Raw genomic sequence first — 1,032,281 nt, forward strand, 5'->3', positions numbered from 1 at the left:
CCTACCCCCATTATATTTCAGAATTAAAAAGAAGCCAAACTTGAGATAGGAGTCGCTTTGGTCCTTAGGTAAAACAGGTTCTTGGTTCTGCCCTTCTATGATGAAGATTTCACCTTAGGAGTCACGCCAGAGTGGCTAATATGCAAGATTAAAACATTTGTATTTGACTTTCTAGGAAGACTTCCTAGAAACCCAAAGGCTTTCAGGATCTCTGTCAATGAGCTCATTTGTTGGGTCGTAGTTATAGCTTCAATATTTCGAGTTTTTCAGGGCAAGGAATTTCTGTGTTACTTAGTATGAAACAAGAGGCTAACATGAATATAGAATCACCAGGTTGGAAATTGAATTCCCTCCAATAGTTTATGTTTTCTACATGTCTAATGTGGTTCTAAAGAAGAAAATGACCACGGAAGTGTCTGGGTTAGCGAGTGTTTGGGATTTATTATGGGTAGAGATTTTTAAAAACACAGCTTTATTGAGATATAATTTATACACCATACAATTCACCTGTTTAAAGTGTATGATTGCATGGGTTTTAGGATACTTACAGCTATGTACAGCTATTGCCACAGTTGGTTTTGGAATATTTTCATCACCTGCAGAAGAAATCCTGTATCCTTTAGCTGGCACACTCCTTTCCCCTATACCTACCCCCACGTCCAGCCCTAAGTAACCACTAATCTACTTTCTGTCTCTGTGGATTTCCCTACTCTGGACTTTCACAGGCGCAGAATCATATAGTATGTAGGCTTTCGTATCTGGCTTCTTTCACTTAGCATAGTGTTTTCAAGGTTCATCCACGTTGTGGCACGGATCAGTGCTTCATTCCTTTTTTTATGGCTGGCTAATATTCTATTGGATGATGCACCACCTTTCATTTATCCATTTATCTGTTGAAAGGCATTGAGGCGTTTCCATCTTTTGGCGGTTAGGAACATTCGTGTATGCATTTCTGTGTAGACATGTTTTCCCTTCTCTTGGATATACACCTGGGAGTGGAATCGCTGGATCGTAGGGTAACTTATGCTTCATTGTTTGCAGACCTGCCGGATTATTTTCCAAAGCAGCTGGACGATTTTACAATCCCACCAGCGTTGGGTGAGGGTTCTGACTTCTCTCCATCCTTGTCAACACTTGCTGTCATTTGACTTTTTGATTCTAGCCATCCTGGTGGGTGTGAAGTAGAGTTTTTTTTTTTTTTTTTTTAACAGGATGGGATTTATATCCCTTTGTAGTTATTTATGTTTTTATTTATTCTTTCCACTACCAATTATTAACCATCTGCCAGGCCTTGGGCCAGGCTCAGGAGATTTAAAGGTGCCACACCTGCCCTCCACATCTCGTGGGACAGGGAGACAGCAAGTGGGACACACGAAAATATAAGCATTCCTCCCCCTTTTATTTGTTTTACTCATCTCCCCAGCCCCCTCCCCTCTGGCAACCACCAGTGTGTTCTCTGGAGTTATTAGTCTGTTTCTGATTGTTCATTTGTTTTGTTTTTTAGGTTCCACATATGAATGAAATCATATGGTATTTGTCTTTCTCTGTCTGACTTATTTCACTTAGAATAATACCCTCCAGGTCCATCCATGTGTCACAAATAGCAAGAGCTCATTCTTTTTTAATGGCTCAGTAATATTCCATTGTGTGTGTGTGTGTGTGTGTGTGTGTGTGTGTGTGTGTACGCCACATCGTCCTTATCTGTTCATCTCTTGACGGACACTTGGGTTACTTCCATGTCTTGGCTATTGTAAATGATGCTGCAATAAACAGGGGTGCACATATCTTTTCAAATTAGTGTTTTCATTTTCTTTGGGTAAATATCCAGTAATGGAATTACTAGATCATATGGCATTACTATTTTTATTTTTTTGAGGAACCAAGTATTTTAATATAGCTATGGATAAAACTCTGTGAACGCCAACAGTAGCAAGTGACTAATTTGAGATCCATTTAATCTGCATAGGTTTACATTCAAGCTATGAAATAGATAAAAGTATTTAATATCAGCTTTATGAAAAGCCATTCTACAAACATGATGGCTTTCAGAGTCATCGTCATTGAACCCACTCATGTCTAGAAAATAGCCCTGGTTTTCAGAACCGTCACTGAGTTCCAACTATTACAATATGGCAACAATACAAGTTTTTGCCTGTTGAATGGGAATAAAATAAGTTGATTGGTGAGAACAGAGGACAAGAACATATGGTGACTTTGGGAATCCAGGTACCAAAATAAATTTCATTTCTTGCTTAGACCTCAATAATCCCATTTCATTGGATTTGTGCTTTTCTCCTTCACCAGAACCGGTTGCTTCCATTCTGTCTCCTCTCCCAGAAGTACCCCTTACTCATTTCCATGCCCGGTTCCTTTGCCATTAGTTTCTGGGGGTTTTAGACCGCCAAACCTCTGACCTGGAATCCAAAGCTGCATCGCAGAAGTGGTCATCAGGGTGTCTGCCCCTGTTGGCTTAGATGCATTGAAAACGCACTGGGCCCTCTGTGGGCTTCTGGAGCATTTTCTTACCACCTCCCTCTGCCCTCTTGAGTAGAATAAACATGGAGTTGTCCTTTTGCAGCTCTGCAGACCAGAGTTCACTGCCTAGAGCTGTCAGAGAACAGAAAGCACCTGCTGCAATTCGGCAGGGCTGGGTCCCACTCTTTGCCAGAATGTGGGACATTTTAGGTCCTGTGGCTTCCGTCCATCTCTCCTGCTTGTGGACACCTATTTTTATAGGGTGGCATAAATATCTGCAGAACAACCAGACTTAATGTGTTCTCCTGTGCTTGGCTTTCCGACTTCTCCGGGATGAGCTTCTCATGGCAGAGGAGAAGCCTGAGGTCAGAGAAATGGTGTGAGTGAGAGAAACAGGTGCCTTGGAAGTGTCACCATACTTAAAGCAATATCCCACAGAAAGGCCTCTCTGGGGGCCCTTGGGGCAGCCACTTTTGCAGATGAAAAGACATTTCTTTCCCCAGGAAATGGCTAAGGGAATACATTTATTTCTTTATACGTGGACTCAGTCTTAAGAGAAATTGGTTCATGCGTGTCTTGGTCCAAACATGGTTCTAGTCCCTCCCCATGGTGATAATGGTGGAGTTCTTTTTTCTTTTTTTTCCTTTGTTCCATCCTGTCCTTCTCTGCAGGAGGACCTTGCCAGTTGCTTTGATTTAGGATGCAGGGGCTGCCAGGCAACGAGGCAGCCACGAAGGCAGCCCTGACCTTCCCGTCTGGTTAGTGCCTGTATTTCAGATCTGGTGTCCATGTAGACGGGCCAAGGCGGGCCTCGGAAAACATGGATTGGCAGGTAAAGGGGGGGATAAGAGAGAGGAATCAGTTCTCTTAGACAAATAGACACAGCAGAAGCTCTATAACCAGTGGCTTACCAGGAAGAAGAACCAAGGCCCACTGGTGGTGGTCTAGCATTAGTGAGGGAGAAGAGGGACCTGGGCCAGTCCTCAGAGTAGGCTGTGATCACTCTGTGTGATGTGAGAGTTTGCTGTCTTTCCTGGTGCCTGAGATTCTAATGAAGCCATTGTTTCTGCATGCCTGCGTGTGTGTGTGCGTGTGTGTGTGTGTGTGTGTGTGTGTGTAGACCGTGTCTCATGAAGTCTTGATTCCCCTCCTTGTGAAGGTTTTGGGGTGTCCTAGAATCCCCTATTAAGATGCAACTACCCAGGAGGGAGAGTCCTTTAAGCCGATTCAGAGCATGCCCTGAAAGAAAGGGTGGGGATTAGCAGCAAAGGATTTGGAAGAGGCCCTTGACACAAGGTGGAATCCATACAGGAAGAGCCAGAGGATGCAGGCTTGAGAGAATCCCAGCCTAGGTCACTGTCCTGCCAGGAGAAGAGACTTATACCAATTTCAGGGGGGTGATAAAGGGATGGGGGCTAAGGTATTCTAGTGAGGCAAGCCCATCTCCCACAACTGAAGGTCTCGGTACTTCATTGGCTTCCAGCCTTCAGGCCTTGGCTTTGACTTCATATTTCTCCAGGCAAGTGGAGCTGCCTGATGTCCGTTCCCAGAAGCTCAAAACCTGGCAGCATCCTGGGCCTTCCCATCTGCTGTAGGCCCATGGCCTGCCTGCCACCATGGCCTGCAGGTTCTACTTCCTTAGAAATCCCCGATTCTGCCCCTCGTCTTCTCCCTGATGCCCCAGACCTTCAGCTTGCCCTCCCTCCAATTCATGGTCATACTGCTGATGGAAAGGGCTTTCTAAAAAGGCAACCTCTTCATTTTCACCCACAGCTTAAAAATCTTTCAGTGTTGCCCAGTTGCCTTCCAGATAAAACTCTTCCTGTCATAGTGTCGGCGCCCACTCCTCGTCTCTCCAGCTTCTTCGGGCTCTCTCAGACCTCTGCCACTCCCTTCCTACCAGAGGGATCCCCGAAATCACGGTGCTCTCTCTCACTTCCCTGGGGGCTTTTCTACGTGCTGCCACTTCCGTGGGGACATCTTTCCTCCTACAGGGTATTCGGGATTCAGCTCAGGAGTCACTTCTAGGAGGGCAACCCTGACCTTCTTGTCTGGTTGTTGTGCCTCATCCAACCCCACAGTGTGCCCTGTTCCACTGCTTCATGGGTCTGTGTTGTCACTGCCTGCTTCTCCCTCCCTCCCCTTTAAAGGTGGGAACTGTCTTAGGTCTCTCTGGATCCCAAGGCCCAGCATAAAGGAGACATGGTGGCACAGAGTAGGGAATCTACAAATATTTGCTGGATGAATGAACTGTTCTTGGGTTATGGTTTGGGTCTGGAAGTCCTGTCATTCCTTGGCTCATTTCTGATGTCTACCCAACCAAGGCCTGAATTGAATGGGACTGGCTCTATGAAGCTTTCCCTCCCCCAGTGTTGGAGGTCCTTGCTCCCTCCACGAAGGTTCCTTGACATATATCTCTTCTCCCCTGTTTTAGACCAATTTGTGAAAATCTCAATACCATGAAACCTTGAAAACCCAAAGGAGTGAATGCATTCCGTAAACACCCAAGGATGCTTCCATTGGGATTATGGGCATCATTCCAGGAAAAGGAGAGCCTGGCTGGGTAGGCTGCTTTTCCCTTTTAAGTCGCATCAGGTAATTACTCTTCTTGCTTGTAGGGTTGGGCCTACTATCTTTATTCTCTCTCCAGATGGATGGGAATTGCTTTTTGGTTTTTTTTTCCCTGTCTGGTTTATTTTTATTTCACCACCTGTGCCTAGCACAATGCCTCCCTCAAAGAGAGCCTCCAGTGGATGAGTGGATGGATGGACTGAGTTAGTGGGAAGCAGGCAGCATTGGTTTCTGTTTGGCTTTACCTTGAAATAAGGTAAAGGTTTCAGAGGTCTGGCCCTGGGAGCATCTCAGATACCCAGAACTTGACTTTTTTTTTTTTTTTCTTCTGTGCTTTGAGATATTGTGAGGGGAGTAAGACCCTCTCCACCCATATCCCCAAGAGAAGAGAAAACCAGATTATAGTTTTGATGCCCCCTTTTCGGCTTAGTGTCTAGAACATACCAGAGCTGATTCTGGATCTCAGGGAACCAGTGTGGCCAATCATGGCCAATCAGCTGCCAAGGCCATGACTGATTGTTCTGTGGATGAATAGAGGGATTGAGGGTGGGAGCTTGTTCTTATTTTTTAAATGCCCATAGGACTTAAAACTCCTTCAGCTCCCCGAGACTGCTAGGTAGTGCATTTATTTTGGATGGCTTTTGTGGCACACTTCCTCTTTCAAGTGAACTCTTTGGCTGTTGGTGATTTCTGCATCTCCTTCCGCCCTCTCTCTTATTTTGATGTGCCTCAAAAAAAGTCAGCCACAGGGGCGCCTGGGTGGCTCAGTCGTTAAGCGTCTGCCTTCGGCTCAGGTCATGATCCCAGGGTCCTGGGATCGAGCCCCACATCGGGCTCCCTGCTCTGCGGGAAGCCTGCTTCGCTTCTCCCTCTCCCACTCCTCCTGCTTGTGTTCCCTCTCTCACTGTGTCTCTCTCTGTCAAATAAATAAATAAAAAAATCTTAAAAAAAAAAAAGTCAGCCACAAAGGCCAACACTTGCTACAGAAATGCCATTCTTCCCTGCTTCTGCACGGGCATCTCCTCACAGCTTTGACTCATGGTCTGCTGAAACAGCCCTCAAACTTTTTTTTTAAGATTTTTAAAATTTATTTATTTGAGACACAGATAGAGAGAGCATGAACAGGGGGAGAAGTAGAGGGAGAGGGAGAAGCAGGCTCCCCACCGAGCCAGGAGCCGGATGTGGGGCTCGATCCCAGGACCCTGGGATCACGACCTGATCCGAAGGCAGACACTTAACCATCTGAGCCACCCAGGTGCCCCAGCCCTCAAACTTTTTAAAAGAAAACAGATTTGGGTGCCCCTAGTGGTTTGGGTCCTTGGGTCTGTGGTCACACCCCCAGTGATCCTTTGGATGGTGGTGTTGGACACATACCTGAACTGGGCCAGGGAGTTTTGCTAACTGATATTAAGGCTGAATTTCAGCCTTTCATGGATTAACATGATGGAGAAAGTCCTCATCCTCCCTCTCCTGGTCACACACACTATCTGGAGCAATCCTGTATAATACAAATACAACACCTGCCACATGAATAATTTAAAATTTCCTAGTAGCCACATTTCAAAAGAAACAGATGAGATGAGCTTTAATAACATTTTTTTACTTAATTTAGTAAGTCCAAAATATTGTCATTTTAATGTGAAATCAATATGAAAATCATTAATGAGCTATTTTACATTCTTTTTTTGGTACTAAGTCTATGAAATCTGGTGTGTACTTAACAGTTACAGCCCACCTCCATTTGAACTAGCCACATTTTCAAATGCTCAGTAGCTACATGTGACTCCCGGCTCCCACGTTGGATAGCACAGCTCTAGACTTTCCAGGTGAGATGGAGAGTGGTTATTCTGGGCCCACTCTAACCTCCAGATTAAGCTACCCAACCGCTGAATCAAGATGAAAGAGATGGGCAACTATACCCCCCCGCAAAAAAGAAGGAAAGAGTTGGGGAGGGATGGAGTGTATTTAAATCTATATCTATCTATAGCTATAGAATATCTATAGAGCTTTAGAGATGGGATTTTAAAAACGTCTTGATGTCACAATCAGCAAGAAGACATTTTTTGGGTTTAAGTAGTTATATGGCTCCTAACTGAAGTAGTCTGATTTATTATTTTGTTCTCATGAAAGTTGTTCTTTGTTCATTCTTCTTGAATTTATGAGTTTAAAAAACTAAACTTGATAAACAGTTTTACTTTTTGTTGTGTCTTTTTGTTCAGATCCCCTACATTCCTTATGCAATCAGGAAGGAATTAAATATCTCAATAAAAAATGATAATCAACATGTATTGAGAGCTTTCTATGTGCCAGACACTTGATATGTGTCTCAAAAAAGAACCATATGAAGTAGGTTCCATCATTATTGCCATTTTTCAGATGAAGAAACCAAAACATTCAAGTTGCTAAGTAAACTTGACCAAGATAACCCAGCTGGTAAGTGGTGAACTCAGGCAAGTGGATTTCAAGGCCCACACCTCTAACCATATATACTACTTCTTTGCAAAATTAATGTAAAACTTAACATTCTCCAGAACTGTTCAAGATTCCAGTCTCCTTTAAACATGTCCACTCTAAACACCCTTGCTTTTGAGTGTTCTGGCAAAAAATATATGCCTTTTCGTGGGGTGGGATCAGTACATTTTAAGCCCTATTTGGAAAATCTGGCCTCACTGTAGAGGGATCAGGCCATTTGCAAACTGACAGAATCTGCCTTACCATTGGCAAAAAAATAATGTGATCTGTTATATAAAAACCAAAGTTAAGATAATAACTCTTACATGTCTTAGAATTATAAAAGGTAGATTCACAACAATTCTGTTTACTCAAAAGTCATACCACTGGTAGACTTAAAATGACATTCCATTAGATTATAAAAAGCATGCATATCCTACTTAAAAAATTCTGTCTTTAATTCATTATTTTTTTCAGTTCAATCATTATAAAATGCAACTTAAGTGTTTAAGTTCTAGATTAAAATTTCTCAAAGTGAAGACAGATCTGATCTGCCATTTTCAAGTATGCCAGGTAGTTAGGAATTATGCTGGTTTCTGCATCTGGGCCTTAACACATTTTAAATAATTATACATGCTGAGAGTCTATATATTTTTTAAATTTGTAATATGAATTTGTCTTCCCTCTCCTATTAAACTGTAAGCCTCATTCAGGGTAGGCTCCACATTTCCTGCTTCCTTTATCAAGCTGTGTATATTAAAATATGCTGTTGTCTTCCAGTCTGAATTGCTGTGGTTTTGATATCTCAAAGAGGTTGGTGGGAGTTCTGGCTGATACTTCAAACTCATCGTAGTTCTTGGGTCTGAATACAGTGCTTGCTTTTTGATGTTCTCAAATCCCATCTCAGGCCAAGAACTAGCTTCTGAACCATTCCCTTGACAAATTAGTAAGAAAGGGATTTTTTTAAACTTTAATTTTAGAAAAATGGATAACTTATTTTCAAATGGCAAGATGCTGCGCAAAGGAGTTACAAAGCAATCTATAGGACTCGCCTATGCTATTAACTAGGAGAAAGGAGTTAAAAATTTCAAGTCTTACACACATACCCATTCAGCCTTGTTCTGTTTTTCTGTAACTTGAATAGTGTATAGAATTGAACTCTGAAAGTCCTGGAGCTTTATTTTATTTTTATTATTATTATTTTTTAATTCATTGCCTTGAGGAGCCCTGAGAAAGGAAGTGAGAGGGCACAGCTCTGAAGAACTGGCAATTTGGCATCTCCTCTCCCCCTTTCACCCCTCCTCCGCTATTTTAGCTATTTGACCTGATTAAACAACTTTGGGATGTTAGCCAGATTTCTGTATGCTAACGAGGCCCCTATTCATGATGTAGTGAGATTTCATCCACCGGGAGCTTCCCGGCTGTTCAGTGGAAGCCTGGCTTCACAGAAGTCTCCCAATTTTGTCAGGGGTTCGCCAGTGAGGAGTTCACGCTGACTTGGAGCAGACACAGACTCCAAAAGCCTCGGGTTATACCGGATTATTCAGTAGCAGATTTTTCCACCTTGTATCTAAGTAGTGAAAAGTGACGCCAGAATCGCGTGTGCTACTCCCCGAAAGAGACTCTGGCAACACCTTCTGTCAAGTTACTCTTTCCTAGTAGCAGAAAGCGTTTCCAAAAGTTTCCTTAAACCTCGTCTGTTCCTAAGCCTAAAGGTCAGAGCGCCAGGTCCCACTTGGCTCCCCAGCCGGCCGGAATCTGATCGTTTCAGAAGTTTCCGCGGTGTGTGTAGATGAGAAGAGGTGGTGGTGGGGAATCGCGCAGAGTGACCACCGCGCATTACGTAACGAAAGCCCTGGCTGCAGGAGGGAGCGAGCCTGACATTGAGACATTCCAGGGGGAGGGGAGTTGCTGTCCTGGAGTCGCCAGGAACGGCGGTAGCAGTTCCAAGAAAGAGAGAGAGAGAGAGAGAAAGAGAGAGAGGGAGGGAGGGAAGGTGGCTGAGATAAAGAAAACACTACGGGAATGAGAATGTTAAAAAGCCTTAGGACCCAGAGCATTAGCAAACGGCTGGGCACGTGTAGTAATTTGTTAGACGAAACGGCAGCCTTCCAACTTTTGCACGGGAACAAGGGGATTTGCCCTTTGGGGGATTAAAAACGTAACAGCAAAGCCAAAAGCTAATGAATGGGGTTCAGTGGTTTGTTGGCAATACTTAAATATTTCTGTCCAGGAGCGCAAACTCTCTGCAGTTATTCAGAAAGTAGGGGCTCAAGCCAAATTAGAATACTCTCCCGTGCGTCTCCACTTTCCCAAATCGGAAAAGGAGCTGCTCGCGCGGTACTGCCCCTTTAAGACCTGCTTGCTCTCGGGCTCTACAAAAGGGAGTGACCTCTGGGCTTTGACAGCTCCCCTAATAACTACCACCGTGCAGGCCCCGCCCATCTGGCGACCAGCAGCGCCAATTGGCCAGCGGGCCGGTATCCCGTGCTCTGATTGGTTCTCCGCTTCCCCTGAGCGAACCTTTAGAACTCTGAGACAGACAATATTCTGTTACATTGTAGCAAAATGGCGACTGTCATTCACAACCCCCTGAAAGCGTAAGTAAGACTAAAAAATGTACATATTCCGCCTGGTTTCAATATGAAAAAAAAGGCGCCTTCCGCGTGCCGAGCGCTGCCAATGCACTGCGCTTGCAGGCGCCTGCAGCCGCGGCGGGGCTTCTCTTTTCTTTCAGCTCTTACTTCTTCATCTTCTTTTTTTCCCCCCAACGCGCAGAAATGTCAAGAGATGCAATTAACAAGAAGAAAATTGTTACATTTGTGTTCTGCTTAATTGGAGGACGCACCGAGAGGGGTTTTCGGCAGGGGAACCAGGCGCTCGAGCGCTCTCCAGGGCGGTCGTGGGCAGCTCGGGGACAGCACGGTCCCCCGAGTGCCCGGCCTCGCGGGGCGGCGAGCGCGGCGCGGGGGGCGGCGGAGCTGGGGGCGAGCGCCGGGCAGGGGCCGCCTGGGTGCACTTGGCTGAGCCCCGCGCCTCCTGAGTCCGCAGCCCCTGCCCGACTGCTGGGTCCGCCGGGGCGAGCGGACCGTGGCAGCTCCGGAGTTTGCAGGGCGCTTTACGCCTTCCGATCGCTTGCGGGGAGTTTGTGCAAACCTTCCGGAGTTGGGAGGACCGCAGGGGGAGCAGTGGGTCCCGGGAGCCCTGCGGCCCAGGTGGTTGCCCGGGGCTTTCCTGCCGGGGCAGCCCCCCCGAGCATGACTGCGCTCCGGGCGGTCACCGGTGTGTGTGTGTGTGTGTGTTTGTGGGCGAACTGGCTGTAGTATATTAACGACTCGGGTTAACTTGGGGTTGATTTGGACGCAGGGAAGCTGCAGGTCTTATGAATGGTGTTCTCGCCTCCTCTGGGTGAAAAGCCGAGGCGGGCGAAGAGGCAGCTTGGGGCTCCCCGTCTGAGCGGGCAGCTTCTGCTCCCGGCCAGAGCGAGGGGCAGGTGCCTCTGGCCGCCGCCGGGAGACTTTGAGCGGACGCCCAGATCCCGGACGCAGGGGGGCGGGCTGGGTGAGGACATGCGGGGACCAGTCCCCGGGTCCGACAGCCAATTCCTGCCTGCCTTCCTTCCTCCTCCTTTTCATCCTGCCTGCCTTCCTTCCTTCCTTCCTTCCTTCCTTCCTTCCTTCCTTCCTTCCTTCCTTCCTTCCTTCCTTCCTTCCTTCCTTCCTTCTTCCATCCTTCCAGTCGGTGGAACTGTTAAGTCGCCAAGTCCAATCGTGATCGCGGAGCTTCTGAAAACTAGCGTCGCTCTACAAGGGGTGCTATTGGCAATGATGTTGGCAGAGGAGAGCTCCCCTCCCGATCGCCGCGCGACGTGGGTCGCGGTCCGCGCCTCTGGGACCAGGACTTTCCAGCTGGGCTGGAAGCCGAGGGCGAAGGGAGGGGGAGGTGCGGGTGGGGGGCGTTTCATGCAGAATTCTGCCGGGTGTGTGGCCGATGCCGTGCAGGTTCTTTCAACTCAGCACACCGCGTTGGCACCCCGGGGTCCTCCTGGAGTTGAAAACCAGGTTCGCACCGGGGGCAGGGGAGGGGGGGCGGCAGGGGGGTTCCTAGCGCGAAGGAACGCGCGAGGGTAATCGGACGTGTTTGCACCAGCTTATCTCCCATCAGTAATAGGGAAAAAGGTAGTAATATCCCCGGTATCGGAGTTTTACATATACATATATATTAAAGCTGCCGTTAAGAGGATCCTGGAAGCTGATGTTCATCACAGAGAACCTCCCGGCTTTAGTTCTCGCTCGCAAGCTCGGGTACACTGCTCTTGAACGCCACAGCGTTCACCCAAGAAAGAAAATGTTTTATGGCAGAATAAATGGGCGTAACTTCGCCGCATCCTCGCTCCCGGTCGCTCGCGCAGCCACACCGCTGATGCTGAGTTTCTACCGAACCTACAGCTGATTTGCAGTTTCCCCATTTCCAGCCGAAATCACATAGGCGGGCCGCTGCCACCTGGTAAACTCAAGTTAGAGAAATCTATTTCATATGTGCGCCAGGTTTGTTTCCTACTGGGAAAGCGGTACCATCGTTACCCTGGAGCCCGCTCACGCGCGGGCAGGCGCAGTATCTCTACGCTCCAGGGTTTCCCAGCTCGCTCCAGTTTTTTGTTTGTTTGTTTTTTGAACTGCAGAAGGGTGCGTGTTTGGCGAGGGTGTCTGAGTGGGGTGGGGTTAGAGGTGGAGGAAGGGACAGAGCAGCGGGCTGGTTTAGTGGAATTAGTTTTGAATTATTATACTTGTACTTTGTGTAGAGACAGTTGCAATGAGGTGTTTTGTAATTCTGTGTCACCACACACACGCACACGCACGCACGCACACGCACGCGCTAGCATATACACAACACCCCTGCCTGGTTTTTCTAGATGGGAGTTGAGTGGTCATTTTTAATTAGCCCCTCCTTTTTGCATCCCAAACCCTTTCCCTGGAGGTAAGGGGGTGTAAACAGTACCCACCCCCTCTCCCCAACTAGCCGAGCCTCCGGCGCTCCGGACGGGTTTTAAACTCCTAATGCAGGAGCACACGCGTTGTTATTGGGAGACCTACACCATCTGCCTTTATTTTTGGAAACAACTTGTTTAATGAAACATCTTATACATTTCATTTGTTTTTTAAAAGTTGCTGGTCGGAAACAATACACACGTAAATAAATTATGCATGGGATAAATTAGAACAAAGCGCAGAGACACATCCCGCTAAAGGGATGGATGGTGGTGTTGGGAGGAGGGGAGCAGGGAGAATGGTTTGGAGAGCTAGGTTTTTATCCTCTTGTGTCCCTCCTGACAATGAAACAGAGCTGAACGACATTAGCATTTTCTCTGTGTGCGGCCGAGTCAGTCTCTCCCTTTCCTAAAAAAAAAAAAAAAAAAAAAAAAAAAAAGCCAACAACACGGACGCCCCCTACAGAAACCAGTCACACAAAGGTTTCCTCTAGGATTGGGGAATAAAGTGGTGGTAGGTTAATATGCTGGGGAGAAACAAGCTCAGGTTTCATGCAACACCTCCGTGGGGCTCTGCCTACCCTGAGTGTGGACTATTTTTCATTATACTGGCTTTTCCATGTGGGACATTTAATAATTCAATAGCTCGGGTGACTGGATGGTACAATTTGAATCTCATTGCTTTGGGGTCTTCCTTAGGGTCCCAAGCTCCTGGAACCACATCTCCTCTCTTAGCAGTTTGGCTTTCTTCCTGCCTGTCTTTGATCTCCCCTCAACTCCCTTTCTTATTCCTCCTCCTTGGACCCTTCAGCCCCTTCCTCTCTGAAGCTGACAGCCTGGCTTCTCTCTGTTGGCGCCTTTAACATCTTATTACTGCCCAACAGGGTGTTAGAGGCAGAAACAGGAGCCGCCTGGACTGATCAGATCACAAAGAGGACACGGCGGGTGGCCCCACAACCAAGCAGTCACATCTGGACAAATAGAATTTAAAAGCATTGATAGACTTGTATGATGTGTAAATGGGTATTACACATTATTTAATTTAGCAGCTACATTGTCTGAGCTTAGATGTGTGAGTAACCCTCATTTCTTACATGGACAAGCAAGAGAAGGGCCATGTAGTGAGGTAAAACCCATGCAGGTAACATAGATATGGGTTTGGTAAAGGTCTATGTAGAAGTCACATAACATATTCTGGTTGATTTCTGCATACCTAGGAAACATGATGCTTTTAATATAAATTCTAATCTTACTCAATATTCTAGTTCAAGTAAACCACCTTCCCCCAAATTTGCTATCAACGCTTTAGACAACTTCCTCTTTTATTAAGTTATCAAAACCCTGGTTTGTATGCACTTAACTGGGAATGTCTGCCACCTTCTGCCAGACTTGATTATGCACATATGTATCTATTATTATAACTGCCAGCTTAGAAAAGAATAACTGTTATTATTATTTAATTATTCTATATAAACCAACAGGGCTTTTCCTCAAGTAACTGTTTAAAAAGAATGAGACCAGCAAACTATTTTGTCATGCTTCTAACTGTGAACATACAAATACATTATCGTTTTGAAACTTTCTTTGGTAAGGAGTTTCCCTTGCTTGGAGGTATGTGTCTATATCTGTTTTGTTATTAAGGAACAATTCTGGGAGAAGTAAATACACACTTACTTAGCCAAGGTTAAACAGCAGGTCATGTGTGTAGATGGACTTCAAATCTTCATCTCTTTATACATCCATCTTCAAATCTTCATCTCTTTATACATCCTATGATCTGGATACACTGTATTATAATCTAAAGTGGTTTCGGTGCCTGTGAAAGTTGTGCAATTGTGGCCACTTACAAGCCAGACCTCACTCTTGCTGTGGCACTCAGTTTAGATATCAGAGAAGAAGGGGTGTGTGTGTGTGGGGGGGCACATTCCTGGTTCTAATCTCCTCTTAGCTCTTTCGGTCGGAGTGGGGGAACGTGGGTAGGTACTAAGTGGGAGATATGGAGGTTGGGACTTTGTGAACTTGTAGCCTTTTATGGACATTATTTTAGCCCCTTATGAAAAAGGACCCTCAGATATTTTAAGCCAACAGATGCCTAAGAGCCACCTTCTCCATCTGCTTCTGGTTGCTACTCAAAAAAACCCAAAAAAACAAAAAAACAAAAAAACCCTGAATTCCCCAAACTTCATTAGCACACATTATTTTTCAGCAGGAAGAATGTCTGGTTTTGACGATACACCCATGAAGGATGTTAATTTCTGCCCGAACCCAAGTAGAGGCATTGTCACAGGATAAACCTCTGAAAATAGCCTGCCTTGCAGACCACCTGGGAGACATCCAGAGACGGCCAGGAGAATGGGAGTTGCTGAGATCCCTAAGGTGGGCTGGCATTCAGAGGCCACTTAATTGGAGACCTCTCATATTCCTCTGTGTTTATGCAGTCATGCAGGTAGCTGGAATTTGGATACATCTGAGAAAGGCCATAATGTCTAAAGCGGTTTCAGAGCCATCTGCTCAGATCAATGCAAAAAATAAAATGCTATGGTCAGCAGGCTTTGTTTTGCACCAGAAACAGAAAGGAAACTGAGGCTGACTTCTCTGTTTTCAAAGTGCAGCCTCCGCTGATTTGTAGTGGCGGTGGGGGCTGGGTCATAAAAAGGCACAGAATCCAGGTCTGTTTATTATCCCAACCTCTGCAAAGTAACTTTTGTGGTTTTTGAGTGTTCTGAAAGTCAGTGGAAGACAGAAATGTAGCCAAATGTGGCAAGCCCCTGGCCAAAGAAATGCCCTAACCACTGAAATAGTTTTTGCCTCTACTTGGGTTCTGGCACCGTTTTTCCAGCAGGGGCCTATGTAAGCATGATCCTAGCTCGAAATAGTCTTTAAATAGGTAGCTATTTAACAAAGAAAGATAAAGCGTGGTCTGGGGGTGGGGTGGGGTGAGGTGGGGTGGTGGGAAGGCAGTAGGTGAGCGGATAAAACCTCTGTGTGGTCCGGAACTTTGAAAAGATTATCGTTTAACAGGGAGAGAGCCTGATATTATGATCTATTGCAAGTTCCAAAGTTTTCTTTAGTTGTGTGAGTGACTAGGACGAGATGAGGTGTTGTGGTGTTTTTCTAATTTGTTTTTCTTATTGGTCCGGTTACTAGTGTTTCACAGTCTGTCAGACCATATGGATGAATGGAGCTTAGCATCGTAAAACTGTCACCCAAGGAAGGTTTTTGAAGCCTGTGATTTGCATCAGTTTTAAAAGCAGTGGTTAGAGGTGTTGGGTGGGGGGTGGGTGGGTGGGAAAAGAGGAGCTGGCGTGTTGGGAATTTCTAGGTTGTGTTTGTGAATAGTAGGGGTGTGGGGGATGGGAAGGGAAGAGAGAAGCCTTGAGAAGGCTAAGAGTTAGGGCCTACGTTTGGAAGCAGGGAGGGGCGGGGGGGATTAGACTCAGAGTGCCTAATAATGGGGTTCAAATAGCCCACAGTGAGTCCTCTGCCACCCTGGTCTTGGATAGGAGTCTGGGAAACAATGATGGCACATGTCTAATCCCCCTTTTGCCCCTTCTCCTCCCCCGCTGAATCCAGAGACTGTGGTCATCTCAGGTTGCTGTGAAATGAGCATGTTTTTGTCGTTATTCACTTTGAAAACCTGCTGTGTGTATGGATTGCCACTGGAAGCTCCACCAGAAGAGGTTTCGCATCTCCAACCTTCCACCTGCCATCATTGTGGCCCTATCGCGAACTGTGTCCCTCTTCCACGTTCGTGTCTCACCACTTGCTAGTCTTGGTAGCTGGGATGACTTCAGCGTTGTAGAGGAGAAAAAGCTCTGAGAGAGAAATCTGGAGACTTGAGGACCTGCTCCGAGTTGTGCCACCAAACTGCTACTGAATCTTGGACACAGAGCTTCTCTGAGCTGCATATCCCTTGTCTTTAAGATGAGGGTGATGCACCTTGATTGCCCAAATTCCTTTCTGGTCAAAAGCTTGGTGGCTCTTACTATGGTCGATTAGGATGGGGCGGGGGGAGCAGTTAGGGCCCAAAGTTCAAATTCTTTCTTATTTTTAAAGTGTTTCTAAAGGGGATTTGTTAAGACTGGGGGAGTCTTCGTTAGTTTCATCTGCTCGGGTTCAGTCCTGCCCCATCATGCTACCAGTTGGGGTTCTAACCGGGATGGCACTCCTTTCCCTTCTCAGGGCCTAAGGCTGAGGACCAGGTGGTGGGCCATTTAGAACATGGGCTTTCCTTCTGATTCTCCTTTGTGAACACTTTTCTTCTCATTAGCACCCCAACCAGAGGATGGAGAGAAGAGAGAGAAGTGGGAAGACTATCTGGCCTATTTTGCTGTTTATTAGCACTCAGATAAAGTTTTGGGTTGTGGAAAAGACTGGAATTATTGAGAACACCTGTCTCCCTCTCCCCCCCCCCCCCCCGCTTCTTTTCTTTAAATGTGTGGAGGGAGGAGGGGAAGCAAGCAAAAGATTGTTCTCCTTTGGATTTCATTTATCCACAATCTCCCTGGACCTACCCCCCTCCTTCCCTATTGCACCCGTCCCATTAACATGGAAATAAAAGTGCTTACTTCACTTCCATTTGGGCAGCTGCAGATACCTGTCTGTTTAGTGACCTGAAGCAGGTGGACCTGTACTGATGTCTCACTGTGCTTCCTCTAGTGGACCCTGTGTAACACTGCTGAGGGAATAGAGGTGACTAGCAACCATACAGAGGCAGGCTGTATCCTGGTAGGTATTAGCAGTTATCTAAACTAGAATTCACTGCCTCTCCTCCTTCTCCTCTAGTGACATGCCTCCAGAATATCCCAGATTCCTCTGGGGGTGTTATTATCAGGCTTTCCTTTGATTGAAAACTCCCTTGGTAATTTTCTACAAGCCTAAAGGAGGAAGAAGGGGTTGCAGAATCCATCAGAGAATTCATAGAAGCCCAAACTGTGATTCTCAGGCAAAATAAAAGAGAAACCAAAATGGTTACCCTGACCTCCAGCAGACAGAGGCAACCCCTTAATTTTTTTCTCATTGTGGTAAAATATACATAACATGTATATTTAACATTTGTAACATGTAAATGGGCCATTGTAGTCATTCTAAAGTATACAATTCAGTGGCATTAAGTACATTCATAATGTGGTGCAACCACTGATAGAGTCCCTCTCCAGAATTTTTCTCTCAGCCCAAGCAGAAACTCTGTACCTATTAAACAATAACTCCCCACCTCCCCCACTCCCCCATCCCTGGTAACAGCCATTCTGCTTTCTGTCTTTTTGAATCGCCTCTTCTAAGCACCTCGTGTAAGTGGAATCACACAATATTTGTCCTTCTGTGATGGTTTATTTCACTTAGCATCATGTCCTCAAGGTTCATCTATGTTGTAGCATGTGCCACAATTGCCTTCCTTTTTTAAAAGATTTATTTATTTTAGAGAGAGTGATAGAGAGCACATGTGCATGTGAAAGGGGGGAGGGGCAGAGGGAGAGGGAGAGAGAAACTTAAGCAGACTCTGCACTTAGCAGGGAGCCTGAAGTGGGGCTCCATCTCACAACCCTGAGATCAGGACCTGAGCTGAAACTGAGATGCTTAACCAACTGTGCCATCCAGGCGCCCCAAGAATTTCCTTCCTTTTAACGGCTGAATAATGTTCCACTGTATGTACATACCACATTTTGTTTATCTACTCACCTGATGAGGGACACTTGGCTTACTTCCATCTCTTACTTATTGTGAGTAATGCTGTTATGAAGATGGGTGTATAGGTAGCTGAGGGCCTGCTTTCAATTCTCTGGGGTATATGCCTAGAGCCCTTCATTTTTAGACTCTTTAAAATTCAGGGACTACATTTCTAAATAGTACAGGCAACCCCCACCTTAAAAACTTAGGGGAAAATACTAATAGTATCGTAAAATGCAAACTCCTTCTCCCCTCTCCCCTATAGGAATACTATTATTTGTTGAAGGGTAAATCCTTTGAGAACCCAAAGACTCTCTTTTTTAATCCCCAGCCAGGCGGATTGCCTTCCCCTCGGCTCCACCTCCTCTGGAGGGCACGTGGGGTGTCAGGGTTTGGGTTTGGGGAGGCTCCAGGAGCTGTAGCAGTAGTTACCTGGTGAATCTTGGAGTGAAGGTTTTGTTTGTTTCCTGGGCAGGGTGGAAGTTTCATTTGGCAACAGGGGGCGAGGGAGCACGGGGAGGATGGGGCAGCTTTAAAAAGGCAAGAGTAAATCAGACCGATCGTCTTCCTCAGCGAGAAGAGCTTGGGAGGTCTCCTTTCTCCTCCCTTCCTCCTACACCCAGCCCTCCTCGGCCCCCAAGGTGTCTGAATGAAATAATGGATGTGAAAACATTTCCAAAGGTGTAAAGTGTACATGGGAGGTGTTACTAGGAGAACGGCACAGTTTCAGGTAGCTGACTGAGGCCTTCTCAGAGTCAACCATACCTCATATGTTAAACATTGTTTTAATATATTAAAACTCAAATAAATGAAATGAGTATGGCCTTACACATCAAGCCTAATCATTGTTTCTCAGGAAATGCAAAGCCTCACTCATCCAGCTGTGTGTAAATAGTCTTAAGATCTCATTGGGATTTTCCCCATTGTCTGGATTTGAAATAGGTGAGAATATGAGCTCAGGGGAAGCCCTCATTTCATTTCCCATTGTCAGCTCTGAACGGAGTCAGCCGCAAAATCAGAGGAAACAGAAGCTTGGAGGGCAGAGGGGAGAGCTTTCCCGGAACTTGGGCTTCAGTCATCTGGCAGTCTCTGACTCCTATCAAGGGGACTTTAAGGAAGAGAGGAAGAGAGAAGCGGTGGAGGTGGGGCTGGAGCTTCAGTCGGCTGGTCAACGAGGAGGGTGTGCTATTGACACAGGAGATCAGCTGCCTGAATTGATTCTTTATATAAAAGTAGCCTATGGAGCGCATTGTGGCGGGGGTCAAAATTCTAGAGGGTTCCATCTTGATCGCCAGCCTTCACATTCAAGCTTGCTACAACACCACAACATTCTTTTACTTTGTAAAAGCAAATTGAGTAAAAAATGTCATCTGGGCCCCCGTTATCCTCAACTAACAACTCTTTACATGTCTTTGTTTGCTGCCAGTTGGTCTCAGGGAGAACTGTCTCATCCTCTTTGGGGCTTTCTTCATCCTGTCCTGGCCAACACCGATGGCCGGCCTGCCCCCCAGAACTCAGAACTCAGACCTCAGCAGCAGAGTAGCCTCCCTCCCTGCATCTAGGACCTTCACCTCCAAGGAAGGCCTCCAGGCTATCTGTTTCTCCTTCCAGACCCTGGTTCTCTGGCAGGGCAAAGTAAGTGCTTGTAAGCCAGGAGGTTAACTGCTCCGCTAGGCTTCTCCTAGGGAAACCACTGTGGGTTGGGGGGTGGGGAGGGGAAATGAAATGTGGTGCTGGGGATGGGGGAGGGCAGGGTGGATGGGGTAGTGGGAGTGGAGAGAATATATTCTCTCCTGCTAATTATTTTCCCTGAGGACTTAGCCAATGCAGAACCATCTATTATCGTGGGAGCGCTCTATGGTGGTTCTGCCTGTGATGAATGCTAAGTGGAAACAAGCAAGAAAAATTAACAGGCGGCTGCTTCTGTCCACCTAATTAAAATGCATATCCAAATGCATAATTCCTTATGTTTCCCCATGCACACACTCCCCTTCCAATCCCAATTCTATGGAGGAGAAAAAACACTTTCCCCCAATCATTTCTCTTGATTATATTTCCATCAAGGAAGAGCCGGAGGGTTCCCCTAGAATAGAGAAGGGCTGTTCTTGTAACACTTTGAAAATCGCTGGTTTTTTACTTAGATTGAGCCTGAAAATTCTGAGCTGTTTTTTTGTTTAAAATGAAAAACAAAAACTTTATCGGACTGCAGAAAAAAAGGGGGAAGGGAGGATGTAGAGAAAGAAAGAGGGGGGGAGAGAGAAAGCAAGCAAGAAAAAAAAGTTCCCTCCATTTTTGCTGACGTTTTTGTTTTGTGCTAAAAGTCTGTTTTGTCTGTTTTTGTTTGTTTGTTTTTTGGTGCTAAAAGTCAGCGATGAGCATTTTTAAGGTCTTTCCTAACTGCCCTCTCTCTGTTCCTTTCCCTGACTTCGCACTACCTCCCTCAGCCGCCCTAGACAAACGTGTCACCCAGGGTTTTGTAGAGGGACCGGAGAAGATGCAGCTATCTGTGCAGATCAGGTAGAGAGAGAGAAAAAAAAGCGAAAGCCTCTGCATTTGGGGCAAGATCAGAGATGCTTGGCATCGCAGTTCTGAGTATGTTTTGAATCAAACAAACAGTACCTCTTCATCTATTATCTTCTTCCCTCTTTGTTCGCTGATCGTTTTCTCCCCATCGGAGCACAACTTTATTCAGTGGCCATAAAATATTTAGTAGACACGAAACTTGTAAGTCGCTGGGTTCAATTTGACGTCACTGCTGTTTCTGCAGCAGCCCCCCTCCCCGGCCGGTAACGCGCCCGCCCAGCCCCTTGACTGCCCTCCACAGCAGCCCCAGCTGTTGATTTATCAGGGCCGGCTGGCTCAGCAGTGCTGGAGATTGCTTTTAATTAACTCTCTTCATTTTTCCCAATCTTCAGGGAGCAGCAGCCCTTTAATGATTTTAATATTTTATCGGGATTTATACCCGCCTTATTTGTTGTTGTCTGACTTCCGCATTTGTTCTTCCTGAACCGCTTCTAGACCTATGTAATTTCTTTGCCCCTTCCCACAGCCCCCAAGACCTTTCTGGAGAAGAGGTGGACGGGTTCTAAGAAGGCCCCGTCTACCCAAGTTTTCTTGGCCTCTGTGATGGTTTGGGTGAGAGCCTTTGTCTCCGGAATCCCAGGCTCATCTGACTCAGTTGCAGGAATTTCTGAGCTTTCCATTAAAAAAAAAAAAAAAGGAATTTTAGAAAGTAAGATCTCTTAGCCTCTTTCAGGCTTGCTGCCTCTGGAAGGGAGGAAGCTGCCCCCCCCCCCCCCGTCCCCAGTTAGCTGCAGGTGGAGGTCTGGTGATGCCTTTAAGGGGAGTGCTGAATGTAGGGGCAAGTCAGATCTTTGCCACTTAATGTGGCTTTAGATACAGCTGGGAAGAGTATGTGTGGTCTGGTCTGGAAGAGCACGTGCAGAGGCTCCAGTTGCCTTCTCTACTCAGGCTGCCTTCTCCCTCAACCCTCAGTTCCGTGTTCCTGTGCCTGTTTCCCAATTTGCGGGCAGGTGGATTGGGGGGAACACACCATCACTCGCACACCTTCCCAGCTCTGCCCTCCAGCTTCCTTTTGGCTGCAAAGTCAACACCTTCCCCTAGCATCCCAGAGAGACCTGGCAGACAGACTTGCGTGGGGGCTCTTTTCAGCACCAGCTTATCCACAAAATGCCTTTTTGGTATCTCGGTTTGGTGTTGTGTCTTCGGGGTTACCTGTTGCTAGGCAACTGCCAACTAAAGTTTGAGCCTGATCTGGGGATTGCAGTGAATTGCCCTGGGTGACTCGTATTCACATTTAGGGACCTGGCTTTGCAATCCTAGCTCTGGGAGTAGGAGGCCAGGAAGACGGATTTCCACGTGTCTTTACGGAAAGACGTATTGGTTTTTAAAATCTAGCCCAGTGCCTGGCACACAGTCAGTACACACAGATGTTTGTGTTGGTGACGAGAATGGTGATTTCTTCCCGTCTCCTTGCCCCTCATCCTTTTAGGTCTGCTCCTTCTGAAAACCTAGGACATGTCAGAGACCAAACTCTATGTGGGATGCAGAGACAGAAAACCGTGGCTTCCTCTCCACACTGTGGTGTTCAGGCTACTCGATGTCCTGTGGAATATTTCTTCCTCACCTTTCCTTGGCAACCGTAGACCCTTTTGAGAATCCTGTGGAAGTGGTGGATTGTCTTCCCAGAAAAAATGCATATAGATGTGAGCATCTGCATATGGGGTTCATGGACCTTGAAGAGCCCATCCGTGCATGCCCTAGAGGTCCACAGGCTCCAGGTTAAGGACCTCAGAATGTGGGGTGTGGGTGAACTTTTGATCCTAAAATGATGCTCCTGTATCCCTGCTCAGAGGGACCACGTCCCCCATCCTCCGCTATACTCTTACCAAACCTCTGTGGCTCCTCCAGCCCCACCCTGCCCCAGGCACCCTCGATGAGCACCTACCTGCTTAACTTCCAGGCACTTTGGAGGCCCCCCTTTCTCCAGTGAAGTCCTTGTGGACCCTCAGGTAGAATTGGCCACACCTGCCTCAGCCCTATTGTCCCAAGCATACTCTTCATTCTTGGTCACTGAACTACTTCACTCTGGTTAGTTGGAATAAGGCCCTGGAAGGCTGGGATGGTTGTTACCTGGGCCTGTCTATTCCCAGGATCTAGCATAGCAGGCATTGCATAACTACATATGGACTATCTGAGCAAATGAAGTCTGCAAGCAGACATACTGCTCTTTCTACCTAATTTGCCTCCAGCCCTTTAGGGTTGACATGTTTCCCATTCTCTTTCTTGACTGCAGGAGTTTGGAAAAGGCAGCAGAATTCCTTTCTCCAAATTCTTCAATTTCAGGAGTTGAGAAACAGGCACCAGCTTGACCTTGCTTGCATGTGGCATGTTTGGCTGTGATGAATGTTGGAGTCATTGATTCTAGCCCTTTGTTTCTTCACCACTTCATTTTTGTGGAGCTAAGACTCGCTTTGGTCTTGGGAAGCCAAGACAAGTCTTCTCACTTTGCTCTCCTTCGGGGATGAAGTAAGTAACCAAACTCTGTGAACAGCCACTGATAAATCAGCCACATTTTTCTTGAGCATCTACAATGTGCTCAGCTATATATGTTATGGGATTTCCTGTAGCCTTATTTATACCTGAGGACTTTTATGAGTTTTTAAGATGGAGGAGCCCAGAAGATGAGAATACGATAATGGTTTACCCCAATGCTGGGACCTGTCCTACTGAGTTTTGGAGATAATGATGGCCCCGGTAGCTATTTTCAGATATATATTCCTCGAAACGATGCCTTTTGTGTACTTTCATAGTACCAATGCCTACATGCATATAACCTTCCCTACGACTCATTGTCCCAACTACGTTCAATGCAGATAAATTCGCTTGACAGTGAAACAAAATATGATGACCTGGAGATCATGTGGGGGCCTTCATTTTTCATATCAAGAGAGAGAAAAATATCAGTGTAACTTTTGTATGTCCTCTTACTGCTTTTCCGTGCTCCAAATCATTCTGCGGTGGGGCTGTTTGGGAGAAGGTACCACCCAGGAAAGGCCTGGTTCTGGGTCAGGAGTAAGGTGAAAGACCAGGGGTGGTGATGGGCTACTGGAGTCAAGTTTTGAATCAGATTCTGGTCCACTAGACATCCTTCAGTGCAGAAAGCCAGAGAAAATGCTGATGGTGCACCAAAACACAGGTTGGAGGAGCATAACTGTACAGAAGTGTTTGTCAACTCAGAAAGGTCATACTGCACTAGCACTTTCTCTCAAAGTGACTGTGCCTGAGTCCCAGTGTGTAGCTCTTCAGTGCAGAGGGCTCACACAGGGCCGTCCGGTTCCTGGTGTTCATTTCCTTTCTGGGCAGCCATCCCAGTATAACAGATACTTATACATATTCTGTCCTCATTTTATCTAATTACACACATCTCTGGGGGATGGGAAACAGGTTTGGATCATTCAATTTTAGGTCAGTTATGCACCGGGTGGCTGAGATGAACGCTAATCTATAGAGTTCTGTGAAATTCGGGAAAGTTCCCATAGTTCCCTGGTCCAGAGCACACCAGGGGGCATTGTTTGCCATCACAGGGGCTGGAGATCTCAGTTAGCGTTAGCGGAGGGATGGAGCCTGACTGGTTCATGAGGCTGAACCTTCTGAGACCAAGCTTGCCCTGGCTATCCTTTGAGCAGGAGGATTCTTGTTTTATTATTTGATAACCTGCCAAACTGAGAGGACCCCATAGTATAGGTCCCTCTTCTGGCCATCATTTGTTCTCACCCATTACCTGCCTGGAATGGGATCAGTTTCCTGAGAAATACAGAACAAAAGATGCTCTGGTTGATGGCAACAGTCTTTATTATTGCCCCGTGTTGCCTGGAGTTCCTGTCTCCTTTTCGGCCCAGATGAACTACTCTGGACAATATGAAAGTTCTGAAATATTCCCACCTTTCTCCAAGACCCACATCAGGCAGCCTTGGGCCACTTCCTGGCATCTCTCCTTCAGGCTGTATTGTGGCTTTTGAAATTTCCAGGAAAGAAAAGCCCACTCTTTTTCTTTTTCTTTTTGTTTCTGCTGCTTATTTCACTTCTTGACTCAGACCTAAGCCTCCCCAGCGTTCTCTGAGCCCTAGATAGAGGAATACTCCGCTTAATGCCTAATGTCAAGGTTTGTATCTCCAGCTTCGGTTTCCTTCTGACCCCTTTGTCCCTGCCCTGTTGACACCTGTCTCCTTTTCCTTGGGCACTGCACCTTGATCAAAAAGCACTGAAGGGGCACAAAAAGAAGGAAAGAGTATTTGCTTTGTCCCCAGGAGGGCATACTCAATCTCGTGCATGTGGGAGTGGGGAGAGGGAAGGAGGAAAAGGTCAAAGCTTGCACACAGCAAACCAGGTGAGAAGGAATGCGGTGTGTGAGGTTACACTGCAGTAAATGAGCGGGCCAGCCCCTCAGGGGTCTGTGAAATCGGAGAAGAGAAAGCGTGTCCTGTGGTTGGGGTGTCAGAGAAGGTTTCAGGGAGGTGGTGGCTTTGAGCTGAGTTTGGGAAAAGGACAATGGGATCTGGTCAGGCTCAGAGGACCAGCGGAGGGTGAGGATGGGGAAAGGCAGAAAGGGAAGTGAACAGAGATTTGGGAAGCATTTGAGTGATTCCTTCGAGAATCCCCTTCCTTTCTGGGGGAGGAAAGGCCAGGTGGGAAGGAGTGGGGAGGGGAGCAAATGGACCTGTTTGTCTGGATGGGAGTGGAAAGGTGGTTCATGAACAGAAGGTAAAAATGGGAAAGAGCCTGGCACCAGGTTGTTCTGGGGGGAGTCCCAGTTGGGCAGCCAATTCCTGGGACGTACTTGAACACCTCGGAGGCCAAGAGAGGCTTCAGGGGGAGGCTGGGCTGTCCTCGGGTGTCCCCCAACAGGGAGGATTGCCTACCTCCACAGGCTCCCTCACTAAGGCTGAATGGAATCCTCATTCTTGGTTTCCTTGGTAATACATTCTGGGTCCTTTTCAAGGCTCCTCCCAGAGGGGTGGGGGCTAAGGGACACACTGGGGGGCCTGCACTGGTGTGAGCCCCCCATCCCGGCAGGTATAGGACAGCCCTGGCCCATGCATGGGCAGATTTGTCTAGTAGGGCAGGACTGAAGGGTGAAGCCTGTCCAAGCAGTAGATCTAAAAGTCTTTCCCCTTTTCTCTCCTTCAGTCACCATGCCTTTTCTTTCAAAACAACAGCGATAACCCATAAATGGTATAAATAAAATACACAAATCTGGTCAAGGGAGGAAAGCATAAATGCTGACCCTCAGAGCTCAATCAAAGCCTGGTGCCCCGAGGATTAGTTCCGTGGTTCAAATCGGGGGGGAGGGGGACTGCCCATCTCTAGGATGGTATTTCCTTCTGGGAGGACTGAGCTGGTTTATCCTGCAGGTAGGGCTTCCTCACAGCCACCCAGGCACATGGGCACCCCCGTGACCCATTCAGGTGGTCCACCTATGTGTTGCCCACTCCCTCCTGCAGGAAGGCCCGGGGCCCAGGGAGCTGGCTTTCAGGGGGAGGCTGGGCATCACGCCAGTCCTCAGTGTTCCTTAGAGTCTTGGGCTCTGGAAGCTCCAACACTCTGTCCCAGGGGTAGCAGCGTGGCAGGCAGGGGATATGTGGCCTGGAGCTCGGATGCAGCCTTTGGAGCTCTAAGAGTCTGGGTTCAAATCCAAGGCCCCTGATGGTGGGTAGGATTCTTAATCTCTCTGTGCCTCAGTTGCCTCATGTGTAAAGTAGTAATGATAGTGTCTGCCTTCCAAGGTTTGTTGGAAGAATTGAAGAAGTTAATAATGTTAAAGTGCTTAGAAGAGTTGGCCCATATTACCCTCTTACTCGATGTTCACGGGGACCCTGTTTTTCTATCCATTAGATGGAAAGATGGACTGGCTGATTTTCCCCCACATTGTCGTCTTAAGGAAAATGAGATCATAACTAAGAGAGCCTCTGATTTCCTTAGAAGAAAGAAGTTCTAGAACTCTATGGCATTATTATTATTAATGTATTTTTTTACTCTTTGAAGAAATGTGCGAGGAGACTTTGGGAAAGATTTATCTGTGGGATGTTTTGTCCAGGTTTCGATTATTGCCTGCCACTTAATTGGTGCCGATAGTGGGCCCTTCTGAGAAAGAACGCGAATGTCACAGATGCAGAAGCACAACACGCGGAGGTGAACGGACTCGGACGTGATTGAACTCCTGGCTCGGGCTTCCACCCACTGCTGCCTCCTCCGAGGGGGAGGAAAGCGCTTCCTTCCCGGATAAGTCTGCCCTTTCCACAGCTAGAAGAGGGCTTGAACGTCCTTTGGACCGGAGTGGGCGGCGTTGAGAGTCGGTCTGCGCTCTGGTGCGGGGGTGGGAACCCTGCTCGTCCGTGGCCCTCCTGTCCCTGCGGGCGTGTGTAAACGTGTTCCTAGCACACGCTTTTGTTGGCGGCGCTCTGTACTTGACAAGCTGGCATTCCACACTCCCCAGATCTTCCAAACACCAGACCCCTATGTTATTTTTAACTGTCCAAAGTTTTTTCCACGTGGTGTAATTGATGGGATTCAGTAGCCTAGTCAGAGAACCTAAACTTCAGTACGTTTTGCCTCCCTTGAATGGGCATGTGTCTGATGACCCAGAAGAAAAACCAGCCTGTTTTCTGAATTGACTGTTCTAGATCTTCCCGCCCGCCCTACCCCCCACTCCTCTCTGGGGAAAAGAAGGGTGCACGAAGATAACTTGAGCTCGCCTGTTTCGGTGGCTCCAGATAGGAGGGAGGAAGATTGGTTCAGTCTGTGACCTTCTCCTCCCTGCTTTCTCTGAGGCCCGCTACCGAGGGACAAAATTACGTGTCCAGAGAGACGACAGGAAGGGCACTGAGGAGGTTGGTCCTCAGTCTTTTCTGGCCTCTTTTCCAGCTCCCATATTCCCTGAGGGATAAGTTACATTCTCATTGCCCTCTGGACAGATGCTTTTTTTTTTTTTTTTTAAAGCCTGAGATCTTGTGGTGTCCGGTGACCACTGTTCTTGTGATAATAGAGAAGATTCTCAGTTGCCCACGTCCAGGAGAAAGTGCACCATCTCACTCTGGCCTGTCATGTACATCATGAATTTCTCCAGCTTGTGTCTTGTTTCTCTTTTTCATTCACAAGTCTCTCCAGACCATAGTGCACTTGGCATTTATCTTATAGTAGTAGAACAAATATAATGTACCCGTTATTATGGCCCTGGGTATACAATGGCAAGCAAAACCGATTTGGGCCCTATCTTTACAGAGCTTATAGTCCAGCTGGGGAGACAGACACTAATCATATAGGTATATAAATAAAAGTTGGATCTGTGTTATGTTGGAAAGGCCTGGAAAGTGAAAGAGTAGAGCAGGGAATACCAGTCTGGTCTAGTGTGTTGAGGGAAAGTTTCCTTGAAGAGGTGACATTTTATCCCAGGCAGAGGAATGGCACATGCAAAGGTCCTGTGGCATATTGGAGGAATCAGCAAAGGCTGTTGGGGCTGGAGCACCAGAGAACGGGGGAAAATGATATGGTAAGAGAGGTCAGAGGGACCAGAACACACAGGCCTTGATGGGAATTTTAGAGATGTGTACTTTTCCCTAAGAACAGTGAGCAGTTGTAGAGGTTTCAAGTTAGGAAGTGGCTTGATCCAATCCACATTCTAAAAATTTCCCCCTGGCAATATAGGGAGATTTAGCTATAGGCCCTGGGAAGGGCAGGACATGTGAGTTCTGAGGAGACTTTTCTGGGTAAAATGTTGAAAATAGAAATACGATATGAGCATGTACATGAAGGACAGGGTATTGGCTTGGAAAAGGCTGTAAGAGTAGAGTTTTCCTTGTACATGCTCCTCTCCTTCCCATATTCCCAGTCCCATCTGGCAGTGGAAAGAAACTGACACCCCATCCCCAACCTTGGAAGTTTTTGAATCTGTGGCTAGATGGATTTTCTTCCCAAGTAGAGTCTAGAGTGGTTTGCCCCCCTCTGCTGTCCCTGCGGCTTGTTCCAAACCCTTCCTTTGGGCTTCTCAAGGTGTGGACCACCTACACAAGGAGCACCTGAGTGACTGATGGAAAGGTAGGCCGCTGGGCCTTCCTTGAGACCCACTGAACCAGAATCTTGGGGGCGAGGCTGTGCAGTCTGATTCTCCTGCCTTCTAAAGCTTCTCTCTAGCCCTGCACCTGCAACAACAAATGTAAGGATGCTTTAACTGTTACATGGGGACCAAGTGCTTTGGAGGCCTAGATGGCCTTCTTTGGGCCTGGCAACAGTACACCGGAGCAGGCAAGGATCTGGGGATGGTAGTATCCTAGCTGACACCATTACAAAGTGATGGAGCCCGTGGGAGGAGGGGGCTCAAAGCTTCATGGCTGCCCCCGAAGACCCCACTGTGCCTTTCTTCACACCTCTGTTCTCTAGTGTGCAAGGTGAAAAAGTAGTGCATCCTTACAATTTCCAGATTTTTTTTTTTTTAAAGATTCAATAACTTTTTTGTGTGTGTTGGGGGGGGGGGGTTCATGAGATCCATCTAGAAAGTGAGTATCTAGCACATGAAAGGGTGGAATGAGGTGGGTTTATCATTATTTTAACTTTTTTTTTAGTATGGAAGATGCAAACCTGTATGAAAGTAGACAGAATAGCATAAAGAACCTCCATAAATCCATCACCCAGGTTCAACAGTGATAATGGGGCTGGGGGGTGGGCATTTCAATGGTTCAGACTTTGCCCTGGGGTACCCTCATTTTTATGTCCATTGAATGAAATGCCTGATAGGAGAATGGGCAGAAGGATCAGACAAGCTTTTAAAGTACCCCTGCCAGGTAATGACCAGAGAGGGAGAAAGCTCTTTTGACTCAATTTGTCCCTTAACATACAGCTCAGAGGCATAGCTAGTGCCTGCAACTGCAGATCGAGGGAATCCCTTTGAGAGCACTGGTGGGGTCCCTTAGTGTCTGGACATGGCAGCAGAGGCCGGGCAAGGTCTGGGCTGGTGCTCAGGCCCCACACAGCTCGTCAAAGCTCAGAACTGGGCTTGGGCCCCACGTCCTCCTGCCCTGCCTCCCTTACTCGCTGCGGAGGGTCTCGGCATTTTTTTTCTCATTTACTTTTTTACTTTTTTTTTATTATTATGTTATGTTAATCACCATACATTACATCATTAGTTTTGGATGCAGTGTTCCATGATTCATTATTTGCGTATAACACCCAGTGCTCCACGCAGAAGGTGCCCTCTTAATACCCATCACCAGGCTAACCCATCCCCCCACCCCCCTTCCCCTCTAGAACCCTCAGTTTGGTTTTCAGAGTCCATCGTCTCTCGTGGTTCATCTCCCCCTCCGATTCCCCCCCTTAATTCTTCCCCTCCCGCTGTCTTCTTCTTCTTCTTCTTTTTTTTAACATATATTGTATTATTTGTTTCAGAGGTACAGATCTGTGATTCAACAGTCTTGCACACTTTTTAAAATTTAGATTTATTTAGCATCAAACATTATATAAATTTCAGGGGTACAACATAATTATATATAATATAATATAATATAATATATTATATTATATATAGCAAAGTAATCACCAAAATAAGTCTAATTAACATCACCACACATACTTACAATTTTTTTCTTGTGATGAGGACTTTTTAAATTTTTTAGTTTTTAAAAAACTTTTTAAAGAGATTATTTATTTGAGAGAGAGTGAGTGAGAAAGAGAGAGAGAAGGAACTAGGGGAAAGAGAAGGAAAAACAGACTCCCCGCTGAGCAGGAAGCTGGATGCTGGCTTCAATCCCAGGACCCCAGGATCATGACCTGAGCCAAAGATGGATGCCTAACCTACTGAGCCACCCAGGTGCCCCGAGAGCTTTTTTAAAATATATTTTTAGAAGTTTATTATTTATGTAAGTAATCTTTATGCCCTATGTGGGCCTCGAGCTCACAACCCTAAGATCAATAGTTGCATGCTCTTCCGACTGAGCCAGCCAGATGCCCCTAAAATCTACCCTCTTAGTAATTTCCAAATGTACCATTATTAACTATAGTCACTATGCTATCCATTATATCCCCAGGACTTATTTATTTTATAACTGGAAGTTTGTACCTTTTAAACACCTTCACCCATTTCACCCTTCCCCTACCCCGCCTCTGTTCTCTCATTCCTCATGTAAGTGAGATCATATAGTATTTGTCTTTCTCTGTCTGACTTCACTTGGCATAATGCCTTTGAGGTCCATCCATGTTGCAAATGGCAGGATTTCCTTCTTTTTTTATGGACGAATAATACTCCATTGTGTGTATATATATTATATATATATACCACATTTTTGTTATCCATTCATCCATTGATAAACACTTAGGTTGTTCCCATGTCTTGGCTATTGTAAATAACGCTGCAATGAACATGGGGGTGCAGATATCTTTTTGAGTTAGTGTTTTCATTTGCTTTGGATAAATACCCAGAAGTGGGATTGCTGGATCATAGGGTAGTTCTATTTTTAATTTTCTGAGGAACCTCCATGCTGTTTTCCATAGTGGCTACACCAATTTACATTCCCACCAACAGTGCACAGGGGTTCCCTTTTCTCCACGCCCTGGCCAACACTTGTTCACTCTTGTCTTTTTGATAATAGCCATTCTAACAGGCATGAGGTGGTAGCTCATTGTGCTGTAGTGTTTGTTTTTGTTTTTGGCTCTGATGTTTTCCAGCACAAAGCCACTGGAGACAGAACCCCTATGAAAAGCTGTCCAGAGTCCCAGTGGTTGAAATACCAGTATTTGGCCACCTCAACCTTTGCTTCCTCTTTGTGATAAAGACCTTTGGTATAGCCCAGCAGTCCCCCAGTCTGGTTAGAAAAGCTATAAAATGAGTACTGATGAAAGCGAGGTGGACTGCATGTGTATTCTCCCTTAGCTCTGCCTGTCCTAATAGTCTAGAAGCTCTAAGACAAAATATGACAGGATAGTGGGAGCCATAGACCTTCAGGGAAAGAAGAAATCAATTTCACCGGCCAGCTTCATGGAGGAGGCAGGGCTGAAGGGGGCCTTGATGGATGGGCAGAAGTTAGGGAGCCAAGGAGAGAGAAGCCTTCCCTTTAAGAGGGGAATCAACCAGGAATGATTTAGTACCTCCTGAAGTGGAAGGCTATGTGCTTCACCCTGAGTGGGGTACTAAGAAGCAGAGGATACGATTTCTGTTCTCCAGGAACTTTCTGTCTAGCTGAGGGACAAGATGCATGTTGAATGTTAACGTAAGTTGAAGACTCTAAGACTCTAAGATACAAGTTGACTTTTAAGGTAAGCCCAAAGAAGAGTGCACTGGAAACCAAGAGATGCGTCCCAAAGCAGAACATAGTAGCAATGTTAATGGCCGTGGGCCCAGTGTCTTCTGTGTGTGAGGCCCGTGTGCTGGTCACTACAATAACTGCATCATCACACAGCAGGCTTTTTTTTTTTTTTTTTAAAGTAATGCGTATACTAGTTCCAGTGACCATCTCTTAAACACCTGTACTCTGCTCAGCAGTCCTATACCGTGTGCTTTACACACAGTAACCCATTCAATCCTCCCGGGAAGCAGATAATGTTAACTATTTTATAGAAGAGAAAACTCTAAAGAGTTTAAGCAACTTGCCTAAGACGCTGAGGCATGGACCTGGGTCTGTTCATGCAAACAAGGTTGGGTTCAAAAAAAGAACTGCAGCCAGACTGGGTAGTTGGGAGAGAGAAGGCCGGAGCGGTAGTGAAGCCCCTGGTTATAAGCGTCAGCATGAAAACTTTGGCGCTGAGCCTGTAGGGGCTGGGGAGATATTTAAGATATGGTGGGATGGACGTTGAGGGCGATTAATTTGCAGGATGGCTTGAGAGGGGAGGCTGTGGCAGGGACCCAGACAGAAGTGACTGGAGTCTATGGTGGGGGGGCGGGTGGCGGCGGCAGTCAAAGCAAGTAATGAAAACCCTCACAGCCCATCAAACTTAATTAAAATCAAATAAACACTCCAGCAAACCCAGCTCACACAAAGTAGGGGGAGAGATTCCAGATCACTCCTAGGGCATTAATGCTGGTTTCAATATAGCTGCAGGGACATAAAGCTTCATCAATATATAATATTTGTAAAATATGTGTATGCTCCTCATCGATAGGCTCCTTTACACATTTACAGTTTCGGCCCTCAGCTAGGTCCTCAGTGCCCGATCATAACCTCTTTCCTGAACCTTTTTCTTTTCTCGCCTACAGCACTTGTTCCAGGATTTTCCATTGACCTGAAAACCCTCTCCATCCTCTCACTCTGAGCAGATGATTTTACCATAGACTCGTGTAAGAAAGTTGAAGGCACAAAGTGAGGAACTTCCTTGTCACTCCACCTCTTTGTGGCAAAAGCCACTTCTTCAGAGGGGCCTCCCCTGACCACCACACTTAAGGCAACACTTGCCCCTGGTGTATTACCCTGTATTTTTCTCATAGTGCAGACAACCATTAGAAATGATGTATCTGTTTACCTGTTTTTAGTCTGCCTTTCCCCTTGGGATGTAAGTTCTGCGAGAGCGCAGGCCTTGCCTATCTTGGGCACTGCAATATCCGTAGCTCCTAGTACATAGTAAGTGCTCCGGACATGGAAGGGGCTTAAGATAGAAATGAATGAGTAAATTCCCATGGGTTCAGCCAGTGCTCACAGTTCAATCTTCTCTCCTCCTGATTGTCCTGTTGCCTACTCCATTTCTCCTGGGCATTCCCCTTCAAACTTATATCCTAAATGAATTCTTCTTCTTTCCCTAAAGCTGCTAATTCCCCTCGGGGTTCACTACTATTTAAGCAAAAATCTCAAGGCATCTTTGACTTCTTTCTCTTTTCACCCCTACCTACTCCTAGTCCCCGAGTTCTGTTGACTTAACCTTGGCAATGTCCCTGGACTCTGTCTCCTCCTCCATTTATATAGGCAACATTAGTGCTCCTAGGGACACTGGCAGGAGCCTCCGAATTGGCTTCTCAGCTTCAGTCTCTCCCCATGTCAGGCAATCTCTACTCACAGGGAGAGATTTGCACAGTTCAGTCCTTTATACTGTCAGTGGCTCCTAATGATTATAGAATCCATCCATCCACCCATCCACCCACCCATCCACCCATCCATCCACCCATCCACCCACCCATCCACCCATCCATCCACCCATCCATCCACCCACCCACCTAGCCACCCCCATCCATCCATCCATCCAACCATCCACCCCCATTCATCCACCCACCCATCCACCCATCCATCCATCCATCCATCCATCCATCCACCCACCCTCCTAGCCACCCCCATCCATACATCCATCCATCCACCCCCATTCATCCACCCACCCATCCACCCATCCATCCATCCATCCACCCATCCATCCACCCATCCACCCATCCACCCATCCATCCACCCATCCACCCACCCATCCACCCATCCATCCACCCATCCACCCATCCATCCATCCATCCACCCATCCATCCATCCATCCACCCATCCATCCATCCATCCATCCACCCACCCTCCTAGCCACCCCCATCCATACATCCATCCATCCACCCCCATTCATCCACCCACCCATCCACCCATCCATCCATCCACCCACCCATCCACCCACCCATCCACCCATCCACCCATCCATCCATCCATCCACCCCATCCATACATCCATCCACCCACCCATCCACCCATCCACCCATCCATCCATCCATCCATCCATCCATCCATCCATCCACCCCATCCATCCATCCATCCATCCATCCATCATCCATCCACCTATCCATCCACCCATCCACCCCCCATCCATCCATCCATCCACCCCCATCCGTCCATCCATCCATCCATCCATCCATCCATCCACCCCATCCATACATCCATCCACCCACCCATCCACCCATCCACCCATCCACCCATCCATCCATCCACCCCCATCCATCCATCCATCCATCCACCTATCCATCCACCCATCCACCCCCCATCCATCCATCCACCCATCTACCCCCCATCCATCAACCCATCCAACCATCCATCCATCCACCCACCACCCATCCAACCATCCATCCACCCACCCATCCATCCACCCACCCATCCATCCATCCACGCATCCATCCACCCACCCACCTAGCCACCTCCATCCATCTATCCAACCATCTGCTATTTACTAAGTGCCAACCTGTGCAGCTCTGTGTGAGCTGCTGGGATAGAGAACTGAGGGCACAATCTTTGCTTTCGTATCAATTTTCAATCTTGTAGGTGGGGATAGATATAAATAGCCAAAAAAATCATTTAAGTGTTACAGGTGCTTTTGATTTATTCATCAAATATTTATTGAGCTCCCACTACAGCCCATTCCACCATGGGTCCGTGGACTCAGCCCATTTCACCATGGGTCCGTGGACTCAGCTCAAATCGCGCCAGACTATGGACTTCCCACCTCTAGGCCTTTGCTTCTCTGACATTCTCTGCCAGGACTTCCCCTCTGACCCCCACGCCTCTGCCTGACGACCCTCTCCAGTTTCCACTCACCCTTCAAGGTTTGAGCCTCCTCCAGGCAGAGCCATTGCACTTTGTTCCTGCTAGCAGAGCACCGTGTAGCATGGTGCCTTCTGGTGAGCTTATCTGTGCCAGTCCCCTCCACCTGCCAGAGCTCCTCACGGGAAGGAACTGTCTCCAGCACAGTGCACTGTGTGAGACACACAGTAGGTGGTTTAATGTACATCCAAAGCAAATTTCATTAGAAAACAACCCATTTTATTACCAGATTACTCTACAGAGACATGTAGGCAGACATACATGCCCTTTTTGTACATTGATAAGTTGCCTTTTTTTTTTTTTTTTTTAAGAGTCCTGCAGTGCCTAATGAAAGCAACAGGGTCATGAAATTAATTTGTCACTCTGGTGCCAGCTTCACTCAGCTGACTCATGGCCTGGGTTGGGAATTTTAAACTTGTGTTTCTCATCTATGTGCTAATTTCTCTTTTCCTTCTTGGTCATTTCTGTTCCCCTCAGATTTGTGGGTGGGAACTGCCTTTGGATCTGGTGGCACCTGAACCTCCTCCTGCATCTTCCAAGCAGATGGTTTCCAGCTTTGGGCTGAGAAGGGGGAAGGTGGGCTCTGACTTGAGAAGGGTGGGAGGGAGTAAAAATGAAATGAGAGTTCCTTCCTTCTCGAAATGCATTAGATCATATTTGTTTGAAAAAGGCCTGAAATATATATATATATATATATATATATATATTGCTATGAACTGAATCATATGTCTTTCCGAGGATTCTGTGATCTTCCCTCCATTATGGAGAAATAAGAATATTTCCAGGTGCCCTGAGATTGATTTGTTAATTCAAGTATTTATGGAGCACCCACTGCTATTCTGAAGGACATAAAGCAGTGAATAAAATGGGTGAAATCCTTGCCTTCCTGGAGCTTATATTCTAGTGGGGCAGCCAGATGATGGCCTAAGTAAATATAAATGAGATGGTAATAACGTATGAAGGCAATGAAAGCAGGGAGTTGAGACAGGGCGTACTGGGGGAGGACAGTTTAAAATAAGGTGGTTATAGATTACCTCCCTGAAAAGTGTCATTTAAGGGTCATCTGGGAGAAGCAGATTCAAGACAGAGGGAACAGTAAGTGCCAAGGTCCTGAGTAGGAGCATGGCTGATCTTTTGAAGAACAGCAAGAAGGCCCATGTGGCTGGAGCAGGATGAGAGAGAGGGAGAGTAGTAGGAGAACTTGGGGTTATCTTTGGCATTGGGAACCCACTGGAAGATTTTTACAGGGTCACTCTGGCTGCTGAGTTGAGAGTATATGGAGGAAAGCAGGGGCCAAATAGGGAGACCAGTAAGGAGGCAGTGGGTGGGAGCAGGGTGGAAATTGTAAAGGTTGTGAGAAGTGGCTGGATTTTGAATACATTTCATACATAGGGACAACAGCATTTGCAAAGGAATTGGAAGTGAGGTCTGACAACAAGAGAGGCGTCATGGGTGACTCCAAGGTTTTTGGCTCAGGCAAGTAGGAGAATTGGATTGTTAAGATGGTGAGGACCATAGGGGCAGTGGTTGTGTGTGGACTCAGCTTCGCCCTTGGTAGGCTTGAGATGGTGATTTGACATCTAGCTGGAGATGTCCAGTAGGCCGGGACCTTACTGGGCCTGCCCCTGTTGGACCTCCACCCAGGGAGGATATTAGGAAACATTCCAGTGGGTCTTGTTGGGACATGGTTGGCAAGCTGGTTGATCCAAAGGCACAGGGAACTATCTCTGGGCATGTGCCATTGAACTTAAAAATAACAATAAAAAAAAAACCATTTAAAAAAGCATAGGGGGATTCAATTCAAGAAATATTTACTAGAATCAACTATATGCCAGGCATTGTGGTAGGTGCTGAGGATATAACACAGGAGTATATAACACAAGGACTGAAATGGGTTTTGCCTCTTGGAGCTTATAGGCAATGGAGAAAAGTGTGCAAAGCATGCATTTTTATTAGAACAATGGTAAATCCACAACTAATATGAGAATAGACCCTATATCTTGATGAATAAATTAAAATCTTTACTCATGACACTCTATTTCCATTATTGTGATAAAGCAAGAAAATTTGAAAATGTTTTTTTCCAAATGGAACTTTTTTTGCTGAGAAATTTGATTTGGAAGTCCTTGTGACCATGTGCAGGTAGAAGTGAGCGCTGAACAGTGCTGAACGCTTTCACATGACCTAGCATTTACAGAGGAGGCCCGTGCTTATAGAGATTATATAAGTTATCCCCAGCAGGGAAGTTTTGTTTTGAAAAACTGCTATAATCATGCCAGCCATTAAAATTTTAGTTTAATTTAGTTTAACCTTAAAAACGGGTGAGAAGCTTTTGTCGAAGTGGCAGCAAAGGTGACAAAAATGCTGATATGAATATGACACCTGTGTGCCTGGGCCCTATTGTCTGCCACCATTTACTTACCTGGTGGTCTTCATCATTTCAGTCTTTGTGTTGCATGAACTGGGGATTGGATTAGGGTAGGGAGTTGGGTGGTATTCTCTCTCTTGGCATCAGATCATGTCTTTCCTTATTTTGGACAAGATCCCAGGTGACTCAGGGATGTCTTGGGCAATATAGCCTTGACCCTACATCTTAGAGGGTTGGGGAGATGACATCTAGAGTAGCTCCTTGTCTAGCATGAAAACTGTGAAGGTGACAATTTTGTCTTGTTCACCAGTGATCCCCAGCATGCGACTCAGTGCCTGGCACAAAGTAAGTGGTTGACAAATATTTGTTGAATGAATAAATGAAAACTGCCGCCCACCCCTCTACTGGTCAAGCTGTTCTGTCTGTAGAGCAAACAGAGTCTGAGAGTAGCTGACTTTGAACAGAGGGGTGTGGGAGTATAGCTCAGGCCCATACCCTCTGTCCCCTGGGCAAGGGTAAGGTCAGATAGAGTGGCCTGGGCACCAGAATATACCAACAGACTTGATGGATGATTCCAGAAGGTTTGGGGGAATGGTGTCGGGGTGGAATGAAGCCACAGAGGACAAATGAAGTTAAACTCTCATAGTCAAAGGAAGAGTTAGCCAAAGATGGTGAAATGCTCAGGCAAAAGAGGTTGCCAGCTGGGGGCTTAGTTTATCTTTTGGGAAATACCCTTACCCTACCACACCAGGGGTTATTTTGAAATAAATCCAAGACATCATTTATTTTATCTGTAAAAACTTTAGTATGTATTTGTAAAAATCAGGATTCTTTTAACAAACATAGTCATTCAAGTTAATAATTTCTTAATATTATAAAATATCCAGTTAGTGATGAAATACTTGTCTGTATACACACACACACACACACACACACACACACACACACGTATATATACACAAACATACATATATATTGTTCTAGCAGTATTTGAAAAATGACTTCATTGGTTTTATGGAAATGTGTATTTGTTACTAAAAATTCAAGTAACACAAAAAAGTAAAAAAGTGAGAGCAAAAATGGAGCAAACCCATTAGATGGACTCCATTTCAGATATCTCTCCATGCATATGTTTCACATAGGAGAACAAATAGAAGATGGGTATAAATACAGTCAGAAGTATCTTAATATTTATATTAAAAATGCTAAGTATTATTTTAAAGATTTTATTTATTTGAGAGAGAGAGAGAGAGAGAACACGTGAGCGGGGGGGAGGAACGGAGGGGGAGGGAGAAGAGGGGGGAAAGAATCTCAAGCAGACTCTGCACTGAGCGCAGAGCCCAATGTGGGGTTGATCTCAGGACCCTGTGATCACTACTTGAGCCGAAATGAAGAGCCGGTCGCTCAACCCACTGAGCCAGTCAGGCGCCCTGCTAAGTATTATTTTAGAGCTGAAAGGGCTCCTAAGGCTTTTGCATAAGGCAGGGCTGGACTGCAGAGCCCTGGAGGGCCGGGCTGTGCCTCAGTTGTGTTTAGACACCCGCCTCCCCCATCATCGAGCCAGGCACCCAGGTGGCCCATTACTGTGGTCTGAATGGAAGGGGTGCTTAAGAAATCCCTCGGCTGTCTTGTGGAACTGGATGGCCCACAAGGTGAAATCACTTGCTAGGATCCGACCGACAGCTAGCGAGGGCACAGGTGGGGCGGGGAGCCCTGGTTCCTGGCTCTTCCTCCAGCCTGAGATGGAGCTGTGTGGCAGTGTGGTGCAGGGCACCAGCGTGGAGTCAGACACCCCTGGGCTGGATTCTGCTCTGAATCTTTTCCCATGACTTAGCAGCTGTGTGACGTCTCTCACTCGCACCGCGTACCTACGTCAGAGGGCTGGTGTGAAGAGTCAATGAGGTAATGCTTGAAAAGCTTCGGGCACAGTTCCTAGCCTGTAGCAGGTGCCACATCAGTGTTGACTGTGATTGTTACCGTTCGGTGTAGTCACAGCTGCGGCGGTAGTAACAGTATTATTCTTACTCCGCTGGAAATGTCAACTGGAACTCAAAGAAAGTGCAGCCCTCCCCCTCTTCCCTTCCGCCACCACTCAGGTTCGGGGGAACCCAGTTCATAACTTTGACTTTTGCTTTATTCCTGCCATTGGGAAGAAAAGATTACTGCATGTGGGAATCCTTTTCCTGGATTACGTCAGCTTCTGGCTGGCCATTTACGTTTAGGGGTCAGGGTTCATGTGTCTTCTGTCTATACGTAGTTCAGGGGTGCTGCCTTAAGGAGAGCTTTGCAAAGAAGTATTTTAAGCTCTTCAGATAGAAATCCCGGGCAAAGGGCTGGGTGCAAGACGTCTGGCCTTCGGTCTGCTGAGTTAGCAGCTCTTCCAGGGCCCTCCTCCAGGCCCTGGGTCTGTTGGGTCACTAATGGAATCTGCTGGAAGCAAATTCACTCATGGGAAAAAAAAAGGGCTAACAAATCACTCCGACTGTTGGTGTCTGCCCCAGGATGGCTGGCACTTCCCCGCCCGCTCCCAAGTCTTCACCCCGCATTTCATACCTCTCTTGGGGAGCCTCCCACTTTCTCTTGCATGTCTCCTGAGAGGCATAGAGGCTGCTCTGGACTCTCAGCCCCTGACAGCAGAGCTGTGGCCTACGCGCGGTTGAGGGCCGTCTGTGCGGCCCAGCATGCCCTCCTGTGTGGGAGGCCTGAGAGCTGGCTCCATGCATTAGTCGCACTTCTGGGCTTGGGTTGGCTTAACCGTTTGCTCCAAGTCGAGGCTGGGGAAAGGGGAGGGGGGCAGGTAGGGGAGAAAACAGCTATGCTCTTAAGCCTGGGCCTGGTCTCTACTTCCCTGGCCAAATGTGTGCTCTTTTAAAAATCTGATCCCCCGTGGTGTGGGATCCAGGCTCCACATGGGTCTGCCCCGTCCCCCTGCATTTCTCAAATGCAGCTTCCCTCCCTAGCCACCTGCAGAGTTTGGGGTCTTCACAAAGCAGGCTGCAAATGCCAGGCCACCACTGTGACCTTCTTCTTCCTCTTTCCTCGGCCCTCTTGGCTCTCCCGAAGTTGTCTCATGGATTCCCGAGTAAATTGAGTGTGTTCTGGGATGTGTGTGTGTGTGAGTGTGTGTCCTGCTGGCGGTAAGAAGAGTGATAACAGAAGAGGGAAAGAAAGATGCCCTCCTTCTGCCTCAGAGCGGGGGAGTCCGGGGGTGGGGGGGTTTCGTGGGCCTGGAGAACCACCAGCAGCATCCTCTGGGGCCCGCACAAGAGAATCCATGTAATGGAGTGGGGGTGCGGTGGTAGCTGACGATGTGTCTGGGACGGGAGGAGCATAGACAGCCTCTCCCCATGCCACAGGCAGAGAACGTTGAGGGGGTCATGCCATGCCTGAAGCCGTCGCGTCGAGATGAGCCATGTGAAGACCCAAAGACTAGGCCAGGCCCTAGAAGGCACTCATGACCCACTTGTTTCTGTCTTCCTTTCAATTCACCCAGCTCTCCGCTAGCAGCGGGTGATCTAGATTCTAGAGCATAATTTGCCTGACATTCCCTGCCTAAGAATAGAAATTACACCCGAGTACAGGTATCATGATTTGGGGCTCCTGCTGATCACTCAGGTCTTAAACCATTAAAACCCCCTGGGGTATGATGTCCCTGCAAACAGCACCCAGGGGCTCAGTCCTAGCTGCTGTCTTCTCTCTTTGCCCAGGGACCTAGGGTGACACGTGTGTGCTCTGGACCACATTTACACCTGGGTTAGATAGAGTCCTGTGCCTTCCCTACCCATGCCTTGGCCAGCGGGACTCTGAGAGTGTCTTAGTTAAAAGGCTCCCTGTGAACTAAGCTGTGTAGAAGCAGGGTGAGCCCAAGGAGAAGGTTCCGGGCTGATCTCCCAGGTGGCCAAATCTTGAAGGCACCACCCAGAGAGATCTTCACAGACCAGTGTCACTGGAATGCATTTCAACGTGTTGAACTGGACCGTGCTTCTTCTACAAACCACGCTGCCCTGGTCAGCTCACCAGTCTGTGCCTCAGTTGCTTCTTCTGTAAAATGGGGCTAATAATAATGATGTGTTATCTCTCACCAGGGGCGATGAGGAGTTGGCATGTGTGAAATCTCTTTAGAAAGAAGGCAAAGGGTGGGCTCAGTTCTTGCTTCTGGCATTTGTATTATTACTATTATTATTATTATTATTATTATTTTTAGTCATGGCAGATAAATCACTTGAAGTTCATTTCATTCATCTCACAGATAAAAAGGTAGGGAGGTAAGTCTACATCTTCTTTGCTTCGTAAGTCAGAGCGACCGTCCCTGGCGAGTCAGGACTGGAGATGGCAGGAGCTGGGCCCTGGGTCTCCTAGTTTGGTCTCCCCGCCCCTCCTGCCTGTTACTTTTTCATATTCCATATCAAAGTCTCAGTCGTTCTTTCAAGTCCTATGTAGCCTGGGCTCTGATCATCCGGGGACTGCATAATTCTTATTAATATGGAAGGGGTGGGTTTTCTTAGCCTGCTTCCCTTCTTTCCTAAGCGAGTCTCGGAAAGGAGAGGGAAAAGTGGAATTGGAAGGACTTCTACGCCCCAGAAGGAACGCATCCTGGTTTGTTGCAAATCTGGGTTGCCTCTGGTGACTTTAAGGATTGTGAGGAGTGAAGTGTGAATGGTAACTGATTAGCTGCAGAACTTCTGTGACTATTAGCGAACTTTGATTTCAGGGTCAGGCTGGAATTGACAATTTGATCTTGCTGCCTAGCTCTGCCAAAAACCGGGAGTCAGAGAGACCCAGAACATGCGTTTTCCTTCATTTCGGATCCCCAGTCACCGATTGGCTGATAACAACTGTATCTAGCTCTATTCAGGCAAAAAGCAGCTCTAAGTGAAAATCCTGTAAATGAATTGGATTTTCCTACTGGCCTCATCACTCCAACACTTTTTTTTTGACTTCTTTTCTAATTACTTTGCAACTGGTAAAGGCCCTTTGAGGTTAGATCCCCATTTCTCAAGCTTCCGCAAGCTTCCAACAGAAATATTCTCTATATAAACATTTAAATGATGGAAGAGTTTGGTGTCACTGGAAAAGTCCATTCTTCAAGAAGATGATCTTAAGATTTGGAGGGATTCCAGCCTATTGGCTGATTTTGTGAGTTTGTGTGTTCTGGCCATTGATAGGGATGGGGGAGCAGGAGGTGTGTCCCACTAATGCAGAATGACAGCTTTTCAGCCGTGTTTCTCAGGTTATTCTTAAGCCAGTCAAGTCAAGAAGCCTGAGCCATTCCCCTGGTCTTGGAACTATGTTTCTGACTTAGTGTCTGCCTGATGCACCTTCAAACTCCTCTGTGAAGTGGGTTTCAAGGTATTGTCCTTTCTTAGCTTGCTGCATTCTGGAGGAAAGTATTGACAATATCATGACGAAAGTTTGTAACTTTTTTTTTTTTTGTAAAAGACGGCAAGATATTTCCAAAACCTACTGACTTATTTTGTATAGGCATCAGGACAAAAATGCCACACGTGGGGAAAACTAAAGGATCTTAGAGTAACTTTTTCATTTTATAATTTTACACACTGAAAAAGTTGACGTGCTGACTGTAAAAAATGCATAGAAGATAAGGGCATAAAACAAGACGAAAAAGAACAGAAAAAAGAAAGACTTCTTCCCTCATTGCCCATTTTGCTCCCCACTGTTAAGGACAGGTTTTTGGTGTGTCCTTCCAGATATTTTCCAATGGCTCTGAAAGCATACATATGTATATGCAAGGCTATGTTAGAATAGCTGTTGGGTATTTGGATTAAAAAAAGAAAAAGTCAGTTTTAGGGTAATTTCCTTTATTTCTTTGGCTATGGTAAATTGAGAGAAAACTCATTCAGACCTTTTAGGAAAATCCTTTTGACAAACACTTAAATATCTCTAATCAGCCTATAATTTGCACATGGCCTGGGCTCTCTTTTGGCAAACAGTGTATGTCATGACCATAGAAATCAATGACTGACCATATGTCTGACCATAGAAATCAATGTATAAGGTAGTAACACTGCCTGTGTGTGAAGAAGGGATCTTGGGGTGTTTTTACAACATTTGATCAGTGGCATACAACTTCTCCAGGTATTTCAGAGTGAGATATTGAAGGTTGAATAAATGCGTGATGTAAACTGTGTGACGCTTATTGCCAACCACAGTGACATGGGTGATCCTTCGAGTGTGAGGTGTAGGAAGCTGTGGATGGGTTCTCTTAAGATGGAAAGACGTGCCAGGAAACCAGGGCATCCCCTTGGTTTACACACACAAGCTCCCTCTCCCCCTTTCAAGAAGTGGGGGTGGGGTTACCAAAACAGGCTCCCTATGGCAAATTGGATCCAGATTTCATTTTTTCCTCCTCCCACAGACTTAACGGTCATCAGGCTGGAAAAGGTCCCGTCATTTGAACTCTTGTCTCATTTGAACTCTTGTCTGGTTCCTGGTCAGGTGCACACATAGGTCTCCGGCTGTGTTTTTACCTGCAGCCTGCTCCAGGATGGAGCAGGGGGATCCTTGAGGAGCACCCTCCAAAGCAGCAGCATCTCCGTGGCCTCCTTTGCCCCACTTCTGTGGGTCCATCCTTCTGCAACTTGACTCTCTCCGGAGAACCGGATCTGGGGCTCGGAGCCCAGCACTGTTTTCTCTCCCCTGCCCTCCCTTCAACTACCTGCCGCACCTCTTAGCTTCCCCATGCTCAAAAGGGATAATGTTCTCCTTGAAAGCGTCTTTTGAGGATTAATTGATGTTTGCTCTATGCTTTGAAGAGAGAATCCTATCAAGTCTCTCTGCTGTCCTCAAAGCTGGCCCCGGTTCCAGCTGGTGCCAGGCCTGGCCAATCCGGCCGCAGCGCGAGCCGGCCTCTCATTGGCCGCCTTTCTGGGGCATGTCCGTCGCCTGCTCGTGGCCCACGGTAGAAAGGCGACTGCCCAAATAGGAGGCACAGACCCTCCCACGGACGTTTGTACATTGCATGTTTTTTACTTGGAGAAAGGAGCATTTGCCTCAAAATGATCATCCCTTGGGAAGTTAGTTTGTGGCTGTCTGTGACATTTTCTCATTTGGAAATTGTTCTTCTCTCTGTCTCTTTTTAATTTTTATTTACTTATTATTTTTTTAAAGATTTTATTTATTTATTTGACAGAGACACAACGAGAGAGAACACAAGCAGGGGGAGTGGGAGAGGGAGAAGCCCGCTTCCCGCAGAGCAGGGAGCCTGTTGTGGGGCTCGATCCCAGGACCCTGGGACCATGACCTGAGCTGAAGGCAGATACCCAAAGACTGAGCCACCCAGGCGCCCTTCTCTGTCTCTTTTTTAAAGCTTTGGAAGTGTAAGAGTAGTTTGACTCTGCCACCTCTCAAAGAAGTCCCTTCCCGGGGCCATTTATATGGTAATTTCGTGTGGGTTGGGGAGGAAAAGGTTGTTACCTGTTTCATGATAAGCACTTTCATATCAGTGGATTCTTTGTTAGAGTTGTTTAATCAAAGAAATGGAAGCTGCAACCTACTTATTGGAAAGATCTAGATAATGCGGTCTGAGTTAAGGACCTGAGGGTCCTAGGAGAAGATAGTTGAGAAAAAGAAAAAAAGGTTTGTTTTAAGGACAGACTGAACAGGGGATTAAAACAACGTAAGTGAAAGACAGCTTTGTTGTCTTGTCATCAAAGAGGACAAGGCTGGAGGGCAAAGCCAGCCATGCACACTAGGGTCCTCTTCTGTGTCCTCAGATGGGCGTCAGGACATGGCAGGGGATCGATGATTTGCTGCTGACCGTTCCAGTGGGGCATTTCAAGGGGAGCCTTCAAATCCTGTCGTTCCTATCAGACCTCCAGCATCTGATCCTCATAAAGTGTCTCAAGGGCTTGGGGGCTTGTTTTCAGCACTGGGCTTATGGATAAAAATCACTGTTTCACTTTTCTAAATGATATTCCTAGCTTCTTGCAAAATCCAGGATCTGTAACCCTGAGTCATCCCATCAAGGCGAGCATCAGCAGCTGCAGCCCCTTTTGATGGGGCAGTGAGACAGACACTGTCTGGTTCACTGCCCAGGGCACATGCTGACTTCTCACCTGTCTGGGAAGTTAGTGAGGGCATAGAGTGTTAGTCCGAAAGCATACCCATGAGCACAGGCATGTACACACATATGCACGTACCCATCACCAGGATTCAGGCCCAGAGGGGGTTGCCTTATAGAAAGGTCACCTCTTCGCAGGTTCAAGGTGTGTAATCTGGACGACAGATTTGAGAAAAATGAGTCTTAGGGTGAGATGAGAAGAATCAGATGATCAAGGCACACAGTAAAAAAGATGCTTGTGTCCCTTACACCACACACAAAAATAGACTCCAAATGGTTGAAAGACCTAAACGTGAGACAGGAGTCCATCAAAATCCTAAAGAAGAACACAGGCAGCAACCTCTTCCACCTCAGCCACAGCAACTTCTTCCTAGAAACATCGCCAAAGGCAAGGGAAGCCAGGGCAAAAATGAACTATTGGGATTTCATCAAGATAAAAAGCTTTTTGCACAGCAAAAGAAACAGTCCACAAAACCAAAAGACAACCGACAGAATGGGAGAAAATATTTGCAAATGACATATCAGATAAAGGGCTAGTATCCAAAATCTATAAAGAACTTATCAAACTCAACACCCAAAGAACAAATAATCCAATCAAGAAATGGGCAGAAGACATGAACAGACATTTTTCCAAAGAAGACATCCAAATGGCCAACAGACACACGAAAAAGTGCTCAACATCGCTCGGCATCAGGGAAATCCAAATCAAAACCTCAATGAGATACCACCTCACACCCGTCAGAATGGCTAAAATTAACAAGTCAGGAAACGACAGATGTTGGCGGGGATGCGGAGAAAGGGGAACCCTCCTACACTGTTTGTGGGAATGCAAGCTGGTGCAGCCACTCTGGAAAACAGTATGGAGGTTCCTCAAACAGTTGAAAATAGAGCTACCATATGATCCGGCAATTGCACTACTGGGTATTTACCCCAAAGATACAAATGTAGGGATCCGAAGGGGTACGTGCACCCCAATGTTTATAGCAGCATGTCCACAATAGCCAAACTGTGGAAAGAGCCAAGATGTTCATCGACAGATGAATGGATAAAGAAGCAGTGGTATATATACACAATGGAATATTATGCAGCCATGAAAAGGAATGAGATCTTGCCATTTGCAACAACGTGGATGGAACTGGAGGGTGTTATGCTGAGTGAAATAAGTCAATCAGAGAAAGACGGGTATCATATGACCTCACTGATGTGAGGAATTCTTAATCTCAGGAAACAAATTGAGGGTTGCTGGAGTGGTGGGGGGTGAGAGGGATGCGGTGGCTGGGTGATAGACATTGGGGAGGGTATGTGCTATGGTGAGCGCTGTGAATTGTACAAGACTGATGAATCACGGATCTGTACTTCTGAAACAAATAATGCAATATATGTTAAGAAAAAAAAAGAAGAAGATAGCAGGAGGGGAAGAATGAAGGGGGTTATGTCAGAGGGGGAGACGAACCATGAGAGACGATGGACTCTGAAAACCAAACTGAGGGTTCTAGAGGGGAGGGGGGTGGGGGGATGGGTTAGCCTGGTGATGGGTATTAAGGAGGGCACATTCTGCATGGAGCACTGGGTGTTATACGCAAACAATGAATCATGGAACACTACATCAAGAACTAATGATGTAATGTATGGTGATTAACATAACAATAAAAATTATTAAAAAAGAGATGCTTGTGTCATGTGCTTTGCAAAAAGCAAGTGCCTTTCTCTGGCACACCCATGTGTTTGGAGCAGCAGTGTGGAAGAATATAGGGACTAGGCAGAAGCAGGGGCAGTGGCCTGTATTTGAACCTCTGTGATGTTCTGGGCAGGGCCCGGGCACCCAGGGGCTTGATCAGTATTGGCTAATGAGAGCCAGCCATGGGTTTGTGGATGAATGCAACTTTGAGACCTGGAAGACTAATTTCTCTTCTCCCGTTCTCAGTGTGCTCGTCACTGCAGCAGGCACTGCAAACTCCGGTGCCTATGGGGGCCAGGCTGGGCGCGTGAGGGAGGGAAGGGATATCTGGACGGGAAAAGTAGAATAAGTCGTGGAGGAGATGGTGGTAAGCTGGAAGTTCACGCCCATCCAGTGGGATGTCCAAATTCAACTCCAGCCATTTGTCACATGGGAAGGTGAGCCCGGTGTTGCCAAGACTCTTCAAGAGAGGCTTGAAACCTGAATTTGTATGTGAACTCTAACAACCTTTGATGTGATGAATTCACTTTTCAAAAAGCATAGTGCAGCCAAACAAAACTTACTTGGGGGCCATGTTTGGCCTGTAAGTCCTAGGTTTGCAACCTCGGGGATAAAGTTTGCTTGGTGTCTCCCTACCAACTCTACTTTGCTGCGCCTATGGCTTGAGGAGGAAGGAACTGTTGTAGACGGAGAATGGCTGTGAGGACAAAGTTGGGGTGGAGGTGAGAAGTGAAACTTGGACCATACCATTACCAGGCTAGACAGATAGATCTGGATGTGTTGGCTTCAGTGAGCACAGTTGCAAGGCCAGGCAAGAATTGTGCGTGGAGGCAGGCGGGAGGGCAAATCCAAGGGAGGTGGCTGAGGGAAAGGGCAGAGGCCTTGGGTGGCAGTGGTATGGGCAGCGAGGGCAGCCCAGGAGAGAGTAAGAAGGAGCTAGGTGGACTGTGGGGCTGAGGTAGTTTGCCCTCTCCCCTGCTCTAGCCTGGTGGGTGTGTGCAGCCCCTCACCAACCATGCCCAGCAGAAAAGTGTCACGGCCACATGGGAAGTTCGTTGTGCATCTACTCAGAAAAGCATAAAACTTGGTTCAGCCTCCCAAACTTGTAATCATAGTTGGGAATATAAGTCTGTCACACATAAAGAGGCAGCATAGCATGCTGGGTGAGCAGAGAGTAAGTTTAGGGCTCATACAACTTGAGTTTGAATCTGACCTTTGTCATTTAGTAGCCCTGTGGCCGGGGCAAGTTAACTTCTTTTTGAGCCTGGTTTGTTCATGTGGGAATTAACAGCAGTTCCTACCTTGTAGTGTTGTCATGAGAACTGAATGAAAACAAATGCCTTAATGTGTGTGAAGTGCTTAGTACAGAACCTGGCACAAAGTAAGTGCTCAAACTGCGCTCATTATTATTGTGAGACAAGTAATAACCTCAGCAACCTTGTGGTTAAGCACAAAATCCTTCGTCTCAGCAGAGAGTCAACAACAGATGCAGTAGCAGTTGACTCCTCCCCTACTGCAAATACTTCCCTAGACATAGACCCTTTGGCCTGAGCTCCTGTTTGCCAGAAAAGCAGGAGACATTGTACTCATCTGGATAAGGGTCAACTACAGAGCTTAGGTGAGCCTGTTTGACCCCAGTACCACCTGGTTTATATAATGGTGTTTTCATTCATCTAACAAATATTTGCTGAGTAATAACTATGTTCCAAGCCCTAAGAAAAGGTTTGGGGGATGCTGACTAGAAGAGGAGAAGGGCTGGGCCTTAAGGTACTGAATCCAACATGTAGGGTAACCTGCTATAACACAGATCTCCAAATAGAATGGCTAAATAAGACAAAAGTTTATTTTTGTCTTATGTAAGCCCTAGGGTAAGCACACCAAGCTGGTAAAGCAGGTCCATGAACTCATTCATGGACCCAGGTTTCTTACTATTTTGCATCTCTAAGTCTGTGTTTCAGGATGTGGGAAGTAGGAGGTGATGAAATCCAAGGCAAGCAGCTAATAATTAAGGAGCTTCCACTCACATCCCAATGGTTGGAGCTTGGTCATATGGCCACAGCTAGCTGCAAGGGATGCTGGGAAATGTAGTCTGCAGCAGATGGCCAGGTACTTTTGCAAAACTTGGGAGTGGAGGTTATTATAAGAAGGAAGAAGGGAGAATGAATCCTGGAAGGAAGTTAGCAGTTTATGATTCAGGGAGATAGGGAAGTAAATGAACGCTGTCACAGGCAAATGCTCAATAGCACCAGCTGTAATCCTTGAGTCCAGGAATATGTTGTGGCCCTCATGGGAGTTTGGGATTTGGAATCAGACTTCTGGGTTCAAATCCCAGTTCTATCACTTACCACAGGGTTGGTGTAAGAATTAAATAAGTCAACCCATATGATGCTTTTAGGATATGTATGGTCTGATCCAGAGTCAATGCTCAGCAAGTGTAAGCTATTACTGCTGGAGGGTGGGCTATGTCAAGAAAGACAATGACTCAGGATCTGGGGAATTCCTCATGGATTGGCCACCTTCCTTGGTTTTATAGCTTCCCATAGGCCTTGTCTCTCTGGATGCAAACTTTGGGCCTTGAACCCTTGGCCCATCTCATCATGGAGAAATGTTAATGAAGACAAACAAGGCCATCTGAAGGGGCCAGTGTTTTGAAAAAATAGAATCAATTTGTGTTTGCCTGGACTGGATCTAGAGGATGAATTTAGAGAGGATATTTCAAGGTTAGCTTTCTATCTTGAATAGGAGCCAGTGAATTTAGTACATGGTCTGTAGGCCTCTGTGGGAAGAGTAAGAGCCCTTCTTTTTGGGTGTGTCTCCAGGTAAAGAGCTTGAGAAATTATTTAAAAACTCTGCTACTTAGGTAAATAAAAGGGATAGTGAACAATGAGGCTTCCCTCACAGGAGCTGGGGAAATCCTTGTCCTTGGGGAAGCCTCTGGTAGCCTGTCTAGGGCCTCTCTAGCAAGAGGAGAAAAGTGGAAAAGCTGCCCCCACTGGTGCTGCACTGGCAGGAGTTGGGGTGTCTTCTTACTGGGAGCTGATGTTCTATGATATGCAGAGGGTGTCATGTTTTCCATCTTCTGCAGGTATCATGTGGAAAGAGAACCTTCCTAGCTTCAGAACAAGAGACTTAGCTTTCCTTGGCAACTCACACAGTGGGTAGATTTTAGCAGAAAAATAGGCATTGGAAAATGATTTTCTACCAGTTTTCTGCCCTGTCTCATTTTCAGAGGTTTGAGGAGCTTTCATACCCTTCTTATCCCCAGATTTTGGAATCAGACCACACACTACTCTGGAAAAAAGTAGCATTGGAGGTTGTCTCACAATGGGTACCATTTTTGACACCCTAAAAATGTCCAGTTGACTCCCAGGAAAGGGGGTGGACATACAGGAGGGAGCAGACATACAGGAGGAAGCACATGTTGCAAGACTCATATGTGTTTAGGACCCCACCTGTGCCTGTAGGGAGGCCAGCAGAGGTGGACCAGGGCTGAGAGTGGAGCATCTGAAGGCTTGGGTAGGAGCTAGCTTGTGGGCGAGTAGGCAGGTGGTTGTAGTCCTGCCTGCCTCTCGTAACCTTGGCTGACCTCCTGGTCTTGACCTCTCGGTGTCATGAAGATCTTAGACTTGGCTAGCCTGGGTCCGTAGGTGGCCATGGCCTGGGGTTTTCACCCACATTTTCTCCAGCTCTGTGAACCTCATGTCTTCTCTTGCACTGGTTCCCAGCTGGGCCTTCACTCTTCCTTACCACTGGGATTAATCTTTTATTCTTTTTCCCTTAAGGAAAACTTACCAAGGGGGTGGGGACAATAGTAAAAGCTGATTAAACCAGGGTCTCCAATCCTGGGGCCTCAGATGAAACTGGGATGTTATCCCTGTGTGAGATTATATTCTTAGTCTCCAGGATGTGCCTCACAAAGCATCAAATGTATAGTCTGTGCCTAGACCACATCATCCATAGGCACTATGAATTAATATTAAGAAGAGTAAATCCTGTAATTCTCCTGAGATCAAAATAATTTTTTTAAAAGATTTATTTATTTTAGAGAGAGAAAAAGTGTGCACACATGCGTGCGCATGGGGGTGGGTGAGGGGCAGAGGGAGAGAGAGAATCTCAAGCAGACTCCCCGCTGAGTATGGAGCCCCAAGTGGGGCTCGACCTCACGATCCTGAGATCATGACCTGAGCCGAAACCAAGAGTTGCAGGCTTAACCGAATGAGCCACCCAGGCGCCCCTTGAGAGCGTAAGAATTTTACATTGTATTTGAGTTTGTGTGTGTGTGGAAAGTGTGAATTTATTAAGTGTGAGTATTTCAAATGTGCTATACATGTTATAATTCTGCTGTGAATTTCTTCATTTTTTAATCACCTGGGCACCTGGGGGGTCTCTCCCCCTCTAAGGAACGCTGTATGCAAGCCTGCTCGATCAGGGATGAACAACTCTTTTTACACAAGAAAAAAATCAACAAACGTATTTACGGGTCATCTTTGCCTCTTAATCAACCTGAAGAGAGCTTTATGGAGTCTCACGACCCAGGGGCGGGTGGGGAGTCAAGGAATATTTATTCTTACAACTTACTCTACTGGGTAGAATAGTATCAGTGAGAAAAGGGGCACGGCTTTTTTAGTCATTGAAAACTTAATATCCGAGTGTTTGGAGACAGTTTTCCAGCTTTTCATTCTGAAATTAGACATGGGGATGCCCGTGTGATCCTTGTTGCTGCAAGGACTCACCCCAGAACCCTTGGATTTGTGCTTTCTGTAGCTCAGTGCGTCTCTCGCCCAGCATAGAGCCCAGTGCAGAGTAGGTGCTTAATAAAGGCCTATTCAGAAACAATATGGTAGAATGGTTAAGAACAGACTTTACCAGACTGCCTCCTTCTGTCACTTAACTAGCTGTGTGTCTTTGGCAAGTTTCTTAACCTCTCTGGCCCTCAGTGGTAGTCTGTAAAGTGGGGATGATATCAATCCCTACTTCATCGGTGGGGACTGAAGGAGCAAATACATGTGAGCACTTACAGCCATGCCTAGCATATAGAAACCTGCATAAGTGTTAGCTGTTTTATACATATTGCTATTGAGCTGAGTAGAAACCCATCCACTATAAGGTGCTAGAGCCTTATAGAGAATCTCTTTCCATACCTGGCTTCTGCTTCGTTACCATTGATCAGATTTTCTCTCTAGTCGCTTGTCTGTGAAAATACATTTGATTTCCACATGAAATAACTATGACTTTTCCCTCATTCCAAACTTTAAAAAAAATTGTATTAATTTATTTGACAGAGAGAGAGCGAGCACAAGCAGGGGGAGCAAGAGAGGGAGAAGCAGACTCCCTGCTGAGCAGGGAGCCCGATGCGGGACTCGATCCCAGCACCCTGGGATCATGACCTGAGCCAAAGGCGGTTGCTCAACCGACTGAGCCACCCAGGCATCCCTTTAATGATTTTTTTAAAAAAGATTTTATTTATTTGACAGAGAGAGATACAACGAGAGAAGGAACACAAGCAGGGGGAGTGGGAGATGGAGAAGCAGGCTTCCTGCCAAACAAGGAGCCCGATGCGGGACTCGATCCCGGGACCCTGGGATCATGAGCTGAAAGCAGACGCTTAACTGACTGAGCCACCCAGGCGCCCCTCCAAACCTTTTTTTTTTTTAAGGCAAGAAAAGCAAAAAACAGAAACCCCAAATGTGTTTGAAGCAAAGGTGGGTCCATCTGTAATAGTCCATTGGATTAATAACCTGGGTGGAGGCTGCACAACCAGATTTGGGGAAACTGCTCTTTTCCAAAGACAGTGCCAGGCTCTCCGTTCCCCTTCCATCTCTTCTCACAGAATGCCCTTCCTGTTTGCTCAGCCACTTGGTCTGCTCTTTGCACCAACAGAAGAGCTCCTGGGAATGACACACTCCAGATACAGTCTAGCTCCAGGAGCCTTGTCTACCTGATTTTATTCGTAATCACCTTTATTTTCGTTCATTGGCTTTTTCTTTAAAGTTTTAAATATTGAAATATAGCATACACACAGAAAGGAGCTCATGCGTTCAGTTCAATACATTTTGACAAGCTGAACTTATTGGTGTCTTCAACACCCACATTAAGAAACAAAGGACAGAAGCCTAGCTGTGCCCCTTCCAGTTACTACCTCACCCCCTCCCCAACCCCGCCAATGGAGATTATCCTGGCTCTAACCCCATCCAATGGAATCTTCTAGTATTTGCACTTCCGTGTTTGGATTTCCCCCTTCAACACTGTGAGATTCATTCATAGTGTCGACTGTAGTTGTAGGCTCTTCATACTTAGTGCTGTATAGTATTCCATCGTGTGAGTATACCGTGATTTCTTTGCCATTCTACTCTTGATGGGCTTGTGGCAGTTTCTGGTTGGAAACTTCTATGAATCTCACTACTGGGAACAGGGTGGCATGTCTTTTGGGGATGACATGCACAGACCTGCCAGTGGGATGTCTAGGTCACAGGAAAGGCATCTATTCAGTAAGTGCTTGCCAAACACTCTTCTGGAGTAGGGGTGTCAATCATCTGCCTGATTTTGATGAAGAAAATGATTCCATATTCAGATTTGGTTTGAGTTTTAAAGCAGAATAACACTGCACTGATTCTATTGATTTCGCCATTCCTATTTCTCCCCTTTCATGTGGGTGAACCATATGGTAACTGGGCAAATCCACTCAAGTGGCTGTAACTGCTTCTTTTTGCGAGGCTCTTGACTGTTAGAACTGCTACCTGAAATGGAAGGTTTAGGATTCGTTTTTTCCCCCTAAAGTGTCTGTTTTATTTTCAAGAACAGAAAATACTAATCACCACATCCCCTGAAAAAACAAACAAACAAGCAAACCTCTCCCACCCTCCCAACACTCCTTATACTTTTTATTGGATGAAATTTAGGGCTTAGGGAAGTTTTGAGTGAAAATCAAACATCAGTGAGATTATGGATTTTCCAAAATTTGCTTGCCGGATCAGTTCACTCATAACTCGAGTTATAGGTGCCCTTCTTTGGAATTTGACAAAGCTGGGCAAATGGAAAGTCAAAAGTCACCTGGTCTAGTCCTGACTTTTGGTTGTAAACAATCATGGTGCAAGGTGCTTCAGCGGTGCAGAGACAGGAGGCCTTCCCATCCAGCCCCAGACACCTTATAAATAGGGACCTCTGAGTCCTAGAGGGACTTTAATCGAATCTGTTCATTTTGGCCTGCCCTCCCTTCCCTGACCCCAAAACAACAAGCTAGAAACAACATTCCAGAGAGTATGTCACACACTGCTTCCTCATAAAAATCACAAAAGCACTCTCAAATCCTGCAGCACCAAAAAGTTATTCTTTTATTTCACAGATGGGAAAATTAAGGCCTGTGGAGTTGACTTGACACTCTAGGATCCTGGAAGAACGGGTGGTTGGAAGCCAGGCACATGCCTGGGCTTTGCCCTTCTAGGAACAGGGCGGGTCTTTTCTAAGAGGAGTTTTAAGGATGGGAGGCTATATTGGGAGCTCATCATGAGGTCCTTTTGATGGGTGACTTTCACATCCCAGAGCTTGGCATTTTATCTGGTTAGAAAGTGGTCTTCGGTAAGGACATATACAAGGAATTGATTGCAGGTTTGTTTGTAGTGGCCAAGAGTGAAAACTCAGTGAGTATCTATGTCAGTAGGGAAATGGTCCAGTAGCTAAGCTTCCTTCATACCTTGGATCGTTACAGAGCTATTGAAAGGATTTTGGCAAAGTATGGCAGAATAAATAAGAGGGAGAAGAGTGTGTTTATGATTCTATATTTTATTTATTTTTTATTTTTTATTTTTTTTTATGATTCTATATTTTAAACAAACAATAACCATCCTCCCCCAAACCACGATTTATGTGTGTGTGTTAAATTACATGAGTATGGGGAAAAATGTGGATGGACACAAACTAAAATGTTAACATGGGCTACCTGGGGAAAGCCGGGCTGAGGATGTGGGAGAACAAGGTATAGCAAAATAGCATGTGATAAAAGGCCATCTGAATAAATTTATATATACACGCATATATATGTACACATATGCATAAGGAAATGCATAACAAGTACATGCATACATTTGAATGGCAAACGAGTTGTTCCAGTAAGAATAGGGCTGTGAACCCTATATGGGCCAGTTAGCTTTGCAGGGGTGAGAGCTCAGTTCTGTGGCTGAAGGCTTTACCCCCAGGTCAGTTATGTTGTAAGTGAAGGACATTGGTCAGAAGTGGAATGGGAAAAATGTGTGGGTGTCTGAGCATAGGAACGCGGCTGCATTTGGCAAACCAGTAATCGTAACTACCATCCTGATGTGCCTACCACGTGCTGGCATTTTCATACTTTCTAGAAGTTAGATATTTTTATCTCCATTTCACGATGAGGAAAGCTGAGGAGCAAGCAACTCAAGGCCACGGAGTGAGTGAGTGGTGTTGAGGTTTAAGCCCAGATCCGTCTGATTCCAGAACTTCTGCATTTTAGATCTCCTCATAGCTTGGGGCTTAGTGGGGGTGGTTGGGGCTGGCCTGCTTTGATCCACACTGAGATTTCTGCGAGGTCCTCTCTCACAGGGTCCTAACGTGTAGGTTTTGCTGTTAAAAGCAACCATGCCACCATCTAGGGAATGTTTCCTCTGTGTTCTTTTTGGCCTGGTTTTGGATGGCAGAGCTTCTTACCTGGGTGAGGGAGAGCAGCCTGTTCTGGCCTCTGTTCCCGAGGGAGCAGGGCTTCGTGGAAAAGTGGGGCATGTGGGCACTTACCTCAGGACAGGTGAGAGACAGACTGGCTGGTTAAAAAGGAGGACAGTTTGACCACATCTAACATCTGGCCCCTGCACGGTCTCAGCAGCCACTTTGGGAGTAAATGTTTGGGTTTCATGGGGATCTCTCTCCCACCTCTCCTTGCCATCCACTAAACACAAAAGAACGAACAGTCGTGGCTTGTTTGGTGGCCTGGGGGTGTGACTTCCACCCAAAGTGCCAAGTGAGTGCTTGTGCTGTCGCCAAGGGTGCCCCAAAGTGAGTATTTAAGATAAAAATCTCAGATCTGCAAGTCCATGGTCACCTGTGACTCCCTTCTCTTTTCTTGGCCTTGCTTTCCTCATTCACCAAACGGGGATTGGATTTTTCTCTTATGATGAAAAGAATAGGTGATCTAGAATATATTTTGTTAAACGATAAGTAGCATGCTGTCTGTTTAGAAAGACAAGGCTGGTTTTGCGTGTTAGGTTTTGGCTACAGACAACAGCGCTGCCGACACCAATGGTCAGCGCCATTTTTATGGAACAAGTCTGGATGTTTCCAGTGCGGCAGGGCCACTGTTTTTTTACAAGGAGCCGTGTCTGATCCACAGTGGCATTGGCGACTTCCAGGAGCAGGGCCATTATCTAAAGGTGAATGTGGCCGCAGAAGGTGAGCTGGCCACGGGGTGGCCTTCCCTGCACCCTCCGGCCTTCCATCTGAGGCAGATGGCTGCCCTTCCTCTGGTGCTGTTGCTGGAGCCAGCCTGCTGCCTTCCTTCACTGCCCGAGGAAGCACTGCAAGGCCCGGGAGGGCAAGACAGAATGAGGAGAGAGCATGTGGCAGGCTGTTGCCCACACTTTCCCTCCTGCCCACAGGTTAATAGACTGAGCCTCATGGCTGAGGACAAATTGGTCTTTCAGAGCCTCTGTTTCTCTTTTTAGTGGAGCAAAATCCTTTGAATGAGCCTGTGTAGAAGTTGTGAGGGTGAACAGTGATCTTGTTACTAGTTCCTTAAAGATGGGGACAAGGACTCCAGTACATGACATAGTACCTGGTGCACAGGAGGAAGCCCGAGAAATGCTTTTCATTGACATGGAACCTCTAGACATGTATGGCTGGATGGTGTGAGAAGTAACCATACAGGAAATATTCTTCTTTCTTCCTTTGCATTCCTCTATGCATGATAAAGTGTGGGATTTGGACACCTTTTCCTCTATTCTTATTCTTCTTTGCATTTATTTTACTTCAAAAGTGATTTCCGGGTTGCTGGTGGCTCAGTGGGTTAAGTGTCCAACTCTTGATTTTGGCTCAGGTCATGATCTCAGGGTCATGGGGTCACGTGTTGGGCTCTGTGGTGGGGAGTCTGTTTGGAATTGGGATTCTTTCTCTCCCTCTGCCTCTTCCCTACTCGCACTCGCTTGCTCTCTCTCTCTCAAATAAATAAATAAATCTTAAAAAAAAAGTGATTTCTTTCTGACCAATTAAATAAAATGGATAGGACCTAATTATACATCCCTCTTCTGTTTGCAGTTTTGAATGGAGAAGGTAAAATCTGTGCTCTGCTTGATTCTGCTTAAATATAGGGATAGATTGAGCAGTTTGGGAAGAGAGCTTTCCTGCATCCTGGAAGCTGCTCCTAAATTTTCCCTTTTCCCATTGGGACTATAGAGTCTCCTGAGGTCCCCAGACAGAGTGGTTTGCCTGGGTCTAGATAGGATGAGGGCTGGAGTTCCCAGTGGGCTCCCAGGCACTGGATAGTAGGGTATCCTTTAGAGAAAAGAGGGGAAAGAACTCCACCCAAATGGAATGATAAAGGAATGACATCACAGTAGGCGTAGCAATGGCAGGGTAATCATAGTCTCTGCACGAGGTGGTCAGAACCCCAAGGGAAGGCCTAGTTTCATTGTGTTCCTTTTCCCATCGGAGCAGGCAGGAGCAGAGAGGCACGGAGGAGGGGTTGCTTATCCAATGACTAGACTAGGCCAGAGGTTTGCTTCTCTCTTTAGACCTGCCTCCCCGCTCTGACAGTCTCTCTGGGGGTGGTGGTGTGCCATCTTGAAGTGTTTGATTTTGTTACTTTATTATTTAGGGTTGCCCTCAGAATTTGGCTAGAGAGGGGGAACAAAAACAGAAGGAAACATGTCAACGGAGAGGAAAGTAGAGGGGTGAAATTGTCATCAGGAAGTTTCATGGAACACTGGAGCTCAGTCCTCAGGTTCTCCTGCCCCGGGATATGGAGCTCCTCCAACACGTGCACACACGGTCCATCTCCTGTCCCTTATTTGCTTCTTTGGGCCTCGCTTCTGCAGTAGACAGTGTCGAGCCGGGTGCAAACCATTTAAGTTGTGCTAATTTCAAAGTTACTTGCGCCTAAAGCCCAGAGTGATTCCGAGCAACTTCCTGAGGCACCTTGTGGATAAAGCAGCTATATATATATATGGTCAGTGCTGACACTCTGGGACAGCTTGGAATGTTGTCTCAGGAGGTCATCTTGAACACAGTGCAAGGGTTATAGGTGTCGAAGGGTTGATTAAAGGGCATGAACTGGGAGACTGCTATTCTGGGGCTTTTGGGTATTCTTTGTCCGGACATCATTTTTCCTTTCCTGTCATTGTGGGATGACTCTAACAGGTCATGCCCAATTGCTGTTTCTTATAGATCAAATCATGGTTGCCTTTTTGTCTCCCTGTCACCCTGGCATTTTGAAATCTTAAAAATGGGTGCAGCAGCCTGACCAATGCATGAGTAGCTATCATGAGGCTGAACGCACCATCTCTACTCTTCAGCAGAGCTGCTCACCCCCAATCTATGGATAGGTATTTAAGAGTCTTTTGGGAAGCATGCTCTTGGGTTTTGGTTAGAGTATCTGGAATTTTGTCTTCTTTACGCAGAATATCTGGACAAGCTGGAGAAATTACTTACCCAGCTGCTCTCAGCTATGAGTAACTTTGTAAAGTGAGCTTATTATTTGAATTTTTTTATTGAGATAAGATTTGTATAACATAAAGTTCACCATTTTAACTGTGCATGATTCATTGGTTTTTAGGTTAAAAGTGTACAATTCAATGGTTTTAGTAAATCTAAATATTGAGCAACCATCACTACTACCTAATTCCAGAACATTTTCATCACCCCAAAAAGAAATCTTGCACCCATTAAATAGTCATTCCGAATTCCTCCCCCTCCCCAGCCCCTGGCACCCATCAGTCTGCTTTCAGTCTCTATGGACTTCCCTACTTTGAATATGTCATATGAATGGAATCACACAATATATGTGGCCTTTTGTGTCTGAATTCTTCAACTTAGCATGTTTTCAGTGTCGAACAATATTGTAGCATATATTGATACTGCCTTTTTTAAAAAAATGGCAGAATAATATTCCATTGTGTGGTATACCACATTTTATTTATCCATTCATCATTTGATGGACATTTGGGTTCTTTCCACTTTTTGGCTATTATGAGTAAGGCTAACATGACCATTCAAATACAAGTCTTTGGGTGGACATACGTTTTTAGTTTTTTTGACTCTATACCTAGGATTGAAACTGCTGGGTCATATGATAACTGTATATTTAATTTTTTGAGGAACTATGCACTGTTTTCCACTGCACTATTTTACACTCTTACCAGCAATGTGTGAGGGTCCAGTTTCCCCACTTCCTTGCTGACACTTGTGATTATCTGCCTTTCTGATTCTAGCCACCCTAGTGGGTGTGGAGTGGTGTCTCATTGTGGTTTTGATTTGCATTTCTCTAATGGTTAATGATGCTGAGCATCTTTTTCATGTGCTTTTTGACCATTTGCATATTTTCTTTGGAGAAATGTCTGTTCAAATCCTTTGCCCGTGTTTCAAATGAGTCATTTGTCTTTTTGATGTTAAATTTGTTTTAATACCTCATTGTTCCTTCCTCTACTCTAACATGGTCTGACCAGCCCATGGAGATGGAGGGCTTTAATGGGTCACTTAAAAGCATCTTGAGGTCTCTGCCTCTTAGGCCACTCCTTGGTGTTCTTGGGGGATCTCCTCTTCGTTGCCTACCCTTAACAGTTTTCTCCCCCACAGCTTCTGTTCTTCAACCAATTCTTATTTTGCTCTCAGTTCTTTCCCATTTGACCGCCTCTACACCCATGGCGTCCACCACCATATATATGCTGATTACTCCCAAATGTGTACATCCAGCTAGGACTTCTCTCTGGAGCTCCATATTTATGTATCCATGTGGAACGTCAACATGTTCAAAACCTACTACATTCCTCTGCCAAACCTTCTCCTGGGTTCCCCATCTGGATGACTGGCAGCATCATCTACCAGGTCAAAAAAGCTGGAAGTCATCTTGGACTCCCTTCTCTCTCTCTAGGGCACATCTGCCCTCTTCCTGTCAAGTACAGTACATTGGCTTTCTTTAGTAGCTCTCTCTAACTCGTCTTCGGTTCTTTACTCCATGCTGACTACCTTAGTTCAGGTCTTTGTCATTCCAACTAGATTCCCTAGTTTTGAGTTACTTCCATCTATCCATCCTCTGCCAGAATGATCCAGTTATACTCCTCCCATCTTAAAGTGGTGCCTTGTTACCTGAAGGATAAACTTCTTACTCCTTTGTTGCGTGTACAGGCCCTCTTGGATCTGACCTCTACCTATCTTTCCAACTTCATATTCCCCTGCTCATTCTCTCCTCAGCCCTTATTTTAGCCATAAGGAGTTCTTTCAGGTTTCTTGGGTGGCTTGTGTTCCCTCAAATCTCCAATGAATTTCATCTCTGTGGTCAAGGATAGATTTTCAGGGCTGGATTATGGATCCAATATGGCCCCAATTAAATACTACTGTGGAGAGAGAGCATGGTGACTGTGGCTTGGATGTGGATTTTGATTTAATAATTTATTTATGTGAAAGGATTTAGAAAGTAAACTTCATTTTATTGTATTTATGAGCCACCTGTATTGCAAAGGTGATGGACTTTTTGGGAAAAATTCTGACATCTGCCCCATCTATCGCTTGTTGTTACTTTAGTTACTTTCTGAATCAAGAACACCAGGATACATGGGGTGACAAGTATATGTGTATTTTGGGAGCTAATGGGACAAAATATTTGAAATCAGATTTGGATTCCAAGGTTGCCATAGCTACTGACTACTCTGAACACCAGCATCACATATTTGTTTGGAGAGCTATACCTCTAAACTCTGTGGTGTCTTCTTGTTCTGAAGACATTAGTCCTTAGATAAAGAAACTCGGTGAAACTGAAGGAATGGTTCCTGGCCCTTTCCAAATATTTTTATTTTCAAAAATTATTTATTTATTAGATTTATTATTTTTTTTTAGAGAGAGAGTGTGAGCAGGGGGAGAGGCAGAGGGAGAGGGAGAGAGAAAATCTCAAGCAGGCTCCCTGCTGAGCACAGAGCCCAACTCAGGGCTCGATCCCAGGACCCTGAGATCATGACCTGAGCTGAAACAAAGAGTCAGATGCGCAACCGACCGAGCTTTTTACCCTGGTGCCCCTTTCTAAATATATATATATTTTTAAAGATTTTATTTGTTTATTTGACAGAGAGATAGAAAGAGAGCACAAGTAGGCAGAGCGGCGGGTAGAGGGGAGAGGGAGAAGCTGGTTCCCCGCTGAACAGGGAGCCTGACATGGCGCTTGATCCCAGGACCCTGGGATCATGACCTGAGCCGAAGGCAGATGCTTAACCGACCAAGCCACCCAGGCGTCCCTTCAAATATTTTTAAAAACAACTTAATTTAGTTTAGATATTTATTTACTTATTTTTTAAGATTTTATTTATTTATTTGCCAGAGAGAGAGCACGGGAGAGACAGAGTGAGAGTACAGGCAGGGGGAGCAGCCGGCAGAGGGAGAAGCAGGCTTTCTTACTCTCCCTCAAATTTTTTTACTTACAAAAATTTCAAGTCTTCTGAAAAGTTGCAAGAAGGATACAATGAGCATCCCTGTGCTCTTTGCTCAGATTCGCCATTTACTAGTATTTTTCCGCCTTACTGTCCCCCTTTCCCTCCCCTTTAGTGTGCACCTCCCACCGCACACTTCCCCTAAATGGCCTTACTGTCCTCTTTGTATTTTGGTTATAGTATCAAATAGTCTGAAGAAGATGGAGGATGCTTGATGGGGCAGAGAAATTAGTTGCTGGATCCTCCTGTGGAAGGTACTTTATTCTCTCACAGTTTCCAAACGATTGGAGCAGCCATGGGACTAGATCAGTGGCCCCTTCTGAGAATTTGTTAATCCTCTCCTCATCTGAAGTTGCAAATGTGATCATCTATTTTTTCAGGAAGACTGAGATTTAGTTCGCAATAAAACCTCTTCTGGGGATGTTTCTGAGCTCCCGGCAAAGCTGAGCGCCAGAACTGAAGCCCTGAGCTCTTGGCTCAGCACTGCCACTGACCGGAACATCCTCGAACGGTCCTGAGCAAGTTCCTTTCTCGTGGTGAGCCTAGTTTCCCCATCTATAGAATGAGAGCTTGGATTCCCCACTCTTTAAGTCCCCTCCCCGTGCTCACACCCTATGACCCTGTGATGGCCAGAAAAATTCAGCCCTTCGGGAAATTGCCACAGACACTCATTGTGCTTGTGAGGCAGACTCCAGAATTGATCACTGGCTGGGCTTTGGCCAGGAGCGTATCTGCTTTATGACGAGTGTCTCTCCCCTTGTAAGAGCCACCAGTGAGCTCTCTGCCTGCTGAGGGGGGAGGTGGACTTGGCAGGGACGGAGGAAGCAGCGGGAACTCTGACCCCGTCATTGGAGCCTCCCCACCTCCTTTCCTTTGAGGTTGTCTGCTTGTTTAATTTGTCATTTGCCTTGCTTCCCATGCCCTTTTATAGCTACTTTTGTTCAAGGATATCACCATCTCCTTTTCCTGTCCCTGGCCTAACTCCAGGTTAAATATCTAGGGAGGACAGCAGCCTCCTGAAGATGTGGAGAAGCGGGTGATGGTGGTGGTGGGTGGTGGTGCACGCTCATTGGTGGGGTCAGCGTTGTTCAAAGTCCAGGGAGTGGGTGGCAGACTGATACGGTGCGCTAGATGGGTCCACAAGGTTCCCACCCACAGGGCCGCAGCCAGAGGTCCTGGACTGGCCAGGCTTCTTTTATCACTTAATCCCCGTGGGTAGGATATAAGAAAGTTCTTGTAAAAGAGAAAAGGACTTAGATGTGGCAGGGTTGAAGAAAGGAGCTGGTGGGAGCCGGGTGGTTTAGGGTTCGTGTATTCATTCAATAAATGTTTACTGAAGACCTACTATGTTACGTGCAAGGCCCCTTTACTCAGAAAGTCTTAAATCTGGGTAGCCGTTGTTAATGTGCAATGGGTTTAGAAGTGTTAGAAATAATATTTATAATGGTCATACTTCCTCTCCCGACAATCATGTGCCAGGCCTGTGGCTAAGTGGGTTACATCTACTCCATTCAATCCTGTCACCCACTTGGACAAGATAGATGCTGTCCTCCTTCTGCAGGGGAGGAGAGGGAGGTTGAGAGCAGTCACTTGCTCAAGGTCAGGCAGCGGGAAGGAGGAAGAAGTGGGGTTTGAGTTCAAGTCTGATTTTAAATCCCACCCTCTTAGCCTCTGTGCCTTTGGTTTATGGACTGATGCCTGTCTGCACTAAACTTTTCACTGGTCTAAGAGATAAGGACGATAGAGCTAGATTTTTAATAAGGCTTTATGTAATTCAGTGGTCCTCAACTGAGATGATTTTGCCCCCAGGGGATGTTTGGCAAGGCCTGGAGACATTTTTTTGGTGGTCACAACTTGGGAGGCCCTACTGGTATGTAATGAGTAGTGGCCAGGGCTGCAGTGGGGTCCCCCACGGTGCACAGGACAGCTCCCCATTGTCCCCCTTCATCCCCAGAGCAGAGACTTATTGGCCTCAAGTGTCAATAGTGCTAAGGTTGAGGAACTCTGATTTAATTTGAAGGATTATCCTTAATCTTATATTATTCTGACTTTGGGATATGGATTAAATTTTTTTTTTTTCTTTTAAGAAACAAAGTAGTGGATGGCAGTTAGTAGATGGTGGCTGGGTTTTAGATTGTCCTTATTTGGCAAAATAAAAAAATTGGCAAGACTCTGTTGATCCCTCTAATTTTTTACAAATGTCCTGGACTATGAAATCCAAACCTCTAGGATTTATTTGATCTAGGAATTATGTTTTACAAATACTGTGTGTTAAGGATTGACAAAAGAAAGTGGCTTGTATTGCACGTAAGGACAACGCCTAGGGTGCCCTTGGGATCCTGGGTTTGATTTAATAACAAACATTCATTGACCACTCAGCGCCTGGTACGTCCAGGCCCTATGAGAGGTCAAAAGAAATTTTGCCTTGATGGGTTCATAGTCTTCCTAGGACAAAAAGCATATATGCATGAAACAAGTAGGGAACGAGGAAAGAGCCTGGCAATCGAGGGCTCAATTTAGTCACAGACTGATGCTAACATGGCAAACCAAGGGGTTTCTACTGGAAAGAAATTTAGGTTCCTGGCTTCTGTCTGCCATCTAGTAATTTATGGGACCTTAGACAAGGCACTTAATTTCTCCACCTCTTGCTTTCTTATTGGTTTCCTGTCTTGGATGAGGGCCCCTCAAGCCTTAGGGCTGAACCTCCTTTCCTTCCTATCTCCAATGGGGCACCCAGTCCTGTGGATTCTGTTTTGGAAATGTCCCTTTGAGTCTGCCCAGTCTCTTCCTATTTCAGTGCATTCTCCACCCAGCAGCCGGAATAATCTTGCTAAAACATAAATCTGATCATGTCACTTGCCTCTGCTTAAAACCCTCAGTGGTTTCCTCATTGCCCATGGGATAAAGTCCAAACTCTTTGGCAAGGCTTTCTTGGCTCTGTGGTCTGGGCCCAGCCAACCTCTTCAGTCTCCTTTCTCATCCTCTGCCCTTCACCGCCACTCACCCCACGGTCTGGATGCGCCAGACGGCTCATTCTTCTCTGAGCACAAATTGCTGACCCATCATTTCCTGGAATCTCTTTTCCCTCTTTTCTACCTGGCAAAATCACTGTAGCCTTTTAAGGTTTGTCTCCATCATTTCCTCTGGAAGCTGCTCCAGGTCCTGGAGGCAGAGTGCATTTCCTGGTCTCTCTCCCATGCCGGACTGTGACCCCATTGAAGGCAGGGCTTGCCTTTGTCTGGTTCTGTCTAGAATACTTCATGCCCAGCATGGTCATGGCACAGGGTTGCTGTTTAACCATTCTTGAGTAGAAAATAAATGGATAAAGGAGGAAAATTTAAAGCTGAGATGATAATGTTTTTCGTTTGTTTACCACCCAAGGTTGCTAGTGGCATGAAAAAGTAGTATTTATCGAGGAACTGAAAAATGAGAGGCTACACGCATGCAGCACGTGTATATGTCATTGTTTTTAAAGGGAGAGGATGTTAACTTTTGAACCACAGATGAAAAAAAACCTTCAAATTTCCTCCATTATATCACCGTTAGCATGCGTATGTGTGCTTATGAACATGTACACGGTATTGCTAAGAGTAAAGGGCACACGGTTGTCAGGTACTGGGAATTGGTATATCAAATAGAAAACTCCAGATGGTCAGAATTTTGTGCAATTCAGCAAAAATGTGCCTTGTTGGTACAGGAGCATATGTGCCTCGAATCGTGACTCGGTGGCCTGGACCTGCCTGAAGACCTCTAGTGACAACTGGTCCTTTGCTCTTCTGGAACTAGGGCTGAGCTTAGAGCAGGGGCAGGAAGGAGGAGCTTGGTTTCTTTTTTCTTTTCTGTCCCATTTTTCTTTCTCCTCTTTCCAATTTCCCTGTTTGTTTGTTTTTTTTCAATAATTTCTGCCCCAATCACCCAGATTGACTATGGTACATCAAAGAAAGTAGATGCAAAGAAATGAAAAGAAAGGTCTAGACTTGTGTAGCTCTTTGCAAATACTATTGTACTAACTTTTATTATCCATACCTGTGGATATGCCTTCTTGGCAGCACCACTTCCCAGACTGTAATTCCATTGAGGGGAGGTATTTTCCTTGTATACTTTTACACCCTGTGCAGGTGTCTTGCCCTATGGTTGGCGTATATGAATGTTTGCTGAATGAATGAGGGAATGAGCTCACGAAGTAGGAACAAAGTTTACCTCTTGTGCCACTTCCTTAGTGCAGCATGTCTCTCGTTTTTCCCTATTTTTTGAAAGGAGTCTTTTTCCTTTCACCCAGATCAGGTTAGAGGGAGTTTCCTTTGACACTCCTTCTGGGAGCCGTCCCTGTCTCCCACAGGTTTGATTCTCCTCCACAAACCCCCTGAGCTCTCAGAGGCTTTGAGTCTTGGGGTTGGATCCCTCTACTCCTGGACCCCTGAAGGTCGCCCAGTCTCAGAGCGGGGAAGCGGGGAGTAGGCAGGCTGCGGGGAGGAAGCCGAAAGGATTAACTGGTTCAACTTTATTACAAAGGCTGGTCCTATTGTTTACAGGCCATTAAAAACCACGATCATCTTCCCAGGCTAGGCAGACAGCAGCTAGCTGCTTTGATGCATGTCTTAGAGAGATAAGGAAAATTTATCCCTTGTTTTGACTTCAGGATTTCTTTTTGGTTTATTATTTGACTCACTATTCCACTTTCTTTCCAAATGTCCCTGGTCTCAGACAACTTTTTCAAGTTGTTGGCAGGGGAGGTTCAGATTAGAATCCTGTAAGTTTGGAGTTGAAAGAAACCTGGGATAAGTGACTGTCCCTAACCTACCCCTTGTCTCTTCCCACACTCCTAGTCTCCCCCAATAGCAGAGCAGTTCCTGGACACACCAGCTTCTCGAGTAATTTGCACTTATTGATCCCTGAGCAGGGCAGACTTTTCTCATGACCTTCAGCAGATCCTCCCCCATCCAGGACCACATCTGCTCTGCTGAGATGACTTTCTAGAGCTCTCCCCCCACCCCAGATTCCCAGCTCCTCCCCTGAGTATCCCCAGGATACTGTGTACATAGACAAATGGGCTATCTTGGCTCCGCCATCTTCTGTGATAGGCACATCCAGGCTTCTCCTGGATGGGCTGGGCAAAGTCCTCGAGGGTCCTCACCCACGTCCCAGACCATCTGTCTCCCCCTGGGCCTTCTTGGGGGCGTGACTTTCCATCTGGACAGATACAGGCATTGGGTTGTAGGCTGCAGCCACCTGTCGTGGTCAGGTTTTTATTCAGGGATCCTGTGGAATTTTCCAAGTCCCGGATAAACCTCAAACTAAAGCCTGGATACTGAAACTTACTTTTTGGCTGCTTGATTAAAGAGTTCCAGGGTGCTCTGCAAGAGTGTTAACCAGCTTGGCAGATATTGGGCACTCACACGTTTGCTGAACAAATGAATGAATGGATGTAGGGACGAGACATGTTCAGTCACTCCTTAGGGCTCTGTGTATCCAATCAGTAAGCGTTTACTGAGTGGGCTGCTCTAGAGAAGAGGGTGCTAGGGATCAAAAAGACATGTAAAACCCAGTTCTTGGCATTTGAGAGCGTATACCTAGAGGGCTGTGAGACTAATTATAAGACAAGGCAGGTAAGCATACCTGGAAATCGAGATACAAGCTCTTGTTGAAGGAGCGTACAGGACAAGTGACTTAATTTTGAATGAGGGGCTCAGGGGAGCTTCAGGCAGGGAGATGGTTTTTAAGGATTTCAATGAACAGGGAAAAGAGAGGAAGGAAGGAAGGCAGATTCAGATTGATCAATAGCTAGGGCAAAAGCTCGGAGACCTGGAATTGTCCTCAGCTTGCCGCAGACCAGTCCTGGCAGCCCCAGTCCAAAGCCACATCTCTCCTCAGCCAGGGTGGCTCCAAATCCATCTTAGACAACACGGAATAATCCCAGGAATTTTTTCCCCAGCGTCTGACCCTGGGGCAAGGCTCGGAACAGACATTCCTTTCCTCCAGACTTTTCGAGAGCCCTGTGTTGCTGGATTTTGCTCTTTGGAGGGTGCATAGGACACACTCAGAGATGGCCTGTTGTTGGTGAGGGTGGATAAGCTCCTAGCGCCAGATCTCTCAGTTTCCGTGAGACTTTTCTTTGCTCCTCCCCCAGCTGTCCTCACTGCCGGGACAAAAGCCACCCCTCTGGGAGGCTTTGCTCATGCTCTTCCCTCTCCTCAGAGGCCTTCCTCCCATATCTGTTGTCCAAGTGTGTCCACCCTTCCCCAGAGGTCCAGCCTCCTCCTGGAAGGAAGCACAACTTTTCTGGGCTCCCAGAACTTACCCCCTACCCCTGGCTGAGGGTAGGTTGGAGATCGGCCCCTCCCAGAGAAGAGAAAGGAGCTTCCTCCTCACCTCGTTTTATTGTAAATCAGTATCCAGGGTCAATGTGATTTTAACACATTAAAAATCTCATAGCCAAACCCCCAATTTTTCATGTTCTCAGGCTGCTTAGTTACGTTCCAGGGAGAGGGAGGCAGCCAAGAAGGAGAATTCTTAATCTTGGGGAGAGGACTGAGTGCAGAAATGTCTTGGAAATGGAAGAGTCCCTTGGCTCCTTGCTACGGCAGCACTACAGCCCATATATAACCGTGGGTGAGCTCCCCCTCTCCGTGTCGCTTATCTCTGCCTCACATTCACAGACTCACCAGCCTGGAGTCTCTCTGGATGTTGGCCAAGCCAGTTGGGAATGCATAATAGCTGAGATATGGGATGGGGCGAGCCCACCATGTCCTTGCATGCTGCTGTGAAGGTCTTCCTTCCCCCCTTTCCCCCCCCTCTAGCCTCTTCTCTGGCAATGGGAGCTAATCTTTGTGGTCCCACTTCCCCAGTATTTGAAAGAAGGGAGAGCCAGATTCCATGCCCGCAGGGGGCTGTGCTAGGAATTATGGACACCCCTTGGGGAACGGGGTGAGGGAGGTTTGGGCGAGCAGATTTAGACCAAATGGAGCTTAGCTAGCTGCCATTTTGAAACCTCAGCTAAAGGGTCTTAGGAGCTTAAAACCTTCCCTATAACCCCTCCCTCCACCTCCACCCTCTGAGCTCACTTGGTTATTATGACCAAGATTTTGTCCTTCCGTTTTGCTTTCTGGCAGAAATAGGGATGGGTGGGACAAGAAAGGCCTCTGGAAAGGATTCTAGCCTGATGGGAGCGAGGACTGCCGGGAGCTTTGGTGAGGTCTTGGTGGGAATCTGGAGCCTACCCTGGAGGGACAGTGCCCGGCGCCCAGGTGGTTCAGAGTCCTGCTGTAAGTGCTCCTGTTCTGGGAGAGCCTCTATTTTGGGTGCACAGCTGGGTGCCCCTTGAATCCCTGAGTGCCGACAGAACTACGGTGCAGTTGTGAAAGTTATAGCTTCCTCTTTGGAGATGTCTTGGGCACTGACAGAATGGATGGTTTCTATTCCACAGACAAACCAGAGTTACCAGGGGGTTTTCTGGTATATTCTTTTCTTCCAGTGTCTTTAATTCAACACTATTCTGGGCAATGGTCTGTTTCCCCTAGGTGGGTGGTGCAGTATTGATGCATGGGATTGTAATAAAGTCAGGTGCCTCTGTTGTTTTATATTTTTAAATTAAATGTGTGTGTGTGTGTGTGTGTGTGTGTGTGTGTGTGAGAGAGAGAGAGAGAGAGAGAGAGAGAGAGAGAGAGAGCAAGAGAGAGCACAAGAGAGCGAGAGAAGCATTTACTCCAGAGCTACGGGGGTGGGAGTGGGGTGATGTGATGGATTGGTTATGGGAGAAGATGCTGGTGATGTTTGTTTCTAGGATGGTTGGTTTGATCTTTGTGAACCTTATCATTTTTTGGTTTGATTTCATGTTAATATTCATCCCTGGATTAGTCTGCTCGGGTTGCTGTGGTACAGTACGACAAACTGAGCGTCTTAAGCAACAAAAATTTATTGCCTCCCAGTTCTGAAGGCCAGAAGTCCAAGATCAAGGTGTTGGCAGAGTTGGTTCCTTCTGAGGGCCGTGAGGGAGAGCTCTCTTAGCTTCTGGTGGTTTGCTGGCAGCCTTTGGTATCCCTGGGCTTTTAGAAGCATCACCTCAATCTCTACCTTCATCTTCACATGGTGTTCTCTCTGTGTTCATGCCTCTGTGTCCAAATTTCCTCTTTTTATAAGAACACCAGACATATTGGATTAGAGCCCATCCTAATTGCCTCATCTTAACTAATTACATCTGCAGTGACCCTATTTCCAACTAAGATCACATTGTGGGACTTGAGATACTGAGGGTTGGGAATTCAGCGTATGCATTTTGGGGGAAACAATTCAACCCATTACACTCCTCTTCCTTCTTTTACATAAAGTGTGTGTGTGTGTTTTCTCTGTTTTGAAAAAGACCTCTATATAATAAAAAATTCCAAAATTACAGCAGAGTAAACCAGAAGAGAAAAATAAATCCAAGCCTCCCTCCCAACCCTCCTCCCCATCCTTAGACCCTAGATCTCCAATTCAGAGCCAACCATTGTTATCGTTTCGTTTTTTCCCCCTCTATCTTTCTGGAGATGTCTATGAGCATAAATTTATATCTATCCTTCTTCCCCCGCCTTCAAATAGTTGTATTCCAAATGCCCTATTCTGCAACTTGCTTTTTAAATTTCATGATACATCTTGAGATTATTCCATATCAATAGCTCTATGTCTGTCTTATTTTTAACAGATGCATAGTATTTTATTGTATGGATTTACTATGATTTATTTTATTTTATATTAAGATTTATTTATTCATTTGGGAGAGAGAGAGAGCAAGCATATACAAACGGGGGAAGGGGCAGAGGGAAGGAATATTAGAGCAGACTCCCCACCGAATGCGGAACCCTACTGGGGGGCTCCATGTGGGGCTCGGTCCCACAAGCCATGAGATCATGACCTGAGCTGAAACCAAGAGTGGGGCGCTCAACTTGACTGAGCCACCCAGGGGCCCCACCATGATTTATTTAACTTCACCTCTTTTGCTGGACATTAGGTGATTTCCAATCTTTGCCGAATGAGAAAATTTTTATGTATGTTTCTCTACCCATCTGTGTAGGTCATCTATACATCTCACTCCTTAAAGTTCTTATATAGTATTTAATTGAGTACATTTAAGAAATATTTGTTAAGTTCCTATCATCAACAAATATTTGGTACTTCATTTTATTGATGTATCCATATTTACTCAGCCCAATGGCTTGTTCTAAGACAGTAATGAAAATTTTCACATGTAGATCTCTAATTTTGATTACTCACCTTTGATTATTCTTTAACATAGGTTTCTAAAAGTGGGTCAAATAATCTGGAAATTGTTAAGACTCTGAATCCTTATTGCCCAATTATGTTCCAGAAATGTATCAATTTATATTTTTGCCAGCAGAATGCCCATATTGCCCTACTAGCCTTATTACTAAAACAAACAAAAAAACTTTGCTAATTTGGTATGTGGAATGTGGCGTTTCATTGATTTAATTTTTTATTTGCTTATAAGCTTTTCTTATTTCCTCTTTTGTGGCTTATTTGTGTCCTTTGGCCTTTAATCTGTTGACGTCTTAATGCTTTTTATATTTGTTTGTGTGTGCACTTTATATATTAAGGATATTGCTTTGTCATATCTGTTATGTTTGGCAAATGTTTTCACCAGTTTGTTGTTTGACTTTTAAAAAGTTCTTTTTAAACCAACTTTATTTTGGTATAATTTACATACAATCAAGTGCACTCATTTTTAAGTATATAGTTCAATGAGTTTTTTTTTTTAAGATTTTATTTATTTATTTGAGAGAGAGAATGAGAGAGAGAGAGAGAGCATGAGATGGGGGAGGGTCAGAGGGAGAAGCAGATTCCCCGCCGAGCAGGGAGCCCGATGCGGGACTCGATCCTGGGATTCCAGGATCATGACCTGAGCTGGAGGCAGTCACTTAACCAACTGAGCCACCCAGGCACCAAGTTCAATGAGTTTTGACAGATGTATATGCCCATGTAACCACAACCACAGTAGAATATTTCTGTTATCCCCTAAAATTTCCTTATGTCTCTCTGCAGCTCATTGCATTTCTGGTTGCAGGCAACCATTGATCTGCCTTTTGTCACTATAGATTACTTTTGCTGGTTCTAAAATTTCATATAAATAGAATAATATGGTATGTATTTTTTAAAAAACATTTATCCATGTTATTATATATAGTAGTAGTTTGTTCCTTTTTATTGCTGAGAATATGCCATTATATAAATATATCACAATTTTTATCCATTCACCAGTTGATGGACATTTGGGTTGCTTCCAGTTTTTGGCTATTATGAATGAAGCTGCTATGAGCATTTGTACATGTCTTTTTTTTTTTTTAAAGATTTTATTTATTTATTTGAGAGAGAGGATGAGAGATAGAGAGCACGAGAGGGAAGAGGGTCAGAGAGAGAAGCAGACTCCCTGCTGAGCAAGGAGCCCGACATGGGACTCGATCCCGGGACTCCAGGATCATGACCTGAGCCGAAGGCAGTCGCTTAAGCAACTGAGGCACCCAGGCGCCCTGTACATGTCTTTTTGTGGACGTATTTTCCCCCTCACTTCTCTTGGGTAGATGCTTAGAAATGAAACTGCTCTATCATATGGCAAGCACATTTTGTTTTGTTTTGTTTTTTACAAGCAACTGCCATACTTCTTCCCAAAGTGGTTGTATCACTTTACATTTCCATTGGCAATGTATGAACATTTTGGTTGCTACATGTCTTTACCAGCATTTGATACTATTAATCTTTTCAATTTTAGCCATTTTGGTGGGTGTGAGTGGCATCTCATTGTAGTTTTAATGTGCATTTTCCTGATGACTAAGATATTGAGCATATTTTCATGTGCTTCTTGACTTCTGGGTTTGTGAAAAGTCTGTTCAAATCTTTGCCCAATTGAAAAAAGGATTGTCTTCTTATTACTGAGTTGGTAGTGTTCTTTATATATTCTGGATATAGGTCCTTTGTCATATATATGTACTATGAACACTTTCAGTTGTGACTTGCCTATTCGTGTTCTTAACAGTGTTTTGTTTTGTTTAAAAATTTTTTTTAAAAAATATTTTATTTATTTATTTGACAGAGAGAGACACAGCGAGAGAGGGAACACAAGCAGGGGGAGCGGGAGAGGGAGAAGCAGGCTCCCTGCTGAGCAGGGAGCCCAATGCAGGGCTCTATCCCAGGACCCTGGGATCATGACCTGAGCTGAAGGCAGACACTTAACGACTGAGCCACCCAGGCCTCCCTTGTTTTGTTTTTGAATTGGGATAAAATAGGGATGCCTGGGTGGCTTAGTCAGTTGAGCATCTGCCTTAGGCTCAGGTCATGATCTCAGGGACCTAGGATTGAGCCCCACATCGGGCTCCTTGCTCCGCGGGGAGCCTGCTTCTCCCTCTCCCACTCCCCCTGCTTGTGTTCCCTCTCTCTGTCAAATAAATAAAAAAAAATAAATTGTGATAAAATGTATATAAAAGTTGTCATTTTAATCATGTCAAGCGTACAGTTCAGTGGCATTAATTACATTCATATTGTTGCACAACCATTAATCCTGTCTTTAGCAGTGTCTTTTGAAGAGCAGAAATTTTTAATTTTGATAAAGTCTAAATTATTTTTTTTCCTTTGGTGGTTCTTGTGTTTTGTATCCTCAGAGTCTTTGCCTACACCAAGGTCATGAAGATTTTTCCTTATGTTTTCTTTTGGAAGTTTTATAATTTTAGCTTTTGCTTTAATTCTGTGATCCATTTGGAGTTTTTGCGCACGTGTGTGTGTATTATATGAGGTCAAGTTTGAGGTTTATTTATTTATTTCTAATACTGCTACCAGTTAAAATAAGTACAAGTAAAAATAAGTAGATATTAACTATTACAGTTGACCTTTGAACAACATTGGGTTTGAACTGTGCGGGTCCACTTATGTGCGGATTTTTTTCAATAAATATATGTATAGTATTATACATGTATTTTGTCTTCTTTGTGGTTTTCTTAATAACATTTTCCTTTCTCTAGCTTACTTTTTGTAAGAATATAGTATGTAATACATATAACATACAAAATATGTGTTAATTGACTTTTTATGTTATTAGTAAGTCTTCTCTCAGGTCCACAGCAGGCTAATAGGTACCAACTGCTGCATTGTTCAAGGGTCAACTGTATTGCTTTTTGTTACCCTCTGATTTATCCCATTGTTATTTAGCTTAGAAATTTCATCCCCCTGGGGCGCCTGGGTGGCTCAGTCGTTAAGCGTCTGCCTTCGGCTCAGGTCATGATCCCAGGGTCCTGGGATCGAGGCCCGCATCAGGCTCCCTGCTCAGCGGGAAGCCTGCTTCTCCCTCTCCCACTCCCCCTGCTTGTGTTCCCTCTCTCGCTGTGTCTCTCTGTCAAATAAATGAATAAAATCTTAAAAAAAAAAAAGAAATTTCATCCCCCTAATTCAGCTACCATGTGGACATTCACGTATATAGTCTGCTGGATTCTTCTTCTCCTTTTTTTTCCTTTATTTTTCCTCTCAGTTCTTTGATTCACTTAGAATATGTTGGGTTTAAGAGTTGAGGGACTAATTTGATTTTTTTTCTCCCCCCCCCCCCCCCCAGCTAAGTGAATAGTGGGAAAGGGAGTTCTTAGTGGGGACATAAGGGGGAAAGAGGGTAGAACTTTTGGGAAATGGGGGCCACTTGAACTTGGGGGAGCCTGGGGAGGAGCATTTGTGAGAGACAAGCCAGAGAGGCTGGCTGGGCCACCCCATGGAGGACCCCTGGACTCTGAACTCGGGGGTCCGGAGCCACATTAGCATTGTATAGGTTGGTTCTGATTGGGGAGAACCAAAGGCATGAGGACTGAAAGCGGGTGCTGGCAATTTCTAGCTTTAAGGAGGGACTAATTGTGCCAGAGAGGATGGGGTGGGGTGGGGGGTGGGGAATGGCCAGTTCTTGATTTCAGAAAGAGTGAAGCTGGAAGGAGGAATTCAAGACTGAGCTTGAGGTTGATGTTGAGGGACTGGCTAGAACTTCTGTACTTTACCAGGACGTAAAGAAAGCAGGAGGAGAACCTGGCTTTCTGAGGGATTAAAAGAAACTTTTAGAGAAAAATTGTGACTTTCCTTGAGAGTGTAATTAGAATAGTTCCTTATATTTTGTACATGTTAAAGTTCCCAAAGTGCTTTTACATACTATTTCTTCCTTTTGTGCCTGGTGTGATAGGCAGGGCAGATATTACCCCGTTTTCCATCCTATAGATGAGGAAGGTGAGGCTCAGCTTACTTAGGAGACTTGTCTCAGTTCTATTCTCTGAATTAATAGGCACTTGTGGTGTGAGGAGGGGAAGCCTGGAGAGGATTTTGATCTTGGCTTTGCCTCACTTGCTATCTGAATGTGGCCAGCCTGCACCCACCTTCAGTACCTCAGCTTTCTTATCTGCTAAATGGGCTTGGTAATATCTGTACCCTTAGCCTCACACAATGGGGAAGGCCAAGTAAAATAACCTAAGTAAAAGAGCGTTGACAAATATACAGCAGGATGCAAATATCTTCTTCTTCTTCTTAAGGTCACAATTTCATCAAACTGGGGGTGGGAATTGGCTGGTTGCAGGGCGGGGAGATGGGGAGACCCAGGGTCATGCACCTCCACAGGTTGAGCTGCTGAAGAAGGGTACAGAGGCAGGAACTGTCTCTGGTGGAGTGAGGAGGGAGTGCAGGGCCACTGAGACATGGGAAAGATGCCCATCCAACCTCCAAGGCTGGAGGTCTTTAAGGTCAAGGTGGGAAAGTCTGAGGGCTCACATGTACTGGGAAAAAAAGTCTGGTTTAGATTTAGAATGTGACTTTTACCATGTCCAAAATCTGGGGTAAGACACTTAATCTCTTTGAATCTCAGTTTCCTTATCTTCGAAATGTCACATTATACACCCTGGAAATATGGAACTGCTTAGAAGTTCAAACTTGCTATGCCTCTGTGCCTTTGGTCAAACAACTCCTTCAAGCAGAGTTGGCTTTGAGGAAGGGACAAGAGCCAAGGAATGCAGGTGGTCTCTAGAAACTGAAAAAGATATGGAAACAGGGTTTCTCTTCAAAGCCTCCAGAAGGAACCAGTCCCGCTGACACCTTGACATTAGCCTAGTGAAACTGATTTTGGACTTCTGATCTCCAGAACAATAAGATAAATTTGTGGTGTCTTAAGCCACTAAGTTTATGGTAATTCGTTATAGCAGCAATAGGACACAAATGCAATGCAGTTAAGATTCGCTCATATTATTGCCTGTATGGGTGCATTCCACTGTATGGATATATCTCAACTTGCTTATTCATTTACCAATTGATGGACACTTGGATTGTTTCCAAGTTTTGGCCATTATGAATAACACTGCTCTGAACATTCATGTATACAGGTCTTTGTGTGGACATATGTTTTCATTTCTCTTGGGCAAATGTCTAGGAGGGGGATTGCTAGGTCATAAGTGTATATTTAACTTTGTAAGAAACTGCCAAACTGCTTTCCAAAGTGGGCGTACCATTTAGCGTTTCCACCAGCAGTGCGTGAGAGTTCCAGTTATTCTATATCCTTGCCAGTGCTTGGCATTGTCAGTCTTTTTAGTTTTAGCCATCACAATAGATATTTAGTGGTATCTCATTGTGATTTTAATTGCATTTTCCTGATGACTAATGATGTTGAACCTTTTTTCACAGGTGTTTTGGCCCATCTGTATTACTTCTTTTGTGAAATATCTGTTCAGTGCTTTTAACCATTAAAAAAAATTGGGTCATTTGTCTTCTTATTATTGAGTTTTAAGAGTTCTTTATATATTCTGACTACATGTCCTTTATCAGATATATGTTTTGCAGATGTTTTCTTCCAGTCTGTGGCTTGTGTTTTTTATTTTCATATTAGTGCCTTTCCAAGAGCAGACATTTTAAATTTTGATCACACCCAATATATTTGAGCTCTCTGTGTCCCATCTAAGAAAACTTTGCCTAACCTAAGTTCACAACAATTTTCTTCCAGTTGTTCATATAGAAGTTTTATAGTTTTAGCTCTTACATTTAGCTATATGATCCATTTGGAGTTAACTTTTTTATAGGGTGTGAGGTAAGGGTTAAAGTTTTAAAATTAAAAAAAAATTTTTTTTGGATGTCTTTGACTGGTTTTGGTATCACGGTAATGCTAGCCTCACTGAATGCGCTAGCATTGTGCTAGGTGCTGTGGGAATATAGAGGGTAAGATCCAACCTCTGCTGGAATCACACACATGCCCCCCTCCGCCGCCCCCGCCGGGGTTTGAGTTTGATGAGCTCCAGAGAGAAGTACAGATAAACTGCTGTTGGCATTCAAAGAAAGAAGAGGCAAGGGAAGCCTTAGAAAAGGTTTCCTGAAGGTGAGGACACAGAGGAAGGGCTTTAGTAGGGCTGCAACATTGCCCAACTCTGGGGCCACCATTCCAATGCTGGTCTATTGAGTGGGGCTCCCTTCAGGGCACAGGGCATAGATACAGATGGCGCTCACCTGGAGTTGTCTGACACAGAGACGCTGTTAAAAGGAAGTCTAGCAGCTGGTGGAGCTGGTGGGGGAAGGTGGCAGCGGGGGTGGGGGCAGACCCGTGTTCTGGGGTGGATGGGGTTCTATTAAACTCATGACTTGTTTTGTATAAGCATGCCTTTGTCTCCCCATCTTTTAACTTAAGCTCCCGCTGATCTGCATCCTCCTCCCATCGATTGTGGGGCTGGAGGGCCCAGAGAGGAAGGTGAGAAGGAAGGGGGCCAGCCCTCAGGGAGCTCCCCTCCCCGGCTCCCTGGGCTTGGCACCCTGAATACATGGTCTCATTAATCCTCCCCGCAACTCTCCACCCGCAGCTTCCTTCTTGTCACTTCTGCAGATGAAAAAAATGAGACTCATAAAGGTCAAATGCCTTGCCTAGGGTTAGCCGTGGGTGAGCAGTGGACCTGAGGTTGCTGGCTGGCCTGCTGGGGCCCCGGCAGCGTTCTCCCCTCTGCTCTGGCAAAATCGTATTTCTGAGGAAAGCAGCACCTAGAAAGGAATGGGAGCCAGGGGGAGGTCAGGACTAGATATTTGTGAGGGGGTTAGTTCTGATTTAGCAAAAACACTCTCAGCGCTGTGGGCTGGGCTATGGCTGACTGGCTGCGTGGTCAGAGTTTGCAAAGCTTCCAAAGATCCTTTTGCTAGAAGGGCTTTAAAAGCTGCATGCTCTCAGCAGTTTCTATCAGCTGGGATTTTTCCCCCTCCAGATTGAATCCTGTCAGGGTTTTACTGGCTTATATGTTCCCAGAACGACCCCACCTCTCCCTCACCTGAGCAGCACCTGCTTTGTCATGCACACCATTTCCTATCACCAAATGGCTCTGGAAAGGATTCTTCCCCTGTGCTAAGTTTTGGCTCCTAACCTCCCCTCTTCACTCTCTCAAGCCCCGATGGTTTCTCCAGGAAGTGTAGAGTGGAGTACATCAGGGATGAAGGAACACCAGGACCTCATTTTGATCCCAGATTTGGGGGTTTGTTCCCCTTCTTGGTCTCCTATTTTGACACCACTCCAAAGAGCTCCTGCAAAACAAGGATACCGTGGAGAAGCTCATGGTGCGAGTGTATCCGGAAAATCAGGGGCACCCTATAGGAAAGTTCCCGTGGTCCCCCCCAGCCCCCGCCCCAGCCTATTGATTCCAGTCCCCCTGAACACTCCGAATGCCCTTGTCCTCAGACCCCTCTCAGGCAGTCTTGCCTGCTTGCCTCTAGGGATTTGGCATCATGTCCTTTGTTTGGTCACCATGGGCCCTGCCCCTGCCAACTCAGAGGCAAACAGAGATAGGGCCAGACCCTGGCTGCCCAGCCTCGTGGACAGCATTATACACTGCTCTGTGTCAGCAGAAAATTATCCACCATAACTTGCATTCTAGAGGGCCGTCTCCCCCCACCGCCCGGGACTTCCCTTCCCCAGCCTGCAAGGCCTCTGGGCCTGGCCAGCCCTGCCCACCCAGCCAGCAGCGCTCCAGGAATCCCGAAGTGCAGCTCGGGTGGCTCTGGGTGACTTCGTGGGAAGGGTTCTGGGTTGATTCTCCTTGCCTCCACCTCCTTCGGACACTTACTTGCCCATGAGGATGACGCCCGCAAGCCCCTCCCAGTTACCACACCACCAGCCCTGCCTCCTGGCCCTGCCAGAAAATGCTTAGCACATTAGCAGGTTTAGCTGCCACAGTTGTATCATTTAGAAGGCTGCAGAGGCACAGAGATTTCATTCTGGAACCCTTTCCAGCTGCTCGCTATTTTGACAACACTGGATGGCACCGTTACCAGGAACCTGGCCTGCCTGTGAGCCCGCAGTGGTGGGGGGCCTGGGGTGGAGGGTAGCAGGAGGCCAGGAGGGTGGGGGGGACAGTAGCAGCCGCGAGAAAGGAGGGTGGAGGGCGCCGGTCTCTGTTCTCCCTGGCCGGCCTCCCTTCTTGCCTTCCAGAGCTTTCTTGGAACGGATCTTGGATCCTCGCAACTTTTTTCCAATTGCCTCAGTGCAGGGGCTTCTGCTTGCAAGAGAGGCAAGAGGCTCCAAGACGGCCGGAGAGGCAGCAAGACAGAGAAAAGGAAGCAAGCCCACCAAACATCTTCCCAGACTCGGAAGACCTCGCTGCACGCCCTTCCCTGCCGCTCAGTGGCGGAGCGCTCTGAGGCAGCTAGCCACCCCTCTAGAACTCACCATCCCCATCCATCATCCCAAGACCCACCTCCCACCTCAAGGCGAGGTTAGGGGATGGACAAGAGACGATGCACGTGGAAGTGTTTTGTATACTGTAAAGTGACAAACATCTGTGTACCTGTGCGCTGGAGGACTGTGTTTAGTGGATCTTTGAGTTCCTCCTGTGAGGTCTGGTTTGTTGGGTAGAAAAGTAAATATTGGTGACTTTCTGGAAATTTCTGGTTTTCCTCACTGGTGATCTGTGTGGTGAAGACAAGTAAGGCTGTGAGCGGATTGGGTTGTTAGGGTTGCTGTAACGAAGTACAGACTGGGTGGTGTAAAGAACAGAAATGTATTGTCTCCGTTCCTTCCGGAGGCTGGAGGTCAGGGTCAAGGTGTCTGCAGGGTTGCTTCTTTTTGAGGGCTGGGAGGGGGACTCTGTGCTGGGCCTCTTCTTAGCTTCTGGTGGTTTGCTGGCAGTTTTCGGTGTTCCTTGCCTTTTAGAAGTATCTCCCCAAGTTCTATCTTCATCTCCCCGTGGTATTCCCCCTGTGTGCCTGCCTCTGTGGCCAAATTTCCCCGTTTCATAAGGACACCAGTCACGTTCAATTAGGGCCCACCCTAACTACCTGACTACAACTAATCACATAGGCAGCGACCCTATTTTCAAATACGGTGGGCGGGGGTCTTCTGAGCCCCAGGGGGCCAGCTCCAGGATAGGGAAGGCTAAGGCTTGGCTGGGAAAAGAGAGTTCTTCTGATACAGATGTGGCTGGTGGCTGGGTGAGGCACCCCATTTTCTACTACTGTTCCTGGATTTGGGGGGAGTTGGATCTTTGTTCCTAGAGTTAATTTTGTTTTTTTCCCTTCTGAGTAGCTCCTGTTAAGCGGAGTCGCTCTATGTGTGTTTTAGACCCCAGTGCAGTACCCATTCTTACTCTTCATACTCCCTTGCTTTTTCATGGCCCTATCTCCCTTCAAGCCACTAATCTATACACGCATGACCCCCCTCCTTTATAACTCTGAAGCCTGGGGACACAGTTGCCGATACAGGACACCCCTGGGGTGAATATGGCTCACCTTCTCTTCTTCTTCCCTCCTCCTTTGCCATCCTTTCGGTCCTGTACCATAGTCTCCTTCCAGAGCATATCCCTGATGGGCGGACCCTCCCATGCCACAGGCCCCCCTCTTCGCCCTGGGTGCTCGCACATCAGCAAGCGTGTTCTGAGTTGGTGGGATCCACACTGAGTGTGTTCTTGGACCACAGCGTTGGCGCTGGTCATGCGTGGCGCAAGGGGATCTTGGTGGCCCTGCCTTCTATATTGGCTTCATTTCCATCCTCCCCAGGACACACCCGCAATTTAGGAAGGGGCTGATGTGGAAGAAGGCATTTAGAAAAGCCACTCCCTGAATAACAAGAAGGAGTCTACTGAATTCTTACTGCACAGCAGGCTCAATGATAGGTGCTTTCCACTTCTCTTGTTCCTCCCACTAATCTGAAGAAGCAGGTACTCATTGGCATTATCCTCCTTTTCTAGATGGACAGGTGAGGTTTTGAAAGGAAATAAAGGAAATGTAAATGCTTGAAGTCGCTCAGCTAGTGAAGGACTTTACACCCCTCTCTGGAACCTCAAATTCTTTTCTCTCCTCACAGCGCGCCTCTGAGGGTGGGTGGGAGCCTGGTTGCATCGGCATCCCTGACCCTGGCGTGCGAAGTCGGGCTCCTGCTCTCCACCCTGATCTGCTGAACCAGAAGAGGGTGGGGTGGGGCTGGGAATCTACTCTCCAAAGGAGCCCTCCCCTTCTGTGACTCTTGCACACTCCCTACCTCCCCAGTGCCTTCTCCCCTGATTCCCAGCAGGCTGAGAACCTGCCATTCCCCCGACATGGGGTTTGGAAATGTGGGGCAGCCCACCTTTATACAGCTTCCCCACGCCCCCCTTTTCCCCCTGGTGTAGAGTGGCTCCCAAAGCTCTGGGGGAGGTAATGCAACTGGGTTGCACATGGGTTGGGAGAGGGCTTGTGTGGACCGCGTTGACCCGTGGCTTCTTACCCTTTCTGTGGTTCCCGTGTCCTTTCCCTGCTGTGCTCTGCCCAAGGTCCCTGCCGGAGAAACCAGCCCTGGTGTCATCAGGCAGCAGCCAGGGCAATGCTGGCCGGGACCAAGCCCCGTTTGATGATGATGTTCAGTTTCCCTGTGACTGAAAGGGAGTCAGTATTTCCGAGTGAAATCTTAGCGTGAAGCCGGTGGAATATGGGGTCTCCGTTGAGAACCACACTTCCTTTCCTTGCTTTGTCTTCCTCTGCTCTCATTCTGCCTACCTCATGTTCTTCACTTTTCCTGTACATTCTAGCAACTTAAAAAGTCTGAAGAAAGAAGTTCTATTGTCCTATTTACTGAGGGGTGCAATGACTTGCTCACCTATAAGCTTTAAGATTTTTTTTTTAAATTTATTTGACAGAGAGAGCCACAGTGAGAGAGGGAACACAAGCAGGGGGAGTGGGAGAGGGAGAAGCAGGCTTCCCGCTGAGCAGGGAGACCGATGCGGGGCTCGATCCCAGGACTCTGGGATCATGACCTGAGCCGAAGGCAGACGTTTAACGTCTGAGCCACCCAGGCGCCCCATCACCCATAAGCTTTAAGTCAGATCTTATGGAGCCCCTGCCGCGTCTCTTTTCCTGAGATATGCAAGCACATCATGCGGGGTGTGGTCTTCACAGCCTCTTAGCAGTCATAGGATATTGGGGCTAGAATGTCAGCCCCACGAAGGCAGGAACCTGTCCTATGCCCACTGTCTAGAAGGGTGTCTGACATGTAGTAGGTGCTCAGTGAATATTTCTTGACTGAATTAATATTAAAGCTGAAAGGCAATGCTAAGTTAAGCTTGTCCAGAAGGACCAGGGGAGCGAACAGAGGCTCAGAGAGGAGAAATCTCTCACCCGAGTTTGCACAGCAAGTAGGTGGTGTGGCTGGGGCTAGAACCTGAATCAACAGGGTTATTCCTGAGCTCCCAAGGATATTAAAATCGAAGTCATGGCTTTTGAAATGTATGTCCTGTAAGCCCAGAGAACTCTGGCTGGTTTTTTGGTGGGAGAAGCTGTTCAGACTCTGCCCTCTTTCTGGGTCCAAGATCTCAGGGATCTGGACAGAATCAACAAGCTGTTTTTTTCCTCCTCAGAATAGACAGCAACCCTGAAAATGCTAGCTTAGATTTTCAGGCTGACATCCTAAACACTACCTCATCCTAAAAGTAAATGGTGAACTATTTTCATACACTCTTAAAATTTTAATTTAGAAAACTCCTGTCCTTGGAATGCAAAATTCACCAAGCATTTTATATCCTGCAGGCTGAGCCAGTTACTAGAACCTTCTTGCCAGTCCCGCTTGTGAGCCCCACTTGTGGTAAAGGACCAGGGGAATTTGATCAGCATAGTGACTTACTCTTTGAGTCAAAATGTCTTGTTGGCTTAAAAATGTTCACTCAGTTCAGATTTCTTCTTTCTTTCTCTCCTTCCCTCCCCCTACCCCCTTCACAGAGTGGGGCATTTTGATGCTGTGGTGGGAGTGAAAAATTAAAATGATTAATGTGAGCATCAATCAGACAGTCCTAAATTTCGCCCTACTTGTGCCCCCTCCAACGTTGACCTTTACTCCATTTCTGACCTCCCCACTTTAAGACCCTTCATCCAACTTCGGTCCTCCCCCTTCCCCGACTTCACCCCAGGCCTAACTCCCACCGTATCCCTACCCCCCATCTCTGAGCTTATCTTTTCCCATCCTGTCCCAGGTTAGGGTGGGGTGATCTCAGGGAGGGAGGGAGAAGGAGCTGTTTCTCACATTATCTTGTTATTTTTTAAAAGCGGAGAGTTTAGGTTTGTTTTTGAGGCATTGTCAAAAGGCCATCTGTCCAAACTAGCCAATTCAAAAGGGCAGCATCCAAGTTATGTGGGAGTCAATGTCATGCGCCCTTTCTAACCTGTCGATAACAATAATAATGATAATGATAATGACGTGTTTATCGACACTCTGCTACATAGTGAGCACAGCCTAGGCACTTCCCCTAGTGTGTGCTTGTCAAATCCTCATAATAATCCTAGGAGACCCGTACTCTAATCTTTATTTTATTGCTGAGAAAGCAGGGACAAATATCTGAAGGAGCTTGCCCTAGGGCATGCAGTAAGTAGGAAGGCAATTACAGAATTACTAAGTGACACAAACTCATTAAGTTTGCTCCCTGAATAGGTGAAGTGTCGGCTTCAGGGTCCTGCTCTCGGATGTTTTAGTGTGGTGGGATGGTGGCCCCCGGAATGCCCACGGTCAGAGAAAACTCACCCTCATGACCCTGTGGGTAGGCAAGCCCTCCCCCAGGCCGTGCCAGAAATAAACCCCGGGGATAGCTTCCCAAAGGTGCAGAGCATCCTGAGGAATGGTGTAGAGATGAGATTTGATGCTGAATTTCTCCCTGCTCTTGCTGCATCTCAACAAATATTTAAGCATTGGGCAGTTACGGGGATGAAAAAGAGACCAGTCTATTCCATGCCCTCCCGGCGCTCACAGCTTGGAGATGGACACGTGGTTACCTCTGTGATAAGGGACACACAGCAAAGCACTCAGGGAGAGGGGGCAGTGAGCAGAGCACTTGGGGAAGGACTGACACACAAAATCATGTCACATTTCAGGAGTCATTTGGTGGTACTTCCATCACAGGTTTTCCCACACTTCCAGAATAGCATCGGTTGCAGGAATAGGCTCGCTTCTTTTCCAGGTGAAAAATTATTACCGTGTAAAATGTTCTCCCAAAGTTTGCAGGACTGGACTTTGTTATCACAAGAGGTAATGAGTGTGGACGCACTCTGAGTCCTTTAAAGCCCTTTGGCTGATGTCAGTAGTAGATGTGGAGAGATGAGCAGAAGGCGAGAACTGGCTCTGGTCATCGCCCTATCCCACCACCCAGCATAGAATGGAGGTACTGTTCACTGAGGGAACTAAACGAGTGAGTAGAATCAAGGTTATGAGAGTTCCAAAGGATACATGGCTACTACCATCAATGTTGGTCAAGCAGCATGATGACTCAGAAGTGGCCTTTGGGTTTGACAAGAAAAGGAGGGAATTAGCATGAAATAGTGGCTTCTGAGGAAGGATGGTTAATGGGTTCTTTTTTTGTTTTTTAAAAGATTTATTTATTTTAGAGAGCGAGCGAGTGAGCGAGAGAGAGCCCATGAGTGGGAGAAGGGGCAGAGGGAGAGGGAGAGGCAGAGAAAGAATCCTAAGTAGCCTCCATGCTCGGCATGGAGCCCAACGCAGCCCGATGAGGGGCTCAATCTCATAACCCAGAGATCATGACCTGAGTCGGATGCTTAGCCAGCGGAGCGACCCAGGTGCCCCTGGTTAATGGCTTCTAAAGGGAATGGACAGATGCGAATACTATATATCTGAGGAGCTTTTCAGTCAATGTAAGGAATGAGGTGGGATCCTTGCTAGGGGGGCCCTTTGACAACGAATGCCATTCTCCAGTGCAGTCCCTAGTTAGTGCGTGAAGGTGGAAGAAAGGGAGGCCTTTGAGGGAAGGAGCGCTGACTGGGTCCAGAAGAGGCAGCGCGCATGGGGCTGTGGTTCAGGAGGACGGCTCCTCCTGAAAGAGAAGAAAGACCTTTGCTTAGAAACTAGGGATGGGTTTGAAAAATGAGCCATCGATTTTCCACACCCTTGCTTTTTACCAGGACACACAAAGATGACCCTGTGTGCCCCTGGCGGGCGGCTTCTGCTCCTCGGCTCCGAGAGTTCGGGCTTCATCTCTGTTTTAGCAGCGGCAGGCTCTCTCCTTCCTCAGTGACGGCCGGTGGAGATGGCCTCGCTCAGTGCGGCCCCACGCCAGGCGGCCCGGGGCTGCACCTTGAGTCCAGAAGTGTGCGTGCGTGAGGGCCGTGCGTGTGTGAGTGAGCGGGAGCATGTGCACGAGTGTGCATGCGTGCGTGCGTCTCCAGGGCTGGTAAGGACTCTCAGGTTGCATCTGAGGAAACTGAGGCTCGGTGGGGAAAGGGACTGTCATTTTCCTCAGTGGCTGACTCCATGCCTCGCCTGTGCAGAGATGGAACACAGAGTTACTGAATAAGCCACGGAAGCGGCTAGTTATGGCAGGGAGACGGGAACTCAGAGATTCAGATTACTTTTTGGTCACTGTCTTGCCTGTGTGTTTTACACCACCGTCCCTGGACCCTGGTTACGTTGGCGAGGCGGGAAGGAGTCTCTGTGAATGGAAGGGACTCACTGAGTGGACTCAGACCCCGCTCCCTTTGAGGGCGGCCTGTGTGGGTCACAGCCTGGCCTCCGCACTGTCTCATGCCCTCCACTTCCTTTACTCTCTGCCTCCTTATTGGGGGAAAAAAAAGTACAACTTCCCAACCCCTGCCCCCAATACTCTCCCAATTCTAGTGAAAGAAGGCCTTGTGCTTAAATAATCATGTGAAAAGGAAAAAAAATCCCACCCTCACAGAAATGTGAAAGGGTACCGGCTCTGGGCAGCTCTCAGTCTTTATTTAAATTAGGGATTTTGTGGATTGTTGTTGTTTTGTTGTTGTTGTTGTGGGATGGTGTCCAGTATCCCGACGTTCATGTAATGCCTTGACTTCACTATCGCTTCTCCTAGGATAATTATAGGTTGGCATAATGTACCTATTGTTCTCTTCCACAAAGAAGCACTGTTACGGAACGATGGGATGGGGTGGGAGGGGGGTGCCTTGTGGATCTGGAAGGAGGATCTTTGTGTTTGTGTGAGTGTGTGTGTCCTGGATGGCCATGCTGCATCTTAAATTATTTCTGTTTTTCCTTCTTTGGGTCCCTACCCACCTAGGCGCCATTCCCCTAGGCGTTTGTCCCTCGTGTTCCTCCCCACGTTCCTGGTTTTGGCTTCTCTGCACACTTGCCTCCTGGGGCGTCACCCCGGGCTGGGCACAGTCTGAGGACTTCAACGATGGCTGCTGAGCTGAGGTGTTGAAGAAAGTGTTTAACATTCTTTCAGTGAAGTGACTTGCCCGAAGAGGACAGGCTCAAGGGCTCATGGTATTGCAGATGACCTCGGAGGTCATTCAGGCCGGACTTATCGACTGGACATGTTTGTGTTTCTCATTTGAGTTGTTCAGAGCCCTTTGCACTACAAAGCTCATGATACTTTCTGGGACATGGTGGATAATGTAGACATTCATTCACGCGTTCAACAGACGCTCACGGAGTGCTCGCTGTGAGGCTAGGTCCCAGACCAAGATGGTGGGTATCCGGTGATGAGAGGAGGAAGGCAGAAGCTCTGGCCTCATGGAGCTACCACTCCAGCTGCCCAGCTCTGCAGCTGTTGTTTGACCCGCTTGACCGTTATGGAATCCAGACCTGGGGGACATGCTGGGCTTATCTCTTATAGCCAGAAACTAGAACTAGAAGTTCATGGCCCATGTCACCAGCCATTGCCAGGTGACACTTTTTTTTTTTTAAAGATTTTATTTATTTATTTGAGAGAGCACGTGAGCGCACGAGCAGGGGGAGGGGCAGAGGCAGAGGCAGAGGGAGAAGCAGGCTCCCCGCTGAGCAGGGAGCCCGATGCGGGGCTCCATCCCAGGACCCCAGGATCATGGCCTGAACCGCAGGCAGATGCTCAACTGACTGAGCCACCCAGGCGCCCCATTTTTTTTAAAGTGAGATCTCTCATACTGAGATCTCCCCTAGAGACTTTTATGGCAATACCCATCTCACATTTCCTTCCTTCCTCGCTCCCCCTCTCACCGGCCCCTTCTGCACTGGGGCTGGTAGCTCTGGGTAGAAATGTTTTTGACTCCAGCCATAAGCAGATTTTTGGCCAAGCACCATTGGCATCCAAATGGGAACTACCCGTGTTACCATGAGCCTTGGAAGCAATGGCCTTCATAGCTCACCCTGAAAGAGGCAAAGGCAGACTTCAGTGAAGCCAGGGGACACAAGGGCCCCTGGGCTGAGGTTCTGTGACCACAGGCTTAGAGGGAGAGAATTTTTCTCTCCTTGGAAGGAACCTGCCTCAGTTTTGCTGCCTGGAAAGGCAAATGTTATACTAAAAATGTATGTCCTTAATCTAACACTCAGATTTAACTGGGATTCCTTATTTTACCTGGCTATCTTACCGTGTGCGGCGGATGGAAAGGTGGGCAGTGGGCAGGGACCCTGCACCTCCATGGGGGTGATGATGGCAGGATGTGGTCATTGGAGCACCGAGGACCTGAAGGATAATGTGACAGTTGCTTCTGACTAGGGTATCAAACTGAGACAGGTCAGGAGATGAGAGATCGAAGATCCTGGCCATTGGTGGTCTTTGGAGAAATCACCGTGGAGGTATAGCACTCACACGAGCCAAGAGAAGACGATGGTCTGTAGTCTTGCTTCTCACCAGTTGTATCCGAAAATACATTCTGCAAAATAAACAGATGCATTCCCTTTGTATATATTTTACAAGAATCCAAATTCTTTCTTCCTGGTAAGTTAAAACAAACACCCAGGGCTGAAAATACACGTATTCAGGGACAATGGAAAGGGTGTCTCAGTCTTGGGCTGCTTGGGGCCATGTACCTTGAGGTGTGTGCTGCCCAAGAGGCTGAGGGCGCAGCATCTTTGCTCTCACTCCCAGGAGCGAATTCTGAACGTTTCGATGTGTGTGACTCTCCCAAGGCATCGCCTCTGAACCCTGGGCGGCCCCTTGAAAATCAGCTAATCTGACAACCAAAAACTCACCCAACTTTTGAGCGGTGAGGGATCTCACTTTACAGATGAGGAAACTGAAGCCCAGAAAACTCTATGGTGGGCTTCAAGCCCAACGCCTCGGAGCAGGATGACTTGACTCCAGGTCGTATACAGTTTACCTCGGCTATACGCTCATGGGTCTTGTTGCCTCTCTCAAACAGAAGCATGTTGAGGGTGGAGACAACATGTCAGTCTTTTGTAGTGTTCAGGGGACTGCTGACCGTCCTGCACACCCAGCTGTTCCTGTTAGCAACGGGCGAGGGAGTATTTGCTTGCTCGTGGTGCTCACATTTGTTGGTGCCTCCTTTGCTCCTCAGTGGGAGTCTACTTCCCATGACTCATCCCACACTTGTGTTTCCTCAGCTCTGGGACTGGGTCACCTGGAAAGTGGATGCCTGGCAGGGATGCTATCCGCCACGAAGGCTGATTCCCGAGGAAGCTGGTACTTCTTACCCCTCAGCAGCTACCCTTCTTCTATGCCCTTGCAAGTCTTTAGGTGTGCAGCTCTGTTTTCTCCCACTGTTATGTGCATTCGTTTCCTGGCTGTAAGGACCAATGAGGTGCAGGGCCCTCACATTTTGTGTTTTGTTCCTCATGTTTGGGGTGACATCGGCAGCACGAATAGGCCTTGTCCAGGTGCCACTGAGCATGAGTGCTGCTTTCCTGGTCTGTCCTAGGAAAAGAGGGATTCGTTCACGCCAAACTTTGTGATGGCTTCACAAAGACAATGAAGGGGGAATACGCTTCACAGTGGAGGGAACGCTATGTAGTTTCTGAGGCAAGCAGCGGCCTAACTGTGAGCATACACAACTACAATGAAGAGCTCACAGTGTGGCTCTTTGGGAATCGCCAGCTACCTCCCTGACGTCGTGCTGATGTCTCCAGCCAGGTGTCCGAGGGATAGGCCTTATCTTGGCTCTGAGCTCCATTGTCACTGTCTTTGTTTCTTTTTTCTCAGTTCTTTGAGGCACCTGGTGCCCCTTGTTGGTCACCCTAGACCCCTCAGATCCTTGTTTCAAGGCAAGAGCCTCACGGATCCATTTGGAGACACTGCTAATGATTACCCCAAGTCCAGGCACCGAAACAGTGCCTGCATTCTCTGTGGTTCTTTCTGTGTCTGTGGCTGGTGTCTGGATCCAAGTAGATGCTGGGGACTGAGGGGAGGCTACCTCCACAGGCCAGGGTGTCTGCTGAGGCAGCTGCCTGTGAATGCAGGAGTGGTTTCTGCTCGTGCTGCACAGTTGGTGGCATCGTGTTAACCACCTGGGCTCAGGAGGGAGGAGAACACCTGTGGGAGGTGTGCTGCTGGAGAGGCCTCCCCCATTATTCCAGAGACCAGAGCCGCATGGACGTAAGTCCGTGGCTATTTTTTTCCCCATGTTATCAAATGGCCCCTTGATGGCAGCAGCTCGAGGTTTAATTGTTTGTATTGTGCCTGTTTGTAGGCAGGATCATTGTGCAAATCCATAACCAGACAGGGGTTCAACAGACAGGCCTGCTTCCTGGGTGTCTCCCAGCAGCACCTCTTTCCCACAGAAACTCTAGGCTTGATCTGAGTTTGCCTGCCTTCTACCATGTGTTCACCCTTGAACCAATCACTCAGGCCAGGGGAGATGCGAGGGTCATAAGCCTGTCTCTAAAGTTGCGGGTTGGAGTGGGACTGGTTTTACTCAACTGGTGGTGGGGGAGAGGTGGTTCGCTGGAGGAAAATGGAGGTATTGTGATGGCAGCTCAGCAGGCAGACACACCTGTGACGCCCACAGTGGGGTGGGTTGGTGGAAGGACTGGACTCTTGCATTCGCACCGTAAAGCAAGACCCAGGATGCTGAGCATGACTGGGGCCGCGCCCCCCCCCCCCCACTTTCTGTCCTGTATCCCAGCTTGATGTCTGTCCAGCTCCCATGGGGCACAGGATGAGGAAAGCACGGTGCTAGGTGGGCCAAGGGTGGGCCTTGCACCGCCTCTTTCACGCTCCCGAGATGCTCGCATCTGTGGAAACCAATGCTTACTCCAGAACTGAGACTTTCAAAGTTTCTGTTGTTTGGGGAAAGGACAGTAACCCAAGAGGGTCCCGAAGGGCTCAGAATCCTCCTTGAACTCCCACCCAGTTTCTGCCATTGCAGGAGGAGTTGCCAGGATGAAGGGCTCCGTTTTAGCAGGGCTGACTCAGGTGCATGGATCCCAGGACTTGGCCCAAGGCAGGAACTGAGGCCGTGGAAAAGCCATATTTGCAGTTTGGAGCCTCTGACTTCCCACCCTGGGCCGAAGCCGCCGAAGGAGAGAGGGCCCAGGCCTCATTCTCTGCAGCTGGTAGCCCCTGGTGTGGCCCGAGTGGGGACCCAGAGTCGTCCACTGGAACTTTGTTCCCAGAGAGTAAATCAGGCAGATCAGGTCTGACCTCAGTCACGTGTAATCCTTAGTGCCAGAAATACCAGCTCTCTTAGGGTTGAGCAACAGTTTTCTCCTCACCGTCAAGGATGATTTTAACTGTTTCCTACCTTGGATTTTTGTTACCGTTGAAAATAGCTACCAGAGAGCAGAATGTTAGAATGTTCAAATGAAGATGGAAAAAGGGTAGATGGAGCTCATAAAAGGATGTGTTTGTAAAAACACTAGAAGCTATCAGTACATAAAACTCTGCTTCTAGGGGAAGTAGAATCACTCACTGGTGGAAAGCATCCAAGAACCTTCACACCCTATCTCACTTGCTACAAGAGCCCAGGGAGTTGGTAAGGAAGGGCCATTTTCTTTTCATATGTATCTCACAGATGTAGACATGATAATTAAGAGCACTTTTAAAACTTTTTTGAAAAAGATTTTATTTCCTTGAGAGAGAGCAGAGCGAAAGAGATCATGAGGAGGGGGAGGCAGAGGGAGAGGGAGAAGCAGACACCCCACAGAGCAGGGAGCCCAATGCGGGGCTTCATCCCAGGCCCCCGGGATTATGACCTGAGCTGAAGGCAGATGCTCAACTGACTGAGCCACCCAGGCATCCCCATTAAGGGTGTTTTTAAGGGGATTAAGTTTTGCTGTCTCCTATCCATGCACCATGTGTTGTCCTATCTCCTACATGCCTTACTTCTCTTGTCACTTTAATACCTCACCTTACCCTGGTGGGAAGATCTGGTCTCTCTCTGTCCTTCTCTTCTCTAATTCTACCTACCTTCCAGATTCCACCTTTATAAAACCTTCCAGAATGATTCCAGACTCAACTGATCTCTCCATTTTTTTAATCAGCAACGGTGCTTGTAGATTGCATTTATTACTCACAGTGTATTTGAGTTAGAGGCTGAAGATGCAAAAAATATCCCTGCCCTCCAGAGGCCTACGTTCTAGGAAAATGGCAATAATAAGACCTATTTCATGGAGTTGTTGTAATGAGCAAGTGAATTAATGTACATACGGTGCTTAGCACAGTGCCTGAGACATAGTAAGTGTCCCCTAAATCCAACATGCCAAGGGTTTTATGTGATGTTTAATTCATGGAACAGTTGAGAGAGGCCGATTTTCCTGTGTCCTTTTACAGATAAAGAAAGGGATTGCTCAGATAAGTTATGCAATTTTCCCACAGTCACACAACTAATTAGCAGGAGATCTGAGCTTCAAATTCTAAAACTCTCTTTTTTTCAACCTCATCCGAGATGCTTCAGTGATGAAAGCAAATGACGCACAATGTTGTTGTAAGATAAAATCCTTGTTTCTTTGGTGCCTGCCTCAGTTTGCCCATCTATGAAATGGGAGGGTGGAAAGATTCCTGTTGGTAATTGTTGACTGCAGCACGTAGCCCAAAGTGATCACAGTACAATTTTAAAATAGCACCGTTGTTTGCAGGAGAAAGGCACGTAGGGGAATGGAGCGTGGATTTGTGGAAGATTGCTGGGGTCTCACACTTGTCTTCTTTCTGCAGAAAGTAAACTCAGATCCAGACCATGTCTGATCTAGGAAATTCTGATCATAAATCCAGATCTTTGGGTGCCTCTGGTGGGGGGCAGGGGGGCTCTGCATTGGGCTGAATGGCCCCTCTGATTCCTGGGACCTGACAGGGCTTTGCTGGTATTTGCTGACTGACAAGTAGCTCATGTCAAGCTGGTTTATTTAGTCACTGGGCCTGGTAGAACCAAAACGACGGGCTAACAGAACTAGTGGGCAGCTTGTTAGTTGCTGTTTACTGAGCACTAACTGTGTGTTTGGCATGGAATGAGGGCTTCCGGGTGCATTTTTTCCCTTTGTTCCTCATGATACGAGGACCCTTCAAAGTTAGTGCTTCAGATGGGGAAATAGAAGCTCACACAGACATGTCTCTTAGGCACCATACACTTTATACTTTAGATTTTTGCTGCAGTGTGGGATATTTTCAGTATTCTTGAGCTAAGGGCACAACTTTATTTCCTACAATCCCTCACTGTGGCTGTAACAGTGCTCAGGTGTATTTTGCCGCAGAACATACCTTTCTAGACAGAATAGGGGCCCCTCAAAGAGGTCTGTGTCCTAATCCCTGAAATCTGTAAAAAGGTTACCTTATAAGGTAAAAGGGACTTGCAGATGTGATTACATTAAGGGTTTTGAGATGGGGAGATTCTCCTGGATTATGTGGGTGGCCCCAATGTCATCACAGGGGTCCCTATAAGAGGAAGGCAGGAGGGTCAGAGCCAGCGATATGACAGCGGAGGTAACGAGCCACAAAGCACCTCATGAGTTAACCCCCAGACAGTATCATCTGTTTCACGGGCAGGCAGCCTCTAGAAGCTGGAAAAGGCAAGGAGACACACTCTCCTCGAGAGCTTCCCAAAGCAAAGCAGCCCTGCCAGAACTTTGATTTCAGCCCTATGCAACTCATTTTGGACTATTTCTTTCTTTCTTTCTTTTTTTTAAAGATTTTATTTGTTTATTTGACAGAGACACAGTGAGAGAGGGAACACAAGCAGGGGGAGTGGGAGAGGGAGAAGCAATCTTCCCACTGAGCAGGGCGCCCGATGCGGGACTCGATCCCAGGACCCTGGGATCATGACCTGAGCCGAAGGCAGACGCTTAACGACTGAGCCACCCGGGCGCCCCTCATTTCGGACTTCTGACCTCCAGAACTGTACGATAATAAATTTGGGTTGTTTGAAGCCATTATGTTTGTGGTAATTTGTTGCAGCAGCAATAGGAGACCAACATAACGCCTTTCCACATGTCCTGTTGGATATTCTGAAGTTCCAGCCAGCTAGGACTCCTCTTCCTTTGGGTCAAAGGGGATAGGTGTCCTCCACCCACTGCTAGGAGGGTCTGTACTAGAGTTGGGTTTTTGCGGGTGGGGGTGTTTTTGTACTGAATCATCTGCACACTCATCGTTGTGCTTCTGACCACTGACCCTCCTGGCTAGACAGCTGACTGGTGTTTGTGTGTGGGGGGGCAATCTGAGCCAATGGCATGGAGCTATTTTATTTTTTAATACATTCTGCTACCGCTCATCTGTGTGGACAGAGAAGCCCGTGAAACAGATGATACTGTCAGGGGGTTAACTCATGAGCTTTTTCTACCACTGAGGATGGCAGCGAGTAGCAGGTGGGACCCCCGTGTCAGAGTAACAACAGCTAATATTTACTGATCACTCATGGTGAAGTTATATCACTGGTTCTTAGTTATCTGAGGAGGAGGGTGCTATAGTCATCCCCTCTTTACAGATGAGGCAAAGGAAGCTCAGGAGTTTGGTGGGTCAGACAGCAAGTAAACAAGGAGCCAGGACTCGAACACAGCACCCTTGCTGCTCACTTACGTGGTGTGCTACCTCTCACACGTGTGCTATAGCAGGGACTAGGTGCTCCTTAAGCACTTACTGGCTAAATGAATGAATGATGACCACTCAGGCCAGGAGCACCTTTATGAACCCCATCCAGAGGCAGTAGGGGAGACGGAGTGGCTGCCAGAAAACCCAGCTGGACAGCAAGGAATTTACTCCTGCAGGTGCAAAGATAGCACGGACCTGGCTATCTTACTTAGCATCTCCCATCTGGACTCATGGGGAGGCCAGCTAAATTCTTGTTGAATTTGTCGGCGTCTTCTATCCAGTGGAGCCCCAGGCGCCGAGCAGGAGGTGGGGATGGTGATCTCTGGAGATCTCCCTTTCCCCTGGAGCTTCCCACACCCCATCTTTGGATGCTCCAAATGGCCCAGCTGGTGATCCAGGGTGGATGTTATGTGTAGGCTTGTTAATTTCCTTTCTTCCTCGCCGAATATGGATGAGAGAGATGGGGAGGGGGTGGTGATGATGGACATAAACTTGGTATGAAGCTGCAGGGGGCCCTTTGCCTATCTAGAAATGACCAATGTCCCTAACATATGACAGCCTATGAGGATGCTTTTTCCCTTTTGCTTTCTTTTATGTTTTGCTTTTGTGAGCGAGATGAGAATTCACCACTGATGAGCCTCGTGCTATGTAATGAATAGAAAGCAATAGAAAACCAGCTCTCGCCCCCTCCCGTCATCCCCAGGAGTGTCTTGTCAGCCTTACTGGTCTCTGCCCGGCCAGTTCAGACGGGCTGCTGCCGCTTTGTTAAATGGCCTCGTGGCTGCCGTCGGACGCTTTTGGTTTCCTTCTTCACATCTCTCTCAAGTTATTAGTTCATTTGTGGCAGTGGTCAGAGCGAGGAAATTCTATTGATTTTCCTTCCTTCATTCTCAGTTTCTCCATATAGTAATTGGGTCTAATCATGTTCGCTATCCTCCTGTCTTTAGGGGAGATTCAGTTTTTGGTGTCTAATGGGAGGGACGGAGAGTGTTTTTGACCAGACGGAGGCTACTCCAAGTTCACTAGCACACAGATTTTAAGATGGAACTCAGTTTTGTATTTTAGCAGTGTTTTGTTTTTGTCTTTGTTTTATCTCGAAGAACACTCTGTTCTGGATGTTTTCCAGTCTCTCCAATGCTGTAGGAACCATCCGTCTAGAGAAGTCACATCAGTGATTGAAGATTTGGAGGGGCTCGGGGAGAGGAGGTTCAGGACAGCTCTGGAGATTTGGGTCCCATCTCATGCTGGGTCACTGGAAATGGCCTCGGCTAATTGGACCTTGTCCTGTCAGGACACATCAGACAGGGCCACGGCTTGGTGGGGGTGGGACGGTCTGCAGAAGCAGGTGTCACTGCTGCCAGGTCCTGGAGGCTTTGTTCCCCTGGGGTGCGAAAGCCAGCCAGCAGTCCTGTGGCCCGAGGTCGGGAGGCTGTGGAGAGCCGGCTTCTCCACTGGGAGAGCCAGTGCTGAAGTCAGGGCTGTGTGGGGCCCTGTGGGGCCAGAGCTGAGGTGTGTGTGCGTGTGTGTCCTCATGAGTGAGGATGTTTGCCTTCAAGAACACTCCTAACACTAGAAATGTGGGCTTTTTTTTTTTTTTTTTTTTTTGCCATTGCCTTCCAAAAAAGACCAAACAAAACCCTTTAGTCCTTGAATTGTGTTAAGGGGGACATAAATTTAGGCTGCAGGGAGGACGGGAGGAAGCCCAGTTGGGCTCCAGGTCCCGGAGCAGGAAGCCTTCCTCCCTTTCTGTTGCCGCCTGGTCCCCCCGCCCTGCCCTTCAGAGTTTCCTTGTGACTGTCCAGGGCGAGGGCGGGAGGGCCCATGCCTGCGGGCATGTTTTGTTGACATGCTGGTGTGTGCCCAAGGACAAGCACAGGGCTCCCTGCTGGCTCTGCAGGAAGGAGCAGCGGGGGCATGTTCCAGTGTCCCCAGGCTGGGCCGTGCCTGCCGTGGCCGGGCGGTGCCCCGGCCTTTGGGCAGAGTGGCTCCAGGCGGCAGGGATCACGCCACACTCTTCTCCCCAACCCATACCCCCGGCTGCCCGCCCCTCTTGCTGTCATGGGTGGCCGGTGTCTCTGAGCTGCCTGCCTCGGTGTGAGTGTGTGGTCCTCCTGCAGGAGGACGGGGTTGGCTGTTAGGCAGCGTGGCCTGGGGGGAAAATACGTCTGCGGATTGGGGCTGAGTTGTACTCTAATCGCAGCTGCTCTGTGGCTTTGGTTGAATTCTGCGTCCCCTTTGAGCTTCAGTTTCCTTATCTATTACTATAATGATGAAGGAACGCCAATGGTGGTTGAGTACAGGACCTGCCACCCAGCCGTAGCTCAGCAGATTGTGCTAAGATGGTCGAAGCTGTGATGTTGGCTTCGCTTGAGCTAACAGTACATCACTTATAAAATCCTCCAATGCCCTGCACAGGATGAGCCTGATCCGAGCAAAGGGGACCCCACATTGAGCTCTGTGTTCATAATAGTCACAGGCAGACAGCTCGCTGGGTACTTGCGGGGCTGCCTGGCGCACCCCTCTCTCCCCGGTGTTGTTTCAGTGGTTAGCAAAGGGGCTGGTGGGGCCCGGGCAGAGAGTGGAGGCTGCCAGGGCAAAGCTTCAAGCCAGCAAGTCAACATTTATTTATAGGTCTTGGAGGGATTCAACACCCCAGGCAGTGGAGGAGGGCCTGGCAGAGGGCAGGGGGGGGGGTGGAGCTGGGGGCCTTGACAGTGGGGGCGCCGCTGGAGGAGACAGAGAGGCCAGGTGGCATTCGGAGAGCCAGGGTTCCAGCAGAGAGCAGCAAATTCCAACAGAGTAAACGGAGGTGTGTTTAATAAGATGGCTATTTATAAAAGTGTGGACAGGGAAATGTCCGAGGTAAGACAGCACGCAGTGCCCTGGGCTCTAGGTCAAGGGGAGAGGGCTGCCTGACAGGAGCCGTGACCTTCAGTAGACCCAGCAAGGAGGCGGCTGGGGGAGTAAATGCCCCATCTTGTCCTCTGACCTGCTGCTGGCATTTGCCCTTGGCCAGGCTGCCAGAGGCTGCGGGAAGATGGCAGGTGGCTGACCATGTAGGACATACTCCTGGAGGCACGGAGCAGGGAGAAGAACAGTGGAGAGAGAACCTGGAAGGGCGAGTGGAAGAGAGTTGGCACAGAGAAGCAAGGGCTCGGGGAAGAGGAAGGCAGGGGACATTTAGGGATACATGGGTGAAGAAAGTTGAGTTACCCAGGGGACCCAGCCAGAGGCTCTGTGGCAGGATGATTAATATCACGGACTCAGGGAGGCGGACAGAATGGGGACTGATTTTACCTTCCTTCTGTGTGGTCTTGGGCCAGCCGTGGAACCTCTCGAAGCCCGTTTCCTCATCAGTAAAGTGGGTATTTTCTATCTCATAGTGGGTACAATGAAAGGCTAAAGTACTCTGCAGGATGCCTGGGACACTGGAACCAGGTAAGTGAAGATAGGACAGAGAGCGGGCTTTCCACGAAACAAAGTGTCCCACTGAGCAGGCTGCGAGGATTGTGTAAGGCCCAGTGGGGATATTATTTATCCAACTGCTGTAGGCCAGGTACCTGGTTTGAGTCACTGGGAATGCAGTGAACAAACTAGGCCAGTCTTTCTCCCGGGGAGCTTATGTATCTAGAGTGGAAAGACAGGTAGTAAGTAAATAGGAATACAATAATTTTTGATAGTTGGCAAAGTGCTAAAAAGACCAGAAACCAGGAGGGTGGGTGAAGAAAGAGTGAGTGCTCTAGAGAAGGAGTTTGGGGAAGGAGGCGGGAGTGAGCGGGGCGCAAGGAGCCACAGGAGCCGCCCTGTAAAGATGAGGGGAGTGAGTGTGCCTGCAGTGGGCCCAGCAGGTGCCAAGGCCCGGAGCGGGGGGAGGCTGGTGTTTCTGGGGCAGAGAGGTGGCTTGGGGAGTGCAGCCTCCAGCTGGTAATGGCAGTGGCTCGTCGGGCGGCCATGTGGACTAAGTGGAGAGCACCCATACGTGCTCAAGGACCCGAAGTTGTCAGCTGGTATTAGGATTACTTTCACGAAAATTATTCTTTTAGAACAGGAGGGCATAAAGAAGTGTGGAGACATGGTGTAAACTGTTCCGGTGGGTTGGCAGACATTTACTGCCAGGCAGGGCAGAGTGTTGAAGAGTCCAGACTCTGGTTCAAATCCTGACTTGGCTGCTCCCCGGATGGCCCTGGGCCCATGACCGTAGCTGTCAGAGTGTCCTCACCTGTGTCACGGAGGGAGAGGGATAGCGGCTCTCTCATGGGGTTGCTGCAAAGATGAAATGCATTATTCTTTCTAATGCACTTAGAACGTTCTGGAACCTGGCCCATGGCAAGGGTTACCTGGTGTATTGTCACTGCTGAGGCTCAGGAGGGACTCAGTGCCAGAGTGCCAAGGGCTCCGTTGGCAAGGAGCTTGCAGTTGGGTCTGAGACAGGTGTTCGAGGAGATCCCAGCCACACAAGGCAGTGAATGCTGATCAGTGAATAAGAGGCCCCACCGTTATTGGCGGGGGCACCCTCAAAGGGCTGGAGGAGGGAAGGGAAGGCTCTCAGGGGGGTTGTGGAGACAAGAAAATAAAAATACTGACCAGACCTGATGGCATCAGGCAAAGACGAATATGGTCAAATCAGTGCTTCTGCCCTTCACACACAGCCTTTTGTAGCCGTGTGCCCATCCCCAGGCTGGGCCTCAACTTACCTCTCATACCTGTCCGTAAGGGAGATTCCCCCACCCCCTGCGTCGGCTCCTAGGGGCCCTTAAATCTGATGGAAGTTGTTGAGACTCTCCTACCCTCAACTTCCCCCAGGCCAGAGAGAGAGGGAGAGGTTAGAGGTCAGGGGATGGGAGCTGGGGAGCTGGGGACCTGGGCAGGACGAGGTGGAGGTGGAAGGCAGTGTGGATGGAATTAACCAGAACCCCGTGTGTCTGGCAACCAGCAGATTCTTGTGGTAAGATAAGTGGAACCCTCTGCAAGGTAATTATTAGAGAGCATAAATTCCCCAGATAAGCTGTCCTCAGAAGAGATATTGATGGCTGTGGGGCATGTGCCGGGGGCCGCCCTCCCTCCACAAATATTGACTCCTGTGCCCCACCTCCTCCGTCCCCTCCTCTGCCTTCTTTGTTGCCTTTCCTCTAATCGGCTGCCCGCCCGGCCCTCCTCCCCTACAGACCTCAGCCTACAGCTCAGGTAGGCTCTTCTGGGCCCTTCTTTTTGCTCGCCTCTTGGCTCTCTTCATGATGGAGGTCCCAGAACACAGCACGCCCACCCGCACCCCTGTAGTTCGGCAGGGTTGGTGGAAGAGGGGCAGCCCCTGTGGGGAAGAGTTTCAAAGAACAGGAGGAAGTCCTGAGCCTCGCCTGGGTCCGGGTCCCCAGACATGCACTTCCCGAGGGCAGTTGGGTTGGGTTGGGTCGGCGTCAGGCTCTGTGAAAGGCCAGGACCCTACCTGGTCCCAGGGATGAAGAGAAGGTCGGGCAGGTGCTTAGCACAGCAGGCAGGGAGTAGGCACCTGTCGGTACATCTCCTGCTTCTAGCACTTTCCGAAGCCCCCTCTTCTCTCCAAGCCTGGGGGCCTCCTAGGGAGTTCACCCTTTGGCTCACGTTCTCTAAGGATTTGTTTAACAACTGTAAAAAGAGGCAGAAGGCCTGATGAGGGGCAGCTGGAGAAGCAGGACTGTCTTTCCTGTCTTGTCCCGAGCTGTTCAGTTCTGGCCCCAGACCTGTACCCCAAGTCTTCACCAAACCGGATGTGACCACCTTAGAAGCCCATTTACTGCCATCACCGACCATGTTCAGGGCAGAGGGGCCCTTACCTCTCTCTGACCCCAGACAGCTTATCAATAGAATGACCTTATCGTTTATCAGCCAAGCAAGGGCACTTGTGAGAGGGAAAGCAGAGTTACTAGCAATGATTGCTTGTACCTCCATGTGAACTGGGACCGCTCCGTGCAAGATGAGTCCTATCTAGCAAAGCTCTCTGCCTGAGATAATGCTATTACATATAAGCCTTTCCAACTTCCATGGTTCTCTGATGTTCTAATCCCGGTGAGATTGGACCTTGGCTGCCGCCTGGCTGGCTTGCCTCACCCCTGCGTTCTGACTTTGTGCGCGTTCCAGTGTTTGGAATATGTAAAGATGGTTCTCTCCCCTTCACCGATGGGAGCCTGGGGCTCAGTGGGGTTGGGAGACCTGCCGAAGATCCACAGTGATCAAATTCCAACTTCGGCCTGGACCCGAGGTCCAGCCTCGATTCCCACATGGGCCTCTCAGGGGCCAGGCCCCATTCCTCCGCTCCAGGGCATGACAGAATATCCTTACCCTAACTGCCAAGGGCTGGGATGCTTCTGGGAGCCGAATGCTGCCTCTGATCACATTCTGGAGAGCAGAGAGGGGATGAGGGAGGCAGGGAGGCACTGCCGGCAGGAGAAGCCTGAACAAGAGCCTCTCCTGGGCCTGGTGGTTCCTAATAATGTTATTGGGAAAGAGGGGCCAAGGAGGGTTTTGGCACCATCCTGTTTGACAGGGAGCACCCAGGGAGGGGACAGTGATCTCAGTGCCCCCATTCTCACTCCACAGGAGGAGGTGAGGCCTCTGCAAACTGTAGGAAGCGTGCTTCACCCATTGGCCAACAGCGTTTTCTAATGCAAAAGGGCTTTCGAGAGAGGCTAGGAAAAAAGTAATTTCCAGCAATGAGTTTTGCATGCTGTAGTTAACAATAATTATTAAATAGGTAGGGTGAGCTAGTGCTTGTTTTCCTTATTATTAACTGTATTTATGGGTTTTTATTAAGTTGTACCAAGCTGGGATAATTGTAAAATGCTCTGCTTGAGCTGTGTGACTCTCGGCCTCCCATGCTGGTTTCTTTCATTCCAAGGGCGGAGTCTTTTCATCATTTGAGACTTAGGTTATAAACCAGGAGTTGGCAGACTTTTTCTGTAAAGGTCCAGAAGGCCTTGCAGGCCACGCAGTCACTGTTGGAACTCCCCTCAATGCTACTGTTGTCTGTGGTGTGACAGCGCCCGGACTGTACGTAAATGAATGTGCATGGCTGTCTTCCAATAAAACTCTATTTATAGGAATTTGTGGGGGCTACATTTGGCCCGGGGGTGGTCATTCGCAGACCCCTGCTGTAAACAGTGGAGAAATCCTGAGACGAGGAACCTGGACACTGAGGATCCGATCTCAGCCCTGGCCCGGTGTGACTGGAGGAAATGACTTCCCCTCTCTAGTTATTGGTTTTCCTTACAGTACAACAAGCGCTGGGCATTAGACAATCTCTAACACCTGGGATTCTTATGGTAATCTGGCATTTTCCTTTTGGTCCCCTCAGCCAACGTTCAGAGAGCCACAGGGCCTCTCAAAGCCCATTACCCCTTGTTCACCGTCGGGTTGGATTTGGTTTCTAAACCACATAATAATGTTTTGTATCTCTCTGATGGTATCTTTTCAGGCGGCTCCATAACCAACCTACTTCTTGAGTTACTAAGAGGTGGCCCTGTGACAGGCTCTGTGACTAGCAGTACCTCTGGAACTGTTTGGCAGTTTGGGAAACTGAGGCACAAAAAAGGGAAAGGGCTAAGATTGCCCAGCAAATTGGTGATGCCCTTAGAGAAATCTGGTGCCTCCATACTCGCAAAAAAGAAGTGCTGTTCAAGTTATGCCAGTTCCAGAGGCTCAGTTCTCAGTGAGGGGGCAGCGGTGCCCCTGTGAGAGGCTGGGAGTGTCGTGGCCAAGAACAAGGTTCTGGACTGAAACTGCCTGAGCTTATCGCTTCGCAGCACCACTTGACACTCAAGGCAAATCCCTGAAAACTCTGTGTGCCTCAGTTTCCTCATCTGTGGAATTGGGGGAAATAATGAGATGTATGAGGATGAAATGAGACAATCTGGTTGAGTGCTTAGAACAGTGCCTGGCACACATAGTAAGTGCTCAGTAAATGGCGGCCAGGCCACAGTTTTTGTTACCACCATCTTGTCGCCTTTCTGTAAGTATGTTGAGGATGTCTCTTCCTCATTTTTATACCTGACTCATCTTCAACTTTTGGATTGGAGATCTGGGCTGACCTGTATGTCAAGTGATTCTAGATGAGGTGGAGAGACTGGAGGAAGGGAGGGAGGAAACGGGGGAGGGAGGGAACTTGGTCCACGAGGAAAGGAGGGTCAGATTTTAAATGCAGTCAAATCCCCTTATGTTATTGGGCTGGCAAGAAAAATAGATCTCCCTTCAGTGGTTTGGAGGTTCTGGTATCTTTTGTTCTCATGCCAGGATATAGAGGTTATGAGGGCAGATTTAGGTATTTCTAGGGTGCACTTACCTTTTGGTTTTCGTCTTCTTAGTTTCCCAGAATATTTCTATATTTTCTACCGGAGAACTTAAGTTTGGCGACATGACCAGCCTCTTGGTCAACCTGGCTTTGTTCTGTCCTTATTAAAAGGTTTACAAGCATGTGCCTCAAAAAAAAAAAAAAAAAAAACAAAAAAAACAGCAGGCCCGAGGTAGTTTTCTCAGAGGAGTGCCAAGAGAAATTGGGGTGACTCTCAACCTTGTGGCAGGTTAAATGAGACTCAATGCTTCTTTGTTTGGCTCGATGTCCCTTAGAAGGGCAGCCTGGAGGTCATTTGGTCTGCAGGGCGTTTGCTTCTACCAGCTGATTTTAACCAAGTCTGACAGGAGGGCAGAGGCCCTCAAGCGAGGTCAGGACCACAAATCCCATCCCAGCAGGTGCATGATGGGGAGACAGCGCCCTCCGGATGACCTTCAAGTTCCCATTGATTTCCCGTCAAGCAGTGCTTCCCCACCCCCATCCTGCTCCTGCCCCTGCCACTACCCATAGGCTCGGGGCTCCGAAAGAGGACATGGATCAAGTCTCTGGGAAAGAACATGCAGGGGAGGTTAATTTAGAGACCGGTCCTTTCAGGAGACTGGAATAGGTACATTGGGGACCATCTTTTGGCACTGTTAGTTTACAGTGCCAGTATCAGGCCTGGAATGTTCTTTTTGGGCATAGAAAAGAAGAGCTGATGTCATGAAGGGCATCATTTATCCTCTTGCCTCCACTTCTCTGCAGGTTTTGCAGTGTGCGGGTGGCACTGTTGGGTCATCAGCAAGATTCAAGGATGGACAGAGGAATGGGCTCCTAACCCCCTGATGAGTGTGTTGGGCAGGGAGGATCAGAAGTGAGAAGGTGGTGGTGTCATTCTCTTTCCCTGTGCTGGGGGCTTCCCCCTAGCGATGGCTTTCTTGCCCTCTGGAAAGCCAGGCTCCCATACCTTTCAAGCTGTCCCTTGCAGGTAGCCTGGGTCTTTTACTTCTTTGTTCAGTGTTATCTGTCAAGCAATTTCTTTTTTTTTTTAAAGATTTTATTTATTTATTTGAGAGAATGAGAGATAGAGAGCACGAGAGGGAAGAGAGTCAGAGGGAGAAGCAGACTCCCTGCTGAGCAGGGAGCCCGATGTGGGACTCGATCCCGGGACTCCAGGATCATGACCTGAGCCGAAGGCAGTCGCTTAACCGACTGAGCCACCCAGGCGCCCAAGCAATTTCTTTTGTGCCAAATCCTGTGTTGGGTTCAGAGAGTGGTAGACAAGAGAAATAAAGACCTGGCTCTCATGGAGTTCGTAATTTTATTATGTAGAGACAATCAGCAGGCAAAGAAAAAACAGAAAAAGTTTGGTAGTAGTAAATATAATGAAAAAAATAAAGTAGAATGGGTCATAGCATAGGACTAGGGCAGGAGTGGAGAAGGGTGGGCTGCCTTAGGGTGGGTCAAAGAAGACTCTTCTGAGAAGAGCCCAGCCATGAGAAGACCTGGGGGAACTGTATACCAAGAAGAGGGAATGGCACGTGCAAGAGTCCTGAGGTGGGATGATTTTTGGTATATTCGAAAGGCAGAGAGAAGTGCAGTGAGGATGGAGTTGAGCGGGCAAGAGGGGGCGGAGATAAGGGAAAATAGGAAAGGTGGGCATAGCCAGACAATCTGAGGGCCCATAGCGATGGGATGGAGTTTGGATTTTATTTTGAGTGCAGTGAAAAACCGTTGGAGGGATTTAAGGAGGAGAATGTCATGATCTGATTTCCATTTTAAAAAGATCACTTGGACTGCTGCATTGAGAATTGACTACAGAGGATGTGTTCTTTGTGGCTGTGTTTTAAATGCCAGGCCAATATTCTCTTTATCAGGAAGGGCAGCCTTGAGGCTCTTGTATTCCAGCAGCGAAGACGGGGTCTGAGGATATGTTTGTCCAAGAATTGTCTCTAATCAGTGGTCCACTTCTCCTGGCAAAGCACATCCAGGGGACAGCATACTGGTGCCTAGCTCATCGCTGGGGTTTCAGAGAGGACTCAGTCTATGAACCAGGGAAAGTAAAAATACATCCTCAGTCAATGAAGTTTCTGTGATGGGTGTGTATTTTCTTTCTAGGTATGCTTCACCCTAAGATAAAGCAGCCTTTTTTTTTTTTTTTTCCACTTTTGAAAGTTGGTTGCATTCTACACATTCTTCAGCCTCCAGAGGAGAGATTTATTTTGTCATGTCTGGATGCCATTTGAAAGGCAAACCTTGGATACCAGAAAAACTACAGTCTTCTTCCTCCCCGGAGCATCCCCCTTTCCTGCCCCCCCCCCATTATTTACTGGAAGGAATCATCCTTTTTCCCTCCTGCCTCCAGTCTCTTGTCCTTGGCAGCCCCTTGACTTCAACCCTGAGTTGCGTATGTCATCAGAACACCCAGTGGCAGCTCAGAAATCATGGCCAGGTTCAACATAAATTCCGTCTTGCTTAGGCAGCTTTGCATAATAAGTCCCTGAAAAGTCTTCACCAGAGTAGATGCTGGAAAAAGGATTTATCGGGTCTAGCAGGCCTGAACATCAGACTGCGTGGCATTTAAGTCATCATAGGAGTTTTAGGGTTCAAATTCTTCATCGGACTTGGCTTTTGCGAGGCAATACCCTCGTCCCCAAGGTGCCTTTCCTGAGATGTTATGAAGGTCAGAGTTACTGCCAGAGTGACTCAAAGAATGTCACGATCTTCTCCATAAATTTGCCTTCACCAGGTCTCTTGGATGTTTTGTGAGGGATGAGGCTTTCTGTGGGTGGGACTAGTCTACTATAGATTAGTGTTGCTTAGTCCATGCCTGCTGCCAGAAAAAAAAAGAAAAAATTCAGGAACAAACCCAGCCGAGTTAAAGTCAGTTAACTGGGCTTTCCTGCTCTGCCATTAGAATGTGGCCGAAAGGAGCATCACAAGGCCCTCTTGTTCTTCCCCTTGCTTTGGAGGCTGGGGAGCCATCCCTAGGTCAATGAGTCTCGTATGTCTCAGAATCACTGGGGGATCTATCAAAAATACAGATGTCTGGATTACATGCCAGACCACCGGAATCAGAATGTCACAGCCTCCCTGGCCCCCACCGATTCTGACGCAAACCAAAGTTGGAGAGCCACTCCCTAGACCATTCTCCTGGAGAGTCGGGTGTTGGGATTCTTGATAAGCACCGAAGCCTTATTTCCTGCATCAGCAGAGGAAGAGCTAGTCGTCCCGAGGTGGTCTGATGACAGCACAGTATTCAGTGAGCTTTTTGTAAAGTTCAGAGAAGGGGAATATTAGTTCTGTGTCTTGCAGAGTGGCGTGAATTTTGTAGATGGAGAAACGAAAATCTTGAGAGCTGAAGGGATTTTTTTAAGATGATAGGGAAAATTCAGTGAGATTTGAGCTTACAGGATATCCGTTTTCAGTTGGCCAAGCTTGTGCTCTGGAGAAGCCAGGTAACTTCAGGCTCACCTCATCTGCATGTGGAGAGTGTCCCAAGCATCTCTCAGCTGGAAGCTTCCATTAGGATGGCCTGACATCAGTATTTATCACGTGCTTCTATAGTCCCAGCGCTGGGCTTTGTTGGGTAACGTGGAAATATAGAACTCTTAGTTCCTGTCTTCAAGATTCCTATATTTTAGTTGGGTGGGGAGAGATAAGGAAGATGGTAGAGAATGGCCAAATACAACTGAGACAATCAGGCAGCTCCGAGAGGGCAGAGAGCAAACACTATTGGCAGGGATAACTGGTGTCCCGGAAGAGGCAGGCCTTCAGCCAGCCCTTGAACAGATTAAGATTAGCCAGGTCGGGGGCAAGAGGCAAGAATTTCAGGTGGGAGAAAGAACCTGACTAAGTATATTGTTGGGGTCCAGGGGTAGGTCTGTCTGATTCATATACACAAGAAGGTCAGACGAAGATTCATTCATTCATTCATTCATTCATTCATCATTCAACCCAACATGGCAAGCTCTGTGCTGGGCTTGGGGATAGAGCAGCAAACAAGCCAGGTGCTGTTTCTGTGTTTGGGCAGGCTTTGGACCTTTGGGATCATCATGCAACAGCTCTTCAGCTTACCTTGTTGCCTGAGGTTTGGCCTCAGCCACCCTCCTGCCTAAGGTTTTGGGACAGAGGTTTGGTTGTCGTCCACCAGCCTCAAAGACACTGCACCAGTGAGTGTGGTGTGTGTGTGTGTGTGTGTGTGTGTGTGTGTGTGTGTGTGTGTCTTGTGGGGGCCATCGACCAGCTGAAGCAGATGGTGTGCCACAAAGTGGCAGAAAATGCTCTTCTTTGGGGGAAGGAGAAAGGAACCACCGTTGATGAAAGGCATTTTCCTCTGGGTGCCAGAGGTTCCTTCTCATTTAATTCTCTCACAGACCTGAAGTAGGGGTTGTAGGAAGTAGAGCTGAGGCTTGGGGAGGGTAAGTAACCGGCCCCGGGGTTGTGTAGCCAGTCAGCCTTGGAGCTGGACTCAGATCTGCCTGATTCCAAGTCTCTGTTCTTTCTGTTCCACCCCAATCCCTCAGCTCTCCAAGGGCCCCGTCAGCCTCCAGAGGAAATTGGGCACCAGTGGGAGTCATCTTGCCTTCCATCCTGAGGAGTGAAAGACTAAAAACTGGGCTCCGGGGAGATTTCTTTTTGTCAGGATGGGGAGAAGAGCTGTAGTAATTATAGTCAGGGGACTGCTGCAGTAACCCAGGAGCTGGGTGTTGAGAACAGAATGGGAGTGGTTGCAGGCATTCTCTTGATTTTTTTTTTTTTTTTTTTTTTTGCAAATTGTGACTAGACATCCACGCAGTCTAAATCATCAACCTATAAGTGCAACAAATTGAAGACTGTCCAAATGGAAACACCTATCATAGGTATATGAGTTGTTGTTGAACGCAATTCATCTGTGTGCTGGGCTCCGTACTGGAGGCTGGGGATAAGTCAGGAAAAAGGCCAGGCTCACAGGGTTACTGGTACCCCTGGGCAGTTTAGCGCAAAGCCCGGTGGCTGTGTGCAGTGGCCCTGCAAATGTGGTCTCTACCCTCGTAGAGTTTAAAGTCTTGTAAAGAAGATAAACATTAAGCATGGCATGGAATTGAAATTGACCTTATGAATAGTGTTACTATTGCCATCTTTGTTAGAAGAGGACAGAGTGAGGGACGAAGGGGACTGGAGTCTTGCGCCACCATCCTCTACAGGCCTTTCTTCTTTTACATATCAGAAACACTGCCTTAGCTCAGGCTGCTATGACAGAATACCAGGGATTGAGTGGCTTAAACAACAGATATTTATTTACTTCTCCAGATATTTATGTCTGGAGGCTGTGAAGTCTAAGATTAGGGAGTCAGCGTGGTCTTGTTCTGGTGAGAAACTTCTTGGGTGTAGATGGCTGCCTTCTTGCTGTGTGCTCACCTGGCAGAGGGAGAGAGAGAGTGAAAGAGAGAGAGAGAGAGAGAGGTCGGTCCTTCTCCTATCTCTTCTTATAGGGGCACCAATCCCATTACCAGAGCTCCATCCTCATGAACTAATTACCTCCCAAAGGCCCCATCTCCAAATACTAGAACATTAGGGTGTTAGGGCTTCAGCACATGAATTTCAGGCGAAACAATTCAGTCCACAGCAAATACTCAACCTGGCTTTCTTTGAAGGGCAGCTTTAGGAACAGTGTCACCGCGAGGAAAACGAAGAGGTTCTTCCACCTTGCCAAATATTGCCCCCTGCTTGCTAGTTATTATAAAATGCTTTCCACAGCACAGTTAGAGTTAAATACATTTAAATGCAAACAGGAGGAAGTTAGCATATTGGTGTCAATGAGTCTTAATATGTGTTTGTGGGCCGTGGTGCAAGTGTGGGCAGTTGGGTGAGACAGCAGGAAATCCAGGTGCCCACAGAGAGGAGGAGGGGCCCATGGTGGGGAAGGAGGGGCCAGAGATCCTGCCACAGGCTAGGGCTTCTTGTTATCTCTGCTTATCTCTGTTTATGTGCACAAATAGCAATGATGGGCCAAGGTCCTGTTTTTACAGTCAAAGGGGACTGGTGGCCATGCAGCAGGAATGGACAGAAGAGGCGACTTCCTGAGAAATGAAAGAATCCAATGCCAGAAGGGATGAAGGAAAGGGAAGGGTCAAGGACATCTTGCTGGGGAAATATGGGGTTCTCTTAGGCGCCCCCCCTCCCCAACTTCAGGAGAATGGAGACTCTGGGGAGGGAGCAGGCTTCTGGCAGGAGATGAGGAATTTGCTTTTGGACACGTGTTTGGGGTATGGCAGGACACCTGTTCTTGGGTCAGAACACAGGACCAGAGGGACAGTGAAGAGGGAGGGGCCCCAGGTGTCTGGGTTGGGGGTTTGGATCTGAGAGTCAGCTCAGGCCAGTGGATATGGAATCGAAGAGAACAGGCAAGGTGTTGAGAGAGAGAGGTGGAAGCATGAAGAAGAAAGGGGGCAGAGGGTCTTGGAGGGGCTGTGATGGGCTCTGAAAAGCACATCTGGAGCCTAGTTGGAATCATTTCAGAGAAGTCTTACTTGTACCCCAACGCATCCTCTTTGGTTCCCTGGAATCCATTTTTTCCACAGATATGCTCAAGGAGGGTCACTGGAAAGCTCTGAGAACTATGGCTCCCTTACTCCAGATTTGCTCGCTGAGGGATCTCACCCCTCATGGCACCCCCAGAACGGGGCAGCCAACGCTGCTCCAAGCTGCAGGCCGTGGGGGACAGAGCCCAGCAATGTGTCCCGCTGTGCTGCTCCTGCTTTTGATTGCAGCCTCAGGTAGCCTGAATGAGGATGTTGATGAGAACATCATTCTACTCTGCCTCGTGTGAGCTTCTTCCAGCCCAAGACATCTATCAGCCCGCGGTAACCCAGCCCCCTTGGTTTGATGCAGACAGGTGACGGCCCAGGCTGGGTGACCCAGCCTGGGACATGCTGGTCACCGCCCACTGCCAGCCTTGCCCACCCCCCCAACAACTTGAATGCAAATGTCACCCCCCCGGGATCCTATCATTGTGGGAGTTTTTTTTTTTTTTTTTTTTTTAAGAAATCCCATATTGAAAAGGACATTTGTCCTCTCTCCTGTTTAAATTGCTTTCCACGGGTTAGGGAGAACTGGCCATCGATTTTCTTCTCGAGAGCAGTACAAGCCCCGTGAAGATTTTGGCTAATTAACTTTCAGAGACGTTCTGCTTGAATTTATCAAAAAGGCTGAAGTCTCTTTTCTCCTCCCGTATCTTGAAAAAGGCTTTAAACTTTTGTTTCCAAGTCGCTGCCAACGCCTGGTCTGTTTAAAAGTGACTTCCCTGGAGACAGGGGCAGGGAGGGTGTTGGATGTCACATTTTTGCAGGTTCAATCTTTAATACAGTTGTTCCAGTCTGGAGAAGGGTTTCTCTGTTTACGTAAGAGAGGTATTGTTCACACAAAGATTACATTTAAAAATACACGTCCCCCTGCCCCACCCCCCCTAGCATGCCTGTTACTAATAACATCGCATGTTACGGAAAGTGGAAAGTTTTTAAGATGAAATTAATTTTCACCCAGCACACCACTTTGTTTGACTTTCTCGTTCCATTCGATGTGGGGCATGGACTTGGCCAAACTCACTTTTCATTTTCAGCAACTTCCCTTTCTTGTCCTTCTCTTTGGGATGTTGGAAGCAAGTTAGGAGCGTATCAGGTAAAGTCTAATTTGAGATCCTGCTGTCGTTTTCTTTTATCCCGGCTTCCAGAATTTGTTTTGAAGATGGAGACCTTCTCTCCAGTCTAGAGTTCTAGTGTGCCATTTGCTTGGCTTATGGATTCTCTTTCAGCAGAATTTCTGGGGTTGGAAGAGTTAACATATATTTTGGCCATCTGCCAAAAGATCCTGGGAAACCAGATGACTGTTTTTCACATCGGACACCTCTCTGTTGCGTGTTCTTGTCACTTCTCATCAATGTGGTGCAGCTGGTCGCTGTTTCATGAAGGAGCTGGAGCATCCAGGATGCCCCGGATGGGGCTGTGTGTCATCTTGGCTGCGCTGAGCTGTCTGGGAAAGTTCTGTCGCCCTGGGCTTTAGCAGTGGAGGCATTGAAGCCGGTGGGACACAAATGTGAACGCTTTGTAGGAAATGGTTCTTTATTTTTGGTCAATCTCATGATCCTTGTTACCATCTTTGATTACATCAGCTCATGTTCCGTTTTATAGCATTTTAATAGGCTTCCATCCCCCCAATTCATTTCCAGCTGTGTGGCTATTATAATTTGATTACAGTTTGGTTTTGCACCTGCTAGGACACTTTCTGAGCACGTTATGCCTTCCTTGTGAGGCTGAAGACGTTTAGAGCGGGAAAAGGAGCAAAGGGGCTTTTTTTTTGTTTTGTTTTTTTTAAGAGGTATGTCAATAAGTAATTTCCAAAAGATGCCTCAGAAGCTTCAATGGTTGTATCCTCCCAGAATAAGAAATTTGCTTTAAATTCTTTGGTAGACTCTAACCTGCTGATTTTTTTTTTAAGAGTATAGAAAAATCCCTCTAAAATTTTGCTTTCTTTAGTTCTCTAAATATTTTGGTTAAGGAATATATTATTTTTAACTTTGGGACTTTGTCACTCTGATTTTGGCTTCTTCTAATCTACATAGAACCAAAACAAAGGGACATTCATAATGTCGCTTCAGAATGAGCTACTTGATTCTCCCTTCTGGCCCAACAATCCCTGTGGCTCCTCCCATTTCTGCCTTTCCCCACGGCTCCCCACAAAGAAGTGCAAGTCTACCTGGCAGAGGTTAGGTTATGACATTTGTATTTCCTTGAGACAATTATTAACCTCCAACATGTGCCTGTCTTTTATTTGTTAGGTATTTGATCTCACTGATTTTTTTTTCTTTACATTTGATCAGTTTTACCAATGTTATATTTTTGGTCTTTGAAAAGGACACTATCTTAAAATTAGTAGCATGACCACATGTCCAAGGATACCAAAGATTCAGGAACATAAAATTTACTGTGCTTAATCAGATCACCCCTCCAACAAATCAGAAAGGTCTTTCTATTTGTGTTTTAGATCCCAGGGATTAAATTATCTTGAATTCAAAATTCAGCTCTTATTACAAATGCTTCCTTTGTTTTCGGTTAGAACGTTATTTTTCTTTAAGTGTGTGGTTTTAAAAGATTGGTGCATTGTATTGAATGGAGCACTGGGTGTTATACGCAAACAATGAATCATGGAACACTACATCAAAAACTAAATATGTACTATATGGTGATTAACATAACATAATAAAATAAAAAGAAATAAAAGATTGGTGCATGCCTCTCTTCACCTCCTTTCACCACAATAGCTCTATTTTTAGGGGATATTTCCTCTGTCCTTCTAGTCTGTGTTTATATTGGTGTTTCTCTTCTGTTGTACTGGAAAGCCATGCTTTCCATGCTGGTGTTTTGGGTTCATTCTAGAGTGCTTTTGCTGGCAATTATTGAGAACAAAGTGTGGCTAATGGAGGATGTTAATGAAGGGACTCTAGAAGCCTGAGCTCCTGGTAGAACCCAGGTAGAAGACTGTTCCAGAGCCACCTCTATCCTGGAACAGGACCTCATGCTTCCTGGAACAGGGACTTGTCACTTTTACTGGTGGTTTATCTAGGGGCCCTAGGCTCTTTGTTAAAGGGGATTCTAAATTCCCTGGTGGATTTGGTATGGGAAATAGAACCTGATTGAGACCTGACTCCAAGTTGGATTTTGCCCCTTGGCAAGGCTCTTGGACCTCATCGCCTGGGTCTTCATAACTCCATCATTTCCCCAGGGAGGGAGGTGGGTAACATGAGTTTCCCTCTGTGCGCACTTCCATTTTTCCCTGGCCTCACTCCTCTTCTCTTCCTCTCCCGGGCAGGCTTGGGGACCAGTTCTACAAGGAAGCCATTGAGCACTGCCGCAGCTATAATTCGCGGCTCTGCGCAGAGCGCAGTGTGCGCCTCCCCTTTCTGGACTCGCAGACCGGGGTGGCCCAGAACAACTGCTACATCTGGATGGAGAAGAGGCACCGCGGCCCAGGTGAGCCACGCCCCCCGGCACGTGCGCACGTTGCGCACGTTCTGGCTGTTAGTCTGGATGCAGGAGGACCAGACAGCCCTCGGGAATCTCTGCAGGGTGGCCGGGGAAGGGCAGGCTGTTCCGCAGGCCTGGGAGACTCTCAAGAACCTCAACCAACCATTTTCCTAGCTCTTGGCGCATGTTCCAAGGGTGGTGTGGGGCAGAGAAGCCACATTGGGGGGAAGGCAGCGGCCGAGTGGAAGAACTCAGGCTTTAGCCCCCAAAAAGGGAAGACTGAGGACGTGACAGCCATCTTCATCTTTTGCCCTTTTGTAGCTTAGTGGTTATAAGCTGGCAATCCGCAGTCAGATCTGGGTTTGAGGCTTGGCTCCATCATCACACCTCTCTCCCTCGGGTTCCTCACCTGTAAAATGGGAATAATAATAGTATTTACTTTAGGATTTTGTCAGGATTAAATGGAAATATTCATAAAAGGTTTGAATTCATAATGAGTTAGCACATAGTAAGTATGTGCTCCAAAGATGCTGGCTATTAATGTTGATATTACTATTATTATTACTATGACACTAATCTTCTAGACACCAGAGAACAGAATAAAAACCAATGGGCAGAGATTAGAGAGGCAACCAAAGTAATGCCAGTTTTCTGGCTCTATATGGGTATATTTAAAAACTTTTTATTATGAAAAATTTCAAACCCATACAAAAGTGGAGAGAATAGTAAAATGAGTGTGCATGTATTAATTACCCAGTGTCAACAATGATCAACTCATGGCCAATCTTGTTTCATTTATACTCATCGCCCACTTCCCTCCTTGACCCTTGGTTATTTTGAGGTAAATCCAAGGCAACATATTATTTTGTCTGTAAATTTTTCAGGATGTATCTGTAAATGGCAATGACATAAACAAATCCACAATAGCTATCAAAGCTCCAACTTAACAATAAGACATTAATAGAATAAAATATTTGTTCAACATTTATTTCCCCCTGTAGTTGAAATCAGAACCCAAAGAGGATCCCTACATTGTAATTGGCTGATGTGTTTCTTCAATCATTTAAATCTGTAGGTCTTGGGGTGTGTGTGTGTGTGTGTGTGTGTGTGTGTGTGTGTGTGTGTATCTGTCTCTCTCCCCCTTGCATGTTATTTGTGGAAGAAACTGGGTTGTTTGCGCTGTAGGGTTTCCCAGAGTCTGGATTTTCTGATTGCATCCCCATGGTGTTATTCCTGTGAATTGGTAGTTAGGACTAGAGACTTGAGCAGATTCAAGTTCAGCTTTTTTGGGCAAGAACAACTCCGAAGTGGTGGTGTGTACTTCCATCACGAGGCTCATGTTGCCTGGTTATCTCTCTTTTACTGATGTTAGCAGCCTTCCATGATAGTTGACTAGATTCTTTATTCAGTTAAGGGCTGCAAAAAGGTAACATTCAATTCGAGGGCTGTCACTATTTTTTCATTTATGAGCTCTATAACTTCTATAAAGAGAAACATCTCCTCATTAAAATTTTGGTTGTTGTGAGGTATAGTTCACCTATGAAAGGTGGGATAAATAATTTTGCCTTTATTTACCAGTTTATTTTATTTTATTTTTCATCGTAAGTGTACTCTTTAATCCCCATCCCCTATTTCACCCCCCTCACCTCCTTTCTGCTAACCAACAGTTTGTTCTCTGAGGTTAAGAGTCTGTTTCTTGGTTTGTCTCTCTTTCTTTCTCTTTTTTTTCTTTGCTTGTGTGTTTTGTTTCTTAAATTGCACATATGAGTAAGATCATCATTTGTCTTTCTCTGACGGACTTATTTTAATTTAGCATTGTACTCTCTAGCTCCATCCATGTTGTTACAAATGGCAAGATTTCATTCTTTTTATAAGTGAATAATATTCCGTTGTGTATATATACCACTTCTTCTGTACCCATTCATCTGTCGATGGACATTTGGGCTGCTTCTATAATTTGGCTATTGTAAATAATGTATTTACCAGTTTTCAAAATAATGAGTTGGTTCCCTAGTATTTACCAAAGGTGATCAATAAAGTTATTATTTTGTTGAGTACCATCATGGATTCACAGATTTAAATGCACTGGGTACATTTTAATCCGTTGTAGCTATTATTCTTTTTTGTTGCTTCTATTGTCCCATCTTTGGCCAGTAGGGGTTTGGGCCAATGTTGGTGTTTTGAAAGAATCCCAGTAGTTTCAGATAACTACCTTGCTATCCTGGTATTAAGACAGATGTTTTAGGCTCATCTTCCTGCCCAGACCTGGGATCAGATATTTCTCTAAGAAATCCTGTTGCCTTTTTGTAGGAAATGTTATTTAAAGACCATAATCTGGTGGTGCTCATTGTTCCTGGGTCGGTTGCTGTTTCTAGGACTTTTTAGTGAGTGGATCTAAGAAATATGATTTCTTCTCTGAAAGGAGAAAATACACCTGTATTTCCTATTCAATTCAGTTTTATACAGTTTTTACTTAACTATCCTAACTGTGTGTCTCCTTTCTCCCACACCAAAAAAAATCCTGGCTCTTAATGATGCTGACATAATGACTTATTTGCTTTATCCCAAAACATACACAACCAGAGTATCAGAATAAAATGAGACTTCCAACAATGAAATTACTGAAAATGGTTTCTTCTTCTACTCCTCCTCCTTCTTTTTGTAATTCTTTTTGTCCTTAAGGTATTGCCCACTAAGGACGTAGAGTCCAATGACTGTGTTTTAAGGTCACTTGAAAGAGTTCCTCTGAGTGGTTGTGCCACGAACTGAATACACAGTTGGATTTGTTTCATTTTGCTTTCACTTATTAGGTATTCCTTTATTTTTTTTGAATTTCGTACAATTTCTTTGTCTTTTTAAAATTGGTTTTTATTTTGAAATAATTGTAGATACACAGGAAGCTGAAAACATAGTACAGAGAGATCCCCCATATCCCCCACCCAATTTCCCCCAATGGGTACTTCTTATATAGTCATAGCACAATCTGGAAACCAGAAAATTTGATATTGGCAAAATGTGTGTGCAGAGTTCAATGCCATTTTATCACACATATAGATTTGTGGAACCACTCTATAATCAAGATATAAAACTGTTCCATCACCACAAAGATCTCCCTCATCTCTACCCCTTTATAATCATACTCACCTGCCCCCTCATCATTTTAATACGTTTACAGTGTCTTAAACATTTCCTCTACACACACTGAAAACCACAGCAGAACTGTTAACTTAGAAAACTTAAGAAAGTGTCTATTGTATTTACTCATATTTTTATTCTTTCATTGTTCTTTCTTCCTTCCTGATGTTCCAAGAGACCTTCTTTCATAATTCCTTTCTAATTAAGTACTTTCTTTAGCCATTCTTTTAAAGTCGATCTACTGGTAACAACTTATCTTAAGTTTTCTTTCTTCTGAGAATGTCCTGATTTTTTTTCCCTTCATTCCTGAAGGATATTTTTGTTGGATATAAAATTCTGGGTTGCTAGTCCTTTTATTTTAGCATTTGAAAAATGTTTTGCATTTCCTTTGGGATGTGATGAGGTTTGTGATGAGACATTTGCTGTTATTCAAATTCTTGTCCTTTATAAGTGAGGTGTTGGGGCGCCTGGGTGTCTGAGTCGTTAAGCATCTGCTTTCGGCTCAGGTCCTGAGTCCTGGGATTGAGCCCCACATCGGGCTCCCTGATCAGTGGGAGGCCTGCTTCTCCCTCTCCCACTCCCCCTGCTTGTGTTCCCTCTCTCGCTGTGTCTCTCTCTGTCCAATAAATAAATGAAATCTTTAAAAAAAAATAAGTGAGGTGTCATTTCTCTGTCACGCTTTCAAGACTTTGTCTTTAGTTCTCAAAAATTTGATTTTGATATGTTTTGGTGTGGATTTGTTTGAGTTTACCCTTTTTGGAATTCACTCAGCCTCTGGAATCTGTAGATTTGTATCTTTTGCCAAATTTAGGAAAATTTCAGGGTGCCTGGGTGGCTCAGTTGTTAAGTGTCTGCCTTTGGCTCAGGTCATGATCCCAGGGTCCTGGGATCAAGCCCCACATCGGGCTCCCTGCTTGGCGGGAAGCCTGCTTCTCCCTCTCCCACTCCCCCTGCTTGGTTCCTGCTCTTGCTATCTTTCTGTCAAATAAATAAATAAAATCTTAAAAAAAATTTAGGAAAATTTCAGCTATTATTTTTTTGAATATATGTTTAGCCCCACTCTCTTTCCCTTATCCTTCTGGAACTCTACTAACACAGTTTTTAGATTTTTTGTTATACCCCACAAACCCCCCAGGCTCTGTTTTTTGTTTTTGTTGTTGTTGTTGCTGTTTTTGTTGTTTGTTTTGTTTTTAGTCTGTTTTCTCTCTGTTGCTCAGGGTTATTTTTATTTTTCTCTCTTCAATTTCACTGCTTCTTCTATTCTCTACATTTGTTATTGTTGTTTTATTTTGTTTTTCAGTTTTATAATTTCCACTTGGTTCTTCTTTATATCTTCCATTTCTTTGTGGAGACTTTAAATGTTTTCATTTGTTTCAAGTGTTCACGATTATTTGTTGAAACGTGTTTATGATGCCTCCTTTGAAATCTTAATTCAGATAATTAGGATTCAGGATTGATATTTCTAATAATTCTATCAGAATATTGTCAGGTTAGAATTATCTGGCAATTCTAATATTGGTGTTGATATGTTATCTTTTATCTCATTCAAGTTGAGAGTTTCCTGGTTCTTCACATGAGTGATTTTGATTGAATCTTGGACATTTTGGCCATGATGTTATAAGACTCTATATGTTATTTGGTAAAGTGTGCACATCTTTTAGCCATTTAAAAATTGCAGTTTAAAAAAAATTGAAATTTATTTGACATACAACGTTGTGTCTATTTAAGGTGTACAACATGTTAAATTTATACACTTATAAATTATAATATGATCACCATTGTAATGATAATTATCAGCTCTATCACATTACATAATAATCCTTTTTTTAGTGGTTGGAATAATTGAGTTCTAATATCTTAGCAAGTTTGGTGATTATAATATAATATTGTTATCTATATTCTCTATACTCTGTATTAGATCTCTAGGGGGATTTGTTTGTTTTCTTATTATTAAATTTTCATAGATTCAAGACCTTTATCTGATATATGCTTTGCAAATATTTTTTCCCAGTCTATGGCTTATATTTTCATTATCTTAACAGTATCTTTCAAAGAGCAGATATTTTAAATTTTGATTAAGTACAAATTTATCAATTTGTTATTTTATGAATTGAGATTTTGTTGTTGTATGTAAGAAATTATTGCTCAATCCAAGGTCAAGCAATATTTGTTTTTTTTTTTCCTAGAAGTTTTATGATTGTGGGTTTTATACTTAGGTCTATGGTCCATTTTGAATTAATTTTAAAATATAATTTGAGATACAGATTCAAGTTTGTCTTTTTTCAGATAGATATCTAATTGTTCCATCATAATTTGTTGAAAAGACTAGACTTTCTCAACTGAATTGCCTTTGTACCTTTGTCAAAAATTAAATGTTCATATGTATGTGGGTCTATTTCTGGACATTCAGTTTTGTTTCATTGGTCTGTTTGTCTTTCCTCACACTAATATCATACTGTCTTGATTACTGTATTTTTGTAATGCTTTTTGAAATCAGGTAGTGTTAGCCCTCTAAATTTGTTTTTCTTTTTCTAAGTTATTTTGGCTATTCTAATGTCCTTTGCATTGCTACATGAATTTTACAGTCAGTTTGTCCATTTTTACAAAAACTCTGCTGGGATTTTGATTGGGATTATGTGGAATCTGTAGATCAGTTTTGGGTAAAATGAACAATTCTCAGTGCTGAGTCTTACAGTCCCTGAATATAACATCTCTCTCCATTTGTTGTCTTCTTTAATTTAATTTTTCCCATTGATGATTTTTAGTTTTTCGTCTATAGATATTTCCCATTTTTGTCAGCTTTATCTCTAAGTATTTAATATTTTTGATACTATTGTAATTGGTTTTAAAAAATTTCAATTTCTGATTATTCTTTGTTATTTTACAGAAATACAGTGGATTTTGTATATTCATTGTGTATCCTGCAACCTTGCTATGTTAATTTATTCTAACATCTTTCTGTAGATTCCACAGCATTTTCTACATAGTTGATTGTTGTTAGTGAAAGAGAAAACTTTTCTTTTCGATATGGATGACTTTTATTTATCTTACCTGTCAGTTGCACTGGCTAGAATGTCTAGTATAATATTAAGAAAAAGTGTTTAGAGTGGACATCCTTATGTTGTTCCTGATCTTAAGGGAAAAACATTCATTTTTTTTTCATTATTAAATATGATGCTAGCTGTGGGCATTTTGTAGTTGCTTTTTATTAGACTGAGGATGTGCTTATTGCTAGTTTGAGAGTTTTAAATCAGGAATTGATGTTGGATTTTATTAACTGATTTTTCTGAGTCTGTTGAGATGATCATGTGATTTTTCTTTTGTAGTTTGTTAACATGTTGAGTGACATTGATTGATATTTGAATTTTAAACTAACATCGCCTTCCTAGATAAACCCCACTTTGTCATGATGTATTATCTGTTTTATATATCATCAGATTCACTTTGCTAAAGTTTTATTAGAGGTTTTGCATCTATGTTTATGAGAGGCATTTATCTATAGTTTTCTTTACTTGTTGTGTCTGTATCTGGTTTGGGTATCGGGATGATGTTAGCCTCATTTAATGAGTTGGGAAATATTTCTTCCTTTTCAGGTTTCTGGAAGAGTTTATGTAGAATTTGTATTTTTTTCCTTAAAATGTTTTACAGCATTTACCAGTGAATTCATCTGGGCCTGGCAATTTCTTTGTAGGAATATTTTTAAAACTACAAATTTAATGTCTTTAATAGATATTTAGGTTATTCGTTTTATATTGAGTGAGTTTTGGCAGTTTGTGACTTCATGGAATTTGTCCATTTCATCTAAGTTGTCAAAATTAGTTGTACAACGCTGTTCATACCATTAGTATATTATTCTTTTAATAACTGTAAAACCTTGTGATATATTCTCTCTTATTCCTTATGTTGGTAATTTGAATTTTCTTTTTCATCTAATCAGTCTAGCTGGAGGTTTATCAATTTTATTAATCTTCTCAAAGAAATAGCTTTTGATGTAATAGATTTTTTCCATTTTTTTCTGTTTTCTATTTTATGTTTTCTGTTCTGATATTTGTTTTTTTTTCTTTCTTTTACTTACTTTGGATTTAATTTACTCTTCTATTTCTTCTATTATTTCTTCAGGTAGAAACTGAGGTCATTGGTTTGAGACTGTTCTTCTTTTCTACTATAGGTGGTTTCTAACATAAGTTTACCCCAAATATAAATACCACGTTAGCCTCATTTTACAAATGTCGATACTGTATTTTCATTGTCATTCAATTAAAAATGTTTTCTAATTTGTCTTTCGAGTTCTTATTTTACCTATGGATTATTTAGAAGTGTGTTATTTAGTTTCTAAACATTTGGGGGATTTTCCAACTATATGCCTGTTACTTATTCCTAATTTAATTCCATATGGTCAGAGAATACTTTGTATGACTTGACTCCTTTAAAATTTACTGAGACTTCTTTTATGGTTCAGAATATGGCCTATCTTGGATAAATTTTCTCTTTGGTCTGGAAAAAGAATGTGTATTTTCTTGTTGGTGGTTGGAATGTTCTATAAATATCAATTAAATCAAGTTGGTTGATATTATTGTTCTGCTCTACATCCTTACTGATTTTTCTGTTGATTTGTTCTATGAATTATCAAGAGAGAGTACTGAAATTTCTGACTATAGTTGTGAGTTTGTCTATTTATCCTTACAATTTTGTCAGTTTTTGCTTCATGTGTTTTGAAGCTCTGTTATTAAAGGAATACACATTTAGGGTTATTATTTCCTCTTGATAAATTGGTCCATTATCATTATGTAAGGACCTTCTTTATGTCTACTAATATTCTTTACTGTGAAATCTGCTTCCTGTGCTAGTAATATAGCCACTCCAGCTTTCTTTTGGTTAATGTTACCATGGTGTATATTTTTTCATTCCTGTACTTTTAATATATTTAGATCTTTATATTAAACATAGATTTTTTTTTTGTAGGCACATATAGTTGTATCTTGCTTTTTTTTATTATTAACATATAATGTATTATTTGTTTCAGGGGTACAGGTCTGTGATTCATCAGTCTTACATAATTCACAGCATTCACCATAGCACATGCCCTCCCCAGTGTCCATCACCCAGCCACCCCATCCCTCCCACCCCCCTCCACTCCAGCAACCTTCAGTTTGTTTCCTGAGATTAAGAGTCTCTTATGGTTTATCTCCCTCTCTGGTTTTGTCTTGTTTCATTTTTTCCTCTCTTCCCCTATGATCCTCTGCCTTGTTTCTCAAATTCCACATATCAGTGAGATCATATGACAGTTGTCTTTCTCTGATTCACTTATTTCGCTTAACATAACACCTTCTAGTTCGATCCATGTTGTTGCAAATGGCAAGATTTCATTTTTTGATGGCTGCATAATATTCCATTTTATATATCTTGCTTTTTACTTTTTTTTTTAAGATTTGATTTATTTATTTGACAGAGAGAGACACAGTGAGAGAGGGAACACAAGCAGGGGGAGTGGGAGAGGGAGAAGCAGGCTTCCCGCTGAGCAGGGAGCCCGATGCGGGGCTCAATCCCAGGACCCTGGGATCATGACCTGAGCCGGAGGCAGACGCTTAACGACTGAGCCACCCAGGCGCCCCTATGTCTTGCTTTTTATTTATTTATTTATTTATTTATTTATTATTATTTTTAAAGATTTTATTTATTTATTTGACAGAGAGAGACACAGTGAGAGAGGGAACACAAGCAGGGGGAGTAGGAGAGGGAGAAGCAGGCTTCCCGCCGAGCAGGGAGCCTGATGTGGGGCTCGATCCCAGGACCTTGGGATCATGACCCGAGCTGAAGGCAGACGCTTAATGACTGAGCCACCCAGGCGCCCCTACGTCTTGCTTTTTAAATGCAATCTGACAGGGGGCACCTTAAATGTCTGACTCTTGATTTTGGCTCAGGTCATGATCTCAGGGTTGTGGGGTTGAGCCCCTCTTTGGGCCCCATGCTGGGCATGGAGCCTGCTGAAGATTCTCTCTCTCCCTCTCCCTCTCGCCCTCATCCCTCACTCATGTACGCACACATGGAGCCTGCAGAAGATTCTCTCTCTCCCTCTCCCTCTCGCCCTCATCCCTCACTCATGTATGCACACGCATGCACTCTCTCTCTCTCTCGGAAAAAAATAAATAAATGCAAGCTGACAATCTGTGTTTTTAAAATTGGGATATTTAGACTATTTACATCTAATGTGATTATTGCTATAGTTTGGTTTAAAGCCATCAGTTTGCTATTTGTTTCCTATTTATCCATCTGTTTGTTCCCTTTTCCCTCACTTTCTTCCTTTTTGGGGATTAATTGTTTTTTATGATTCCATTTTATTTCCTTTGTTGGCTTGATAACTTTTTTTGTTATTTTAATGATTACTTAATGTTTGTAGTCTCGATCTTTAATTACAGTTTGACTTCAGGTGATACTTTGCTACTTCATGAATAGTATAAAAACTCTACAATAGTATTCCAGTAAACAGAATAATACTATCCACAGAGACGTCCACATCTGGAACTCATGGAAATGCTGCCTGACATGGCAAAAGAAACTTTGCTCTTGTGATTAAGTTAAGGACCTTAGATGGGGAGATTGTTATTATTACCCAGATGGCCTCAATGTAATCATAAGGGTCTTTATAAGGGGGAGGCAGCGGGTCAGAGTCAGAGCAGGAGATGTGACAACAGATGCAGAGGCTGAAGTGAGGCCATTGAGGAAGAGGCCATAAGCCAAAGGATGTGGGTGGCCTCTAGAAGCCAGAGAAAGCAAGGAAGTAGATTCTGATCCACAATTTCCAAAAAGAATGAAACCCTGCTGAAACCTTGGTTTTAGCTCATTGAGACTGATTTTAGACTTCTGACTGCCAGAATTGTGAGACAACAAATTCATGTGTTAAGCCTCTGAGTCTGTGGCACTTCATTATGGTGGTAGCAGGAAACTAATACAAGTGTACTTTTATCTTTTCCCTAGTGACCTTTGTGCAATTATTGCCATATATTTTAGTTTCACATATGGTATAAACCTATTTACTACACTGTCATTATCTTTGTTTAATCATCTTTAAAAGAATTTTTTTAAAAATAGGAAGAAAACACCTTACATAATTATTCATGTACTAAACCATTCCTGATGCTTTTCATTTCATTGTGTACATCCATATTTAGATCTGGTATCACCGTCCTTTTGCTTAAATGACTTCCTTTAATATTTCTTGTAGTGTGGGTCTGCTGATGATTAATTTTTTCAACTTCTGTATGTCTTGAAATATCTTTAGTTTGCTTTAGTTTTTTGAGAGATATTTTTATGGAGTATAGAATTTAGATTGACAAGTTTTTTTTTCCCCCTTTCAATACTGTGATGATGTTGAACCGCTGTTTTCTTGCTTGCATCACTTCTAATGAGAAATCACCCTTATCTTTGAGCCTCTCTGTATAATATGGCTCCTTTCTCTGGCTGCTTTTAATATTTTAGCCTTATCACTTTTTTGGGTTGTTTGTTGTTTGTTGTTTTTTTTTTGGCTGAGTGGCTGCAAAGACTTTATCAAATTATTTAAAATGTTGGCATTTAAGTATTCACATGTGTACATTAAATAGATATATAGACTATCACTATTTTTGAGCAATTTTGATTATGATGTGCCTTGTTAGTGTTTTCTTCATGTTTCTTGTGCTTAGTTTTATTGAGCTTCTTGGATCTGCATGCTTCCCTTCCAAAGTTCTATCTCTGTTCAGCTCTCTTCTGTTTCCTATTCTGTTTCTTGAATTCTAGTCACCTTGGTCTCCCCAGACTCTCAGCTCTTTCTTTTCACTCAGACTCAGAGAGTCTGTTGGTTTCCACCTGTGTTCCTCTTCCCTGTGCTGCAGTCTGGAAGCTCTCTTGAGGTAGTAAACTAGGGCAATCATAGGGCTTATCTTGTTCATTTTCAGTGTTTCAGGCATCACTGTCCTTCATTTCCTGATGTCCAGGGTCTTGAGAACTTTCGTTTCGTATTTTCTCTCTCTTTTGGTTTCATGTAGGAGAGTAAATATCCTTGATACTCCCATCTAGCCAGAAGCAGATGTTTGCCTTTTTAATTTAACTGTATAAAATATTCACATGGGTCTAAAGTCATATCAATAAAGCATGGTGGAGTCAGAGAAAGTCTTGTTCTGTCTCTGTCGTTTTACTCTGTCCCTTTCCTGTTTCTATAGGCAACTTTCTCTTCTTGTTACTATGATTTTGTTTTTGTTCTTTCTCTAAGTAAATTTTTTCCTAAACTTTTGGTTTTAAAAAAACTATGTGAACATATGACATACGTATTTATAGACGTATATATGTGTGTGTATCCCCATTTGTTAGATAAATGATAGTATGTTATACACGCTATTCTCCACCTTCCTTTTTTCACTCCATTGCAGGGTATGGTTCCCTCCCTCTGTGTCTCAATAGCTTCATAGTAGTCCATTGTGTATGTATCCTATTGTTTATTCAGCCAGTTCCCTATAGATGGACATTGGATTATTTTCAGTCTTTTTCTAGAATTAAAAATCATACAATGAATACATATTTTTGTATTTTTGCATATGAATCTGTGATATAGATTCCTGGAAGTGGAAATGCAGGGTCAAAGGGCAAATACATGTGCAGTTTTGCTAGATATGCTAAATTTCCCTTCATAGGGTTTTGCCACTTTGCATTCTTACCAGTGGTGGATCAGATTGGTACGCATATTTCTAACACAGTATTTCAGTAGCACAGTAGACTGCCCCATGAAAGGGTGAGGACTAGAATTATTGAAATGAAGGCCAGGGTGGAGGCTCTTGTCAGGGATGTTGGAGAGGTGATTCTTGTATCATGTAAGAGTCAGACCCAATAATGTTTAAGCTCCCTCCTCACATTATAATGCTATTATTCTTAAAATTTCTTTATCTGATGAATTTAGAAGGTATGTAGTGGTTATTTTTCTGATTCCCCACACATTTTATGTGCCTCTCAACAATGCTTTTATATTATCAGGATGCTTTTCTCCATGAGCAATTTTAGTTGGTGATGTGGAAGGAAAGGAAAAATAAATTCCACAAGAAATGGCTTGATGGGGGTGGGTGGGAGGGCTGGGGGATATTTTCCTGATAGTTTTGGTGTAAGGAGCTGCTTTCCCAAGGGAAGGACTCAGGGGTTCAAGCATGCTGTGTGTGGACCAGTAATGGGATGGCTTGGTGGGGAGTTAGGTTAGTGGAGTGGTTTTGAGTGTGGGCTATGGACTAGATTACCCTTTGAGTTGTATGACCCTGTGCCAGTTACTTAATCATTGTTAGTCTCACTGTCCTTGTCCTTTAAATATCTCATAGTGTTGTTGTCGTGGTGAGATAACAGTGAGTGTGAGGTACTAGCCTAGGACAGAGTAAGAGCTCAGTAAATGTTAGCTATTGTTACTGTGTCAGTTTTTGAGCATGGTGGGACCAGTGAGGGGCTTGGGAAGCTCTGGGCCAGAAGGGGCAGGAAGCATACTGGATTTGAGGCCTACCTTACCAGGATCGTCTTGGTACATGGGACATTAGAATTGAATGTTAGAGAGGGAAGCTAGCTTATGGAGAAGAGTGGGAAGGGTGGTTGGAGGGGATGGTTGGTGAGCCAGATAGAGAGCTGTGCTGAGGTCTGGGGTGTGGTGCCTAGTGCCCAGGACTTCAGGCTTTCAGGGAAAAGAAAAGGTACTGAGGCCTGGGATGGTTGAGGGGGGCTTCACTGAATAGGTGGTCCATAAAGTCAGGACAACTTTTAAATAAGCCAAGAGAAGAGGGGAGGGCCGAGAACCAGGAAATATCATGGGTGTAAGTGCTTCTGAAATACATCTTGCCCACTCCTCAAGCCCTGCCTCTGGACTTATCGCTCATCCCTCCAGCTCTGTAGAGTTGGTCCAAATTGGTGTTTTCAACCGCAAACATTAATGGAGCACCTGTTATGTCCTGGGCCCTGGGAATATAAATATGAGTAAGAGTTGATCTAGTAGCATCCTTATGTAGGTGTTTTCCAAACAACAATCGCCTTGGTTATCTCTGATGTTCTGGTTTAGTAGGATTGGGCTGGAGTCCAGGCATCTGCCCTTTTCAATAACTACTTATGCAGTTCTGATGCCTAGTCTTGGGGAAGAACCCCTGGCTTGTATCATTATCTGTTTATAAATATGGGGGCTATTGGTGACCCATTGTGGAGGCACGTGGTTGGAACAACATGCAGAGGAGCTCTTTAATGGCAGTGATGGTCTGAAGAGCAGCCCGCTGTTCCATCCCTTTCCTGTCCAGTAAGGGGTGGGCAAGGGGGAGATGATGAAAGGGAAGCAGTGTTTGGATTCTTAATTTGGAAACTTGAATCCTGTTACCCCTATTCTGAGCAGGTGTGGTCACTGCCTCTTTCCTGTAACTCCCATCTCCTCCAGTTCCTCGGCCTCTTGTTGGCTGTCCTTCAAAACCAAGTGGGTGGATGGGACAGATGGTTGGGATACAGGTGACACCTGTCCACCCTGGGGACAGAGAGTGGACAAATTGGCATAAGTTACAGGAAGGTAGATTTTGATTCAAAATAGGGGTGCAGCAAAACTGTTTATCACAATAAGAGTTGACAAACCACAGGCAGTCTGTCCTGTGAAATAGTGAGGTTTCCATTGCAGGGCATGTTCAGTGGCAGCTGCTGGCCCACCTCTGAGATGCAGCAGGGTGGGCTTGAGCTGCCACCGCTCAACTCTGGCTGGGGGAAGAGGAAGTTACTTCAGTTCTTTTCTTCTTTTTAAACCCTGTTCCTATCCCCTATCATCCTTCCTTCTCTTTTCTATCCCACTTCTTCTGAATTCTTAATAGCGTATGCTGTGTCTGTCAGAAGTAATGCTGACACTTAGGATCCACCTGGTGATTTGGTCAATGCTGGTAACGAGCGACTTGTCTGGAGTCTGTTGACCATCCAGGCATCAAAGCCCATCCTGCTGTTTTTTTCCTGTGGAGACAGCTGTCCCTCCAGCCAGTGTGTGAGTTCCTGTGTGTGTGTGTGTGTGTGTGTGTGTGTGTGTGTGTGTGTGTGTGTGTGTGTGTGAGATGCCTGTGTTGGCGCCTGAGTACGAGTGGTATAGCTGGAGTTGCAGCTCAAAGTGACAGAAAAGCAGTTTGCTTAGGGAGCTATGTGCATGGACGGGTAGCTGTGGCCTTGGTTACCAGGGAAGACTAGTCCCCCCCACCCCACTTGTCCTGCCTCCTTCCCCCCCCACCAGTCCCCCTAGCCCCAGGCTCACTCCTTCAGGTTAATTTCCCTGTCTGCAGCTGTGGGTCCCGCCCCGCCCTGCTTCCCTCCCTCCTCCATCTACCGCACACACAGGCTTTGAGTTATGTGCCTCCTGTTCTAATGAGATAAACAACATAACTCTCTCGGGGCTCTGCTCGTCCCTCTATAAGTGGAACTCTGGGGCTGAATGTGTTGGCCCTATAAAGGCACCCTAGTGCTTGTCAGCCTAGGGAGGAGGGTAAGGAAGGGGGGCTGGAGCCCCGAGAGAGTTCTTGGGCCATTTGCTTGTTGAGATGAGGTGGAGTCAAGGCAGACATCAAAGAGAGGCCTGTGTCTACCCTCATGGCTAAAGGAGCAAAGAGCAACATGGGCATGCAGGGTGGCGGCCTTGTCATGCCACATGGCTGTCGAGTCCAGACTCATCTAAGTTAGCCAACTCATGATAATTAATAACTGACATTTGCACAAGGCTTCATGGTTATAAAGAGCTTCTTCTTGAATATAAGCTAATCCCCGCAACGGCCCCTGTAAGGTAGGTAATGTTAACATTCTTATCTTCTGGGTAAGGAGACAGGCTCAGAAATGTGTGGTGATATTTCCAAGATTATAGGAGTGGTGGTATGAGGACTCATGTGCTCTTCCTTTGCACCGGGGGCCTTCTGTAATCCATCAGAGAAAGTTAAAGAATGATATAAAAACAGTCCCTTCTTCTGGCCATTCAAACTACCTACTACCAAGTGGGTGGGTGAGTGGGTCTGCAGCTATAAACTGAACAGCCCAAGGCTGCACTGATGCTGCTGACCAACAAGTGCAGTGACCAGGTCTCAGGGAGGGCAGAGGCCCTGGGCAAGTGTTGACAGTTTTGACCTCTTGTCATTTAGATCTTTTGAGTACTGTCTGGACCAGTCCTTTCTTACTCACCTGCTCTTGGTCAGGTTGGAAATACTATGAAGCAGTCTGTGGGGCCAGAAGGAGCCTAAGGCACAGAGACTGCCATCTTGGGGTGGATTCTGTACTCACTCTCGGCCCCACCTCTGGGGTCCCTCTTGGCTGGTTTGGATGTGGGTGGATGAGCCTCCTGGAACCAGGTATAGCAGGTCATTCGCTTCCTGCATTTCTGAATCTGATTCAGTTCTGTTGAATTCATTTGGTAACTATTTCTTGATATGCCTACCAGGCACTGTGCCAAGTTTTAGGGATACTAGAGATGGACATAGTTCCCTGTCATCCTGGGTCTTATAATGAGCAGGAAATTAATGACAACATTTTGGAGGAAACACTGGAACCTTGAGATGCCTTTGGGGAAGGCCATGAAACCAATCTTGATACATTAGAGAGAATATCCAGGCAGTAACTAGATGACGCTTAGACATCCAGGGTTCTTGGCCAGACATTGCAACAATCTATAAGGTTCTTTAAAAAATAGTTGGCCTAATTCCTCCACCCATTACATTCAGATTGGGTAGTTTGGGCATGAATTTTTGGCCTTGATGTTATTAAGAAGTTCTCCATGTTCAGTCTGGATTTTTGGGTTCAGTCTGGAATAAGAACCACAAACCCAAGATGAGTGGGGATTTGTGGGGCTGGTTCTGGGTTGTAGAGTACTGGGTCAGCCCTTGTACTTGGCCTCTGTTGGGATCCTGGGGCATACCAGCCTCAGAGGTGTTTCAAGGAACCAGAATCAATGCAGCCATTCAGGAATTCTAGGGTCAGAGATGACATGGTCCTGGAGTGAATCACACCAGAAACATCAAACTATTCCCAGTGATGCCTTCCCTCAAAGAGAGATCAAAACTGGGACCTTCCATGGAAGGGAGAGCAATATTACTTTGATTCATTTGGTCTTCTCCAAATCAACCACAAGGCTGGTCCTTAGAGCACAGGGAGCTCAGAGCTTTGGGATCCTCCTACTGTGCAGAAGCTATGGAGCTATCAACAAAATTAAGTATTAGGATGACTCTTGGACATGAAAAGCCCTTAGCTCATGACATCAGAGATTTTTCTGGAGCCTCTAGGCTCCATGATCCTTAATGGTTTCTGAGAACCCAAATAGGGGAGGGGTAGGGACCTCCAACTTCTTCATAGCCTTGCAACCTGTGGGAGCAGCTATGTGGTTAAAAATGAAACTTAGCACTTAAAGAGAATTTGACAATTTTGCTTCCTTTAGTACTGGAATAGTTGCCTCTGCTTTGGACCCAAACCAATAAATGGGTAGATAACTAGTAAAAATGAAAAATGGAGAAATGGATATATAACAGTGAAACTTTGGTAGATTGTCTCTGCAAAAGGTCCCCAAATGACAGCTGATGGAAATAGGGTCCTCATATTTTCTATCCCTGTGGTCCTAGGTCTAGGAAGTGACCTTCCCACATGGGTCTCATGGTTGTCACATGCCCCATTTATCTATCTGTGGTTGTTATGACAGACGATGCTCATGTAGAACTTTGGTGCCAAAGGCCAAATCTAAATGGAGACTCTTGAGAGACAGTGTGGTTGGTATACAAGCCCAGCCACTGGACTCTTGCCCATTTCTTTCTGTAAGGCCCAGGCAAGTGGGCAGGGATGTAGAAGTATGCTGGCTCTGCTGGCCGAGGAGCCTGGTCACCAGAGTAGGTTTATATTCTGTTGGAGGCTCTTGGGGCTTGCATTGGCTTCAGCGAGATGCCAGTAGCTAACAGTGGGTGGAGAAAGTTAGCGGGTAGGAGATCTGGATCCTTGATCCTGTTTCCTTGAAAGGCTTCCCAGTCCAGACCATCTATAGGTAGGCAGACTGACTTCTGCTGCTTTGCCTGGTGGAGAACCTGCTTCACCTGGACCTGTATAGAGGGGCAATTGATGGGTAGTAGCTGGAGGTCCACTGCCTTGGAAACACTGTAGTGAGGTTGAATCTGAAAAGGTCCCTCTGATCTCCCCAGACCAGGAGAGCAGAACTGTCTTGGTCATGGTCATGATGGTCGTGGGCTTATGGAGACAACATGGTGGAGCAGACAGGGCAAGGGTCCTGGGGTCAGATGACCTAGATACTGCCTCTGCTCTACCGTCAACCAGCTGTGTGACCTTGACAAGTCACGCTACCTTTCTGGTCTTCAGTTTCCTCTCACTGTGAGTGAGAAGCTTGGACAGGGAGGTTTCTAAGGCCCCTTCTAGCCTGGAGCCTTTAACCTTTATGCTGTCTCTGTCCACAGGCCTTGCCCCGGGCCAGCTATACACATACCCTGCCCGCTGCTGGCGTAAGAAGAGACGATTGCACCCGCCTGAGGATCCTAAACTTCGGCTGCTGGAAATAAAACCTGGTCAGTGCCCTCTGGAGCTGGTGGGAGTGGTGGGGAGGGCTGGGCTGGCCCAGGACAAGGTTGCTTTGCTCCTTTGTCTATAGAGCTGAGTTTTGTGGGAGAGTGAACCTGGCCCATGGTGCCCAAAGGTGTGCCTCTGTGCCTGTTCTCCTATGTAAACATGCCCATGTATTCACCTGAGCATCTCTTCCCTCTGGTGTTTTGTGCCTTCCCTTTCCTCTCGTCTCCCTCTTGCCACCCTGTGGAGTAAAGCAAGCAGGCAAGAGTGGGAGCAGGCCCAGGAGGAATGCCTTTTCCAACAGGGCCCCAGGAGGTGTAAAAAATAGAACCCATCTTGGGCATGGAAATGGGAGAGTCTGTGTTCAAAATTTGCCTCCAGGTGATGCTGAGTGCTTTGTGGCCATGCAGAAGGAACTGGTTAGTTTTCTAGACTACTGACCTGTTAGAACACTTCTGACTCGATGGCTCCCTTCAGACCTGTGTCTGGGTTGCAGTAAGGCCAAGTGATTGTCCTGGGTCTTCAGCTTTCAGAGAGTCTCTGGTTTTAGGGGTGCTACTAGGGCTGGGAGGTGACTCAGGATGGTGGGGACAGTGCTGACAAGTGGAACAAAGGCAGGGCTGACATGTCCGCTCCCACTGTCACCAAACAACGCAGACCTGACTAAGGGAGGCTGCCTGGCAAGGTTACCTCATGCCTTTCCATGTTGACTTCTTAGGCTGCATTTTCTCTGTAAAATCTCTGTTCACAATTGTTTGGGATGCTTTCACTCATGGTTCTATGGTTAAGCCTGTTTCGATTGTTTATTTTAACCTAGATTTCACTTATTGGAGAAGTTTTATTTGTTAGAGATGGGTGGAGGCTAGATTTTTTCAATGAGCTGCATCCACGTTCTTGATGGCCCTGCAGAATTTACAGACCCTTGCGAACACTTCTGGGTGGTGACTGAGATTGTTCCAAACTTCCCAAGATGGAGGTTGTAGGAGAACCAAGCCTCCCTGAGCAGTATAATCCAGTAGAAATATAATGCCCTCCACATGTGTCATTTTATACTTCTGGTAGCCACATTAAACAAAGGAAAAAAAAAAACAGGCGAAATTAATTTTAATTATAGATTCTATTAAACCTAACACAGCAGTAATATTATCATCTTAGCATGTAACCAATATAGAAATGATGAGTGAAATATTGTACATTCTTTTTTTGTATTGTTTTTTAATTCCAGTGTATATTTTACACTTTTAACATATCTCATTGCAGACTGGCCACATTGCAGGTGCACACATGGCTAGGGGTGCCCATATTGGTTGGAGTTGTTCTAGAACTACACTCAAAGTGTGGTCTTGACTGGCAGCATAGGCAGCCCCAGGGAGCTTGGTAGAGATGCAGAATCTTGGGCCTCACCCCAGACCTGCTAAGTCAGAGTCTGCATTTTACCATATCCCGAGGACTGCATTCCCCACGATGCACACTAAAGTTTGGAAACACTGGTTTTAAAGACTTACAGGTGGCCAGATCAGAAGTCTGCATGGCGTGACTCCACATCACCTCTGTTTCTTTATTAAACATGAGCAATTACCGATATGAACAGTTTATTTTGGAGGTGGGGACTTCCTCCTTCTTTGTTCTGGAATCATTGATCCTGTTCTTTTGAAAGTGCCATGGATGAGTGAGGAGGTAACCCTTGGCTCGATCTTTACCTGGACCAGTTTCATTCTACCCCATCCAGGGCTTTGCAGGAGGGGCTGTAGCGGGAGGCTGACCACATGCTGTGTCGTCTGTGTGGACTTTGAAGGGAGGGTATTAGTGAAGTGTCTGCCACTAGCTGGATGTGTCTCCATGGTGGAGTATGTGAACCCTCTGGGTATATTTCCCCATCTATACATAGGCACAGTGGTACTTGGGGATTCCTAGTTGGGGTTCAGTTTAACCATGAGGATCACCTAAGTCATATGTAATAATATTTGCCCTTTTTTACCCCCTTCCCCCTCTTTCTTACTCTTTTAATTAAAATTAAAAAAATATTTGAGTAAGCAACACAGTCACGTGTTTTGACATTCCAAGGATAAAAAGCATATATAGTATGCACAGTGAAAAATAAGACCTAGTCTCCAAAGAGGCCATCAGGTCATCAGTGGCACCAGTTTCTTGAGATTCTTCAAGAGATTGTCTATGCACACACCAAGAATTACATCCATATGACCTTTTCCTCGTCTTTTGACATAGCACGGCCACCGTGTGTTTTGCCCGTTCCATTGAAAAATGTGCCTCAGGCATCGGCCCTATCAATATATAAAGAATTTCCTCATTCCTTTTTTACAGTTACACAATATTCCATTGTATGAATGTACTGCAACTATTTTAACCAGGTTGTTCCCATTTTTTGTCTCTAATCTTTCCAATTTAACTGGAGATGCAACGAGTATTTTCACATGCATGTATGAATTCATATTAAATTTCAAATGGGAAGACATCTCATATGCAACTTATCAGTTTAAAAGATTTTTTTTTGGTAAGTGCTTGACGCTAATTTTAAATTGTTAGTCTTTATTCTTAACGTTTATATAGAAAGTCTTTTTTTAAAGATTTATTTATTTATTTGAGAGAGAGAGAGCAGGAACAGGAGGGGCAGAGGGAGAGGAGAGAGACTCTCAAGCAGACCCCATGCTGAGCTCAGAGTCTGACATGGGGCTTGCTCGCATGATCCCATGACCCTGAGATCATGAGCCAAGCCGAAAGCAAGAGTCAGATGCTTAACCGACTGTGCCATCCAGGTGCCCCGAGAAAGTCTTTTTTTCTTTTTTTAAGATTTATTTATTTATTTTTTAACAGAGGGAGAGACAGCGAGAGAGGGAACACAAGCAGGGAGCGTGGGAGAGGGAGAAGCAGGCTTCCCGCTGAGCAGGGAGCCCGATGCGGGACTTGATCCCAGGACCCTGGGATCATGACCTGAGCTGAAGGCAGACGCTTAACGACGGAGCCACCCAGGTGCCCTACAAAGTCTTTCTTAAGAACACTTTGTATTAGACTAATTGGATTGTCTTTTATGGAACTGAAGACATTTCGTGCTGTAAAATACCTTAGACATCATTAGCTCCAATTCCTTATTGTATGAGGTTCAGGCAGGTTAGGAGACTTACTCAAAGTCACACAGCAATTCCTGTGGGAACAAGCAGAGAATCCACGTTGCTTGATTTCTCTGTTCAGTGCTTTTTCTGCTTCTTCGTGCTGCTCATAGGTACACTAACTTAAAAAAAAAAAACTTTAGCGAAGTGTTTCCCTTAAAAACTTTATTTTATGATTAAAAAACTAATACATAAATGATTAATATGCACCCAAGAGATAGTTGGAATTCCTTTAGTTATAAATGTCAGACATACACTCCAACTAGCCTAAGGAAAAAAGAAGGGAAGTTGGTTCATGTAATGTTAGATCTCAGCATTGCCCTGGTTTCAGGCATAGCTGCATCCAGGGGTTCAAACATTGTAGTGAGGGCTCTGAGGCTCTTTCCACCTCTCTCTTCTCCTTGTGGGGCAGGCAAGGTGGCCATCTGCAGTCCCAGACTCTGCACTCCTTAGACTCAGCAGAAAGCAGCAGTCCCCTTCGATAGCTGTGGCAGAGAAGTCCTGGGAAGGACTGATTAGCTGGCTTGAGTTTATGTCTGCCCTACCAATCACTGCCACCCAGGGGATGGGGAGATCTGATTGAATCATCATTGTCATCATCATAACCAGTGTCTGAACAGCACACTGTCATTTACAAAGCCCTTTACAAAGCATTTTCATTTATAGCATTTCCTTTGGTCCTTACCATAGCCCTGGGAGGTAGAGCAGGAAGGAGGGCATCAAAGTGGAATAAGCCCCCACTTTATATATTAGGGAAATCTGGCTGCGGACAGCTCCAAGCCACGCAAGGTTTACTGTGCTGCTCACATATCTGGAAACTGACAGTCTCGTTGTTGGTGAGACTGAGGAAGAAGTTGTTTTATGAGTGTCTGGCCCTTTTGTCTACAGACATGTCATGACCTGTGGGCGGTGGGAAAGGGAAGAGCCCCGGGGCTGGGGGTTCGCTGGAGCCAAGTGCCCACCAGCACATCATGTCTCTTTGTGCTTGGGTCAGAGGCTGAGATGGTCTTGGCCCAGCCCCCCGAGATGTGAGGATCCTGTGGGAGGATGCTCTCTGGGAAAAGTGAGTGCCAGCTTGTTAAGAATGGGCTCTCAGAGGCGTAGCCATGTCCCAACGTGGCAAAAGATCCCAAGTTTGTTGGGCTCACCCCTCCATGTCAGCATCCACTGAGAAACAATAAACAGCCAGGCCTGGAATAAATAACTGAGCTCTGTCTCAGGCGAACTTCTTCCCCCAAATTGGGGGATCAGATCTACAGCTATGCCTGCTAAAAACAAAACCCCCCAAGCTGTGGGCCAAATGCTTGTCATTTCCATATACCGTTCTGAGTCTGCCCTACGGGGGCCACGCGCTCAGGCTGCCCCTTGCACCAGTGGGCCACCGCAGGCTGTGAATGAAGTGGCTGGGGGAGTGCCTGAGAGTCGGTGATAAGGAACCTCAGCCTTGGACCTCGGAGCATCAGAGCCCATCTAGAGAACACGAAGCTGCACGGATCACTGTCTTCCTAGAGGCGCCGCACGGTTGAAGTTGAATTTTTCACATAAGCCAAAATGTCGAAAAGGGCCTTCATCCAGGGCCTCAGCTAGCCTGAATGGCACCTTTGTGCAAGAGTAGAAGGCGCCCCCTCTGGCTGCACGTTTGCAAAATGATGTCCCATCTGCTGGTGAGTAGAGCCCAAGCTGGCTCTCAGCCCTCTTCTGTCCCCTTGGCAGGTCCCCACCTTCCAGTGGCTCTGCCCACTTCTGAGTGTGACTCAGGCTAGAGTCATGGCGAGAGTCCTTGGAGCATTTGCTATAAATTCCTAGGAGGTGGGGACAGTCAGTTGGGTGAACGAAGGCCCACCTTCCCAGGGATAGAGGAGCAGCGGAAGGAAACAGGGACGGGGGAGAGGCAAGGGATCTCCTCTCTCTTTAACACATTGCCGTGGAATTGGGTATACCTATCAGTATTTAAAAGGCATATCCCCTTTGACCTAGAAATTCTGCTGCTAGGAATTTATCCTACAGATAAATACATACTCCCAATGTGTAAGGTCATCCATTGTGACAGTGTTCCTAACAACAACAATAATAACAAAGAATGGGAACAACCAGGAGGTCCATTGATAGGGGACTAGTTAAATATATAGTACATTCATAAAATAGAATACTATTTTGTCTTTTAAAGAAATGAGTGGGAAAAAAATGGAAAGCTGTCTAAGATATATTGTTAAGTGGAAAAAGAAAAGCAAATTGCACAACATTGTGTATAATCCTTTTTGGGCAAAACTTGCTGAAAATCGATAATCAATTTGTCTAACCTGAGCTGAATCTCTTTAAATTTATGGAAACTAGAAGACTAAGTTTATGTTGAAAGAAAACCAATGAATGAACCAGTCAATCCTTGGCACCCCTCCACCACCCAGCGCCTAGGATACCATCCTGTCTTCTCTCTTCCCTCCCAGCCTCCCGCTGCGAGTCTCCTGAGGTCCCCTTGACAAGCTCCAGGAATGTAGTTATGTCTGTGACGCTCAGAGCCTCCCGTGGGCTCCACCGTCAGCACCCTCATTTCCTCTGGGGAGAGGGAGAAGAGTTCCCCCGATTTGTGAGAGACAGGGGCACTGGCCTGGAGCAGAATTGTCTCAGGCATGAGTTTCCTTCCATGTCAGGCCCCTCTGTGGACAATGAGGAGATGCCACAAGCAATTTATCATGCCAACACCCAGTTTGTACCTCTTGTCTTCCTTTGTGTCCCTGCCTGAAGCCTGCCTGTGGTGGGCAGCTTTCAGCAACAGAGGCCGTCAGGTAAGAGTTGTCCTTGACCTCAGGTCTGCAGAGCTCTGTCAGGAAACCAGGTCAAGGCGGGAGAGGGGAGGCGGGTCATGGCTGCCATTCAGTCGTCGTTCAGAGCTGGATCACACACCGGTGGGTTACCCCCCGTCTTGCTGTCGTCATCCCATCTTCCTCACTGCGACTATGACATCCTGCCTGTGTTTCTTTACTACTCGCTAAAAATAAAAATGTGTCTGTGTGCGGGTGGGATGGGGCTGAGAGCTGGGGAGAGCTCTTTGGGACCTGAAAACATTCTGTGTCCCTGGACCTATGTGTTTCTCACGCCTAACATCACCCCTCCAATCTGTCTTGAATAAATATCTTGCAACCTCCTACTTGCCTGGGCGTCTGAAGGACAACACATACAACATTATTTCTCTCCGCTGACTGACAATGGAGTTCAGTGTTCTCTGCTGTTTGCACTTGGCTGCGCAGGCAAACGCAAGGTGTTTCAAGGCGCAGCCATCACAATTCGTGCAACATGAAGACTGGGGCAGAGGCCTGCTGCCAGAGAGGGGCCTCCCATGGACCATTTCCCCAAGAATGGAGCTCTGTCCTTGCGAAGGGGGAGCTGAGCTGGCAGGAGAGAAAGGTGGATAGTAAATATCCACCAGAAGGCCCTGAAGCAGGGCAGATGTTGGGCAAAAACCAGCTGATTAAAAAAGAGGCCTTTAACTTCACTTTGTGTGTGCGTGTGCGTGTGTGTGTGCGTGTGCGCGCGCATGCGTTTGGATGAAGAGAAGAAAAAGGCTGGGAACAAACTTTTACTTGTGTCTCTTTGGATTAAATGCTTGGATGGTCTGCTTAGATCAATTTAGCAGCTTCCAAACCCAGACCCTTTGGTACCCCTTGTCTAAGGTAGATTTTATCTTCGTTTTAAGAGGTTGGGGAAATGTGGCACTGAATTAGGAAGTTAATTTCCCAGGGGAGATCAGCGGTGAGGCCAAGGAGGGAACCCTCAGGGAGAGCCTGTTGGAACTGGCGCCATGTTGCTCCAGGACCCAACACACACATTCACGGTGGTGTTCTCAGACCAATGGGGCCTTTATAACAGATGTTCTTTCTGCTCCTGGAATGTACCTGAGGCCTTGTAAATCCCTTCTGCTTCAGGATACTTGGGGAGCAACATAGCTCTTTGCCACCCTTGCCAAATTCCAAGGGTGATGGGAGGGAAGGCAGCCAGGAATAATAGGGTTCTGGTTCTTTCTCTAGGGTTTTTTTTTTTTTTTTCCTTTGGCAGCCACTCAGTGACTGGGGATGAATGATCAGAATGGTCACCACCCACCACACGTCATTGGGGGAACAGGAGCCGAAGGGCAGGACCCCTGAGGTGATGGTAGCCTAGGGTGCCTCAAAGCAGAGGGTGTCCCAGCAGACCAACAAGCAAGTCACGGGGACCCTCCGAAGGGTGCCCCCCCCCAAGGGGGCGGTCCAGGCAGAGAAGCTTGAGTCCTGCCTGCTTGGGCAGGGGTGGAGAGGCCTGTTTCGCCGGCCTAGGGTGCTGTCCCCGCCGCACTGCACCGGCAGAACCCCACAGATGGGAGCAGGCTGCGGCCAACTTCCCCAGCTTTTGCAAATCCTGCATCTTAATTAGTTCCCTACTGCTTTTGTACATGGCCCACATTTTAATAGTCTCCAGGCTTCTTCCACCATTTGCTCTCTGATGTTCGGCGTGATTTCTCTTCTCCTCCAGACAGTCCCCCTGACTCCTCCAGCACCCTCCCAGTCCGGGAACAACTTAAGGAACGCCGATGTGCCAAGCATGTAGCCCGAGATTGATGAGCCTGTCAGCTGGCTCCCTCTGCCCCTGGCCCTCCTCCTCTCCCGGGTGCTCCTTGCAGGGATGAGCCTGGCGGGGGGGTGGGGGGAGCGGTGGGTGAGGTGGGAGGCGAAGGAAGGGACCCGTGGAGCCCCCAGCCAGGTGTGAGTCAGTGGACACCGTGACCTTCTCCCGGCCTGCAGAGGAGTCTGGCTGTGTCCTTCTGAAGGGGAAGGACACTCCGGCTCCCACCCGCATCTGTCAGTGCTTATCTGGCTCTGTGCGGGGGGCTGCCTGAGCTTGGTACAGCTGGAAGAATGGATGCCTTCAAGTGCATCAGGGGGAAATGACCAGTCATTTATCTCCTTCCTGCAGTGTCAGAGCCCGCAGCCATCCATCCTGGAGGCTTGCAACAGCAGCTTCTTCGGCTCTTGTTGGCCTCCGGAGCAGGAGAGCCGGAGAGAGGTGGGCAGGCCCCTCCAGCCCCCCTGCTTCACGCTGTGACTCTTCATGCTCTCTCTGCCTTCCTGGCAGGCTGGGGGACCGAGGCGGGGCTATCTCAGCCCTGCTTGCAGCCCACGGGGCTCCGGGAGCTGGGGCCGGCAGAGGACACGGGTGGCAGCTGGGAGTGGGCAGGGCAGCGTGCCCAGTGGGGGCCGAGTGTCCATGGTCACGTGTGCCTTCCCACCCGGTGGCACCACAGTTAGAGCATGGGTCATCCGCCGCGCTGCCTGTTCACTCCTGTCTCTCCCACTGGGAGGTAGAGTACACACTTTGAGGGCAGGGACCCACCGGTTTCTTCATCTGGCTCCCCAGCGCCCAGCAACAGGCCTGGCACATTGCAGGTAGACAGTAAAGATTTATGAAAGGGATGGAGGAGAGAAAGGTGCCCAGTGTTTGGTCTCAGCCTCGGAAAACATGGGGTATCTCTCAGCATGCCCATTTCACAGATGAGGGAGACTGAGCTGACCGTGGCAGCTGACCTGGGCTTCCTGTCCGGTGCCCAGCCTGGCCTGTGGGGCCTGTTCCAGGTTTGCCACCTTGCCCCTCTTCGATTTTAGGTCATAGGGGCCTTCGCTGTGCCCTACAGCTGTACTCTGCAGGAGAAAAGCCATCAAAGGATCCCAAGGCCTGGGTTCAAGTCCAGACCCTTCCACCCACTGACTGTGTGATTTGGGGCAGCTTTGTAACAACTCTGGCCTTGGTTCTTCGTCTGTGAAGGGCGGACCCTGGCAGTTGCTTTGCTCACATCATAGGGCTGTTCTGAGAGTCCCGAGGGAGGGTGGATCTGGAGGGCTTCCACGGTGACGCCGTGTCTGCACTGTGCTGCTAGGTGGGCTGCGGAGGTCTCGGCTAACGCCATGTCTGTCCTCTGCCCAGTGACGTGCCCTTTGCTTGAGGAGTGCGTGCTGTCTGGCCTGGAATGGCACCACGTTCTGCCTTTGAGTCTTTTAAAAGCCCCAAGTCTGGAACCTTCTATACCGAGGAGAGAAGACCTGGCACCTGGCTGTGGGATCCACCTCTACCAGACCCACAGTTTGCAAAAGTCACCCCTTGTGTCCCAGAACTCTAGCATCCGTTGCCCAGGGCACAGAGGTCAACTTGGAAGGGTTCCTCCCCACTTTTACTGACACCTATCATCCCATGGTGGGCTAGGCCAGGCCTGTCTGACTGGCTCTTTTCTCCTGCCCATGGCCTAGGCTGCTCCACCTTCTTCTGGAAAGCCCTTCCTCTGTGGACTTGCTCTGGTGTCCATACCTCTGCCCCTCAGTGCCGGGCACCCGCCCTCCGTACCCGCCCTCTCTCCTGGTTCACTGTGTACAGATGCCCCCTGCTCAGGGGCCAGGGGGCTGCTCCCTGGATGTATCTGGAAACCAGAGTGCAAGTGCCATGAAGACAGGGCTCATGTGGGTCATGCACAGCCCTGTCCTAAGCCCCGGGCTCATTGGTGGGGCCCCACACATATTCCAGGAACTCCCGACTGCTCTGCGCACTCTGCCTTTCCTCCTTCAGTTATTTTCAGAGTGATCCTCTTAAAATACAGGCAGCGTCATGTCACTCTTTGCTTGAAACTTCCAGTGGCTTCTGATCACACTCACAGTGGCAGCCGACCTCCTCTCAGTGGCCTGCATGGCCCTTCAAGGCCCCTGTAACTCTGGATTCATCTCCGGCTCTCCCCCCAGGCTCACTGTGCTCTAGGCAGAGGGGCCCCCGGCTTTGGGCCATTGTACTGATGGCTCCTTGGCCTGGAGTGTCCTTTCTTAGATATCAGCGTGCCCTCTTCCCCCTCCTCAGGTTTGTGTTTTCCTGGCCACATTTCAAAGTGTAACCACCCTCCCACTTTCCCCCCGATACCCCAGCGTCCCCTCCTCTGCTCTGCTTCCCCGCCAAAGCATTGATTATCATCTGTTGTGCTCTATGTCTCACTCATTTGTTTTAGGTATTGTCGTCCCCCAGCCCCCGACTAGAATCCAGTTTCTATGAGGGCAGAACTTTTCTTCTCTTGTTCACAACTGTGTCCTCAGCACCTAGAATAGAACCTGGTACATAGTACGTGCTCAGTAATGATTTGTCCAATGAATGAATAGGGCAAGGAAGGCATTTTCCATGTGGTTCTGCCGTGACTTCCAAATCTGCAGGACGGTGCCTACCCTGGACCTGAAGCAGGGCTGGCCTCTGGCCTTCAAGCTGGGTCTCACCCTTGGTCCCCTCTGTCCTCAGCACAGCTCTGAACTTGGCCTCTTCGCTGCTGCACTCCCTGGGCCCGTGTCCCGGTTGGGGGAAGCCGGGCCACACTCGTTCCGCTGGTTGAGAGGATCCGAGGGTGAGGAGCTTGCTGGGAAGTGCCACCGCTTTGGAGGAGGAAGGGAGGGCGCTCACAACTGAGCATCACGCCTCTTGTGCAGACACTCTGTGTCCCTTGTCTCGGCCCCACAGCAACCCTGGGAAGTGGGCTTTGATCCCTTAGTTTTATAGTTTGGGAGATCAAGGCCCAGTGTGTGGTGTCGGGAACTAGAGCGGAGCTTCCACTCCAGAGCAGCTCCTGCACTTTCTGGTTTTCTGTATTCCCTTGAACACAAGGGAGATATCACCCCTCCGTGTGCCGCCATCCTTCCCTTCCCGCACCATCCTGCTAAGCTGCATCCACCTGGTCTGCCAGCCAGCCCAGTGGTGAGCTTCCTTTGGCCGTGTAGGTGTTTTTCTGGGTCTCAGGGGTGGGGAGATGCTTATCTGAGGGGCTCACCCCTGGGTGCTGTGCACGAGGGCCAATCCTTGCATGCTGGCTTGGATGTGAGAGGATAGGCACACCAGGGAGTGGGGGGCAGGGGCCATACGGGGAAACAATCAGCCGTCCCGTTGTGTGGATATCATGGGATTCTAAAACAGGTGGTAACAAGGGCCTGCAGGGTGCAGCCTGGGTGATGGGTCCTCAACGTGAACCTCATCTATTTTGAGCTTTATGAATCACAAAACAGGGAGTCAAATGCAGCCAAGAAAATGGCACCCCTGAGGAATGAGCAGATGGATTTCTGGGCCTGCCACCATCTCAGGAAATCAGGGCTTTGGTCTGTCCCCGACCCCAATCTCTTCCCCCGTGGGGTGAGAGATAACAATATCCATTCCCCATTCTTTCTCCCCATGAGTCTGAGAGTCCGATGGGGATAAATGAATTAATGATTCTTAAGCCCCTTGCTTCTTGGTGTAAGTTGATGTATAAATCCAAGGAAAGAGGATGAGCTTAACTCCTTACAATAATAAGCACTCAGAAGCAAAAACTGCACATTTGTATTTTTACAGAAAAACTAGAGGCAGGTAAAAAAAAAAAAATCTGAACACTCCCGATGTAGCAGGAGGATTGTCTGCCATTGTCTGTGGGGTCTCTCCCTCCCTTTTGCACCGTTACTCTGTCTCCAGACCCCTGCGTCACGGAGAGCCCGTGATGGATGGATGGATGGATGTGCCTTGTCGGGGTGTTTCACCACTATTTCCCTTGGGGCAGACTGTCTGTTCGCAGAGCACAGCCTCCCGAAAGATGGTATCTCTTGCAAACTCGACAGCTAACAGACAGCTCCTCTCTTTGTATATTTCCCCAAAGAAGAACTGTCTTAATCTGTTTTCTATATGGCATATTTTATTATAATCCATACATGACTTGCAGGTTCCCAATCCTCCACCCTGAGCCAAAAAATGCATGAGGAGTCAGAGGCTCCGTGAGCCTGTGACATCCAGGCGTTTGCATTTTTAAATGGCCTGGGATTTAATTACTCACTGTGCTCCCACGTTGCACTTTCGGGCTCAGCTCGCCTGCATCCTGTTAATGAGCTCAGTGGCTTCAACAACCCAGTGGAAGCTTTGCTTTCAGTGTGTTGGGTGGCAGGCTTGGGGCACCTGTGTCAAAAGCCTGTGGCTTTGATTTCCATCCGGGAGGATGCTGCCCTGTCCACAGCCCTAGATAGAAGCGACTGGTCTTCTCTGGCAATTTTTTTTTTTTTTTTGCTTTAATTCATGCATTTCTTTCTTTCCTTCTTCTTCTTCTTCTTTTAGAAGACTTTCTATGCTTCAATCCTTTTTTGTCTAAGAGGTTTTTTCTTATTTGGAAACCGATTTTCTTCGGTTTGCACAGAAGCTGTCTCTAGTGTGATGGATCGTGCTGGAAGTCACCCAAGGAGTATCTCTGTTCCCAATTAGAAGTGGAGGTAGAGCTGCTTACGGGGGCCCAGGGAGGTGGCTGGCTTGGGTGATGGCTGCTGCCACTCTGGAGAGAGTAACGATCCGTGGGTTTATATCCTTGTGTATAAAATCAGGCTAATTTAAAGATGAATTATGTGTGGGTTTTGGACCATTTTCTTTTAATGTTAAATGTCTGATGGCTCTTGTCAGATGATGTGGTCCCCAAATTTGTGCAAGGGTCAGAATGAGAACACTTATAAAGAATGACTAAATCCTATGTCTAGATGGAATGTATTAGAATAAAACAATCAATGAAATCCCTGAGGGCTCAATAGGGAGCATGCCTAGGACGTATGTTGTGCAAGAGCTTGGACCCGTTACCTTGTTTTTCCCTTCACTCTGGGACCTCCTGTGGTCAGGGGCTGGGGAATGTACCCTCTGCTGGTTTGTTGGGAGGGCACTGGTTAGCCTGTCATTCTGACCTTGCAAGCCTTCCCCAGAGGGCTTTGAAACCAGGGTTTGTCAGTGGTCAGCTAGAACGCTGTCCTGGAAAGGTGCTCAGCCGGGTATGCGGAAGGCAACATGAAGAACTATATCCTTCCGTTTTTGGGGAAACAAAATCATAGTACATGTTACTTTTAAGGGTAGAAACCTGCACTAATATGGTAGCCACTAGCCACATGGGGCTATGGAACACTTGAAATATGGCTAATCTGAACGGAGATGTGCTGTAAGTATAAAAATAAACACCAGATTTTGAAGACTCAATGCAAATCAAAGAATGCAAAATATCAAATTAATTTTTTTTATATTCGTTACATGTTGAAATGATAATGTTTTGGACAGAGTGGGTTAGAAAAAAATATATTAAAATTAATTGCACCTGTTGCTCTTTTTAAAATGTGGCTGCTGGAAAGCTTAAAATTTTGTAAGCGGCTTGCATGATATTTCTATTGGACAGTACTGCTGTACCATTAAAATTAGGACTATTCTAACTTCGACACTAATAAATTGTAGCATTTATAGGGCACTTGGACCATCCCAGGCTCTTTTCATATATGATCTAATTTTGAATTATAAGTTTTGAAGAGAAAAACCAAAACCCAAACAAAAATTGGTACGCTTCATTTTCCATTCCATTTCCATGCTTCTGTGCTGTTTTTTTGTGGATCTTTCAGAGTATCTTTATGCAACGTATCACCTTGTTTCATTTTCGCATCAACACTGTGAAATATTCTGATCATCCTCACTTAACATGTAAGGAAATAGAGACTCAAAGGTCTAAGGAACTAGCCCATAGTCCTTTAACTAATACATGGCCGGGCTAGAGCTTGACTCCAGGGCCATCTGGAAGCAGCACTTCTACGAGCCCATCAGATATTTTGGTCATTAGACAAGGATAATGCCACGGAGTTTCTCCGTGACCCTGGGAAAGGCTCCATATCGTGCTGTGCTACACTTTCCTCCCTGAGGGATTGTACTCTAGATGCTACTGGAAGTCCCTTCTGGCTCTTTGCATGTAGAGAGACCATCTCACTGTTCCCAATTTGGTTCTTTTGTCTCTCTTGGGGCTTCTACTGTGCCCATCTGGTAAATGACCAGAGGACCAAAGAGAGTAGACTGAATTATGGGAAAACAGGATGGTGGAATATTTAGCAGGGGAGGAAGAAAGAGGAGGAGGAGGAAGTTCACAGTGGTTTCAAAGTTCCGTGTGGGGTCATTGACCTGTTGCCGAAGGGGTGAACACCACATGGGGATGTTCATATACAGCAGAGCCCAGAACCACGACACAGACCTGCCCTCAGCCTCAGCAGAGAGCTGTCTTTTATCTTGCAATATGAAAATTGTGAAGAGAGTTTAGGGATGCAACGGAAATGCACAAAGGTTTGGAAAAGGACTTTTTAAGGAAGAACCAAAGAGAGAGAGACAAAGCGATGTCTGTACAAGCTAGAGAGTATGTGAATGGGTTGTGGGGGCAGATTGGGGTCAAGGCTGGGCTTTGCCCCCAAACAGCTGTGTGATATTAAACAAGTTCTACACCTCCCTAAGCTGCAGCGTCCTCAACTGTGAAATGGGACAATAACTGTGCTTGCCTCTTGGGTGGTAGTGGGGATTAAGCAACACACAGCAATAACAGCCACTGCATTTTGAACGTTGCGTGTGTGCTGAGCACTCTGCATGTACACAAACGTATCAGTGCCCACTGGGGCTGAGCCTGGGCCTGCAAACTGCTAATAAGGATGCATCGGGTGGGGCCTCATCCTGATCTTAATGGCATCTAAGAAAGATCACCGGGCTCCGTTCTTGTTCTGCTGTGTGGCTTTCTGTGAAGTTACTGAACTTCTCTGAGCCTCAGGTCCCTCATTTATAAAATGACATGATTAAAGCAGATGATCTGTAAGGCTATTTTCAGCTCTAAAATGCTGTGCGATTCTGGAAATAGGATTTATTTAGTGTTGGGAGGCTTAACGGGAATACTAAGATATGAACTTCAAATATATGTATATATATGTATATATATAATTATTGTAAGTTTAAAGGATGGTGACCAGCCTCTTTTGACTGAGGACAGGACATGAGGCAACATACTTTAATTGTTTTATATTAGATGTTTGCAAGCCTTTTTTTGACTTGGGAGAAAGAGTAATACGCCATCAGAGCAGGCTCTGGAGTTGCACGCTCTGAACTCATTAAAGCAGACAGTGGACTATTTTCCTGACACTCAACTTCAATGTAACTTCATCGCCTAGGCCTTCCCTGACCACCTGATCTAAAGCAAACCCCCCACTGTATTCTCCTTTCACATTGCACTCTGTGTTTTCCTCCGTCGCCCTTATGACAGTTTGTCATTACGTATTAATTTTTTATGCAGTGTTTAATGTCTGTCTCTTTAGATTGTAAACCACCTTAAGGCCAGGACTGTCTTTATCTGGTACACCTCCAGGGTGCCTGGTTGCAGCACAGTGGTTCATTGTAAACATTTGTTGAATGAATAGGAGTGTGGATGAGTTTCAGGGGTGGTTGATTTGGTGGTAGTGTTTCTTAATGGAGGTGGATCCTCTGCTTGCCAAAGACCTTGTCTCTCAAGGGACTTCAGATACAGTTTCTCCTTCCCACCATCTTCTTCTGGGGGCTGGTCACTTGTAGGTGTGGATTTCTTCAGTTTTAATGAGATAGCCTAGTGCCCCTTTCTTGTGGACTGGCCAGCCTGCATCTGGTTCTGAGGAGACGGAGGGGTTGGTAGAGTTCCATTTGAGTTGGAATGAGCAAGGCTTGATTGTGCTGGTTATTTCCATTTCTGCCCCTGCCCCATCCACTCTTTACCCTGGGGCCCTAATTTGGGCCCCAGGAAGCTGGTTTTGGTGTGCTCTGTCAGTAAGGCCCCCTTGCCCTTCTCATTGAGGTTGGCCAATGGGAGAGCAGAGCAGGAAGACAAGGATGGAACGAGAGGTTAGGCCATGCGTCTCTTTACCTTGGTTCTCTTTTTCATGAGCTCACTGAGGCTGCAAGCCACAGATCTCTCCAGGCTCTGGCGAATGCTCTCCCTCTGTACCTCTAGGAACAGCCGTGGTAATGGCTCCCCACTGTTAACTCCCCAGGGGTGCTTCACCTTTCCATGTAGTTCCCTTATTCCTGCTCACATCGCTGTAAATAGTCCCTACACTCAACTCTCAATTCCCTCATACACATGGGCCATTCCCTTCCCCCTGGCTGTTTTCTAGGGTACCAATCCCTCATACTCTTGTATTCATCTTACCTGGTAACAGGATAGGGGCCATGTATCTGATTGCCGGAGGGTATGAGGTACAGGATCAGAGGAGAGATCGGAGGAATGTTTCATAGCAAATCAAAATAGGATCACCTGTACCTGAGGTTTCTGCTTTTAATTTAACAAAAACAAAAACAATCTTCCTTTGGGTTGAGAGTTTGGGGGGGGTATCTTGAGAAAGGAGTTTGGCTTCTTTCTCTGGTCTCTTTCAGATGGGGCTGACTCTGGCTGCCGCTACTCAGCTGGCCCCATGACCTCAAGCCCCAGGTAGCCGAGCAAACTCTGACATTTCCAGAAAAAGTGCCCTGCTGTGCAGGCGCTGCAGCTCCCAGCCACTGAGCTGGGGTCAGGCATCTGTGCTCCCTCTTCTCTTCCCTTGGCTTTAGTGGTCTTTGTATCCCTTGATGAGAACAGCCTCTCTGGGGTCGAAATAGCTTCCCATGGAGCAACCCGGAGCTGGGCAGCCAGCATGGCGGAGGGCAGGTCATGGAGTTGCCAGATGAAACTTGGGGTAGAGGGAGAGAATACTAAGATTTGAGGTGAACATTGGTGTATTGCTGTAGAGTTTTCAAAGTACTTTCATGTAAAGGGACATGTTTATACCCCACAAAATGGCCCTATGGGGTACTGAGTATTGTTATCCTCGCTCTGTAGATGCACAAGAGGGCTCTGGGATCGCTGAGTGCCTTGCTCACAGTCACTGTCTGGTGCCCTCCTGCTCTGCCTCTGCTGTCTATGAGGCTTTGGGCAGGGTTGGGATCTGTCTCCGGGGCTGGGAACAGGAGACGGAAAAGCTGGACCCAGCTCCGGGGTTCCTGTTCCACCCAGAGGAGAGAGCGCAGGCCACCTCTAGCCCTACCCAGAGCTCCAGCTCCTGAGTGTCTCTCCTGGTCCTCCTGTTCCCCCTGCTTCTAATGGCCTGACCCTGCTTCTCTGTCCTTACTTTGCAGAAGTGGAGCTGCCCCTGAAGAAGGATGGCTTCACCTCAGAAAGCACCACCCTGGAAGCCTTGCTCCGGGGTGAGGGTGTGGAGAAGAAGGTGGATGCCAGAGAGGAGGAAAGCATGCAGGAGATACAGGTATTTCCGCACCCGCCATGGGGGATGTGTCCCGAGCGTCGTTGCTGTGCTTCCGGGAGTCGGTGCTGTGCTTCCGGGAGGCCTGCACCGGCTCTTCCTCCCAGGCCGTCGCGTGCAAGGCTGCTGGGGGAGTAGCGCTTACCTTCCTACTGTGACCTGTCCTCCAGAACAAGCCCTCACTGCTCTCTTGGTGTCCCCATGTAGCCATTCAAAAAATATTTTTTCCAGCCTGCTGTGTGCCAGGGGCCGGGCTAGGGCCTGGGGACTCGATGGTGAGCAAAACGGAGTCCTTACCCCCGCGGAACGGGCAGGCCGTAGTTCAGGCTTGAAACCTCGGGGTCGTCTACACCGGCTTGACCCCAGTGAGCCCCTGCCTTTCTCACACCCCATCCTCACACCCCGTCCTCAGCTCTAGTTCACAGCACCGCCCTCTCCTCCTTCAAGGCCCCGTCGAGGAGTCACCCTCCAGGCGGGGCTGGTGGCTCCTGTCCCTGCTGGTTTCCTGCCCTCTGTTCCCAGCACTACGGAGGCTCCTCGCTACTCAAGATCATAATGGTGCGCTCTGACTGTTCTGATATATTCATCTTGAATCGCTGAGGTCGAATACAATGGTTGGCATGGAGTATTGTAGTAATAGTAATATAAATATTAAACAATAGTATTAAAAATTAAATACAATTCAATTATTAAAATCAAATTACATTGATATTAAATGTATATTTTATTATACTTTATATTTTATGTGATACCTATCATGTATTATATATTTATTAATTGCATATCTAACGTAATGTTTAGTATTTGCATATTCATTTATTGACATGATAATTAAAGTAATAACAGTTACATTTCTGGTTTGCTTCATGAGTGCCACCGGTCAGTGCATTCCATCGAGTCAGGGACCATGCGGTCATGCTCACTGTTGTCCCCTTGGGGCCTTGCACGTGCCCGGTAGAGCTGAGTCTCAATAAAGATGTAGGATGAAGCCCTGGGTTGGCTGCCTCCTCTGCCATCCCTGTGTGCAGATGAGTGCTCAGGTCTCTCCATATGACAGCATGGCTTATATGGTTGCCTCCGCTCCTCAGAGCTACGGCCCTCGTGAAGGTGCTTAATCGCTGTAACCTCCATGTGTCTAATGCACTTTGGAGTCGTCGGCCACTCCTGCCTTAATGTGGCACCCAGCATCTGGTTCATCAGGAATCCCGTCAGCTGTGCCTGCAACCCAGATCCAGAGCTCAGGCTCCTCTTACCATGTCCTCTTGCCACTGCCCCGGTCCTGGCCGCTGTCATCTGAACGGATGCACTGCAACTGCTTTCTAAATGATGCCCTTGCTGATGGCTGAGAGGGAGCCCTTTAAACCTAAGTTGGATCCTGTGCCCCAAACCTGGCACAGGCCCCTGTTCCCCCAGAATAAAAGTCAAGGCCCTCTTACCTCTCTGACTCGGTTGCTGGGCCTTTCCCTTGCTCATTCTGCTGCCGGCACACTGACCTCATTTTGCTCCTTCTAGAATACACTCTGTTGCCTCAGGGTTTTGCTCGGCCTGTTTCCTCTGCCTGCAGGGTCCTCACCCCAGACATCAGCTGGGCCCTCACCCTCACCTTCTTCAATTTGTGTCTCTTCCTCTCTATGAAGCTGACCCTGACCCTGTGTGTACTACCGCATCCTGTGCCCTCCCCATCTCCTGATTCCCTTACTCTGCTTTCCTTTGCTTTTTCTTTTTTCCCATAGCTTTGATCACTATCTACCATACTTTGTAATTTGCTGGTTATGTTATTGGGTATTTTCTGTTTTCTTCCAGTGGAATGTAAACTCAAGGGTGGGATGCTTTGTTTTGTTCACTAATATATCTGAAGCATGCAAACAGTACCTAGCACATAGTAGGTGCACAGTAAGCATCTGTTGAAGGGATGTATGAGTGAAGATTCCTGGGGGTCGGCCCGTAGGGCAGTCTGTCCCTTCTCTGACATGTCCCACTTTGCTAGCTGATCTTTCATCCTGAAAGAAAGCTCTGCTTGTGCCAATCCCTTCTTTAAAAAACTTAGCTGAAACGCTTGTATCCTACCAGGTAAATCCAAAATGATGAATGTGATCTTCTTGGGCCTCCTCACTCTTCTCCTAACCTAGTTTTCGGACTTATTTTCTCCCACTTTTGTGCCCCTCCCTCCCCCGCCGTTCTTCAGTCTTCTCTCCTATGTGCCTGTGATCATGCTGTGTCCTTTACCTGGGGAATCTTTTCTTCTACTCTATGTGCACAAATTCCACCCATCAGTCAGGCTCAGCCCCAGTGCCACCTTCCCCAGGAAGCCTTTCTTGATGGTCCCACAGCCAGAGGGATTCTTCTTGTCACTGGCATTTAGGGTGCCTCGTCCTTTCTTCTTTGTTTTTTTCCTTATTCATGTTCCCTCCCACCTTTCCGCCAGTTTTTGGACTTTGCAGGTCTTTGAAGTTAAGGTGTGTCCCATCTGTATTGTGTAGTTAGTGTAATTTCACTGAATCAGTGGGTGGGACAGAACCATTGCCCCGAAGCTCTGACACTCTAGTGACAGCTTACTCTTTCAAGCTGGTGGTGGGTTCAAGTTCCTCTCAGGCAGTGTTGGGCCAATACATAAGCCATCACTATGAAATCATCACCATCACCATCGTCCCCGACATAAACAGAACGTCTACTACGTTCAGAGCATGGGTCTACCATCTTCCGTGCTAGAAGCTGAAACCAGGACCATAAGCCAAATGAGTTTACGTGTCCTTATTGGCTTTGGTTATTAAAATAAAGTATACATGTAGTAAATGGATTATATTTGTTCATTTTATCGTTCATTCATTCAACCAAGGTTTACTGAGTGTCTCCTCTGAGCAGGCACTGTGCTAGGTTCTGGGGAGACAGAGAAACCGAGAGAGAGCAGTCCCATCTGTTCATATTTATATTCTAGTATGACATACAGACAGAAAACAAGTACACAAAGGAAATAATTGCATTTCAGGATAAATGACCATGAAAAGAACAGAGTATGAAGATTAAGGAAAGAGGAGGGACAGATTCTAGGTAGTGTCCTAAGGGAAATAAAGGGATTTAACCTCAGTCCTAAGAGATGAGAAAAAGCAAGTGAAGTGAGGATGTGGGGAGGAGCTTTCTGAGCGGAGGAACAGTGTGCTTGAAGGCCTTGAGATAGGTCTGAGCTTGTAGTTTTGAAAGAACAGACAGAAGGTGCAGAACTCATACAACTCAAAAACAAAAAAACAAACAAGTCAATTACAAAATGGGCAGAGGACCTGAACAGACATTTTTCCAAAGAAGACACACAGATGGCCAACAGGCACATGAAAAGATGCTCAACATCACTCATCATCAAGGAGATGCAAATCAAACCACAGTGAGATCACCCCACACCTGTCGGGATGGCTATTATCAAAAGGCAAAAAAAAAAAAAAAAAAAAAATAACAAGTGTTGGTGAGCATGTGGAGGAAAGGAAACCCTCGTGCACTGGTGGTGGGAATGTAAATTGGTGCAGCAACTATGGAAAATGTATGGAGGTTCCTCAAAAAATTAAAAATAAAACCATCCTATGACCTACAAATCCACTTCCAGGTATCTATCTGAAGAAAATGAAAACACTAGTTCAAAAAGATATATGCACCCTTATGTTCACTGCAGCATTATTTATAATACCTAGGACATGGAAACAATCTAAGTGTCCATTGATGGATGGATGGATAAAGAAAATGTGGTACATATATGCAATGGAATACTACTTAGCCATTAAGGAGAATGAAGTCTTCCCGTTTGCAACAGCATGGATGGCCCTTGAGGACATTATGTTAAGTGAGATAAATCAAAGAAAGACAGAAACCGTATGATTTCACTTATATACAGAATCTAAAAAACAAAACCAAACCCAGAATTATAGATATAGAGAACAGATTGGTGGTTGCCAAAGAGGCGGGGGGTTGGGAGGGTATGAAGTGGGTGAAGGCGATTAAGAAGTACAAACTTCCGGTTATAAAATAAGTCATGGGGATGTAATGCACGGCCTGTGGAATGTAGTCAATAACATTATATTAATTTTGTAGGGTGACAGATGGTACTCAGACTCACTGGTGACCATTTTGCGGTGCCTACAAATGTCAAATCACTGTGTTCTTCACCTGGAACTCATGTAATAGTGCATGTCAATTATACCTCAATAAACAAAAAGAAAAAGAAAAAAAGGGAAAAAAGAAAGACAGAAGGCCGGTGTGGCTAGAGCAGAGTGCTAGGGAGAGATGGGCCTAGGGTGGAGCGGGAGGGTTGGGCCACATCCGACCACTCCGGCCTCTCAGCACATGGAAGAGGCACTTGATTTCATGGAAATGAAGAAGGAAGCCATTTTAACGAGGGCAGTGAATTCATGTTTCCTCAAGATCCCTCTGTCTGCTGCCTGCAAAAGAGACTGGACGCAGGGCCGACGGAAGAAGGAGGGAAATCAGTTAGGAGGTTTTTGCAGCGTTCCAGGCTAGAGATAATGGAGTCTTTTAAAGGCATTCCTTCTTCTTTTTTAAACACAACCACAAACAATTGTTATCGTCACTGTAAAGACTGTTTAGAGTAACAGGGAGAAAAGTTATTTTAAAATGTGTTTGTTTTCCAGATAATGTCCTTGGACAGGGAATGCAAGTATGTTAGTGGGGGATCAGCTGCATCTTAGTTGGACCCCCCCCTTGACTCCTCTACACAGGGCGCCCCGTCTGCTTCCTGAGCCCTGAAGGAGCGCTTTGTTTGTTAGGGACTCCTGGCTCCTCCCTGGTTATGTAGAGAGGCTTCTGGGTATCAGGGCCACGTTGTCGCAGGAAACGCAAACACACTGGGGTGGGTGCTGTCACATCGGAGGCCAAGGGGCACAGACTAGGGGTTCCCAAGACGCAGGGAGACCAATGGGAAACGGAGGGAGAAGGCCCTTTACTTCCGAACCTTGAGGCCATGCGGTGGGCACTGCTGGAGACTAGCTCAGTCACCTTCACCAGGTTTTCCCTTCCCACCCAGGGTCCGTATTGCAGGTCACAAATACCTACATGATAAAAAATGAAAGTGGAGTCAGGTTGTATGACAGGCCAGAGGCCATGACCTTTAAATTCGAGGCCCTTGGAACTCACCATGATTAAATGACTTCAAGACCCAGAAGTGGGCGAGACAGCTGTTTGAACGGCAACAACAGTCCTAACAACAACACCTCATATTTATACAGCATCTTTTCACTGAAGTCCGCAGAGTGTTCGACTTGTCATCATCTTGCCTGACTTTCACTTGTGTTCCCACCTATGGTTCAGGAAGCCAAGGTGCAGAGAGCCTAGGAGGCTTGATGGGGAGCTGGGCCAACGTTTCCTGGCTATGGGCCAGAGGGCGTGTCTAGCAGACAGCACTACTTCTCTGTTAGATGGCTGTGGTCAGCCCAGAACCCCCCGTGTGCTGTCAGCTGATGGCTTCCCAAGTAAGCCGAGTAGAGAGGAGCCGGAGGAGAATTTGTGAGACTTGTTTTGAGTTCCGTGTGAGGATTTGTAATCCGCAGTGTCCTGACTCCCGTGATTGGGAGAGAACTCTGACAAGAAGGCAGTGGGAGAAGGTCCCTGGAAACTCACTCTTGGGCTTCCTGCTTGGAGGACAGGCCAGAGGCATTGTCTGGGAGGCCATTTGAACAGTGATGATGATACCACATGTTGGTACAGCGTGTGCTGCTTCTAAGCCTTTTCATAGCTTGTGTCATTGTCACACCATCACAAGCATGGGTGGATGCTAATGCGGGCTGTTATCCAGTATAATATGGTGCCTGCCCTCCTTTCTAGCCTCTTCTTATGCCAATCTCTCCCTGAGTCACTGAACTCTAGTCACCCTGGCCTCTTTCTGCAATGTGGACAAGCCATGTTCCTTTCCCTGCCTGAGGGAGCTTGCTCATGCTGTTCCCTCTGCCTAGAACACTTTTCCTCCCTCCCTGCCCTTGGTCTCCACTCCCAAGGCTAGTCTTCGCTCATCCTTTACATGTCAACTCACTTGGGTTATTTCGTCAGGTAAGCCTTTCCTGACCCTCAGATTAGGTAAAATTCCCTCTAATTGCCTCTCGTAGCAGCTTGCACTTGCCTGTCACTGTGTTTATGGCCATTGTAACTATATGGTTGTGGATGTTATTTGAATCTGTCCTCCCTTCATTATACTGTAGTGTCCTTTTAGGGCAAGGACTGTAGTCATTCTGGGGCTTGTCTAGCACGGTGCCTGCCATATAGTCAGCACTAAACAAATGTTTGTTGATTGAATGAATAAATGAATTCCTATTTCATAATTGGGGAAACTGAGGCATGAAGAGATGATGACTCACCCAGGGTTGCACAGTGAGTCCATAAAGGGCTCCTGACGTGGAGTCTGGTGAATTCCATGCCCCTTCTCCTTATCCCACTTTCAGTCTGGGGAGCTGGGTCCTCTGCCACAGTCTTTCATTTTGCCCTTAAACCTAGAGGTACGCACCTTACCTGCCCTCCCCTCCCTGCAAAGGGAGCAAAGTGTTCAGGTCTCTACAGGAAGGGTCTACTATCTTCTTCTACTTCTATCTTCAGACACACAGCTGAGAAACGACCGGGAAACTCTGAGCTGATGAACCTGACTTGGCTTTGGCCATGGATTCACTGTATGACCGTGGGCAATTACAACTGTTTTTAGCCTCAGTTTATTCACCTATAAAATGGAAACTGGATTCTCTGCTGCTGTGTGAATCACAGATCTGTTGGAAAGAGATAATTAAATTCTTGATCTTTAAGCTTCATTACAAGTAATGTGCTGTAATGAAAATCCATTTTTCTTAAAAAAAAAACAACAATGGATGATTAAGAACCAACGCATTAATGTCAAATTCTGGTCAGATGAACAGGAAGTTACTTGTTTTCATTAAACAGGGCAGGGTTCCAGAATGGCAGAGAAAGGAAGAACGTATTTTCATATTTAGGAACAAAAGGAAAATTACATTAAAAATGTGGGTTTTGAAAAACATCTTGGGTCCACATAGAAAAGCGCCCCTACCAGAGTATTCTCTTATTAGGAAATGTTTTTTTGGGTAAAAAGAGTTGAAAAAAGCCAGTGTTCTGGGAGGATCAGGCTGGACGGGCCCCAGGGGTTTGAGAGGCTTGTTACCGCCAAGAGCTTGGACTCTGGGCAGCCTTTCGGAGGCTCTGCTTCCCCAGCAATGGTCTTCACTTTGTTAGAACACAACAACAAAACAGACCTCCCGCCCCTCCCTCAAATTGCCCTCTGACGGTTTCCTCCTTTGCATTTTATTTCTCAACCCCTCTGTTTATTTTCTTGTCATTTCAGAGGGTTTTGGAAAATGATGAAAATGTAGAAGAAGGAAACGAAGAAGAAGATTTAGAAGAAGATATCCCCAAGCGCAAGAACAGGACCCGAGGACGGGTAAGCCGGGGATGCCATGAGGGGGCGCAGGGTAAAAGGGGGCTGAGGCTGCGAGAACAGTTGGGCCCCAGACCCCAAGTCCCACCGCATACCCTCTCATACCCATGGTCTCTCTTGAAGAGTTCTCAGAGGGGAAGAGCCCCAGAAGAGCTCTGGTCCCAGGTGATAGCCTCTAAGAGTTTAGAGCTGGCCGGAGGGAGAAGAAGAGGGGACAATGAGGGTCCTGGGAGGGTTGGGGTGGGGGTCCGGAGAGGGTGGGGGAGGAGGAGAATGTGAGACTGTTGTACCCATTACTTGGTCCCGAAAGAAGGCTGCATTTTCCTGTCCCCGGGGCTGCCCCAGAAAGACCTGCTTTAGGGTGTGCTTCACTAGGCAGAGAGTAGGATCACTCTGGGAGAGTGCAGGGGCCACAGCTAATGGTTTCCAAGTGGGTAGGGCATGGGCTTTGGTGTGGGCCCCGGATGTGGCAAGAGGAGGCCAGAAGCCTGGGGTGTGGCCAAGGGGAAATCCATGGTGGAAGTTATACAACTTATGGGAGCGGTACTTGAGGGGAGGGCCCCAAGCCTGAGCAGTGCTCTGAGGCATGCGGGTCGCTCCTCCAGAGTCCTCATATCCAAGCCCAAGGGGCTTTTGGGGGTCACCCTCAGGGGTCTGCAAGGGCGTCTGACAATAATAATGAGGTGGAGAGGGACCTCCAGGGGTAGGTTCGTGTGGCGTCTAGAGAATTAGGATTGGGCCTTCTGGCTCCTTCAGGCTCTAGGCAGGACCTTTACCCCTCTTCTCCACGGCTGCCTTGCAGGTTTGGGTCCAGGGCTAATTGTGGCCCGCCTCTCTATTCCTGTGCTGCTTGTACTTAAGTATCCATCAGAAGCACCAGGAGAGCTTGTCGAAATGCAGATTCTCAGGACCCACTCCCAGAAGTTTTGATTTAGGAGGTCTAGGGTAGGGTCCAGAAAGCTGTATCATAAGCAAATAACCAGGTGACTGGTGTGAGTGGTCCAGTGCTGCCCGCACTGAGCTCGGATGCTCTGACTTGTTGGCAGGGGCTGGCATTTCTCAGGCTGGGCAGGGCAGCCCTCTGACACTGCATGCCTCTTGTAGTGGCCAGCCAGCTTCAGCGATGAGCTGGTGGTATTTGTTCTTTACTCCCACTTTTTGTTGGTTTGTATATTCAGTTCTTGGGAGAATATCTGAAAGGAAGTCCTAGACATTATATCATTTAACCTGCACATACCTCAATGTATCTCTAACAAGTAACATTATTATACCCAATAAAAACAACAGCTCTTCTAATATCTACACTCCAGTCCCTGATGATTTCCCTGGATTTTCTCAAAAATGCCTTTTTACAGGGCTTGTTTGAAACTTTAGCCTCATTTATTCTAGGACATACCGCTTCTCTGCTCTGCCCCACCATGCACACACATATTTTTTTCTCCATGCTATTTATTTGTTGAAGAACTTGGGTGGTTTGTCTTGCAGAATTCCCCACATTCTAAATTTGGTGGATGGGTGGTATTTAATGTATTCTCTTTATCTTCTGGAAACTCGTGGTTTGACTAGAGACTTGATTAGACTCAGGCTATTTGTTCATGTGCGTAAATAATTTTGGGGGGAGGCAAGGACCTTTCCTGTGCCTCTTACTGCATCACATCAAGAGGTACATGTTGTCCAGCTGTTCTGGTCTCGGGGTGGGGTGGGGGGAATGGATCAGTGGATTCAGGTGTTGTCAGCCTGATCTCTCCTTAAAAGGTTCCCCATCAAGTTTTCACCTAGCTGTTTCAGCAGCCGTCGATAATGCCTAGACTCATGACTTCACTGGGGGCCACAAAATAACGAACATCTAATTCCATCATTGGAGGAGGTTTTAGAACTTCTGGGCCTTTTGTGAACTCAAGAGCAGTGTGCCTCCAGGCCTGCTTCCATCCCGTCCCTCAGCCCAAACCTAAGTCACCCAGCTAGATTTTGGAGAATGGTCCTCTTTACATCCACTCCACTCCCAACCTAAATCTAGATGATTGAACTCGGCAATGCCTGGATGTGAGCTAGGTGTCTCCTCTGTAAGAACACAGCAGTGGGTCTCACTGTGTACTTACTGGATACCAGGCCACGTGCTGGGGCTCTTTACAACAAGAGCTACACGTCGAGGGTGACAACTACGTACTTTGTCCTGCACTCTTGATTTCTGCCCTGTTCCTTTGGCAGCCACTAGCCACATGCGGTGACCAAACACTTAAAATTTTGCCAGGTCAAATTACAATGTGCTGTAGGGCTCAGATGGTTAAGCGTCTGCCTTCGGCTCAGGTCGTGATCCCGGGGTCCTGGGATCGAGTCCCGCATTGGGCTCCCTGCTCCTTGGGAGCCTGCTTCTCCCTCTGCTTCTCTCTCTCTCTCTCTCACTCTCTCTGTCTCTCATGAATAAATAAATAAAAAATCTTTAAAAAAAAATTACAGTGTGCTGTAAAGGTAAAATACACACCAGATTTCAAAGACTTAGTATGAAAAGAATGCAAAGCATCTCATTAATATTTTTATATTGATTATGTACTGAAATGATAATAGTTTGAATACATTGGGTTGAATAAACTATATTATTAACATTCATTGTACCTGTTTCTCTTTTTACTCTTTTTGAAAAATGTGGTTACTAGAAAATTTAAAATGATGTGTGTGGCTCGCGTTATGTTTCTGTTGGCCAGCACTTCTTGTTTCATTCCCGTACACTGGTATTATTACTCCCAGAGAGATTATGTAACTTGCTCAAGGTCATCTAACCTAGTAAAGAAGTCAGGATTCGAACGCAGGTCTGTGCTTTTGTCACGGAGTCGTGCCTGGCCCAGTGCCTATCATGGGCTAAAGACCAGCTTGTTGAATGATTGACTGAGTGTTGGGAAAGAAAGAAAAGCTATATTTCAACTTTGCGGGAGTTGAAAGAAGGCCTGAACACAGTGAGGGAGCTGGATGGAGCTTAGACTAGCTCAGGGCCTACCTGATGCTGGCCAAGGGCCAGCTGAATGGCTCTATGTTGGGTAGTGACACTGTGGACATGTCACCCATGGTAGGAGCCATGGGATGATCTAGAAGGGCGTGCGTGGGCCTGCCTGTGCTGGAATACAAGCATGAAGCTGCTTTACCCACAGCCTCAATTAAGCTACCCTTTTAAGTGGTATGTTCAGGCTGCTTCTGGTTCCTGGAGAGCATTTCTTTTGTCAGGACTGACAGGCAGCACCTCAATGTGTGGTCCCTGGACCTCAGCCTCGCGATCACCTGGGAGCTTGTCAGACACGCAGGGCCCTGGACTCTACCCTAGACGGACCAAATTAGAGTCCGCACTTTGACAAGACCCCCAGGTGCTTTGTGCACTCATTGAGGAAGCCAGGGGTAAAGTAGTGATTCCAAGAACAGCCTCTGCCCTGTTTGAACCATGAATTCAAATCCCAGCTCCACTATTTACTAGACTTTGTGGGAATTATGTAACTGCATCATCTTGATCAAATTACAGCAATATTCTGGGCCTCAGTTTTTCATCATGAAAATGGGAGGAATAGTACCCAGACAATTCTGAGTGTTTAGTAAAGGCTAGACATTGTTCAGAGGTTGCAAAGGGAACAGCTCTTGGAGTTTTGACAATGGCCATACCCTGAGGGGTGAGGGCAATTCAGACCCAACAATTAATAATTGTGTCTATGCTAGCTTTAGCCCAAGGAATCCAAGCTCTTTAGAATTTATGAAATTCCTGGAAGTCATCCATGTGAGCATTATCAATCAGTCAATCAATCAATCAGGAACTATTTATTGATGCACTGTGGTGCAGCCCAGTGCTTCTCAAAGTGTACTGTGCATGTGAAGCACATGGTGATCTTGTTAAAGTGCAAATTCTAATGCAGTGGGTCTGGGGGTTAGGGGGAGGACTGAGAGTTTGTCTGGTTAACAAGCTCCCAGGTGATTCCAGCACTGCTGGTCTGAGGGCCACATTCTAAATAGCAAGGATGGGGAGCTATGGCTCTCAGGGGGTTTCTTTACTTAAAAATTACTGAGAGAGCCCCCCCCCCGCAAAAGCTATTGTTCTGGTGGATTATAACTAGTGACACGTACCATATTAGAAATTAAAGCAGAAAAAAATGTTAATCTTCAGAATACACCAGCACACAGAGTGATGACATCATCATGTCAGGTAGCCTCTGGAAAACTCCACCGTGCACTTGTGAGAGAATGAAAGTGTAAAGTTTCGAGTAACATTCTAGTACTATTTAGTACTGTGATGCAGACCCCCTGAAAGGGTCTCAAGGATCCCTGGGGATCCCTGGGCCATTACTTGAGTGTTCTCAAGTATAACTTGTATATATCTATATCTATATCTATATCTATATCTATATCTATATATATATGTATGTATGTATATAACTTGTATAACTCTGTATAACTCTTATACAGGAACTAGCTCTCTGAGCCTGTTCGAGTCAAGGGTCTTTTAATTGCAAGAAACTCAACACTTAAGCAAAAATGGGGAGTATTTGAAAAGCTGCTGGGTCAGTGCCCCAAATCGGTACAATCTTTGAAGTTTCAACCCTCAGGAAGGGCAAGAAAACGGCAGGCAGGGACTTAGGACTGGGATAGAATAAGGAACCTCGGCGGCTCGTGGCCTCTACTTCTTCCTTCTTTATTTTTCTATCAGAAGACTGTTTTGCCTGCTTCTCTGTGCCCCTGGCTCCATAGTTCCTGTATTGATGGGTTCCCAGCTTAAGTGCCGATACGCACTGGAGTCATTGCCCCAAGTCCAAGTGCTTTGGAGGTAGAATCTGATTGGCCCAGCCTAGGTCATGTGACCACTTTTGAGCCAGCCAATCAACTGTGGCCAGTGGGGCCAGGCTACGGGGTATAATCAAGGCTGTCTTGGCTTACCAGTGTCTGAATAGGAGGTGGGGTGGGGTGGGGTGAGGTGGCGAGGAGTGGAGTGGGGTGGACAATTCTCAGAGAGGGAGGACTGGTTTCTTTTGGACAGTCAGCTTCAAAGTTTTACAGAATAGAGTCTGGAAACCTAGGTCCTGCTTCTTCTACTGACTCTGTGACTGTGGGTAAGTCAGAAACCTCCTTAGAGCCCGTCTCATCAAGGGCCAAATGGGAATACTATTACTTTCTGTAACTCACGGTGTATGGTAGGAATGAGCTGAACGAATACATGTGAGAGAGCTTGGGACGCTATGTGCCCAACATAGATCTAAGTGTTGGGCGTTCATAATAAAGTATGAAATGCCATCTTTGCTCTTAAGAACCTTGGGGATTAAATTGAGGAGAAAATGCGAATGGCCATGATACAATTAGAAAACAGCAGGCTTCTGCCTGTGCACTAACCGAATGCAATAAAAGTTCAGAGGAGAGAAAAGAGATCAGCTTGGGCAAGAAGGGGAAGTAATTTATCGAGCACTTCCTGTGGATGTGGCGATGTCCCCTGTGGTTTCACACACTGCGAACGCTCTCAGCAACTCTGCACTAAAGGTGTTGCTGTGCCCATTTTACAGTTGAGAAAATGAAAACTTAGAGAAGTAACTTGTCTACAGACACGTGGCTGGTGTTCAAACCCATGCCTGTCTGAATTTAAAGCTGTGCTCTTTTTACTCCTCAATATGGCAAGAGGAAAGCTCTTGGAGGAGTGGGATTTTGGTGGGGGGTTAAAGCATGCACCAGTGTGGGTGGCAGAGGAGAGGCTGGTCCCTGACAGGGATCATAGCATGAGCATGAGGGGAACCTGATGGTACTGGCACTAGGTTGCTGTTGGATGTGTCAGTGGGTTTTAGATGGCAATAAATGAATGAGTGAACGACCATGGGCTCTGTCCTTCACTCCCTTGGTCTAATTGATCTGGGAGTCATGCAGAGTGGATTGGGAAGGGCAGTGCAGAGGTAGAACCCCAGCTGGTGGGTTCTTCGAGCAGCTCAGGGTCAATGGATTAAAATGTGGAACAGAAGGAAAATGCAAAGCCTCAGATGGGCTTTGAAGGAAGAAACAACAGCGCTTGGCTGTAAGGAATGAAGGAGAAGAACCAAAGATGACGGACTCGCTGACCGATGGACCAATTATTTCAGCCAAGGTTTACTAAGTGTGTCTTAAGTGGCAGGCCCCGTACCAGGTTCTGAATATAGTGTGGCTCAAGTAGACGTTTTCCACTCCTTGTTGGGGAGATTCAAGATCAACAAGTACACCAACCACATGTATAATGTAATGTCAGACCATGCTAAGTGCTGGGACCAAACACAAAGCCGGGCAGGGGAACGAGAACGATGGAGAGGGTATGAGTGGATCTAGGTTGGTCAGGGAGGGCTTCTCTGAGGAGGTGACGTCTGAGCAAACTAGCGGGATTCTGAGTTTCCAAGTTTGAGCGATTCCGGGAGACTAGAGGAGTGTCACTGCCGCAGGAAGAGTCCCTTGCCCGTGCCCATTTTGCAATTGAGGAAACCAAGGTGCAGGGAGAGTGTGGAAGTGACGGGGCTGGTCAGCCCTGCAGAGTGCAATCCAACCCCGGCTCTCAGCAGGGCCCTCCCCCTCCCGCTGGCGGCTCCCCCAGGAGTGTGTGCTTCCAGGGCTTCTCCTCTTATCCCAGGCGGTATTTTTAGTCTCTCAGAGCCCCTTCCCCGCGTCTGCTGTTGGCTCGTCATTCTGCTTGACTCGCTTTCACCTGCTGCAGGCGGCTCTGACACGGCTGCGGGCTGCACACATCAAGCTGTCCCTGGCTTCACCACGGGGGCGTGAGGAGGGGGGAGGGCAGCTGAGGGTGACCACCCTCCCCGTCCGTCGTCGTCGTCGTCTTCGTGGGCAGGCGGGGAGGCCTGTCAGTGCCCGCGGGGGGACCGCAGCGTCTCACGGCTCCCCCTTCGGGTCAACTCGGAGTAACGAGGCCGGGGGCGGGGCCGGGGGCGGGGCTGCTGGCTGTGGCGGGCTCGGCTGGGGGTGGGGAGGCAGAGAGGCGAAGCGGTGGGAGGGAGGGAGGGAGGTGGAATTTTGTAAATTGTTTTGGAGAGAGACAAGCTGAGGAGGTGGTGTAGGTGGTAGCTTGGCAGGTGGTGTTGATTGTGAAGAGTGCGTGTTTGGTGAGAGCGTGTGAACATCGCGGGCCTGGGGTACAGGCCTTTCCGCTGTGAAATCCCGAGTGAGTGTGTGTGCGTGCCTGTGCGTGCGTGTGTGTGAGCATCACAGGTCTTTTGGCGCTGAAGTCCCCAGGGCCACTTGTCCAGGCCCAGCCCCTGGGACTGCCCCATTCCCCCTGCACCCGAGGCGGCCGCCATGTTTTAGTTCTCACCTCTGTGACTCCTTCTCTGTCCCCAAAGACCTCAGCAGGCCCTTTCCCTGGTTGGGAGTTTACTGCTACTCATTACCAGAGAATGACCTGGAGGAGGCCAGGGTGCTACACACGTGACCACGTGGGACTTAACAAAGGTTTAAAAATAAACCTTGCCACGTTCTTGTAGCCACTGTCCCAGGCCTGCAGAGCTGCCAGCACCTTCTCTGGCTGTTCTCCTCTATCCTCAGACGTGGAACTGCTCCCACCCCCACCCCAGGTTATGCTGGCTCTTTCTGGAGATGCACGCAGGGTGGTGGGATCAGGAGTCAGGCCCCCGGAGACTGTGAGGTGTCAAGGCCTTTGTCACTGGCGGGAGGCCTCAGCTGAAGCTCACCCCCAGGAGGAGCAGGGGAGAGGGGTGGGGGTGCTCCCTGCTGTGCCTGGGCTCATGCCCTAGACCGGATGCCAGGCCTGGCTGGCCCTTGAGAGACTTGAAGGGGACAGTGTGAGCCTGGGGCGAGAGCTCGGGGTGACGGTTGCTGTCACACTCCCTGCTGCAATCTGCCATCATGTGGTCAGCTGAGGGGAGCAGGGTGAGCTTCTCCATGTGGGGTCAGTGAAGCTAGGTGGCTAAGCAGCTGGAGGAGGAGGTCCCTGTGATAACCACAGAGTACAGGGATTGGGTAGATGTAGGCTTTGCAGTCAGACTGTTGTGAGTTCACGTCCTGGCTCCGCACTTAGCGGAGTGACCCTGGGCAAGACTGCTGTTGCCTCAGTCTCCTGATCTGTAAAATGGAAATAAAAGTAATACCTCTCTTGGAGTTGTGAACATTTAATGAGATGATGTGGGTGAGTAGCTGAGTGTTCTGGAGCACGTTACCTGACCTCCCTGGGCCTCAGTTTCCCGGCCTGTAAAATGGGGTCGGTCATTGGTTCAAAGGCTGTGAGGAAGGCCGGATGAAGAGATGTGGGTGAGGTGCTCGGGGCTGCGCAGAGTACGTGCTCAGGAGCCGCAGTGGCCCTCACCATAACAAGCATCCTGCTTCCTTGTCTCCCCAGGCCCGTGGCTCGGCAGGTGGCAGGAGGAGGCACGACGCTGCCTCCCAGGAAGACCACGACAAACCTTACGTCTGTGACAGTAAGTACGGCAGGTGCCGCCTTCCTGCCCCTGCCTCTGCCCCCAGGACCCCCTTCCCTGTGCTTCCCCGGCTGTCATGCCCCCAGCCTCAGGCTCACTGGCTCCTCCTCTGGGGCCTGCGCCCCAGCTTGCATGCCTGCCGCCTCAGCGAAAGCACCACCTCCTGTTGCCGCGCCACCACCACTCGCCCACCCCGGTGTTTGTGCATGAGGGGGGGCCAGCCAGGGAGGCCCCTTGCCTTTGGTGCCAGCCTCCTGTCTCCGGCAGCGCCTCCTCGGTGGCTTTCTCCTGGCGTGCTCTCTCTCTCTCTCTCTCTGTCTCCTGAAGATTCATCCTCTATTTCTTTCTCTGTTTCAGAGAGTTACAAACAAAAGCATAACTCAAAATCCTCCGACAAAGGTCCTTGGCTCCTTTGGCTCTTCGTGTTTCCCTTTCATTTCCCTCTGTCTCTCCTGTCCTAGGTAGGGCAAGGTAGGAACCTTTCTCTGACTTAGCTTAATAAATGGCCCTTGATCCATCTCCAGCCTTTCTTGCTTGCTTCAGAGGCATCTCTTGGACAAGGACTGCCTGGCTCCTGGGTCTAGGCGGTGCAGGCAGAGCTGGGGAGGGAGGAGCTGGAGAGTGGGGCGGGGAGCAGGGGCAGTGGGTGTAGCTCCAGAAACCTTCAACTTTCGGAGGGATTGCTATCAGCTCAGACGCTGTTGTCTTTCTCACCTACCAGAGCGTTGGGTGGTGGGTTGAAAATCCTTGCCCTAGTTACCTCTCACTGTACGGGGCGCCATCTGCTCGTTCCACAGCAGGGACCGCCCTAGAAACCACACTCCCTGACCATCTTCCCCTCATGTCTTCTCCCCTCCGAGGACGCAGAGCTGGGCCACGGGAGAAGGGCAGCGAGGTGGCTCAGGCAGGGCCCTGGCACCGTGTTTCCTTCTGCCGGCATCTGGCAATGTGTGCGGTCTCTGTGGAAGCAGAGGGCGAGTGGGGGAGATGGGGCTCAGGGAGCACATCGGGGGTGGTGCCCTTTTCCTCCCTCTTCACTGGCCTCTTTTGATTTCAAAAAGTTGTTCTGTGCCCGGTGGGGTGACAGCTGGTTGGAGAACATTTTGCTAGAAGAACTCAAACTCCATGACCCCCATTTGGCTGCTTAATACACCGTGCAGATGGCATTCCTGAGACAACTCTTGCAGGTAACATCTCCATCCCACGGTGGTTCTGTTCCAGGATGAGGAGGGAGCAGGGCATGGGGTCTGGTGTCTCTTGGTGATGTCAGGAGGTGCCTGCTTTGGCCTGGGTTTTGCCCTCCTGGAAGGGCCTCTGTTTTGTTCGGATGCACAGAAGCCCTAGCTGTGTGAGCCCTCTGGGGACTGGTTCTGGGCTGGGAGGGTCCTTCTGACCCCCTCGGAGCAGGCTTTCCAGCTGTGTATGGCTGGAGCAGCCCAGCCCTCAAGAAAGCCAACAGCTGCTTTGGGACCGGGGCATTGCCATTCGATTCCTCTTTTAAAAAGCTTTATTTTTGTGATGTGATTTTCTGCTTCCATAGCTAGTGGGATTACTTTTTGCTCCATCTCTTCAATTTTCATGGGATTTGCAGCCAATAGTCCCATATATTCCCAGACATAACCCCGCATGCCCTTCTTCACCCACCTCTCAGTTCCTCTCCTCACTCCTTTGTCTGCTGTCTGCCTCCTCACCTGTTACCTCCATGGAGCACCCTCTGTGGGTGTCCCTCTCTTGCCTGGCGCCCCTCTTGCTGCACCAAGTGCTTGCATCGCACCCTCTACCCCAGTTCCTGTGGCTGTGATTAGGGGCTCTCAGGACCATTGGCTCTTTTCCGTTCCCTGTCCCCACGGTCTCTTCCTCCTTCTGTTTACCCTGTGATGCTCGGGAGGCCTACACGAAGGCCTGATGTTGGCTTTCTGGAAGTCTCAGCGGCTGATTCCTTGGCTCTGCCCACACAGCCGCTGCCTCTGTTCTCCCTCAGGGGACCAGGGTCCACCGTAGATTGCCCTTGTCTCTTCTGGCTCTTGTAGGAAATTGTGTGGCAGCTTGGTGATTAATAGACTTTATTTTTATCTGGTGCCCTTCAGACATGTGATCCTTTGGGATAGGGGTGACCTTTGGAGAGGTCCTGAGGCCCACCCTCCACCCCCGAACTGAGCAAGGAATGCTTTTAATAATCTCTAATGCATCCTAAGTAGAGAGGTGTCTGGTCACCTCCTTGAGTGTCCCCAGGGATGGTGTTACCATAAGCTACCCTTTCTTCCATGATTCCAACTGTGCTCTGAAGGATTGTTTTTCCTTGATAGGAGATACATTTTTTTTTCTCCTACAGGCCTCCTTATCTTTTGCACATCTTTTCCCAACAAATGGGCACACTGAGCATTTTGTCTATTTTGGAGACGCTTTTCACATCCCCTTGTATTCTTGGTTTATCTAGGGCCACATCCCATAACCTCTGTGATGGCCTGGCTCTAAATTCCCTTCCAGGTTTACATTTAAGCTCAGCACTCCCACTGGAAGTAATACCAAGGCCAAGTAACTCCAAGAGTAACCGACACATTTTCTTGTTTATTTTACACATCGGCTCTTAATAACAGCCCGTATCTGTAGAGAACAGAAGTACTTGGCCCGCCCATTGCCCTGTGCACCATGTCCACGACTTCCCATGCAGGGCCTGTCCTGACCCCATGCCTCGCCAGGTGCGTGCTCCTTTCTACTTAATGCATTTGATTATTCCTTCTTCCATAAATCACTCCACATTTAGCCCTACTGAGTCTCAATAAAGAGATACAATAATATGTGACTTCCATATACAAGATTCAATAAAGGCAAATTTAAAGGCATTGCCCCGTAGTTGAATTTCATCCTCTGCAGATTTGCAATCCCTGCCATTGTTGTGTTTTCTCTGGTTTGATTTGCATAATCCCCACTCCATCTTTCAAGTTATTTATGAAAATATTAGGCCACCTTGTGCCCCACCACCTCTTCCTGGGTTTATATGTGGAGTAGTAATAGTTATCTTTCAGATGTGATTATGTTTAACCCTTCCTGGTTTATATTCCTAAATGTAGTTGTCCTATTATGTTCTTGGTCCAAGTATCCCTTTCAAGATGGGTGGTTGAAATATTATCTTAGCTGCTAACTTCAGGTGATAGATAGTTTGCCTGTTGCCTTTCACGCAGCCATCGAATTTATTCCATCTCAGAGAACTACTAAATCATCTGAACATAATTTATTTTTTTACCCAATCTGTGGTGTGTGTGTACATGAATACTTCATTTTCCAGCACGTAACCAATCCCTATTAATTATCCTGAACATTTACCAAGCTTAAGGATAAAAGTTCTGTTTCTTCCGTTTCAATCTCTTGCCGAAGAAAAGTGTTCGTTATCCACAGAGCAACTGAATCTGACTTTGTGGGGATGGCCGTCAGTTTTTGTCAAAGTGTGGACCTGCACCATTTGCACAGAGAGAACCGAGATACTTATTAAAATGTGATTCCCAGGCCTCATACCAGACCTCCTGCATCAGAACCACAGGGAGCAGACCCAGGAACCTGCAATTTTTTTTGAGAGCTCCTCAGGGGAGTTACTTCTGAATACTGACTTTTGAGAGTGACTGGTCTACTTCATTCAAATTTGAAGGCTTCTGGCCTCTAACTGTTCAGCCTTTTTATTATTCCCTGCTTTTGGCATCTGGAAGTTCTAGGGTCTTCAGAAATTCTCCACGCCAACTGCCATAGGCTTGCTTCACTGTTTTAGTTGGTCTCTTTAGAATCTTTCCTTTCTCATTTTTGTCCCCCCAGCCTTGATCTCAAACTCAGCAGTCCCATATAAAACTCAGCAATCCAGCACTTGGCCTTAATTTACTTAATAGCTTTAAATCCTAACAGTATCATTAGCCCCTTTTAGAGGTGGGATGATAACTGGAGACAGACATATGAAAGCAGTCCTTGGGTCGGGCTACTGGGATGTTTTAAAAATCATTCTAAATGTTTATCTCTTCTCTCTCCAACTGCTCCCAACCCTGAATTTTCTATTAGCATCACTGGGACTGCCTCTGGATGAGACCCACTTTGCCATTGCCTTTGTGCAGGAAGCATCACAGGGGAGAAGATGGGGGTGGTAGGGTGATATTCAAGGGGGGAGAGAGGGAGAACATGGTGTCTCTAAGCAGCAGCCATTTAGGGGGGAGCCAAGCCCCCCTTTACCCCTTTGCTGGGCACAATGGAAGTGAAGTGTTTTTTTTTCCTCCTTCCCATTTTTCTTCCTTCTTCTTCTTTTTTTTTTTTAAAGATTTTTAAAATTTAATTGAGAGAGCGAGAGAGCACACAAGCGGGGGGGGGGGCGGGGCAGAGGGAGAGGGAGAGGGAGAAGCAGGCTCCCTGCTGAGCGGGGCTCCATCCAGGCACCTGGGGATCACGACCTGAGCCAAAGGCAGACACTTAACTGACTGAGCCACCCAGGCGCCCATTCCCAGTTTTTCCTTTAAAAAATTTTTTTTAAAAATTAAGTTTATCTTACTGTTTATTTATATTACTGTTTATTTTACTTACCATCTACCTTCTTAATACATTTTTTTAGTGTACAATATCTATTGCTGAACATAGGCACAATGCCGTGCAGCCGATCTGTAGGGTTTATTCATCCTGCTCCACTGAAACCTTATGCCCATTGGTTAGTGATTTCGTAACTCCCTTTCTCTGCCAGCCTCCAGCAACCACCATTCCCCTCTCTGATGCCCCAAGGCTGACTATTGGGATACCTCACGTAAGTGGAATCAGGCAGCATTTGTTTGGCTGGGACTGGCTTATTTCACTCAGCATAACGTCCTCGAGATTCATTCCTGTTGTTGCGTATTGAAGTATTCCTTCTTTTTAAAAGCTGAAGGATCTTCCATTGTATGTTTCTACCAAATTTTCGTTATCAATTCATCTGTTAACAGACAGTTAGGTTGTTTGCACATCTTGGCTATTGCGAACAGTGCTGCAATGAACATGGGAGTGCTAATATTTCTTTGAGATCCCGATTTCAATTCTTCTGGACAAATACCCAGAAGTGGGATTGCTGGATCCTATGGCAATTCTATTTTTAGTTTTTTGAGGAAGCTTCATACTCTTTTCCAGAGCAGCCGCACCATTTTGCAGTCCCACCAGCAGTGTACAAGTGTTCTAGTTTCTCCACAGCCTTGCCAACGCTTGTCTTTTGTTCCCAGCTTTTTCTGATCACGGCGATCACGCCTGCTCACGGTGCTTATGGTGTGCAGAGCATGGTGCCGAGCACGTTACGTACACTGTCTCTGTAAATCCTCACAATAACCTTAAGAGGCGGGGACAATTGACCTCACTTTAGTATGAAGAAACCGAGGCACAGAGAGGTGAGGGGACTTGTCCACACATCCTGCGGGTGAAATATGCCCTCCTACCCTGGAGTGTGGCTGTCCTGAGAGTTGAGGAAAAAACATGTTTTAAAAGTGAATTAGGGGCACCTGGGTGGCACAGTCAGTTAAGCGTCTGACTCTTGGTTTTGGCTCACGTCATGATCTCAGGATTGTGAGATGGAGCCCCGCGTTGGGCTCTGCACTTAGCATGGAGTCTGCTTAAGAGTCTCTCTCTCTCTCTCTCTCTCTCTCTCTCTCTCTCTCTCTCCCCCTCTGCCCCTCCCCCACCTCAAATAAATAAATAAATCTTTGAAGGTGAATTAATGGGGTGCCTGAGTGGCTCAGTTGGTTGAGTGTCCAACTCTTGATTTTGGCTCAGGTCATGATTTCAGGATTGTGAGCTCGAGCCCCGAGTTGGCTCCTCATAGGGCATGGAGCCTGCTTAGGATTCTCTCCCTCCTCTCCCTCCACCCACCCTGTCTCCCCATCTCTAAAAAAAAAAAAAATGAGAAGTGAATTAATGATCACATACATCTCATTTATGAGGTGAAGCCGTGTCCATTGTTAACAGATGGCTTCTAGGCGTCAGGCTGGCAAGCTGGAGTCAGTGGAATGGAATAGATTATATACTTTTAAACCTTTTACATTTAAATCTATTAAAATCACCCCCCCCCAAACTGGGGCATTAGGGTGGATTAGTGACAAAAGGCAAATAGACATGATCAAAGTCCTCCCAGGAGCATGACTCACCTCTGAGTCATGTGGGGTATTCACACATCAGGAGTGGGTGCTCTCAACTCAGCCTCCATATCAGTAAAAACTTTGTTCTCCACCACCCTCACCCCACAGGCATGTATTTTTGGTTGTGTGGCCCATGACTGAAAACATGGCCACTTCACAGTATTGCCTCCCTTCTAGAAATTCAGTGGGGGTGTAACTATGTCCAAATGGGACAGTGTCAGAATAGGGTTTGGGGTTCCTTCCTGCTCCTCTTGATGGTGGAATCCTGGAGGGAGAAGGGTATGGGATGAAAAGCCAAGAGTCTGGGGGTCTGGTCCTGCTTCTACCCTTCAGGGGCTATGATGTCACTTTCCTGGTTTGTCAATGAGGGGGCTCCTTTTTTGAGTGTCTAGACCTCCCCCATCAGCACCCCTTCCCCACACCATGGGCTCCTTTCTTCTCAGGCAGTGGCTTAACATTGAGGCTCTTCTCCCTGGAGACAAGATGTCGGGCCGCCATGTTACAGGCTGAGAGGGGCTGTGGGCTAGATGGACTGGCGTATGGGGCAGACGCAGCTTGCACCCAAGGTAGTCTCACAAAATCTGCTTGACCTCAACTTCCTAAAATTACTCTGGATTCCCCCATACCTGAGTGTACAGGAGAATCAGATGACTATTGCAGTCTTATTAAAAAAAAAATTTTTTTTTTTTGAGGGCATTAAGGCCCCACATTCTCTAAGACTCATGTGCTTTTAGCTTCGAGCTGCAGTGGAAAAGCCAATAACGCGGCCTTCAGGCTGGCTGCCCCTGTCACTGAAGGGAAGCCGGGCTCATCACTCAGTTGTCCGTGCTATTATCTTGCAGGTCCTTGCATGGGGTGCAACGGGGGAGGGTGGGAATGGCTCTGTGCCCCAGAAACTTGATTTGTGGAACAGGGCCTGTGGCATGGGATTGATCCCTGGAGATGGAGTGCATTTGTGACAGCGAAGCTGGGTCTGTTTAAATATTTAAATGCCATCCTGTTGTGGACACCGGTAGCACCCAGCAGGGCTGGCCGCAGGCAGGGCTGAAGAGAAGCTGCAGTCTGTCCCTGCTCCCCGCACACCTGCATCTCTCCCCTTCCTATGCTCCTGCTGCCTGCTCTGCCCTCCCTGGCCTACACCTCTGGCTCTCAAGGACTTGGTTTGCCTTTTCTGAGCTGTAACCCACGGCCTCTTGAATTATTTTGTCCTCCAGTCAGAGCTGGTTCTCAGCTAGCTGTTCCTGAATGCAAACTTTGTGGCAAATAATTCCTACCAAGATGTAGATGACCGATGACAGGGTAGATATGAACATGTGTAGCAGTTTGCTTTTTTAAATAATTTTTTTCTATGGAAATGGTATATATTCATTGCAAAAAAATCAGAAATTACAGATATGCATAAAGGAAAAATAAAAATCACCCATAATCTTACTCCTGACAGATAGCTTCCATTTTGGTTTTGTATACCATTGGAGGATTCTGTCTGTCTCTGTCTCTTTCTACACACACACACACACACACACACATACACATGCACGTATGCACACCATGGTACAGACCATTTTAACCCATGCCCTCACTCAACAGTACATGGGAAGCATCATTCCAGGTCAGTGAAGACATGTTTATGACATTTGAGAGCTATACGGTATTCCATCACGTGGGCACGCCCCAGTTTTGCTCAAGCTGTGTTCCACTTGTTGGACATTTAGACGGTTTAAAGTTTGTTCACTATTGCAAACAATATTGTGGCTGTATCTTTGCATAATGCTTTCATGATTTCCTAGGAGTGGAATTGTGAGGTCAAAGGGCCTGGTACACAGCCTTTGATGTCTTTTACTTCAAGTCTTGGGGGTGGGTAAGGGAAGTAGGAAGCAAGGTCCCTGCTGCCCAGGTGAGAGAGAAAGCTCGGTGAAGAGGGATGTGCACTGACTTTGGAGTGAGAAAAAGCTGAGGTCAAATTGTGGCTCTGCCGCTTGTTAGCTTTTTATCTGGGGCATTTTTGAAAAAAATCATTTTGCTACTAGGAGGCTCCATGTCCTCAGGTGTGGAGAGGGGATGGTGCATGGTTGGGAAAGGCACGTGTGATAATGTATATAAAAATGTTTGCACCTGGGTCGTGCTTAATGAATGTTTCTTCCTCCTTCACCTGTTCCTTATTTCCTCTATCTCCAACAGAGTTGGAAAGATAAGGCCGATATCACAGAGATAACACCCCGCCAAGCGTATTTCATTGAGTAGATAGAGAGCGCTGTCAGGATTCAGGGGAGGGAGTGGTCGGGGGGCAGGAGCCAGTGTGTCGGAGCTGCTTCCCGAGGAGGCCAAGCATATCTCCAGTGAATGAGTACTGGATTGACTTTATTCTCCAGGGATGGAGGCGTATGTGTGGGAGTTGGTGGTGGTGGGCCAGTGGGGTAGTGATAGCAATAGCATAAGTTCGTTGACTTATATTATGGGCCTGGAATGTTCTATGGGTTTTATCTGTATTAATTCTTTAACCCTCACAGAAGTGCCATGAGACAGATGGTATGATCCTCTCCAACCTACAGATAAGGAAACTGGGGAGGAGAGGGGTTAATTAACTTTCTTGAGGTCACACAGCAAAAAATGGCAGAGACAGGATTTGATCCCAGTCAGCAATGCCTCCCTCCCTCCCCTGCAGTGTCTCCCACCTCTCCTGGCACTCACCTTTTCCTGGAATCTGCCTTACCTTGTACATACCTTTGTGTAGGCCACCCCCTGTCACATTGGATGATAGCAGTCTGTCTGTTCTTCAGGCTGGACTGTCAGCCTTTGGAAGGCAGGACGTACACTACATTCATCCTGCATCCCAGCCCCAGCACTGTGGTTGCTCCCAAAATGTGGAGGAGTGTGGGATGCACATAGCAGGACAGGAGGGAGACCAGCTTGGTCAGAGCAGAGCTTTGGGGTAGGAAGATTGGGGGGTACAGAGTTGGACAAGGGAACTGGGAAGGCGCGGCTGATTTTCTTAGATGTTGGCCCGAATCGTCAGTGGTGAACATGATGATCCCAGACACATCTCTGGAAAGGTGTGTTCAGGGCAGAGAGCCTTGAGCCCAGTGGCTGAGAAGGAGATAGGAGAAGACATGAAGTCTGGATGGTGATGACAGCAGGTACAAAGTAGACCGGGACAACAGGAGAGACTTTATGAGTGAAAACCCTGCAGAACAGGATGTGGGGTCCAAGCGAGAGGGCGGAGCAACAATGACTCTTGAAGTCTTGGGTTGTGGAGACACGAGGGAGGCTTAACTAGAATATTCTAGAGGAGGAGGTAATTTTGGAGAATGATGAAATTTTCACATAGGAGTGTGTGGAACTAGCAGGACATCCAGGCAGGAATATTTACCACATGCTACTAGACATTTGGTTCCCCAAAGGAAGTGAGGCACTTACAGGGATGCTGCAGGTGGATGGGGGTCTACCTCAGGGAAAGGCCAATGAGACATACTGGATAGGTCGGGACTCACAAATAAAGCCCCATCTGCATCTGAGGCAGCGTTTATGGCAGATATTCACCCTGAGATCCTGAGGGAGAGCACACTAGCCACATTTCCAGATCTGGGGGCTGCCATACTTATGGTCATCGGTCTAATTTTTTTTTAACCTTTCTTTGTTTATTTTCTCCAGAAATGTTGACATTTATATTTATTATTTAAGTAATTTTAAATGTATGATTAAAAAAAGGATTATATTTTGCCCTTTTAAGTAGATTAAGGACATGCTAGTGTAGGACACACCAGAATAAGAAATGAAGATACCGTCTCTGCAAAGGGGACGCCAGAAGATGGTTCTCGAGTCAGAAGTCCAGGATTTGCATCTTTGCTGCATCACTTCCTGGTTGTGACCTTGGACAAAATCCCCAAGGATTTGTCTCTGAGCTTTGCTTTCTTTCTGTGTCAAGTGAGGACAATAAGATTAACCTTAGAGGGTTTCCAAGAGGGTTAAATGAGACCACGTGCAAAAACAATTAGCTCCCTGTCTGGTTCATAGTTGCGCTCAATAAATATTTATTTTTTTTATGCCAAGTCAGGAAAGTACATATTTTGCACCTACCTTGGGTCCCCAGTTCTGTTCTGTGCACTGGCTGCTGGAGGTGTCAGGAACCAGAGAAGCTAGCGAGCCCAGCTAATGTTGAGTGTTTGCTGTGTGCCGGCCACTGTGCTGAGCACTTTATAAGGATGAACTCATTCAGTTCTCGTAACACCCATGTGAGATGGGAACTATTATCAGCTCCATTCTCCAGACCAGGAAACCCAGGTTTGGAGAGATTAAGTAACTTGCCCAAGGTCACACAGCCAATTAGCGGACACAAGAAGGCAGATCCCAGAGTTTAACAGAGTTCTGCTACCCTGCTTCTCAGCAGGGCAGGAAAGAGTCCCACTAACACATTTAATGCTTTGGTTTTGGGAGTTTCTGCATTCTCTGCTGGGGATCCGAAATCAGGTTATATAGTATTTAGAAATGAAAAGCTTGTTGCTTATCTCCATTCTTCCTGTTTTTTAAAAACTGGAGTCACATTCATATACAACAAATTCCTAAAATAAGCAGAAGCTCTCCCTCAATGAAGATACAGAATTTGCGGATCCCTGGCATTTGATAGATCCTGTCTCTGGACTCATTCCTCATACATGGGTCAGTGCCAGGCCCCAAGGAATGTGGCTTTGAAAAATCAGGATGTTACATCCCACCCTTATTCCCAGCCCCCTGTGCTTCTATCCAGAAGAATTCAGTTTAAAATAAGCACCAAGTGTGTCCTGGAAGAAGAAATGAAGCCACAGGAAGGCAGCTGCAGACCTGGCTTGGTGAGGGGGAGGGGAGAGGGATGTAGGCAGCCCTGGGTGGATCCCAAGGCTGGGAGCTTACATTGGTTTTCTATCAGAGTCCAGGGACTAATTCCTTCAGGAGGCATACAGGCCTCCGAGCGCCCAGAGAAAACAGAGAATGACAAAGTGCTAGAATCAAAGGACTTCAAGATTATTTGATTAAATTGTCCTATTTTACAGATGAGAAAACCAAGGCCCAAAGAAGTATGGGGTTTGTCCAAGGGTGCATAGCTGGTTAGTAGGAGAGCCAGGGCCAGACCCCAGGTCTCCCGAAGGCCACCCACGCGTCTGGCCTCTGGACTTCGAGGCTGGGAAGAGAAGCCCACAGGGACTTGCCCAAGAGGAGCCTCTTGGTGCCTAGACACTGCAGGACCTGGGCTACTCTCATCATTTGAGCTCAGTGGAGCCATGGTTGGCTCTTTGGGTAAGGCCTAACCATTTAAAATAGTCATAGGGATTAATACTCCACCATGAGTATGCAAGTCTGACCTGGCGGCTTTTTGAAGGATCTCCTGAGTTTTATCCCAAACTGAGTCATGCAGGGCTTTTCTCACTTGGGGCTTCTCTGGGGGACTGGTTGTAGACATTCCTCCAACCCCCACATGGTTCTGCAGAGAGAAGTCAGGAAGGTGTGAGGAGCCCCAAACATCTATGACCCAGTCTGGTAGGGTAGGATCCCCTTGTCAAAATGGCCTCCTTTTGTATCTGTCCTGGGCCCACTGGGACATAGGATTCTACTCAGAAGGGCTGAAAGCAAGAGAATTGGATGACAAAACGATTAAGGAGGTGTGGGCAGGATAGAAGTGCCGAAAGGGAGATGGGGAGCCAAGGGGCAGGGGGAGGACGCAAGGTGCCCCGGATGGGGGGGTGGGGTAGTACCTGCACCAAGCAGGGAGGGCAGGGCACAAATCCCCATCTTCCCCTTCCCACCCCCCATTCTCCTGTCCCTGCCTCCCACTGGCCAGACGTCACAAGAGGCGGAGAGCAAGAGGCCAGAGACCTCAGCCCCAGGCACTGGGAGGGGTGTCCGCATGGAGGATAACGCATCTTTCAGTCACATGCTTCAAAGTCAGGCAGACCTGAGTTCAAATCCTGACCCTGCCACTGAGGGAGTTGCTTCAATGCCCTCAGACTCAGTTTCCTCATCTGTACAGTGGGGATGAACATCCTTATCTTGTGAGCTACTGTGAAATTCAGCGTAGGACTGTGTGCCTGCCTCACAGCCCGTAAGTGTGGGTTGGGTTGGGTTGATTTTACAGATGAGGTTGTGGAGCTGCAGAGAGAGGGAAGTAGCCTCCTCGGGTTGGATGCAAGTGCCACGGGGCACAACTGGGAATGAGATGCGGCCTGGTGACTCCCGAGGCCCAGGCTTTGTCGTTGGGCGCTCATCCCGTAATTGCTTTCAGTCTCTCGGAAACCACTGGCTCAGATACCCACTGCGTGCTCCAAGTTGGACTGATGAAAATGTGCCAGAGTCATTAAGTTATCAGTGGGGAAGGCGGCTGTCTCTCCCCTGCAGGAAGGATGCTGCTGTCTGCGGCAGCCGGCTTTGTTCACGCAAACTGCCCCTGATTCTCCGCCCGCCGCCCCCGCCGCCTCCCCCCACCCTGCTCCCCCAGACAAGGAGTGAGTGGGGGTAGGGTTGAAGCCGGGAGGGGGCTGCTGTAAATATTCTGGGGCAACACTGAAGGTATTCATAACTCCAGACGGGAGGTGCTACCTGGAGAATCCAGCTCTGGATGGGGAAGTGGGCAAGCACGATTTCTGCACCTTGACAGATGGATCCGCCCCAGGGGAAGGAGAGAGAGGAAGGCAAGCTGGACCTTCCTTACTGTCACAGCCGCTCCCCTCTGAGCACCGTGCCAGGAACACAAATCCAGGTGCATACTTGCCAAGGGGAAAACAAGGGCCAAGGGCTGTGCCCAGGCCAGGCTGACCGGTCCCTGGGGTGATGGCTTCAGAGGGCCAGGACACAAAGGAGCAGGCCCCGGGGATGGAGACCAGGGTGGGAGGATGGGGCGCAGCCCTCTCTGAATGCTTCAGCAGTCTTGGGGCTCGGTCTGATTCCGCACGACAGATCATTCCAGAGTGAGGTTGCTGACGTGATAAAGGGATAACAGAAGGTTCTAAGACTTTATTTTCAGAGTGTACTTTCCCCACCCTCTTTTTCTTGCGACTCCATCACCCCCGACTGACCGCAGAGAAGAAATGCCTACTACCCCCCTCCCCTTTTGGGTTTATTCCTGTTGCTTTGATGGCCATGGTGCTGATAAGAGCCGACAATGGCTGTCCCTCAGGACGAGCCAGGCACTGTTTTAAATGTGTTTCTTTCACAGACTCTCACGACTATGTGAGGCAGATGTGCTGTTGTGATCATTCCCCATTTGCCACAGAGGATGCGGAGGCACAGAGAGGTTTGGCAGTTCAGCCCAGATCACACAGGCACAGAGAGGTTTGGCAATTCAGCCCAGATCACACAGGCAGTCAGTAGCAGACTAGGCAGGGCTTTGAGTCCAGGCGGTTCCGGTCCAGCCTAGCCTACCCACTTACTCACCACCGAGAAACTGCCTCTCTGAAGGGTGGCACTGAAATGCCCTGGCCAGACTTCCAAGGTTACCGCAGACGGGCATTTACTCCCAGCTCAGGGCTGCTTGGGTCCTGTGTTCCACGTGGCAGCTCCCGTATATCGAGGCTGTCAGGTTGTTTATTTCGAGTAACTTAGTTCCTGATCTCTGACCCCAGCCCTAACAGGTTTCCAGGACCAGATACACATTGTACAGGGCCCGGTGCAAAATGAAAACAAGGGGCCCTTCGTTCAATATGTATTGAGAATTTCAAGATGGTGATAGCAAAGTGTTAAGCCAAGTGTGGGGCCCTTTTGAGCACAGACGCTGTCTGAATGCACGGGTCCCACGCCCATGAAGCTGGTCCGTCCGTGTTTGGTGTGGCAGGGAGATATTATTAAATAGTGCTGGGTTTTCCTTTTCTTGCAATCCAATCAAAGTAGGATTTCCAAGGCATTTCTTTCCATCAAAATGTAGCAGTCTGATCCAGATACAGTTCCACCAAGATAAATCTTAGAAATCTTTTGTCCCTAGGATGAAGTCATTCAAAGGCCCGATACTTGGCTTAGAAGCTTCATTTTGGGGTCAGGCATCATGCTGTATTATCTCCAATTCCTCCTAACCCTGCCTTTTAAACTCCCCTCCCTCTCACCTCCTTCCCTTTGCCTGTGAGCCTGCTCCGGGATGTGCCCTGTTAAAGAACGAGCCCCACTCAGCCTCCCTGACCCCTGCTCCCCCCCGCCCCCCCCCAAGCCTCACTGGTGGAAGGAGTGGTCTCTTAGCCCCGTCACCACTTCCTCATTTCCTGGGCCTCTCAAGTCTTGTCTCGTGCTCCATGAGGTCGTGGATTCCCTTCTTACGAAGGTGGCCTCCTGGTTGTCAAATCCAGTGCTCTCTTCCTAGTCCCCATCTTTCTCAACCCTTCTTGGGCATCTGACATTCTCCTGGCTCTGCCGGCTTCTCATCTGTGAAATGGGGACTTGGGTTGCAGTGAGCAAACTGACCTGGATCATGAGAACAGGCCTGGCACTCAGTACACACTCAGTAGCTGTTCTCAGTGGCCGTGACTGGTGGAATCCTTGGTCCTGTCATCTGGAAACCCTACCTCTTTTAAAAAAAAATTTTTAAAAATGCCAGTATGATTTACATCCCAGTATAATTTACATACCTTTAATATTAGTTTCAGGTGTACAATGCAGTGATTCAACAGTTCCATATATTATGCGGTGCTCATCATGTTAAGTGTGCTCTTGAACTCCATTCCCCCCCCACTTCCCTCTGGTAACCATCAGTTTGTTCTCTATATTTGAGTTGGGTTTTTTTTTTTTTTTGGTCTCTTTTTAAATTTGTTCTTTCTGTTTTGTTTCTTAAATTCCACATATGAGTGAAATCGTATGGTATTTGTCTTTCTCTGACTGGCTTATTTAATTTATTATACCCTCTAAATCCATCCATGTTGTTGCAAATGATAAGATTTCATTCTTTTTTTATGGCAGAGTAATATTCTGTGGCTTATATATGCCACATCTTCTTTATCCATTCATCTAGTGGTGGACATTTAGAAACCCTACCTCTTTGGCTGATGTTGCTCATTCCTGGATGAGTCTTTCTTGATAAACTTAAAACAAACAAACAAACCAGTTTCTCTTTTTTCACCAGATTCTTGAGATACTGGTGTTTTCTGAGTTCTATCCACTGTCCACCTTTTTTTCTCTGTCTCCATAATCTCTCCTCCTGTCCATATCCCTAACTCCTGCCGCCCTGCCAACCTCCACATCCACATCTTTTTCCTAAGCTCAGGGTGTGCAGGGCAACCCCAGACTGAACATTCTCTTCTTTCTTTAAATCTGGTTTTCCTCCTCATCCTTCGACCTATTGCCCCATAGGAACCTGGGTGTTTTTGTTGCTTCCCTTAACTGACATCGAGTGCCGGTCATGATCTGCCCTGTGCTGGTAACTGGGGATACAGCAGTGTGCAAACACACAGGGCCTGCCATGCTTGCTGCCGGTGGGGGGCACACATAGTGAGCCATGATTTGTCCTAGGAAGGTAACAAACTGGGGTCCTAATTTTGACTGGAAAGACTTCCCTGGGGAAGGACATTTGAACTGACATCTGAGGAATGATGAAGCATTCATTAGGCAAACTGTTGCTGGGGACCATTGTAGGCCAAGGGAAGAGCTTGTGTAAAGGCTTTGTGGTAGAAATAAAGATGTTTATGGAGTGGAAAGGCAATGGGCAGAAGGGCAGAGAAGGTGGTGGAATGTGGTGTTGGGTGAGGCTAGGGAGCTAGACAGGGCCTGGATGGCGCATGGCCAGGAAGGCCAAGTTGCTGTCATTCTAGGCTTCTCCTTGCTGCTTATACCCACCCTTTTCCACCAGATTCCTTCTCTTTAACCCCTCTCCCATCCTGAAATCCTCATTGTTCACACACGGAAAATTAAAATAGCCTCTTGCCACCTTCAAATCCCATCCTCTGTGCTGTAGGCTTAAATGGGATTTCTAAAATGTAAATCTGAGTAAGTCGGTCCTCAGGCTACAATCCTCCCCTGGCTTCCCGTTTCCGGGACAAAGTCCTGCCTGGCTTCCTTGCTTGTTAGCTCCATCACGCCCCACCCCCGCCCACAGGTCCCCATAGTTGGGCGGAATGTGCTTTGCTGCCTGAAAGCCTTTGCCTCCTTTGTCTGTCTGGTAATGATCTGCTACCTTGCAAGCCACAGCTCACCCACCTCCTCCAGGAAGCCCTCCCTCCACACTCAAGCAGGTGTGCTGGCCCCTCCTCTTCCCTGCGTGCATGTGCACACTGGTGCGTTTGTCTCATCTCCCTTTTTGCTTGGTGACTTCTACGTCTTCTCCGCCAGAAGGGGAGCTCCTGGAGGGAGGGCACTGGGGCTCTCCTTTATGTTTGTCCTTCTGATGCCACAGGGCTGGGCACATATGAGGTGCTTATTATGAAGACCTGGTGATGCGGAATAACATGGCATAAACAGGTGGTGAAAAGGGCAGCTCCATCAGGAAAGCTCTGTGGGTCTGTGTATAGGGATGATGCATAAGAGGTCTGGTTTCCATGACCTCAATGTACTGTCTGGTTCTGGTTCCTTTAATGACAGAGCACAAGTCTCACTGCCCCTACTTGCCACTTCCATCCATCTCAAAGGGCAGGTGCACTAGGGTGGACAGAGTCAAGCCTAAATCTATTCATTCTTCTAGTAGAGTGGTTCTTAGACTGTAGTGTGCAGCAGAATCACTTGGAGGGCTTGTTAAAAGAGAGATTTCTGACCCCACCCCCAGAGTTTCCGATTCAGTAGATCAGAGGAGAACCCAAGAATATGCATCTCTAACAACTTCCCAGGTGATGCTGATGGTGCTGGTCTGGGGACTACTCTTCCAGAATCTCTTTTCTAGCAAAAGGATTTACTCTAAAAATCATTACTCTCTATGGTGTTGGGGAAGGAGATATGGGAAGCTCTTTGCTTGGGTTTGGTTTTGTAGGTTTAAAGACCTATTAGTATGAGATTAATGTGGATAGATGGATCAGATTCTACACGCTTTCCTCCTCCCCTATCTCCTGGCTTTCCCACAAAGTGTTTCCATATTCGTTCATCAGCTATTCAATGAATATATTTTGAAGGTGTGGTATGTGCATGGCAACAGAAGGGGTGGAGTTGTTGTTATGAAGATGAAATTGGTATGAAACTGTCCTTGAGAGAAGTCCTCCAGTGCAGATGTAACTATGATTCAAGGAGATCAAAGAAGAAATGCTTGCTTGGATGGGTCGTGATTCCCCGATCCGTGGAATTGTCCCAGGCATCTAGCATTAGCGAGAATAAAACAATTTGATAAGTGAGACCCCATGATTATTAAGATCCTGAAATTCTGTATTAAGGAAGACAGTGGTAATTGACACAACAAAATGGCACCAATGGAATGCTGTGGAGTTTGTAGTAGGGAGGTCTCCAGAGTCAGCTGAGGCATCCTCATGGAAATACTATTATTGTCCTGATTCTTAATAAACATTTATTCCTCAACAACAGTACGCTTGGTTACTAAGTGGATTTATAGCCAGTGACCCCACAATTTGCTGTTTATTGACCTCAGATCATTGCAAAGGTTAAATAGAAGAAGCCACAAGCAGGCCCAGAGCGTGCCTCAGGGGCCTCTTACGTCTCATTTCCCGAGTCAAATGGAATTGAGATGTCTAGTGCCGTTTTATTTTTTTGAAATATTTACAACAGAGAGAGAGAGAGTGTAAATAGCCAATTGTAGGACTTGAATTTATAGTCATTAGGTCACCAACTTGAATTTCAGACTCTCACCTTATTAAGAAAGTCTAACCATTGCTAAATTCCATTGTTTGAGGCCAGGTTCAAAGTCCTTCTTTCAGGAGGGCCCAGCACTTAAGATGTGGCAGGCTAAGCTGAAGCCCCTTGCCACCATTTACTGAGCATCTGTTATGTGCTGGGTACAGAGTGAGATACTTTACAAATATTATCTAGAACCCTTCAAGGCAAGTAGTACTATCATCATTTCTAGATACGAAAAAAGGCACGGAGAGGCTATGTATCTTGTCCAGTTTCACACAGCAAATCACCTCAATTCATTTTTGGAAGTCAGCATAACCATAAAATTGAAATGCGGTAAAAGATAGGTCAAAAATTCTAGATCTATCTCAAGTCTGAGTATAGATCCAAAATACAAGATTAGAAAATAGAAAGCAGCAGTTTATCAAGTGGATAATGCACTCTTTGCCAAATGGCGAGCGTTCTAGGAATATAAGAATGGCTCAATAAGAAGAAACATTAGGAAATCAACATAATTCACCATATCAACAAACTGCTGGAGAGTCATATACCAGTAGATGCTGAAAGGCTGATCAGATTTTCCTGTAATAAAACTCTAAGGATAAGAGGAAATACTTAACTTTGATAAGGACTAAAAATTAGCCACATGTATCATTCTAAACAGTGAACCACTAAATCCAACTTCATTGAAAGTGGGGGTGGTCTAGTCTTAAGCCATTTAGCTAGGCTTCTGCTTCTGAGGTACTGGGCAGCCAACCAATGGAACTGCCCCTTTCTTCTTCTGTGCCCAATGAAGCCGTATTTATGTTGCTGGGTGTCCTTGTCTCACACTGTCCACGTGAGAGGTCGAGCTTGTGAGGACACGTTCCTAGATTTTGGGTATCAGAGGCTTCCTGGGGCATCAAGGGCACAAGCTCTTGTGCCCACATCTACCAACAGTGGCTTGGCTTCGTGGTTTCCATGGCAGAATTGGGATATGTTTTTCTGGCACAAAATCACCGTGTGATACATCAAAATATTATCCGTATCAAGCTTGTGTACTTTATACAGAGTTAACCACCGTGTGGTGGGAGGAGCACTGCATGGGAATCCAGGAGACCTGGGTGCTAGTGGCTCTGCCTCAACTAGCTGCGTGTTCCCAGGCAGATCACTTGGGCTTGCTGGGCCTCACTTGCCTCATCTGTGCCATGGCATGTTGGACTGGATGGACCACCAGTGCTCTTTGGCCTCAAAGTTATAATAATCATCACCCTTCCGACGTGCCCAGCACTGTGATAAGTGTTTTGCATAGAGATCATCTTATCCCAACAACTCTATGAGTTAAGTCCTATCATTATTCCCGTTTTCCCTCTGAGGAAACTGAGAGGGTTTCCCAAAGAGGGTAAGTGACTTGCCCAGGGTCTCACAGATAGGAAATGATGGAGCTCTTTCACAGTTCAACTTCCATCCTTTACTTTTCTGGTTTTTCTTTACCTGGGCCCATGTTGTTACAGTGGTGTCCGTTCTGTCCAGCGGGGCAAAGGTTGCTGAGGGTGGGAGACACTTCTTAAGGGACACCCAGCTCTGGGGTAAACAGATGGGAGGCACTGCCTGGGAGAATGATGGCAGTGACTGCAGAGTTTGCTAATCTTTGCCTTTTCCCCTCTTCTCTTCCCGTCTAGTCTGCGGCAAGCGCTACAAGAACCGGCCAGGACTTAGCTACCACTACGCTCACACTCACCTGGCCAGTGAGGAGGGAGATGAGGCTCAAGACCAGGAGACCCGGTCCCCGCCCAACCACAGAAATGAGAACCACAGACGTGAGTTCCCAGTTGTTGGGTTGGGGCAGTGATGAAGTGGGTGGGCAGGGTGATAGAGTGTTCTTTTCACCTCTGGCATCTTTGGTGGCACCCATTGATTGGTTTCAACGTCCTGTGGTGACTTGGCTCTTTTAACGCAGCCCCAGCTGCCCTGTGGGTCATCTGAGCCCCAGGCTTAGAGTGAGTGGGCCAGGTGGCATCCCCAGTTCTGTTCCCAGAGGAAGGGATGTGAGCGTTAAGGCAGAAGGGAAACATCCTTACCTGGCTGTTGTCAAATGCCAGACCTGTTCCTCTTCTCCCTCAGCTCTAGAACTTCCATTCACGGGTACTAACCTAATGTGGGCATAGCCCTTGGGCATGTCAATTCAGATGGACATTTCAAATGTTGCCTTGGCCACCAAGAGATGTAGAATATTCTTGATCTATTGCCTTGGCTCTTATAGGGGTCACAATTTTGGTTCAGGGCTCTCCTGCCTTAGAAATACTGCCCTTGAGCCTCCATGCATTTCACTTGAGCACTCCATCAGCAAGCATGATCTGCGTGCACTTGTCAAAAACTCAAAATGGGGTGGCAAGATGGAGTTTTTAGAGCCTGTTTCAAGATGTGGGTCATTCTAAGATCATTAGGTGAAGAAAAACTGTGGACAGGCCATGTATTTTTTTATTTTGTTCACGAGATTTTGTGGTAGATGTTCTTAAGGTGAGCAATGCAATGTAACTAAAGGGGTCAGACCTTTAAAAATATCCAGACTCTAGGATCTGAGGGTGACTCCTGTGCATTTTAGTCCATCAACTTAGTCAACAGCTGTCCATCGGCTACTCATCAAATATTTGAAATGATTAACATACTTTGGCCAAGACCTTTCTTGGGATTAGTGTCAGGGTTGCCTAACCCCACCCTCCTTTCTCCTTGTAACATTGTCTTCTGTATTCGTGTGCTCAGGCCGCCATAACAAAATACCACAGACTGGGTGGCTTAAAGAACAGAAATTACTTTTCTTGCTCTTCTGGAGGCTGCAAGTCCCAGACCAGTGTGTCATCGGGGTCGGTTCCCTCAGAGGCCTCTGTCATTGACCTGCAGGTATCTGCCCTCTCACTGCCTCTTTGCATGGTGTTCCCTCTGTGATCACATAGCCCCACTGTCTCTCTGTGTGTCTAAGTTTCCTCTTAGAAGGATACCAGTCAGATTGAATTAGGGCCCACTGTAACTTAATCACCTCTTTGAAGGCTCTATCCCAGAAGAGTCACGTTCTGAGGCCCGGGGTTGGGGCTTCAACATACACATTTTTGGGGGGACCCAGCTCAGCCCATATACCTTCTTTAATTCCTACTCGCTTGCAGGGTTCAAGTCTTTCATGTGACAGACCCTTATTTCCTTACCTGCTCTTGTCATCGAGACAGAACCTGGGAAGCAGGGCAGGAGGGTCTGACAGAACTAGCCCACCTCCCTTGCCAGCTTCTGAGGCACGCCGAGCTCTCTCTCTCCCTCCTCCCTGGGGAGAGGTTCCCTTGGTCCAGTCTTTCAGAAAGGAAAATGTATGGGGCAGCCGGCATTTGCGTCTCTCTGTTTCTCCTCTTATCCTTTCTCTGATCTCAGTGGCCTAGACGTACCTATTGTCTCTTCCGGCAAAGGAGGCCAAGAATGATCTCTTTTGATTTGGATTGCTATCTGGAAAGTATTTATTAGTCACAGTTGCTCTCTCTGAAGTATTTGTTAACTTTGTATTATTTCCCACTCCACCCAGTGCTGGCTTATCTTCTTTACATCTCTTCTCAAATGTCAAGCCACTTGGTCCCCGTGTTGTGGTGCTTTACTCATGCAATAGGGTTTGGAATGCTTCTCTTTTGTCTGTGTCTCTTTTGTGTGTGTGCACAGTGATGGCCACAGCAGAGGAAGGTTCCTCGTGGTCCCCAAGGTATGCTGCAGGCCCGAAGCAGATCAAGGAAGTCTCTTCCTTAGGCATCCCCCCCACCCCCCGCGGCTGCCCCATGCCTGCACCTGCTGGCTGTTGACTTCCGGGGTGCACGCTGGCCTATTTCCCTCTGTCTACCAGGATCTCCTCACGTATTCTCGTGACTCAGCGTCTTCTGTCTCCTCATGTCTTCACCATGAGGCCAGATGGCCTTGCTTAGTCAGGAAGCGATGTCTCTCCTCCTCCTGGATGGAAGTGTGTCCCCAGTGTGGCTGCGAGTCCTCTCCCCTCCCCCCTCCCCTGCTGATGACAAACTGAGTTCTTCAAAAACCCAAGGGTTTTAAGCTGCATAGAAAAGAATAGCTGTCCCTGGGTTCATCAGGGGCCTCCTTACACGGGGAAAGTTCCAGAACCTTCGCAAACACCTTTTTTTTTTTTTAAGATTTTATTTATTTATTTGAGAGAGAGAGAATGAGAGACAGAGAGCACAAGAGGGAAGAGGGTCAGAGGGAGCAGCAGACTCCCCGCCGAGCAGGGAGCCCGATGTGGGACTCGATCCCGGGACTCCAGGATCATGACCTGAGCCGAAGGCAGTCGCTTAACCAACTGAGCCACCCAGGCGCCCCTCGCAAACACCTTTTTTAAACAACGTCTGCTCACGATGCCTCTGAGAACTCTGTGGTTAACTCCAATTTTGCTAGCAAGGAGGGTGTGGCAGGAAGGCCGCCGAGGCCACAGAAGCCATTCCTTCCCTCTTCCCCAATTTCTCGGAACAGATCTAAGAGACAGCAGCTCTTCCTAGGTTCTCTGCGTCACGCATGCCACCAATCTGTCTGCTGCTCTGAATGTCTGCTCTGTTCCCTCCCACATTCCCCTGGTGAGCAGTCCCCCAACCATTTTCTCGCGAGCACTAATTGCCGGCATCATTAATACCCAGTCATTAGCTGCTCCCACTGCTTGGGGTGGGGGTGGGCTCCCATCCATCCTGCCCCTAAATGCAACTGGGGCTGTGTGGTGAATTGAATGCGACAGCTCTGCGGCATCGAAGGTCCCAGCTTTGTGATCCTTCCTTGGCAAGGCTTTTGGACTGGGGGAAGGGAGCAGGAGAGCTTCATCCAAGAGGCTAATCTGCAGATCCCACAGGAAAAGTTCTGGACGCCAGCAAAGTGGGAACGCTGACTTTTCCCTCTTTAGCCGAGCTGCAGGGTGGCCCAGCTGCTTGTGAGCACACGCAGGCCTAGGAGAAAAACAGCCCTACAGACTCCGGAGTTTTCCATGGCATGGGCATCTGCGCTCACACCACCGGCAACAGTAGAGACCTTTTGACTTTGGTGCACCTGCTGTCCCTCGCCGCACCCCCCGACTGTGTCTCCCGCCAAGCCGATGCTCACGCCTGCTTTCAGGCAGAGCGGAGTGCCGGAGCCAGCACTGACCTCCCCTTGCCCCCCAGTCCCAGGCTGCCCCGGGCCGCCAGCTCAGCAATCCACCCTGTTCTCTCGCCTTTGTTCCTCTCCTCGCTGCGTGTTTTCTCCTGAGTATACACTTCTTGTCTCTTCTGTAGCCTCGTCCCCTTTCCTTCATGCCCTTGCCTCTCCGCCTCAGCTATAGGCAGTGCTGGGATGCTTGGAGCTCCGACATTCACCTTGGGGGGATAGGACTTTTCTGATGGGGTCTTCCCTACCTAAGCTGTCACCCTCCCCTGCCCTCCCTGCGTGAGGCTGGATTCTTCTTCCTTCTTGCATTTCTCTGATGACCTCTGTTTGCTTTCTACAAATGAAATCACCGTGCGTATGTATGTGTGTGCGCGCAGGTGTGTGCGTGTACATACAGGTACACACACACATAGACTACATGTATACGAATAAAAGGAGGGAGGATGGGGGGCAGGTTAGGGCTCTGTGTGGTGCCACTCAGAAGCATTCTCTCTCTCTCTTTTGATAAAGATTTATTTATTTATTTTTAAAAGATTTTATTTATCTGAGACAGAGAGCAAGCAAGCATGAGTGGGGGGAGGGGCAGAGGGAGAGGGAGAAGCAGACTCCCCGCAGAGCAGGGAGCCCTTGGGACTTGATCCCAGGACCCTGGGATCATGACCTGAGCCTAAGGCAGACGCTTAACCGACTGAGCCATGCAGGTGCCCCTATTTGTTTATTTTAGAAAGAGAGTGCCAGTGAGCAGGGGGAGGGGCGGAGGGTGAGGGAGAGAGTCTCAAGCAAACTGCCCACTGAGCGCGGAGCCCGATGTGGGGCTCAATCGCATGACCCTGAGATCATGACTTGAGCTGAAATTGGGAGTCAGACGCTCAACCGACTGAACCACCCAGGCACCCCACTCAGAAGCATTCTCTTGTGACTTCTGAAATGCCACCTTGGCAAACAGTCCCAGTGGGGCCAGGGTAGCAGAGAGAACTGGATTAGAATTCAGAACTCTTTGACCCATGCTCACCATGCCAAAACTCTTCTTGACTTTGCTTTTATCTTCTATGCACAGTGGGAATCTACTAAAGATGTTGTTTTCAAAGTACTTTTCTGGGAGGTGGAGTGGGTGTGGGCATTGCTGAGGTCCTGGACCTGAATGGAAAAGCTGTGTAAATAAATTCAGTCTACTACATTCATCTGTCCACCCAACCTTCTATCCATCCATCCATTGGTTTAGTACCCGTGTGCTAGATACTGTCTTACTCCCTGTCCTGAGAAGGAGTGTGTAATGGAGGATGTATAAACTAGTGAAGGGCTCAAGGGCACAGTACACTTTCTACCACTTAGGGCAGCCATGCTCCCCGTGTGACATCAGAATTGCCTGGGAACTTGTTGGAAATTCAGATTCTTGACTCCACCAGTCTCTGAAACAGAGACTCTGGGGGTGGGGGTGGCAATCTGTATTTTACAGGGCATTCTGGGACATGCAAAAGCTTGAGAACCACTGCACCATTGCAAAGACTTCGCTGAGGACATTCAAGTTAGCTCTGGAAGAATGAAGAGGAATTTCCCAGGTAGAGGCAAAGGCAGGGAGGTATGAAATAGCACAATGCCCCAGACAAGGGATTGTGGTTGGGTCCGACGGTAGCCCTGGAAGAATGGTGGGAGAGTGAGCGGGAGCCGCCGCTGGAAGCATTTTCTGTGCTAGGCTGTGTAGCTGGCATCCTGTAATGAAAGGGAGAGCCACAGTAGCAATTACTAGAAGGCAAGGACGTATGATTTATAAAGAAAGTTGTTTGACATATTATTAATTGTCACATGGTGTGTCTCTTTTACCTGAGAGCATAAATGAGTATAAAATGTTATAACACACTTGCAGTTCCTAAGAGGGAAGTGCTTTTTAAAAACGTGGAGCTATAAAATTTATTTCAAGCCTGTTTCTCAGGCCCGTGGAATAGAAGTTGGGTTGTTCTGGGTCCTGGGAGGTCTCCGTCTTCTGCATAATGACAGGGTGCCTGGCACATAGCTAGGCTTTCAGTATCTGCCGAGAGAAGAGAAGGCCCCACCCTAGTGCGCTTTTGGAGGGCACGTTGTACTCTGCAGGACTGGAAGAGGAGAGCTGAGTTGATTAAGGGTAATGTCGGCTGATTAGATAATCTGAAAATTAGTCTGATAATGTGCAAATTACCTAAAAGAAGCATATGATGTCATTGCTACACTGATGGGAAAGATCTAACAGACATTAGTCTCCTGACATCCCTGTCCTCTAGCATATGGCCCGGGGGCAACGAGTAGAGCTTTAGGAGAGAGAGTGAAAATTGCCTTTGACACAAGCTTAAGGATTTTGGATCACTCTGAAGGTGCCTAAAAAACCATAAAGTGCACACAATCCACCACTTACCAATCTTGACGCAGGAAATTCAGGCTTTGTTCCAGGGGAGAGAGAGGAAAATTCAGATACAGGGCTCTGTCTGGAAAAGTGAGCTGCTTCTCTCTTCCTCAAGAGCAAATTTGGGAACTAACAACAGGTGTTCTTCAGGTGAATTATTATTTAACTAAACAGTTTACAGATTATAAAGCAAACGAAGAGAAACCTGAGGGGTCCCTCTGGGCTTGAGGACAGATTTGGAGTTAATTTTTCAGACCTTTTGGCTGGGAGAATGGCAGTGGAATTGGCCAGGCCAGAGTGTGAGTCATGACGTTGTCACTCTGCCATCTTGTGCCTGTGTGAACGTGGGTCAGTCACTGACACTTCCTTGCTCCTTTGTTGCCTCATCTGTAAGATGGAGAGAGTAACCGTACTGACCTCGTGGGGTTGCTTCCAGGCTTCAGTGAGATAGTGTGGGTGTTTGGCACCATGCCTGCCCACTGCAAATGCTGATAGCCCATCTCTGTGCCCTTCGGACCAGCAGAGCATGTCTATGACCACAGATCGCTAATCTGAGTCAGGGCCTGTCTGTGGCTGTGTGATCCCGGGAAACTAACTGCCTGTGGGGGTCTCACTGGCATCAGGCGAAGCTATCAGAGCCTGGCCTGGCCCTGGCGCATCCTTTGCTAAACCTTAGATGCAGGACAGCAATCGTTCTGTACGGGTTTAATTGGGGAAATATGATGGATGCAGGAAACCCAGCAGGAGGAAGCTGTGGAGTAGAGTCCCACCCGTGTAGCATCCCTGTATTACCGTCCCATTTCCCCAGGATGGGGCATCCACCCAGACTTGCCTTTCTGTGAGCCTCTTTCATTTCTCTTTCTCTCATGTTTTGGGCCTAATGACCTAGGAGATTCTGGATTGAAGAGTTCCACATCCTGAGTAATGACAATGAGAGTAATACTTGCTGACGTTCCTTGAATGTGTCAGACAGACACTGCGCTAGGCAGGCCACATTTCTCTCATTCACTCCTCGCAGCAAACCCGTAAGTAAGGTAGATGCTGTGTCTCCTAGAGGACACCAAGGCACACAGACCCTGACCGATGTACTCATGGACATGGAGCGTGAATGTGAATTCTCCCATCATGTGTCACTTCTTGGGAAGCTTATTTAGGCCTTTGATCCCCCCCAACCCCCACCTTTATCAGAAATAAATTTTTTTTAAAGATTTTTATTTTTTATTTATTTGAGAGAGAGAGAGAGAGAGAGCACAAGACGGGGTAGGGTCAGAGGAAGAAGCAGCCTCCCTGCCAAGCAAGAAGCCCGATGCGGGACTCGATCCCGGGACTCCGGGATCATGACCTGAGCTGAAGGCAGTCGTTTAACCCACTGAGCCACCCAGGCGCCCAGAAATAAAATTATTTTACATAGGAGAAGAAAGAGGGGGAGAAATGACAGAAGGCCTACCAGGTGCCAGGCACTTGGCACACATAGGTACACGCTGGAACTCTTCATTTTGTAGAGGAGGAGACGGAGTCTCAGAAAGGTTGTGTCACTTGCCCCAAGTCACATGGTTATCAACATTGGGAAGCTGAGACGTGAATGTCCTTGAGTTGGACACCATTCGGTTAAGTCAGGACATTGGAACCCCAAGTGATGGATCCTAATCTCAAAGATGGGCTCTTTGTCCTAGTGGTGTCTCTTAATTTTTACCTGTAGGCCAGTTGTGAAGTGCATCATGGTGCACAGTGGCTTTTCAAAAGAAACGAATGTATCAGCAGGCACTTATCTTGGACTGCCTAACAAAATACCACAGACTAGTGGCTTAAACAATAGCGATTTATTTCTCACAGTCTTGGAGACTGGAAGTCCAATATAAAAGTGCGGCTGTGTCCGTGTTTGGTGAGGACTGTCCTCTTGGGTTGGAGACGGCCATCTTCTTGCTGTGTCCTCGCATGGCTTTTCCTTGGTACATGATGGTAGAGAGAAGCAAGCTCTCTGGCGTCTTTTCATATGAGGGCACTATTCCTGCCATCCTCATGACCTCATCTAAACCTAATCACCTCCCAGAGACCCCCCCAGTCCAAACACCATCACATTGAGGGGTAGGGTTTCAACATATAACATTTTGCGGGAGATGCAATCTAGTCCATAGTAGACACATTTAATCTTCAAAACTAACTTTAGCTGTTTGTGGTGTTATGTGATCCCCCGCATTACAAATTCTGCCTGAGATTTTAATTTGTAAATGAGTCTTACTTTAGAAAAAAAATTACACATCTCTTAGTTCAATAATTTCCCTGCATCTTTCTCTCATTTGTGTCTTGCTGTCTTTCCTATTCTAGTTCTTATATATATCTCTTTCTGACCTTGTTCTTTAAAAACAATAATGCTGTGCCAAAAGTGAAAATCCTAGGATTCATCCTTGGCTTTGTTTTCCTTCATCACCTGTACCAGCTTCCTCTCCAAAATATACTCCAAATCTGTCTTCCTTTCTTCATCTGGCCTCCACCAGCTCCTGCCTGGAATCACTGCAACTTCTTTATTGGTCTGTCAGCCTGTTTTTGCTCCATGGAGTAGCCAAAGTGGTCTTTTTATTTATTTTTATTTAAACATACATTTTTTTTAATTTTAGTTTTTTTAAAAGATTTTATTTATTTATTTGACAGGGAGAGAGACACAGTGAGAGCAGGAAACACAAGCAGCGGGAGTGGGAGAGGGAGAACAGGCTTCCCTCCGAGGAGGGAGCCCGATGTGGGGCTCCATCCCAGGACCCTGGGATCATGACCTGAGCCGAAGGCAGACACTTAACGACTGAGCCACCCAGGCGCCCTTAAACATACATTTTTTTAAAGTAGGCTCCACACCCAGTGCAGAACCCAGTGCAGGGCTTGAACTCACAACCGTGAGATTGAGACCTAAGCCGAGATCAAGAGTCGGACATTCAACCAACTGAGCCACCCAGGTGCCCCAGTTCTTTTTAAAATATAAAATAGATTATGCCATATTCCACTCTCAGAACTTACATCACACTTGAATACGATCCACACTTCTCACCTTGAGGGTCTGCATTTTTTCTTCTCAAAGTGTGATCAGTGGCATCAACGTCAGCTGGGACCCAGGTGACCAACTCATCCAGGTTTGCCCAGGACATTCCTGTTGTAGACTGAAAGTCCTGTGCCCTGGGAACCCCTCAGCGCCAGGCAAACCTAGACGGTTGGCTACCCAGTGGGGGAGCTTGTAAGAAATGTGGACTCTTAGGCTCTAAGCCAGACATATGAATCCTAATCTGAATTTTAGTGAGAGGCCTCCATGGTTTGTTTGCACAGTACTCACATTTGAGAAGCCCTGGGGCCTGCTATCCACTCTGACTTGACTTCCCTCCAGTGTGTGGCCTCTGTGCCCAGGGTAGGGTAGTAGCTGGTGGGCCTGAGCCACTGTAGCTGCTTGCTGACATATGACCCGAGACAGCTACCTAGCCTCCTTGTGCTGCGAGTATCATCTATATAAAATCAGAACATTAATGCATCTATCTCTTAGGGTTATGTGAAGATTCCATAAGTCAATTCATGTAAAGCGCAGCATTAACGGAAAATGTGTGTGACACATGTGTGGCTATAGAGCAGTGATTCTCAAGCTTGAGCACATCAGAATCACCCGTTCCTTAAGACAGAACCTGCTGGATCCTCCCTCAGAAGTTTGGACCTACCAAATTCTAGGGGCCTAGAATTTGCATTTTTAACAAGTTCCCAGGTGAACCGCTACCTTAGAGACATCCACTTTTTGGAAACAGATGTTCAGTTTGTTTTCTTTTTTCTTTTGGATTTACCGAATTAAGATGACTGGCCAGGAACCAGATTGCACTGTTAAATCCAGGGGATAGACTTGGTTTTCACTCTTTTCCTAAGGCTCTGTCCTACTATGGCAGACGTGTCTGTGGCTCTCAGCGCCTGCTTCCTGGCTTGCTTTCTGGGTGTGTCCCCCATCTGGGCCCACACCCCCGGGCCGGGCTGCCCTTCTGCTCTGTGGTCTCTTGACTCTGCCCTAATCCTCAGGTCTGACGCTAGAGGCACATCCTTTTCCTTTTCTTGAGTACTGCTTTCCAGTCTGAAGGACCTGGAAGATGCTGGTCCATTGTGGGCTGCTGGGGTTGACAGAGCCGAGTTCCTTGGAGGTGCTGGTGAGGAGGAGTGGAGAGAGGCAAGGCTGAATAAGAGACGAAGGGAGCTTGATGAATTCTAATATCACAATAATAATATCCTGACAGCTTAAACGGAAGAGGCTTATCCTGCTCTAACGCGCAGAGATGTCCTGCAATTCTCTAAGGGGAATGACACCACTTCATTCAGAGCCCTGTTGACATAGTTACTCTCAGATTAACCGTTTCCCCCTTCCACCGACTCATTTGGTGGCAATAACAAGTTGCTACGCCAGGGCATGAACTGACCCACATGACCTTCCACAGGAAAATTGAAATACCTTCTTGTGCTTTCCCTAATCAGCACTGTGAAAAGTCCTCAGCTTCGCTTGGTCTTTTCCTTGCTTTTCTGAAGCATCAGTGACAGACCCGAAGTTGCCAGCCTGAGGCTGGAACATAAAGGACATTGCCGACGGGTCACGTGACCACCGAGCCCCAGAATTGGGGATGTGCTATCCAAAATCCTGGCAAATCGCACCTCTAACCAAATACGTCCATCAGGACGGAGACATCGATGTGAGCAGACATGTCTTCTGTTTTCACGGCACAGTGTTTAGGAGTAAATATTCTCAAGCTGTGTGTCTAACGGTGTGGGTTTTGTACTCCCCAATGGTGAGGGAAAGAAAGTAGAAGCAAGGATGGGTGGGGTGACTGACACCACATTTAAAATTTTTATAAAGATTCTGCAGCCACTCAAATAGTAAGACAGACTGTTTTCTCTCCAGCAGCTGCAGGGGCCCTGGCAAGAGGCCCTCGAACATGGGGTTCAACGGGCTTTGGAGCCAACTGAGTCTGGGAGTTCTTAACCCCTTCCTTCCTGGTTTTCCAAGAAATGCCTCAGGGAGAGGGTTCCTGAGGGAGGGAAGGCCCATTGGCTTCCTCCACCACAGCTTTATTCTCTCTGCTGGGTCCCCAGTTACTTCTGCTGCTCCCTCTGTCTGTCCCCGCTATGAACAGGACTGATGCTCAATGCCTTAGAATGGTCACTCGGTACTCGGGTGACACTTGACAGCCACTCAACTCCAATCTTTGACTTCCCTTTGCCTGAGTTTTTTCTTTGTCCAAAAAGCCTCTGTGAAGATTGTTCCTCCTTTCGTGAAGTATTTATGGCCAGCACTGAGTCAGCCACAGTGCCAGATGCTGGGGATTCCACCATTAAAGACAGTGCTCCTGCCCTCAGGGAGCTCGCGGCCGACGGGGAGAGAGACACAACTCAGTGATGAGAGGCTGAGCTCCTCTGGGTTTGGGAGTCCTCCCTTTTCTGATTCTACCTTCACCCTATTATAATCATCAAATCATAGGCCGGAAAGAGACCTTCAGACTTATGGGCCCTAGCATATATTCTCTTGCCACTAACTAGGCATGCACTCCACCCCAGGGCCCGAGGCCTCTTCAGAGAAGCCCACTCCTCCTACTGTGCCTTTGTTTGACCGGCTCTGCTCCCTGCTTTCCTGCAAGCACGCTCTGCCATTTCAGCTCGTTCTTTCTCACGTTGTCCTGAACACCACGGACCATGGCGAATTTAGGCCCATCCATAAACTTGAAGACTTACTGAATCAGCCCTTGGCCTTCGTCTCTGCCGCTGGACTAATCTCAGGGCCTGGAATCACTCTGCATTAGCAGCCCCGCCTCCTTCATCCTCACCTACATTCACGTTGTCCCTGGTGCTAGGTGGCATGATGGCCGGTGAGGGAGAGCGAGGTCTCTGCCCATGAGCACTCGGGCGGCCCAACGGGTGGGTGGGAAGTGGCCCCTGGTGTCCGTTTCCCTGCTGGGCTCTGCAGTCCCCTTGCTTTTTCACAGGCGGGGAGGTAGGCCTCCCTGGTCTTCCTTCTGGAGCGCTGGGGTGGGGCCTAAGCTGCTGTTAGTGACCAAGAAGAACGGGTCTGAATGGAATCCCAACGTTTTTATTCCTTGGATCTGTAGGATTTATTTTTTCATCAGTTATAAGGAAACAGTGAAAAAAGGTGTCAGGCCTTGGGGATAATTTATATGAGTAAACACGTAAGGAGTAGGGTGAGCAAGAGCATGAGAATTAAGGCCATTTATCCAGGCTTTGAGGCTCTGTTTGCCCTCTGGTCCAGCCTTCTCCACAGTCTTTATTTTGCTCCTTTAACCCTCTCCTTGCCCCGCTCCGTGTGGGCCCACGCAGAGCTCTGTGTTGCTGCCCCCGTGCCCTCCCGCTCCTTGCGCCTCCCACGGCCCTCATTAAAGGCTGGGTACAAGGGAGCGGGCTGTGGTGGTGGCCTCCAGCTGAGGCCTGCTTGCTGATTCTGAAGGGAAGGCACGTTGGCTTCCACCCTCCCTCCTTGCCTTCCCTTCCTTCTCTCGTCCTGGCCCGTGTGTGTGTGTGTGTGTGTGTGTGTGTGTGTGTGTGTGTGTGTGTGTGTGTGTGTGTGTGTGTGTGTGTGTGTGTGTGTGTGTGTGTGTGTGTGTGTGTGTGTGTCCTGTGTGGCCAGCCTGGGGCTGCCTTTCTGTGTTCCCTCTTTCCTCTCCCCTTTTCTTTCCTCCATCCTCTGAAGATGCGCTCTGCACAGCCAAGTGGCACCGGCTAGGATGCTTTACACTTGAGAGATGAAGTAATAACAGGTGGCAAGACCAGAGGCTGCCGGAGCCCAGGATTCCGGTTGCCATGGAAACAGGTCAGCCCTGTGGAGGGATGGGAACTGTCAGCCGTGGAGGGTGGTGGGGGAGCCAGTGAGAGGGGGCGAGGAGAGGCAAGGCTCCTCCTGGAGGGCTCTTCTCACTGCCCCTCCTGCTCCCCAAGGGCCACACACCCCAACTCGCAGGCCCTGGAAGAAAGAGCTGCTGGGCGGCACGGCTGGGTGGTGGGCACGGAGCATGGTCGTGTGCTTGTGCACACCAGGCCCTGGCAGGCGGTCTGAGCGTCTGCTCAGGATGTGAAGTCATGCTTTTGTGGATGTGCCATTGGGGTGGGGGGGCGGCTAAACTTCTGGCTTGCTTCCGATTTCCCTAGGACACTTGGGACGCAGCTTCGGTCTTGGCAGAACCAGATGAGGGGCTGTTGCTTGGTGGCCAGACTGTCCTTGCCACTCCTTCTTTTCTTGAGTGGCAGGCGTATCGCCGCAGAGATCAGACTGAAAGGGAAAGACAGTCCTGTCTAGGTGGTAGTTTTGTGGAAGATTTGGGGCCTTGTTTGCCAGAAACACATGGCCTGATTAAAGTGTACACTAATACCTTTACTGAGTGTGATGGTGGGGCTGTTTGGGGCCTGGCTTTTCCTTTCTCTTGGTTTGATTTGAATGCTCCCTCCTATCTTCTGTTTATTTATTCGTGTGTGTGTGTGTGTGTGTGTGTGTTTCTTCATGAACTTTGTTCTTGATTTCCATTTTTCCCCGCTTTGAACTTTGTCGAGTTATCTCCCCCAGGTCAATTCCTAAACGCTTAAGGCTCACTTTATTTTCTCAGCAGCTTCCTTGTATCTCTTATATGATCTCAGCCCATGGACATTAATCAACAGAAAACCAGATCCATCATTATGGACGCTGCCATCGAGATACCACTCAGGTCTTTGCCCTCCTGTTGTCTTATTCTATAAAGTGGGACTCCATTTCCCTCTCTATTTAAATCCCTCTCGCAAGGTCTGTGTGAGCTTCCTATTTATAGTAAAACCCTTTTTATAATGATCTCATACATGGTATCAGGAAATCACTCATGGCTGGGTCAGGCCATAGGCCAGTATAGTTGTGGTGTAAGCTTTACTTAAAAGAAAAAAATTCCTTCCAGAGCCTCTGGAATTCTCTGGAGAAGTCTTTTCACAGAGTATGTGACAATAAACAGGATCACCCAGGATGGATTACTGTGGGAGGGACATGAAATTTAAGTTCAAAGGGAATTTCTGTTTTTATCAGGCCAGTCTCAATCATTTTTATCCCTTTGGGCTTCCTAAATGACGTGTTGGGTGAATCAAGTTGACTCTAAAGAGATTTATGAAATATTTTATATGCGAGGTATGGCCAGGAAGTGTTTGCCTCTGGGCTTTCCAGGAGGCAGACAGTCTCTGGGGACATAGAAAACCCAAAGGTGAAGCCAGCCCCATAATCCCTTTGGGTTTCAGTTATGTCATCTTCAAACAATCCCCACTTCACAACGTTTTTGTGAGAATCAGTGAAACAACATATGTAAAGCATCCAGTGGAAGGTCTGTCACAGTTTTGTAGTGTAAGAAATGTCTGCTTCTTTTTCTTTTCAAGAAACCGTTGAATAAGAGGGAGGCTGTATGGGTAGGAGCAACCTGGACAATGAATTGTAGTCTTATCCTTTCATATATATTTGTGTACACCACCCGCTCTTGTTTACTCTGGGAGCTAGACATGACACCAGGCCGGATGACTGACCAATCCATCTGGACATGGACCAGCACTTCTCTCTGAGGACTTGGGAAATAAACCATGTAGTGAATGATAGTCAGAGTGACTCTACCACAGGAAAAGCAAACACAGTGCTCTGTCCCCACCAGGAGGGATGTCCCAGGGGTGTCACTGGGCTGTCTACTCACATCTGCCATCCTTTCTAAGCCATTCATCCTCTGCATCGTGGTTAACCATTTCCTGTGTGCAGGGCATTCAGGTATTCCAGTGATGAGTTAGACATGGTGCCCAACCTGAAGGAGGAGATCATTTAGTACAGGGAGTTGAGGCAGGTACACACGGGTATGAACAAGAGAAGGGTCATAAAAGTGATGTCAGCAGAGTGCCCTCCCCAAGGCCTGACTGATCTTTCTGGCTGGGGAATTGGGAGAACTCTATGGGAAAACTCTCACCCTGAAACCAATCCTAAATACCAAAACGTATAAGAGAACCAGATGCAGAAGCTTCTGATTAGTCTATCCCACACCTTTGACCAAGATGAAAGGAAGCTCTGAGTTCACTATTATGAGAAGAGTGTAGGATTTTGCCAAAAATGAAGCGTAACTCTTCACTGTCACTTTCTCTACTGGGTCATTGCTAGACTAAAATCGTACCCCCCCCCCCTCCCCAGCAATGACATGTCACATCTCCACACAGCGGGGCCTACAACTGGGGTCTTAGCACCTTCTTCACCCCCTTGGCCAGGCCCTTTGTATGGCCAGCAACCAATACAAATATATGTGGGGATTCTGCTCTGATTCCGTCTTCTCAGAAATTTCTCTTCATTAGATGAATTAAATTCTGTTCCTTTGGTCTTTTTACACAGGACCAATTTCTCTATCACTACCTGCTTTGCCCTACTAGATCATTTCTGAATTTTTAACTTCTTGTAGTATTGGAGTCCCTGATTCAATGAAGGCATTCTACTGATGATCTCTTGGTGGGAAAGACTGTGAAGAATTACCCGGGAGTTCTTATACTCTATTCTACTTCATCCTCATAAATCACAAGGCATACACTGTGTTGGAGAAAACCAGATTCTTTGGTTGCTTAAAGATTTTGTGAAAGGAGAGAAAATCTGACATAATAGGAAGTCCCTAAAAGAACAGGAGAGACAGATGGTGAGGCTGGGGCTCCTGAGACTTTTAGTGGTATGATACACGGGGACGTCTTTGATCGCTTTTCATGTGGGAAGCTATCTGAGTTGTGATTGGCATCTCCATATTTTCTTTCTAGTTCCTATCACTTTGGTTTACACTCAGCCCCGAAATTTCATATACCCTACTTCTTCCTGTTCACCTTTTGATTGCGTTCTAGGATAGTCTCTTAATGAGAAAACCCTGAGTTTATTTGCTTCATAGACATGCTTTGATTTTTCTTAAGAGAGTTCTAGAAATGTTGGAAGATGGCAAGTGAGAGAGAAGGATGAAAGGAGCTTTCCTCTGGATTTGGGCAACGAAAATTTTAGAGTACAATTTTTGTAGGTGTACTGATTTTGGAGATTATTTGCAAAACCGTTCTTTATGACCTGTGATGTCTTTGAGATGCAGTGAGTGATGAAGAAAAAACCCACACTCAAGAGGCCACAGGGTGCGGTCAGCTCCTCCGTCTGACCCCAACAGCCAACACCTTTTTTTGCGGGGAGTTGTCTGCCTCCCTGAAGATGAAAATCAATGACTTAGAAACTGATTAAACAATCCAAATAGCAACTGATAAATGGATTAACTCTCTATAATGTAATTCTGCGAGCTTTTGTCTTCTGCCTTCCCCAGGTAAGTTTTTCTATTCCTGGAGGCAAAGCAGAGGCATGGAGGAAGTGAAGGCCAGAGGGAATCATATTAAAGTGGGTGAATCCGTTTATCACTTACTGTCTGGATGGTATTTCTGCTCACATATCTGCTTCCTTTTACAGATTTGTACCCTACGGGACCCTGATTAATGTTAGCCAGTAAATAATGAAAGATAGCAGCAGACATTGGGTATAGTGAGGAGGAAGATACCCCTGTGGTTTAGGCTGATCCCATAAACAGACAGACTTTTCTTCTTAGTTGCAAACAGGGAGTATTCATGTGACAAAGAAATCTCCACAATAGGGATCGAAAAGCAAGAGAATGGAGGCATTTCTCCCCATGCAAAGAAACCTGTCCAAGCTTTTTCAGCCAGCCCCTAGGAACTGAGAATGATTTCAGTGCTTGAGAATATGTGCTGTTCGCACAAGCTTTGTTTTTAAGATCATGTCCCAAGATTTTTCTTTGCCTTTGGATAAGGACCTTTGGCAGGGGTGGCTTACAAAGATCTTAAGCCTTAAGGCACACTCACAAACTCACCATTCAACTTGTCTTTGGCATGAGGCTGAGCTGAGTGCTCAGCTCTGATTCTAGGCCCTTGAGGTCTGCTGATTAACTAGTCCTGGGTTCTCTCCATACATGCGAGTCTGACTTTAGGGAGATGAGGCTGAACAAGAGTGGACACTTGTGTACCTGCCAAGATGTTCATCAGAGTCCCCAGAAGCATCTTCAGTGTCCTTTCTGGAAATGACTATTATCAGTGCTTCTTTGTTTTCATTTTCAGGGACAGAAGGAGTATCTCCCAAACAAGAGCATCTTTCCCAGGGGAAAGGCCTAGGCTTTGCCCATTCTCTCTCCCTCTCATCCCACCGCTGGTTATGGTTACTACCTGCTATTTGAAGCCTAAGCCCCAAGAGCTGGTTGTTCAGGGATGAGAGAAGTTTACTTGACTAGTAGGCCTTCTGGATGCTTTGCTCATCCAGGGAATGCAATCTGAGGAGCAAGGTAGTTTCTGTAAAAACACCGAGATGGGTTTTGCAAAAATTGCCGAAATTAAACTAAATTCTGGATGGCTTGCAAGAGATTAGAACTTTTGAGCTGAAGAGGATCAAAAAGAAAACTTAGCCCAATTTAACAACTTGGTTGTAACGAAACCTCGCGTTCTAGACTTGATATTCTTTCTAGAACAGATTCTGCCACTCCGTGGGAGTTAAAGGGCCAGTAGAAACTCATGTCAGCCTAAAATCAGATTTCTTTTTATTTTTAATGTTTCTATAGCCCAGAAAGGACCGGATGGGACAGTCATTCCCAACAACTACTGTGACTTCTGCTTGGGGGGCTCTAATATGAACAAGAAGAGTGGGCGGCCTGAAGAGCTGGTATCCTGTGCAGACTGTGGACGATCTGGTGAGTGTGGCCCCTTCTTGCATCTGTGCCCATAGACCAGGAGCTGTTCCACTTGCATGCCTCCGCCATCTTGTGTGGGGGCTGAAGGGTGGAGTGGAGAAGACACGGTGGTGATTTTGGGTGGAGAGGAGTTTTCAGGTCATTTTGATATTTTTCTTCTTTGAGTCTTAAGAACCAAAAGTTGTGCCCTGGGCTGTAGGAAGAGGGGAAAGGAGCTTTTGGCTTATGTCTGGCCTCTCCACGAGGTGGTTATTTCTTTGTGTGTATTGTGGCACACAACAGTGAGGTAGTATCTAAGAAACACCTGGAGACACAAGCAACATGCTTCCTCGTATCAGATGGTGTGCACCTAGCAAAGAGATGTGTGTGTTCTATGGAAGTGCCTAGGGCATCCTGGAAGAGTATGGAAACATGAATGTAGGGAGAACAGCCACATCTTGAACTGTGGGAGTCTGAGGCCCCAGGGCTCATGGGCACCTGCATAAAGACCACCTCCATTGGCCACTCATCCCATTTTCCCATATAAAACCGACAAAAGAGACCCTGATAGATCAACGGGGCCAAAAGGCAGGTGTTCTCAGGGCTGATCTGGAGTTGACTTGGCATGTTTTGTAATTTTCATCTTTGACCTCTCCAAAGACTAAAATGACAAAAACAGATTTGGGTCTTGTTCTCTCATTCTTAAACTGAGTTCAGGCCTTCAAAGTTTTGTTCAAGATGTTTCATTTTGCAATTCTAACCAAACCATTATCTTTGGCTAGTCGTGGTTGGTTGGTGAGACCTATTTTTCATGTTGTTTGATATGTCAGTGAAGTCAAAGCACGAGGCAGGAAGGAGAAATGATCTCAGCTTCATCTTTAGTCTGGCCCAGTGCTGACTAGTGGGTGAGATGCTGTTCAGCTGGGTGGTTGGTGTAGCAGTGAGAAGCCATTGCTCCTTCCCATATTTCTCCCACGGTCTTTTCTGCTCTGAGGCCCAGGAGACAGACTGAGGTGACCGCACCTGAGTTTACTGTAACAACTCAGTTCTTCCCTTGCTTTGCTTGCAAACCTGAACTTCAGTCTTTTTATATTTGTTTTTGGGGTTGTTTAGGGTTCCAGACTGACTTGAGTAGCAAATCAGTAATTGGAAAAGGACTGTGGTCTCTAGTGCACATACCCTCAGCAGTGAGCTCTTAAGGACCTGACTGGGTTGGCCCATCCATGTTCATTTGTTTTCCAAACATGATACCTAACGTTGAACTCTTTACTCTGCCGGTGCTAGCTGAGAGGAGAGGGCTCATGTGACAGTGCACTCTGGGTTTTAAATACTTTAAAGAAAATGAATAGTTTTAGACATAATTAAAGAAAATGAAACAAGTGAAATTCAATTCAGTGTTTTTTAAAAGCAAATGATCGGACAAAATCTCTATCGCCAGAAGCAAAGTCACCTGGTGGAGTGATATTCTAGGCAGAACGTGATGGACTGTTATGGGTTTGGGGTGCATTAGAGAGGGCAGCTTCAGAATGCTCACTGCAAGCTGCTTGGCTCTTCTCCTTTTCTTCCCTACAAACGACAGGGTACTTGGATCTGATCCACGGGGGACCAGACGTGGGCAGTTCGTATTGTCTATCCAAAGCCTCTCTCCTCCCAGCCTTTATTCAGCATTCCTACCACCGCCTCCCCCCCCCCCCCCCCCCCCCCGCCCAAGATCTGTCTGCTATGTGACTCAGGGGCTATTTGATACCAGCCTAGGTGTTCTCATTGCATTTGCCAATTTTGGTGGATGATTTAGTCAAGGTCTGACTCCGATGCTCCTGAAATAGTCACTACCTTGGGAATAAACAGGCGGCATTAGCCCACGAGACATGCTCGTGAAGGCAGGTGGGCGAATATTTCTCTAGGGTCTCCTTGGAATCCTTCCAAGGAAGAGTGTGAAGCTCAGAAAAACTGTCTTTCCCTTCCCATCTTCCCCGCTACCTCTGTTTCTTGGGGAGAAAATGAGATTCCTGAAATTGACACCATAAGTGAAACATTGTGACCTCATTCGGGGGTGGTCCTGGGGCCCATTTACAGTGTGAATAAGTTTAAACCGGAGTTTTTTGGATTTCAGGATACTGTATTTTATTAGGCTTCGAAACCCCTATTTCCTGCTTTTTTAGTGCTCTGAGTTAGATTTGACAACTCTGGACCTTCTGGAGTAATTAAGACCGGGGCGTGTTTCGTGGCTGTAGTGTGTGTGTGTGCGTGTGCATGCACGCGCGCGCGCGTGTGTGTGTGCGTGTACGTGTGTGCACACACAGGTGTGTATGTGCACGCACATGTATGCGGATGCAGATCATCGAAATTTCCTCTAGTCGTTAAAGAAAACAAAAGACTCTTTTGTTGCCTACCGCTTATCAGACTTTCTAACTTCTCGCTTTCAGTGCAAATGAACTATGTGGTGTAAGGGCAGAATTGAAAGGGTGCCATAAGAATGGGATTAGAAATGGGTAAAAATAAAAATAAAATGGATGGAGGCTTAACCACCTTGAATGGGTTATCTGACAGTAATACCTTTGTAAAGCTGACTGTCAAAGTGAAGGACAAACAGTGTTCAAAGAAACACCAACCGAAAACACCAAAGAAATACCAACCAGGCTTAAAAACCACCAAGGCAACTCATTGTCTGGGGCAGGGTTGAGCAGGCGTGCATGCGTATGTGTGCAGACGGAAGCGGAGAAAGAAAGACCACGGTTGAATCTGTCGCTGTCAGAGCTGTGGACATATGCATTATGGTAGAGATGATGTCTTTCTGGGGAGGGAGGAATCCTTTTCCCTGGAAATGTTGGCTTTGTCCCGTTACCCTGAATCCCTGTCACCAGGTGATGCACCCAGCTAATCCCTTTTGGTGTGAAATGGTTTTTGGTCTTGCTATTAAGAGTAACATTGTAAGAATGTAATAAGAATATTAATAATGCTGTCTGTTGCTTAACCCATGTGCTGATATATTCATCATACATGTCAGCTCATTTGGGAGGAGAAGGCAGGAAGGAGGAGGCAGCGGCCGCAGCACGCACCACGGAGGACTTATTCGGTTCCACGTCAGAAAGTGACACGTCAACTTTCCACGGCTTTGATGAGGACGATTTGGAAGAGCCTCGCTCCTGCCGAGGACGCCGCAGTGGCCGGGGTTCGCCCACAGCAGATAAAAAGGGCAGTTGCTAAACCCACGGAACAGACTCTCTGGGCGACTAGCCGTCACCCTCTGACTTTGGTCATTATTCTGGGTCTGATATATATTTTTTTTAAATGAAAGTCAACTTTAGGTTTTCCCTTCATCTTTGCTTTTTCCTCTCTCCTTCCACACGCATCCTCTCCCCCGCCCCCCGTTTTGGGTATGTACAACAGAAGCACAAACTCCTGAAACAAAGCAGAACAAAAGAGCAGAATGACAGTCCTTCAGAGAGATGGCATTGGGACGCACTGTTAATTTTCCGTAGAAATGGGAAGTTAGGTGGATTGTCTCTCTTTGGGGATGGGTGGTGGGGATCTTTTTGACTTGAGCAGAGTCGATTTCCTCAGTTTTCCTATTTATTGGCAAAATGAAGAGAGGAGGAACATTGGGTTTGAAAACAACAAATAACATTAAAAATGATTATTTATGTATTCTAGCTATTATTAGAAATGGACCTTTTTTTTTGAGAGAGAGAGAGAGAGAGAGAGAGAGAGAAAGCAAATCAAAGCAATTGAAGTGATATCCTGCTTGGGAGAGAGCCGCTGGGGGAGGGATTGATTCAAGGACACCTAGTCGGGAGGATTTCCTCGCTGGGAGATGATGGTGCTTTCTGTACCCCACGGAGTGTGTGGCTCCCTACGGCAGACCCCTTCCCCATTTCTGCTCCCTAACCTTTCCATCTTCCTCCCTGCTTGTGAGAAAATGTCAGCAGCTCCTGGGAAGTCTGGGCCTCCGCGTGTGGCCTCCCTCCAGTGCCTGGGCCCTGACTCCAGCACCTCCCGGGCTCCTCCCCTCCACCAGCATAGCTGGCTGTGGTGTAGTCGCTGGGCTTCTCCTCACTTTCCTCCTGGCGAAGAGCAATTTCCAAATGCAGGAATGGAATATAAACAGAAAGTCATGGACTCAGCAGTGACAAAGCAAGCCGAGGCCGTGCTCATGGAAGGAAGAATGATACCTCACAGTATATGTCCCTCTCCCCTGGCCCCTGTTGACAAACATAAATTCCCGTTGGATGATCAAGTCTCCCGTGTTTCTTCCTCTATTTTTTTTTATAGTGCCCTCCAGGCACCTTGTTTTATGTTTCCAATAGCACCTCCTGAAATAAACCAAAGCAACACTTGCTCAAGGTCCCTGGGCGATGGAGAAGACCATCCACCTTGTTGGCAGTCCCAAGAATGAACAGCTGTGCAGTCCTAGTCAAAAGGTATGTGTTGGCTGGCCTGGCTTACAGGGAGGGCAAAACCATCGTAGTTGGTTTTTTTTTTGGTGGTTGTTTTTGTTCTTTCTTTCTTTCTTTCTTTCTTTCTTTCTTTCTTTTTCTTTCTTTTCTTTTCTTTTTTCTTTTGTCTTCTTTCTTTCCTTTTCCACCCCTGGCTTGTCTTTTGTTTTCCTGGGTTCACACCACCTTATTAGTGTGGGCCTGGCTACCGGCGTGGAGTGTCTTCCCTCAGCTTTCTGTGTGTGCATGCTTACCCACGTGGGCCTGGACCTAGTGTGGCAACCGAGGCTTGCTTGGACTATGGGAGGGACCCTGTGTGGAGAATGGTGGGCTTCTGGCTTCTGGCTTCAACCATAAGAAAAAATGGCTGGGGCAGTGCTTGGCTCACGCTACCTCCCTTGGCTGTACCTGGTGGGTGGAGTCCAGGGATCTGAGGTCGGAGCTGGCTACTGTACTTGGGTGGAAGGAGAGAGTTTGGCTACATGGGGTCTGCATGTCTAGGGTGGTATTCCTTGCTCCACGGACCAACTTAATAGCCAAGGGGATGTGTCCAAATTAAAGAGGATCTCTGATTAGGAAAACACTCAACTGCGCAGATCTGAAGATTCTAAACTTCCTCTAAGTGTGGTCAGGGTCTCTGGCCTCCATGAGAGCACAGGTCCAGAGACATGGGCGCTGCTATTTGGCTTGGGTTGGGAGAGCCAAGTAGCCACCCAGGCAACAGGCTGCTTGTAAGTGTCTGGGAAGATCTACTTTGACAATCCGGGCTTTGCAAATCTCCATGAATGAGACCTCTCATTAAAATAACAAACCCACTGAACAAAAGCAAAGACTAAGCAAAGAAACCCACAAATGGACTCTTTGTGCTTCCCTGGTAGCCTGAGACAGAAAGAACTTCTACTTTTCTCCTGCTTGAAATGTGTAAGTGCTGGCCTGGGCATTTGCTCTCAGTTGTGAGATAATGAAAGGAACAACCTCACCCACTTTGGGGATGTTCTGCCTAATCTGTATGTGGCCCTGCTCCTAGCAAATATGGCATAAACCTCCCATGTTGTAATATTCCTGCATGCTCACCTGTGTGAAAAAGCCCATATGGTCGGCTCCAGTTGATTTCTGCTAAGGGGATACAACCTGCTCTTGCTGTCATTTTCCTTATCATCTGTTCTGTTGCTTTGACTTAGATGTTGGATTCACAGCATTGCGACTTGCTCTCATTGATGAAGTGTGAGCTTCTCTGTTAATAAAAATATGTCCAGCCAATCTATATGATCTTTCAAAATCTGTGTAGTTGTTTGTAGTCCTAACATTTTCAATGACAGCTTGCCTTTGAACTTGAAATTAAAAAAAAAAAAATCTACTTAATTTGAATTATAAAAAGCCACCTAATTTCAGAGTCTAGCTTGGGATTCTGAAGAACCAAAATGAAGACCTGTCTAAACAAGGCAGTCTCCCATGGAAAGATTTATCCGAGGATGGCTAAATGCTTCTCTATTTTAATTTTATGAGCAGAGCTTGATCTTCAGTTTCTCCTTTTGGGGGTAGTAGATGTCCTCATCTTTCTCAGTTGGTGTAGCCAACCGAGCATAATAATGTATCCTAGCATGGCCTGAGCACCTTGTCGCACCTTGCTTATAGCATCTGTCAGATTTTAAATCCTTTAAAAAAACAAAAAGGAACTGGAGGAGACTTCGAAGATGATCAAGTTCAAATTTTCCACTTTTCTGTTGAGAAAGATCAATCCAGAGAGGTTGAGTGAGGTTTGAGGGAGTAGAATGAACGTGGCTTTGAAGACAAATGTCTTAAGGTGAAGGAAGGAAACTCAGAGGAAGCACAGGAGAGGAAGCTGGCTGTCTTGGGTTTCCAGATGCCTGCATGGTTGATGTTCTACCTCTATCCCCCTTTCTCCATATAACAACTGCCAACATTTATGTACCAGGCATTGTTCTGAGTGCTTTCCCTAGGACAGTTCATTTAATGTACCTAAGGCCTCACAGTTAATAAGGAGCCAGCTTTTGATCCCTGGCAACCTGACTCCAGGACCTGTATTCCTTTATTATTGTTCTGTGCTGCCACTTGCATGGTCCTGTATATGGAATATAGGAATATATTAAATACATATATATTAAAAAAATTTTATTTATAATTTTTAAAAGTTTGGGTATCATTAGTTTATTATAAAAGAGAAACATGGAAATTCTTTACATGATGTAAGCTTTCAGAACTTCAGTGGAATGGGCAGCTTCCTGTGATGCCATTTCAATAGTGATTTTTTTCAATCTACGTACTTCCCGACAATGTCACCCATCGTCTCTAAATAAAAAGTAATTCTTGTCATCTAGAACTACTTTGGCGCCTCTGTATTCTGGGAGAAGAACTTTATTTCACACTTTCATGCTAACTGGTTGAATCTCTCCACCCTTTCCTTTAGAGCCCAATCCCACAAGCTACTACAGTTGCTTGCAATACATTTCCTTGAGATTTTTCTGCAATCATAATGCTTCTTTTGGTTATGGTTTCGGCTGCACTTCTTTCAACTAATACTCCTTTTCCAACTAATACTTGGTCAAAGAGGGGAAGATATAGATAGGTAGGTAGGTAGATTGGTATCCCTCGCTTTTTCTCAGGTCCAATCAAAGAAAGGGGTATTGTAATGAATATAACTTTAAAAGATAACCTTATTAAAAGCAATTTTAAAACTGAAGAGTAAACAACTAGGTCCCAAAAAGACAATTCCGATTAAATTTCTATGCTGAATATTGCCGAGAGCTCATCTTCTAAATCATCATTTCTAGACATTCCCTACTGACTGACACCTATTAGGAATGAAGACTTTTTTTGTGTGTGTGTGTGTGCGTGACCTCAGGAGTTGCAAGAGCTGTGCCTGCAGTCAACACACCTATCGTTTTGTTGCTGCTCTTGTTAAATAAGTATCACTACTCAAATTCAATATAAAAGAAATTAGAGTCATCAAGATGATAATCAAAGATCTGACTAGTATCCTTTGTCCTCAGCTCAGGAAAGCACCACCCAAAATGCTTTAGACATGTCACCAAATTTTCTGAGTCTTAGCCCAAAGATAGGAGAACCGAAGATACAGAACTTTCTAAATTTGTTACAAACTTCCAATCCCCTGGGGAGAACTGTTGATGTAAAAGTGATGACTGTTGTTGTCTATCTGATTTTTTTTTTTCCCACCTAGAACAATCTAATCCTTTATTCCTGTTATTGAGACTGTGTAGAGATCAGGTCCCGTAATCTGTAACACTGGGAGTGAGAAATATGCATTTAATTTTTTAAAGGTACTTTAAAGTCAGTAATGCAATTTGCTACTGGTATTTTAGAGAGAAGGATTTAATAAAAATATGATGTTCACATCAATTGTACCCCTTTAAACCTTCCTGCTCACTTGGTATCTCTCTATGCACCTAATGGGCTGCAGCCTGATATTGCCTTTAGATAGCACTTGAGGGAACACAAGATCATTACTCGGGGAGAGAACTAAAAGCTGTTTGGAGGTACTCACTCCATGGTGGAATAAAATTAATTAATATTATCCCAATATGCCTCCTGTTACATCTGATGAATATGATCTTAAACTTGTACTTACAGTTTGAGCAGCCTCACCAGGCTCAGTAAGTGGTTATTTGGGTCTTCTAATAATCTTTGCCCAGTCTATACTGACTTCTCCATAGATCGTATTTTGAGATTTATTGAGTAAAATGAGTAAAGCTTTTGAGGTCTTTCATTCAAGACCTCATTGGATTGAGAGGAGGTATTTGATGCTATAAAAACAAAATAAAACAAAACAAATTCACATTAGATTCCTGCTGAGAAATAGCAATGTTGAAGTCCTTGTGAACTTTCCCAAGGAACTAAGGCTGAGCTTCTTACATGGGCAATGTTTTGGTGGTGATATTGGGGTGGGGGTGAGGGTGGGAGGGGTGAGGTGACAGGGAGTGAACACTTCACATGCCCAGTGCTTCTAACACTGAAGAATTGAATTATATGATACTGTTTTGCTCAATAAAAGTGATTTCTGACCATTTTCTCAAAATAACAGTACAGGAGAAACCATTCTGCTTGATTGATTTACAAAATAGCTGAGAATGATGGAAGAACACTGTCAGAACTGAATTATTAGCTAAAAAGCATTGGCAGTTAGGTTCTCAAAGTATCTCCATACTGGCCCTCAACCAATGACTAAGGCTTAAAAATTGTTAATTTTGAAATAATTTCAGATTTACAAGAAACTCACACAAATAATACAAAGAGTTCCTATGTACGCTTTACTTAGATTCTTCAAATAATCTCAATAAAATGATCACGATCAGGAAATTAATATTGATGCAATACTTCCCAGTCTATAGACCTTATTCATATTGTGCCAGGGGTCTCACTAGTTATGCCCTTTTTCTGGTCCAGGATTCATCTAGGATCACATGTCGTATTTAGTTGTCATGTCCTCTTAAAGCCCTTTAATCTGGAGTAGTTAGTTCCATAGTCTGTCTTTATCTTTCATACCTTGATGCTAGTCAATTCCTAGGAAGCCCTTCTCTTTGGGTTTGTGTACTGTTTCCTAAGGGCTACAGTCAGGTTATGAATTTGGGTAAGAGTACTATAGAAATGATGTTGCATCCTTCTCAGGGCCTCATATCTGGGGGCACATGATTGATTTATCCCATGATTGGTGACTCAGACATTTGTCCTTTCAGCTCAGGTTCAGGCTAGTATGTTTATACACATTTTCATTCATATATGCCTTTATTTATTTGGTGACTAGAGCCTGAATAACAGTGGCATGCATTTGACTGCTCAGCCCTGTGAAGAATAGGCTGAAGTTAAAGATGGGACCAGTGGATTTGGTGTCCACTGGATTTTTGGCAATCTAGTTGGGCAGACCAGATATTCACAAGTAGTTAAAAATGTGTGAGAGCATCATGGGGTAGTATGTGATTATTTTTGCTGGGCATCACAGTAGTGAGGGAGATTTGCTTGGAGGAAGCCATCCAGATCAACTAAGGGCTCTATTTAATCCGTAGGCAAGAATGTCTGTTGTCAGAGAGGATGGAGATGGAGCTAACAAAAGGCAGAGCTGGAGATCACAACCTGAACCATGTAAAATGGCAAAATCACAAGTGAAAAACATGCTGAAGTATTGTGCTGTCGTGTTTTGTTCATGCCACTAGTTTGGTGCTTAACATAACATGACTGTAGTCTTTCTCATTCAACAGATGGTGTGTTCCTTGAGGGCAAAGATGATGTCATTCATGTCCCTTGGACAGTGCCTGACACCATTGTGCCATAATTATTTGTTGAAATAAACTGAGAACTGAGCAATATTTCTGAGCTAATTAGTGGAAGGATTTAGTGTCTCATTCCATACATGGTTGGATGCTCAATAAATAATGTGGACAGAGAGGTTGGAGAGGACATATCTGGACACAGCATCCATTGGTCAAATCAGAAGGGGGCTGGTTCTCCAGGAGCCAGTGAAATAGTGATGGGGGGTCAGGAGGGAGAATGAGGGTGTGAGGAGAGGGGTAAGGGGAAAGTTGAAGATGTGTGGAGGGATGGAAAGGTAGCTTCCTTGAAGGGGACTGAAAGCAGAAGACTGAGAGGCAGTGGGACATTTTCAATAGCCTGCATTTGGCCCACCCAGAGGAAATGAAGGAGGAAATGGATGTTAGGAGCACAAGTTTGGGAACTATTTTCTAGGTGGCTTAAGTGGGGCAAAAGAAGAGTGTGTGTGTGTGTGTGTGTGTGTGTGTGTGTGTGTGTGTGTGTGTGTGTGTGTGTTGGGGGGTCAAGGAGGGAAATTTGAGGAGATTGAAAGGGCATCGGGGTATGGTTATGAGAGACTCACTAAAAGAGTAGTAGCTGATATCTGACTGGAGGGGTCGGGAGCACTGGGAGAGGCACAGAAAGACTTCCGGAGGGAGTGAAAATTTGGGTGCCCAATAAGGGAACACTCGGCAGGCACCTGTGGGAAGTCTGAATGCCAACTAGTTTTATCAGTAGAGTGAAGGGGCTGGAAGCAGGAGGCACAGTGAAGAGATGAGCGCTAGGGAAGAGGACCAGAGTCTGGGAAAGGGCGCCAGGAAAGCAGATCTGAGAGGGGAGACTGGGAGGGTACAGGATGGGAGGGAGGGGAAGGAAATAGGAGCAGATGGAGGGGGAGGGCTTGGTGGTGGGTAGAGGTGAGGCTCTTCTCAGCCTCCCTTTGAAAACATTAAGTAGACGGATAGAGTCTTAGTTTTGGAAGTATCTATACCAGTCTTGTACCCCTGAACAGTGAGTAATGCCTTGGGTATTAGAAAGAAAGATGGAGGAAGGGGGGTTCAAACGAGCCACTCATTTGGTTTTGAACTTTGGTTCAAAGTTCAAAGCCTTGGCCATTTTCAAGTTGGGCCCCTCCTTCCTTTCCTCCCTCCCTCACCACCCAGCCCGACGTGACCTGGGCACTGTTTAGGGGTGCCCAGCTATGTCCTCTGCTTCTGGGGTGAAATGTGATAGTACTTGGTTGTAGTGCTTTCTCCTTTGTGCGGAATACTCCATTCCGAAGACTGAAATAACTTGGCAGATTTCATTTTGGCTAGAAGTAAAATCCACTCCTGGTTGGTACTTATCCTGGCTAAAAGACCCGTCAGGATTGAACTGCCACCAGGTTCCAAGGCTGGCAGTTGGGATCACTGGGCTAGTTCGGGACTCGAATGGATCTTTGGGCTTGGTTCCCTCCCTCAGTAATTCTGACAGCCTGAAATCACTTGGGGTTGGGGGGTGAGGGTGTGTGCATGAAGCCTCAGGCCCCAGTGGGGCATCCGTTGGGGTTTTTGTAACTGCCACTGGTCCTACACCCTGGAACTACACATTTCCACTTAGGTGACAGGCAGACAGATTGCATCGTAATGGTCCTTCTGCGGTATTTTAACAGCGGAAAGATGCAGCTTCCAAGTAGAGGAGAAAGAACAATAGATTTTGCCAGCCCCCAGTTTTGCTTACTCCACCACCTAGGGACTGAAACTGCAGCCGCATCCTCGCTGTTTCTTGTGTCACCTGGTTGTCCAGGCGCAGCTGACCTGCCCGATTGCTGGCTGATCTCGTGCTGCTGGTGCTCACGGCACAGGAGACACCGGCCTGGCTCTCCTTGCACATGGCCGTGGTCTCATTAGCATGGCCATAGGTAGTACGTTCTCTTCCCTCCTTTCTTTGTTTTCCTTTTCAATTCATTTCATTTCCACCACCCCCTTAATTTTAATCTTTCCTTTCTTTAGGTAGTTGTCCTGTACTGTTGTTTTTGTTTTATCTTTTGTTGCCTTTCCCTCTGCAGTCAACTCTATGACCTGGGGACTCCGGCATCCTCCAAGCAAGCCATTTCCGAAGAGAGTGACAAGAAGCCACGTTGATTTGTGCCTCCTTCTTCTCCTCCTTCCTCTTCCCTTGCCTGGCCCCCTCCTGTGCGTGTGTTTCAGCCAACACAGGAGCCTGGATTGTGGAAACGCCTCCAGCGCGACTCAGCTCAGCTCAGAGAAGTCTCGGGAATGGCCTAAGTTTGTGCAATAAGAAGATTTTTTTTTTTCCTTTTTAAAAATTCTTCATTACATTTTCTTTAAGTGTCTGTGAGAAAGTACCCAGGTCAGACTGGAATTGCTCTACAATAGAAATAACTAAACACGAACAAACTGACGGAAAAAAAAGAGTTAACTATTTTATTTATTTCAATATTTAAAAGAAAAAAGTGCTGACGTGGCACAGTATTTTTGTTTAAAGTACCTTCTACTTCGAAAGTTAAAAGCAATTTTGTGAAGACACGAAATCAAAAGAGTACTTAATGTAAAATAAAGACTGCATATTAACTCTAAGGAAAAATACCCCACATTTTTAATAAGAAAATAAAGATCAACTCTGCTCTCTCAGGCTTTTAAAAAAGCCATTCATGTATGTGCTTTAGATATTTTTATTTCTGCGAGTTGGATGTGGTAAGTGAGGAGTGATTGGTTTTTTTTTTCCTTCTTCAAAATTCTATTGAAAGTGTTGGTGATGTTATGTGGTTATGTGTTAAGACGTGACCGAAATAAATTAGCCACAAAGGCTATCAGCAGTCTCTCCGCCCCTGCCCCCTGCCAAAAAAACTCCTTTCCCCACCCCCCTCCCCATAGGCAATCCCCATTTATCTGGATGTCAATAAGCAGCTCGCCTTCTGGTCGTCATGTCTGATGAGGCCTAGTTCAGAAAGGAATTCCATCTAGTGATTAACCATATCTCTGCGAGGGCAACATTTTCAAATACAGACAGCTTTGTTTAAAATAATGCAGTGAAGAAAGAGAAAAAAAAAAGATGACAAAATATGCATCAGCTGAGATGATGTTCATTTGGTCACCTAACAACTTCCAGAGGAGACTTGCAGAGGGAGCCTTCTGCTGAGCTGGCTTTAGGGGCCCTAAAGTTCTAGAGGGTCTCCAAGGACGAGGAAGGCCAACCTGAGTGACAGAAGCCTCAAATTCAGTTGCTCGTGAGGGTAAAGGAGAAAGGCTCATTTTCTAACATGTTCCCTTGTGGCCATGTGGGTGGCAGTGAACGTGATGGCCTAAGAAATGTTAATTCAGCTCTGTGTCTGTGGCCTAGGGACGGAGCTGGGCTGCCTGGCCAGGCTACTCCGTTCTATTCCACATCTTCTGCATGTCCATGCTCTTGACCTTCCCTCACTTGCAAGCAGAATCATCATCATGAACATACAGCCTAACGCCGGATATTCCCGTCAGTGAGTCCTTGAGTGTCCGTGTTACTGAAATGGGTCTGAGCTTGAGAATCTCTCTTGCCTTTGAAAGGGGAGATTGGATGGCACAGACTTCCTGCTAGCCCCTTCAGCTTTCTCATTCAAGGCCAGTCCCGGGAGGAGCTCACCAAGGGTGTCTTTGTATCCTGTAGCCCTTTTCGGTGACATTTTCTGATAGAAAAGGTCCCTTTTCAAAATGCTAATAATTATAATAATAACCCACTCTCCAACCAACTCCCGCAAGTTATAATGTGTAGAATTGTGATAAAGCTTTGCATAATGTAGGGTTTGTATCAAATTTGTGTAAGTTTCTGTTAAATAAAAGCCTGTTTCCAATGCTCCTATAGCATCTCTGTAAATTTTGCTTTACCGACCTCATCCTACTTGAGTTTGACTTTCATACCATCTTGAAAGGATTCTGCCCACTTGCATGCCCAAGCTGTGTCGAACCTTATTGTTTTATTGAGAAGCACGGTGCAGAACAGCAGTTGCCGCTGGCTCGGCTGACGGGTGGTCGGCTTGGGAAGTGAATGGTGCCCAGAGTTGGTGCCAGTACCTGCTCTCTGAGTCCAGAGTTGCTGCCATCCACCCATCATCACCACAGCCATTGTCCCCCTCTCCATGGAGAGCCTCTTTATGTGTCCAGACTTGATACACCTGTCGAATGTTGCCGTTATATCTGTGCCAAGAACGGTTTGGCATAAGAGCGCAAGATTTAGTGTGTGCTTGGAAAAATCTGGGAGGTTAATGTTTCCATTGCCTGAGAGGTGTTCTTGGTGTAGTGTCCCCAAGCTGCCAGTTGGTAAGGCTGTCAACCCTATGATAGGTTTCTGCTTGTGCGTGGAAGTGAATACTCTTCTAGGATGGGCGCTCTAGGTCAGGTGGAACCAGACCAGCCTTTCAGGCCGCGTCTTGCCCTCTGAGCATTGTCACATTGTGACATTTTTTATGGGCTTATAAGTTCACCTAGCAGTAGAAAGCTCCCCCCACCCATAAACCCTCCTTAGGCTTTTGTTTTCTTTTTATTATCATAAAATACGCATTACATAAAATTTACCATATTAATGTTCAGTGGCATTAAGTACATTCACACTGTTGTACAACTATCACCTCCATCCACCTCCAGAACTTTTTCTTCTTCTCCAGTTGAAACTCTGTGCCTATTAAACAGAACCCCTCATTCTCTCCTCTCCTTAGCCCTTGGCTACCACTATTCCACTTTCTGTCTCCGTGAATTAGGCTACTCTAGGTATCTCATGTAAGTGGAATCCTACAGTATTTGTCCTTTTGTGACTGCCTTATTTCTCTTAGCATGATGTCTTCAAGATTTGCCTCTCTTGTAGCAGGTGTCAGAATTTCCTTCCTTAAGGCTGAGTGATAGTCCATTCTATGCATATACCACATTTTATTTATCCATTCGTCTGTTGATAGATCCTTGGTGTAAATAGAAGGTTTTGCACATTTATTACATATCACCCACTTCCTATAGTGACTTAAATTTGAGACACTAGACCCCATTCAGAGGTCACCAACAGGATTAAATATCTTCTTAGGAAGGAAGTGATTGCACCTGAAGTCTTCCTTCTAATTTACGCCCTAGAAAAGGGTACCTTGATTCTAATGGGCAAACATTCTGTATGTAAAGTGTATCTTACCTCATGACTAAGGCTTTCTTTGTAGGTATTGTCTTTGGGCTGCTTTTAGGGATAAGATGTCTAGCATGCAGCTGTAGTGTCAGTATAAATAACTAAGGATTAGAGGGGACCCAGCAGAATCAGTGGTCTTTAATGATGGCCCATGAGGGTAGGGAGGGCCTTTTTCAAATGGTAGTAAGTTGCTGGCAAAGCATACATGTGCTCTATGTCTGTAGATGGTCACTAATCAAGAGGGAGGGGAAAAGTATACACGTGAACCAAAGAATGACAAAGAAAAAAATCACTCCAAATATATTTGGAAATATATTAGCTCATGTCAAATGTTAGTTCTGGGGTAAAATTCAGATGCCTACAGAGCAGGTATCTTCAGTGAGTGAAGCAGGACAGGCATGAGAAAATTAACAGTGCCAAGGAGAGGGGGCAGCCCTTGATACTCAGCCTTAGGACATAGGTAGACCCTAGGCAGTGGTAGGGAGTGTATGGAGCCAGACAGCACCCACGCTTTGAATGGGATAGCTGCTACCAGCTCAAGGGATCCTACCTGCAGGCATGGGGACTAGGGTTCTCAGGTCCCAGGTTTCTCAAGAGGGACCAAAAATTCAGAAATTTTGGTGAGATCTCCCCAAAATGTTGGTAGTAAATTGAAAACACTGAAAATCAGTTTTGTGTGGACTAAACTAAATGGGAGTGTGTACCAGACGCCCTTTGATGACTTTGAGACAGCCTTCCCCAAGGGCTCCAGTCTAGGTAAGGTTGAAGTTGAGCATGGAAGGCCTTGACCAAACTCCTTCACTTTACCTATGGATGTGTCTAATGGTAACCTGACTTAGAATTGTTACGTGCTGGGAATGGGCCCCTGGGTCGGTCTCTGGGTGGAGCTAGGTCATTATTAAGCACATTAGGGATTCCGAATGAAATTCTAGGAGAAGATATTACCCTATCCACGCCCTCTCTCTCTGCATATGAATGAAAGAGTTTCTCTTTGAAACCCTGGGTGTGGCTATACATTGAAAGATATATATATATATATTATATATATAATATATTTTACATATATATTTTTGTTTATTTATTTCAGAGAGAGAGAGCTTGTACCTGAGAGAGCATGCAAGCATGGGGGCGCAGAGGGAGAAGTAGAACCCCACTGAGCAGGGAGCCCAATGCAGGGCTTGATCCCAGGGCCCTGGGATCATGACATGAGCTGAAGGCAGATGCTTAACTGACTGAGCCACCCAGGTGCCCCAAAGATATGCTTTTTATTCTTTATCTTTACTTCACTTTATTCTCATTGCTGACCAGTCATCTGTTATATCACATTCCTTTTACCCTTCTTTTCTAAGATTTGCAAATTACTCCATGTGACCAAAACTCAATGCAAGTTTTATTGTATCCCCAAAAGAGCAAATTTAGAACTTGCTTTGATTAAAAGAAATATATATATATTTTAAGGTACATTAAAAAAGGATATATATAAAATATATATACTTTTACATATATATTAAAAAAGTATATATGTGTGTATATATATATATATATATATATTTTTTTTTTTTTTTTTTTTGGAGAGAGAGAGAGAGTGGGGAGGGACAGAGAGAAAATCTTAAGCAGGCTCCATGCCCAGGGCATAGCTTGACATGGGACTTGATCTTATGACCCTGAGATCATGACCTTGAGGCAAAATCAAGAGTCGGACACTTAATTGAGCCACTCAGGCGCCCCTAAATAAATATATATTTTACAAAGTGTTCTCTGAAATGAGATGCATAGAAGATATAAAATACTGAAAAGAAATTTAAATAAAAATTCGGGAGGAATATACATATTTTTATTATATATTTTTACATAAATATATATGTATTTTAAAGATTTTATTTATTTGAGAGAGAGAGAGAGAGCATGGGGAGGGGCAGAGGGGGAGGAAGAGGGACAAGCAGACTCCGCACAGAATGCAGAGCCCAATGCGGGGCTTGACCCCAGGACCCTGAGATCATGAGCTGAGCCGAAACCAAGAGTTGGATGCCCAACCAACTGAGCCACCCAGGTGCCCCTATGTAAATTTATATTTTATATAAAAATATATATGTCATTCCAGAATTTTTGTTATTTAAATTTTTCTTAGGTATTTCACATCTTATATGCATCTTATTTCAGAAGACACTACAACGGAGAACAGGTTTCATGCCAAGTAATATATGCAAGAACTAGTCACTTGGGTCAGGGTTGTTTTCTTGCTTTATTTTCTTTGGTCCAGAAGAGAAGGAGAAGGCTATTCTGAATAAGCAGTTTGTTTTCCTCATGCTTTATAACAGGGGCTTTGTAAACTTTTCCTGTAAAGGTCCAGATAGGAAATATTTCAGGCTTTGCAGGCCAGATGTCTGTTGCTACTCCTCAGCTCTGGGGCTGTAGCATGAAAGCCACCACAGACAATATATAAATGAATGGGCACAGCCATGTTCCTATAAAACTTGATCTACAGAAATAGGCAGCTAGCTGGTCAGATTTGGCCCATGGGCCAGAGTTTGCTGATCCTGACTCAGAAATAGAGAGTATTACACTGTTAAATTGGGAGGTGGTGGTGGTATTTAAGGCCTTTTTGAAGCATCAGGACTAAGAGAAGAATTTCACATCACCAGGTGAAGGGCAAGAGGTGCATTGCATGATCAGTAATGTAAGCTGTGTTGAGGCCTATACCCAAAAATGTTTTTGAGCCAAAAATTCCATCGCAAGATGTTAGAAAGCCATTATTAGATTTTCTAGTTTTGGTGCTGAGTCCAAACTACAATAGTACAGGGCTTACCAAAAGTACCTATAAATAATCCAGCCAGTCGACATGCTAGCCATACGCAATGGTGACTCTTGGAGGCATAATGACTAACATCATTCATCCCTACCAACTTAAGCATGAAAAAAGGCCAAATGTAAAAGAGCTGAATTCAGGCAAATGGCTCCTAGAAGCTAAGTGAACATAGACCGTGGTTTGTATATGAGGTAAATGATAAAGGACATTTAGTAGAGCCCAGCTTGGGAGGTGTGGGGTTGTTGCAGTTAAAGAAATGGCCTCTTTCTGGTTCTCCAATGGCTGTGGCTTCCTGAAATTGTTAGTGATGAGGTGTTGAGGATGTTGCCGAGGTGCATTTCTTCCTGAGCGCTCCAATGCTTGTGGTCATATTCAGAGACAGAACACTTCTCCCACTCAGTACCTCACATCCCCAAAGAACCGACGAGTAATTGTCTTCCCTAGATGGTAATGAAGATTCCTGATACCAGATCTACTACAGAATTCAAACCTTCTTCCAAGTTAGTGTGGGATGAGCCTGACGGGTGGCCTATGAGCTAGTCATGCCAGGTGGCAGCTGCCTTGCCAAATGGATCAAAGAGATGCTCTTTAGACATCGTGAGAGGATACTTCATTGTTTGGAGAGAATGAGCAACTTTTCAGATTTCAGGGTGTGTGTTAGGGGTGCTTATTGCTAAGTCCCCTGAGTTACTTCCAAGTTTTCTTAATAGGGTTCAGGTTTGGGATCAGTATGTTGTATGTCTGCTCCATTTGCGCCAAGCTCCACCCCGTGATCATACCTGGGGTCATCCAGATGTTCGCATTTAGGCACTGACTAGAAGGAGGAAGATTCTAGCTAGAAAACAGTATGTCTTGTATTTTACATAAATATGGTGTCAGTAGCACAATCCCGTGGTTACCTGATCTTTCCTTCCACCAGAATAGGAACTACTTCGGTGTGAGCTGATCACAGTGGGTATCAGTGGTTTAGTACCCACTTGACTGATGTGATTATGGGGACTGTGCTGTTAGGGATCACCTGGCAGGACACCATCATCACTGAGATGGACCTGGAAGTTCTAGCGGAACTAGCTGAAGGAGCAGCGTGCTGTTTATTTTTGAGTTAGCCTGATGCCAGGCTGTGTTATGTTGGGCATAATGTGCAAGGGCTGGCAAGTATTTCTCCACTTCTACTCAATATTTGACACCACTGTGTTTGAATTAGCTGAAAATAACTGGGAGAACGAAAAAGTACAGAAAAGAATATTAGCAATAATTAAAGGGATGAACAATAAAGCCCTTTAAGAAAAGGGGAAAGGATTTGGGGTTAACTTGGGGGAGAGGATTGTGGTCACTTAATTACTATTCTTATGTGCATCATTGAGAAAAAAGACGCTGATCTTTTTGGTCTCTAGAGAGGACAAGAGAAGTAGGGGCTTAGAACACACTGACAAACAGTTCCTCAAGAATTTTTGACTATTGAGGCTGATATGACCTCACTGATAGCCAAACACTTTTGCGTAGGAGTGAGGGGTGTGGGCTAGATGACCTCTCAGGGTCTCGTCAAGTTTGGCAATGCTTTGAATTGTAGCTGGGGAACCTGCAAGAGTTAGTGTCTGACTCACCACCCAGGAGTGGGGAGGCACGGGGAGAATTGGTCTTATGAATGTGTATTGTGATCATTAACCAAAATTACATTTCTGGGCTGGTTCCTATTCATACCGAAGCAATGTCCCAAGGCTGTATGGGGACTTCCATTGTTTGGGTAATGTGAGACACCAGCTGGAAAGTGAATGCAGTGGCAAGAGACATTTTCCTCCAGAGAAATGTTAAATATGTAAAAAATGAACAGCGAGAAGCAATTGGAAAGGACAGTAAGGCTAAAAGGCCACAAGGGAAAATAATTCTTCTGACAACTCCTTCTGAGTTCTGAGTTCCAAACCGGTTCTCATCTCATTGGGCTCCACCGTGTCCAGTATCATCCTCGGGCCATGGAGTTTGTCCTTGCTCATAGGACCCGGATATGATTCTCAGCTTGATTTTGGTTGAACAACTTCACTAATATTCATGGTTGTCTACTCCCCTCTCCCCAACTTAGTAGGTAGGGGAAGAAAGATCTTATTAAAAGATAAAGTTAATTTTATATTTATACGTATAAAACAAAAATTCTGCTTGGGAAAGTCTGTGGTCAGGGTTCTTTCTACATTAACATAGAAAAGAACTCCTATCGTTTTGCTCTGTGTTTGATTTGAAGAAGTAGGAGGGATTGTACAGTATTTTTTGGTGTGTGAAGTCAACTTTCTGAGGACCCGAAATATAAAAGAGGTTGGGATCGGGGAGAGCTTGTATAAGAAGGGGTGAAGGAGGGGTGTGAGGAGTAGCTGGCATGAGCACTTAGGCTGAAATTTCTCCCTGGCTGAGTTATGGGTTCAAAGAGACCGGCAGTTTCTAATCCTGAAAAGTTCTTTAGTTAAAATAGATTGTTTTCCCTCTGTAGACATCAACCTTTTGTCCGTAATTGAAAAATAGATCAATACGTTTTGACCGCATACTGTTACTTTGTCTAACGACCCTCCAGTTATTGGTTTGCTTTATGCTCCTGATCAATTAATCAAACATTTATTGAATGTCTTCTATGTTGCAATACTGTGCTCAGTTTTACAGGGCATAAAAGAGTCGAAACAAATTTCCGGGGGTACTTTCTATGTGCTAGTCACCAATAGGCTTCTTATAGATGTTAGCTTGTTAAAGCTGTCTATCAGTCTTTTCAGGTTCAGATTACTATTCCTATTTCACAGATATGGAAGTTGAGACTCAGGGAGATTGAGTTGACAATGGTAGTAGTCACGGCTGTAAATGTCTGATTTTCTGGCTCTGACTCTCTCCACTGTGTAAGTCGTCTTTTCTGTTCACAAAGAGAGGAGACAGGTGGTTAGCATATTATTCAAGACAAGACCATTTATAATTAAGTGCCAAGTTGGTACAAAATGTGAGTGCCACCCGGGCTGAGCAAAGGGAGTTTCCAGCACAGGCGGCAGTGGCAGGGGAGGTCTTCGTGGGACGATGAGTACAGTTGGGGTGAGCAAAGAGAAGACAGGCCACTGAAAGTGGGAAGTACCTGAGCCAAAGCGCAGCGGTGTGAGCAGCACGGTGGGGTTGCAGCCAGCGTGAGATGAGCCTGAATGGAGTGGGGGAAGGTCCTGGGCTGTGGAGAGAAGTCAGAGGAATGTACATAGCATCCTGGCATGGTGAGGCCTGATCCACAATGCGGGAAACAGGAATGGGAGGAAGTCAGTGTGTCCTGGGTTCTTGAGCGGGATGAATGTGATGTTTGGGATGGCTGAATGAGGACAGCCAAACTACACGTCAAGAAGTTTGGGTTCATATACTCTTCCCTACCAGACTGTCTCTGACCCTGTTGTGACTGTAGGATCCTAGCCCTTGCGGGGGGAAAGAAGTGGTTAGGACTCCTTCTAAATGACCTGTGACAGAACCCCAGTGTATCCTGTCTTGGCCAAGCATCAAGTGATGCTTGGCCAACTGATGAAACGTTCATCTTGCTGGGTATCAAATAATTCTGTGGGCTTTTTCTACCAAGTATTATTCTGAAACCATCTTCTAGTATCTCCTGGTTTGTAACACATTTGAAGAGGAGTATGGGATATCCTGGGAGGCTGGTTGGCCCCAGAGAGCTTTGTATCTAAGAGATTGAAATTTGGGATCAAATCAATTTTGTCCTTTTCGTCAAGGTGGAGACTTTATTTGAAAAAGTGCCCTTTAGACCTACTGGTCACTGAATGTAGTTGAGGAAAATCAAGGAAAGGAGGCTCAGATTCTGGCCATTGCCTTGGTTTGGGTGTGCAAGCTCCTGGTAACCATTGCCTGTTTGCACTTTGCTGCTTTTCATGTGGAGGAATCAAGAAGACCCGAGATTACAGTTCCTGAGTCCTCACCTCCATTTCTACCTCCCGTGCTCATGTCTCCCCATTTCATCTCATCGGTGGGTTCTTCGCTGGCCCCCAGGGCTGAAAGAGGTGTAGCCGTGTGGGGGGAACATGCATCATGAGTCCAAAGAGTAGGGCCATCTTCTCTACTTGGCCAAGAATGGTTGGCACTTCCACCATGCTCTCAAGGTTAGTTCCCTGGCAGCCTAGTCGGGTTACTGTCCCACTTAGCAGATGCATGGGCCAAAACTCAGCAGGGTTAGGTGACATGGTCAGAGCCAGGGGGAAGGGCGGGGCCCGGGCTAGACTCTAGATCTCTAGTGCATTTGCTTTTGCTTATTATTTGCCTGTAACGTTCAGTGGCACTTATGTTGGTGGGGGCATGCCCTGAAGTGGCAGAGACCTGGACTGAAAATGTCACCTCCCAGCACAGAATTGAAACCCGCGATAGAGGAATATCCATCTTCCCTCTGAGAAAAGCAAAAACAATTGGATGCCAGCTTCTGGATCCACTTCACTTCCCCCTGCCATCTCCACAGTCCGCCCCCGCTGACGTTTATGCAGCACCTGGGCCTCCTATGGCCCCGTCTCACCAAACCCTGTCAAATTCTCTCTTCCCTTCATCTGCCTTTGACTGCATCGATGCTGCAGATTGGGTAGGGCCAGTGCGCTGGGGCCAAATGTTAACTGCATCCAGTGCAGTGTTCTGTGTCTGTTTCATGCCTCCACCTACATCACCTACATATTGACTTGAAATTTCACTGTGTGCCCTGCAGAAAACACCCCAGGCCTGCCTCTAATGGCACATTAGATCTATCACAGGCAGCTCTCAGAGTTGATTTTGCCCTACAGAGGTTGAGAAGGTTGGCTTTAAAAAAGAAGTCCCTGCCTGGTGATTGGCGCAGAGAGAGATCTTCCGAGACAGCAACTTGCCCTTCCTGCTCCCTCTCCATTAATTCCAGGAAACTCTGCACCTCGCCCTCCCCTGCCCCCATCTTCTGGTCTCTGCTGTGCTAATCACAGCTCATTTCTGCTGCATGCCTCATTTGGGGGAAGAGCACTCCAGGGCTCCCAAAATGTGAAGAGGGAAATTAAGGATGGTTGGCCAAATGAGTCAGCCCACCACCACTGGGACAGCCCTCCTCCCTGGGAAGGCCCCTGTGCCTTGTTTCAGGGTTTACTGGGAGAGGGTTTCCCCTGGGGCTTTCCCTCTGGACTAGATGGGGTTTTGTATTGTAAGGGAGAGAAGGGGCACCAGGTTCCCTGAGCAGCCATATGCCATCACACGTTCTCTAGTCTCGTCATCTCCTCTAACAACCCTGGGTTGTTGGGCCTATTTTACAGCTGAGGGAAAGAGGAGGAGAAATGGCAAGTACTGATCTGCTTTGACTTCAAAAGCCGGTGCTCTTTCCTTCCTTTCTAACCATCGGCCAGGGAGGGGGACCCTTCTGCATTCTCCTCCCTCATTTCTTAAACCGAGAGCTCTGGGCTTCTGTTCATTCTGGTTTCCTCTCCCCCAACCTCCTCTGTGAAACTTTACTTTTTTTTTTTTTTTAGTAACAAGAGTCCTGCTGGTTCCTGGGAGAATCCATCCTGGCCGGGAGTCCTGTTACCCACTGGCCGGTCAGCATTGTGGGTTTTGCCAGTATGCTAATGAATCTACGTTTCCCAGCAAGGGCTGACTGGGTCATTGCAAAGAGCCAGCTGCCCTGGCCAGGCTCCCCAGTGCCAGGCAGTTCTGTGGGACCACTTTAGGTGTCTATGCATCTGTCGGGAGGGGAGCGAAGAGCTTCCTCTCAATCCCAGATGCGGTACTTTTCCTCTCCTGGGACTTCTTTGCTTCTCATTACCTCATTTTAAGGCTCCAGGCATCATTTGGTTGATCTGCTTCAAAAGAAATCCATTCTCCATCTTTGTAAATAAGGAATCCAACCTGGTATATTAGTCAGATGAACTCCAAAGTTCCATGATACCATTTTGGTGAGAAGGTGACATTAACCAAACAACCAAACCTATCTTTTTCTTCTGTCCCCCTCTTTGCTTGCCTTATTCCCATTGTCCAGAGGAATGTTTCTGAGAAGGGTCTTTTTTCTGTGAAAGCCTTTAGAGTTATCCCCTTCTGGACACTTCTCTTACCCAGGAGGCCGTGGAAAAGGGAGCTGGGTGCAGAATGGACAGTACCCAGGAATAGTTTGGCCCCAGGGTTTTGATGTGCACTCATCCTTCCGGAAGGCAGGGTCAGGGAGGAGTCAGCTGGTGAGGCCCCAGGGGCTCTCTTTTGCTGTGGTGGCTGAACTGAAGCAGAGGCGGCCCCAGGAACAGGATGCCATGATTCCAGACCACCTGAGTTACACTCCCAGGAGCGAGTCCACACTGTAGAAAGACCTAGGAGATGCGGGTTAACCTTCCAGCCTCGCTGCTACCTTGTCCCGTGGCTCTGGGCTGGTCACTTCACCTTGTGGGGGTTCAGTGTCCTCAGGTGTTGAGAGAAGGGGTTGGACCGGGTGGTCCTAGGCTCACCGGGGTGCCGACGGTCAGAGGCTCTGAGGAGACTGAGTGAGGAACCCATGAGGGAGTGAGCTGGTCTGACAAACTGCTTTGCATTTTAACTGCGGTTTTTTGGAAGTCAAGTTTTTAAGCCACGGGGGTCAGTTCACTGGTGGAAGTTCCAGGCACCGTTCCAGGGGTTTGGGAAAGAGAGATGGCAGTTTGTATCTTACCCTGCCCCCCGTTCCCGGTTACGCTGCGGGAGCCGAGGCCTCCTCTGTCCTCTCTGCCCCCCCCCCCACCCCTGTGAATCCCTGCCCGCCCACATCCATCCATCTCTTCCCCTGGAGAGGGAGACGGAGAACTGACTGGGTTGGGTTAGACCGGGCATCTCCCATGTGGCTCCCCGGGCCCCTGTGGGGTGCACACCTGCGGAGAAGCATTGATGCTGTCCAGCTCTGGCCTTCCGGAGGTCAGGCTCCATTGTCCCGCAGACTGGGCCCATTTCACATGAGGCTGCATTGGCCCCGACTGCCACTCTGTCCGAGGCTGTTGGGAGCAGAGAGGAGGCCTCAGAGCAGATCCAACAGAGGAGGAAACAGAGTCACCGCCAAGATTTCAGAGCTCCCTCGGGGCCATGTAGGCCTGAGGCTCTGGACTCCCCCTTGAATGCTCTCTTCCTTGGGCCTCCTCCTCCAGCTACCTCCTCTATCCAGTCTCTGTTCCTCCCCTTTTGGTTTTAGGGAACTAATTAGCTTCTTTGCCTCAAAGCTCTTCCAATTCCTCACCTTTAACTCTGCGAGGGTCAGGTTTGGAGGTGGCCTTGACCTGATTTTGCCCTTGGGTAATTCAGGAGCACCTTTAATCCAGGATCCTGGATTAGCTGTGGGGGCTGGGATGACAAGTTCCCCCAAATCCTTACACCACCCTGCAGACTCCTCAGACTCCCTTCATACTCCCCAGCCTGGAGGGGGAACAGGGGATAGGGGTGGGGGAGAGGAAAGCAGGACCTTAGCGCAGGAGGGCAGCCCTCTGACTGGGGAAGCCACCGGATGCTCAGAAGGCCCAGTGCTCCCTGGAGGGTGGCCCATTGGCACCTCAGCCTTCTTGTGTCAGGAGAAGGGTCCCTCCATGGTCTGTCTCCTGTGGCTCAGTGGTATGGTAGTTGCCTGCATGGATGTTGGGATAAGATGTGGCTGTGCATTGTGCAACCCTTTGCCAGGATGTCTTGAGTAGATTCTTCCCTACTCTGAGCTTCAGCTTCTATAAAATGGGGACAGTGACACCTGGGTCACAGGTTGTTTCAAGCGTTAAATGAGGACGTGTGTTCAAAGTGTCTAGCACTCAGGAAGCACCTTGATAAATGGGAACTATAACCGTAGTTATAGTGCTGAATACTCTTCTAGGGAAGACTCAGAGAATTGAGTTTCTACATCTTTTTAAGAATTCAGCCAGAATTCTGGTTGTGTCTCCTGAATACGTAAGAACCCAAATCTCTTTTCTGGGTTCTTACTTCCATTCTGTTACCCATTCCTTCCAGCTTCCTTCCTTGTCTCCCGTCCCCCCCCCCCCACCCCATGTCCTTCCCCCAGATTTACTAATTCTTCCTCTTCTCACTTCATCTCTCCTCTCTGTTCTCATGATTTCTGGAACCTGTGATCACCTCTTTACTTATTCATGATCCCAAATGCATCCTGGGAGTTCTGAAAGCCGGTGCTATCGGCTTTTCTGCTTGCTATGAGTTCTACCTCCCAGCTCCATGAAGATAAGATAGCCCCCAGCTGCAGGCTCCCCTCCTGCCTTCAGGGTCCCCTGAGATGGGGATTTTCCCACAGTGATCCTTTGCCATCTTGGATCTTTCTTACTTTTAGTCGTTGGGTTTCCAACCACCATGGCAAGCGGTTCTATGAGTCTGGAGCTCTGGGCCCAGGTCCGTGCTGGAGAGATCAATTTGGGAGTTAGAAGTGTGTGGATGATATCTGGGGGAAGTGAGTTTAACTAGATAAAAAGAAGGGTCTAGAGTTAGAGAGAAGACGGGATTCCAGCAAAGGAGATGGATAGGGGGCAGCTGGGGAGGTGGAAGGAAGACAAGAGAGTGCAGACAAGAGAGTGCTGAAAGGGGATGGCCCTTTGGAGGAGTCGGGCTGAAAAGAGGAGCAGAAATTGGGTCCTTGATGGAAGGGATGCTCAGTCAGGGAGGTGTCTTTGAAAGATGGGAGCTCTTACAACGTGTTTGTATGCCAGCAGAGAGAAATTGATGCCAGAGGAAAGAACAGCAGGAACAGAATTCTCAGGGAGGTGTGAGAGGTTGGGATCCAGGCACAATTGGGGGATTAGCCTTGGGTTGGAGCTGGGAGAGTTTGTTTCTAGTAATAGGAGGAGCACAGGTGCAGGGGGCTGGGGGGATGTGCATGGAGAAGAAGAGATCGTTTTATTCTGATCACGAATATATGTTTTTCAATGAAATAAGGAGAGTGTGAGGAAGTGATGCAAGCTATGGGAGACTGGAGAAAATGGAGAGGTGTGGGAGAGTGGTTTGCCCAGGGAGAAACGGGAGTTACTGCCAAGATTTGTGGTTGCCATTTCAATGGAGGCTGGTCAGCACCGTGGCTGGGGTACAGGCACAGAGCAGGCAAGGGTTGAGCTGAACTGGGGTTGGGGGGAGTAGGAAAGAGAGAGGGGGTCCGTAGATATATGCAGAGGTGTGACTTCGAGGATGGGCGTGGAGTCTCTGGATACAGGCGTGCGAGAAGCAGTGCAGGGAGGGTGGTGCGTGGTAAGGAGTAGTGGTCGGAGCTTCCAATGAGGGGAAGGAGTACCGGCTCACTCAGTGAGTAAGGGCCAACCCGGCTCTGACGAGCTGTCCCCTTCTGATGTGGGCTCCTGTGTTCTCCTCTTAAGATGGTTAAATCGACACTAAAATAGAAAATGGTAGAAAGCAATGCTTGTTCTGGGGCTAATTCATTCATCGTTCGTTGCAAGAGTGCAATTTAATTAGGCTGCAAAGATATTCAATGGTTTGTAACAACACAATGGAAATGCCGCCTTAACTCTTTCCTAACACTGGGGTGGGCACTTGGGTCTGTTCTTATTGACACAAAGGAAATATTCTGAGTGCTTTGTTGTCTAAAAGGCTTTATCTTGGGGAGAGAGTGTACGTTGGCCTGAGGCCCCTGAGAGGAAGCAAGGGCCTCCTGTTTATGCACGGGACCCATGGGTCTCTGGCACACAGAACTGCTATCAGGAAGATGTAGCTTATGTCTGGACACTGGCCAGTACGAATTGATGTCTTTTGCATCCAACAATCACAGGACTGTCTGAAACACTTAAGAGTATGTCGACAGTAGGCTATGAGGTTGAGAGAAATACAGAATTTCTGGGAATGAGAATAGAGGCTGCTGGTTGGTGCCAAAACAAAGCAGAAGAGTGGTAAAACCTTGCTTTTTTTTAAAAGTGTGTTCCAGTTTAACAAAGCAGTAGCACACACTGTATTGCTGTGATCCTCACATTTGAAGGATGAGGTGGGCAGGAAAGATTCTGGAGCCTCATTTGACCAAGGCAGACTCAGGATCAGAGTAGTTGGTGGACTTGCCTGTGGTCCCATATACCAGCATCGTGGCACAGTTTGCTGATAGGAGGAGAGTCTAGGAGGCGGGGGGGGGGGGAGGGGGGCGGTCCCCTGAGTGTGGCCCCAGGACTCCCACCCCTGTCAGGATCTGCATCTCCCCTGGTGTTTCTTATGGGCTCTAAGGTGGGAAAGCTACAGGATCACCACAATGGCATTGCTTTGGCGTGGGGAAATGGGGAGACCAGTGACTGATATTTCCTCTGAGGGCCTTGTGCTCCAAAGGAAAAGGAGAACTTCCCCCTCGAGGCAAGGAAGTGGGGCTGCTTGGGAAGGAGTTGGGGGATTGGGTAGCGTATGCGGCAGTAGATAGGAACCGAACAAGGGAAGCTGATTTGCTCGGCCCACCTGGGGCCTTGGCCACAAAGCAACGTTAGACTTGCCGTGCCTGCTCTGGCCTTGGAGCTCGGCCTCTGACCATGGCTGCAAGGGCCTTCTGCAGGAGATCATGGGCCTCTTTCCTGATGTCACTCAAAGGTGGCACAGTGTGGGTGCCGAGAGTATGTACTGGCTGTGTTCCGGCAGTGCCCCCAGCCTCTTGGCACTTGGGTTTCCTCGTCTGCATTGGTCTTTACAGAAGTGGGGCTGGCCTTGAAGGATGAATAGAAGGTCCAAGGATAGGCAAAAGGAGGGAGTGGTTATTTCATTGATTCTTTTATTCGTGTATGAATTGACAGTTTCCCTCATTCGATGAAAGTTGTTTTGGTGGAGAGCTGGGGAGGGAAGTCAGATTAGAGAGAATGAAGACTGAGTGGGGATCCCAGAAAGAGAAGGAATGGATTTAGGGCAGTGCATCTCAAAATTCACTGTACACACAAGTCACCTGGGGATCTTGTTAAAATGCAGATTTAGGTTCAGAGGTCAGGAGTGGGTGTTTCTAACAAGCTCCCCGGTGATGCTCAGGCTGCTAGTTCATGGACCCCATTTTATGTAGCTGGAGTGTAGACCATCAGCTTGACAGGTTTGGCTGAGGGATAGGACAGAGAGACCTTTGTGTCCAAAAGTGTGAAGTGCAAAAAGAGCGGGTTTTGGGGGGGCTGGGGTGGGAAGAGGGAGGAATCGGCAAGTGCTTTTCTGTGTGGCGGTTGCATGGGGTGTAGTGGTAGTTGGGTCAGGGTCATGAAAGAAGATGAATCTAAAAAAGGCAGTTGTGACCGGACAGCAAAGAGGCTTGTAATGCTAAGAGCTTACTTCTCGCCCCAGGCAATGAGAGACAGAGGAATTACTTAAGGAGGGGTGAGTTGATACCTCATAACTGCTGGAGTAGTTTTAAAAACTGTTAACCACTATTTAAAAAAAAAAAAATCTCTTTAGAAAGGGTCTTTCAGATCATTTTCTGTGAAAACAGGAGTATGTGACTGTGGGAATACCGCCTGTTCATCCAACCACAAAACAAGGCCACCGTTGGGTTAGTGGTCCTAGTTGTTTAGATAGGGTCTCTGACTCACAGAAAGGGAAATAGGAGTTAAATATTTGACTGGTGAACTTCTTAAGGCTTGAATCCTTAATTCTCACAGGAGCCTTTTAACCTATTAAGCTTACTTCCAGCTCAGAGGTAGCAGCTCTTTTCTTTTTATATGAAAACTCAGACTGGTCATGGTTGCTTGGAGTGCTGGGCTAAGAAGGATCCGAAGGTCTCAGCCATGAGGACAGGAAGAGAATGTTGAATTGATTAGTGATGTCTGCCATGAGTATGGGATGGAAAAGTGGTATATGTGCCACATATTTAGCTATCTCTGAAGGGAGGTTAGGTTTCTGGTGATGTATTCCTCATTCTCTCATTATCCTCTCATATCCTTCAGGTGAACCAGGGCCATTTCAGAGATACTCATTTCATTTCCCTGGTTGTGTAATGGAGTTGACCATCACTTACCCAGAAGGGCTTTGTGAGTCTTCCAACAGTTGTGAGGCTCTGGTCCACATTTACAAACTACCAGGAAAAGCTCTCCTTCTGCGGTACTCTGACATCGATGGGTATTATTGTACTGAATAAACTACTTGTCTTAGAGCATCATTTCTATTAAATCTGAAGACAGATGCTGGTAACTGGAAATAGCCATTGATTTGCTTTCTCTTGTACTATCTCAACTCCTTAATTTATCTGGAGGAAAAAATAAAGCCCATGTAAAATCAACTCTCCAGCTTTCTAAGTAAACAGCAAGATCAATCTTATTCATGAATTTGTTGGATAAATGTTTGTTTGATTATAAAGAAAGGCAGATTAATCTTGAATGAGAATTTGGCTGGTGGAAAATGATCTATGAGCTGGACCGAGTGACCAAAGATGCAGGAAGAGTGCAGAGCTGGTGGTGCCTTTGTGCTGGAGGTTGGAAGCAAATGCAGAGTTAATACAAGGCCAGACTGTGCTGGGTTTTGATGTAATCCCATGGAGCCCAAGGATATTTTTCTTTTGAGCAGCATTGGTTCAGTGTGATTTTTGTCTCCTTCTTGCCTAGAGTGTTGAAGGACATCAGGGAACTTGGGTGTTTAAGGGTCTTGGGTAGGAGGCTTCAGGGGAGGCTGGCTGTCACCATCACCATATTCACTTTCCATTCTCCTGCCATCTCAGTTTGGAAAGTGAACTAGTGACTCGGGGAAATTGGGGGATGAAGAGGGAGGAGGATTGGGAGGAGTCGGCGAGTCTCTTTTGGGGTTTCCGGGTGGAGGATAAGGGTTATAGGCGTCGTGACTGCAATACAGTCTGGCGAATGCAAGAAGCAGGGCCCTTTTTGTCTGCTCTTTTGTTCCTCTCCTAAATAAAGTGAAAAAGGAACACTCCTGTCCTTTCTTGACTTGACAGTGTAATGGAGGTGTCTGGGCCTGTTGTGAAATTGGCTCTGGTTGCCAGATGTCTTTTTGTGCTTCTCTCAGAGGCTCCACCTGGAGAGCTGATGATGGGCAGTCCACTCAGGGTAGCTCTAGGGAGGACTTGGACAACCGGCTCCAAACGGCCAGCAGGACTGAGAGGGATGGTGAGGAGGGAAGAGGGGAATGATTCCTTCCTTCTCTAACCTCTGGCAGAGGAGCTGTAGCTAGTGAGGTCAGGGACCTCTGTCGAGATTCTTAGGAGCCAAAGCCCAGTAATGCCACCAGAGGCTGCTGGCCTACTTCTGGCGGCCTCCAGGGCCCCTTTATATGGGCCAGACTGGCTTACTCCTGGGCCATTCTTCCCCAGGGATTTCCAGGATTTGTCACTGCGAGACGGTAAGGACTTGACGCCTTGCCCCATGTGAGGAAGCCTGGCTTTCTGAGAGATTTTGCTCGAGGTATGGAACACTGAGGCCCAAAAAGGCCTTAGGGGAGAGCTAGTCCACCTTTGGGTGGTACAAGCTGAGGAAACCGAGGTACAGAGAAATTCAGTGACCGACATTACTGTGCCTTAGCAAACTTCTTGGGAATAAAAGGGGAAAATGCTGTTATGTTTAACAGCTCAAAGTAAGAAGCTGAAATGAAGTTGGGCAGCTGCATTCGGGTCAGCCATCTTGGAACGCCATGTAGTGAGAAACCGCAGGGTGAAGTAAAGTGTCCAGAGGACTAGCGTGTGAAGACATGGATGCTAGACTAGCCCTGTGTCCACTGGTTGCTGCCTGCCTGAGCCATTCTGAGCTGCGGTTTCCTCACCTATAAATCAGAAACATTTATATCTGTCTTGTCTACCTCACAGGATTGCTGTCCCCACAACAATGAAATCAATTTCATCAAATGAAACCATGACTTGAAAACATTAGGAGTAATGTTAATGATCATTTAGCTATGCAAACACTGCTTTCTTTAGGCCAAAGTACTGGCTGTAGGTTGTTGCTCTGCTCATATCAGTTTGTTGAACTCCCAGGAAGTCCCTGACTTTCTAAAATGGAGGACTTGTTCCAGGGAATCTGAACAGAAAGGTTGTGGGAGGTGAGAGGTAGACTCCGGCAAGTGGAAGGAGGGTGGAGCAGGGTGATGCTGAGACAAGGGTGTGGAGAACAAGATGAGAGGCCAAAGGCAGCAGCTTGTGCGGTGGAGAAGGGCTCTCTGGCCCACACCGGGCCAACAGGTTGGGCCCAGGAAGCTGTGGATGTGCTCCCATTGCGTTCTGAGTCTTCACATCTATCCACTTCTTTTTTATTCTCTTTTGTTCTTCACATCTATTCACTACATCATCCTTTAAATTATCTTCATTCCCACTCTTAGCTCTTTTAAAGAAGATTTATTTAAAAAATAACAGCCCTCCATGCAAGAGAGGAAATGAGATAAAATCCCAAACCCCACTTGGGCCTTCATTATTCAGTGCTGGGCCTCACTGTGGCTGGGATCCTGCCTAGGCAGTAGTCCTGTCAAATGTCTGGCTTTTCTAGAGCCTTCCCATCCGACCCGTTACTGTTCCTCATTTGCTGGTATATTAGTTATCTCTTGCAAATTACTCCCAAACTCAGCAGCTTAGAGCAATAAACATTAGCTCATAGTTTCTGAGGGTCAGGAATCCGGGAATGGCTTCGCTAGGTGGTTTTGGCACATGTTCTTTCATGATGTGGTAGTCAAGATGTTGGATGGGGCTGCAGTCATTTTGAGGCTTGACCGGGGCTGAAGGAGTCACTTCTAGGCTTGCTCACATGTTGTTGATGGGCCTCCATTCACCTCCATTCATCTCAGGCTGTTAGATTGAGGGCCTCAGTTCTCTGCTGGTTGTTGGCCAGAGGCCAATCTCACTTCCTCGCCATATGGACCTTCCCATTGGGCACCTTGTCATTCAGCCGCTGACTTTATCTAGAGTGAGATGGGGGGGGAGGGAGGCAGGGAGGGTTGGGGAGATGGGAGGGAGAGACCAGAATGGAAACCTGGGTTGTCTTTTTATAACTCCGAATTTGCATAGTGTTACTTCCTCTTTTACTGTTATTTGTTAAAACAAGTCAAGTCCAGCCCACATTCAATGGTTGGGGGAACCTCTTGAAAAGAGGAGGATCAAAGAATTTGTGGGCATTTTAGAAAAGCACCACAGTCACCAACATTGCTGCCTGGTGATTGTTTCCATTCTCCCCTGTCCTCACCATTCAGTTTGACCCGGTGCTGCTCTCCTGCCTGTGCCACCAACCTCCCTCCTGGATCTGGGCATTTCTAGAGAATACAAAGGTGCCCTTGACCAGACTCAGGGCTGTGAGAGAACCTGGACCTGCCCCAGCCTTGCAGGCAGGGCTCTGAAACCAGGGACTGAAGAGCTTCAATCCAAGGTCAGAGAGAAAGAACTGGCTTCCAGAGACTTGATGCATCTCCTGGCACAAAGATGGAAACTGATCCTGGCAGGGCCTAGCTTTGACCATGGAGCCTCCATCAAAAAATGACCCCTGCTGTCAGTGAATGGAATCAGATATTCCTGAAATGATTTCATATGGCGTTTCCAAACTTCACAGTGAAGGACAAAGCCTGTGGAAGGGGAAGCATGTTGTGAGAGAAGCTTCTTGTGAATTCTTCCCTCTATAATGCTGAAACCATCCAGTCATCCAGAGAGGCGCCAGGGCGCACTACTCCCAGAGACCACTTTATCCAGTTTCAATGACCAATGGCTTGCTTGGTGTAACATGTTCTCTTCGGTTCTTATATTACTTCATCTCTCACTCGATGCTGTGATCCTCCCTTCCCTTTTCTTGGATGCCATGCAGGGCTCCCTCCAGGCTCTCCTGGCCCTTTTGTGACCACATTGTCTCTGTCTTTCTCACCGAGTTCTCTTCTTGATGCCCTGGGATGCCTTCAGTTCCGATGGTTACCCTCCTGCCTCCTCCCAAGGCGATCCTTTTTACTTTTCCTCTGTGGTCTCTCCCCAAGTATCTCATCAAGTACCAAGGTTCCATTTACCACCCACACCTGATGATTTCTAAATTGACATCTCCAATCTGTCTTCTCTCCTGAACATTGACCCACATTTTCTCACTGACACCTGGACATCTTCACCAAACAACAGATGCCATGTGTTGAAACTGACTCTATGTTACCCTCTGCAAGCCCACCATCCCCATCTCAGCTAATGGTGTGGCCCACCCACTCTGTGGCCCAATCTGGGAATCTTGGTGTCATCTTTGACTCCTTCCTCTTGCTCATGCCTGTGTCTAGCCGGCATTGTGTCCTGTTGACCAATTCTACGTCTCAAATGTTTCCCACATTTATCCCCACAGTTACAGGACTGGTTCTGGACTAGTGTCCCCACTCTGGAAGCTAAGCTCCACGTTAATAGGAGCTTTTGTCTGTTTAACTCTTTGCTTAGCACTTCCCACAGTGCCTGGTACATCGTAAGTGCTCAATAAAAGTTTGTAGAATAAATGGATACTGTAACTGGTCATCCCACCCTAGCCATCTCTACTACATCTGTCCTCCACCCTACCACCATTTTTCCAAAGCATGTGTACAAGCAAATCGGGTCCTTGTTTAAAAATCTCTGAGGATTCGGGGCGCCTGGGTGGCTGAGTTGTTAAGTGTCTGCCTTCGGCTCCGGTCATGATCCTAGGATCCTGGGACCGAGCCCCACATCAGGCTCCCTGCTCGGCGGGAAGCCTGCTTCTCCCTCTCCCACGCCCCCTGCTCGTGTTCCCTCTCTTGCTGTCTCTCTGTGTCAAATAAATAAATAAATAAAATCTTTAAAAAAGAATCTCTGAGGATTCCTCAGTGCCTGTAGAAGCAAATTCAGATCTTCATGCCTGCATAAGGGACCTTTGACAGTCTTTCTCCTTATCTTTTTAGCATCATGTTTTGCCACTTGCCTTTTCTCCTGCTCTCCTTGAGCCACTCTGTTTTGCTTAAGTGGACCATGCACCTTAAATTTCCTGATACTTCTTCTCCCTATAATGCTCTTTTCTCTCTTTTTTTCCACTTAGAAAATTCCTCTTCATCCTCCAAGGCCCAGATCAAATGTTACCTCCTCTCCCTGGCTTTCCCCAAGTCCCCCATTATTTATTCCTTCTCCATCTGTAAGCACTTTATTTGTTCCCCTATTATAGCACTTAGTATATTATATTACAGTCATTTTTTAAAAAAATATGACCTATAATAGTTATTTGTTGCTGTATAACAAATTACCCCCAAACCTAACAGCTTAAAACAATAAACATTTATTATCTCATAGTTTCTGTGGACAGGAATCTATGTGGTTTAGCTGAGTGCCTCTGGATCAAGGTCTCCCATGAAGTGGCAGTCAGCTTGTCATTTAGGGCCATGGTCTCATTTAAAGGCTCGATGGGAGAGGATCCAATTCCAAGCTCACTCACATGGTTGTGGCAGGATTCATATCCTCCCAGGCTATTGGACTGAGGCCTCCGTTTATTTGTCGCCCTACGGACCTCTCCAGAGAGCATCTCACAACACAGCAGCTGGCTTCCCTTAGACCACTTTGTGAGAAAACATAAGAGAGGGTGCCAATGATGCAAGTCACGGTCTTTTTATTACTCAGTGTTAGGAGGGAATACCATCACTTCTCATATTCTACTTGATACAGGTGAGTCAGTAAGTCCAGCCCACACTCAAGGGGAGAGAATTATACAAGCTTATAAATACCAGGAGGGGGGGAGTTTTGGTGGCCATCTTATAGGCTGCCTATCATACCTCCTAAACTTGAGCTCCTCAAGGCAGGATCCATGTCTCATCTGTCTTTGAAACTTCATCATTTATACAGTTCCTAGCACTTAGTAGGTGCTCAGTGAATTCGGTCAAGTTAAATAGAATCATTTTTCTGTAAGAACCTGATCACAGTCAAGCAAACTGCAGCCAGAAGAACCCACTAAAAAATAGACTAAAAATGATTTAAAAAAATGTAAAACAAAGTGTCTAAGGGTCACAGGCATACTGTCAGTCCTCTGCTTCTAGGCACTTCTATGATTGCTTCCCAGTTTCGCATAGAGAAAGACAAAAAAGCAAGAAAGTATCTTTTTCCTTTTGGCTTGGTACAACTCTGAAATATTTTTGAAAGAAATAAATTAATACCATCTCAAAGGTCCTCAGAGAACTCAAGAACTTAGACTACTCATGAATCCATCTTCCAGTTCATGGAAGATCGGCAGCTGGAGGATATAGGTAATCACGTGTTGATGAAGCACTACTCTTTTCCACCAGCTATCCATCACTTACACTACAAAACCCTCAAGAAGGAAGCACAGGGATTACAGGGTCTCCAATCTGAGCAACAGTTTCTTCTTCAGGCTCACTTTTCCAAGGTAAACCCAGAGCCTTTAGTGAAGGCCCGTGGCTGGATGCTCCTGATGTCCAAAGAGGCCTGAAATGCACAGCCTATGTCAGAGACTCATACCTGATGCTGATGTTGGGGTCTGGACAGTGATTCAGTCTGGCCTCCACACACGTGTGGAGCAAGCATCACCAGCAGATGGTTGCCTATAATCTATAATTCCAGCTAAAGATTTGAAAGGCGGGTCAACCTGAGTTGCTTCATTCCAATGGTTATACTTCCCCCTCCTCCCAACGAGGTCCTTTTTATTTTTTACTCTGGGTCTTTCCCTGAGTATCTCACCAAGTGCCAAGGCTTCATCTACTACCTGTACCTGATGACTTCTGAATCTACATCTCTAACCTCTCCTGTCTCCTGAATATATGTTGGTGACTCTCTTCTTCCACTGGCTGCCAGGCAATACCGGCCCCCTGTCCCATGACCAGCTCAACCCAGATCTAATATTCTTCACATATGAAAACTTTCCCAAGGCCTCTGCCTGCAAATTCATTGACAACACATCTGAATAGCCCCACCTTATTGCATGGGTGTAGGTGGTGAGGTTGATGAGAAGTGCTTTAGGTTTCTAGATTTCTTTTGCCTTCTTTCATGGTATTGGACTAGTATACTGGGCTAGCCCAGTGGAAAAGTTGACACGAATTCTAGCAGTACTAACTGCTTATTTTAATTTCCTTCTTAGTTTTTTTTTTTCACTTTGAATTTTAGCTGGCAAACTTTAGAAGACTTGTTTATCCCACCAACCAGATGGGCAATTTGGGATTAATCGTATCTCTAAAAATACTGTTTATGAATGCATAGGCAAGGCCACAGCTTTGTGGATAGCAGATTTTTATCCTTTCATTTAATATATTGAAAAACTAATGTTCAGAGAGGCAAAATGACTTGTCCAAGGGACTCAGATGCTGCAGTAGATCTCAAATTGTGGTACTTACCCCATGTGGATAGGGTTTGGTTTTTCTCACTTATTGGATCCCCAGTGCCCAGAAAAGTGCCTACCACATTTATCTATTCAACAAATACTATTAGGGAATGAGTAAATGGATAAATTATCATTGGTCCTCAGCTGTGGTGATGAATTAGGGATGCTGGTATCATTACTGTGGTTCTTGACATCTTTATAGTGCTGTGCCTTGGCCCTAACCTGGGCCAGTCAGGTAAGTTATAGAAATCCAGGTCAAGTCTGCCTCATTCCATTATTTCACTTTAAGAGGATCAACCACATGCCTTCAGGTTTATAGATGAGACTCTATTTTGGACCATTCTTGACCGTGAAAACTTTGGGGGATGGGGGAGGAATTTCTAGGGCCCTTTGAGAATGGTTCCATGAGCTCTTAGCTATTTGGCCCATTAAATGTGTCCCTAATGCTTTTGCACAAATGTGCTTTCTGTAGTTATTGATAATAATGACCAGTGCAACAGTCCCTGTGGTTTGCCTCCCACATAGTGCTTGGGTGCCCTAGAGTTTGGCAGCTTTGAGGGAGGATAAGCAGACCTCTAAGACTAGTTGAATTTGCTGCACAGTGAAGGGTTTGCTCAAGCAAAAGGCAGCGAGGGCTCACACCATCATTTATTTTTAATGCATTTTTGTTTGTTTGGTCTTTACCCTTTCTACTCTCTTTCTCTTCTTCGTCCTCTTTGAAGTACATTAAAAATGATAAGAAAAAAAAGGAGCTATGCAGGTGCCTCTGGAATGCTATTGTGATAATCGATTTGCGGCTGTCTTAGCGTTAGAAGTAACGCTGAGGCAGATGAGAGTTGAATCTGCAGACCATGGCAGAAGGTTTACAAAGCAGGGCTTGGGAAAGAATCTATGTGAAGAAGCAGTGCCTGGTTAACATATGTCATAATATATGTGTGCAGAGGTTGAATTCTTGATTGCTCAGAATTGGTTCACCCCTTTACAGATGATGTATAATGACTGAGAGCCTCATTCCCTCCACCTGACAACCTGGGTCTCAAAGTGGAGGTTGATAGAAAGAAGGAGTGAGGGAGAGAAGTAGACGGAGGGAGAGACAGAGACAGAGAGAGACAGAGAGGAGTGAGGGAGAGAGAGAATAAATGAGAATGAATGGATCTGATTGAATGAGAGGCTTCCCAAAGTGAGCTACTAATATTTTTTTTCTCCTCAAATTACTCTTTAGCATGGATGATTCCAATTTGACTGCACTTTGCATAATTCTTCAGCTAAAGCGTCTTATATAGTTTTGCAATATGTAAATATTAGAAGTTTTATGTGTGTATGAATATAGAGAACTGTTAGAAATTTGAACCAAATTATTTTTTAATGAATGCCCACAGAGACTTGTTTTTGGTGCTATTTCAGACTGGAATTGATCCTACGTATTTTATATAATGTAATTTCTTTTTTTTTTTAAAGATTGTTTATTTATTTACTTGACAGAGAGAGAGATCCAGCGAGAGATGGAACACAAGCAGGGGGAGTGGGAGAGGGAGAAGCAGGCTTCCCGCTGAGCGGGGAGCCCGATGCGGGGCTCGATCCCAGGACCCTGGGATCATGACCTGAGCTGAAGGCAGATGCTTAACGACTGAGCCACCCAGGTGCCCCTTGTATAATGTAATTTCTATAAACTAAGCATCATAAGAAGCACAATTTGAGGTTTGCACTTATTTGCCTGGGAATCATGGGTATTTAGGCTTTTCTTTCCTGAGAAATTAGTTTTTTTAAGAGATCAACATTGATAAATAAGGTAATAAAACATAATTAGGTGTTTATAATTTCACAATGAATAAATAATAGACTATGCTAGTCCACAGTTATTTGTATCTGTTTTATTTATATTTTCAGCACATACCTAGCGAGATAATGTTGTGTCTGTGTGTTTTTTTTTTTTTTCCCCTGGAGCTGTAATTTAATCAGCAATGTGGCTTAGCCTAGTCCAAATTAAATATTGGTGATGATGAAATAAAAAACTCTTTTAATAAGGACCATAATATAAGAGACACATGTCACAGCCCCGTGTCCAGTTTTGCCCAGGGTTTGTTGACAATGAACTGCGTTTTTCTCAGTGTGCTGAATATCTATAGAGTGACATTGACTGGTTAATGACTTCTGTTAGCTTCTAAGTCACAATTGTAATGTGAGCTTAATCAACAAGGCCAGTTTAGATATTTTTGTCCCTGAAAGGTTGGAAATATCCATGTGTGTGGGCAGTTGTACATGAGCATGTGTAGGAATAGGCAGCTCTGAGTGTGAAACTGGTTTTTGCCTGGATATTTATCCACGTGCCTTCTAAGTCAAATACCACGAAATCCCATTTGCTGTCCCTGGCACTTCTCCATCTCTGGTCCAGGGATTCTGAAAAGACATGAGTTGTGTTCTTTGGGTGGTGAGGGAGCAGTTGCTGTTTTCAGATGCTGGCCTTCTCTCTTTCACTGAGCTCAGCAGACTCTAGTGTCAGTCACTCCAGCCTCCTGGATGGGCTTCTTTCTCAGAAGCTTCTTACACCCTGCTGGTTTCCTCTTTCTTCCCATCTTCTGAAATAGCACCCTGAAGCCAAATTCCTATTGTCTGTGAAAGCCTTGTTGAGAAGTTACATTTCCTGCACATGGTGGCCATGTGTTAAATTTTTTCCCAATGTTTACGGAGGATTGAGGTCAATTTTGCAAGAGGTTAGCGTTGGATTAGGAATGCGTCTTCACACCAAGTCACTATAGGACCAACTAAACAAGCAGGCAGAAGATTTACTGAACCCTCCTGATAGAACGAATTTGGCGGAACACTCAGGAAGGACGTGGTTTCTGATGATCTGGCTGGGATGAATCATGCACCGTGCACCGCTTTCTAAATTCATTTTGGTAATTGGAATTTTATAAATGTCCTGTTGAATCATTTCGCCCCAGGGGACCTGGGAAGGGTTGTTTCCCCTTCACTCCACCGGGCTAGTTGAATAGCAATACAGGTATTCCTTGCTTTAAGAAAACTGGAGATAAGAAAAAAAATCTACATTTCCAAGCAAATGCCTCAGAGACTGATAGTTAACTTTACAAAAGAGTTAAGCTAGGAATCTTTAAGTAGTGAGTGACTCTAAGTCACAATTGTTCTACAGCAGTCTGTCTCTTTTTTTCTACCCTTGAATTGGGAAGACTGTATCTACTGTCTTACTTCCAAGGATTTTAGGAAGTAGTTCTGGGCAAAAATAAGGAGTTCTAGCAGTCAAACTTAGAAATGGGCTACCAGCACTTTCCTTAGAAACTTTTCCCTTTGTCCTTTGTCCCAGTGTGCATTGTTTCAGTCATTTCCACGGCAGATAAGAGTATTCTTACAGTTTTATTTGGCAAATGACTTTTCCAGTTATTGGAGATGGGCAGTAGGCAGCCGACCTGTTACGGTAACACAGAGGATTTAGTTCTGGACATAATTTTTGCACCTGCTAATGGCTGCTTGGGTGACTTAACGTCTTGTGCCTCATCCTCCCCAGCTAAGAAGTTGCATCCCCAACTTTCCTCTCGAACTTCAGTGATGCCTGAGTTCTGAGCTGGTCTGAGCTGAGCTCTACAGCCAGCACTGAGGCTGGTCTTATTTCTACATTTTACTGGAAGTGTTGGGAGTTGGGAGGAGGCTGTGTGAATTTTTGTTCCCTTCCTTTGGGTTGGAAGGTCTTTCCCGGAGACTGATGACTTTCTCAAGACAGGAACACAGAAAAAGCCCATGGGATTTTTTTTCAGAGACTTCCAACAGGGGTTTCCAAAACCCATTTGCTACTGTTCACTGATCCAAAGCTATCCCAGAAAATGTCTCCAGAGCTTGGCCCAGTGGTCTAAGAGAACTTGAACATGGAATTAGCTCTTAATAAATATTTGTGGAATGTTGTTGGCACAAAACACACATACCACCCTCCATCCCTACCCACAGAGGCAGCTCCACATGCACATTCGACTACTGAATTCCATGCCATGTTCTGGAATGTGCTGGCCTTCCTTCCAGGGAAGATGACACTACTGGAGTGTTATTATTAGTAGGGCAGCTTTTGCTCTGATCTGTCAACACCCCCTCACTCCGGGTCTTTATTAAGCAATGACAAACTCAAGAACCTGTGGCAGTCAACACAACTGACCACCCTCTCCTTGCAATCTCTTCTTTTGGTTGCTCTCACCCCATGTTTTCAGTTTGTGTCTACCTCTTTGGCCATCCTTCCCAGTTTCCTCTCTTTGTCCTTTCTTTTCATTGTTAAATAGTTGAGTCTAGGACTCCTCTACATGCAGTCCTACACCTTTTTCTCTCTCTTCTCATCCTTTCTCGTCTCTTTTCCCTTTTCTTAGATAACTTCATTGGTTCTCACGGTTTTGATGACCACCTATTTCGCAATGGCTCCTAAATTTTTACGTCCAACCCACATTTCTCTTTTGTGTTAGAAATCCATATGTTTGACTCTCCACTTGACATTTCCACCAGTAGTCTCCCAAACTTGGCAGGTAATCAATATGCCCCAAACGGAGTGACCCCCTCCCCGACCACATGTGCTTTCTCTACGCTTTCTATACTCTTTCTCATCTGAGGACGTTTCTCTCTAACCCACCCAGTTTCTTAGGTCAGAAACTTGAGACTAGACTATGTCTCATTATCCCCACACTCTCAACCTTATAACAGTGGTCGAATCCTATCAATTATTTCTTTACCATTCTGAAATTTCCACCTTGGCTTAAGGATCCTTGTCTCTCCCCCGGTAGACGCATCGGCCTTCTAACTGGCTTCCTGGCAGCAATTCCTGCATCTCTTCTTTCCCCTGCCCCCTACAATTTCTTTTCTTAGACAGAAGCTTCTTCCTTCCTTCCTACCTTCCTTTTTGATGATTTAAATCTTCATTTGTGCTTTCCTTATTTAAAAATATCTTTTCAACTTTCTATTTTGAAATGATGATAGCTTCATAGAAAGTTACAAAAATATATTATAGAGAGGTCCCATGTACCCTTCACTCAGTTTCCCCCAATGGTAACAGCTTACGTAACTACAGTACACTCTCAAAACCAGGCAATTGACATCTATGCAATTATTCATATTTTACCAGTTTTACATATAACACGCGTGCATGGTGCTTATGTGTGTATGCGTATGGCTCTGTGCAATCTTACCACATATATAACCACCACCACCACCACCAAGGTACAGACTACTTCATCACCCCAAAGATCTCTCGTGCTAAAGAATGCTCCTTTAAGGCACAATGTGATCCAGTCACTGCCTTGCTTAAAACCCTTTAATGAGGAGCGCCTGGGTGGCTCAGTCAGTTAAGCATCTGCCTTCCACTTAGGTCATGATCCCAGAGTCCCGGGATGGAGCCCTGCATGGGGCTTCCTGCTCAGTGGGGAGCCTGCTTCTCCCTCTCCCTCTGCTCTTCCTCCTGCTTGTGCTCTCTCAAATAAATAAATAAAATCTTTTTTTTTAAAAACTCTTAATGATTTTAAAGCCCTAAATCCTTAAAAAAGTGCTATAGGTGCTTGTGTAATCTGGCTCCAGCTACTTCTCCAGCTGCCTCTCACCGACCCCCACCCACCCCCACCCGCCAGCCCAGCTAAGTCCTCTTCATCTGTCAGGTATCAGCTTTAAACATCTTTCTCAGAAGTTTTCCTTGACATCTCTGACTAGGTGAGGTTCTCCTGTGGTTTGTTTTCATTATGATTTTCCTTCATGGAACCTATCACATGTTTGTAAGTAATAGATATGCATGTGGCTTATTAATTTGAGCTCTCTCTGGCTGGACTGGAAGGGTTTGGGTGCCTTGCTCTCCACTGTGTCTTTTCTGTCTACTGCAAATGGCTGGGCTAGCAGGTGCTCAGTGAATGCCTGTTAAGTTCATGAACAATTATCGCAAGTCAGCTGGCTGTGGCTGAGATGTGGCCTGAGGCCATAGAACTGGATAAAGTCAACTTGCATATATGGGTATCAGTTCTGTGGACTCATCTTCAACCTTCCCAAGGGTGCTGTGTCTGAAACCTGGGCGTCATGGCCCACAACACTCAGAACCTCAAGCTGGTGTTTTCTCTATTACTCCTACCCCAGTATTGTCTCTGAGAGATTGGAATAGAGAACAACTCTGGCCAGTGTTCTTCTTAGACAGATCTTTGAGATGATTTCAAGAATATAAGCTGGATAGTCATCTAGCCTTGTTTCCCTTTGGGATCATTGCCGTGGTGTCACTTTGAGAGGGTTATTGGTTCAGAGCTGTGGGAGCTCCTAAGTTGGATGGCACCTGGTGAGTACTTGAAAGGCTTTTAGATCTGCTTTCTCCTGATGCTTCCCTGTGTTCCTTGCTAAGTGTCCCCCATGCTCCCCACTGATGAGTCATGTCCATCCCACTCTTACTCTCTCAGAGACAAGTCAGTGGGGTTTGCATTTGTGGAGCCTCATAGTTGAAGGATCCTTACTTTGACTGAATAGACAGTATGTTCCCAAATGACCACAATGTAACCAGCTGTCTGAATATTTGGAAGGGAGGAAATGGGGGCCTCTTGCTAGGATGTGGCTTTGCCAAGCGGTGGTTGTACCATATGGGGTCCTGAACATCTGTGGAGGGTACTAGGTGGGTGGGACTCACTCTAACTGATGTCCCCTCTCTGTAGTATCCTGCTTTAGAAGCACGTTTCCTTACGTGCAAGGAGCAATGCAATGCACTACGTGGTTGGTTTGGCAGAGTTGGGAGCTCTGGAGATGGGTGGCCCACAGCAGTAGGCAAAGCTTTCAGTTCTCTTGTGACAGACTCAGTTATGGGCTTTGTCCTGGGCGCTCTGGGCAGATTCCTGCAAAACCTGGGAACATCATCCAAGTTTCTCTTCCCTGCCAAATAGAAGGTCAAGGGTCTTCACATTCTGTACCTCATAGCTGTCCTCTCAGTGCTGGCATCTCTCTTTTGGGTGGGCTGTGGCTGTGAACAGAGTCCAGTGATGGGCCACCGGGGTTTTGTGCTCTAAGGTCACAGCTTAATGTCCTTCCCCGATTTGCTGTTGGTTCGGCTACCATGATACTTGGGATGGAGAAGAGTAAGGACCGGTGGGTAGACCTGGTCCTTGCCATGCTCTGGTGCTGCACTTCTTTGCTGTGCCTGCCAGGCCACTCTCCCTGTGGTTTCTGTTGCCAGGCAAGGCGTGGACTTCTGCTGGTCTCCTGGGCATTGGCAAGGATTCTTTAGATAACAGCGCAGTGCCTCCCAGTGCCCTTGAGCTCTGCCCTGGGAAACCTCACATGCTCCCTCTGACCTCCTCCCCTGTGCCCAGAGGCAGTGTGAACACCTGTGCAGGTGGGAAGGCCCAGCTCTAAACAGCTCTGAAGGGTTGCTCCTGCCACGGTTGATGCTGGGGCTTGGGGAGAAGTTTTGGTGTCATTCACAGTGCTCCCTTGTGCAGAGCACGCTGCAGTTTCCTTCACCACTCTCTGTCCTCATCAACTGACTGCACCTGCAGGGGGACACATCTCTAAGTGTTAATGCCATTTCTCTCTTGGGCCTCGATCTGATGTAACTGCAGGTGGTTGGGGCGTGTGGGTAGGGCCCCCGTTTTTTCCCAGCTTGTGCTAACCCGCCCTCCCTCCAAGGGGGGCATCAGTGTGTTTTTGGTTAAAGCGATGTCAAGGGGTGACAGGTCAGATCCTCTGACCCTAATGCTGCCATTTCTGCTTCTTGCAGGTCACCCAACCTGCCTGCAGTTCACCCTGAACATGACCGAGGCCGTCAAGACCTACAAGTGGCAGTGCATAGAGTGCAAATCCTGCATCCTCTGTGGAACCTCGGAGAATGACGTGAGTTTGGGACTTCCCTTGCAGGATCTGGGAGTCCTTAGAGGGCTAGAGAAGAGGGTGGGACTCTTGTCACTGGGCTCCTGGAGAAATGTTAGCCCCCTGCCCCTTGCCTCCAGGACCTTGGGATCCTTGCCTCCAGGACCTTGGGATCCTTGCACAACAGGGACCCTCGGTACTCTGTGCCTGTGAGGAGAGGTGCAGGAGATGATGGCCAGAGGCTGCCTCACTGGCCATTTGCCCTCGAGGGTTCGGTGATAGACAGTGGTGCCTGCTGCTCCTGGTTGGGATGTGCTCGACCGTTTACACCACATTCCAGAGTACGTGATCTCATTGGGTCTAAATGTTAACTATAATCAATGCAGAATTAAAAAAAAAAACACTTTCTGTTATAGACAATTTCAAACTTATGCAAAGTTGCAGAAATAATGAAACTGATGTAGCCTATCACCAGCTTCAGCTCTGATCAATACATGTCCAATTTTGTTTTATAAATACTCCTATCTCCTCCCACATAGTTCCAGTCACAATATCACTTTACCTGCCAATATTTCATAGGTTTATCAAAAAGAAAAGGACTTACTTTTTAACAAAAATAATGATAAAAATGTTAACGCAGCTAAAAAAATCGATAATTTTTTAATATAATCAAACAGCCAGTTAACATCCTAATTGCTGCAATTGTTTTAAATGTTGCCTTGTCTTAAATATTTTTTATTATAGCTTATTTATTTGAATCAGGATCCACGTGAGGCCCGTACATTGTGACTAGTTGATATTTCTTTTTGGTGGGGGAGGGAGGGGCACAGAGACAATCTTAAGCTGGCTCCACACCCAGCATGGAGTCTGAAGTAGGACTCCATCTCACAACCCTGAGGTCATGACCTGAGCCAAAATCAAGAGTCAGATGCTTAACCGACTGAGCCACCCAGGCGCCTCTATTTTTATTTATTTTTTTTTTAGATTTTATTTATTTATTTGAGAGAGAGTGAGAGAGAGAGTACGAGGTGGGGGGAGGGTCAGAGGGAGAAGCAGACTCCTGGCTGAGCAGGGAACGTGATGTGGGGCTCAATCCCAGGACTCCAGGATCATGACCTGAGCAGAAGGCAGATGCTTAACTGACTGAGCCATGCAGGTACCCCTGGGCACCCCTATTTTTAAAGTTTCTTTTAATATGTAGTTTTCCCCTCCATTTTGCTCTCTTTTTTCCCTTTGATGTTGAATAAATCAGTTAGGGGCGCCTGCCTGGGTGGCTCAGTTGTTAAGCGTCTGCCTTTGGCTCAGGTCATGATCCCAGGGTCCTGAGATCAAGCCCTGCATCTGGCTCCCTGCTCAAGTGGGGAGCCTGCTTCTCCCTCTCCCTCTGCTGCTCTCTCTCTCTCTCAAATAAAAAATAAAATCTTAAAAAAAATCAGTTAATTTGTTCAATAGAGTTTTCAGGACTGTGTTTTTACAGACTGCATTCCTGTAGTGGTGTTTGACATTTCCCTCTGTCTCTTATGTTTTTTGTACATTGATGTTTATAACTAGAATCCTGATCAAATTCGGGCTCTTTCTCTCTATCTATAATATAAAAAATATATTATATTATATGTAGGCCTTGATTTGATTTTATATATGTATATATAAAATTATATATACTTATATATCTCAAGACTACTTCATAAATAGTGGTGTATTTTTCTTTATCAGAAAGTATGTAATGCCTGGTACATCTCTTTTTTGTGAAGGTAGCAGCTATTGATGACCTTCAGTGAGATTGACTATTTCATTAGAGGTTGCAAAATAGTGATATTCTTACTTTATAAAATCTTCTTTGTTTACTAGCTGGAGTAATTCTGCAAAGAGAAACTTTTCTAACCTCATATTTGGTTACTCTCAGGTTTAGATTATATAGAAAAGATAGGATAAATGCTTGCTTTTTTCCCTTTATCAGTTTTCAAAATCACAAGGTAGTTTCAACACCTACTCATGAAAAAAAAAAACACTCAAGAAAATTGGAATTGTGGGATACTTTCTTTGTTTTTTTTTTTAAATATGAGTGTGTTATTTATTTCTAGAGCTTACTGATGGTTATTTTTTTTAAATTTTTTATTGTTATGTTAATCACCATACATTACATCATTAGTTCTTGATGTAGTGCTCCATGATTCATTGTTTGTGCATAACACCCAGTGCTCCACGCAGACTGTGCCCTCTTTAATACCCATCACCAGGCTAGCCCATCCCCCCACCCCCTCCCCTCTAGAACCCTCAGTTTGTTTTTCAGAGTCCATCGTCTCTCATGGTTCGTCTCCCCCTCTGACTTACTCCCCTTCATTCTTCCCCTCCTGCTATCTTCTTCTTTTTCTTTTTTCTTAACATAGGTTGCATTATTTGTTTCAGAAGTACAGATCTGTGATTCAACAGTCTTGCACAATTCACAGCGCTCACCATAGCACATACCCTCCCCAATGTCTATCACCCAGCCACCCCATCCCTCCCACCCCCCACCACTCCAGAAACACTCAGTTTGTTTCCTGAGATTAAGAATTCCTTATATCAGTGAGGTCATATGATACATGTCTTTCTCTGATTGACTTATTTCACTCAGCATAACACCCTCCAGTTCCATTGTGGGATACTTTCTTAATATGATAAACTTTTTATACCTTAGAACTAAAGCCATTATTTTATTTAATGAGGAAACACTAGAGGCATTTCTACTAAGATCAGGAACGAAGTAAGGATGCCCACTATTTTCATTATTATTTATCATTATTACAGAGATATTAGCTACTGTGATTAGAAAAGAGAAATCAACTAGAGGTGTAAGAATAGTAACAAAGTAGCAAAACTCTATTTCACAAACTATAACAGTATATCTGGGAAACCCTAGAGAATCAATGATAAAGCTAACTCAAACATTAAAGGTAGCAGGATATAAAATTATCATACAAAAATTAATAGCCTTCATATGCACAAATAACAACCAGTGAGAGGATATAATAGTAGAGAAATCCTACTCATAATAGCAACAAAAAGGAAATACTTAGAAATAAGATTAACAATAATGTGTAAAACCTATATGAAGAAACAAAATTTTGAAGAAAATTTTAAAGCGCTTGAAAAAAAACACAGAGGTAGACCTGAGCAAATGGAAGGACATTGTGTGATCTTGGATAGAATGATTCAACACTATAAAGATGTCAGTTATTCCTGAGTTAATTTACAAATTTAATTCAAACCCCATTAAAACACCAAATAGACAAATTGATAGTAAAGTTCATATGGAAAAATAAACATGAAAGAACAGTCAAGAAAACACTGAAAACAACAAATTATGAGGGGAGACTAGCTCTACCAGACATTAAAACATGCTATAAAGCCTCTAATTAAAACAGTATAGACAAATAGACCAATGGAATAGAAAAGAAACCCATAAATGGACCCGGCTACGTATGGATCCTAGTGTTAGGATAAAGGTTACCTCTAAAATCACATTTTCGTGAATGGTGCTGAGATAATAGGGTAACCATTTGGGAAAAGATAAAATTAGGTCCATATCTCACATAATGCATAAGAATAGTCTCCAAATGAACTGGGGATCTAGATATAAAAAATAAAACCATATTAGTGTTAGAAGAAAACATGGGTGAATTCTTCTTTAAATATAAGGAAAGACTGGGGCGCCTGGGTGATGCAGTTAGTTAAGTGTCTGACTCTTGGTTTCAGCTCAGGTCGTGATCTCAGGGTCATGGGATGGAGCCCTGCATCAGGCTCTGTGCTCAGCGTGGAGTCTGCTTGAGATTCTCTCTCCCTCTCTCTCTGCCCCTCCTGTTCATGTGCGTGCTCTCTCTCTCTCAAAAGAAATAAATAAATCTTTAAAAAATATATATAAGGAAAGATTTTCTATGACTCAGAATTCAGAAGCAATAAAAATACTGACAAATTTGGCCACAAAAAATTTGCATAGTAAAAAACAGATAAAGTAAAAAGACAACTAACAAACTGGGAGAAAATGTTTACAGCATATACCACAGATAAAGAGCTAATATCCCTAATATGTAAAGAACTCTTAAAATTTGAGGGACAAGGGACCAGAAACCTGATAGAAGATGGGAAAAAGACGTGAAAGACAATTCACAAAAGATATAAAAATGACTATTTTTATACATTTGAAAAATGTATAAACATTTGAAAAAAAATAGTTTGAACACACTCATTATTAAAGATTTCAGATTGAAACAAAACTGGGATACTATTTTCTTACCCATGAAACTGGGGAAAAAAGTATGATAATACATTCTGTTGATGAAGCTGTGGGAGAAATTGGCATCCTCATACATTGTCAGTGGGAATACAAAGTGGTACCACTCTTCTGTAGGGACATTTAGCGATACCCAACACAACTACTATGCATTTACCTCTTGACTTAGTCATCTCATCTATAGGAATCTACCATAAAGATATAACACTATGAAAATATATGTGCATGAGGCTATTCATGGATGCAACTATTTATAATTATAAAGTATTGGAAATGACCTAAATGTTATGCAGAGGAATGGTTGGCACAGCCACACAGTGGAATACTTGCTGCTATAAAAAAAATGAAGCAAATTCCATACATTGATATGGAATAATTTCCAGTGTATTTCTAAATTTAATATCGGTGAATGAAGAAAGCTTAGTAAAGGCAATATCTGTATAATATGCTGCCATTCTTGTAAGCAAAGTGTAAGAAAATATACATGATGAACAGGAAACTAAAGAGACTGATTACCTAACGCAGTGGGTGGGAATGGCGTAGAAACAATGGGGAAGCAGGTGTGGGATAGTAGAGTGAGGGAAGGTGGCACTTCTCTGAGAATACATTTTTGTATAGCTCTGACGCTTAGGACCAAGGTACTGTTGCACATATCCTATTACAGGTAACTACCCAAATCAACCATGATGTAGGTGGCAGGGACTGAAACTGGAATATGAACAGTAGCAAATGAACCTGACTGTAATGCAAATAGATAGAGCAACTGTACTGAGGGGCAGGGAAGGAAAGAGCCCACTTTTGCAACCTTAGAAAGAAGTATATGACTGTGTATTTTAAGGCTAAAGGCAGAAATGACTACATAATTATTATACTTTAGTTAGTAAATGCGTTTCTTACAGGCATGTAGTAAGTTAGTCATTCTGCAACTAGTTTATGTGTGTCCAGGTCTGAACTAATAACTATACATTGTGGTAATGAGAGCCAGGTTTCTCAATGTCAGAGAAAGAATAATCAAATAGAGGGAAGGCTAGACTGAATCCTATGGTGTTGGGTGGAATGGGGGTATTGGGATTTTTTGATATAACATATTGTGTATATATATGCTTATATATATCTACAACTATATACATACATGCACACATATGGATAGACACAGAAATAAATATAGGTGTATGCATGGGTACTACACATGCATTTACTTCCTAATTCTGTTGGCTGGGAGGGCCTAGAAACAATGACAACCCAGAGGCAATGAGGATCCATGGTACCCAGACATTGGTTTCTAAATACCGTTCTCCAGTAAAGGGAACTAGGAACCCTTGGATAAATGGCTGATGCTAGGGCTGGAAAATACAAGAGGAACCTGGAGCATCCTGTGGTACTAGAAAGTGAGGAAATGCTCAAAAATTGATAAGGCATGTCTAAAGGACACAGGAACCAACTTGAAGGAACTCCTAATGGCAAGTCTGGGACAAGTTGAACAACAAAGTAAATAATGATAGTATTGAATTATAACTCAAAGAACAAAATCCATACTGATATTTTAAAAATTTGAATAAATAAATAGGGAAGAGTTAAACTCTTCCTCAGAGCAGAATTACAGTTAATAAATGTAGAGGGAAGAAGGAAATCACCAATAGGCAAGCATCACCATTCTGGTTGTTGTAAATAAGAACAATCAATTGATGCCCAAATTAGTGGGCAAAAAGTATGGTCAGAAACAATATTTGCATAATCTCAAAGTATCTCCCTCACCAGATTACTTATTAATACATTACAAAGGGAAAAATGATAACATTACAGTGGAAAGACTGACAGACACTACCTTAACTATATGATCAGAGTAACATTACTAGTAACGAGACATATTGGTATTAATATGCCCCCATATCATGCACTGAGAAGGGCACATCTCTTTTGTAGTATTCTTGCCCAAAGTACATAGCCTCAATCTTCTCATGATAAAAGATCAGACAAACTCAAATTGAGTGACATTCTACAAAATCACTGGCCTAGTTTCTTCAAAAGCATCAAAGTCGTGAAAGATACAGAAACTGAGAAACTGTCATAGATTCAAGGACACTAAGACAACATGATGACTAAATGCAATGTGAGATCCTGGATTGGATGCTGGGAAAAGAGACAGAAGTGGGAAAATTAGTGAATTTCAAATGAGGTCTGCAGATTAGTCAATAGTATAATGTTAATATAATATCCTGCTTTTCATGACTGTACTATTGTAATGTAAGATGGTAACATTAAGGAAAGCTGAGTAAAGTGTGTACAGAAACTCTCTGTATCATTTTGCAACTTTCTCTGAGATGAAAATTCTATCAAGATAATAAATCAAAATATAATGGGATGTTTCTCTAGCATCTTCCAAAGGTGACAACTTTTTTTAAATAGTATTTTTATGAACTCAAGGATTTAAACATATTTGATTTGTTTCAATCCATTACAGTTAAAATTGTCCTATATTTGCCCAGTAAGAATGTAATCAGGTTGGATCTTGAGTCCTTTTGACATGACCCCAATAGTATTTGATGGTTTCCTTGTTTTCCAATATATGAAAATATTTATACATTTCATGCCCTGGACCTGGAACCAGCCATTTCTTCAAGGACTCCTGGTTCCTTTTAGTGGGCAATGATCTTTAGAGAACAGAATAGGAGTGCTAGGGGTGCTAATTTTTACTGCATTAGTCATTATTTTGGGGCATTTTAAATGGACAGAACTAGAAAATATGTTTTGTTTGTTTCAAAGAAAAAATTCTGAATTTGTATGGATACTTGAATTTATACTGATACTTCTAATTCATACCCAGGACTAACTGTAGGGTTTTTACTTAAACTTCATCAATCTTACATCTCTATTTTCTTTCAAGTATGTCAAAATTCTTTTCAGTAACAACATAATTACTCATTTGATACATAAAGTTCTCAGAATATTAATTCCACTATTACCACCAACAATATAGTTGCTGGAAAGACACACACACACACACTTATTTTTGTTCTTAAGGTATATTTGACTCAGGATGTATAGTCAAATACTTGTTTTAAAGTCACTTGGAATAGTTACTTTCTGTGTGGTTATGCCATCAACTAATACATAATTAGATTCACTTGTTTCATTTTTTTAAGGACAATAACAGTGTGAATTTTGTTTTAGGACTATGCAAAATATTACTGGTTCCGGAATCAAGTCTATTAAAATAAACAGGAAATTCAAAGAAATCTAGTTTCTATCTCTACTCCTCCCTCACTCTGCTCATAGGTGACCATTTAAAAAAATTATGGCTTATTTTGTCGTTCTATTTAAATATAACATATTACATGTATATGTGTATGAATCCAAAAGAATTTGTGTGTATGAATCCAAAAAGAAAGAATGTGTTTTCGGGTGCCTGGGTGGCTCAGTTGGTTAAGCGACTGCCTTCGGCTCAGGTCATGATCCTGGAGTCCCGGGATCGAGCCCCGCATCGGGCTCCCTGCTCAGCAGGGAGTCTGCTTCTCCCTCTGACCCTCTTCCCTCTCGTGCTCTCTATCTCTCATTCTCTCTCTCTCAAATAAATAAATAAAATCTTTAAAAAAAAAAAAGAAAGAATGTGTTTTCTTATATAATAGTAACAGACACACCTGTTTTCCTCACCTTGCTTTGAATTCACTGGATATCCTTGAGATTACTCACTCCACCACAATATATAGACATAATCTTAATTTCTTCCTACAGCTGCATAGTTCTTCATTAGTTTATTTAACTAGTCTCTTATTGATAGACATTTGGGTTGGTTCTGGTCTTTGGCTTTACAAATAGTGTTAATACAGAGGCTTCTCACTGAGTTGGCAGAGCTGTAGGGGAGGAATCAAGGAGCGAGGCTGCTTGGGCAGTAGGGTTCCTCTCACATAGTCAGAGATTTACCCTGTGCATCCCATAATGGGGTTCCCATTCTATTGGAACTTGTTCTTGGGTACTTGGGAGTAAGAGGTACTTAAATTATATTTTTCATTGGGGTTAACATGAGCTGGCTGATCTGGGTGGTTTTGACAGGCAGCTATCCTGAAAAGCACACGAGAAAGAAGAGAATGTAGTGCTAGACAACAATCAGCCCATGAAAAATGTATTTAAATCCACAGACGCCTGGTTTCCCTTTGGGAAAGTCTAATCCAGGGTATTCTACCTTCTTGTATTTCTTGTGTCAGCATTATAGCAGGAGTTATGTGTCTTTAAGACTTTAGTAATACACTTTCTGAAAAGTCTCTCCCTATTTTCTGTTCCCATCCTAACTTGTTCCTCCTTGTATTATTCCTAAATCATATTGTAATTAGCTTACTTCAGCTCCAAGACAATGGTGTAGCTTTTTTTGGAGTTAACTACACTGTCCGGGTTTTCATCCTACCTCTCTGACTGTATGTCTTAGTCCCTTTTATCTCTGCCTGTACCTTAAATTTGGTGTTCCCAAGGGTCTGTTTTTGGTCTTTATCTCAGTAATGTTTTTTAAGTCCTTGATTTTTCAGAAAATTCAATGAAAACTATGGACTTACTCTTTTCTCCGAAAAATGTACATTTGTACCTATACACAAAGTTGTGCATATATTTTCAAGAAGTTCATGGACATCCCTCTATGAGCTCAAGTTCAAGGACATCTGTGACATACTCTGGGCTTCCTCTCTCAGGCCCTCCATTATCATCTAAGCACCAATGACTCCTAAATCCATAATTCATGATCAGGCATCTCTCCTGATGTCCAGCTGCCTTCAGGGCATCTCCATTGCCTGATCTGTAGATGTGTAGAACATGTCTTTAGCTGAGGCTGCCTTCTGGCTCCCATGGATCTACTCTTCTGCCCATGTCTCAATGGGTAGCTATATCATCTGGCTTGCTGACTAAGCCACAATCCAGGAGACATTCTTGATTTCTTCGCTGTCATTTTCCACATCTAATCATTAACTTTTAAATGGAAACAAGACCATTGTCTTTCCCCCATGCCACAACCCTAGTTCAGTCCACTATCACCTCTCACCTGGATGGTGGCAGTAACATCCTAAGTGGTCTTCCAGCCTCTAGGACCAACCTTCCTCCACCCAGCTATCTATTCTTACACAGCAGCTAGGGAGCTCTTTCTAAATTCCATGTGTGACTAGTCACTCCTCTGTTGCTAACTCTTCAAAGGCTTCCCATTGCCCTGTTGAAAGGTGTTTGTGTGATAAAAAAGGTCTTTCATGGTATCTCCTGCCTTATTGCTTGCTTGCTGGGTTTTCCAACTTCAATATCTACTTTTTTCCAGGATCTCTGTGCTGAGGGGAGCCAGGGTGAGATTTGATGCAAAACTTAGTTTTGCAAACGTCTTACAAGCCATCCAAGCAGGTCCAAAGAATAGAGCAGAGCTGAACCTGAATAATGGGGAGCAGATCACAAATGTATAGCTCCTGTGTGCAAGTTCTGAAGGAGATGTGGAGATAAAGAGTTAAGACAAGGTTCTGCCCCAAGGGCCTTACAATCTGTAAAGGAGTGGACAAAGGAGGCATAGTCCAAAGGAACTATTCAAGAAAACAATTGTGTGTAGATGTCTACCACATGCCAGACTTTGCGGCGTGAAGGAAAATGCAATTAACTGTCATAAGAAAGAGAGAGGACTGTGGGGGATGCAAGAGGTGAGAGAACTTCCATTTGAGCTACATCAGTGACATCTCCGTAGGATGGAAGAGCTGGAAGACTTGAAGGGTGGGGAGGGAATGGTCTAGAAGAGCAGGGGTCAGGGACTGGGAGAGCATCTGACCAGAGGCTGCTGCAGGGAGCAAGGGTGCAGACTGCGTTCTTTGAAGTTTAATGCCATGCCAGAGGATTCTGTTCTCACCTGGGCTCCAGCCCCCACCCCTGAGGAGGCTCTGGAGATCTGAAAAGTGACATCGCATCGCATGCATTTCTCTATAGTCGCGTAAGGAAACCCTGAAAAGGTTCTGAGGCATCATAGATGTTACCATCAGATATGGCCGTTGCCCTTTTCACAGATGGAAAGGGTGAGGTTAAGAGGAATTCAGTTAACATTTGCAAACATTTAAAGTACTTTCTATGCACTAGGGAACACAGACATGCATAAAAGTGGTTCTCCTCCCTTATGGAAACAAGAGTTATTGGCTACAAGAGTTTAGAAGAATAAGGAGTCCCTTTAAACTTGAATGTGAGGTGGTAGTCAAGGAAGGCTTCTTGGAGGAGGTACGATTTAAGCAGAACCCTGAAGGGGGGGTAGGGCTGGCATAGTTGGGGAGGCAGAGGGGGCATTTCCAGGTATGGGCAAAGCACCAAGCATATTCAGGGGATAGTTGAAGACTTCAAATGGGGGCCTGGAAAGGGGCATTCAGGGAGGTGGGTCTGTACAGAATAGGCTGGAGGAGTAGGTGGGGCTGGACACTGGCCCTAAACAATTCACTCTCTCTCTCCTCCTCTCTACCTACTCTGTCTTCCACCAGGACCAGCTACTCTTCTGTGATGACTGTGACCGTGGCTATCACATGTACTGTTTAAATCCCCCAGTGGCTGAGCCCCCTGAAGGTAATGACGATGAGGTCGACAGTAGCAACAACAGCTACCCCCACCACTTAGGGAGCCCTCACTATGGTGCAGGCCTTGTGCTAAGTCCTTTCCATGTCTTGTCTCATTCAATCGTCACAATCCTATGAGGTAGGTATGACCGCTACCATTTTACAGATGAGGAAACAGAGGCACGGTTCCACCCCCTGAAACTGCAGCTTGGGCGCCGAGGAGATGTCTCCTGGACGTGTGGCTGAGGTGGTGGGGAGGTGTGAGCTTCCAAGGGAACGGGCGCAGGCCTGGTGCAGCTGCTGGTGGTGCCCCGTCCAGGGACGAGGGGCTTTACAACAGTTCAGCTGATCACCTCGGAGCACTTAACTGTTTCCTGAACAGCACTTACCCTCTGCCGAGTTACAGACTCCAGCCGTGTTCAGCACCGGGCCTCAGTCTCTGAACCGGGAAAGTCAAAAAGAGCAACAGGCTTGTGGAGTTAGGGCCAAGGGGCGGGGCCTGAGGGTGGGAGAGGGGCAGCTGGTCAGCAGGGCATCTTGTTTCTTGTAGGAAGCTGGAGCTGCCACCTGTGCTGGGAACTGCTCAAAGAAAAAGCCTCCGCCTTTGGCTGCCAAGCCTAGGGCCCCGGGTCACAGAACGTGACCTGCTTCTGGAGAGGCTGAGGCGGAGCCCACTTCAAACCAGATCATGCCCCCACTCCCAAATATCCAGACAGACCCACTGTAAGGAAAACCCGTGGTCACAGAGGGCTTGGACACGTGGAACCGAGAGGGTGAGGTGTCTGCTCAACCTCCTACACACAGGTTCCAGTATTTCAGCCAGCCCCTCCTCGTTTCCACCAGAAGGATCTTGCACTTTTGAAGAACACCCCGAGCCCCGGCCCTGTGGAACCCCCTCACATTTACCCCGGCCCTGCAGCCCTCTCACTGGTTCCCATTTTAAGGGATGCTCTTTTGTGACCACCGATCAGTCACTCACATTGTAGTTTGGTGTTTTCTATCTATTGTGTTCCAAGAAATCTTCACACAGCCTCTCGCCTCCTGCTTTGGCTCTTTATCCTGAACTCAGCAGAGGAACAAAAGGCTGTGGAGAAGTTGTTATTTATTACAAGCCTCCCTGGAAACTTCTAGACTCAGAGTCGGGAGGCCATCTTGATGATGAAAATCCCTTTGATCCTTGGTCTCTGTGAAGAAGAAAAGCAGTTTTCGCCCCCCCCCCACCCCCCCATATCTAGTGCTGTCTGCAGCCAGGGTGGTCTTTTGATGGGGCTGGAGAAGTAGAAGTGCTGAGGGGCGGGCAGAAATGTTGGGAAGAAAATTCGGAGGCCACAGCCAATCAGTATTTGTTATCCATCTGGAGTGGCTTTGCGAGGGATCAGGCGTTGCGGTTCCTCGTTGACCTTCAGAGCTGGGGCGTCCTTGAGGTGAGACGAGCCACGGCCTATGGCCGGGGAACGATCCTAAGGCTCTGCCTTCCCACCAGCTTGGGCCTGGAGCTTTCCCTGGTGGGACTCAAGAATCAGGAAAGCGGGTGAAGGCTGCCCAGTCCAGAATACAAGTATGAAGGACTGCAGCTTTGCGAAGCCCATGAGGATTGATGTGGCACCACAGGTTCCTTTCCCCAAGTAATTTCTTCCTTCTACACGCTGTATGTTTGCCACTGTCTGCCGACACCCGACTCTGCAGCTTTTAGGATGGGGAAGAGATGCCTGTCACCTAAACAAATAACCAGGGTGAGCAGATTATTTATGATCATGGTGGCAACGATGCAGAATCCTCAGCTTGAGGGCTTCCCTTGCCCCCTAAGCTCCCCAATATGTGCTGGACTCTTGTTTTTTTTTGTTTTTTTTGTTTTTTTAAATGTTTTGAGAAGAAAAGGTGGGAGGCTGAGCTTCCGAGAAGTCTGTGTTGGAAGTCAGCCCCAGGGGCCGAAGCGGCTTGGGCTGTCTTTGAGTCTCAGTGGCCACAGCAGCAGCACACAATAACTGACACATTTCTGGAAAAATCACTTGCCCAAAGGGCAGATCTCCGTGAGCGGGACCCCTGCGCATGCTCGGCTTCCCTGAAATCAGCTCCATCTCTGTGGTCCGGCTGCTCACAACAAAGGCCTAGGTTATTTTTAGTCCTTCAGCTCCTGAAGAAGCCCCTGGAGACTTGGGCTAGTTGGGCCACTTCTGCCGGGCTGCAGTGTTCCACGATTTGGCAAGAGCCTCCCTCCCGGGCTCACTGCTCTTGGCCAGGGGACCCAGGGCAGCCTGGCGTGGAGCCGAGCGGTGCTGGTCTCCCCCTGGGCCTCGCAGAGTGACCTGTGGCAAGAGACGGGGGTCACTCTCCTGTAGGGGCCCGTGGCCTCCCAGTGAACTTCGTGCATACATAATAATCTGGTTTAAAGGGTCCTGTCCAGATGGGATTTTCATCTTCCTCATACAGTATGTCTTTCCCCCTGCTGGTTGGGGAACCTGTTTTGGATTCTGGAGGTCCAGGGAGGGTTTGGGGAGCTGCTGTGCCGTCTTGTCATCTGTTCCCCAGAAGTGTCACATCAGACAAGCAGACTTCCTCTCCCGACTGCTCTGGTTCTCTGTCCTCCCACAAACCCAAAGTGGGGTGTCCTCAAAGGCTGATTGTTGGTTTTGAAAATCACTTTGACTTAATTTTATAGAAAAAGTTACCAAAATGTTCCCACATGCCACAATGGCTTAAAGGTTAAAAAACGAAGTCTGAAACCCCAAACCGTGGCCCTCCTACAAATCCTTTTTGGAGTGTGTGCAAATTCATTCCCCACCTCAGCGCAGATGATGGGGTGGCCCTGTTCTGCCTCCATCACACCTGCTGCCTGTGGAAGCTGTGGGGAGGGATTGAGTCTTGCAAGGGAGGGTGCTGTAGCCCTGCAGTGGAAGTGGGGAGGGGTGGTCAGGGCCCTAGAATGGTTGTTAAGAGGGTCCAGAGTTCCCTTCCCAGTTTCATTTCCTGTAGGATGGGTCCAACCTCTTCCTCTTCGGAGATCTCAGTTTCCCTATCGGGAAAGTGGGGATAGCAAAGCCAGCTTATGGGATGGCACTTTCGGGGTACTGCAAGCAGACAAAATCTCTAGAGTCACATTTATCACTTTCTGTATTGAAACAAAGAAAGTGATGGTAAACTTCAAATTGGTCTTTCTTTGAGCCCCAGAGAACGAGCTAGATTCATGGGGTGCATATGGATGATCCGGGTTTTGATTTTGCCTTTGCTATTCAGTAGCTGTGTGACCTTGGGCAAGTCACTTAACGTCTCTGAACCTCAGTTTGCCCACCTATGAAACAGAGATAATAATACTTGCCCTGCCTGTTCCACAGTGACATTGGGAGGCCGAAAAAAACATAATGTTATATAGATAACCACTGGAAAGCAGGGCTTTCCAGGGAGGGATCCCCAATGCTTTCTATGCCCCCTTCTTGTGTGAATTAGCCAAGGTCAGATGGCCTTCTCAGAATCTCCCTTTTGATCAAAATGGGTTTATGTTTTAGGGGCTGGGCTGCCTGTGATCAGAGCCAGTAGGCCAAAGCTGTGACAAGGACCCATGCATGGGTCTCCTGTTGGTGGGAGGTGAGGGATTTTCCCTGGGGTTGGGGATTTCAGAATGAAGATACTTGGGATACTCCCTTCTACAAGATCATAGACTGGGGAGCCAACTTCTGGGGAGGGTTATAATTCAGTTCAGTGTAACATTCACTTAGAAACTTTGGTGTAAAGCCCAGCTCTGCTACTTTCTAGCTGGTTGACCTTGGGCAAATGACTTAACCCCTCTGGGGCTCATTTTCCACATCTGTGAGGCAGGGAGATGTGGCCTCTCCAGCAGGGTTGGTGCAGGGCTGAGCACGAGTGCTGGTGAAGGTCCTGGCATGGGGCCCGGCCTCACAGAGGCCCCCACACTGGGGTGTCTCTTGTCACTGGGTATAGAGGCCACCAAGTGGAGATAATGATGCCCTCGCCTGCCAGCTCGAATCCCTAGAATAGCCAGAGTGACTTTGTTCCACTGCACCCCGATATTGTGGCTCCAACCTGGCCAGAGAGGGGGCGAGGCCGTGGGTGGGATCCACGCCGGGAGTGGAAACCCTCTGTTTTCGAAACGCGGCTTTTGGCGCCTGCAGCAAATCCAGTGCAGGCAACGTTGTGAGGCGATCCAGACAAGGCCTCTGCTTGGAGATTGGCATTCTGATTTCCTTCTCAACCCCCCACTGACGCATAACACCTAGAGCAGGACCCGTGGGTTCCACGGCGTCCCCGCTCCTGTCATGGCCCCAGGGCCGGGTGTGAAGTCCAGGCAGGCTGCGAGGAGTGGCTGCTTCCCAGGACTCCGCTCAGACGTGAGACTGGAACTAAGATGGTGAGCCATGGGTGGGTGGGAGGGAGGCCAGATTCTTCCAGAGCTGGAGAAGATAATAGGTTTTAAGGTTGGGGGAGGGTTTGGATTTCACAGTGATGGTGTCATGACACCCTAGAGAGTTCCGTTCATGGAGCATTTTAGGCTTTGTGCTTTGAACACAGCACGATGATTCCTTTGGGCCTTCCCCTTGAAGAGTTCAGATAGTTTAAGGAAGGAAAATGAGATGATTATTATTACTTTTCCCATTGGGGCAAGTTTAGGAGACAGACCTGTGCTCCTGAAGAAGGGGATTACTGGCAACTTCAGGCTTTAGAGTTAGAGAAGAGGGGTCCCTGCTCTGTTGAGGCTCATTGAGTCTGTGGTTGGCGGGGAGGGCCGGGAGCCCCACGGACCACCTTCCCTGTCCCGAGGCTGGTTCTCAGCCTGCTACAAGTGGGGGGACAGCAGCCTCCCTTCCTCTCTCACTCCCTGACCCCCCTCCCCAGTGCAGGCCCGTCCTCAGGATGTGCCTCCGTCACACCCCAAGGAAATGCCGGCTCCCTGGGCCCGAGCCATGCTCTCGCTCCCAGCAAAGATGCCCAGCATGCCACAGCTGGTTCCTTTTCGGAGATGTGCATGGTGTCACCTGTAGTGGGCTCATTATTTTGCAGGAGGGAGAGAAGAAGGGGGGCCCAGAGGAAGGAGATGGGGAGGGTCAAAGGTCTTTCAAGTCAGGCAAAGCAAGATGAAGAGAAGGGAGGGGAGGGCACTTGAGGAGGGCCCAGAATCCTGATTTGCACTTGGAAGTCCTAGAGCTGAATAACTAGAGGGTGTGGGGTGGGGAGGTAGAGCGCGGCCAACTGCTCGGGTGCCTTGAATGTGGGAGGACGAACAGAGCCTCCAGACAGAAGGACTGGGGGCTTCCTTTGAGCATCTCAGCAGCTGCTCCTTGGAAGGCCTGGCTGTGTGGCCCCCTCTGCATGCTTCCAGCCCAGGCTGCTGGGAAGAGAGGCCCAAAGGAAGCACCTCCAGGAAATGGGGGTGGGGAGGGGTCTGGGCCTTGCCCGGTCCTCCTCCAGTTGGTTTCCTAGAATGAACAGGGGGCTCCCTGTGCAAGGGGAAAGATCTGGAAGTGGGTGGATTCCCAGGGAAGCCTGTGTCTGGGCTCTGAGTGAGGCTTGGCTGTGTCCCCGCAGATGGCTGAGACCTGAGGTGACTCCCGGGGATCCTATGTGGCTCTGGGGAGGGGGTGTGGATAACAGGGGTCAGAGGGCACAGGAATGTCCCTTGGTCAGTCTCTTTGTTCCCAACTCCCTTCCTTTCTTTGCTCCAGTGCCTTGAAAGAGGGTCACTCCAGGGTTTCCCCCTTTTTGGCCCCACCAAGAGAAGGAAGCATTTGTGCTGATGGTGACATTCCCCAGGGCAGGCCAGAGGAAGGCAGGAACCGGGACTGGAGGGCAGCCAGAACCCTCTTTGACAGAGATATAAATACTAATCATGACCTCTAGCCCGGGCAGTGAGCAAAGTGGCCATTCAGGACGGCATCGACCCAGTCTGGCACATACATGTGCCGTGGTGGAAAAGGCAGGGAGGGGAAGTGGTCCCTGCAGGACTTAGGCAGGCCCCTGAGCCCCTGTATTTCCCCTCAGCAACCTCTCCAGGTTATATTTACACCCAGTGCATCCTCTTTGCCTGCCTCCTTGCCTCTCTATTATTTCTATCAATGTTATCAATATTGATGATGAAAACAGGGACATTCACACACACACCCCTCGCTTAACAAACTAAAGTGAACCTTCGGTGTTGCTCCAGGACGAGAGGGAGAACCTGCTTGTCACAGGGGGTCTTTCCCTGAGGTCCAGCCGGGCCCACCCCGGGTTCCAGCCCCTGCATACCTCGGGGACTTGTACGGGGAGCCTTATGCTTGGAGGATTCCTGGCACACCGACTCCTTCCCCTCTTCCCTCACTTCTGCTTCTTTGGGGGAACATGTTTGGCAATCGTTGTGGACTGGGAAGCAAAAGTCTCAATCCTGCTGTCAAAGGGATGTGCAGATTTTATGGCTGGAACTGGGAAAGTTCTTATTGACTTTGCCCTTTTGTGTTTACTCCCCACCCAAGGCCTTGGTTCTCCTCTTGCTTGGTCCACCTCCTTTCTTGCACCCGCCCCTCCCTTCCCTCCTGCCACGCTAGATGCCGAAGGGGGGGGGGTGCTGGCGGGAACATGCAGTGGCACAAAAGGAAGAGAAAATATACCCCCTGCACATTTTCAACATGTAGTTGAAGAGGTCTAAATTAGGTACTAGAAAAAAAGGAAGGAAGCATTGCTAGATAATATGTGAGCGAGAGAACGAAACTATAGAATGGTTAGCTCAGAGCAGAGGAGGTGGGAGCAGGTGGCTGGGAGGGGGCTAGGGAGGCAGAGAGCCCTAGCTTCCAGATGCATCTGGTCTCTGTGGCATTTGGGAAAGCAGAGGAGTCACGCTGTGGCAGGAAATGGTCAGATGCTGAGGGAGCATTTGTGCCTTTGGCTGGGAAAACGAGAGACGTCCATCCGAGTTGCTCACCGTTTATCTGCCATGTTTGCCACGGGGCATTTTTGCTCTGAAGGAAAATGAGCACATTTCTTGCCCACCAGGAGGGGTTGCTGGGCAGGCTGGTACTGGCTAAAACACTTGGCAGGGCAACACACTAGGTCCTCTGGGGGCTGGAAAAAGAAACCACATCCTGGCCCAGCCTTCAACCTGCTTTTCAGTTCCAAGATCACACTCTCCCGTGGCATTCTGACCACATGTCTGGTAACATACCATCAGGGAAGGTGTATGTGTATCTAGGTCTCTCCTTTTGTGTTCATGCATGTTCATGGATAGAAGAGGAGCAGGCTCAAGTATCTGGTTGTTTCCACCCTCTGGAGAGGCTGGGGGGAAGAACACAGTTGACCTCAGCCTAGTTGCTTGCATCCATCTGCCCAAGCACCGGCTGCCCTTAGAAGGTGACCGTCTTTACCATGAATTTCAGCGATGATGAAGGCACCTGGGTTGGGGTACGCCGAGCGGCCGAAGGGAGCTGGGACCGTGCCTCCAAATGCTGGCTTGGACTCCTGGGATGGTGGGCGGGGAGGGGCAATTGGCAGGGCCTGACCAGAGCTGGAAAGTGACTCATCGGACAGTCTTGTCCCGTCCCCACTCAAAAGAGCAGAGGGGAATGGTGGGTCGGGGACCTCATGCTCAGCCTGGGGGGTGGACTCCCTTGGAGACCCCCAGCAGCCTGTCTCGGCCTCTTGTGCGGTTCTGGCAATGGCAGCAGGAGGAGGGCATGGGGGGGAGCCCTAACGTTGGAGGCATTTCCAGTAACCCTCCTATGCCCACCTCTGGCCAGGAGTTCATCGGATCCTGACTTCATGCTTCAGTAGACTCCCTGTTGTCTGAGTTGACAGCATCAGGAATAAGCCATTTGTTCTCTCTTGTCTCTGCACATGTGACACCCAGATTTCAGCTTCTCGTTGCTCCCTGAGACAGCCACACTGAGCTTGCTTTCAAGGTGGATGCCGGGGCTCGGGGGAGGGCGAGTACCTGCTCGGGTATGGGTGTTAGTGCCGAGCTGGCCGAAAGCCACCTTGGTGACTCTGCTGGGGAGGCCCCGGGAAGGCTTTGGGGTCCCTGGACAGCACGTGGCTCTGAGCGAGGCAGGATTTTGGTGATCTCGGTGAGAGACTCAGGGACATAGGGCTATCGTAATGCGTGGCTGCCAGACTGGTTTTCAAGTGATTGAGAACCTGAAATGCATTCTGGGCTTTGACCCACTGCCCATACGAAAGCCTTCAGTTCTTTTGAACTGAGCCTCCTTTGAATGACCCTGATTCACCTGGTCTGTTGTGCTGGTGGCAGGGCAGAGGGGAGAGTCATCTGACTTGGACCCCGTCCAGGCCAGACTGGCAGCTCCACTCCCAGGCAGCCGGCCGGCCCCCTCAGCTCCATGAGGGATGGACCTGGGAGCGGGACGGCTCGGAGCCCTGAGACGGTCTCCCCTCCTGCCTCCACCTGAGTAGACTCTCAGGCTGAGAACACAGCTGCTCAGACCCCCTCCCAGCCTGATGCTGACCCCCTGGACCAATTAGGAAATCGGCACCGGAAGGAGAGGCTGGCCTGTTCATGTGACACAGTGGACTGGGGCAAAAGCCAGTCCTCAGGTAGGTCTGCTCCCCAGCCCCCCTGCGTTTAGGCTGAGGGCGATTTTAAAGCCCGGTTTTGAGAACATTCCCTTTTGAGAGCCAAGAAATGGAGCATCTCTGCCCAGAAGCCAAAAGAAATTGCTTTTCCTCTTCTAGTTGCCTGATGCCCCACTGTGTTTCTCCTCAGGAGAAAGGAGGCTGGTTCTGGGGGCTTTGGTGAGGGCTGCTACCACATGTGAAGCCTGGAGTTGCGGGTGGGCTAGGGTAGGAAGGGTGAAGAGGTCCTTTAGAAGGAGCTTCCTACCCAGGTACCGCATGAGGAAGCCCATGCCTGTGTAGGTTCTGGGAAGGGCACGGAAGCCCTTGAATTGGGCTCAGAGCTGGAGAAGTCTGGGAAGGGCTTGGTCTTCACTGCTCTGTCTCAACTGGTGAATAGACCCTGGGTGCCTTGCAGCCTCAGGAATTTACTGCCCCCACATGGCTTTGACCATATTTGGAAAGGGTAGCCCTGGAAATGTCCCAGTGATCTCCTATTGCTAGGTCCCCATTATATCTCTAGACCTGCAGACGTGATGCAAACTCGGGGTCGCTTTCTTCCGGGTGTGGGCACAAGAGAGGGAAGCCCTTTCAACAGGTACACCCCCATCTTTCCAAAGTGCTTTCTTGTCTCTTGTACTCGCTGGCCCCACCCCCACCCTGCCCCAGCTCTTTCTGAAACTCTTAGTCATAAAAGAGTGGCTGAGAGAGCTGGCCTTGGCGATAGACATGCCTGCGACTGAGGGTCTTCCTTTTTATGCTCCCTTGGACTCCCCCCCCCATTGGACCTTGGGTTCCAACACCACAGTAGCTCCTGCTGACTGGACAACTTAGGGTTTTTGCCTTGAGCTGCTCGGGGACATTGGGAGGCTGGCACAGCTTTCAGGAGACTAGAGAGAAGGGCTCCAGGCTTAGGAAGTTGTATGTAATGGTCTGAAGAAGAGATCCCCATTGGCTCCTCTAAAAAGCAACCACCACAACAGGCAAACAGGGCCCCCCCAGCCCCGCCCCCTGACTCTTTCAGGTGTGATGTGATGTAGTCTCAGTGTGTAGGTGTGTGCACCGCTCTGCTCCCGTCTTCTGGGGTGCTCCTTTCTCTTGCGTCAAGTCTCCTCTCTCTTGTGGCTCCCAAAGTGGGCAGCACTGTGCTGTTTCTGCCCTCTCGAAGGGATGTACCACGAGCTCTCGTGTTTCAGTATTGGAGGTGAGGCCGCGCCACATTTCCCACTGTCCAAAGGGGCCACGTGGGTTCTGTGACTTCCCAGAGAGCTGGTATGCTCTGAAAGTCTCCAGGAGGATCTCCGGGTTGGAAACAGCTCACATCCTGATTTTTAGGCTCACCCAGAGGCCGAGGTAACTGCTTTGTTTGGGAAGGCTGCCTGGAGGGGCTGCCCAGGACCCAGGACCCCTCCCTCTCTCCCTGCCTCTGTCCTGTCCTGACCAGGTTCCGGGAGGAGGGCCTTGGAGAGGTCAAGACCTGGAGCCAACATGACGTGGGCGTCAAGCAGTCTTTATCTTGGGGACCCCTGGAAATCCCAGCCCCTCTGCAGAGCCCTTGCACGCTCACAAAGACTGAGTCACAGGCCCCGTCCCTTCTTTGCTGTGGTTAGTATCTTGTTCTGTGGTTGGTTAGCAGTGTTGATGACCTATGTAGCAAATCTTTTTTGTCTGCAATTTAGAGAATGTGTAAACAAATAAAAGGCTTTAAAACACCTGGAGACTTTTGGTTATTTCCCCCGCCTTGCGCCCCTCTCCCCGGACCGCAGTCTTCAAAAAACCAACTGGAAACATACAGATCCTGTGAGAGTAGGGCCCTTTCACGTTGGGGTATACAGTGGGACTCCATGTGTGCATGTAGTGTGCGTGTGCTTGTGTGCACAGCATGCGTGATGTGTGTCAGGCTCCAGAGAAACCTGGTGCTTCCATGTTTGCAAGGAGACTCCTGGTGCGGGTCTCAGTTGTTGCTGGTGATGGACTTCCGACCCCCACAAGCTCCGGGGAAGCCCCAGTCCCTACAGCTTTTGTGGGCATAGCAGGTAGCACCACCTAGAGCTTCACTCACCGAGGAGGAGACCCCCCGTGAGAGGCCAGAGCGTTCGAAAGAGAGCCCCCTGGAACTTCTGGGGGAGGGGAGGTGGATGGTTCAGAGATGGCTCAGGGCTGAGGTGGGGGAGAGAGAGACCTCAGGCTCAGGACCCATCTAGAAGCCAGCTGAGTCATTGCTTCTCCCCTCTCAGGTCAGAAACCGCCTTCCATAAAAGGCAGTGAGATGGCTGCCCCAAGCAAGGAGCAGGAGGCTTTGCAGAAGACACATGTGCCCTGAGAGTCTCCCGAGCCTGCTTAGCAACCGCCTTAAAGGAACAGTGGGGACTCCGGGACCACGGAGCCAGGGGGGGGGATCCTGAGGCCTCGAGCTAGGAGTCAGTCTTCCAAAAACACATTTAAGATAAATCAGCAAAAAAAAAAAAAAAAAAAAAAAAGATAAATCAGCAAATAGAGCCTCTCCCATGTCCCCCAGGCCCTGGGGGTCCAGCAGGGAAGACAAGGCCCTAGTCCTCACAGGGCTTACAAGCCAGGCAGGTAATAACACAACAGACGATGACCGGGGTCCAGTGGGAAATGGGGGAGCCAGAAGCCAGGCAGGGTCTCCTGTCTCAGTCCATCAGTGGGCTTTTAGTTGGAGTCGGCTTGGGCTGTCCAGGAAGACACGGGTGGACATGGCATCGGGGCATAGCAGGTCTCTCTTAGTCCCTCTGCTGGGGTAGGGCTCTCCTGCTCTTCAAGACTGTGTGCCTTCAGCCTTTCCTTTCCAGGCTGAATCTGGGCTGGTTCTTTCTAGCCCAGGAGCCACTGCTCTTGCTGCAGACGTGTGCTATCCAGCAGGTTGCCGAGCCATCTCTACAGAGGGAGTGATGGCCCCACGCAGGGGACGGAGCAGAAAGGCAGGGTCTCCACCCAGAGATCTCGGGAGCCACGGAGGCTGGCCGTGGGGGCCAATGCGCTCAGGACAAAGTCCGGGCCGGCAAGAGATGGCCCAGACACCCAGGCACAGGCCTTCCATCTGCACGAACGGTGGTGAGGTTTCCACCTGGACCCCAGGGAACCCAGCTTCGCATCCCAGGCTCATTCCACCTGTTGCTGAGAGATGCACGTGGTCAGCTGGGCTTGGGAAAGTTCTCTAGCACAGCCCAGACACCGATGTTGCTCTCGGGAGTCGCAGGGATGGTGGAGGGAGGGGGGAATGTGGAGGGACCTGCATTATTGTTCGAGCAAAGTCAGAGCAGAATGGATCTCCTTCGTTCTTTCTTTGGAGAGGGGGAAAAGCACGGGGCAGGGGTGGGGCGGGGCAGGGGACTAAGAAGAAGGGGCCAAGGGGATGGCACCCCCTATTAGAGAGAGCCCAAGGCTGTGGACTTGTGACAGAGATACAGTGGGGTTTCCCTGTCGTGGAGCAGGGGGGGCGCTGGGAGAGGAGTCAGAAGCTCTAGGTCCTGTGTTATTTAGCTGGGTGATGTTTGACTTTTGTAGACATGGGCACGAACTTCTATCAACTCAGCAGGTTTGGAGAAGGAGCTAGCAGACCAGGGGAATATGCACACAGGCACCCATATCCACCCTGTAGCCCTGAAGCCAAGGCTCCCCAACCTGTGTCACAGGCTCCCTGGGGTGGCTGACACGGCCTGTCCCCCACGCAGCCCCACAGAAGGGCAGGGTGAAGGCCAGACGCAATGAAGCCAGAGCCTCAGCTGGTTCTATAACACTGGTCTTCCAAGTGAATTCTGCAGAGGCCTGGGCTTCTGGAAGGGACCTTGGGGGTGCCCAGGGCCCTCGGAGAGCACAGGTGGGAAAAATGTTCCTGAGCCCCAACCTTCCACTCAAGCCACTGACCAGCACCACTTGGATGTCATCTAGTTCCTATGTTCCTGGTTCTGCTGCTTAAAAAATCCCACAACTTGAAAGCATCTTTGGGACTACACGGTAGGGACCCAAGGGGGTGTCCCCTGAGGTTGCAGAAGGCAATGTGATGACGGAAGGCCATCGTGGGCCCATGGCCCTTTGCCAAGTACAAATAGATGCGGTCTCTCCTCCCTGCTTTCTCCAATGGGGGCCTGACTTCCACCGGGGGCTTCTCCCTTGGGTTCCTCTTAAGCAGAGCAGAGGAACGTGGATGTCATGACTCAGAGGCTTCACTTCCTCCTCTCTCGGGGGTCCCTGCAGCCCGCAGCACTCACTACCCTCCCTCCCCCACTGCACTTCCCACCCTGCTCTGGCCTCCCTGGTGCTCTGCAGTCTGCTGTCACCTCCTCATCCTGAGCCCCAGCCCACCAGTGCTCTCGAAGGGCCAGAACAACAGTGTGCTCCCAAGGCGGGTGGGTTGAGAATGTTCGGGCTAAACTTGAGGTAATTAGCATTGTTCATGCTCGTTCTGTGATATCACAGCTGTGAGCCTCATTAAAGTGCTCTCCAGGGGGAGGCAAGCCAAGATTCAGGTGTCAGCTCTGCTCTTTGCGCAGCGCCCGCCTGCCATCTCCAAGCTCTGTTCAGAGGCCCGCTTCATTCCTGGCCCTCCTGGGCCCCCGCTCCCTGTCTGCTGGCATCTGGGCCCCCGCCTCTCTCAGCTGGGCCTGGCTCCTCCTGGCCCTCTCCGGCAGGAAGCTGTCTCCCTTCCACCAGAGGAGAAACGCGAGGGAGCGGCAGGGCGCTGCTGACCTCGCAGCCCCGACTCCGGCTTTGAGAGAAAGGGTTCTTGCCCAGGATGGGAACCCAGCCTGTCCTCTGAGCCCTGGGGCTTTTTATCCAGGGCTGTTCCCTCCTTCTCTTCCCTCCCCCTCCGCAGAGAGAACCCAGGGCCTGGTCTCCCACCCCACCTCCTGGCTGGATCTCCCCACTCAACTCGCATCTGCTGCCGAGGCCCCTCCTCATAAAGAAACCAGAGTCCCTATGGTTTTAATTTCTGGGATTCCTGATGTCTGGGAAGGGAGTGAGGGGACAGATTATTTGCCAAACAGAGAAATATGAAACGCTCTTCAACCCCCTTGAAACCTTGAGGAAAATAATGCCGGCCCCACCAGGGACTACACACAGGCTCAACCCCAAACAGAGGCAAACCACAATTCCAGAGAGCCTCCCTGGGGTCTGGGGTGCTGAGGAGGGCCCCGTGGTCTCCCCTTTCTGCTCCCCTTACAGCTCTGGGTCCTCCGTGTCCACAGAGATGCTCAGAGGGGTCATCTAAGACATTTGTCATGAGCGTAACTTGACCATCTTCTATGAGCTACAGACTTGGAGGACACAGAGCTCAGTATCAACATGAGAAACTCTCCGAACAAAGGGTCAACCCGAGGGGACTAACAAGTACACAAGTGACTTCAATTCAGGATGAGATGACAGAGGTATGGTCCTGGATGCACACAGCAGGGGAGAACATACTCAGAAGGGCTAGGCAACTTGGAGCCAAATGATGAGGGATAGTGTGGGACTTTCATAGCAGTGATTTAGAATTTGGGAGTGGGCTTTCCAAGTGAAGATGGAAATGAGAGCAAAGGCCTCCTTTTACCTATGGACAATGGGCTAGTCTTAGGCCCTGGGCCCAAGGCTGCTTCCCAGATCTGGGGGAAACTCTTCCATGGAACCCTAGTTGCCAAGAGGACTGCACAGAGGGCCTCTTCTGAAGCTGAGAGCTGGTTCTGGAGGCTCTCAGAGCCCTTAACCTGTGGGAGATGAGCAAGTCTCCTGCCATTTTGTTTGATGTGTGGGCTTGGATCCTGGCAACCCTTACTCCCTCTCCCTGCCCTCTGCACATCCTCCCCAAGGATAGCTCCTTAAGCTATTCTCAGTTCTTGAACCTTCATCTGGATCCTTTTTAGGTGGGTTTTCACAATCCTCATTTCCCACAACTACTGAGAACTTCTCCAACCTTCCATTCTGCCTTTCGTCAATGTGTCTGAGTTGTGTTCTGTCTAGAGGGCCACCATCCATGCTCCAGGCTCCCACCATCTTGTACTTCTACTCTTCTCCACCTACAAATACCTTTAAGGCTCAACTCAGCCCTCTCTCCTCATGGAGCCTTTTCTGACTTGCTCAGGGAGGAGCAGCTCCTTCTATGGAGCTCCCATTATGTTGGGTACATACCTCTTTTATAGCACCTAGCACTCCCTGATCCATTTGTCAGCTTTCTTGCTGGTGGTCCTCCAGCAGACTGAGCTTTCTGGGGGCACAGACTATGTCTTGTTCACTGTTGAATCCCAGCTTCTCTGGTACATGTTCAACAAATGGAGGGATGGTTGGATGGATGGATAGATGGCTGGCTGGCTGGATTCATGAGTGAGTGAGTAAATGAGTGAGCAAATCAGAGGAAATGGGGTGGGGCCTGGAGCACAGTCTGCCTTACAGACACAGGTCTTTTCCCCTCTGAGGCAAGGCCCTGGCAAAGCCAGCAGCATGTCCTGCACCATGGGCCCCGGCCCCTGTGAGGGAGATGGCTCTGTTAGGTGGGAAAGACTGGGTGGCCAGGCCTTTGCTCAACAGTCTCTGCTGGGTTACTATGGCCCACTTAAAATCTGAATCCTTCAAGTCCCACTGCATTATTAACAGGATCTATATTAAGTGGGCTACCCTGTGTTCTTCTTAAAGGAAATCCACTCGGCACTTAAAGAAATAATAAATTATGAAAGTGATTTCTATGCCTCTCTGGGGGCAAAAAAGATCAGCATTCTCCTTAAAGAGCTCAGAAAGGACCCTGAAAAAACACATTATTAGGTTAGTCCCTAAACTGACAACCAGAGGCTAAAGCCATTTGTAAAGAGCATCTGAAAGTACAGGGTTTAAATAAAAGTGGTGGTTTATAACTATCTTTTGATTTTAAAGGACTAGGTAAGAATCATGGCCCATCTTCCTCCAACCAGGATCTAACTATGGAGGGGGTGAAATGCAGCCTCTGGGGCCATCTCTTAGTGGTGCTTTTGTTGTGCCATAAAATCATTAGCTTTCCTCTAGCTGCACCATTTACAGAATATACACTGTACTCCTGTATGCTTTTAATTATGTCTTGAGGCCAAAATAATTGCCCCTGGGAATACAGTTCCAATCATGGAAGGCAGCAAAAAGGTACATTTCAATTACAAAAGTCAGTGGACTTTTACACTTGGGGACCTATTTGTTGACCGGAAGGAGGCGCCAGGAAAGCTCATCCCTGCCTCAATGCACACCGAGAAGCAGCCGGCTTGCAGGGGCTTGGGGGCCCGAGAAGGCTCAGAGGGAAGGTCAGGGCTGCTCCTCGTGGTGACTGCTGGTAAGCATTGCCACCTGCCCCCCAGGAGCCTCAGCTGCTTCATCTGTAACACGGGATAAGGACACCTATTTTGTAGAGGAACCATAAAGATTAAAGACGTCACATGTGCATAGTGCCTGGTGCATATTGTCCTCCCTCGCTCTTCTCCTTCCACCCTCTCTCCCACCATTTAATGACAGATACGGCAACAGCTTCGATCTAGAAGAAAAAGTGAATAAGATCCTGCCCTCAAGACGGGAGGAGTTCCCTCAAGAAATTTAGGCACAAAAGGGCCAAGGAAAGTACATGAGTTGGGAATCAGAGAGAAGTGGCTTTGCCTCTTTGTCTCTTAATAGAGATAGTTGCATCTACCTTATATCTTGCATTTGTAGGAAGAGGAAATGGGCCAACTCAGGTAAAGCTCTTGGCCCTGTACCTGGCACACGAGAGGTGCCCACTAAATAGTTGTATGGTCTTAGATTGTGGAGTTTATCCTCAGAAATGAGGGGAACATGGCAAAGGTCATAACAGCTGTCGGATAATTAGAGTTCAGCCGGGAGAGGACTTCCAACTAGAGAGAAAGCTAGGAAGGCTTCAGAGAGGAGGTGGCATTTTAGGTAATTTGGACATTAGGTGATGGAAGGAGCAGAGAGAGCGAGCGAGTACTCCAGGCATGTGTGTGGAGGCAAGAAAATGTGGCTAGTAGTTCAGGCTGGTCAGTGTGGACAGAGTTTCAGGAGCCAGGGCAGGAATGCCTGAGGCTGGGGTCTGACCTGGAAAGTCTTCAGCAAGGGAATGGAGTTAGGAGCTTCCAATGGAGAGCTGCTAAATGTTCCTGAGTAGGGGAGGTGTGGTGAGCTGTGCGGAGCAGGCTGGATTTGAGGACCAGGGCCCTGTCATGCAGAGCCTGCTGATGATTGCAGGTGGACAGACTGGCTGGGTCAAGGCCAAGTGCCAAGTGGGGGCAGGTGCGCTGCAGACTATAATTCCCAGGCCAGGGTTTTGGAGGCTGAGAAGAAGGGACCAGAGGCTGCAGCCCCTTTGCTCTCTGCCCTCTCCACTGAGGGGGCCCACTCCTCTCTCCACCTCTTTCCCAGTGGTGTGCTAAAGATGGGAAGGGGCCCCACCCTCCTGTGAGTCCTCTGGCACTTCCAGTCCAGCTAGCACGGTGTGGAGGAGCTGGGCCCAGGGTCCCAGACTCAGAACTCGAGCGCAGACAAGACCTCTGGATAGCCTTTCTCTAGTTCAGGGATGGGCTTCCAACTCATCTGTAAAATTTTATGTGGGGTGTGAGTGTGAGTGTGTGTGTGTGTGTGTGTGCCTGGTTTTCCTCAGATTCTCAGAGGGATCTGTGACATCCTGAAAGTTGAAACGCCCGTTGTCAATGTAATCCCTTCTTTTTCCAAATGAAGAGACTGAGGCCCAGAGAGGAAGAGTGACTCCCTGAGTCTCACAACTAGTTAACCGCCATCAAGGGCAAACTACCTTTTCTTCTGAAAAGGATGTCTGTCAGGAGAGCAGGGGTGCTGGGAGCTGGACCCAGAGTGGAAACAGAAAGGAGAGAGGGACCGGGGGAGGAGGAGAGAGGAACGCCCAGCATTGCCCAGGGATTAACCATCTGTGTGTTTTGTAGGGGCCGGTCCCCCCAGGATACCTGATCTCCTTCTCCAGGTATCGTTCAACTACTTTCCCAGGGATAGACTGGGCTGGGCTGGCAAGTGGGGGTGGGGCAGAAGGGGGAGGGGAGAGGGAGAGATTGAAGGTGGTAACAAGCTGCTGGGGGGCGGAGAGAGTGAGAGAGAGAGAGAGGAAGTGAGCGCATGCTTGAGGACTTAGAAGGTCGGCAAGCCCTCCTCAGCTGCCCTCAGAGGGGAGTTCACTGGACTCAGGCCGTCCTCCCCAAGGCCTTGGGGCCAGGATGGTTGTGGAGGGAGGCTGAGAGCCTCCACCAGGATTTTCCAGAGGGCAGTTCCACAAATACGAACTTAAGGGCTGAGTGTGTATCAACCCACAGGTTTGCTGGCTGCGCTTGAGTCTTGCCATTAGTTTAAAATCCTTTTTCATTCCCCCTCAGCCCCATCTTATGCACTTCTCAGGCCGCCATTACTGGCTTTGAAATCACAGACTCCGGCAGCAGGAAGCGACCTTAGGGACCAGGTGAGCCCGGTGCGTTTCACAATATTCTCTGATGGGCCTCAGGGGCTCCATGAACTGAAAAGGTGGGGGAGAGGCTGACTGACCTCCTTTTCCTCCCAGAGCTGTGGCAACCAGGCAGCACGGTTCTATTGACTGGCGGCCCCTCTAAGATTTTGTTGGGGGAAGGAGTTCCTTGGCTAAAAACATGATTCTAAGCTTCCTGCCCCACCCTCAAATTTATAGAAGGGGAAACTGAGGCTAAGACTTGCTGGGGGCGATAGGGAATCTGGTGGCTGAGCTGGGTTTCAAGTCAAGTCTCCCCACCCTCAGGCCAATTGCCTGGTCTCTTCTTTCTCCCTGGGCTCAGCAAGGGAAGGGAAGGTCTTGCAGAGAAGGATGGGGCTGGGTGGGGTTGAGGCCAGGGAAAGGGGATGCGCCAACCCCAGAAAGGTGCCGCTCTCCTGCCGCTGAGGCGTGGGGAAGTCCTCCCCACAGCGCCCTGGCTAGAATCCTGGATCTTGGGCCTGGCCTTCTGTTCCTGCCCAGCAGGGAAGCAGCTGCAGGGTGGGGGTGAGGGGTGAGTCGTGGGAGGGGGAGGGAGACCCCAATTTCATATTCCAGAGGTTTAAGCTCTTTGCACCTCCAGTGCAGGGGTGTTGGGATGACTCTGTCTCTGTGAGCTTGATGGAAAGCTCTGGCAAGCCCGTCTCTCTCTTTCTTCTAAGGCTGAGCAGACAGATGAAAGCAGGCCCCAGCCGCTGAGCGGGGGGTAGGGGGGGGTGGGGGGGTGTGTGTGTGCTCCAAGCAGAGGTGGCTTCTGGACAGCTGTGGAATGCCTCGTTTGCATATATGCAAATGAGTGCCTGGCTCCTTTCTTTCCCAGCCTCTTCCAGGCCGACCCAGGTGCTGTTGGAAGAGTCCCAGATCCTGCATCAAAATTAGCCTCTTGAATGGGTTTTTGGTCTCCCAATGTGAAATTTCCTTTGAACTCCTTCCCAAACTCTGGGAACCTTCCCAGTCCCCAACTCTGCCTCCCTTCCAGTCATGTTAGCTCCTCAAGCCCTGGGAATTAGAGCTGAAGAAAAATATTTGGAGACAGCCAGGGGCAGAGGGCAGAGCAGTCAGGAGGTTCTAGGTGCTGGTCCTGGCTCTGCCACTTTTCAGTGTCACCTGGGGCGAACCACCTAACCTCTCTGTACCGCAATGTCCCCGATGGGTAAACAAAGAGAGGGGCTGAAGGTCCCTTCCAGCTCCACCAGTCTGCAAATGTTTGCGAACACCTGTGCATTAAAGCTCTGTGGTGGGAAATAACAGATACCAATTCAAGGCTACTAAACTGAAACAGAGGGAGGAGGACACAGGGTGTCTCAAGAGGGACAATGGGGTGGGTTCAGAAGGGGAGGGTGGAAAGCCGTCTGGCCCCTCCATCTCTTCTCTCAGCTCTTTTCTTGGCAACTACTTTAATCCCCCCTTCCTTTCTAGAGGGAGAAAGAGAGAGAGAGAATGAGCAGGGGAGGAGCAGAGGGAGAGAGAGAGAGAGAATCCTAAAGCAGGCTCCACGCCAGCACGGAGCCCCACGCAGGGCTCAATCTCACAACCCTGCGATCACCACCTGAGCCGAAATCAAGAGTCCAAACCAATTCAACCGAGCCACCCAAGTGCCCCTAATCCCCTTCCTCTCTTCAGACTGACATTTCTCTGTTTTTCAGTGCACATGGTGAAAAATGAATGTCCTCCAAAACCAGGTCCAGGGAAAGTGACCCCCAGAGCCTGGGTCAAATGTCTGGCGGGGGTCTGATTTCAGATCCCCCGTAGAGAACGCCTATTGGCTTGGCTTGAGTCAGGTGATCATCTGGACCAATCAGCCGTAGCTGGAAGGTCAGGGACACAGAGGAGGAACAGGACCGCCTGAGGCCCACAGCCAGATGCTGGGAGAAGGTTTCTAGGTGCTGGGCAGAGGACACCCAAGGAGTGTCTACTACGTCTTAAGTAGTATAAGGTGCTGAATTACAGTGTGAGGTACTGAGCCTTTACAATGAGACAGACACTGGGCTAACCATATTTCATACCAGATTCAACAAACCAATGAATGAGATGCTACTATTATCACATTTCATCCTTATCACTGTCTCTTGAGGTGGCTTACTCTACCCACTTTATAGATGGAGAACCTGAGCATTGATGAGGTGAAGTTACTTGCTTAAGGTCAAGCATCTTATACCAGGCAGAGCTGGGATCCTTATCTGAGTCTCTCTGAGCATCAGATTTATCTTCTCTAAAATAGTAACTTCTATTTAGTAGGACTTTTGTAAGGAATAAGTGATGTAAAGTATGACAGGGTTTAGCAGAGTGCTTGGCATGTAGGAAGCACTTATTTAGGATGAAGTGGCCCTTTGGCCCATACTTCAAGCCCTGTAGGAACTGGGAATTCAGTGGAAAGCAGTTCTACTTCTAGGCACTTCTGACTGTTGGAAAGGTCTTTGTTTCCTGAACTTTTCGACTGGACCGAAATTGGACTCTCAGTAACTTCTATCTACTGATCCTAACCCTACCAGTTAGGGGCTGCAATAGGCAGAACCATGGCACCTCAAAGATGTCCAGGTCCTTGTCCTCAGAATATGTTACATTGCACAACAAGGGGGCATTAAGGTTCTAGACGGAATCAGGGTTGCTCATCAGCTAACCTTAAAATAGGGAGATTCATCTGGATTACACAGATGGATCCAACATAAAAGGATCTTTTAAAGATAAAGGAAGGAGACCGAAGAGTCATCTTTGGAGTCAGGCGATGTGAGAAGGACTAGACCCACCATTGCTGGCTTTCAGGATGGAGGAAGGGGCCTTGAGTCAAGGCATGTGGGTGGCCTCTAGAAACTGGAAAAGGTGAGACAGCGGATACTCCCCTAGAGCTTCCAGAAAGAGTCCAGCCTTGCTGACACCTTGATTTTAGGACCTCTGAGCCTCAGAACCAAAAGATAATAAATTTGTGTTATTTTAAGGCACTATGTTTCTGATAGCAATGATAAAACAAAAACAAAAATGAAAACAAAAACAGAAAACAAAACTAATACAGGGGTATTCCAAGCAAACCAGAGCCTTCAAACCAGTATCCTCTTCATTTGAGTGTCTTCTCCTCCAGACTGTAAACCCTGGTCCTTCGACTGTTCCTCACATGCATGTTTCAAAGAGGGCAAACCATATCAGAACCAAGAAGAGCGCCTTACGTTCAGCAGTTATTGGCTCACTGGTGACTTTGCATAGAGGCGAGCCACCCAGGTGGCACAGAATGGGTGGAGTGTAGGCCGTCAGGGTTTGCGGTGATGGCTGTGGTGATGGAGAAGAGTAAATGCAGGCATAATTGATCACGTCTCGGCACCTCTCAACACCCTGCTAAATATCAGAGTAACCTTTAAAGAAGGCAGAAACCATCAATTAAATAAACAGATGCCTTGATGGAGAATAGAAGTGTAAACACAGTCACCATTTCATAATTTGCTGATGGTAAATCAGCCTTGTTCTCTCGGTGGGCTGTTCCTCACTCCCATGAAAGAAAAAGGAGGAAATCCATCAGAACAGGGCAAGGACCTTCAGAAGACCCTCTAACCAACAAAACGGATTACAGAGAAAGCTTTGACATCTTCTTCCTGGGCTTAAGATTTTTTTAAACAAGGGGTTGCATATGAGTCTTTCTGGAACGAGTCAGGCGATGCCTTTGGAGATGCAGGAGGGTGGTTGAGATGACTTTTGGACGGTTCATAGTGCCTTTTAATTCCAGTATCCAAAGGTTATGATTTGTATCCGCACATTCACACTCATGATTAAACCATATACACAGGTTACTTAATATAGCTAGAAAAACACGCTGAACCATAGTTCCGGTGATCTGAGGATGCGTATGACATATTCAGCAAAATTGGGCCAGGAATTAATATTGCTAAGGTCAGTGTGGTCATTTTGGGCACACAGCGGGTAATCTTTCATGAGGGTTCATCACTCTTCGGTATCTTAGTTCATTTGTAATGGACTGGCAGAGAGAGATGGTTATTAGAAAATAAAATGCACTTAGAGTTCCCCCATGAATCATTTATGGAAGATACCATGCTTCCATAGACCATGAAAATATGGCTGTTAAGGGCAACTCAGTCACTATTTCTGGATGGCTTTCAAGTGTGACTACGGACCAGAGAAATGGGCCTGGATACACTGGAAAGATCTAAGCCTTCAGGTGGAAAGGAAGATGTGTAGACAGAGGTGAGCTCAAGGGGGCGGCCTTCACAAGCCACCACATGGTGATACCCATCCTGTGAGGTGTCCCTCGCAGGAGAAAGTGCCCCTGGCCTTACTCTCCTTCCCGTTCCCACTATAGGCTGGAGGAGGAGAGGTCAGCTGAAGAGGCAATTAATTCAACAGGACTGAGGTTTGGGCAATTAACTTTTAAATATGCAAGCAGTTCAGGAGAGGGAGGAAGTGGTTTCCTCCTAGCACTGCTGGTGAAAGATGGTGCAATGTTATCAAGGCTTTTGGGTAACCAGCAGAAGTGTTTTAATCCCCACTCTGCCCACACTCAGAATGTCAGAGCCCTGATAGCCTAATGATGCGGGCCTCAGGAGCCGAAGAAGGAAAGAATCAGCGTTCTGTGGGTCAACTATAAATAGAACTTAAGATCTTTCTAGAAGGCTGGGGGAAGCAATCAGCTAACTAAAGAACTGTGCAGGAGTTTGCCCAAGGGTGCAGTTTGACCTAGGCTTTTTGTTTCCTTTACAGTCGATAAGTGAGGGGAAATGCTTTGCTTCTTGCAGGTGTGTCTGAATCACAGCAGACCTCCTGCTGGAAAGGAAGTGGAGGCCGCATGTGGGGGCAGGAGGACCTTGCTTTGAATCGGCTCCACCGTGTTTGAATTGTTGGATCCTCAATAAGTCACTGTACCTGCTCTGGGCTCCTCTGTAAAGCAAGGGTCAAAATACTCACCTTACAAAATCCTACCCTGTTATGGGGATGAATAGATGGTTAATAAGCATGCACTGCTTTCTAGAGCTGCAGGGAGACAAACTACTGGCCCAGGCGGTTAGATTTTGATTCTTCTAACCTCCACCACCAGCCCATTCCCTTATCAGAGAATAAGAGGTCACACCAGGTGCCTCTGTACTCTCTGGGTGACTCAGCTTCCCTGGCCCCTCTCCTGGAAGTTCTGGTTCAGAAGGGGTAGGTTGGGCCTAGGAATTTGTTTCTTAGCACCAGAGATGTTTGAGAAACCTGGATTGGATTATTTTCTTCTGTGAACATCTCAGATTATAAGGGTTATAGGGTAGAGGTAAAAATGCCGACTTCCAGCACCTCTAGCAAGGAGGGCTAGAAAGTTGCATTTTTATTTTTTAAAATATTTTATTTATTTATTTATTTGAGAGAGAGAGAGAGAGAGAGAGCGCAAGAGCAAGCATGAGGAGGAGAGGAGGAGCGGGGTTGGGGGGGAAAGAATCCCTTGTAGACTCCCCACTGAGCATGGAGCCAGATGCGGGGCTCGATCTCATGACCCCGAGATCATGACCAGAGCCAAAACCGAGTTGGACAGCCCACTGACTGAGCTACCCAGGCACCCTTGGAAAGTTGCATTTTTTAAAAAGATTTATGTATTTATTTTGGAGAGAGAGAGCACAGTGAGCTGGGGGAGGGGCAGAAGGAGAGAGAGACAATCCTGAAGCAGACTTTGTGCTAAGCATGGAGCCCAAGCAGGGCTTGATCCCAGGACCCTGAGATCATGACCTGAGCAGAAACCAAGAGCCGGCCACTTAACTGACTGCACCACCAATGTGCCCCAGAAAGTTGCCATTTTTAACTAGCGTGACTCATATGAACAGGAATATTTGGCAAAGCTAATCGAAATGATCTTTAGGGTCGAAGTCTATGACTGTTCGCTCTGAGCTGATGGTCCGCTAAGGTACATAGGTCTGGCCATATTGTGAGTCAAAACAGGCAGCTCTTCCCTCCGGTTGGTAAATGGCTGCTGCCCCCACCTTTCCCTAGTGTCCTGACCTGGGACCCTCTTCTCTGAGGACCCTCTCCCACCTCTGCACAACCCAGTCACTAAAGGGTAAACACCCGACAAAGCGTGGGTCTCATTGCTGTGGGCCAGCATCTCTTCTGACTGATGGGTACCTGGGCTACTACAGCTGTAAAATATCTCAGTGTTACTCCTGCTTACCCTCCTTAAAGCCGTCATCAATCCCAGGCTGCCAAACGTTGTGGGAGGAGGCAGAACCAAGAGCAACTCATGGGTTTCCTAACTTTTCCCAGCTTTGATTTGGCTTTCATAGCTAGCTCTTTTTTCTTTGATGGTGGTGCATCTTCTCCCTCCCGGGAATGTCTGTGTTAGACTCTTGATTGCAAGGATGAGCCCTCCTCAGCTCATCTCAATATGGCAGAAGATCATTTATTGGCAGTGAGATTCCTACCAGTGATCACAGCCTCTGAGAAGGTCCCCGGGACTACCGACTGCCCTCGGTTCAGCTCTGCCCACATCTTGGGGACTGGAGGGTCAGCAAGTCACCCACTGCAGTCACGGCCTTGGAGATCCAGCACATCAAGTGCACGCCACCCCACCACAAACGCTTCTTGGATGTTACTCTGGGTAAAAATGTTAACACAAATCCTTTTAGAAATATCTTAAAAAAAAAAAGTCTCAGGCATAAAAATGCTTGTATTGTAACCGGGTGTTGATTGTGAAGGTACACGGAGTACATGGTGGCAGGATGGCCCCAGAGCTTTGGAAGTTAAAGAACAGACTCCAAAGTTAGATTGCTGGGTTTGGAATTCTCCTTTAGCACTTATGACCTGGAGCAAATTGTCCCTTAGCCTTTCTACGTGTCTGTTCCTCATCTGAAAAATTTGAGTAATGAGAGGACTGGATTAATCTCACAGGGGCTTTGTGAGAGCTAAGTGAATTTTGCAAGCAAAGCATTGAGAGCAGTGTCCGGCATATAGAGAGAGCTCAATAATAAACGTTATCTGAAGGCAATCTTGTCCTATAAAGAGCCAGACAATAAATATTCCAGGCTTTATGGGTTATGTGGTCTCTGTCACAACTACTCAACGTTGTCTCTGTGATGTGAAAGCAGCCCTAGATAATATTGTAAGGAATGGGCGTGGCTGTGTTGCAATAAAACTTTATTTACAATAACAAATGGCAGGCTAGATGGGCCCACGGGCCATACTTTGTTGATGTTTGTGTTAAAGGAAAATAGGTATCTTGTGGGAAGGCAAGAACAGCTAAATCACCAGGCCTCCTGGACATTAGAATAGAGTTCAGGAACGGGGAGTCTCTCCAGTTCCTGTCCCTTCATAATTGTGCGAGCCAATTTCTTAAATCTCTCTCTCTCTCTCTCTCCATACATATATATAATCTCCTATTGGTTCTGTCTCTCTGGGGGAACTCTGACTGATACAAGATTCTGAGTCTGTGGCCATATACAGGCTGGAGACCTTGGATCAGTCAGCACAGTGGTTGAGGATGAGGCGCTGGGTGTCTAAGATCTGCTTCTCTTAGCAAAGGGCTATGGGAGGGAGTCCCTTGGAAGGGCCTGAATTCTGGGGCGTGGCCCACCTAGCACACTGTCTTCCTGTACTGGTTTTTTGTCATCACTCATAGAGCTATCAGCCAAGCTTCCCAAAGCTCTTGGCATTACATTGGCCTGTGGAGTCCCAAACTAAATATGTACAATATAGAGAGGCAGCCTGGTACGGTGGAAAGTGGATGGGCTCTACAGACAATGACCAAGAGCAATTTACCTAACTTCTATAAGTCCTAGTGTCTCCTCTGCAAAATGGGGATAATGCTGTTTCCTTGCATGACAGTGGCAAAAATTAAATGAGATGACATGTGTAAAAGTTACTGGCACATGTGAAGTGCTCACCAAGACATTAATTTCCTTCTTTCCTTCTCCTCCCCGACTCCTGCCCTGAATCATAATTCTATCCATGGTATTTCCTTCTGGTGCTGCTGGTAGAGCTGGTAGAACTTTCTGGACCTCCTGTTTTGGTACTGCAGAATATCCAGGTTCCGAGAACAGTAATAGTGGATTGAGCAGCTTTACCCCTTCCTTTGTAGGGTTTCCTGCATTCATGATGCTCCTCGCTTTCCTTAGGATCGCCTCTTCCATCCTTTTGAATATTTTCATTAGCCAACCTATAGCTTTATCTAAAGGACTGGAACTGAGTTCAGCTGTGGGGAGAGAGTGCTCTTTGGTTTTGGAGAGAAGTGGATTCCATGGCAGGGGGAACGATGTGGACTTTGAGCAATCAGAACCCTTGAGAGGTAAGTATAAAGCAATGCTATTTTCTTTTCTTTCTTTCTTTTTTTTTAAGATTTATTTATTTTAGAGACAGAGAGAGAAAGAGAACGTGCATATGGACGCGCGCGCGTGCGCGTGCGCACACACACGCACGTGAGTGGGGGGAGGGGCAGAGGGAGAGAATCTTTAAGCAGACTCCCTGCTCAGCCGGGAGCCCACTGTGGGGCTCGTTTCACCACCCAGGAGACATGACCTGAGCCAAAACCAAGAGTTGGATGCTCAACTGACTGAGCCACCTAGGTGCCCCAGCAACGCTATTTTCATTTCCATGGTCTTTTTCAAATATATTCAAGGAGGAAAGTTCTTCCTTCTCATTGGATGGAAACTCATGCCATTTCATGCCTTTTCAGCTCCCTCTTAGATAATAAAAGTCCTGCAGTCATGCTAATTCTCAGACACTGTCTCAACCCAGAAATCAGAGTGCCCAGGCGCATGCAATACCAGATCTACAACTCATCAGTATGGCTACTTGCAGGCAGGAAGCCTGTGGTTGGTGAAGGGGTGGGGACAGTAGGTTTCTTTTTTCCCTCTCAGTTCCTCCTCCTGGGCAGTCATTCTCCTCTAGTTCATTACAACCCTTCCCACACCCATAGGAACTGGAGATCATTTCAGCTTCTCCTTACAGGATTGTCAACCCCTCCTGGAGGCCCTTCTTGGACAGTGCCCAACCTGACCACAACTGCTCTCTCGTATCATTGGCTCAAATCCCATTCAGGGGAAACACCCAGGTGTCCCTGTCCAGGCATACACTGGGATTTATAGGTCAGTCTCCAGGCTGCAGAAATAGCTCCTCCCATTCATGATGGGAGAAGCCAGCCAGCCCATCTCTTCCTGCCTTTTAGATTTCCAGCCTGGAATCCATCATGGGTCCACTGTGTCCCTCCAGTTCCAGGGTACATGTACCAAGCTTTCTGAAGTCCCTTTCATGAGATTTGAGAAGAGAAATAGGCACCTCCCCATCCTCCCTCTTGGAAGGGTTGAGGCTTACAGCACATCAGTATGTTTTTTCCAAATAAATCTTCTCTACAGATCCTCTCCCTCAATCTCTAAAAGCCAGATCATTTCATGCCCTCAGTGTGAGTGTCAGTGAGAAGTTCGAGTTTGGTAACAAATTTTTGGATCTTACCTTGAAAATTTGCATCTTCTTCTGGCACCACATTAGAATGTTATGTTTATCATGATGCCTTGGGCAAAACTTTCAATTTAACATCTTGTTACATACACTTTGGCCTTGATGCAATTGCAGGTGAAGATGGGGCAACCAAGGAAATTCTGATGCTTGAAATAGAGATCACTGTGCACCCATGCCCATGTCATGCATTTCTTGTTGTCTTGTTGACAGTCTCTTGGGAACCAGCAAATTTGGCTGGGATCACCAGAGAGTCTTGTGGATGCACTTGGCCAGAGAACACACTGGGTACTTCACAGCCTTCCTTTGGAGAGCATTTTCAGAGAGAGCTCAGTGTACTCTTCATTATTTTTTTCTTCTTATTGGCTTTTTCGCTTCTCCATAGGAAGACTGATTAAGCCTAGCTCCCCTGGAGTCAAGTGTGGTTGGGTGGTAAAGAATCCCAGGTGTTTGTTGCTTTCCATTCTTGTCTCAGACATTTAGAGGCCTCTTACCTCCTGGGGCTGGGGAGGAGGAGGGGAACTGGCTTCCCAGGGCCTCTGTTGGTTTTAGGTGGTAGAAGGGAAAGCAGGCATTGGCAAGAGAAGCAGGAGAGGAGAGGAGAGGCTGCCATTGAGGATTCCACCACCGAGGATCTCCAAGGTGGGGGAGCTGGCCTAGGAAAATACCCACCCCTTCAGCCTAGATGTACCCATTCACTGTAGCTATGGGCAAATTTTCCATCTGTTTTCCATGTGGGTGTTTCTTCTCTTCTGCAGACTGGTCTGCCACATGTCAAGATCAGAGTCAGCCAGTGCCCTCCATGTCCTGAACCCACACAGCCTCTCCCGCAGGTCACCGGACACAGTAGGCACCAGGTAAATGTTGAGTTGCTGAGGCCTGCTGGCTTAGTTTGAACCAGAAACCAGAGAACTCATTTACATTTAGTTCCGTTAATGCCACAAGTGCTCATCCAAGGCCTTCTAGGTGTCAGCACCACACAGAGGCATTACATAATTATTTTGGTCTGAAGCCGATGGAAAGATGAAATTTAGTTCTCCAGCCAAACCTGGTTTAATATGCTTATTACAAAAAACATATTGGGGGGAAAAAAGGAAAGATAAGATGAGAAAAATCACCCCTAATGCTACCACCAAGATCATTACTGTCAATATTTTCTTAAGTCTCTCTACTTTCATGCATATTGTTTTAAATAATTGAATTCATTTTTATATTTAATTTTGTTTCCTTCACTTCATTTCCAGTATCATGTAAAACTGGTTCCTAAACACTGTTTTGATTTTTATATAATATTCTTTCCTGTTTCTAAAAATAATGGATACTCATTACAGGAAATTTGGGAAAATGGAAGAGTAGAAAGAAGTTAAATAGCATAACACAACTTCCACTCAGACACAGCTACTATATTTCTTTCAAGTCTTTTTTCTATGATTTTATTTGTGCATGTTTTAGAATATTGGCAACTGCATGCTGCTTACAGTTCTTTTAAGTGTTTTTTTTTTTAATTAGGGAAGTAATATGTACACATGATTAAATAAAAATGGCAAGTATAGGAGAATTTAGGATGAAGAGCAGTCCCGATGTTGACCTCCTCCTATCCCTAGTCCTGATCCTCAGAGACAGCTGCTTTGAGCCCTTCTGGTACTTTCTTCTGGTGATTTTGTCAGCCTGTGTCTCCAGTTGACGTGGGTCTACCACTATTTCCTGCTTATCAGTGTTAGACATTATCCCCTAGACTTCCTGCTCTCATGATGTGGCTTCTCTGTCCCTGTCTCGTCCCCGTCTCCTCCACAGTGATAATTCCCCTACTGGTTACTTTTCACTACAAGCAACAGACCCAAATCTTTTTAATCTTGTTCCATCAACTCTACAGTTATTTTGACCCTTCATGTTCTACAGGGAAGAGAGTAACACTCCCCAGCAGCCTGCCCTTTCTCAGATCCCCTTCCCAGATTCCATGGATCAACTGCCTGGTCTGCAGTACTTTAGCTTCTTCATAATGTTCCACATGCAGCCACTAAGTTTTCCATCTTTCCTAGAGGTTGTTCTGGAAAGCTAAGAATCAGTAAACAGTGTCTATGTCATTGTGGCTGTGTCACTATGGCTCCTGCAGAGCCAAGCGGTAGCCCAATGGCGCATTTGCTGTTTGAAGGGCTCTGTTTTTGCCTAGATTTTCCTTGTCCCTTTGCTTTATCTTTATTACATTCTCTATTTTACCCCAACTTTTTCATCCAACCAGGTAAGTCAGTATGTATGTTGCTTTCCAGAGGCTCGGCTCCCGGATTCTCTGGCTTGCTCTGATCTACACTGCCTATAGATCAATATCTTCTAGGTTTCTGTTTGGTTGCAGTCCATGAAGTAACTTCCAGAAACTTGGTGTGAAGGAGGTAAATTTTTTAAGCCCTTGAATATATTCCACTGTAACATCTGATTGGTGCTTTTGTCAGGTCTGGGATTCTAGATTCAGGGCAATTCACTCTCAGAACATTGAAATCATCACCCTCATTGCTTATGAGAAACCTAAGGCCAGCCTGATTCTGATTCCCTTGCAGATGACTTCTTTCTTATACCCTGAACTTTCAGGATTTTATCTTCATCCCCAGGATTCTGAAATTTTCAGTCATGTACCAAGTACAGGTGGTTTTCCAGTCATTGTATTAGGCATTTGACGGTGCTTTTATTCTGGAGGCTCATGTCCTTCAGCTCTGGAAAGTTTTGTTGTATTATTTCTTTGATGATTTCTTCTCTGTTCTCCCTTGGAGCCCTACTATTTGCATATGGAGTTTCTGGATTGAGTCTTGATTTCCTTATCTTTTCTGTCCTCTATAATTTTGATTTACTTTCTTGGAGGGTTCCTATAATCTGGGTCTCCTATATCGATACATCTGTGTGTGTGTGTGTGTGTGTGTGTGTGTGTGTGTGTGTGTACGTGTGTAAGAGTGGAACACACTGGTGTCTTATCACAGGTGGTGTAGGGGGCACTTGACTGCTTTCTGTGCCACAGCACATCATGGTATGGGAACAGACTATCTCATCTACAGCTATTCAATGAATCCTTCTGCAGTCACTCCCTGGTCTCACTCCTGCCCTGATTCACACTGACATTCTGAGTGCCCAGGCTTCTTCCTTTGGCCGAATCACCCAGCGAATGTGCTCTAGGCTGAGGGACTCATCACCCCACTGGGTCACTTACCACCTGTCCATCCAATTTCCAACCTGGCCATGTCTTTTGAAGTTGAGATCCCTACTTATCCTTTTTTTCCTTTACTATCATTTAGTGGGGTCTCAAAGAGAGATGCATGTAGTTAATGTGCTATTTTTTACTGAAAGTCTCTATAACATATTCTTAAAGAAAAAGAACTTTATTGAGATAAAATAAAGTGTACCCTTTTAGGTGTATAGTTCACAGAGTTTGAACAAACACATCACAGTCAAGATGTAGTACATTTCTATCTTCAAAATGTTCCTTTGTTCCCCTCCTGTCAATCCTTACATCCTCTTCTTCACCCAGGCCCAAGGAACTACTAGTTTTGCCTGTTCTAGGATTTTATATACATGGAACACACAGTATATATACTTTGTGTCTGGCTTCTTTTTCCTGGAATAATGTTTTTTGAGATTCTTCCAGATTGTTGTAGAAATCACCAGTTTGTTCTTTTTATTGCTGAGTAATATTCTGTTATTTATAGGAGCCACGGTTTGCTTATTCATTCATCTGTTGGTGAGCATTTGGGTTGTTGCCCATTTTGATGAAGTAATGGTGAGTGTTCATATTCAAGTATTTTTTGTGGACATATACTTTTATTTTTCTTGGTTAAATACCTAGGATTGGGGTTGCTAGTTTATGTGGTAAGAGTATGTTTAACTTTATGAGAAACTGCCAAACCATTCTCTAAAGTTGTTGAACTATTTTCAGCTCTCACCAGCAGTAAACAAGAGTTCCATTTGCTTCAAGTCTTTGCAATACTTAGTATTTATTTTCCCTTTTGATTGTAGACATTCTGGTGAGTGTGTAGTGCTAGCTCATTGGTTTCCTTCGGATTTCTCTGATGACTACTGATGTGGATCATCTTTTCATGTGCTTTGTTCATTTGTATGCTTTTTTTTTTTTTTTTTTTTTTTTTGGTGAAGTGTCCTTAAGTCTTCAGCTCACTCTTTAACCGGGTTATCATCTTATTTTGTTGGAAAGTTGTTTTATATTTTGAAGTCAGGTCTTTGGTCAGGTAGTCCCTATGTGTCTTTAAACCCTGTGCTTCCCCCACTTATTATTGTATTATAAGAAGTTCTTCATGTAATTACTTTGTTTGAAAATATGATATTTAACATTTCTTAATATTCTGCCATGCACACGTACCATTATTTATTTAATAGTTTTTGCCGTTGAACATTTTTGTTTCCACTTTTGTTTTGTGATTGCTCCAATAACAGTACAGTGCATGTCCTCTTGCAGGAATCTGGTTTGTTCCTTAAGATAGATTCCTAAAAGCAGAGTAACAAGGTTAAAGGGTCGAACATATTAAGGGCTTTTGATATGTACTGCCAGATGGCTTCCCAAAGAGTGTGTACCAATTTAAAGTGTCACCAGTAGAAGATAAAACCCCCACTTCACACCACTGTTGCCAGCTCTGGGTATCCTTATTTGAAAAAAAAAAATCTGCTAATTTAATGGGTGGAAATGGGAGCTGGTTTTAAGTAGAATTTCTTCAATTATTAGTGTGGTTGGACACCTTTCCAAGCGTTCAGTAGTCATTTGTTTTTCCCCTTCTGTGAACTGTTTATTAATATCTTTTATTCTCAGATGAGTTTCTGAGGCACGTTTCCCAACTCTGCAAAGAAGTTGCAGTGGGCAGAAGTGTTCAGCGTTGGAGGTAGGGGAGGAGAGAATCGGCTGGCAGCTGACTAGGAAGCAGGGTGCTGGCTCGGTGGGGCACCCTCTGATGCCCGGGGACCCTGCACCCTCCTTTCTTCACACAGGCCAACTGGTTCCTGAAAGCTCCCGTTCCCCTTTCTGTGACTAGCAAGAGGGCAACACTGAGGGGGTCCCACAGAAGAAGGGACAAAAGCTTGCCTTCTGGGAGTTAAATTGCAACTTTGTTGCCTAATGGAGCACAGCAGTGATATGCAAGGTCACCAGACAGGGTCAAAATGGCTCCCAGGCCCACAAGTTTTGATAGTGACCTCAACAAAAGAATTGCCAGACCTAAATAATAAGTTTGTCTCTCAGAAGGGGGGATGGGGTGTAATGCTCAGTAACCAAAATGAATGTGAAAATGCCCCCAGGCCTGTGGGGAAAAAGAACATCATATGAGTTGTAATCCTTAAATTTCACTGGATTTTGCCTCAATCTGGTCACGCAGAATGCCCCCCCCAGAATATTTTGAGCCTAGGAGTGCCTCATTCACTCTCCCAATAAGTACTCCAGTATAAAGGTGAGTGTCCTCTGAGGTGTCTCTCATGTGTTCATCAACCATAGTCTTTGCCTTGTCCTTCTGGGAGTCTAAGGACATGTCCCCCACGTGTTCTTGATGACATTTATGGGGGTCTCTGAGAAGCCCCATACATAAGCCCAGGAACAAGTCTTCCCCACATATCTCTGGGAACTCCCAGGGGCTCACAGATGAGAGTTCCCCCAGTATTGCCGGGGTCCCCAAATAGTGTCTCATACCTGCCCCTCAACATGTTCCTCTGCCCAGGTATTCTGGGAGAACTCAGGGAGAGTTGCACCAGAGTTCACAAATAAGGCCTCCCCTTTCTAGCATGACCATTGCTCCAGCTGGGGGCTCCCCTGGTTCTAGTGCCTCCTACTGGTCATCCAACCAGGCACTGCTAGCTCTTGGTGGTGATGATGTCCCCATCTCATTGAAGCCTTTGGGATGTGATAGCTGCAGAATAATTTGAAGCCAAGTGGGGCAGAATCCATCTACTTGCTCTGTTAGAGAGGGAGTGGCTAAGCAGGGCTGACTGTGACTCAGTGTTGTACATAGTGTTAGTCGACAGTTCTTTCTATTTTCACTGACAGTTCTCCTGTTCTTAATGGGATTCCAATAGGAGTCTTTGTGGGCTGGGCCAGGAGATGCATGTGAATGACAGAATTATCCTTCTGACGACAGAGGCTCTGCTGCTGGGTTAAGTTCATCACATCTGGCTGCTTCTCCCCCCCAGAAAGAACACTTTCCAATCCACAGGCCTCCTTGTAAATGGGTGTACTATTCATATCCTAGTTTAAGGATAAATGGACTTATTATAAGGTATGGGGATGATGTTACCAAAGGTCAGGAGACCAGCCAGGAGAAACGCCTGACTGTTGGAGCAGAAGCCCACTGCTGGGCCCACCTGCATACATTTCATTATTTCTGAGGCAGGGCCCCAGCAGTAGAATTGCTACCACAGCTTCTACCAAGAACCAAACAGCTCTCTTCTGATCTCATGGCACATGACTGCCACCTCATGTTACTCATTTCCACTTTCTGACTATCTGATGGGTGCGTCTGCTTGGTAGAAAGTAGGTCACATGAGGTCTGGAAATGGATGTGGTTTTCTGTTCTCAGTCTCTATAGTGCAGGAAGGCATGTGAGAAGGGGTTTGGCATGAGTATTTAGGTGAGTCATGGTGGGCTTCTTATGGGCACGTCCACCAGCTTACCAGAAATACATAGACATGGCTGACCCCCAGCTTATGTTAGAACCATGCTCAGGGATAAAGGGCTGTCATGGCTGCACACAGTCCTTACACTCTGTGGAGGCTGTTGCCTTGGTATGAGGATTCACTCTCTCCATTCCTTGTGGCTATTACATCCCTGTTGGGTAGATGAACTCCTTAGAGTACCTCATTTTGGTATTAAATAGTTAGACAGGGGCGCCTGAGTGGCTCAGTCGGTTAAGCATCTGCCTTTGGCTCAGGTCATGATCCCAGGGTCCTGTGATCGAGCCCCGTGTTGGGCTCCCTGCTCAGTGGGGAGCCTGCTTCTCCTTCTCTTCCCTCCTCATGCTCTCTCTCGCTATCTGTTTCTCTTGCTCTCAAATAAATAAAATCTTAAAAAAAAAACCCAGACAACATTACTAACTTCTCTTATTCTCATGGGTTGACTATTGATTCATTCATCAAATATTTACTGAGTGCCTATTATGTGTCATGCACTGTGATAGTATTTGGGATATTATAAAGAATATGATATAATCTCTTTTCTTAGGGATCTTGCTGAATCACAGGGAAGGGGGACAAGGTATCAGGTCCTTAGGAGAGAACTGTGAATTTTGGGATAGAGACAAGGCCAAGACGACCTAGTGGGATTGGGGTAGTGGGCTGGATGTTTATATTGTTTCAAGACTGAGCACTGCAATGAGTCCCAAAAGCCAGAGAGGATGGAGATCGGAAAGGCTTTCCTGGCCAAAGAGCCACATGTGCAAAGGAAAACTGAGGCAACACAGGACTCATGCCGAAAGGCCAAAGCATAGAGTCTGGGGTGGGGATGGGGAGAGATAAGGACAGAGGCATTGGCAGGGTCAGGTCGTGAAGGATCTGAAATTCTGTGATCTGAAATCTAGATTTATCCTGAAGAGAATTAAGATTTTATTCTGAAGATAGCTTCTGAAGAGTTTTAAACAGCAGAGTAGTGGGCTTAGATTTATGTCTTAGAAAAAGAAGACAGCCACGTGGCAACCATGTGGAGTATAGACTGGAGGGGGCCAGGGAGACCTGGCTGAAGAGCTAGTCCAGATGAGAAATTTTGAGACTTGAGCTCGTGCAAGATGGAAGGGGAGAACAGGATAGGTGGGAGAGATGTAAAAAAGTCAGACTCCCCCCACCCAACACCCAGGACAGGTCTCATCTCTATCGGATGGTGGGAATGAAACAAAGGGGGAAGTAGATGTTTTGAGGTGTTACCCTGATTCCCTCAGGACTGAAGGGCTTACACCCCCAACCCCTGGGAGAATTGCCCTCGGCTGAAGACAGTTATCTTGTCCAAGGCCACACCACCTTCATGGACAGCCTACATTCAGTGTTGGATTGACATCAGGGTACAAAATCCACAGCCCAGGCCCCTTGTCCTGCCTTGACCCAACTCTGAGGGCCATCACAGATTCAGAGCCCCCTTGGAGTTGGCTGAAGCCTTAGCTGACACTTCCCTGCAGCTCAACATCTTCTTTTTCCAATCCTGCTTTCCTCCCTTCCTGTCCACAGGTGGACATCCCAAGAACACTTTCTAGCACACCTCCTTATGCTAATCTTCATCTAAGAGGCTGCTTCACGGGAAACCCAAACCTGCAGCGAATGATGTCCAGCCCCTTGGTTTGTGAGCAGTGTGGATAGTGACATCATTCACTGATATGTAGAATACAGAAAGAGGAGGTGGTTTGGGAGGGAGACCGTGAGTTCACATTTGGAAAAGTTGAGCTGGAACTTCCTGAGACTTCAGGGAGTGAGACTAAATTTCAAAATCAATGTGTAGGCTGCAAGTGTAAATTTGGGAGTCATTAGTGTTCTGGGGTTAGCTGAGCATCAATCTGTCTCACCTTGGGCTTTAGCTTTTGTTATTCCCTTGATGCCTGTGTGGTTAGCTGGTTCCTCCTTGTCATTCAGCCTGTAGCTTCAAATGTCAGCTTTTCCAAAAGGACCTCTTAGTCACCCAATCTAAAGTACCACCCACTTCTTTGTTATCACATCACTCTATTTTACCTTCCTGTGTAGCACTTAGTGCTATCTGACATATTCTTATTTGTATCTCTGTGCTCCCCCAACTGGAATGTAAGTCTCTAAAATGGAGGGTCCTTATGGAAATTGCTCACCTTTCTGTCCCTAGCGTCCAGAACAGCGTCTGGCACATGGTAGGTGTTCAATAAACATTGAACAATTGGCTGAATGAATCTGTTCTTTGTCTGCTGTGGACACTCATTAGATGGAATTTGTTAGACTGAGCACCCCCAGATATTGTATCAACTGGAATTAAATCTGAAGTCCTCAAACCCTTTGTCTCCAAGTTTCTGGCATTCTCTCAAGCAAAGTCTGCCTGAAATATGGCCATTTATGCTATGTGAATCCAAACCATCCCTTCCTTGGCCACCAGTCATTTCACCTTTTGGATGATGATTCTTTCTCATTTTGTTTTCCCCTGCACCACTGGCTTGATCGGTGGTGATTAGCAGAGGGTAGTCCATTTATGTGAAACACCTGCTTCCCACCTGTGTCCCCATGAGCAGTCAGCTTTGGACCTAGTGCAGGAAGTTGGTGGGTGTCCTTCATAGCTCAGTGGGCTTCCAGAATTTTCTCCAGGAGTCAGATCCAAACTGGCACCATATGGGTAACCATCTGTATGTCATTTTGCCAGCATTGCATCAAACACATCTGCCAGCTTGTGAAAGAGACCAGGGGAGGGCTGAGGCACCAAGGAGGATTGACAGAAAAACTGGCCCAAGAAGAAGGCTGAGCCAGACAGAGCAGTTTTCCACTTTGTGAATCGGGTTGTAATTCAATTGGTCTCCCTTCACTTTTTCATGAAACCAGCAAATGTCAGCCCAGAAGACCGGGTTCTTTCATTGCTCCCATCAACCTACTCTGAAGAGAGTAGGTAAGTGCGTCAAAAGTTATTTTATCTAATCTGGGGTGAAAAAGCACATCCCGGTGCATCAAAGTTCCCATGGTAGGTGAACCAGATGATGGAGGCTGTGCTTATGCTCCTAGTCCTTGCAGTATGGCCAAGTCATTCATCCAACGCCTAGTCAGGCTACGCTAGGGGCCAATTACAAATGTTGTTCCTTGGGTCAGTGATAAGACTCACAGAACCACGAGTCAGCACATTTGATTGGATGGGACTAGGGGGATTACACCTGTCGGAACTGCAAGGAAGTCTCGGCGGTGAAGCTGAAGGTACTCTGTTTGAAAACATTCCCTAGTTCTGCATGCATGATTTGCACACAGGGTTCTGCTATCTCAACCCCCAGTTATTCAACAAGCTATTGTCCCATTGGGTCACTGGGGGCTTATGTTATTTGTTCTTTCATGAATTCAGCCATTTGATCCTTTTGAAATGCTTTTTAACTGTTATGTGCTGTAATAGGCCTAGGGGATCCAGAGTTGACTACAACAGCATCCTTGCCTGGGAGGAGCCCAGACGGGCAGGGGAGACAGAGGTACAGGTAATATACTGCATTAAGCCCATAAAAAGGGGGCCCTTATCCCAAATGTGGGGGAAAGAGGGATCAGAGGAGGCTTCTGGAGAGCAGTGGAACCTGAGCTAAGCTCCGAAGGAGGAATGGGATTTAGTGAGGAGGGAGGAGAAGGGAAAGCATCCCAGGAAGAGGCAGCAGCCTGTGTGAAGCCTGCTGGTGAGAGAAAGCCGAGCTCCCAGCATGCCGCGAGCGGGTTCCATCTGGCCGCCGCGCAGGCGCCAGACGCCGCGGGGCAGACGAGGTGTTGGGAGCCCGCCCGGAAGCACAACGAGAGCTCTGAAAGGCTGGATCGGAGGCGACCGAGGGTCAGACCTGAAATGTGTGGCACGTGATTCCCGCTGAATTGCGCACAGACGGCCTGGTTAGGCTGTGGCGGTGGGAAACAACTGGAATGGAGTGGGAAGGAGGAGGGTGGCGGAAGAGATCCAAGGACAGAACTTGTCACTGATTGGTTGTGGAGGGGCTGAAGGAAAGAACGAGTCTCCTGCTTTCGGCTCGAGGGAATGGATGGCTGGGGGCGCCATGAACAATGGCGTGGCACCTCAAGGAGGAGCAAGTGGGAACACCCTTTCCTCTTCTTCAGCCTCGGAAGGAGGCCTGGGTCTGCTCAGTGGCTAAGAAGGAGCTGGGCAAGAGGCTTCGTCCACAGGGACTCTGAGGACCCTTCTCTCATCAAGAAGCTGCTCTTAGAAATGAGCCTGCGGTTGAATGCCCTTGGGAAGCCGGAAGGGGATGGGATGGCCACACCGGGCGCGGCCACTAGACACTGCCTGCACTGGGGTGCAGAATGAGGCCGCTGCCCGTGAACTAAAAGGAGGTATTTATGCTCCAGACGTGGACTGGGAGTGTGAGACGGGGACTCGATGGCTTGCACTCGCTCACACAGGGCAGGTGGCACAGGTAGAGGGCAGGGCTTTGGCTGGCACGCCCTGGCACACCCTGACCCCTTTCAAGGGCCAGGGAGGTGGCTAGTTCTGACTGTGGTTAGCTGGAGACCCAAGTCCTAGCCCCTTGGTCATGTAGGCAGCAGAAGAGCTACTTGAAAGAGATCACATGCATAGATTATACCAACACAGACCCTGCTTTCTCTGGAAAGCAATTTCAAAACCACTTCATTCTCCACCTGCATTTGGCTAATGGCCTGATTATAGCCACACTAATAACCTTCAAACACTCTCAGGAGCGGCCTTGGCTCTGCAAGTTACCACCTCCCTTCCTCCTTGCCCTATTTCATGCTTCTCTGGGACTGCAGTGACAACAGCTGTTTATTTCTCCCAGGGCCCGAGTTACTTGGAGGAGAGGCAGATGGCTGTGGGCTAATTCCTGAAGTGCACTTCTGGGGACCATCAGCCCTGGCTCCCAGGCTGACATCCCACACAGGGCTACAGGTCAGAACACGAACGATTGCCATGAATATGGATGCTGAGAATGGAGACTGATTGCTTCTGTCCTGCAGGGCAAAACTGCTGCCCTTGGTGGGGATGACATTTTTGCTGAGATATAGGGTCGGGGGAAGGGTCGTCCCCTGAGTCCCAAGGCAAAATGTTTTAAGATTTAGGATATTGGTCTCTCAGAAAGGTGTTACTGTTAGGAGAGGCAGCTCGGAGAGGGATTTGTGTCTGCCGGACAGTCTTTCCATTCAGTTCCTTTCTCCTGCCCTGACAGCAGCCAGCTAGTGACGAGCCTGGATGGTTGGGGTTGCAGGAGGGTTTTTGTGATGGCTAAGAATCTGGACAGGTGAGCAGCAAGTTGTTGTTTTCCAGTTCTAAGGACCCAGGTGTCCAGGTTTGGGAGTCGCCTGACAGTGCTCCTGCAGCTTGTTCTTTGTCCCCTCTCTTAGAGTCCAGATCCCAAGCTCCATGGGTCAGCTCATGCCCCACCCACCTGCTCCTTGCACCCATCTCTGATGAGCTCAGTCCACACGGAGCTGACTTTTACTTTCTGAGGGGCTGCATCACTGCTACCAGCTACAGTTGGGCATGTCATTGCAGGGGGCTTGCTGGCTCCTTGCTCTGCATGGGTCTCATCTGGGCCCCGAGACTGTGAGCACTCTGTGGTCAGAGACAGCGCCCCTGACTGTACATTGTTGGTCTCTGGTGGCCCTCGGTTAGTGCTGAGCAACCAGCACTCTAAGGGATGAGTCTCTGGGACATCGGTGGGGCTGGTCATTGTCACTGGATATCATTATCCTGGGGCCATAGGAAAGCCTACCCAAGAGAGATGCCTGTGAAGGTCCATATGCTTCCCCATAGTGTCTCTGGGCATCGGGGCAGGACATTTCTTCCACCTCCTGCCCTTCCGTAATCTCTTAGTAGGTCTGTAGGAATGCTTTCTGAATTGGGTTTGTTACTTGGACGACAGGCTTCCCACCTCGTGTAGCAACCAGCCAGCCAGAGGGCTTCTCTCTGGCCTAATTTTGATGGTGTGCTAGAGATAGACGGTATATGTGGCACATGACAGTGATGACCAGGGGCAGTGATTACCTGTTCAGAAGTAATACCCTGTCCACTCAGGGGCTTCTATAATCCTGTGCTTTTGCCCACATCATTTCCTTTCCTGAAAGATCCTCAGCATCCCTTTCATTAGTGTCCCCCTTGACAGATGCCAACTTACCCCTTAGCCTCAGTCCAAATATCACCAATCTTCTGTAGTTTCTCCCAATCTGTCTCCCAGAATTCCAAAATACTTTATAATTCCTTTCACTTTAGTGTTTTTCACATGAAGCCATATTCATTTATGCGCCTGTGCCCTGGGCAGACTCCTGGGAACTATTCAAGGGCACAGACTTGGCCTCGGACACCTTTCCAGATTTGTCCCTAACCTGTCTGCTGCTTTAATGGTTCACTAAAGGAATGACCTTAATGTGTTGGAGACCTGGGTCCTTCTGCTATAAATCATCATCCTTTATTTTATTTCTGTTACAGATTCCAGGATGATGCCATTCAGTGAAGACGCTGTATGCACTTTTTGGGGAAGAGAACAACAGGATCTCACTTTGTTCTTGGGAACTCCATACATGGCAGGCCTGCGTGTGTGGGTGCCCACCTTTATGTGGCCAAACAGAGACATATCTAAACTGGTTTTATAGGATTTGGAGGAAATGCCCTAAATAGAAAAGTTGGAAGAATAAAATCAGTGAAAAGGAAAGCAAAAAGGTGACAGGAGAGCCACAAACAAAGGAGAATCTTGCCTTGGCCGTGTTCAGTGGAGACTGGAATTTGGTGAGAACCAGTTCACCTCGAGCCCCACAGAAGGGTCTGATGACTAAAAAATTAAAGGAATACTGTCGTCAGACTGCTTTCCAGAGAGGCGGTCCCACCAGATGGCCCTTGAAGACCAGGAAGGGGAGCTTCCAGCCATCCTAGACCTCTTCCCACAGAGGAACAGGGCCGATGAAAATGAGGTGTGGGAGAAGAAGTCATCCGGCCTGGGCTTCAGCTCTGTGTAGAGCACCACATGCAGCATCGGCTTCCAAATGGGACTGGCTTTTATTTCTAGAAGTGATGGAGGTGGTGAAAGAAGTTTCATCCCAGCTGTACTTCTGAGGGCAATCTGGATGAAGCTGGAGGCACACATGCCCATCCCCTTCACTCCTGTCCTTAGGCCACTGACCAGTGAACTCTGCCCAGGAGCCCTTCTGCGTCAGGAGGAACGTCGGCGGGTGGTCCACCCTATCCTTACCCTCCGTCCTCTCTCTATGGGCCTCCAGGTCCCCTCTCCATAGTCCGCTAGGATAAGGACTCTTGTCCCCACCTCCTATGCTCTTCCTCCATTCTGCCTCCTGCTGTCATCCCAATGGCCTCCACATCCACTGGGATGACCCTCACCTCCTCCACTTTGGCCTGCCTCCTCCTCTCCAGTTCCACTACCCCCATGGCCACAACCCACACGGCTCTACCTCTGTCTGAAATGCCCTTTCAAACACCACCTCCTATCTTTTCCCCTCCCTCACTGCCTTTATTCTCAGGAAGTCTGCTCCCAGCCTGCCAGCTCTGTCCTCATGCCCCTTGGGCCAGGTCTTAGGTCTACTGACCCCACAGCCTTCTTCCATCCTGATTTGAGTCTTCTGAAACCTCCTTCATTCATCTCTCCCTGTCCAGCCCCATATTCATCGAGTTACCATGGAGCTGTATATTCTCCCCCAGCATCTCGTGAGTCTGTCCCCTCTTTCCCCCTCTTCACTGCCAGACCCTGCCCTGGTTTGAGCCATCGTGACGCCTCCCTGTGGTCTGCAGCTCTGACCTTTCTTCTTCCTTCACCCTCATTGCAGGTCTCCATGTGCTGGCATGCTCCACTTATGGGGTCCACTCACTGCTCCTAAACAGGTCAGAAATTTTCATGCCGCCCTTTCCCTGTCTTCCTCCTACGTAGAATTAGTTGCATTTTGTGTGTAGCTGTGCCCCTCTGCCCTGTGTCCCAGGTGGTTGGTTACGTGTCTGTACCTTCTACTAGAAGGTGTGGTCTTTGAGGACAAGGACCACTTTTACTCAACTGTATAAGCTTAGCAGCTAGCACAACACCTGTCATATGGCCAATGTCAATAAATATTTATAGACTTAAATGTCCCAGGATGTGCCTTCCATTAGAACTGGCCCCTGGGTTATTTGTCAGCTCAGTTACCAAATCCTGCCTCATTCCCATCTATCTTCTTTGGAGGGATGCACTCCTGCCTTCTGCCAGTTCCTCCTTCCTCTGTGAGGCCAACCGCTCCGTGGTCTTTCCTGTTCTGCCATAACATGAGGCTGGGTTGTGGAGGGGGTGGGAGGGGCAGTAGGGAACTGGGGAACGGCCCAGAACACTGTGTGAGTGAACTGGCATAAGTTCTGTGGGCTTGCCAGCTGGCACCATGTGAGAAAGCCAAAGGGAAAGTTGGTTTTCTCCAGCCCAAAGCTCCGACTCCTGAGTGCAGTCACGAGCCTTGGTGCTAAAGGCTTAGGAGTGAGAAGTGTCAAGGTCACCTCTGCTTTATGCCTGACCAGGGAGGAACCTCGTGGATGTCATGTGTGTGGATGTTGCCAGCCACTGAGCATGTCCAGAGAGCTAATAACGTGCTTCCACAGTGGAACTAGAGGAAGAGCCACTGATCCAATTTGTAATTTATTGTTTGGTTTGATCCCAAAGCTTTCCCTTTGTTTCTGACCTGATAGATTCATCTGCAGGCTTAGTGGGTTCATGTTGGCAGAGTCTTGCATGCATAGAAGCATTTAACAATAGATTGGCTCATAGTCATGTGCGTGTGCATGACTGTGTGTGCATGTGTGTGTGCATGCAGACATGAAGCATCCTTAAGCCCTGGGTGAGGGAACTTTCTTCCAGAAGGAGAACCCAGGACTGGTTGCTTTGTGAGGGTGACAAGCAGAGAACCAGTGGAGGGGGTTGGAATTGGTTTAAAGAAATTCTAGGTATAGCCAGACTGCAACACATAGGCCTTTACCCTCCATCTTTGGTTGGAGAAGCAGATAGGGGTTACATGTCTTTTCTTAACTTCAATCAAACCCTCTTTCCCATACAGTTCTCAGGCTGAAAGACCCATAGGAAACATCTAGTCCAGTGGATCACATCTGACTGTGTTATCAGAATCACCTAAGATTACATTTTCTCCAGTTTTATTGAGATTTAATTAACATATCACATTGTATTAGCTTTAGGTGTACAACATAATGATTTGATACATGTATATATTGTGAAATGATCACCACAATAAATTTAGTTACTGTCCTAGCAAATTTCAAATATACAGTACAGTATTATTAACTATAGTCTCCGTGCTATACAGTAGATTCCCCAGAATTTATTTTTCCTATAACTGGAAGTTTGTACTTTTTGACCACCTTCATCCATTTCCCCCATCTCGCATCCCTGCCTCTGGCAATCACCAGTCTGTTCTCTGTTTCTGTGAGTTTTTTTTTTTTTTTTTTTTTTTAGACTCTACATATAAGTGAGATCATACAGTATTTGTCCTTTCTGTCGACTTATTCCACTTAGCATACAGTCCTCAAGGTCCATCCATGTTGTCTCAAATGGCAAGATTTTCTTCCTTTTTATGGCTGAATAATGTTTTATATATATTTTCTTTATTATATTATTATTTATTTTACATATTCCCTTTCTTTCCACATTTTCTTCATCTGTTCATCCATTAACGGACACATAGGTTGTTTCCATGTCTTGCCTGTTGTGAATAATGCTGCAGTGAACATGGAGGTGCAGATGTCTCTTCAAGACAATGATTTCATTTCCTTTAGATCTATACCCTGAAGTGGAATTGCTGGATCATATAGGAGTTCTATTTTCAGTTTCCTGAGGTAGACCTATACTGTTTTTTGTGGTGGTTGCACCAATTTACATTCCCACAAACAGTGCACAAATGTTCCTTTTTCTCCACCTCCTCACCAACATATGTTATCTCTTATCTTTTTGATAATAGCCATTCTAACAGGTGTGAGCTGATATCTTATTGTGGGTTTGATTTGCATTTTCCTATGATTAGTGATGTTGAGCACCTTTTCATGTACTTCCTGGCCATTTGTATATCTTCTTTGGAAAAATGTGTGTTCAGTTCCTCTGTCCATTTTTAAATTGGATTTTTTTGTTGTTGTTGAGCTGTATGAGTTCTTTGTATATTTTGGATACTAACCTCTTATGGTTTGCAAATATCTTCTCCCATTCAGTAGGTTGCCTTTTCATCTTGTTGATGGTTTCCTTTGCTGTGCAGATGGGATTACTTACTAAAAGTGGGGATTCCTGGGGTCCTGCTCAAACCTCCTGATTTGGAACCTCTGGAGATGGGGCTTGGCATTCTTTATTTTCAACATTTGCCTCAGGTGGCCTGAGGTACCATGAGCTGCCTAAAGCCACACAGCTAATGGTGTCAGATCCAAGACTAGAACCAGAGTCTTGTGACTCCATCCAGGGCATTTTCTCTTACAGCTTGAATGTCCCTAGGGCTTAAAGCTTTGGGAAACAAGGCTTGTATTGGATGCAGGAGAGTGGGTTGAGTGGATCTCTTAACCAACAGACCACTAACCCACCTAATTAGTTCCTTATAAGGCGGGGCTCAGGGGCTTGATTTCCTAGAGCAGGCAGAGACCGTTGAAACAGACCACTGGCTCTGGGATGACCTGGTACCTGTTGACCCGGTCTTTGCAACAGGGTAGGATTTCAAAGTCCTCTGTGTCTCCCTCCACCCGCTGTCTGGGGACCAGCTCTGCTCTCTTGGTGACTTAGAAAAACAGGCTTGGCTTTCTTTCTGGTCTCTAGCTGTCTCATCTCCCTCCCCTTCCCCCTCCCTCCTTCCTTTCCTCCTCCTCTTTGTCCTCCTTCCATCCCTCCTCTCCTCCCCCCTCCTGCTCTCCCATTCTCTCTCTCTCTCTCCTTTACTGGAATGTGATTCAGGTACCATACAATTTACTCATTTAAAGTGTACAAGTCAGTGTTTTTTAGTATATTCATAGAGTAGTGCCACATCACCACAATCCATTTTAGAACATTTTCATCACCCCTGAAAGAAATCCCATAGCCATTAGCAATGACTTTTCTGCCCCCTCTACCAGCCCACCCTACCTAGCCGTAGGCAATCACTAATCCACTTCCTGTATCTATAGATTGGCCTTTTTTGCACATTGCAAATAAATGGAATCATACAATATATGGTCCTTTGTGACTAGCTTCTTTCACTTAGTATGTTTTCAAGGCTCATCTATGTTGTACTATGTATCAGTACTTCATTCCTCTTTGTGGCCAAATAATATTCCATTATATGGATATATCATATTTTGCGTACTCATTTATCAGTTGACAGACATTTGGATTATATCCATTTTTGGTTATTATGAATAATGCTATAAATAATAGTGTCCACTTTTGGTATGGTCATATGTTTTCATTTTTTCTGGGTGTATACTTAGGAGTGGGATAGCTGGGTCATATGGCAGTTCCATGTTTAACCTTTTGAAGAAATGCCAAAATGTTTTCCAAAGTGGCTGCACCATTTTACATCCCCACCAGCAGTGTATGAGAACTCCAGTTTCTCCACATCCTCACCAACACTTGTTATTATCTGTCTCTTTGGTTATAGCCTACCCAGTGGATGTGACGTGGTATCTCATTGTGTTTTTGGTTTGCATTTCCCTGGTGATTTATGGTGTTGAGCATCTTTTCATGTGTTTTTTTGAGCATATTTTCTTTGAAGAAATGTCTATATAAATCTTTGCCCATCTTTTATTTGTGTTGTCGTTTTATTGTTGAGTTTTAAGAGATATAGACTATAGATATAATTACCTGTCAGTTGTATAATTCTCAAATATTTTCTGCCAATCTAGGGATTGTCTTTTCACTTACTTGATGGTATCCTTTGAAGCACAGAAGTTTTTAATTTTGATGAAGCCCAATTTCCTAGTTGTTGTTGTTGTTTGTATTTTTGGTGTTATATATTAGAAACTATTGCCTATCCCAAGGTTACGAAGATTTGTCTCTATATTTTCTTCTAGGAATTTTACAGTATTAATATCTTTGATTCATTTTGAATTCATTTTTATATGGTGTGATGCAGGGGCCCAACTTCATTCTTCAACCTTATTTAGTTGTTCCAGCACCATTTGTTGAAAAGACAATTCTTTCTCCCACTGAAATTGTTTTGATAATCTTGTTAAAAAGCAATTGACCATAATGTATGGATCTATTTTTAGACTCTCAATTCTATTCCATTGACCTGTATGCCTATCCTTATACCAGTACCACACTGTATTGGTTATTGTAACTTTATAGTAAGTTTTGAAATTGGATACATTCACTTTCTACGTCGACTTTCCAGCACACGCAGCTAAGGCTGAGATGGGGCCTGAGGGAAGGGCCTGAGTGGATGGATTGAGGGCATGTAGGTAGAGATAAGTCTATGGGAAGCACAAGGGATCAAGATTCTGGAGGCCTAGTTTTTAAATCCATAGCCCTGTGTAACCTTATGTAAGTCACTTCATGTTTCTGGGCCTCTGTTTCCTTTTCTGTAGAATGAGGACCCTGGGCTAGTTGATTGTTAAGGGAATTTTTAATTCTAATAGTCTGCAGGCATGCGAGACTCCACTCTCATAGGCATAGTCTATCACAGGACCCCCTGGCATTATGGCCAAGCATTCATTAGACATTCATTCACATAGAACTTAGGTATGAGACAGGAAATGTACAAGATGATTCTGGATTATTTGACCATATCATATGTAACAAAGCTATCAAAGACCTCTAAGGTCATATCTACAGGACTCAGGAGCCAACTTGAAGAGGCTCTTACTCACCCCAAATGGGACACTTTGGATGTCAGTAAAGATAATAAATGTGATAGATTGAAATATATCAAATATATTTAAATTCATGAATTCATAATGATGCTTATAAACCTTCAGTTATTTGGAACTTTTGGATTTTGAGGTCTCTAACCAAGAGAACCCCAGGTCATCTCTTCCTCATGGCCTGGGTTTCATGGCTGTACCACTCTACCCTAGATCCCTATGTCCCTGGGGTCTGTTCCCACACTTTGCTTCCAGGTATAGCTTATCACTTCACTATTCTGTGTTGATCTATTTGGAAAAAGACTGGGAAAGTCCCAGAGTTATTGGTAGTGGTCTACAAAGCCCTACTTGCTAACTGAATAAATAAAGATTCACTCTGATATGCACCATTGCTTCCCTTTGCTTCCAAGGGAGTAGCTTCTGGTAGACGAATAATCATGCATTCTCTTCAGTGTGCAGGTTTTGTCCTCATGTGCCCTCTCAGACAGGAGCTCATGGATTTGGGGGGCTTAAGAAGGACTGTTTCCTGAAGAAGTTGTGGCCAGTGAGGCTGTGGGGTGACTGGGAGTGGGGGCACCTGGACTCCAGGCCCTGCTCCTCTAACTCCTCTCTGCCTTGCCCCTCTGGGCCTGTTTCTTTATGCTTAAAAACAAAACATCAAGGAATGTTCCACTGATATATGCAACAATGGGCATTGTGCTAAGTGAGAGGAGCTAGACTCAAAAGGCCACATACTGTATGATTCCCATTATGTGGCTTTCTGAAAAAGGCAGAACTATGGGGTCAGAAAACAGATCCATGGTTGCCAGGAGCAGGTGAGTGAGGAGAGGGGATTAACTATAAAGCTCTCTATCCTGACTTTTGATGGTGGTTAGTTACATCATTGTGTAAGTTGGTCAAAATTTATAATGCTGTATCTAAAAAGAGTGAATTTTACTGTAGGTAAATTATACTTCAATAAACACAAAAATGCAGGCCCCTGGGTGGCTCAGTGGGTTAAGCATCTGCCTTCGGCTCAGGTGACCCTGGGGTCAAGCCCCGCGTGGGGCTTCGGGGCTTGGGGGAGAGTCTGCTCCTTCTCCCTCTGCTCCTTCCCCACTCCCCCCTTGCACTCTCTCCTGTGCTGTCTCTCTCTCAAATAAATAAAATCTTAAAAACAACCCCACAAAAATATGAACCACACGCACACACACACACACACACACACACACACACACTCACTATGTAACTTGAAATTCTCTAAGGTCCCTCTCTGCCAGGTCTCACAGGTTCTCCACCGAAGGTACACTCACGGGCAGGGCAGTCCGGGACAGGGCAGCAGGAAGAGATGCCCTGGGCCTCATCTCATTTTAAAACTTCCTTTCCCTGATTCTTCCTATTCTTCAACAACTCAAAACAGTCTTTCTGTGATGTAATGGGCAAAGGAAGAAAAACAGGCTTCATTTGTTTGGCCATTTTCAGAACAAGGCCAGTCCCTCCACGGACATACATGTGTCCGTGTGCATGCTGAACATTCTCAGAGGACAGGCCTTGCCCAGCCGCGTGTCCTAGGTCTGAGGTCTGAATCATTGGCCTGAAATGGAATATTTCTGAACAGGAGCTCAGAATCTAAATCCCAAAGAAACAGCCATGGAGGCCTGTCAGGCGGGTGGGAATCTAGACAGAGAAGGTGGGCTTCTGCTTCCATTTTCCATCCAGGGTCTGAGGGAGGAGTCCCCCAGCCCTCTGCTCTGCTACTTACTGAGGCCTAACGTGGGATCGCTGAGACCATCCAAGTGACACACAGCGAGAGAAGCAGGTCCCAGCTAGGAAGCAGAGAGCAAGAGGCTTGACACAGGCAGGGCTGCACTGCTACCTGCACAGGCCAATAAGCGACAGCTTCCCTGATGGCAGGAAGAGCCAACCATCCGTCTGTCCATCTGTCTGGGTCCAGGATGTGGGGAAAGCAAACATGCTCCACCTTCACCACCTCTCAGCGCCTCTCTCAGATTCAGCAATAAATAGCTAATACCAGCTCCCATTTCATGGGCATGTACTATGTGCCAGGCACATCTCATTCACGACAGCCATTAAATTGTAAACTTATTTTTTTTAAAAAGATTTTATTTGTCAGAGAAAGAGAGAGAGAGCACACACAGAGGGAGAGGGAGAAGCAGGCTCCCTGTTGCACAAGGAGCCTGACGCAGGACTCGACCTCAGGATCCTAGGACCATGACCTGAGCTGAAGGAAGACACTCAACCGACTGAGCCACTGAGCCATCCAGGTACCCCAAGATTTTAAAATTCTTATCCCTGTTTTACAAAAAGGGAACTAACACTAAAAGCGAGGATGTGTGGCTCAGCCTCTGCAATCAGGGGCTGTTTCTCTCTTTTGTCCGCTGAAAGAAGCCAGACCTGACCAGGTTAACTCCAGGGTCCTGGGGTGATACAGCCCACAGTTTAAGGGAGAAGGAGCATAACAGAGAACTCTGTTCCTGATGGAGCTCGTGCCGAGCTACATGCCCCACCCTGAGCCCCTTTAGAACAAGCCACCCCCTGTAGCTTCTCCTTGGCCAGGGAGCCCTGCCCCTTGGTGTACGGGGTCAGGCACAGACCCTGTGACCCCACAGTGGGTGCTGAGGGGCTGGGTACAGGGAAAGGGGTCCAGCTGCATGCACTGGAAGTCCCAGTAAGGGAAGCCAGGAGATCAGATCATGTGGGTGCTTCTGCTCAGGAAGGCAGACTGAGGGAAAGCATGCCATCAGAACTCTGTGGCCCAGTGGGGGACATGCCCCTCAGAGGGCCTCCTGGATACTTCTCCAAGCCACAGAGTTTGGAGGCTGCCACATCCCAGAAAAGGTCCTAGGAGATGGCTTGTTGATCCCCTGGAAGCTGGGACTAATGAGCAATTGGAAGCTGGCACCAAGGGAAGGGATAACCTCAATGCCCTTTGCATCAGAAGTCCCCAAAAGGGGGTGGGGAAGAGAGGATTGCAGGGTGGATCACAGACATTCCTAGGTGGGCACAGCTCTTCATGTTATAACTGGCAGCCCCAATTCCCTCCTCCACCCTGGACCCGAGCAGATCAGGATACCTAGACAGTGATGGCTTGTTAAGGGAAGATTCTGGAAATAAGCCAGGTGGCTCTGCTGGGTTCTGGGAGGAGTTCTGGGTTCCCTGGAGGTGGTGGCCTTGATCCGGGAGGACAGGGAAGCCAGGCTTTCTCGTGGTGGGCCAAGACCCGACAGCGGGATATACTACAGACTTGACAATTCAGGTGCTGGGGCTGATGTGGATTTGGTCTTGACTGTATGGGGCAGGAAGTCCCGCTCTGGGAGGTGGCCCAGGGGTTGGGAGACAAGTTGGTTCCCATGCAGGTGTGACTGAGGACCCATTCCCATGGCTCTAAGATCACTCCTGTTTTCAGAAGCAAATTTTCTGCCACCGAAGCGAGCTGCTAGGTACCAGCCTTGTTGCTAATGGGGAGATTGCAGCAGTGTGTGGCTCCTTTTTCTCTCATTCTTGTCCTCCTCTTGTCAACCTGACTTCCAGGCTCTCAGAACCCTGCTGCTTCAGTATTAGTGGGAGATGGGATTGACGCTTAGGAAACCGAGGCTCCCTATAAGGAGCATCATCTGTATGCAGCAGACTTCAATCTTGGGACTTTATTTAAGGGCATCAGAGTGGTGTCTGGCCACTGCTGATGTTCATCAGGCCACTGGGTTTTGTGGCTGAGCACAAACAAGGGAGCATAGGGGCCATGCAGCCAAGGAGAACTTGGCAGAGTCTGGGGCTCTAGCCTTCCGGTGACATCATTGTCCCAACCTGCCAGGATGAGTCCCATACCCCAGAGATCTGGCTTTCCTGAGCTTTCTGCTAGGGAGAGAAATGGAAACAGAGTGTGTGTGTGTGTGTGTGTGTGTGTGTGTGTGTGTGTGTGTGTGTGTGTGTGTGTGAGTGATTAATGGGGCTGGTGGGGAGTGGGGAAGGAAGAGAGGTGGTACTTTTTTTTTTCTAACAGTAAATCCTGCCCAATAAACCCGCAAACCAAGGAGCCACACAGACTTAGGTGGATTAAGTGGGTTCAAGTCATTTATTTTTAGACTGTACCAGCATGTTTGGTTCTGGGGTCCCAAACCCCAAATTCCAGAAAAATAAACTAATGAGAACCACATGCACTATGAGAAGGCCATTCCGACGTGTCTGTGTTCATGCTGTGAGTGAGCATAGTATATAGACCAGGAGCCCTCCCTGGGCAGGTGACAGCAGCTGGCTCTGAGCCCTCCTTGGGACTGGGGAGAGGGCCAAGACCAGATCATTTGGACCCCGTCCCTTTAAGGCCCCAAGCCCCTTATTGCTACATTTGCTACTTTGCTACTTGATGGCCCCTGGGTCGTGCCCAGGGGAGGCCTTATCACTGGGTGGTACTAATGAGGAGGCTGCTGGCATTTGTCCTTGCCATCGTGACCATAGCACAGAACTCTTTTCAGAGGGTCTCAGGGTGAGTTATGGGGGATTCATTTGACCACTACTCAACTATGCCACATACTCAGCTTGACCAGCCCTGCTGGAAGCCGGTGGCCCATTATCTCCCCCCAACCCCAGGGCTTTCCAGCTCCTGGACCTTGCTGGAACATCTCCTTCCGACATATTCTGCAAGGTCCAAAGACCAAGAGCCTGCTATCTTTTCCAGCGTGGAGCAAGGCTTCTTAGTGGTGGCTTTTGAAGCCCATGCATTTGGAGCACAATGGGAAGGGTGCATTTTAGGAGGAACATCAATTTCCACCAATAGCCAAAAGGCCGGCTGGGTGGCAGCCTCCTGGTTCAGTGTCCTGTTGGTGAGGTAGTTTGAACACACCAGCAATCCTGCCAGGAGAAGCACGCCTGGAGCACATCCCCACACGTCCACTGGTCTCAGCAACAACTCGGAGTGGTGAGCAGGGCCCTGGGGGTTTGGCCTGGACCTGACCCCTCAGCCTCGGTGGGCCAAGGGGCACCACTCACCTGACTGCCCTGGGGGACAGCCACACCTGACAGTAGAACAAAGCATCACTTTCTGGAAGGGAAGGAGCCCTCTCCCCAGCGAAAGTGTTCTGCTGCTTGGGCTGAGCCCTCCGGCTGTTGCCGAGCACCTGCACTTGCCAGCCTCCAAGTTTTCTTCTTCCCATGAGGCAAAGGTGATCTCAGTCCGATGTCCAGTGCCTGGCGCCCGTGCGTCTGACTTGCTGGCTGGGTGGTTGCTTCTGTGTCTTCCCTGAAGCTTTGGTTGTGGGGCTGCCAGCATGATCTGTGTCCTGGGAGCTCTCAACGGGAAGAGTCCCAGGTCCAGAGACTGTGCCCAGTCAGGGGAGCTAAAGAAGCTTCCGGAAGCAGGGGGACCTGCTTTGCTATGGAACGGCCTTCAAAAGTCTAATCCGGTTTGAAGTTTTGGCTGTGTAGACCAGGCCAATGGGGAACTAGCCAAGATCATATTTTCCAAGTGTGCTTGCATTCTAAGGTCTGCACAGTAGACTGGCCTTGGACTAGCCAACTGGGCAGAGCAACCGCACCCTCCACCCCCCGCGTTGCTTGGCTTGATCTACGGGGGAGCATGTGGTGGTCACAAGACTGAGCATGCCTGCTTGGGAGATGGGGTGATGGGGTTTATTGCTCTGGGTCTGAATGCATCCGGAACACCCTTACCTCTATTGAGCCTGCTGGCCCGCCCTTCCCTCCGGATGTCCCCAGGGGTGTTTGGAAACCTTCAGCCTGCACCATCTCAGGGGTACAGTCCACCTGGCTCTGGGTGGGCCTTCTGAGGACCCCCAGGGCTGGCCACGTGTCGGCCAGTATCGCTCGGAAGCAGAGGCCAGGAGGACTGGGGAAGCCAACCCTGCCCTGTCCGCAGCCCATGGGGAAGGGCAAGAGGCAGCCGGGCCTTTTCTAGAACATCCTCTGTCCACATACCCTGTGCCTCAATGTCAACACAGCTTGTGGACCCTTGACAGAGAGGAGCTTCTTTGGGGCGATGTTGGTTGCAGAAAAGCTTGGGCTGCATTTTGGTTCTGAGAAAGGAGCCCTGTGTGAAAAGCAAGGAGATAAAAATGGGTGGGACAAGGAGAGGAGTCCAAAGACCCCATAACGTGGAATAGGGCTTCCTCTCATTCACTTACTCATCAAGTAGTTACCGAGTATCTACAAGGGCCAGGACCCATGCTGAGGTTATGTGGAACCAGGGTGCGGGAGTGCCTGATGGGAATCCGGGTCTATATTGCCACTGCTGGAGACAACCTGAGGACCCAACACATGTCATCTACTAGCTACTGTACCTGGCAGAGAGAGCAACTACCACCAGTGGGGGAAACTGAGGCATAGTGGTCAAAACCCACAAGGGTGCCACCCTAGCCAAGTCTCCTAATGCCCACAGTGGCCCTGCTGTGAAGAATGGAAGGCTGGTGCCATGGGGATAGGGCCCGTGGAATCAGACATACAATGGCACAGACATGGGGCTGTAAAGATGGTCATGGAAGCACCCAGGAGGCAGGGTCTGCAAACAAGCTTATGAGCCTTTGGTCACCAGCTGGTGAATTTGCCTACATGAGTAAAGAAATACCAGTGATCACTTTTTTTTTTTTTTTTTTTTTGCTTCTATGTTTGCTGTTTATACACTCCCCAGAGAAAATTTTCACCTATGGCCAAAAATAGATCGAAGGAGGCTAGTTCTAGCAGGTGAAGTGAGTGTCCGAGTTCAAAAACATGTTGCTTAATACCGCTCCGCCTGAGGGCTCACGGGCGTCACAATGGTGACAGTGACAATGAGGAGAGTAATAGCTACCATTTGCTGAGCACCTACTACGCGCCAGGCACCTGATTCAGTGTGTTACATATATTACCTCACGGCCAATTGGCAGATAGTCATTTTGACATACACATGAAGGGAGCACAAGTGGTTTTTTTTTGCAGGTTTTGCTTTGTGTCTGCTTTTTTCCCTTGAGGACCGACTCTGTTTCGCCTTGCCTTTGCTGGGCTGTCCGAGAAGCATCTGGCTCTGGCCTAGGCCCTCTGTCGCAGGTTCAGCCCCAACTCCAGACACAACTGAGACCTGGCCCAGCCAGGGGCCCATCAGGATGCCACAGGGTGGGCCCCAGCTGCCAGCGGGACGACTCAGCCACCTCCCCCCAACCCCGGGGCCGGGAACTCTCCCAGCTTCCACCGGGGCTGCCGGAGGGGAGGATCCCAGGGGCCCCTGCGTTCATGGCCATGTTTATTTTGAGTAAAACACGAGGGAACAAGCCAAGGAGAAGGGGGCAAAAACAGAATGAGTTAGGAAGTAATAAATGTTTTAAAAGATGGTCAGAACCTCCACCGCTGTCAAGCTACAAGCTCTTTCAGGGACGCCGGTGCTTCCTCTGGTGTGGGACCCTTGAGGCATGTGACAGGACCAGAGGGCAGCCCTGCGCCCGTGGGGACCTCTTGGAAAGCCGGCCTCCAGGGCGCTGGCAGAACTGAGGCAATCCGCGAGGTTGCTCAGCACGGTCGCCACGACGGGGACGTGTGGCGCGGGGGGGCCTTACATAGACTCGGGGCGAGGCAGGGGGCCGTCGGGACACGGTGGCCATCACTACGGGGGTGTGGTGGGTGCCCCAGAGCCAGACGGGGGGGGAGGGGGAGGCGGGGCGTAACACTGGATGTGCTCGGGGCCAGCCGGTCCCTCTCGCGTGTGCCGGAAGGCGTGATCCCCCAGACAGAGGGAAGAGTGGCGGGAACAAGATTAGAATCTCAAGTGGTAGTCACGACAGGAGCCCCACGAGGTGGTGTGCTCCGAACGAGTTAGGGCCCGGGACCTCCTCGGGAACGGGGTGTCGGCGCACAACTGTACAAGGAAGAGAGGGTTGTAAACAGGGCCGACCCCGGGCTCTGTGGGCCTGTTCTCTCTGGTGTCCCCGGTCACCCACCGGGGCCCCCCTCTGCCGCCCGTCCTCGCCCTCACTCCTTCTCTTTCACAGTGACCAGGTCTCCCCGTAGGGAGACTCTGTCCGCGGAGGTGGAGCGCCGCCGCCTGCCCGTGGGGTCGTCGGGCCCGGGCCCTGCGGCGGGAACCGTCAGGAGGACTGCATCAGGCCGGTGAGGCGCTTGCCCGCCAGCGACTTTCCCTGCAGAGACAGGCGACAGAGTTGGCACGCACAGGCGCGCACGCTCATGCACACCGCGCGCACGCACGCACACGCACCACACGCACACGCACGCGCGCGCGCGCGCGCGCACACACACACACACACACACACACACACACACACACACACACACACACACGGACAGAGACCGAGACAGAGAGCCAGACAGGTGAAGTAATTGCTGCACGAGCCCCGAAGGCCAAACGACTTAGCTAACGGACCCTGCTGATCTCTGGGTTCGGGGCCTTGACCGCAGACAGTTGGAACAACTAGGGCTCTGGGGCACGGGGTGGGGAGTGAAGGTGTGTTGCTGGTCCTCTTTTTGGGGTGTGGGAATTTTACTTACCCCAAACGAGGCATTTTCACTCTTTAGGTAGAGTGTCTCTTAATGCTTGTGGGCTGCCCCTGAACTTGATTTCATTCAAGCGAGGAAGGAAAAGGTGGACTGAGGAGTAGTAGGATCAGGGAGGGTGGGTTGACCCACACAGGTGATGGTGAAGGATTTGGGTAACTAGAAGCTAATGAATGAACTCGTCTTAAGAATGCAGGAGACGTAGGATCCTGTCTGAAAGGCAGGATTGAGCCCTCCCCGGGAGAGACACACAGGTGTGGTGACCTCTTGATGACAGGTTCTAGGACTGTGGAAATATAGGGGCCTGCGCCAAGGCTGGGAGCCTGGGCTGGCGAACGGGTGCCACCACAGGCCCCAGGGCAGCACGCTCCTGCCATGTCCTGTGTTCCTGGCTCTCTGTGTGTGGTACCCAGGGGCTGAGTTTGATGACTCCACATCGGGACATCTATAAGCCCTTCACTTGCCATGTAGCAGTTCTTGAAAATGAAAAAACTGAACTGGACCATGAGGCCTGGTGCATGAGGCACTGAGATCTTGAGAGAGGCCAGTGACTCCTGTGCCTGGGAGGAGGTGGCCGAGGAGCCTCTGATGTGGGATCGGGCACCACGAGGATGGATGAGGAGGATGAGTGAGTCTCGTTTTGCTTATTTCCCTTGACGCAGCCTGTGCCCATTCCCTGCTCACCCTCTAAAGAAATCCAGAACATTGGACAGGGCTCTAGAGGAGAGTGTGGCTGGACCCGAGCAGACTGATCACTGTGTCTGAGAAAATACTCAAAACCCATGCTATTGTTGACAGCCAGTCAGCTAAACCATCGCCATCTGCAAAGGGGAGCACATGGTCCTCATCAGCATGGGCTGTGGTGTTTGGTAGTGAGGGACTGCAAGGCCAGCGGCCCCTCATGTTCATTTCCAAGAGGGGTGTGAGGGCTCATCTTGTTTACTGGGCTTGGCTGAGTGCAAGCTGGATGTAATTAAAAAAATTGATCAGGTTTGTGAAGCCTGGTAGAGTACTCAATAAACCGGCTGATTGATGAATTGATGGATAATGGGTGTATCTAGTAAATGAACAAGGGCTGTGAGTTTGCTGGATGCAAGACAATGTGTCATCTGGCTTAGCTCTCCATAGAGGGACGTGCCAGCCTGACTTTGAGAATTCCAGTGGCATGCACGGGACCTTGTCCAGAAATGGAACTGCCCTCGGGAGCTGTTGGAAAGTCTGCATAGACATCCCCTAGCTCTTCTTCCCCTTTTATTTCACCCTGCATTTTCACTAGTGAGACAAAACTTCATTTTTTTCTCCCCAATTTTAAACACATGTGCGCGCGCGCGCGCGCACACACACACACACACACACACACACACACACACAAAATCTCCCCCCTTATCTGAATCTTCAAATACACTAAACTTAGCCTGCAGCAGGCTACATTTATACCAGGGTAAGGATTTTTTAATCAGATTTTTTTAATCCTAGAAGGTTCCAGTGCCAGTCTTTGCAAATCACTAAAAGCAGGGTGGCTATTTCCCTGTGTAGAGTGGGTTAGGTGGGACAAGAGCTCACAGCTGGCAGAGGCTGCCCTTCAAGGACTTGCTCCAGCCCCTGGATTCTAAGGCGCACACATGGCTGGTGCTCTCCTTGACTGCCCTTTCTTAGATGGAGCTCGAGGCATTTGTCATCCTCTTGGTTCACCTGGGACTGTGCCTTCTTGATGCAGGCCTGAAGGCAGCAAGTGTGGGGACGTGTGTGAGGTCCTCGGGGGAAATGTGGAGCTGATGAGTCTAGGGGCCTCCTGGTCCGAGAGTTGTAACAAACCTCCCCCAGCCCCTTCACCCATGTCCATCCCTGCTCATGTGAAAGGCACTGCAGGATTTTGCTTGCCTCTCGGTGCCCCTTATTGCTGCAGTAACCACACCCCAAATATTGGCTCCTCCCCTTCTCCTTCTGTCCCTTTTCCACCAGGGCAACAAATCACATCTTGTGTCACCAAATATATATGTTTTGGCTTTGCCATACATGGTATTCGGGCTCGGATTGAGCTGGCGTATGTGGAAAAAAAAAATCACTAAAGCTCCTGAATAACGGTCTATTGCTAGCGTGTATGTTAAGAGCCCAGAAACAAAGAAGGTGAGGTTTACCAGACATCCAAACCCTCATTATGGCTTCTTCCTCATTAGTGAGGTCATTTTGGCTGGAGAGGGGGCTGTGGGTTGAAGATTCTATATCTGGATTATTATGGAACTGTCCATCTGTTTGAGGTGCCTTTGGGCCCGAGGTCCTCCACCCTCCACCCCTCCCTGTTCTGTAGAAGGGGCTGGGGTGGGCTTGGAGGCGCTAATTAATCTCTTCCTGCTTGAGTCCTGGAGCTCAGCCTCATAGCTCTGACTCCAGGGCCCTGTGGCCGGCTGTCAAAGCCTGCCCCTCCCCTTGCCCCCAGTTTGCTTCCATTTCTCAAGACTTCAGAGGCCAGCCTAGAGAACTTGCCCTGAGATTGTTCCCAGCCTCTCAGCAATCCAGGTGGTGTTCCTTGGCATTTTTGTCTCCCTCCCCCCATCCCTGCACACACACATTTTTCAAATGCCAGTTCTGTTGCTAAAGGAGGTCGTGAGGTTTCAGGTCCCCTCAGGGGGCAGCTCAGTCCAACTGCAATCTGTCCGCTACTCAGTGACCTCCCGGGTGGGGCTGGAAGGTGGTTATTCATGCAGGACGCAGGCATGGCTAGATGCCTGGCCTTGGGTTTTGGGAAGGAAAGCCTGCAATCACACTGGCTCAGCAGCTGCCTCTCTTCTGAAGAGCTGAGGCTCCTGTAATTTTCAGGGATCAAAGTGAAATCTGACAGCAGAGGCTACCTGTGTTCAGAGATGAGCTGCCCCCAGGTCTATGCTGCTAGGGGCTTGCTGGGAGCCCCTGAGCTACCTGCTCTGTCCAGAGAGAAGAGAGCTCCTGCCCTGCATGCTCTCGGGCTCTTTTCCTCCCTCTTCTTCGCCCCCTTCCCTGCCTTAATCGGATGATGCTGTAGGAAGCTCTTAGGAAGGGGAGTGTGGTAATTCTATTTCCGCCCGGCATCTTGCATAGTTACGGGGGAAGCCATTTTTTCAGGGTGTGAATGTGTGATGTTCCCCAGCGCTGGTCGGTTGGGAATGGATCATGGTGCCAGGAAGGGCAGCCAGCTCAGCCCGAGGCCTTGTCGTAGCTGAGCAAAGCAGCTGAAGGTGGTTGAAAATGCTATTAGCAGGCAGCCTTTGTCCAAGTGAAAAAATACACAGTGATTAAGAACTGAACTGCAGAAGGTGCATTCCAGAGACACCAAAGCTTTGCATACAGACAGAGTGCTTTTCACCTTTGAGACATTTGGCAAAGTTAACCCAAGAGGATCAGGAACCTTCAATTTCATGGACTGGGTTCACAAAAGTCCACCCTCCACCCTGACTAATCATTTCAGCTCTGTGGCCATCTTGATGGCTAGAAGCCTGGAAGAAGGTGGTCATGGAATCCTTCATTTCTAAAAGGAAATGCACAAAAGGAATGTCTCCCTTTTGTGCCATGCTTTAAGAAAAATCAACATGCTGCTTGACATGCTGTGGCTCTGTGCATTGCACTTCCAGATATTAATCAACAAAGCATGCACGATCCGGGTTACCAAGAGCTTTCGCCACTTACCTGGGACACTGATGCTACACTCTTTGGCTGGGAGGAGGGCTGTGGCTCAGAGAGTAACCCTGGGGGTTACTGGGGTTAGGTGGCATATTGGGGACAGCAGAGCCAAGCACTAGGGACTCAGGCAGGACCCTTCTCAATGCTAAGGGAGTAAAGACATCTCAGCTGCTGATGAGACTCTCAAGCTGACTTGCCTAGATGACCAAAGACCAAAGTTACAGATCTCAGGTCCACCCAGTCTAAATCCATGTTACTATGGGGATAGAAATCAACTGTGGTTGTCTCTGGAGGAGAAGGATGGAATTGATTGGAAAGCGGCATAAGGGAACTTTCCAGGACCATGGGGCGTCAGTGACACTGGTGCATAGATTTGTTAAATTCATTGAACCACACACTTCAGATCTGTTCATTTTGCTCTCTGTAATTACCCTCAAAAAAAAAAAAATATTGGGAAACAATCCAGCTATCGCATCTCTGCTTTGAAATTTCCCACTCCTTATTCTTTTTCAGTTGCGGGTCCCGTGACTTTGCCTTTTGGCTCAATCCGGGGGTTCCTACTCCAGTGTAGGAGAAACCCAGTTCCTCTGCGAGAAGAACTGGAACTGGACTAATCGGGAACACTGTGTCTAGTGCCTTGATCCAAACTGATCACCTTGTTGTGGTATAGGCATTTTTCATCCCTGCTAATGAAAATAGGGTTTTGCTGAATGGGCCTCACCAAATGACCTCAGTAGGCAAGAAGTGGGAGGCTCCAGAGATGAGCTGTTCTCTCAAGGAGACTGAAGGTTACCCAGGAGGAGATATGATGCTCGGGTTCATAAATGATGAGTGAGCATGTGATCGCAGGCCTGGGGAGGCCCTGCTGAGGGAAGCAGTCAGGAGCCTAAGAGCCAGGTAGGGAGGTAAGGGTCCTGGCTTGGGTTTGGCAGGAGGGGAGAAGTCAAGAACTTGCCTGAGTTCATCGGGTGACTTCCCTGGAGGTTGGTGCCCCCTGGCGCCCCTTCTCCACTGAACAAAACAAAAGGAATGATTTCAAAAGGGTGTATAAGGAATTCTGTGACATATCCTTTCTCGATGGTGTTTCAAGCTGGGGAGAAAGAGCCACTTGCTAGGGGTAGTGTAGGGCTTTTTGAAGTTGGCAGAGGACTGGGAGGAAAATCCATACTTAATACAGAAGAGTTTCAAAAAACTTCTCAACTCTCCATCTCTCATCAACTCTCCCTCTTTTGAACTTCATGGCAAGGTGGGGCAGATGAAAGGGGGAAACCTGGTCTTGGGACTAGCCAAAGATCACACACTGCTAATCCACAGCAGGGCTAGGCCAGTGCCACACGGGGGGACGGGGGTGCTTCTGCCTTCCTCAGTCCTCAGTAGTGGGGGGCTGGAGCCTGTGACAAGATCCATTCCTGGGGTCTGTATTACTCCTGGGTCCTTGCAAAGCTTTCTGATCTCTCTCAGGAGCTGAAGGGCATTTTGTTTGGCTTTAAAATATTTTATTTTACTTTTAAAAATAAGATACCACAAACATAAAACAATGCTCAAATAAAAAAATTCAAGAAATAGGTGAAACTTGAATTAATAAAAAAAGTTCACTGGCTGAAGAATTAATATTCATTCTTGTATATTTAAACCTGTTAAAAAGTAAGGAATATGATCATAATAAAAATAACGGATTCTTTTGAAACAGGTCACTATCTTAGGTACAGCGGTATAAACAACCGGATTTTGCCATGCAAATTGTGGGTCTATGGAATCTACCTGTAGTCATATCTTCTGAAAGCAATTCCCATAAATGGTTACTGGGACCGTTAGGAGTTTCAGAAACCTTACTCTAGCCTATATTGGCAGCTACCAGTGCTTTTTTTTTTTCCTTAAAAAAAATTTTTTTTTTTAATTTAGATAAGGTAAGTCGCCAGCACTCCTAACTGTCCTAAATGTGAAAAGAACCAACCTATCCCATGATCTATCTCCTAGGGACTTTCTCTTTGAATTTCTCATCCCTGCTCAATGGGCTGGCATCAATATCCCAGGTACACTCCCTTCTCAAGTGCCTTCCTCTTCAATCAGCACAGACCTTGATGGTGAGTGGGTGGGGATGGGCCCGTTACCAGGGGTACAGGTTAGCTACCCAGGACTGTAACTAACAGCCACCTGTCGACTGAACATCGAACCACTCTTGTGTGTCAAACACACCAGGCATTGTACAGACACTCGTGTTAATGTCCACACCCTCCTTGCCAGTTTAAAGTCTTAGGACATCTTAGGTTAAAGTCTTAGGATATATTATGTCAGGATCGATGAAGAAACAGGCTCATATAGAGCTCAAGCCCCTTGCCTGAGACCATACAGCTAGTCAGTGGCAGAGTGCAGTGGGTCAGCCTTCATGAGCCGCACACTTTCTACTTTGTATGTGGCCATCCGTCTCAAGGAAGGAGGTAGATGGAAACCCTCAGAGACTAATGACTCCTCCCTGCCCATCTCCACTAGGCAATCTCTTTGGGCAGCCCAGGGAGATTTTCTCAACCTCACTGAGAAAGAAGCTTCCACCCCTGGACATGCCTGAGACCATCTCAAGCATTTCTGCTCTGCTTGAGGTTCTTCCCCTCCTCACATTCGGTTCTCTTGAGAGAGAAGGCGCCACTTTCTGGCTGGCAAGCCTGGCCAAGTGAGACTGGCTATTGCACTGAGCCGGGGCACCCGTCCCCGCTGCTTGGGGCACGTGGCTTTAAGGTGTACCTGCTGGACAGGCCAGGTGAAGCTACCACTTCTGTTTGTGCCCTCATGTTATTGGTGCTGCTGCCCCTGGGGTCGCCATAGCAACTGTCCCAGGGAGGAGAGGCAGGCAGAGCTGCCTTACTCTAATTAGAAACCAATTCCAATTAGAACCAAGTGCCTAAATCAGGGTGTCCCAGCCAGGCTGGGCGGGGGGGGGAGAAGCCCTCTGTGGGTGTGTTCCTGGCCCTCAGACTCCTGCCCTCCATCGGGCTCATCACTTTTGGGGCTCTTTGCAACGGCCAGCCTCTGCCAGCTAATTTCAGTGGGAGAGCTTCCTCCACGGTCCCCCAGCTAGACAGGGACAAATCTGGAACCAGGCAGGCATGCAGGAGTGACAAGGGGGAGAGCAGCTGTGCCCTCTGCTGGGGGCACAATGCCCAGACACAGATTCCCCAGCTTCCTTCCCAAGCTGTGCATTTCCACCTGTGTTCTTCCTGTGCAGGGGCCATGCCCCCCCCCCCCCACCTTTCATATCAGATCTCCATCTCTCCTTCCTCTGGTTCTGACTGCACAACCCTGGTGCTCTCTGTGTACTCAGCTTGCAGGGAAGCTCTTGGTGGATTCAGGAGTGGAGTGGAGAGGGGAGCATTTCGCCTGTGAGGCCCCTCAGAGGTGTGCCTTCCTTTAGCCCATGCAATGCCTTCCTCTGCCCCTGTTCCTCCATCTCTTCCCCAGAAGTACTCTAGGATCTTAGCTCTGGTTCACTCCAAATTAGGCAAAGGTCAAAAGACTTGAGGAAACGGGGACATGGCTGTGTTGCTACTAGCAACATCGTGATGCTTTTTTCCAAGTAGGACGTTCAAGTGACCCTTGTCCATGGCTCCAGGGGAGAGTGTCACTGAAGTTTAGTGGAAGAGACAGCAGGAGGAATCATTTGCTTGGCAGTGTGTGACTCTCCTGCAGAACCACGGGGACTCTACCTCCGCCTCCCAAGAGCACCTCTCATCTCCTACACACGTGTTCACCCAAAACTCATCCATAGGTTGGGGTCCGTGGTTAAGCCAGCTGCCAAAGCAGAGCCTAGAAGGCACAGGCAGTCAACATGAAGACTGTCCCCCACCGCCCCAAAGCATAATCTTTCCATGAATGTCCATGTCCGTTTGGACACAAATGCAAAGGAGGCCGGCTTATTTCTCTTTCTTCCCTACCACCAGGAATGCCCTGCAGCAGGCATTTATCACACATGTATTTCTAACCTGAAAAAGTGCGTCGGGGGATGGGTCAAGCAGCATTTTCAGAGATCTCTCGATAGAAACTTGGGTCAAGGGGTCTTCCCTACAGACCCTTTTTACATATTGCTGCAATGCTTTTGGTGCCCGTGGGACAGAGGATAGGCCCTCACCCAGCCTTCTTCTCCCCTGATGGTTTAGGACGTAGAAATATAAGATTTCCAAGTTTCCTGCAGGACTTGGCTCTGGGTCACAGGGGAAGGGTTATGGAAGCTGTAAGCCTAAGGATGCTGCTGTTGGATTTAAAAGCATCGTCAAAGGTAGTGAGCATTTCTGTCCTGTTCTGCTAGGGGCCCGGGAGAAGCGATCTGTACCTAAAGACCTTATTTGCACATTGCCTCTGGGACAAGAGACTTACATCTTAGCATTATTTTTGGATCCCTGGCTCCTTGCCTCTTGGGAAGAAAAAACATGGGTGCAAAAAAAATGGTCAGAAAAATGGGGACACCAACAACTAGATGCTGCTGACTGTTCCTGGAACGAGGGTGCGGGAACGAGAGTGATAGGCAGAGACAAGGCCACGGACAAACAGATCATCTCTTCCGGATTTTGGAGCACCTTCTGTGCAGAAGGATCCCAAAAAAAGGTTAGAGAGTGCGGACGCCGGGATCACTCACCCACTGCTGGAAGGAAGCCACCTCGGGGGTGAAAGGCAGCGGCCATTCTGACTCTGCGCCAGCAGCACTAGGCAATTGTGTTTTTAGGAAGGGAAGTGAAGAATAACTTATCCAGCTGAAACCAAGAATACCTGCGGCTTTCGGGGGGGGGGGGGCCCTGCCCAGACATGCCATGCGCACAGCGGCAGCGGGCATGCAAAGCGTGCGCAGAAGCCCATGCAAGCCCGCAGCGTATGGGACTCACGTCCCATACCCTGAACACAGAGGCCCAGGCCGGGCAGGCGGCGCATGCGCCCATGCGGACCTCCGTGCGCACGTTCGTGTGCGTGTTTCCAGCACAGGCAGCTGCAGAAGCATCTCATGCAAGCCGGAGAGGCATCTCATGCAAGCCGCAGAAGCAGCCATGTGATTGGCTGCAGAGCTTTATATCAGGCTCCTAAAATGCCAATCTTTGACAAGCACTGCAAACTTAACGCATTTACTTTAAGATACATCTATAAAACCTGAATTCTCCCCACCAGAAGAAGCCATTCGTGTCAGTGGAAATGGCCTCCCCGCTTCGGTTTCTGTCAATACCACAAGCAGGAGAAGCATGTATCCCAGGGATCTGGTTTAGGAGGATTTCAAAGCATCCCCGGCCACTTGCTTCTGACTCCTCCAACAACCCCACTTTGTAGTGTATGGCTAAAAAAATACAAGCCTTTGTTGATCTGGCAGTTGGAGAACCAGACTCAGCAAGACTGTATTGCTCAGGGTGGCCACAGGCAGGCAGACAGCTGAGAGGTGAGGGTTTCTGGGAATGAGGCATCTGTTGAGCAGAGCGCTACATCTGGAGGACTGCATTTCACACGCTTGTCATGGGAAGAACCACTCCTGATCTGTGTCTGGAAGCAGGAGGTGTCTTAGGGTTGTGCACCTCGGTGGGGGTGAGGGGGAGGCGGCAAATGCCAGATTCTGACAATGTATGCAACATTTTCTAGGTGGCTCTCCCCACTCCCAGCACCACACAGCTCTCACAGCCTCCTGGGAAGTGCTTAGGGGCCCGCAAGAAACTGACCACAGGGCAGAAGCTGGCCTGCCAGTCACCTGGGGCCCTCCACTCCCAGGGAAAGCAGAGAAACTGGCTCTGGACTTTAAAAATAAGCCAATAATAACAGCTACCATCTATCAAGTCGTTCTACGAGCTGGTCACTGTGATAATTGGATGCGCCTTGTACACATTGTCATATATGAGATACGCATGTAGCCATCCTTGACTGCAAAATAAATATAACAATACCTATCTCAGAGAATATTCTTGGAAATTAAGGTAATATGAGCTAAGCACGGGGGGCAAACAACAACGTAATAATGCAAATAGTAATACAAAGAGTTCCACTTGAGCACATATACTACAAACCCTCTGCTAAGCATTTTTTCCCCTACTTAATCATCTACTCTTATCTCCCCTTTACAGATGAGGAAACTGAGGCTTAGAGAAGCTGTTAAGTGGTAGAGCTGAAGTTGAACCGAAGTCCCTTGCTGTCCAAGCTTAGCAGGTGCAGACAGCCACAGTATAACACTGCGAGCCCCCAAGAAATGGCAGTAACTACTATTATGCCCTCATTCAGTGCCAGCATCCACCCTGTGCAGAAGGCTGGGGCTGTGTTATACCCGTCAGCCAAGTGAGCGGCTCCCCTGGGGTCTTATGCCAATCTCAGGTGGACAGACAGGAGTTAGCCAGGGCTGTCCATCTCTAACCCAGTCGGCTTCTGCACATTCTGGGGGTGGGGCACCAAAGGGACATTGTTCTCAGGGCAAAGTGAGCAGGTGGTCTTTAGTAGGGGGTGAAAATGCAGTTGGAAATGTCACTGCCAAGTTTCAGCATTTGGCCCTGGGTGGCTGGTGCTGCTTAGGCACAGCCCAGATGTGACTACCTGCTACGGCCGGGGTAAGGAGTGGTCTGGACAGCTCCGGGCAGTCAGCCACGAGGAGCTGCTCAGAGCAGGTGGGGGCAAGGTGCACCTCACTGTGGTTATTCATGCAGTCTGGGGGAGGGTAGAGAGGAAGAGGTCCCTGACACGAAACCTGAGCAAAGCTGCCAAAGGGCAGGTTGGGGGTTCCGGTGACCACCACCCCACCTGCACTCCTTCCTGGTGATCCTTCACATAACATCCTACAGATCTAGAAACAATTTAGGAAAAGCTATCATTGAGAGCTAGCAAATGACGGGCTCTGGAGCTGTGTCATTACCAAGGAGACCGCCATCAAGTATAGGATCGCAGCATTGCGATCACTCACAAATGCTAATGCTTGACTCCTTTACATATTTAGAAAAATGGATGCCCTAGAACCTTCCAGTATCATCCAGGACAGAAAATCCATCAGAATTTCCTCTCTACTTTTGCTGCAGATTACAAGGTTGGATTGAGTTTTGTATTGGCTGTTCTATCTCTGTGTTCCAACTTAATCTGTTACGATGTGAAGTCCAGGCCCTCTATCCTTGCTTGATGGCCTGTCTTTTCCCATTCGGCATGGGGGTTCAGATGCACCCTGCTCTTGGGGCAAATGAGAAAGGCCAGCGGTGTGGCATGGGATGGTTCTCCAACCCTGTGAAAAAGTGTGGGTGCCTTCCAGATCCCCATACCTTTCCCTCCCCACCTCTTATATCCAGGCCCCAATGGCCTGACAGAGTTTTAAAGGACTGTCTGAGGGAACATAGTACCAATCAACTCTAACTGGGTTTTCTTTAGCTTTAAAAAATGTCTTATTAAAACTTTGCTGACTTTACGGGGATCGCCATGTTTAATGAGAGGCCTCAAAGAATCTGAAAGCAAGAGATGAGGAAAGGAAAAAAGCCATAAGCTGTAATCACCATAATTATACAATCCCATGATGAGTTGAAAGCAGCCCTGGTAAAGCCTGAGAGAAGAGGGAGTGTCATTTGCAATCGTGCTGGTCTTCAGGACAGCTGGAAAGAATGTGACACGAGAGCCCTTCCTTCCCCTGAGTTGGGCTGAAGATAAGTCCTCAAGGCAGAGCCCAGGAGGAGGGGGCACCAGAAGGGCAGTTTCTCCCCGGTCTAAGGCCTCTGGAGCGCGTTCTGCTCCCGGCCACTTGGAGACGGTGCTGGAGCAGCCTGCGCCCCTGAAATCGGCAACTGGCATTGGGCGAAAGGCAACTGGCTTTCTCATCTTTGCTGCTTTCAAAAAAACGTCCTTTCTGGATGGGAAGGAGGACAGGCCAAGCTTTCTCCAACTCAGAGCCAGGGTCCCCCACGCACAAGCCCACCCCAGCTGTGCTCAGCCCGACTGCATGACCGCCGCTCAGCTGCCCTGTGCCAGCAGGCATCTGTGTCCTCTGCTCGCTGACCTCCTTTCAGGCCTTCAGGGGAGAGAGCCCTCTTGCCAGAGCTCAGCTGCAGCAGCAGCGATTGGCTTAAAACAAAACCAACACACACAAAAAAACACCCAACAAAACAAAAGGCAAGGATGACATGTGAAGGGCAGTAATTCCGCTCCTTGACAGTTTCCCTTGCTTGGCTTGTGTCATCATCTGGCTTTTTCTCCCTCAAGGCAGAGGCTGATCTGACTCTTGGATCCCTCTCCTCCAATCTCAGCAAACTCCCTCCATATGATCTATTCTCCTTTTCTAAGACTTATTTATAAACCATAGACTAAAATGCAGTAGGATCCATTTAACAAATATTTAATGCATCAGAGGATTCCAGCTAAAAGAGAGGATAGAGGGGTGCCTGCGTGGCTCAGGTGGTTGAGCAGCCGACTCTTCATTTCGGCTCAGGTCATGATCTCAGGTTCGTGAGATCGAGCCCCGCATTGGGCTCCATGCTGGGCACGGAGGCTGCTTAAGAGTCTCTCTCTCCAGGGGCGCCTGGGTGGCTCAGTCAGTTAAGCGGCTGCCTTCGGCTCAGGTCATGATCCCAGGGTCCTGGGATCAAGCCCCGCATCAGGCTCCCTGCTCAGCGGGAAGCCTGCTTCTCCCTCTCCCTCTGTCTGCCGCTCTGCCTACTTGTGCTCTCTCTCTATCTCTGTTAAATAAATAAATAAAAATCTTTAAAAAAAAAAAGAAAGATTCTCTCTCTTCCTCTCTTTCTTCTCCTCCCCCATTTCTCCCTCTCTCTCTAAAAGAAAAGAAAAAAAAAAAAGAGAGAGAATCCAATGCAGAAGGCTGCTCTATGATACCCTTGGCCATTCAGCTTCTGCACGTTTCCAGGGAGCTTGGTGATCCTCAAGGTGACATACCCCACTGTTGGAAAATTGCTACTGTTATTCTCCAGCAGGGTGGCCTTCCCTCTATCTTCTACCTAGTTCTTCTAGCTTTGTCTGAAACCACCCAGAAAGGTCCACTTACTGTGGAAGACAAGCACAAATTTATCTCATGATGGTTATCTGGTCTCCTGAGGGGCTAGACATCTCTACCCCACCCGACATGGCTTCCTCAGTTACTTTCTTCGAATTTTCCCTAGATGGTTCAAGTTCCTGACCAATTGTGGGGGCTTAGAAGCAAGACTCAACACAGTCTAGAGCAACACGAAAGCAGTGAGACATTTTTCTCTTTTGGCCGTTCCACTTTGGGTATTATAGCCTAAAGTAGCTTTTCTCTTTTTTAAGGCAATTGCATCTTGCTTTTGCTTATATGAAGCTTGTAGCCAACTACAACCCCAGAATTTTTTTTTTTTACTTGAATTACAGCAAAGGCTATGAATGCCATCCTATAGTTATGAGGCTGAATTTTTTTTAACATAAAACTTATCTTGTTAAATTTTATGTAGTCGTTTCTGACCCACCATCCCCACCTGAAGGAGATACTCTTCAAATAGAATTCCACTGTCTACCAAATGAACACCTTGCAGGTGCTGATCTGTGAATATGACTGACGTGTTCTCTCTTCATCTGAGTCCTCAAAAAGGATGTCGATAGGACCAGGCCACGTGGCCTACCACCAGAAACTGCCTTTCCGGTTGACACAGATCTATAAATTCACCCTCTTACCAGTCACTAAGGTGCCATGAATACACCGGCTTTACCCACTTCTGGGAAGTGGGGGGGGGACGGGCAGGAATTGCTATTGGTTTCAACCTTACTGCACTAACAGCAGCTCATGAATAAATATTCTCTGGAGCAGGGGGATGTAGTGACGATAGTCATCCTTCTACCATCAGCCAGGCTGACAAGGGGGCTATGGGAAGTTCCTGCCAAATACTATGCCAATAAGAACCATTCCTGCTGGGGCCATGGTGCTCAGGTCAAAAGGATTCGGCCGTGACTGGGGACAGTGGAACCGCCAGGAGGGCCGTTGCTGGGGACGGTCCACGCTCCCAACCCTGTCTTGCCTTCCTATCTGTTGGGGAGCCACCGAAGGGTCCTTCTCCCGTGGGCCTTCAGGTCACGTCGTCAAGCTGACAGCCCCCCTTCCCCCCGCCCCTGCTCTGAGCCTTCCTCAGCGCCCCCGGCAGTGTTTCAGTTAACCTTCTGCTACATGGCAACATTTCACAGATTGTGCCTATGTAAGATTTTACATCCTGCCCTCCTTGCAGAATGCTGAGATTCCCAAACTTGACTCAAATCAAAGATACTCACTTGCTGCTGGACAACAGGGGAGACCCCCGAGTCATTTTCCCCGGGAGCTCATTTGGGGGGAACTCCATGGTGGTTTTACTTCTTAGCCTTCAAGGTCCTTAGACCTTGAGCTCTCTGACTTCTAACTTTTCAGTCTGGACACAGGCCGACTTGGATCTCTTCTTCTTGACCTTGACATTGGCAGCTTTGTCCCCTTCCTAGGTTCCTGCTATTCCAAAGCCTGGCTAACACCTGGGGGTTTCTCTCTCCGGCCCCTCTGTCCCCCTGGCAGGACAGAGGTGGATTCCATCCTTTGCAGAAGTGGGTGTTCTGTCCTGCTGAGTGGTCTGCACTTCCCACTATGCATCCCACTGAGGGCCCTGCGGTCACCTTCACCCTCTGCCTTCTCACTGGACAGATGTCCCCCCCACGGCTGTTCCCATGTGGCTGCCTGGGGACAGGTGCCAAAAGTCTGACCAAATAAGTGACAAGGAACAGGCTGAAATCCCACAACCCCATCAGCCGCTGTTAAAATGAGAGCTCCTTCTAGAAGGACATCTTTCCTGAGTGGGGGGTGAGAGGAAGCCTCTGTTATGGCAAAGGGCTGCAGGTCACTTCCCGAAATAGATTCCCGCCTGGCACATACAGACACAGTTTGCCCCCAGCCTGCCTTGCGGGAGACTGGCAGGGTATGCAATGTGGATCTGAATCAGTGGCTGTAAACACACAGCTGTGCCTTTCTGCCTCAGAGGAGTTAGATTTTCACTTGACTGCTCGTCACACTGGGGTCTGGGGAAGGCGAGAGAGGGCCTGGGTAGTGGGGAGGGAGGCTGGCGAGAGGAAGCAGGAGCGGCTTTGCAGAGCCTGGCTCCGTGTGCCCCACGTGCTCCTGTGTGGGGAGGCTGAGTCACTGCTGGGTTTTCTCCCCGGGGGGGGGCACTCCGTGGGGAGGGGATTTTGGCTGCTTTGGGTTGACAGGTTGAATCATCAGCTGCAACAGCTGGGGGTTCCTCCTTCTGAAAGGAGTGGTAGGATGTAGGGATGAGTTTCTCCAAACTGACAATGTCTGACCCTTTTTGGTACACAAAAATCTCACTCCTCCCCAGAGTTTCGGAAGACCCAAGCCCATCCCCTGCCATTGGGAATCCCTTGATCACTTTTCCTTTTCTGCATCCTGGCAGCCAAGCTGATTTGGTTGTCTTACATGCTGTGTGTGTATAAAAAATAGACTTTTACATTTGCATTTTCCAGCTATGACTCTACTATTAAATATGCTTTGTGAAGCTTTACTTGTAGCCAAGATGGAGAGAGAGGGACAGAGGAGGCTTCGCTGACCACTACCTATAACCAGGATAGCACAGACTTTGGTAACCTCCTTTTGCCCACCTCTAAGAGAGGACAGTGGCAATCTGGCCCAAAGTTCTCCAGGGAACCAGAAAGTGTGGTTCAGGTGAGCAGCAGAGTGATGCTGAGGTCCCCAGATGCTCATCTTGCATTCTTTTCCAAGCCCCACGAGGCACGGGTGATGCCATGGCACCCACCCTGGACACCACCCTTCTGCCCAGCAGACCTCATCCTTACCTCCCACCATACACCCAGCTGGGCATCCATCCGGAAGGGCAAGGACTGCAGAACTGGCAGGAGTGACCAGCGTGTGTTGCTTACCCCGTTTCTGGTGACACCCCCCGCCCCCGCCCAGCGGTCACAGTGTGTGAGTGAGCCCTGGGGATCTGAGCGGGCCTATGGCTTAGGGAGCCTGTGGTACTCTTAGTTCTGCTAGGGCTTTATCCTCACAGCCTTGCCCAGGGCTTTTAAATACAGATCCAACTCAATGTTAGCCATGGTTTCTGTCCCCGTCTGCAAGGCTGGCAGCCACTTTCCAATCAGGAAGGCAGCTCTTCGCTCAGTCTGAGGGATGATTAGCACAATTCAGGAATCTTAGCCTAGAAAGCAGCACAGACCTATGGACACTCCCAGCTGGAAAAGTCTGTAGAGATTATTTAGTCCATGCCATTGTATTTAGGAGGAAACCAGGGCTCAGAGAAGGCTAACGATTTGCCTGAGGTTGCACAGCTAGCAAACTGTGTCTAGAAGCAGGGGCCACTCCGCCTGCTGACAAGTTCCACAGGGTCCCAGAAGTCCTCACTGCTCAAGAGAGGCAGGATTCTATGCTTTCCTTCCCAAAATCTACCATGGAAGTCCATCTCCATCTCTGGGCAGGCCACGGTTTCACTATTGCTGGGCCTCAGGGCTCTGAAGTAGGAGAGCCTAGAACGACAGTCCGACTCAGCGGTTCCAGAGGGGCTCCAGGTTTTGCAATCAAAACCAACCCTATGTAAAGATTTGTAGCCAAGAGTCCTCTGCTGGAAGCCCAAAAGGATTTTTTTTTTTTTTTTGACTGAGGTCAAAGCCCTTTGGGGGCTCTGCTGAGTCTAGGTATTTGAGAACACATTCCCTGGGGGTGGGTGGCTGTCTTCCATGACACGCTGAGGGGGAGGGGGACCAGCCTCCTGGGGGAAGGAGCCGCTCCTGCTGAGCCGCCCGATACCCCCTCTGCCCGGAGCCTCAGCCTTCTGCTTCCTGTGCAGCATCTGGGTCTGGAGCTGGGGTTTCTTCCTGCAGCACTGCCTGGAAAGGCGGCAAGGTGAGCTGCTGACTTTTCCTCCCTCAGCTTTCCTTATGGCCAGGGAGGGAGGAGAGGGAGAGGTCGGGAAGAGAGGGAAAGGGAGGGAGGGGCGAAGGCGGGTGGGCGACAGCTGGCTCCCAGAACTTCCTGGTCCCTGCCTGACTTTCCTGTCGCATTCCTTGCCGCCTGTTGTGGAGATGCCACTGGGAACAGGCCAGGCACCCTGAGCTTCCGGCCCTGTGGTTTCAGTTCCAAGGAGAACCTTGACGAAGCTCCACTGCCGAGTTCTCTTAGGTGGGTGAATACCTGGTCCTCATCTCTGCTCCCCTCTGGGGCTTCCGGTGCCTGCTCAGGCACCAGCAAGCCCATTTCCCATCTTTGGAGCCTGAGGCCCCGGCTGATGAAGCTCTCAAGGGGGCAGCTGGGGCTTCAGCCGAACCCCCAGGCCCAGGTGGAAGCCTCCAGGGAGGCTGCTGCCTGTTGCTGACCCCCTTCGAGTGCATCACTCCCTGGGGCTGCTTCCACAGAACTGTACATGAGAAGCAGACCTTCTCTGGCTTCTCCTCCCCAGGTAGCTTTGGCCAGCACCCAGAAAGCGACAACCAAATGGCCACTGCTGAGCCTTGGCGGAAGGAGCTTTGCTTCCTCTCGCCCTCCTCCTAGGCATCCTGGGGCCTCTGTGTCAGAGTCAGCCCGCGGCAGGGCCCTCCCCACTCTCGGGAGGCCCCGAGGGAATGAGCATGCCTAAGAGAGAGCAAGGAGGCAGCAAGCCTTTCTGCTCTGGCCACCCTCACATCCGCCTTGTCATCTGTCCGCAGCAGAACCAGGAGGATGGCAGAGAACGGGCAGGCTGCTGGGCGCTGAGCGGTAGGGAGTGGTCTTGAGTTGGAGAAGTCCCCTGCTCCACCAGGCGGTCACACCGGGACCCCGCAGAAGGAATCAGAGGAGGAGGGGGACGGAGATGCAAACGTGAGCCACAGTGATGCACCTCATGTTTTCCCCTGGGGCTTTCGTGTTTTACAGCCGTAGTGAAAGGAAGCCTCCCAGCGCACAGGACTCAGGGGAGATAGGCTGGGTTCATATAACCTGAAACCATGTGTAGGCCCCCCTGCCCTTGTGAGGCTGCTGTAGGTTAGAGTTCTTGGACTGGGCCTCCTCGGACCAGGCCCCCACCATGTGCAGTGGTGTGGGTCATTCACTGCCCAAGGGCAGCTGAAGGTCAAGTAGGGGCTGAAATCTAGCCCGCACCGTGCTGGCCATCTGTGGGGCTTGGGGCCCATCGGAGGAGTCCTGTCTTCTGTTTTGAATGAAGGTACAACATGGACTAGTTGCACTATGCCATAGACTTTCAGTCTTAGACCTGAGCCTTCCTGTCATATCAGCAGGACTTTGTGCGGGCCCTGTGGCTCCAGCGGCCCCAACTACATGATGTTCAGCACAGCATATCCCCTGATAATTGCACTGTATATACTCAAGTTCTGGGTGACTCAGAATCAAGTTTCCATTGGAAGGAGAAGCTCACGCAGCATTGCCTCTACTGGGGATTGCAAGGTTCCTTCTGCACCCAAACTAGCATGGCCCCAGCAGCTTCTATGAACCACATGAAACTACTCCTTAGCATCTCCTGTAGAAGGGGCCACCTCTGGCCTTTAACAAATAATCCCTCCATGTCATAATACGTCTTAAGACTTGGAAAGAACAATTTGCTTTCTCCAAAGGTTTCTCTTTTACCAAGAAAAGAAAGGACATTGGCATGGGAGAACAGCCGACTGAGCTATCCAACCACCTGGATCCAGGCCTCTTGCCACCAATTAGTCCTAAATGGCAGCTGGTCCACATCCTTGGTCCATGAACTGTGTAGCTTTACTCCTTAGTTTTTCCATTATTAGTCCCATGACATGGATGGTCTTTTTACACATCTTTCCCAGCAACATGGGAAAGTGACTATTCAACTAGTCTTTCATTGAGTTTTATAGTTTGCAGGAGGTAAGAGATGACATATTCATATAGATTCCCTTTAGAGAGATCTAGCACTTTGATAGAAAATGGCTACCAGATTGAAAAGCATCTTGGTTGGTTGGTTAATTCCATTTGATTAGAACACTGGGATGTTTTAGACCAAGTTCTTGGGTTCCAGCCTCAAGTACTCTGAGAGTTGCCACTACTCTACAGTCATAGACCATTTCCTCAGACACAGCCACATCTTGTAGGTAGGTGGTGTTGCCCCAGAGCACATGTAACATGGCTGCATCAGTGCAAATCCATTTCCACCACTGGAACCCAAAAGATCGGAATGCACAGCCCATTAGTCTTCACAAAAGAACAGCAGGGAATTTATAAACTTTTTTTGAAGTTTGGACCTTTTATCATATAGATGCTAAAAATCTCAGGAGCTTGGAAGATTTTTCTCCTTCAGCTAGCCCTGAAAACATCTCTGTAATTTGTCCCACATGCACACTTGAGACACTTGGAAGGTGTCTGGTATTTTCTTGTTCTAAATTCTTTGTTAACAGACTTTGCAGAACCACTGACCCAACACTACTTCTGGGATGAAAAGACATCATTAAAAGCTCTTCACAGAGCTTCACTGAGATCATTCTTGCCTTTCCCAATACCCACTTCTTGTGAAAAGCAGCCTGGAGATGTTTGAACATCTTGTCCGGGTACCAGCCTTCCTCTCTCACACCCTCAGCCTACAAGGTCTACCTGAAGGGCCTCCACAGGGCTATGGGAGTTCTCCTCTCCTGCAGTTTGCACCCAGTGGTCCACCTGGCCTCCCAGTACACTCTGGGTTTGTCAACAAAGTCCTTAAACATCCTCTACCCACAGTGTGCACCTCAAAAGCAATAGGGAAGGGTGGGTTCCCACCATTCTCCATAGGGCCTCAGGGGTGGAGAAACTCCTGTAGGCCTTGCCTGAGAGCCTATGGCACCTTCTTGGTGTGTGAAGCCACATAGCCATGGCAAACCAGCCACAAAGACACACCAGGGACCGGCAGGTCTTCCATTCAGCAAGTTCTGATTTCTCATGAGGAAAGGCCAGAGAGAGAGAGAGAGGACCAAAGAAGAGAAGGCACGAGCACTCATATTTTAATCGTCCCCTACCACAGCTATTGTAATGTTTACATCTAGCAGATTCAAAATCATGTTTAAATTCCGTTAAAATGCATCTAGCTATGACAGGTTGCTTTCAACCCAGAATTCTTAGAATTTATGTGAAAAAGATGAAGTAAAGATATAGATCACCCGAGGGTAGTCAGGTTTACAAGGACCTTCAACAGAGGGGGAAGAAAAGGGCAAGTCAGCATCAGCGGATTTCTGTCTTTTGGCAAGAGGAGTGGGGCCAGTTCCATGCATGGGAGTCCTGTTCCCTGGCTGCCATTTTGCTACTCACTGGTTTGATGTTAACAGTGCAGGCTGGGCCCCATGAACTCAGCAGCTTGTTTTTGATGAGCGAGTGAATGAACGAGACCAAGGCCTTCCTGTACACTAAGCCCTGTGCTCGGATCTTGGGGAGAATGGTGGGAAGAGGAGAGGTGGGTCTGCGCTGTTCTCCAGACCACAGGACAGAACCTCCACCAGGCACCACGGGGAAGGCCCTACTCATTCAGTGCTCTTACCACGGGGTCTCCTATCTGCCACTGTGTTGCTCTCTACCCCCCTCGAAGCTGGATGTGCATGAGAAACAGGCCACTCCCATACAAGAAGAGTGAACCCGTAGCCCACCTTTACGCCAGCCGTCACAGTCAAGGCCCCGGGAGCTTGATAAGGCCTTGCCCTGGGGAGCACAGGAACAGTGCTGGGACTTGCTTCCTCCTCCACCCTACGGCTACTGCCTTTCTCTCCCTGTCCCGCTATGCGGATGAGGCTGACGGGGACTGTAAGGGATGTCGGATCTCATGCAGAGGACACCAACACACACGCCAGCTAGACGGCATCGCCAGGACCCATGCAGCACGGCCACCTTCTGCACCCGCAAAAGCCACTACAGAGAAGCATCAGCTCCCGACCTGCACCTGCGTGATTGCTAGAGCTCACAGAGGGAAATTTGGAATTTTCTCTCTCTCTCTCTCTCTCTCTCTTTTTTTTTTTTTTTTAGATGAGCTATGGTTCTGAGCCAATTTATTTCATGGTACAGTTCGATGGCCTTCTCCCTGGGCTGCCGCGGAAGATGCACACGCTGTGCAGCCCCAAGGGCAGCAGGGTCCTTCCTCCTCAAAGCCCCAAGCAGAAGATCAAATGCGAGGCCCGAGGCTGGGCAGCTGTGTGTGCACCTTCTGCAGAGGGAGCTGCTTGGGGTTTGCAAACCCATCCCTAGAAGAGAAGCCGCAGACGCTCGCAAAAGAAAAAGGGTGTATTGAGTGGGGAAAGCACTGGACTCCCTCCCACCCCGAAGGAAACGACAACCAACAACAAAAAAATTGAAGAAACAAAGAAAAACCAGAAGAAACGTTGAGGGAAGAAAACCAGCTGAACTTACCACACTGCGAGTGAACTTTTCTAAGGAAGTTCTACGACCTTGCTCACTTTCTGGCTTTAGGGGGGGAAAAAAAAGTAGGGAGAAAAATACAGAAAAAAAAAACTCTTCAGCTTACATGTGGTTTCCAAACAGCAGCAGCGGCAGCTAACGAACAAAAACAACAGCAAAACAGGGCGAAAAAACGGGAAAAGAGAAGCAGCCAGCGCTGTAGGTGAGAGTCAGCGGGAGAGACAGCGAACGGAAGCCCGCCAGAGATGGTGCTGCCTCTGTGGCGCAGTTAGGAGAGAGGCGTGTTTGCTTCTAAGGGGCCATCGGTGGTGCTGTAGGGCTCGGAGTCGGAGCCTCTGTGCCTTTGCTTGAGCCACCGTCCGCCCTTGGGAGCTGTCTGCTCCCTGCTTCCCACTGGCTGTGCTCGTGGGCTGGAGCCCCTGGTTTGTGTTCCCGAGGCTGCAGGCAGACACCTGGGGGCCCCAAGTGGGGACCCAGAACAGACTCCTGAAGGCTGGGTGTAGGCAGGGGATCCTGAGGGGACATCAGCAAGTGGCCGTGGGCAAGGTGAGGTCATCAACGCCTCCGGGAGTCGGGCTTAGGACTCTGAGATTTTTCCCCACCCAGACGCAGCCAGAAAGTTTGCTCACTGCAGTGACTTCCTACTGGGCCCCTGTTGACTTTCATTCTGTGTCCTTAGAGCAAGGAGGGTCTACCCACGTCCTCTCTGTTGACATAGGGTCTTGGGCCTCAGAAGGAGTGTTTCGGACAGAAAGCGCTCTCTCGGTATGTAGGCAGGTGACCCCTTCTGAGGTTTACGCAGGGCCGGCTACAGGAGGCTCAGGGACCCCCGTGGAGAACTCTTAGTTAAGGAGCTCCTGCCAGGGGCAAGAGGCAAAGCCCTTGAATCCTCTCTCCAGGCCTAGTCACTCACTACCACACACTACCATAGGAGGAGAGGAGGGTGTGGTGTGCACCTGACGCTTTCCCTAAGTTTCCTGCTTTGCGAAGAGGTTTGGTAGAGAATTACAACCCAAATACTGGCTAGTTGATCCTAGAGCCCTGTTCCAGGGTCCTGAGTCTGAGACTGGGAAATTTGGAGAGTAGAGTCACTCACATGGAAACACACACACACACACACACACACACACACACACACACCCAGCAAAAATGGAAACCAGAGAGCTGAAGAAGCAGCCAGGTGCCTGTGGGTCTGCAGGGTGCCAAAAGCAGAGGGGTGGGCAAAGGGCAGCCATCTGTCTGTGCGGTCAAGGTCAGAGGGCTTCTTTGTTGGTGGTCACACCCCTATCCCTTCCCCTGGCTGCGGGGAGACAGGACATCGCAGAAGGAAAACACAACACACACACACACACACACACACACACACACACACACACACACACACGACACTCCACGGCAGAGCCAGGCTGGTCTTTCCCCTCACACAAGGAGCCGAAGGTTACCGTACCAAGTCTCGGCTCTGGGGACGGCGGGACTCAGCTTCCATCCTGTGCGCGGCCCAGGCGGCACACACTCGGCTGGGGTCAGGCTGGTCCTGGGCCCTGCAGCTAGCACGGTGTGCCTGTCATTCTTGTCCTCTGGCTACTGGGTTGCTGCTCACAGAGGGTTGCCATCGGCCTGACTCATTCGGGTTCCTGCCTTGCATGTCCTGGAGGAGCCCTAGAAACCCAGCTCACCAGCCCCTTGAGAACCTGGTCTGCCACAGCAGCTAACCTTATCTTTGACAATGTTAGGACAGAGGATGAACTAGGGATGAAGGTTCAGGAGGCTGTGGTTCCAGACTCCATCATGAGATGGAAAAGCAGAAAAGTGGGGTGGGATCTAGGTCCCCTCTCGTAGCTAGAGCGTGGGACCCTCACATACCTTTATGACCTGGACATTGATATCACACAGCAAGCCAATCTCTGACATCAGGGTACTTCTAGGCCTACCTGAAAAATACCGAGTTACAACTCCAATCCACACCTGGAGACTCTCAGGGAGAAATGGAAGAAAAAGTAGGTATTGTCACTGTTTTTTGGAAACAATTAACCCCTGGATATTGCAAGGGTGTTGGCATGTGCAAGAGCTTTTCTGCCAAAGAACATCCCTTCATCTGGGGGCTGGGAGGCTGATTCTAATCAGTTTCACATGTAACATTTCACAGGCAAGCCATGGGTCCCTTCCTCACATGAGGGATCTCCTTTGAGAAGTTCTCCCCTTATGGGAGGACCTGTGGGCGCAGGTGTATCAGTTCCACTCCCTGAGCTGGAGGGTGTTTCCCCTTTGTGTTCAGACCCATAAGAGGACTGAATGGCCTCCGGACTCTTCTGTGTATGTAGATGGCTCCAGATGAGCCAGACTGCTAGAACTTTAGAATTTTTCCAAACTGTGATCAGTTCAGGGTCTTGAGCCACGAGAAATAGGAACATTCATTTTGACCTTCTCCCATGAGATCTGGGTTGGAGATACCAGAAGTGTCCATAGCTTTTCTTGAAAAAATGGGCATCTGATGCTCCCCTCCATCAGAGCCCCAATACCTACACCCTCCTGCAAGGGAGCTGGCAAGAGGCCAGGCTTCACATTTTCCATCAAGTAGTGACACTTGATGGAAGGAGTGCAGGCAACCAATAAAGCTGGGTTTCTGACAGTCTGGGCGTTCCAGAAGTCCCTTTTCCTTCCTCAGACTCTCGGGGATATTCTCAGGGCTACCTAAGGGCAGGAGAACAGGATATAAATGCTTTTCTAGACTCTGGAGTTAAGAGGGTACCAACTGGATGCGCAGACAGGGTCCTGGCACACGAGGGAGACAGACAGACAGTACACAAAGAGGGCTGTGTGGCCGGGAGAGGCAGCCGACAGAGGGCGTGTGGGTGGACAACCGCAAGCTTCGGGACTGGGCTCGGCAGGCTGCGAGGGGGGCCGAAGGGATGCCCGTAGTCCTAAGCGGCGTGGCATGGACGTTGTGGATTTGGGTGCAAGGAGAGCCACACTTAACCACACGGGGGCCTTGGAGCCGAGCTGCAGAGCGCAGAAGGTTTGCAGGCATACAGGAATCCCGGACCATCTCTCCTGCCTCCCCTTTCCCAGACCCCAGGCCCCTCCTGGCTCTTCCTTCCCTCCTCCCAGAAATCCAGCTGAGTTCTTCCTGCTTCAGCTGCCCCTCGTCACCTACATGCCGAGGGTCCCTGGGGCCCCCCAATCCAGAGGCCAAGGGCTGCAGGGAATCATGGCTTGACTCTGAGGGGAAGAGGCATACGAAGCTAGAGTGCAGTTATTTCATGGCCGAAAGATAAGGCAAACACTGTGGGGCATCAAGGAGGGGACGATTCCACCAGTGACTTCTGGGGCTGGATTGGGGATGGGGGGAGGGCTTGAAACCTGTAAGGTTTTCTACCCAGTGAGGGGGTTGCCCTGATCCTTGCCTCATTCTCATCGCTGAGCTGGTGAGACTTTATCTAAAGTCTGTGGTGAAGGGGGCAGGACTTTGCAGTGAGGGGCTCTTTCTGGTTTCCTAAGGGATTCGAGGGCGTCACCGCCAGTCCTGAACTCTTGGGCTGAGCCACTGTGGCCTTAGTATTTGGTCACACTCCCTGCTGTGGGCAGAATGCGCAGGCCAAGGTAATGGGACTTGGAGACAGGATGCCACACCCTGGACCTTGGGGGTGCACTGGGATGGTGACGATTCTACTTGTGTGTCTTCCCTTGGAGGGGGAGCAGATAGAAAAGGGAAAGAAGAAAAGAGAAAATAAATAAAACCCAAGGGATGATACTGTCATCTGACGCCAGCAGCAAGCAGCAGGTAAGGGTCAACAGTGCTAAGAAAGGCAGGCCTGCCCTTCCCAAAGATCTACCTTCTTCTTGGCCAGCAGGAGGTCCTGGTAAGCGTTTGACCGGAGGAAGCGGGCATAGCTGTCACTCTTCATCAACTTGTAGATGTGTTCCTGGGAAGGACGGAGGCGGGAAGACACAAGAGAGAACAGTCAGCCACTGCTAAGGACGAGGAGTCACAACCCAACTGGCCACTGTTTTAGGAAAGAGACAAACTGGGGTATGCTTGCATGGATCTAGAAACACTTGTGATATGTTTGCTTTGTTTTCTTTTCCCACCCAGAAACACCAAACAAAATATATTTTCTCCCTTAGAATAAAATCTCCTCGAGGATCATGTCCCAAAGGCTTTGTAATTGGGCCTTGGCGCCATGTCGAGATGCAATATTGTTTAATGATTAAAACCACAGGCACAGCAGTGAGAAGAAACAAAGTACTGGTACACCCAACCACTTGGGTGGATCTCGAGGGAATTATGATGAGTGAAAGAGCCAATCCCCAGAAGGTTACATAGTGGATGATTCCATTGGTATAACATTCTTAAAATGACAAAGTATAGAACTAGACAACAGATGAGTGGTTGCCAGGGGCTAAGGATGGGAGGGGGTAGGGAAGGGTGTGGTTATCAAAGACAATATGAAGGATGCTTGGGGTGATGGTGCTGTACAGAATTAAACACATACACACAAACACACGCAGCAGTACAAGTAAAACTGAGAAATCTGATACACTTGGTGGTTGTAGCAATGTCAACATCAGGGTTGTGATATCATACTATGGTTCTGCAGATGTTACCATTATGGGAAACTGGGTAACTGGTACATTTCTGTATGTCTTACAGCTGCATGTGAATTAAAAAGCTTAATTAGAAAAAAAAAAAAAAAGAACTCCACAGGCCACGGTGCAATTAGGTCAGTTGTGCATGTTAGAGCCACCCTCCTATCCTGGGAGGGTGCCGTTGGCAACCATTTACAGGGCATGTGAGCAAATACGCCTGCCCTAAGGCTTACATCCAGGAGGGGCAGATGCTGTGGCGTGCTGCCCTCTCTTCTTCGCCCGGGCTTCTAGGGGCATTTGCATTCTGGCCTTGGTGATGGATTTCACCCTTGACTTCCAGCTGATTCCTATAGTCTGTGGGCCCTTCCTCACAGATCTGTCCTCACCAAGGGCAGGGTAAGTCTGGTACCTTAAAAGAGGGCGTTTGTTGAAAAACATTATTTATCAGTCGTGAGGGGATAAATGTGGCTCCGTGGTCCCGAAGAGCCTGGCTGTCCCAAGAGAGGACCTGTTAAGAGGAATGGTGGGCTTCCACTAGGGAGGATGGGATTGCTGGCAGAGGCTGGCCTGGTAGAGGAAGCATCTTCTCTTATACACAAGCATTGTTCATTCCATGAAGCTGGACAAGGGCCTCAGGGCTCGGGGGAATTAAGAGCTGGTCAGTGAGGAGAGAGTGCTCAGTTGAGAGGTGAGACTGGTCATTAAGGACCTCCTCCTTGGGTACTTGCCTCCCAGGGGAGGATGGAGGAAGGGCAGCCTCCCCTCAGCTGGGGGGCACATTTTATAGATGCCTGGCCAGGATGCTGTTGCAACCCAGAGGAACCTGGGGCAATGGAGAGGGCTTGCTGGGAGCCTCTCCCTTCCCACCTCAAAAGAAAGTGAGAGCAGAAAGCAAGCAAGTCCTTGGTCATGAGTGGATCCTTCTCCAACTCATCTTCAGCTTGGGCACCAGCATGATTCTTCCTGTGATGCCCCCATATTTACAAAAGCAGGGTGCAAGCTGGCTAACGGGATGGCCCACTGCAAGGAGCCAAGCAAAATTCAACAGTGGCTTGGATCTGAACCGACTTTGATAATCCAGATGTGGTGCATTTTATAAACTTAGTGAGAACATGCTTCACCTAGTGTTTTCCTGCAAATTTCAGACAAAAATCCAGCCCACTTTAGGGTAAGTTCCTTGAGGGTAGGAACAATATGTCTTTATCTCTTGTATGGGTACAGTGTCCAGCACAGGGTTCAATGTTAGTGACACTGTTTCCAGGTTCACTGACGTGCTTGTGTGAGTAACATCTGGCGAGTTTGCAGGTGCCATACTTGTGCTTTCTGCTCACGTCAGTTCCTGCCCTCTGCGTGGAAGGGCAGTGGGGCTGGCACTCAGCTCGAAGGAATCCCACATGGGAGCATCTCGGGTCATCTCTAATGGTCTCAGAGCCTAGGCTGAGGCGCTGCATTGGTCTTTGTTTTCATGTGTGGTCTCTTTCAATTGTTCTACCATTTAAATCATAGGTACAAATGTTAATGACTCACTGTCTCTTTCTTCTTGTCTCAGGCATCGCTTGTGTCTGGCTGACAGAGGCAGGTGGCTCCTGAGTCATAGGGAGAGACCTATCACCCATGCCTGGATCCTCTCCAAACCCCTCTCCAAGGTAACTGGTCCCTGCTTCTTATCCTGGCTTCTCAGATGAATCTAGATCCCAGGTCTATCTCACAAAATACCCCTCTACTGCCTCAAGAGAAGTAAGGAGATCTCTCCTGGTCCAGCACTTCTGGCCATGGCAACAAATTCCACCCCTGATCTAGCTAATTCCTCCACCCTCACTGTGGGATGGAAAAGGCTGGTCCATTAAAAGAAAGAATTTGTTAATTAAAAAAGAGCAGGATAAAGCAGATGTCTGAACATTTAGTCACAGAGTCAGCAAATGTTTAATGAGCATCTACTAGGTACGAACACTCTGTCAGGCATTGAGGTGACAGCCTGAACAAGACAGACTAAGTCCCTGCCGTCATAAAGCTTAGATGTACGAGGCAAGATGGATGCACAAAAGTGATAGACTACAACTCCCAAAGCAGTCTCAGGTCCCAGCCACTCGTGAATTTTGTGTGGCTCCTTGCAGTGGGCTTACTCCCATCAGCAACTTTTGTAGACCTGGGGGTGTATTTGAGCTAAGGACTCCAAAGACGAAGTGTGAGCACAGGGTGCTGGGAATGGGTGTATATGGGATGACCCACTCTGCCAGAGTAGGGTATGTCCCCCCACCCCCTCTGGGCCTCTCTTTCCCACAGTCTAGAGATCCATGACTCTCCCCTACCCTCCTCTGCTCCACCAAGCCAAGAAATGGGGCCTTTAATAGACCCAGTTATGGAACTCTGTTCCTTCCTCCTTGCCAGCTTTGTCTAAGAAGCACAAAGACAGTAAACAGGGGGTGGGTGAACGGAGTGCTGAGGTTTTTCTGGGAATGAGAATTAAGATGGGACTCAGGGTCTTTGGCCAGTTCCCAAATGCAATGAGTTTATCACTGCCAGGGACAGCAAGTGTACAAAGCTCTTGGCAGTGACCTCTACTGATTTATGGGAGGTTCCGGTTTGTTTCCCCTGCTCTGAAGACAACCAGTCTTAAGGGAAATGTATATCCAGAATCTGCAAAGAGCCACTGGCAAAACCAGGAAGCCCTCACTGACAAAATTCCTCAGGGGCTAGAGAAAAAGAAGTTTTGTCTTCTCTTTTCTTCTTTGCCTTTTCTTGTCTTATCTTCTCTTCCCATCCTTTGCTCCTTCCCTTCCTCTTTCTCCTTTTTCATTCCTTTCCTCCTTCCCTCCCTCCTCCTTATGCCTTCTCCCCCTCAAAAAAAGATAGCTGAGTTAACTATGAACAAGCAGAACTAGCAGGTCCACATCTGCCTTCCTGACACATGGGAGGGTGAGGACGGTTCTCCATAGGCTGAGCAACTGACGCTCCAGGGCCCTAAATCCTACTGGACATCTTAGCCACAGTTCTCAGCATGGGGAGGGAATCACGCCCCTGTAGCGGCTGACTGTTATAGCACAGTGTTGTCGCCCTGATGAGACATTCCACCCGCGTCTCCCTTTTTGGGCCCAGGGTTGGGATGGGGAGCTCCACTTGCCTGGGATATTAAGGCGGAAGCAACAACAACTGGAACCAGGAGGGTGTGAGACACATGTGGGCACTGGAAGGAACAAGAAGTGCAAGCTGTCTCAAAACCACACCTGCTTCAAATCAATGTTTTGCTGTGATAGTCCTCATTTGGAAATCTCCTTTATTTTTAGGCAAAACACAGTGACCCTCACAAGCACTGGGGAAGGTAATCAGACAAATGCCTGGGGCCTTGGGCCCCAAACATGCTGGAGCAGCTGACTTACTTAAGAGCACCCTCATGTCCTCCTCTCTGCTGTGGGTCCCTAAAACTGCTACGATCTCATTTCCCAGCTTTCGAACATCCTCCTGGAGTGGGAAACCACTCAACTGGAGCATTGCACAGCTGCCAAGAGCCCTTCTTGTGATTTTTAAGTGTCCTATTTTTCTTTTTGCAGAGATATGGGCCTCATCTCTGCCCTCCACACCCAGACTTCCTGGAACAACATCCAGACTTTGGGGACTGCTGGGTCCATCACAATCCCTTGGAGGAAGATGAGGCTGTGGTGTAGAACGGGATGTTGCCGGGCAGATAGGTGGAAGCAAGACGGGCCTGGGAGCCAAAGGTCCCAGCCACTCGTGAATGTCCAGCAGGACTTAGGGCTTACTTGCGTGGCTCCTTGCAGTGGGCCTACTCCCATCAGCAACTTCCGAAGACCTGGGGGTGTACAGGACCCGGCCCTGCCTATCACACAATTAAATGAGGAAATAGAAGTGAAAGCACCGTAAAAACTCTATACATGTAAAGTAATAATAATAATTGGCCCTCATGTTGTGACTGTCCTTGCTAGGGATGACATGGGCGTGAGCCCAACGACTGCAGGATCCCTGGGGTGGGAGGAAAGGTGAAGCAGAGCCATTATTTGGTTGCTGTTGTTTGCTCTAAAACATTATTTTTGTTGCTGTTGTTTGCTCTGAATCAGTGCTTAGATTTAAACAACCCCAATTTATAGATGTGGATTCTGAAACTCTAAATAGTTAAGTGACTGGTCCAAGTACAGAGCTAGGATTTGAACCCAGAACTATGTGACTCCAAAGCTCACACTTTTCCCAGGCAACATGTTGCTTTTCATTGTCTTTGAGTTGGAGTGTTGAGGGGAGCCAGTGTTGCGTGACTGGGACAAAAGAGGTCCTCAATGTGTCGTTGGCAGAAACATTAGGGGTCTCCTCTCGTGTCCTGATCTGAATCATCCTGGTAGTAGATGAGCTGCCCTTTGAGAGCCATTTACTACCTCTGCCATCAGTGATGGTGATGGCTGGGTCACTCAGGGCAACGGGCTCAGGTTTCTTACCTCACAGACTGTGTACCACTTGCCTCCCATACCAGAAGGAAGGTCCTGACCTGGCAGAGCTCTGGGGCCTGACTGGGCTCTTGGGAAGCCATAAGCAGCAGGTCTGTATCAAAGCAAGTCACCCAGGAGATCCCTTTCAAGAGACTCTTGAATATTGTAAACCAGAGGTCTTTAGACCCTAGGCATGGTTAGCTGAGGCCTAGGGGAAATTAGCACTTGTTTCAACATGAATCCTGCAGGAGGACACAAGATGGGACTGCACAGTGGTAAGGACCTGAGGTGAGTCCTAAATCAGTATCTGAGGAGTAGATGTAGGCGAGGGAACAGAAATCATGCCATGCAGTACGGACACCCACTTGCAGGAAAGGTGATAGCTTGTTGTCCTCATGGAGAAGCTTTGGATGACCCACCCAGGATCATGTGGATCTTAAATGAGAAGCCCCCGTTTGTACTTCTTTGTCCTTCTAAGCAGAACACGGGGATGCTTGTTTCCATGTAATGCAGCATTCAAATCATAAGAGAGTATAAGAACAAGTTCTCATTTGTCTTTACCCTGTGAAGCATCTGTATCAACATGTTCAATTTAACTGACCAAAGGGTGCAGTCATTTGATGCTGTTCAATCCCTATTCTGTAGATAAAGGTAGCTCTGAAGACAGCTTTGTGTATTGCCTTTGCCTACCCAAATACCATGGGCATTAACTCAGACTAGTGTTTTCCTTTTCCTCTTCAAGGTCATGGGGTTTGGTGCAGGCAAGCTCTGCTCTGAAGCATCAACAAAGAAATTTTGGAATTTAGCTCTCTGGCGCCTTCTCTCTAGGAGCTACTAGTCTGTGTGGTAATAAACGGAACCAGATCACAAACAACGGATCTGTTCTTTTAGAGAATGCAGCCCTCCCTCTGCTGTTCATCTCACTAAAATAAAACCACCCACAGAATAAAGTGAGTAATTCCCGGAGCAAGCGATGCTATGGCATTCTTTATTAAACTATGTCTGGCATGGAAAATCTACCAGGAAATGCCCTCCAATTGAGGATTAATATCAGGAAACTTGGTGCAGTCTTGTGATACAGGCACACGATACCACCAGCTCCACCACCAGAGCAAAGGTGACCAGCCTTCAGCAGGCTGCAAAGACTTCTACTTGTGAGTAATCTGGGACAAACACAGATGTGTACTCCACATCAAAGCTTTTGCCTTTTAAACAAAGCACATGTCAGAAATCTCGAGTTCCTTAATCAAGTTGCTTTTAAACACCTTAGATGAGATAATAATAGAGACTTTTGACTAGAGGCTTCCTGTCTGTTTAAAGGAGGTGTAGACTTGGTGTATTTCTCGTCTCTTTCATCACCCATCCTCATCTTGGTCTTGAGGTTGCCCTTTGATCATGCCATGCGTGGATGATGGCCGAGTAGAGTTTCAGGAACTTAGACTGAAGTCTACTTAAAGGAAGCATCCCTCCTATGTATCTATATATTCCCATTTAACTGGTATTTATTGATCACGTACTATATGTGTTCCCCAAGGTTGTTTGGCAAGATTTTTCAAAGCGGAAAGCCAAGGGACAGATTGTCCTTCTTTCTTCTATGACAGGTGCAGCTGAGAGTATTGGGATTCTGGACTGAGTTGTCAAGGAAATTTTTTAAAAATTTGAGCTGTGGGCAGAGCATTACTTTAGCGCTGTGGGGACTTATGAGAGGTAAAGAAGACCAAATTCTCATCAAAGGACTTTGAAGTCCTGAGGTGCTGGAAGGCCCAGAGGGGCCTCAGTGGAGTGTTTCAGCAGCTCCTGCAGGGCAGGAAAGCAGTGGGGCTTGGACACCTAGGAAGCCAACACAGGGTTCTGCAGGAAACAGAGCCAAAGGCTGAGTTGGTCTGCCCAGTTCAACTGTCAGTCCATTTGATGGACGGATTTCCAATCCAATCCAATCTCAATGAAGTATTTTCTCAGGCCTGTTTTGTTTTGTTTGTAAAGAATGGTGTGCTCTTAGACAAGCTCTGCCTGATGGCCAAGAGTCATCCAGGCCTCCTACTTCCTTTGCAATTTCCCTCACTATAGAACTTCACAGCTCACAGGTAAAGGTCTCCCAACTGGAATGGGAGAATGACTGTTCATGAAATAGATGGGTGGGGAGATAGACGAATGATTAAATGGGCCCAGTGACACATTCCTGGGAACATCCAAGACTTTTTAAATTGAAGCCAGGCAGCCACTGTGCCAGCCAGCTGACTTTCATCTCCCTCCTGCAGCTTGCAGAGGCTCTGGAAAGAGGTGAACGCCCTAAGAGGAAGCCTTAGGTTCTCAATAATTCCTGTGGTTTCATTCTCTCCTCCAAAAACCACCAGCAAAGCTTTAGATTACATGCTCCAAGATTCAGACCTCTCTTGCTCCAGCTCACCCTGCCCACCACCCTCTGATACCCTCTCTTAGCTCAAAGCCTTCCACACTTTCCTACTATCTTCAGGGTGAGAAAGTTTGAATTCCTCAGGATGACGCGTGAGGCCCCCAGCATTTGGCTCCTACGTGCTTTTTCTGCATTTTTCTCCTAAGACCTCCTTAGATGAGCAGACATCTTAGGAGAATTCTTTCTTGGTCTAGCTTGGAATTAGAAGACCTTAGGAATACTAGAGCCATTCATTTTTGTGAATTCACACACATAAATATGTAGCACTTTTTACTTATTCAAAAATTTTTTCAGGGCCATTAGCTCATCTGGTTTCTCAAAAATTCTTAGAGGGCTATACGGAAGACATCGTCCCCAATTTCTAGATAAGAAATCTAAGGCATGAAAGGTCAAGATTCTTGCCTGGGACCACATAGCAAGTGAGTGGCAATGTAGGTCCTCTGATGCTCCATGGTTGAGAACAGAGATTTCAATCCCTAGCGTAACGAACGGAGTCCTTTAAAAACAAACAAACAAACAAACATGGCCCATTTTCTTTTTTTCTCCCCTTACAAAGCTAAATCTGTGAAATTGGAACAACACAGCAAACAGCTGAGGGCTATGGTCACAGCCCACAGACCTTTATGGAAGATTTGGTCTTGGCCCAAATCTTCAAAAAAGCCAAATGCCAAATGGATCAGTAAAACACAAGTTGCAAATGCAGGGCCCATGCTGATGGGGTGTCTTGTGAAATATTTCCACAGGAAGCAAACACAGGCAATTGACTTTGCTATAACAATGCATGCGGTCAGATAAAAAAAAAAAAATCCTCGGAGAGAGCTGGCATCCCACCCCCAGTCCCCATTTCAAAGGAACCCATAAATCTGGCTGACCCATTTTGGCTACTCACCCTAATAGTAGGGTACACACTCACAGCTCTATGGCATTCTGACCCCAGTTGGGGGCTTCTGAGAACCCTTGGGACCAGCTGAAGAAGCCACTCACAGCTCCTGATCCCATAGGGGAGGATTTCAAAGGGCTTGGGTATCCTTATTCCCACTTTGCAGATAGGCAAAACGAGGAAAGCAAACTTAAGACTTAAATGTGCAATCCTAGACAAAGCAGGTGGCAGAAGCAGTATCAGCTCTCAGGTCTGCTTCCTGGCTGGACCCTTCTGTAGAGACAGGAGTTTCCCCAGCTCTCAACATGACAACCGAGCCCTCAACAACTAACAATCCGGGGACAGTGTGATCTGAGCAGCAGATGCTCGGCCCACAGGTCAGGAGATCTGAGAGCAAGTCTAGGCTGGTCATGGGCTGCTAAGGATTTTAAGCTCTTTTCCTCACCTGGAAGCTTCTGAACCACACTTGTGTAGCTGGTGCAGGCAGCAGTGCTGACCAGGTCTGAGCATCATGGGGCTTGCTGACTTCTCCTCAGTCTGATCGGTGACATCCAACCCCCACTCGGACGCATTTGCAGATGGGGTTTGTCATGCTACCGCACCAAAACAGAGCCCCTCTGACCTCCTCTCCCAAAGAAATAGAAGATTAACCACTCTCAACCTGCTATCTTCTACCTTTTTCTGGGTTTCTTGAAGTGTTTCAGTGATTTTTATGATACACTGTTTAGCACAGGGGTCTCAAGTGACAGGCCTCCAACTCATGTCTGGCCCTGAGCTAAGAATGGCTGGAAAAAATAAAAAGAGTATTTCATGAAAAATTATAGGAAATTGAGCCTTCAGTATCCATAAATAGAGATTTTTTGGAACATAGCCATATCTACTCCTTTATGCTGTTTACATTGTAATGTTGTTACACTGTAGCTGTTTTCATATCACAGAACTGAGTAGTGGTGACACAGACCGTATGACCCACAAAGCCTAAAATTTATACCGTTTGGCCCTTTACAGAAAAAGTTTTTTTTTAAATTTTATTTTATTATTATTTTTTTAAATTAAACCCTGGTTTAGTGTAAAAGGCAGGCTATAGAATCAACTCTATTTGCATAATCCCCTTGTACACATAAATTGAGGGGAAAAATACACTAAAATGGGGATTATCTCTGGATGCTAAAATTACATGCAATTATTTGAATTTTTTCACCAAACGTGTTAAACATAAAGGTATAAAAAATATTAATCACATTAGGAAAATAAAATAGTAAGTGTTTATTCTATCTTACTGTGGGCCAGACCATTTTAGTTGTTGATGTGCTTCATTTCACCTGGTCCCCTTTCTGCCCCCATGCGTAGGGACCCCTGTATCTCTGTCATACAGATGAGGAAAGGAAGACTCAGGGAAGTTAAGTAACTTGCCCAAGGTCACACTGCTAGTTAGAAGTATATTGTGTGTTCACGGTGGAAACACACTTAAGAAACAAAAGGGAACAGGTTGAAACAAGTTTGTTTAGAAAGAGTGTTTTATTTGAATTCATAGGAGACCAATCCTAACAGACAATGAGGAACTTAGAGAGGCTTTGAGTATCCTCTCTAAGAGTCCACTCTGCTTCAACAATGAGGTATCCTGTTTGTGGAAGTACCTGAAAAATGGCAGAGCACTGTACTAATGAAGGCTGTGTATTTAGAAACTTGTCAAGGCACAACCTGTTGACTTCCTAAGATTTCCTGTCCAATCTTTCTCAAATTAGAAACAACATAAAAGTCAAGAAGAGAGGACTGGTTGGCTAAACTATGGTGCTTCCATACGATGGAATACTATGCAACAATTAAAGAACCAGGCAATAATCATCTTGTTGCTGCTAGCGTGGGCACTGGAGTTCTGAGGCTGCTCTGTGGTAAGGCAGGAGAAAGTGCATGAGTAATGATGTGAAGTACTAGGACATCACCTCTGGCATCCTTGAGAACCAAGATTCTCAGCATAAACAAAGGAGGCACAAATATAAAAAGAAGAGGTAAAATAAAATCCCCAGTTCTTTTCAATTTGAATAGAAAGTATCAGTTTGAACTTATGATGTATTTTTAATCACCACCAACAACCACTAATTTCCTAGCTCTGTCCACTGAAAAGGTCTAGAAAGGATGACCAGCCCAGGAACAATGAGCACCTCCAAGTGCCTAGATTATGGTCTCTAAGAACCATGTCCCACTAAGAGAAACCAGTGGTCCTTGCAGAAATGGCTGATTCCAGGTCTGCGGCAAGACCTGGAACATCTTAGCTTCCTTGCTATTTGGATGACATCAAAGACTACCAGGATCATGTAAAAAGGAGCCATTGACAGAGATGGCACAATCCAAGTCTTAACAAAATAATAAACAAATGGACTAAAACACATCAAATATGTTTAGAACTATGAGTTTACAAAGATACTAAAAGCAAAACAGAAAACCCTAATCGGTCACCATTAGAAGATGATAGTAAACCACTCATTATTTTGAAAACTAAGAAATAAAGGGAAAGAAACAAACACTTATCCTATCTTTCCTATATAAATTGTATTATTGGACGATCTAATAGGAGATATATTTGATTATTTGTATTTCAGCTAGTAAATGAAGTAATTAACAATGGATCTAAGCAATAAACATCGATAATTGCTAAAAATCACAAAAAGAGAGAAAACTAGACCTTATGTGCCTTCTGACAAGAGAGCACAACATGACTTATGAAGCATTTTTGCCCACAGACATCAAATGTAAATCCAATTAAATATCTAAATCAAACTACTAATTTGTAGGAAATACAGAGGGTAGAAGAACATGTTAAACAGCACCACAGGGTTGCAATAAAAAAAAAAAAATCCAGGCTGTGGGAATCTCTACAGGACAAAGAATACAATTTCTTCATGAAATAAATTACAAGGGGGCAGGGAGGGCAGTAGAGGGATATAAAAAAACCTATAGATTAAAAGGCATGTGAAAGACATGTCAATATGCAGCAATGTGTGGGCCTGATTTGGATTCTGATTTTATTTTATTTTATTTATTTTTTTAAGATTTTATTTATTTGTCAGAGAGAGAGAGAGAGAGAGAGAGAGAGCAAGAGCACAAGCAGGGGGAGCAGCAGGCTTCCCGCTGAGCAGGGAGCCCGATTTGTGACTTGATCCCAGAACCTTGGAATCATGACCTGAGCCAAAGGCAGACGCTTAACTGACTGAGCCACACAGGTGCCCCTGGATTCTGATTTTAAATTAAAGATTAAAAAATGGCATTTATACCACCGCCATAAATTTGAACTTGTGTGACATTTGGTGATCTAAAGAGAATGTTGCAAATTTTTAAGGTGTGATAGTGGTGTTAGTAAAGCTACATACTAGATATTCAGATGAAATGATGTAATGTCTCAGATTTGCTTTAAAATAACCCAGTGGTAGCTGAAAAAGAAGGGGGGACACAGACGAAATGAGATCAGTCCTGTATTGATGATTGCTCAGGCTGGATGAGGGCCTGTAAAGGTTTGTTGTTCTGCTTTTTCCACTTTGCCACATGTTTACATGTTTCCATAATAAAAGATTAAAATAAATCCTTCCTAACATCAGGCTCAGAGTGATAATAGTAGATGGAGTGCATCATGGTTCTGACCAGTATCCCTGGTCTTGTATTTTATGAATAATGGAGAGTTGACCTGTGTGTTTCAGATCATTCATCTGAGGGGCCTCTATCACCCAAGGAGATTCTCTATCACCCAAGGAGCTCCTCCATCACCCAAGGAGTTTCTCCATCACCCAAGGAGCTTCTCCATCACCCAAGGAGCTTCTCCATCACCCAAGGAGCTTCTCCATCACCCATGGAACTTCTCCATCACTTTCCTCACCAGGATACATCAATATGTACTTGGGAGCATATACATAGACACATACAAAAAAAGATTTCTCATGACTTAAATATTTTGCTTTGAAGCTGCAAAGGGTGTGAGGATGTTGAGCTTTCATAAAGCAATAAAACTGAACTCTATAGAACCAAATCTGCCTGACACTGGCATTCAGTGGTGCTCATGGCCAGAGGAAGGGAAAAACAGTTATCGTGTTGAGCTTGGGAGGTGTTTCCATTCTGAAGTTCTGAGCAAATAACCAGGCAAATCTGGATGACAAGGGACACTGGTTCTGTTCCCACGCTATTATTCGCATCAGTGCCACTGAGTTTCCTAAATTGGATAATAATGTCTGTAGGGAAGCAATATATGCAAATTCTCTATTTGGGGACCCCACAGGTGAGAGACAGGAAGAGGGTTGAGAAGACAAGAGCAAACCCTTAAGCCCCATCACTAGGCGTAGGATAGGTGAGAGGGAATCACGGTTGGGGCCAGGAAGTGGACAGCTGACTGGATGCTTATCTTTAGAAATGGTACCTCCCAGCCTTCAAGGTAAAGCTTGCTGTTTAGAGTGGCTTTCGTGGCTTCTGTTTCTGTTGCCAACCTCCCCAGGATCTGCGCCCAATTGTGCCATCCAGGCTTAGGAGTCCCTAAGTCCCCCTTAAACCTTGAACCTCCCATTTTCTTGTCTTTCTCCCCAGCTAGCCCGTAACCTCCCTGAGGGCAGGGGCTCTGTCTTTCTTGGTGGTATCTCATCACATAGCACAGGGCCTGGGATATAGAGGTGCTCCCTAAATAGTAACTGCAGAGTTGGAGATCACTATGGAAGCAGTGTAGGGTGGTGGTTACGAGCGTGGGCTTCATGGTGAGACGTGACTCACAGCCCTGCCTGCTCACTATACCCACTTTGCCGATGTGGTGTTATGGTTTCCGGACCCTACTACTGACTTATTACGGGACCTCAGGTTTTGTAAAAACACTTTGAGATTCTCCTGGAAAAGATAACACATATAACTAAATGTCTATCTCTCTATAACAATGTAACTGATCTAGGAAGCCGGGCCTAGGAAGAATTTCACTATGCACCTACCTGGAATGGTTTCCCCTGATGGACTTACAAATAATAAAACCTGAAATTCTAGCTACACACAATGCCTTGGACCTATGTGAAAGGGTGGAGTGGTGGAGTGGACAAACGAACACCTTTTGAGTAGATAAGAACCACTCGAGTAGATAAGCAAACCTGGGCATCTTCGAATGTGTATCTCCCTCCATCTTTGACGTTTTGACTGGTTATCTCATAGCTGTGAGAGTCCAGGTTGATTGCACTTGGGGCCCCTGGAGCCAGAAACTCTTGCCAGATTTCTTCTACCCTCTTGGCCACATCCTGGAGGGGTTGTTTCTTGAGATCTTGGACAGCCAACCAGAACCTGACGTGGAAGCATAAAGAAAGTCAGTTCCAGGGGGCTCGGGCTCTGGACTCTGCTGGATGTGGTCCCAGAACTGAAATCCCATGAAACTCATTCTGCTGCATCCCGCAGCCTTCCCTGCTGCCCCTACCTAGGTAACAAAGACGGTAGGGACTGCTGGAAATCCATAGGGTGCTCCATCATTGTGGCGAACTGAAAGGAAGTGCCCATTAGAAAAATCATTGTGCTTCTGGTTACCAACCAGAGATTTCTTTCCCTTTACATCAAGGTTTTGCAACCTCAGCACTATTTCCATTTTGGGCTCAATAATTCTCTGTTTTGAGGGTTGCCCTGTGCATTGTAGGATGTTGAGCAGCAACCTTGGCCTCTACCCACCAGGTGCCAGTGGCGACCCCTCCCCAAGTTGTGACAACCAAAAATGTTTCCAGATATTACCAAATGTCCCCTAGGAGGTGAAATCCCCCCTACCCCCCAGTTGAGAGCTAGTTCTCGCCACAGGTGCCCTGATGTGGACAATGTGAATTCCTTTGTCCTAACCGGTTGGGATCAGTTTGCAGCATCAAAATTAAGGAAATCACAGAGGCAGAGAGAATCTTGGGATCATAGAGAATATCTGAGCTGGGAGGACCCAGCTATTCATGTTGCAGATGGAAAGGCAGCCAATTTGCAAGGTCGGTGTCCAGCATGATGCTTAGCATATAGTAGGGGCTCAATAAATGGCTGTTGGCTTGAAGATGGGCTCATGAGGAACCAAAGCTGAAGAGGCATACATGGGGAACATCTATGCCAAAAGATTCTCCAGGGAGCACTGGAGAGAAAAACCTCTTGCTCACTTCCATATGTGCCTTTCATGAATTCCTCAGCATCAGCATGGCAGCGGCTGTTGGAAGAGCTGGGTGTGAGCTCTTTTCTGCTGAGAACTGAAACAAATAGGGCTAAGCTTGGACAACAGCTCCCTGGTCGTGAGGATGGTTTCCGAGGCCACCCCAGGGAGGGCTTGCAGCAGGGCCCAGATCTGAGTAGCACACTTTGTGCCTTGTGAACAAGACAGGCCCGTGTCCCCATCAGTGAGACATGAGGACAGACCCCAGGCTATGTGGTTCCCATAGCCATAGTAGTCACACATACTCAAGTCAATGAAAGGGCATAAGAGAAGCTGGACCACGACGCGGTGGAAAGTGCATTCAATCTGTCATCGAATTGCACCCAAAGTAAGATGTACTTGTCCCCCCCCACTTTTTTAAAGGTTAAGCATGTTTTTCTGTTGCTCTTCTTAGAATTGTCTTTGGAGCCAAGTGCATGGCCCAAAGGCGCCACTCAGTGGCCAATTGCGGTAATACAGCTCCATTTCTCCAAGGAGAGATGTTTGTGTACAGGGGCTTCTGGACTCATTCTTCCCCTGCTTTGGCATTTGGGATTCTAATACTCTCTTTAAAGAAAATCCTCATGGTTCCCTTGTTGGTCCGGAAGAGCAAGAGGCCAGGAAGGAGATTTCACGACCTCACTTGACCAGAAGACCAGGAAACACAGTTCTGTCCTCATCTTGCCTATGCCACTGTTTTGGAATTATGCCTTTCTGGGCATCTCTTTCCTCATCTGTAAAATGGGTACAAAGTGGGTGGCAGGATATGTGACATGGGTCTGAAGAAGTTCCCATCCAGGTGTAACGGAAATGCTTTCAGGTCCCGTGGGTGGGAGTGGTGGAGGGGTCACGGGGGCAGCCACAGGTTCAGTACCGGGCTTTCTCCTAGGGGGTCTGGGCAGAAGCTGCCAGGGGCTCTTGCTCCTGCCATCTGTCATCACCTGCCCCTCAATACCAGCCTGCATTCTTGCTCCCGCAGGTCTGGTGTTCACGTCCTCTGGCTACTGGGGAGAGAACAGCAAGGGTTCTCTGAGCAAAGTGCAAAGGCGGGGGAAACTCTGAGCCTCAGCTGGGGAGTGGGGCTCTTCCACCTCCCAACCCCATGCCTCCAGGTCCTTAGGTCTCTCCATCCCGCCCTCGAGGTCTGCCATGGAATGAAGGAGGTGGCCGGGACACAAAGATGAAAATGGTCACCTGGCGATGACAGCGCCTATAGGCTTTCTTTGTCAGGACAGCAGGGTTTGATGGGCAGGTGGGATTTAGGAAACCCAGTTCTAAAGAAGGAAGCTGGTGTGGGTTTTTCAAAGGACCAGAAAGACTGCTAGTGGGCAACTCACCAAAGACTGAGTTGGTGAGTCTTTGGCAGCCACGTGCTGGGGCTGACGGGAGAAGGGCCCTCCCTCAGGGAGTTGCCTCTGGGCCGATTCCCCCGGCTGGAAGCAGCTTCTCTGGGCCAGCATCCTTCCCAAGCCTACCAGACCCTGCAGTTTCTCACACACATGGATGGTTCCTGGGCAATTTCCTGCTCCCTCAATCAATGTCATGTGGGGGGTCACCTTCTGTCACTTTCTGTCCCGTGTTCCAGGCTGCTCTGAGGAGGAGCTCTCAAGCTCCGGGAGGGCCCTGGAAGCTCCCAGCAGCTTCGGAGCTCTGTAGGCTCCTAGGGTTCCCGAGGCCTCAGAGTCCCTTTGGCAGAATGATTTGGGAGCCACAGTCATGCACATCACTCAGCTGGGTATAGAGAAGGTCTAAAGTGGATGTAAAGGGAGATTTCAGAATCAAATGTAACAAACTTTTACATAAAAATTAAAAAGGCTCCCTTTGTCACAAATCAAGACTTTTTAAAAATAAAAGTACAAGAAGAAACCACAGGCCTGTTAGAAGCCGAGGAGATGACATTCCTTAGACAGCCGTCTTTCTTCCCTGCCCTCGCAGGGACCCTCTCAGCCTTCTGTCTGCCTGGGAGGTGACCTGCCTTATCCTTCTCAGGTGACAGCAAAAATGCTGTCACAACAGCATCCTGACATCCCATATGTGTTTACCATCACCGGCTTCGAAGAACCTTTGTGTCAATTTGAAATTCAGAACAGGCTCTGGTTGGCGTTTGCCATCTGTGAGCCCACAGGCCTGAGGCGGGAGCGCCGAGCTCCGAGGCCCCCCCAACCCCCTCCCCCCAGCCCTGGTGGCCCGGCCACACTCCCCTTGCCGGGGGCCGCGCACCTCCCTGCCACATACCCAGGGTGGGGGCTGGCCCAGGGAGGCTGGGGCAGCTTCTGCCTTATGGAAAGCCCTGCAGGTACGGGCTCCTCCTGGAGGACGCCAGCGGGGAGGGGGACGGGCGGGGGGGGGGGGGCGGAGATGTCTGCTGCAAATCCGCCCATCCTGCACTAAGCCTCCATGGCTTGCAGCAGAAGGGCTGTCGTGACTGGCAGGCCACAAGGACTTGCCGGTATCAGGGAGACCATCTGTGCTGCTTCGCTGGAGTCCTCAGAGCGTGGGGAGGCAGCCCGTGCGCCGGCATGTGATGCGTGGGGATGGCTCAGGAACGCAAGCTGGCACTGGCCTGGGCGGGGAGGCCGCGGGGGGCCTCTGATGCCCCAGGGCCCAGCAGCAGCCGTGTTGGGGGGGCTCCGGGGGGAGAGGAGGTAGTCCCGGTGGCCTCCTCTGTCCCCAGGACGGCGGTGCGGACGGGGAGTGGGATTTTCTCCTCGAGGCAGGCTGGATGCAGGAACACGGCGCAGCCGTGGTCCCTCTCCCCCTTGCCAGGGGTTCTGGGCAGCCCCGCAGTTCTTAGGTTCCCTACTTTTTTCATAAACTAGGATTTTCATGGCTGAGAAAAATCTAGCTTTTAGTTCATTCCCAGAGAAAAAGCAAACTTGATGCTGAAGGAAGGCTTTCTGTGCCCTCTGCTGGTCAGCAGAGACTCAGGAAGGACAGAGGCAACTTGACCGGGTCCCCAGTGGGGCAGAAATCGTCCGGGGCCGACGGTGGCCACGAGCACCAGCCCCGCGGCGGCCGCCGAGGTACGCTCCTTCCCGGGGCAGTGGCTGAAGTGCCATAGATTGTCACGGTGACACGCCAGCCACCTCTGTTCCGATTAATCATGTGTTTGGTTAGTGGGGAGTCCCGCCGGGCCTTGTGAACCTTCCCAGGTCCTCCCAGGACCAGGGGCAATTCTCGGAGCCGGGAGCTCTCCAGGCAAACCTGGCAACTCCCCCGTGTTCTCTTTAATTGCTTCTCCCTTCAGCTGACACTGTGTGGAACTGGGATAATCAATCTGCAGGTTAGAAGAACAACCACGTTCTCTCAGGAGACGTTACAGCTCATAAAAAATGTACGGGCAACGCTCTTTGCTGTGGGTTTTGAGTTTTAACTCGTGCCCTGCCAGGCAGCAGAGACCATCGTGCGGGGAGGGACCAAGATGGGCATAGGGGCGATGGGGAGGGGACAAATGTGGATGAGGGACTCCTGTCACCATTCTGGGAAAACGCACAGGACGAAGTCAGATAATGCACTTGACGCCCCTGCTTCTTGCCTTACGGATGACAGCCCGCGTGCCTTGTGCAGGCCCCCAGCAAACAGCTGTCTCAAGGGCCCTGTGCGTCTGAACAGGGTGCCACAGCTCGGAGTGCCACAGAGAGCACACGTTCTCACGCTGTGCCGGCTGCAGCAACATGCACTGGCCATGCCCGCTCTGGGCCCTGAAGTTGACGCCCCTCCCTCCATGACCTCACCATGAAAGAGGACTTGAACTTAGGTCGTATTATCATAGACATCTTTCCTTAAAGGACCCAGGGTGACTCTTTGCTGTTGTGAGAGTGATTTCTGTGTCTCTTGGGGGCTCCTCTGGGCTGCTTCTCTGAAGCTCTGGTACAGGTTCAACCACTTGGCTACTTAAACGGGGCTGTGCAAAAAGGTTCCGATCTAAGTACCCCTTTTGCTAGAGAGATGCGAGGGAGTATGGGAAGATGAAATGGAGATGCCCTTTGCAATGGATCCAGTTGAGTTCTGGTTGGTCTCTTTTTTCTCCCATCCCCTGAAGCCAGTTGCCTGGGCTGTTGATCGGTCCTGGGGAGAAGAGATGATCCCTAGCGTGGCCAAGGCAACAGATGGGCAGGATCCCTGGGTTATGCCGCTTTTACAGCTCCAGGGGGCGCCATTCACGGGACGTGGTGGAGGCGCACCGGCAGGGCACCCATGGCTGCCCTGCTCAGCTGAGTCCTTGGGCCCTGGGTCATGGGGGCTGCTAAGCCACTCTCTGTGGCTGGAGGAGTGAATGCAAAGGGGAGGAGAGGAACCACCTGGGTATGGATGACTGAAGAGTCCTAAGTAGTTGTGTGATTTCAAACCGAACTTTCCCCCCACATGTCCAATTATGCTGAGTATCATAAAAGTGGAACTTGGGCCTCCAGAGAGGATTTTATAAGCTCCTGGGCTGTACTTTTTATCTCCGGCTGTTCTATTTTCTTTATCCTCTCTCCTGTCATGGATCAGAGGCGGGTCCCTCTTTAAGTGTGGATTTATGCATTCCTGCTGGGGGTGTAGATGAGTCACTGGCACACTCACAGGTGCTCCCCCCACCCTTTCACCCAAGTGTAGCCCCCCCTGCCACAGGACCAAGGAGCTGGCCGAGGCACAGGAGGTAATGGCAGGATGAGGTGCTGAACCCCTGCCAGGGACATACTGCTCCCTGCCCTCTTGGCCTTAAAGGTAATGCGTTTTCGTTACACTAGTCTGAACCTATGTGTGGCTCTGGCTGCACTCAGACTGGGCACGGAGGTGCTGAGCCAGCAATGCTCCCGCTCAAAATGACCCTCAAAATGACCGGGGCCCAGTGGTGGTTTTTCAAAGTCACCGTAATGGTGCAGGTGGCAGAGCGTCATAAGGCCACGCATGGGCTGAGAAATAGTCAGGTAAAGGAGGCCTCTATATCACTTTATTTTGGGGGGGGCCCGGAGGGGACAGAGATGAGAAGGAGAAATGGGAAAGACTCCCAGGGGTGGCTCACGAGGACCAAGCTCCGTGTGGGTCCTGGGGGCTGAGCCTGCGCACAGAGGGGCTGCTTGAGTGCACCCTGCCGGCCACAGAGGGCGTGGCTTCCTGGTCAGGATCCGCCTCGTCCACGCACAGCCCCGGAGGCTGGTCTGAACCGCAAGCCTTCTGTTACAGATGCTTAACTAGGAATAGAAGCAAAGCTGGGAGGTGTGTTCAGGACAATGGCTCCGCCTCAGGAAAGAACTCTTGTGTCCTGACCTGGCATCAGATATGCAGCCTTATCTGTTGTACAGTAAGCTCCTGGTTGCCTGGAAAGGCATCGATACATATTGTTTACTGGCATCTACACGTCGCCCTTGGGCTGTGTGATGTGGGAGAGCCCCACTGCCGTACCTTCGCTCATAGGGTCTTCTCGCTTAGAATACGCTCCCTCCTTCTCATTTGTCTATCGGTATCCTGTGTATTTTTCAAAGACCGGCTTGTGATTTGCCTGCTCTGGCTTACATTCATCCCTCCCTTTTAAAAACATTTCCAAAACAGTTCTTAGAGTTTATACTCATTTATATTCATGGGACGATTTAATAGTTTCTTGTGTTTTTTTTCCTCCAGGGCCTACAAGATCATGGTAGGCAAAGATCATGCATCTTGACTTGTTTGCCTCCCTCAGCAGACTCTTGCGGGGCTTGATACAGCATAGGTGTGTGATAAATAGTGCTTGATTGATGTACGGGACTAAGATGGTCTCTACTGTCAAATAAATTACATGGTCTTTGCACATTAACACCGGAGTGGACAGTCCTTTGCCCACAGTCTATGCTCTGACTTTTTAAAGTTAAAAAACATTTAGAAAATGAATAAAACCACCCTTTCTGAAAAAAATACCACTGGAAGATGGAAATTAACCCAGCATGCAAAAAAAGAACCGTGTGTCAAAAAAAAAAAAAAAAATCCCGAGCTTTCCATCTGAGAAGTCACCGGTTTGCTCAGATCATGCAGGGGGCTCAGAACCATTAGGTCTCTGTGTCCATTCTAATACAACGGAACCCTGAATAAACCACAGGTTTCCCAACTTTTCATGACAATGGACCCTCTCCCACTGAATGCTCTCCCTTTCCTCCCTCTCTCAATGGACCTCATGTTTTGAAAATTTTGCTTTTTCCTCCTACTGAACAGTAATTATTAATACATCACTACATTTCCCCTCATCTTGATTAGCTGGAGACCAACAGCGACGGCCATGTGTTCTCATTGGCAGCAGGTGACCAGAGCAACACAGGGTTGACAGAATCCCCCCAAAAGGAAAAGCATGTTTTAATTAGTTTTTACAGATATGTCTCCACGTATTGAAATATATACCTTTGGCTTTTTGAAATTCTAAAATGAGCTCAGGGATCCCTCTTTTTCTCTGGTTAGCTTGTCAAGTATTCGGGACCCCTGACTGAGAAGTTTTGAAGGAGACAGTCTCTGAGCTGCCTTTCCACTCTGCAGCTCCATGGTTCTCTGGTTTCAGTTAATGCACGGTGTCATCAGACCCATTTGATCATTTACTTATCATGGGAGACATGTTTCCAACAACTTGAACAAATGTCATCTGGACTTACTGAACAGAAAATGCTGGTCTGGGGAAGTGCCCACATGGGGATGCCTGAGCTGCGCATCAAGTTTGTCCTTCTCCACTTCTGCCTTAGCCAGATTAGTGGGGATGTGAGTCTGCACCCTCGTGTTTTTATTGAGAGAGGGGTGGCGGAATGGGAGGCTGAATATGCACATCTCCCCATACAGCCTCTGCACATGGCTGCAACCTTTGAGAGAGTTACCTGAGGTTTTCTGAGCTGAACTCGGACTCCAGGAATCTCCGGAACTGGTCCCGCCCCACCTGGTCCTTCAATACCTCGTCGAAAGAGAAGCCCCATCTCTTGACTCGCTGCTGGCTGGGTTCTTTGCTTTTGAGGGAGAACAAAGGTTTAAGAAAATGATCAATGCTAGGCAAAAACTGGTGTCCTATTGCCTCCACCAACTCAAATCTATTTTGCTGCCACACGCCGAAGGGCAATGTCTCAAATTTAAGTGATAGATTTGGTAAAACCTACACAAACTCCAGATGCAGACTCGGCACAACCTCAGCCAACAGTAAAATGTCTCTTTAGAGAAGGCATTTCAAAGGGGCAACGTTTAGGTGAAGGTCACCAGGAGACCCGCCAAATGGCTGCCGTCTACAGGAAATGCAACAACCCCATTTATTTGGCTTCCCTGGACCCTGCCTGTCCGTTAATAGCCCAACTCTCGACTCTACCACTTCTCGTCTTATTTAGATCCAAGTGACATACGAGCGGTCAGAAATACATCAGCTCATCCAGGATGAACCCTATCACTTGCTTAGAGGCAGAATGTTGTGTCCGTTGAACAACCACCTGGTCAGCGTTTCTGATGCTCTGGGCATTGTTCCGAGCATCTTAACTCTGCTGACTCACTGGGTCTTCACAACTGTTCTGTAAAAAATGTACTAGTATTGGCCCCATTTTACAGATAGGGGAACTGAGGCCTAGTGATCGTTTGCCCAGAGACACACTAGGAAGTGATGGAGTCAAGACGCATCCAGACAAATGTGGCTCCAGAGTGCAGTCCTTAGCCCGGCTGTGCTGTCCCACACCCATGTGACCCTCCTCAGACCAAAGCAGGGGTTGGTCTTATTCTTCTACTGTGGGAAGATGAGACTAGTTCCTTCAGCTCTGTCTTTCCAATTGCAGTTCACTTGTGTATTTATTTGCCTGACCCTTCAAGTAGCAACAGTGTCCTAGGTCACAAGCCACATGCCATAACCACCATATGCAAGGAGTGGTCTGGGGACCAGCGGTGGACTCTTAGGCTCCATGTCAGACATGGGGAATCAGAATCCACAGCACAACGAGATCCCTGGGTGAGCTAAGTGCTCCTTAAACTTTGAGGAGCATGGGTCTGGCAATACTTACTTCCCCTCTTTTTAAAAAACTGACACATATTTCTTATTATCTCTAATGGCATTAAGTGAATAAAATCATGGAGTTGATATATTCTCAATATTTATCTTAGAAAATTACACTCAGTGAGAAGGGGGAAGAGCGCGCATGTGTTCAAAGGTTTGGAACAACAAAGAGCTCCAGCTGAGTGTTGCCCAATAGAACTTTCTGCTATGATAGGAGTATTCTGTATCTGTTCCCTCTATATGGAAGCCTCTAGACCCGTGTAGCTCTTGAGCACTTGAAATATGGTCAGTGTGACTGAGGAACTGATTTTTAAATTTTATTTCATTTTAAATCATGAAAGTTGGGGCGCCTGGGTGGCTCAGTCGTTAAGCGTCTGCCTTTGGCTCAGGTCATGATCCCAGGGTCCTGGGATCGAGCCCAGCACTGGGCTCCCTGCTCGGCGGGAAGCCTGCTTCTCCCTCTCCCTCTCCCACTCCCCCTGCTTGTGTTCCCTCTCTTGCTGTGTCTCTCTCTGTCAAAAAATAAATTAAAAAAATCTTAAAAAATAAATCAATCATGAAAGTTGATGCTGAGGTGGCCCCATGTAGCTCTAGCTACTGTATTGGAAGGCGCAGCTCTGGATTTAAGCGATTCAAACCCAGCCCTTCTATTTCTGCACTGCAAGCCATAACCAGCAGCAGCAGCAGCAGCAGCAGCAGCAGGATCTTCTAATTCTGAGATTGTGTGCTTGGGGCTTGGGAGGATCTTGTGCATAACTAGGCACCTCTTAGCCCAGCAGGGTCACCATGGAAGACCAAGCTCATCAGGTCAAACCTGGGGACTTCCATGAAAGATCTCTCCCAAAGTTCCAGGCTGGGCCTTTTACAACAAGACAGAAAGACAGATCCTGGATTCTCTCAAACGCAAGCCACAGCACCCATCACATTTGATAGCTTTCCAGGGGATGGAAAGTGTTGTGTATGGAGAAGTCCTCCTGGGGTTGAGGATAGCAGCAAATGTAAGTCCCAGAGAATGGCAGGATCTTTCTGCCAGGGTCATGCTGTGGCCTGGAATGGGCTCGATGGTTTGCTCTTTGCCAACCAAGCAGGGAGGGCTCTGCATGGATGGTGCTGGCAGCAGGTGCACTCCGCTCGAAAGCTGTGTTCCTCGAGCCAGGTGTGGGAAGTCGCTTTACTTTTGCAGGAACTGCCTCATGGATGCACACCCACCACTAGCACCACCACTTTCTGCTACTCAGCGGTGGGTCCACATTCATCCTACCCGCTTACCTAGTGATGTCATGGTGGGGAGGGGGGAAGAAAGGTCATTTTGGGGGCAGGCCAGAAAGCTTGGGTATCATGTAAGCTGCAGAATCAGAGGCATAGGACAGAGATCAGGACATGCAGAAAGCTGCAAGGTCAGCCTTCAGCAGAAATAAGGTGGTTCTGAACAGACAGGACACCCAGATGTAGTGGTTCTTAGGGTGGCCATAATAAAGTACCAACTAACTGGGTGGCTTAAAATAGCAGAAATCTATCTCATAATTCTGGAGGCTAGAAGTTTACAATCAAGGTGTTGGCAGGGCCATGCTCTCTCTGAAAGCTCTAGAAGAGAATTTGTTCCATGCCTTTCTCTTAGTTTCTGATGTTGCCCGCAATCCTTGGTGACTGTTGGCCTGCAATGCATCACTCCAATTACCTGCCTCCGTCTTCACATGGTGTTCCCCCTGTGTGTCTATCTTCACGTGGTATGCACTCTGCATGTGCCTGCGCCTGTTGTCTCTATAAAGATACCAGTCGTACCGGGTTAGGAGCCCGCCTACTCCGGTTTGACCTCATTTTAACTGACTGCATCTGAAACAGCCTTATTTCCAAAGAAAACCATATTCGGAGGTTCTGGGAAGGGTGTGAATTTTTGGGTGACACTATTCAACCTGGTACATCTGGGTCCCCTCAACTATCCATTAGTCACAGTCCTATTTCTACACGTGGATGCTCCATATCTGTTCCTTTTTTCCTAGTACATTTGGCCATTGGGATCTATTCTATTAAGGGCTCCTTGGACACAACTTCTCTAGACGTGTGTTTCCTGCATCACTTGGGTATTTCAAGCATCATTCTCTTTAAGGTTCAAGATCAGATTTGAACATGTTGTTACCATTGAATGGTCTGTGTGGTTATAAAATAATTCTGAAAATTAAAACATCTCTGAAATTCATCACCAGGTGACTGGTACAATAACTTCACTGTGGCCTAACTGAAACAAATAACTCATGGAACTCATAGCCCCTTTGTTTTCAACCATTGCAGATAAATGCTTCCATATGACTGTTTGCTTACAGTTTGCACTCTTGGTTAGCCTTTCAAGGGTTATGTCACCGTCTCTCCAGCTATCTTGTCAGCTCTCTGAGGGCAGAGACCATGTCTCATGCATCTTTGTATTCACCTTAGCGTTTTCACACAGCAAGTATTCAACACTAAGAGGAAATCAATAAGAAAATGTGTATAGTGATGGGGTGATATGTCCTTACCCTGACAGGACTTTCTAATTGCTGGCTGGATGCCTTTCCTTTACTCTAATTTGTCTTCTGTGTCCACTGATTCTTACCAAATGCCTACACCCCACTGGGCAGCCCAAACCAACAGGAGCATAGATAGGTGGCTCTCCAAGGGAGTCCATCTTTCATTCCAGCTGATCTCCCAACCTAAGAGCATGGAAGAAATCTCCCAGATTGAGAATAAGAAAGACAGATTCAGAGGAAGCAGCCATCTATAAAACATTCATTTCTGCAGGGCCAGTATAGTGGTAGGCATGGTGCAAGGGGCTTTCCTTACAGTGGTCCCTTTGAATCTCAATATAAGTCAGCAAGGTGGAGATTTATATTCAGACATCCAGAGCTCAAGACAGGTCAGATTGCCCAAAGCCACACAATTGGTAAAAGGCAGACTGGAATTGGTACCTGGGTGTGTCTGTCTCTAAAGCCTTTTCTTTTTTCCCCCATGACCTTGTCTTCCACTACATTTCCCACATTTGATGCCCAAACTAAGATTTGGAGAAAGACATAATTCATCTTGAAAAGACTTTTGAGGGGCGCCTGGGTGGCTCAGTCGGTTAAGTGGCTGCCTTCGGCTCAGGTCATGATCCCGGGGTCCTGGGATCGAGCCCCGCATCGGGCTCCCTGCTCAGCAGAGAGTCTGCTTCTCCCTCCCCCTCTGCCTGCTGTTCTGCCTACTTGTGTGCTCTCTCTATCTCTCTGTCAAATAAATAAATAAAATCTTAAAAAAAAAGAAAAGAAAAGACTTTTGAGTCTTTAGAAAAATTATGAGACAAGAGACAATTCCTTAAACAGGAAATATCCAATGATGCCATTTTAGGGTCAAGGCTATTAAAGGAACAATGGCAATTTTATTTGAAGCTCCAAGAACAGCCTGAGGGTCCTGCCTACTCCGATGGGGAGTGGTCCGGGTATGTATTGCTGTGTAACAAATCATCCCCAAACTTTGGCTTAAGATGGTGATTTAGTATTCTTTGTCACTGTCCCCTGGGTTGACTGGACTCAGCTGGGTGGCTCTCATGTGGGGTCTCAAGTAGTTGTAGCCAGAAGCTGGGGGTGGGATCACCGGAAAGCTCAACTGGGCTGCACACCCAAGATGGCTCATCACATGGCAGTTGATCCTGGTTGTTTGCCAGGAGCTCAGCTCGGGCTGTTGATGACATGGCCTCATCAATGGCCTGGGATTCTCCGAGCATGGTCAGTGGGTTCCAAGATGGAATATTTCAGGAGCAAATGTTTTTAAATGACTGAGGTAGAAGACACAGAGCTGCTTTATCACCTGTTCTCAGAATGTTAGTTCTGCCGCACTCTATCGGTCAAATTAGGTACCACAGCCAGCCCAGGTGAAAAGGTAGGGAGGTGTCCCCTCCTGATGTAAGAAGTAGCCCATGAGAACAAAGAGGGAAGGCGCACAGATGGGGCCGTATTTGGAGACTGACCACCACAAGGAAGGAGCTTGACTAATATGCTGGACTAATAGTTCTATCAGACTTGCTGGGCACAGGCAGTCTGGGGATAGTCGCTGCCTCTCAGCAGGTCAGGCTGGCTGGTAGTGGATACCTATAGCCAAAGAGGATAAACCAGGTCCCTTGTGGCTCTTGGCTCATGCACCTGATGTCCAGCGGAGAAAGAAAGCTAAACCCAAATCAGAGCAAATTATGGAGGGAGCAATTTATGAACCACAATTCTGGCAGTGCCACGTTTTGTTTTTGTTTTTATCTGGTTAATGGCACGGCCAGGAATACTTCCCAGAGACCTCCCCGAGACACTCTCCTGGTGGTATTCAGACTACAGAGTTCTCTCCACCTGCAACCTGGCAACTTTTGGCTGATTTTTCCTCCACGGTGAGCCCTGGCTATCGCTCTTTTCTTTAAGCTTTATTTCTCAGAATTTTCATCGGATAGACTTGAGATGTGGTTTGCCCATCCTTAAAAGGGTAGCCTTATATTGCCCTCTGAACAGATGCTTTCTCATCCTTGGATTTCTAGATCTAATAGTTTATCTGAGAAGGAGAAAGGATGAAAGCACAATTTTCTATTATTATTTATGCTATATCCCATATCATCTTGCCAGTTATCCTGTTAAGTCCTGCTGCTGTCTTCCACTGGGCCCTCTGTAACCTCCACATGGCAGAGACAGTATGATGAACTCTGTAGAATTCAGACATTGTGCGTGAGGCCCCTGCTCTGGACATCGTCATGAGTCTGCCTGGAGCCATAGAAATCAAAGCCCATCTCAGACTAACATGAGTTCCCAAGGGGAGTCCTGCTTTCTTACCTGCTGCGTCTAGTCTGCCACAAGCCTCCCACAAACCACCATTTCACCCCAATCCTTCTTCCTATGAGGTGTTTGAGGGGTGGAAGCCTTTACTGAGATTCAAAGGTTTTGAGAAGGGGGTACATATTGCACCACGCAGCAGCAAACATTTAAAAAATCACATATTTGACCTTCCTGTTTTTGCAAAGTCCTTCGACTCTGCAGTACTAGGGCTCTTCCTGGTCTCTCCTGTGACTCTGCTCTCCCTTGCCTCTCACTGCACTTAGGTCTCCCTTCTCGGAAACAAAAAATACGTTCTTCTCATTTTCTTATGTCACAAGTCCCTCCCCTTGTTTGAGTCTCTGCCAGCACCCCTGCCCTCTGAGCCTGATTTTTGTGCCTAAGTGATTTATCCATGTTCTTTGCCAAATGAGAAGGAGTCCTGGGGCTGGGAGAAAGGATAGCATGTTTAATGCACCTTGCTACATTTGCATCTTGAGAGACCTTTTTTGTTTGGAATGCAGCACATAGTAAGTTCTCCATACATATTTGAAATAGCCACTCCTTCATCCAGCCTCCATCCAAACTATACTTTTTGAATGCCTACTATGTGTCAGGCATAGTCCTGTTTAAGTCCTAACTAGAAAGAGAACCAGGGGGAGGATGTGATGAAGAATAGCTGGATAGATGGGGTGACCACTAGAGAGTGAGTGATCAAGCAGACCTTTCTGAGGAAAGGTCACCAATGCTGAGTGAGACTTGAAGGAGAAGGGAAACCAGCCAGGAGAGGTTCTGAGGAAGCAGGCCAGGAAGAGGCAACAGGCAAGAGTCTGGAGTTCATTAAAATAAAGTTAGAAAGAAAACAAACAAATAGGTAGTATGTAGAGGCAAAGAAATTTGTTATCAGCAGATGATAAACTCTGAGGAATTTGGGGAAGGTATAAAGCAGATGGACTGAAGTGGTATCAACTGATTGAAAACCACCTGTGTCTCTGTGGCCATCTGAAAAGAAATTAGCTGGGTCCCCAACAGAAGCCTGGGAAAACCCCAAGCTCTGAGCAGCAGGACTGGAAGTAGAGGCAATTGGTGGGCATTGGATGGGGACATGTGGAAGAAACGCAGAGATATGGACCAGATTAAAAAAATAAACAAAACAAATATGGACCAGAGGCTCCCTATGGCAGAGAGGGTCTCCTCAGCAAATGGGGGGTGTTTTCTGGCTAATATGGGTAATAAAACCAGAGAGTAGTGCCTCTGTAATCTCAGGGTGAACAGCAAATATAGAGGGAAAATCATCTCAGCAAAGCAGAGAAACTTCTAAAGACATTCCAGGCTTTTCCCTACCTTTCACTGACTTCTGCAATCTAATCAGTCTCCCTAAGACCCCCCAACAGAAGGGAGAAGAGTGGACTTATTGGGAGCACCATGGAGAGGAAACTGAAGAGCTTCAGAAACCCCATCAGGATCTGAGACAGAGCAGAGCACCCGGCTTAAGGGACCGTGGAGCTCTACCACCTGTCCTGCTCTGAGAGGGGACCCAGTCTTTCAGTCTGCTCTTGACTCACATGGCCAGGACCCAGAGGGACCCTGCTGACTGACCTATGGCCCCCCAAAACACTCTCAGGTGAAACCCTACAGCTATGTGGATGGCTCAGAGGAGAGCCTGCGTTGGGGTGGACGGTGGGGACTCTGTGAACCACACAAGGACCTCTCAAACTGCTGTGCCGCAGAATCACCTAGAACACTTGCCAGAAATACAGACACCCCGAACCACCCTGGGGCATCTGTCTTCTTAATGAGCATCCCAGGTAATTCTGATGTACCCTGTGCTTTGAAAACCACAGACCGCCCCCCACCCCCGCCCCACCCAGTTATTGCGGGAATCCTCATCAGCTACAATCCAGTCCGTCTGGATCAGGGCTGCCCTCTAGAATCACTTGGACAGATGAAAAACAAACAAACAGACAAACCAATGCCCCACTGCCAAAAATTCTGATTGAATTGTCCTAGGGAGGGGACTGGGCGTTGTTTTTGTTGTTGTTGTTTGTTTTTTAATAAACTCTCCAGGTGGTTCTAATGTATGGCAGGAGTTGACAGCCAAGAGCTTCACTTATGAAAACCAACAGTCCCTCAAGTTGCTGGGTGTATGAAAAGACGGACGGATCTGCTCTGAACGGTGATTAGTCACAGTGATTGATTCTGTGATAAATGACCCCCAACGAAACAGACTATGTCAGAAATAGAGGGGAAGTATGAAAGCAAAACAAAACAAAACCTGTATCACACCCTCAGGGGGATTTAAGAGGATAAATATAAAAAAGACGGAGCAGGCTACTAAGAAAAAGGAGTCCAAGTAATAGTAAGAATTCTTGGAAATGAAAAGCATGATTGTCAACGGGCCCTCCCAAAACTCAGTAGGAAAAGAAAACTCATAAAGTATAAAATCACAGAACAGACATTAATGAACACCAAGCCGGAAGCTCTGAAGAGTAATTCAAGGAATTCTATCCTTGAATATAACACAAAAAGACTAAGAGATGGGAATTATAAAAGAGAAAAAGATAAAGAGATACGGCTGCTCCATCCCAGAGGCTCAGAGTTTCTACAACAGGATTTCCTGAGAAGAGAGGATAAAACAGAAAAAAGAGTATTAGTGATTAAAGAGAGAGAGAGAGAGAGAGAGAGAGAGAGAGAGAAACCCCTTGAGTTAAGGAAAGATTTACATTCTTGGATCAGATTAGAAGGGATGATGTAGGGCACGTCAGAACTATTAGAAAGAAGATACTCATCTACAAACTATTTTTCTTTTAATGTTGATGGAGAAATATTAAGTCCCAGTATGTTGGTCTAAAATATATCAGGTTAATAGATCTATCAAGAAGAATGGGATTTGAAGGAGGCAAAGGGAAATTTCTATTTTTTATTTTACATAATTTATTGTTATTTGCATGAATTGATGCCATTGATTAAAAATTAAAACATTTAATAGTAAATATGATTAGAATAGAAACTAGAGTAAGGAAAGCTAATACAAAACTTGATTCATAAAGCAAAAATCAGGGAAGAGGAAAAGAAACAAGAAGAACGAGATCGGGAAAACATGAAATATCAGGAAAAGATAAAATATATAATCCAAGTAAAATGTAACTGTTTTCTATCCCAATGTCCAAAGCAAAATACACCATTAGAAAAGTGGGTGAAGAACACAAAACAGTCAAGTCACAAGAGAAAAATGAATATCAACCATGAGAAAAGATTCTCAAGTCTTTCAACAAAGAAATGGAAAAAAAATGAGATTTTTACTTTAACTTATCACACATGCAAAGATGACAAAGATCGATAATCCTTGAGAATAATGCTTGAGTTGGTGAGGAATGTGGGAAATGGACACTTTTAAGCTGTGGGTATGAAAAAATGATACTATTTTGCTTAAGAGGAATCTGGCCATATGAACTAAAATCAAAATTAACATGCCAGGCCTAGCAATTCCACTCCTGGAAGTTTATCCTAAAATAATAATTGGACTTGTGTATAAGGATGTTCTTTGCATCATTGTTTATACTAGCAAAACAAAACAAAAGGATATATCCTTAATATTTATGACCTGGGGACTGGTTAAATACATTATACTACACTCATACAAGGGGACACTATGTAGTTACTGAAAAAGATAAGGTGGATTTATATGTGTTCCCATGATATATTAATTAAAAAATTATGGGACAATGTATATATAATGAATCCATTTATGCAAAAGAATATGATACTGTATATACATAAGAATCTAAACTCCCTGAGTTCATGGCACCCTTAGTGTCTCAGTAAATTTTTCATGGTGTCCCTGGGCCAAAAAAACCATGTAACAGCTTTGTTTTAAATAGTCAGGTCCAAAGGACTTAATAAATATCTATGTCCTAAAACTTACTAGCTACAAAGTACGTATAAATTGAAAGAAAAAACAATGTTTACTTCATTCTTAAATAACTACAATGTGGGCCTGTTGAGCACTGTACATCTTCTCAAACTTTGGAATCAAACTGGACCCCAACATGCTCATTTTCTGTTCCATTTTGATTTTTGCACAGTACTTGCCTTTTATCATAGCAACTGCCCTGAAAACCCAGATTTGCAAAGAAAAGAATGTAATATGAAATGCTGAAAACGGTGAAGTATGTTAAGCTAGTACTTTATGCAGTATCGGAAACATGTCAGACGCCACGGTGTTTCCCTCAAGGATGCAGAATATCCTGGGGTAACCCTGTGAATTCCCTGCAGTGGTCCAGGGTGCCCTGGCTCAGTTTGGGAACCATGGCATTAGACTATAAACAAAGATTCTTTCTGGAAAGTGAGATTGGATAGGCGGGGAGAGAGACTTTTCTTTGCTATGTACATCTGACTAGTTTGAACTTTTTATAATAAGCAAAATATAAAAGTCACAAAAGACTTTCATTACTTTTTTTAAAAGATTTTTTATTTTTTTTTTTTTAAGATTCAATTTACTTATTTGAGAGAGAGAGCATGCAGGGGAACGAGTGGGGGAGAGGGGAGAGGGAGAATCAGGCTCCCCGCAGAGCAGGGAGCCGGATGCGGGGCTCCATCCCAGGACCCTGGGATCATGACCTGAGCCGAAGGCAGACGCTTAACTGACTGAGCCACCCAGGCGCCCCAGATTTTTATTACTTTTTATAAGATTTTTTCATTTCCACATAAGAAACCAGAAAAGGAGCAAGAGTGAAAGCGAATGAGGGAGATATAAAGAAATGAAAAATGAAATAAAAAGTCTTCTAGCCGAGGGGCAGTGGGTGCAAAGGCACACCACACCAGATGTGTCTGTGCACTTCCCTCGGTGACTGTGACTCTGGTCCAAGTCCCTCTGGGCTTTGGCTCCTGGGCTAGTCAAAGAACGCACTACCTTCCCTCACAGGCAAAGAGCTACTTGCAGTCACTCCCCGAGAGCAGAGTTATGAAAACCACAGCTCTGGAGCCTGCTGTCTGTGTTCTGACCCTAATTCTGACCCACTCGCTGCGTGACCTCGAGCAAGTTCATTAACTCCTCTGTGCCTCAGTTTACTCATCTGTTCAATGATGAGACTACTGTTTACCTGTTGTGGGGACTCCAGGCAAGACACCATGTGGCTGGTGCTGAGTCCATGCTCGCTCTTACTATTGTTCCTGCTGCTGTTATATACAAACAAATTGGCCGACAGATTTTTTTTCCCCTTCAGCAATCAGAACTAGGAAAATGGGGGGCACCTGGGTGGCTGTTGGTTGAGTGCTCAACTCTTGGTTTCGGCTGGGGTCCTGATCTCAGGGTCGTGGGATCGAGCCCCGCATTTGTCAGGCTCTGCGCTCAGCAGGAAGTCTGATTCTCTCCCTCTGCCTCTGTGCCCCCATACTCTCTCTCTCAAAATAAATAAATAAAATCTTAAAAAGAACTGGGAAATGTGAAGGACTGTCCCCGTTATCATGCTATCCAAGGGTCAGAGAGAGGTCAGAGAAAGCCACTGAGTATCCATGTACAAAGCGAAGCTATAGGGAGGGAGAACCACGTGTGGGCAGGACTTAGGAGGTAACTTGAGGGGTTTCTGTTCTAGTGATAAAAATCGTCAAATTAAAATAGGAAATAATGTAATCTCACTATCTCATGATTTTTTTCTCACATCTCTTTCCTTCTCAAACACTAAAACTTTTTTTTTGTTGTTTTTACCTCATCTCTATGTCCCATAAAGTGATATCGTCGCTGATCCAGGGATTGGAGGGCTCAGCCGGCGTGACCAAAGGATCATATTCCACATACTGTTCCGTGTAAGCAATTAAGCTGCAGGAGGGAAGCAAAGAACATCACTGATTTCCTGTAAAAACTTGTATTCTCTTTTACACAAACATTCTGTCTTTATATAATTCTAAGTTAAAGGGAAAACACCTTTACTCCCAATTCTGGGACAAATCCAACTGTTTCCTTCTCATGACGAATGCATCATTTTTGCATCATGCAGTCATAGTTATGTAGGCATTTTATATCTTCTCCCCACTTTACTCTTTACCTGAACCCTGGTGCATCCGTTCCTGGCTGCACTAGCCTGACTGATACACAAGTCCAAACCTGCTTGTGTATCACCCTCTCACAGAGACTACGGATCTCAGGGCATCCGGGTCACACCAAGGACACTGGAAGCCCTCCAGGCTGCCAGCCAAGTGTTCCTACCTGGGAGACTTCCTTATTACAAAGACTAAAATCCTGATAGACCAAAAGGAGGTAATGCATTATAAGCATTATTCCACAGAGCGACTTAGTTTTATCAGTTATAATTTAAACGGCCACATAATTTTTTTAAAACAATAACATAGTACTAAATGATTTCACACACACAAAAACAACAATTTTAGCAAAAAAAAAAATAGAGATTTTTTTTCTCCTATCCCTTCTCACAGAGACTTATTATATTTTCTACCCTTCTGTTTCCTTTAGCACTTACCTGTATATTTCTAAATTTGGTTTTTATAGTTGTTCTTGATTATCAATTTTAGATGAGGATTTAACTTTCCCTTCACCAGTCCCCAAATCTCCCACCCCCCCATCTCCTCCCATGATCCTCCTAAGAGACATATAATAATTTCTGTTAAATCAGTATTTATTATTGTCCACATTATTAAACTAGATACAAATTGTCTTCTGCGGCACTAAGTAGCACACTACCCTCTTCAAGCCTTCTAACAAATCTGTAAAATGCCTAGCAATAATTTTTCCACATCTTAAAGACATTACATAATCGTTGTTCAGTTCTGTCTCCCCGTCTCCCAGAGGTGCTCTCTTCAAAGTCTTGAGTCCTCTCGCTCCAGTCTGGACGGTTGGCTCTACACGCCTGATGTAAAATCACCCTCCTGGGACGTCATTCACTTCCGTGTGGAGCCCTTGCTTTTCTGGACTTCACTCTGTTTACTGGTTTTACTCCCTGATTGTGTTGAAATACTCCTTGAGTCGTTTCCTAAGAAAGGATGCGTAAAGGCTAACTATTTCAAGTCCTTGCAGGGCTAAACATATTTTTATTTTATCTTTATACTTGGCTGACAGTGCTGGACACAGAACCCCAGGGAAAAAATTATCTTCCTTCAGGGTTCTGAGGGTGATGCTCTACTGTGCTTTTTGGCATCCAGTGTTACTGCTGATCCAGTTTTATTCTGGATCCAGTTTGAGTCTTGTTCTTTTGCTTAGTGTCTTTCCTCTCTAGAGACACAGCCTTCTCTTCATCGTTGCAGTGCTCTGAGATTTCACCCTGGCCCTTGATGGTTGTTTTTATTTACTGTGCTGGGTGTAAGGTGCAAGAGATTAAAAAAAATTTCCCAGAAGTATTACTTCTTGGCTAATTTCATACCCGTCATTTCCTTGGTTTTCTCTTGCTATAATTCTTTCTAGTTGAACATTGGACATTCTGGATTGGTAATCTAATTTTCTTAAATTTGCCCTGCCATTTTTCATCTTTTTGTCTTTTTGCTTGACAGTCCTTTCCATCTCGTTATTTATTTATGTTTTTAATTTGGGCTATCACTTTCTTAAGTTTCCAGAGTTCACGCTTGTTTATCATAGGATCTAGTTCTTGATGTATGGATGAAATATCTTCTGATATCTGATATTAATATTTCTTCTTTTTTAAAAAGATTTATTTATTTTAGAGACAGAGAGAGAGTGCGAGTGGAGGGGGAGGAGCAGAGGGAGAGGGAGAGAGAGAATCTCAAGCAGACTCCTTGTTGAACACGAAGCCCGAGGCGGGGTTCAATCCCATGACTCTGAGATCATGACCTGAGTTGAAATCAAGGGTCGGACACTGAACTGACTGAGCCGCCCAGGTGATGCTGATATTAATATTTCTGAGGATATTAATTCCATATTTTTATTTTCTGTTTTTTTTTTTTAAATAGTTTTTGGTTCCTCCAAGTCCCTTTTGCTCTTTGTTTGCATCATACTGCATCACACTGGGGTTTCCCTTGAATGTCTGGAAAACCTCCGGACATCCACTTGTGCGTAAGAGTAAAATACTAAAACCTGCTTGGAGAACTCAGTGTGTATGTGGACAGGGCTTCACCAGACTTTTCACTAGAGCTCCAAATGAGGGATTTGGGGGCTCTCCTTGGGGGACATTGATTTTTCTCTAGAGCAAGGGTAAGTAAACGTTTTCTGCAAGACACAGTAAATATTTCAGGTTTTACAGGCCAGATGGTGTCTGTTGCAACTACTCAGCTCTTCTGTTGCAGCAAAAAGCAGTCATAAATAATTCATGAATGAATGTGCGTGACTGGGTTCCAATAAAACTTTATCTGCAAGAACAGTAGAGTGGAGTAGACTTGGCCCACAGGTTGTAGTTTCCTAGGCTCTTGCCTGTGGGCATATACATCTAGCTCCTGGAGGGCTGAGAGCCAGGCAGAGACGGGATGGAAGATCCCACTGTTCAGGATGTTGATCTTCAATTAATTTGCTGTTTTCACCTGGCCGTTTATGATGAGAGGTGCCTGAATTTGGAACTGATGTGACTCAATTTCTCTGGAGAATAAACTGCTCATCTTCTATGGTGGTAGAAACTGGGGAGAGATAGTTTTCTAGTGGGGCAGGTATCTAGGGATCCAAAGATCCAGAGACAGACTTTACCCATTCCTCTTGGTTAGCCCATGCTTTATTCTTGCTCTCCATGGTCTCTGGTACCTTCAAGAGCCAAGACCAAATTTTTTGGGGGGCAATCTGGCTCACTTTATTATAATACTGACACTCTTAACATGTAGGTTATAATGTTCTTCATTCTGTCCCCAACATCTTGGTTTTTTTTTTTAAATTAAATTTTGAAATATTTCAGGAATACAGAAAGGCATAAGAATTGTAAGGACATCACCCTTGTCTTCACTACCCAATTTTAAAAAATACAATAGAGATAGGGGCCCATGGTTATACTTTAATTCCATAGATTCTCAATCTGGGAAAAATCTGTTGAAATGGTTAATCCATTAATTTGTTGCCCGTGTCATTCATATAATTTTTATTCCTTTACTTACATGTTGCTTTTGTCTTGAGTGAATTTATTATAATTAATGTAATAATTTCCTTTATAATAGACACAGATTTTATATATTTTTTTAGTATACATAATGCTGTAGTAGAACACTGTTGTTCACATAGGTTTTTCCATCTTTTGGGGTTATTTATTTAGAATTAACACCCATAAGTGGAATTACTAGACCAAAAGGTATGAATATTTTTATGGTTATCGATCCACAATAAAACTTTTCTCTAAGCACTGCGAACTTGAGTGTCATCAATCTCTCCTGAAATGATAAATTCAGAGCCACAGTTCTTACTACTGAATTAGAGGGCAAGCATGGTTAATTACTGCTGTAAGTGTGAAGAAATTAGCCAGCAGCTACATCTCATTGCCACTCAAAAAGTGTGGTCCACAAACAGGCAGCTCAGTTATTACCTGAGAGCTTGTAAGAAATGCAGAATCTCAAGTCCCACCCCAGACCTAAAGAATCAGAAACTGCATTTTAACCAGATTCCCCAGGTGATTCATATGCACAGCGAAGTTTGAGAAGCACCACATCTAATTCTTTAATTTTCTGAGGAGCTCAGGACACACACTTTATTCATCCAATTAAAATGAAGGAGCCTAGGATACTTTCGGGCTTTAAACATGACTGCAGACTTCCCATCACCTCACAGCCTCCTCGCTGTCCCAGGTGTGCACTGTTGCCCAGCAGGGGTGTAGAAAGAGCATTGGTCCAAGTTGGAAAACCTTGGTTCTCATTCTTGGGTGAACCATTTAAGTGATCTTTGTCAAGTTCCCCATGTTACATAACGGCCTCGTTGAGCACCCAGGACCATTTGAGAAAAAATGGAAAAGCATTTCAAAAGAATCTTCCAAATCTTCTATACACGTAGATATGTGATTGCAATCACCATGTGCAGTGGAGGCATGTTGTCCCTGTTGGAGCACAAGGCAGGCAGTGTGCCCAGACAAGCCTTCATCCCTAAGAGCTTTGTGGCATCTTAAGGCTCTGGGGGCAGCACTGTGGCAGGAAGGGTGCTGTGACAGCTTCACAGGGAGCCCTCCCTTTGCCACTTGGGATAATTCTATTCTTTTTGAGAGAAATTGGTTGCACATTAAGGCACGTAATAGTTTCCTAGGGCTGCTGTAACAAATGACCGCTAATTGGTGGCTTAAAATGATAGAAGTCTACTCTCTCTTACTTCTGGAAACTAGAATTCTGAAATCAAGCTATCAGCAGGCCCATGCTCCCTCTGGGGACTTGAGGGGAAGAATCCTTCCTTGCCTCCTCCAGCTTCGGGTGGCTCCAGGCAGTCCTTGGCTTGTGGATGTGTAACTCCAATCTCTGCCTCTGTCCTCACATGACTTCTCCTCTGGATCTGGGCTTCCTTCCCTTCTCTCTCTTGTCACTGGATTTAGGGTTCGCCAGAATAATCCAGGGTGATTTCATCTCAAGATCCTTAATTTACATTTGCAAAGACTCTTTTCCCAGATAAGGTCACATTCACAGTTCCCTTGGATTAGGACTTGCACATACCCTTTTGAGGGCCACTATTCAACCCACTGCAGGTAACAGGAAAGAATCCAGGCATGAGGCTGGAGAGGGCACCCTTGCCTACCTGACTCCTTTATTCAGATCAGCACGAAAACTAACCAGCAGCTGGTAACCTCAATTCTCTTTCAGGGACAATGAGCCAGGTGAGATGTGTCTGAGTCATGATGAGGTGTTGGGGCTTTCCTGATTATGACGTACTTGGGCATCCACAGAATTCTCAGAATTTAAGATGGTGGATGTAGTCCATGGAGCTCTCCTTAGCGGTGACACCTTTGTCTCCCAGAACGTCTGCCCCTGGCCATTCCAATGATCTCAGCCTCCGGTGGCCCCAGTCTCCAATCAAAGACTTCTACCCGAGGAGCCCAAGGTAAAGGGTGTGTGTGTGTGTGTGGCAGGGGGGAGTCTTCTAACTAGTTAACTTCAAGTTATGGGGGATTTTTTCCAACCAAAAATGGATTTCCCACAAGTGATACATAGGGATGGAAAAACAAAACTTCCTCCCCTGCCTTCCTTACCCCTCCTCAGATTTCTGTAAAGACAGGCTGGAGGTTGTACCAGCTGTCTCTCCAGGTTGTTTTATGAGATATTCCACATGGCCACACCTCATCTGGCGAAGGCAGGTCTGACCAACCACGCTACCCCTAGGTCCCTGGATGGAGCCCAGCAGGAGGGCCTGGGATGAGAGGAGGCAGGGGAGGTGCATGAGAGGCTGGGTGAGAATTCTGAGTAGTTGAGCACTTGGGGGAGCCTGCCTGTTGGTGGCCCGTTATTCATTGCCAGGGAAGACAGCTGTCGTGCTGACCAGCCCAAGGCAGCAGCCTCACAGGGCCAGGGAGCAGCTAGGAGGATGTACGCTGTAGTGAAACAAGGGCTCACAGCCAGGTTTCTTTTAGAGAAATTTGGGGATACCTTCAGAGGGTGGAGAGGGGTGGTAAGATTAATGGGTGATGTTGGTTCAAGAGAAGTAGTTGAGAGCCCAAGGAGTGATTTTTGTAACCACTGAAGTTAAGAGCGCAAGATAGGACTATGTAACCTGCATTCATTGTGACTGAAGTTGTTCCCGTGGCCTCACCCCACGTCGTGCCTTCTCAGAACAGGGTTCAGACGGGACCCTAGATATGCGTGGAAGAACATGTGAAGAGAGGGGTAAGAACTTCCTACAGAAATGCCTGACAGTCTGTACCGAAGCAACAGAGCTCAGATCAGGATGATCACTAATCAGTCACCCAGCACCAGTGATGGGCAACCTTGGTCAGCAGGGAAATTTGTTGTATTGGAAGAGGTACAGCTATTTTGTTACAGTATAGCTACATGAATAAAGTTGGTAAGGGGCTTTGTAAAGAAAACAGTAAAAATTGTATGGGCATGTGCATTTTACATGAAATATTTTATTGGTAGAAGTGGAATGTACTGACTGAATCATCAGAATTAGACGGGGCTATTCCAGGATGTTCTGATCAAGCAAGAGACTTGGAATTTTTTTTTTTTTTTTTTAAGACAGGGAGGGAAGGGGGATGGGCAGAGGGAAAGGGAGAGAGAGAATCTCAAGCAGACTCCCCACTGAGCCAAGAGCCCAAAGTAGGGCTCGATCTCATGACACTGAGATCATGAGATCACCATCATCAGGTCATGAGATCATGACCTGAGCCGAAATCAAGAGTTGGATACTTAGCCAACTGAGCCACCCAGGTGCCCTGAGACTTGGAAAGTTTTAGAGGTATTTTAGAAAGGAAGATCTTGAGATTCTCAGAGGAAGAGAGAGATTGGATGGTATATTAGTTTCTTACGGCTGCTATGTAACAAATTGCTACCTACTTGGTGGCTTAAAAAAGGACAAATGTATTATCTTATCGTTCTAAGTGTCAGAAGTCTGAAATGGACATTGTGGGGCTAAAATCAAAGTGTCAGCAGGATTGAGTTCCTTCTGGAGGCTCAAGGGGAGAATCCATTTCCTTGCCTTTTCCCCCTGGTAGAGATGTCCCATGTTCCTTGTCTCCTGGCCCCCTTCTCTCTTCAAACCCAGCAGTGCCTGGCCAAGGCTGGTTCACATTGTGTCGGTCTGACACGGACCCTTCTGCCTCCCTTGTCTACAACAAGGACTCTCCTGGTTACACTGGGCCTACTTGGATAATCCAGGGTAATCCCCCTGTGTTAGGTTAACTGATTAGTAACCTTAATTCCATCTGCAGATGTAATCCCCCTTTGTCATGTAACCTGACACTTTTACAGAGTCTGGGGGTTAGGACCTGGGCATCTTTGAGGGACTATTATTCTGTCTTCCACGGGTGTAATTTGAGAGGCATTTGTGCAGAAGGTGGAAAATGAAGTCACTTAACGGAGGGTGTGGTGGTAGGTAAAAGGTTTGTACATGGCCTGCGTGGACTTTTTGAGAATGGCAGCAACATGTTTTATTGCATTGTCATTGTCACAACCTGTGCAAATAAACTCAGTTTTCATGAATCTATGCTCACCCGTGTCCTGTTTGCCATCACTTCATGGAAAAGACAGGAGATAGCCAAGTGCCTTCTCTTGGAGGTTCCTGTGAGTGGCTTTGGCTGTTAGTAGTCTGTTGCCTTAACTCCTCTCCTAGCTTTTGTGGGGCTGATCCTTCTCAGAGAGAGGGGCAGAGAAGGTTAACTCCATAATCAGGGTGGCAGAGGACTGAGGGAAGGTGAAAGAATACCCCACCCTAGGAAGAGATGGAAGAGGATCGCCTCTCCCCTAATCTCAACACCACGAGACTGGCCAGAAACAGCACAAGGGGTGGCGTGAAAGCAAGCACTGCTCACCTTGCCCTTGCTCATCTGGGCTGGAGGTGTCTTACTTAGGAGCTAACCCTTCCAAAGTGGGATACGGAGGAAAGGAACAATGGGCTGGTTGCCTAGGATAAGACCTAAGCTTCACGCAGAGAGAGTACAAGGCATCTTGTACGAGGGTCTGCATCTAGGCTGCGCAATGCCATTTCTCAGGTGTGAAAAGAGGTACAAATGGAGACAGAAATGTTATCTAGGAATATAGTGAGTGTACTTGGTTGGGTTGACCCTTGTGCTGTGTCTCTTGGGGTCTGAGTGAAGCAGCTAGGGATCCTGGGTGGTGAGAAGCCCTCCAGAATGGGTGAACTAGCCCAGAAGATGTCTCTGCGTTCTTGCTCAGTCTCACCCATCTCCTGGGAGTTTCACCCCAACATGTACCCAGGGCTTCTTTAGGGGCTGCCAAGTGCTTATAAGCCCTGCTTCCGGCCACAGTTGATCCGTCCAGGAATGGATACCTTACTGACCCAGGCTGGGTTGCTACCCTCTTTCTCTAGCTTCAAGTGTAGAAACTGCAGTTACAAAGTTCAGGGGCTGGAGGCAGTCCTGTTTCCTAACACCTGTCTGTGATGAAAGAGGATGAGGTCAACATGGAAAGTGGAACAGGACAAGAGATGAAGAAGAAGCCTTGGGAATGTTTGGGGCCCTGGCGCCAGCATTTTTTTTTTTTTTAAGTAGGCTCCACGCCCAGCGTGGAGCCCAACATGGGGCTCGAACTCGCGACTCTGAGATCAAGACCCGAACCGAGATCAAGAGTCATTCACTCAACTGACTGAGCCACCCAGGTGCGCCCCAGCTCCAGCTGTTCTTGAGCCTAGGGGTATTGCCGGCCTTCCCTGAGCTCAACTCTGCAGCTCTTCCTTGTAGCCTGTGGGTGAGCACATGGTCCTTCAGTGGAACTGAGTTCAAGCTGGGGTTCTATTGCCTGGCAACAAAGCAGTAGAATTGAAAGAAGGATGAACATGATTGGAATGTGAAGGGGAGTTCATGGAGGCAGCCCTTTGTAGCATTACCCAGAGAGGCTTCCTCTCCCCCAGAACATGTACTTCCTTGCAGGGCACAGACAAGATATCAGAGTCTCCTGGAGACACACACAGACAATGAAATGGGCCAGTAGGCAATGTGGGAGGTAGCAGTCCTGTTTGAGTGCAAAGTCAACATCAATGACTACAGGAAGACTTGAGAGAGGACAGGGAGAGCACAGAGAGAGAACAGAGAGGCATGGAAAGAGCTTGGCAGACAGTTGCCGCATAACAGCACACATGTAACAATGTCCACAGATCGTTGGGGGTGGGTGGCACCCAAGCAGAATTGCGAGGTGTTACAGACTGAATTGTGTCCCACCCCCCCACCCCCGCCAAAATTTCATATGTTGAAGCTCTAACCCTGCAGTGTGACTGTTTTGAAGATAGGGCCTTTAAGGAGGTCATTAAGGTTAAGTGAGATCATGGGGTGGAGACCAGATTTGATAGGACTTTGGTCATAAAGACAGGAAGAGACACCAGAGCACTCTCTCCTGTGTGTGTGCACAGAGGAAAGGCCACGTGAGGACACAACAAGCAGGAGGCCATCCGCTAGCCAGGAGGAGAGGCCCCACCAGAAACCAGCCCTGCTGGCACCTCGATCATAGACTTCCAACCTCCGGGATTGTGAGAAAATAAATGTCTGTTGTTTATGTCACCCAGTCTGTGGTATTTTGTTATGGCCACCTGAGCTGACTAATACAGGAGGAAATGGAAAAGATAAAATAAATACAGGAAATCCGGAGGAAGTCCATTAGGAGCATGATTTCTCGTTGACCAGTTTTAACATCCTTGTCTCCTTATCTCTGCCTCCTTCTGATTAGTAGATGGTGTCATTATCAAAGGCCAAAATCTCACATTAGTAGAAGATCCTGACACACCAACCATTAGCAAATGTGCTACCCATCAACATCAGGCGCTGTGAACTGGTTCTCGGGCGAGGATGGAGCTGGCCAATTTATCCCCATAGTCCTTTCCATTTCCTTGTAGAAGGGGGCAGGAATTCACCACCTGGCTGCCAAGGGTGGAGCCCACGGTCAGTCATTCAGTTAACATTATTTAGTACCTACTAGTGCCATGAAATGGTGAAGAGCTCTCTGGCTCACAGGATGATGCTCACACCGAGCTAATAGCAAAGTCATGGCTTCTAACAACTGTGACCAGTAGTCATGGGTTATTTTATATATTTATACACAAACACACACACACACACACACACATATTTTATATATGGGGGCTCATATATATGACATATATATGTTATAGATCTTATAGTTGACCCTTGAACAACATGAACAACAGGAACAACATGGGGGTTGGGGCACTGAGCCCCCGTGCAGTTAAAAATCCATGCAAATTTTGACTCCCCCAAAACTTAACTGCAAATAGCCAATGTTGACCAAAACCTTACTGATAATATAAACAATGCATATTTTGTATGTTATATGTATGATGTGTTGTAAGCAGAGCAAAGAAAATGTTATTAAGAAAATCATAAGAGAAGATGCATTTATAGTACTGTACTGTATTTATTGAAAACAATCCCTGTATAAGTGGAGTTCAAACTCATGTTGTTCAAGGGTCAACTAACTGTATATATATAAAGGAGGTTATTAATATAGATTGTTAATTAGGTTCTACCTTTGATAAACCTAGAGAGGAGAGAAATAACAAAAGTGAATTTAGAAAACTTCTAGTCCAACCACTTAAAAAAATCTGAGAGAAAAGTTTTAGAATTCATCCTCTCTCCCTTAACAAAAAATACACAGTTTTGCTATAAATTGTATAGAATATGGCAAAAAAAGTAAGACAGGCGAGTTGGAAGAAGAAGTGATGGGTTGAGGGGTGCCTGGAAGGGACCCTTGGAGTGACGCACACATATGGAGTGTGGTCCACAGAGCAGGTGTGGGAGAAGATGGAGACACAAAGTCTGCGGAGACGGACAGTGAGGGATGGCTTGCAGCTGTGGGACAACAAGGCATGGAGTGTAAAGCATTGTGGGACAATGACCATCATTCCTCCTTTAGAAATATAATACAAATGCGCTACAACACTTATTAGAAAATCGGGGCCTCTAAATGGGGAGGAAACCTGGAAACTGAATGTGGAAAAGGTGACTAGGAGAGTGTGTTTGCAGCCCCTTGCACTGCATGTGTGGTTTGCTAGACTCGATTCACTAAAGGGAACCAGGACAGAAAGAGGCTCTGGCTAGAGAGGGAAAGGAGAGCAAGCAATACTGCAGAGAAGGAAGAGGAACCTTTGGCTCCCATCCATTCATTCGTTCATCCAGTTTTTTTTCATGTTGGAGGTGAGGAAAAGAGAGACTATAGAGAACTCCTAAATTGTGGGTCACCAAGAGAAGATACATTCCACGGAGAGAAGTGGGACGGGTGAAGGGACGTGAGGGTGAATTTAGCCCCTCAGCAAGAAGAGCATATGCCAGGCCAGGGATCTCAGCCCTTCTAGGTTTTGGTCTGGATACAATCACCCTGGCTATCACGTTGCCTCTGATCTTTCCTTCTCTGTCCCCTAAGGTGGGCTGGGAGAAAGAAGAAGCAAGGAGCCCACAGTGTCTGGAATCACATAAAAGCAAAGTTGTAATGACTTCTTCGGCCCCTTTCTTCCTTCCCCGAAACTATCATTAAATATTAAGTTCATGGACTTCCATCACCCTAGCAGGTTTTTAATAACCCTTAGGGGATCCAGCCCCTTGCTGTCTTATCTCATTTTGTTAATTACATTTCATGATCAGGGAGGGTTGGGAGGCAGAGAAGGAACCAGCATCCAATTTCAGAGAGCAGCCGCGATCCCGAGATGGGCAAGCAAGATGATGTAAAAAATCAATTCAGCAGTCAGCTGTGATGCACAATGGCTCCCAGGGATAGGATAAGGACAGCCCAAGTACACGGGCAGATAGGGAATGAGACAACTGAGTGGGGCAGTGTGGTGTGACTCTTGCAGTGACTGTGCATACCTCATTTTGCATTCCCAAATTGATTTGTCAAGTGCTGTAAAGCTTGGGTGAATAAACAAGGGACTCCATTGAGGACCCTGGCAAAGGACAGTAAGACCTCAATTATTTGGCAATCTCAACTATTGAGGGAACACAGGTGAGACAGATGACCAAAAGGGCCTCTGAGCAGTCTACAATGACATAAAACCTATGCCTCGAGGCTCATAATCTGAATTCAGAAGAGCACACCCCTCGGAAAACACTCTTTACTCTTGCTTTAGGACCAAGGCTAAGGGACTTGGTCATCTGATTTCCTGGTATGGTAGATCAATTTAAAAATGAGTCGCTTTCTCCAACTCATGAATCTGGTCTGGGCTTGTGACGTGTTAGCCAAAAAAATATAGCAGAAATGACAGAGTGTCAGTTCCAAGCCTCAGGAGGCTTTGCCTGCTTCTACTCTCTCTCCTGGAATTCTGCTATTCCCACGTGAGCAAGGTCAAACTGGCCGGAGGATGAGAGACTATGTGAGGAAGAGCCCAGTATTCCAGCTGAGGTCATGCTAAACCAGCTGGAGCCAAGCGTGGGAGAGAGCCCATCCAAGTTCACGGAGCTGCCTCCCCGGTCCATGGCTGCACACAGACACAAGCCCAAGCCCAGTGGAGCCGGCTGGTTGGCACGTAATCATATGGGCAGTAGCAAATGCCCGCTGTTTGAAGCCACTAGGTTTTGAGGTCAGTTGTTACTCATCGGTATCTAACTGAAGCACCTGGTCTGCTGCAGATTGTTGACCAGGAACAAGAAAAAAACCCAACAACCAAACAACTAAAAAGCAGAAACATAGACTCAAAGGTTGTAATGGTCTGGGCTGTTTAGGGAAAGGGAAGCAGTTTGTGGGACTTCCTAAGACCCTGATCACTGGTGGTTTTAAAGCACAGTATAAAAGTCATCCGGGAAAATTAACTGAAATATAGTGTCCTTTCTTTAAGAAGGCAAGTGCATGAACCATACTTAAGAAAGATTCTCATATGGGGGCACCTGGGTGGCGCAGTCAGTTGGGCATGCGACTCTTGGTTTTGGCTCAGGTCGTGATCTCAGGGTTGTGAGATTGAGCCCCGTGTCGGGCTCCGTGCTCAGCGCAGAGTCGGCTTGGTGTTTCTCTCTCCCTCTCTCTCTGCCCCTCCTCCCTTCTCTCTCTCTACTAAATAAATCAATCTTTAAAAAAAAAAGAATAAAAAGAAAGATTCTCATTTAAAATAGTTAAGATAAAAGGCTTAAGGTGTTAAATGTTATTTATCTGAGAGAGTTATTTGTGTGTGCGGGGACCATACTATCTGAAGCAAAAATCGGGTAACATCTTAGACAGGACTTTGTATTGCTTCCAGGTGCAAAAGGCAGCGAATGCTGGGAAATGGACTTTGGTTGCCATGATGTTGGCCTTTAGCCACTCATGGTGACAATGGGACAGCGCAGTCGAAACCAGGATGACCCAAGAAGATCTGGGCAGAAGAACCAAACTCTTCCCATATGGCCCTTCCTTCCTCAAAGATGCCAGATTAGTGGTGCTGACACAGAGACATGGACTGCAGAGGCAGCCTTCATGGGCAGCCTGCAGGGCTCTCTGTGCAGCAGACTGAAAAGAGACAGGGTGGAAGAATTGCATTCACTCAAAGCTGCCATCTGCAGGACCAGCTTCACTCCTTGGCTTACCCTTTGTTGGTTCCTCTGAACACCATACACCCAGTTCATTCCGTTCCATGTACCTGAAGTCTGCTCCTTTCCAAGACACCATTAAGCACCACAGGGGGAAATGAAAAAAATAATGGCTCATATTCATTGCATGTGTAGTAAGTGCCAAGGACTGGATGAAGCTCATGTCATGGACGAACTCATTAACCCTGTAAGTTAAGTGCTACTGCTCTCTCTCCTTTAAAGAAGTAGAACAGAGGCACAGAGAGATAAAGCAACCTGCCCAAGGTCACACAGTTAGAAAATGGCAGACGCAGGATCCCAGCCCTGATGGCTGGCTCTACACCCATCCCCTAAATCGTTCGGCTCTGCTCCTTCAGTAGACAAGTGTCCTTATTCCCTTCCTGGCTGGGTGTTGGCCAGAACCTTTGACCACAACCCTGAGCCAACCCATCACCCATCACCAGCCCTCACGCCTCTCCCCAACATCAGCTGTCAGGGAACTGCGTGACATGCACCTGTTCTCAGGGGGATGAGGTCCTTTGCCTGATGGCTAATTACCACCCATCACCTGCCACAGGCCCAGGGAGAGCAGCCCCGCCACGGGGCTGCGTGCGCCCACCTGAGGCAGCTCAGCTTTCAGCTTTGGGGAGCGGAGCGGTGGCACCCAAGGCTAGCTGCCAACACCCCCTCCCTGTCCCTGCCCCATGCGGAGCCACTAAAGGCCAAGGCTCCAGGCTGCTTTATCTCCTGCTTACACCTGTCTCCTCTCCCTCCTCCTCTCTATCCGGGAGTTTCCTTGTGGTTCTAACGAAAAACCCTTGTGTCACGTTGAAAAGTTGCCAGTTATTGCTGCCAGGAATAAAATCCAGTCTCTGCTGGGCGGAGACTCCCGAAGCTTCGAGCCGGGAGTGAGGAGCGGCTGGTTGGAATCATCTTTCTGGCGTCAGCCGAGCAGTCTCTCAAGTATAAAGAGATGCCCCCAGGTGGGGCTCTCCCTGACAGCAGTAAGCAAACACACACCAGGCCTGGCCAGGCTCCCCGCCCCACCTGGACTGTCTCCTGGGCCAGCCTCAGGCCCCAGCACACCTGCCAGTTAGTCAGTGGGCTTCCCTCAGGCTGACTGGTTCAGGCTCTTTCCCCATCTCCCCAGAGAGCGGACAAAGCTCAGTGCCCCTTCTCCTGTGAGCTCTCACATTGGTGAGGGCTAGGCAGTGGCTTCCCCAAATCCTTGGAGACCTGCTCAGTCCACCTGCAGATTATTCAAAATGTGGGCTCCTCTGGATCTACCTGGAGTCCCTGAATCCAAATCCCCAGAGCTAGGGTTTGGGAAACCCTATTCTGAACCCCTCCCTGCCTGGACTGTCCTTCTCAAAACCATGGGACCTAAGCCACTTGACCCAAGGAGAGATGCTCCCTGTACCACGCTCCCCTCCACCCCAAACACACATGCTCTCCTAGGACTGCAAAGTCTCACGTGCCCTGCAAAGGCCAGGTGTGACTGGCACATGAGGACAGCCATCCCTGTCCCTCTCTGACAGAGACAGAAGCTCAGAGGCCCTTACAGGCTTGGCACCAATGCAAGCAAGGTCACCCTGCCACCTCACACACGGGCACTCTCTGGGACAAAGGCAACTGCAGTGAGATCAGAAAAGCAATTTTAGAGCCTGGTACTTGGGAAGCCCCATGTCATGACAGTTGGGGGGAGGCGGCTCCAGGGCTCGAAGAGTCAGCTGCAGCCCCGACTCCACAGCAATCCCTGTGGAAGGGTGAGCTGAGCGCCAGCCTCCGGCCACCTTCCAGAGTGCTTGCATTGGAGAAAATGGGAATCTCGGTGATTCTTACAAGGGGCGATTTTGCCTCCTGCCTGGTCCTGCCCTGGGAATGTTTGGTGATGTCTGAAGACATTTTTGGTTGTCATGACTGTGAGGTGGGTTTTGGCATCTAGTAGGCAGAAGTCGGGGATGCTGCTATCCTAAAATGCACAGGACTGTCCAGGATGTCAATAGCGACATTACCAATGAGTCTTGGACTAGAGATGCCAGCCCAAATCCATAGATGTCCTTGGCCCCCTGAACACAGGGTGCTCATTCAGGGTTTTGAGTTTGGGAGTGGGATTTTTCTTAACCTTGATTTGTTGTTATTTATCTAGAAAGAATATGCAGATCAACCTGGGGGCCAGCAGGGAAAGGCTCACAGGTTGAACACACAGCCAGCCCTCTGTGTGAGCGGGGCTTAAATAACCCACTTTACGCCGATATCCAGTGAATGCTAAGACCCAGCTTAAGCCCTTGATCCCTCAGATACTGGTCATCTCTTAAACAGTAGCATATGGACGAACAAATGTTCAGTGTGGGACTGTCCGATCATATTTATTCCATCACGGATTCCCCAGGTGGTCTCTCCTCTTCACTGAGGATTGGAAAACAGACCATTTAGTTGACAAAATGGAGTTTCCCCCGAATTAATGGAGTGGGAGTGGAACCAGCTACAGGTGCAGACTGTGGCACAAATGCTCCTGAGGAAGCCAGGCTGGAGGGGCCAAATATTTTCTTTACAGTTGATTTGATGCGGTTCTGTGCACACACATGGTGTGTGCAGGTGGAACACCTCCTGATGGCCCGGCCCCCTCCTATTTGCGTGGCCAGCACCTCAAAGGGCACACAACATTTTTTTCCCCCTATAAAGTGAATCTGGGCATTTCATAGCTGAAAAGGGAGCAATTCCATTTGAATGAATCAAGAGGCTGAGGGCAAAAGTGCATTAGGTAGCTTTTACAGACATTCCTCCTGGATTGACAAGGATTGACAAGGTCCTGTGGCCACCCCCTGGAAAGCTTCAGCCACAAAACATTTCTTGACATCATTCAAGGGAGGTCTGCTGTCTTGGCTGTACTTGCACAGGGCCTGTGGTGTTTTTTCACTTATCAGTTTAAGAAATGACTATGGTCTGCCTCTTGGTGTGGTGCATCCTTGTTAGCCATGACCCTGTAACATTTCTCCTTTGTTAAATTAGAAGAAAACAGTAATATTATGGAGGGGAAACATACCTTTCAGCCACTTTGGACATTTTTAAACAATGTCTGTCAATCTGTGCATTCAAAAATGTTATCTGGGGAAAGATAGAACAGAGGTGTTAAGACCAAACTTGATTTTTTTCCCCCTTCACCCCATGAACCCAAACCTTGTTTTTCCATCAATAGCCAAACAGCTCCTCTGGCCAGCCTTTGCCAACCCTCCAGCTTTGCATTCCAACAATCATTTGCCCTTCTGGAAATTCCCACCACACTCAGGAATCACACTCTACAATTTAGCCTATGCTAATATTCTGTACTGTGTTGTAGCCTAGGTCTCGACTCCAAAAAGTGATTGCAAACTTAAAGGCAGTGGTATACATCCTACAAAGCTTAGCAACACTTTATAGGCCACTGTAAATATCTGTTTGGACTAATTTCCAGTGATTGCCCTCTGCACTCCCTTCACACCTACATCACACCCACCATATGCTTGGTGTACTCGACTAGATCATGAAATAGCTACTTCACATACATCTGTTTCCTCTTCCCCACCACAAATAAACTTGTCAAGGGCAGGCACTTTTGGGTTTCCCCCAAGAAGCCAAGAAAACATAATGTAAAGATCCTAAAGTTACTTCATTGCCCGTGAATCCTACAAAGGAGTGATGTAATTAGCCATTATAGGCTGACCTGGGTTGACCAGTTAGCTTCTCATCATGAAGGAAGAAAACATTGAACCAAATAATGCTGAATTGGCACTGAGAGTGGGGCTTTCTTTATTTGTAAACTTGCCTTTTGAATCACAGCAATAAAGTCGGTGGTTCTGAGCTGGCTTACTCTGTAAGTGCATTACAATTTTAAGGACTCCATGACATCCATCCCTCCCCCCCTTCAGCCCCCACAGCATTCTGTGGGAACCCCACCTACAGCAGTCACCCCGAAGCATTGGGATAACTCCTCTACGTCCTTCTCTAATAACTGCTGGGGGAACTTGGTGCAGACTTTTTCCTCTCAAGCTTCCATGGGTTGTTCGCACACAGCACTCAGAGGTTCAAGTCATCCACAGCTGGGTTCCACTGTGGTTTCCAGGAACTCAAAGCTCACTCAGCCTTCAGAGGTGAACATTCAAAGGGTTTTCAAACTGGCCACGTCTCCTCCTGGGAGTGCAGTAGTCAATTCATTCACCTGTTTCCGGATGTCCTCTTTTGTAGTTTTCCTGATTGGCTGACTGGGTATGTGCACGGGGCTTTGCGACTGGGACTCTTCAGTCACGCCATACACTGACTAGAGAAGAAGCAACAAGATAGAATCATGCACCCTCAGAGTTGCAGGGCGCTTTAGGGGCAGGCACTGCAAGAGCTCTTTTGATGCTTCCAGTCCCCTTGGTGACATCCTGACAATAAGTGATCAGCCTCTGTGCAAATTTCTACAGTGAGGGGACCTCTTCCTCTTGAGGCAGCTTGTCCCATCTTTGGGCTACCACTGTTAGAAGATCTTTCCTCTCACTAAACTGCAACAGTCTCTTGAATATCAGCGTGTCTCCAAATATGGTCCTAGACCATCCACAAAGAATCATCTGGGGGTACTTGGTAAAGATGCACATTGCTGAGCCCCACCCCCGACCTACTGAATCAGAGTCTTTGTGGGTGGGGTTTGGGAACCTGCACTTTTATCAAATGGCCCAGGTGATTCTGAGGCACAAGAAAGTTCAAGAACAACTGTTGAAAGTTAGGCACGAAAGATCCTCTCTAGATTTTCTCTTCCCCAGCAGATGACAATGCCCATCTGGTACAAATTTGCGATGGCAGGGTTTCAGATTCTTTCTTTTTCAGCCAGCTTTCTGGCCTCAGTTTCTCCTCATGCTATGGCTTCTTATTAAGCAGTTTCCTTGTGCTGGAGACAGATGAAAGACAATCTTTGCTTTGAGAATGAAATGAAACCCCAAAGGCTATATAATGTATAGCTGAAATCTATAAAATCAAGAGGGGCTCAGATAGAGAGGATGTGAGCCCCATGAAATTCTGGAATATTAGAATTAGGGGGCCCTTAAAGATTAATTGAGGATGTCTTAAGACTAACGTCATAAAGTCTAATACCTACAAGGGCATAACTATTTCAGTAAAGAATAAAATATGTAAGTAGATTCAAGAAGTTGATATATATATATATCATGTCGTGTGTATGTGTGTTTGAAAAAATGAGAGCATTGGTCATTACAAGAAATAGGAATGTCTGAGGGCTCATCTCTAACCTCCTGAAATTAATAGTATGGGGGACAGACACGTTCTCCCACAATATGGTCCTTGGTGTCATGGTGAGGTTGGGATATACCAGTTGTGGGGCAGGCTGAGTGTGGCACCCTTGAGTATGTCATGCCATTGCCCCTTCCAGGAGAGTGAAACACAAATAAATGACGGTTGGCACATTCACAGTTGGGTATGATGGTGATGTGAATTTGGCTGATCTAGATACATAAAAGACTTTCAAAGTATTAAGCTCACCTTCACCCATGGCACTTGGATACTTTTTGTTCCTTTAGTTTCTTTTCCTCCAATTGCTATTTACCCTGCACACCTCAGCACACTTGAGCCTGCTTTGGAAGCCCTCAGGAAGCTCCCGGTCTGGTGTCCCCTCCTGGCCCCCTGGTGCCATCCAGCGCTTCCCTCACACAGCCCTCCTAACTGCCTGGGGGTTCGCCTCCCCCCACCCCAGTTGTGGGCTTTGTGACGACTCATCACTGTATTTCAGCAGCAAGAACGGTGCCAAGTACACATCGGCCACTCCACAAATATTTGTAGAATGAATGAATGAAATTGTTTCAAAGGACAAAACGGGGTAGAATTAACAAATAGCAAACAACTGTTTGAACAGTACCAGAAACAGAAAGGCTATTTGCGTCAAGAATTTTTAATTCAGCTAAACTAGCGAACCTTTTTAACCTTTTGTGGGTTCTTCAGACGCCGGCATTTTCTGATATCCATTTCTGTTGTGTTCACACACCCTGGCTGAGAAAAAAAAAATCATTATATAAACTGCTAAGTGAAAATCACACCTTCCAGTGTGACCCAAGCGACACCACCAGACCCAGTCTTTGTCTTTCCGATTACAGATATTACATGATTATCTCCACTTGGCCACTTACAATTCCTTTTACAAAGATTTTTTTGGGGGGGGGTATTATCTTTTTTTTAAATTTTTTTATTGTTATGTTAATCACCATACATTACATCATTAGTTTTTGATACAAAGATGTTTTTTCTTCAGTATGTGTTCCTGCACGGAGTCCCCATATGAAATATCAAAGCCTACCTCCCACTATCTAGGGGTGACATGTAGAGGGTAGAGTGTATAGTTTATAAGAGTGAACTTTTTTTTTTTTAAGATTTTTATTTATTTGACAGAGAGAGACACAGTGAGAGAGTGAGCACAAGTGGGAGGAGGAACCGAGGGAGAAGCAGGCTCCCCACTGAGCAAAGAGCCAGATGCGGGACTTGATCCCAGGATCCTGGGATCATGACCTGAGCCAAAGGCAGACGCTTCACCGACTGAGCCCCCCAGGCACCCCAAGAGTAAACTTCTTATTCGGAGTGGCCAGATAGTTTCAGCCACAGCCTTTGTTCCTACATGTTACTCGACCATCTACCAACAATCCAATATCACGCTGGGGAATTACTTTTTGGGTTTTGCTTTTAACCAGCTTTTAGGAAGGGCTGACATAGGTTCCCCATTCTAGTTCCATTTCATGAGGAAAATGCAAGATTTGTTTTAATCATAGGAAATTAGAAATACTCATTACTTCTAACCTCATTATGCATGGATTTTGTATTTGTGAATTCACCTATGAGCTAAACTTTATTCATAACCTCCAAGTCCCTATTTGTGGTGCATTTGTGATCATTTGTGGACACGGGCAAAGCAGCAAAAATCATGAGCGGCCCGATGTGGTGTTCCCAAGGAGGTTGACTAAGCTGAGGCTCTGCCTTCTTGTTTCATCTCTTACTGTAAACGAATGTCCTTTTGACAGTCTATTTAGGCCCACCTTTTCCACAGTTCTGTGCTTTTTGTTGGTTTTGCTGTTTAACATGGCCCCCGAGCACAGTGTGATGTGCTGTCTGGTGTTCCTATGTGCAAGAGGGCTGTGGGGTGCGTGACAGAGAACACAGGTGTGTCAGGCAGAGAACACTGGTGGCCCTGAATTAAGTATTCATAAATCAAGAACATACTTTAAATAAGATGTCTTTAAACAGAAACAGGCTTTAGACATGGTTACCTATTGATTAGTTGAAAAGACTGTGACCAGAGGCTCACGGAAACCTAACCCTGTAGGTCTCCCTGGATAATGGCTCAGCATTGGCTAATTCAGTGTGCATGGCTACTTTGCAGAACATAGCTACCGTGAATACTGACAATGGGCCGCATTTGAGGAAGATCATTCTACAATTTAGAGTCGAGTGACAGTAGAAATGGAAACTGCTTATTGAAAGTGAGGGGATGGAGAAACATCTATCATGCAAATGGATAGCAAAAGAAAGCCAGATTTAGCTCTACTGATATCAGACAACTAGACTTAAAACCAAAGACAAACGAGAGGTGAAGAAGGGCACTGTATCATAATAGAGGGGACAATCCAACAAGAAGTTCTAACAACTGTAAATATTTACGCACCCAATTTGGGAACACCCAAATATATTTTAAAAAAACCCCAGAAACTGCTTATTTTGGGGCTGCAAACTTCTGGGGCCCAGAGGTCCCAGGGGGAATTCTCACGGTTCTCCCTTCCCAAGTCCATATTTTCATGGATGAATAAGTCTTAAAAGCTGGAACTGACATACATTCCAGACAATCTACCGAGATTATATCGACTGAATGTCAAAACCAATTTCACAAAGTTTAGCAATGCTCTTTAATTTTAAAGAATGAGACACCTGGTGGCTAAAGACAGTCTTTTCTTTCAAGTGAAGGAAGAGGGCAACAAAACAAAACAAAACAAAACAAAAACATAAAGAAACAAGCACAGCTTTCTCACCACTGGCCTGTGCACATCCCAAAAGGCCCGTTCTTGACTATCCAAAATTTTCCTTTCCGTCTTGTCCTTTTTCCGATCTATCCTGAAAGAATGAAGAAAGGAAATCAGAGGCTCCTGTTTCTAGGAGCTTAGTGCACACAGGGCTACTGGCATCTGTGTGGTCCCTGCTCTTTGCAGAGCTGTAACATAGGGGTGGACCATTCCCTCAAGAGAACCTTAAGAAGTCCACACGTGGGAAGAGTACTTGTTTTAGGCTGGACTGCAAATCATCATAGATGTGGACTGAACATTGTGGGCCTAAGGAGAGAACCAGAATCCAACTGTTTATGTGAATGATTAAGATTGATATTATTCAGAACTGAATTATCCATGGACATGCCCCCATCAAAGTGGACCCTGTGTATTCAAATTATAGGAAAGAATATAACCATGGGCTTGCAGTGTTTCATCCTCAAATTCGAGAGTTTGCTTTAGATTCAGTTAATAGAAATGTCTTCAAAATACTGCAATTGCATGTTTTAAAAGTCACTTAAAGCATCTAGCTTTCTAAAAGCAGAGGAATAGCCCTAACATGTGACAAGATCCAGAAGACAAATATCACCGGCCTCAGCTGGGGGAGGTACAAACTGCAGGAGGTAAATGACAGGTGACAAAGACAGATTCTTTATGGTCTGATCAGTAAATAGATAAGAGGTTTTTTTTTTTTAAGGCCTATATTACTTCATATCACCTTTCTAAGTAAAAAGTAACAGATTAATTGTTGTGTAACTTCTGGTTCTTGGCTCTCTTGGGAGCACTTCAGTTTACTAGCCTGAAATAAACCATAATCACCCTCTGATTTTTGTGATAATTACTGTGTACTTCAACGGCCCACAATTATAATGTAATCACGAACTTAATCAAAAAAGTTAATCGAGAAATACCGTATATGTAGAAAGTGACAATTTCCCCTCCTTTTTCAACATGCGATGCTGGGTGATCCTCAAAGTGCAAATTAACTCTCCTCTTTGCTTCGCAGTGGCTTCTGAGTACACAGGCTCGTTTCTGCCGTCTCCTCCCCCCCTCAACCCCCCCCCCCCACTTTCTCTTTCCTCAGGGGCCACAGCTCCTCCAGCTCAGCACAGCATCCCGTGCCCAGTGCCCACCTCCCTCCTGGCTGCTGGCAGCATGAGGCATGGTCTGCAGGCGTGTGGAATCGTGGCAGAGGGGCAAGGCAGAGACTGCAGAGGGAGGGGGAGAGCCATGGCACCATGTTGGCCACCAGACCCAAAGTCCTTGGGTCATTTCGAACTATGACCACACCTGTGACCCAGCCCAGGGTGATGGGCTGCAATGCTGCCCCCAGAGTGCGGAGGGGTGCTGCTCAGGGACAAAGCAGCGTTCAGAGAAAAGGTGCTCGCCTTTGCCTAGCTCAGTGTCCCTTTCTCATCTCCTCCTCTGTCCCATTTCTTCTGTTAACACTCCCGGCTAAATCAGAGATCATTGTTGGAGAGGGCAAGAGAGAACCCAACCTGAGCAAGTTCATTTCCTAGAATTGAAAGGATGTGGTTGACAACTATGTTTATGGGTGGGGGCCAGGTATTGGCCACTTATTATGTTTCCTTAGAGAGGTAGGAATTTCCACTGTAGTCCCTGGGAGGGAAAAGTATGGGGAAACACTTCAGCTAGTCTTTCATCTCCTGTACTCCGGGGGAGAAAGAGGGCCTTCACTTTGTTGGTGGATCTGAAAGAAGAAATTGAGAAAGCTCAGGTCGGTCCTTTCTGGGCCCTGTGTGGGTCAGCCTGTTCTCAGGATGCCTGTCCTCTGCATGCAGTGACCTTACAAGGGGTCAACTCTGCCCTGTAAGGTGTGGGGTTCTGCAGATATTTTGCTCTGTTCAGCATGGACGAGTTGAATTCCAGGGTAAAGATCTGTCGTCACAGATCCAAAGTCACGCCCTAGAACCTGGCTTTTATCAGTAATAATCTTAACACACTGGACTCCAACATCTGACTTTTGTGCCTTATTTTTGATGTGCTTAACCCCTCCCCTCAGGGGGGAAGGAAGAGGAGCTGGCCTCCCTAAACTCCAACATGTTTTCCTATGAAGAGAGAATCTCCAGAAAAGTGGGTCTGATGTTTTTCAGCCCCTGAGCACAGAAGACTACTTGGAAATCTCTTTAGGAAATAGGAACATCTTCTAACCAGATTTCTACATTGGAAAGCAAGCCCACTGCCTGCTAGAACACATGCTTTTGAAGTTATTTCAGAGTGCCATTGATTTCAAAGAAATCAAAGAAACTTATCCATCTTGACTTTGATTTCTACTCTGCTGCTCTCATGCAAGACGACAGCATTTGACCGGCCGTAGCTGGCCGGCCGTGGAAGGAAACCACTCTCAAACCACCTCCACATTCCAGAGAGTCTTTCTCTCTTTTCCAGGGTCGCTGTCAAGTTCACCTACTTCACTTGTGCTTCTGCTTGCATAAAGATGAATTCCCACTTCCTTGCAAAGGCCCTCTGGAGTCTTGCTAAGTTTTCCTAATGAGAAATGAAAATCAACGAGAAGGCATTAATCTTTGTAAGTTTGCACACTGACACCTATGCTTATTAGAAGGCAGTCATCTATTTTGGTTACTCTCCACAGAATAGCAGCGCCCCACTTTAAATCCACTGGATGCGAACCCAATGTGATATTGCACCAGACCCTGCTGTACAGAGTAGAACTATTAATATTCATTTACACACCCATTAAATCTGAAATCTCCGTGGTTCACCTGATTCCTCTTCTCTTGTGTGTTTTATATGAACTTGTCGTCACCGTCACTGAAGATAAGGAGAAGGGTTTGTGGCTATTCATGCAGGATTTGGGGAAGGGATGAGGGGGCTCTTTGTAGCCTATTGGACATCTCCAAGAGCAAAGGCAAGAAGGGATTTCTCAAGACTCATTTTCCAGCAAGCAGGGGCCCGGGAAGGCAGCAGGAAAGGAAAACGTTGATGACCTGGCATTCATGCCTTTGAAAGTTCAGATTCAAAAGAGGGAGAAAAGGGAATGTCTATATTTGTGATGTTCATGAAAGGAAAACCCAAAAACAGAAAGAAAGAAAAGGCATCCAGGATTGCCTTTAGAGGAAGAGGGGAGAAGCCTTTTCTCTAAGCCTGTGGTCTCTCCTGAAGGCACAATGGGACAGTGGTTGGTGGGGGGGTGTTTGACGGGTCTCCTAATGATCCACCTAATTCTGATGGAATGCAAGGACAGAGCCCACATTATGCTATGTATTTTCATAGAGCTCATGCCAACACTAATTGATTACTCTCATTAGTAGGTTATTAATATAAAAGGAGCTTCAGTTGAAGATCAACACACATAAACTAAACTCAGTTATTACCAAGGCTCAGTGTACGAATATCTCAAAAAAACCTGTTCCTTTGATTCTTCCACTGTTAATAGGAAGCAAAGCTGGTGATACCTACCCATCAGTCAATTCAGGAGCAGTTATTTAAATTATGAACAGTCACACCATGGAATACGAGGCAACAATCAAAATCAATAATGTAGATTATTGTTACTGACATGGAAAGATTCTCAATATACTTACAGCATATGATTGGGGAAAGAAGCAGCTTACAGAATAATGCTCAGGGTATGATTCAAGTTTTTGTTTTTGTTTTTGTTTTTTTAAGGAAAAAATGTATGTACAGAAGAAAGATTAGGGGGGAAGGATTACAGGTTCTTTCCCCTCCTTTCTTTGCTGTTGAATTTTTGGCTTTACAAAGAGAATATGTCATCAGAAAAAAATGAATAACATTACTGAATTTTGAAAACAAAATACTTTTTAAATTTTCTAACCCACTTTTAGGCAGAACTGCAACCTGAAAGAACATCTTAATGCCATATTCTTTACAAATACCAAAACAGAATATTATACAGCAAAAGAGGAGAAAACTGAATAAAATATATCGGGAGTTGATGCTATCTTGTTTCTGTGTAGGACCTTTTTTATGACATGGAAAATCTGGGGAAGAGAGACACAGGGAGGCCAGGCCACACGCTTCTGCAGGCTACGTCTTTTGGACAGGTCATGTTAGGGAAGGGATGTAGCACCTTGTACTGGGTGCACAGAAGTGGGAGAGCAGATTCTGAATGAGGGGTGATGGCTGGCACAAGAGGCCTGATGGGGACAGGAACTGGGTGCCCAGGATGCTCAGATCCACAGAATAGCCATGCTAGGGTTTGCTTGGGAAGATCATAATGTTCCAACATATTTACGTGTAATGGCTCCCATTGATAAGCACACTTTGGCCAGGTCCTGAGGCCCTGGGTCAACTGAACCATGTCCTCCAGAACTGTTTCCCCACTGGCTTATGCACAAATCCCCAAGAGTGACAAAGCCTGGTGCAGTGGGCCTCACACTTATTGTGGGAAACTGAGACAGCGTGCAAGGGATGTTTGGAAGGAAGGAGCTGGAAGTCCTGTTAGTGCTGGATTACCGGGGAAGGATTCCTCACTGCCCCCCAGGGCTGCCCCTCCCCCTCGCCGCCAGCCTGTCAGTCATTTCACAGCTCCGCAGCTGCCGTACCTTCTGGAGGGTATGTGAAAATCTGGCCCATTTCCTAGATTTTCTGTGACCCATATAAAGGTTGGTTTGGGGGAAAGGTGGTGCAGGGGGAGAACTGGGAAGGTCTGTACTTCATCTGACATGTATCTTATCTTCTGGATTAGATCTGGTCCTTAGATTCTACTGCCAAGAAAGGCAGAGCTGGGTTTAAAGATGCAATTAAAAATTGCATCTTTTTAAAGTAAGTTTTAAAAATTCTCGTATTACCCCCCTTTTCTTTTCTTTTGGTGTACAGCTGTATGCATTTTAACACACGTATAGATTAGATCCCTGGAACGACCACCACAATCAGGATACAGAATAGTTCCATCATCCCCAAAAAACTCCCTGTGCTGTCTCTGTATAGCCACATCATACCCCCACCTGTAACTCCCAGCAACCAGCGGTCTGTTCTCTCTCATGATAGTTTTGTATTTACGAGAATGTCAAATAAATGGAGTCACACAGTTTGAAATCTTTTGAGACTGGCTTCTTTCATTCCACGTAATGTCTGGAATACTCATCCAAGTGGTCGTGTGGATCAACAGTTTACTCCTTTTCACCACAGAGGAATATTCCCCTGAATGGACATACCAATGTTTATTTATTTATTTTTTTAAAGATTTTATTTATTTATTTGAGAGAGAGAGAGAGAATGAGAGATAGAGAGCACAAGAGGGAAGAGGGTCAGAGGGAGAAGCAGACTCCCCGCCGAGCGGGGAGCCTGATGTGGGACTCGATCCCGGGACTCCAGGATCAAGACCTGACCCGAAGGCAGTTGCTTAACCAACTGAGCCACCCAGGCGCCCGGACACACCAATGTTTATTTCACCATTTACCTCCTAAAAGCACCTTTGGGTTGTTTCCAGCTTTTGCTTACCACAAGCAGAGCTGCTATACCCAGGTTTGTGTGTGAACAGAAGTTCTGATTTCTCTGGGTATGTATGTAGGAGTGGGACTGCTTGGTTATATGGGAAGTGTATGCTTTACTTCGTAAGAAACTGCCAAACCATTTTCCAGAGTGGCTGTGCCATTCTGCATTCCCACTTGGCATTCCCAGGACTTTTTATTTTGGTTAATCTAACAGATCTGTAGGGGCATCTCACCCTGGATTTAATCTTTATTTCCCTAATGGCTGCTGATGGGGAACATCTCTTAATGTGTTTATTTGTCCTCCCTAATGTTCTCTTTGGTGAAGTATCTGTTCAAGTCCTTTGCCCATTTTTGAGCTGTTTGTTTTCTTATTGCTGAGTTTTAAGAGCTCCTTATACAAAGATGCAATTTTATTGGATGGTAAGAAGAGGTGAGAATCAAGGAGGGGAGATAAAAGGGACTTCCTTTCCACTGTCTGAAAGGGACTAGGGAGAGAAAAGAGGCAACAGAAGCGGAAACAGAGCTGCAGATACGGTTTTACTCTCCTCCCACACCTAAACTGAAAAATAACCATACTTACTGCTTCATAATCTGCCAATTCCAGCCTTGCTTTATTCTGCATTGTCCTCTTACAGAGATAGATGGCTGAGGGAAGAAGAGAAATTACATGTGCAAAACCTGCAGTGCGGTAGCGTTAAAAATCCATCCATCCATCTGTCCGTCTGCTCATCCAGCCAGCCATCCAGCCAGCCCTCCCTGTGTGCCCGGTGCTGTGCTGTGCAGAATTTGCTTCTGTGTGGAAGCCATGGCACCTAACCTCCAGGAATCTTCCTGCAGCTCAGGATTGGATGAGGAGTCCATCTTCCAAGTCTTGACCGTTCCCTTTCATCCTCCTTATACTCTGTTTCACCCCAGGCATCCCTCACCAGGGTCATCTTTTACAAATATGATCATGTTACCTCCTCCACTCCCTGCACTGCTTCCTCAGTGACCTCAGAAGAACCGTCAGGCTCCTTAGGGTGGCAGGCTTGGTTCTTTAAGATCCAGTCTGCTTACTTTGTCAACCTCTTCCTTCCCTGCCTCACTTTCAGTTCCACTCTTCTGCCCATGTGTTCTCTGCTAGGAAAGGCCTTTCCACTTCCCTCTTTTTTTCCTCTCTCTGGCAACCTCCTACTAATCTTGGAAGACTCAGCTCTGTGTTCTGGATAGCATCTACCTACCCTCACCCATGAAACTTAATTCCAGTGCACGGTAATCATGGGTTTACTAGACTGTCCCCGGCTCTAGGCTGAGGGCTCTTCAAGGGCAGAGGGTGTGTCCTACTCAGCTTGAATCCCTACACTTAGCACCAGTGTGGCCCACCAGGTGGAGTGCATGAACAGTGCAAAAGGAGGACAATTTGGGTCTCTCTTTCCAAGCTAAGGAAGGGTTCTTGGCCCTCAGTTGCCAGAGGATTCTTTCTGAAACCTGCTTTCATCACTTCCTCTCCCTACTTCTGCTTCTTCAGTATCTCCCTCCTTCTCCAGTGCCAAGTAGAATGACCCAGGGAAGACAATAGATGAGTGGTATGAATGAGATTTAGGATGACCAGAAGAGAGGGTCAGAGAGGACCTGTGGTTGACCCGTGGTTCGACAACTTAGTTATACTAGGAGATCTAGTCAACTAACTCCTTGCTGGATCAACCAATCTCCTCCATGCAGTTTGAAAAATGTGCTCATGGCAGCTTACAATATGCTGGAACCCTGTGGCTGGCAGCCTGCTCTGGTATGTTCATGCTTCTGCTCACTCCAGTGGAGTTGTATGTAAGATTCAGTCAGTTGTGTTTGTTCTCAAATCTGTTTATGTCAAGCATACCTGTTATTTTAATAATGTAAGTTCCCTAAATATTACATTTCACTGATGAAATTAATGTGAAAAGAGAGAGTTGTTGTTTTTGTGAAGACCCAGGTGAATGGTTCAGAACAACCTGATAAAGAAGAGTTGGCTAAGACAATTGCTCATGAGTTTGGTAGAGGTGAAATAACTGAAAAAATGGGGAAAAATAAAAATAATCTGAAAGGGGTCAACATATAGATTCTTTCAAAAATGTTTTTAAATTCTTGATGCACTTTAAAGATGCCCAAACTGGACGGTTTATCTTGAGTGTGTAGCTAAGAAAGAAACTTATATCATTGGGGTCCGTAATCGAAGAGAGTCTTTGGTCCTATCTCAAGAAGCTGTCAAATGATTGTTCCTTTGTATGGCTTATGTTGATATGAAGTGATTCGGTATGAATGTATCTCCTCTTCATAATCCTCCACTTACCAGCTTTTCCAGAGAACCAGGCACCCATAGCTCTCCATAACGTCTGAAAGCAGCATCTGCTCTATTACAAGGTACCTCCTTCATTCTCTTGGACCACCGTTAAGGCAGCCTGTGGAATTGGGGGCTACTAGAGAGGAAGCCTGTTCACCAGCCCCACCACGCTGGTCTCGTTGACCCAGGCGCAGAGCTGCTCAGTGGAGGTGAAAGCTGCTTTGACAATGCTATCCCAAGCAGTGTTTTGTACTGGATAAACGTAAGACGTAGGGAAGTCCAGCCCAGGTTGGGCTATGAGCTTTATTTAAGCAGAATCATCCTGAGAAATTTCTAACCCGTCTGGGTCAGAATGGGCCAGCTGGGTTATAAAGTAAAATACCCTGCAAGGAAGGCAAAGCTGGCACCATTCCTGATGACCATGAGCTACTTGGTCACATGCTTTCTGCTTGCTTTCCCTGTGCCCAATGTCACATGTTAGGGAGTCTGTTCACCACAACTAGGAATGTAGGATGGAGCTGTTGAGTCTAACTTTTCTTTTTTTTTTTTTTAAAGATTTTTATTTATTTATTGAGAGAGAGAGAGAATGGTAGAGAGAGAGCACGAGAGGGAGGAAGGTCAGAGGGAGAAGCAGACGCCCCGCCGAGCAGGGAGCCTGATGCGGGACTCGATCCAGGGACTCCAGGATCATGACCTGAGCCGAGGGCAGTCGCTTAACCAACTGAGCCACCCAGGCGCCCCAAGTCGAACTTTTCTCGGTATAGAACTCGGGGCTTGCCTGTGCTACCATAGTGCCCTTCCACAGTGCTCTTGCTCTAACGCCTAACCCATCAGATGACCGTTGGCAATGACAGCCAGTCCCAACACAGGACATCTGGGGGACTTGCTGTAAGCTCAGATGTGGGTTTTTCTTGGATAGTTAATCTCTCATTGTTAAATCTTTGTCTCCGCACCCTCACACCTGGCAATCCGACCTCCTGGCATCTCACTTGGATGACCCACTGCTGTCAAGGTCACTACATCTCACCTTGATACAAATTGAAACCATTCAAAGTTTCATGAAGTGAATAGCTTCATATAATACACATGTAATTAAACAATAAGAAAATATTGACCTCATCCTACTTCAATGTACTTAAGGGACTGACTCCCTTCTCAAACTTTGTCTTCATGAGTGACATCATTTACCTCAATCTCTTAAACCAGGGAATCCGTATAACATGTATTTCTCTGTGTTCCTCATACCTTCAAATTACTTTTTGGTACAATGGATTTTAGCATCGGAAGTAACCTTGGTGACCAGCAAGCCCAGGCCCCTCATTGTCAGATGGGAAAACCAAAGGCCCAGAGAGGTGAAGTGATTTACCCATAGGCCAGTTAGTGGCAGAGGTGGAATTAACTTTTCCCATAATGACATTCACTGGTCATTCATTCGTTCATTCATTCACCCACTTAAACATTTACTGAGTGCCTTTTATGTGCGTGTTGAGACATCACCATAACAGCAGCTACACCTGTATGAAGCTCACTGAATGTCAGGTGCCATTCTAGAGACTTCCCAAATGTTCACTTACTCAATCCCCATAATGACCCTATGAGGTGGGTTCTGTGATTATCCTCATTTTACAGATGAGGGAAACTTTTCAGGTCATTCCCCATTGTTGAGATTCCCTAAAGCTGCTGCATCCATTCTAAATGCCTCTCCTTGACTCCAATGGCTTTTGGACAAACCTGCCCCTCCCAAACGAGCCAGCCTTCTCAGCCATTCTTCATCAACATGAAACCTCTGAATATGCAGATCAGACTCCTCACCACCCTCTTCCTCCCATCATGCCGCCTCCCCTGGCCTGGAACGCTTAGACGGTAAGACGGAGATTTATTCAAGTCTGTGCCCTAGCAACTGACACAGAGTAGGTGATCAGTAGAGGTTTGTTGGATGAAAGTGTTTGGTTCTTCATCAATCCAAATCACACCTATTCTGAGTTCTTAGCTTTGCTTTCACATCCTCTCTGCAAGAGGGCCACCACAGAACTAATACTGTCAAACTTAATAGTAATAACACTAACCACCATGGTTTCTACTGAGTCCTTACTATGGATCACACACCAAATCGTACAGACATTGCATTTCATTGTAACAAAACAACACTAGGAAACACGTACTATTATTATTATTCTAATTTGCACGTGAAGGTTTTGAGGCACAGAGAGGTTAAATAACTTGCCAAGATCCACACAGCTAGTGGAGCCAGTTGATCGTGAGCCACTGTGGTAAATTCTCTCTTGGTAAATACTTTGATTTTTCTGACCGAACTGCTTTGGAAATGCTGGTGAGTACTTTTGCATCCCGTACCTTGACTTTGGAGAAGTCGAACCAAAGTCGAGGCACAGGAATTCGAAATAATTTTGTTTTAATGAGAACCTGATATAAATTGTTATTTCTATCCTTGTTCATGTGCACATAAAATCATGATGCGGAGAAGCTCCGTAGAGAAAGGGAACCTAATGCCCTGGTGTATGCAGTGCCTGAGAGCCGAAGCTTTATAGGTTCATATTCAAGTAGGTATTTTCATCTTACTAGGGTCTAGTTATCTGGTCCTGCCATCCTCCCCCCGCCCCCCGCCCCTTCACTGCCTATAAGAATATTGGTTTTTACATTCACAAGGGCACATGGCTGCTACATGGATCTGAGCTACAATTACTCAAATTTCCAGTTGGGCTTTCGTGAGCAGTGTTTCAGCCCCAGAAGAATTTGTTTTGTGAATAGCCAAATGCAGCTCTGATTTTGAGTTGGAAGCCTTGCTTATCCACTTATCAGATCCTTAAAGCACAGCCCAGTTCCAGAGGGACCCACCAGGGTGCCTGCAGACAGCCACAGAGACTGTCAGAAGGCCCTTCCCCCTGCGTAAGGATTGTCCTTCAGACCTGAAAACAGAACAACTGTAGCCTTAGTAGGCAATGACTTGTCTGCACCCCACCCTCGGCATTGCTCTCACCTGCTGGCGTTGGGAGTGAGCCAGTCTAGTTCATCGCCAGGTCTCCTGGACAGGCTTCCCTGAACACTACCCAGCTGCACATCTCCCTCCATTCTCTGTAGCAGCCTCTGCCTTCCTGAGCAAGCAATCCTGCAAAGAACCTAGGGAGAAGCTGTGGGTCTCACCAAGTGCCCCAGTCCCAAGGACAGCCACTGTGGACTTAGCAGCCAAGTCAGTGACAAGAACGCTGTGCAAAGGGACAGACCATGAAGGAAGCATGGGCCTGGAAGGCACTCAGATCCGAGTTCCAATTCTGATGCTTCTACTGAGAGTTTGTTAATCACATTTAATGAAGAACCAGAACTGTCAGCCACTATTTACTAATGCCTCAGCTGTGCACGGTGCACCGGGGAATATGAGAGTGAACAGTCCCTGCCTTCCTGGAGCTTACGATTGACTGGGCATCTAGATAAATAGAATGCAAGGGGGATAAGTGTGAGGATGTGGCCTCTCTGAGCCTCAGGTTCTTTATCTAGAGTAGGGGGACAATATAACTTCTTTAGAGGATTGGCATGTGGAAATATTAACCAGTCTCATGGAGAGTATATGGCCAGAATCTAACAGACCCCTGCCTGGACAAAGCTAACTCCCTTCTTGCCATCTCCCAACTTCACCCACTTATTTTCCTTGTCCAGGGTACCTTCTGTACATCCCTCCCTGGTCTGTCTCCCTTCCCCCCTAACTTCTAACTATCAAAAACATCCATGAATTATTAATAAGTCTTAACAAGGATGTGAAAATAGAAAGAACCAGGGGGAGGTGGCCCCTAGATCCAGCCCTCCCTGAAACCCTGTCCCAGAAAGGACTGGTCAGCAGCCACTGTCTTGGCTCTTGGCTCCATAGAATGAGCACATTGGCCAGATTGATAGAATTTTTCTTCCCTTCCACCATTCCCTTCCAAAGGCTGCATCTTTCAGTGTGCTCTGCCTTTCTTCATTATGTGGAACAGGGAGCTTATTACATGTCAATGGTATGAAAAAGATTAAGCAGGACAATGACCCCTCCTCCCTGCGTGACCATCACCCAGACACCAGGCATTTGTCTTCCACTCTCGCAGGAGTGACACTTCTTCACTGCTCACCATAGTCGGTGTTTTCAGGCTCCCAGCAGTTCGAAGGCCAAAAGTACGGGGCCTGCAAAAGAGCACAGGTGTCAGGACTCAGAGGAAGGCGGGCACTTGCCCTCCTCGGCCCGGAGCGAGTGTCCACCCTCTCCAGCACCCAGTGAGGACCCCTCTCGGTGACAGGCTCTGCCCCGTCTCTTTCATGCCGACATCACATCCCCAACTTTCTCCTGTTCTTAATGCAGCTGAGGCTGTCAACATTTTAACCTAGGTATTGAGAAATGAAATCCAAGGTGAGCAAAATAAATGCAAAAATGAGAAACTTAGTTTACAGGGCAAACATTTCTTATCCCAAGACCGGCACAGCTTACTGGGCACACAAGCTCCAAGTTCCTTTTATCCCTTTGAATTGTGTGCCCCTAAAACTGACATGCGGAAGCCTAGCCTGAAGTGTGGCTGTATTTGGAGTAAGGAAGTAATTAAGGTTAAAAGAGGTCACAAGGGTGGGGTCCTGATCCCATAGGATTAGTGTCCTTATAAGAGGAGCCGCCAGAGAGCTTGCTTTCTCTTTGTCTCTGCCATGTGAGGAGGATATAGTGAGAAGGGGCTGTCGGAAAGCCCAGATGAGAGCCCTCATCACAAATCTAACTTGCTAGAACCTTGATCCTGGACTTCCAGCCTGTGGAACAGTGAGAAATAAATTCCTGTTGTTTAAGCCACCCAGTCTGTGGTATTTTGCTATATAGTAGCCAGAGCGGACTGAGATACCCTTTGATGCTGTCTGAAAAACTCCACTCCAAACACCTTGGTGTTGACCCTGACACGGACTCTTATCCTCTGCCCCATTTCCCTATATGACAGGATCTGTGAAAAGGAGAGGAAAATGGTGGGAGGGCTTAGGCAGAGGATAGAAACTTCACACCAGGAAGGCAGCATGACAGAGTAGAAAGATCAAGGACTTTGCCATCGGGCTGACGCACACTCAAATCAAGGCCACCTCCCAGATTTATTAATCCTCAGACACCTCAATGTTCTCATCTGTCAAATGGTTGATATTTACCTCCCAAAAGTTTGTTCTTCAGAATGAATGAGGAAATATGTGGAAACCCCCCACCCCAACAACAAATGGCCCAAATAAAATCTTGTTTGGCCTTCCCAGTGCTGGGGGTAGGTAAGGGTTGCTCCCTTAAATACCCTCAGTTTTGTAGGTAGTTCTAATCTGAGATCAGATGATAAGAGAAGGTTCTTCAGGGAGAGATGCTGGCAGGCCTACCTGGAAACGGTAAAAGGTGCCATCATCCTTCATGGTGAGAACGTGGTCTGAGATCGGAAAGATGTAGCCCTGGGCGGCTATAAGGCTTCCCAAGTGTATTGCTTCAACTGCATGGACAGGGCAGAAGAGAGGAGTATTTAGCAAGCTGTCAGAGTGCAGGTTTCCTTAGCTGGAATGTAAGTCAGGAGGGCAGAAAGGCAACCAGAAATCAACTGTTGTCACCCTCAGGTAACTGCATGATCGATTGACTGATTGACTGATAACCTTTGATATCAATGCACTGGGCTGGATGGGGTGGGTGTCAGTGGTTGGGAAGGGCCAGCATGTGTCTGGGACTCATCTGGATCCCAGCTCTGAGAGTCTGGCTTTGGTTAACTTCCCCCGCAAGACTTCCAGAAGAAAGTAGCTTCACAGTTAAGAGCAGGGCCTCTGGCACATATAGACCTGTACTGAATCAAGTGGGATGTTTCACGTAAGTGCTTAGCAGTGCCTGGTGTTCAGTAGGGGCGGGCAGCCCAGGTTCATGTTGCTAGTTTCACCATTTTTATTCCCCAGCAATGAGCATGTAGCCTCACTGCCCAGAGAGACTCTCGACTCCCATGGCATTCCCCGATATGACAGTCCCACTGGAGAAGAGGAGAGCATTTCCCTTCTCTTATGGACACAGAGTAAAACCTCACTTTCTTAGAAAATTGGAGGAAGGACACTGCAGTGGGGAGTGGCAAAGGGAAGCCGACCTGATAGAAATATGTACATCTTTGCCACAATCAACCCATTGTTTTGTGACTTAGTATCAGCCATAAATAGATTCACGTAATCAATAATTTATATTTATTCTGAGCAGGGCTAAGAAAAAAAATAACAAATCTATATGGTTCTGCCATGCATGATAATCTTTCACAAATATAAAAGTACCCTTCTTGGTAAAAACTAACTTTTGGATATGGAAATTATTGATATGCTTAAGGAATCTCCAGGAATTATTAATTTCATAAGCTCTGAATTTTTTAAAGCAACTTGTTTTGTCTTTACTTGCAGACTTCTCAAGAGGTTATATATAATCCAAGTGTTTTGCTTATTTAGAATCGCCTACCCTTCGGAAATAACTGGAGGAATCAGAATGAAGTTGTATCTTATTTGCTTAGGGATGACCAGTGTGTGTTTTAAAGTCTACCTGCTTCAAGAATCATGGGTCCAGCAAAAAAAAAAAAAAAAAAAAAAAAGAGTTTCATCACTAGCAGCTGCTCCTTCCCCAGGGAAGAGAGCACAACTTCCAGTAAGAAGTTGACTTTCACATCACCAATGTAGGAGCTAGAACTCTCACTTCATCTTCTGTGGTTTTGCTTAGATATATGGCAGACAGGGAGGGAGGGACAGACGTTGGATGAGCCTGACTTCTGGGACTTTGATTTGCCTCTTTTCCACCCTTCTATTCCCAGCTGGTGAACTGTTCTTAACTCCTCCTCATCCATTTCTCAGAAGCCCAAACAGTTCCCAGTAACATGATGTCCTCCCAAGGCCATCTGTGTATAAGAGAGCTTCATAGATATGATCTTTATTAGGTATTATTCACGACTTTTCAGGGAAGCCTCTCATATGAGGGCCAGAGGCCTCCTGAAGCCTATTCCCCTACCACCAGCTGGCTCAGGGCTTTCACAGTACTGCTACCAGTACTAACAATCATAATAAAGCATGTGTCAGAAATACAAGAATTATTGTAGAAGGGCAAAGGACAGAGTGCTACTGGAAGAGAAAAGACCACCATGGAGAAATTACTCCCTAGGCTAAGCATTATAACCAAAGAAACATTGATTTTAAATACATGGGACTAAGCTGGTGGAAATGTATTCGGTCCAGGCTTTACAAGTGGACAATGGCAAGTCCAGGCTGCATGAGGGAAACACATGCTGTAGTTAATTTGGGTTCTTTCCTTAAGAGGATCTGAATTCACAGTTTCCCCCTGTGGATTAAGAGCTTAACTAGATTTAAGAATTTTCACTAGTCATGGAAGTGGCCATTAATCATGATGGTGAACAAGGCTAGTGTCACTTCCATCAGTGACCTGCTTTTGTGGCACTCAGATTTCTGGCAGCTATATTTCCTTGAACGCCATGTAAATTATATTGGTTCTTAGTCAATAGTATATTAGGAGCATCAGATTAAAATAGAGGAAGTCCTGAGCTGACATAGTGACCCCTAGCAAGGAATCACAGACACTTAGAAAGGGCATTAAAAAAAAAAAAAATCTTTAGAAAGCATAGCCATTGGAAGCCATTTAATTTGGGTCAGATAGATCTAATCCCCAAGAACATAAGAATATATTAATGGGTATTTATAAATATGACCTTCAGGCATTGAGGATACTCAGTTAAAACAGGAAGTATATAATAAACTCCAAAAAGTATTAACTAACACAGGGATAGTAAGCTTTACTTATCTGCAATTTTTATTTTTCTGAAACTCCTCATTTTCTAATTATGCTGTGAAAATAAATTTTACTACTTATTTTCTGGTGGGAGGACAGATTTGGAAACTGTTTTATTGGCCAGAGTTTTGTTGTTGTTTTTCTGGTAAGGTTTTCCTAATTGAAATGCACAATTAAGGTTGGAAAAAAAAAATCATTCTTTCACTTCTTGCAGAAGCGGAAAACAGAAGGAGTCTTAGCAAATAATTAGACATCTTAATTGTGGATCAGGCAATCTAATTTTAAGAGCTGGCTCTAGAAGGCTGTTCCATGATAGTTCTACAACTTATCTTTAATTGCTGTGGCTAACGAGAATCCATCTCATTTCACACGTTATTGTACTGGGGTCTTTGGCACTCTAAATAATTGCTCATTTCCTCAAAGGGTGATTTAGATTTAAAGATAGATATTCAGTCAAGAAAATAAATTAATTTTATTTGCAAATAGAGTGATTCCACATCTTGGGATTCATATTTATAAGTCCAGTTCACAGGAGAATAGGAGAATCTGGTCTGGAACTTGTTTATGGGATGTTTCTCAGTACCATGGAGGATAAAGTCAGGGTCAAGTACCTGGGTCCTCGATGCAAAGGTTCTTCATAAGCCACTGCACGATGTCAGTACCTGAAATGATAAAGCAAATTGAACTGAAGACGTCATGGATGTGTACCCTGTGGCAGAAGAAACATGTTTATCTAAGAAAGTCCTAATTCCAACTAGCACACGCCCAGAGAGCTGGGTAATACTGACAATTTTCCATCCTAACTAACCACATCTATCCACTGGGACACTTCCATAGTCACAGTCCTATTTGTTTCCCAAAAAATCCACTTCCGATGACTCAGGACGATCTTGTGTCCACACTTCTAGGGACTATCTACAGGAGACTTCTTGCAAATACAGATTTTGATGACTTCCCAGAGAAAGGCTAGGTGAAGTTTTACCACACCTGGCCCCCAGGATATTTCCTGAGGGAGGAGGCCTCTTCAGCTCCCTACCCTAACTGACAAGGCCTGACCAACACAGGTGACCTTACAGGTCCCTAAAAAAACAAAACAAAACAAAACCCAACAAAAAACAAAACAAAACAAAAAACCTTTAATTTTTCCTGGCATGGGCATATTTTAAATGAAAATGCCCCTGTTTCTGGGGAGAAACTTCTTTGCGTTCACCAAAACGTCTTTCCTCTATTCCTTGGGTCACTAGATAACATTTCTAGACTCTTCTGCAATTGGGTATAGATTGAGTTCTTACAATGGAATATGGCTAGAAATGATGTATCCTGCTTCTAGGCCTGGACCATAAAACTCCCATGTGACTCTGCAAACCCTTCATTCCTTATCTGCTGACTAAACGGAGAGGACCCCCAAGAACCCAGGGGAGGACAGAGCCACAATGTGGAAGGAGCGTGGGCTCCCGAACAACCATAAAAATTGATGCCCGTTTTGGGCTCTGACTTGATTAAAAGATAAACTTTGTTGTGTTAAGCCCCAGAAGTTGGGATTTATCTGTTTTGATATCAAGTACTACCTTAATTAATATAAAATTGTAAGAGTCGGAAGGGACTTTTAAGTCTTATCTACTCCAACCCTAGCCAATACCGGAACTGCATCTATAATACCTCGGACGGGAGGTGCCATGATCTCCACTGGGAAAAACCCTAGTACCTGGGAATCACAGATTCCCCCCTAGACAGGCTGTCCTAGTCAGATCATCTTTGATTTCTCTGAACAGAAATTTGACCCTTTCTAAATTCTTCTCTTTGGACTTAATTTTGCCCTCTGATGATAGAGAAACAAATCCAGACCTCTTGCTCTGGATAGAGTCCATCCGATATACTATCAACATGCTTCTTGAGTTTTCTCCCCTCGAGGTGAAACATACCTGGGTCCCTCAGCTATTTCCTGCCATGACATGGCCTAGAGCCCTTTCCCATTTTGGTCAAAATTCTCTGAATATGTTTCCTTTTGTTTGCCTCCCTTTGAAGATGTTGCACCTAGAGCCAATGTGGGAGTAGAAGAGTCCAAATTTCTGGAAGGTTCTGAACTTCCGGTCTTCTCAGCCATCTCATTTGAAACCAGTGCAGATCTTCAAAGGTGGCTTTGTCACCTCGGGATGGAATGTTTGATGGAAAGCAGCCTGAAAAGGGCAACATTTCTAGATGTCTGAATCCTGTCATGCGTGGGTCTGAGGCTTGGTGTGAGAGAGAGGGTCTGCCCATAGCTCTTCCGGAACAGATTCCCAGCTGAAAACCTGAGAAGCTAGCAGAAGTCTTTAGCGAGCATTGCCCTTTCCCCAGAAATAAAGTTTCCCAGACATGTTCCAGAGGTGAGAGCAGCTCAGGCCTGTTTCTCTCTGGCTCCCTGGAGGGGGAATGAACCTTGCACAGTAGACAACCAAGGCCCCATCCCACTATTTCTGTGCTTCCCCCAGGACTAGCCTCCACTGACACAGCCCAGCAAGTTCCCCCCATGTCAACCTCCAAAGCAGAACTTCTAAGCTTTTCCCCACTCTCGCTCCCGGATGGCATCTATGAGCTAAACTTTGGATCAAAAACCTTCCTATTCATTCACATTCTTTGAGCAAAAGGAGAGAATGTCTGTGTGTGGTTGTGTGTGTGTGTCCATATCCTCCAAATTATACAAGTTCAACATTTGTCCTAGGAAATGAAGAACAAAGCAGAAATCAAATAAGAACTGTAATCCCAAGTTGGGGGTGGGGGAGAGACTGTAACCTGTTTTTTCCTCAAAAGAAAAATAGTTCTTTTCTGTGGGTTGCCTGGAAACAGATAGGTTTCCAGCATCAGCAACAGCTCTCCCCCGGGCAGGCGGATTATCTTTCTGCTGAGCTTGCTGAACCATTATTTATCACCTGCCAAGATTGATTACTCACCCTGGGACAATGACAGCCCTTCCTTTCCCCTGTTAATTACTGTCATCATTAATATCCATGTCACTAATTAGTATTCATTCACATTGAAACTCCTTCCTTGCTATCATATCTGTTCCCCCCATCACCCCACCCGAGACTTTAGCACCATTGTCTAGATTTCTACCCCCTTTTGGTTTTCTGCACTCCGTGTCTGGCCTAATTGCTCTCCCCAGTCCACCAGGCCCTGGTTTGCATTCACAGAGCTGAAGGATCACATTTAAACATTTAAGCCCCCTCCCCCCCCCCCCTTTTTTTTGGTCAAGAAGGGAAAGTCACAAAACCCTCTTTCCTTTTTACCTAGCAATGTGGGGACCACAGATTTGGATTTCTTGTCCCTGGGGCAGCCACGGTAACAGTCAGGGTCTTTCTCTGGGGACCGGTGTGAGTGTCCTTGAGCCCCAGTGAGGGCCGAGCTGGACCCCCTGGCTGTCCTGGGTCCCTGCCCCCAGTCTGCAGCAGTAGCCACCTCGCCACTGTCCCTCACCCACTGCGGGCCTGCAGGGTGGACTTCGGCGAGCACAGCAATGCCTTGTGTGGTGAACCTTCTCGTTCTCTTGGGTGTGGGGTGTTTTAGCTTCCTCGGACTAACCCAGGAGGGGCCAGCCTCCAGCCTCGTGGCAGGACATAAATGTTGCATGTTCAGCCCCGGGAGAAAGTAAGGGAGGGAAATCTGTCATAATATTATGTCCTTTAAAAGACCTACAATTATTCCACAGCAGAATCAGGCGAACATAGTGCAAACAACCGTCAGGAGAAAGCATTTTTCTTCTTTTTTCTCTTTCCTTTCTTCCTTTTTTCCCTCCAGCCCCCAATCAATTTTTTCCCTCCTATTCGAAAAAGAATTTGAAGCAGATTATTTTTCTATTCTCTCTCAAATGAATTGTTGCCCTTTGTTACCACTGTTGGATGCGGTTCTTATCTTAGTCAAGCTGCCCTGCCAAGGACTTAAAACCAAAAAAGAAACATTAGGGACAAACGCACCTTTATCCCCAAAGGTTCTAAAACACTTGGCTGAAAGTTTTCTTTTTGAGGCTAATATAGCCACCTATATTCCAGGGATATCCATGAACTACATCAGAGGCACCCGAAACTCTTCTCCACAACATGCGCGGTGTGTTAGTGCATTTAAATAGACGTTTCTATGCAGATAAGCTTTCAGTTTCTATATGTGTTGTATGTACGTATTTCAGTTATGTCTTTTACATATAAGGATGTGTATTGGAAGGGTGTTTGGACACAACTCAAACGTTCTCAAGTAGGGGATTGAATAATTAATTATGGCTCATCCATACAATACATATTTATTGAACACCTACTGTATTGAATGAAAAAGCAAAACAGGAACAGTGTGTATTGTAAGAATGACGTTTTTACAATAGAAAATACATATTTACATTTGTATCTCTTAATTACGTATGTATAGATATATACATGTACTGAGAAGAAAAGTTCTGGAAGGATATTTAAACTGTTTAGGTGATCTTGGAGAGAGGGGAGGGTCAAATCACAGGAAATTTCTATTCTTCTCATGTCCTTATTATTTGGAGCTCAAGAACTTTAATATATTGCTTACACACTGAGAAAAAGACTTTTCACTGTCAAGAGCAGAGAGGGACGCACTGGCCTCTGAGACTGCTGTGGACAGGCTGTGGGGAATCAGGTTGCAGACGCAAAGTGGAGAGGGTGGGGGGGGACTCTGAGCTGCTGCCCCTGGGCCCTGGGCATGTCCTGCTCCTCCGGGAAAGGGCAGAGAGGAACGGAGGCATGACTTGCAAATCTGCCTTTTCCCTGAGGAGTAAAGAGTGGGAGGCTCACTCCTAAGCCTCAAGTTGTCACGCTCTGTGGCCATTGGACCAGCTAAAGGGGTTGCTCACCGCAGTCCTGGACGAAGGGTGACCAATCTGCACTCTGTACCCCTCAATATAAACTGGATTTGAGTAAGCTGGCAAGATCTTCCAATATTTTAGGGAGTTCTCTTTCTGGTTTGGGGGAGATCCTTATTATAAAAAGGTTCTATACTGAGCTTTGTCCTCAGGTGTTTTAAGCACCCCCAAAGATTAAGGGATACCTGGAACTTCCTCCCAAATAAGTCAGAACCTAAGGGGGATCCTACTATGAAACACTTGCCCCATTCTCCCCAGAGTATTGTAACAACTGGAGCCCAAATTGATTATGCAAACTTGAGAAAAGACTGGTTCCAGGCACCTGCAGATTTCAAGTCATATGAAACGTGGTAGCTTATAAATCATAGTCCTGATAATTGAAGCAATTGATAATTTACTTATCAATCCTCACCACTGGGGAAAGACACCTTCACTTGAATAAACTCTTTCTGGAGCCCAACAAAAGATAAGATTGTTCCTGCTGTGAGTGACCTCCCGGTACTCCTCAGTCCAGGTTATGATTCAGTCCACCCCGGGGTTCTCACATACCTGCCAAGGTCTCTGCCGCACCCGTGGGTGAAGAGGACAGCTTTGTGCCACCTGATCACGTAGGTGCCACGTGCAGGCCAACACTCATGAAGGAGGGAGACATTGCCCAGTGCCCGTTGTGTACCATGCCGGAGCCAGGCACCTGACACTGTAATCACATATCATCTTGACAATAATTGTGCAAAATACGATACCTAGCATACCCATCTCACAGATGAGGCCCAGAGAGGCCCAAGCCCACACACCTATAAGAGCCAAGTCTGGAATCCAGGAAAAGCCCATGCTAGATACCATGGCCACTACACATTCTGCCTCTCTTATTTCTGAATAACTTTCCAAACAGTACTCAGAAGAATAATTGGAAAAGGGATACTCTGTACTCATAGACATTCACTTAGTGGTAATAATAATTACCACTAATATTAGCTATTGAGCACTTTCTATATTTCAGGCTTTGGAATGACCCTACTCTAATAATCCCATGATGTGGGGCGCCTGGGTGGCTCAGTTGGTTAAGCGACTGCCTTCGGCTCAGGTTATGATCCTGGAGTCCCTGGATCGAGTCCCGCATCGGGCTCCCTGCTCAGTGAGAAGCCTGCTTCTCCCTCTAACCCTCCCCCCTCTCATGTACTCTCTCTCTCTCTCTCTCATTCTCACTCTCTCAAATAAATAAATAAATCTTAAAAAAAATAATCCCATGATGTAAATAGATTATTACCATCTCCATTTTGCAGATGAATGGAAGGACACCCTAAGTAGGGCAGTCTTTATAGGTTTAGACCTTTCTTTTTACACCTTAGTTGAAAAACAGACACAGGGGTGCTTGGGTGGCTCAGTCGGTTAAGTGTCCGACTCTTGATTTCAGCTCAGGTCATGATCTCAGGGTCCTAGGATCGAGCCCCGTGTTGGGCTCCATGGTCAGTGGGGAGTCTGCTTGAGATTCTCTCTTTCCCTCTCCCTCTGTCCCTCCCCACTCTCAAATAAATAAATATATAAATCTTTAAAACACACACACACACACACACACACACACACACAATGCAACAGTTAGCCAGCAGGGAAAGCTGAACTTACTTAAGAGATGTTAAACTCTAGGACTTTGGAGGGTGGGCACAGGGTATGGCCGGCAGGACAGAAGGAGGGTCAGAAGGCAGAACTGGGTGCCCTGACAGGTCTAGTGGCATTTTTAAGAGTAGCATTTGGTCAAGGTGCTTGAGTTTCTCCAAGGAAAAGTGTGACAAATTTCACAGATACATGCTTGTTTACCAAGCATATGAAGCAATAAAGCACGGTGTTTATAAAGTCAGGTTTGAGTTCAGTTCAAGCCATGTCGCTTACAAACTGCGTGACCCTGGGCGGGTCCCTGAACCACCCTTCACCCCAACCTGCATTCCTTCATGGGTCGATGGGGTGAAGTACCGGCTACTTGGAGGGTAAAGTAAGATCACGTATCCACGCATCCATGTATGTGTCATGCCAGCGCAGTGCCCGGGACAGAGTAAGAATTAGCACACATTAGCTACGGACAGAGTCTGTGTCTTAGGGACCTTGTCTTGGAGCCAAGTATCTAATCAAATCATCTGCATGCAGCAACTAGAAAGTTTTGAGGGTGGAAGGCAGAGCACGTGCCCTCATCCCACTGCAATTCAGTCCAAAATAATGAACTGAGCATCATTCTTGGTCTGTGTGTGCTGGTCCCTGACATCCGCATCCACCTCCGCTCCCTTCTCTCCTCTTCTGCCTCATGGACGCCCCTTCCACTCCCAGAACGTGCCACGATCCATCCCGCTGTAGGGCCTTTGCATCACCGATTCCCTGGGCCAGTAATGCTCTCCCATTTCCCCACCTCTGCCCCGAGCTGACTCCTGCATGTCCTTTGGCCTTGATTTCCTCAGGAAAGCCTTCACTGCTCTCCAAAGCAGGTCAAGTCCTTTGGCTTTCACTTGCAGAGAATGGGGTTCCTTCTCCATTTGGAAGTAGACATCTGCCATGTGGTTATTTGGTCCACGTCTGCCTTCCCCTCTGTATTAGCTTCCTGGGGCTTCTTTAAGAAAGTACCACCAACGGAGTGGCTCAAGCAGCATAAATGGATTGGGTCCCCTTTCTGGAGGCCAGACCCTGAGATGAGGGTGTTGGCTGGGTCCATTCATCCCAGGCGAGGGAGAATCTACTCTGCTCCAGGGCTCTCTCCTTGCTTCTGCAGGTTTGTGGCAGTCTTGATGTTCACTGGCTTGCACACGCATCACCCTGATCCCTGTCTTCCTCTTCACATGGCCCTCTCCCTGCAGTGTGCCTCGGTGTCCAACTTTTCCTTTTTAGCAGGGCACTGTCCTAAGGGATCAGGGCCCACCCTCACTAGTTCATATTAACTCATTACATCTGAAATAACCCTCTGTCCAAACGAGGTCACACTCTGAGATATTGGAGGTTAGGACTTCAACATACGAACTTTTGGGAAGACACAATTCAACTCCTAACACTCGCTAACCTATCACTCTGAGACTGCAGGACTCTGTCATTCTGTCCTCTCTCCAGCACCGTGCAAAGAGCTGGCATGGAGCTAGTGTTTAATAAATGCTCATTGAGATGTAATATATTCAGTTATACTCAAATAGACATCATATAACATATACCCATCCAGATGCACATATTCATTACATTTAAAAAATTTCTCTTAATTTTTGTGACCCCTGAAAACCTCATCCCAAACCAGCACCAACTGTGGATGGGCATTTTGCAACCATTGCTTTTGAGTCCATTTTGGGGGGTTTTCACCCATTGACATGGTTCTCTTTCAAAAATCACCTCTTTTCTTGTATAGAGAAAGTTTAACGAATGAACGCTTGAAAAAATATTAGGCAGCAATTCCAAGTCTCCTTCTTTTCTTTATGCAACCCTGGCTATCACCTGAAGAGCACTGTGAGCACAGGAAAGGGGGTCTTCGACTCTCTCCTTTGGGGCTGACGGCCACCGTCCCCCTCCTGCCTCTCTGCCTCTCCCTCTGCTCACTCCACCGGCTTCTCGACTGCAGAGTTCAAACTGCCTTTGACTGGCTTTGATCCACTGTGTGATTCTCCCTTCCTCACAGGCATCCGCAGAGTCTGACTTGGTTTTGAACAGGTTGCAGGAATGAAATCCAGACACGCCAAATATAATTTTGAACCCAGTGGGACTCATGCATCACCACCGCATCCACTCCTAAACCAGGGCCTGGCAGGACCACCTCCCTGGGGTCTTCTTCCAGGCCACGCATATTGGCTTGCTGACCTCCATGGGCGTGTGGCCACTGCGCCCCTCAGCGACCCGGGGCCCACACAGCAGGGAGGAGGACCAGCTGCTGGGAAGCCCCTGGTGGGCCTCCCCCCACTCAAGCCACCCTCCCTGCTCAGATTCTGCCTTTCCCCATTCTCTGAAATTTAAAGCTTCCCTGTGCATTATGAAAAATAATAGGGGGCAGGAGACCAGGCGAGGTTATTACCAACTCATAAATCAACCAGGAGGCTCTGAGGGTTGTGGCGAGGTGTCTGAGACGGGCCCCCTGGTTTGTTATCTCACCCAACCCCCCACGATTGATTCATAACCTCATAACCCTCCTGCGTCCCAATCCCAGGCCTTATATCTAATTGTCAGCAGCCGAGTACATGATTTGCAAGAGGATGCGGTGGCGGCAGGCGTGGGGGCGGAGGAGAGATTAGTTTTGTCAATCAAAAGCATCTAGGGGAGGTTGGGGAGCACTCTGGATTTAGCTTCACAATCAGCTTATTAAAGAGAAGGAGGAACATGGTTACACTGATTGGGCCTCGGTGCAGGGAGATGGAGGACACGGCCACTGGGGGTGTAGCCTCTGTTCCTGGAGGGTGGTGGCCACGGAGGCCCACCTTCCGCTCAATCCAAAGGCAGGAATGATGGGCAAGCAGACTGGGGGCTCCTGGGAAGAAGGGAGTTAATGCCAGGCCTCCAGCACACCCATCAGAGAGCATTACGCATGTTCTGAGGGTGGCCGAGTGTTCTGGGGAGGTTCCGGGGAGGGCTGGAGGGGACTCTGTAGCTGGCAGGTGTCAGGGCTACATTGCCTCTCAGCATTGTCTAATGGTCATCTCCTTTGTGCAAATTCTGGATCTGAAACGTGGTTCATGAACACGTGCATTTATATTGAAGTTAATCTGTGGGGCTAAGGCTTTCTTGAGGGTAACAGGAGGAAGAGACTTTCTGATGCCCAGGTCTGCAGGCTCGGGGCGGGGGGTCCCTTCTCTGGAATGTGGAACTGGGCAATTATACTCACCCAGTTCCACGGCATGCTTTAATGCTACAAGTCTGCAAAGTGCATCGGACATCTGCCATTACCGTGGGATGGGCAAGGTGTGCACAGCAGGGGTATGTGAGCAAGCCGGGGTTGAAGCAGCACCTGGCACACACAGGTTCGTGAGCAAAGATTTTACCGGTTTTGCACTAATTCCAGCTCCAGTCCCCAGGAGCCTGGCTCTGGGCTTTGTCAGAGAACAGCTCCAGTGCGGTGGAGCAAATTTTTGCAATCAGACAGACCTGGGTTCAAGGCCTGGCTCCGCCCCTTGCTAGAGCATCCCCTTGGATGAGTTATTTCACAACACAGAGCCCCAGTTTACCCACCTGCAAAATGGGGTCAATCACAGAATCTCCTTCACATCCTGTTATGATTATTAAAATGAAGTAGTAGAATAGACACCACCCAAGTCTACTTTTCACCTACAACCCATGTGGACCCCTCCATCTGCCCACACTGGAATCTGGAGCTGATCTCCCAGGGAAAAATGCCCCACCTGGAATCAAGCGTCTTTCCCTGCTCCTCCCCAGCCTGTGCTACAGGCCCTCCGGAGAGCTCACCACTGGTTCTCGTGCGGCTCTTCCCAGCTTCTGTCTCCTTTCGTTCAGATGGATGAGCCCACTTTGTTTTATTTTTTTAAAGATTATTTATTTATTTGAGAGAGAGAGCATGAGGGAGAGAGAGAGCATGGAGGGGGAGGGAGGGGAGGCAGAGTGAGAGGGACAAGCAGACTCCCCACTGAGTAGGGAGCCCAACTTGGGGCTGGATCCCAGGAACTCCGGCTCTTGGCCTTAGCCAAAGGCAGTGCTTAACTGACTGAGCCACCCAGGTGCCCCGAGCCCATCCTTTCAAACCTGGTCTCGGGTCTTCTCTATCAGCGAGAGATTTATTCCCAGATCCACTTCCAGTTCTTGAGGCAAAACACCAGGAGGACCCCTCCGAGGCCCCTACCTCAGCTACAGCCCAGCCCTAGACTGGCTCCTCCCCCAGGAGCAGCGAGGAGGCCAGTGGCCTGGCTGTGAATCCAGGTGCCCCCTTCTACCAGCTCTGTGACCTTGGGGATGTGTCTTGCCCTTTGAAAGCTTCAGTTTCTATAAGATACGAAAAAAGCACAGCCTGAGAGGGTAGACATGTGCTGATGTGTCCCTCAACACATAGCAAATGATGAATACATGTTGGCTTTTTGATTATTATTATTGCTGTTACTCTGACTGGAACATTTCATTCATCCACCTGTGGTGATGAATAAAACAGCTCTGTCCTTAAACAGAAAGGCACACCAGTGGGCTGCAGGGACTGTGACTGGAGTATCTGTGGGGCGCTCTAGGGCCACAGGCAGGGAGTGTGTCACTCCAGCTGATGCAGTGTCAGGAAGCAGGTGTTTGGGATCAGTGGGAAACGCTGAGAAAAGACGGTCTGGGGTGTGTGGGTGGGGGGAGTAGAGGATGCAGAGCCAAGGGCTCTCCCCGAGAGGACGAGGAACCACACGGATGCCATCTGGGACACCTACCATTTATATCGAGGTCAAGGTGGATTCACAGCAAGTCTCTGCGAAAGGGAAGAGTCCTAGGAGGGCAAGAAGTGAGCAGCATGCGCTCACATCTCTTGCGTGCAAAGCCCTGTAGCTCGGCACCAAGGGCTGAGATTCAAGCGTGAATGAGAAAAAGAAGCAGGCTTAAGAGCTAAAGGGAGATGAGATCTCAGAGTTGCTGAGGAATGAGCTCATGTTTTCCCAGCATAAGGATGCTGGCCTTTCCCTCCGTTCTGTTCCCAACCTAAGCCTCACGGCCTCTGTCAGCATTGCCGTGAAGCCTGCTGGGTCAGTCTGCAGCCCCCATACCTCCGCAGCCGGTGGGGCCCCCCTGAACACAGGAGAGCGCCACAACCCCATGGTTTCCCCGCCTCCCCACCTTTCAGGGGTGGGCCAGAGGCTCTGGGTTCTCTGGGGTCTGCTGCCATCTTGCCTCCCCAGGACCCCACCCCCTCGACTCCACCAGGATTGACAGACTTGAGTGCTGAAGGCAGAGAGCTGGGCTGTCTGAGAGTGGGGAGGTACTGGCACCAAGCACAAGCAGTGGCCGGAGTGACAGGAGCTGGTCAGAGGCCTGTGTGAAATCCCTCACTCCTTTTCTTCTTCAGGCAGAGAGGTAAGGGGCCAGGGCCTGGCTTGGGAAGATTTGAGGGAAAAGGGGAAGTTGAATGGAGGGGAGTTTTGAAAGTCTACAAGTCAGACCTCTCTTCCCTGCCTTTTCTGCTTTCAGCAGGCCTGGGTTCTTAAATCAGTCACATACCCAAGTGTGGGGACAGGGAAGGACACCGAGGGAGGGGACCTGAGGCTTGCAGGGCCTGGCTCCCTCCTCTTTGTTCCCTCAGTCTCTCATTCCAGCTTTCCTTCCCCCATCCTCTCCCAGTGATTGTGCATGCCCTATGCATGCTCACACCCTCACACCCTCACACCCTCACACACACCCTCTCATATTTCATAGTCCTCTCATTGCTCCTGTAATATGTCCCCATCCCTAAAATCCTGACAAATGACAAAAAGAAGTTTAGATTCAGAACAAGTTTTGAAGAAAGAACGGTTTTTATCTGTTAGAAACCCAAGTAATACGGAGTATAGGCCAAAGGTCAGTACTCCTCATATGGTCAGCTGCCATGAGTCCCCTTGCTGGGACTAAACCTGACTGTCCCCAAGCAGTGGCTATGGAGGGAAACAGAGGAGCCGAACCCAGCCCACAGAAGGGAGAAGTCACCACATTCATCTCCAAGATGTTGAACACATTTTCTCTGGTAAGCTTCTAGATGATTTTGGTCCTCCCTGGTTAAGGGGTGGTCTTGGCGCTGAGGGCAGAGGGTTGGGATATCAGCTGGGCAAAGGAAGGCCAGAAAGAAAAGCGTAAGAGCCACCGCCAGGCTTCTCGTAGAAAGCCTGGTCATGCGGACGCTGTGTCAGTGAGGTCCTGGAGGGGAGCAGGGCGCCCCTTAAACACCACAGCTGGGGAGCATGCAAGGAGGGTGCTGTAGACAAAGGGATGGTGAAGCAGTCTAGAGCCAGAGCATTGGCTAGAGAAGTTTCTAGCACTAGGTCCAATAGGACGGGAAGACAGAGCAGTTATGGAAGCCCAGAGGAGGTGGTTACTGTAAGAGGGGGTGGCTGTACAGGGACCATGGCCTTTAGGACAATACAGCCACTATCAGACCGAGGTCTACGAGGGATCAAATGCTGTGGCCTCTCCTTCTCTACACTGAGGTCCTGCTGGTGCCACAGGGCAGGGGTTGAACCTGTTGTAGCCAGGCGGCAAGGGAGCCCATTAATGCAGCCCACCGTGAGAGCCTCTGAGGATGCAGAGCTGGGCAGGAACGGGGGAGGGTGGCTCTGGAGGGACACAGGGAGAGAATCCAGCACTGAAGTGGAGGAGAGAAAGCATTTACCATAAGGCCTATCCATAAAGTGTTGTTCAGGCGCGTTTATTCTTTAGCACGCTTTACTTCAGCGGAAGGCAGGGCGGCGGATTTTGCTCTGATGTCCTGGTCCGCCAGTACTGATACTTTTCAACTCTAAGGAGCTGTAGTGCTCAAAGGGGCTGCACACATACCAGCCCTAAGTCACCAGCACAATACACCTGAGCCTTCACTCAGATGCTCCCACTTTACAGCTGCAGAAACGGAGGCTCAGAGCCTAATGGCTTCTTCGCTTACTCGTTCTGTTGAGCTCCTGCTGTGCCCCCTGCTATGCCCCCTGCTGTTCTTCATCTGGAGGGGTGGCCTCCAAGCTCACACCTTCACGGAGAAGTCAGACTATTAAGGAGCAAGTCACGCAAAGACAGCAACAACAAACAACCAGTGCAATAGTGAAGACGAAAAGGGGTGGCGGGAGAGAGGGAGACTGCGGGCTGCAGAGGCTGGGAGGTGAGCGGATGGTGGTTACCCGCGGGCCCGAGCAGCAGGAAGGACGGGTTGTGTGAGTATTTGGAGGAAGAGCAGGGATGCCAAGCCCCCGGGTGGGCCTGGAGACACAGGCCAGGCTGGAGATGAGCCCGAAGAGGGAGGGGCCACAGCGGGGAAGCCTCTGGAGGGCTCTGAGACGGGGAGGGGCCCGGCGTGGGCTTTCATTTCTTTTAGGTCAGTGATTCCACAAGTCCATACGTGACACTGCGCTCATCACAGGTGTAGCTACCGTTGCCACCAAACAGCTCTGTGACAATACCATCGACCGTCTTCCCTCTGCTGTGCCTTCCGTCCCTGCGACCCCTTCATTCCGTAACTGTAAGCCTGTACCTCCCACAAACAGTATGGAGTTTCCTCAAAAAATTAAAAATAGAAATACCATATGATCCGATCATTCTACTACTGGGTATTTACCCAAAGGAAACAAAAACACTGATTTGAGAAGATATACGCCTCCTTATGTTTATTACAGTGTTATTTACAACAGCCAAGATACGGAAGTGTCTGTCCGTAAACAAACGGATAAGGAAGATGTGGTATGTATACACAATGGACTGTTACATAGCCATAAAAAGGGATGAGCTCTTGCCATGGGGCATGTTTTTCAAAGATGGCTTTGGCTGCTGGGAGGAGGGGTTGTAAAAGGACAGGAGCAGAAGCCGGGAGACCAGCTAGCAATCATTTTCAGTGGGTTGGGGGAATCTGATGCTGGCTGGGCTCCATGGTGGCAGTGGTTTGAGAGAAGCAAGTAGAGTCCAGGCTACCTTGGAGGCAGGGCTCCCGGTCCTCTTTAATGGATGGGACATGGAGACTCAGAACAAAAGTCAATCCTGACTCTTGTTGGATTGACTCCCAGGTTTCTAGCTTAACTAATTGCATGCATAGTGGAACTTCGACCACCTGAGATATGGAAGAACGTTGGGGAGGAAGCGTGGGCTCCTTTGTTGGCCATGTCTTGTCTGAGATTTACATATAGTAGCCATCTGGGTGGAGACGTCAAGTTGGCTGTTGGACAAAAGAGTCTGGATTTTTGGGGGGAGAGCAGGCTGGGGATGCTACTTGGGAGTGACTGGTGTGTAGGAAAGCACCTCAAGCAGGGGCGCTGGATGAGGTCACCCATGGAGAAAATGTAGATGAGAAGACAACGGCATTGGGACAAAGTCCTTGGCTTGTAAATGGTGCAATGGCAGGGGACACAAGACTGTCCTTCCTTAATCTGAAATGCCTTGTTACTCTGAATGCCCGGGCTTCTCTCTTCTGTGGTTTCTCCTGTGACCATGGCACTCCATTCCCTTCCTTGGGAGACAGCAGGAGAAATGAGCTCCCACACTGGATCCTCTCTGCCAGGCTCCACCAGAACCTGCTGTTAGAGCTGTTGGAGCTCTTGCTCAGGTCTCCACCGGGGGGGGAAATCCATACTACCACTATTTACAGCCCCTGACTGCTCTGTCCAGTGACCAAGCCAGAGAGACAGTTAGGATTTTGGTGTTCTCTTCTGATTTACGACAAGTTGAAACGTGTTTTCTGGCTTTTCTAACACTGAATGATAGCTGACTCCCTGAAAGCATCTTGTGCGACTCTGGAGCTGGCCTGTGGCCAAGCACTCTATCTGAACGCTGGACATGGTCACTCAGCCTGGGAGGTGACCTCAAGCTCCAGATCCCACCCGTGTTAGAAGACTTTGGGGTGGAAAAATGTCAGGAGCTAGGTGTCTTTCTTATGAGCGAGACTCATTTCCTACCAATCAACTCCAGACAGAGAGAAGCTGGCTTTTGTCTAGGGAAGATGCTGAGAATATTCCCAAATGAAGAAACCCTGCGATAACTAGGAAAGAATAAGTATGAAACTCAACATGAGTTTATTCTTTCTGGCCCCATGGTCTCATCACCACCCCTGCCCAAGTGCTGGATACTTCCAAAATAGAATAGGCTTGTGGTGGTAAATAATTAAGGCTATTGCTAGAATTCATAAAGAGAATACAACAGGATCCAAATGATGAATGGGGAGAGCTATACGAGGAACCCCGAGCCAAGGAGAGGTGCTGTAAGTGATCACAGAATTTAGCTTATGATTCCTGGAAATAATAAAACGATTAAGTTAATTGCACTCGTTTCTTGGTTTGTCTTCTCCATTGGGGCCTATGAGGGTCCCTAAGGAGAGAGATCCCCGTCTCCCCAGCTCTGCCTCCCTAACTCCTTGCACAGAACACATCACAGATTTTCAGTAAACATCTGATGAATATATTACAGAGCATTGGCCAAAATCGGTGACTTGCATTTTGGTGTAGCTAATAACTATGCCTTTTTTTTCTTCCAGATGTTGGTTTTGATAGGGTTGGTTTCTTCTTAGGGCCACTACTGAATCTTGATAGTAAGGCAGGCCAGATAGATCTTTGGTATGGAAAGTTACCTTGCTGTTTCCTATTGCAGATTGTTTGTGTGTGTGTTAAAGATGAGGGGGCCAGTCCAGGGTCTTGTTTTAAGTTATCCAGGACTAGCCCATTCTTGCCCACCCTGGTTCTCCTGGTGCTATTACAGTAAAATATGGTCAAAGCTCTGAAACAATTATGAAAGCCGAAATTAATATTGAGGTTGTACAGCTTAGCTTACAGGCAGAAATAAAGGCTGGTGTCTGATCACTATGTGATAAAAGTGGTCATACCCACGCTGATGGGAGGGTAGTGCATTGAGAGAGTCAGACTTGGAGTTTTTGTTTTTTTTTTAAAGATTTTATTTATTTATTTGACAGGGACACAGCGAGAGAGGGAACACAAGTGAGGGAGAGGGAGAAGCAGGCTTCCCGCCGAGCAGGGAGCCTGATGTGGGGCTCGATCCCAGGACCCCGGGATCGTGACCTGAGCCGAAGGCAGACGCTTAATGACTGAGCCACCCAGGCACCCCCAGACTTGGAGTTTATTAAGTAGAGACTTGTGTATCCTTTTGAGGGATTAAGTTTAACTGCACATTCCAGAAAAACAAAACAAAACAAACAAACAAAACCAAACAAAATGACAGTGACTTAACCAAGACAGAACTATATTTGGTAAAAGAAGTCTAGAGGTGGTGGTTCCATAGGTTCTTAGGAATCCATGCCTTGATGTTTCTCTTCCACCCTCCTGGGGCTTGGCTTCCCTCCCCAAGGTCACTTTATGGTTCAAAAAGTCTGCCAAAGCAACAGGCATCACCTCCCAGCTTCAGGAAGGAGGAAGAAGGAAAGGCACAAGAGCTAAAAAGTGCCTTTCCCTGTTGACACACCTCCCTTCAAGCACATTTTCTGGGAGTCCCTTACTCTATTTACACATTGTGAAACACAGAATAATGGCTCCCCAAAGATGCCCATGTCCTAATCCCCAGAACTGTGACTATCTACCTTACATGGCAAAAAGGACTTTGCAGATACGATTAAGGCACTCACGATGGAGAGATTCCTGGACTATCCAGGTGAGACCAATGCAATCACAAGGATCTTTATAAGAGAGGGAGGGGGTGTCCGAGAGAGGAGATATGATGACAGAGCAGAGGGGTGTGTGTGTGCGTGTGAGAGAGAGAAAGAGAGAAAGAGAGAGCGAGAGAGAGAGGGAGGGCATGAAAGCAAGTGAGGAGAGGTGAGGGGGGAGAGAAGAGAGAGTGGGAGGGAGAAAAGGCAGCTAGCTACCGGCTGTGAGGAGAGAGGAAGCCTATGGAGGGAGGAACGCAGGCAGCCCCTGGAAGCTGGGAAAGGCAAGGAAACACACTTTCCTTCAGAACTTCCAGAAGGAACATAATTCTGCCAGTAGCTGGGTTTTAGCCCTCTAAGACCCATGTCAGACTCCTTACCTCCGGACGGTAAGATCATACATCCATATTGTGGTAAGTCACTGGGTTGGCAGTAATTTGTTGCAGAACTCAGTCACCGACCACGTCTCCTTGCAAGGGAAGCCAGGAAATAGACTTTTACTCTGGGCAACACTGTGCTCAGCCAAAAATGGGGCTTTCTTACTAAAGAGGGAAGGAGAAATGGGTGCCGGGGTCAGTCACAGCAGACTTCCAGGTGGGGCTGTGACACAAACGGAAGGTCTCTCTATTTAGGAGGGGAGAAAAGCATTCTTCTCAAAACAGAACTGGCAACACTTGGAATCTATATTGAGGAAATATACCTAAGAAGGTAGAATAAAAACTTGAGAAGTATTGTGGCAACTGATTATAAAAAGGGGGTTTAAGTAATTCTTTTGGCAGAACATTTTCTATTATGCCTATTTTAGCCTGTAGGATTGTCTGAGCCCAGCTGGGAAGTCTGTAGCCTACAACAGGACTTTGATTTTGAGAGCAACAGCTCACTCGGTTATCAGTAAGACTTTTGGTCTCTCAAATTTCTCTTGTTAAAGTCAGGCCATGAGTAACTATAGTTCCTTTTTACCAATGCCATTACTATCCTATTTCTAAAGGGCTGAAAGTGGTACACATCGTGCCCACTGGGTTTTCCACTTTCGAGTCAGAGATGAGATCTTGCTGCAGCAAGAGGGCACTTCAACTGTCACACGGCGTTTAATGAGTGGCTCCAGGAGTCATCACAGGTGGGCAATGGGAGGTACCTGGCCAGTGACAGAGGGAATTCTGCAGTGAAGGCAGAGAGTGATCCCAAGAGAGCCAAGAATGCTCAGGGGGCCTCCCCTCTGCCAACCATTGCTTCCAACATGAGGTGAGGGCTGGGAGCTAACAAATCCTGCCAGGGTTCTCTCAGAGACGGCACCATTCCAAGTGAGGCTGAATCTTCCAGAGAGAAATAAACCCTCCCATCTGTCTGTCTGTCCATCCATCCATCCACCCATCCACCCATCTATCCTTTTATCCAAATAACCCACAAATATGTATTGGATGATCTGTAACCTGAGCTACAAGAAATGTTGGGACCAGTTAATTCTCCCTCATCCTTAGTGAGTAAAACCCAAGTGCCTCTGGTGCCCCATTATTTCTGTCTCATTTCTTGTTGCTTTGAGCTTCTTCCCTGAATCAGCCTCTCCCCCCCTTCCCCATGCACATATCTGCAACCTCTGTTCTCCAGCTCCACTGGTGAAAAAGCCTTCACCTAAGCACAGAAGGACCCCTGACCTCCTGGTCTTCACTCACTCCCCTGCAGTTGTTTCAAGAGCCTTTCTTTCTTTTTTTTTTTTTTTAGAGGGAGGGAAAGAGAGAGAGAGAACAGTGGGGGAAGGGCAGGGGGAAAAGGAGAGAGTCTCAGGCAGATTCCCTGCTGAGCTCCGAGCCTGACACAGGGCTCTGAGATCATGACCTGAGCCAGAACCAGGAGTCAGAGGCTTAACTCTTCACTGACCGAGCCCCCCAGGCGCCCCTCCAGTGCCTCCATTCTTGGACCCCCCCTCCCCCACCCCACCACCTCATTTGGGGTGAGGAGGCAAAGTAGGCATCTTCCCTGCTCTCTGATGCCCTTTATGACATATCTTCTTTTTCTTGGGTAAAAATTCCTGACAATTTGAGGTTTGCATACATGCCACCAGGTCCCACTCAACCACTCCTCTGGGCTGTCATCTCTAGTTTTGTTCATTCCTCCTCATTCATGCAAGACTTTGACACGATTTTATTCTCCCCCCCAAATCCTGCTGTTATCCTTGGTGATCACGCTATCCACGTGGAGGACCCATTTAATGGTTGGCCTCACAGTTCCCTGCTCTTCACTCCAATAACCTTCAAATTCAAACCATATCCCTCTTCCTGTCTATAAATCGGTGGAGATTCTGGAGTCAGAGCTCCATAAGAGTGACCAGGGTTCTGCGCCAGGGCGCCAGAATTTAGAAAGCACCACAGAATGATTTTCAAAGGTTATGCAAATACTTAAACGTTTCAGTTCTCCAAACACATTGCAGCTCTCCAGCCGTGTCCTGTTTTGAATGGTAAAGTTCAGGCCTCTCAGCAGGACAGAGAAAAGGCCAAGCCCATCTGTCAGCTTCTCCCTGCTGACTCCCTGGCTCCTTTGTACGTGCTGTTCCTTCGCTCACCACACTGGGCCTGTCCCCAAGTCCCCTTCAGGGCCCCGCTCGGATGCTACAGCCTCCCCCTCCCCATGCTCCATGTGCTCCTGCAGCTCACACCCGTGCACCTCCAGCACACTGCCTGCCACACCGCGTGGCTGTTGCTCGCCCAGGGATCTGCTCCTCTCACGACACGGATGCCACCTGCAGAAACGGATGGCGTCGCGTCCGTCTCTAAATGCCCGTTGCCAGGCTGCGTGCCCACCGTTCAGCAGCCACTCGGTTGTTCCCGTGGAACAATGGACCTTTACAACCCACAGAGTCCAACTGCCCGACAGCACAGTGGGCTGGTCTCCCGACCTTCAGCTCCCACCCCGCTCCCGTCCCACTCACGGTCCATCTCATCGCGGCCGACGGCAGCCCCGTCCTTACAGCCGCTCAGCCCCACCCCGCACGGTGACCCCGGAGTCCTCTCTTTCTCTCACACTTCATAGCCAACGTCTCAGGGAATGCAGTCGGCCTCCCCTGCCGACACATCTGGGATGCGTCCCAGAACGCAGTGCTTCTTACCACGTCCACTGCCTCTGTCCAGGACCGGCCACCCTCTCCTGCCTGCGTCCCTCACTGGGCTCCCTGCTGCCACCCTTCCTTCCTGGGGCTGCTTCCCCACGTGGCAGAAAGAGCCGCTACCCCTGCCGGTCAGGTCAGATCTGCTGAGAACGCTGAAGGGCCCGGAGTCCTTACAAGTCCCCACAAGACTCTCCATCCTCTGAGCACACTCCCCACTCAGCTCCTTCCCCAGAACCCACAGGCCAAATCTCCAGTCACCCTCTCATGGAGGCTTCTCAGACCACACGGGGAGCACAGCAAACTGACCCCATGCCACGCTCCCAACTCCTTTCCCTGTTCTACTTGTTAACCTTCCACATACTAGATTTTTTCTTTTTAGATTATTTATTTATTTGTCAGAGAGAGAGAGAGAGAGAGAGAGAGCCCAAGCAGGGGGAGCGGCAGGCAGAGGGAGAAGCAGACTCCCTGCTGAGTAGGGAGTCCAATGCGGGGCTCGATCCCAGGACCCTGGGATCATGACCTGAGCCAAAGGCAGATGCCTAACCGACTGAGCCACCCAGGCGTCCCAACTAGATGCTTTACTTACTACATAGTCTCTGTAGCCTGGGCTGAACTACAAGCTTCACTGGGGCAAGGACCTTATCGATTTTGTTTGCAGATACAACTGGGAAAATGTCTGGCACATAGTAGGTACTTCACAAAATGAACGTTTTTCATGCAGAATTACTTTTAAAAGAATGATGTGATTCCCAGACATGTCGGCTATGGTTGCTGCAAAAACAAACAAACAAACAAACAAATGAACAAACCCCAAACACCCCCAAAACCCCCAAAAACCTGCCCCCAAACCACATCACTTCTTTTGCTCAGGAATCTGCCATCTGGGCAGAGCTGGATGGGTTCAGTTCACTTCGCCCCATGCAGCATCAGCGGAGGTGGCTCCCCTGGGGGCAGGAAGATCTCTTTTCAAGATGCCTCCCCTGGCTGGCAAGTTAGCTCTGCTGGGAGCCAAGCGGGGTGTGCGCTGGGGCCTCTCCTTTCCATGTGGGCCTCTCCGTGGGCTGCTCAGGCTTCAGTGCAGCTCCGTGGCTGGATTCCAAGAGCAAGCATCCCAAGAAAGCAAGGCAGAAGGGCGTGGAATTTTTATGACTTTGCCTTGGCTAACACAAAGTAACATACGTTACGAAGCATTACCTCGGCTATACCGCATTGGCTCCACCTTTGCGGTGGAAGAGTGATAAAGTTCTAGAAGAGCATGTGGGACAGGAGATAGTATTCCACACGTCCTGGAAATACACTCTGCCACGCAGGGGTAGTGCCCAAGTCTTCTTAACACGTGTCAACCATGCTGAAAGGGCACTTAGGAAGGACTTACACAAATGATAAACCTCTGGGAATGTGACAGTGCAAGTTAAGAAATATTGATAAAGTGACAGTTTATTATGTCATACTGAAGTAGACCAAGCAGGGGATTTGGACTAAAAGTGTGTTTAAACAACCCCCAACTTCACTTACTGTGTACAACCTTGAAAAAGTCACTTAACGTCTCTGAGCCTCAGCTTCCCTGCCTGTAAAATGGAAATAATAAACTTATCTTGCCTGCTTGACACTAATAATCTAATAGGATCATGCCTAGGTAAGTGTTCCCCAAACCATGGAACTCTATACTTCTGCAAAAATAGTGATCCGAAGGGGCACATGTACCCCAATGTCCACAATAGCCAAAATATGGAAAGAGCCCAAATGTCCATCAACAGATGAATGGATAAAGAAGATGTGTATAATGGAATATTATTCAGCCATCAAAAAGAATGAAATCTTGCCATTTGCAATGACGTGGATGGAACTAGAAGGTATTATGCTAAGCAAAATAAGTCAGTCAGAGAAAGACAAATATCATATGATTTTGCTCATACATGGAATTTAAGAAACAAAACTGAAGAACAGAGGGGAAGGAAGGAAAAATAAAATAACAGAGAGAGAGACAAACCATAAGAGACTCTTAACTCTAGGGAACAAACTGAGGGTTGCTGGAGGGGAATGCAGTAACTGGGTGATGGGCATTAAGGAGCGCATGTGATGTAATGAGCCCTGGGTGTTATATGCACCTGATGAATCACTAAACTCTACCCCTGAAACTAATACTACTATATGTTAACTAACTTGAATTTAAACTTTAAAAAATCACACAATTTCCCCCTGAGATTCTCCCTCTCTCTTTCTCCTCTTTTTATAAAAACAAATGTTTATGTTTATATGTAGCTCCTTGTAGTTAAAAAGCTGTTTCCACTTTGTTTGTTTTTGCAATGATACTATAGCAATCAACAGTTGTAAGATTTTTTTTTTAAATCTCCTATGATTTCCTTAAGATAAATCTTTGTAAGTGAAATTTCCGGCTTACACTCAAGGCTCCCGAACCTGCTACACCAACTTCTCTTTCTTCTGGAAGTGCATGCTCATGTTTATCTCCCTGTGTCCCACACAGCACTAGATAACTGCAGGTTTCTGAATGGTAGCCCATTTCAGAAAAGAACTCAGTTTTTATCAGTGAGATGTAAATGTTTCTGATACATTTTTTGGCTATTTGTGTTTCTTCTCCTGGAGTGCCCATCTTTGTAGATTGATTAATAGGGACTTATGAAGTATTAAAGTTATAACACCTTAACTGAAATTTGTGCTATCCAATGTTTCCCCTTCAATTTGTTATTTATACTGAAGATGCCTTTGGAGGTAGAGTTTTTAAATATTTTATCCCAATCCATCAACTCTTTCTTCTATGGTTTCTGCCTTTGTTGCTGTGCCTGTAATATTGTCAAGGTTTTTTAAGGATGAGCTCTTATGAGTTTTTGTGGAATTCATTCATTCATTCATTCATTCAACAAATACTTACTGCCTGCTTCCTGCATGCCTGGTCCTATTCTTAGCACCAGAGTATTATCTAAAGCATAGAGCTGAGCTCAGAATGAGAACATTTATCCCTGAAGGGCTTAGAAACGGAAATAAGCCCAAACCCCAAACATATTCCAGTCTATTGAAGGACCAGCTGCACAGAAGTCTTCGGCCCCTTGTGGGCATTAGAGCGATGCCACCCAGAACTCAGATTCTGGGGTCTCGGGGCATTTTACAATGACTAAAATCTATATGGGCATGACGATGCTTAGGAAAGGGCAACGGGAGCACCATGGACAGGAAGGCCTGAAAAGACGCTGGGGAAAGTAGTTAACAGGCTTTGGTCCACATCAGCCCAAAAGGAATTGTCATCAATGACATAACATTTCATTTCATTAGTCAGTTAAATGCAGATATTATCTATCCCCAAGACTCCTTTTAGAATCTTTCTGAAGAGAAGAACTACCTCTCCTATGAGGGTTTTCACTGAGAAAGACCCATGAGCAAGGAAGGAGCATCTTGGGGTTACTGCCCTTTGGCTGGACCTCGTCAACGCAAGGGAAGTCTCAATGTCCTCAGGCTGCCAACCCCAACCTGAACAAACCTCTGCTTATTTATTTGTTATACTTTTTATCTCACATTTTTCTTTTGAGGTGAAACAATAAATCCCCAGAAAACTCACCCCCAAATGAAGTGTTCTGCAAGAGGCACAAAGGCTCAGCCCATAACACGTGGGACATTCTAGCAAAGACTGTAACAGGGCAGGATACGTGGCCTGCTCTCCTTACCCCGAGAGAAGAGATGTGGGTTTGTCTAGGTCCAGGCAGAGCACCTGGCCTTATCAAGAAAACCCCCAAGCAGGTGGCCACCCTAGGAGACCCAACCCCCTCCATTTACTGGAACCAACTCATGCCCGAAATGCCACTTGTATGGCTTCACCACCTGAGTAAATGTCCCCAGGACCCTGGAAGCCACATGAGGAGAGGAATACATCTGCTTTTGTTGATCATAACTCTAGCCTAGCACTGAAGGAATGAATGGGAGGGTGGGCAGGTGCCCTGACTTATGACTTGTATGTGATAAATAATTTTGTAATGAGTAAATTGCTAATCGTTATTTCTATCTCATCTTATATCTTAGAATTAGGCACCAGCCATTTGGTTTTGAGAAGACAAGCCAGCCGGAGGTCATCCAGCATGTGTAGGAGGGACAGATACAGATTACATGGAAGAAATATGGGCGGAAAAAGAAAAGGCCCTATCGGTGGGACCCATTTCTGGCTATTTCGTGATCTTGTCTATAGCCAGCTCTGACACGGATGGTTCCTAAAAGAATCTATCCGAAGTTGTGTTCCTCATTCAAAACACTGCTGAAGGACCATCTTCCAAAGGTCAGAAGTTCAAAATCAAAGTGTCAGCAGAGTTGGTTCTTCCTGGAGGCTGTGAGGGAGAAACTGTTTGTACCTCTCTCCTGGCTTCTGGTGGTTCCCGACTTTCCTTGGAATTCCTTGGCTGGTAGATGCATCATTCCTATATCCGTCTGTTGAATGGCAACTTCTTCCACGTGTGACACCAGTTTATTTGTCCCTTTGATACTCCTCAAATTTGACCCTGCCCCACCCTATATGGGCACACACTCCCTGTCTCTTGGGCTGGCTCACTGAAACTGGACATGAGTTCTCCTGAAAAAAGACTCCTTTCTCCTCCCATTCAATTCCAGCCAGGGCAACTTCTCCAACTCATTTCTCTTGATTTGGTTTCCCCAAGGATGTAGACACTAACAAGAATTACTAGGTTATCTCACCCCTTTATTATAAATAATAAAGATGCTATGTATATTTCTTTGTTATTATATATTGATTTATGTTATATTGCAGATACAAAGCTGCACCTTATAGTTATGATGATTCAAGAATTCCATCCTCATATCCAGTTTAACCCCTGAGACAAGTCTGTGAGGTCGGCAGGCGGCATTATTCCCACTTTTTAGATGAGGACACTGGAGCCCCTGCCCCACACCAGGGTCAAGTGGGCAGTGGACTCCAAGAGAAAAGGAGGTGGGAGCTGCAGGCAGGGTGTGGGCATCAGGGGTGTGCAGAATTTAAGAACAATCAAAGGGGCAATGATGAATACCCTCTCCCACTTGGCATCCCAGTGACAGAGGACAGGGCACAGCGGTTTTGGAAGCTCCTGGAGGGGGAGCATCCCAGACACTCTGGCACAGTTAGGAGAAACTAGATCCTTCTTTCTCAAGAGAGCATGGAGGGTCAGCTTGAGGCAGGGAGGCAGCCACTGAAGGCATGGCGTCATAGCTAGAAATTCTGAGTTTTGGCGACACCAATTTACTTCTCTGTTCTGCGTGTAAGACACTTCTATGCAGCCTTTGGTTTCGTTGAAAGTACAAGCTATTACATTTCCCATCTATTTTTTAAAAAGATTTTTATTTATTTATTTGACAGAGAGAGAGAGCCCAAGCAGAGGGAGCAGAAGGCAGAGAAAGAGGGAAAAGCAGGCTCCTGCTGAGCAGGGAGCCCGATGCGGGACTCGATCCCAGGATCCTGGGATCATGAGCTGAAGGCAGACGCTTAACCGACTGAGCCACCCAGGCGACCTCCCTTATTTTTATTACCAGACAAATCTTAGCCTACCTCCCTCTACTCCTTGGCTCCCAGCCGTTCCGGCCACTCTTCCTCTCTCCTCATCTTCACTCCATCTCTCCAATCCCATGCCTTCCACTCACCCCACACTTTCAAACCCTGGAAAGGATTGAACCAACCCACGCGGCGGCTTGCTGTCCTTTTCCTCATTTTACAGGGAAAAAGAGATCCTCGCTCAGTTTTAAGACAGAAATCAGTACAATAAAACTTAACTGTGCTCATCTTTTTGGCTGAAACAGCCTTTTGGTTTAAGGCGGAAATTACTTGGGGTGAATAGATGTCCTTGTGCAAGGCCGGGATTCCTTCCAGCCTGGAGTTTTCAAGCACTCCTGGGGGTGCAATGCACCCGATCACCACACGGGAGCGCTGTTGTTCTTGAAAGCCGCAACACTTCACAGGCAGCGTCTTCAGTTAGGAAAAAAATGCCAGGATCCAGGATTGCGATCTTGATTTCTTATTTCTTCTAAATGTATAATCATGGGTACTCTGAATGATTGCTCAATTTCATAGTTCTAGAGGTGGTATCTGAAGTCTGTCTGATGCCACAGCATCTTCCGGAGGCAAATAATGAAGGCCAAGGGAAATGAGCTTCCAGCCGAAAGTTAACTTGCGAAGGTTGTTCAGGAGTTTGAAAGGGTTCCAGACCCCCAGGTTATACGGATTAGATAAACATGTGAATTTCTGCGGTCTGAGGGATACAAGGGGAACAAATGAGTAGGCGGGCAACAAGAGTGGGCGGGCACCTGTTTCTCCTGGCATATAGGGGGTGCTTAGCCTTGCCTGCAGACAGGGGCAGTCTTGAGCTGATATTAACGCCAAATGCAGACTATGTATTTGGAGAACATCACAGAGAACAGGTTATTAAAACGTGAAGCTTTTCTGGCATTGTGAGCCCTTGACACTCACCTGTTTGCATCTGGGGAGGAGTAGGAAGGAAATTGGGGCAAGCCCGGGGGTCTGAGACATGGTTCTGCCATGAACTAATGATTGCATTGTGCCCGCCACTTAATCCTAAATCTTGGGTCTGTCATCTGTAAAGTGAGGGGCTTGGCCAAGTTGCCTTCTGAGTCTGTTCTGAGTGACACATACTCCTCCTCCCCCCACCCTGCTTACCAGTGACAGCCTTCCTGGTCCTTCAGGCCACCTCTCTCTCTCTCATACCCTCAGGTGGCCAAACTGGACCATTTGCCACACCCTGAACCTTGAACCCCCTTTCCTATTTGTCCTTCCTACCCTCCGCTCCATTCTCAAGTTTTACTCCTATTTCAAGTCCTAGCACAAAGGCAGCCTCCTCTGAGAAACCTTCCCTGACTCCACAGGTGCAGAGTATCCCTGTCCTTTATGAATTTGCTGTACTTTGTCTATACTTCCCTTTGAGCATCTACCATTTTCCTCCTGTGTTATAATGATTTCCGGAACCTTTTTGTACCCACTGGGTCTTGAGGGCTGTAGTTTGCATCGGATTCGTCTACCCCACAGGATCCAGCCCAGGGGCCGGCACACACAGGGACCCAGGAGATGGCTGAAGGAATTAACAATCACGTGCCCACACACACTGTATTTTGTGTGATGGATCTGAGTTTGAGTTAAACACTCTGATGTTCAGCTGACGGGACGTGGTCCCTGGTGCCCTCACACTCTCTCCTGCAGGGTAGGCAGGCTTGCGGGTGGTCAGTGCTAGCACTCTGGAGCCAGACTGCCTAAGTTCCTAGCCTGGCTCTGCCACTTACAAGCTGGGTGAACGTGGCCAAGCTGTGGAATTTCTCTGTGCATACATTGCCTCACCTATACGGTGAAGGTCATGAGAGCAGCCACTTCCCATGGGTGCTGGGAGGAGAAAAATGCCTTGTGACTTAAACTCATGTCAGAGAAAATCCATGGCACCACTTCTGTGTTCTAATGTGAGCAGGTATTTACCTGTGGGAGCCTCATTTCCAGCTTCCCAAACCCACCAGATAATGGAGCCCCTAGTAACCTCTCATGGGCTGCCCTTTGTAAGATAACACTTTAGTGACCCCCAGCCCTGGTCTCCTGCCCTATCCCTCACCCAGTAACCAAAACTGGCTGATCCCTTTGCCCCCACCTGGGTTACCTGCCTGGGTAGCAAGGGGAAAAGAAAAGTCCTGCACTTAAAAAAGCATCCAATCAAAGCAAGCTCTCCATAAATGCTAGCTTTGAATAGTATTTTTTTTTTATTATTACTAATTACAATACTAACCCCTAGGACTTCTTGCCAGTTACCAGTATCTTTCTTTCATGGTTAAACCGCCCCCCCCCCCCCCCACAACTTCTTGTGTTTATCCCTATGTCTGGTTAATTTTACTGGCTTCCTCTGCAGTGAACGGGGAGAAGCCATCTAAGACAGCCTGCTCCCTGGGGGGGCTCCAGCTTTGCATCTTCAGAGTGCATGCAAAACAGATTAACTGGCTATCATCCCAGCCTGCCACCGGCCACTTGCTAAATTGCACAATTTGATAATGGTGAGTGTCCCGCGTCCCCCTCCCAGGCCTGCCCAGGCGCCAGTCTTGCTTCTTATCTCTGCGGTGTTTCGGCTGTAATTCACCTGACCGCTTGTGACTTACATCCTCGCAGCAGATTTGAGCTTTTATCTGCTGGGATTCGAGGGAAGAGGAAGACAGGAAAGGGGATGAAGGGAGGTGAGAAAGGACAACCCAGCAGAGTAAGTGTGCTTTGAGTCATCTTCCCTGAAGGAAGTTCTGGAACATTCTCTCAGGCTTAGAGCTCAGCCATGGGTGTGCCTCCCTATCCGTGGGCCTGCTCCGGTCTGTATCCCGGCTGCACCATGATTTCAGAAAAAGACAAAAGCAAAAAGCAAAAACCAAACCAAAACAAAAAACCCAAAACAAACAAACCCCACACATATTTTCCTATCTTCATGATCCTGTTGTAATTTTTTTTCTACCTACTTCCAATTCCACGTCCTGGCAAAGAAGCTTATTTTGAATGTAAACCCTGGCAGCAAAAAGGAGGTTATAGCTGCCCCCTTGACTTCTCGCACACTGCCCAGATTCAGTGAACTGGGGCCGTGGTTCCCGCGTGGATGCGCAGGCTGGGGCAGGGCGTGGAGGGAGGGAGGGAGTGAAATGAGTGGAAACAGGCATAGCCTAACCCGTCTTCCTGCCTCCAAGATCCCGGACGTCCCCCGAGCTACACTATAAACCACTGCCACGTGAAGCCAAAAGCACAGCCTTCAACCTGCCCATCAAAACCCTGAGCACAGTAGGATGTGATGTTATGCGGTCCAATTGCTTCTTGTCTCAGATGCAGAAACTACGGTCCAAAGAGGCAGGAAGCAATGATGAACACCCACAAAGATCTGAGGAAGCGCTGCGTGTTGTTCCAAGTGCTTTACCTCTGTGCGGTATTGTTTTATGTGTCTTCCATGTCTATTTTGTGGGTGAGCCAACTGAGGCACAGATTGGCTAAGGAATTTATTCAAGATCATCCAGCCAGGGAATGGCAGCACCACAATTGCACCCAGAACCAGCCCCAGCATCCACGTTCTCCACATATCCAATGATCACGCCTCCCCGGCAGGATCATTGTTATTTATAGCTGCACCGTTAATCTAGAGTGTCACAGGGTCTAGAAGCGATTCTTGTCTCCAAATCCAGGTTCCCTATTGCCTGGGGAAAAAAAACAACACACCCAAGATCTTCAGCCTGGCTTTCTGCCCCTTGCCGGCTTACTCACAAAGCACCTTTTCCACTTAGCTGCCACCTTTCCCCCAGTGCACTAGCTCCTGTCAACTGCGGGCCAAGGGAAGGCACAGATGTGAGAGAATAACTGAAGCACCAAACCCTCCTAGGCTGACCAGCCGGCAGGTTTCAGGAGACTGCGAATGTTTGACAATGACATCATCAGTATCTCGGTAGATCTTTCCAGTTCTTTCCGGGCCTGGTGCGGATCACGCAGTTCAGCTGGTGGGGAGCATTCCTGAGACCCACAATCCATGTCTTGTCTTTATACAGATGTCATGATCAGGGTGCCACACTGTCATCCCTTAAGGGTCAGGTCCCTGGGCCCTCCCAGGCGGCAGCAGTAGGAACAACAGTAACTGTAGAAGAAATAATGCAGGCGGCTAACATTTCCTGCATGCTTACCATGGGCCAGGCACTGTTCTAGGCATTCCCTATGTCCCCTTTAAGCTGTCTGACCCTCACACTACCACCATGGGGGTCCTTACACTAGTATCAGACCCATTTGGTGGTGGAAGCACTGAGAAATTAAACATCCACATATCTGGAGTCAGAGGTGGGATTTGAACCCAAGCAGTCTGTTGTCAAAGCCCTTACTTAACAACCAGACTCCCTAGCTGGCTCAGAAAGCTCAAAGAGAGAAATGCTTGCTTCCTCCAGAGCCTGAATCTGGAGGATCGGCTCCCTGTTAGCGGTGGGCAGCTACCGATGCAGGTTATGTTGGTGCAGAGCCTAAGATCAAGTGTCAAATGCTATTTCCTTACAGCACTCATGGAATTCCACCAAAAGGCCTAAACAGAATGAATGACTTCACTTGACTTTATTTTTGGGCGGGGGGTGTCCCTTTATATATTGGGGCTAACTTGAACTAGAAACACGTTGGGGAATTTAAGTTAAAAGAATCCACCTCAGTTACAAATCCGATACTTTATGAGTTTTAGGCTTAATATGCAGTTCTGGAATATTTACAAAATATTCCCATTCAGAGCTGAGGGCAGGTAATAAAAAGAAAAGAAAACCAGCCTGAATGTTTGTGGCCAGGGTTTGGGGTCTGCCAGGGGTAGGAATATTCAGGTCAACGTTTCTCAAACATGAGTAATGATACAGAGCTCTGTTAAAGAACTCGTTTTCGGTGGTGCTCCAATATTTACATTCTTTTTATTTCAATGTTATAAACATAAAACGAGGAATAAACATTTTATGCTTTCACTTCTTCCATAAGTTATAGAGCCAATGAATGCACAAATAAATATAGAGAAGATTCAAATTCAGAAGCATTAATCCTTGTGATGGATGTCTCTTTGCTGACCCTAAATTGCCACTCTTGTGGCTTCTTAGGTCAAACCATATGCACTTGCCATTTTTGTAGGTCTGGAATACCAATGGCAAAAAGAGTAATTTACATGTTGAGCTTTTTGTTAACTTCAGTCTTTGGACGATGAACAAGGTGGACCCCCTCACTGGAGTCTCTATTGTTATTCTTATTATCATTACTATTTTTAAAATAATGTACTTGCTTTTACAGAGTCAATCCAAGTGTACCCTGAGACACATGACTTAAAAACTTAAAAAAATATATAAAAACACTTTGTTTCATCAAAATAAGAGTCATTTTGTGTTTTCCGCTGAGTTGCTTGTACGAAGATGGAACCCAAAGAAGAATCTGCTACCACAGTAAACCAGGTACAATGCGATAGGGCAGACCCCCTGTGATGACTTTATGCCCCCGTCATTTTTTATCTTTCCAAATTACTGTGAAACTTCTGTTTGTACAGACTGCCACAACTTCATTTAGCTGAAATGTATCAATTACCTAATACGCCCTTTTCTGTCCTTTATCATTAGACTGTGACACTTCAAGTAAGTGGGTGACTCTGATGTACTACGCCATTTCTATGATGCCAAATCGATTTATTAACTACTCCAAGAAACTAAATTCCCGGTCCAGAAAAAGGTCATTCCACGGAGAACTCTCGTGGCAAAAGAGAAGGTTTGCTTTTGCACCTGGTGATAGATTTCAACACAGTACAAAATGAGTACAAGTCAGACATTGTCAACCAAATGACAGCCAGCTAGGCCTTGCAAACGTTTAAAGTTAAATGATGTTATTTTCGATGATGTCTAGGTTATAGGCACCGATATCTCATGGCAGTGCTTCGTCATAAGGTGAGTGTTCACATGATATATACGTATAACTATTATCAGCATTGAAAAGATTACCATAAACATTGAAAGCAGTGATCATTTAAAAAAATCAAATGACAAAATCATAAACAGTGGCAGAATCTGCGAATCTTCAAGTCATCTGAGAACCATTAGGAGTCTACAGATCTTGGTGTAAAGTCAGTCTTGTGCTGGGACAACGAAAAGGACCCGCAACATCTCCTTTAAAGAGTAAGAGTTATCTGTGCAGGAATGAACATGAGTCAGCTTTATTACAACTTGATTGAAATACAAGTTTTTGGGGAGCATGTTTTAGGCAGAAAGCAGGAGCCAAGCATACAAATGACTCCACTCCAGCGAGAGCAGAAAGCAAAGCAAACCCTGAGGTTTAATCTCTGGCTGTGCTGTTTTGAGGTGTAGGGCTCCTTCTCCTACTACACTGGTCACCTTCTTCATGATATGTAGATCACAGCAAATGTGATAAAAGTAGAGCACAAGGAGCGCCTGGGTGGCTCAGGCGGTAAGCACCCCGACTCTTGGTTTCGGCTCAGGTCATGATCTCAGGGTCTCGGGACTGAGCCCCCTGTCTTGCTCTGCACTCACCGGGGAGTCTGCCTAAGATTCTCCCTCTCCCTCTGCCCCTCCCCCTGCTTGCTCGCACACTGACTCTCTAAATAAATAAATAAATAAATAAATAAATAAATAAATAAATAAATGAAATCTTAAAAAAAAAAAGAATAAAGCATGAGTTAAGAAAACAAGATGGTGATGGTGGTTCTTGATCTGTTGGGATGCCAAGGGATGGTCCCTCCATCACAGCAATGAGCCATTTCCCCAAAGCTTCAATGACAGGAGGAGGGCGGGATTTTAATGTCATTGCATCGGAAAGGTCATGGCATCAGGGTTTCACCCAAAGTCAGATTCTAGAAGGAAGAAATGTTTCCTGACCAAGGGGGCTTTAAAAGGGGGCTTATTCCAGCTCACTGCCTGGACTAACACTGACCTTGCTGGGGTGAAAGTGGCAGCAAAAGAAGACAGCATGTATCTGAGGGACAGGCAACAGCAGTACCAGAGAGTCATGGAGGGAAGCAAAGCTTTCCGTAGAATTAGCCAATACAGACTCGTTACTGCAAGATGGTTCTCTGAACAAGCACACAAGTGAAGACTAAGGGTTTTGGAGGAAAAAAAAAAGTAGGCACCCTAACAAAGGCATCTTGGGGTGACACTCCATGGGATATAAAGGAGAGAACCCAGAGCCTTCCAGATGGATCTATGCTCTGCCACAGGTGTTATAGATGGCTACCAGTTTTGTTTTGTTTTTTAAGATTTTATTTTTAAGTACTCTCTACACCCAACGTGGGGCTTGAACTCACAATCCAGAGATCGAGAGTCACATGCTCTACCAACTGAGCCAGCCAGGCCCCCCATGATGGTTACCAGTTTTTAAGAGAGGAGGACCTTGGGACTTGGTATTAGAATGTACAATACAATATGACATGATACAATACAAATCAATATAATTAATTATGAACAGTATGTAACAAGGCTCAACAAATGTAAGGGGTTATTCCCCTTGCATCATGGTCATTTGGGGTCAGTCTGCTATGCTGCTCAGGGTAGACCAACTTGTCACTTTTTTGGGGTAAAAGGAAGGGTAAACGATATCGTGAAAAGGTCTTCTTCCCCACGCTTCCTTCCACTGTCTTGCGTGAGGTTCAGGCTCATGAATGAGAGATTGGGAAGGCAGGAAGGGACTTGCAGGGATAAAGTCCGGCCTCTCTGATAGGTGTCACCCAGCCCTCTCCTTGCGTTCTTGCTCCAGTGACCTCGTCTCAAAATGTGGCTGATTCTGTTTGAAACCTCTCTGATTGTCAAGGAATTTCCCCCCCCCCACACACTGATTTTTAAATCAGTTTCCCTGCAGCCTCATCTCACTCAGTTCCGCCTTCTTCAACTTATGAATCTCTCTGAGTTCTTCTCTTCTCTGGGGTCCCCACTTGCTTGCATGGTCCTTCCTGCTGATGAATTTTCCAGCCTCATCACCCTGCAGGTTACTCTCCTAGTGAGAAACTTGAGATTTGTCATTGTTCTCTTAAAATGAGTGCCTTACCATGTAGAGAGCACTTCCGATGTGCTCTTGCTATGTCACTTCTCCTAATTTAGACACTACAATTCTACCTGTGGCAGTGACTGCAGTGGCGGTCCTTTCGCTCAGCCTTCGTTTTGTCCCACTTCAGCACATGACAGACAAACGAGCTCTATAAACCATAAAATTTCATTCCATAACATTGCATTTCATTTGGTCCATCAGTTGAGATCTTTTAAAACACTGTCCTTTAGCCTATTTGTCATGCTTGCTCTCTGGGGCCACACAGAGTGTCCCGAGGCATGCGGTGTCTCTGCATTTCTGGGGACAGCTCACATAGCATGCTGGTTGGCAGCAGAGGGGTAGGTGACAGGGGTTTCCCTGAGGGGTGGGGGAGAAGAGAAAGATAGTGGGGTCAGCTCACCCCTGTGTGATTCCTTGGGTTGGCTGGGGTCCACCACTGAAAGCCAATGCTTCTGTCTTATGAGCCTTCCCAAATAATTACTCTCCTCAGGTTCAGACTTGCTTCATCTCTTGCTACTTTCTGTACTCTTCCCATACCTTTCAAAGTCTTTTTACTAAAATATCCTCAATATCATCAGTGAGCCATCTGTTTCCTTTGAGACCTTTACTCATCCTTCTTGTGACTCCAAATCTTTTTGTTGTTGTTGTTTACCTTTGGATGTTTCATAAGACTCCAACCTTTCTCACTGTTAGCCTATCTGAATATTACTCGTTCAGCTTTGGATACTTTATGTTTTTCTCCTTAGCTTCCTTGCTTTGTTGCATGCATCTTTTTTTTTTTTTTTAAGATTTTATTCACTCATCTGACAGAGAGAGACACAGCGAGAGCAGGAACACAAGCAGGGGGAGTTGGAGAGGGAGAAGCAGGCTCCCCGCAGAGCAGGGAGCCCAATGCGGGACTCGATCCCAGGACCCTGGGATCACGACCCGAGCCGAAGGCAGACGCTCAACGACTGAGCCACCCAGGGCCCATCCTTGTATAATCTAAGCCCTACAGAAAGCTTCCTATGTAGCTTTTTAAAATTTATTTAGATACTTCCTTTTTCTTTCTCATCAGAATCACTTGGAAATCCCAAACTGCCACAGAATTGCAAGGTTGGAAGGGATCTGGAAGGTCACGTCGTCTAAGCCTCCCCATTGAGCATCCCCTCATTTGAGCAACATCTCACAGATACAAAATCATTTGTGGATTCTGCTCTTTATTTCTAGCAACAAAGGAGTTGTGATACCCTCACAAGTGATGGAATGTGTTGCAACAATTAGTCTCGTGAACCCAGCCAGTTATCAAAGATTCGCCCATCTGCTTTGAAGCCCTTCAGGAGAACAAGCCAGGGCTGGGAAGGCTTAAAAGAGACAGAGTAGAAATTATTCTTTAGGAACGGATCCAACATGAGGAGGCAGACAAGGAAAATCTAGTTAACATCCCTCTCTACCCCTACTCCAGGAAGCTCATGATGGCTTGATTTTTTTTTTAAAGATTTTATTTATTTATTTGAGAGAGAATGAGAGACAGAGAGCATGAGAGGGAGGAGGGTGAGAAGGAGAAGCAGACTCCCTGCTGAGCAGGGAGCCCGATGCGGGACTCGATCCCGGGACTCCAGGATCATGACCTGAGCCGAAGGCAGTCACTTAACCAGCTGAGCCACCCAGGCGCCCCATGATGGCTTGATTTTATATCAGGGATTCGTGTTCATAATGGTATTTTCAAGTAAAGAAGATAAGATAGCAAATTCTGATCATAACATTTTTCTAACTTAGCGATTCGTAATAAAATGAACAATGACAACATCACAATAGTGAAAAACCAAATAAAAATGTTATCAGCAGCAACCAAAAAGGGAAAGAGACCTAATAGCCTAACACCACTCACGTGCACAACTGCAGTCAAGGAAATTCTACAGAGAAGCAGGGGAGGAAGGCTCAGCCTGTAACTGCCACCCTGACCAAGGTCGTTGCTCCTCAAAAGCAAACCCGGGAGGAAGCAGAATGGGGGAACTGCCTGTGAATCTGGCAAGGAGAGCGCTTTTCCTTCTTTTAAAGAGGCAGAATGCGAGGGATGTGGGGACAAATGAAGGTAAGAAGGGAAGTCAATGATGGGCTGACTTTCAAGGATGGAGGGGCATTTCAGGCATCCTCCCATTTTCATAAAGTGTGTCCGGCTCTCTCTCTAGTCTGCCAGACCTCTACTTCGATATATGCACAGAACGAATTCAATTACAGAAACAACCCTGACCAGTTGTGAGGCTTAGTGAACAGAATCAGCACAATGGCCAAATTGTCATTTATTTTTCCTCTCTGTTAAAATGCAAGAATCATGACAGGTGAGAATTCTGTATGCTCTGCCTACAGCCTGTAAGCTGTGGGCACAGCGTCTTGAAAGTACCTTGCACAAAGCTGACCTTCAGTTAACATTTGTTGAGTGAAAGAATCAGAATGAACTGCTAAAATGGGGACGTGGAGGAAAGAGAAATGGGAAGAAGTTTTAATACATATTTTTCATAGCGGGGAATGGATTGATATGCTATAAAACTGAACCATGTGGTCAATACAAGTATTATGACTCCAATCACTCTTATAATCTCTTTTGTTTAGGCATCTTCAAGGAAACAGTGTAGTTGCATAGTCAACATTTACAGGAGGTTCAGAATTCCTCCAGTGTTACTTCAGTTTCTTTCACTTCTATATATAAGTAAAATTGACCTAAATGTATGTTTTTTTATCAAAGAAAGGCATTAGAGTATGATCCCCATTTTACAGTTTGTCTGTCTAGCCAGCCACCTTCTCTCTCAGACACATATTATTTGAAAGAATCTGAACTCATGTCTACCTGATACTCAACGTTGTTATTTTGGGATGGTGCAATCTGGAAGATTATTTTACTTTTTTTTCTTTGTACTTGTCTGCAATTCTTGAATTCTTTGAAATGAGAATGTATGATTTTAATAGAAACAATGTTGCAATTTTTTCTTTAAAATTTTATAAAAATAGTCACCATCTGTCACCATACAACATAACGTGGTGAGCACTGAAAAACGTATAGACTTGTCAAATCACTATGTTGTACACCTGAAACTGATATAACAATGGCATGTCAATTATACTTGAATTAAAAAAAACTGCAGGTATTTACATCATAAATGTGAATACCATAAATATTCCCTATCACTAGATATTTTGCTATAACATTAAAATATAATAGATAAAGTAAGAAGATAGTAAAAGTAGGTATTGGTATATTATGTGATCGCCACGGATTGAAAATGTCTGATCATTTGATTTTGTTTCTATTAAAAATAATTAATGATAATTAGGAGGACCCAGACTGTAAGTTGAATGTTGCTTTGCTTATTTACAAAAGTTTTCTTAATCTAATTCACCATTTCCCTCTCTGTATTGTTTTTCTTTTTAAAGCAGACTGTCACAGAGGCTTCTGGCTCTATTCTAGAACTGAGCATGTGACCATATGCTAGCTAAGGTGGTTCCATTTTTAGGAGACCTAATTATTGGCTATTAAGCTCTCCTGTCATTTCTAGAATCATTCTAAAATGCATTCCATGGAACAATACATTCCTAGACTCGCCTACTTTCCTTTCTCTTTCTCATGCTATGGACAATGTAACCTAAGGCAGGCTGCTGGGAAGCATGAAGACTGTAGGGTCACGTGTGTTTGTCTACATGCTTCAGGAGTTTGAGTGAATGACCGAATTGTCAACCTCGCTGTCTTCTATAAATAATCATATTTTCTACTCAGGACACAGTAGACATTGCTATTATGAACACTGGGGTGCAGGTGCCCTTTTTTTTTACTACATCTATATCTTTGGGGTAAATACCTAGTAGTGCAATTGCTCGGTTGTAGGGTAGCTCTATTTTTAACATCTTGAGAAACCTCCATACTCTTTCCCAGAGTGGCTGGACCAGTTTGCATTCCCACCAGCAGTGTAAGAGGGTCCCCCTTTCTCTACATCCTCACCAACATTTGTTGTTTCCTGTTTTGTTAATTTTTGCCATTCTAACTGGTATAAGGTGGTATCTCATTGTGGTTTTCATTTGTATTTCCCTAATGGCTAGTGATGTTGAGCATTTTTTCATGTGTCTGTTAGCCATTTGTATGTCTTTGGAGAAGTGTCTGGTCATGTTTTCTGCCCATTTTTTGACTGGGTTATTAGCTTTTGGAGTGTTGAGTTTGAGAAGTTCTTTATAGATCTTGGCTATCAGCTGAGATGCCCTTCAACAGAGGAATGGATAAAGAAGATGTGGTACATATACACAATGGAATATTATTCAGCCATCAGAAATGATGAATACCCACCATTTACATCGACAGGGATGGGACTGGAGGGGATTATGTTAAGTGAAGTAAGTCAAGCAGAGAAAGACAATTATGATATGGTTTCACTTGTATGTGGAACAAAAGCAATAGCACGGAGGACCATAGGGGAAGGGAGAGAAATCCAAAGAAGGAGAAATCAGAGAGGGAGATGAAACATGAGAGACTATGGACCCCGAGAAACAATCTGGGCGTTTCAGAGGGGAGGAGTAGGGAGTTGGGGAACAGGGTGATGGGTATTGAGGAGGGCATGTGCTGTGATGGGCACTGGGTGTTATACTTAACTAATGAGTCACTGAACACTACATCAAAAACTAATTATGTACTATATAGTGGCTAATTGAACATAAAAAAAAAAAAAGAAACATATCTCAGGGTGCCTGGATGGCATAGTTGGTTGAGCATCCAACTCTTGGTTTCTGCTCAGGTCACGATATCAGTGTCGTGAGATTGAGCCCTGAGTTAGGCTCTGCATTCAGTGGGGAGTCTGCTTGAGATTCTCTCTCACTCTCCCTCTGCCCCTCCTTCCTGATCTCTCTCAAATAAATAAATTTTTTTTTAAGATTTATTTATTTATTTGACAGAGAGAGACACAGCTAGAGAGGGAACACAAGCAGGGGGAGTGGGAGAGGGAGAAGCAGGCTCCCCGCTGAGCAGGGAGCCCGATGCGGGGCTCGATCCCAGGACCCTGGGATCATGACCTGAGCCGAAGGCAGACGCTTAATAACTGAGCCACCAAGGTGCCCCTCAAATAAATAAATTTTAAGAAAAAGAGAAATGTATATGACACAAATACAATTTAAAAATGGTATTTCGAAAATAAGAGAAAAGAGGAAAAAAAACCCCACAGTAGAGAATGCAGTTTTAATTTATGTTTCTTCGTGTCAACAGGGGGTATTGTAGGATACACAGGGGAAAGCGCCCCAGTTTAAGAGTGAGGACACCGGGAATCCCATTCCTGGTAGGCACTGCTGGGCAACACACCGAACTTCTCTATGGCTAAGCTTCATTACCTAGAAACAAGGGGGTTAGACTGGATCCTTGGCTCCACATCAGAGTCACCTTGGGACCTTTATGAACTAGTGATGCCTCATCCTCACCCCAAGCTGTGGGGGACTTGGATTTGGACAGACTATAAAGCTCTGCAGGTGATTCTAAGGTACAGCCAATCTGAAGGACCACTGAGCTACTTGATCACCCAGCTACCCTTTTTCTCAAATCCTATCGTACATCACAGAATGTCTTATTACAGGCATGGTTCTGGTTCCCCAACACTGAGAAAAGTGCTGGCCAAATTGTATCAGACCCTCTTGTGTATGGCTTAGAGACCCTCGGGTAGGGGGAGACAGAAAACACTCTATCTATCTAAGCAGATATACCAAAGATGTAATGACATCAGACTCTTTGTTCCACTGACATGTCATGCAGGGTTCGGCATTATCTTCAGAAGCCTGCCACTCTTTATTTGATTTGGCCATTAAGAGAGCCTCTTTTCCCTCCACTCGTCCTACTTGTGATGGTGGAGGTTTGCATCACTGCCAAATGGACTTACAATGTTATTAGCTGCTGCTTCCCTACTGTCGTCTGTTGGTAGCTCATCTGGGAATTCCAAATCTTTCCCCAGTACAACTTCTTGCAGAGTGGAGTGGCTAGGTTCCTGAAAGTGCACATTGACCCAGGAGACTAGTGTGGAAATGGCCACAGAGGAATGTGGCAGGCTTTGCACACCCATTGTGTCCAGGCTGCCTAGTAGCTTTGTAAAGCATCAACTTGGCTAGGCTGAACCGCCTTCCCCGGATTCCCTTTCTCCAGTGTTTCCAGTTAGGGTGGGCCACAAGGGACATTCCTTGTGGGAGTGGAGAGCGGAAGTGAACACAACTCACACCTTGTCCCTTAGGAGTGGGCTCACCTCCTTGGGGCGGGGCAGCAGCCAGCCCTGCCACTGCCCCACCTTCCCCTGGATTTTCCTTTAGCTTCTCTGACTCCTGGGCCAGGTGCCTGTTTATCTCTGTAACGCTGGGAGCCAGCATGGGCTGCAGGACAACGACATCATCAAGGGAGGCAATGAGAACCGACATGGGTTTCAGTCAGTCTTTGTGGGTTTCAGTGTGGGTCCCTGCTTGTCCGTGTGCTCCTTGCTTTACATCCAGCTTCCCTTGCTGACTGCCTGTCCTCTGGACTCTGAGCTCCAACATCAGAGGACCCGAGGTGAAGACAGCAGCCTTACAGAGACTGCACAACCACAATTGCCTAACGTCCAATCCCTGTAACAAATACGTATATTCATATCTCTACTTGTAATGACACTCAATGCTACCTCTTAGTGGTTCTGCTTCTCCGATTGAGCTGAGCGACCTTTTCAATCTTCATATCCAATGCTACCTCTATTTGAAAGCTTTAGTGGCTCCCACCGCTCTGGAGACCAGAGTCCCCATCTGCCCTTCTAGCCTCACACCACACCATGCCCCTCTGCTTTCTCTCTGCTGCTGCCACCATGATCATCTTTTTCTGTACTTGATGTGCTCTCACCCATGATAGGGATTTTGCACATGCTGTTCCCTCTGCCCACTTCTCTCTTTTTAGCCATCTCTACCTGGCTCACACCAACCTGTCTGTCATACTTCAGCTTGATGTCAGCCTACTCAAATTCTGTGCTCATCTCTTACATCATTGTGTACCTCTCCTTTGAGTGTCCTCACTCACGCCTGTCCGTTTATTTGTGGGATGTCTTGCCTAACGTTTCTGTCCTCCCTTGGATTCTAAGCTCTGGGAGGGCAGAGAGGGCTGTCTATTTTTGCTTTCCATTGTATTTTCCCTGCATACCCAGTACCTTGCTTGGCACACAATTAACTTTTTTTTCTTGGCACAAGAAATATCAGTGGAATAAATGAATAAATAAAAGATGCTAGACAGATGAAGGAGATGGAGGGGGAGGGGCAGGAAAACATCAAGGGGATGAGGTATGAAGGCAGCCAAAGCTTGGAGCCCAGCCAGGCTTGGAGGTCCGTTGGGGCCAGCCACTGGCGGGGGGGTGAGGGGAGCTAATCCTGACAGCACACAGTTAGGTGCTGTGTTTCTCTCCAACAAGAGATTAGGAATTACTCACTCCTCTAAGATGAATGCTTGTTGTGAACTAGACTGATTTCCCTTTTCCATGGCCAATTTTTGCTAATGATTTTTCAAAGTCATGACAGCTGATATTCTTAACTATTGAAGCAATCATAATACAGTGTTCAGCTTTTTTTTCTTGAAGTTTGAATTTTTTTAAAGTAAAGGTAGAATTTGGAAATGTATCATTCCCTTCAGAATAAATTAGTGAGTGTCTGCGGAAGAAAGAAAACAATTAACACATTCATGGATTATGGGTAAGTTTTTACCATTCTTTCTAACAGTACTTTATATAAGAAAAGCTTTCTGCCCCGATTTCAGTTGATTTATCCATGTGCTTGCATTTGCCAACATGTTTGAATTTCACAGTTTCTGCTTCCAGCCTAGCACAACTGTGGACACAACGCTGGAGCATGAAGTCTAGTGGAAGGTTCTAGAAGATTGGTGCTTATCTGTGGCCCCAAAAGTAAGCAGCCAGCAACCTGGGAGGGTCATGTCTCTAGATCTCAGACCTGGAATAAGAGCCAGGAAACCTGGTTTTTGTTTTTGATTCCACCACTAACTAGCCATGAAAGAGCTCACTTAACCGGCATCTCTGACTCTCTATTTCCTGGCCTGTAAAATGAGTCAGTTGGACCAGAGGATCACAAAGGACCTTTAAACTCTGGTATATGATGATTCTTAAGGATTACCCTTTCTGGCAGCAATCATGCTAAATGGCTCTTATTAGACAGATACAAGACTTTTGGGGAGATTGTGTAATAGCTAAATTTATGAATTACTTGATCATGAGCTTTGCTCTGTTTTTCCCTTAAAACATTTTACCTCTGAATGTTTCTCATATAAACATTTTAAATCTAAGTATAACATTTTTTGCATGAAATGTATCCCATAATTTTATTTCACGAGAAAATTATGGTTTATAATTAAAATTTTTCATCAGTGTCCCGATGTTTTCCTTTTTTCCCTCCCCATTAGACCTTCTCTAGCACCCATACTTAGGAATTTTCCGGGCCACCACAATAGCTGTTGTGAAAGGCTTCACTTTCAACTAACGCTATGGCTTTTTACACTCTTCTGTTTTATTTGGCATTCGTCTATTTTAAGGACCCATTTATTTTTTTGAAGATTTTTTTTTTTGCAGTTTTCCTACACTTTGCTATTCCTACCATCTGTTGTTGAGTCTTTACACAAGTCTGTTTATTTAGCATGTGCTCTCCCTGGACTTTAACTTTAAATTCTAGTTTAACTTTTATTGTTAATTTGAGGATGTGCAATGGAATCAGAAAAATCTATGAAAGTTAATTCGATAGACTCATGTAATTAATGTGATTCTAAGAGTTTTATTCACATGGGATAAACTTCAACTTTATGAATTTACACAAAGTATTCAAACTTGAATATAAGCTATCTGAACAGTTTTATTGCGGGATTTTTTTTCTTCCTCTGAGTCTTCAAAAATAGCTTGTGTCTAATGGAATATTATGCAGCCATCAAAAGGAATGAGATCTTGCCATTTGCAACGACGTGGATGGAACTGGAGGGTGTTATGCTGAGTGAAATAAGTCAATCAGAGAAAGACATGTATCACATGACCTCACTGATATGAGGAATTCTTAATCTCAGGAAACAAACTGAGGGTTGCTGGAGTGGTGGGGGGTGGGAGGGATGGGGTGGCTGGGTGATGGACGTTGGGGAGGGTAGGTGCTATGGTGAGCGCTGTGAATTGTGCAAGACTGTTAAATCACAGATCTGTACTTCTGAAACAAATAATGCAATATATGTTAACAAAAAAAAAAAAAGAAGATAGCAGGAGGGGAAGAATGAAGGGGAGTAAGTCGGAGGGGGAGACGAACCATGAGAGATGATGGACTCTGAAAAACAAACTGAGGGTTCTAGAGGGGAGGGGGTAGGGGGATGGGTTAGCCTGGTGATGGGTATTGAGGAGGGCACGTTCTGCGTGGAGCACTGGGTGTTATGAACAAACAATGAATCATGGAACACTGCACCAAAAACTAATGATGTAATATATGGTGATTAACATAACAATTAAAAATTAAAAAAAATAGCTTGTGTCTAAATGATGAAAAAACAAACTAACCAGCCATAATTATTGGTGAATCTTGGGGTGTAAACAATTATACCACTGAAGATGTTCGTGCTCATGACAATTAGTTTCCAAATATTTCCTAGACCATGCGTCTGGCCCTGGGGACCAGTGATGAGTGAGACAGGTGACACAGTCTGACTCTTGGATGTTGGAGGGGTCTTTCTAGGGTTTCTCTGGCATTGTTGGGGAATACTTCACTAAGTTCATTCCAGTGATTTTCCTCCACCACACTTCCATCACCCACTTGTGTCCTGCCTTTTGCCACAGGCAGTATCTAGGGAGATCTCCCTGCCTTGGGAGGGAGTGACCGGGCAGACCAGGAGTCAGTCCTCTGCATGTGAGTCCAGAAAGCTCATTTAAGCTTTTAGAGCCTTCCAGGAAAAGCAGTCTATGGGATGAATGGTGGTAAAAGAGAGAAGGAAAGGAAGCTGAGGAGCCAGGCACCCCTGAGGGGCCTGGGTACTCAGTTGCACAGTTAATAGAACAAAGATTTGGGCATCTGGGAGAGCGATGATCTGCACCCCTCCATGTCCCAAGGGAAACAGAGGGAGTCTGCAAGGTCCTACATTTCTGCACCTCAGCCCCACAATTGGTATCTGATATTCCCGGCATGATGTAGGAGCAGAAATAATGTGTCTGGCAGATGGGTCTGAGATGCCCAGCAGAATTTCCCACCGCCAAGAGGGGTAAATTGAGTATTTTATGTGCTTCTGAAAAAAGCACTGATGAAGCACATGAAAGAGAAGAACACTACAACTAATACTAATAATAAGAAACACACCAGCCCTTTACTTGTAATGTCATTTGCAAATATCTCCTCCCATCCCGTGGGTTGCCTCTTAGTTTTGTGGACTGTTTCTTTTGCTGTGCAGAACTTTTTTATCTTGATGAAGTCCCAAAAGTTCAATTTTGCTTTTGTTTCCCTTGCCTTTGGAGATGTATCTTGAAAGAAGTTGCTGTGGCAGATGTTGAAGAGGTTACTGATTATGTTCTCCTCTAGGATTTTGATGGGTTCCTCTCTCACATTTAGGTCTTTCATCTATTTTGAGTTTATCTTTGTGTATGGTGTAAGAGAGTGGTCCAGTTTCATTCTTCTGCATGTAGCTGTCCAATTTTCCCAGCACTATTTATTGGAGAGACTGTCTTTTTTCCATTGGACATTCTTTCCTGCTTTGTCGAAGATTAGTTGACCATGGAGTTGAGGGTCCATTTCTGAGCTCTCTATTCTGTTCCACCGATCTGTGTGTCTGTTTTTGTGCCAATACCATGCTGTCTTGATGATCACAGCTTTGTAACATAGCTTGAAGTCAGGCATCGTGATGCCCCCAGCTTTGTTTTTCTTTTTCAACATTCCCCTGGTGATTCGGGGTCTTTCTGGTTCCATACAAATTTTAGGATTGTTTGTTCCAGCTCTGTGAAAAATGCATGCCAATGATATTTTGAGAGGGATGGCATTCAAAGTATAGATTGCTCTGGGCAGCATAGGCATTTTAACATTTATTCTTCCAATCCATGAGCATGGAATGTTCTTCCATTTCTTTGTGTCTTCCTAAATTTCTTTCATAAGTGTTCTGTAGTTTTTAGAGTATAGATCCTTTACCTATTTGGTTAGGTTTATTCCTAGTATCGTATGATTTTTGGTGCTATTGTAAACAGCAAAGGAATCTATTCCTTAATTTCTCTTTCTTCAGTTACATTGTTAGTGTATAGAAAATGCAACTGATTTCTGTGCATTGATTTTTGTATCCTGCCATGTTGCTGAATTGCTGTATGAGTTCTAGTAATTTGGGGGTGGAGTCTTTTGGATTTTCCACATAAAGTATCATGTCATCTGCGAAGAGAGAGAGTTTTACTTCCCCTTTGCCAATTTGAATGCCTGTTATTTCTTTTTGTTGTCTGATTGCTGAGGCTAGAACTTCTAGTACTATGTTGAACAATAATGGTGAGTGTGGGCATCCCTGTCATGTTCCTGACCTTAAGGGAAAAGCTCTCAGTTTTTCCCCATTGAGAATGATATTTGCTGTGGGCTTTTCATAGATGGCTTTTATGATATTGAGAAACAGATATGGAATATAGATAGCTCTTGCTATAGGGCAGACACTATTTTAAATATTTTTATATATTAACTCATTTAATTCTTCCAACACTCCTGTGAAGTAGGTACTACTTGATGCACATCCACAGTTGGCTCAGTAAACGGTAGGTCTATTCTCTTTACATTCATGATGTCCCAAGGACTTAAACCAGTCCTTGTCCTCTGAGTTTGTTGGATGTCACAAATGGCACCTGGTATTTACTGTTCACAAAGACATAGCCTCTCCAGAGGCCAGGACATATTGGGATTCAAAAATGATCTCACAAATGAAGAGTCACTCTACAGTTTAGGATTTTAAAGTAGAGGCCAATTATGAGACAAAAATGAAGGCTTTTTTTTTTAAATAATTATACACATTAGGGGGAGAGGGGGGCAGAAGGGGAAGAGCTCAGGGTTGGAAAAATGTCTTAGTTTGGGTCAGGAGTGACCCAGATGTTGGGTCTCTGGACTGTGAGGGTGCTTCTCATGACTCTGTCCTAGAGGTAGACCCTGGTGGGGGTCATTCCATTTCCTGTAAAGAGAAATAGGTGGCTCCAGCTCCTTTCCTAATGATGGTGATCTTGATGTCAATGACCGAGGAAGCAGCCCTCAGTAAACACCTGTGGACGTTTTCTCATTCACTCTTCATAACAACACTATGCAGTAGGTTCCCCTGTCCCCCTTTTGCAGGAGAGGAAACAGGGCCACACAGTCAGATAGTCAATGAGAGGCAGAGCCACATGAGTGCAGCTGGAATCTGAGCTCCTGCTCTGATTTATATGGCGTTGGCTCTTTGCTCACTGATTTCACTCATGTACAAATGCTTCCCCACACTCTGAGAAAGTCCCCCAAATATTATTTACTATAAAGGCAGGCTACCATCAGATATGATCCTGCAAGCATTTTGGTATCTGATATTGGGAGGGAGATGGGAGGAAGGGGGACAAAAAGATGAGGGATGCCGTAAGTGCCAGGACTAGGAAGAGAAGGCAGGAAGCCTGCTGCCCAAGATGCCAGTCTTCTCCCTTTGGTCCACTTCCTGCACTTGCCAGTGACCCTGAGTAAGAAAGCCCCAGGGACCACTCTCTGAGAAGGAGAAACACTTACCCAACAGCATGAAATTCCTCAGCTTTGCCAAGCCCCCTGGCAAGAGTGAATTCTCTCTCACAACATTCAAGGGGAGCCCTCAGAGGCAAAACGAAAGGTCAACTTGGGAGAGTTTTCTCTACCCTCATTTATGATTACAAGTATTCCAGGCTGAAAATAGATTTTGGCCATGTTTACAAATTAAAGCACAGTTCAGGGAATATGCCACCTTCCTCACTTGTCCCTTTGGAATTCTTAGTTCAGCATTACATTGAAGATCAAAGCCAGCCCTAAACACAAGACAGGGGAGGTGGGGGGATGCCCAGAGTGAGCTGGGTGAAAATCCCAGCCCCATTACTAACCAATCCCGGGGTTCCCCCAGCAGGGCAAGTTAGGTTCATCTTTATCAAAAGAGCCCTATGTAGTGGTGTTTCACTTCATTGTTTGGAATATTAAATAAGAAAACACATACTAAGTACTGGTTAACCAGAAGCAAACAAACTTCCAATAGCATAGCTCCTTACTATGTGACTTAAGGAATACATCCCAATTGCCTGAACCTTCTGTCTTAAGAATTCTCTGGAAGCAATACTGAGGACCCTTGGCTGCTGACTGTTGAAATCCGCCCCCATGTGCACCCTGCCTAACACTATTGTACAAGAGCAGTCCTCAGACTCTTTTCTTCCTCATGTTATCCCCCAAAGAATACTGAAAAACAAGGAACCCTCTTACATATTTCAACATAACATCTAAACATTTAAAAGGATGTTAAAATGGTTGCAAGGATGTAATTTCAGGTGCAATGTCCATGACAACCAAGCTTTAAATATATTTTTGACAAAACCTCAGAGAATTCAATCATTCAGCTTATGAAAAAGGACAGCCATATAACCAAAATGGCAAGCAAGGCTCATTCTTGGGCAGACCAAGTTTAGGGAAATATGCGGAAGTTGAAGATTCCCTTAAAATATCCAGTTAAAAGAGTCATTTTCCACTTGCCCTTAGCTCTAGATTTCCCACTGACACCCTGGAGAAGTAAAAGGAAGAGAGGATTCCAGGGTGCACCTATGTATCTGACACCTGGAACGCCCTCTCCTTACTGACAACAACCAACAAGTGAACTTTAATAAAACAGAAATATCTGCAAAAAGCACAATTTAGGTAGCTACTAAATCATACCACTCAGAATATATCACTTTCTTGATTTTTTTTCTTACTTTTAATTCCCCAAAATGACCAAAAAGAATAAATTTCACTTTTAAAGCTATTTCTAAAATTCAGTAAATATTTCACGCACAGACTGAAACTTATGCTTACCAAACAAAAATATTACCCTTTGCGTTTTTTACTGTTTTCAATTTCAAATACAAAATTTAGATTCAGGTATAAACTCAAAGTGGTCACACAGAATGACAGAATTAAAATAGCTTATGTCTGTTTCACTGTGCTATCAGTGTTTATTTTAATCTATTAAGACTATTTAAATAGTGCCATAGAGGTTTGAGACATGAACTGTGCCTAATTCCAAACTGTTATGCACTTGGTCTCAAAATGAGTGCATGCCCTGCTAACTGTGTTGGGAGTCCCCTATAACTATTGGCTCTCTGAGTTAGCTTCCATGTAGAACAGGAGGTTATTAAGGATAGGTAATTACAATGTGCTAATTTGAAGCATACATATGTAACATTATATCTCAATAGAAACTGTAGCAATTAAGAACTCCTAGACCAACAAAATAATTTTAGGGGGAGGAGTATTTTTTTAAAAAGATTTCATTCATTCATTCATTCATTCATTCATTCATTTTAGAGAGAGAGTGCAAGTCGGGGGAGAAGCAGAGGGAGAGGGAGAGAGAATATGAAGCAGACTCCACACTCAGCAGGGAGCGCAACATGAGGCTTGCTCTCACGACCCTGAGATCCCCACCTGAGCCGAAACCAAGAGTTAGATGCTCAACCAACTGAGCCACCCAGGTGCTCCAGGGAGAGGAATATTTTAATACCAACATGATTTAGACTTGTATGGTGATAACATAAAGAATGATTTTCATTCCCTTTTATTATTATTTTAAAATTCTCTACAGATAATGTCTCCCCTACTCCTAGTCCTTAATGTCTGCATTTGGAGTGGAGGCTCCCACAGTCCCGCTCTGGGTTCTCCCCTGGAGGACAGGTGACCATCCTCGGGAAAGAGTAAACCAGAAGGAATTAGGAGCGAGAACTCTGTATGGAAGATGAAATTCTCTGCTTTTTCCCTTCACAATTTTGAATAGAGCTGGGCATATGACCCATCAAGGGAGGGTATCAGCTCCATGTAGGAATATCGCCTGCTTAGGGCTGTTAATGAGCAGAATAGATGATAATTGGATAATAACCAGGGAGCAGTCAGATGGATCATGTTGCAGATCTGTTTACAGAAACTTGACAGTGTGGGTTAAACACACAACACCCAAAGTAAAACAGCCTGTTTGAAAATACGCAAGCTTGAATGGTTTTCAATGGTCTCCTGCCTGCTAAAAGCCTGAAGTTAGATTATGAGGCTGAGTATAATCCAAAAGCAGAGCAGGGTCAAGTTCATCTTCTAGAAGTAAATGTATTTGTTTATTTCCATCTTATGATATGCTTTTATTTTGTTTCTTTAAAATCTCAATCTCAATCTCTCCATCTCACCCATCCACACGCACCAGTGCATATGTCTACATGATTTTTGCATGGTTGTAATTGTAGTGTATACATATACACAGTTGTAAACTCCTGAAAAATACATCACCAATATATACATAAAAGGGATATCAATTGATGGATAAATGGATAAAGATATGGTAGATATACACAATGGAATATTATTTGGCCACAAAAAAGAAGGAAATCTTGTCATTTGCAACTACATGGGTGGACGTAGAGGGCATTATATTAAGTCAAATAAGTAAAACAGAGAATGACAAATACCATATGATCTCTCTTACAGGTGGATTCTGAAAAGCAAGAAAGCAAACAAACAAAACTGAACTCATAGATACAGACAACAGATTGGTAGTTGCCAGAGGTGGTGGGTAGGGGCTTAGCAAAATGGATGAAGGGGGTCAAAAGGTACAAACTTCCAGTTATAAATAAATAAGTCATGGGATGTCATGTACAGCATGGTGACTATAGTTAATAATACTGTACTATATATTTGAGAAGTTGTTCAGAAAGTAGATCTTAAAATCTCTCATCACAAGAAAAAAAGTGTTTGTAATTATGTGTGGCGATAGACGTTAACTAGACTTACTGTGGTGATCATGATTTCACAATATGTGCAAAAATCGAATCATTAGGTTGTCCACCTGAAACTAATCTAATGTTATGTGTCAATTACATCTCAAAAAATACACACACACACACACACACACACAAAAGGTATAAAGCATAGATATAATAGATTTATAGATTTTACCAATTCTGAACAATGCTGGTGTTAAATACATAATGACAATCAAATAACCACTTAGGTACCCACAACCCCGTAAAAGCAAGTAATACCAGTCCTTTGCGATCCCACGTGCCTCCATCCCCAGTATTTCACGCTTTCTGTAAGAGCTACTGCCTTTCTTTGTGTTCTATTTTCTTTATCCCATGAAAGCTAAGATCGCTTTTTCCTTTTTCAGTTTTCCAGATTTAGTTTCTATTATTTTATTTATGATTGTCCCCCCTCTATGTTCACAAAAGAAATTGGACTGTAATTTACCTTTGCCATACTGGCCCTGTCTAGTTTGGATATCAAGGTTGAATAATGTTATATAATGAGGTGAGGAATGATCTTTTTTCTATTGTTTCTATCAGTTGTGTAAGATTAAACTTATTTGATTCTTGAATGTCTGCAGAACCTATATGTAAGAACCTGGAACTAGTATTATATCTGTAGGGATATTTTAAAACATTCACTAAAAATTATAGGAATAATCATAAAAAATTTGAGTCATTTTTGGTAATTTATATTTTTCTAAAAATTTGCCCATTTCACAGAAATTCTCAGGTGGGGGCATAAAGTTGTTTAATATATACTCTGAACATCTTTTGATCTCTCCTACATCTGTGGTTATATGTGTTATTTATTTGTTATTTATTTCATTTGTTATTTATTTGTTCTGATATTCATCTTTCTGTCTTTCTCAATTTGATCTTGCCTAAGGTTTGTCAACTTGGTCAATCTTTTCAAAGATGATTTGGGCCTTTTAGATAGATTTTTCTGTTCTACCAATTTATCATCTTTAATTTCTGTGTCTATTTTCTATGGTTTATTCTCTTGTTTCTTTACTTCTCAAATTAGAATCATAGTTCCTTTGTTTTCAGCTATTAATTTCCCTCTAAGTACCACTTTATCCAGATTCTACAAGTTTTCAAATGAAGTGTTTTCATTTTTGTTTAAAGTCTTTATTAATTTCTATCATAATTTTTCTTTGATCTGAGGCATCGAGAAGTATGCTTTAAATTTCTAATCTTAGTTGTTACCTATATTATTATTATTACTACTACTACTATTATTATTATTACCAGGTTAATTGCATTGCTGTAAGAGAATATGGTCTATATGACACCAAATCTTTAAAATTTGTTGAGACTTGTTTTATGGTCCCTAGAAATTTTAGTACACATTGTGCTAGGTAGAATAATGGCCCCCAAAGATATCACATACTTCTTCTGGAAACTGAATATATTACCTTACATGACAAAAGCGACTTGGCAGATGTAATTAAGGAGCTTGAGATGGGTGAGATTATCTTGGACTATCTGTGTGGGCCCAACATCGTTACAAGCGTTCTTTAATGTATAGAGGAGAGAGGCAGAAGACTCAGTGCTAGAGCCACGCAGCTTAAAAAGGCTCAGCTAGGTGTTGTTTGTCATGAGGCAAAGAATGTGGGCAGCCTCTAGAAGCTGGAAAAGACAAGAAACACATTCCCCCCTAGAGCCTCTAGAAGGAACACAGTCCTGCCAACACTTTACTTTTAGCCCCATAAGACCCATTTCATACTTCTGACACTTGGAACTGCAAGGTAATAAATTTGTATTGATTAGCCACTCTTTGTGGTAGGTAATCTGTTACGGCAGCAATGGGAAACTAATACACACATATATAAATCTTAAAGTCTAGAGCAGGGCTATCCAACAGACATTTCTGCAATTATGTGGATGTTCTATTTCTGTCCTGACCAATATGGCAGCCACTAGGCGTAGGTGGCTATTGAATACTTAGAATGAAACTAGTACAACTAAGGAACTGACTTTTTATATTTTGTTTAACTTTAAATTTGATTTCAAAAGCCTTATTTGGCTAGTGGCTACCACATTGGACAGTGCCAGTCTATACGAAGTATCTTTATCCTGTTTCCAAGTAATACAGGACCTTTGTACATGTTAACTGATCAACTCCCTCCCAATTTGCATGCTTTTATTTTCCAGTATTTAGAAGTATTTTTTTATTCACTCTTCACACTAGAGATTATTGGTTTTGCTTTATGTAGTCCATGTTTGCTTAGATCAACCCCTACTTACCATGTTTCTTACCATTCTCAGACTTTCCCTGGGATAATTTTCCTTCTTCCTGGAATGTGTTCTATAGAAATTCCTTTGGTAAATGTATGTTAATAATACATTCCCTTTAGTTTTATATGTTAGTTTTGCTCTTATTGAAAAATAGGTCATGATCCTGGAGTCCCAGGATCGAGTCCCGCATCGGGCTCCCTGCTCAGTGGGGAGTCTGCTTCTCCCTCTGACCCTCCCCCTTCTCATGTGCTCTCTCTTTCTCTCTCTCAAATAAATAAATAAAATCTTTAAAAAAAATAGTTTCACTGCATGCAGAACTTTGACTATTAATTTCCCTAAGTATTTTGAAGATTTTCTTTCACTGCCCTGAAGTTCCTATTTTGACATATGAGAAGTCACTGCATGAGAAGTCATCTTTTAGATGAACAATCTGTCCTTTCTCTCTAGTTGTTTTGAAGGTCTTTTTTTTTTTTTTTTTGGTGTTTCTGCAACTTGATGTCAATGTAGCTAGATACAAATTTGTTTTGTTTCTCTTACTTGGAATTTGACTTTTGGGATCTGAGGGTTGATGTTTTTAATTAACTCTGAAAAACTGTCAACTATTATACCTTTAAATAAAAAAGGAAATAATAAAGAAAATGGGGATGAATTACTCTTCCCAGTTGCTCTATTATTTCCTTCTCAAAATTTGATAATGTGTTAGAATTTCTCACTCTTTTCAATAAGTCTTTAAACTTCTCTTTTGTATTTATGTTTTTGCCTTCCTATACTGCATTCTGAACACCTACATCCGCTCTACCTTCTAGCTTGCCATTTTTCTTTTAGCCATGTGAAATCTGCTGTTTAACATTTCTATTAAGTTTCTAATTTCAACTATTAAATTTTTTGTTTCTAGAGATTCTACTTGGCTCTTTATCAAAGCTTCTAGTGTTTTTTTGAGAGTACATGATCCTCGGTCCTTCAAAATACTTCCAATACCATCTCATTTCTTTAAAAATATTAGGTTAAACATATGAGATTGCAGATATTGACCAGTTTTGAGCTACAAAAATGGCAATTTCATATGGTCTGACCTAATAATTATTCTATATTTGTATACAATAATTCCAGCAACCACAGTATTTATGCTGCTGTTTGTGCTTTCTGCCGACCTTCACTCATGATGGTTTGTTTTCTTATATTTCTAGCAATTTTTGTGGGTTACCCACCCTGGGAATTTTTGAGGTCCATATTTAAAGTGTGTTCCTCCAGAGAGGAGATGTGTTTGCCTGGTGACTGGAGGAAGTACTGAAATGGAGAAACTTTATATTTCTTGCTTGGCTCTTGTTGGTCACATGGAGTTTGGTGAAATACACCAGCAAGAGGAGACTTAGAATCTGGAATTAGGAATTATCTAGGAAGATATTTTTTCCCCCTTTCTTTCACTCTAATAATAACCCGGGCTAAAATGATTATTCTCATCATTTCCCTTTCTGAGGCTCTTTTCCTCCTGGTTCACCCAATGATGGCATTGCCCCTCAGGAATCTATGAAGAGCCTGTCTCCCTACTCAGTTTTGCCTATTGACACCCACATGCGTGGCTCTTAAAATCCAGGCTATGGACTACCTGGTATTAACAGATGTCTTCTAAAAAAAGGCTAATCTAATACTCATTAACTTGTCTGGATTCCCACTTTCCAGTTTATGGTCTCTAAAGATTTCCTTTATGTTCTTACCAGTTCTGTGTTCTGCACCAAAGAATATTCTTCTGACATCGGGTTGGCTGTATGACCAGAGATAGAAGTCCTAGATTCCTTTTGTCACTCAGTATTATATACAGTTTACGGAACAATATGAACTAAATGACATACAAACATGAAATGATTTTGCTTTTCCCTGATCACTGCCCTGAAACATGAAAAGTCAAATCTCCACTGCTCTTGTTTAATAACTTCTTGGTCAGAGTCTTTAGCTTTCCGGCTACTTGCAATCAGTTCTATTTAAAATTTAAATCCCAACTGACTCTACTTCTTTTTTTCTACAAGCCCCATCCAGAGGGTCTTGTGGTGGAACAGTGTAAGTTCTGCTTCTCTCTTTCTCCTCTCTTTAACTCTTCTTCAGTCTCCATGGAGATCCTTCCTTGACCCTCCAACGGTCACAGGGATCCTGGGGGTCAGAGTTCCATAGTTTTCTCCTTGAGAATCATGCCACACTATAGTCCCTGTTTGCCTATTGGTGTGATGGGCTGCCCTATCCAGCCTCTTAGCTTCAAGAAGCAGACATTCTTGGTTCACATACAGCCACAAACTCAATGAGGTACCTGCCAAGCTTCCCATGAACTTTTCCATATTTTTCTTCCTGGTGGCAGAAGCAGGAAAGAACTAGCGGTTCAACAGCTCAGCAAGAATCTAGTTAGGGAGAGAATTCAATGTATCCCTTCTTGTGGCACCCTTTATCATCACCAGTGATTTTTTTGGAGCCCTCGTCCCTTGGTTTAGAGAAAGGAAATACTCGGATTAAGGAAAATCTATAAACAGTGACTCTGGAGATCCCCTCTTGGGACTTCCCAACTCACCCTCTACCCCAGCAGTTTGCTCATATGCATCAGGATAAAGGTGGGAGTGTTTTAGACAATACTGATAGTCAACAATGTTAGTTAGCTATGGTGAGCTCTATAAATGTTGCTGTCATGATTAATTCTCAGGAAAATAATGCTCTAGTGGCATATTACCTGAAGAATATATAAGGTAGAACTCTGTAAGAGATCCTGAGCCAATGATATTGTTCTTAGATCTATAAAATGATGTCGGGTGCATGGGTGGCTCAGTTGGTTGGGCAACTGCCTTGAGCTCAGGTCATGATCCTGGAATCCCAGGATCGAGTCCTGCTTTGGGCTACCTGCTCAGAGGGGAGTCTGCCTTTCCCTCTGACCCTCACCCTCTTATGCTCTCTCTCTCTCTCTCTCGTCTCTCTCTCAAATAAATAAATAAAATCTTTAAAAAGAAAATGATGCCTTTGAACTATAAACTAGGTAAAGTATTATAATCCAATTTTATATAAAAATAACTTCAAATTTCCTTTGGCTGCATCTGGGGGAAGAATTAGGCTTTATTTGTGCAGAACATATTAAAGTCAATATGTTTATGGGGAAAAATAGCCTTCATAGATGACACAATGACAACTTCTAAATTTGGCTTTAAAATTTTTTATATACAACACATGCCATAATTATTTTAATATGCCTTTAAAAATGTTTTGTGTTCCCATAAATTAAAGCTTTATCTGGTGCCATTGTCCTCCATACAACAGAATGACAAAATCAATGATCTAAGTTGGCTAAGCTGAAAACTAAGTCTCCATGTTCACCATCTTTGCATAGACTTCTTATCAGTAACATGATTTTGCTACTTTTCCTACCAGCAACACATCTAGCCATCTCAATATCTAGAATTCTGTGCTACGACAGTTGATTCAATGAAATCAACAGTCATCATAACACCCTCTGTTACAGGGCACAGTCTCCATGATTCCTTCTTTAAAAAAGAAACCAGTGACCCTGGATCAGTTACAATAAATATGAACCTATTCTCTTCTTAAGTTTTATCTCACTCTGATATAGACTTCTTAATAGAAGTGTTTAAAAAAATTTTTTTATAGTGAACAAATTAGAGGGTTGTGTGGTATGGTTTCACTTTTAATAAATGAGCTGTCTTTTTCTGCTTTCATTCCACTTAGCATTTCTTCTTAAAGGAAAAAAAATCAAACAAGGAAAAATGTGAAAAAGATGAATTAATGTGACATTTAGAGTAAGATTTTAATGGCACAAAAGCCAAGAATACCAGAGTTATGCCTTTTGCTTTCACAATTATAACTTGACAGGATTTCAGGATGTTGTTACTAAAATGAACTTCATCAAAAGAAAGTTAAAATGCATACATTTAAAGAAAATGTGTTAGTAGAGTTATATTTGTTAAGGCAAACACAGCATAGTCAATATTTAATTAAGTATTGTCCTTTTCAGAGTTGGCCCCTCAGAGGCTACACCCTTATTTCAATTAGTATTGGCTATGCTACACATGTTTTTTGAAATCCTCTTTGGAAATAAACTCATAAACAAGTTTATAAGGACAACAAGAAAACCAGCTTCATTTATTCAGAGTCATACCTTATTTAAACCAAAATTGCATTGGCAATTAGCATTTCCCAGCCTTCCTCACCAAACTGACTTCAAATTACTTTTTATAATGAAAAAAGAAACTATTTTTTATTGTGAAGCGCTACACGCACAAAACAGTTTACATTAAAAGAGAACATTCATGTTACCATCACTGAGGTTTAAAACATTTTTCTAACACTCCAGAGGTATTGTCTCAATCACAATACATTCCCTGCCCCTTCGAGGTAAATGGTGGTCACTTCCATACTTCTCTTGTCACTTTTACTACCTATTCTATAGCCCTCAATGCTATCATTCCATAGTCTGTTTCTTAAATTTTATGTAAGTGAAATTGTACAGCATATATCCTTTTGCATCTGACTTCTTTTGCTCAGTATCTTGTTTATGAGATACACCTAAGGCAAGCATAGGCAAACTATAGCCTGCCATCTATTTTTGTAAATATAGTTGCATAGGAATACAGCCATGTCTACTCATTTGCATATTATCTATGGCTGCTTTTGCATTACAATGGCAGAATGGAATAATTTCAACAAAGACTGTATGGCTCACAAAGCCTAAAGTATTTGCCACCTGGTGTTTACAGGAAAAGTTTGCCATCCCCTGACTTAGATATTTCAGTTGATTCAAATTTGCTAATATTTTGTTTTAAGATCTTGCATCTATTTTCATGAGAGACATTGGACTGTAGTTATCTTGCAATGTCTTGGTCTATTTTTGGTACCAGGATAATCTTGGCTTCAGAAAATGAGCTGGGAAGTGTTCTGACCTTCTCAATGTAGAACTGGCATTTCTTCCTTGAAATCTTTAATTTGATTTCCCTAGGAAGTCAATTGGCCCAATAGTTCTGTTTGTGGGGACATTTTCAACTATGAATTCAATTCCTTTAAACAGGTAATGTTCTATACAATTTTAAGATTCTCCATTTGTCAGTTTTGGTAATTTGTGTGTCAAGGAATTTTTACCTTTTATCTAAGCTGTTAAATTTGTTGGCATAAGGGTTATTTTGCTACATACAGCATTTTAGATTGACAATTATTTGCTTTCAGTTTATTGTCTTTCAGCATCTACTGTTTCTCAAGAAAAACTAGCTGTGGTTCTAATTGTTGTTTTTTTGAAGTTAGATATGTCTTTTTTTTCTCTTGCTGTCTTTAAAATTTGTATCTTTGTTTTTGGTTTTCTGTAATTTTCCTACAATTTATCCTAGGTGTAGATTTTAATTTTTTTTGAGGATTATTTGGCTTTCTGAATTTGTAGGCTGAATTTTTATTTTATTTTATTTTTTTAGTTTTGGAAAGACTCTCAGTTAATTTCTCTTCAAATATTGCTTCTGCCTCATTTTCTCTTCTATATATAAGACTCCATTAAACATTTGTTTCACTTTCTCACATATTCTATACCTTTTACCTTTTCTTTTCATTTTTTTAAAAGATTATTTATTTATTTATTTGACAGGGAGAGAGACAGTGAGAGAGGGAACACAAGCAGGGGGAGTGGTAGAGGGAGAAGCAGGCTTCCCCCTGAGCAGAGAGCCTGTTGTGGGGCTTGATCCTAGGACCCTGGGATCATGACCTGAACTGAAGGCAGATGTTTAATGACTGAACCACTCAGGTGCCCCTCTTCTCAATTTTTAATCCTGTTCATTTTCTATTGTCATCGTCTTCTTCTTCTTTCTGAATGACTTTCTAGTCCAGTGGTTCTCTTTTCAGCCACATTTAATAGGCTATTAAACCCACACTCTCCATTCTTAATCCTGGTCATGAGGTTTATCTAGTTCCAGAATTTCCATTAAAAATGTTCTGTGAATTTTTTTGTTTGTTTTTCATGGTTTACAGTTCTTTGCTGGAAGTTTCCTTTTTGCTCTCCATCTTCTTGAACACAGTCATGACAATTATTTTAAAGTTAGTGTCTGATAATTTCAGTCTGGAACTCCTTTGAGTTTGTTTCCATCATCTGTTGTTTCTACTAGCTCTCATTCATGTTAACTTGTTTCCTTATGTGCCTGGTTATCTTTGATTGCATATGAACTTTACATTTGGAAAGTCACTGGTAGAAATAATTGGAGGACTAGAATAAAGTTATCTGCTTTTTCCAAGTGCCAAGGGGCACAAATAACCTGGAACCACTTTTCATCAAGAAGTTAGATTTTTGTGGTCTGTGTCAGTTACTAGGGGAGCTGGCCTTTGGTCTGTGCAGAGATTGAATATTTTCACTTCACTTTTAGCCTTTCAGAGTCTCGATCCAAAGAGCGGTGAGTTTACCAGGATGCCCATCTTCAGTGTTCTTTTGGCTCCAATTTTAGTTATCTTTATCCCATTACCTTCTTAAAAGCACTGCTCAGCTTTGCCATTGCCTTTTTGGATTGTCAAATTTCCCCATGACAAAAATAGTCCCCCAAGCCAGGATTACATCTATGGATTTTCATATTATCATGCATCTTGGCCCAGTAATTCTTCCTTCTCTCATTAACTCTCCAATAACATGAAGTTTATTTTTTTCCCTCAGATTTTAGAGTTGCTCTCAGCCAGTTGGTCTGAGTAGACTAGTTCCCTATTCCCCAACGCAGAAAACAGAAAATCTATTTTGAAAATATATATGTACATGTGTGCATATGTATATGGATATGGATTTATGACTTTGCTTCTGTTGAGGATATTTCAACAAATTCTAGAAGCTTTAAAACCTCTTATCAGAAAGAAATTCTGGAAATAAAGCAATGGCAGCATTCTTAAAATAAATATGCCACTTCTCAAGGTGACTATTTGAAGGGAATAATACATGCATATGTATAAATTCTGGCATGCTAATTAAAAATAAATTATATGTATATACTACTAATTGATTTAATATAATTAATCACAAATGCAGGAATAACAGGAATACTTAGGATATATAAAAGGTATCTACATTGAGACTTGGACAAACAAAATTTGTATTTTAGGATTATGAAGTAATTTAAGCTAACTACTCATTGAGTAATTATATAATATAGGTACATGTCAGTGCAATTTGCTTTCAGGATTAATATTATAATTTGTATTTTCTACTACACTTTGAAAGAAAATTATTTATAAACTTGGGACTTTTTTCCAATTAATAACATCTCAGTCTTCGAAGACATCACTTACTCTGTCATTTTCTTCATGTTACAATGTGTTTAGTGCAATTTTGGCACTGTGTTAGTTCTTTAGGGCTGCTATAATAAACCACCACAAACTTTGCAGCTTAAAACAACAGAGGTTTTTTTTTTTTTTTTTTTTTTTGTATCACATCTGGAGTTCAAAAGTGTGAAACCAATTTCACTGGGCCAAAACCAAGGGGTTGGTAGAGTCACACCACCTCTGGAGGCTCTAGGGGAGCTTCTGGTGGCTGGCCCATTCCTTGACTTGCGGTCACATCACTCCAACCTCTGACTCTGGTCATGTGACCTCCTCTTTTGTCTGTGTCAAATCTTTCTCTGACTCTCTTCTACAAGGATACCTGTGAATGCATTCAGGGCTTACCCACCTCATCTGAGATAATCTTCCCATCTCAAGATCCTTAACTTAATCACATATGTAAAGATCCTTTATCATCATAAGATAACATTTACAGGTTTCAAAAATTAGGGTCTGATATCTTTGGAAGCTACTATTCATCCTGCTACAGTACCCAACAAATTATCTCTATTTTGAGTTTTTTTTTTTTTAGTTCCTCTTCCTCTCAATGATATAGGAGCAGAAGGAGAGTAACAAAAATCAAGAATGTTTATTAATTTGGGGGTAACTCTCAGTTTTCCTAATCAGATTCTCTTACTTTCTCATCTGGAAGTATCACAGTTTAAGAGAAAACTGATGGCCTAGATTAACCCAGGGGTAGATTCGGTCAGAACATCAAAAGCACTAAGTGGAAAGTAGTAACTTCAGACAGGCCTTCATTTACATCCAGTGAAGAATCACAGAAGGGTAGAGCCAACATGGACCGCAGATGTTGTTTAATCCAAACTTATCAATTAACAGATAAGGAAACTGAGGCCCAAAGGGGGTCAAAGGTCGCACATTTACCAGCTCAAGTCATTGAAGCAGTTTACAGCCCCAGAATCTTTCATCTTTCATGCAAACTCTACTGCCAAGAAGCCATAAGGAAAACACTTTAAAATGTTTATGTCAACATAAAACCATTAACAATAAATTTGTGGACTACAAAAAGAGACAGAAATGTACACATGAAGAAATGTGTTGAGATAAGCAGAATAAAACTACATGTATATACCTAGCATATAATCTGAAAATTATTTGTATAATAAAAATTCATAAGGAAGAGCTAGGTGGATGTCCTTTTAATCAAATTCACCCCTCTATTCTTTGATTGTGATAAAGAGGTAAAAATTGGTACTAATGGATTAAAGCTATAGGGAGGTGGGCAAGTTTCCATCCATTATAAGGAAGAAGTTTCTAAAGGTGAAAGTTGTCCAAAGATGGAATGAGAGATGATGACATTCATCATTGGCAGTTATTAAAGCAGAAGCTGGAGAGCACTTGGCAGGAATGTGGTGGTTGTACTGATTCCCAAATTCAGACAGGTCGTATTAGATAATCTGGGCAGATGGTAAAAATAGACCCCAGGCCTCTAGGGACCCTGGGATCTGCATTTTTAATAAGTAACCCAAGTGATTCTCATATTCAGGGGGAATTGTATCAGTCATCTAAACTATTCCAATTCAAGAGTTCTCAATTTTTTTTAAAAGATTTATTTATTTATTTATCTGACAGAGAGACACAGCAAGAGAGGGAACACAAGCAGGGGGAGTGGGAGAGGGAGAAGCAGGGTTCCCACAGAACAGGGAGCCTGATGAGGGGCTTGATCCCAGGACCCTGAGATCATGACCTGAGCTGAAGGCAGATGCTTAATGACTGAGCTACCCAGGCACGCCAAGAGTTTTAAATTTTTTGCAGGAAGTAATGGAAACAGCATTACAAAAGTAGCATGAAATCCAGGTCCTATCTTGATTCAGTCCCTAACAAGCTGTGTGATTACTGGGTACATTACATCATGTCTCTGGGACTCAATTTTCCTGTCTGCAAGAATAAGTGAGACTAGATGAATCTTATGGCTCTTACATGCTAGGAAATTGTGTTTCTGAGGGTGGACTAGGAGAAACTAATCTTCAAAGTCCCTGGAAAATTCCTCATGACATTTAGGTGACAGAGAATTATCCTGGAATGACTGTCTATGACAGCTGGGCAAGGCCATGCAATCTGGCTGGTTTCCTGGAGTTGGCAGGCATTCGGCCCAGGATGTGTCTGTCACATGCAGGGTAAGTGGGGAGTAGATAGGACTGGCAGGCTGGAAGTTGGAAACTCAGAAACCTTACCATGTTAGCTCCAACCATCTTTATTGCCCACTTATTATTCAAAAAGGAGGACCCAAGGAGGCTGATCTGTTGTCCTGAAGAGGGAGTGGTTAAGCTGACCATGAGGTGCCCCTTCTGTGTGCATCTTGCTTAGAAATACCAAGCCTCTGGAAGGTGAGATAGGTTGGCATTGATTTTCATTTCTTATGAATGAACTTAGGCCCCAAAAGCAAATGAGCCTTGGCTTTTGATTTTGGATTCTCTTTTCTCCTTTCTTCACTACTTCTCTCTCCTATTCTCTATCTGTGTTCCCTGAGAGTCACTTATTTCTAAGCCTCATCTCTTATAGCTCTTAATTTTTCACTCCGGGGGGGGGGGTGTATTCTAATGGCTATATCTTACGTTTACTCTTTTTCTCCTAAACATATTCAATCCCTTTCTCAGGACATTTACTCTCTGGGCTGACCTTCCCAAACTCAAGATGTCTAACCCACAGAGGTGCCTGGTGACTCAGCTGGTTAAGCGTCTGACTCTTGATTTCAGCTCAGGTCATGATCTCGGGGTTGTGAGATCAAGCCCCACAGTGGGCTCTGTGCACTGGGCATGGAGCCTGCTTAAGATTCTCTCTCTTCCTCTACCCTTCCCTGCTCATGCTCTCTATCTCTTAGAAAAAAAAAAAAAAGATGTCTAACCCATAGGTGAACCAATGGTCAACCCTTCTTCTCTTCATCCTAGCAACATCTATGAATTTGCCCATGAGTTTTTATCTGCGAGGTGAAGATAATTTTCTCACATCAGCAGGAAAATTTCAAACTCAAAATCATAAAATATGATGGTGTGTTATCTCAGGCTAGATAGGGGATAGACTGGTATACAGCTCATACATGAAGATATACAAATTTTAGGGCCCCATCATTTCCCTGAAATCCCCTGCCACTTAGGATCTGATGATTCCTAAACCCATATCTCTTATAGAAAATGTTTCCCAGAACTTCATTTCCTCATTTCTAACTGTCTCCTGGAAAACACCACCTAAATATCTCTTCAAAACTTCTAACTCAACATGACTAAGACTGATCTTGTGTCTTCTCTTCCAAACCTGAAACTTCCTCAAGTCTTTATATTAGGTAAAGTCTAATACGGTTAGATCAATACAAGTCTTTTATTTTTATTAAATTTATTTATTTTAGAGGGAGCACATCTCAACATAATAAAGGCCATAAATGGAAAACTCACAGCTAACATCATACTCAATGGTGAAAAACAGAGCTTTTCCCCTAAAAGCAGGAATAAAACAAGAATGTCTACTCTCAACATTTTTATTCAACATAGTACTGGAAGTCCTAGCTACAGCAATTGGACAAAAAAAAATTAATAAAAGGCATCCAAATTGATAAGGAAGAAGTAAAACTTTCACTATTTGCAGATGACATGATACTACATATAGAGAACTCTAAAGACTCCACTGAAAAACTATTAGAACTGATAAATGCATTCTGTCAGTGCTCAGGATACAAAATCAATATACAAAAATGCTTTGCATTTCTATACACTAATAATGAAGCAGCAGAAAGAGAAATTAAGAAAACAATCCCACTTACAATTTCACCACACATAATAAAATACCTAGGAATAAAGTTAATCAAGGAGGTGAAAGACCTGTACTCTGAAAACTATAAAACATTGATGAAAGAAGTGAAGATGACACAGACAAATGGAAAGATATTCCATGCTCATGGATTGGAAGAACAAATACTGTTAAAATGTCCATACTACCCAAAGCAATCTACAGATTTAATGCAATCCCTATCAAAATACCAATAGCATTTTTCACAGAGCTAGGACAAACAATCCTAAAATGGGTATGGAAGCATAAGAGACCCTGAATAGTCAAAGCAATCTTGAAGAAAAAGCTGGAGGTAGAACAATTCCAGATTTCAAGTTATACTACAAAGCTGTAGTATCAAAACAGTATGGTACTGGCACAACAACAGACACGTAGATAAATAGAACAGAATAGAGAGCCCAGAAATAAACCCACAATTATATATGGTCAATTAATCTTCAACAAAAGAGGCAAGAATATGCAGTGGGAAAAAGACAGTCCCTTCAACAAATGGTGTTGGAAAAACTGTGGAGATCTACATGCAAAAGAATGAAACTGGACCACTTTCTTACACCATACATAAAAATAAACTCAAAATGGATTAAGGACCTAAATGTGAACCCAAAACCGCAAAAATCCTAGAAGAGAGCACAGGCAGTAATGTCTCTGACATCAGCCTTAGCAACATTTTTCTAGGTAGGTCTCCTGAGGTGAGGGAAACAAAAGCAAAAATAAACTATCGGGACTACATCAAAATAAAAAGCTTCTTCACAGAAAAAAATCAACAAAACTAAAAGACAACCTACTGAATGGGAGAAGATATTTGCAAATGACCTATCCAATAAAGGGTTAGTATCCAAAATATATAAAGAACTGATACAACTCAACACCAAAACAACAAATAATCCAATTAAAAGTAGGCAGAAGACATGAACAGACATTTCTCTGAAGAAGACATGACACATGAAAAGATGCTCAACATCACTAATCATCAGGGAGATGCAAATTAAAACCACAATGAGAGAGTACCTCACTCTTGTCAGAATGGTTAAAATAAAAAACACAAGAAATAACAAGTGTTGGCAAGGATGTGGAGAAAAAAGAACCCTCTTGCACTCTTCTTGGGAATGAAAACTAGTGCAGCCACTGTGGAAAACAGTCTGGAGGTTCCTCAAAAAATTAAAAATAGGATTAAAATATGATCCAGTAATCACACTATTGGGTATCTACCCAAAGAGTACAAAAACACTAATTTTTTTATTATGTTCAGTTAACCAGCATATAGTACATCATAAGTTTTTGTTGTAGTGTTCAATGATTCATTAATTGTGTATAACATCAATTGCTCATCCCGACATGGGCCCTCCTTAATACCCATCACCTGGTCACCTGATGCCCCCAACCCTCTCCCTTCTGTAACACTCAGTTTGTTTCCCAGAGTCCAGAGTCTCTCATGGTTTGTCTCCCTCTCTCATTTCTTCCCATTCAGTTTTCCCTCCCTTCCCCTATGGTCCTCCACTCTATTCCTTATGTTCCACATACAAGTGAAACCATATGATAATTGTCTTTCTCTGCTTGACTTATTTCACTTAGCATAATCCCCTCCAGTTCCATCCATGTCAGTGTAAATTGTACATATTCATCCTTTCTGATGGCTGAGTAATATTCCATTGTATATATGGACCACATCTTCTTTATCCATACAACTGTTGAGGGGCATCTCAATTCCTTCCACAGCAAAAACACTTATTTAAAATGACACGTGCCCTCCCATGTTTATTGAAGCATTATTTACAATAGCTAAATTAAGGAAGTAGCTCATTGATAGATAAATGGATAAAGAAATGTGATACACAAACACACACACACACACACACACACACACACACACACATACATACAATGGACTATTGCTCAGCCATAAAAGAAAATGAAATCTTGCTATTTGCAATGACATGGATGGAGATCTAGAGAGTATAATGCTAAGCAAAATAAATCAAAGTAAGACAAATACCATATGATTTCACTCATATGTGGAACTTAAGAAACAAAAGAAATGAACAAAGAAAAAAAGAGACAAACCCCCAAACAGACTCTTAACTATAGAGAACAAACAGATGATTACCAGGGGGAGGAGGGGAGGGATGGGTGAAATAGGTGAAGGGAATTAAGAGTACACTTATCTTAATGCATAGAGTTGTTGAATCACTATATTGTACACCTGAAATTAATATAATACTGTATGTTAACTGTATTGGAATTAAAATTTAAAAGTTATTATATTTATTTTTATTAAATAATTATTATTAATAAAGATCTGACCAATAAGGTTAGATCACATATTTAAAGGCCAGAAGAAAAAGGACCGAGTAACATGATAGGAAAGGTTTTATTTTCAACATAAATGATCAAATAAGTACTTTCTGTCCAGGCTCTCTATGGGTCCTGCATGAATTAACAAAATAAATTTAATTTGTAGGATGGGAGGTCAAGAAAGGTCTACCACCTCTTGTGTCATTAGTTCCAACTGATAGGCACCAAAACATTAGTAAAGTTGTAAACAAATGCACCATAAAGCCTGCTTCAAAGGGACTCATCTGAAAGAAATAACATCCACTCAACTCTGATCTTTTTGTGTCACTGGGTGTCACGGATCCTTTTAATGTCACCTGTGAATTCTAGAAAGCTTTATTTCAGTGTTCAGCTCTTATATCTTCCCATCACCTATACCCTTATTCCTCACAAATTCCATTTTTCAGTCTATTTACTAAGTCTCTGTATTTTCCTTTATTTCAATGTTGATTTTTTTTTTTTTTTTGCAAATGCATTCTGTATAAGGGAATTTTCCTTATACTCTAGAAACTTCAGTTTGGAGTCTCTCACCCAGACTCACTCGTTTGATCTATTACAAACGTATACATCTGCATATTCACATGTATTAGTTTATTTATTTGGTGTAAGTCACTAACAGTTGTTTATTCTTTATCTTTGGGATGATTTGGATAAGTTAGTAAGATTCTCAACTCAGGGTAGTTGCTGGACAGCACAAAGATGGGCCTTCCAGCAGGGATACATTCAGATTAATGTTACTCTCATCTTTGGTTTTTACCATGCTTCTGAGAAAGTGGTGATCAGTAGCTTTCTAGAGCTTTTCTTACATGCCCCTCATCAATACGATCTTTGGGAGGAATCTCATACTTCTCAGCTTTCACCACAGGACACTCATTGCACTATTTGTCTCCATCTTCTTGCCCTCTCCCATGGAATTCACTTTCTGTTTTATTCAGGTGGTCGGTCACATGTAGGTATGGACAATTTGTTGTCCACCAATACAAGTGATAGAAACATTGTGTTGGTTACACCAGCCTCATTTCATCCACCATTTTTAATCTTTACCTTTTAATCTTTACTGAGGAAATGGGGTCCTGATACAGAAGAGAGAAAGCTACTCCTAGCTGCTGCCCATGGGGGGGAAACACCAGTGTTGGAGCAAAACTCCCAAAACGTGTGAGAGGGTATCTGCTGGTGGTGATGGGTGATGGGCTATTTCACTAAAGGTTAGAAAGATGGATGCAGGTTCTGAGTGGGAGTAAAGGCTGCAATGTGGGCTGATTACTGGTCTGTACACACAATCTCCATTGGCACAGTAACAGAGTGGCCACATATTCATGGATTTCCACCTTGGGTTTGGTACTAGAAGGTCTCAGTGATCTAGATTTTTTCTGGATGTAGCTCTCTACTCTAGTACCAGCAACTTAAGGAGATTGAAGAGGTATAATGTTTTCCTGAAATATCATCCCAGATTTTCTCTAGAGAAGGTTGGCGGTGGAGGTGAAGAGCTTGGGGCTGCTGTGTTGGTGCTAGCACTCTGGCTATGGGTTTAAACATAATGCTCATGGGATTGGCTACAACCGTGGCTCCCTCCGACAACATTACAGCTAAATTCTGTTTCAGTCTGTGGCTGCTGAGTTCCCACTGGTGCAGACTTAAGTTCTTCTGTGCTTGTTGGCATTGCCAAATGAGGTTCCTGTATTCCAATTGCTAACTCTTCCCTGGGTCACAGCAGGTGCTGGCTGAATGTCATGTATGCTGCCTACCTTGACTGGGTTGAACGTGAGATTTATCTTTTGTCCCAGAGTTGGATTGGTGTTAGGGGCAATCTCAACTCCAGCCCGAGCTGTGCTGGCAGTGTGGGACCTGATAGCACTCAACAGTAGACACTGAGTTGGTGATTGGCCCATGGAGTGGTGGTTAAGCAGAAGGTGAGTATGTTGGACAAATGCATTCTAACTAGATAGAACTACAAGCATTTGAGCCTTTTGAGGACTCTATCACATAAATAGAGTTGTTTTTTAGCTTTCTCCACTGACTAGTGATGGTTAGGTTGCCTCAGAGCTGTGCCTGTTACTGTGCATCCATTTGCTTTTCAGATCCCTAAATTTTGTTGTTACTGTCTCCTGTGTTGGGAACTGTTTCTCCACGAGTATCTCACATACCTGCACATCTTGAGAGTGAGGCATTGATTGTCTTTTGTATTGGACTATCTTTTCAAGGATATTTAATCCAAGGATACTTACTTTTCACATTGTATTGTTATAGTAATGGCCTCCAACTTTGGGATTACATCTTTAAAAAATCCTTTATTATCATTTTTGTGGGGTTTCAAAGGAGAAAAAGATGAATGTATTTAATCCACCACGTTAACCGGGATCCTATATTGAACGAATCCCCCTTTGCCCCACATCTAGTCACCAAGTCCCATCTATCTTTTATTCTATCTTTCCCTCAGAATCTTACAGTCACTATTCTTTCATGGGGTGCACTGGAGGCAGGGGTCCTGGGACTGACTAGCTGTGTGACCTCAGAAAAGCAACTTATGCTCTTGAATTAGTGGGTTCCTCACCTGTACAATGGAGATAAGAACAATTCTTACCTTACAGAATCTTTGTGAAAATGAAACGAGGAGCAGCTCTAAAGCTGTGGTTCCAGTTGATACTCTGACTCCTTATTTCCTGCTTAGACTCCCTCATCTAAAGATTCTCTAACCAGTTTTCATGTTCCCTGTCTCTTCCTGCTTTTTTTTTTAATTTAAATTCAATTAGCCAACATATGGTACATCATTAGTTTCAGATGCAGTGTTCAATAATTCATCAGTTGCATATAACACCCAGTGCTCATCACATCATGTGCCCTCCTTAATGCCCATCCCCCAATGGCCCCATCCCCCACCTACTTCCCCCTCCACAACCCTCAGCTTGTTTTCCAGAATTAAGGGTCTCTCATGGTTTGTCTCCCTCTCTGATTTCTTTCCATTCAGTTTTCCCTCCCTTCTCCTATGATCCTCTGCACTGTTTCTTATATTCCACATATGAGTGAAACCATATGATAATTGTCTTTCTCTGACTTATTTCACTTAGCATAATACCCTACAGTTCCATCCATGTCAGTGTAAATTGTACATATTCATCCTTTCTGATGGCTGAGTAATATTCCATTGCATATATAAACCACATCTTCTCTATTTATTCATCTGCTGAAGGATATCTCGGCTCCTTCCACAGTTTGGCTATTGTGGACATTGCTGCTATGAACATTGGGGTGCCTCTAACACATAGATATGATGTTGCTCCTATTTAAAACCATTACCTTTGAGATAAATTCTATAAGTCAAGTTCCTTTATAATCTGTTGTTTTTTTTTTAAAGATTTTATTTATTTTACTTTACAGAGAGACTGAGCGAGAGAGCATGAGCAGAGGGAGCGGCAGAAGGTGAGGGAGAAGCAGGCTCCCCACTAAGCAGGGAGCCTGATCTGGGGCTCGATCCCAGGACCCTAAGATCATGACCTGAGCCAAAGGCAGATGCTTAACCCACTGAGCCACCCAGGTGCCCCTATAATCTCTTATTAAGGTTAAGTCTCATATCCTTTTAATTTCTCTGGGTATTCTGCCAATGTACTCCTCTCTTCAAATCTGCCAATGTACTCCTCTCTTCAAATACATGCACACATACATGCATTTTAAATTATAACCACATAAACGAGCTCATCTCTGCTGCAATCTGTCATACTTTTCATGCATTTCGGCCCATGAAAATTCTATTTTCTCTGCCTGGAATGACCTTCCCCAGTTTCCAACTTATGTTTAAGATCCAGTTCTAAAATGATTTCATGTGGTAGATCATTATAATAATGGCCCCTAAAGAATCACGTCTCCTTATGTCAATGTGACATTCTATTCCTCCACCAGAAGTTGGTTTCTCTATCCTCTTCAATCTAGGCTGGTCTTGTGATTTGCTTTGGAGAATCGACTACAGGTACTTAACATTGCATGAGTTCCGGAGTTTAGGCCTTAAGAAGCCTTGTAGTTTTCTCCCTTTCCCCCTTAGAACTCTGAGATCATCAGTCTCAGTCCCAGTCTAATTTGCTGGGTGATACAAGGTGACACAGAGGAGAACTGAAGCCCCATCTAAGAGTAAGCACCACTGCCAAACAAATGAGTAAGCCCATCACAGACCTCTAGTCTCCACTGAACCATCAGATGACTAGGGCCTCATGGGTAAGACCAGCAGAAGAACTACCTGGATTACCAATTCATGGAATCATGATCACAAGAAATAAAAAATCATTATAATTTGCGGTGGCTGGTTATGCAGTAATAGAAAACTGATATACAACCTCAGAGAAATGTTCCAGACCTACTCAAGAAAAACTCATGATTCTTTCTTCTGGGCTTTGTTCATTTTTTCTATCATAACACACAGCTCATATAATTATTGGTGTACCTGTGTCTGTTTCTCTCATTAGATTAACAGTTTTTGAAAAGCAGAGACTAGGTTTTTATTTATCTTTACATCTCCTGTGACTACTCTAGTGCCTGGTACATAGCAACCGTGGACACTTATTACCCAGGTTATATATATACCATTTCCTGAAAGCCTTTCACTTGCCTTCTGGAACTCATGGTCAATCATACATAAAATTGTTCATATCCTCATCTTTTTCAGTGAATATTCCCTTCGTCTTCTTGTTCTTTCTCAACAGCCCTGGTTTCCTGCAGCTCTCTGAGGCAGTGGCTATTTTCCCTCCCATGCCTTACACACCATAGGTTTGAAGGCAGGTAAGTGACACCCTAGCTTCTCATGTCTTCTTTTAGACTGTCTTCATTCCCTGCCTCTTCTACCAAAAATGATTAGCTTTGACTCTCATAACATCAGATTAAACCACCTATACCTCTTGTTGTGAAAGTCATCTACTGATGCCTAGGGCTCTCTCTCATTCCATGAAGATTTTAACCACAGACTCACAATCACCCTCTCTAACTACCCCCCTGTAGTGATTTCAATATCCACATAGTTCAGTCTTCCCAAATCATGGCCCCTTAGTTCCTTGACCTCCTCTCTTCTACCTCCATCCTATCTCAGTCATTTATTCCCATGGTCATACCTCATATCTTGTGACCACCAATAAATTGCAATCCCTCCATAATCCCAATTTCAAACATTCTACTATCCAATCACCACTCCCTACATTTCTAGCTCTTACTTTGGCCCCCAAAACTCCTTTTCCACCAGACTGTAAAGTTTATGGTCATCTTCACTATTCACTACTCTTCACTATTCCTCACCCATCTCATGTTTCACTTCCATCCTTACTCAGTTAAAATTTAATGGTCAATCATTTCGGTTACTCTCTTGCCTCTCTTGATTTATTATACTCTCATACTTGCTATAGCCTTAATTAAGTCCAGCTTTCTACCTGACACATGTCCAAATCCAGAGAGCTAAATGTGGTTCAAGAAAGAATTGCCTCTCTTTAAATTCATAAATATTAATAATCTCAAGAGGGTCCTTAATGCTACCTCACAAACTCTATTTCCTTAGTCCAGACAACCTCTTTACACCCCTAGATGACTATTTCACAGCTTCTAATCTCTTCTCAAACCTAACATTTCCACCTTCTTTCCTTTCCATATTACTAAGAAAATAGAAACAATTAGAAGGAGACTCCTACAAGCTCCCACCACCCCACGGTGTTTATTCGCAACTCTGTGCATCTACTGTGCCTCTACTCGTCTTCCTATGAATAAATTGTACGTGTTTCTAGCTAGAACAACCCAACTAATGTGCATTAGATTCAATCTCTTACCTACTCAATGATATCGCTTCTCAAATTTTTCCTCTATCTCCTGCAGCATTTTCCCCTCCCTAGTGAGTCATTGCCATCATCATATAAGCATATTGTCACTTTGATATTACTTAAAAACCTACATGTCTGACTCCACTTACCCCTCTATATTCTACTGCATTTCTTCCTTTTAAGGAAAACTCCTTCAAAGATTAATTATACTCACTACCTCAAATCACTCTCCTCCCATTTTAACTTGAACCCACTCCAATAAGGCTTTTTGCTATCCCCTTTCCCAAATGCTTCACGGAGTGTGCACTTATCAAGGTCAGCAGTTGAATTCAATTGTTGCTAAGTTCAAAGGTTGATTCTCAGTGCTTATCTTACTTGATTATCAGCAGCTTTTGACACAGTAGATCACTCCATTCTTCCTTGAAACACTTTCTGAGAATCTGGCTTCTAAGAAACCATGTCCTCCTGATTTTCCTCTTCATCTCCAGCTGCTCCTTCTGTTTCTTTCACTGACTTTTGTATGCCAGAGCATGCCTGCCTTGGAGACTTAGCACTTGCTTTCTGGAATGCTCTTTCCCTCAATATCCACATGACTCAATCTTTCATCTTCCTTCCATCTTTACTCAAATGTTACCTTCTCAGAGTATTTTTTGGCCACCCGTTCCAAAGTTGCAACACTACTATCCCCCTTTCACACTTTTATTTTTCTCTTTGGCTTTTATCACGACCTGAAATTCTGCAAATTTTCCTTATTTATTTTGTTGTCTCCTCCATTAGAATCTAAAATTCCATGAACAGAAATTTTTATTTGTTTCATTTATTTCTGAATCCCCACTGCCCAGCAATGTTTAGAACAGAGTAAGCACCTAATAAATATGTGTTGAATGAATGACCAAATACACTGGAAAAAGAACCAGATGGAACTTCTAGAAATAAAAGAATAAAATAACTGAAAAGAAACACCTAAAATCTAGATTAAAGAGAAAAACATTTTTCAGAGAACAACACAATATCAACAAAAGAAATATTCATGGTTCATCTTAGGAGTCTAGCATAAATTTGATACCCAAACCAGCAAGGAGGGTAAGTAAGAAAAACAACAAACTAATCTTGCCATGAAAATAGATTTAAAAATGCTAAACAACATTTTATCAAGCAAAATCCAGAAATGTATGAAAAATATATCATAGCCAATATTATAATTCCATTTATATAAATTTCAAAATTAGAGCATACTAACAATACAATCATCCTTCATTATCCACATCTATTTGGTACCTGAGTTCAAATAGTGACAGTCTGAATAATGAGTTAGGAAACTTATGGGTACCTCAGTTGAATGTATTTATTTTTTAAGGTGATATACTAATATTGACTCTTTTTTTTTTGGTGTGCTGTTCTATGAATTTTGACCTACATATAAATTAATGTTACCACCACCACCACAATCAGGATACAGAATAGTTCCACTGTAACCTTATAAAATTCCTTCATGTGATCGCTTTATAGTCATATGCTTCCTCAGCTCTCAGTCTTTGGCAACCACTGATCTGTCTCCATCACTATAGTTTTGGGCTTGTTTAGAGTATCATATAAATGGAATCATATAGCATGCAATCTTGTGAGACTGGCTTCTTTCACTCAGAAAAATAACTTTGAGGTTCATCTAAGTTGGTGCCTGTATCAATAGTTCACTCCTTTTTATTAATGAATATGGGTCTACCACAGTTTGTTTATTCATTCACACATTAAAGGGCATTTGGGTTGTGTCCAGGCTTTGGTGATTAAAAATAAAGTTGTTATAAATACTCACGAGTTTTCGTCTGAATGCACATTTTCATTTCTCTCGGATAAATGCCAAGGAGTGGGATTCCTGGGTCATATGGTAAGCATTTGTCTAACATTATAAGAAACTTCCAGAGTAGTTGCATTTTTACCTTCCCATCAGCAGTGTGTGAGAGTTCCAGTTGCTCAACAGCCTCACCAACACTTGGTATTGTCAGTATTTTTTATTTTAATTATTCTATAATTTGGAAAGCAAATAGCTATATTTTGATAATGAGAGAACTACCTACAATTTTATCTTAATTTATTTGGTTATCTGTTTAGATATAAGGGATGCATGCCCACGTGGTAAAATTATGAAGAAAAGCAACAAATTGATAAGGATAAAAGTATATAGTGGTTACTTGTGGTGGAAAGGGAGGCAGATGTCATCCATTAGGCTCACAAGGGGCTCTAAGATACTGATGACACATTATTTAGGAAGCAGGATGTTGGGCACAGGTGGTCTGTTTTAGTATTATATCTGAAACTATAACCATGTGTTTGATACACTTCATAATTAATTTTAAAAATGTCTGAGCATACAAAACACACAAAATCCTCAAAGTATTGCAGAAAAATATTCTAAAACCACTTCTTTCAAGAGTTCAAGTACAGTGAGTTAAAAACTTAAAATAAAAGCATTTTGCAGAATTTGAACACAAGACTTTCTTAAAGCTTGTTTAAAACTAAAATACTTTCTTTAATATATCTGCACTTGTGTAAATCTCATAGGCCAAATTGCTGATGGGCTATCCAGTTCATTAATGAGCTTGTTTCTTTCCAGAAGCCTCACCCTGTACACAGAAGGGCTGGTCATGGTAACACAATTCTGAATCACTGGCAAAGAGTAGCTTCTGGAAACCATGACCAGAGCTCGACTTTGTTTAAGAAGCACATTGAATGTATCATCTTTACTAGTCACAAATTCTCAGACACACCCCAGGGCACAATCAAGACTATACAACTCTTCAGCAGCCTTTCCTATTGCCACCAACACTTGTAAGGAGAGTGTTTACCTGTGACAACACTGGGAATTTTGGAGAGAAAGCTCTTGACCGTTCTGATGGGCACACCACCTGTCTTGTCATCTTGCATCTTTGTAATTATGTCTTCAATCTGAAAGAGGATAAAGAAGTGTCATTTCCTCCCATAAAGTAATAGTTTATTAATAGCCAAAATGAACATGTATGAACATGTATGAACAACAGATATAAAAAAAAGCCTCCGCCTAGACAGCTAATAAATGTAGTAGCAGGATCTGCAATAAACCAAGCACTGGGGGTGGGTGGGGAGGCCATGAGGTTATATATAAGAGCATAAAGCATAGTCTACAAGAACAGACTCCTAGATCAAGAAGGTAAGGAAGGAGAAATATTAGGATTCCTAATGAAATCCAACTTGTAATTCAATATGCAATGAAATTTCTCCTTTGTCCCAAATTTGGTTTATATATGGGCTGAACAATATGAACCATCTGGCCTTTGGGACCAGTGCAGGATCCAGGCAGAATCACACAGGAGAAAAATAAATACTGTAAATTAAGACATGGAAAGTTCTAATCCAGAGAAACTAGAGGACAGGTTTCAGTGGTTGGTTGTGGTGGTGTGAGGGTGGTCACTTTATGCCAGGATTAAAGTGGAACAACGACAGAATCTTCTCCTTTTGGGCTAAAGAAGACCACATTGCCAAAAGAAAGTCTATGGTAGGCTGTGGCTTGAAGCCAGTGAGATTTTGTTAATAAAACAAGATATTATGTATATATGTTGAACACAGAGCTGAGAGAGAAAATGGATTACTAAGGATGTAGGTGCATATATTGGGAAACCAATTTGTAGCTAAGAATTTACAAGCCAGATGTAATTTCCTGGGCAGAAAGCTTCAGAATAGGATACAGAACAATCTGTGACAAGGACATAGATCTTATTGTTTGGGGAGTTGAGGGTAAGGAGCAACTGGAAAAGGGGAGAAGATGATGTTTAGTTTTATCATACATCTTGTTGCCCTAAGCAACAGAATATCTGTGAAACACAAGGATGATCTTCTGAGTACTTCCATAAAAGATGCACATAACTTTAAGTCTAGAGATTTATTTTTTATTTTATTTTAAAGATTTTATTTATCTATTTGACAGAGAGGGACACAGTGAGAGAGGGAACACAAGCAGGGAGAGCGGGAGAGGGAGAAGCAGGCTTCCAGCAGAGCAGGGGGCCCGATGTGGGCCTCGATCCCAGGACTCTGGGATCATGACCTGAGCTGAAGGCAGACGCTTAACGACTGAGCCACCCAGGCGCCCCTAAGTCTAGAGATTTAAAACTCTAGCCCATCTAGTCTAACATACTTGTATTGCAATTTGAGGTTGAATTTCTCAAAGTCACATGGCAACTTGTTTGATAGATATGAATAAGTCATTAGAGACTAGGTTAGGATACAGAATAACTTAATAATTATATTACAATAGCTAAAATATATTAAGAATTTACTATGTGCTAGGTATTATTCCAAGTATATACACATATTATCCTATTTAATCTTCATGATTACTTCACAAGCTAGATTCCACTGTTTTTCAAATATCAAACCAGGGTAAATCAGGTTAAGTTTTTCTAACAAATAACCCTCAAAATCACAATGGCTGAGTACAATCAAGTTTATTTCTCTCTCAGGCTTCAAGTCTATCACAGGTCACCAGGGGGACTCTGCTCATTGTAGTTACTCTGAGACCCAGGCTGATGGAACAGCCACCATCTTGAATGTTGCTTATCATTGTGCTAGAGGGACAAGAGAGAATTCTGGAGAATCTTGCATTGATTATTAAATGTTATGGCCAAGAAGTTATATATAACACCTTTGCTCACAATTCTTTAGCCAGAACTAGTTATATGGCATCACCCTACCACAAAGGAGCCAGGGGGTCCAGTTTTCTGGGTGCCAGCAGGAAAGGGGAACTGACCATCTGTGAGCAGCACCAATGACCACCACAGAAGTTAAACAACCTTCTCAAAGTCACACAGCTACCCAGTTGAGTTTAAACACAGCCACAGACCTCAGAGCTCAGGTTTCTAACTCCTGGGCTGTGCTGCCACTCAGTAAGATTCCCAGAAAAGCAGCCAAGCAGGAAGACCACTTTCCTCTGGCTATTTCTGGGTTTTCCTGAGAAGTAGTGATAATAAGAATGAATCTTAAGCTCCTGGCCCTTTAGGGAGTGGATGGATATATCATGCTAAGAATAAAGGTTATTCTCTGAAGACCTGCATTCTGTTAAAAGACAGGATAAGAAGACTTTTCATCCACGTTCATGTTAATCATCTCAGCTAGTGCCCTGCCTTACTGCTCCTAAACTTAACCCAATGATTTAGAGTAGTCTGAGTATTCCTTACTGATAGTCAAGGAGAGTTATTCCTAGAAAAAAATGGTCATATTTTCAAAGTAATCTATGCTTTTGATCTGATGTGCTATCTGAAACCACATATATCAGTTACATTGATGCTTTTTATAGAATGGACTCAAAATCATTGGGAATTGGAGGGAAGCCAATATTTCAATTCAGTTAGACTCCTGACTTGCCATTAGATGACAGTAATTTCCAGTCTCTGCTGATGTGGGCTGGATTTAAGGACTGGCTGTGCTGAGGAATGCTCCACAATTCTTTTCTTCTATGCTCTGTGTAGTCATTTCATCACACCACCGAATTTTAAAAGGATGTATTTATTAAAGAAGACCTATCTTCTCATGTAGGCTCACAATGTGCCAAGAGGTATATTATTTATCAGAGGTTACAGCCAGATCAAAAGGACAACCACCTTAAGTGACCAGAAAGGGAATTACATTGCAGCAATAGTTTACAACACCAGAGGTGCTGAAGAATGTTCATTGGTCCCCAATTCTCGACTCCTCCATAGTATTAATAATTACCCAATTCTATGCCCTGGCCTCACAGTGGGCAGAGAGTCTGCCCCTTGACTTTTGGGCTTGGCCATGTGACTTGCCTGGCTAATGGGAGGATACTGAACATGATGTGAGCAGAGGCTTTCAATGTACCTGCATGGTCATGCTCATCGTCTTCTCTTGCCCTCCTGTATCAGATAGTTTTTGTTCCAAGGAAGGTGAGAGACATCTGGAGCAGAAGGGACTCAACCTACAGCTGGATAGGTCAAACCTCAGTTGATGTGCACACTCAGGAGCTTATTGTTGTAATCCCCTGAGTTTGGGTGGTTTGCTCTGCAGAAAAATTATGGCTATAGCTTACTGATACAATGGGGCTCTAAAATAAATGCACGGATCAGAAATTGCTGAAGCCACACAAATACTTAGTAATAAGAATCAATGAGTCCTTGAGGTGGGGCATCCTAAAATCCAGCGCTTTTTAAGGATGCAAAAATTCCAATTATACCATCCACCATTTACTTAAAAATTATCAGGGCCTATACTCTTCTGTAGCCCATTCTGTTGTTGTGTTATGAAAATTTGTAATAGCTGAGTTTGATTCTGGATCATGGTCCTCTGCAATATCAGCTAATAATACTACTTCTGAATTTTTTTTGGTCATGGTTTCTGGTGAAATGCTAAGAGTACCGACCTACCAAAAAACCCAAAGTGGGCTCCCAGGGGTTTATATACGTTATAATGGCAAACATTTTCAGAACACCTACATATGATCAACGCTGTCCTTGGTATTGTTTTAAATAAATTATATAATTTATTTCTCAGTCTTAAAGTTACTTAGTAAAGATGTTGAAATTTAGGCTGAGAAAGGTTAGATTTACCCCAGGACAAATGGCTAATAAGTGGCAAAGCCCAAATTCTTGTCCAAGTCTTCCTGACTCTAATGATGCCCAAGCTCCACCAAATCCAAGATTCACCTTATTTTCAACCAGTGTCTGCTGACATGCTCTTCAGATACAAAGCACTTAATACCGTTTGCATTGAAGGGGAAGTTTAGCTCAGTCCTAAGGGGGTGGAAAAGGAAAGAGAGAAATCGATCCAGATAATCAGATTATCAACCATCTCAGGATTTATTTCGGTCCACTGCTGATGCCTAGCTGCTCTGTGTTTTTTCTCTCTTTGTCCCGGAGACTTGGTGAGATTTATCTTCTACTCATAGATCACAGCTCCTGGGACTGGAGAGATGGGAAGGTATCTACTTATAGTTTCTTGGCTATTCAGTCCCATCTAAGTTTTAATACTTTTGTTCCTGGAGAAGAGCAACATCAATTCCTTGATACCCTTTAATATGAAGCTCCGTGTCATAAGAGAGAATGTTGGACCTCAGTTTCCCTGTGCCAATCAATACAAGGTGGCCCTTATTTGACAGTGAGTGATGCAAAAAACCTCTTTGGCCTGCTCAGCAGGTTCTGCCTGGATGAGTCCCAACAACCAGGATACCTTCCTACAAAGGAGCTCAAAACTCAGCACTGACATGCAGGTAGAACATTCTTCCAAACAGCAGGACAAATGGAAACCCACCATAGGGTGGGTTTCCTTTGAACTGAGGAATGTCATGAGACAGTAGACAGAATTCACTGATAGAGCTGTCGGATTAAGAGAGGCGTGAGGAGAAGCAACCATCTCTCCACAAAGTGAGGCCACAGCAGGACCGCAGGAAGAACACTGGTCTGAGGCCCAGGAGAAATGTTAGCCTCAGCTTCACTGATGTGCTGGGTCAACCCTGGACAAGTTCCTTAACCTCTCTGGACGTTATTGCCCTCATCTCTACAGTGAGAGTCCTGGTCACTAAACGAAGATTTCTAGTTCTAGGACACAAGAGCCTTCACTGACTTGACAAATGCAAAGCTGTGTCTGCAAGGAAAGAACAGGACAGGCAGTCAGGCCATTGGGTCCCCATTCACCACGCTGCCCGTCTGCCTGGTGGCTCCACACAGAACCCTTCCCTGTGCAAGGTGGCATGCTGAGCAGGACCAGGGAGTTTTAATGTTTTCAGAAATCATTTTGGACAAATGTCATTAGAAGCCAGACAGAGACATGATCCAAAGAGGCCCTGACACTGTTCCTTACTGACCAGTCCATGCCTGCTCATCTCTGCTGATACAGATGGCACTCCTAACAGGAAGGACAAAGGGCCAATGTTAGTTTTGTTTGTGTAAATTAATTATCCAGTGAACCAATGTATTTAGCCTGTCCAATTTTTCCTCAGTGGAAGATTTAAAAACTTCAAGAATAGGCAAACTATATTACCATTATTTAAAAAAATATATATATATCCACCACAACTTTAGCAAAAAATACATGCCTCAGGCATGAAGGTCTTTTTTATTGAAGCGTTTCATCTTGACTTTACAATCAATTGCCTATTTCTCACTACTAATGCCTGTCACTCCAGCTCCTGCATTTTATTAAAGACCCCTTTTGTTTAGGTGTCTGTGAATGAGTGAAAATGACTCTTTGGACACATCTTATCAGCCCAGAGGCAAGAATCAGAGTTGACAAATGATAATCACATTTCTTAATCCAAAATGTGTATGCTTCACTGAGCATGCTCTGTCCCATATGTGTTCCATAAGATCAGGCGATTTTTCATTTCTATTTTTAAAAACATAGCACACTGCTATTCTCAACTTCTAAACGTACTCAGCTTCACTTACTGGGTTAGTGGACATTTATTGAGCGCCTACAAAGTGCCTGGCATAGTTTTAGTTTCTACTGTTACAGAAGTGGGTAAAAGACAGTCTGTTCCCTTTCATCATGGACTAATACATTTCAGAAAAATTCAGGCATTGAGGCTCAAAGTTAAGGATGTGGCAACAGAGCCAAGTATGGGCTCCAAAGGAGCTTGCCAATGAAACACAAAGCAGTAAGGAATACTACTTTCAGAGGTCATCACAAGGGGAACTCCCTTTCCTTTTTCACCATCCCGTTCGAAAGACGATGATTTCAAAGACATGAGGGGAATTCTGAGAGTCTTTGTGCTGGCTATGACAATGATTGAAATGCTTGTTAATTTGTTTTCAGTTAAACTTACTTTTGAATCATTGTTATCAGTCTGAAATGCTTTTGATAGAAAGCAAAAAAAAAAAAAAAAATTCAACCTCTAAACATGGGGGATTATTTTTCCCACATAACAGGCAATGCGCACATGGGTGACTGGTAGCATTAGTGCAGTTACAGAGTTCTGTGTGAACCACCATCATGGACTTTCCCTCATGCTTGCCAGACAGCTGCCCCAGCTCTAGGCATCACATCTACATTAAATAATAATAAGAAAGGCAGGAAGGGCAGAGTGTTGGTACAGCTGTTCTTACTCCTTTTATCCAGAAAGCATATACCTTCCCAGAAGATGCCAACAGATCTCTGCTCTAGTCTCATTGGCCAGAGCAGGGTCACATGGCAAAAGGAGCTGGGCAAAAGGCATTCAGCTTATCCAGCCTCCATACCCCATGGAAGCATGGGAAGAGAGGAACAGAAATGGGGTTGGGTTAACCAAATAACATTGTCTGGCACAAAGATCCTGTATCAAAGAACATTCAAAAAGGATGGTTGGGCAGGCCTGATTCCTCTCTGATCTGTTCTCCATACTGCAACCCATGTGATACCCTTGAAGGAAAAAATTCATCATTTAACTCCCCCGCTTAAAATTCGTCTGTGGTTCTCAGTGCTTATTCTGTTATAAGCTCTAACAGGACCCTCTATCTTTTCTCTATGTCAATTATCACTTTAACTTGTACTTGCATTTACCCATTAGACTATTTTTCTCATTATTTAATCCTAATAGATGACCAGTAAATATTTATTGATGAATAATTGAATGAGTGACATGAGTGCTATGTTCTTTTTTTTAATTGAAGAATAATCGACATACAATATTATACTAGTTTCAGGTGTACAACATAGCGATTCAATATTTATATACATTACAAAATGGTCACCACAGTAAGCCTAGTTACTATCTGTCACCAGACCAAGTTGTTACAATATTATTGACTATATTCCCTAGGCTGTACATTACATCCCCTTGTATTATTTATTTTATAACTGGAAGATTGTACCTCTTAATCCCCTCACCTACTTTGCCTATCCCTCTACCTCCCTCCCCTCTTGCAACCACCAGTTTGTTCTCTGTATCAATGAGTTGGTTTCCATTTGTCTTGTTCGGCCATTTGCTTTGTTTTGCACATATAAGTGAAGTCGTATGTCTTTCTCTGTTTTATTTCACTTAGCATAATAGCCTCAAGGCCATCCAGTTGTTGCAGATAGCAAGATTTCATTGTTTTTATGGCTGAGTAATATTCCATTGTGGAGATATACATATATCTATAGATATATATCTCATCTTTATCCATTCACCTATTGATGGACATTGACATTACTTACATATCATGAGTACTATCTTTTTTTTTTTTTTTTTTTTTTTTTTAGAGAGAGAGAGGGGTCGGGGAGGGGCAGAGGGAGAGGGAGAAAGACAATCTTAAGTAGGCTTCACGCCCAGCACAGACCCTCTGTGGGACTTGATCTCAGGACCCTGAGATCATGACTTGAGCTGAAATCAAGAGTCAGATGCTTAACGACTGAGCCACCCAGGCACCCTCATGAGTATTATATCCTTAAAGAACTTATCTTGGATTCCAGCATTAATGGGATGCTTAATATATTAGGGTCTGCATTTTAAAGTGAACTTGGTATTTACATTTTTAAAGATCATTCTGCTTTGGAAATGGATTAAATAAACAGAAATCTCAAGATTCCATGAACCTTAGCAACAATGTTCAAAGAATTGCTCCATAGGCACCCAAGTATCAGTTGAGCTTAGAGCAGCTCCCCAGTGCACTATGCTTGACATTACCCGGGGGGCAACGCCAGGGTAGAAGGATAAAGTAGTGTTCCTTGTTCTGTCTCCTGGAGGCTTATTTTTATGGTTTCAATATTACTGGATGTAGTGCTTCATAAATTACTTTTATGGAAAACATTTTCCCCCATTTAATTGAAGAGGAAAACAGACAAGAATGACATTCTAGGTCAATGAACAAATGGCTTGTTGATGATATTTTAGGGCAAATGACTTTCCCCTCAGCTTGGCTGGAACAGCAAAGCTTTAGAAGGCATAGTGTCTCTTGTATAAGAATCTATTGTTTGCTTGGAAATATGAGTGGAGCAGGTCCTTTGGGTGAGCCATGGAATAAGGAATCTTGGACTGCAGAAGGCCAGCTACAATGCAAATGAGGAAAATGGACACTGATCAATAAAACATTCTAGCAATGTGAGAGGACCTAAAATCTCTATTATAATCTTCTCAAATTGCCCTAATTTGTATGCCATCTGCTTCTTATTCTACTCCCTTTATAGAGAAACACACTGATACTTAGGGCAAGCAAATTGTCCAAGGCCAAATGAGGCTGTTGAATAATGAGAACACGGGTTATCAAACCTAGGCTGTCTTGCCCCAGAGCTGGCTCTCTGGATCCGTATACCAGCTGCCAGAGCAGTTCCCAAGCAGACCCCAGTTCACCTAATTCTTTAGCAGAGTGGAAGAAAAGGCAGAAGATGGGGCCATATCCTATGCTTAAAAGTTCAGTACACAGTGTGGAAGGCAGAAGAAATGACCCCCTCAAAAGCTGTCCACATCCTACTTGCTGGAACCTGTGAATCTGTTACCTTATGGCAAAAGAGAATTTGCAGGTGTGATTCAAGTTAAGGCCCTTGAGACGGGTGCATGATTAGCTTGGGTTATGCAGGTGGGGTCAGCCAAATCCTATGTGTCCATGAAAGATGAGGACTCTTCCCAGCTATAGTCACTTAGAGAGGGAGATGTGACCATAGAAAAAATGTCAGAGAAATGAGACTCTGTTGGCTTTAAAGATGAAGGGAAGGACTACATGGTAAGGAATATGGTGACCTCTAGAAGCTAGAAAAAGCAAGAAAACAAATTGTCCCTTAGAGCCTTCAAAAGGTATGCCCTCCACCCCAAATCTTGATTTTAGCCCAGAGCTACCCATTTCAGACTTCTGACAACTAGAACTGTGCAATAGTAAATTTATCTTGTGTTAAACCATGAAACTTGAGGTAATTTGTTAGAGCAGCAAGAGAAAACTAATACATACGGTGACCCCTACTCATGAATACATGTTTGGAATATCAGTATTCTACATTGTTTCCAAACCAGATTAGAATTTTGTCCTCCTGGAGAGGAAGTGGGTGGCTTTCCTCACATTCCACTGTTCTCTGTTCCTTCTGAATAGCTTAACAGCCAAACCAAGGAATTGTGGTTGTCTGCTTGGGGGAAGATGTCAGGGTTGAGGACAGCAAAAACATCTGTCTATAACCTGAAGTAATTGTTTCCATGACATTTTAAACGCTTCAGTTTCTGGTCTACCTGGGACCAATTAGAAGATGGGTGGCTCAGAGGTTACTTCCAAGGACTTCTTCAGTGAGTCACAGTAGCTCATTAATTAATGCCAACACCACATTCTATACGTGGAAAAACAAATATCCTTTTTTATTTCCATCTCAAATTTTATCTTGCCACATTCTTCAACCTGGCCTACCACGGGAGAACTAGCCCACAAGGAATACCACATGAAGACGCAGTCCAAATAATTAGCAGGATAAAATGCTCCAAATTTGAATATGCATCTTTTCATATTAAGTTTCTATAGAAAGATTCTAGTTTTAACATGTATAACACCTTCCACTTACTGCTGGAGAGAGCCTAACAATATCTTTGTTCCAAGGAAAAACTGGTCTATCCAGTGTCCTGGAATATGACTACAATTTTTTCCTCCTGGAGAGGAGCAAGGAACATAACACCTGTCCGTCTGACCCCAAGGACACCCAGGACTCTGAAATCACTCATTCTTTCTGGCTTACATCTGAGCATGAGCAGATGCTTCCTTTCTGACTCTACCTCAACACCTTGCCCTACTCCAAACCGAACAACTAAAATGGCAACTGGAGTGAATTTTAGGGCTTGAAATAATTTATGTAAGTTATCCCCTCCTCAAAATCCTGCTGTGGTTCCCTCTTGCTACAAAATAAACGCCAGGTTTCCTGCTAGGGAATTCAGGGTCCTCTATTATTTGGTGTTGAATGACCTTTCCAGCATCAGCTCCCAGAATGCTTTTTGTTTCTGGACACTCCATCTGCAAACAACTCCCAGCACGCTCTCCTGCTCACGCTGTACTTCATCGACCCACTGCAAACCCTGCCGGGTCCTAGTCATGCTTCCAGTGCCTGTTCAAAAGCCCCTCCTCTAGGAAATGGCCCTTGATATTACCAGTCCATGCGCACACGTATGTATTATAAATTGTCTATATTTTTTGCTCCCTTTTTCCATTCCAAGGACATGAGGCAAGAACCAGAGTTTGTCTGCTTGGCTCAGGACCATCTGTTGCTCATGCTCAGAAGAACCCGAGGTGGTACCACTTCTTGGTGCTAAACATCTCACTGAAGTTGGCCATGGCACCACCTGGGGCCCGCTCTTCGTTTCCTCAGATCACAGCCCCATTGCCCCCAATTGTGTCATTTTCTCTTCCCAGGGCATTTTCTTTGATTATACCATTCTTCATGTCTGATGCCCCGAACTGCTCCAGTGAGCACACAAGTTACCCCTGAGGGAGGAGACTGAGACAAATCACAGTGTGGGGGACCCTCCCTTCCATAGGGGGAAAATCAGGCAAAGCAGTCCTAAAGGAGAAACAGAAGGTGAATCATTCCTTATTCCAAATATATTTGAACACTCACGATGCACCAGGTGCTGGGAAACCAGACAGGCAAGTCCTTCCCTTGGTGCTCACCTTTTAGGGGAGAGGCCCCTCTGGGATGTTTCATGAGCCTGAGGAAAAAGGGGTACAGTCCCCCAGGGGGCCGTGCAGAAGGCGGTGCAGTGACACCACCGACCTCAGACAATTCCTGCCTCTTCTCCTGAGGAAGCCCCTGAGCCCCTGCACGTAGCATCCTGGAGTCTTGCTGGATCCTGTGGGACAGGGCCCTGGTCAACCCTGACTGGTGCTGCCAGTGGTCGGCAGCAAGGCTTCCATTGGGGTTTCATGTCTCAAGCCTCTCCTGCAGCTAATGAATGCTATTTCTGAACATGCAGCCTGGGGGCTGATGTTTTCTGGAACACATACCTAAGTGATGCTGGACTCCCCTTCCCAGGCTGTAACTGCCTGCCCAGAGGCTGTGGTCCCCCTGCAGAGTTTGGGTCCTTCCCCTCACTACATTCCTGTGCCAGAGAATGCTCCAGGCCTCTTCTTGCCCCCCACACGAAGGCAGAACTGATCGGTCTCCCCTTTTCGTTCCAGCCACCAAGGGATTAAACAGACTAGATCAAGGAATGATGGGTCATTTTATCCTCTTCTTAGGCTTGTTATTTCCCCAAGTTTCTTTAGAATCCAGGAATTACTTTATTTCAAGGAACAACAGCTTATTTCTAAAATGTAAATGAGTACGTAGGCAAAAGCTCTTAGCACACAGTGCCCGGCACATAGATAGTCGCTCCCGAGAAATGTTCATCTCTCCTCTCTCATAATAGATTTTAATTTCTTCTTCCATCTGAGGCAACGGAGTAACCACAGAAGGTTCTGCTGCTCCCTCCAGGGGGCAAGGGATGGGCTCTTTTGTGTTGTTGCCTCAGGGGGCCAGCAGCTGCCAACAAGGAGCCACGCTTTCCAAACACCGCTCCAAACAGCGAGTCACTTCTTGCTGAGTGGGACCCACCGTGCATGGGTTTCCAACTACAGAGAAAATGATGATTTCATTACCCAACTCCGCATTAGCCCGAGCTCCCCAGAGCAGCCTTATTTTGGCCTTAGATTCCAAGTCCCACCACAAGGCAGGGTAAGCAGCAAAACTTGCCGAAGGGAGGTCCACACCTGCCCAAAGGAAGGACAAGTTTTGCAAACCCAGGAGAAGGTGTGCTTCTTAATTTCCAAGTCCTTTGCTTATTGCTCCTGGAAGCACAGACCGAAAGAAAAACTTCTTTCATCTCCAAGAAAATGAGATTTAAGACAGTATGTACCTCTCTGATTTAATTCTGATTTTACTCTCAGGAGCCTGAGCAACTCTGGGAAGCAGCTGATGGACGTCAGCTGCACACTGAAAACCTGGGGATAAATACCAATATCAGAAAATAAACCGGGCAAGCCCCCTTGGGAGAAAGGCAGGGTCATTTGCCAATGATTTCTGTTCATCACCCAGATGAAGTGGCTTTCGCAGGCACTTTTTGTTTTGTTTTGTTTTGTTTTGCAGTCTCCCTGCATCTCTTTCGCAACAGGAGGGCGAGTTAAGTGTCAGGTGGAGGCTGCACGCAGACCAGTGAGGCAGGCCCTGGGAGCTGGGGGTGTCCAGCCCCCACCTATGGGGAAGACAGGTGGGCTGGGGTGAACGTGGTCCTGTCGCTTTGTCAGTCATTAGGCCACCCCGCCCACTCCTCACAGTCATCAGGAGGGACGGTGGAGAAAAAGATCATAGGTAGAACACCTGCTGCCTCTTCTCCAAGGAAAAGGAACTTCCTCTCCTTATGGGTTAAGGAGTTGCAGGGAGCCAGGAGGTAGAGAGGAGGGACACCGATCAAGAAACTACTGGATTTGACACACTGACCACAATTTGGGAGGGGGTGGGTTTTGTCCCCCACCCGAGGAGGAAGGCTTCCACAGGGCCTCAAACACCTGCGGAGGGGTGTTGACTAGGTAAATGGCTGGCGGGGGAGGGCTCAGCGTCAGCGCTGATTTCCACGCGCTCTTACTTCCCAGGGGCTCCCTGCTGCGTCGGTGATATTCTTAGTCCGCCTCGTTGTGAATCCCCTGGTTATGGCTGAATGGTGTCTGCCCCAAGTTCAGAGTCCCCTAGTGCCTCAGAATGGGACCTTGTTTGGAGATAGGGTCTATGTAGAGCTAATCATGTTAAAATGAGATCATTCAGCTGGGTCCTAATCCAATACGACTTATAAAAAGGGGATATTTGGACCCAGAGATGTGTAAAGGCACGATGTGAAGACTCAGGGAGAAGACAGCATCCACGAGCCGAGGAGAGAGGCCTGGGACACATCTGTCCCTCACACCCCTTGGAAGGAACCGGCCCTGTCAGATACCTTATTCCCCAACTGGGAGACTCCAGAACTTTGAGACAAAACCTTTATGTAGTTTAGGCCACTCAGCCTGCAATGCTTTGTTACAGCGGCCCTAGCAAACTGGCTACAGACCACAGACCTTAGCTTTTTCCAGCTATTTCTGTTCAGCATGCAATGAAAACTATTTCCTCTCCTGCTCTCTTCCCCTCCCCTCCATTCCCTTCCCAGGTTCCCCCTCCCCAAACACACACACACACACACACACACACACACATTCTCCCAGGAGATGGTGAGTAATTATTTTCGGATTAGACAGTGTTCCATGTGCGAAATTAACTAAGTTGACATCTCGTGATCTCGTGTATTGTCTGGTCCTCAGGAAGCCACACGGCATACTACTTCGAAGTTCTGGCTTTCTGAAAGCCAAGACTCCATCTAACGTTAGGGCTGGGAATGAATGCCAGATTCACAGACCAGATTCACAACCAGGAGGGTCAGGAAGTCACTACTTTACAGAATCGGGAGTGAGGAGTATCATGATTAGAGCTGGTCTTTTGTTTGTTCTAAAACTATCCGTGATAAGGAATATATAGAAACTCCTACACTTAGGGCACAGACATGTAGATAAAACACTACACAAACAGTTTGAGTGATAAATGCCTTTGCAGCCCAAATGTAAGCTATTTTGCCAGTGAATCAACCGAAAACTTAAAATATAATCTGGCAGCAAACAAACAAAAGCTAAAGGTTAATTGGATCTTAGGACGGGTGCACTAACAGAAACACACCTTAGTGAGGGAGGTGATAGGGCCCTCATCTGTATGATGAGTCTGCACTTAAAAATGACAAGTTTCCTTCTGGCACCAGACTTAAGAGGACAGCCATGAACTCTAGTGAACATAAAAACAAGTGACCTAGATCTTAATGAAAGTATTAAATGGCAGGGGTAGAAGTTGGCAGGGCAGTGATTACTCCCTTATCCCAAATATCTATCAACTTAAACAAAACCACAGTCCAAGTAAAAAAGCATGCTTGCTCTGCAAATGCAGCTTCCAAGCAAGGACCGCGGTCCTTTCTACGGCCCTTTCTATGTAGAGATCCTGGAGCTGCCACTGCCCAGCTCTTGAAGCACGTCTTGAGCCAAGGCATGGCCCCTAGGAGTCACTTCTGCAACTTAAAATGCACCTAGTCAGCTTGGAAGAGAAACTGGTTAGCCCATTAGCTTAGTCCTCCCCGGGGTGAGTTAGTCCATCCAATGAGCTGTCACCAGGCAACTCAGAGAAGAGGACCATGTAGAGGACAGGGGACAGTGGGAAGTGGGGAGGTGGGAGGAGGGGGAGTCTGAGAGTTGAATTCTAAGGTGGGGAAGGCCCAGGTGAGGGGCTGTAGGCAGAAGGGGTGTGGGTGGAGGTGGAACAGAAGGGCCTTCTAGAGCCCTGACAGGTGGGGGAGGGGGGGGCAAAGTGTCCTGGAGGGAGGGGAGATGCTGAATGGGGTGAAGTCTCATCTCCATAAGCCCTCTTAGTGGCTTTTTTTGCATGTGGGTCTCACCCTTGCTTTGTCACGAAGGAATCACTTCCCCTCTGAGGGTCTCAGTCCCCTTGCGAATGAATTGGATTGGCAGCATCATGGAACACATTTTGTTGAAAATGTTTTAAGACAGATAAGTTCCTTCATTTCCCTGAAATCCCAGTGCCGGTGTGGGTGCTGTTTGGGTTTCCAGGCCCATCCAGACCAGCTTGCCTTGTCCCTCCTGCCTTCAAGGTAATGACGGTTCCATGGGGAGGGGTGGAGACACCTGCCCTGCCTCTTCCCCAGGTCAGTGTAGTGTTCGAGTGAGATAACACAGGGAAGCTCTTTCAAGAGCTGGGAGGGGCCATACTTGGCCTGCCCCCAGGCCCAAGGGCTCCTGGAGAGAGGTGGGGCTTGGCAGGAGCCTCAGTGGGGTGGGTTCTGGCATGGTTGGGAGCTTTCCAGCACTGAGCTTTAGGGAGAAGGACAGCACCATCCAAAATATAAGTGGGTTCCCGCCAAATGTCCGTTTTGTCCCCAAGGGGCCTCCTTTCAGACCTATTACTTGCTGGCTCAGACGTTCTCCTTGGTGTTCAGGAGCCTGGGGAGTTGGGAGGCAGAAGGTTCAGGACGGGGGTGGGGAGGGGTGGGGGTAACAGCACAATCTGCATTTGCGATAATGCGTGTGTCATAGAGGGAGGAAACTTCCATTAGATAATAACTTCTGACAGATAAGAAGCCTTTGCCAACATGTAGGTCATTTTGGGATGCCGAGATTTGATGGGAATAGGAATTTGATGTGTGTGTGTGTGTGTGTGTGTCCATGTGTGCACGCACATGAGTGTGTGCGTGAACGTGTGACATTGCAGTGCTGGAAATAAAACTCAGCCGGTGGGCTTTCAGGTTTCAGTGGCTCCACAGGCAGTGAGGGAAGGAGAGTCCTTGGGGAATGCCATGGCAAAGGTGCATGCCTCCTGGACATCACTGGGTGCATAGGGAATGGACCTTTTCCTCGGGTCGGTGTTCCACTGGGTCTCGGACCAAAGCACTTGGGGTTTGAGCCCCAAACACCAGCTGAGGGAAATACTGCACAAATCTAGCACCACGGTGAGTTGCTGGGAGAAGCAGGATTTTGACAGTGTAAATTGTTGATGGGGTAAAATACAGCAGTGGGGACTGTGTCCAAAGGACAGAAAGAAGCCAAGGAGCTGCCTAGAATTCCAAGCACTTGCAGAAGCAGGCATGACAGTGATCACCATCTGACTGGGAGGCAACAGCCTTCTCCCAGTGACATACCAATTAGGTCCCCTCCCCTCCCTGTCTCTCCCCAAGCTGGCTGTCCTGCCCTCTGGCTCAGGCAGAAGCTGACTGCATTCCCAAGTGCACGTTCAGAGTTGAAAAAGCTCAGACAAAGTGTCAACAAAGACCTTGACTTGACTTGATTTCATAACAGTAATTTTTTTCTAAATTACCATTTGCTGCAAAAACAGTCAGATTACTGTGCATCCTCTAAGCTTGTCCCGATCCCAGGGAGGACAGAGGAGGAGGTGGGGGTGGGACTGGGGCCTGAGACCCACAGTGGGGTGGTGCCCCCCCTCTTGGACGAAGAGGTACACAGAACTCGGCCTTGCCTCTAACAAGCCACATTACTATGGGAGATTCCCCAACCTCTGTGCTTCAGTTTCCTTTTGCAAACGAAAGGGTTTCAATGGCCTCTAAGATCTGCACCAGCTCCTCCGATCTCTGTGACTCTGTCCCCCAGAGAGACAGCTCCTCATGGCTGCTCAGGACAGATAGGAAATGCTGCTTTCCCTGAGGAAGGCCCCTGACCTCCCTGCCCCCCAGCCTCTCCCCTTCCTCCACAGGTGAGGCTGGTTTCCAGCCCTGGGCGAGGAAGCGTGCCTCCATTCTGGGGTTCCGAATCAGGACATCCCCCCACATTCTCCGGTAGGTCAATTGGTAATAAAGGTGATATTTTGATCTTCCTCTGCCTCATTCTTCCCTCGCTCTCAGTGCATCCAAACTCCGATGGGGACGGGAGTGAGGGAGCGGGGCGGGTGTTATTAAATGGACTCTCCAAACCCCAGCTATAACACCCAGGTTCACAGTGTGGGGAGGGCAAACCTACCGCCTCGGTGGGAACACTGCCAACTCTCTCTTGTTTGGCAAAGCTTTTAAGGGTTCTGCAAGACTCCACTCTAGTTTGCAAGCCATCTGGAGCGTGTAGGAGCTAAGTTCAGGTTGTTCTCAAGGAGACCTGGTGTTGGCAACGGCCCACGGTGTCTGGCAGGCTGTTTCCGCAGCCAAGGGGAAGCTCGGGGGCTGCAAACAGCACCTCCAAAGTAACTCGGGGCTGCACCGTGTCTAGCCAGACACGGAGCCAAGAGTCCTCTTAGTTAAATAATTCACAAGCCACCCCTGGGTCTGTAAACACAGCCCTGTCTAATGTGGGCCGACAGGTGATTTAACTCATTGCGTTGCAGAGGAATTCAACAGATTAGATCATCGGAGTAAGTTCACCTTTGTTAACAGCTTTTCTTTTTTCTCCAAGGGACATAATATTGCAAACACAAACTGTAAAAGAAGAGGCCATGGAGAAAAACAAAATTGGGCATTGGTTACGATAATAAATTGGACAAACCCCTTTCTCTCCTCTCTTGGGAGTAGTCTTAAAGAGAGGTTCTCAAGGGCAGAGGGAGATCCTGCTTGTGCTTGGCTCCAGAGAAAGTGCAACGAAAGAAAAGAGTGGAAAAGAGAGAAGGAGAGAGTGAGGGAGGGAAGGGAAGCGGGGGAGGGAGGAAGAGCTAGACAGACAGACCGAGACAGAGAAAGAATGGGAACAAACGAAAAAGGCAGTACACCCTTGACCTTGGAGGTTTGGTCTGAAAGAACACTGAAGCCCCCGGCCAGGCAGCCCTTGCCTGACACCAAGTGGAAATGCAGCTCTGTAGGCTGCCCTCCCTGGACAATCATCTCCAACAATAGCTCGTCCTAGTCAACCCTCTACAATGCCAAGTTAGCTGGGCAGTCCCATTTTGCAGAGCAGAGAGGACGTGAACAAACCCGGCAAGAACACACAGCCTCATAGCGATTCCCGGATTGCGAGTGAAATCTGAATGCCTGGCCACCTCTCTGACAAACTGCTACCCTTGGGAAGGAAAGTTTTCAAACTCTGGGGGCAAACAGCTCCAATCCTCCTGAACAACAGGGCGATTTTAGGTGTGGGAGGGCTTGACTGCAGCAAGCCAATGCAGGTGCAATGGGAAAAGCTTCCCGAGTCGTCCAGACCACGGCTTTCAGCCAGGGAGCCTTCTGTGCCTAGCACAATCCCAGGCCTGTCGCTTGCCTTGATCACGTCCCTCTGCAGACTGACCCCTCCAGATGGGCTCTGTTGAAAGCCCTTGCCTGCCTGGGCTGGAAGCCCTGCCCGCATCATCTCTGATAAACGGATTAATTGGGGGAGGGGAAGCTCGGCTCCAAGGCACCCTGCAGACCACCGGGCTTTGAAAGAGGGCAGACTGACAGAAACTCACATCTTGTCTGGGAAGATGGGACACACCAAAAACTTTTCAAAATGTCACTCCATCTGGCCAGGAGTCTCTAGGTCCCTGGCAAGGCTGCTGTGAGAGGGCTTGGAATTCGTTCTGAAGAGCATGCGATATTAACCTTAGATGTGGGCCCAGTGGATCTGAAATGAAATAAACATTCACCAGCACAGATTTTAAAATCATGCTTAGGGGCGCCTGGGTGGCTCAGTTTGTTAAGCGTCTGCCTTCACCTCAGGTTTCGATCTCGGGTTCCTGGGATTGAGTCCTGCGTGGGGCTCCCTGCTCAGCGGGGAGCCTGCTTCTCCCTCTGCCTGCCACTCCCCCTGCTTGTGCTCTTTCTCTCTCTGTTAAATAAATAAAATCCTTAAAAAAAACCCTGCTTAGTGGAGGTGTAGGAGAAGTTAATGCCCTTGCAGATGAATCAAACTGAGGGAGAGACATGGCCAAAGCTTTGATTTTTCAACCTGCCAACACGCTCTCTGGCATGGGTGGGGGAGAAGGTGCTAAGAGGGTGTTCATCCTCCTTGAGTGCCCCATTTCCCCCATTCGTGAGGGTTCAGGGTGTTGCTGCCCTAAGGCACTCACGCAAGTTCTCAAGCACTTCTCCCTTATTTACAGTCTACCCTTCATAGTGCAGGGGTACAGCGGGGTACACCCAAATCTCAGATATGCCAACGAAAGGCAGCAAGAGCTGGGATAATCTCCCTTGCAGAAGTGTTGCTCCTCCCTGGGGCCTCCCTAACATCCACTGGCTGGTGTCACACACACACACACGGTGGGCACTTAATACATATGCATTTAATGTATTCATTGTCACGGACAAAGCCGTCTTAGTAGGCGGAGAATTGGACTGGAAAGTTGAAAACCATCACCCTGGGCTGGAGTCCCAATGGCAGATCTTAGCAAGGCTCCCAATGTTGAAGAAACATTTGGACCTAAAATATCAGTTGTCACTGACCCTGTGCACCCGCTGTGTCTGGCACCGTGGAGAACACAAAATGTGTGTGTACCATCAAGAAGTTAATAGTTCACCATGTGGGAGGTTTCTTTTTTTTTTTAAGATTTTATTTATTTATTTGAGAGAGAGAGAGAGAGAGAGAGAGCACGAGCAGGGGGAGGGGCAGAGGGAGAGGCAGACTCTCTGCTGAGCTACCATGGGAGCCCGGTGGACACGGGGCTGGATGCCGGGACCCTGAGCTGAAGATGACTGCTTAAGTGATGAGCCACTCAGGCGCCCCCACGTGGGAGTCTTTACTCCACTTAGAAGTTTGACGTGGTGGCATCTGACCTCAAAATTGATTACGTAGACATGGGCAATAAGTTGTAGTCAGAAGTGGTGAGGAGAAAGGCTGCCCAGTGACGTCCTCCCAGAACAGATCTTAAGACCGCATTTCGGGGACAGTCCTGTATGCCTCTTCCTCCTCAGTTTGGCAAGTTTCCCTTCTCCTTTGTACTAAAGGTGCCCCTCGCCCTCACGCTGGTCCCTGTCTGCCCCATAAGATTCTTCACTTCGATGCCCCACTTGGCCTCTGCTTCCCAAAAAAGCACTTGCACACCATAGGTTTTGCCAACGTGCTAGTGACACTGAAATGAACCTATCCTGGCTCCTTAATTCCAGGACCGTCTTCTTTGCCCTAAAATGGGAAAAATTGTGTGTTGCTAATTAGTTGATACTTGCCTTCCTTATAAAAGCATTCTCGCAAGGGCTTTCTGGACACCTAACAGCTGTTTAAGCCTCCTCCGGAGAGCATCTGCTTGGCAGTCGCTCCCGTGCATCCACAAACACTTCCTTGGATCAGGCAGTGCTGTGTCCCCAGGCATGTGGCCTTGAGTCTCTGCAGTCCCACCGCCTCGAGACCCAGGGCATGGGGGAGGGGCTGGAGGTCTCACCCGCCTTAGTAGTCCTCACCAAATTACCGCGAGTGGTAGGAAGCACCCTGGGGTGTGCATGCCTGCGTGCACACATGCCTGTACGTGTGTATGCATGCCTGTGCACACGTGTGTGTGCATATAAGACGGTGGGTGAATGAGCAAGAGAATTTTCACTAAAGCCTTCCAACACCTAAAATACCAAAGAAGTGTTTGTGTGTGAGTGGACTGGATAGCTCACATTTTCCTCAGGTCAGGAAAGTCAGATTTTCATGTGTTGTGTGAAAGTAGAAAAGTTCAAAGTGTCTCTGCTTTTTGTGACTTCTCACGTCGCACCCATTTTCCTGCTCCCTACAGCCTTTCGACCTTCCTGAGTACTCCGCTGGTTTGAAGTGTGGAGGACTGGCTCTCACAAGGATGCTTTTTCTCCTCCTTGATATTCCGTCTACCAGTAGTGAACGTGGCTACCCTTTCACTGGTGATTAGTCTGTATTAGTCATGCTTACCCTCTTCAAGTGGCTTTTGCTTGAGTTATCAGAGTCATTGTTTCATCTACCAGTTTGTAAGGACTTTGAAGGTAGGGGTCATCTCTTGCTTCTCGCACAAGTAAATGTTTAATACTCTTCCAAAAATATTTGTTGAGTGCCTAGCATGGATTGCATGCTTGTCTAGACTGACTTTATTTAATCCAGATAGCACCTCTGCAGGGTATTCTATTTTAAAGTGATGTTATGGAAGGGCAGCAAAGTACAACCCAGGACTGCTCTGTGGCAGTCAGGAGTGACGGAGGCCGGGTTTGAACCCAGGTATCTGAGATCCAAGGCCAGTGCCTAATAGTGCTTTGGCAGCTTTCGTCCTTTTCATCTTATTCTAGTTGTGCCAAGGGCTAGTTAACACCTAGACTTGGCTCTTGAAATAAAAAAATGTTATTTTCCACTGGGGAAAGAGGTATGCCTGACTGGTGATGTATACGGGTCCCCCTCTTGCTTAATTATGCCTAAGGAAGCCAGATGTTTAAGTCATTCGTGTATTACAAAGAAAATTAAAAACACAGCAAGGCACAATTATGCACCTTATTAAGTTGTGAGAGTTAGATGAAACTTACTTTAATTCTTGCGTAAAAGAGGTGGATGTCATTTACTAAGCAATTACATGTCACTGCGGGCGCTGGGCAGGGTGCTTCTTCATGATTGCCTCAGGTAGCCCTGATCACAGCCTGCGAGGGGCCATTATGATCGTCCCTGCTTCCCAGGGAGGGAGAATGGGGTGCAGTTGCTCAAGGTCACAAAGCTGGAAAGAGCAGATGTAGGATTTGAACTGGGATCTAAATGAATTTAAGATTGATTAATTTTTTTTCTTAGGTAACACATATACAGGATAAAAAATTTAACAGATGGTAAAGGGGCTCATTGAAAAGTAGGTCTACCTCTCAGTGCCCACCCCAGACTCTCGAGTCCTGTCTCAAGAGGCATCTGCTGTTATCAGTTCATGAGTATACTGTCAGTGATACTCTATTCATATAAGCATGCATATTTGAATATAAGCATACAATAGTCATGATTACTATCACCATTATTCTATAGTAATGGTAGCATACCCTCTAGTACTCTCAGCATCTTGTTTTCTTAGAGGTCATATCCTTAAAGGACACAGTATTCCTTCATATAAATTGACCAGATCTTTGCAATTATGAGTCTATACGGACCACCATTCAGTTTATAATCTTTTGTTCTTACAAATGATGTGGCAATGAATATGCCTATACATACATTTCATACAATTGCACATACACACAATTGCACACAAATACAATGTAGGATAAATTTCTACAGTATTTCTGAGTCAGAAGACTCAGCAAATTACATCTTGATAAATATTGGCAATTTGTTCTGAATAAATACTCTAATAATTCATGGTCCCACCAAAAATCTATGAGAATATTTGATTTCCTTACAATATTGCCAACAATAAGTAACTAAACTTTTTGATCCTTGCCAATACGAAATCTGGTAAGTTTTTGAAAATCAGTAACTCTCAGTAGTCTTAATGTACAATTCTCTCATTTTGAGTGAGAAATAGGCATTTTTTCCATTGTTTGCATCATGAGTATCTCTTTTAGGAACTACCTACTTGCATTCACTGTCCTTTTAAATTTCTATTATTTTTAAAAAGCAGTTTTACTGAGGTATAACTGACATATAAAAAACTAGACATATTTAATATATACAATTTGGTGGATTTGGAGATATGCATACATCTGTGAAATCATCATCATTATCATAATCAAGGGAAAACACATCCAAAACTTTCCTCTTGCTCCATTTTGTCTTTTGTGTGTGTGTGTGTGTGTGTGTGTGTGTGTGTGTGTGGTAAGAACACTTTAATGTAAGATCTCGTTTTTAAAAAAAATATTTATTTATTTAAGTAATCTCTGTGCCCAAGTGGGGCTCAAACTCATAAGCCAGAGATCCAGAGTTAAATGCTCTACCAACTGAGCCAGCCAGGAGCCCCTAATGTGAAATCTCTTCACAAGTGTTTAAGTGTATAATACTGAATAGTTAACTATCAGTTTTAATATGTTAAGAAGTCCTTTGTCTGCAAATTATTTTATTTTATTTTATTTTTTTAAAGATTTTATTTATTTATTTGACAGAGAGACACAGTGAGAGAGGGAACACAAGCAGGGAGAGTGGGGAAGAGGGAGAAGCAGGCTTCCCGCGGAGCAGGGAGCCTGATGTGGGGTTCGATCCCAGGACCCTGGGATCATGACCTGAGCCGAAGGCAGACGCTTAACGACTGAGCCACCCAGGTGCCCCATGTAAATTATTTTAATCAGCATGTTATTTTTCTTTTTATTTTGTTTATGGTGCGTTTTGCAATGCAGACGTGTTATGTATAGCAAATAGAATTTATTAATATTTTAATTTATAGTTTTTGATGCATTTTGATTATATATAATTATATAATATAAATTACAAATTTAAATTTATAATTTATGCATTTTGAATCAAAAATTGAAAGGTCTTCCTCACATCAGGCTCATAAAAAATTTCCAATTTTTTTCCCAGTGCCTTTGTGGTTTTATTTTTTGTATTTAAATCTTTGAGTCACCTGGCATTTATTTTGGTGTAGGTTTTGAGGATGAAATCCAGGGTTCTTCTGAGAATGGAATTCTTTTTCTTCCCAAAGAAGTATCCAATTATTTCAATAGCATTTTGAATGGGCCTGTTTTTCATTGATATGTAACACTATGTTTATCATATGTAGTCTAGTCTACTTCTAAACACTCTTCCATTGAGCTTCCTGGCTATTCAGGTATGGTACTGTGTATCTCTATCTATATAACCATTATCTACATATCTAAGTCTGTATATCTATCTATTTCCATTTGATTTTTGTGGTATTTTACAATGTATAATAATGTAATCTGCATCTCACAATAATTGAAACTAATTATTGGTTCTAATATCCGTGCTTAATTCTTTTTCTTTTCTACTTGGGCTGGCTAGGATCTCTGGAGTAATGTTAACATACACTGTTGATTAGGGTACACTTTCTTATAGCTGACATTAATGGAACTGTTTCTACTCTTTCTCCAGTAAGTATATTAGTAGCTCTGGGGAACGTATGTTATTAAGTATATGTGTGAGTGTGTGTGTGTGTGTGTGTGTGTGTGTGTGTGTGTGTGTGTGTAATGAAGTATTTTATTATGAGTTTTTCATCAAGAATGAAGCATAAATTTTATCAAATGCCTCTTCAGTTATCTATAGAGATAATAAAAATGATTCCTAATTTTGACACATTATATGAATTAAATTAACATGGTTCTGGATTTTGAAACATTCTTACACTTTAAAAGAATAAATCCACTTGGTTGTAGTGAATTCTGTCTTTGTGAGTGCGTGGATTTATTTGGTAATATTTTAATTAGGCTTTCTTGCATTCATATTCACAAGTAATACTGGTTTTTATTTTGTTTTTTTGAACTCTCTTTATCAGTATGTGGTTGATGTGTGCTAGTTTTAGAAGAAAGAATTTGGAAGTCTTCTTTTTCTATGTGCTCTGAAAGAGTTTAATTTTGGTCCTACCTTTTCATTAGAGGTTTGGTAGAACTAATCTGTGAAACATTCTGGGCCTAGTGCTTTCTTTGGAAAGGTTTGCTTTTTTGTCCATGTTTTGTGTTTTTTCTATGTTAATTAGTTCTATTTTTTTTTTTTCTATTTGGGTCATGGTTGGTATTTATATTTTCCTAGTAAATGATTTACTTGAATCCATCTTGGTTAGTTTACTAATGATTGTTTTTTTCCCTAAAGAACCCACTTACTTGTTGGTTAATAAGCCAGTTTATTTGTTCTTTCTTTACTAAGTTACTGTTTTCTGACTTTATTAACATTACTATCTTTCTTATATTTTTCTTAGTTTAATTTTTTTCTTATTTTTATCTTCATGAATGTAAGACAATGCATTCATTTCCCCTCCTTTTTGTCCATTAATTTAAGTACTTCTGTCTATGAATTTTTCTTTGAGCAATTACTTTCGCTAATCCCATAGGATAAGCAATGTGGTTATAACCACTCTCCAGATCCAGTCCTTTTTTTTTTTAACTGGAGTATAGTTGACACACAATGTTTACATTAGTTTCAGGTATACAGCACTGTGATTTTTTTAAAGAGACTTTATTTATTTATTCACCAGAGAGAGAGATAGAGAGAGAGCCAGCACAAGCAGGGGGAGTGGCAGGCAGAGGGAGAAGCAGGCTCCCCGCAGAGCAAGGAGCCCGATGTGGGACTCGATTCCAGGACCCTGGGATCATGACCTGAGCTGAAGGCAGATGCTTAACGACTGAGCCACCCAGGCATACCCAGCATTGTGATTTGACAAGCCTATCCACTACTCTACGCTAACTAGAATTGTAGCTACCATAATCATACAACACTATTACAATACCACTGACTACATTTCCTATGTTGTACCTTTCATCCATGTGAATTATGCATTCCATAACTGGAAGCCTGTACCTCCCACTCCCCATCACCTATTTTATGCATCCCCCCTGCCCCCTCATCAGTTTATTCTCTGTATTCAATGGTCTGTTTCAGCTTTAAAAAAAAAAGTTTTTGTTCATTTGTTTTGTTTTTTTAGATTTCACACATAAGTGCAATCATACGGTATTTGTCTTTCTCTCGACTTTTTTCACTTAGCATAATACCCTCTAGGTCCATCCATGCTGTTGCAAATAGCAAAAAAAATCTCATTCTTTTTTATGGCCGAGTAATGTTCCACTGTAGCTACATACCACATCTTCTTTACACATTCATCTATCAATAGACACTCAGGCTGCTCTCATACCTTGGTTATGTAAATAATGCTGCAATAAACATAGGGGTGCATATATCTTTTCAAATTAGTGTTTTCATTGCCTTTGGGTAAATACCCAGTCTACTATTAGTCATTTTAAATATTAGTTCTAATATTTATATACGTTCAGAGCTTATACTTTTTTCTGTAAATAAAATTTCCATATTTATTTTAGACTGAGTCTAAATGCTAAATGGGTTCAGTGTTCAGTTCTTTTGCCAGGAATTCTCCATTCATCTCTTAGTTAAAATCTTTCCTTTAATAGTTTCCCTTTCACAGTTTTTTAAAGCATGACTCAATGGGAGCTATCAACTCTGGGTTCTTAAATGTTGGACAAGTTTTATCTATTGCCTTTATTTTTAATGACAGTTTGGCTGTGCATAAAATTCTTATTAGGCCACACACTATTTCTTTCCCCTTTCATTGAGGACTTCATAGGCATTATCTCTGTTATCTTTTGATGTTTCTATAAGGAACCCTTGGGCTAAACTGACTTTTAAAAATCTACGGTTTTATATCGGTTACTTGATATTTCTGCCAGGTTGACTAAATGATTATTACTTATCTCTAAAGTTTATTAATACTCTTAAATCTAAAATATAGCACACTGTTGATAGCCCTTTAGCAAATTTTTCTGGAACATGGTACATCCTTCAATCTGTAAATTCAAATCATCTTTTATTTTTTGAAAGTTGTGTTGAATTATATCTTTGGTTGTTTGTGTTTTATTTGTTTAGTTCTCTTCCTCAGAGATATTTCACTCTGCATCTGTGGGGTCTTCTGTGTCACCCAAATCTACCATTTTATCTCTGATCTCCTTTTATCCCATTATTTCCATTTTATTTTATTTGCTTTGAAAATCCCATCCTTCAGTTCCCTGATTTTATTTTCAGCAGTGTCTATTTTGCTTTCTGCTGCTTTAAAATCATCTTCACTTCTTTGGTGAGTTATATCCTATATGCTTCTTCTCCTCTCATTTCGTTGTATCATCCCTGACCACTTCATCTCTGTTTTGAGCTCTCCAGTGGTTTCTTTAAATTTTTAAGTTCATGGTCACCTTATGTTTTCATTTGGCTGCTAGAATCACTACAGAGCATTCTGTACCTACCATTTGTTTTCCCCTTCTTTCTCTCCTTTTCTATTGCAGTTATCTTTGTATTAGCATGTAGGATGTTATAGCATCCCATGTTGGTTTGTTTTTTTATTGTCACTCTTCACTGAATGTAGGGAATTATTTTTGATCCAGACATTTGGAAAAAGTTTATGAGGGGTAGGAGGCAGGATGTTGTGAGCTGGTAAAAATTTGCCTTGATCCATTATTAAATCTTATTACAAATGTTTGTGTGTTTATGAGTTGTTTTTGCCATTGCTTCTTCTCAGCCAACAGGGTGAAGCAATGCCTTACCAACAGGCTCTTTCCTCTATACACAACATAACTGTGCATTTCCCTTTTCAGCTTCATCGGCTACCACCTGGTGTCAGGTAGAGTCCAGAAATGCGTGTGCTTCCAGGTTTGTAATACTCTTGCCATTTGTCAAAGCATTGCTGGTTTTATTATTTAGAGTATGTCTATTCTGGAGTGCCAGTTTTGGGGATGTATTTTCTGCCTGGTTTTTCTGGTTTAACAAGGAATCTTCCATCAGGCAGCTTAGGGCTAGTGCAACTAGTCAGTATCATCAAGGAACTGTACTTCTGCTACATCAGCCTTAACTGTACAACTCTCCTTCTCATGGTCAGGAGTGGCTGAGAGAAACTTTACCTATTTGGGAGAAGGAATGTTTTCCCCCAGGGCATTCTGCTTACACTTCATTGGACAGAATTATGTCTACTGGCTACCCCAAGCCAAGCTATAGGAAGGCTGAGAGTTTGAAGCTTCTGAGCCTCGGTGGTGGAAGCAGACAAGATAGAAGGAGTTGTAACAAGGGTTCAATGGGCCAATCTGTTGGGTCTGCCCCACTGCCTGGGAAAAACTTACTTTTATGAATAACTGGTAGAAGAACTTGACTCCTTCCTAGCTGCGGTCTTGGACTCTCAGAGTCTTCATTGTTCATCTAGAAAAACACAGCTAAGAACCGTACAGGGCTGGGTGAGAATTTAATGACCTAATGCTTATAAAACTGCCTGACCTGGTACCTAGCACATAAGTGGTAGTTCTTAAACATTTCCACTAGGTTTAAAACATTCCAATCTGTTAAAACTCTTAATTAACTTAGGAGTATCAAACTCTCTTGCTAAAAGAAAAAAGATTCTCTGGAAAATGCCAGGTGATTTATTTTGTCAACACTGAGTTACAGTTCTCTCCAGGGCAGCTATTATTCAGTTCACCCTACACAGATTTCATGATTTATTCAATGCTTCAACTACAGCTAAACATTTAGCAGGCGCTATACTTCCAATTTACTGCCGGAGCATTGAAAGAAAACACAACAAAAATCCCTCAAATAACATTCCCCAGCTAAAAAGGAAGAAGCTGATGATAATGCCATTTCAAATATCTCCAAAAGAAACATATTTACATCTCCAGATTCTGTTATTTCTCTACCTTGGACTGAATCACTCAGCTCAGCTTTTCTGCTGTGGTAACTGCATGTGGTGATGACAGTGGAGAAATTCCATCTTGGCTCTTGTTTCTAATCTCTCAAGCTGATATTTATGTATGTTTATGACTCTGGTCTTGTTTAGGAAAGTGAGTTTGACAATTTACTAAGGGCATCTAAGTATCATCTTCATATGTAAATAGTTCCTACCAAAAAACAAGTTAGTTGTGATTTGAAGCACGGGGGGAGGAGGGGCAGCTTAAACCTGGAAATTCCAGGGCACAGAGCCTAAAGTAATGTTTCACACAATTTCTCTTATGTGTTCCAAATATACTACAACTGGTTTCATGAAACTTCGAATGCACAGAATTTCTCACGTAAGGAAAAAATTCTCTATAAACCATCTATCTCTCGCTTTTACATAATTTGGAAGAGGTTCTCTGAGGAGCCTTAAGGCAGGGCATAGTAAATGTATTCCCTGTTTTCAAATTTCCATAATGTGGAGGGAGTGACTTCTGTCTGCTTATCTCAGCAGGAAGTGGCCAAGCTGAATGGTGCTGAATATATTTTCAAAAGAAGAGCGATGTGGCAGTGGTAAAATCATGAAACTCAGAGAATGGAGGATTTGGGTTCAGTCCCTCTGTTCCTGACACTTGTTATCTGTGTCACTATGGCCCTAAGCTGTTGTGTGCTTCACCCAAGAGGTGTCCCAACACCCTTCTCTCTCACCATCCGTATAAAGACTGGAAAAGCTAAACACTCTCTCAGCCTTTTTAGGCAACCAAGACTTCCACGGGACATGGTTCTGGCCAATGAGACATGAGCAAAGTCTGCAAGCCAGGGGATGCCCAAGAAAGTTTAACGTTCACGAGAAAAGACATCAGTATGGCTGATATTGCTCCTTCTCACATTTCTTCATATCACCATTTGTGTTTGTGACGTGATACCAAGAGCCAAAGCAGCCATCTTGTGACCTTGAAGGAAAGGTCAAGAGAACAGCAGAAAGGAACCATGATGTCTGTGTCCTGCCCAACCCCTGAGGCAGCAGTTTGAGTCCAAGCCTCTTTTTTAGGAGGACCTCTCCTCCCCAAATACAGACACAGTAATTCAGGTTTTCTGCTGCTTGGAGCCAAACATTTCCAACAGACACAGTAACTATGCAAAGTTACTTTATCTCCTCCTCTATAACATGAAGATATAAGTAGCATACCCAAACTCACAGTACTGTGAATTCTGTAAAGTAATACATAACAAAATACTTTGTTAATTATAAAGTTCAGAGACAAGTGAACCAAGACGTCAGAAAATGTTCGGTTGTTTTGACTTCACGGAAATGGCAGAGAGTTGGGGAAGAAAGTATAGAAGGTAATTGTATAATCAGCCTCAGTTGTACTCGGATGTATGGTAGCAAAATGATATCCTTTGGGAAGTGCAGGCTTTTACCTTCTTCTTCTTTTTTTTAAAGATTTTATTTATTTGACAGAAAGAGACCCACTGAGAGAGGAAACACAAGCAGGGGGAGTGAGAGAGGGAGAAGCAGGCTTCCCGCGGAGCAGGGAGCCTGATGCAGGGCTCGATCCCAGGACCCTGGGATCATGACCTGAGCTGAAGGCAGATGCTTAACAACTGAGCCACCCAGGCGCCCCAGCTTTTCCCTTCTTCTAATACCTCCATTTTTCTGTGTTCTTTTTTCTTTGCCTCAGTTTGCCTTCTCCGTCCTTCCTCCCTTCCCCCTGTCCCATATACATAGTCTAGCCCCTTCTTTGTTTTTTTTTTGTTGTTGTTGTTGTCTGTTTTGTTTTTATTTGAATTTTAGTTAGTTAACATACAGTGTGATGTATGTTACAGGGTTTATCAAAACAAGTGCCCTCCTCAGATCCATCTGGCCCCTCCCTCACCCACTGCCCCTCCAGCAACCCACAGGGTGTTCTCTAGAGTTAAGAGCCCCATGTTCTGCATCATGACGCTGTTAGTTCCTTGTTTTTTTGGACTATCTTTGAAGGAGCTTGGAAAATATAGACATAGAGATGGGAGGGTTCTGGAGATAAACTGTCCTTCTTGATCTTACCACCTGACTCCTTGATCAGGGCAAAAGGGAAGAAGCAGTTTAATCGTCAGAGGGAACCTCATCCTAGGAGACTTGTAAGAAAAACTGCAGTAGGATATAAACTAGGGATATAGGGATATAAACTAAACTAAAAAGGAAAGAAGAGAGAGTTAAAGAAAGAAAAGCAACCAGTCTTTACTGAGTGCCTACCAGGTGGCAGGCTGCCACCATGCCAGGAACTGTGGTCACTGCTGGCTTCATGGTGTGCTCTGCACATTTGCCCAGAACCTTGACTTTGGGAGGGCCCCATGCTGGTTTTAATGCTCTGCTGTTGCCATCTTGACATTCTTAATAATGTTTGAACAAGGAACCCAGCATTTTCATTTTGTACTTCACCCTGCAAGAAAAGTGTTGTCTCCTGACTGTGGCATTGTGCCATTTTAACCCATAACTTCCCTCAGAGGGAGACAGTATCACACCATCCCCAGATAAAGAAAGAAGCACAAATCACACCCAGCAAGCAAGAAGCAGAGCTAGAATTCTAACTCAAGTTGCCGCAGCTACAAGGTCATTCTGGCCCCAAGGTCATTCCTTGTTGATTCCTCATTCCCTTCCAAAGAGCAGCTAAACTCTGCAAATGTCTGGGAAGCAGGAATGTGAGCCTCCAGAAGAGCAGTCTCGAAAGCGAAAAAATACTAGCACTGAAGTGACCTTTGAGGCTAGTTAGATTCTTTTGCTTCATATGGGAGAAGGGTTATAGAAGAGATCGGGGGTAACACCCCCGCCTTGATCCTCCAGCTGCCATCTATAGGGTGCTATTTATGTGCCATGGTCTCTGCTAAGCCCTTTGACATTCAATCCTAACTGCCTTTTTTGCAGCAGAGGTGTAATTCATTACTCCCTCGACACACAAGGAAACATTATCTAAACATTTTAGAATTTTGCAAACACTTTCCCATCTGTGATTTCACTTTACCTTTACCACCATGGTATAGGATGGCTGAGGCAAGTATTATTAGCATCATTTGACAAATAAAGAAATCAGTTCCTGGGAAGATTCAGACCTTTGCATGAAGAAACACATTGTTGGTGGGCAGAGCGAGAACTGGACCCTGCCCCTCTCATCTCCGAGGGATTCTTCTCCCACTAAAACATAATAAGATGAAAAGGCAGGAACAAAAGAAAACAAAAACCACAAAAACTTCATTGGCCACTTCATCCCTTTCTTTCCTAATGTTTCTTGGCAAAATGATGAGTGATAGTAGAACCACATAGAAATTTATTCCCGAGTTTTCAATGGGTGCCTTGATCTCAAAGCTCCGGAACAATTTGCCAGGGAAAATTGAGGCTGGGTACCCAAAACAAAACAAAACAAAACAAAACAAAACAAAAAACAAAAAAACAACCCACCAGGCAACTAAGCAACTCTATAAGCTTGTGTAGAAGCTTAGTAATGAACGCTAGTGTGCACGCCCCCTGCAGAAACTCTGCAGGGGCCATCCTGGCATAGCACGAACCAACTGGACCCAAACTCCAGGCTGCTCCCAGGAGCTGGTGCCGTTTTATGGGCATCACTTGGTATCCAAGAACATTTGCTTCTTTTTTCAATTACGAGAAATCCTAGGGCTGGAGTTTTCTGCTGGGGTCTCTTCAGAATACTGACTAAAGAAAATGAAGAAACTGATCTTGACCCTCGTAATCTTTTGATTTAGCAAGAGAACTGGGAGCACAGCTCTTTGCAGTTTCCTACTGCATTGCTGAAGGTCATTCTTCCTTTTCCCATCAGAAGTGATAACTTCTATTACCGCGGCTCTAAAACCAAACTACAATTCAGTATGCAAATTGGCTGTGTACATCAACGATTGTTATAAAACCCAACAGCGGTCTTTTGGAGGGACAATGACAGAGCACTTGGAAGATGTGGTTTATCCCAGAAATGCTTTTCATCATCATCATTAGAAACAAAGAGGAAGAGGAAAGAGATAGACCTCATGAATGATACAGGGGAATTGCTAGATCACCAGGAACTGTCTATGCCGGTTTGGCGGTCACAAGTTGATGCTAGACTCATTTGGGTGGAAAAAAAAAAAGAGGAACATCTACAATGTTTCCTCTCCTATTTATTTTTCTAAAAAAGACTTTCTTGACCTTCAGTAGCAGGATTATCCCACTCTGATGTGAACGCATTAAACATTAATGATCTTACCATGCTAGTCTTCCAGACCAAATCTTATTAGCATTTAGTTCTGACATTGGTTCTTGGTGGTGAATTATTTAAAAATTGTAAGAGTCTGTGTGATAAAAATCACATAACCACATAATGGAGATTATTAAAAGGCCTTTGAAGATGTGAACTAGGCAGAACCAGTAGTACATGAGGCTCTTAATCTCTGTTTGGCTTTCATTAAAATATTTTGTGGAGCAAAGGACTGTTTGTTTTGTGACACAATTCTGAGCAAACTCGAAAAGCTTTAGGTGCATTGTCCCTTGTAGAAGTTTAGGACTCAAAAGATGGTCTCTCCTTCTCTCCTCACTCCTTAGCTAGAGTGATCACACAAATCACTCCCTTACTCTGGAATAATTCTAAGACAAGGTTGCCCAGTGCCTGGGACACAGCAGAGTCCTGTTTTTTTTTTTTTTTTTTTTTTTAATTCTCTCCAGAAGAACACTTGGTTTAACTTTCTGGAACTGGGAAGTAGACATCTGATCATTTTTGGCCAACATTCCCCTGGTCCCTGTGAATTCTGAATGCTCAAATATGAAATCTGATCATTGTGGAAGAAGCCGAAGTGATATGAGTTCCTGGAAGGTCAGGCTTGCTAATATTCCCTGAAGCAATAGCCTGTGTCATGTGAAGCCCCAGGAGAGTCTGGCTATGGACGTGTGGACGGAGCTCAATGGGTGTAAATTATGCATACAATGTGAAGGCAGACAGGTCCCAGAGGTGTGGCTCCAGGCTCCTCTGCAGAATCCTTAAGCAGAGAATCTTCAGAAAGGGCACGCTGTGGAAATTATTCACCCAGGTGTATCTTGTCAAAACTTGGTTGAATAAGAAGGGGGGAACAAAGAGAATGTTCCTTTCCTGCAGTGCTTGTCCCCAATAACTAAGCTAACAACACACACTAGCCTCCTTCGTCCTGACCAAAGAGGAAGTAAAGGAAAGTGCTATAAGGAAAGGGCAGCTGATGTGTTGGAGTAAAGGTCAAGATCCTAGGAATCAGCCCATTCCAGAAAGACAAAGTCCAGTACTTTATACCCAGGGGGTCTCTTAAAATGAACAGTTTAACCTTTTACTGCCTAGAGAACAAACGCTCCCTAGTCCTGGCTGGGCCCCGGCCGCTGCCCTATCTCCCGTGCCAGGGGTCCGCTCCGCGGCCAGGAAGAGAAAGGAGCCCCAGCAGCCTCAGAGTAGCAGTCCTGGCCCCCCACAGGACTTGCACCTGTCTCCACTCAGCGGTGCACAAGGGCTTCGGAAACACTGGGGTGGAGCAGGGGCCGAAGATCATCAATAATGCATGACCGAAGTGCCAGGAAGAGGTGGTGGAGAGGGAAGGATGGGGAGGCAGAAGCAGGAGAGAAGCTGTCTTCTGAAGGAGCCCACACAGCGTGCACCCACAAAGCTCAGATTCTACCAATGGTGGGAGGGGGAGAAGGAAATGATGATAGTCCTTAGAAGAAAGGTTGGGACCAACTACCGGTCACAGGACCCAGAATATGTCCCCAATCACAAAGCTTTTTTTTTAAATTAAATCCTGATAATACAATCTGGCCAGTTGCAGAAATGATGATGCAGGGGGCCCACAGCCATGGGCGCTCTCCTCCATAGGCTATGGCCAGAGACTTGGCCGACAAGGCATGTCGCCACTCTGACCAGTGCTTTTCCTGGAGCTTGAAAGAAATGACCTCTTCAACAGAGCACAGAGCTTAAGAGGGTTTGCTGTTGCTTCCAAGGCATGTGTGTTCTTTCAAATGCATGAATTAATAATAAAACCACATTTATCAAGTAAGCAACCTAAACTTCACAATATCGCATGAGGACCGGTATACAGATACTTTTCCAAACCAAGTGCAAACATACCAGCTGCCGGCTTCAACCATAGAGAAGAATCTGAAAAGCGTCTAGTGAAAGTCCACGGTCTAGCTCCTGTAGAGACTCCAGCGTGCTCACTCATTCACTTACACATTCGGTCAGTCATTCATGGAACAGACACTGATGAAGAGCTACACGTGTGCCAGCAATTAGGGCCTACTCACAGGTTCTTAGACGACATACACTCTCTTCCTATTATAGGTTATGACCCGAGGAGTCAGGAAATTCGGGCTCCCACAGCCACTTCCCTGGGCTCACCCTCACTCAGGCCTCTGAAGACGTTGGTAGGGAGGTGCCAGTGGGCTGGTAACAGGTCCCCCCAAAATAGCTTCAGCTCTGCATTAAAGGTTTTTACATAGACTTGCAAAGGGTGTGTGGATAAATCACTGGTGTGAGGGAAACAGTGAAGTGAACACAACACAATGTATGGAGAAGCTAAAAATAGGAATTTAAAATCCAGAGGACATTCCATGCCAGATAAAACCAACTGCACATTACAGACCAACCAATCACTGATATCAAGGTCACTCACTCTATTATCCCTATCGAGAGAGGCCTTTTAGAGGAAAAGATTCTGAGGATAAACCTAAAAGGCATGAAGTGACCTGATGATTTGTATCATTTTGTCTAGATTTAGAAAACTGACCAACGTCCAAAGGTTCCACGTACTCTGGCTGCAGGTGGCTAGTTCCTTTCTGTTCTGTTCCTTCTCTAACAATTGAAAGGAAAATGTTGTACCCCTGCTTAGCTAGTGCTGAATATGAACGCGTGTGTGTGTGTGTGTGTGTGTGTGTGTGTGTGTATTTTGTCAGCTGGATTTATATTTCTTACTCATGGCTAAGTGCTCTGTATGAGAATCCTGCATTTTATTTGAGCAGATGCTTACCTAAAGTGTATTGGAGCAGATCTTCATCCTAATGAGTCAAGAATTAACTGAGCCGTACAGTGTTGAGCATTTGCTCTGTGCAAGGCGGAATTCTGAGCACGACGGGATGATTCGTCAAAGACCCTGCCCTCCCAGAGCGTGTGGAATTTTAAGGGACTGAAAAACAAAGACACAAGTAACTAAAACAGGATAAAAAAGTAGGAAGGGACACAAGGGAGGAAAATAGGAAGTCTAGAGGAGACAAAGACAATTTCTGCTTGAGTTGATCAAAAGGGGCTTTGGAAGAAGGTGGATTTGAGTTGAGTTTTGAATGACAGCTGGATTTGCTACATCCTGGTGTCTGGAATATAGAGGATACTTGGTTAATATTTGGTGTGGGAAAACCACAGAAGTTAAAGACAAAAATAAGATAAAGACACCCTTTATCTTTTACTCAGCATTGTTCTGAAGGCCAACCCAAAACAGACAAGAGAAAGAAATAAGAACTATAAAAACAGCATGAAGAACTAAAATCAGGGCGCCTGGGTGGCTCAGTTGGTTAAGCGACTGCCTTTGGCTCACGTCATGATCCTGGAGTCCCGGGATCGAGTCCCGTGGTGGGCTCCCTGCTCAGCGGGGGGTCTGCTTCTCCCTCGGACCTTCTTCCCTCTTGTGCTCTCTGTCTCTCATTCTCTCTCTCTCTCAAATAAATAAATAAAATCTTAAAAAAAAGAACTAAAATCATTATATTTAGAGATAAGACTATATATCTGGAAAACTATTATAAATACTAAAAAATTCAATTAGATGGCTGGGGGAGGTTCATATCTAGAAGTCAGTGGCCTTAATATTTATAAATTATAACTAATTAGAAAAACCTCAAAGGAAGTAAAGACTACTATATAAATACTTAGAAATAAACGTATGAGAAATGTGCAAGGTCCATATAAATTAAATTTTTAAAACACTGTTCAAGGACATAAAGACCATTCAAGAAATAAAAGGCATATCACATCTTTTGGCTGGAAACTTCAACATCTTAAAAGATTCAATTCTCTTTAATTTAGTATATAAATTTCAAATAGTCCCAACAAAAATAGCAACAGAATTTTTTTATGGAGTTGTAAACAAGACGATTCTAAAGTTCATATGGAAAACAAAATTAAGAATAAGAAAAAGAAGGAAAATGCGAATTATAACAGATACTAAAGCATATTTTAGATAAATAATAATAATTAAAACATTCTTGTATTATTACAGGAAGAAACAGATCCACGGAATAGATCACATACCAAAAGCAATCTCTTTTTATTTGATAAAGGTGATATTGTATGTTAGTAGAGAAAAGACAAATTATTCTCAAATAGGCAGTCAACTGAAAAAAGAAAAGTTTTGGATCTTTATCTTATACCTTACATCACTATAGATTCTAGATGAACCAAAGATTTAAATGCAATCACTAAACCATTACAATCTAGACAAAAATATCTAGAGTATTTCTTTATACAATTAGAGTCAGAAGACTTCTATGTGTATGACCCCAAAACCAGAATCCACAAAAGAAGATAATTGTGACAATGTAAAATGAAATAAAAATCTGGACAGCAAAACCTACTATAAATTAAGTCAAATGATAAATGACAAGTTTTCAACTCCTAATTACTTAAATAGGAAAACTTCCTCAAGTCAATAAGAGAAAGACCAGAAATACAAGTGACTCTTTAATACATGAAAAGACACCCTCACTAATAAGGAGAAGGTAACTAAAGCACAGACATTTTTCACCCATCATCTTGGCCAGGATCAACAAGTTTAACCTCCTGGGTTGACGAGGTTGTGGGGACTAGGTTCTCAGACATGGCCTGTGAGAGTCTAAATCAGTATATATTCTATGGACAATGATTCGGCAATGTTCATCAAAAATTTAAATATGCATAGTCTTTGATCCATAATTCAACTTCTTTGAATTTACTCCCTTAGGTGTGAGATGACCTTTGTTCAAGAAAATTCACTATAGTATTGGTGTGAGACCAGAGAGTGGAAACTAAATGTCCACCAGGAGAGAAGAACATCAGTAAATTAGTTTGTATTTGTGCTGTGAGATTCTCTGCAGCTATCTAAAAGAATAAGTTATTGCTATGCATGCTTAGGCGGATCTGTTCTAATTGTCTCTTATTCACCCAGTCAGTGAGGGAGGGATCGCCTGCCCTAAATAGTAGGAGATGGCTGAAAGTCACAATGCCTGACACCAGACAAATGAGATAGGTGGCAATTTATTAGTCATATATACTCAGAGCCTGGGGGAGGAGGACACTGCATGTCATGCTGGACCACGTAGGGGTTACACTCCAGAGTGGAGTGAACCAGTAGGGGCTATAGGAGACACACTTTGTAGTAACAAAGTTTCCCCTTGTTTCTAGGGGAAGGATGTGATTGGCTTGATAAGCTTATTCTAAAATTTATATAGAAAAGGACCCAGAATAGACAAAACAGTCTAGAAATGGAGGACTAACTCTACCGGATTCCAAAATTTACTATGAAAGCTACAGAAATCAAGAGTATGAAACTGGTGTAAGGAGGGACGCCTGGGTGGCTCAGTCGGTTAAGCGTCTGCCTTCCGCTCAGGTCATGATCCCAGGGTCCTGGGATCGAGCCCTGCAGTGGGCTCCCTGCTCAGTGGGGAGTCTGCTTCTCCCTCTCCCTCTGCCCTTCCCCCCACTTGTGTGCATGCACGCATGTGTGATCTCTATCTCTAATAAAGAATCTTAAAAAAAAATAAACTAGTATAAGGAAAGCAAAATAGAATAAGAGAATAAAATTGAAAAGCCCAAACATATACCCACACATATTGGTCAAATCAATTTTAAAAAAGGCACCAAAGCTTTTTCAATGGAAAAAGGAAAGTCTTTTTAACAAATGGTGCTGGAATGACTGGATATCCATATGGAAAAAGACTTTTACCTTATATCATACATAAATATTAATTCAAGATGGATTATAGACATAAATGTATAAGTTAAAACTATAACTATTCTAGGAGAAAATATAAGAGGATATTTTTGTAGCTTTGGGAAAGGCAAGATTTCTTAAAACACAGAAAGCAATAACCACAAAAGAAAAAAAAATTTGCAAACTGCTCATCAAAAGACACCCTCAATAAAATAGCAAACCACAGGGGCGCCTGGGTGGCTCAGTCGTTAAACGTCTGCTTTCGGCTCAGGTCATGATCCCAGGGCCCTGGGATCGAACCCCGCATGGGGCTCCCTGCTTGGCGGGAAGCCTGCTTCTCCCTCTCCCACTACCTCTGCTTGTGTTCCCTCTCTTGCTGTGTCTCTCTCTGTCAAATAAATAAATAAAATTAAAAAAAAAATAAAAAAATAAAATAGCAAACCACAGATTGGGAGAAAGTATTTGCCAGATACATACCTGACAAAGAACTTATATCTAGAATCCCTACAGTTTAATAATAAAAAAAGAAACAATTTTTTCAAAGACCGAGAAATTGGACAGGAATTTCACAAAAGATAGATAAGTGGTCAATCAATAAACTTGAAAAGGCCATCAACATCATTAGTTACAGGAAAATACAAATGAAAACTATAATGAGCTACTACTATAAACCCATTAAAATGGCTAAAATTGAAAATCAAGCATTGACAAGGGTGTGCAGCAATCAGAGCATCCATATATTGCCACTGAATGTGTAAAACAGACAACCATTTTGGAAAACTTCTAGGTTTTTATTTTTACTTTTTTAACTAATTTTTTTTTTCTATTTGAGAATAGTTGACACACAATGTTACATTAGTTTCCGGTGTACCACATAGCAATTCAACTTCTCTACATGTTATGCTACGCTCACTGCAAGTGTAGTTACCATCTTCTTGGACAGATTTTTAAAAAAGAGAACATACATTTCTTTTGTGACTCAGCAATTCTACTCCTAGATATTATCCAACAGAAATGAAAACATATGCCTGCAAAAGGCCCTGAACAAGAATTTTTACAGTAGCCTTTTCATACTAACCAAATACCAGAAACATTCCAGGTGTCCAACAACGGAACGGATAAACTATGGTGTATTCAGTCACATGCTGGAACACTACTCAGACATAAAAAGGAATGAATATTGACATATTCTGCAACATGGATGAATCTCAAAAATGTTTTTTTAAAAAGATTTTATTTTTAAGTCATCTCTACACCCAGCATGGGCTTGAACTCACGACCCTGGGATCAAGAGTCACACACTCTACTGACTGAGCCAGCCAGGTGCCCCGAGTCTCAAAAATGTTATGCTAAGAGAAAGAAGCCAGACACAAAAGAGAACATACAGTGTGATTTCATTTATATGAAGTTCTAGAATAGAAAAACGGATTATGGTGATAGAAATCACATTTGTGGTTGCTTCTAAGTGGGGAGGGGTTGGGGGGGGAAGCGAATGAGAGAACCTTCTTGGGTGACAGAAATTTTGTAGATTTCAGAGCTGTGGGTTACCCAAGTATATGCATTTGCCAGCACAGCCCAAACTGTGCACTTAAGAGCTATGCATTTCACTGTATGTAAATATACGTCAATACAAATAAGTGAAAAAAATTTCTCTCCAGATGTTTATATGCACAGCTGACGTGCGGTTCCATTCACATGTGAACTAACATTAATAGCAGTTTCTTTCATGTAGTTATTTTTATTAACTCCCTCCTCAGTGGCTGCTTAGATCCAACAGAATGTCAAATGCCAATATTAAGCCTTACAATTATATATTAATCTCTATAAGATATTCTAAATATATATGCAACAAAGAAGTTTACAGAGGGGGAGTTTGAAAGGAAAAGGTGTTTTCTACAAATAGAAGCTGGGAGAACATATTATTAATCCAAATTATTTCATTTCTTTGTGCAGAGTGACATCAGCAACTTCCACACTGGTTCCCTGGAAGAGGTCCTGCAGCCGCCCTGGGGCAGACAGGAGGCCAAGGAGGGAAATCAACAGTGAGGGGCTGTTAGTCTTCCTTTTCCAATTGTGCCAGAGTTCTCGCGTTCTCCATTCTCAGTTGTGTGTACTGGAGTTCCATTCAAGATATCTTATTTGAGAAAAGAATTCTGGTGTCAAAATTCAAAAAATCCTGCCTTGTTTTCTCCTACTTTAAAAATTCTACGATTCTGGGCACCTGGGTGGCTCAGTCAGTTAAGCGTCTGCCTTCGGCTCAGGTCATGATCCTGGAGTCCTGGGATCGAGCCCCGCATCGGGCTCCCTGCTCAGCAGGGACTCTGCTTCTCCCTCTGACCCTCCCCCTTCTTGTGCTCTCTCTCTTTCTCATTCCCTCTCTCTCAAATAAATAAATAAAAATCTTTAAAAAAAATTTTTTCTACAATTCTAGGATAGAGATTGGTGGCCCAGAACATAATTTTTGAATGGGAACAAACTTTTTAAAGGGACTATGGTTTTGGCAATACCCCCGAACAAGATCCCTGTCTTAGTCTGTGCAGGCTGCTATAACAAAATACCATAAACCGGGTGGCTTATAAACGACGGACATTTATTTTGCACCATTCTAGAGGCTGGGAAGTCCAGGATCAAGGTGCTGGCAGATCTGGTGTCAGGTAAGAGCTTGCTTCCTGGTTCCCTGGTGGTCATCTTTTCACTATGACCTCACGTAGCAGAAGGGGTAAGGGAGCTAGTCCCATTGATGAGGGATTCACTCTCCTGACCTAATCATCTCCCAAAGGCCCCGCCTCCTAATACCATCACCTTGGGGGTTAGGTTTCAACATAGGAATTTGAGGAGGGGGAGAGACAAATATTCAGATCATAGCACTCCCTAACCAAATGAATCACCTTCTTCAGAGTTCCCCTCGCCTGGGGTACCTGCCCAGTTTACAGCTCCTTTGGAATTGCTTACATCACCTCCTCCCAGGCCTGAGGTGTGGGCCAAAGAAGCCATGTTTGAACCATGTGACTCTGTTCATTTCAGTAAGTCAACTGGATCAGAGGTTGACCCTAAGCCTAATCCAGGAGAATGAGGACCCTCTCCCTCCAATCTGGGGTTGGGACAACAGGCAATAGATCATTTGGATGGTTGGGGGTGAGATGCAAATGCCTAAAATGAAAGGAACCATGGATCCAGGGCTGAGGCAGACCATGTGTACATAGAAATGGATGAGAAGAGGCACCTGGGTGACTCAGTTGGTTAAGCGTTGGCCCTTGGTTCAGGTCATGATCCCAGGATCCTGGGATCGAGTCCCGCATCGGGCTCCCTGCTCAGTGGGGAGCTTGCTTCTCCCTCCGCCTGCCGCTCCCTATGCTTGTGTGATCTCTTTGACAAATAAATAAATAAAATCTTAAAAAAAAAAAAAGAAATGGTGAGAAAATGAAGAAATAGAGGCAAGGATAAGGGGGACCATGTGAGATTTTATGAGAGGGAACAGTTCCTGCTTCCTATGCCCAGAGCCTGCTATGCTCAATCTTCTGTCCCTCCATTCTCTTTAGACTCTCCATCAAGGTGAGGGAATGAATGGGTTTCTACTCTTTGCAATCAAATGGTCCTAACAATGGCACTCACTCATTTACTATTTGGACAGTGTTTGTGTTTAAAAACAGTGATATGGATACTAAAACAGATGTAGTAAGATCCCACTTTTTAAAATAAAGCCCACCAAAGAATGCAAAGGACTCAGCACCACTATTAGCGACTCTGGCATCTTTTTTGCTAATTAGGTATGATGGTTAATTTTATGGGTCAAATTGACTAGGCCATGAAGTGTCTAGAAATCTGGAGAAACATTATTCTGGGAGGGTCTGGGAGGGTGTTTCTGGATGAGATTAAGATTTGACTCAGTAGCAAAGCAGATGGCCCTCCCCAAGGTAGGTGGGCCTCATCCAATCAGCCGAAGGCCTGACAGAACAGAAAGACTGACACCCCTGTGAGTAAGAGGGAATTTTTCCTCCTTTCAAACTCAAAATAAAACATCGGTTCCTCCTGGGTCTCAAGCCTGCCAGCCTTCAGACTGGAATGGAAACATCAGCTCTCCTGGCTTTTGGACTTGGATGGGAACTATGTATCAGCCATCCTGGGTCTCTAGCTTGCTGCCTCACATTGCAGATCCCGGGACTTGACCACCTCTGTAATCGTGTGAGCCAATTCCTTATAATACATTGCTTTCTGCTTATATACATTTATCGGTTCTGTTTCTCTACAGAGTCCTAACTAATACATTAGGGAAGGTGCTCCTGGTTGGACACGGCCTAGAAGCAGACGGTACCGTTGTGTGAATTACAAGTGCCCCTTGTGGTAGGAGGTAGGGAGAAGCAGAGCCGGGGTAGGATTTCAGGTCCCACCAGCTCCCTTGGCAGGGCACCGTCATGCAGGGGCCGAGCCTGCATATCTACCAGTAGAGGCCCTACTGAGCAGGTGGTTGGCAAACGAGGGCTTCTGGGTCAAATCCAGGCTGCCACCTGTTTTCATCAGTAAGTTTATTGGCACACAGCCAGGCCCAAGTGTTTCCTATGGTCTGTGGTTGCTTCTGCAATACACCAGCAGAGCTGAGTAGCTGCGGCAGAGACCGCGTATGGCTCACAAGCTGAAAAGAGTTACTGACCTAGCCCTTTACAGAAAAAGTTCACAGACCCTTGGCTAATTAGCCCATGTCTGACCTTCATTTTCTTTAGGTCTGTACTCCTAAATAATGAAATGAACCTACCCCTGGGTACAGAATATACACCTCACCTGTTGGAATTGAATGGGGACTTGGACCACTTGGTTGACATTGGCTTATACATGCAGTGCAATGCTGGGATCCCAGAGGAGTTCATTTACACCCCAAAAGGTTGAGCAGTGTGTTCTCTGGCAGGGTAAATCAGGTCTGTTGATTATAAGTATACGTGTGATTCCGTTTCTATGTAAGGGGCGGGGAGAGAGAATAAAAGCCAAACTCTAGCCCATCAGAAGAAATGTTCAAAGCCTTCCCCCAATCACAGTGTGAGGAACGCGTGCACCAGCTCTAGAGTTTCTGTAAATAGGCCTCATCTGTCGCTTAACTGCTTTTCTGTGCTGCCTCAGTAATCTTCAACATGCAGAGGGATCAGGAATAATAATAGGGGGTAAAAACACAATTTTCTTGAACTTGTTGCATGATCGTGGTTTAAAATGAGCCAAAATAGATGCCTGGGAGGATGGGGGTTCTGATGGAAATATCTAGTAAGAAAACACCTGTTTAGTGTAACTATATGTTTAGGGTCTCTTTTTGAGGAGTAAAAGAAACTCACAAGCCCAGAATGATTTTTTTTTTTTTTTTTGCAAAAGAGGAATTTAAAAGGGATGAAATTCTGACAGATGCAGAATAGCCACAATAAAAATATCACCAGAGAGAAACCAGGATACTCTAAGGATATGAGAGAGCATTTCATAGAAGACTGAAAGCTGTCAGCAAAGTAATGTGTTCAGAAAATGCTACACTGTTCCCAAGTCAACAGCCCAAGTCAAGGTTCCTGAATCACGTCTTCCAGGACAGGTCTGGGCCTCTCTTCCCAGGTCAGGATTTGAAGTGAGATCTTTACAAAGATATCTCCTATGAGGGGGACAGTCCCTCTGTCCAGTGGTATGGGAGGGCCCACTTCTAAGCTTTTAAGAAGCTACCAATCCATAACATATTGCTTACGTCCAGAAAGCTTTATGTTCTGCCCATCCTGCGGGGGAAATCCTAAACGGGGAGGATGGAAGAAGACCAGCAGGGCACTGTAGTTTTAGAAATAGCCTGTAGAGGGCACTGTTACAACAGTTTGATGGGAAATATAAGTAAACTCAACAGTCAGGAAAAGAAAGGTTTGTTTTGTGACCCGGACCAGCTCCTTCTCATCTGGTCCACAGATATGGATAAATTCAAGTATATGGGATTCCTCAGTCATTTTTAATTCCACTGTCCTATTTGCCCTGTGTCAGCCTTCATTCTGTTGGCCCAGAGTCTCAACCTCCCCCTTTCCCTGGCAGTGGGAGATGTGGCCGTCACTCTTCCTCTGTGCCCGTGGGCAGGGAAGGTGACAGGAAAAATGTGACATCTGAGATGCAGGTTGCAGCCACTGGGCCAGAAGAGGGACGAGTAGAACCGATGACAGTCGGAGGTGGCTACCCAGGGACGGCCAAATCTGTGCTTATGCCTCGAATACAAATTTACTAACTACAACGCCTGAGGCCCTGGTGGGGATTAACTTTATTCCACACCGTCAGGGAAAAACCAATAAACTGGGGAGAGCAGGCTCCACATTCGGTGGGAGGATCTCCACCCATTGCTTCTTTTGCCCAAGACAGTCTGAATCCTGCTCCTCAGAAGCAGTGGGTCCAATCAAGTTCCTGTGCTCCTGTCTCTTAGACCCTGCTTCCTCTGGAATGCGCTACTTCACACTGGATTTCAAAAAACACATCGGCGCACATATATGTGTGTCTCTATACATACACACATACACACACATATCAACATGCATGCACGTGTGTTACATGACTGGACATGCATGTACAACTAGTTCAGAGTTAACAATAGAAGGCCCTTTGGGGCCTTAGATGAAAATCGTTGAAAAATGACCAGCTCCTAGAGTTAAAAAAAATAAAAAGCATCTACTCTTCCTCTGGCAGCCTTCTATTGCTCGCATGTCCGGCCCCGTACACATGGGTACTCGGTCAGTACTGCTGATGAACTCAGCAACGACTCCCCTCAACCCCAAACCTGCCGCAGTGAGGGCATGAGTCTTAAAAGGGAGCCTTGCTTACAGCAAGGTTTCAGTCTGCCTTGCTCTTCTCATCTGTAGGACAGCTCATCTGCTCCACCTTTCTAGCTCGCTCTTTCCAGCTCATCAGGAAGGTTGTTCTGCCATTCTCAACTCAACAAACACTCTTCTTGGTGTATACCGAGAACTCTGTCAGGTACTGTGAGGTTCTAGAGATGAAGTAAGACACAAAGCAGATCTTAAGAACTTTAAATCGGGCGGGAAGAGAAGCCATACAGACCACTGTCATACAAAGGCGACCAAATACATGTGTGCTGGTGGTAGGGAGCCTTTCGGCAGCATTAGAAGAGGAACAGTGAACTCTTAGCAAGGAGTGTGGGAGGTGGATTTGAGCCATGAAGAATTAAAAGTGTCTTAGGGGAGGAAGGGAGAAGGGGGAGACTGGATGAGATGACGGGAGGGTGTCAACAGGGTACGTGAGAGACAAGCATCTGTCCGCTGGGGCTTGCCTACCAGGCTCATGGAAGGACACAGGGTGGAGAGTGACATGGTATTCATGAGAACACCATGCAAAGGGCATGGATTTAGGGATGCAGGGGATGAGGAGTTGAACATTGGCACCTGCAAGATCAATGAGAAGGCTCTGGCTGCAGCCTGACCAGGGCAGACCAGGATGCGGAGAATGAGAGCTGGAGCACCTGCAGGAGAGCAGAGGGGTAGAGCCGACAGGCGGGGGGGTGGTCATCTGGGGAGAAGCAAAAATAGGGAGCAAAATTTACCCCAACTGCTTTTCCATATCTTCTGCCTTAAGGATGCCTGCTCCCCAGAGTCTGCAGAATGAAAGAACCTTCTGAATTTGCAAGAACCCAGATTTAAGCCTTCCTCCCCTTTGCTGGCTGCCAACGGTTCAACCCAGCTCTGAAGGTTTCACTGGTGGGAGTAGTTGCTTTCATTAACTAGTGGGAGGATCTGCTGAGATTGGGGCAAAGTGAACGAGTTTCCCGTGAGACCCCTGTGAGGACAGTTCCTAACTAGGGTATTTTCTCGCACTACCCGCCGGGCGTCCCCCTCGCCTCTGCAGTTACAGAAGCGTTAGCGATGCAGCAATCAGCAAATCAACCCCCACCCAGCTGCCAGCTAGAAGACGGGATCCTGTCAGTCCGACAAGTTTTTGAAGTCTAAGACTCGATAAAGGATCAGTTTAAAGGGGCTTCTGAAACACCTTACCCGGAAGCTGTAGAAAAGCACATTGCTGGGGAGCAAGCCGGTCCGTGGCAGGTCCAAAGGAAACCTGACCACGAGCCGCCCTGGCAGCGAAGGCAGGGAAGGCAGAGGGTGGCCCGATAGCGGCCTGAACAGCTTGTGGGGGCACCGGGGAGGGGGTGTGGGGATGATGCTGTCTTCGTGAGAACGAACCCAAATGGGGACCGGGGTCCCTGTGGCCTCCTGGGTGTAACTCTCCAACTCCGAGGTCGGTCCAAGCAGCATTTACACAGTGGCCAAATTCTTTTTTTTTTTTAATTCTTGTATTTTTTTTTTACTATGTTATGTTAGTCACCATACATTACATCACTAGTTTTTGATGTAGTGTTCCATGATTCATTGTTTGCGTATAACACCTAGTGCTCCATAAGTGAAAATGAACTTTTGGGACAGTTGCCGAATTCTTAGCAAGGAGTCCCTTCTCCTTTGTCCTTTTGTTTTATGAGAGATTGACCTTCCTCCTTCCTCGAATTTCTCTATGCCTTCTTTCTTATTCGTGGTTCCTCCCACCAAAATGACAAGTTCATTCTTTTTTGAATGAAAAGTTCCATTGGGCTGAAGGGTGAAGAATGAACACATTTTAAATGCCAATTTTCTTCATGCTTATTTTTCTCTTTTTGTCTCCAGTCTGAGGAGTGACAGGCAGAACAACAGTTCTGACAAGGAGTAACCAAAAACTTTCAGCAGAGTCATTAATTAGGGTCATGTTTACACTTCTTGTCATCAACTAAACATCTGCCTAAATAGGTTTGCTTAGTATATAAAGTCATAACCATCTGTCCACACGAGGTAATGCACTCTCCTTCAGTTTTGTAAGGATGTGACAACTGCAGGCTTATGTTTTGTGTCAGAAGGGGGCTCTGGCTGCGTAAAGGATGCTGGGTGTGGAGTCAGACCACCCGTGTTGAGTCTCACCTTTGACCCTTGGTAGCAGAGAGGTCTCGGGCAAGTGACCTCTGTTTTAGCATCTTACAAGGGAAGTAGTAACTACTTCCAAAGATGCAAGTAAGTGTATAACTTCTATGATAGTGGGCACTAAGTGATTAAAGCATAATGTCCTGAGGAGTCTCTGCTGAGAGCAGGAGGGCAGGGATGGGGAATACTACTTAGCTGGCTTGCCCAGGAAGCAGCACGGCGTTCGTGCTTCTGTGAAATGGGCAGGTCATTGACAGATTGGGTCCTAAGCAGTAAAGTACTCCTCCTGACAGCAAGCTTTCAACACCACAGCGACAAAAGAGAAAATACTAAGCCCACAAGGAGAACATGGGAGCCAAAGAAAATACAGAGGGGGAGCATACAGGTTAAGAGATCTGGAATCAGCCATCGCCAGACAGTGAAGGAGATACAAACCTGGAGATCCACACTTGACTAAAAATGATTTCCAGAGCTGCTGATTGAGGGTTAACACCAATTCCCTGGTAGGGAGAGTTTAAAGACTTTTATCAGAAAACACTGTATAATCCTTTCTAATTTATTGTGTGTACATTGGTTATAATCCTCATGTCACAATGGGAGTTTAGTGGCTCATCTGAGCCCTTTGCCATCTTCATAGTCATTGCCAAGTGGACCTTAGCTTAGTCTTAGAATCAAGATTCAGGTGCCCAGAGTAAGAAAACCCAGGGAAACTCTCTCCCTCTAAAATGCCATTTTCACCAGACATTGTTGGCAGGGAGAGACATCTATGATGGAAGCCTACTGATGCAGCCTCTTCAAGGAGCCGTCCCCCTGCCAAGCTCTCTTGCCCACACTTCTTCAACCCCCAGCCTGGTCTTCTCTCCCTCAAGCCTCACTCCATTCTCAAAATCCCCTTGGCCAGCAACCCTACCGCCATCCACCATTACAGACTAGACTTGTGCCTTCACCTCGGCATATGAGCTAGTCTCCCCGGATTATGACTCTGACTTCCCCCCCAGCCTGCAATTTCATCTCTGTGCTTTGGTTTGCAGATTCTGGCAGCCCCCTGAGCTGATTCCCACTTCCACGCCAACCAGACCACTACGACCTTCTTCCCTGCTTATCACCCCTGGGGAGCTTCCCCCCTCACCAACCTCTCGTAGTATTGGAGGCTGCACCTGGGTGAATATAAAGTCTATTTTTAGCAGTGGATTCCTTTCATTCCATAGCATTATAGAATGACTCTCAGTATTATGGCATTACTTAAGCCAAGACACGAGAATTACAGAAGAGTCTTACAAGAATTCTAGAGGTTTCTAGTGCCTTTTGATGCAGAGTTTTTGACTTATAAAATTATACATATATATCTGTTATCCTACAAGCTAAAGGGGAATTTTGGCTCATGTTTTAAACCGAGGAGAACAGAGGCACATGCAGAGCAGGTGGTCATCATGGCCCATGTTTATTGTCCTGTCTTCTAGCCCTTCTCCTAGAAACATGCCACAGACTTAGAAATCCCACATTATCAAGAGCTTTTGAAAATTTGGGCATTTTCAATGGTTTACCCTGTTACCTGAAAAGGGTAACACATTGCCTATCTGTCACAGTGACCTGAGAAATAATCAATGCTAATCTACTGGTACCCTGTCATCAAGAAGTAGAAAGGGTCATATGAAGGTTAAATATGCTTGACGGAGAGAAGTAACAATCAGGGGACTGTACTGTCATCACAGACATCTGTGGATGCCGCAACTCAAAGGTCTACAGCATAGCCAGGATCCTAAAAGTTTTTTACTCTTACTGATGTTCCCTTCCTTGTCCATCTCAAGTCTGGAATACATGAATGAACAAGCACACAATAATCTTTGAAAAGAGTTCAAGGTCTAGAAGTGCCCTATAAATCATGATACTTTTATAGCAGCCACAGTGATTCAAAAAAACAAAAACAAAACAAAACAAAAAAAACCAACCCAAACCACACAAACGAGATCGTTTCAGTCCTGCTTAAATTTTCCAATGGCCTCCCCAACACTTTTTATAAAATTCGAATCCTTCGGTGTGGGCTACAAGGCCCTGCAGGATCTGGCTCTTCTCTACCTTTCCAGATGCATGGGTTACCATGTCCCACTTGCTCATCAACCTCCAGGCATTCTTCATCCTGTCCTCAAGCACACCAAGCCCAGTCTCCTGCCTCAGGGCCTTTGCCCCTTGCCCCTTGCCCCTTGCATTCTCTCTCCTACAGTGGGCTTCCTCCAGATCTTTGCATGTCAGCCTCTTCACAGAAGCTCTGCCTGACCAACCTGTATAAAGAGGCTTCCTCCCCCCGTCATTTGATCCTACCTCTCCCTCTTACTTTCTTTATTGCACTGACCACTCTAGTAGTAGAAATTTGGTATCACTGGAACTCATGAAGTGTGACTAGTTCCCACTGGTTTCTCTTGTCCTAAAAATCCTGTTTAACTTCTCACTTTTAGCTTGCTACGTATGACTTACTCGCTGCATTAATACACCAATAAACCATCTCTGTGTTAACAGTAACCAATAACTTTCAGCAAATCCAGTAGGGTCATGTTCATACTTATTGTCATCAACTAAACATCTGCCTAAATAGATATTCTTGGTATATAAAAGCCATAACCATCTGTCCACATGAGATAATGTACTCTACTTCAGTTTTTTAAGTATGTGAGAACTGCAGGCTTATGTTTTCTGTCGGAGGAGGGATTTGACTATACGAAGAGCAAAGGACGTGGAGTCAGAGACCTGGGCTGAGTCTCTCACCTTTGATAACTGGTCCTCGAGAGGTCTCAGGCAAGTGACTTCTGTGTCAGCATCTGTAAAAGGAAAATAAGAACCACTTCCCAGGATGCAAGTGAATGTATAATCTGATAATGGGCATTGAGTGATTAAATCAATTATTATTGATTTGCTTTTATCTATCTCTTCTCACTACACTGTGAGCTCCATGAGCACAAGGCCATGGTCTCTCTCTTCATTATTATGTCTGCAGTGTGGGGAACGGTACCTGGCCTAAAGCTGGTGCTCACCACATCTGTTGAGTAACTACCTTAGCAGTTGGCTTTCACAATTGTCCTGGGAGATAAATACATCATCCCCACTTCACATGTGGGAAGCCTGAGGTTATAAATGGCTAGCCTGTATGGCAAAGCTGAGACTTGACTCCCACGTGCACATTCTTTGTACCATGACATGACAGTTAATTTTATGGCCCAAGTTGACTGGGCCAGGGTGTACCCAGATGTTGCATCAAACATTATATGGGTATTCTGTGGGGGTATTTTTGGATGAGGTTAATATTTAAATTGACAGATCTAGTAGAGCCCCTCATCCTCTCTAATGTGGATGGGCCTTGTTTAACCAGCTGAAGGCTTGAGTAGAACAAAAATGCCGATGGTCTCCTAAATAAGAAGTAATTCCTGCTGCCTGACTGCCTTTGAGATAGCACATCGTTTTTCTTTTCTTTTCTTTTTTTTCCTGCCTTCAGACTTGAACCAAAACATTGGCTCTTCCTGGGTCCTGAGCCAGCCAGTCATTGGCCTGGAGCTATATCATTGGACTTCCTGAGTCTCCTGCTTGCTGACTCATACTGCAGATCTTGGGACTTGTCAGGCTCCATAACTACATGAGCCAGTTCCTTACAACATCTCTCTTTCTCTGTCTCTCATTCTCACTCTACACACACACACACACACACACACACACACACATACACACACACAAGAGAGATCTTCATGTGTGGGATTTAGAGGGAAGAAGTGAAGCAGCACTTCACGAATATATTCTATATATCCATCAATGGTAGGAGAATTCCTCCTCATGCTTCAAGGCTGATTTCCTCTTTTGCTATTAGCCAGAGAAAACTCTCTGCCTTTAAAGGCTCCATGTGATTAGATCAGGCCCACCCAAGTAATCTCCCCGTCATAAAGTCTGTGCCACATGACATACTTAATCATAGAAGTAAAATCCATCATATTCATAGACCCAGAGATTATGCAGGGCAGGTGCATCCTTGGGGGCCTCTTAGAATTCTGCCCTTATTAAACTCATAAGAATCTGGATATCTACAGTCTACACTCACCCTTGTGCATTGTTCCTGGCCTATGAGGTAATTAACTGCTTTCACTTACAGGATTAATCTTCCATCCTTCTTCTACCTTCTATTTGGGCAAGTGACACATTCTCATTTGGGATGAGGTAACACAGATGAAGGCACCATAGAAAGGACGGATTTCTCTTTTCCTTTAGCATTTTTAATTATTATATCATTTAATCACAAAATTAATGTACGTTCACTAAAGACACGCTTAGAAAATTAGAATAGTAGAAGTAGTAATCTGACCCTCCAAATTTAACCATCACACAAGAGAAACAAACATTTTGTTAATTGTAATATGAAAGCAAAATCCTATAGCAGACAAGCTGCCCTGCCCAGGACGGACGCTTCAGTGCTCTGTGGCATTTGCTGGAACCACGTCGGTGGGTGAGGGTAAGTCTTCCGTTGAAGGAAATGAATGTGCTCCCTTAATTAGCCCATCAGGTGGTTAATTCTGAGGCAGAGAACAAGGCAAACTGCAGTTTCCTCTTGCTGCTGTAACAAATCATCTCAAACTCAGTGGCTTCAAGTTACCCAAGTTTATTCTCTTACAGGTGTGGAGGTCAGAAATCTAACACAGGGGCAAGGCTGTGTCCGTTCTGGAGGTTCTGGACAAAAATTCATTTCCTTCCTTCTCTCAGCTTTTAAAGGTTGCCCGTATTCCTTGGCTTGCAACTCCTTCCTTCCTTCTTCAAAGCCAGCAGTAACATCACTCTGACCTCTGACCCCCTGCCATCCCCTTATTGATGACGTGAGACCCAGACAGATAATCTGGGGTAATTTTCCTCAGTAAAGAGCTTAAGTTACGTATGCAAGGACCTTTTTGCCATGTAAGGTAATATACATATACACACAGGTTCCTCGCATTCGGACACGGACGTGGTTGAGGACCATTATTTTGCCGACCAGGTAAGCCTTGGGCCTGAAGAGACCAGATGCTTGCAGCCTTTGGGTTCAGTCCTCGAGGCAGTGGAAGGTCTGGAGTGGTGCCAGTGGTGGGGGCTGAGCTCTCCTAATCACACGGTCACCAATGCAGGGAGCAGAACCCCCAAGCCTTGGATGCAGCACTGAGGAGGCCTTGGTTTGAAGGTTCACGGACACGCGCCTGAGTTCCAATCACACTGGTGGGTGGTGAGACGAGTCAGACTCAAGCAGAGCATGATCCTACTTCCTAGGTCCATGGGTAAAAATGTTTCTGGACCCAGCGTGGACTGGTGCTAGAACGGCTCCTACCCCATTGTCTTGGCTATTGCAGGTTTGCCTGAGGGAAATGACTCTCTGGTATGCTCCTAACTGGGTATGGCATGGGAAACCATGACCCCTCCGCCAGATCTCCAGGAACAATCCACACATTGCCAGCAACTATGAGTCCAGTATGAGCACTGTTTCATGGTGAGAAAACACCACTGTTCGGCAGCAGCAAATGTTTCCAAATCGTCTCCGTATTTGAGCAGAGAATGCCTCCACTTTTGCAGCTAGGCACATTTCCATACACCCCCCTGATGAAATCCCACGTCTATCTGCATGTACCAGGGCCAGTGCAGCTTCCCTACGAACCTGTCCTAAAATCCTTTTAAGGTTCTCCTTAAGCTGAATCAACGACAGCTTTCACAAAGGGATGCAACTCCATGCACTTGTCACACGGAATGTTGTCAGGTCTGCCCTGCAGCCACCCAAAGCTACTCTTTGAGCAACTACAAAGGTGGCATCCTAGGTGTTCTTTAGGGCAGCTCTGGGGGCTGAAGGTTACCAAGAGGGATCTCACTTGAGGCACTAGAAGCCAGTGAGTGAAACCAACGCCTTTATAAGGCAGGAATGTGGATCGGTTGCTGGTAACCCTATTTCCTCTCATCTTTTATTACCTAATAGGGCCCTTGCACTCTTCAACAGCTCATCAATGCTGGCTGCGCAGGGTCCTTTACTTCCTGTGTCTATACCCCTTTCTGTCCCTGCTGTCTCTCCTCATGCTGTGTTAGCTGTTGACCTAATTTAAGGCTAGGCTGGAAACTTTCCTCTCTGTTGTGATTAAAGGGAAAAAAGGAGAGAAGAAGAGGTGATCCAGTTACTTGCATATGTATGGTTCTTTGATTAAAGGAAAAAAGGTAGTGAGGGAGGAGGGTGTCTGAGGGAGGAGGCTGTCTAATGACGCACATACATATTATTTCTTTAGGCTCAGGTTTCTCGCCCATAATACAAGCTTTGAAAGGCTGACTCAACCTTTTCAAGTCACTCTAGAATGCTCACTTTCAATTATGTGTGACCTCATACATCTCCAAGTCGATTTTCTTCATGCCGTGTCTCAACTGTAGAGCCATGATTTTATCTCTAATTCACCTAATTCGCTAGCATTACTCTTTTGTCATAATTTCCAACTTAGGAAAAAAAGACTGTGGGTGGCTACCATGCATTACAGTCATCAGGGGCAGGATGATGGGGCTGGGCCCAGGAGGGGTACAGACACTGAGTTCTATATAGACAACCTCTTGTACACTATTCTAGCATTTTGATGCTGTCATGATGGCAGTGCATTTCCAACAAGCCAGGCTTTCTTGCTTTCAGTCCACTTCCTAGTGAAGAGCCATGGAGAGCGAGAAACTGAAAGAGGACTTGAGAACATCTGATCCACTATCCTCATTTTATAGAGGACAAAGTGGAAGCCCAGAGAAGTCCAATGACTTGCCTATAGTAACTAGGCAGTTTGTTTTCAGAAGAGAAACCGAAATCCAAGTCTTTTGATGATCAGGCAAGGGCTGCTCCCTTATAACATGCCATTCATCCTTTTTCCCCTTGAAGGAATAAGCTCAAATGTACTGGGTGTGGTAGGAGGAGACCACTCTTGGCAAAGGCCAAGTAACCCTCCTCTCTCCTGAGCCCAGAATGCATATGCCTAGCTATTACCCAATTGGTCACAATTATTGGTTTTGGAAGCTGAATGAGTTTGTTTGTTTTGTTTTTTTGTGGTAGACAGAATAATGCCCCACCCCTGCCAAATATATCCACATCCTAATCTCCAGAACCTGTGAATATGTTAGGTCACATGGCAAAAGGGAATCAAGGTTGCAGATGGAATTAAGATTGCTAATCAGCTGTCTTTAAATTAGGAAGACCATCCTGGATTATCCAGGTGAGCCCAGTGCAATTACAAGAGTCCTTAAAAGTGGAAGGAGGCAAAAAAAAAAAAAAAAGGTCAGAGTGATGAGAACTCAACTCAATGCTCCTGGCTTTGAAGAGGGAAGGGGACCATGAACCAAGGAATGTGGGCGGCCTCTAGAATCTGGAAAAGGCAAGAAAACAGATTCCCCCTAGAGCCTCCAGAAGGAACACACCTTGTCAACAACACCTGGATCTTAACCCAGTGAGACCCATGCCAGACTTCTGACCTCCAGAACTGTAAGATAATAAATCTGTGTTCTGTCAAGCCACAAAGTTTGTGGTAATTGGTTATAGCCACCCGAAAAATCCAGCACAAAGCTGGAATGACACCACACAAGTCCGTCACCTGTTAAAATGCTGTGCTCTCATGTGGAAGGAGTGGTATATGTTTCCAACCAGCTCCATGACTGTTGACCAGGTGTGAACCTGGTGGTGCCTACAATGGAAACAAGGGGGATGGGCACACTAGTTTCTCACTCTCTCAAAGGCACCACGCCTCCTTTCCCTGACCTTCTGAACACATCGCTGATGCTCCTTCTCCTGCACTACTAAAAACCCAAATGAAAGTCACAGGTTTCCTGGCCACAACTTTCTCATCCATCAACTGGCATAATGCATGGCATACAGGAGGTGGTCGGTAAACACTTGTAGGACTGAAATGCATGCCTAAAGGGGATGCCCTGTGTCTTTTTGCAGTTCTCAAAAAAAAAAAAAAATATATATATATATATATATATGTACACAGCACAGGAATGAAAGGATTCTACCTCATCTCAGGTATCCTAATAGTTTCTTGCGGCTGATGAGGCCCGGGGGTCAGGTGTGCCTGCATGAAAGGTGAAAATCACGGCCTTGGATGTAATCATAAAGTTCTTGAATGACTCATCTTCCCCGACTGCCTGGCAACAAATGAAGATGTATTCCGAGGCCTCGTTGACAGGCAGTGTTGGAAGTCCAAACTATTGTCGCTGCAGTGGAACAGCTTGTCACAGCAGCCTAATTTATTCTCTTTCTCTGAAAGCCTGGCACAAGATCTGCAACTGAAACTGCTTTTGTTTAAGACTCAATGATTTTGCCAGCAACCCAGCCAAAATGTGTAGTCCCTGTGCGCGTCTGGTTGCATGCTAATTGCGGCGGCGTCCTCTGGTGACATCTGAAAGGCTGGCCAGTTGACAACACCGCGTCATCATCTTTGCCAGTTGTCCTCTCCCACCCTTTCCCATTGGCAGTTCCTGGGATGATGCCATTTCATTTCCTCTCTCTGTTTTGCTTCCTGCCTGAGAGGATTCCATTTGTTCTGGCTGTCACCCAGTCTCATTCTTTTCCACGGACCAACACTGTGGGCACGAACCTGGTTACAGATGATGGCTGAGGGCAGAAAAGTTGCACACAACCCGACATCTTGCACGTAAGTGCATTTTTGAATGCAAGGAGGAGCATGAGGTATAAGCGGCCCTGATTGATCTAAATCCTCTGCGTTCCTCTGTGTCTCCTCTTCGAGCCCCTCCTCCAGGAAGTCTCTCCTGAATGTGCCCCTTGCACAACACCTCCCTTGCAACGTTTTTGGCATGTGTGTCATGCTTGCTATAAATTCTAGCTGTTTGTTTTCTCCTTCCTCCAAAATGTAAACTTCCTGAGGGGAGGACATATGTATGTTTCATTTTTTTACCCTCTAAGAGCCCTACAGAATAGTTTACTCAGTAGAGACTAAGCCCATATTGATGCATAAAATGAAAGGCATGTAGCACTTCACTGAGATAAAATGTTGGGGGGGCGGTGTGGAGAGGGAAAGAGAGAGTTGGTGCTCGAGCGTGAGCTCGTCTCAATATTCTGTCTACCATATAATACCATCTATAAAATCATATTAAGATAGCATACATTAATTTCAAATCACATCCGTAAAGGGCAATCAACCAGTTCTTACTAAAAATGCCGTGACTGTGACATTAAAACACACCCGAGTTTCTTATCATTAAAAATCTGAAGCAGCAGAATCACAGTCATTAGAGGTCCATCAAGATTTAAAACATTTTTCGGTATTGCAAATACTTTAATCTCTCTGAGGCTGCAGACTTGGGACACCAAGAGCTGTTTCCTTTCCCACAGACACTTTCCTCTGACCTCCTATACTAAGCAACAGCCCACCGATGTTGCTCAAGCCATGCTGGCATCTTAATAGTCATCCCTTCATTTCAGGTGGCTTTCAAACTTAGAACCTCATACAACCCACAGATCCTAAGATTTCCAGCATGATTTTCAGTAGATTTCTGATATTTCTTGATAGTCTGTAATGTTGATCTCTGTGTGAAATTAACTTGGTCAAACAGAAGTGTTTATTGGTTATGGTGACTGTGGATGCAGCCATATGCACACAGAAGTGTAGTGACCTCTGACGTTGGCAACAGGGACTATTCTCTTAGAACTAATTTATCGAACAACAGAATTTAAACTGAGGGTGAGCTTAGCACTCAAGGCAATTTTGTCTTCAGTTGTGTCAACAAAGGATACTGAACACAACTGAGTACAGGACATGACATCTAGGAATGTGAGGAAATAAAAAATCAAGAGAATGAAAACTTAGTTCTGGTTGTCAGAGAGCTTGAGCCTTTGGTACACATTCAAAAACAGGCAACACAAACTAAGCGTCAAGTTGTTTTATTTATCTCAACAGATCAAAGGATATCATTTTTGACGTGAAAGAAGAGTAATGATTATCTATCCAGCTTGCATATTTTATAGACAGGAAAGCTGAGAACCAAAAAGAGATGACATCCAGAGCCCAGGGACACCCCATGTCTGGGAAACCCATCCTCTAGAACTCAGATAAAATTTTGTATCACAATATCAGCCTTTGTGATCATAGGATATCCAAATCCAAATGGATTTCAGAAATCAGGGCCAATTTCCTCTCCTGTACATGCATTCTTCAGCTATTTCCTGAAATGAGGGGTTTTCTAGCAATAGAATCATATACAAATTATCCAGCAGCATGGTGGGCCTCTGGAAAGAGCAGACATGCTTGGATTTCAAGTCCTAAGATTGAATGATCCCTTCATTCACTCACTGAGGCTTACTGAGCATCTACTATGTGGCAGGCAGTGGGAGAGGTACTAGGGACTGTCTGTGAATGACACAGACAGAAGTCATACCCTTATGCAGCTTACTTTCTACTAGAAGACAGACGATAAACAAATACATGAGTAAAAAATGCAGTATGTCAGATTATGAATAGTGCTATGAAGAAAACTCAAGCAGGTACCAGAAACCAGGAATCCTGTGCAGGGAGGGAGTGAGAAAGGTTTTTACATGGGATAGGCTTTGAAATGATATCATTTCAGGAAGGACATAAAGAAGATTAGAGAGTAAATCATGCAGTTCCCTGGGATAAGAGTGTTCTAGGCAGAGGGCATAGCAAGTGCAAAGGCCCTGACTATTCAAGAGACAGCAAGGAAAACCAGGGTAACTGAAGCAGAGTGAGCAAGTGTGGGCAATAATGGCAGACAAGGCCAGAGGGATAATGGGGGTTAGGGGCCAGCTTGTAGCCTCTGTACACACTTCTGCTTTTATTAGGAATGAAATGGGATTTCCAGGCAAGAGTTTGGTCAGATTTATCTGCCTGTGTGTTGGGAACTGGGAGAAGCAGGGAGACCAGATAGAAAGGTAGTGCATTGGTCTTGGTGGCTTGGAAGAGGGCAGGCCTGGCAGAGGTGATGGCCTCTGGGTCCACAGGGATTCAGTACTATACTAAAGGAAGAAGGCAAGAGAAATACAGGAGAAACAGAATCACAGCAAGGTGTTTAACATGAGCATCTGGAAAAATGGCACTGCCATTTACTGAAATGGAGAAGGCTCTGAAGAAGCCTGTTTTGGCAGGAAGATTGGGTCTACTTACCATCTGAATATCACTAGACAAGTCACTTCACCTCCCTCTGAACCTCAATTTCCCCCTCTGTATTTGGTAATGTCCATTTACTTTATAGAATTGTAAGAGTCCACCAGGAAACATGCAAGGTGCCATCTTTCTTGGCATAAAGCGTGTAACACCAAAGGCTGTTACAGCCTGTGGGGAGGGATTTTACCACAGCTGTTCTGCCTTCGCGTCTCCCCTCCCCCTACCATCCTTCCTCACCCCAAATCTTTCTCTTTCTGAGCCAAGGGTACATGAATAACTGCTGCAAAGTCTACTAGAAGTCACAAGTAACTTACAGGAACTGGTGAATGAAATCCTATTCCAGGTGACAGTGACTGAAGAATCATATGCTACAGAGCCTGTGCTAAGCACACAGATGCAGCCTCGTTCTCCCTGATTTGTAACCGGGAGTGGGAGGACGGAAGAGCGATATCATGGGAGACGCTATCCCATTTCCCTCAGGTGGAAACCACCCATGAGAGAAAGTTCATTGCCTATCAAACCGGCGGGGAGGTTATTAAAAATTGCTATGGAATTTAAAAGAAAAAAAATAGCATATAAAAGGAAAGAGGAGCACAGAAAACTCCCAATATCATACCTTTGGGGGGAAAAAAAAAACTCACTTTCAGGTACCAGCTTGTCATTCTTATTTTAACAAGAGAGGGCCTGCCTCCGTAGGGACTGGTAGAGTTCCAGAAGGTGAGCTCACCAGGAGCTGGGGTGGGCAATTTCGAATGAGTGTCTCCTATGATGTCTTGGATCCAAGAATAACAGTCTACAAGGCCAGCCTAAATGCCAGCAAATCTCAGTATATAAAACATAAATGCTTTTAATAATCATTTGTAAAGTAATTAGGGGGAAATTATCACTCCTGAAAGTTAAGTCAGATCCTTCTGATAAATAGTTACATGTGTGTATGTGAATGTGTGGATATGTATGTCACTGAATCATCAGTGGCTCTGGAAACTAAGATAATGACAGAAATAACCATATTCTATGCTTCAGGGTAGAAATTAATTGGCCATGGGGAGAAAAACACTTTTTTTTTTTGCTTATATTAAGAATCACTAATCTAAGTGGGCTGAAAGAAGAGATTCAAGTGTTAGGAATATTCTAACAACAGAAGGCTTTCATTCTTCTCCCAGTCCAAGTAATTAGTTTCTCCTCTGACTTTTAGTTCATCATTTGCACCAGGGAGTTGGAATGACAAAAAATATATTTGTCACCATGGTTTGCATCTTTCTCCCTTGTCACATCATCACCCAGTCAGCTCATGGGTGAGTTGACTATTCCTATCCTAGAAGCACACTGGATCTGGCCTGTGGGCCACAGTTTGCTGGCCCCGATCTAAAGTACTATGACAGGGGAAGGTGGAGGTGGTGATGGGTGGTGGTAAATGAGCCTCCATGCAGCCAGACAGTGAGAACTGCTCTTTGGCTCAGCCTGGACATGGTTAAGTCTTGGGTAGAAAGAGCAATGCCTCATATCCCCAACCCGCTATACCTGGGAAGAAATCCAGAAATGGCTGTCAGCTTAGTTCTGAGCCCTAAGCTATGAGATTAAAAGAGGTATCCCCAAATTGCTCCAAAAAGCCCTGACATCTCTTTGAGAAAGTGTTAGAGGCAGAAATGTTCTCTCCTCTAACTCTTTTCATTTCAATTAATATTTCTTGAATCCTGCCCTACATACCAAAAACTTGAGGCAATTTGGTTTGGAGAAAGCAGCACCATACTGAAGAAGCTTGGACAATATGGAAGGCAAGTGTAGCAGATTAAAGATGGAGGTCAACTCTGCTATCCCACCCAGTGAGAGGTGGGGTCTAGGTTCTCTTTCCTTAAAACTGGGAGGACATTGTAACTGCGTGACCATTAGAATACATCAGTAGCGACTCTGGGCCTAGGCTTAGGAGACCTGTAGCGTCCACTTCCTTTCTCTTGAAATGGCCACTCTTGGGAAAGCCAGTTGCCATGCACATAGTCTGAGACCATCAAGTGTAGGTGTAGTTGTTTGAATGGATATTCTTCCTGAGCACACCTTCTAGCCATCCCCACCAAGGCACCAGGCATGTGTGGGAAGTTGTTTAGAATCCTTCAGATCACCCATCTGCCAACGGAAACCACTGGCTGACCTCAATTGCTGCCACAAGGTACAAAACAAGCTCCTAGATGGGCTCTGCAAGAATTCCTGGTCCACAGAACCATAAGATATGATATGATAAAACGTTAACTGTTCTAAGCCATTAAATTTGGGGCTAGTTTGTGGCATAGCATGGATAAGCAGAAGGGTAAGTATGAAGACATGTACTCCTCCCACCCCGCCAGAAAAGCGGTATGACTAAAATTCAGATAAGCAAAGGGTCAATGTGGGCTTGACTCATTAAGGAAAGCTATAGGAAGGAAAGAAGCTGGAGGCTGGATCAAACAGAAAAGGGAGGCTTTGTATAGGCAGGTAATTCCCAGGAGGTCTTCTCTGCCCACTAGTACCTGACCAGCACCCAGCTGGCAATGCTCCGTTTGATCCAGCAGGCCTGTGGCTGAACCAGGGGGCAGGTTCCCCATGAAGTGGGGACAGAGACACAAGGTCAGTGCACTCAGACCAGAAACGCTGCTCTGCTGAGGTTTCCTCAGCTTGCCAGGTTTCTGATGATGCCCTCATTTATGCAAGGATGCCAATTCCTATGCCACCATCCTAACCAAGCATGTTTTTAAAACACCACCAATTTTACCAGCCCCAAAGTGTTTTCCAGATGAGGACATTTCACATGCACTTGGCCAACCCCAAAGTCCTCACATAGAGTATTTGAAAAGTAAATTCCCAAAATTCTAGTAAGACAGCTACCCCTAATTCCATTGTCCCTCATTGATGGCAGTATGTACGTGATCATTATGAAGATTTATGAGGAGATTCTCTAAGCCCTTCCTCCAGCTCCCTGGAGGTGCATCAAATCCATCCATGGCAGTTGTCAAGAACTAAAATGCAGTGTTGAGAAGTTCTTAAAAACATGGTAAGTTGAAATACAGCAAAGGCTCTTTGAGCTGACAGACGGGACAACTGAGATATTGGGATGGTAAATGGTTGACACAAGCTGGCAGGGACACTAGCAGAAGTAGAATTGATTCTGCCCTTTGCATCTCCCTGGTAGAGACCAAATGTTGTAAACTTGAAAATTCTCTTGAACTTCATGGTTCCAAGTGGTAAACTAATTTATTTTTGGATGCTTGAATTGCTTTCACTCCTGGTAAGAGTGCTCTCTAACTTCTCAGCTCAAAGACAAAAGATTTGGAAAATCTTTTTGTGAAAACCCCAGAAGGGTTGAAAAAGAAGAGTTAGGAACTCATTTCATGTTGACCTCATTTCACTTGGTAATAACATTTTTGGTGAGAGTGCTTTCCTCTCCCCTGGATAGTAGGTTGAACTTTAAAGAAATGAATAAGTAAAAACTTTTAATTTCAGGTTTGGTGGCTTTCTAACTCTTTCCCCACCAAGAACCTCTCAAAGTGAAGACCCTGGCATAAAGTCTGTTCTTCTTTATAGTTATCTGCCCACACAGATACACTTCCATACTTTAAACATTGGAAAATGCTGCTTTGAGTGCTTTAAATTAAATGTTTAACTTCAAGTTAAAATGTTTCTTAAGTTTTAAATTCCATAGATACCAGTCAGAGTGAGTGAGACTACAACAAAGCATTCATGGGCACCTACCATACACAAGCAAATATAGGTATGGGATCCCTTGTTTTCAAATCTGAAATATAAAGAGCCCTGAAAACAAATCTCTCATAACTTATGGTGGCCACACCTGACCTGAACTGACTGATGTAAGGCCACGATAGCCTTTCTTTATTTCCACCCACTGTAAACATTCCCATGTCGCCCTGCAGAAGTGTTAATGAGCTGGGTTTCTGGCCACTGCCCCAGACCCTGCTAGGAGTGTCAGTATTCACTATATGTATAGTGTGGCTGTTCTAAAATTAGAAATCTTTCTCAGCCCAAGAATTTCGGGCAGGGCATCAGACATCTGAACCCACATGAGATGGGTTAACTTGGTGTGCAGAAGGGAGCAGAGACAGGAAGGGTTAAGGAGCAGGTCAGAGATGAAGGCCCTCTGTAGACGGCCCACAAGCAGCAAAGAAAGCCACAGCCAAATCTGCCAACGCTGACAAGGCTAGGAAGTCTGAAGGTTCTTCAGAGAGAGACCCTTGCAAAGGTCAACATGATACCAACTGGCTTTCCAAAAGAGTCTAATGACCTTAAAATGGAATCTCTTAGAGTATGATCAAGATGAACCTTTCTGAACTATTAATTATAAAATTATAGAAGTTATAAAGTACAAATAAATGGTCTTATCTCAGGAACTTAGAAGGGTCAGATTGTGGCATATTTTACAGATTAATCTGCCCAGAATCTTCTCTATGTGAGAGCTGGTCCTCTCCCACCTGCAGAGTCTGCCAGCTCATAACTGCAGGGGTCCAGGCTGCCAGCAAGTTATCCCCACCCTATGCAGGGGCAATCAGAGTTGACCCTTGGGAGAAAATGTCTCTCCTGTTAGAGTTGTAAACATGAAGGACCAGGCCAGCCTAGAGCCCCAAGTCATCAATGCCACCAAGGGAGAGGGCCCACCTGAAGAGGAAGCCAACACTGTGGAAAATAGGGTTGGGGGAGGGGACTGAGACCTGATGACATGAATATCTGGATCCAGCTGTGGCTAACATATTTCACTCTCTGCCATCTGCTATGTGAACCAAAAAATGTCCAGTTTTGCTTCGGCTAACTTGAGCTGGGTTTCAGTCACTTGTGAAGGAAATTCCGTAAGCAATTGGCTCGAAAAAGTATTCCAAATTTGGAGATTAAATATGTTTTTTTTTTTTTTCAGAAATGTCAACTTTAATTTCTTCCTTCCTCCCTATTAGGGACTGAATTATGTCTTCCCCCAAATTCATATGTTGAAGTCCCAATCCTCAATGTGACTCTATTTGGTGACAGGTCCTTTAGGGAGGTAATATGAAGGCTGATTGAGGTCATGGGGTGGAGGCCTGATCCAGTAGTACTGGTGTCCTTATAAGAAGAGGAAGGGAGACCAGAGCTCTCGTGTACTCTCTCTCTCTCTCCTTGCACAGACAAGAGGCCACGTGAGGACACAGCGAGAAGGTGGACATATACAAGCCAAGAAGGGTTACCTCACCAGACACCAACCCTGACGGCACCTTGATCTCAGACTTGCAGCCTGCAGAACTGTGAGGAAACCATGTCTGTTGTTTAAGCCATCGGGTCTGTGGTATTTTGAGCCTGCCCAAGCAGGCTCCCGACTACACACTCCCCATGAAGTTTCTGAGGGAAGCAACTGACCGCTTGTCCCATTGTGAGGGTCACCCTCAGTCCTGCGTTCTCTACCACCAACATCCCTCACAAAGGAAAAGCCATGATGAGGAAAAGCAGAAGACTAGAGCCTGCCTTCCAAAATTTGGAAATGCTAGAAGGCTCTAACTGTAACATAATAAAGAAGGAAGAAATCCAAGAGGCTCTAGGTTAATTTTTTCATATTTTCTTCAAAAGTTACAGTAATTTAATAACCTCACTTGAAATCACCATGACTGAAGATCAAAATCAAAATATTGTTTTACATTTATTATGTATCTTGACTCAAAAAAATCTCTAGAATAAATTCACCTTTGACACTAATTAATGAAGACAATTTGCTCTAATTCCACTGTAAGAGAAAATATTTTCAAGTAAAGCTTAGAAGAGGATGGTTTTGATTTTTTGGCTAGAAGACTTTAGTTTTAGACAAGAAACTCCCCCAAAAACTTGTGATAAGATACATAAGATGGTAAGAGAAGAGGTCTCCTTACTTGGAAAGACTCGTATTAGAATCTCATCAAGTTTTCTATGGCGTATTCTCGTCAGGGTTCTAGGGGGTTGGTAACTGGTTTATCGAAGGGTAAGGATTTAAGGATATGGTTTCATTTTTCTCTTGTCACTATCTGTGGCCTATTTTGATGGCTCTCCCTTCCCTGTGGCTGGACAGCATCTCAGAAAGACCTCACAGATTTTCTATCACTTTCATTGTAGGAAGAGTCTTATTTGTGGAAACTAAGATTCATTCATTTGTTAAAGGTCTAGTGGTCTCTATCAAAACTTCAATCTCAGCCAATTCAAAGCTTCTCTCCTCCCACCCCATCTTCTGTGACCCTGTAGTGACCTTTCCTTTTGCTCACTGCTCCCCACCATCACCCGACTGCTTGTAGCTCCTCTAGGGTCAACCTAAGGAGAGAGACATCAGTGGAGTGGAGGCTGTCTTTGTACATCATCAGTTTGTGCTGTTGGCCATTCCCTCTTGGCTATCAAAGTCAGCCGTGTGAAGCAAGCCGTCACACGTTGGAACTTTCCCGTGAAACTTTCATTTGTAGGTTCTTCAGGGCCCCACATGGAACTGCCCATGCCTAGTTCCCTATTGTGGTTGAACAACCACTTGACTGGTCTTTTATGATCCACCTCCCCACCCCTGTTTGTGCACAAGCATACATGCACTCAAGTGCACACGCGCAGGCATGCACACACACACACACACACACACACAAACACACACACACACAATCTCCTACCTCAGCATGCACATCACAGTCTGGGTCCACTGCCTGGGTTAACTCACCCCAAAAATTCTACCTCTCAGGCAAGAAACTAGCAATAACTTCTCAAACTCTCTACCTTTCCAGTGATGCTGATCTCAAGGAGAACATATACATTTTTCTGCACCAAATGCCAGAAGCTGAGCTTGCCAATATGGACACCTGCCTCTATATTTACAAACCCCCCATGTCTTCACTGTGCTCCACTTTGACTGACTGGAGGCAGCTCAGCAGGCAGCCACCTGGGGAGTGGAATTGTTGCCCTAGTCTTCAGATTAGAGAACCTCCACTCCTCTCTCCACGGCACTGGGAGGGAATGCCCCAGCCGTCTTTACGAAGCCCACAGCTCCTTACAGGGATGACTGTCTCCAATCTCCTTATGAGTCACTAGTCATCTCTAATGTAGGCTAGAGCTGTGATGAGGTTGGTAGTCACTAGACTGGTTTTGACATCTTTTATTAAACACTCCATAGCCATGTCTAGCACCCCATTTTAGAACATTAGATAATTATCACTCATTTTCAACTTTGGAGTATTAATTCCTTCTGATAATTAAATATGTCCCATTCAACATCCTCACTTCAAATTATGTTGCTGGAAAGTTAGCAACTCAGTGCTGAAAACATCTTACCAAACTCAGTGAGCCAGAAGTGCACCTTGACTGAAACACCAACCTTACAGGGATTCTGCTCTAATAGTGATGACCATTATAACCATATAATACTTTATACATGTAGAGGCCTACATAAAACATGGCTTTGCTATAATACTGTTTTCTGATTAAAATATACAGATATGTAAATATTTAAATGAAATATTCTTTTTTATTTTTTGAGTTTAAATGCATTTTATTTTTAGACAACCTGCATGACATGTTTTTTTCTTAAAAACAATGCCTCTGCTCCAAATAAATCAGGGTCAAAACAAATGAAGAGTTCAAGATGCCCTCAGTCCCATTTAAGTCCTGGTGTCGTGTGGATGAAGAGGTGCAGCCCGTTATGGCAACAGGTGACACATCCAAAGTCATGGCGGAATTTGTTAAATTTTTATTTGATTAAAAACAAATGGAGATGCCCTGGGTAAGCTACTTGCTAGAAGCAAAGTACTCTGGGGGATTTATGACTTTGTTGAAGTTGTTTTAATTAAGGTATTTCAAATTCTTGTTCATTAAGTGTTTTTCTTTAACCCTCAGTGACCTGATTTTAGAGGACAACAATGACAATAATGTACACTTCTGTTGTAGTACAGTGTTGTATGGTATGCTGGCATCTCCCCATATCTTTTCTTAACCAGTCCTCTCAGGGACAAAACATATTGCTGGGCCTATAATAAGGATGTTATAAAATAAGAGTCACTAAATCAGATGCCTAAGTTACTAAGCAGGTATTATAAAGTAGAAAGCAAGAGTAGGGAAGAGTGGGGACTGTGGAAAACTTGAAATGATATGCTACATAAAAAGAAATAACTTCTAGGAGTGCCTGGGTGGCTCAGTCAGTTGAACATCCAACTCTTGATTTTGGCTCAGGTCATGGGCTCAGGGTTCTGAGACTGAGCCCCGCATAGAGCTCCGTGTTCAGCCTGGAGTCTTCTTGAGATTCTCTCTCTCCCTCTGTCTCGGCACCTCCCCCTGCTCTCTCTCTCAAAATAATAAGTAAGTAAATAAATAAAATCTTTATAAAAAGAAGTAGCTGCTATTCAGGGCCAACTAACTTGGATGTGCAGTTCAGATGTTATCTGTTTGATTTTTTAAAAATAAAATTTAAAATTCTAGTTGTCAAATCTATTGATATTTTATTGAATCAAATTGATACTGAATCAAAATTTTTAAACATCAAGCCAAAACAAAACAAAACAAAAACCCCCAAGTGCTGACGTCTGCAGGCTGCTAGTTTGTGACCTTTCTTTGTAGCGGATATTGTTGGTTCCATTATGGAGTATCTTCTCAATGCAGCCCTTGAGAGCAGTCTCCTTCAGTTAAGGTATTTGGAGGAGGACTATTTTTCCTAAGTTCCTACTTTGTTGTTGATCTTGTGGACACTGTGATGAAAGAAAATAACCAAGCTTTCACGTCTTCCTTGACCGCCAGAGAGCAGAGAAGCAAATCTGTGGCCCAATCCTAGCAAGCATATAGATCTGGACATGAGGTACAAGCCCTTGGCCCCATTTTACACATTTTCCTCCCCTTTCCTTTCTCATCTACTTTTAATTTGTCATCTTGCTGTATTTCATATAAAATGTATAGGTCCATTTTAAATCCTCTTTGGAACAAAGCAGGGTATAAATGATCTTCACAACACTGAAAGAGACATTCAATGAAACAGATATTATTTCTGTGAAATAGACATTACTGGTCCCATCTGACAAGTGAATAAACTGAGCCTGACCGAGGTTAACTGACTTGATCATCGACGCTTGAAACAGGAAGTGTGAAGTGTGAAAAGTGTGAAGACCCAACCCATCTGTTCTAGCTCCATGTCAAACGACTATTCAAAACAATGCAGTCACATAGCAGGAGTCTCAAACTCAGATGTAACCCACACCTGGATACTCTGGGAGCTGGAGAAGGCCCAGAACCAGTACACTGTGAAGAGGAACAGTTCTCTAGAACACAGTGTGATCATGATACAGATGGTGCCGTCCAAAGTTGTAGAGTGTATGCAGCATGCCCCTTTGGAAGGCATGAAAATCCACCATGCTGACAACTACACCAAATTAATGAGCTGATCTGGAACCCCAGTTTGAGAACCAGGCTATAGCATCTGGCCAAATACGATATGTGGATACATCACTCAAATGAGCCTTAATTAAGGTATTTAATGAAATAAGGTGGCCTGTCCGCCGAGGGCCCTTGGGGCAAGGCTGCCTCTAAAATCGGGGCCATAGGGCAGCTTTATGGGTGAGAGCACACAAAGAAGTCCTTTGCCCTTCTCTGTAACCAAATCCCTGGAGTGTGTTCCAAAATAAATCAGCTGTGTACAAAACTCTGTTCTTTGCCTGGAATTGAACTGTAGTGTGGTTCCAATGTATTTCAGTTAAATTATAACTGTGTAAGAGCACAGGATGTTCCTAGGTCTTAAGATATTAGTTTTTCAAATTCAGTATTGTTCTTACTCTTGTTTCTTTCCTCGTAAACAATGCTGGAGCAGTGGTTTTTAAACCTTTGAAGCAGCGAACCTCTTTTTTCCAAATAGTGCATTCACCTCCAGTACTTTGTGGCTGCGTGATTAGTGGGAGCGAGCCTTGTGGGCTGGCCCTCGGTGGGCTGCCCTTTTTGGACCAGGGCTGTTGTAAAGGCAGCCTGACCCTTCCACCCTCTCCTCCAGGGTGGCCCACCCTCAGGGCTCCTCAGCTCTTGTCTTACTAATGAGACTGCTTTAACGTGATCCAGATGCTTAGCAGAACCTCTCAAGTAATTTCGAAGAATCCCAGGGCTTCACAGAACATAGTTCAAAAACTACACCTTTTCAGGACATATTGTCAACCTAACAATTGCCTGGGTGATAATCCACGAGGGGCATGACAATATCACTAGAACAAATCAAAAATATAGCGCCAGCTAATTCTGGTTTCCACAGCAACTTCTAACAACACTGGCAAAACTCCCACGGAAGTAGAAAGAATCGTCATATGAACATTTTTTAAAAAGTGTTCCTCTTTGCGGGTGTCAACTCAGCTCTATGACACATTTTTGGGAGTACACATTTATATTACAGAGTATTATTACCAACTGTGCCTCAATCCCAAGACCAATAAATTGGCAGCTGCCTGGAGTTATTAGTGATGTTCAAATGAAATTATAAAACCGAACAAAGCATAGTATAACATTGTTTATAAGGAACAGTGATTTACTATTTAAATTTGAGAACATTTAATATGGGTCAAAAGATGTATGTTTCCAAAATCACAAAAGAAATCTCAAAGAAAAGCTACCAAAAAGGGGGAAATATTTTACTGACATAAAAACCAGGAAAAAGAATTGTCAAGTTTCATTCTTCTGCATGTGGCTGTCCAATTTTCCCAGCACCATTTATTGAAGAGACTGTCTTTTCTCCATTGCATATTTTTTCCTGCTTTGTTGAAGATTATTTGACCATAGAGTTGAGGGTCCATATCTGGGTTCTCTATTCTGTTCCATTGGTCTATATGTCTGTTTTTGTGCCAATACCATGTTGTCTTGGTGATCACAGCTTTGTAATATAGCTTGAAATCGGGCAACGTGATGCCCCCAGCTTTGTTTTTCTTTTTCAACATTTCCTTGGCAATTCAGGGTCTTTTCTGATTCCACACAAATTTTAGGACTGTTTGTTCCAGCACTTTGAAAAATGTCATCAGAATTTTGGTTGGGGTGGCATTGAAGGTATAGATTGCTCTGGGTAGCATAGACATTTTAACAATGTTTATTCTTCCGGTCCATGAGCATGGAATGTTTTTCCATCTTTTTGTGTCTTCTTCAATTTCTTTCATGAGTGTTCTGTAGTTCCTAGAGTATAGATCCTTTACCTCTTTGGTTAGGTTTATTCCAAGGTATCTTATGGTTTTTGGTGCTATTTTAAATGGAAGTGTTTCTCTAATTCCTCTTTCTACAGATGCATTGTTAGTGTATAAGAAAGCAACTGATTTCTGTGCATTGATTTTGTATCCTGCCACATTACTGAATTGCTGTATGAGTTCTAGTAATTTGGGGATGGAGTCTTTTGGGTTTTCCACATAAAGTATCATGCCGTCTGTGAAAAGAGAGAGTTTGACTCCTTTGACAATTTGAATACCTTTTATTTCTTTTTGTTGTCTGATTGCTGTTGCTAGGACTTCTAGTACTGTGTTGAACAACAGTGGGGAGAGTGGGCATCCTTGACGTGTTCCTGATCTTAAGGGAAAGGCTCTCAGCTTTTCCCCATTGAGGATGACATTCGCTGTGGGTTTTTCATAGATGGATTTTATGAACTTGAGGAATGTTCCCTCTATCCCTATACTCTGAAGTTTTAATCAGGAAAGGATGCTGTATTTTGTCAAATGCTTTTTCTGCATCAATTGAGAGGACCATATGGTTCTTCTCCCTCCTCTTATTAATGTGTTCTATCACACTGATTGATTTGCGAATGTTGAACCACCCTTGCATCCTGGGGATAAATCCCGCTTGGTCATGGAGGATGATCCTTTTAATGTATTGTTGGATCCTATTAGCTAGGATTTTGTTGAGGATTTTGGAATCCGCCATACACAAAGATAAACTCAAAATGGATGAAAGACCTCAAGTGAGACAGGAATCCATCAAAATCCTAGAGGAGAACATAGGCAGTAACCTCTTTGACATCTGCCACAGCAACTTCTTTCAAGATACATCTCCAAAGGCTAGTGAAACAAAAGCAAAAATGAACGTTTGGGACTTCAACAAGATAAAAAACTTCTGCACAGCAAAGGAAACAGTCAACAAAACTAAGAGGCAACCCACAGAATGGGAGAAGATATTTGCAAATGACACTACAGATAAAGGGCTGATATCTAAGATCTATAAAGAATTTCTCAAACTCAACACCCAAAAAACAAATAATCAAGTCAAAAAATGGGCAGAAGACATGAACAGACACTTATCCAAAGAAGACATACAAATGGCTAACAGACACATGAAAAAATGTTCACCATCATTAGCCATCAGGGAAATTCAAATCAAAACCACATTGAGATGCCACCTAACACCAGTTAGAATGGCAAAAATGGACAAGGCAAGAAACAACAAATGTTGGAGAGGTTGTGGAGAAAGGCGAACCCTCTGACAACTGTTGGTGGGAATGCAAGTTGGTACAGCCACTTTGGAAAACAGTGTGAAGGTGCCTCAAAAAATTAAAAATAGAGCTATCTTATGACCCAGCAATTACACTCCTGGGTATTTACCCCAAAGACACAGATGTAGTGAAAAGGAGGGCCATATGTACCCCAATGTTCATAGCAGCAATGTCTGCAATAGCCAAACTGTGGAAAGAGCTGAGATGCCCTTCAACAGATGAATGGATAAAGAAGAGGTGGTCCATATAAACAATGGAATATTACTCAGCCATCAGAAAGGATGCATACCCAACTTTTACATCAACAGGGATGGGACTGGAGGAGATTATGCTAAGTGAAGTAAGTCAAGCAGAGAAAGTCAATTATCCTATGGTTTCACTTATTTGTGGAACATAAGGAATCACAGGGAGGACATCAGGAGAAGGAAGGGAAAAATGAAGGGGGGGAATGGGAGGGAGAGATGAGCCATGAGAGACTATGGACTCTGAGAAACAAACTGAGGGTTTTGGGGGGGATGGGTTAGCCTGGTGACGGGTATTAAGGAGGACACATACTGCATGGAGCACTGGGTGTTATATGAAAACAATGAATTGTGGATCACTACATCAAAAACTAATGATGTATTGTATGGTGACTAACATAGCATCATAAAATTAAATTTAAAAAAACAGGGAAAAAATACATGTTTGAGACAGATGTTCCTTATAAATGATTACTTATTTCTATCCTTAGTAAATGTGAGCAACTCTTTAAAAAGGAATGGCAGAAAATGTGAAATGGGAAAAAAGTTTTACAAAAAGCAAAAAAATCTTTTTTGTATAGAGTGGATGTGGTAAATAGTTGTTTTGAACATAAGGAAAGAAGTACAGAATTTTTAGTGATAGAAAATCAGCTTCTTTAAGGCTTCCCCCAAAAATATCAGCTGGATAAAGAATGTGAGTGCTCCCTTCTCCACCTGCCTAAGGTATCCACATGTCTCGGTCCATCTCTGGGAACCAATGAGGAAATAAATTCAGAACCTCTATCTAAACACAGACTTCAGTCAAAGAGCCACTAATGGCATTCTTAATAGACACAAAAAACACAGTTTATGGAATAAGTGTGGCAGGGACCAGGACCCCAGCATTATGGTGTCTCTCCTACTTGTATTATCATTTTTGTGTGCTGACTTGACCCAGTTTTGAGGCCCCAGCTAATGACCAGTGAGTTCCCCTTCTTGAGCGGCCAATGAAGTCCACACCTCCAGTCACCTCTTGTATGGGGCTCTCACACCGTGGGCCACTGTGCACCCACCCTAATCACCCTGCACCAGGTACCAGACAACCAGGATTAGCCCCTTTGCCCTAGAGTCTGCTGAAATTATTTAAATTGGCATGTCCTAAACTTCTTTGCTCTGCTTCATCCTTTGCTTCCTGTGGAAACCACAATCAGCACGCTTGCCCACTCTTCCCCACCCCCCTCTGCTTGGCGATGGACCCCAGAGCATTCCCTGAATGGCCCTGTGTGGCATGCTGTGCTCTCCCCAGGGAGCTGTAACAAAACTGTAAATCTCCAGTTTCTCTCTTGATCTACATCTGGCCTCATCATACCTCACCCAAGGTAACAGGATTAAAACACTATTACCTTTCACTAAAAACAAAAACTCCAAGACTAATTGTAGGTGACACTATAGGGAATGTCTGAAAAGCATGAGCCACTGTCATGGTACCCACAAGCCCACACCCACTGTGAATGATTGCTGCACAGGGACTGAGTGTTCTCTGGGCAACAAAGGGATTCTACCTTTCATTCTGTTCCTCCATCCAGGGCTTGTAGTTTGAGACACAGAGAGATTGGCTGCTTCTCTCTGATTTGTTCTCCCTGGGGCATAATGAAGGAAAGCAAAGAGCCCCTTGTGAATCGGGAGTTTTCCAGAAATAACAGTGGAGATCACAGAGTAGATGCAAAGGGGTTTCTGGCAAGCTCAAATTGGATAACAATTTAAGGCTGCTGGTTGACATGTTGCACGGAGAAGCAATGAACCAGACCTGGGAGAGGGACAGGGACTGTGGAAAGGACAGCTCTCCTCTATTCACTGCCAAGAAGCAGACACAGCTCTACACGGGAAGGCATAGCACAAAGGAAGCCACAGGTCTGAGCAGACCATCACACAACCGGCCTAGGCTTGACAGTGTTGAAGGAAGATGCTTCTGGTTAAATAATGTGATGACTTCTGTGAACTCATGTTTTTGTCACCAAGCACCAAGTCTGATAATTAGCCTTTACACATCAGAGGAAATATGGCTAATATGACAGTCTCTGATGTGTGCTTTTCCAAAAACCAGCCTTGTGAATCAAACTGCTAGCAGATTTTATCTACCACAAATTTGACTTAAAAATTATTTCAGATGGGGCGCCTGGGTGGCTCAGTTGGTTAAGCGACTGCCTTCAGCTCAGGTCATGATCCTGGAGTTCCGGGATCGAGTCCCACATCGGGCTCCCTGCTCAGCAGTGAGTCTGCTTCTCCCTCGGACCCTCCCCCTTCTCATGCTCTCTCTCTCTATCTCATTCTCTCTCTCAAATAAATAAATAAAAAATTAAAAAAAAATTATTTCAGATGAATTCATACTTTAAAAAATTCAAGAGCTCATTAAGACCAATACAAATATTTACCAAATATTTATGGTTATATTGGTTCAATAGAACAATCCTCCCCACACAGTGCTACCACAATCAAAACATCATCTAAGTAAATTCTGTCATTATGATCAACAAACCAAATACTATAAACGTCAGTAATATAGAATGCCACATAGGACCCACTGGGATGGTAGTGAGCAGAGGTTCTCTAAAACATAATGTCAGATAAACCTATATCTGTAAATATAGGCTAGGTTATGCTGTGGCAACAAGCAGCCCACAAATCTTAGTGGTTTAAAACAATGAGGTTTGTTTCTTAGTCATGCTACATACCTATCATGGGTTGGCTGGCTCTCGGCTTTCTAATATTCTTTCTCAAGATTCAGGCTGACAGAGAAGCTACCACTTGCACAGTTTGTAAAATGGCTTACATTCTACTAGCCAGAGCAAGTGTCACATCCAACTTCACTGGCCATATCCAACTTCAAGGATAGGGAAACTATAGCCACCCATGTTTGTGAATAAAGTTTTATTAGAACACAGCCACACCCATTTGTTTACATATGTCTATGGCTACTTTTGCCATAGTTAAGTACCTATGACAGAAACTGTATGTGGTCCATAGCCTAAAATAGTTACTATCTGGTCCTTTAAGAACAAAGTTGTGGATCTTTGGCCTACTGTAGTAGTTAGCTTTTGCTAGGTTATGTTATAGTAACAAACAACCTCCCAGTCACAGGGGTTTACCAAAACAAAGATCTATCTGTTATTCACATTACATGTCAGTTATGGGCAGGCTGTGGCTCTGATTTGGGTCTTCCTCACAGGCTGGTAGAGTATCCCCTATTACAATATGCCATTTTCATGACAGAGATAAAACAGCATGGCTTAATCCCAAGATGGCTCTTAAAGCTTCGGCACGGATGTGCGTAGTTTTATCAGTTTGGCGCACGTTTATTGGCCAAAGAAAGTCACATGGCACAGCCTGATATCACTGGATGGAGAAGTGTACTCCTCACCACAAGGAGGCACCACCAGTTACCTGACTACTTACAGGGGTATGTGATACTCCTACAAAGAAGGAACAATAATTAGGAGTAATAACACAATTAACCATCCCTACATGTGAGAGTCTGGGGAGAAAGCAGCAATCGCTGCCACAAGACAGTAAGAAGTCACTCCGGTGCTCTATAGTCAGCTCAGTACTGTGAAAAAAAACCCAGGACCAAGAGTTAATGAGCTGTTCATCTAGAACAAATCATTGTCTTTCCCTGAACCTCAGAGTTCTCCTCTGTAAAAGGAGGTGATCAGAGGGCATTGGTGTTTCCAAACCTTTTTGTCAATGCATTTTGAGGATCAACCCCACATGTGCCCCCTCCCCCCACCCCCCATGACTATTGCTCTACTTTATAGACTGAGAAAATGAATTTGGCTAAAACCATCATAGTCATCAATCGCAAACCATTGCTTACTATACCTAAAGGTAATGTTGAGACACTGTGAATGACAGTACTTCTCTCCTGGGATGGCCAATTGCCACTTGAGTAGATTTGTACAGGCTAACAGGGAGATGAGAGCAAACATGCTGGCTTTAAAGGCAATTATTCTAGAATTACAGACACCTAAATTTATACCACAGATAGATACAATGGGATAGGTACTCAATTCACTAGATGACAATCTGTGGGTCTCTGTAGCTTGGGGCTATCTTACGCAGTACCCAGGATTTAGTACATAGTTGTACTCATTAAATAATTTTGAATTAATTGATGAAGAGAATCATGTGTTCCATATGCTTTTCTAATAATTTTTATCCTTTCTGTCACTCAAGCCCATGCATACATTTGAAAAAGAATGTCTGACATATGTGTGAGTGAATCGTATTACATGTTTACTTTACAGATAATGCTTGATGTTTACACAGATTTGCATTTCTTGCAACACTTCCTTAGCCCTCCAAGGATCTCTGTCCCATGAGTTGGGATCACTGGACAGAAGAAACACAGGTAATTTATACTGTAGTGTAAAAAGTAGCCTAACACATTCCTTCTAGTTTTTTTTTTTTTTTTAAGATTTTATTTATTTATTTATTTATTAGAGAGCGAGCGAGAAACAGCGTGAGAGGGGAGAGGGACAGAGGAAGAAGCAGGCTCCCCGCTGAGCCAGGAGCCCGATGTAGGGCTCGATCCCAGGACTCTGGGATCATGATCTGAGCCGAAGGCAGTCGCTTAACCAACTGAGCCACCCAGGCGCCCCCCTTCTAGTTTAATTCAGAGTCTTCATTCTAATGACATTGCTTATCCAGGGAGTAAACTACAATGAGTAATTGAGCAAGAAGTTGCAAGGATGATGAAACAGAAGGAAACACAGGTATTTTTTGGCAGTTGCTTATCCCCTGCCCTTGACCTAACATGTTAACCCCACCCTTCTGTGCTCCATAAATCCAAAAGGCCATCAAAAACACAACTGCAAACGGATCCTTCATTCCATTCACGTTGCAGAGTGAATATAAATGTCAGACAGGTGAGCCCCTCAGCAGGTTTCACTAGGAGCTAAGTTTTATCAGGATAAAATTTCCAAGTTAGAGCTGAAAACATGGCTTAGGAGGGAAAGAAAGAGAGTTGATCAGCATGATGGGTAGAAGGTGAAAGAAGGGCCTCGAAAGCTCAGGAAGACAGAGTTGAGCACAGCTGGACTAAGACAGCAATTCTCAAAAGTTCTGGTCTTCATATTCTTACTGAGGACCCCAAAGAGCTTTTGTTTATGTGGGTTACATTTAGTGCTACTTGCTAGATTTAATTCAAAGAATTAAAAGTATACTTACTCAAAAGTATACTAAAAAGTTAACAACAAACCATTATATGTTAACAAATAGAATATTTTCATGAATAATATTTCCCCAAAAAATTTAGTGAGGAGACTGGCACTCTTTTATATTCTTTGCAAATCTCTTTACTACCTGCCTTAATGGACCACACTAGATTTTCATATCTGCTTCCATGCTGAATCTATTAAGCTATTGCATGTCATGTGGCATCTGGAAAACTCCAGCATGTACTTGTGAGCGGGGAATGAAAGAGGCAAATGATGTCCAGGTGATGTTCTGAAAAGCATTTGACCTCATGGATCCTCTGAAAAGGTCTCTGGGACTCCTGGGGATCCCTGGATCATACTTGGAGAACTGCTGGCCCAAGATAGGGGATGCAAATAAGATGGTTTTCATTGACCTAGCTGAGAGTCTGCTAGCATCTCTTCAATCAGTTCCTCTTCAGTGCTGTAAAAGTATCTACTTGGTGGGTAGAGCCCAAAATTAACTCCTGCTATTGATTGCCCTTTCTCGCTGCACATGCCTTTAGAATGAATGTCTGAAGCAAGCTCTGTTTCTTTGAAGGTAAGCAGTTGCATTTGGTCACCCAGATCAAAGTTTCAGAAAAAGATGACAGACAATGATCATATAAAGTTGTAAGAGCTCTTACAATGACATTCTCAAGGGTGGAAAAGTTATTCTGGAAGGATCTATTGGGGCTATAGAGCACATATCTCCATCAATCAGATACTTGTAGTAAGTGTGCATGGGGGACGCAAAAGAGTAGACCTGAGGCATAACCCAGACTGTCAGGCAGCTCACATTCTATTTCAGAAAAGAATATATTAGAAAGAAATCTAAGCTAGCATACAGCTACATGCAACATCTTGTGGGATACTATAACATGTGAAAGGAATTCAGAGAAGAAAGAAAGGAGGTGGACTAATCAGGACAAGTCTATACAGTAGTAAAGTATTTCTAGATGTTTACAGAGCATGGGAATGGGGAAGTAAAGAGTGGGGAGAGCATGGGGTACGGCTGTACCCAGAGCTGGTCATTAAAGACCTCCCTCATCTATACAACAAAATTGTCTTCAGAAATGATCTTAAAGTTAAACAAATAATAATAAAGTTCAGAAAAGGAAATATAAAAAATTGTCTTCTATTAAATTTTGTGTATATATAATTAGGCCAGTAATTAATGACTATTAATACAAAAAAGAGGGGGAAGTAATGGATTAATAATTTTTAATTACAATAAAGTATTTTTAAAAGTCACATAAAAGAAGTACTTCTAAAGGGGCCAACTCCATCAGGCTCAGAGAAAGGTTTATATATAACACTGAAGTCAGGCAAGCCTTGCTTTTTTATCCTCAGAATTCTTGTGCTGTCATTGGTTATTTTGAGTCTACTTTTAAATTCAGGAATCTGTAGTATCCCAGGGCTTAAAGACACAAACTGTGCTGGAAGCAACCTCAAATAATTCCAGTCCTTATGAATTTATGCTTTGTATTAGGGTTCTCCAGAGAAATTGGAGATATGATGGATGCATGGATGGATGGATGGATGATAGATAGATAGATAGATAGACAATGAGGAATTGCAGAGGCTAAGAATCCCATGATCTGCCATCTATAAGCTGGAGGCCCAGAAAAACAAGAGGTGTAATTCAGTCCAAGTCTGAAGGCCTGAGAAATAGGAGAGCCAGTGAGGTTAAATGCCAGTTTGAGGGCAGGGGATGAGATGAGATGTCCCAGCTAGGATATCAAGGCAGGAAAAAAGAGTGAATTCCTTCTTCTTCTGCCTCTTTTTCTATTCAGGTCCTGATCGGATTGGATGAAACCTACCCACATTTTTGGAAGGGCAAACTCCTTTATTGAGTCTACTGATTCAAATGCTAATCTCATCTGGAAACACACACAGGCATACCCAGAAATAATATTTATTTTATTTTTTTCAGAAATAATGTTTAAACTGGGCACCCCATGGCCAGTGAAGTTGACTCATAAAATTAACCATCATACATTTGATTGTGTATAACTGAGTCCATGTGTGTAGGAAGTCAAAACGTATATCTGAGAGTTCTCCAAATTAACTTCCAAGTAGAATACAATATTTCTTAAAGAATAAGTCATAAAGATGCTACCTGATTATTTTTTCTTTTTCTTTTAACTTTTTATTTAAATTCCAGTTAGTTAGCATACAGTGATACATTAGTATTATTAGTATTAGTATTATTAAGTATTATTAGACATTAGTATTATTAGTATTATATAATACTAATATTATTAGTATTATTAGACATTAGTATTATTAAGACCAAACAATCATTGTACCAATTGTTTAGAACTTAAACCAACAAAAGAATTTTCTGGGGAGGACTACTCTATCACTGACATAATTTAGAATTGCTAGAACCTAGTAATAATAAAAAGCAGATCTACTTTTAGTCCACTTTATTATTGTTTTAGCATTTTCCACAGACAACGCATCCCTTATTGCCTGCACCTGGGGCTGATGGCACTCATGGCCTCACCTTGGTTCATCCTGGAAATGGGAAAGTTAAATGTGTTGTTTGCTGTGAACCACCTTGCTTCCTTTGATTTTATCTGGGAAGGGGGCATTTAAACATTTCCTCTAGGAAATGTACACGGGAGGGCGGTGTATCAGTGTGGGATGCAGGGATGGGGGGAGTTTGCTTTAGGCACCACACTAACTCTCTCTCCATCTGAAAGAGGACTTCATCTACCTCCATTCTGACCTCAGTCTGTACTTTCATACCGATTAAGTTCTTCCCAGCTTACGTTTTTAACTCAGGCAAAAGATCCGGTGGGCAAAGCATCCTATGATGAGGAATCAAAACCACTCCCTCGAGCAGTAAGGACTGTCCTGATACCAGCAGGATCCTGTATAACTGACCCCAAGACAATGACTGACCTGACCTTTCCTGCCCATCTGCATGTATCCACCATCACCCTTTGTCGCATATTTTCCTCATATAAATCCAGAAGTATTTTCAGCACTTTAGGGACGTTAGTCCACTGTCTTCCCGGTGTTGACCTCACTGAAAAAAAATCCCTGTCTTATTTCACCATCACTCATCTCTCTGTCTTTGGATTTTGGCAAGGGCGAGTGGCCAAGCCTGGTGTATTTGAGACCTCAGAGCCAGGTGCTCTGGCACCCATGGGCCCAGGGTAGACATCATTTTTTTTTCCTCCCTTCAGAAGGAGCCAGTGGCTGATGGAAGGAGTTTGACTGTTCTTGGAGCAACTTCCCAGTGGAGGTCCAAGGGATAACACTATGAGATCATGTAGAGTCAGTATGCTTCTCCTTGAGAGAAAGGGAAAAGTATAAGCACAAGCTAAGGGACAGACAGGATCATAAAGCGGTGGGAGCTATGATCCCCCTGGTAGCAGTTTTCTCAGTGAAGTAGGTAAGTGTGGGTTGTTTGCTTAGAGAGAGGGAGGTAGGATTGACACTTGAGGAAAGTAATGAAAGTCTGAAAAAGAAAATCTCCAAAATTAAAAAAAAAAAATAGACAAATAGTAAACAAAAGCATGGAGCGGGGACTGAGAATTCTCCTGGAGGTCTTACTGATGACCTTCCCTGCCCCATGTTCTAGCTCTGCTGTGCTCCCTGGGCTGTGGCTCTGAAGTCATCAATATCTCTTAGGGAATACACAGGGTCTTCAGAGTCTCAGGTCGGCTCCACATGTTTAGCTGCTCCTAGGGTATACTGCAGGGATTTTTCCAACTTGCTAAATATATCTGCTATTTCTATCTTCTATATATAATTAGAGTCACTGATTCAGGCCAACAGAAATATTGAGGAATAAAATTCAAAGTAAAGCTCTAACAAACCTTTGGAGAGCAACATTTCTAGTCCCCGAGCTCCCAGGCTGTTATTTCTCTAACAGAGTGAATTGCATTCCCTTTATAGCTTCCTCATAGCTCTAGAAACTTGAAAGTCTCTTTGTCCCAGACTGAAGAGCTGAATCAGTCATAACAGATGCCAGGGTTATGAAGGTAGAGGAAAAAAATGTACATTTCCTAGAGGAAACATTTAAATGCCCCCTTCCCAGATAAAATCAAAGGAAGCAAGGTGGTTCACTGCAAACAACACATTTAACTTTCACATTAAATCTAAAAGAAGGAGAAGGGGCCTCTCTGGTTGGAATGGAGACATTCTCCAACTCATGTGATTTATGCCTTGTAGGATGTGCCAAAGGATCTGGGAAGAATTGGAAGGCAATGAACATATATGACAAGTATGCAATGGAGAGCCCAAAATGAATCGCATTGTCGTGTATAATGAGCCTTTGTTTTGAGGTATATAACCCATTTTGTTACTTGTCATGCCTTTCAATTGTGTCTCTCACACTGCATTATCCACAAAGCTGCTAGGGGACATTCAAAATCAAGGGTGGCGGCAAAAGTCAAGATTCAAGGAACTGAGATTTGCTTGAATAGTATCTGTAGAACAAACTATTTCCTAGGGGAACAGCAGTACAAGGAGAAATTAATCTAATTTTCCAAATCTGATATTTGTGACTATCCCAGAGAGTATAGCCCAGAAGTGTTAAACATATCTATATGACATGATTATAACCTAAAATAATGAACTCCAGGTAATACTATATCCAAGGGTATGTTAAAAATTCTTTGAAAGCCACAACTACTATCTCTTCCCCTCCCCCAACACACTAGAGTCAATTTCTGCCAATTTTCTTCTAAAAGAAATTGTCAGTTCCAAGCAAATATCTTCATATCTGTGATAAAAATTATCCTTGGAACTTCTTTCTTTTCTTCTTTTCTTCTCCTGTATCATCCCTCACTGGCAATTTTTACCAGTTAAAAATGGCAGAAAACACCCTTACTACTAATCCTCAGCATAATTCATGATAGAAAATGTATTTATCATTCAGCACGTTTATTTATGATATTAAAAAAAATGGAATGCAAGGATTCACTCAGAACCCCAGTGTTGGTATAAAGATTATTTTGAAGTGAAAACTTTTGAACTACAGAAGATACAGAAAGAAATCTTATCTGAATTTACCTTTATCTGACTAAAGCAGAGCCTCCCAAACATATAACTGCCATTGACCTCCCTCCAAGGTTTGCTGCAAATTCAACTCTCATGGAGACTGACTGTCCACTGCCATCAGCCTCAAAACACCAATAGAATCTTCCATATTTTCTCACTGAAGCCCTAACACCTGCCACCCCCACTCCCCTGCCCTTTGTTAAATTGATATACACAACTTTACCTCTGACTATAGTAACTAATTACTGAGCAGAACTCACATGCTTGTGGAAATAACCTTTGTATTTTCTCCTGTCAATCTATGTATTGCTAATTTGCAGGATGCCAACCATTGGCTCCAGTTTGAAAAAGAAAAGATTTTCTTTTTTCCCAATAAAAACAACATGAGCCTTTGAAAAGAAACGGGTCATTGCTTGATATTCCAGCATTATTTCCTTCATCAAGTTTCTACAATCAAAAATTATTAAATGAGCAAGTGAATATTATTATTAGCTTTTTAGATATAATAAGCGGTATGGCCACAGTGGGCCAGGCACTCTGAGATGCTTCTAGTGGACTTGAAATTGGTGTAGTTCCTTGGAAAGCAATTTTTAAATATGTATCATTAGGGCCACCTGTGTGGCTCAGCTGGTTCAGCACCTACCTTTGGCTCAGGTCATGATGGTGGAGTCGCTAGACTGAGCCCTCCATTGGGCTCCCTGCTCAGTGGGGAGTCTGCTTCCTCATGCTCTCTCTCTCACTCACTCACTCACTCTCTGTCTCTCAAATAAATAAATAAAATCTTTAAAATAAATAAATAAATATGTATCATTAATTCTCATACCTTTAGGAAAAAATTTCATTTCTAGTCATCTAAGGAGATAATTGGAGATTCTCTCAAATATCTATTTAAAGGGCTGCTCAATATAATATATATTTATTTTCATAAGAACAAAAATTACAAACAACTTAAATGCCTGGTAACAAAGAACAGTTAAATAAAAGGGGGGTAAGATAAAGTCATAAAACTGTGTGATCTAAATTATGCTTTATGTATATGCTTAGAAAGGTATCTTAGAAGGAAGGAAATACATCAAAATGCCAATAGTTATTTTCTATAATCTGGAGAACTACGGGTGATTTTTTTCTTGATATAAGAGCAAAAAAAACCAAAAACCCAAACCAAGCTGTAGGTAAAAGAACCAATGTGTACCATGATTACCTAGGAGCCTGGTTAGCAAACATCATCTGGAGAGTTGGATCAAGGGATAGGGAAGGATTTAAAACTTTCAAAAATAAAAACAAGAAAGCACACAGTACTGTTAATTAAAGTTAACTAAAGATGTTTCCATCTGCATTTGTCCAACCTGATTTGAGTTCCTACAGTACACAAAATCCCATGCCAGGCCTTTTCTTTTCCTTCCCATATAAAAGCATGATTTTAATTGTTGGAATTAGCTATGAGTTATCATTGAATGGGTGAACACTGAAATACTAAACCACGTGGTTAAATGTTGGAGAAATTTCTGTTACAAACCACAAAGATAACATTCATAACACAACTCTCAAGCCATCCCACAATCTCTCAAATGTAGAAAGTTCTGGAAATAAAATCCCCAAACTCTTAGTATCTTGATAAGGAAACTGTCATGTTTATTTTTAATTTTAACATACACCTTAAATAACCCCTGAGGAGATGCCTTCCACTATAAATTGATAGTGACATAAATAATAGCAATAGCAGAGCCAGGAACTAATAATGAGGCTGTAAACTTAATTAACAGCAATAGTTACCAAACATGGGTACTGTAACAGCCTGAAGAGTGACTTGAAAGCATTACACTGCTGCTCGGTTTCTGTGCCATTTGCCTTGAGCGAAATAGTAAATCTAATTTCAGTAAAACCTTAACTCACGTGGGTTTGCCGTCAATGAGGGTAGGAGGGGATGAGGGAGAGAGCATTGGGGCTGGAGCTCTAAAATCACAATAAGTCTAGAGGCAGAAACTCATGCTAATATAAAGGATTCCGTCTGTTTAAAAAGAGACAACAGGCCCAAAATGGAGTCACCTGTGCTAAGCCCATGTCACCAAACCTGAGACTTACTACCTAACCTAATTGCAGTTTCAGCCTCTTCCAGGGATGTAATCTTAACTAGTTAGTCTGAAATTACCTGGTCAGCCACTAGTGAGGTTATTTGCCTGGTAGACCCCCTGCTTTCCCCTTGCCTGAGCAACCCACTTTTTGCTAATAACTTCCTTTATAAAAGTCTATAAAAGTCTTCCGTTTCATACAGCTCCTTTCTATCTGCTAGACAGGATGCTGCGCAATTCATGAATCATTGAATAAAGCCAAGAAGATTTTTTTTAATTTACACAATTGAATATTATTTTTCGACACCTCAAATGGAAAAAAATCAAGATCCTATAGAAATGCCAGTATTATAGGGACACTCCAGTGGGGTTGGAGGAGAGGGAGGTTGAGGGCTGGGGGTATGCATGGACTCTCGTATCTCCCAGCATAATCTGTATTTTGCATAGAGATGCATTAACATCAATGTTGAGCTTTGTGTATGTGGATTCATGTTTAAGCCACCCCCGAGAGTTATTAGTTAACATGTGAAGCATCCTAAGTAGAAATATAGAGACAGTGGTGTTAGCAAGGGTTGGAAAGATCCCAGCTGGAGTTCATGCTCCTTGAGGTAGCTTTCACAAAAGCTTCAAACACCCCTCTGAATCTGCACCAGAAATCTCATTGATTGGCATAAAGGGATATTAGAAATCATTTTCCAGTGACGAAAGGAGGGATGTGAGTGATGTGTAAACTGGCTAGAAACTTCAGGTTTACACGAAGGGTGTCAAGCCTGGCTACCCTCACAACCTCCCACTTTCAGAGGAGGGCAGACTAGAACTACATCTGGTCCTCTGTCCTGAATAGGTAGCCACCTGACCCTGTAGTCAGATCACTGTCTGATGAGAGAGGTGCTCACAGGGGTGCCTAAAAGGACAGATGGAAGAATCCTTGAGGTTACACAACAGGTTGTATGAGTGCTTTTGAATCTGCTTGCTAATAAATATTTGTGTGTTTGTCAAATCAGGTCTGAGGCTGGTTTTCATTGCCACAGACGCATCAGTAGAGAGATGGTAGAGAATTTGTGGCTGAATTCTCTCTTTGGAGATAACTGACAGCCCCTGACACAAGCTACCAGGTTGGCTTAGGCTGCTTCCTCACACACCCCCTCCACAGCATCCCTCCCTGCCCCCCTCACACAGTGAAGGCCTAGCAGTGGGTAAACAAGATGATGGAGAAGAGAAGAAAAGTCCATAAATTCTGGTGAGCTGGAGCGTAAGTGACAATAGCCATTAGTTTTCTGTTTTGCCAAAGTATAAGCCAGAAACTGTTAAAGGCCACAACCATGGTGCAGCAAATGCTTTGGAAAAGGAAGGGTAGAATGTGAGGCGAGACACCTCCAGATTGGTACCATGATAGTCGTCAAAAGGGCACTGGATTAGGAGTCAGGAAATCTTGGTTCTAGGTTACTATGACAGTTAGCAAGTGTCTTAACTTCTCAGCTGCCTCTTTGTGGACGTCCTTTGACTCTTTACCAGGTAGTTGTGAAACTTATAGGAGAACAGATGAGGAAGAAAGTTTTGGCTATACTGTAAAACCCAATATGTCACGTAAGTTTTGTGCCAGGTCAATAGTGTTCATTAACTACCGACTGTGTATAGACCCTGTGTCAGGTTAACATAGTCCAGGGTTTCAAAAGTAAACAAAAAGCTTATACCTACAAAAAGACTTGGATAAGAATGTTCATAGCAATCTTATTCATAATAGCCCCCAAACTAGAAACAGCCTGGGGGAAATTCAACCGGGAAATGGATAAACAAATTGTGGCATATCCATGCAAAGGAATACCAGTCAGTACTCAAAAAGGCACTGATGACCGACACATTGAAAAAAAAAAAAGATGAATCTCAAACACACGCTGAATGAAAAGCTCATGCAAAAGAGTGTATACTGTATCTATTTACCGCAAACAGTATATATACTATGGAATTCTGGAACTGTATGAAGTGCTAGAAGAGGCTAACCTAATCGGGACGAGAAAAATCAAAACAGTGGTTACCTCTGTGCAATTGGCATTACATAGGTATATGCACTTGTCCAAACTCATTGAATAGAAAATTTAAATTTTGTGTATGTTGCCAAATGAGTTTTATAAATTTATGAAATAAAATTTTAAGAAAATTTATCTTGAAAAACCCAAATGCAGTATTGTATTTAGTATTTGGTGGTATTTATTATTTAGCGCTAAAGTGTACTGATTTCGGCAACTTACTTTTAAAAGCATCAAAAATAGGGGCACCTGGGTGGCTTAGTCAGTGAAGCATCCAACTCTTGGCTTCAGCTCAGGTCATGATCTCAGGGTCATGAGATTGAGCCCCGAGTCGGGCTCTGTGCTCAGTGCGGAGTCTGCTTGAGATTCTTTCCCCCTCCCTCACCTACTCCCTCTGCTCTTCCCCCTGCTTGCACTCTCTCTCTAAAAATAAATAACTTCTTTTTTTAAAAAAGCATCAAAAATAAGATGGAGAGAGGGAAAGATATATAGACAGTCATAAAGTAAATATAGAAAAATGTTAATTGTAAGATATAGGTGGCAGGTACATGGGTACTCCCTGAATAAGTACTTCAGATTTTCTATTTGTTTGAAAATTATACTAATAAAATGTTGGAAAGACCCCTGACCACTCTCCCCTCCCTTTCATTTTGCCATGTAATTTTAAGATATTAAGAAAATCAAAGTGTGTGATAAACACAGTTGCTGTGAGAACACATTTTTCAATGCATCATGTAAATTGCATTGTCTATAAATCTTGCTTGCTTTCTTTAATTATTGAAGAAGGTACAGAACTCTCTCGCAGTAAGTAGCTCCATTTGATTTGGAACAAGATATTTTTTTTTAATGGCCTTTCAGAAGACTCAGAGAAAATAACTCCACTTTCTAACATAATAAATATAGGACAATTTCTAGAATGTATGTATCTCTGTACCAAAGGTCCATCTGATACGCAATACTGGACACATAAGTTAAAATTTGTTGGTTATTCACAGATTAAAATACGCAGAATAATATGTATGTCAATCAACCATCTATTAACAACGAGCAAATTAGCAGACTATAGTGGGGCCATATAATCGCATTTTGGGTTTGGGGTTGCAAAAAGGCAACTCTGAGCCAATTCATTTTGTCTTAGATATTAATGTCTGACATGCAGGGGGCTGGTACCAGGTAAATGGTGTCTCCTTTGGATTTGAAACTATAGATAAAAATATGTGAAATAAAATTGATAAAGGAAAAATTATAAATGATTCGTCTGGATCCAGATACTATTTATAAAAATATTAAAAGCAGGACAAATTGCTTCCTTCTTTTTTTAAATTATTATGTTCAGTTAGCCAACATACATCATTAGTTTTTGATGTAGTGTTCAATGATTCATTAGCTGCATATGTAGTGCTCATCAAAACACATGCCCTCCTTAATTCCCATCAAGGTTATTTCAATTATGCGGAGAAAGGCCTTCAACATTCTTATGTCACTATGTCACCAGCTCTGGTTCCCACTAGGCCAGGCTGGTACTTTAAGAAAATGGAGGGACACAAGTTCCCCCAGGACACGCCCTGAATCTTCATTGATTTTCATTTGGGCTCAGATACTGTCAGATTTCTCTTCCTTCATTTGCCTCACCAAACTGAGTCTGGGGTGTGGTACAACATCTTTTAGAGCCAGACAGACCTAGTGTTTGATCATCCATCCATCCCACGTATACATATTCTGCCTGCCTGCACCTGCAATATGCCACGTACTGATCCAGGGACTGGGGATATGGTAGTGAATAAAATAAAGACCCTGCTCTCCCAACACTGACATCCTAATGAGAGAAGTCAACAATAAACAAACACCTAAGTGAATACCATGTTGGATGGCAATGAGAGCTAGGAAAAAAACAAAACAAATCAGAAAACAGCAGTGTAACCTTATCTACTTAACTGTAAAATGGGAACAGTAATATCCTCTCTCAGCGGGAGATGGGGCTGACAGTGCAGTGCCTCCCCACTTTTCCCACCTCTTTTTACCCTTCTCCCCAAATCTGGGAATGAAATGATAAGATTTCCCTGAAGAACTTAGAGCCATAAGACAGAAATAATGGATTGAAATAGTGATACGCACAAACACTAGAAAGAGGAAACTTACTCTCAAAGGAAGAGAACAACTTCATTGAAGGCCTAGCATTAAAATGTTTAAAGAAAGAACATATCAGCCCAATCAGGTGACAGTCACTGCAAGCAGAGACTGAGAGCGGCTGGGACTGATGATGTCTCCCTCTCTGTGGCATCCAGGCTTGCAGAAGGCAGGGCGATTGGAGCCTAGACTCTCACAAACCTGTGACCCAGCCAGTAAGATCCGCTACAGCATCCAGGCTGCTCTGCTTCAATGCATAAGTAACCTGATGATCCTAAATTATGAACGTGCCCTCAAGAGAGTGCCCTGATCAAAGAACACACATATCTGGTTCACAGGATAATAACTGCAAAATAACTGGCTGGCATTCCTGTTTTTATACATCAGTCCCTTATGAGTCAGGATAGTGTATGTCTCCTAAGCACCCATTCATCCCGGTTATACAAATCAGAATTTGAACCTACACACCTGAGATCCAGACCTTGGAAAATGGTTACCCCTCTGAGATCCAGTCATTGTGTGGGGTCTTGTCAGGGGCCAGGCTGTCTTAACTGCTTGCCTTCCTTAAAGTGGAAGGACCGGAAAAATTAAAGGCAATGTGTGCTAGGTGCTTATCAGAATATGCAGCGTAGCAGGTACTCATATTAAGACATAAGCCATATAGTGGTATAAGGATTCAGCCCCACCCCTTGGATATATATGCCCTTAGCTTCTGGTCTGTCTCATGCAAGCCTTCTACCCTGTCCCTTTAGCTAACTGTGAAACCACAGAGGTAAGCATCATGCTGGTCCTCCACTCCCGCTGAAGGTTCACATATTAACTAGCTCTGCCAAACACGCACTGGAAAAAAAGCAACTTACCGGAAATGGTATTATTATAAGCATTGTGCTAATTGCAAGTGCACAAGAATTAACCTGGATCCTTTGATGTGGATTTAGATTTAAGTGATGTGTCATACGCAGAAGTTGTGAAAGCTGCTGATCTCGATTCAGTTTTAATAGTTTCCACGTTTACAAACAGGTTTTAAAGGCCCACAAGCCCTGCACTCCATAAACAATGTACCCACCTGTGGAATGACTGTACTCTATCCCACTGGAAGAAAATAGCAAGGTGGCATTTGAGAGCCAGAGAATCCCATATGCTCAAGGTCAAATGGAAAATAAAGGTTATCCAGTTAAGCCCCCAGGAAATGCTGGAGCCCCCATTCCCTACATTTCTTCCAAGTAGCTGTCCGTGGGATTGCTTAGACATCGTCAGTGAGGGAAACTCACCCCTCTACAAAACCAGGGCAAAGACGCCTACATTGAAAACGGGGCGGTCTGGCCCCTGAAGTGTGACAGTCTGAAGAATTTGACTTCTGTGGACAGAGATCTCTTCAAGACGACCTCTCTCTGCCAGTTCTACCCTGTTTGGAGTCACACCTTCACACCCTTCCAGGCTACAACCCATTCGAGAGTTAAGCATCCTGGAGCTACCCGTTTCTTCCTCACACCAGCCACTCGCTCCTCGTGGACATCCTATGCTCTGTTCAGTGCCCCAGGAAGTGTTTGGCTTTGGGCTTGCCAGGACCTCTAAGTTCACTTACCACTGTCTGGTCTCCTCAGCTCGAGTTCCAGCACTTGTGCCCTCCAGGCCCCTCAGCACTTCCTCCCCATTTGGTTCTTTCCTCCTCTTCTGACCTCCCTTGGACATGATTAGCCCCACTGTGCCCGCTCAGACTCTTGGTTCATGGTCAGTCAAGTCCCTGGCATTCTTACCCCTTTCACAGGATAGTCCCTCCACCTTTGGGCCTCAGCCCAGACCTGCCTCTTCCCTGTGGACACGACTACCATGTCAGACCTGCCAGGTGGAAGCTGCCCATTCTCTCGCATTCCAGGTGATGTAGGGGCAGAGGCAAGAGAGTTATCTTAGTTCTTACTCTACTACTTCCTGACCAACAGTCTTCTAGTCTATTTAGATAGAAACCTGAATGGAGAAAGGAAGAGAATGTTCCTTTTCCAGGAAAAGATAGCAGTGAGTGCAAAGGACCTGAGGCAGGAGACTGACATCAATCTAAAAGCTTTTTATTCCCTTTTACAGCTGTCCCCTACCACCTTCTTTGTCATATCCCCTCACTCATGAAGGACTTCAAAGCCTAGATCACTGTCCATCTTTCTATCCCTAGCCTTACCTATCCTGCCTCATCTTGAACAAGTTCTATGTCAATGTAGAAGACACCTTCAGAAATGCTGCTCCAAGGTCCTGGAGCACCTTGATTTTTGCCAACGGGCCACTCTGGTAATGCATTCCTAGGGACGTATCCTGGCCTTGTTAATGCCTAGTAAAGCTTTCAAATCACAAATTCTTGCCTAGATTATGGGAAAATCTTCCTAACTGATCTTCTTTTTCTACACTTGTCCTCCTTTGTGCATTCCTCACACAGCCTCCAAAATGACCCTTATGAGAGGTAACTCAGATCCTGTCACTACTCTGCTCAAAACTCTCCATTGGGTTGCTGAGAATAAACTTCAGAGAATTTACAATGACTGACCAAACCCAACCTCATCTGGCCTCTTGCCACCAACCTGAGTTCACCTCCCACCTCTCTCCTCCTTACAGGGAGGAACAGGCTCCTGCCTCAGGTCCTTTGCACATACCACTTTCTTTCCCTGGAACACTCTCTCCCTTCATTCTTTCAGGTTCCTATGTAAATGTCACTTTATCAGGAAGGTTTCTCTTGCAACTCTATCATCCTGCCCCAGCCCACCTGGCCCCATCATCTCTATCACTTAACTCAACTTTACTTTTCTTCCCAGCACTTTTACCATGGGATCAATTCCTTCTTGGTTTGTTGAAGTTATTTGCTCATTAGCTGATGCCTCCTGCCACCAATAGAACATAAGCCACACGAGGGCAGAGACTTCTGTTCTGTCCACTGCCCTATCAACACACCTCAAACAGTGCCTGGCTCATAAGTGGTACTCATTCAATTATTGTTGGAGGAGTAAATAAATAAACTGCAATATACCACATCTACCTCATACTCTTACTTCCACTAAACCTACTCTTTGACTTTATGGGCAGTGTCCATTCCTTGGCAGTTAAATGAAACTACAATGATAACAAGTGAAAATCAATGTGGTGCTTAGTTCAGTGCCCAACAGAAGTCTTCTTCATGAATTATTTATTTTAACCTATGTGGTTGATATTCTCATTACTTCCACTGTACAGTTTGGGAACTAGCTTCTCAGTCCAGCCTCCACACGAGGGACAACACTTACCCATTCTTTTTTTTAAGATTTATTTATTTATTTGAGAGAGAGTGCACATGTGAGAGAGTGAGGGGTGGAGGGAGAGGGAGAGAGAGTCTTTAAGCACATTCCACTCTGAGCACAGAGCCTGATGTGGGGCTCGATCCCACTACCCTGAGATCAGGGTCTGAACCACAACCAAGAGTCCAATACTCAACCAACTACACCACCCAGGCGCCCTTACACTTACCCATTCTTTAGCAACAACTTCCTACCGTCTCCCCTCGGCCTCCAGTGTCCCCACCCTGAGAATCACCTCAATCTTTTACCAGTTTAACAGCTCATTTCTCTACTCATACCTGCTCCATACTTAGCTCTGCTGAACTGAAGAGGGGAGAAAAATGCAGATTGGTCCCTAGAATTTATGGTATCTGTGTGACACATAATTTTACATATCAGCTTGGTTAGGCTACAGGTACCTAGGTATGTAATTGAATACTAACCTAGGTGTGGCTCTAAAGGTATTTGGCAGATGTGATTAATATCTGTAATCAGTTGACTTTAAGTAAAGGAGGTTTTTATCAGTAATGTTCGTGAGCCTCATCCAATTGGTGGGAAGGCTTTAAAAGCAAAACTGAGGTTTCCCTGAGGAAGAAGAAATTCTGCCTCAAGATAGCATCTATTCCTGTCTGAGAGTTTTTCTTCTACAGGCCTGCCTTACAGATTTCAGAAGTGCCAATTTCCACAGCTGCATAAGCCAACTTGTTGAAATAAATCCGTATGTGTACACACACACACACACACACACACACACACACACATCCACCCTATTGGTTCTGTTTCTCTGGAGAACCCTGACTGATAGAGTTTCCAATCGTAGTTGGGCCTCCACTATCTCTTAGCAGTTCTTTTTATCATCCCTGGTCACCTACGCCTTTCATTCCTCAAACCCTCAACTAGTTCTTCAAGCTCCCCACTCTGCCCTACTCTCTTTTAGCAGGCCACTTTATTTTTTACTTCATGACGACAATGAAGGTTGGTAGGTCTGAACTTCAAATTCCAACCTCACACAGATAAAAGTCTCTCTGCTTGCAGTCACCCTTGCCTTTTTCTCTGAACACTGACCATAATTCCCAGAAGGGACATCCACAGGTACTGTGTGACATTATTTCTCTCCTCACCACAGGAGGGGATGCCCAATCCTTGTGAAACTAAACTAGACATTAGTTGTTTTTTCCCAGCACAGCATTTTCCCTCCATTGGAAGAATCATCTCTCCCTTTCCATTTGGAAAGGTAGCAAGGTTGCTACCTCAATCCCAGGACCATCAGATGACAAGTAGCTCAGGTTGAGTCCTTCATAATATACTACATGCCCCCGAACAAGTGACTGGTCTATGAGATTGGCAGAGGATATAAATTGGGCCAAACAGAGCCCTTCTCAGTAGGGTTTTATATTGAATGATGGAGGGGAAAGTCTTATTCCTCAGGCATCCCTCTGAGCTATAAGGACATGAGTTTAGATCTACCAGTGGTCCTATAAACCATACCATGATGAGCATAAAGTCAACAGATGGGCAAAGGGGAGGAAGGAAAGAGAGTCTTGATCATTTTGTTTGAGTCTCAGAAATCTCTGAGGGGAGCTCTATCCCTAGACTTCCCAGTTCAGTGAGCCAATGCACTTATGATTCTTAATTAATCTGTGCATCTGTCTCTTGCATACCAAAGCCTTGAATACTACAGAAACATATTTTCCAGAAATTTGGAACAAGAACCCTAAAAGACTCTACCAGTCATCCGGGGAGACCTGAGGCCAGAATCAATGACATGTCACATGTTTTAACAATATGGTAAAGAGCACTGCTGAGTCTGCAATCCCTATAAGCAGACACCGGAGGCTAGCTCTGTGGGACCACCAGCCTGAATAAACAACTCCAGCCCTGAGGTGGTCAGATGGACACCAGGCATCTACTAACCACCAGGGACATGATTTTCCATATCAAAGTCAAGATCTGTTCTACCAGGGGAGAAAGGGAACAGGGGCTGGTACTTAGAACCATTGGATGGGATGGGGATGGGGGCAATGGGTCAGGGAATTAATTATTTAAAAGTCAGCCTTCTGGGGTACCTGGGTGGCTCAGTCATTTAAGCATCTCATTCTTGATTTCAGCTCAGGTCATGATCTCAGGGTCGTGGGATAGAGCCCCGAGTCATGCTCTGCATTCAGTGTGGAGTCTGCTTGAGATTCTCTCTCTCTCCCTCTGCCCCTTCCCCCACTCACAGGGGCACGTGTGTGTGCGTACTCTCAAAATAAATAAAATCTTTTAAAAAATTTAAAAAATCAGCATTAAAGTATGTGGATATTTTAACTCAAAATTGTTCACAGATCATACAATTTTTATTTTTATTTATTTTTTTAAAGATTTACTTATTTGAGAGAGAGAGAGAGCAACCGATGAGACCAGGACCTGAGCTGAAATCAAAAGTCAGATGCTTAATGGACTGAGCCACCCAGGCGCCCCCAGACCATACAACTTTTAGAAGCACTTGTTTTACTATAGTTATGCAAGATGTCACCACTGGGGAAAATCGGGTTAGGGGTATATGGATCTCTGTATTATTTCCTACCAGTGTATCTACAATGGTCTCACATAGAAGGGGACATTCAAACAAGAACTAATTGTAATAGAACAAAAGTGGGAAATGCAAGAAAACATCTTATATTTCTATCTTCATTCATGGCACCAACAGCTATCACGTCAGCCTAGTTAGAATCTTCAGTCTGTCTTGTCCTTTCACTCTCCCTGTCCTCTGCTCTGTCCCTAATCTGGTCAATTCCGCTTCTAACATCTCTCTGAACTCAGTCCTCCCTCTACTATTGCCATATTCACTGCCTTCCTTCAAGCTCATCTTCCACCACTCACGTTGTTGCGACAATGCGTTTGTTGATCTCCCCCGCACTGACCTCACCTCCATTTCCTCTAAATACCAGAATTATCTTTCCCAAATACAATCTTATCAGGTTACACCTCTGATTAAAATCCCCCAGCAGCTCCCTACTACCAAGATGACAAACACATTTACTAACATGCCAGCCTATCTTTGTATATTTATATTCATTCTTACCGGTATTTGATGTGTTCTTTCCTCCTGGGAAAGATTATCCAGCAAGATTCAGTTCAAACGCCCCTTCCACTGTTAAGCCTTCCTGGCACCCTCGTGCAAAATTAGGTGTCCTCTTTAATCTCTGGACACTTATGTTTTTATGATTATTGGTGCATGAATTGCTTTTCCCCCATCCCCAGTGAACTACCTGGAATCACAGCAGGTGCTCATGAATAGTCTGTTGAACGGCTGGTATTGGGAAGAAGCTCCCAAACCTTTAAGATCACCATCAACCAAAATACCAAGGGCTTGCTGAGCACCTTCACTTGCTCTTTCTTTTTTTTATTCTAGTATTACACACTGGGGTAGTTTTCTAATCTGCAAGCATCTAATTTTATTTTTTAAAAATGAGAAATAAGATTCACTATTTGTAAATTTTCCCTTATGTCAATTTGGTTGAACACATGCATTCTAACATTAAGGCACATGCAACATCTTCGTATTTTAAGTCCCTTTACAAACACTACTGAAAGAATCAATTCCTTTTAAAAGAAATGCTGTTTATCTAGTGGGGAGCTGTAGATGGAGGGTGTGTTTATATTTAGTTGGTCTGATTTATTGGGTGTCCTGTCCAGCAGTGCTTCTCAAACTTTTCAAGTGTATAAAAATTAACTGGGGAATCTTGCTAATAGGATGATTTTTATTCAGGAGGTGGGGTGAACTCATGGTTCTACTCATCTAACAAGCTCCCAGGTGATGCTGATACCATGGGTCCATGGACCGTGCTGTGAGTAGTGAGGCTCTCCAGGGGCTTAAATGATAAAAGTGGCAGCTCCAGGGACCCCAAACATGGTATCAAGCCATAGCTAGTAGAAAAGTTCTCTTTTCGCCCAGAGACCCACACAGATATATCCAGTTATATGCCACCATTTAGTTAGAAGACAGAAGAAATCATATTCTTACACTTTTATAAGATCTAAATTCTAAAACTTTGCCATCTGATATAAAATGCTAAACAAAATATACCAATTAAAATGGCCCTTTCTCTAAAAAAAAACTGGTTCTGAAGGCCAATTTATAACTTGCTTTAGGAACTACTAAACGCCTAATTAACAATGATGTAAGTGGCATTTTCAGCTCTTTCCCTTTGAAATTTCAGAGATTGAGGCTGACAACTTTCTCAAGGTGGGTGGGCATCAGTTATAGATTTGGATTTTATTGATTCTTAGTTTTCCAGAATGAAGTGAAAATTACATCTAAACACCCTTGACACTGAGGAATTTGCTTTTAAGCAAGAAAACTGAACTCTAAAAAGCACTTGTTTTTTTCAGAGATTTCAAGATTAGTCCTAACAGCAGCAAGAATCCCAAATGTTAACAGCTGGAAGCACAGAAAGATACTAGAAAATCAAACTTATGGAATGAGCCTAAGCATTCATTCATGGGCACTTAGTTCAATAAAGTATACACATACCATCCATCAGTAAATATGATGTATTTACTGATACAGATATTTAAGATATATTAAGTGAAGAAATCAGATTTCTGATTTCTGTGATCCTATTTCTGGAAAAAAGTATAAAATGTATGCTAAAGTAACACTCTAAATTATGAATATTAGGTATTTTTGGTAACGGTATTATAGAATTTGTTTCTTTTTTCCAAAGTCAACAGTTTAAAAAAAAAAACACCTAGTTTATAATGGGCCTATTTCCACATACCCCTAGACTAAACAAGAATGCAAAGTTCAAATGCTCGAAAACAGCATCTTTGTTTATTGTGGAAAAATATAAATATATACCCTAAACCTGACCAGGGGTTTAATGTTATTAGTGGCGAGTAGTAGAGGCTCAACATCACTCAGCATCGGGAAATACAAATCAAAACCACAATGAGATACCACCTCATACCAGTCAGAATGGCTAAAATTAACAAGACAGGAAAACAACAGATGTTGGTGAGGATGTGGAGAAAGGGGAGACCTCTTACACTGTTGATGGGAAAGCAGCCCCTCTGGAAAACAGTGTGGAGGTTCCTCAAAAAGTTAAAAATAAAGTTACCCTAAAGCCTAGCAATTGCACTATTATTTACCCAAAGGATACAAACATAGTGATTCAAAGGGGCACCTGCACCCCAATGTTTATAGGAGCAAGGTCCACAAATAGCCCAAATATGGGAAGAGCCCAGATGTCCACTGACACATGAATGAATGGATAAAGAGGATTTGGTATATATGTATATACAATATATGTTAATATAGTATATATATAATGGAATATTACTCAGCCATCAAAAAATGAAATCTTACCATTTGCAACAACGTGGATGGAACTAGAGGGTATTATGCTAAGTGAAATAAGTCAATCAGAGAAAGACAATTATCATATGATTTCACTCATATGTGGAATTTAAGAAACAAAACTGATGAACATAGGGGAAGGGAGGGAAAAATAAAATAAGACAAAATCAGAGAGGGAGACAAACCATAAGAGACTCTTCACTATAGGAAACAAACTGAGGGTTGCTGGAGGGGAGGGGCATGGGGGATGCGGTAACTGGGTGATGGGCATTAAGGAGGGCACATGATGTCATGAGCACTGGGTTATATGCAACTGATGACGCACTGAAGTCTACCTCTGAAATTAATAATACACTATATGTTAATTAATTGAATTTAAATAAAAAATTTAAAATATTTTATTTATTTATTTGGGGGGCAGGGCAGAGGGAGAGGGAGAGAGAGAATCCTCAAGCAGACTCCCTGATGAGCAGGGAGCCATATGTGGGGCTCAATCCCAGGACCCTGAGATCATGACCTGAGCCAAAATCAAGAGTTGGTTGCTTAACCGACGGAGCCACCCAGGCAACCCAACATTGAACCTATCTTTAATTATGATTCCTGCCAGGCCCTAATGAGCAAATGGGGGGAAATCTGAGACTTGCCACCCAAGCTAGGTAAACCTCTAATGTTATGGGGAAGCAAATACTTTTGTGGCAATTCTGACAGATTTGAAGGTCTGGGTTAAGGCCTTGAGGGATGCTGAATTCCTCAGACTTGCTATCATTCATTTGTTCCATACAAACTATGCTCTTTTCCTCCTTACTTTAGTTGTATGTTAGGTGTGGCTACTGGAGTTTACAGAGCAGCTGGTGGGTGATTTATAGGTCAGAGTTTCTTAATCTGGGCTCCATGGATCAGGTTTGGGGAAGGTCTATAAATTGTATCAGAAATTAAATATAAAACTTTATACATCTATGTACACTTATGATTTGTAGAAATCATAATCCATGTTCTTTATCACATTCATGAAGTATAAAGTACCTTAAAAAAGTATCATGAATTACTGATGTTGAATTTTTCACAAGCAGGAAAAAAAAAGTTTCAGCACATTCATATTTCTTATATATATAATAAGACACACAAAAATTATTTTATGTAGCCAAGTCAAACACACATAACTAAACAAGACCACATAGAACAGGAAAAGAAAAACCAAAACCTCTAAAGGACAAAAAATCCATTCTCTTGTTACCTGTTGCAGATTGGACCCCTGTACTCTCAGTAACTTACCTCCGTTGTTTAGGGCAAAAATCTCAACAAGTCAAATGGTTCCCCAAAACTTTGTTACAAAGTGCTCTGATGTCTTTGCCACATCTAATTTGCTTTTCTATCTCTTCTTACAGGCATCTTCTGGGGTGTTTCTCAAACTTTAGTTTGCCCAGAATAATCCATAAGGCTTATTAACCACACAGATTGTTGGGCCCTATCCCCAAGAGGTCAGGAGTGTGGCCCAAGGAGTGACTTTTTTTTTTTTTTTTACAAACTTCCTAAATGATTCTGATGCAGGAGGTCTTCCCACCATATGTGGCATAGAACAGGCCTAATGAAAACCTTCCTTCCATTGCAAAAATTCCCTTCTGGATGGGCTGAAGGAATTACCCTTTTCCTCAGGTGTAAACCACCTTCCATCCTGACTCTGGAAGGTCTGGTTTTCTAAACTGTCCTTTTCCATTACTAGACTGAGTGGTGTCACCCGTCCCAGCCGTTCCAAACTTCCCAGGCTGTATCTGCACGAATGGCTTCCAAATGGGCTACACCACCCTGAACCAATATGTGTTCTCATCAGAGACATTACTTAACACACTCATTAGAAGTTGAACACAGATTGCTTCTTATCAGGGACAGGGACTAATGACTCTAATGAATGAACATTTTAATTCAATCTAATAGAGGTGACAGTCAGAGGTGTGATCAAGATCCAACTAATGAATCTGCTAATTGAGCTTCACCGCTACATTTCGGTTTGGTTTTAAATCATTACAAGAATCTCCTTAAGAGAGTGAGTTATGTGTAACATGTTAAAACCAGAAGGTTAGGTTTATATGTTGTTCTGTTACTGCCTTCCCTAGTAAAAACTGGGAAGAATAGCTCAGAACTTTTCTTTTTATGGTTGATAGTCTGATCATTTGTTTCCCAAGCTCATAGTAAAGACTAATGAGAAAATTTCATCAACAAATTTGAACTCTTGAAGGGAAGTCTGTATAGAATTCTAAGGAGGTTTAATTAGCATGTAGTTAAACCTCATTAATTTGGATTCCACAAACACAAAATTTGTTATAATTTGTTCAAAAAACCCACAATAAAGTTGGTCTTTGTGATATGAAGAGAGGCCTTTTTAAGTAAATTAATGAGATAAATATCATATTAATGAGATAAATATCATCCATGATTACTGTTGTAGAACTGAAAGGAAACTTGAAGATCATTCAGCTGAGGTGATTGATTCTCAGTTGCACCCACAGTAAGCAAAATCAGCCCTTAGGGCTCCTCTCTTCCAGTCCAGAACTCTCATCATCCTAGTGATTATTATTGATAACATTTCTATTAGATGTATATCTTACTACACTCAATAAATATGAGCCAGTTACCTAGAACCCAGATTTTTCTCCTGGAGTACTTGGTGGCATAAGGGTTACAGAATCAATCTGACTTTTCTTTTTGCAAATTCACCCTCCCTTTCTACAATACAGATAATAATCCTGGTTACATTGGTCACATAACCCTTAGACTTAACTGCGGCTCATCAAAGTGGTTCCATTGTATAGTAGTGAAGGTTCTTGAATCATGTTGACTCTATGAAGATATGAAGTGGATGTGTCCCACCCTGCACTGTATCTTAGGCTCTTTTGGAGATGTGGCAAATGTTACTGCTGAAATCTTTCATAAGGAAAATGTAACGCTCATGGCACTCAGGACAGTTTCAAGGGTTCAAGTGGATGCTAAGAAGTGTAGCAGAGGGCATTCCCCAGAAGGCAAGGGGACTGGATGCCAGGATGGCTCATAAGGTGCCATTTATCTGGAGTATTCCCTGGTCTGGGATGTGGTCCTTAGCCTCCCAGACTCAAAACCTGGTTTATTACAGGCAGACCAGATCCATATCTTGAAGGTGGGGATAAAGGACTTACATTAACTAAGTTCAGAGCTGCTGAGTCATGAAATCTTGTGTGTAAATATATTAACTGGCGATCAGACTACAAGGCTTATATCAGCAGTGCCTATCACTCTATTATAAATTCTATGGAAGTCAAATCTAACCAGCAGATTGCTCAGTGATCATGAAAGCAGAGTAATTAGTAATACATTTTAATGGCATGTCCACAACAGAGATGGAGTGAACATGTTACCTGACTACTGCACATCCAACCTCCCCTTCTTCTTCTTGTCAGCACTTCTACCCTGTGGAGCTGCAAACAAATATGTTTAATGGGACTGACCCCAGCTCCAAGGCAGGGTTCTTACTGGCTTAAGCCAATTAGCACACAGCATTCCTCTTGCTAATATAATTGGACATGAGGTTGGTATGGAATCAAAACTGGCCCAGTCAGTGAAACTCAGGAATTTTTACCTTTTTATGGGGGAAATAGATGCTTTCTATCTGCCACGTCACCTATTCATGATGGTGTGTGGCTGAATATAAAATTAAATTCAACTAAACAATGATTTAAATAAATTAGGTTTCTTCCTCCTTTCTTTGCCCCTCCATTACGTAATAAAAAGAAAAGTAGTAGTAGGTAACCACTGTCATTTGTTCAGAGTCTTAAAAAGGTCACCAGAACTTAGGTTTTATCAATTGTCCTGGCCTTTCCCTCAGGAGCACAAGATGACTTCTACAGTTTCAGAAATGAAGATCATTCTCAGACAGTAGGATGGAAGAGGGTACAAAAAGGAAGAACAGCACTTTGGAAAGCAGCAAAACTTTTAAAGAAATAATCAGTAGATTTACACTTGTGTCTCATTGGCTATGTCACATGGCCATCCATAGACGCTAGGAAGTTTGGAAAACGTATTTTAGCTGAGTCATTGCAAAAACAGATGTTCGTGTTAGTTAGGAAGTAAATTAATGTGTGTAATGGATAACATCATGCAGATCTTTGTGAATAAAGATTGAAAAATCTTGTAAATTCTTTGACATGTAAAAAATTACAACAGAAATAATAATAGAAGAAATATTTTTCTTCCAAGATATGACATTATGATTAGCTCTCTGTGATACACTGGGATCTGATTTTGGATAGGGAATGGAAGCAATGTGGGGGGGGGTCATAGGAGTGGGTAATGAAGAATCAGCATCCTCTTACAAGGTTTTCGGGTAGGAGTGATCTATGAGGCATCTGAATCCTCCCAAATGTCTCCATTTCAATTCTCAGGGCTTCATCTTCTGTTCTCAATGCCCTAACTTTCACTAAAGGGACCTAGCAAGTCTGTGAGTTCAGCCTATATTGTTATTCAATAAGGCATAGGATCAGAACACATGTTTGATGCTCAGCTTCATCAACTCTGTGTGTATAAGAGATGATATTCTTTTAGGCCAGGGATAGAAAACTCCCTTGTCGGGTGCCTGCGTGGCTCAGTCGGTTAAGTGTCTGCCTTAGGCTCAGGTCATGAGCCCAGGGTCCTGGGATTGAGAGTCCTGCATGAGGCTCCCTGCTCAGCAGGGAGTCTGCTTCTCCCTCCCTCTGCCCCTCCCCCCTGCTCATGTGCACTCTCTCTCTCAAATAAAGAAATAAAATCTTTAAAAAAAGGGGGAAAAAAAAGAGAGAAAATTCCCTTGTCTTCTGAACCTGCACTGAAGCAAGAATTGAAAACCTTGAGCCTGTTTTCTTTTTCTTTCTTTAAGTTCTCTAGCACAATTACACATAACCAGTGCAACCACGTTTCTTTGAAATATTATATAGAAGGAGCCACTTGAGCCCACCAGTCCTACCTTCAAAAGGCATTTCACTCCAGTTAACCACAGCCAATGTTTAAGAAAATATTTCACTGTTTATGCCTTCAAACCCAACTAGATTAAATAACTAATCCCAGATTCCTATTTCCTTGACAGTCTGTTATATGAAAATATTTCAGGCACCAATTACTACACTTAGTTGCAAAAACAGAATCTACTTTAACCAGGCTAAGTAGAAAGAAATTAATAAAAGATATTAGGTAGCTCACAGAATTGCTTGAGGGCCTGGAAACAGGCTTGGATGCAGCAGATCCAGAAACAACTCAGCTAGGAAAAAACACTCAACCACATCACACACTGACAATGATCTTCATTATGTGACACTAACACTACTTGGTTCTAGATCCTAGAAACTCTGTCAACCACCACAGAAGAACCATACCTATGTAGAAGTATGTCCACCCTAGAGACATGAGAAAGAATATATAGCCCTCATTATTGCTGTTAGTAAATACCTTATGAACATGAAAAAAGCCAACTTTAGGTTAAAGCTGATATTGAAGAAGGCTGAGCACAAACAGAAAGAAACTGGGTCTTTGAGATATCATTGAGCTATTAGAGCAAAGCAACCTGAAACATTCTCCCTTGGATTTTCTAGAGAGGTGAGTGAATGGATTTGAGATTAGTTATGCCATTTTAATTTGGCTGTCTAACATGAGGCCCTGATTGATTGAAGAGATACACTTACCATGCAGACACAAAGATCATGTCTTTGAGCTAGGGTGTTCTTTTTCCTGCATAGTGCCTGAATGGACACTTCTAACTTATAGCTTACCAGGTTTCTATTTTCTGTTCCATGGGCTGGCTGATCTCAGTGATGCAATGTTAATTCCAGATTTAAATAGAAATTATACCCTAAAAATATGGAATGAAAATGTGAAGTCTAGATAATCTTGGAAATATAAGAAGATAAAAGACCTTAAATCACAAAAGGGAGAGACATACTCGAATATGACAAAGATACTCAAACCATCATTAGCCATCAGGGAAATTCAAATCAGAACCACATTGAGATACCACCTTGCACCAGTTAGAATGGCAAAAATTGACAAGGCAAGAAACAACAAATGTTGGAGAGGTTGTGGAGAAAGGGGAACCCTCTTACACTGTTGGTGAGAATGCAAGTTGGTACAGCCACTTTGGAAAACAGTGTGGAGGAGCCTCAAAAAATTAAAAATAGAGCTACCCTATGACCCAGGAATTGCACTAGTGGGTGTTTACCCCAAAGACACAGATGTAGTGAAAAGGAGGGCCATATGCACCCCAATGTTCATAGCAGCAATGTCCACAATAGCCAAACTGTGGAAAGAGCCAAGATGCCCTTCAACAGACGAATGGATAAAGAAGATGTGGTCCATATATACAATGGAATATTACTCAGCCATCAGAAAGGATGCATACCCAATTTTTACATCAATATGGATGGGACTGGAGGAGATTATGCTACGTGAAATAAGTCAAGCAGAGAAAGTCAATTATCATATGGTTTCACTTATTTGTGGAACATAAGGAATAGCAGGGAGGACATTAGGAGAAGGAAGGGAAAAAGGGGGGGGGGATCGGAGGGAGAGATGAACCATGAGAGACTATGGACTCTGAGACACAAACTGAGGGTTTTAGAGGGGAGGGGGGTGGGGGGATGGGTTAGCCCATTGATGGGTATTAAGGAGGGCACGTACTGCATGGAGCACTGGGTGTTATATGAAAACAATGAATTGTGGATCACCACATCAAAAACTTATGATGTACTGTATGGTGACTAACATAATAAAATAAAATTAAAATTAAAAGAATATGACAAAGATACTTAAACCAAAAATAAGACAAACAGTAGAGTGAAAAAATATCTGCATAACATATAACAAAGGGTTGACATCCCTAAGATGCAATATTTCTATATATTGATTAAAATAAAATAAATAAGCTACTTAATAGTAAAAAAGGCAAAGTACATGAACAGGTAAGTGGTCAAAGACTGCACTCAAATGTACAATAAATGCAAGAGAACACACTCTCAACCTCACTAGTAGTTAGCAACAAGAAATTATTTTTCACAAAAATTTCACAAATATTTTAAAAATGAGAACATTCAGTGAAGATGAAAGATAATGAACATGACAAACACGTTTCTGGTGGGAATATAGCCAATTCTTACTATTTGTGGATTTTGTATTTACAAATTCACCTCCTCCCTGAAATTTATTTGTAACCTCAAAATCAATACTTGCAGTGATTTTTCAGTCATTTGTAGTCATCCACGGATATGTGTAGAATGGTGAAAAGTTTGAGTCATTCACTGTGCACATTTCCATCTGAGGTCAAACAAGGTAATCTTCTACTTTCTCGCTTCGGCTCTCATACCGAAAACAAGTATCCTTTTCACCATCTGGTTAGTGCATGTTTTCTGCATTTTTTTTTTTTAGTGGTTTTGTTGTTTTAAATGGCCCTGAAGCATAGTGCTGAAGTGCTGTCCAACATTCCTAAGCACAAGAAGGATGTGCTGTGCTTTCAGAGAAAAAATGTTTGTTAGATAAACTTTGTCCAGGCTTGAATTATAGTGCTGTTGGTTGTGAGTTCAATGTTAATGAATCAATAACATAGAAAAAATAGGCTGCCTTTAAACAGAAACACACATAAAACAAGGTTATGTATTGATTGGTTGATGAAAATGTTGGAACCAGAAGCTCACAGGAACCTAACCTTGTATTTCCTCTAATGATTTAGCGTTCACTACTGTAGTGTTCATGATGACTTTATTATAGGACATAATTAAGTGGAATCCTAATCAACGACATTTGCCTCAAGCTTTCAAGAAATTATTATAATACTCATAATATTAACAACGAATAGCTTTTGACCAGGAAATACCAATTCTGCAAATCTATTTCCCCAAAATAAAAACAATGTTTAAAATGGCAATAAAACAAATAGCAACGTTAAGAAGTTACCTGAATATTCATTGATGGAGAAATGCTTGACTATCTGAACATATCCACACCATGGGAAATTATACAACAAGCTTAAGGAATGAATGAATAAATAAAAAAAAATCTATAAATCTATATCTATATCTGTATCATCTATCTTCAGAGGTTTTTTTTTTTTCTCAACTTTCCCTTATGGTACTGATTAACTATTGTGTCAGTATTAGGCCCTAGATGGAGTTTATCATCCATTGAGCTGCATTTCCAAGCAAACTGATACATACATATTTGTGTCTATGTGTGTGTATATATATATAAACATATATATATATATATATGCATGCATTTTTTTAAACCTGGAGAGTTTTCTATTATGATTTGAGAAATATGAATTTCAAAACACTATGTGTAATATGACCCAGTTTATAAAAAGAAACAACAGAAGCAAAAATAAGAGCCCTCCAATGACTGTGTACATGTTTGAATGGGTAATGCAGAGAATGGGGTGGAAGGGTGCTCGCCCAGCTACTAACATTGTTACCTCAGGGTAGAAGAAACAGAGGAGTCAGGTAAGATTTACCTTTTTCAATCACATTTGCATTCTCAGGTACAATTAACACATTTTTTAAAGATTTATTTATTTACTTTAGAGAGAGAGAGAGCGAGCACACATGTGCATGAGTGGGGGGAACGGCAGAGGGCGAGAGAGAGAATCCCCAAGCAGACTCCCCACTGAGTGCACAGCCTGGCCTGGGGCTCGATCCCATGACACAGAGATCATGACCTGCGCTAAAACCAAGAGTTGGACACTCAACCAACTGAGCCTCCCAGGTGCCCCGCACATTTTTGTTTTTAAAAAATTTAAAGAGAAAATATCAAAAAGAATATTCAGTTGGATATGAATAAACAAAGTGCAGATTCTTTGACCCCACCCCCAAATTTCCAGTGCTTGTGCAATGAATGAAGCTGCAGAATCTGTGTTTTCACAGGCATCTCAGGAGATTCCTAGGGGGGCTGGTGGTCTTCTCACCAGAAACCCAGCTCTGGGCTAACTTTGCCCTTGCCATCCAGTCTTCCCAAGGGGTGACCACTGATGAGGTTGTTACAACTGAATGCAACCACCACCCAGTTCCGTGAGGTAGCTGCCCTATCACCCTGATGGGAGCTTTGGGCGTTCTCAAACTCCTCAAACATGCATTGCTGGAAACTCTGTTTCTTTCCCATCACACATGGCTAATGGCATCTGTTGTGTGTGCACTTACCTCATTTAACCCTCAGGGAGCAACTTGATTTTTCTTACCTTCAAGATGTTAGGGGAGGGGTCTCTTACCAGCCCTGAGCCAATAACTTGTCATTTTTTCTCACAAGATCTATATTAGGAGAAGCCATCGCTATACAGTGAAACCCAATTCCCCTGTGTGCCTGTTTTCCTTTGCTGAAGGAAGGACTTGGCTATCTTTACCACAAAGTCAAAGTTCATTCTTTCTTTTCTATATTTGCAAAGTGAATGTTTCTTCCCTCCAATATCAAATATATTCTCAATCTATGTAATTACTAAAGGGAATTGTGACCTTGTTGCCCAGTGGAAAAATTACGTGTTTCATGAACGACACAGGAAGAGTGAAGTAAAGGGGAAAAGCTAGAGACGAGCGATAACCAGAGAGGGAGAGAGGGAGGTGGGGGCAGTGGAGGGGGGTTTAAGCCTGATTAGCTCTTCAATATTATTTTTACAAGTTCACTATTTCATTTCATCTGTTCCCAGTCAACAAGTATCATTTTGAACTTACTTTAATTACTGTTTCCTTAGTATAAAATTGTGAGACCTGCAATTTAATGTGCATGTGTTCGTATTTTCCTTTATGTGTTAGTGAAATGATCTTTAAATATCTTATTACATTTCACATTTAAAGAGCCTGGAAAGAAATTTACCCTATATGGAAGAATTCTGCTCTCCCCTCAATGACAAGATTGATAACTCCTTGTGCTGAGGCTATGTCTTATATTTGTTTTGTTGTCCCAGCCGTAGCTGTTAGGAAGAGTTAGGATAGATGGCAAAGCCTGCATGCTTTGAATACATCTGTGGTCTCTTCATAACATACCTGACATCTTTGCATTTACAGAGAGCATGATCTGACAACTAAAATATCCAGCGAGGTTAGCTAAACTAAAGGCTGGCTGTACTTTGCTCTGAGGCATGCACCTTACCAAGTGACGTTCTGAGGTTATCACTCAGTCTCTCTGAACTGAAAATGCCACCTCCATGGGACAAACCAGGTCTGTCGTCCATGTCATCCTCAAAAGAGAATTTGGCTACACTGCATAAGGTAAAAGGTGTGCTTATTTGCACTGTTTGTCATGAGATCTTTTGATGACGGAATGGGTATTGAGGGGAATACAATACTATTTCAATATCTAAGATGCTTTCTGTCCTTCAGAAGCTAAGGAAGAACTCCAGAAGAGCTGGGAAGTTGAGAGAGGAACACAGCATTCCCTCTCTTTCTCTCCCCATTTCTGTCAGGAAAGCCGTAGCTCCTCAGGTACTCAGAAATACCCCAAAGAGACAAGGGACAGAACGGAGCTGAGGCCTCTGATTGGCTGGATGTCAAGAATGCGCTCATAGCTGCTTGAATAAGAAGGCCGGCTAGAGGAGGAACAAGAGAAGATTAGTGGCCCTGGTGCTGAAAGCAGTGATGGTGGCGACAAGTTGCAGAGTCTGACGGTGAAATGAGTAGCAAAGAGTAAAACCGGAACTCTCCTCCGGTCATTGTAACGTGGAACTCATTAGAGGGAGGGCATGGTGTACTGGTGAGAGCCCTAGACTAGACGATAGAATAACTTTGTTCGGTTGTGGCTCCGCCTCTTGTAAGTCAGGTGACACCATGCAAATCATCATTTCTCAAATCTCATTTCTTCTCTCTGTAAAATGGAAATAATTTTGATATCATATGCTCTTCATGCCTCATGGCAGGATGGTTTTCTTCTACCCTTACCTGTTTCTTTCCCTACCTGCTTTCTGAAAAAGGATTGTACCTACCTACAACATGTACATACAATCCTAATTCTATAGGTATAATTAAATGATTATGGTATCAGTTGCTACTTAATTTTTTTTCCTGCTAACATTTGCAAGTGTCAGGGGCAATAATAAGATGGCAGCCAGATGCCTGTGTTATACCTCAGTAGCCTTTCAGAAAGTTAGCTCACATCTATCTGATTCTTGTGGCTACTTTCTAAATATAACAGCTTGATACATATAAATATATATAATATATAATATAATATATATAATATATAAACACATACACATATTTATTTATATATGTGTGTATATATAAAATGCAAACTCATATTTAGAAAGCAGCCACAATATATATAGATATAAACGTGTGTATGTATATGTGAACCCTGACTGGTTTTTAAACAGTGTTTTGTTTTGCCTCCAGCTAAGTGAAAGGTCTCCATTATATCCCACCCAAAGGAACTCAATGTTAACTCAAAAATACATGAAAGAAAAGTAGCTGCTCCATCCCCCAAAACAAACCGGCTCCAGTATTAGTGCCAGATGAGCCAATACCCCACCCAGAATTAGCTTTACCATCAAAAAACACATCTTGAGCACAACACCATGACTTACAGTCTCCAGGAGGAAGCCAAGTCGCCAGGAAAAAGTCATGATCAATATACTCAGTGTTAAAGAATAAAAGAGTGTCAAATTAAAACAAATCCAAACTTAGATAAGGAGAGAACTTATTTATTTTTTATAGTTTGTTTCCTTTTTTATTTTGATCTGTCTCATCCCTCTTAAGACCCCTGATGCAACAAAAGAATTAAATTAAAAGATGACAGCACTTTGATCCTCTCCCTTTGAAAGCTTAACTGTCCTTGGTAGTTTAATATGCAGCTATTTTAGGGTAAGGTTTTATAGATGCGTTGCTGGACTTGAGTACTTTCCACCTCCCACAACTGCATTTCTGTGTGTGCCTAGCCGTGGTTTGGGTGTGTGACTTTTGAATAGTGAAGAAAGTCGTGGAGGTAGGTGCCTGCAGCGAACTGTGCAAAACCATCCCAGCTCCTGGGCAGGAGCCCGCTGCAGAGCCCGGAGCCCGTGTGGTCAGGAAGGCGCCTTCCCCCCAGGCGGTGCCGCTCCAGGGGCCGGCGACCAGGATCCCCAGCCAAGTGGCCCTTGCCCAGCGTTCCGCCCGAGATGGGCCCAGCGGCTGCGTGGGGGAGCCTGTGCCGTTGTGACAAGGGTTCAGCATACTGTTCCCTCACTGCTGGAGGTGAGTCCAGGGGGAGCTCCTTGCTGGCCAAGCTCAATCTTGCTTCTTCAGGGTCTCCCCACCACTCAGCTAGCCTCTGGACCAGTCGGAGCATCTGTGATGCAATACTGCTCACATGCCCACTGAGTAAATCATTCCAGTCTGAGACGTTATTTTAAAAGATTATTTCAGAAGGGGAGGGGCGTTAGTGCAATAGGGACAATGCTCTGACCACAAGATGTCTACGCCTCTGCCTCATCAAAGGTCAGGCAGAAAAGGCTTCCCTTTTAATAGGGAGGAATAAACAAGGCTAGGAGGAGTGAGTGTAGGGGGGTCAGCAGGTGACATGATCTAACAGTTGAGCAGGAAAGGTTTTCTTTGCAGCCAGCAGATTCTCAGGAAGCACCGTTAAGGAGGGATTATTCCTTATTCCAATGCTTCCTGGACCTCAGGGGTGAGCAGAGGCCTCTGGGCTTAACTAAAGTTTGGTCAAGTCAAATCAGCAGGCATTTTGTCCAGGCTGATCAGTGGGGCACATTCACTAATCATTTATGGGACAAAGAACGGGATTTTGGAGTGTCTGCATCTGGCCTTGTCATAGGTAAACACATAGGTCATTCATGAGTCTTACATGAATCACATGGGGGAAGTGACTCTGCAGTAAGCTGTTTCCTAGTACACAAATGGATGTAGGACATTTCTTAATCATCAGGATGGGGACAATTCTTAATCATCACTGTTCTCCAGAAGCATAGGGCTCAGGTGAAATTTAACACTGTCAATAGTTAAAGGAAAATTTCCATTTGACCCACAAATTGCTGATGTTTGTGAAAGACAATGGTTGCTGTGGATATATTATGGTTTTGATACTATTCTCAAAGTCTGCCCTCACACACTGTTACTCAAGATGTTGTTAGTGAGAATTTGATGATGATGCAAATGTCTTTGGGAAGAAGAGCCTACTTTCCCATTAGACGGTGCTGTTTCCTGGGGTGTCTCATAGGACCCTCCCGCCAGCTTGGGTGGACAGCATAACAGAGAGCAATCTGAGATGGGAACGAGAAGAGTGTGTGACTTAACCTCATGTATAGTGTGGCTTTTTAAGACATCTCTCTTGACACATTCCAGAAGCTCCTGGGAGTAACATCAAAGAGGCACTCATAGAAAGTCTTGAGTAGCCATCCTGCCTATCTCATAGCTTCCAAACGAAGATATACAGGAGTAGTGGTAAGAATTGGGAAAGCAGCCCAAAGATGCTGGTAAGACCAAATAACAAATAAGCCCCTAGTGTTAACACAAGAAATTATAAAATAATCCAGGGAAATGCTGGTCTCTCTAACTCTGGCTTCCTGTCCACACCCACCCACTTTACTCCTTTACCCAGGTAATGGAATACAATTAGCTATACACCTGATAGGAGGGGCTTTCAAAAGGAATAAATGGTCAAGTACCTAGGCATGAGTACCTTTGCACAAGCCTACAAAAGGGGTTATATTGTGGGTTTGTGCCCACGAAAAGGACTAGAGAATCACTCCTAGATGTCATGTACTAATTTGGAGGTTTTCTTGTATTTTCCAAAATTAAGAACAGTGACAAACACATACTGAGAAACAAACATTGATAAAGCATAAAGAGGAGAGATGTCACAGAAAGCAAGAACATGAAACTGTAATAATTTATTAAATCTCTGATGTCTCCCTGGAGAATTTCCAAATGTAACATGCCTGCCAATTTTTGAAAAATCTCCACCATATCCAGCTACCCACAGTACCTCTTCACAGCTCCCACTGACAAAAACACTACCTTCGTGGCTCCATATAAATCACAACACAATCTGCCTCCAGTTTCCCCATTTCCCTCCTCTCTGATGAAACTGTTGGCAGCCAACACAGGCAATCAGTGAGGTCAGCTTGGCTGAACTGAGTCTTTGATTAAGTTATTGATATGAATATAAGACCAGACAGCTAATCATGGGTACTCAGCATAATTAGCATTGTCATATCTCCAAAGCATTGCCCAGTGATTCAAGTCTTAGAAGTCTTGGTGGAGAGCCCTCAAAATGGACATAAAAGGAGTGGTGTGCAATTGAGGTGTCAGGGGGGTGCTGTTCATTGGTCACAGCCATTTTTATTTTATTTTTTAAATTCTGGCCTTTTCCAGGCACTCCAAGATCTATGGCTCTAGGTATTCTTCCCCAGCTAATGTGTTGGTTCTACATTAATTTCTTTGGTGACATCTTTCAATATTTGCAAGTCCAGCTTGAGGTAAAACCAAGCTGCCTGACCACTCATCTCTCCCAACTTATGGCAAAGCTAGCTAGATTCATCTATAACCAATTTAGTGGCCATGTCTAGTTTTTCATTTTAATCTTAGACATCCTCACCACCTGCCCCTTTCCTTATTTTTCAAGGCTTGATGAAATGTCTAATATGATTTTGAATTCCTTAGAGTCAAAGAAGGAATAAATGGAAGCTCACCCCTCTCTTCCTTTCAAACTTCAGGCTAATTTGGTGAACCTTGGGTTTACTAAATCCAGAGGCCATCTTAAAATAGGGTCTTTTCCAGGTGAACCTGGCATATCATTTCAGGTCTATTCTTTTTTTTTTTTTTTTTTTTTTTTTAATCTGACAGAGAGAGACACAGAGAGAGAGGGAACACCAGCAGGGGGAATGGGAGAGGGAGAAGCAGGCTTCCCGCGGAGCAGAGAGCCCGATGCGGGGCTCGATCCCAGGACCCCGGGATCATGACCCTATTCTAAGACGATTCTCGGGTTTGGGGTTATTGTGGATCTCAGGAACTTAACATCATCTATTACGTTGCCTCATCTCTCTTGGCTTGTCAGCCTCTCCCTTCAAGCTGAATTCTTCCCATCAGCTTTTTTCTTTTTCGGCTGAATTTGTTTTGTTAATTACACTATCTTTTTATGTATGTATGTATGTATGTATGTATGTATGTATGTATGTATTATGTTATGTTAGTCACCATACATTACATCATTAGTTGTTTTTTTTTTTAATGGAACAATCTTTTTATTTATTTTTTGATATAGTGTTCCATGATTCATTGTTTGCGTATAACACCCAGTGCTCCATTCAATACGTGCCCTCTTTAATACCCATCACCAGGCTAACAAATCCCCCCACCCCCCTCCCCTCTAGAACCCTCAGTTTGTTTCCCAGAGTCCATAGTCTCTCATGGTTTGTCTCCCCCTCTGATTCCCCCCCTTCATTTTTCCCTTCTACTATCTTTTTTTTTTTTTAAACATATAATGTATTATTTGTTTCAGAGGTACAGGTCTGTGATTCCCATCGGCTTTTAACCTGTTCAAGTATCTCCCATCTAAAATAAATACTTTCTAGTTCTCATATCCCCATATTCCTCTAGCTACTGTTTTATTACTCCCTTCACAGCTTGTTTGAAGGATGTGTCTATATCTACATCTCAATTTCCTTCTCTTCCATTCACCTCTCCACCTTCCAATTTGACTTCAAGACCCAGAACTCCTCTAAAATAATGCTTAAAAAGGTCACTAATAACTTTCAAGTCTCTAAATCCAAACTATACTATTCAGTCCTTTTTATTCTTGATATTTTAGCAGCACTTGACACTTTTGACTACTTCTTCCTCCTTGAAGCAATACCCTTAGCTTCTGTGACACCTCAATCCAGGGTTTCCTCTTGTCTTTCTGGCCCCTGAAAACCTGCAAGATTTGTCTCTTGATATTCTCTCCGAGTAACTCCAGGCTGTGGCCAAGATAAGTGTCAGTGGCCTCCTTTGCTCACATATATCTGTTTCAATTTCTTGGCTATGTTAGGCCTTTTCTTAGGAATTTAGGCTCTCCCATATTCAAAAGCAAAAAATAAAAGAGAGAGCTCTGATTTTGACCAAGGATGAAAAATGTGACATTGGTCATTTTTCAATTGGTATTTTTTTATTGAGTATGTTGATTGGTATTAGGAATACATACACACAAATGTTTATTATTCTTTATCCTTATCACTCAAAGACCTGTTCGGAAGCTATCCCTTTATAAGATGGTGAAAAATTATAAAACAAATTGGCAAGGAAAGAAAAGTAGGGAAGGAGAGTCAATAGCTTTAAGAGAGTTCTAAGACGGGGTACGTGGGGATTCAAGACAGGACAGAGAAAGGAAAAAGAAGAAGACCAAGTAGATCAATTCTAAAGGGGTATTCTACTGCTAACGTCAGTTGTGTTTTCTAGACTATAGGATGCAAAGACTTGAAAGTGCTTTTCCCCCCAAGCTCAATCTCACTGAGGCAGAGTTTAAATAACAGTGAATCTGTTCTTAGGATAAAGACCTGAATTGGCAAGGACTCAAAACTCAAATTCTTCTTTCCTTCTAATGACATAAAAATTATTTCTCTCAAAGATTTTCCACCTCAAAGTACACATACTATGGTATCATGTTCCTCCCTGATTAGGCACAAACAGGTATTAAACTTAGGACAAATTTGAGGATAAAATGAAAATTTGTGGGACCCAAAACTATGTGAGAAAAATACAGCAACCTGATCTAGAAGACTCTAGAAACTTACCTTTCTGACAATGAGCAAAAAGGCACTAGGTGCAGTTTGCCTTTTCCCATTCTTTTCTGAATAATTTGCTTCTTTTGGCCCAAGAACAGTACGCTTGGTCTGCCTATGGTTCTCACTAACATATAAATCTTACAACCCGCTGCAGGCCAACCAACTTCTTCAACACTTTTTTAGAGGAATTTCTCCACCCATAAAATTCCCATCACAAAGGAAATAAAGTGATTCAAGGACAACTCAGGCTGATTATCAGCTCCTTGTAGACAAGAGACCCACTGTATCCTAGGTATCTCTGTATTCCACAGAATTTGGTCCACAGATGGGTGCTCTGTAAGTCATTCACTGAATAAATACAGCAATAATCAGTTTCAGTAATTCTTAGGTAGCATTTTACAGGTAACTGGATGATTAATAACTGTATTTACTTCATCAGTATACTTCTACAGATTGCTTTATAAAGAGTAATTACACAAGAAAGAGCTGGACCATACTACAGTCTTCATTCGTATGCTCTGAAAAACTAATCCAAAACAATATGTAATGTACAGCCTAAGGAATATAGTCAATAATACTGTAATAACTTTGTAGAAGGACAGAGGGTAACTAGATTTATCATGGGGATCATTTCATAATGTATAAAAATATTGAATCACTATGATGTACCCCTGAAACCAACAGGATATTGTATGCCAATACACACACGTGGCCTATAGATGGAGGACAAGCATTATAATTTAGGTGTTCTTAATACTGCATGCTTCTTGAGCAGAAGACGTCAGGGACAAAGTCAACACAAAAACCTGCTGGAGTGAACGCTGTTCAGTATTTCTCTGTGTTTGAAGGATTAACTGAATGTCACCAAGTAGGGACAACAAACTGGAAGGCTGGAGAGGGGAGAGGGTTTCCTGTGACTTGCAAATTAGTCACCTGTACGTAGGCAACCATATTACGTCCCTCAGCTAATTAAGGAGTTGAATACAAGTCCCTCATTTTCTGTATCTTCAGGGAATTCTGAATTGAAATGTTTCGTAATTGAAATGGCATGCTTTAATGAAATTACTCCTTTCAAAAACAATGGTAATAATTTATAAAACCTAGCATCTTGAACTCAAAAGACTCAAATGATTGCTTCCCTTTAAAGTACCGAACTTGGGTGCTTTTTATCTGCTTTTCATTTTTCTTACTAGATGCCTGAAGATAGCTCATATCTTGTTCTTATATCATCACTCACTTGCACGGTGATTATTTCATTATTTCATATTATTTCACTCATAGATAAAATCACTCTCCTATCATGGGAGAGCAGGTAGGGAAGAAGAGCAATTAGGCTTCTTGATTAAATGATATGATGTAACATAAAGTATTATACAGTATTCTCCCCTTATCCCTGGTTCCACTTTCTGTGGTTTCATTTATCCGTGGTCAACTGCAATCCAGAAGCTGACGATCCTCCCTTTGATGTACTGTCAGAAGGGAAGAGTAGCCCAATGCTGCATCAGCGCCTACGTCATTCCCTGCACTTCACCTCAGCACAGAGTCATTGTATCATCTCACATCATCACAAGCAGAGGAAGGGTAAGTAGAGTACAGTAAGATATTTTGAGAGCGACTACATCATGTAATTTCATTACAGTATATTGTTATAATTCTTCTACTTTATTATTGTTGCTAATCTCTTACTGTGCCTAACTTAAAAACTAAACTTTATCATAAGTATGTATGTGTAAGAAAAATCATAAGTCTGTATAGGGTTCAGTGCTATCTGTGGTTTTAGGCATCCACTAAGGGTCTTAGATTATATCCCCCGTGGATAAGAGGAGACCACTGTATACATTACCTAGCTCCTAACAGGCATTCAAGAATGTTAATTCCTTCCCCCTCTCCTATTATGTCTTCCTAAAGAACCAGTGGAATTTTAGGCCTGGATAAGTCAGCAGCCCTGAACAGGCTATGCTGAAACACTCAACCGATATGTTGAAACAGCCTCTGGTGTATTTTATTCACTCAAGAAACAGCATCTAATATGCTGTAGTACTGTCTTGGGAACCAGAGGTACAAAGGTAAATATGACCCAGGTCCTTTCCTCACAGAGCTTATACCCAATGAGGAGGAAAGACCAACAGACAAAGTATTGCACTAAGGGACAGTGTCTTCAAACTCTGGGACACAAATGATAGAAAACCCAACCCTAAGTGATTCAGCAAAAAAAAAAAAAAAAAAAAAAAAAAAGGAACATTCTAGCCCAAATGAATGAAGAGTGGAGGGAAGACCTGGTCAAGCACGGGTTCATGAAAACGCCCCACACAGAGTCACCAGAGTCACCAGGAAATTCTTTCCTTCCCTTTGGTCTGCTCCATTTGCTTCTGCGTTAGCTCCATACTCAGAGGGGCTCCTGCTTGTAATCTCTTGGCTGTAGCAGCAATGAGCCTGCTATACATCCTGCTCAAGCCTAGAGAAAGAAGAGAGTTTCTCTCCCTCAAAACTTAAAGTTTTCATAGTGACTCTCATGGGCTCAAATTGGGTTGCATGTCCTATCCTGGACCAATCACACAATGTAAAAGGAGATTAACTGATCACTTTAGCTAATCCATAATCTACCACTAGAGAAGAAGGCAAAAATCGATCTCAACCAAACCAAATGAGTAAAATAGCAACCACAACCACAAACACACAGGACACTTACTCTGCAACCAGGCACTTCAAAGCCCTGAGATGCATTCATTCATTTGGTCCAATTCGCAATCTTAGGAGGTAGATACTATTATTATCCTATTCATAGATGAGCTTGAAGCAGAGACTGCTTAATAACCTTGCTCTGGGTCTCTACCCATGATGAACGATTTTGTCAGGAAAAGGCAGAGTGCCTGTTGAGTGTGAAAAACAAGAGCTGCCCAGGACTCAGGGTAAGCTCAGGACACATGGGAACCAGAGAAGTGGTTGAATCTGAAATGGAGGAATGGAAGCAGAAGCATGAAGGAGTGAGGAGGCCAGGGCGAGGTGGGAGCTGGACAGGAATTGGAGGTAAAGGTGTTGACCAAAGATATGCTGGAGGATAAACGTGAGCCAGAAAACGACAGACCTTGTAATCCACATGAGGAAGGTAGAATTTTGATCTTGAGGGCGACTGATGGCCATGGAGGACTTTAGTTAAGACACTGACAGAGCTTAGGTTGGATAGTGTGGGCATAGGGATGGACAAGACTGAACGCAAGCAACCAGGCAACAGGTTTTTGCATCAAAAGTTTACCTTGCCCCATTTCTAATTCCCGGTTTCCAGCAATCTCATGTACCCAAAAACCACAATATTATAACCATTAGACGTAACTGAATACCTACTGACACATAAATGTATTTATTATGTAACTCCTTAGGGAATAATTGCATTTATCATATTTTATATCATATATTTTTAACTAAAAATAAGTAGCTTTAAAATAGTCTATATGAAATAATTACATTTTTATTTTTTTATTTTTTTTGAAATAATTACATTTTTAAAACAACAAATTCAGGTGTAGAAAAGGGTGTGGATGATTAATTAATGGTAATTGCCTCTGAGTGAAGGATCGTAGGGTTTTTTTTTTGTTTTCGTTGCTTAAAAATAAACATATGTTACTTCCATAGTAATTTTAAGAAGCAATGTGTATAATTATGAAAAATTCAAACAATATGCAAGTATAATACAGTAGAGTGGAAAGCAACACTCCCATCCCTTAGAAAATTCTATTCTTTTCCCAAGAAGAAGAGTAACCACTATCAACAGATTGGTGTGTATCCTTCCAAATAAATCTATGTGAGCATACATGTAATATTATACATACATATAATATATATATGAGATATAAAATTTATATTGTATACATTTCATATGTATATGTATAAAATTTCTTACAGAAGGGGTCATTCAATAACTTGCCTTCATCCAGGTAACAAAATACTATGTCCGTCTTTCCATGTGCAGGCATATCAATCTGCCTCGCTATCTTAACTGATGCATGGTGCTCCAAAACAGAGGTACACTGTGACTGATTTACCTAGCATATTACTGATGAACACTTTGAGTTGTTTCTAATGTTTTCTTATCACAAACAATACTGCAGTGAAACTCCTTGTGTATGTACCTTTTTGTAGGTGTGCAAGGATGATTTAAGTTAATTTCTAAAAGTAGAATTCCTGGGTCTAAGAGTACATTTTTTTCCCTTTTTTTAAAATTTTATTTTAGTATGTTATGTTAGTCACCATACATTACATCATTAGTTTTTGATGTAGTGTTCCATGATTCATTGTTTGCGTATAACACCCAGTGCTCCATGCAATACGTGCCCTCCTTAATACCCTTCACCAGGCTAACCCATCCCCCCAACCCCCTCCCTTCTAAAACCCTCAGTTTGTTTCTCAGAGTCCATAGTTAAGAGTACCTATATTTTAAATTCTGATAGAAACTACAAATTGCCTCCCCAGAGAAGAGTGCAGTTCATACCCCCAGCAGCAAACAACCTATGACTGTTTCACCATATTCTCATCAACCCTAGAGATTATCAATTTAATTTTGGTCAGTGAGCAAACAAATAGCATTTCATTCCATAGAAACACTTTGGAAAACATTGTTCAGTAATCATTTTTGGTTTTTGAGCATTAGCCAGGAAACTATTTTCATTTCAAAAGCCTTCAATAATCTTTCTAAAATACTCATCACTGGAAACCTTTCTACAGAATATTAATTCACTTCTTTGACTTAAAATCTGAATTAGTTTTCAGCTGATTAGTTATGGATTCAAACTGATAGTCTCCTATAGGACTATGGTAGGAGAAGTATAAAGATGTGGCTGGAATGTACGGTGACCCCGGAACACATCTATGTGCTTGGGTTTGGAAAGAAACCCTGACCTGGGTAGGGCTGACCTGTGAGACGGGATAAGAACAGATACATATATTGCCATTTTGGAAATTTTTAAAGAATAGTTTTAAAAGCAGCCTGCTTGTTCATTATATAATCCCATGTACAGAGCTCCAGGGGAACTGTTTCTTATTCACTGCATAGGACAGCTCATCAGGAAAGAGAGGAGATGCGTTAAAGAGATGTTTGGAAATTTGCATGGAAGAAAGACAGTAAACCATAATGGAACAAGGATGGCATCCTGGTGGTGAATTTGAGCAACTGAGGGAGGGGTGGACCAATCCCTAGAGGTGGTCATGATGAGACCAGAGGAGCTAAGCATCGTCCAATATCGGCTTCTTCATTAGAGGAAACTCTGCTTCATACACATGTTATACTGTGACTATTTAGGGAATGTATCCTGGATCTGCACGGTTCTGCCTCTCCTCCTGTCCTATCTGTTATGCTGTCAGGGGGTCCTGAACCATCGTGGGGAATCCAAGAAGCTGTGCAGGAAGATAGGGTCTAGGGTCCAAGGTGCTTAAACCTCATGGCATTTTATCTCGTGTTGGTGAGCAGAAAGTCAGGTGGTGCTGCCCTTGGATATGAGTACAGCTCTACAGGTCAAACCATCCCTGCTTTACAAAGGCTGTAACCGAGGCTCAGTGAGATAAGTAACCCACCTGAGATCACCTGGCTTCTGTGGTAGTCGGCCTCTAGGATTGCCCCAAGGATGCCCACCCTCCTGGTAATTCTCACCCTGTGCAATCCTCTTCCCGTGAGTGTAGGCTGGGTTTAGCGCCTCACGTCCAAGAGATGGAACAGACATGGCCGTGTGTCACTTTAGAGATTAGATTGTAAAAACACTGCAGCTTTAAATTCTGCTTGGGGTGATGAAAATTCTGGAACTAGTGGTGGTGACATCACAGTATTGTGAATGTACTAAATGCCGCTGAATTGGATGCTTAAAAATGGCTAAAATAGGAAGTTTTATGTCATATATGTGTGTGTATGTGTGTGTAGCCACAATAAACAATTTTTCAAGAAACAAAACAAGACAGAAACATGTAGCTTCTGTCTCAGGACTCTCTCTGGGGGGAACCGGCTGCTATGTTGTGAGCAGCCCTTTGGAAAGGCCCAGGTGGCAAGGGAGGGATGTCTCTGGCCAACAGCCATTAAGAATCTGAGGCCTGCCAACAGCTACATAAGTCAAGTTGGAAACGGGTCCTCCTTCAGTCAAGCCTTGAGATGACTGTGGCCTTGGGAGAGACTCTGAAGCAGAGGGACCCAGCAAAGCCATAACCAGCCTGCTTGCCCACAGAAACCGTGAGAGACGAAATGAAGCTGCTCAATTTGAGGATAATTTATTACGTGGCCATAGAGAACTAACAGCTATGAACTGGCAAAGCTGCATTTCAACCCAATTCTGCCTGCCTCCACAGTCTGAGGTCTTAATTAATTCATTAATGTATGCATTCACTCAAATATGTTTTTGTGCCTATGTACCTGGTATCCGTCATGCTAGGGACAACACCTGGAGTGATGTACTAGGAGTCTACTTTTTCTAACTAAACAGGATCCATTCTATATAAGTTCTGACTTCACATTATGGAACCAACTTGCCAGTTAAGTAGAGGTGGGCAATTGCAGCCATGCATGTTTCCGTCTACCACCCCTGTTACCCCATGCTGGCTCCCCTTCCCCCTCCCTCCCTCCCTTCCCTCCCTCCCTCCCCTCCTCGCTTCCTTCCTTCCTCCCTCCCTCCCTCCCTCCCTCCCTCCCTCCCTCCCTCCCTTCCTTCCTTCCTTCCTTCCTTCCTTCCTTCCAGGAGTCTGCTTTTCCAGTTCCTGTGGAGAAATGGCATCTCTAGCCCACAGCAAAGCTGGGGGCAAAGACACTGCACAGAGACATGGGCATGGTCTTGCTTCTGCTTCCAGGGGAGGAGCCTTGCTTGTCCTGAGTTTGGCTACAGAATCAGGAAAGTCAGTTGTTTTAAAATGTTCTGTGAAACACAGGGCACAGACCGGTTGTGTGAGTTCTTCCCAAAGCCTCTGAAATAAAGGCCTGTAGAATGGGTAAGAATCGAACTTCTCAGATCCAGACAGAGGCCCTCTTGCAGGATAGACTCTATGCAGGCCTGCTGGAGAATTACGAGGGTGAGGGAAACTTTACTGAAATACACCACATGGGCTCTTACCCTGTTTAGACACCACTTTCCCAAAGAGATTTTGTACCCGCAGCTGAGTGATTTGGCTTTTCCTCTAATCATGTCATGGGGGCGCTGCCTGGTCCCTCCCCTTCCCACCTTATCACCAGATTTGGGTATTATTCTTCTCTCGCTGGTGAAGATGGCTTGTTTCATAAAGTATACAGTAGTCCCTAATTTGTACAAAGAGACACGCACATGAAAACAATAGAGACTTGAAGTAAGTACGTCCTAAACTGTCCTCGGAGCTATCCATGTTAATGCTTGCCATAGAAGAGGTGGATATTTGATTCTGATTTAAACCCAAGTCTGCCTAGATTTGCAACCAATGTTAAAATATACCAATGTATATTGGGATGCTCACTCTAGCTGACCTAATCCTCAGGGGGCGAGCAATGCTGGTGTGATGGGGAATGACCAGTTTGGCTAAGATACCTCTGGTGTCTTAGATTATTTTGGTTACTCCCACAAAAATTTATTTTTTAAGCAATGTAAACTTAGCAGTAAATATCTCCTTTTAGGAACCATCCCTACATCATACCATACTCCCCCCGTCCTCCGATGATTTCCCCTAGCCATGTCCAAGTAGGAAGTCATCCCCAGTGAAGTATCCCAAATAGCATTTGAGTCTTCTGCTTTTTGTGTTAGCCTTAGGTGGTTCTATACAAAAGTCAACTTCATTGAGAGAATTCTTTTTAAGTCTGGTATCTTCCTGAAGATTTGGGGCCTTTGAGCTAAGAGAGGCACAGACTGTGATCTTCACAGCAGACTCAGGATTAGGTACACTTAAGCCATACAGCCATGGCAGGGGGACTCATGCCATTTCCAGGACATCCCTGTCCCCACCCTTTCTCCTTGGGCCACTCCCATCCTACCAATCTCCTCCAACACCTCTAAGTTGGTCAGATCATGAGGAGAGGCCAAGGCTGCTTACTCCCCAGGAGGGGTAAAAGCTTCAAGTGCAAATACCCTCTGAGGAAATGAGAAGTGGACAACGTGAATTTGAACGGAGATGCAAATGAGGCAGCAGGGCCTTCGGTGATGTGGCTGAAAGACAAGAAGGAGTCAGAGCACTGTGTCCCAGAGGTGGTGAGCGAGAGTCAGCGTATGGGTGGGAGACGGAGGGCTGACAGATGAAAACACGGGCATCTAACTCACAGCTCCGCTCAGGCCCGCTCTACCAGGTAGGGGTCAAGGATTACAGCGGCATCACGCCAGCCTCCAATTTCCTAACTATTTTAAGACGGTAACAATTGATGTTGAGAACAGACTAAATTCCCTCATAGGGAAATCAAAGAATCTTACACAAAGCAACAATCATCTAGAATTTCCTAATTGTAAAAACAGAAGAGATTAGAACACTTTAGAGAATCAAATAACTGAAATGTACATAAGCTGAAAGCACGGGGCAGAAGTGATTGTATTTAGAATGCATATGTCAGGGGTGTGCCAGATAGTAAAGATTTTCAGCTTTGGGGGGCCATCAGTCTCCATCACAACTATGGGACCGTGTTATTACTTACAGTGTGAAAGCAGCCACAGGCAATCTGTAAACAATGGGTGTGACTAAGTTTCAATAAAACTTTATTGACAAAAATAGTCTGTGAGCCAAATTTGGTCCACAGGCTATACAGTCTGCTGACCTCAGGTTAAACATATTACATCAGGTTAAATGGAAGATACACCTTTTCACCATTCAGACCTTGCATATCATAACATCTTACAATGGATTAGGTTCTAAAGCTAGCAAAACAATAGTCAGAATTACCTCTTAGATTTTAGAATCGCCTATGGGAACAGCCACCTACTGAGGGAAGAGCGTATCATGTCTCCCACTCCAAGTTCCTTCTCAGTAATTCACTCTGACAGCAGAAGAGCTCAGGCCACTGGAATCATCTCTCATGCCAACAGTTTCTCATAACTTAAATGCTAATGTGACAGGAAGTCAGTGTATGCAACCTTGAATATTGTATAGGCTCCTTTGAAAGGACAGATAAAATCTCCTGTACCTTCAGCATTGTTTTAGATTACTTTTATTGCAACCTTGCTTAAATATGTATAAAACTAACACACCCCGATGCAAAAGTGCTTTTGTTTATCTTTCTCGTGTAATTCTGAAACCAAAATAAACGCATAAATTAAATACAAAGCTAGTAATGGTCCATTATGTTAAAATAATGCAATGGATGAGGGTGTCCCGTGGCAACGAAATCGTTGCTTGCAGAATGAAGTGTCACTAACCCCCACCACGCCAAACCGTGGTGAGACAGCACCATGCCATCACTGGGCCTTCGCTTAGTGTGTGACAGCATTTACATCCATTCCCCCTCCTTCTCCCCCTCCGTGGCCATACCCTCTTGGAGAAACAAACAAAGACCTGAAATTCAGCAACAGGTGATCCAAAGGTACACATACTCACTGTTTTCAAAGGGAACCCCAAGTCCCCTGAGAATGCACCCGAACACCCCAGTTTGAAGCCGATTGCCATGGACACTGGATTACTGAAGCCTAGTTATGTGTCTGAAGGGATTTCTGTCCTCCTATAAACCCCTCTAGTGTTTACTATTTTCACCATTCGGGAGACACTGGGCATCTACTTTGTTCTTTCCTTCTACATTGATCAGTGGCTGCTTCAGATGAGAGCCCTAGGCAGGCGGACTATTTTCTGGAGGCTCAGGTTCTAACCTGAGTTATGACTGCAAGAAAGTCACTTATCTTCCCCAAGCCTTGGTTTCCCATCTGTGGTGTAGGAGGCTATATCCCACGGTCCTCTCCCTCCCTCACATCCTCTACCTCTATGAGCTTAAAGGGAGGGAACTAAATCAAAGAAGAGCATCTTACTCAGGTGTGCATAGAGACAAACAGAGTATTTTCCTCGTAGAAGGAATCCATGAATGCCTGTTCATATGAAGAAAAACATCACAACTATGGAATATTACAATTAAGATAGACCATAGGGTGGAAATTGGGGCCCTGATGTGCCATATTTTCTGATTTTTTTTTAAAAGAAGGAGGGTTATTTGGGTTTGTTAAATAAAAATGACCGATTTTAAAAATCTAGCACTTAATGTTAATTTTAAAAAATACTATTAAAGAAAGCCCTCACCAAGGCCTTCCGTTGCCCCCTTACACTTTCTGCTCTTTGCCCACCATTCTGCTGGGCTCTTTTGCATTTGCAATGTTCTGCCCATGTATCCATTGCGGGACCGGGAAACTTGCAGACACAGGACTCTTGCCTGGGTTTGGTATCTTTAATGAGGTCTGAGGTAGGCACTCTGGCATGGGTATTTGAACTCAGAAATCAGAGAATGTTTGGAATTTAGTGGACTAGAGGAGGGGGATCCTGAACACCCTTTCTTACGTCTCTGGGGGAATTTATGAATTTCAAAAGCATTTACTGAATTCAGCTTTGGGTTTCTCCCCAACACTCAGTGTTGAGCTACTGCATCAGCCTTGGGGGATTTTCATTTTGTATTAGAATAGGCAGGTTTCAGGAGGGCAGAGCCCAGGATGGGGGGGGGGAGGGCAGAAGGACCCAGGTCATCGTAGTTCCAAAGTGGAAAAATAAACTTTGATGTGCACTTGACAAATGCATGAAAGTTGCCATGGTGTTTCTGTTAGACATCGCTACTGAGAACAATAATTCTGTGATGCACATATCTACCCTTTGCTCTGTTTTGTTTTGTTTTGTTTTGTTTTGTTTTGCCATTTAGGCAAAGAAGATCTGCAGAATTATGGGGAGACAGAATTTGATGTCCAGGATGCCCCTTCAGAGCTGGGTTTATGGTAGCAGAGGAGGAACCGTCATATAAAGACAGAGACTCTGGGTGCCCCTCCTGCACCACAGGAACTCTGGGGGTGGCTCAGAGCCTCTCCTCCCACCCCACAGGGGGCAGGCGATAGCATTAATCAGCCACTGCCTAATTACCAGCTAACTAATTTGTGAGGAGGGGAGCTCCCAGGTCCCTGCTGTGTCTTAATAATTAATCCATAAACTGGTTAATCTGGCAGCCCCTCCCCTTGATCCCCTGACAGAAATCCACAATGGGCCCGATCCCTGAGTCACACAAGAGACAAACCCAAGAGTTGTCTTCAGTTTTCCCTCTCTCAATATCCATGCCCATCACCTACCAAATACTGTCAAATCTGCCTTCTTGATGTCTCTCGCCTCTCCACCCCTTTGCATTCTCCCTGTGTCTCCTCTGGCACAGGACCTCCCATCTCTTGCCTCCACCACTGAAAACAAGTCTCCCTGCCTATCCCCCGCCTCTCCCCACTCCACCCCATCCTCCCTTCCATTCTCGAAAAGATCCACATGACACAGACTAAGACATGTCACTTCCCCTGCTCAAAAACCTTAGACTAAACCCCACTACCTATAAAATTAAGTCCACGATCTTGTTTTTTAATTTTATTTTATTATGGTATGTTACTCACCATACTCAGCATTAGTTTTTGATGTAGTGTTCCGTGATTCATTGTTTGCGTATAACACCCAGTGCTCCGTGCAGAACGTGCCCTCCTTAATACCCATCACCAGGCTAACCCATCCCCCCAGCCCCCTCCCCTCTAGAACCCTCAGTTTGTTTCTCAGAGTCCATATCTCATGGTTCGTCTCCCCCTCTGATTTACCCCCCTTCATTTTTCCCTTCCTACTATCTTCTTCTTTTTTTTTTTTTAACATATAATGTATTATTTGTTTCAGAGGTATACAGGTCTGTGATTCAACAGTCTTGCACAATTCACAGTGCTCACCATAGCACATACCCTCCCCAATGTCTATCACCCAGCCACCCCATCCCTCCCACCCCCTCATCACTCCAGCAACCCTCAGTTTGTTTCCTGAGATTAAGAATTCCTCATATCAGTGAGGTCATATGATACATGTCTTTTTCTGATTGATTTATTTCGCTCAGCATAACACCCTCCAGTTCCATCCACGTCGTTGCCAATGGCAAGATTTTGGTTTTTTGATGGCTGCATAATATTCCATTGTGTATATATACCACATCTTCTTTGTCCATTCATCTGTTGATGGACATCTTGGCTCTTTCCATAGTTTGGCTATTGTGGACACTGCTGCTATAAATATTGGGGTGCACATACCCCTTCAGATCACTACATTTGTATCTTGGGGGTAAATACCCAGCAGTGCAATTGCTGGATCATATGGTAGCTCTATTTTCAACTTTTTGAGGAACCTCCATCCTGTTTTCCAGAGTGGCTGCACCAGCTTGCATTCCCACCAACAGTGTAGGAGGGTTCCCCTTTCTCTGCATCCCCGCCAACATCTGTCGTTTCCTGACTTGTTAATTTTAGCCATTCTGAGTGGTGTGAGGCGGTATCTCATTGAGGTTTTGATTTGGATTTCCCTGATGCCGGGTGATGTTGAGCACTTTTTCATGTGTCTGCTGGCCATCTGGATGTCTTCTTTGCAGAAATGTCTGTTCATGTCTTCTGCCCATTTCTTGATTGGATTATTTGTTCTTTGGGTGTTGAGTTTGATAAGTTCTTTATAGATTTTGGATACTAGCCCTTTATCTGATATGTCATTTGCAAATATCTTCTCCCATTCTGTCAGTTGTCTTTTGGTTTTGTTAACTATTTCCTTTGCTGTGCAAAGCTTTTTATCTTGATGAAGTCCCAAGAGTTCGTTTTTGCCCCTGCTTCCCTTGCCTTTGGTGATATGTCTAGGAAGAAGTTGCTGCGGCTGAGGTTGAAGAGGTTGCTGCCTGTGTTCTTCTCTAGGATTTGGATGAATTCCTGTCTCACATTTAGGTCTTTCAACCATTTTGAGTTTATTTTTGTGTGTGGTATAAGGAAATGGTCCAGTTTCATTCCTCTGCATGTGGCTGTCCAATTTTCCCAACACCATTTGTTGAAGAGACTGTCTTTTTTCCATTGGACATTCTTTCCTGCTTTGTCAAAGATGAGTTGACCATAGAGTTGAGGGTCCATTTCTGGGCTCTCTATTCTGTTCCATTGATCTATGTGTCTGTTTTTGTGCCAGTACCATACTGTCTTGATGATGACAGCTTTGTAATAGAGCTGGAAGTCTGGAAGTGTGATGCCGCCGGCTTTGCTTTTCTTTTTCAATATTCCTCTGGCTATTCGGGGTCTTTTCTGGTTCCATATAAATTTTAGGATTATTTGTTCCATTTCTTTGAAAAAAGTTGATGGTATTTTGATAGGGATTGCTTTAAATGTGTAGATTGCTCTAGGTAGCATTGACATTCTCACAATATTTGTTCTTCCAATCCATGAGCATGGAACGTTTTTCCATTTCTTTGTGTCTTCCTCAATTTCTTTCATGAGTATTCCATAGTTTTCTGAGTACAGATCCTTTGCCTCTTTGGTTAGATTTATTCCTAGGTATCTTATGGCTTTAGGTGCAATTATAAACGGGATCAACTCCTTAATTTCTCTTTTTTCTGTCTTGTTGTTGGTGTATAGAAATGCAACTGATTTCTGTGCATTGATTTTATATCCTGCCACTTTACTAAATTCCTGTATGAGTTCTAGCAGTTTTGGGGTGGAGTCTTTTGGGTTTTCCACATGAAGTACCATATCATTTGCAGAGTGAAAGTTTGACTTCTTCTTTGCTTATTCGGATGCTTTTTATTTCTTTTTGTTGTCTGATTGCTGTGGCTAGGTAAGTCCACGATCTTGTGTGTGGCATTCAGAGTCTCCCATGATCTTGAACCAGGGGCACTTCCTTGGAGAACAAGCACTTATTCTTAAGTGAACCACATCAACACTGGCCAACACAAAGGGCTCAGCCCTGGTAGGTGCACAGTGAGAGCATACCCTTCTGTGACTCTACACCCTGCAGTGAAATGGTGACCACAGGGTAACGTGATTACTTGCCACCCAAAAAGGAGCCCGTAAGAAAGATCTTGTTCATTTCCCTGACCCATCAGCATCTTATTGGATGCTTTGGACACAGTCGATTGCTCTCCCCCTTTTCAGCCCAGCTTCCACTTCTCTTCTTGCATGCTCCTTGTCTTTCCTCTGCCTTTCCGACGGCTCCTTCTGGGTTTCCTTTGCTAATTCCTCTTTTCTTTCCTCCCTTTGGAGGACCCAGGAGCCCTTGGACCTCTTTTCAGTCTACACCCATGCCCTTGGAGATCTTATCTGGTGTTGTAGCTTTTTTTTCTCTTTAAAGATTTATTTATTTCAGAGAGAGCAAGCAAGAGAGCACAAACAGGAGGGGTAGAGGGAGAGAAAACTTTAAACAGACTCCGCATTGAGTGTGGAGCCCAGTGAGGGGCTCAACCTCATGATCCTGAGATCAAGACCTGAGCTGAAGCCAAGAGTCAGATGCTCAACCAATGGCACCACCCAGGCACCGCTGCTGCTGTAGGTGTTTAAAAGACCTTATAATCTCTGATGCCTGAAATATGTAGCCCTGACCTTTTCCTAAGGCCCAGGCTTGAATATCCAATTACCTACTTGATATCTTCACTAAGAGGCAGCTCAAGCTTACTACTTAAACAGCTTGTTTACCACCCTTTCAATCTGTTCCTTCCTCCAATTTTATCTTATTCTTTTTAGACATCTCATTAGATAGTGGCATTATCCATTTAAGTACTCAGACCAAAAATTCGCATGACCTCTTACGCAGCTCCGCTGAGACCACCCTAACTAAAATTGTAACTGTCCTTCTCCCAAGGGTCTCTCCTCTGCTCTATTTTTTCTTTTTGCCACAACATATATCACCTTCTGAATATGCAATACAATTTATTGTTTTGTACTTTGTTCTCTGTTTCTGGCTTTCCCCTGCTAGAACATAAGCTCTACAAGGGCAGGAATCTTTGACTATTTTGCTCACAGGTATATCCAAACACACAGAACAGTGGCTGGTCCATAATAGGTGTTCAACAAATATTCATAAATGAACTCCTGAGGGAGGCTTCACTCATCTCTTTCCTTCATAGCTCACCTCTGGTCCAGCATCAATGGTGAATGAACACCACCTTCAAAATACACAAGCACCTGACCTCTTCTCGCCACCTCCACTTACACTCCACTCCAAGTCCCCTTCTTCTTTTACTTGGAATGTCCCAATAGGCTCTCAATGGATCTCCCTGCCCAACTAGAAACCTCAGTGCACAGAGCATCCAGAATGGTCTCTTTAAAGCATCAATTAGGTCATGTGCCTCCCATTACAGACAGTGGTCTGCATAAAGTTCCTCCTGCTTTGGCCCTGCCCACATCTCTGGTCTCACTTTCCACCACTCTGCCCCTCACTCCATGCTTTCTATCTGCCATGGCCTCTTGCTCATTGTTGGACAATCAACCTTACTCTGGACTCAGCTTTACATGTGTTTGGTACCTCACCTGGTAAACTTTTCCCAGACCTTCATGTGGCTCCTCCCTCTTCCCAAGACTCAGGCTTCTGTTCAAATGTCCCTCTCTGGGAGGCCTTCCTTGACCACCCCACCCACCAACTTCCACCATCATCAAACATTATCCCTATTATCCCTAATTTTCTCCATGGCACTTGTACTGGAAATAAAACTTATCTGATTACTTGTTCATTGACTGTTGCCTTCACGAGAATGTAAACTTCAAGGGGACATGGGCTTTAAGTTGTTCACCACATATGCCCAGAGCCTAGAAATGCCTAGCACACAGTGGATGCTCAGTAAATAATTTGCTGAATGAATGAATAGAAAACCACGGAGGTGGCACCCAATCCTCTCCGAGGCATGCACTGTTTATGGGGGAAAGGGTGTGGACTCACGTTAGAGGAAGCAATCGCTACTGATGGAATATTTCCCGGGCTTGACCCTGCACCACAGCGGGGTTCAGGCCGAAGTGCAAACAGCAGCCAGTGACTTCCGCCATGGCCGCAAGGAGCCATTCAGAGCTAGTGTTCCATTCCTACACTGGTGGATACTTCAGTCTGTGCTTAGCTTCCGTGAAGGTTTGTCAAGTGAACAAGTCTAATAGGAGACAGTCTCTCTCTGGAAGCCAATTTAACCTGAGGGCTAATAAGAGAGACAGATCCAGTTAAGTCCCTCACGGTGAAGAGGATAAAGTCAACCTGAGAGAGTGGGCAAGAGAAAGAAAACTATCTTCTACTAGGAGACGCCTTTCATTGCTTTTTATTTATTTGTTTTCTTGCCTTTTATTCACTCTGGAGCTTATACCAAACAGCCTCTAAGCGCAGAGATGTGCAAATAAGACGTTTTAAGGGATTAACAGGGAAAGGAAGTCTAGAAATTGGCAAGGCATTAATGCTGAGAAAAGGTTCCTAATCTCCTTTGTCCTTTTGCTGGAAGGTGCAAGGAGAATGTCCTTCAGTACCTTCTCTTGACAGAGCGAGCAGAGGAGAGTAGAGCGAAGAGGCACACCCAGAGTCGTAACACCCGGCTGAGAATTCTTGGCCACGCTACCGACTCCCGGGCAAGTCAGTCCACCTCCCCGAGATTCACTTGCCCCATCTGTAGCGATGGCTGCATTTTTCCTTTGACCACTGTACTCCCTCCTCTTGAGGATTAGCTTGAGACAGAGATCAGCAGAGATAACGGTGCATCCTAACTGACCTGCCACCTGCTGCGAAGATGAGAAAGAACTCCACAAGTGGCGGACAAGGTGTCCTCTTACTCCCACCACCAGGAAGAACAACCCTTTCAAATCTCCAGATCCCATATCATGGGGACCACCAGAAGCACAGCAGACAAACACCCATTCATTGTTCATTAATCATCGAGGTGGGAGCCGCTGTGCAGAGAGAGGTAGAAAAGAATCGTCCCACTCTCAGGGAACTTCTGGTCAGACGGCGGAGTTAGATGTCAACAAGCAAAATGCCCCAGTGCATGTCTACCTGCCCAACGCTCTCCAGGAAGGGCACTCACCTCCATGAGGACATACAGTGGAGGCACCTGACCCTGAGAAGGGACACTGAGTGAGTCCTAAAGGGTGAGCTGGGACAATCCCAGGCAGGGATGAAGAAAGGGAACAACGCATGCAAGGGCTTCCAGGGGAGGAAGCATTGTGGGTTCCAGAAAGGAAAGTGGCCTCAGAGGTCAGTGTGGACGGAGTTTAAAACCAGAGGTAAAGAGGTGTGATGAGGCCCACGGTGGCCTCCCGGAGACATGAGCAGTGTGGGTCAAGGCCTCATTTATAAATACAGATGTGAGCTGTAGTTTGCCTATTAGATTTTTAGAAAATAGTGCATTAACTATTTTTTATCTTGATTACTGACTTTTGGCACTCCCTTTCCTTTGCATCCTGTCTTTGTCCCTTAACCCTAACATTCTTGGAGAGCCATGAGGGATTTTAAGGAAAGGAGTCACATGATTAGTTTCCGCCCTTTAAAAGATACTGCAGGAGCGCCTGGGTGGCTCAGTCGTTAAGTGTCTGCCTCCGGCTCAGGTCATGATCCCAGGGTCCTGGGATTGGGCTCCCTCCTGTGTGGGAGGCCTGCTTCTCCCACTCCTTCTGCTTGTGTTCCCTCTCTCGCTGTGTCTCTTTCTGTCAAATAAATAAATAAAATCTTAAAAAAAAAAAAAAGATACTGCAGAATTCACTTAGAATAACAATGATGAGATAATTTTTTAAATAGAGTAGCAGGAGCACCTGGGTGGGCTCAGTCAGTTAAGATTTGGACTCATGGTTTTGGCTCAGGTCATGATCTCAGGGTCATGGGACTGAGCCCGTGTCGGGCTCCATGCTCACCGGGGAGTCTGCTTGAGGAGTCTCTCCCTCTCTCTCTATGCCCCTCCCCCCACTCTCACGCACACATGTGCACATTCTCTTATAAATAAATCTTTAAAAAAATAAAAATATAATATAATAAAATAGAGTAGCAGGGGGGCACCTCGGTGGCTCAGTTGGTTAGGTGTCCGACTCAATCTCAGCACAGGTCTTGATCTCAGAGTCATGAGTTCAAACCCTGTTTGAGCTCCAGGCTGGGCATGGAGCCTTTTAAAAAAAAAAAAAAAAAAAAAAAAAAAAAGTAGAGTAGAGTAGCAAGGAAACCTTCCCATGGAAAATGAACCAAGGATAACAAACCCATTATGAAAATAAACATACTGCTAAGGAAGAGAGAGAAATCTCTTTCTCCCTGATATCCAGTAGTGGTTTAACAAGTTCACTATATGGGACAACCTACACTTCTAATCTCAAGAACTTACAGAGATTTCAAAAGGACTAATGTAAGGATTGAACAGCAAAAAAAGAGGCAGCATCAGGAATTTCTGCTCGTTAACAGTGTAATCCATGCTCTGATAGGCTGCACAGCCTGCTGGAAAGCTGGGATCACATTAACAGGAATAAACTACCACAAAAACCTAGAAGAGTAAAACTGTATAACTCAAATTCTCAGCTGACCACACTTCATCCCCTAAAATCTGCCCCACATATTTCTAGAAGTCTCTGGGCTTTTCCCATGTACATGCACCAACACATCTCATCCCAGGAAGCCCCTTATTGGTGCCCGGACCCTGCCCCATTGCAACCAGTGGACAGCTGGGGTCTGGAGCATGAGCCCTGTGACTCTCCACTGCCCCCAAAGCATCAGTTGCTGGGCAGCTGTCAGGCAGTTGCTCTGGGGGCCACTTCCCCTGCCACTGTCACCCGGGCTAACCCCGTGAGCGGCTGTCCCGCCCAAGCAACAGCTGTCTCCCACTCTCTGCCGCACACGCGAGTTCCAAGATGTCTCCTTATCCCCCACTTGATTCATAGAAACAAACCGTGGAAAGACAGTCCTTTCCCATACAGAAATAAGAGTGATTAAACACTGAAATTGTCAGTAGGGGGTAATGAAGTCGAGCATTTTACTTACCAGAGTGAGAACAACTGCTCTCCCCTGGGAAAGATGATCAATGAGGAGGCACGAGGCTGCTACACTCAGGCAGCCTCGAAAGACCCCAGGAGACGGGAGGGCAGGGGCAGGTGCAGGTACATGGGTGCCCCTCCACCAGGGAAAGGAGACACAGTGGTTGGGTAAGGGGGACAGAGGTTTGACTTAACAGAAAGTTGCCCAAGGCTAAAGACAACCCCGAATCTTGTGCATGTCCCAAGCATACGCTGCTCATTTCTTCCTAGAAAAGACCATAACACATATATACATACATAAAATACTACTAAGGGGGTGGTCAACACTAATAAATCCAGCCCCAGGTCAGAAAATGAGGAGCTGGCAAGTAAAACCATAAGAAAAAAAAAGATATTATATATAAAGGGTAAAAAAAAAAAATCTGAGTTTTATAATAAGAATCCAGATGGTATGGTTGTTATAACCACGGGTAAAGGTTGAGGGTCATCTGAGGGATTATTGGTTCAAGGTAGAAAGCCCCTATTTTGCCCTGGTTCAATGACCAGCTGAGCATTGCAAATCTACGAAGAGCTAAAAAGAAACTCCTTACGGCTGGGCCTGCACGTCAAGTGCTTGGTAATGAAAATTACATATTCCACAATGATCAAGTTCCTACCTTTTCAGGGAGCTTCTAGCGGGATCCTCAAAGTGCAGCTCCTTCTCTTAATGCCTGAATCTCTTATGATTGTCTTCATGCCACTAGTCTTTCCTTCACAGCATTTATCAGTATAGGTAATTAAATGTTAATTCGTATGATTATTCATTAAGATCTCTCTCTTCCCCTCTAGACTGTAAACTTCACAAGACAGGGAAATTGGAAAATCACGTTTTGCTACTCTTGCTGGTGTTCCTGGCAGCCAGTGTAAGACCTGACACATACTAGAAGTGCATGTAACAGAGTAACAAAAGCACGGCCCACTTGAGCTCCAGGCGTTCTGTTGTACCTTAGTTGTAAACCAAGTTTTATTGGAATATAGCCACATGCTTTTGTTTAGGCATCATCCACAGCTATTCTCTAGCCACAATGCAGAGTTGAATAGTTGTGACAGAGACCATATGGCCCACAACATCTAACGTGGTTACTCTCTGGCCATGTACAGAAAAAGTTGCCAACCCCTATATTAGACCATGGCTTTCGCTCAGGTTAGAATGACTCTTTCTTTGTACTCCCAGCACCTTTTTTCTACTGAATAATGCCCCAGACCCTCGGGCTTAAAAAACAATTTTTCACTAGAGATAAAAAGATTGCATGGTTGGAGCCCCTGAGTGGCTCAGTCTGTTGAGCGTCTAACTCTTGGTTTTGGCTCAGGTCATGATCTTGGGGTTGTGAGATCAAGCCCTACATTGGGCTCCACACTCAGGAGGGAGTCCGCTGGAGAGACTCTCCCTCTGCCCCTCCCCCCACATGTGTGTGCTCTCTCTCTCTCTCTAAAATAAATAAATCTTTTAAAAAAAAGATTGCATAGTAAATTTCTCTGCTCAGTAAGAGTCTTCTCTCTATTGCTGAGCTTTTTTTTTCTTTATGCTTAATTACAGAATTTTAAGGCTTCTTGGGATCGTGAGGGATTAATCAACCTTAAACCAGTAAAAGACTCCTCTGGAGTCATCCCAGGAACCACGTTTTCAACAAGACCAGGGAAATGAAGGCTGTGTCATAACACAGACAGAAGCACATGACAGGACAGTAAGTTAACAGAATTATTTGAAGTTGTATGCATTGTAATGAGCTGTGTAAAAATGTGAATACAGAGAAACAAAGACTGAAAGGAAGATTCAGAATGTAGCCAAGTGTTGGGATAAAATAGTGGAATTATCAGTAATTCTTTTTTCTCTTCCCATGTGTTAACCTCCACGGACAATGACACCAATGGCAGCCATGCCAGGCACCCTGCAGTCGACAGGCATTACCTCATGTGGTCCTCACGGCAACCCCAGAGCAAGGTACAGTCTACTCTTGTTACTTGTAATAATTATGTTCTACAAAGTATTTGTGAATACTGAACCACTGCTCCTAGGAGAAACACAGAGTTAGGTTCCTGGGAGCCTCTGGTTACATTTCCATCAACGGATCAACACAGAAAGTTGGCTTGCATGTTTCTATTTCAGGACACATTATTTAATATATTTTGTGGATTTGCTAACATTGAACTCACAGGCAGCAGCACTGTAATCTGTGCTTTGACAAAGTTTACCTAACACATGTTTTCTCTCTGAGTCATGTCACAACATTCTTGCACTTAGGAACCCAAGAGAGAGCACATCAGCTCTGTGATTGGGGGCCATCTTGAACAGTGAAATCACTGACAAAAAGCACAAAGAATGCAAAAAAGGTGGCACCAGAAAACAGAGGGAGAAGGGGACACTTGTGTACAGCATAAGGAGTGAAGCAAGGAGTCTGAGGATTTGGTTCAAATATATTATTATTTTCCCCATTTTATAGATGGGAAATCTCTGGAGAAAGAAAAAAAGAAAAGGTAGCAGGAGTAGATGGTGGGGGAAGGGAGATCCCCATTTTTTTAAGGGAACATTAATGGGTGTTCAAAATCAGGAAGGCCTTCCTAATGTTGAACTTGCCTTTGAAATTTCAAACCCATTCCTTGTTTTGTCTACTGCCAAGACCAAAAAAGGTTGCTAATCTCTGTGCATATACAGGCACACAAGTCTGTTGACAATTTGGAAGGAATCTGACCTAAGGAACACGCTAGATTTTTATGGCAGAATTAATAACGAACTGGTACTAATAGGCCACCCATGTGCCCTAAGCTTTTTAGGGTGGCAGATTCAGCACAACACACTTGTAGCCACAATGACAGAGACATCTCTGAAAAATGTCATGATGGAGTCCACCAAGTTTTGTTTTCTTAATGGTGTGCAGTGGTGGGGTTTCCCAAAGTATTCAAGACATGTTCAACAGTATTCTGCCGGGCAACGTTCATTTATTTAGGATCAAGTTTCTTAATGTCAATCGCATATTTTTAAAAAATCAATACATATATTTGAATAAGCCAGGACATTTGCTTAGACACATAAAGACCATCAACCAATCATGATGGCTTCACATTTTGCAGGCCCTTGTAGAACTTATTGAGGGCTTTTCTATTATTTCTCTTTTTATTTGAGGCATTTGCTATGGTTACAAAGCAGAAAATCCAAATGGCCATTTCTTGACATTTTCCATTCAGGGAGAAACTGACCCCCCCACCTGAACATGTATGATCATTACATCAGCCTTTCTGCATCTGAACACAGTCCTCTCAAGGGCTTAAAAGGAGTTCTGTTGCCCTAGAGACAAACATTATTCCCATGCATTTATGCAATCAGATCCCACAACTGCTTCCACTGACTCACTGAAGCTGGGACACATGTATTCAGCATCTATTTAAATATCACTTATTGCCATAGTAGCTAGGCACTTGGACAAGTCTGCTATTTTTGCAAGAAAATAGAAAAACAGTGTAGAGAAATAAAAAGAGGTCGGCGCTAAGGCCTAGCAGTGATCATCTGCCTTGGCAAGTAAAGCAGGAGGGTGAGAATCAGGTCAAACTGTCCCCAGTAAAAGGCGTCAGTCATCTGGAATGTTTTTGTTATCCCGGACAGAAATAGGTCACCTTAGCACATGCAAAGTTGCCCAACTAAAGTTCTTGGGAAGTAAGCAATAAAGGTAGTAGACATTTAGCAGAAGACCTCCCCCCTCCCAAAGAAAGCCAAAGTCCTGGAGAAGATAAACAAATCAACACATGTTCCAGGAAATCTACCTCCTTCGACCCAGGTGACTTGCAGGCTCACATTAGGGCGCTGGTGACGTGCCACACGGTTCTTATGCAAACTCTGGCTGTGTTTTATCTGCACTAATACCCAGCAAAATGTACTCTGGAGGAACGCAGGGCAGGACAGAGGACAGATTTTGTCTACAATGGGGATTCTTGGGCTTCATCTGGCTCAGCGAGAGAGAAATGGGATCAGACAGTGGCATCTGCTTTGGTCCATGAAAGAGCAAGGGCAGTGGGCTTGGCCAACATCATCTGCAAAAGCACCAGACTCAGATCACCAGATGAGGCCCCACCTAACGAGCTGCCCCAAGGCCAATCGACTCTTAGAGACTCCTTTTTGCCATTGACAGAAGAGATAATAACGACGCTGACAGGATTGTTTTGAAGATCAACCCCATAATGTTTGGAACATAGTCAATACATCAGAACATTGGGTACAGATGCTAATTTTCACGATTTTCAATTACTGCAATCTCCTTCATATAAAGCATTTATATCTACCCTATAATCCCATCCAAATAATTCACACTGTACGCCAGTTAGCTACGCCCTGTCCCTCATGTGTAGTATTGTCATTTTGTGGTGTCACATACCGACCGAAATAAATGTGTTACTGAGAGGACTTGGGTGTAATCATGACGGTTATCAAGAGTTTTCTATGAGGGGATTTTAATAAGATTGGACCTGGCACAAAATGAAGCATGTCATTTACAGAAACGCTCAGAAAGGAATATACAAATACATACGTTTAACAAACTTTACATTTGTGCAAATAATACTTTGTGCCAGTAGGAGAGAAGTATGTATCTTCTTGTGCTTAGGCAAATGATAAGTTTTGCCAAATGACAGAAAAACAAATTTGACATTTTTGCTTCGACTCCAAGACTAACCATGTAAAGGAATGTATGCAAATTCTCCTTTCCTGCCTGTTGTTTCAAATTAAGCATTTCTGGGCCTGGACTATGTGTGATAGCCATGGAAATGGTCATAGTTTATTTGTAGCTATTACATAATGTGTACAAAATATATTCAGGGACAGCATAAATGAACTATAGACTCAGTAACAACTAGCAACAATGATATCATTTTAATGGTTTCCCTTAAGTGGTTTCTTGGATTGGGTTTGTTTTATTTGTATGTGTATAAAATACTTTTGTTGTATGAAGAGGTCATCGCTAAACGCCAATATTTTTTGTTGCTTTACTAAGTATCCTAAAGGAGGTGTTTATAAGCCTCACAGACTCTTTCTGTAAATTATAATCATTTATTTAGTCAGTAAATATTTAGGGAGAGCACTGCAAAAAATAAAAAGATCAATGAGGTCCAATTCCCACCCATAAGAAGCTTCTTGAGAGAGAAACAACCTCTGACCAGTGACTCAAAGAATGTGTGAGATGGGGTTACACAGAGACAAGATGTGGGGACGATAGATTTGCTTTTAATTAGAAAATTCCTATCAAAAGCAAACCTCTGACTTTAATGTTACAGAAACTACTGGCAGGAAATTCTTTAACTGTGTAGACTGCTAATGAACAATCCCCTAAACGGCACATTATTGGGTTTAGTACATTGATCATCTAGAATATTTACCCAGAGTTGAGCCAACACAAGTAAATAGACCTTCCAAGATGAAGAGCTTTGACTCCCAACACTTACCAGACCCCTCGATCCCCAAGGCAGACCCAGTCACACAGAGACAGCTCAGATTGACAGAGGAAGGAAAAAGCATTCTCTACATCTAATTTGAGACATGAGCACATGTGCTTTGATATTTCTTTTCTTCTTTGTTTTCAAACTTCTCTGCAATCTCTTTCCCCACTTGCTGCAGGCCCCCCTCCCTGTTTCCAGGTTTAGTGTGTTATTTATATCCTTTATACTACACTGTTTCTCCACCCCTCACCCTGTTGTAAATTGATATACTATTTATGTACCAAATTGGAACTGTGCGTCTTGCCTTGGGGTTGAAGGTTAATAATTGTTCTTAGTGAATGAATGATAAAACCACTGCAGAGCCAGGCAGATATAAAAATGTACCTGCAATTATGCCTATATTATTATGGTAATTTATAGACCTACAATATAAGGAATTCTCTGGACCCAGAGTCCATTAATCACACAAATTATACCAGAGGCTACACTGGGTTTTGGGTGCACATGCCGCAGAGATGTGTCATTGTGAATGTGAATGGTACAAGAGAGGTTTGGGGGGACAGAAGCGATTCAGCCGGGTTTGAACATTACAGCCAATTACCTAAGCCAGGCTTGCTTTGTCCCACAGAAATGGAGCACTGCCATTGAATACTTGATATCTTATAGTACTTAGATTCTCATTTTAAAGTGACATAAAGTAAGGCTATCCTATCAGATCAAATAGAAGAGGATTTTAAACTTGTATCTGAAGGCTAGGAAGAATGCATTTTCAAAACTACAGCCACAGAAGCATCCACCTTTGCCCTCCATGGTCTCCATCAAATGTTGTAGGGACTATACTATATGGTCCAAGAAAGTACTAGCTTAGGGTAGGTCACGGGAAGTGGACCGACCCTACATTATTCTTTCTTTCTCTTATATATATCATGTACAAGAGACAGTATGCTAAGGGAGTCATCAGTGACAACACTAGATGTCTTTCTAAGAGCTTCAGAATGCATTTAGTAAAGAACTGCTAAATCTTGTCCATTCCAACATTTAACTAAAAACAGTCATTGGCAGATTTCCCCAGGATGGATTTTCCTTCCTACACACTACAAAATTACTGCTGACCTTATCTAAAATAGTGTGTGCACTTCTGCGATTTATTCTCTGCTTCTTTGAAAACATCATCCATATTTTAATTTGCTCTCATCTGGACCAGGTTTCCACTCGACTTTCAATGTGGATGGATATTCCTGTCAGCATTTTCCCAGTATAGCCCACCCACCATCTCTTGCTCACTGAATTAAAAAGCCCACAGTGTTGCTGGGTTGCACCCCCAGGACCGACCTTGCATTTTAAAACTCAGCGGGGGGGGGGGGGGGGGGGGGGGGTTGGAGTTAATAAGCTGCACATTTTCAAAAGAAAAAAATTAGGAAAAAACTCAACCCTGATATCATTATGGAAAGAACAGTTTTCATTTCTGAATTGTTGCAAAAATCCAAACTGAACCATAATGCAAAACAAGGAGCAGAAAGCAACAAATCTCAGTAATTTTCCTTTCCCTTTTTTGTAGTAAATTGGTCACTTAGTAATCTGCGAGTATATACACATTCATCATTAACAATCATTCCCATTGCTGCCACTGTATATTTGCATAATAAAGACAAATTTTGGTAACTCAGATTAATTGTAATGTGAGCTACCCTTACACCTTGTATTAGGCACATAAAAGGCACTCAAATGCCAGTTAGAAAAAAAGAGCCTCATACCGTTGGTAGGACTACCAAAGAATCAGCTTGCTTGTATTCAAGGTTAGCAAGAACCTGATGATTTTATCACATTGTTGAGATATTTCCAAGAAAATACCCATCTTCCTAATCTGGTTGAAGAGGTCTCTAGTCCACGCAATGCAGACTGTATGTAGTATATTATGTTGAAGAAATCTGCTTGGTCCTCCTGCTAAGCCACGTTCTATGACATACATAGTTTTCCTGAATCCCTATACACCTGAAGGCTCAAATCCCAGTGGTGTTAATTCAGCTTTTTATTCTTCAAAGGCAGACACATTTAAGTAACAAGCAATTTGCTCTCTTACAAAGCTCTGAATGATGGCAAAAATGAATGTTCTGTCAGCACCTTATGGTCAGAAAAGACCTGGCTTTGAACACTGTCTGTACAGCAATTACAAGGGCCTGGATCAAAACGTCTGTTAACAGCCTTACCTATCCCGATGGCATAATAACTACCCAGCAAAGCAAGTTATTTCATTCGCTACTCACCTAGTCACAAAGATCGAGGATGGGAAATCCCATTCCCCAGTCTCTGAACTAACCAAAATTTCCAACAATGATTTTCTAATATGTGAATTATTATTAAATGGAGACAAATAAACAGAGTATTTTTAATATCAACACTGTAGAGACACCAAAGACATGCTTTACAATGTCAAGTTTCCATCCCCCGGCCAGACTTTCCAGGATTAAGAGAGCACCTGAATACAAATATAGGTAGAGAATTATAAGACAGGAGGTTCTTACATTCTGGCTATCAAGACACATGGGGTGAATTTTAAGTTCTTAAAATTGATGATGAACCTAAACATGCCTTAGAAGAATAGACTTTGGGGCATTTCTGAGATGGTATCCCATGATAGCCAACTGAGTCCATAGTGACCTAAGGTTGAGATTGTCTTAAGAGAAGAAAGGTTAGGGGCGCCTGGGTGGCTCAGTCATTAAGCCTCTGCCTTCGGCTCAGGTCATGATCCCAGGGTCCTGGGATCGAGCCCCGCATCGGGCTCCCTGCTCAGCTGGGAGCCTGCTTCTCCCTCTGCTCCTCCCCCTGCTTGTATTCCCTCTCTCGCTGTGTCTCTGTCTGTCAAATAAATAAATAAAATCTTTAAAAAAAAAGAGAGAGAGAAGAAAGGTTATGTATTATAAAGGCTAAGATCAAGTTGCTGCTTTTATAAAGGTTGGAGAGAGCCATTCAACAACTGCATCCACTCTGTGCAATTAAACATTGAGCATCTCTCACATTCAATCATAAGAACAGCTGCTATATGGGAAGTCCCTTTGTCTAGTCCAACTCAAGAGTTTTGGTGCTAAGATTCTGGGGGATACCTGTGTTACTTAAGTGTGACGACCAACATGGCGGCTCAAATGTAATCGCAGGTGTAATGCACTGAGGTTTCAACAGACCCCAGCAGTTCTTGCCACGTTAAGTCATCACATAAATAATGGAGAAGAAATGAACTTGTCTTATAATTCTCCCACCAGTAAAAGCTTAAACTTCCCTCTTAACCTCCCATTCATTTCCCACCTCTGAAAATCCAAGTAATTATTAAGAGATGATCTGCTGTACCACCATAGAGAACACCTGACCCATCAGAACAAAGAGGTAAAAAGTTGTGTTCTTCTGACCATGATGCTGGATCAGTATCAATCCTTAGATAGCAGTGGTTCATGAACTGTAATGATGGTGGGCCTCTTGAAACACTGATTGCTGCCTCCCTCCACTTTTGATTCAGCAGGTTTGGGGTGAAGCCTGAGAATTCGTATTTCTAACGAATTCTCAGGTGATGTCATCCTGCTGGCTCAGGGACCAAACTCTGAGAATCACTGTTACACTAGAGGAGTCCATTCACAAATAACCTAAAAGAACAGCCTCTTCAAGTATGCACTTAACAGAACAGTGGAGGAAGGGGACATCTAGGTCATGCAGAATTGGTGGTGGCAGGGGCCAGTGCAAATAACTTGGCTGAATAATCCCTGCTTCCTTTATGACCAGAGACATACTTTGTGTGCAGCAGGGGCTCAGAGAAGGCTTGCCTTTCCTGTCCCTGCCAGGGGACTATGTTACACCTAATTACCAGTGCTACTGCCTATACCTGTTGGGAATATCTACTAGTTTAGTCAACACTGGACCCACCATGTGCCAGGCACTATTACAAACTGAGCGGGGCTTGCCAGCTCAGGGTGGCTGGGCAGAAGTTATTGAAACATGAAATAGCCTGATAGCCCTCCTTAACCAAGTCAGATGGATTTGAGGGATCCCCCACAAGCCTTCCACAGCTGGGGCCAATACTCAGATGCAGGTTAAGCATACATTTTAGCCCTTGGAAAATTGCAAAGCAGATAACTTGCATAACAGGAGAAAAAGACCTTGGCTGGCAATTTTTGGAAAAATCCGTTCCAATGCTAGGGCTCATTTGTCTTTTCTTCATTTCTCAAAGCAGTATCTTATTTTTCCAAGAAACGGTCTTGGGCCAGATTTCTATTTTATAATTTTCTGATTATTTTTATGACCGAGTTTCTCTCAGCTTTCATCAGATCAGAACTATGTGCTGGATTCCACATGAAAAAATGTGGTATATGAATGTTTAGAGGCTATGCTTACTGATATTTACACATGAGAGACTTTCACCTGGATCAGATATCAATTCTTTCTTGATCTATCACAGCATTGCCACAAGCACAGGAATAGTCTAAGTCTTAAATGTTGAACTACTTATACTAATTATGAACACCTTTTCCCTTCAAAATTTTCTGTGGTATTACCTGAGATGTTCACATCAATATCCTGTCTTGTTGCATATTCCTGCAATTCATGTAATATATCACCAGGTGGTAGTAATACGTCAGTACCTCTCAGCCTTGAGTAGGGCTCTTGGCAAAACTACTTCCCATTTTCACTTTATTCAGTATGAAGGGTTTGTATATACTGGATATCAAACTAGGAACCAATAATAGGAAAGATGGACTTATATGGCCCTTCCTTTAGCACAGATATAATTATTTAAAAAAAAAAACAGCTAAACTTCAACAAACAATAAACACAAGTTGTAAAGATATTTTAGTGCAGCTCTTAAAAGAAGAAACTAGAACTTGGTGAGGTCTAGAATTTCTCAGGTAGGACAGGAATAAATTATCTCTGGTGATATGTCTATTCCAAGGACCAGGGTAGTTTTAGGAAAAAAGGGATTCCCCTCCTGCAGGAGGTTGGGCTCTTTAGGAGGAAGCATCCTGAGATATCGCAAGTGTGGGCTCCATCCAGTAGGCTGTGAATTAGCAGCCCCCAAGAGCCCCATCTTATTTCTCCAGGGCCCCCACCCATCTTGGTGGGAGGGTCATTTCACAGCCCCTGATGAACATCAGAAAGGCTGGGGCTGAACTGTTTTTTCCAGTCCCTGAGCTGAAAGGCTGGGGGAGAAGAAATAGGAATCAGGAGTGTCCTCTGGGGACTGCTGATTTTGTGTCGGGGGGGTGATTTGGCCCAAGTCACAAAAGGAGAGTGACATCTAGGCCATGTCTGGGGATAGGCCAGGGTTGGCAGCCATGGCCATAGACAAATGTCAAGAAAGGTATCATAGCTCAGTGTGGCTCAGAAATGGCTGCAGTGGCCCTACCTGGCGTTACTTCGTGAATGGATAAATGAGTGAAAAGAAAATGGTCCCCCTACCTGTGTCCACACTCACAGGTGGTTTTTAGTAAGTGTATCGGAACAGCCAGCAGACTAGCCAGGAGCAGTGGCTGAATCAGTGAGAGATGGGGAGGAAATGGACTGGCACCTGTGGGGTACAGGGCTCCCTGGTGAGGTACAAGGCATAGAGTCGGGGAGGGGGACAAGAAGAGGCTTGGGGGCTGCCCATGAAGGACCAAGGGCACATAGGTGGACTGATCTAACCCTAGGAAGGACAGATTCTCATATTCCTTTAACATCCAGTGGTGGATGTTAAGACAACAGAAGGAAGCAACTTCAGGGTCTTCTTAGTAATCTCCACGTGATTTTTCTCTTATACTTGAACTGATAATTCATAAGAAAGCTACTATTCATATAATGAGATGATGAGGGGCGCCTGGGTGGCTCAGTCAGTTAAGCGTCTGCCTTCAACTCAGGTCATGATCCTGGGGTCCTGGGATTGAGCTTGGCGTCAGGCTCTTTGCTCAGCAGGATTAAAAATCTTCCATTTCTTAAATCTACCCCCCTGGCCCTTTACTCAGCTTCCTCTGAACCCAGACATAGTAAAAAGTGATTCCTAATGAATCTTCCTGAGTCTCTGGCTGGACTGGGCTCAGTCTTCCTCTGGGGTCTTCCCAGTTCCCGCTCCCCTGCCTGCACAAGCCATGCACGCACTCTGCTCCCAAGAGCCTTTTCAACCTCTCTTTCAGACACCATGTTTGCTACCTTTGTCCTGGGCAGAAGAATTGAACAAACCAGGTGTAAAGCCAAACCTAGACCTACCTGGCAACAGATAATTCCAATCTTAAACATGTATCTAAAAGAAACGAGTGCCTTTGCCCACCAAAAGGCGTGCAGACAGGGAGGTTCACAGCAGTTTCATTCAAAAGTACCCCAAATCAGAAACAATTCAAATTTCCATCAACAAGTGAATGAATAAACAAATTGTGGTTTATTTATACTACAGAATGATAACACAGTATTTAAAAATGAGAAAAAACAATTACCGATAGGAACAACATGGAAAAACCAGGGCACCTGGCTCCAGATTAGGCTGCTCAACAGTCCCTCATGGTGCCGCTTCCGTCAGTGGCACACGAGGCTGAAGCGTGTCCCCAGGGAGAAGCCACCGTGTGGACCTCTCTCCTGCACACCCAGGGCGGGAAAGGAATGGCCTCTCTCATCTTCTTTTGGAGCCACAGCCACAACAAAGTGGACGTTTCTGTGTAACTTTTCTACTGAGGGGAAGGGGCAGGAGGATGCCATTTGGTTATTTTAATCCCAAGAATCTGGGGTCTTGGACTATTTTTAAATAAAATCCACGAGACAGGCCCAAAGCCCAGATGGCCAGCTCCTGTTGGAACCTCTAGCACCCGGTCAAGGTGGGAGGTTCCTGGAGAAGAACAGAGGAAGGCATCATGTCACGAGGGCTCTCTTCCTGAACGTGCATTTTATCAGTGAGTATTCTTGGCAAGTGTAAGCATGAAGGCAGCATCCTGGTGCCAGTCACTCTGGGGCTCAACAGAAGACAGTTCTGTCCCCGAGACAGGCTACGGCAAAGGCTCTCCTGGGCCAGGAAAAGGGATCCCAGACAAAAGGAATTTAGCTTTCCATGCCTACTTCAGGAAGACTACTGGACCCCTGAGCATGGCTCTCGTGCAAGCTTTCTCTGCTTTGGCACTACTGACATTCTGAGCTCAATAATTCTTTTTGGGGGGAGGGGCTGTCCCACCCATTCTGGATGTCAGCAGCACTGCCTCCCCCAGAAGTGACAACAAATTGCCAAATGCCCCTCGGAGGCCCACATTGCCCCTGGTTGGAAGCCAGTGCTTGAGAGTAAGAAAAGCCTCAGATGAGGTGAGATCTGGGAAAAGGTGGGGAAGTAGCCCTCTGCCCAAATGTCACAGTGGCTTAGCTGACTTCACGGTTCTTCAGAAGCACTGCCTGCCCCCTGACAGAGGACACATTTATTTTCTCTCCGGCTCCCCCTACGAGATGGCCCGGTCCTCAGGTGGACTGAGTCTGTGTGAGTCACCGCTGTCATACCAGGGCCTGACCTGAAGCTGGCCCTCATAAATATCCACTGAGCCCATAGAAAGGATTCTGGGACATGGTGCTAACTCTAATGCCAAACTGCTACCTTGTCATGTACTTAAAAAACTCATGTTTTAAAGTCACAGTTGGTGGTCGTTGCAAAATACCAGGAGGGGGTCAGCAGGGCACTGGCTGAGTTATGTCCATAAATGCTGCAGGGTCCATGTTTTTCAGACTGTGGGTTAGACCCCATTTGTAGGTAATACAGTCAGCTTTGTGGGTCACAAGCAGAATTCTTAGTGGAAAAGAAAGGAACAGAATGCAACACATCAAGACATATCACATACACTAAGAGAGTTTCATGAAACTTTTATATATATGTGTGTATAGATATATGTGATACATGATATACAATATTATATAGACAGCGTATACATAGGAGTATATGAATTCTCAGTTGTATAACAATTAATTAAAAAAAACCACAACCTAATTTTTATAGTCCCCTAAACAGTAACTAAACACCACTCACTGAGCCTCAAGGGTGCTGTAAGGATAAGAAAACATTTGTGAAATACACTGGCTTCCTCCCCTGGAAGGCAATACTAGCTTACACAGAAGAACTATGACATCATCTCAAAAGGACTGCTGAGTGAGGTTCTATGGAAATCTGAAAGAGTTCAAACGCATCTTAAATCATCACAGTTCTTGATTTTTGCAAACTAGCAGAGCCCATTAAGAAGGGAATGAAATGGATTTCCTTGGAAGCCCCGCCCTGCCCATGAGCCATTTTCATATCCCTGAGCAATCTGAATCTTTGTGAAACTCCCAAATTTAAGTGAGTTAGCCAGAACCACAGGATGCAAAGCCTCAGGGAATGACCATGAGGTGTGGGCAAGCTTGTTAACTCCACTGCAGAGGAAGGCTGATTAAAAAGCCAGCTCCTGGAGCCAGGTCACTTGGGTTGGGATCCTAGGAGACGGGTGGGCCGGAAACTTAACTCCCCTGTGTCTATTTCCTCCTCTGCCGCATGGTACAATAATAGTACCCATCTCATAGGGTTGTCATAAGGATTAAATGAAAAAAGGCTCACAAAGCGCTTGTTAATAATTCAGATTTCAGTATGAAAGGTCAGGCTAATTGAGCTCACATTTTGTGATTGTTAGTTTCCCTCCCCTTTGCCAATCAGGATAGTAACAATCAGGCTATGAAGAATAGTAACAATCAGGCTGTGAAGACTTTTTTTTTTTTTTTAAAGATTTTATTTATTTATTTGACAGAGAGAGACACAGCGAGAGAGGGAACACAAGCAGGGGGAGTGGGGGAGGGAGAAACAGGCTTCCCGCTGAGCAGGGAGCCCAACGCGGGGCTGGATCCCAGGATCCTGGGATCACCACCCGAGCAGACGCTTAACGACTGAGCCTCCCAGGCGCCCCCAGGCTGTGAAGTCTTACGTTATAAACCAGAAGACGCGTGTTTCCTCCTCCTGCTTCAGAAAAAAAACAGCTTCCTCATTTAAAAAAGAGTGAGGGGGCACCTGGGTGGCTTGGTCGGTTGGGCAGCGGACTCTTGATTTTGGCTCAGCTCATGATCTCAGGGTCCGGGGGATCAGCCATGCATCTGGCTCTGTGCTCAGTGGGGGACTCTGCTTGAGAATCTCTCTCTTCCTCTCCCTTGCCCCTCCCCCTGTTCTCATTCTCTTTCTCTCTCTCTTAAATAAATAAATAAATAAATCTTTAAGGGAAAAAAACAAAAACACCTCAGCACATATAACCCCCACAGTATTTTAGGTAAGAAGTGACAGAAAGGTAAAATTTGGTAAAACCTCCATCACAGTGGCACCTAATCTCTTCAACACCTTGATGGATCCCCGTCTTGGGAAACATTTATCTATTGTTAGTATTGCCCAGGTACAAAAGCTTCAAGGAATCTTCTTTTCTCTACCACTAGGCTGGTGGTTCTTGTATATTACACTTTTCTGCTTGAATTTTTGCAACAAATGGAAGCTGTCATTCCTCCCTACAATGACTGCCCGGGGGGGAAAAAAGGAGAAGCTAAAGGGATTTTTGCACGCACGTGTGCACATGCATGCTTGTGCCTGCGTGCATGCGTGTGTGCACACATCCTTTCAGCTTCTTTTTTCTTTCCTTTTTAGCGTGTGTGTGCGCGTGCATGGGAGTGTGTATACATGCATACATGCATGTAAGTGCAAGCATGCTTATATGTGTCTAAGGAAAATGATGAGATTTAGACATGCCGATGCTTTAGTAATTTAGTTATATGTATAATGTAAGCCAATAAGGAAAAATTACCTGGATTTCTTAATTTAAAATGTATAAATATAGGGAATTCTGATGAAGGTTTAACATACTGTTTCTGCCTAATCCAACACAGACAGCTCCTCGGATACGCTCAGATACACACATACACATCCGATAAATTCATCCATCTTGCAAATACCTTCCATCTCCACATCTATAGGGGAAAAAAATCAGTAAATCTCTTATTAACACTTTAGAGGCTGATTTTTGAGGGCTGTCCTATACCTGTCATAGGTATAACAGATTATTTTTGATTGGATTATTCTCTATACCTAGAATGAACAGATGAATATACAAATAATTGTATCCCTTGTGATGATAAAGATTGACCTTATTTCAACTTGTATAATTAAGTTATAGAAATCAATGTGGCCTAAGGAAATTAAAGATAGTCAGATGAAAATAAGAGAAATGAAAATCTATATGTTTGCCTTTGCATCTTCCTATACTTCAGCTTCCATGGGGATTTTGTAAATGAGTGATCTCCATACCCATCATGGAAGCAAAGACAATTTTCACCCCTTTGGTGCTACTGGGAAGTGAAGAAGGCAGCTGTAAAAACAAAAGGAAGGAAAGATGGGGGATAGAAGGAAATTTATAAAATATATATATAGGGCAAATGCAAATTTGCCAATGTTTTGTAATTTGGGTGATTTCTAAAAATTATCTACCAGGTTTCACAAATACCACGTATAAGATCTACTTTAGTCTTTATTAAATAATTTGGATAATGGAGGTATATAATAAGATCATTTTGGTGTGCAAAACATATTAGTAAGAAGAGAATATGTTACAGGTGCACAGTTCTTCAAATACTTTGTGAATATATTAACTGGGGAAGGCTAACTGTTGTAACAAACTAACCTCAAATCTCAGTGACTGACTACAAATAAGCTTTTATTTTTAACATGTGGAGGGGTGGCTCTCCTCTATGCCACAAGGAAGGGACCCGTGCTCCCTCCATGTAGGTGGTTCTGTTATCTCCTAGGGCAGTGTTTTTCAAATGTTCCTGTGCACAGGTATTGACCTGAAGATCTTGTTAAAATGCAGATTCTGAATCTCTCCCTTGGATACTCTACATCCACAGGCAGAATTAGAAAAGGATAAATAATAAATGACAATGTGGGCAGGAATACATCTCATGGGCCAACATCTCAGAGCTGGTCTCAGTCCTACAGCCACACCTAATTGCAAGGGAGGCTGGGTAATATACTCCAGCTATGTGTTCAGGAGGAAAAAACAGTTTTATTAAGAGTTAGTCACCCTCTGCCACAATAAGAAAAGAAGCAATGAACTAAAGAGATTTCAAACATCTAAATTATTAATCCTTCCTACTTGTAAACTTGAATCAGATTTATTCAGGAACAGAAGGCACAACGCTCCTAACTAAGCCATTGTTTCTGTTGAAACCCTAAAGCCGTAGTCTAAAGCATTCATTGTAAATTCTTAAAGCTGTCAGAAAGCAATATACCATAAACATGAATTTCTTAAGCATGTCATAAGAGACTAGCTACAATTTTCTTTCTCTAGAGATTAGACAAGTAAGTTTTCTTCTTAGACAGTGTCGGTACTGTAACTTGACAGTTTATGTTAACCCCTAAAATACAGTAAAATGTTTGCCTCTTGAATCCAAAAAGGTATTCCTTATCCTTATGTCATCATTCTACTAGAAGAACCAATTCAGAAAGATAGATGTGTTCTCCAGACTAAAAAGAGGGAGGGAGGAGGCTTTGTGCCTGCAGAAAAAATTGTTCAGCGATTGGATTCTGTCTTATCCAAAGAATGACAGCTTCTCAAAAGATCATTATCAAAATACAACATTTTTACTTCCAGTGCCTGGTACATGTTGATTCAGAAGTAGTTGTGATGGGGTAGAGGGCGTGTGAAGGTGATCTTTTTGCCTCAGGTGAGACCACCTGTGAGCAAAGGGGAGCCAGATTCGGAGGTCGTTGAGCCAGGAGAGGGTGGAAAAGCGAATTAATTTTGAACATCACCTTAAAGCAAAACCACAAGGGGCCTCTGCCCAGGACCCCATACTTTAAAGGGCTCTGCTGTGGCTCTTCCTCCTCACAAGGCAAGAAGCCCAGGGTACCAAGGGGATGTGCCCTAGCAGACCCCTATTTCCTCCTCCTCCTAGACCAGCAAAGCCCAGTAGAAATGTTAGGAGGGCCACAAATGAGATCTCCATACATAATTTTAAAGTTGTTAGAAGTCCCATTAGAAAGTAAAAAGGACACCAGTGAAATTAATTTTAATACTATATTTTATTTAACCCAATATATCCAAAATCTTAGTATTTCAATATGTAATCATTAATATAAAATATTCACTTCCCTTTTCATATTAAGTCTTCAAAATCCAGTGCATGCTTTACACCTACAGCACATCTCAACCAGGGTGTGGTGGCCACAAAGTCGCTGCTGTGTCTCAGAGCACAGTTCCAGACCATGCTCTGGGTTCCTGATCCCGGAATTCCTGCCAGCAGGATCCTATGTCCACTCCCAGGGCCTGCGAAAGCCTCAGCTGAACCCCATGCTCCAAGGTATGAGGGGAACCAAAGAGCAGCTGTTTGAGGGGTGTGTGGGTGGAGCCTCGCCCGACATGCTGGGTCCCCTGAATGTGTGCCAGGCACTGCACAATGAAGGGTATGGCAGGGATGCAAAATGGAAGGAAGCAGGACACAGGCCAGAAGCTGGCTCTCCCCCGACCCTACCATGTGGGGGCACAGGCCCTGAAAGTGTCCAAGAATCCTAAATTCAAACCTGGCCTGCAGATCTGTATAAAGGCACACTGGTCAAGGTCGGAAGAGAGAAAACGTTTGTTTTGTTGGCTTGATTTATGTCTTTTAAATATTTAGCCATTTGGTATTTGCTCATCTGTTTGTATTTTGATCCAGCCCCATAATATTAAGGGAGCAGGAGTTGCTTTAAAAATCTGATTAAACTCAAGGCGCCTGGGTGGCTCAGTCTATTAAGCGTCTGCCTTCAGCTCAGGTCATGATCCCGGGGTCCTGGGATCGAGCTTGGCGTCAGGCTCCCCGCTCAGGAGGGAGTCTGCTTCTCCCTTCTCCTTCCCACTCATGCTCTCTATCTCTGTCTCTGTCTCTCTCTCAAATAAATAAAATCTTTAAAAAAAAAAATCCGATAAAACAGTAACAGAGCAGCTTGGACTACCAACAAAATCTGCAATCACCCAGGGCAGAGGAAAAGAATCTCATACTCTAATTTCAGAACAGGCAGTAAGATAACCTGAGGTGATTTGTGAAGCCCCAGAGAGCTAGCTCCGTGTATGATGATGGACAACTTCCTACTGCCCTGGACTCCGGTCAGAACTGGGCCTCTGTGCTTTATTGTTTGTAATAGGCCCAACAGGGTAAATGCCATGAGGTTTCAGATGAGTCCGTGCCCTCAAAAGTTTCAGACTAAAGATACTGCTAGACATGTTTATATTACGGAAATAAAGCACTAGCAGTTCAAACTATGCCTTCGTTCCCTTGTTTTGTTTGCTCCTATATCCCCAGAAACTAGAACTGGACCTGGCACATAGCAGGTGTTGAGTAAACTTTTTTTGAATAAATTGTCCTTTCTACTTTGGTCCTTTCCACGAAAAGCTAGAAATCAAATCACATGGACTGCTAGTCCCTCTGATAGAGTTTAGACTGGTACAGGCAATATTGGCTCCATTCTTTTTCTGTATATTACAAATAATATGTGTTAGCTATTAATAAGAGCTGATATCCAGACGGTATTGCTGGAGGGTGTACCAATCATTGTTATTAAAATATGTCTCTAATGGTCAGTAAATATAATTACCCTCAGCTCCCCCGAGTCCTCTATCTCCACCACTCAGACTCCTTCCCCAGAATTCCCACCAGATATCTCCCCACTATTCAGCAACTGACGGCTGAATACTAGGCACAATCAGAATCTTCCAGGCACGGTTCCAGTAGGGCCAGAGTCATTGATCAACACCCTCCCTGTACAGGCTGTTGGATGTTCTGCCATCCCGAGCTGGTTAATATTAGCTACTGTGTTTTATATGTTCTGACCCATTTCTCCTGGCGATAATATGTTAGTTTACCTACAATACACAAATGGTCCTATCTCATGTTGGCTATTAATGAAATTTCTAGAATAAGGATTCTGTTTTACCACTGATATGCCCTTAAGTTTCATTAGTTATAATCAAGGATGGGGTAAAGAATTAAAGCAAGAAGATCAAAGTTATCATCTGGCATACAGCGAATTTTCCTCTGGAGAGTACTGTGATGCAGAAGTACAAACGATATTAATATTCAGCGTTCAAACCGTGTAGAGGACAGAGTCTAGGATGGCCCTCAATGATCCCCACATCTTAATATTCATGTGCTTGTGTAATCCCTTCCCCTTGAGGATAGGTAGGACTTGTGATTTGCTTCTAACCAATGGAATATGACAAAGGTGATGGGAATGCCACTCTGTGATTACATTATGCAGAACTATAACTCCCATTTGCCGGCAGACTCTCTTCCTTGCTGGCTTTGACGAAGCAAGCTGCCAGGATGGGGAGGCCCATTTGGCAAGGAACTGAGGGCTTCTCTGGCCCACAGCCAGCTGGAACCTGAGGGATCTCAGTCCTATAGCCCTATAGGAACTGAATCCTGCTATCAACTACATAAATGAGCTTCGATACGGACCCTTCCTTAGCTGAACTTGTAGATAGGACCCAGTCCTGCAACTTCGTCATGAGAGCCCCTATAGCAGAAGATTCAGTAAAGCTGCGCCCAGATTCCTGACCTACAGATACTAGCAGATAACAAATAGGTGTTGTGTTAAGCATCTACGTTTGTGGTAATTTATTACACAGAAATAGATAGCTAACAGAGTTGGCAAATGTGTTTTGGTTGAAATGTATAAACAGGCACGTATACACATACATACACGTGTAAATTTGTGTACACATACAAAATTCTTCAACTAATAAACTCTTAAGAGGTGTTCCCTGCTCAGTTACACTCAGATTCAGGGGAGAGAAGGAAGATTTTCCTTTGCTTGTATAATCTTTTGTATTATTTTAGTTTTGTCGTTGTGTTCACATTTTTATAAATTAAAAAAAATCTAGCTTAAATGTACAATAGATTTGAAACCCTTTTGTTCCAAATAATATAATCTAGCCAAGAAAATATTTTTACTTTTAGAACTTCAATCTTGTACTTCTACCTAGAACAAGATTGTTAAGCCAATAAAACATGAGTCTACTAGTTCTGATGCACTAGCTTTGCAAGAAAGGGAACATCAAAGGGCTTGCCTTGCTGACCTCACAGGGAAAACCTTAGGCGTGCAGGGCAGGGGTGTGCCTTATTGAAGATCTCAAACTGTGTTGGGGAGGGGGTGCTGTGGTTCACCTCTTGCTTTTTCAGATGATGCTTTTAATCCCACTTGGCGCCTCCCTCTGAGCTTCCCCTGTAAGAACAAGGGGCAGATTTGCAACATCGTAGATGGAAGTAGAGGGTATTATGCTGAGCGAAGTAAGTCAATCAGAGAAAGACAGGTATCATATGACCTCACTGATATGAGGAATTCTTAATCTCAGGAAACAAACAGGGTTGCTGGAGTGGTGGGGGGGTGGGAGGGATGGGGTGGCTGGTTGATGGACATTGGGGAGGGTATGTGCTATGGTGAGCGCTGTGAACTGTGTAAGACTGTTGAATCACAGACCTGTACCTCTGAAACAAATAATACATTATATGCAAAAAAAAAAAAAAAAGAAGAAGAAGATAGCAGGAAGGGAAAAATGAAGGGGGGAAATCGGAGGGGGAGATGAACCATGAGAGACTATGGACTCTGAGAAACAAACTGAGGGTTCTAGAGGGGAGGGGGGGTGGGGGATGGGTTAGCCTGGTGATGAGTATTAAGGAGGGCACATACTGCATGGAGCACTGGGTGTTATTTGCAAACAATGAATCATGGAACACTATATCAAAAACTAATGATGTAATGTATGGTGATTAACATAACAATAAAAAAATTAAAAAAAATAAAGTGACAGAGGCAGAAAAGGTTAAAAAAAAAAAAAAGAACAAGGGGCAGAAGCTGGGTTCCCACGGATCAAGTCTTAGACCAAGAGGTGGCCCAGATACAACATCCGGTAGCAGCGCCCCCCTAGTTGGATGCAGAAAGCTGACTGGGAACTCAAGGTGGGGCAGGTGGGTCCATTGCTATCTTCTCCTTTAGGCCACTACACCCAATAAACATTCTCCCTTGGGCTGGCTCAGTCTGTAGAGTATGTGACTCTTGATCTTGAGTTCAAGCCCCACGTTGGGTATAGAGCTCACTAAAAACAAAACAAAACAAACAAACATAAAACAACAAACCTCCCTTAAAAATACTCTCCCTTTAAAAATGACTTATTCATTTGAAATGTGCTAGTGAATTGGTAAGGAATTGAAATAAATTACTGAATCTAAAGCAGTGCCCAACAGTTAAAACAGTACCTAGCAAAAAACACACGCAAAATGATCCGGTGAACAAATGAATGAATAAGAATCAAATGAGTCCAGCTACCAGCCCTCAAAAATTGCCACCAAACATTAGGTAGAGAAAACATTCAGAATAAACTGAGAATATCTGAGAAGGAAGAAAATAGAAGAGTGGAGCCCGGAGTGTGAGCACTGCCCTCCCCCCGCTGTGTCCTGCCCTCAACGGGTCCGTAGAGAAGTGCACTCTCTCCTTATAGCTTTTCCAGTCATGAGATGGAACCCTTCTCACTGATCATTTTTTACCTCGAGCCTTAGGAATAGCTCCTGTGCTTCCTTAGTTAGGCTTTTCAAACCTCCCTCCATCTTCGGTCTGCTTCTGAGACCTATCACAGACAGGCTCCAAGGAGACACCTGGCTAGCTAGTGTCACCATGTCAGAGGTCTTCCTCACCCTGAAAATTCCTCCTGTGGGAAGCTCCTCAGTGTGTGAAGCAGCGTAACCCCCTGTTCTCTCTTGCACTAAAAATCTGCTGGTCTGTATTCAGGATTAGCAGTGGGAAAATGAGTACCTAGAGAAAGAAGTTTGCAAATATAACAAATGCCCTTTAATTTCCACTTTCCTGCATGTCTTTGAAAGTAAGAAACATAGTAAAAGAAACAGAAGGTCTGATTTTGATGGCAGGAAGAATAGGAAGTGGCAGAGAAGAGGGACTTACCTAACCAGTCAGTGAAAAACCAGTAAGGTATGGTAAGGTCTGTCCCTGTCTATCTCTGTCTGTCCCTCTCTCTCTCAAAAATGGGGATAAAAGGAGGGGTGGTTTAAAGGGACTTGCAGAGGGAAGTCAAATTTTCAAACACTCAGACTAGTTATTGCAAAGTAACTCTAGCATCTCCTAGCGTACGTCCCCTATGGAGTTTTGATACATTTAGTAATACCGGGAGTTCATAAAAAGGGGTTTTCTAGAACGTGTGACAAATTTATGTCAGTGCATTATTACACAAAGCCTAGCAGGGATTCTCTGAAAGGGTTTTGACTTCCAAAATAACAGCATGTCCACAGAGAACAGGCCCTTTTTGGATTGGTGCTGGGGAACCACACAATGCACAGGCACCATGAAGTGTGAGTCTGAGCAAAAATCTCACCAAGAGGAGCCCGGACTGGCGGCTGGCTGCCTGGTCTCCTCACACTCATGGCACATCCCAACACAGTTGCTCTTTTCAGCGGTATTTTCAGAAAACGAAGGGCTGGCATTTGTAAACATGTTGCTTGGGTGGAAAGATGCCCATGCACAAAGCAAGCTGTAAAAATCCGTGCAGCACATTTTGCCAGTCCACAACAAATAAAAGCAGGGCCCCAAAGGAAGCCCAGCAACACTCTTGAATTGTGAGCTAAGTGAAAGCTATCAGATGTACAGCGTAACTACCTGCAGCTGGGGTGGTGGAGACCACACTGCTCGTGCCAGGTAAGGCGGGATTAAACCCACTGCTGCCGCCCGCCACATTTCCCCCTGTGATGCAACTACTGGACTGCTTTATTCCTCCTTCACACTCTGTTTCCTACAAGTGAATCCACCTGCTGGATCAATGTCCCCCAGAAAGTCTTCCTTGCATCTCCAGGCTGATGCACATACATGCTGTGTTTCCTTGCCTGGGTCTGACTCATGTTCTAGGCTTGGTGAACAACCCAAATGGAGCCTGGCTTCTTGGATTTTCTATCCTTGGCACTGTGTTCTTGGCTCCTTGTTGGCACTCACAAAGTGGTAGCCAAGCGACCGCCAAAACAGCGCTCCTTAGACAGGGGACATGGACCTATAATGCACCCCCGCTTCCTGGTCCCACCCCAGCCCTAGTTGGTTGCTGGTGCCATGTCATCTTTAGAGGTTTGCAAATTGACCCTGAATTTCAGAGCAGAAGATAAATGACGACAATCACAGTCAAACGCCACCTTGTCAGGCCTATTGAAAAATAACCTGAAACATGTTACCTCTGTTAAAATTGTAGAATAAAGTATGATTACAAATTCAAGTGTCATGGGACGCCTGGGTGGCTCAGTTGGTTAAACGTCTGCCTTCAGCTTGGGTTATGATCCCAGGGTCCTGGGACAAAGACCGGCGTTGGGCTCCCTGCTCAGTGGGGAGTCCACTTCTCCCTCTCCCTCTGCCTGACGCTCCCCCTGCTTGTGCTCTCATGTGCACGCTCTCTCTCTGTCTCTCAAATGAATAAATAAAATCTTTAAAAAAAATTTAAGTGTCATGATTTATTCAGAATGTACCCGTACTACTCAAGAGTTATCACCCTTCATCTCAATATAGACCAAAAAGAAGGAAGGGAAGGGAGGGGAGGGAAGGGGGGAAGGAAGGAAGAAGGAAGGGAGGAAGGCTAAGTCATGAAATTTCCCACCTCTGATGAAAGAACACTTAGCACATAACTGTACCATGCCACTGCGTAACTAGGAGCTGCTTGCTCAGGCTTTCTGTGGTTCGGTATCCTCATCTCTAAAAGAGAAAATCATCCCTGTATCAAAGGTTTGTGTTGAGGATTTAAGACGATCCACTGGAGGCAGCTGACACAGAGATGGTCTTCAACGCTGCATTCTGGGTTCCCCCCACCCACCACAGCAGGTCAGGCAGGGGTTCAGTGCCCTCCCTGAGCAGCCAGAGGAAACAGTCCCTCTGAGGTGTACTGGATACAGAGAGCAAAACAAATGACCTGCAGATCAAACAACAGGTTTCTTTTTACTTCCACAGAGCAGCACAGCTCTGAAACCCCGTGCCCAGAAGAGGGAGCGCTGGATACCGCCTTCCCCCCTCCCCACTCCTGGGCTGTCAGTTACTCGCCTCAGAAAATCTCTTTGCATAAGAAAGTACAAAACATTACAAACTAAAAGGCAGGCTGTAGACAGGGAGGGCAGGTGGACCCTGGGAGAGCAGGAGTTGAACAATCAGCTTGCTGCCTAGAATAGGTCATTTTTTTTTTCTTTCCTAAAATCTTCTTAGGTGATGAACCACCACCACATGGGACGTTTCCATCTTATTTACCTCCCCCGTTACCCACCTTCCTCCTGCCACCACCCTTGGGAAAAGGTGAAGAGTCCCTCTTTCCAACGGCATTGGAACAGAAACAGTCTCTCCCTATCCTCAGGTAGAGATCTCAAAACATCTACAACTGCAGAACCCAAGCTTTTGGAGCCTGCCTTTCTCCCAAGAACTCCAGCTTTCTAGGTGTTACTATGAAGGTATTCAGTTATAATGGTTCAAAGCAAACCCTCACTAATTGCACATTCTTGTGGGAGTCCAGTGCCCTCCTCAAAATTTCTGTACACTCCCGGAGGGTTTACAGTCTCTGGCACCTGTTGACTTTGATCTGCTGGTCCCACTGAGTGTCCATTTGCATTTTACCTCCTGTCGTGATGCTCTTTTGCCCCCTCATACTAACTCTAATGAGGAAACCATGAGAGTTTTCATCTCCCAGAGGCGAGTCTCTAGTTACAAGGCAGTCTTTTATGAAGGTTTTGGGGAATGCAATGGGCAGAGGTCACACCCTAGCCAAGTCCCACAGACCCTGCTGCCCTGGCCCCCACCTTCGTAACCATCTCCCGGCTGGGCTGAGCTCCTCACTTACCCCGCTCCACACTCTCATCCCATCGCACCTCACCTCTCTTCTCTCTGCTCCCCACAACTCATAAAATTCCCCCGATTTCACCATGCAGGGTAATTCTGCCTCATCTCTACTCAGAAGGATTCCCTCCAGACAGTTCGGTGGGAAACAGGCAGGGGTGGGCTCCACTGCTCTCCCAACTCTGAAAAGACCATCAAAGGTGTTTTCCTCCATAAAGGAAATAAAAGGTTGAGAATAAATCCAACCATTCCCTCGAATGGGAAACAGAAGAGCAATCATTTCTTTTTTCCCATATAGCGGTTGTCCCCCTTTCCTAGTACACTCATTAGGCATTTTATGCTAGTTAATGTAAATTAACAATGTCAGGTATGTGCAAGTGCCAATTATGGACTATATCACAAAGTTTTGATTCTTGAAATCTTGATAAATAATTCACGTCACTCAAATTTCCATAGCAGCATTCTGCTCTGCTATTAATCTTGCCCTTGAGTATATTATAAAAAGACAGCGGAATAGATGAGATAAAGAACAAAGGAGATGAAGAGATCTGAAGTCAAACATCCTGGCTAGCGTCTCTCCCTTCCCATGGGTTTCCCACAGAACTTCAAGAACAGGAGGAGGGGCGCCGGGGTGGCTCAGTCGTTAGGCGTCTGCCTTCAGCTCAGGTCATGATCCCAGGGTCCTGGGATCGAGCCCCACCTCCCTGCTCGGCGGGAAGCCTTCTTCTCCCTCTCCCACTCCCCCCCTGCTTGTGTTTCCTCTCTCCTGGTGTCTCTGTCAAATAAATAAAATCTTAACAAAAAAAGAACAGGAGGAAAACAATGAAAACAGAAGCACCATCATACAGTATAAGGACGGACTCACATTTTGTTTTTCTCATTTATTATCCAACACTCTAGTTGGTAGATATGGTCAAATAGTTTCATTCAAGCAAGGCTGGCCCTAAACAAAATTCTTCATCAAAGGCATCATTCCTCGGCACTCCTGTAGTTTTGCTAATTGCTGAGGTTGGAGGAGAAGGACCTAGAATGATGTTCAGAAACTTCATGGACCTAGACTAATGACTTCACCGCAGTGTCTGTGTTGAGCCCCTGAAGTCGTGGCACCCCTGTGGAAGATCCCACTTGGCCTCTTCCAAGACTGGCTCTGGCATCAGAATTGAGAGATACAAGCAAATCTGGGCAGGCAGAATGACACCAGGGATTCATATGTACAAAGGTAAGGCCACGTAAAGACACAGGAGAAGGGAGTCATGTGGAAGCCAAGGAGAGAGGCTCAAGACTCATGGATTCTTTCATAGTCCACTGTGATAAAATTCCATGAAACAAAAAAAGGTCTGCGTCCATTCGCATCACCTCCACTTTTATTTTTGACATTCTCTACTCCTTGGATCCTTCAGAGGCTGAAAAGTAGGTGGTCGTATTAGTTTGCTAGAGCTGCTGTGACAAAATACCACAGACTGGCTGGCCTAGACAATAAACATGTATTTCTCACAGTCCTGGAGGCTGGAAATCCAAGATCAAAGCATTGGCAGGTTTGGTTTCTTTTGAAGCCAAGGCCTCTCCTTGGCTTACAGATAGCTCCCTTCTCCCTGTGTCTTCACATGGCCTCACCTTCATGGGCACACATCTCTGGTATCATTCCGTGTGCCCAAATTTCTTCTTCTTAGAGGGATACCAGTCAGATTGGATTAGGGCCCAACCTAATTTAATCACCTCTTTAAAGGCCCTATCTCCAAATACAGTCACATTCTAAGGTGCTGGGGGTGGGGGTGGGGGTTAGGGTTTCATCATATGAATTTGGAGAGGAATACAAATCAGCCCATAATAGTAGTCCAGGTAAATCATCTATCAACAGAAATGAGTCTCTCTCCACTTGACACCACCGCTGTCCCTTTCCTCCCACGTGTAATCCAACAAGAGGAATCATTTGTAAACCAAATAGTAGTTCACTCCTGGGGCATTTGATCACTATTCTGTATATTTATTAGTTTCCAATTTTATATGTTGCTTTGATGGTGAGGGGAAAAAGAAATAGCTATAATTCTGCCTTTATCAAAGCACACTAGATTTGTTAAAATAACTTATATTTTTGCACCTGAATTCAGTGTGCTCCAATGCACAATATAGGCATTGCCAGTTACCCAGGGAAGTGGTTTAGATTATATCTAAGCTTTGGACAACATTTACCATTTACTAAATACCTACTATTTCCCAGGCATTACTGAGCTCTCTGGTACATAGTTAAATAGGTCCTAGTGCTCACCCATGAGTTGGCTCATCACCTAAAGGGTAAAAGACACATGCATAAAGAGCTACAATGTGATAAAAAATAATTTCATAGAAGAGTTTATATTAATTAAAAATTTTTTTTTGATGTGTTCATGTGTTCCATGATTCATTCTTTGTGCATAACACCCAGTGCACCACGCAGAATGTGCCCTCTCTAATACCCATCCCCAGGCTAACCCATCCCTCCACCCCCCTCCCCTCTAGAACCCTCAGTTTGTTTTTCAGAGTCCATCATCTCTCATGGTTCGTCTCCCCCTCCGACTTACTCCCCTTCATTCTTCCCCTCCTGCTATCTTCTTTTTTTTTTTGTTAACATATATTGCATTATTTGTTTCAGAAGTACAGATCTGTGATTTAACAGTCTTGCACAATTCACAGCGCTCACCATAGCACCTACCCTCCCCAACGTCCATCACCCAGCCACCCCATCCCTCCCACCCCCCACCACTCCAGCAACCCTCAGTTTGTTTCCTGAGATTAAGAATTCCTCATATCAGTGAGGTCATATGATACATGTCTTTCTCTGATTGACTTATTTCACTCAGCATAACACCCTCCAGTTCCATCCACGTCGTTGCAAATGGCAAGATCTCATTCCTTTTGATGGCTGCATAATATTCTATTGTGTATATATACCACATCTTCGCTATCCATTCATCTGTCGATGGACATCATGGCTCTTTCCACAGTTTGGCTATTGTGGACATTGCTGCTATAAACATCGGGTGCACGTACCCCTTCGGATCCCTACATTTGTATCTTTGGGGTAAATACCCAGCAGTGCAATTGCTGGATCGTATGGTAGCTCTATTTTCAACTGTTTGAGGAACCTCCATACTGTTTTCCAGAGTGGCTGCACCAGCTTGCATTCCCACCAACAGTGTAGGAGGGTTCCCCTTTCTCCGCATCCCTGCCAACATCTGTCGTTTCCTGACTTGTTGATTTTAGCCATTCTGACTGGTATGAGGTGGTATCTCACTGAGGTTTTGATTTGGATTTCCCTGATGCCGAGCGATGTTGAGCACTTTTTCGTGTGTCTGTTGGCCATTTGGATGTCTTCTTTGGGAAAATGTCTGTTCATGTCTTCTGCCCATTTCTTGATTGGATTATTTGTTCTTGGGTGTTGAGTTTGATAAGTTCTTTATAGATTTTGGATAATACCCCTTTATCTGATATCTCATTTGCAAATATTTTCTCGGTTGTCTTTTGGTTTTGTGGACTGTTTCTTTTGCTGTGCAAAAGCTTTTTATCTTGATGAAATCCCAAGAGTTCATTTTTGCCCTTGCTTCCCTTGCCTTTGGCGATGTTTCTAGGAAGAAGTTGCTGTGGCTGAGGTCGAAGAGGTTGCTGCCTGTGTTCTCCTTTAGGATTTTGATGGACTCCTGTCTCACGTTTAGGTCTTTCAACCATTTGGAGTCTATTTTTGTGTGTGATGTAAGGAAATGGTCCAGTTTCATTCTTCTGCATGTGGCTGTCCAATTTTCCCAACACCATTTGTTGAAGAGACTGTCTTTTTTCCATTGGACATTCTTTCCTGCTTTGTCAAAGATGAGTTGACCATAGAGTTGAGGGTCCATTTCTGAGCTCTCTATTCTGTTCCATTGATCTATGTGTCTGTTTTTGTGCCAGTACCATACTGTCTTGATGACAACAGCTTTGTAATAGAGCTGGAAGTCCGGAATTGTGATGCCGCCAGTTTTGCTTTTCTTTTTCAATATTCCTCTGGCTATTCGGGGTCTCTTATGGTTCCAGTTCTTTGAAAAAATGGATGGTATTTTGATGGGGATTGCATTGAATGTGTAGATTGCTCTAGGTAGCATTGACATCTTCACAATGTTTGTTCTTCCAATCCATGAGCATGGAACGTTTTTCCATTTCTTTGTGTCTTTCTCAGTTTCTTTCATGAGTATTTTATAGTTTTCTGAGTACAGATTCTTTGCCTCTTTGGTTAAATTTATTCCTAGGTATCTTATGGTTTTGGGTGCAATTATAAATGGGATTGACTCCTTAATTTGTCTCTCTTCTGTCTTGTTGTTGGTGTATAGGAATGCCACTGATTTCTGTGCATTGATTTTATATCCTGCTACTTGACTGAATTCCTGTATGAGTTCTAGCAGTTTGGGGGTGGAGTCTTTTGGGTTTTCCACATACAGTATCATACCATCTGCAAAGAGTGAGAGTTTGACTTCCTCCCTGCCGATTAGGATGCCTTTGATTTCTTTTTGTTGTCTGACTGCTGTGGCTAGGACTTCTAATACTATGTTGAATAGCAGTGGTGATAGTGGACATCCCTGCCACGTTCCTGACCTTAGGGGAAAAGCTCTCAGCTTTTCCCCATTGAGAATGATATTCGCTGTAGGTTTTTCATAGATGGCTTTCATGATATTGAGGTATGTACCCTCTATCCCTATACTCTGAAGAGTTTTGATCAAGAAAGGATGCTGTACTTTGTCAAATGCTTTTTCTGCATCTATTGAGAGGATCATATGATTCTTGTTCTTTCTTTTGTTAATGTATTGTATCACGTTGATTGATTTGCGGATGTTGAACCAAACTTGCAGCCCAGGGATAAATCCCACTTGGTCGTGGTGAATAATCCTTTTAATGTACTGTTGGATCCTACTGGCTAGTATTTTGGTGAGAATTTTTGCATCCATGTTCATCAAGGATATTGGTCTGTAATTCTCCTTTTTGATGGGGCCTTTGTCTGCTTTTGGGATTAAGGTAATGCTGGCCTCATAAAATGAGTTTGGAAGTTTTCCTTCCATTTCTATTTTTTGGAACAGTTTCAGGAGAATAAGTATTAATTCTTCTTTAAATGTTTGGTAGACTTCCCCTGGGAAGCCATCTGGCCCTGGGCTTTTGTTTCTTGGGAGATTTTTGATGACTGCTTCAATTTCCTTAGTGGTTATAGGTCTGTTCAGGTTTTCTACTTCTTCCTGGTTCAGTTTTGGTAGTTGATACATCTCTAGGAATGCGCCCATTTCTTCCAGGTTATCTAATTTGCTGGCATAGAGTTGCTCATAATATGTTCATATAATTGTTTGTATTTCTTTGGTGTTGGTTGTGATCGCTCCTCTTTCATTCATGATTTTGTTGATTTGGGTCATTTCTCTTGTCTTTTTGATAAGTCTGGCCAGGGGTTTATCGATCTTGTTAATTCTTTCAAAGAACCAGCTCCTAGTTTCGTTGATCTGTTCTACTGTTCTTTTGGTTTCTATTTCATTGATTCCTGCTCTGATCTTTATTATTTCTCTTCTCCTGCTGGGTTTAGGCTTTATTTGCTGTTTTTTCTCTAGCTCCTTTAGGTGTAGGGTTAGGTTGTGTATTTGAGACCTTTCCTGTTTCTTGAGAAAGGCTTGTATTGCTATATACTTTCCTCTTAGGACTGCCTTTGCTGTATCCCAAAGATTTTGAACAGTTGTGTTTTCATTTTCATTGGTTTCCATGAATTTTTTTAATTCTTCTTTAATTTCCTGGTTGACCCATTCATTCTTCAGTAGGATGCTCTTTAGCCTCCATGTATTTGAGTTCTTTCTGACTTTCCTCGTGATTGAGTTCTAGTTTCAAAGCATTGTGGTCTGAAAATAGGCAGGGAATGATCCCAATCTTTTGGTACCGGTTGAGACCTGATTGGTGACCTAGGATGTGATCAATTCTGGAGAATGTTGCATGGGCACTAGGGAAGAATGTGTATTCCGTTGCTTTGGGATGGAACGTTCTGAATATGTCTGTGAAGTCCATTTGGTCCAGTGTGTCATTTAAAGTCTTTATTTCCTTGTTGATCTTTTGCTTAGAGGATCTGTCCATTTCAGTCAGGGGGGTGTTAAAGTCCCCCACTATTATTGTATTGTTGTCAATGTGTTTCTTTGCTTTTGTTATTAATTGCCTTATATAATTGGCTGCCCCATGTTAGGAGCATAGATATTTACAATTGTTAGATCTTCTTGTTGAATAGACCCTTTAAGTAGGATATAATGTCCTTCTTCATCTCTTATTACAGTCTTTGTTTTAAAATCTAATTTGTCTGATATTAGAATTGCCACTCCAGCTTTCTTTTGGTGTCCATTAGCATGGTAAATGGTTTTCCACCCCCTCACTTTCAATCTGGGGGTGTCTTTGGGTCTAAAATGAGTCTCTTGCAGACAGCATATCGATGGGTCTTGTTTTTTAATCCAATCTGATAGCCTGTGTCTTTTGATTGGGGCATTTAGCCCATTTACATTCAGGGGAACTATTGAAAGATATGAATTTAGTGCCATTGTATTGCCTGTTAGGTGACTGTTACTGTATATTGTCTGTGTTCCTTTCTGATCTATGCTCCTTTTAGACTCCCTTTGCTTAGAGGACCCCTTTCAATATTTCTTGAAGGGCTGGTTTTGTGTTTGCAGATTCCTTTAGTTTTTGTTTGTCCTGGAAGCTTTTTATCTCTCCTGCTATTTTCAATGACAACCTAGCTGGATATAGTATTCTTGGCTGCATACTTTTCTCGTTTAGTGCTCTGAAGATATCATGTCAGTCCTTTCTGGCCTGCCAGGTCTCTGTGGATAGGTCTGTTGCCAATCTAATGTTTCTACCATTGTAGGTTACATATCTCTTCTCCCGAGCTGCTTTTAGGATTTTCCCTTTGTCTCTGAGACTCGTAAGTTTTACTATTAGATGTCGGGATGTTGACCTATTTTTATTGATTTTGAGAGGGGTTCTCTGTGCCTCCTGGATTTTCATGCCTGTTTCCTTCCCCACATTAGGGAAGTTCTCTGCTATAATTTGCTCCAATATACCTTCTGCCCCTCTCTCTCTTTCTTCTTCTTCTGGGATCCCAATTATTCTAATGTTGTTTCGTCTTATCGTATCGCTTATCTCTCGAATTCTGCCCTCGTGATCCTGTAGTTGTTTATCTCTCTTTTTCTCTGCCTCTTTATTTTCCATCATTTGGTCTTCTATATTGCTGATTCTCTCTTCTGCCTCATTTATCCTAGCAGTTAGTGCCCCCATTTTTGATTGCACCTCATTAATAGCCGTTTTGATTTCAACTTGGTTAGATTTTAGTTCCTTTATTTCTCCAGAAAGGGTTTCTCTAATAACGTCCACGCTTTTTTCAAGCCCAGCTAGTATCTTAAAGTCATGATTCTGAACTCTAGGTCTGACCCTGTCAGACGGTACTACCTCTTGTTCTTTTTGCTGAGGTGATTTTTTCCGTCTTGTCATTTTGTCCAGAGGAGAATAGATGAATGAGAGAACAAAATGCTAACAGGGTAACAACGTCCCCAGCAAATATACTCTATACAAATCAGAAAAGACCTGAAACCAGGGGAAAAGAAAGGGAAAGAAAGAAAAAAGAGAGAAAAAAAAGAAAAAGAAAAAGATAAAAACAAACAAAAACAGAACAAAACAAACAAACAAAAAAATATGATCAAATATGATCAGGCTAGTGCATAGATCAGTGCCACACACTAGATTTTGGGCATATTTTGGTCTCTTAGAAGAAAGTGCCTCCTAAAATTTTAAAGGAAGAAAGACTTATATATGTACAAAATAAGGGCTGATACAATGAAGGGATGGAAGATGACTGTGAAGATGAAGATTATAAAAGATTTTATAAAAGGAATTGATAAGATAAGAAGTTGTTTGAAAAAAGAAAGAAGAAGATTTTTAATAAAAAGGGGAGAGAATGTGATCAGGCAGGAGACTAGAACAAAGCCATACACTAGTGATTTAGGGTATATTTTGATCTGTTAGAATAAACTGTATCTCAAAATTTTAAAAGAGAGAACAACTTATATATATATATGCCAAAAATAAGGGTAACTACTATGAAGGGATAAAATATGACTCTAAAAATGAAAAATGAAAAATGTTTTTTTAAAAAAGGGATTGATAAGATGTTGTTTGAAAAAGGGAAAAGAAAAATTAAAAAAAAACAGTTAAAAAAATTAACTTTGAAAAACTAATGAATCATGGTAAAAAAGCCATGAATTCTATGTGGAGTATTCCCCTAGCGCTGGAGTTCTCCTGTTCTCCTTGATCGGTAAACTTGGTCTTGGCTTGCTGGCTGTTCCGGCTGATCTTCTGGGGGCGGGGCCTGTTGCCGTGATTCCCAAATGTCTTTGCCGGAGGCGGAATTACCCCGCCCTTGTCGGTCCGGGCTAAGCAATCTGCTCGGGTTTGCTCTCCAGAGCTTTTGTTCCCTGCAAGCTGTCGGCAAGGCTTTGGAGGACGAGAGTGAAAATGGAGGCCTCCCAATCTCCACCCGGAGGAGCCGAGAACTCGGGGCCCGGCTCCTCAGTGCGCCCCCAGAGAAAAGCAGTCAATCACTCCCGTCTCCCTGGTCTCTGGCCGCACTCCGTGCTCACCCAGCCTGTGACCGAGCGTTTCTATCTCTGGCACCCGACCCCGTGTGGAGTCTCCAAACCCAGCAGATCCCTGCGGTGCGCTCCCGCGCCGCTACTCCCCGGGAAGGAAGGGGAGTCTCCCCGGCTCTGCCGCTTATTGGGTCCCTGCTGGAGGAGCAGTGGCCCAACTGGGCCGCAGATCACAGTTTATGGCAACCCCGAGCTGAGAGCCCGCGCCTCGGCTCCGTCTCTGCAGCCGGCTTCTCCGCTCCGATACCCGGGAACTCTGCCGCACTCAGGCACCCCCGGTCTGTGACCCCGAGGGTCCTGAGGCCACACTGTCCCGCGAGGGTTCCACCCCCCGCTTAGCCACTGGAGCGACATCCCTCAGCGGAGCCGGCTTCTAAAAGTTCCGATTTGGGACTCCGCGGCTCTATCACTTGCCAGAAGCGGCCGCCGGAGGCCCCCCCGCCCCCGCCGTCTATCCTCCTGAATATCGCCTCGGATTCACTTCTCCGCACGTCCTCCCTTCCAGTAAGTGGTCGCTTTTCTGTTCAGAGTTGTTGCTATTCTTTTCTTCAATCTCCTGTTGAGTTCGTAGGTGTTCAGAATGGTTTGATCCCCATTCAGCTGAATTCCTGAGACCAGACGAAATCCAGGTCTCCTACTCCTCCGCCATCTTGCTCCCGCTCTAATTTAAAATTTTTTAAATTAGCCAGATTGGTCAACTTTGCAAATGTCTGCAAAGTTCCAAGTTGGTGATACATAGACGTGTTAATGGTGTCCTCCTCCAACCCTGCCTCATCGCTGAGAGAATATTGACTTCTCCTCATTAATTTCTGGTGCCCATGCTTGAGGATGCAATGTACTCTGGTGAGGACCACACTTCAGAGAATAGGGAGGAACTTGTTTCATCTCAGTGCACCGAGTATACAACTGGGAGTCTTGGGGGAAAAAAAAAAATCACAGGCTGTACGCTGAGCACTGGAAGCATCATAAAACTCACCACAGGGTGGTCACCTAGCAGAGCCGGCACAGGACTGGGAAATCTGAGGCAACTGAATTCTACAAATCTGATAAAGGAAACCATCACATCCAACGATTGCCTTTAGCATCAAACAGCCAAGAAGCGTTCAAAGTACAACCACCTGGACAGTGTCACAGCCGGTGATGCACCGACCAAGAGGCAAGGTTCTTGGGGAGTGAGCGCTTTCTCACCTGCCGTTTGCTCCTTCCATCACTTTTCTCCTCAGGATGACTCTCCCTGAGGAGCTTACACCCTTGCTCTGCCCCAAGGCTGTCCTGCAGGAGCCCACACTCTGGCCTCACCTTCCTGGGAAAAAGCTTATCATTTTGGAGTTCTACTTCTTTTCCAAAAGGCATCATGAATGGTAAGATAGAATTTGGGAACACTGCCATATGCCGTGGGAGGGCTCATTTGATGGCTTACAGCCTCAGTCTCTTCATCTGTAAAGTGAGACTAATTACTTTTACTCCACAGAGTTGTTTCAAGAGCAAAGAAGAAAACAGAGAGGGCTGTGCTTCATAATTCATAAAACATCATAACAACAACAATCATACTAGCAGCTAACTTTAACTGAGATCTGACTAGAGACAGGGGGCTTTATATACATTAGTTTGCTTATCTTCTAAACAACCATATAAGGCAGGTGCTACTATTATGCCCGTTGCTCAGATGAAGACAAAAATCACAGAGAGAATAATCATTTGCCTAAAGTCACACAGGGAAAGGGGCAGAGCAGGGATTCAAACCCAGGCAGACTGGTCCAGAGCCTGTGCTATGTTCCACAATGCTAGAGGGATAGATTACATATTCTGTACTGTAGGCTCTTAGGCTCCCTAACTCGTGCTCATACATTAGCATTTGCTCATAATTTGGTAAGCAAATTCACCCAGTAAATTGGCTGCTATTATTACTCTTACATAAAAGGAGTGTATAGGTACAGAAATTATCTTAGCAAACTTCTTTATTCAACCAAGTAATTCTAGTGATGGGATACAAAGCACCAAGACATGATGAACATAATTTCGGGCAGATGGTAGGTTGAGGTGGGGGGTTGTTGGGTCTTTAAACACACCTTAAAATAGCCTGTAGTTATCTAAGTGTAAGGCCCTAAAAGAGAAAACCTCCAAGAAGACTGGGTGTTATAGGCTGAATTGTGTGCCTCCAAAATTAATATGTTGTGGTCCTAATCCCCAGAGCCTCAAGATGTGACCATATTTGGAGATAAGGGCTTTATAGAGGTAATTAAATTAAAATGAGGTCATTAGGGTGGACCTTAATCCAATAGAACGGATGTCCGTATAGGAAGAGGAAATTTGGACACAGAAACACACAGAGGGAAGACAATGAAAACATGGCCATCCACATGCCAAGGAGAAAGACCCAGAACAGATCCTCCCCTCGTGGCCCTTAGAAAAAACCAACACTACCAACGCCTTGATCTTGGACTTCTACCCTCCAGAACCGTGAGAAGATAAATTTCTATTGTTTAAGACACCCAGTCTGTGGTACTTTGCTCTGGCAGCTCTAGCAAACTAATGCACAAAATTGTGTTCTTGGGGGCACAAGGCGTCAGAGGAAGCACAAGAATGGATGACGGCATGGTGGTCCGGCATCTTCACATTCGCTTATCCGTTTCATTTAGCCTTCAAGACAAGCCAGCAGTTAAGTATTATTGTCCCCCACCTACACATGACAGCCAAGTGTACATTCCTAAAGTTTTTGTCAGTATGTTGCCCACCTGTCCACACATGTCCAGTAGCTCCTCACTGTCTCAAGAGGAAAGTTCAAATTCTTCCCCAGCAGTCCTGGAAATATCTGTCATGTGTAAGCCGCAGGAGAGAAAACATACTCTTGCAGAAGCACGCATCCACAGCACGGTGGTAAAAGAAGCTGGGATTCCCCTCCCAGCACGAGGTCGACACTCTGCACCTACACATACCACCTGGACTGTGAAGGGACAAGAAGCCAGATTTCCTACAGGAGAGACTTACCCCAGTTTCAAGTGAGTAACAGACATATGTACCTGGGAATCCAAACATTCTCAGACTTCTAGCGCTGCCAATCCCGAGCTGCATCCCTGTTTCCAATGGGCAGATATATTCAGCTTTCCCACGTCAACGCCTTTGCCTCCAGCTGCGTGGGGCCCACTTAGAGGTGAATCCTGAATGCCCTAGTGCAATGCTTTGTCCACCTCTCTTTCTGCCCTACCTGCACACAGTGTTCAAATGATCTTCCTTCCTAAGGAACCCAGAGAAATCTTTAGAGACAGGTGTTATCAGCGTGGTTTGGGAGATGAAGTTACTTTCACAAGAAGACACGGCAGAGTATCTTTACCTTTCCAGTCAGTCCTAATGACTGCCCTGGTAATTACAACAGACTCAGAGCCAGCCTTTCTGTCCAGACCTCCATGTTCCGAGTCGGTCAGCCTCCGACGGCCTCTGTCTTAGCTGACAGAAGAACTCCAGCCTTTGTTTTCCGGCAGGCTCAGCCTTGAGCCTGGAGATAAATGAGGAGCCCCATCACCCAGCCAGCAGGCAGGCTCTGTAGTCAGCCTTGCTGTCCCGCTGTCCCTGTGAGTGGCAAGCCCAGTGTGAGCATGACAATCAGGCTATCGCCTTTTCTTTGAACCACAGCTTGTGGACACAGCCCAGATGGCTGGCCCTTTGTCCGATTCCTTATTTGACTCCCTCCTGCTGGAACTGTAGATCCCATCTTATTTGCTAGGGAACTGTCGATCTGCTCAGTCCTTGCCACCCGTCTAGTTTGTGCACCCATGTCCTGCCCCTGCACACTCATCGACCTAATGAATAAAACATTCCCGCTGAAATTCCTGCTTCCGTCAAGCTAGATCTTGTTTCCAACCCCTCGTGGCCACCACCATTTGGATGGCCCTTCTTGATGCTCAGTCCCCCCAGCCACTGGGTCACAGCCCTGCCTGCACACTGGGATTAGTCATGGGGATTATAAAACTCCTGACGCCCAGGCTGCATCCCAGACCAATTACATCAGAACTTCCAGGAGTGGGATCCAAACGTCAGAATTTTTTTAAAGGTCTCAGGTGATTCTGATGTGCAGTCAAGTGTAAGAACAACTACCCTCAGCCCCTTCCCTGGTTGAACCTCACTCCCTCACTAGAGCTGAGGTCCCAGCTCAGCACGGGCTGCACCTACATAGGTAATGACAGCCCCACAATACAATGCCAAACTGAGAGAATGAAGACAAAGAGGTCCCCAGCCAGCTCAGTAGATGGGATGATTAGAAGGGGATATGGCCAATTGTTAGGCATTTGCTACTGTGCTGTAGAAAATGGGTCAGAGCTTCATGTTACCATCAAAAAATGGCATGTAGTGAATCATAATTGGTAACCAAAAAGCCCATTATAAATTTAAGGCATCCAGGGGCGCCTGGGTGGCCCAGTTGGTTAAGCATCTGCCTTCAGCTCAGGTCATGATCCCAGGGTCCTGGGATCGAGCCCCGCATCTCGGGCTCTGCTCAGTGGGGAGTCTGCTTCTCCCTCTTCCTCTGCCCCATCCCTCCCCCACCCATGCTCTCTCTCTCATTCCCTCTCAAATAAATAAAATCTTTAAAAAAATAAATTTGAGGAATCCAAAGCACTAATAGTTCAGGTTGGTAACCAGAGCCCAGCTCACTGCCATGGGTTTCCTGACACCCTGTGGACGGGCCCTTTCTCCTGCAATGACACAGCTGCATTGAGTAACCACATAGAATATTATTAATCAGCACCGTGGGTGGTTTGTTCTGGAAGGCATATCCCAGGCGGGAGGTTGAATTAGCTGACCTTTAAGATTCTCTTTAGTGTTGGCAAGTCTTTGATTCCAGGTGACAGGCCCTGAGGGTTCTAGAGGAGAGTAAGGAGGAAGAGACCTGTTGCTTGCCTGGGCCACTGATCTGCTCGGCAGAGTTAAACCAAGCCAGGAGGAAAAGAATGTCCTGCTGTTCAGACAATGTCAGAGGTTGGATTTGTCATTGCTGCAAGACCTGAGCTAAGGAGAGACAATTATTCCAGTTCCAGAAAGCCGGGGGTGTGACTCAACGTGACAGGCAGGAGGACTGTGTGGGTGAGAGGGGGGCCCCTGCGCTCTGGAGGGAATAATTCGTTTCTCTGCCTTGTTTACTGGCTTCCCAGAAAGCCAACAATGAAACCTGCAGAGTGAACCATGAAGCACTAGAAATATTTACTTAGCTCCGGATCACCTTCATAGAGAGGGCCAAATTCTCAGAGCTTTTGTTACTTCCCGCTCCCTGGCAGTTCATTGCCTCTCTTAGGCATGCAGAGCCCAGAGAAGTGTTTTTCTTCGCATGCTGCTTGGTATCATGGTTGTGCCCTTGTAACTCATCAAGGTGTCCTGTGACAGCCAGCCTCCCTGGGGAACAGCCATAGAGAAGCGATGTGGGATCTTCCCACTCACTAGGAGAGCAGAGCAAACAATATAACAGTTGGAGAGAGGCACTTACAAATAAACGGATGGATAAATAAATAAATAAATAAAATAGAAGGAACGCTTAGCATCATTTATCTATTTAGAAAGGGAAAGTCTGGAAACTTGAATTAGCTGGGACTGACAGTAAATTAATTAAAAATCACTTTCGTGTCACCTGGCTGGAGCCTGATGCCAAGGCCAAAGTCAGACATCTCATCCCCATACATCCTGGTCAGCACCACGCAGGGAGATCAAACTCTGTGAACACAAAGTTTTCCCCTTGCCCCCATCAAGAGGTCCTCCAAAGTCCCATTGATAACAGGAGGGATAGACCGGGAAAATGGTTAACTGTGCTTCTTAAAAGTGAGTCATCCAAATGTGATCCCCCACAAAAACAAGGGGAACCCCCTTCCCTCCCACCATTGTCTTTACACTCTGCTTTCGGCACCTGGCTCAGTCCACCTTCCTCCTGAGGCTTTGCTTTGAATGCATGGTCACCAGAGAGTACCAGGAGGGAAGGCTGAGCAGCCCTGCAACCCATCCCACAGCTGAGGTTTCCAAACCAGGCTGCAGAAAGAACCCTCAGGGGCTGATTCAGGGGGACCATCGGACCTTCAACAAGATGCAAGGTTTCTCAACAGAGCACTACTGGCAGTGGGGTGGGATAATTTCTGTCTGGGACTGTCCTCATCACGTCGGCACATTTTATAGCTCTAGCCCCCTCCCCTAAAATGCCAGTAGAGCTCCCCAGTTAGAGTAGAGAAACACAACTATGCCCCATTCTTTTCTGAAAGGCCTGGGGAAAGGGTGACAACAAGTCCCTCAGAGAGAACCCCTGAAAGGACATCCCTGCTCTTATAGGTCTTAGCTCTATATGCCTTCCGCTAAAACTTCCTTCAAACAAGTGTTGTTGGTTTACAAAATGATTGTATGCTGGCCGCCACTCCACAGGAAGCCAGAAACCCCACCAGAGAGCTGATTCCAGGTGGTCTCCATCAGCTGCTCCAATATGGCAGCTGCCGTGATTGTTCCAGTGATTTGGAATGTACTGTCCTCAGAAATGAGCCGATGTCATCCCCGGATCATTCATAAGAAAGTTCCACTTAATATTGCATTGAAATTCATCTCCCTGTGACTTCTGCCTGCCGGGCCTGAGTCTGACCACGAAAGGCCACAAAATGTGAATTTGTTACCTCTTCCTCACAGCTGCCCTTTAAATATTTGAAGAAAGCTGCCTTATCTCTCCCGATTTAGCAAGCAGCCTGATTGACTCTTCTTATACCGTTTTATCATTTTTAGATCGCTTACTCTGTCTCAGGCACTTTCCTGATGTGATCTTTGATCATCACAAAACCCCATCAGGTAAGCTTATTATCCCAATGTGATGGAAGAAGCTAAGCAATCAACTCGAATCTACACAAGAGTAAAGGCGAGAGCCTGTATTGACTTGTTTTGAAGGCCACACTCCTTTTACTAGAAGCCTGTGCTTCCCACACCCTGACCCCCAGAGCACCCTGGGAAGGCTTTAAAAAAAAAAAAAAACAGTAACACATAGATTCTAAAAGATGTAATGGACCAGAACTAGACGATTCTGATAGAACAAATTCAGAGATCAGCATTTAAATACTGCTGCCTCGTGTAATATTTAATCTCCTCAACTTCTGGTTTCCTTTTTTGGGGAAGAAACTTGATTTTTTATAAATTAACATGTGATTACAGCATGTTACCCAAGTGTGTCCAAAATAGATCAACTACTTTTCTTACTCTGGGCTGCTGTGCCCAACAATGAAAACAGAGTTCACATCCCACAACCCATGAGAGTGGGAAAAACCCCACCCAAGGACACAGTCTCCCCCTATCCTGCCAATGTTGGACATTCAGCATGGCCACTCACCTCTGATTTTGTCCCTGTGGCTTCTTTTCCCCATGCTAGTCTTCCTGGAGAGCATCTCTTAAAGGCAATTATTACACACTGCCCTGATTTCAATCCTCCTGTAACCATGCTGAATATTTTCCACTTAAAAAAAAATTAAATTTTAATTAAGTTTTTTTCATCAAAACACCAGTCCCGCTGATAATGTCAGGAAGGTCTGAGAAAGTAATTACGTGCACAATCTGTTTTTGACACACTTCATTCTCTGTTGGGACATTTCTCCTGTCTCCTTTACTTCATTAAAAATCCCCTGTTGCCATAGGAAGGCTTGCTTTCTTCCCTCCCTATTTACCGTAATAGAGATAAAGAACCAGGCTCCCTGCTCCGGTACAGAGCAGCGACACCTCTCCCTGTTAGCCGTCAGGTTACGCAAGGGGGTGTTCATTTTCCACGTGCCTTTGTTGTGACCATCCACCCGGGCAGATCACACGCCAGCCCAGAGTTATGGGAGCACACTTTGGTGGAGCCCGTTATTTATTCCTCTTATCCCTTTCCCAGTCTGATATACTCACCCATTACATTAAGAAAAGAAATACGTTAGACTGATTTCCTGAGGGTAGACATGATAAAAATAATACCCAATGATCAACAGACTCAAAACTGTTTCTGTTGGGCATCTGGCAAACCAACACCTGTATTTTCTATGCTGGGCTCAAACTCCTCATATTGGTTTCCTAGTGCTGTCATTACAAATTGCCACAAACTGGGTGGCTGAAGAAAAAGAGAAAGAAAAAATGAAAATGAAAAAAAAAATGCCCACACCCACAAATAAAAACAAAAAAGAACAAAAAAAGAAGGAAAAAACAAACCAAAAACTACACACACACACACACGTGACACACACACACACACACACACACACACACACACACACACAGAAGCCCCGCAAAACAAACGAACAAAACAAAACAAAACAAAAACCCAGAAATTGGTTCTCTCAGTTCTGGAGGTCAGAAGTCTGAAATCAAGGTGTTCATAAGGCCTGAGAGGGGAATCCTTCCTTGTCTCCTCGAGCTTCTGGTGGCTCCTGACAACCCTCGGTTTACAGAAGCATAACTCCCACCTCTGCCACTCCATCTTCACACGGCCTCCTTCCCTCTGTGTCTGTGTGCTCTCTTTTTCTTTTTTTTTTTCTAGATTTTATTTATTTATTTGACAGAGAGATAGACAGAAGAGCACAAGCAGAGGGAATGGCAGAGGGAGAGGGAGAAGCAGGCTCTGCACTGAGCAGGGAGCCCGATGTGGGGCTCAGTCCCAGGACCCTGGGATCATGACCTGAGCTGAAGGCAGACGCTTATCCATCTGAGCCACACAGGCGCCCTGTGTGCTCTCTTTTTCATAGAGGGATAGCAGTGATTGGATTGAGGGCCCACTTTAAACCCATGATAATTTCACCTTGAGATCCTTCACTAACTACATCCACAAAGATCCTATTTCCAAATAAGGTGACATCCTCACGTTCTGTGTGGAAATGAATTTGGGGAGATATTATTTAACCCATTATACTGCTCCTGATCTAGGCCTTTTGGGGTAGTCCAATAGTGACATGGAGAAATTTGAAGCCACAACCAGGAACAGAAAGACCAAGATTCCTGCAGTGAATCCACTAAAGAATAAAGGAGAAACACCTCCAAATGGAACCCCGAGGCATGCGTTTGTTTGACTCACATTTCCAACTGGCATAAGGCAAACAACAAAGCTCAAGTAAAAAGATTTGAATATGTAAGCAGTTTAAATTTGGAGACACGGGATCCAAAATTTGTAGACCAGAACTAATTGGCATGAATCATTTTATCATCAAGTATAATTATTCCTAACCTCTGCCAGTCAGCCACTGAACTGTTACCTCTAACTTTTGATCTTTATTTAATAAACATGAACTTGTATTCTTCTCTGACAATGTGTTTCAAGGTTTAACACAATGGATTTCCAGAAGTTTAGGCTCTACTATAATTTGGTCCCAAACTTTTTTTAACCTGTATTTCCCACTATTTGTGACTCTCCATGAACTAATTCAGTCAGCAGCAGTTTTATTGAATACAACCACTTTTTGCTTCAATCTGTTCCCTCCTTCTGGAATGCTCCTGGCTTTCTTCTTTCAACTTCTTACCCCACGGGGTGGTTTTAAAACATATTTGCAAATTCTTCGATACTCCTCCCATTAAAAGGTAGACTAATTCCTCTCCTCTGGAATATGGTCTGGCCTAGGGAGGCATGTCTAATGAACAGAATCAGTGGAAAGCAGAAGTGATACTGTATGACTTCTGAGGCTAGGTCATGGAAGATGATGGAACCTCTGCCTGGCTCTCACTCTACTCATGTGACAGTCATCTTGGAACCCAGACAACCAACCTCAGCCAAGAAGCCCAACAGCCACATGGAAAGGTCATGTGTAAGTGTTCTGGCCACAGCCCCAGCTAAGGTTCCAGCCAACAGCCAGCATCAACTGCCATACATAGAAGTGAGCCAGCTGTCTGATGATTCCAGTCTCCTGCATTCAGGCTACCCCAGTTGACACCAAGTGAAGCAGAGACCAGCTATTTACACCAATGCCTACCAAAATTGCAGATTCATGAGCAAAGTAAATGTTGTTTTAAGCCATAACTGTTGGGTGTTTGTTATGCAATATTAGATAACAGGAAAACTTTACCTCTAGCCATCTTGAATTTTTTAAAAATCCATTCGTGGGGTGCCTGGGTGGCTCAGTCAGTTAAGTGTCCGACTCTTGGTTTTGACTCAGGTCATGTTCTCAGGGTTGTGAGATCGAGCCCCATGTCGGGCTCTGTGCTGGGCATGCTTAAGATTCTCTCTCTCCCTCTTCCTCTGCCCCTCCCCCACTTTTAAAAAAATGGATTTTTTTAGACTATGTAACAAGAACTTACTTTACAACACTGTATAACAGTTCAAACTCCACGTGTCCAAAGTAAAACTCACCTTGCCCCTCAAATCTTATTTTATCCTAGCTTTCTACCTAAGTTAATGGTACCACTGTTTACCCTACTAAGCAAGCTAGAAACATAGAGATCATGCCAACACCCCTCTCCCAGACCATATTCAATAACTACCAAGTTTTATTGCTTCTGCCTCTTCCACATCTCTAGAATCCATTCATGGCTTCCTTCTCCATGATGTCCACCTGAGTTACTGTCACTTTTCACCTGGACCCAATAGTGCTCTAACAGATCTTGCTACCACTCCACTCTAATGGTACTAGAGTAATCTTTGCAAACGACAGAGGTGTTCCCTCCATTTTTCATGCTTTAAAACCCTTCAATAATTTCCCACTGTTCTTAAGATAAAGCCCCCAATTATTAAGATGACTATCAGGTCCTGCACGGTCTGGCCCCCACCTCCCACTCCAGGCTCATCTCACTCTGAGTCCCCCCTTGTTCTTTGGGCTCCACTGCCATGACACTTATACACTTTTTCAACTGTGCTGTGCTCTCCCTCACCACTGGCCCGCAGCAGCAGCTGCTGCCTTTACCTGCAATATGGTTCTGCACCCCACTCCTTATTAAGTTAATCTTTCTTTGTCCTTCAGTCTTCCCTTAAAAATCATTTCTTCATAGAAGCCCTTTGCTCCCAGACGATGTGATTCCTCCACTTTAGATCTCATATCACACACTATAGTTGTATGTGTACATACGTGCGTGATTTTTGATTTCTAGGTGTCTCCTTTCTAAACTCAACTCCCAAGAGGGCAGGAACAATGTGTTCTTTTGCTCTTCGCCACTCCTAGTTCTTACCTACATGGTATGTGCCCAAAAAATGTTTGCCGAGTGAATGAACCATTTCTCCTCTATCTTTAAATCTAGCACAATACCTTGCTCCAAATAGATTTTCAATAAATTATGAATGAATGAAGAGTGCTATTTCAAGTCATTCCAAAGGGTTCTTGCTTCATAAAAGGCTTAGAAGAGCTTCAAGGCTCAAAAACACAACCATCTTCCAATTGTTAATCTGTGAGTTAAAGAAAGAGAATGTTCTATGGGGTGGCAAGGTCCATTGGAAGAAAGGAGAAGTTGTAACTCTGTAAACTTTTCCTTAAGGGCCTAATAGCTTTAGTATGACTCCCAAGCCTTGTTGAGTGGACAGTAATTGAAAATAACACTAAGAGAAAGAAATGGAAAGAAAGTAGTCTCATGACCCATGCATTTGAGACTAATTTATTATGGTTGTAACTTTTCTCTAATTTGTTTTTATTCAAGTGTAGTTGACACACAAAGTTACATTAGTTTCAGGTTTGCCATATAGTGATTAGACAAGTTAATACACTATGCTTTGTTCCCTGCAAGTGTAGCTGCCATCTGTCACCATACATCACTATTACAATGTCATTGACTATATTCCTTATGCTGTGCCTTTTATTCTCATGACTTCTTCATTCCATAACTGAAAGCCTGGATCTCCCTCTCTTCTTCACCCATTTTGCCCAACCACCCCCCTCCAACCAGCAACCATCAGTAATTTTTCTCTAATTTTTGGGGACAAAGGTTTTCTAGACTAAATACACCAAGAAGCATGATGGCTTTCTAAAGGCATAATGGCCAAATGATCTGGTAATGGGTGTTGTTGGCTCAAGAATCAGAAATAATTTCTCAGTTTTGCCCGTCTATCACTGATGATTTTGAGATTCTCCAAAGATGAATCCAGTCGTTTCTTACATTTCTTTTGTCTTCTTTACCTCACATCCCTAAAAGTCCTATGATTGAGGGGCACCCTGGGTGGCTCAGTCGGTTAAGTGTCCAACTCTTGATTTTAGCTTAGGTCTTGATTTTAGGGTCATGAGTTCAAGCCCCACATTGGGCTCCATGCCCAGCATGGAGCCTACTTAAAAAAAAAAAAAAAATACTGTGACTGAGATGCCACTTACTAATCTGATATTAACTTGGTTCTAATTTGATGGCAATAAGTATTACTGACATTAAACTAAGATTTTTATTAAGCATTATTGTTCCTGTGTTACTTTTTGTTACATATATTTCTGAGAGAAAGGTGTGACTTAATAATCTAAACAAACCATCAAAATAACTCTAAATAAGTTAGCTATTTGAGATACAAAGTAAAAAATATCAGATATTGGACCTTAAAGACATGTTTTGACAGGAGAAAAGTCTATGAAAGGCTGAATTTTCTCTTAGCTCAGAAACCACTGTCCATTTTGCTTAAGGGTTCATTGCTTTCACCTTGACATTAATTGCTCCCCAAAAGTCATTAATTGTTGGCAAATGGGCCATTTCAGAACTGATGACTTGCAATGTTCATAACCTTTCATTTCCAACGTGAACAGCAAAAGGCCAGCAGTCTCTTATGCACAATTCTGCAACAGACATTAATGTTATTTAATCAACAACTGATCAAATAAAAGGCAAATGGAGGGCAAGGAGAAATAAACAAAGCTAGAAGAAAGTTTTCTTCTTTATCCAGGCTTCTCCCTCTTTTTCTTCCTGTACCTCATTATAGTCTTTAAGAGTTCTTTCCCTACTACACGCTTCTTACCCAATGACCACTGATGACAGCAGAAGCTTTGCTCTGAGAGGTGGGAAAGAAGGATTCCTCCAAATTCTATTAATTTATATTGATTAGTATCCCTCTGAGATTGTGTTTGGGTCTTATTTTGGAGTGACAGTCTTCAAGGTTCCTCAATTTATGAGCCTCTCTTGCTCATAAGTTAAAAGGACCTCTAAAATCATCTGCCCCAGCACCTGCTCTCAACTGTCACTACTAAATAGAGCCTTACCTGTGTGGAAAAAGGGAATGGAATCATCCTTGAACATTAAATGGAAATTGATTCTTGAGGGAATGAAATGTGGACCAGGTTATGTTATGAGACCATAGCTACAAAGACTAGTCTATGAAGAGCTGGGCCGCAGGGCCCCTGGAAGAAAGAGTCCCTCTCTTCAAACCAGCCAAAATGCCATTGTCCTTAATTCCCTCTGATTTCCATCAGAGAAATGCATGAAACAGATGGAGGTGATCTCAGAGGCCCTTGGGACTTCCCCTGAGTGATTTTCATACTGGCCTCGTGAAACAATGACGCAGAAAAGGGGACTGCATCAGTGTATTTATTTTAATCACTGAAAAGTTTTCATTTATAATTCATAAGTACTCAGCCTGCTTGGGATGCCTTATTAAAAAGGATGTCATTTTTTTTTTTTTACCTCTTTGTGACCACAGGAAAGAGAAACCTCTCAAATGTTGTATAAGAATAAATTGTTACCAAAATAGAAGCTGGTGCCTAATAATTACAGTGCTATCCAACCAGCATTTATAAAATCATCATCATCACCACATGAAGAGAGGAACGTGCAATTTAGGTTTAAGCTAGTACAATTAACAGGTTCCTAAAAACTCAGCATCATAACAGTAACTCTCTGATGACTGCTAAATATACCAATTCTTCTCTCTCAGAAAGTCCTGGCTGAGTGGCTCCTCAGAGTAGGGAAGTTAATAGTAGGGATCACGAGAGGAACACTCGAGGAGAAAAAGTTACTTCAATATATGCTTAATGGATGCCACACTGTTAATGGGCCTTTATTTAAGATCCAGTGTGGTCCTAGATACTTGGGGGGATTTTTTTAGTGTAAAATACATAATCTCGGAATGTAATTTGATAAGGAATCATATGGAACATGGCACTGGTACTAAAGTTTGCCCTGAGTCCCAAGGTCCTATGTAGGGCATACAAAGATGTGTTCAGGGTTGATGCCACACGCAGGAGGAACCCAACTGAGGACACAGCCAAGGAGAAATGATGGGCTCCTAGAAGCATGCCTTTAAGACATCTTTGGAGAGTATGAGAAATCCCCTGGAGCCGAGAACTTTGGCCTTGTGCCCTCCTCACTGTCCAGGGGAGGAGAAGCTCAAGGAGAATCACCAGGATGACAACGGAGACTCAGCAGAGATGTATGTCTCTCTGCAGCTTTTGAAAGCCTAAGAATATTTCCCAGAGAATCAACGCATGCAAAGAGGGGTGGGGACTCAGGGTTGTCCCTACAGACCCACTGGGGCACCGTAACTGGCCACTCAGGGAGAGGGTCGAGAACCATCAGAGGCTGCCAGACACAGCAGTTCCAGTGCTGCATGCCGAGGACAGAGATAACCGTGGGGCAGCTGAGGAGCCATATTCCCAAAACCAGTCCTCAGGGTGATGGCATCTGCATGAAGACTGGAGTTCTTGAGTCACAGATGAGTCATCAAAATGGGGATCAGAGCACGAACGACCTGTGTTAACACTATTTAGCTGGGTGTTGTCCCCTTCCTGTGCCATGTCATGGTCTACTGAGTGAGGGAATGGTTACAGGAACTTCAGGTGAGGGCTGTGATCAATCATATAGACAAAGAATACACCAGATGCTTGCTTCTGACGTGAATGGAGGAGGACAGGTCTTTACCTCACAGTACTTACCATCTGCACATAACAGTAAATGGTAAAGCAATGTTCAAATAGAGTTTATGTCTTGACAAGGACACCTGCACATTTTACACAGCAAGAGTTAGAATGCTCAAATAACCTCTCTCAAGTCAAAGGAAAGGCAGCTGGGGTGTAGTCCATGCCTATTAATGAAAGATTAAGGCAGGCTGGCCAACAGCCCACTGCAAAGAGCCTCAAAAATCCTGTGCCTGGCTCACCCCTCTCCCCAGGCTCAAGGTCCAGCCTGCTCAGAAGCCCAGCTGAAAACTCTCAGGTGAAGACAAGAAACCAGCACAAACAGCCATTCTGGAAAGGTTCAAATCCAAATGCGATCTCAGATGCTGGTTACATGCTGGCTAATATGTCAAGGATGCTTTACTGCAGGTGTGAGTTTTGAGAAACCCTGCTTTAATTTTGAAACAGACTTCTGTTAATATTTCTAACGATGCTTTTGGAAATCATGTCTGCCCTGTTTACTATAATAATCCCATAGTCATCAGCTCCTCCCTCCCCCCTCCTTAAACCTCTAAAAATTGGGGGGAAATAGCCTGGCTCACCAGGCTATGGAAGAAACCTTCTGCCATCACTCTGATGCTATCACCAGCTCACCACCAATTAGCGTCTTGTGTCAAGTCCATGTCATTAACTACAGTTTTCCTAGAAAAGGGCGCCAATCATGTCACACCCAGAGCATTGGTGAGAAAGCACTAATTAAAATGATTATAAAGCCTTTTTCAACTATAAAGATTTGCCATATAAAAGCTGAGATGGTAATAGGGGTGTAGTTCCTTTTCTGCCTACGAAGGATCTTGCCCAGCACTCAAGCTAAATGTGAATCTGATTTGCTTTTCAAGAAGCTGTTATGGCTGTTGGTACCCATGACGTGTCACTCTGCCTTGTGCAAAGGCCATGACCATTCCAGGCGGAACAGCTTAGCATGGAGGTCAGATGGTCACTGGTAAACGATCACAGGAGCCAAGTCCATTGAGAAATGTCAGGACCTTTTTAACTAGCAATCGACGAGAGAATTTCTAATCTTTCCTTTGGAATGACTTGGTGGCATTTATAACTCTAAATGGTTTCCTTAACAAGTCTCATCCAAGTGAAATAACTGAGAGTCAAATGGGGAAAAAAAAAAAGTCTGACCATTTTCTGGTGTGATTTTTTAATTTATTATTTAAATATGCAAGCGTAGGCACAGAATACCAAGTGGTGGGGAGAAAAATACCTGCCCGAGAAATGTGAAATACTCTTACAATGAATCTTAAAGATTTAAGTGTTTGGGCTTACAATACTTTATTCAATATTTTTATCCTCTTTGATGCTTTATTTTTCTCCTTGCCATGAATTTTCCTAGCTCCTTTTGTTGAACGAATGGGCAGAAAACATAAACAAACAAATAAACCTTTGGAGCTTTGCTAAAATTCTACCTATCAAGAGCTTTATTTCCTTATATTTTAATGCTCAGGGCCAACACAGTATTTTTCTTTTTCGTTGTTTTCTGCTTATTAAACTCAAACCAAAATAATCATGCTTTCACACATGGAACCAGTTTTCACTGTAAAAGTTAAATTAACAGTGATTCGTATGGACTATGGATGTCTCTAAACTGCCTGTGCAGAAGGTGGTTTAGGCCAGGTGACAAAGTGAAGCCACACTGTATTATGTGACTGAATTATACAGGGTCATTCATTGTGAGCAACAGCAGTTCCGTCTGGCTACCTTAAGCAGAAAAGGAATGTGTTGGAAGAACACTGAAGAAGAGAATCAGTGGATGTGTGAGAAAGCCAGCCAGGAACTGAGGGTGGCTGTCCCAGGAGCTGACTCAGGCGCTGCCCGCAGAAGGTCTGGTGGATATCGGCAGCACACTGGACACTTCTCTCACTGCCTGTCAACACCACTGCCTTCAAGTCTTTCTCAAGTGTCCCTTGATCTCTACTACATGTCCCCCAACTCCAAAGTTCAGAAGAAGAGTACCAGTGGGCCAAGCCTACGTCACGACGTACCCCTGCTCTAGCTGCCGGGGAGCAGGGAGACGGAGTATCTGGCCATTCCAGTGCATGAAATAGAAGGACTCTCCCTCCAAAACAGAGAAACACAAGTAAAGACCCACTGTGGTGAAGTAGGTTTCCATCAGGGAAGACGCAAATATAATTCTGTCACAGGAAGAGCAATGAGAACATTATCCCTTCCCCTCAGTGTACTCATGATGTCCATTTGTGTGATGCTGCTGGAAAGTCATCGAAGTGCTCCACCCCCACAGAGATCTTCACTCATCTTGCACTTGCATTCTGGTCCTCCATAACAGGTGACAGAACTCACCTTCTCATTCAAGGGCATCTAGCAGGCCCCTGCATCTAGCAGACATCCATAGTCCATATGAATCACTGTTAATTTAACTTTTATGGTGATTCCATATATGTGCCTTTTTTTTTAAGATTTAATTAAATATTTATTTGGGGGGGGAGTGAGCAAACAGGGGGAGGGGCAGAGGCAGAGGGAGAGAATCTCAAGCAGACTCCGTGCTGAGGATGAAGCCCGATGCGGAACTCCACCTCACAACCCGGAGATCATGACCTGAGCCAAACACTTACATGGACTGAGTCAGCCAGGTGGCTCCCATACCTGGGTCTTCTATTCTTGGGGTATAAACTTTATAATAGGGTTAATACCTACCATATAGTTTTCACTTATATGTGCAACATAAGGAATAGCACGGAGGACCACAGGGGAAGGGAGGAAAAACTGAATGGGAAGAAATCAGAGAGGGAGACAAACCATGAGAGACTCTGGACTCTGGGAACCAAACTGAGGGTTTCAGAAGGGAGGGAGTGCGAGGGGATGGGTATTAAGGAGGGCACGTGTGGTGATGAGCACGGGGTGTTATACACAACTAATGAATCGTTGAACACTCCATCAAAACCTAATGATGTACTATATGTTGGCTAATTGAACATAATAATAAAAAACAAAACAAAACAACAACAGCATAAAACCTACCATACAGGGCTGTAGAAAGGATTAGATAAAACAAATATGTAAGGCCCCTGGCACAAATGGTAATAAAACCACTGAGGAAATCCAGGCTGACACCCAGTGGTTGCAACCCAGTTTGTAGTACTTGAGAATCTGGGGATCCTCTCAAGTTTCAGGATGCCCCTCACTAACGTCCACAAGCTATGGCAATCCAAATGGCTTTTATTTCATTGAAAGGCATTGCAGGGTCAGGGGTGGACAAAGCAAGGATACTAAAGCAAGGTTGGAATGTAAAAATGAGAAAAGTAAGAGTCTAAGGCATGCTCTTTCTATTTCACTTAGAAATTACATAGGATAATATCTTTCAAGGAACTCGTTTCTCAAGTCAGCATGTAAGGAAAGCAGTTACATTAATGTAACTGAATGTTTGTATGATAATCCACTAAAATGACAATTTCATGGGCAGCCTCTTCCAACGAACAGAGCAAAAAAACTGTTCAAAGACTGCTATCCTAAAGAAGCTTGGCAAGTCTCTTTACTTCCTCATATCTCAGTTCTCCTAGAGTTAAAAAATATTTTATTGAACACCTTACATAAACCATATACTTGCTCTACATTGGGAATACGAGGTCAGTTCCTTCTTTGTAGTTCTCAATACAGAGAATGCCTCTCCTGTTGGGGATAGTGGGTGCATGAATTACATCCACCCAGAGTGCAATATAATTCCTCGGGAGAAAGGCTGTGTCAACCCATTGTAGCTATGATGTGGGCAGACAGGCTCACTTGAGCAGGGAAGGAGGCAGCACTAGCAAAGCCGGGTTTAGAGAAGGGGAATACATGCCAGAAAAATGGTGCAATGAATTTCCTTGCATTCAATCCCAAACACACACCACTGTCCAAATTAAGACACTCAGGAACAATAAGAAAGTTGAGATCATGCAAAAATGTTCTAGCTAGGTGTTTCCTAGATTCTTCCTCTTGCTCTATTTCAGCAGTAGGGTGAAGCCTAAACACTTAAGACATCCTACTATTTTGGAAAATAAATGTGTTATTTAATAACCCTCCTAAAATGGCACCATATAACCATCTATTATGAACCCTGGCAGTCCTGCATTCTCCACTCTTTGAATATCAATATCGCAAAAGCTACCCACCCGTCCACCCACCCCCCAAAAAATATCGGGGGAAGAGGAAGAAAGAGAAGTTTGGCAGGAAAAAAAAAAGGATTAGGCTGCTCAGAATGCATTTATGTTAACTATTTCCCACCTCTTTCTCATGTCATAAACAGCTCTGAAAGTGGGGACAAATTTATTATATTAAATACGAAGACACTTCAAAAAGTGGTGGATACAGAACAGGGGGAAAGGAGCACTCAGATAAGTCTAGAGCTGGAAGGGAGCTTGCTGATAATCCCATCCTCACACTTCACAGCCGAGAACACTGAGGCCCATGTCCTCAGATGAACCCCACAGGAGCATCAAATGAGAGTCTGTGCCCGGTCTAGAAGCAAATGAGTCTCCTGCCCCACAGGCCAGAAGTTCTGCAAGATACCAAAATCCCACGAAGTTTATCATAAGAAGAAATACTGAAGGCCAAAGTTTTTGTGACATTGTGTTAAGTGCCACAGAGAGAATTACAAGACATAGATCCCACCCTAGCGGTTGGCAAAGTCCAGGGATAAGATAGTAACTCACCCACTGCACATGTACAAGAAACACAGGCAAAAAATTTAAACTATTTTAAAAACATGTGGGCAGCATATTAAATGGCACATTCCTGCTTCAATTTCTGGCCCCAGAGATCTAATTAATGATTAAGTTTATGCACACAGAACCAGGGAAAATTGAAACGTCTCTGTTGAGTTAACTCTGAGGCTCCAACACTGAAATATTAGCATATCATTCCAGGCAATCCTAGAACAACTATGCGTGGTCTTTATGGAAAGGAGTTAATACACTTCCTAATGGATGGGGAATTGGCTACCACCTATGAAGAGAGACTTATGGACCAAGCAGAGACAAAAATGATGTGGGAGGGAGGGTGTAGAAACAGGTGATAACTATCCTTCTAGAGATGGCCAACACATTCAGAGGCAACTGGGTGCAGCAGGAAATCACCAGAGAGCTTCAATAAATAAGTAATCCAGGGCACCTGGGTGGCTCAGTTGGTTAAGCGTCTGCCTTCTGCTCAGGTCATGATCTCAGGGTCCTGGGATGGAGCCCTGCATCGGGATCTCTGCTCAGTGAGGAGTCTGCTTCTCCCTCTCATTCTCCCTCTGTGCTTTCTCTTTCTCTCTCTCTCTCAAATAAATAAAATCTTAAAAAAAAAAAAGTAATCCAGTCAAAGCTGACAATGGAAGAAAAATTTTGGCAGCAGTATACTTAAGGGGGTTGATGCAAGTTGTTAGGAAACCAGTGTAGAAAAATATCTAGGTAAGAGAAGACTAGCTGCTAGGGATACCAAATGGGCTTCATTTTGAATAACAACTCCAATCAACTGAAAGTGATTGCTTAGAGTTCTGTGTTGAGAAATTGCTAAGTCTATACCATGAAAGAGCATTACGATCTGCCACGGAGAAACCCACTTCCATGAAGTCTATACCATAACATTACTGGTAAGTGTAGAAAGACAGACTGAATATGAATGATGTTTTCTATAAAGTAGAAAATGATGTGTCCACCAATCATGTAAGAGCATGTCCTTTGCTTTAAGAGATGAGCAGACTGCTTACCATAATAGGCAAGCTTGGGTCATGGCAGAAGGTCATCAGAGAAAGTAGAGGAGCCACACAAATTTAGGGACTTACTTGATGGTGGAAGAATAAGCAATATCTGTTATGTCTATCAGTTCACACACCGGGGAACCCTAGTATATAGTATTTTCCCATCCTCTCAATGGAGGAGACACTAAAAAGGTATATGTATAAGGCGTGGGCTTTTAAAGAGAAGGGGGTTAGTGCAAGCCTGGGAGAGGGGAAGCCTAGTAAATTCTCTGAAGGAGAGAAGCAGGAAATATTAACAGACTTCATTGTTCCGCATGGTCAGCGTTTACTGATCTTCCTGTTGAAGCCTTAGGGTCCCCTTTCCCCATACAGCAAAGGGTACTTAGTAGGAAATTCTGGACTCCTTCAGCAATTCAGTTCTAGGATTGGAGCTCAGTAGAGTATATCTCTAAATCCATAAAACATAAAACAGCAGATGAGAGAGGACAAAAATTGCAAGTATTGGAAATACTGAAAATCTAAGTAAGGTAAGTAAAGGGTATGGAGGTGAAACACTATGAGAGATCTTGAAATTCAGATGAAAGAAATGCAGCCAGTGTTGGAGTCAAAAAGGGATCTTCAGGGTGATGTAGGAACAGATAAATGGGTACAGTCATGACTCAATAAGAACACGTTGTTTCTCCTTCTGCCATAACTCCTCGGTCTTCCAGGTTCCTTCTAAGAGGAAGCCATCCCAGTGCATTTAAAGTCAGTCTCATTTTAAATAAAACGTAGCTTTAAAAATAAACCACAGGTATATAAATGCTGAGTAGAGCACCTTTCATTTAGTTCGATGCCAAACACCTTTCGACCGAGTATGAGCAAAACACTGCCGAAGATACCAAGATCAATGGAGCCAAGTCACTGGCCTAAAAGAGTCCATCAGAAGCTGATGGTACATATTGTGTCTGGCAGAGAAAAGACTACAAATAAAATATGTCCAGCTTCTATACCTCTGACTGCTGATGTGTTAACAAAGTTTAGAGAATACTTAACCACAGTCATAGTCAAATAATTCTTCAAAATGGCTGCATTTCTTAATTGTCCATAGGAAAAAGAGAGTGTGAAGCAGAAATGCAGCTGCACAATGATGCACACAACAAATATAGAGAATATACACAAAATGAGGGCTGTCTTCATTCTTTGAAACACTAGGACCAAATAGTGACTAATATATATCCAATGCCTAATTAAAATAACTGAATAAACAGAGACGGCCTGGGTGGCTCAGTTGGTTAAGCATCTGCCTTCAGCTCAGGTCATGATCCCAGGGTCCTAGGATCGAGTCCCGCATCGGGCTCCCTGCTCAGCGGGGAGCCTGCTTCTCCCTCTCCCGCTCCCCCGGCTAGTGCTCCCTCCCTTTCTCGCTCTGACAAATAAATAAATACTAATCTTAAAAAAAATAACTGAATAAACAAATGAAGCCAACAGTCCCCACCACCCAGTTGCTCATGTCCAGTGGGTAAGATGGGTGAACAAATGGTTACAAGACGACATTTGAAGAGCTGCAATATAGCTGTGTAGCAAGTTATATGAGGTATGGATGAGGGAGTGACCAATCCCAAAGAGTCTGGTCAGACTTCCAGGAGATGGTGGCCTCTGGGATGGATCTTGCAGACCGCCTAGGATTTTATTGTGCAATTTTAATAAACTTGCTTTATAATCACAACTCAAATTTCCACAGAGTCCTGCCCAATGGTGAGCCCATAGTAAGCACCAAAATTAATTAATGGTATCACATCTATAAAACAGGTTTACTTTTCTTTAATGCTCATTAGGAAAGTAGCGGTAAGAGCTGAAATAATGAAAAAGGGGATGCATCAACCCTTGACACCCAAAATGCTCTTCTCTATTTCACCCACCAAAACTGCCCCTTAAATTATTCAGGCTGTCCTAATTAACTCCCCAGAGAATTATCATCAGGGCACTGTTAGTTGGTTGTTGCCTGAGGCCAAACTCCAAGCTAGCTTTGGGATGTGGGGGGGGATACAAAAGTTTCTTTGCACTTGAAGATTTTAGTTACACGGCAAAAGAGAAGGGGATAAAATTATCTCATAAAGATTACAGTTGAACCCAAAGGGGCATACGGCACTTATTATAGGTTGCCATTGGCAGCTTACCAGAAAATGTCCCTTACAAAATAAAACTCTAGATGTGGAGCATTAAGATTTTTAAATTTCTGAATGAAGAAAATAAAGTTCTCCCCAGGACAAAGTGATGATTTTCTTTATGTTTCTGATGTAGACTAGGAAATCCTAAAAAGAAAAGACTCCAGCAAGAGATCCCATTGGAACCTTCAAACTAGACCCAGTGAGATAATGATGCCAAAAAGCCATAGTCAAACCCTAAAACAGATTTTTAGCAAGATTGGATTGAAAAAAAAAAAAAAACATCTGAGGAGCCAGAATAAGATGATTGGGAGATGGGGGTAGGAATCTGGCCCAAGAGAATAGTCTGTGAGCAAAAGAAAACAAACAGGCAAAAACTAGGTCTGAGCCAGGCTTGGAGAGAGGAACACAAGGGTGAGGAGGAAAATAAATGATGGAGACAGTCAAGTTTAGGGGAACCAGCATAGTCCTAGCTCTCATCAAGTCAGAGCCTAGCAGGCATGAGCGCTGAGGGGGCCTAGGGAGTAGTCGCCAAAGAAGCCATGACTGAGGACCAGAGGCCTGTCGGCGGGCCTTTCCCGTCACCATCCTCTTTCCCCCCACACATCAATTCAATAGCTTTTCTGATAAATCCATGAATGTGTCTGGCATGTGCCATAAGGCATAGCATCAGCTGTCCGGGAGCCTGCTCTAGTGGCAATGGGGAAAAAACACAGGTCATTTTCCCTCTATTTCCCTACAGTTCAACCTCCCCCAGATATGGAGTCTTAACTGGCCAGTCAGGAATTTTCTGATCAGCATCAATGAGGTTATCGGTCACATGGGTCCTCTCCACTCCCCAAAAGAAGGTAAGGTAATCCACTTAATAAGACCTCCGCCCTTCTCAGGGAAGGTAAAACAATCCTTTCTTTTCTTTTGCTAACAACTTATTGACCCACCCTCCTTCCCATAAAAACCTTCCTTGGAGCTCCCCTCTACTTGCTGGATGGGATGCTGCCTGCTTCATGAATTGATTAATAAATCCGATTAGATCTCTAAAATGTACTTAATTGAATTTTTATTATTTAACTGATTTGGTGGCAGTGCTGGGACCTGAAGCGAACGTCCACGGGCATCCAGGGACAAGAAACGCGAGTGTGATACCCCATGAGCCCTCTGCATTTCCAGTCTCTCCTGCCCTTTCTGAGGGCTGAGTGAGCTCCTCTCAGCTCTGAGCTCCCCCGTTTTTGTGTTCAAGGTCTCCAACGAATTGGCTTTCCTTTACAGGGCAGGTCAGCTTGAACTGGCAGACAGTTAGGCTTGGAGCCCACCTGAGCTGGCAGATTTGCCCAGAGCCCAGCTGAGCAGGTAATTCTGCTCAGGAACCCAGTTGAGCCGATAGTTTTGCCTGGAGCCCAACTGAGCTGGCAGAAGGGTCTTCCCAGAGCTCAAGCTTCTAGCCTTTCAGATCACAGTTCCCCCGAGTGAGAACCCCAGCCCTTGTTTCTGTCCCTGGAGTCCATACTAGAAACTGTTGGTGGCCGCTGGAGTTCTCCATTTTGTTTGGAATCAGTCCACAGTCCCCATTCCTTGGGGTTGGCTGCTTTAATCCCTTCCCCAGTCCAAGGTTCCACAGGAATTGGTGGCAGTACGCACAGGCCTTCTTGTGGCCAGGACTCAGTAACATCCCTTGACTACTGCTGGTACGTTAAGGTGCACATGTTTGTCTGCCTTGTTTTGTGCAGATAAAAGTTATCACTGGGGCGCCTGGGTGGCTCAGTCGGTTCAGCGATGGACTCTTGGTTTCTGCTCAGGTCATGATCTCAGAGTCGTGAGATGGAGCTCCACGTTGGGCTCCATTCTCAGTGGGGAGGCCGCCTGAGATCCTCTCTTTCATTCTGCCTCTGTCCCTCCCCCTGTTGCCTCTCTTCTCTCTCTCTCTCTCTCTCAAATAACTAAATCTTTTTTTTTTTAATTAAAAAAAAAGTTATTGTTAAGGGAATCTCAGAAGCCAGGAAAGCTGCAAAAAATTGCTGGGCATAAGCCAAGCATTTAAACACTGTTAGAGCACTCACCGCCTCAAAAAGATTCTCATGATAGGATAAATCGGTCATGAAACAGGTTGGATTGATCCTAGGTCACTCACCAACCTCAAGAAAGCTTCCACGCGATGAGGTACACTGTGAAACATGAACAATCCCCAGCCCAGCAGCACATCCCGTCCATGTATTAGTTTGGCTAGGACAAACCCAAAGGCTTAGCTACTGGGATCCTTGAATTCTGAAGAGTCAAGCACACTACCTTCAGGCACACATGCTTATTTTATGTCTAAGAAGTAGAGTCCTGGAAATGGCAGGTATCTCAAAAAAAAAAAAAAAAAAAAGGCAAAATCTTACTAAGCTTGTTTTGTGTCCTGAAGAACTCAGCTTGGCAACTTGGCCCAAAATAAGGCCAGAAAGTAATATGAGTTGCACACCCTCTGTGGCTAGCTATGGCTGGAAAGAAATATGGGTTAATTCTATTTGCAGCTAGGGTCCTACCAAACTGATGCCGGCCCTCAGGGGAATTTCAACTCAGAAGGACAATGGCCAGTATGGGGTATATTCCAATTAGACAAGATTGTTCATTTAAGAAGTGCACTTAAAAGCCGGGGTCCCCAAATTAAACAGGATGGGATACCTGTTTTAATGGGCAAGTAGCAGCCTCCCAGAGGTTCCAAAATTCCCAAGTAGTATCATTGAAAGAATTATTGCACAAGGCCAGTGAAACATGAAAGGTGTAATGATACGTAAAACAGCAGACTGTCAGAGTGACGTAACTCGCACTGTTCCCCTCTATCCTCCTCTGAGACCTCACTCTAGTCTGGATTGAAAAGGCAACATAACCGTAAACCAAGGTCTGCTGAGTTAATGGCCTTACGGACACCCCTACGCCCCTCCCTTGAGAGGAGGACCCCTCTGGACCCCGCCCAGAGTTGATGAAACTGGTAAACTGCTATGCTAGTCTTTTAAAAAGCCCAGGGGAAACTCGGGTGGGTACCAGAGCCTGCAGAGCGGATCCTAGGAAAACTGGCAGAAGCCAGTGAAGGGGGAGGATTCAGTTCTCCTCTATCTCTGTCTGCCGTGCCCGGCTAAGAAAGGAAAATGAAATTTCACCTTGTTCCTTCCTTCCCAAATCTAGGCCCATAGGTCACTGACCCTCTCCCTCCCAGGGGTACCTGGGGCCTTCTTTGCTTGTCTCAATGTGCATCACCAGGCTTGGCTCTCTGCCTGCCTGGACAAGTGGGTTGTTGGTTCTTTCTTCTGGCTATCTTCAGGAATGACTCTGGATCTTGGGAAGAGAGTATCATATGCACCCTTTGGGGAGCCCTGTTATACTCAAGTCGGGTCATTCAATACTGTCAGAAATATTTAAAATTAGAACTATGTACCCAGAGGGAAAGAAAGAAATTGAGGATAACAATGTAGTTGGATGGGTGGACCAACATATGATATCATTTAAGTTACAACTCAATTCTTTGAGGAATTAAAATAACTGTCCTTATTTTACAGATCTTTACAAAACTAGAAATGCTGCTCTAGAGGCAATTCAAAATTCACCTAGTCCTTTACCAATGCCCCAACTTCTCGTTTATCTCAAACAGCTTATAAACTCTTGGCTCTGGGAAACCAAAGTCCTTTTTGGGCAGAACTTGCATTCTTTCTTTGCCCTTAAAGTTATAAACCTGTGTCTCTGAAATACTGTGGGCATAGACCGTAATCACCTGAGACTGAAGGAGAAAGAAGGGGGAAAAAAAAAAAAGGAGGTCTTTTTAAAATACAAACTGCTAGGGGTGCCTGGCTGGCTTAGTCAGTGGAGCGTGCTGCTCTTGATCCCAGGGTTGTGAGTCTGAGCCCCACGTTGGCGATGGAGATTACTTAAAAATAAAAAATCTTAAAAACAAAATAAAATACCAACTGCTAGAAGAGTTCTATAGCAGAGCCTCCTTAAGATTAATTCCAGGGACAAATACAAATCTTAAAAATCTTCTCTGCAAACATTGCTAACTACAGGGTCTTTGCATTTGTCTCTGTGTGTATGCCTATATATATGTATAGATATAGATATAGATATATGGTATGAGTGAGATATTTTTCTACCTCTGGATGGTACTGCTAAAATTAATTTGTAAAAGAGCTCTATCTAATTAGTTTGAAGGCAAGCACTTGTAAGGACCGGGCATTGTAGAACTCTTAGAAAGACAGAAACTAACATAATGTTTTTTCAAGTTCATGTGATCTGGAAAAATACTCGCTTGTTGGTTTAATTAAAATAGACATGTCTCTAGGGTTATCAGCATCAAAATTAAAACTTTTATTCTGCCTGGGTTTATTTAAAGTCAAATACGTCGATGCTATCTGTTACAAAATGTTTTTTAAAAATAGCTTGGGAGAATGACTGACTTTGATGTCTCATTAAGTTTTTATGGGCAATTCAAGCATAATTGTTAAGAACAAGTAAACTGAATAGATATAAATAAAATTATAAAAATCTGAGGCACCAAATCTTTTTGGTAACCTAAAACCTTAAAGTTTTGCCAAGTTAGGTGAATTGATAAACTAAATTCATTTAATACCCAGATCATTTCCAAATAAGATAAAATACTAAAACATTAGACTGAACATAGGCTTATCTACTTTTGGCTTCTTATTAGAGAGAAAGTAAAAGATATTTGGATGTGTTTGTGCTACACTGGAAAATGAAAAAGGAATATGCCTCTAAAAATTATGAAACGTATTCATAAATTTGCAAATCTACAGAATGCTGGTTTAACAGTTCACAATTGCTTACTACTTGGTTTTCACCACAAAGTAAGGTTTCTAAGGGTTTAAAAAAATTCTAATACATGTAATTAAAGCCACGAAGGATTGTGGAAAAGGAATCTCCAGAAAAAAATGTAATATGTAATTAGCTGACTGATGCAAAGGCCAACAGCAACAGAATCTGTAAAGGTCATGGCACATGTGGATGAAATTCATTCTGCTTCTACAAAAATGACCTCTTGTTGCCAAACTTCTGCTATCCCGACGTCCTTCCAACATGGCAACAATCAGCTCCCAGAATGGGAGAATCACGATGGGCAAATAATGGTGGTAAACTCAATGAACAGTCATAGTTATGGGAAACCCAAGATGGCCCCTTGGTTCTTCCCAGCTCCCTGGCAAACAAACCCCATGTTTCGAATTTTACATTCCTTCACCCACTAAAGGGCATTTAAGATGACTCAAATTATGAACAGACATTGGTGGAGAGATTTGTATAAAATTGCAAAAATAGTCTACTAGCAATGTCTGACTGGTCGAGTCCATAATCCTGGAAAAATTACTTTTGTCCCCAGACGCCTCAGACCTTCTTCCCCTGGAGCCTTGGCATACCTGCAACTGGACTTCATTCAACTGCCAGTTAGTATATATTATCACTGTGTTCTTGTTATCGTTAGTGTGTTCTCTGGATGGTCTGAGGCCTTCCACTGCCACAAAGCTGATACCTCCTAGTGGCAAAGAAACCATTAGACAATGTGTTTCCCACTGGGAACCTTCCACAATTTCCAGTCACTGAGGAAACCACCTCACTGAACAAATCATACAAGCCTTAATGGAAACCTCGCAAACTTCTCGGGATTAGCACAGTCCTTATCACTTCAATCATCAGACAAGGTTGAGAGAATAAATAGGATCCTCCAACTTGAAACTTCTAAATGTGCTGTGACTACTGGACTTCCCTGGGCTAAGGTAATGCCTTTGGTCTTGCTGACAGTTTGCAGTCCCCCCTTTGAGAAACAAACTTACTCTACATGAGATAGTCACCAGCAGACCAATGTCTACTAGTTATACAACCTTCTGCTTGTCCTTTGTCATCTCATGCTACTATGACCAGCTACTCTAAGTCTCTAAGGTCTTATGCTCAAGCCTGGCATCAACACGTTGAAGAAGCCTTTCTAGATCCCAATTCAGAGGTTCCTGTTGGTCATAATCTAGAGCCCGATGACTGGGCATACTGGAAACGTTACCAGAGGAAGACAGTGTTCAAAGCCCATTGGAAGGGCCTTATCAAGTGCTCCTAACCACTGACACTGCTGCGAAACTAGAAGATCTTGATGACCTTTGAGCCAAATTGATGAGGAAGGGAAGGAGCTGACAGCAAGGCTGATTGCTTCTGCCCAAGAGGACAGGGAAAGACTTCACACTAACTGAACATGAAACCCTTTGTCCTTCTTTTCCTTTCCTTTATTCTGTCATTAGCCTGGAAAGAGAAGACCCTCCTCTGCATCTCCCAGGCCACTGCCAAAAGGGGGTAACCTCTGGAATTTAGAACAATCTTTTATTTCAGGCTAGAAGAAAACCCTAACTTTTCATAAGGAAAACAAGACATCTCATTGGTCGACTCCCCTGAATTTACACTGTTGCATTAGAAAGCACCTACCAGGAGGCTTTCACGATTCAGGATTCACCCCTTTTGGTACATCTCTATCTCTTCGTTTAGGAATAAATGTAAATGAGGCATGATCAGGAACTTCTCCTTAATTCTTGAAATTGTTGCAGAAACCACTGCTAAAGCAAAAGCAGTTCAACAAAGATTCTTAAACTCTCTGGCAAAAATTGTTCTTGATAAGAGGAGAGCCCTTTAAGTATCTTTTAGCTGAGCAAGGAGGTATCTGTACTGTGGTTACCACCACCTGCTGTACCCGGATCAACACATCTGGGGAAGCTGAAAGTCAGTTACATAAAATCATGGACCAAGCCACTTAGCGTAAAAGGGTGACTCCTTCAACAGGGTCTTTCTTTGGTTTGGGTCTTGGGAACCATGGCTCCGAAGTGTACTCCAAACACTGGGAATTATCCTGTTTATAGTAATCTTAATCATCTCCCTGGGGCACTTTATTCTCTCAAAAGCTTTAAATGCATCTTTGTAGCCACTAACCACCAAGCAAATGATCTCCCTAAGATTGGAATGTCAAGAAAGGAACAAGGAAAATGACCAACTTAAAGAATGTGAACCCAAAGCCATGACCTATGAAGATCCCAGGGGTTAAGTAAAAACATCATGACGTCTGGATACCAAACAAAGAAAGAACAAAAACCATGAGAACTTCAGAGCAGTAGCTGAGACTTGTGCTAATGCCTTAAATTTTGATCACATCTCTCAACTAAGCTGAGACTCTGATCCTTCTGATCAAAAGGAAGAAATTGTAAAAAGAAAACTGCAGGTCCAAAATGGCACCATTTAGGCCGGGTCACCAAACCAGGACTCAAAATCTAACCTCCTGCAGAAATGTAGTCTTAAATGGTCAGTCAGGAATTTTCCGATCAGCATCAGTGAGGAAGCTGTCACATGGGCCCTCTCCATCCCCCCACCTAATAAGACCCCCACCCTGCCCCCTAAAGGAAGGTGACCCTACCTGAAACGATCATTTTTCTTTTGTTAATAACTTCTTTCCCACCCTCCTTCCTAGAACTTTTGTACAATTCCTTGGAGCTCTCCTCTACTTGATAGATGGGATGCTGCCCAACTTCTGAATCGTGCTTAATAATGTCACTTGGATCTTTAAAATGCATGGGTTGAGTTTTTGTTATTTAACAAAGTAAATGATAGGAAAACAGTCACTTTTAAAATGCCATCTATTTTGTGTAAGGTATCAGGCCAGCTTGAATCTCTGGTGGACTAGCATGATGGACTAAAGGTAGCCACAAATTCTTTGTCATTACCCTTGTCATATAACAAAAAATACCTTTTACCTTTGTCCACATTTCCAGTTCCTGCCACAGAGTTTCCAAAACCCTTGAAATTTCCTGAATAATAGGAGTGCCTTTGTTATTCATAATGAACCCCTTTGGACTATACCTGAGTTTATGCTATCATGGTCACTCAAGGTGGGCCACTGGATAGTTTCAAAAGAGGGGCTGGCCACACATGCGATTATAGGGTTAGAACTTTCAACCTCATACCCCTACTGCTGGGGAGGGGAGAGGGAATGGAGATTGAGTTCAACCACCAACGGCCATGATTTAATCAATCATTCCTAGTGAACAAAACCTCCATAAACACTCTTGAATAATGAGGTTTGGGGAGCTTCCTGAATGGTGAACATATTGATGTACCAGGAGGGTGGTACACCCCAAATCCAAGGGGACAGAGGCTCCTGCACTCAGGATCCTTCTGGCCCTCCCCATACCCTTCTTCATCTGGTTGTTCATTTGTATCCTTTATAATGAACTATAATCCTAAATATAGCATTTTCCTGAGTTCTTTGAGTCTTTCTAGTGAATTACTAAACCTGAGGTGGGGTTGGGGGAACCCCCTAAATCTGCAGTCGATTGAGGAGAAATGTGGATAACCTGGGAATACCCTCCCTCGTGGCTGGTGTCTGAAGTGGGGGGCACTTTGGTGGGACTGAACCCTTAACCTTTGGGCTCTGTGCTAACTCTGGGTAGTTAGTGTCAGAATTGAGTGGAATTGTCAAATGCCCAGTTGGTGTAGAGAATTGTTGGAAAACCACAGTGGAGCCCAATCAAAAGGTGGGATTTATTACCCCTCCCTTTAAATCTGAGCTGCCCCCATGACTAAAAGAAGGTGGAGGAAGTCGTTTACTGACAGTTGCAGGCCTGAGCCTTTGAAAAACCTGAAAGTGTCCACCTTGTGCTTTCTGAGAGCCCTGAGCCATCAAATAAGAAGTTCAGCTACTTTGCTGGAAAGGCCACATAAAGAGGAAAGGCCCTGAAACCCCCTGGAAAGAGAGGCAGTCTGACATCCCCTTAGCCAAGTGGAGCTTCCAGAAACTCCATCCCAGCTGCTATCCAACTGCAAGAGATGTGTCAAGGACAACCAGAAGAACTGTCCCGAAGCATCCAGTGAACCTCCAGAAATGCTGTCCTAAGTCACTAAGTTTGGATTAGTTTGTTATGTAGCCATAGATACCAGATACAAACACCACCACCAGGATAAGGTGGGTGCCTAAGAAAGGCATTTTTAATCACAACATCAGGAATCATTGTCGTTTTTTCATCCATATGTTTATTTATGCATTAAACAAACATTTATCGAATGCATCCATTAGGTGAGACTTGAACTAGGTACTGGGAGCACAGATCAAAGAGGAACCTTGCCTTCAGGGAGTGTCCAGCATAACCATCTCATTCCCTTTTGTCTTTCTTTAACAAAGCTGTCCACTTTTATCCTCTGGAACTATTTCTCTCTTTAGAGTCCCCATTTTCTAGGGGAATCTAGGGTTAGAGTCAACTCATTTCCTTATCTCCATGAAGTTTTCCCAGACCAACCCGGTCTCTATATTTCAGTTTCTTAATTATAAAATAAGGCCCCAAAGGAGGCTAACAGTATTTCCAAAAGATTGTTATGAGATCAAAGCAGAACATTTTTTTAACATCTTAAGCCTTCTAGGAAAAATTTACTAAGCAGATGACATTTTATTGTCAGTGCTAACATGTTTTGCCTAGAGAAATTCTGTGAATTAGGTTAAAAGCAACATCAACAAATGACCATAGCTAGAAGCACCTGCCGGGTGGATAAGATGTCAGTTACTCTGTTTCCCCACTTTGCCCGGGCTAACATGGAGCATGAACAGATGCATGCATATATTTTGTGGGATCCAAGGGGAAGGAGACAGGCTCTTTCTACTTCCTACCAGCATAACCGCATATTTCTGAGTGTCCCTCAACTGATAGCCTACCATCCATCAGTAAGCTGGACACTTCGCAAACTATGCCTGTGCTGGCATTTCTGTTCATAATGGAATGCTTATTTAATTAAGCCTCTTCATCACAGACCTCCAAGTGCATAAGGGTATTTAATGTGTTTTAAACATCCAACAATTGGGGTTGGCAGCAAAAAAATAAACACAATCATGTGCTATCACAGCGCCAGAAACACAGTGAGATATGTGAGCAACACTTAAAAAAAGCAAATTGTTTATAGCATATGTTGAGCAACCTTTAGGTTGAAAACATGGGCACAACTATTCGTAAATCCTACTGATGGACATTGGCCAATAATAAACTTAAGTTTGACTGAATATCAAAAATCAACTATATTAATGAAATCAAGCTACTCTGAACTAGACTGTCATAGTTCATAACATTTGTTTTAGTCCTACATGATTCTAAGCCTTTAATCTTACTCTCCTCAGTCCAATAAATACTCTGTAATAAGACAGAGTCATAAACATCTCTATAACTATGTCTTTAAAAAGTTGTCCTTGCTTTTTTATAATAGGCAAAAGCTGGAAACAGCCCAGATGTCCTTCAATGGATGAACGGTCCATCCACAGCGTGGACTACTGCTCGGCAATAAATAAAGAATGAATTACCAATCCATACAACTTGGATGAATCGTGAGGCAATTGTGCTCCGGGAAAAAAGACGATCTTACAAGGTTATATACTGTATTATTTCATTCTTGAAATGACAACTTCTAGAAACAGAAAACAGATTAGTAGTTGCCAGAGGTCAGGAGAAAAGAGTGTAGCTATCTGATATAATAATTTATAAGAAATATATATTTAGTCATTCAGATGAATAAAATATATTTCTCAGATATATGTGGTCTTTGCCCACAGTTCCTGAAAACGCTTCAGAGTCCTAAAGGTGGAATGGATGTCCTGTTATTTATGAAGGTGACTTTTGGACCCCACCCAAGGCCAGGGGCTGCTTGCCAGGAATGCCAACCAGGAATGTGATTAAAGGGCTGAACTTTCAGTCCCATCCCCCCAACCTCCAGGGAGAGGAAACGGGCTACAGGTTGAATCAACCAATGATCAGTGACTTAGTCAATCAAGACTATGTAATGGAGCCTCCATAAAAACCCAAGAGGAAAACTTTTTGGCCTTTTTCAGAGAGATTCCACACTTGGGGAACCAGAATACTTCCCAGTGCCACAGAACCTAGCTTCAAGCTCCAAGAGGACAGAAGCTTCTTTGTTCGGGACTTCACCCTATATATCTCTTCATGTGGCCATTCACTCATATCCTTTATTGTAATCCTTTAATAAACTGATGAAGGTAAGTAAGTGTTTCCCTGAGTTCTGTAAGCCACTCTAGCAAATTAATCAAAACTGAGGACGTCACTGGAACCCCTAGTGTGTGGCTGGTTGGCTGGTCAGAAGCACAGGTAACAGCCTGGGGCTTGCAACTGGCTTCTGACGTGGAGGGTAGGGAACAGTCTTGTAGAATTGAACTCTTAACCTGTGGAATCTGATGCTGCCTCCATGTAGATAGTGCCAGAATTGAGTTTTAGGACATGGAGCTGGTGTCACAGAGAGTTGCCCAGTGTGGGGGAAACTTCCACAACATTTGGTGACCAGAAGTGTCAGAAGTGAAGTGTTCTGTGTGAGTAGTAATGAAGACTCACATGGAACAGATAGTAGGGAAGAACTAAAGTCTTTCCTATTTAGGCTACAAAAGAGCAGCTCACAGGTGCCTTGTGTTAATGGAACTGTTCTATATCCTGACTGAATCAATGTCAATAACCTAGTTGTGATATTGTGCTATAGTTTTGTAAGATGTTGGGGGGGTGAGGAAAAAGAACAGGGTATAGGGAAATGCAGGATCTTTTTGTATTATTTCTTACAATTGCATGCGAATCTACAATGACCTCAAAATTCAGAAGTTGTTCTAAAGTTCTGGCTAATTATGTCCTGTGCTAGAACTCTGCTAAAACTTTCAGGTGGATACTATTTTTTCTTTACCTTACATTTTTAAACCATCAATGTGTTCTACTAGAAAAAAACTGTTGTTTCCCTAAGTAATGAAACCCAGCTTAAAAATTATGACTTGTTGGGGCACCTGGGTGGCTCAGTCGGTTAAGCATCTGCCTTCGACTCAGGTCACGGTCCCAGAGTCCTGGGATCGAGTCCCACATCCGGCTCCCTGCTCAGTGAGGAGCCTGCTTCTCCCTCTCCGTCTGCCCCTCCCCGCTGCTTGTGTTCTCTCTTGCTCAGTCACTCTCTCAAATAAATAAATAAATAAAATCTTTAAAAAAATTATGACTTGTTTTTAAATCACAGTTTAAGAAAAAATTTAACAATTAAAATGTACTCAGACTACACTTAGATGTTATAAATCTCATAATTTTAAAAATTAAAGATGAAGTGTTAGAGTAATAAAATGTTCCTTTACATGCTGATTTCAAAGCAAAGGTAACAGTTCCAACCTTTTTTTAATAACACTGTTATTTTCACCCACCATTCTAAAGGTGGCTTAATAGGTTGGTGACTTTATATCCAAAGTATTTTTTTTTCTGTTTTTATCACTTTCCCTATCACTTTAATCTTTAATCACATTCTCAAGACCCTCACCTAGGCAGGCCCCAGAGTTCATGCATAGCCTTAAATAGGAAAATGCAAAAGCATAGGACATTCTGATAAGACAATTTTAACACAACACTGTTCTTTTGACTTGGGAACTTTTTAATAAAACCTAAAAAAAAAAAAATCAAGCATCAGCTTTTTCTCTCCTGAGTAATGCAGAATCCACATATGCATCCCCATCTCATGACTTCCCTCTACCCACTGGGGGGTAGGCTGAAGGTGAGAGACAGGATGAGAAAAAATGGGGTGTGAGTCAGGGGCAAGGGCTTAAATGGAGTAATATGGGGAATCACCATATGCATTACTTAGTCATTCAAAGGACAAGCCAAGTACAAACTGCGTTTTCCTTACTGATTCAGCCCCATGGATCCAGCCAAGTCAAACATCCTCCTAATCAAAACAGCCTCACAGAATTGGCTACAGGGCATCAGCCACTTCCAATGCCCTGATTAAAAGATCGCCACGTGCAAAACAGAGAATTCACGCGTTTCTGTTTTCTTAGGAAGACTCTCCTAAATAACACCCCCACCCCCCACAAAAGGCCTGAAGGAATTCAAAGGTATCAGCTGACCGAATACCCAATGAGACAAAAACGCTCCCCATGCCCAAGGACCTACCAGCGGGACGCACGGCCGTCCTCATGCCTCCTTTGTGGAAAACGAGCAGCACCCCTTTATCAAAGACACTATGTGAGCAGGGGCACCCCGAGAAGGCATGAGACAGCCATGACTAGACACAGCACCTCTGGGTGCAAGCCTTCCGAGCACTGGAGACAGGAACGCTCTGGTGTGGCTACCACCCACACAACCCCACAGGGGCCTTCTCCCTCACCTGACGGGCTGCCAGCAGGGGACCCCTTCACCGCACGGTGGTCCCTGAGAGGAGGTCAGCCAGCCCCACCAGGCAGCCCTTCTGTGGCACCCCGGCCACAAATCTCTGCTAAGTGCAGACGAATGAACACGTTACGAAAATGAGGCCTTCCTCCCTGAAAGGGCAACTGAAAGAAAGATTCCCACCCTACACTTCCCAGGAAAGTCTCGAAGAAGTACCTGGATTGTATTTGTTCACTGTACTTTACTGGGCAAAAGATTACCTAGAAAGGAGGCGGGGAGGGGACCTGAGGAGCTGAGCTGGGAAAGGGAAGGACACAGATTCGACACATTTCCTCGCCGTTCGGCAAACCCCAACCTCATTCATAATACTGGTGAGTTAGCATTTTTACAGCACAACTGGGGAGACCTAAGGTGCACAATTATTGCCCTGCCAGATTACTGCGGGCTGGAAGAGCTCCATTCGGCACCTGATGGGCGATACCATCCCCTTTGGAGCCAGGAGACACCGGCCTTCCCCAGGGGTTATGAATGATTCGGTGTCAGGCCACCAGCAAGGATTGTCCTCTCCGGCTATCTGGAAGGAAAAGCTGGAACACTTTCTAACTCTGTTACAAGCTTTCGGAAGTCTGGAGGAAGTTGACTTATTTTGTATTTGTTGACTAGGAAAAGAGAACCTTTGAAAATGATTATCATTAAAAGTATTTGCAAAACGTCAACTGGTGTCTCTCTGTTACACAAAACAGTCTCAGTCTCATCCCCAGGGCTGTCACCTTCCCTTTTCACATCATTTTGTCTGACTTTTGGCCTTTACATTAATTAGTACTGGATAAAAGCGTGGGGGGTGGGGAGAGGGCTGGTGATAAAAAGCTTCAGTCTGAATTCAGTCCTTAATTTCCAACATCTGTGTCACTGAACTGCTCCAGACGCTTTTCTGTAAACTGAACAAAAAAAGAGCTCTTTCTATAGTGAAAGTTATTAAGGAAAGATAAACAATTTATAATTCCAAAAATTATACAAAAGAAAGTGATCTTTGGATTTCTGTAGCTATAATAATGCCCAGTTACCGCAAATGCTTTTTTTTCTATTTCTATTCTGAAGAATCCAGATTTGTTTTTTCACCAGCAATGAATTGCTTAAAACCTAGGGTAAACTGTTTCTAGATTAAATTCTATTCAAATGCCTAGGACAACACTTGCTATTTAGAGGCATTCCATGGTGATTTTTGTTATACATGGAAGAATCCTATCGCAGAGCTCTTAATTTAAATATAGATTTTCATCTAATAAGTCTTTACCTACAATCACAGGCTCATTCGTTGCTATGCTTTTTCTGTGTGCCATGTTCATTATGAAGAAGAAACTCTGATTAAGCCTACCCTTGCCTGTAGTGGTTTGCTGCGAACTTTACAAAGCAGGTTGAATTGATGAGATCCCTGGGAGTTTATAAGATGAAAAATGCAGCTGCAGACCCAGAGACATTTTTATAACTCATATTGAGAGCTTACATGGAATAAACAACATAATAAAGCAAAGGAGACTGTATCAGCAGAGACATTAAATGTTTGTTTTATTATGAGGCAGTAGTAAGTGAAAGAACCCAGTTCCGCGCTCACGCTATAGGACACCACAAAGCATGTGTCACTTAGCTTCCATGTCCGATCTTAATTAGTGCTTCAGCCAGCAGTTTAAGGGAAGTTTTAAGTGCCTGCTATATACTGTGACTCTGTAGATTGTTACTTATTGATATTTTGGGGTCATTTCAGTCATTACCCAGAGTAGTCAAGCTCTGGCCAGTTGAAGATAAAGTCTGTCCTTGAGTAGACAAGGGACAGGGAGCATCTGTGAGAGAGTCAGGAAGAGGGCATTTCTGTGTTTTTCATCTGAAACATTTTCCGCATATTTTCCAAAGTTTCAAGGAATATTTATTTCTCAGTAAAGATATACCCTCCTTGCTTTACAAAGGATTTTGTATGAAAGGTTTTGGGCAGGTCAGATTTTTGAAAATTACATTGCTAAAAATTCAAAATTGGGTCTGTTATTTTAAGGAACCCTCTTATTAATTTTCCAGCATTATGAATACTTTTTCATCACAGGAACAAAAGGTGTCTCCTAATTTGCCTGATTCTAAGTTTGATTTTGGCCACAGGTTTCCAAAGTACTGGTCATAGCTTGCATTATGATCATGTCATGTAGGACTATGCTCTGTGTTTAGTCCACTCATTAAAACCTGTGGAAACTGAGGCAGAGACTATCTGAGAAACTGAGTCTTCTTAGAGAAATAAGAGCTTCCCAATCCACACCCAGAGTGTAAAACTGTATTCACAATTTCTACCAATTACATCAAATCTTGCCTCTTCTACATTAGAACAGCTCTTTCTTAACTCCTACATGTTAAGCTGTTGAATACTACAGATTTAAACTAAGAAAAATGGGTGTGTTATAATAAAAAAGAACCCTAGCCCTATGATCATGAATTTTGAGATTTAGAATGAAGTCTTGTTTATCGTTTTAAAGATGAGAGATTTATAAGTGGCTTGCCCTCAGTCACATAGTTAATTAGTAACCTAACTAGAAAATGTTTGGTCTTTCCTTCCATTCCATTTTTTTTTCTACATGTCAATTTCTACCATAAACAAAAGAAAGATTCTTATGAAGTGTACAAGTTGAACAGAAGGATAAACTAGAAGCCACAGTACTAGCCTGATTCAACTTCAGGACAGAGAAGATGAAACTATGGTTCATAACAAACACAGTGATGTCTCTGTACTGACTGAAGAGCCTCAGCCCTGGACCAAGTTTCCTAGAGAATTGGTAACAAGGGGGCATCAATCTCACCAGGGAAAGGTAGGAACACTTAATGAAATCCAAGAAAGCTAGAAAGTAAGCATCCTGGATTTGAATGTGGCTCCAAAACATACTTGCCATGTGGCCTTGGACAAGTAAATTTAATCTGAGCTCATTTCCCAGCCCCACAGACCTCTTTCAAGCAGAGCAGGCAGATTCCACAATTTGTGCCAAGGGCCCCTGTTGTTTTGGCTACAGATTAAGGGATGAGACATCCAAAGCTAAGTTAAGGCAACATTGGCTTAAAAAGATGGACTGGTTCACACTCTGCCAAAGGTTATTCCAATTTGGCTAGTGACTACCTGACTCAGATGCCTCCCCTGCCAACTCAAGCAGCTCGACTTTAATGCCTAGAGAATCAAGAGGCTAACAGAAGCCCAGAGACCCATCATAACATTGGAAAGTATTGGTCCCAGCTCTGAGCAAGCAATGATTTCATGATGTCGTTGACCACTTATCTTCGGTACAACAAAGTATATTCTAGATTAGGGTTTCTCAGTGTTGGCACTATTGATATTTTGGGCTGGGTAATTTTTTATTGTGGAGAGTTACCCTGTGTATTACAGGATGATTAGCAGCATCCTTGGCTTCTACCCACTAAATGTCAGTAACACCCTGCCCCCAGGTTTTGACACTGAAAAACAGGTCCAGACGTTGCAAAGTGTCCCCTGGGGTATTGGGGGCAAAAATAGCTCCCAGTCAAGATCCATCTTTCCAGATTAAGGCACTGTTGTGGGAACTGAGAACACAAAGATATAGTCCCAGTCCTTGAAAAGCTCCAGTAGCGTGAGAAAGCCTGACATGAATACATGTGACACTATGGATGGGCAATGTCCCCAGCACACTCCAGGCAGAGAGACCATGAGCAAAGCCTCAGAAGGATAAAAGAGCTCGATTCTCCAGAAGATCAGTCAGTGACTCAAGGGGGCTGCCCTGCTGCCCAGTGCGTCCATGAGCAAGAAGAGAGTAATAAACTCCCACTACCTCCCACCTTCTCCTGGAATGATATTCTTAAGGCAGCAGTGCGTGGTACTCCTCTGGCGACCACTGTGGAGCTGAACTGTACATCTGTGTAGGTGAGCCTCTAGGCTATCCAACAATAGGTGTGCCTTGAGAGCTGACATTCTACCAGGTAGACATGTTTATAATGGAAGCCACCAGAGCCTTCTCCTCTGCCCTACTTCCATCTAGCATTAAAGTGGCTAAGTGACACAAGCCCCCCATGGCTATGGATTGGAGCACTGTTCATCAATCGTTTGGCAATACAAACAGAGGAAGCATGGTATGTGAAACGTGTTTGCCAGGTCTGGTCTCACTGTAGGAAAATTTTAAAAGCGAGTCAGAAGCTCTACAGTGCTGTCAAGCTAATGTGTCTCAGCAACAGTGAAGTTTTTGAGCTAGTAGCGGGGAGTTGGGGGTGGTGGTGAGTCAGCATTGATGCTGTGTTGGTCAAGAGCATGCACGGGTCTGAGGGAGGGGGATATGGTGAAAAGTAGTGGACCAGGGATTCAGGAAATCCAAGCTCCAGCCCCTAGTCTCCCCCATAACTGGCTATGGGGACTGGGCAACTTGCCCTCTAAGGACTTTGGAAACTCAGCTTCTGTTAACTAAGCTGTAATATATGCAGCAAAATGCATACTTCTTTGGTGTTTGTTTTGATGAGTTTTGACAACTGAATACACAAATGTAACCATCACACAAAACAAGCTGCAGAACATTTCCAAACCCCAGAAAGTTCCCTTGTGCCCCTTTTGAATCCATCGTCTTCCCTGCCACCCAGGCAACCACTTTCTAATTTCTTTCCCCATAGGGTACTTTTACAACGTCTTGGATGTCACATAAATGGAATTAGAGGATGTGTATTCTTTGACGTCACAGTTCTTTCACTTAATGTTTCTGAGATTCATCTGTGCTGTTCTGTGTATCCGGAGGGCGCTCCTTTTACTGTTGTGTAGTATTCCTCATTGTTTGAGTATACCACCATTTGCCTATCTATTATTCTCCTACTGATAGACGTTTGGGTTGGGTCCAGTTTTTAGCTATTATAAATAAGGCTGCTAGTAACATTGTCATACACGTCTTTTCGTAAACATGTTTTAATTTCTTTTGAGTAACTTCGTCTTTAAAACAGCAGGTTTTCTGTACAGGTACCTTGGGGATTGCTACAAGGGTAAAGGGAAGAGAATGGAGCGAATGCAAGACTCTTCCCGTCATTTTTCCACCAGAACCGCTCTTCCATCATAGATGGTAAGGCATTTGTCAAGATGTCATGTGAAGGGAGGGTTTCACACAAAATCTGAAAGCCACCTCAATAGGTACTTGCTAATGTCCCTTCTAGCTCTAAGAATCTATGATTCTTTAATGGTTTCAAGGAAAATATTTCACAGTTCATACTTAAATTATGTCCTCTAAATTTTCCACGACAATCTCCTATTCAAATTCCTGCAACGGATCTTGCATTGCATGGAAAATACAATCCAAATTCATCAGTGAGGGCTTTATAAAAGCTCTCCCAGTCAGTTTGGATATTTTTCAAGGATTATCTCCAATGCTTTACTTTCCTCACTGTTCCAGTCACAGGACTCTGTTGTCCTCACAAAACAGAGCTGGTAATAACCTGCTACCAGAATATTCTTGTTGACCTCACTTGCCAAGGTCCCATCCTTTGCTTTTAAACCAGATTGAAATCTACACTCTTCTACAAACCTGGGATATTTTCCTGAGTCTGTGAGAACACATATCCGTGCATACAGTATCATAGCGACGTGTGCATGTACCTAGATGTTCACTTCTAAATTGCAAGAGCAGAGACTGTCTCCTTCCCTCCCTCTCTCCTTTGATTCATGTATAACACCAAGAATAGTCCTTTTTCATACAAGGCTAAAATCAATACTGGCTGAATGTGATTTGTGAGTATGTATGACTGATATTTTCCTAAATCTTTAAGCCAAGTGAAAATGCAGGCCGTTCACAGAAAGAGCAAAACCTAAAGGAACCTTCACTTGCAAGCTTACCTTGCTCAAGGACCTTTCAAATGCATGGTCAGTTTTGTAAATCTTGCCTCCCGCAAAACTACCACTGGCACAAATGGCCCATAGAAAACTGCTGATTTTCTTTCAGGACAACTGGGGTGTGATTTCCTGTCAAAGCCCAGTAATATCTTTAAAAAAAAAAAAAAAAGTGCTTCCCAAGTGCTTACAGTGCTCATTTTTGCCCCATGGTCTAAGGCAACTGCTATCTGGCACTGTGTTAAAAAGCTCAGTCTGACTCCTATTTACTGATTCTTCACCTCAAGCGTTTCCTTCCTTAGCTCCAGATGCTGTTCCTTCCCTTCCTTTTTACATCTACTCAGGAAAACTGAAAGAAAGCCATTTGTATTCCTTAAACTATCCCTCAAAATCAATCTCATTACTCTTTAGAATTAGTTTGCATCGACCATAAATCCTCCAACTTTTATGTGTCCTGGAAACCTTACAACATAACAGAAAAAGAGATAATATCCATCAAGAAAACATGCATAGAAGCAAAAGAATGGATTGTCTTTTGGAAGATTCCACTGAAACCTATGCCAAATAATAAAATTTGGAAAAGGACTAAGCTGTAGAGAAGCATTCTGGAGGATCGATTTTTTTTTCCCCAAGTAACTCTTTAAGCACCAAAACCACTCCATTTCCCCCCCTATCATTTCAAATTAAAGAGTAACTAAAAAGTATGACAATTTCCTGCATTGCTAAGTAGGCTGTGTTAAAAGAAGTTAATTTTATCTCGAGGTCTCATGATCTTCCTTAGGCAATCCATTGACATGCTGGCTGGTCATAGGAAGAATGCCTGAGGAGGACTTGGGTATGGCAGTGTCTGGAGCTATTAACCCTGTGCTGACCACAGGAAGATATTTGTGAATCCTGGCTCTGCTGTCCTGATCGCTGGCTGGCAGATGCCACACCTCACCACTGCCTGTAGCCGGGCTCTTCTTGATCTCTACTTTTCTGCTTCTGCTCAGACAACCAGGTGTATTCAAATGGTGTCCAAAACAAAAGTAAATCATTTTTCCAGGAAAAACAGAATGTCTCTTCGATGAGTAAGGAGCATGACTATTCATGCTTGTGTAATTCAAATATAAATGGGAGCATAAAACCAGTAAAGAGTAAAACCTCATGAGGGTACAGGGTGTGTGTGGGAGGGGAAGGGAGTAGAGGGAGAGAAATGACCCAGAGAGTAAAGGCGTTCTGATAAAAATGAAAACAATATTATGGGCAGTCATCAGGTAGGAGACTTGCATATTTCACCCAAACTTGAAATCTACGGAGGTCTGTCCACTACCGCCTTAGTCAGAAGCTAATGTTCACCAAAGGCTGCAGAAAGGCATGTTTTTATTATTTAAAAAAAAAAATTTTTTTATGTTATCTTAGTCACCATACAGTACTTCATTAGTCTTTGATGTAGGCTGTTTTTTTTTTTTTTTTTAAGATTTTATTTATTTATCTGACAGAGAGAGTCATAGTGAGACAGGGAACACAAGCAGGGGAAGTGGGGGAGGGAGAAGCTGGCTTCCCGCCGAGCAGGGAGCCCGATGCAGGGCTCTATCCCAGGACCCTGGGATCATGACTTGAGCCAAAGGCAGACGCTTAATGACTGAGCCACCCAGGTGCCCCATGATGCAGGCTGTTTTTAAAAGGGGGGTAAGGATGGGGCCTGGCACTTGTACCAAGGACCAGAAACAGAAGTAACCAGCATTTAAGAAATGCTAATGATCAAAGGGGCCATATTTTCAAGTCTAATTTCCATCACTGGCAGGTACAGAGACTCAAAACTCTCTACCATTAGCTGACCAATCTGTTAGATGGAAACAGCCAGCTGCGGGGGTTATCACAGGTCCCTACAGGTCACTGGGCAGAGGAAGCAGGGTGCCCAGCACTGCAGGACAACAAGGCATCTGTCCACCTACCATACAGCAGTCAGCGTGGTCCTTCTACGGAATAATTCTTATCACTCCCCTGATCAAATCTCTCCCAGGATTTCCCAGAGTAACCAGGGTTAAATGCAGACTCTGCACCATGACCCCTGTAGCAGAGCCCCCCAGGTCAAGGTCCCATGTGCTCCAAGTCCCGTGGCATTTCTGCTCCCCAACATCCCAAGCTTGCCCTCACCCAGGCCCTCACCCTGGCCTCTTCCTCCTGCTACAAGTATTTGGACCCCAGATCTCTGAAGAGTTACCTGCATCTCAAATGCCAATCCTCCATAAGGCCTTTCTTAACTACCCTGAACATGGCCATGTAATAGTCTTAGTGATACCTATTAGCTTCTGAAAGGATCTCAGTGGGACTTATTATCTGTCTTTTGCTCTAAAACAGTAGTTCTCAACTGGGGGTATTTTGCCCTCCAGGGGACATTTGGCAATGTCTACAGAGATTTTTGGTTGTCTCTACTGGGAGAGGAGGGAGGAAAGACTCCTGGCATCTAGTGGGTAGAGGCCAGCAATACTGTCAGATGTTCTACAATGCACAGAACCATCCCACAGCCAAGAAGGGTCCAGCCAGGATGTCAACAGTGCCTTCGCTGAGTGACCTGGAATGGAATGGAAGCTCCTCGGGGCTGCTACTGTTCCAGCAGTTTATGGAACTGTGGCTTCAGCACTACCTGAAACACAGTAGGTGTCAAATCAACATTTGTGAGTCTACTAAGCTACTCTCGTTCCTGGGATTCGCTGATGAGGACTGTGTGTGTCACTGCTAGACCACATTATATCAAGAGCTGTATACTGTTTGTAGCACATATATATGTATCATATTCATATCCATTTATGTTTACATATCTCCACAGCACATATAAGTACAGTGTGCTATGCTCTGTTACTGGTTATTCTCAGATAATCCTTTTGATGTCATTACAAATTTGAGAGTTAAAAGATTCCTATCAGGCAAACAGCTCCTTAACAGGAAGTCCACAACTGATGTTTGCACCTCAGCACCTAGCGCCAGAATGAGGCAAACTAGGTAAAGAGTGGCCCTTATAAAAATGGTGAGCCAACAAAGATTATTCCAGTCTGTGTGGGCCATGTGTGAAAAATGGGCTTAGTGCGATCAAGGGTGGTAGGTCTACACGGTGCTGCCGCAGCTAAGCAGGAACCTTTTCCCACACTTGCCTCCCCTGCGACGCTCTGGGTTAGTGGGGACGCCACGAGGCATTCTGGGTGAGACAGAAAGAAGGAAGCGGAGCAGCCCCTGTTGTCCTTCTGTGCTGGACAGGTCGGTGCAGGGCGCCAGCACTTGTGTGTCGTCGTTTATGGCTGGCCACCTCGTTGTCAAGAGTCAGCAAATGGGCCTGTCCAGCCCTTTCTGGAATGCCTCCTTCACCTCCTCTGACTCCCGGCCAGGTGCACGCTCAGTTCCGTGATGAAGGTCAGGGAACTGCTCCTGGAGGTCGACCCTATCATGGACCATGTTTGACGGCAGGGCAAGAGACCAACATGGCTTCCAGTCCATGCACATGGACACCAGCTTATCCTCATGGGTTCCACTTCATCTTTGCCTCCTCGACTTCATGTACATCTTTCCTCCCCACTGCCTGCCCCACTGACCCCGGGCCCCAGGATCAGTCACAGATGCAACAATCTTCCACTGACTGTTTAACCAGATCCCACAACCACATAAGGGAAATCCAGACAATAAGTCCTAGTGGCTCTGCTTTTCTGATCAAACCCTGACTGAGACACTTAGGATGATGCTTTGATGGCCTTCCCACATCCTTCTGTATTCTGAGACATGCTCCATGTCGACAAGATTGCCACATAGTTGAGGTCCAGGTAGATGGGATCTTATTAGAAGGAAATGGATTTTAGCGTGTGGATACAGTCAGCTTTGACTCCAGATAATTAGAAAATGACTTACTAAATCAGATAAAGTAGTCATACGTATATAGTCCCTATGGTTATGATTCCTTAAATGTCATTGGAATCGATTTTGACGAAACTAACCAGATGCATGGCTTTTTGTATCATCTGATGATGTCATCTCCCTTTATTGAAACCACCTGTGCCACAACATAATCGCCCTCCCACTCAGATGTTTGGTGAGGAGCCCTTGGATCAACTGGCACACATGGCTTGCAATGTTTAATGACTGTCACCCAAGTAATTAAACTCACTGGGAACAAGAGCAGGAGGTAAGATGGAGGCTCTGTGTGCCCCCATCCTCCAGAAATAATCTTTATTCTGTGCCTGTAACTCTGTGCATTTACAGCTTTTGCCTTTGTCTTGATAACCTCCTCATGGAGTCCATTTTGATAAACATTCTGCTCAGTAAGTCCTGCACCATTTTTCCGATGATGAAATAGAACACTGCTGGTGTTGTGTTCCAAGGCAGATTGTTCATCGTTTGGCCTCTTATCCACTTTTCTTGAACCGCATTACAAAGATGACAGAATTAAATGACCTTAGCTGAATCTGACAGTTCATGAAGGCAAATTAGCCAGCCTTGGGTCGGAAGGTACAAATCACCTAGGAATGGCTTTCAGCAGGTAAAGGCTTGGATGCGCGGCTGACACTGACGGCCCAGGAGCTGGTGGCAGACGAGAGGTGGATCTACAGACCGATCTAATACGAATGCTGGGGACAGCGGGGATTGGAGGGCGAGGTGAAGCACAGAAGAAAGCTTCCAGCTACAAGGAGGATGGAAGCTGATGCAGTTGGTAGGCAGGGGCACGTCTGTATCTTGTAACTCTCCTGTATACACACACACACGTGCCCACATGCACACACTTAAACATCAACCTACCTGAGCAAGCAACGAAAAGATGAGGACACTGGCCACCCCCCAAACTGGTCACCACTCACGACAACATTCCTTGGGCCTGATTCTCTCTGCGTACAAAGCTCCCGTCTTTTATTGTACCGCCACCATCCATGGAGCTTACGGGTACATGTGGCTTGAAGCACTTTAACAGCCTTCAAATTCAGACAGTGCAGTGATACTACAACTTTTAAAAGTAGCTGTGATAGGCTGTATTATTGGCCCCAACTTTTCACACCTCCCTGCATCCACGTCTTGCCACAGCCCCATAAATGAGCAGTGAACTGCTCCACCCCCTGACTTTGGGCTTGGCTCCAGGACTGGCTTTGGAAGTGACAGCATGCTAGTTCCAAGCCAGAGCCTAGGAGATGTGAAGAGCATGCCCTGGCTGGTCCACGGGTCCAAGGAGGAGGAGAAGCCAATGGAAGAAAGCCACCCCAGGTGAACCACACACCAGCAATAAGCTGCAGAGTGCTCGGCTGCTGCCCCCAGAAGTACAGCAGCCTGGCAGAGCTGGCCCAGACCCCCGCCAACCTGCCCCCACACAGTAATAACCAAGTTTGGGAGTGGTCATACAGAAATACCAAACTGTTAGAATGCCAGAACACTTTTACAAACAAAACCTATAAATCAATCAGATAAAGTGGATCTGTTCTATTTGAGGCAGGATGTAGGTCCTTGAGCCCCCTCACCCCCCTCATCATGACAGCATCTGAGGCACTTCCACATACCACAGTCGGAAAGCAATTTCTCTAACAGAAAGAGCACTGGATCGGGAAATAGAAGTCTTGAGTTTGAATCTACTCGATGTCACTCAACCACCTTCGAGATTCAGTTCCTACCCATGCGAGGAAAAAGGGAATAATAATGCATGATGCTTGGTCAACCATCTCTGAAGTTGAGTAGATAAGGATATGTATAAAACACAGGGTACACTGAGAGACCATTGTCATCATCACCACCCTCTCACACTGTAATCATCCACATGGTAGGGTAGACTTGCCAGAGCCATGCCCCCTTCACCAGGACTGAAGCAAGAAGTGGGTGTGTTTGGGGGGCTGACAGAGGGTATGGCTAGTAGCTTTCAACAGTCCCTCCGAAGACCCCCACGAACTTCAAATGAAAAGTAGGACAATACATAATTATTTTCTACAATTTGTTTCGAGCGTATGACAAATTATGGCTATAAAGTGTTCTTATCCTTTTGTGTGTTTTCTTATGCTCAAGGCAACAAGAAATGATCTACAGAGTTTAGGCTTTGGTGAAGCAAGAGAGACACACACAGATGAGGGACTCTCTGTCTGGAGTTGCTCTTGGATGTCAAGAGTCCATATGTGCCAACAGGCACTAAAGCAAAGCAGATTAAGACCAGGACTTTGGAAACAGACCAATCTGGGTGAAGCCTGGAGCTACTTACTAGTTGAGCAACCTGGCCGGCAAGGCTTTTATTTTCTGTCAACCTCAGTTTCTTTATCTGAAAACGGTGGCTATATTATCTATGCATCGGATTATTGGAAGAATTAACTGAAATAATGTCTATAAAATGATTAGTGCAGTTTCTAAGAACCCAATAAACAATTACCATTGTAATTATCATTGGATGAGGGACTATTTTATGCCTCAGAGGACCTCCTCAGAGGACCATCATGATTGCTATGACATGACAGGCCTTCTAATTAAGAGCCTGGGCTTTGGAGACAGATGAATGAAGCTTAGCATCCTGCATTGCTGCCACTCAGCTGCTTGGTCACCTTGCACATAGTGCAGAACGTCTTAGCCCCTGGAGTAGAAGCCAGGTCCTTGCCCTGGAAGACTTGACAGCCAGCCTTGTAGGGGCGTATGTATCAAGACAGATGATCAAAACCACCGCCAATGCGCAACATGAAAGAAACGCAAGCGCAAGTGCTATAGGAACAAAAAGAGGAAGCAGCTAGAGAGCAGCCATGCTGTGTGTTGGAGAGGGTGTGTGTGAGACTATCAGGATGGCCTCTCAGCCCATCTGTGGCTGGGAGCGCAAACACTCCTTGCCAATCAACATGGTAAATGCCACCATCTGCCTAGTCAGTGTGACAAGTACCATCAGAATAAACCTCATGCATTTTACAGCCATATTTCTCTAAGACCCAGAGCCCTGCCAGTGGATTCTGGCCTCCCAGAGTGATTATACCAAAGAGACAAACAGCATCATAGCCGAGGAAGAGGGCACAACTGAGAGACTACCCATAGACAGGGGCCCATCCAGCTCCTTTTGATGTTTGTAGTTAAGAAACATCCTGGACATGGATTAAAATCTACCAGATCACCAGCTGAAGTCTGCCAATTTTTATGGGCATACAGTGATTTAGGCAAATGGTCTGTCTGCTCCTTTGAGGCTCCCTTTTTGAGTCCACGCTGAATGGCTCTTTGAAGCTCCCTTGAGCTCCATACCCCCCATGGATGCTGCTGGCCACACACATACAAATGGGTCCTCCTCAGGCCTCTTGATCTGCAGAGGTGGTACCCTCTGGCAGGAAAAGCCATTTTATCAAAACCCTGTTGGGGGTGTCATGCATAATACATAACGGCAATGCCCTAGAAATTTTAACATGCTTATGTGGCTCTGTTACTCAAGCTATATTTTAAAGAGATAAATGTGGACAGAGTAGATGACCCATCCTGTCTTCCCAATTGAGATTCTATTTGATTTGTAATGTGTAAGTGGCAAATTATACAGAAACACTGTGAATTCTACAGGGAGGTTTACTAATTAAGCCTTAATTACCACTTCCCTTCCACATGGCATGGCCATTCACCAGTTAAATTTGTTTCTGGTCATCCTGGAAGGATAACAGCAAGAACATCCCTCCACTTCCGAGATGGTGTCTGTCAGCACTTCCGTGCCTTTTTTCCACATAAGGAGAGCTGGATATAATTTACTTTAGCTAAAAAGAATCGATTTCTTTTTACAGTAACTGTGGAAAAGAAAATGTTGTTCAGTAAAAGCAAAGGGGGCAGAGAGAGGCAGGATGGAAGGAAGACAAGGGTCACAGACCATTACCAAGCGAGGCCCTTTTCTCAAAGAGCTTTAGTGAGGCAAGATTAGAGTGTCTTCAAAGCCAGGCTGGAGTTTGGGTTTGATCTGGGAAACTACGAGGAGGTGTCAATGGTGCTAGGTAGGAAGGTGACCTAGTGAAAGCAGAGTCTTTGGGCCTCGGTTGGTTAGTGTGTTCAACGGATTTGAGAAAGATAAAGGTCAAGACAAGGAGACAAGCGAAGAAGCTAGTGGACTTGATAAGCCCCTGCAAAGATGAAGGCCCGGCAAAGTGTGGGCCATGCCTCCTGGCCCCCAGCCTCACACAGTCCTTGTGGCGATGATCTAGGCCAATGGAGATAAAGAATCAGTGAAAAGCTCTTTTGCCTTCAGCATTTCTGGTTTTCGTTACTGCTTATTCTACAGCCCTAGATATCCAAAGCAACAGGGTATAAAGAATTCGGGTAGAAATTTTACATAGAAAAGGGCACAAGGATGTACAGGTTGGCAGGAGTGGAGAAGATGTGCTGGATCCACACTCTGGTTGCCAATGAACTGACTGCTAAAGAGGGTGGGAGATGGAAAGGTGAGAGACAGGAGAACGCGCAGCGGCTCCTGCGAGGTTGTTGGACAGGACGGACTTACTTCCAAGATAGTCAGTCAGGACACCCTCTCACCTCCTCTCCGCATGCATCTGCACGCAGTGGGGCAAAGAGGGGAGGGCACTGGGGCACACAGACCATGGTGGCCACAGGGACAGAAACACCAAGAACAAAAGAGGGTCTATTTCCACAGATCCACAGTTTACTAGCAGGGTCATTTGGGGCCACATACTCTGTGTTGGTTTAAGATTCCTCACGTGTGAACTTGGGATGATGACAACACTCGGCCAGGGGGTGAGCATTAAGTAAGAACATGTTGCCGAGCAGCCAACAAGGTCTGCGGTACAGCAAGCCACTCACTGAACGGCCACAGCCAGGTGAGTGTGTGAGCCTGAACAAAAGAATGTCACAGGGATACCTGTAGGACTCATTGTCAAGGAAGGAGAACTCGCAATCTTCTTAAAAAAATAGCATATATTCCACATCAGCAAGTTTTATTTTTGGCTAATGAATCCATCTTCTTTCTAGTTGGTGATGAGGTAAAACGTGGTAGCAGGAGGAATCTTGGATTGGAGTCAAGCAAACACAGGCTTGAGGTCTAATTCTCAAAGCACCTTCGTGGTATTGGGCTAGTCACTTCCCTTCACTGCGTCAGCTCAGGTCGTCTGCGAGCGAAGCTGGTAACTAACAGCACAGTGAGGTGGGCCAGATGGGCAAGGAGCAGCACAGTCTTAAAGCGCTGAACAAAGTATCTGTCCATTGCAAGGTGGTGGTAACTTCATAGTTTTGGGGGGTCTCCTGGAATCCCCACATATAAACATATGTAATTAAATAGAAAAATAAAAAATACATAAATAATATTTACAACAAAACTAGGTGATAAGATACCCTTCCCGCCTCAAACAGCAAAATTCAGTCAGGTAAGGATAAACCACCAACAGCTACATGACTAGCCAACTCCTGCTCCCAGGACAGAGCCTCACGCTGGAGAGAATCTCCTGAGAGAAAAATCAAAATTGAGCAAAACAAGAATAACAAAGATGAAAAAGCAGAAGATCTAGGTAACAGTGGGGAAGGAAGAGAATAGTAGGAAATTTCAGGCAGTAAGTTTTGTTTGTTTTTTAACACTACATGAATAGAAGAGGGAGTTCTGTGAAGTTAGAAAAAAACTATCTGAACCAAGTCTCTTGGTAAAATGTCAGGAAAATGAGCAACAGAAAAGCACTGAGATCAAATTCTACCCAATATTACTATAAGAACAAGAGAAAAGGGAATAAAACAACATCTCCACAGATAATAAAAAGCACACCAAGGAAAACAGCCTCAAAAATCAGATCACAACTATAATATACAATTTCTAAATGTGCCAAAAGATGCAGAAAAAATATACTAGACATAAAGAAACAAGAATGAAGAAGAACTAAAAGAAATTCAGAAATGAGGTGACAGAACTAGAGGGAATTTGAAAGTTTAGAAATAAACTCTTAACTAGAAGGAACTTAAGAATGAATTAAAATGATAATAATACCTTGAGGTAATGAAGAAAATGTTACAAGGAAAAATGATAAATTTTTGAAGACAAGCAAGTAAGATGCAACATAATAAAATAACAGGAGACTCTGAAAGGGGAAAGAAAACCTAGAACAAGGGAACATAATGGATACAAAGAAAAAATACTTTGATAAAGGAAACTTTCCTAAAATACAAAAATTTAGAAACTGCAGGTTAACATGTAGTTAAAAAAGAAACTATACATGTGAGAATAATGACCCAGAACTACCAACACCAGACATACACTACCAAAATTTCAAGACTTCCAGGAAAGGAAAAAACACCAAAACTCCCCCCCAGAAAACAACCTCTGGGGTTCTAGGCAAAAAGAGAATGTAACTTACAAGAGAAAGAATACCGGATTATCAGAATGTACAGCAATGTTTTATGCCGGAAGACAACTGAGGAACACATCTAGGTACTCAAGGAAAGAAAATAAAAGCCAAGCATTTCATGTCCATTAAAACTGGATATCTATATCTCCTTTCTTCCACCTTAAGAATCTTGGTTCTCAACGGCACAGAGGATACTAGATTCGAATATTTCATAATTACTCATTTGCTTTATTCCACATTATACTCACACTATTCTTACTACCACCACCAATTGTGATCACTAAAAAGACTTTAAAATTTTTTGTGTGCATGTTAGTTCAATTTTCCCTGGTGTAACTTTATGGTTACACCAAATCTGTGTTATCAGATAATAGTTATTTACATGCTATACTTTCTCTCATTTACCCCTCACTTAATGTGAACTCTTAGTTTTATATATTTAATGCTTACCACCATCTCTATGTCAGTGGTTCTCTAGTCTCTTGGTTGTCTGAAACTCATTCTCTAGTAGATTCCTTAGGAAGAAAGGAGATATAGATGCCATAGAGAAGAAAAACTCTGTAGTCCTAAATTGTAAACATTAGGATAAATTTGTGAAGTATTTTAACTTTATTTATATTTAAATACATATTTGATTATAATATATATAAAGCCACTATATCTATATGTAGGTAGAAAAAGACATGTAGATAAAAATATTTCCTAGCTCCATCAACGGAAAAGATGCAGGGAAAAAGACAAAGCCAGTAGCCATGAGTGCCTAGTTTATGGTTTTATTTATCATTTTCCCATTAAAAGGGAGGTTTCATGGAGAAATGGCTGATTACTGGTCGAGGGTAAGCAATGTACCAGATGAGCATGGAACAAAGAAGGAAGAAGTCAGAGAACTGGAGTCAGACCAAGAGGAATCAAGAGGCAAGCCAAAGAAGCTCCCATTGGCCAAAGGATAGGACAGTTTGAGCTTTAAGAAGGGTAAGGTTTGCCAGTATTTGATAGCCTTCCAGTATGTTTAAATCTAGTAGCTCATAAGGACATTTAAAAAAAAAAAAAAATTGGTCATTTTCTGAACATGACAGGGAAACAATTCACCATCTTGAAAACTAGGTAAATAAAAGGAAAGCTGAGCATTTGATCTGCTTTTCATGTATGACTCTATCACTGGGGAGCCATATACTGATAAACCTTTATTCTACAAAAACTATTCCAGCTAATAAGTAAAAGTGAAAATGAAATGACAGAATATTGCCAATATACGCCTCCCAACAGATCCAGGTATTGAACAACTATGCTTGATAACATAAAAAAACCCGTAAAACTAGAGATCCTATGCCTCCTGATGAAAGAACCCAATACCACCTATAGTCTTGGCAAAAGGATCAAGCCTGGGTTTGATAAAGCCCCCATATCCAGCTGCCAATAGGCAGGAACTGTAGAGGATCACATGGAACGGCACCATGAGGGTGCAATCACAAAATCTGCACTCTGGGGAGTTCAACAAGTCAAACATCTAGGTTTTTGTTTTTTTTTTTTTACTCAAAAAAGCTTCATTTTTTTATTTAGCTTTCTGACTCTGTGCTTGGGCCTTCAACACTTTCACAACAATTTTCTGCTCCTCGATAAGGAAAGCACACGTGATCCTGTCACGAACCTGCTTAGCACACATGGAACCACCATAGGCCCTGCTGACATGTTTTCTCGTTTTGGACAACCTCATAAGGACTTTAGGTCTCAGCACGAACTCCTCGAAGTCAGCCTGGGCACACGCCACATGCAGATTTTGGTGCTTTCCCAACCTTCTTGGTATAAAGGTAAACGATTCTATTACCAGGGATTCGGGACAGCCTAGTTTTGTTAGAGGCTGTATTATAGGACAGCCTACGATGGTAGGTCAAATCCTGGACAATTCTGAATGTCTATGGATGCCGTCCCCGGAAGAGAAACATCCAGGTTCTTTAACAGGTACATTGCATGAAAAAGAAAGCAACGCTGGGGAGGGGGCAATAGATAGAGAGACAAAAAGTTACCACAAACAGGAAAGACTAAACTATAGTATCTGGGGATGTATGATTCAGTAATAAAACTATAAAGAGACAAGGAAGCAATTACTGTGAAACTCAAGATAGTGGATTCTTCAGAAGGAGGAAGGAGCTGTGGTTGGGAAGAGGGACATAGGTGGGGTTTCTGACTTGACTGGCAAAGTTCTAGTTCTTGACCTGGGTGGTAGTTACAAAAATGTCCACCTTACCATAGTTCACTAAGCTAGAGGTTCTTAAACTCCAGCATGCCTGGGAATCCTTTGAAGGGTCTGTTAAAACAGAGTCCCCACCTCCACAGTTTATGATTTAAAAGTCTACACAGAAGCTCAAACGTGTATTTCTAGCAAGTTCTAAGACAATGCTGGTGCTGCTAATCTGGCGACCACACCTCAGGAATCTTTGCAGTAAGCTATCCTTAATTTGTCTGGTTTTTTTTTTTTTTTTGAGTCTGTGTCTTATTTTTCAATAAAAATGTTAAATGGATGGATGGATGGATGGATGGATGGATGGACAGATGGGTGGATGGACAGATGGAGGGGCAGGTGGGCTCAGTGGGTGGGTGGAAAGATAGGCAGACTGACAAACAGAACTAGGGAAAAAAAATCATATCAAACCATGGGAAGATTGCCTTACCACTTATATGTTATATACCTGGTCCCTCTTTACTCAATGATATGCTATCCAACGTATTCATACATTTGCCAGATATCCCTCTGTAACCTCTGGATCTTTCTCTCCCAGTCATTATCTGAGAGTTTCCCAATCCAAAAAGACACTGGAATGTACTTGGAACCCAGGTCAAAGATAACTTATAATGGTTTATTTTATTTATTTATTTTTATTATGATGTCATGTTAGTCACCATACATTACATCATTGGTTTTTGACGTAGTGTTCCATGATTCATTGTTTGCATATAACACCCAGTGCTCCATGCAGAACGTGCCCTCCTTAATACCCATCACTGGGCTAGCCCATCCCCCCACCCCCTCCCCTCTAGAACCCTCAGTTTGTTTCTCAGAGTCCATCGTCTGTCATGGTTCATCTCCCGCTCCGATTTCCCCCCTTCATTCTTCCCCTCCTGCTATCTTCTTCCTTTTTTTTTTTTTTTAAACATATAATGTATTATTTGTTTCAGAGATTTATTGTTAAGGATGGGCACTGTTTTGTTTTTTCAATGTAGGAAAGATATTTTATGCACAAAGCCAACACCTCAGTATCTCTCTACAATCTTGAGCTTTCTTATTAAAGGCAAATCCACTCCACTGCCTCTTACAGACTTCTCTCCAGAAGACTGCCGTGGGACTACTTAAAAAAGATCAATCCTGATCACACAAATTATCAATTAAATATCTACAAGCTATTTCTTATCTTCTCAACATTTACCCTCAGACCAAAATAAAAAGCAAAATGCACTCCAGAGCCATGAATCAAAAAAAATAATTGGTCATGAGTTCAAATAGCAGAGACTGAGCTTCAGTCATTTAAGTTTGGGGAATATTTCCTAGAAAGAAAAAAGAAAAGCAGAAGTAGTAAATAAAGTAGTAAGTGATCTGAAATATAAAAGAGAGCAAAATTCCTAGAATTTTAAGAAAATCAAGCCATAGTTATGCAAACAGGAAAGGGCACTCACAAGATTTATCTAGCTAATAAATTCAATTCTACAACTGTTTATATGCCGCTGCATGAAAGTACAAAAATGAACAGAACATAATCCTTGCCCTCAAGACATTTAAAATTGAAAAAGGAAGCTCTACAACGTTTTTAACTCTAAGATCAGGAAAAAGGTGAGTGGTGATCTAAGGTACAAAAAGTTTTTGCTTGGGTAAAAAGAGAGATTTGATTTATTAGAGGCAAAACCACAGCTGGCCTGTCTCACTGATAGAAGAGTCATCTATGAGTCATATCTGGAATATCCAGAGAGGGCTTCATACAATCCTCATTCCTTGTGTATTACTGGCTGATGCCTGACATTCAGTGCATTCAGCTTCATACCTAGTGTCAGGATCTGATTCCTGCAGGGCCCACATAACACTCTAGTAACCTAGCTGCCTTTGGGTAGTACAGTTATTCTTCGGCTGGGGACCACGAACATATCCATGGACATGTGAATTTTCTACTGACAAATGTTTATGTATTTTGTTTAAATAATAATCTAAAAAATATTCCTAGAAGCATAATCAGATTCTCGTACTCAGAGTGGTTCCTGGGCCAACAGCATGAGCATAAACCTGAAAATGTGTTGGAAATGCAGAATCTTGGGCCCCACCCCAGTCTGCATTTTACCAAGATCCTCAGGTGATTCATCTGCACATTAAAATTTAAAAGGCACTGAGTTATATAACCACCTATAATCCAGCAGTGCCAGGGGCGTCAGTGTTCATATTTGTGTTTATAATCAAGTCGACACCACATAGTGCCACGCTAATTACTGTAGGCCACAGAGAAGTGGACAGAGGTGGAAATGATGTCTAAACAGTGCTTTCATACCAAACAAAGCATGAATAATGTCACAGCGCACTGTGAAATAGAAGGGTTTATAGTCATCGTTAACAGAGAAAACTGTGGGAAAATGAAGGCGTCAAAGGCCATGGTAGTTTTGAGTCAGGATGTCATTTCAGTAAAAATAACATCATCTGTCATGTTAGGTTAATGCTGTTAGTTTGAAATTCTGAATTTTTTCTTGTCTTTAATTTTTAAGTCTGTTCTGTTAAAATTTGATTTTCAATTTTTTGCTTTATAGATGCATAAAGGTTATAAGCAAGCATATTAGTAGTTTATATATGGCTTTATGTTTGCACATAGTTAAGTAACATTAAAATAAAAATGGAATACCATACCTATATTCACAAGACTGCTTTCCTTTAAAGGGAAATATCTCTCATATTTAGTAAACACTGCAACAGTAAAAATAAAGTATGGGCATTAATTTTGACAGAAGGAAAAAGCATGAAAACACAGGATACCTGGGAATCCCCAACAGCACCATCTAGAGCAGCCTCTGACTCTGAGAGGCCAAAGAAACATCTCTCCCACCTCACATACCTTTGTTTTGGATGGCAGAGGACATCAGCCCATAAATAGCATTTTCAGGGCCTACAAAGTCAATGCTGTTCCTCCCACATCATTTTAAAAAACTAAACAAAAGTAAGATTAAAGGACATTCAAGAAGCTCCTGGAGAAACATCTAGAAATAATAACAATGACAAAAACAACAAAATAGCAATTACTACAAAATAGCACTCTTCTGAGCACTATACTTACATTAACTCATTTATCTCTATTAATAATCTATGGCAAAGTCATTTCTTTGGTAGATTATGAAAAAGGCCCTACTCTTTCATTCATAGAATCTGTTTCTACACTTTTGAACTGACTGGTCTTAATGACTTACTTTGACCAGTGGAAGGTGGTGGAAGAGATGATGTACCATTTCTGAGTCTAGGCTTCAAGTGGTCTTGCATGCTTCTAGCACATTCTTAAGAACCCTGTGTCTGGGGTGCCTGGGTGGCTCAGTCGTTAAGCGTCTGCCTTCGGCTCGGGTCATGATCTCAGGGTCCTGGGATCGAGCCCCGCATCGGGCTCCCTGCTCGGCGGGAAGCCTGCTTCTCCCTCTCCTACTCCCCCTGCTTGTGTTCCCACTCTCGCTGTGTCTCTCTGTCAAATAAATAAATAAAATCTTTAAAAAAAAGAACCCTGTGTCTGCTATGTAAATACACCCAGGCCTATTCATTCAATCTAAGAAAAAAATGCACAATTTGATGTTCTTTCCTTGAAGGGCATAGTGTAATTATGATCTTCTGTAAGTTTTTACTTAAGGGAAAAGTTGTTTTCTACTATTATGTCTTTCCCTAAATTGTTGTATATACAGAAATATATAAATTCAAGAAAGCAAAAAGGAGCTGAAAGTTAGCTTGATGACGGCTGCTGCTGGGGAAAAGGGAGATACCATGAAAAGGTGTTGCTTTCCTCCTGTGTTTTTAAGAACTTGACTAAAATGGCACAAAACGTATTTAGTTGCATAAATAAGACAGGAAAACCATTAGTTTAAAAATCATGTCAAAGTGTTAAGGTTTTTGCTTTTCTTCCCAAGTCCTACTTAAACACAGCGCATGCCACCATTTGACACTCACATGACCTCATACTGCAGTTTGGAGATGTGTTTAAAGATGATTCCTAGAGGTCAAGGACAGTGCTAGGACAGCTGGCATGCCGCTGTGAGGGGCCTCATTTACGGAGACACAAGTGAGACCGTACAGGGGCTAAAAATGGGTGATTTTCTGGGTCTTAAATAATGGCACTATCAAATTCTAAAGATATTTTGTACATAGCGTGCAACTCTGAGCAGCAAGCCAAACCTTTGGTTCTTCTTCTGAAACTTAATGGCAATCTTGTAGTCTGGATTTTCTAGAACATTTCCAATTTTAACTATTCTGTTCCATTGTCAAATCCCCACTGAGATTTTGGCTGAGGGCTTCCTCGACTTCGTGACTTCATGAACAAGTAAACTTTCAGGAGGAGAAAATAGTGATTGAGGGACTGACACTAGATGGCCAGCTTTCAGCCAATGAAATTATTTTTTAAATAATAAACAAGTTTTTAAAAGTTAATGGTGTTTCTGCCACCGACTTGGTTGTATAATCTTGAGTAAATTATTTAACCTCTCTAAGCCTCCGTGCATTCATCTATAAAATGGGGAGAGTAATAAATGTTTCCTCTTCAAGCTTGGGAGTGCTTACGCTAACATCTGACACTCTAAGTGCTCAACAGAGGTATCTGGGGCTGCTACAATGATTATCGCTGCCATCACTTCCAGAAAGGGTAATGAGTCCAATGACAATTAATCCTAGCCAGAGTCAAAGGGAAGAGGGGAGGGTCCTCACCAGACCAATGGCAGAGCTGTCTTAATACATCTGGCCCAGCCTTTCTCTAGGGATCAGCAGCTCCCAAGGAGAGCAACCCCAAACCTACCAAACCTTAATCAACTGAAAGAAAGGGCCTCCAAAGAAAGAAAAAAAAAAAATCAGTATTTCCCTTGGCACACCAGCTGTGACAGGATGGGGTTCAGATGTGCAGGATACAAATAACCGCGTCAAAGCCCACAATGCCAACTCAGCGGGACTGTCACTGTCTGTCCCTTGCCCACCTCTGCAGCCCTTTTGTGTTCATCTCCTGGGCCCTTGGTTCAAGCCATACACCTCACTGACTCAACTATCACATTATCTTCCAGAAAAAATGTCCATTAACTCTGCTCACATAACACGCTGAGGCTCCCGTGTCTGCATCTATCATGTACTTAACCACAGCGTTATTGTTAAATGTTTAAATTTATGTCATTTTCATAGTTAAGGAGATTACAAATCCATCATATAAGCAGCCAGAGTATAATAACCATCATTTTGCATCCATACTCTCACATCCAACACACCATAAATATTCAGCTGTATTTCCTGCCCGTCTTTCTGCCCCCCAGGCATGTTTACATGGTTTTGGTTCACATAATAAATACATAGTTTCAAGTGTGCAATGGTTGCTGTATTTTTCAATTATCTGAGCATTTTTCAAATTACTTCACAGTCTTCAAAGATCATCACTGAATTGCTGTGTAACATTCCACCAAGGAAATGTTTTTAATTTACTTAAGCATGCCTCTCCTGAGGGACATGCAGAGCATCCCCATTTTTGGCTATTATAAATAGAACTAAAACGAATAATTTCCATGCATATGGATTTTTCCATATTCTGAAATATTTCCTAAAATGAGATTCCCGGAAATTGCATTACTGGCTCAAAAGAAATGGGCACTGGGATGGCTTTAGAGATATACTGTCAGATTGTTTTTGACAAAAATATAGATGTTTCTTGCGCATAAGTACCTATTTGCATCTCAGCCATCTTCCAAGCAACTCATTCTGTCTGCTCTTGCTTATGCCCCTCCTCACTCAGTCTTCCCACTGTCTCCCTGCTGTCTGCAGCACCACCTGTGGACAATCCATCCTGTAGGAACACTGATTGTCCACGGACACCCTGAACGTCTTGCCTTGGTCCAGGACTCCCTGAAAAAGTCATCCCTCATGTGTTCCTTGGGGGGTCCCCTTTTCTCCTCAGGGAACTTTCTCATGGATGGGATATTAAAATATGCCTACAACTCGACGGACTAATGTGCTTTAAGTGCAAACATATTTGAAGATCACAACAGTTTGATTTATACATTAGATAATGTAAAACTCGTATTACTTCCTTAATGCTAAAATATTTTTTAATACTAATAATGTACAAGAGGACCCATTTCATTACAGTTCTGCTCTCATTAGGAATCATTTGTTCTGTGTGTCTATTTGAGCAAATGATTGATGAACACTGATGTGCACTGTAATGTGAAGTTTTCAAAAAGCGGTTTTTTTTTTTTACATGTCTACCTACCTCCACTAAACTTAAACTTCTGAGAGAAGAAACTACCCCATTTTTCTCTGTAGCATTTGCACTCAAAGATCTCGATAGGGATACAAAAGGGAGGGGAAAGAGAAATGAAGGGGGGGAGGAGGACAAGAGAAAGGAGCAAGGGAAGAACAATCAAGAACTAGGGTCGTGAGCGGCGTGGATGGGACTGGAGGGTGTCACGCTGAGCGAAGTAAGTCAGTCAGAGAAAGACAGGTATCATCTGACCTCACTGCTATGAGGAATTCTTCATCTCAGGAAACCAACTGAGTGTTGCTGGAGTGGTGGGGGGTGGGAGGGATGGGGTGCCTGGGTGATGGACACTGGGGAGGGTATGTGCTATGGTGAGCGCTGTGAATTGTGCAAGACTGTTGGATCACAGATCTGTACCTCTGAAACAAATAATGCAACATATGTTAAGAAAAAAAGAAGAAGATGATAGCAGGAGGGGAAGAATGAAGCGGGGGAAATCGGAGGGGGAGACGAACCATTAGAGACGATGGACTCTGAGAAACAAACGGAGGGTTCTAGAGGGGAGGGGTGTGGGGGGATGGGTTAGCCTGGTGATGGGTATTAAAGAGGGCACGTTCTGCGTGGAGCACTGGGTGTTATGCACAAACAATGAATCATGGAACACGACATCCAAAACTAATGATGTAATGTATGGTGATTAACATAACAATAAAAAAATTAAAAAAAAAAGAATTAGGGTTGTGAGCATTTGGGGACTCTGCACTACAAGTAGGTGGGTGCAGAGACAAAATTCAAGGACATGATCAGGACTAAAGATATAACTAAATCTGCTACTCTACACATATTTCACCACAAAATCCTCCTTTATATTCATGCAAAAAAAAAAAAAAAAGATAGTGGCTTCTGAGAGCCAATTATACCGAATCCTTTAGCAGGACCTCCCCTCGCCCCCACCACCAGTGGAACTTTCTTCAGAACAGAACAGCGGAGTCATCTATATGTTCTTCTTTTGGTGTCATGAACTAGCCCGGCGGATAAGCAACAGGAACATCCTTCCCCAAAACTAGGTATCTATATCTGAGAGCTCATTTAAATGTCCACAAAGCAGTCACGTAAAGAAAATGATATTACTGTCCCAGAAATCATCCTTAAGGGTGTATAACTGCCTTCGCCCAGGCCTGAGTTCAGAGCCTGGCGAGACCACCTCCTCACTGCGTGAACCTGGTCCTTAAGCTCTCAGCTTCTCATCCGAAAAACGTGAGGACAGAAGGAAGATCTGTAAGATGAGGGTAATAACAGCAGGGATCTCACAGGCAGGGGTGTTGTGGGATTCATGAGCTAATACATGCTCAGAGCGGTTGCTAGTATATATGAAGTGCTCGATAAACAGGGAGTGGTTATGAACATTGGCAAATAAGCCAACAGATGAAAAAACACGTGATTCTGAGGGATGCACAGAGGTCCTATATCTTCTCAAGTGTGTACAATGAGAAAGAAGTCCACATATGAACTGCTTGAATATAAGGTTTTTCTTTGGCAGCCCTGTGTGTACTAGGGCTCTACGCATTTAGAAGTCCAACGGCACAGAAAAGAGGCATTTTCTAGAACAATTTACCTAAGAAGCAAGAAGGTAACACAAATGAAAGGAGAGTGTGGGGGTGCGATTTTATAGGGGACAAGGGAAGGGAAGCTCATCTTCTGTCTGAACAGAACAGTCACCAGTTAGTGCAAAGCAATTAGTGCTAATGGGGAATTGAGGCCCAATTATACCAAATCTTCCAAATTCTTAAGATAAGCTAAAACTCTGTATTCTTATGTAGTTTCTGGACCATTAAATGTTGCAAACTATCTCAACTGTTTCTAAAAACTCTGCACAGGTCAATCAAAATATATCTGTGAGACAACTTTGGCCTGAACTCTGACAGCGTGTCCTCTTTAAGCTTGGAGAAAAACCATGTCCCTCAACCAGTGTCCCCCAGCCCCATACCTTCCCAAGAACCAATTCCCACTACGTTCCTACCCCATGGAGGTGTGAAGAGCGTTGGTGCTTCGCAAATACCCGCACACTGCACCGCTGCTAGGCGGTGAGCAGCAACTCCAGCGAGGGCCTGCTGCATATACAAACGACTTAACCATCTTCAGGCGACAGAGAAGAAGTAAGGAACAGGAAGATTCCAGCCAGACACATGCAGGTAAAGTGACAGCCAGCATTACGTCGTATATAACTGTCCAATTGTGTGGTGCCCGTTTGAGGCACCAGAGGGATTTGGGACAGGGGTCCTGAACCAGACCACCCGACCACGAGGATAGGGGAGCCTCTGGAGAAGACAGCCAGGTAAGCGGTGAAATGAGCGGCAGCACAACTCTCTCAGGTTACTAACGTCGGAGAAGTCTATATGGTCCAGTTGGTTTTAATGTTTGTTTTGTTTTATTTTGGTCAGGGAAAGGTATAAGCCACCCTTACCACAGCTGCTGCCAATTACCATTAAAAAACCTGTATGTTGGTGTAGCTGACTATAAACTCACACATTTCTGAGCCTCTGAACACGATGCGTTGCTTGGCTGATGGCACCGGGCCACAAGGTGGCCCCTTCCCTTAAGAAGCCACAGTCGAGTGAGGGAGTGGACTATACAGAGAGACAGGGTGGCAGGCCCGGGGATCGTGGCTATGGAGTGCTGTGTCCAGGGGGTGGAGGTGCCTTCATGCAGAAGCCACCAACTGGGCTGCATCTGGGGGTGAGTAGGAGTCAGCCAGGCAGACAAGGGGGAGGAGGGGTGTTCCAGGTAGCGGCAGCAACACAGGCCAAGGCGGAGAATGGTGAAAGCTAGTAGTTTATAGCAGCAAAGATACCCTCCCTCTTTTCCACCTCTTCATTCTTCGTCTGTTTGCTAATTATGGCCTTCCTGTGTCTCAGCAAGACAGGAATCTCTGAAGATCCTTAAAGATTCTTAAAACTTGCTCTAGTATGCTGTTCATTCACATGAAAAGGCAGCAAAGATGAAAAACCACCAAAGACGTAAAGAGAATGTCTTACGGTGCCAGATGTGGTTAACTGTGTCTGCGCAGTCTGGGCACAAAGACAGTGCTGTCAGTAAAATCGACTCTGATCTTACTGATCTGGGGATAGAGTATTCTCTGCTTGGCCTCTAATACATGAGGAGAGGGTCACACATCAAGAATAGAAATTGCACAGCAAAGCTCAGGGTTGGTTTTGATTTGAGCTTAGGGTTGTTGTATGTTTTGTGTTTTGTTTACAACTCTGTTAAAAAGAATTTTTTTTAAGTTAGTACTTATTTTTGCTCAGAAACCTAGGACCACCATTGTCATGTTTCAAAATGTCATGAAAAGGATACTCTAAGGGTACTAGAGGAGTAAGTTTTAGCATCCTGGCTCCATTAGCTGCTACGTGGAGCAGTATTTTCACCCTTTTCTTCTCCTTCTGACTGGCTTACGATGGCCCTTGAATCCCCAAGGGGAGGAAAGGAAGGAGACTGTGGTAGCTTGTTCCAAAGATGGTCCCCAGTGGACCATGCCTCCTGCCTCACCTTGTCTGGGCTATCCTGCATAACCAATGGAAGGTTAATACTGCTGTACTTCTAAGGCTAAGTCAGAAGAAGCCTTGCAGTATCTGCCTTGATCTCCTGGGACTTTCAGCTTCAGAACCCAACCGCCAGACTAGGAGAAGCCCATGCCACATGGAGAGACCATGCCAGAAGCCAAGCTGAGATCAACGGCCAGCCACGTGATGAGCCATCTTGGACATGTTCAGCTCAGTGAGTGTTCAGATGACTCCAGCCCCAGTTGCCATTTGAGAGCAAGGACATGAGACCCCCACCCCCCCGCCCCAGCAAGGACAACCGAGCTGAGTGCAGCCAACACCTACAACAGCAAGATAGAACCAGAAGACAGATATCAACAGAAGTGAAAGGAAAACCTGAAATTAAACCAGACTTTTCTACTTGTGGCAACATGGTAAATGAGATTGAAATTTGTGGCCCAATTGAGCTGTTTAAATTTAAATGTAGTTATTTATTATCCCTCACCCCCTTTCCCTAGTGATTGCCTGAGGATAATCAAGACATAAGAGTATACACTTTCCGGGAAGAGATGCAGAATTAACAAGCCTCATTTCATACGTCTATGTATTTTTCTTAATCATCTTCAAAGTTTACTTTTTAGCCTAGAAAAGCAAAAGCAAAATCTTCAGAAACAGAGCAAGGTTAGTCTCTACCAACATCCTTCATGTATTAAAGTCAACAATCAAATACATTGATATGGGCAGTGTACCAGCACTTGCTATCTCTCCATTTTAACTATGAAATGGGCATGACATTAGAAATGTAACAGTTTTCCATTTCCATGGTGATGGCCTTTGTTTTTACATTTGATGCTTAGTAGCAAAACTCTTGTGTGCCCTATATGATAGGCTGGTGGTTGGCAATTAGTTGCCCCCTCAGCACCCATCCCCTGTGTGTTCCTTGTTAGTGCCCTCCACTTTGTTTGAAACCTTATTGGTCGGCTAAATAAAGAGCTATCCTTGAAACTTTATTATAGCCATTTAGAATTAAGAGCAAGACTGTGGGGGAGTTCTGATGAAACTTCTGCTATCCCGATAAAAGGAGAGAGCTATGGCCAGCACCACCACTTCACATCTCCCTTCTGAAGTACAGACATGATGCGGGGCGCCTGGGTGGCTCAGTCGGTTAAGATCTGACCCTTGATTTCGGCTCCGGTCATGATCTCAGGGTCATGTGATCAAGCCCTGCATCACGCTCCATGCTCAATGGAGAGTCTGCTGGAGATTCTCACTCTCCCTCTCCCTCTGCCGCTTCCCCTGCTCGTGCCCTCTCTCTCCCTCTCTCTAATAAACAAATCAATCTTTAAAACGTGGATATGATGCCAGGAGTCACAGCAGCAGCCATTTTGCAACCACGAGGCAATAAGCGTAAGGACGAAGGCTAACATATTAGGAAGAGCAGGGAAGAAAACACAAAATAATCGGGATTTCTGACAGAATGTCTCAACAGCTGAACAAAGCCTAAACACTACCTATCTCTAGATTTGTCATGTGAGAAAAATACCCCGGTTATTAAAACCACCATTGATTGTTTTTATTACCTGCAGCCAAATGCATTTCTGCTTGCTGGTACTAGATTATTCATTAAAACCTAACAAGTTAAGATTGAGATCAATTATACCTGCTCAAATATAATTTTTCTTCAGACTCTACTATGGTCCCCATGGTTGATGAGGTACACTTTGCCCACTTCAACCTCTCATTTAGATAAATGACATTTCAGCACTGAGAACTTGTCCTTTATGAAGAGCCTGCCATGAAGAGCCAACTACTCAGACCGACAATCAAAAAAACATCAGATAAAAGAGCATTAGACTTTCAAAGGCACAGTGGAATGAGTGGAGTGATTTGTGGGAGGCCTTTTTTTTTTTTTTTTTTTGGCTTGATTGTTGTGTAATAGCAATAATATTCCTGCCTTTGGAATATACTTGCAGAAGCAACTGTTGTGGTTATCAAACATCTCAGCTTTGCTTTAGCATTTAATCACCCACAAAACCCTATTTATTGTCTCTCTACTCCTCCACGGTTATCAGAATCCCATAATTAAGGCATAATGAAAGTAAACAGTGTCACAGAAAACTAGATGTCTTTAAAAGGAGAGTAGTTAAGACAAATGTTCCTAAAGATAGCAGCAGAGCCAAGGAGAGTTGCTAAGGAGCTCTGTTTGTGTGTGTGTTGGTGGTGATTAAAAAGAATCATCATCCAAGTGAAGTATTTAGGGGAAAATTGCCTCTTGATGGATAATAAATTAATCTGAAGAATTCATATTGAAATCAAATAAGCATGTCAGTACAGTAAGACCCCTACACCAACCCCCAAACCCCAAGAAAAGGAAGGCTGCTCATCTCTGAAAAGCTAAAGTAAGGATGACTAGCCCCTTATCAAGAGCTTGTCTTGTCTCCATTACTCTCTCTATACTTAGTTAGAAGTAACTCTCTCTATACTTAGAAGTAACTAAGGTATAAATGTACATCTTTTGGTGTGCAAAACATGGCATGTAAAAATAGAAGAAAGCCTTTTATTCATAAAGCCAAAATGTAAATACAGTACAAGTAACTGGGATGACCTGGGCACCACATTTAGATGTGAGATTCCCGGTAGCTAAGGCAAAAAGAGAAAGCTTTTGCTCTACATTGCTTCCATTATTAGATAAAAGGACGCATATCTATTCAATAAGGAGCAGCTTTGTCCTGGTAGGGAATTCTTTTGGTAATTCAGGATACAAGAAATATTAAGGTTCATCATCTCTCTAATCACCTTTATCTTTTTTCGTGGCACACAACACGATTTACTGTTCCATATTTTTAGAATACATCTGTGTAGTCCATACATACCTTAGTGACTTCTTTAATGTCTGTCATCCCAAATAGACTGTAAACCCTGTGAGGAGGGAGGGATTCTTTGTTTTCTTACAGAGCCTGGCTCCGTTTCTGACCCATTTTAGATTTTCAATCAATATTTATTGAATAAATGAATAAACTGTTTTGTCAAAGATAAAATTTGAAACCCAGAAATCCCCTCTCCCAAACCGCAAGGTACAACACTTGTACATGTGCATAAGGTGATACGTAAAGCCTGTCTGCTCAGCACTATCTAAAATAACCATGGCAACAACCAAAAGGAGAAAACCTAAATGTCCACCAACAAGAGAGTGGTTTCATATAATAGAATCTGATTTTTGAAATTAAAATAAATAAATTGGAGCAATGTAGATTTAAAAAGTGTTATGAAAATAGGCTTACAGAGAATAAGGCTTACAGAGTAACATTCATATCATTTTTAAATAAGAATAAGGCTTACAGAGTAACATTCATATGGTTTTAAAATATGCAACAGAACATTACATATAGTTGTTTTGAAGTATACATGGGACAAATACACCAAATCGAAGACGGTGGTTTGTTTTTAGAAAGGGATCGAGAAGGATACACGTGGGGCTTCAATCATATCTGCGCTGTTCTGCTTCTGAGGCTGAATGGTGGTTATATGGCTGTTCTCTCCCTCTCTCTACCCAACCATACGTGTGTATACACATGCGCCGTGCGCGCACACAGACACTTTTTTGAACGCCTGGAGTATTTCAAAATAAAAAAACAAGAGAAGTTTGTTTTGAGAAGCTGTCACGGATAAGAGAACTCTAAGGAGACGCAGAGGCATGCCCACTAAGTGTAACATGGTAATCCGCGTGGGATCCTGGGATAGAAACAGGGTGTGAGGTAAAAACTGAGGACCTATGAAAAAAGTATAGACTTCAGTTGATAATAATATATCAATATGGGTTCGTTAACTATAACAAATTCATGATCCAAATATAAGATATTAGTGAGAGGAAAAACTGGATACACCAGGATTACGAGAACTCTCTGAACTACCTGCACAATTTTTCTGTAAATCTAAAACTGTTTCAAAGTAAGTTCATTTTTTAAAAAAGCAAAAGCAAACACCACAAAAATATTCTTTAAGTGGACCTTTCTTACAGCAATCCTTCAAAAAAAAAAAAAAGAAGAAGAAGAAGAAGCATAAGCTGTAACAAACCACTCTGCTTAGTAACGGCCTTCCCATAGTCCCAGGGTGTTGGGTTCTGATCCTCTGACTTGCGGAAGAGAATGCAGAGAAGAGTAAGGTAATACATTGCCTAGACGGCTGTTATTTTCCTCAAATATCAGACAGCTTAAGCTTGCCTTTTCTAAGAGCTGGTTAACGGCCAAACACGGGCTTGCTCCCAGGAAGTGAGCCCATCTGAGAACAGGGGCCCAGGGCAAACAGCTTCCTACCCGGCGTGGCCACTTCCCACTCTCCGCGTGTCTCCCGGCAGTGTCTCTGTCCTGCTTGTATAGGCCATTTTCATAGTCAAGTGAAGCCAAACTATTTACATCCTCTTTAAAGGAAAAGATAATAAAAAAGACTGCATGGCAGATATGGGCACAACACCTGGATTCCAGTACATTTAAAAGGAACTGCATTGTCAAAGCCAAGCTCAGATGAGATGAAAGCCACAGAAGTGTAGACCCACAAAGAAGCCTGAAGCTTAACTCCTGTGGCCTCTTTATTTAAGGGTGAGTTAAGCAGGGTCTGGGGAGTTGAAGTGACTTGGTCAAGGGCCTCTCACTCCACCAGGTCCCTTTTTCAGAAGCTAGGTGCATTGGGGGCGCCTGGGTGGCTCGGTTGGTTAAGCGACTGCCTTCGGCTCAGGTCATGATCCTGGAGTCCCGGGATCAAGTCCCGCATCGGGCTCCCTGCTCAGCGGGGAGTCTGCTTCTCCCTCTGACCCTCCCCCCTCTCATGTGCTCTCTCTCTCTCTCTCTCATTCTCTCTCAAATAAATAAATAAAATCTTAAAAAAAAAAACTTAAAAAAAAAAAAGAAGCTAGGTGCATTGAATGCCCTCCTCCTGTGAGCAAGGGAAAATGGGATCTCAGCAGCGACCAGGGCTCCTCTGAGGGAGGCAATGGCCTAAGCCCCTCTGCTTGCAGTGGAGGGTGCAGGCTAGGGGAAGGCCAATACAGCAGGGGAAAGGCCCACGGGCTTTGAGTAAGAACAGGCCAGGGAGAGAAGGCTGGGAGCCCGAGGGCCGGTCTCTGGGAAGCAGCCAGCGGAAAGTCCCCTTCTTGTGCAGAGTGGCTGGAGAGCCTGTTGACACCGCTATTGATGCTTCTTTCCTATTGCACTGGGACGCTTATGTCACTCCCCGCCTCCCCCGTCCCCAGTGAAGCCTAGCGCACTCACAAATGCTCATTTGGAGGGGTCTGCTTTGTAGAAATGACTGAAGCAGGACGTCTGTGCCCAGATGACAGAGGGGAAGAAAGGCCCTTGGAAATGAGGAATACAGGGGAGGATGGGGACTCTCATGGAATGTGGTACCAGAGGCATGAGTCAATCCTACCTAGATTTCAAGGGCATGGACATCAGCAAGGCCAAGTTGGATCTGGCTAATACTCCATTCCTAGTACACTAGCCCGGAAGTCTCCAAAAAGAGAACTTCATAGAAACTGCCCTACCTTCCCGTTAAACCTTCTCCAGGAAGGTTTTCGCTGGTCCATGTGTAGATATGATCATTGAAAGGAGAGCTGCCTATAAAAATCATTTAACTTTGCTAACAAGGGAACTATGATGACACCATAAATCTAAAGGGATTCAGGTTTTATGTCTAGCCACTACTGAAGGTATTTTTTTTTTAAGATTTCATTTATTTATTTATTTGAGAGAGAGTGAGAGCGTGAGCAGGGGAGATGGGGAGATGGGCAGATGGAGAGGGAGAAGCAGGCTCCCCGCTGAGCAGGGAACCCGAAGCGAGGCTGGATCCTAGGATCCCAGGATCATGACCTGAGCCGAAGGCAGATGCTTAACCGACTGAGCCACCCAGCCGCCCCACTACTGAAGGTTTTTAAGGAATTCTTGTTTGTGGTGGTAATGTAGGAAAAGGAGGACTCAAGACAGAACCTAGAGCAGTTCGAGAAAGAAAAGCCTGTGAAGGAGACCGGGAGAAACTGCCAGGTCTTTAGGAAGAGAATCATGAGACACTAGTATCAGCTTCACTGAGGAAAGGAGGTTGGTTCTAGAAGGGAATTCTTAAACATGTCAAATGTCAAAAAGAATTTAAGATGAAGCATGAGAAGTGTCTATTGATTTTCCTAGTAGGAAGGCATTGATGACCTTGCCAAAGCAGTGTTCCCCGGCCAAATATGGTTGCACGAGTTGTTGAATGAACAAGAACATCAGCCTGCCTTGTGCTCATCCCCTCATGGAAATGGATGCATTTTCCCTAACTGGGGGCACAGATACCACATGTGCTTGTAAAATAATCAGTGTTTCAGCAGAGTGGAGGGGGCAAAGCCCTAGCATAGTGAGTTGAAGACACGGAACAGGAAAAGGGAAAGAGGGTACATTCTAGGGTCAAAGCTCCGTCTTCCTCTTGGGCAACTTCAACCCGGCAGAAAGAAGGATTGTCACTATGCAGGAAAGAGATGAATTCCAGGAGAGGAGTTAGAAGAACAAAGGGAAAGAGTAAAAGGGGAGAAGGGACTGTGGTAGAATATGGGTTCTGGCTTCAGTCGCTAATAAAACTTAGCTGTTTATTCTGTTAATTCTTATAGAGCCCCACAGAGTTTCCACAGAGCCGTTTTCACATAGCTTTGAACTCTTAAATCACCTTGGGAGATAGGTAATGCAGGCTTCTCATCTCCCTTCCACACATGAGAAAACTAATATGCCAAATGCTCCATTTTAAGTGATAGAGCCAGGAAGGGTACTCTGTAATGGACCAAGGATGGATTTCACCTGCAAATTCGAGTGCCGGCCCCAGCATGGTCACTTAGGAGCAAGTTGCATCAAATCATGGAGGCTCTGTTTGCACAACTGTTAAATGGCACACATGAGATCTGCTTTACACAGACATGAGGATGGACTGAGATGTACAAACACCTACAACAGAGCCTAATACAGGTGGAGCCTAGCTCTCCACCTAGAACCCATATTCAGATTATCTGATTCCAGGTCGGTAGTTAGAAATGAGAGGACTGCTATGAGCATTTACTCATTCACTTATTTTCAAATCCATGTCAGCTCTGATTTAATGAGAATCCAAGAATTATGGTGTAGAAATTAAACTCCTTTAAGCATTTTTATTGTTAATAAAATTTGATGTGTTCCATTTATCTAACATCTTACAGCATGCTTCCCAAAAGTACCAGTTAACTCTAAGGCTGTTTCCAATCTCCCTTTCCATCAGCTCCTCCGGGGATCTGGAGCTCAGTTGTGTGAGGGGAAAAGGAAGGACTGTCCCACGCAACCTGGAGGAGCTCCCACCCACGCTGAACTGTGAATTGGTTTAAAAAAAGAGGTTCCTGACCTGACCAGGGAGGAGGCTGGGAGAAAAGATGAAAATCATCCTCTTCACTGCTGCCTTATGCCATGGAGTTATCCCTCAAGGGAATGAAGAATCATTAGCATAAAAAAATACGTGAAAGGGTTTAATTATCTGGCTCTAGTAAACATTTTTTTCCCCACTAGAACATTTCCATCAAAAGATCAGGGAACAGGGCCAGGCAAGTCACTTTTTTAAATTCAATAGTGATTCCTCTCTTAAGAAAAAACAAATTGGATAGAGCAGATAATCTTCATATCCCTAACAGAAAAGACGTAACATAGACTAATTAACCCAGTTCTGATCATCAGGAAACTAATGTACAATGTGTAGCAATATAAACTCAGGTCATCTGATGCTGGCCCAATTCTTTTGGCAATATTTAAATGTACATCAGCAGGTCACAGCATTATTTAGTGTCGTTCCAGCTGTGTGCACTTATTTTCCATCATTTGTAATATTATTCCTGAGAAACGGGAAGCCTTCCCCCATGCTCACACTGGGAGCTATCTGATTTGGTTACGTATGTGGTAGACACACAGAGCAGTGGGTAAGTGTCCATCTTCAGTCCTGCTTTCATTTCCTGAATGCTTTCCATGCGCCAGGCAGTGCTCGAGGCACCAGGAACCCAATGGTGAACCTGTCAAAATTCCAATTCTCCTCGTGGAAATTAATTCTCACCGGGGCACACGTGACCAGAATGGTATCAGAGAGCAGTGAATGCAATGCAGAGAACATAAAGGTACAAGGACATAGTATCCTTTGAGGTGGGGCTGGGGTTGCTTTAGGCAGGGTGGCCGTGGAAGTTCCACCTGGAGATGATGAGAATCCGACAGTTGTGCAAAGATCGGGAGCAGGAACACTTTAGCGGAAGGAACAGCATATGCAAAGGCCCTGAGGAGAGAATAAGCTCAGGGCAACTGCAAAATGAAAAGAAGGCCAGGGTGCCGAGAACACAGAACAAGGGGAAAGTGGCAGCAGACGAGATGAGGGACACAGACAGGGGCCAGACTGCAGTGAGCCCAAGGGCACGTGATGAAAATGCAGATGTTATTCTAAGGGCAATGCAAAACCACTGGAGAGTTTTTTAAGCAAGGGAATGATCTGGTCTACTCTAAGCCTTCAACAGAGCACTCAGGCAGAGAACAGAATGGGCTAGGAAGGCACAGGAAGACGCGGGGAGAGGGGCCTGAAGGGAGCAGAGAGACCGCATGGTTGTCCGGACAAAAGATAATGGTGACAGGGTGAGTAACTGTAAGTGAAATTATTTTAATGAATCATTTCAAAGGAAATCCCACTTCCGTTTCACCAAGTAGAGCAGAGGCCTTAATGAGAACGTGGGGATAGGTGGCGAATCCTGAGCGGACCTCTGCCAGCCCCCGGAGCAGGCCAAGGAACCCAGCCCTCAGTAACACGTTTCTGTGATAATGGGCAGCAGGAATGCAGCTTCGTCCTTGATTCAGGGGCTGGCACCCACATTATGAACACACTGTGTCCCAGAGATCACTGATGAGCAGAGGATGCCAGTGAACCGAATCCCCGCTGCCAACACCTGGCAACACAGAGCCACAGGGGCAACTGCTTTTATTTTTAAAAACAAAGTTTTATCTTCCATGCAGAGAAAGAGATGTTTCAAGAAGACTCTGGTCTTCTCTTTGCTTAGCCCCCAGCACAAACTCTTGCTCCCTGGTCTTTATCTCGGGGATTGCCCATTCCCACCCGGCCCCTTGGTTCTAAGATTTCACCAACCTTTATTTCTACCATTCGTAGCTAGAGGCCTGTTGGCTCTGCCAAAGACTGTCTCCTTACCAAGCCTTAGTCCGACTCCTCAAGTCCTCTTTCAGACCAGCGCTCGCCCTCGGTCTCTGTACTTGGCCCGCTGATTCCAGTTTCAGCGAGAAGCCTGCTGAGACCATTTAGGGAAAGTCCCCCAGCCTGGTATCTGAGCACCCTTGATGTCCCACCCAGTTCTTTATCTCCCACCTTCGAGATCCGCCAGCCTGCCTTCAGCAAGAACCCTCCTTGCCCCCGGTGTTTCCCCTTACTGATTCCGTGTCCACTGACCCTCACCCTACTCTTTGGCTATAAATCACCACGCGGCCTTGCCGTATTCAGAGTTGGGTCGATCTCTCTCCCCTATAGCAGAATGACGCTGTAGTAGTCCCCCTGAATAAAGTTCTCCTTACTATCTTTAATAAGTGACTCCACAATCTTTTCTTTAACAGCTCCCTGAGGACTAGAGTCACAAATATAAATAGGGAATAGCAGAAACTCTAAAAATCCCAAATCTCCAAGGGATGAGCTCATCCATGTGACTTACTTGGAAAGATCTTGCATGATCAGAACTAGTTATTTATAATCAGGAGAAATGATCCTCCTTGGTCCACATGGGGCCTTCAAAAAAATTAGGTTTAATAACATAATGAAGAGCCATGAACCTATGATTCAATCCAAAAATTAGAACAAGAATTACTCACGTGTTCACCGAACCCCTGCTGTAACCACCACTCTCCTGACTTGGGCGGGGGGCGGGGGGAGGTATTGTTGAAGTTTTCATATTTCTGAATTTTATGGAAAAGATATCACACACATTGTGTTCTTCTGGAACTTCCTTTTTCACTCAGTCATTACTAAGATTTATCTGTGTTGAGTGTACCTATACTTGATTTGAATTTTACTACTACATAATACTCTGTTGAGTTCCATTTAAAAAAAAAATGTATTTCATCTGAGCTGATGAAGGAGGCAAAAATACAGTAAAATATTCCAAGTCTCCCTAATTCAGTATATTATAAGTATGGTCCTAAGAGCACATGGTAATAAATACTTCAGGGGAAATGGGGTTTAGGTACTTCCTGGTCAGGACCATTAACCATTTGGAGGACCTTGCTCATTAGCTACAAATATCCAGGTGCTATTTAGCTGACTGATTAGAAACTGAATCAAAACTTTTATTTTTTAACTTCCAGTTAGAAAACTTATATTTATTATTGCATGCTTTTAAGAAGCAGTTTACAAGAGTTTAATCTGTCATTTAATCGCAGAGGAACAGGGCAACTTCAGATATGTCACAGCATGCCTGAAACGAACCCCATAAATCTCCTGGTCAGCGTTCAGGTATGGATTTTTTTTTTTTTTTTTTTGAGGGGAAGAAGAATTAAATGTGCTAATCCTGATAAAATGTGGTAGGGCAAAGAGAGATATTGTAGGAGCACAGAAAAAAGGGAGAAGCCCTTAAGGAAGCAAAATATTGCTGAGAACATTGTCAGAGTTCCTAAGTGGAAGCATCCAGCCTCAAGTAAAACGTCCATACGGCTTCCTTTGGAGGCCAGGACTTAGGCATGAATGCAAAGAGAAGAACCCCAACAACCAGGTTGTCATCAATTAAAAATAAGAAAGCCAAACACTGGGGGAGAAAAACTCTGATGCCTTTAGGCCAAAGGAGGTCACAGGTGTCCACCTGCAAACATCTCTGAGACCTGGAACACTCTGGGAAAACTGCTTTATCCTCCATAATATCTTAGCAGTAGAGAGCAGGAGGCCGAATCTGGTTAGCCCTGTTGCTCTTCTGGATGAACACACAGCTTAACTTGAGTCTTTTCTAAGATAGTAGTCATTCATTGTATTGTATTTGAGATTTTTTTAATTTGACTTTAGTATGTCTCTGAGAGGAAAGAACAGAAATAAACACCACAGTCTTGGCATTCTATGCAAGAAAAGGAGGGACAAAAGGCAGCTATAAGAGAGCCCAAGGAAGACAAATTTTTCTCATTTATTGTGCATGAAGCAAAGATAATATGCTTTGAGTCCGGAAAGTTCCTTCTCACGAGGATCATTTTAATCCTTCTGATGCTTGTTCTCTTCCTATTAAGCATAGCCCCAGTGTCTGCACTCTTGGAAGTAATCGGTTTTCTCAAGTAAGGATGGACCAGGAAAGCCCCTGGACGGGAACCCTGTCACACATGTGGGCCGGGTGCTCAGTGCTTCCAGCCGGAGGCCAAGATGTGTGGAGCCGGACAGCCCTGGGTTGGAATCACAGCTCTACCAATTAATACTGGAGACGTTGGGACAGTTACTCCATCTCTCTGGACAACAGTTTCCTCACACACAAATAATGCTAATGACCTCAAGGGATTAAAATAAAATAGCATTAACTCCTTTCCCTTTTGCATTCTTGATGCCCTCCCTTCATGCCCTATTGTTGCAACAGTAATTACTCTAAGTCCTTCTACATATCTGGAGTCTCCACCAGGTTACTCCCAATAAAGCACATTATAGGTAATCAGCACACATCCATGCTGACAGTGAGGATTATGCTGCCCAAGGTGGGTGGCTCCTTACATATCAAATTTCCCCTGGAAACAAATCAGGGGTGTGGCCAGGGGATTTGAAGTTAAACGTCATATGCACACATCCTTCCAGAAAGGCCGTCCACCTATATTATGCAGCCATCAAAAGGAATGAGATCTTGCCATTTGCAACGACATGGATGGAACTGGAGGGTGTTATGCTGAGTGAAATAAGTCAATCAGAGAAAGACATGTATCCGATGACCTCACTGATATGAGGAATTCTTAATCTCAGGAAACAAACTGAGGGTTGCTGGAGTGGGGGTGGGGTGGGAGGGATGGGGTGGCTGCGTGATAGACATTGGGGAGGGTATGTGCTATGGTGAGCGCTGTGAATTGTGCAAGACTGTTGAATCACAGATCTGTACCTCTGAAACAAATAATGCAATGTATGTTAAGAAAAAAAAAAAAGATAGCAGGAGGGGAAGAATGAAGGGGGGAAAATCGGAGGGGGAGACGAACCATGAGAGACGATGGACTCTAAAAAACAAACTGAGGGTTCTAGAGGGGAGGGGGGTCGGGGGATGGGTTAGCCTGGGGATGGGTATTAAAGAGGGCACATTCTGCATGGAGCACTGGGTGTTATGCACAGACAATGACTCATGGAACACGACATCAAAAACTAATGATGTAATGTATGGTGATTAATATAACAATAAAAAATTTAAAGAAAAAAAAAAAGAAAGGCCATCCACCTGATCAAATATTTAAATATCTTACCACTTCGCTTATTATTTGAGAACAATTTAGGCTTCAGGGAGTCAAGCAGCCACAATATTATACACTGACCTGGTGAAAATTAACTTAGGTCTCTGTGTTTTATATATGTGCAAGTTTCAGCAGAGAAATCAATAAATGAGCTTTGACCAGATATATGCAGGCTTGAGAGATTTCAACTGATACATTTCTCATTGATTGCTATGAACAATAAAAGCCCAAGCAGATGCTCACTGTAGCTATCATCACAGTTGAGCATTCTCTTGCATTGAGAAAACGATCTATTTTTTTTTTTAATCTGAGGCAAGGGGAATTACAGGACCTGTGTGATCTTATAAATCAATTTTTTAACTTTACAGATAAGGGCCCAACACTGAAAGCAGTCACACAACTTCTCAAAGTGGTCGAGCTAGGACTTGTGGAAGACCCTTCACTGCTTAATCTGGAAAGTTCTGATATATTACTAATTCCAAAACCACTATCTGGGGAAGGAAAAAAAACCACAAAGGCCCGTGCAGTGTGGGATTTCATCACATGACTATGGCTACTTTTGGTAATGAGAATTTCCGCCAATTCTCAACCCTGATGCTTGGAGGTAGAGGTACTAGTGAACATCTCCGCTCGTGAGGGTGACGACTTCCCCTCTGTCTTCTAGACTACTTCAACCCCTAAGTAGACTTCCTCACTCTGAAATAAGAAACACAAAAGGCAGACGGCATTTCTCGTTCCTGAGGGCACTGTTACATCTGGAGCTGAAGACCCAGGTGTGAGCATACCTGGAATTGGTGTAGCCGCCTGAGGGCCTGGCCTGGGGGCAAGCGGAGTGGGTCTGGAATACACTTACCGTGCTGAGCACTGAGTAATGTAGAGAGTTGTCAAATCACTACAGTGTACACGTGAAACTAATACAACACTGTAGGGGTACTTGGATGGCTCAGTTGGTTGAGCACGCTTGACTCGATTTCAGCTCAGGTCATGATCTCAGGGTCTAGAATATGTGTATATATATATATATATGCAGTATGTTAACTATACAGGAACTAAAAAAAAAAAAAGCTGAGGAGTCTTGTTGGAGAGGGACTGTTTCAATTCCCTTTATGCAACTGGAGTTGGGGTTCTCTGTAACCTGCAGCCCAAGAATCCTGATGCCATGTCCTTATTGTGTTGTGCACTAGAAGTATTGACAAAATAATAGTGAGATCCAGGATTCATTTCATTGAAACTGTAAAATACCCTTCCCTGCCCCCCCACAAGACTTCTTTCTGCCGTTTCTGGCATTCCTTCTAGCTCATCTCCTCTCATTCACAAGCAACAGTCTAAGTACAGTGAAGAAATAATTGAATGTCTCCAACTCTAGTCTTCTAGATAGTATTTTAATATATACTATACTCTAAAAAATACCTTAAAAATATTTGAAACAAATAAGACAAAAGGTTAACAGTTAACTCTTGCCTGGGCTAAATTAAAACTTACCACATTATTTTCTGTACTGTTGTAGGTTGATCTGGGGCGGGGGGTTGTTTTTTGTTGTTGTTTTGGAAAAACATGTAAACAAATATAAGGAAAAAAAGCAGGTGTGAGGGTCACCTGGGTGGCTCAGTCATTAAGCGTCTGCCTTTGGCTCAGGTCATGGTCCCAGGGTCCTGGGATCGAGCCCCGCATCCGGCTCCCTGCTTGACGGGAAGCCTGCTTCTCCCTCTCCCTCTGCCCCTGCTTGTGTTTCTGCTCTCGCTCTCTCTGTCAAATAAATAAATAAAATCTTAAAAAAAAAAAAAAAGCAGGTGCGGTAGTAATTTTTTAAATTAGAAGAAAGCCTCCCTGATTTTATTTTTTTAAAGCTATTTGTTTTTTAAACTTTATTTATTTGAGAGAAAGAGACCATGAGCAGTGGAGGAGGGGCAAAGGGAGAAGCAAACTCCCCGCTGAGCAGGAGCCCGACACGGGGCTCGATCCCAGGACCCCGGGATCATGACCTGAGCCTAAGGCAGACGCTTAACTGACTGAGCCACCCAGGCGCCCCTAAAAACTTCCCTGATTTTAAAACTTTAACTTTCAGCTTGAAAAGTTTTACTGAGTCGAAGACAGACTTACATTTTCAGAATAATTAAAAAAAAAAAAAACCTTAGAAATCCTAGTAAGGCTAATAAAAAAGATATCTGGACATATTCTGGAGAAACTTCTTCAAAGATAAAGGAGAAAATTCTGCAATCTTCCTGAAGACAGAGCAAGTAATTGGAAAGGAAAAAGTAATTCCTCGAACTTCAGACTTCCCGTCTGCAACACTGACTGGCAGACAACAATGAAGCAGTGTTTTTAAACACCTGTGGAGGAAAAGAAGGGCAATCCAAGACCACACAGCTAAGGGAAAAAAAGATACTTTTAGAAACAAACTCATGAAGTATACCAACAGTGGGCTCTAAGAAAGCATCCCAATCAAATAAAAATTACACAAAAGCAAAGATCTCAAGATTTAGATAGAGAAGAAGAATGAGTGCAAAAACAGGTTAAATATATGATAATGTAGGTAAGTAGAGAATATAAATGTGACTAGTGGTGTGTTTTAAAAGCTTTGATTCTTTAAACAACAGAGGCATGCTGTAAAAAAGTTAAAAAGTTATCAGTCTCTTTTGTTTTAAGTAGGGTCCACACCCAATGTGAGGCTCAAACGCACAACCTCAAGATCAAGAGTCACACACTCCACTGACTGAACCAGCCAGGTGCCCCAAAGTTAACATTATCTTAAAACTAGAATTCTAAATTAATTCAACCAGCCTCAGACTTTTTAAGGAAGGAAAAAGGAGGAAAAATAAGGACACAGAAACTTCTAAATGCTCTACTTCAACTGCAGGAGAATGCGTGGGTTTGGAGCATGGTAATAAACACTTGAGTTGAGGGAGGGCATCTAAGGGGCTCTTTAATTTTGGTATATTGGTAGAAAAATACAGTTTGAGATCTGGCTGTTAAAAACAGAAAGACGAGCATTAGCAAAACAGATATATTGAATAAACAAATTATTAGGGGTAAAGGAGGTTTACAAATTCTGAAAGATATAGTAAAAGTATAAAAGGAGAACAGAGAAAACAAAATTTAAATGAATACCCGAATTTTGCATCAACACGGATGGGACTGGAGGAGATTATGCTAAGTGAAATAAGTCAAGCGGAGAAAGTCAATTATCATGTGGTTTCACTTATTTGTGGAACATAAGGAATAGCTTGGAGGACATTAGGAGAAGGAAGGGAAAAATGAAGGGGGGGAATCAGAGGGAGAGATGAACCATGAGAGACTATGGACTCCAAGAAACTGAGGGTTTTAGAGGGGAGAGGGGTGGGGGGACGGGTTAGCCCAGTGATGGGTATTAAGGAAGGCACATACCGCGTGGAGCACTGGTGTTCTACGCAAACAGTGAATCATGGAACACTACATTAAAAACAAATGATGTATTGTATGGTGACTAACATAACATAATAAAATTAAATTAACTAAAAAAAAAGAAAAAAAGAAAAAGTAGAAAATGGAAGAATTAAAATCAAAGACATAAGCTACAACCACGATGGGCAGATGAAGTTGGGGGTGTGGATCCAGAAGGGTAACAAAGGGAAGTCTCAGGGTAGCATCAGCCTGGGCACTGGGGGCCAGAGAGCCATCGGGGGTGCTGGGAGAAGGGAATCCCAGTGCAGAGGGATTTGAGAATTTTGATACCATTATTGAAAATTTGAAAAAGCTTAAGGAGATAAAGACAGACAATGCCTACATGTCATCTTAGACATGCTGGAAGACAATACCACAAAGATGCGATCCTCTCATGAATTAGCTAAAAATTTGATGTAACCTAAACACAAGCACCAATGGACTCTTTCTTGGAACATTACAAAATGTTTAACATTCATTTAAGAGAATGTGTGTTTAAGAATAGACTAGAAAAAAATTGTAAAGAAGAGTAGCAGGTGTGTTTGCTATATATGTAGTTACAGGGCTTTCTATGTAGATATAAATATGGATTCTGCTGTAGCCACAATAGTTAGGAACAGACAGAGGAACAGATGAGCAGATAAAGCAAAAATTAGAGGGCTTCCAGGTAGACCAAATTATGCAGGAGCACTTAGTAAATATTAAACGTGGCATTTCAACATCACTTCCCAATGGTTTTACAACTTCGGGGTGGGAAGGGGCTTCCTATGCATGCCATCAAAGCCAGAAACAATAAAGAAAAAGACTGAAAGATATGATTACATAGAATTTAACATTTCAGAAGGAAGAAAAGCATTAAACTAAGGTTAAACAACTAATAGGAAACTGGGGAGAATATTTGTACTACACAAAATAGGCAAAGACTTAGGTTCTTTCTATATACAGAGCCATTACATATCAATAAGAAAAACAATTCAATGGAAAAGCAAGCAAAAATATGAAGAGGAAATTCACACACAAAAATCTAAGAATGATATGGAAAGATCCTCAATTTTACCAGTAAATAATTATAAATCAATATATTTTTATCTTAATTACAAAGCTTAAAAGGATTGTGAATAACCAGTGTTGGCAAGGCTCTGGGAAATTGTAATGCCTTGTTTGCAGGAATGTAAATTGGTACAATTCTTCTATAGGATAATTTGCATACACATATGTACACACACACACACAGAGGTATCTGTTACATTAGACATCTTTTAATCCAGCAATCCTGCACCTAGAAACAAGTCCCAAGTAAAAGGATATTCATTATAGTGTTAATCAGAATATTAAAAAATTGAAAATAACTCCAATGCCACACAGTTGATTATATAAGTAATGGGATGTCCATACAATGGAATGTTACATAACTATTAAAAACCATTTTGATGTAATTACGATGACGTAGGGGAAAAAAAGATATCCACAAAGGGAGAAGAGGTAAACAGACCAGAGCATCAAGTATAGCTTGACTTAGTTTTGTTGAATGGTCAGTATCCAACAGTGGAGAAATTCAGACTAAAACTATACTGAAGAGGAGAAATGAAAAGAACTTAGATTAATAAATGGAAAAAAAAAACTAGTAAGATCAGCAGTAAGGCTAGAGTGAGGACAATAAAACAAGAACAGAAGAAAGTTATGGCTACAGAATATTTCATCCTTTTTACCTTGTGAAGTGAAGAACAGAACAGGAACATAGCCATGCAGGGTTAAGGTGCCCACGGTTGGTTGCACAGCGAACTGTCACCCCCAGCTCGCTCCGGCACTGGCCTATTCTCCTTCTAGTTAAGGGCATTATAAAAGGAAGGAGCAAAATTCAAATGCTGTGAAGACAGATGTAAATTCACACATGCTCTGACTAGGACCTCTTGGAGAGAAGGTCTAGGTAGGAGTTTGGGAGCGTGTTTTCCTTCAAAAAGGAGAAAGACTTAGAACTTGAAGAAAGAAATTTGAAGAACGCTCCAAAATTAATGTGAGCCCTGTGTCGGGAAGAACTCCTGGGTATTCCTGACTTCTATTCCTTCCACTGACTTTGGTTGGACGAATAAAGTCAATCGATTAGGTTTCAGCCCCGTTGCACTGCTGTCTGATGACCTACATAAACTGGTGTGGGACTGCAATAGTTGTAGCAGCCTAGGAATGCACAGAGAGAAAGCCTGCAAGAAAAAAGGTCAGCCCGGGAGTACAAAGAAAAATTTATAAGAGTAAATAACAAAATGTTAACAATAGTTATTACTTTTGGGGGGATCACAGGTAATTTTCTCTTTTAGATACCTTTCTTTATCTCTCTTTTACACTGAACATGTATTATGTTTACAATAAAAAGCAATCTATTCTACTTTGTGGGAAAGAAAAGACCAGCTAGATCATGGCAAAAAGAGCTTTATTTGGATTCCCCCTTTATCTTATGTCTGTTCATATCTTCGGACATAGTATGTGTATATATTTATTTTCCTAGACTATAAAATCCTTAAGTGCGAGATTGTATCATATTATTCTGTTGGGCACACAAATAATGAACAAATACGTGAATTTATGAATTAGTGAAAATGACTCTTTACAATGAGAACAAAGAAATTAAATAATATTTCATAAATGCTCTGACTAGTATGATGTCACAAGTCCTGGTCTACTTTTAAATTCGGTAGGAAAAGTAGCTGATTTTCTTAATGATAATGATACCTAATTGGAGAGGTCAGACTGAGATAATCAGAAATTATACTTGCACAAGCCTTTACCCAAAAAATAAATGAAAGCACATCCAGTCTAGAGGTAAAGGCTTAAAGGAACATGGCAAGTTTTTCCAGAAAATCCTGAACAAAACATGATTTACATTACAAAAGATCCTTTACTAAAATATTTCTTTAAAAGGTAGTTCATTTAAAAGTTTGCTTCCAGGGGCACCTGGGTGGTGTAGTCAGTTAAGCGTCCAACTCTTGGTTTTGGCTCAGGTCTGATCTCAAGCTCCTGAGATCGAGCATCAGGCTCTTTGTTCAGTGTGGAGTCTGCTTGAGATTCTCACTCTCCCTCTGCCCCTACCGCCCCCATGTGCCCTCTCTCTCTCTCTCTCTAATAAGTAAATCTTTAAAAAAATAAAAGTTTGTTTCCACATCAGTTAAGAAGAGAAGCTAAATATAGGACCTGAAATTAGGTGCATTGCCAGTTGAAAATGAATAAAAAATAGGAATAAAATTTCTCTGAAATTATCCAGTAATTTAATGGGAAAATAATATGACTTACAAATGCAGTATCTGCTGATGACTGTCTTACTATTCACTTGAATGAGAGTAAAAATATAAAGCCAAGAACACAAAACATTTAAACCACCTTCTATATGACACAGAAACCACTGAGGTGACACTGGAAAATGAGAACAAAGCATAGGGTATGTAGATCCTCAGACAAACAGGCTCTACACTGGTACAACTTCAGAAAAATTAGATATTTATGTTAAGCTTGCCTCTAAAATTCTGAATATTTTCACCAATAATAGCATATGTTAAATCATTATGAAGGCACTAATTTTCAGTTTAAGGAAAAGCTCCCTGGTGCACATTCTTCTCTGATAGGGAGGGGTCATTTTCTCTAGGCTACCGACAAACTGTCCATCTTTTTCCTGCAAATACTTTGATTTAATTTTTGCAGTCTTTTGGAAACAAACACCTTAAATGATTCCAGCAGATACTGCCTAAATTTAGAGGGTGATCAGGACTAACTTTTAAATAAAACTATGGAACAAAAAATTAAGCAAAACCAATCTAGCACCAAAGTTAGGCTGGTACTATTCAAAACAAGATTTAAATTTTTAACCCTCCAAAATGCTTTTGAGACAGAAAATATCCAATTACAGTAATAATTTTGTATCAATATCTATAAAATAGCAAGAATAACTGTTTACTTTGTGGCAGCCACCAGTCTATACATTTTGCATTTATGTACTAGTTTTATCCTCACAACACTTTGAGACGTAGGTCCTACTATCATCATCCCCATTTTACAGATGAAGAAACTGAGCCACATTATGAAATTTGGCTAAGGTCACACATCTATTGAGTGGCAGGGCCAGGATTTGAACCCAGTTAGTCTGAATGTGGCACCGGTATAAATTAACTACTATCAAGTAATCCTCAACCTCATCCGCACAGTAGAAGCACTTGGGGGGGGGGGGGGCGGGTTAAAACTCCTGATGCCCCAGGCTGCATCCAGACCAGAGGCATCAGTTTCTGGGGATGACTTCCAGGCTGCATTATTTTTAAATTTCTCCGGGTAGGGCTGAAGTGCAGCCTGATACAAGCTCTGCAGCAGGATGCCACGTGGCTCTCATGGTTACAAGGCTAACTTTACATCTAAGGGGAGGTTGCTCATCTCTTTGACATGAAAATTAACATCCATTAACTTCAACTGTAAAACACAGATTAAGCTGCTAATTGAGTGGAGGACTACTTACTACCTAAAAGGGCTATAAACCACTGCTTTCTCATGAACAGGAAGCTTTCTGCCTCCTCATTTAAAACACATCAAGCTTCCCAGAACTGGGGACAGGAAGGACCACAGCAAACAGGGAAACTGCCCAAGTCCAGCCTATGCTCTCTTTACCAAGCAGTGTGACTACACATAGAGGAGATCCTCCGCAGCATAACCACCACAAACAACCCATTAAACTGTGTTCCTGGATGAGTACAAGAAAACTTGCCTATCCCTAATCTTGGATGGAAGAAGGGGGTAAAAAATCAACCCTAAGGATTCATTGCAACCAACCAAAACTCATGCAAGTTTGCAGCACAAATCCATACAACAAGCAGAGTCCCAAAAAACCCTGAAACAGAACATTTAATGTTAAGGGTCATAGTTGGTAACACCTCAGGCACATAGCAGAATTCATCTGTAACCTAGATCTGGAAAAATCCTCACCAAGTTATGAGAAAAATGAGTGACTCACACTTTAAAATTAATCAACCCCAATTGGTTAATTAATTCACACACACCACACACATACACACACACACACACACAGAGCTAGGAAACAAGACACAATGAGTAACAGCCAACAGAATCAGACTCACGAAGATTTCAGATACTGGAATTATGAAATTCAGAAAATATTCTTTCATATGTTTAAGCAGTACGAAAGGAAATTTGAAAATATGGTCAGAAAAAATACTATTATTAAAAACTGAACAGATATTAAGAAGCAAAAATGAAATTCTAGAAATAAAAATATTAAAATTGAAATAAAAAATAGATACATTTAAGAACAGATTAGAATAAGGGCAAAATAAAGACATTTTCAAACAAAAATAGAGAGCTTGTCACCAAGAGATCCTCACTGGAAGAAAATCTACAGAATTTAGGTGGAAAAACAGTGATCCCAGTTAGAAGATCTAAAATGCCAAAATAAGTTGGCAAAGAATGTGGCAAATAAATGTAAATAAACATCCTCCTTAAAACAATAACAAATTCTATGTGATTAATAATGTTTTAAACAGACTAAATACACAATAACAATAACTCATGCAGCACAAGAGTAATAGGAACTAAATATTCTAAGGTATTGTTTGGGAGGAGGCAAGAGACTGGGTAAATGTCTATATTGTAACAGTAACCCTGGTCAAATTCCTAGGGTTACTGTTACAATATAGAAATGTCATATGTAATAAACTAGCAGAGGAAAGAAAAGAGATGAGAAAAAAAAAAAAAACAATCAATCCAGAAAACACAAGAGAAAACAAGGCAGAATAAAGAGAAAGTACAAAATGAGAGAAATAAATTCCAAAGCATCAAGGATTACAATAAATATAAATAGATTAACTAGATGATCCAGTTAAAATTCAGATGTTGTCAGACTGATTAAAAAACAGGAATAAAAGACAGAGGAAATACTGAGCACAGAAGCCGGTCATGTTAGAGTCATCTGGATGGGTCTAGCAGAGAGAGGGGATGCCATGGGACAGGGAAGGGAGACACAGAAAACTTTATTGTCCAAGGGTTTGAAAAGCTAAAATATTCCCACATGAGCCTTTGTCCTGCTAAAATGAACTCTAAATTAAACTCAATACTATATCAGTGCTTCTTGATCTTTAATGTACACATGAGTCACATGAGGGCTTATTAAAATGCAGCTTCTGATTCAGCCATTCTGGGGAGGGGTCTGAGACTACATTTCCAGCAAGTTCCCAGGTAATGTGGAAGCTGTTGGCTCTGGACCACACTTTGAGTAGCAAAATATTAGAGTATATGGTAAACACAGGCTTCATTTCTTTACAAATAAACTAATAATACATAAGGTAGCTATCCAGAGAAAAGCAAGGATAGGCCCACAATCGAACTGCAAGACCAAATTTCAAAAGTCTGAAAACAAGTTTTGTTTGTTTGTTTGGCTGGTTGGTTTTTAAAGTTTGGTTGCCAAGATTCGATAGGAGGCAAAACCTTACCTGAACTGATGGGAGGTTAGTCTTTATTTCACTTCGTGTGAATATCCACATTTTGCCGGGGAAGTCCCCAGCATGTTTGGTCAGCAAGGGCCACATGGGACCCTGCTAAAATCCAAAAAATCTTGAATTCCAAAATACAACTGTCCTGGAGGTTTTGGGTAAGCCACTGTGGGTCCACAGTACATTTCTTTCATTCTTAAGCTAATTGGAGATTTTATGGTCTTTTTAAAAACATTTGTCTCTAAAGTCTAAGTTAGAACACCAGGAGATGAAAAGATATAATTATTCAGCAATATAATAATTATTCAGTCTCAAAAACTGTTTTTTTCAGGGAGTGAAGTACTTAAGTAAAATCCCAAGTCAATATTCACATGGAGTTTTATTTTTGTTACCTGAAGACAAAATAACACTGACCTAATTTCAGCTCTCAGTGGATAGCCACTGAGTACTTTAGAAGCAGAGCTATCTCCTCGGATACGCCACTCTTGAGATAGATGTCAAATTAGCTTAAAACCAGAAGAAAAGGAAAAAAAAAAACCTATTGATGAGACTAAATAAAAAATATCTATACAACATGTGATTCCTACGAAAGTGTGCTTATCTTGGGAAAACACAATCTCAATGAAATCTAAAGGGCCAAGGGCAGAGCTTGAAGTAGTAACATATGGGTCTATACATAGACCTAAAAACCTTTAGAAAAATCTTTGGCCCCATACAGGATTTTGCCCAACTGTTACCAACCTTTGGTTCTCAAAGCATGAAACCTGGAAAGGCAGCAAAGGTAAAATCTCCAGGGACTTGTCCCCTCCCACAGTCAAGCCACACACCTTCAGAGATTAAAAGTACTTCGAAGGCAGCAATAAAGGGGTCATATCAGGCACTGCTGAATTTGTTCCTTTTGAGATCCCTATGCATTTTATGGAGGATTTTTAAACTTCACCAGCACAGAAAGACAACATACTCCCAATCATTTACAGTAGATGCTGACCTTAGTCCATAAAGTAACCAGTTACCATATCTGTCAACAGGCAGGGGCATGATTTAACGATGGGGCCGTTTCCAAAAGGCATGTGAGGCACAGATGCCTTGCCCTCTCTGCTCTTTTTCAAATAGTCATTTGATAACCCTCAGTGTAGTGGAGAGGCTCTGTCAAAGGTTTGAAAATAAACATCCTGATGATCCCAGTGACCTTTGATGGCTTGTTGTCTTAGGGGCAAGAAGAATATAGCAATAGAAAGATCACTTTAAAAGGGAAAAATTGCATTGGGAAGTCAAGGATGGGAAAATTAAACAATGAGTGAACCTCACCCTAACTCTACCAAATTAACCAACACTCATATTAAGACTTAAGACCTTGTGCACCATCAGTTCACCCCAAACATATATTGCTGTAAGCATCAATCTAAAATTACTTCAAAAAGTAGTTATTGCCCAGGTCCTGGATGGCTCAGTCAGTATCAGCCTTCGGCTCAGGTCATGATCTCAGGGTCCTGGGATTGAGCCCCGCAGGGAAAAAATAAAATCTGTGACTCTAATCCCCCTCCAAAAAGAAAAAAAAAAAAGTAGAATAAAATAAATAGGAAGTTGGAAGCCAAAATAAAACCAATGCTAGATGCTGAGATAACATTTTCAAAGTGTGCCAGCTGGATATTTAATAAAAGTGGCAATTATCCTATTTCAGTTTCAATTCAGAAGGCTCTCCTTCTAGACAACATATGTTAAGCACTGGTAAAACTTTCCCTTAAAACACAATGTATGTGAGAATGCTTACAGTAGATTTTCGGTAAATATAAAATAATCCTGACTACTGCAATATTATTAGCCAATAATACCCAAGATACTGTAAAAAGACATGAGAAGATTCACCTGTGATATTAAGTATATTTACATATGCTATACACTTTACAATTGCCATATTGTTGATGGGGACATTATATTTCCAAAGCAAGTTTTTTATTCACTGATGCTTCACAAGATAAATACACAGGACAAATCTATAGGAGGGAGATCTCTTTGTGTGCTATTCTTTTTTTTTTCAATTTTAATTTTAATTTTATTATGTTATGTTAGTCACCATACAATACATCATTAGTTTTTGATGTGATGATCCATGGAGGGAGATCTCTTTGTGTGCTATTCTTTAACAACCAAATAGATGACATCTATCCAATGATCCCTCATTTGTGACACACCGAAGCTTCTTTTGTTGTGTCAACCAAGACCTTATCTTCCAATTTTATCTCCTTATGTGAGGCTCAGTAGCCCAACTGAACTGACGTCTCTGCAATTCTAGCCTGTCAGTTAAACTGCAACAAAGCAGTGAAATCCTGTGGAATCGAACAATCACAAAGTATTCAGTTCTGCTTTCTCGCTCATCTCCTTTTATGGGTGAAGACACAGAAATAGTTGCCTAATTTTAATGACTTGCCCAAGAATATCAGGGTGAACATCCTGGTACAAAATGAGTTGAAGTCATATTTGAAAAATACCTTTTTTTCCCCAGCCATGCCTCAAAGTAAGTAATTTTTTAACTGTCTCTTTTTGAGATTTAACCTTGAGGAAAGCTGCCAACTTGTATTTTCAGAGGTATTTCCAGCTCATTCCCTCCAGTGCCCCAACTTCAACAGTTTGACATCTGTGGCCCCTGAATCCGTTGACTGGACCACCTCTTCATGGTCAATCACCTGCCTCATGGTTCCACCATCCTGGTCATCCAGCCTGATGCATTGAGCTTCACAGTAATCACTCCCTTGCATTTGTCCCCAGTCCATCTCTGTCTCTCTCTGTTCCATATTATTCAGTTGGCAAAATTATAACCCTGGCTAAATACAATTATCCTTGGATTCTCTCCCTACGCCAGAGAAACTGACCCAATCTAGAGAAAATAAACAACTGTCCTGGATGGCTTTGCTTTAAAGATAGGACTCTAATCTCAAAGGCTTTCAGCTCTGCTCAACAATCTTACCGCACACTTCCCTGGCCAACTTATACTCCAACTGCTGGAAAACTATTTTATACTTCCTCATACTCATCTGGTGATCTCGATTCTTATTTTTTCTTAGAAAATAGGAGCAGGCAAAAGACAACAGAGCCCCTTCCAATAATATGTATAGTCACCTACACGTGTCTGTAGCAATCTAGAACATGTACTGCCTTAGCTCCAGATAAAGTGGCCGAGCCACCACTTGATATACTAGCTCTCATCCCCTCTTACCTACTTACAGAGACCCTCTGTCAGTTTCTTTATCTCTCATAAGTCCCATCAGTTTTCAAACATATTATAATCATTCCTACTTAAAAAAATTAAGTAGGGCGCCTGGGTGGCTCGGTTGAGCAACTGCCTTCGGCTCGGGTCATGATCCTGGAGTCCCGCACCGGGCTCCCCGCTCAGCGGGGAGTCTGCTTCTTCCTCTGGCCCTCCCCCACTCATGTGCTCTCTCTCTCTCTCTCTCTCTCTCTCATTCTCTTTCTCAAATAAGTGGGTAAAATCTTAAAAAAAAAATAAGGTAAATATTTCTGGCCTCACATCCTATATAGCTCTTCTCCCTCACACTCCCCCCATAGCAAAAATCTCTCAAGAACTACGTATCTGTCTCCATTCCCTCATTATTCAATCTCACCTGAACCAACACCAATCCAGCACTGTCTCCACCCAACTAGTGACACTGATATCGGCAACAGCAACAAGATCTCACGCTGCTATATCCACCATTCACGTCCATGGGTAAGGTCTTCAACCTCTCAGCAGCATTCCCATGGTTCTTCATTCCTCCTTCATTCTTGGCACTCCCTTCTTGAAGCTTTGAGACACTTCACTTACCTGAGTGTCCTTCTACCCTCAATGGCTGTTCCTTCTCTGTCTCCTTTACTGGTTCCTCTTCGGCTCCTCAACCTCTAAATGTTGGGAGCTCCCCAAGATTCAGTCCTCGGGCAACCTCTCTTGGCCCACTCTACTAACTCCCTTAGGGATCTTACCCAATTTTATAGTTCTAAACCCACCTGCCAATTGAACACCCAATCTTACTCCTCCAGGCATAACCTTTCCCCTGAACTCCAGACTCACACATGTAATGGCCCACCTGCTCTTGAACAGGTAATAGCCTCTCAAATGTTTTTCTCATCTAAGAAAATGGTATCATCATTCAGCCAGATGGCCAAAGTCCACATCCAGTTAATAAATTCTAACAGCAATACTTTCAAAATATATTCTGAATCCAACCACTTCTCAAAACCATCACTTACCAACTGCGTACAAACCCCATCATCTCCCACCTGGACTCATGTCTAAACCTCCTAACCCATCTTTCTGCCTGTTCTCATGCCCTCTACAGATGATTCTAGGATCATTATCCATTTAAAACAAAGCAGATCATGGCTCTCCCACATTCGAAACCCTGATGGCTTCCCATCAGATGTGGTAAAGATCCAGATCCTGTTATCTGGCTGCTGACCACCTCTTTGGCTTTTTCTCCTCCTAGTTTCTCTTGTGCTCACTCCTCTCTACCACACTGGCCTCCTAATTGTTCTCTAAACACCCTATGATGTTCCTGCCTCGGGGCCTTGGCAATTGCTATTCCTATTGCCTGAAGCATTCTTCTCCAGGGTATTCACATGGGTTTGTTTGCCCTCACTTCCTCATGCCCTTCTCAGAAAGACCATTCTTGACCACCCTATCTAAATGCACCTTGCCATTCTCCCTGCTTTGTCCTCATAGTACTCATTCACTAATGTCATGTTGCATCTTTGTTTACTTGCTTATTACCCAACTCCCTCATGAAGTTAGAGACTCTATCTTGTTCTTCATTGTACCCACAGCATCTAGAGCTGAACCTGATCCATACCAGATGCCCAATAAATGTTTGCTGAGTGAATTACCAATTTAAGCAATGAATGAATTACCCATTTAACCAATATTAGCTATGAGTATGTGTAGTCAGGCAGGCTGTCCCCATATACCAAAAAGATAAAGTAAAATTTTGATTAATAGATGCCATCAAAGCAAATCTGTATTGTTTTAAAGAATTTCATTCCATTTCCTAAGCAGATAATAAGGTAGAAAGAACAACGGAGAGTTAACTCATAATTGCTCTTCTTACCCCCAGTTTCACATTAAAGATATCATGTGTCCACTGGGTAATTAACAGCAAATTTTAATCCCCTGCATAGGTGTTTTGACCAATTGTGATCTGAAAGTCTCATGAAAAAAAAAGTTATTTTCCCAGCTGAAATTAGGGTCTCAGAAATATGCTCAAAGTCTCAATTTTATACTCTCATCAGTTTCTCTACTGTTCAGTCATAAACATGGCTACATAAGGGATACAGTCAAGTGCCCAGTTCTTCCTTCATTATGCAAATGCATGTTCTCTGCCCAGTTAGATCTCAAGCTCCCTGAGTATAAGGAACTCCCTGTAATAACCAGAATAGTTTAGGTTACATTGGGTAATCCAAATCATATTTCATTATCCTCCCCAAAAATGGCAATAAAAGAATATTGCTCAAGGTATGTATCTAATACAGGTTGGCCACAATTCAGTTTATCATAGTCGATTAACGACCCAGAAAGATAGAGTCTCTATCTCAGTGCTTGCTTTCATAATCACAAGGACAATGGGATAGAATGTGGTGGATCATGTGCCAGTTCTTAAAGCCTCCAACACTTTACTCACATTTCAGTGGCCAAAGCACATCACATGATTCCTCCCTACCTTCAGAGAAAGAGGGGAGGTGAGATCCTACAATTCTGCCAGAATATTTGCCACCTTCATGACTGCCACGTTGCCCTTACAAAGCCTTGAGTAACAACGTATATAAGAGCAGGTAAAGACATTCCTGCTGATCTCATACATTCTCCCCAGTCACACGTGTGAGCACACAAATGGCCCTCAGTGGATAGCCCCAACCCCTTGTGGCAAAACCCCTGGAAAGAAGAAAGGAAGGAAGGAAAGAATAATTGTTTCCAAAATAAAAAGCAAAATTCAACAATACTGAACACTGGATAATTAAATTAAATTAATTAACTTTAAACAAAAGCAAAATTAAATACTTCCTAGGCATTTCACAATAGCAACCAAAAGCTTCCATCACCAATGCATAAACTTTATTTGAGAATAAGACACCAGTAAACAAAACTCTGCTGATGCTTCCCTGGTGATGTTTCTAATTTTGTAGGCACTTGATGTAAGATCTTTCTTGGCTATAATCCAGTTAGCTGCACCCTATTTGGATAAAAATGAGCTCTGACCTCAAATGATTTCAAATTCAGCTAAAGATGATCCAGAAGCCAAAGAAACAAGATAAGATTAACGAATAGCTAAAAAGTGTTGGTGTCTATGCTGAGATTTGTATATGACAGACTATATACGCTTTGTAAGACAATGACAGATGGATGAAAGTGGAAACATATCTGCAATATTCCAGTCTGCTATAGTTCACATTACATAAAAGCATATACCATAGTAAAAAAGTTGGGTGGGGGGAGGCAGAAATGCTAAATATAAAGATGATAAGCAATTAAGGAAATAAAGAGTAAATGAACAAATGCTTGCAAGGAAATTATTTATATACCAAATAACTATTATAAAGCTTTCACGTTCTACACAGATCTAATGACATAAATACCTGCCCAACTTCTTGATTCACTGAAGAGGAGATTTTAAATCATCAAAAACCTAGTGAAAAGGGGTTTGCTGACTGATGCCCCTTTGTGTGCCTGGCCTAGTACTTTCTCACAACATAGGATGTTGGTGGACAGAGAAGAGAAAATTTTCAATGCATCTGAACACTGTGCCTCTTCCATCACAGAGACCTGCTTAAAGTGTGTAATTTAGGCAAACAAAGAAGTAGGCAGCTGAACAACACACACTCCAGCAGAGGTATCTTAGTCTGCTCTGGCTGCCATAACCAAATCCCGCAGACTGGGCAGCTTAACAACAGAAATTTATTTTCTCACAGTTCTAGAGGTTGGAAAGGTCAAGGTCTGACAGGGTTCAGTTTCTGGTGAGAGCCCTCTTCCTGGCTTGCAGATGGCTACCTTCTTGCTGAGTCCTCACTTGGCTTTTCCTCTGTACTCAAACAGAGATCGATCCCTCTCTCTCTCCCTCTCTCTCACCTCTTATTGAAGCCACTAATTCCACCAGTAGGGTGCTACCCTCATGATCCGATCTAACCCTAATCACCTCCCAAAGACCCTATTTCCAAATATCATCACATTGAGGATTAGAATTTCAACATACCAACTGGGGTGGGGGTGGGGACACATATTCAGGCTATAACAAAAGGTAACACAGGCCGTGACTGGATGATAATGAAACACGGGCTCTTTTCGGAAGCATGGGTTCAAAACACAGTTCCAGCTACCAAACGATATGGCACCTTGTCTTAAGTGCCAAGGTACTTCAAGGTAAATGAGAATGAACAAGTAAGAAAAAAAAGACCTCATTCAGTTTTTGAGTGAACATATGACATGTTCTATCAGACTCTCCCAAAAACATCCCTGCTCTTCTTCCAGGGTAAGCCCTTCTAATTGCATTAGAAGAATTTAAATGATGGAACAGATGCATACATATAAAGCTTCCAAACAAAGGCATTATAAAAGCTGAAAAATCGTCATCCTGCTCTGGTTCTCAAGGTCCCTGAGAAAAGAACATGGAAAATAAATTCAGTTGTGAACTGCTAACATAATTAACTACTTACTTGATGTGAGGCACTGGGTTAATTGCTTTTTTTAGATGCAGCCTAATGTAATAGGGACAATAATGCATTTTACAGATAAAGAAACTAAGGCCCAGAAATGTTAGATAACTGGTAAAACATCACCCAGTCAAAAATATGAAAATCAAGTCTCAAATAATGTGCTTTTATCCATGAAACCATCTTTGGACTGGGAAATAATTTGTTAGACCACTAACTAGCTATGGGACCACAACAAGTGACTTTACCTCCTCGGAATTCAGTTTCTTCGCCTGTCAAGTCAAAGGATGAGACTGTGTGATGACTAATTAGGTTTTCCTTTCTCAAATGTTATGTTTACTTTTCAATAACACTTGACTAAAAACAAAAACAAAACACTTTTTACAAAAACCTACCTCACAAAGGCTGTTAAAACAAATGAGTTGCTGGATTAAAAAAACAAAACAAAACAAAAAAATGCTTTTGATGAATAACCAGGTGATTTTAGAGTTTCCTCATCATTGTTTCATGACCAAATAAGCACTCCCCAATTCTAACCAGCTCTCTTAAAATATTTAACACCAAGACCACCAGAAAGAGAATGAAGATGAGCATATGCTCCCATGGAAAGAAAACTGCCTCAAAATGTATGCTTGGCTGGCAGCTGTGTCAATGCACCAACTTCAGAGGAAATTTTCTGATGATGGGTATTCTAACATGAGTGTTTGAGACCCTTGTTGAAGCCTCAGCATATCTCAGAAAACTGGATTGCTTACAGCCACGCCTTCTGCAAGTCAATGTCTGTGCTCTGGAAATACTCACATGGAAGATCACAAGCAAAAATAAAAGTCATGAACTGACAATATGATGACCAGCATCATATCCCAGGATGAACAAACACTTTCATCATGGCAGATTTAATGGCAGTCACTCATCGATGACATTGTTGCCTCATGGCACCCAGAAATCTGATCCTGAAGGAGAATTCAATGAAGAGGTCAGCATACCCTTCAAGAGACCTGGTGAGAGCATGTGGAGCTGGGTCAGCCTTCACTTCCAATCCAGATGAAAATTCTATAAGGAATAAAATTTGAACTCTGAACATACTGAGAACCTGGGGAGATTATGGGTGACAGAGCTGATTCTTGGACAGCTGACCTTGTACCATCTGTGAGCATTAAGGAGAAACACCAGATGACCCTCAAAAGGTCCTTGGAAGGAAGCATTTTGGAAGTCATTCAAAAAGTCACTGCAATGCAAGTTTGCTAGTTTGATAATGAGTTAAAATGAGAACACATAAGGGAAGAGGGGATGATAGTGAAGCAAAACTTCCTAAAGTAGCTCAGCAGTAACTATTGTGACAGGCAATGGCATCAACAGACCAACTCACCTGGCATGTTGCCAAGAAACCCAGGGCTCTCCTAGAGCAAATGTGCTGGGAAATACCCATGTGAGAAACTGGCAAGAACATAACCACAGACCCTACAGACACACCCTTCTTGAAGCAGCTGCAGACATAAACTGCAATACATGTTTGACCTGTCGCACAGTGCAGACAGAAATGGGTCTACAGCAGCAAACATTCTTAAGAGGGTTGTCTTCCTCTACGAAGATCTATCACAACACCAACATACATTTTGGCATTGCATTTACTGCAGGTTAACATGAGAAGGATATGTAACTCTTGAGAGTGACTATGAGGTTTTCCTGCCAAAATATGGACACCAGCATCCTCATGATGTTTTCTTGACAAGCTACCATCTGCTCACAAATGGAATAGAAACTTAAAAGCAGGCAGACATACACAGCTGTATTACAGACGGTTGCAGATGGAGCACAATATGAATGTAATTTAAGATACACAGGCCGGAGGCCCAGATTTCATGGTAAAAGTCCTAATTTGGGGGTGGGGTGGGGAGAACATGCACTGAATATAAGTCTTAAAACATGTCAGAAATACTTCCATCCATTTGTACGTGAGTTTAGAAATAATTCTTAAAGTTGTATAGAAGTCATCGTCAACTAAAGCCATTGTTTTAGGGCCAATTAAGAACAAAAATATAGCATATTTATTTCCAAAGTCAGTTTTTAGTAAAAAAAAAAGAAATTATGTGAAGTTTTCTCAGAAAAATTAATCACCTCAAAATCAAAATCAAGAGTTCTGAGCCAATAGCAGGCAAGTAAACATTTTTAGTCTTATCTTTGGTTATCTATAGAGACATTTATATATCAATAAAGCTCAACACTTTTACTGTACAAAGAGCCAAATACCCCTCCAAAATTAGACACAGAAACACCAAATCAGATATGGATTGCTTTGACTGCCCAGCAACCGCCTTGCCCTTTATCCAGAATACATTCCCTCCTTCTCCAGGAAAACTTCTCTCTTCTCCATTCCCACCATGAGATTGAAAATCATTTCTACCACCTTCTATGTAGTGATCTTGATCTGGTGTGCAACCAAAACCAAGCCAGAGCCTTCCCAGGGTGTACATTCTGGAGCACTCCCTTTCCAGGGAAGCTGTGAAAGACAAAGCAGTACTCTTACCAAAAACCACAACAGCCACTAAGTGGGAGAAGCCAGGCACAGAAAGACACCATCGCAGGGAGGGTTAGGGGCTTGGGATCCTGAATGCCGAGAGGTCCCTGGACCCCAGCTATGCCCCTGCCCTGCTCTTTGCTACATAAACCACTAAATTCCCTTCTGCTTGCTCAGCTTAGTATTCTCTCCCTTGCAACTCAAATTGTCCCAAGTAATCAAAACCCAGGAGTCAATAGAAAGTATACATTCAAGTCTAAAGGAAAACATTTGCTCTTGGTTATAAACCTCTGGAATGAGTCACACAGGGCAGCCCAGGATGATGTCCAGAATGCAGCCCACCTGATGGTCCACAGGAATGAGGTGGCTTTGGGTGGGACATTAAAGGTTTTTATGTTGTTTTTGTTGTTTTGGTGGAGAGTCATCCCCAGATGAGGAAAGAACATAAATGGAGAGAAGACAGCACGTGTTCCAAACTCTGGCAGACTTCCCCCACATTCTGAGGGCTTTGCTGAAAGTTCACCATGAAGAAGGCTAAGAAGACAGAGCAAAGGCTTGACCACTAAGTAGCTGTGTGACCTTAACTTCTGAGTTTTCTTAACTTCTCTGAGCTTCACATTCCCTCATCTGTTAAAGGAGAATACCCATCTATGCTGCAGGACTATGAGGAGGCAGTTTTTCTCCAAGTATGCCCCTGAAACCACCTGCTTCATAATCACCTGACATGCTTTCTTAGAAAATCGATTCCTGGGCTTTTGAATCAAAATCTGCACTGTAAAAAAAAAAAACAAATAAAACACTTCCCAGGTGATTATTATGTACACTAAACTTTGAGATCTATAGTTGTAAGCATAAAGTAAGTGCCAAGCACAATGTGAACCCATAATAATGTTCACTGGATGCCTCCTATTTATTTCTATCAACCACACACACACACACACACACACACACACACACACACACACACACTCCCTCAAAGGTTAATTAGAGGCAGGAGAATTCTGCAAAACAACACAAAATCAATACTTCAGAAAAGAGGAAGAAATCATTAAGAGTATCAGGCTACCCCAAGCTAATACTTGCTTATCAAGATCTCTCTAATTTAAAGCAGTGAGTCTCAACCTTGATTGCACAGTAGAATCACCTGGGAAGCTTTCAAAACCTCCCCACATTCAAAGCTGCACCCCAGACGAATAAATCAGTCTCTGGAGGTAGGGGTCGAGGCATTAGCATTTTTAAAAATTTCCCAAGTGATTTCATTGTACAAGCAAGGTTTTAATATTTTTAGCAAGTATGGAAAAGAATGTCCATGGCATTGAGATAATGGGGAGAAAAACCTGGGTGTTGTTAAATGAAGCAGGCATCATCCTTTAATTGTTTTCTAGTGGATATACATGAAGCGAACCAAATCTTACTCCCCACCTTTTTTTTTTAAAGTGATAGACAAAATACTTCAAAGTGTATCAGTAGATTTATAGCCACAAATTGGCAAAAACAGGTAAGTCTGAAAATACAAAGGGTTCATGAAGATGTAGATTAACAGAGTATTTCCTGCACAGCTGGTGGGAGTATATGCTGATACAACCACTTTGGAAAGCGCTTTCACATTATCTTGTAAAGCTGAACAATCTCACAGCCTACAACACGGCAGTGGATGCTGTCCTACCTGCAGACACACACGTAAGAGAAACCTCGGCACACATCTTACCAGAGAGCAGCGCTGGGCATAAAAGCCAGAATTGGAAACATCTTAAATGACCAATGACAGGAGCATGGGTAAATCACATATAAATAAATATAAATTAAACATAAATATAAATTATACTATAACTTACAGAGGAATTGCATTAGAATCACAAAACAAAATATTACACAGCAGTTATAGTGTGGATGAATCTCAGTGACACAAGGCTGAGTGAAAAGCAAGGTCTAGGAGATTGTATAAACCAGGGATGCCTCTTCATAAAGTTCAAAGACAGGCAAAATGAAACAATGTATCACTTAAACATACATGCAGATAAATATGACTAAAGCAAGAGAAGGACAAATAATGTTCAGAATAGTGCTTTCCTCTGGTGGCAGAGAGATGGAGAGACTAAGGGATAAAAGAATTAAAACAATTGATGTAACAAAGAAATAATGTTCTGATTCTTGGGTTAGACAATGTGTTCACCAGTCTTCACTTTAAAAATAAGTAAAATAGGGGCGCCTGGGTGGCTCAGTTGGTTAAATGTCTGCCTTGGGCTCAGTTCACGATCCCAGGGTCCTGGGATGAAGCCCCACATCAGACTCCCTGCTTGGTGGGTAGCCTGCTTCTCCTTCTCCCGCTCCCCCTGCTTGTGCTCTGTCTCTCTCTCTGTCAAATAAATAAGTAAAATCTTTTTAAAAAATAAATAAGTAAAATAAAAGAAGGCCATGCATGGACAGTTGGTGGTATATCATGAGCCAAGAATTATTATTCTAATTCTGTGCACTAGAGTTCCAAAGAATGGAAGGAAAAGAAAAATTCTGTAAGTAAAGACAATAGAACCCAATACCAGTGAGTGGGAAATTCAAGGGATTTAGGATGATTCTAATTAAAGTCAAATACGAATAAGCTAGGATCATTCCATCTCCTAGGGTCTATCTCCTTTTAGAAGCAAGAATCTCAAAGTTGTCCAGACAAAGTACAGAATTGTCATCTCAGATTTTGTCTTTTGCACCTTGCCAGCCAGAGACGGCTCTGGTGAAGCTAAGGATGAAGAAAAGAAAAAAAAAAAAATCTCCCAAATAGCAAAAAAATATAAAAAACCCCACAAAAATCCAATTTCTAATGTAACAATTCCCAGGTTCTTAAGGGTTATAGTCCTCATAATTCAATATGAAGTTAATTGTAATTTAATCTCTGACACAGAGGAATCCTTAGGTATGATGTCTACTATCTAATATTTATCATTATTTGGGCATGGAGGAGTTATTTATTTCACGATACCCTCACCCAAAAGATAATTGACAACAGTTATGGAAATTTTTGTTCTCTTCTTCCCTCTACTCTTGTGATGTAAAATCTATCTGAACCATTTTGTCTTCTCTCAATTTCTCCTTTTAAAACCAAATGACAGGCTTGGTTCTTTTCCATTAGAAACTACAGAAAATATGTTTTGACTTTCAGGACACACTTGAATACATAAGCGTAAGGTCAGCAATTCTGACAGGCAGCAGTCGGAGAGAGGACAGATTTGCTTAGCATGTGAGTCAGCAGGTCTTCTCAAGCTCAATTTCATAGAGGAATTTTGCAGAGGATATTTCCCCTACACAACCAGGGTCTTATTAATTTGAAGACAGTGTTCCAGGTTTACCAAAAATAAATTCTTAAACTCCTACTTTGACATAAAATGAAAACAGAAAACTAAGTCTGTTTGCAGAATCGTTAATGGCCCTTAGCAGTGATTCTCAAATTTGGGAAGGTCTACAAACTTCCTGGAGACGGTGGTAAAAAGCAGATTCCTAAGCATCCCCCCAGAGCGATTGAATCAGAAACTGAGGAATAAGACCAGGAAGCTGCATTCTTTTTTTTTTTCTTTTTTAAGATTTTATTTATTTATTTGACAGAGAGAGACACAGCGAGAGAGGGAACACAAGCAGGGGGAGTGGGAGAGGGAGAAGCAGGCTTCCCGCTGAGCAGGGAGCCCGAATGCGGGGCTCGATCCCAGGACCCTGGGATCATGACCTGAGCCGAAGGCAGACACTTAATGACTGAGCCACTCAGGTGCCCCCAGGAAGCTGCATTCTTAACAAGCCCTCTGGGCCATTCTGATGTAAGAGACCCCTGAACCACACCTTGTAGAAAATGCTATTTTATAATGACAATGAAAATCTGAGCAAACATGCTCTGTCCTGGACATCAGGCACACTGAAAGAACCTGTGGGGTCTGAATTGTATCCATTCAACTTTAATAGTAAGTTTTAAAAGATACTCTTGTGGCCTTTGAGAAATTTTTTTAAAGATTTTATTTATTTGAGAGGGGTGGGGGCAGAGGGAGAGGGAGAAGCAGGCTCCCTGCTTGGACCCTGGGATGATGACCTGAGCCAAAGGCAGATGCTCAACTGACTGAGCCACGCAGGCGCCCTGTGGGCTCCGAGAATTAATGTACTTTCAAAGAAACATCTCTGTTCTCTTACCTATAAAGCCTGATAACAATTTTTAAAGGACTAAACAAAAGCAACAATGTTCAAGTGGCTTTAATCACTTGAAAATGTTACTTTCCTTAGCTCTCCTGAGGTGTTCATTCAAATAAGTAATTGCCAAATAATGGCCTGTAAAAGTCCTGTAAGAAAAATTCCTCATGTGACGGAATCTAGCTCCTTGAGATCATAGGAGATGGAGACATCTAAACAGGTATGGCTCAGAACAGCAATAAGCTGTATATACTCCCGATACCAAGTCCATCCAGAATGAGCCTCCTCATCACCAGAGCCAGACATTGGGTAGTAGTCATTCACTAAATTAATTTATCTGTATTGATTTCATGAGTGTCAGTACATTACAAAAGGGGTGGGGATTGAGGGTAAGGAAATGCTACCATGTTATGTTCGTTCTGGTTGTCAATAAATTCCTTCAAAGATTTTTGACAAAACAGCACATGAACATGTTCTATGTTAAGTACCAAATGTACTAAAAATATCTGTTATCCAAAGATTGTAATAAGATCATAATGCTGTTTGATTAAAAGGTATATATACACCAGGAAGCTTTTTTTTTTTTTTTTTTTTTTTTTACAAAATATGCTCTTCTGGCCTAGAGGTAGATTTCTCTTCCAAGTCTCTGAGGCTAGAAAAGCTTTTCCTGATGCTCAAAGCACATCTTTCTTAGTCCCCTGGCTGTCCCCTCCCCCTTCCCCTCTGCCTGACATTTGCACAGGTACGTAGGAGACCTCCTTTTGCTTCCAACCTTAGCTGCCATTAGAGGAAACAAGCCATGCCACTAAAATTTCTGTATCGACTAGAATCCATATAAGAAGGAAGGGCATTAGGGCTGGATGCAGAAGAATGAGGGTCAATAGAATCATTTTTGGTTGGGTCACTGTTTTACTGAGTTGGGAAAATCAGCAGTCTTCTCAGTGACTTTAGTGATAAGGACAAAATTTACAGCTCACATACTAAAAATCATGACCATATCTCCTGATAATACCTTTATCTCTAAGTTTTCAATTTTATGGAATTTTACCGTGAGGAAATGTCACAAAAATAAAACTTTTCATTCCTTCTACTAGAAAGTGCCTGAAATATTCTGATCATATTCTATGATCAGAATAAACTGTGCCTTTCCACTTACCCCCAAGCCCAACAGGCCTGCCTTTCAAGACTTCTCTGGAGATGCAGACTTTTTCTTAAGTATATTCTGGTTTTGTATATTAAATTAAGCCATTTCATTGTTATTCTAATTTTCTATGTGCTAACATTCTCTTACCCTCTCTTTTAAAGATTTTATTTATTTATTTGAGAGAGTGAGCGAGAGTGGCAGAGGGAGAGGGAGAAGCAGGTTCCCTGCTGAGCAGGGAGCCCGATGCAGGGCTCCGGCCCAGGACCCTGGGACCATGACCTGAGCCGAAGGCAGACTTAATTGGCTGAGCCACCCAGGTGCCCCTTACCTTATTTTTTAATTCTTTTCTCTCTTAATAGTTTCCCCTTTACCAATTGTAGTGCTGGTTTTCCATGTGTAAAGATCCATGATAGTAATTTAATGGTGGGCTGTAACTTTCACCATTACAAATATCCCCTCTTGTCCACTTACTGCTTTTTTCCTTGAATTTGTCCCAGGTTAACATCATCAGCTCTGCTTTCTTTTTGCTTGTCCTTGCCTAGAATCTGTGCCCGTCTATTCATTGTCAGCCTTGGTGCCATTCTGTTCAGGTGCTTGTCTTGTAAACAACATGGTGACAAGTTGTGCTTTTTTGGTTGCATTTGAGATTCTGTCTTCTAATAGAAAAAGATAAGGAAGTTTTGCAGTGTAACTGTTTATCACAGTTTCTTACAGATCATGTGTTCACCTTTTTTAATTTCAAAAGATACACATGGATATTTAAAAAAAAACAGAAATTAAACAAAGAAACAAAGTGAAAAGTTTGCCTTGCTCCCATATGCCTCTAAAACTTTAAGCAATTTATATTGATTCCCTATTTTGAGAGAAAGAGATTTTAGGATACATTGTCTCCTTTCCCTTTTGTCTCCATATATAAAACCTTTTATTAGTTAATCACATAATTATATACCTAAATCTCTGTTTCTCTTTTGATCAGGACTAAAGAGTACCATTCAACCACAATTATGAAGGAGAAAACGTATGCCCTTCCACTCCACTCCACCTTCCAGCCCCTTCTAATTTCTTACACCTTTTCACCCACATTATTATTTCATGATGTCAAGCTTTACAGCATTTCCATTTTGTTCAGTAAATGTAACTTGTCTTTCATGCATTCCCTACAGGTTAATTCTGAAAACTGAAAACTAACAGAATAGTTCTAATATTACGGTTAGGGAAATATTTTTATTCCACGCAGATCCAGATACTGAGACCAGACAGTTAAAGGAGATGTAATCCTTTGTCACAACACCAGTTCCAAGTATCAAGTTCAAATGTATTCTTTATTTTTACATATCAATTACTCAGAATTCTACCACATTCTAGTTTACTTCATAGTTGAATTAGGATGTCCTTTGCAAATTTTTGTTTTTCTAAGAATTTCTAATTCTTTCTTTCATCTTGTTGACAGAATAAATGTGCCTTTACTCCAAAGTCAGATGATGGTCACTTTTACACAGGTGTACTGTTCGGATTCTCTCTCTCTCAATCTTTCTTGTGTGTGTGTATGTGTGTGTCACTCTTTTGTGTGCTTATTTTTGATTATTCCATTTTCTTAAATTGCTTTTTTTTAATTGCTTTTTTGACACAGAAAATATTCAAAAAACAATTGGAGAGCCTACATGGCAGATAAAATCGGTAGCCCTTTCCTGTCTGAAAAGTAGGGATGGGTCAACAGAAGGTTTCCCTGTCAGAGTTTCAAGAGCAGGAACCCATCAGCGAATGGGGCAAGAGGACAAAGCTCAGAGGCAAAGCTCCAATTACGTTTCTTTGTGATCACCAAGGGGGTCCTAGGGGCCAGTATTGTAGCCAGCCACTCTGTGTGGGCTGCAGGGGTGCCGGGTCCAATCCTATCTGTTTGCTTCTGGCTCACTGCTCCTGACTCATCCATTCCTTTGCTTCCTACTGGTGGGATCTTGGGCATTTTTTAAAAAGATGCCCTTCAATAGATGAATGGATAAAGAAGATGTGGTCCATACACACAATGGAATATTAGCCATCAGAAAAGATGAATACCCAACTTTGACATCAACATGGATGGGACTGGAGGAGATTATGCTAAGTGAAATAAGCCAAGCAGAGGAAGTCAATTATCATATGGTTTCACTTATTTGTGAAACATAAGGAATAGCACGGAGGACATTAGGAGAAGGAAGGGAAAAATGAAGGGGGGGAAATTGGAGGGAGAGATGAACCATGAGAGACTATGGACTCTGAGAAACAAACAGGGTTTTAGAGGGGAGGGGGGAGGAGTTGATTGGTTAGCCTGGTGATGGGTATTAAGGAGGGCACGTACTGCATGGAGCACTGGGTGTTATGAGAAAACAATGGATCGTGGATCACCACATCAAAAACTAATGATGGGGGGTCGGAGCAAGATGGCGGAGGAGTAGGAGACCTGGAGTTCATCTGGTCCCAGGAATTCAGCTGGACAGGGATCAAACCATTCTGAACACCTACAAACTCAACAGGAGATCAAAGAAAAGAATAGCAACAACTCTCTGAACAGAAAAGCGACGACTTTCTGGAAGGTAGGACATGCGGAGAAGTGAATCCGAGGCGATATTCAGGAGGATAGACAGTGGGGGAGGGGGCCTCCGTTAGCTGCTTCTGGCAAGTGATAGAGCCGCGGAGCACAAAATCGGAACTTTCAGAAGTTGGCTGTGCTGAGGGAGTCGCTCCAGTGGATGGGGGGGGGGGGATCCTCACGGGACAGTGTGGTCTCAGGACCCTTGGGGTCACAGAAAGACCGGGGGTGCCTGAGTGTGGCAGAGCTCCTGGGTATCAGAGTGGGGAAGCTGGCTGCAGAGATGGAGCCGAGGCGCAGGCTCTCAGCTCGGGGTTCCCGTAAACCGTGATTCGCAGCACAGTTGGGCCACTGCTCTTCCAGCAGGGACCCAATAAGCGGCAGATCCGGGGAGACTCCCCTTCCTCCTCCATGGGAGGAGTGGCGCGGGAGCACACCGCAGGGATCTGTTGGGTATGGAGACTCCACACCGAGTCGGGTGCCAGAGATAGAAATGCTCAGTCACAGGCCTGGTGAGCACAGAGTGTGGCTAGAGACCGGGGAGACAGGAGTGATTGACTGCTTTTCTCTGGGGGCACACTGAGGAGCGGGGCCCCGAGTTCTCGGCTCCTCCGGGATGGAGATTGGGAGGCCGCCATTTTCACACTCCTCCTCCAAAGCTGTACCGAGAGCTTGCAGGGAACAAAAGCTCCTGAGAGCAAACCCAAGCGGATGACTTAGCCCAGACCGACAAGGGTGGGGCAATTCCACCTCCGGCAAAGACATCTGGGAACCATGGCAACGGGCCCCTCCCCCAGAAGATCAGCAAGAACAGCCAGCAAGCCAAGACCAAGTTTACCGATCAATGAGAACGGCAGAACTCCAGCACTAGGGGAATACTGTACATAGAATTCATGGCTTTTTTACCATGATTCTTTAGTCTTTCAAAGTTAATTTTTTTTAACTCTTTTTTTTAATTTTTCTTTTTGCCTTTTTCAACCAATATCTTATCAATCCCTTTTTTAAAAAAATTTTTTATTTTTCATTTTTAGAGTCATATTCTATCCCTTCATAGTAGTTACCCTTATTTTTGGCATATATATATAAGTTGTTCTCTCTTTAAAATTTTGAGATACAGTTTCTTCTAACAGATCAAAATATACCCTAAATCTCTAGTGTATGGCTTTGTTCTAGTCTCCTGCCTGATCACATTCTCTCCCCCTTTTTTTCTTTCTTTCTTTTTTTTTTAAATCCTCTTCTTCCTTTTTTCAAACAACTTATCTTATCAATTCCTTTTATAAAATTTTTTATAATTTTCATCTTTACAGTCATATTCCATCCCTTCATCATATCAACCCTTATTTTGTACATATATAAGTCTTTCTTTAAAATTTTGGGAGGCACTTTCTTCTAACGGACCAAAATACACCCAAAATCTAGTGTGTGGCACTGATCTATGCACCAGCCTGATCATATTTGATCATATTCTGGGTTTTTTTTGTTTTGTTCTGTTTTTGTTTGTTTTTATCTTTTTCTTTTTTCTTTCTTTCCCTTTCTTTTCTCCTGGTTTCAGGTCTTTTCTGATTTGTTTAGAGTATATTTTCTGGGGACGTTGTTACCCTGTTAGCATTTTGTTATCTCATTCATCTATTCTCCTCTGGACAAAATGACAAGATGGAAAAAAATCACCTCAACAAAAAGAACAAGACGTAGTACCGACTGCCAGGGACCTACTCAATATAGACATTAGTATGATGTCGGACCTAGAGTTTTAGAATCATGATTTTAAAGATACTAGCTGGGCTTGAAAAAAGCATGGAAGTTATTAGAGAAACCCTTTCTGGAAAAATAAAAGAACTAAAATCTAACCAAGTAGAAATAAAAAAGGCTATTAATGAGGCACAATCAAAAATGGGGGTATTAACTGCTAAGATAAATGAGGCAGAAGAGAGAATCAGCAATATAGAAGACCAAATGATGGAAAATAAAGAAGCTGAGAAAAAGAGAGATAAACAACTACTGGATCATGAGGACAGAATTAGAGAGAGAAGCAATACCATAAGACGAGACAACATTAGAATAATTGGGATCCCAGAAGAAGAAGAAAGAGAGAGAGGGGCAGAAGGTATATTGGAGCAAATTATAACAGAGAACTTCCCTAATGTGGGGAAGGAAACAGGCATCAAATTCCAGGAGGCACAGAGAACCCCTCTCAAAATCAATAAAAATACCCTGACATCTAATAGTAAAACTTATGAGTCTCAGAGACAAAGAGAAAATCCTGAAAGCAGCTTGGGAGAAGAAATATGTAACCTATAATGGTAGAAACATTAGACTGGCAACAGACCTATATCCACAGAGACCTGGCAGGCCAGAAAGGACTGGCATGATATCTTCAGAGCAGTAAATGAGAAAAATATGCAGCCATATCTGGATATAGCCAGCTAGGCTGTCATTGAAAATAGGAGAGATAAAAAGCTTCCAGGACAAACAAAAACTAAAGGAATTTGCAAACACAAAACCAGCCCTACAAGAAATATTGAAAGGGGTCCTCTAACCAAAGAGAGAGTCTAAAAGGAGCATAGATCAGAAAGGAACACAGACAATATACAGTTACAGTCACCTAACAGGCAATACAATGGCACTAAATTCATATCTTTCAATAGTTCCTCTGAATGTAAATGGGCTAAATGCCCCAATCAAAAGACACAGGCTATCAGATTGGATTAAAAAACAAGACCCATCAATACGCTGTCTGCAAGAGACTCATTTTAGACCCAAAGAGTCTACCCCCAGATTGAAAGTGAGGGGGTGGAAAACCATTTACCATGCTAATGGACACCAAAAGAAAGCTGGGGTGACAATCCTTATATCAGACAAATTAGATTTTAAACCAAAGACTGTAATAAGAGATGAGGAAGGACACTATATCCTACTTAAAGGGTCTATCCAACAAGAAGATCTAACAATTGTAAATATCTATACCCCTAACATGGGAGCAGCCAGTTATATAAGGCAATTAATATCAAAAGCAAAAAAACACATTGACAACAATACAATAATAGTGGGGGACTTTAACACCCCCCTGACTGAAATGGACAGATCATCTAAGCAAAAGATCAACAAAGAAATAAAGACTTTAAATGATACACTGGACCAAATGGACTTCACAGACATATTCAGAACATTCCATCCCAAAGCAATGGAATACACATTCTTCTCTAGTGCCCATGGAACATTCTCCAGAACAGATCACATCCTAGGTCACCAATCAGGTCTCAACCAGTACCAAAAGACTGGGATCATTCCCTGCATATTTTCAGACCACAATGCTTTGAAACTAGAACTCAATCACAAGAGGAAAGTTGGAAGGAACTCAAATACATGGAGGCTAAAGAGCATCCTGCTAAAGAATGAATGGGTCAACCAGGAGATTAAAGAAGCATTAAAAAAATTCATGAATTTCAACAAATGAAAATGAAAACACAACTGTTCAAAATCTTTGGGATACAGCAAAGGCAGTCCTAAGAGGAAAGTATATAGCAATACAAGCCTTCTCAAGAAACAAGAAAGGTCTCAAATACACCACCCAACCCTACACCTAAAGGAGCTAGAGAAAAAACAGCAAATAAAGCCTAAACCCAGCAGGAGAAGAGAAATAATAAAGATCAGAGCAGAAATCAATGAAATAGAAACCAAAAGAACAGTAGAACAGATCAATGAAACTAGGAGCTGGTTCTATGAAAGAATTAACAAGATTGATAACCCCCTGGCCAGACTGATCAAAAAGAAAAGAGAAATGACCCAAACCAACAAAATCATGAATGAAAAAGGAGAGATCACAACCAACACCAAAGAAATACAAACAATTATAAGAACATATTACGAGCAACTCTATGCCAGCAAATTAGATAACCTGGAAGAAATGGACGCATTTCTAGAGATGTATCAACTACCAAAACTTAACCAGGAAGAAATAGAAAACCTGAACAGACCTATAACCACTAAGGAAATTGAAGCAGTCATCAAAAATCTCCCAAGAAACAAAAGCCCAGGGCCAGATGGCTTCCCAGGGGAAGTCTACCAAACATTTAAAGAAGAATTAATACCTATTCTCCTGAAACTGTTCTAAAAAATAGAAATGGAAGGAAAACTTCCAAACTCATTTTATGAGGCCACCATTACCTTGATCCCCAAACCAGACAAAGACCCCATCAAAAAGGAGAATTACAGACCAATATCCTTGATGAACATGGATGCAAAAAATTTCACCAAAATACTAGCCAATAGGATCCAACAGTACATTAAAAGGATTATTCACCATGACCAAGTGGGATTTATCCCTGGGCTGCAAGGTTGGTTCAACATCTGCAAATCAATCAATGTGATACAATACATTAACAAAAGAAAGAACAAGAATCATATGATCCTCTCAATAGATGCAGAAAAAGCATTTGACAAAGTACAGCATCCTTTCTTGATCAAAACTCTTCAGAGTATAGGGATAGAGGGTACATACCTCAATATCATAAAAGCCATCTATGAAAAACCTACAGCAAATATCATTCTCAATGGGGAAAAACTGAGAGCTTTCCCCCTAAGGTCAAGAACGCGACAGGGATGTCCACTATCACCACTGCTATTCAACACAGTATTAGAAGTCCTAGCCACAGCAGTCAGACAACAAAAAGAAATCAAAGGCACCCAAATCGGCAAAGAAGAAGTCAAATTCTCACTGTTTGCAGATGATATGATACTTTATGTGGAAAACCCAAAAGACTCCACCCCAAAACTGCTAGAACTCATACAGGAATTCAGTAATGTGGCAGGATATAAAATCAATGCACAGAAATCAGTGGCATTCCTATATACCAAAAACAAGATTTCTGTCCTGAGAGAAATTAAGGAGTCAATCCCATTTACAACTGCACCCAAAACCATAAGATACCTAGGAATAAATCTAACCAAAGAGGCAAAGGATCTGTACTCAGAAAACTGTAAAATACTCATGAAAGAAATTGAGGAAGACACAAAGAAATGGAAAAACGTTCCACGCTCATGGATTGGAAGAACAAATATTGTGAAGATGTCAATGCTACCTAGAGCAGTCTACACATTCAATGCAATCCCCATCAAAATACCATCCACTTTTTTCAAAGAAATGGAACAAATAATTCTAAAATTTGTATGGAACCAGAAAAGACCCTGAATAGCCAGAGGAATGTTGAAAAAGAAAAGCAAAGCTGGCGGCATCACAATTCCGGACTTCCAGCTCTATTACAAACCTGTCATCATCAAGACAGTATGGTACTGGCACAAAAACAGACACATAGATCAATGGAACAGAATAGAGAGCCCAGAAATGGACCCTCAACTCTATGGTCAACTCATCTTTGACAAAGTAGGAAAGAATGTCCTGGAAAAAAGACAGTCTCTTCAACAAATCGTGTTGGGAAAATTGGACAGCCACATGCAGAAGAATGAAACTGGACCATTTCCTTACACCACACACAAAAATAGACTCAAAATGGTTGAAAGACCTAAACGTGAGACAGGAGTCCATCAAAATCCTAAAGGAGAACACAGGCAGCAATCTCTTCGACCTCAGCCGCAGCAACTTCTTCCTAGAAACATTGCCAAAGGCAAGGGAAGCCAGGGCAAAAATGAACTATTGGGATTTCATCAAGATAAAAAGCTTTTGCACAGCAAAAGAAACAGTCCACAAAACCAAAAGACAACCGACAGAATGGGAGAAGATATTTGCAAATGACATATCAGATAAAGGAGTATTATCCAAAATCTATAAAGAACTTATCAAACTCAACACCCAAGAACAAATAATCCAATCAAGAAATGGGCAGAAGACATGAACAGACATTTTTCCAAAGAAGACATCCAAATGGCCAACAGACACACGAAAAAGTGTTCAACATCGCTCGGCATCAGGGAAATCCAAATCAAAACCTCAGTGAGATACCACCTCATACCAGTCAGAATGGCTAAAATTAACAAGTCAGGAAATGACAGATGTTGGTGGGGATGTGGAGAAAGGGGAACCCTCCTACACTGTTGGTGGGAATGCAAGCTGGTGCAGCCACTCTGGAAAACAGTATGGAGGTTCCTCAAACAGTTGAAAATAGAGCTACCATACAATCCAGCAATTGCACTACTGGGTATTTACCACAAAGATACAAATGTAGGGATCCGAAGGGGTACATGCACCCCAATGTTTATAGCAGCAATGTCCACAATAGCCAAACTGTGGAAAGGGCCAAGATGTCCATCGACAGATGAATGGATAAAGAAGATGTGGTATATATATATACGGTGGAATATTAGGCAGCCATCAAAAGGAATGAGATCTTGCCATTTGTAACAACGTGGATGGAACTGGAGAGTGTTATGCTGAGTGAAATAAGTCAATCAGAGAAAGATATGTATCAGATGACCTCACTGATATGAGGAATTCTTAATCTCAGGAAACAAACTGAGGGTTGCCAGAGTGCGGGTGGGGTGGGAGGGATGGGGTGGCTGGGTGATAGACATTGGGGAGGGTATGTGCTATGGTGAGCGCTGTGAATTGTGCAAGACTGTTGAATCACAGATCTGTACCTCTGAAACAAGTAATGCAATATATGTTAAAAAAAAAAAAGAAGAAGGTGATAGCAGGAGGGGAAGAATGAAGGGGGGGAATCGGAGGGGGAGATGAACCATGAGAGACTATGGACTCTAAAAAACAAACTGAGGGTTCTAGAGGGGAGGGGGGTGGGGGGATGGGTTAGCCTGGGGATGGGTATTAAAGAGGGCACGTTCTGCGTGGAGCACTGGGTGTTGTGCACAGACAATGAATCATGGAACACTACATCAAAAACTGATGATGTAATGTATGGTGATTAACATAACAATAAAAAAATTTAAGAAAAAAACTAATGATGTACTGTATGGTGACTAACATAACATAATAAATTTTAAAAATTAAAAAAAAAAAGACACTGGAAAAGAAAAGCAAACTAAATCCAAAGCAAGCAGAAGGAAATAATTCAAAAAAAAAGATTAGCTCTGTTTTTTACTGTTACAGAGAAGCTGTAAGCATAAAGGTAGACATCATAAGAGACTTAACGTTTTGCTGAGCTTTCCCAATATCCTGACCTGTGGTTGGAAGCCCCTCCTTCATTTTGAACCTAATGCCCTTATTAAAGAGAAGGAAAGCCAATGCCACAGGCAACCCTTCTGTGTTCCAAAAAGTGGCAGTTTCCAAATGAAATTCTGCATGGAGCACTGGGTGTTATATGCAAACAATGAATCATGGAACACTACATCAAAAACTAATGATGTAATGTATGGTGATTAACATAATATAATAAATAAATAAGGTCCAAGAAATTAAAAAAAAATCCTTCACCTTGCCATGTCCCATTTCCATAATCCTCCTGCTATTCCAAGGTTTCTTCCCTTGGTTTTCCAAGGTTTTGCTGGGATTCTATTTATTTCTAAGAATGAATCAGGAAGGCAGGCGTTAAAACCTTTTCTCTGTCTTGAAATTAGAACCACCACCAACAAATACACACTTAGAAAAACATTTTTCACTCTTAATCTTTTTTTTTTACTCTCTACTTTCCATTTGAGAAAATAAAATCCTGGCTTTCTATTACAGCCATAATTTCAAATCTCTGTGAATTCACTCTGGGGCAATTATTTACAAATCACCATCATAATAAAAGTAATATTACTCTCTCAATATTCAATGAATCGGCAACATAGAACACAGTCATTGCACAGAACTTGTGAGGCTGATGGAGTTGGACCTTATCTCTGGCTGGGTGGGATTATAGGTTTTTAGTTAATTGGGGCTTTTTTGTTGTTGTTCTGTTTTTCTTTTAAAAAATTCTACAATTGCCATGTATTGTTGGTGAAATTAAAAAGTTTAACAAGATAGGGATGTTGATGGTTTCTGTTGATGGTCTGTTATTTTAGAGATGGTATAAAAATTTTATATCTCAATATTTCTATTCAGAGGGAAAAAAAAAGTCTGCTAAAAGGAAAACTGTAACAAAGGACAGTCTATACTGAGAGCTGCCTAACCTAGTACTACCTGTGAGAGCCGCTCAGAAGAGAACTGATTGCCTAAAAACTTGCAAATACTTGATGGAAAATGGTATGACCATAAATCTCCATTCTGATTCAAAAGGAAAATCAGGCCAGAAAAGGCCCCCATTTCTTACTGCTGCATGATTTCTCTGTCTGTTGCACCATAAGGGGAGACAGGCAGCAGGGTGCCCAGGAAGACAGGTGCTTTCCACTAAAAGAGAACGAAGTCCTGTGCAATCATCTTTGGCAAAATTGTGACACCTGATGCATTGGGTTAAGGGCCTCACTGATTCAGATAATCCTAGGATGGACTAAAAAAAGTTCTGCAGTTCTGAAGCTTAATGGAAAATCAGGAATAAAGTGCCATTTGGTAACTCTGTTAAAGTAAAAACATGTAAAGATGGGTAATGATAATTTAGCCATCATTAACCCTAGGACACAGTTATGATCTATTCCCCAAAACCCGAATCAACCTTCTCTTCAGTTCAGTTTGCTTTGCCTGGAGGACATCCTCCTCCAGACGCCATGTGTCAGCATAACTCAACAGTGGGCTTCCTCCACAGGAGCTAATATCCCTATCTGAAGTTTGCAAACTCAGACCGTGATGGAAAGGCAAAGGTCAAATGTCACATTTGGAATAAGCCTATTAATGTTGCTGCCACATCTCTTCGGCATTATCTCCAGAACCCCAGACTCACACTCCTATAGCAAGTGAATCTTTTTCCACTCTGCCTCAGTCAGTACCTATCTCTCCTCTACCTGGTTCCCACGGTGGTCACTTGACTGACTAACTAACCTGATAACGTATGTCTGTGTGGTGGAGTTAATCGATGCTCATGGCTAGAATAGGGCTTATTACCAGCTCCACTTATGCGTTGCTTGACCTTCAGTGTCTTCACGCACAAAAGGGGGATAATACCTCCCAAGTTTGTTGGATTAAACAAAATAAGGCATATAAAGCCCCTGGCACAGGGCCTGGCACACCGTAAGTACTCACTAAATAATAACCATTTCTGTTGCTTCCATTACTCTTTCCAGGAATAACATAGTTTAATCGGGGACTTCTATGGCTTAACCATCTAAAACGACCAGGAAGAAATTCTAGGTACCACATTTTGCCGGAGTAGTGTGTTATCTGCAGCAGCCACAGCTCCTGGTGTGCATGATATGATGCACGTGTGAACAGGTGCCTACTCAGATTACTACAGAGATGACATTTTGTGTAGAAAGCAGCCACAGTAAAGAAAATGGGGGTTGACTATTTGAGCATTAGCTCTAAGTACATATTTCAGCCTCTGGATCCTCTAACAAAATCAGACGACCACAAGACCAGGCGAATATAGGTGTTATTATGTAAAGTTCTTTTAAATTATTTGTTAATATTAGAAGACGAGGAGTTGCTCAGTGTGGCTGAAAATGAGTATGACTCAACTGAGGGAGATAAATTTCTTGCCATGTCCAAATTCAAAGAGCTCTTTCTTATGTGATATTTGTCCCAAATGTCCCTGTAATCAGCCAGCAAATTCTGAAACAATGATAATATCTGAAAAGTACAGTCATTAAAGGATATTTCTAATGCTGTCATAACTCCTTTGAGTGGGGGATGAGATGAGAAAAAGAGGTTGGGAGAAGAGAAGGATGAAGGAGAACTATTCACACACACACACACACACACACACACACACACACACACACACTACACCACACGTTGGAACCTTTCAGTCTCTTCTACTTTGATAAAAATAAGTTACTCTTTAAAATAAAACACTAAGCATTGGAACCTAGACTACCTAATTGATATCTTCATCCAAAGTCACATAAATGCTATATAATTAGATAATTAGTTTTAGAAATAAATGTTTCAGATTGCCAAATATAAGGTTAAAAATATATATTGGACATGGGAATTTTAAAAGCAATTAAAATAATATAAAATAAAATGAGAGATGTGTATTATGTGTCATTCCTAAAAGTCCGAAACTGAAATTTCAACATCACAGCCACGGTCAGATATGAAAAACAAAATTCAGAGAGTGAATCTGTTCCTAACACTAGCCTGGCAATTTGAAAAGAAAAAAATATAAAAGATACATCCAAGGAAAAATACTGACTGTAACTTTTTGACCTCTATAACCAAGAATGGATCATTTCAATGAGACTCCAGAGCACAAAAGGAGAGACCTCTAAGAGCTTCATGACTACCAAACACTTTGAGGAAGAGTTTGAATTCCCCAATACGTTCCAACACACAAACACACACACACACACACACACACACACACACACACATCACACATTCTAGGATATGTCCTAGAACCACAGTCACCATTCATTAAGACTGCAGCGTTTGCTTTAGTTCTTAGAGCAGCAAAACCTCTGAGAACACATCAAGGTACTGCTCAACTCTGGTGTGAGCCTCCTCTGCCAACTTGGTTTCTCTCATCTAGTCTCTCAACTCAAGCTATATGACCCTGTTAAAATATACATGTGGGTGATGCCAAGAAACTATGGCTATATAATAGCCCTGAGCCCTGTGATAGTATAAAGTTATCAAAAGTCAACCAGAGATAGTAGAGCAGGAACCAAAGAAACCATGAAATAGTGGAAGGGGAAGGCAAAGATTCCACAAATAAGCACAACTGAAAACATAAAATAAGAGAAAAATAAGATCTAAAGCAGGGAGGGGTTCTTTATTTGAGAGAAGTGACGGAAGTGAATCAGAACTACCATAAGTAGTGCCCTTTAAAGTTAGGCAAGATGGAAGCCTTGAATGGAATCTGTAAGAGTGAAAGAACAGAATCTCAGTGTGTTTTAAGAAAAAAATCGACAGGTAAAAATATACACATCCAGGCAGATAAGATCTGATGAGACCAAATTTCCTAGAGTCGGAGGGTAGATCATACCAGCATGGCCATGTGTACCAAGTTCCATCCTGAGAAGTTTTCTCTGGTCTTCCTACACATTCCCTTGTTCCCTCCACTTGCAGTTTCCCCAGCATGCAGGTGGTGCCACACTTTCATATCTTTGCGCAGGTAGTACTCCCCATCTAGACTGAATTTTCTCCACTGAGATCTTAGATTTCTTTCAATTTAATCCCTAAATTTTCTCCTATTATAAGACCATCCTTATCTCTTTCACCCATACCAAACTAATATGCCATTCTTTGGGTGCCTGGGGTACACACTTTCACTACAGCATCTACTGCACATGTCTGTCTGTCACAAAATCATGAACTATCTGGTCATCTAATTCATCTCTATGTGCCATGGGCCCAGTACGATGGACTATCAAATGATAGGCATTTGACAATTTATTGAAACCCACAGGGTTCTGGCACTGTTCTAGACTCTGGAGAGGCAGTGTGAATAAGACAAAGTTCTTGCCTTATGGGGCAATAAACACATCCATAAAATAGTATCAAGTAGTGATAAACAGCAAAATAAAGCCAGGTAAGGAGATTAATAGTGATGGGGGAGGGGTGGTTAATGGGAAGGAAGAAAGCTTTTGGATAGGATGATCAGAAAAGGTCTCTCTTAGGAGATGACATTTGAGCAGTCACTCAAGAAATAGGAGAGACAAATTTTAAAAAATATGGAGAAAAGTGTTAATCACAGGATTTCTTTTTAGGGAGATTTGATCTATTTGTTGAGAAGAAATGTCTTGGTAGGCCAGTTTGAAGTAGCAGATGGGGCCTCCAAAGGACTGACTCAGATAGAAAGGAATTGATTTGCTTCTGAAGCATAGGGGGAAGAAGAGAGACAAGGCGAAAGGAGGCAAGTCCAGCAGCAGGGAATATGACCTTCTGGGTGCCCTCCACTGCCAGCTTCCACTGAAGTCTTGGAACCCATGAAATACTTGGTAGGCACGTGGAGACTCTCAAACAGCCCATGTGGTTGTAAGAGCCCCAGAGTCAGGCAGGCCCTGCCTGAGACTCAGTGGTAGCTGGTGGGCAGCAGGTTAGAGAAGGTGGGCAGGTATAACACTGACAAGCCAGAAGCAGGTCTACAGACTAAATGGAAGATCAGAGAAGAGCAGTGGCAGCTAGGAGGAGGGTCCGTGGAAAGTCACTACTGCCTAGCAGCTTCTACAAGGATAATTCCTAAATCTGAACCAAATCACTTTGTCTGCTTAACAGTTTGTGAGAGTATGTACCTTTGAGTTAGTCATAATTAGTTACAATTCAACTGTTCAGTTTGTGCCAGGGGCTTCTTCTCATGGTGTACAATTAAACTTTGATGACAAATGATAAGCCACATCCACTGTGCACCTCCAAGGCACTTTACATATATCACCTCTAATCCACATAAGATTCCTGCAAGGTTCTAACAAAAATGGGGTCCTGAGAAGTTAAGCAAATTCCTCAAGATAACACAAAATTAAAATTCAGAATTTTCTGATTCCAAAACCATAATCTTTCTTCAACACTGAGCCACTTCCCAAAGCAAGCCTTCTGGTTCAGGACTAAAGTAACAGACAAGGGCCAAAATTCCCCCCAATGAACCTGAAAGTCACTACAATCAGGGTTTGGGGGAGAGAGGCAATGTCTGGAGAGAAATTAAGGTGGACAGAATCCCAGGCATGGTTTCCCATGATATATTGCTCTACCCATTTTCTACTCTAAGGATGACAATGACTACCACCACCACCCTGGTCCTATTTATATCTCTGACTTCCTCTCCTTCCATCCTCCTGTTCAACCATTATCTTCCAATGATCCTCCACTGGTCTTTTTTCTGTCCTCCTAACATGTCAAATTATTTCCTTTGCTTTTGGTTCCTGCTGGGAACAATCTTCCCCCTGATCTTGACTTGCCTCTTTGCATTACCAAGTGACTCAGAGCAGCTCCTCTGGGTAATCTTCCCCAGTAAGACCACTGCTTAAGTAGCACCAATCCCAAGTCATTCCCTACCACATCACCCTTTTATTTCCTGCTTATCTTTCATCAAAATCATCTATTTATTTACTTCTTCCACCCACCCATGTCTCCTCCCCCACCTCACCAAACACAAACTAGAACATGTGCTTCAGAAATCTACTAAAGTGTATCACTTCCCAATCTTTCCCAAGCATCTGGCATAATGACTGGACCAGGATTCAAGTTTCTGTTAAATTTAGATTTTAAAAGATAATAGAATACCCAGTGCCCAGACATTAGTTTCTAAATCTATTCTCCAATGAAAAAAGCCAAAATTCAGAGAAGGAAAGATGGTGAAGGAGTAGGGGACCCTATTTCAACTGGTCCCCGGAGTTGAGCTGGATATCTACCAGACCACTCTGAGGACCCACAAAACCAGCCTGAGATGTAAGAAGATCTGGATCTCTACAAACAGAATATCGCAGGCAGTTGGTTTTGAGGTACGAAGTGGAGAGCCCTGATTCCACGGACAGATATTGGAGGATAAACGGCAGCGGGAGGGTGCCTGGCCGTGGGGATCCTACACCGCCGGTGAGCCACAGCCTCGCGCGCTGGGGACAGCGGCACAGACTCGCAGACTGGTAGCGGTGGGGAAAGGACTTTAGGGCAGCCCCCAGAGTGGAAACCCGGAGCAGAGGGGTCGCGCACTTGATCTGGGGACAGCTGGCGGTTTTAGAAGCACAAAGGGCAGAGATGTGCTCCGACCTGGAGGCAGGACTGGGGGTGCTGCGGAGGGGTGCACAACCCAGGATGCTGCAGTTTATAGCAGCATGGACAGAAACGGAGACAGTGTGGCCTAGAGAGCTCACTGAAGAACAACAGACTGTGGTCTCTCTGCTCTGAGGCAGAGGGTTGGAAACGGTCTCTTCTGCTCTGACTCACAGAAGAGATACAGAAGGCCGCCAGGAAAAACCACCAGAGAACAAAAGTCCCCAAAACTGATTCCCGCTGAGCCCATCCCCCGCCACATGGGGGCAGGGCAACTCCCCTAAACAGGGTTGCCTGAGTAACAGTGCAGCTGGCCCCTCCCCCAGAAGACAGGCTGGGAAAACAAGAGGCTAGCAACCCTAAGGTCCCAAGAAAACAGGTGCATCTTGCTTGGGTTCTGGTCAATAATTTGGACTCTGTACATTCCCTCAACCACCCATCAACAGAATGACTAGGAGGAGGAACCCCCAAAATAGAAAAGACTAAGAGATCATGACTTATGCTGCAGATTTACAAATGGATGCAGATATAACCAAGATGTCAGAGATGGAATTCAGGCTAGCAATTGTGAAGACAATGGCTAGAATGGAGAAATCAATTAATGGCAACATAGAGTCTCTAAGGGCAGAAATGAAAACTGAATTGGCAGAACTTAAAAATGCTATCAGTGAGATCCAATCCAATCTAGATAATCTAACAGCCAGGGTAAGTGAGGCAGAAGAGTGAATAAGCGAACTGGAAGACAATATAATAGATAAAGAGGGAAAAGAGGAGGCCAGGGAAAAACAACTCAGAATCCATGAAAATAAAATCAGAGAAATAAGTGACACCATGAAGCGTTCCAATGTCAGAATAATTGGAATCCCGGAGGGAGTGGAGAGAGAGAGAGGACTAGAAGATGTATTTGAGCAAATCATAGCTGAGAACTTCCCTAATCTGGGGAATGAAACAAACATTTACGTCCTAGAGGCAGAGAGGACCCCTCCCAAGATCAAGGAAAACAGGCCAACACCCCAGCATGTAATAGTAAAACTTGCAAATCTTAGAACCAAGGAAACCATCTTAAGGGCAGTTAGGGGGAAGAGATTCCTTATGTACATAGGGAGGAACATCAGAATAACGTCAGACCTATCCACAGAGACCTGGCAAGCCAGAAAGGCCTGGCAAGACATATTCAGGGTACTAAATGAGAAGAACATGCAGCCAAGAATACTTTATCCAGCAAGGCTGTCATTTAGAATGGATGGAGAGATGCAGAGCTTCCAAGACCAGCAGAAACTGAAAGAATATGTGACCACTAAGCCGGCCCTGCAAGAAATATTAAGGGGGGTTCTATAAAAGGACAAAGACCCCAAGAGTGATATACAACAGAAATTTACAGGGACAATCTATAAAAACAACGTCTTCACAGGCAACATGATGACAATTAATTCATATCTTTCAATAATCACTCTCAACGTGAATGGCCCAGATGCTCCCATAAAATGGCACAGGGTTGCAGGTTGGATAAAAAGACAGGACCCATCCATATGCTGCCTACAAGAGACTCATTCTGAACCCAAAGATACATCCAGACTGAAAGTGAAGGGATGGAGATCCATCTTCCATGCCAGCAGACCTCAAAAGAAAGCTGGGGTAGCAATTCTTATACCAGACAAATTAGACTTTAAACTAAAGTCTGTAATTAGAGACACAGAAGGACACTATATCATTCTTAAAGGGTCTATCCAACAAGAAGATCTAACAATTGTAAATATCTATGCCCCCAACATGGGAGCAGCCATCTACACAAGCCAACTGTTAACCAAAATAAAGAGTCATATTGATAACAATACGTTAATTATAGGAGACCTCAATACTCCACTCTCAGCAATGGACAGATCATCTAAGCAGAAAATCAACAAGGAAACAAGAGCTTTGAATGATACACTGGACCAGATGGACCTCATAGATATTTACAGAACATTCCACCCTAAAAAAACAGAATAACAACAGAATACTCATTCTTCTTGAGCGCACATGGAACTTTCTCCAGAATAGACCACATACTGGGTCACAAATCAGGTCTCAACCAATACCAAAAGACTGAGATTATTCCCGCATATTCTCAGACCACAATGCTTTAAAACTGGAACTAAATCACAAAAAAAAAAAAAAAAAAAAAAATGGCAGAAATTCAAACACTTGGAAGCTAAAGACCACTCTGCTCAAGAATGTTTGGGTCAACCAGGAAATCAAAGAAGAACTTAAGCAATTCATGGAAATTAATGAGAACAAAAACACATCGGTCCAAAATCTATGGGATACTGCAAAGGCGGTCCTAAGGGGGAAATACATAGCCATCCAAGCCTCACTCAAAAAAATAGAAAAATCCCGAATTCACCAATGAACTCTACACCTTAAAGAACTAGAGAAAAAGCAACAAACAATGCCTAAGCCACACATTAGATGAGAAATAATTAAAATTAGGGCAGAAATCAATGAATTAGAAACCAGAAACAGTAGATCAGATCAACGAAACGAGAAGTTGGTTCTTTGAAAGAATTAATTAGATCGATAAACCACTGGCCAGACTTATCCAAAAGAAAAGAGAAAGGACACAAATTAATAAAATTATGAATGAAAGGGGAGAGATCACGACTAACACCAAGGAAATAGAAACAATTATTAGAAATTATTATCAACAACTATATGCCAATAAACTGAGCAATCTGGATGAAATGGAGGCCTTCCTGGAAACCTATAAGCTGCCAAGACTGAAACAGGAAGAAAGTGACAACCTCAATAGGCCAATAACCAGTAACGAGATTGAAGCAGTGATCAAAAACCTCCCAAAAAACAAGAGTCCAGGGCCTGATGGATTCCCTGGGGAATTCTACCAAACATTCAAAGAAGAAATAATACCTATTCTACTGAAGCTGTTTCAAAAAATAGAACAGAAGGAAAATTTCCAAACTCATTCTATGAGGCCAGCATTACCTTAATCCCCAAACCAGGCAAAGGCCCATCAAAAAGGAGAATTTCAGACTGATATCCCTGATGAATATGGATTCCAAAATCCTCAACAAAATCCTAGCTAATAGGATCCAACAATACATTAAAAGGATCATCCACCATGACCAAGTGGGATTTATCCCGGGATGCAAGGGTGGTTCAACATTCGCAAATCAATCAATGTGATAGAACACATTAATAAGAGGAGGGAGAAGAACCATATGGTCCTCTCAATTGATGCAGAAAAATCATTTGACAAAATACAACATCCTTTCCTGATTAAAACTCTTCAGAGTATAGGGATAGAGGAAACATTCCTCAAGTTCATAAAATCCATCTATGAAAAACCCACAGTGAATGTCATCCTCAATGGGGAAAAGCTGAGAGCCTTTCCCTTAAGATCAGGAACACGTCAAGGATGCCCACTCTCGCCACTATTGTTCAACACAGTACTAGAAGTCCTAGCAACAGCAATCAGACAACAAAAAGAAATAAAAGGTATTCAAATTGTCAATGAAGTCAAACTCTCTTTTCACAGATGGCATGATACTTTATGTGGAAAATCCAAAAGACTCCATCCCCAAATTACTAGAACTCATACAGAAATTCAGTAATGTGGCAGGATACAAAATCAATGCACAGAAATCAGTTGCTTTCTTATACACTAACAACGCAACTGTAGAAAGAGAAATTAGAGAAACGATTCCATTTACAATAGCACCAAAAACCATAAGATACCTCTGAATAAACCTAACCAAAGAGGTAAAGGATCTATACTCTAGGAACTACAGAACACTCATGAAAGAAATTGAAGAAGACACAAAAAGATGGAAAAATATTCCATGCTCATGGATTGTTCAAATGTCTATGCTACCCAGAGCAATCTATACCTTCAATGCCATCCCAATCAAAATTCCAGTGACATTTTTCAAAGTGCTGGAACAAACAATACTAAAATTTGTATGAAATCAGAAAAGACCCCAAATCACCAAGGAAATGTTGAAAAAGAAAAACAAAGCTGGGGGCATCACGTTGCCCGATTTCAAGCTATATTACAAAGCTGTGATCACCAAGACAGCATGGTACTGGCACAAAAACAGACGTATAGACCAATGGAACAGAATAGAGAACCCAAATATGGAACCTCAACTCTATGGTCAAATCATCTTTGACAAAGCAGGAAAAAACATGCAATGGAAAAAAGATAGTCTCTTCAATAAATGGTGCTGGGAAAATTGGACAGCCACATGCAGAAGAATGAAACGACCATTCTCTAACACCACTCACAAAGATAAACTCAAAGTGGATGAAAGACCTCAATGTGAGACAGGAATCCATCAAAATCCTAGAGGAGAACATAGGCAGTAACCTCTTTGATGTCGCTCACAGCAACTTCTTTCAAGATACATCTCCAAAAGCTAGTGAAACAAAAGCAAAAATGAACTTTTGGGACTTCATCAAGATAAAAAGCTTCTGCACAGCAAAGGAAACAGTCAACAAAACTAAGAGGCAACCCACAGAATGGGAGAAGATATTTGCAAATGACACTACAGATAAAGGGCTGGTATCCAAGATCTATAAAGAACTTCTCAAACTCAACACCCAAAAAACAAATAATCGAGTCAAAAAGTGGGCAGAGGATATGAAAAGACACTTCTCTGAAGAAGACATACAAATGGCTAACAGACACATGAAAAAATGTTCATCATCATTAGCCATCAGGGAAATTCAAATCAAAACCACATTGAGATACCACCTAACACCAGTTAGAATGGCAAAAATGGACAGGGAAAGAAACAACAAATGTTGGAGAGGTTGTGGAGAAAGGGGAACCCTCTTACACTGTTGGTGGGAATGCAAGTTGGTACAGCCACTTTGGAAAATAGTGTGGAGGTTCCTCAAAAATTTAAAAATAGAGCTACCCTATGACCCAGTAATTGCACTACTATTTACCCCAAAGACACAGATATAGTGAAAAGAAGGGCCATATGCACCCCAATGTTCATAGCAGCAATGTCCGCAATAGCCAAACTGTGGAAAGAGCCGAGATGCCCTTCAACAGATGAATGGATAAAGAAGATGTGGTCCATATATACAATGGAATGTTACTCAGCCATCAGAAAGGATGAACACCCAACTTTCACATCAACATGGATGGGACTGGAGGAGATTATGCTAAGTGAAGTAAGTCAAGCAGAGAAAGTCAATTATCATATGGTTTCACTTATTTGTGGAACATAAGGAATAGCAGGAAGGACATTAGGAGAAGGAAGGGAAAAATGAAGGGGGGGAAATCCAAGGGGGAGATGAACCATGAGAGACTATGGACTCCGAGAACCAAACTGAGGGTTTTAGAGGGGAAAGGGGTGGGGGGATTGGTTAGCCTGGTGATGGGTATTAAGGAGGGCACGTACTGCAGGGAGCACTGGGTGTTATATGAAAACAATGGATCGTGGATCACCACATCAAAGACTAATGACATATTGTATGGTGACTAACATAACATCATAAAATTTTTTTTAAAAAGTCAAAATTCCTTGGAGAAATGGTAGACTCTATAGCTGGGCAGAAAATATACAAGATGAGCATGAACATCTTCTGATGCAGGAAAGTAAGAAAGTGCTCAACAAACACACACACAAGAGGGGCTTATCAAAGGGACGCAGGAGCCAACTGCAAAAATGACCAAAGCTGAAATAATTGGAGCAAAATAAGGAAGTGTTGGATTAAAACTCAAGTTATAAAATAAATATTCATGATTCCATACTGACATAAATAAGTGATTAAGTAAATAAATAAACAGGGGAGAAGAGACAAATCTTCCATGCAGACGAATTCCAAATTAATTTATGTAGCTACTTTGCCCTCAAGGAGAGGAAATATAACTCGCCACTTTAAGTGTGGGCTACACACAGTGACTTCTGTCCAAACAAGATCATATGGAAAAGGGGGATAAAGAGTAACTTCATAGTGGAGAACCCAACAAATACTATCTCAGCCTGGTGATCAACCAGTGATAACATCATGTGATCACTGTTAACATGATATCAGTGTTATCATGTTATCACATGTTAACATCAACAGTGATAACTCATGTTAATAGAAAGTACACTTGATGTAATGTGATGAAAATGACATTCAACCTTAGTGGTCTTCTTTCCAAAAACCCACAGCCCTAGTTCACTCATGAGAAAATCATAAGACATCATCATCCCCAAGTTTGGGACATTCCACAAAATATCTGAGTAGTACTCCTCAGAAACAAACTCTGAGAAGCTGTTATAGCCAAGCGGAGCCTAAGGAGACATAACTTACTAAATATAATGTGGTATCCTGGATGGGATTCTAGAACTTAAAAAGGCATTAGGTAAAAACTAAGAAAATCTGAATAAAGTGTTGGCTTTAGTAAATAGCAGTATTTATCAATATTGGTTCATTAGTTGGGGCAAATGTATCATACTAAGTTATCAATAATAAAGAAAATTGGGTGTCGGGTATGTAAAAATTCTTTGTACTATCTTTAAAATCTGTATATCTAAAAATGTTCTAAAATAAAGTATGTTTTTTAAAAATGCATTAGGAATTTTTATAACTTGACTTATTAATGCCAGGATAATTATTCCTATACTAATTTATAGGCTTAGTTAGTATAGCTCTGACCAAAATCCCACTGGGATTGTTCTGGAGAGGTATGGGTTTAGGGAGATGACAAAAATAACCACATTCATCTGGACTAATATTTAGTGGAGAATGGAAGATTTAAAAGAAAGTTAACCAGGGAATATTTGCCCTGTGTCATAATAAAATGTATCATAAAGAATAAAAAATTAAAATAGTATGGCTCAAGTACAAAAAAAAAGACTAAACTACACAGGTCAGATAGTACTGAAAAACATACTGAAGCAAGTGAAAGAAAATGTTTGTGTAACATGATAAAGAAAGCATCATAAATCACTGAGAAAGAGATGAATTAGTTAATTGGTAATTTGTGGGAAAATTCAAAATATTCTTTACCTTACATACTAAGTAGTTATGAAATTCAAAGGAAAAAAGTAAAACTCTAAGATACAAAGACTTCCAGTTTCAGCTCTGAAATATAAGAAACCCAGAAGTCATCACTCCCAACCTTACAATAAGAAGTGTTCAACGACATTTCTTGGGCCTGTCAAAGAAATGAGGTTGCAGGGCAAACTGCCAACCCCAAATCTGGAAAGACAGGTGAATTCATATGCTTATCTGAAGCAGAAGCTGTGAGAGTCATAAACTGGTAAGAATGCTTACGTGGTAGTTCTCCAAAGCTGCTGGAAGCTGAATGTGGACTAATGTGGCAACGAGAAATTCCTAAAGACTGCAGTATTGAGGGGACCTCACAATTTCATGGTTTTTACCTACCTCCAAGAACTACAAAGATATCCTCATGGCTCTAGCAGAGAGAGAAGAGGAACTAGATTATAGACTGGGTGTCTTAAACAACAGAAATTTATTTTCTCACAGTTCTGGAGGCTGGAATTCCAAGATCAGATGCTAGCATGGTCAGGTTCTAATAAGGCCCTCTTCCTGGCTTATAGATGACTGCCATCTTACTGTGTTTTTACATGGCTTTTCCTTGGTATGTACACATAGAAAAAGAGACAGACAGACAGAGAAACAGAGAAGGAACAAGCTCTTTGGTGTCTCTTCCTGGAAGGGCACTAATCCTATCCAAGCAGAGCCCCAGCCTCATAACTTTATCTAAACTTAATCATGTTCCCAAGGCCCCATCTCCAAATAACACAACATTGGGGTGTAGGGCTTCAACCCATGAATTTTTTATTTTAATTCCACTGTTTTTTTTGGTTTTTATTTTTTTATTTGCATTTATTCTGTGCAGAATTTATTCCCAGGCCATAAGTTTTTGTTTCTTCAGATTCTTCTGGGATATCTTTTTCTTCTGTGCAACCTCCTCTACTGGTTTAGGGACAATCTGCTCTTTTTCAGTAAGGATCATCTTGATGTGGCAGGGAGAGCTCATGTACGGGTTAATCCACCCATGAGCCCTGTAAGTTCTATGCCACATCTTGGGGGCTTTGTTCACCTGGCTGTGCTCCATGACCAGAGAATTGACATCTAAACCCTTAAGTACAGTATTACTTTCTGCATTGTTAAGCATGTGCAGTAAAAATTCAGCACTCTTCTTGGGCCACCAGCCCTGTATACAGCCCCACTGTTTGGCCCAGGCACACCTACCAACTCCACCATGGTAGCGACGGACTGGCACACCCTGCTTCTGCTAAGTGATGTCTCTCAGATCCTTGGCGGCGCTTCAGATCTGCAGACCCTTGATGGCCTGGGCAGTTTCACGTGTGTTCTTAAAGTGAACACGAAGATTTGAACCTCGTGAGTTGCATGATTTCATAGGGTTTTCTGAGTCAAGCGAATAGTGAACCATTTTCAGAGGTCACCTCGGGCCGCTTAGGGGAAGAATAATTCCACTGTAGTTAATATACAGTGTTAACAATGTTAAGCAAGGTAAGCCAGTCACAGAAAGACAAATACCATGTGATTTCACTCATATTTGGAATTTAAGAAACAAATGAACAAAGGAAAAAAAAAGAGACAAACCAAAAAATATGAATTTTGAGAGACACAAACATTCAAACCATATCAGTAACCATTGAGAAATAAACCCAAAGCATTCTCAATAACAAAAGCGTATTCTCCAAGGGAAAAGACTTTTATCAGAGCCTTACTCCACCTGAGGAAAGGACATTTCTCCCTCTCCAACATCCTTTAGCCTTCTTGTCTCAGCTAATGAAGTTTTTAAGAAAAAAAAAAAGAAAGAAAAAAAAGCTAGGACAACGTGTGAAGGTCACAGAATGCTTCCCTTTCCCCATAAACTTCAAGTTAGTACCAAACTTTACCAGAATGGTAACAGCAGATTATGGCTGGAAAAGCTGCCAAATACAGACTCTATCTGAGGCCTTTTTAGAGAATCCTAAAAACAAAAGGAGAGACAACAAGGACCATTGAGGAATTTTAAGCCACTGGCTCCTACAACTATAGCAAACACTAAACACAGTCCAACTCCTGGCCAGATTAACATGACTAAAGGTTTACCACCCAATGCATTACACTCAGTTTTCAATAAAAATTACAAGGCGCTAAAAGGCAAGGAAAAAACAGTCTGAAAAAATGAAGTAATCATCAGAACCAAACTGAGATATAACACAGATGTTGCAATATTCAGAAAGGGAATTTAAAAATAACTATGATTAATATGCTAAGGGCACTAATGGGAAAAGTAGACAATATACAAGGACAAATAGGTAGTATCAGTGGAGAGATGGAAACTAAGAAAGAATCAAAAGGAAATGAGAAAAATCAAACACACAATAACAGAAATGAAGAATGCCATTGATGGGCTCATAAGAAGACTAGCCACAGCTGAGGAAGAAATCAGAGAGCTTCAAAATAGATCAATAACCATTTCCCAAATAGAAATGCAGAGATGGAAAGAGAAAGGGATGAAGAAGATGAGAAGAACAGAGGAGAAGAAAGAAGAGGAAACCATACAAGAGCTGTGGAGAAATTTCAAAGTTATAATACATGTTTAACTGGAAAATCAGAAAGGGAAGAAAGAAAGGATAAAGAAATATTTGAAATAGTAATGACTGAGAATTTTCCAAAATTAATCACAGACACCAAAACCTTTATCTAAGAAGCTTAGAAAACACTGACAAGGATAAATACCATAAAGTCTATATCTAGGCTATCATGTTCAAACTACCAAAAACCAAAGTTAAACAGAAAATCTTGAAAGAAACCAAGGGGGAAAAGGAATCATTTTACCTATGGAAAAACAAGAGTAAGAGTTACAGTGGACTTCTTATCAGAAACCATGCAAGAAGAGAGTGGAGTACAATATTTAAAGTGTTAGGGGGAAAAAAAAACCCTACCAACTTAGAATTCTATACCCATTGTGACTGTGAAGGAAAAGGAAAATTGGAAACAAAAGGAAGGAAAAGAAGATACCTACCATGGAAGTAAGAGAGAAAGAAATAAAGAAGAATGTGTTGTTGGGGCTCCTGGGTAGCTCAGTCAGTTAAGTGTCTGCCTTTGGCTCAGGTCATGATCTCAGGGTCCTGGGATCAAGTCCCATGTCGGGCTCTCTGCTCAGCTGGGAGACTGCTTCTCACTCTCCCTCTGTGCTCTCCCCTTCTCTCAAATAAATAAAATCTTGGGGAAAAAAATAATTCTATATCCAACAAAATTTTCCTTCAAAGTGAAGAAAAAATAAAGATTTTCTCAAAAAGAAATTGAGGGAACTCATTCTCAGCAGACCTGTCCTGCAAAAAAATGTCAAAAGAAGTTCTTCAAAAAGAAGTTCTTCAAAAAGAAGTTCAGAAACATGTATACATATTTAAAAATTAAAAGAAAATCTACATGGAGATTTATCTAATATCTGGTTGAGACATACTGCTGGCACAATCACAAAGGAAGAAAATCACTAAAGAAAAGTTATATAAATTTGACTAAAAGGTTCAACATGCCAGAACATGAGATAAAATTAAAAGCTATATATGCCATAAATCAAGGAAAAATATTTACCACAAAGCTAAGAAAATATTAATGCCCTAATATATAAAGAACAAAAACTAACTGAAAGAAAAATTTCTAATATTTCTATAGAAAAACAGGGGCAAAAAGGGATAAGAATAAATCAGCCACAAAAGCATAACAACTAAGAAATAATCAAAACTTGGTAATAATCAAGGAATATAAATAAAATGCAATATAATTTCATTATCAAATTAGCCTAAAAATGTCTAAATACACATGAGAAAAAAAAGCAATGTAACAGATACTGTCCACTTTGTTCAACAACAGTTGGCAAATGGTGTAAAATCACTCACGTCTACACCCTTCCTTGACCTAGGAATCTCATTTCTAACAATCTACTTGAAGGAAATAGCATATTTTAAAATCCATACACTCAGATGTCTATCAATAGATGAATGGATAAAGAAGATGTGGTATATATATATATATATATATATATATATATACAATGGAATATTACTCAGCCATCAAAAAATGAAATCTTAACATTTGCAGTGATGTGGATGGAACTAGAGGGTATTATGCTAAGTGGAAATAAGTCAATCAGAGAAAGACACTTATCATATGATTTGACTCATATGTGGAATTTACGAAACAAAACAGAGGAGGGGGAAGGGAGGGAAAAATAAAATAAGATGAAATCAGAGAGGGAGACAATACAAGGGTCGTTTCACACCCCTATGCTGACAGGTATAAAATTTGATCTTCCTGAGAGGTGATATCAGCAAGACAGCAGAATAAGAAGCCCCAGATATTGTTCCCCCTCAGAGACACTGATTTATCAATGATCCAAAAAGCCTTTATGAGAACCCCAGAAACCAGTTAAGAAGTCACTGTATCCCAGGCAAGCACAAAGCAAAGAACAATCTCATTGAAACTGGTAAGACAGAGCCATTGCATTTCACCCTTGATAGGCTTTCCCTGGCATAGCTTAATGTCATCAGGAAAAAACACCCAACTTGCAGTTTCTCCCTTAGGAAGGAAAGAGAAGAGTGAAATGTATCTCCAACATTCTGACTTTTCAGGGGGCTCCCTAACACAGAGGGCCTGATTCAGAGCACTGGTGGGGGCCTGGCATAATTAAGATGCCTGAGGGCCACTGAGAAAGATGGAGAGATTGGTAGCTTGCTGCTGCACCAAAGAACCTATAGTATTGCAGAGATACCAGACAGAGCAAGTGACAATGAGCTCTGGAAAAAGAAATCAGCAAACCTCTCTGATTGGGAAATTATACACACAAACCCAGAGAAGATGATTCCCAGAAAAGGCTGGAGAAGTCTCCAGATTCTCTCACTGGGCTGACCAGTGGTCTTCCTTTATATGAAGCCAGTCCATAAAGACTAAGAGGGGTGGCTGTTTTTTTAAGTGGCCAAATTCCAGCAAAAATAACAAGGCATAAAAAGAAAAAGGGAAATATGGCCCAATCAAAGAACAAAATAAATCTCCAGAACTGAACATAAAGAAATGGAAATCTATTAATTACCTGAAAAAGAATTCAAAATTATCTTACTGAAGAAGTTCAATAAGCTAAAGGAACACAGATAGCCAAAGAAAATCAGAAAATCGATGAGTGAACATAACGAGGGTATCAACAAAGAGACAAAAACTATAAAAAAGAACCAAATTCTGGAGCTGAAGAATAAAACTGAATTGAAAAATTCACTAGAAAAGTTTAACAACAGACTTGATAAAGCATTAAAAAATCAGTGAACTTGAAGACAGATCATTTGTAATTATCTAGTCAGGCCAGTGAAAAGAACAAAATGAAGAAAAGTGAGATAGCTTAAGAGACTTATGGGACACTATCAAATGAATCAAGATACAACATTATGGGAGTCACATGGTTTTCACTTTAGGATTTCACTTAAGGATTCTACCAAAAGTTTAAAGAATTTATGCCAATCCTTCCCAGATTCCTCCAAAAACTTGAAGAGGGAACACTTCCAAACTCATTTTATGAGGCCTACTACCCTGATACCAAAACCAGATAAGGATACTTGAAGAAAAAAATAACTATAGACCAATATCTCTGATGAATATTGATGAAAAATCCTCAACAAAATACTAGCAAATAGAATTCAACAGCATGTTAAAAAGATTATACACCATGATGGTGGGAATATTCCTGGAATGCCAGGATGGTTCAACATTTGAAAATCACTCAATGTGTTACACCACATTAACAGAATAAAGGATAAAAACCACATGATCATCTCAGTTAATGCAGAGAAACTTTTGACAAAATTCAACACACTTTCATGGTAAACACACACAACAAACTAATAATAGAAAGAAATTACCTAAACATAATAAAGGTCATATATTAAAAGCTCATAGCAAACATTATATTCAGTGGTGAAAAAGTAAAAGCTTTTCCTCTAAGTACAAGAACAAGTCAAGGATGCCCACTCTTACAACTTCTAGTTAACACATTACTGGAAGTCTTAGCCAGAGCAATTCGGCAAGAAAAAGAAATAAATGACACCAAATTGTAAGGAAAAAGTAAAATAATCTCTCTTTACAGATGTCACAATACAGAAAACTACAAATTCCATGGGAAAAAAAAAACCTGTTCCAATTAACAAATTAAGCAAAGTTGCAGAATACAAAAATCAACATGCAAAAATTAGTTGTGTTTCTATATACTAACAATCTGAAAATGAAATTAAGAAAAAAATCCCATTTACAACAGCATAGAAAACAATAAAATACTTAAGAAGAAACTTAACAAAGAAGGCAGAAAACTTCTACATTGAAATCTATAAAACATTGCTGAAACAAATTAAAGACAATGCAAATAAGAAGACATCTCATGCTCATGGATTGGAAGACTTAATATTACTGAAATGTCTATACTACCTAAATCTGTAGATTCACAGGGATCCCTATGCCAATGTCAATTTTTGCAGATGTAAAAAAAAAAAAATCTTAAAATTCATATGGAATTACAAAGGACCTGAAATAGCCAAAAAATCTTAAGAAACACAAAGCTGGAGTTCTCATACATCCTGATTTCAAAGCATATTACAAAGCTACAACAATCAAAACAATATGGTACTGCATAAAGACAGACCTATAGACCAACATAACAGAATTGAGAAGCCAGAAACAAATCCTCAGGTACATAGTCAAATGATTTTAAACAAGGGTTCCATGACTACACAAAGGGGAAAGAATAGTCTCTTCAACACATGGTACTGGGAAAAACTGTATATCCATATACAAAAGAATGAAGTTGGACCCTTATCTTATACCATATATAATAATTAACTCATAGTGGATTAAAGATCTAAATGTAAAGCCTGAAATGATAAAAATCCAAGAAGAAAATATAGGGGAAAGCCTCATGACATTGGATTTGGCAATGCTTTCTTGGATATAACACCAAATTTATATCAAACTGAAAACCTGTGCAGCAAAGAAAACAATCAAGAGAGTCAAAAGGCAACCTACCAATTGGGAGAAAGTATTAGCAAACTATGTATCTGATAAGAGGTTAATATCCACAATACATAAAGAATTCCTAAAACTCAACAATAAAGAAACAAATAAACTTAATTAAAAATGGGCAAGGAACTTGAACAGACATTTCTCCAAAGAAAATATACAAAATGGCCAACAAACATGAAAAGATCCTCAGCATCACTAATATCAGGGAAATGCAAATCAAATCACAATAGTACCTCATGCCCAGTAGGATGGCAGCTACCAGAGAGTGAGAGAGAGAGAGGAAGAAAAAGAGAGAAAAAAAGAGAGAGGGAGACAGAGGAAGGGAAGAAGAAGCATTGGCAAAGATGTGGAGAAAAGTGAACTCTTGCCCACTGTTAGTGGAAATGTAAAATGGTACAGCTGCTTTGGAAAACAGTATGAAGGCTCCTCAAAAACTTAAAAATAGAATTACCATATGATCTAGCAATCATACTTCCATATATTTTGGAAATATATCAAAAGATCTTGAAGATAATCTACACACCTATGTTCATTACAAATCATTCACAATAGATGAGAGGTAAAAGCAAAAAAAAAAAAACAGTATATCAGTGGATAAATGGATAAATAAAATGTGATCTACATAAGCAATGGAATAGTATTCAGCCTTAAGAAGAAAAAACTGTCATATGCTACAATATGGATGAGTCTTGAGGACATTATGCTATGTGAAATATGCCAATCACAAAAAGACGAATAATTCTGCTTATATTAGGTATCAAAAGTAGTCAAACTCTTAAAAACAAAATAGAACAGAAGTTGTCAGGGGCTTGGGGGAGGGGAATAGGGTTCAATGAGTATAGAGTTTTAATTTTTTGAAATGAAAAAGTTCTAGAGATCTGTAGCATAATAATGTGCATACAGTTAACACTATTGTACAGTATACTTTAAAATCATTAAGATGGTAAATTTTATGTGTTTTTTACCATAATTTTTTAAATGTATGAAAAATACCTAATCTTAATATTAATCAAAGACATGCCAATTAAAATGCTGAAAAAATGCTATTTATTCTGCCTTTCCATTTAACAAAGAAGAAAAATAACAGTGATAGCAACAGGTAGTGAATTGATCTTTAGGAAAGTTATTTGGCAATACATAGAAAAAGCCTTAATAATAGCCTTACCATCCTCTTATAATTTCTCCATTCCTTCATCAATGTATACTTAGCATTTATGATGTTCCATTTAGATGACACAGCTCTGAAAGAGAGGTGTGGTCCCTATATGAAACTTAGAGTGTGATGGCAGAAATTAAATGCTACAAAGTATATAGAAGAACTTGATCTAGTCTATAATTTATAAGGATTAGTGAGGTGTCTAAAAGAAGGGGCAGGGTGGGGGCATGGTGACCATAACCAAAATGTTCATTTCAGCATTACTAATAAAGTATTAATCGGAAACATAAACAGAAGCGCTAACTCTGTAAACTATGGCATAGACATTCATTGGGAAATTATCCTAATTGTTTAAAAAAATATTTTCAATGGTCATCTGGGGTAATCATTAGAACTCTTCCCAAATATTCCAATTTTCTTCCTTCTGGACACATAGTAGGAGTGCACTTGCCCACCTTTTTTGAAGTTAGCTTGGCCATGTGACTTCTTTGATCAAAGAAATGCAAGCAAATGTTTCCCTTCTAGGAAGACTTTAAAAGCCAGTGCAGTGTGGCCATATTTTCTTCTGCTTTGATGACTGTGAATGTTTGTGTCTAAATGAAGCCTCCATCAGTGTCAGCATGGATCTCTGAATTAGAATGAGCAGTTATCTCTGTCAATCTACATTAGACATGTAACATGAGCAAAAAAAAAACACCTTTATTGTGTGAAGTCACTAAAATTTGAGGATTTATATTACCACAGTATTTAGACTGATATAGTGTCCACTCCATGGGAAAAAAATGCTAATTACATTAAATAGTATAAAAGAATACAATAAAAATTGTATACTCTATAAGTGTACCTCTTTTATAGACATCCTATTCCTAGAAAAAGAATAAAAGTACACACACCCAAATATTGATAATGATTGTCTTTTGAGGGCTATGTGGGGAATTTTTCCTACCTCTTATTGCATGCATTCATAGATTACCTTTAATGGGTAGAAAAACAATTCTTATCAAGCATAGTGGTCATAATAAAAAAGTTCAGAAGGGAACTCTATCATTTAATATTTGCAAATGAAAAGTTTTCCAGAAAGAAGGGATTATCCTTTCATATAAACATGCTCCCCTCAAAAATGGGAGCTACTTGGCCAATGTTTTAATCTATTTATATATTTATGATTATCCACAAACTTACAACCTAACATAGTGTGTCTTATATCTTGCATTAACTAAGCTCAAACACTAGAAAGTTTTTGTTGCTAAAGTTCTAATTTCTTCTCCTTTCCAGATTCCCAGTTCAATATCTAGTTCTATTCAGGCCTCAGAATCCATATCAGGTACAAATCAATCCAATTAAATATTTCTTTATTTAAAGAACATCATTGACCTGTTTTACTCAGAAATAAGCTAAGTCACTGGGCAGGAAAAAATGACTTTACTTTTAGCTGTAGAGCATATTCCCCAGGGAACTTGATTTCTACTGCAATCTCCCCACCCCTTTTACCATGAAGATAATGATATTGCTAACACAAGATATTTCCAATTAACTTACAATGACTTAAAGTATTTATGGTCCACTTATCTTACATAATGATACATAGTAGTTTGCACCATGGTTGAAAGGCCCCTTCAGATACAGCAAAAAAGCCTACATTTTTATTGAAAGAAAGAAAAGAAGAAAGAAGGAAAGAAAGAAAGAAAGAAGGAAAGAAAGAAAGAAAGAAAGAAAGAAAGAAAGAAAGAAAGAAAGAAAGATCAGCTACAATTATGAAATATTTTCTAGTAGTCAAAAATTTGATAATTTTTTCCTAACTATAAGAAACACTGATTATGAAAACATATGACATAAAGTATAAACCCAGATCATAGTTAACCACATCCATGATATGATCAACAATGCTATCAAGTGATATCTGCTTTCCTTTGGTATTTGCATGACATATTTTGCCACCCTTTTATTTTTTAAACTTTTATTTCCTTATCTTCTGAATATGTCCCCTGAAAGTTTTTAAAATCCATCTAATAGTCTTTGTTTTTTTTCATTTCAACATTTAGTCCATTTATATATAATGTAATGACTGAAAAATTTGGGTGCTGGATGCAGACTGTGCCAATGAAGAGCCTCTCTGTAAGGATACAACTTTAGAACCCAGAATAAGTCTTGGGAACGTTCACAGTAATCCATATCACTGAGTATCAGGTGGTCTCAATACCTCCATGACCAAGAAACCCAGGGCTTGAATCACATTCAGAGGATGCACAGATTGATGCATTAAAATACAGTGATGGTTCTAATTTTCTTACATGGCCAAGTGACAAGGTAAATGTATGTCAACAATCATCAAGGTCACTGTTAGACAACTTCCAGCAAGACTTGCAGTCTTTGGCTGACAGGGATTATGCAGTTGCTGCTGCATTTGAAACTAGAGGCCTCCATTACAGAGACCCAGCTGGCAGTCACTGAAAGGGGGATCATGAGACACTGGATCCTGTTACAGGTGGCACTGTGACTTACAATCAATGTCCACATCCAATACGTTATCCATCCACTGTCGACTATTCCCAATGATAGGAGATTCTTAATAAAATATAATCCTGCCTAACTTATCGATGGAACCCAAATAATAAGAGCCCATATTATGCCAGAAACCAGCTAATGGGTCACAGGGATTCTGTGTTTCATGATGCCAACCATTTAGGTCATATTTCAATTACAACTGGACCTACAGATGAGGAACTGTCAGAAAGACTTCAAGAAGACTCCACAGTTTTTTGATTCACTAGACAACCAAAAGCAACAGAGAGTCAACCCATGCTTATTTTTCAACTCTATCTTCTGAGAATTTCACCAGAGCCACAAAACCAAACAAGCACTAAGCCTTCTCTAGATACTTCAGCTACCTGCATCGAATCCCCTAAGACATCTGGACCCATTACAGACACATTACAATGGAGCACAGACACAACCTCAGAACGGGGTCCCTCTGCGCTAATTAAAACAATAACAACGATACTACATTAGCAACATGTAACCAAAGGGTGCATGTCCTTCAGAACTATATTATGAAGACATTTCTTAAGAGATTTATTCATTGCATTTTGAAGGGAAGCAATAGCAGTGACAAACATAAAAGTCACTATCCACAGCATTTAATATGTTTAAATAAATTCTCCTTTCAGAAATAACAATAAGCAGTATTAGCTAAGAAGGGAAAATGATACAGGGCTACCCTCTGAGCATCTACTAGTTCCTTGCTTGTCTATTTTATTTCCTGCTACTCAATGTAATTGGTCCTCAGGAATTCAGCAAACAATGGCCAGTCTGGGGAGGGAGTGTCCACAGACAAGGATGCAATGCAAATATGAAAAAGCAAAACACATACCCAAGTGTCCAAGGTAGTTTGGAGGTGTGGCTGAAGGGACGGGTTCAGCAGCTGTGACTGATGAAAAGGAGAACAATTCCCAGCCAAATTTGAGTTAATGCTTTCGTAAGAGCAAAACCGCCAGGAATCAGAGAATAACCTACCAACCCACACAAAGCTGTCAGGCCGGCCTTGTCATTGCACAGTGTAAATCCAATGTAATTTTCAGCAAGAGCCAGCAGCACAAACATGCAGTCACCCAGTGCAGCACCAATCCCCGGAACTAGAACAAGCACGTATGGGATTCATATCCTAAAGCAGTTTCAATCATGTTTCATGAATTAACTAACAAAAACATTCCCAGCAGAAGATGGTCAGGTAAACCTGCCGAAGAAACCACTGTGTATAAAAAATAAAAATGGACCATATTTCAGTATTTGATTGGCCCCTATCTCCTTCTGTCAGAACAGTGAGCAGGATAAATCATGATGGCAAAACACAGACATTGAGCTTCACATGTCATGACTAAGGAAAACAATGGGCTAATATATTTAGGAGTAGACCAACCCCAATTCTTGGGCAGGTTTCATAGTATCTTGGAACCCTATGTCACCCCGGTACCTGAGACAATACGGCAGCCCTATAATGAAGTAAACAACCTCTCAGACCCACAATTTATAACATCACTGATTGCCTGTCACTGGGCGACATCTGTGGTAGTAAAAGCACCTTGTTTATGGGCCTCCCAATTGGAGAGGGTAGGCAGGTTCAGCAGCATGCTGTGGAGGGCACACAGACTCACATGATCAATGGCATAATAAACACTGTTATAGACCAAAAGGATCCTTGAACCTGACTTCAAAATGTATTTGCATGTATGCTTGTATACACACATGTACATACATAAGCATGTGCATATCATTTTTAAAGCAGAGAACATGGTCCATTCCTGGGTAGTTTTCTGCCTTCCCAGTACACCTAATCCAAACCTCACCCCTCACCCCAGCCCTGAAGAATCAGCTACCACCCATTTCCTCTCCAGCCTTGTCTTCTACTCCTTCCCCACATGCACAGGCATCCTCTCCTACCTCGATGCCTCTTCCCACTTTCTGGAAGCTCTGGGTCTAGATCTGCACATGTGTGGACACTTCTCTGGTCATTCCAGTCTCTCTACAAATATTCTGCCACAAAAGAGGCTCTTCTGAGCTCTCATCTAAAACAGCTCCCTCCCTGTCATGCTCCAACCTCTTGCCTGGGCTGTTTTCTCTGTAGCCAGACACTACCTGATGTGGTACACTCGTTTGTTTTATCAAAGGACAATGAGAACACTTCTCAGTATCTGAAATCGAACCACAAGACCGAATTTATTGTTCACTATAATACAGATAAGCAATGTTGGCCAAAAGTACCTCCAAGCAAAACAGATGGCTGATCTCATAGAAGGGTTTGGAAAGTGCGGAATTCTGTGATTGGCAGATGTTCAGAGGCAAATGTGGGCTAACATCAGGTGGGTGGTTAGGTAAGGCTACTGTGGATTGGCTGGCACTCAGAGGCAGGTTTTCTGGAGAGTATCCATCCCGGGTTGGCTGACTTTCAGAAGTGAGTAGCTGACACTGGTTGGTTTTAAAACCAGCTCTTCCCAAGACAATTTGGTATTGACCTCATGAACAGTTTTAAATTGGTTCTGATGGCTACCTGTCACCATAGCTACAGAACAATCAGGCTTCTCCTCAGTCTGTGGGAAATCTTATTTTATTATTCTGTAAAGGTAAATACCCTCCATTGTCTGTTTTATTCATCTGATATCCCCAGTACCTACTACAGCACCTGGCACATTCACTTTTGAATGAATAAATTAATGTTTTTTTGGCAGGATTACTGATAATAAGCACTTTTAAGGTTTGCCTCTTTATTTTCAGAGCATACTATAGAAGTGAAGAGCATGGCTTTGTAATCATACAGTCTTGGCTTTGAACTTGGACTGCCATTGGCCTAGCTTATTGCCTTCCTGAATCTCCATTTCATTACTTGAAAAAAGGGTGGGAGGAAAGAACCAGAATCTACCTCCCAAAGTCTCTGAGGATTATGGAAATAACACCCAGTTTCTAGCATGTCAAGTGTTCAAAAATATGAATCGTGTATATTACTACTTGGAAGGTCTCTGAAAGGTTCAAAGAAAACATTTCAGATCATAAAATCTAGGATGCTCGGGCCTGGCCCTATGGAAAGGGACAAAGCGAGGTCTGAAATAAAGACTCCAAGAGGTCTTCCTGACCCCAAATCCTCTCATACCCTCTCCTCCAACCACCACAACCACAGCCCTCATTACCCCCTGAAGTTTCACCTCCCTTCACCCCCCCCACACAGGCCAACTCCTCCTGATGTTCCCAGCATTAGCATCTCCCAAGCCTGCAGATATGTTAACTGAGTTAAATCATTTTTTCCCAAGAGAATCACTATTTAGCAAGTGTGCTATGCTGATCTACTTATTTGACAAACCCTGTCCAACTCACTGCAGCCTGTCATATAGCAGAAACCCGACACAGCAAGACAAAGGATAAGTTTTAAAGGGACACTCAGACACTGAACTGGACCTGCTGGGGCAGAGGACTCTACAGGCCTTGAGGTTCAAGGTAAAGTCCATCTACGCTGTTGCTTTGCCCAAGTCCGGTCCCAGCAAAAATGATAGCTTTCTAGGTCTTCATAGGATTTAACATTCTCTCTCTCTCACTCACACACACACACATACACATACACATACACACAGCATTTCACTCAGCAGTATTGTCCCCAGCTTTTACCAATCAAAATCTCTAGTACCTTTAATTAGGTTTATGGTCACAAAGGAGCCTCAGGCTGAGTATTTATCCCTTTGTAACTGTCTGAAAACTGACAAGAGCCGAGTGTATCTGCTCACACTGATAGTGAACTATACTCCCTCTACAAGACATTGTTTCACATTATCTGAATTTTATTATAGCATTATTGTCCCTGGATCTCATTAATACAGATATATTAAACTGTGCTCTGTGTGAAATGTAATAAAGACCACAGTCAGGCCTGTGGGGAGATGGCCCTGGGTTCGAATCTTCTCTCTCCCACTTACTAGTTGTGTCACTCTGGGAAAGCTGCCTAAGCCTGCTGAGCTGATTTATGCCCATCTTATGGAACTGTTCTGAGAATTTCAACATATAAGCCATAGGCAAAGAGCAGGTACTCATCAGGGAGCAGCTTAAAATATGCAGGGTTACCCAACACTTCAATCCACAGGCTGCCAAAGTTGGGTATAAGGCTATCAGTGACTTTGGAAAAGAGTTTCGGAGAAAGTACAAGATCAATAGGAGTTTGAGTTCTTTTGGAGAACAAGGGTAATCAGGAACAATGGGAACCCACTTGACTCAGTGCAGGCCTGGGGTAGAACTGGTTCCACATCCCAAAGGTGAGCCATAAATTAAAACCTTCTAAAGGATTCTCATGGGTCTCCTGTGAAATTGACCCGAGTAAAGAAAGCCAGTGCTAGCCATGTACCTGAATTCTGTATGAACATTCAACATCAGGAATAAGAAAGTATGGTGAATTGCTGGAGGGCGTGCATTCCCGTGAGGGTTCTGGGAAAGACCTAAGGGTTCTCTCAGGTTATCCACTGAAAGTCAAGACTTCATTCGCTCCTGCTCTCAGGAAGGCACCGCCTAGTGGCTGCTACCAGAAACGACAGGGCAAAATTAGCCTCTGGATTTCTTCTAGCAATTCATTCATTTTTTTATTTATTCGTTCAGAAAATATTTATTGAGTCCTTATTATACACCAGACAAGTGCTAAGTGCTGGATGTAAAAGCAGAATAAGATTCAGTGGTGGCTTTCTGGACTTCAAGCTCTATTACAAAGCTGTCATCATTAAGACAGTATGGTATTGGCACAAAAACAGACACACAGATCAATGGAACAGAACAGAGAACGCAGAAATGGACCCTCAACTCTATGGCCAACTAATCTTTGACAAAGCAGGAAAGAATAGCCAATGGAAAAAAAGTCTCTTCAATAAATAGTGTTGGGAAAATTGAACAGCCACATGCAGAATGAAACTGGACCATTTCCTTACACCACACACAAAAATAAACTCAAAATGGATGAAAGACCTAAATGTGAGACAGGAGTCCATCAAAATCCTAGAGGAGAACACAGTCAACAACTCTGTGACCTCGGCCGCAGCAACTTCTTGTGAGACACTTCTCCAAAGGCAAGGGAAACAAAGGCAAAAATGAACTCTTAGGACTTCATCAAGATAAAAAGGTTCTGCACAGCAAAGGAAACAGTCAACAAAACCAAAAGGCAACACATGGAATGGGAGAAGATTTTTGCAAATGACATTACAGACAAAGGGCTAGTATCCAAGATCTATAAAGAACTTATCAAACTCAACACCCAAAAAGAAATAATCCAGTCAAGAAATGGACAGAAGACATGAACAGACGTTTCTCCAAAGAAGACATACAAATGGCCAACAGACACATGAAAAAATGCCAACATCACTAGGCATCAGGGAAATACAAATCAAAACCACAATTAGATAACCCCTCACACCAGTCAGAATTAACAAGTCAGGAAACAACAAATGTTGGTGAGGATGCAGAGAAGGGGAAACCCCCCTACACTGTTGGTGGGAATGCAAGCTGGTACAGCCACTCTGAAAAACAGTATGGAGGTTCCTCAAGAAGTTAAAAATAGAGCTACCCTATGACCCAGCAATTGCACTACTGGGTATTTACCCCAAAGATACAAATGTAGTCATCCTAAGGGGCACCTGCACCCCAATGTTTATAGCAGCAATGTCCACAATAGCCAAACTGTGGAAAGGGCCGAGATGTCCATCGAGAGGTGAATGGATAAAGAAGATGTGGTGTGTGGTGTGTGTGTGTGTATAGTATATATATAATGGAATATTACTCAGCCATCAGAAAGAATGAATACTTACCACTTACTTCAACGTGGATGGAATTGAAGGGTATTATGCTGAGCAAAGTAAGTTAATCAGAGAAAGACAATTATATGGTTTCACTCATACGTGGAATATAAGAAACAACACAAAGGATCATAGGGGAAGGAAGAAAAACTGAATGGGAAGTCATCAGAGAGGGAGAAAAACCATGAGAGGCTCTTAACTATAGGAAACAACCCGAGGGTTGCTGGAGGGGAGGTGGGTGGAGGGATGGGTAACTGGGGGATGGGCACTAAGGAGGGCACGTGATGTGATGAGCACTGGGTGTTACATGCAACTGATGAATTGTTGAACTCTACATCTGAAACTAATGATTATTATATATGGCTAATTGAATTCAAATTAAAAAAAAAAAAAAATTCAGTGGCGGCTTTCAATGAGCACATGGTCAAGACAACAGTTGAGTAATGCAGGTGCATCTAGCCAGAACAGCAGAGATCAAGATCCTGCTCTAACTTGGACCAAGTTCTGACCTCCCAACCTCCCTCACCTCAGGAGAATTACTTGCAAATAAATGGCACTCCTTTGCTTGAGTGCACCAAGGCCTTTCCACCTCATTCCTTCTGCCTCTATTATCCATCCTTACACCTGTACCAGGAATAGGTCTCATTCCATGTTCAAAATGAAATTTCTTGCCCAGTCCTCCCCTGAGGAAGGCTTGGATTTAAGGGGAATGTTGTTCATTTTCTTTTTTGTATGGTTTAACTGCTTCCCATGACTCAACCTGCCTGGCAATGTTTCCCTTTTCATCTCCACGCTTCCCTTTCTCCCTCTCCTTCTGCTAAGAAACAGACAAGTGAAAGACAATGGATTAAGAAATAAAAGGAACATTCTGGTCCTGCCTTTCTCCCAGTTTCATCCCCTGACATATTAAGCAGACATTTTCAGAACTCTTATTTCAGAATTTCCTGTAGCACATTCTAGTGAATATCTAGTTTTAATCCCTTGAGGATAAATTTGATTTAGGGAAATAGTCAAATTTCAAATGGAGTCCCTACCGATGACTCAGATAGGTGACTGAACTGGGTTCATGTCATCATGAGTCCAAAAATGAGTCGTAGCTATTAAAGAAGGAAATTGACTTTCTTGGGTGGCTGGAAGGCAATTTAGAAAGGGAACTCCTCCAAATGTATTTTGAGCTCTGAGAAGCTTCAGTGAAATAAGTATATATCTCCGGAGGCCCTTACTTAGAAAAGTTACACTCATTTTGCATGCATAAGTTTTCTCGGTATTTTAGGATCACATGTGAAAAAGTACTAAGGAAATCAGTGGGGATGGCAGGTTGGTGATCAGGACTGGGAGAGCTATAGGTGCCTGGGGGATGGCCTGGCACATCTTCTGAAGTTGGGACTAGCCTAGAACAGGCAGGACACACCTTCTGAGTGGAGGCTGGAGGTAGAGATGGATACAGGTTGAGAGGAGGTAAGTCTGAGCTGGGGCATGAAGAGAGAGTGAGTTTACACAGAGGGAATGAAAAAGTGCTCACCTTTTGAGCCCAGGTATATTTACCTACGTGACACATTTGTGTATGCCCAGCAAAGGCTGTGGAGGGAAGTCAGATGCAAAACTGGAAGACGGGTGGAGTATGGCCCAGTTATGAAAGCCTTTGAATACTATTCCAAAACATTTGGACAGTTCCCTGAGGATGCTGGGAAGCCTGAAAGAATTCTGAGCAAAGGAGGTAAGAGATCAAAGTGGGGTCTTGATCACACATAATGGCAAGGTAGAGGCAGCCCAGGCTCGAGATTGGGAAAGGCCCGTGGATTTAGTCAGATGGGAGTTCAAATCCTGGTTTTACCACTTATTGGATCAGTGAGTGACTGACTATGAGAAAGTCTGTTTCCTCCTCAGCAGAATGGGAATAATGCCAGCATCATCAAGTCCTTGTGAAGATCCCATGTCTGGCACCGAGTCAGCACTCAAATGATGGCTTATGTGTTCCAGCACATTGGTGGTAGTAGATCAGAGGAAGATAGAGCCTATCAGCTGAGAGGGATCACTTAGGAGGCTGTTACCATAATTCTGAAATGGAATGGCAACATGCTCAACCAAGCAATAGTGTCCTTCCCACAAAGGCAGTGGAAATGTAGGGTTTGCGGCCACACATACTTCAAAGAAAGTCCAAGAGACTTGGTGATTTAGATAAGGAAAGAGGAGGGAAGGGTCAGGTTCAGGCCTGGAGCCTGGGCTCTGGGAGAAAGTGGTGCCACCAGCAGAGACAGGGAGGGGAGAGTGGGGTTCCACGTGGGACAGGTTCTAGGTCGGCAAGACTCGGGAAGGAAGAGGTCTGAAGCAGACTGTGTTTGCTCCTTCAATCCCTTGGAGACTCTGCCCTTCCCAAATATCCCTCCGTCACAGAAACTTTCCCCAACCAGCCCCTGCACACACCGTCACTCTCCACCCCTTCTTCAGAGCACACGGAACTACCTGACACAGTATATGTTTGTTTCCTGATGGGTTTTACTGTCTGGCTGCTTGTTCAATAAAACATACGCTCCAAGGGGGACAGCCTTTGTTTTCTTTTGCTCCATATCCCTTGTGGCTAAAGCAGTGCCTGGCATACACTAGATGCTCAGTATAGATTAGCTGTTGTTATTAACATGTTTTCAAGAGTGCCTGGCATATGAAACACATTCAATCAGATTAGCATTTATTGGTGAATATCTCAAAAAATTATAAAAAGAGAAAGACATTGTGTATATATACCACATCTTCTTTATCCATTCATGGGTCGATGGACATCTTGGCCATAAAAAGGAATGAAATCTTGCCATTTGCAATGATGTGGATGGAACTGGAGGGTGTTATGCTGAGTGAAATAAGTCAATCAGAGAAAGACATGTATCATATGACCTCACTGATATGAGGAATTCTTAATCTCAGGAAACAAACTGAGGGTTGCTGGAGTGGTGGGGGGGTGGGAGGGATGGGGTGCCTGGGTGATAGACATTGGGGAGGGTATGTGCTATGGTGAGCACTGTGAATTGTGCAAGACTGTTGAATCACAGATCTGTACCTCTGAAACAAATAATGCAATATATGTTAAGAAAAAAAAAAGAAGAAGATAGCAGGAGGGGAAGAATGAAGGGGAGTAAATCGGAGGGGGAGACGAACCATGAGAGACGATGGACACTGAAAAACAAACTGAGGGTTCTAGAGGGGAGGGGGTGGGGGGATGGGTTAGCCTGGTGATGGGTATTAAAGAGGGCACATTCTGCGTGGAGCACTGGGTGTTATGCACAAACAATGAATCATGGAACACTACATCAAAAACTAATGATGTAATGTATGGTGATTAACATAACGAAAAAATTTTAAAAAAAGAGAAAGACAGATGGGAAGTACTATACCTGGGAGAAGTCACACTTACCCACCAGGAAGAGGAAGAAGAATGAATGGAGCCACTGGGGTTATAGATTAGAAAGGCTGGGCCTTTTCTAGGGTAGGGAAGAGAAGTGACATGTGTCCCGGGGAGGCCACATCGCAGACCATGGAGCTGGAGGCTTTCCCACATGCTACTGCTGAAAACAGAAAAGGGAGGCAAAACTAGTTTTCCTTGGGACAGGTTAACAGCTACAAAAGGAGAAGAAAGGGTATTTTCTGGCAACAGGAAAGCAAGGAGCTTGGGCTGAGCAAATTTCTGACTATACGAAATTGACCTGTGATGGCTTCTTTGGCCCAATCTTTCCTTTTTCTCTTGTCAAATCATTTGGAAATCCAGATTCTGGCAAAGTTCACAAGAGCTCACTTAGCTGGGAGACCAAACTTCAAGCGAATTAGCAGATTCATAATTGACTGCTCCAAATATACGGGATTGCAAGATCAGCTCCTCCAGGAAATAGGCCTATTGTGCACTGAGAAAATTTTTGGCAAAGTCATTAACACAACTTCACAGTGAAACAGGTCAATGCTGCTGGTGGAAGGGAAGTTCCACCACTTGTTAACCTCTCCTACATAACGGATCGGGGCTCAGAGAGGCCACAACGGCTCAAGCACCTCCTCTCACGAAGCATCAGGTAACGTGCAATATTCCAGAATGCTCTTAGAACAAGCACTGAGCAAAAATTTCCAGGGCCGTCTTTTGATTCAAGTTAGATGTTGCTAAATTAGATGGTGAACAAGGGTGAGTGGTGGCGGAGTGCTCTGGAGTCCATCCTCAAACCATTAAGTGAGATTACAGCGTTAGCCATCTGCAATCTCCTAATCACAAAATATAATGACCACAGATTCCATCTTTATAGAGGCCTTGATTTCAGAATGTGAATAACCAAACCAAGAGGGGCTATAAAAATCCAACTCTCTGTGGCCTTCCAGAAACCACAGGCATAACAACATATCCTTAAAACATGTCTTAGTAGATCTGCGAGTAAGATACATTCCACCAAAATCTTACCAACATGGAAAATGACAGGTCCCCATTAATTCCCTGAGGCTCTGTTATGCTGAAAAGGAAGTGTATCCATGTTCCTTCTTCAACTGTTGAAAACCCCGAAAAAAACCTGCTTTTTAGATTAATTTAAATCTACCCAAAATTGCAAATTCTCACAAATGCAATCACGATTCTATTCTAGAATTACCATGTGAGACAATGTGTCAATGTATTAGGAACATTAGATAGAAAATAGTGTTGACCCTCACAGTAGTCACTTTGAGAAGGGGCACACTTAATACCCAGTGCTACCACTGTTCAGGCTATTCAAGAGGAAGGAATGTCTGACAAAGCTGAGTTCCTTGCTTGGCTCTGCCTCTGACCAACTGCTGGGCTGGTTACTTAACTTTTCCATTTAAAAAGAGTTATAAAGGCTTTGTAAGAATTATATGAGCTGATAGCAAAGCACCTTGCATGCTGCCTGGCTCACAGTTAGTTCCTTTAGGGATCCAGTTTCTGAGTTTTGTTTTTTGTTTTCTTGGATTTTGCTTTGCTTTTGTTTTTTGATTGCTGAAATTGCATTTAGAGAGCAGACTCTCATTTCAGCAACATGGTAAGCTAAGATGACACATTCACATATTCCTGCTACAAGCACCTGGAAATACCAGCTTCTTTGTAAATGCATAATTAAACCTGCAATAATGAAGGAGAAATTAACAGGTGCCAGAAATGAAGCAGCAACAGAAAAAGAGAAGTAAGCAGAGGAACCAACTGGGCAGCTTCCCCAGGGGTAAGGGAAGTCATACGGAAGAAGATGGTGTAGAACAAGTATCGATCCAGGAAAAGTAAGGGTTTGGATGTCCCCTAGCACATAGGGACCAGAAGCAAAGCCCAAAGGGCCTGCCCAAGGTAGAATTCTTGCTGCTGCCCTGAGGGAGGCCCTGCAAAGAGTTGTGAGCACGGGGAAAATGGGCTGAAAAGCATTCTCCCCCCAACTCCGACCGCTCATAAATCTCTGTTTAACATCAGGAAAGGAGGACAAAAAGCTTCCTGCAAAATCTAAACCCCAGACCTCTGTTTCTGGGGTATAATTTTAGGCTACCTGCATGGTCCAGAAATGCCCAACCTGAGAAATTAACATAACAATTGGTCTAGGCCAAAAGAGGCATGGAAAATCTAGAGCAAAAACTCCCACGACCCATGACCCAGACAATTCCTACAGAAAAATCAGGCCCACTAAGCTCACAAGTTACAGAAGCACATTAAACAAGAGAATTCTAGCTCCAAGAACTGGAAATAGAATAATCTAAAAGAGAATATAATTAAGTATGTTTAAGAGGAGAGAAAAACAAATCTTCTCAGATGCTAAAAGCACATTTGATAAAATTCAACACTCATTCATGATTTTCTAAAATAACAAAACAAAAGAAACAAGAAAACATTTCTTACAAATCTAAGACCAGAAGGACCTTTTCTTAACCCAATAAAGAACACACATCAACCAATCTATAGGCACACATTCCTAATGGTACAGCATTACAGGCTCTCCTTTTAAAGTCAGGAATAACACAAAAAGGTTCTATCACTCCTCAGGAAACATTATGTAAAGTGTCAGATAGCAAACACTTTAGGCTTTGCAAACTAGAAATTTGCTATCCAAACTAGTCAATTTCTGCCACTGTAATGCAAAATGAGCCATAGACCAAATGAGTGTGGCTGTGTTTCAATAAAACTTTATTTATAAAGGTGGTGTATTAAAAATACAGGCCAGCACCTTAATACAAGAAAAATAAGGGAAAGTCACTGTGATATTGTGATGTAATAAAAAATTTATATTTGTCTTTGTTTGTGGTTCCTGGCACAGAGTTCCTAAAACCCTTGGAATTTTTAAGAGTAGTATCTTTTGTTATTCATAATCAGCCCCTTTGAACCATACCTAAGTTTATGCTAATGAAATGACTCCTGAGGAATGATCCTGGTTACCAGTGGGGAGGGGAGAGGGGCTGGAGATTGAGTTCAATCAGCAATTGCCAATGATTTAACCAACCATGCCTATGTAGTGGAACCTCCAAAAAAAACCCCAAAATTACGCAGTTTGAAGAGCTTCTGGGTTGGCAAGTACACGGAGATGCCAAGAGAGTGGTGCATCTAGACAGGGCATGGAAGTTCCATTCACCCCCCACCCCCATACCTTGCCCTTTGCATTGCTTCCATTTGGCTGTTCCTGAGTTGTATCCTTTATAATAAGCCAGTAATACTAAGTAAAGCACTTTGCTGAGTTCTGCGAGCCTTCCAGCAAAAATTTCACACCCAAGGAAGGGATCATAGGTGATATGGGAAACAAAGGCAAAAGATAAAAATTAAATTTCCTTACTACTTACAGCCCATTGACAAGTCCTTGGAACAGGCAGAGTGACATTCCTCTAGGAACTCAGCTGCCTCAATGTTAGTACTTTGTTAAGGGCAAAAGGCAACCTTAGCCTGACTCTCGGGAGCCTGTGAACCTACTTTAACATATAAAAATTCCTTTGGAAACTTCCTTTATCTCTACCTCCCCCCAAGATATATGTTGGCAATCCTCCCCCAAGCATATGGCCCACCGATATACATCGGAAGGGTCTCATGACTAAGGGTTTACTAGACAGTAATAAATGACCTTTTCCTAACAATAGCTAGCCCCCTCAAGCTCCTGGAAACCTTGCTTCCAAAATTCTTTAGAGACTTACGCTCTCCCTAACCCCCTACTCCCCCAACTTGAAAGTATACAACTGGCCTCTCCTCACAACTCCAGGGCAGCTTTTTCTGGCCACAGGTCCTGTCCCCGGGCTTTAAGAAAACCACTTTTTGCACCAAAGATGTCTCAGGAATTCTTTCTTGGCCATTGGCTCCAAACCCTAACATCTTTCCTACATCAATAGGTGCTCCAATTTATAGCCAGTCAGTTAGAAGTGTGGGAGACCCAGAGTTGTGATTGGTATCTGAAGTGGGGGGGTGGTCTTGTGGGACTGAGTCCTTTAGCATGTGGTAATGTTAATGCCAGAATTGAACTAAACTGTAGGACATCCAGTTTGTGTCTGCAAAAAAATTAGAGAATGTAATGGAGGGAAAACCTACACATTTGGTGTCAGAAATGTTCTAAGTAGAGAGACAGTTTTCCTTTAGTCATGCAACTTAGGGGGGAAAAAAGCCTGTCATTATCAAAAGATTATATATCTGTCTACATAGGAAATGTACGAGTGTCTACAGTAAAACATGAAAATTCATGAGAATTCAACAAGGTATATAAAAACAAATATTGTTCCTCTATACCAGCAACAATAGGAAGGGATAATAAAACAATGCCATTAACAAGAGCAATATAGACTATGGGATACTTAGGAATACATTAACAAAGATATGTAAGAAGTATGGCAAAAATTATGAAATTCTATTGAAAGACATAAAAAAAAGAACTAAACAAACACAACTAGTCTATATTTGTGGATGAGAAGACTCAGTATCATAAGAGGATAAATTCTCACCATGTATCTGTAAGACGTCTGAGTAATTCCAACAAAAGCAAAATGAGGCCTCTACAGTCTGAAAATGTATTTGAAGGTGTAAAGAGTCTGGTGTAGTCAAGGCAATTCTGAAGGTGGAACTTAAGCCCAAAGTAAGTAAAAGAGCAGCTGGGGCAGAGTAGACAAACACACCCTTCACAAAGAACACAGAGCCACAGAACACATTCACATACATATGGGAATGTGGTATCTGACAGCACTGAAAAGATTCAGTATGTGGAACTGAGACAACTGGTCACCCATATGGAAAAAGAGTAAAGTCCAATGTCATACTAATACACAAAAATTAATTCTAAGTCACTGTAAAACACTACATTTCAAAACTTTTTAAAAGAAGGTATAAGAAATATTTTTATAAGATTAGGGTAGAGGAGGACTTCATAAACAAGACACAAAAAAAACCACAAAGAAATTAAAATACTCTATTAAAATTTAGCACTGCTGTTGAATAAAGGACATCATTAAAAAGTAAAAACATAAACCACAAGTTATTTGTAGCCCATCAAACTGACAAAGAATTAATATCTAGAATAGAAATGATTCTTATAAATCATTAATAAAAAGGTCAATGGCAGTATGAATGGACAATTCACAAATGAAGAAACTCGGGTGGCCACCAAACAGATGATAAGATGCTCTATCACACTAGTGAGCAGAGAAATGCGAGCTAAAATGAGGAGATACAATTGCGTGACAATCAAATAAGCAAATATTTAAAATGTGATAAATCAAGAGAATGCAGGGAAACAGTAACTGCAAATAGGAACATAATTGCAACTGCTGTGGACAGCAGCTTGGAAACATCCACTGAATTGAAGATGTGCATATTCTAGAACTAGGGATTTCTCCTACAGGTACTTGCTTTACACACTCCCTAGCACATATCCCTAGGCAGATATGCACACAGATGTTCACTGCAGCACGATCTGCAGCAGCAAAAGGGTGGAATCATCTTAACCTTCTCTTAGGTGAGTGGATGAATAAACTGATTTGTTCGTATAAAGCAATTAAAACAAATCAACATGGATACATCTCAAAAACGATGTCAGAGGGATACATACAGTAAAATACAAGTTGTGTAAATTTTAAAGCACTGCCTCCAAAAGGCCTAAACATACGTGGGAATGAAGCACAGCGACTCTGGCAGAGGGGTGACTGTAGAGGGAAGGAAGGTGGGCAGTGGGCACGGGGCAGGACAACGTTTCAGGAGTACCTGCAAGATCTTCTGTCAAAGAAAGAGCAGGGGAGGAGAGAAAGACGAAAGAACACAGGCCAACAAACACAGCAGAACGTTAGCCTCTGTTTAACATCAGTGCTGGGAGCATGCCTGTCCTACAGGGTCCCGTAGTGTTCTCTAGGCTCGACGTATTTTATAATTTGAAACATTATTTTACAAAAGAAGTCATGTTCAGAACACACCTATAAGTCCCATGACATAATTACAAGATGTCTAAAACCCTGCTTTGCCTTGGACAGAACCAGTATTCCCAGCCCTCAGCATGCACTTCAGAAGCCGGACTCGATGCCTCTGGTGCTTTCCTCCTTCCAAAAATCAAAGCTTCCTACAGAGAATAAATATTTGTCCAACTCAAAAATATTCACAAGAATGTGAATATTTCATATTCATAGCTCTGAAGGCAACTTAAAAAAGATTCCAGGAATGTTTGGGGCAATAGCAACATCAATGGAAGCATCAAAGGATTACATCTATCCCAAGGTCACTACTTTGAAGAGAGTAAAATCCATTTATACTGTAAGTCTGACTTTATTTTTTTAATTCAGCAGCAATTAAGTCATTCCTCTGATGACTGTCAATGTTCTCCAATGTGGGAGTCAATACAGTGCCAAGAGAATGTCCTCGGACTGGAAGCTGGTGCCAGAGTTACAAATGATACCACATCCTCACAAAGAGCCTGTGGTTTGACACCAGGCCCACACAGTGCTTGTAAAATGATGGCAGATCCTCACCTCATCCAAGGGGGATTGACCTATGTATTTTGCTCAGAAAATGGGAAACAGGTTCATCAAACACCAAACCCCATGGGTCGGCAGAAAGGAAACACTATTTTCCCAGTGAGATCAGCTCCAGCAGCTGCGGTAAGGACAGAGCGAGCACCCACGTGGGAACAGCAGAGGAATCAGAGAACCTGACCGGCATAGAGTGGGACATTCAACAGAAGCGTCAGCCGCCTGCAGCATTTCTGAATCTGCTCACCCTCCAATCCTGTAAGAATCAGGAGAAAAATCCTGAAAGCCTCCAGCCCACTCTGCAGACAAGAGTTCCATTATCAACCATCAGTGCATTATACAAAGCCTTCATTATGTTTACAACATATGTGGCAATACGTTCTATGATGCGTAGACATGGTTATTTATAAATATTTATTTATTTCACAACTATTTATTGAGTGCCTACTACGGCCAAATGCTAGACTGGTATACAAATGGTGAACTGAAAGAAGCCACATCCCTGCCCTCATCAAGGGTCTGGAAATTAACTACACTGTTCCCCCCACAAATGACAAATATCATCTAACACGACTTTAATTTCCCCTTTGTCTCCATATAAATCTACCTACGAAAGGGCTCCTATTAAGCTTTCAAATCTACAAGATTACACTCTGTCCCTACAAACGGTGACACATTGAGATTGCTATATTCACGGTCCCTACTTAGGAGAACTGATAAAATGAAGTCATTAATATGTAATTCATCTTCCTGAGGAATATAACCATGCTTTATTTTACAGGAGCTACTTGATGATTAACTTGGCTTACTTGACAGGGGACATACACTAGAAAAAAATGCCAAAATTTATTGTTTGCTTACTCTATGCCAAGCGCTGTTAAGTATTTTCCACTTATTAACCCATTTAGTCCTCACTGCAACCCAGGAACACAAAATTGCCTCAGACCCAGACAGAAAAGATGGCAGTAAAACCACAACTCTTCAAGAAACATGCAAATCGCAGGGATTTTGCCTAAAGAAATATCACAGGTATGTAAGACATGGTTAATACAATCCGTTTTACAGAACTGTTTAAATAGCAAAAAGGGGAATAAAAAAAACAGAGGAGCCTAAAAATGCAACAGCACAGGAATTAGGGTATTTAAATCAATTATTTTTATACTTTCATAAGATAAAGCCATTAAAATATAGGGGAAAAGAATGTTTCGTATCAAAAGAAACAGTCATGACAATCTTCAAAGTGCAAAGAGCAGTGTACACAATTTACAAAAATAATAGAACATGACCCTTCCTTTTAAAAAGAAAATCATATCTGTATGCATAGAAAGCTAGCTGAAAAGAATATACAATAGAATTTTATATGGGAGTTGTCTTATGATGGGTGATTTTAATTTATTAATTTTTGTTTGTCTATTTAAAATTTTTTCTCTACAAAGCAGAAACCCATCTAATAATTAAATGACAGGTGTCAGTAGCTTTCAGCCAAAATTAATATCAAAGAATAATTATAAAATGCCTAGTGACACATAACTGTTATTAACCTCTAAATCTTTAGATTGTGTTCCTCGGTCACTTAAAAATTTGAGCATGTATTTCCAATACATCAAAATTTCATTATTCTGAAAATACATAGACTCTCTAACTTTATATACATTTTAAATGTCCATCAAAACAGAAATCTTAAAAGGTAGTGTCTAATGGGTAAGAGTTCCAGTCAGAGAAGATGAAAACATTCTGGAGATGGATGGTGGGGACGGCAGCAGAGCAATGTAGAATAGGCACGTAATGCTCCAGAACTGTACACTTAGAAACAGTTAAAATGGATGGATAAAGAAGAGGTGGTATATACACACAATGGAATATTATGCAGCCATCAAAAGGAATGAGATCTTGCCATTTGCAACAACGTGGATGGAACTGGAGGGTGTTATGCTGAGCGAAATAAGTCAATCAGAGAAAGACATGTATCATATGATCTCACTGATATGAGGAATTCTTAATCTCAGGAAACAAACTGAGGGTTGCTGGAGTGGTGGGGGGTGGGAGGGATGGGGTGGCTGGGTGACAGACATTGGGGAGGGTATGTGCTATGGTGAGCGCTGTGAATTGTGCGAGACTGTTGAATCACAGACCTGTATACCTCTGAAACAAATAATACATTATATGTTAAAAAAAAAGGAAGAAGAAGATGGCAGGAGGGGAAGAATGAAGGGGGGGAATCGGAGGGGAAGACGAACCATGAGAGACGATGGACTCTGAAAAACAAACTGAGGGTTCTAGAGGGGAGGGGGTGGGGGATGGGTTAGCCTGGTGATGGGTATTAAAGAGGGCACATATTGAATGGAGCACTGGGTGTTATACGCAAACAATAAATCATGGAACACTACATCAAAAACTAATGATGTAATGTATGGTGATTAACATAACAATAAAAAAGAAAAAAACAGTTAAAATAGTAAATTTTATGTTATGTATATTTTACCACAATAAAAAAATCAGTAGTAAAAAAATGTAAAAATAAAGAGTAATTGTACTGTCTTTTTTTTCATATCCTAATGGTATCATTCATAAACCCTGAGTGCCAAAAGAGCATAAACACTGTAGCATTGGAGCCCGGGAAATAAAGCACAAGGTAATGCAGAAGAAGGTGGGAGCCATCACGGGAAAGCAGGAAAGCCTTCATGGAAAAAGCTGCAAACTCGAGATGAAGCTTAAAGGTGAGGATGACTTCAACGGGCAAAAATGACATGCATGTACATGTTTCTTAACAAATAGGCATTTCCTCCAAACTCCTGGTTTTTTGTTTGATCTCCAGAATTGCCTGCCAAGCTGGATTCTACTCACATAACCTAATTCAAGGGAAATCATGAGCAAAATAGAGGAGGAGAGCCAGGGCAGCTACAAGGGTGCAGTAGGCATAGGGGAGGAAGAGAAGAGAGGCATTTACCCTTCATTTGTCAGAAATGGATGAGTTCCAGATGGTGCCATGACAGGGTGGGGATTTCACTTTCAAAAGAGCCATCGGTCCCATATATATGGGACTGAAAGTAGGACAGGAGACAAAGGCAGGAGCTAGGAGACAGCTATAGTGGGACTGGGAATAGAAAGATATCAAACAGAGGCACTATCATACAGGACTTGAGGATTATTTGGACACAGGGCTGAAGAGAAGAAAAAAACGTGATTCCTATCCTAGAAGCAAATAAAAATAGAGAGGTCGTAAGAAGCTATCTGGAGAGGAAGGAAAATGAAAACTTTGTTTTTAGTTAGAATTTGATGAGATCAAGGTACAGTTAGGTTGATATGTTCACCTTCTGGTTGAAATATGAGTCTTGAAATGTAGAACTTTGGAGTCATGTCCAAACGGGATCAACAAGACTGCCAAAAACAGTACCTAGATGGCACATTCAGATGCAATGATCTCATACTCTAGGTGAGCAACTGACCCCCTGGGTGTTAAAAATTCCGGGAAGAGAACAGGACTTTTGGAAATGGACCATTTGTTCCAGAAACCAATTTCTTCCAGCTTGGATAAGTCTTGATTGATTGGTCCATTAGTCAATAATCAGAAATATAGCTATAAAAGATAGGGGGAGAACCAAAGCAAAAATCCCATACTGTCAAATAAATAAAAAGTAGTTTCAAAGAAGGTAACAACAACAGTAGTAAATGCTTCAGTAATGTAAACAATCTGTTTGCAGGGTGTGGGCGGTAGAGGGTTAATAGACACAGTCATAAAAATACCTTGGAGGGGAATTTCAGAGTGGAAAGGGTAACACAGTGGGTTTTAAGTGTTAAGCAGTGAGTGAATGATAAGGAAGTGAGGCAGCCAGCAGAAATGACTAATCTTGAGAAGCTTGGCAACAAAGAAAAGGAAGTACATAGAATTACAGTTCCAAAAGAAAGCAAGGCAAAGAAAAGGATGGTTGTTCTATTTAGAGTTAGAGAAACCTGAGCATCCTTATTGAAATTGGTGAGAAGAGGAAAAAAGAAAATGCAAAAATATAAAGTAGGATCAGAGACAAAATAATGCTCGAGAAGAGGGAGGAAAAACTATAGAGAGGACCCTTTGAAAGAAGGATAGATTTTTTGATAAAAGAGGGAGAATATTTTTTTTAATTAAGGAAAAGGAGATCAAATCAGAGAACTCCTATTAGATCACCTTGAGATTATCAGGAAAATAGGAATCAAGGTCATTTGCTATGACTGGAATACACTTGAAGGGAGGGGAAATATTCTGTTAACTACCAAATGGTAGGTCACAGAAATCAACTTGGGATGAGTATGTGTGTGTGAGAGTTTGTGTGCACATGCACACATCTATACACAAGCATACACACACAACTTTTGATTAAAACACTTCTTTCAGAAACTGTAGATAACTCCAGGAAGTCTACTTCTAGTATATATTCTGGGTTTTTCTCCCACATTAAAGTTATCTTAGCCTGAATGGTTGCTATCTTTGTATATTTCAAGACAGTGTGCCGAGGAGGGGACAATGTAAAACAAAAACGGTCATTTGTCCAAGGCAATCATTTGACAGAATAAGAAGCAAGACTCAAGAGAGAAATATTAATATCTTATAAGGAAGGCCCTGAAACATTCGGTAATTAATTTCTCAGCAGGAAGAAGGTTTTCTTCCAATGGTAAGAATAGCTGTCATTACCAAGGCATAGAAGAGAAAAAAACAACGAAACTAAGAAGTAACAGAGAAGCATGGTCATACACTAATTCCTATACACATGAACCTCATCCAAAAAGGAAGATGGCAGAATCTGATAATGGTAAGACAGGCTGCTGCCCCTAGGACTGGTTCTTCCAGCAAAAGAAAGGGAAGATAAGCCAGCTTCATACTAATAGGCAAGGATTTAGATTTCTCCTGCAAAGGCACCAGATGGACTGTAAAATTCTTCAAAGGCAGAAGTATTAATTCACTCAACAAATATTTAACACCTATGTTCTAGACACTAAGCTAAACGCTGGCGGGGGAGAGAGAAATAATTGGCTTCATGTATTATCTGTTGCTCTAAAACTCAGTGCCTGAAAATAATAAACAATTGTTATCTCAGTTTCTGAGTAGGTGGTTCTTGCTCTGGGTCTTTGTGTTGAGCATCCCCAAGAACACCTCCAGGTTCAGTGATCACTAGGAGGATTCACATACATATGGCATCACTTGCGGCTTTGATGACAGCAAAAGGATATAAAGCAAAAATCAACTAAGGGAAAAGGCGAATGGAATGAAGTCCATAGGAAACCCGGCACAAACTTCCAAGAGTCCTCTCCCCATGGAATCACACAGGACAAGCTTAAATCCTCTAGCATCATATTGTGACAACAATGTGTGAAATGTTGTCTACCAGGGAAGCTCATTAGAGACTCAAGGTCCAAGGGTTTTGTTGGGGCCTGCTCATGCATGCACTCTCTGCCTAGCACATACCAAAATTCCAGACTCACAGATAAAAGCAGGTGTTCACCATAAATAATATTGTTTGCACACTTTAGGCAATGTCAACCACTCATCATTAGAGAATGGTGGGAATCTTCCCTAAATCCAAGTTCCCAGATGCCAGCCAAGAGCCAATCTTGCAAGCAGGCCTTTCTAAGGATAGCAGTCTTGGGTCTGCTATGTTAATTCCTTTCTACATGGTGTCTCATGAAGTTGCAGTCAAGCTGTTGGCTGGGGTTCCATCGTTTGAAGCCTTGACTGGAGCTGGGAGGTACACTTATAAGAAAGTTCACTTATGTGGCTAAAGCTGGAAGTTCTTCACCAGGTGGTTCTCTCCACAAGGATGCCTGAATGTCCTCAACATACAGTGTATCCCATGGTGAGCAATCCAAGACAGCAAGAGAATGAGAGCATCCCCCCAATGGAAGCTCTAATAAACTTATCCCAAAGTGACATACCACCACTTCTGTTATTGGTCACAAAGACCAACCCTAGCACAATGTGGGTTTGGGAGGGAATTAACAACTCTGAATGCCAAGAATCAGGGATTAATGGGGGCTATCTTAGAGGTTGGCTACCACAGTCACCTTCAGGCTCCCAATGATTCCCATCTGTCCTACATACAATATACACTAACCTCTCCCACAGTCCCTAAAAGTCTCATTGAACCCCAGAATCAGCTCCCATTCCAGACTCTTATTGCCTAAATCAGGCCTAGGCATAGATAAGGTTCATTGGGTGTAGTCCCTAACATGCAACTCACTGACTACAGTTCCTCTCAATATCTAAGAGGTGTGCAACCAAAGCAACCAGTTATCTGTCCCCACTCAGCACACAACAGTGGGACAGCAGAGGATAACCACTATAAACACTCCTACCCACAAAGGGGGAAATAGGAAGCATGGGCTAGCAATTCTGAAATCCTGCCAAGCACATGTGAGTTCCTTGCTGAGGCCATAACTCTCTATGGCTCTTAACTCCACCCTCTGGACTCTAGGTTTGGGCCTCCTGGTGGTCCTTCCATTTTCATGAAAGGTAACAAGTGTTTGCACCAAAGTAGTTTTCTCTGCCTGCTTCCTACTCGTGATACTTGGGGGTCCAAAGTCCTCTTTTCATTTTGTGCTGTGTCCCTTTTATTTCAACCTGATGGTGTCTCTTCAAGTGTAACTCTCTCAAAAACTTTGAAGGTTTTCTGTGATTCCTTTTAAGCTTCGTTCCATTAGACAGAAGCCATACCATAAATCTCTTTGCAATGGGTCCTTCCTCACCTTGGCCTTTGGCTGAGGTACAATGTCCCTGAGCTTCTAAGAAGCCCTACCATTGACCAAGAGGGTCTAGAAGGCAAACCCTTAGCTCTTGAGAGGGCCTTTTGGCTGACCGCACAGTTCTCTGAGACACCATCTTTGATTTTTGAGATTTTGAAAAGATTTTACAGTCACACCCTTGGCTTCATGTTTGGAACTTGTTTTCCTAAAAGTGCCCCCAAATTTGATCGTTGCTCAAAAGCCTTTTCTTAATTTTAGTATCATGTGCCATCTGGAGAGTCTGGAATCTTCAAAAACAGCAAGTCCTGGCTCTTTTTGTTCACTAGTTCTGCCTTCAGTTTCTCTGTCTTTGCAATTTTACTATAAGCAACAGGGAAAAAACGGAAGGCACAACACTGTTTTGAAATCTCCTTAGCTGCATCACCCAGTTCATTAGGTACGTTTTCTACTTTCCACATTACTGCAGATGACAGTATTGCTAAATTTTTTGCCACTACATAATAAAGACTCTGCCTTTTCCAGTTTCCAATATGATTCTCATTTTCCGTTAAGCCTTCCCTGGTAGCCTCCTCAGAGTCCAAACTTCTGTGAACAGTGTACTCATGGCACTTAAAGCTTTTGCTAACATGTTCCTCAAAATCCTTCCAGCTTTTTCTACTGTGCATTGCCTAGTTTCAAAGCCCCTACCATATTTTCATTTCTTGCTATATCAGTACTCCACTTCTAGTACCAAATTCTTAATAGTTATCTACTGCTGCATAAGTTATCTCAAAGTTAGCACTTAAAACAACACGTGTTGTCTCACATAGTTTCTGAAGGTTAGAAATTGGGAGGCATTTAGGTGGGTTTTGGCTCGGGGTCTCTCATGAGGTTGCAATCAAGCCGACAGCAGAGCCCGTGGTATCTGAGGGCTCAACAAGGGGAGGACCTGCTGCTAAGCTCACTCACATGGTTGTCGGCCAGCCTGTTTCCTATTAGCTGTGTCACTTAAGCTTCTCCCCACACACTGCCTGTCTTTACAACATGGCAGCCGGTTTTCCACAGAGTGACTGATGTAAAAGAAATAACCCAAGACAGAAATCTCAGTCTTTTTTTTATTTTTTTTAAAGATTTTATTTATTTATTTGAGAGAGAGAGCACATGAGGGGGGGAGGGTCAGAGGGAGAAGCAGACTCCCCGCTGAGCAGGGAGCCCAATGCGGGACTCGATCCAGGGACTCCAGGATCATGACCTGAGCCAAAGGCAGTCGCTTAACCAACTGAGCCACCCAGGCACCCTCAGTCTTTTTTTTTTTTTTTTAAGATTTATTTTATTTATTTGAGAGAGAGAAAGGCAGAGAGAGTGCTAGTGGGGGGAGGGGCAGGGGAGAGGGAGAGAAGCAGACTTCCGGCTGACCAGGGAGTCCACGGAGGGGCTTGATTTCCCGACCCTTAGATCATGACTTGAGCCAAAATCAAGAGTCAGGCGCTCAACGACTGAGGCACCCAGGTGCCCCAAAACCTCAGTCTTTTATAACTTAATCTGGGAAATGACATATCATCACTTCCATTATAATTTATTTGTCAAGGACATGAATACCAAGAGGTAAGGATCATTGGGGACCATCTTGGTGGGTGGCTACCACATTTCCTATCTGGAGGTCTTAATGGGATGACAGCCATCAACGACTACTTACAACAAAATTTAATGAGGGCCATAATAAACATATGGAGAAGTCAGCACCAGTTTACCCTGGGGGAGCCAAGAAAATAGGACAGGGGAGGCGATGTTTAATTTAGGGCCTAGAGGGATGAATGAGATTTGTCAGACACATGGCAGAGCCCTGGCCTGCTGGACACTGTCCATGCATTTCTCTTTTTGCATATCCTACCTGCCTGGTAAATTTGATAACCTCAAAGCTCTTCCTAAGAGCAAATATAGAACGACTTAATTTAATATCAATATTTTAGAGGACACATTACCATTTAACAGATGAAGCAGAAGTATAATGGTAGATGATGGATGCTATGCTTGGAAATGCCTCATCTAAAGGTCAAATTTACTTTAGGAAAAAAAACGATGAATAAAGTGAAAACGCACCACTTAATAACAAATGTGCGAGTCAGAATAAATGCCCTAATTTTGTAAAGCACACAACTATGCAACACATCATAGTGATTATTTAAATAAGAAGGCAGGGAGAAAGAAATTCGAACCAAAGGACCCTTCACAAGTAATAGATGTAAGCACTATTTAAAGGGTGGATAGAAAACTAGGCCAGGCAAGCACACTGAAATATTAAAACCGCCCTCTTCTTATTTCTCATTAAAAGAGTGTTCCAATCATATAAGAATTTGTGAAGAATAAATAAGTATAAGGAAGAAAACAAAAATCACACATGACCCCCAATTCTAGGGATAGCACTAATTAGATTATAGACTGTTCCCTTTCAGACTGCTGGGGAGAAGTGGGGATGGACACACAGACACAAGCATGTAAGGATGGAGATATGTGTGTATAATTTTGGAACCATGTCATTTTTGGAAATGGCTCTGTTTTTCCTGAATATAAAATTAACACACAAATTAATATACGGGTAATGATTTCTTTAAGTCTTAAGCATCATGGAGAGATACGTGAAAAACACTGTTTACTCTAACATCTGGTATTTTTCTTACAGGCATTTTCAATGCAAATACGATTTTAGTGCAAAAATAGGCTTATGCTGTTTTGTTTACCGTTTCTCTCATTTAAAAATACATGGTGGTTAACTTCCTCCGTTAATACATGCACGCTACATTATTTTTTTCATGCACGCTACATTATTTTTTTCAATGACCACATAGTTCCAGAACAGGTATGTACCACAAGTTATTTAACCAATACCCTATTAGGGGCGCCTGGGTGGCTCAGTCGGTTAAGCGTCTGCCTTCGGCTCAGGTCATGATCCCCGGGTCCTGGGATCGAGTCCCACATCAGGCGCCCGGCTCAGCAAGGAGACTGCTTCTCCCTCTCCCATTCCCCCCTACTTGTGCACTCTCTCTCTCTGTCAAATAAATAAATAAAATCTTAAAAAGAAAAAAAACCAATATCCTATTAATGAGCATTTGTCCTGCTCCCAATTTCCCACCATTGCCAACAAGGCTCAGCAATGACACCTTTATGCACACATCTTGACACATTGATCCATTATTTCCACAGGATAAACCTCTGGAATTAGATCTGATTCACCTTTTAAGAATTTGTATGCATATTCCACCATCAGCTCTACCAATGCACACATCCCAAGAGTGTAAAGATGTCTCCGGCCATCACTGTCACTGTTACTGAGCGCTATATGCAAATACTTTTAACTTTCATTTCTTCCAACATGAAAGGCAATTAATACATTAAGACAATATATCTTCAAATGTTTAAGTTATTTGAACTTCATTGTAAATTATGCATTCTTGGTTTTTGCCAAATTTTCTTGGAAGTGTTCACTGTTTTTGTATTGATTTGTTGATAGTCCCCTCCCACCCACCCAAATGCACCTCCATTCATATTTTTTTTAAGCCCAGCGGCAAAGTCTTATCAGCAGGACATAAATGAGAACTCACAGAGCTAGTAAATGGCTGAGCCACATGCAAATCTTCCTGAGACTCCAAAATGCAGGCTCTTCCCACCAACCTGCCACCTCCTCAGGATGGAAAGCAGGTGCTCCCAAACTGTTGCCCTTTAGAGTCACCTGGGAAGCTCTTAAAACTCCTGCCGCCCACTTCTCACCCCATATCAATTAAGCCAGGCAGAGTATTTCTGAGGACGCCCAGGTGATTCCAAATGGCAGCAACGTTTGGGGAACACTGGCTGAAGATTTCATCCCCCAGCCACCAAGCATGCCTGTAGCCCTCGGCTGTCAACTCTCTCCCCAGCTGTCCCTGGTTGAAGGAGTAACTTATTTAGCCTGGGCTCATGTACCTCCCAGCGCCTGCCAGCCTCTGATGCCTGGAGGAAGAAAGGTATGAAGACCCATCCTTGTTGCCCAGCTCCAGAGTCCCCAGTTCCAGAGCCCCAGTGGGTAGGCTCGGGCCTCCTGACTGCAGTGCAGTGCACCTTCTCCTTCCACTTAAGCCTGCCCCCTTTTCTCCCACACCCCCCAAGTGTGGACCCTGAGATGTTCCCATAATGTCCTGCATACTCATCTTGACACATCGATCTGAGGGCTGCTTCCTGAGGGCACCCAACCTGTGTCATGTACCATATGGAACTTCCCCTAAAAGAATAAAGAAAATCTTCCTCAAAGTCCTTACCTACACCTGAAGGTAGCAATCAAAAATCCTTTCAGGTGGGGGTATTGTTAAATGAGGACACGGTTTCTGTTTGAGGTGATAAAGAAAAGCTTTGGAAATAGTGATGGTTGCACAAAACTGAGTATAGCTAATGCCACTGAATTGTACATTAAATATGGTTAAAATGGCAAATTTTATGTGTTTTATGTCTTTAACCATGACTGTAAAAAATTAATAATGTAACATACCAAAAACCATTGAATGGTATACCTTAAATGTGTGAATCGTTTGTGTGTGAATATTTCAAAAAGCTACTAAAAAAATCCTTTTAGTGCAGTGTAATGACATGGAGATCAACGAATGAGTAAATTAATAGTCTCAGCTCTGTTAATCCATAGAACAATGCCAATAATTTGAAGGCTTCATCAAAGGGTTTTCTCTCGCTCATCATCTCATTCCCTAAAACACAGAAACAAAATGCTTATTGATTTGTACTTTACATAACTTTGGTCAGCAGTAATTCAGGACTTATATGCTGAGTGGTACAGGGAAAAGAATAAGCAATTTCTTGGGCCAGCTCCCGGGGCTAAGAATATTTAAAGACTACTCGAGGGCTAAGATATTGGCAACGTCACTAAATTCAGTTTTGCAGCGGTACAAATGTTCCATTTTACTGGAGCCACCAGCTCATGCGTACAGAAAGCCACCATGAAGCTAGATAACAGACCCATTTCTAAAGAGAAGCAAAACCGGCTTGTTTATAAAAACAAGAATGTGTCAAAGGCAGCAGTGTCCAGAAGATAACAAATGCAAATATCCATCTCCCCAGAAACGCAGTCTACTGCCACTCCTCCAGGATTTATAAAGTACTTCATATCTGCAAACTCCTCCATAATCACTATCATTAGCCATCCCCAAGGAGCCCAGAAATTTCTATTTTTTTGCGAGATTGGCAAGCCTCTCATCTCAATGCATACCTTTCTTTAACAAGAGCACTCCATTCAATAAAGGCCAAACCTCCAATAAGGGTAACTGTCATTTACAGTCTGTGGTTTCTGCTCCTGGCCCTCCACAATCAATGTACTCCCAGAAACCAACCTGGTGGTTACAAAGCTTGTTCACTGACGTGCTTAGGAATGAAAGAAAACACTCATGTCAAAAATGCCACTCAGAGCACAGTGGGGGAAAAATGGGATAAATCTGAAACTGGGGGATCTGGGGCTGGCATCCTACGTGACCCTGATCTAATTAATTAACCACTCTGAATCTCAGTGCCTTTACCTGTCAGATGGGCTTAATGATCATGTTGCCTATCTCATGGATTAGTGTGCAGTCCAGTGAAATTAATGGATGTCTAAATATTTCAAAAACTGAAGTTCTATACAAATGTGAAAGAGTCTTAGAACACTTCCACTCTGTAAATTGCTCCAGAGCAACACACCTGAGGGCCTTGAAGAACAACATAGTGGTTTAAATATGAGAGTAAGGAAGTGAATTCGACAGAGGGAAAAATATGAATCCAAGTTACCTCTTCATGCATCCATTTCGTAACCCACTTGATTCATAACCCAGCTGATGCTACTGGCCAAGGTGTGAAAGAAAATAAGGGTTAGAATAAATAAAGAGCCTTAATTTAGACTGACAAATCATTTCCATCCGAGACTCTAGAATTTGTTTGCTTTATTGTTGTTATTGTATATGTTCCGTTTTTGTTTATTATCGTAGAAGCACTCGTTGTAGGATACTCCATTCCTTCTGGAGCTTGGGCATACCTACTTCCTTTCTAGAAAAGACTCTGGAGAGAACAAAATTTTCACAGCAATTTTCACTGCATAGCAATTCTCTAGTGGATTCTAAAGGAATCCTGTGAGGTAAGACAAAAATCATCAGTGCACTGATTTTATATTCTGCAAATGTATAACCTCTGAAATTTCAAAGTCAGGGACTTATTTTTTCGCCGCTGAATGAAGACTTAGATTGGGACTCATGCGTGTTCCAAATTTAGCAGAGCCTCCATGGCTGAAAGCAGTTGCTTAACAACTGCACACATTTGTGTATTACCTCACAGGTTGCCAGGAGAGGCCACGGGCAGAGCCAAAAAGCAAAGTCAAGTCAGACACAAACAACTGACCAAAAAAAAAAAAAAAAAAAAAAAAATGCATCCTGAAATTAAGAGAGAATCGATGATGCTCTTCCTCCAACCACCTTTTCCTTAGGAAGACCTGGCAGGGGAGACAACGGGATACATTCTGACGAGTGAAGTCATTGATGGTGTTCAGGCACTGAAGAAGTAATCAACTTTAAAACAAATTTCAATCTCCCATCTTCTCTCCTCTTTCCTTTCCATATCCAATTCCTCAAGTGAACAAGCCACAGCTTCTGCCTCCACTTATTCTCAATACACTAAAAGGCTCTCCCAGGGTTCACCTGCCACTACTGTCTCATCACCTTTCATGAAAACTTACTGTCTTCCCAGCGGCATGCAACACTACCAGCCATTCCTTTTTCTGGAAACAGCTCCTCTCCTGAGTCCTCTGATAACACTCACCCTGGCGCTCTACCTACCCTCCCTACTCCATTTCCCCATCCCTGTGCCTCTCTGGGTTCTTGATGATCTAAGGCCCCTGGCTTCTGCTTTGGGAATCCTCCACGACCCACAACCACCAGAGACTCAAGCTTTTCTGTGGCTCTCTGTCCAGCTGTGCGTAACAACTCCCAACCATCTCTCTTGAAAATCAAGCCCATATTTCCAATTGCCTGCCGCATATGTCCATTTCTCCCACCCACAATCTTTCCTACAAAAACAACCTCCTGCTCATGGCTTTCCAAGTTTTGTTATTCTCATTTCTTACTATCGAAGGCATTCTTCTATCCCACCTACATGTACGAGTTTCCAAGTGCCATGAATGGCTCAAGACATCCCTCATACCCACTGCTTCCTTCGCATGAAAAGATGTTGCAATCACTTCCTATGTGAATTCCTGTTGACTGTAGCTTCTGAGTCAAAAAATTCTGTACCACAATATCAGATAATTCTCCCTGTAGTTCAAAAATTGCCAGGGCTTCTGCTTTTTAAGTCCAGGTTTTTCATCATAACATCCAAGGTTCATAATCCAGCCTTCCTCTCTTAAAACCCTAGAAGTTCACAATGTTCAGTTGAGTTTGGATTCCTAGCTGTTTCTGTAAACTTGCCTTGAAGTTTCCCAATCCACTTTAAATGCTCTTTTGCCCCCCATCTGCTTGCCTACCATCTCCACCTATTAAAGTTATACCTTTCTCTAACACCTAGCTCAAACAACTTCCGCAGTAAAAGTTATTCTGATTTCTTCTGTCAAACATGCCTTGTATGCCAAAGCACTTTGCACCATTCTTGGAGCTTTTAGCATGGTCTGTAACAGTGAGGTGCACATTTTCTCTCCTCTTCAGATCACAGGTCTCTCAAAGGGATGGGCTCAGCATCAAGGTTTGCTGAAAAGGGCATGAACTTTGAAACCAAAATAATGAGGGTATGTTTTCACTTACACTGGCTAAATGGTCCTAAATCTCTCTGGTTTAATTCCCTCATCCATAAAATGAACCCATTGTAATTACTGTGAATTGACCTGCTTACCAAACTATGGCCCACAGGCCAAATCCAGCCCACTGCCCATTTTTATAAATAAAGTTTTATTAGAACACAACCACGGTCATTCTTTTATGTACTTTCTGTAGCTGCTTTTGTACTGCAATAGTAAAGCTGGGTAGGTATGATAGAGACTACGTGGCCCACTAAGACTGAAATATTTACTCTCTGGTCCCTTAGGGGGAAAAAAACCCCTCCTGTTTACCTACATTTCACTCTCTTTTTTAGGTGGAGAGGTAGAACAAAGATATTTTCCAGAGTTCCCTGAATCTAGGGGAGTAAGGGTTAATTGGGTTCCACTAATTACATGCATTCACCAAGGAGTGTAGAAGGTAGATTAGATGGTGGCCATCTTCTGGCTCCCAGACTGTTCACTCCGGTCAAGGAATGTCATGGAAACATGAGACTTTTCAATGCTAGTCGTACCCCAGTGCCCTTCTCCAGCTTTCAGAGGGTCGAGAAGCAGTTGCAGCAATGGCAGCGGCCACAGGGACTTTCAGATTCTGGCTTCCCAAAGCCAGGATGGCAACTGCATGGGTGCAATTTGACCTTGGCTCCACATTGTTCTGGAAATCTTTTCCCACAGGCTCACCCTTCCAATGATTTTGTAAGCACCCAAATCTCTGTATTAAATCCTTTCTTGTTTAAAATTTATAGCCAAGTTTCTGTGTCTTGTACCAAACTCTGACACAGAGCCAAATGATAAATATCTAGTTGAGTTACTGAGACATGAAATGACAGCATCTGTGAAAGCACTTTAAAAACAGTAAAGCTAATGTTTTCTGTAAATCTTCATCTCACCCCCCATACACTGACTCCCATTGCTAACTCAGCACAGTGCCCTCATCCCCAAAACGTTGATGCTCCCACAGCTCTCTTCCTCCTCGCTCTACTTGAGCAATCCCATCTCTCCTCCTAGCTCCAACAGCCCAAAGTATCAAGGGTTAACTTATTTTGAAAGGCTGACACACTATTCCATTGTGTATATATACCACATCTTCTTTATCCATTCATCTGTCGATGGACATCTTGGCTCTTTCTGCAGTTTGGCTATTGTGGACATTGCTGCTATAAACATTGGGGTGCACGTACCCCTTTGGATCCCTACATTTGTATCTTTGGGGTAAATACCCAGTAGTGACTTCACTGATACGAGGAATTCTTAATCTCAGGAAACAAACTGAGGGTTGCTGGAGTGGTGGGGGTGGGAGGGATGGGGTGGCTGGGTGGTAGACATTGGGGAGGGTATGTGCTATGGTGAGCGCTGTGAATTGTGTAAGACTGTTGAATCACAGATCTGTACCTCTGAAACAAGTAATACATTATATGTTAAAAAAAAAGAAGAAGAAGAGGAAGAAGATAGCAGGAGGGGAAGAATGAAGGGGGGGAATCGGAGGGGGAGATGAACCATGAGAGACAATGGACTCTAAAAAAACAAACTGAGGGTTCTAGAGGGGAGGGGGGTGGGGGACGGGTTAGCCTGGTGATGGGTATTAAAGAGGGCACGTTCTGCGTGGAGCACTGGGTGTTATGCACAAACAATGAATCATGGAACACTACATCCAAAACTAATGATGTAATGTATGGTGATTAACATAACAATAAAAATTTTAAAAAAAAGATGCAGTGCCATTCCTTCCTTTCTTCTCTGGAGACAGTTGCCAGATCTTGGTGATTCTACATCCCTAGCTTCTTTTGAATCTATCTACATCCCCATCTCCATTATCAGTAATTTGTCCAGCTACCCCCATCTCTAATCAAGATTGCTACAGAAGCCTTCAAATTGGCCTCTCTGCTTCCACTCTGCCCTCTCCAATCTAATCCCTTTCCTGTACCTTAAAACATGCCTGTCAAATCCAACCAGTCTTTCTTGTTCAAAATCTTTAACAATTCCATATTATTCTCACCATCAGCCTTCACCATACCTCCTGAATTGCCTCTATACCTCCCTACTGTATGAGCAAACAGTTTCCAGAACCAGTCTTTGTCCTTCCCAAGGAGTACATGCCACTCCTTCCCCATGATGTCCTTCTCACCATTTTATTTCCTACTGCCACTCTTCTACTCCCCCAAACACACACTTTCCTCCTCACTAATACCCCATCCTTCAGTTCTCAACTTAGATGCCATTTAATTACCTTATTTACCAAACGTTTATTGAGCCTCTACCATATGCCAACCCTGAGATAGCACGGGAGATAGAGCAATAAAAACAAAGCCACAATCCTTGTCCTGTCCAAAGTCAATCTTATAGGGGCATTAAATAAAAAATGACAAGTATGATGGTCCCCTAGTTGCCCCCAGACTGAGTCAGAATCCCCCACTCTGGGACACCATAACCCACTTCTGTGATGCCCTAACCTCAACACCACTATTGGCTCATCAGTCTGTCCCAATGACCAGACTATAAACTCGTTACAGGCGGGACTGTGTTTAACTCATCATTTCATTTATCATCAACACCTAGTACTGTATCTGGCACTCAGGAATTGCTTAACAAATCCCTATTGATTATGAAAATTTAGTCACAAATATCACTGAATGAATCAGCTCAGTTTAGGAGTGGTCCTATAAGGGGAATATGATGCAAACAACTGGGTTTGGGGTCCTCACTGTTTGCTTGTCTGGGCTTTGCCAATGCTTCATATCATAGGGAACATGCTTCTCACTACCACTGGACTTGCTGCCCGCATTTCATGTTAAGCAGCTATTCCCAGCAGCCCTTCTTGCCTCCAGGATAAATACCTGCATGCTCAACAGTGTACCTAATTAGAGGCAGCCCCTGGTGACTCCAGAGGCCTCAGGAGGCCAGTCACCAAGCTGTGCCCTTGGTCACTGGAACCTAAACAACATCGAAGACAGGTAAGCACAGGGGACTTGGCAGCCAAGAGAGGCCCAGGAGCTCAGCCAAGTTAGATCTCAGAAGCTTTGCTCCAAGTTGCCTGCTAAGCCAGCCCTGAGTCTATGTGTATAAATTACCACCGTATTTCTTAATGTGTGTGAAACAGGTGGGGAAGGAGGGAAGGCAAAAAAAACCTGAGGATTAACTATGCCCTTCTTTATGAAAAATAATAAGGCGGTTTTAATAAATGCCAATGAGATTTTCTTGCATATATAACAATACAAGTGAACATTTATGAAGCACCTGCCATGTGCCAGGTTCTCACTTCTTGATGTGCATTAAATCATTTAATTCTCTCAATGCCCCTATGAAGTGAGCTCCATTATTATCTCATTTACAGATTAGTAAACAGAGGCCCAGTGGGATTAAGAAGCCTCTCCACAGTGGCCCCCACAGCCAGTAAGTGACACAGCAGGATGCAAACCTTCAGTCTGACTCAGCCCAGGATCAGAAAGTTTATACTTACATCCCTGTGAGGGAGGGGCAGCATTCTCACCTCACCCTGTCAGAGTCCCAGTCCCCACTGCCAACAAGCCTGGGTATGTGCATCAAGCAGGACTGAAAACACATTCTCTAGGTTAAGGGCCTGCCCTCAGTCTGGCCAATTATTGCCATCAGTAATGAGGATCTGATTTTTTTTTTTTTTTTTTGAGAGAGAGAGAGAGAACATAGGTTTAGTTGGGGTGGGGGGAAGGGCAGAGGGAAAGGGAGAGAGAAAATCCTAAGCAGGCTCCATGCCCAGCATAGAGCCTGACGTGGGGCTCAATCTCATGACCCTAAGATCATAACCCAGAGCCAAAACCAAGAATCAGATGTTTAAATGACTGAGCCACCCAGGTGCCCTGAAATCTAGATTTTTTTTAATTGGGGATAAGAAAATGGAAGGACTGCAGAAGATTTTAGCCAGAGGGACTGATAAGAATATGGTAATAACTGAGAGAGGCTTATGAGGGAAGAAGAGGATTAAAGACAAAAGATTGTCCATTTCTGACATGCTCAGCTTTCAGTGCTAAAGATGCTCTGAGGGCCATAAGAACTCAGACTGGAGCAGAGTACCAGGGGTACAAATAATAGAGAAGGTTCTAGCTACTTTGTTATCAGGCTACCCCACCTCAGCCCTCAGTTCTACCAAGAAAGGTATCATTTTAAATACCACATTTTTGTTTGTTCTGGGGATGGTGAAAATATAGGCTGGTATTAGTTTCCGGGGGCTGCTATAACAAAGTACCACAAATTGAGTGCCTTAAACAACAGAAATGTACTGTCTCATAGTTCTGGAAGCCAGAAGTGTGAGATGAAGGTACCGGCAGGGTCTTGCTCTCTCTTAATGCTCCAGGAAAAAATCTATTCCAGTCTATCCTCCCAGTTTCTGGTAGATACTTAGCTTGTGTTAGCAGAACTCCAATCTTCACATGGTGTTCTCTCTCTCTCTCTCTCTCTCTCTCTCTCTCTCTCTGTGTGTGTGTGTGTGTGTGTGTGTGTCCAAATTTCCCTTTTTATAAGGACATCAGTCATATTGGATTGGGGGGGCCACCTTACTCCAGTATGACCTCATCTTAACTAATTATACCTGCAATGACTTTATTTGCAGACAATTTGAGGTAAAGGCAGTTAGGACTTCAACATAGTTGGGGGGAACAGAATTCAATCTATATCAAAGCTCTAAATGGAGGTTTCCTTTCTTACAGAATCAGGATCCATAAGAACAGTTCTCTTGGAAAATCACTGTGTTCAAGGAACCATGCAAGTCCTACAGGGAATACAAAAATGAATTAGATCCTAATTCTCAAGGGCCTTCCAATGAAGCTAGAGGGAGAAGACATACCCAAAACCTATCTTACAAATAAGTAGGTTATAGTTGATTTGAAAGTAATATAACTACCATTAGAATCAAATGGGATGGGGTAGTCACTTTTGTCTATAAAAATCAGGAATTGATCTTTAGGTAGAATTTTATCTCAGTATTGAGAAAGGCGCAGAATTCTGACAGATGAAGACTTGGGTTTGAGGCAGAGAAACTGAAGACATTTCAAGTAAATAAAACAGGTTAAAGAAAGGAGAGAGAAAGCACAAGCTGTTTGGATCAGGTCTGTTTGCCCAGAGAATTGGGTATGCATCATGGAGTCATGTGATAGAAGACTAAAATTACACTTTGGGATCAGTTGATAGAAAACACTTTATTGGCAGGAAAGGGAGTTCTGTATGTAAATTAGTAGGCACTTGGGAATAGTTTGGGTGGCCAATAGAAGTAGTTAGTCTGATAAAGGCTGAACACTTCCCAAATCTTGGGAGAGATATAGACATCCAGGTACATGAAGTTCATGGGTCCTCAATCAGATTCAACCCAATGACGACTTCACTGAAACACACTATAATAAAACTGTCAAAAATCATAGGCAAGGAAAGAATCTTGAAAGCATTAAGAAAAAGAAATTTATTACATACAAGAGAACCCTCATAAAGCTATCAGCTGATTTCTTGGCAGAAACCTTGCAGGCTCAGAGAGAAAAGGATAATATATTCAAACTGTTGGAAGAGAAAACTGCTAACCAAGAATACTTTACCCATCAAAGATGCCCTCTGAAAATGAAGTATAGATAAAGACTTTCCCAGACAAACAAAAACTGAGGGAGTTTATCACCACTAAACATACCTTACAAGAAACACTAAAGAAAGTTCTCAAGCAGAACTGAAAGGATATTAATTAATAGCATAAAAACATATGGAAGTATATAATTCACTGGTAAAAATAGGTATATAGTCAAATTCAGAATACTCTAATACTGTAAAGGTAGTGTGTAAATCACTTAACTCTGGTACAAAGAAAAAAGAATTTAAAAGAAACAAAGACTTAAAATAACCACAGGTATAGGACACCTGGCTATCTTAACCAGTAAAGCATGTGACTCTTGATCTCAGGGTTGGGAGTTTAAATTTTATGTTGGGTGTAGAAATTACTTAAAAAAAATTAAAAATCTTAAAAAAAATAACTATACAATGGAATATTATGCAGCCATCAAAAAAAACAAAAAATCTTGCCATTTGCAACGATGTGGATGGAACTAGAGGGTATTATGCTAAGTGAAATAAGTCAATCAGAAAAAGACAGGTATCATATGATCTCACTGATATGAGGAGTTCTTAATCTCAGGAAACAAACTGAGGGTTGCTGGAGTGGTGGGGGGTTGGGAGGGATGGGGTGGCTGGGTGATAGACATTGGGGAGGGTATGTGCTATGGTGAGTGCTGTGAATTGTGCAAGACTGTTGAATCACAGATCTGTACCTCTGAAACAAATAACATATTATATGTTAAAAAAAGAAGAAGAAGAAGAATACAGTAGGAAGGGAAAAATGAAGGCAGGAAATCGGAGGGGGAGATGAACCATGAGAGACTATGGACTCTGAGAAACAAACTGAGGGTTCTAGAGGGGAGGGGGGGAGGGATGGGTTAGCCTGGTGATGGGTATTAAAGAGGGCACATTCTGCATGGAGCACTGGGTGTTATAAGAAAACAATGGATTGTGGGACACTACATCAAAAACTAATGATGTAATGTATGGTGATTAACATAACATAATAAAAAAATAACTATAAGTACAATAATTTGTTAATGGATACATGATATAAAAAGATAAAATTGTACTATCAAAAACATAAAAGGGGGCAGCAAAAAGGTAGAGTTTTTGTGTGCAAAGTTATCCTCTTGCAATAGACTGTTATAACTATATTTTATGTGAGTCTTATAATAACCTCAAGGCAAAAAACTATATTACACACACAAGAGAAAAAGAGAAACCTAAGCATACACTACAGAAAATCATCAAATCACCAAGGAAGATAGCAAGAGAGGAAAAATGGAACAAAGGAACTACAAGATAACCAGAACACAATTACAAGATGGCAAAAGTAAATCTTTATCTATCAATAGTTATGTTGGGCGTAAATGGATTAAATTGTCTAATCAAAAGTCATAGAGTAGCTGAATGGATTAAAATGTTTTTTTAAAAAAGACCTAACTATATACTGCCTACCAGAGACTCACTTCAATTTTAAGGACACCTATTGCTGAAAATGAAGGGTTGGAAAAAGATATTCCATGCCAGTGGAAACCAAAGGGGAGCAGGGATAGCTGCATTTATATCAGACAAAACAGATTTAAAGTCAAAAACTATAATAAGAGAAAGTTATTATATAATGATAAAGGGGCAAATTCATCAAGAGGATATAACAATTGTAAATACATATGCACCCAACATTGAGCACATGAATATATTAAGCAAATACTAACAGATTTGAAGGGAGTAATAGATGACAATACCAAAATAGCAAGGGACTTCATATTCTACTTTCAACAACAGATAGATCACCCAGACAGAAAATCAATAAGGAAACAGTGAACTTAAACTACACTTTAGACCAAACAGACCTAACAGATACACAGAACATTCCATTGAAGAGCAGCAGAATACACATTCTTCTCAAGTGTACACAGGACTTTCTCCAGCACAGATCATCTGCTAGGCTACAAACAAGTCTTTTAAAAATTTAATAAGATTAAAGTCATATCAAGTATCTATTCCAACCACAATGGTATGAAACTAGAAATCAATAACAGGAGGAAAGCTGGAAAATCCATAAATGTAAAAATTAACAACACACTCCTGAATGGCCAATGGATCACTAAAGAAATAATAGGGAAATCAAAAAAATTCTTGAAACACACAAAAATGGAAACACAGCATATAAAAACCTAAGGGATACAGCAAAAGCAGTTCTAAGAGGAAAGTTTATAGCAATAAACACCTACATTAAAAGAAATAAGAAAGATTTCAAACAACCTAACTTTACGCCCCAAGGAAATAAAGAAGAACTAAGCCCAAAATGGGGAGAAGGAAGGAAATAAAGATTAGGGTGGAGATAAATGAAACAGAGACTAGAAAAAAAAAAAGAAAACATAAACAAAATTAAAAGCTGATTTATTGAAAACACAAAATTGACAAAGCTTTAGCTAAACTAAGAAAAAAGAGAGAACTCAAGCAAGTAATATGGGAAATGAAAGAGGAGACATAGCAACTGATACCACAGAAATAGAGATCATAAAAGACTACCATGATCAATTACACACCAACAAGCTGGATAACCTAGAAGTAATGGATAAATTCATATACACATACAACTTACCAAGACTAAATCATAAAAAACAGAAAATCTGAACAGACCAGCAATGAGTCAAGAGATTAAATCAGTAATCAAAAATCTCACAACAAAGAAAATCACAGGGCCACATGGCTTCACTGGTGAATTCAACCAAACATTTAAAGAATTAATACCAATTCTTCTCAAACTCTTTCAAAAGACTGAGCAACAGTGGACACTTCCAAACTCACCTTAGAGGCCAGCATTATCCTGATATCAAAGGCAGACAAAGATACTACAAGAAAAGAAAAATTGCAAGCCAATAACCCTGTTGAATATAGATGCAAAAATCCTTAACAAAATACTAGCAAACCAAATTTAACAGCACATTATAAGTATTATATGCCATGATAAAGAGGGATTTATCCCTGGGATGCAAGAAGGTTCAACATTTGCAAACCAATAAATATGTCACAACACATTAACAAAATGAAGGATAAAAATCATATGATCATTTCTTTGGCTGCAGAAAAAAACACTTGACAAAATTCAACATCCATTCATGATAAAAACTTGCAACAAATTAGATATAAAAGGAATGCACCTCAATATAAGAAAAGCTATATATGAAAAGCCCACAGCTAACATCATAATCAACAGTGAAAAACTGAAAGCATTCCTTCTAAGATCAGGAACAAGACAAGAATGCCCAGTCTTACCACTTCTACTCAACACAATACTGGTGGTCCTCGCCAGAACAATTAGGCAAGAAAAAGAAATAAGCATTCCTATTAGAAAGAAAGAACGAAAACTGTCTCTGTTTGCAAATGACATGATCCTAACATATAGAAAACTCTAGACTCCACAAAAAAAAAAACACTTAAAATAAATGAATTCAGTAAAGTTGCAGAATACAAAATCAACATACAAAAATCAGTTGCATTTCTATACACTATAAATGAACTATTTGAAAGAGAAATTAAGAAAAAAATTCCACTTACAATAGAAGGAAAAACATAAAATACTCAGGGATAAATTTAACCAAGGACATGAAAGACCTATACACTGAATATTATAAAACACTGATTAAAGAAACTGAAGAAGACACAAATAAATGAAAAGGTACCCCATGTTCATGGATTGGGAGAATTAATATTATTAAAATATCCATACTACACAAAACAATATACAGATTCAATTCAATCCCTATCAAAAGTCCAATGGCATTTTCCACAGAAATAGGAAAAACAATCCTAAAATTCAAATGGAACCACAAAAGATCCAGAATATTCAAAGTAATTTAAAGAAAGAAGAATAAAGCTGGGGCATCACAACTCCTGATTTCAAATTATATTACAAATCTATAGTAATCAAAACAATATGGTACTATCCAAAAAACAGATACAGAGACCAATAGAACAGAATAGAGAACCCAGAAATAAACCCACACATATATGGTTAAGTAATCTTTGATAAGGGAAACAAGAACACACAATGGAGAAAGGATAATCTCTTCAATAAACAATGTTAGAAGAACTCTAATCTGGGGCACCTGGGTGGTTCAGTCATTAAGCATCTGCCTTTGACTCAGGTCATAATCCCAGGGTCCTGGGATCGAGCCCCACATTGGGCTCCCTGCTCAGCGGAGAGCCTGCTTCTCCCTCTCCCTCTGCTCCTGCTTGTGTTTCCTCTCTCGCTGTGTCTCTCTGTCAAATAAATAAATAAAAGCTTTAAAGAAAGAAAAACTGTATTCTATATCCAAAGAATGAGACTGGACCCCTATCTTACACTTCTCACAGAAATTAACAGGAAATGGATTAGACTCAAATGTAAAAGGTGAAACTGTAAAACTCCTAAAAGAAAACATAGGGAAAAAACTCTTTGACATTGGTCTAGACAATGATTTTTTTGACGTGACAGCAGAAGCACAAACAACAAAATCAAAAATAAACAGGTGGGACCACAACAAACCAAAAACCTGCACAGCAAGGAAAACAATCAACAAAATGAAAAGGCACCTACAAAATAGGAGAAGTCATTCATAAACTATATCTCATAAGGGATTATATCTAAAATATGTAAGGAACTTATACAACTCAATAGCAAAAATAATAATAATCCAATCTAAAAATAGGCAACTGACCTAAGTAAACATTTTTCCAAAGAAGACATCCAAATGGCCAATGGGTACATGAAAAGATTCTCAACATCACTAATCATCAGGGAAATGCAAATCAAAACCACAATGAGATGTCACCTCACACTTGTTAGAATGGCTATTGACAAAAGACAAGAAATAACAAGAGTTGGTGAGGATGTGAAAAAAGAGAACCCTTGTATTCTGTTAGTGAGAATGTAAATTGGTACAGCCATTATGGAAAACAGTATGGAGGTTCCTCAAAAAAAAATTAAAATAGAACTACCATATGATCCAGCAATCCCACTTCTGGGAATATATCTGAAGGAAATGAAATCAGTACCTTGAAAAGATAATTGCACTTCCATGTTCACTGCAACACTATTCACAATAGCCAAGAATGGAAACAACCTAAGTGTCCATCAATGGAAGAATGGATAAAGAAAATGTGATACACACACACACAGACACACACACACTAGAATATTATTCAGCCATAAAAAGAAGAAAATCCTGCCCTTATTGACAACATGGATGAACCTGGAGGACATCATGTTAAGTGAAAGCCAGACAGAGAAAGACAAATAATATCACTTACATGTGAATTTTTTTTTTAATGTTGAACTCAGAACCAGAGTGGTTGCCAGGGCTTGGGAAGTGGGGAAAATGGGGAGATATTGGTTAAAAGATACAAACTTTCAGTTATAAGATGAATAAGTTCTGGGGATCTACTGTATAGCATGGTGACTATAGTTAACAATACTGTGTTGTGTATATAAAATTTGCTAAAAGAGTAGATCTTTTTTTTTTTAATTTACTTGACAGAGAGAGACACAGCGAGGGAGGGAACACAAGCAGGAGGAGTGGGAGAGGGAGAAGCAGACCCCCCGCCGAGCAGGGAGCCCGATGCGGGGCTCGATCCCAGGGCCCTGGGACCATGACCCGAGCCAAAGGCAGACGCCCAACAACTGAGCCACCCAGGTGCCCCTAAAAGAGGCATTCTTATCACACAAAAAAGTAACTATGTGAGGTGACAGATGTGTTCATTAACTTTACCATGGCTGATATTTCATAACATTACACATTCTCAAATGATTACATCCCTACGTGTGTGCATACACAAACATACATACACACATACATAATTTTGTCAAAAAAGCTGTAAGGAAAAAAAAGTTTCTTCTGTCTTATTGCCTAGGATTTCTTACAACTCTACCTTTCCCCATCAGATATCCTCTTTCAATTTGATGGTCCTCAAGAGAAACCCAAGATAGAATATATTGGGTCGGCTACCCTTTGTGTTCTTTGAATCTCATAAAGCATCCTAATTCTGATCTTCATAAGAGCATGGGTTCTGAATCCTGGGTCAGATTCATGGCCCATTGATCCTAGTGTTATTAAATTCTAGTAGTGCTGACTCCACATTTGACGATCAAGATATCTGCCATACATGTACATACAAGTAAGCATATACCCCAACAGCTTTCTGTAATAAGCCTATAAGTTTCACACAGTAGAGCATCAGGGTCAACATCAAGCTCCACTCCTACTTAGCAGCTGTAGAGTCCAGGCAAGCCACCTAGGTTTTTGGTCTGTTTCCTCATGTATAAAACAGGGATAATGACAATATCTATGACCTAGAATTATAAGTGAAGATCAAATTAAATAATATAAAGCATTTAGCATTGTGCCTGGAATAAGGTAAGTAATCAGTAGATAGTAACTGTTAATTTCACTATTTTTATTACTGTTATTTTTATTGGTATATTATAATATACTGTTATAATTATTGGTCTACCACCCATTAATTCATCTAGACTCTCCATGAATACACTGGATAATGAATTCTATCTAAAACCCACTCCCTAAAAAATATTTTGTCAAGGTGTATGTTCTTTATGGCAGCTAAGATATGTTGCCATGGCCACAGCAAAGCAGTCATTCCAATTAAAGAACCCAAATCCTAGTGACTTAAGAGATGTGAACTAAAGGGACAAGCTCCTCAGCAGCAGTAAGTTCTCTCTTACCTTACAGGGTTTTGTTTTGTTTTTTGTTTATTTGTTTAATTCCAGAAGTCTAATTAGTGCTATTATGCTAAAACCAAACACTTTTCTGTCTAATTCTCTTTAACTGTAAAGACAATAGCTTTTTAAAGTAAATGGACCCTTTTCATAACAAGCCACGCAACATCAGCTAAAACACCAAAGGAGTTCTGTGTACAAGGCTTCAATAAATCAGTAGAAAAGACAACTGCTCTTATAGAATAATGAGAACCTTTCCTTCATGAATGAGAAATTCACCTAAGAAGAAACACAGATGAGAAATATGCATAAAATAAATGTTCATTTGCATTTATAATTTTTAATGTGATTTAAAACAATGAAGTATTATTGCTAAGGTTTACACCACCCAAGAAATAGGACTTGGCCATAGATATCAACCTGGAAACACAGATCAAAAGCCTTAAGATGCACTTGTTATTCTAATTCTAGGGATTTATCCCAAGGAAATAACCACCAATGTGCATAAAAATATAATGAGTAGTTAAAAACGTGGTTTCTAAATATCAAATTAAATTTTGTCTTTTCTACTTAATAGCCATCTAACCTTAGGCAAATTACCTACTTGTTCTTTATCTAAGTTTGCTCATCTGTTAAATAGAAAGAATGATACCTTTATTTCACAGGGTTATGGGTGGGAAGAGTGAAAAAGGAAATAGAAAAAACCCTTCAGGGTGCAAAGCACAGTATAAGGCCTCAAAGAACATTAGCTATTATTCAGATTGGTTAAGTAAATCATGATATATTGATAAAGTAGACTACTGTTCAGCCATTAAAAATGGTATTCTAGAGCAAACATAAGCAAACCACGGCCCAGCCATGAGCCAAACGTGGCCAACTGCCTGTTTTTGAAAATAAAGTTTTATTGGAACACAGCCACACTCATTCATTTACATATCACACTATGACAGCAGAGTTAAGTAGTTGAAACAGAAACTGTATGTTCCACATAGCCTCAAATATTTACTATGTGGCCCTTTACAGAGAAAGTTTGTTGACATCTGATCTAGAGGAGTATTATCATGGGAACGTGTTCTCAACCTATTAAGTGAAAAGAAGTTTTCCAATAGCAAGTATGATAAGTCTACATTTTTGATGAAATATGTGTATAGGAAAAAAAATGTATGGAAGTAGGTATTATATTAAAAGTTGACTATAGCTCTCTGAGTGAGGGGGGTTATACATTTTATTTCCTTCTTTGTGTTTACCTATAATTTCTAATTTTGTATAGTAAACATGAATCATTTGTGCAATAAAAATATGTTAAAGACACTAAGAAGGAAAGAAGCTGTTTTAATTGTAACACAGAAAGCAAACAAGGAACTCATTTAATAGTAAAACAAGATGGAAAGATATTTTTAATTGGTGAGAGAAATATGGGTTGGTAGTCTTCATTTCTTCTCCTTCTCTCTCACAGATAGGAATGTGAAAAGTGGGGGAGAGCAAAGAAAGAAAGCAAGGAGGGAAATGTGACAGCAGAGTTGTTACATGATGTGGACAGCCGCCAAGCTCAATAATTCCAAAGATAAATAAGTTTGCAGAGCTCAGAGACATGCCACCAATCTTTGCACCAAAGACTGAGTTACACAATCCAGCCAGTGTAAGGAGAAGTCATGTGGTAGCAAATCTCATCTAGGAAAGATAACAGGGTATGTTTCAGGAATGCTTATCTACAGGTCTGCCCGCCAAACATTTCTTTATTGCCTACCTGGTGGCAAGCATTTATAATATCATAAGGAGACAAACATAAAAGATGACACATACAAAAATAAATACATTTACATGGCAAAGAGGGGTGAGTGGCAAGTCCTGTCAAGGAGAATCATTTTTGGGTTTTTACTCAGATGCTAACTGAATGAGTGATGTGACACCAACCACTGAATTCCAGAGGGAGAACACTTTGTTATGTTCTACCTGTTGAATCTGCAATAAGTAAGGAGGATTCAAACAGAGACGTCCTTTAGCAGCTGGATATAGGCATTTGAAGTTTGGAGAGGAAATAGCATTTTGAGGAATCCCCAGATCAGTGTACACAGAGCACAATGTTGCCCCTGGCAGCATACAGCAGAGAAGGGGGCTAAGGAATCATAGGGCAGGCAGAGGGGGCTACTCCAGTTATGAAGACTGGGGAGGAATATACAGGGACTGGGGCAAAACCAGGACAGAGTGCTTGTTAAATGTGCTCAAGAACCATCTCCACTATTTAAAATTTGCTGAAAATGAGCTCTTTTAATAACTTGTGCAGCTGTAAGCAGAAGTTGTGATTAATGCTATGTTCCTATGTCCCAAAGAACACAAACCTTCTTTGAAAGTGTGTTTTCCCACAATTTTTCAGCCTTTTTCTGAGCAGAATACATGCAATATACCTTTCCTCATGTGGAGCCATGTGGTAAGAGGAACATGAATGGGAATCCATTATTGGTTTGGTTTGGGGCTGAAACACAAGCAACAGATGTGGTGACGAGGAAGAGAAAGAGATTGAGCAGTACACTGTACTCAACAGAGTCCCAATTTTAGGGTAATGCCAAAAAATATCTAGGATGTAAAATTAGTCTCTGGAAATCAGTTTGTGATCACCATGAGGATGAACTCAAGTACCACAGGCATAGACTGTAGCACAGTCTTCTGCCTAAGATTGGTTTAAGTGTTAGGGCTCTATGGCTGAAGGCATGGGAAGTAGTGTGCAGGACACCAGACCCCAAGGTCAGAAGGTCTGGCTCTGCCACTAAAGGCTGGTTGACCCCACACAAGCCTCAGTTTCCTCATTTACAGAGTTTAGATAAATAGTATCCCAGGACTTTCACAAACATAATATGAAGGATATGGAGTGCTGGAAGGAACTATAGAATGTAAGGTAACATTTTTTTTCCAGATTTATTGAGGTATAGCTGACTAATAAAATTGTACATATATAAAGTGCACAAAGTCATTATTTGATATACATATACATTATGAAATATTTGCCACAACAAAGTTAATTAACACATCCATCACCTCACATAGTTACCTTTGTGTGTGTGTGGTGGGAACACTTAAGATGTGCTCTTTTCGCAAATTTCAAGTACACAATACAGTATTATTGACTATAGTCACCATGCTGTGCACTAGATCCTCAGAACTTACCCAACTTATAACAGAAAGTTTGTATCCCTTGACCGACATCTCCCTATTTCCCCCACCCCCAGCCCCTGGCAACCACCATCTCCTCTCTGGTTCTATGAGTTCATTTTTACTTGTTTTTTAGATTTAGTGAAATCATACAGGACTTGTCTTTCTCTGTCCAGTTTACTCCACTCAGCATAATGTCCTCCAGGTTCATCCATGTCTTCCCTAAAATGACAGGAGGTTTTCTTCTTTTTTATGTCTGAGTCATATCCCACTGTATACACATACCACATCTTCTTTATCCATTCGTCCACTGACAAACATTTAGGTTGTTTCCCTATCTTGGTTACTGTGAATGTAAATCAAGACCACAATGAGATGCTACCTGTTAGAATGGCCTTTATCAAAAAGACAAGAAATAACAAGTGTTGGTGAGGATGAGAAGACAAGGGAATCCTTATTCACTGTTAGTGACAATGTAGGTTGGGGCAGCCACTGTGGAAAAGAGTACGAAGGTCCATAAAATTAAAACAGAATTACCATATGATCCAGCAATCCCACTTCTGGGTGTACGGCCGAAGGAAACAAAGTCAGTACCTCAAAAGGATCTCTGCACCATGTTTGTTGCAGCGCTATTCCCAGTGGTCAAGATACCACAACAAGCAAAGTGATGGAAGTTAATGTTATCACTGAGTACTGTAACTCAGTGATGAGAGCATTTTGCTGATGAGGTTGTGATAGCTCTACTATCACAGAGAAAAGACCAGAACGAAGCGGCTCCCCGAGTGGCTGGCCTGCTTCTTCCAGGTCACACTTAATGCAGCACGGCAGGCACAGGGTTTCCCACTGTGAGCCCTTCCCGCCCAGGCAGAGCAGGAATAGCACCACTGATCTTGCAGAGGTGCTGTCAGTGTGAGCCATCATGTGCCAAAGCACTGGCCCGATGCCTGGACAAAGTGGGTCCTGGAGAAATGAGAGCCATTTGGACATTGCATCTGAAACGTAGGTAGCTGGCGCCTATCCTACTGGGATATTTCAGAACACACAGCCCAACACTTCCAGCAGCTCAATATGCTCTTCTTCATTTAAAAAAAAAAAAAAAAAAAAAAAAAAAAAAAAAAAAAAAAAAACACCAACCAACCAAATAAAATCTCTTTAATAAAGTACTGGAATAAAGTCTGTGACCCCCTCAGTAAAGGAGACATTCTATTCAAGGAGCGAATGGCAGGATTTGTGTATTATTTATAGCATCATATGAGTATACCTGGGTTTCCAGAGACCAATTTTACATGGGTTAACTTGTATGCCCATTCTCCCGCTAGACTCCCTGTGGGTTCCTAGAAATGAGTTCCCACTGGGCAGAATCACTGGGTCTTGGTTCCTATCAAAATATCGTTCCAACAAGGACATTTGCAGAGGCTTTTTCAGTCTCCCCCAAGTCCCTATAACCTGAGGCTACAAAATTCTCTGTACAGGGCCAGTTAGTAAATATTTTAGGCTTTGTCAGCCACATGGTCAATGTCTGCCACAACCACTCAACTCCTCTGTGATCGTCACGGACAACTAATAAATGAATAGCATGGCTGTGTTTCTGCAAATCGTGATTTATGAAACTGAAATCTGAATTTTACATAATTTTCACACATCATGGAATATTGCTTTTTTAATTTTTTCCAACCATTTCAAAATGTAAAAACCAGCCTTAGCTGAAGTGCTATACAAGAACTGATAGGATGAGTTAGGTCCAAGGACAAGTAGTCTGCTGAACTCTGCCCTAAAATTGTAACATGTCATCGGCTACAGTAAATTTTGTTTTCAACTACTGACTTCTCCTTCCCCAGAAGGCAGTGAAGTTAATCATTCCTTTTAGAAAGAAAAAGCTCACTCCAAACCCTTGCTGACAATTAGGCTTCCTCATCTGTTTCCTGGACTAGCTCCTTGGAGGGGCTCATCTGCCTTGAGTCATTTTAACATCCAGGATCCTGCTGTTGCTTGGTGGCTTTCCCGTCAACACCATCACCTGTGAACCTTTTGTCTGCCATTATGTGTTGTGACTCACCAGAACATGAAAAATGGTGAAAAGAGAGGCCTCAGGAGAGTCAACAAGCAGACTGGCACATTCCTAAGCTAAGAAGACTAAGCTCTTCTTACTGCTTGAAAAAAGAACGTAAAGTCATGATTTCTACTGTTACTCTCCAGCCAGCCATGAGGAAAGTGTTTATTAACTGTATTGTTCAGTACCACAGTTCTTATATATTCTAAAATATAAAATAACTAGAGATGAACAGTCTGGTTCATCTCTAGGAAAGCCACACTGTAGGAGGCTATAGTAAAGGAGGTTTTCCTTCATTTATTTAGAATGCATCTGCATGGGGGACACGTGGATGACTCAGTCAGTTAAGCGTCTGACTTGTGATCTCAGCTCCATTCTTGATCTCACAGTCATGAGTTTGAGCCCCACACTGGGCTCCATGCTGGATGTGAAGCCTACTTAAAAAAAAAAAAAAAAAAAAGCATCTGCTTGGTCATTTGCCCTCAATGCCCTACAAGAACCTAAGATAAGGACCCAGTAAGGAGTAAGGAAGGTCTTTAACTAAGATACCCACCCCCATCCTTGCTGTCAGTCACTGAAAGGCTCTTCTTTCCTGTCTTCAAAGGGACATTAGCAAATACAAACGGATATCCTAGACTCAATTTAGGTCGCCATATATCTACCATCCCAAACACTGAAAGGAAAACCAAGTCTTCAGCACATCCTCTCTGTAGCTATGAAAAACAGATAAAATTCTAAAATTATTTTTCCATCCCTTAGATAGTGTAATAGCCAGAATAATACCCTCCTCCCCCTCAAGATGTCTGCATCCTAACTCCCAAAACCAGTGAATACGCTGCCTCGCACAACAAAAAGGACTTTGCAAGTGCGAGTAAGTTAAGGATTTTGAGATGGGGAGGTTACCCTGGATTATCTGGGTGGGCTCCATGTGATCACGGGTTCCTATAAGAGGGATGCAAGAGTTAGAGAGGGAGACATGATGGCCGAAGGAGGTCAGACGGATGCAGGGTCATGAGTTGAGAAATGTGGGCAGCCTCTAGGAAAAGGAAGGAAATGGGTTTTCCCCTAGAGCCTCCAGAAGGAATACAGCCCTGCCAAATCATTTTAGACTTCTGACCTCCGGGACCGTGGAGAATAAATCTGTTTTGTTTTAAGCCCCTAATTTCATGGTAATTTGTTACAACAGCCATTGGGAACTAATACAGCAGCTGCTAAAAATGTCCCAGATAAAATGTAGTTTCTTACAAGTCAGCCACTTTATCTCAGTACACTTAACCCTGAAGAATGAAAGGAAACTTCTACTCCTCTCTCAAGCAGGGTCCCTGAACTCCAGAACTAGTGAACACTGAAATAAAATGTGATATAAAAGGGAAGGTTGAAAGGGTGAGTGGGCAGCAAGAGAACACTGCAGTCATATACAAAAAGCATTATCCACGAGGGCTGCAAAGGATGAGATAGAAATGGAATGTGCCTTATTTATAGCAAAGCCTGCCTCCCCTCCCAAGTGTATGACAGAAGAGCTGTTTTAAAGTTTTATTCTTCAAACTTGGCTGCAGAACTTGGCTGTATCTCAGAACTGTGCTTTTGTATTTAGCTTTAAAATATAAGAAGCAACCCCATGGTTAAACTGGAGGCAGAGGTGGTGCGGGCAGGAAAAATGCAGAGGGCAGGGAGTGGAAAGAGGTTGAAATGTTATTCTTATTTAGTTAGTTGCTTAAGAAAAACAAATAGAGGATAAAATAGCAAAAGGCTTGGAAAAGTTCCAAGTTGAAAATTTCTCAAGACCCAGGCGTTGAGGCTCTCCAGATAAGGGTGGTGCTGCAAAGCCAGTCAGACATTAGGATGGGGATCTGGTTTCGAGGTAGAGAGGAAAGAATACTCTAGCCCAATTATTAGAGATCCCCTCACCCTCTTCCTTTTTTTAAAATTTATTTGTTAGAAAGAGAGTACACTCAAGCATTAGTTGGGGGGGAAGGGCAGAGGGAGAGGAAGAAGCAGACTCCTCACTGAGCAGGGAGTCCAACACGGGACTCCCAGGACCCTGGGATCATGACCTGAGCCGAAGGCAGACCCTTAACTGACTGAGCCACCCAGGTGCCCCTCTTGCCCTCCTTCTTAAGCTCAATGAACACTGACAGCAACCCAGGGAAGGCCAGCCTATATATGCAGAAACTAATACTGACCTTCCAGAAAACAATATGTATCAGGAGTCATGACATAGGTCATGCCCTCTGACCTGGAAATTCTAAATTTTGCTAGTAATAAAAGGAACTGAATAACTAAGTTACAGTATATTATCTACTCAGAATATAATACAATCTTCAAAACTTATGATTATGATGACATATTGTGGCACAGATTAATGCTTAGGATATGGTAGGAAAACATAAAATAGTATAGACACTATGATTACCCACTAGGCTAATACGTGTTTTAATTTTTAATTAATTGAAGTATAATTAACATGTATCATATTAGTTTCAGGCATACAATATAGAATTGTTATTCTATACACTTCTCAGTGCTCAGTAAGTATAATCTTAATCCCCTTTATCTGTTTTACCCTCCCCCTTGCCTCCCCTCTGATAACCACCAGTTTGTTCTCTATATTTGAGTCTGTTTTGTCTGTCTCTTTTTTGTTTCTTTTGTTTCTTAAATTCCACATATGAGTGAAATCACATGGTGTTTGACTTATTTCCTAGCGTTATACCCTCTAGGTCCATCCATGTTATTGCAAATAGCAAGATTTTATTCTTTTTTATGGCTGAATAATATTCTATCATATGTATACACCACACCTTCTTTATCCATTCATCCATGGATGGACACTTGGGTTGCTCCCATATCTTGGCTGTTGTAAATAATGCTACAATAAACATAGTGCTGCATATATCTTTTCAAACTAGTGTCTTCATTTTCTTTGGGTAAAAACCCAGTAGAGGAATTACTGGATCATATGGTAATTTTTTTTTAATTTTTTTGAGGAACCTCCATGCTGTTTTCCATAGTGGCTGCACAAATTTGCATTCCTACCAATAGCACCCAAGGGTTCCTTTTTCTCCACATCCTTGTCAACACTTGTTATTTCTTGGTTATGAGTCTAGCCATTCTGTCAGGTGTAAAGTGATACCTCATTGTGGTTTTAGTTTGCATTTTCCTGATGATTAGTGATGTTAATCATCTTTTCATGTGTCTGTTGGCCATCTGTACATCTTTGGAAAATGTCTATTCAGGCCCTCTGCCCATTTTTTAATCAGACTATTTGGGCGGGGGTTGTTGTGTTGTATGACTTCTACATATATTTTGGATAACAACCCCTTATCGAATATATCCTTTTGTTTTGTTGATGGTTTCCTTCATTGTGCAAAAACTTTTTATTTGGGTATAGTCCCAATAGTTTCATTTTACCTTTGTTTCCCTTGCCTGAGGAGACATATCTAGAAAAATGTTTCTACAACTGTCAAAGAAATTACTGCCTATGTTTTCTTCTAGGAGTTTTATGGTTTCTGGTCTCATATTTAGGTCTGTAATCTACTTTGAGTTTATTTTTGTGTATGGTGGAAGAAAGTGGTCCAGTTTCATCCTTTTGCGTGTAGCTGTCCATTTCCCCAGCACCATTAACTGAACAGACCGTCTTTCCCATTGGATATTCTTGCCTCCTTTGTCATAGATTAATTGGCCACATAACTGTGGGTTTATTTCTGGGTTCTACATTCTGTTCTACTGATCTATGTGTCTGTTTTTGTGCCACTACCATAATGTTTTGATTACTACAGCTTTATAGTCTCTTGAAATCTGGGACTTCGATACCTCCAGTTTTGTTCTTCTTTTTCAAGATCGCTTTGGCTATTCAGGGTAGCCCTGAATATGATATATTATATATGTGCTAATACTATATATATATATATATATATATATATATATATGTATATATATATATATTTATATTTATATAAGTAGCACACTACTTATATAAAATAAAAGCTGGAAGGAAATCAAAATGTTAACTGTGGTCATATTCGCATGGTAGGAATATGTGAGATATTTTTTTCTATAGTTCATATATTCTTTTGAAAGTGAATTATTACTTTTAAAATGGAAAACAATGAATTTTTAAAAGGAAGGAAAGAAAATCAGTCAGGAGAAAGCTCAGCATTACCAACATTTTATGAGGTGAGTTTCAGAACTAAAAATGTTTAATGTTTTCTTGCTTCAGGTTCTCCATATGAAGAATAAGGCTATTATTACACCAGGCACATCTCCTAGATTTAGTGTAATAAAATACACTGCCTCCTAAGTACATCTCTGTTTTCTTATCACCACACCTTTACTTCCACAACTCCCACCACCTAGAATCATTTCTTGGCCTTTCCTACAGAACAAAATCCTCCCCTTTCTTAAGACGCAATTCAAGTCATTTCTCTTGAAATTCCTTCCTCCTCTGTAAGCACCTCCTTGTTAACACCAACCCTTCCTATAATTAACTACAAACAACTCTGAAATCTCCTTTGTTTTTTTCTATGTAATTTAATTTCTTTAAAAAAAATTACAAACTTTAGAATAATGCAAACTCAGATTCAAATCTCATACCAGTCATTTACTCCTTCTGATCCTGTTTCCTTGCATATAATATAGAATGACCACCAATTGCTAATAAGCCATTCTGGTGATTACATGATTCAGTGTATATGCAGTACCCAGCACGGTATCCAGTACAGAGTGGTAGCCAATAAATCCCTATTATCTTCCTTAATCTTGCATCAGCAGATCTGCACTAAAGAGAATACTAACAGTAGTTCTCCAGACAAAAGAAAAATGATCCTAGAGGTAAGCACAGAGACGTAGAAAATAATAAATAAATGAAAACAATAATTTTTTGGTAAATCTACACAACCCTTATATTTAGCAAAGAAAACAAAAATTTTACAAAAATGCTCAAGGCCAGTAGGGTTTTTAAAGTAAAGAATATTCAATTGGACCATATCCCAGGATGTCAAGAACCATCTTCTTTTCAAAGCAATTAGTAGGTCTACCAGAACAGGGACCCAGTAACCTGAGGGGTCATTCCAAATATGAATCCTATCCCCCTATGATTATTTAATTCCTTTTCAACAAATATTTGATTGATTTATATCTTTTGATGTTATTTACCAGAGGTACGAATATTCTTTTCGCGTGAATGTGTGTCTACAGCTATATGTCTATCTTTGTATATATTTCCGTTCACTTATTGTAATACATTTTTAGAAGTGAGAATGTGGATCAAAAGACTTGTCCATCTTCAGTCTTGATCTCTATTGGCAATCATGATTTTTAAAAAATAATGCTCCTATCCCACAATGACTGAAACACTTACTTATTTTCCCTTCACAGATATCTGTAGGCTTTTAGTTTTTCTTGTTCAAAATCCTGAGAATGAGAACTTCACTCTATGGCCATTCAAGTTCTCCATAGTGCGGGAACACTGCAAAGGAGTGTCAATAGTGAGAGTAATAAATTGCCAAAATGTAAAATCTGAGACTCTTTGAAACGAAATGAGGGGGGAGAGATGGGAAAAAATGAAATGAAGCCTTGAACACACTAAAGGCTTTCCAAATTAGAAAGCTATACTTGTGGCAACACATCATATTAAACCACACTGAGCTGTTCTCGACACTAAAAATACCATCCCTTTCATCTGCGGACACTGATACCACTAGTCGGGGACTTGCCCACACTCCTGTCTCCTGCCAACCAAGATAATGTGACGGGGAGCTTTTCCTCTGGCAATTCCAATCCTAGGGGGAAAGGAAAACAGACAGTTTTTTCCTAAGGCAATAAAAAACTTTCAAAATACTTAATGAAAGGAACCTTAAAATGCAGATTGAACAATTAAATTAGTTACCCAGAATACTCTCTGAAGTTAGTCCTTGAAAAAAGAAAAGAAAAGAAACCCTAACTGTTCAAGACCAAAAAGCATTTGTTTGAAACATACTGACTTACCTGACTTTTTAAAGTTTTGCTTGGGTTAACTTTTTAAAAAAATTTTAAAAGAAAACAAAGAAGGCTATAAAAAGAATAAATAGGTAAGGAAATGTGGGTGTCTTTATTTTAGATTATGAAAGCCCTGGCATGTTAGAGCTGAAAGTACTTTCTTCGAGATCACCCAGACTAGCTAATCCCTCACTTCACAAATAGCGGAACTAGCCTTGAAGCAGAAACAACTTGTGCACAGCCTGAAGTCATCTAGTGGTGCAGCCACAATCAATCAGAGACACCCTGGCTCAGTTACACACTCCTTCCATGACACTTTACTTCTCTGCCCACAAGGAGGAGAAGGGCAGGCAACCCAGCTCTACAGTTATTTGGTTCAAAATTTTGTTGGTTTCAGGAGATCTGACATTTCCCAGGTGTAACCTGGTAAAAAGATAACTCCTTTGCCCTCAGATTTGCCCTACACTTTATTGGTCACCAAACCCGGTTGGTTGTACCTCCTAAACATCTCTCAAGCACATCGTTTCATCTATGTTACCATTGCCATTGACATGGACGTCATTTTCTCCTCACCCGAATTCCTATAAAATCACCAAACCAGTCTGCCCACTAATCTTACCATTTCTCTCATACCCTCTCTGCAAAGTGTGTTCTCCATACTGACCATATGACTTCCTGGTTTCAAGTTCTTTCGTGGTGATTTTCCTTATGAAGAAAAACAAGGTTTCAGTGTCTTTCCTTTGCTTGGGGTTAATACCTGCATGAGTCAGAGACTCATCAGGAAACAGATGGCACATATAAGAGAATTCAAAAAAGGTTTATTTCAAAAAGGACCAAGTATAAAGAAGTGGCAGAGTATAGGAGAACCACAAGAAACACTCAGGAACCTCTGACTTGTGCATAAACCCCTCACCTAGCAGTGGACCTAGTCACCTGCTCCTTACAGAAAGGATATAGAATGTTATGTCCAAGATTAGGTTATAAAAGAGTGAAACTCCCACTACCACCCCCCTTTCTGCCTCTTCTTCCTTACTCACTCTGATAAAACAAGCTGCCTTGTTGTGAGCTATCCTGTGGAAAAACACACGTAGCAAGAAACTCAGAGTGGCTCCAGTCAACAGTTAGTGAGGAACTGAGGCCATCACTCCCACAGCACTCGAGGAACTGAATCCAGCCAACACACACATGAGTAAGCTTGGAGTGGGCCCTTCCTCAGGTGAGTCCTCAGATTAAACTGCAATCCCAGCCAACATCTGATTGTGGTCTTTGTGAGAGGCACTGACCCAGGGGACCCACCTAAGATTACTGACCCATGGAACCTATGACATAAACAATGTTATGCTTAAGCCAATTAACCCCATCACATTTTGGGGTAATTGGTTATACAGCAATAGAGGACTATACAAACTGGAGCCACCCAGATGCCCAAAAAAGATGAAGAGAAGAAAAGGGTATGAGGACCAGAGAACAATGATCTTCAGTCAAGGGGCATGGGCAGTGCAAGACTCTACAGAGAGGGAGCCATGGCAAGGGACGTCCTGGCTTTGCTCTTCTTCCTCCCTCCCATTTCTCCCCAGGCTTCTACTGACCTAACTTGATTCAAAGCCACAGATCCCAAGAGCCCTGCAGATGAGTCTACTTCCTAGGGCAGAGAGCAGCACATTCCAGTGGAAAGTGGATGTGCAGGTACAAAGGGAAGATATATGATGTCCTAAATCTTTGGCAGAATATGTAAGGTCTTTCATGATCCAGCCCTCATCTCCCCCAGCCAACTTTATTTCTCAACCTCCATCACATATACATAGCTCCAAGAAAACAGCCACTTGAAGTTCCCAGAACTCAGTTTATAACATCGCAACTCTGTCCCTTTCCGTGTGGTAGTCCTTCTGCCTCCTACACTTCTTTTTCCCCTTCTCTGCCATGTTAATTCCTATTCATCTTTCACGAATTAAGGCAGGTGCCAAATCCTCTGGATGTCTTCTATGACATCCCATCATCCTCTCTCTTGATATTCGTGACCTTTCTACCTCCTTCCCCATTCCTCAGCTCATGTCTACCAACGGCCTCTTGCAATTGTCTAGTTACCCATCTCTGCCCCATTAGCTTACAGGTTTTGTCAGGGCACAGATTTCATCTTGCATTCCTAGCATCTGGCATGCAAATGACACTAATGCATATTTGCTGATTAAATTATTGCTAATCTTTATTGTGCCTTGGTCACCAGGATCTATAGATTACCTGACTCTCGGTTGTGCTGGCCACTACCACTGTCTTCCATGAATTCCAAAACAATCTCCTATTCCCAGCTTGTTCATCAGGCTTGCCTCTTCCAGGCTAGATTCTTTTCCCCTTCTTGCTGCATACCACTGCCTGTGTAACTAAAATAGTGCTACATTTACTTTTTGGAAATATGCCTAAAGCAACTTCTATGCAGGACTGCAAGGGTCCTAGAACATTAGGGAAAGTGACCTTGGAGTATCGGGGCAACACAAAGGCAAGACCTGAATTCCAGCAGAGAAGGAATAAATAACTGGAAACTAACAAGTGAAGGAAGCCAGCAATGACATACAAGAACATTGGCTTTTTCTTCTTTCTCTAAGACTTCTAATTCATCCCTAACACTATGTATTACTGACAGTATCCAGTGCTACTATTTAAACACTGTTCCTCCTACCTAAAGTACAATCAGTACCACCAAAAAAATACCTGGACAAAGGTCTTAAATGTTACCAGTGAGCCAAAGAAACAGGTCGCCACCAAGAAAATACTTTGTTGAATGTTAAATCATTACAAGTACAATTTTTCTTTTGATGCCTAACTACATTACGTTTTATCTCAATCCAGTTTAGGTTATGTAGGACTGTTTAAAATATTTCCAGAAAAGTTCGAAAGACCCTTAATTAAGTATGTCTACAGTCTCACAACACTGTTTTGATATCAGGGAAGTTTAACTTCTAAATGATTATAAACTTACAGAATGAAACTGGTAAATCATTACAGAAAAGTATGTTTACAATATTTAGTCCAATCCCCTCATTTTACAGAAGAGGAAATGAAGCCAAAGTAATATTTTATTTATTACATTGATGGGTTGCTAGATACACAGGGTTCATTTTGTCATGCTTCTTTCTACTTTATGTGGACACTGAATATATTCTTTTGGTGTAAGAAATATTTTGTGGCTGGGAAGGAAGGAGGAAAAGAAAGGAGAGAGGAGGAAATCAAAATAAGAAACAGAGCTTTAGGAAAATGAAGTTGTCGATCCAGAGAACCAAAGCAGTAAGCGTGGGAGCTGGGGCCGGATATCCAGAGCAATCTGCTCCCTGTCTGGCATCTTCCACCACACTGTACTGCCTCATGACCCAAGTTTGGGTCAAGTTAAGCTACAATTTTCTCTGTCCAACTACCATCTAATTGCCCAGAGTTCTACCAAATCAAATTACCAGTCAAGTTGGAAATTTCTCAAGAGACATTATTAACACCACTCAGAGAACTAAACAAAACCGGCAAGCAACCTACTTATACGCAAAAGAATTCTGAGTTTATAAAAGAAAGTAAACATTTTAGAAAATCTTTACCCGAGAAACAAGAGCACCAGCAAGCAGAAGGAAGTTTTAGCATTTACAAATGTTCAAAGTTAACCCAAGTCAAATCTCTGAGAATAACCATGAAAAGCAAAGAGCTGCTGCACAGTATTTTCATTTATTTAATTCATCCAAAGTCTGTTGAGCCCCGACAATGTGGCAGTGGTAGTCTGTGGTTGATAACATGGTGGTGGAAGGGACACCAACAGGGGGAATCAGGCTACCTGGACACAATCATGGCTTCACTGGGAAACTGCTGAGTAACCTGATGTAAATTACATACTCTCTCCATCCTTCAGTTTGCTCATCTAAATGAGGGTGTTACTAAAATCCCTTACTTGTAAGTCTATGACAGGAGATTGGTTCTTCTACATCTGAGAGATTTACAAATAATTATAAAATCAAAAACCCACTTCAAAACATCAACTTCCCCATTACTTTGCCATGTGTACTCTACCTGGATATTGTAAAAGATAAGTAAGTGTGTTTCAAACTCAGATTCTTCTGATTAGAGTTTAAAACTCAGATTCCTAGGGGGTGCCTGGGTGGCTTAGTCGGTTAAATGTCTGCCTTCAGCTCAGGTCCTGATCTCAGGGTCCTGGGACTGGCCAGTGTCACGCTCCCTGTTCAGTGGGGACTCTGCTTCTCCCTCTCCCTCTGCCCCACCCCCCTCCCTGTTCATGCCCCCTCCCTCTCTCTCAAATAAATAAAATCTTTTTTTTTAATTTTTTAAAATAAAAAATAAAATAAGACACATTCCCAGGACCCAGTTCAGACCTATGAAACAAAAATATCTTGGTGAAGGGGATCCTTTGAGGATCAATATTTTTCTAAAACACCCCTAAGTGATCTGATGTTCAGCCAGGTTCAAATATCATCCCTACATTGGGCAATTCAATGACCCAGGATTTTTCAGATCCAAGAATATAAAAAAGGTTAACAGGGTCTGGGTGACTTAATAAATAATTAAGGTTTTCTCTTAAATAGATTTTTAATGTGACCAATACATTTTTCATATACACCTCCAATCCAAAATGTGAATGTGAAGGATGAAAAACTAAATTAGAAAGTCTGTTCCACTCAATAAATAAACCATGCCTTGGGCAAAGTACAACTTCTCACAGTTAATGACACAGAAAACATGAAAAGGAAATGAAGAGGATTCTGAGAATGTAGGCTTAAGAAACCCACCCATCATTACTCATATGTCAGAAGGTGACCATCCTAAATGGCATTTAAAAGTCACAACAACATCATGGACATAATCATTCCACCTATTACTCGGAAGTTTACCCGAAAGCTCCATTTCTCTAGATCTGGCTTGTTAAATGTCAGCATCTGAATCAACACAACACAGTCCGAGCAAAAACTTCACACTAAAAACATATGACATGAGTAAGAAACAAACAAGAGAAAGAAAACAAAAAGGAAAGCACTATTTGCATAATTTTTAATATAAGTTTCTGTTGTAGACCTCTAAAAAAAGGTTTGGTTCTAGAGTTTACAAACTTGAAAAAACCATTACAGAAGAGGACTTCCATAGCAAATGTCTTGAATTGACCTTGGTTTCAAGGTTTAATCTTTACTGACACCTTGAGGATAGTGTCCTGCGATATTGGTTGTATTGGTTGTAGCCAATGGCTGGTCCACAGCACTGCGAATAGAGAACTATGTAAATAACCCATGGTTGAAACGCAACCAGGATTTAGTCAAATGAACTAGGTTTAAATGATTCCAGGTCCTAGACCCATACTAAGCAATGCCTTCTTTCCAACAGATCGAACAGATGCAATATCCCTTTTATAGCAATTAACTAATATAGCAAATAACATGAACACATGCATACCCCACACACAAATTTGTCATAAGTAAGCAAGATATATTTCCAATATAGAAACCAAATGGCTAGTAGTCATATCTCTGAAGAACTACAGCAATTGACAACTTTGTATCTAAATTAAACCAAAAAAGAGTCCCCTCCTACCACCTAAAAAGTAAAAATCAAGTTCCCACAAACCTGAAGGAAGTTTTCCTTTCAACGTAATACCAAACATTCTAGTAGAAATGTGTTTGGGTTGCATGACCTTTACATTTCCTACCAACCTTTAATAACCCATTGGTTTATAATCTCCTAAACAACATAAAAATAATTGAATTTAAATTTAAAAAATTGTAGTTTTCCTGTGTCTTAAAAAAGCAACTCACTGTATAAACATAGTTTAGTCAACTTATTAATAGCACCAACATTTATACATTTTATAATTTATTTCCTCCCCAAATGACACTGTCTTTATAAGACCTAAAGATAAAAAAAAAAAAAGGAGCATTCACTATGGACCACAACCATGCAAAGTAAGATGTGAAATGCCTCATTTACTTTATCTAAATGAATCTTCATAATGACCCCACAAGGTACTATCCTTCCTCCCACCTTTTATTCTTCTTTTTAAAATGAAGAAACTGAAGCTCACAGAAATCAAGGTCATACCACTAGGAAGTAGTAGAGTTGCAATAATTTTAACCTAGGTGTGATTCCAAAGCTCACATTTCTATGAGCTTGGCATTAGGGTTTCCCAGCATGGGGTGGGTTAAGAAGGTAATGATGAATAAACATCCTTCTATTCAGTATGCTTCACTAATTGGTTAGCCCTGTTAATCTCTTTTTTCTTTACTACAACTTAATAGGCATCTCTGTTAGAGAAGGGTTATCTAAGCATTCTCTTACAAAGCAAAGGATTAAGGAATTTGATACTCAAAGCAAGATTGGTTTGAGGTCTCTATAAAGAAAGAGACAAATTCACCATATTGATCATCCAGAAATATCTAGTTCAACCTTGCCCATGTGATTAGCAGAGATCAAACACAGTCTTGCAGAATACACAGAACCCAGCAGACAACTCAAATATTTAGTGAAATGAATGAACATTAACTCATTTTCCTTATTAATATGTAATATAGTTAGGTTAAATTTTCACACATATGCAAGACTTAAAAAGGTGTATTAATAAGAAGCAGTTATTCCCTCAAATTCAACATCTGCACAAATAAAACTATGTGCCATAGTTCCTTCCTTTAAGACATTCTTCCAAATATCCCTATTTGAATTAATGGCATCAGTGTCTTTCTATACCCAAGGTCAAAACGCGGTCATCTTTGATTCTCTATTCCCCTTCTAATTCTATATTCATTCAGTTTCCAAGTCATTTTTACTCTTTAATCCCTTTGCTCAGTCCCACTCAATTCTGAGGGTTATTTCCCCTGCTAAATTAGTGTCCTCCTTACCTTTCTCACAGAGACAGAAATACCAATCCCCTCCCCCCCCCGCCCTGGACCTTGAATCTGCCTTCATAATAATGCATCTGGCACACAATGGCAAGACTCATAATCCCAAAGAGATTTTACAACTCCTAGCACAAAATTTTTCATGATTAAATTGCCTATGATTCAACATTCTAAAATCTGGTTCCATCCAGACTCTTCCCAAAATCTTACCTCCATTACTCCATGTAGTCACCTATGCCCCCAAGCTCACTGGTTCTGGATGCTGTTCACCTTCTTCAGCTCCTTCCCTTTGCTGAACGTATCTCACCACCTGGAATGTTGTTCTTCCTTTTTCTGCTTTCCACATAAAACAGGCCTACTCATCCTTTAAAACGGAGTTCAAAGACCACCCCTCCACCAGTCCACACCTGGCCTCTGAGCCTGGAAGTAATCACCTACTCCTCTGATTTCATATAACACTCTATTTGCACTTCTTTTTTGGAAAGTGACACTTAGATTATTACAGTTATTTGTGTACATCTTATGTCTCCTACTGACTGCAGACATCTAATACATGCATACCTCTGTTATCTCCCATAGCATCTAGACCAGGATCTTGTACCTACTGTGGGTTCAGAAACAATCAAAATGTTACACAAAGGCTTTTTACCTCAAATGAGAATATATCTCCCTCTGCATTGCTTAGGCAAACTTTGCATTTAAAGAAAACCAAAGTGGGGGCACATGGCTGGTTCAGTCTGTAGACCATGCAAATCTTGATCTCAGGGCTGTAAGTTCAAGCCCCACACTAGGTGAAGAGATTACTTAAAAATAAAATCTTTAAAGAAAACCAAATCATATTTTTCCAAGTATAACAAACCTAAGTTCCTTGAATTTTAGTATTGGAAAATCAGAGGCTATGAGAAGAAAATGATATTCATTTATCAGTCAAGGCAGTTTAGGCAGAAAACATTTGTCAAGCTGTCAACCATCAGTCAACCCTACACAAAACACACACACACACACACAGACACACACACACAGAGGCAGTACCCCTAGCATTTAATGAGAGGCCTTACTTTTCGGTAGACTATCATATTTGGAGAACTCTCCTCTGGGTCAGCGATTCCCACTGCTCTTTGATCCCCAGATCCCTGAGCCATCCTGGATATCTTCACTCACACTGCAAAAATAAATAATAGATCATTAAGACATGAAGATAATATATAAAGAAAGCTCTACAATGCAAAGAAGTAAGTATCTTTTGGCAGGTGATACAAAAATAAAACATGATGAATTTATTTTTCCTCATTAATTTAAGCAGTATTTTAAAAAATGTTTAGGGGATAATTGGGTTCTTGTTATCCACATACATTATTCTAATCCCAAGCAACTTATTCTTTATTTTCAGCCCAGAATCATGCACCCTAGGGGTGAGCTTATGCCAGTTCTACATAAACTTCTGAAGACAGATGAAGCCAACCATTTTGATGTTGATTTTGTCTTTTTTTTTTTTAAGATTTTATTTATTTATTAGAGAGAGAGAATGAGAGATAGAGAGCATGAGAGGGAAGAGGGTCAGAGGGAGTAGCAGACTCCCCGCCGAGCAGGGAGCCCGATGTGGGACTCGATCCCGGGACTCCAGGATCATGACCTGAGCCGAAGGCAGTCACCTAACCAACTGAGCCACCCAGACGCCCTGAAAGAAGCCAGACACAAAGATCACTGCAATGGACTGAATGTTTATGTCCCCACCAAAATTCACATGTTGAAATTCTAACCCCCAGTGTGATGTTATTAGGGGGTAAAGTCTTTGGGAGGTAATTAGTGCCCTTATAAAAGAGACCCCAGAGAGCTCCCTTCTACCATGTGGGGACACAGTGAGAATAAAACCATCCATGAACCAGACACCAAATCTGCTCAAGCCTTGATCTTGGACTTCCTAGGCTCCAGAAATATGAGAAATAATAGGTCATTCCCAACCTTGCTGTTATTAACACAGTTTTCTAGGTGGGAGATAAGCCAGCCAAACTGTGATATTCTTTTTTTTTTTTTTTTTTTTTAGATTTTATTTATTTATTTGAGAGAGAGAGAGAATGAGAGATAGAAAGCATGGGAGGGAAGAGGGTCAGAGGGAGAAGCAGACTCCCTGCTGAGCAGGAAGCCCGATGTGGGACTCAATCCCGGGATTCCAGGATCATGACCTGAGCTGAAGGCAGTTGTTTAACCAACTGAGCCACCCAGGCGCCCCCAAACTGTGATATTCTATTATAGCAGCCCGAACAGACTAACACAGTCAGATATTGTATGATTCCATTTACGTGAAATGAATAGGTAAATCTATAGAGACAGGAAGCAAATTGGTAGCTACCAATAGCTGGGCGGAGGATGGAATGGGGTTACTGCTTAATGGATATGGGGTCTCCTCTGGGATAATGAAAACATTTTTGAACTAGATAGGGGTGATGGATGCAGAATGTTGTGAATGTGTTAAAAGCCACTGAAATGTATGCTTTAGTTAATTTTATGTTATGTGAATTTAACCTCAATTAAGTAAAATGAATATTTTTAATTTGATCTTTTTAAAAAGTGTGAAAAGGTATCAGTGTAACAGTGACAGCATATGGAATTTTTGAGAAAAGAAGTTCAGTGCTTGGTATCACCCTATATTTGCTGTGCTACTTCGTACAAGTTAAATAACCTATTGGGTTCTCTTTGTTAACTTCCTTTTTAAAACAAAATGTTGAACGCCTGCTGTGTACCCAGAACCATGCCAAGGCACCTCCCTCTACACTGCTCTCATCAGCGAACTGTGAATTCCACAGAGTACTCACAGGGATGGGCCCAATAAACTGAGTATAAACGTATCATATAAAGCCAAAGAAGTCCTACACAAATGTTACCACTAAGCTAAGAGCCTGCCTGGGTTATTTGCACAAAATTCATAGGCTTTTCAACAAGGAAACTTTTATAAATACCATACTTGACAGAAAAGGCCATTTTAATTCAAAATAAAAACTCAGGAAAGATTTTATCGTAAAGTAAGTTGGTACCAAAGGTCATTCCATAAAAGCCAATTTGGGTGGGAGATGGGCAAGAGACAGGAATTTGTCATGTGTGCTAAGAATTTAAATGCCCACAGTATACCATTTGAATGTTGCTTGCTTTCTTCAACGTTTGTGAATTAAGATGCGTTTTAAAAGTCAGATTACATGAAGAGATAAAGAACATCATTCTCTTATCTCCACTCACCGTAATGTCAGGGTTTCCATCAGTATAGTGCTACATGGAAACACTGATTATTAATTCCAATCAGTGGCTTTTAAAGTTAAATGAACAACACACTGTTTTATTTTTAAACAGCTACTTATTTCCCTACTCCTTTGCCTGAATACAGAATATGAGAGAGCATGAAAAACAAAAATTGAGTCCATTTATGTCTGCTCATTTATCTATGTAATAGAGCCATTTGGGGTTTCTGGCTTTATTTGTAAACGAACACTCGGACTTTAATGAGCATATTATCTCCCACCTAGAAAACTGTGTTAATAACAGCAAGGTTGGGAATGACCTAGAAACAATCCTGCCGGCCCTGCCTTTGCCTTTCCCTGGCAGCCCCCCTGCCCCCTACAGAAACATTTCTGGTGCTACAACAGGCTGAAGTGTCCAGGACCGGGACTTCAGACTACCAAGTGCTGGCAGACAGTCTCTGTGGTAGGAATTTCAGTGAGTCTTGTATGTAGTAGAAAAGCTTCTATTTTTGGTTCCTCTAGCAGCTCATTTTGAAACTCAATGTCATTTAACTTTTCTGTGTCTAGAAAGAATCATTTCTAAAATAGTGATCTAACCACTTTCCAGCCCATGTGTCAACAGTTGTTAGAGAAACAGGGTGCAAAACCTTCACAGGTAAGGGGGCTCTGATTACATCCATTGACTGTGAAGCTAGGGTTTGTGACCTTAAAGGGCTAGATTCTCATTCGTTACAACACAGGATGAAATATTTATTTGTACATGGAATATGATAGAAATGAAATAGGAATATCTTAAACTTCATGGTAGCGAAAACCCAAAAACTTCTTCATGTTATTTATATGTACTGCATGTATAGGCACACAGTAAATAATTCAGGGTCTTTTATCTTAATATTTGAAGAATGTGAATGTTTTCCTGAAAGCACACAACCAGACTTCAACAGAAAGCAAACACATCATGTCTTACAGCTAACAAAGGGGAGAACTGAAAACGTGTTAAGAGCTTGAGTTTTTAAGTCCCCTAGAAGAGACAGGTAGTTCAGGGGTTACAAGCTGGCATCTGTCATCAGACAGATCCACATCTGAATTTAGGCTCCCCCACTTACAAGCACTGTGATCTGGGGCAAGTTACTTCACCTCTCTATGCCTTTGCTTCCTTAGCTGTCACCAGAGTCCCCACATAGCGGAAAGCCTTCTGAACTCAGTAGCCTGGTTCCCCCACCTGATTTGCAGTTAAGTGTCAGAACTAGGTCAAGCCACAGGCTCTCTGGACCCTAGGTGGACGACAGCTGTAAAAGCCTGCATCTTCACTATTCCTTCCAGCTCAGTCCTAGAACCTCAGAACTTCACATTTCTCACTTTCCCTCAAACACTCATCAGAATGTTCCATACCACCTCTCTTCACTCATCACTGCCCATATCCTAGCCGGTGTTCTCTGGTCATGGCAGGGCTCATGCTGAACTTGTCAGAGAATCACAGAACTGCTGGAGCAAAGCATCCCCTCCCAGACTCAGCATCCCTCCCCTTGAAGTGATTTCTGTAATACCACCACCTACCACCAGGTGCGGTGGGACCCAGCATTTCCTCCAGCAAACGCACTGAGCATCTGCACACAAGGCTGCATGCTAGGCCCTGGAGACATAAAGATAAATCAGACACAGATGCTCTCATTAAAGTGTTCAGAGTCCAGGAGGGGGTTCAGGCATGTCCACAGAAGCAGGACATCGTAATGTGTGGGTGTTTAGCTATGCTGGCATAGGGCAGAACCTGGCAATGGAGATCCGAGGAGAAAGATGAATAGGAGTCTGGGGGAGGCAGAAGAGGCCATTCCAGCCTAGGGGACAACACAGGCATGGCCCTTTGAAACCCCAGCAGCGGTAGGCACCCAAGAGAAAAAAACCATGAAGACAATCTGATCTCAAGAAGATTAAGTGGAACAGTCAAATGTGGGGTTAGAAATAACAGGGCTTCGCACCTCTCTTTGTTTACTCATTTATCAGGGATCTCTACTAAAGGCAGTTCTGTTTGGGTGGGGTCTTTGTTGGTGGGGTTCACCCCTCTATCCCCAGCACCTAGAACAGGGCATGACACACAGTAGATACTCAAATATTTTTGAATGAATGAAGAAACTGATAAGATTCTACCAAGATGCAGTGTACTCCTTCTGGAACATTCATCGGGATAACAAGCCATTAAAACTGCCCCACAAAGGCGGCTCTTTATTGACAAAGACCTATGTATGAAATCACACTTTTCCACAGGGTTTATTGGTATGGGTCAGCCCTGAACTCAGGAATCCATGAGCTATTTATTTACTTATTTGAGAGAAAGAGAGAGAGCGCGCACTGGCCCAAGTGGGGGGAAAGGGCAGAGGGAGAGGGAGAGAGAGAATCTTAAGCAGGCTGCACGCCCAGCACGGAGCTGACATGGGGCTCGATCTCACAACCCTGAGATCATAACCTGAGCCAAAATCAAGAGTCGGACACTTAACCAACTGCGCCACCCAGGCACTCCATCCATTTGCCATTTAGATAAGAAGGAATATGTGCGAGGACAGAGAGTATAGTGAGGAGAGACCCTGTGAATAACAGAACAATTGAGCATCTCTGACTCAAACTCTGATTAGTAAATCTTCTACAAATCAGGACTGCAATTTACTCCATGTTGTGTGTGTAGTTTGCAGTTACAACAAATATCAGCTGTTTCCTTTGTAATGCTGGCCCCTCTGGAGCAAGCCAAGACTAGGGTCCAGCAGGTAACAGCGCTGAGCCCAGCAGGTAGAAGGACCTCAATGTGCAAAAGAAAGAGGCTTTGAAGTCAGGTTGGAAATAGCACCTTGGCTCTGGCTACACCAAGCCTGCTGGGTAGCCTCTGACAACTGACTACCTCCCCACAATCCCCCCAACTTGGAAGATGAGAACCCTCATCTTTGCAGAGTTGTTTTTGAAGAGGAAATAAAACAAGGCATGCAAATTCCCTAGTGCAGAATGAATGTAGCAACTGACCAGCAGTCTGGTTTCATGAAATCCCAGGCCACCAGCATCAAGATCGTTGAAGAAACCCTTCCCCCACCTCAGGGATTCAGAGATGAAGCCATCAGCTGATTAACAAGCTTCTCCCGTGATCGTGACTCACAGCTAAGACTCAGACCACTGCAGTGACACTCCAGTACCACTAAGATCACCATCACATGCAGCTAAAAGCCTTCAACATCATGCCTGCCCCTCTTGATGTCTAGCTCTCAAAACCCCATTCAGGGAAATATCTTGCCGGAGAGGTAATCAAAGCTGATTGTAATATAGTCTGAATATTTGTGCTGCCAAATAAGAATCTCTGTTGATGTTATTTCCTCTCCTCCATATTGTATCAACTTCATATTGTTTGCCTCAGCCCATTAAAACCCAGTGGAGGGGCGCCTGGGTGGCTCAGTCATTAAGCATCTGCCTTCGGCTCAGGTCATGATCCCAGGGTCCTGGGATCGAGCCCCGCATCGGGCTCCCTGCTCCGCGGGGAAGCCCGCTTCTCCTTCTCCCACTCCCCCTGCTTGTGTTCCCTTTCTTGCTGTGTCTCGCTCTGTCAAATAAATAAATAAAACCTTAAAACAAACAACAACAACAACAACAAAAACAGTGGATTTTTTTTCTGACATCAGCAATGTTAAACACTTCAGGAAAAAAGATTCACAAGATGTGTGCTAGCTCAATAGTACGAGCTTGTTTATATAGCTCTAATCTGACTGAGTGGGCAGGAACCTCCAGGGGGAAGAAGAAAGAACAACATCTCTGAAGAACAAATATCTCTTTCTGTTTAACAGGTCTGCCAACGTGACATATATAGACGAACTCAAAGTCCAGATGCTCAGTGACAAGTGAGAGTCGGCTTCATGTCCCACACCAACGATCTTAAAGCAAGGTGCTAGAGCTCAAGTCCTAGGGGCCAATTTTGTTGGCCATGCCAGGCACCCAGGATTCTACTGGGATATAGTCACTTGATCATTTCAGGACATCGGTTAGCATTTGGTGGTTCCCAAAAGCTGGTCCAAGGACCGAACCAGCCATAGAATCACCGGGGCTTGACTCTAAAGATACACGTCCCTGGGTCCCATGCTCCAGAAATTCCGATCTGGTAGGCCTACGGTGGCCCTATACTTATTTAGCCTCTCTGAGCTTTGGTTTCCTCATCTATAAAATGGAACAAATACCAATCACTGGTATCAGGGGTTCTCAGCCTTGTCTGCTTCTCAGAATTGCCCAGGGAAGGTGTCATAGCAACTCCATCAGGTGACTATTACTATTCCCACTCTACAGATGAGAAAACGGAGGCCCAAGAACATAGGCAACTTGCCAAAAGTAAAGTAGCTTGTCAACCAAGAAACTAAAATCCAAACCCAGGACTGACTCCAATGCCCACATACTATCCAACTTGTCAGTCTTGGTCTCCAGTGACCTCACCTGTATAAAGTATTCAAAGCAAAATTTTGTAAATATACAAAATTTAAGTATATACTTTAAATATAAAGTAGTTAGCATCTCTATATTACATGTAAAGTTCTTAGCAGTAGGTACTTCTGGTACATAGTACAACTGGCACATAGTAGGTCCTCAACAGATGTGTGGTTCCTGACTTCCACTTCCTAGTGTATTGGTGAAGTTGACTTCCCCATACCAACCCATCCTTAAGACATATACATAAATACAATCCTCTTTAAGTTGCCACAGCTGTCTTACAGCCTAACCAAACTAATTTTTGTTAAAAACTGCTTAGAAAGATATTTTTGCATTCTTCATATTAAACAAAAGTCCTAAAAAAATTAAGCTGGGAGAAGCAGAAAGTTCTTCACAAAACGGGATGTGCTTGACCATGTGATGTGGTTCACAGTCCTATTACTGCAATTACCGCTCAAAGTTCAGGTCCACCCAGGCATCCTCTCTCTTGACCCCACACTGCTCTGGATACTCCCAGACCCTGCCACCTCCCCATCCATTCTTCCCGCCTTTCAAACTCTTCTTCTATAAACAGTATGGCCACTATGGTCTTCTACTTTCCCTCTGAACTTTGACCTTCAGGGACCTTCATGGAAACCTGGCTTCCCCCCAAAACACTCCCCTCACCCTAGAGCCCAGCTGTTCTCACCCCAGATATCTCAAACCAGAAAGTAAGCTAAGCATCCTCCTGCTTCCCCATTGGTGCTTCAAACAATTTCTCTCCCATCTTCCTACACAAATCCCTGCTCTTGTGACACTCAGACCATCTAGCTATGCCACTTTCTACCCATCCTCACTACTGTTTCCTGCCTCCCTCCCATGAAGCCTTTTCATTTCCTGAGTACTCCCACTTCTAGTTCTGAGGTTTTCTTCTCTATCCCTCACTCCTTCATCAATCTCAATGACTTGAACATCAGAGTCAAAGACCTATCTCGAAGGCTGGTTCCTCCATCCTTTTATTTCCCCACCTGAACCCTTTTCCTCCACACCCCTTCCTCAGCCACTGTCTCACATGGCCACATGCTGAACCCCATCATCAATGGTGACCATACCACCTCAAATCCCAGTTCACTTACCAGTTCTTTCCAGTCCACTTACTCTACATTCACTGCACACATTTTTCAAACTTCTTTAGACATTTCAATCCATGGAACTCACAAGTTGTTCACCCTCCATTACCACTCCTCCTCACTCTGCCTTCACGTCCTTCTACTATGGGCCCACCATCTTAGCCACTCAGTCATACCCTTGCAGATATCCTCAATGGCCTCAGTATGCCCTTTCTGTGGCAGATTTCCAGACAAAACTCTGACACCAATGGAACCAGAACATCCACCACACAATATCCATATAATATATCAATATCCAAGCTCATACCCAAGCAGATGCACTCTCTGTGGTGGGTGTGAGGAAGAAATCACACAACCAGACTGACCCGGCTGCATTTTACATGCATGAGCACAAACTTTCAGTTAGTCAACACTGCCTGTCAAATCTAAGATGTTTTCCCATCAAGTTTGCTGTCTCCCTATCTGAATTGGCTTTCTCATATCTTTTTTTGTTCAAGCTTCACACACAGTCTCAGTTGAGAGGCTCACTTCAAAATTCACTGAAGAAATGGAAATCAGCAGAAGGCAAGTCTCTCATCTTGAGGCACCCTCACCTACACCACCATGTTCTTTGACTTCCCTCCTCTTGCAATAGAGGAAGTGTTGCTGTATTTACTAAAGGGAAGTCACTCCACTCTTGCTCTTAATTGGAAGACGATAGAACATTCCTTCTCACTTATCTCCTACCACCACACTAACAGGGCTCCAGTATGACAACAGTGGATTACAGCTCAAACATCTGCAAGACGCAAACTCTCTGAGGACTTCTTAGGGAAACCTAAAGTCAAGAGAAGAGACACAAACAAGAACACGAGGAGAATTTGAAGTCTCCAGCACCTACAACTATAACAAACATTAAACACAGTTCAACTCTTGGCCAAGGTAAATAAAGCCTCACACTAAGGGCCTAGTTACCTTAAATCCCGTTACTGGGTAGACCATGTTTGGCTTTTGACAAAAAATTACAAGGCATATATAAGGCAAGAAAAAACACAGTCAGAAAGGACAAGCAATCATCAGAACCAGATTCAGGACAAGGATGTTGAAATTATCAGACAAGAAATTTTAAATAACTATGATTAAATATGTTACAGGCTCTAATAGAAAAAGTAGATAGTAATGAAAGCAGAGGAATAGAAACTTCAAAAAAAAAAAACTCAAAAAAGTAAATGCTAACAGTCAAAAACACTGTTAACAAACGAAGAATGCCTTCCAAGGGCTCATTGGTAGACTCAAAATGGTCAAGGAAAGAATCAGTGAGCCTGAAGGTCAATAGAAACTTCTCAAACTGAAAAAAAGAGAGAGAAAAAGAAATTTTTAAGAATGGAGACAGAATAACCAAGAACTACGGCACAATATCCAAAGGTATAACATAGGTGTAATTGGAATACCAGGAGAAGAAAGAGAAAGGAGGAGAAATATCAGAAGGAATAATAACTTAGAACATTCCAAAGTTAATGACATACACCAAACCACAAATCTAGAAAGATCAAATAACAACAATCACTATAAATTTTTTAAAAATAGAACACCTAGGCATAACATATTTAAACTGCAGAAATTCAAAGACAGAGAGATCTTGAAAGACACCCCAGGGCAAAACCCTTACTTTAAAAGAAAAAGAATAACAATCACAGATGCCTTCTGATCAGAAACACACAAGAGCAAGAGAGTGAAGTGTAATAGCTAAAATACTGAAAGAAAAAACACCAAATTAGAATTCTGCATCTAGTGAGATTCTTCTTCAAAATGAAGGATAAGATAAACTTTCTCAGACAAATAAATAATGAGTAAGTTTATCACTAGCAGATTTGCCCTTCAGGAAATGCTAGAAGTTCTTCAGGCAGAGGAAATGATATAGATCAGAAACTTGGGTCTACAAAAATAAAGAGAAAGCATCAGGGAAGAAATAAAAGGAAAATAAAATCTTTTATTTTTTTATTCTTAATTGACTTAGGAGAAAGGAATAGACTCTCTCTTTTTTTTTAATTTAATTTATTTATTTGACAGAGAGAGACATAGTGAGAGCCGGAACACAAGCAGCGGGAGTGGGGGAGGGAGAAGCAGGCTTCCCGCGGAGCAAGAAGCCCAATGTGGGACTCGATCCCAGGACCCTGGGATCATGACCTGAGCCAAAGGCAGACGCTTAACAATTGAGCCACCCAGGTGCCCCAGGAACAGACTCTCTTGAACAATGTTCATGGGACAGGAAACAAAAAAAATTTTTTTTTTTTTTTTAAGATCAGCATATCAGGGGTGCCTGGGTGGTGCAGTCAGTTGAGTGTCTGGCTCTTGATTTCAGCTCGGGTCATGATCTCAGGGTGGTGAGATCAAGCCCCGCATTGGGCTCTGCGCTCAGCAGGGAATCTGCTTAAGTTTCTCTCTCCCTCAGCCCCTCTTCCCACCTCTCTCTCTCAAAATAAATAAAAAATCTTAAAAAAAAAAAAAGAAAAGATTAGCATATCAAGGCCTAACACAGAGGTCTGGAATAGCCCTTTGCAAACAACTAGTTCAAAGGTTGGCAAACTGACGCCAAGGGGACAAATCTAGTCTGCTGCCTGTTTTTGTATGGTCTGTGGGCTAAGACTGGCTTTGACATTTTTAGAAGGCTGCAAAAAGTTAAAAGAAGAAGAATACTTTATGACCCATGAAAACTGTACAAAAAGCAAATTCCTGTGTCCATAAATAAAGTTTTATAAATAAACACTTGTGTTTACTTATCGTCTGTGCTGCTTTTGCACTACAACAGCAGAGTTGAGGAGCTGCAAGAAAGACCATATGGCCCACAGAGCTCAAAGTATTTACTATTTGATCCTTTTCATAAAAAATCTCCTGTTCCCTGAACAAGCCCAACCATTTAATTTTTCAGAGGATGAACCCAAAGTCTGAGAGATCAAATTATATTCTAACGTCATCTTGCTGGTTAGTATTGGGGCCAGCATGAAAATGTAGGTCTTCGGGTTCCAAATGTCTTTCCTCCCACGTGAGAGGACTTACATTTTATTAGTATGAGATCTAAGATCGTAGCGTCTAATACTCCTGACTGTAGGGACTGCAGAAGCAACTCTTGTTATTCTCTGATTTCACATGACAAAGACTGTATCACTGCCAGGGACGAAGGAGGAGTGACAGAGAAGCTTTGCCAATTTTTATACACAAGAAGGGGATGACTAAGAAATAAAGAGGAGGGCGTGTTCCCAGGGGACCCAAGAAGAAAGGCACTCCTATTGGCTTTTTTTTTTTTAAAGAATGTCAGTTATATTCCTTGAGATTTTGTTTTTTCTTCTTCTTCTTCTTTTTTTTTTTTTTTTTAGAACAGGTAAAGTCAGTATCTTTTTACCCTAAAACTAGGCATTTAAATATCAGGTGCTTCTCTTCTATGACCCAATACTATGCCTGCATTTGGAGCAGCATTAATATACTTTTCCTGTTCTGGAGATAGCAAGATCTAACAAACAAACAAACAAAAAGATCTATTCAGGAAGCTCATCAAGCAGAGAAGCAACATCGGTCAGAGAAATAACAAATGAATAGATTTCTGAGGGTTTCTTACACTTTTACTTGTATTTGATGAACGACAAAAACAGTACGATTAGCATGTACCACCTCCTACAAGGAGGGTCTACCTTATTATAGAACAACCTTCAAGAACTAGAAAAGCCAGATAACCTTTGAAAAAGGAGAGCTCCCAAGGCAATGAAGACTGTGAGACCAAGACTGCCCTGCCCCCTGCAAAAAGGAAAGTGCAGAGGTGGCCCAGACATTCCATGCAACTATTCTGTACGCATCTAGTCGAATTCAGCATCTATTCAGGAAAATACTCTTAGCCAATTTTGAACATAAAGGAACTGGCTTAACCAGATAAAGTGTATTTATGAAACAGTGCAACCATAATATTTAATAGTCACACTTTGAAAACTTTCCCACTGAAATTAGGAATGAGACAAGGCTACCTGCCATGACCACTTCGATTCTCTGCTATAGTAGAGGTCTAAGCCAGCACAACAGGCAAGAAAAAGAAATAAAAGGAAAGGAAGTGAAGGAAGATTGCAAAGTAAGAAGGCAATTTGATTGTGTATGTGGAAATTCCATAATAAACTACACAGAACTATTTGAAATAAGTGAATTCAGGAAAGCCACTGGATTCAATGTCAATAAATAAAAATCAACTGTATTTCTGTATACCCACAGAATAACAGCCAGAAAATATGTTCAAAAATGCTATCATTGATAATAGCATCGACTGACTTCAAATACTAGGAATACATCTGAAGAAAGATGTGCCAAACCTTTACCACATAGAGAGATATAAAACACTAACAGAGAAGAAAGATTTAAATAAATGAAGGGACACACCGTATTAATGAATTGAAAGAGTCAACATTTTAAAGACATTAGTTTACTCCTAAATTGGGCTAGAGATTTAATGCTGTCCTAATCAAAATCCCATCAAAAGAAGACTTTAAAATTTATACAGTAATGCAAATGTCTAAGAATAACCAAGCTATTCTTAAATAAGAACAAAACTGGACATACACTACCAGATATGGACTTATTATTAAGCTATATTAAGACAGTGTGGTATCAGAATAAGAATGCCAAATAGAACAGAAGGGGCTAGAAAGCAGATAGAGAGCTACATATAAATGATCACCTGTCTTATAATGAAAGTGACATTACAGAGCTGTAGAAGAGACTTTTCAATAAGTAGTGTAGGAGGTTGACTGGATATACATATGGAAAACAAAATAAATATGGATCTCTTTTTTATGTCTAGGTAAAAAAATCAACCTCAGGTGGATCTTTTTTACCTACCTACCGATAAAAGGCAAAACAACAGGGCTTCCACAAATCAAAATGGGAAAATGACTTTATGATCTTAGGGTAGGCAAACATTTCTTCAGCAGTCACAGAAAACAATAACCATAAAGGAAGAGGTTACAAGTTGGATTACACTTAAAACAAGATCCCTTATTCGTCAAAGAGAGGCAAATGGCAAGCCACAGAATAGTAAAAGATATTTTAAATACATATAACTGGGGAAAATATTTATATTCAGATTTGTTTAAAAAAAAAAAAAAACTCCTACAAATCAATAGAAAAAAAAAAAAAAACCCTCAATTTTAAAATAGGCAATAAACTTGAACAGAGACTACAAAAGATTAAATAAAAGTGACCCCAAAAATATTAGAAAGACACAACACCATTAGTCACCAGGGCAAATCGAAATCACGATGAGACACCACTACACACCCACCATAATGTCTAAAATTAAAAAGCTTGACAATCCCAAGTGCTGACAAGTATGTAGAGAAACTGAAACACTCATAAACTGATGGCAGGAATAGAAACTGGTACAACCACTTAGGAAAACTCTTTGTAAGAACTTACTAAAGTTGGACATATGTACCCCTTGTCCCAGCAATCCAGTCTTAGGTGTATCCCGAACAGAAATGCATTCACATGTACACCAAAAAATACACACAGAACAGTTTAGAGCAGCATTATTCATCGCAGCCCTAAACTGGAAATGTCCCAAATGCCCATCAACAAACAGCAAATGAATAAACAATCTGTAAATTGTCAAAAAAGCGGATTGCTATACAGCAACAAAAACAAACTACTGCTCCATGTTACAACATGGAGGATTCTCTCAAACAACGTTGTGCGTAAGAAGCCACAAAAGGGGTGTATATACATAGATTATAATTCCATATATATTTGGAATATTTCCAATAAAGTGGAACACCATGGTATTAGAAATCAGGTTAGTAGTTACCGCTGGGGAAGGAGAGGGTGTGGTTACTGGGAGGGTGCATGAGGTGGTTTCCAAGGGAATCGTAATATTCTATCTCTTGATCTGGGAGTGATAATATGGATGTATTTACTGTTTGAAAATTTATTGAGCAATGATTTATGTACCTTTCTGTGAATGTCCTGTCCTCTAAAATTGTATGTTTAAAAAAAGAATAGCGCAAATATTCTGGGAGAAGGCTACAGCATCTCTTGTTCTCAAGGGGGCGCCTGAACCATGTGAGGCATAGCAATGCACAACGTGAGAGACCTGCAGGGTTGGAGGGGTGGTGGAGGAGCCACTATATACACATATAGCATAGCATCTGTGCAGCAGCTGTAGATCCAAAGCAGTAACCCTTGAATGAGAAAACTGGTATAGAAGTGAAGCGAGATTAGAAACACACCATTGAGGGAATGTTTCACATTATCCAAAAGCTTTATTTTGGATAATGACATTTTCCAACTCATATAACGTATCTCAGAATTCTCAAACAGTGGCTGAAATACTCTGCATTCATTCTACTGTCCAGCAAATGAAACCCAAAGTCCTTCAGCCAGGTTAGAAGATTGAGGCAGTTACGGTTTCTCATTGCCCCGTATATTTTTTTTGCTCTCAAATTTGCTGCTTCTGATAGGGAAGGATGGGCCCAAGAACTATCTTGGCCAGAGTATGCTGTATCACTGGACATGCTGATTGGATCAAGTTAGACAATCAGGACCAATCAGGGTCCTTCCCCGAGACTGAGATAAGGACGCTGGAAGAAAGAAGACCCTTCCGTGTGAGAGACAGTGTGAAAATGATATGAGGAGAGGGATATTAGTGATCATCTTCTTTTTCTCTAGTATCACCGTAGGAGGAAGTAAAGACAATGAGGTATCAAGTTAAGAATGCTGGATCCAGCCATGCCTGAATTCCCAAATGTATGAGTCACATAAATTCCTTTTCTTGAGTTGGTTTAAATTTTGCTTTAATTCAGTTCTTTTAGTTTCTTTTTTTTTCTCTATGCCAGAAAACCCTGAATATCCATTATCAACCCCACCACTATGTATTTATGTGGCATTCAAGTCCCTAATAGACTGGACCCAATTTGAATTTCTAGTCTTGTCAATCACTGTCCACCTTCCTATGACCAACAACATATCGAATCTCAACCCCAGGAAACTTATCCCAACCAAGAATTCCCAATAAGCAAAGTTCAGCTTAAGCCAATCTACTTCCAAATACACATTTGAGAGCCAAGAGGACATTCCTGTTACAGATAATTAGAAAATACAAGAAACTGGGGCTTAGACACAGATTTTGGAAAGTGGGGGAGGGAGGTTGTAAGGCAGATGGCAGGCAGGGGATGCGGTTTTTGCAGAGAAGCTTTTGAAAGCTACAGGAAGCCAAAGAAATGAAAACCTGGAATTGACAACATATGCTTTGGCACAAAGCTAAATACCCTACGCATTGGGGTAAGACATCTGAGAACTTCCTAATCAGTTCTGCCAAGGAAGTTAAGTAAGGTTTATCCCAGATTCATCCACTTTACCCTTGAGCCACAGGAAGATCCAGGAGTCAGCAGTCAAGCTCTCAGTCAGAAAGTCTAAATGGCATTAAGTAGACAGACAGCCTGACACCGTGCAGGGAAATACCCATTTATTTGCATGGGAATTGTCCACTGACTCTAATAAAGCAAAAGCACTTAGGAGCATTTCAACATAGGAGTGATCTCCCAGAATATAGCAAGAACTACAAATTCACTGCGGCACACACCCTCTATTACCAACAGAAGGTGAGGAAAATGTCACCCACAATCTCCTTTGTATTCTCTTTTCACTTTTGATAAACATAAATATTTATTAGACAGTTTTTCTTACTACCTAGATTTCCCCTGTTCCTGTTTCCCCTTAAATTTTCAGCTCACCAACATGGACTTCTCCTGCCCAAAGGTTTTTAAGGACCTGATTCTCAAGAGGGGGGATATTCTTTGAACATTTTGTCACCTCTGTCCTTTTACTTATACTGAAATGCCTCAAGCGTACCCTTGCCACCTCGGTCCGTTGCCCCTATCTCTGCAGGACCCAAAACCATTGGTTATCAAATGTCCAATTCAACCACCCAATGTCTTCAATGAAATCTCCCAGTAATCCCTCCCCCATCCCATTTATATGTACCTGTCTTACCACATTCTGTTTCTCTTTTCTCTCCCCCACAGAATTTTAAACTTCTCAAAAACAGGAGCTATACCTGATTAATCATCATCTAGAAAAGTGTGTTCAGTAATGGGACCTACTGCTGATGAGGACAAGCCAGGCAAAAAGCAGGGAAGAACAGCAGAGACCTTAGACAAACTGTGCCCTGGGGTAAGAACCCCATCCACCACCCCAACTAAGAGCTGCCTAAACCAGAGATTTCCAGGAACAATCTCTCTTTCAGTAATGCCCTCAGAGGAGTCACAATTTCTCAGCCCTATTCTGCATTTGGGGAGAATGCGGATCAATAGTGTCAAGCTACTTTGCCCAAGGTCACAGACCCCGGGGTTCGGGCAGAAGCCAGCCAGCAGCCAAGCCCCTAAACTATCTGCCATTCTAAAAGGTAAAGTGCCTTCCCCTAAAAACAAAAGTCTAAAATATAATCAATAAATTTATTCTTTGTGAATGCATCCTTTCTATTTTGACCAGCTGCTGAATCAGTCTTTGTTTTAGGATGTATGATCAGCAAAATGATATAATGGCATCTTCCTGCTTGGTTTGGAATCTGAACACAGTAGCACTTACACAGCAGCTTAAGGGAAAAATACACTGGACATTTTCTCAAGTTGTTGTCTTTCTTTTAGAGAAGTCACAAACATGAAAGACAAAGCCAGCTCAAACAAGTGTTCAGCTTGGATCGGGCAATGTACATCTATATATTTTTCTAATTGAAATTAGTCGCTAATGATTAAAAATGAATGGCAGCAACAGGGCTTTCTGAGCTGCACATACCCTTTTGCTTTTAACACAGTCCTCACCTGTCCCTAATGCCTTCCCAGCCCTGGGGTTCAGTGCCACACACCATTCCTCATCACACATGGGTGGCTTCTTTTGCTTTTAGAAAAAAAAGGCAAGTGTTGTTTGGTACCCATGTTTCTATCAAAAATGGGTCAGAGGGCCCGAGGTTTTCAGAAAAATCGGTTCTTAACTCTGAAAGCAAACACTAATTGCTTTACTCACCAATTATCAACACCTCCACCTGCAAAGCTTGCTGTTATCCTTCTCTTCACCTATGAAATTTCCACCTATTTCTCAAAGCCTGTCTCTACCAGGTTTGATTATATAATGTTGTCTCTCTGCACTGAACGGCATACTGTCTTTGTTATCTATTTGCTACCTAATCTGACTTATGAAATCCCATGCATTTTTTCCTAAACTGCCATTTAACATCCTTCATTGTTAATTTTCTATTTATTTCTAATACCTCTCCAAGATAACTGATGTGATCTCAAGGGTAGGGTGTCTGTCTATCTCCTGCTTTGTGGTATCTCAGAGGGACTCAGGACTTTGTGGTCAGATGAGATAAGAGTTTAAATCTCTCAGTTTCTCAGGACGCCTGGGTGGCTCAGTCGGTTGAGTGTCTGCCTTCAGCTCAGGTCATGATCCCAGGGTCCTGGGATGGAGCCCCACCTCCTTGCTCAGCAGGGAGCCTGCTTCTCTTTCTGCCTCTCCACTCCCCATGCTTGTGCTCTGTCTCTCTCTCGCTCTGTCTTTCTCTCTCTCTCTCTCTGTGAAATAAATAAAATCTTTAAAAATAAATAAATAAATCTCTCAGTTTCTCTCTACTCAATAACTATCTGACATAGGGCATGTGGCTGAACCTCTTCTTCAGCCTCAGTCTTCTCATCCATAAAATGGGAGTAATAAACACCTAACTCTTGCTGAGAGGCTGTGATCTACAAAAAGCTTAACAAGTGCTGAGTATTATCAGTCCAATACAGATCTATAGCTTTGTAGGCCTGGCAACTTTTTATTTAGGAAAGCAACAAGTGCTTTCTCAAGCATTGACTATGTGTGTGGCCTTGTACTGGGTGCAGGATAAAATCATGGTTAAAAAAAAAAACCAGACCACAGCCAGTGGGAGAGACAAATATTAGTATATAATTACAAACCAGGATGAGGGCCTCAGTATATCATCAATCCAAGGTGATCTAGCCAGGCAAAATCAAGTAAACAGTAAGAATGGGGGTAATAAGGGCGCCTGGGTGGCTCAGTCGGTTAAGCAGTTGCCTTCGGCTCAGGTCATGATCCCAGGGTCCTGAGATCGAGCCCTGCATTGGGCTCCCTGCTCAGCAGAGAGCCTGCTTCTCCCTCTCCCTCTGCCTGCCGCTCTGCCTACTTGTGCTCTCTCTCTCTCTGTCAAAAAAATAAAGACCTTAAAAAAAAAAAAAAAGAATGGGGGTAGTAACCTTTTGCACCTTGCATCCACACCTGCCCAGCCCATGCACCTGCACCCAGACCAGTCCATGCATCTCTACCCATCTCATACTCATTCATCCTCCCTCCCACATTCACCCACCCGGAGCTGCCACGCTACAAGTCAATAACTCTGCAAGCGTTCACCAAACTCCTACCGTGCCAAACACTGTAAGAGTCACCAAGGGCAGAGAGGAAAAGTACCACACAGCCTTGCTTCGAGTGTGGCTCACAATCTGACACAAGAGACAGCCAGGCAGCAGCAGTCCCTCATTTTCACATCTCTTCCTGCTGGGGATTAATGGCCTTTAGGCTCAAGGAAACAGACACATCCTTGGCTACTGCAAAGGCAGATCTTTCCCATTCCACCCTCTCCACCTAATGTCTGGCCCACTTGTTTTCCACGAGCCTTCTCAAATCCACTCTTAGAACGATGGAGCAGGATTCTCCAAGGGATTTGGGAGTGCCTCAAATGCTAGGCTGATATAAGCAAGTCCTCAGGAACAGAAGGGGGAACCATTACCCCAAAATACTTACTTCCCAACAGACTCACTTTGGAAGAGGTCATCGAGAGGACATGACCACCGGGTGACCCAGGAGCTCGACCTGGGCACTCAGAGGCTCCTCACCCCCTCTCCTGTCTTTGGAATGTCCACTCTGCCCACCATTCCCAGAGTGGGAGCCATCTGCAAGGACACAGCCCTGGGAGAATAAGGGGTTGTTGAGCTCCCTCTGGACTGAATACATACCTGAACCCCATTAAGGCCGCTATGAAAACCTAAAGATTCTGGCAGGCAATACAGTATGGAGAGCTATTTAGCTTGCAGCGGCTCAGACAAAGCTTATATGTAAATTTCCTTGCCAATTAAACCTGCACCTACCAATCCGGAGTGACCTGTTTCCTGGGTCTCCTTGCCCTCCCGTACCCAGCTGGGCTTCAGATTATACCCGGAAACTCCCAGGGCTGCAGATCAACAACTCATAATCAAAATTATTACAAAATAGGCAATTGGTGGGACAGGGTCCACCTCCTGGCATCACCGCCCCTCCTCCATGCAGGACGCTACGCTTTTCCTTTTTTCTCTTTTCCTCCCAGCCATTCATACTCCAGGGGCATTTTGTTGTTCCTATTTTACAGATGAGGAAATTGAGGTTCAGGAACACAACGAACAGGGTTTTTGATTGCCCGTTGTGTTACTTTAAGAGCCACCCATGTCTTGTCTCTGTCTGGGCTCAAGGCTGTCCAGGTGTCAGGGAGCGCAGTACAGGTGCCTTGGGTCCTTCCAAGGGCGGCCACCGCTGGCTCCTGTTCATGCAGGTAAATGCAGCGCTCATTGGAGAGGGCTTTGCTTGAGGTGTGCATCCCCCCAGACCAGAAAATAGCTTCCTGGGTAGAGCAGACACTAGGGAATAAGAGAACTGTACCATGCAAAAACTTAAAGGTGGCTTTTTCCTTTTATGGTTTTACTAAGCATTGACAAAAGCCAAGACAGCAGGTCTCCACAACTCATTTGGATAGCCTGGTTATGTGAACATCGACTTTGTTTTCCTCAAATATTTACACGTTTTTTAAGTCTCATCCATAAAAATGGGGGTTGTCTGCACCCTATGTTTCTAACACCTAGGTAGAAGGATTAATTTTCTAGTCACAAAGTAGCCATGCAAGGATGATCAAAGGTTGTAACTGGGCTATTTCAGCCAGCTGGAATCTCCTAGCCACCAAATGCACTCATTCACTCAGTGTCCATAGAGGGAAGTAATGAAGAACACCCTTGGGTGTCAGGCAGAAATCAGGCCTGGGTCTGATTTCTGGTGCAGCCACTGATTAGTTTTGTGAACTTATGCAGGTTAATGTTTTCTACAAGTCTTAGGTCTCCATTTTATGATGATCTAATGAGCGCTCTTCTACCTTTTGGATGGGGTTGTGGGGAGGAGTCTAGGCCATTGCTTCCCTGACTTCTGCTTTGGTAGTTGGGATAATTAATAGTGAATTTACACACACACACACACCTTTGGAAATGACACGTGATAGAAAATGAATTGCCTCTTATAGGTCTCAGGAAGGCAGCAGTGAAACATTCATAAGCTTTGCAGTTTGTAATATTTCAAGCAAGTACTCTGAGCTGTTATTTAAGGTAACTCATTAGGTTTAGCGTTCATCTTAACTGCCCACTTGTAAGCACTTTTGTTTTCCTTGCAGTTTGAAGAACCAGGTTTCATGACTGAATATTACTCTTACTATAGACTTAATGGTTCCAAATTCTGGATGATTATCTTTTTTATCTTGACTACTTAAGAAAGTTTTTGCCCATGGATAAAACTAATATTGATTCAACCGAGGCTTACTGAGGTCCTACTGGCAGGTGCGCTGCTGGGCACTAGGCAGACGGATGCCAAGAAAAGTGAAAAAGGGATTCTTCCCCCCAGGGGCTCATCATCTAGTTCTGGGTGTCGGCCCCAGACCATCAGAGTCAGCATCATCTGGGGACTTGTTAGAAATGTAAATTCTCAGGCCCCACCCCAGACCCAATTACCTCAGAAACTCTGGGGTTGACCCCCAGCCATCTGTATTTGAAAAAGTCTACTTCAAACAACTAGCATCGTCATCAAATGTCAAAACAACAAATATGTTAGTTTATTAACTAAATCTCAAAGTTTCATTTATCTTTTGAGGAAACAAAGGCCCAGAGGCCAAAGTCCACATGAGGTGGAGAAATTAAAACCAGAACTCAGGTATCCCCCCGCCCCCCACAGACACACACCCAACCCTACACACAGCCAACATCCTTTTTCTTTTCTGATGCTTTAATCCCTAAATCTTATGGGGAGCCCTAAGTATTTCCAACCCAAAGTGTAAAACCTTCCTTTTTCAAAGAAAACAGAAAAACAGAGAAACTACTCTCTTTGAAAATAAGGACCACTTACAAAAATTTAAATCTGATCTATCAAAACCATCCACTAAACTAGCAGTAATTTCCCAAACCTTTAACACGTCCAAGTTCCATTTACAAGATTTGACAATTTGGAAGGCTGGGGGAGAGAAGTATAAAAATGCAATGCATGATCAGAATAAAATCTGGAAAAAATACACAGTATGTAGAAATGTCAACCGTGGTTCACCTTCCATGGGAGAATTACAAACGATCTTTTTTATATATATATTTTTCTGAGTTTCTCCCAATGGTTATATATTACTTTGGTAATCAAGAAAAAAAGTAAAACTCTTTTTTGAAATGTTACCTCCAAATCACTCAACATGAAGGTTTATTTTATAATTCCATTTCTCTCCATACAGCAGGAAACTGTGTGTGTAGTAATTATTTATATCATGCCATATGTTACAATGAAGATGAAACTCAGTAAATATATTCCTTCCAGCTGGCACTAAAAATGAAGAGGTTAAATGCTTTCCTAGGTTCAAAGCGCTATGAATTAAGATAAGCTAACTGTGAAGCTAAAGGAAACATTTACTGAAATCTCTGAGAGCATCCCTTTTGAAAAACGTTGATGTGACACATAGCTCCTTACTCATTCCGCCCTGATGTTTAACCCCTGGCACAAAACAGAATGTTCAGCAATTCCTGGCAAAGTCTTAGGAGTTCAGGGGATAAAATGCATGGGAGAATATTAGAGAAATAAGAAACAGAAAATAAAATTCTGTCCCTGTGGACAAAAAGACATCCAAAATTACTGGCAAATTTCATTGTCCTCAATACCCTTTTAAAAATGTTTTTCTTTCTCAAGAAACCTTTGCTCATTTAAAAAATATCTAGATTGGCTACTTTATTCAATGAGTCACAAGCAAATAGATAAATAAGGACCACCTCATTTAAAAAGATTTTTCTGCCACAAAAGCACTGCTGTAATGTTTCACTTTATAAGACAAATTCATCGCTTGAAGAAAAACTAGCATTGTTTTACTGAAACTCCGAGCAAAATAAATGCAGTGAGTGTTAATTCAAGTCTCTTAAATGAGGCAGGGAAGTAAAGTTAACCAAGGTGATGACTATGGAAAAGGAAATTCTAGTGGCTACCTGTTTTACCAAAATACCTCACAACAGCTGACATTTCTAGAATTTACAGACGCTTTCAGGAAAGAATGAGTCATGGGGGGGTATATATTATACCCCAACATTTATAGTATCTAAGATCACCAGATTTATGCAACAATTTGCCTTGACTATAGTATCAGAGAACTCAGAAAGAACTTATTGTCTTGGGTTTGGCTGTTTTGCATGCAAACTTTCACTTACAGAGGTACTTCTCCAAAGAGCCTCAAATTTCCCTCAGTCCTCTGCTTACTTTCTTTCAAGGAGCAGTCTCACCCATTGCAAAATTAATAAATTAATAATAATAAATAATATAAAGAATGTACAACTCACAGAAAGTTTCTCCAAACCCCAGTTCCCATTCCATATAATTACCCATCTGCCTATGAAAATTGATCTATAGAAGGCTTGCTGTGAACATAATGAAGCTAAACCTACAAAACGGTCCCCTCTCAAACACTTTTTGACAGAACACACAAACTTGTGATTCAGTCTGTAACTCCTATAGACACATAGAAGCCTGCTTCTTATTCTTCCATCTCTCATCCCCCTCTGGTGAGAAAAGGGTCCAATGTTGGGTTTTGCCTAATACTGCCTATTTTTGCAGTTTTACTTTGGGGCTGCTGAAAGGTATTGATTAGAAACTACCTGCAGATCCAGCTTCTAACCATTGATAAATGCTGAGGGAACAATCCCAAGTCAACGAGCCCCAAAATATCTTCAATTTGTAACACAGAAATACCACTCCTCTCATCAACAAATAACGTTCCTACTCCATCAAATTTAAGAAAAAAAATAAAATACAGCAGCTTTCATTCTGAACAAAATTAAATTTTCTGGGTCACTTTTTTCTGTCTCACCCGGCCACGTTTACAGCCTGACGGTGACGGTAAACACGGTCTCTTCTCGCAGCCAGTTTAGTTGTCGCCCTCTGAGAGCGAATATCTTACCGTTCCCTTTCCTGCAGCAGTTCCCAAAGAAGAGATCCCCCCACCCACCCTGCCCTCCACACCTCACCACTCGCTTTCCTTTCCTCCAAACCGCAAAAGGGCGAGCTTCTTCAGAGAAAAAGTTAATGAACGTCTGCTTCTGGGGTAAAGGTGCCCCACCTGCGATCACAAAATCGGAAGACTGGAAGTACCTAAGAGCACGTACCCTCTGCTCGCTGGACCCAGTCAGTGAGCGCTTCACACCCAGAAACCCAGAAACATGATTTATATGCAGACCTGCACCCATCCCACACAAGTCCGCACGCCAGCTTGCCTAACCACTTATGTAAGCTCGTGCCTCTACAGTCCCAAACTGCATACACACACACACACACACACACACACACACACACACACACACACCCCGACACCTGTCACGCATCTGAAATGGACAGCATCCACACCCAGGAGATGAAATGAAATCAACACATATGAATTGGGGAAGGGGGGCTACCGTTTTAAAAACATCTTTTCCCCCATTTGTTTCTTGCCCGTTTTTGTCACAACTACAATTACCTTAGCAACCAAAGAATTGCACTGACTCCCCCTCCGGCTTCTGAATTTCTCCTAAAGCCAAGCTTGCGCCAGGTTCATGGTAAAGCTAGAGAAGCCCAGGGAACGAGGGACCCGCAGCCTCTGTGGGGCGGGGGGCACGTCCGAGGCGGTCTCCCCTCTGCTCTCCAGCGACCCGCCTCGTCTTTGCGACTTGCTGCGGTGGCGAGCGCGGGGCTCAACGAGCGGAGAGCGAAGCCCGGGGCTGGCGAGGAGGCGCGGCTGGTCGCATGGTGCCTGGGCGCGGGGCGCTCGGGGTCTCCGGCGCTCGCCCCTCGCCCGCCTCGCCCGCCCCAGGCCTCCGGGCTCCGCGGAGGTCGGTCCGCCCCCTCAGCGCCCGCCGGTTCCCGCAGCTGGAGGAAGCCGGAGCCGGAGCCGGACGGAGCTCTCGCCGCGAGCAGGGCCGGGCTCAGGAGCTGCCCCAACTCGCGAAGCCGCTCAGCTCCGCCGCTCGCGAACCGCCGCAGCGGCGCCCACTGTCGGGTGTCGAGCAGAGCTGCAACCCCGCGCCGCGCGCACCTGGGCGCCGGCACCTGGGCCCCGAACCGCACGGCGCGGGGCGGGGCAGGGGCGGGGCCGGGCCGGGGCCGGGGCGGGGCCGGGGCGGAGGCCGGGAGGGGCCGAGGCACCTGCGCGCGTCTCCCCGGCGCCGCCGCCCCGCTCACCTGCTCCCAGCGCCGCGAACGGTGCCGACTGTGATTGTGATTTGCTCCGGGAAGGTAAAGCCTAGAAATTCCTGGCACTTTAGCTGCCGCGGAGAAAACGGGCAGACTGGCTCAGCGATGCCGAGTCTCCTTTTGTCAGTCCCGAGAGCTGGCCGCGTCTGGAAAGTTCAGTGGCGGTCAGGGTTGTCTAAGGGATTCCAGGTCCGGAGTGGTTTGCCCGGTAGCTTTGAATCGCTTACGTGTGGCTGGCGCCCCCTAAATTAAAACAGTCCTCCGCGATCGTCAGGGATATTGTTACTAACCTCGTCATTTTTATCGATCGATTCAACATTTACACAACATGCTGTATTTGGAATGTTTTATGATCATTCGCAACTGGAACACCACAAAAGAATTTTTAAGAAAAACTCTGCAAGTATTCTTGGGGAAAAAAGAAAAAAGTTGGAGACAGAAAATGAGAAAGGGTAATTTGAACTGAAGACATCCTTTAACGTGGGATCTTTGAAATTGGATATTTAGAAAACTCAGGAAGGTGCAGGTGAAAACAACAAGATTGTTGGTGCTGGATGGTAACCACGGGATTGGTGTGCAATATCAATGTAACCAATATCAAGAAAAAATTCAAGATTTATTCTTGCATTGTGTTACCAGGAAAACAAAAACTTGAAAGGTTTCTAAGGATGGATGACCTGGGCTATCTTCATTCACGTGGGTCCAGAGGTTGAAATTTAAAGTCTCCTTCCCAACATACAGCTCCTTTCCCACCATCTATACTGATTAATGGATATATTATTCTTTAATCCAATAAACAGCAATTAGCACCTGCCCTGTGTTAGACCCCCCGTAAGCACTAGAAATCGATGAAATAAGTCCCTGCCCTCAGGCCCTTCTGTCTAATGGGGACAGTAACACAAGCAGAGCAGATATATATATTACCTTGGGCTAAGTCACGGAAGTGGTGCCACCAAAACCTGGAAGAAAACCTGCAACCTAAGGAAACCACACTTAACCTAGTGAGTAAAATGTAATTTCAATTGATGTCCCAGTTATTTCACTTATTAAAATTGAAATATAAAATTTTTCCTTCCCCACGTTTGCATTTGGCTTAAGCATCTTTGTGGAGCTGGCTGCAGCTGTTTGTAACACTTGGAGAATAGGCTGCTTACTGAGAGATGGGTGGTGATTGGGGCTCTTCCTCCTTGGGGAGCTCTGCATTTTTGAGACCAGGAGCTTCTTGAGGGTCAGGCATGAGGGAACAACCATGTGGAAGTATGAGCAGTGAGCTCCAGGTGCATCTGAAGAAAGGCCTTACTGTGTATTTCCTTGGCTACAGTAGCATCAAAAATAATAAAATGCTTTGGGATAAACCAAGGAGGTGAAAGATTCACATACTGACATTTGCAAGGCATTGAGGAAAGAAGCTGAAGAAGACACAAATAAATGGAAAGATATCCCAGGTTCGTGGATTGAAAGAATTAATATTGTAAAGATATTTATACTATCCAAAGCCATTTACAGATTCAACATAATTTCTGTCAAAATTCCTGTGGCATTTTTCACAGAAGAAAAGAATCCTAAGACATATATGGTATCATAAAAGACCCCAATTAGTCAAAACAGTAAAGAGCAAGAAGAGTAAAGCCAGAGGCATCACCCAATCTGATTTCACAAAAGCTACAGTAACCAAAACAGCATGGTGTTAGCATCAAAACAGACAAGTAGGCCAATGCAGAGCCCAGAAATAAGCCCACTCATATACAGTCAATGACTATTTGACAAGGGAGCCAAGAATATTCGGTGGGGAAAGGATAGTCTCTTCAATAATGTATATTAGGAAAGCTGGATAGTCACATGCAAAAGAATGAAAATGGACCCCTATCTTATACAACTTACAAAAATTAACTCCAAATGGATTAAAGACTTAAAAGTAAGACCCCAAATGGTAAAGCTACTGGCAAAAAAAAAAAAAAAAACAGGCAAATCTCTTTCCCATTGGTCTTGGCAATAATTCTTTGGATATGACTCCAAAAACACAAGTAACAAAAGTAAAAATAAACAAGTGGGACTACATCAAACTAAATAGCTTCTGCATGGCAAAGGAAACAGCAAAATGAAAAGGCAACTTATGGAATGGGGAGAAAATATTTTCCAACCATCTAGCTGAGGAGGAGTTAATATCCAAAATGTATAAGAACTCATATAACTCAATAGAAAAGTTAAAAAACAGGCAAAGGACTCGAATAGACAGTTTTCCAAAGAAGACATACAAATGGCCAACAGGTACATGAAAATATGTTCAACATTACTAATCACTAATTTTAAGGAAATGCAAATTAAAACCACAATGAGATATCACTTCACACCTGTTAGAATGGTATTTTCAAAACGACGAATGACAAGTATTTACAAGGAAGAAGAGAAAAGGGAACCCTTGAGCACTGTTGATGGGAATGTAAATTGGTACAGCCACTATGGAAAACAGTATGGAGTTTCCTCAAAAATTTAAAAATAGAACTACCACATGATCCAGCAATTCCACTTCTGGATATATATCCAAAAAAAGTGAAAATACTAACTCAAAGATATATGCATCCCCATGTACATTGCAGCATTATCTACAATAGCCAAGACATGGAAACAACCTGAGTGTCCATGGACACGTGAATGGATCACACGTGCGCATGTACACACACACACGTACATTTATTATCAAAATTATTATCAAAATTCCAATGGCATTTTTCACAGAAATAGCCATTACTAGCCATACAAAAAAGAAGGAAATCCTGCTACTTGCAACAATATGGTTGGACCTTGAGGGCACTATGCTAAGTGAGATAAGTCAGAGAAAGACACATACTATATGAACTCACTGTGGAATCTAAAAAAGTTGAACTCACAAAAATACAGAGTAGAATGGTAGTTGCCGGGGGATGGGAGAAATGAGAAGATGTTGACCAAAGGGCATAAACCTAGTTATTAGATCTAATTAGTTGATCAAAGAGTATAAACCTAGTTATTAGATCTAGGGATCTAATGTACAGCATGGTGACCATAATTAACAATATTGTATTATACTTGAAAGTTGTTAACAGAATAAGTTTTAATTGTTATGCACACAGAAAGTGGTAATTATGTGAGGGGATGGAAGTGTTAACTAACTTTATTGTGGTAATCACTTTGCAATATATACATGTATCAAATAATCACACACTACACCTTGAACTTCAAGTCTAGATATCAAATGTTACTGATATCAAGATATCAGTAACATCTCAGTAAATCTAGGCAAAAAACATATATACAAAATCAGATATCTTATATATATTTACTTATATTGATATGTTTTATGTATTATATGGGCTTTCTAATATGTGATATACAATTTCTTATATACATATGGAAAATATTTTATTTCATTATATTCAGTTTCATATGAAATATTTAATTACATATATATTTATATATATAACATACACATAGACATATATATACTATATATTTTATAATGTATATAATTTATATATAATTTTAATAAAAACATACATTTATATTATAAATATAATTTTTATATATATATAAAATGATAAAAATAGCTAACTTCATAGAGACAGGCCATACTTTTTGCCACCATGTCTAGCAGATGGGTTTACATACCAGGAATTGAGCAAACAAATAAATATATTAAGGATATAGATAGGCAGTTTTCTCACTGTTGGAGAAGGGAATCACCCATATAAAAAGAAGGAAGATTAGAGTAAACCTAGTGATGTGGCTTGAAATTAGAGGAGATGGTATGAAATGAATTTACATAGATAAAAAGACAGAAAAATATAAGTATAGGTATGAGTGTGCATATATGTTGATATGTTTCCTAGTTCTATCCACTGAGAGGGTCTAAATCCAACAGTACCCCAGTAGCTATGAATACACCTGACACTCCGCCTTTGCTTTTTAAATACCATTCTCCACCAAAAGGACCTATGGCTCCATGATGTAGTGGGTGAAACTGGAATAATTTGTTATGCAAGAAAATAAGAAGGTAATGGGCGCCTGAGTGGCTCAGATGGTTAAGCGTCTGCCTTCGGCTCAGGTCATGATCCCAGAGCCGTGGAATCGAGTCCTGCATCAGGCTCCCTGCTCCTTGGGAGCCTGCTTCTCCCTCTGCCTCTCTCTCTCTCTCTCTCTCTCTCTCTCTCTCTCTCTCTCTCTGTGTCTCATGAATAAATAAATAAAAATAAAAAATAAAAGAAAATAAGAAGGTACTTAAAGAATTACGGAGATATGTCAAAAGAATATAGGAGCCTGAAGGGGTCTCCACTGGTCAAATCTAGGACGATTTAAGCATCAAAATAAATAATGACAGCAATAGGTCAATAAGTTGTAACCTTTGAGTAAAACAGAAATCAATGAGTCCATGCTGGTAGAAAGAAAAAAAAGGAGAAAGGAAAGCTCTACTAGTAGAATACAACTAATAGATGAAGAAAGAAAGATAGAATTAGAAAATCACCATTTTACAACTATCATTATAATTGATTCAAGCCAGAATCATCAAGAGATGCTAAAATTTGTGAGTAAAAGTTTGATGAGGAACAAGATGTTTACAGAGTCTCAATATATGTCCCTAAAAATGCTCACTAATTCTCATCAATATATCATTAATTATTAATTAATAAGCACAGCATATTTACCAATTAACATGACAGCTATAATACTTGGGAGATACCATCTTAATCAACCAGCAACAGTTCACATAAACAAACACTGGTAATGGAAAAAACCAACCTCATGTTGCCTCCTGATATAATACAGTGAGAACACAGCAGTACTTCTACATAAATATGTAAGTCATGAGGAAGCATCAGACAAATGCAAATTGAGAGAAATTCAAGTAACTGGCATGTACTCTTCAAAAATGCCAAGGCTATGAAAGTAAAGATTGTTCCAGGTTAAAAGTCCTATAGAGACAAGACAACTAAATGCAACAGGTGATCTTTGATGGGATCCAAGACCTATAAATGATAATAATGGCATAATTGGTGAAATTTTAGTGGACTTTATTAAGTTGGATCAATGTTATTTTCCTGATGTAAGATTGTACTGTTGTTATTTAGGAGTTTCCTTGTTTTTAGAAAATATATATTGATGTAGGACAGGGTAAAGAGGCAGCACATCTGTAACTTACTCAGATGATTCAGAAATGTTAACAACTTGAAGAATATGAGGGAGCTCTTTGAACTATTTTTTGCAACCCTTTTGTAATTTAAAGTGATTTCAAAATGAAAGTTTAAAAAAACATATCAAGGTATAATTGTTCTCCTTGCCAAAAAACAAAAACAAATAAACGAAACAACAAAAACCGCCTTCACTTTCAAAAGTGGGTTTTCTTTAAGAATCAGCTGTTAGCTGTACCAGAAATATGATTTGATCTACTATTTTGTGAATATACACGATAATGTGATTCAGCTTGACATGTCATTCATTCACTCAGAAATTATTTATTAAGGGCATGCTGTGTACAGGATCTTCCCCAAAACTCCTCTAAAGTATAAAATGAAATACATTTATAGGTAAACTTCTAAATCTTTTGATTACTTCATTACCAAGGGAATTGCAGGGAAGTATGTAATAGAATTGATCGTGGTGTAGCTCTCAAACGGGGTGACAAATTGAACAGAATAAAAACAAGTTGGCAATTTAGTTACAATGACTGCATCGGCAGGTGAAGGGAAAACATGGTTAGTGTCAGTGCATTTGTGCAAGTGTGCACGGCCACGAATTTGGGGAGGATAAGGGCTTTGGTACTATGTGGCCAATTTCCCAGAACAGTGAATTTGTGACAGTTGACTGCTGATGCTGCTTTTCTTAAGATCCCCCCCCCTTTTCTTTTCCTCACTCTGTAGTCTTTTTCTTTTCCTGAGAGTTAAGGGCTATTTTATTTGCACTTTAACAATAAAAAGAAAAAAGATTTGGGGCACCTGGGTGGCTCAGTCGTTAAGCGTCTGCTTTCTGCTCAGGTCATGATCCCAGGGTCCTGGGATCGAGCCCTGCATTGGGTTCCTGCTCCATGGGAGGCCTGCTTCTCCCTCTCCCCCTGCTTGTGTTCCCTCTCTCACTGTGCCTCTCTCTGTCAAATAAATAAATAAAATCTTTTAAAAAGTAAAATAAAAAATAAAAGGAAAGAAGATTCTAGGTAAATGTTGCCTCCTGTTCAGTCCTGAGAGAAAACGAATTTCCTGGTTAGGTGTTTTAGAAAAGGGTCTCTTCTCAAGGGATGACTTAAAGGCCATAGCATCTGTAACACCAGGTCATTTATGAAAACTTAGCAATAAAGATTCTAGAGCTCCACTTCAGACCTCAGGTGAAATTTCTAGTGATGGGACCAGGGAATCCGCTTTTGAACAAAAATTTGCATTGGTTTGCAAACTGGCCTCTGTAAATGGAGGGCCAGAAGACTGAGAAAAGAGGCAGGCCACTCCAGATGGGTAAGTAACACTTTTAATAAGCAAGGGAACTTACATATGAGGCTTTTCTTGAGCAGCCACAAGATGAGTGGATCTCTGCACCCACCTGCCAGAATCTTAAAGTTTCTGTAGAGGCCTCAGCAGGGTCCAGCCCACATAACCAGTCCAGATGGTCTCCACAACACATTATTCTCACAAGGCTGCATCCTTGAAATGGCTCCAAGTGCAGGAACAGTGGACAAAACATGCATTCCGAGGACAGGGGAGGGGGCGAGAAGCCTCTAGTTGCCTATGTCCAGCTCAAGGGTCAACCAGTGGTCATGTCTTCTCAATTACCTCCCTCCAACAGCTTGTGATTGACCCACAACCTGTGGGATGCTTCCTTCCTAGAATGCCCAGCATTTGTTACTACTGATTGCATAATCTCTTTCTCAGGAGAGGGCCATGGCAAGCAAGCTGATTACAACATGAAGTGGATTTCGTGATGATAGTTTAGCACTTAATCTGCGGTTTTGAAAATCATGTGTCTGGAGATGGATGCGTTTATGTCATGGTGCTGGAACAGTAATGTCTGAAACTCAGAAGGAGTGTTAGGTCAGAATGGAATGCATATTTACAAAGCCCCAAGTGCTTAATAATCAGGAAGCAGGGATATGTATATATGTAACACCAATACACATGGGAGAAAGTTTACATCAACAAGTTTGAAAAAACCTACACCAGCCCCAAAATAACCATGACACCAATTGTTTGGGCCAAGTTTCTTCATCAGATCACCTCAGAGACACTATTTCAGATACCACCATCCAGATGTTGTGGTCAGAATTGTCACAGAATAGGCAGCTGTTTGTGTGATGTGACTTGAAATGTTTGACACATCCCCTCAACCAAAAATATCTTTTCTTCACTCTCCCCCCAACACCCTCCTGCTAGGTGCTGGGATTCCCACAGTTCATCAAATTCAGTTATAGACATGTTTGTTTAGGACCATGGTAAATGGTCAGAGAGTACTTCAACAAGAAGGATGCTTCGTTGAGGCAAAATCTGTCAGTTACAAACTCTATCAAAAGCCACCAAGGCTGCAGCTAGCCCCCCAAAATAAGAACATTGAAGTTGAACACATAACAGTCTCTGTAAACACAGCAAAGCTTTCTTCTTAAGGAGAACCATATTTTAATCCATTAGAGGCCATTTGCAGGTGTTTAAGAACCAGAGCTCAGTTCACAGGGTATTCTCAGCCCTCTTCAGAATCTTGTTTACCAACTCCTCATTGATATTCTGAAGAACACAGAAGTGAAATTTGTTCCATTTGCCCAAACCAAAGCCTGGGCAGATAACACTGTTCTCAAGACAACAGAACTGTATCCTCCGCTCAAAACGAACTTTCCTGCAGTGTCTTTTGTCCCTTTTCACACACCACCCAAGACCCAGTACCAGTTTTCTCTTTAATCTGTAGAATATTTTATGACCCCCAAAACTTCCTTCTTTCTCTTTTGTATCTAGCCACCTCCCTCCACCCCCGCTAGGTGGCCACGGATCTGTTTTCTGTCCCTATAGTTTTGCCTTTCCCATAATGTCATATAAACAAAATCACACAGTACACAGTCATTTGTGTCAAGCTTCTTGGGATAATACCTTTGAGATCCATCCACAACAGTGCATGTAGCCTCAGTCTGTTCACTTTTACTGCTGACTAGTGTTTTCATTGTATGGATATACCACATTTTGTTTATCCATACCGGCTGCCTTTTGATAAGTATCACGCTTCTGACATGCTCTTCTCCCAGGAGGCCATGACCCATTTCAAATTTACTGATCTATAGAACACACAGACTCTGTAACAGACACTGTTTTATTGTCCACCAAACCCATTCCCTATGCCATCTCCATTCCTGACCCTTCTCTACTCTCTCCTTCTTCTTTGCTGGCTTCCTCCACTTCTGGCAGCCATAACTAAGAGGACCTAGTCCCACTTCCACCAGAGCGGATCTTCATTAGACTAAACTATTCATGGTAGTTCTGCTTCTGTGGCCATGGTGGTAGAGTTATGACCGATGAGGTTTGATGGAAAATCTGCTGGGGGCTTCTGCAGTGCTCTGGGGGATCAGGGCTAGAGATGTGAAATAGGTGGAAGTTAAAGCCATGGAACTTAAGAGAATTTTCCATAGCATGACGGTCGGTGTCTGCAGAAAGCAAAACAGGTTCAAAATAGGGAGACTCCTTCAAGCATATAATTTGTTAATTACACATACTCATACACATACACACACACATATCCTGATACAAAGCCCATGGACCTTCCCCTCCCACTGAAAATCACTATTCTAGTCCTTCTTATGAGGCTTCCAGCTGGAGCATCAGGAACTAATGGATTTTAACCTGCATCTCAGCAAGATATAAGTGGGTCCATTAGATTTAACATACACACAAGCAAGTAGTTAGCATCTAAAATACCCTGATCAGATGCTAATCTAAGGGGGGGTGCCCCAAGTTGATCTTCTCTCCATTTGCAAGAATTATAAGAAAGGTCTTTGAGTTCATTAACTCAAAATGCCTTCTTATTCGTATTTCTCTCCATTCTGACCTCCTTACCCGAGGAAGTCTTTATTTCCTCCCTCGTTCCTGCAGTAGACTTCTGCTCCATCATGCACCCTCAACCATCAGCCCTCCTCACCAGCCCCCCACTCCCCCAGTGCTTCAGTGTGGCGCTTTTCCTTCCATCCTCACCTTCCCCACCCTGTTGACTTCACAACTCTCCTCATTTATAAGGAACACGATTATTCTACAGCAAACTGGGAACATAACAGCAACCAAAGGTAATTCCTAAATTTTATGATCTAGATAATACTGCTCAGCTGCCCTGTATGTTAACCAGTAGCACAGATCAATGAGTACCCCAGTACCCCCGTCTCCCCTTCTCCTCAGCGCTCGGGGCAACAGATTGCAAAGACCTGGGTCTGAATTAACAGGTGTTATGGGTTTTCCTAAACCTAGCACAATTAGTTTACCCTGTTCATGCGAGAGTAGGCCGCCTGTGTAATGTCTAGGTTTTCTGTGTATTTTGAGTCCCGCTAATTTCACCAATGAAAAATATTTCTAATGTGCATTGTGCTAATTAACAAATCCTCTGGTGTTGATGGGATATAAAGATAACTGAAGCTGTGTTTAGTAAGCCCACCCCCTCACACATAGGTGGGCTTCAGATGAGAGTCTCTAGGAACTCCCTAACTATTCCTGGAATAGGCACTCTTGACTAGGATATTTCAAATATTAAGTACTGCCTGCTTATCTGTTCACTAAACTTCACTGACATATGGACATCTTGTTGACATGCAGGTTAAAAACACAGGTGCCTCATTCCCAATGTTCTGTTGAATCAGAAACTCACAATAGGGCTAAAAATCATTGAGGTACCATGCTCTCAGGGTAATTCAGATACACCTTAGGGTTTGAGAACTCCCACTATCGAGTGGAAGAGGAGGGCCCCCTGTCCTGGCCCTTGCAAGTACTCACTATGGAGAAATCTGAACAGGTCAAGGGAAGAACCAGCTCTCATTCTTCTTCCCTTCTGAGGCTCAGACTGTAGTGGAAGCCGTGCAGAAGTTGGGAGCAACTCTGGAGGATTTATGAGCCACAGATGACAGAATCCACTCCTTTCCTTATCTGGAGTTCCTCAAGCTTCTCCAGGCGCATGACCACAAAGGAAATGGGCCCTTGTCTCTTTCCTATTTACCCCAGCTGGGGCGGGTCATAGTTTGGTTACAAACATCCCTTTTTGGGAAAAAGAAAAATTATTCTCTAACCAAGAAAAGAAGAATTTGAATAAATGTAACTGCTTAGAATCCACAGCTGTCCTGTACCTCAGGTGGGTTTCAGACAAACCTTTATCACATTAGCTCAACCCCCTTCCCACTTACCATATATTTGCCTTTTCATTTAAATATATCTTAAAATGCAGTAAAATCGTATTATCCCTTAAAAATAGAACAATTGACTAAAATGAAGATTAAAAACTAATCCCCAGAGGCAATTATTAGACTGCTTAGTTTTGAGATGATAGGTTGTTTAATAGAATTACATACCAGGAATGAGAACTATTTCACGTAATGGAAAAAGATCGAGGTTTAAGAAAATATACACACATAAATATTTATACTAAGAGTATTTTTAAGTAGGAGATTTTTTTAACTCCTACATCTACTCAAATGGGAACACAAAATTATTTTAGGGTAAACCAGATCTCTGTTTGTATCTTTCCTCACAATTAAAAAGTAAAATATTTCAGCAGTAAAATCCCATCCCAATAAACTATGCATTCTCTTTCTCTTGGGAGGACTCTAAAATTGGGCAAAATTAAGAGAAGGAATCGATTAGCTCATCCTTTCATGGGATCAGGGTTCAGCATGTGATTTAGCTTAGCAAGGGGGAAACAAACCTGTCGATGGTGAGTAGAGCCTCATCCTTCAATTGCCCTGTGCTGGTAAACACAAGTGTTCTCCAAATGAGATAAACCCAAGCTGAAAAATCTTAAGAACCACAGTATAAAACGTTCAATGAAAGCATTTTTCAAGTTGGCCTAAGAGGAGAGAGGCTGGAATTGACAAGAAAGCACCTGACATTGGAAGTCCTACGTGATAGCATTTGCAGTGAGCCTGCAGCATATTTTGCAGATGAGGAAACAGGCCCAGAGAGAACCATGCAGAATTACAGCTGGAACAGACTCGGTTCTCCCCGTCCCTGCACTGTTTTCTTTCTGATGGCAGCATTCAAAGTTTTTGCTGTTGTTTGTGTTGCTTTTTTTAGCTGAAAAACACTGAGGACGCACATAATAATAGAAGGAACAGCTGGGCCACATGGGGGGCTGCTGCCCAGCACATGACTTCTACTGACCTTGACGGCTCCCAGGGTCACAGGTAGAAGCCACTGTGCTTCCCACCTCCCCCAGTTCCCTGTTGCTTGACCTTGGAGAGGTCTAATAATTCAGTACTTCTGTCCCCATTTGTAAACAGTGGTCGTGAAATCTTTTCCCGGCCAAGCTGCTATAATGTATACTTTCAAAAGCAGTGACAGAAGAGGGTGTGTGGCAACAGCCTGGCACCCTGTGATGAGGTCTGTCACCGGGACTACATGACCCCAACAGGCCAGGGGTGCTGACAGCATGAGGGCCCATTTGCCCAGCACCCCACATTTCCACACATCAAAGCTGGTAGGACTATTCTGTTAGTTAAGTGTCTAAGGCCACTGGCTACACCCAAGATCGTTTCAACACCAGAAGCATTGGTAATTAGCTCTGAACTACCTGAAGATTCACCCTGGCTCAGGATGTTAAGCCTGACCCAGGGGTGTATCACCCAACATAATGACCTATGGCATCCTATTTCTGGATCTGCTGGAACCTGATGCTGGGCTTTCTTGCCACCTGTTTTCACCATTCTCCCGCCTGGAGGGGACAACTAAATCCAAGTTTCCACAGCTTAATCCTCTGCACGCTCTGAAGGCATGGGTTCTCAAATGGTACTTCCCCCCCACAAAAAATAAGCGGGGATGCTTCTTGAAATGCCTGTCCCCAGGTTGTGCACTCAGAGGTTCTGATTCAGCGACTTTTCTGGGTGTCCTAGGAATGTGCATTTTAACAAACAGCATGACCGTGGGTCACTGGTCCTCCACTCTTCACCCTGCAAGCTGACCCAAGCCACAGACCTGCTAGCCTCCTGACCCGGCCAGCAGGTACCTCCATGGCTATTCTGCCAGGTCTACCTGGGCCTCTGGTGCCTTAAGTGTCCAGTTCCTTCAGGTGCCTGCTCTGCCACGTCCCTCAGAGACCCCTCACCACAGCGGGCTGCATCTGAATGCGTGTAGGCTTGTTACCAGAGAACCGGTTTCAAACTCAGGTTCGGCTGCTCCCGGCTCCAAAATCAATACTCAAGAGACAGATGATGGTGGGAAAGGAAAGTTTGCTTTCTTCAGGAAGCTGGCAACCTGGGAAGATGGCAGACTACTGTCTCGAAGACCTTCTTCCCTGTCCCAAGAAAGGCAGAGGATTTTAAAGAGAAAGGCATGGGCGCAGGAAGGGGGGCTGAGTGTGGAAGCAGCAGGTGCCCAGGTGGTTAGTGCTCTGTCGGCATGACCCTGAACAGACGTGCTGGCATCAGGGCAGCTGTTTTTTAATGGAGTCAGGTCTTATCTTCTCGGAAAGTGGCATCCTTCACACCTCAAGGCCAGTGGTCTGCAAGTCTCAAAGAAAATAAGTTAGTTCTGCTACAGATCAGGGACTTAGGTCAGCAAGCAAGGAGTGCATAAGCTGGAAGCAAGTTAACCCTTAAGACCGGCCGGAGCGCTGTTAGAGGCTCAGCCCTGGGAGAATTCTGAAAACATCATTGTCCCCAGGCTGATTTTTTTCCCAATGCTCAAAACACAGAGAATTCATGTCCCCCTCCTTTCTTGAGCAATACAACTTATTCGCCTTGAGGAGCCTAGACTTATAAAACACATAGGCCCGTTTACTCACATTCTTTGAGGGCAGCTTCTTCCCCGGCCACTCCGTCGGCAGGGTCCTTCAGGTTGCTGCTAATGCAAAACTCGGCCAACAAGAAAGGGAGTTCTTGGCCCATAGCACCGGAAGGTCCAGAGCCAGGTCAGGCCTCTTTCCATCTGTTTCTGTTTTGTTTTCGGTGCCTCTACTTGACCTTCCACGGCGTGAGCACCACTCAACTCACGCCCACGCACCAGGGAAGGCGAGGGCACGTGTCCACTGTGGCATTCCAACCAACAAAATCTTAGGACTCACCCTGATTGGACTATGTCCATCACGTGCCTGCCCCTCAACCAATGATGGCAGGCGTGCTCACTGACCAATCCCACCCGGACGCCGGGGATGGCATCAGATTCCCCCAACAGCACAGGCTCTCGGGCGTGGGTGGATCCTGGCTCCTGTGAGGGTGGAGGAGGGGAGGGGTCGGGAGCGGGGTAGTCTCCTAACAATGGCCGAAACCCGTACTGCGGGCTCACGGCGCACCCAGGGGATTCCCAGGCATCTCTCTGACTAAAAGCCGCCGAAACCAGGTACAAAACAAGCCTTGGAGGCGAATCCGCTACACGTGAATACAGGTGAAGGCGCCGTGAGGGATAATAGAAGGCCAGGGCTTCCATCAAATGAGGAAAGGGTTTACCTGACACACACATTTCTCTCCTCTACTATCTCCTCCAAGTTGAATCTCCAAGTTTTCCCCAGATAAAAGTCGCTTCACATTTAATTACTCTTTTTCCTTAAGTAAGTTTGTATCGATTTAAAAATCTGACAGGTATCTACTCTTAAAGGCGTGGTGCCTGTTTTCTTTGTGAGCATAAAAATATGCTCAAGCAGAAGAACAAATGGAAGTGAAACATTTTTAACCATGAAAACAGTAGTGCGGATGTCTAGATTCTTTTTTTCTGTGAAGACATTGGTATCACATTGTTTTTTTACAACAAAGAACACCTGTTTCATGATTGAGGCATTTAGGACCCAGGGACAAAAAGAATTGATTCTTTTAAGAGAAACCAACTGGCAAAATGAAAGAAACACTTTTGAGCTAGGAGGAACCTGAGTGAGCGAAGGCTCAAAGGCAAGATAAAAGAAAAAAATATCAGTTAGGGTTCCCAGTGCGGAAAGCTCACCAGCGTCCATGAAAGATCTCCAAGAAGAGACAAGAAATGTGACACCTGGTGTTGGTCCTTGGTGTAGGTTTCCTTAAATCCATCCCACCCCAGCCCAGGTAGGAGGTAGCCCGTGAGGATTGCCACAACCCTGCTCCCATTACCAGGGACTGACTTAGGAAAGGATGAATATGGACTGTGGCTTACAAAGAACCTCTCCTCACTTCTCTGAAGAGACACGGCAATGGACAATCCCTCTTCTCCCCCTGAGCATTGTCTCTTTGGGATGTGGTGCCTAGAACTTGGCAGTCAGCTGGCCTGAGGACAAAACCCACCCACCAGTGAAAGCAGAATGGGAGAGCCTCAGAGAAGCAAAGCCAGGGCATGGATGCCACCTGAAGCCTGCCCTGTTTCTGTTCTTCCTCTTACACAAGGTAATAAACTTCCCTATATTGAGCCAGCAGGAGTCAGGACTTTGAATTACTTGCAGCAGAAAGCTTTCTTACACAGTGGGATTTGGGTGACCATGAGTTCTAACAGTTAAATTCAAGCAGGTAAACTTGACAATCCATTTTAATTATTGGCCGAGGATGTTTGGGGCTGCAAATGACAGAATGCATGACGAACAGGCTTTAACCAATAAGGATGCTTCTTGATCTCACCTAACAAGAAATAAGTAGGTCAGTACTACCAGGCTATCCATCTAGTTAGACACCAAATCTGTCATCCTCCGATAGCAATGTCAAAAAGCAGGTAGGGAGACATGGAATTATTTTTTTCATGTTTCTGCTTTGTTCAACAAAGAAAATTGCTGAAGCCCTATTAGCACGCTTCCTCTTAAGTTTCATTGGCCAGAACTAGGCAGATTACATGGCCACCTTCCCTTTACGAAAGTACCTGGTGGTAGCTTCCAGCATCTCATGGAGATGGCTCTGCCAGGCAGGAGGATATGGGAGGAGAATGACTTCTGGGCAGAGGGCTCTGTCTCTTAGCTGAATTCCCCAGCCCAACTTCTTCCAACCCAAGTTCTCCTAAGGAAAAATTTCATACTCTCCCAGCAGAAAATGTATAATAATGTATCAGGTTAGTTCCAAATATTCTATATTTAATGAATAGCTGGATATCAAATTCTTAGAAACACCTGTGAGCTGTTCATTGTGTGATATGCCAACAGCAGAGAGAGCAGGCAAGGAAGAAGCCTTTGCTGTGCTGGTAAATCATGACAAAGCTGTCTTTCTGTGCAGAAAGTTAATGGAGGTAGCATGTGTCCTCCTATAGGAGAATCACACTTGGTCAAAGTCCCTGGCTTGTTAAAAGGGTCGTTAGACAACAATTTGATCCTTGAAGTATTTAAAACTATGCCTGGTTTTTATTGTATCTTCACAGTTTCTTACATTGTTTTTTCCTGCCCCAATACTAAGACCTTTCCAGGGATGTCTGGGATCTGGTCCCAAGACATTTTCTACCAATATATATTTTATAGAAACGATAAAGAGGAAAAGGAAAGTGATAAGAATTCAATATCTATTATATGGCAGACACTATATGTGGTACTTGGCCTGTTTTGATTCCATTCGAGGAACAGACGAGGCAGTCTAGTAGAAAGGATACAGGCTAGCTGTGTGTCCACACACAAATCTCTTCACCTTGCCAATATCCTGTTTTCTTATCCCTAAAATAGGGATATTAATAGTCGCTACCTCATAGCAGTGCTAGAAGGATTAAATGAGATTATCCAAGCCCAGTGGTCAGCAGGTAGTGAGTGCTCTAAGTACAGTCGACACCCCTGTGAGGTTGGGATCACTACCTCCGGTGGTGAGCGGTATCCAGGGGTTTATGAGAATTGATTTTTAGATTTGCAGGAATTTTGCAAGCTAGCTGTGAAATGGTTGTTAACTTGAATGTGAATATTTACACCACAGAAATCAGCAAGTGCTACAAAGCCGAGCTTTTCTTCTTCCTGGAGAGCCAGTTGTAAAACATGTATACCACTGATTAGTGCCATTTGATAAATGAGATTCAGAGAGCTTAAGTAATTTACCCAAGATTACACAGCAAGTAAAGGGCAGAAATGGGATGTGACCTTAGTTCTCTGTCACTTCAAACCTGGCCTCTTTCTCCTCTTTTGCAAGTACAAATGTAAAATATTGTGCAATTTTCACAGCCCATCATTCTTTCCTTTTGGAGCTATTTACTAAGCACACATGTATGTGAGGACTCTGTTCTAGGAACTGCAGTGTCCACAGACATTCACTACCCTCAGAGGGCACTCATCACATTACAACCAAACCTTCAAATCATTTTCATTCAGTCCACTTGTCCACCACTGCACTAGATAAGTGTTACTACCCAAGGACTCTCTCCACTGGAGAGCTGGATGAAATGGTGAACCTGGTGAAGTGTCTTGAGGCAGGCTTCACTTCCCCTCCCACTGCAGCCCCACTGTGGGGGAATCTCCTTCCCGACATGTCCAGGTTGGAGTGTAGGCAGATCATTTAAAAACCTGCTTACCATATGGTAAGATATGACCCTCTCCTTGGATTTTTTTCTGTTTTCAGAGAATAATCTTCATGGGAAAAAAGCCTGTGTGATGAGCTAAGCTGGTCATGAATCACCTGTGGGCCATCACCTGTGGGCCATCACAAACCAGGTGCTTATTTCCCTTCCTTCCTGCTTCTCCCCCCGAAACGGAGCATAGCTTTTGATGTTTCCCAAGCTTTGGTCACTCTAATACTGGCTTTCTATTTTTTCCATACTCTCTCACCTGTTTCTTTTAATAAGTACTTTTTCTTTAAATTGGCTTACTTTTTCCCCCTCAAATTTACTTTAAAAGAAAATGTTGTGGGGCGCCTGGGTGGCTCAGGTGGTTAAGCGTCTGCCTTCGGCTCAGGTCATGATCCCGGGGTCCTGGGATCGAGTCCCACATCGGGCTCCCTGCTCCTTGGGAGCCTGCTTCTCCCTCTGCTTCTCTCCCTCTCTCTCCCTCTGTCTCTCATGAATAAATAAATAAAATCTTTAAAAAAAAAAAAAAGAAAGAAAATGTTGTGCCAAAATGCCTTAGATAGAAAAGTGTAATGACTTGCCAAAGATAATGAGAGACATCAAATAAACATGCAACTATTAAAATAGAAGAATATTCGTATGTTTAAGTCCAATCAGCCTCTTAGAGGGCACTATTAGGACATTTATTCCACCCTAAAAACATTGCTCTAAGAGGTGGGCTTTTCTCTCCTCCCAGGAGCTGAGTTAGCATTTAAAATACCTGACCAGAAATGCTATTCTAAGAGGGGTTGCCCCAACTTGATCTTCTCTCCATTCGCAGGAAGGAATTACAAGAAAGGTCTTTGAGTTCTTTTCCATTAACTCAAAATGCCTTCTTATTCCTCTTTCTCTCCATTCTGACCTCCTTTCCCGAGGAGGTCTTTATTTCCTCCCTTGTTCTCTGCATAGACCTCGCTCTATCATGCACACTCAACCATCAGCCCTCCTCACCAGCGCCCCCCTTCAGTGCTTTAGTGTGGGGCTTTTCCTTCCATCCTCACCTTCCCCACCCTGTTGACATCACAACTCTCCTCATTTATAAGGAACATGATTATTCTACAGCAAACTGGGAACATAACAGCAACCAAAGGTAATTCCTAAAGGTCTGGATAACAATGCTGCTGAGTTATCTTGGGTATGTCTTGGGTATACCTCAGTCTCCCTTTCTCCTCAGCACTAGGGGCAACAGATTGCAAAGACCTGGGTCTTAATTAACAGGTGTTATGGGTTTTCCTAAACCTAGGACAACTAGTTTACCCTGTTCATGCCAGGGTGGGCTGCCTGTGTGTTGGGAACGTCATTAAAAAAAAAAAAAAAAAAAAAAAACAAGACCGGGGCGCCTGGGTGGCTCAGTCGGTTGGGCATTTGCCTTCAGCTTGGTTGTGATCCCAGGGTCCTGGGATCGAGCCCCACATCGGGCTCCCTGCTGGGTGGGGATCCTGCTTCTCCCTCTGCCTCTGCCTGCAGCTCCCCCTGCTTATGCGCTCTCTCTCTCTCTCTCTGTCAAATAAATAAATAAAATCTTAAAAAAAAAAAAAAAGACCACCAACTGCTCCATGAGCTAGACCCAGGCACTTGGAGGTCTCTCCCTCCTTCCCCTGTCCTGGAAATATGCATTCTACTTGCCTTTCCCACTCCCAGAGGCTACTTCAAGGACATAGCCTTGAGGTAGTGATATGGTGTTGAGGACACTTGCCCAGTATATGTGGCTGAACCCAGTGAAGACCTCTTTATAAAGTTTTAAGCTTTGGCAGGCAGGTGCAGGGATCCATTCGTCTTGCTGCCGCCTAAGACATAAATTCCCTTTGATATTATTAAAATTGCCACCCCCAACCTGGAGTGGCCCCCCTCTTTCTTCTGTCTCTCCCTGCCTTTTGAGTACAGAGGCCAGTTTCAGACTATACCAGAAAAATTCCTGAGAGGGTTGCAAACCAACACCGTGTAATAGTTCTAGCCTACATACATGTCTTAGACTTCACTCATTTCACCAGTGAAAAACAGGATTTTTATGTGATCCAAAGGGAATCTTAATTTTGACTGAAGATGGGATGTTTTGCCCACCCTAGCAAGTGGAAATGGAAAAGTGATTTTACAAGATTTAGAAAAAGACAAAGAGACATAAGGTCTGGTGAATCGGTGTGTTGCAGAGCAAAGTAATACCTTTTGTCTCCTAGAAATGAAGCCATCTTGGCCAAAGGACAAGCAGTGATATTGGCAATTCTGCAGAGAAATGTCTCCTGCACGTTCTGCCTCATTGCAAAGGAGCCGCATTCTCTGCCTATTTACAAGCTAAATGTGCTGATGACTGTTTTTTTACACCTTGCACTTCCCTGAAGACATAAATATTTGCATTTGTGAAGACATTTACAAAGTACTTTCACATATTTCTTCTCCTCAAGACTTCAAATCAAGCCAGAGCAGGCAATACATCTTAGGGACTAAGAGACAGCTCAGAAATGATGGGAAGTCAAACAAGGTCATAGCAACAGAGCTAGTAAAAGAACTCGGGTGTCATTGCTCCATACCCTGTCACTTTGCCATGCAGGCCCCACGGGATACAGTTCCAAAGGAAATCCATGTTTCCCCAGATTGCATCTTTCCCTCTGGGTTCCCTCTCTGAGAAGTGCACCACTACCCAGTCACCAAGCTGGCAACCTTGACATCTTCCTAGACACCTCCCACCCTCATCCACATCCTTCATACTACCTCTCAAAGCTGTTCCTCTCTTTCTCCCCACTGCTGCCCTCATCATCTCTCTCCTGGGCCCTTGGAATAGTGTTTTAATAGGTCTCTGCCTATGGTGTGGGAACTCTTCCCTACCCAGTTATCCACCACCCAGTGCCTGAGTGAGCTTTCAGTATGCAGCTCTGGACATATCACCCACTTGAATAAAAGTCTTTAACAGTTCCTCTTTGAATAGAGAAGTCCAACCTCTGGAGTCCAACCTCTCTGTCTTTCTCTTTCTCTCTCTCTTACACACAGAGAGGCAACTGTATGTTCCACCCCTACTAAATTGTATTCAGCTTTCTGAATATGCCAGAAAATATTATAACTGTTTATTGTCCCTGGGAGGGCATTCCATCCTCCACTGCCCATTCACCTAACCAACACTGGCTTATGAGTTAAGACCTAGCTTATATACCAAGTTACATCCCCTAGGAAGTTTTACCTGATCCCGTAGAACTGACACTACCCATCATGTGGCACATTGTACCCTGGACATACTTTGGGGGTCTGCAGTGCCTTATCATGCTCACCTATTTACTTTCTGTCTTCTGCAAAACTTCAGCTCCTAAAGGGTAGAGAAATATCTTAATGATCTTTGTGTGTCCAATGCCTAGCATGGAAGAAACACATCATGCATTATAAATAAATGAAATAATAAATTTCTATATCAAATAATGATTACTCCCCAAGTATTCAAACCAGAGCTTCTTTTCTGTGTTAGAAAAGGTTGAAGAAGTCCAGGGGATATTCAAAACTTTGTCCAGTAAATTTGTCCTATGAATGGATAACCTTTTATTCAAGGAAAAGAAATAGCCCATAAATGACCGGTCCCTTAACTCTTTACACATGACCTTCACCCAGCAACTGCCAACCCTAAGGATTTTCTACTGGTCAAGGGTAGCTTGTTGACCCAGTCATGTACTTTCCCAATTTGTTCTTTCTTACTTAGGTCATGGTTTCTCCTTCCTTAGTAGATTATTGATTCTAGATGAAGGGAATAGCTTGCACATACTGTCTATAAGGAGTAACAGGGACATTGATTTGGCCAAACCTGAGGTTTTATTTTAAGAAGCTATGGGAAATCAGTCTGGGTAGATAGGGACAGATGTGAATGATAGTATGTTAGTACTGCAAGAGAGCTAGGAGTCGGCTTGTCCAGAGTTATCTAGAGTGGGGTCTACATATCATGGTGGAGTGTAGTTTGATTTTACCTAGATACATGCAAAAAAACATTTTTATTTTAATTATGTGCTTACTGATATGTACTAGAAGAAAGGTCATTATCACTTCAGTCCCACAATTTCACATATGTTATTGCCAAGACTTTTTTTTTAAAAAGGACTTAAGTAAATAAATAAATTTAGAGAATAAAATGTTGAAAAATAAGGGAAAAGTCAACATGGCGAGTATTACAAAGGTGATACCCAAATGACTGAAGCTGGAGAAATGCGGAGCTAGTCTAACACCTCTTCATGTCTCAGGCGGGGAAATCTAGACCCAAAGAAGCTAAATAACATGTCCCAGTCAAGCAGGTGGAAGGCCTGAAATGCTAACATAAAGACCAGCTCAGCAATAATTCAGACACTGACTCTACAATTTGAATTTATTGAATAAAAAGTGTTTTTTGTTGTTATTAAATGAAAATATTAAAAGAAAATAATCTTACCTCTGGGAACCACTTGAGGGCAGGGAGGAAAAGTAGAAAGGAAAGAGGAGTAAACCCTAGCTACATCACCATGGCATGTCCCCAGAGTAGCCATTCCCTACCGCTCCTACCGCAAAGACCATGGAAAACTCTGACATTGGAAACTTGCTAGAAGATACCCTGAAATGATCCGTCACTCCACGCTGTCCTCTATGTTCCACTTCATCACACTTGAAGTTTTGCCGGCTGGGATTTTTGCTGTCTTGGCAAATATGATGATGGTGTCAAACATAATGTTTGCTAGATTTTTGCAGAAATGCTTGGAAGACTTCCGTGGGGGCCTCTTGTCAATTATCTGGAAAAAGAGCAGTTTGCAGACATTAGAAACAAGAACAATGTGGGGTTAGGCTCTGGGTTTTAATGAGAAGAATTCAAATTAGAATGTTGGCTATTTCCTATAGCTTGCTAAAAATAACCTGGGTGCCTGCTTCCTTCCCTCGCACTTCATTTTCAGTGCCTGCTCATGCTGAAGATGCAGGAGGGCTGGAAAATGCTCCTTAGGATCTTGCACCAATGCTATTTGTTCAGATAAACGTAATTTAGCTTTGACCTGCCCTCTCATGCACCAGTGGGCATGCTACTTTCAGGCTCCTGTCAGATTCACACTTGAGGAAGCTTAAAGGTGATAAGGTGAGCACACACACCATGCACTATTGATTTTACCTCTTGGATGTCTCTTTGCATCACTGCCACCAACTTTGCCCAAGCTACCATCATTCTTTGCTTGGGCTGCTACAAGACCGTCCTGCCTGCTCTTTCTACTTGAATCTACCCCGTCTTCACCCAGTCACGCTGTAACCAGAACAATCTTTTCTAACACAAAGCTGAACATATCCCCCACCACTACCATGACTACCACCACCAGTTAAAACCATTCAGTGGCTTCCCATTGCTTGTATGATAATGACTGGAATCCTTGACATGGTCTACAAGCAAGGTCCTCCCTGATCTGTGCCCTAGAACCTCTCCAGCCTCACCCCCTCTCCCCTTTGCTCTTCCTGCTCCAATGCACAGTCCTCACTCCAGTGCCTTTCACCAGGCCCCCACAGGGCCCCAGCTCATGCCCTGTCCTTTCTTCTTTATCTACCTAATCCTTACTCATCATTCAGACCCCAATCCAGTCATCACTTTTTTTAGGAAAGCTTTTCCTGACCCTTTGGACCAGGTCGCATCCTTTCTCATATCGCCTCTCTGAGCCAAAAAGAAACCTCTCCTTCACAGCACTCATCACTGGTCCTTTTTATTTAGGAGCACATTTATTTAATGATGAATTGATTACTAGAGTTACCCCTCCCGGTGGTGGGATTAATTTATGTAATGACGAATTGATTACTAGAGTTACCCCTCCCGGTGGTGGGATTAATTTATGTAATGACGAATTGATTACTAGAGTTACCCCTCCCGGTGGTGGGATTAATTTATTTAATGACGAATTGATAACTAGAGTTACCCCTCCCGGTGGTGGTTCCAGGAAGGCAGGGACCACATCTGTTTGCTCATCCTTGTAACCTACATATCTAATACTGGGCCTAGCACACAAGAGACACTCAGTGTTTCTTGAAGGATATAAACATTAATCCCCGGGAGGACCCAAGCCTCTCTTTCTTGCAGAGATCCTTCCCAAGAGAAAGGAAAGTATTACCGCATTCAACCACAACGCTTTCTCTCCCTCAGTCCAGCTCCATAAACTCTCTTATTTCCCATCCTTAGCTTAGTCCTCCCGATGGGATACGCTCTGTAGACAATAGGTTGGTTGAGGTGGGGTGGGTATCCCTGAATTTTCCTGAAGTGTTAGGAATATATTAGTTTTTTGCTTTTCGTCATAAACCCGTCTGACTTCAGCCTGGCTCTTCTGAAGGAATAGTCCCCAAATAAACCACAGTGTGTCTCTCAATGTCTTGATTCAAATGGAAGATCTCATATACCATTTTCCCCATTAAGTTAAAAATACATATTTTCTAACATCTCAATGCAGAGGAGTCTTGGGTGCTCACTTGTATTGTGGAGGAGGTCTAAGGAAAGAGGGCAGAGAAGAAAAATTAATGGTGTCAAGGGAGGTGACTCAAAGCTTTCTACATGAAGCTTTAAGGAATCTGTCTCCATGGGGAATAGGGGGAGTTAGGAACGGCAAGACAAGCAGCAGGACCTTCAAGGCGAAGAAGGTTAAGAAAGACTAATGTAAAAGGTGAGATTTCCTTTCTTGTCCACTCTGCCCCACCCACATCTCTGTGCCCTGCAGTGGACCAGTCCTGTGCTTTGCAGTACGGTGGGCCTGAGGGCCTGGTGAGAACAATGCCCCCAGTAGGGTCCCCACTGTCACCCTACTCACGCCTTCCCTGGAGGATCAGCATTCAGCTTCTGGTGCTTTGGAAATCCAGCCCAGCCTATGATGAGGGAGTTATTATTGGCACATTCTTGAATTTTATCAGTGTTTTTAAACAGTGATTACTCTGAGGACATGCAGAAGCCCAAAAGAAGGCTGTAAGCACTGGGAAATTAATCTGCCTGCTCTGTGACAACTGGGCCAGCTTCCACATGCCAAATGTTTAGGGCAGGGTCAGATCAAGGCTGCAGATGGTCACTGGCAGAGAGCTACTATTTTGGGGGCACAGGTCATGGGAAAAGCTTACAGTTCAAAGTTGGCTTCTATGTCTGTCCCATGACTTTTCCTTCAACCTCATGTATCACAGTCATCAACAATCCATCAAATTTGAGGAAATATTTGGATATTTTGCTTAAAGACCCTGATTTTGTACTGCTATAGAAGCCCAGAGGATAAATGGACTCACCTTACAGAAGAGAGGGCAGGTGACCTTAGACCTCTCCTGCCTCTCATAAAAGGGGAAAGAAAAAGGAAAACACTTAAATATTGTGTTATGTTCTAAGTGTATATTTTTCAATCTCTGATTTGAGCTGAGTTTTGGGAATTCTGTGTTCCTTTCAAAAACTACCAACTATGGGGGGTGCCTGGGTGGCTCAGTCAGCTAAGCATCCAAATCTTGGTTTCAGCTCAGTTTGTGATCTCAAGGTCTTGAGATCAAGCCCCGTGTCAGGCTCCGTGCTCAGCTTGGAGTCTGCTTGAGACTCTCTCCCTCTCCCTCTGCTTTTCCCCCTACTTTCTCTCTCTAAAATAAATAAATAAAATCTTATAAAACAAAACCAAAAACTATAGCTGCAAAGAATACAGAAGACCACATCAATGTATCTTATTAGAAGATATAAGTTCATATTTCCAAAAGGCAAAGAGCTGAGTTTTGAGATAGTTCATCCAGAAAAATTTTCCTGGCTAAGTGAATGACAGAAAGCTCAGAGTCACACTAGCCAGTTGGAAGTTCATGTAGCTCTACTGTTTCTCATTTACAGTCTATCCATGATTGGAAGAGAAACTGATCAAGGGCAGAGAGTGACCTATGGGTTTGGGAGGAAGAGCAGAAAGCAATCGTAGACAAGATCTAGTGTTAAGACTCTGTTTTTCAAACTTTACAACAGAAACACCTGGGAGCATTTTTAAAGTGCAGATTTTCAGGGGCACCTGGGTGGCTTAGTCAGTTAAGCATCTACCTTCGGCTCGGGTCGTGATCCCGGGATCCTGGGATTGAGCCCTGTGTAGGGCTCCCTGCTCAGAAGGGAAGTCTGCTTCTCCCTCTCCCTCTGCCCCTCCCCTGTTCTCACTCTCTCTCTGTTGCTTACTGTCTCAAATAAATAAATAAAATCCTTTTTTTTAAAAAAAGTGCAGATTTTCAGATATTGATGGCATGTGGCCCAACATTTGCACTTTCATTGGGCATCACATGTGATTCCAAAGCAACCTGAGGAAAAGCCATGGTAGAATAGCTAAAATCACAATAGGGGGTGCAGGAGAAAGGACAATGGTATCTAGGATTCACTGTCATTGTTAAAAGCCCAGAAAGAAAGACAAATATTGAGTATAAAACCAAGAAAAATTCAGGATCTTGGAAAGGTGATTTCCATTCAGACATCAGACAAAACCAAAGTTAGCTTACCAGTAAGTGAAAGCAGGGGCAAATTAGTAAATTAGGTACCAAATTTCAGTTAAGTGAGAGAAAACCCAACTCAAACTGGCTTAAGCAAAAAAATCAATTGGTTCATGTAAATGGAAATAGTAGAACTAGTCTCCAAAGGATTCAGGAGGTCAAACATCATTGAAACTCAGTCACTCTGCCTTTGGCTCTCGAATGTTACATTCCTTCTATCTTGGTTTCTCTTTTCTCCTCTTGTGGTGGAGATATCTGCCTGAAGTTCTGACCATTCATACTTGATTCCAAGTCTGTAGAAAAGAGAACTCCTTTTTCTAGGTTATTCCATTAAAAAAAAAAAAAATCCCAGGATTACTTCTGATTAGAAAAGCTTGGTCACATGACTACTTCTGAAACAGTCTCCCTGGTCAGGGATTAAAATACAGTATTTCATTATTTTTTCTTTTTTAAAGATTTGTTATTTATTTGAGAGAGACGAGAGAGAGAGAGAGCACGGGGGAGGGTCAGAGGGAGAAACAGACTCCCCACTGAGCAGGGAACCCAACACAGGACTTGATCCCAGGACTCCAGGATCATGACCTGAGCCGAAGGCAGTCGCTTAACCAACTGAGCCACCCAGGTGCCCCTAAGATACAATATTCCCAAGAGTTGGATCATTTTCCCACCCCTAGATCTGGGGAGAGGAGTGGTAAAGGGATGACCAAACCCCATGCATTGAAAGTACAGTGGAAAGGGGAGATAAGTTTCCTAAGAAAAAACTCACGATCTTCCCAGAAAAAAAGGAAATAGATTCTGGGTAGCAGAAGCCATGATAATCTGCTACAATGGCTGAAAAATATTTTTGTCTGTTTAATTGCACAAAAATGTGTTAACTTTAAAAATGAATCTGCCCAGTTATTTTACCAGGAAAAAAAAAAAAAAAAAGGAGGGGTGGTTTTTGGGGAATAGTAGAGAATTGTAATCCAGGACAAGTAAGCTACTGCAAAACCACAGACAAGTCCCGCTGAGCAAAGGAGAATGCTCTTTTATAGAGAAAAACAGGGAAGTTGGATTGGCTGTCATAAACAAAAAGTCCACTGAAGTAAGTTAAGAGTTGGACGTATAGTGACTTCTCATTGGCTAAGTTATGACAGTCTTTCATTGGCTGGGCTATTACCAGGGAAGGAGGTAAGTCTTTCTTCTTCCTGATGGGATAGTAAGGTAGAATCCACATGCACCATCCCTCTCTTCCTATTGGGTCTAGGATTGACCAGGCATACCAGGGTGGTAAGAGCTCCCCCTGCCGGCCCCCAACTCCATTCTAAACGCATTTGCTTTTATTAATTTCCACAATATCTATCAGTTAATATTCACTTATTTTAATATTAAGTATAGAGTCCTGTATTTGAATATAGATATTATATTGTTGTAATGGCCTGTTTGTCACTAATCTTCCCTAGCGGATTATAACCCCATGAGGGCAGAGACTGTGTTTATTTTATTTATCCATGTGTAGACAAGCAGTCTTTACAGTGGGATGTGCAAAAAAATGTGGTGCATGAAGATGATAGTAAAATTTCTATTTTTCTTACCTAATTTTTGAGGGGATAAAAGGAAGCTTTGTTAACATTTAGTATACAGATATATGGATTGACAGTGACACACTCATCATGTTCAGAAGTGGTAATGTTAATAATGAGTCCAAAGAGAAGAATGTGAACTCCACTTACTCATTTATCCCTCCGGTTCCTGGCCTCCCACCCTCCACTCTCTCTTCCTCCCACCCAGCATCATTCAGACTCACTGCCTTATGCTATGATTTGTTTGACTAACCCCAGGACCTCTCTCAGAAGCTGTCCTCCTTGAAGTGGGACACCCACCTTCTTTCTGACCCCAGCAAACTCAGTGTCAGACACTAGTGGGCCAGCCTGTTAATCCTGATGGTCTTTATCTAGAGCCTCACTATTAACGAACCCAACTTTTCAAAACGTAGGTCAGAGAACAGGCTGACCTCAATCGTCAACCAACTAGGATTTATCAAACACCAGGAAGAGGTAGATAAAGCGAAAGGCCTTTCCCTCAAGGAGCTCAACTAGTTAGGAAAAGAAGTCATGTAATTATAAGGTAGCTGACATGTAGAGAGGGGAGGATCCCTATAGCATGTGCTTTCTTTCAAAAGGGCATCATTTCCCTAATGCAGTTTTAAAGGGAGCACTGCTTTTAACAGGACCAAGACTTCCTGCATCCCAGATTCCTAGGGTTCTTTTAAATATAATGCTGGGACCCTGCCATGCCTAGACCAATGTCAGTATATCTTCTGTAGGTAGAAACAAAGGAGACTGGATACATACCTGGCTGATCCAGTGAGTCAGGAAGTCAGCCTGTCAACAAAATCTAAGGAGTAAAGATTAGACTCCCAGACTAGGAATCAGGCACATCACCTCCCAGGGCTCATTCCAATAAGGTAAATAGACTGGCTGCACTATCTATCTACAATGGTTGCAGGCAATATCACCAATGCCCAATTTTATGTTTCATTAAGATTTCAATTAATCTCTTCCTCATTTAGCCAGGGAGAGGGATTGATCTGCCTTTACATAAATACCACACAATCTTTTACTTTCCAAAGGCAAATAAGCTTATATATTTGATTTATGTCCTTTGTCATGTCCAGAAACAGCATCTATTCTATTTCCCTAACTATATCGACTTGGCCAGAAGTTGCAGTTCCAAGAATTTTCCTCTCTGTCCCTAAGAAGACAATTTTTCTCTATCTGAATTTTATATTTCCTAACAGTTCCACACCTCCCTGTGAGCATAGACTTTTAAAAACCGTACTAAGTAAAATGTGCCAAAGATACCCAGAGTTCCCTTGGAGGTACCCAAGTCGCCATATCTAACAGGAACAAAAGGTTTTGTTTTTTCTTTAAGCCAATAAGCTATGATGTCACTCAAGTGGCTATGAAAAGAGTGAGTTACCAAAAGAACCTTTGGTAATTTTTTTGTCTACAAATTGAGTGAGGCAATTCATGTTTTTCCACAGCCTGCTTCTCTCTGAATAAAAAGAACAATATCTAAGAGAAGAAAATAGGTTATTCATGTCCCATAATTGAACCATTTAGATGTTTTTTTCTGATGCAAGTAACAGAAAACTCAGCTTTCAATGGCTTAAACAATAAAAGGCTTTAATCTCCCATACAAGAAGTCCCTAAGCACTTTGGTTTTCCATTGTTCAATAATGTCTTCAAGAACCAGAATCTTTTCTCCTCAGAATGTAGACTCTGGTCTCAAGCTTCACCCATTATGATAGAAAGATGGCTGCAGCGACCTCAAGCATCACTTCCTCGCATATCAATACCCAAAGACAGAATGTTCCATCTCCATTTGCCTTTTACAAGAAAGTTTTCTTTTCCAGAAGCCCTGTGAAAAGGCTCTCCTCACATTTCATTGACTAAAATTGTATTACACATTCATTTCTAAACCAATCACTGGCCTAGAAACTCGTATTATCAAGATTTAATCCCCTAAAGCAGCCATGTGACCAATAAATGTACAATTAGATTTCTATTAGCAAGGAGGAATGGCTGTTATGTAGGCAATCAATAGCCTCTGTAAACAAGATCAACCAAAAAAAAAAACAAGGAGATGGAGATGGGATGGGGATTGACCCAAGCAGGTTTGAGGAAGTCATACAACTCTCACCTTAGGATTGGCCTGAGCTTTCAACCACTGGAGCCATTCCATTAGCATCTGAACTGAGTATATTGTCTCTAAGATGTGTTTGTTAAAATGCATATATATTAATTGGCAAGAAGAAAGACCAATAGGTAACCCATGTCTACTGGCATGTAGACAAGAATTTATCAATCAGATTAACTATAAGTCAGATTGGAAACAACATTGATAATTGGGTTAGACATTATCACATGCTTACCATGTGCTTGCAATGTATGAAATGCTTTACTTGGTGTATAGGTTATACAGATAAAAACTGAAGCCAAGAGAAACCAAGTAATTACCAAAATTCACACAAATGGTTTGGGGTAGTCAGGACTTGAAAACAAGGCAGTTTGATTCCAAAGTCCATACTCTTGATATAGGTAGTTAATCCTTGAATTGACTGGAGGAAGCCATGAATTTAGAAATATATGGACTGCAGAGTCTAGGTTGTTGAACCAATCACATCAGCAAAGGAAAATGAGATTACCTGGTGGATTGGCTCAAACCACATAGTGCCCACCTTAAAACTGAGGGGTTGGGCCAATTCCACCTAAACAACATAGTTGTTACTTATTGTGGAGGAGTTAAAGTCAATGTTGGAGAGACAATCACAGGTTCTTAACAGTGTTTTCTTGCAGTGGGAAAATGGGGGAAATTTGCAAAAGGGATCCAGTTTACAAAAATACTTACTCAAACTGGTGAAAGCCTACTGATATTCCAGGGAGGAAAAAAGTTGCTCTGATGAAGAATTTTCTTAGTAAAGCCTATAAAGAAAGTACAAATTCACACTTGAAAAGTTTGATTCTGGGTGGGTTTTACATTGTTTAATTGTTTTTGCTCATCTGTATTTATTTTTGTTCTATAGTCAACTTGTATGATTAAAAAAAATTTAAAGACCACTTTAAAAAAAGTGGGGGAGGGTGCTTTACTGATAAGTACTTGGAAAACCAGACCAGAGGACATCACCAGCATATGGGTTTTCCCCACATCAACACCACTTAAAGGAAATTGGATTTAAAACAATAATATTGGGGTCATTCTTAGCTTTGGAGGAAAATTCATCATGGGATGAATGCTTCTAATGCATTTAAAATACGTTATAATCAATAAAAGTGTTCCTACATATTTTAGGAACATTTCTATTGCATATACCATGCCAATTTTGTAGAATACCCGATTTCACAGATGCTAAAGGCTTCAGACTCAGCTGAATATATTTCTACTAGATTGTACCAAACACTAGTAACCAAAGATCATTTAAAAGATAAATCTCAATAAGCTTCAAAAAGATGAAGCCTTTATTTTATATGCCAAGCCCTTGGTTGTTCCTTTAAGAAAAAAAATTTTTTAATGATCATTACTCTTTTCAAAGGAGTCCTCCCTTATTGTAAATTTGCTTTTACAAAAACTAACAACAGTGGATGGGAACAGCAGCAGGTGTCCCTCTAATTCCCAACTGCCTTCTTTCATGTTCCCAGCCCTACTAGGCACTTAACAGTGTGTCTGATTCAAACTTAAGTGAGTAAATTTAGGTGGGTAAATTTTATAGTCACCATATTATAGAGGAGGAAATTGCAGCTTTGAGAGATTAAGCCATTTGCTAAGGCTTCTCAACTTCTAAGTGCAGCCAAGATTCAAAACCTAGTTCTTCCTTATTCCAGAGCCCATACTCTCCCCACTTCACTAAGCTGCCTTGCTGACAGATAATCATTCCTTCATTCAGTAAATAATAATGATTGAGCACCTACAGTGTGCCTAGCACCAATGTACCTAGGCAGTGTAGAGAGACATAGCTCTTGGTCTTCATGGATTATGGTCACTGAATGGAATGAAAGGCAAACAAACCAACAAACTAATAAATATATAATTATGAATGGCAACAAGTATGATGAGAAAAAAAAAAACCCAGAATGTTTTCTGTATAAAGATGTACAGAGTTTACCTAATCCAATCTAAGTATGAGGTATTAAGAAGAAAATCTCTTCCTCATAGCCACCACTCCTTATAGGTAGATGAAGCAGTAAGCCTCCTACCAGGTGGTGATTTATAATAAAAGCCGGGTCATACCACTTTCTGCTACACACACTGAGAAAGAAAATTGTCCCTAACTGAAGCAGAACTTTGTGTTCTGAAGTGATTAGTTGCTCCTTTGGAGAGATAATTACTGTTCCTGATAAATCACATAAGCTATTTTCTGATAGACTTCAATGAGCTCAAGAGTCCTTTCTAGATGGAAAATTTACTGTGCTGGATCTTCTCTTTGCCCCTCCATCTCCACTCTACACCTTTCCCCACCCTCCTGGGCCCTGGAAGCTAGCCTGCGTGGATTGCATTCCTGGGCTTCCTGGCCTTCCAGTTTGGGTTAAGTCTGGCTCAGTGAGGAACACCAGCCAGAGATTGGAAGGCAAAGGGCAGCAGAATGGGGTTGGGGTATATATGCCCTGGTTCTCTCCTTGCAGAGATGCCATGGATGGGCTATATCCCTCTACTGAAGGCCCCTGCTCCTGGCAGATAGCACCTTCTATGTAGCTCCCATCTTCAGATCTCTACCCTTCTGTTGCCCCTTCAGGCCCAGGAGTAGAAATGGCTCCCACTGTTACTAGTTCTGAGGACCACACCATCCCTTGTTAGTATCCGCAAACCCTGCACACACCATAACAGTCCCTCTTCCAGTGTCTTCACGTTACCCATTTTGAGTGAGCCATTTGCTTTCCACCAAGACTTCAACTAACACGTCCACTGTCAACCTCAGGAACTGTTTAGCTACCTCTGACCAATCTCCCAGGGGTCTCATGACCTTTATTTAAACATTCTTTAAAAAAAAATTAATACAAATAGTGATTATCCAAACAATTTTTTTTCCTACAAAATATGTATCAAGCAAGGAATACTTAAGTTAGTGTGCTCATAAGATTCCTCCCTGGCAGCAAGGTTGAAAAATATCTTTGATATATGCTTGCAATTAATTTGTCTGAGACATTACTTTAATAATATAAGCACAAAAAGAGTCATACATCCTATTCTGTACACTCAATAAAGTTCCAAATTTCTGCCCTTTTGGGTAGTGAGATAGCATCTCTCATGAAAAGTTTACTGAAAGTAAATGTGAATATTCTAGCAGCAGACTCAGCTGCCAAGCCAAAGCAGTGTCACAAAAATTCTCCACTCAGCATCTGAGCACAAAACAAGTTTGGAGTCAGAATCCTAGGGAGAGGTATTGGTCCTGCTACCTATACCCTATACTCTATTTAAAGGTGGAACTACCCACACAATACTTCTAGCAAGTCCACACATTTGAAGACCATTCATTTCATTGATGACAAAATTCTAACATCCACCCTATTAATCAAAGCCCTTAGTGCAGATCAGAGATAAGGAATGTTTAAGTCCCTCTCCTACCAGCTGTCTCTGGAGTGTAGACTTTATGTAGAACTTTTAAATGCTAATTAACCATCCCTTTGGTGTATAATTTCTGATTAGAGTACTTCAAATATTAACTGCTTCTGAAGTGTAGATAAAAACCAACTAATACAGATTTTTCAGTGTCTACGTAGAAATGTTTTAAAGGAAAATACAAACAATAGAGCAAATAAATACCATGGGGCAGAACACTACTTCCTATGATACTGCCTCAGGTCACTTTTCCATGTGCACGCAGAGCACATTATAGTGTCCTGTTACGTTATTTCTGTAAGACCAAACTGCATACAAAACAGAACATTAATGCAAAATCATCATGAAAAGCCATAAAATGCCATTGTAGTAGAGGAACCATGTTCTATTTGTAGATCCCCAATTACCCGTTGTCTTATAAAACCTCCATTTAATTTCTAAGAAAGCATTCACAGTTTATTGAATAACCCTATTGGCATCTCAGTGACATGCTATTCTTTCTAAATTTACCATTTCCTTTTGCTTCAGAGAGCAATTTAAACAGTTTGCAAATCAAAGTCCATGCCCATGGAAGCACTCAATGTGAGCGCTCAGGTTATACTGTGACATTTGCTCTTCCCTGACACCATCCATCTTCAGAACTTCTTCCTACAGGAAGAGAAACCACTCTTGTATCCTTACTCAAGAAGGGGTCCAGCCTGTCAATCTCAATCCATTCATTATTAGGCAACTAACGTGAGCATAACTTTCAGGCTGCCCTGGGAAGAACGAGAAGGAAAATCTAGGGTGATTATAGGAAGGCTGTACCCATCTGGCTGAAGATTATTGGCAATTATCCATTTTTTAAAGCAGGGAAGAATCTATTTTTATGAAGCTTATTGGTGGCTAATTGCTTGAAATGTTTGACAGAACACAATTTCTCAGGCATTCAACCAGCTCTCAGTGTCTTTCCTTTTCTAATGTGGGCCCAACCCATTACAATTGTTTCCAAAGTACTGTCCATAATATTTTATTGGGAAGGAATTTCATTGTATTGTTTGAAATAGAAGGGCAATTAGATGCTGCTAAGATAAAAAACATAGACTCTTCACTGAAATGATTATTTCAGTGTATTATAATAAGATTCATGTGTAATGCAGTCATTTGAAAGATCGTTCAAAAACTAAGCTATTCTATTAAAATCTCTGCTTTGTAATAAATGCAAAAATAAAATTTTATGACTGACATTTTACACGTAAGTTAAGAATCCAGTAACTGATTAAATCAGCTGGAAAGTGCTTTTAAAAAAAGGATGAGATATTTCTTTCAGGTGATTTATCCAAGTAGATAGAAAGAAATGGAGAAATGTGACAAGGAAGTTCTGGGAAGAAGGTGGAGAAGACAACCTAAGTGGGTATCAGAATACTAACCAAGTTAGATGGGAACTTGGTAGGAATTCCTAGAATGGTGCTCAGAGAGACATGAAAGCTGTCTGTATAGGACTGTAGCAGTCTTCTGGGGTTCGTTTTTGTTTTAAGGCCTGCAAATTATCTGATACTCCTCTCATCAACAGGGGGGGTCTCTGCCTCCTCTCTTTGGGTGTGGGTGGCCCTGACTGCTTCAACCAATAACGGCACCATGTGACTTCTGAGGTGGGCTGGAAGCAGCCAGATAAGCTTCCACCTGGTTTTGTTGGGATGTTTGCTTGGAGGAAAGCCAGCTGCCATGAAAGAAGTCTGACTACTCTGAGACTGCCCCACTGGAGAGGCCATGTATAGATGCTCATGTCAGCCAACAGGGAGCGTTAGTGGCCAGCCATGTGACAAGCCATCTTGGACATCCAGTCCAGTTGAACTTTCAAATGATTGCGACCCCAGTAGACATTTGACCAATTACCTGAGAAACGCCAAGTGAGAACTATCCAGCCAAGCCCTTTAGAATTTCTGTCCCTGGGATAATTTGTCTTACAAGCAATGGTAACAAGAATAAGGACTGATTCATGGACCTACAGGAGATCTGGGTGCAAATGTTACAAACTAGAATATTCTGTGAACTGCATTAGGCAAACTTAAGAAAGTGGACTTGTCTGGTTCTGGCAAACTGTCCTAACAACCATGGAGCCTTCTTTTCTTTCCAGATCCAGAAAAGTGCTTCTGTCCTCCAGACATCAAATAAAACTGAAGTAAATTACCCCTTAATTCTGGAATCATTTTTTTCACATTTTATTTTACCAGAAGTCTCTCTTTTTTAAGCCCAAATTGAATCGAATCCTCCTTAGTTGCTCCTGAACTAAACCTTTTTCACTAATAACAGTTTTATTCTTAAAGGTTTCACTAGCTCTGAATCAAGTTCTATTGTGACTCATGTGGTGTGTGGGCAGCAACTAAAGACTTTCTAGAAGGGTAAGTTACTACAGGGAAAACATCCCAAATGCTTTTGAAAAGTAAGTTGTAACAGTTATAAAACATCCATGGCACAATCTGTAGGCAGGCCTGGAATTAACTGCACTAAAGATTAGCAGCAGGTACATGATTAGTAAAGGAATAAACTGGAAAATAACCTTTTATAAAGTGGGTTTGAACAAAGGTCTTATGCTCACCAAAAAACATCTGACAGTTGTCCTAACAGGAAAACAGGTGCCATAGAATTGTGAGTGGTTGGTTGAAAGGAAAGCTGAAGTACACAGCCATAAAATCAGACTAATACCATTTCCTGTAGTTCTTTATGGCAGACCTCTCCTGCGTGATTATGCTGCCCACAGAGCATTAGAAGGACTCCACATGAATCAGGTTGACCAAATCTTTGGTCTGTTCAGGGCAGAAACTTGGCAAAACGACAACATGGAAAAATTATTTTTGTTGCCCCCCCCCTGCTTTTCCTTTTTGCAATTTATACCCCCTGAAATACACGTCATGGTGTGCCCATCCCACTTAACCCTCCCCTCTGGCCAAGTGGGTATGACCTATTCGGTTAAAGGGTCCTTTTTAAGGGATGGTTTCCATAATGGGATTTTTTTCCAACTCCCCCCGGCCCCCACTCATCACAAGCTGTTCTCCAGTGTCCCCTTCTCAGAGTGCTAAAATCCCTCTGCAACTCTCTGTTAGGGAAATGATCCAAATTCTATATCTAAGTATTTAAGAATATCCCCAACTTAAGACCCGACCCATCTTACAGCTGTTTCTCAATCTTTCCTTCAAAGGCAGATATTCATTGTTTCTTCTGCTGTCATTCACCATGTCTTTGTCTGTGCCTTGCCCCCAACACAGAATGCCCCCCTCCCACTCCAAACACACCTAAGTCCACCTTTTTTTCAAGGCCCACATCAAATCTGACCAGACCCATGAAGCAGTCTCCTCTCCTGGCACACTCTAGTGATCATGTCCTCCTCTGAATTCTAGATTGCTCACCAGGCACTTAGCATGTGCTATGTTGTAATGTTATTCATGTATTTATATTTTCCTTTCTCCGTGTGGGCCAGTGACAATAGCATGTGTCTCTGGTATCTCTGATGCACCATGCTTCACACTCAACCGGTATCAGACAACAATAATGCTTCAGTCAAGAGATCATCTATATCAAAAGTTCATAGGTACTCTTCCTAGGGAGTTAATACATTTAAGTCCTATTGTTCTTACTGCTTTCAACAATACAGTAACTCTTAGGGATATGTCTAAGGAGATTTTTTTTTTTTTAGCCCCTTAACAGCCAAATAGAGAAGATATATTGGTGCGACTCAGCTGACCCTTTAGACCAGAGTAGGTCTTCTTGAACCTTTAAAGTCCCATCACAGCCTGTATGTCCTTATAATTAGGACAGAAATCTGTGCATTTTCGCAAATTTCTTTGACCACCTCCTTCTTTTTCTCTCTTGATTGGCATCTTATCTATATCAAGTCACCCCTCCTACTTATGGACTTAAGAACATTGTATTGCTGAGCATGGAATCTGGCCAATTTGAGTGGCTTTTGAGGGGCCAGCAGATGCTTCCTGTAGAGTGAACCTTGATCAATGAGAAATAGGATGTGAATGGGATGAAGACAGATAAATTCTCCTTCCTCTTTTTTGCCTGTTACCTACTCCAAGGTGTGATTTCTCTTTACAACTCTCCCAGGAGAAGTCCTAGATGCTGAATGGGCACATCTACTGAACAGCCAGCTCTGTCTGTCCCTTGTCTCTTTGTAGTTCAGTGAAGTGGTGGCTAGTGTGGTGATACATTGCATCACTTCCCATCATCATCCTTGCTTCGTTTCTTTTTCCTTTACTCTTCCTGCTTTGGGTTTGCATCTCCCTTATAAAAGGGTTAGCGCTTTAATCCTTGCCTCAGACTCTGTTTTCTGGAGTACCCAGGATAAGATAGTTCCTTTTATTAATCATCACATTTTACTATTGAGACTTGGAGTTCCACTTCACAAAATGGGGTACAAATAAAAGCCTTCCTGTAGTATCTGGTAGTTCAGTATTTATCCAGCAGTTCATTACTTATCCACTAGTTCAATACTTGAGCTCCTATCTGCCCATTTAATTAAAAGTGTGCCTTTTTTTCTGGGATCTTCATCCTCTTATGGACTCCAGATCTTACTAATGCACAGAGAGCCAGACCTGGGCATTCCTGAATCACTAATGGAATCAAGATAGCCTCTTGAAGCTAGGAGGCCTCGTAAGTGTGAGAGCTTGTTGTCTGCTAAGATCCATTCTCCTCTTCTTACTTAGTTATGTAGTTTTAGTGGGGTACATAACTGTCTTAAGAGTACATTTCCCAGGGGCGCCTGGGTGGCTAAGTTGGTTAAGCGTCTGCCTTCAGCTCAGGTCATGATCCCAGGGTCCTGAGGATCATGGACTCCCTGCTAGGTGGGGAGTCTGCTTCTCCCTCTCCCTCTGCTCCTCCCCCTGTTCATGTTCTCTCGCTCACTCACTCTCTCAAATAAATGAATAAATGTAGTCTTTAAAAAAAAAAAAAAGAGTACATTTCCCAGTATCTCGTGCCTCTGGGATCTGGATAATCACATGACTATGTTCTGGCCGATGGGATATGAGCAGAAGTGATGTGTGTGCCATTTCCAGCCCTTGTTTTTAAAAGAATTGGCACATACATCTCTGGCCATTTTCTCCTCCCTTCTGACCAAGACATAAAGAAAATTGGAGTAGCTTTCTTGTCCTGAGGTGGAAGCCACAGGTTGAGAAGGACAGCTGTTCAAATAGCCCTGGACAGCTTACCTGTGGAAGGTTACGTATGAGGGAAATAAATTTCCAGCTTGCTCAAGACACTGTATTTTGGGGTCTCTCTTATTATATCACTCTAACCTGTCCCCTGTTTAATATAACACATACCAGATCCTGGTTGCTGCTGTCACCAAACTGAGAGGTGCATTGTTGCTCCATGTCCTTGCACCTGCTGCTGGTGTTTGAGTCTGTTGTCACCACCTGCTGAAACCCCAGCATCCTGAAGATGTGTTCTCCTATGCAACTCACTAAGTTTTTGTTTCCAGTCACTAACCCATAGTCAGGCCAGCTCAGTACTTCTGAACAAGTTTGGGAAGAAATGAGTCCTCTGTGCAAGACTCTGCTGGTGGCTAGTTGTTTACCCATTATGTACTCTCCCCCTTTCCCTTGGAAATAGAAGCCATTTTGTAATGGAGGGGCATGTACCATTCTCCCTTAACCCAATACAGCTTTTGCCCAAAGTAAAGAAGCTCCTTGCATCTGAGGACGAGCATCTCACACAGCTTTGGAAGAAGTCTCTGGTGACTTTAAGGAAGATTTTAATTTCCCAATATAGGCACCTCCCTTTCCACCTTGGCACTTCCTTTTCCTTCTCGGAATGGAAAGTGGATAGGAGGCCGAAAGTAGAAGAGCCATTTTGCCATCTTGAGGAGTAAAGTCTGATGCTTAGGATGGCAGAGCAGGGGGATCCAAAGATCCTGAAACACTGACGGCATCAGGGAGCCATTTTACCAGTCTTAGACTGCCTGGCCAGCCTGTTTCTATATGAGGAAAAGTAAATCCCAATTTGGTTACACTTCCAGAGTCAGGATTCCATTATATGCAAGCAAAAGCAACCTCTAATGGGTAATGGCCTGCCAGAAGCCCTGGGTTTCTTTCAAGAATTTGTCAAGCTGTACCCAGCAGCCTTCAACTTACACCATAATTATTATCCCCCAAAACAAAACAAACAAAATTAAAGTTCTACCTTATGAAAAATGCAGTACACTGAAATTACTTGTTTACTGCATATATTTCCTACAAGACTCTAAGCCCCATGAGGCAGGAACCATGTTGGTCTTGTTCCTTGCCTAATCCTCAGTGTCTAGCACTCTGCCTGGCATATGTCCCCAGAGATATTTTGGATAGAACAATGACTAAATAAAAGAATTTCAACACACTATTATCGACTTATTTAAATTACTCATTATTGGAAGGCAACTCATTCATACACTGATTCATTCCTTCATTTATCCAACATTAATTGATGTGATATGCACAGTGGTATAGGCACTATACCATTGAAGGCAACGTTACTGCCCTCAACGAGCTTAACTTCTAGTGGGAGTTAACAGACCATTACTCTTACACAGAAAAAGAAGAGTTTCAGAGAGTGATAAGTAGGGTAGGCCGTAGAACTACTACACCTGGAATATTCCAGGAAGGCCATATTTAAGCACAATTCACTGTCATCACTTCTACCTCAGCAGTTCAAGTCCTGAGAGCGAATTGTTTTCTAAGGGATGGGGTGGTCAATTTTCCTTCTTGGAATTTAGGATCACATACATTTCTGAATAAAATAAACGGCCGAGAAAGAGAAATAAAGGAGAGAGAAAGAAAGAGAGAGAGAGGGAGGGGGGAAGGAAGGAAAGAAGGAAGGAGAGGGGAGGGGGAGGGCAGGAAGGAGTTTTATCCTACTGTTAAGCACACTTCCTCCTCTGTGGCCACAGGGGGACATGCTACTGGTGAAAAACAAGGCCAAGGGGGCAGGTCTTCTCTGAAAGGAGCTGGCACTGGAAACAATAGCTAATGTCCCACAAAAACAGCTTTTGAACTCTCCTATGTTCAAAAGAATGTACTACATTATTAATGCTGCAGCCCCTGTTTATGTTTCAAATCCTTCAAAAACCTCAATCATTGTTCCTCCTCAAATCCCTTCTGAGTCCTGCTGACCCCCCAAGGGAGCCCTCATGAGACATGAGGAGAACCACCAAGACTTGCCCCACCAACACTTGAGCTCCCCAAACGGTACACTGCCTCCCTTAGAATTTGCTCTTGTAAGAACCGTAGTGAAGAATACTTCTAATTTCTAATCCAGAGATGGATGTCCTGTTGCCTTGCTCAGGCTTTCTAGAAATCAGTGTCACGTGTTTTTAGTATATACTGAGTTAGTTCGGCAACTTTATGAAGGAAAGAAAAAAAACGGACTTGGTCGTGTTTGTGAAGTAGAAACGTTTGTTTTCTTTGGTGTTGGCCAAACCACATTTGTTTACAATGTCAGTAGAATTGTTTCTTCCCGTTGGTGAGTTAGAAGAATGGCCAGGGTTAAGGGGAGAAAGGGGGATGAATGAAACTGTCTGAGCCCAGCTGAGGCTCATACTGAGGGAGGGAGACGGCGTTGGAGAGAAAGTTTCGATTGGCCGTGGGTCAGCTTCCACAGGATGGGAGTAGAAGGGCCGGGGCCAGGGTAAGGCAAGTGAGACAGTGAGGGTGCACCAAGTAAGGAGGCATCATCACTCTTGGGTGCTGCCCCTGCTCATGTACACCCCGGCATGGTATGTCCAGGCACCCCTGCCTCTAGCTCCTAGTTCGGGCTCCAAGGAATTGAGTTCCGTCAGGGCTACACGAGAGTGAGGAGACCCAGACACACAGATTCTCTTCGTCATGACAAATGGACACGAAAAGGTGGAAAACCAGATTGGTGAACAGCTGGTAAACAGCTTCACTACTAAAACAGAATAGACCTCATTCTCTGGCTGAGAAGAATGAAGTACATCTTGGCTTCAAAGAGACAGGGCCACTTTCCCGAGGGAAGAGGAGGGCTGGTTATAAAAACTCAACTTTTCAGGTTGGCCCCCTCCTGCTCACTCCTGATCTTCTCTCTTTTCCACACCCTGCCTATCACCAGAATAAAATAATACACAAACATAAGTCATAAAATGAAGAAGGGGAGGGAAATATGTCTGAACTGTTGAAAGAGGGAGCAGGATTCTCCATAAGAAATGAAGGCTCCAGTCAAGAATAAGGAATCTTAACCAAAAAAACCTCCAATCCCCAAACAACCACCCCCAGGTGGAGTGCTCAGGCCCTCCTGAGAGCCCCACCCTCATGCTCTTGACCGTGAAGACACTGTGCTTTCTCCCTTACCTCTTCATACAAGGATTTGTGTTTCTCCCACTGGGTTGCAAACTGCTGGAAGATAGAGACCATCTCACCTTCACCCACATTTCCTTGAGCTACAGCAGAGTCCCTGACACAGTATGTGCTGTGGAACTTACTTTCAACGGTGGACACAACACAGTGACACTAGGGACGATAGAAGGCAGAATTCTGTGTTACAGGCTGGCCATACAGAGGGTTGTACCCGGGGACAAGGGACAGGGTAATAGGGAGCTGCAGCTGTAGGGGGTGGCTTATATATGACCAGTGGGATAGGCTTAGCTAGGTTTCTCAGGCTCCCTGTGGACTGGTCAACTTGAGTAATTCTGTGGGCTCCAGGGCACAGGGGCTGTCCCTAGCTGCCTGGTACTTGTCCTTAAGGCAATGAGGCCAGTACACAGCACCATGGAGTCTGAGAGCCCCTAAGGGAAGTGGTTGGCAGAGTGGGTTTAATCAGCTGCTCAAAAGGGGGAACTGACCAGCCTCTAGCTACAGCCTCAATACTGGCTGAAAACAGCATTTAGAATAAAATAAGATAAAATAAAATAAAAATGATATTACAGGTGCTTGATATTATCTTAGTATCTGCTGAAATCTTGCATTGATTTATAAAGCCTGAAATTCCTTTCTCTGAGCTTTTTCTGAGCCTACTTAGGTCACAGTTAGGTCATAGTTAAAACGCAAATGCCCCTGAAAGAGAGAAACTGCTTCAAACTCAGCTGATCAGAAAAGTAGGTGCTCAGATAAGAGCCTGCACAGGAAGAAGCTTTGAATGTATCATTAACAGACAAACATGGGCTTCTCGCTGTTTTGCCCAAGACCAAGCCTGGCCTAAAGAAGGGCAATTTAGGGGCAGCATCTGGTAGATGAAGGGACAAGCAAGTCCACCAAACACTGTTGGGGACTCTTCGGGAAGCAGAGCAAGATAGACCAAGGAGCAGAAACTGTCCTTATTCAAATTATACAGATTTTCTATTTCCTTCACTACCTGCATTAAAGCTGCTAAAAGATCCTACAAGGCATTAACTATAACCTTTGGGTTAACTTTCTTTTCTCCTGGGCAGAAATCATTTGCACTGCAGCTGGACGAGAATCGTTTGTAAAGCTCCTGGTTTTCGAAGCTTCAACCTCTACCCTTACAGAGCTGTAAGATCACTGAATCAATCAAAAATAGGAAACCAAACAAAGGCAAACATCCCTAGCAAATCCGATCATCCTGACACAGGACAGACTTGTTAAACAGCACCCAGCACAGCACGGAAAGTGCATCCAGTAATCCCATTTGCCTATTTCCAAACTTTGGATAATTTTTCATGACAAACTACATCTTTCAAAAGTGCTGTTCAGAAAGCAGGAATTCAAATAGGTATTTGAACACCAATGTTCGTAGCAGCTTTATTCATAATGGCCAAAAGGAGGAAACAACTCAATGCCCATCAATAGATGAATGGATAAACAAAAGGTGATAAATTCACACAACGGAACATTATTCAGCCATAAAATGCAAGGACACAGGCTACCACATGGGTGAACCTTGAGGACATTATGCTCAGTGAAATAAACCAGACACAAAAGGACAAATACTGCATGATCCCACTTATATGAGGCACCTAGAATAGTCAAGTTCATAGAGACAGAAAGTTGTTACCAGATGCTAGGCGGAGGAAGGAATGTGGAATTAATGTTTAATGATACAGCGTTTGTTTGAGATGCTGAAAACGTTCTGGAGATGGATAGTAGTGATGGTTGCATGACCACGTGAATGTATTTAATGCCACTGAATTATACACTTAAAAATAGTTAAAATGGTAAAGTTTATGTCGTGGCCTTTACCACAATAAAAAAGAAGGAGAAATGAAAGCAGGAAAGAAGAATGGAAAGAAGGAAGGGAGGGCATGAGGGAAGGAAGGAAGGAAGGAGGGAAGGACGGGGAGGGAAGGAGAGAAAAAAAGGTGCTGTCCGGTTGCTGGGTTTGCTTTTAGTTTGGGGGGATTGTGATTTTGTCTGCTACTGTGTGTCGGCTGTGTGCAAAGCACCTGTCATTTTATCTTCACAACACTGTGAGGACTTAACCCGCTTGTTTTCTACATGAGAATACGGAGGTTCCGAGAGGTTAAGTGAGTTCCCTGTAGTCACACAGCCGAGCTAGCTCTGTCTCCATTCAAAGCCCATGCTCTTGGGGCGCCTGGGTGGCTCAGTCATTAAGCGTCTGCCTTTGGCTCAGGTCATGATCCCAGGGTCCTGGGATGGAGCCCCGCGTCGGGCTCCCTGCTCGGCAGGAGGCCTGCTTCTCCCTCTCACACTTCCTCTGCTTGTGTTCCCTCTCTCACTGTCTCTCTCTGTCAAATAAATAAATAAAAAATCTTAAAAAAAAAAAAAAGCCTATGCTCTTTACTGCCTCCTCCTCTTTCCAGTCAAATCTTTCACTTCTGAATAAAGCAAATTTCCAAGATAGCTATTACATTTCCAAGCTCTTTCATTTTGTGCTTTCCAAGAGGGGGAATGAAAATAACTTTCTCCCATAAATCCACAGTGAGTTTTTCCCCATGTGGTCTTACAGCTTAGGGGCTCTAGTCTCAAGTTTTTTTCTCCCCTTCCATAAGCCTCAGGCTCAGCCTCCTGCCGGGTCGTGAACCCAGACAAGGAGTGTGTGGAGGGCGGGAAAGAGAACGGACCAGGAAGTGGACGACATCCGGAAAAACAGATATGCCAAATATGTCCGGGAAAACGACACAACACCAGACACAGAAGCAGAGTCTTGGTGGGACTCTAAGAAATAGACGTTTAAATCAACAGCCCTAAAGAAAAGAAGCTATGGCAAGGATAAAACTGCTGAATCTAAAAACAAACAAACAAACAAAAACCCACCTCATTTCTATGAGGGTTTGGGATAGATTTTTTACATTTATGCATAATATTACTTCAATTTTGCTAGCTTCTGCCCAGTTGTACCATTTGATTAAAAACTCCCTTTAAGACCTAGAATGCCCTGGGGCTTCCAGACAAAGGAAATGAGTGGTTTGAGACCCCTCACACCGGGCGAGGCCCCCGAGGGAGGTAAAGCATTTGATTGAGCTGGAGGGGACAGGAACGACTCCCCAGTTGGTCCTGATGAGAAAATCGTGCCACCACTGGGATTAGCCAGTGCAATCCTGGGAAACTGGGTGCCCCTCGGGCGGGAGGGTGGGATTGTCAGTGGGAGAAGGAAGCCCTGAGTCACCGAATCGATTCTTCTTTTATCCGATCCCGTGGGAGGAAGTGTGGAAAACTGCTCATTTTTCAGCTCCTCTTAGTGAGAGTAACAGGAGTTAGTGGCTAAGGAGAGGGGGTGGCATTGTGTTCACTTGTAATTAGAACCGAAGAAACCTCAGTCTAAAGCAGAGCCAGAGCCCTGCTGGGCGGCTGCCCACGGCTGCTCCCGGCAAAGCTGTCAAGGAGGGACACCTGCCCTGTCGCTCTGCGCGCCTCCCCTCTCTCCTGCACCACCCCCTCCATCCCCACACAGGTCAGGCACAGATTTGGTGCATCCGGAAAGAGTTGTTAGAGGTTCGGCTATAAGTGGGTGGCAGGACATGGTGAAAGATGCCCGAGGACGATTCACCCAACGATGAGATGTGGAATGAGCAGGAGAGGCCAGGATGCTGCCAGCCAGATCCCTTGGCACAGTAACTCAGGGGTGAGAGAAGGTCAGGGTGACAGGCATGGGAACATCAAAAAAAAAAAAAAGGGGGGGGACGAAGGAAATCACCCAACTTGATGGCCATCAAATGTGGTGGGGGGAGGAGACACATCCCGGTTCGGAGTTTGTTGGTTGACACCTGGGTCACAGGAGCGTTCACATGGACAGGTTCACAGGTAGGCAGGAGTAGAGATGGATTTGAGAGGAGGTCAAAGAGGTGATATCTGGGGAGTGGGCTTCTTGAAAATTAGCTCTCAAAAAAGAAAAGAGTCAGAACAAAGAGCTATAAAGACCAAACTTTGGGATACCCAGTGCATGGTCTGAACGAAGAAGAGTCACCAAATACAGAGACAAAAGGAAGGAACACAAAAGCTGATCGGGGACTAGCAAAAAAGGGATTTTGGTGTCTTTGGGAGGCAGCTTGGCTTCTATCAACTACACATCTACACCCCATTTTTGTGAGTGGAAGATTCTGGGGGAAATGCTCTGCTTTGGGATTTTCCCTTCCAGTCATTGTTTTGAGAGCGTGGGTCCGGTTCGACCATCTTACTACCCTGAACTCACCAAATGGCTCCTTACCCATCAAGAGCACAGTCACTGAGAACAGGGTCTTGGTGGAGGAAGCTTTACCTAGGCTGTTCCATTGTGACCCAGAAGTCAGCTGGAAGCCCTGGGTGGCAGGGAAAGCCTCGGCAGAGCTGGGAAGCAGGTGATCCCACTTCTCGGGCACCCCCACTTCATTGGGCTGCCATTTTCTTCTCCTCCCGGTGAATGACCTCCACCATTCCCGGAGCCTCGAGCAGAAAACTACGTCTGCCTTATGGAGTGATCCAGCACGGGAGGCAGTGCAGCCCTTAGCTGGGCGATCTCAGTGGACAGTCCCAGCAGCCTGGGCACACACCCTCCAGATGTTCTGTGCCAGGGTTCTAGGGGGCCTGCAGGCCCTGCACGGCGACAGCCACCAAGCCCGCAGCCTCAGAATCCTTCCCTCTGGGGACCCCCGGCAGCTTTGATGTGCTTTCTGGACACCGAGCCGGTATCACACGTGAGGGCGCAAACCCACCACATTGACTCTGGGTGAGTTCTCAGACTCTCCAGACTTGTTAAGCAGCAACTCCTCAAGCTATTGCTTTGGTTACCCCAATAGTGCTCAGGGGCCATCTGCAAACATCACACCCTACCGTTGCCTCTGAAGAGCCTAGGGCACCTCCCAGGGAGGCAATGATGTCAGCTCGCTTTACTAACACTGAAGACTCTTCCATTCTGTTTTGCGCCCCCCCTGGAGGTGAATCAGACACATGTCATTGTTATCCTGACTCGATTCAGCTCTCTTTAGCCTCCTTGCAAAGGGACTAATAGTTGAATGGGAAGAAGAAGAAGAAGAAGAAGGAGAAGGAGAAGGAGAAGGAGAAGAAAGCTGAAGATTAGTAGAGATGGTTTTGCCTTCTGTTGTACAGGGTCGGACACTGCGTCCTGGCGAAAGGTATCAGCTGAGTGGGGCCCAAAGACCTTGGTGTGGAAGTCATTCTTTTGGTAAACTATACTGTGTTAAGTTTCAAGATGCTAGAGTGGTTTGAGGGGCTTTATCTCAAGGTTTTGCCTCATCTTATTAGCAGGCATTCTATAGCTGGAACAGGTTTTCTCTCTTTCAAAATGGATATTTTACTTTTAACTTAGCACATTGTGTCATTTTCCTTTGTTGGGAAAGCTTGTCAGGTTGGGTTTTAGCAGCAGCAGTGACTACAGCAACAATGTCTCGAGAGAGCTTTTGTTTCTCCGGTGACTGTCATTTCAACCTGATTCCATTTGTGGAGCGAAGGACAGTCTCCGTTCCTTCACTTGGGAGAGGGCCTCCGGAATGGTCATCCAGTCCCAGCACTGGGGCTGGGGTCTGAGAGTGTCTGCACTTTCTGCCTGCAAGCACGTGGACACTTGGTGTCAGGAAGAAAAGCAACCTGCTTGCTTGCCTCCAGCTGGAGGATCCTCAGCACTATTGCTCACTCAGCACTATCGCTCACAACACTAAGCTGATTTTCAAGGCAAATCTGGCCCAGGAACCCAGGAAGCAATACTTTGAAAATCAAGGCAGGTTTGCACACCAGTCCCAGCCTGAGTTCCCCAGAAGCGCAGCCAGAGGCAAAGGCTTCTGAGCTTCTCCTTATTAAAGACGACAATCCCAGGGAAGTCAGAGTGAAGAGGAATGGAGGGAGTGCTGGTGTCAGGCAGGACCGACTGCTCAAACACTTGCCTTCTCAGGGGCGCTGGAAGCTGAAGCTCAAGGCAGGCTGTCCCTGGAGGAACGGAGGACGTATCCACAGATTCCATCTCTTGTGGGTTGGAGGGCTGTCCCCCAGGGTGTGAACCCCCATGCTTTTGCTCTTGGCACCCCAGCAGATCTCACAGCAGAGCTGCTGCCCCCACCAACAGGGATGCCCCAGGGCAGGAGTTAGAAGGAGCACAGTAGAGTAAAAGGCTAAGGGGCTGTGGAATTGTGCCCTCCTGAAAGTAGCTGGTGTCCTTGAAAAAATGCTTGCTGGAGCAGGCAGGCTGCCAAAGGTCCCAGGGACAGGGGAGATCAAGAGGATCGGCAATGGTTCATGAAATGTATCTAACACAATATTCCACAAGGTGCCTTTCTAGAACTTTCTTCCGTACCCGCACTGTGTGATCACTTCATTACAAGGTCAGGACTTCAGGATGCCATGCAATAGTACGGTCAGCTGGACAATTTTTCTGAAAAGGATTTCAACTGGTTTAGCAACGGGGAATCCCACACTGGAGTGTAAGCACAAAATAAATCTCCTTTCCCTACCTGCTCTCTACCAGGCTCTGTGGAACACCCCTTCCCACGGAGGAGTGAGCTTCCCTCATGCTATTTCAGCTTCAGCCCACACCTCTTCGATACTTTCCAGTTATCAAAGTCATCTTACTCTAGTCCTTTAGTTGTATCTGAGTCCCTCCATTTCAAATTCAATTCAAAGCTCTCCATCCCCCTGCCCCCCACCAAGCCCGGGTTGGATTGGAGCGTGATGGGGGCATGGTGGACTCTCCCCGACACCCCCCTTCTTCTTTCCGGTGCTCCTCCCCACCCCCCTCCTATGTCAGGGTGGGAGGAGGAAAGAGCAAGGAAATGGCATCGTCTCCCTGAAGGCCTAGTACACGTATGACCCTTTCCAGGGTTTGTTATAATTCCTGTTCTAGCTGTTTTCTGTGGTCTGGGTGTGGATGGTTGATGGTCTCAACAGGCTTCACTGATGTGAGACACAGTTTCCCAAGGTGTGTGGGGTCCCTCAAGAAGAGTGATCCCATCTTCAGGATGACCCCCTGGGAGCAGTCCAAGCTATACTTCTGAGAGTCCTAGGCTCTTTGCTTCTTGCTATGGTGGACCCCAGTGAGCCCTTTACCCACTTCTCAATTCAAGAAGGCCCATAATCCTGGAATCTGCCAGTATAAGTGGAACCTATTTCCTGTACCTCCAGGAATGGAAAATTTAAAAGATGGTCCTTGTTCCTGCCTTGCTTAGTCACCTGTGCTCCTCATCTCTTCCACGGTGCTTTCTCCGTCCCAGCCAGAAGAGGAGATGTCGGCCTGCCCTCCTTGAAGACACTCCCAAGTTGTACAGCCGAGCTCCAGGTCCAGTTTCTTCTCCTTGTCTTGGAAATTACTCCCCATCCCCATGAGGGGTGAAGGAAAGGTGAGACCTAGCTGTTCTTCATCACGTCCCCCTACCAGGAAGACCATTTCTCTCCCTCAAAGTCCTCTACTGGGAGATGGTGTGGGAGTTAAGACAGCATTGGAGGGACCCTGGGAGGTTGGAGATGGTGGTGGTATGGGATCTGCTGTAAGTGTTGCCTCTCAGCAAATCATTTTGGAACCCTGCCATCCCCAACAGCTGGCCGTTCTCTGCACTTACAATGTGGGGAAACTTGAGGTTTTGTTTCCAACAGTAAAGCTAGTTATCAGTTCCAACCAATATGAGAAAGAACTCTCACTTGGTACCTATCTTCATCCTGTTACATAAATGTCCCCAGCAGCTGAATTTTTTTTTTTAATATTAGCAATTCTAGTGCCTTTTGGGGTGATTTTACAACCTCTATGAATTCCTGTCTGTTTTTCTAAATATCTTCACGTTCTGGCCAGGGAGGTTTGCTGCTTTTTCCTCTATTGTTTAGTTCATTTTCAGTCAATTATCCCTGGTCTTAAGTTTGGAATGTCAGCCATCACATCCAGTTCCAGCAGCAGGACAGAAGAAGGGAAGAGCAAGGGACCTGTCCACCCCCTTTAAGAAGATATTCTGGAAGGATCATGGAGCCCCTCGGCTAAGTTCAAAACCCAGTCCCAAGATCCATACAGTCACAGAAGAAAGGCAGCCCTCTGGCCAAGTGCACCTACTGCCTCAGATGCCACGAGGGTGACGTAAGGCAATGGTCTCCACCATATCCCCAAAGCAAGAAAATTCCGGATCATTCTTTCATAGTTTATTTTATTAAGAACATTTCTTGGGGTGCCTGGGTGGCTTGTCAGTTAAGCATCCGACTCTTGATTTCAGCTCAGGTCATGATCTCTGGGATCAAGCCCCACATCGGGCTCTGCACTCAGCACAGAGCCTGCCTGAGATTCTCTCTGTCCCTCTCCCTCCCCAATAAATAAATAAATAAATAAATAAATAAATAAATAAATAAATATTTTTTTAAAAAGAACGCTTCTCAAATTATTTTTACTAAAAAAAGCAATGGGTGTTTGTTAAAAAGAAAAAAAAAGGGGGGGCGCCTGGGTGGCTCAGTCGTTAAGTGTCTGCCTTAAATTAAAAAAAAAAAAGACAAACCAAAGGTAACTATAAAGAACCATCATATAAGTCCACCCATCAGAAACAATCACCAAGGTATACATCTTCCAGATTTTTTCTGTGTGTGTCTATATGTCTCTACTATAAGAATGGGTTACAGGTCTATAGCTCTTTTTTTTTAAGAGTTTATTTATTTATTAGACAGAGAGAGACACAGCCAGAGAGGGAGCATGGTGGGGGAGTGGGAGAGGGAGAAACAGGCTTCCTGCTGAGCAGGGAGCCCGATGCGGGGCTCGATCCCAGTACCCTGGGGTCATGACCTGAGCCAAAGGCAGACACTTAAAGACTGAGCCACCCAGGTGCCCCACGTCTATAGCTCTTATAAAACAGCTAATATGGGGGAAATAGCTGAGGATTTTCATATTTCTTTGAAACACACCGTAATTTATTTGAGCAGTCCACCTGTTGTTGGACATGGAGGTTATTTCAACTAATATTCTTTTGCTACACATTTAGGAGGTTTCCAATTTTTCATTATCAGTGCAAAGCTGGAATAATGGTTCGAAAATTAACTCCAAATTTTAAATATCCAAAGAATAAGGGGGGGGGGGGATTCTCCCTGTACTTAAAAAAAGAAAGGGAGGAGAGACCAAAAAATGCTTTAAAAAAAAGTATTAATGGGTTTCAAAACCTCCTTCATGATCTGCCAGAATGACTAATACATGAAAAATCAATGACAGAGAAGCATTCATTTTTAACCAAAATTATCTTATTGGCCGGCTTATGTTTGACCAACTCGCTAAACTGCTTTCAGCTAAATCACCTGGAGCTGAGTTAAATAATTAAACTCTCTTGGAAGGGATTAAGGGTGACCCACTTAACCTGTATGCACTTCTTTAGGGAAGTGCGGGTGAATTTGCTAGAATGCACCAGTGCCCTTTCAAGCAGAAAAGAGAAATAGACTTTTAAGACACAACTTTTTATTTCCCCATCCCTGGAGTTTTGCTCAAACAAAATTCCAAAAAGTTTAGAGCACCTCTTCAGAATATTTAATTAGAGATGTTCTGACATTCATCAGACATAAAAGAGGATGCCCAGCAGCCCCACCCAGCCCTGATTTATTAGAAACGAGGAGGCTTTTAGCATTCACTTCTTTTGATTCCTGTGCCAGAAAGAGAAAAGGAATCATTGCTTTCCTTCAGCTTTTCTTAGGATTTCTCCGAAGCAAATTTAAATGTATGTCACATGCTCATGTACATGGATTCTTCTCTCCAAGGGGCTCTTTCCTCTCCAGGCACTAAAATAATGTCTTATGTTAATGATAGCCCGGCTCCTTTGTCCTTTTCTGACTTTACCCCATTAACTCAAGCAACAGGACCCTCTGCAAAGATAACCAGAAGTCAGTGTCGGGAAGCAAATGGGCAACTCTGAGCCCAGCACAGTTCACCTACCCAGCATCCCTTAGAGGATGGACTCTGCAGGAAGCCCATTGCCATGAACATCCAAGAGGGTACCCTTTTGAGCATCAACATCTTTGTTTCTGTTTTAGTCATTTGTGATGGCAGTCTTCTCCAAAATAACATTTTACGGTTTCTGGCTTTTGAAGCAGAATATGTAGAATACAATTAAGCCTTTTCTTGATGGGGTCACTTTATGGTACATCATTTAAAACTTTTATTGGGAGCCAATTTTTGTTCCAGGCGCTATGCCAAAAGGATACAAACATAAATAACACGCAAGCCCCACAGCCTCGTGGGAGAGACAGAGGACTAATCAACTCTTTACAAAACTTCCTGATAATTAAATGGATTGTGAAAAGGGTGGTTTGAGAACACAGAACATAACATCTAGCTCTCCGTGAATTTCAGAAAGGGAAATGTTTAGAGAGAAATTGATGTCAAAGATTAAGAAATGCTTCCTTTCCCAAATGGTTACAATGATAGAATAACATTCCAGGCAAAAAGAAGCACGTGCAAAAACCCAGGGTTTGAGGACATGTCTAGGGAAACTTCTTATAGTTTGGGAAGGCAGTGTGCACTGCCAAAGGGCAGGAATGTGGACCAAGCCTCAGAGAGCCTAGCGTGTCACACTGACGGGTCAACACAGGACTCAAGGATTCCCTTTATAGAGTTATGATAGGCTTGTGACATTCTTGGAGGATTTTTAAAATCTAAGGTCATTTATATGTGGTATATGCTAAAGAAATAGGTTTGAGTTAAAAAACATTTTCAGATTAGCATATTACAGATTACAAGTTTCACTTTTTTAATAAATCTTTATAACATTTATTTTAAGAGATACTTCTTCTTTGTTCCATTAATAAGCAACACATGTTCCTTAGTTTACCTTATTAATTATGCAAGGAAAGGCATGGTCTCTTGACCAGTATACATTTAATATGAACATCTTGCCTTGTGTTTTGAGATTGAACACACCTAATATAGAATGATTTTGAGGACATTTTACAGTAGCAAAAATAGATGAAAACTCCTTTCATGACCTAATGTTGGAATACTTGTCTTTGCTAGGAAAAAAAATGCAACGGGCTTATTTTTGAAACATTCATGTTTGTTTCTAAATGATGAAGTTAGAAAAGGCCTTCAGGCTCCTCTTTTCCACCCCTTCTTAGCAACGAACACTTTACAGGTATTAGTGGTCTCTGTACCCAATAAACTGGACACCCAACTGGATAGAAGAGTCACAAGCATCAGCAATACCTTGATATACTATATAAGACATTGTATTATATAACTGCAACTTCTAGATCTGATGAAATCATCTTGAAGAGGTTTAGAAAATTTCTTTCTTATGTTTTCCATTCGTTTGTTGCATTTCACAGAAGTTCCTACGTGTATCCCTTCTTTCGCCTTTAATCCATTATGGGCATACATTTTAAAAATATAGGACCTAAAATACAAATAACTTAAAATAGTATAACAGCTAAAAACCCCACCGTGCACATCAGTGGTCCCTGGCTATCCCAGCTGAGTAATTGTTTCGAGAGAGCTTTCCTTCTTCCCACCTCTTAACCACCGTGCACGCCCACTCGGAAGGGAGCAAATGCTTCAGCTTTAACAGGTGGGAATAATTACATAATTCTAAAATCCATATTTCATATTCAGAAAAATAGAAACTGAAGCAGGAAATTAAGAAAAAAAGACTTTGAGGGCATAAACCCCCTAGGACATCTGAGACATTCCCTGGCTGGGAACTACTGAAGGATTTGAAGCATAACTTGGTTTGCATTTTTAAATGATCTCTCTGGCAATTCCAGTGGGGATGACTTAAGGAGAGATGAGGGTGAGCCAAAGAGACCAGCTAAATGGCTGTTGCAATAGTCCAAGCAAGAAATAGGAAGAGTCTCCACCTGGGCAACAGCAGTGGGCAATGGATTACTATTTCAGGTCAAGAACAAGGAGTTAGGAATTAAACGCATTTCATCTAAAATTCTGTAAACACCAATCCACTGGGGCCACACCTGAATTGTGTAGAGCTGCTTGTCCTAAACTAAATGGGTGGCCCCATGCACTGAGGCTACTAATAATTATGACTGCTTATTTTCCATCATGTTTTTGCCCTTCCCTTGTATTCATTTTTCGTTCTTTCCATGCCTTCCTGTAGCATAAAACTACTCCCTTCTAATTTTTTTTTTACTTCTAATCTGTTCTGGGTTTAGAAAATAGATATCTAAGATTGCTAGAATTGGTATGAAGTAATGATAGTTAGGTCATTAGTGTGAGACTCAGCGGTGCTCCTCAAAAAAGAAAAATGCACAAAATTAGTGATCTCTCTTTTGTCTGCTTATCTGTGCTGTTTCTCACAGTACTCTCACTTGGGACCTGCCTTAGTTAGGGTTCCCTCAGAAGCAGACCCTAAGACAAGGACTCTAGCATAAGCCATTTTGGGGGGAAGTGAAGGAAGCCCCAGTGGGAGCTAAGAGTATGTCATTAAGGTAACTACCACGTGGATGCTTGTTGCTTATCCCCGCTGGGAAGACTCTGGCAGCCTGCATAAAGTGTGTGTCTCAGAGTTAGCCCACACAAGAGGGCATTTATACACCAATTCACGTAAGCAACTGGTTGAGGGCTGCTTCTGGGGAGCATTAACTCCCAAGTATTTCTGGCCTGCTATGTAAGCAGCAGAGCGGCGGGCTCCAGGAGCAAGAGAAGGTCCTCAGGCAAAGAAATGCCCGTGCTACCAATGAGAAATCTGGGGGGTGGAGGGGGCACAAGGGCCAGAAGTTGACAATGACTGCTACAGGATCTAGGGGGTTACATTTAGAGAGTGCATTTAGAGATTAGCATTTGGATTGGTAGGCTGAATAAAGAAGAGGCCTCACTAATGCAGGTGGGCATCATTCAGTCAATTGAGGGCCTGAATAGAAGAAAACAGTGGAGGAGGGGTGAATTTGCTCCCTGACTGAGCCAGGATGCCCATCTTCTCCTGCCCTTGGACATCAGCACTCCTGGTTTTCAGGCCTGCAGACCTGGACTGAACCATACCACTGGCTTTCCTTGTTCTCCAGCTTCCAGATGGCAGGACATAGGACTTTTTGGCCTCCATAATCACGTGAGTCAATTATATTTTATATATATATATATATATATATATATATATATATATATTTCCCCTGCTTCCTTAGGTAACAAAACTCTGATTTTATCCTGGGCTGCCATGGGCCCTGCTAAAAGACATTTCCCAACCTCCCTTGCAGATTTGTATAGCCATGTGACTAAGGTCTGGCCAGTGAGAGCAAGTATATAAGGAACACCAAAGAAAACTCCTTAAAAGGACTTGACTCCGTTGGAAGGTGTACCCTTTTGCAAATCCTTCTCTCCATCTTTCCTATTCCCTTGGAAAGAAAACACAGCCGTTGGAGATCATCAGCTCTGGTCCATGAGGTGTCCTTGAGGACACAGGCTATATGCTAAGGATGGAGGAGCAGAAAAATAGGAGGTCAGGGCTTCCTATTACATTTAAGCCACTGTGGTCAAAACAGTTCCTGACTGAAATGCAAATGTGTTCTAATTAGGTTAGAATGACTCTTACTCTCTTCCCACCTATATTCTTGCCTCACACATTAACAAAAACAACTGTTTCTGTGATAAATAAAATACCTACTTTTAAAAGTCTCTATTATTCTGTAATTAAAGATTGAGTATTCAATCTTTAGTATTCAAGATTGAGTTTTGACCCAAAATTATGGTATTGGAAGCAATTCAATTAAATATAGATGAATCTCTCCCTTAGTCTTTTCCAAAAGAACTGCTCCATAAAAATCAGAGCTAGAAGAATCTCGAGGGGTCATTTAGTCCAACTCCCGATTCTTAGAGTTTGCAGAAATTATTTCAGAAAACTAAATGTCTATTATTAAAACTCAAATGTTATTTTTTTAAGTTAACATATGATGTAAAGTTCAGTGAATTTTAGCACATGTACTGATTTCTGTAACTACCACCGCAGTCAGAATACAGAGCAGTTCCTACACCCAAAATGGTGCCCCAGGGTAAGCACACCTTCACACCACCCCTAATCTATTGTCTTTTATTATACTTTAGTCTTTTCAAGAATGTCATATAAGTGGAATAATACTGTCTATCACCTTTTAGCATAATGCCTTGAGGAATTCCAAATTGTTGTGTGTTATCAGTGGTTCAGTCTTTCCTATTGCCACGTAAAATTTCATTGTATAGATGTGTCACAGTTTGTTACTGATTCCCTTTTTTAAAATTTTATTATTTATTTATTTATTTATTTGAGGGGGAGAGAGAGGGAAGGGGCAGAGGAAGAAGGAGAGAGAGAGAGAGAGACTCTTAAGCAGGCTCCACACCCGGTGCAGAGCCCAACACGGGGCTCGATCTCGTGACCTTGAGATCATGACCTGAGCTGAAATCAAGAGTCTGGCGCTTAACCGACTGAGCCACCCAGGCGCCCCTACTTACTCGCTTTTGATGGACATTTGGGTTGTTTTCAGTTTGGGTAGATTTTCAATAGAGCTGTATGAACCAAAGTTTTCATTTTCCTAGGGTAAATACAGAGGACTGAGATGGTTGGATCAATCCTGCTCTTCCTATTACATTTTGAGCTTAGCTTTTTATATACTCTGCATATAAGACCTTTGATGTGGGATTTATAAATATTTTCCCCCAGTTTGCAGTGTGTATTTTTATTCTCTTAACAATACTTTTATCAGCAAAAGTTTTTTATTTTGCTGGAGTCTAATTTACCAATATTTTCTATTGTGGGTCATGCTTTTGGTGTCCTAAGAATTCTTTGCCTAATCCTGATCATGAAGATTTTCTCCTCTGTTTTCCTGCAAAAGTTTATAGTTTTGTGTCTTACATTTAGATCTATGATCTATTTGAGTTCATGTTTGTATCTGTGTGAAGTTTAGGTTTTCTTTTTTTTTTTTATACATGGATGTCTACTTGTTCCAACATTATTTGTTGAAAAGATAACCCTTTTTCCATTGAATGGCCTTTGAACTCCTATCAAAAATCAGTTGGCCATATTTGTGTAGGTCAATTTCTCGTGTCTCTATTCTGCTCATTGTTCTATTTTTTGTCCCATCACCAATACCATGCTGTCTTGATTTCTGTAGTTTTTTATAGTAAGTCTTAAAATTGTATACTGTGATTCCTCAAACTTTTTTTTTTTTTTGCAAAATTGTTTTGGTTATTTTATTTCCCTTGCCATTCCAAATAAGTTTTAGAGTAAGCTTATCCACATCAGCAAAAAGTTCTTCTGGAATTTGTTTTAGAATTATGTTCAATTTGTAGATCAATTTAGGAAGAACTGGATTTTTCCTATGTTGAGACTTCCAACTCATGAACAAGATGTATATCTGCATTTTTTTAGGTCTTTGATTTCTTTCATGAGTTTGTAGTGTTTAGCTTACAGAACCTATACATGTTTGGTCAGATTTAGACCTCAGTATTTCTTTCCTTTTTTTCCTCTTTTTTGTTGGGGAGGGGTGGTGACTACTGTATTTGTATTGAATTTGGGGCTCCAATTGTTCATTGCTAGTATATATAAATAAAACTGAATTGGGAATTGACCTCATACCTGTCACTGAGCTCACTTATTAGTTCTAGGAGGGGTCCTGTCTTTGCTTTTTGTAGATTCCTTGGGATTTTCTTAATCATGTAATCTATGAATAGGGACAGTTTCATTTCTTCCTTTCCATTATGTATACCTTTTTTTCCTTGCCCTATTTCACTAGCTAGGACTCAGTGCCATGTTGAATAGGAGCAAGGAGAGTGGACATCCCAGTTTTATTCCTGATCTTAGAAGAAAAACATCGTACCATTAGGTATGATGTTAGCTGTAAATTTTTTTACAGATGCTTTTATCAGGTTGAAAAAGTTACCTTCTATTTCTAGTTCATCAAAAGTTTTTATCATGATTAAATGTTGTATTTTGTCAAAAAAATTCTTTCTACAACAATTAGTATGATTAAGTGGTTTTTCTTCTTTAGATTGTTAATATGATATGTTACGTTTGTTGTTGTTTAAAAATTGAGCCAGTCTCTTGCATTCCCCAGGATAAAACCCACTTGGTCATGGTGAGATAGATATATATGTAGGTAGGTAGATGGATGGATGGATGGACGGACAGATAGATAGGATGTGCTGGATTTAATTTGCTAATGTATCATTGGGAATTTTGATACCTATGTTCATGAGGGATATTGGTCTGTGGTTTTCTTTCCTTGTAATCTCTTTTCTGGTTTTGCTATCAGAGTAATTAAGTAATCATATGAGTTGGGACATGTTCCTTCCTATTCGATTTGCTGAAAGAGATTGTATAGAGTTGGTGCTATTTCTTCCTTAAATGATTGGTAGAATTTATCAGTGAAATCATCTAGGACTGGAGATTTCTGTTACAGAAGATTGTTAACTATGAGTTTAATTTCTTTAATTTATAAGGCTATTCAGGTTGTCTGTTTTATATGTGTGAGTTTCATATTGGGTGAATTTTGGTAACTTGTGGCTTTCAAGGAACGAGTCCATTTCATCTGGTTTGGTTGAGTTTATATGTGTAAAGTTGTTTTTAGTATTTCCTTCTTATCCTTTGCAGGGTCTATAGTGAAATGTCCTTTCTCATACCTGGGTAATTTGTTTTTTAATTTTTTTTTAAGATTTTATTTATTTATTTGACAGAGAGAGACAGCGAGAGAAGGAACACAAGTAGGGGGAGTGGGAGAGGGAGAAGCAGGCTCCCCGCCGAGCAGGGAGCCCAATGTGGGGCTTGATCCCAGGACCCTGGGATCATGACCTGAGCCGAAGGCAGACGCTTAACGACTGAGCCACCCATACCTGGGTAATTTGTTGTAGGGTGACAAACCCTCCCAGATTGTTCCAGACTGGGGCATTGCCTGGGACACAGGCCTTAAAGTGCTAAAACTGGCAAGTCCCAGGCAAATCAGGCTGAGGTGGTGACTCTTATTTCCTTTCTTCCCCCTTTGGCAGTCCCACTAGAAGTTTGTTGATATTATTGGTCTTTCCAAAAACTAGCTTTTGGTTTTATTGATTTTTCTCTATTATTTGTTTTCCTGTTTTCAATTCCATGAATTTCTCCTTTTATCGTTATTTCCTTCTTTATGCTTGCTTTGGGTTTATTTTCTTCTTCTTTTTTTGGTTCCTTGAAGTGGAAGTTGTGATTATTAATTTGAAACATTTATCTTCTAATGCAAGTATTTAATGCTATTAATTTTCCTCTAAACACTGCTTTAGTGGCATGCTAAAATCTATTTTCATTTAAATTCAGTTCACAGTATTTATACTTTTCTTTGAGACTTATTCTTTGATGCATGGTTTTTCAAGTGTTTGGGGATTTTCCTATTATCTTTTTGTTGATGGATTGTAGTTTAACTCCATAATAATTAGAAAACATTCTTGTATGATTTCAATTCTGTTAAATATCTTGAGGTTTCTTTTATCATCCAAGATATGATCTATCCTAGCAAATAGTCCAAGTGCACTTGAAAATATGTCTAAGCTCTAGCACCTGTCTACTACTGGCCTAGCAATGGGATATCTGGTAAATCACCCCATCTCACATGGCCCTCTATTCCCATGTCTATAAAATTAGAATGAATTAGATAATCTCTAGAAGTTCCCCTCTGTCTTTAATGTGCACCCCCCTTCCATGAGTAAATAGAAATGAGACCGCTTCCTTCCTGCCCATCTGTCAACAATAACAAACCAATTTTAACTACTCCTGAATGAATAGACATGGGAGATACAACCTGTTTGCAAAGCCTTGTCTTTAGTTGCCCAGAAGCCATGAGGAATTTGAAAAACTACATACAAAAATTTCATTCTTACAAGGAAGTTTCTGCAGCCTTAATAATATTAAGAAAGGAGGATGTGAATCTGTTCATTTTTTCTGAACTTGAAAAGATATTGCAACTTCTTCAGTCTCTTGTCAGTCAGCCTAGTGATAAAATTTCTATTTAGATCTGGGATCACAGAAGTGACTCCATAACCTCTTTGGTGAAGTACGCTGCACACCCAATCCCTTCTCTTTCCTTGGCCCATCTCAAACATTTCACCAACATCACACCCATGAAATCTAAGATCAAATAAAAACAGAAAGGATGGGTTTTCAGAAACATATCCCAGAACATGTCCACAAGTAGAGAACTGAAGAAATCAGAGGAATAAGAATAAAAAGGAGGGCATCAACTCCAGGGGGATCTTTCTGAATCCTCATCCTTGGGTTTTATATCTCTTATATTTCCACATATGCCATTTTTGAGGGGCCATGGTACTTTGTAAGAAGCAGACATTAAGAATTTTGGAATAGAAGGGACATTCACTTATTAAATATCATCTGATATCAAGAGACAGAACTCCCTGAACACCTTCAGTAGAGAGAGCTTACAACCAGGACTCTCTGACGTGGTTGGAAGGCTTAAACTCAGGCACACAACATGCCAGGTGCCAGCAGAGGGCAGCAGCTTGGCAGGAACATGGAAGCAGGCCTGGGTATATGGTGAGGCCAATGAAACTCTGCCAACAGGAAATCAATGTGCTCTGCTCTTTGAAGAACTTGATTATGAGCTGGAGTGTCATATGATAAGATGCAAAATATTTTGAAGTCCAAAAAATTTTTAACTTTTTATTATGAAAATTTTCTTTTTTAGAAAAGATTTTATTTATTTATTAGAGAGAGAAAGAGAGAGAGCATAAGCAGGGGGAGGGGCAAAGAGAGAGGGACAAGCAGACTCCCTGCTGAGCAGGAAGCCCAAAGCGGGGCTTAATCCCAGGACCCGGAGATCATGACCTGAGCCGAAGGCAGATGCTTAACCAACTGAGCCACCAAGGCACATGCGCGTGCGTGCACACATACACAGAAACTCAGAAGCAAAAAAATATAGTAAATCCATATATCCAGTCTTCAGATCATCATTTATCAGTGCTCCGCAATACTTTCTTAACTACACCTATTTTCTTTCTTATTTTAGAGACACTTGGAGTTTTAAATTCTAGAATGTGTATTCTTCAAAGGTGAGGTTCAATGGGTAGTCCAACCCTGGTACAGTCCAACACAGCCACTAAGGACCTAAGGTTCCTTCTATCTTTCTGCCCTGATACCCTTAGGTTATAGGATAATCCTCACGATGGCAAGATGGCTACTGTACCTCCAGGATCACATCAACATTGCAGGCAGGAAGAAGATCCAGGTTAAGAGGCACATGCTAAAGGTCACATTTTGCATTAGAAATGAAGGCAGGGTCTCAAGGAGAACAGTCAAATTTGAGAGCCAAAATTAAGCTTTCCAAGCCTCCTAAGAAAGAGGGGAGAATACTAAGAAGTCCAACTGAGAAAAAATGCAAAATTATTGATCACTTTTTACAGCTTCCAACGAGACGAGGTTTTTAGACAAATCATCTCATTAAATCTTCACGGCCACCCAACTGAGCAGGTGAAATCATTTTACAGGTGATAAAATGAAGCCTCAAGAGATCTAGTAGCTTTCTCAAGGCTACAGAGTTGATAAATGGTAGCTCCAAAGCCATCCCCTTTACTCTGTCCTCATTTCCTTTTTACTGATCCTCCCAGAGATGTGGTAAATGTCCCTATAGATTGAAAAATCCATAATCCTCACCATCAAAAGCCACTATTGTGTATACATGATTTCTAACTCACTAGCACCAAAGTGCACATTCTTCTCCCGTCCAGTGCGCAATGCTGCCCACCCAGCTGCAGGCCTGGCTGTGCCTGCACCACAGGGGACCTTCTGGGTGCGGGTCTGTGCTGCCTCTGGGCAGAAGCCCCCCCAGCCCTAGGCCCAGATGCATCTGCTTAAAGAAGTGGAGTAAAACCTCCACAAAGCCATGTTTTTCTGCTTTTTCCAATAAAAGAAAATGCACATAGATCCACTGGGCTCAAAGTGACCTTCTGTCAAGGGCTTCTGAATCATCTTCAAAGAAAGAAAATATTGCTTTGTGCCTAGCTCCTGGGATAGATTAATCATGAACCAAACTTCACATAAAAGCAAACGTAAGAGATTTGATGAAGTCCAAAAATTTTTTTAACTTTTTATTATGAAAGTTGTCAGAAGTACACAAGAGAGGGGAGAATAACATAATGAACCTCATGTGCCCATCCCCCTGATTCAACAGTTACTCACTTTGGCTCTACTTTCTTCATTCCTTTTTATCTGCCTCCTCTTTTTTTGTGGGTTTTTTTTTTAAGCCAGTTCCTGTCATCAGGTCATGTTGCCCCTAAATCTTTCCATACATATCTCTAATAAATATGGACTTTTCCCTATATAAACACAGAGCCATCATCACAGCCAATGGTATTAACATCTACTCTATATTCAAATTTTCAATGGTCTCAAAAATGTCTTTTTATAATCGGTTTCTTCAAAACAGGATCTAAACAAAATCAAGTCACTGCATTTGACTATTACCTTCATTAACTCTCTTCTACCCTGAGTTAACATGTTAACAATGCTGGTGAGGCCCTCAACTCCTTCAGTTCTTCAAGCATGCTCTCTCCTACCTCCAAGCCTCTGTACTTGCTGTTCTTTCTGCCTGAGAGATGTCCCCATGCCCATACATCACCTTGAAACAATCTACTTGTCCTTCAGCTTTCAGATTGGATGTTCTTCCTTCTCTGAAGTGCCTCCTACCAGACTTTCTGTTACTAAATGCAGACTCTGATTCAACTGTTCTGGGGTAGGATATGAGATTCTACATTTCTAACAAGCTCCGTGGAGATGTCTGTGCTGCTGGTCTGAGGATCATACTTTGAGTAGTGAGGGACTAGATTTTCCCCCACTTTATCATAGCACTTATCATACTGTATTGTCATGGCCTCCTTGAATTTCTGTCTGCCCTCTAGACTGCGGGTGGCAAACTACTTACTGGAGCTTTTGGAATACAGCCAGACCCTTTTCATTTGTCTCGTACGTGGCTGCTTTTGAGCCATAACAGCAAAGTCGAATAGAATAGTTGTGAGACTGTATATCCCACAAAGCCTAAAATATTTGCCCTCTGGCCCTTAATGAAAAAAGTTTGCTGAGCTTGCTCTAGGTTGTAGTGCAAAGATGATAGCTTTTTCACTAGAATATCTCAAAACCCAGTGTGGGGCTTTGTACATTGTAGTTACCCAATAAGTACTTATTAGATGATGAATAATGACAGTAGTTGGCAATAACTGAGAGCTTATTATATGCCAGGCACTGTAATAAATGCTTTACATTTACTCAACATCTCTAATTCCCCCACTAACCCTCTGTGAAAGGTAGGGTATCCTCATGTTTCAGATGAAGAAACAGAGGCTTAGAGGTCCTGCCCAAGTTTAAAGTACCACAAGCCTGTGTAATCTAACTCCACTACACTTTCAAGAAAGAATTGAAAAATGTAGCTATGGAAAGCCAGGCAGAAGCTGTGTTTCCTGGGCCCATTTAAGGCAGCCTGAGCCGTTGTCTCTGTAAAAATGGCTACCAGTGGGACCGGGCCAAAAATTCAAAACATTGTTAGTGTTTATATCCAGATATGCTAGGTCAGTTGAACATACACACAAAGATACAAAAGCACTTTTCTGTAGTAATTCTATCCAATTATAATGAGCCTCAGCATATTTTCTGAGTCCAAAGCAGGATCTGCATCAAAGAAAACAGCACTTCAAGACTATATACTACCTGGGAGCTCCTTTCCCTACAATTGCCCTCACTTACTGTCCTGAAAGACTTTCCAAGCTGTGGTGCGGGGAAGGAAGACCTATGCAGAGCCCAGCAGACTCCTGATTTGAAGAGATAGAACAGAGTCTGGTGGAGACCAAAGCAGAACTGGCAGGACAGAGTACTAAAGGAAGAGCACTGCACAGAGTGAGAATCCTGGAGATGTGCAGAGGGTCTGCTTTGAGTACTCAGCCATGCACCAATCATCATACTCATGTGAGAAAATTACCCAAGGCCAGGGAAAGAACCCCTCTAAAAGATAAGATAGAAGAGTGGAAAACCTCAGAATTGGCAAGAAAATGGATTGACTACTCAGAAGAGTCTCTAGGTCTTACCACCTAAAGAATCTTAAAAACCAAACTTGGAAGGAGCAAACTATTCCCAAGTGGTTTAATTGTATCTCAAATCTAAATTTAGGAATATTTTTAGGAAGATAATATATCCTACACTCAATGTAAAATTCACAATTTGTAGCATCCAATCAAAAATTACCAGCTATCTAGGGGTGGCTAGGTGGCTCAGTCAATTAAGTGTCCGACTCTTGATCTCGGCTCAGGTCTTGGTCTCACAGTCATGAGTTTGAGCCCCGCACTGGGCTCCACACTAGGTATACAGCCTACTTAAAAAAAAAAAAAAATTACCAGCTATCTAAAGAGGCAGGAAAATATGACCCATAGTAAGGATAATCAATTAATAAAAACCGACACAGATGTAAGACTTAGCCAACAAAAGCATTAAAAGCAGTCATTATAACTACATTCTCTATGTTAAAACAGGTAGACATGAAGGAAATAAAATGACCCAAATTGACCTTCTATGCATAAAAACTATAATATCTGAGATTAAAAAAAAAGAAAAGAAAATTGGATGGAATTAATGGCAGATCAGTCATTTCAGAAGAAAAGATTAGTGAACTTGAAGATGTAACAATAGAAACTACCAAATAAAACAGAGAAAAAATAATTTTTTTTAAATGAGCTGAGACAACTTTAAGTGTCCTAATAAAAATTTAAAGTCAAGGGGCGCCTGGGTGGCTCAGTTGGTTAAGTGTCTGCCTTCAGCTCAGGTCATGATCTGGCATCCTGGGATCAAGTCCCACATCAGGCTCCCTGCCCAGCGGGGAGTCTGCTTCTCCCTCTCCCTTTGCCCCTCCCCCCACTAGTGCTCTCTGTCTCTCTCTCTCTCTCTCAAAAATAAATAAAAATCTTAAAAAAAAATTAAAGTCAAAAGGTAAAGATTGTCAGATTGATGGGGAAAAAGAAGATGCATCTAATTAAATGCTCTATATAATGAATGCTCATTCACTATAAAGACATAAGTTAATAGTAAAAGAACGGAAAAATATATATTACACTCAAAAGAAAGCTGGAGTGACTAAATTAATATCAGTAGTATTCAGAGCAAAGCATATTACCAGTGGTAAAAGGTCATTTCATAATAACGAGGGATCAATTCATCAAGAGGACATAACAATAATAAGGATTTATGCATCTAATAATAGAGCTTCAAAGTCCATAAAATAAAAGTTGTTAGAACTTCAAGGAGAAACAGACAAATCTGTAACTATAGCTGGAGATTTCATTGCCACTTTCTCAATAATTAATAAAATAGAGATAAAAATCAGTAAAAATAGAAAAGGCTTGAACAACACCAATCAACCAATGCGACCTACTTGACACTCCACCCAACTATAGCAGAATTCACATCCTTTTTAAGTGCACAGGAAAAATTTACCCTGATAGACCAAATTCTGGGTCATAAAATATGTCTCAGTAAAGTTAAAAGGGTTCAGTTCATCTGAAGAATGTTCTCTGACAGCAGTAGAATTAAATTGCCAAGGCCTCTAGAGAATTTCCAATTATTTGGAAAATTAAATAACACACTTCTACATAATCTGTGAATCAGAGAAGAAATCAAAAGGAAAATTAGAAAGTATTTACACCTGAACAAAAATGAAAATACAGCAATCCACATGTAAGGAATGCTATGAAACCATTACTTGTGAGAAAATTATAGCTGTTTTCTATGTTAGGAGAGTTGACACACAAATGTTACAATAATTTCAGGTCTATTACATAGTGATTGAACTTCTCTATAGTTTATGCTATGCTCACCACAAGTGTAGCTGTCACCATAAAATGCTATTAGCATTATCATTATACTATATTCCCTATGCCCTGCCTTTTATTTCCATGATTTATTTATTCCATAACTGGAAGTTTGTATCTCCTATTCCCCTTCACCCATTTTGCCCATCCCCCAACCCTTATCTTTAAATTCTTGTATTAGGAAAAAAATAGAGGTATCCTATCAATGACTTCAGTTTTCACCTTAAGAAACTAGAAAAAAAAGAGCAGAAGAAATGAAACAATAAATATTAAAACAAAAATCAGTGAACTAGATAACAGAAACACAGTAGAGAAATTCAGTAAAATTAAAAGCTAAGTCTATGAGTGATCAATAAAATTGATAAATCCCTAGGCAGACTGATCATGAAAAAAAAAACCACACACACAAATTTGCACAATCAAGAATGAGAATGGCTATTTCACTATACATTCTACAAATATTAAACAGATAATAAGGAAATATGGTGAACAACTTCATAATAACTTGATAATTTAGATGAAATGGACCAAATCTCCTCAAAATGAAAGAAACAAATTGAATGAATTTATATCAAAAAGAACTTGACTTTGTAATTAAAAACATTCACACAAAGAAAACCCGAGGCCCAGGTGGCTTCACTGATGATTTCTACTAAATATTTAAGGAAGAAATAATATCAATTCTACACAAATTCTTCCATAAAATTGAAGGGGAAGGAAGACATCCCAACTCATTCTATATGGTCAGCTTTACTCTGATACCAAAACCTAGGCAGATTACAATAAAAGAAAACTACAGATCAAAATCCCTCATGAGCATATATGTAGTGCAGAAGCTAACATGGGGCTCAATCTCATAACCCCAAGATCATGACCTGAGTCGAAATCAAGAGTCAGATGCTTAACTGACTGAGCCACCCAAGCACCCCATATATGCAAACTTTCTGAACAAAATTTTATCAAACTGAATCCAATAATATACAAAAAGTATAATATATCATGACCAAATATAATTCATCCCATGAATTCAATACCATTTTAACACTGGAAAATCAATGTGATTCACCTGTTAACACACTTTTTTAAAAGTATTTAAAAAGAAAAGTCATATGATCATTTCAATAGATGCAGAAAAAGCATTGACAAAGTCCAACATCCATTCCTGTTAAAGGAAAAATAAACTCTCAGCAAACTGAGAACAGAGGGAACTTTCTTAACTAGATATTAGTAATTTAGAAAAAGTTATTACTTACATAATACTTAGGGGAAAACATTCAGTCTTTCACCATTAATATCCAGAACAAGACAAGGATGTCCACTCTCCCCAATTCTATTCAACATTGTACTGGAGGTTCTAGTCAGTACAGCAAGAGAAGACTAAGAAATAAAAGCATCCAGATTGGAAAGAAATAAAGTTGTCTTTATTTGTAGCCAATATTTGGTATGGTTATTAAGAAAATTTGTTGGAATCTATTTTTTAAAGCTACTAGAATTAAATGAATTTAGCAATGTTACAGTATATAAGATCAATATTAAAAATCAGTAATATTTCTATTTCCTAGCAATGAATCAAAAATTGAAATTTTAAAAAATTATCATTTGTAATAGTGTTAAATGTGAAATACATAGGGATAAATCTGACAAAGAATGTTTAAAACATGGGCTTTGAAAGCTACAAAAGTAACCAAAGGAAAATAAAGAAGTCCTAAATGAATAGAGATATATGCCTTGTTCATGGGTTGAAAGACTCAAAATTGTGAAGATGTCAGGTTTCCCCTAAATTGTTCTATAGAGTCAATGCAATCTCTATCCAAATTTCAGCAGGTTTTTTGTTTTGTTTTGTTTTGTTTTGGTAGAAATTCACAAGCTGATTTTAAACTTGGTGGATAAATATAAAGGATCTAGGCTAACCAAAAATAACCTTGAGAAAGTCAAATTTGGAAGGCTAACACTATCTGATTTAGAGACATGTTATAAAACTACAATAATCAAGACAATATGGCCTTGACATAAAGATTAAATAAACGAATGGCACAGAATAGAGTCCAGAAATAGGCCCACACATATATGGACAACTGTGTTTTGACAAAGTTGCAAAGACAATTTGGTGGAGAACGGACAGTCTTTTCAACAAATGGTGTAGGAGCAATTGGATATCCATAAGCCAAAATTTAGAACTTCTATCCAGTCCTCCAGCATGTGCAAAAATTAACTCAGAATGGATCCCAGACCCAAACACAAAAACTAAAATTATAAAATTTCTAGAAGAAAATGTAGAAGCAAAATCTTTGTGACCTTGGGTTACACGAAGATTTCTTAGATGCGATACCAAAAGCATAGTCCAAAAAGCAAAACTGGTAAATTTCACTTAACCAAAGTTAAAAACTTCTCTCTGAAAGACATTGTTAAGAACAAAACAAAACAAAAAACAACTGGAAGAGTGAGGAAAGGATTTGCAAAGCGTGTATGTGATAAAGGGCTTATATCCAGGAAATATAAAGAACTCTCAAAACTCAAAAATTTGAAAACAACCCAACTTTTTTAGTGGGCAAAGGATTTGAATAGACATATCACCAAAGAAGGCATGCAGATGGCAAATAAACACATGAAAAGATGCTCAGCATCATCGGCCATGAGGGAAATACAAATTAAAGCCGCAAGGAAATACCACTAAACACTTATTAGAATGGCTAAAATTAAAAACTGTGACCATGCCAAATGCTGGCAAGGATGCCAAAAAAACGAGAACTCTCACACACTGCTGATGGGAATGCAAAATAGTGCAATCATTTCAGAAAACAGTTTGGCAGTTTCTTAAAAAGTTAAAATACTCCTACCATATGACCCAGCCATTCCAGTCCTTGGTATTTACCCAAAAGAACTAAAGGCATATGTCCACACAGAGACTTACACAGACTCATACCTGAATGTTCATAGCAGCTTTATTTGTAATAGCCCAAAACTAGAAACAATCCAAATGGGCAACAGGCAAATGAATAAACAAATTGTGGCATATCCATGCAATGGCGTGAAAAAGCAATGAACTATCAATACATTCAATAAGGAATTCATCTCAAAATAATTATGCCAAATGAAAGAAATGCGTACAACATGATTCCATTTGTATAAAAAGTCAAGAAAATGCAAAGTAATCTATAGTAAGAGAAAGATCAGTAGTTGCCTAGCAGAGGGTGGGAAGGGGGAGGAGAAAGAATTTACAAAGAGGGACAAAGAGACTTCTGGGGTTGGTGGATGTGTTCTTTATGTTGACTGTGGTAAAAGCTCACAGGTGTGTTCGTATAGCAAAATGTGTAATTGTATGCTCTAAGTATGTGCAATGTATGCCAATTATTCTTCAATAAAACTATCTTTTTAAAAAGATCTCTTATTTCAAATTAATAGGGGTAGGATAGCGGTCATTAAGCAAAGCTAAATGAAAAAGAAAAAATTGTCCCTTGAAGCACTGTGAACACGATGCAGTTTCTTTGTGAAGCTGTCCTTCCTGCCTACAGGGGACCCCTCCTCCTTCCCTGGCATTCTGTGGAATTCTTGCTGAGCTGGCATCCAGGGTTTGCCATCTCGCTTCCAAGAAGGATCACCCTGGCAGCAACTCCTTCCCTTGTCTTCTCTCTCCCCCTTTTCCTCCTCTTGGAACCTATTTTCAACGTACCTGTCAGTCTGGGAAGGAGATGATTTACTAATTCACACAAAATTGCAGGGGGAAGAATCAAACAAGCAAACATGAAGAGTATGACATGCTACCTCCTTTAGCTCTGCCCTCTCAAACCTTGGTGATATTTGCATTTTTTAAAAGATTTTATTTATTTATTTATTTATTTATTTATTTATTTATTTATTTATTTATGTGAGAGAGAGACAGAACACAAGCGGTGGGGAGGGAGAGGGAGAAGCAGACTCTCCAGTGAGGGCGGGGGAGGGGGAGTGGGAGGTAGGGCCTCCATCCCAGGACCCTGAGATCCTGTCCTGAGCCAAAGGCAGCTGCTTAACTGACTGAGCCACCCAGGCGTCCTGATATTTGCATCTTAAAAGAGGCAATCACCGGGCACCTGGGTGGTCCAGTTAAGCGGCGAACTCTTGATTTGGGCTCAGGTCTTGATCTCATAAGATCAAGCCCCAAGTGGAGTCTGCTCCAGATTCTTTCACCTTCCATCTCCCTCCCCCTCTGCTCCTCCCCCTACTCACACTCTTGTGTGCGTTCTCTCGCTAGCTCGCCTGCTTGCTCTCAAATAAATAAATTAATTAAATAAATCTTTTTTTTAAAAAAAGGAGGCAATTGCTTTTATCCAAAATAAACAATGTTGCAAGAGGAACTAAAGGAAGCATCAAGGAAATACTTCAGAGTGTGGGGGATTTGCTGACATCTATTTCATATTTCAATTCAGTCCCTCTATACACAATATCCCCTATGCCCTCTATTCATTGGTTACAACAAATGTATCTGGAATCTGAAAAACAAGAATTATTTCACAGATGTAGCCATGTGCTTCCTCATAAGTATACATAACTTTGCTTTTGTAGTTTCCAGACAGGACTGGAATGTATGAGGTCAAAATACCAAAAGAAATACTTTTCTAAAGGAAGCATTTTATAAAGCAAAATTCTCAAACATCTCGTCTCCTGAGGGTTGGTCCCAGAATGCTAAACTAATTTTCAGATGGTGAATTATGTCGTGGATATAAGCCCTATAAAGTGCCTGAAGTGTTTATAAGATATCCAAATTCTCAGAGACCGTGGGCCCAGAGAGAGGACTATTTTTTAGAGATGCCGGTTTTACTTTGGGACTTAAAAAATCTTTATTGTAGAGCTGTTATATGTCAAGCCCTTTGTTAGGCAATAGGGACCCAGTTGTGAATAAGATAGTTACCCTCCCTGGCCTTATTGGGTTTAAAGTCTAGAAGAGAAGACATACATCCAACAAGCAGTTCCAAGCATGGTAAGTGTTAGAGATTGCTGTGAGCATGTAATGCTGAGGAATGTAACCAAGGAGCATCAGGGAAGGCTTCCTGGAGGAGGCAATATCTGAGACTTAGAGGATTATGAGACAGAGAGAGAGGGAAAGAGGGTTTCAAGCCAAGGGTCCAGTATATGTCGTGCTCTTGGAGAAGGAGAAAGCATATTATACTGGAAAATCTTAGAGATGATTTCTCTAAGCTGTATGAATGAAATAGACCAAGGGAGAAAGTAACTCAAAATGAAGCTAGGGAGGTGGACAGGAGATAAATCTTCCTTGAACAGGTAAAGAATTTTGGTCTTCAGCCTAAGAACCACGACAAGCCATTAAAAGGATTTGAGCATCAAGTGTCATGATCAGATGAGCATATCAGATTCAGAACCTAACGGTTGACCTGAGGTCATTCTATCACTGTATGTTCATAGTGGTTGAGTTGGGTCTCTAAGCATCATTGCCTGGACTCACATTCTGCCTCTGCCCTCTACTAGCTCTACAAGTAATCTAGCTTCTCTGCACTTCCCATTTATAAAAAAAAAAAAAAATTTAAAAAAGGGGGGGCACCTGGCTGGTTCAGTTGGCAGAGCAACCAACTCTTAATCTCAGGATCATAAGTTCAAGCCCTACATTGGGTAGAGAGATTTCTTAAAAAAAAGAAAAAAGAGAATAATAATGTTATCCTCATAGAGTGGTTACAAATATTAAATCTGTTAGTACGTGTAAAGTATTTGGAGTTGTGCTTGTCATATAGAAAAGGCTCAAAAAATTATTTCCACTTATATTTGTATAGCTCTTAGGAGTCTCAAATATAACATGTCTGTAAGTCTTGGTTTATCTCCCTAGCTGCTACATCTCTTTTAGCTTTCTCCATCTCAAAAAATAAAAATAAAAAAAAAAAGTGACACCTACTATCTATAGAACCCCAAATAACTACCTCATTAGTATAAAAGTAGTCATGTCTGCCCCCACACAATCATGAGACTATAAGGAAAATTAATTGTCTTGAACCTTGGTACTAAGTAGAGAGAGAAAAAAATCGTAAGGACTATAACCAGAGATAAAGAGGAATATTTTATAAAGATAAAAGGATAAGTTCATCAGGAAGACATATGATCCTAAATCATTATGTATCTCAGATTAGAGTTTCAAAATGCAGGAAATAAACTTGGTAGAACTAAAAGGAGAAATAGACTAATTTGGAAATTTTAACACTTCCCTTTCAATGATAGATAGACCAAGTAGATTTTTTTTAAATCAGTAAGAATACGGAAAAAATGAACACTATCAAGTGACTCAACCTAACTGACATTTCTAGAACACAATGACCAAAAATGGTGGAATATACTTCTTAAGTGAACATAAAACATCCTCCACAATAGGCCACCTGCTGGGCCATAACACAATCTCAAAAATATTCAAAATATTGAAATCATGCAGGGTGTATGTTCTGACCATGATAAAGTTAAATTAGAAATAAGAAATAAAAAGAAATAAAAGCTCCACATTTTAAAAATTATACAACATACTTCTTAATGACCCATATGTCAAAGAAGAAATCATAAAAGAAACTAGAAAATACTTTAAATTGAAAAATTCTGAAAATACAACAAATGTGTAGGACTCAGCATTGCTTAGAGGAAAACTTATAAATACTGATCTTAATAAAAAGGAAGGCTTAAAACAATGATCTAGATTAACAGCTAGACAAAGAACAACAAAATAAACCCAAAACAAGTAACAGGAAAGAAATGATAAAGGTAAGAACAGTAATTTTAAAATGGAAAATAGAAAAACAGCAATAAAATGTTTAAAAGTCAAAATTGCTTCTTTGAAAGATTAATAAAATTGGTAAACATTGACAAGACTGAATTTTTAAAAAGAGAGAAAACTCTAAATGCCAGTATCAGAAGGTAACCACACTATTACATACAGTAGAAGGATGAGTGAATACTACAAACATCTTTATGTCAATAATGCAAGTTATCAAAGACACAAGAAGAGATAGAATATCTGTTGAATTGAATTTGTAATTAACCTTTCCGCAAAGAAAACTTCAGACCTAGATGGATATAGTGATGAACATTTAAGAAAAGAAATGGCAAGCATTTAAGGAAGAAATAATTATAATCTCACAAAATTTCTTTCAAATAATAGAAGAAACATTTCCCAATTTGTTTTTATGAGACCAGCTTAGCTATAGCAAAACTGTAAAGATATTAAAAGAAAGAGAAATCACAGAGCCGTTCCACTCATGAACATAAGCTTTAAAATATTTAACAAAACGTAAAATGAATCCATCGATATATTAAAATGTAATCCACCATGACCAAGTGGGTTTTAATCCAAAATATTTTGATGGGATATTCTAAAAACAAAGTTTAATATGATTTATTAAATTAACAAAATAAAAGAAAAAATATATAATTATTTCACACAGAGGAAAAAACATTTGACAAAATTTAACACACATTTATGATAACTTTCTACCAGCCAGGAAAAGTGGAAACTGACTTGGTCTTAGAGAGGGCATCTACAAAAAAATCTATAACAATAATGGTTACACAACAATATGAATGTGCTTAATGCCAATGAACTGTACACTTAAAAATGGGTAAAGTGGTAAAATTTGCATCAGAATCCCTGTCTCTGTTCTGCTCTTAGTGAACCCAGCCTAGAACAAACTATCATATCATAGTAATGGACCTTAAGACAAAAATGCTTACTAGAGATAAAGAGGGTCTAATTGGTAAAAAAAAAAAAAAAAAAAAAAAGATTCAATTTACCAGGAGGCTCTAAAAACATTAAGTTTGTATGCACCCAAGTAATTAAAGAAAAAATGGACAGAACTCTAAGGAATATACAAATCCACTACCTCCATAATTGATAAGACAAGCAGGACAAAGAAATCAGCAAAGATATAGAAGATTTGAACAACACATTTAAGATGGTCAGTCATTGACCGTCCGAGCATTGCTTTGTCTCAAAACAGGCTTGAATCCTACAGTGTTTCCAGATTCCTTTGTCAGCTGGCTTCAGTTTATAGTCTATCGATGGGAGGCACTGGTCAGAGATCAGAAGGCAGAAGGGAAAGGGAAGCCCTTTTTCTTTTCTTTTCTGTTTTTGGTGGCAACCGCACCAGCAGCAGCAAAGCACCTGACTGCTGGTTGCTGGGCTTCTGCATCATCTGTCCCTGTGCAGGCTCCTATTTGTTCAAAGCAACAGCAGTCGTTCTAACGGCAGTTGTGGGTGCTCTAGCATCCTCAAATGTGTGGGCATATTGGGCTCTTGGATAAAGCCATGTTAACTTTTTCTCCTAGGTGAGGAGGAATGCTAATGGTTTTCTATGGTTACTAAGCTTCCCCCCCTTTTCTTTCTCTTTTTGCTTTTCTAGCTCTATAACAAATTTGTAACCAATTTCCTGTATTAAATTCTCTCTGAAATACCTAGAATGGTTTCCACTTTTCTCAGAGGGTACTGACTGATACACTAATACAGTGTAACACTGCACTCAACACTGCAGATTACATTGTCTTTTCAAACATGTGTGAAATATTTCCAGCTTTTTTTTTTTTTTTTGAGAGCAAGAGAGAAGAGTGGGCAAGTGAGCAGGGGGAAGGGCAGAGGCAGAGGGAGAGGGAGAGAGAGAGAGAGAGAGAGAGAGTCTTAACGTGGGTTTCACGCCAGCACAGAGCCTGACACTGGGCTCGATCTTACGAGGTCGAGACCTGAGCCAAAATCGAGAGTCCGATGCTTAACCGACTGAACCACCCAGGTCCCCAGAATATTTCCAGCTTTGATGATGCACTGGACCATCAGTAACTGAAATCATACAGAAAATGTTCTCTGGTTACAATGTATTAAAACTAGAAATAAATTGTAAAAAATAACTAGAAAAAAACATGTTTGGAAATTAAGGAATGACAATAAATGAATCAAAGAAGAAATAAGAGCTACTGCATAACAGCTAACATGTACATTGCTCTTACTGGGTGCCAGGCACCATTTAATCTGTACAAAAATCCACCCAAGGTACACATCATTATTATTTTCTCCCATTTCCACAAACAAAGGAATCAATGACCCCAAGGAGTGATTTACCCGAGCTCACACAGCTGGCAGTGCTACATTCAATCAGTAAAGCCCTAGATTCACACTTGTAATCAAAACACTGGACTGTCTCTCATCATAAAAGAAATTGGAACTATTTCAAGATGAATGATCATAAAAATAACACTATATATCACAACTTAAGAGATAAGATAAAACAGAACTTACAAGGATATTTATAACCTTACATGCTTATGTATATATATGAAAAGATAAAAGGCTGGAAATTATTGAGCTGAAGTTAGAAAATGAGATAAAGATTTAGTAAAAGGCTAGCAAGATAATCTCAAAGGCAATGGGAGCAGGAAAATAATAAAGATAAATACAGAAATTGATGAAATAACAAATAGAGAAAATCAAAACCCAAAACTGGTTTCCTGAAAACCCATAAAATTGAAAAAAAAATCTGGAAAGACTCCTAATAAAAGGCAAAATAAACGATATTAGGAATAAAATGGGAAACATACTCTAGATGATGCAGTCATTAAAAAAATAATGAGATCTACAACTTTGTGCCTATACATTTGGAAATTTAGATGAGATGAATAAATACTTGGAAAAATATAACTTACCAGAACTGACTTAAGAAAAAATAGAAAATCTGAATGCCCTGAAATCATTAAGGAAATTCAATCGACTTTTTAAAATCCCACAAAGAAAACTTGAGCCCCAGATGGTTTCCTAACTATTACTACCAAACAAATTTAAATACAAATAAAATAGTCTTATGCAAGCTGTTACCAAGTATAGAAAAAGAGACACCACTCCTTTATTTGTATTATAAGGCACATAATCTTGAACCCAAAATCTGACAAGTAAAACACAAGAAAAGAAAATTATAAGTCAGTCTTTCTCATGAGCAAGGATGGGGGGGAAATTAAGCAAATCCAGTGAAGTTATAGAAACAAGACTGTCATAAGCAAGTTTCGTTTATCCCAGGACTGCAGTTTTGGGTTGACTTACTTTCTTTCAGCACCTTAAAATGCTATTCCAATTCTTCCTGGCATCTGTGAATTCTGATGAAAAATTCCATAGTCCCTTGAATTGTTTTCCACTATAAGCAATGTGTTGTTTTTCTCTTGCTGCTTTTAAGACTTTTTTCACTTGTCTTTAGCGTTCAGCAGTTTGATTATGATGTGGCTAGACATAGATTTCTTTGGTTTATCTTGTTTGAGGTTTGCTGAGCTTCCTGAATCTGTAGAGTTATGTCTTCAGAGAAATTTGGGAAGCTTTCAGCACTATTTCTTCAAATTTTTTTTCTGTAACATATTCTTTCTCCTCATGTTGTAGGATTCTGTTAGACCATTTGGTGGTGTCCCATAAGTTCCTGAGGCTCTTAATTTTTTTCCCCATTTTTTTTTCTCTCTGTAGTTTACACTGGATAATTTCTATTACTTTATCTGCAAGTTCACTAACTTTTACCTTTGTCATGTTCATTTTGCTGTTGAATCCATCCAGTGAAATTTTTATTTCATTTCTTGTATTTTTAGTTCTAAAATTTCCATTTGTTTTTTTCCGTTATATCTTCTGTTCCTTTGCTGAGCCTTTCTATCTTTCCATTCATTAAAAAAATTCACTCTTACTTTTTACAGCAATTTGTAACTGCTACTTTAAAGTCCTTGTCCAATAATCTCAACATCTATGTCCTTTCAGGAGTAGTGCCTGTTGATTGTCTTTTTCCATACAAATTGAGATTTTTCTGGTTGTTAATATGCCAAATAATTTCATATTGTATCCTGGACATGTTGAATATTATGAGACTCCAAGTCTTGTTTAAATACCACAGAGAATGTTGATATTTTTGTGTTGCTGGGATATAGCTCTGCTTGGGTTCAGGCATCAAGTTCTGACCAGTCTTCTGTGGAATGGAATGCCAGTGTCAAATCTGTTTTGAAAGTCATTGCTGTGCTATTCATGTCTGTCAGTCATGTGTGCCCCTCCACGGCCAGTCTGGGACTTAGGCAGTGGCCTAACCAGGAGCTAATTCCCCATGTCTAGGGTGTGCTATTAGGGTCAGGTCCAAGTATGCAGAATTTGAGGATGAACCCAGGAGCTTTATGGGATTTTTTTCCCCAAGCTCCCTGGGGCTCCTCTTTGTGGTTCACTGGCCAGAAAACTGGGGTTTTTTAAATTTTATTTTGCAGCATATTTCCCACAACTGCACCTGTTAACAGAGGCCAAGTGGCAGAAAGTCAGAGGGACAAAACAAAATATAAGTTTACCTTATACTTTTGGGACCACAGCCCCTTTGATCAGAGAGGAAAATCTCCCTGTTTCAGCTTTAGGTACCTGCAGGTTCCACTGCTGTCACTGTCTCTCCACTCAACTGCCATTGTCACGGGATCGCCTCGGGGCTAAGGTGCAAGAGGATGAAGAAAACAAGGAGGATTTCTCAATATGCTAAGAATCCCCTTTCCCACTCTTCAAGCCAGAACTAAAGGCTTCTCCTCACATCCATGTCTTGGTGCCTACTTTCTGGTTTCAGGGTGCCTTGAGTCCTGGCTGGGGGATAACAGAAGAAAAAAGGGGGGAAATGAATTACTGATTTGGTGATCTTTTGAATTCTGGTCTTCTTCCCCAATCTTCCTACTATCATTTATTTTTTTAGAGTCCTCTAAGAAGTATCAGTTCCAAGTATTCCATCCAGGATCTATAGCTGTGTTCAGTGGGGGCGACCAGGTGCAATGTCTACTCCATCTTACCAGCAGCTGGAACTCAGGCTCCTTCCATCTTGCTCTTCATCATCCCCAGTGGTCCAAGACAGTTGGCAACATTCCAGTTTTTATGTCTTCATTCCAGTCAATAAGAAGGAGGAAGAGACAAAGAATACATCCCTCACTGTAAGGACATTTTCTAGAATCTCATATAACCGTGTCTTATTTTCAGAACTTTGCCACAAAGCCTCAATACACTGCCAAGTGGGTTTTATTCTAGATAATCATTTGACTAGTTAAGAAATGGTCGCTGTATTAATAAGAAAGAAGAGAATTAAGATACGGGGGATAAGCAGCAGCCTGCCACAAAGGCCTCATTTCAGCTCTTTCCAATGTCTTTTTCTAATCCTTATCTCTTAAAAATACCTAAAGTGTGTACAGCACTGAAGTCAGTCCTAATGTATTATAGAAAATGAAATTATTATAGAACACTCTGCTCTGCATTTCCCACTAGTCTCCCTGCAGTACCCTGGGAGGGACGTCGGGGCAGCTGAGATTTGTGAGTCAGAGCAGGGGACGATGTTTGCCCCCCCTCCCGCCTGACCCCCTATAGGCTTCACTCTAGCTGAAGGTCTTTTTGAATTTCACCTGAGTGTGATCAGGAAAAGAAGTAGGCATAGGCTGACCTTTTAACAGCTCTTTTCCTTTTATTTCCTTGCAAGTTCTAGCCCTGGTTTCCTACCCTCCCGAGAGCCTCATCCTGGGCTAATTAGCCAGGCTCTTGGCAGTCTGCTGGCTCTCAGGAGGCTTGGGAAGAACATGGAGTTACTCTGATTCTTTTCAGTAAGAATGAGTAAGATGTATTTATTATAAGATCAAAGAAAGGAATTGATAGGAAGAAATAGTATAAAGAATAATTTAAAACCAAAGGGGAGAAAAAGAAACTACTGATTTAGGCAGATATTCTCCCTAAAAGATCTGTATTTCAGCCTCTGGCCCTCACTTGTACCGTGTGTGTGTGTGTGTGTGTGTAAGTAACATGTTTTATTAATTAGAGGTGTAACCTCTTTAAGTTTGGCCCTGGGCTACTTCTGGCCTCCTTCAAAAAGATCTCTGATAGTATACTATTGCCGACATGTACCTACCTAGTTGCCTGTGACAAATCAATCTTCATACTTCCTTCCTCTTCCCATAATCCGGAGCTTAGTTTCGTAAGCTCTGCATTATTCATCATATTTCATTTATACCAAGCCGCCCTCCCTGCCTTAGCTGGAATCTTTTTGAGAGCTGGGAGCTTAAGATAGGCTGGCTGCATCTCAGAGGGTAAAGCTGCCCTGTAGTCATCTGGGCCTGGGAGGGAGATCCACATCTTCTATGAAGCCAGTCCTGGTCCAATGGCCCAACCTAAACTTTCTAGAATTCAATTTTGAAAACTACTGTGGTACTAATTCCCAGCCTAAGGCTGATATAATTAAGTCAGAAACTGTTACATTGAAATTTGGGGAACAGAATCCAAGTATTAGCCATTTTTCTCCAGCTTTAGTGAAGTCTGATTGACAAATAAAAACGATAGAGTTAAGGTATCTGAGATGTTTTGGTCTATGTATCCATTGTGACATGGTTATCACAGAAGTTAAATAGCATTTCCACCCCCTCACATAGATACCTTTTGTTTTCCTTTCAGTGAGAACACTTGAGAGCTACTCTCAATCAAGCATATAACACATATTAACTATAGTCATGCTAGTCATTAGGTATCCAGAACTTAATCCACCTTATAACTGAAAGTCTGTACCCTTTGCCAAATATCTCCCTTTTCCCCCATCCCTCAGCCCCTGGTAATAGCATTCTACTCTATGTTACTATGAGTTTGACTAACTTTTTAGATTCAGCATATAAGTGGAATAATGCAGTATTTGTCTTTCTCTGTGTTTGGCTTCTTTCAGTTAGCAAAAGGTGCTCCTGGTTCATCCATTTTGTTGTACATGGCTGAATTTCCTCTTTTTTAGGACTAAATAATATTCTACTATAGGCAGATAGATACATATCACATTTTCTTTATCTGTGCATCTGTTAACAAACACTTAGCTTGTTTCCATATTATCTTGGCTACTGTGAATTTAATGCTGTAACCAACATGAGAGTTTAGAGATGTCTCTGAGGCAGTGATTTTATTTCCTCTGGATATAGACCCAGAAGTGGGATTTCTGGATCATATGGTTGTTCTATTTTTAATTTTTTTGAGAACTCTTCATACTGTTTTCCCTAGTGGCTGTACCAATTTATGTTTCCACCAACAGTGCGCAAGGGCTCCCTTTTCTCTAGAACCTCACTAACACTTGTCTTTTTTTTTTTTTTAATTTTTTTATTGTTATGTTAATCACCATATATTACATCATTAGTTTTTGGTGCAGTGTTCCATGATTCATTGTTTGTTCAACACTTGTCTTTTGACTTTTCATAATAGCCATCCTACCAGGTGTGACGTGATATCTCATTGTGGTTTTGATTTGCATTCTCCCTGGTGATTAGTGATGTTGAGTGTGTTCCCATATAGCTGTTCTATGTCTTTTTTGGAAAAACGTTTATTCAGCTCCTTCATCCATTTTTTAATTGGGTTATTTGGAGTTTTTCTGCTACTGAGTTACATGAGTTCCTTATATATTTTGAATATTATTTCCTTATCAGATATATGGTTTGTGAATATTTTCTCCCATATTGTAAGTTCCCTTTTCATTTTGTTGGTTGTTTCCTTTACCAGCAGGCTGTCTTCATTCTTTTTCATTCTTTGGTCTTTTTCTTCCTCTAACTGGGTAATTTCAAATGATTTAACTCTTGGTTTTCAGATTCTTTTTTTTTTTGGTTCCATCAAGTCTGCTATTGATGCCTTCTATTGTACTTTTTATTTCATTCATTGTACCCTTCAGATCTAGAATTTCTGTTTGGTTCTTTTTTAAGATTTCTCCTTTCTTTGTTGAACTTACCATTTGTTTATTTATCATTTTCTTGATTTCACTGAGTTGCCTATCTATATTATAGCTCACTGAGTTTTCTTAAAATAATTATTTTGAATTATTAGTCCAGCAATTTATAGATCTCCATTTCTTGGGGGTCAGTTACTAGAAAATTATTGTGTTCCTTTGGCAGTCTCATGTTTCCTTGATTTTTCGTGTTTCTGTGGCCTTGTGTCGACGTCTATGCATTTGACGTAGCAGTCATGTCTTCCAGATTTTATGGACTGGTTTCAGTGGGGAAAGACCTTTACCTGTGGGTGTGGGCAAGGGCATTGGCTGGGTGGAGTGTGGCAGTTCCTGCTCCAGTGAGGGCACAGTGGTGCCAGTCTAGTGCTTCTTCATCAACCGAGGCCAATGTTTGCAAGGATTGCAGGGTCCTCAGCAGCTAACACTGCAGGTGACCATAGAAACAGTGAAAGCTATTGGGGTCTTTAGTGGCAAAGGGTTCTGGGCTCTTCCTGATCTCCTTTTCTCTCATAGGGGAAGCTGTGGCCAAGGGACTCCTTCTGGTTCTAGTTCTGGCTTTTGAGTGTGTTCCCAGTGGTGGTGGCACCAGGGTCTGATGTACAGGCACCCAGAGGGTGGCCATGGACCCAGTGATCTAGAGCACAGACACGTGCAGAGTTATAGTCGGTCCACGTCCCACGGCAGATGGATTCAGTGCCCTTGGGTGGGCACTTCCAGAGTAGCTGCAGAGTCCTGAGCACAGGTGTGTGCAGATTAACCACGGCTCTGGGGCTCAGGATGTAGATGTGCCCATTGCGGTGGTAGCCCAGTGTCCTAGGCACAGGTACTCACAGAATGGCTGTGGAGCCGGGGTCCTAAGTGGGGGTATGAGCAGAGGGACTATGGCTCCAGGGTTCAGGGTGTAGGCACACCTGCTACAGTGCTGGTTCTAGTTTCCCCAGTGTGGGCAAACACAGAGGAGCCGCAGAGCTGGGGTCCACAACTAACTCAAGGCACAAGCTAGCCCACAGTAACAGTGGGACTGGTAACTAAGGAGAGGTGCACACAGAGAAGCCATGGCCCCTGGGTCCAGTGCGAATGCAGGGCTGGGTGGAGAGGTGTTGGCCCCAGGCCCAGGATGGCACAACAGCTGCTCATTCTTGGGGCAAGGGCACAGTAGCATCTCCCTCTCCAAGGGGCCCACAGCAGTGATAACTGTCGGTTACCTAGGAAGGTGTAGGTGTCCTCTTTGGAGGAGGCCACTGGGATCCATGCCAACAAACACTATGGGGTCCTCTGCTATGACAGTTGCAGGGAGTCTGTGGCTGTCTCAGAGACTGTTGAGGTCCTCAGTGTTAAAGACAGCCAGCGTCAATCATGAGCAGGCCACTAGGAAATGCAGTAGCGCCCGGGGACACTGATGGCCCTATTCTATTTTTCTATGTTCCTAGCCATCTCCAGACATTTCAGCTATGCACACATCCCCAGCAATGCTATCTATGTAGTTATCTCCATTTTTTGTTATTGTTGATGTTCTACTGTGTTGCTGCAGGTTCTTCACTGGACTTGTGCCCTCCAAGGGCTACTTTTGTTCATGGGTAGGTGTCTAATTGTTTTATTTTGGAGACAAAGGGTGGTGTTGCCTATTCCACCATCTTGCTGATAACTTTCTTCCAGATATTCAGGGTTTTTGAAGCTCCCAGGCAGTAGTGGTCTGGTGGTAATGTTTAACAACCAGCTCTCCAAAAGAAAAAAATCTGTATGCATATACCTACATAAGCGTATTACAAATGTTAGTAACATAAAGGATATGTAGTACACAATTTAGGTATAAAAATAAAACATAATACCCTTTGTTGTAAATTCCATTTAGCCAATTAAATCTCACAGAATGGTTTCATTGATTTTTGGTGAACTCTTACATTTCTGGGTGACACATGGTTGCAGCTGACAGAGGAATGTAGTTCAGACATGAATATTGGTTAGTATTTTTATTTATGTTAACAAGGAAAATGAAAATGAACCATGTAAAAAATATGCCAGAATTTTACTTGTCAATTACATGAGTAACTTCTTCATTTAATCAGATAACTTTGAATGCCTATTTCCTCAACTTCTTGTGTTATTGACAGTGTGATGGTTAGAAACAGGACACACTTTTAACTTGAGATTTTTCTTTCTTCTTGAAGTGGGCCTGTAATGCTATAAACTTCCCTGTTAGGACTGCTTTTGCTGTATCCCAAAAGTTTTGGACTGTTGTGTTATCATTTTCATCTGTTTCCATGTATTTTTTTATTTCTTTTTTGACACCCTGGTTGACCCATTCATTGCTTAGTAGCATGTGGTTTAACCTCCATGTATTTGTGGTCTTTCCAAATTTTTTCTTGTGATTGATTTCTAGTTTCACAGCTTTGTGGTCAGAAAAGATGCAAAGTATGATCTCAATCTTTTGATATTTGTTGAGGCCTGTTTTGTGACCTACTATATGATCTGTTCTGGAGAATGTTCCATGTGTCCTTGAAAAGAATGTGTATTCTGCTGTCTTAGGATGGAATGTTCTGAATGTATCTGTTAAGTCCATCTGGTCCAGTGTGTCTTTCAAAGCCACTGTTTCCTTGTTGATTTTCTGTTTAGATGATCTGTCCATTGATGTAAGTGGGGTGTTAAAGTCCCCTACTATTATTGTGTTATTATCAATTAGCTCCTCTATGTTTTATGTATTTAGGTACTCCCATGTTGGGTGCATAAATATTTACAATTTTTATATCTTCTTGCTGGATTGTCCCCTTTATGATTATATAATGTCCCTCTTTGTCTTTTTTTTTTACAGTATTTGTTTTAAAGTCTTGTCCCATATAAGTATTGCTACTCTAGCTTTCTTTTGACATCGATTTGTGTGATAAATGTTTCTCCACCCCCTCACTTTCAATCTGCTGGTGTCTTTAGGTTTAAAATGAGTCTCTTGTAGGCAGCATATAGATGGGTCTTGGTTTTTTTATCCATTCTGATACCCTATGTCTTTTTTTAAAATATTTTATTTATTTATTTGACAGAGAGAGACAGCAAGAGAGGGAATGCAAGCAGGGGGAGTGGGAGAGGGAGAAGCAGGCTTCCCACTGAGCAGGGAGCCCGATGCGGGGCTCCATCCCAGGACCCCGGGATCATGACCTGAGCCGAAGGCAGATGCTTAACAACTGAGCCACCCAGGCGCCCCACCCTATGTCTTTTGATTGGAGCATTTAGTTCACTTATATTCAAAGTAATTATTGGTAGGTATGTATTTATTGTCATTTTATTGCTTGTTTTAGGACATACTTTTAAGTTTAATCTGCATTATTGGCATTTCTTCTATCATTTTCTTAAGTCTAGATAATCAACAAGACAATAGATCAAGCCCTAATTATAGTATTTGTCAGTTTCAATGGTGTAAATACTCCCATCATGGTCAATTTTTAGCTAGCAATGTGCCATCACAGAGCACAGGAATTGGGAAGAGATGAACAGGTGCATACCATTATATAGTATTTCCACCATGCAAATACAACACATGCAAATAACCTCGAGAGTACAGAGAAGGGTAAAATAATTAGGAAATGATAAGTGTTGTTTTTAATATAATTTAGCTAACTATACCTTTATGTAATTAATTTTTAACCATAGGTTTATTCAACCACTGCTTCACAAAATTTCTGAAAATTTCAGAACTGGTTTTTATGAGCTAGTATGCACCATCTCCAATATATACTTCTTCCAGATGGGTCCAGTGAGCAGTCAGGATTGGAAACTCTACTGTAGAGGAAAGCAGACATGATTCTGTTGCTCAGAAGTCTGAAGCCATAGAGTGATCCCATGGCTTCCTCAGCTGCAGGGTTGGTTCCCACTAGAAGGTATATATCAAAAAGAATTGCCTCTATTTTTGGACACTCGATACTAGCAGTGAAAGTGTCCGGAGCTGTCTGCTTCCCTGCATAGGAGAGGAAGCCAGGCCTTACTAGGAGCCGGAGAAACCACGCCACCAGCAGAGCAAGCCATGACTCCATCCCAAAGGGGCCCTCTCCGTATCAACTTAAAAGTAACTCCTTGATCTTGTCCCTTTTCCCAGAGGAAAGGGTCACCTCCTCTGCAGGTGTCTATTTTTCTAAATACCAGGCAACATAAAACACACGGGGCACAGGTCCACGAAGCTGTGTTCCAGCCACAGTCTTTTTCACCATTAGATTGGACAACTCAACCTCACAGGGTCCCTCCTTCCTTGTCTACAGGGTAGGACAACACCTGCTCTGTCTGCCTCTCTGTGTTGTTGAAAGACTCAGAATTAAGGCCGATTTCCAAGTGATCTTTAAATAGTACAAAACTCAACATCTCTCTCTACAATGTGCCATGACTGGGGTCTTCTCATCATAATTGAGGAACAGAATCCCCTAGTAGTTAATTGTGGGCTTTGTAAATTTTTTTTTCATTTTGTGTTTTACCATGATTTCTTTACTAAGTCTCCAATTAAAGGTCTTTTGGGTTGCTTCTCTGGTCTTTTGTTTGAACAAAAAACCCCGAAGTGTCTTCAGGTATATCCTTGCTTCTATGTGTGTATGTATGTATATAGTTATATATTTGACATATTTTATATACATATATATACATATTTACAAAATCCTAGAGTAGAATTTCTGGGCCAAAGGAATGTGAATTTATTTTAAGGTTTCTTTATTTATTTGGGGGGGGCAGAAAGAGAGGAAGAGAATCCTCAAGCAGACTCCTTCCTGAGCATGGACCCTGAGCATCTCAGGACCCTGAGATCATGACCTGAGCCAAAATCAAGAGTCAGACACTTAACTGACTGAGCCACCCAGGTGCCCTAAAGGGAATGTGCATTTGAAATCTTCAGAGGTACTGCCTGCCAACTTGCCCTCCAAAGCAGTTGCACTAATTTCCATATTCTCCAACAAATATGCCATTGCTTGTTCTCTGCCTTCCTTTTATTGTGATGTCCTTAAATTTTTATACCCCACTCGTATGTCCTTTAAATTCACTTGTATTCAGTCTTTGGAAACCTGTTTATTCATGCCCTTTGTCAATTTTTCTTTTGGATTCTTGGAATTTCTCTTACAGGTTTGTGATAGCATTTTCTTTATTATTAAAACTGACCCTTCGTTAAAATGGACAAAAAAAAGGAGCGCCCGGGTGGCTCAGTCATTAAGAGTCTGCCTTCGACTCAGGTCATGGTCCCAGGGTCCTGGGATCAAACCCCACATCGGGCTCCCTGCTCCGCAGGAAGCCTGCTTCTCCCTCTCTCACACCCCCTGCTTGTGTTCCCTCTCTCGCTGTCTCTCTGTCAAATAAATAAAATCTTAAAAAAAAAAAAAGGATAAAAAAGTGTGGGCTTTGGAGTTAGTTACAAGTTCAAATCTGGCCTCTCTTTCACTTATTAGTCCCTAGAAAATACTCAGTAGGCTTTTGTTCAGGGAATAGCGATGTTCCTTTGGGCAACATACATAACCTCTCAGAACTTTGGTCTCCCTGTTGGTAAATGGGGATGATGTGATCTCTCATTCAGGATTTTTATGAGGATGGAATCAGAGATAATATTCGTGACTTAATAAATGTTAACAGTGATGATGTTGAGTCCTGCCCTTCTGAACTTCCCTCAGGCCAGTCTAGGATGAGTTTCTAGAACCAGCCTTTGGATCCAGAAACAAACCAGACCTTTTGCTTTTGACTTGTGGCCCCTGGAAGTCAGAATGGCAACAGGCTTCCCTCCTCCCTGGGACTGCCTGGGGAATTACCCACCACAGAGAAAAAATTTCTGGAAAATTCCTCCTCCTACTGCTTCTTTGTAGTCCGTTTTCTCATGTTTCCTCATAATTTCCTATTTGCGAATGCAAAATGGTTTGGCAAGTTCATTGCTCTTTAAGATAGCCTAGTTACTAACTGAGATGGCAGTTTACTTCATCGCACTTGTTATTTGTCTTGTGGCTCTACCTGTACCGAAAATGTCAGGTTTCCTCTGCTCTTCCAGGCCTCTGAGGGCTTCATTACATCCCCTGCAGGGCTTCCAACCCCACTCGGTTTTGTGGATGTGGTTTTCTTTTTGGTTCTCGTTTGTTACTATTCTTATTTCCTGCCTTTCCCCACTGGCACCATAGCGGCAAGCCCCAAGCATTTAAAACTGTATTTCCTTGAACCCAAGATTTTAGCCACATTAGCACAGCTCTCATTCACCACCTGCAAGATCCACAGCAAAACTGGCCCCTGGAGGGTTGACAGGCTCTAACGGGCATCCCGCCAGGGAGGCAGCCTCAGCTCTCTGGTGCCTTTCTAGCTTGAAGCAGCTGCCCTTTGTCCAAAGTCGCCTTTCTATGGCTTCAACCCATGTGTTCCAGTTTTTCCCACAATAACAACACTGCCTCTTATAAGATGGCATTTCCCAACACTTTCTGACATAAAGAACTAGATGGGGTTAAAAAGCCAAACAAACAAACAAAAAAATTCCAGATTCTCTAGTCCTACTCCATACCCAGTGAATCAAAGATCAGCAAACAGCCTGGATTCCATGTTTTTCAACAGCCCTTCAGGTGATTCTGAGGATGAAAACCACTTTTCTACAAGATTAAACTTCTGTGTTTGAAGGTTATTAATTTCTACTTCCAAACTTCTCTTTTTTCCAAAATGAAATCTCCCTTATTCCTATGACCAACTCTTCTAAGAAATGGTCTCCAGACCTCCTTCCAACTTGTTTATTCTCTAATGCAAACAACAGACCCTATCAGTTTCCCTATTGAAATAAGACACTCATATGTGAAAACAATCTTCATGTGTTAGTGTATTCTCTTAACAAATGCCTACTGAGCACATGTTGATGACAGGCACTGTGTTAGGAGCTGGAGATAAACAGAGAACAAGACAATCATAGTTCTTTCACTGTTCTCCTAAAGCTTAAAGAGAGAAAGGAAGAGCGGGAAGGAAGCAAGGAAATAAGGGAAAGAGGGAAGAAAGGAAGGAGAGAGAGAAGGGAAAGAGACAAATAAATAATCACAAAATATATGAAATACCATGAAAGAAGCAAGTGTAGAGAAGAAATAATTTCCCTCTGCTCTCTGAGTTCCTAGCTGAGACCCCTATGATAAAAGACAAATCAACAAGAGAAAAACAAACAGAAGCTTATTAACATGTATACCACCTATACGCGTGGGAGAAACCAGGAAAACTGAGTAACTCCCCAAGACCCTTAGAATTCAGGATTACATATGATCTTAATAGGGAAAGAGGAGTGGGATGTAGGCCTCTTAGGGGAGAGTAGATGGTTTTTAGGAAAGATGAATGGGGCCTTAGAAGAACTGATGGGAGGTATGATGGTTTGTGACAAAGTTTGTCTGGGTGTAGGTGTTGGCTTCTAGTCTCCTCTCCTGTGATAAGAGTCCATCTTTCCTGGTTAATGAAACTCCGGGGAAGGAGATTTATGACAAGTGAGTTCCTTTTGGAGGATCTATCTTTAGGCATATAGGGGAGTTCAGAGAAAGCCTCTCCTTTCATTTGCTGGTTCTCAAGTTCCTACAGCTCAGAATGATCAATATGCCAAACACACATATTTTGGGGTGGTGTTTTCTACTGCCATCACAAGCAAGGGGCTGGAATAGGATGGTCAGAGAAGGCATCATTCTAAATGTGTTATTTAAGCTCAGACCGATAAAATGAGAAGGAGCTAATGTAAAGAATGCTGAGACCAGAGGGAGAGGAGAAAGAGGTGTTTAGTGGACAAACAGCCTTAGGTGAGCAAGAACCTGGTATGTTCGAAGAGACCCAAGATAATCCATGTGGCTGGAGCATGATGTGTGTGAGGGAGATTTAAGGTGAAGTTGGACAGATGAACAGAGGCTAGGCCACCATGCAAGATTTATTAGTACAAAGGAATTTGGATTTTATTCTAGATGAAGTGTGAAGCCACAAAGAATTTCAAGCTGGGAATGACAGGATTTGGTTTTTCTCTTAAGAAGGTCATTTTTCAGAACCTCTGATATAAACAAAGTATCCAAATCAGTATCATTTCCATTCTCCGGGAAATTATACAGAAGAAATAAAGAAATGAAAAAGAAAAACCACAAATTCAATTTCAGCAATACTAGGAGACAAATATAATTCATGGCCTTCAAAATATGCTAAAAGATGCCACAAAGCAGCTAAAATAGGGTAGAATGTAAAGGCGAGAACCATAGAGAATTGCAAGAAGATTCAGTGGTATGATATCTACAAATGTGCCGTAAAATACTCTTGCTGAAATTGACGAGGCTCACCCTCGTGCAAAGTGCAAATGTCTCTTATTTACAAAGCAAGCATGGGAACTGAAATGATCGGGGCTGGAGACAGGTGACCTCCTGGGTCTGGCTGGCATTAGAGAAACAGTGGGAACTCACTACACAAAGAATCACCAGATGAGCCATATTTTCAGAGTGCAGTGTCTTCAGCAGCAGATAGTAGAGAGCCTTTGAATTATGAAGACTTAAAAGTTACTTACTGCCCTACCCCAAGGAAAATTCCTGCAAATTACTTCCACAAAAACATAGCTCACTCAAACCTGAGTAATCATAAGGAGACTGACACATACTGATACAAAGATACCATCAGGAAAAAAAAGGTGGAGAAGAACAATAAAACTTACCAACGGATAAAATTGCTATCAGAAAAATGTTACAATGAAATGGATGGAAATGGCTGGCAGATATTTTGCTAAGAATTAAAATTAACCTAATGAAGTAACTGCTTCTGCAAAGGAAAATCCACAGAGCACAGATGTAAGATATCAAGGAGGAGATATCAGACTTCAAGAGGAGATCAAATCTGAGCTAGAATAACACAGAAAAATGTCAAAGGGGAAAAAAAGCAAAATTTGGAAGGAGCACAGGGAGCTCAGACATTATAGGAAAAGGTAATAAGGGACACAGAGGATAGAAATAAAAACAAAGACTAAAATGAAATGTCAGCAAAGGAATAACATAAAAGGGCTAGAGAAAACAGACGGAGAACGGATGAATTAAACTGGATATGCCTTTATTTTTTTTAAAGATTTTATTTATTTATTTGAGAGAGAGAGTGAGTGAGAGAGAGAGTACAAGCTGGGGTAGAGGGAGAGGCAGAGGGAGAAGCAGACTCCCCACTGAGCAGGGAGCCCAATGCGGGGCTCGATCCCAGGACCCTGGGATCATGACCTGAGCCAAAGGCAGACGCTTAACCAACTGAGCCACCCAGGCGCCCCTAGATATGCCTTCAACTGAAAGAAAGAAGAAAGTCAAGACAATCAAAGAGAAGAACATGTAAAGGTAAAATTCAAGAGCTTTTGCCTCAATCTTAAATTTGCATATTGAAATGGCACTTCCCATGTCAGGGAAACTGTTATTCTTGACGATTTAAAAATTATACAATAAAAAATGGGAGAGAGGGAGAGGAATCTTGTTAGGGATGGTAGAGTGAGTTCACAGATGATCTCATCCATAAAAATGGGAGCCAAAGATATCATTTAAAATTTAACAAGTAATTAGGGGCACTTGGGTGGCTCAGTCATTCGGCACCCAACTTTTGGTTTCTGCTCAGGTCATGATCTCGGGGTTGAGAGATCAAGCATCGGGCTCCATGCTCAGCGAGTCTGCTTGAGATTCTCTTCTCTACCCCTCTACCCCTCCCAACTCTCCCTGCTTGTGTGCTCTCTCTCTTAAAAGAAAAAAAATTAAAACTTAACAAGTAATCAAAGTCAAAGTCTATGTAACAGGTCGAAAGAAATGCTAAGAAAGAGAACATTGACAAAAATTAAGTGAAGGAAAAAAGGAGGAAAAAAAGGGGGAGTGGAAGTGAAAAGACATATTAACTTTTTAACTTCTCTTAGTAAGGAATTAATAGATATTTTCTAAAGAAACAGAGGGCTAGGGGCGCCTGGGTGGCTCAGTTGTTAAGCATCTGCCTTTGGCTCAGGTCATGATCCCAGGGTCCTGGGATCGAGCCCCACATCAGGCTCCCTGCTCGGTAGGAAAGCCTGCTTCTCCCTTTCCCGCTTCCCCTGCTTGTGTTTCCTCTCTCGCTCGCTCTCTCTCTCTCTGTAAAACAAACAAACAAATAAATAAATAAATAAATAAATAAATAAATAAATAAATAAAATCTTTAAAAAAAAAAGAAACAGAGGACTAAGGGCATTAAACACAATTACATTACAAATTATTGTTAACAAACAAAAATAGATACCTTTCTAAATAGCAGAAGGACTGCCCAGAGACCCATTGCAAAGAAAAAAGACCATATGGTTAAAAAACCAAAACAAAACATGGGGTGCCTGGGTGGCTCAGTCAGTTGAGTGTCTGACTCTTGATTTTGGCCCAGGTCATGATCTCAGGGTTGTGAAATTGAGCCGTGTGGGGTTCTGCACTCAGCAGAGTCTGCTTGAGGTTCTCTCTCTCTTGACCCCTCCCCCCATTCTCTCTCTCAGATAGATAAATAAAATCTTAAAAAAAATAAGAACTTCTCTAAATTCAGAAAACATAATATAAATCAAAATGATAGAACTGAAACCAAATATATCTGTCACATCAATTAATATAAATGGCTTAACTTACCTATTAAAATAAAAAGATTTTCAGGGGGCACCTATCTGGCTCAGTCAATAGAGCATATGACTCTTGCTCTCAGGGTCGTGAGTTTGAGCCCCACGCTGGGTGTAGAGATTACTTAAAAAAAATTGTAAAAAAAGGTAAAATAAAAAAATTATCAGATTGGATCATAAAGCAAAAACTACCTCTGTGCAACATATAAAATATATACACGAAAAAAATGTATACAGCAAGGTTGGAAACAGAAATCTGTGCTAAGACATACTAGATCAAAGCAAGCAAGCAAACAAAAAAGCAGAGGTCACAGTCTTAAATATAAGCTAAGCTAGAATTTAGGCCAAAAAGCACTCAATGGAACAAAGAACAAATAAGATATAGAATACCTAAATAATTAATAAGGTCTGTCTAAATTGATACACATCAAACCATGTATCCTAAAAATTCAAACCATTCCTTCTCTTCATGTGCCTATGGAACTTTCATAAAAACTGACCATATATTAAATCTGCAAAGAAAACCTCAGTAAATTTCAAGTAGTAGAAATAGCACAGACAACATATTCCAGTGAAAGGCAATAAAATCAGAAATTAATAACCTCAGAAAAAAAAGTTCCTTCCATCTGCAAATTTTAAACACTCTTAAACAACTTTAGGGGACAAAAGGAAATACAAACAGAAATTTTTAACTTCCTAGAAAGGAAAAGAAAGAATAACAAAGATGTATCAGAACCTACAGAATACAGCTAGTCACACTCAGAGGAAATTGTGGAATCTTAAAAATATTTATAAAAATAAACATGAAAGAAAACCAAACATATGAATTAGGCATCTGACTCAAAAAGTCAGGAAATAAACAAGAAAAGAAATGAGGGGCGACTGGGTGGCTCAGTTGTTGAGCGTCTGTGTTCGGCTCAGGTCATGATCCCAGGGTCCACGGATGGAGCCCCGTGTCGGGCTCTCTGCTCGGCGGGGAGCCTGCTTCTCCCTCTCCCACTCCCCCTGCTTGTGTTCCCTCTCTCGCTGTGTCTCTCTCTGTCAAAAAATAAATTAAAAAATCTTAAAAAAAAAAAAAAAAGAAATCAAAGGAAGACAGGAGAACTAATACAGATAGAAGCAGAAATTGATAGGGGGAAAACAGCACAGGCAATAAATAAGTCAAAAAGTAGAATCTTCCAGAAGTAAAACATCGATTACTCATGTGGGGACACAGAGATGTGCCACCCCAATTCTCTCTTCTTGAAAGACTGGTCACTTCAGCTGCCAACAACTTTGGGGATTGCCTCAGCTGAGGAGAGCCACCTCACTCAAGTGGACACCTCTTCTGGAATCACTCAGATCCAGTATTTCTTCGAAGCAGAGAGAGGCCTGGCCATCCCTATCAGTTGACCTGATAGGAAACAACTCTGAAGGAACATTCTGGCTCCAGAGCTGCCTGAGAAGTCACCAGAGGTTGTCAGTGGCCCTGCCTTACTTCTCCTCTGCTGCTCCTACCCCCACCCCCCACCTTCCACAGGTGTTGACTCTAGCTGTGTTCTCTGATAAACATCTGTACCCCCAAATCTCCTCGTAGTCCATTACCCTGAGAATCCAACTCCCAACAAACCACTGGCTCAGGTCAGCAGAGGGAGGGCAAAAGTACACAGACACAGAATGAGAAATGGTAATAGGACAATACCATAGATAAAGAGGAAATTAAGAGAGTGACAACATGTCAGTAGGGATGAAATGGACAATTTTCTAGGAAAATAGAACTTAATAAAACCAACACACAAGGAAGAGAAAAATCACAACATGTCTATTCCACGGGGAAAAGGAGAGAAAGTTGTCAAAGAATTGACTCCCAAGATGGCACCAGGAAGTTCCATAGAGGAATTCTACCAAACCCTCAAAGGTAGATCATTTTTTTTTTTTAAAGATTTTATTTATTTATTTTGAGAGAGAGAGAATGAGAGATAGAGAGCACGAGAGGGAAGAGGGTCAGAGGGAGAAGCAGACTCCCTGCCGAGCAGGGAGCCCGATGCGGGACTCGATCCCGGGACTCCAGGACCATGACCTGAGCCGAAGGCAGTCGCTTAACCAACTGAGCCACCCAGGCGCCCTCAAAGGTAGATCATTTTAACGCACACTGTCTCAGAGCATGGAAAAAGAAGGAAAAGCCTCAAGTTCCTTTTATGAAGTCAGTATAGTAAAGATAAAATCTGTCAAAGCTTGTACAAAACAAACCAACTACAGATCGATCTCAGGTATGGATAGCGTTTGTGAATTTAACAGCTCATTTAAAACTAATACATCATGACCAAGTGGGGTTTATTCCTTGAACTCCCATATGATTCAGTATTAAAGAAACTTAATATAATTTAACAGATTAATAACTCTAAAGAGAAAATCATGTAATAATATGCATAGACCCGAAGCAGCATTTGACAAAATCAGTAAACCACCTTGATCAAAATGCACAATAAAGTAGCAATATATGGATACTTCTTAACATGATGTATCTCCTTCACTCCTGAGGTAGGGTGAATCAGGACCTAGGAGAGGCAGTCTCACCAAAGTCAAGAAGTCAGTATGCTCTCTTTCACCACCATTATTAACATTTTCCTGGAGGTACTACTAGCCAACACAGGCAGGAGGGAGTAGGAAATTAAAAATATAAAAAATTTGGGTGCCTGGGTGGCTCAGTTGGTTAAGCAACTGCCTTCAGCTCAGGTCATGATCCTGGAGTCCCTGGATCGAGTCCCGCATCGGGCTCCCTGCTCGGTAGGGAGTCTGCTTCTCCCTCTGACCCTAACCCCTCTCATGTGCTCTCTCTCATTCTCTCTCTCTCAAATAAATAAATAAAATCTTTTTTAAAAAATAAATAAATAATAAAAGTATAAAAAATTTAAAAAGAGAGGCTAAAATTCTCATTATTTGAAGATATTACTCTTTACCTGTACAACCCAAGAAAACCAGCTGAAAATTCACTGCTAACAGTAAGAGTTCAGTGCCCTAGTGGGATACAAAATAAATATACAAAATCAGGAGTTTTCAAACATATATAAATAGCAACTAGTTAGTAAAGGGGGATTTTTTTTGAAATTTAAGTAACAATCAAAAAAGATAAAACAAGTAGCAAGAAGCTTAACAAAATGTGTACAAGGATATCTGAAGGAAAATGTTTAAACGCTATGAAGACCCAGAAGGAGATGTGATCGAGTAGAGCAGAAACAAGAGGGTCAGCCAGGAAGCTTTTGCACTGACCCTTCCAAGTGACATGCTCGAAGCAGTACAAGGAACCATGAGGGCTTCTTTTCCTCTATTTGGAACTTCCTCAGTCACACTTTGGTAAATGCCTGCGGGATGGATTGTTTGGAGTGCTTCAGAGGTCAAGCAGAGAAGTGGGGTTCACCTCATGTAGGCCAGGCTGTGACCGAGGACCCCATCACAGAGGGCAGAGTTGGTGGTCCATCAGCTCTCCAGGGGTGTAAGGAGAATAATGAGGCCCTGAGCACTATGCAGAAAGTCCATCACCTTCACCAGGCTTCATTCAGCAAGGAAGGTGAAGGGGGCTAGGGTGAGCAGCAGGTCCAAGGAAGGCAGACCTCATGGCGGGGGGGGGCAGCAGGACGGAGGGCAGTCCAGCCTATTGGCCACGTGTTCTATACCTGCTCTGTGCCTCAGTGTGCTGTCTGTGAAATGGGAATAATAAGAGCACCTTCCACGTGGGATTGTGAGGGTTAATGGGATGATATATTCAGGTGCTTAGAACTGTGCCTGGCTCCTATGAGCGTTACAAAGTATTTACTACTGTTCTTACACCACAGATTTAGGAAGGAGGAGTGGAGGTAGAGAAGTAATCCAGCACGTTGTCAGTTGATTAAAACCTCTTCCAGCTGGCCATTGTGCCCCCCTTCCAGAGCCCTGGGAGCCATGTCCTCGGTCTGGAAAATTTCTTCTGTGGAAATGTGAGGAGCATTGGGGGGTCAGGTGCTCCTCAGGAGGACACACCAGAGAAACCACATATGCCTCCTCCAGGTCCGCGCAGGGTGTGGCCAGTCACTGCCAAGTGGAAGAGGCAGGAAACCTTAGACCCAGTTTATCTTCTTCTGAACGACCAGAGTTGGGTGGGGCAGTTCAGATGCAGGGAGAACCACACAGCCTCGACCACCCCGACATGGTGCCTGCAAGTGCAAGTCGTCAAAACAGAAGTCCTTCCCCAGCCTGCTCCCCCACGGGGCTTGCCTACACGGGAGGCAGCATTTCCCTTCCGCCAGCTCCCCAGACCCCAACCTGGGAGCCATCTTCCACTTTCTCTCTCCTTCACCCCCCACGGCTCATCTGTAGGCAGTCACATCGGTTGTGGCTTCAGAGTGCATCCTGACCTCGGCCTTTCACCCTTAGCACCTCATTCATGCTGCCATAACTTCTTGCACAGACCACTGCAAAATCCTTCCACCTAGCCTACCTTCCTCTGCTATTGACCTCCGGCAGTCTGAGTGATCCTTTTATTTTATTTCGTTTTGCTTTTTAAAGATTTTATTTACTTCTTTCTTTGAGAGAGAGAGAAAACATGTGAGCGGGAGAGAGGCAGAGGGAGAGGGACAAGTAGACTCCCCACTGAGCTTGGAGCCCAAATTGGGGCTTGATCTCACAATCCTGAGATCATGACCTGAGCCAAAGTCAAGAGTCGGATGCTTAACCAAATGAGCCACCCAGGCGCTCCAAAGTGATCTTTTAAAAACATACACAAGAATAGTCATCCACAAAGCTCTGCTTAAACCTTCCAGTGACTCCTGTCAACTTAGACTACAATCCAAGGGGACAGGGGCCTTATCAGTCTTGTTCAGTTTATAACCACATTACCTGCAACAGTGCCTGAAATACTGGTGGAACTTAATAAACATATTTGTTGAATGAACGAATGAGGGAAAGAATGAATCCGTGAATGAACTGGAGTCGTTTACAAGCTCAGTTCCTCTATTTCACAAACGTGGCTAATAGGAGCAATGGGAACGTGGTCAAGTTCCTATAGGGCTGGTGAATCTTTTGCATCCTTAGACAGAAAGTGCCTCTATCCATATCATTTAACCTTTTGCAAATTATTCAAAATTCAGTATAAATTTTCAGATCATTTATGCCCACAGTTGTTCAGCCATATTATGGCTTTACATCTTTAGAGGCAACGTAGGGATATCACCTTTTCACCATGGGCCAGTAACTGCAAGACAATTAAATTGCACACGCTGCAGTTGAGTTTAACAGCACATGGTAGCGAGGGAGGCAGGGGCGCTATCAGGGAAGAGCATGGCCATTGCCGCCGGGCCCTCCTGGTTGTGAACGCTGCCTGCAGCAGCTATTAGCAATATGTCCAAGTGTATAGCAGCTGAAGCTCTGGACGGAGTGTGAAGCCTACTTTTGCCATTTTCCTAGACATGAGACCTTGCACAGGTCATTTGGCCTCTCTGAACCTCAGCTTCCTTCACATTTAAAATGGTGGGAATCCTATATTCTACCCCACTTGAGAATCAAATGAGATAGTACACATGACTTAGCAAAAGCTGGGTCTTTAGTGAGGTGGTAAATGCTCAGTAAATATTGCCTCTTTATTGTAATAATCCTGGGCATAAGCATTTGTGAGGATTAAATAAAATTACATGTAAAGTCTATAATGTGTTTAGAATGAATGCTCTTTCCTTTCAACACCAACCACACCTCTCCCCCACTGCCCACAAGGAGAGAGAAAACCAAGGATAGCCATTCAATGTTAGAAAAGGGAAATTTGACACCATGTAGACACTTGTGAGGGGGGGAAATGTAAAGGAAGAGTTACAAGACAAGATATTAAAAAAAACAGGCAAACAAACCCACAGGAAGGCTAGACGCTATTTAAAGGGCCTCTTATTGGAAACCCAGGAAGAGTGTGCCAAAGACCAAAAATACCAGGCACTCGAAACCAGCAAAGTCAAAGAGAATGCCACAATGAAAAGAATACTTTTCAAAAAGTGCATTGAGAGCCCAAGTACCCTGAGCGGGAAAGCCCACAAAATACAGCAGCCGAACACCGCTCAAGACTGCACACGTTTATGAAGTACCCACCAGATAACCTGGGAACTGGGCCAGAAGAGCACTTTGCAAAAAAACTCCCACGTCAGTAAGAACTCTTTTCACTACATCACAGGGAGGAAGTGATCATGGTGTGACCAGCTTCCCCAAGTTTGACAAAGAGGAAGGCACAGGGGAAATCGAGCTAAGTCCTGACAACCAGGGCTGCCTCAGTGGATCAGAGGGCTGGGGAGCGTAAGGGGACGCACCACACATCCACCATTGAGGTGATGTCTCTTCTGTCTTGGTCATAATATGTCAGGGCTGGAAATAATACAACTGAAAGCCAATACAAATTGCTTCAAGCTTATTTCAAAATTTCAGAATTACTTCATATGAGACAACTTGGTCAAGATCTATGTTATAGATCTGACTGAATGTGTTTCAGCTCTAGAAGAGACAGCCAAGTGGGGCACCAGGGTGGCTCAGTTGGTTAAGTGTCTAACTCTTGATTTCAGCTCAGGTCATGATCTCAGGGTGATGAGATCGAGCCCCATGTTGGGCTCTGGGCAGGGTGTGCAGCCTGCTTGGGATTCTCTCTCTGCCCCTCCCCTGCTCGTTCACACGTGCTCTCGCTCTCTCTCCCTCTCTAGGAGAAAAAAAAAAAGACAGCCAAGCTGAGATGATGCATTTTTATACATTCCAAAGACATATCTGAACTCTGAGAGACTAAAGTCAACCCCATTTTTATTTCTGATTAGACTAAAACCATTAATGAATTTTACATTTCATTGTGCTTGGTTTGCTCCATTTTAAATGATGTGCGGGTGAAAATGTGTCCTTTTGGTCAAGTTAAAGAAATTTTCAATGAGATAGGTGATGGATTTTGGTAGTGCTGTCTCTGCTATTCATTATGGAGATTTATTATGAAGCCTCAAGACCACACCAGATCTGCTGAATTATCATTTACTTCAGTTTGTTTCTGAATGTCCCTCGTTGTCATGTGGACATTAAAGCTTATACTTAAATGATGTTTAACCATCTATCCATGCTCCCAGTAGAAATTAAATTTTAAAATGATCCCACTTAAAAATAGAATGATATTAAGATCCCTCTTCCTCCAACCCCAGCAGACACACACACATACACAGAGAGAGAGAGAGAGAATTTTCCATACTTTTGTCTAGAAACACAAGATATATTTTCACGTAGGTTAATTTAGGAGAAAACTCAACCCATCTGTGGCTGATGGATCACCTAACCTCACCTGGATTAGAAAACCACATTGTATCCCTCAATGACATCCTCCTTCCTTAACCAGGCTACCCCTCTGCAGCTCCCACGTACCACACACTACTTAAAGTCAGCAAAGGAAACCCTCCATCACTGTCCTATTGAAACCCAAGTGGCTAGAGTTTGCAAGACACAGAATATGGAGTCAGGGCTTCTTTATCACGTAGGAAGGAATGAATATCTCTGACAGGGTTGGAAGACTACCAGAGAGGGAAGATTGGGACATAGCAGTGGTGTGCGCATGCATGTGCGCGCGTGCGCGCGCGCGCGTGTGTGTGTGTGTGTGTGTGTGTGTGTGTGTGTGTGTGAAAAGCCAAGAGAAGGACCCAGAGGGGATAAAGGGCAATGAAGTTGGTAGGATAAAGCACTCTAGAAGCCTAAAGGACAGACCATCAGATAGTAGAAGAAAATGAGTTACTAAAAGGGATAACAGCTCCTAGTCTGTGACCCTGTGGCTCTTGGGCATGCTCATTTGAACTCTTCAGAGAGAGAAAGCTTAACCACCCAGCTAAGCTCAGCACCACTGTAGCTAGGAGGGAGAGGTGCACGGGCCCTTCGTAAGTGACTGTGGCCCTTCTCAGAGCTTCTAGCAAGCTAGCCCTTCCCTGGAACATCACCAGGTCCTCAAGTAACTCCCCTGCCTGAGTCCCCAAGGCTGGTTCAGGTTCCCCTGACCTCCCTTTGGCCATTGCCTGTGGGGCCCCTGCCTCACGGGTTACGAGTCTGTCTCTGCAGGAAGAGATACATGTGGAAAGAATGGCGTACACAACCCCACAGCCCTCACCATCCTCAGATACGGCCCCTCCCAGCAATCCCTGCTCTGTGTAGAATGCATCTCTGTTCCCAAGGAGCACGGCCTCTTCCCGACAATGGCCGACAGGAGCTGCTGTGGTTTCCGGAGCACTTTAACACATCTTTTGTTGGTCATCACGATAATCACGTGCACAGGTACTAGCTGTGGTTCTGAGGAGGCTCAGACTCTGAGGCTGGCGTCAGGCTGCGAACCAGCCTTTGACTCCAACTCCCGTGCCCCGCTCATCTCCCCTGTACTGTCATCCTTGAGCAGCGGGGGACTCCAGGCCTTCTCTGGCCTAAGCTGGATTGCTGGACCTATCCCTGACATTACTTCTCTTTCCCCCTCTCCCCCTGCTCCGAAGTGCTTTCAGCAGAAAAGATATTTCAGTGGGGTTTTTAAAAAAAATACTTTATTTCTTTATTTGACAGAGAGAGACACAGCGAGAGAGGGAACACAAGCAGGGGGAGTGGGAGAGGGAGAAGCCGGCCCCCCGCCGAGCAGGGAGCCTGATGCGGGGCTCCATCCCAGGACCCTGGGATCACGACCCGAGCCGAAGGCAGATCCTTAACGACTGAGCCACCCAGGTGCCCCGTTTCAGTGGGTTTTGACGTCATTTTTTTTTTGGAGTAGTGCTGTTGGGGTCTGGAGCCAATGGCCCAGAAATAATTCTTGAGACATCTTCAGTGCAAAAAATGTGGTTTTCTTAAAGGCCAGGGACAGGGCCCCTGGGCAGGAAGAGCTGCTCCCGCCCCGCCCCGGGGGGATTGTGAGGAGCAACGGATTATATACTTTGGTGTTGGGGAGAGTGCACTTCCAAGATAAGGGAAGTTCCAGAAGGATTTTCATATGCTAAGGAAGACTCACAGGATACCGCCTGAGGCCTTGCTATTGTCAGACCAAGGTTGTTTTTCCCTCTAGCAAGGCATTAACTTTGAACAGTTAAGGAGCTTCCTAGAGGAACATTCCACTCTGCCTGCCTCAAGCATTCATCAATGGGCTGCAGGTTATAAGGACATTTAATTTTATCTACATTTCCTTCTGTCTTCGTTTCCCACGTCAGGTCTCAGGAGGTACGACACAAATGAAAAGTTCACTGAGTTTTTGCCAAACAAGGCTCTTGCAACCTAGTCATATTTGAGCCCTTCCCTGACCTTGTGCATATTAAAAGGAACTGGAGTGTGCTATTGACCAACTGCAGCACAACAGAGCCCTTTGTGGTCATTTTTTTTTTTTTTACCATTACTTCCAGAATTAGGCATCACCCTGTGAAGAGAATGGACTTGCTTTGCTTCTATTGTATTGTTAACTATCTTTTGGTAACTGAAAATGCCCTGATGAAAACATAATTGGGGCATGCCCTAAAGAACTAGCTTCTTTTGCTGGGCTTTCAGAGGTCTTCCCTCCCTAATTAAAACAGCCATTCCACCTTACTAAACACAGATGTATGGGAAGTCACATGTCTTTTCCAATTCCATCCCAGTTTAAAGGTTAAGGGAGATTTTGGTATTTGGATAAATATAATGTAGAATAGCCTAGGCAAAGGTGAGGGGAGAAAAAAAAATAGAAAGGAGAAGACCAAACGAATACTCTTTGTGTTTCGTGGGGTCATTTTATAATGGAAGATAGGCTAAAACCAGGTAGGAAATCTAACAGAAGATTAGAGCTGGAAGACAATCTAGAAATCAATTACTCAGTCCCTTTCAGTCTCATTTTCTACATAAGGACAGTGAGGGTCAGAGAGGTTAAGGGGCTTGCAAGAGGTCACACAGCAAGTTATGGAGCAGCTGGGGCTGATGTGACAGTATGCCAGCCCTGGGAAGCCTCAAAGGTAATATCTGTCCCCAGTAGATACCAGCTTCCCCAGGAGTCGGTCCTGGGATGTCAGCCTTCCCAGAGCCAAAGGCCAACTTCAGTTTGTTTCAGAGCCAAGAAATGAGGAAGTGGGCCGGAATAATCCTATTTCAAATAAGCTACTTTGTTTGTGGTTGGTTTTGTGCCAACAAGAATTTTCAAACTATCGTGCTCCTGAAGTCACTGTGACTGAGAGTTTTGCCTTTGGGCTCCTTTCTGGAGGTTGAGCCAGACTCAACTATTGCAAATATTTACCATTTCCACTCTCCCTTTCTCCATACTTCTACATATAAACACACATACTTGTCTAAGTTAACCAGATAATTTAGAAGAGATAGGTCTGTTTATTCTGCTTAACTTACAAATGCAGCTGTGAAACTGACCCCAGGGTAGGCCCAAACTAAACTAAAAGTAACCATGGCGAACATTAGAAACTTTACTTCCTGTTCTGGTAATCCCCAACTGCCTGAAGCCTCCTGCCCTGGAACTTTGCTTTCTATCACAGAACTGTGAAATCAATGCAAATCTATTGTGATTTCATAATAAAGGAGTTCGCTGGGGAAGTGCCAGAGAACCTTGTTGTGAGTGTCCTGAAATGTTAAAATGGCACTCATTCCAAGTTTTGGCTCAGCTCCAAGATGTAACTAGCAAATAGTCACTCTAAAGGACTTGCTCAGGAATTGGTTAAAAACCCATTTTGTACTTATGGAATGCAGCTAAGTAGTGCTTAAGGAATTACATAGCTATAAATAGCTACATTTAAAAAGAAGAAAGAATAAATGTATATGAGTCCTACTGATACAAATAAGTTATTGAATACATTAATCAATGACAAATCTCCTATATAGAAAAATTACAAATAACTTATATGGACACTCCCCTCTAAAAGACGGGGCATGGAAGGGTGCCTGTGTGGCTCAGTGGGTTAAGCCTCCATCTCTTGGTTTCCACTCAGGTCATGATCTTGGGGTTGTGAGATTGAGCCCTGTGTGGGGCTCTGTGTTCAGCGGGGAGTCTGCTCAGGATTCTCTCTCCCTCTCTCTCTCTCCCTCTCTGCCCCTCCCCCCACTTATGCATGCTCACTCGCTTTATTTCTCTCTCAAATAAATAGAATCTTTAGAAAAAATAAAAGAAGGGAGCATGGAAATCAGTATGGAAACAGTATGCAGGTTCCTCAGAAAGTTAAAAATAGAACCACCCTACAATCCAGCAATTGCACTACTAGGTATTTACCCAAAGGATACAAAAATACTAATTTGAAGAGATACATGTTTATAGCAGCATTAGATACAATAGCCAAATTATGGAAAGAGCCCAAATATCCATTGACTGATGAACGGATAAAGAAGAAGTGGTGTGTGTGTGCATAGATAGATAGATAAGATAGATAGATAGATAGATAGATAGATAGATAGATAGATAGATAGATAGATAGAAACATTACTCAGCCATAAAAAAGAATAAAATCTTGCCATTCGCGACAACATGGATAGAGCTAGAGAGTATTAAGCTAAGTGAAATAAGTCAGTCAGAGAAAGACAAATACCATATGATTGCACTCATATGTGGACTTTAAGAAAAAAACAAAATAAATGAACCTAAGGGGGGAAAAGAGAGGCAAAGCTAGAAACAGACTCTTAACTCTAGAGAACAAACTGATGGTTATTGGAGGGGAGGGGAGCGGGGGATGGGTGAAATAGGTGATGGGGATTAAGGAGGGTACTTATCCTGATGAATACTGGGTGTTGTATGTAAGTGATGAATCATTAAACTCTACACCTGAAACTAATGTTACACTGTATGTTAACTAACTGGAAACTAAATAAAAACTTGGAGAAAATAAAAAAATAAATAAAAGAGGGGGGGTATAATTCCCATTCCTGAAACGTGAGCTGCGTATGGTGACTGCCTTCCGAAGAGTACAGTATGGAAAGGAGATAAGTGTAACTTCACGGTGGGGAAACCTGAAAAACACTGCCCCATCCAGGTGACCAAAATCATGTGGATGGTACATACTCTTAACATGATAGAAATGACACTGCACCTCTACGATTTTCCACCTAAAAACCCATAGCCCGGTGTAGTCACGAGAAAAACATCAGACAAGTTCCAATAGAGGGACATCCTATAATATGCCTGAACAGGACTCCTCAAAACTGTCAAGTACATCGAAAACAAGGAAAGTCGGAGAAACTGTCAGCGCCAAGAGAGCCTAAGGAGACATGACAGATATAGAGCATCCCAGATGGGATCCTAGAACTTAAAAAGGACAGTAGGTGAAGAGAACGAGAAGACAAGCCACAGATGGAGAAATATTTGCAAAAGACATGTCTGATAAAAGACTATTATCCAAAATATACAAAGAACTCTTAAAACTCACCAATAAGAAAACAACCTACCCAATTAAAAAGTGGGCCAGGGCGCCGGGCTGGCTCAGTCGGAAAAGCATGTGACTCTTGATCTCAGGGTTATGAATTCAAGCCCCATGTTGGGTATAGGGATTCCTTAAATAAATAAGGAAATAGGCCTTTAAAATAAGTTCATTAAATAAAATAAAAAGTGGACCAAAGTCCTTAACAGACACCTCACCAAAGCAGATATATAGATGGCAAATGAGCATATGCAAGATGTTCCACATCACATGTCCCCAGGGAAATGCAAATTAAATCTGCAACAAGATACCACTATTAGAATGGCTAAAGTTGAGAACACTGACGATATCAAATGCTAGTGAGGCTGTGGAGGAGCAGGAACTCTCATTCATTGCAGGTTGGAATGGAAAATTATACACCCACTTTGGAAGACAGTTTGACTGTTTCTTACGAAACTAAGCATACCCTTAGCTTATGACCCAGCAATTGCACTCCTTGGTATTTACCCAAAGAAATTAAAAACTATGTCTATGCATAAAACTTAACAAACGCTTACAGTACTTTTATTCATAATTGCCAAAACTTGGAAACAACCAAGATATTCTTTAGGTAAGATAAGTAAATTTCAGGTAAAATAAGTAAACTGTGGGACATTTAGGCAGTGGAGTATCATCATTCAGGATTAAAAAGAAATAAGCTATCAAGCCATGAAAAGACATGGAGAAAATGTAAGTGCATATTACTAAGTGGAAGAAACCAATCTGAAGGGCTATATACTATATGTTTCCAACTACATACCATTCGGGAAAAGGCAAAACTATGGAGACAGTAGAGGCACCTGGGTGGCTCAGTCGGTGAGGTGTCTGCCTTCGGCTCAGGTCATGATCTCAGGGTCCTGGGATCAAGCCCCACGTCGGGCTTCTCACTCAGCAGGGAGTCTGCTTCTCTCTCTCCCTCTGCCTCTGCCCCCCAACTCATGCTCGCTCACTCTCTCAAATAGATAAATAAATAAATAATCTCTAAAAAAAAAAAAAAAACTGTGGAGACAGTAAAAATTTCAGTGGTTGCTGTGGTTAGGAGTTGTGTGGGAAGGATGAATAGGCAGAACACAGAGGATTTTTAGAGTAGTGCAATCATTCTGTATGATACTATAATGATGGCTACATGTCATTATACATTTGTCTAAATCCACGTAATGTACAACACAAGACTGAACCCTAATGTAAACAACAGACTTTAGGTGATTATGATGTGTCAGGGCAGGCTCATCAGTTGTAACAAATGTACCACTCTAGTGGAGGATGCTGATAATTCAGGAGTCTATCCACGGTGTGGGGAGAAGGTATATAGGAAACTTCTATAGTTTCCTCTTAATTTTGCTGTGAACCTAAAAATGCTCCAAAAAATGAAGACTTCTTTACAAAATTGTGAATAAAAATAAAATTTAAATTTAAAAAGGACATTAAGTTAAAATTAAGAAAATATAAATAAACTAAGGACATTAGTTATTAGTAATGTATCAATATTGGGTCATTAATTGTAACAAATGTACTTTATTCATGTAAGGTGTTAATAATAGGGAAAACTGGAGTGGGGATATTTGAGAAACTTCTGTGCTATCTGCTCAGTTTTTCTGTAAATATAAAACAGTTCTACAAATAAACTTTATTTTATAGCAAAGAAAGGTCTCAAAATCAATGACCCAGCTTTCCTCCATAAGACAATGGAAAAAGAAGAGCAGCTAAATGCAAAGTAAGCAGAAGGAAGACTATAATAAAGATTAGAGCAGAAAAAAAAGAGAGAATGGGAAAACAATAGAGAAAACTTGGTTCTTTGAAAATATCAACACAGTTGCAAACCTTTCACTAGACTGGGATAGAAAAAAAGAGAAGACTCAAATTATTAAAATCAGCAATGAAGACGGAACGTTATTACCAACCTTACAGAATTAAAAAGGTTTATGAAAGAATACTATTAGCAACTGTATGCCAACAAATATCGATAGCCTAGATGGGAAAATTTCTAGAAAGTCACAAATTACCAAAACTGACTCAAGAAAAACAAAATACGAATAGCCTTCTAATGAGAGACTGAATTAGGGGGGAAACAACAACAACAAAACTACTCACAAAGAAAATCCCAGACCAAAATGGCTTCAGTGGTGAATTTTATCAAACATTTAAGGAAGAATTAATACCAATCCTTCTCAAACTCTTCCAAAATATAGAAGAGGAGAAACTACCCCCAAATTCATGCTCTGAGGCCAGTATTACCCAATATCAAAAGCAGATAAACACATTACAAGAAATAACAGACCAATATGTGTTATAAATATGGACACAAAATCCCTCAAGAAAATATTACCGAACCAATCCAGCAACATGTAAGAGATTATATACCATGATCAAGTGTGATTTTTCCCAGAAATGCAAGGTTGGTTTAACATCCAAAAATCAGTTCACATACTACAACATATCAATAGAATAAGGATAAATACCACATGATCATCTCAATAGATGCAGAATAAAAATTTGAATAAATTTAAAAACCTTTCATGGTAAATAAACTTGACAAAGTAGAACTAGAAGGGAACTTCCTTCATCTGAAATATGGCATATATGAAAAACCAATTGCTCACATCTTACTAAAGCGTGAAAAACTGAATGCTTTTCTCCTAAAAATAAGGAACAAAACAAAGATGATGTCCTGTTTTGTCACTTCTATTCAACATTGTACAAGAGGTTCTAGCCAGAGCAATTATGCTAGGAAAATAAATAAAAGGCATCCATGTTTGAAAGAAAGAGGTAAAACTATCTCTATAGGCAGATGGCATGGTCTTGTAAATTAAAAACCTTAAAGAATCCACTAAAAAACTATTAGAATTAACAGATGAGTTCAGCCAAGTTGCAGGATATAAGACCAATATATAAAAGTCAATTATATGTCTATAGATTTGCTTTCAACAACCCAAAAATAAAATTTATACAATTCCATTTACAATAGCATCAGAAAGAATTAAAATACCTAGGAATAAATTTCACAAAAAGGCTGCAAAATTTATACTCTTAAAACTATAAAATATTGTTGAAAGAAATTCAAAGAAGACCTAAATAAATGGAATCACTTCCCATGTTCAAGGTTCAGAAGATTTAATATCGTTCAGATGACAATATTCCCCAAATTGATCCCCAAATTGAAGTACAAATTCCCCAAATTGATCTACAAATCCCTATCAAAATCCCAGCTGGCTTCTTTGCATAAATTGGCAAGCTGATCCTAAAATTGGTGTGGAAATTTGAGAGACCCAGAATAGCCAAGACAATCTTGAAAAAGAAGAATAAAGATGGAAGTTTCCTGATTTGGAAAATTTACTACGAAGCTATAGTAAGCAAGACAGTCAAGTACTGGCCTAAAATAGACATATAAGTCAACAGAACAGAACTGAAAAATAAACCATAACAGTCACAGTCAATTGATTTAAACAAGGGTACCAAGACAATTCAGTGAGTAAAGAACAATCTTTTCAACAAATGGTACTGCGACAGTTGGATATCCACATAGAAAATAAATAATTTGAACCCCTACCTCACACCATTTACAAAAATTGACTCCAAATTCAACAAAGACCTCAATCAGACAGCTAAAACTGTAAAATTCTTAGAAGAAAACATGGGTATAAATCTTAATGTCCTTTTATTAGGCAATGACTTCTTAGCTACAACACCTAAGGCACAAGTAACAAAAGGAAAAATAAATATGGTGGACATCATCAAAATTCAAAACTTCTTTGCACCAAAGGACACTATGAAGAAGTGAAAAAACAATCCACAGAATGGGAGAATCTTTTTTGCAAATTATATACCTGATAAGGGACTTTTATCCAGAATATAGAAAGAACACTTACAACATAATTATAAATAAATAACTTAATTTGGGCAAAGAATATGAATAGACATCTCTCTGTACAATGGAATATTATTTGGCAATAAGAAGGAATTAAGTACTGACTCATACTACAACGTAGATGAACCTTAAAAACATTATGCTAATTATACACAGCCAATCACAAAAGACCTCACATTGCATGATTCCATTTATATGAAAAGTCCAGAATAGGCAAATCCATAGAGACAGAAGTAGATTAGTGCTGATCTAGAGCTAGGGGTGCTACTGGGAGGTATGAGGAGCGACTGCTAATGGGGATGGAATATCTTATGGGACTGATAAAAATGCCCTAAATTTGATTATGGTGATGGTTACACAACTCTATGAGTACACTAAAAATTAAGGAATTTTATACTTTAAATGGGTGAAGTACATTGTATGCAAATTAAATTTCAATAATGCTGTTACTAAAAAAAAAAAAAAAAAAAGTTTTGCAAGCCTAAGTTGACAACGGTCTTCCAGTCTAAGAATTTGTAGAGGTAGAAACAGTTGTTGGAGACTGAAGAGAGGCTCAGAGGAATTTTCCCCATGGAGGTAAAGCAGGGCTACCTTTCCTTCACTTTAAGATTAGTGAGAGGGACATCAAGGTGACCACTTTAGAAACTTGATATGACTCCTTGGGACGTGTGGTGACATATACCTGAAAAATCTAAAAGGCAGGAGGTGGTGGCAGCCAGAGAGAGCTATAGCTGGGGTAGACTGTACCCCACCAACAGTGGGTCTAAGGCATTGCTTTCTGGGAAAGGTATGGGCACCTGACCGTCACTCAAGTGTGCTTGGGGATCGTGCCCAAGAGCTACAGGGAAGGCTGGAAGTGTCCTGTGGGATGTCCAAAGCCTGAGGGAGAAGTGATGAGTGTATAGACAGAGTATATGCGCCTGCAGCAGGACAAACCCAGCGTCAGCCAGGGCTGGGATTAGAGTAAGGGGAGTGAGGAACTTCAGGTGGGCACAAAATTTCAGGGGACACCAAAGAAGTCTGGGATATAAGTAATCAAGATGAATGATATTTTGATACAACATTTTTATAAATTAAAATTAAGGTTAAAACATCCATGATGAACAAAGAAATAACATTTTAAATAAAGGAGGGATTCATAACAGTGCTACACCAAGCCATATCAGAGCCTGAGGTGAAAGAAAAGATGTATGTCCTCTATATACATTTTTAATGTATCTTTTTCATGGGAATTTTTTTCCAGAACATCAACATAGTTGAAAAAATATTGAAAAATTGAGGTGTATTGAAACCACATTGCTTTACATTTAAATATTTTATTTACATCCCAAACAGATTTACTACCAATTTAATTTCCTGGCATTTATGGACATAAACTTATCAATATTTTCAAAATCAATGTATTTGCTTATGACATTTTCAATTGAGAGAATTGCTGTTTGGCAATTTCTCTTGTCTAAGTGACTATTTGAAATAATTTTTTAATTAATTTCAACTTATCCTGTCTATTTAAAATTTTGACATATTATTCATCTGATTTTTGCATTAGATAGTTCTTTAGAATTATACATTAAAATATTATTTATATTGATTACTAATTTGGGGGGGCCCTTAAATTTTATGTCTTAATCCCAGCCCCGATGCCAGTCATGTCTGTCCCTGTCAGGTAAGACTATTCCTGACATCTGACCTCTCTTCCCTCTTCCTCCTTTGCTCTAGAATGATCAGAAATGCTGGTTAGCAAACTGAGGAAGGAGGGCGGGGAGAGTTGGTGTAAGTGCTAGATTGGGAAATCTTGAAGAATTCAATCAGGCCCCCTTTTCCTGGGGCAAAGCTGAGTTAAAAGAGGAAAGACCTGTAACTCTAAATGCAGCTGGAGTTGAGATGATTTCATGGAACCAAATATCCTAATTACTGAGATGAGACTGATTTTGTGACTTGAGGTAATCAGAAGACTTTTTTTCTTATCTGTAAGTGACCAAGACAATCTGGAACCTACCTTAGATCGCAGGAAAAGGAGCTCTACAGAGCAGATCTGAGCCAGGATCTGGGGGTGGGAGCACCAGTAAGGTTGTTTGGGCCAGTACCTTAGCACTCAATCCTTTCTGTTCATTGCACTGGTTGTGGTTTTCCACAAAAGTCTCATATATGAAAGTGAGGACATGATCGTAGTGACTCCTTAGCACTTTGATATTTCCATGCTTCTCCAGACCCTGAATTTAAGTAGATCAGATTCATTGTCTGAAAAATATGCCTCTCCTTCAGCACTATTTCCATTATTTCCATTACCGCAAGAAAACATTTTCTTTTCTTTCCCCTTTGACATGAGTGATCTACAACTCTATTTCTGCCCGTATGGAAGTTTGAAATATTTATTTCTTCTTCCAACTTTTTAATCAAAGGTAAGAGTATGGCCTATCCTAAACCAACAATATCCTTTTAATAGAATGATTTTTTTTTTTTCTTTTAGAGAGAGAGGGAGATTAGGAGGAGGGGCAGAGGGAGAGAAACTCAAGCAGGCTTCATGCCCAGCCTGGAGCCTGCTTGGGGGCTTGATCTCACGACCCTGAGATCAGGATCTGAGTCATAATCAAGAGTCAGACACTCAACCTACCGTGCCACCCAGGTGCCCCAATAGAATGAATTTTAAAATCAAGAAATCCCTCCAATGACTTTCTTTTCCTCCTCTCAATTACTGTGTTTCCTTTTCAATCTCATTCAACATTGTCTTGGTTTTAATACCTTCCCTTTTCAACTCTATTCCACTATAATTTCCTAGGGGAATGTTGGGTCTTCTGTGTTACATAGTTCTATTCGCTTCTATCAGCAGAAACCCTTCTAGTGCAATAACCCAGTTATTTCAAGGGAGATTGGAAAAGCAAAGATACCAGAGAAGGCAATTATGTTTGTATAAAGTGGAGTTAGTGCAACCAGCTTGAAAATTTCATGAGAAAAGAGGGTTCACTCTAAGATTTTAGGGAACATAAGAAGTAGAAACTAAAGTTCGTGAGGTTCACCCCCCTTCCATGCCATGAGTGTTTCAGTAGGTTACAGCATGCTGACATTCATTATTATCAGGAAGCCGAATATAAGGACCCATTCCAAAGCACATCCTACCCAGGGAGGTGCATACTCAGGTGCCAACAAGAAACCCCAGGTCAATGCATAACGCTGGGTCTAAGCAAACTTTGCGTGTTAAAAACAGGAGTAGTCTTGATTTCTGCACAGAAATATACTCTTTTATGCCTTGAAAACACACAACTCCCTTCATCTTGTTTTTCCATTTTGGATAGAATTATGTTGCTGATTCTTAACACTACTGTTAAAAGAACAGGGTGAGAGTGATGATAAACAGCAATTGGCACGCGATGTCAGGTAGAAATGGAGACTGATGGGGATTGATGGGGACTAGAGAGTACAAGCCCCATCTAGTGGGGACAGCATCATCACCCTGGGGGAACACTGGGTGTAGAGAATAGTTTGCTACTTTCCTACTCTTAAATGTTGGATCTTTTTTTTTTTTTTTTTAAACTCCATTAAGACCCAGTTCTGATGGGCTAAACTACCCCATCTACAGGCTGGGTTTTACCAAAGGAGCACAGATTTACGACGTCTGCTGCACACACTCGGAAATTGTGTCAAGCTCAGCTAAATATTTTTGTAAATAAACAAAGCAGCTGAAGGAACTTCTGTTTCCTTTTTTAATTTGAAAGAGTACACATATATAGGAACACACTGAGCCTTGGTTAATCATTCATCCCCAGCTGCCCTGTACCCAGGAATATGCTCATGAGAGAAGCAGCCCAATTGTAAATCAACACCTGTAATTCAAGGTGAGTTTTGATTAGGAACTCATATCTGAAACCATTGTTTGTTTTCTCTGCTTACAGCATCTTTTTTTTTTTTAAGATTTTATTTATTTTTGCGAGAGAGAGGGAATAAGCAGGGGAAGCAGCAGAGGCAGAGGGAGAAGCAGGCTCCACGTTGAGCAGGGAGCCTGATGTGGGCTTGATCCCAGGACTCTGGGATCATGACCTGAGCTGAAGGCAGATGCTTAACCAACTGAGCCACCCAGGCACCCTGTTTACAGCATCTTAATACATGGAACAGATTACTCCCGACCAAAAGCCATTTGGACCTCCTATTATATCTGAGCTTCCATTTCTCTGAAGTGTAATTCCCAATCACTTTAGAGCTCCCAGGACTCATTCTAAGTACAATGTGGCCACACAACATAACTATTTTATTTTATTTTATTACTACCCAAACATATCCTCCAAATTTTGTATTCTTATGAATGTTAAGAGACACCAGAAGTCTCATTATCTTAAAAAGCTTTTTATTGAAATTTCTTCCATGTAAGAACACTGCTTTCATTAAAAAAAAAAAGAAGAAGAAGAAGAAGAAAGAAAGGGGGAAAAAAAGAATACTGCCATAATAAAGCTGTTGTATGCAACTGGATCCCTGGGGAGAATTGGGCCCTGGTTCAGAGGTCTATAAGGCAATCAGCATTGGGGGTATATTTTTTCTGGGAGAGAGGAAGGAAAGGGCTGCAGTCACCAGACAGTTCCCAAAGACTGACCATCATGTCAATAGAGAAAGATGTGTGATAGAAAGACCTGTGGGGTGTCGTTGGATTCTGGGACCACAGAACTGGACAAAGCTCTGAGATACCCAAACAGAATCCAAACAGATGTCATTTAAATATCGTGAAGAACTGTAGTCTGGGCAACAGGAACAAGGGATAATCTTCAGAACACAACCAGGCAGTAAAGGGATTAGTAGAATCCAATCAAGTTGCAAAGCACACTTACTGGTGGGAAGGGAATGGAGATTAAGTCAAAAGAAAGAATGAATCAGGGTGCCCGGATGGCTCCTTGGTTGAGCATCTGACTCTTGATGTTGGCTCAGGTCATGATCTCAGGGTCATGAGACTGAACCTCCCACCACCACCCCCTTCAGCTAGTGCTAGGTATGGAGCCTGCTTAAGATTCCCTCTCCCTCTCCCTCTGTCCCTCCCTGCCACCTGCATGCAGGCACAGGACCTGTCTCTCTCTCAAAAAGAAGAAGAAGAAGTAGGAGGAGGAGGAGGAGGAAGAGGAGGAGGAGAAGGAGGAAGGAGGAAGGAGGAAGGAAGAAGGAGAAAGGAGAAGGAGAAGGAATCATTTCAAGCCAGAGGAACTGGGCTGGGAGACTGTGTTACTGAAGAAACAATTTTAAAAGGGTTCAAGATGTAGCGCACATCCTGGGATGACTCCCTTATTTGCAAAAGCTCTCGACTGCTTATCGCAGCCAAGTGCTTCATGGATCTCCTTCAGCAACTTCCATTCTTGAGATGACAGCCTCAACCCAGGGATGGAGTAATGGCTGTTTTTTGCTCAGGGGAAGATTTAGACTCTAAATAAAGAGATGATGAAGTACACTAACTCCGGAGAATTGATACTTTCTTATTAATTTTAAGAACAGAGTTTATGAACATTGGGACAGTCTGTATATATTTGATGCTTAAGATGTCTAAAATGTTTAAGGGAATTTGGTATATTAGAGAATAAAACATTGCCTTGTGCTTCCAATTTAAAAAGTAAGATTGAGTAGTTGACTAGATTATGATTTTTAGTTCATAGATGTTAGGAGAGTTTTACAACTTTACTGAAGCAGTTAAGATTGATGGTCACTAAAAATTCTACTAGATTGATTAGATTTGTTAGGGTTAAGTACTTGGGAAAGTTATTTGTTAGTTCAGACATTTAAAACCTTTAAAAATGAAAATGGAATATATGACCTTTATAAATAATGTTTAATGGATTTTAAAAGAATTTTATTAATTGGGTTCAATAAAGCTGTTTGATAAACAAAAATATAAGATATAAGTTGAATGTAAAAGTTTAGGGAAAAACTGTGTTTTTGAATTTATAACATTAATAAATCAACTATTTATTTTAAATCCCCCAAATAGCCCCAAGTAACCCTCAAGGACAGCAGAGACATACACTGGCCCAGTGTAAGAGCTTCAGGAAGGCTTCACCCTAATATTCCTTCATTATTGGCTGTGTGACCTTGGGTAAGTTGCTCTCTCTGGTCATTAAGTTTGTTCCTCATTTAAGAAATAAGGGAGATGGCCTAGCTGGTTTCTAAAGTCCCTTTCAGATCTAATATTCTAGAATTCCAAGACTATGTATTCCATCGGCAAGCCATTTTGACATGCTGTGGAGTTGTCCTATTGCTCAGGAAGGCTGCCACACCAACAAATCCTGTTTGGCTGTTCTCCAAGGACTCTCTTCATCTATGTCTTCTGATGGCTTTCCACCTATTTATTTTTAAACCTTAGGAAAATATTTCCTTCCTCAAACCCAGTTAGCACAATAGGACAAACCATAAGTAGGGAAAGCCCCATGATCTACAAAACATTCTGACTCTTCTTAATCACATCTTGACCTAGAATTTTTGGATCTTAGAGTTGACTGTTTATGCCACCTTGCCCACACAATGTCAAAAGACCTGGTCAAGAGAGTCAATTCTGTTCTCAGATCAGTCAGATCAAAGATGTTGAACAAATCCAACAGTTTAACAAGATTCTATCTTATAGGTGAAGCAACCCATTGCTTGTGTTTAGGGCCAGTTATTAGCTGAGCCAGCTCTTCCCAATGGATGGGATTGACCACAAGCAAAATTAGGATGTTGGAGAGGTTGCTTCCATATGATGGTGGCATTTCTCACTTCCTTTGAGGGGTTTCTCTCAAATCCCTCCTTGGCATTCTCTTTCCTCCCCACCTTCACCTATATTCCAATCTCATTGTATCTGCTGTGGGTCATTTGTCAGCGCTACCATGTGTTAACTCTGTGAACAACTGACTAGATTGTGTATCACCTAACTCCATGGTCTGTAATGTCAGTGCCTCTTGAGATATACAGTGACCCCTGCGTAACCTTGGACAAACTATTGACTTCTCTGAGCTCCAGTTCCTTCTTTTGTCAAAAGGGGCAATAATCCCTACTTCATATGATAGCTTTGAAGATATAATAGAATAATATTTATAAAATACTTAGCATGGGCCCAGCACAATGTAAGCACTCAGTAAATGGCATCTCTTTTTAATAATTATTATTAACTTTTGGGGCCCCTGCGTGGCTCAGTCAGTTAAGCGTCTGGCTCTTGATTTCTGCTCAGGTCATGATCTCAGGGTTCTGGGATCAAGCCCTGCATCCGGCTTCCCACTCAGCAGGGAATCTGCTTGTCTCTCTCTCCCTCTGCCCATCTCCCTGCTTGGGCTCACTCTCTCTGTCTCTCAAATAAATAAATAAATCTTTAAAAAATAATATTAATAACTCTTGAGTTGGAAAGACCTTGAACACATATGTGGAATTTCCAAAAGAAAAAGAGCTGCTACCTTCCACCAAGTCCCCTCCTAAAACAGCATTGTGTGAGCTAGAGCCGAGTCCTGACAACCTAGTTAGACAAGGAGGTTGATAGATGGGGACCCATAGTGCCTCTCTGGAGAGTGGAGGTGGGGTCATTTTTGATGCAGCCTGGCTGGGTCCACAGGACCAGCCGAGAGGATCCTTGGCTTTCCACAGGATAGAAATCAAATGTGAGTGGGCAGAAAGCAAGAGCAGAGTTTATTGAAGACATAGAGAGAGTGCAGATGCAAACAGAACGTCTGGGAGACTCAGAAAGGAAAGAAGAATAAGTCTCGCCTTTGCTTGGGGTCTGGAGTTTTTATTCAGGACAGTAGTCTGGTGTATAAGAGTCCTCTCTGGCATCTAGGAACTAGCCAAAACAAGGATGAGTGCTCAGGTGTCCACCATAAGTCACTCATGCTGGAGCCAGGAGTCTTGGCTTCAGGAGTCAGTGGTGTCTGGAGTCTGTGATCTTGAAAAAATGAATATAACCACCCCATCCAGTCACTCCTTAGATGTTATCGATTGTACTGGGAGACTCCAAAGAGATCATTAATTCCTTGACCTTTACAAGGAGGACATACATTATTTGTACTATCAACCATGATGCAGGGGGGAGTACAGGTCCTAATGAGAAGAGAAGCAGGAAAGGGAGCAAAAACAGTTTTTCATGGGATCCCTTTAGTTTCCTTGTCTCAATTTGATCTTGATTAGCTAAGTTTTCTTAACCATAAAATAGAAATAATTATAATATTGGCTTTGTAGAGTTGGCCTGAAGATTAAATAAGGTAATTATATAAAATGTCTCCCACAGAGCCTAATCACATGGAAAGAGCTTAATAAATGTTGGTGGTGCTTAGAACGTAAGCTCCTTGAGTTCCTTCTTGTTTGCAAATGCATCCTTGCTATCCAGCTCAGTGCTTCGTGCAATGTAGGAACTCAATAAACACTTGTTGAATTAATAAATATTATTAGTATTGGCATTGTTTCCTTTGGAAAATTAAACAAGAAAAATCAATTCCAGGGCACCTGGGTGGCTCAGATGGTTAAGTATCTGCCTTCAGCTCAGGTGATGATCTCCAGGTCCTGGGATCGAGCCCCATGTTGGGCTCCCAGCACAGCGGGGAGTCTGCTTCTCCCTCTTCCTCTGCCTCTCCCCCTGCTTGTGCTCTCTCTCTTTCAAATGAATAAATAAAATCTTAAAAGAGAAGAAGAAGAAAAATCAATTCCTAATGGATAAGCTTGTGTATCCACATGGACAGAATGCTCCTGAATCCTTAGGTAAAAGCAGGAGATTGGTAAAATCCAACTGGGGAACCAGAAGAGGTATAGAAAGGTGGGGCCTTAATTGGCAAACACCACAATGTAAATGAAGAGAGTTTTGCTAGCCTGGGAGGGCAGGGGGGTGATCTTACTGAGACCTGTAAAATTGAGACGAAGTGACTGTGTATCTGGACTAGAGGAGACTTCCACCCTTCCTGGCAGATGCATGCCTGCAGGATGGAAACAGACACATCAACTTTTACAGTTTGATGACCCTAACCATTGAGGTCAATCAACTAACTCCTTTATCCTAAAACTGGCTCTCAAAGCAGCATTCTGGTTATAATTTAATGAGTGGTTACAAATGAGAAGTGTGTGGGCATGTTTGGCTTGCACAGTGATTTTTAAAATTAGTTGCTAATATTTATATATCAGGAAATTTCTCATATAAATCTAGGTCTTCAACTTCTGAAAAATCAGAAACTCTGGACACACCAAATTCTGAACAGCAAAAATTGGGTAGAGATCACATTGGCTGCATATTTTATAAGGGAAATAGGGTTCCCTGTTGGGCACAATCTCCATGATTCCCCTTCACCTTACCTTTGGTCAGTTCATTTCTTTACCTGCTTTGTCTTATCAGCACTGGGGTTTGCTATCCCTCTGGGGAGCCAACATGCTGATGAGCTGACACAGTATGCCACTGTGATGTTTGTGCTGTAAATTAATGAATTGTCACTTGAGCTTTTGCTTCTGCCTCTTGTGGCTTTGGTTAGTGTGAGTCAGTTCCTTGGGCACAGACTCTCAACACATAAACAAAAATCAAATGTATGGACTTGCTCAGGGTGAGGCTCAGTTTCCCCCAAGAGGTTCTGCCTCAGCTGATATCAGCTATGCTCTGAACATCACTCTTCAGCTTACCAGTTATCTTGGTGAATTCCTCAAAGCCCAGAGAACAACCTGCCACATGACATCTGAAAGGCAGGGACATCCTTCACCAGCTGAGTTGCAAATGAGGCACTGACCCAGTTAATCTGTGAACCTACCACAAATGCTGAAGAAAGTTTTGTTTATGACTGCCCTTGAAGGACTTGGCCTTGAATGTCTCCTAATTGTCTTATGCATAACAAAAGCCAATGGAAAATTGCTCTTGACAGACTCATTCCTTCTGGGTTTCCTTGCCATCTCTTTGTGGCTTCCTTCATTAGCTCCTTTCCTCTCAGAGAAAGCCTGTGACCTTGGAGGCTTTTGTACTTCCTTTCTGAATCTGCGTCGCCCCTGTAATGGAATGAGGTGTCTTCCAGCTAGCCTGGGATCTATAGGCAAGCAGAGACCACAGATGCCCTCTCAGCTTGCAGCCTATCTTTCTCAGTTTCATCTCAGCAGGAAAGGGGTCTTTGCAATCCACACTCTCTTTTTTTCCTTTCTCACATCAGAGCAAAAGCAAACAATAATTTAAATAGCATCTTTTTATAATAAGAAAAATCTTCAGCTTCCAACACAACCAGAAAGGAAGCCATTTGTTGCCTGGAATAAGCTGTCAGCATGCACTTCACATTACTTCCCCACTGGGGGTGATGGATATGCCCTGAGCTCAATCGGTTTTCATGACCGATGCTAGGCATTTGCAAGTCACATTAGGAAGGTGAGTTGTGGTCAGACATTGAGTATGGACTAGGCGAGATATCTACATACTTTGACATGCAAAACACCTCAGTCACTTCTCTTGTTCTTTACAGTAAGGAAATAGGTACTGAAAAATACATAGTCCCCTTTGCGAGTGTATAGAAGAAACTTTGTATTGAATTCTATACACAGGAGGCAGGATGTCTGCCAGTGTCTACTGCTATGTTAATGGATTCTTCTGGAAATGTCGAGGTTGATGATCCACCTAATGTATGGTCCATAAATCCACTTACCATCCTTCTTTCCCCCAGAAGAAACCTAAGAATAAAAGAAGCTTGAGGAAAGCCACTCTTGACAGCCTCCGGGAGCCATTACACTTTTGTTCCTAGATCGCGTTAAATCTCTATGGCTATGAGTTTCCAGTGTTTGTGGAGTCTATTCCTCAGAAATACTTGGAACATAGCCACTGCCTTATTTGCTCAAGAAGAATAAGAGTCGGTCAAGGGGCCTGAAGTTAAAAGGAGGCTGGAACTTCTCTCTGAGCCCTCTGATCTTGAGATCCACAAAGAAGTTATATGTTCACCATCCTGAAATGTCTTTGACTTCTGAAAATTAGATGTTCTCTCACATCTTTTCATAAGTGCAATAGTTGCTGAACTGCAGGAAGCTCACAGAGAGATAATATGTGTTTCCCCTCTCTGCAAAATGACCACACAAATGTCTGATGGTTTAAAATTTCTAAAAACTTGGGCGCCTGGGAGGCTCAGTTGGTTAAGCGACTGCCTTCGGCTCAGGTCATGATCCTGGAGTCCCGGGATCGAGTCCCGCATCGGGCTCCCTGCTCAGCGGGGAGCCTGCTTCTCCCTCTGACCCTCTCCCCTCTCGTGCTGTTTCTCTCTCTCTCTCTCTCAAATAAATAAATAAATAAATCTTAAAATTTCTAAAAACTTTACCTTTCCAGCTAAAAGGCAGTAGGATCACAGAATCCAGAACAATGAAAAGTCTGGGCAGAGCAACTCCCGTCTGATCACCACTTCCCAGGATGGAATGAGGAAACGTGCCTTAAAGCTGGAAAGAGCTGGTTTGGTAGCTCATTCAAGGTTTAAACTCTAAAAATAGAGTAGGTGCTGAAAACAATGGAAATAAATGAATGATCGAAATAATAGCCAAGCAAACTAACAATCAAACCGATAAACTTGTGGATTCCTGATTCCAGGAGGGAGAGGTGGGTTGAAAGCTGTAAATCCCAATAGGATTTTCATCTTTGTCCCGCCCCACTCAGACTCCTGCAGTAGACTAACAACCTTGCGCAATTTACCATCTGCACTTCTGTTTCTAGCTGTGAGTCTGCCCTCTCGCACCTCTCTCTCCCACACAAGAAAACTCCCTTCTGAGCTGCCTGCCCTGGCCTCTGTGGGCTGAAGTGCTGCCAGGGCTGGCCGGCATCAAGCCCTCCGTGCCCCTGACACCATCCCAGCCATAATGGCCTCCACCCCCACATTTGTGAGGCCCTCAGTGCACCAGATGCATAGCAAGGCACACATTCTCTCTCCCCCTACACTCCTAAACGTAAAGGGGTCTGTGTCCCAGACTCAGCCCCAGAGAGGTGAGGTGGGGCAAGAACACAGGGCCACATGCCAGCACCATGGCTCTCATCTTCCTCCCCGACTCTCCTCAGTCAGCAGACCCTTGATCAAGTTTAGGGCAGGAGAGCTGGTGATGACAACATCCGGCTTCCTTTTCCAGGCCTATCGTGTATGGCACACACTGTGGTTTTGGTACTCAAAAGATGGGGTTTTGCCCAATCAGCGATGTAAACGTCCATTTGGAAAGTCAAAGCCCAAGCAATGGGTGGGGTTTTACTTTGCCCTTAGCGCTTCACTCTGACAACCCCCACCTGAGAACACAGTCTGACTGACGCTCGTGGAAGGGTAGGGCCTCAGGGGAGTTGTGGAAATGCAGAGCATCACCCCTGGGACTGGCTTGTCCCAGGAGCTTCTGGAGATGCGGGAATACAACTACACTACCCATATAAAGGGCCGCTCTCCGCACTACTTCATTACAACGAGCATGTTTCTCCGTGCTGTCAGCATTCACTCTGCCTCATTCTTGTACCCATCTGCAAGACCCCCAGTCGAGCGCATCTCCAGTGGGCTCCTGGGCTCTGGGCTGCTGCGCCCAAAGCTGGCCCCACACACATGGTCTTTCCCGCCTCAGCTGCTGTTCCCAAGACACATGCTAGACCTCTCACGTGTCCTGCTTCCCCACCTCTGCACCTGAGCCACAGGCCTGCAGTGGTCCCCAGACAGATGACGGGTTGTTGGCACAGCCACCTTGCCTTCGTCCCAGCCCGGTGAACGCCTTTGATTTGCCCTCTTCCATCTTCCCTACTCACCATAGAACCTCCTCCCTGGCAGCTCACTTTGGATGACTTTCACACTCTAACTTCCTTTCACCAGGAGCGTCTGACTTTCCTTTTTCTTCCCAGGATATGAGGTGTCTTCCAGCTAGCCTGGGATAAATCAGGAGATTTAGGACATGAACAGAAAGAAATTCAAAGGTGTTGCATTTGGCTACTGATGTGGCCCCCAGTTTTCCTAGATGTAGACAGAGAGAGAGCTCAAGACTTCAGCCAGGGTTGGTCCTTGTATCTCCAACATTTGTGTTTCAGACTTAGCTGAAAGAAGTGATCATGGAAAGGGAGAGATACAGCGTCTGTTGCTGGTTTGTAAAGAATCCTTTATGGCCTGATTATATTGTGATTATTTGGATTTACATTCTTTTTCCCTAAAATAAGATTGAACACACAAGGTGAATGCAGGTAAATGTTGGTAATGACATAACCAAATGTCCAACTTTGTAGGCTCAAGACATCACATAATATTACTTGTAATGAGAGCTATTATTTTCAGTGTCAAAGAAATACATGAGTTGAAGGAACTCCTTTTATTCCTGTATCTTTAATGTTATGACACTTTTTTCATCTGCATGAAATTTAAAGGATGCTGGCCTATTCAGACAGAAATTTTCCTACTCAGGAGGACACTTAAAATAGGGGTTACTTAGCAAGATAATCACTGCCTCTCAAAATTTCCTTTAAGAGGTTTTAATTAGAGTTCTCCAGTGCCTCAGGTTATGAATTGTTGAGGTTTGGTTCAGTTTGGCTCTTGCATCTCAATGATTGACATTGAACTACTCCCTCCTGTCACCCAGGAGAATCGTTCCTGATGGGCAAAAGTGAAGTCAACTCCAAGGGCAGGTCTGGGCTTTCCCAGATTCATTACTGCTGTGACGAATAACCCACTGGTTCCGGGGGGTGTAGTGCATGTATCTGTGTTTAGGTGCAGGTGAGAACAAACCCATATAAATGGTAAGGCTGTGTGTGTCTGTAAGGGGTGTGGGTGGGTGTGTGTGTGTGTGTGTGTGTGTCCAGCAAGTGCAAATTGGTAATAGGTAAGAAGCTTACTGGTGGTGACTAAACCGTGCAGGAAAGTTCGAGTGGTGTGGTCCTGGTGTGAGCAGAGCAGATGCGACGCAAGGCAGACATCTGGGGACAGGGTTGGGCCCAGTGCCAGGTTCTTCCCTGTGACTGCCAGGGATAGCAACAGTTAATTATGAGGCAGAAGGCATTTGGAATTAAACCAAAGGTGGATCTGGCCTCAGATTAGGAGTGCAAGGGAATGACAATTTAAGAGTCCAGATTTGTAAAGAAGCAGCTGAGAGAGAAATCAGTTCCAGGTGTGAAGAGTTTAGGGCAGTTTCCAAACTGAATTCAAGGAGGAAGGAAAGTCAGAAAGAACTTTGTTTTTATCTAGAAGTGGGGTCATCAAGAAGAAAGTGAGGCTGGTGAAGGCTCAGAAGTGAAATGAAGGACCTCAGATGAGAAGTCAAACTTTTCTGTGAAGTTATCATTGCATGCAAAACTGCAAGATGCCTGCCTGTGGGCCATATTCAACCCTCTTAGTGCAGAATAAAGGATTTAGCCTCAGGCAAGAGGGGTTGGATGGGCTGGAATGTCTTCATATGGAGGACAGAGGGCATCATGGCATTGTGGCCTAGAAGACAGAAAGCAATAAACTGACACAGGGCCTCATTCCAGTTCTGCCAGACCTCAGTTTGCTCATCTGGAGGAGAATCAGGCAGGCAACATGTCTAATTGAGTGGATACTCCAGGAGATGCCTACATGCATTTTACCATCTAGGGGGCAACCAGGTCATCTCTAAATTCCCTTCCAGCTCTAAAATCTAAACATGCTGTGGAGAAAAAAAAGCTCAGGCTCGGGATTCATTGCTGCAAAAAAACAAACTCAGTTTGCTTCCCAGTGCTGACGATGACTAATTGTGAACTTGGGAGCGTTGTTAACCTCCCTAAAGCTGAGGGAGGTATCTAAAATAGGGATGATGATAAGCCTCCTCTCAGTCCTTGGAAGAAATACATAAGGCAATGGGTCCCCTTCCATAGTCACAGTGTGGTTACTGGGAGACTGCCATGTCCCCAGCCCTACTCTCCCCAGCAGCCAGGTCTGGCCCCATGACTCGGTCTTACCGATGAACGAAGAATAGGCCAAGCTTCACCAGGACATTTCTGTTTGGTTTTTGGCTTTCTTCCATTTTCACTGGGGAACTGGGATGGAGATAGCCTGGCTCCATGACACATTTATTTCTCCATATGAACTTCATCATCCCACTTGCCCAATTCTCAAAAATATCCAGTTAATATTCCTTTTTTAATCAGGATCATGGCATAAACTATCTTAGGTAAAATTGACATCCCCAATATTTGAATTTTCTTATCAGAAATATTTTAGCTTTCCATTTATTTCAAGTTCTATATACGTCCCTGCAAGGGAATTTTTAAGTTTCTTAAGTTTATTTGTATACATTTTGTCCTTGTCTGCTTGGACAGTTACAACAAAATCCCATCAACTGGGTGGCTTAGATGATAGACATTTGGAAATTTCTCACAAATGGAGAGGCTGGTAGTGGTTTAAACACTTAAGTGGTTTTTTGGGGTTTTTTGTTTTTTTCTCATACAAGAAGTCTGGATGCATGGTTGCCAATGTGAGTTGACAGGCTTCAGGATATTAAAACTAAGGTCACCTCTATAGTTGGTCTTTGCCTTTGGGCTCAATGTGGTGCTTCAGCTCTAGCCATCACCTCCACAGTCTAGGCAGGAAGAAGGAGGGGAAATGGCAGAAAGCACCTCTCTCTAGGGAGCAAATAGTTTCCCAGATACTGAGCAAGATGCTGGTTTATGCCTCGTAGACCTGAAGTGGGTCTCATGGCTTCACTTTATACAAGGGAAGTAAAGGAAACAGCTTTCTTTCAAAATTGCATTTCTCTCCCCTAAAAATGGGGATTCTGCTAGAAAGGGAGATAGAGGGAATGGGTATTGATTGAGTAAGCCAAGAGAAGATTCTGCTACAATGTAAAATCAAATGGATCATCCATCTCTATGATTATTTTGAAATTCTGAAAACCTCCACGTGTCTGGAGAAGTATGGCAAAGAATGGATCTCATCATCCTTTATCCCCTTCTCCTTGGAATCAGAACCTAGATTCAGGACCACCATGTATTTCAGAGTCTCCTTGTGCCTAGAGTGGCCACATGACTAAGTTCTGGCTTCTGAGATGCAAGCTGGAAAGTTGTGTTGGATTTCCTGAAGGGCTCCTTTAAACAGAGAGGGTACTTTTTGTCCTTCCCGCCATCCTCTGTCTTGCTGCCTAGATATATATGGATGTATGGATATAATAGAGTCATACAATGTGTGAGTTGCACCTCCAGCTGTATGAGCAACGACAATGACCAGCATTTACTGAGGGCTTCCTGCATACCCAGCCCTGTGTCTGGAATTAACACGTTGTCTCATTTAATACTGATAATGTCCTATGAGGGAGGTGCTAACATAAGCACCCACTTTTTAAGGATAAGGATGCAGAGGCGTAGAGAGTCTAAGTAACTTGGGCGCCTGGGTGGCTCAGTTGGTTAAGCGACTGCCTTCGGCTCAGGCCATGATCCTGGAGTCCCGGGATCGAGAGTCTAAGTAACTTGCCATGGACCAAGTGTTAGAACCAGGACTTGAACTCAGGTCATCTGACTCCAAGGTTCACTTCCTTTAACACCATACCACACCACTCACTGCCCCAGCCTTTCTGAGACCAGCAGAGGTGAGGTGGGAAAGTGGCACAGGTATGTAGTCCATGGTCTGAGAGGCAGTCTGTGTGTCCTTCCATGTCTGTGCATTCACATGACCAGCGGCTTCTCCTGAACACCAACATCCTTACTGGCTGCATTGCCCTGGACTAGATATTTAACTTCTCTGTGCCTCTGTTTCCTCATCTGTAAAGCAGAGGTAATCTACCTGGTGGAATCCTCGTGAGGATTTATGAGTTAATATGCACAAAGTCCTCACCTGGAGAGTGGTCAGCCTGGGTTGGCTATTACAGTGGCTGCCACTGTTGCCACTTCTCAGGGAGACAAAGCCCATCTGGCCATCACACTTTCCCCAGTGTAAACCAGGACGTGTCCATCATGAAGATCACTCTGGCTATGACAAGAATGAGATTAAAAAAAAAAAAAAAGCAAGAATGAGATTTAAAAAAACCCAGAAGCCCCTAGATGACCCCTAGACCCAAGATTGCATCCCCCAGAAACCCTGCCTGCATCATGTCCAGGCAGGATGTCTTACCTCTTACCTCCTCCCCCCTCCACAACTGTTCCTATGGCCTCTGACTTCTCTGTCCCTCTAGGCAGCCCCCAAGATTGGCCAGGAGAGGCCTCCAAGCCAGGAAGTCACTTGTTCAAGGGTCAGCACTGAGATTGATACAGCCCCTCTGGACCGTCCTAGGCCCCTGACCCAGGAAGGAAGGGGGATCCCAGAGCCCGCAGCAGCCCAGATTTCAGAAGTCTGCCTTTTTTTTTTTTCCACAGATTATGAGTGGGTAGCCTGTCAGTCTGCTTCCTCAGTAACAAGCCCTTTGGCCAACAGCCTGATTGTCTTACATGAGTCTGACCCTTAGGTCTTCTTTCTTTGCTCACCCCTACTTCCACCCCTTTCTTTCCATTGAAGCCAGACATGCGGGCCCCTATTTGGCCCCTTATCTCCATCTTCTCCCTTGAGACATGGTATACCTCAGCTAAAATTATCCTACATCTCGTAATACTTCCCCACCCCCCCACCCCCATTCACTCATGGAACAAGGTTGGCATGTCTTCTATTTGGAAGTCTCTGTGTTAAATCATCCGGCAGACTCTGAGTCAGGGGTTGGTTGAGAGCTCCTCCTGATGCCCACAAACTATCTCAAATGGCCATGATGACATCAATAGAATTCCACATTATGTTCAAAGTCTCAGAGATGTGTCCTTTGTTCAGTTATGTGGACCCGAATCCCCTGTCACCCAATTCTAGATTGGACAGGTTATATATTACAAAGTAGTAGTAAGACAGTATGGTACTGGCATAAAAATAGACCCATAGATCAGTGGAACAGAATAGAAAACCCAGAAATAAACCTACAATTATATGGTCAATTAATCTCTGACAAAAGAGGAATGAATATCCAAGGGGAAAAAGACAGTCTCTTCAACAAATGGTGTTGGGAAAACTGGACCGCTACATGCAAAAGAATGAAATTGGACCACTTTCTTACACAATACACAAAAATAAACTCAAAACGGATTAAAGACCTAAATGTGAGACCTGAAACCATAAAGATCCTTGAAGAGAGCACAGGCAATAATCTCTCTGACATTGGTCGTAGCAACGTTTTTCTAGATATGTTTCCTGAGGCAAGGGAAATAAAAGCAAAAATAAACTATTGGGACTTCATCAAAATAAAAAGCTTCTGCCCAGCAAAGGAAACAATCAACAAAACAAAAAGGCTACCGGGAGAAGATATCTGCAAAAGGGAAAAGATATCTGCAAATGATGTATCTGATAAAGTGTCAGTATCCAAAATGTATAAAGAACTGATGAAAGCAATACCCCCAAAACAAATAATCCAACTTAAAAATGGGCAGAAAACTTGAACAGACATTTCTCCCAAGAAGACATACAGATGACCAACAGACACATGAAAAGATGCTGAATATCACTCATCATCAAAACCACAATGAGATATCACCTCACACCTGTCAGAATGGCTAAAATTAACACAGGAAATAACAGGTATTGGTGAGGATGTGGAGAAAAAGGAACCCTCGTGCACTGTTGGTGGAAATGCAGATTGGTGAAGCCACTGTGGAAAAGCGTAGGGAGCTTTCTCAAAAAATTAAAAATAGAACTACCCTATGATCCAGTAATTGCACTACTGGGTACTTACCAAAAAAATACAAAAACACTAATTGAAAGGGATACATGCACCCCTATGTTTATTGTAGCATTATTTACAATAGCCAAATAACGGAAGCAGCCCAAGTGGCCGTCAATAGATGAATGGAGAAAGATGATGTGGTACATATAAACAATGGAATATTATTCAGCCATGAAAAATAATAAAATCTTGCCATTTGCAATGACATAGATGGATCTAGAGAGGATTACGCTAAAAGAAATAAGTACGTCAGAGAAAGACAAATACCACATGATCTCACACATATGTGGAATTTAAGAAACAAAACAAACAAGCAAAGAAAAAAAAAGAGAGATAAACCAAGAAATAGATTCTTAACTCTAGAGAACAAACTGATGGTTACCAGAAGGGAGGTGGGTGGGGGGGTGGGGGAAATAGGGGCTGGGGATTAAAGAGCACATTTATCATGGTGAAAAAATAAAATGATAAAAAAAAGAATTCGATGGTTTCTAGACAGTTCACTTAGCAGCAGGGGATCTTGATTAACCACCCACTCTATTACCTGCCTCTTGGTTTCCCTTAACTTCTCTTCTGTGGCCCTTTCATGTCCTGTAAATGAACACACTTATCAGGGCTCCCCTGGCCAGTGGTGGCAATGGTGGAGGGAGCCCAGTTCACACTTCTGCTGTCGATTCTCCACAAGATGACCCTGGTTGCTGCATATTAATAGATTTCAGATTTAATTGGTTAGGATGACCCAGCCCTTCTGTTGATGGCCTAGGAAGGGGCTCTTTTGTTTCTTTCTTCTTGTCCTTAAAGCTCAAAATATTTTCCAGAAAAGTAAAGTAATAGAATCATGGGCAGGCTTATCTTACATTAGATACCTCTCTTTCAAGCCTGAACCACTACTCTATGGCTCCTGCAGTCCATGGGCATCAATCTCGGACCACATGGTCACTGACAATCTCAGCTCAGCCAGTGGCCTGCCATTGCCCCCTGGAGCCATGTCTCCCACCCCGAGGATGATCTAACTGACCCCTTTAACTTTTTCAAAAGGGCTATAAACAGAAAAACTGTATGTGCTCCGTGTCCTTCTATTGCTCTGCATTTTCACAGGGCAACCAGAACGCAGCCTCACAAGAGGAGAAAATGTCTGAGCATAAACTCTAGCTGTCCAGGGGGATTGCAGACCAGTGCTGATAGCACCTGGAGACTGTGGAAAGTCAAGACTGTGTGCAGCCCCTTCTACCGGTGGGGGGAAAGCCCCTGACCCCAGAGAACTTGTTGCCAGGCAACCTGCAGAGAGCAAGTGGGGTCATCCAGCGGGCAGTCTTGTTTGCCCGCCCGAGGAGATGCTGAGCATCTAGCAACATGGTGTTTTAGGGCACACAGACCTGTGAGCATTGCCATACAGATTTTCAAGATTTACCTCTTTAAATGGTAGTTGAATAAAGACAACTCAAATGCTTAGTTTGAATTTATTAATTAGAAATGTGTACAATTAATCTCTAGGTGGAATTTCTTTCTGAATAGTCTTGCCATTAAGTAGACTTTTCTGGTCGCGTGGTTTTTGGTTACAAATTTTTCTTAGAACACTACTGGTTTATTTTTTAACTTTGTATCATGAACATTTTCAAATTTATTCCAAAATAGAAGGAATAGTATAATGGACCCTCATTGCAAATCATGAAGCTTCAACAATTTTTGACATATTGCCAATTTTTAAAATATTTTATTTATTTATTTATTTATTTATTTTATTTTGAGAGAGAGAGAACAGGGGGAGGGGCAGAGGGAAAGGGAGAGAGAATTTCAAGCAGACTTGCACTGAGCACAAGGCCCACTTGTAGCTTGATCCCATGATCCCAAGGTCATGACCTGAGCCAAAATCAAGAGTCAGATGCTTAACCGACTGAGCCACCCAGGTGCCCCAACATATTGCCAGTCTTGATTTATCCATACCACCATTTCTCCTACCTCTTGCTGGTTATTTTTTTTTAACAGTTTTACTGAACTATAATTTTCATACCATAAAATTCACCCATTGTATGCATGTAAGTCAATGCCATTAAGTAAATTTGTAGATCTGTGTAACCCAAAAACCCAATGTTAAAATGTCTCCAACACCACAAAACTTCACTCATTCCACTTGTAGCCAATACCTGCTCCCCACCTGCAGACCCAGGCCAACACTGATGTTTCCTGTCTCTACACATTTGCCTTACAAATCCTCGTGTGGACAGCCCGCTTTCATTTCTCTTGAGTAAATACCTAGGAATGGAATTGAAGGACCATATAGAAAGTTTATTTAGCTTTTTAAGAAATTGCCAAAATGTTTTTCAAAATGGCGGTGCCATTTTATATTTTTGCTAGCAATGTATTAGGGTTCCAGTTTCTCCACATTCTCAGCAGTTCTTGTTATTGACTGGCTATTTCATTGTGGTTTTGGTTTGCACTGCTCTAATGGCCAATCATGTTAAGCATCTTTTCATATGCTTATTGGCCATATGTATGCTTTTTTGGAGAAATATTCAGATCCTTTGGCCATTTTTTAAATGGGTTATTATTGAATTTTAAGGGTTCTTTCCGTATCTATCTTTCCATATATTTATTCCATATCTTTCCATATATCCATATTCTGGATACTACTCCCTTATTAGACATACAATTTCCAAAAGTTATCTCTCATTCTGTGCGTTCTCTTTTGACTTCCTTAATGGTGTCCCTTGATGTACAGAAGTTTTTAATTTTGGTGATGTCCAATATTTTTTTTTTTCTCTTCTTACTTGTTCCTCTGGTGTCGTATCTAAGAAGCCATTGCCTAATGGGAGGTGATGAAGGTTTATGCCCTTGTTTTTGTCTAAAAATATTATAGTTTCAATGCTTTTCCATTTAGGTCCTGTTCCATTTGGAGTTAATTTTTGTATGTGGTGTGAAGAGTCCAAAGTATGTATTTACATGTGGATATTCAGCTGTCCCAGTACTATTTATTGAAAAGATTATTCTTACTCATTGAATTGTGTTGGCACCTTTGTCAAAAATCAGTCGATTAAAAATGTGACAGTTTATCTGAAATTTTCATTCTGTTGACGCCAAAGTCTATCTTTATCAGTACTTCACTGTCTTGATTACTATAGTTTTGTAGTAAGTTCTGAAATCAGGAGCTGTCACACTTTGTTCTTTTTCAGGATTGTTTGATGATTCTGGGTCCCTTGAATTTCCATACAAATTTTAATATCAGCTTTTCAATTTCCACAGAGAAGCCAGCTGTGATTTTGATAGGGATTGCATTGAATTTACAGGTCAGTTTGGGGAGTATTGTCATCTAAATAGAAAAATCTCCTAATCCATGAACATGAAATGGATTTCCATTTATTAGGGCTTCTCTTAATTTCTTTTAACAATGTTTTGTAGTTTTAAGAGTGTAGGTTTTACACCCCTTTTTGAAATGTATTGTTTCTTATTCTTTTTGATGCTATTGTAAATGGAATCATATTATTAATTTTATTTTTTAATTGATCAGTACAAGTATATAGAAATATAATTGACTTTTGTGTATTAATTTTATATCCTTCAACTTTGCTGAACTCATTTATTCTAATAATATTTTAAGTGGATTCTTTAGGGTTTTCTATAAAGAAGATCATGTCATCTGCAAGTAGAGATAGTTTTACTTCTTTCTTTACAATCTGGATGATTTTTACTTTTTTTTTCTTGCCTAACTCCTCTGGCTAGAACCTCTGGCAGAATGTTGAATTGAAGTGGCAAGATAGGACATAATTGTTTTGTTCCTCATCTTAGGGAAAAAGCTTTCAGTCTTTTACCATTGAGTAAGATTAGTTGGATTTGCCAAACTCCTCACTCCACCATGCCAAAAGTCCCATGAAGCTAAAAAAAAAAAAAAAAAAAAAAGATTTATTTATTTGAGAGAGAGAGAAAGAGGAGGGAGAGGCAGAGGAAGGAGAGAGAGAATCTCAAGCAGACTCCCTGCTGAGCACGGAGCCCAACACAGGACTGGATCCCATGCCCCGAAGACCATGACCTCAGCAGAAGTCAGATGTTCAACCAACTGAGCTACCTAGGAACCCCCCATGTAGCTATTCTATGTCCCTTGCATTATCATATGAATTTTAAGATCAGTTTGTCAATTTCCACAGAAAAAGTAGCTTGGATTTTAATAGGGGTTATGTTGAATCTGTACGTCAGTTAGAGGAGTATTTTCATCTTAACAACATTAAGTTTTCTGATCCATTAACATGATGCATATTCTAAGGTGGGCGTCTGTCCACTCTCTCAGGAATTGACTTCCAGAGAACCTCCAACTCCTAGCACCATAAATAATGATCTAATAAACATCTTTATAAATAAACATGTCTTTTTATGAGCCTTTGTGAGAATTTTTTGGGAAAAATGTAACCAGGAGTAGAGTGCCTGTACAACTGGTATGAATATATTTAAATTTATCAAATAGTGCTAGACTGCTCAGAAAAATGGCTATGCCTGTCTACCCTCCCACCAACAGTGCATGAGTATTTCCATATTCCCCAAATCCATACCAATAATTGGCATTTTCAATCCTCCTAATTTTTGACACACTGATATATGTGAAATAATATCTTGCTATTGTTTTAACTTGCATTTATCTGATAATTAATGAGTTTGAGACTCATTAATTATCAAACCCATATGTTTGATCACCTTTTGGGTTTTCTATCTATAAATCATGTGCTCATGACCTTTGTCCATTTTTCCATTGGCATTTCTCCCATTTGGGGAGTTTGTTGTATCTTCTAGATGCTTGCTTTGTCAGAAGCATTGACATCAGCAGGAAGCTTGTTAGAAATGCAGAATTCAGAGCTCCACCCCAGACCTACTGAATCAGAATCTGAAGTTTAACAAGGTCCCCAGGGAATTAATATGCCTGTTAAAGTTTCAGAAGCAGCATTCTAGATATTAATATAATTTTTAGTTTTAGACATTACAAACATCTCTCATTCTATCAAAAGATATCCATGGTTTATTTTTTTTTGGAAAGTAATACTTAATTTTCATTTAAACAAATACAATTTTGTCAGGTTTTATACTGTTAATTCAGAACAATATTGTTGACATTTTTCCTATGAACCAGATAGTTTAACCTTCTATATTTAGTTCTTTTATCCATCTTGCATCCCTCTTTTCACATGGTGTTAGGTAAGCCTGCATTGTGTCTTTCACCTTATAGTGGTCACTTTCCCAGTACCATCTGTCAGACAAGCCAACTGGTCCCCATTGATTTGTGGCATCATATTTATCTTAAGTTCTGATATACATTTGTACCTCTCTTAATGAGCTTTCCCCTCTGTTCCAACAGTCCATTTGATTGTTCTTGTGCTGGTATCATACTGTTTTGGGCTTGGTGTGGTTTTTATTATCACTCTCCAATATGTTTAATATATGATAGGGCAAGCACCCTTCTTTCTTTTTTTAAAGATTTTATTTATTTTTGTGGGGGAGAGAGTGTGAGAGAGAGCACTCGCATTGCGGGGAGGGACAGAGGAAGAGGGACGAGCGGACTCCCCACTGAGCAGGGAGCCCGACTCGGGGCTTGAACCCAGGGCCCCTTAACTAGTGAAGCCACCCAGGTGCCCTGCAAGTGCCCCCTTTATGCCTCTTTGTTAAAGTTAAAATTTTTTTTAAAGATTTTATTTATTTATTTGAGAGAGAGAGAGAGAGAAACAGCATGAGAGGGAAGAGGGTCAGAGGGAGAAGCAGACCCCCTGCTGAGCAGGGAGCCCGATCCGAGACTCGATCCCGGGACCCCAGGATCATGACCTGAGCCGAAGGCAGTCGCTTAACCAACTGAGCCACCCAGGCGCCCTGTTAAAGTTAAAATTATCTTACCTATTTGTAGACTGCCATTTTTCCGTATGGATTTTGGCATAAGTTATCAAAATCTCAAACAGTTAAAATTGACTCTTTATTTTGATAATAGTAAAGTTTTAGAGAACTGGGGGAGGAGATTGACATGTTTATATTAGTATGTTGTCCCATGATAAAACATGGAATATCTTTCCATTGATCAGACCTTCCTCTATATCCTTTATAGAGGACTCACTTTCCTTAGTTGATTCTTTTTTTTATTTTATTGTATTATGTTATGTTAATCACCATACATTACATCATTAGTTCTTAGTTAATTCTTAAGTGGTAAATAGTGTGTTTTGTTGTGGTTACATTTTCTAGTTAATTATTGCTGGTATAAAGAAATGGCATTGGTTTTTAAAAAATATTTCTTTATTTTATTTTTTTACCTATGATTAGAATTTTATTATTAGAAGGGAAATATAATTAGCAATACAACTGAATTTTCTTTCCTTGAAATTTTTTTCTTATGTTATATTACTCACCATACACTACATCATTAGTTTTTGATGTAGTGTTCAATGATGCATTATTTGCATATAACACCCAGTGCTCATTACAATATGTGCCCTCCTTAATACCCATCACTGGGCTGGCTACCCATCCCCCCAACCCCTCCCCTCTGAAACCCTCAGATTGTTTCCTGGAGTCCATAGTCTCTCATGGTTCATCTTCCCCTATGATTCCCCCCCCCTTCAGTTTTCCTTTCCTTCCCCTAATGTCCTCCATTCTATTCCTTATGTTCCACATATGAGTGAAACCATATGATAATTGTCTTTCTCTGCTTGACTTATTTCACTTAGCATAATCCCCTCCAGTTCCATCCATGTTGATGCAAATGGTGAATAGTCATCCTTTCTGATGGCTGAGTAATATTCCATTGTATATTTGGACCACATCTTCTTTATCCATTCATCTGTTGAAGGGCATTTTGGCTCCTTCCACAGTTTGGCTATTATGGACATTGCTGCTATGAACACTGGGGTGCAGGTGCTCCTTGTTTTCACTGCATCTGTGTCTTTGGGGTAAATACCCACCAGTGCAATTGCTGGGTCATAGAGTAGCTCTATTTTTAACTTTTTGAAGAACCTCCATACTGTTTTCCAAAGTGGCTGTACCAGCTTTCATTCCCACCAACAGTGTAAGAGGGTTTCCCTTTCTCCACATCCTTGCCAACATTTACTATTTCCTGCCTTGTTCATTTTTGCCATTCTAACTGGTGTAAGATGGTATCTCAATGTGGTTTTGATTTGAATTTCCCTAATGGCTAATGATGTTGAACATTTTTTCACGTTAGCCATTTGTATGTCTTCTTTGGTGAAGTGTCTGTTCTTGTATTCTGCCCATATTTTGACTTGATTATTTGTTTTTTGGGTGTTGAATTTGAGAAGTTCTTTATAGATCTTGGATACCAGCCCTTTATCTGTAGTGTCATTTGCAAAAATCTTCTCCCATTCCGTGTGTTGCCTCTTAGTTTTGTTGACTTTTTCCTTTGCTGTGCAGAAGCTTTTTATCTTGATGAAGTAATATTTATTTATTTCAGAGAGAGTGTGCATGTATGTGAGCAGGAGGAGGGGCAGAGGGAGAGAATCTCAAGCCGACTCTCCACTGAGCATGAAGCCTGATGCAGGGCTAGATCCCCTGACCCTGAGATCATGACCAGAGCTGAGACCAAGAGTTGGACACTCAACTGACTGAGCCACCCAGAGTGCCCCAGAAATGGTATTGGTTTTTAAATGATCTTTAATCCAGCAATATTTCTGTGGTGATTTAAAAATATGTCCACGTATCATTTGATTCTCCTTCCTTCAAGAAGTGGATCCTATTCCTGTCCTCTGAGTGTAGGTTTGGTGACTGGTATTAACAAATGGAATGTGGTGAAACTGATGATGTGTGACTTCTGAGGCAAGGTCATAAAATGCTTTACAGTAAGTCATTTGCTCTAGGAGGAGCCACATTGTGAGGACACTCAAGCAGCCTTATGGAGAGGTCCGTGTCATGAGGAACGGAAACCTTCTGCCCATGTAGGCTCCAGCCAACATCTTGACTGCAACTTCATGAGAGAGCCTTATCCACACCACCCGTCTAAGTCACCAATGACCATGTGTTACATGAATTCATTCATATGAAATGTACAAAATGGGCAAGTCTATAGAGACAGAAAATAGATTAGTGATTGCTTGGATTTGAGTACTAGGGGAAGAATGGAATAATAGCTAAAGAGTATGGAGTTTCTTTTTGAGGTGATAAAAATGTTCTAAAGTTGATTATGGTGATGGTTGCACGTATCTGTGAGTTAATACTAAAATTCATTGAATTGTATACTTTAGATGGGTTAATGTTGGGCTGAATGTGTCTCCCCAAAATTCATGTCGAAGCCCTAAACCCCATCGTAATAGTATTTAAGGGTGGGGCTTTGGGGAGATAATTAGGTTTAGATTAGGTCATGAGGGTGGGCCCCTCAGGATGGGATTAATGCCTTTATAAGGAAGACAGGGAGATTATCTGTCCAGGTGCATGAATCAAGGAAAGGTTCTGTGAACACACAGCAAGAAGGTGCTATCTACAAGCCAGGAGGAGGCCCTCACCAAGAACAGGATCTGCTAGCACTTTGATTCTGGACTTCCCAGACTCAAGAACTGTGAGAAATAAGTATCTGTTGTTTAAGCCAAGCAGACTGAGACATGGCATGCATGTGAATTATATCTCACTAGAACTACTGAAAGAAGAAAGAGAAAGAGAAGAAAAAAGAGAGAAGAAAAGAAAAGAAAGAAGGCAACCACAGAGATCATTGCATCAATTCATTTCCTCCTTGGAAATCAATTCTGCATACCATGGGATAAGGTAGTTTTTTCTAGGATGCTCAAAAAAAACTCTAGAATCTTTTTATCCCTAATTCTAGACTAATGAGGCCAACTCTCTTTGTATTTACATAACTAAGAGGGATTAAATGAGAGACCATTTCTCTCATTTAAATAAAGACACATGAAGCTACACTTGTCCATAAATTGTGGGGGAAAATATCCAAAGAAAACTACAATAAGTTTTATATGAAACAAAAAATCTTTTTAATATTAATACAAGGGAGAAATAAAGTCTTATACATTATTCCCTTGCTTTTCCTGCTTTGTGTATAACACTGTTGATAAGAACCACCTGCACAGGTCTTTCCCAAAATATATACAATCCGATTTGGGAGTGCGGTCAACATCTGGATATATTTGATGTTGGCTAAAACTTCCTAAGTGATTCCAAAGCTGATATTTCAGTTCCCTAGTAATTAGTAAGACATGCCATTAAAAATTGTTTTGCTTCACAAAATAAACCAAATTCCTTCTGTGTTAAATTCCCTAGAGGACTCTTTTTATTCCTAAGCCAGCTCAGTCTGGGAAGGCTGATTGCTCAGCTCATGGTGCCAAACTATATTGTTGTGCTGTATTTAAGATGTTTAAAGTAAATTAATTCAGAGTCACTGCTAAGTGTGAGCTCATCAATAAATGAAGCACAACAAATCCAATCTTTCTCCCATAAGTGGTTTCAACAGCTGTCTTTTCACCCTCCCCGCTCCCCCTCCCCATGCTTGTTATCTCTTTAAGAATGGGACCTCCTCAAAACACAACTGTTCAAAATCTTTGGGATACAGCAAAGGCAGTCCTGAGAGGAAAGTATATAGCAATACAAGCCTTTCTCAAGAAACAGGAAAGGTCTCAAATACACAACCTAACTCTACACCTAAAGGAGCTGGAGAAAGAACAGCAAATAAAGCCTAAACCCGGCAGGAGAAGAGAAATCTTAAAGAGCAGAGCAGAAATCAATGAAATAGAAACCAAAAGAACAATAGAATAGATCAACGAAACTAGGAGCTGGTTCTTTGAAAGAATTAACAAGATTGATAAACCCCTGGCCAGACTTATCAAAAAGAAAAGAGAAATGACCGAAATCAACAAAATCATGAATGAAAGAGGAGAGATCACAACCAACACCAAAGAAACACAAACAATTATAAGAACATATTATGAGCAACTCTATGCCAGCAAATTACATAACCTGGAAGAAATGGGTGCATTCCTAGAGATGTATCAACTACCAAAATTGAACCAGGAAGAAATAGAAAACCTGAACAGACCATAACCACTAAGGAAATTGAAGCAGTCATCAAAAATCTCCCAACAAACAAAAGCCCAGGGCCAGATGGCTTCCCAGGGGAATTCTACCAAACATTTAAAGAAGAATTAATACCTATTCTCCTGAAACTATTCCAAAAAATAGAAATGGAAGGAAAACTTCCAAACTCATTTTATGAGGCCACCATTACCTTGATCCCAAAACCAGACAAAGACCCCATCAAAAAGGAGAACTACAGACCAATATCCTTGATGAACATGGATGCAAAAATTCTCACCAAAATACTAGCCAATAGGATCCAACAGTACATTAAAAGGATTATCCATCACGACCAAGTGGGATTTATCCCTGGGCTGCAAGGCTGGTTCAATATCCGCAAATCAATCAACGTGATACAATACATTAACAAAAGAAAGAACAAGAATCATATGATCCTCTAAATAGATGCAGAAAAAGCATTTGACAAAGTACAGCATCCTTTCTTGATGAAAACTCTTCAGAGTATAGGGATAGAGGGTACATACCTCAATATCATAAAAGCCATCTATGAAAAACCTACAGTGAATATCATTCTCAATGGGGAAAAGCTGAGAGCTTTTCCCCTAAGGTCAGGAACGCGGCAGGGATGTCCACTCTCACCACTGCTATTCAACATAGTATTAGAAGTCCTAGCCACAGCAATCAGACAACAAAAAGAAATCAAAGGCATCCAAACCGGCAAAGAGAAGTCAAACTCTCACTCTTTGCAGATGATATGATACTGTATGTGGAAAACCCAAAAGACTCCACCCCAAAACTGCTAGAACTCATACAGGAATTTAGTAAAGTAGCAGGATATAAAATCAATGCACAGAAATCAGTGGCATTCCTATACACCAACAACAAGACAGAAGAGAGACAAATCAAGGAGTCGATCCCATTTACAATCGCACCCAAAACCATAAGATACCTAGGAATAAATTTAACCAAAGAGGCAAAGGATCTGTACTCAGAAAACTATAAAATACTCATGAAAGAAATTGAAGAAGACACAAAGAAATGGAAAAACGTTCCACGCTCATGGATTGGAAGAACAAACATTGTGAAGATGTCAATGCTACCTAGAGCAATCTACACATTCAATGCAATTCCCATCAAAATACCAACCACTTTTTTCAAAGAAATGGAACAAATAATCCTAAAATTTGTATGGAACCAGAAGAGACCCCGAATAGCCAGAGGAATATTGAAAAAGAAAAGTAAAGCTGGCGACATCACAATTCCAGACTTCCAGCTCTATTACAAAGCTGTCATCATCAAGACAGTATGGTACTGGCACAAAAACAGACACATAGATCAATGGAACAGAATAGAGAGCCCAGAAATGGGCCCTCAACTCTATGGTCAACTCATCTGTGACAAAGCGTGAAAGAATGTCCAATGGAAAAAAGACAGTCTCTTCAACAAATGGTGTTGGGAAAATTGGACAGCCACATGCAGAAGAATGAAACTGGACCATTTCCTTACACCACACACAAAAATAGACTCCAAATGGTTGAAAGACCTAAACATGAGACAGGAGTCCATCAAAATCCTAAAGGAGAACACAGGTAGCAACCTCTTCGACCTCAGCCGGAGCAACTTCTTCCTAGAAACATCACCAAAGGCAAGGGAAGCAAGAGCAAAGATGAACTATTGGGATTTCATCAAGATAAAAAGCTTTTGCACAGCAAAAGAAACAGTCCACAAAACCAAAAGACAACCAACAGAATGGGAGAAAATATTTGCAAATGACATATCAGATAAAGGGCTAGTATCCGAAATCTATAAAGAACTTATCAAACTCAACACCCAAAGAACAAATAATCCAATCAAGAAATGGGCAGAAGACATGAACAGACATTTTTCCAAAGAAGACATCCAAATGGCCAACAGACACACGAAAAAGTGCTCAACATCGCTCAGCATCAGGGAAATCCAAATCAAAACCTCAATGAGATCCCACCTCACACCAGTCAGAATGGCTAGAATTAACAAGTCAGGAAACGACAGATATTGGCGGGGATGTGGAGAAAGGGGAACCCTCCTACACTGTTGGTGGGAATGCAAGCTGGTGCAACCACTCTGGAAAACAGTATGGAGGTTCCTCAAACACTTGAAAATAGAGCTACCATACAATCCAGCAATTGCACTACTGGGTATTTACCCCAAAGATACAAATGTAGGGATCCGAAGGGGTACGTGCACCCCAATGTTTATAGCAGCAATGTCCACAATAGCCAAACTGTGGAAAGAGCCCAGATGTTCATCGACAGATGAATGGATAAAGAAGAAGTGGTGTATATACACAATGGAATATTATGCAGCCATCAAAAGGAATGAGATCTTGTCATTTGCAACGACGTGGATGGAACTGGAGGGTGTTATGCTGAGTGAAATAAGTCAGTCAGAGAAAGGCATGTATCATATGACCTCACTGATATGAGGAATTCTTAATCTCAGGAAACAAACTGAGGGTTGCTGGAGTGGTGGGGGGTGGGAGGGATGGGGTGGCTGGGTGATAGACATTGGGGAGGGTATGTGCTATGGTGAGTGCTGTGAATTGTGCAAGACTGTTGAATCACTGATCTGTACTTCTGAAACAAATAATGCAACACATGTTAAGAAAAAAGAAAAAGAAGAAGATAGCAGGAGGGGAAGAATGAAGGGGAGTAAGTCAGAGAGGGAGACGAACCATGAGAGACAATGGACTCTGAAAAACAAACTGAGGGTTCTAGAGGGGAGGAGGGTGGGGGGATGGGTTAGCCTGGTGATGGGTATTAAAGAGGGCACATTCTGCATGGAGCACTGGGTGTTATGCACAAACAATGAATCATGGAACACTACATCAAGAACTAATGATGTAGGGGCGCCTGGGTGGCTCAGATGGTTGGGCATCTGCCTTCGGCTCGGGTCATGATCCCGGGGTCCTGGGATCGAGTCCCGCATCGGGCTCCCTGCTCCTTGGGAGCCTGCTTCTTTCTCCCTCTGCTTCTCTCTCTTTCTCCCTCCCTCTGTCTCTCATGAATAAATAAATAAAATCTTAAAAAAATATATTTAAAAAAACAACAAAAAAAGAACTAATGATGTAATGTACGGTGCTTAACATAACAATAAAAAATTTTAAAAAAAAAGAATGGGGGACCTCCTCAGAGCTGGGATTTTTACTTTCCCTTGTGCTCCTTACCATCTACCCCCTACGCCCACACCTACACCTTCCCCAGCACTGATCCAGGTGTGGGGGTGACAGACACTGAAATCACCCAGCGGTGTAGACCATAGCTGTACCTCTCGTGATGTCCATGCACTAAACCAGGCTCTTGACTCTTTAAAAGAGCTTCTCACTCAGAATCTTTTCACTTTTTTTGAACACATAGTTATGACAGTCCTCCTTACCTGGTTTCCTAAACACTACCAGACTGGAAGTGGCTAACTGGTTATTGGAGCTAAGCCCCTGTCAGAGGCGATGAGTGTCGGATAACAGAAAAGGGGAAGATAGAAAGCCCTGAACTTGAAAATCATTTCAGTCCCTTGATGCAGGCACAAAAAAACTTAGATCTCAACAGCCTTTTGAGGATTATGGTCCTGAGACTTTGGAAGATTACGCAGAGCTCATGTATGGAAACATTTTATTTTTCAAAAAGGTAAAAAAAATTTTAGACTTGATGCTTAGAGAAGAAATTTTTGTTATCTAAGAGTTAACCTTTTTAAATAGCCCATTCCTGGTTATGAGGTAGGCAGGTTGGGTCCAAGAATCCAGAGGGTCCAGCAGGACCAGCTAAGAGGATCCTTGGCTTTAAGCAAAATCGAAATCAAATGTGAGCAGGGAGGAAGTGAGAGCAGAGTTTCTTGAAGACATAGAGAGAGTGCGGATGCAGACACAGCATGAAGGAGACTAGGAAAGGAGAGAGTCTCGTCTTTGTGGTCCGGAGTTTTTATTGAAGACAGCGGTCTGGTGTACGTGTCCTCTCCGACATCCAGGAACTGGTCAAAACAAGGATGAGTGCTCCGGTGTCCTCCATAAGTCACTCATGCCCTGGAGTCAGGGGTCTTGGCTGGAGTGGTGTCTATAGAGTCCGAGATCTTGAAAAACGAGCCTAACCACCCCACCCAGTCACTCCTTCGATACTATCTGTTGTGTTGGAAGGCTCCACAGAAATCACGAACTCCTTGACCTTTGCAAGGGAGATGTCCATGATCTGTAACCTAAGACACGTGCAGGGCAGGGGTGCAGGAACTAACAAGAATAAAAAGGAAAAGGAGCCAAAAAAGCAGTTCTTCGTGGCGTCCCTTCAGTTTCCCCGTCTCAGTGACTCAGGACCTGATCTTGAAAACGGCTGCGGAGCAAAGAACTAGTTGGTAGCGTTAGTGATTCCCACGCAGTGATATTTGGCGAATTCCAGAGTCCCTTCTTTAAACAAATACCGAATACCTAGAATGTGCCGGATGCTGTCAGACGATAGGAGGAAACAAAAACAAATCAGATATGGTGCCTGCCTCAAAGAGGCTGCCCGAGCCTAGCGCGGAAGACTTCTAGATTAAGAAATAATTACCACACAATAGGTTGCTATAATGAAGTGCTTCAGAGCCAGAAAGGGAAAAGTTTATTCTGCTTTCAAGGGATGAGAAAGGCTTTGGAGAAGATGTAACCTTTGAGATGTGTCTTATTGGGGTTTTGAGGGTGATAACAAAGCTCACTCTATCTCCTTGGAGTTTGAACCAATTAAGAAATATAATAAGGAGTAAAATATTGCATATAAAAATGGATTACAAAATGAGGCTTGGGCCTACAGGCAAAAAAAAAAAAAAAAAATTGTCCTTATATTTCTCTCAAAGTCTAGACCTCAGGAACTGCACCCACACGGAGTTCAGGAGAAAACCCGGTGAGCAGGGCGGACTCGGCAGCAGGCAGGGTTGTTGACTGCCTCATGCAGGCTGAACGCAGAAGAGAGGAAGGCGTGTGTGGGAGACATTTTTAACATGGCAGCCTCACGGCGTAGAGAAATAGGTGGCAGAGAAGAGTCAGACTCCTCTGACTCTCCAGTCCAAAAGATTAGGCCTCCTTCTGAAAGGAGATAGGGCCAAGCAGAAGAGCGGGAACAGACGTTCTTCATGCAACACTCCTCCCTCCTGGTGAATATAGCGGGAGTGCCCTCCCCTCAACCCAAACGTGAGGAGCAGTGGGGAGCATCCATGCCAACAGGTCTGGAAGGATAAACGGATATTCAACGGATAAACGGATTTCCCTCAGAGACAGAAAAGCAAGAGCAAAGCAGGGAGATTTCAGTGTACGCAGTGCCTTGGGAAATGGGGCAAAAAGCAGAGAGTTTCTTGGAATCTGTAAGTTTTCTAACCAAAGGTGGTGGATGCCCCTGAGTAAATACTTGTATTCCTCTAAGTCAAGGCCCTTATTTCTTAATGTACTCAGTCCAGGATCTAAAAACACCACAGAAGGGCTCCACAGGTTTGTGATTATCTTACCTGGGGTTCACTGAGCTTTCTGAATCTATGGGATGATGTCTTTCATCAGTTTGAGAAATTTTTCAGTCATAATTCCTTAAATATTGCTTCCATTGCCTCTCCCTGTTCCTTTTGAGACTCCGACTCACCCACCTGTCACACTATTGATGTTCCTTTTCCATATTTGTCCTCGCTATCATTTGTTCTGAATGTTTTCTAATGACCTATCTTCTAACTAGTTAGTAAACTGTGTTCACAATCTGCCATTAAATCCAGTCATTGAGTTCTCATTTTTAGATACTGTGTTTTCATTTCTAACATGTCCATTTGATTCTTTTTAAAGATTCTATTCCAAATGTCTGGTGACACTTTCCATTCTGTCATTGCTTCTGTCCGTCTTCTTCTCTACTTTCTCAAATATAGTAATCATGGCTATTTAAAAGTTCTTAACTGCTAATATCTGGACCCACCTGTGGGTTTATTTCTATTGCCTGATTTTTTTGCTTAGTTATCTGTGACATGATCTTTGCTCTTTAGCCAATTTTTACTGTATGCCAGACATTTGGATAAAGACGTATAAAGGCTCCAGATCCTCATCAGGCGTCAGGCAGGAAACCGTTCATCAAAGATTGAGCTGGATCAAGACGTGGATACAGTTTTGGTAAGAGTTATGGGAAAACCCCCTCTACCCTCAGCTTATCCCTTTCCTATGGTGTGACTCCCCAGAGATTTCAATTAGAGCCTGGCAGGTTTCTGTCCCCATAACCCCGAAAGACTGCAGGAGATTCAGCTCCACCTTTGGGAGGTTTTGTGCTTAGTTTTTTTTAACATCTCACCTTACACACATTCCAGATTTGGTGTATATCAAGAGGGAGCCCAGCCATCTGCTTGCGGTCTCTCTGATCTTCAGTCGGGTCACCCCTGTCTCTCATAACTGTCATAAACTCTTTGTCCTCCAGCAGCTGGCTTAGGGGCAAGCCTAGATTCGTAGGCTCTAGCAGCTTCCAGAATCTGCAGGTGAAAGGGGCCTGCGGGACCTTGGGGCAGTACACCACTCCCTACAGCCTTCATCTGTTGCCTCTTTGTATTTAGTTCAGCTCCCCTGACCCTTTTCCTTTCTTCAGCGCCTCCAGACCATAGGATATTTCACTCCACCTTTTAAAACTTCTTACCTAATTCTTTGGTTACCCATCCAGCTTCAGATTCAAAAAATGTTCTGGCGGGGAGGTGGGGTTAGCCACATGTTTGAGCATGTGGCCTCAGCTCAGGCTACAGTCAGAAAATGACCCAGGGGAATGAAGGACAGCCAAAGGTCTACCCACCTCCAACAGCTCTTCGCTTTCTGAAATTTTAGTCCATATATTCTTGCAGCTTCCTCAGCTCTCAGATGCCATTAAAAATAAGACTTTGTTGCCTGGGTGGTTCAGTTGGTTAAGCGTCTGAGCCTTTGGCTCAGGTCATGATCCCAGGTCCTGGGATTGAGCCTCACAACAGGCTCCCTGCTCGGCTGGGGGTCTGCTTCTCCCTCTCCTTCTGCCCCTTTTCCCCATTTGTGCTCTGTCTCGTGCACTCTCTCTCTCTCTCTCAAATAAATAAAGCCTTTTTGAAAAATTTTAAAAAATAAGACTTTGTAATTTACCAAGTGTTTTTTCCTGCTTTTTGCCAGTGGGTGAGTTGGTCTGCCATGATCTACTGTAACCTACCCAGAAGCAGAATTCGGCTTCACAGGTTTGTCCTTGGCTAAACCGCTGCCCACCCTGCACCTGCCCCCGAAATGTGCACTCTCCATTCCCTTACTCTGCGCTATTTTTCCTCATTGGACTCTTCACTCCTATAAACACCGATGGCAAGCCCTGGTCACCACGTTTCTGGCTCCCCGATAGCCAGGGTCTCCCCTCTCAGCACAGCCCTTTGCCAAGGATCTGCGCCGGTCGGGGACAGGTGTGGGAGTGCCACAGCCCCTGCGTCTGGGGACAAGGCTCACAGGCTGAGCTGTGGGCCTGGAAAGCCTCAGAAGCTTCTCACCCTCCCGGATCATCATATCATCACCCTGCTCGAAGGGGAGGTGCATGGCTTTTAGAAATGGGATAGAAAAGATTTTTTTAACAACAAAGACTGCTTAGAAAAGATTTAAGCAGAGGGATATTGTTCAAATTGTGGCCCTTATATGACTCAGGTGAATGGAAAAAGTTTGAGGAAAATATTCTTAAATCGGGAGGTTTTAGTGCATGCTCTCATCCACACACAAATCTAGATTCCTATTGTCTCTTTAAAAACGAAGTGATCTGATAACTGGGCTCACAGTCTCCATGCAAACGCCGTCTGGAGGCCAGACGTGCCCCCTCTGCAGTGACATGGGTGAGGCCCCCTCCCAGCGGGGCCTGAGTTGAGGTAAGTGGGTGGCCTCCTGTCAGCAGGATTCTTCTCAGAATCCTGCTGGAGGAGAGCCAGCACCTGCCTCAGCCTGAGAGAGAGAGTGAATGCCTCCTCAGCTGGCTCTGTCCCCCAGTGCCTCGCCTCAGCCAGGCAGCCCCCTGGCCCGTGGGGGCCCTCCGTCAGCCCTCGCCTCACACACCTGCCTCTTGTCCCAACAACAGGCACAGCGACTCCGAAAAGCTCATTCTGAACACTCTTCCTCTTTCCTTCCCTGCTGCTTAAATGGAGTGTTTATATTAATTACAAACAACTTCATCATCTGGTGGGAAAGCGAATACGTGCCCCTTCACAGCGTTCCGAGTCCTGACACAGCTCAACTGTACCTCAAACAGGAAGCCAGTTGCTAGGAGACCAGCAGGCAAACTTCAAGAGATGAGTGCTTTCTACCTTTTCTCTCTGAAGTTCTTGGTCTAATCCCAGCCCAGGGTAGCCTGTCAGTACATTTAGAAAAAAAGAAGGGGAAAACTCCCTCCCTCTCTCCCTCTCTTACTCTCTCTCTTCTCCCCTTTCATAACTTCAAAGGAGACTTTGCATGTATTATTAGAGAAATAACAAAACTATTTATGAACACACGTAAAATATAGCCTCGACTTCTTAAGTTTCACCTGTAACTCTGTGGTCTGCTTTCCTTAGGATAGTGGCATGATATGCTGGGATAGAAACCCCTATCAACCTGTGAGGGCTTTTTTTTTTTCATGCTCCTTCTTTTAGAAATACGAAGGTGAAGGGTTGGACCCCAGAAAGAAACCTAAGAAATATATAAAAAATGGGAAATTCTTCTTCATTGAGTTTTCAATGTCAAGACTCGGTTGGTCAAATAGCGTGGATCAGTTAGAAGATGTGGGAATCCAGTTAAACGAGAAAAATCCTAAATATTCACAAAGAAAATATGCAGCATCAATAGGAGATTATTAAACATAATGTGCCACAGGCATGTCTAATTTTGTTCTTCCAGTGGCAGATGGTAAACAGGATGTTGAAAAATGAAGACTGGGGTCTCTAACTCTGCACAAGCCCCTTCGTGGGGCACATTTGTAAACAGGAACCCTGCCAGGCATCCGGAGCTGGGGATCCCATGATGTCTTGCAGCATTTCCTAACGTGTTCCAGGTGGAACAGGCTGACCCCAGTACTATCCCAGAACCTGTCCTTTGTGCCTGAAAGAGCTAGAAGAATTGGAGGCACGGTCAGCTTGCAAAGACCAAGATATTTATGATCTAGCCCTTTATATAAAAAGTTTGTGGACTTGCACTTTAAATCAATGCCTAAAATTTAAACTTTTTTAGTCCTTTGCTTTGAACAAGAATATTATCTTTCACAATATTTGTAAAACCAACTAAAAACATTAAATTCAGCTTCCTTGTTTTCTTCTGGTAGTTCAATATATAATGAATGTTAGTTATGCAACATGACTTTTGTCCCTCCCTAGTGCAATCTAGTTCAATTGGCTATAGAATATGTATGATTTCTTTTGTGACTGTTACTCATAAATTAATAATCTCGTTTGGAACTTTCTATCCTAGAGAGGGGTTACTTCTTTAATTTTTATCCAAACTACACATTGCAACCATTCTAGCATCAAATTTCAAAATCATTTCTATTAAAGTTAAAAATGATCCATTATTTTCTGTAAATATTGCACTGCTACCTGCCATCAAAAGCCATCACTGTATTTGGCTAAATATTGATATATAATATTATTTCAGGCTTTGACACTTATTTGTCTTTGTTGAATACCTTCACTAGAGGCTGTTTATTCAGCCTTCTGTCAGTTTTAATAAAGGCATGATGCGTTTGACATGCAAACCTGCTCACGTTTAGGGTTTCCAGTTTTTAAAAATTTAAACAGTTCATTTCTCTGAAGATTTTCTTTTTTCTTTTCTGAGCTCTGCTGTCATATTTTCTGTTTTTATCATTATCTTGACTTGTTCTCATGCTTTCAAGGATCTAGAAAAATGAAATGGAATTGTATCTATTTATCAAAAGAAGTAAATTACCATAAACGTAAAAATAAAAATGAATCGGCATCGCACTTTCAAACATGTTACCTCTAGACCTTTACAAACACACATTTAAGCGTCATTGGAATTGTTTAATGTTACAAAATGTTCCTCAGCCACTATATGCACCTGTTGTGAATACCACAGAATTGGAACCATGAATCAGAACACAAAGCAAGAAAATGGACACTTGGCACCAAGAGAAGCAACGCTTTGCTGTGCACAAAACTATTCCTTTGATGCCAAGAGGAAGTATTTGACAAGTCAATTTGTCTTTTTTCCACCCTAGGCACTGCTAGGGCACAAATCCTACATTTCACAACAGGGTCCGGCTCCCATAAACCTTGGAGCAGTCTACCACAGCCCCCTTTTGTTTTAAAGCCCTAGAACAAGAGACAAAGACAGGCATTTCTCTGATTCCTGACGGTGTTAGTGAGGAGGGTTTCGGGTGACAAGTGACATTGTACTAGCACTGGGGGTGGCATCCTGAGTGACTTCAGTGTTCTCTTGCACATTGTATATGTTGCATGGGTGCATGGTTTGTGGGCCCCGTATACGTGGCACCCCTGCTGCTTAGGTTTAAGGGTTGGTGCTGTGATTGAGGGGCCATTTTCTTTGGGATCCACCTGCCTCAGGTTGTGCTTGGCACAGAAAAGCAGGAAGTCTAGGATGAAATCTTGAGAGCGTCCCCCAAGCCACTGCTGGAGATAATTCTTCCCCTGTCCTGGGTTCTGAGCACAGTGTCCTGGGGATGTGACGGGACCTCAGAGGAAGATCTGCTAGAATACAGCTGGAGAGGCAGGGACCCTGGTCTGGGCAGTGACCTCCAGGCCGCAGCTCAGCAGGTGCAGAACAAGGAGCATATCAAATGGGGTGTGGTGGCCAGAAGACCAGAGACTTCCCTGTTAGGACCCCCAGGACATTTATATACGACCCTTGAAGGACAGGTGAAAGCCTCAGTAGTCACCAAACTAGGACGCCCTTTCAACGTAGCCAGATCAGAACCCATTAGCCAGATTTAGAGCAGGAAGAAAGAAAGGTGACATTTCTTACACATCATTTTGTTCAACAAAATCATAATCTACCACATAAATAAGTTTGGTGAAGCCTGACACTCTTCTCCTTTTCTCTGTCCCACCATCTTGAAGTGAGGGGAGGAGCTTATGGTCTGGAGAAAAGTGGGCATTGGGGCCTTCCATACCGGACAACCCGTGGTGCTTCTGGAATTTAGGGGAAAACGATCTGTGTTTCTGCATCTGGACACTTCACAGATCACGCTGTGGAAGAATCCCTGGTCAGAGAAGCCAGTGCTTGGCAGCTCTCTCCAAGCTCAAGCACCTCATCCCCATCCCTGCTCCCTAATTCTTTCCACACTGGCTCAGGTTCTGGAGGAGGGAGTAATGGGTGGCAGGAAGTTTTGCCAGCAGTCTGAGGAGAGGAGGATGGAGCCATTAATGCGAAGTCTTCTTTCCTCTGGACGCCTTCTGGGTTGAAGGAATAATGTCTTTATCATTTGCTCAGTGCTCTGAGGATCCCTTTGCTTCCCGGGACCCCTTCTTCTCCCCTGCCCCAGAAACGTCCTTGACAGTAGTGCTCTGGGGCTCACCTGGCCCATGAGTGGGTCACTCCAGCCATTAGCTCAGATACTGACAGAGCTCTGGGTCCAGCACAGGGGTTCTCAGGGTCCCGGGAGAGCCCCTGTTCTGAGCTGAGGCTTCTCGAGTTCACATTTTCTCCCGGCACAGCGCTCCCTCACTGAAGGCAGACCTCAGAAGCAGACAGCAGAGGGAGCCAGCGGCCTGCTGTTGGCACTCAGGCTGGGCCTCACAGTCACTGTTCCAGGGCGCCGTGCTGGCTCACCGCCCCCCCCCCCCCCCCCCCGCAAGGCACTGGGGCACACAGAAAACGCACGGTCACTTAGGTGAATGCCTCCCAAGGGCTCACTGTGGTTTCCCTCCCAAATCAGGACCTACGTCCCTCCACATGTTAAACTCCCCCTTCCACCCTAGTCCTGTTCCTAATCAGCAGGCAGAAATACAGCTCTTGTCTGTTAAAGCTCATTTTCCTCAGAGACTTACAGAGGGAAGTTACCCTCATGTCCAACTCCTTTGCGGGAGACAATCCTTCCCCTGTCCTGGATCTGACATGTTTGCCCCTTCCCTCTGGCTCTCTTTGAATGGTTAGTCTGTGGACATGTGGGAAAGTGGTAGAGGGACTCCCAGTTTCTGAGGGCCTGGAATGAATGAATCGTCTATAAGAAGCAGCTTTAGGCCATGAAGCTAATCAACTCAGCCAACTATCCGACGCCTGATTTTTGAAGAGGCATGCTTAAAGTGAGGCACGCTGCACTTTGTGCTGTAGGGCTATCATTTCCAAGGAGGGGCTGAGCCGCGTCAGAGCAAACCTGGGTGCAACTCCTGTGGAGCAAACTGTGAAGAAAAAAAGGAGCTGAGGCAACGTCTGTCCACTCCCCACGCCCGTGGGCTCGGCCAGGCCAGGCCAGACCTTCTTAATTCCTTCCCTCTGCTAAGGCTTCGAGCTCTCCACAGGGCCCGTGGGCTCTCCACAGACTCGCGGGACAGGTGCTGGAGGCTTCTTGCCATCAGCACCGCTGACTGCTTTCAGAAGCGCTCCCCCCTTCACGTTCCAGGAGGTGCCTTCCCCTTCCTCCTCCTCCTCACCCACCCCTGAGTTACCTGCTTGTTTCCCAAGGCCCTCCTTCCGTCGTCACCGGCATCCTGATACCCCCGCAGCATCACGGAGGCCTCAGCCACCCAACCATCAACCTTGTCCAAAGACACCACAGAGAACATTGCCGGCGGGGGGCGGGGGGGTGACACCGACGATGCTTCCTCCCCAAAGGAGTCAAAGTCAGACTTCATCTATCTGTGCAGACACAACAAGCCTGGAGCCTGAAGGGCCAGGAGAAGGCAGTGGTGGCCAGGAGGGAGCCTGGAAGGGTATGGGTTTGGATTAAGTGGAGGGTTCGTAACAGGCAACAGTGCTTCCCGAAGAATCCTGTTTGAAAGTGAGGGGTCCCGGTCTGGAGGGCGGTGGGTGGTGGCCGCAGGCCCTGTCCTCGGCCATTCGACAGCATCATCAGGGATGGTGATGGAGGCATGAGGCACGTGGATCACGCTTCCTGTGACATACTTTGAGGGATAGCTGTTGTCCTAAATGACAGAAATCAGCACTGTTAAAAGTATTCAACAGACTGAAATAGTCAAATCGAACAAGATGAAATTTAACTGAGATAAATGTGAAGTTTTGAAGGCAGAAGGAAGAACTTCAAATACCACATGTGATAAAGTCTCAGGTGTTGGAGTTGCTTTTGAGGGCATGGCAGAAAAAAAAAACGCATGTGAATCATAAGCTGCCTCATGAGGGATATTGAATTCAGAATTGGAGAGGTGGTTAGCAGTGCTGGAAGATTGTGCCCATTCCTGCCCATCACCCTTAGAAGGGACCCCAAGGCACAGTGACCAGGATGGGGAGGGGACTGAGGCCAAAGATGGTAAGTGGCAATGAGAAGCTCAAGGATGCTTGGTCCAGGAGAAAAGACAGGGATGTGGAAAGGCATTGGGAAAGAGGGGTGACACTTTGGGGTTTTGGAGGATAGAACCAGGCCCAGCAGGCTGCGGGGGGGGCACATTGGCCCAAGGCATTGGGATCCCACGGACCCATGTCCAAGCCCATCACTGAGTGACTCAGTGATTTCCCTAGCCCCCTGGGCCTTAGCTTTCTCGGCTGTAATGCAAAGGTCCCATTACCACTGAGCTCCAGAACCACCCCCAGGATAGGACAACAGCCACGAAGTGCCTAACAGAGGGCCAGAAATATTGTAAGTGCTTGATAATGTACCTCTGGTTACTACTGCGGAGCAGTTAGGGGGAGGCAATTTTTGGTTTAAGTGTAAAAGGCTCTCGCCCTTGGAGCTTCCCCTGCACAGAGGACAGCTTTGGCAGGTTGGCAGCTTTGGCAGACATTCAGGTGGTGATAACACCGAAGACGGGATGGTTTCGTGTACTCTGCCGGCCTAGCGAGATTGGTTGCAAGTGTTTCCCCTCAAGGGAGAATTTAGTGATTAAGCTCTTTCCTGCCTTTGAGATAAGCACCGTGCTTGGCTCCTCTCTGACCACACCACGCAGACCCCCTTCCACCAGTCAAAGGGGAGGCGTGGAGAAGTCCCCTCCGCTAGACATGGGGAAGCTGTCCCTAACTTGAGCCAGGGGTCCCCGTCCCTGCCATGAAGTGAGGCGCAGAAGCTGTGAAGGCAGAGCCCGCCTGGGTGCAGCTGGGACGGGAAGAGGCTTGTGGGTGTTGGGGGAGGTGGGTGTCCCTTCCTCACCCGACATCATCTTTCTTAAAGAGTCACGGGGATACCAGGAGATGCCCCCTGCGCCCCAGCTGGGGGCTTTTCTTGATTCCCGCCCCCCCCCCCCCCGCTGCGGCTTGTGGCCAGTTGTGCGGCAAGTGAAGGATTTGGGCCAGCTAGCAGGACTCGAGGCGGAGCACTAGGTTCACAGGAGGAAGATGTGTAGGGGATTAAGCTGACAGATCTCCCCCATTAAGCTCACCCAGGCTTGAGGCCCAGAAGGCGGGGTAGCCGGGCTGCCTCCCGTACGTCGGGACGGCCGGCAGGGGGCGTCACGGCCCCGCAAACTGCGGTTCAGGGCACGTCGCTTCCCTGGCACCGGGAGTGCGGTCACTGGGGCTCCCGAAGCAGCTAGGAATCTTCCTAGAGCTTCGGCCACCTGCTCCGAGCCTCGGAGCGGACAGACTGCCGGCTGCCAGCTGGGCCTTCCCTTACCACTTCCTGCCAGCTAGCCTCCCACTGCCCTGCTTACCCTGTCCTGGGGGCCGTCAGGTGGTCTTCTGGAGTCTGGGAGGGCTTCCCCAAATACATAGCAAAACCCACATTCTCAGGAATGAAGGGCAGGCCCAGAGAGAGCTCTTTCCCAGCCCTGAAGGTTTGGGGGCCCTCTCGGGACCTGCAACAACTGTAAACCTTCGGCGGGGTTTTAGGGCGGAGTTCATGGTCTTCGTGGGAAGAGGGGCTGAAGGTTGATACCCTCGTCCTCCGCCAGCCAATTCTGATGGCAAACCGTGGCCCTCAGACCCAGCCGGGGATAAAAGTGCATTTTCCCGGTAACCGATGATGCCGAACATCAGTGTTTCTTGGTCTTTTAGGTATCCTTGTTTGTGAAACTCCTTTTCAGATCTTTGCTCCTTTTGTCTGTATGGTGGTCTGTCTTAACTGATTTTTTAGGAGTTCAGCATTCTGGATAGGAGCCCGCTGTTGGGTATATGTTTTACATATGTTCTTCCTCTCTCTGTCTTTTGAGGAACAGAAGTTCTTACTTTCATTTGGATTCAATCCTTTCTTTTATGATTCAACTAAAGAAACCTCTGCCTCTATCATAAAGATGTTCTTCATGGTATGGTCCAGAATCTTTAGATCTACACTTAAATATGCAAGCCAGCAGGAATGGATTTTTAGGTAAGGTTGCAGGTGCGGGTTCAAGACTGACTTTCATCTGTGTGTATTCTCTCAGCACCACTAAGATTTGGGTGATTTTTTGATTTTTGTTTTGTTCATTCGCTTAGTTTTTTTTTTAATAAAAAATGTTTGTGTTTTAGAATAGTTTTTGCTTGGCAGAAAAGTTACAAAGACGGCGCAGAGAGTTCCCGTGTACCCCCCACCCGTTGTCAGTGGTACACTGGTCGTAGCTAATGCGTCATTTTTTATTTTAAAGATTTTATTTATTTATTTGACAGAGACACAGCGAGAGAGTGAACACAAGCAGGGGGAGTGGGAGAGGGAGAAGCAGGCTTCCCATGGAGCAGGGAGCCCGAAGCAGGGCTCGATCCCAGGACCCTGGAATCATGACCTGAGCCGAAGGCAGACACTCAATGGACTGAGCCACCCAGGCGCCCCGTTAATGCGTCATTATTAAGTCCATACTTGATTCAGCTCAGGACCATTGGTTTCTGACAGACGAAGTGCTGCTGGCAAATGCTGTGAGACCACGTCTTGGTAACTGAACCTTCAGTGACCAAGTTCCCTGTGGTAAGAGCCTGCGTCTCTGGTCTCAGCCTAACCTGGAGAACTCAGCAGAGCTCCCGAGGTGTGGACTCAGGTCCTGTGAGATCCCAGGGGGGGACGTGTGGAAATTCTACCACCGAAGGGCCTCCAGCGTCGTAGACCACCTGAACTCTCAGCCCCAGGTTTAAAAAGCCCGAGTTTTAATATGTGATGAGTAGCCTTTTGCTAGAGTCCTGTAGACTTTAGTTTTGTAATCTTGAACCAGAGTTTAAAACACATCGATGATGAACAGCTTTGGGTTTTTATATTTAGTCAGCATGCTGTACATCACATCCCCAGGATTCATCTTATATGTGGACGTTTGTACCTTTAGACCCCCTTCCCCCATCTCCCCCAACCTCCACCCCCGCACCTGTGGCCACCATCCATCTGTTCTCTGTTCATTCAGTTTGGTTGCAGGGGGGTAGCTTTTGAGTTTTTTAGATTCCACATATGAGGGAGATTATCCAGTGTTTGTCTTTCTCTAACTTATTTTACTCAGCATAATGCCTTCAGTGTACTTCCATGTTGTCACAAATGGCAAGATTTCCTTCTTTTTTATGGCTGCATAATATTCCTGCATATCGTGTGTGTGTGTGTGTGTGTGTGTGTGTGTGTGTGTGTGTGTGTGTACATACCATATTTTCTTTATCCATTCATGCATTGATGGATACTTAAGTTGCTTCCATGTCTTGGCTATTATAAATCCTGCTGCAATGAATGTGGGGCTACAGTTACCTTTTGAGTTAGTGTTTTCATTTCCCTCAGATAAAAACACAGATGTAGAATTTCTGGATTATATGGTAGTTCTACTTTTACTTTTTGAGGACCTCCACACTATTTTCCATGTGGTGGCATGAATTTATATTCCCACCAACAGCTCACCAAAGGTTCCCTTTTCTTTACACCCTCACCAATATTATTACTTCTTGCCTTTTTGATAATAGCCATTCTAACAGGTGCAAGGTGGTATCTCATTGTGGGTTTGATTTGTTTTATTTTCCTGATAATGAGTGATGCTGAGCATCTTTTCATCTGTCTGTTGGCCATCTGTATGTTGTCTTTGGAAAAATGTCTATTCAGATCCTCTGCCCATTTTTAAATCAGATTGGGATTTTTGCTATTGAGTTGTATGAGTTCTGCATATTTTTTGGGTATTAACCCTTTATCAGATATATGATTTCCAAATATTTTCTCCAATTTGGTAAGTTGCCTTTTCATTTTGTTGAGGGTGGTTTAGCTGTCCAGAAGCTTTTTAGTTTCATGTAGTCCCGCTTATTTATTTTTGCTCTTCTTACCATTGCTTTTGGAGTCAATCTGAAAAAATCATCGCCACAACCAATGTGAAGGAGCTTATTGCCTATGTTTTCTTCTAGGAATTTATGGTTCCAGGTTTTACATTTAGGTCTCTAATCAATTTTGAGTTAATTTCTCTGTATGGTGTACAATAGGGGTCCAGTTTCATCCTTTTGCATGTGGCTATCCAGTTTTCCCAGCATCATTTATTGAAGAGACTGTCCCTTTCCCATTCTATATTCTTGGCTCCTTTATCATAAATTAATTGACCACATATGTGTGTGCTTATTTCTGGGCTTTCTATTCTGTTCCATTTCTTTGTGTGTCTGTTTTTATGCCAATACTATACTGTTTTGATTACCTTAGCTTTGTAATATAGTTTGAAATAGGAAGTGTAATACCTCCAGCTTTGTTCTTTCTCAAGACTGCTTTGGCTATTCAGTTTTTTGTGGTTCCATACAAATGTTAGGATTGTTCTATTTCTCTGAGAAGTTCCACTGGAATTTTGATAGAGATTGTTTGAATCTGTAGATTGCTTTAGGTGGTATGGACATTTTAACAATATTCAACATCCATATTTTCATAAAATTTTATTAATTATTTTATCAGTCTTCATTTTTAACAGTAGTTTTCCATTCCTTGAGGAAGGTATATTTTTCTATTTATTTGTGTATTAAATTTCTTTCATTAATATCTTATAGTTTTCAGTGTACAAGTTTTTCACCTCCTTGGTTAAATTTATTCCTAAGTATCTTTTGATATAATTGTGAGTGGGATTGTTTTCTTAATTTCCCTTTCTGATAGTTCAGTATTAGTGTAGAGAAATGCAACAGATTTCTGTATATTGATTTTGTATCCTGCAACTTTACTGAATTCATTTAACAGTTTTTTATATAGTATCCAACTTAGAGTTTTTTATATAGTATCAGACCATTTGCAAAGTTACAGTTTTACTTCTTCCTTTCCTATTTGGATGCCTTTTATTTCTTTTTCTTGCCTAATTGCTCTGGCTAGGCCTTCTAATACTTTGTTGAATAGAAGTGGTAAAAGTGGGCCTCCCCATTTTATTCTTGATCTTAGAAGAAAAGCTTTCAGGTTTTCACCATTGAGTATAATGTTAGCTGTTTACTTGTCATATAAGGCCCTTATTATGTTGAGGTATGTTCCCTTTATATCTACTCTGTTGAGAGTTTTTATCATAAATTGATGTTAAATATTTTCAAATGCTTTTTTCTGTGTTTATTGAGATGATATATTTTTTCATCTTTTTTTTTGTTAATCTGGTGTATGATCTTGATTGGTTTTTAGATGTTGCACCATCCTCATATCCTTGAAATAAAGTCATAGGTCATAGCATTGGTATTAATCATAGGTCATAGCATTGGTATTAATTATTCTTTGAATGTTTAGTGGAATTTCTCAGTGAAGGCTTCTGGTCCTGGAATTTTCTATTTCTTCATGATTCAGTCTTGGTAGGTTATAGAATTAGGAATTTTCCATTTCTTTTAGATTGTTCCATTTGTTGACATATAATTGTTCATAGTAGTCTCAGGATCCTTTGTATTTCTGTGGTATCAGTTGTAACATCTCCTCCTTCATTTCTGATTTTATTTGAACCCCCTCCCCTCTCTTTTTCTTGGTTCATCGAGCTAAAGATTTTGTCAATTTTGTTTATCTTTTCAAAGAACTAGCTCTTAGTTTCATTGATATTTCTGTTGTCTTTTTAGTCTTTATTTCTGCTCTGATCTTTATTTCCTTTCTTCTACTAACTTTGAGCTTTGTTTCTTTTCCCAGTTTCTTCTGGTATAAACCTAAGCTGTTTATTTGAGATTTGTTTCTTGATGTGTAGGCTTTTATAACTATAAACTTCCCCTCTTAGAACTACTTTTGCTGCATCAAATAAATTTGGATATATTTCCATTTTTGTTTGTCTAAAGTATTTTCTTATTCTGTGATCCACTGCTTGTTCATTGGTTGTTGTTTAATCTCCTTATATTTGTGATCTTTCCAGTTTTCTTCTTGTAACTGACTTCTAGTTCTTACCATTGTGATCACAAAAGGTACTTAATATGATTTCAATCCTCTTAAATTTATTAAGACTTGTTTTGTGGCCTACCATATGATATGATATCCTGGAGCATGTTCCATGTGCACTTGAGAAGCCTGTATATTATGCTTTAAGTCCATCTGATCTAACACATTGTTTAAGGCTGATGTTTCCTTATTGATTTTTCTGTCTGGATGATCTATCAATTGATGTAAATGGGGTATTAAAGACCCCCGCTATTCTTACATTGCTGTCTCTCTTCCCCTTTAGGTCTGTTAGGTGCTCCTATATTAGGCGAATAAATAAAGAGAAAACTCTTTACCCCTCCTTCAATTGTGAATGCTTCTTTATTCACAAACAACTTAAGTTTGAAAACATGTTATATCCTTATAGGATTGATCCCTTTATGTAATGGCCTTCTTTGTCTCTTATTACAGTCTCTGTCTTGAAGTCTATTCTGTCTGATATAAGTATGGCTATCCTGGCTTTCATTTGGTTTCCATTTGCAGGGAGTGTCTTTTCCCATCTCTTCACTTCCAGTCTTCATGTGTCCTTATATCTGAAGTGAATTGTAGGCAGCATATAGATGGATTATGTTTTTGTTTTTTTTTTCTAATCCATTCAGCCACTATGTCTTTGGATTGGAAACTGTGGTACATTTACATTTACAGTGATGTGCAATAGGTATGTCCTTATTGCCATTTTGTTCATTGTTCTCTGGCTGTTTTGTAGTTTCTCTGTTCCTTTTGCTCTCTTCCTTTGTTAACTTTTTTACTTTAGTGGTGTGCTTAGAGTCTTTTCTCTTTATCCTTTGTGTGTCTACTATAGATTTGTTGCTTTGGGGTTACTGTGAGGCTTATATAAAAGAATATATATTTATAACAGTGTATTTCTAGTTGGTAACAACTTAAGTTTGAAAACATTCTAAAGCTCTGCCTTTTTTCTGCCACCTCCAACATTTTTGCTTTTGATGTCACAATTTACATCTTTTTATCTTGTGTATCTCTTAATGTATTATTGTAGTTATAGTTTTACTACTTTTGTCTTTTAATCTTCATAGTAGCTTTATAAGTAATCAATCTACCATCTTTACATTAGATTATTCTGAACTATACTGTATATTTGCTTTTACCAGTAAGATATATACTTTCATATGTTTTTCCTGTTCCTAATTAGTACCCTTTTCTCTCAGTTTAAAGTCCCTTTAAAATTTAAGGCCAGTCTGGTGGTGATGAGCTGCTTTAGCTTTAGCTTTAGCTTGTCTGGAAAACTCTTTATCCCTCCTTCAATTGTGAAAGATGACTTTCCTGGGTAGAGTATTCTTGGTTGGAAGTTTTTTTAGTTTCAGCACTTTGAATATATCATGCACTCTCTTCTGGCCTATAAAGTTTCTGTTGAAAAATCTGATAGTCTTAGGAGGGTTCCCTCATATATAACAAGTTGTTTTGTCCTTTGCTGCTTTTAAGACTCTCTCCTTCTCTTTGAGACTCTTATTATAATGTGTGTCGGTTTGGGTCTCTTTGAGATCATCTTATTTGGAACTCTCTGGTCTTCCTGGATCTGGATGTGTGTTTCTTTCCCCAGGTTAGAGACGTTTTTAGCCATTATTTCTTCAAGTTTTTATGCCTCTTTCTCTCTCTTTTCCCTCTGGGACCCCTATAATGCAAATGTTGGTCCATTTGATATTGTCTATAGGTCCCTTAAACTATCTTTGCTTTTTTATTTTTTCCATTCTGCTGCTCTGATTGTGTGCGTTCTATTGCCTTGTCTTTATTTCTTCTGCTTCATCTAGTCTGATGTTGAACCCCTCTAGTGTACTTTTCAATTCAGTTATTGTATTCCTCAGCTCTGTGGCTTCTATTTGGTACTTTTAATATTTTCTCTTTGTTGAAATTTTCACTTTAATTCATTCTTGTCTCAAGCTCGGTGAGCATCTTTATGACTAATATTTTGAACTCTTTATCAGGCAAATTAATTATCTCCATTTCATTAAGATCTTTTTCTGAAGTTTCATTTTGCTGTCTGTATGAAATGTATTTGTCTATTTCTTTATTTTTCTTGACTCTCCTTGTTGGGTGTGTGTGTGTGTGTGTGTGTGTCTGTTGGTTTTTATGTATTAGATAAAAGAGCCAACTCTCCCAATCTTGAAGGGATGGCCTCATGTAGGTGATGAAGCTTATTTTTCAACCCTGCCTTAGCTCTTAATTTTCTCCCAAACAGCCAATTTTATTTTTAGTGGCTCCCAGTAGATGAAGGTGTGCCAACACTTGTTGGTGTCCCAAAGGGGAAGATCTAAGTCAGCATCTAAATCAAGGCTGATTGGAAGCCAGACCCTTAGGCTGCAGGTTTTAAAATACGCAAATATACCTCTCTCAGGGGAAGATTGGGAATTGGCAGTTCTCTCTGCTCCCTCTGTCCTGAGCCCTGGGATGATAGTAAAGAACCATTTCTTTCTTGGCTACTGTCACATTGAAATGAACACAAGTCCTACTGGCCACCAGCCTCAGGTGATCAAGGGATATCTCCTGGGTGACAACCACAGAAACCAGGACACTGGTCTAAAAACTGGGGCATCAGACATGTGTCCAGGCTCCCCTCTGGGAAACCTGTGCTCTAAACCTGTGCTCTGGAGCACTGCACAGGGAGAGTGGGAGGACATGCCCGGAGAGGATTACAGTTGGCTTTTAGATGTGTGTTTAATTAGAAGACTGGCCCTTAGGTCAGAGATCTGAAGATAGGCTAATAGGCATCTTTCACAGAAAGACTGAGTCTGTTTCCTAACTGCTGTGCTCTAGAGATGGTAGCCAGTTAAACACTCTTTTTCCATATGTTACAGTTCTGTGAAGCCCATGAGCATAAGCCCTACTGGCCAGCAGAGCCAAGCAAGTTAGAGGTGTCCCTTGGGTGGCAGCTACAAAACCAGGGTGCCAAATGAAAGTATAAGCTCCTTTTTGGGAGATACTGGCAAACTGGAAGAGGAAGAAGGAGAAGGCAAAGATGGTGCCTACCGGACCGTGCCATTGGAGAGTGTTTCTTTCAGTAGCTCTTTTTTTTTCTTAACATTTATTTATTTGAGAGAGACAGAGATGGAGACAGAGACAAAGAGAGAGCACAAGGGGAGGGGCAGAGAGAGAGGGAGACAGGCAGACTCTCCACTGAGCAGGGAGCCCAACATGGGGCTTGATCCTAGGACCCTGAGATCATGACCTGAGCTGAAATGAAGAGTCAGTTGCTTAACCAACTGAGCCACCCAGGTGCCCCTAAGCCCTTTAAGTAGCTCTTAAGATGTATGTTAAATTAAATGTCTGCTCCTCAGGCTGACACTTTTAAGATAATCAAATAAGCCTCTGCCTCTGCTCTGCATCCTGGGGTGGAGAGTCTGCCTCTGTGAACTTTTTAAGAACTGTTTCTCGTTTGCTATGGGTCTTGTGGGTCTCATGGATGCAAGCCCATTGGCTTCAAGGCTAGATGTTTTGGGGGCTTATCTCTCAGGTGCAGGTCTTAAAAGTTCAGATGCCACATGTGGGGTTCAAACCCTTTGCTCCTCAGCAAACTGGTTTGTATGTTCTCTCCTGATTGTGGGTCACACACCATGGGTGGGGTTTATGGTGAGATTGTGTCTCAGCCTCTCTCTCCCACTTTGATGTGGGTTTCTTCCTCATTTGCCCAATGTGTAAGAGTCACTCAGCTAGTTTTAGGCTCTTTTTTTCCAGAGGAAATTGTTCTGTATGTAACCATAGATTCAGTGTCTGTGGGAGGAGGTGAATTCAGGATCCTCCTACATTGCCATCTTGAACTAGAACCTCATATTCTAGTCTTGGTGAAGGATTTAGGAGTCTGAGAGAGGATGACACTTGATCACATGGGGACCAGAGGAGGAGAGGCCAGCTGTGGGATATTAAAGATGGTGCATATTCTTTGACAAGCTTCTCCTCGAGAGGTGGAATCTGTTTCCCTTAGACTTGAAAAAACATGGAAAAGTGGTACTCTGCCATTTCTGGACCTAGCTTTTAAGAAGATTGGCAACTTCTACCTTGGTCTCTTGCAGCCTTGAATACCATGTTAGAAGCCCAAGTACACTGTTAGAAAGTGCACATGGAAAGGCTCTGAGACTGTATAGAGAGTAGAAGGGGCCCTGCTGAGGGGACAAAAATGTGAGTGAAGCCATCTTGGACTCTCTAAACCAGCCCAGCTGAATACCACTAACTCACTCCAGTTAATATCACATGGAATGGATAAATCACTCAACTGAGCCCTGCCTAAATTCCTGACCTGTAGAATTGTATATAGGCTTACCCTGGTGAGATTGCAGGTTTGGTTCCAGACCACTGCAATAAGGCAAGTCACATGAATATTTTGGTTTCCCAGTGCATGTAAAAGTTATGTTTACCAAAAAAAGTTATGTTTACATTATACTGTAGTCTATTAAGTGTGCAATAGCATTATGTCTTAAAAAAACCCAATGTATATACCCTAATTAAAAAATACTTTAGGGGCACCTGGGTGGCTCAGCCGGTTAAGCATCTGCCTTGGGCTCAGGTCATGGTCCCAGGGTCCTGGGATCAAGTCCTGCATCGGGCTCCCTGCTCAGCAGGAGGGCCTGCTTCTCCCTCTCCTCCCTGCTTGTGCTCACGCTCTCTAGCTCTCTCTCTCTCAAATAAAATCTTAAAAAAAAAAAGATAAAAAATAAATTAAAAATAAAAATACTTTATTACTGAAAAACGCTAACCATCATCTGAGCTTTCAGTGAGCTGTAATCTTTTTGCTGGAGGGTCTTGTCTCCATGTTGATGTCTGCTGACTGATCAGGGTGGTGGTTGCTTGGTGAGGTGGCTTGGAAATTTTTTAAGACAACAAAAATGTTTGCCACATCAGTTGACTCTTCCTTTCATGAACAATTTCTCTGTAGCATGTGATACTGTTTGATAGCAGTTTACCCACAATAGAACTTCTTTCAAAATTGAAGTCATCCTCTCAGACCCTGCTGCTGCTTTATCAACTAAGTTTTTGTAATATTCTAAGACATTTATTGTCATTTCAACAACCTTCATACCAGAAGTAGATCCCATCTCATGAAACCACTTTCTTTGTTCATCCATAGGAAGCAACTCCTCATCTATTAAAGTTTTATCAAGAAATTACAGCAATTCAGTCCCATCTTCAGGCTCTACTTCCAATTCTAGTTCTGTTGCTATTTCTACCACATCTGCAGCTACTTCTTCCACTGAAGACTTGAACCACTCAATGTCATCCATGAGGGCTGGAATCAACTTCTTCCAAACTTCTGTTATTGTTGATATTTTGACCTCCTCCCATGAATCATGAATTTGTTTTAAATTCCAGTATAGTTAACATACAGGGTTATGTTAGTTTGAGGTATACAATAGAGTGATTCAACAATTCTGTACATTACTCAGTGCTCATCATAATTAGTGTACTCTTTAATCCCCTTCACTTAGTTCACCCATCCCCCACTCCTCCCCTCTGGTAACCACCACTTTGTTCTCTATATTTAAGAGTCTGGTTTTTTGTCTCTTTTTTTTTTTCTTTGTTTATTTGTTTCTTAAATTCCACATATGAGTGAAATCATATGGTATTTGTCTTTCTCTGACTGACTTATTTCACTTAGTATTATTATACCTTCTAGATCTGACCATGTTACAAATGGCAATGTTTCATTCTTTTTTATGGCTGAGTAATATTCCATTGTATATACTGCATTTTCTTTATCCATTCATCTATGAATGAACACTTGGGTTGCTTTAGTATCTTGGCTATTGTAAGATTTTTTTTAAATTTTTTTTATTTATTCATGAGAGACAGAGAGAGAGAGAGAGAGAGAGAGGCAGGGGGAGAAGCAGGCTCCCAAGGAGCAGGGAGCCCGATGCAGGACTCGATCCCAGGACCCTGCGATCATGACCTGAGCTGAAGGCAGACGCTTAACCATCTGAGCCACCCAGGCGCCCATTATCTTGGCTATTGTAAATAATGCTACAATAAACACATGAGTGCATATGTCTTTTTGAATTAGTGTTTTTTTTTCTTTGGGTAAATACCCCATTTCTTTGGATCATATTGTAATTCCATTTTTAATTTTTTGAGGAACCTCCATATGATTTTCCACAGGAATCATGAACTTAATGCCATCTAGAATTGTGAATCCTTCCCAGAAGTTTTTCAATTTGCTTTGCCCAGATCCATCAGAGGAATCACTATGTAGCTATAGCCTATGAAATGCATTTCTTTAATAATAAAACTTGGAAGTCAAAATTACTCCTTGATCCATGGGCTGCAGAATAGACGTTGTGTTAGCAGACCTGAAAACATTAATCTCATTGTACATCTCCATCAGAGCCCTTGGGTGGTCAGGTGTATTGTTAATGAAAAAGCAGTTAATGAATATTTTGAAAGGATTCTTTTCTGAGCAGTAATCTCAACAGTGGGCTTAAAATATTCAGTAAACCATGTTGTAAACAAATGTTCTGTCTTTCTGAATCCACTCAGGGAGCACAGGCAGAGTAGAATCAACATCATTCTAAAGGGCTCTAGGAGTTTCAGAATGGTCAATGAGCACTGGCTTCCACTGAAATCACCAGCTACCTTAGCCCCTAATAAGAGAGTCAGCCTGGGCTTTGAGGCTTTGAAGCCAGGTGTTGATTTCTCCTCTCTAGCTATGAAAGTCCCAGATGGCATCTTCTTCCAATGGAAGGCTGTCTCATTCACATTGAAAACCTCTTGTTTAGTGCAGCCACCTCCATGAATGATCTTAGCTGGATCTTCTGGGTAACTTGCTGAGCTTCTCCACCAGCACTTGTGGCTTCACCTTGCACTTTGATGGTACGGAGACGGCTTCCTTCCTTAAACCTCATGACCCAACCTCTGCTAGCTTCAGACTTTTCTTCTGTAGCTTCCTCACCTGGCCCAGCCTTCACAGAATTGAAGAGAGGGCCTTATTCTGGATTAGGCTTTGGCTGGTTTGATCTTCTCTCCAGACCACTAAAATTCTCATCAGCAAGGCTGTTTCACTTTCTTACCAGTCATGTGTTCACTGGAATTGTACTTTTCATTTCCTTCAAGAAGGTTTCTTTGCGTCCACAGCTTGGCTCACTGTTTGGTGCAGGAGGCCTAGCTTTTGGCCTGGTGGCTTTCCACATGCCTTCCTCACTAAGCTTAATTATTTCTAGCTTTTGATTTAGGATGAGAGACATGCCACTCTTCCTTTCACTTGAACACTTAGAGGGCCATTGTAGGGTTATTAATGGGCCTAATTTCAATATTGCTGTGTCTCAGGAAACAAGGAGGCCTGAGGAGAGGGAGAGAAATGGGGGAATGGTTGTTTGGTGGAGCAGGCAGAACACACATTTATTAAGTTTGCTGTCTTATATGGGCACAGTTCCTGGCACTGCAAAATGATTAACAATAGTGTCATCTATGACCACTGATCACAGATCAGCATAACAAGTGTAATAATAATGAAACAGTTTGACATATTGTGATAATTACCAAAATGTGACAGAGACCGAAAGTGAGCAAATGCTGTTGGAAAAAAATGGCACCAATAGACTTGCTCAATGCACAGTTGCCACACACCTTCAATTTGTACAAAATGCAATGTCTACAATGTGCAATAAAGTGAAACACAATAAAATGAGGTATGCCTGCATAATAAAGTGGTAGTTGTTTTAAGTAACTAGTATGAAGTGGCTTCGACGGCCATTGATAATCAGAACACTGGCTAAAGGAAGAGATCCTGACCAGGAACCTTGCCCCCCAGAAGCACCTTGGCTGGCAGTTGGGATGGGTTTGGACTGTTGCTGAGATTTACACTGTGGGACAGGGCTTGTTCTGTTTCTGTTTCTTCAGTAAGCAGACTGCAAGGATCTTGGGCAGTTTTCTGACAGATGAGCTTTAAAGGTAGAAAAGGGAAGTCTCTTCTTTGTCTTTTGATTGCTGAAAACAGGGACCAACTTTGAAATCTCTGACTCCTATCTGTTCACTGATAAGGATACACAACTGGTAGCAGGATATTACAGGAACATCAGTGATGAGATCTGATTAGACCAGAGTGTAAAATTAACATTGTAGCAGTTTATCCTAAGGACAGATGAGTGTTCTATACAATATTTAGAAGTTAGTTTTAAAACAAAGATTTTAATTGACCTCCACTAAGCAAATGCCTCTTGGTTAAAAAAAGAAAAAGAGAAAAAAAAATCTGGGTGTAGGGTGGGCTGAAGCTGAGAATTACTAGTCACTGAGTAAATGGCTCTTCAAAGGGTCCCTCTACCCTTCTCTCGTAGAGAATCTGCCTGGCCAGCTGGGCTCGGCTAGCCATTCTCCCATGCTGAGAAGCAGCAAAGTATCCAAGTATCTCAAGCCTTCACCTGTAACACTTTGCCTTAACTTGCTATTCCCTGGCTCAGAAGAGCTGGCCACAGGTTTTTGAAAGCTTAGGGTGGAGTTTCTCAAAGAAATGGATCCAGGAATCATCCATGTCATAAACACTTGGTATGCTTATTAAAATGAAGATTCCCTGCTTCTCCAGACATATTAATACCGAACCTCTAAGCATAGAGCCAAAGAATAGGAATTAAACAGCTTGTCCAAGTGGTGCTGATGTCTAGGAACCACTGACTCAGGCTATCAAAGATTCTTTTACCTCTAGATTTGGCCTGGGATTGGACAGAGATGCTTTCTTGAATTGTAATTTGCAGGGAGAATGTCTATATTGTATGAGAAAGAATGTTGAAGCACTTCAGAGTCCCCTCTCTGTTAAGGGCCCCCAAAAGAGGTGGTTTCTTCCTCATCTTCTGGCCTTTAGGTACACTTTTAGTCATCTTCTGTGGCCCCCCCCCCAGCCCACCCCATTTACCATCTAGTGTCCACGATGCTCAGTGCCTAGGTCCCTGCAGCAAGGATCCATGCAATCAGGCAATGTGGGGGACCCACAGGTTGGACCAATGGAATTGAGAAAGTACAGATTAAATAACTATTGGCTCTGGAATCCAAAGTGTGGGTTTGAATCCCAGCTCTACCATTCACCAGCTATTTTACAGCAAACACATTATTTGACCTCTCTAGGCCTTAGTTTCTTGTTTTATAAAATGGGGACAATAATAGCCCCACCTCACAGGGCAGTTGTGAGGCTCGATTGGCTAATAATGCACGTAGAGCATTTGTGTCCTTAAGGCATATCCTACATGATTATATTATTGTGGGGCAGGGACCGGAATCCATGACCCAGGAGGAAAAGTTGAATGAATAGGGAGTTTTTGTCCAGGGAATGACTACCATTGGGAAGACCTGACATTTTCCAACATATTGATGGTTATTACTTGGGGAGAGAAATTTCTATTTGTGTAATTCGAAGTGGTAGGACTGGGGGAAGTCACAAAAACGAAAGGGAAATGGACTTTCCCTAAATGAAAGGAATGACTTAAAAGAGACCCTGAAAGATACAATGTGCTGCCCCAGGCAGGAGTGAGTTCCCCGTCAGTGGATGTGCTCACGCTCAGGTGGCTGGACGATGAAGAACAGATTCAGTCCTGTCTGGGCTGGGAGGTAGAATTGCCTATCTCTGTAGGTTCCCTTCCTTCCTGAGTCTGACTCATGACCCCAAGTTCATTTAAAGAGAGCAAGAGTCCACTAAGAAAGATGAAAGGATGTCATCTTCACGAAGAGGTTCCTAGTTTGACTCTTAATTCTTGACTTTGAGCCCAGGAAACCACCCAGTCACCATTGATTAGCTATCTCAGCGAAAAAATCTATTTCCTGCAACAAACATCCACTGGTTCCATGTTTGCCTCTCGAACCACAGATGTCAAAGCTGGTTTCTCCTTCATACCACAGTGTGTCAAATACTTAAAGATGGTGGTCGGTAACTCCATACCCCCACCCCTCCTACCTGCCACCAGGTCTTTTCTTTTTAGAGGTAGAATTGCTTGTTCCCAGGGCCTATGAAGGAAGCCCTAGCTTCGACTCCAGCTGGAATCTTTAGTATTAAGCTAGATTGCATTTATGGTGCATGTTTTAATAGCCATAGCCTCATTGATTTGATATGAACCTACCTTGGGCCGAGTTTCTCTTTGTACCAACTAAAACAAAAGTTTGCTAAGCATATTCATTGTTTTTAAGATGGCAGAACATTTAAGCAGCTTTAAAAAGTAACTGTGTTCATATACTCTTAAGCTCTTTAGAAAAACTACTAGGTCAGTTACAAATCCGTCCTACCTCTTCATTTTTTTTTTTAAAGGTTTTATTATTTGAGAGAGAGAGAGTGAAAAACAGCATGAGAGGGTCAGAGGGAGAAGCAGGCTCCCTGCTGAGCCAGGAGCCCGATGCGGGACTCGATCCCAGGACTCCGGGATCATGACCTGAGCCAAAGGCAGTTGCTTAACCAACTGAGCCACCCAGGCACCCCTGTCTTACCTCTTCAATAGGATAGGTGACTGAAGGACCACCTCCAGGTAACTTTGTTAGTCACTTCTAGTTTGCTATTTGAACTTAAATAGAACTCCTTCCTTCAGTGTATTTTCTAAGAGCATTCACTCCCAGGAACACCGGGTGGGTGAAGGTGGGAGGGGTGTAAGGGGGGGTGTGTGTGTATGATGGGCACTGCGGCTGGGGAAGGTAATGGCTCTCTTGGGTTTGGCAGTAGGATCCAGGGGACAGCAACTTGAATGCCTAGTTACCAGGCCAGGTACAGAAATGTGTGCAGTGAGCTGGTAGTGTGGAAGGCAATAGGGGCTTGGAGGTGTCTGTGTTACTTTGGAGAGCCCATATCTTCCCAAACTGTACATTCTTGCAAAAGAGGCTGGATTTTATTGGTGGATACCATTTTATGATGCTTTTCTTACATGCTGACTTACAGAAATGCATAGGAGAGGTGTGGCTGGGTGGACTCATTAGAGATATGGGGGTGTGCTAACAAATATGTAACAAAAATGTGGAGGGAGATTGGCCCATTTAAAGGAATACAGAGCACTTCGGTTAAGGGAAAAGAATGATAGATTCACCCCCAAAATATGTGACGAGATCCCTTATGGAAAGCATTTGTCTAAAGATACAGAGTAAGGTACCCAAAGCTTAGGTTATTTTGTCCGGGAGATCATTCAGGTTGAAAATGGGTCATGAGAGGTCCACACTGAAGGCTAAAACGAGCTGCAGACCGTGCCTGGCAGAGGACCCGTATAGGAGGAGTAACAGGATGCGCTCAGGTAGAGTAAGCGAGGACAGCTCTCAGCCCTCAGCTTTGGCTGAGACGGGGAAGCAGCACCACGTTGCTGAAATGGATGAGCTGCAAGACTGGAATCTGTTCAAGTTATCATTCTATGTTTAACTAGGGACAAGGGGCTTACGCTCACTGCGCCTACTTCCTTTGCCCTTGGGCTATCAATGTTATCCCCATCTGAGGAGTTGGTAACCCAGCCCAACCCCATCTGTTTATCATAGGCAGCAGATATGAAGCATAACCAAATGGCATATATGAAGACCTTTCATCCACGTAGGCTCATGGCACCTTCTCCCAGGGACTCCCAACCCACCTCCGAGCCCTTCAGAAATAATGGACAAGCCCTTCTAACCAGCTAAGAATCATGGTCTAGACAGACCCTTTTAGCTTGCTAATGAGGTTTATCTTGTGGCATCCAGTCTTACCCTGTCTTGTAACTCTAGAATTTGTAGAATTGTTGAACCAGATAAAAGGAAGGAACTCTGTCAGTTCTCAATTAGCTGCACCAGTGGAGAGGAACACTGATGTGGTAGATTTTAAAAATTTGGTTCCATTTGGCTTTGGAATGCATTATGATTTTTTCAGTAGATTAACTTTTCTAATTATATTTTGCACAGCCTAATATTAACAAGCATTTGTATTCCCTGAGCACACAACATCTAACTCAGGTTTGGGTGATGCAGTAGAGGC

General features: G+C 43.9%; 2 protein-coding genes and 1 pseudogene across 15 annotated transcripts; 1 reads left to right on the top strand and 2 right to left on the bottom strand.

Moving 5' to 3' along the window:
* Window positions 1–10,055: 10,055 nt before the first annotated feature.
* Window positions 10,056–256,788, top strand: DPF3 (double PHD fingers 3). 3 transcript variants are annotated; one of them, XM_027569208.1, is made up of 11 exons: window positions 10,056–10,097; window positions 112,295–112,455; window positions 130,020–130,127; window positions 147,210–147,337; window positions 154,668–154,763; window positions 163,099–163,177; window positions 182,667–182,804; window positions 200,137–200,265; window positions 244,780–244,892; window positions 255,609–255,690; window positions 256,231–256,788. In XM_027569208.1, the coding sequence occupies exons 1-11, from the start codon at window positions 10,066–10,068 to the stop codon at window positions 256,299–256,301; spliced, it is 1,137 nt and encodes a 378-aa protein (XP_027425009.1). In that variant the 5' UTR covers window positions 10,056–10,065; the 3' UTR covers window positions 256,302–256,788. The 3 variants fall into 3 exon arrangements, 2 of the variants coding, with proteins under 2 accessions (XP_027425009.1, XP_027425010.1); XR_003515591.1 differs by lacking the exons at window positions 244,780–244,892; window positions 255,609–255,690; window positions 256,231–256,788 and adding exons at window positions 203,252–204,665; window positions 212,008–213,795; XM_027569209.1 differs by lacking the exons at window positions 244,780–244,892; window positions 255,609–255,690; window positions 256,231–256,788 and adding exons at window positions 204,552–204,665; window positions 212,008–213,795.
* A 27,342-nt stretch (window positions 256,789–284,130) lies between these two features.
* On the bottom strand, window positions 284,131–866,375 carry RGS6 (regulator of G protein signaling 6). 12 transcript variants are annotated; one of them, XM_035727884.1, is made up of 19 exons: window positions 865,934–866,365; window positions 842,387–842,490; window positions 479,864–479,963; window positions 406,452–406,502; window positions 403,416–403,522; window positions 402,161–402,212; window positions 396,330–396,394; window positions 392,743–392,819; window positions 390,300–390,381; window positions 388,204–388,278; window positions 386,459–386,557; window positions 385,307–385,368; window positions 368,910–369,020; window positions 357,268–357,393; window positions 349,407–349,593; window positions 335,819–335,908; window positions 331,977–332,030; window positions 319,314–319,380; window positions 308,451–310,662 (listed from the first exon to the last, which is right to left on the bottom strand). In XM_035727884.1, the coding sequence occupies exons 2-19, from the start codon at window positions 842,468–842,470 to the stop codon at window positions 310,496–310,498; spliced, it is 1,656 nt and encodes a 551-aa protein (XP_035583777.1). In that variant the 5' UTR covers window positions 842,471–842,490; window positions 865,934–866,365; the 3' UTR covers window positions 308,451–310,495. The 12 variants fall into 12 exon arrangements, with proteins under 12 accessions (XP_027425003.1, XP_027425000.2, XP_035583777.1 ...); XM_027569202.2 differs by lacking the exons at window positions 308,451–310,662; window positions 319,314–319,380; window positions 331,977–332,030 and adding exons at window positions 284,131–284,165; window positions 287,459–287,583 and having other exon boundaries at window positions 865,934–866,361; XM_027569203.2 differs by lacking the exon at window positions 319,314–319,380 and having other exon boundaries at window positions 865,934–866,360.
* On the bottom strand, window positions 698,525–707,114 carry LOC113908781 (annotated as a pseudogene).
* Window positions 866,376–1,032,281: the final 165,906 nt, after the last annotated feature.

The sequence above is a fragment of the Zalophus californianus genome, chromosome 6, assembly GCF_009762305.2.
Source record: "Zalophus californianus isolate mZalCal1 chromosome 6, mZalCal1.pri.v2, whole genome shotgun sequence".
Classification (NCBI taxonomy): Eukaryota; Metazoa; Chordata; class Mammalia; order Carnivora; family Otariidae; genus Zalophus; species Zalophus californianus.

What these genes read in the sequence shown, in the direction of transcription:
- RGS6 (XM_027569195.2), bottom strand. Translation starts at nt 842,470, where the DNA reads ATGGCTCAGGGATCTGGGGATCAAAGAGCAGTGGGAATCGCTGACCCA. An exon ending in GCACCTTTTACCGTTTCCAG is followed by an intron (nt 402,213 to 403,415) that starts GTAGGCCTGCCA and finishes GCTCTTTTGCAG; the next exon opens with GCCCCGTACTTTTGGCCTTC. An exon ending in ACACATTCGAAGATGCCCAG is followed by an intron (nt 335,909 to 349,406) that starts GTTTGCTTATCT and finishes CGTCCTTCCCAG; the next exon opens with GAACACATCTACAAGTTGAT.
- DPF3 (XM_027569208.1), top strand. Translation starts at nt 10,066, where the DNA reads ATGGCGACTGTCATTCACAACCCCCTGAAAGC. An exon ending in AGAACAGGACCCGAGGACGG is followed by an intron (nt 154,764 to 163,098) that starts GTAAGCCGGGGA and finishes TTGTCTCCCCAG; the next exon opens with GCCCGTGGCTCGGCAGGTGG. An exon ending in CAGAAATGAGAACCACAGAC is followed by an intron (nt 182,805 to 200,136) that starts GTGAGTTCCCAG and finishes ATGTTTCTATAG; the next exon opens with CCCAGAAAGGACCGGATGGG.